The following is a 1153433-nucleotide window of genomic DNA, read 5'->3' as shown; positions in this document are numbered from 1 at the left end:
GAGACTAGAACAAAGCCATACACTAGAGATTTAGGGTGTATTTTGGTCTGTTAGAAGAAACTGTATCCCAAAATTTTAAAGAGAGAACAACTTATATATATATATACAAAAAATAAGGTTAACTACAATGAAGGGATAGACTATGACTCTAAAAATGAAAAATAAAAATGATTTTTTTAAAAAAGGGATTGATATGATGTTGGTTGAAAAAGGGAAAAATAAAAATTCAAAAAGAAAAGAAAAAGAAAAAAAATTTAAAAAATTAACTTTGAAAGGCTAAAAAATCATGGGAAAAAGTCATGAATTCTATGTGCTGTATTCTCCTCTGCTGGTGTTCTGCCGTTCTCATTGACGGGTAAACTTGGTCTTGGCTGGCTGTTCTTGCTGATCTTCTGGGAGAGGAGCCAATTGCAGTGGTTCTCAGATGTCTTTGCCAGAGGCAGAATTGCCCCGCCCTGGCTGGGTCCGGGCTAAGTAATCTGCTCGGGTTTGCTCTCGGGAGATTTTGTTCCCTGCAAGCTTTCCGTACAGCTTTGGAGCCAAGAACTCGCACCCCACTCCTCAGTGCGCCCCCAGAGTAAAGCAGTCAATCACTCTCATCTCCCTGGTCTCCGGCCGCACTCTGTGCTCACCTGGCCTGTGACCGAGCGTTTCTATCTCTGGCACACGACCCCGTGTGGAGTCTCCAAACCCAGCAGATCCCTGCAGTGTGCTCCCACGCCGCTCCCCCTGAGGGAGGAAGGGGAGTCTCCCAGGCTCTGCCGCTTGTTGGGTCCCTGCTGGAGGAGCAGTGGCCCGACTGTGCCACGGATCACGGTTTATGGCAACCCCGAGCTGAGAGCCCATGCCTCGGCTCCGTCTCTGCAGCCGGCTTCCCTGCTCTGATACCTGGGAGCTCTGCCACACTCAGGCACCCCCGGTCTTTCTGTGACCCCGAGGGTCCCGAGACCCCACTGTCCCAGCGAGGGTCCCACCCCTGCTTAGCCACTGGAGCAACGTTCCTCAGCGGAGCAGACTTTTAAAAGTTTTCTGCTCTGCTGCTCTATCACTTGCCGGGAGCAGGTAGTGGCTGATGGAGGCCCCCTCCCCCGCCGTCTATCCGCCCGAATATCGCCTCAGATTCACTTCTCTGCATATCCTACCTTCCAGAAAATGGTCACTTTTCTGTCCAGAGAGTTGCTGCTATTCTTTTCTTTGATCTCCTGTTGAGTTTGTAGGTGTTCAGAACGGTTTAATCCCTATCTAGCTGAATTCCGGACAATATTTAGGTCTCCTACTCCTTCGCCATCTTGCTCCTCCTCTCTCTTGCATTTTCAGTCATTTACTTTTACATTGTAAATGTGTACATTTGGAAAATAGCAGTGCATTGAGTTATGAAGATCTTATAAAGGTTATATTCCATCATATAACATCAAATAGTCTTGTTCATTCACATCACTGCAGAGCTCTTCAGAAAGTCCATAAGTATTGTGACGTTGTCAAGTTCATGGAGGAAGGTACAAATTTCCCAAAATTGTAGTTTTCACTTGAAAGCTCCAATTTTATCATTGGCAATAAATAGTTGTTTTCTTTGGAGGGTAATATGTCTGCCAAATACTTGAATATGAATAACCCTATTTTGTCTGTCATTGTTTCTAGTAAAAACCGTGTCCCATTAAACAAGCGGAAAGGTCATAAAAGGTCTGAAAAAAATTAAAAATACTGATAATATTTAGGCTTGACAAAGATATGAAGAAGTCTGCACATTCTCAAATTAATAAAGCAAGTAAAAATTGGTACCATTTACGTATCTTCAAATTTAGTTTTGCAAATATCAATTAGAATAATGTCCTGAAAAAATTTGGCAATATCTTCCATTTCTGGGGACTTATCTCAAGGAAGAAACTGGGTGAGTGTTTAAAGAGTATGTGTGTGTACTTAACTAAAATAGGTATTTATAAAAAATTGAGAACAATAATACATGCGGATTTGGTTTTAGGAATTTCAGTGTATTCACGTGATGGAACTCTACACAGCCGTCAAAGATGATGATATAAATGTTTACCATTGTCAGGGATGGACCAAGATGACTTAGATAATTAAAAACAAACAACATGCTACAAAAAGCACAAAAACAGTATGACTGTATTTAAAAACTAATATGTATGTAGGGCGCCTGGGTGGCTCAGTTGGTTAAGCGACTGCCTTTGGCTCAGGTCATGATCCTGGAGTCCCGGGATCGAGTCCCACATCGGGCTCCCTGCTCGGCGGGGAGTCTGCTTCTCCCTCTGACCCTCTTCCCTCTCGTGCTATCTCTCATTCTCTCTCTCTCAAATAAATAAATAAAATCTTTAAAAAAAACTAATATGTATGTATAAATGCATAGACAAAAGATACACACCATATGTTAACAGAATATATTTACATGTAGTGAAATATAAGTGATTTTGAATGTAGTTTAATGTAAGGCAGTGTTTCTCAATGACATTTTTGTGGTGAAGAGGCAGTACTTGTTTTTTTTGTCAGGGGACATTTGTCAATACTGGGGACATTCTTGGTTGTCACAATTGGGAAAGTACTACTGGCATCAAGTAGATGGAAGACAGGGATGCTGCTGATTATCCAGCCCAAAATGTCAGTAGTGCCAAGGTTTTAAGGTCATTCAAGCTCATTTGATTTCATAAATATATATTGAGCTACTATCATGTGCAAATCACTGACTATCCAGCAGTAAACAAAACAGATATGGTTATTTTCCACAAGGAATCATGATATTTGTAACATCTGAATCTTATATAATGAGTCTTTTATAAATTAATAAAAATCATAAAGTTGTATTAAAGAGAAGAGGGGGTGAGTCTTAAAAATAGTCTCTTTCGTTGATCTTTTAATCTCACTTATAGGAATTTTTTAAGGAAATAATAAGAAATTTGCCCGAAGATTTATGTACAATATTGTTTAATAGGTCATTATTTATCATAGTGGAAATTTGGAAACAAATGTCCAAAAAAGGTAAAATAAAGTATGAACAATCAGTTGATGGATTACTAAATTTACATTTTTGAAAAACACTAATATGACAAATGTTCATTCTATAAAGTTAAATGAAAAAAGCAAAGCACAAATCTCTAAGTAACACATGATCCTAATTCTTAAAAACACACAGGGGAGAAAGACTAGCAGGAAATATGCCAAAATGAGTTATGAGTGGCTCTCTCTATGGTGTTGTAGTATAAGCAATTTTAATTTTTTTCTTTACAGTGTAAGTACTTTCTAAATCATCTAAAATGAACATATATTATTTTTATAATTAGGAAAAAAACATATCATATTGATGACTACATGCAATGCCCCATATGAGTATAGTCGTAAAAGGAAAAATCATTTTTCTACCCTTAAGGAGTTTCTACAAAAAGGTAGAGAGAGAAGCCATACATCTGTGGAAAGTTTATAATTAATAATAACAAATACAACAGTACAAAAAGAAGAATGAAACAGACTTATTTTGAATCCCTTCTGGTCTGGCTCTGCACCAGGTACACTCACCAACGTTATCAGGGCAGATCTACGAACAGTCCTGTGAGGCTGGGGTTATCCTCCCTATCTTAGTGATGAAATTGAAGCTCATTGAGATCTTGTCTCAGGTCAGCCGCAGATAAGATTCAACCCCAGCCTGACTCATTTTTATAAGAAATGATCGGTTCCACCCAATGGGAGAACACAGAAGGGAGGACCATCGTCATTAATAGAAGCGTTTCAAAGGAAGCTGTGAAAATTCATACATTTTTCTCAAGAGACTTAGGAATCGTCACCAACCGGAAGAGATAAAAAATATTTTTTAATTCCTTCAAGGACTAGTTCACTGAATGTCTTATATGCTTAGTGTGTTATGAGCACAGGATTTTTATGTTTCTGATACTTGATTGTTTTAAAAGACCTAATTTGAAGCTCTGCATAGTCATCAGTTGCTTCTGCAAAAGGGGAGTTCTGAATCAGGCAAGGTGAAGCGACCCTGTGTGATTAATGCCTGCAGGTCCTATTACTTTTCAGGCCATTCTTCCTATCTACAAGTGATATAACTTGGCAGAAAGTCAGAAAATGGATGTTTTAATCAATCCTGCTTTCATCTGTGACAGATCTCTGCCTGAAAGGAGTGGGCAGTCTCATGTCCTTCCTATCCTTTGTCTATATTACAGGGTCTTGGACTCCATTTTCTCCGACATGGAAGAAGAATTTATTCAGAATAATGGTTCTCATTTAGATAAGGGAGTTAGATCTATCACTATGCCCAGACAGCACAACCAGAACTAATTCTCTCTCTCTATTAAACAAATAAAACATCACCCTGTGTCTGCCACTGAAAAATGTCTGCCAGTAGTTCAAGATTTATTAGTTTGTTCAAGTCCCCAGTACAAGAAATCTAAAATTTCTTCTGTTCTTTAACTCAGAACTTTTACCATGCAAAAGGGTTTGCGAGTAGAGAAGAGGCCAAAAAGTTTGGGATGTGTTTTATTTAATATAAAGGGCATGAAAATATTTTGTTTCACTTTTACACATTAAAATGCAAATTATAATCATTAGTTTTCTTATTTGAAGGACTATTTTCTTTATTTCTCCCCTAACATAATATTAAATGACTTGGAAAATAAAACTGGAATCTCATTTGGAATTTTGCCAGTATATCTAGTGTCCTGAAATGATGAAACATTAAATTTGTTTTCTTATTTTACAAAGTTATTAATTTTGACCATTATCTGAGTGTGTACTTTAAACTCTGAAAAATAGTATTACTTCCCTCACTTTATAAATGAAGACACAGAGGCTCAAAGAAGTTCAAATAAATTAGTCTTGGTCATATAGTGGTAATTGTTTGGTTTGGAATTCTAGTCTTTCTAAATGCAAATTCCATGCTCTTTCCTATATACCGTGTTCACTTTTATGTCAAATATAATTGTTGAAGCAGGTGAAACTATGTTCAACATCACTATGTCATTATGGAAATGCAAATTAAAACCACAATGAGATACTACTTCATACCCATTAGGATGGCTACTATGAAAACCAAAAACAAACAAACAAACCAGAGAAACAAAGCAAAAGAAAACAGACCAGAAAATAACAAGTTTGGTAAAGATGTGGAAAAGTTCAAACTCTTGTGCATTGCTGGTGGAAAGCAAAATGGTAGCAGCCACTGTGGAAAACAGTATGGTGGCTCCTTAAAAAGTTAAACATAGAATTACCATGTGATCCAGCACTTCTGGGTATATACCCCCAAAAGCTGAAAGTAGGGACTCAAGCAGAGACTTGTTCATGGATGTTCATGGCAGCATGCTTCACACTAGCCAAAAGGTGGAAACAACCCAAATGTCCACCAACAGATAAATGGATAAACAAAATGTGCTGTATATGTATGATGGAAGATTATTCAGCCTTAGAAATTAGTAAAATTCTGACACATGCTACAACCTGGATAAACATCAGAGACACAATAATAAGCAAAATAAGCCAGTCACAAAATAATAAATATTGTATGATTTCACTTATATGAAGTACCTAGAAAAGGCAAATTCACAGAGACAGGAAGTATATTAGAGGTTACCAGGGGCTGGGGGGAGAGGAAAATAGAGAATAATTGTTTAAGGGGTACAGAGTTTCTCTTTGGGATAAAGAAAAAGTTCTAGAAGTGGTGATAGTTGCACAATATTGTGAATATACTTAATGCCTCTGAATTGCACACTTGAAATAGTTAAGTATTATGCTATGTATATTTTACCAAAATAAAAAATATAATCGTTGAAAAATGATAAAATTAGAGTTTACGAAGCCATCTCTCTGCTATAAGTTAGAAATTGAGCTTCAGTATTTGCATGACAATAAAGTTGTATTTAAAATATCAGACCAAGTTGTGAGAGATACTGAGGATTCTGGGATAAGACGAAAACGGGCAGAGAAAGACAAGATAAACACATCAATATAACTTAATATCTCTAGTTGCACATGTATCCCAAATTTGAAAGATTTTGGACTTCAAAACAGCAGTAATTAGTATAGTTGAAGGAAATTGTGTAAAACTTCATTAAGAATACAGATTTCAGTCTATGCAAATCAGGTAAAAGAATTGGATATGAGTGTGGATTGAAAGCCCTTGATCATCTAGTGACTCTAAAGAAGGACTAAGCACCTCAGTTTGAGGTTCAGATGATCGCTCTGTATGATATGGCTCTTGTGTTTCCTTCTTGGGCCCTAATCCTCATGGAATCATATTATCATGAATCATCAATCTTGCTCCTCTGAAATGGTGAAATGCATTTCCCTTGATTATGTAGTTTATCAAAACAAGAAAGTTTTAAATTAAATTCAGTTATGATAAAGTATATTAACCAAGATCAGTTTTACTTTGAGTTCAAGGTCTAGAATACACTTTTAGATTTGGGGGGCAGTTTTATATATTTGGTATCTAAAGAATTTATAATGTTTCAAAGAATTTGGTGAGTGAAAGACTCTCAGTATAAATTATAACATCATGGATTTTGGAATTGTGCTTTTCAGCTAAAACTATACCTGAGAATTTGAGTAAGTTTGTAAAAAATACAAGAACTGGCAATGGACACTATTTAAAATCATACTTTATTATATTTACAAGCCTGTTTTCAGTGTATAGGCAGGGTTTTTTTGTTAAGGTTTTGATTTTGAATTGTTAGGAGGATTTTTTTAAGTGTTTTAAATATAAAATATATTAAATTTCTAGGTGTAGTCTATAAAATATTTTAGAAAATGTAATTTACTAAATTTGTCTTTGGGATGAATTATTTAAAGTAATTTAGTCTATTCAACTTGAATTAATTGGGTATTCATCAAGGAAAAGTAAAAAATAATTGTTCTTTGCTTATTAGTTTTATAAATAGTAGAACAAGATTTGTTAGTTAAAAGCTTAAGAGAACCAATTTCCTTTATAATTACAACTTTAATAAAAGTTATATTAATTTAAAAACTAAGTAATTGGGCATAGTTTTTGCCATGAACAAAGATCCCTTTAAGACACTTAATAACTCACACTGATGACCTCGACATGCAAATTACAGTAAAGCAATGGTTCTCAGATCCGGTGGACACACTTTTGGTTTGGGATCAAGTAAATTGTTAATAATAAAATTACTAAAGTGTAGAAATCATTCACATTAAAGAATAGAGTAGATTCTAGGTTTTCCCTATAATAGGATCAAGCTTTTCTTTACTTTACTACATGCTCTCTTCAGTGGGAGTTATTTCTGAATTGCAGTGCACTGGGAGGTGACTCTCATCCATGAAGATCTCCTGCCCAGAAGCATCCCCAAGGATGTGGAATGACGAGGAGAACTAGAAGATTAAGGAATGGTAGAGTAAAACAAAGAGTTCACCAGAATATACCATTCTCTTTGGGTTCTAGTACAGAATGCCATTTCTTGCCAGCCATACTTGTCTGAATATTCCTGTTTCTGTCTCTGCACATAGAGGTCCCAGGGAATAGGAACTGGTATGTGAAATTTTAAGGTATGAAAAATTTTGATAAAACTTTGATGAGTCCGGTTGTGTAACACTGAGAGGAAATCAGTTGAGGACAAACAATCTGTACCTTTGAAGATTGATTCTTTAAGAAATTGTTTCTTAAGGGTGAAATAAAAAGAAAGCAGAGAATAGGCCTTGTATATAACTTCAAAGCATAACATGCTGGTAAATATTTAACAACCAGGTATCCTGAGGAAAAAAACAAAAGAAACCCAAATTCTGATATGTAGCATTTGCCAGTTTCCCTGTTGTAGATGATCTCACCATGCTGATTTCAAGCTTTCAACATCAGCTCAGGTGTGAGCCAACTTCAGCACATCACTGCCTATAATCCTTCCATTTTTGCTTCTTTATTCTGGCAGCTGATTATGACTGGGAAAAATAACGGCCTCACTCTCTGTTTCACTAAGAAACTTAAAGCAATCAGGTAAGAAGCCCTACAGGCTTCCTTTATCTCCAGACACACCTCCAGCTACCTATACTCTCTTCCACCTCCTGATCTGCTCCTGTCTAACAGATGGTTCCCTCATGTGTGAGTCAGAGTCCTTAACTCAAGTCTCTCACCTGTAATTCTCCCCACTTCCCTTTGAAACATCAGTTTCTTGCTTTCTACTTGATCAGTACCAGCAGTTAAAGTGTTAACAATTGCCATCCTTGTGATAGAGCTTGTCTCAGCCCCACCTCCTTCATCAACTGCTGCACCATTTTTCTGCTCCTTTTTCAGCAGAATTATTCTTGAAAGAGTGGTGTGTTCTCACGTCATCAGCTTCTCCCCTGCCCTCCCCCTGAACCCGCTCCAGTCTGGCCTTCACCGTAATCACCACTCGCCCTGCAGTGCCCACCCACCCTGTTTAGACTATAACCACTTCACTGTGCTGGAGCTCAGCCTGGAAAGTACCAGGATTAGCACCTCCACCCGAGGGCTCTTTCCAGATCCTTTGGAAAGTCACATTCACATGAGAGAAAAGTGAGAAACATCGGGGAATGAACATCACCCACACCCTCCCTTATAGCATAACTAATGCTTGGGAAAATAAAATACCACAGCTCTCTTGCCCCTTGGCTAATTCTGAGCTGTGTTTTATACTCTCCCAGAGTTTTCTTGTGCAATTAAGCTCCAGTTGTCACCTGTTGCCGAATAACACAGCTACGGCTTAACACACTTATTGGCTGCCTTTGCTTCTCTTCCTTCTGTCTTTCCCCACTCCACTGTTGACCTTGTCCATACCTCCCAAAGAAACCTTTTCTCTCAAGTTCTTGTCTAGGGTCTGCTGCTGGGGAATCCAAACTAACACTGGTTTCTTCTTGTTGGGCCATGCAGCAGGATCTGACACAGTTGTTCACTCCCTTCTCCTAGAAGCATTTTCTACTCTTGACTCTAGCTCAGCACACCTTTAGACTTTTCTCCTAACTCACTAGTTACTCTTTCGCAGTCTCTTTCCTTGGTTCTGTTCCTTCTCCCCACTTCTACATTTAGAACGAGCCTTCCTTGGTCCTCTTCCTCTCTCTATAAATGGCTCTCAGGGCTTTATATACTGACTCTATGCCAATGACTAGCAAAGTCCTGTCTCCACCACAGAGTTCTCTTCTGAATGTCACACTCATAGCTAGACACAGCTGAGTCCTCAGCATCTCCACTTTGATGTTCTATAGTCATCTGAAATGTAAGATGTCAAAACTGAACTTCTTTCCCTCTCTCCCACATCTGCTCCAGTAACAGCATTCCCCATCTCATTTACAGCAATGCCATCCTTCCAGGTATCCAGGCAGGCCCAGAGCTTTAGAGTACTTCTTGACTCTTGTATCTTTCTCAGCAAGCCTTGGCTGCAGCTTAAAAATATATCCAGAATCCCAACATTTCTTACCACTTCCACTGCTCTCATCCTGACTCAAGCCATTGTCATTTCTCACCTGAATCCCCTCGACAGCCTCTCACCAGGTCTCCCAGCTTCTATTCTTGCCCCACTTCAACCCGTTCTCAACCTAGAAACTGGAGATGTATTTTTAAAACTCGACCATTCTCTAACACTATACACAAAGATAAACTCAAAATGGATGAAAGACCTCAATGTGAGACAGGAATCTATCAAAATCCTAGAGGAGAATATAGGCAGTAACCTCTTCGACATCAGCCACAGCAACTTCTTTCAAGATACATCTCCAAAGGCTAGTGAAACAAAAGCAAATATGAACTTTTGGGACTTCATCAAGATAAAAAGCTTCTGCACACAGCAAAAGAAATAGTCAACAAAACAAAGAGACAACCCACAGAATGGGAGAAGATATTTGCAATGACACTACAAAGTGCTGATTTCCAAGATCTATGAAGAACTTCTCAAACTCAACACGCAAAAAACAAATAATTAAGTCAAAAAATGGGCAGAAGACATGAACAGACACTTCTCCAAAGAAGACATACAAATGGCTAACAGACACATGAAAAAAGTGTTCATCATCATTAGCTGTCAGGAAAATTCAAATCAAAACACACTGAGATACCACCTTACACCAGTTAGAATGGCAAAAATTGACAAGGCAAGAAACAACAAATGTTGGAGAGGTTGTGGAGAAAGGGGAACCCTCTTATACTGTTGGTGGGAATGCAAGTTGGTACAGCCACTTTGGAAAACAGTGTGGAGATTCCTCAAAAAGTTAAAAATAGAGCTACCCTATGACCCAGCAATTGCACTCCTGGGTATTTACCCCAAAGACACAGATGTAGTGAAAAGAAGGGCCATATGCACCCCAATATTCATAGCAGCAATGTCCACAATAGCCAAACTGTGGAAAGAGCCGAGATGCCCTTCAACAGACGAATGGATAAAGAAGATGTGGTCCATATATACAATGGAATATGACTCAGCCATCAGAAAGGATGAATACCCAACTTTTGCATCAACATGGATGGGACTGGAGGAGATTATGCAAAGTGAAATAAGTCAAGCAGAGAAGGTCAATTATCATATGGTGTCACTTATTTGTGGAACATTAAGGAATAGCGTGGAGGACATTAGGAGAAGGAAGGGAAAAATGAAGGGGGGGGTACTCGGAGGGAGAGATGAACCATGAGAGATTATGGACTCTGAGTAACAAACTGAGAGTTCTAGAGGGGAGGGAGGTGGGGGATGGGTTAGCTCAGTGATGGGTATTAAGGAGGGCACGTACTGCATGGAGCACTGGGTGTTATATGAAAACAATGAATCATGGAACACTACATCAAAAACTAATGATGTATTGTATGGTGACTAACATAACATAATTAAATTAAATTAAATTAAAAAAAATAAAACCTATATATGATCATTTCCTGTACTGCTTAAAACTAGGCAAAGGCTCTCCTATGTGACCTGTAGAGTGAAAGCACGAGACTTTCCCCTCCCTGCATTTCTTACCCCATCTCCTATCACCATTCCCTCTTCCTCCCCATTCCCCCATACCCACTGCCTCACCAACCCCCATTTCACTCTGCTGCAGTGACTCAGGTTTGCTAATTGCTTTTCGAATACAGTTGGTTTATTCTTGCTTTGGTGCCTGTGTTTAGCTGTTTTCTCATGCCTTAAATAATCTTCTAGGGGAGACCTAAATATCCACCAGTACATTTTTAGACTTTTCTCAAATCTTAGTGGCCTCCAAATGAGGCCATCCATGGCCAGTGTTAAGACTGCAACCTGCCCTCTCCCATCCCCCACACTTCTGGTTCCCCTTACACAGCACTCCTTTTTCTTTATCTATAAAATTTATCATTCTGCAGCACACAATTTAATTTAATTATGTATTAAGTTTATTGTTTATTATCTGTCTCATCCTGTATACTGTTAAAAAGAAAACCACGGGTCCCAAACGGAATCACCTATGTTAAGGCCCCACATAAGCAAACTAAGACTTAGTACCTCACCTAACTTCAGTTTCTGTGCCCCCAAGAACGTTGCTTTTAGCCAATAAGGTGGAATTTCCTGGTCAGCACTAGGAAACTTACCGATAGATGCCCTCCATTCCCCTTAGGAGGGCAACCTTGCCTAAAGCCATGCCTCTTTGCCAACATTTCCTTTTTTCTGCTTCTTCTCTGCCTTTAAAAACTTTTCCTTTTCTACAGCTTGAAGGAGCTCCTTTCGATTTTGCTAGATGGGATGCTGCCTGATTCATGGATCATTTAATATAGCCAGTTAGATCTTCAAATTTACTCGGTTGAAATTTTTATTATTTAAAAATATCCCCCCCATCCCCAAATGTCAGGCCCATGAGAACAGGAATCTTTGACTGTTTTGTTTAGTCACATATCCCAAGTGTTGAATGAATAAACCAATGAATCTCTTGAAAGAAAAAGTTGATTAATTTAACAGTAATTTTACCAGTGTCCTAGGGTATTTAACTTTAGACCATTTATTCTTTCAGGATTTCTTTTAACACTACAACAATGAGAAATATTTTTGTTGTCTCCTCAGCACAAGTTTAAAACTGCAACAACAACAATGTATTTGATGACATATGGACCATCAACACCTCTAAGATGTAGATTTTATACTTTCAGGGTAAAGTTACGTATATCCCAGTGGTTCTGTGTGTGTATGTGTGTGAAGAGGGCATGATTTTTATCACTCAATAAGTATGTGGCACAGGTCTGAAGATATTTTAATTGTCATAACTCATGGGGAAGTGCTGTTGGCACATAGTGGGTAGAGACCAGGGATACTGGTAAACATCCTACCATGCACAAGACAGTCCTCAGAACAAAGAATTATCTAGTCCAAAATGTCAATAGTATTGAGTTTGAAAAAAACAGGGATTAACCTAAAAATTCTCTTAACAAGCCATTGATTCAACTAGTCTGTTCAACACATATTTATTGAAGGCCTACTGTCTGCTAGGATGTGTCAATGACCAAAATATTCTTGCCTACATAGAGCTTACGTTGTCAATAGTTGGAGGTAACAGGGAACCGTTTATGTAGTTCTTACTATGTGCCAGACACCAACTCATTTAAACCTCAAAACCAGTCCTAGAGAAGGAGTTATTATCCTCAAGTAAAGGCAAGTAGACCAACACACCCAAGTTCACACAGACAATTAGTAGCAGAGAAAGGAATTGAGCTGAAGCTGTTTGGCTCCAGTCTGTGCTCTTGATCACTACATTGTAAGTTTCAAATACAAACTTATCTATTAAAAAAGAAACAGATTTAAAAATTTTTAATTAATCTGATGCAATATTCCCAGTGCTTCAGATTCCAGAAAGTTTTAGTATGACTCCAGATGTCTCAGGAATTTCTGCTAATAGATTAAACATTCAGTAAGTATCAGTACAGAGCAAAAGTCATTAGAGGCATCAAATGGGAATATAAAGAAGATACTCATCTTCACATCATTTCCAATAAGCCAGTGAAAATTCGTTAAGCATAAATGTCTAATAAATGATTCTAATAATATTGCACAGAGGCACTGGGAGGGTCAGCTGGAGAAGAGCAACCATATTTGATCAATCCACAAAAAGTAAGTTATTGTTATTATTGTTGGAACACACAAAATTCCAGTTTCACTTCATGTAGAATCTAAGGATGACTGTTCATAATAATCATGAACTATGTTAGAACTTGGAGTTCATTGACTTTACTTCTCTCAATTGATATACATCAATAAAAAGAAATGTAAAGATATTCACAGATTTGTTCAAAATGAGACAAAAAAATTGGCAGAGCCATGACCATCTACTACTATAAATTCATAGTTCAGGTATTTTTCCATTTTTATTTGAATAATTTTCCATTATTCCAATAATTATTCCAATAATTTTCCATTATTATTTCAAGGAATTAAAAAACTCTGGGGAAATATACAAACTGTATCTATTCAACTCTGTATAACACCCATATGATAGTTTATACACTATATTAGTGTGTAACTATATACATATTACATATATGTAGTTATATACATAACTATATACATACAACATAACTATATATATATTAGACCTGTTTGGCAGATAGTAAGTACTTAATATATATTTCCTGAAGGTATGATAATTTGGGAGAAAAACGATTGTGTTAAATTATATGGTAAAAATTTAAATGCTTTTGAAAGTCGGAGAATATAAAAACAAATGATAGTTGAAATGTTGCAGAAAGACTTCACAAAAGTGGGACTCCAGCTGTATAATTAAAAGAATTTTGCCCAATATAAAAAAGTTCTAAATTTGCAGTATTCAGATAATGCAAAAGCATTCTTGCCAAAGGAATCAGAGCAACATTCAATGGAACAGAATAAAAGACACAGAAAATAGTCAGATGTATATCAGGATATAGCATATAGTAAAATAGGCATTTTATACGAGTGGGAAAAATTATTTAATGAATGACTGTAGGGTTATTTGACTGGTTCTTTATTAGAAAAAAATGTATTCCAACCATAAACAACAACAACAACAAAAGAAATAAAAATAAAAAACAATGTTCACCAATGTTCAGTCATTTTGCATTATATACAAATATTGAATCATTATGTTTCACCTGAAACTAATATAATATTATGTCAGTTATATCTAAATAAAAAAGATTACCTCAGCAATAAATTATCTAATAAAAAAATAGATATGTTGAAGATTAACATTTAAAAAATAATATGCTCTTCTCAAAATCTAGAAGAAAGTATTCACAAATACTACAAAATTTTGATAGTACAAAAGGCTTTTTTAGAATATGCAAGCAAAGAGAACTCATAGATAAAATTAGTTATATAATTTATGATATAAATTAAAAGAATATTTATAAGTCAAAAAATGTCATAAACTAAATTTAAATCATGATCTGAGTCATACTATACGTAACAAAGAAAAATGTCTCTAAAAAGAGTTCTTTCAAATAAATATGAAAAAGGTGAACATAGGCAACATAAAATAATAAAATCCCATCTTACATACTACAGAAAACTCTTTTACATATATTATGTCAATCAGCTCCTGATACCAAATCATATAATCCAGCAGGGGAGAAGTTAATTAAAGAGATATAATAAGAATAAAACTTCCATATGTATGCTAAAAATAAAGACATAAGGGATTATTTTATATTTATGAAAGTGATATAACTGAAGTTTTAAAAATTATATTACTCAGATGATTCATTAATACACTTTTTCTCTTCCACTTGATCACAAATATCAAATTTTATATTAAGATTGGGTTTAGCCGTGTCTTACAGAAACCGCCAAATAAGACTGATTTAAACAAGATAGAGGTTTATTTTGCTTTCACATAAGCAGAAGCGCAGAGAACCTTGGGTTGCTAGGGATGCTATACAATGTGATCAAGGCTTTAGGATAACATCAGGACCCAGATTTCTTTTACCTTGCTGTTCCATCATTGCTCACCTCACAGTCCAAGATGGTAACTGACCATTAGCTGTTACAGTCACCTTTGACCCAGCAGAAAGGAGAAGGAGGGGTAAAGGAAGGTATGCCTTCTTCCTTTATTAATTCTTCCCAGAAGTTGGATAGAACTTGATCACACATGGCAAAAAACAGTTGTGAGGGAAGCTGGCAAATGTATTGCCTATTTCAGTTGGCCTTGTGTCCAGACAAAAATCCAGAAATTCTATTATGAAAAAAAAGAAGAAAACATATATAAGGAGACCTAACAGTCTCTGCCTCTGACTTAGTTCATTGAAACACATCTGTTAGAAAATCCAGATTTTCTGAGTGTTTATTTAACAAAGGACTAGAGAATTAATATGTCAATGCTGCATCACCACAGGGAGTGAAATATAAATCAGAGAGGTATTAAGTACCAGAATTTCCATCTCTTTCTCCCTCACTCCTCTCTATCATTTATATCTCTATCATCTGCCCATCTATCTTGACCTCTGTTAAAATTTGTATTGATAACCCTTACTTACGCAAATAGAAATTCACTTTAGTTAAAGCCTCTAGATTTGAAGTAGTCATTGCACTTAGAGAAGTGTTGTAAAGATACTAGAATTTACTTTGAAATGCTTGAAAAAAAACAAGGTTGATTGATGATTGTATGGAGTGATGGAAACAGATGGGAAAATCTGATAAAAACAAATAAAATGTAAATGATAGAAACTAGGTGGTGGTCATATGGGCATTAACTTTAGAAGGCTTTCTTTTTTGCTCTTCTGAAAAATTTTGTTAAAAATTGTGAAAATACAAACTCCATTAGCAAAACTCATAAGTTTGTGAGGAGGGGATTAAAGAGAGTCAGGAAGTAAGAGATCTCAAAATGTCTTGTCACAAGAAGAAATCAGTAACAACACAGTGAGAAGATCCATAAGTATTTGGATATAAAGTATAATAATTCTAAATTACCCATAGTCAAAGAAAAAAATCACATAATTAGTTAGAAGTTATTTAAGCTAAATAATAATAAAAACAACATATTACAATTTGTGAGATATGGGTAAAGCAGTTCTTAGAGGAAAATGCATCACTTTAAATGCATTTTATCAAAAAAACAAAACAAAAAAATAGGTTTAAAATCAAGGATGTAAGCTACCAACCCAAGAAGATGGGGAAAACAAATTTTAAAGCCTGGAAAGTAGAAAAAAGAAAACACTAATATAAGAACAGAAGTCACGAAATATGAGTCAGTTGAAGAATAAAGGAAGTTGACAAAGCAGCTAACAATTTGTTCTTTGAAATGACTGTCATAATTCATAAACCCTTGCAAGACTGAAATGAGATAATCATGCTTTATGGTGGAATACTAAATACTTCACCTTCATAAAATATTTGCTGTTTGGTTATTCTTTGCTGAGATTGTTGCAGTTGCGGAAGTATATTATTTTTTATATAATGAAAGGAAATATTCAGAAGAAAAAAAACACCTTGATGATATAGGAGAGAGCTAATTGGTGAAAGGTGTCCTTTCATAAGTGCATGAGTATGAGACCGAGTGCGAATGCAGAGGAGTTGGCTCTAATTTGGAGCTCAGACAGTTCCTTCACATTACCATAAGAGGAGATTTATTTGGGCAAAGATGTATATGGATGGGCATAAGTTCTAGCGGGATTTTGTGGACATACTTTCCTGTTTCTTCTATTTTCTCACTATGTTTTTTTTTTAAGATTTTATTTATTAGAGAGAGAGAGAGAGAGCACAGAGGGAGAGGGAGAAGCAGACCATGTTTTTTTTATTAACATATAATGTTTTATTTGTTTTAGGGGTACAGGTCTGTGGTTCATCAGTCTTACACAATTCACAGCGCTCACCATAGCACATACCCTCCCCAATGTCCATCGCCCAGCCACCCCATCCCTCCCACCCCCCGCACCTCCAGCAACCCTCAGTTTGTTTCCTGAGATTAAGAGTCTCTTATGGTTTGTCTCCCTCTCTGGTTTCATCTTGTTTCATTTTTCCCTCCCTTCCCCAGTGATCCTCTGTCTTGTTTCTCAAATTCCTCATATCAGTCTCTCACCATGTTTTGATGCTTTTCTTTCTCTTCTTGGCTACCCCAAAAAAATCATTTCTTTAATCCTGAAACTTGGTAGCTTCATTAGGATGTATCTCATCATTGAGTTTTGTATATCTGCAAAATCATTTTTGTCTTCACGTCAGAGAATTTTTCATGTAGTGTATCTTTGAGTACATCTCCTATTTCATTTTTTGGGTTCTTTCCTTCAGGGATGCCTTTTATCTTTATGTTGAATTATCTTTCTCAGTTTTCCCTCTAATTTCATTTATCATTTTTTTTTCATTTTCATCTCTACTTATTGTGGTTATCTTGGGCCTTGAGGCAATCTGGGAACATTTTTGGCATAGCTTGGTACTCAGTCTCTGTTGTTTTGAGACTTCTTAAATGTCCTGTGCCAGTACTCAGGCCACCCATTCAGGGTGGTGTTGGGAGTGATTTTCATTCTCATGAGGATAATCCTTAATTTGTGAATTCTTTCCCTAATTCAGGGAGGGGCTTAGGAGTTCATGTCAGACACAGAGCCACCCACGTTGGTTCCTTATAGAAAATGTCCTGTTTGTCCCCAGCAGTGATTTAATCAATAATCAGTAGACAAGAAAGGCCAGGATCCTACTCAATTGCTTTTCTCAAAATTTGGAGAGTCTCAGTGAGAATACTCAGACATTTTTTGGCTCAGTAGCATGGTTTCTTTGGGGGATAGTGATTTATTGCTAATCAGTATTTCCTTGCTCTGTCTAGAATTATGTGTTTTTCTTTTTTTTTTCAACTTTTTAAAAAAGATTTTTATTTATTTCTTTGTCAGAGAGCGAGAGAGAGAGCACAAGCAGGGGGAGCAGCAGAGGGAGAGGGAGAAGCAGGCTCCTCACTGAGCAAGGAGCCCAGTGTGGGACTCGATCCCGGGACCCTGGGATCATGACCTGAGCCGAAGGCAGACACTTAACGATTGAGCCACCCAGGCGTCCTCATGTGTTTTTCTTAATTAGTCACCTTTACTCATTTGATTGCTATTAAAGTTTTAACTTTTTTAAAATTAGTTTTGTTCATCACATTTGGGAACGGGAATTCTTATATTGCAATTTCCATTCATTATTTTTAAAACCAGAACACAAAGATCAAACTTTAAAATAGAAAAGGGATTCCAAAAATAAAACTATGATTGCATCTTAAAATTGTTGCACTTGCTGGTCAGAGCTGTGGATAATTCAAAATGAAAAAAATATTGTGAACTTCATCACAGCAAATGCTTAGTTTGCATAAGTACAGTCAAAGAAATTATTTTCCCTGAAGATGTAATTACCCTCCCCTCTCAAAAATTCCCATGACTGTCTATCTGTTCCCTCTTTCTCCTCCACCTACATTATCAAGTGTATAGCCTGTGGTCTTCATAGGAAAGGTCATCATTAGGGAAGGAAATCAGAAATGTGTGCTGTAGGAGCTCCCTGGGTACAGAATAAGTCAATATTTCAGACCAGAAAAATACAGGGCCTTCTTCTCCTCTTCTTCTGCTTTTTCTTCTCTTTTTCTTCCTTCTCTTCCTCTGTTCTCCTCCTTTCTCCCTTTACCTCCTTAATTTTCCTCTTTCCCCCATCCCCCTTCTCCTTTTCTGCTCTTCCTCCTCTTCATTCTTCTCCCCCACAAAGATCATTTCCTCACCATAAAAGATGAACAGCATTCTCAAACTCTGTGTCTGTCTGGGTTTTCATATGGCAACTTCATAAAGCAGTGCCTGCAGGTTTAATTGATACAAGATCAAGAAAGGACCATTCTGGAAAGTATCAATTCTATTATTTTGTTAGCTTGATTCTTTTTTAAAAATCAGAAATAATTTGAATGGTGGGAATAATGCCAACAAGGTTTGGCATAAAGAAAAAAAGGTAGTTCTTACAAAAGAGAGTAAACAACAATTTAAATTTTAATGTATTCTTATAATCCTATTTTCCTTTCTCCTTGACCAAAAATGAAATTATGTAGTGTTGACATTAAAAGTAAAACAGCTAGTTATTTTATCAGTAAAATAGGTTGATTTGGGAATAGCAGAGGAATTACAATTCAGGGCAAGCAAGCTATAGTAAAAGCCGTAGGCAAGTCTGGGGAACAAAGGAGAGGATCTTCTTTTATAGAGTAAAGAAGGGAAGTTGGGAGGGGCTATTATAAACAAAAAGTCCGTTAGCGTAAACTGGGGGTTCAAAGTCTAGTGGCTTTTCATTGGCTGAACTGTTGCTGGGCAAGGAGAAAATCTTCCTTCCTTCTGTTGGGCTAGTAAAGTAGGCTTCTTCCCGAGTTGAGAATGCAACCTATGTCCCTTCCTGTTGGGTCTGCAAAAGGCTCCAAGGGGCCATAGGGTGTGAGACCTACCCCTTCTGGCCTCCTGACTCCATTTTAAATGAGGTTTCCTTTATTCAGTTTCACAAATTAATATTCACTTGCTGATTTTGAGCAAAAGATATATAATTCATTATTTCAAACAATTCCACTTTTTCCTGGGAGACAAACATAGTGTATGTTCACTAGTGAGGTACACAGCAAATAGTCTGGGCTCTCTGGACAATGTAGATCTACCCAGAGCAGAGTTCCCCACACAGGCTCTGTGGACTTTTAATGGGCATATCATGGAAAGACAATTCTGGGTTGAAATAAGCTGCTTAAAGTTAAACAATCTCAAAAATTTTGTTTTAACAGCAAGACATCTTATAGTCTTTAATATATAAATTCCGAGAGACATATTTCCCACTTTATTTTATCATGGTCAAGTCCCATATTGTTTTGCTATAGGGAGTTTTGTTTACGATGTACTTGTTTTGTATTACCTCATAAGGCACTTGTGTTCGAAAGGATGCAATTTGGGAAAATATAATCTAAAGACAAGAAGCAAAATTATAAATAAATTAGAAGTTTATATTCTATACATTCATTTCCTTTCTCTGCTGTACCTTTGTGCAAACTTAATTATGCTTTCAGGAGTATTTTATTTGTTTTTTTATTTCTAATTATGGAATAGAAGTCTCTCTCTAGTAATGGATCTTAAAAGAAAGGGCAATTGAAGTAGAGTGTAGAGAAGCCCATGCCAGGACCACTAATATCCTGTGGGGAGGCCTGGAAAGAATTCAGTCAGCTGGCTGAGTTAAGGCTACTTCTGCCAGCCAAAATTGTAGATGAGAAAAAAAAACAACAACAACAAGCCACAACCATTTTTATTAACAATCTGATAATCATTTTCTGCTGCCTTGAGGTAAAGACCCTGCAAATTCCAAGCTATTTTGAAAGACTCTGAACTAATCTCTGTTGTGCTCCCAAGACTGGTACTGCTGATGCCATGTGCACCTGGATGGGTCTGGCTTGCTACAGCATGTGCTGGTTTCCACCTGCCAGACCTGAAGACTTTCCTGGTCCACTGGCTCTCTTAGCACCTCTGCTTGCCCTCACTGTGTCATTTGGGCACATCTCAGTTTTTTCATGCCACAGGCAAGCATTAAGGAACTGAGGACAGAATCAGGCTTGCCTATATCACTATGTTCAGCTGCTGCTATTGCTTCAAACTATGTTCAATGACTTCTCCTGCTTTCTGGGAAAGCATACCACTACCACTATCATACCTATTTTAATGTTTTTAAAACCCCATACCAGTTCGCTTTTGCTAAAAATAAAGCTGCATAACAAATAACCAGTAAGCCTTAGAGGCATACAGAGTTATACATTTATTGCTCACATGTTTGGAGTCAGCTTGGTACTTCTACTGATCTTGGCTGGGTTCACTCACTTGTGTGGGGGTTAGCCGGGTGTTTACTTCTCTAAGCTGCTTTGACAGTTGCAAGGCAACTCAGTGATGCTCTATGTGTTTCTCATCCTCCAGCAGACTGGCCTGGGCATATGCTCATGGTACGGACAGAGGCACAAGAAAGCAAGCAGACACAGGAAGACTGCTTGAAGTTTAGGCTCACAATACATTGCTGCACCTCCTGTTTCAATCTGTTGCATAAAGCAAGTCGGTGGTTGAATTCAGAATCAAGTGGCAAGGCAGATCACCCTGTCTGCAGGGGTGGGCGCTGCAAAGTTACATGACACAAAGGTATAGAGACAGGGAGAGAGGAAGTAATATAGTCAAATGATGCAATCTTTGAAGTCTTGGTCCAAGACATATTTGGAGGTGAGCAAGGGCAAGCCAGAGCCCTGGTGTTTGACTTTCCCATTCTCCCTCCTCTGCCTCAGTTTTGTACCATTCACCAGTACCCTAAGGAGCCATCTCCCTGCCTTTCTTCTTATGATCTGAATAAGATCTCCCTTATACAATATTGTATAAGCAAGCCCATCAAACAAGCCTCTAGTTATTAAAGAGTGAAATAAAATAACTTAAGAAATCCTTTTCTTTTTTGACATCTGATTTGCATGACGAAATTATTGCTAGAGTGAGTGACAAATTCAGGTTTGAACCTCAAGGTTGACTATTGGGTTCTTTGCTTTAGAAAGTATCCTTACTCTTTTTCCCTTAAGAAATAAGCCTTGAGCTTAGCTTTGGAAATTTAAGGCTACCAATGAACATGATTTAATAGAGAAATAAAAATGCATCAGTTTAATGTTTACAAAATACACTCCCATTACATTTTATCTCTAACTTTAGGTACAGATTTTACTTAGGCAACAGATTTTATTGCTTGATTTCATAGTTGGTTCTGAGGACATTTACATTTTGATACAGACCTAAGCTGTTTTACCTCTTTGGGTTTCCATTTCCTTATCTATAAAAATAAAGTTAACAGAATTGAAATATATAAGCTTGGGAAAATTATTTAAGTTTTCTAAGTTTTAGTTTCCTCATCTGTCCAATAAAGTCTATTGGGAATCCCTTGCAACCCAATAATCCTGGTTATTCTTAAAATCCCAACACCTTCAAGACCTAAATTCAGGACTCCAATTGTAACAGCAGAATAATTTCAATATTGTGCAAATGGGAAAGGAGACATTTGAGATGCAGGGGAGCAAAATTTGTCACCCCAAAATGTGTCTTTTTGACATGTGGGTTTTAGGCTGATTATTTTTAAGGAACAGAAGGTTCAGGAGGAAACTTTGGCCTTCCCCTTAATTGCCTAAAACAATTTAGCTAGAGGACCTGCTCTGGGAGGGGAGCTATCACCATAGATAACTATGGTATAATATGAGCTAGGGGTTGTAGACAGGGAGAAACTTAGCAAAATGTGTTTGTTAAAATTCCTCCCTATGTTACACTGTTTCTGCATAGCCCAGCAAGCATTTGTTTATCAAACATTTACTCTTTTCCATCTTCTGTGAATTGTCTTTTCTCCCTTTGAAGTCCTAGACCCCTAACCTGTTCTCCTTAGCTCTGGATGGCATATATGCTTCAGTTGCCTGACTGCCTGTGGGCCTCATATATTTATGGAGCCCCTGTACATTTGTGATTAAATTTGATTTTCTCCTCTTGATCTGTCTCATGTCAATTTAATTCTTAGACCATCCAAAAGAATCTTGAAGGTAATAGGAAAAATTTTCCTCCCCAACAGTGACAAAGGACACATTTCAAATCAGAGAATGGAACCATAATACAACTTCTAGGGCCAGTTCTGCTAGAGATTGGAACACTGGCTGTATAAAAACAAAAGATTCTAGAGAATGCTGACTTTCTGAGGAAGGAAGTCAGGAATACCTAACTTACTTGCACCTAAAGCAGCTAAATGACTAAAAGAAAATTGAGCATTCATTTAAGTAGAGGGGAAGGTCAACCGAGGGCATATAAAATAGCAATAGTGGAGGCAAATACAAAGTTTATTCATCACTAATTGCTATAACATATTATACTTCAACGTTTCAGATACTATACTTTCATTTCTCTACTAATCTTCACAAATACTCTGGCAAGATAAGCCTTATTATCCTGGTTTTCAAAAGTATGAATACCAATGACCTATGCAAGAGCACACACATATTGGGGGGTGTGCTGGCTGGAGGTTTTGTGCATGGTTCAGGCTTTTGCTCAGGCCCAGCACAACTAGGAAATTACCACAAAACAATATTCATGTACCCTTCTAGTTTACAATGCATTTTTATATTTTCCACTCTGTTTCATTAAAAAAATAACAGTTGCCTTTTAAATTAATGCCATATCCTGGTGACTATTGGGTAGTGATTAACAATTTGAAAGATGCTAAACAAAAGGGAAGCTTATATCTTCTGTTCTCGAGGAAATATGGGAAGGAAAGAGATATGCGGTAAAGGAGGAAAACTCACTTTCTTCTCCCATTTCTCCTATAAATCTAGGGGTTGAGAGAGAGAGAGACTAGTTTTGGAAATAACCAGCAGAGTAAAAGAGCTCCTTGAGTTTCTGCTATGCCTCTTATTAGTAGTCTGGAAGGGGGTGACTTGGAGGTGTGCCTGCACACAAATTCAGGGTTTCCTAATTGAAATAGCTGTAGCAGTGCACATAGGTAGAGCAAGGCTTCCAGGTTGGCTGCTCTTTGACTTCCATGTATGATGTATTGAAGACTGTAGAACGACCATGTGGAGAGACTTGATAGGTATCTCATGAGGTTGGCTGACAAGTTAGCCAGAAATACTCACTATAGTAATGAGACAAAAGGCCTTGAACCTAGGACAAAGCAGATAACACTTAACCAGGAACAAATGGAATTAAAAAAACAGACCTCAGTGGATTAAGGCGCAGTGAGAGCTGAGGAGATCCCAGTCAGAAAGTGACAAATGGTCAGTTCCTAAGGCAAGGTGCCAGAGTCACAAACTTTGACATAGGGGATGAGCAAAGAATCTAGTGATCAGGTAGAGAAAGGGCATTGCCGAGGAATCCCAAAAAGACCAAGGGTAGTATAAGGAAGGATATTGCACGTAGATATAAGCTAGTGCCTATACCCATTCACCTGCTGGTCGACCCACAAGGGCACAGTCAACTCCCAGAGACAATCATAGGGCAGAGGTTGGCATGACAAAACTGAGTAATATCTCAAGACCTGACTATTAAGTGTTTGCACTGGGGACAATTTATGAGATGACACTACATTTTGTAACCGCACCCCTACTCCAACTCCTCCACTCAGTTTCATGGGTCTTATAAAAACAACAGACTAATATGAAGAAAAAGAAACTCCATTTCCTCCTCACATCTGAGAACAGTGTGACAGAATTCCCAATCATACCATATGTCACTGTGATAATTGTTTTCATTGTTACATAGGCTCATTGCTAAGTAAAATAATTCTTAAGATCATTTCCTATACCAATGTCAGATATTTTTAGTATAACAATGTTATAAAAGTCATTAAGCCTTTCAAATAAGGCATATTATGTGTTCTTCAAAGCTAGCTAATCAAGGAATCCTGGTGCTGACAGGTAGGAGACACTTCAATGTGTTTCTCTTGTCAATGTATATTGAGTATAGTATTTTATCATTAACCTATAATGATAATATTAATGGATAAAATTTTGGAAAATAGAGACTATGCCCCAAATATGAAGTTAAATGCTGCATTAGGACAATTTGTAGATAATTCTAGTAAAGTGTTCACTTCTACAAATCATACCAACAAAAGTGTATTTTCTCCACATTAACTTGGCTTTTTATGTGTAACTATCATATAAATGTTTCTTTAGGGGAAAAATACGAACTATTCTTTTTTTAATGAATATGTTTTTGTATCTCACAAATATTAATTTCTTTAAATGAAGACTTTGAGCATGCATTTTCCATAACACCTTGTCTTTTTAAAAAATTATAGCTACCAGTTTAAAGTAGATATCTATTTCAAATAATAATACCTTCATCTTAATGAAAAACACCTCTGAATCTCTGGTCAAGTATAACCATAAACATAATAATATAAACTTTTCTTATCTAATGGTCTTTTTGGAAATGAGACACAATGTATTTGAAATACACAGATTTTGGGGGTACCTGGTGGCTCCCTTGTTAAGCATCTGCCTTCGGCTCAGGTCATGATCCCAGGGTCTGGGATTGAGCCCCGCATCAAGCTCCCTGCTCAGCAGGAAGCCTGCTTCTCCCTCTCCCACTCCCCCTGCTTGTGTTCCCTCTCTCACTGTGTCTCTCTCTGTCAAATAAATAAATAAAATCTTTAAAAAAAAAAAAAAGAAAGAAACAGATTTTGGAGGGAAGCTTTTAGAAAAGATTAAGTATTGTAGTAAAGTTTTTATTGTACTCTTTTTACTAGAAAATTATTATTCAGGTTTAATAGTTATTTTAATTTCACTAAGCTTACCTGTGTTGTTAATGAAGAACAATAAAAATAAGAGAGAAAAGGCACAATTTGAAAACATATCACTTATAGGAATTTCAGCAAAGTAAAAATGAGTGAAAAATATCTATGCTAGTTTTCAGAATTTGGAGGCAACACTGAGATGCCAGCTCACCACCAAGAACATGAAATGATAGAGATAAGATTCTTCCTTGATAATTCAACTGCAGGATAAACTCAAAGATCTTGACATTATCTAAAAGCACAGAACTCTCAAGATCTGTTCCCTGATAGGATGTATAAACTCCTTAAAGAGGTGTCTGCAGCTGTTAAGGCCTAGGGATGGAGGCTGGAAGCACAGCATTTTTAGTGCCCACCCAAGCACTGACTATCCAGAGAGAGAGAAGCCTTAGTTAACAGGCTTTAAGTTACCTGGTCCTATTGTTAAGTCAGTCCCAAGCATTTCATTTGTGAACTAATCCTCTGTGTTGATTCTGTGCACACAAAACAGCCTTCTGCCTCATGTGTCTATATGCATGTATTCATGTATCCGTAACCGCATTTTAGGTTTACCTATTGAGAAAGAATGCACTGGTCTTATAAGTACAGTTGCTTCAGTCTATGTGAAAATTATATTTTACTTTCTAAATAAATAAATAGCTCTTTTATCAGTTTTGAGTGTTCCATTAATAGGAGACTGGCACTAGATCCAAATCTCTACACAGTCTCACCAAAGTCATAAATGACTCTGTGAGAATCATTGGGAGCTATCCAGCCTGATTTCATGCTCAGTGGCTGCAAGGAACTTTATTTGTTAGTAGTCATGGCATTTCGGTATTATAAATGCTGAGTCTTAGTTTCCCTCCTGTAAAGTGAGGATAATAGTCCTTATATGCCTATAGTCTTGCCAGTACTTTGCTTGCCAAACACTCTTGGATCCACTCTTATCCCTTGCCCTCAGTTTCTTGGCTTGAAGAGCCTGCTTCCCATAATAGAGAGTGAATATTCTGGATAATTCTACATAATTGCTTTCCTAGCTTCCCTTGAAGTTGGAGCATGGGGATATTACTCAGTCCTGGACAACAAAAACCCTGTAGGGAACTTATAAGAAGTTTTCCTCCCTAATAAAAATCACACTTGCCAAGCTGAAAAAAAAGGGGACACTTCCTACATATGCTTCTTCTTTCTAAAGCCTTAAAAAAAACTTTGACTAGCAGAGATTTTCTTTGGGGGCTTCAGAAAATGCAAGAGGTCAAGAGGAATTTAGATTCTTTAGTGCATGCGGTATGATACCTCTCTGACTTAAGGAAACTATGAGATAATAAATTTGTGGTGTTTTAGGGTACTAACTATATAGTAGATTGTTACACAGCAATAAAAATGAATGCGGAATTCTTGCCACATAAATATCTTTTTGAAAACAACTAGAGTTTTCAAATAAGAAAAATCCAGGGAATACTTCAAGATGTGGACAAATGAAGAACAGAAAAGTATATTCTTATTTCACTAATAAATATGGTTAAAAACTCCGAAATAAAATGTTAGCTTATTAATTCCAACCATATATTTAAAAAAAAATCAAGATTAAGTACAATTACTTTCAAGGCATAATAAGTTACTCCAAAGCTTACTAGTGTAAGAAGACAACCATTTTGTTTGCTCTGGACTCCAGGGTCAGGAATTTGGGGAAGACTGAGCAGTTCTCTTTTCAGTTATAGTTAGATGTTGGTTGGTCTTCTACTTTGCCTCATAGTTAAAGGCTGTGAACTTCAGCTTGGCCAAGTGTTAAGAAGGATTGGGGGAACTTAAAGTGGCTTTTTCTGGTCTAACCAAGTCTTTAAAGACTCCGTCTTACTTGGGACTCAAAAATCCCATTTACCAGTGAAAGCTGAGAAATGACTTTATTGTTCTAGCTGCTGTCTGTCTGTTCTCCAGAAACAGGTTGGGACCCACAGAACAGCACAATCTACAATTTAACCTGATTAGAAAATTTTACACTTGTTTATTGCTACCACTTACACCAACTATATGCCAAACACTGTGTTATAATCTTAGCTATGAAGATGAATAAAATATTATTTCTGCCCTAGAGGAGTTCCTAGCCTCAGGGAAGAGACAGGTAAAGAACTAACCACGATTTTACATAACTAACCCTATAATAATGGTATAAGCAAAGCATTAAGAGAACACAGAGAAGGCTCAATTGAAAGTATTCAGGAAATAGCTGTGCTTTAGGCAGGAGGATTATACCCCTGCTAAAAAAGGACTGGCAAAAAAGGTAACATAATTTGAGAAAGTATTGTGCTATATTGTAACCATGGGACAAAACCCATCAGTATCCTTTATATTAAAGGAAAATAGTTTCTTGAATTCAAAATGTTTGACCTGGTGTCACATTAGGAAAATAAACCAATTTTTGGTCTTTTTTGTCTCTTGTTTTCTACCTATTTTGGTAAATTTTTTTAATTAAAAGATTGCCTTCTAAAATTCCATTTTAGTTAGTTATTTAGTTAAAGATGCATGCAGTTTTATCTTTGAAAATTAAATGTTTCTGAGGGTGCCTGGGGGTGGCTCAGTTGGTTAAGTGTCTGCCTTCGGCTCAGCTCATGATCCCGGAATCCTGGGATCAGTGGAGCCGGGAGCCCTGAAGGGCCCTCTGCTAAGTGGGGAGCCTGTTTCTCCTTCTCCCTCTGCCCTTTCCCCTGCTTGTGGTTTCTCTCTCTTTCTCGCTCTCATACATAAATCAAATCTTTATAAAGAAAGAAAATTGAATGTTTCTCTTTTTTAAAGCTTAAAGTTCTCTTTGACCATGATTACCTACTATTTACCTACTACTGAGACACTGATGAAATACTGTGGGACATATCAAGATGGAAAAAAAGCATGAGTTTTTGGCCTTTTGAGGCTTACATGTTAGTAGGAGAGCCTGTGGCATGAAAATAATATAATATCAGGTAAAAGAGAATGAATCCATCACAACATTATGGAAATTGAGGTTGAATTTGGTTGCTGCCTGTAACCTCAATGACATCATGTAACTTTAGGTTTAGGCTTTTAGTATTTTTATAACTTCCTTGTTAGAATTGAATCTAGCACTGGCAGTGACTATAGATGAAGGCAGTCAGTGTCCGAGAAGTTTAATGAGCTGTCCACGGTCACATGGTTAAGCCGCAAGATCCTGACACAAGGTTTCAGTGTGTATTTTCTAAATCAGGATTGCAAATTCACCACCTGTTGCTAAATTTGGCTCACAACCATGTCTAAATGTTATTATTTTTAGCTACTTCAGTATTGTAAAATAATTTCTTTGACTTACTTCTGGCAATGCATACTTTATTGGGTTGATATATATATATATATGAGTATATATGTATATAGGAGGATCTGACCACCTTCATAACTGTGGGCCCCCGCAGGCATCTGAGTCTGAAACTGCTTCTAAATCTCTGCTCTACAGTATATGCCATATACCACCTGGAGTGCAGGACTTGTGGTTCCCAGAACCTGGGACCCACACTTGTTCCACTTACGTTCTGGGTCTTTGAATTTACAGCTCCCACTTCCTGGGACAAACATTACCATCCTTTCTCTTTTTTCAACTGAGTATTATTTACAACAAGACTCCGCTAAGGAGCTACCTCCCTTGGAAGTTGAGCCAGCCTGGTTTTGCCTTATTTCCTATTTGTAAGCACTGCATCCTGAATTTATCTCTAAGAAAGACTTTAACCCTATATTGTAATCATCCATTTACTTCCAGATGAATTGAGGGCAAGTATTACCCATTCATCTTGGAATCTCTAGTGCTGTGTGATATCTCTGGCTCATAGAAAAAATTCAATAAATGTTTATTGACAAAAATGTTATTTTGTTAAATGGTGTGGAGAAGGCAAAAATGACATGAGAGTTCCATATTTACGTATACTTTTCTATAAAAGTACTCTAGCATAGGCACATTCTTGCAATTTGTGATTTAATATTATATGCCTTTTTATCTTTAATTATATTTTTAAATATTCCAGGGAAGAATAATTATAAATCTTAAATTATATAGCTTATTAATTGTCAATATGATATTGAAAAGGACTAAACAAAGACATTTACCGCCTATTTATTTATTTATGTTTTTGAAAGCATGGCTTAATAAAGTTGGATCTAGGCCAAAGGAGAATAAAATATGTGAGTGAAGAACAAGGAAATCCATAAAGTTTTTAGTGAAGCCTCCTATACTGAAGACTCTTTTCAGCTGTGAGTCTCTATGACTGATGATTTTGCCAGTTGAAAAGTCTGACTAAGGGAGGCAGCTACTCCTGGCAGGTGCACCTTGAGGTTTGGATTCATCACCTCCCAATCCCATCTAGCTATTAGCTTGTTTCAGCCTCCTCTCTTGTATTACCTTCTTCTCAAAAATAAACTCCCAGCTCAAGGAGCCCTTGTTTCTCTCTGGCCTGCTATTTCTATTTTGGGGCAGTTCAACCCAGACTCTGTAACTGACAAGGTGGGAAGGGTTGTGAGTCTGTACTTGTCAAATGGAACTGGTGTATTCATGCAATTGATCTGGTTCCAGCGGCTTCTTGACTTTACAAGAGAAAGTGACAGCTGTCTCATTGGGAGAAACTTTAACCACCCCTTCTGCTGCCAGAAGCATAGCCACTGGATGTTCTTGATTCAAGACAATTCCTCTAAATGTCTACTTCACTTATAGCTTGGCCATGCTGAAATCTGATGGTGTGTCCTGCATTGTGGCCACAATTCAGCCTCAGTCCCAGCTATGCAGAATCAAAAATTGACCTGGTTACTTTGCTCAGTTGCAGGACTCAAGGCATTTCTAGTAGCGCTGCCCAATTCTCCCCTCACTGAACTTTGTTGTGCTTATTCACTCTTTAACATTTGTCAATGAACAAGCTGGTTTGTCAGCTGGAAAACTACAAACAAATTAAAGATAGGTCTTTTTGGGGCCATGAACTATAGAAATAAAATCACGATTATTGATGATACTGTCTGAGTCCCATAAGTAGATGCCCAGGATAAGGGCTTGCTTTCTGATGAGAATGCATGGAATCAAGCTATTAATGGAGGCTTCTACACTCAGATGCCACCATTGCTGTCTGATTCACCATAGTGCCAGACATGGCAACACATTCACTATCAGAGACTTGGCACAAAGTAAAGGACTCTTGCTTTTTGATTTAGACGTGCCACTCTCAGACCTGTGACTCCTACCAAAAGTTGACCCATTCGTCTTGCGGTGGGGAGACCACGTCACATAGAACATTGCTACTGTTGTTCTTAGAAGATTGCCTGTATCAAGTCTTTGAACCTTTTCAGGGCTATCAGTCATGCCTCGCTGACATTGACACATTTTTCAGGTAACAGTGTTATTCTTCTAGTCTGATCAGCCAATTCTAGCCATGTTATTGTGTTCCTTAAAAATAATCTTTGTCATGTTTTTTTTTTTTACTTTCTGGGCCACTTGCAGTTGGGAAATAATGTATCTTTTATCACAAAAACCACTCAATAATGGGTAATGGTCAAGATATTCAATGGACTTGCCAAACTTGCCACCACCTATAGATATCTAGTATTTTTTGAGCGTTGAAATTGCTCCTCAGAAATAGACTCAAAAAGATTTCTGACTCTATGTCTGTCATCTCCTCCTTCTGAAGAAACCTTAGTTGGTAGCTTGGTCACCAAATACAGCTGTCCCCGGAAAGAGATAGTGGTATATATCCATGAAGAAAGACTTAGAGAAGAAGGTTTATTGTAGCTTTATTCCTAACAACACACATTTGGAAACAAACAAAATATCCAACAAGAGGTAAATGGATAAACAAACTCTTGTATTTCATACAATGGAATACTACTTAGCAAAATAAAGGAATGAATTACTGATAGGCAAATTCACAAAAACATGGAGGGAAATCTATGACGCATGCTGATTGAAGTAAGGCAGACATGAAAGCACACATACTGTATGCCTCCACTTAGATGAAATTCTAGAATTTGCATAACTAATTTGTGGTTATAGAAGTGAGAACAGTGCTTGTTACTGGGTTGCCAGTATGACTGCGATAGTAACAGAAGGAAATTTCTTAGATGAGGAAGAATGTAGATTATACAGCTGCATTTTTAAAAGTGATCAAACTGTACATGCGAGGTCTTTGTACCTCACTTGTGGGTAAATTATACCTTAAGAAATAATAAAAAAAATTCTAGATGAATAAAAATGTGATGTAAAATTTCCAAACCAAAGAAACCTAATTCAAGCCAGCAATATAATGAGAAGGAACAAATAAAGAAGAAAACAAGAATAAATGTAAGTGGAAAACAAACTAGGTCACAGAGATGAAAAATACAGCATAGGAAATATAGTCAATAATTTTATAACATTGTATAGTGACAGAAGGTGACTACACTTACTGTGCCCAGTATTGGGTAATGCATAGAACTTGAATCATTATGTGTACACCTGAAACTAATATAACATTGTATGTCAACTATACCTCAATATTTTTTAATATTCTTAGTATTTTTTTAAAAACTGAAAGAAAACAAAGTAGATGGTCAGCTAGTCAAAATCTATAAATAACCACAACTAATTCATTTCAAAAGACAGAAGTTTGCAGATTAAGCTATATAAAATAAATTTTAAAAACAAATGTTAAAATTCTAGTCACTTAGTGCTTTGAAAGAGGTACCCATAAAGCAATATGAAGCCAAAAGCTTTAAGGCTAAAGGACCAAAAATAATATAACAAGGAAAGAACTTAACTAAAAGAAATCCTTTACCGTACTATCAGAAAACATATATTCCCAATCAGACAAAAGAAATTCAATGTGACAGGTTTATATATTGTTATAAGGTACAATCTACCAACATGTAATATCTTATGAATCTTTTATGCACCTAACACAATAACTTTAAAGTAAAGGAAAAGCTGTTAGAAATTTAAGAAGTACCTGACAAAAGTACCTGACCCAATCATAGTTGGGTCATTTAACATAGTTCTCTCAAAAACTGGTAGGTAATAGAGACACAATGTATATGCATAACGGGGCTAGGTCTGTTAAAAATATCAGATATTATACCTAAAGACATTTTCTTACATTGAATAGTCACATATCTGATCATGTAATAGGCCAAAAATGAAACTGCAAACTTTTCTTCAAGACAGTTGGTAGGGAAAGTAGCACTCTGCTACTACTTTGTTGATAATACAAATGGTTATAACCACTTTTTAAGGTAATTTGGTCATATCTCTCAAGATTTTATTTTTATTTATTTATTTTTAAAGACTTTATTTACTTATTTGAGAGAGAGAGATAGAAAGCACAAGCAGGGGGAGTGGCAGAGGGAGAGGGAGAAGCAGGCTCTCCTCTGAGCAGGGAACCTGATGTGGGGCTTGATCCCAGGACCCTGAGATTGTGACCCAAGCCGAAGGCAGATGCTTAACTGACAGAGCCACCCAGGTCCCCCTCCATCAAGATTTTAAATGCACACATATTTTGTCCCAAAGGACTTTGCCTCTAGAAATATATATGACAAAATTACTCAATATGTGCACAAGTATATATAAATAGGAATGTTTATAAGGCACTATTATAATAACAAAAAACTGCAAACAATCTAATAAAATCACAATCAGGAGATTTGCTATATTATGGCAAACCCATACTGTGGAAAAGTATGAATTCATGAAAAACATGTACATGTTTATATTTTTCTATATATATCTTTATATATATATAAATTTGCCTATACATATAAATTTATATGTAATTGTGTGAGGTGATAGATGTTAACTAAATTTATTTTGGTAGTCATTTCACAGTATATACCTATATCAAATGATTGTGTTGTGCATCTTAAACTAATTTAATGTTATAGGTAAATTATCTCTCAATAAAAATAAGGAAAATGAATAAATAATATATATATGCATTAGATTTATATATAAATCTAATGCTTCAGAACTTATGAATGAGAGGAAATAAGCAAGAAACAGCAGAATTATATAAATATGAAATAATGAAATAATTGAAATAATGAAATATTTGAAATAATGAAATAATGAAAAGGTGCACCACACAATGTAGGTAAATTTGAGTTCTGAAGAGGAAAATGGGATTTGGATGGTAGAGGATGAAGAAGTATACTAGATGGGACTTGTGCATTTTATTCTGTATTCATCAAAGTTTGAGTATTTTTATAGCCACTCATTTATTAAATATTTAACAAAATATAATTCTAACTTAATCCACAAATTACCAGTCATCTAATTTTTAAAGACATCCATCTCAACCCATGAGTTAATAAAGTAAAGAAAAATAAGATTTTAGTTTTTATTTTATGTAAAATGTATATTTTTTAAAAGGACAAGTTTGAATTTGATTATCATGTGTGCCATAATAAAAAGTCTGTGGCACACATTACGCTGGTTTAATATAATGCTTGTCCAGTGTGGACTCAAGAAAAATTTGCTAAATAAAAAATAAGCCCTTAGTAATTAGAGATTACATGGACAACAATGATGACAACAACAAATATACTGTAACTGACTCACTTATAAAAGGAAATCCACAATATTTTTATACATATGTACTTCCCATCTCCGTGAATCCTCCAAAGCTTGTTTGTGTGTGGGCTTTGGAATCAGATAAGAGATCACAACAAACAGGAGATTTTTCTCAATGTGAAGAGAATAGTGAAATGTTCTAGTGTTGAGTTGAGCAAATACGGACAGGGAATATTTAAGAATCCATAAAGTCTTTGATACATGCTGTGCTTCATAATAAAAAAAATCATGATTTGGAGGTATTATAATCAGTACATCATTTTTTATTTTTTAGTTCACTTCTGTCTTTGTTATAGATCTATCTCCTCTATAAGTCTTTGAATCTGTTCAGAAACTATCTAATGCATCATATGGAATATTGGACTAGATCAGAGGTTCCCAACTTTTTTCCATTCATGGCGTTGTTAGTATCTCAGTAATTTTTCCATGACACCTTAGACCGAAAGAAGTATCTTACAGTTCCTTTGTAAGGAAGTTGTTAGGTCCAAAAAATTTAATAAATATTTATATCCTCAAAACTCAGAATCCATTTAAAAAAATAAATTAGGAGAGTGAGACTAAAAAATCAAGATTTATGAACCAGCTTAAATAAATCTTAAATCATTTTTCTGAGTACATTCTATCTTGTTTAAGAGCATACCAACTTTTAAGAAAATAAGTATGCATTAATTTCTCCTTATTTTATAAGAGTATAACCTAAAAACTAAATTCATTCTGTTTTTCAGATTGTCCAGAGAGTTAAAAGATGGCAGTCTTAGGAAATTATTAACAACATTGGTAACGTATGTAATAAGATTAATTATGTGATTTATACCTAATTTTTACTTAATAAAAATTTATATTTAATCCAGCATCCCATTCCTCAGTATAAAAGGTAAAAGATAGAATGTCCTGAATCTTTCTTTTTTTTCCCCATTTAAACTTATTGCAAATTTCTGAAGCTTTTCACTCTGTGCCTTCAAACAAATGTTTCCCCATTTGAGCAAAATAGATCTTGAAACTATGGCATTTTTCATTTCCCTTCTGAAAGAAGAGCAGAACTCATGGAGGGAGGGAGGGAGGAAAAGAGGCAGAGAGAGAGAGTGAGAAGGAATCAATGGACCCCAGTCTGACAGATACACAGTAAAGAGTAAAGGAGAAAACTTGTTATACTGGTTTCTTTCATTCTTATCAATTTGCAAATTAGTTGTGATAGTTGTGCTCTGGTTGGAGAGTTGATTTAATTAGTAACTTAAAAATAATCCTGAGTCAAATCGTAATTACTAGATAAGCTTCAGATCTGCCTGAAAGAGAGGTCACATCATACTTGAATACCGTTGTGGCCGGGAGAACTGAATTGACCACAGGCTTCAAGCACATGATATTTATTGAGCAGTATTGTTCCTATAAACTCTGACTTCATGGGACAGTAAAGGTAACAACAAAGTGCTGGGACAGGTCCAGTGACCAGTGCAGTTGCAAGGCTAAGCAATAGCGCTCCTGCTGATCTGGTGGGGCAGACATTGTACGATTGCAGTGCCGTGATCACCGCGGTACAGCAGGCAAAAGACACGGTAGGACTGAGTGAAATGAATCTGCACACTTAAGCACAGGGAACTAGAAAACAGTAGTAATGAACCAAAATAAAATAACATTAGTGGCATGAAATCATTGGCATGAGATCCAAGGAGATGAAGACTACTTAGGTGAGTAACCTAAAGGAAGAACAACAATAGTGCAAGAAGAATCTAAGAACCTCTCTAAAACCTTGAAGAATTTATCTACATGTTTTCTGTGCATTTGTCTATCTCTGCTCTCTCGATGATACTCTACAGGGAGATTTTTCCTCCCTATCTTCCCACCTCTATGGCGCGACAACACAGAAGCAAAAATAATGACCCAGAGGAACCATTGGCACAGAAAGATACCCTTGCAGAAGAGTTTTCTTCTTGCTTGTGGAAACTAAATATGATTGGGGCTGGGGGAAGGGGAAGGTGGGCAGAACTGAAAGGAAGGACCTGGCCCAGAGGTAAGGGGTAGATGAGATGGTACCATCAGATAGAGACTCAGCATTGAGCAGTCTATCTGTGTAGACCTTCCCTGTCATCCACTGTCTGTGTTGAGCTCCCTTTGCAACAATCCCAGATTTTGTACTTCCATTTGATGTAGGAGTATCATAGGTAGGGATGAAGCCATGAAAGGAAAACTCTACTGCTAACCAAGGTGGAACTAAACAGAACCAGCTGGGCATTTCTCTTTGAGCCTGACCTATTGTGAACACACTGCCAATGTTAAAATATTCACATGAGGTCATTGTTTTCAAGCAACATTACAAGTTCCCAGAAATTCTGAAAATTCTGGGAAGACATGTAAAAAAAAAAAAAAACTTTTCAAATGTTGAATAAGATTTTTTAAAAGTAGCAATCACATAAATAAATGGGATCTAAAGAAATGGATGAAAATTCTCTGAACCAGGAATGAAGCAAGAGCACGAGTCTAGGAGGAACTGAAAGTTGGAACTGCCCACTGACCCGGGGAAATATGATCTCTGGTAGCTTAGAGCTTTGGTGTTAGTGACTGTGCTTAAGAGGAGGGGCACGACAAAGATTAGGGCCAGTGTATAGTGAGGAATTAGATTGGAGAGTCTTGTATAAAGTCCAGACTTACAACAACCTAAACCAGGGAAGTGATGAAATAGGAGCTTCTCTGACTAGGATTGGCTTTGGGTAAAGGGAGAAGAAGCAATAGTTTTCCAAAATATTTTTTTGTCCATAGGCCTGCTCCTTAATGAGCTTTGAACTTGAATTTACATTATTTTCAATTAAAGAATTTTGGTGTAAAAAAAGCTCTGGGCTTGTAGCTTTCTGGGACAGAGAGAAAGTAGGCAAATTCTTTCTTGCTGAATACATCCTTGCATCGAGCCTCAACAAAGCCCCACAGAATTTTAACAAACATATGCTCATAATCAACTATCATAACATGCATAAATAAAACAAGGAATTGTGAGTGAGAGGCAACAGGACTAACATGGAACAAATATTGGAATTATTAGAGATATAAAATGTACGAGTGTAACTAATAAATTTATGTAAACAAAATGTAGAATAAAAAACACGAGGAAGGATCAAACATCTATCAAAGATGAGCAGGCATAGTTGGTAAAAGGCAAAATTAAACTTTTAGAAATGAAAAATGTAGTCAGTGAAATTAAAGCTAAGTTTGCAAAATAACTGCTTAAAAGAGAATTAACAAGCCAGAAGATAGAAACTAACAAATCATACAATTGGTGCTCACAGAGACAAACTGATACAAAAGTATAAAAGAGAGGTTGAGGAACATAGAAGCTAGAATGAGCTAGTCCAACACATACCTAATCAAAGTTCTGGGAAAAAAATAATAGACTTGAAGGGGCAACAGTTAAATGGACAATGGCTGAGATTTTCACAAGAGCCAGCGAGCTCATTCTGAGGGATACCAACAAATCCCAAATAAGATAAATTATTGTATGTAGGTATGAAATTAGAAAAACTGCAGAGAACCAAATAAAATGGCAAGTGTTAGACAAAGCAGAGAGAAAAGATGGATTATGAGCAAAGGAAAGGCAAGTGGACTAACATTTCATTTCTCAACAACCTCGTAACAGAAGCCAGAAGGCACTAGAATAACATCTTCAATATGTTGCAAGTTTCTTTCAACCTAGAATCATGCCCGGCAAAGACATCTTTCAGAGAAAACCAAATTAAAGAAGTTTTCATATAATAAGTGATCTACCACAACAGATTCTCCCTGAAGGAATGTCTGGGGGATATACTTTAGCAAGAAGGGAAAAGATGCTAGAAGGAAGATCTGAGATGTATTTTAAAGAAGGGGAGGGCAGAAAGACATATAATGGGAGAGGGTTTATAGGAAGCTTCAATAGTCTGGGTAATGTTCTATTTCATTGTATGTGTGTTTTCAATTCAAATAGGAGGTAGGGTAGGGGTGGAGAGAGAGTAAGAATGAGGGAGGGAGGGAGAGAAAGGGAGAGAGAGAGAGAGAGAGAGAGGAGAGAAGGGTTTCCCAGGCCAGAGTTATATTTGATCACAATCACACCATCAGAAAGAAACAAAGTATGAATCAGGGAAGGTTGCTGGGTGATGGGAACAGAGAGGAAGAGATTTGGTGCCTATTTACACACCTTCCAGGAGAAAAGAGTGTTTTGATAAAATAGCAGTTATTTGACTGGCCTATTGAGAATCTGGATACATGACGTTATATAATCCTAATATTATTAAACATCCAAATCATATAACAGAAGGCTGGACCATATTAAATTTGTTGAACTTTATATATGGTGAGGCCACCTGACAACCAAACAGCTGGCCTCTGTTGGTGACAGCCCCCCTTCAACTTGTTCACACTAATGAAAACTTTATCATGTAAATTATCTTAAATTAATTCTCACAACACTTAAAAACTGTGGTATGCTTGTCATCATTTTATAAATGTGGAAACTGCAGATAAAAATGGACCTGTCCAGGAGCACACAGAATGGTGAAGCTAGTATTTGAACCCAGGTCTCTCTCCCTCCCCACCGTCACCCCCACCCCCACCCTTATCTCTCTCCAAAGCCCCATGTTCCCAGTGTGCCAGGCCCTTATCTCTAACCCTAAAACTAGCACCACAAGATAGGGATTATTATTATTTTTTTAAAGATTTTATTTATTTATTTGACCGAGAGAGCAAGAGAGCACAAGCAGGGGGAGCAGCAGAGGGAGAGGGAGAAGCAGGCTCCCCACTGAGCTGGAAGCCCAGATGCAGGGCTCCATTCCAGGACCCTGGGATCATGACCTGAGCCAAAGGCAGACACTTAACCGACTGAGCCACCCAGGTGCTCCCAAGATAGGGATTATTACACAAAATAAACATTCTGTGTTCTCTTCAGTCTGTCCCAGCTCTGATACCTGTATTAATCTGATTTCTGGAAGGCCAACCATCGCCAAGCTGGTACCACCAGGAGGAAACAGATACACACCTGACAGGGCTTGAGAACAAAACACATGCCCATCCACAAACAAGTGTGTTCAAAGTTCAAGTACAAAGGAAGTATGCTAAAGGAAGAGGAACGTGTGAATTGAATATGGAAAGTCTCCTTGAAGGAGAAACCTCTTGAGATGGCCCTTTGAAAGAGGATTTGGCTTAAAGTGTCAAATACTAACCAGAAAAGGAGCCAGTGAGGTGTATTTGAAGTGACAGGAGTAAGGAGGCAGCAAAGTGATGTGTTTTTTAGGATAAATATAATTACACAAGATTATAAAGAGTGATGAAACTCAGTGGATCAGATAATGAGAGGCTTTTTAAATAACGACCTAACGAGTTAGTATCTGATTTCATAGGCAATTACCTTAAGGTTCGACTGTGGTTGACATGCAGTATGGAAAGTTAGGGTTTGATCTTTTCTTTACCTTTGCAGGTCAAAAGAGCACTCTATCCTCCATTTCCCTCTAGGTTAATTCAAAAAGCTACCCAGTAAAGTCTATGTTTTACTGTTTACTTTGAAACTTTTTTGTTGAAATGAATAAAGCACCCACATAGGCCCACAATAGATTGTTTCACAATTTTATATTTTTCAGGTTCCATCAAGCTGACATCACAAAACAATATCTTATCTCAGTTGAGTCCACATCTGTGAGATAAGTTTGCATGACTAATGGTACTTGCTTAAATAGATCAGTCTTTGAGACTTTAATCCTAGAATTCCTTTTCTGTCTATTTTTGAGTGCATAAGAATTAACACACATCTAGCATGAAAATTCCCACTAAACAATTACAGAAAAAAAAAGCTGGCCAATCAAAAATGATGTTGTAATTTTATCTCAAAGTAATTGCAATAGAAAATTCTAGCAAAGCTTTTTATATAGGGGTTTCTGCAATCCACTATTTGCAGTTAAGTAAATCTACAAAATCAACCACAAAACATTGCAAACTTCTTAATGGTAGCAATTATGTCATATATTTTCCCTTTGGAAAGGAGGGACTATATTCTCTACTCCTACATAATCTGTGGCATGTGGTAGATTCTGAATGCACAGTTCAAAAACAAACGCTAGTGAAGGGATGATTTGATAGCATTAGTTTTAGGTCTGTTAGAGCCTATTTCAAATCCACAAATCTTAGATTTCCCAAACTAAGTTTAGTTATAAATGCAAACAAATGTAGATTTTAAAGGGAGGGCGTGTATTTTTGGGGTGAGATAAGCAAATGAAGCAGCAAGGCTTCCAACACAATTTACATACCCAGAATTAGTTATTCATGTGTGGATGAAAGTAACTTCGAACACCACATACAACTATTTCCAACGCTTCTTCTGTTTTCACTATTTTGAACATAAAAGTTAACTTTGCAAGCATAAGATTTCCCTTTGCCTGGTCTATAACCTAATTTCTTATTCATGTTTCAAGCAGAATATGCCAACTCTTCCCTTTAAAAGCCATTTTTCAGGAAAATGGGCATTCAGTGTTTGCATGAGTTTCTGACTTGATGTAATCTGTAGTAAATTTTGAAATGTTTTCTTGGAATATAGCACATTTTCTGTGTGCTATATTGGATAAGAATCTAAATAGGTACCATAGTACTCCTATCTAAAATTTGCTTTGCTGTTTCAGCTGTATGAGAGTGGTTGCTTCTGTGGTTTATTTAATTAATGCAGTGTTTATTGACAATACTTTCTTATGTTGGACAAATGCTGATTTTTGATGGGTCCTTATTCGGAATATTTTGGAATATAATCATTATTGTCTCTTAATTTAAGATCTATAGCTGAGGAATTTTCTAATATTCTTGTCACTCCTTAAGGCATTTGTTCTGAGGCCTGCCATTACAGTGGATATATCATTAGATGTGAATCACCTAGTTTCTCTATATCCCAGTTTCTCTCAAAATAAAGTAGAAATACAGTGAGTTTCCTTTTAGGGTTTTGTAGGAGTACAGCCTATTCCTAATGTTTTTTAGACTCCTTTAACCAGAGCAAGTGTGACCTAAGTTTAAATTTGAAATTCTCTAACCAAATTTTATATGAGGACTTCTGAATTTTAATAAAAAAATACATCAAGTTGTAAATGACTATTAGTAGGTGAAAAGGTATACAGCTATTACAAAAATACTGTTTTACAATAATGTTTATCGACATAAGGAAATGTTTATAACTCCCAAACATTAAAAGCATCATACCGAAAGGTAACTAAATCGAACACGGAGCATATTCTATAGAAAAAAATAATTATTTTACTGTTATAGCTCCTCTCGCTCAATTAGCATTGATAGTGAAGTTTGTTACAGAAGAAAGTAAAGTGTCATCAGTTGCACTTTGCTAGTGTGTTTTTTGGAATACAAAATCTGTAGAAGATTAATTGGTGTTCTGCTTTAAAATGGTTCTTGGACCAGTAAATTTGAGAAATAAGTCAAATAATATTAAACAGGGCTTTTATTGCAGGATTCTCCAGAAATTTTAGTATGTTGGTAGTCATTTTGGACCTTAAAGAGAGAAAAATTTTATATTTTAATGAAATCTAATTATGTCACTTTTTTTTCTTTCATAGTTAGTACCTTTTGTGTTCTGTCCGGGAAATCTTTACCTATCTCAAGATTGTAAAGATTTTCTTCTATGCTTTTTTTTTGGAAGGTTTATATTTTTAGCTTTTACATTTAGGTCTATGAACCATTTTCTGAATTTTTGTGAATGATGTGAGTATGTGAATAATTTTTTTTCAACTCAGATGGAACCCTAAAGAAACCCAGTTGTTTTTGTATTATTCGTTAGAAAGATTATTCTTTCTTTTTTTCTTTTTCACTTTGGCACAATTGTCAAATCCAAGTGACCATATATCTGGACTTTTTTCTGCACTCTGTTCTGTTCCATTGATTTGTCTGTCAATCTTTATGCCATTACCACATTGCTTTCGCCTTTATGGCTTTATAGTAAATCTTGATATCTGGTAGTATAGATTCTCCAACATTGCTCTTTATTCAAGAGTATTTTGCCTCTTCAAGCCCCTCTGTATTTGCATATCAATTTTAGAATCAGCTACAACCAAGTTGTAAAAGAAAGCCTGCTGAGATTGCATTGAATCTGTAGATACATTTGGGGAAAACTGACATTTTAACATCAAATCCTCCAATTTTATAAGCATGGTATCTTTCCAAACATTTAGATGAAGGGTTGATAAGCTTTTTCTGTAAAGGGCCAAGTAGTAAATATTTTAAGCTTTGCTAAATTTTAGGAGCTCTTTTGCAACCTCTCAGCTGCCACAGTGGCCTTAGCCACATATAATCAAATGGGTGTAGCTATATTCTAAACAAAAACAGGCCACAAGCTGTAGGCCACAGTTTGCCAAACCCTGATTTAGACCATCTTCAGTTTCTCTCAGCAGTATTTTGTAGTTTTCAGAGTACATGTTATTAAATACTCATGCCTAAATAATTTATGTTGGATACATTTGTAAATTGTATTTAAAAACTTTAAATTTCCAATTACTCGTTGCTGTATACAAAACTATAATTTATGTTTGTATATTTATCTTGTATCCTGTGACCTGCTAAATTCAATTAGAGTTCTAATAATATTTTTTATGGGTTCCTCAGGACTCTATTGTCTGCAAATAACACTGTTTATTTTTTTCCTAATATTTGTGATTTTTTTTTTCTTATTTTATCATACTGCTTAGGATCTCCAGTACTGATTGAATAGAGGAGGCATATTTGCTTGTAGCTGATTTTAGGAGTAAAGCATTCATCTTTCATTGTAAAATAAGATATTCCATTGTAGCTTTTTTCAGGTTCAAGAAGTTTCCTTCTATTTCTAGTTTGCTGGGAGGTTTTCTTACACCTAAATGTTGAATTTTGATAAATGCTTTTTTCCCTCTTTATTCAACTAATATGGAGAATTATATTGATTGGTTTTCAAAGATATTTCTGTGTAGATATCATGTAATATCTTCGTGTTTGACAGGATAACTTTGTCTTCACAAGATAAGTTGAGAAGAGTGTCTTCCTCTTGTATTTCTTAAAGAGTTAGTGTAAGACTGGCATTATCTTTTCTTGTTTTTTTATTAGAATTTGCCAGTGAAGCCATTTGGACCTGGAGTCTTCTTTGTGGGAAGAATTTTAATTGTGAATTAAATTTCTGTAATAGAAATCATTTAAACATTTTATTTTATTTTATTTTATTGTATATCAGTCTTTGTAACTTGTGGCTTTTAAGGAATTTGCCTCCTTCTTTTAAGTTGTTAAATTTATTGCCATAAATTGTTTTTAATATTCTTTATTTTTCTCTTATGTCTGTAGTATACATAGTGATATCTCCTCTTTCAATGTTGATATTGGTAATTTTGTATTTTCTCTCTTTTTTCTTGATCAGTTTAGGTTGAGATTTACCAATTTCATTGATCTTTTCATTGTAGTTGTTTTCATTGATTTTCTTTTCCATTTCATCTCTTATCTTTATTGTTTCCTTCTTTCTCTTAACTTTGTATTTTTGGGGGGCGGAGCAAGATGGCGGAGGAGTAGGAGACCTGGATTTCATCTGGTCTCAGGAATTCAGCTGAATAGGGATCAAACCATTCTGAACACCTAAGAACTCAACAGGAGATCGAATATAAGAATAGTAACAACACTCTGAACAGAAAAGCGAACACGTTCTGGAAGATAGGACGTGCGGAGAAGTGAATCCGAGGCGATATTCAGGAGGATAGACGGTGGGGGAGGGGGCCTCCGTCAGCTGCTTCTGGCAAGTGGTAGAGCCGCGGAGCACAAAATCGGAACTTTTAGAAGTTGGCTCCGCTGAGGGATGTCCCTCCAGTGGCTCAGCGGGGGGTGGAATCCTCGCGGGACAGGTGGTCTCAGGACCCTCAGGGTCACAGAACGATCGGGGGTGTCTCAGTGCGGCAGAGCTCCCAGGTATCGGAGCGGGGAAGCCGGCTGCAGAGATGGAGCCGAGGCGCGGGCTCTCAGCTCAGGGCTGCCATAAACTGTGATCCGCGGCACAGTTGGGCCACTGCTCCTCCAGCAGGGACCCAACAAGCGGCAGATCCGGGGAGACTCCCCTTCCTCCCCCGGGAGGAGCGGCGTGGGAGTGCACTGCAGGGATCTGCTGGGTTTGGAGACTCTGCACCGAGTTGGGTGCCACAGATAGAAACGGTCACAGGCCAGGTGAGCACAGAGTGCGGCCAGAGACCAGGGACACAGGAGTGACTGACAGCTTTTTGGGCAGAGATTGGGAGGCCACCATTTTCACCCTGGTCCTCCAAAGCTGTGCCAAGAGCTTGCAGGGAACAAAACCTCCTGAGAGCAAACCGGAGCAGCTTGCTTAGCCTGGACTCACAAGGGCGGGGCAATTCCGCCTCAGGCAAAGACATTTGGGAACCACGGCAACAGGCCCCTCCCCCAGAAGATCAGCACGAACAGCCAGCAAGCCAAGACCAAGATTACGGAACAAGGAGAACGGGAGAACTCCAGCGCTAAGGGAATACTGCACATAGAATTCATGGCTTTTTTAGCATAATTCATTAGTTTTTCAAAGTTAATTTTTTAACTGTTTTTTTTAATTTTCTTTCCTTTTTCAAACAACATCTTATCAATCCCTTTTTTAAAAAAAACATTTTTTATTTTTCATTTTTAGAGTCATATTTTTATCCCTTCATAGTAGTTACCCTTATTTTTGGCATATATATATAAGTTGTTCTCTCTTTAAAATTTTGAGATACAATTTCTTCTAACAGATCAAAATATACCCTAAATCACTAGTGTATGGCTTTGTTCTATTCTCCTGCCTGATCACATTCTCTCCCTTTTTTTTTCTTTTTTTTCTTTTTTCTTTTTCTTTTTAAATCTTCTTCTTTCTTTTTAAAAACAACTTCTTATCTTCTCAATTCCTTTTATAAAATCTTTTATAATTTTCATCTTTACAGTCATCTTCCATCCCTTCATTGTATCAACCCTTATTTTGTACATATATAAGTCTTTCTTCCTTTAAAATTTTAGGAGGCATTTTCTTTTAACAGACCAAAATATGCCCAAAAGCTAGTGTGTGGCACTGATCTATGCACTAGCCTGATCATATTTGATCATATTCTGTTTTTTTTTGTTCTGTTTTTGTTTGTTTTTATCTTTTTCTTTTTCCTTTTTTTTTTCTCTTCTTTCTTTCCCTTTCTTTTCCCCTGGTTTCAGGTCTTTTCTGATTTGTATAGAGTATATTTGCTGGGGACTTTGTTAACCTGTTAGCATTTTGTTCTCTCATTCATCTATTCTCCTCTGGACAAAATGACAAGACGAAAAAAATCACCTCAGCAAAAAGAACAAGAGGTAGTACCGTCTGCCAGGGACCTACTCAATACTGACATTAGTACGATGTCGGACCTAGAGTTCAGAATCATGACTTTAAAGATACTAGCTGGGCTTGAAAAAAGTGTGGAAGTTATTAGAGAAACCCTTTCTGGAGAAATAAAAGAACTAAAATCTAAACAAGTCGAAATCAAAAAGGCTATTAATGAAGTGCAATCAAAAATGGGGGCACTAACTGCTAGGACAAATGAGGCAGAAGAAAAAATCAGCGATATAGAAGACCAAATGATGGAAAATAAAGAGGCTGAGAAAAAGACAAACAACTACAGGATCACGAGGGCAGAATTCGAGAGATAAGCGATACAATAAGATGAAACAACATTAGAATAATTGGGATCCCAGAAGAAGAAGAAAGAGAGAGAGGGGCAGAAGGTATATTGGAGCAAATTATAGCAGAGAACTTCCCTAATGTGGGGAAGGAAACAGGCATCAAAATCCAGAAGGCACAGAGAACCCCTCTCAAAATCAATAAAAATAGGTCAACTCCGACATCTAATAGTAAAACTTATCACTCTCAGAGTCAAAGAGAAAATCCTGAAAGCAGCTCGGGAGAAGAGATATGTAATCTACAATGATAGAAACATTAGATTGGCAACAGACCTATCCACAGAGACCTGGCAGGCCAGAAAGGACTGGCATGATATCTTCAGGGCACTAAACGAGAAAACTATGCAGCCAAGAGTACTATATCCGGCTAGGCTATCATTGAAAACAGAAGGAGAGATAAAAAGCTTCCAGGACAAACAAAAACTAAAGGAATTTGCAAACACAAAACCAGCCCTACAAGAAATACTGAAAGATGTCCTCCAAGCCAAAAAGAGCCTAAAAGCAGCATAGATCAGAAAGGAACACAGACAATATACAGTCACAGTCACCTTACAGGCAATACAATGGCACTAATTTCATACCTTTCAATAGTTACACTATATCCTACTTAAAGGGTCTGTCCAACAAGAAGATCTAACAATTGTAAATATCTATGCCCCTAACATGGGAGCAGCTAATTATATAAGCCAATTAATAACAAAAGCAAAGAAACACATTGACAACAATACAATAATAGTGGGGGACTTTAACACCCCCCTGACTGAAATGGACAGATCATCTAAGCAAAAGATCAACAAGGAAATAAAGACTTTAAATGAAACACTGGACCAAATGGACTTTACAGACATATTCAGAACATTCCATCCCAAAGCAACGGAATACACATTCTTCTCTACTGCCCATGGAACATTCTCCAGAATTGATCACATCCTAGGTCACAAATCAGGTCTCAACCAGTACCAAAAGATTGGGATCATTCCCTGCATATTTTCAGACCACAATGCTTTGAAACTAGAACTCAATCACAAGAGGAAAGTCAGAAAGAACTCAAATACATGGAGACTAAAGAGCATCCTACTAAAGAATGAATGGGTCAACCAGGAAATTAAAGAAGAATTAAAAAAAATTCATGGAAACCAATGAAAATGAAAACACAACTGTTCAAAATCTTTGGGATACAGCAAAGGCAGTCCTGAGAGGAAAGTGTATAGCAATACAAGCCTTTCTCAAGAAACAAGAAAGGTCTCAAATACACAACCTAACCCTACACCTAAAGGAGCTAGAGAAAGAACAGCAAATAAAGCCTAAACCCAGCAGAAGAAGAGAAATCATAAAGATCAGAGCAGAAATCAATGAAATAGAAACCAAAAGAACAGTAGAACAGATCAACGACACTAGGAGCTGGTTCTTTGAAAGAATGAATAAGATTGATAAACCCCTGGCCAGACTTATCAAAAAGAAACGAGAAATGACCCAAATCAACAAAATCATGAATGGAAGAGGAGAGATCACAGCCAACACCAAAGAAATACAAACAATTCTAAAAACATATTATGAGCAACTCTATGCCAGCAAATTAGATAACCTGGAAGAAATGGGTGCATTCCTAGAGATGTATCAACTATCAAAACTGAACCAGGAAGAAATAGAAAACCTGAACAGACCTATAACCACTAAGGAAATTGAAGCAATCATCAAAAATCTCCCAACAAACAAAAGCCCAGGGCCAGATGGCTTCCCAGGGGAATTCTATCAGACATTTCAAGAAGAATTAATATCTATTCTCCTGAAACTGTTCGAAAAAATAGAAATGGAAGGAAAACTTCCAAACTCATTTTATGAGGCCACCATTACCTTGATCCCCAAACCAGACAAAGACCCCATCAAAAAGGAGAATTACAGACCAATATCCTTCATGAACATGGATGCAAAAATTCTCACCAAAATCCTAGCCAATAGGATCCAACAGTACATTAAAAGGATTTTTCACCATGACCAAGTGGGATTTATCCCTGGGCTGCAAGGCTGGTTCAACATCTGCAAATCAATCAACATGATACAACACATTAACAATAGGAAGAAGAATCATATGATCCTCTCAATAGATGCAGAAAAAGCATTTGACAAAGTACAGCATCCTTTCTTGATCAAAACTCTTCAGAGTTTAGGGATAGAGGGTACATACCTCAATATCATAAAAGCCATCTATGAAAAATCTACAGCAAATATCATTCTCAATGGGGAAAAGCTGAGAGCTTTTCCCCTAAGGTCAGGAACGCGGCAGGGATGTCCACTCTCACCACTGCTATTCAACATAATATTAGAAGTCCTAGCCACAGCAATCAGACAACAAAAAGAAATCAAAGGCATCCAAATTGGCAAAGAGGAAGTCAAACTCTCACTCTTTGCAGATGATATGATACTTTATGTGGAAAACCCAAAAGATTCCACCCCAAAACTGCTAGAATTCATACAGGAATTCAGTCAAGTAGCAGGCTATAAAATCAATGCACAGAAATCAGTGGCATTCCTATACACCAACAACAAGACAGAAGAGAGACAAATCAAGGAGTCGATCCCATTTACAATTGCACCCAAAACCATAAGATACCTAGGAATAAATTTAACCAAAGAGGCAAAGGATCTGTACTCAGAAAACTATAAAATACTCATGAAAGAAATGGAAGAAGACACAAAGAAATGGAAAAACGTTCCATGCTCATGGATTGGAAGAACCAACATTGTGAAGATTTCAGTGCTACCTAGAGCAATCTACACATTCAAAGCAATCCCCATCAAAATACCATCCACCTTTTTCAAAGAAATGGAAAAATAATCCTAAAATTTGTATGGAGCCAGAAGAGACCCCGAATAGCCAGAGGAATATTGAAAAAGAAAAGCAAAGCTGACGGCATCACAATTCTGGACTTCCAGCTCTATTACAAAGCTGTCATCATCAAGACAGTACGGTACTGGCACCAAAACAGACACATAGATCAATGGAACAGAATAGAGAGCCCAGAAAGGACCCTCAACTCTATGGTCAACTCATCTTTGACAAAGCAGGAAAGAATGTCCAATGGAAAAAAGACAGTCTCTTCAAAAAATGGTGTTGGGAAAATTGGACAGCCACATGCAGAAGAATGAAACTGGACCACTTCCTTACACCACACACAAAAATAGACTCTAAATGGTTGAAAGACCTAAACGTGAGACAGGAGTCCATCAAAATCCTAAAGGACAACACAGGCAGCAACCTCTTCAACCTCAGCCACAGCAACTTCTTCCTAGAAACATCACCAAAGGCAAGGGAAGCAAGGGCAAAAATGAACTATTCAGACCTCATCAAGATAAAAAGCTTTTGCACAGCAAAAGAAACAGTCAACAAAACCAAAAGAGAACTGACAGAATGGGAGAAAATATTTGCAAATGACATATCAGGTAAAGGGCTAGTATCCAAAATCTATAAGGAACTTATCAAACTCAACACCCAAAAAACAAATGATCCAATCAAGAAATGGGCAGAAGACATGAACAGAGATTTTCCCAAAGAAGACATCCAAATGGCCAACAGACACATGATAAAGTGCTCAACATCGCTTGGCATCAGGGAAATCCAAATCAATGAGATACCACCTCACACCCGTCAGAATGGCTAAAATTAACAAGTCAGGAAACGACAGATGTTGGCGGGGATGTGGAGAAAGGGGAACCCTCCTACACTTTTGGTGGGAATGCAAGCTGGTGCAACCACTCTGGAAAACGGTATGGAGGTTCCTCAAACAGTTGAAAATAGAGCTACCAGACAATCCAGCAATTGCACTACTGGGTATTTACCACAAAGATACAAATGTAGGGATCCGAAGGGGTACGTGCACCCCGATGTTTATAGCAGCCATGTCCACAATAGCCAAACTGTGGAAAGAGCCAAGGTGTCCATCGACAGATGAATGGATAAAGAAGAAGTGGTATATATACACAATGGAATTTTATGCAGCCATCAAAAGGAATGAGATCTTGCCATTTGCAACGACGTGGATGGAACTGGAGGGTGTTATGCTGAGTGAAATAAGTCAATCAGAGAAAGACATGTATCATATGACCTCACTGATATGAGGAATTCTTAATCTCAGGAAACAAACTGAGGGTTGCTGGAGTGGTGGGGTTTGGGAGGGATGGGGTGGCTGGGTGATAGACATTGGGGAGGGTATGTGCTATGGTGAGCACTGTGAATTGTACAAGACTGATGAATCACGGATCTGTACTTCTGAAACAAATAATGCAATATATGTTAAGAAAAAAAAAAAGAAGAAGATAGCAGGAGGGGAAGAATGAAGGGGAGTAAGTTGGAGGGGGAGACAAACCATTAGAGATGATGGACTCTGAAAAACAAACTGAGGGTTCTAGAGGGGAGGGGGCTGGGGGGATGGGTTAGCCTGGTGATGGGTATTAAAGAGGGCACATTCTGCATGGAGCACTGGGTGTTATGCACAAACAATGAATCATGGAACACTACATCAAAAACTAATGATGTAATGTATGGTGTTTAACATAACAATAAAAAATTATTTTAAAAAAACTTTGTATTTTTGTCTTTTTTTCTAGTTTCTTAAGGTGGAAGCTTGTTCTGTTGATTTTACCTTTTTTTCTTGCAATGTAAGTATTGATAATTATAAATTTTTATCTAAGAACTATGTTAGTTCTTAGATAGTTGATGCCTCAGAGTTTGGTATATTTTGTTTTCATTACCATTCAGTTCAAAGAATCTTACAATATCCTTTGTGATTTCTTCTTTAATTCATGGTTTATTTAGAAGCTTGTTGTTTAATTTGGTAAATTGTCAAAACCCACTCTGGGAAACTGGTGAATAATACTCTTTTTATATCTAAGACATATACACTTGGAATATAAAGCATGGGTAGAAGATAGCTTCAGAATTGGGTCATATATATATATATACAATCTCATATTGTATATTTCCATAAATAGATACATAAAATACATTTATATTATAAATCAAAGTAAGGTAATTAATGTGTTTTTGAACTAGATTTTGATTGATAAGGTCAACTTTAAAAGATTGTTCAGAATAGTATTGTTAGTACTGATAAGGAAAAATCTGTGTCCTAAGATGGCCGACCGAGCCAGCAAGAGAGTTCCAGTCCTTGACCTGGGGCTCTTCCGCGTTCTTCTCCCTGTTCTGCTTCCCGCAGACACCAGTCCGTGTTCTTCTCCCTGCCCCACTTAATGCACGCACCAAAAATGCCAAGTATGTGGAAGTAGAAGTGTATAAATTGCCCACTTTGTTTGTGCTCGGGGCTCAGACCTTTGGAGACCACTCTCCTCTGAACCCCCCCCCCCCGCCCTGCCCAGCATTAAATAAACCTCCTGTCCTCCAAGATCTCTCAGTGCCGCTTGGTTCTTCCATTGGGCGATCGAGTCCAGGTTCCGTAACATTTGGTTCCCTGACCCGGAAACCCAAATGTGCTGACCCATTGTTGCCACTGCTTTGGGGGCAATGGCAGGGCGGTGAAGGAATGAGGGATCCTAAGGGAGAAGGTGCCCCTTGCCTAATTTTCAGCAGTCTCCTGCCCCTATCGCCTTGGGCCTGCCCCGCTCCGCTGTTCCCGCTGGACTTGAGGAGACTTAGCAGGTGAGGACCTGGTCCCGACCTTGGATTCTGGTAAGGCTTGGGGCCCCAGGACCCAAAAAGGCCCACCCCCACTGAGGTGGAAAGTGAGCCTGATCACCTCCCAGAGACCTCTTAGAGGTCTCACAAGTAGGGATTCCCAGAGAGGGAATGTAATGACTTCTGGAGTGTGAATGTGTGAGTGAATGTGTAGTCCGACCTGGCTTGCTCAAGTAGACTGATTCTGTGACTCCACGAGAGGGCACCCTTAAGGTCCCCAGAAGCCTACGGAGTCTGAGTGGGCCCATCTGCGATTCTGTGGTGAACGGCATACAATAGTTTCCAATTGTAAGTCACAACGTTGAGACCACTACGGCTAAGCCTCACCTAAGCTCCTTCAAGACATGGCCAGATGGGCATCTGATTGGTCTCCTCACCTCAGGAGGCACCCCCATTTGTCTCTGTGCCACTGCACATGGGACATCACCATGGGGTCGGGGCAGAGTAAACCTACGGTTCTAGAGACCCTGATCAAAAATTTCAAGAAGGTGTTTTCAGGAGACTATGGAGTCAGGATGAACCCCGGCAAATTGAGAACCCTATGTGAATTGGAATGCCTCACATTTGATGTCAGGTGGCCTTCAGAAGGGACACTAGATGTCCCAATGATTCGCCGAGTATGGCGAGTCAAAACAGGAGAACCAGGACACCCTGACCGGTTTCTGTACATTGACTGCTGGCTAGGAATTGCTCAGACCCTTCCTCCCTGGGTGCGATTCACTTGCGATAGGCAGGGACAGGCCAGGGTCTTAATCGCCTCATCCAAGCGACCTAAAGAAAATCAGCAAAAATCCCAGTCTCCACAAATCCCAGCCAGAGATACTGAGGACAAACTGATCCTGCCCCCACCGTACATACCCCAAGACCATCTACCCCTGGCCCTTCAGCTCCAGACACTCGGCTGCCATCGGTTTCACTGGTGCCCCCAGGCCCAAAAGATCCACTTTCTCCAGGACAGCAGCCAGGCTGTGCCCCAGGCCAGGTGCAAGGGCCCTCCAAATGCCGGTACAAGGGACGCGGGAACCTGAGAGGCACGATGAAGACAGGATGGTCCAACCCAGCCGTTCCATGATGTGTTACCAGCCCTTCTCCACCACCGACCTCCTCAACTGGAAACATAACACCCCATCCTACTCTGAGAAACCACAGGCTATGGTAGGACCTCATAGAATCCATTCTCTTCCAGACTCATTGGCCAACCTGGGAAGACTGCCAACAGTTACTCCACACCCTGTTCAACACAGAGGAAAAGAGGAGAACAATGAAAGGTGCATGGCAGTACCTGGAAGAGCACACACCAGTGGGAGTCATCGACCCTGCTGCCTGGGCTAATACGGCCGCACACACAGAGTGCCTAGCATGGGACTTCACCACAACCAAGGACAGGCCCACATCTGCTGATACCAGGAAGCCCTCCTCCACGGAATCTGGGCAGGAGCTAAGAAACCCATGAACATGACTAAGGTATCCTCGGTCACTCAACAACCAAGGGAGTCCCCCGGGGACTATTTTGAAAGACTATGTGAAGCCTACAGGATATACACTCCATTTGACCCTGAGGCACAGGAAAGCCAACAGATGGTAAACACCTCCTTTGTGGCTCAGGCTGCTCCAGACATCAGAAAAAAACTTCAGAAAGTAGAGGGTTTTGCCGGGATGAACATCACCCAACTAACAGAGATTGCCAGTAAGGTCTACATGAACAGGGAGGTTGCAGCCGAATGGGAAGCCGACAGAAAGATGAAAAAGAAAGTCAGCCTCCTCGCCACCTCCCTGAAGGAAAAGGACAACACAAAGACAGGGAGACCCCAACCACCGAAAGGGGGAAGCCCAGAACCCCTTTGGCAAGGAATCAATGTGCCTACTATATAGAGAAAGGGCATTGGAAAAATGAATGTCCCAACTGGGGAAAGGCTCAAAAGCCCAGCCGCTACAAGGAAGAACCCTGAGAGGAGGACCTCATCGGCCTTGCAGGAATGGACTCAGACTGAGGGGGACAGGGCTCTGTCCTCCTTGGCCCCCATGAGCCCACGGTCAAAATGAAGGTGGGGGGCCAGCCAGTGACTTTTATGGTTGATACTGGGGCTGAGCACTCTATTGTCACCTCCCCAGTGGAACTTTCAGCAAAAGGCCTGTGACCATCCTTGGGGCCACCGGGATGTGGGTGATACAACAACCCTTTTGCCAGGCTCACCAGTGCGAACTTGGGGGCCACAAGGTCTGACATGAATTCATTTATCTGCCTGATGGCCCCATCCCTCCCCTGGGCCGAGACATACTCTCCAAGCTTAGGGCTCAGGTAACCTTTGAGCCCAATGGACACACTAGCCTCCGATTGAACCCAGGGCAAGAGGAGACAGGGTCTCTAATACTAGCAATTACCATGCCGAGGGAAGAAGAATGGAGGCTATTCTGTGCCCAGGCCCAACCGAGAAGCCCGCCAGAGTTCAGACTCACCTTCCTTTAGTATGTGCTGAAAACAACCCACCCGGGCTAGCCCAAAATCAGGCCTCTATCATTGTTGAACTGATCCCAGCAGCCCAACCTCAGAGGCAAAGGCAATACCCCCTTCCACAGGAAGCTAAGATTGGCATCCAAGAACATCTGACCAAACTCAAAGAAGCAGGTATCCTAGTCGAGTGCCAGTCAGCCTGGAATACCCCACTCCTGCCAGTCAAGAAGCCAGGAGGGGGATACTGACCAGTTCAAGACTTGCGGGCCATTAACAAGGTGACCACCTCTTTGCACCCAGTGGTCCCAAATCCATACCCCTTCCTCAGCCAAATCCCCGGGTTGGCCAGATGGTCCACTTGCCTAGATTTGAAGGATGCCTTCTTCTGCCTCTGCTTAGCTCCCCAGAGCCAGCCACTATTTGCCTTTGAATGGTCTGAACCTGATACAGGGCGCCAGATGCAACTGACTTGGACGCACCTCCCACAGGGGTTTAAACACTCACCAACCCTCTTTGGGGAAGTGCTGGCCGCTGACCTCGCCAGCTTTCCAAGAGAGGCCACACGGCGCACCCTCCTCCAGTATGTGGATGACCTCCTCCTCACCAGTGACACACAAGAAGACTGCACAAAAAGCACCAAGGCCCTCCTACAGCTCCTATCAGACTCAGGATACCGAGCCCCATGGAAGAAGGCACAAATCTGCCAATAACAGGTCTGATACCTTGGTTTCCTCCTCACCCAAGGGAAAAGAGAACTAGGGCTGGAGAGGAAAAGGGTCATCATCTCCCTGCCACAGCCCCAGACAAAAAGGGGCCTATGAGAATTCCTGGGGGCTACAGGATTCTGCCACATCTGGATCCCTGGGTTCTCGACAATAACAAGACCCCTTTATGATCTCTTAGGGGGACCAGATCGAGAACCCCCTGCCTGGACTGAGGAAGCAGAAGCCGCTTTCATAGAGATAAAGACCACCCTGGGGTGGGCTCCAGCCCTGGGCCTACCAGATGTAGAAAAACCCTTCAATCTCTTATGCATGAAAAGGAAAAAATAGCACTCGGGGTACTCACCCAGACTGTTTTGGGCCCTGGCAACGGCCAGATGCTTACCTGTCAAAGAAGCTAGACCCCGTGGCCGCGGGATGGCCACCGTGCCTCAGGGCGCTGGCAGCCACAGTCCTACTCATCAAGGAGGTGGACAAACTTACCCTGGAGCAAGAACTTAATGTCAAGGTCCCTCATGCAGTTGTGTCCCTCATGAATGCACAGGGGCACCGCTTCCTTTCCAACTATCAGCTAGCACAATACCAAGGGCTCCTCTGCAAAAACCCACGGGTCACCCTTGAAACAGTAAGGACATTAAATCCAACAGCCAGTGCCTTTTATGGTTGATACTGGGGCTGAGCACTCTATTGTCACCTCCCCAGTGGTGAGCAGCAGTTACCTACAGGAGGGTGCCCAGAAAGTAGGTTATGCAGTAACCACAACCACTGAAGTCCTAGAAGCTAAGGCATTACCAGCTGAATGGTCAGCTCAACGGGCTGAATTATATGCCTTAGTCTGAGCCCTCACCCTCAGTGAAGGCAAGCAAGTCAACATCTATACTGACTCTCAGTACACCTTTGCTACTGTACATATACATGGAGCCATCTACAAGGAAAGGGGCCCCCTAACCACAGCAAGAAAAGCTATTAAGGAACAAAGAGGAGATACTGAGACTCCTCGAAGCCATCTGGCTTCCAAAGGAAGTAGCAATCCTGCACTGTAAGGGACAGCAGAAAGGAGATGACGCCATAGTGTGGGAAAATCATCTGGCAGATGAGGCAGCCAAGACCACAGCCACTGAGGACATGGGACAGAGACCCTTCCCTTACCATGGCCCTAACACCCCCGGAAGAAGTCCCTCCACCCAGTTACACTAAAAAGGGAAAGGAATGGGCCATGGCTGAGGGAGCCACTCTGACTGAAAAGGGATGGTGGATGATGCCAGATGGGTGCATCTTCGTTCCAACGGCAACTGGAGGACATCTAGTCAAGGAATACCACCAACTCACTCATCTGGGAAAATCTGCATTAGAGGCCCTTCTCAAGAAGCACTACTACCATCAGTCAGCTGCCAGCACTATGCTGAGCAACGAGTGAATGGTGCGTAACATGTGCTAAAAATAATGCTTGGTCTGCACCATGGCCCCCGCCAGGTGTCCAGAGGATGGGAGCAACCCCCTTCGAGGATCTAGAGGTAGACTTCATAGATGTGCAGCTGAGCAGGGGGTTCAGATATTGCCTAGTAATAGTATGCACATACTCTGGGTGAGTCGAAGCCTTCCCGACCAGGACAGAGCAAAGCCGGGAAGTAGCTAAAGTCCTCTTGCGGAAGATCGTGCCCCGGTTCAGCCTGCCATTAACAATCCATAGTGACAATGGACCCGCATTTGTGGCAGACATTGTACAGGTCTTGACCAAATCTGTCAACATCACCTGAAGACTCTACACCGCTTACCGGCCCCAAAGTTCAGGGAAAGTAGAGCGAATGAATTGCACCCTTAAGGGAACCTTAGCAAAGTTTTGTCCAGAGACTAACCTCCCATGACCGGATCTGCTACCCCTAGCTCTCCTGCATGCTCACTGCACGCCCGGGACATCAGGTTTCTCTCCATTCGAATTAATATATGGACGGCCTCCCCCGTGCTTGGGAAGCCTTCCAGGAAACTTGCATCAGGTTGGAGATAAAAAGATAAAGGAGCAGCTTCAGGCCCTGGGGGCCACCCTAAATAAATTACAAAAGTACACCATTAAGAGGGCCCCAGTCTCCTTACAGTCTCAGGTACACTCCTTCCAGACAGGGGACTCAATTTGGGTCAAAGATTGAAAGAAAGACCCCCTCAAACCGCAGTGGACAGGGCCCCACACTGTTGTTCTAACTGCCCCTATTGCCCTCAAGGTCTCAAGTGTCACCCCATGGGTCCACCACTCCAGAGTGAAGAAAGCTCATCATTCGGACGAGGAGCCGTGCCAGTGGAGAGTCCAGCCAAACTTCACGAACCCACTCTGGCTTCACCTTTGACAAGACCCCACTGACTGACGGACACCTGCTCACCATGGTCCCTGGCTCTCATCGGCATGATTTCCCTTATCTTGGGAGTCGGACGCTACACTGTTGCCTCTCCTGACTGGACTTTCCCCCAGAGGCTTACTATTGTCATTGCTCATTGGGTGTCCCTAGGGTGTATTACTGCACTTACTTGTCCACAGGTTTCATCTGCTGATGGGTTAGCCATGATGGCTCCCTCTACCTAAGGTCATAGATCTCACTTTTACTGGCCCTCTGCTGTCTACTCCTGAGCTCATTTCACCATGGTTTTCCTGGCCCCAGTCAGTCCCGGTCTTCTGCTACCTGGTGTGCTGTTCCTCCTCACTGCCTCTAGCTTGTCCAGCCAGACAAGAGGGGCAAACTCTCATATCACTGTTACTGGCAAATGGACTTTCCAGCTTATCCCCCTCAATCCTGCCCCAGTGCCCCCACTGACTTCTTCCACCTGGGATGGGCACACACCAAAGGTTAACCTCCATTTTGATGGATGCCAGCTTCTTGATACCTCCTGGGAACCTCATAGACAGTGTTCGTACCATGGCCCTCACTCAGGTTACCGGCTGGTAGATATCTACATCTGTGGGGGCCCCATGCCTCAACAGCCAAACACCTGTCCTTAGTTTTACTCACAAGCCTGGGGATGTGAGTCATGGGTGGCGACTTGACTGGGAATGGAACAGTGGTCCACCAGGTGGTGCCTCAAACAGCACAGTGACATCCGGATTTCCTTGTCACACAACGCCACCCCATCCTCTTGCCCTAACAATCACTGTATACTGATCACCCTCTCAGTCTTAGAACCCAGTGCCACATCATGGGCTACAGGAATCATTCTCCTGTTGGGCCAATATCACCCTATGGGGACCAACCTCATGACCAAATTTATGATTAAGTCTAAGCCTTACAGTCAACCCCTAGAGTCAGACAGAAAATAACTCACCCTGGCACATCCCTGGGTCCCCCATCCACATGCAGCAAGCATCTATAGCACAACTGTTAGGTATGATTAACTCCTCCCACCAAGCGCTTAACCCCTCAAATCCACCCCTAGAGTCTGACTGCTGGATCTGTATGGAGCTCGGTCCCGTCCAATACCTAGGTGTCATCCTCAACCAGTCCACCGTGTCATCTCTCACCTCGGCACCGGTGACCTCAGATTAGCCGTTTCTGGCTCTGGTACCACTGTGTGGCAACTCTTCCTCACCCATCACGGGCCACAGTCAGGTCTGTGTGCCTAACAACACTTTTCTAGCTTGTGATCAAGGTGTAAACATCTGCATCACCCCACGCATTCAATCATGCACGCTTGTCAGTCTTCAATCCTCCCTGGGAGCGATGCCCCACTCATATGGAAACCTCCTAGCTGCCCTCCGTGCTCCCCTGTGGCCATCCCCCTTATCGTGAGCCTGCTGGCTGCATCAGGTGTTGCCCTCGGCACCATTGGCGTTGGGATGTCTCAGGTTCAGTAGCAGGGGTTAACTCAACAACTCACGGCGGATTTTTCTGCCCTCACTCAGTTGGCCCTGGCCCTACAGCACCAACTCAATTCACTGGCCTCAGTGGTCCTCCAAAACAGGCGCGGGCTCGACTTGCTCACAGCCGTGCAAGGGGCCCTCTGCCTCTTCTTACAGGAGGGATGTTGTTTCAATGCTAATGAGTCAGGGGTGGTCCAAGAAACTCTGACCCAATTACAGGAACGAGTACATCGCCAGTGGGAAACACTCCAGTGGACAACTTGGTGGGATACCCTCTCACAATGGTTCCCTTGGTTCGCCCTCATTGTCAGCCCCCTCCTATTGCTTCTCCTCATAGTGGCATTTGGTCCTTGTATTCTTAATGCCCTTACTAGGTTTATCACTACTCAAATTGCTAAAATCAGACTCCAGTTACTCTTTACTCACTGTCACCCCTTAGAAGATGAAGATGATGCCCTCTAAACTAGGTGATTAAAGAGGCATCAAAGGCGGGAATGATAAGGAAAATCTGTGTACTAAGATGGCCGACCGAGCCAGCGAGAGAGTCCCAGTCCTTGCCCTGGGGCTCTTCCGGGTTCTTCTCCCTGCTCTGCTTCTCACATGCACCAATCCGGGTCCTTCTCCCTGCCCCGCTTCGCGCAACACGCCAAAAGTGCCAAGTATGCAGAGGTAGAAGTTATAAATTGCCCCCTTTGTTTGTGCTCAGGGCTCAGACCTTTGGAGATCACTCTTCTCTGAGCCCACCAGCGTTAAATAAACCTCCTATCCTCCAAGATCTCCAGGTGCCACTTGGTTCTTCCATGGGACTATCCAGTCCAGGTTCCATAACAGTACCTTAAATCATCTCTTGGTTCTGTTTAAACTTTCTCCCCTCTACTAAGTACCAAAACAGTAAGACTGTTATATATCCCAAAGGAACATAGCAGATTTGGCTTCATTCCATGGAGTTACTGAGATCCAAAATAGAATGGTGTAAGTGTGCAGGATATAGCTTCAGAACCAGCCATGATCCCATAGGTCTATAGGGCCCTTGGTTAAGAACATCAATGCCCGATGCAGGACAAATATTTTAAACGTGTTAAAAGCCTCCAGGCATACCAATCTCAAATAAATAAACTATCACAAAGAATTACTAAAATATGTATTATTAAAGAATATTTGATTCTTCTATACAAGACAAGAGAACAATGAGATGGATAAAGATCCTAAGAAATGTTAATCATAGTAAGTAGGCTAGCAGCTTTTGAAAAATGGGCAAAAATCATAGGATGTGTGTTAAACATAGACAATACATAAGTAGTTTGTGAGGCATAGGCAAATTTATAAGATGTGTTAAATATAAGGTAAGTTAGTAACCTGAAAGACATGTTAAAAATGAATGGTACAGGAGCGCCTGGGTGGCTCAGTTGGTTGAGCGTCTGCCTTTGGCTCAGGTCATGATCCCAGGGTCCTGGGATGGAGCCCCACATCGGGTTCCCTGCTTAGTGGGGTATCTGCTTCTCCAACCCTTTCTCCCTCTGCCCTCCCCCCTGCTCGTGCTGTCTCTCTCTCTCTCTCAAATAAATAAATAAAATATTTTTTAAAAATGGATAATGAAATACATGCAAGAACAAACAAGAATACTACTTAGAGATAGAAAGGATAGAAAGTCATAGTTACGATTATGACTTTCTCAGCAGACATTTTTATGCATCATCTTTAAATTGGCCATTATTGGTGATATCCAGTATAGTCCCATTCCAGCCTCAAATGTTCTGTGTCCAAAAAATGTAGGAGCTCATTGGAAATACACAGCTTCACTCCTATGTCTCTCTAATAGGGCAAGCATGTGTTTTGGCCCTAGGTAACTTTCATCTTTGGACCCCATCCTTATTCACACCTCAACTTTGGTCTTCATCACTATGCCATCATCAGATAAGGATGATGTGGCAGAGAGAAAGAGACAGAGACAGAGAGAGAAGTTATATGAACATTGCATAACCCAGGATTTGGGGCTTGGGGTCTTCCACCCATGTACTCTTCCCTAAGTGTGTTTAACCTGGTGTCTGGTCTCTTCTTTTGCTTTTCATTGTGAGTATTAGATTGATTTAATAAATCATGCTGTTTATCTTAATTTGGGCTGTAAGCATTTTCATTTTTGTTCTTCCATGATGGTAACTGGAGGCCAGCATTTCATCACGGTCATTTCCCATACAACAATACCGATAATAACAAAACTAATGGTATTTTAACAGATGACTATGAGCCTTCTATTGGCATGGTTGATATTTGTCGGAGTGTTTCTGAAAATTGATTTTGATAAATGTTTTGAAGACAGTTTAGTTTAAAAACTCAATGAAAAGTGATTGTAGTATTAGATATAGACCACAGAATTAAGTTATGTAAATTATCAAATTATTTCATGATACTTGCAAAGAACTATTATGTACATTTATACACATGTACATATATAACATGAATGTATATGCGCATTTGTATATATGTTTATATGTGCATACATACCCACATATCTACGTGTAGATCTGTAAGTTCTCTGATTTTGATTCTAGCAAGAATTTAAAACTGTGAAAAGACAGGTGAAATTATTTCTCACCAAAATAAATTCAACTAACTTTTATTCAGGACCTGTTTGCCAGCCGCAGAATCAAAATCAAAATCGATGTCAGTTCAACTTTTTTTTTTGTCAGATATGTCAATATGCATCTACCTTTGCTATCAACTTTAGTTCACACCTTTTTGTTAAGGTGGTTACATGTTGTAAGAAATGCATAAATTTCTGTTATAGAGCTAATTCAAGAAAATATGTATTTTCCCCCTATCCATGAGGAAAAGTAAAATCCCTTTTTATGGTTAATCATTGAAATAAATACCATCACAAATCATATTGTGTACATTTATGATACACTTTCACTATAAATCTAAGTAAGATAAGTAAAGTATTTGCACTAGATTTTGATTAGCAAGTTCAGCCTTAAAAGATCATTTGGTACAGTGTCAGCACATGAAATGATCTCTTGGTTCTACTTAAACCTCTCCCCCCCAATTGCTATCTATCCAAACATTAAAGATTCTGTATACACTTAAGTACATTAAGAGTTCAGTATGTTACAGTTTAACTGTTTATAATTCCCCTGCAGCTTGAAAGTAGGTGTCCTTTCTCTTCCTTTGCCATGGGTACATCTGACTCAAACACAATCCCGTGTCTCTGATAGGAACCAGCAGCTAGCTCTGCGGTGTCCAATCTGCAGCGGAGCTCCGCCAGCCTTTGGCCAGTCACTTTATTCAAATACCGTTTTGTAGTGGGGCTGTAACACCCAGAGTGGTTTCATTACAGAAATACAATGAAATCAGGTAGCAGAAATTCATGGAACTGATGAGCTTCCTTCCTAGTGGTGGCTAAAATTACTCTAGAGCAAACAAAATTGGACTGAGAGACACTGCCTGGAAGTCAATGGCTTCTTTCCTCAGGAACCCTTTGTTTTACAAACAGTGGAGGGTAGTTGTCAATTCAGAGGCGGCAGAGGGTAGGGGTGTATACTTAAGCCAGGCCACTGAAGTTCAAATCCTTACTGGGCAAGTCAGTTGTATGGGACCTTAGGCAAGCCGTGTAATTTCTCTGGGCTTTGGTTTCTCCATCTGTAAAATGGAAATAGTTCATATCTCATACCATTGCTAAGTATTGCTAAAACAAAACACAAAAAAACACCAAACAAAAAAAACAAACAACCCCCAAGAAAGAAAAACCAGAGTTGGGGGGGCAACCTTGAGCTAAAGCTGCATTTCAGGCATGTTTTAATCAAAATGGAAACTTGAGGGGTCTTGGGCCAGGTTTTTTAAAGACCAAAAGTCAACTTAGTTCTCGGCCTGTGGTTTGTTCTTAGGATCATAAATAAGGTCACAGTCATAGACTTTGAACACTAAATCAGATGAGCTAACTTTTAACTTCTTCCACGTCATCTCAAAAGCTATTAGAAACATTTATTAGTAATTTCTTTTAAAGACAACTGCCCAGTTGGCAACCATTGTCTTTGGAATGAAAAATCAGATATTTAAAATTTATTGAACTATGATTTTATTATTAATTCTGTAAATTCAAAGAATGGTTATTATAATCCCTCCTGTGAGGTTTAGTTAACTTTTACATCTTTCTATGTTATAATTTTATGAGTTATCTTACAGTGGTTTCAAATTATTTCATCAATCTTTGTCTTTGTTTTTAATTTATACAGTGGAATTTACTTGTTCATTGGTGTAAGTTTCAGTATCTTGCCAAACACTCTGTGGCAACTGAAAATACAAGTTGCTTATATGAGACTCTTCTGTTTGAGTGCAGTGCAACAAAAACAAATTATGCTGAAAACCCAACATCATTGAATTGTAGGCACTTACGTAACTAATTCAAAAATACTTTTATTTTCTGTAATTAAGAAGACAAATTTGACCTACATCTTTGGGAGGCAAATAATAGGGCAAAGCATATTTTATGGCTAGAATAATTTTCAATTTCACTGTATTATTACTTATGTTTTTTTATCTCCCCAACTTGACCAAATGCTTTATATCCCATTCAGCCCATCTTGTTGCAGAACTCACATATATTAGAAGCTTGATCAATATTTATAGACCAATTTTATTATTCTTATGTGTTCAGATTATAGTTTAAAACTCAGGTTTATGAAGAAAAGTCCCATCAGTTTCCCAGAGTGTTGTGAAAACCTCTCCAGGTACTCTTGGTGATCCCATGTTCAAAGTGCACTGTCAGACATTGATGCTGCTCAGCCCCCGGGGCGGCGGGGGCGGGGGGGGTGGGCAGCTGGAGCCCGTAGGCTAAGAGCTAAGAGCAGCTTTCTCTAGTGCCCGTGGGCAGCCCAAGCACAGCAGGATCTGAGAGGTGATGATGTGTCCTCTGGCAACAATGATATCAGGCTCTGCTGGTTGATGCTAGGTGTAGCCAATAACGTTTCTTACTGTCTGGACATCTATGTCGGCTACCGGCTGCACAACACACCCCATAAGGGTGCTGAAGGAGGTATGGGAGGAGTTCACTTTGCAGGAGTCCAAGAAGCTCTGCCATAGTCCAAGTTGATAAGACACAGATCCCCTTCTCCATTCCTAATCTGTACATTCACATGTACACATACTGTCCTCCTATTGTGGCTACTACCTTTGTAACAGAATCCAATCCAGGTGCAGACCTGCAGTGAATGCCCATTCTGCAAATCAGAGCTTCAGCATATTGCTATGAAAAAGTCTGATTAGATTTGAGATCATTGGCATTATTACAAGAAAATTCAACATTCCATTGTCTTGGACAGAAAAGAATGTTTAATTTCTTGAAATATAATTTCCAACCATGGTAAATTTTTGAATTGTTGTAAAAATGGTTTTTACAGGGGCGCCTGGATGGCTCAGTCGTTAAGCCTCTGCCTTCCGCTCAGGTCATGATCCCAGAGTCCTAGGATTGAGCCCCACATCGGGCTCCCTGCTTGGCTGGAAGCCTGCTTCTCCCTCTCCCTCTCCCACTCCCCCTGCTTGTGTTCCCTCTCTCGCTGTGTCTCTCTGTCAAATAAATAAATAAAATCTTTTCAAAAAATGGTTTTTACATTTTTATATATCACTTTTTTGTTGATAGTGACTACCTAGAGATCAACTTTTTCATAAAAATATGAAATGATTTTACGTGGAATTTTATGCATATTTAATATTTAAATCACTTCTAATATTTTTCTATTTTTTTAACACATAGGTAATTGTAAATAAAAGGCAGTTAAATGTTTACTAAACTCCAGGGAGCCATATCATTTTTTTCTGTGACATAACTGGAAAATTTGGGGAAGCACCTTCCATTAGGGATTTTCGGTAATTCATAGGTGTTCAAGTTTCCTCAAAGTGTTTTCAAAACTGGGCAAGGACTTTTCTGCTGACTCTGTGTGGCATAAGGAGCACTCAGCTTCAAAGAACTTAGTTCGTTCTTCCAACTGTAAAATACTCTAATACCATTTCACAGGGTCCTATTTAATGGGGCCATGTGCAGTGTTTACACTCGAGTATGCACTAGACTGGAAAAGTGATCCACAGGCAGGCTCATTTCTGCCGGTTCACCCTCCATGTTAACTGCCTTGGACAAAGTAATCATCCCGCTGTCTTATTCCGTCTTCTGCAGTAAGACTTCACCTGAGCCTTCCTTCTTCCAGCCTGCGCTGCGGGCTGAGGGGCTGGTCTGGAGTAGCCGGCCAGCCCAGCCCGATCCTACTACACACTTTTCCCTTGCCTCTGGGCCACTTGCAAGCGCAACCAGCCGCCCAGGTCTCCAGGCTTTTCCGGGGAGGCCTCCCGCCCTCAGCCAGGCTGGGTGGGTGCTGGGGGTGGTCTCGGAGACTTCTTGCGCTTTCCCTGCAGGTGTCCGGGAAGGTACAGGCACAGGCCAAAGCCGCAGTCCCACGTTTCTGCGAGGCGGGGCCGGCGCTCCCTGACCTCCTCCTCCCTCCAGGTTCTGCGCCCCCGGACTTGGCAGTGGCAGAAACCTGCCGAGCGTCCCAGCCTAGGGGGCGGGGAACTTGGACACCTGGGGCAGTCGTTCAGGGTCTGCTGCCACCTTCCCTTCCCCCAGCCTCCGCTGGGGATGTTTATCTTGCCCTGTGCTCCTTGCTGTTTTCTCTTTCACTTTTCTTTTCGCTGGGGGTTGGGACTCCCCTAGGTTCGGGGTGCCCAGGGGGAATCCCGGCTGACTCGCTCGTTGCAGTCGAAGCCCATCGCCAGGGAAGGGAGCCGGGTGGCCGCGCCCGTCCGGCTGCGCCGCTTGCCGCCCCCAGCCCTGCAGCCCGGACTCGATGGAGGTAGAGTTCGGCTTCTTCGCTCTGGGAGGGGCGGTGGTGGTGGTTGAAAAGGGGATGGAATTTTCCCCGAAAGTCTACACTTCGGGCCTCTCCCAGCTCCGGGCGGACCCACCCGTTTCCCGCCACCGGCTCGCGCCGCCCCGCCCTGCCCTCTCACGGGGAACACTTGACCACAACTTTAGTTTTCGGTTGCACTACGCACAGAGGTTTTTCCCCTTCTGACCCTTTATTCCTCCCATGCCCTTGGCTCGCCATCCTCCGCTTCCAGAGGTGCGCAGCTTGCTCGTCCGCTTGCGGGTCCCGCGCGGCTCCTCCGTGCGCTCGCGTCTTTCGGTGTTGCAGGCAGTGGAGTAGGGGGAGGCAGCGCCCCGCGCCGGGCTCTCCCCTCCGCTGACTCTGCAGCTGACCCGCGGAGAGCGAGAGACGTGCGTCTGGCTGCCCCCGCCAAGCTGCCGGTTTCGGAGAAGACGCCGTCTGGCAGCACGGAGCGCTGAGTTCTGCACCTAACCGAGCTCAGAGAGTTCAAGAAAGGTACCGCAGCTCCCCGCTTCTTCCCTGCCGCCTCCCAAACTCCCTGTCGGTGGGCGCAAGGGTGTGTAGGGCCCTGCGCGTCTGTGGCTACCTTTGTTTGCAAAACCGAGTTACCCTCCCCTTCTTGGATAAGGACCCTCGTCTTCCTAGGGAGAGGAACTTGCAGAAATGGTTACTGCTGAGCAATCAGGCCTGGGTCTATATTCTCAGTTCCAACCCTGGACAAGCCACTCATCTCTTAGAAAAGCGGTCTTAGTAACTTGGAAGAGATGCGGGAGACTTTAATTGCAATAAAACCCTTATCCAAGGTGGATTTAAATGAAAATCCGGTTTTTTTCCAACTGAGATTGCATTTTGCGAACGGATACAATTCATTTTAATTTATGTAATGCCGTGCATTTAAGATTTTGATAGCTTCAACGTAGCCATAAGCAAGGTTATTCTCAAACGATGCGTATAACAGATTCTTAAACAGGGTGAGTCAGAAGTTTCAAAACTGGAAGTAAAGTGGTTGTCGCTAGCTGTTTTTCCATTATGTTTTTTAAAGCTACTTTCTAATGTTATGACACGGGTGATGACATCTACTTGTAACTGGTAGGCATCCTCCTCTTCTCGGTGTACCTAACGAGGTTTTACTGACTTGACTGAATGAACAGATTAGATCTGGATGGTTGTGGCATCCTGCAGTGGGATGGCTGTGAGGGGGACTGTTCTACTGAAAGCAGCAAGGTGCAATATAGGTTCAGTTTTTAAACTCCTCTTGTTTTATTGAAAAGCAGTGTGGTGGGCAAGGTAGACAGAGGAAGGTGGTACAAAGAAAAGAACATAAAGAGATGTAAAGGAAGGGACTGAAGAAAAAAAAGCAACAGGCTTCTTAGATTTAAAAAGTGATGAAGAATTTAAAATTTGATGTAATCAAGTTAAGAAGTCTCAGAAAGTTCTAAAGGTTTGTTATGATTGTGTTTAAAGTCACATTCTTCCATCTCTCCCTGTGTTTTCTCCTCTCAAAGTTTTAGTCATACTCAGAATGGCCTTTCCTGCAGTATCATCTGCTCTGTGACAGAGTGACACAGAGGAGTTAGGTTGGTCACTGGTCCTGAAGCTCTAGTAGGCAGTGTTCCCATACTTTGTTTTTTAACTTCTTATTAATCTATTAATGTATATATTGTTTTTTATTAAGTAAGCTCTATACCCAATGTGGGGCTCGAAGTCAGTTTCCAGAGATCAAGAGTCACATGCTCTACTGACCGAACCAGCCAGGCGCCCCTTCCCATACTTTGGATTCACTATTCTCTGACAGTCTGGAGTGGGAACTCCAGAACCTGGTTTGAAGTTGTAGTCCTGAAAATCCAGATTTTGGTGGGCTTAAAGAAAATGATTTGATGCTTTTGTTTTCACCCATGAGATTCAGATATAAATGTCAGCAGCTCTATTGCAAGACATACTAGTTGTTAATGAAATACATGTTTTATCAACTTCTTTGATTCTAGTTTGAAGGAAGGAGAAAATCAGTGGTTTAAAGTTGTTTGAAACAGAGTTTGGTAATTGAAGGATTTTAAATCCCAGGAGGTTCTCCATCTCAGGTTTGCTGGCTCTGAATAGATTTCAGGAAGGCTATGATTGAAGCCCTGAAATGTTATGGATAAGTGGATTTTTCTTAGGAAAATATCCACAACTCTAATTAGGTTTTTAAGTGGGTCTTGAACCCCAAATAGTTTTAAAAACATCTTAAACTTAGAAAACTGTCCTTTTCTTCATTTATCTCTTAGAGTTTACTGTTAAGTTTGCTCACTAGGTAGCTGTTCTTTAGAAGGTTAGTTAATGATAATACAGAGAGTTCTGTCTTTCTGCCAGCAACTTGAATTATGGGAAATAATATGAATTATAGCTAATACTTGTTGAGTTCTTATTATGTACTGGACGTTGTTCCAAGTATGTTTTTAAAAATCATCATAATAAAGTTATGTGGTGGTAGGGACTGTATTATACTGCTGAGAAAATTGAAGCATAGGGTAATAAATAACTTTTCCAAAGTTACAGAACTAGTAAAGTGCTAGAACTGAGGATTTGAACCCAGACAGATTTAAGATCACGGGTATTTATGAAGAATGATATTTCCATATAAGTATTTCCCACAATTTGGCAGTGACAACTAACCACGACTTCATTTTGACGGACGCAGTGTTATAATGATAGAATGTTGGTTTTCAAGTAATACTGCTTATATAGTATTTGCATGATTGACATCAATCATTAATTATATATTTCAAGATTAGCTTTATGATCAACTAATATTCACATGAGTGTCCATATGTGTTTGATTCCTTGGAGAAACTTCTTTCATGGTTCTTGAATGAAAACATTAATTTGCATCAGTTTTTGCTGATAGAGCTTGGCATAGGTACATGTGGATTGATCTATATGCTGAATTTATCCATCTCCCTGTCCATTCATCCATCCAAGTGGAAAGCTGGGGTTCATGGAGAGATCAGAACAGAAGCCTTTCCCATTATATCACAACTGAGGTGGTGTAGTCAACTATTTGAGAAGCTTTTTCAAAGGCTTTATGGTATGAGGGTTGGCAAGAGGCCAGCTGCTTTCCTTAGTTCAATACTAGCTCTTTGATTTACTTACACAGTGATTGCAGATTACTGCATGAGGCTATTGAGATTGAATAATGCTTAAGTGCTTGCTGCTATCCTATTTGGATGGATTGAGTGGAAAAATTCCATAGGGAAGTTGGAAGAACCTTTGTTGTTTTAGCTAGTCCTGCAGTATATTCACTATTAGCTATTTAATGGTGAATTTTACTTATTATTATTATTATTATTTAAAGATTTTATTTATTTTTCAACAGAGAGAGAGACAGCGAGAAAAGGAACACAAGCAGGGGGAGTGGGAGAGGGAGAAGTAGTATTCCCGTGGAGCAGGGAGCCTGACGTGGGGCTCGATCCCAGGACCCTGGGATCCTGCCTGACCCAAGCAGAAGGCAGACGCTTAACAACTGAGCCACCCAGGCGCCCTTTACTAATTATTATTATATATTTATTATTTATTATTTTGCTTTTTTTTTTTTTCAAGTTCCTCAGTACTGGAATCAGATGTAGGAAATAAGAAGCTCTTTGGTCTCATTTCAGTTCAGCAGTGTTATTCGTACTCGTTTTATATCTGGAGGCAGGGTATATGTATACATATATTTTTCACTGTTTTATTCCACTGTGACTCTAGTAGTGTCTTGCAGGTCATTTTTTGAAAGGACCAAAATATACATATATACATATATGTATATGCATATATATGTGTGTGTGTGTACAAAATGTATATTTTGTATATAGACCATATAAAAACGGATAAAAAAAGTCTGAATGTGTATTCGCTCATCATGTTCTAGTAATACATAGTTGCTTCTTCTCCTGATGCTAAAGTTTCTCCAAGTGCTAACAGACTGCAGAGGGGATCAGAAAAGTGACAGAAAGTATTTTGTTAAATAAAGGAATTGAAACTGAAAATGATCCTACAAGAAGAAAATATGTTGGTTGTAAAGTTGTGGGGGCGGGGGAGCTGTACTTATCACAGTGACACAGGAAAGAAGCCCTGTGATACATTCAATAATCCCTTGTATCATTTCGTTCTCACTGGGCATTTTGCTTATATGCCTGCTAATAGAAATTCAAGAAATGAAATACCCCTTGGGCACTGTTAGCGCTGACCTACAAAATACTCAGTTATTCTTTAATTCAACATTTTATAGTTAGAAAGTTTACAATGTTTTCCAACTTCCGTGTTTTTCTTACTCCTCTGCAACAAAAAGTATATACATTTAAATTTAATTTTTAAAATAATTTTGTTAAAATTATCCTTTATGTTATTTTAAATATTAGTACACAGGTAACCAAAGTAATTCATTAACTTTTGACAAGTAATTATGAGGCATAAAACTAAACTCTACTGGAAATGTGTATCATAAATGTAGGTATGGGTAGTGTTGATATCAACGCTTTCCTGAAAGAAGTTTCTCTCATATCAGTTTTTCAAATTGCCCCTTTATTTGGCACCCTGGGGAGGCAAGGCATATGGTGGGATTCTGAATGGGAGAGAGATGTGCCTTCCTTTGGTAAAATGGTTGAAGGGTAATTATGAAAGGGGAAGTGGGAAAGGAGAACTTGCCAGAAAATGCTTGCTGTTGGCACATTTCAGGCATATCACTTATAAAAAAGGGTTCCTATGGAAATATTGGATCTGGAAGTTGGTTCCTTTAGAACTCTCTATATCCATACAGCCCTTGGAACGCTGTGGGGTTCCCCAGGGGTGCCTGTTGTTTACTTTGAAGATCTCTGATCTGGTTCAGCCTGTCGCCCGCCCTCCTAAGGTTGGTTTGTAGATTGCGAGGGCTCATTTTGCTTAAAACAGAGACTGTGTGTGTGTGTGTGTGTGTGTGTGTGTGTGTGTGTGTAGGGGAGGGAGGGGTAGAGAGCGGGAGTGGGGGGGAATAGCTTCCAGCCAGGCTTGGGGGCTTGGATAGCCTTCCCAGCCTGGGCTCCTCTTCCATGCTAGTTCCAGTCACACTTCTCTGTGCTCTAGACACACTTGCTATTCCTGCTCACTTCTCGTCATCCTTCCTGTGCCCTGCTGAAAGCATTCGACCTCCATAACTGTTGCTGCCCCTTTATACTGCCCAGGTGGAATTATTTTTTCCCTTATATGAATTTATTTGTTGCTGTGATAACTTTTGTCTCTGTAAGTTCATCTTATTATGTGTGTCTCTACAGTCACATTTTGAATATCGACAGTGTGAGCCCAGCCCAGGGTTGGTCACATGGTTGATTTGTATTGACTTTGATGAGAGTCAGGACGTTCAACAGTTTGACAACTAAGCAGAGGAATGTAAACAGGTAGAAAACAATAGAGCAAAAACAATGATGGACTATTATCATAAAAACAGTATTTGGGGGAAATCAGTCTGGGGTAGGATTTATTGAAGAAAAAACAAGTTGGAGATAAGGAACCCAGCCAGAAATCCATTGCAGTCCTTCAGCCGTGCAGTCTCATTCTTGTTTTCTGCTCAAGGACAGAGCCTCTAGTAATTCATTCTTTCTATCATCAATTTTTGTCTCTCTGTAATGGGTCTTTCCCATCACTATAATTTCTCCCATAAACAACAACAAAAACAACAAATGGCTGTCTTTGGCCTCAGGTTTCTCTCCAGTCACCACCTGGTTTTTCGGTCCCCATTTTCAATTCTACTTTCTGTCACCAAGTTCTCTCTTCTCACTGTCTCTTGAACCAGGCAGGTTGTCATCCCCACTACTCCACTAAAACTGTCCTTGTCAGAGATACCAAGACCCGCCATGTTGGATCCCATGGTAAGGGCTTGATTCTCTTCCGGTGCACTCTTTCAGCAGAGTTTTGTTTCAGAGTTTTTCATTTGGCTTCCAGGCAGTCCCCCCTCTCCTGCTTGTCTTTCTGCCTCACCATCACCCGTTTCAGTCTCTTGCGTTTCCCTAACCTCTAAACAGAGGAGTCAACGGGCTCAGTCTCTAGGTCCTTTCTCTGCGTAACTCACTCCCTTGGTGATCTTATCCAGCCTCGTGGTTGTTAATGCCTTCCTAGAGTGGTGATTTCTATATCGGGTCATGACCTCCCCCTGAACTCCAGACTTGTATATACAGCAGTTTAGTTAGTATTCCTGAGGAGATGTCTAGGACTCACTGGATTCCTGGCTTAACCCCCAAACTGCTTCTTCCACTGTCTCCCTCCTCTTACTTGGTGGCAGTTCCATTCTTTGAGTTGCGTAACCACTTAGTCCATCTCAGAGGTGTCCTTACTTCTCTTTTTTCCACCCCCCACATTTTAATCTGCCACCAGGTCGTTTAGCTGTCCCTTCAGAGTATATCCCACATCTGACTTCTCGCCAGCTTCACTGCTGCCACCTGGATCCAAGCCGCTCTTGTCATGCCTCAAGGTATTACGGCAAGATTGGTCTCCCTGCTGCTCTACTTGCCCTTCCCCCCAGTCTGTTCTCAATGGGACGCAGCAGCCAGAAAGCTTCTGTTTATTTGCCCTGCCTACATTAAACAAACAAACAAACGCACAAAACAAACAAGCGAACCCTCAAAACAAACAAACAAACTCCCAGAAACCACTGGCTTAACAAATAGTCATTTGTTACTTGTCATGATTCTGCAGTCTGGGCTACATTCAGCTCCTTAGCTCTTACTAGGCCCCTGGGGAGGAAACATTCGGGAAGGTTTCGTCATTCCTACATCTGGCACCTCATTTGGGCTGGCTGGAAAGTTAAAGGCCCCCTCCTTTGAGTCTTTCTTTCTTTTCCATAAGAACTAGCTCTTGTCAGCAGCTGAGTAAGCCACTTCCTGCTCTGAGTTTGGGATCTAGGGACCTTTTGTGTCCTTCCTTTCGTTTACCTGGTGGTGAGTTTTTTTTGTGTTTTTTTTTTTAAGTACAATTTCTTTTAAATCATGAAGGCTTCCTATAAATTTTATTGAGGTTCACTCCATTAGAGAAAGATGTACCCATAAGACTTTCATGACACACCCCTCTTTACTTTGGCTGTAAGTCAGAACGCTATAGGAGAAACCCATTCAGAATGTTGTGGGAGAAACCCTTAAGGTTTTATGAAGCATTTTTGTCCTGCTGACTGGTTCTATGAGGCACTACCTTCATCTGAGGTCTTAATGAGGCATCTTCCAGCCACGCAGTTGATTTGATCTTTAACCTGAGAACACATTGTGCTAATAGAACTTGGATTTGAACTTTGTCCTAGGACTGCTTCTTTCTTTGAGAATCTTCTGCTGTCTGGAGAGGAAAGAATGACAAAAAATTTTCTTTTCTAAGCTGGCAAATCCTGGGTTGAACAATTTTCTCTAAATCCCACTTGAACACTTTAGTTCATCTTTCTCTTCCTGTAATTAATCTTGGGCAGCTAAATGGAGCCAGTTATCATACACAGAAATCTTCTTAGTCAGGTCCACAAGTTCATTAGATATATTTTCTTTCTTCTGTATTATTGCAGTTTTGCCAGGCATTTGGCCACAATGTAACGTGTTGCCCTCTCTCCAGCTGCCAGTAAGAAGTTCATCATTGCCTTTCTAACTTTTACTAGAAAGAGTAGCTTTGCTGCTCTTCAGGTGTCTACCCACCACCTGGTCTCATTAACAGTTTTAGTATCAGTTTTTAATTGCTATGTGATAAACTCCTCCAAAATTTCATGGTGTGAAACAAGAACCATTTTATTTGTTCAAGGTTTGGAGGTTAGAAATTTGGACAGGACACGGTGGCAATGACTTGTCTCCCTTCCACAGTGTCTGTGGTCTCAGCTGACTCCAGTTGTCCAAGGACTGTTTGAGGCTCAAGACATTGGGTCAGGCTGCTGGTGGGTTCTCTCATTCTATTCCACTTGGCCTTTCCAAATGGCTAGATTGGGCTTTCTCATAGCCCGATGGTCTCAGGGTTGTCAGACTTCTTATATAGTATTCAGCTTCCATAAAAGAGGAAGTGGGAGCTGCAAACCCTTTTAAGGCCTGGGTATAGAATTCCCAGACTTTACATTTGTTTCATTCTATTGGGAATAGCAAGTTAGAAGGCCATCTCAGATTCAGTGGGAGAGGACGTAGACTCTACCTCTCGCTAGGTAGTTTGTCATCCTTGTTCAGCGAGGGATAGTGCCGATGATGTCAGCCATCTTTGGAGATGATCAGTCACACACTGTGATCCTGTTAAAACATTAATTAGGTCATGCTCCTCCTCTATTCAAAACCCTCCTTAGCCTTTTCACCTCACTTCTATAAAAGCCAAATTCCATTGCAAAGGTCAGTAAGGCCCTAAGTGGTTTTTATCTCTATCTTACCAACTATTCTTCCACTATTTCAGTCACACTGACAGCCTTTCTCCTCATCACACATACGGCTCTGTTTTTATCTAAGAGTCTTCGAACTTGCTGTTCCCCTACTTAGACTGCTCTTCTCTCAGGTATAGCCTACTCCCTTGCCTCACTGGCTTGGTTCAATATCCCATTTGTGGTGAGGTTTTCCCTAACTCATGTACTTCCTGTTGCACTCCCATCAGCACTGTGTTTAAACTCTTCTCCATACACCCGTAACTATCTGAAATACTACTAGGTTTATAACTACTGCGTTTATAATACTGTCCAAAACTCTTAGGGTCAGATATGTTTAGAGTTCAGATTTTTTTCAGTTTTTGGAAAGGTAATAGTTACCGACTGAATTGTGTGTCCCTTCCTACCCTACCCTAGCCCCCATGCAAGAGAGGCTTACTCTTTTAGAAACTTTCAAATATGCAATACAGTATTAACTATAGTCACCATGCTGCACATTACATCCCATGGCTTATTTATTTTATAACTAGAAGTTTGTACCTTTCAACTTCTTTTACCCATTTCACCCATTCCTCAACCCCCTGCCTCTGGCAACCACCCATCTATTTTCTGTATCTATGAGTTCATTTTTTTTTTAATATACCAGTCTTTAAAGAGTCACTTCCTCTGTGAAGTTCTCCAGCTAAAGCCCCAACTTTACCTCCTCTCAAGCCCCGTGGAAATACTGACTACATTTCTCCTTTGTTTTTGTCCCCTCCCGATGGATACATCTCTAATAGTTTTGGCAGTATTTTATTATATTGACTTGTTTTCAGATTGACTTTCCTCTTGAGTAAATGACGAAAGTGGTACCAAGAATGACAAGAATTGTGATGATAGAGTTGGAAGGGCTGGAGTTTGGGAAACACCGCATCCTTGTGTGCCTAGCACCTTGCCTGGCACATAATAGATCTTTAATAATGTTATTTTTGTTGTCCATAATCTATCACATATTGCTGAGGGGCCAAGTGATAAAAGGTTTTGAGAAAAAGAGTGTGACTAGATTTGACCAGAAATAAATCATCAATGATCATATAGCTGTTGGAAAACCATTCCCAGCATTGGAAAACCAATACCAGCATATTGTCAGGGTCAGGAAGGGAAATAGAATTTCCTGAGGATCTAATTTGGGCCAGACTACTGATAGAATCCTTACATTCATTTTTAGGATGATGCATATGAGCTTTTTAGATCAGCATGAGCCTATTAGAACTAAAAAAAAAAAGAGGGGGTGCTGTTTAATATTTTGTGCCAGTTTTTATTGAGGGGATAATTTTATAAATTGCAAAGTAAATCCTTCAATAAATGAAAGGAAATAGAAACAAGATACACCCTATTCTCTAAATTTTTTAATAGAAATTTTTTCATTTTCTTAATTCTATTTGCCAATTATTTTGAAAAAAAAATTTCAAAATACAAAAAAATGAAAAAAATTTTTGTAAAAATGTAGTACTGTTAATATTTAATTTATTTAGTGCTCCTTCTCCTGAGAATCCAAGGAAACAAATACATAGTCATAACAACTTTATTATGTCACTTTAAAATTTGCAGTAACCCCAGATGTCAGATTTTTAAGAATCTGTATTTTATATCATTAGACTTTACCCCTGGACTCTTCTCATTGTTTTGTGAAGGACTTCTAAAACTTCAGACCTGTGGTTTTATGATGGCTGATTTAGATTTGATATTGAGGTAGCTCTCTTCTAAACCTTGACCTTTCTTAATTAAAGAGACATTACGTTTGGCCTCTGCAGTTTATAAAGTATTGGCTCCCAGGCTATGGTTTTGAATCAAGTAGGCTTACAATGGACCAGAAACCTTCCTAAAAATAGCAAATATTTATTGAGCACTTTTTCAGTGCATGGCTCTTTGCCAAGTGGTCTTAGGGATAAAAAACTGAACCAAATATAATTCCTTTCAGCAGCTTGGTATTCTACTGGAGCAATTAATATTGGTATCTGGAGAGCTGAGTCATCCAGTATACTTATACTGAACAGCTGTCCATTCTCTAAACATGCTATGCTTTCTGTCATTGCAAAGCATGTGGACATGCACGTCCCTCCTCAGGAATGCATTATTGCATCCAACATTTTTTCCTGTACCCTTTCTTCTGACTCACACACCTGGTCCAGAGGTTTCAGTTTCATATTGTTTCTCGGGCAGATTTTCCTAAACTTCCAAGATTGGATTAGGTATGCCTTGTTCCTTTTTTTTTTTTTTTGAATTCAATTAATTAACAGATAGTGTATTGTTAGTTTCAGAGGTAGAGTTCAGTGATTCATCAGTTGCATATTAATACCCAGTGCTGATTACATCATGTGCCCTCCCGTATCGCTTGTTCTTAACTTTATTTAGTAAATATTTCAATAGTTAGCATTTATTGTTGGCCATGTGCCAAGCATTTCAACTTGTGGAATCCTCGTAAACTCCTTGAGGTGCTTTTCTCACTGCTTTTCAGGTGACTCAGAAGCACCAAGACCTTGTGCCCAGGGTCCACAGCTAAGTCTCTCTCTAAAGCCTGTATGCTTCAACTAGCACGTGCTATTTTTATTGGAAAAATTAAGAAGCGGCATAAAGATTAAAAGGGAGGAGGTAGAACTATTATTTATAAGTAAAAGCCATAAAAATTAACAATCTATGAAAACTAATAAACAAGCTCAGCAAGACAGAGTAACAAAAACTCAGTAGCAGTTTTTAATACTAAATAAAATATCAGCTAACGTAAAAATAAAATGCATGGCACAACTGCCCCCACCAGGAAGACATTTATCATAATCAAATGGGATTTACTTGAGGATTGTATGGATAGTCCAATATTAGAAAATCTATCAATATAATGCTAATGGATGAATACAGGAGAAGTTATTATCAAGCATTTGGATAAGAGCTTCATAAGATTAAATAGGATCTTCCAAATAAGTGAATGAATGAATGATATCTGGTAAATAATCTCTAGTAAATGTCATTCTTCAATAATTTTATTTATTCGATAGAGAGAACTCGAGTGAGAGAGTGAGAGAGAGCCTGAGCAGGGGAGAGGGGCAGAGGGAGAAGCAGATTTCCCACTGAGCAGGGAGCCCAGTGTGGGGCCGGATCCCAGGACCCTGGGATCATGATCTGAGCTGAAGGCAGATGCTTAACCGAGTGAGCCACCCAGCCGCCCCTAGTAAATGTCATTCTTAATAAAGAAATTTAAAAAGCATTTCCTTCAGTTTTGGAGAATGATGAGGATGTCAGTATCCACACAACTATTTAACAGAGTACTGAAAACAAAGATAATAGCCACTCATTTTTCCTGAGTACTTACTATGTCCCAAGCAGTATTCTAAGTGCTTCGTAAGTTTTGCTTATTTAAACGACCAGAAACGTTACATTCTTTACTTATCTTTGCTTCCTATATCTTTTTGCTTTCTCCAAAAATTACTTCAAACAGGCCATAAAGGGTGAATTTTTCTGACGTCTTGTGTGCCTGTGAATATATTAATTTTGCCTTCACATGTAAATAACGATTTACCCAGATATTTAATTCTAGGTACAAAGTTATTTTTTCTTCAACATTGTGGGGACTCTGCTCCATTACCTTGCATCTGTTGTTCCTTTCAAGATGTCTGACATCATCTGACCTTTGTCTGCTTTCACTCTGATGAATATGGTTGAAGTTTCTCTTTGGCTTGAATTCTTTTTAACATTCCAGTATAGTTAACATACAGGGTTATGAGTTTCAGGTGTACAATACAGTGATTCAGCAGTTCTATGCAATACTCAGTGCTCATCATGGTAAGTGTACATTTAATCCCCTTCTCCTATTTGACCCATCTGTTTATTCTCTATAGTTAAGAGTCTGTTTTTTTTTGTTTCTCTTCTTTCTTGTTCATTTCTTTTTGTTTCTTAAGTTCCACGTATGCGTGAGATCATACGGTATTTGTCTTTCTCTGACTGACATATTTCACTTAGCATCATACTCTCTAGCTCCCTCCATGTTGTTGCAAATGGCAAGATTTCATTCATTTTTATGGCTGAGTAATATTCTATTGTGTACATGTATATCTATATATATCTATTTGTATATCTATCACATCTTCTTTATCCAATCATCTATCAGTGGACACTGGGTTGCTTCCATAATTTGGTTATTGTAAATAATTGTTGCAGTAAACATTAAAGGTGCATCTGTCTTTTCAAACTAGTATTTTCATATTGGAATTACTGGATCCTATGGTAATTCTAGTTTTAATTTTTTGAAGAACCTCCATACTGTTTTCCACCGTGGCTGCACCTGTTTACATTCCCACCAGCAGTGCAAGAGGTTTCCTTTTTCTCCACATCCTTGCCAACACTTGTTCTTTCTTGTGTTTCTGATTTTAGCCATTTGGACAGGTGTGAGGTGATAACTCACTGTGATTTTGATTTGCACTTCCCTGATGATCAGTGACGTTGAGTATCTGTTCATGTGTCTGTTGGCCATTTGTATGTCTTCTTTGGAGAGCTTGAATCTTTCCGGATGCCACTAAAATATGCCTGGCTGTGAGTGGGATGTGTTTTTAATTTCTTTTCTTTGGTACTTTTATCTTCTTTATTTTGAGGTCTTATGTTTAGAATTTTGGAAAAATCTTGGTTATTATCTTTTCATTTATTACCTTATTTTTTTCAGACTGCAAGTAGACAGAGTTGCAATTCCTACTCTCATCTTCTATCTACACTTCCTTTATTTTTCCCCAACTAATTGTTAGTTCCTAATGCCTTGCAGGATACTGCCTGATCTAACAGTCTGGTCCATTCTGCCACTCTCCAGCAGTATTCATTCTGACATTCAGGCTATCTACTTAAATCTTTACTTTTATCACTTGTGGGTTTTTTTTTTTTTTTTGTAATATTTACTATACCCAGTTATTTCCTCATATTTTTTGTTCCTGATTCAGATTTCCAAAATCCTTCTTATGTTCTGCCAAGTATTTTTTAGTTTTTTAAATTCTTGTTTTATCTGTTCCATTTGGCTTTTCCCGTCTGGTCTACATTTTTTTTTTTTTTTTTTCAGTTTTGCCTCTCTCTTATAGAGACCCCACTACATATTCTTCTCTATAAACTTCTCTTTCTTAAGTTGAGGTCATCATTGGCTAGCATTATCAGCCAAGAGACAAAACCCTTGACTCTAGCTTATGTCCTCCAACTGTGTGGGTGTGGGGTCCCCTTCAGGTTGAAGAGCCTATACTGTTGAACAACTGCCTGACTCTCTCACAAGTCTAATACCTTGTTCAAGGATCTTTCCCAGTCCCTTGTTCTAGGTACTCCTTCTGTCTTGCACCAGTGATGAGAAGAACAATTAGTTGGATCCAGGGTATGGGCTTATGCAATCATGTTGCCGATTTTCCAGGTTCTGAAAGCCCCGCAATCCAGGCCCAATCAGAAAGTGCCTGTCAAGGTTAACACGTGCAGTAAAACAAGTATCTCCTAACCCTACTTTTCAGGGAAAATACGGGAGGAAACAAGGTACAGCAACTAGAACCTTCCTCCTCTTCTCATCCTCTACTTCTGGTCCTAGGTTGTCCAACTCTGGTCTACCGAAATGAGATACAATGTCCTCCTCTTTTCCAAGGGAGTTTTTACAGTTTTCGCATTAACTCGTGAGCATGGGCTGACATTCCACAAACCATCTTATTTCTCTGGAACCTATAGGGCAGATTTCCAAAGAAAAAGCTAGTTCTTACCGGTTCTTCATTTAATTTGGAACTGCCTGGGATTATTTTCCCTTCTCCCAAGTGATTCATCCAAGAAACAGTACATATGTAAGTATATGATGATATTTACCATTATTATCGTCAAGCCACATTGGACAAAGATCTCGAAGATCCCATTGTAAGAGCAAGAGGGTGTTGGCTTAGCCACAGGGTAAAGGAGATTATGGAATTTCTCTCTTCCCCGTCCCCCAAGGTAGAGAGGTGTCAATTGGGCTACAGTGGTTTAGGATGACACAGAGTTGTTATGGGTGGCCTGTTTTCTTTAGTTGTTCTGACCCAGAAAGTAGCTGTTTGGAAACAATTAGAGTAAATGGCATAATCACAGCATTTTGCTGATAGTGCCATTGCTGGGACAGGATAGTTAGATCTAAGGTATGAAATTAAAACAATTCAAATTCCACTAATACTGCCCTTTAGTTATGATCAATACATATCAGACTGTAAGCCCCAAGCATTTTATAACTCTTGATTTTTGGGATAAATAGACCTGTTTTGAAATTGAAACTAATATGGAGAGGGGGCATAGCACATGCCTTGTGCTTCCTGTTGACTGAATGAACTACTGGTTAAGACTTAAACCAGGAATCCAAGACGACACTTGGTAAACCCCAGTTTTACCTCTTTGTGTAAAACTGGACAATGCATTTAGTTTCTCTGCACTTTTTTTCTCTTCTGGAAAATTAAGATGATTAAAACCAAGGAATTCCCTCAGGTGTCAAATCTGACAGCACTGATGATTGATATAACGTGGATGGATTTGACCATATGCTGATAAGCTACCTGTGACCTTAAGAGACGTTCTCGGACACTGAGAAGGGCTTTGGACATCTCCCAGTCTAGTTTCTTTATTTTAAAGATAAAGAGGTTAAGAGACACAAAGTACCTTGCTAAGGTCACATAGGTTTCTAAAGACAGAACCAGGATCAGGGTTGGCTTCTCTAGGCTTTCAGTCGATTCTGTGCTTTTGGTAAGATTAGGGAGGCTCCCAGATTTTATCAAGGAGCCATCAGTCTCAATGTTGCATAAACCATAGTTTGGAAATTGCAACGTTTTTGTGATGAATAGTTTGTAAAGACGTCTGCATGGCATCTGATAAAAGAAGAGATAGTGAACAACACTGTTATTGTTTACACAAGTCCAAAGAGAGAAATTCTGTGTCTATAGAAATGAGTATCTGTGGTCCCAGCAAGTGGTAGCGGCACACTTCATGGTGGTTGCCTAGAGGGCTGTGTTCTGTTACTGAATGGAGATTCTTTTCTTTTTTTTTTTTTTAAGATTTTATTTATTTATTTTGACAGAGAGACAGAGAGAGGGAACACAAGTAGGGGGAGTGGGAGAGGGAGAAGCAGGCTTCCCACGGAGCAGGGAGCCCAATGCGGGGCTCGATCCCAGGACCCTGGGATCCTGACCTGAGCCGAAGGCAGATGCTTAACAACTGAGCCACCCAGATTATTTTCTATGCTGTTTTCTATCCCAGATGATATATTCTACAAGACCTTTTGGTTTCATTTGCTCCCATTCCATGTTTGTCACAAATCTTCTCATTAGTAATTTGGTCATTTAAGTTAATAGGACAGCCTCTATTTTGTAGGGATGGCTTTGGCGCAAAAACTGTCACTCTATCTTTCCACCAGGGGGGTGGGGGGACCTTCAAAAGAAATGTGACATTTTAGGCTACAAAAATCCAGCCATTTGGAGGTATTCTGTCAAATTCACCCAACAGAAATGGTCAGAATTTTAAACACTGTTAACAAATATGTAATCCCATAGAAGGAATGGGGCACACTACGTGTTCGGTGAGGTTTATATTACCCATTTTTCTTTGCACACAAGCTGAGGAGCATGGAAGAATTGATAAAAAGCAGAGAAAAATGGAAAGCAAAGGTTAGAAAGAATAAAGGAATGACAATATATTCATAGTGGTGGTTTTGGTGGCTCCTATTTAAATAAGAATATCTAGTGAGACTAGGGAAAGAGGAGATAAAGAACTAAAACATCTGATGCAATGTCCTAATCTGGGGGCAGGCACTCTGTTAGCTGTGTCCCAGGAAGTTGCACGCAGCCTTGGGTGGAGAGAAAAAAGCCAGCAGTGCTGTCAAAGATAGAGAAGTTCTGCATCCAGTCCGGGGAAAAAAGGCCGACAGCCACATGGACCACCCTAGAACTCAAGAGTCCAAGCACTCTGCCGATTGCAAGTAAATTTTATGAATAGAGACAGTCTGCCTCTTGGCAGTTTTTTTTTTTTCCAGAGATTTTATTTATTTTAGAGAGAGAGAGTGAGCGAGAAAGCACAAGTAGGCAGAAGGGCAGACAGTGGGAGAGGGAGAAGCAGACTCCCCACTGAGCAGGGCATCGATGAGGGACTCGATCCCAGGACCCTGGGATCATGACCTGAGAGACGCTTACCTGACTGAGCCACCCAAGCACCCAGCCTCTTCCCAGTTTTATAAGCACAATTGCTTTGCTATGGAGACTTGAGCAGTTTAGGTTACTCGTCAAGAAGGAGCCCAGCAAGTAATGCTTTAGAAACAAGACCTTTGGGACTACTACAGCAAATTTGTGGCCACTGTGTTGATTCAGAGCTTCGGTGTTCAGAATAAATCACTTGATGCCTCTCATAACAAGCTGGGTATTTGGAATGGGAAATACCAAAGGCCTAATCAGCCAGAAAAAATAAAACATTAGAGGAACGACAGCCAACTCTGGCAAGACTGTCTGGGGACAGGACGCTGTCTCAGCGTGTGTGGCCGAAAGTGCATCTGTGTTTAATATAAAAGATCTACTTTGCCTTAGACTTCTTTACTTTTACTTAAGAAGTGTTACTTCTGAGGACTGTGGTACTCTTACCTCTCTGCTTCTGTGAGGGATTGGTGAGAAGCCATAGAAATGTTAGAATGCAGTCATTTGCCAGCAGGAGATGTGCTATATAATTAAGCTGTCATTTTCCCTGATAGGTTTTTATCAGCAGATAATAAGAAGTGTGCGTCATTCTAAATTGTCATATGGCATTTCATGCTACAGCAGATAAGGTATGTCTTCTGTGGAAACACAGAGCAAGCACGTGGTGCCGTTAATATGGCCGTTATAAATCACAACTACACACTTTAATAGTTCAACAATTATCTATAGAGGCCGTACTGGAAAATTGGTTAGTAATAATTGGCTGATTTTTATGATGAGGAATAATTTTTATATAGGTCTTTTTATATAAATACCGAGGAATTCAAAAGAAGAACATTCATTTAAAACACACACATGAGCACTTTTTGATTTTTTTTTGGCTCATTTATCTTTAACTGCAAATGTTTGAAGGGTCAGAAAGTCACCGAAATAGCTTCCCATATATATTTTTCGAGTTTAAAGTTATATATATTTAACACTGCTGTTATATTATATGAAGATATACCACACGGTAACACTAAAGAGGCCAGAACTGGCTACTAGTGGATTCTGGTTTGTCTGGTTTTCTGTTGCTGGAAGCCACAAGTTAGCAAGGGAATGGCTTGGCTTCTGGGATAAAAGGAAAATATTTCTTGATTTTTGAAGGGCTGGCTAAAGCTATGAGTCTTCTCTTTTTCCTTTCCCTTGCTCTTGTTCCTTGGCCATTCTTCTCCACTTCTCTCTCTCCTCTCATCATGATTTATGTTCTTTGAAATTTAATTCACATTTACCAGCTATAAAAAGCTCACCTTGACTGACCCAGCTGCCTCTGCCCTTCAGTTTTGCTGGTACTAGACTTTGCTCTCTACATGGCAGAGTATGAGAGATGCCTTCTTTGTGAGAATTTTAAAATCGTATCCAACTAGACCATTGCAGTCCAAAGTATGAAAATGTTTGTTTCCAGGATTTGACCCAATAAAGAGCTCGCACCAGAATGCAAATTCACCACACCACTAGCACACATCTTTAGTTCACCCAACTTTTTTTTTTCACAAAGTCTTTTCTGAAGAAGGAATTCGTGTAAGCTTTATTCACTGTAGACTGGTACTTTAGTAACAGTGAACTAGACGGTAAGGATGTTAGTGGCCACTTTTTCTGTGGGACTTATGGGAGCGGGGGGAACAGCCTGATTGTGAGTGGTTCGTGGTGAGGTGTCACATTCACGGTGGTGACAATCACAGAGAGGTAACATCTTCGAGTGCTCACTGTGTGTCTGGGCCTGTTCTGTGTAGTTTTCATGAATGAACTCACTTGACCCTTACAATGACCCAGTGAGGAGAGGCACTGTCATTTCCCCCATTATACAGATGAAGAAACTGAGGTCCAGGGAGATTGATTAATCTCCTCTAAACCCTACTGTTAATAAGTGGCTAAGTTGGGATTCAATCCAGATAGGACCGAAACCAAAGTCTCTGCTATACCTGCATCAGTGCTGTCCAAAAGAAGTTTCTGCAGTGGTGAGAATGTTCTCCATCTGCTGTGTCCAATAAAGTAACCACAAACCATTTGTGGCTTTTGAACCCTCGAAACATGGCTAGCTCAACTGAAAAAATGAATTTTCATTAATTTACATTTATATTTAAATAGCCACATATGGCTAGTGGCTACTGTATTGGAGAGCATAGCTCCAGATACTTTTTAGATGACTATAGGCTAATAACAGGAAAACCAAACCAGGAAAATACATTAAAAGAATGTGCTATTCTTCCTCCATTTCTAGAGTTTCCCTGGGTCCTACATTAAAAATTTTTTTCGTTTATTATTAAAAAAGAAAGAAAGGAAAAGGGGCTACTTTAAATCTGTTGCTATATAGAAACAATAGGATTCAATTAAAAAACACGTTATTAACTGCCTCCTCTGGTTCGGGCATTCTGCTAGGCTTTGAGCATTACAAATAAATGAATAGGAAGACGTAGTTTCTGTCTTCAAGGAGCTCATAATCTAAGGAACTAAGAAAAATGTTATACATTTTTTCTCCAGGGTCTCTTCATATATAATTAGACAAAGTATTTAAGTATCTGTTATTTAATACTTTGTGGTGTTTTGCTTTTAATTTTTAATATTTTAATTTTTTTTTCAAAAGGTAATCTATTCCCATGGTTTAAAATTCAGAGGGGACCAAGTTGCTTTTAATTCCCTTTTATGGAAACAACGGCTGCTATCATTTCCTAGTTCATACCTTTATAAATATTTTGTGCATGCCCAAGGAAACATAAACATATGTTCAATCCTTTTTTTAAAAAACAAATATGCACTATTGAGTAACCTTGCTTCTTGCACTTAAAAGTATATATCTTGGATACTTTTTCATACTGGTTCTGAAAGACCTCATTTTTCCCTATGGATGCATAATATTCCATCCTATGGCTATATCGTAATTTGTTTAAGCAGTCCTCTGTGGAGATTTAAGTTATTTCCAATCTTTTGCTATTACAGGACATATATAGACATGAATAACGTTAGCAGTTATATTCTAATGTGAGCTAGAGTGAATTGCATTCATGTTTCCCAGAGCATATTGCACAAACAGTCTCAGAAGGTGTTCAAAATATAAAAAGAGCGTTCTCTGACTGACTTTCTGTAACTTCTGAGTATTCATTGGGGATTCATAGTGCACCTTGTTAAATTAAAAGAAATCCTGCAATAGTCTACGTCAGTGTAGGCCAAGTGTTTCCCAGTGTTCGATTTTCTCAAGTACTAGAATTGACTGTTTTTGTAGGTTGAGTTCCCTGGGAAGCAGACTGTGATCTAGAAATGCACATGCAGGAGGCGTACTGGGGCGTTGTTCTCCAGGACGACACCTGATGGAAGTAAGCCATGACAGAAGTAAGGTAGGCAGAGGGAGCAAGTGAAGAGGGATGCAGTTGGCAGCAGAGGCCTCGGCCCGTGGGTCCCATGGAGAGTGAATGCTCTGCAGCCCAGATGGAGCTTCAGGAATGTCCCAACTGCAGGGAAGGAGGCCAGGCCCCCACAGGGAGGTGTGATCTTGTGCTAGGCAGCTCCCTTCCACTGAGGGCGTTTCTGGGGAGAGACTCCGCTCTGAGCTGTCAGCTGGGGTCGGTGAGTGCCTCCGTGTTCACTAAAACTCTGAGTAGCACCTTCACATCTTAATGGATTGTGTATCAATTCCTTCGTAGCCTTGCTGTTTAGAGCAAGTCACTTGATTTTTTCATGACCCAATTTCTTTATGTTCTATGGATGCCCAGTTGGAAGTTCTTGGGAGTATCTAACATTCTTTGTTTCTAATTCCATGTAAATACATACGAATTAAACTCCAAGGGACGAGATAAGTTTTCCCAAATGTGTATTTGGCCACATAGCAGCCAATGACCTGGCTAGGTCAGCCCTAATCTTCTGGTGTTACTGCTGTGCATTCATGGAGAAGGCACAATTTAACAGTGTTTTTAAGAGGATGTCACTTAACCTGACAGATTCTTGGGGCAACATGGCAGGAAAGCTGAGTTAGAGTTTCTTTTGTTTTTTAAGTATCTTTGTTGCCTCTTCTTAGGTGTTTCCTGAAAGAGCTAGCCTGCAATCTCCCCAGGCCAGGAAACAGTAGTCCACGTTGCTAATAGGTGAAGGATTAGACTGTCCCGAGTCCAGCCTGCTTTAAACCACAGTCTTAGGTGCTCTTATTCATCCTCCCTTTTGAAGCTCAGGGGTAAACAGAGGAAGCCAACAAGCCATAGCCTTTTCTCAAGGGCATTCTATTTGAAAATCGGATGGGTCTGAGTGTCCATCCTGTGCCTTTTAGTGTGTCTGCTAATTCCATTCTCATGCCTCCTGCAGAATTCATCAGCTGTCCTGGCTGTCAAGGAAGCTTGTTTCCTGATCCGAGAGGGAGAAGGATCCAAGGAATGGTCCTATCTTAGGTGTGCCTGATAGAGTTGATGGAGCTTCATAGAGAGGATGGAAAAATACCCAAGAAAAATCTCAAAGAAGTTCTTAGGAGATAATGGAGGAGACGAGTGAACTGGGAAGTAAAACCAAGATTAAGGGGTTGGCTGTTATATAAATATGATGCACAGGTGGAGACAAAAAAGAAAAAACATGCTAAGATTGAGGGCTGTGTCCAAGACCAACTTTAAATGGAACATTTTTCTCCAAAACCTTAATCTTTTCCATCAACACAAAGCTTAATAAGAATTCTTGATATTCTTAATATTGTATAATAGTAATGCCTCAAGTGAGAGGTTATTTAAAAGGGGGATTTGAAAGGGAATAAACTAGAAAAGATATTGTTAGAGGATGGGAGAAAATGATGAAAATAGGAATTTGCCTTAAATCGATCCAAAACAAATTTATCTTTTCTGACCAGTCATTGACCCTTTCCTTTTCCTCCAAAACAGATGGTATATAAGATTCTTTATGCTAACTCTGAAATGTTTCTGGAACCACTCCCCTCATAATCCATTTGCAATGATTCATCTGCAAAGTGTCAGGTCCTATAGCATGCTGGTTACTTCCAATGATGTAACTGTGGAGTCCATTTAAGACCCCAGTCTCATCTTCATGTGTTCCTCCAGTTCAAGTTAGACCTGCGGGACCAGTAGGGGGAAGATGGTGTGGTTCACGTTTTCATAGCCTCCTTCTAGCCTCCTTCTGGTTTTTCCTGATGGAAGTGGAGACCGGGTGGGGACATAGGGCAAAAGGGCCAGATTAGCTTCTGATTGGAGGTCATTTTCTGTGGGTTGTTGCTTCTCTTCCTGGCTAATAGTAACTCACCATTGAGACCTTCTGTGGAGGAGGGTTCCGAAGTTGGGCATTTCTGTGGGACATGTGTGAGTTCTTCCTCACATGTAGAGTGGTCTCTATACTGGCCCTCTGTGTGTGATTAGTCTTAACCGCTTCCTACCCTCCCAGCTCCCTCCATTAGTGGGAGAGCCCACCAGGTCTGATTATCTGAGCCCCCTTGCAAAGAGGCCAGCTTTGATCCGTAGCTTTGCTGAATCAAACACTGGAAATAAAATCTGATGCTTTTCTCTATTATTTTTTTTCCCTTTGGTAAGGTAGGTTTAACAGCAAATCAGCAATCTCTTGAGCTGATATGATGTCTACCCAGGAGATGAGATGCCAGTCTGTATTGCTCAGCTCAGGGTCCCATAAGAAAATATCATACCTGGGCTTCTGGAGGAAGTCCAAGATCAAAGTGGCAGCTCTTCCCTTCTCTGGTGAGGACTCTTTCTGGCTTGCAGGTGGCTGTCTTCTTGCTGTGTCCTAACATGGTGTGGGGGAGTGGAGGGGATAAAGTCTCTGGTGTCTCTCCTTATAGGGACACTAATCCCATCATCAGGTCCCCACCCTTATGACCTCATTCAACCCTAATCACATCTCTAAAGCCTCATCTCCAGACACCATCACAATGGGATTAGGGCTGCAACATAAGAATTTTGGAGGAAACAATTCAGTCTATAGCACAGTCTCTTTTATGTGTAGTCCCATAGCATTTCTCATCATGCTCGTGGCTGGTGATTCTTTTTTTTTTTTTTTTAAGATTTTATTTATTTATTTGACAGAGAGATAGCACAAGTAGGCAGAGCGGCAGGCAGAGAGAGAGGGAGAAGTAGACTCCCGCTGAGCAGAGAGCCCGATGTGGGGCTCGATCCCAGGACCCTGGGATCATGACCCGAGCCGAAGGCAGACGCTTAACGACTGGCTGGTGATTCTAACCATTGCCTTTCTCTTCCTTCCTGGTATTTTAGTCTTCTGTATGTGGACTTGGGAAGGGTGCTTGGGGTGAAGTTGGTGGTTTGGAGGGAGTAAAAGTAGTAAGGGCTTGCCTACCTCTAAGTTAGCTCTGGAGCAGGTGTCTGGACCTAGCTGTAAAACTCTCTTTAGAATGTGGGGCAACTTAATGCTTCCTCTTCTTTTTTTTTTTTAAGATTATTTATTTATCTGACAGAGAGAGACAGCGAGAAAGGGAACACAAGCAGGGGGAGAGGGAGAGGAAGAAGCAGGCTTCCTGCCGAGCAGGGAGCCCGATGCGGGGCTCGATCCCAGGACCCTGGGATCATGACCTGAGCTGCAGGCAGACGCTTAACGACTGAGACACCCAGTCTCCCCCTTAATGCATCTTCATCCCCAACATGGAGCTCTATTCACCATTTCCAGGGCAAGAGTAAAGCCACATTCAAAATCCTCTTAAAATATCATTCCTCACCCACCTTCTTGAATTCTGAGCTCTGCAGGCAGCATTCACTTTGCTAGAGTAACACTGCTCATTCTTAAAGGCCAACTCAAATGCCACCTTCTCACTGAAGTCTTTCCCAATCCTTCATCTTCCTCATCTCTTTAGAATGAATTACCTCACTATGTTTTAACATGAGCCTTTTCTTATTTTTCTATTGAAATATGAAGTGCATTAGTTAGTTTGTATTCCACTCCCCCCCACCCCTTTGGCATGTTTCTTAAGGATCAAAACCAGTTACTAGGTTCTTATACACAATAAGTTTTGAATAAATATTTTAAATAATTCAGGAAGATTCCAGCATATAGGCATATATATTGAATGGCTAAGGGAGCACAAGCAGGGGGAATTGCAGAGGGAGAGGGAGAAGCAGACTCCCCGCTGAACAAGGAGCCCCTACGAGGGGTTGGATCCCAGGACCCCGGGATCATGACCTGAGCCGAAGGCAGATGCTTAACTGACTGAGCCACCCAGGGCCCCAAAACTTTTATTAAATCAGTAAGAGTCAGAGATAAGATTATATAGATAATTTTGTTATTATTATTAACATAAATATCCTCTATATCATGGGCCGTGCTGAATTTTGGTTAAAATGTTTCTTATTTTATAAAATAGGAATTATACTGCTTAACTTTTAAAAAGGGCATAAGTTTGACTACCTTTTTTAAAAATAGGAAATACCCAACTTTAGGGTTTTCTAATGGTGTAATCTGTTGGCGTATTCAAACCCCTTCAAAATTACGTATCCCGTGAAAATATGATGTTATAATGTTGTGTTTTACTGTTAAGTGTCTGAGTGGAGACTTTGCTACTACACTCTTAGAATAGATATTTGTAGTTTATTTTCAGCATCTTCCTTGGAGTGGGTCAGTAACTTGGTATCAAGTCCACAAATAGATTTGATGACATTACATTTGCTTTGTGCTGTTTTTGGGGAAATGAAAAACATTTTACTAGAGAATTGCATGAAACATTATAGTTTATTTTAAATGGTGTATGATTATTTGTCTTCCAAAATGAAGTAGCTATAGTCAATGTGGATATGAATTAAATTTGGAGGAAGTCTAAAGATTTTAGGAAAGATTAATCCAAAAAAATTCCCATGGACTTCTGAAGCTTTCTCCATATGAGTCTCCCTGTCTTTTCTAGCATGATCAGGTATGGAGATAATCATAAATCTAAAGAAGAAAGTATTATTCAGTACATAATTGTAAATCTTTTAATCCCTACCCTTGACTCCTACAGAATGCATTCCTATATACTGCCATCTGGCTCTTTAAAGCAATATTCCATCAGGTGCCATGCTGGTATTATCACAGAAAGCAAAGAAGTCAATGTTAGCACATAGCCAGCCCACAGGAGGTTGTATAAGTAAGTTTTTAAGAATTATATCATGTAGTAAAGACCCTTTCATGTAATAATGTAATTAATAATAAGGAAGATGTGGAAAACCAGTTGAAATTTTATACATACATAAACACACTCAAAATTTTAAACATGAATATCTTGGTCATGAAAGAAAATGCTATTTGTCATAAAATGTTTAAGGCATTTTCTGAGGACAGAGAACACTGTACATAACAGAAGTAGGCAATTTTTTTTTTTCTGAAAAGAGCCAGAGGTAAGTATCTTAGCCTTTATGAGCCAAATGATCTACCGAAACTACTCCACTCTGCCTTTATTCCTGCCATAGATGTGGATAAGATGGGACTCTGTCCCAATTAAAACTTTATTTACAAAACAGGTGGTGGGTGAGGTTTGGCCTGTGGGTCATGGTTTGCCTACCCTCTGCATATAAGATGAAGAAATTCTGTATCTCACTTTCTCCTATGTTATAAGCAAAATGTCATGTGCTTTCTGTGTTTCTAATTCTCCTTGATTCCTAGATTTTTAGTTATTGCTTCCTTTTGGGTACTTCAAAACAGAGGCATTTTGATGAGGTCATTTTGTGCAGGCCTGTGATAGCTGTTCTTGTCTGATGTCAGGGAGGGTTGGGAAGGATATTGGCTGGATAGGATTAAAGATACATTTCTTGGGGCGCCTGGGTGGCTCAGTTGGTTAAGCGACTGCCTTCGGCTCAAGTCATGATCCTGGAGTCCCGGGATCGAGTCCCGCATCGGGCTCCCTGCTCAGCGGGGAGTCTGCTTCTCCCTCTGACCCTCTTCCCTCTCGTACTATCTCTCATTCTTTCTCTCTCAAATAAATAAATAAAATCTTTAAAAAAAGATACATTTCTTACAATTTGCATAGTCAAAGCAAACCATCAACTGTGAGATGCTTCTTAGTGAGCACTGGGGTTACTGTAACAAGGATCCAGAAAGTAGTGAGCGCCGGGGTTACTGTAACAAGGATCCAGAAAGCTGCTATTTCTATAAGATGTTCCTTTGAAGGTAGCTTTTATTTTGGGGACTCCGTTGGGAAGCATACTAGACTCTATGCTCAAGAGATTTTTGGCTGCATTGACATTTGTGCTAACTGAATATCACTTGTGGTATTTGTTTTCTTTTTTAGATTCCGAGAATAAATGCATTTAGAAAGCTGAATTTGGGTATGGACTAGGTTGCATAGGATCTCATTTGTACATACTTTCACTCAAAGCCTTCTCCTCTTTTCATTTTGGCCAGGACTGCAACCTACAGGCGTTGAGTCACCATCTTTAACTCAATTTATATCAAGTTTTTAATTTTTTTCCTTATTATTTTTCTGATTATCAAAGTAATATGTGTTCATCATAGTAAGAGTGAAACTATAGGAAACCGTAAAGTGGGGGAAATATCAGATCCAGCAATGCAATTACTAAGAGACAACCCGTTGCATCGTTATTTTTTCTACATAGTGGATATAAAAAAAGTGTGAACATTTGCCTCGTAGTTTTGTTTTCTTAACAGCAGATGGTGACATTTCCCTGTGACATTACATAAGTAAAGCAAATATTATTTTTAATGTGAGTATAATACTCTGATTTAAAATGTATCACAATCCATTATGATTGTATTCATTTGTGGTTATTAAAAATAATACTTATGTGAATGTATCCTTGAATAAATCTCCGTCCAGTTTTCTGACAATTTTGTTAAGGAAAATTTCCTAGGAAGAGAATTAAGATGTCTGACATTTTAAATATTTTAACGGTGCTCAATACATATTCCAGAAAATATGTATAAATTTATACCTTCGGCACCCTTCGGTGAGCCTTGGTGACACCGCATCCTCACTAATGCTGACATTTAAGAGTTTTAAAACAATTCTTCCCGGTGCCATGATGAATAGGGCAGTAGTTTGGGCCCAGTGTAATTTCCCTCCAGGAAATCATATAGCATGGTATTGCAGGGTGACGCACAAACGGAATCTATAACAAACCCCAGAGATAGTGAAAAGCCATAAAATCCAAACTTGTGTCAGTGTAGGCAAAAGCAGCTGAGGCCAGCAGAATTTGTGCAGGAAGCCCTACTGAGTGACGCAGAGGAATGGCAAGACGGGAGGGCCCCGTGACAGCAGATGTCCACAGTCGCCAGCAGATCAGGAGCCCAAGAGGGAAAGAACCCTGTTCTGAGTGGGAACGACCTCCAACAGGAAGTCATTGGCTGTTAAGAAATGGAGAAAGATTCTCTGTTCCCACTGGTGGTAGATTTCAGAGAGCACGTTCCAAAAGGAGAGGAATGCCCTGGAAGGCAGGGGCTGTGTTCCTCGGCAACATCTTCCAGGGACGAAGCTGGAGGGACTTTGGAACAGAGGCATACACCGCGTCTTAGGAACTCCGAGGGACTTCACATGGGCTTCTTGCCTGGGCTCTGCTCCTGACATGGAGATGGGAATGAATGAACAGGCTCTGTGGCTCATCCTTGACCAGGATGATGGGGGAGTTAGTAACACATTCTTGGCCTTTTCTCTGCCTGGGAGTGACCACTTATGGGGCAGTTTGTGTGCTGTGTGCCCTTAGAAATGGCCAGCCCCACCGTATCCCCTTCTGTGGGCTCTCTCCCCTTCTCCTGCTTCTTGCCCATTTTCACTTCCTCCCGCTTGCCTGGAATCACACTCCTTAATGGAATATTTCTTCTGTGTCTAATGATGATGTCATATCTTCATTGTTTGTCTGATTTCCATTGGGATTTCTCCTCTGACTTATTTGTTATTCAAACACATATTGCTTGATTTTCAAACAATTACGAATTTCCTAGTTATCTTTCTTGTTACTGATTTCGCAGCCAGAATTCTGTCAGAGACTAAGCATTGAATAATTTCAGTCCTTTTAATTTTGTAATGACTTGCTTAATGACCCCACATATGGTCAACTTTGGCAGATGTTCCAGTACAACTTGAAAAAAGTGTGAATTTTGCCGTTGTTGGAACAATGCAGCATACAAGTTAGGTAGATCAAGTGTATTATTTTTCCTTTTAGACCTACTCTGTCCTTCCTGAATTTATATTTTATTGTTATTCTATGAGCTTATGAGAGGGATATTTTTAAATCACCCACAATAATGGTGAATTTGCCTATTTTTCCTCTAGTTTTACTCATTTTCTTGATAAAATTTAAAGTTATGGTTTTAGAAGGTTGTCTTTTGGATTGTGCTATCCCCTGGTGAATGGACCTTTTCATGGATTTGAAGTGCTCTCCTGTCTTTCTAATACAGTTATCTGGCTTACTGGCTGCTTTTTCCAATATTATATAGTTACCCCAGATTATTTCCTTTAATGTTTGCATAATTTATAGCTTCCCTTCCATTGACTTTTAGCCTGTCTTTGCCCATATGTTACAGGTGTGTCTCTTGTAAACAACATGTAGCTGTGTTTTACATTTTTGTTTTTAATTCCACCCGACAATCTCACTCTATTTTCATTTAATATAATTACTGATATAGTTGTGCTTATATCTACCATCCAACTATGGTTTTCTATATGACCCATCTCTTTATGTAGCTTTTTCTTCGTTTCTTGCTTTTGTGTGCATTAATCAACTTTTTATTATCCCCTTTTCCTCTACTAATTTGTTAATTCATATTATTTTACTCTTATGTGTTACCTTAAATATTACAACATGCATCTTTTTAAAGTTGATACTCTGGATATTAGTTGTTATCTAGATATTATGATATTCATCACTTGTATATTACATTTTATCTGGTGAATTTTTTAAGAAGAGATGGTTTCAGTGTGATTTAACCCCTTTCAGAGTAATATAAACTTTAAATTATTTTCATGAGGTCATAATATCGTGGACCACCTAAGCTTGGTCAAAATTTCACAAGAAGAAAACTATCCATGATTTCATTTATGAATATCAATGCAAAACTCTTCAGAAAATTATCAGGAGAAAGAATCCTGCAACTCATTCAAGGAGTAATATATCATGATGAAGTAGAGTTCATTCCAGGAATGAAAAATGATGAACTCCATTAAAAAGAATTCATCATATTAATTGATCTAAAGGAAAAATTATATGTTAATCTCTATAGATGTTGAGTGTTCATTTGACAAAATTCAACAGCCGTTCTGGATATTTTTTTTTTTTAAGAGACAACTGAATATTAAGTAAGAGTTAAGCATTTTGTAACCATAACAAACTATTTATGCATTCACACATTCATACACACACCAACTCAGCCCAAAACAGTATAATAATTAATGGCAAAATGCTAGAGGCACTTCTGCTATTTTTGCCAAAAGACAAACAAGATAAGGGTGCAAAGCTCTCACATCTGCTAGTGACGTTTTACCAGAGTTGTTAGTCAACAAAACCAGACAAGAGAAACTGTTATTGTAGATGACTTAATACTTAGAAAACCCAAAAGAATGTAACTGAAAAGATTTCTAACTATGATTCAATTCTAACGTCTAAAAGAGAGGAAAAAAAGACAAATTATAAAATCCTTTGGTTTGGCAACAAAACAAAAAGCAGCTATTCTCGAAAAATTCTAAAGAAGAATGATAAACTGGGAAAAAGTATTTACCTCTGAAATCACCAAGAGTTTTCTTTTCTTTTCTTTTCTTTTAAGATTTTATTTATTTATTTGAAAGAGAGAGACAGAGAGAGCACAAGCAGGGGGAATCACAGAGGGAGAAGCAGACTCCCTGCTGAGCTGGGAGCCAAACATGGGGGTTTGATCCCAGGACCCCGAGATCATGACCTGAGCCGAAGGCAGACTATTTTTTTTTAAAGATTTTATTTATTTATTTGAGAGAGAGAGAATGAGAGATAGAGAGCACGAGAAAGAAGAGGGTCAGAGGGAGAAGCAGACTCCCTGCTGAGCAGGGAGCCCGATGCGGGACTCGATCCCGGGACTCCAGGATCATGACCTGAGCCGAAGGCAGTCGCTTAACCAACTGAGCCACCCAGGCGCCCCTGAAGGCAGACTATTAACCATCTGACCACCCAGGCGCCCCACCAAGAGTTTCCTAATATATTTTAGAAAACGTGGGGTTGGGGAGAAATAAAAAGCGGTAGAACAATGGACAAAAATCATGAATAGGTAGTTTGCATAACAAAAAATGTGAAGTCTTTTAATTCATAAAAATTCAACCTCATGCAAAATGCTAGCCATTTTCTTAATTTTATTTATGGAATGTGGGAATATAAGTATATATTCTCGATTTGCTTGCTGTCAAGGATTCACAGGAGCTAATAAAAATGGTTGTTTAAATAAGGAGAAGAGGGTGGAGGGAATACAGGGTGGACAGGGAAAAGAATCAGGGTGTGATTTCTAAATGAATACCTTTTCATATTGTTTTGTTTCTCAACCATGTGAATATATTACCTTTACAGAAAAAATACAATAAAATGTAATTTTTTGCAAATTTGTTAAGTGAGAAATTTTATCTCATTTTATCTTGCATTCTTGATTACTGTAGACACTGAATTCCTTAAAGTGTTCATTTGTTGTCTGTATTTTCACTCTGTACTTATCTGTTCGAGTTTCTCATATTTAGAGATGTTTTTTCTTACCAAATTTTATAATCTTTGAATATATAAGGAATATTTAAAATTTTTAGTTCCACATTTTTAGTCTGTTTATCCTATTATTTTATTCATTATACATTAAATCTATCAATCTTATTTTGTTGACTTTTTAAATTTTTATTTATTTATTTATTTTTAAGATTTTAATTTATTTGAGAGAGAGAGAGAGAGAGAGAGCATGAGAAGGGGGAGGGGCAGAGGGAGAAGCAGGCTCCCCGCTGAGCAGAGAACCCTATGCGGCGCTCGATCCCAGGACCCTGAGATCACGACCTGAGCCGAAGGCAGATGCTTAACCAACTGAGCCACCCCGGTGCCCCTGTTGAACTTTTTTAAAATTGCCTTAAGCCTATCCAGAAATCAGATGCTTACTTACATATTTTTTTCTAGATGTCTTTTTTTAAAAGCTGGAATTTGTCATATGAAGTGAGAGGAGAATGTAATTTTTCTCAACAGCTAACCAATAGCTTCACAGAATCTTTGTTAAATAGTAACCATTCTCTTACCTGCAGCTTCAAGATTCTTTCATAGAGACATCTATCAATACGTCAGTCACTTATTTTCATTTTGTGGTTAATTTTGCCACCTACTAAGACTGGTTTTGTTTATTTAAATTACCTTTCTATTTCAAAATTATTTTCACCAGTGGACTTTTTCACATGAACTTAAAAATCATAGTGTCAGTTTCACTTCCTGTATCAATTTTTATGTCAATGTCACTTCTAATTTCATTTCTTATGAAATAATTTGGAAAAAATTATACCTCTGTAATATACAGTGTTACCATTCAGGGATAAAATATGCTTCTCAAATCAATTTATTGTCCTTTTTGCTTTTCAATCTAGTGTTACTGATTTTTTATATCCTTCTGGTATATACCTTATCGTATTCATTCCTAAGTATTGTATAATTTTGTCAGTAATGTGAGTTAGATAATTTCCTCTACATATTGCTAAGATACAGAATGATGACCATGAAAACAAGTGGTTATTTAATTTTTACTTTTTCTTGCCATTTTAGTTCATATGATGTCTCAGGTAATTTGCTTAACTTCGTTAGTTAAATAATTGTAAAATCAAAAAAATAACTGTAGAATCTACAAGTAATGGTTTTATGTTTTTGAATAGTTATAACTGTATATTTTTACGCCTTGTTTTTATTAATCAGAAATTCCAGGGGCGCCTGGGTGGCTCACTTGGTTAAGCGTCTGCCTTCAGCTTAGGTCATGATCCCAGGGTCCTGGGATCGCGTTCTGCATCTGGCTCCTTGCTCAGCAGGGAGTCTGCTTCTCCCTCTCCCTCTGTGCTCTCTCTCCCTCTCTCACTCTCTATCAAGTAACTAAATAAAATCTTAAAAAAAAAAAGAAATTGCAGGAATTTCTTCCAGATGCCAGAGAATAGCCACCAGAGTATCCATCTTATTCTTGAATACAATGGGGATACTTAGAGTGATTTTCTAGTAGGTTTGAAGTTGGAATTAGTTTAAGGAAGATTTGATTGTATTAAGAAATTATTATTCTATTCCTATTATTAAGAATTTATTATTTTTTAAAAAAAAATGTATAGTGAATTTCGCCAAAGGTATTTTTAGGTCAAGACTGGTGCAGTGTTGAAGAGATTGGACTGACTGGAAGCCCGGCTCTACCACTAGCAGCATTGCATCACAACCTCGGCTAGCTGCTTACGCTCTGCTCTCAGTTTCATCATTTATAAAGTGCAGATAGCAATCGTACCTACCTCATAGGCATTCTATAAATGGCACATGAGCTAAAGCCTGTAATGTGTTTGGCATTGCCCTTGGAATATAGTTGACCCTCAGTAAGCGATGACTATCATTGCCATCTGTTGAGATGATGGTATGATTTTTCTATGGGATAACTTAAGATGAAGGAATTCGGGCAAAGCAAGTCTGACTGGAATCTTAGATTGCATGGCCCATCTTAGTAAGAGCACACATCTGTCCACCCTGTGTTTGAGCATCTGTGGTTTAATTCTTATCCTTTATTTCCACTCTCAGTATGCCCCTCACCTTTAAAAATAATCTGTACTTGCTTTGTCCAGTCAGCAGGATTAAGAAACAAGTTTGTCTTCTACTTTTCAGGGCTCTGTTTATTCAGTTATCAGGAGGAAGGGTAGAGTTGAATCAAATACTAATTTTTCAAACATTTTTTTTTCTTCTAGTTCTCTTATAGTGGGTGATACAGGGAAAGGTCTTTATTTTTGTCTTGGTATTGTATGCACATATTTAGAAAGTTGTCAAAGCACTCTGAGGGTTAGCCATGTACACATATATACCAAGGGTTAGTCATGTATGTACGTAAGCATGAACCTCACTTCCATCATCTACTTAAGTAAGCCTACTTAATTCTCTATCTAAACTTTAATTTTCTGATGCAATAGGTTATTTAGATATTCTATGGAAAAAGCTAACCTGAGGTTAACATTTCTTTATGGGACATTAAGCTTTGTCTACCATCACTGTTACCAGTAAAGCTCACTTTACAGAAATGGATTTGTGCATTAAAAAAGTATACATGATGTATGATTATCTTTTCTCAATATATATTTTACAATTGTGGTTAAACCACTTTAATTTTATTAATATTCATTAAATGGTTGATTCTGTGGTAGAGATAATACTTAGTGCCACATATGCTGGAAAGTATATGCATATCCTTGCTGAGAGAGATTTTCTTTAAAATGGAATTCCTTTGGAAAGATGCTGCAGACCCTCTGAGCCTCAGTCTACCCTCCTGGGCCACGCTTTTAAGCCATCTCTGTTCCACTGGGGTCAGCTTCCTTTATGCTACCTCCCCGCTGCCTTTCCCGTGCACACTGCTGGCTCTTTCTCAGTCATCTTCTATGTTCTCTTATGGGTTTAGGCAGAAATTCCTGACTTCCTTCCAGAGAAGAGGCTTTGTTGTGTTCTCAGTCTTTTTCTTTTTCTCTGCCTAGCTAATCCTCACCTGTGTTTTTCTATCACATTTTACTGCCTCTAGAATGGGGCCACCCATCACATTGGTATCCGTTAGGAATTTCAAAGCAGAGAGGCAGGACCAAGCCTTCCCCCAAGTGTACTCTCCACTCACTTACTCGAAGATATCAACCCCTGGAGGGAGAATTCATTGCACACATGTCTTCTTCTTCCTCTGTGTCTCTTAGCCTTACCCCCCCTTGCGGAAACATCTACTTGCATCACATCTTTCTGATCCCAAGGGTAACCTGTTGTCTAGTGTTTATACATAGATCGTGTTTTTACTCTCTACTGTGGAAGAAGCTCTGTGTAGACCAAGTTACATTTTCAAGGTAGGAGCCTCTGGAAAGCTAGGTGGTAGGGATCTTCCAAACAGGAGTAAACATTGGTTTAATTGAGAAGAGCGTAGTATAGTGGTCAAAACATGGATGCAAGCCAGGCTGCCTAATACCTGCTGCCACGTATTAGCTGTGTAGCTTTGGGCAAATTATATAATTTCTCCGTTCCTCAGATTTCTCATCTTTACAATGATGATAATAGCATTACCTTCCTTATAAAGTTGCCGTAATAAAAAGTTAGTTAAAAATATATGCATAGCTTGGAATAGTAACTGATAAGTAGTACTTGATTATTTGTTAGCAATTATTCTTTTAATATTATGAATCATAGTAAAAAATTATCCTTCTTTTAGATATTTGAAGGCATGAAACATAAGTAGAATGTGGTAAAGTGATTGACCTAACTGGAGGGAAATAAGAAACTTGCTATTGGCAACTAAATGGAAAATTTGGAAATGCATGTGCCTGAGTAAGTAGGACTTTGAAAGTGTCATAGTATGTATGTATGTGTGTATGTATGTATTTATTTATTTATTGAAAGTGCCGTAGTATTTAGACATACAATAGTAAGCAGTAGGAAGACTTGATAAAATGTGGGTGATGGTAATGTTGTTGTTATAAATGAACCCATAAAGAATACAAAAAGTAGAATCAAAGAGTGAGAGAAAGATTGTAGTTAAGACAACTCAGCCTTAAGGACACGCCAGCTCAGATTAAGTTGTTGCAAATAGCAGCAGGGATCCAGGAGGACATAGAGATGGCTGACTGGGATCACAGAGGGGCTCCGGCCCGTGTTGAATTTGAGAGAAATGGAGAGTTGTCAGGAGAGGGTATTGTCTAGGGAGAATTTTTTTTAAGGGGGAGGGGGAATGTGTGTTGGGAAGTATTCCTTTCTCTGCTGTAGTCTATAAGAGTTTTTGTAGGCCTGGACAAGAAAATCTTAATTTTCGGTTAAGTTTGAGATAGCGATAGGCTATTCAGGTAGAAACATCCTTTGGTCAGGAATTGACAAATATTTTGTGTTAAGGGCAAGAAGGTAAATGTTTTAATCTTTGTGCACTAAATATGGAATCAGTTACAGAATCTTCTTTTTAAATGTCTTAAACTCTTAATTTTTTTGAAAAGGTAAAAATGTAGAACAAAAACAAGCTGCAACCTGATTTGCCCCCCTAAAGACATAGTTTGCCAACCCCTGCTGTAATTTATTGCAAAAGAACAGAACCTTGGCAGACTTGTTGGTGTTAGAGATTTAATTTAGATTTCTTCATCTTCAGCATCTGTATAATTTGAGAAATCATTAGTGAGCATGGATACATGTATTACAGTATTCTAACTAAAATTCAGTAGTGTTGTGAACATAAAATTATATATATATTTAAAGTAAAAGAATTTTTGCCTAGAAATAGATTCTATAAAATTATGTTTTTCTTCTTGTAAGTCCTGTAAAGTTACTTTGTAAGAACTTCTTTCAACTAGATACCAAAGTAACTTCAATAAAACTAATATAGATATTTTTTAAAATTCTGTTGAGAACTTAACATAACCATTTCAGAGAATTCGTGATTTCATAGTTCCATGGAGATTTACGCAAAATTATGTTTGACTTGCTGGGTGTCACAGAGACGAAAAGTGATACCTTTGGTCTATGATGCTCTCATCATGTTAAGTGATAGAATGAAACAGGACATAAGAACTGTAGCCAACTGCCCCTGGCTTTAAGACATTGAGATTATTTATGTTTTAACTGTGGGGTTGGAGGGAGTTGTATTCTTTTAAAACTGATCAAAGTAAATGCTTATAGAAAGAATTTAATAAAACAATTTGAGTTCTTTAATTCTATCCAAATTAACCAGAATCAATGGCACAATTTAAAGAAGCCTCTTAAGTTAGCCAAAATTAATGAGTCCATTTATTCCCTCAATTCAAGTAGATTACTACAGAGTGAGTACATTTTCCTAACTGACTTTTATTGATTGTAAATTTAGCCAAGGCATTTTGCACTTTACAACAGATTTCTAAAGAGATTCAATCTTTTCCTGTTAAAACCTAGAAATTATTTTTGTTTCATTGAAGGTGATGCTTTATTTCAGATAAACTTTTGAAATCCACAAAGAGTATTAAGATGCAGAGTTGAGATTAGAGAGAGTAGTTTTAGATAAACCTAATATTACGTTCAGTTTCAAGTTCTCAGTTTTAAGAGAAACATTGAGAAATAGAATTTGACTTAGGAGAGGACAACCAAGAATATAAAATATCTAGGTGCTAATTCAAGTGAAAAAATAGCCAACAATGAGCATGGAAAAGGAAGACCTTGGAGGGGCTGGGTGTGGGGGTGGGCTACATATATATCATTTTTCTTAAATATTTAAAATAGCAGAGGAGGCACCAAGTGATTCATTCATCCATTCATCCCATCTATCTATCCGTGCATTCCATCCATCCAGCCTTTAAAAATTACCCTTCTTTATTTTGGTCGCCATGCGTGTGTTTGAGATACAAAGATGCATTAGATAAGCCCTACCTGAAGAAAGTCACAGACTAATGGGGAGACTCAGTTTTGTGGGCACACTTACTAACTGGGTAAACTAATCAGCCTTTGTTTCCTCCTCTTTAAATCTGGATAGTAATAATAACTAGCTCATAAGTTATGTTAGGAAAAAAGGAGGTTGTGAAAAGTACTTCAGAGTGCTATGGAAGGTTAGATGATTTCATGTTAGAGTCTGAGGGATATATTGACAAGGAATTACGAACTCATATTTTCTATATCTTGTGATTGAAAAATTTATATAGTGACTCAGTTATCTGTTGCTATATAACAAAACATCCAAACTTAGTGCCTTAAAGCCACCACACTTTATTATTTCTCATGATTCTGTCTGTTGGCCGGTCAACTTTTCTGCTGGTCTTGTCTGGTCTTATCCAAGGTCTCCTCACTCACATGTCTGGGAACTTGTAGATTTTCTTTCATGGCAGTGGAAGCATTCCAAGATGGAAAAAACACAGTGGCAAGGCCTCCTAGAACCTAGCCTTGGAGATTGCTCATTGTTTCTGTCACATCCTCTCAGTCATAGCAAGTTCTAGGGACAGGGCCAGTCCAGATGAGTGGGAGGAGAAATAGACTCCACCTCTCGATGGGAGGAGTGGTAAAGTCACGTTGTATAAGGGCCCAGGGATGACAGGATTGTTGTGGCCATCTTCATCACAGGGTGGGTTTTCATTTCACATTTGATAAAATGTAACTATTTTTCTATATGCAAGGGCTAACAGTTGTATATTTTTTTCTGTACTTCAGTAATCATTACTATTACATAACAATATGAGGTAAGATATGGTTTAAGTTCTGTACAGCTCATAGTAATTGTTTATAATTAAAGAAAAATTGTAGCTACTTCTAACGAATGTGTTGAATGAAGGATCTGTTTGTATCTATGAGGAAATCTACTAGTTTGAGAGATTTAAAGTCTTGTTAGTTGATCATTACACTATCTTCAGTGGTTTAGCAATAGGAAGTAAATTCTTAATAGCTGTCACTTTTATTCCTTGATGACAAAAATATAAATATATTTTAATTCAGTTTTTTTTTCCTCAGGGTATAACGAAGGCTTAAAGAGCATAGAATAGGGATGGGGAGTGATTTTAGTATTGTGTTTGTTGTTTTAATCTAGTAGTTTCAATGTCATTTCAATTGGTTAGAGTTTCCTTACTTTTTAAGTGACTTCACAGCAAAATATTTTGTTGCATCTATCTTTGTTGTTTTATAGTCTCAGTGACTTTATAATTTATATACTACAATATCTTGTGGGTATGTATGACAAAACGGAAACACAAACTTGCCCATTTTACTAAAAACAAGGGTTTTCAAACATTTGGGAGTAGCAAGAATTTTCCATTCAAAAATATTCACAGGATCTAGATTGAACAGTAGATTTCATACATAAGAGCAAACTTCATACATAAAATCAGGGAGGGCTCCTAACCACTTCTAGTTTGGCAATGCCCAATTTAAAAACATACGTAAAAACAGTAATAACAAAGTAAAAGTATTCCAGTTTATAGACAAGTATATATGTTGAGTGTAGCCTTAGCTTTAGGGATTGTCTTCATTTTCTTGAAAACACAACTCCGTTTCTTATCTTCTAGCTTTTAGATATGTGGCCCCCTCCACTTGGAACTCTCCCGTCCCCTTCTCACTTAAGGAATGTCTGCTTGCCCTGGAGGTCCCAGCTTCCATGTTACTTCCTTCAGAGAGTGTTTTTCAGGCTAGACACCTCTCTTGAGTGTTTTCACAGTGTCGTCCTCTAGTAATTCCCACTATTATGTAATAGCTGTAGGTTTGTCTTCCTCACCGGACAGTGAGCTCAACAAGGACAGGTATGACATTGACCTGGATCACCGCTGTATCTTCACTTCATAGCCAGCACTTAGAGCATTGCAGTGGGCGACTGATATTTGTTGAATGGATTAATTTGGGGTAGGCTGATAAAATTTCCTTCTTTACGTATTTTTTCATCCAATTACAAATACATTCAGCCCAACTATTCACATTCACATGGTCTCTCGTTAAAGGGTAGCTATATGTGAACCAGGATATGATTTTATTTGATTGGCTTTGTATTTTTTGGCAATTCCCTTAGCACATTGCTCTGGGAATTATGGTCACCCAAATCAAATACCTCAATTTCGCCTTACCTCCTCACCGTATTTCCTGTGTTGATGATCTTTCTTTGCTTCCAACAACTTTCTACAGCTTCCTTGCACTCTTTGGATGGATAATAACCTCCTGGTACCACTGTCCTCAGAGCTCCCCACTATTAGATGGCAGTTCTTTGAACACATCTGCCTCTTATGACATGTAAGAGGTAATGTGTTTATTATTTCTCACAATGTGTTTCCACTCACATTCTGTAATTTGCTTCCTTTCCCTAACTTTTGTCTATTTGCCTAACATACAAAACATCCTGTCATCCTGGAAATAGCCTCATGAATTCACTCTCTTTTCAATTTTATTATGTGGTTTATCTCTCTTAGAACAAACACTCTGGTTTCTTATTCCATTCCAAATATTCCAGCATAATTAACTATCTGTCCTTCTCTCTCAACACACATTTGTGCTTCGGTAACTGCACATTATTTGGAGCAGTTCAGTACGTCAGCAAATTGAACATTAACAAAGCACTTGATCTTTCTGTTTGGGTGCCAAAATTTAAAATGTTTCACTAAAGGTGATACCAGATTTGTGCAGGTTTCAGGTAATTCTTCAGGTGCTCTTTATTGTAGTAGAGGGCGACAACCTAGAGCTCTTGGGACCTTTGCTTACTGATTAGGATGCAGATCCTTTTTGTTGTGGTTACTTTATGGTCACTTGAAGTGTAGCAAGTATAAGGATGCACATACAAATTAACAAGACTGCTTTTCACATGTGCTTTGTAGAATCATCTAATTATTTTATTGTGCTATCTCGTATAAAAGTTCATTTTAATTTCACAGACCTGTAAATCTGTTCAGTGTATAGGGGAACAAAGGCAGAAGTATTACCCAAACAAGTTTGCAGAGGATCTCAGAAAGGCTGACTTAGAAAATGTCAGAAATCTCTGAAGTGTCATAAAATGAAGTATTTAAAGGTACAGTAATTGCGTCTTGAATTCTTACTGCATGTTAAATACTGTACCAGGCACATGATGTGTCTTCTCATTACAACCATTAATGATTTGTATTTTATGTTTTTCAGAAGCTCTGGAAGTTAAATAAATTTCCTTATATATTAGTTTTCTATGCTGTATAACAAATCTTTACGAACTTAGTGACTTAAAATAACACCCGTTAACTATATCACGGTTTTGGAAATCAAAAGTCAGACAGGCTCAATTGGATATTCTACTCAGGGTCTCAAGGTGGAAATTAAGGTTTCTGCCAGGCTGGGCTATTATCTGGAGGCTCTGGAAAGAATCCATGCCAAACTCATTCAGCTTGTTGGCAGAGCTTAGTTCTTTGTGGTTGTAGGAGTGAGGTCCTTATTTTCTTGCTGGCTATCAGGAAGAGCCATGCACCACTCCTAGAGGCCACCAGGATTGCTTCTTACAATGGCTCCCCCAAAGGCATGTGTAGTCCTTCTTATGATCTGAGGCTCCCTGGCTTCCCCTTCTGCCACCACACAGAAAAAAATTCTCTGCTTTTAAAGCCTCGTGTGATTAGATTAGCCACCTCCTCCCCACCCCCTTCAATAATTTCTCTATTAAGGTCAGCTGTGGCTATATAACATAACACAACCCCAGGGGCGATCCTTCATCATATGCACATTTAGGGTGGGATTTTGGGGGTGGGATTATGGAGACCAGCCTTATTGCTATATAGTCAGACTGTGTTGGTGCCACATAGTGCTATAAAAAGTACTGCCTCACAGCGTTCCAACACAAGCTTTCCATGCACACTGATCCTGTAAAATAGGAGATCCAGATGGTCAAGAATCACGTACATTAGGTTTTGTTATGCTGTCCATATTTCTGTGGTTTGCACTAATGTTGGTTTAGTCTGCTTGATTTCAAGCTTTGGTTTCTCCTTTGTACCCTGTCTCCCCCCTGCTTATCTTATAAACACACTTTAAAGAGTTGGTTAACCAAGAGTCATGCTCATTTCCATTTCTTCTGGAAGTTTGAGTGCAATCATAGTTTTTCTTTTTATCTATATACTTTTAAGAAGCAATTGAGTTGAGTGACTATAATTCCTATGGCAGTGTGCTAAAGATCGCTGCAAACTGCAGAAGACTTAAAGTCAATTAAGAAAAATCCCATTATTAAATAAAGCTACCATTGACTGGAGACCACATGGATTTTTATGAAGCAGAATATTTGAAGTGGTGCACACTATGAAAAAGGAAAACAGATAAGTTTTCCTTTTAAATAACATAAACATAAACAATTATATGGCATATATTTCTTAGGCTGTTGAAGTCAACTTTTTTTCAGAGAATCATTGATTTCTTTATTGGCAGCTTTGAATCTTCTTTTTTTCCCCCTCATTAAGACGATAATAGGCATCTGCTTTTTTCCCCATGATTTAACCAGGTCAAACAGCCTCTTAGACTATAAACCTGCTCAGTTGTATTGGGAACAGTGTAGTTTGTGTGTGAAACAAAGTCCAGTCCTGGTTTTTCTCAATAACTACATAATTTGGGTTAAGTCACTAGACATCTCTGAACTTTATAGTCCCCAACTATTAAATGAGCAGTTTTCTAAGTTTCTATTATTTTAAACACACCTGTGACGTATTTTGGTCAGTTTCTGAGTTGCTGGGGATTTTTTTGTGTGTGTTTGTTTGCTTAGAAATTTGTTTGCTGGATCTCATAAAGACACATGAAAAAATTTTATAGTTGAACCTGCGTGACTGTTATAGTAAAATTCATTGGAATGCGTATGGAACTTGTCATACTTAAGTTATAGGATTGGTTTTCTTTCTTCACACAAGAAAACATTCATGGGGTCCAACTTTTATGCACACTTTCCTCTTCTCAAATAAGTGTTCCATTTTTTTCTTTTTTCTCTTTATTTCACCAGAAATATCTTTTACTTGGCATGCTATTGGTCACAAAATATGCATGATTGTTCTTTAATGAGAAATTCCTGTTTCTGCTCTCGAGGATAAAGTACTGAATATTAAAACAGACATCATAATGGCAGACGATGGCCAGAGTTGTTATGCGTTGTCTTAGCAAAGTTGATTTTGCCTTTCTTTGTGAAATATGTGGTATGAAGCCCTGGTATTGCCATTCTTATGGGTTCTCCTCCAAGTTGATGGCCCAGTTGTGACAAGTCAAAGCATCCAGCTGATGTTTTAAAGTGTTAAAGAAAATTAAATGAACAGTTAAATTAGAAATGGGGTCTGAGCTATATAACTTCTCTCCCCGGAAGGGAGGATATTATGGGCAACATGCACATAGGGAATGATTTTTCTGGTAATAAAGTTTGGAAAATGGCAACCAAAACATAACAAAACAATTCATGCTGTCATTCAGTATGTAGAGAACAAAAAGAGTTTTCACTGTGTAAGAACCTACACTACTATATGTTTGCAATGATGCCTTAGCGTAAGGGAAAACAGCTGTTTGTCTGTTTTTCTTTCGGTTTTATTTTCTTTTTACACTGCCATTCCATCAATACGTGGCTTCATAAAGCTGTAGGATTCTGATAGGAAAACTACTGAGTCCATGTGCTTTGGAAGCCAATGTCTTGATTTTCTAGCTGGATAGCAATATTTCATTATAGCTGGAGGGAGAGTGTGACTCTTGAGTGTTCAAGGCAGGAAGCCTAATGCCACCAATACCGTGTCCAGAAGTGAGCTATCTCCTGTGTTTTATGTGCTTCATTCCACTGAATGAATATTGTATTACTGTTTTTATTTTTTTGTTGTTCTTTGAATATCAGAGACTTGTCAGTTGGTTCTCTTTCTGTCGAACACTTGATGGAAAGTTTTATTGTAAAGCTTCCTTTATGGAGATGGCTTTATGTCTTGGCTGTAAAGGAAAGTCTTATAAAATGTGATTGGAAATTATCTGTATAAGTTGCTGCCCTGTACGCCATTAAAAACTCAGAACCTGAGTGTTAGTTTTAACTCAGAGCTGTGTTTGCCCAGTGTATTTGGACGCATCCTTCATGTGACCACTTTCTTCCATACAGAATTCCTCTCCCACCAGCCTTCCTTCAGGGGCTCCATAGTCTTGTTGGACCCGTCCATGCTGTGTATTAGACCCAAGCTTTCTGGGTGTCTTCCTTGGATATTTACACTGTCAAAGACCAAATATCATTTATGTTCAGTAATTCACCTCTTTTGTTACTCTAGGCATAGCTCCCAAGAACTGCCTCAAACCAGGGAATCCTCAGTGAGTATTAATTGAACATTTTGGGGAGATTTCTTAACTGAAATGAGCGTCCTTTAATGCAAATTCTTCTATATTAAAACTTCTTCTCCACTTACATTTTGTGGCCATGTCACCCTATCTTTGTATTCTTATGGGCTGACATCTATGATATTCAGCTCAGCCAGTACACACCTAAATTCTGCAACTTATTAGCGGTCCTGTGTTGCCTTCCTTAAGCAGAGCCTAAGAGACTGCCTGTTTGCCCTTATTGTGTATTTTTCTTCTTTCCCCAAAACACCTTTTGATTTTTGCTCTGAATTCTTACATGAGATGCACCGTGAAACATGTTTTCTTTCCTTCTCTTTTTTTTCGTATGAGTTGGCGTGTTTAATTAACCAAAGTTAAAAAGGAAGAGAAGACATTTTTTTTTCAAAGGGAATAAAAGTCATGGTAATCTTTTGCTTTGCCTGGAAACAGGTTGCTCAGCAGCCAAAGGGAGTCTAAACTATACAGGTACTTCCTTACATTTTCCCTTAAAAATAAATAAATAAAAGGGTACATGGCAGGCCAGGCAGGCGGTTTCATTGTGCTTTAATGGCCCATGGTAGCCCAGATGTTGAAATGCCCTAAGTGGGAAAAGAATTTTCTGTCATCTTCTTTTCTGCTAATGGTGTTTATTTTATGTAAATATTCAGTTCTAGCATGATAATGGGTGCCCAAGGGAATTAAAGTGAAATAACAGGATTCTTAACATATTTCTCATTCCCATATAATTTATGTTTCAGATATTTCTACTGGAAAGTGAGAAAACATTTTTTTTTCCTAAGGCAATTACTCCGCATAGCCTTTTTACCCTGTTGTAGAGCCTTTTTTTTTTTTTTTTTCCGGATAATAACCCACAGAATCTCTTTGGGTGCTCGAGTTAAGTCATTAATTGGCTTGATAAGGGGTTATTAGTACAGAAAGCCTATTATCTCCATTTGTTGTATGTAACTCCCAGACTTTGACCCATTTTGTTGTTCCTGAGGCCAAGACTCATTATTTTCTTCTGGCACCATACAGATTGTGGATTTCAATTTAATTCACAGACTTAGAGCTCATGTCGAAGTAGTTTCTGCTGAGAAGTGATTTTTCTAGACAATTGTTCAAAATTTTTGATGAAGAGTCAACATTAGATACAACATTTGACTGCATGTACTCTACTATAGAGATTATTAATGCAAGACTTTGTTCTTTTAGTGTACCTTTCGTCCTTCAAAAATAGTTTTCTCTGAACTGTGGAGTTTTTTTCTGAGCGTTTGTTCAGAGTTAACAGCAAAGGCAAATTTAACTATTAGCTTCCCATATAAATTATTAATACATTAATATCCAGCTTTGTTCGCCCTCTTCTTAAATTAAGATCCATATTTGTTGAAAGAAAATGTGAACACTAGGAAAACTTTACTTACTGGTGACTAACTCTGGATTTTCTTTACTGAGTCTAACTTTGGAAAATATTGATAATTGAATTCCACACATAAAATTAATTTTATCAAGTTATAGATTTTTCCCCATAAACGTCTGTAACTGAACCAAACAAGAGTTCGTCCACTCAGTGCACGGCAAGCCAATAAAAACGGACACTGAGCTCTTGCAGTGAACAGAGATAGACTATTTTATTGGTGTGGCACCATCCAGGAAAATGGGGTGCTAATGCCTAAAAATCCCAAATTCTCTGATGCCTTGCAAGTGAGGGTTTTTAACAGCAAAATTTGGGGCAGGGGTCTCCTGAGAAGGTGGACACTGCTGATCGGAGGCCCTGAGGGTCATGTTAGCAGATGCTACTTACTAACTTCTGGTGCCGGCTCCATCTCGTCCTTTGGAGGTCTGTTTCGTCTCAAGAGACTTGGAATCTGAAAAATATCTTTGTCTGTGAGAGATTTCATTAGTGCTGATTAACTCCTTGTCCTACGGGTTACTTTGGATGATGAGTAAGCATTCCTATCCCTTGAGCCTAAGCCTTTGTGTTCCTTGGTTGGTCTGGCCATGCCTTGAGGGGGTGATATAACCTCTAGTTATTCATTCTTTCATCTGAACAGAGAAGATGGATGCCAGCTCCCTAGGTAGAGTCCTACAGGGGGGCTATACCCCAATCATACTGTGAGTGGATTTGTAGAGAGACTGAATAACGACGAGCTTTAGTAGCCAGGTCAGAATACAGAAACAGTATGAATACTTGATAAAGCAAATTAAAAAAAAAAATACACTTAAGGAAGCAACAGTGACAAAGAGGACCACGGTCCAGAAGAGAGCTCCTATTAGGCATATGCGCTGAGGAGCTGGAAAATTTCATATAGGATATGAACTAATTATGACCCAACCTTGTACTTACCCAGCTAATAATTAACACGTGGGCTCAGCATTAAATCAATTACAAACTCTCACTCTTAAAAAATCAAGTCTTTCCTTTCCTGTAAAAAGGATGACTGTTGATTACCAGGAATCACAAACTTATTTATTAAAGTAGAAGGACTATTTATCAGATTAGGGCAATAGTTTTTTTTAATAGATGAATAACTGGTCTGAGTGTTTATACAAGCAGATGTTAAAAAATGATATGTGACTTTTTTCTCTTCAATTTTGCATTTAATTACTAATTTCTGTCAAGGACAACTGTTGGTAACATCACTGTCTAAGAATCTAGAAAATCAAATCAGATTCCTCAGCTTCACTTTCTAGGTCACGTGTAATCCTACTCCAGCCTGACTATTCAAATGTATTTTGATGGTGAAAAACTTTCCTCTACCTTTCAAGATTCTTGTGGCTGGTCTAAGAATTAAATTGACATGAGACAGATTAACAGGAGAAAATCAAATTGAATTATGTATGTAGGGGGCTCCATAAGAATATGAGGCCTACAGGCAGTCAGGCAGTTGAGGCTTAGATGCCATCCAGAGCTAAGGAGAAGTGGGTAGGGGTCTGGGACTTCAAAGGGAGGGAAGACAATTCACAGGAAGATGAAAAAGAGTAAATATTTTTTTGGGGGGGTGAATTACTGAACAGGTAGGGGGTACCATTTATTTATTTATTTATTTTCTTCAAATTTTTATTTAGATTCTAGTTAACGTACAGTGTAATAATGGTTTCAGGAGTAGAATTTAGTGATTCATCACTTACATATAATACCCAGTGCTCAATCATAACAAGTGCCCTTTTGGTAAACAAACATTGGCTGGGCCATGCAGAAGCACTGATTTTATTAAGTTCCTCCCTGTCTACCCCCCCTAGTTCATATTATACTGTTGTTATCCATGCTGATATCTTCCTTTCCAGGGCAGGTACTCTCAATTCTTTTAGGCATTTAGGGGTAAGGCCAAAGGTTTTCCCCGAACCTTCTGTTTCTTAAAAATAATCAACTTAAAATAATCCAGTGCCAAAGAGACACATTTTGGGGTGACAAATTTTGCTTCCCTACGATTTCCTCTGATCCCCTTTAATACTTTCTGTTCAGTGGAAGCTCTTGGGTTTTCTCCTAATCAGATGGTATTATTTGTGCGGGGTCTATCTTAGCTGAAATATCCTCCTTCCTATTCAAATTTTATTCACTCTTTGTTTTAAGTTTCTTTTTAAAATCCAGTTAGTTAACATACAGTGTAATATTAGTTTCACATGTACAGTATAGTCATTCAACACTCCCATACAACACCCTGTGCTCATCACAACTCACTCAATACCAACCGCAATGGCCACCCCATCCAAAAGCCTTCTCCACTAGCAGTAACATTTAGTCATTTCTTATTATTCGTTTATTCATGTACTCACAATCACCCTACAGATATTTATTGAGTATTGTCTATGTTACTGTCTGTGAATTTTTATTCACATATAGTCCTATCCAAGTGGTTATACTGAGTTTGTACTTGAATGTTTATTTTACCTCCACTGTAAAACTGAGCCCACAATGTTAATGATTGTGTCTTCTTCTTTTTTTTTTTTTTTTTTGATTTTATTTTTTTATTTGAGAGAGTGAGAAAGAGATAGCATGAGCTGGGGGCAGGGAGGGACGGAAGGAGAGGGAGAAGGAAATTTCCCGCCGAGCAGGGAGCCTGACATGGGGCTCGATCCCAGGACCCTGGGATCATGATCTGAGCCAAAGGCAGCCACCTAACCGACTGAGCCATCCAGGCACATGCCCCTCCCCCCCATTTTTTGTTTTTAAGAGAAATCATGAAATAGTGTAAGACATGAGCAGGCAGAGAGTGATGAGGCTGGTTCTGTGTCTTTAGTTGGCTACAGCTTGGTTCTTGGATAACTCAAATCAGTAGACATTTACTAAGCTTCTATCATATTTATTGCAATATTAAGCACTATAGGAGATACACAGATAAATGTACTTTATGCATGTATTATGGGCATGTATAAGAAAAAAGTCATTTCATGAAGCCAACAATCTAGAAGAAAGATCTTTAACTTGGGATCCTGAGACCTCTAGAGGACTGAATGTTTAATATTAAGATGATTTTATGTAAATTTTTGGATATGTGCTTATGTGCATTTTTCTGAGGAAAGAGTCCATAGCTTTTAGATATTAAAGGTGTCATTGGTCATTAAAAAAAAGAGCTAAAAAGCTCATGACCTCACTATATATAAAACAAGTACCCAATCAAAGAACAAGAGCCACCGAACAAAGCCTATGCAGAGTTTATAAAAAGGTAAAATGGTCTGTGACTGTGGTCATTTAGGGAAAGACTTCCTGAAAGAGATGACTCTTGAAACATATGCCACATATCTTTTTGGCCTCAGCTTCCTCATTACAAAAGAGGGTAGATTCTAGGATCTCTGTTATTCTTTCCAGATACGAAATTTTTTTCTCAATGTGATCACCAAATACCTCTCAAAATGCCAGTCACTTCATAGGTACTCAGAAAATATCTGTTAATTGGTCTTGAAATGAAACTTTAAAAATGTGTTATCCTAAATATATCCACCATCTTGAGTTGAAATCTTAAAATATTGTAACATTAGCTCCCCAAGGTTCCATGAATAAAAGGAAGACTTATGTTTATACACCATTGCTCACACTCTTTCACTTGGCAGGTGAGAATGTTTAATTCATTATTTCTCCTTTATTTATTTGTGGCACTTTTTAATACTTTGATTTTATTATGCTTTCTGTTGCAGCATTTTGGGTCTCCTTATTAGTCTGTATGGTTTGTGGGGGATAGGAGCTTTATAATCTGCCTGATATTATCCAGCACCTAGCACATTCCCTTAATCAAAAAAGGGACTTAGTAAGTATTGAATGATAATTGAAAGGCTGCATATCAAAGTGCATCAAAAGAATCTATAAATTGCTTATTTCAGTATAGCATAGAGTTGAAAGAACATGAGCTCAGGAGTGAGACGCGTTCAAATCTTGACACTGTCTTGTCGTCCGTGAGTCACTTTTGGCAAGTTCCTTTAAGTCTTTGTCCTCAACTTTCTCATCTAATGAAAGCATCTACCTCATACATTTACCTGATTAAATCAATTGAGTGCTTGGAAGAAGTGTCTAGCACATTATAAATAAGAGCGAATCCAGGTTTGTAGGGCCTCAAGCATTTACAGTGTCCGGTCCCTCTTTAATAAAAAGAGTACTAAATTATGAACACAAAATTAGTCCACTAGTACATTTTGGGGGTATTTATTTAGAATGGGAAGAGCAATCACAAATTACAGATATTAAAAGAACTGAAAAATACCACAAACATCACAAAATGTTATCATTATCAGTAAAAAACTTCCTAACTCACCTTTATATACTTTATTTCCTACAAATCTTTGTGTAGACTCAGATGTCCTCTTTTAGATGATGATGATTTTAAATATTTTTTATAGAGCAAATAGAAAATTTATTTTTTTTCCATAGCAAAGTCAGTTGGAATTTGTTATTATTGATGGTTTAGGAAGTATTCATTTACCTTGATAACACATTACTGGAAATACTGCATTTCTGATTACACCACAGCTTCCTGCTCAGGCAGTCCTCCTTGTTTGGAGGGAAGCCTCGGAGAAATCCAGCTTTTGGGTTTCACTTGACCTGATCTCAGACAGGCCAGTGCCTCCACAGCTTGGCCAGGTCCTTACTGCTTCTTCTTGACTCCCTGTGCCTACCCTGTGGGCAGGTCTTGCTGCGAGAGATGCGGGGAGGGAAGGTAAAGTGGCTGAGAACCTGGGACATGGTGGCCCTGATGCATTGTATTCACATCTTTAGAGTCACAGATGAGGTCCAGATTCTTCATGAGGTCTGCTGGGGTTAAATTGTCATTGGAGTCTAAATAGATCGAAGGAAGTGTTGGCAACCTGCCTGCAGTTAGTACCTGTTTGCAAACCCAGTATGACCTCTAGAAGGTAGAAGGTGACCAAAGGTTGGAGCCACCCATTCTTGATGCCCCCGTCGACAGGGCTAAGACTGTTGCTTCCTCACCATTGGCAATGCAAGACAGAGGTGTTGGAGCACCCCTGATTTTATGGCAAATCTGCCTCTCCTTCTAAGTGCTCAGTAACTTAGCACTTAACCATTATTCTTTTACTCTTTCATTGCCAAATAATTTTTCAGTAAATCCCTAGGAATTTTGTAGTGAATATCTTTTTCGATCTTACATAATTTTTTTAATTTTCAGAAATAATTCTCTTTCTCTATTTTATCCCATATAGGGTAGGATTTCAGATGATCTATACTTTTACTAAAAATAGGAGGTATGTTCTGTGCTCATCTCCATTTTCCTGACTTGAAATGGGTTGTGCTAGAGAAGATTTATGTTTACTACTTCATGATCATGGTAAGATCAAATGATACTGAGATAAAAATACTGCACTTCCTTCATAAATGTCACTTGTAATGGATGCCAATGCTGTGGCCATATTCTCCTTAAGGGATGAAGAGTTGGTTACCACAGCTGCCGGGAGTGCCGCTTACTAGAGTCTCAGAGGACAGTCATCTCTGGGAGAAACTCTCCTTATCCAAGGTCACACCCATGCTCCAGAGGCAGCCTGCATCCTGTGTTTTGGGAGGAGGGGAGTGTTGAAGGGCTTTTCCCAACTTGGTACAGCTCCCAAGAGCCATCCCAGCTTTCGAGTTCCTCAAAGCCTAGTTGGTGGTGGCACAGTGGCCTTACTTCTCCCTCTGCCCAAGTGAGCTTTCTTACCCCTCCCTCACAGATACTGATCCTAAAGACATTTCTCAGTATACCTCCTGCCCATAAATCTGTCAGAGTCTCCTTCCCAGAGAACCTGCAGTGAAACACCATCAATTTTTTAAGAAGCACAATCTTTTTAATAACAGCTTTTCCGAGGATGAGGTTAGAGATCATTTATAAGACGTGAACCCTATTTCAGAAACGTTCACATTGAAAAAATGTGCTTCTTACATTCAAGGAGATGCGCCATCAGAGTGCATGAGAGTGCTGTAATTGCTTGCTGTGTGATCATGTTAGCTGTGACCAATAACCTGAAGCAATTAGAATCCTTTCACTGAAGCCATTATCTGAAGAAAGGTTAAAGATGGCTGTTCTCTCTTTTCTCACTGCAGTTTTCTCTTTACATGCTCTCTGAGCTTGATCTCCTCTGAACTCATGGTTTAAGCCAGTGCATTCTATCTCTAGCCCTGCCATCTCTTAAGCTTTAATTTGCATATTCATCTGTCTGCCTGAACATTTTCTTTGGTATCCCAACCAGCCTTCCAAACAGCGTTTGCAACACGGAGTGAATCATCTTCCTCTCCGACGAGCCCTGCCTGTGTCCAATCTCAATTAGTGACCTAACGACCCTGACATCAAAGCATACAACCCGATCGGCGTCCTAGACTCTTCCTCTTCCCTCACGCAGCATTCCCAGACGGCCAACAAGCCCTGCCCGTTTTGTTGGGCAGTATTACTACAGATAACTATGATAATATTGTGGCTACTTTTCAATTCCTATTACTTCTTCCTCAGGTTAGTTCCTTATGTTGACAACTGTAATAATAATTTACCTATTTTCCTACCTTCAGTCTTGCTTCCTTCACATACACCCTCTGCACAGTGGTCAAGATGATCTATAGCCAGTGCAGATTTAATCATGCCATGGCACTCATGAACACAGTGAACAGCACATTCTCCTGTCAGGCAGGGCTCCCCATGACTTAGCCCATTCATTCTAACTCGTGCTAGGAAAATTGCAGTGTTGGAGTTGCCCTGCATGCTTCCTATTGTTTCATGCCTCTCTGCCTTTGCCCACTATTTTCCCTCTGCCTGGGAAGTTCTTTTCTGCTTCCCTGGATTGGCTAATTTTATTCATCCTCTCAGGTAATCTATTTTTGTTGTATCCTCGAGGATGTTTTCTCTCAACATAAAAGGCTGGACCCCCAAACTGTTTTAGCATTTATAATATAATAATGAAGTATGTGTGGATTTCTATAATTTCCTGAAGAAACAGGGGCTATGGTTATTCCCCTTTGTAACCCCTAGTGCCTCGCACACAGGGGTTACCTAGTAAATGCTGTACAGAACTGAACAGTGAAGACCAATAGACCTCTGGTTCCCTTTGCCTTCACTGATTCATTGCTTATTTGGTATATTATCAGTATTCCCATAATTCTTTCTGGGACATCTGTGCTGAAATCCAGCTCTCCTCCACACATCTTAATAAAATTGAATATCTAATAATCATGAAACTTAATCTTTTCAAAATTGAGCTCCTGACGTTTTTTCTCAGACCTGTTCCTTTCAGAGCCTCCTTTGTTTTAAACAATGGCAACCCTGCTCTTCCCCTTTCAGGCCAAAGCCTTCAGAGTCATCCTTGACACTTCTCTTTCTTTTGTACCTAACATCAGTTCACCGGGATATACACCTCTCTCCATCGTTGTTACGAGTACCCTGGATTATCGTAGCAACCCCCCAGCTTGTCTCCCTGTGCCCACGCAGGGTCTTCCTCAATACTGCAGCCGCTGTGTGGCTTTTGAAGTCTAAGACAATCTGCATCTTCCCTGTGCTCAACATGCTTCAAACAAGTTTTGCAGTTAAACCCAAGTCCTTACCTGATGGCATACTTGCCCGCCACTGTCCCTTACTTAACCCTGTCCCCTTACCTCCTGGAAATCTGTCTGAATGAGCCTCCTTGCTCTTCCTGGCACATTTCTCCCACAGCGTCTTTATATTTCTTTCTCTCTCTCTTTTTTTTTTTTTTTGGTCTTTGTGTTTCTTATTGCCTCTGCCAGGAAAACTATTTCCTCAGATACTGTTTGCTGACCCAAGGTCTCTACTTTAAATATAATGTCACCTTTTTAGTGAGGTCTTTCTTGCCATCCTGTGTAAAATTTCACACATGCTGTATCTGCTGTTCCCCACGGTAACTGAGGATACAGTCAGTGATACTTTAGAATTACTCATTTTCACCTTTTTTTTTTTCAGTGCTGTGTCCTTAGAAGAGTTACTGACACATAGTAGGGGCTCAGAAAATATTTGATAAATGTGTACATGAATGAAGGAACGAAGACTAAACTCAGATGTGTTCCTTCTCAGCATGTGTGATGTTGGGCAAATTACTTAACTTCTGAGTTTTACTTTCTTTATTTGTAATTTGAGGCTGATGCCTGCCATGTTTTCTCAAAGGTTCTTGAAGAGTTGTCAAGGTAATATTAATAGATGGTGTTATGAATCGTTCCGATCTCATGCAAGGTCTAAAGTGCTTTCCATGTAAAATTTCACTTAATCTTCACAATGATCATAGGAGGTAAGTTCTGTGCTCATCTCCATTTTCCAGACTTAGCACAAAAATGATTAAGGTATATATATATATATATATATATATCTTAAGATAGAGAGCAGGATTTGAACCCACGTAGTTGTGACTGTGTATCAGGGTTCACAAGAGATTGCCATATAATTTTTCTTTTTTGGGATATCATTACACAGTACTGACATCAGATTTTGGTGCCCCTATTTTTTTTAAATGAAGTATAATTTTCATATTGACTTTCTCTTTTATACCAGCTTTTTTTAAAAGTACCATTTTACTGCGAGCAGATTTTAGAATTTTTCTCCTTTTATTATTTTAATTCAAAATTGTTAATATTATTGTAATTCAGTATGATTCACCTCATTAATCCAACGTTATTGATTTGTAATCACATAACATGGCCGGTATGATTTCAGATTTTTATAATTTTTGAGACTTTATTTTAGGTTTGGCACATAGACATTTTAGATCCAGGTCATAGACAACTTCTGTGATTGTTCTGTGTGCTGTTCTGTAGGGCAGAATGGTTTCATCTATCTGCATCTATTTAATCTAATATACATATATATCACATAAAACATTATTCATTGTGTTTTTAAAATTTACCATAGGCAGTGGTATGCTGGAGAGCTCTAATTGGCTTGTGGAAGCCTTTCAGGCATTTAGTGAGCCAGTCGTTAAACCATTGGCGGCTTGAAATGTGAAACATACTCATGACGATTAATTGAAAAAATCAACATAAAAGTTTACTACAGAAAAAAATGAAATATAACATTATCATTATAATTTCAAAACCACAAAAAGGAAAATAAGGCAAAGAAAACTTGAGCAATCCAACAGAAGGCAGTGGAGGCAGAAAAGGAAAAAATTCAGTAAAGGAGGCACAGTTAAAAATACAAAATAAAGTGGCAGTAGTAAATCTAAACATACAAGCAAGTCCCTCCACACATGCAAAGATGTGATAAAAACTCTATCTGCTTACTAAAAGAACAGACACTTAGATTGAGTTTAAAAAGTAGAAAGGCAGAAAGACAGACAAATTTTAGAGTATGCTATTTATAACCAATGTAACAAAAATAAAATGGTACAAAAAGTGTCAAAATGAAAGAACAGAAAATGATATGCTAAGCAAATATGAGTATAGTAATGATAATTCCAGGAAAATTATATTTCAGGTGACAACTACTAAGCAATACAAAGGAGAATGCACATGGGTAAAAGTTACAATCTACAGAAAGATAAAATAATCATAAAACTTCATGCACCTAACAATTTAGTTATAAATTGTATAAAGGAAAAACTAATAGAAAAACACAGTTAAAACACAGAAAAACACAATTAAAGATTTTAAAACATTTCTGAGAAATTTAAGTACAAAAATGAGTAAGCCTATAGTCCGTAGTAAGCAAGGAAGTTGGTTCTTAAAATAAAAAAAAAAGGCAGTGATATGTAGCATTTGCCAATTTCGGTTGTGTAAATTCCCATGCTGTATACCTAAACTGAGTGTATTCTATTAAGGCTGAAATTATACCTCAATAAAGCTGATTTTAAAAGTGTGGAGAATGTCAGAGAGTAAGAAATTATTAGCAAGATGTAGAGATGGTCCATTGGAGGTTGTGTCTCACGAAGTTATAATGGCATATTTTTTCCAGCAGTACTTTGTAGCTTGTAATTTGAACTTAGCAAAATCAAAGTAGCAGAAAGATGAAATGCGGAGGGAACTTAGGGTGCCAGTTAGGGTAGTTTTATAGTGACTAACTGCTACACCTGTTGGATGGGGAAACAAGTGCAGCTAGGAGATTGATGGTTGTGAGAAGAGGAACAATGTAATTGCAAATAAATGAAAAACCAAATCCAACAAACATAGAATATGCGCTTATTGTATTAAGCTAGTATGCGTTTATGTGTTGGAGGTACAGCGTTTCTAATCACAAGGATCTCACATTTTTGCAAAATAAATGAATGAATGAAGCAGGTAAAAGACCTTGTACTTTAGAAGAACAGTGCCTTTATTTAAACCCAAATATAAATGTTACTTGTTTTATGCTTCATATTATTATATCCCACATCTTTTTCATTTTTATTTTCCCCAAATGCATTTTCACATTTTCACTATTATTTCACATTCTGTGGATCTTACACTTTCGAAAGTCTGGTATGAAAGAATATTTTTTGCCCTCTTTCTTAAATACTAATATCTTTCTAGGTTCAAATTCATTTTCCCTTAAACTTTGAAGATTAGTTCTGTTGCCTTCTAAGTACCACATGATCGGATTCATTCTGATTCTTGTTTTTAAGTAACTTGGTTGTACTCCATAAATACTATTAGCATGGTGTTCTTTATCCCGGAATTAGAGAATTTAGGTTAAAAAATACCACGTTTTTCATCAGTACTTTTTATGCCCCCTCAAGGTGAACGCTGGTGTCTTTTTCCAACTCTATAGCATTGTTAAAAATCATTTTGTAATTATTTCCTCCTCTCCATTCTCTTTGCTCTTTCTGGAGTTCCATTTCAATCCTATGTTGGAATTTCTAGCACTGTCTCGTATTTCCAACTTTTTGTCCTTTTGTGCTCTGGTTTGGGAGAATTTCTTCACCTTTCCCAAGTGTTCTGAATGTAGTGCTTTTGGAAACTGGGCTAGAGGAACAGATCTCGTTAACTATTCCTAGACACTAGGCTAAATACTAGAGCTGTGCTATTCGAGGCAAGCTGTCCATTGTACCTGCCCTAGAGAATTATACTAGCTAGCATTTTTCAAAAACACTTAGACAACACATTTTTCAAGACCCTTTGCACCAAATGATTAAAAAAAGCACATGAACATATTGCTACATGGAACTATGATCAGAGTATATGTACCCTCCAGCTACATGTATGCATCATTGTCTTTCTTAGATGATAAACTACCTGAAGTGTTTCTCTATTCATTTTTTATAATATCGTCTATTTAATTAATGCTTTTTGAGCGGTCATCATAAGTATCCAAATTTTATTATTGCCTTGGTTTTTGGTAGTATAGACATTTTTTAAAAAGATTTATTTATTTGAGAGAGAGAGAGAGAGAGGACACTCACTCACATGCACACGAGTGGGGGAGAAGCAGAGGGAGAGGGAGAATCTTAAGCAGGCTCCAGGCCCAGCACGGAGCCCGATGTGGGGCTTGATCTAATGACCCTGAGCCAAAATCCAGAGTTGGATGCTTAACCCACTGAGCCACCCAGGAACTCCCTTGGTAGCAAGACATTTAAATGGTTATGACTTGCTTTAGAAGCATTTCAATATAATCAAGCAATTTGTCTTAACTATTCCCCAAAACTAAATACTGCTTTTATTTAAAAAACATATATATATTAAAAATATGTACTTTGTACACCTTATGTGAAATAGTATTTTTAAAAGAAGAAACATCTTAATCATTTATTTTTGTTGTTTTGATAAATTGGGAGATTAATAGGCCTTGTTAACAAGTTGTGTGGCCTTATGAGAGAATTGAATACCAACTTTAGATCTTATATGAATTAATTTTTAAAAGTCAAAGTAGTACCCATGATAACATAGTCCATATTGGGTTTTGTTTTTTTTTTTTTAGCTTTAATATTGAACACAGATTGTGTTTAATGCAATTTTGTATTTGAAAATTTCATAATATTAGTGTCAATTGAAAACAGCTTAAAAGCGATTACTGAAAAAAATGCTGCTACCCTTAATTAACAGGACAATTTGAGACATTTAAACATACCACTTTCTCAACTCTTTTCCAGTTGGGACTGATTAAGAGATTCCCCAGGAGTCAGAGGTCTGTGAACTATAGCCTGTGGGTCAAATTCACCAACTGTCTGTTCCGAATGCATTCATTCATGCACTGTCTATGGCTGTTTCCCACTCTCATATGAGGGTTGAGTAGTTGTGACTGGGAACACAAGACAGAGGCTGACATTCTTACCCCCTGGCCCTGTAGAGACTATGTTTGCCAGTCCCTGCTTCGTACACCCACGATTCTTTTGTCCAGTCGTACCCACCTCAGCTTGCACACTGTTAGCCAATGACACACTTTCCTCTGAGTACACACTGCACTTGTTTGCATATGTCCTTGCTTGGGCTCTTTCCTCCACCTTGAATGTTGTCTCTCTCTCTTCACTTACATCTAACATCTATTTATGCTTTATGAGATGATTCCAGGAACACTTCCTCCATGAAGTTTTGTAATAAAAACAGAAAATTAGGTTTCCTGGACGTATCTCCAATATGCTCCCTTACCTAGACTCGAAAGTCCCTTGCCTCTCTTTTGCTCGTGCTTGTTGACATACACGACCCCGATTGAATACAGTTCTCCACCTATGCCAGGCCTGCCTCCTCCTCACAGTTTAACGTGGCTGGAGAAGACACCCACGTGCCGACTAATCTTCCTTTCTGACCGTTCACGACCACGGACTTCCAATGGGCATGGGTCCCATGCTGTACTTACATTTGTCGTTCTCCTGCTTACCTCAATGGCTATTTCATACATCTTTCTCTGTCCTCAACCCTTAATGTTCCCTCCTGCCCTCACTCTCTGCCGATGACTTTTTGTCCCAATTCACTGAGAAAACGGAAGTAACAGCCGAGCACATATACCACGACAGCTCTCTCCCACCCAGACATTGCACCTACCCTGACCCATAGCCTTCCTTCCATGACAAAGGATGACCCAGCCACCCGCCCACCTGTGCATGAAATCCCATTCTCCTCCTCACTTGCCTATTCAAGAACATCACTCTGGTTTCTCCCTTTAACATCCTCAAGGTTTCCCTCAGCGTACAGACATGCTGTTATTTTCCCCCCACCTTCTATTACCTTTTACCACCTTCTTTCTCCCTTTTGGAGCAGTATTCTGCAAAATGTTGCCTGCACGAACATTTTATAAATCCTTTCCTCCCACTTTCTCCTCAACCCATTTCGGGCAGGCTTCTGTCTCCATCACTCCCTTGAAAACGCTCTTGTCAGAGTCCCCCAGAACCCCATGTTGCTAAGCCCCCTTCGGGGCTCAATCTATGTCGTCTTTGACCTGTCAGCACCTTTGATGTGATCATCATTTCTTTTCCTGGATATAATTTTCATTGATGTCTAGAACATCACACTCTCTTCATTTTTCCTCTTTTCTCTGGTCTTCCCTTTGAGTTTCTCTTTGCTGGTCCTTTTTTTGTCTTTCTGACTAGTTAATATTGAAATGCCTTGGCTCAGGTTTGGTCTTTTTCTCTACCTTTTCCTTGGTGATCTCAACCAGTGTCATGAATCCAATGTGGATTTCAGGCTCAAAGCACTTTCCTGAACTCAAGATTCTTACGTCTGACTGCCTATTTGACATTTTCATGTGGATATGTACTTGATGTCCCAAACTCCACACGTCCAAAATAAAAACTCCTTATCTGACCCCTCCGTTCAAAGTATCAGCTCCGCCCACAGCCTATCTCGGTTCAGTTGGTGGCCGCTCCATTTCTCATGTGCTCAGGGCCAAAGACTTGGGAGTATTTTTTTCTCAGACGCCCCACATCCGGTCTGTCAGGAAATCCTGTTGGTTCCATCAAAACAATGTTTCCAGACTCCAACCACGTGTCCCAGTCTCCACTGCCATCCCCCACGTGGCAGCCACCTGCACCCCTGCTTCCAGCCTTGCCCTCCTGGCCCCGCCCTGCCCAGCCTGTCCTTAACACAGGAGCTAAGACAGATTCTTTTTTTTTTCTTTAAATTTTTTTATTGTTATGTTAATCACCACACATTACATCATTAGTTTTTGATGTAGTGTTCCATGATTCATTGTTTGTGCATAACACCCAGTGCTCCACGCAGATCGTGCCCTCCTTAATACCCATCACCAGGCTAACCCATCCCCCCAGCCCCCTCCCCTCTAGAACCCTCAGTTTGTTTTTCAGAGTCCATCGTCTCTCATGGTTCGTCTCCCCCTCCGATTCCCCCCCTTCATTCTTCCCCTCCTGCTGTCTTCTTCTTCTTCTTTTTTTTTTCTTAACATATATTGCATTATATGTTTCAGAGGTACAGATCTGTGATTCAACAGTCTTGCACAATTTACAGCACTCACCATAGCACATACCCTCCCCAATGTCTAATCACCCAGCCACCCCATCCCTCCCACCCCCCACCACTCCAGCAACCCTCGGTTTGTTTCCTGAGATTAAGAATTCCTCATATCAGTGAGGTCATATGATACATGTCTTTCTCTGGTTGACTTATTTCACTCAGCATAACGCCCTCCAGTTTCATCCAGATGGCAAGATCTCATTCCTTTTGATGGCTGCATAATATTCCCTAGTATATATATACCACATCTTCTTTATCCATTCATCTGTTGATGGACATCTTGGCTCTTTCCACAGTTTGGCTATTGTGGACATTGCTGCTATAAACATTGGGGTGCACGTAACCCCTTTGGATCCCTACATTTGTATCTTTGGGGTAAATACCCAGTAGTGCAATTGCTGGATCATATGGTAGCTCTGTTTTCAACTTTTTGAGGAACCTCCATACTGTTTTCCGGAGAGCCAAGACAGATTCTTAACAAGGTCCTTCATATGGTATCAGCTGTCTGCTGTGACAAAGTGCTGCAGTGATTTCACGCTGTAGACGTGTGCAGTGACCTCAAGGGCCCAGTCTGACCCATGCCTCCCTGTCTACCTTCCTGCTCTCATCTCCAACTACTTTCTCTTGCTCGCTCCATCCGCCTCTTTTCCGAACCTCACACTCATAGGCATGCTTGCTGCCTTGGTGCCTTTGCTCTAGCTCTTCCCTCTGCTTCAGGTGCTCTTTACTCAGGTATCCTTGGAGCGCATCCCCTTGCTGCCTGTCCATCTTTGATCTGATTTTGTTCTCACTGAACTCGACCCTGACAACCTACTTCAAATCGCAACCACGTCCTTCATGCCCTATTCTGTTTCCTTTTTCCTACATCACTTATCTCTCCCTAATGAAACATATAATTAACTAGTTTACATATATTATAAGTGGTCTGTCTTTCCCTCTAAAATCAAGGTGGTTTGTCCTCTGCATTCATCGATGTATCCCAAGGTCAGAGAGAAATACCTAGCACATAATAAGTACTCAATAAATATTTGCTACATGAGTACAGGGCACCAATGCTGTCTTCCATTCTTTTTTTTTTTTTTGAAGATTTTTTAAATTTGAGACAGAGAGAGAAAGAGAGCACAAGCGGGGGGCAGGGAGCAGAGGGAGAGGGAGAAGCAGACTCCTCGTGGAGCAAGGAGTCCAACGCAGGACTCGATCCCAGGACCCTGAGATCACGACTTGAGCTGGGATCATGACCTGAGCCGAAGGCAGATGCTTAACCAACTGAGCCACCCAGGTGCCCCCTGTCTTCCATTCTTTATAGTCACATAAGCATGCGGCGTTGGTCTGCCCTCATTTTTCGTTTTTTTGTATGTGAACAGATGAATGTGTTTACCAAATTAACCGAGACTTAAAACCCTTCTTCTCTGCTAAACCTTTTAAAGTTGACTTCAAACGTGTGACTGGGTGAGTAAATAATTAGGCAGAATAAAACAAGACAAAACAGCAGTGTGTTTAGATTATACTTCCTCGCCGGGAAGGACTACAATGTTGGTATGGAATGTAAGATGTGTACAATTATTTTCACAAGTCACTCCAGAATTACAGCTCTGGGAGCTGCCCAGCTGTGTTGATTTGTCAGCTCTTCCCGATGTCTTACCCCTGGGCGGTGACATCCTGCTAGTGTAGCGGTGTTGCCATAAGGTCAACAACCATCCTGCAGTGACACCCAATCTCAAGATGGCAAAAAAATTAAAAAAATTAAAAAATCCCTGCTTAAACTTTGTGAGCCACTTGAGCACAAGGCTGGGATTCAGTCCTTTTTGGATCCTGGGTCCAGGCCCCCAGATGACTGAAGGGCAAACCAAAAATGCTGATTGTGAGCGCATTTCATGATCATACGCAATTAGTATGCCAGAATTAAATACTGTTTTCCTGGTTCTCCAAAAATATGACATAAAAGGAAGTGGGTAATTTATTTCATCCCTAGATTTGTCTTCTCAGAAAGTAATTAACCTGGTTTCAGCCACCTCTAACAGGTATTTTGTGAAAATCAAATGAGATAATGGTTGTGAAAGAGCTTGAGTTCTGTTGCACACGAGGAATTTGAAAGACCTGTTTATAAAGTGTCAGTAGAGCAGTGGATTTTTCTTATTCACCCGGGGTGGGTCGGTTACTTCCTATAGGAAGGGGCTACGCGTCTGTTTCTGGCTTCCCTCCTCCCTCTGCCCACCTTGGGTTGTGAGGTCAATTTTCATGGCCACACGTATGACATTTACCTGAAGCAAGTCACTTAACCTCTCAGAACCTCAATTTCTTTGCCGTAAAGTAAAAGTAATATCTTTCACAGGAAGAGATTGTCAGGATTGAATGGGATCATGTGTAGGAAATACTTTGGTAAACCTGAAAGCACCAGGTAAACAATACTTATCATAATGTTACCATCATTAATACTAATTAATTATAGTAATTGTTAACTTTGAGCCCTGGCTAAAGAGAAAAGAATATTTTACCTTCTCAGGTTTCTTTGACCCGTGCTGAGTTTTGACCCACACACGTGCATGTGCACGCACGCACATATATTTCTGGTAAAGTTACTGGTCCACGGAACTAGGAAGTGGCAGGTTGAATGCTTCCAAAGCTGCTATAAAAACTGGATTCTTGGGCACCTGGGTGGCTCAGTCGTCAAGTGTCTGCCTTCGGCTCAGGTCATGGTCCCCGGGTGTCCTGGGATCGAGCCCCGCATCGGGCTCCCTGCTCAGCGGGGAGCCTGCTTTTCCCCTGCCCCTCCCCCTGCTTGTGTTCCCTCTCTCGCTGTCTCTCTCTCTCTGTCAAATAAATAAATAAAATCTTTAAAAAACAAAACAAAACTGGATTCTTCACTGTTAACCCAGGAGACCGCATCAGTTCTTTTGTTGGTGGCAAAGCTGTAAAAGTTCCCTTTGCGGCTACACTGGCCTCCACGATCATTATTTTGCTTGAAGCTTTGGAGGCGGGTTCCTGCTGCGTTCCACCATGCTTGGCAGGCGCATTCGGGGTACAGGCTTTGTTTTTCTTGATGGGTGCCCACCACGGGTGGTTGGGCAGGGCGGTGGACGTCCACTGCACCCCGGGTGAGAACCGAACACCCTGCCTATGTGGAGACTCGCTGTGAAATCCTCGCTGCTTACTCAGGTAGCTTCATAAGGGCCTTATTTAACACCTCCAGCACCCTTGGTATTGCTCAGGCTCTGGTCAGTAAATATTTTCATTTGAACAATGGGGAGTTTGGGATACAACTCAAAAGGATGGAGGGAATCTAAGAGGCTTTGAAGCCCTGAGATAATATAGACAAAAAGGATGATTCTAAGATGAGAGCAGTGAAGAGGGTATGCTGGAATTAAAAGCGTGCATCTGAGTCAGATCGTATGTAACAGGAGGATTTGATTTCATATGTAATTGTTGAAAAAAAGGCATTCCTGTTGAATGTACTCTCATAGTATCTTGTTTAATGCTTAAATGCTAATTTTTTCTTTTAAAGATTTATACATCATATATACTAAAGCAATCATCTGGATAATAAAATAATTTAAATAACTGAGTTTACAGAACTTAATTGCAGTGATAATTTATGTCAAGACCATAGCAGATTTTGAGTTTTGTGGGGAGGGCAGTAAATACGTAACTATTTTAAAAAGGATGGCACAAATAACTTTACATTTTATGTATCTTGATTTTAATTTTTGCTTTAATAAAATGGAGTTGAAATTGGGAGTGTGTGATCTTCACATTCTTCATTGCCTTGAGTTAGAAAAAAATAGAATTTGTTACTTATGAAATTCTCAAATACTGTTTTAATTAACAGTGATTTATTTCAAAACACATATGTTCATGTCTGTAGAAGTAGCTACTTCTGTTGCAAATGAAATGAACTGTCAGTAGTTTATATGAAGCCAGGTATTTGGTTGCTTCTGCTGTTTACCAACACAGAATTTTGGAATTTGCCAATTTGGGCTTAGTCATCAGACAGACCTGGTCTCAAATCCTGGCTGTCTTGGACCTGCTGTGGGGCCTGGGCAGCTTACCCAAATGCTGCTAACCCTACCCCATAGGATTGTTGTGAGGATGTAATGTGATAGATATATTAAGTGACTAATAGAGAGCCCATGAAAAAGTAAGTGCTCAATGAATATTACTTTCCTCCCTTTCTTCTTGTCCACTTGTGTTTTTAATGGATCATTGCCTTACCCTGGATTGTATTGTAGGAAGTATTCTGGATGGATGGCTGCTGGAAACCCATTGCCATAGCCAGCTCTTCTTCAGTACTTAAGGATTTACCCTGGCATTGAGTAATGAGAATTTCGGTAAGAAAAATTAGAGCTAGTACATGGACTTTTCATAAAAGGTCACTTGAATCTCAGATACTTCATAGTAAGTTCTCTGACTCTTCTCCAAAGACCTTGAGATGCCACAGATCTCTGGTCACATATGGATTATTCTTATTTTGAAAGTAAATAGAAATAGGGCTTTTAACTCTACTCACATCAGGTGCTCTTCATGTCATTGTAAATGTATTATTTCACTTACCTTATTTTGTTCTTTGAATTTTTCATCTAATCAATGAATGGTCTAGTCTTTGATGACAGTGTCTGGATATTGTTCATCTCTTTAGTGTAGACTAAATGAAGCACAGATTCTTAGTGTTTAGGGTACTTTCCAAAACTGTAAAGGTTTTGACAGTGTGAGAGAGGCAGGCAAAAGTATCAAAACTGAGAAATTCTAAGATAAGTATGTTCCTAAATCACCAAGAGAAATTATTATATATTGCTTGTTAAGATGGCATAGAGTTCTTTAGTTGGGGCTATTTTGATCCATTCTTTTCCTCCAAATGATACCAATATATAATTAATTTTCATTTGAAATTAATTCACGTGAAATTAATACATAACTAGTACACCTGTATTAGTAACTCATGTTATTAATCTGTGCTGTATAAAATATGTTGAACTATTATTGTCAACCACACCCAAATAAAAAAAATGAACATGCCATGGAGAATTAAGAGCAATCCAACAAATATATGCTGAACTATTAAAAAGGAAAAAAAAAGATGAGAGGGAGGATAAAGATAATAGAAACAAAGTAAGCGATGATATTAGTATATATGTAAATTAGTAAATATATGAACTTTCTTAAAATTATTGTCACTGAAATGCACCCGGAGAAATACATAGTAAAGAATTTTGCTCATAGGAGACAGAGCTGGAGGTGTGGACAAAGCAAGAAGGATAAATTCTAGCTTCATTAAATCTAATAAAGAGCATTAATTCTGAAATTGTGATAAACTTAACTTTTGGAATCTAAAAATATGATAAAATATTATTTTAAGTATCATTTTTTAACTAAAAAAAGTTTTAACCACTTTGCCTGTGATGATATTTTTTAGAAACCACATTTGAGAAGTACTTCCATCCAGTGCTACTTGTGTTTACTTTTGAACAGTCATTTTCTAACTGAGGCTGGCATTCATGTCTTCATTTTGGGGTAAGTTTATCTTTCAGCATAAATATCATCATGTTAATGGCCTTGATCATTGTTCTTCAGTATTTTTTCTTTTAAACTGCTTTATGTTCAGTTTGCTTAAATCCTTAGGAACTAAGTATTCGGGGTAAGATAGAGGGCAGATTACAGAGATTCTGAGGGGGTTTGGTAAACACCCATATGAGCATTTCTACATTTGGGTAATATTCCAAATGAGTGTTATATCCTTCCAGTAAATTAGACCTCTTGGTATTTAACTAAACTTGGAAGTCCATTCCTTATTAATAGCTTACATGATTTGCACAGCAGTAAAATACAGATATTTAGGGCTTGTCCATGTTACTTTTTTATCTATCCCTGACACTGACATCGCCCATCCTCTGACCCCTACCCTACTTCAGTTTGAAATGTTTCTTTCTTTACTTAGGCCTTTCGTTTTTCCTCCTAATAGACATTCATATATTTCCATGCTTATTAACTTTTTTCTTCTCTCTTAGATGTAGCTAATTCACTGCACACAGTTGGCCCAAAGCACCCAGCCTGTAGTTATGTAATATGACCCTCAGCTCAGTTTTCCTTACTAATGCCTTCATGGTGTGGGGAACCAGAGATGTGTGCAGGTGCATCTTCCTCACAGGGAAGATTAGTGTTGGATCTCTTGCTTCTGTACAATATCCATCAGGGAGCAACTGTTTTTCCTCAAGCTTGAAGAATCATTCCACAGTCACTTGGTCAGTGTATGAGTCTTTTGTCCTGATGTTAAATTTCAGTTTTACCAAAATGAATAAGCGTATGATCATTCAGACTAGATTGGTCTCAAGTTGGTAATATTTCTGAAGAAAGCTACTGCAGAACTAGTCACAGTGCGAGCAGTGTGCAAAGGGGCATGTTTAATCCATGGTAAAGAATATGTACTATCAAAATCTGTACATGAAAACGATTATTGCTTATTTTAAGAAATTTACCTGTTTATTGGACTTAGAAGTCAGATGGAACCTCTACCTAAAGAAAACTCAGAATTCATTCAAAAACATGTACTGAGCACTACCACACATCAGGTGCTGTGTTTATTCCATTGTGATAAATTACACCAGGTTATTTATAAGTTATCCTTCCAAATTAGGTTTTTCTCTAATCCCGGTAGGTCAGTCCTTAAGTTAGCCTCAAGTGTCAAGGGGTTGTACTGTATGTTTGCTGTTTATATTCGTCTGTTGAATGCACAAAGGCAAGGATAACACTTTTATCTTTTCACGGATCAAAATAAAAAAGATCTCGATTGCTCTTTTGCCTGTAATACTCATCAAGTCAGTATTATTATGCTCATTCAAAATGTTTTGCTCTTTGGTTTTGCTTTCAGTTGTATCAGTGCAGGTCTTCCTAAAACAGAGGCAACCTGGCAGTTTGTAATAAGTGATTTGGAAAAAATTGACAATATTATTCAAGTGAGTACTCATTTTTCTATAAACTATCTGGTATGATTGCTATGGAGTATGCCTCTCCCTATGTTCTGCTGTCAGTCTTAATGAAATCTCACTTGAAACAATATTTTTGTAGAAATTCATGAGCCTGGCGAAGTCTTAAATGAAATCTTTTACTTAGAATTTTCAGATCCTAATTATCTTTAAAACTCAATTTATAAGTGGCCTGGTATGAAGGGCTCTCTGTCACCACAGTCCGGAGACTCCCGTCTCCAGCAAAGAAACTGGGCAGCTTGGCCGCTCTTGTAGGGAGCATGGCCTGACCCAAAGAGGAGCTCTCTGTCCTGTGGCTAAGGAACCCCCCCCCTCTCACCTGGAGACACCAGCTGGCCTGGCAGAACCTGCAAGGAGAAAGAGAGCAGGAGCGCTGGGGAATTGCCTTCCACCACAGGGGGTGACACAGCAGGGAGGAGTGGAAGTCCCAGGGGCCCCAGGGGAACCAAGCATTTCAAATTAGCACCACAAAGATTCTGAAAGCTACACTGTCATTAGAACTGCAGCTTACAAAGGGAGGTCTGAACCTAAACCTAAATAGGGTGGCTGTGTGCTGGTATAGAATATTTAAATGGAACCCGGGTCTCGTAACATAAAGTTAAAATACCAGAATACAGCTGAAACTCACTTATTATGCCAAGAAGCAAGAACGTCACAACTTGACTGAGAAACAACTCTGAAATAGACTTTGAAACAGAGATGGCTTGGATGTTGGAATTATTTGACAAGGATTTTAAAGCAGCCATCATACAAATGTGCCAACAAGCGATTACAGATACCCTTGAAACAACTGGATAAAACAAAGTCTCAGCAAAGAAATACAATATGTAAAAGGAACCAAGTGGAAATGACAGAACAGAAAAATACAGTAACTGAAATATAAAACAAACTGGAGAGATTCACGAACAAAATGAATATGACAGAGGAAAGACGGTGAACTTGAAGATAGAATAATAGAAAACACACTGAAAAAAAAGCCTCAGGGATCTTTGGTATAATAAAAGATCCAGCATTTTTTTTTTTTTTTTTTAATTTATTAGAAAGAGAGAGGGAGGGCGAGCGGTAGGAGGAGCAGAAGTAGAGGGACAAGCAGACTCTGTGTTGAGGATGGAGCCCGTCGTGGGGCTTGATCTCATGACCTTGAGATCAGGACCTGAACTGAAATCAAGAGTCTGGCGTTTGACTGACTGAGCCACCCAGGCACCCAAGATCCAGCATTCTTAGCATTAGCATCCCAGAAGGAGAGGGGAAAGAGAATACAAGTAAAAGACAGAGATTGGCCAAATTGATAACAAAACACAAACCAATATTTTGCTGTCTACAAGGAATTCACTTCAAGCATAATGATATAAGTAGGTTGAAATTGAAAAGAGAAAAGAATATACCATATTGTAATGGGTTGTTGAATAGTGCCCCCCCAAAAAAAATTCATGTCTACTCAGAACCTCCAAATGTGGCCTTCTTTGGAAATAGGGTCTTTGCAAATACAGTTAGTTAAGGTGAGGTCCTACTGGGGTGGGTTGGACCCTAACTCCACGACTAGCTGTCCTTCTAAGAAGAGGACAGACCACAGAGAGAGTGACAGGGAAGAAGGCCATGTGAAATTAGAGGCAGCTACAAGGCAAAGGAAACTAAAATAATGCAGCTAGAAGCCACAGAAGACCCAGGATTGCCCGAGTCACTAGAGAGTTGGGAGAGGTAAAGAAGGATTGTCCTAGAGCCTTCAGAGGGATCATGGCCCTACTGACATCTTGATTTTGGACCTCTAGCTTCCCGAGTTGTAAGAGAATACTTTGTTGTTGTTTCAAGCCCTCGTTTGGATATTTTGTTACTGTAGCTCTAGGAGGCTGATACACATACAGACAATTTTAAAAATCAGAAGTAGCTCTCTTGGTATCAGATAAAGTAGACTTTACAGCAAGTAAAATTACTAGAATCAAGAGATCCATTACAAAACGGTGAGAGATTAACCCACCAGGAAAAGGTGATCTTAAATGTGTACACGCCAAACAGCAGAGCCTCAAAGTACAAGATGCAAAAACTAATCAAACTGAAAGGAAAAGGAGGCAAATTCACAATTATAGTTGAGGACTTCATCACCTCCTAAGGAACAAACTCAATGACGAGAGGAAATCAGAAAGGATATAGAAGAACTGGACATCACAGTCAGCCAACAATATCTAATTCACATAGATGAAACATTTCACTCACCGACAAAGAATTAATATTTTTTTTCAGGCACCATTCACCAAGATTAACCATATCATGGGCCATAAAACAAACTAACAAATTTATCAGACTTGAAATCATGCAGCGTGTGTTCTTTGAGCACAGTGGAGTCATGTAGAAGTCAATTATATAAATACAGCTGGAAAGCCTTCAAACACTTGGAAACTAAATAATATACTTCTAAATTTTCCGTGGGTTAAACGTTAAATCTCAAAGGATATAAAAAAGTACATAGACCTGACTGAAAATGAAAGTACAACACATCAAGATTTGTGGGATTCAGGCAAAGCATTACTGAGAGGGAGATTTATAAAACTAAGTTATTATATTAGCAAAGAGGAAAGATCTCAGATCAACAATCTAAGTTCCCACCTCAAAAAACTGGAAAGAGAAGAGCAAAATAAACCTAACACAAGCAGAAGGAAGAAGAAAGTAAAGATAAGAGCACAAATTAATGAAATTGAAATCAGAAAAATAATAGAGACACTTAATGAAACATAACACTCATTATTTGGGGGGAAATCAACAAAATTGATAAACCTTCAGAAAAACTGATAAAGATTAAGAAAGAGATGACATAAACCATTAACATCAGAACTGAAATGAGAGACTATCGCTATAGAATCTGCAGACATTAAAAGGATAATAAGGAAAACTGTAAACAACTTTATTCTCTAAATTTGACAACTTGGAGGAAATGGACCAATTTCTCAAAAACCACAAACTACCAAAATGTAACAGAGATGAAATAAACAATCCCAAATGACTATAACCATTAAAGACACTGAATTCACCATAAATAAGCTCCCCAGAAAGAATCCCCAAGCCCACCTGGTTTCACTGGAGCATTCTACCAAACACTTAAAGACAAATTAACACTGATTTTACAATCTCTTCCAAAAATAGAAGAAGGAAAACTTTCTAACTCACTTAGGCAAGTATTACCCTGATGCTAAAACAAGGCAAAGATGATACCAAAAGAGAAAGCAACAGATACCTCTAATAAACTTAGATGCAGAAATTCTCAATAAAATATTAGCAAATAAAATCCACCAGTGTATTAAAAGAATTATATATCATGACCAATGGGATTTATTCCAGGTATGCAAGACCTGCCTACTATTGGGAAACCGTGTCTGTAACCCACCTTATTAACAGGCTAAAGTAGATTATCATATGACTGGATCAGTTGATGGAGAAACAGCATTTTAAGAATATACCTATTCCTAGTAAAATTTCTCCACAGACAAGGAAAGAGAGGTAACTTTCTCAACTTGATACAGAGCATGTACAAAAAACCTAGAGCTAACATCGTACTTAATGAGGAAAGACTGAATGTTTTCCCCTAAGATTAGAAACAAGACAAATATGTCATCTCTCACCACTCTTATTCAACATAGTATTGGAATTTGCAATTCTTCTTGCAAGGCAAGAAAAAGAATGAAAGTATGCAGATTAGAAAGGAAGAAATTATGAATCACCCCAAGTCTTTTTCTGGGAGAAAGTGCCAATAAATGGCTGTACATTATTTAGAGAATGCGAGTTAAAACCACAGTGACATCACCATGCACTTATAAGAATATTTAAATTGAAAAAATAGTAATAATGCTGAATGCTGGCAAGGATGTGGAGAAACTAGATCACACATATTTTTGATGAGAATATAAGATTTTACAGCTACTCTAAAATAGTTTGGCTGTTTTTTATAAAATAAAACATGCATTCGCCATATGATCCAACAGTTGCTCTCCTGAACATTTATATCAGAGAAATGAAAACTCAGGTCCATACAAGAACAGGCACATGAATTTTCATAGACCTTCATTTGCAATAGCTAAGAACTGAAAACAACCCAAATTCCCTTCAGTGGATGAATAAACTGTGGTACATTAGATCATGGAACAATACTGAGCAAATATAAAGAAAGAATTACTGATACTCACAACAGGTTGGATGGATCTCCAGAGTAGTCTTAATGCTGGGTGAAAAAAAAACCAATCTGAATAGGCTAACTGTGGTACATCCATACAATAGAATATTATCCAGCAATAAAAACAAATAGAGCTTCTAGACATGAAAAGACATGGAGAAACCTTAAAAGCACATCCACTAAGTGAAAGAAGCCAATCTAAAAAGGCTACGTACTGTGGTGCCAACTATATGACATTCTGGAAAAAGTAAAAATATGAATACAGCAAAAACATCAGTGGGAAATTTCCAGGGGTCAGGGGAAAGGGAGAGCTGAACAGATGGAGCACAGGTAGTCTTTATGGTAAAGAAACTATTTTGTGTGATACTAAAATGGTGGGTACATGTCACTATATACTTGTTAAAACTCAGAATGTACAACACCAAGACTGAACCCCAAGGCAAACTATGGACTTTGTTACAAATGTATCAATACTGACTCATCAATTGTAATACATGTACCAGGCTAATGCAAGATAATAATAATAGGAGAAACTGGGGCGGGACGGGGGGGGGGGGTATATGGGAACTTTCTGTACTTTCTGCTCATGTTCTGTAAACATACAACTGCTCAAAACATAGTGTATTCAAAAGAGCAATCTCAAACGATTATATACCATATGAGTCCACTTATATAACATTCTTGAAATGATACAGGAATGGAGAGGAGAGAAGTGGTTGCCAGGGATTAGAAAGGTGGGGGGTGAAATGTATGTTAAGAAAGGTGGTTTGGGCTATAGAATAGTAGGATTTTAATGATGTAACTATGTAACTGTGGAGGTGGTTACATGAATTTACACATCTGGTAAAATTGAGAACTGCACATACCCATTAGTGCACATCCAACTGGTGAAATCTGAGCAAGGTGGGTGGATTCTATCAATGTCAGTTTCCTGGTTGTCATATTGTACTGTGGTTATGCACGATATAGTCGCTGGGAGAATGGCGAAGGAGGCACAGGATCTCTATTTGTTCTTACAATTGCATATGAATCTGAAATTATCTCAAAATAAAAAAATTTAAAAAGCTTAATTTAATGTTTTCAGTAGGTTGTTCTCACTATATCTAAAGCAGGGCATAGTTTTTCATATTATCTAATTTTGTTTCCTTTCAGTCTATACATATTGATACCACTTTATATACTGAAAGTGATGCTCATGTGAGTATAGTTTATTTTTTTGAAAATTACTATATTTTCCAGTTTCAAAAGTTGAAGAAGTATATCCTCATAAATTTACTGAAGGATGTATAGTTTTTAAATCTAACTTTCCATGTATTCTGACAACATATGATCAATGAATTTTCTAAGTAATTGTTGAGGTTGTAGGACTTGGGGACAGAGAGCTACAAAGATGCTATTTTCATAATGGTACCAAATCAAAATCTAAAACAGCCTTTTCCATCAATGTCAAACAAAATATATTATATGTTTTGTGATGCAATTAGATCATGATGCAATTAAATGCAAAAATCAGGTTAACTGATTCAATTTAAAACTATCCACTATATCTGTTGTTTCCAGTGCTATAGTGTATTACCACCCTTAATCAAATTTTCTACAAATCGCTTAAATGCATTCATGTTCTACATTTTGCGTGAATCTCTACAATTGTCAGAACAGGATTCTGGCTGGTTACCCTCTATGTGAGAAAAGAAATAAACAGAACTCATAAAACTTATCCGAATTCAAAAATGATCTTGAACTTGTCTCATTAATACCCTGACATTGCTGAAGGTGTGTATGATTTTAGCCATGTTCCTGGTCCTTCTCTCTGGATTGGCTACTAAAAACCAAGAAACAAATCCCTGACTTCTTCACCTCATGGTAAACAAACTCTGTGTTGTATGCATGGAGAACTGTGAGTCCGCTCTCAGTTAGGACCTCTCTGAAATAGATTTTGCTCCTATGAGGACATTAGCTTTGGGAGGAAGCCTTCACCACAAACTAGAAAAAAAAAAAAAAAAAAACAGATGTTCATCAACCACTTGGCTAGTGCTGCTACACATAGAAATTGTCTGCCTTTTCAGCTTCAGCATGCCTTCCATTTTTCCAAAGTAGAGAGCAGTCAGTTAACCCCCAAAACTCAGCATCCTGAGATTGCTTTTTTTTTGCAAGAAGATAACCTTGTAACTCACGGGTTACAGAAAAAAGCTGAGGTTGAAATTTAGATTTAAACTCTGATTCAGCCCCTACCTAGCTGTGTTACCTTAGAAGTCACTAAGCATGTCTGACCCTGTTTTACTTATTTATTATTTTCTCTCTCTCTCTCTCTCTCTCTCTCTATCTATCTATCTATCTATCTATCTATCTATCTATCTATCTATGTGGGGACAGTATTTACCCTTCAATCCTGAGCAGCTGCTGTGGGACATGGGTATATTGCCAGTGCCAGACACATGGGTGGGTTCCTTCCTTCCTTCGTCCACAGTAAGCATTTGTGGAGTGCCGGCTGGGTCCCAGGCACTGTGCAAGGCAATGAGAACAGAAAGTCAAACAAGTTGTGGTCAAACCTCCAGATATTCATCAATGCTTCTTTTAAGTTTAGGCTTTTGTTCAAGAAACCATTGTGGTAAACATACTTCTGCGGTATCTGAAAGGTCCCTTTCTGGTTTGGCCAGCCCTTGAGTGGGCACTACTCATACATTGATTTTTCTTTTCTTTTTTTTTTTTTAATTTTATTGGTTTATTTGACAGACAGCCAGAGAGGGAACACAAGCAGGGGGAGTGGGAGAGAGAGAAGCAGCTTCCCGCGGAGCAGGGAGCCCGATGCGGGGCTCGATCCCAGGACCCTGGGATCATGACCTGAGCCGAAGGCAGACACTTAACGACTGAGCCACCCAGGCGCCGCGATTTTTTTAATACATCTCTTAGAATCACTCCTGCCTCTGGAACTTTGGAACTTGCAGAAATAGCACGATCAGCAGCTATCACTGTTTAAAATGTTAACAACACAATTTGATTCTAAAAATTCTTTCAGTGCACTATCCATACTAATGTTTTGAGAGAGTCTCAGGCTGGTATTAGCACCCTTTTATAAAGAGGAAATGTTCTCAATGAGAAAAAGTGGCCTATTATTTCCATGTTGTCTAGATTTATGTTCGCTCTTCTGTATAATATTACCATCCTCTTAGATTGTTTCGTTGTCAGTTTGTTTGGGTTTTGATTTCAAAGCCAAAAAAGAAAAAAAAAAGCTGTCTCCTGTGTAAAACTTCTTGGGGGTATTGTGTTTCTTTATAAAATATTTGGATTGACTTTTTAAAAAACCAAAATTACATCTGTGTAAACATGCATAATGGAAAGGTCATTTTTTTTTCCCAAAATGATTCTCTGTAACTCTTATTTTTAGCCCAGTTGCAAAGTAACAGCGATGAAGTGCTTTCTCCTGGAGTTACGTGTTATTTTGCTTGAGTCCAAACATCATCTCCTTAATGAAACAGTAGAGAATCTCATCATCCTAGCAAATGATGGTTTATCTTCTAATGGGGTGAGTTTTCCAATAGTCAGACGGAGCTTTGTCTGATGCTTTCGGCTTGGGTGGGAGAAGGCATTAGCTGGATATAAGGAACAAGCAAGCTCTCGGGAGAGGGCGTTCATGTCTGCGGAGTGGCCGCACCACTAGGGTGCGCACAACTCTAAACTGTTTCATCAATTTATTCATTCAACAAACGTGCACTGCGTGATGCCAGGCGGTGCACTTTGGTGTGAGAGTTATAGTGGTGAACCAGGGAGGTCATTGCCCTCAAGATGTTTGTCCCCAGGATCAGTGCAGAGCCATGAATCTAATGACATAGTTAAGTGTTCAGCATCAGGAATAGCAATTCGCATTTGTTCAGTTATTCTTCTATGCCAAACAACACCGTTCCTCAGCGGTGACGTGGCAGTCCCTCGCGTCCTCACAATCAATCTGTGACATAGTTATCCTTGTGTCTGTTTTAAGGCTGAAGAAATTGGAGCACTAAGGGCTCAAAATCATTTCCTCCAATTTGCACAGCTGGTAGAATGGGGAGCCAGGATTCATACCCAAGCAGTTTCACTTCGGGGGATGTCTTCTTCTTATCCCCTGGCAGGACAAATGCTGCAAAAAGCTAATAATAAACATCTTAATAATTCAGGTAGAATTTGGGCCACGCCAGGCACCACGAGCGGTATGGTTGCCGGGGCACAAATGCGAGGAGCGCCCGCAGCGGCCGCGGGGATGAGCGGCTCAGAGGCCCTCAAGTACAAAGTGTGATGGCCTTCCCAGCACAACACCAGTGGCCAAAGTAGAGTGGAGAGCAAGAAGTTTTATGAACAGAGAAGGCATAAGACTAACTCATTAATTTAACACACGCTTTGTGAGCCTCATTGTAGGCCCTCGAGATAACAGACGTGAAAAAACACACCTGGTCTCTGCTCTCAAGGGACTTAAATCATAAAGTAAAGCATAAATAAAGCAATCAGAAGGAAATGAATAATAATAACTCAGTTATTTATTAATTCCAGTGGCCCAAAAGAAGGTAGGTAAGAGGGCTGGGATTCCACTTTAGACGTTCACCTACTAAGCTGACATTTGGCCAGGACAAGAGGGAATGAGCCTTGTCTCCAGGGAAGGATGTTGAGGCAGAGGCGACCGAAAGTGCAGAGCCCCTGAGCTAGGGTGACTGAATGCTGTGGACTTGCCCAGAAGATGCCAGGTTGCTTTAGGGCTTTGCTGAAATGTCACCTTCTCAGTGATGTCAGCTCTTCACATTGCAGTCTGTTCCCACGCCCTGTCCTCTTGTCTGCATGCCCCACTAGCTGTTTTCCTGAATGGCTTTTGTCTGCTTTTCCCTACTCAAATGCCAGTTTCAAAGGGGCAGTTATTTGTGTGTGTGTGTGTGTGTGTGTGTGTGTGTGTGTGTCTGTGTGTGTGTGTTTTCTCCAGCGCTGTATCCCAACTCCCCAAACATTGCCTGGCATATTCTACACAATGTATTTATGAAACGAACATACTGCTGTTTAAAATACTCTTGTGATACGTTATTTCTATGTTATTGGTAGAAAGGCTGAGCCAGGCAACAGATGACTCCTAACAACATCCCTGGTGAACTCTTGATGCCCACGGTCACAGTCACTGTGACCGGGATGTGGTGTGTTCACATCTAGTGGAAGGAGCAGGCAGGTGGCACAGTCAGAGAATTTCATGTAATATCTCTGCCTTGCTGGTTGACATGATTATTTTCAAGGAGGACAGTTCTATATGGAATATGACAGTGCCTGGCATAGAGGTTGTGCTTGATAAATGTTGGTGAATATGAATTTCAAATGCTTAATGGATGTAAAATCTAATTTTGATTTTTGCTGGTACGGCTTTCATGGTTCAGATAATCTCTTAAATAGTTATTGGTGATGACTACATTTGGAAGATTCTAGTTATCCATGAAATGGTGTTTGAATTACAACTTGTGGTCTTCACCTAAATAGTTCAATTCAACCGGTAACGACAGTGAGTCCCATGTGCCAGGCCCTGTGCTAAATGCTAGGGAAACAAAAATGTGTGGCTTTGCGCTCTTAGAAAAGTCTAGAGAACAGTAGCATAAAAAGCATGAAACTCCCTAATATCAATATAATATATGATGTGATAGGAGGGAGGTCTGAGAATGTAGAGATGGAACGTTTAGAGGAACTCCTCTGTTCAGGAATGCCTTCCCGGTGGAGATAGCACCTGAGTGATCTTAACCTGAGTAGTGGTAGCTACAATGGCAATGAGCCACTTGCAGAGAGAAAAGTCAACACGGCAGGGTAGCTAATAGCATGATGTGTGCACGTGGCTGAAGGCATGAGTCAGTGAACTTAGGCTATGTCCTTTGAGGTGGTGGGGACAGGTGAAAGACACAGGTGAGGATCACTTCAAGGCCCCTGTGTGCCACGCGGGGAGGCATAGACTTGATGCTAGGGTAGACGACCAGAAGGGTAAATGACCACTCAAGGGCGCTAAGCAGGAAGTCCATGATCTGATAGACGTGGCTTATTTTTCCAATGTCTTTAACCTATTATAGGAAAAATAAGCCTAAATCAAATCTCCCAGTTCTCTTTTCCAGTGGTTCTTCCTACTATGATATTAATTTGCCAAAGTTTTCATGTCTTAAGACCTCCCCATATGGTTCAAATGATGCGATATTCCCAGGAAAGAGATACACTAGACTTTCCAATCTAATCCTTTCTTTTTATTTGGCAGAATGTAACTGAAACGGGATGCAAAGAATGTGAGGAACTGGAGGAGAAAAATATTAAAGAATTTTTTCGGAGTTTTGTACATATTGTACAAATGTTCATCAACTCTTCTTGATTGTAATTGATCCTCTTCAGCATTTCTGCTATTAACAAACATCTTCCCACGGCTTAAGGGCAATGAAACTCTCTGCAGTTCACATGGGCTGCCCAAACCAATTTTTCTAACAAGAGGAAGATCCGGAATTTTGGATCGGATGAACTCTTGGAAATGAAGGCAGAAAAAATGGCATTGAGTAACATGGTGTCTATGAACTGTCCTCATACTTATTTTGTTCACTTAGTCTTAATTTATTATTGAAGTTGCACATATTTGTAGCATAATATAAAGTATTGAATAAAATTGTGTACCTACTTTATCCTTTGAAATTGCACTGATACTTACCCCTTTAAGGAAGTAGGGGACATTCCTTCAAGGGCAAGGGTCAAATTACACAGCTGGCGGGGCTGAGCACCACTGGACAGGTCAGCTGTGTGCTCCAGCCAGTCAGGAACCGCTAACCACCAGCCTTCACTCACTTCTCCAGTGGGTGTCCCACAAGGAGGAAGAATTGACTCCCAACGAGAAAGGAGAAATAGGTGTGAAACGGGTGCTTTACTCTGTAACATAGTTATTGATATCAAAAGCACCTGTTATCAAAGACAGTGCATGAACCTGGCATGTACTGCACATCAGTGAATCTTAGGTGGGAGTGACAATAATAAACCTTCACCGATAGGTAGAATCGTGTATGGAGAACTCGTGGTTGTAATGATGTTAATATTTCCATGCTTTCCTGAGCACAGGTGTTTTATTTTCACATTTTTTTTTTGCCATGTTCGTATAATAAAAAAAAAACCTGATTTGTTAGAGCCAGCATTATCTGATGAAAAATAATTGTTTATTTTTGCACTATACTGTCTGAAATTTCCAAGCTCTTTTTTAATAAAACTCTGACTAAGATGAAATATTTTTGTCTCCTCACAATTTCTTTCACCCAACTCACTTCTGGCATTCTTCACTTGAGGGGCTGCAGGGTAGGAATTGATGTCCTACGAATTCGATTTCGCTCCATTTCACAATATGAACCAGTTCTCTATCAAAACATTCTTTTATCTCCCAGTACCCAGTCCATGCTCATGTGTCTCATTGCTATAGTCAATGTATGATGCTTAAACATTTCTTTCGAGATAGTTTTGGAGAAATCTGTATCCTATTTGACTTCTGAAGAGTCATGTGTTGGCTATCAGTTTGTTTCCTGATATCAGTCCAGACAAATAGTGTTTGACAGCCACACTTTAAAGTTTAGGGATTGAAATTGTGGCAAGGTGTTTTGTTTGCTCGTTTGTTTTAAGTTCATCTGAAATGGATTTTTTAAAAATCTACCTTTCATTTCCACCCCCCCCTAACTTTTCTATGGATGGAGATTAGGAAAAACGCACCATTTTTAATTGTAAGTGGCCAATCCAATCCTTAGACAAAAATTCACCTCCTTCCAGTGTTTGTTGGGATGGGAAAGGGAAATCATAATGGCAGTCACATCACCAATAATATTTTATGGTGACTAATGATCCATTCTGGCTATATAAGCACACAAGTGGGTTTAAAGTTTGGCATTTTCCAATGCTCAAAATTGGGATTCCTTCCACATTAAGTTACTTAGTATGGGTCTTCAGTTAATCATAAGGAACTCAAGGCATAGAGGTATAGCTCTCAAAACATTCTTAGCTAACTTAAGAAAAGATTTAATTATGTAAAACAACCTAAGTTTTATTGTTCAGGACTGAATTCTTTTCTAAGATTTTTTTTTAAATTTTTTTTATTTGACAGAGAGAGATACAGCGAGAGCAGGAGCACAAGCAGGGGGAGTGGGAGAGGGAGAAGCAGGCTTCCCGCCGAGCAGGGAGCCCGATGTGGGGCTCAATCCCAGGACCCTGGGATCATGACTTGACCCGAGGGCAGATGCTTAAGGACTGAGCCACCCAAGGGCCCCCAGGCCTGAATTCTTAACAAGATCAGTTTTTCATTTGTGTTTCAAAGGTTTTCCTTCTCAAACTGTCCTTAATTAGCCCGCCGATGTTATTTGTGTAGATTAGAATACATTGTTTTTATCTCACCTATTGCCCTAAATGCTGGAAGCATTTGCCTTATGTTACACGTAATAAAGAAAGCACAAATCCATAGACTTAGAAGCTCAAATAGTAAAGGCAAGCCTGATAAAAATTAGGTTTACAGTCTGGAGTCATTTTGATGGATTATATTCTTACCTCTTTAAAATTTCAAATGAAGAAAAAGATACATGAGAGAATATCATTTCTACATTCTCCTTGGCAATAAGCAAAAAAAGGGTTAGAAGACAGAGGACATGGAAATGCAAACTGAACCAATACATAATTTGTGAGCCCAGAGATTGTTAAAACCCAATCACAAGCCTAGTTTTATATACTCTCATTTTTTACCTTAGAACAGAAAATTGATAGAATTCTTTCTTTTGCTGCTATTACTCCTGTTGTGAGAGGGGCTTATTATGTTTTTCTCTATGTGTTACTCTTTCTGTCCATCAAATTTAAAGGCTCATAAAGTCAAACCAACATATATAACATGAAAACCAAGCGTGTGATTGATCCCTTCCCTCCCACCCAGAAATTCTGGAGAAAGCATTTTCATTCCTTCATCTGTGTTATCTCAGGCTTAGTGTTAAGTTCACTGCATTCATATGTGAGTCACAGTTAACATATGCATGTCATGTATAAATATTTTGCCCAGAGGAAATTCCATTTCCATAGAGATTTAGTTCAATGCTTCTGAATGTGTCTGATGATTGAATTTTATTTTCACTAAGGAATTTATTATGCAAGGCAAACTTTAGCTTCATTGAAAAGTCCCCTAATTGTATAATCTATCTGATGCAACAGAGAAGAAAAATTAATGAATTGTTAATAAAGAGTCATGATTTTGTCCTTGGTAAAAAACAAACGGAGACCAGCCTTGAAAATTCCCTGAGCAGACAAAATCAGTTTAGTCATACAAACAAACACTAATTTAGCTTGTTTTGCAAGACTAATTGACTGGGTCATTTCTTGCTTATGCATCTGAAAACCATAAGCAAAACCTAAACTGTTTCCCAAGATGGATTTGAGGTAACCATTGACCAATTCCTTTTCATTTAAGAAAATTCTAATGTAACCAATCACTGGGAAGAATAAATCGTCCCTGCTACTCCGTAACAATATACCCCTGAGCTGCCTTCCATCTTTTGATTTGGTTGCTTCTGGTTTGCAGACTGCCTTTTTGGTGTGTGCACAATAACTACTTCAGTGATTGACTGGTTTTATTTTTCTGTATTTCTAAATTTCTGACAGTCTTACATTTTCCTCTATTTTTTTTTTTTAAGGATTTTATTTATTTGACAGAGAGAGACACAGCGAGAGAAGGAACACTAGCAGGGGGAGTGGGAGAGGGAGAAGCAGGCTTCCCGCGGAGCAGGGAGCCCGATCTGGGGCTTGATCCCAGGACCCCAGGACCATGCTCTGAGCCGAAGGCAGACACTTAACGACGGAGCCACCCAGGTGCCATTTTACCTCTTTAATCCTGGAATTCAAAATCAGTTAACCACTAGAGGAAATGAAGTGGAAATTGTTACACAGATGTCAAATTGAAAATTGTACATTGAGTTTTTACGAGCTGTGTCAACACTTTCAGAATATTATCAGAAGATCCAGTGTCACCCTAAACGTGATTTGTCTTCATCATCCTCACTCTCGTTAAGGAAGTCACTCCTTCAGCCATATCGTAACCTGGTTTATTGAAAGCCAACTGTGTGCGAACGTGATGGTGGCTACTGCAGTGACAAGTGTGAGGAAGGCATCCGTAGGTTCGGCCCTCATGGGGTTGACATTCCAGGAGGAGAATCCTGTTATCCCATTAACCACTCATGTGCTTATTTGGTTACCAGTAAGGAAGGATTAGAGCACGTTCAAAGAGAGGAAGGAAGGCCAGGGTGGCTAGGGTCAGAAAAAGCAATGAAAGAAGCTGGTAAGATAAATATCAGCTGGTCTTATAGGCCAGGTAAGGATATTGGTGGTAAAGATTTTGCTTTATATTCCAAAAGAAAGAAGCTCTTACTCTGACATGTGTGAAAAACACAGCAGGCTTTGTTTCTGCTGTTGAGAAAAGAGTCAAAGTCAAAATCCCCTTGCCTCTAAATCCGGGGATAATAAAAGTATTTCTAATAACAGCATTTTATATGGACCTCATTATTGAAGTCATTTAATGAACTGCTTGCAACACTTAATGGAGACTAACTTTGGCAAGTAATTATTCATTCACTGTCAAATGCAACAAACCTTTTTGCAGTATATATGACTTGACGTCAGGATTAACATGTAAATCCAGTTTTGGGTTCTGAGGCCAGCCAGAATTGATCTGTGGTCCAAATCTTTACACCAGGAAGTCTTTTTGAAAAAAGGATTTTTCAATCACTTCTTAATGAGAACTATTTGATGTAAGGGAGACCAGTCATCTTCATCAAGAAAACTGGGGCAGAGAAAAGCCCCAGGATATGATGATGGTACTCTGCTGTCTGGTGGCAAGGCGTGGTTAAAACAGGGAATGGAAAGGTGCAAGATGGGTGCGCTTGGTGGGTGGGCAGGGAGGAAGCTTTGAAAGCACAAACACATATACTCAGGGACTCACGGGGTTCAACTGCACAATGGTCAAGAAAAGACATCTGAGATATTTATGGAGAGGGAAAGAAAAAAGAAACCTTTCTGAATAAGCATCTAAGAGCCTACAGGTGAGACTTTAGAATGTCAGGCCAGTGATGACTCCCCATGACAAGTACCATCTTTTCAAGGCTTTTAAAGATCATGGGTGGTCAATGAAGTTCACTTTCCTGAGTTATTTAATAAAATCAAGGCCCCCAGTGTGTCTATGAGTTCTGCTCTCTAAGGACACACCAGGCTGATGGAAATACAATGCTGCGAGTGCATCGATCAACAAAACAACATACCCCCCGAGGGCTAAGGAGGAAAAGATTTGATAAGAGCTTCTGTCCTTCGTGGGTATAGACGAGAAGAGTTGCAGACCTATGAAATATTTTGCTTATGTTGCTGATGTGTAAAAAACAAAGACAGAAATAAATCACCTGAAATGTTTGTCCATGTTCAGCTATGTATTTTTAAATGCCCTATTGCCTTTTATATTTCTTTTCAAATAAGCATGAACACGATACTTGGGGTGGAAAATTATTTGTTGTTAAAGAAATCAAAACAGAGCTTAAGCATGTATTTTTATTCCATATTTTGATTATTTTTTCTTGACACAATTCTATTCTGGTGTTTTGTTTGCTTTGCCCAGAAGGCAAACGCACCATTAAGTTTATTCAGCCTGAATTAATTATCTTTTTATAGTAAAAGAAAATCTTCTCCTTGTGACAAAATGTTTGTGCTGTATTTATGAATAAATAAAGGCAGCTGTTATTCACAGCATTATTAATAGCATCACTTTAAATATCTCATGTGACAAGAAATCCACTCTCTTCAATATAACAAAAGCTCTTGGTGTCCTAGAGTTTATGAAAACCATAGACCTGTTATCCACATTGCAGCATCAGAAAAACATCACACTTTCTGTAGCAGAAGGATTTAATGCAAATTGCAGACATAAGGCAGTACTCCTGTAAGTGGTTATTGTCTTTGCTGGTCATTTGGCTCTGTCTTGAGTGCTTTACAGGTGAAGCTCTGGAGAGGAACAAAACACTTCTCCTCCCAAACAGAAAGTTAACAGGCAACCACAGACTTTGTCTAAATGGCCACAATGATGCTATTCCCTGCTTTTCAGTTGAATGTCTTTTTGATGAGTGATATGGCCAATGCAGAAGGGATTACTTTTTTTCCTTTGGTAAGATAGGGTAGGTGTGCTAAGCAGAGAAACCCTTTCCCCTTACAGAGAGCTCTTCTGAACTCTGAGGCAGGAAAGATAAGAAGTATAACCCCTTGTCAACACGATGAGATCCTAACCCTTCAAGGCATCTGACTGGGCTTAGACTTCCCCTGTTTGAAGGAACTTGGTTTCCCATGAGGCCGTGCTATTTCTCAGCCAAGCTGACTTGTCCCTAAAGATTTATTTCATTCTTAGTCATCTTTATCTTATTTCAAACAACAAATGTAAAATGCGCTCAGAGGAATAAATATTTGCAAGCACTGGCATACCTAGGGCTGACCGTGGAAGCACTAGGTGTTGGCTTCAAGTGGGTGAATGTCTGTGGAGAATTGTCTGCAGAGAATACTAAAACTGACTGAAAGTCTGCTTTTATGATCACTATGTGTCAGTGATTCTAAATGATGCCAGTGGAAAAATATTTTTGGAAGTCCAAGTTTTAAACATTGCTCAGGTTATATTGTTTATAATAATATACATGTGATCTGCAAGTTGGCACCTATTTATTACTTATGTTTAATAAACATTATATTCTTTTTCTTAAGATTTTATTTATTTGTCAGAGAGAGAGAGCACACACGCACAAGCTGGAGGGCAGAGGCAGAGGGAGAAGTAGACTCCCCACTGAGCAGGGAGCCTGATGTGGGACTCGATCCCAGGACCCCGGGATCATGACCTGAGCTGAAGGCAGGCGCTTAACTGACTGAGCCACCCAGGTGCCCGATAAACATTATATTCTACATGGAAGTTCACTTGGAGACCTCGGTTACATGGCTGGCCATCAACTCTAGTGGATTCAGTTGACAGTCCCTTCTAAAGTGTTCAGCCTTGTTCACACTGGCTTCGAGCACCGTTGGTATTTTCACTGCTCTGGTCTTGCACATTCTTTAAGCAGACTGAAATTAAACAAGGATAACACAATGAAGAGTAGGAAACTGAACATTACCTCAATTTTGATTTGTGTTTAGCATTTAAAACTGAGAAGGAGGGGCGCCTGGGTGGCTTAGTGGGTTAAGCGTCTGCCTTCAGCTCAGGTCATGATCCCAGGGTCCTGGGATTGAGCCCCGCCTCGGGCTCCCTGCTCCGCGGGAAGCCTGCTTCTCCCTCTGCCACTGCCTGCCGCTCCTCCTGCTTGTTCCCTCTCTCTCTCTCTCTCTCTCTCTGTCAAATAAACAAATAAATAAAATCTTTATAAAAAAAAAGAGTTTCCCGAGTGTGACTAATTACCTTTAACTTTGAAATGTGATCTTTTTAAAGTGTTAGTTGTTTGATTTAAAACTAAAATAAAAATGAAGAAAATGAAATGTTTCAGTGGCAGTATGATTTAGTAGTTGTCTAAATTGTGTCTTTTGTAGATGTCTCAGTTTCATTAAAATATACTTGTTTGTGACTGGTCAGTTATACAAAATGTTACTTTATCTGACTATCATGCAGAATCAGAGTCTGAGCTGTTATGTAGATTTAAATCAATTTAATAGTGGTTTTCTTTCTTTAGAAACTTAAAGGAACTTATAATTATTTGTAGTATTTTTATGAAAGGAACAACCAATTCATAATTATTCTGAATTTTGTAAAGAAATGTACGTGAGGGAGTTATACCAACATGAGATTACACTGACAGTGAATTCTCTTCTAGAAGCACTGACAGTGAGGAAGAGAGAAGGAATAGCCAAATTCAAAACCAAGAGTGTTTGGCTTTGTTTTTTGTTTTTAAATGGAGACGAGAGAGTCACTAGTAAAAGGCCAACTAAGACTAGACCAAGACACTAGTAAAGACTTGGACAAGACCAAGTCTTCATTAAAGAAGAAAGGGCGGATTATAATCTGTTTTTATATCACTATGTGTCCAGAACAAGTTCCAGAGGACGTGAAAGTTAATCTGACGAGGAGGGACCTGGACCCTTCAGGATAAAAATAAGCATTCTCTAAAGTCCAAGGAAAGGGAGAAAAGGATGAAGGACACAGGCAACACTTGATGACTTTATGGCTTTAGGAATATTTACAAAATGGTGAAAAAGAGTTGGGAACCTGGAGAGTCTAATCAGTATAAAAATATATGTTTGCTTTTGTCTTTTTTTTTTGCTGCAGACTTGCATTTAATAATACAAAGCCTGGAATACCCAGCTTTTTAACTAACTTCAGTTATAAAATTATTGAAACTAAGTCTTAAAATCATGATTGAAATTATATCCCAAAGTCCCCAAGAATGATTTAACACCTAAACATCATCTTTGAAAAACACTTTTTATCAATTGTGAAAGATCTTCGCATTGGGAGAGAAAGTCCAAATAGCTATTGATCAAGTCCACTGAGAAGAAATGAATGAATAAAGAAATGGAGACAAAATTGCTAGGAAAATCTCTTGTGTCTATGTTCTGCCAATTTCTAGGAATATGTATGTGGTTCAACTTATATAATCATACTGCTGATGATTGAAAGAGAGGACATTGGGGTGCCTGGGTGGCTCAGCCAGTTGAGTGTCTGACTCTTGATTTCAGCTCAGGTCACGACCTCAGGGTTGTGAGATTGAGTCTCGCATTGGGATCTGCCTTGAGCACATGGAGTCTGCTTAAGATTTTCTTTCTTCTTTTTCCTCTGACCCTCCCCACTCATGCTCTCTCTCTCTCTCAAAAAGGAAGAAGAAAGAAAGAAAAGAAAGAAAGAAAGAAAGAAAGAAAGAAAGAAAGAAAGAAAGAAAGAAAGAAAGAAAGAAAGAAAGAAAAAAAGAAAGAAGAAAGAAGAAAGAAGAAAGAAAGAAAGAAGAAAGAAGAAAGAAAGAAAGAAAGAAAGAAAGAAAGAAAGAAAGAAAGAAAGAAAGAAAGAAAGAAAGAAAGAAAGAAAGAAAGAAAGAAAGAAAGAAAGAAGAAAGAAAGAAAGAAAAAAGAAAGAGAAAGAAAGAAGAAAGAAAGAAAGAAAGAAAGAAGAAAAAGAAAGAAGAAAGAAGAAAGAAAGAAAGAAAGAAAGAAAGAAAGAAAGAAAGAAGAAAGAAGAAAAAGAAAGAAGAAAGAAAGGAGAAAGAAAGAAAGAAAAAGACAGAAAGAAAGAAAGAAAGAAAGAAAGAAAGAAAGAAAGAAAGAAAGAAAGAAAGAAAGAAAGAAAGAAAGAAAGAAAGAAAAAGAAAGAAAGAAAAAGACTAAACCTTTTTCTTTTGGCTATGGTTTTTCACTTTCCAAACTCTATATGCATTGATTTCCCTGTTAATCACCTCTGAAAGGCATTTTTAACTTGGAGTCTACAGACACCTAGATTGTACATGCATGGGTTTCAGGGAGTCCCTAACCCTCAGGAAGTAAGTATAAGTGAATTTCTCAGAGTGGATATATTGTTTTTCCAGAGAAGTTCCATAGTTTTCATCAGGTTCTTAGAGCGTTCCGTGAATCAAAAGGAATCCCTTTTCCCCCATTAAGTCAAAGGGCCAAGCAGTGCCGTGTCTAGTAAAGTTTGCAGTGTACTTTAATGCTACCTCAGGATCTTGTTAAAATGTAGGTTATGATTTATTAGCTCCAAGCAAGTGCCACGTTGGTGTCCAAGGACTGCACTTTGGATAACAGAGGTATAGTACTCATAAAGTTTGACGTAGGAAAGCTTTTGCCTCTGAGCTCTTCTAGAGGCCACCATTCCAGGAGCCATTACCGAGGGGACACCACCCAGAGAGCCACGGAATGAGATGTGGTCTCCATCACCTGATGCTGGGCAATTTGCCTAACCACTTTGAGCCTATTTTCTTGTCTCTAAAAAGGCACTAACAATATTATCTGACAGGATTGTTGTGAATTAAGCTAGATGCTGACTACAGGTCTTGGTACGGAGTAAATACTAGACAACTTTGTTCCCTATCTCCTCCCCTGAGTACCTCATGGTTTCCTGTTACTCTAGTGAGGCAATTACTCAGGAGTTATAATCAGCAAAACTGAGGATAGCCTCTGGATAAAAACAAGTACAGTATTGCATATGCCCAGAATTTCCTTGAAAGAGTTCTATTTTAGTATCTGCTGGACTCGAGCAGAATTAGAGTTCCAGTCTTTTCCACCTAGCAAAGTTTATCAGTAAAGTGTCAAAAACTGGTTGTCCTGGGGGATGCTGCCCTTAAGCTAATTTGACCAATGTCCTCTCTCACTTCTATTTCAACTTCAACACTTATTTGAGCAAACTGTATCAGTTAATTGTCCCCTACTACAGCGAATATTGTGATATTCCAAAATTCTTATCCTCTCTCCCAACTCATTTTCAAGCTATTCTACCTGCTAGTTCTCACCTCTCTCACTGCAATGTTGACCCTATTACTGCTGCTGAATGTAATTGCTTACATTATTTATATTAATTTTTGATCTGATGTATTACCTTGGTTACTCATCTCATTTTTTGGTCCTCAGATTGTCAAGAGGCAAATATGTCTAGGTTGCATTGCATCAAAACTCCCAAGTCTCAGGTGAAGCTGGGGGTTTAAATGCTTTTGAATAGGTCATGGTTACTCTTTCTTGGAGTTTAGTTCACTGCTCTTGCTAATGAATGATTTCATGCTCTCATTAAGCTACAAAGGCAGGACAATTTGGTCAGTACTTTTTTTTTTTATTATCATTACCAAAGTATCAAGGTCATGATTAACATGGAACTTACATTAATTTGACCTACTATCAAATTCTCATTATTAATGAAGTCTCTGAGCAGATGGTAGTAAACAAATGTGGTAGAAAACAGAGGTCCTAATCTATTAATTTTCAATTCTTGAAGTTGCCACTTGTAAAGAGAGATCACAGTATAAAAAATGGAGAGAAAGAAAGACTTCTGTGTTCTTCTTGAAGACCATTAGTCTCAAGGTTACCAGCCAAGCATAATTCTTGTTTAATTCTCCCATTACCACCTAATCCTGTTTATATCAGGAACACCTTTAATAGAATGTCACTCCAAATCACTGAAATTCAAAGACACGCACTGTAATTTACATTAGCTACAAAATGAGCATCCTTTCCATGGGGACCCCTGAGCTAGCAAGTACATCAGTGACAATGCATGTTGCCTCTGAGATCTTTCTGGAAGCTGTAGCCATTAACTTGATTGTTACCATCCAAAAAAAAAAAAAAAAAAGGAAATAAAGGTAAATTTCCTTTTTTCTAGAACATAGGTCTGAGTGTTCTCCTAACTTTTTCTGAAGGAGGTTCTGGGTGCTTATCCAGAAGGGAAGAAAAAGATTTGTTGTTTCTAGTACTTTTGTTTGATTTTAACAATTCTGCCTAAAAAGAGAGGATTTGACTTATCTATCCAATTTCTGGGTGTCAGTTCTGCTGTCCGGGGTGTTCTGATGTTCCCAAGTGACTTTGGCTATCTTCAATGAGTAGTGTGACCCCATGAGAGGAACTCCCCAAATGATTGAGTACTCGGATATATTGAAGAGATCTGCACCAGCATCTTTAACTCTGCTTTGGTCCTGATATATATATATATATATATATATATATATATATGACCATTGGTAGCTAGAGACAAGAAAATACAACAGAGTAGAATTCATTGATAGAACCTCAAAAAGACAATTTTAAGAACAAATCTCTAGGACTAAAACCCCTTCTAGAAATACCATGTAATTTTTCAGTAACTCAATTTTCACATCGTTAAGACAAGGATATAAATTGTTGACTATGCCAATTGGTGACAAGAATGAACTTGATGATTGCTCTTAGCCATGAATTGGGCAAGTGGAATATTTTTTGATTCTAGAAGTAATTAAAATTTATGGACACCATTGTTAGGATGACTAACAGAATTTGTTGCATGGCCAACAAATGAGTAACTTACCATTGGACACACTTTGCAAGTGCAAAACCACACAGCATTGTTTTCTACCTTTCCCAGCTAAGTTGCCCAGACCTCAGGGAGGATGATGTGAGGACGAAAGGAGGTGGAGTAACACTTCTGTCTATCGCTACCTCAACAGAGTACTAAATGGAAGCAAGCACATTGTTAGATAGATTCTTGGGAGTGTTACAGGAGCTCAAGGGTCCTGAAAGGAGCCTGGCAGGGGTTATAGTATGTCTCTTGAAGGAGGTAAATAAAACATTTAAAAGATGAGTAGGAGCTGACCAAAAAAGATGTGTGGAGAAGGGCATCCCAGTACTGGGACCCTGACCTCAGGATTATTGCTCTTGTCACTGGGCCCTCACCCCTCTCACCTCCTGGACGCTCTCTCTCGGCCCCGGTGTCCATCTCAATCATGCCCCCTCTTCCAGAAAAGTGAAAGAGACAAGGGCCTTGTTCAGTACATGCATCTCTCATTCCAGGTTCATATTAAAGTTTTTTGTGATTTTTTTTTCCTTAAGTGCTGCACAGATTGTTCTCTGTTAGATCAAAGACAAAATTATTTTTCATTTTCTCCTCACATCGTTTCTCCCAAAGACTAATAATTTAACCTTTTCTGGACAGCTGTTTCCCCAAATAACTTAAGAACAAAATTGTTACTCTGGATGAGCTTGCTTTAATGTCCTAGCAATCACCTACAGGAAAATTAATCAAACTGAAATGGTGATTGGTACTTGAAAAAGAGGGCAGGTTCTCCAGAGAGACTGGTCCTAAACAGTTGCCAGGGAATTCTGGTGGCTCACCCAACACAGGGGCTGTAATATTTTGCAAGGAATTATCAAGAATGCAGGACCCCTGGCTTTTCTGTTCATCTCCAAGATTGGCTTATGTTCTTTTGTATCCTTGACATTTCAGACGTTTCTGAGAGATTTTGGTGACTATTTGAAGTCACTTTATAGTTTTACAAAATACTCAGCTCAGTCCAATGTTTCTTACGTCAGTGGGATAGGTTCTCTCTAGTCACAGGCCCCACATCACTGCCTGGTTTTTACATCTGTGTAACTCCCAGGTGTCTGCAGCCATTTGATGATACATACACACAACCACTGGAAAATCCTGGCATTTATATTTTATATTATGGGGTCATCTTAGAAACCATGGTGTCAGAACACAAATCCTGGCTGCTAGAGCCACCTTTTCTTGAGAGATTTCTGAGACAGACGTATGTCCTGAGGGAGAAGGCAGATACAATTGTATTAGTGACTATCACTAGCTTGGGTTCTGGCAACTCCAAGTCCCAGTAGGGAATCTTTTTGAGCTATGCTACATGATGGTAGTGGTGGCGCCGCTTCCCTTTGACACTGTAAACCCATCCCCTGAATCTCAAAGCTCAGCACCAGGGCCAAGGGAGTAAAAATAAACTATCAGGAAAAACAAAGAATAGAACATTTCCTTAATCCTTAAATAGAGGAGAGTCAGTCTGGCCACTCTTGGCATAGAATTCTTGCTAACATTACCAGTTCCATGAGGAGAAGAGAGCCCCTAGAGAAAAAAGAAAGCCAAAAAGACACCCCCCACCCCTGCCACCAACACATACGCTGACTCCGATCTTTAATCGCTCCCCCATAACTAGTCCTATTCAGCACAGCCGTCTAACATAACATTTTTGAGGCTAAGTCTTCTATGTCTCGGGGTTTACAGGGTGTTTCTGTGTGGCTGGAGAAAGGTGCTTAGCGTTCAGCTTGCACAGTGATCCTGGACAGGCTCTTGTTGGTTGGGGAAGATATTGCCTGGAAGTGGCTCCATGGAAAATTTCTGAGAGAAATATAGTAACTTGAATTATGGAGATCAGTTTTTTTAATTATGTTTCTTTTTTTTAAGACTTTATTTATTTATTTGACAGAGAGAGAGAGAGTGAGAGTAAGCATACAAGTAGGCAGAGCAGCAGGTAGAAAGAGATGCAGGCTCCCTGCTGAGCAGAGAGCCCTGGGATCATGACCTGAGCTGAAGGCAGACGCTTAACCTACTGAGCCACCCAGGTGCCCCCTTTTTTGAAATTTCTTAATTTTTGAGAGCAAATAAAAAGTCCTCAATCTGGATTCTGAAACTTTCCATCAAATGGGCCCCCTTTAGTTGTCCAACCCCATCTCTCTAGCTCTCTAAAACTTCCTCTTCCCCTAACCTCATCAGTTACGACATCCTAGAATAATGAAATCCTCCTTTCTGCAAATTCAAATCCCATGTACTCTGTAAGGTTCAAGGGAAGCTGATTCTCCCCCAAAAATCTTTTACCATCATGGCACCCTAGGACATCCCGATCTGTCCCACTCATTACAGTCCTCAGGAAAAATCTCCGCATCGTGCCACGTTCCCATATCATCTTGAGTGTAATCAAGTTATTTCGAGCAGGTATGATTTGTTTCCCAGAATAGGCATCAAGTTTGCAGCAAGTTTCTCTCAGGAGAAATTATTATCTTTTTTGCGTCTCCAGAGCACTAGTAAATCATGCATTCATTCCATTTGCAAATGTGTGCGACTAGACGAATAGATGAATGAAACTGCCGATCTCCAAATTAGTTCATCTGCAGGTGAGAGTGAATAATGTCGGGTCAAATAGGCAAGGCAGAACCAGGTAACATGTAAGAGACCCATAGCAATTTCCAAAAGGCAGCCCAAAATGAGTTTTTTGAATCAATTCTTCGTTGTTTGGGAAGTGGTTCCTGCATAAACCAGATATTGATATTCTCCCTGATTCCTGACACAACTGTGTCTTTCATTGTCATTGACCCAATCAACTCTTCATTTATTAATTTTTTTATGGGAAGATCAGACAGACAATTCGGGTTTTGATAAAGAAAAAATTAAAACCACACATAGTACTACCACTTAGAGATAATCACTATGAACAACTGCCATTCTTGTGTATGTACACCTCTTAAATATAAAAATAAAATTATATTGTACATCATATCCTATGAATTATTTTCACTTAATTTATTGTTAACCTGATTTTAATGGCCATATGGCATTCTACTGTATTAATGGAATATATTTTCTTACTAAAAGCTTTTTTTTTCTATTTCTGGACATTGTTTACTTTATACTCTTCTATTGTTATAAACTATCTCTTCAATGAATATCTTTGAGACAAATCTTTTTGCATACTTTTAATCATTCTGTTAAGCTATACACCTCTCTGTCCAAGGATCTGGATAAATTTCTGGGCGCAATGCCATTGAATAGGACGCTTCTCCTCTCCTTACGTTTTTGCCCATAAGAGAGACTGAACATGCCCCAGCTTCTTCATTTAAGGAAGTGTGAGAGAAGATACATCTGACCTTTCTGCATCCCATTCTCCACCCTCTCCCAGGAGGGAGGGTGGCTGATCTAATTGGCCAGAGGGCTCCTTCCACTAGCAGTTAAGATTTTTATTTTTTTTAAAGACTTTATTAATTTATTTTAGAGAGAGAGCGAGCACAAGCAGGGGGAGCGGCAGGCAGAGGGAGAAACAGGCTCCCCGCTGAGCAGGGAGCCTGATGTGGGACTCAGTCGATCTCAGGACCCTGGGATCATGACCTGGGCCAAAGGCAGATGCTTAATCAACTGAGCCACCCAGGCGTCCCAAGATTTTTAAAGTAGAAGTCCGCTTTGTGTGCATTGTGCCTCCTGCCTTGTCTCGTACTTCCAGCATCTTGTACTTTGGCCTGGGCCTGACCGTCCATCTAGCTCTCTCCGGCCCAGCCATACTCTTTTTGTTCTGTGACTGAGTGGTGGGTGAATTGAAACCATAATTCTCTCTCTTGGTTCCAGGTTCTTGTGGTTGGGTGGATAAACAGAGTCAGGTTAAGAGGTTAGGGATTAAGAAATAAGAAGTCTTACTTAAGACTCCTGACCTAAGCCATGTTTCAGGCTTGTTCCAGTGTGTCAGTGTGTATGTGAAAGTGTGGTATTAAGCACTGGCCAATATTAAATATGCCAGCACCTTATTTCTCCATCATTTCTTTTGTGCATCCTGTCTCATTGGTAAAACCTAGACCAGAGAGTAGGTAAGTACTGAAATAAAAAAAAAAAAAATCTATGCCTGTTTCCTTAAGAAAGCACTGTGGGCATGCGAAAGACTCAGAGCACATTATCAAGTAGTTTTTTTTTAAAGATTTTATTTATTTATTTGACAGAGAGAGAGACAGCGAGAGCAAAAACACAAGCAGGGGGAGTGGGAGAGGGAGAAGCAGGCTTCCCGCGGAGCAGGGAGCCCGACGTGGGGCTCGATCCCAGGACCCCGGGATCATGACCTGAGTCGAAGGCAGACACTTAACCAACTGAGCCACCCAGGTGCCCTATCAAGTACGTTTGTCATGTTTTTGGCAGGAAGTTTTTAAGGCCCACGTGCTCATGGTTAAATTGATTCAATACTTTATGGTTTCAGCCCTTGGTATCCGGTTTGGAAAGGCTTGCCTTAGTCCATGAATCTTTCCTCCAGGTAGGTTTTGGGTTTCATTTTTGTTTTGAAATAACTTGGCCCCTTATTTTGGTTCAAGATATGAAGCCGGGGGGTCTCAGTTCATTATGTCCCCCAAAGGTTAACCAATCACATTTTATTAAATGGTTATTCTTCTACATATATATTTAGATCCCTTTCTAAACTCTCTATTCTTTTTTCTTCATCTGTTATTCTTGTTATCTGAGCTGACCAGGAAACATTCTGCTGGTCTTCGTGATATTAGCAAGTAAACATGTGGAAAAATAATATTAAAGATTAGATTTGTAAGAAAACTTAAGGAAAAGTTTTACCCTGCACAGAATGGTGAATTCAGAGTTTTGCAAAGTCTTATTTAAAAGAGGAAATGAGGGATGTTCTGGGTGGCTCAGTCATTAAGCGTCTGCCTTCGGCTCAGGTCATGATTCCAGGGTCCTGGGATTGAGCCGACATTGGGCTCTCTGCTCCTCGGGGAATCTGCTTCTCCCTCTGCCTGCCCAGACTTGACTTATCATTGCCAGAGATAAATATTCTCCTTTCATAGTGACATGTGGACCAGCCTCAGGCCCGAAGGTCACAAAATATTTGAATTTTACTGTCTCCCCTGGCTCTGACTTGCTGTTGGATGAGCGAATCTCTGAATAAAAGCTGGCTTCCTATTGGCTCGTCGCCAGAGAGAGGAGGTCCTGGCCTGGGGATGCATTCCTCTGGTCCTTTGGCAATTACACCTCTCATTGTACATTTTTTAAATGCTGTCCTTTAGTGAGCTCATTTGTGTTGGTGTCATTGAGATTTGAGGCTTCACATATAAAAGCAACACAATGACTCAGGAGTTTTCTCTGAGCAGAGCTAATAGAATTCACGTAATAGTAATCAGATATGCAACCCCGGTCTTGACTGAACCAAACAATCTAGATTTCCAAAAATGCACTTTCTCTATTTCCATCAATTAGAGTTCATTCCCCCCCTTTTTGTGTTTTAAATGGCAAGAGAACAGGATCACTGGGAGGCCCATTTAGTAGTACCAAATGATTTTAGGACAGGTTTAAAATAAGAAAACACAGATATTAATTATTTACCCACAAGGAAGATTCTCAACTTAACAATGTGTTAACTCCTCTTAGGGGGAAAAAAAAAAAAACAAGAAAATCATACGTGTTTATAGGCATTTGCATTGCATCAGCTTCAAGAGGTCCTCAGGTTTAAGCAAAAATTGGTGAACGACTCAAAGAAAGAAAAGGAGACGCTATGTAAAGGAATCCTATTTAATTTGTTTTTCAAATCATGAAAAACAAACAAGTGAATCTAATTTTGCTTAGCAGTTCTCCATCTATCAAGTAGGAAGAGATGAGGGGGGAAAAAAAGGAAATTACTTTGCAAATCTGTTTCTTTTCTTCCTGAGACGATCTCCTTTGGAGGTGATGGCTCAAAAAGTACTTGTCTTCTCTCAAATTCTTTTCTCTGTGATCCAATAAAAGTGGAAATTATTTTTAAAAATGTGTTATGAGGGTAAAGAAATATGGTGTATTTCTTGTGGTCTTAACTTTTGAGGAGGGTGGGGATGGTGCTTTATTACAAGTTAGCAGCTCTGGAAGACACAGAAAAGTCTCTCACTAGATAATAAACTATCCCACCTTCTCCTTTCTTTTCTCATTCTCTCCATCCCGTTTAATTTCCTTCCTCACTAAGTCAGAAAGGATTGGACTACCCCCTCCTTCCCTGTGTGCCTTTCCAACTAACATCATGACTTACTTTCCCCTCCAGTATTGCCCTTAATATGTTTTGACCTTACAAAAATATTCAAAAGAGGGGATCATTTATTTGGAGTGATATGTTATTTGTGATTATCTAAACTTGGGAATTGGTATTACAAAATTAAGTACATTTCAGCCTGCTCAGAAAGTTGTTTTCCTGCAGTTTTTATTTTTTCCTTACTTAAAAATAAAAGTACTAAAATCTCATTAATAGTCAGATTTGATAAATTGTGTTTTGGTACAAAATGTATCAGGGAGAAAAAGTAACTTCATACTGATTTGTCTACAAGACCCGTGCCTGAAAGTTCTGCTTTATTGAATTTGGCTTTCTCATTCTCTCTAATAAAAAAATTTATGGACATATTTTTTCACAAGCCAACAAAAGCCATCCCATGCCCCATGCCTGAGTCCTACTCATGTCACATCCACTGTCAACAACTGTAACCTTCCATGTTTCTCTTCATATTTCTAAATGCTAAGTTTATTTCTTAATAGAATAGAATTTTTAACTCTAGATATTATCTCATGACTCTTTTCTTTGGCAGATGGAATTTTTTCACATTCATCTTCCCCTGTTCCCACCATACACTTCCCCTCATACCAATACAGCAATACCACAATCTTTGCTTCAATTAACACTCAGGGTTTAACTACGATGAGTATGCAGATACTATTCACTGATGAGCCACTAGTGCGATCTACTTTGCTAAAGAGCGTGTTTTGGTTCTTTGTTTTAAGGAGAATTCGCTCAAATAACATCGGTAACAGGGGAATGATGTCAGTACAGCCCATAAGTCACACTGGTTCCTTTGATATTTGTCACAGAATGTTAATATTTTGAGGCCGTTAGGGGGAAAAAGTGATCTCACAGTTAAAACAAAACCTCAGGGTGCCTGGATGGCTCAGTTGGTTAAGCGTCTGCCTTTGGATCAGGTCATGATCTGAGGGCCCTGGGACCGAGTTGCACATTGGACTCCCTGCTCAGCGGGGAGTCTGCTTCTCCCTCTCTCTCTTCTGCTCTCTCTGCTTGTGTGCTATCTCTCTCTCTATGTCAAATAAATAAATAAATAAAAATCTATAATAAAACCTCAGTATTATACAAGTATTTTACAAAACTCCTGAAAATCCTTTAAATACCCTTTTTTTGGGGGGAGCAAGAAGTTGCTGGTTTAGTGGGTGCAAGAACTACTAAACTTTCAATAATTTTTAAACAGAATTATGTTAAGTATTTTGGGAAGCTAAGTGCAGAAGACATTCCTTCTGGTATTAAAAAATTATTGGTGGAGAAGTCTATCCCTGTGTCATATTTTTAATTTTGATGAAATTGATCACTTACAAAATGAGAATAAGCCAGATAATCCTAAAAACAAACAAACAACAAAAAAAAGAACTTTATTTTTTAAACCCATCAAAGACCTAAGGTCTGAAGGTAACACAATCAATTAAAATATGAGACATGCCAAGCTCTCTTGGGGAGTTGGAAACCATGGATATTTTCATCTTCAGCAGAATAGAAGAGAAAACTGCCATAACAATGGTAGGAAGAAAACAGTTGAACTTATATGGATTTTTTAAATGTTGAGTGTAGGTGGGTGTAAGAGTTTGGAGACCTCCAGGGTCCTATACACAGGTAACTCCAAACTACCCTCCTAACCCCTTTTCACAGGCCTTCACTGGGCACACAGCAAGGCATTGGTGACAAGGTAAGAGAATAGAGAGACCCTTCTGTGGTACAAGTGCCCACAACTTTATAATAAAAAGATAAAAAATCCAATGTGTGAAAGATTTGACAGATACTTCACCAGAGAAGATATATAAAGGGCCAATAAGCATATGACAAGGTACTCAATACCATTAGTCATCAGAGAAATGCAATTTAAAACCACAAAGAGAATCTACTACATACCATCTAGAATGGTTATGCTGAAAAAGATTGATAAAACCAAATGTTAGAAAGGATGGGGAGCAACTAGAACTCTTGTTTATTGCTCTGAGCGTGTTAAATAATATAATAACTTTGGAAAACGGTTTGGCAATTTCTTGTGAAGGCCAGAATATACTTATCAAACAACTCAGCAATTGTACTCTTAAGTACAATAATTTTTATAGCAGTTTTACTCATAATAGCCCCAAACTGGAAACAAGCCAGTTGTCTACCAATGTGAGAATAGTTCAACAAGACTTGGTATAGACACCCAATTAAATACTACTCTGTAATAAAAAAAGAACAAATTGCTGAAACATGCAACAATATCGGTAAATCTAGAGATTCATCATTATAAAATTTACCAAAACCATTACACTGAAATGAAAGAAGAGAGACCCAACACAGTATTTATTACAAGGATCTAGTTGTATAAGCTTCTAGGACGAGCAAAATAAATCTATGGTATTTGTTTCAGGTGGGGCTTTAACTAAGAAGGGGCACGAGGGGAATTTCTGTGGTGATAAAAATATTCTGTGCCTTGTTAGAGGTGTGGATTATACTAATTTATGCATTTGTCAAAATTTTTTATATGTACATTTAAGATTTCCATATTTCTCTGTACATAAATTATATTCAATAACAGCAATTTTTAAAAAGTTTTCCAATCTTATATTTTGTCAAATAGAATGACCTGATACATTTTTCCCTCTATGGAGTTAACTTAATGTAGCCAGATTTGAGTTATCTTTTAAAGAACTTTAAAGAATATCTTTTCTACCCCAAAGACTTTGGGGATTTAAATAATTCATGTTAACAGATATGAACCAGCTTTAAATTGAACTAAGCCCACTTAGTGAGTGAAGTTCATTCATTAACAGGTGTAAGGCAGCTGTCCAGTGGGGAAGAGTCTGAGCATTACAAGAAGCCTGACTAATGCATTCATTATCTCATGAAGCATGATTTCACAGTGCTGCGAATGTGTTAAACTTTTTAAGCCAGAGGACTTAATCCCCATTTTGTTGTGATGCCTTAAACAATGGAATATTCCAAAATATTTAGTCAACATATGTTTACTAAGAACGCACAGAAGATATAACCCTACCCAGCACTGCTTTGCAAACACCAATAGAGTGCGGAGACTAATTTGTTAACAAACATATCAATGTCATTTATCTAAGTCAGCGTTGTCCTTGTGAGTCCTTGGATCTAGGTTCCCATTTTAAATTGTATGTTTTTTGCTTAAAACTTTGAGTGCTAATTTAAAAAATCACATTAAAAAAAAATCTGGTAAACACTGGTTTGCAGTAAAAAAACAACACACACACACCTTGAAAAAACACGTGAAGAAATACTTACAGATTTTTAAAAACAGGCTTAACTATATTCTTTATCCAAATATAGTTCCAAATTATACTTGATTATTATTTTTAAAAATAATGCCCTTCAAAGATGGTGATTTGCTACTATTGAGAACATTTAAGAGCTCCATTTGTAGGTCCTGGTGTTATTTCTAAGAACTACATCTTTAATTTCGTTGAAAATATTAAATAAGTAGTTCCAAGGTAATTGGCACTGTGGTCAAACTAGGGAAATAATATAAAAAATATACACCTTCTACCTACAACTGCTCCAACCCTCAAGAGACTCAGAAACACCCCATGATAATATAACTTCTTAAGTCCATGCTAGAATTATGTAGAAGTTGCTATGTGGTCAGTGAAGGAGTAAATAACTTCATCTGGATAGCTTCACAGAGGCAGTAACAAAGAAGGAATATGAGTTTGGTAGGCAAACAAGGCAGGGGAAGTTATCCCTAATAGAAAGAACAGCATATCTGATAGCACAAAGGCAAAGAGCCAAGAAAGGAATGCTATATTTAGAGATTTGCAAAGACTCCAATGTCTAAGCCCAGAGGTACAGAAACGAAGCTAGAGCGTCAGATGATGAAAATGGTCTTATGAAACAAGTTAGGAGTTTCAGTTTTATTCTACATGAGAACAAGAAACAAAGATTCTCAAGCAGGGGGCTGCCATGTCCATATTTATATTTTAGAAACATCTCTCTACTGCTAGTGTCCAAGATGGACTTAAAATTCCCTTCAGCTTGACTAGACTTTAGACGGATATCTTTCTGTCTATAGGTCCCTGACCTACCTTTTCTTAGAGCATTTACTTTGAAAAACTTGTAATTGCAATTTCTTTCTCTGTCCTCTTGAAATGTATGTAAATCTCCTTAAAAGCCTCTTGCCAGTTTTACAATCCAGAGAATGTCTTTCTCAAGGACCTGGGAGCCATCCCTTTGAGATGTAATCATCAAGGAAGATTGCTCCCTATCTCCCAGTCTCTGTGGGAGGTGGGAGCCTAACTTCCATGGGCTACTTGTTCCAAGTTAAGTTGTAAAACCTCCTCTTATCATGAAGATAAGGGGAAGTTTACTTTTGGGGGGTGAGGCCAATTAGCAAACATGTGACAGAGTGACCTTAACTTCCTCTCATCCCAGTTCTTCAAACATCTCCAGCTTTTTGTTTTAGCAGAGTCGAGTTCAGTCTCTCTTCCTTCTGGAAATAGTCTTGAATAAAGTGTTCCTTTCCTGTTAACTTTGTCTAGCACAGTTTTTTTAATTTCACACCAGCTTGAACAATGGTTTTATAAATAATGGATAAAGGGGAGGGGGCAGTGGGTGAAGGGGATTCATTATGAATCCATTAAGATAATCCAGGCACAGCCACTGAGACTCCATTAAGAAATTAGCAGAGGAAGAGACAGAAATAAGAAATATTTAGAGGGTAGAGTCTATAGGACTTGGGGACAATGGATTTGTAAAGCTGTGATTGGAGACTGATTCTCAGAAAATGTGGAGTGGAGGATCAAACTTCTGACTGGGTGAACGGTACTAAAATTCACTGATGGAGAGAATAAAAAACACTCATGTGTGAAATGGAGATGGGTAACTACGTTTTTCTCCTTCCAGGATTCTGGGCTGAATATTTGGAGGCCTGCACAAGCTACACACCTCAAAGTTCCCCTTTCCTTCCCACAGAAGAAAGAATGTGGTCATAGGTAATGTGGGCCAACCTCATCCTGAGAAAAATGCAAGTTTCCTAATATAGTTGTTTCTTTCGGAGCTTGCCAGGAGCTCTTGTAAACATGTTGCTGGCTGCTGAGAAGTTATTAGGGGATAAGCACCTTGCATCTCATCTCCGCACTCATCAAGGCAGTCCCATCACTTCCATCATTTGATTAGATTTAATACTGGAACCAAAAGTCCATCTGAGAGATATTGGCAAATAATAGCATTGAACAGATTCAGATTTCGGCGTATTTCCAGCCAGAACATAAAACTCTGTCTCCAGGGCCATTCTTTACATTTCACCAACAGACGGTGTCACAGTTGATTGCTGTGCTCTTGTACCAGCATATAAAATCTAAAGCAGCTATCCAAGGGTGCATTAAATATAAAACGCCTGAGTCATTCTGTCTTACACGGAAACATATGGGAATCTTTGCTTCCTAATAAAGAAAACAATGGGGGTGGAAGCAGTCACCGCGGGATTAATCTGAATCACAAAGCTTCCAGACTCAGCAAACAGCTTGAAATGTGCAACAGTTTTAGGCCGTTAACTTTCAAGTATAATGGAAATTTGGAGGGACAGTATTTATTTCCCCCAAATTTCCAATCAACTCAATTCCTCTTTGGCCCAAGAAGCCCAGATGAGCTCCTCAGCTTAATATTAGGCTTCTTTAGACAATACCTTAGTAATCACTTCGGGCGCATGCTTTATTTCTCTGAATACCAATCCCTGCTTATGTCTACATGTTAGCCACCCTCCCACCACGGAAAATCCAGAATGAATATGCTTGGTCCCATCTTCCCATTTGAAACTTTTGAGTCAGCTTGATGTGGTAAGGCCCTTGGGCTCAATCAACTGAACTAAACTGTACTTGGAATGGGGACAAGAGTTCAAGAACAGAGAGCAAGTGCTTTGAAACTGGAGTGATTCTTAAATTCCAGAGGTTCTGTCTTTGTCTTAGAAACAGTTGAACTGGTGGCATTGTATTCATGGAATTGGATTGGAGCAGCTGCATGATGAATATGCTGCTCCCACGTGGGAAAGTGCAGAGAAGAGAAAGAGTGCTTTTGCCCTTTCAGATGTAAACTTAGGGAAGCTTATCCTCTATGAATGTGTGCAAGTTCAATATTAACCCTATAGGTCAGAGAATGGAGCTGCTTTGTACATGTTGACTTTTCCTTCCTTGCTTCCTTCCCTTTGTTTGCTCTTCCTTCTCCCCTCCCCCTTCCATCCCTCCTTCCCTTCCTCCCTCCCTCCTTCCCTTCCTCCCTCCCCCCTCCATCCCTCCTTCCCTCCCTCTCTTCCTTCCTTGCTTCCTTCCCTCCTTCCTTCCTTCCTTCCATCTGTCTTTCCTTCTATGCTTCCTTCCAGAGTGGTAGGGACCACTAACGTGTTCTACTGCTGCTTGATGCTGTTGGCAAATTACTGAGGCCTTGAAATACTTCCAACCTAATTGTCTAAAAAACTTATTTCTTACTAAATTCAAGATAAAACTTTAAGGCTTCTAGTAGAAATCTTCTACCTTTGAAGGACTAGACGTAAATTGCATTGGGGTTATTATTTACTATGTTCTAGTTCTAAAGTATCGAGGAGTAGTTTATTTTCATGTCAGTAGTCATATAACCAGGGCCCCCTAGTGAAATAGAAAATTCTTATTCCTTTCTTCGCTGTTCAGTATCATAACTCAAAATAATAGAACTCCAAACAAATGAGTCTCAGGAACATAGTCACGTAGAAAGAATTTGCAGTTCTAAGTGGCAGTATGGAAATGTTGGCTAAAGTTGAAATAGTCACAACATACCATTTAATTATCACTTAGGACCTGACTGACAGCAGACAGTTTTACTTTCCCCAAAGGCCTATCCCTGTCATTCTACACAGTCATCAACCACCTGCATTTCCCAGGTCATCCATGCCAGTCCGTGATGACAATCCCAACAGGGTTAGTTCCATTAATGGGAATTCAGTGGATGGTAGCACCAGAGGTTCAAACTAAAAACAATGCAAGGAAAGAACAAAACCCTACAGATAATGGGCTTTTATGGCATGGGTCTGATGCATCTTGCTGACCTAAGAATAGTTTTTGTTTTGTTTTGTTTTGTTTTGTTTTTTATGCATCTGAGGCTTACTATCCAGTCACCAAAAGTTTGTTTCTGTCTCTACTTCGGGTAGGTAAATGCCAAGGCACCTTCTTGAAGTAGGATATATAAACCGCCAGTCTCTTGTGAATGTCTTTAAGGGAGTGAAATAAGTATTTTATAGCCTTTTGGGGCCCGTTAACCATTAAGAGGAGCAAAGTAATTGAATACTTAGTGGACTTCCGCAAAATACCAATTCCATCTGCTTGATAGTCATACATGTCTGCTCTGGAGTGAAGAGTAAAATGACTTACACCTAAATTAATGTTCTGATAAGATGCTTTGATAGTTTACAGTATAAATTAACCACAAATCAATCTTTAATAACGACATGTGCATCTCTGTTAGTATCAGAATCTTAAACATTGCCAAAGCACATTCTTTCAGAGATTTTTGTTTTTTAAAGGTATAGAAAATTCTAATAAACTATAAATCCCAAAAAGAGTATTAATATTCATAATTACTTGGTCCCATGTATGTAAGTCATACTTTTCTGGGAAGGAGATCGAAATAAAGAGGGATAATATGCTAATCAGTATTTCTAAGACAGTAGATAGTACTTGTGTGTTTGAACCCCTGCAAAGCAATGGAAGTTTTATTTGTATGAAAAGTAAGCTATGTTAAAAATATATTTTTAACTTCCAAATGTAGATAACCCAATCATTGCTGAAAGTTTCAAAGGACCTTTATTTTTTTTTTTTACTTTTTTTAAAGATTTTATTTGTTTATTTGACAGAGAGATAGAGAGAGAGCACAAGTAGGCAGAGAGGCAGGCAGGGGGAGAGGGAGAAGCAGGTTCTCTGCTGAGCAGGGAGCCCAATGCGGGGCCCCATCTCAGGCCCCTGGAATCATGACCTGAGCTGAAGGCAGACGCTTAACTGACTGAGCCACCCAGGTGCCCCTCAAAGGACTTTTATGATACTCTAATACTACCAGTGCAGATTTCACAATTACTACTCTGAATAGGGAAAACAATATTTTCTGTTTAAAAGTATATCTTTTATTTTAAGTGTATATTTTAAGGTCATGCTCTAATATTTCTGAGATTTTATAATTCCAAAGTCTTGAAAGTATTCCAGAGATGCCTGGGTGGTTCAGTCGGTTAAGCATCTGCCTTTGGCTCAGGTCATGATTCTAGGGTCCTGGGATCGAGCCCCACATCGGGCTCTCTGCTTAGTGGGGAGCCTGCTTCTCCCTCTCCCTCTGCTGCTCCCCCTGCTTGTGCTCTCCCTCTCTCTCCGTCAAATAAATAAATAAAATATTTTTAAAAAAGAAAGTGTTCTAGGTCAAAAAGGAGATTACAAATGTTTCAAGGTACAAGCATGTTCTCAAGGAAACAGCTGAATGTGTAAAGGTAAACAAGGTATACAAACTATTGCAATAACTTTAAGTACAAGATAGAAAAGAGGCTTTAGAAGCAAACAATATGGTGGCTAATCTGTGGGAAGGATAAAACAGGAAATTGTGCCAATCGAACTATAAAAGTAATCATGGTTTTTCATACTGTAGAAATGTAGACATATTACATGGTAAGGGCTTTTTCTGCTTCTTGCTGTGGATTAAAAAAGCAAAACAAAACAAGGGAAGGTATAAATGAGAAGAGCATACAGTAAGGAAGTGTTCCTTTTCTATACTGTTTAAAAGGACTAAAACAGGCATAATAGAAAGTCCCCAATTTTTCCTGCGTCTCCTTCCCCCTTCCCTCCCTCCCTCTGTTCTTTCCTTCCTTCCTCTCTCTCCCTCACTTGCTTGCTTGCTTTTTGCTCCCTCCATACACTCCCTCTCATAGTGCTTAACCACCATACTGAAAGGCTTTGCAAAAACAGGTCTCGGAGAGTCCTGTTAGGAGAGACATTGGAATGGCATTGAATTAATAGTCTTGAGCAAGAGCCACAAGGCAAACCGCAAGGACACGTGTCCTGTTCTTCTTACCTTCTGAAACTCCAACCTGCTTCTACTCAGGGGTTACCTGTCCTCAGTGCTCCCTGCTTATCAGCTGAATAAAGCCTTCAACCTTGGCTTGAGTCACCTTTTTTTTTCCTGCAAGAGTCTATTTGTTGTCTCTAAGAAATGGGAGTCAATGAAAAATTATAAAATTGCTGCCTGAAAGATATTTGACACCAGAACTGCTCTGAACAATCAAAAAAGAATGTAAGATACCAATGTCTTAAAAATGTTTTGAATAGGGGCGCCTGGGTGGCAGAGTCTGACTCTTGTTAAGCCTCTGACTCTTGGTCTCGGTTCGGGTTGTGATCTCGGGATCCTGAGATCGAGCCCCGCATTGGGCTCTGTGCTCAGCACAGAGTCGGCTTGGGAGTCTCTCTCCTTCTCTCTCTGCCCACCCACCATGATTTCTGTCTCTCTAAAATAAATAAATAATTTTTTTATATTTCTTTAAAATTTTACTTATTTATTTGACAGAGAGAGACACAGCGAGAGAGGGAACACAAGCAGGGGCAGTGGGAGAGGGAGAAGCAGGCTTCCCGCAGAGCAGGGAGCCCGATGCGGGGCTCGATCCCAGGACCCTGGGATCATGACCTGAGCAGAAGGCAGACACTTAACGACTGAGCCACCCAGGCGCCCCTAAATAAATAAATCTTTTAAAAAAATTGTTTTATATATAGACTAAAAGATTTAAGGAGTGTGGTTTTTCTTAATTCAACATTAAGTTGAATAAATAAACTCCCTAATTATAAATAAACACACCCTAACAATTACGTTTGACCTCATGTAAATAGTACCAAAGAGTTTTATTTGTATAGAAGAAAACATAAGTGAGTGGAAAGACACAGTATTCTCTCTTACTCTGTTAAACATACCTGGAAGCACTAACTCAACTAAAACAGCAACAGCTGCCGGATAGCTCTATTTAGAGGCAACAAAACTAGCAAGAGATAGAGACTGTTATAAACTATCCAAATATTTTTCTTCACTGTTGCTTGGTTAGAACATCCTCTAGATCTCTCCATTATGAAAAACATTTAAGGTCTTCTAAAAATACATATGATTATTTAGAACCATAGCACCATAATATTGGCCCATTTATACCCTTCTGGTTCTCATTCCAAAGCTCTATGAAGCTTTCAAGAGTTTGTGAAGAGCCTGGGCACTTCCAGGGTAAATATTTTGTTAGAAATAAATTCTCTACTCCTCATAAGAAAATGTGTATGTATACTTTAGGTACTTAGATCTACTTCTATTTTTTTAAAGGTTTTATGTATTTATTTGACAGAGAGAGAGAGAGAGAGAGTGAGAGAGAGAGCACAAGCAGGGGGAGTGGGAGAGGGAGAAGCAGGCTTCCCGCTGAGCAGGGAGCCCAATGTGGGGCTTGATCCCAGGACCGCGGGATCATGACCTGAGCCAAAGGCAGACGCTTAATGACTGAGTCACCCAGGCGCCCCACTTAGATCTACTTCTAATCAGTTTAATTGACTTTATCTAGAGAAGTCAAAGGAAAATTACATGATACACCAAGATATATATACTTAGGAATTCGTTTGGAAAGTAGCTATGATAATAAAGTTTGTCTGTGCATTCAGTTGTAAGTCACCATTGATTAAGCAATTCCAAATGGCTACTTATAATTAAGGATTCCAATTTGGCTGTGCTCTAAGAGGCCCTGGAGAAAAAATAGGAAATGAAAGAACATCCAAATGAAATATACTTTATTAAGATATGGATTTTTTTCCATTTGTAGGTTTACACTTCATTTATTTTAGAAAATTAAAGTTTTAACCTAATTTAGCTGAGATAGTGAACTACAAAGAACTAATAAAGATAGATTTGTGATTCACTACAAATTTTGGAAAAATGCTGGAGGCATTGATTACATATCAAACCACACCAGGGCATCATGAATGAAGAAATGTTTTTGTTCTTTTTTTACTGTGATATTTTTGGTCTTGGCTGATTTTATAGCAACATCAAAAGCTGTAAGAAGAAGGAACACATATTGAGGGCCTATTCTGTGCCAGGCACTGCTAAAAGGGACCATTTTCTATAATCCTTAAATAGCATTAAGAAATAGGCATTATAATCTTGAAATATGATGCTCAGAAAGGCTAAATAACTAATCCCAGGTTTAAAAATATATATAAAAATCATCATTGGAAACTAAGACTTTTTTCGTTAAAGCACTTGTTTGACAATGAGAAGATTAGATATCGTGGCATGTGAATTGAGATTTCCTGAAATTTTTTGAGATTTTTGATTTAGCTGCCATTTACTTATGTGTGTGTATATGTGTATATATAAATATACATGTAAAATCATAATATGTGTAATTATAGTTATACCATATAGTTACATGTATTAAGATTATAATTGTAATTTCCCTCAAATGTTAAAAAATTATTTCTGATGTCAAATCTGTAATAGCTAGTCCTGATTGTTGGGTGGTTCTGCTAATGATGATTCAGTGTAGCTTCTTACATTTTCTTACTCTCCCATCTTCAGCATTTGGCATCTGTTAGTTGCTTCAAGATGGCAGAGGGAGAAATAGCATGAGAGGTATTTCCTTTTTTTAAAAGTTTGTCCAGTTTCTATTAACCATTTTTAAGTGTGCAATTCGTGGGCATTAATTATACTCACAATGTTTTGCAATCATCACTGCTATTTCCAAAAGGTTGTTACATATTTAAAGAGCTGTATAAAAAAAACAAGAACACACACACACACACACACACACAAAGAATATGCAACAGACTACATGTTGCCCTCAAAGCCTGAAATATTTATGTATTTATTATTTACTGAAAATATTTTTATTTTATTGTTATGTTAATCACCATACATTACATCATTAGTTTTTGATGTCGTGTTCCACGATTCATTGTTTGCGTATAACACCCAGTGCTCCATTGAATACGTGCCCTCTTTAATACCCATCACCAGGCTAACCCATCCCCCCACCTCCTCCCCTCTAGAACCCTCAGTTTGTTTCTCAGAGTCCATCGTCTCTCATGGTTCTTCTTCTTCTTTTTTTTCTTAAAGATTTTATTTGTCAGAGAGAGGGAGAGAGAGAGAGAGAGAGAGAGAGCGTGTGCACAAGTAGGGGGAGTGGGAGAGGGAGAAGCAGGCTCCCGCTGAGCAAGGAGCCTGACGTGGGACTCGATCCCAGGACCCTGGGATCGTGACCTGAGCCGAATGCAGACGCTTAACTGACTGAACCACCCAGGCGTCCCAAGCCTGAAATATTTACCACCTGGCACTTTACATAAAAAGTTTGCTGTTACTTGCTCTAGACACAAGAAGCTGACAAAAGCAATAGGAATGGCAAAAAGACTCCAAAGGTCAGGATCAGCTCTCTGTTCTCTCTACCCTGATAGTTTCTTCCTTCCTTCCTTCCTTCCTTGCTTCCTTCCTTCCTTCCTCTCCCTCTCTCTCTTTCTTTCTTTTTAAATAGGGCTACTTTTTTTAGAACAGTATTATGGTCACAGCAAAATTGAAAGGAAAATACAGCAATTCCCCATATACCTTCTCCCTCCACACATGCATAACCCCCTCCCCCCCCCGTTATCAACATGTCCCACCAGAGCAGTACATTTGTTACAATTGATGAACCTACACCAACACTTCATAAATATCCAATATCCATAGTTTACCATTCCATGGGTTTACACAAATGTATAATGACACGTATCTATAACTGCAATGATACACAGTATTTCATAGTATTAGTGTATATAAAAACATACATAGTATTTTCACTGCCTTAAAACTGCCTGTGCTATTCATACCTCCACCCAACCCAGTCTCTGTCAAACAATTATCCTTTTCCAGAATGTTACATAGTTAAAATTATAAAGTGTGTAGCCTTTTCAGATTTAGCTTCTTTCACTTAATAATATGCATTTAAGTTTCCTCCATGTCTTTTCATGGCTTGATAGCTCATTTCTTTTCTCACTGAGTAATATTCATTGTCTGGGTGTAGCACAGTTTATTTTTCACTTCACCTATTGAAGCTAAGAAGCTATTTCTTGGTTTGTCTCTCTCCCTTTTTTCCCCCTTTGTTCATTTGTTTTGTTTTGTTTTTAAAATTCCAGATATGAGTGAAATTGTATGATATTTGTCTTCCTTTGACTGACTTCTTTTGCTTAGCACTCTACTTTCTAGCTCCATCCATGTCATTGCAAATGGCAAAATTCCATCCTTTTTATGGCTGAATAATATTTCATTCTGTGTGTGTGTATCTATCTAGCTATCTAGACCACATTTTCTTTATCCATTCATCTGTTGATGGACACTTGGGCCACTTCTATAATTTGGCTATTGTAGACAATATTGCTCTAAATATCAAGGTACGTGTATCCCTTTGAAATATCAATAGTTGAGTTTTAAGAGTTCTTTCAGTATTTTGGATAAAAGCCTTTATGAGATGTATCTTTTGCAAATATTTTCCCCTAGTCTGTGACTTGTCTTCTCATTCTTTTGGCATTGTCTTTTGTAGAGCAGAAGTTTTAAATGTTAACAAAGTCCAGCTTATCAATTATTTCTCTCATGGATCATGCGTTTGGTGTTGTATCTAATGAGTCATCACCACACCCAAGATCATCTAGGTTTTATTCTATGTTATCTTCTAGGAGTTTTATAATTTTGCATTTTATACATTTTATATTTAGGTCTGTGACCCATTTCGAGTTAATTTTTGTGACAGGCATTTTCATGTTTCATGTAAGGTCTGTGTCTAGATTCATTTTTTGGCACGTGCATGTCCGGCTGTGCCAGCACCATTTGTTGAAAAGACTATCTTTACTCCACTGTATTGCTTTTGCTCCTTTGCCAAAGATCAGTTGACTATATTCATGGGGGTCTATTTCTGGGCCCTCTATTCTGTTTCACTGATCTATTTGTTTATTGTTTTGCCACTAACATTGTTTCTTGACTACTGTAGCTTTATAGTAAATCTTGAAGTCAGGTGGAGTTAGTTCTCCAAATTTGATCTTTAATGTTGTGTTGGCTACTCTGGGCCTTTCAACTTGCCATATAAACTTTAGAATTGCTTTGTCAATATTCACAAAATAACTTGCTTGTATTTTGATTGGAATTCAATTGAATTTATAGATCAATTGTCATCTTGACAATACTGAGTCTTCCTATCAAGGGACATAGAATATCTCCATTTATTTAGTTCTTTGACTTCATTCATCAGAGTTTTATAGTTTTTCTCATAAATATCTTGTCCATATGTTGTTAGATTTATGCCTCAGTAGTTCATTCTTGGGGTGCTAGTGTGAATTGCATTTTATTTTCAGTGTCAAATTCTGCTTGTTCATTGCTGGTGTACAGGAAAGCAATTGACTTTTGTATGTTTTATAATTTGTTTATTCATATATTTTATATATTGACCTTGTATCCTGCAACCTTGCTATACTTGTTTATTACACCCAGGAATTTTTGTCAATTCTTTTAGATTTTCTCTATAGATAATCATGTCATCTGCAAGTAAAGAGAGTTTTATTTCTTCCTTCCCCATCTGTGTACCTTTATTTCCTTTTCCTCTTTATCGCATTAGCTAGAACTTCCAGTATGATGTTGAAAAGGAATGGTGAGAAGGAACATACTTGCTTTGTATTTGATCTTAATTGAAAAGTTTTAGGTTTCTCACAATTAATTGTGTCAGCTTTTTCTATATCACACAAGTTTTCTTTATCACATGAGTTTTTTAAGCCCTAGGATTAAAAGAGGTTTACACAACTTCCTCTCAGATTCCACTGGCTAGAAAATAGTTCATGGCAACCTCAAACTGGGATCTAGAAAATGTCATCTATCTATGTTCCTAGGAATAAGAAAAAATAGATTTATTAAATAACACACATTTATTGAATAATATGTCCTTAGATAATTCAAAGAAACATTTTCTATTTGAATCGCAGACTAAAGGTTACTGCCAAAATGGTGCCGAATACACATGAAATGTCAACAAAGGACAAAAAAATAATCATGAGAAAGAACGTTATGTTGGCATCAGAAAAAAAAAAAAAGAGGTTTAGTCACATTTACTGACTGGCATAGACAGTCTACAGCACCTCTCTCAATCAGAGCTGTCCAATGAGAATAGTAACAACTCTCCCTCATTACAATTATAAAGAATATATAGATGAAGAGATTTAATAAAATGTACGCTTTTTCTTAACATGCCTATTATCCACATTGCTGGATAAGAAATCATTTTGTAAAAGAAAAATATTGATAATGAGAAGAGAACCTTTCACTAGTTTTCTAGTGCCCATAGACTATAGTATTGTAATCTATAGATAAGACTTTACTGTCTTCAGTTCTATAGAATTAATTCTAAATGCTTTAGTATTTAGCATAAGGCCTTACAATATGGCTCAATTAATGTGTTTAAGAAAATTTTCTTCTGTTTTTCTTTGATAAATTTATTTCCTCCATTTTTTTTTGTTTCTTTCTTCCAGAATACTTACTAATTAGATATTGGCATAACAACACATGTCCTCTGTCTCTGATGTTCTTTCTCAGATGTTGTGTATTTAAAGTTTCCTTCTAATTCTCTAGGATATCTTTGACTTTATCTTCTAGGTAATATAGTATCTTCCAGCTATTCTATTTTAGCAATTTTATTTTTAACTTTTGTGTACATTGCAATATCTTCCCAAATTTCTCTCAGGATAATAATTAGATTTCAGTTGTCTTGTCTTTCCTGTATTATGGATGGATCCTTTCTTTATCTTTTCTTTCATGACACTGTTTTCCTTATATATCTGCTTATCCTTGGTTGTCCTTTCATATTTAAGAATTGTGGGTTAGACTTATTTCTCTTGATAGCTTCTTCACTGTTGTATGACTAGTATGGTTTACCTATTTTTCTTCCCTTTAAATGGGAAGAATCTCTTGGGAGATTTGTATACCTGGCCTTATTGGCTGATTCGCTTCATTTTGGGGTACTTGGACAAGTATCTAACTGTTAGACTTCAATTAGAATAGTTTAATGCTGAAGGAGATTATATTTATACCAGAAATCTTAGCTCCTCCCCCTCCAAACCATTTATTTGATTTCTCTATTTAATTTTCTTTAAATACTCTGAGGACTAATACAGTATCAGCACAAATATTTCATAGCTATATTTTCAATTAATTCTTATTTTATAGATTTTATTTATTTATTTGACAGAGAGAGAGCACAAGCAGTGGGAGCGGCAGAGGAAGAGGGAGAAGCAGGCTCCCCGCTGAGCAAGGAGCCCAAAGTGGGACTCCATCCCAGGACCCTGGGATCATGACCTGAGCCAAAGGCAGATGCTTAACCGACCAAGTCACCCAGGAGCCCCAATTCAGATTTTAAAATATATGTAAGTTTACAAAGTCTGATGATAGTAGACATCTTAAAAACATCTTTTAATATCTTTCTGAGAAATTGAGAACAGCCAAAAATGTTAAGGAAAGGAGGATTTGAATAACATAACCGATGAGCTGTATCTAACAACTTTTTTCTTCTTCCTGGAATGTTCTTCCCCAAGATCTCCGCAAGGTCAGTCGATAACTGCATATAAGTCTCTTTTCAGTGTCTGATATGAAGAAAACTTGCCCTGGTTAATCTACTGAAACTAGCACCTCTGCCACTCTCCATTTCCTTACATTGCTTCATTTTGTTTTCATGGACATTATCACTAAAAATACCTTTATTTATTTATTGGTTGAATCCTCCACTGAAGAGTCAATTATATCAAAGAGAGTGATTTGTCAGTTTTGTTGACTTTTCTGTCCTCATAGCCTCTGATAGAGCTTAGCATATAATAGTAGTTGATGAATATCTGTAGGATAAACTAATATAAAGAAACATAAACTTACCCCTAACCCAGAAAAGGGAAACCTTTTCAGCATATATAGTCAGTTTAAATACAAGTAACAGTTACAAAAATTGTTCAGAGATTAGGTAAAGAGTGATATTTATAACTCATAAAAACCATATGTCATATGGTTCATAATTAATAACAGAAAATAATACAAATAAGGAATTAATAAGTTGGAGGTGGGCCCAAAAATTTAATCAATGATGTCTTAAAAAATAAAACCCTTTTTAGTAACTGCTAGGTTAAAAAGTTATTAAATTACTATTTAAAATTAACTATGTATCAAAACCAGTGGATGCAACCAAACAAGTACTCAGAAAGAATCGCGCTCCTAAATACATTCACGAGGTAGAAAAACCTGAGAACAAATACATTTTAATCTCAAAAAGCTAGAAAAAGAGCAGAAAAATCACCACCTTCTCCCAAATAGAATGAATGGTAAGATTAATAAAGATAAGAGCAGAGTACTTTCAGCTAAGGGAAGAGAAAACTAAGTTATTCTGACAAACTTTATGCTACTTACAAGTAAGAGTACTGAATAAACTATTTTAAGAATCTTCTTGAAAAGTATTGAAGAATTGACAAAACCTAGTAAGAAATTAGCAGAACAAAGTGGGAGGTAAAACAAAGCAGAGATTCCAGAAAGATAAACAGAGCCCTGAAGTCATTTTGCCTTAAGAAAGTTTGCCATTCCAAAAAATTTAAACTTTTTTTTTTTTTTTTTTTTTTTTTTTAGTTCTCTGAAGGATAAGGGAGGCTAAATAGACATCACAGACTATGGTCTGCTCAAGACGGGGAGTGTAAGGTACATTCTAGTGGAGACATTTCCCCCACAGTAAACTGTTACAGAGAAAAAAACAAAACAGACCTCAAAAGTAAGCCAGTGATCCTATTCTGTGGGGAATGGAAAACTCAGACCTTGAACTTGATTTAAGATTGTCCTGGACAAGTAGCACCTTCAGGGCACCTTGTAACACACATGTAAATCCTCTTTGGATAAAGCTTCCTTTTCCTAGTTTTCAAATAATTTCTCCATATAATTTTTAAAGTACACTGAGCAGCACAAAGTTAGAGATATCTCAGCACTACAGAGCATAAGACAGCATGACCAAAAGCCAACAGACAAATAAAATGGAAAATATATGTAGCATACAGAACAGACAAGAAGTTAAGGCTTAGAATAGAAACTTACAAACCAATAAAGAAAAGATGTTTTAAAAAAAGAGGAAGAAAAATAAAGACTATAATTAAGTCATTCGCAAAAAAAGATACCAAACTTTAACATAAGCGTGTGAAAAAATATTCAGTATCAATTGTAATTACGGAAATGCAAATTAAAACACAATATATTTTCTTCATGGGCTTGGGAAAAGTCTTAAAATGGTGAAGATGGATTGGTAAAAGTGTTGGGTAAATTAGAATTTTCAGACACTATTTGTGGTAGTGAATACTATATTAAAAGTGTATTTGCCAGGGGCGCCTGGGTGGCTCAGTCATTAAGCGTCTGCCTTCGGCTCAGTTCATGATCCCAGGGTCCTGGGATTGAGCCCCATGTCGGGCTCCCTGCTCGGCGGGAAGTCTACTTCTCCCTCTCCCACTCCCCCTGCTTGTGTTCCCTCTCTCACTGTGTCTCTCTCTGTCAAATAAATAAAGTCTTTAAAAAAAAATTTTAAGTGTATTTGCCAATACCTATCCATATTAAAGTATATGCATGTACATGTCATCTGACAACAATTTCATTTCTAAAAATGTATTCTTTATATACTTATACCAAAGTATGCCAAGGCAATTACATAAATGTACTTTGCACTATTTTATATAAAAGACAAAACTAGAAAAACCCAGATGTCCATCAGTAAAAGAATGGTCAAATATTTCATCAAAAATCTGTTCAACTATGGGGGCGCCTGGGTGGCTCAGTCAGTTAAGCATATGCCTTCAGCTCAGGTCATAATCCCAGGTCCTGGGATGGAGCCCCGCATCGGGCTCCCTGCTCAGTGGGGAGTCTGCTTCTCCCTCTCTTTCTGCCCCTGCTCTCTCCCTCTCTCTCTCTGTCAAATAAATAAATAAATCTTAAAAAAAAAATCTGTTCAATTATGTTTTAAGCAGCGATAAGAATGAGGTAGATCCGAATGTCTTGATATGCAAGGAAATCAAAGTTCTTTTAATATGAAGAAAAAGTAAGGTGCAATACAGAGATGGATTGTAGTGTGATATAAAAATTTGCTTAAAATTTTAAGCTATAGTATATATTGTTTTATGGATGAATACATGAAAAATGTTTACTGTGGTCACCTTCGAGGAGAAGAACCCAGATTCTGAGTGGGAAGAAAGACTTTTACTTATTGTTTTATACTGTTCTTTTTGGTTTTAATTAAAACAATTTATTCTAAACAATTGTTTTAAATTTATTTCTTAAATTACTAATTAAATAATTTAGCACATAATTCTAAATAAAACTTAAAATAATTTTATTTAAAACAATTTATTTAAATGAATTAAACTTTAATGAAATAACGGTTGGGGCCTGACCTTTTTGCCTCTCCCCCTCCCCCACTTCTGAAACACCCCTCAATATCTCAATGGCCACTTTCTCTCCCAGCAGTTCCCAGTAAGGAGGTCAAGCTCCAACCTCACTAGGCCTGTGAAGATAAACCCAACCCAGTGTCCCTCCATCCTTCAGAGTCTTGGTGCTCCTTAGGGCAGTGATACAAGAACTCAGACTCTGTGATGGTTCTTGAACTTGCTTCTTCCTCAGCAAACTTATAGGCATTCCATTTACAGAAATCCCAGGTTAGCAAAATTTTTGTTGTTCCTCAGGAAATAATAGCAGAGTTTTTCAGTTGTTCAGCCAATGGAAAGGACACAGTCTGCTTTTTCAAAATTTTTGTATTCTCTCCAATGACTGTGTTTTCAGTCTGTTCTCTTTTAATTATTACTGGCTCCTCATTTGAATTTTATCTCAGGCTTTTTGAGGTCATATTTTACTTTCTTTAATCAAGAAAAACATACAAATGTTCCTAAACTGAGCTAGATACTAATATTTGATTTATGAAAAATTACTAAGATACTATCTCCTTTTAGATATTTATTTTAATGTGAGGGTTCCCCCCCCCCAAATCCACTGTTGCAAATTCAGGGTTTATCTTTGTTCTGAGTGAAGTCATATGGCGACTATAATTTGAGTTAATTCCAGTAAGCAAGAAAAGATTACCATACACTCCAATCAGCAATCTGATCCTGTCTTATAGCGCATCCACACCAAATAACTCCCTTTTCAGCCTTATGCCTCTGGGTGTGGGATTCTGATTTCCCTGTTACCACTTATAGCACTGGGCTCCAGTGGTGCAAAAACATTTTCCCAAATGATTTCCAAACTCAATCCATCCTTCAGTAATTACATTTGTAGATAATGGAAAAGAAACCATTAACACAGACTGCTTTTAAATCATAATTAATTGCACATGCAAAGGTACTGCTAAATTTGGATGCTCAATTAGACAGCTAATTTCATTGAAAATGAAAGCATGCCCTTAAATTACCGACCACGGGCCCTGCCCACCTGTGTGCATCCTTGCACTTAAGCAAGTCTCCTTTCTTGATACAATTGTAGGTACGGAAAGGAAAAAAGGTACCACCTGCAGAGTGGAAGATGTGGCCAATCATAATTGTCTCACAATTTACATCTGTAATAAAGACGGTCTATTTTAAATCAGATCCTCTGAAGATGAGGCATCCTGGGGATTCCATGAGTTTTAGGGCTCTCTAAAAACATTTTACTCATGAAGGAAATGATGTGCTTATACAGTAGTTCATTCTTTGAAAATGTAGGAGACACTTTCCCATGGGCCTTTAACCAATTCTTGTTAATTTTTTGTATTTTGAAGCTCTGAGATAAGGAACTAGCAGTGAAAATGGAACATTTAAATCATCATAACCCAAATTATTACTAATATAATTAGTAATAATTATTAGACAATTAGTAATAATTGTCTAATAGTAATAATAGTTAGACAATATAATTGTCTCGTATTTGTATAGCAGTGACAATGTAGTATTTTAACATATATTTGCTCATCTCATCATCACTCCATGAGATAAGTAGGAAATGTGCAATTATCCACATGTTACAAGCTGGAAACTACAATTCACAGGGTTTGTCCTAGAAAGTCAGTAGCAGAAAAGAAACTATGCCATTTTAAAACTCAGTCTGATAGTCTTTCATGAAACCAGCAGTGAATGTTAAAAATATACTTTGCAAAATAAGTGAGCCTAACATCTCAACACTCTAAAATAATATGCAAAATTTTGAGATGATTTTGAAATTAAGTAATAGAACATCTTAAAAGCCAAAGTAGAGTGTTAGGCAGAATAATGCACCCCTTCCCCTGGCAGATGCCCATGTCCAATCCCTGAACCTCTGAATATGTTAGGTTACATCAAAAAGTGGAATTAGGCAGAGCCTGAGTGGTTCAGTCAGTTAAGCATTTGCCTTCAGCTCAGGTCATGATCTTAGGGTCCTGGGATCAAGCCCCACATCTGGCTCTCTTCTCAGTGGGGAGTCTGCTTCTCCCTCTCCCTCTGTGCTCTCTCTCTCTCTGGCTCTCTCTTTCTAGCAAAAAAAAAAAAGAAAGAAAAAGAAAAAAAAGGAATCTTTTTTTTTTAAAGGGGAAATTAAGGTTGCTTATCAGCTCACCTGAAAATAGGACCTCAAAATAGGTCCTGGATTATATGGGCAGCTCCAAAGTAATCACAAGAGTCCTTAAAAATGGAAGAGGGAGATGGAAGAAGTGTCAGAGGGCGATTGCCTAGGGGGAAAAGGGCACAAATGGATGCAACATTGTTGGTTTTGAAGGTAGAGAAAGGAAGTTATGAGCCCAGGAATGTGGGCAACCTCTAGGAGCTGGAAAGGCAAGGATGTCAGTTCTCCCCTCGAGCCACCAGAGAGGAACATAACCCTGCTGACACCCCGATGCTAGCCCACTGAGATCTCTGTCAGACTTCTGACCTCCAGAATTGTAAGATGTATATTTGTGTCATTTTATGCCACTTAGCTTGGGGCAATTAGTTATGGCAGCAAACCAGAAACTAATCCAAGTTGTGTCTAAAATATACACAGCTGAACTGGAAACAAATGTTTGTAGAACAAATGAAAGCTGTCTCCTGAATGTTGTGACTATATCAGGATGATGTAACTACACACGGCATTTACCTCTCAACCTGTCTCACTCCATTAGTTCTCAGAAACCATTCCTGACCCTTTCTGGAGAATTTACTCACATTTGTTGAAATTGCTGGTTAGAGTAGATTCACAAGTTCTTGCTTTGCAAAGGCAATTGTTTCTATTTTTCATTTTACCCAAATAAGGCTTGTCAGGCTCTGTCAGTGGAGGTCCACTGCATGCTGATATAAACTGCTTTGATGGATGACTCTCTAACCTCTCTTTTGGACATCAGACTTAGTGTTTTGAATTGATTTCTCACTTATTCTTGAGAGATCCTAAATATAACATAAAAGTTGCTTGAGGGTATAATAAGTGAGGTGAAAGAGGCCCAGTTTGGTTTTAACTAGGTTGACTAGTACCTTGAAATTAACCCGGTTGTATCCCACAACCATTGTTAGAGTAAAACTTGGACAATAATAGTTCACTGATTCAAAGTCAGGCATTTATATTTTAACATATTAGAAATCAACCTTTATCATAGAACCAATGGCATTTTACCATCCTTCCCAGCCACGTGGGTGTGCACAACTTGTTCATAATTGTTCTTATTTGTCATCATTTCCATGAACTTACTGACGTGTGCATTGTTCCTACTGCAGGTAAAATGTAATTGACATCAAACGAAAAGTTGATGTGTAAGCAAAAAGGCACAAAAATAGTGCAGCAGGGCACAAATTTGCTCTTATCAAATAGTCATTGCTGATGGAATAACTATAATTATACATTTTTTTTGGCAAAGCAGCAACCAAGAATTTAAGAAAAAAATTACTGACATACGGTGAAGCCATATTGTTTTCTTAATGGGATATATGCAAAGGATGGTCTATTAGATTCCAACCAATGTGTTTGAGGGCAAGAGATATTAACATGTCTCTTAGAAGAGATGAAAAATTTGAAGACAATGAGAGGCTAGTGTGACTAATTCATGAATTGTGCAGGATGTTCATTAAAGCACTGATTCATAATTTAATCTGCACAATTCTTTCTTTCTGGGTAGTATAATCATTGATATCTCAGATTAGATAAAAAAATAACATATAGAGAAATGGAGGAACAAGATGAGTGATTTTTTTATGTGTTGCTCCTATAACATGACACAGAGGCAATTTAGAATAGAATATGGATATATTTGAAATCATTATAGATTAGCTTCTCTTCCTCAGCCTTATTATCTAACTAGAACAAGGTAACTTTTCTGAACCTCTATTCTAATGTATTAGATGAGATAATAATATTTACTTAGAGTTGTGATTCAAGGGTTAAATTAGCTTTCCATCTGCTTCTCTTAGAGTCAAAGGGAGTAATTTGTAAGTAAGTCAGGTCAGTTATGGGAGAACTTGCAAGGAATTTGGAGCCTACAGATAAGAGTTCCACTTCTGGCTCTGCCTCTCACAGGGTGACTGTACCCTTGTTAGCTAACTTCTTGGTTCATGTGGCGGTGAACCTGCAAGATGGTGTCAGGGAGCCCTTGTGTATACCCTCCCTCACTGGACTTTATCTGTGTGACCAATGCTGTGCGGCAAAAGTGATGCTAAGTCACTTTTGAGATCGGGCTATAAAGACTGTGGTTTCTGTCTTAGGCAGCGTGTGTTTTGGGCGAAGCCAGGGGCTATGTCTTGAGGATACCCAGGCAACCTTGTGCAGAGACCTCCACGGCAAGAAACAGATTTGTAGACAATAGCCAGCAGGAAACTGGGGGCTCCAGCTAATAACCATTGGGTGAGTCTTCTCAGAGGCTGAGCCTGGAATCCAGTCAAGGCTTTACAATATAATGCAACCCCAGGTAACTGAAGCCCCGTGAGAGACCCTGAACCAAGATCAACCAGCTAAGCCACTCTGGGATTCCTGACTCTCAGAAATGATGAGCTAATACTTGTTTGTTGTTTTAATCCAGTAAACTTGAGTTTTGTTTGTTTGTTTACACTAGCAAATGACAAATACAGTTTCTTATCTTAAAAAATGGAGGATAATACCTACTTCACAGAGTTTTGGAAAGAATCTCAAAAGAGAGCATGTTGTAAACGATAAAGTATCAATATAAATGCTAGTTTCTATACTTATTTCACATATTCATTTACCACACTTCAGGTAAGCTAGTGCTCTTAGACTTTCCCTTAATCTTAAATAAGCCACCAAGAGGTATTGCGTCAGGGATCCCCAAGATCATGCTCAGGTTTAATGATTTGCTGGAAGGACTTACAGAGCTCAAGTAGGGGATTATACTCATGGTTACGGCTTCTCACAGGGAAAGGATACAGATTAAAATCAGCAGAGGTAAAGGGTCCATAAGGCAGAGTCTGGGAGAGACCAGATGCAAACTGCCAGTCGTGCTCTCCCCGTGGAGTTGCACAAAGAGCACTTAACATTCCCAGTAACAATATGTAATACGACATACAGAGTATTTTCAACCAGGGAAGCCCGCCGAGTCTTGGTGTTCAGCATGGAACACCTGCATGGCTGACATTAGTTACTCTCCAGCTTCTCCAGAGGTCAAACTGGTACATTATGGCCCAAGGCCTCCATCATATATGACATTGCTGGCACAAACTCTCTGGCATGGGCCAAGTTCTCAGTCATACAAAGACACCCTTCGGCCGGATATTCCAAGGACTTTGAGGTTATCTTCCAGGAGCTGGGTGAGGCCAGTCCTTTAGGTGGAATGTTCAGGGCTTGGGCTCCCCGAACTTGCTGAGCTATCCTATTCCTGCCTAAGTATGGTTCCATAGATTTATAGGCTTTCCTTTTTTCCTGTATCTATGAAACATCCTCACCATGTTCTCTGGGCTATTCTTATTTCCAATTATGATGACGGTATCTTGGGATTTTGCTATTCTCATGCCTTAAGGGGACCTCTGGGTAGCTCTGGTATGCAATGGAATTATACTGCAAAGAATTCTATCTTCCTCCAGACAACAAATGGAAAATCCCCAGATGTCACAAATGTAACTGCGTGTCCCGGTAATGCTGGGGGATGCTGGCCTGGTGTCGGTAGCCCGACAGACAAGAAAGAGGCATAATCTAGTGGGAAAATTGCAAGTATCAAAGTCAGGGCTTGGTGTTCTTGTTTTCTTTTTCGCTTTACTAGCTGTAAGGTGAGATAAAGATAAACTTCTCTGTGTCTTTCTCAGGGTCCTCATTAATAAAATATAAATAAAAAGGTAGTCATGCTTTCATATATAAGATTGACTTCATTTGAAAATTACTCATGGTTGCAAATTAAAAAATAAAAAATTGCTAAAAATATATTGGATTTAGTGTTCTGTGCTATGCTTTTGGCAGGGGAAAAAAGGTGAATGTTTTAAATATTATTAGAGACTGGAGAAATCTCTATAGATTTCTGAGCCAGACACTGGCATAATTAAAGTGGATATTTGAATGGAGTAATGTATGAAATGGACTGAAGGTGGGACAAAGTGAATAAACCAAACTGTTAGGTCAGTGTGACCCTTGGCCAGCAAGGAAAAAGGTGGGAATAGATTTGGGTAGGCAACGCTGCCTTGCCCCACATAAAACTTTGTATAGAGGTGGATTACTTCCCACCTTCTGGATTCCTGTTCCACAAGCATAGCCTTTTTATCATACGTTCCAGCCTCGACCCACAAAAATCCCTTTTATCAGCTACACAAAGAACTCAGGGTCATCCCCACGTTTACATATGGATGTAGAAAGAGATGAAGCAGAGACTGATGGGTGTAACCCAACCCAGCCTGAATGAAACATCAGGAGCAGCTGCATGGCTCAGGTCTGTAGGGTGGACCAGCTGCCTCCCTGAGAGAGGAGTTCAATGTCCACAGTGCAGACAGTCCATCAGAGGTCCACCTTCCACCATTCATTCTAGTAGTGTCTCCTTGTCTGGGCAAAAGTGAATTCCTCTGGTGTTTTGGTTCAAGAGAATTTGAAACAACTGTGGTGGTAGATGAGCAATCACAATATCAGGGGCTTCGGGTTCCTTAAAGTGAAGTACGCCATCATCCGTTGCAAAGGCGCAGCCACTTTGAGCTTCTAGAGATCCCTTGAGTATCGACCTTCAAGAGATCAGCTCATCTTCATTGACCATATGCTTCATCTTCAGTTACCCCCTTAGCTGCTGAATCACTGCTTCAGATATGGCCATGCTTTCCTCTCTCTGATAATATACTCTGTCTGATACTCTTAATGTTATTAGTAGGCAATCTTTAAAATTCCAAGTGATTAATACTTGATTTGGGGTATAGCAAAGAAACGGGGTACCAAGAGACTCTACTCCTTATCTCAGCAGAATGCAACTTAGAGAAACAAATGACAAAGCTAAAGCAACACATCTATACAAAGAAAGCTCTGGATTTTGGAGAAGGAAGAAAAGACTTGACAGAAAGATAGTTTAGGGTCTTGATTAGAGTGAGCATATGTCACAGTTTGCTTGGACCATAATCTATTTACAACTATTGCCTTGGAGTGATCATTAAAACACCTCTTTTACCCTAAAAAGTATCCTGGGTTGATGATAAATTATATGGTGGACCCTAAGCTTAACTGGTAGGTGGCCCATGAGGTCATCCTCAGAGAATCGAAAAGCAGGTGGAGAACTCTGAAGAAAAGCAGAAGTGTGTAATTTAGAAGTCTCCTGAATGCCCCAGGAAGGGCAATGGCCAAGCACGGTCAATACTGTAGAAAAAGCAAGAATTCTGACAGAGAAGACACAATTACATAGAGTCATTTGGAGGCCACTGGTAACGTCCAGGGAGCAGCTTCTGAGCATTTTTAAGCCAGAGGTTGCAATTTCAGTAGAAAGGGAAGTGGGTGGTTCTGCACTGCCCACCTACACTTTAGAAAAATGTGTTAGTATAAGCAAAGGAAGAGACTAAAAAATGGGGCAAGTAACTGAGTGAATTGATCCTAAAAAAAGGGAAAAGGAAATACAGAAGTCTCTTAAAATATGAAAAAAATGCTTAACATAAATAGGTAATTAAAATTAAGACTGTGTTGCAATATAATTTTTTGACCATCATGTTAGAAATGGTGAGATAAAGAGACACTCTTTATCTCTCTAGTGACACCTATCACTGTTGCTAGTGAGTAAATTATTATAATTTGAATGGAAGGTGGCTTGGCAGTATGTATGAATATATAAAATGCACACTTCATTTGACCTAGAAATTTCCATGTTCAGAAATCATCTTGCAGACATACTTGCCTAGGTACAAAATGGCTTTATATGAGGATATTTGTTATAGAACTACTCATAACATCAAAGTATTGGAAATAACCTAATGTCTTTCAAGAGGAAACTGGATAAATGCTAATAGAAAATAATGTTGACTGCTTACTATGAGTTAGACACCATTTTAAGTGTTTTATATGTATTGACTCTGTCATTTCTTCTCAATTAAGCTACGAGGCACAGATTACTATTATCTTTCTCTTTTTTAAAAAAATTTATTTATTTATTTGAGAGAGAGAGAAAGAGAGAGAGAGAGCAGGGGGAGAGGCAGAGGGAGAGGGAGAGAGAGAAAATCTCAAGCCGACTCCACGCTGAGGGTGGAGCCCCACACAGGGCTCAATCCCAGGACCCTGAGATTATGACCTGAGACAAAATCAAGAATCCCGCTTAACTGACTGAGCCACCCTATTATCCTTCTCCAGTAGATGAGGAAACTGAGGCACAGGGAGATACATAACTTGCCCAGTGTAATATGGCTAATAAATGGTCGATCTGGGATTTGAACTCAGAGTTTAGTCTCATAACCATTGATATAGACATGTCTTGTTCTGTAAAACAACGGGGTCTTTATTGTTGCTCTTAAAAAGAATGAGGTAGACCTATACATACTTATGTGGAATGATGATATCCAAGGCGCAGTTTTAAGGGAAAAGAAGATGTTGCAAAACACTGTGTTTAATATACTATCATTTGCGTGAAAAATGCATTTATGTCTGTGCACAGTTCCATCGGGAAAACTGTGCAAGAAATAGGGATTCTTTCCGAGAATATAGGTGGTGGCTGCAAGATGGAGGCAGGGGTAAAAGACTTATGTTTTACTGTGTGCTCTTTTGTAGCTTTTGGATTTTATAGCCTGTGTTTCTATTTTTTCTTCAAATTAATTTTTTAAAGTAAACAGAAAATAAAGGTGATACAAAGGAAAGAAAATAAAATGTAGGGAATAACAATAAAATGTAGGAGATGTGAAAAAATCTGGACTGGAAAGAGGGAAGAAGGCTTGGATGGATGTGTGTAGGATAGGACATGGGCTTAAAGAACACACTGGCTAGCTAGCGTGAGGCTTTATGGAAATACTACTACTTTTTACTTTTTTTTAAAGATTTTATTTATTTATTTGAGAGAGAGAGTGAGAGCGAGAGAGCACAAGCAGGGGGAGGGGAGGAGGGAGAGGAGGAAGCAGACTGTCTGCTGAGCAGGGAGCCCAATGTGAGGCTTGATCCCAGGACCCTGAGGTCATGACCTGAGCCGGAGGCAGATGCTTAACCGACTGAGCCACCCAGGCGCCCGCAACTACATTTTTCTTAATTGGGTAAAAGACATATGAGATGAGCTCTACCCTCCTAACAAACGTTTAAGTATACAGTATAGCATTGTAACTAATGCACATTTTTGTATAGCAGATTTCTAGAACTTGTTCATCTTGCGTGACTAAAACTCTACACCTACTTCTATTAGTCAGCTCAGGCTCCCATAACAAATGACATGAGGTGACTGGCTTGAACAACAGACACTTGTTTTCTCACAGTGGTAGAGACTGGAAATCTGAGATTAGGGAATCAGCATCATGGGTTTCTGGTGATGTCTCTCTCCCTGGCTTTTAGGGGGCAATACCTTGCTGTGTGCTCACGTGACTTCTTCTCGTGGGAGGGGGCAATGAAAGAGCGAGAACTCTCTGGTGTCTCTTCTTATAAGGGCACTAATCCCATCACACCAGGGCTCTACTCTGTGATTTCATTTAACCTTAATTGCATCCTTAGAGGCCCTATTGATGATACAGTCACATAGGGGGTTAGGGCTTCAATATGTGAATTTGAGAGGGACACAATTCAGTCCATAGCTCCACTGAACATCAAATCTCCATTTTGCACTCCCCTTAGCCCCTGGAAACCACCGTTCTACTTTTTGCTTGTATGAGTTTGACTATTATAGGTACTTCATATAAGTGGACTCATGCAGCATTTGTCCTTCTGTGGTTGGTTGATTTCACTTAGTATAATGTGCTCATCACCCATGTTGCAGTGTACACGATCTCCTTTTTTAAGACGGGATAATATTCAACAATTTGTGTATACCATGTTTTATTTATCCATTGATCTGTCTATGGATGTTTAGGTTATATCCGTATCTTGGGTATTGTGAATAATGCCTCAGTGAAAATTAGTGTGCTTTCTCTGGAATCGTGCATGAACATTTTCAGCATTTTCAGTTTAGAGGGGTTTGCAGATTTTTTTTCAGGACTCATAATCTCCTCCCTCTGGTGTCTGTCTATAGCACTGTGGTTACAGTATTAGAGCATTCTGTATTTGTCTATATATTTACCTTAAATGCAGGTTTTCTGGAGCTGCTACAAGCCATCCAGCTCCCTTTGGTTCAACAGTGGCCACCAGGCTCCTGGCGTAGGCTGGGTCCCATTAGTTCTTTGAGTTGTGAGAGCCAGAAATTAGCCCCTCAGGCAGTCCACCAAAAAGCTGTAACATTGGACTCATGTTCAACTCTTTCCCTCCTCGGGGAGAAGCTGGGAGTTGCGTTTTTTCTCCTGAAGCTCCACAGTGAACCGGGGGAGGAGCTACAGTGAGTGAGCCTGTGTGAGTCCAAACCTTTGCCTTTGTTCTCTGCAGCTCCCAGGGCCTGAGGCCCTTTCCTGTCAGTGTGTGGATTCAGGCAAGACCACAATCAGTCCCTTGGGCAGCCCCCTGAAAGGTCTGCATGTTGGACCTATGTTTCAGTCCTCTGTTTCCTTCCCCACGGAGAAGTTAAGAACTCAGAGGTTTTGTTTTTTTTGTTGTTGTTGTTTTTTTTTTCCCCAATCATGCTGCACTGAACTTGGGAGAACTTTTGGGGGAAAGACTTTGGTAAGTGGGTGCCATGAATTTTCCTACTGGAATCAATGTGGCTTGTTTCTTGCTCATGTGGGGTACATGAACCTTTTGACTGTTTTCTGGATTTCTCACAAAGGGAACCGGTCTGTGTTTTATTATTGAGTTGGTATCTCTGTGGGAGGGTCTGGGCCATTCTGCTATCTTACTGACATCACCCCCAAATACCACCATGCTTTGATTAATGGGTAAAAGTTGCTGCGCTGAAATGAGTATATATCCTAACGTGGTTGACACAGAACTTTGAACTGCTCAGTCCATGAAACCTGCTGCAAAAAATAGTTTGAAAAAGGCCCAGTGTGGTATCAGATGGTCACCAATGAAAGGTCTTGTTTTCTGGGAAATTTTAAAACTTTGTTATCTCATGCAGAGGGAAAGCGCTCAGCCTGGGAATAAACTGTTCTATTCCAAGACTGATCCAGCCCTGAAGAGTGATCAGGGAAATGGGCCATTATCAGAGGATGCTTTTATAGAGCTTGGAAATGCTCTGGCACTGTAGTGTGATTGCTCTATAATACATACGTATTCTTTTAAATGTTGTTTCAGATGCTATATATTTTTTCTTTAAGTGTGCTGCCAAAAATTCTCAGAAGAATGAAAGAAGTACAAGGACCGACTGACTGAGAGAGACCGACTGTCCTTATCCTGGCTTTTGTACCAGGAGGATCCCTAACGGTGAGAAGGAATGTTCTGAAGTTGAAGAGAGAGGTTGTGAGTCGGGAAAAAAAAAAGCAGAAGGAACAGTTGGAAACAGCAGGTGGGAGAGAGGGCTGTCTTCCTTCTCACAGGTTTTTGGAGGCCTGAGAACTGGAGGTGGGGAGGATGTCCACTTCAGAAAGGTTCTAGAGGTTAAGGAGAAGTGATTTTCTCAAAATCTTTTTCAAGTCAATGTGTTCCAGGAGCTGGGGTTCCAGTGAGCTCAGGGCAAGCGGCCATGGCGTATACTTAAGGGAGCGAGGGGCAACTGATGTGGAATGAAGAAGGTGGCAATTGTTAGGAATGAGATCACCAAAAGCAAAAGCAACATGGAGAAGCTAGCTCCTTGGTGCTAGTAATTGTAGATTACAGAGATGATGGAAGTCAGAGGTTGGAAGGAGGCTGAAGGGGTAGGACTGCTGCGTAGTGAAGATTATTTAGATATATGTATGAAATTAATGAATCTCAAGTACCCATTTGAAATATTCCTTAATATTCTTGAAGTATTATAATCCAGGTGCTGACTTCTTAGTACTTAAGATTTCTTTGCTAATGGTAATGCTGATGGGGCAAACTGACAGAAATTAAAAAAAAAAAATTTTTTTTTTTCCACAAAATAGAAAGAATATGAAAGAACTCTTCTGACTTGGCCTGTGTGTTTCAGGATTGAATTCGAACCTCACTCTCAGCCTCTCCAGTTAAGGCCACCTTGATGTTGAAGCTGCCTCCACTGTAGCAATTTCCAGTCCTGTGTAAAGCCAGCTTGGTGAACTTCTCCTTTCACCATTCCAGGCTTCCAGGCCTCAAAAAATGATGATAAGGTTCTTGGTAAAATTTTTATTTATAAAAGAAATATGACCACATTATAGAAATTATGAAAAACAGAGGAAACAACACTTCTGAATCATAGAAGTGAATGTACCATTTTAAAAGAATCAGTGATGTAATTTTGGAGTTTTTTTAAAAAAATTGTTTATTCATTCTGGGGAGAGAGAGAATGTGCACGAGCGGGAGGGGCAGAGGGAGAGGGAGAGAGAATCTCAAGCAGACTCCACGCTGAGCCCGGAGCCCCATGTGGGGTTCGATCTCACGACCCTGAGATCACGACCCTGAGATCACTACCTGAGCCAAGACCAAGAGTTGGATGCTTAACCGACTGTGCCACCCAGACACCCCTAATTTTGTTCTTTGTTTTTGGACATTCATGTTCTTACACAGTTTTGATGGTACAGTAAATTTAGTTTTGCACTTCACCTTTTTATATATTTATTTATGGTCATAACTTTCCATGATTGCATAAAATTACCTTTATTTGCCAATCTTTAACAGTTCTCTGACACTATGGATTGTTATCAATTTTTTTACTTCTGAGGCAGGAGGGAAGGTAGACTTGGGAGACAAGTTGACCAATGGAAAGCTGTTTTGGTTTTAGGCTGACCCTTAACCTAAGAGTCAGCAGGTCATAAAAAGAGTCACAAGATCCGATTCATGGAAAACCACAGGACCCTGCTCCCTTCAACATAAAAGCCACAAAGGCTGGACATTTTTAACATTGCTCCCTGTGGGTAATTCCACAACCCTAAGACAATGGAAAAACTAACCCCCAGTGTAAATGATAAACCCCACGTTAAAGAACAAGCCCCTCTCTAGACAGTTAGCTAACTTTTAAACAAACTTATGAAACCCTTCATTAGAGGCAAAGGGGGATCCTCTTCCTCATCTGAGAGGAGAGATCCCTACTTTGTCTGTGAAGTAGCTCCTTTCTTCTATATTTAATAAATCCTTGTCCCTTTCTCGAAGCAGCTTGCTCTTGAATTCTTTCTCAAGCAAAACCAAGAAACCTATTGGCGATGCACCTGAGGCCCTCCCTCTAGGGGCCTTGGCCCATCCAGCATCACTTCTGCTAATATCATCACCGAACATCTTTGTACATATGACTTTTTCTATATGTTGGATTATTTCTTTAAGGCATTATCTCAAATATGAATTACTGTGTTTAAAAAGTATAAACATAATTTTTTTTTTAATTCTTGTTAGTGACTTTGCTAAACACCGTAGTAATATTTTAAAAAAATACTATCTGTATATCTGAGGTGGACATTTAACATAAATGGGGATCTTATGCTTGGAGAGGTGGACTAGCTTACTCAAGATTATGCAGCTGGGAGATGGATGAACCTGGATATGAACCCAAAGTAGAGAACCCGAAATGAGAAGCTAAAATCTTGTGTAAGTTGCAACCCACCAAAAAAGTGGACATGAAGTTGTTGAGAGCTGCAGTTTCAATGTTCTGTAAAGAAAAAAAATCAGCCTTTGACCGTAGTGCGATCCTATTCTGTAAAGGGAAAACTAATAGACTCTACATGTCCCTAGCAACTAAAGAGTAATATCAGAGTTTTCACTTTATCATTCATTCCTGTGAACTAAGAAAAAATAATGTTGACAGCTGAAATGGACACATTAGGCAGTAAGGTAGCTTTAATCACTAGTTTAAAGGATATGTCACATATGTCAAAACAAAAGCTGTAAGGACTGCATCTCAGACTCACTTAATTCACTGATACCCGTTTTAATCCTAGATATCAGAGAGATGTAGCTCTCTCTAGGATTAAACTTTTGTCAATAAATTGGGAGCTAAATAATATGCATAGATTTCAAGAATGGATCCCAACCAAATTAAAACTTAAACTGCCATGGTTAAAATTAATAAAAATGTTCAATGATGTGGTCTAAAATATAATGTATCTATCCTTAAATAATACGGGCCTCATCAAATGACTATGAAAAGATAAACTGAAATTCCAGATGTGCATTATGGATAGTGAACAAAACCCAGGATTTTTTCTATAGAAATTATGACTTGTACTTAGTTACAAAGCAGAGTCAACTCTTGCCCAAGAATCTGTTTGGTTGTTTTTAATCTCTAACCAGCATTGCTTTAAATTAGTGATGGTCCCAAAAATATGATCGGAAACCAAGACTACGTTGACTTCCATTTTTTTTTCTAATTTCTCAGAGGGATTCACCAGACGCAGAATGAAATTCTAACCCATGAAAAGAATTTTAGAAGCATCTACAGTGAACTAAAGTAATACAGGAAGAATGAAAAAAAAAAAAAAATCCTTTGGGGAGAATGAAAAAAAATTCATTCACCAGAAAAGGAAAGATCAGTCTTTTAAAATCCTAACAGGAATATATCTTGATGCCATCTAAGAAATGGATCATCAAGCCATGTCCCACTCACTATGTGGTAAGGTTATTCCTTCTACTTTCTACAACACATGTGCCTAAGTTAGACAGCTTTTTTTTCTTTAGCATGTCTGATGTAAATCTGCTCAAGTCTAGAAGAGACTAATTTTTCTCTCTCGGTACTGTTTGCTAGCTTCTTCCTTGGGGTGCCTCTCCTTGAATTTCCTTACTTGAGATTTTTATAAGATTATAAATGTGAACATTGAGGAGCAAAGTTTAAAGAGAAGGAACTCATAATGTTCATGAATATTTATTTTTTATTTTTTTATTTTTAAAAAAATTTTATTATGTTATGTTAATCACCATACCTTACATCATTAGTTTTTGATGTAGTGTTCCATGATTCATTGTTTGCGTATAATACCCAGTGCTCCACGCAGAATGTGCCCTCTTTAATACCCATCACCAGGCTAACCCATCCCCCCACGCCTCTCCCCTCTAGAACCCTCAGTTCGTTTCTCAGAGTCCATAGTCTCTCATGGTTCGTCTCCCCCTCTGATAACCCCCCTTCGTTTTTCCCTCCCTATTATCTTCTTTTTTTTTTTTTTAACATATAATGTATTATTTGTTTCAGAGGTACAGGTCTGTGATTCAACAGTCTTACACAATTACACCATAGCCGATGTCTACCACCAGCCAGCCCATCCCTCCCACCCCCCCACCACTCCAGCAACCCTCAGTTTGTTTCCTGAGATTTAGAATTCCTCATATCAGTGAGGTCATATGATACATGTCTTTGTCCGATTGACTTATTTTGCTTAGCATAATACCCTCTAGTTCCATCCACGTCATTGAAAATGGCAAGATTTCATTTTTTTGATGGCTACATAATATTCCATTGTATATATATACCACTTCTTCTTTATCCATTTATATCCAATAATATTCCATTGTATATATATACCACTTCTTCTTTATCCATTCATCTGTTGATGGACATCTTGGCTCTTTCCACAGTTTGGCTATTGTGGACATTGCTGCTATAAACATTGGGGTACACATACCGCTTCAGATCACTACATTTGTATCTTTGGGGTAAACACCAGTAGTGTAATTGCTGGGTCGTAGGATACCTCTATTTTCAACCTTTTGAGGAACCTACATACTGTTTTCCAGAGTGGCTGCACCAGCTTGCATTCCCACCAACAGTGTAGGAGGGTTCCCCCTTCTCCGTATCCCCGCCAACATCTGTCGTTTCCTGATGTGTTAATTTTAGCCATTCTGACTGGTGTGAGGTGGTATCTCATTGAGGTTTTGATTTGGATTTCCCTGATGCCAACTGATGTTGAGCACTTTTTCATGTGTTTGTTGGCCATTTGGATGTCTTCTTTGGAAAAATCCCTGTTCATGTCTTCTGCCCATTTCTTGATTGGATCATTTGTTCCTTGGGTGTTGAGTTTGATAAGTTCTTTATAGATTTTGGATACTAGCCCTTTAGCTGATATGTCACTTGCAAATATCTTCTCCCATTCTGTCAGTTGTCTTTTGGTTTTGTTGACTGTTTCCTTTGCTGTGCAAAAGCTTTTTATCTTGATGAAGTTCCAATAGTTCATTTTTCCCTTGCTTCCCTTCCCTTTGGCGATGTTTCTAGGATGAAGTTGCTGTGGCTGAGGTCGAAGAGGTTGCTGCCTGTGTTCTCCTTTAGGATTTTGATGGACTCCTGTCTCATATTTGGGTCTTTCAACCATTTTGAGTCTATTTTTGTGTGTGGTGTAAGGAAGTGGTCCAGTTTCATTCTTCTGCATGTGGCTGTCCAATTTTCCCAACACCATTTGTTGAAGACACTGTCTTTTTTCCATTGGACATTCTTTCCTGCTTTGTCAAAAATTAGTTGACCATAGAGTTGAGGGTCCTTTCTGGACTCTATTCTGTTCCATTGATCTATGTGTCTGTTTTTGTGCCAGTACCATACTGTCTTGATGATGACAGCTTTGTAATAGAGCTTTCAGTCTGGCATTGTGATGCCAACTTTGCTTTTCTTTTTCAACACTCCTCTGGCTATTCAAGGTCTTTTCTGGTGCCATACAAATGTTAGGATTATTTGTTCCATTTCTTTGAAAAAAGTGATGGTATTTTGATAGGGACTGCATTGAATGTGTAGATTGCTCTAGGTAGCATTGACATCTTCACAATATTTCTTCTTCCCATCCATGAGCATAGAACGTTTTTCCATTTCTTTGTGTCTTCCTCAATTTCTTTCATGAGTATTCTATAGTTTTCTGAGTACAGATTCTTTGCCTCTTTGGTTAGATTTATTCCTAGGTATTTTATGGTTTTGGGTGCAGTTGTAAATGGGATCAACTCCTTAATGTCTCTTTCTTCTGTCTTGTTGTTGATGTATAGAAATGCCATTGATTTCTGTGCATTGATTTTATATCCTGCCACTTTACTGAATTCTTGTATGAGTTCTAGAAGTTTTGGGGTGGAGTCTTTTGGGTTTTCCACATACAGTAGCATATCATCTTCAAAGAGTGAGAGTTTGACTTCTTCTTTGCCGATTTGGATGCCCTTTATTTCTTTTTGTTTTCTGATTGCTGTGGCTAGGACTTCTAGTATTATGTTGAATAGCAGTGGTGATAGTGAACATCCCTGCTGTGTTCCTGACCTTAGGGGGAATGCTCTCAGTTTTTCCCCATTGAGAATGATATTCGCTGTGGGTTTTTCATAGATGGTTTTTATGATATTGAGGTCCATCCCTATACTCTGAACAGTTTTGATCAAGAAAGGATGCTATGCTTTGTCAAATGCTTTTTCTGCATCTATTGAGAGGATCATATGGTTCTTGTTCTTTCTTTTATTAAAGATTTTTTATTTTTAACTTTATTTATTTGACATAGAGACAGAGAGAGAAGGAACACAAGCAGGGGGAGTAGGAGAGGGAGAAGCATGCTTGTGGCTGAGCAGGGAGCCTGATGTGGGGCTCGATCCCAGGATGCTGGGATCATGACCTGAGTTGAAGGCAGATGCTTAACTGTCTGAGCCATCCAGGTGCCCCTCTTTTTTTTTATTAATGTATTGTATCACATTGATTGATTTGTGGATGTTGAACCAACCTTGCAGCCCAGGAATAAGTCCCACCTGGTCATGGTGAGTAATCCTTTTAATGTACTGTTGGATCCTATTGGCTAGTATTTTGGTGAGAATTTTTGCATCCATGCTCATCAGGGATATTGGTCTGTAATTCTCCTTTTTGATGGGGTCTTGTCTGATTTTAGGTTCCTGGTAATGCTGGCCTCATAAAATGAGTTTGGAAGTTTTCCTTCCATTTTTATTTTTTGGAACAGTTTCAGAAAAATAGGTATTAATTCTTCTTTAAACGTTTGGTAGAATTCCCCTGGGGAGCCATCTGGCCCTGGGCTCTTGTTTATTGGGAGATTTTTGATAACTGCTTCAATTTCCTTAGTGGTTATAGGTCTGTTCAGGTTTTCTATTTCTTCTTGGTTCAGTCTTGGTAGTTGTTACATCTCTGGGAATGCATCCATTTCTTCAAGATTATCTAATTTGCTGGCACATAGTTGCTCATAATATGTTCTTATAATTGTTTGCATTTCTTTGGTATTGGTGGTGATCTCTCCTCTTTCATTCATGATTTTATTTATTTGAGTCATTTCTCTTTTTTTTTTTTTTGATATGTCTGGCCAGGGGTTTGTCAATCTTATTAATTCCTTCAAAGAACCAGCTCCTAGTTTCATTGATCTGTTCTACTGTTCTTTTGGTTTCTATTTCATTGATTTCTGCTCTGATCATTATTATTTCTCTTCTCCTGCTGGGCTTAGGCTTTACTCACTCTTCTTTCTCCAGCTCCTTTAGGAGTAGGGTTAGGTTGTGTATTTGAGACCTTTCTTGTTTCTTGAGAAAGGCTTGTATTGCTATATACTTTGCTCTTAGGACCACCTTTGCTGCATCCCAAAGATTTTGAACAGTTGTATTTTCATTTTCATTGGTTTCCATGAATTTTTTAAATTCTTCTTTAATTTCCTGGTTGACTCATTCTTTCTTTAGTAGGATGCTCTTTAGCCTCCATGTATTGAGTTCTTTCTGACTTTCCTCTTGTGATTCAGTTCTAGTTTCAAAGCACTGCAGTCCAAAAATATGCAGGGATTGATCCCAATCTTTTGGTACCAATTGAGACCTGATTTGTGACCTAGGATGTGATCTATTCTGGAGAATGTTCCAAGGGCACTAGAGAAGAATGTGTATTCTGTTGCTTTGGGATGGAATGTTCTGAATAGATCTGTGAAGTCCATTTGGTCCAGTGTGTCACTTAAAGTCTTTATTTCCTTGTTGATCTTTTGCTTAGATGACCTGTCCATTTCAGTGAGGGGGGTGTTAAAGTCTCCTACTATTATTGCATTGTTGTCAATGTATTTCTTTGCTTTGTTATTAATTGGCTTATATAATTGGCTGCTCCCATGTTAGGGGCATAGATATTTACAAGTCTTAGATCTTCTTGTTGGATAGACCCTTTAAGTAGGATATAGTGTCCTTCCTCATCTCTTATTATAGTCTTTGGTTATAATCTAATTTGTCGGATAGAAGGATTGCCACCCCAGCTTTCTTTTGGTGTCCGTTAGTATGGTAAATGGTTTTCCACCCCCTCATTTTCAATCTGGAGGTGTCTTTGGGTCTAAAATGAGTCTTTTGCAGACAGCATATTGATGGGTCTTGTTTTTTTTATCCAATCTGATAGCCTGTGTCTTTTGATTGAGGCATTTAGCCCACTTACATTCAGGGTAACTATTGAAAGGTATGAATTTAGTGCCACTGTATTGCCTATAAGGTGACTGTTACTGTATATTGTCTGTGTTCCTTTCTGGTCTATGTTACTTTTAGGCTCTCTCTTTGCTTAGAGGACCCCTTTCAGTATTTCTTCTAGGGCTGTTTTCGTGTTTGCAAATTCCTTTAGTTTTTGTTTGTCCTGGAAGCTTTTTATCTCTCCTTCTATTTTCAATGACAGCCTAGCTGGATATAGTATTCTTGGCTTCATATTTTTCTCGTTTAGTGCTCTGAAGATATCATGCCAGTCCTTTCTGACCTGCCAGGTCTCTGTGGATAGGTCTGTTACCAATCTAATGTTTCTACCATTGTAGATCACAGACCTCTTGTCCCAAGCTGCTTTCAAGATTTTCTCTTTGTCTCTGAGACTGATAAGTTTTACTATTAGATGTCGGGGTGTTGACCTATTTTTATTGATCTTGAGGGGGGTTTTCTGTGCCTCCTGGATTTTGATGCCTGTTTCCTTCCCTAAATTAGGGAAGTTCTCTGCTATAATTTGCTCCAGTATACCTTCTGCCCCTCTCTCTCTTTCTTCTTCTTCTGGGATCCCAATTATTCTAATATTGTTTTCATCTCATGGTATCATTTATCTCTCGAATTCTGCCCTCGTGATTCAGTAGTTGTTTATCACTCTTTTTCTCAGCTTCTTTATTCTCCATCATATGCTCTTCTATATCACTAATTCTCTCTTCTGCCTCATTTATCCTAGCAGTGAGAGCCTCCATATTTGATTGCACCTCATTAATAGCCTTTTTGATTTCCACTTGGTTAGATTTAGTTCTTTTATTTCTCCAGAAAGGTTTTCTCTAGTATCTTCCATGCTTTTTTCAAGCCCAGCTAGTATCTTTAAAATCATCATTCTGAACTCTAGTTCCGACATCTTACTAATGTCCATATTGATTAGGTCCCTGGCAGTCGGTACTGCCTCTTGTTCTTCTTTTTTTGAGGTGATTTTTTCTGTCTTGTCATTTTGTCCAGAGGCAAAGAGATGAATGAGAGAACAAAATGCTAACAGGGTAACATTGACCCCAGAAATATATACACTAAACAAATCAGAAGAGACCTGAAACCGGGGAAAGGGAAAGAAAGAAAAAAGAAAAAAAAAGAAAAAGATAAAAAAAAGAGAATATGTTCAAATATGATCAGGTTGGTGAATAGATCAGTGCCATACACTAGATTTTGGGCATATTTTGTTTAGAAGAAAGTATCTCCCAGAATTTTAAAGAAAGAAAAACTTATATATGTACAAAAATAAGGGTAAATATGAAGAAAGAATGGAATATGACTATAAAGATGAAAATTATAAAAGATTTTATAAAAGGAATTGATAAGATAAGAAATTTGTTGAAAAAAGAAAGAAGAGAATTTTTTTAAAAAAAAGGGAGAGAATGTGATCAGGCAGGGGACTAGAACAAAGCCATACACTAGAGATTTAGGGTATATTTTGGTCTGTTAGAAACAACAATATCCCAAAATTTTAAAGAGAGAACAACATATATATATATATATATATATATATATATATATATGTATATATATATATATATATATACTAAAAATAAGGTTAACTACTATGAAGGGATAGAATATGACTCTAAAATTGAAAATAAAAAAGATTTTTTAAAAAGGGATTGATAAGATGTTGGTTGAAAAAGGGAAAAAGAAAAATTCAAAAATAATAGAAAAAGAAAATTAAAAAAATTAACTTTGAAAGACTAAGAATCAGGGGGAAAAAGCCATGAATTCTGAGTGCTGTATTCCCCTACTGCTGGTGTTCTGCAGTTCTCATTGATCGGTAAACTTGGTCTTGGCTGGCTGTTCTTGCTGATCTTCTGGGGGAGGGGCCTGTTGCCATGGTTCCCAAATGTCTTTGCTGGAGCGGGAATTGCTCCGCCCTTGCAGGGGGCCAGGCTGAGTAATCTGCTCTGGTTTGCTCTCGGGAACTTTTGTTCCCTGCAAGCTTTCTGTACAGCTTTGGAGCCGAGAACTCGGGGCCCCACTCCTCAGTGCGCCCCCAGAGAAAAGCAGTCAGTCACTCCCGTCTTCCAGTCTCTGGCGCACTCCTTGCTCACCCGCCTGTGACCGAGCGTTTCTATCTCTGGCACCCGACCCCGTGTGGAGTCTCCAAACCCAGCAGATCCCTGTGGTGCGCTCCTGCGCCGCTCCTCCCGGGGGAGGAAGAGGAGTCTCCCTGCATCTGCCGCTTGTTGGGTCCCTGCTGGAAGAGCAGTGGCCCGACTATGCTGTGGATCAGGGTTTATGGCAACCCCGAGCTGAGAGCCCGTGCTTCAGCTCCGTCTCTGCAGCCGGCTTCCCCGCTCCGATACCTGGGAGCTCTGCCGCACTCAGGCACCCCCGGTCGTTCTGTGACCCCGACGGTCCTGAGATCACACTGTCCCACGAGGGTTCCACCCCCAGCTTAGCCACTGGAGCGACGTCCCTCAGCCGAGCCGACTTCTAAATGTTCCAATTTTGTGCTCCACTGCTCTATCACTTGCCAGAAGTGGCTGGCGGAGGCCCCCTCCCCCGCCATCTATCCTCCTGAATATCGCCTCGGATTCACTTCTCCACCCGTCCTACCTTCCAGAAAGTGGTCACTTTTCTGTTCAGAGAGTTGCTGCTATTCTTTTCTTCGATCTCCTGTTGAGTTCGTAGGTGTTCAGAATGGTCTGATACTTATCTAGCTGAATTCCTGGGACCCAGTGAAATTTAGGTCTCCTGCTCCTCTGCCATCTTGCTCCTCCTCGTAAATATTTAAATAGAAAGATATATTCTATATCAAATACAAGATAAAGTCTTTGGCACTTAAAGTGGGTACATAGCAAATCTCCTTTTATAAAATAAATGTGTTCTACAAAAAGCTTTTCCAATACCTTAAACTCGTTATTTATCAGAACTGACTGAACACTCTGGGTTTCATATTGTCATTTCATGATCATACTTGTAAGTATAGAAATACAGCTGGTAGTGATATCAGAACAGATCACATGGGTTTCTATTGTTGGAATGAATCAGTGGCAAAGCCTGGAGTAGGAGGAGTAAGAATCAAGGGGACCATTGGCCAAGCCCAAGGAGACATAACACAGTGGGAAAAATAATCCGCATGGGAAGTTCTCTCCTGTCATTAGCTAGCCTGATATATACAAGGCCAGGACTGGAGAAACATGGGCCTAGGAAATAAAGGAGGAATGACAACTTCTGTGTCATCCACCGAGTTAATGTTAAATTGTTTATTTGGGGTTGATTTGACTTGTTGATGCAATGGCTTGATTTTTAGTGATTACAAGAACTGGGTTCATATAATATATATCTAGGTATAAACCATGTTAAAAAATGCAAAATATGGGGCGGCCTGGGTGGCTCAGTCATTTAAGCCGCTGCCTTCAGCTCAGGTCATGATCCCAGGGTCCTGGGATGGAGCCCTGCATCGGGCTCCCTGTTCAGTGGGGAGTCTGCTTTTCCCTTTCCCTCTGCCTCTTCCCCTGGCTTGTGCTCTCTCTCTCTCTCTCTCTCAATTAAATAAATAAATAAAATCTTTTTAAAAATGCAGGATACTTCATCAGATTAAAAAATGAGTCACTCTGAGGCAACAATAAGAGATACAGAAACCATTTCTGCCATAGTAGATGTAGGTAAAAATCAAAGCTTAATGTCAGGAACCAAATGTGTGTGAAGGATAGATTCTTTTCTTTCTCTGCACTTAGTCTAACCTTTGGAGTCCACCTATAAACAATCAGATTGGGTGAACTATATACAAATCCATGATCCTCAAACCCAAAGTCATCCTAGGCAATTGGACTACTAGTGATGGATGCTGATGATACATTGCTTACATACATAGCTTTGCTCATTTCTATGAAAATTTTATATAGAAGAGCGTCTGTGTTAACCTAAGAATTAATTAATATTTATATAACATAAATTTTACTGAAATAAGAAACAAAGAAGAGAATAAATGTTATTTTGTTGAGATACTCCACCAAGGGTAGGGTTAATTTTTATCCTGTGTTTCAATTACTTTTTTTCCAGGAATAACATGCTTCTAACAGCATTAGAAGTTTGAGATATTGATTCAGAAAACACCTGTGAAGGCTATAGCAGAGAGAGAGAGAGAGAAGAGAGAGAGAACAGAATTAGGCAGAGAGCCTTCAGATGACATTTAGGTATGACACTTGCCAAAGGAGAGAAGAAAGGAAGGAAGACTGGGTAAGAAGAGTTGCAAACTGAGGGGTGCCTGGGTGGCTCAGTCGTTAAGCGTCTTCCTTTGGCTCAGGTCATGATCCCAGGGTCCTGGGATCGAGTCCCGCGTTGGGCTCCCTGCTCAGCGGGAAGCCTGCTTCTCCCTCTCCCACTCCCCCTGCTTGTGTTCCCCCTCTTGCTGTGTCTCTCTCTGTCAAATAAATAAATAAAATCTTAAAAAAAAAAAAAGAAGAGTTTCAAACTGAGTGCATCTCTGAGAATTTCTAAACCAGACCTGGAGCCCCAGGGCAAAGACAGTTCCTTAGAAGAGACTCAGGTCAAGTAAAAACTACCTGGCTCTAGTACCCCAACCATGTTCACTCATTACCTGGGAGCAGCCAAGTAGCTCCAACCTCAGTGTGAAGACCTCAGTGGATTCCAAAGGGGTGGCAGCATGGTCACTCTTGAAGGGAGATCATATGCCTCTATGACAGCTACCCCATTTCCTTCAATCATGATCTAAAAATCTACCCCTCTCCATCTATTTCCCAAACCTTGGTTAAGTCCAGAACAGAGATGGAAAATTTAAAGTTTTCCTTTGTATGCCATGGTAGACATTACTAAGCCATCCGTGTAATCTTTCCTGCTGGTCTCAGACACAGACACATCATTGTTCTCAACACAGCTCTTGAGGAAGCCACTGTAGAGGTGATATGTGAAATAAAACCTAGCTCCTACTTCTGGTTAGGTCTCTGACCTTTCTCTATGAATAGGAGCAGGGATATAGATCAGCACAGTACAGTACAAAAGTGAAATTTGGGCTTTCATATATGGATGCTGTTGGACAGCAACACATTTTCAGTGACTCTATATATGATTTCTCTCAAAGAATATATACACTCTGCCGAAAACTACGGGTACATATATGTATGTGTATGTATCTACACTTATATTTATGTATATATTTATATCTATATGTATGAGATATGATTTTTTTCAATCAAGGAAGTCAAATTTATAATCATTTCATATTTTTACTTTGCCTGTACCCATTTGATAGACAAACTCTTCAACCTCTAAATGATACTTTTTTCTCATATATAATGAGTTTCTGTGCTTTGGGGGTGGGACTCAGCTGCCTACTTCTTCAATCTGCCAGCCCCAAATGCTTTGCTGACACCGCACTTCTTGGCATATCTTTGTGTGTGTGCCTTTTCAAGCACAATTGGAAGCAAGTCAGAGATGACTGCCTCAAGGTTTGTATCCTTTTATAGAGTACTTGGCATAATCTTCACATTATGGATATTATTCTTTAATGCAAAAATCAAATAATACCATTACAGTGGAGATCAAATTGGGTTTTGCCCATCCACTCCTAACATCTCTCTGAAATTTTTCATTTCCTCAAGTTCCCCCTGTTTGGGGAAGAAAAAAAAAAAAAAATCCCTGGAGCAAGGGCTCTCTAAAGATTTATGCTTATGTATTCAATTCCTGCCACTGGGCAAATCTCCTGACCCAGAGAGATTTATTCTAAAACTTTTATAAATAATCCCATCCCTTTTCATATACTTCTCCCTGCATTCTAATTATGTTTTTGAGAGAGGTGAGAACAAATTTGATTGCCACCATTCTTATGAGATGAAGCTGGGTAACTGAGCTGAGGACAGCCCCATTGCCCTTCTCAATATTTTCCCCCAGAATCTTTATCAATGTGTCAAGAACAATTTATTTGTCCTGATTTGATTGGATTTTTGAAAGGAAGAGAAGCCGGAAATACCAAGTTACTCATTTAGGACTCCTCGTAGGGGGTATCGTGAAACTGACTACACTCCACAGTCCAGCCGATCCAGCAGATCCAGGGGTGTGGGCTAAGCACTAATTTCAGTTGGGTTGTCTGAGAAGGGAATAGGGCCCCAGTCACTATGATCAGAGGCACTTAAAATTTGCATGTGAATATGTGTGCTTAATTCTTAACAAATTAAACCTTGACCAAGTAATTAGGCCGAAAAGAGGGAGTAGAAAATGCTATGAAGTGATAGGAAGGAGTGGACGTGCTGGGTTGAAGCACATCTCCCTGACATAAAATCACAGAAAAACAGAGTCAATGTGAAATTTGCTTGATTCATTGCATCCAGACTTACTGGATCGCTGTGTCTCACAAGCAAATTTGCTGCAGAGGTGCCAAATACATGTCCAGGCATGCGTGGCAGGTGTAAGAGAGAGCAAGGGGAGTGGGTGGGGGTGGTTCTATTATTATTATATATTATATAATGTATATATAATATATATTATAAATATATTATAGATGACGCATTAGGTGTTCAGTAGTCTTGTTCTGGAGTTGAGTACGGCCCATTTCCCTTCCCACCCACTTGTAATCATGGATTACTTAGAAGATAGAGAGGCTCCTATAATTAGGAAAAAAAAAAAAACACAAACAAACAGAAAATCCGGGTGTTGATTTAGACAAGGTTTTAAACACACAGACATCCCTTAAATGTTTAGTTCCACGATATCTTTGTCCAATAATAACCAGATTACAGAAGGGGCCTTAGAGGACTCTGAGAAAGAGACCTCCGTAAGAGGAGAAGGCACTTTTACATGCAGAACTAGAGCCTATCTCAAGTCCCTATGCTGGAGTAGGAAGGCAGGTTCCAGAGAAGTGTGGCTGTTGGTATAACCAAGGCTGGCTTCTTGGGTACGTAAATCTGTGCAGTCACACAGGGACCCATGCTGAAGAGAACCCCACACTTTGGTTAGTGCTCTGCTGTCCCTGTCTTGAAATTCTTAACAGTTGAACAAGAGGCTCTGCATTTTCCTTCTGCAACTGAGCCCCGCAAATTATGTGGCCAGTTCTGACTGCAACCCTTCCCCTTGTCCCTCCCCAGTTCCCATCTATTTGAAATAGGTCTTCCCTTAACTGGTTCCTCCCCTTAACAATAATGTGTGGTGAGGGTAGGGATGGAGATGGACACTTACCAGCTCATTTCTTCCTAAAACCCCATCAGAAAAAGGATAATTCTTCAGGGGTCGAGAAAGAAGTGATTGAATTACTATTGAATTACCTTCTTGATCTTTCATGAGTAAAGTGACACAACTCAAACAAATAACCATTTTCTGGCCAGGGGGCATTGATCACTACAGATAGAGCCTCTTTTCATTATAAATTAAATTCTCTGAAATACCCTCTCCAACACAAGGACATCTCCCTTCTCATGCTGAGCCTAAACTTGTCAGTATGTCTTCTTGACTTACATTTCTAAGAGGGGAAAAAAAATGTAATAATCTGCTAATACAGAGTAAGAGCACAGGTTGGAGAATTCTAGATTAGACCTCAATTTGGACAAAGTATGAAATGAAATCTGATTTTCAGATCCCCAGAAGGAGGCAGGGCTGGTAAAAGAATGTTAAGTAAATGTCTAGATAGCTGGTGCCTTGCAAACATTTTGAGCCTGAAGTTTTGGTTTCTATAGATAGAGTCTGAGCCAGGCTTAGCTCATGTCTGGTCGGCATCTGTACATAATGCTTCTGTTTGCCCTGTCACCCAGCTGTCCCCCTTGGTTTTTCAATACTCTTTGCTTAGCTTTACTAAGGCAAGGGCTGTCGGAATTGCTTAGGTTTATACACGAGTTCCAACACCACAGATTAATCTGAAGTGACCTGAATCCATATTCCTTCTCACTTCAGGTTTTACTTTTATCATTTACAGGAACAGTTATAAAAAGAATAAATACACATTTTTTATCAAATTGAAAATATTCTTGTATTAAGTCTTTGTAAAAATGAAGCCAGATGAATATTTTTCTCACAGTTTTCAGTGGAAGTATTTTTACACAGAAAGGGTACTGAGGGCAATAACCAGAAAATGAACTATTCCTTTTGGAATAGTTGAGAACACGGAAGTAAGCCTTAGGGACAGCATCAACCATGGCGTCAGGCTCTGAAGAAAAATCGCAGTAGATATGAAATGAGAAGCACCCACATGGTTAGTCATATGGATAATGATCCTTTGCAGGAATTCCATCTTTAAAATCACAAAATAATGTAAACATAAAATTCCTCTAACATTGTTTGATGAACACATATTCCTTGAATAGTTTAGACTTTAGATGAATGCATGAGCATGAGAAATTTTGAAATTGCAGGAACATTATATAAAATGTTGTGGTTTTTTTATGGCTTGAGATGAAAGACAAAGAAAGTGATAGACTTTGAATATAAATCTGAACCTTATCGAAAATGGCAAAATTAAAGTCTCTGTAAAGTACTTGAAAAAGCATCTACAGATGTATGTTTTAATTTTTCACTTTTTCAAAGCCTATGAGGTGGGCATGGAGATTATAAGAACAATTTTCGAAGACTCATTGTTAAATCCTTTCTCCTGGCTTCCTATGCTCCCCAGGGAGACGTTCTTGTGTTGGAGAGGGTATTTCAGAGAATTTAATTGTGTTCTTAGCATAAAATCAGACCTGTCTGAGACACTTTGGAACAATTAGCAAATTGTCATCCATTTCTTCTTATGTACTGGCCCCCAGGGAAAATGGAGGACTGTCATAGTGGTGATTACAGGCACTCTTTTTCCTTTACCTTTTCCTGCTGACTCCTAATCCAAACCTCATGCAAATACAGTCTAGAAAAAGAGCAAAATTTAGCCGCAAAGCGCCAAACTTATTTTCCAGTTCCATGGTTTCCTCCCTCTTGGTGTTTCACATGGGAGCTGATTTCCATTTCATACCCCTGAGAAGGAGCATTATCATATCATCATGAAGAACTAAATTAGCTCCTATTATCCCTGAGCCAAGAGTCTGAGGTCAGCCGATTGGAATTTATCCTTCTGATTTTAGAGCTGCTGGGGAGCACCGAAGCCAGGCAGTGAACCAGGAAGTACCTGGCGTCCCTCCCGAGGACTGAAAAAAAGAACTATCGCTCAGGTCTGAGAAGGAGAAGAATCATTTCGTGCCAAATGACATTAGTGCTGTGATCTGAACCTGTTAAAATTAATTCTTATTTCTAAGAGCAAATGCACTTGAGAAAAGTCAGCACCCCTCACTTTTAAGCTCTCATCATCAGATGTAGCTCCAGACACCAAGGCCGTGTGAAATGGCACAAACTTAGTGGAGGCTCAACCCTCTCTCTGGGGAAATAGCTCGGTAATCATTGCCTCCAGATGTTGCTTTGAGGAGCCCACTTCTCTTCTCCCTTCTTTCCCTACAGACTTCTGTGTTTCTGTCTCCATTCTGTTTGGGCCAGTGAGCGAATCCCGGGGGCTAAAAATGGTGTTAGCAAGCAAGGTGTGTAGAAAGAGTTAAGACAGCAGGGCTGGACCTGCTCACCCTAGACAGGATAGCACCTTAGACCTGCTTACATGGCTGGCTGCTGGCATCAGGGACCCAGGATTTCACAAGGGTTCTCACCATTCCTAGAACTGGTGAGAGTGACTCACGGTGCCTGAAGTATTTGCACAAATAATGTGGTTTATGTGGGACACCTACTTTCCCTCGGGGAGTCTGGAAATTTGGCAGGCACTAGGCAGAGGGTGCTTATGTGACCAGCCACCGCCCCCCCCCCCAGTAAAAGCCTTGTGCACTGAATTTCTAGTGAGCGTCAGGGTGGACAACATTTCACACATGTTGCTGGAGGAATTAAGTGCATTCTGTGTGAGTCTCCTGGGACAGGACTTTTGGAAACATCTGTCTGGTTTCTTCCAGGTGTCACCCCATGTGCCTTATCCTTTCTTGATTCTGCTTTGTATCCTTTCGCTGTAAAAAAATCACAGCCATGGGTATAACCCTAGGCTGGGTCCTGTGGATCCTCTTAATACATCATCAAACCTGGGGGTGGTCTTGGGGACCCCTCAACACACAAGTTACAATAAAAAATATTCGCTCCACGTCTCACTTAGACTTTCAAAATGAAAGCCTTAGGATGTATCTCTATTATCTGGTGTCACTTTAGATAAGCTCTGGAAGAACTCACCTTAGCATTCTGCTTTCTGAGAAAGCTTCAGTGCAAGCTATAATCTTGGAAATCGGCATCACTGTCGATTCTATATTTAAATCAGTTATTTCCATAGTAGTGTGCTGTGCTCTGCTCAAGTTGGATAGTGGGACAGCTTTTATTTTTAAAGAAGTTACCTCATGGAACACTTACTCTCTCGGTAACACTGCTAGTTTCTGGAGCGTACAATAAAAAGACCTGGGGTTTGACTGAATTATTTTCCCTGGAGGAGAACTTTGAGTTGACTTTTCTAAGAAATAGAAATAAAAATCTTACATCTGAGAAAACAGAGTAGAGAGCAGAAGCTATCACCCTCCCTGGATATTTTTTCTGTTGTCTGACATGCAAAACAATAGCTTTGGGCGGTTGTATTAAACATTACACTAGATTGTGTCAAAATCCTTTGGAAATTCTTTAGATGGCCGCAGATATTACTTCAAGTTTTAGTAAAATTTAAGTTCAGTAGGGTGGGGGAGGGAATGTTGCATTAAGTTGGTTATACAGCAAGTGAGGGGCCAAGGTGGGAAAACCAAGTCTTCTCCTGAGAGCAGTCCGCGATCCAAATTTTACTAACTTGTGGGCATCTTGTATTCAGTGGCACAGGACCATCAATGGTCCTCTGAAGGCAGAGAATCTTGTGTGGATAAATGCAAACCCAGCGTTTTGCTAACTCATAGCGCCAGAACCAAAGTCTTATTTCCACAAAACTGACTTCTCCAGAGTCAGAATGGATCGTTTCTACTATATATAAACAGTCGTATGCTTCAACCCCTTTCTAAACAGATCTATCTAGCTCACTAACTAGAATCAATGTGGTTATAAGCTTGGGATTTGGAGCCAGATACCAAACCTGCTTATTAACCACATGGTGTAACCTGTTTATTTCTTATGTCTTGTTATTGCAGTCTATAACATGGGCAATGACACCACCTAATGCAAAGGGCTCCAGGAACAGTCACACACACAAAAAACCAGTTTGTAAGTGTTGCCGGGTGAACTGGGGAGACCACCGAGCCCTGAGGCCTCTGCCCAGCCTGTCTCCAGGATGTCTGCGGAGACTCTTAGTCTCTTCACAAGAAAAGAATTCAAGGACAGACCAGACTGCCATTGAGCAGTGCAAGTGCGGAGTTTACTAAAGAGAGAGTACACTCTTGAAGTGTGAGAGGGGGCGAGTTCAAGGGAGACCTGCACCTGGGGTTTGGGTCTCTATTTTTATTGACAGTTGGTAACTAGGGGGTGAGATATTAATTGTTCTGGGAGGGGATTTTTGGGGGAGCAGAGTTTCATGACTTTTCTCCCTGACTTGGTCAGGGACTCTGGCTATCTTTGTCTTGGGCCTGTCTGGTGTGATCTGGCTTCTCTTGGCCTTGCTTGTGGAATGCTGCCAGGACAGTGGCTCAGGTCATGATTCTAGAGTCCTGGGATGGAGTCCCACTTCTGTCCGGGCTGCTTGCTCAGCGGGGAGTCTGCTTCTCTGCTCTTCCCCTGGCTCTTTCTTTCTCTCTCTCTTTCTCTCTCTTGCTCACTCTCTCTCTCTCTCAAATGAATAAATAAAATCTTTAAAATAAATAAATAAATGGTAGAGATTCTAGCCTATCCTTTGTTGTTTGGGAGAACCATAACCTTTGACAGATGGTGAAGATAGCATAAATAAATAAAATACATTTCTACTCGACTCACTCTAAAACAGTTAATTCCTACGCGAGAGGTAGTTTGAAAAATTGCAGTTTAGGATTGAAAGCATCTCCTCTCATGACTTGTGATTTGAAGCCTATTTCTTTCCCCCACACCCTTTAATACTATGATGGGTTTCTCCTGACTAATAATCACAGGGGACCCCACTAACCCTCATTTCAGTGAGAAGAAAGCCTGCTTCTTTGGGATTTCTCCCCTTATAAGTAATATCATGACACCTTGTATCCATATTTTTTTAAGATTTCATTTATTTATTTGATGGAGAGAGAGAGACAGCGAGAGAGGGAACACAAGCAGGGGGAGTGGGAAAGGGAGAAGCAAGCTTCCCGCCGAGCAGGGAGCCTGATGCGGGGCTTGATCCCAGGACCCTGGGATCATGACCTGAGCCGAAGGCAGACGCTTAACGACTGAGCCACCCAGGCGCCCTCCCCCTCCTTGTAGTCCATATTTTAGGTCTGACCAAATTTGGTGGAAACCCATCCAGTCATTTTCTGGGAATGTAGTAACAGATAAATGGGTAGATATAAACTTCTTTTCATTTATATTGGAGATGATAACTATACACACTGATGTTTGCTCTTCTTTCTGTCTCTAACTAATATATTGACAATACCAAGGTGTGCTTGACGTAACTAGTACTCCAGAACAATGCAGTCCAGAGTATAGATTTTATAGGTGTTTGGGAGTAGAAAATTTACAAAACAAAGCAATCTTTAGGTAATAGAATTAAAAACAGTAAGGTTTAAAAAGTGAAGGGAATGGTGTGAGCAAGCAGGGGAGCTAACCAAAAGTCAGAACAAACATTTCATAGCACTATCATGGGAATATATCTAAAAAGACTAGAGGGACCCGAAAAGGGAAAGGCAAGTTTCCTTCCATGAGCCACGCAAAGAATTTTGTCAGATCCCGAGTAATCCAGACTTATCCTCTGTCATAATCCTTCTGCATCCATGTCTCACCTACTGATGTGTGGTGCCCTTGATGCATCATGTTGATATTGCCAAGCTATTGATCACATTGCTTCCTCAACTCAGAATGATCTTTACTTATTGGTCTTTACCTATTGGTTTTCAACTTTGAAGATTCAACTCACAGAGCACTCTTTCTATGAAGACTTTCTGACCCCAATCCAGGTAAAACTGATCGGTAATTCCTTTGGATCTCCTCTGTACTCAGTAATTACTTAGATCAGAGTACCCATAACACACTATTGCATTTGTTTATGTGGCTCTTTCCTTCTTGTAGATGGTAATTTTCTTATGGGCTAACAACCTAATTCATCTTTGTATGTGCCTGACATGAAAGTATATTTTGATTAATATCTATTCCCATGAATGAATGCAACACGAAGGGAAAGAAACAAGAATGAAAGAAGGAATGCAAAGGATCTAATACATTTAATAAAATGGTAGAAAAGTAGTGTTTTTCTCACTGAGATTTACTTAGGATATGGGGACAAAAGTTTCTCTTTTCAAGCCCGTGTTCAAAGATGACTAATTACAAAAAGATTCAAAAAACAAAGCAAAACAAAATATGAAATTTTTGATCACTAAGGTGTTTATAAAGAAATTGCAGGGGTGCCTGGGTGGCTCAGTCGGTTAAGCATCTGCCTTCAGCTCAGGTCATGATCTCAGGGTCCTGGGATCGAGTCCTACGTTGGGCTCCCTGCTCAGCAGGGAGTCTGCTTCTCCTTCTCCCTTTGCCTCTCCCCCCTGCTTGTGCTTTCTCTCGCTATCTCTGCCACTATCTATCTCTCTCTCTCTCAAATAAACAAATAAAATCTTAAAAAAAAATTGCAGCCTAAGGGGTGAGTAACACAGACCAAAGAAAAGTGAAACTCCAATCCTGCCATTCACATTTTCTTTTAACAGCAGAAACTTTCAAACTGAAGTTAGATGTCAGACATTTCAGTTGAAAAAGTCCAAAAGTCAAGTGGACACATACACTAAAGTCTGGCAAGAGGTTAAAGACACTTTGCTTTCCTCAAGGCCACAATTAGCCCTTAGAGTATTATCTTAGTGTTGGCTACTTCTTTTATCTATTTTTCCACTCTGAAGTTACATTTCAGTCATCAGTGATTTTCCAAGATATTAAAGGACGGGCTTGGCCATAATGTTCCCTCAGGCCATCAGAGCTCTGCATTCCAGCATTAACCACATGAGAAGTTTATTGACACTAAGGTACTTTCTCATTATGAAACACCCAAAAGAACATACTTCTTTTTTTTTAAGGATTTTGTTCATTTATTTGACAGAGAGACACACAGCAAGAGAGGGAACACAAGCAGGGGGAGTGGGAGAAGGAGAAGCAGGCTTCCCGCGGAGCAGGGAGCCCGATGCGGGGCTCGATCCCAGGACCCTGGGATCATGACCTGAGCCGAAGGCTGACGCTTAACGACTGAGCCACCCAGAACATACTTCTTAATGAATATGAACCAGATCTGGCATTGTTAGTCTTGAAGCAAACACAACAAACTCTCAGCAGCCTCGTTACATGTAATTATCAATTCTGAAGCTGTGGTATTAGGTCCTGTCATTGGTCATAGCCAGACAGATGGATCTGCTCGTGGCTGAGACTCCCGAGATTTTGATGCCCAGCTGTCATCTGTTTTCAGTAGATAGTCCTCATGATCAGACTCGGTATTTCACTCTTGGTAAAGCAAACTTTGGTTTGCTAAGGTGAAACTGGAACAAATATCTCATGATTAGTCTGTCCCTTTCTTCGTGTTCCACTCCAGATATAAATTCTGTATAATTTAACTAAAAAAGAGAGAGTAAATGTATATTTATTCAATTCAAATGTACTCATATTAAATAACTATTAAGTGTCAAAAAGTCCACCAAGAACTTCAAATGATATAAAAAGGTGACTATTTCCCTCTTTCCACTTTCAAGAGCGTGCAACAAGGGGCCGAGGAAGAAAAAGATAACAGCGACACGTATACCTAAAGCAAGAAAGAAAATGATGACTTTAGAGGTATAACTATTTTTATAGGGGTTCAAAGAAACAGAAATTCTTATCAGTTTGGGGATGAAGGAAAAGGGATGGGAAATAAGGAAATCGTCCATGGAAAAATGTGAGGTGGATGCTGAGGGAGAAGAAGGATTTGAAAAGCCAAAGGAGACCTTCAAAAATAGAACAGAGTAAGCATGGAGGCTGGGAACTCTGAGGTAGAATCTGCAGCAGTTCACTTTGGAGAACCATGGGAATTTGAGAACTGAAGGAAGAAAAGAGAGGAAATATGGACTTGATCACCTTGTGAAGGACACCCAGTTCAAAACACTAGAAGCTGCATTTACTTTTGTTCAAAAGGGATTAACCGATGTCTTTTGAGACAGCTAATAACATGCAGTAACATGACAAGAGTTCCATTTACAAAGATTAATTTAAAATTAAGATCACTGGGGCTCAGTCGGTTAAATGTTGGAGTCTTGATTTTGGCTCAGGTCATGATCTCAGGGTGCTGGGATCAAGCCCCGCTCAACGCTCAGTAGGGAGTCTGCGTGAGGATGCTCACCGTCTCCCAAATAAATAAATCAATCTTTAAAAAAAGTAAAATTGGAATCACCTGACAGTGAGAAGCCAGTTGTAAAAATCAAAGTAAAACCTAATGAAAGCCTGAAATTGATACTTGAAAATAAAATTGGGAAGGAGGAAATTCTACATTGCAGTAGAGGACTCTAGTACTTGTCAAATTATTGGATATAGATATTAAGGATAAGAAAGGAATCAAAGATCAATTTAAGATGCAGGGGACAGTCTGGAATGAGGAATGGGGTAGACATGACACCAGATTAGGTTTTTGATGTGTTGATTTTAAGATAATGTTGGATCATTCAAGTGAGAGTCTATAAATTTTAACAGGTAAAAATACTATGACCAAATTGATGCCTACAAACTTCATAAGCATCATCATCGTCATCATCATCATCATCAAATAAGTTATGAAGTGCAAACTTGAACATATGAATATTACATGTGGATGATTCTCCAGTGTCTTTATAAGTGAGGTGGTTCCCCTACCCCCTTGGACTTCTATTAGGCACTTTTCACAACAAAGAGTTGGGTATAAACCCATGAGGCATATGCAAATACGTGGGTGTTATGATCTCCTCTATGTCCCTCTGTGCAGTCACTACCATGTTTTTCTCCTGCTGCTGTTTGAGACCTGTTATTTCTAATAGGAAGGAGAAAACCATGTAAAATCCAATAAGCTTCAGGTTGGGTTAAAGTACCAAGGGACAAAAGTATCCTTCTGACGGTAATACAAGGTGATGTGAATTTTTGCTTGATTTTTCTCTCTCTACTCTCAGACAGGGACAGAGCATAAAAGGACATCTTTTATCCAGGGCATGAGAGCTCTTCTCCAAAGATGAGCTGTTTGTGTGACATCCTTTTTGAGCTGTCACTTTCCTTTGTGTCAGTCTGGCACAAGCTGGCAGAATCACTTAAACCATCCAGTTCAAACATTCATTGAATTAGGTAACTTTTCATTCCCTTTTTTTTTTTTTTGAATTAGGTAACTTTAGGTTGCCTTCCAATTCTGAAATTCTATGATTTTGAGGGTCTATTATTTTGAGAAATTTTATATTCTTGTGATAGTAACTGGGGTCCTTTTTCAGACAAGCATAGTGTCACAATTAAGAAAACAAATTCTTATATCCATTAATGATGGGGTCTAATATTCTGAGGTATCATTTAGCACTTTCTTTTTATGTTAATGACTTTCATAAATGTAAGAGAAATATTTGATGCTTGGAGGAGGAAGATTTTTGGAAGGCAGTTGGTAATTTTGGAGGTTTAAATATAAAATATAAATACCTATTTGTGTATGCATATAAACATATGTTAGATTTAAGTGGAAAAACAGCAGTAATAAATTTATGAATAATCATTAACTATCTTAAGATGAGAGTAATGATCAGTTGTTTCTCAATGAATTGAAGGCAAGAGGAAATAATTATTAACAAACCATTGGAGATTTCAGTTCAGTATCTGAAAAAAATATTCTGGAAGACTAATGACATTGAAGTGAGCGCCAATGTAGAGAAAATTTTCTGTAGAGATGATCTGAAATGGGAATGAATGTCTTGCTGGGTGGTCAGATGAAAGGTTAGAGGATGGGTCAATTGTCCCATCCACGATCTAAGACTTACTCAAGTACCTGTCAACCTCCAAGTTGAAACAGCTATTATATGCCCTTTGCAAATTGAAGCAGATAAAAATAAACATAGTCTACATCAAACACAATGTTACATGAAATATGTCATAATTTTTTATGGCTTCTCATTATTTCCAACTATCACCATATCTGTATGGAAAATACAGATATATTTATTCTAAAGCTTATTATGGTTTGGTCCTATGTGATCTTTTTTATCTAATTAATTAGGAAATCCAATAAGCCTTTATTGAGCCCTTCTATATGCCAGGCACTTCTTCAGATACTGGAAATATAAGCAGTGAAGAAACTATTCAAATAGCCTTGCCTTTAGGGAGATTACATTTTACCAAAGGGATGAGGCTAATAATTAAAAAAAAATACAACACATAGTATGCTAGAGGGTGATAAATGCGAATTAGAAGAAGGCTTGGACAGGGAATAAGAAGTGTGTGTATATTGTGGGGAAGTATTATTGTGGGGAAGTATGTTGTGGGGAAGTATTATTACAATTTTAAGCAAGGGGGTGAAGGAAGGCCTTACTAAGAATGTGGTAAAAACCCAGAAGATGAGAAAGGAAATCATGGTTATACTGGGGGACAGTATTCCAGGCAAAGGGAACAGAAAGCACAAGTACCTTGAGGTGAAGGTAAGTCTTGGAAAGGAGCAACATGATCTAATTTATTTTTAAAGGATTACCGTGCATGCTGTGGGTTGAGAATTGACAAGGCAGGCAAAGGCAGAAGCAGAGAGCATAGTCTAGGAGCTATTTCCATAATTACAATGGGGATCTTAGATTGGGCCAGAATGAGAGCCAGCCGCAAATGTGGTCAGATATGGTCAAAGTATATTCTGAAGTAGGACTGCTGATGGATTAGTTATAAGGTATGAGAGGAAGGGAAACTGAGTGACTGGAAGGGTGGTATTGCCCATAACTGGAATGGAGAAGACTGTAAGGGAAATACATTTAGAAAAAAGGTCCTAAGCTCAGTTTGGGTATTTTGTTTTTTTTAAATTTTAAATTTTTTATTTTTAAAAAAAGATTTTATTTATTCATTTAGTGAGAGAGAGCACCTGCATTCATTTGGGGGGGGAAGGGCAGAGGGAGAGAGAGAATCCCAAGCCAGCTCAGTGCTGAGTGCAGATCCCAGTGTGATGCTCCATCCCATGATCCCAAGATCAGGACCTGAGCTGAAATCAAGAGTCAGCAGCCCAACCGACCGAGTCACCCAGGCACCCCTCATTTTGGACATTTTAAATTGAATATGCATATAAGTGGATGAAAGAAGTTCAGGGAGAGAAATGGAATTTTTGGCCCATGGATGACATTTAAAACTATGATACTAAATGAGATTAGATGAAGTTACCTAGACACTGAGTACAAGATAGGCAGTTCCCTAGGGCATCCAAGCATTAAGAGATCAGAGATGAGGAGGGAGTGTGAATCAGTGAGGCAGGGGGAACACAGACGAGGTATCTGGAAAGGGAAGAAAACATTTGGAACAGGAGGATGTGATCAGCTGTGGTAAATGTTGCTGGTTGTTCAAGTTCAGCGAAGATGACAAATTGACCATTGGATTTAGCACACTGTAGGAAATTGGAGACTTTGCTAAAAAACAAAAACAAAATCCAAACCCCCCACAACTTTGGTAGAGTAGTAAGGATGAAAGACTAACTAGAGATCTAAAAGAGATCTCAAATTTTAAACTCTATGATTGGTTACTGTTTATTAATTCAAAATCTTTCAAAAATCTCAAAGGTAGGCTACACAATATTGTAAGTGGGAAAATAAACAATCACTATAAATGATACGTTAATGAATAGCCATCCACCAGCTAGAAATATGATGAGAAAGGAGTTGGAGTAGCTTTGGAACTGCTGACTGGAAAAACAAGGTAAAACAGTGCCTACTGGAATTCACACTGTTGACATGTATTGTCCCATGATTTCTGTTTATATTCTGTGCAATGAAGCAGAGTCTGTTATTAGCATGGAAAATGGAAGAAAATTCATCTACTAAGCTTGGCTTGAAGCAGCAGTTTTAAATTTTCCCAGGTTGAGTTGAGTTTGGAAGTTGAGATCACAACCAGCCAAGAGTTATACTGGTGTATTTGTATACTTGTAGAAAACACCGAGAAAACCATCCTTATATTAAGGACAATGTACATGTCCTATTAAGAGGGACAGAAAGACAGAAAGAAAGAAAGACAGGAAGAAAGGAAGGAAACAGAGATATTTACGAGCAATTTAAAAAGTTATGTTCTACTCAAAAATGGGAAAAAATTAAAATTAATAATGTTTGCAAGACAAAAAGTCAAATTAACAAATATTTGTCGAGTATCTACTATTATGAAGGCAGTGTAATAATGCCACGTGGAATATAAATATCATGCAGTATGTCACAGATTTTGCCTTCAATGACCTTAAAGTCCATTAAAAAAAGAGAAAAAATCTAAATGCTAGATAACCACATATGATTTAAAAAAATAAAGAGAAAAATCTAATAGTTGTCATGAGGTAGCACATAGTTAATAGTACAATCAAGGAGGCTTTTAATATTATAGAATGCTTGGAAAATCAATTTAGTAGGTTTTGTGAAATAGGTCAAATTTTGTTCAGATATTAGACACAGTCACTCTCCTGGTACTCAGCACCAAATAGGGGAAACATATGAACAAAAAATTTCAACAGAAATGCTAACCAAGGATATAAAGGTATATGATTAGAGCTATATGGCAAATAACTTTATTAAAAGGATTAAGGAAAGATTTCATAGATCCAGAATTTTGAGCTGAGTTTTGAAGGATAGATAACATCTAGAAAGGTAAACTAGAGACAAAAATAGCCCCAAGGTTTTTTTAGGACTCTACACAATAGCAAGTATTTGTAGAAAACAATTACTCATTGGAAGGATATGACAAAATTAACATTATAGAATTATTTTTTATAATGGTGTTGCCATCAATAAACCAGAAGAGACTTTATCGTAATAGGGCATCAGAATAACACTTAGTATTTGACTTTATTTAAATATTGCACAAATGCCAAGTGTACTGGTGAACATTATGGTTGGCTACTTCAATAAAATATATGTCTATGTACTTATAAAAATATTAAAATGTATTTACAAAAATTACAAGCAAGTGCTACCTTCTCCATATGCTAGGTGGCACTTAAATTACAAATATGGCATTTAGGAGCAAATAGTTGTGTCTGGATTGTTACCCTCGCAAACAAACATGCCATGCAAAGTATAATTTTTTAAGAAGTTAAAGCCATGAATCACAGAAATATTTAGTGAGAACATGTCAAATATACTTAACTCATTAATGAGGGAACTAGTAGAATAACTAAACTACATCAAAAAGGCATCAAAAAGATTTATATAGTCAACTTAGAAAGGCATGCTGAAATAATTTTAAGTTAGACACATAACTCGTTAATATCCTACAGGTGAATAAAATAATAAGCTTTTCTATCAGATGGCGATCATTGCATCTCTGACAGACAAACCCTTTGACAACAAACAGGCAAAATTTCTGGATAAAACCTTGTTAAAGTAGGGGCACCTGGGTGGCTCAGTCAGTTGGGTGTCTGTCTTTGGCTTGGGTCACAATCCTGGGGTCCTGGGATCGAGTCCCACATTGGGTTCCCTGCTCAGCGGGGAGCCTCCTTCTCCCTCTCCCTCTGCAACTCCCCCTGCTTGTGCTCTCTCACTCTCTCTGTCAAATAAATAAATAAATAAAATCTTAAAAACAAAACAAAATAAAAAAACCTTGTTAAGTAAACATATATTTGCAGAGTCCATGCCTAATCATAAGTAAATAGTGAATCAATATAAAGCATATCATATAGAGAAATAATCTTCGTGTAGGTTTACTAGACGATGCTCCAGTATGACATTGAAAAGGCATGCAGTCACCTTTTTTCCATATTTATAAACATTAGGATAGTTTTCAACAAACTTTCCTTGTGATTATAAATAATCATTAGAGATTATGTTGTTTATCACAAAAAATCATATATATATGAATGAATTGTAGGCTTTATATATCTATATATGTATATACACATATATATGTATGTATGAATGAATGAACGAATGAATGAATGAATGAATGAATGAAATTTATTCTCAGATATGATACTCCAGTCACATCCTTTACTGAACAATTGATTTACCTAATTATATTCTGATTAAAAAAGACAGAATCTTAGTGAACTTATGTAAATAACTACATGGCCATGGAGAGGAGAGACTCAGTATCTGTTCCTGATCACTGATGGGTCAATGAATAAAAGATACCATTTTTAATTATCATTTTAATTTGCAAAAGCATATTCTACTAATAGAAATGGCTTGCTCATATATTCATCAGAAAATAGTACATTAAAAAATATTACCAACAATATTCCAAAATGAATTATTTCTTCTGAGTTCATTCAGTCCCACTAAGTCAATTCTTTTTCCCCTGGATCTTGGTCAGCAGTCTGCTTTCATGACGTTGTATGCTTCTTGATTAAAAAGGGCTTTTGAAATCTCGAATCAGTCCCCTGGTAAAATCTAATAGTTATCTAAGTGATGTTGGCTTAGAAGCCTGTACTTAAAAGTCTATCCTTGGAAGTATCAGTAGTGAGTACAGTCTTTTCTCTGAAGCCCTAAAAACATGCTTCTTTTTTGAGGACCACATTTCTAGACTGTAGCTTATAATGAGCCTTTAGGCAAACACGAGAGGAAAGTATAAGCCATCCATTGATGGTAAGACTAAATAGCAGTGATTAGTTTCTTACAGTAGCAACATTATGAAATTCAATGGGAGGAAAATTCTCTGTTGGGTTATAACACATAATGGTATCTTGAGGATTTCATCCAGATTTCTCCCGAGGGTCAAACATTATGAACAATGAGGTCATTGCCTCAATCCTGAAGACTTCCAATTCTTTCTGTAATGTGAATAATTCCTGAAACATATTTGTGTTAATGGCATTTTCCTGTGCAAAACTAACTTAGGGAAGGCATAGTTTCTCCTGATTTGATAGCTTTTCCCAAGCAGCTCTTACAATAGTGCTGAACTAATTAAGAAATACTGAGTATATCAAACAACTTAATTTTTACTGGTATTCCTCCTTTAATAAGATGAAACAGTCTTTGTAGGTTTGTAGGGACTTCTAGAAAACGCCAAACATTATTTAAGTATTAAAGATATCTTGAAAAAAAATACTTTTCTGAATCTAGGACCTGATTTTAGGAGAGCAAAATCAAGAGTCATCAGAGGAGGTTAGACACATAATTAAGAGAAGAGCATAGGTGCCTAAGAAAAATAAATGGTTGTAGCCTGGCTACCTATTAATCATAACATCAAAAGAATATTTTAAAATAAATACAGCAAAAAATAACCTAATTGTAAGGTATCTCTGCTCTTTCAGAAGTAATTTTTGTTCTTTGTCTTTTTAAAAAAATAATCAAAGGCATTGTTACAAAGCCAGCAGAACAAACAAAAAGTGATTCTGATGAGGTACAGAGTCTCTGTTGTTTGAAAAATTGCACAAAAGCTAAAGAGTAAACTTTTAGTATTTTTGCTAAGAGGAGCTGAACACTTCAAGATCAATTTGTCATCTTAGCAGAGAGAAAATCTGAATTCTGGGACTGCATTAATATAATCTTTGGCAGTAAAAGACTCACAAGTTTCCCCCCCCCCCCTTATGCATAAACTCATCAAAATTGCACCAACACATTTCATTGCTTCTTTTTAGGGACATCCTTTTTGGGTATTACAATCCAAGTCAAAGAAAATTTACTTTATTCAAATCTACAGTTTGCTATAACACTTAAATTTTGTCATTCACTCTATTCTTTCATATTCGGCAACAACCGGACACTTTATTTTAGGACAAAACTATTCTCTATTTCCTTAAAAGAAATAACAGAACTACATTCCATTACCTTGTATACACAGTTGTGTTTATTTTCCATTATTTTTCTGCATAGATTCTCATCCATCCATGTTAATCACAACTTTTAACCAATGTACCAAGTTCCACCTCATAGCAAAAAATGAAAGGTAGGTAATTGAAAATTGTCTGCCTTATACAAAAATTTCAGCAGACCAGAGAAGCTCATAAGCACAGATTCTACAACCTCTACAGTCACGTTCCTTTCTTTTTTTTAAAGTTTTATTTATTTATTTGAGAGAGAGAGCATGATCCTGTGAGTTGGGGAGGGGCAGAGGGAAAGAATCTTCAAGCAGATTCCCCACTGAGCACGGAGCCTAACACAGGACTGGATCTCAGGACTCATGGGACCATGACCTGAGCCGAAACCAAGAGTCAGACACTTAACTGACTGAGCCCCCCAGGCGCCCCAAGTCACATTCCTTTTACACTTTCTAAAGTGGCAACAATAAAAATGCTCATTAATAGGTCTCAAAGGTATAGACACTTTATAATACTTTAAAATAAAAATTATGCTTGATGACCAAATTTTCAGTGTTCTATGTTATTTTGATATATTCTATGCACCCAGATATTATCTATTAATTAGTTCTAATATTAATCAAGTTCTCAAATTTAACTAAAGATCTTGGAAATTTTGCTTAAGTTGACAAAAATAATCCTAATAACTATCTATATTTAAAAGTTTTCCAGTATTATAACTCAATTAATTGAACACATTATTTTATATCTTTTATAATCTTAAAATTTATATAGGAGAATATTAGTTAATCTGAGCACTAAACCAGTATAGAATTTTAGTGCATTCATATTAGCAGCCTGTTTATGAGAAAACAAACTAAAGTCTTAAAAAAAGAAAAAAGATTTTCTTATGTTTTACAGTGATAAAACTCAGGAAAAAGGCATATAGCTGTTTTTAAAACCCCAGATATCCAACCCATTTCATTTGCCCAAGGATTCATTTTGAGCATGAGAAATTGAATTCTTATATAAAAATACTCAGTCAATAGTTTCTGAGAGAAGGTTTTTTTTTTCCTCTTTAAAAGTCTATGATTCCTGATTTGAACCACAGGGCATGGAAGATTATTTAAGTATTATTTTCTCAATTCTCTAAAAGAAGGTCCATAACTAGTGCCATTGTAGATGTCTCAGAGAGCAGTTAATTAATCATATACAAAGGATGCCCTAGGGAATTAGATTTAATTCTCTAGTGGATAGGGAAGAACCATTAAGAATATAGACGAAGTAATAGAATGTTCTGTTACCTTTTTTGTGGGAATTCTTGCATTTTCTTACATTTATATAAGCCTTATATTTTATACTATTCTTTTGATGACAGAACACAACATGACATGCAGATAGATAAGAGACAGAATGCTGTTACTTAGAGTTTCAAATGAGAGAAGGCTGTTACGTGGAGCCACACAAGAGGTTCTACCTGGGGACAGGTGAAAGGAAGCTGGAGCTATAATGGGAAGCTTACATATGGCAAGTCTGGTGGGGTTACCTAGGTTTCATGAGCTCTCTATGGAAAATTTGAAAAATGTTGGCAGGCTTTGGGGCAGAGAGGCTGTCCCTAGTTGTCTGGTCCCTGGCCCCACAGTGATTGGGAAGGCTATATAGCAGCCTGGAGTTTGAGAACCCTCCAAAAGAAGTGGCTGGTATGAGGACTTGATCAGCTACTCAAAAACATGCCCTAGTTACAGCCAGGGCCTCAGAACTAGGTAAAGAAGGCATTTAACAAAACAAAACAAAAAAAAAAAAAAAAAAGATAGTACACCTTATTAGTTTCTGCAAACCAGTCAGTGCCCGAGATCGATAATTTAAGATAATTTATAATCCTGCTTATTAATACACTTGGAAAAAAGGAACATTGCTTAAACTCACACAATACGAGGTAAAGGCCTTTCTCAGTTATTGGCAGATGGACACGGAGATAGTGTCTTAGTCAGCTTGGGCTGTCACAACAAAAGCCACCAACGGTGTGGCCTAAGCAACAGACATTCATTTCTCACAGCTCTGGAGGCTGCAAGTCCAAGACCAAGGTCTCAGTGTGGTCTGGCTGTGGTGAGGACTCTCTTCCCAGCTTGTAGATGGCTACCTGTCCCCTGGGTCCTCATTGGCAGACGAGAACAAGCTCTCCGGTGTCTCTTCTTATAAAAGCACTAATCCCCTCACAAGGGCTAATCTCAATTACCTCCCCAAAGCCCTATCTTCAAATACCATCCCATTAGCAGGTAGGGCTTCAACATATAAACTTTAGGGGCACACAGTTCACTCCACAGCAGACAGCATGCAGCTTTGGATCAACCACCTCAGCCTTCAGTCACAAGTAAATGCAGGACACAAAAATCTCACTGGTCCAGATTCCAAAGTCTCAAAAATTATGTCCAGTAGGCATGACATATTTTCTTAATTGAATTAAGCTTAAATAGAGGTAAACTGACCACGCAAAAAGATTAACACAGTTGGCTTGATGCTGCTGGATTCTCACATTCCTTTAGAACGGCCTGCTTGTGGGGCTTACATTGGTTGACATGTGGGAATTTGGCTTTATGAATACTCCCTTTATTGTTAATTGTTATTGTTAATTCATGCCCAGAGCATTGAACTCTGTGGTACCGGTCTGCCTAGATTGTTTGCAGGAAATATGTTATTTGTGGTGAACACTTGCTTTCCTCTGGGAGTATGGGATTCTGGTAATTGTGGCTAGTAGTGCAGGTAGAGAGTATTTGCATTACCAGCTTCCAATAGAAACTCTCAGCTCTGTGTCTTAAGTAGGCTTCCCTAGGCGGAAAGACTCCATACATGTTGCCTTAGCACATTGCTGGAAGAAGAAGTATGTTCTATGTAATCCTGGTGAGGAAGAACTTTGGAAGACGTGCCTGCATCCCCCCGGACCCCATGATGAATCTTTTAAAAAAAAAAAATTATTTATTTATCTCAGAGAGAGGGAGAGAATGAGAGACAGAGAGAGAGAGAGCACATGAGTGGGAAGGGCAGAAGGAGAGAGAACATGAGAATGATCAGAGGTCACCCAAAGCACATACAAACAACAAACTCCAAGCCTGATCGCCTGTAGTCTCTCCCTCTTAGGGAATTGATGCCCAACATTTCCGTAGAGAACACCAAAACTAGATTCTTAAGTATTGTTGTCACTTATAGGGAATAACTTATTGACTTTGTGCAGACCGGAACCAGAACCAAAGTTGACCATGAACCAGAAATAAAAACAAAACAGCATAGGGGAAAACAGCCAGGGGAAAATAAGTCAGCAAAGGTAAGTTTCTATTTCCACTCTTGATTCACTTTGGAGGAGCAAACTAAAGTAGATATAATGTTGCTTCAAGGATCACTTGAAGGTCAGGTTTATACATTCCATAGAGAAAAGCATGCTGAAATATGAGTTACAGTGGAGAAACAGAATAGGTTCATATCCTACAGGGCAATAAAGCTATAACCTTTGGAGTTTTCTGACAGAAATCATTTATATCTCTTCCAAATAAAAATTAGTGTGTAACTTCACAGAATCTGGGCCTTAATCAGTGGTATATAGTGAACTCAAACAAAGGTACTTGGATGATATAATTCTTAAGTGAATCTGTTAGGCACTGTTCTAATATGACATCACAGAGACACGTAGTCACTCTTTTGCTCTTTTTTTGAAATTTTAGATATTTTCTGTTATCAAAGTGATAATAAATATATCAGTAATAAACAATTGTATAGTTAATAGTATACTGAAGAGTATATACAGTTATAACTGGAAAACAGATTTAAATCAGGAATAAAATTTACTTAGGCAAACATAATTCTAACATGAAGAACTTATGCCAAAAGATCATTTAATTCATTCAAATGAATTAGTTATGTTTATGAAATAAAAATAAACAGCATTCCATGTTTATGGAATAAAATAATGGGTAATAAATTTTTTAGGGAGGATATAATCATGCTATTCATTTTAATTAAATCAATGGAAGAGATTTCTGTTACTTTGCAGTGTAAAGTATCATGGAAAAGGATTCTTCATAGGTTGAGAGTTACAGTTTTGTAAGATTTTTTTTCTGTGAAATAATAGAGATTGTTACTATATGCTATTGACAATTGAGGCTATAATCGGCCACACCTATACCATGCTGCCATATGATTCCTCAGAAATGAAAATAGCTTTCAGTTAGTTGTATGCTAGGTAAGATCAAGCTGGAGGGCATGGAAGGAAGGAGAGGTCAATGAATATGTTTGACAAAAATAAGGGCTCTCTACTAATGCACTATGGAAGAAAACTTGATAAAACAAGTGGGCTTATTTAACATTTATGACCCTGGTTATTTCATGAAATCTCAAGAAATGGAATTGAAGTCTAATAAATTTAAAAAAAAAAAGGACTCTTTGACTTTCTTAGCATCAGATGACAGAGATGAAGGGCTCATCACACGTGAGCTGAGCTAGCTACAGCTTGCAAGGAGACTGATACTGCTCTTGTTACTTCCTATACCTAGTTAAGGGCTCGTATCATCTTCCACATTTGACAGATTGGTCAGAGTGCACCGAGAAAAGATTAGTGGTTCTCAGGAGTTAAGGAGCGGGGATGGAGATGGCAGAAACTAGGGCAAAGCTATAATGGGACAACTTGAGGGCTAGCAGTGGTGTAGGAAATATTCTTAACTGTAATGATCTTAACAGTATCAATGTCAATACCATAGCTGTGATACTGTACTATAGTTTACAAGATGTTCCCATTAGAAGAAACTGGGCAAGGGGTACTTGGGATCTCTCTGTATTACTTCTTAGTACTGCATGGAAATCTATGATCATAGCAAAATAAAAAGTTTAATTAAAAAATTATGGAGCAATATTTTATTTTAAGATAACATCTTAGGTCCAGGTCCAGGGAAAAACCAAATAAACAACAAAAAAAGAGAGAGAGAGAGAGAACACTTCAGTAAATGATTTAAAACTCCTGGTGTGATCAGGATTATTTTGAAGGCTAGTATAGGGATGTGGCTTTTTTTTATTAATTTTTTTATTAACATATAATGTATTATTTGTTTCAGGGGTACGGGTCTGTGATTCATCCATCTTACGGAATGCACAGCGCTCACCATAGCACATACCCTCCCCAATGTCCATCACCCAGCCTCCCCATTCCTCCCACCCCCCACCACTCCAGCTACCCTGTTTGTTTCCTGAGATTAAGAGTGTCTTATGATTTGTCTCCCTCTCTGGTTTCATCTTGTTTCATTTTTCCCTCCCTTCCCCTATGATCCTGTGGGACGATACAATTTAAAGGAACTGTTGTAGCTCTGCTTTTGTTTCTCCCTTGATATTGCTTAGGGACAAACAGTGCCTGTCCTTGCACCTGCTGCTATTCAAAACCCCAGTGGAGCTGTCATCAGAAGTAAATTAATGCTAGATAAGAAACCTTGTAGCTATAAGGATCAGATTAAATATATATATATATATACATATGTATATATATATATATATATATATATATATATATATATAAGCCCCCAAAGACCAAGAACCACTTTTAGACAGTCACTTCCCAAACACTTCCCCTATCAAATTTTCCAAGAGCTGGTGAATTGCAATTTAAAGAGATACTTCTAATACATTTATTTCCAGGAAATGAAAGAATTATTTTGGGGAGGGATTTAAAAGTGCTTTATTTTTATATTTTTCTTTTAGACCCTGGGTCTCTCTATCCTAGGTCTTATCTATCCATCGTCCATGAGCTCACTGGGGCTCACTAAACTGGAGATGTCTTTCCTCCAACATGTGCTGGCCAACAGTGTAGCCAGCACCTTCATGGAAAAAAGAGCTCACAGGCCAAAATAATAAAACTTTTGAAGATTCCACAAGTATTTCAGAATTCTTAAAAAACAAAATCCAACTGAGGAAATTTGAAGATCTAATTGACTTTATTTAATGATTCATGAATTGGGCACCATCCCATCCGGCAAGCAGAAAGGAGCTCTAAGGAGCTAATAGAAAATGAAAGATTTTTATAGGCAGAAATGGGCAGCACAAGGAAATAATTAGTAGAAGAAAAGAAAGTTGGTGTTTTAAAAAAAAACAAAAGATTAGCCTTAAAAATTCCCTAAGCTCACAAAACCAGTTTAGTCATACCAACAAAGCTTAAATTAAGTTTATTTTACAAGACTAACTTGACCTGGGTCATTCCTGGCTTATGCCTCTTTATATTATAAGCAAAACTTGGAATGTTTCCCATGGTTGATACAATGTCATTTAAAAAATTCTAATATTACAACCAATTACTGTGAAAAATAGAGTCACCACCTTCTCACTGTATAAGCTGCTTATAACAATCTACCTCTGAGCCTCATTCCATGTTTCGGTTTGAGTGCTCCCAGTTTAAAAACTGTCTTTTGGTTGTTGCAAATTACTACTTCTGTAAGCTTTTATTATTTCTGAACTTTTGACATTTCTTTCTTTCAGGCAATGTCACCTTCCTATGGGAAAAGGGCAGGGGGTCAATCATACAGATATCCTCACTTCTGAACAGAAAATTCCAGATTGACTGAATAAAAGTCCCACTCCCCTAATGAAGTCTTGCTTTGCTGTAGCAGTGGCAAGTGACTCCATTTCAGGCCTCTTTCTTTCTTTCTTTCTTTCTTTCTTTCAAACAGATGAAAAACAACATATGACATTAAAGATTCCATTAGAGCAAAAGTAAAAAAAAAAAAAAAAAAGAACCAAAAAAGGAAAAGTAGTCTAATAAACATATGAAAAGAAGTAATATGAAACAAGAATAAAATAAGTTTTAAAAAAATCTATCTATATCAATTATGAAAGATCAGTTAGAATAGAGTCATAGAGAAACATACTTCAAAGAACTAAACAAGATAAAAGATCTCAGCCTGAAAGACCCTAGAAGGGCAAAGAAAAGAATTAGAGAAAAATTCATACTTTGCCACACTAAAGTGATATGTTTGAATATCAAAGACAAAGAGAAATTTTTGAAAGTTGACAGAAGCAAAGATCACATATAGAGGAATAAAAATGGGGTTGATAATATTTTTTAGTAGAAAAATGGATGTGAGAAATAATGCAATACTGTCAAAAATATTGATAAAAAGAGGTTAGAATGTTATATAAGGCCAAACTCTTGTTAAGTCTTTAATATCTATTAGAGACTAAAGCCATTTAATTTTATCCTGAAAGCAAACATGAGGTTTCTGGAGATAAAAATCAGAGTTATTACTTAAAGCAATAACTGTGCTCATACCCCCTTGCCTCAACCCAGAGCCTATGCAACGAGTCAGATAGCAGCCTGCAACTTTGGGGACCATAGAGGAGGAACCCTGAAATTAGGAATTTGGAAGTTCATTTGGACCAACTGCCACCTTTGCTTCTTAGAGAAGGCGATAAACTTAATCTCCTTGATGTAAACAAATCCTTCTTGGAAGACAAGAGGGAAGCCCCTGGGTTTTTACCTTTTAAACTGTAAAAAAAAAAACCTTTCTAGGGGAAAAAATAAGGCAACCATCTTAGCTTACAACCCTCAAAATGGTTTCATGTTTTATCTCCCTTTGAAATGTAAGCATATATCTCTAGGCAGGTAAAAATATCCACAGAGTTCTTTCACCATCCTTTAAGTCACCATTAAAATTTCAATGTTTGTCCCTTAACCAAGGATTCTGTTTTCTTCACTTAGAAAGTCCTAGTATGCAGAACCATGAAAATATTTACTTCTTGACCTCTGTCATTCAAATAGAAGGATATGATAAAAATATTCCCAGACTTTCAATACTTCAGAAATTTGGTACAATAAACCCAGACTGAAAATAATTTTGGATATAGTTCATAAATAAGAGAAAAGATAAATCCAGGAGATGTTATGAAAGATATATGAAAAAAATAACCAAAACCTTGTTAAAATTATGTTGTCTTTAAAAATTATTAAATCCAAGAAAAAGGAGAAATAAGTTTATAATAACCAAGAAATGAAAACATGTTAACATGATGAAGGAGGGTTCAAAATGGTATATAGGCAACAAAGTATGTAAGAGCTTGCTAAAATTCTTGCCATTAAAAAAAGGTACCAGTCAAAAAGAAATAAAAATAAACTTAGAAACAATAGGAAAAACTAAAATAAGAAATTAAAATAACAGACATAACTTCATCAATAATTATAATAAATGTAAATGGATTAAACAATGAATAAAAAACCAAAATAATAAGTAAAGGCACCTAGAGCAGAAGAACATTCAGAGAATGAGACTGAAGGTATGTAACAAGGCCTATTATACAAATAGTAATCAAAATAAATAAATAGCGAATCAGAATGAATAGCAGTCAAAAGAAAGTTTGTTTAACTAAATTAATATCAGATAAAAAGGATGCTAATATATGAAGTGTTTTGTTTGTTTGTTTTGTTTTAGAGAGAGAAAGAGAGTTGGGGGGATCAGAGGGAAAGGGAGAGAGAGAATCTTGAGCAGACTCCGCACCCAATGTGTAGCCCAACACGGGGCTCGATCTCACAACACTGAGATCATGATCCAAGCGGAAATCAATAGTCAGATGTTTAACTAACCGAGCCACCCAGATGCCCCAATATATGAAGTATTAGTAAAAATGGAGTATCATCTAATAATAAAAGTTTCCGTGAACTAGGAAGATATAGCAACTTAAAACATGTGTGCAACTAATTTTAAAATACTGAAATACAATTAAGGGAGAAACTGATAAATCCACCATCATGGATTTCAGCATATCTCTCTCAACTGATAGATCAAGCACACAAAATAATCAGGAAGTATACAGATCTAAACAACATAATTAACAAATTTGAACTCATGTGCATATGTACAGTTTTGCAGCCAACAGTTAAAGAATGTGTATTTTTTTCAAGCATGTATGGAAGTTTTCTTACAACAGTTTATTGTAAAGGAGACAAAGACACCAATTTCAAAGGTACCACAAATATTATACCGACCATGAGATCTAATGACAATACAATTAAATTAGAAGTTATTTTTTAAAAGATAAAAATTTCCTGTATATTGAAAGAAAAAAACCTGCTAAGTAATTCATGATGTGTAAATAAAAGAGTAAGAGAAATAAATAATTCCTAGAATTGTATGATGATAGAAGATAATGAAAACTTATAAAAAAAAACCTATGGGTTGTGCTCAAAGTGGTCCTTTGAGAGAGATTTGTAATCTTAAATATTTATATTAGAAAAGAAGCATTTAAAATCAGTTGTGCCAATATTTATTTTTAGAATTTAGAAAATGAATACTAGATCCATCCAAAGAAAATGGAAACAAAATTAAAACAAGAGTTGTGATTAATGAAAACAAAGTTGGTATTTTAACTAGAATGTGATTATAAAGAAAACATATCAAGCAGAAGGAAACCTAATGACCTAAAAGATGGAAAGAACTTTTCTCTCCACTTTTCTCTTACTCAGGAAAATTGATTCCACTTCACCTTTCCCTTCAATGTCAGCTCTATCCTCTGCTGCCACACAAAATGTGAGAACCATCCGATGACAAAGTAAAATCAATGGAAGTCAAAGGTACCGATCCACAGAGCACCCACAGACCTCCTGTGGGAATCACTCCCTGTGAGAGTTTAATTTGCCCATGCTTTGCCTCATTTTTGGAGAGGAAAATTAAATTTGAAGAAATTAAAAGTTATTAAGCACAGGCACTCAAAAAAATAGACACACTGGGCCTGAGCCGTCTAGCAAAGGAGGTCAGGACGTACACCATCCTCCTTCGGCCCTTGCCAGCAATATGCTCTCATCATTGAACAGGATTCTTACACTCTCCAAAGAGCAGACCTCTTTTATGGGAACTAAGGAAAGATTTTAACTTAGATTTCCATATCTTTAATTTGTGTTAAATCTAAACCTTGGCAGACTTCCTTATTTTCCACCCAATTAATGCATTACATGGTTCAGTAGACTTCACCCTGGCATCCTGATTATGGTAATGTGAACATTGGCTCATACTGCTGTTCGTAAATGTCCTGTTCTGTGCTGGATCCAAATGTCAGGAAAGGTCTCACATTGTTGGGGGGGAAGGTGTGTGTGTGTGTGTGTGTGTGTGTGTGTGTGTGTGTTGTATGTCTGTTTATCTATCATCTATCTGTCTATCTACATGTATATGTATAAGTATATATACATAAACAAAATGATGTACTGTGACCCAAGAAGAGTGAGGACTAAGCACCAGGAGTTAATTATTCTTTCCACACACTAGGGAAATCAGGGAGGAAATAGTCTTCCCCCTTTGTTTTTTTTTTTTTTTTTTTTTGGACAGCAGTCTGGGATTATTTAGGATGAACCTGTTTTGGCTCAGTAGTTCCCAAACTTGCCCTTCACTAAAAGTCACCTAAGTGTTAGTTAAAAATACAGATTCCTAGGCCTTCCCTAGAGTTTCTTAAGTTTTTATTTTTACTTATTTTATTTTTTAAAATTTATTTGAGAGAGATTAGCATACTTCTATTCATCAACCTCCCTAAGCCTTGAATTTTTTACCTGAAATATGGAGATAACATTAATAATAACATCTACCTCCAAGGCATTTTTAGAGAATGCAATAAACTAATGCCTATAAAACACTTACCTTAAGACTTAGAACACAGTAAGCTTGCAACAATGTTAGCTGCAATCATTATTATTTTATATAACTATGTAATTGTTACACAGGCATAAATAACTGATACACCAACTATATGCCAATTACTAGAAGACATATTAGAGATGAAAAGATAAATGTGTTCAAAAAATAATTTTGGAATGTCTACGATTTGCCATGCACTGTTCTAGGCACTTGAGACATATCACTAAACAAATTAGACAAAAATCCTTTCCCCAGGGAAAATAATAAGCAATAAATGTTATAAGTAAATATACTGAATAGGATGTTAGATGGTGACAAGTGCTGTGGGGAGAAAAAAAGGTAAGAAAAAGTAGAACCAGTAGGAAGGATCAGGAATGCAGGACACTGTGGGTAGAAATCAGACTGCAGTATTTAATGCAGTGGTCTGATAAGATCTTTGTTGAGGAGAAAGTTGAATAAAAATTTGAAAAAAATTAAAAAGAACGGAATGTTTCCAAGTAGATCAAGGAGATAGAGTGAAGACCCTAAGGTGAAAAAAAATGACCCGAAATTTTGGCTAACAGATACTAGGGCAGTGTAGCTGAAGCAGGAAACACAAGGTAGGACATGTGAATTGGTCTATAAGAAAGCATCAAGGAAAGCTTCCTGGAGGTGGTGACATGAGCTCAATTCTTCCACTTAACATGAGGTTTTAAAGGTTCATCCATGGTATAGCATGTATCCATACATACCACATTGTATCTATCCATTTATCAGTAGAGATATTTGTTTTTTTTTTATTATGTTATGTTAATCACCATACATTACATCATTAGTTTTTGATGTAGTGTTCCATGATTCATTGTTTGTTTGTAACACCCAGTGCTCCATGCAGAATGTGCCCTCCTTAATACCCATCACCAGGCTAACCCATCCCCCCACACCCCTCCCCACTAGTACCCTCAGTTTGTTTTTCAGAGTCCATAGTAAGACTGTTGAATCACAGACCTGTACCTCTGAAACAAATAATACATTATATGTTAAAAAAAAAAAAGAAGATAGCAGGAGGGGAAGAATGGGTTGTTTTTTTATCTAATCTCTCCCTCCTACACCCTGAGTGCCTCTCTCCATTGCCCTGGCTAAATCCTATACTTGCTTCAACATTGAGCATCACTTTACATTCCCATTAGCAGTATATGAGGGCTCCAGTTGTCCACATCCTCACCAACACTCATTATGTCTTTTTTGTTATAGTCACCTTTAATGTGTGTGAAGTGATATTTCAGTGAGGTTTTGATTTGCATTTCCCCACTGGGTAATGACATTGGGCATATTTTCATGTATTTATTGACTGTTTACCTTTTTTGGAGGCATATCTATTCATATCCTTTGCCCATTTTAAACTTCCAGTCTCTTAAACATTTCATTTGGTATTGCCTGGATTCCTGCTTGGATTTCAACTTACATGTATCACAGGACCATCCAGATTTATAGAACATGCCATACTTCAAGGCACATACATAAATTTAGTGAAAGATTTAGGGCAAGCCACTATTGTTACTTGTACAAACAAAAAGAAAATAATTTCCATATTACTACATGACCTCAGTAATTCCTTTTGAATTAAGGTTGTATATCAACATGGTCTCTTAACTAGCTACTTTTATTTGAATATATTCAAAGTCACAAGTCACAGGGAGTGGAATTTTAGGGTTTCAATTTTGTCAATGCAAGCTTTACCAGCAAACTTTAAAAAGCCTTGATAGTCTGGGGGCACCTGGGTGGCTCAGGCGGTTAAGCGTCTGCCTTCAGCTCAGGTCATGATCTTGGGGTCCTGGGATCGAGCCCCACATTGGGCTCCCTGCTCAGCGGGGAGTCTGCCTCTCCCCCTCCCTCTGCTGCTCCCCCTGCTTGTGCTCTCTCTCTCTCTGTCAAATAAATAAAAATAATCTTAAAAAAATTAAAATTTAAATTAAAAAAATAAACAAGAAGCCTTGACAGTCTGAATGAGAAAAGTTGTAGATGAGATTGAAGATGGGCTCTTTTTGTCAAAATAATTGAGATTTTGTTAAGACCAAGCAGCTTCAATAAAGTTTAGGTTTGAAGCCACACAGAACTGTGCTTGAATGTCTACTCTCTTACTTATTGGCTACATGAGTTTGAATTAGTTACTTGACTCATTCCAGGCTCAGTTCCCTAATCTGTAAAATTAGGATAATAGTATTACTATATATAAAATAGTTGTAATAAAGGAAAATAATGCAAACAAGATACCTGGAAAGGACAATGTTAAATAATTATTTCCTTCCCCACTGTTCCTGCACTCTGTGTTAGTCTGGTTCTGAGAAGTACCTCCCTCCTCTATAATGCCAAGTGCATGACACCACAATTTATGTAGATGTTACAAAAGACACATTATTTATGGGACGGGTCAATACATATAATCATAGGCTTTATTATAAAAAATTCTAAGATATGTTTAAAAAGTTATTCCTTTTTTTTTTAACAACAGTAAATAAGACAAAGTGTTAGGCCTCATAGAGTTACAATCCAGTTGTGAAGACAGGCAATCTATCCATCCATTTATAAAATTATAGGCATAAAAATAAAATTGTGCTTAGGTGTCTCTCCACCAACCTATAAGCTTCGGAAATAACCTTGTTATTTATCAAGACATAGATTAAACCACGAGTTTGGGAGAAGTAGTATCATATCCCCTATTTCTAATTGTGTGCATATTAATATTTTCTATTGACAAAATGCCAACTGAAACATAGCAGTTCTCTTTTTAATTCATTCCCTGAGCTGATGAATTATGAATATGAAGTGAGGGGCACGTCTTCTGATACTAATGCTATATCTCAAGGAAGCAAGAAAAAAAAGCTCTGACCTTTAGGAACACAATGAATTTATAGAAAACCAGTCCTTCAGGCATCTACCCTGCAAAGTGCACTCTTACCTACAAACCACAGAGATGAGCTACACTCCTAACTCAAATAGTAGCTATGTAGAAATCATAGAACTATTCCTGGACTCTAATGGAGTCCAGTTGTGGGAAGAGCTATAAAGGAAGCCACACAGGCATTTAAATCAGACCCTGCAAGTGGAGATTTTTTTCTTTTCTGGAATGCAAATGGAACATCAAACAAGCACATTTTAAGTGCATAGGATGTTGGAAGTCATGGAATCTGGTTTTGGATGTTCTTGTCCTTAAATTATATATAATCACCTTATTAAACTGAGTCAGCTTGAACTCAGCAGGATACTTTATTCTTTCTTGCTTGTTCCTACTAAATTCACTCTGTGGAATATTTCCTGCCCCTGGATTAAAACTCATGTAAATTCTATAGCTTTTCCAATCACTCTCAGATGATAAAAATCTCTCTCTCTCTCTCTCTCTCTCTCCCTCTCTCTTTTGGGTGCTAGGAGATCTAGTCAGGGTAACTATCACATCCATCAAACTTTTTTTGCTCAAATGTTACCTTCCTTGACCATCCTATTTACAATTTCAAATCCTGCTTCCACTCCAGCACTCCATATTCTCCTCTGTGCTTTTGTGTTTTTATTTTTTTCTGCCTTCTAATAAATAATTTATGATTTAATTTATTTTCTATCTTCCTTTACTAGTAAGTTCCTTGAGGGTAAGACCTTTTTTCTTTTCTTTTTCTTTGTGTGTGTGGGGGTATGTTTACCGGTTTATTCCTTGAACCTAAAACAGCGGTGAGCATGTTGTAGGCACTTACTTGCTCAGTAAATACGTGTTAAAAGGGAGATGGATCAGAAATCCAAATTCTCGGGGTGCCTGGGTGGCTCAGTCTGTGAAGTGGCTGACTCTTGGTTTTGGCTTAGGTCATGATCTCATGGGTCTTGAGATTGAGCCCTGCGTTGGGCTCTGCACTCAGCAGGGAGTCTGCTGGAGACTCTCCCCTGCCTTTCCCCTCTCCGCCTTTTCTCTAAAATAAATAAATAAATCTTTACCCCCACTGCAAAAAAATAAATCCAAATTCTCATCCAGTTTAAAGCTTTTCTCCTCTCCCAGCATGGGCTTGCCTCAAGTGGGACACTGGGGTGGAGCAGGAAGGCTTAGTCAGCCTCCCTGACTAATCAGCTACTACTTGTGGCTAGAATAGGCAGGCTATAAGGTAAGGGAAAAAATTACTCATGGTTATAATTTGGCATCAGCAACAATTTAATAACAATTGTGACAGATACACAATTTGCTAATACTTTCATTTGTGAGGTGTTCTGTGGGTTGTTAGGAGACTCCATACTGCTGAGAGTCTCTCACCTCCCTGACATAGGCCAGGCCTTGACTGATAGGCTGCTTGTGACATTACTTAGCTTCTGCATCCAAATGTTTTATTTGCTGTGTTTCAAATGAAAATATGAGCTTTCTACAAGTAAGATGAGTATATAACATAAAGTTTATAAAGGCAGAACAAAACCCCTCACTTTCTTCTCCAACTCCACCTGGTAATCAATGCTAATAACCTTCTTCTGTAACTTCCTTTGTGTTCGTATATATACATACAAACATACATGAAAACATGGGATGTCTTTTTGTGTGTGTTTATTTTTACTCGATTAACACCATGCTCTGCTCATCACATCAATATATTGTACATATCATGGCTCTTAACAATTTTTTCTACGTCCTTATTCAGAGACAATCAGCATACTGAACAAGCATGACTGATGACATAATTAAACAAAGTTTGCTTTTTGTCTCTTGTCTCTCATTCTTCTTCATCATTCATGTAGGGTGTTTAATCTTTCCTTGTCCCTGGATGAACACTAAGGTCACTGTAAGTCTCAATTGCAGGCTCAATTAGATAAATACAATGTTCATTCTTAGATATTAATCAAATATTCAGACTTGATTTAATGTGAAAATTGTCTTCCTTTTTTTTGGATCCACCTTATTAGTTTATTTTAATGTGAGTTTCAAATCTACTTGGAATTACCGTAGATCATGTGGGAAGGAGATTCAGTTTCACTTCTTTTCATATTGATAACAGCTTGTATAAACAGCATTTATTAAACAAACTCTTCTTACCAAATGCAGTAATGTTTTCCTCTATTTGTGCATCTGAAAATTTCAAATATATAAGATTGATTTATAGGTTTTTCTGCTCTTTTCCTTCGACCTGATTCTCTATTCCTATGCCAATATTGTAGTAATGTCATTAAACTATGGTCAAATACCAGGTAAAGCAAGACTTCTCCCTTTACTATTTTTCTTTGTCATACTTTTCTTGGTTTATCCCTGGCATTTAGATTTTCTCATTAAATAATTGGATCCAATCTACCACCCCCACTCTCTTCTATTGGCATTCTAAGTGAAATTGCATTACATTTCTATATTAATTTTGGGAAGTTTGATATTTTCATGACATCAGATTCCTATTTTAGAACATGTAATGTTTTTGCAATTATTCAGATCTTGTTTTATGTTCATCAGTAATATTTTATAGTTTTATAAGTCTGACTTGTTTTTACTAAATCATTTCCTAGGTATCATAGTTCCTCAGAGTTTTATCTTAATATTACTTTAATTTCTTCTTTTTCTGGGATTGTGCCTCATTTTTCTTTTCTAATCTTGTATATATATTTTTTAATTTTATTTATTTATTTGACAGAGAGAGAGTAAGAGAACACAAGCAGGGGGAGCAGCAGAGGGAGAGGGAGAAGCAGACTCCCCGCTGAGCAGGGAGCCCGATGCAGGGCTCGATCCCTGGACCCCCCGATCATGACCAGAGCTGAAGGCAGCCGCTTAACTGACTGAGCTACCCAGGCGTCCCTAATCTTGTATATTTTCTTTTTTTCCCCCCTTAATCATGCTCATGTGACGTGAATATAATTTTTAAGTCTTTTTCAAAAATTTTTCATTTAGCATAACTTACGTATGTAGTCTCTCTTGCTGCAAGGGCTCAGGCAGCGATGCGGCAGGTGACACAGATATTTCCTATTAGAATTACCTCAATGAGGGTTCATTTTAGCAGATAGGGATTGTTTTTAATTTTTTAAAAGATTCTATTTATTTATTTGATAGAGAGAGACAGATAGTGACAGAGATAGCGAGAAAGAGCACAAGCAGGGGGGAGAGGCAAAGGGAGAGGGAGAAGCAGGCTCCCTGTGGAGCAGGGAACCGATTCCAGGACCCTGGGATCATGACCTGAGCCAAAGGCATCCGCTTAACGACTGAGCCACCCAGGCGCCCCACTGATAGGGATGTTGCATGCAGACCTTACGGTCTTCTTCCTGGTAAGGATGTCTGGCCAGATGTTTTAAGATTTAAAGACCCTTTTGATGGTGTGATACAGCACAGTGACACTCTGCGAGATGAAAGGCAGAGCTCTTTGTCACTCACAGCCCCAAATGGGAGAAGGCTGCCAAGCAGGGTCACACTTGGGGTTGTCCTTGGGGACAGGTGACAGCAAGCTGGAACTGTAGAAGCAGGCTTATTTGATGGCAAGAGGGGTGAATTTAGCTAGGATTCCTGGGGGTCTGAGCATTGGATAATTTGAACAATCACACAGTCTCTGGGATACAGAAACTATTCGTAGTTGTCTGGTACCTGGCCCAGGGGCAGCTTGAGGTCTAGAACCTACTAGAGTAGGTTCTGTGAATTCTTTTTGATTTCCACTAAAAATTTTGACTGATATGAATATTAGCTCTAATATTTAATCTTTCGCCTTTAAAAATGTAAGTGTTTAAGTCGAATGCTACATGTTTTTCTCTTAGAGGAGGCTCTGATGTCTAACAGATTTTTGTATAACTATTTCTCTTTTTATTGTTTCCAATCTGTTCTTTTAAATTTAAATTCTTATTTGATTCAACCTCTATCTCAAAGTTAATTTTATAATTTTTATGTAATAAAAGTTCCTTCCTAAACCCTGTGTCTAGTTAGGATTAGAGAATTGGTCTGGAAGATTTGTATTTCTTTTAGTTCAAGGTTTTTGTGTGTGTCTAAATTGGTAAACAGGATTTTTACAAGTGCAATGAACAAACAAAAAACACGTTTCACTCAAGCTATTTAAAGTTCTGTATAGCACTAGGAAATTTGAGAGTTGAGCATTATTACTTATTTTTATTTATGAAATTGTATTTTTAAAGAACTAAATTGAAATGTATTGTTTTTAATAAGTTCTCTTTGTTTTTTAAGTAGTTTTTATTTTATATATGCATAGGACTCATTCAGATTTCTAATTTTTTTCATAAATTTTGCTTTTCATAGTTACAAGATCCTTCTCCTTATTCTGGTAAGTGAATTTAGCTGTAAACTCCTCTTTATATATGAGTGTAGCCATGCCTGCTTTCTTGGTGATTGCAACTACATTTGAGTAATATCTCTTTGTCTCTTTAATTTCTTTTTTTATTTAATTTTATTATGTTATGTTAATCATCATACATTACATCATTAGTTTTTGATGTCGTGTTCCATGATTCATTGTTTGCGTATAACACCCAGTGCTCCGTGCAGTACGTGCCCTCTTTAATACCCATCACCAGGCTAACCCATCCCCCCGCCCCCCTCCCCTCCAGAAACTTCAGTTTGTTTTTCAGAGTCCGTCCTCTCTCATGGTTTGTCTCCCCCTCCGATTTCCCCCCCTTCATTCTTCCCATTTCAACCCAGATTTAATACTTTGTTCTTTATAAATAGCATAATATTTTCTAAACATGTAAATATTACAGTCTGCCCTTTAAAGGGAAGTACTCAAGTGCTTTAATGAATTTATTCGATTTTATCCTGTATATTTTACTTTGTATGCATTATTTATTTCCCTTTATTATTTTCTTTTCCCTTGTTTTTAATGGCTTCATCGATTTACTCATAATTTTTTTTCCTTATCATTTATGCCGCAGTTATACTGACTCTTTTCCATCCTATTGAAGTTTGTGTCTTTTGTAATATTCATACAAATTTCTCTAGTGTTACATAAAAAGAAGAAACTAAGAGTTCCACGTAGGATAATTAAATTTCCCATTCTCCTTCCTGCTCCATCTCCTCCCTCTTCTTTTTCTGCCCAATAGCCCCCAATTTCAAAATTCTGTTGAGCTGGCTTTCTACTTTGAGTTCAGACATTTTTTTTTTCTTTAAACTCTCTTGCAGCTTTTCACGTCTATTTTAAGAATTCCTATTTAAACCATTTATATTTTGCATTTCACTTTGGTGATATTTAAATATATATATACTTTATTACCTTTTTGCAAAGGCCAAGGCCAGAGACGTCAGTAAGGGATTAGATCAAAAGCATGTGATTCCTGCAGAATTCAGAGGCCCCATAGGACCAGAACATGAAGCTAGAAGGGACCCTCCAAGGGAAAAGACGGAGCAGGGTGAGCTGCTATACTGTCTCCAAGCTGTTCACTTCCTGCCCATTTCAACCCTGCCTCTTGAGGGGAAATGGATGGAGTTTCTGATAGATCCTGGCCGTGGGATATAAAAGCAGGAGCATGGGATTTATAGCCACATAGATTTGGACTCAAATTCTTCCTTTGCCACTTGCCAGCAGGTGATCTCAGGCAGTCACTGGCCTCTGGAACTTCAGTTTTCTAACTGTGAAAAGGAAATAATAACCATCTCACAGGATTGCTATGAAAACATGTAAGGCCACAGACATCTTAGGTGGGTATTATTATGCACTCAAGTAACGTCTGGGTCTCTGTCTTTCCCTTGGCCAGAGCTGTGTGCTGATATCTGCCTTAAGACAGTAAAGCTAATTTGAAATTCAAACCTCACATCCCTCCTGCTGGGAAAGGGAACAACTGGAAAAGTAACACCCCTCCCCTCCAGTCAAGCGTGTCTGTTTCCATTTTTGGGTTCATCTTCTGTCTCTATCCAGATGTACATATAGGGGTAGAAGTACCCTGAACTGGCAGATTTGGGTCTCAGAAATATTCTTTTGGCTTTGATAGGCAGATACTTTGCCTTACTTCTTCCTAGTAAGAGATGCTTATAAATCACTAGACTCTTAGATTTGAACCCAAGACAAAGTGAACTACAGAGTAAAACAAAAACTCAAGATAGCTGAAGAACAAAATTAAATTTTCATTAATCCTGTATCTTAGAGCGTCTCTAGGCAATGCTAACCTCTTTACAAAATGATTTATTGCCTCACATGTCAGCTTGGGAAATATATACGTTTTTGGCTGAAAGGGACTTTTTTATAGGGCAATAGGACCACGTTCTGCCTCCAACACGGACACTCCCCAAGTCTCTCTAACCTTTCCCTCCCCTTCTTAGAGCTCAGGTGTTGAATTTCTCTCTCTCTCTCTCTCTCCTTTTTTTTTTTTTCTGGACATAATATTAAATAAAACGTTGTTTCTCACATGTAATTCATCAAGAAGACTTAGTTTAACCTCACCTAATCAGTTATTGACTGAAACACTTTCTTTTCTCCCCATCAAAAGAAAAGAAATGCTACATTGTGGTTAACCCGCTGGCAACTACATTGTAGATAAACGCAGAGTATTTGGATTTTTTTGAAGCTTTTTCTCACCTAGTCTTGTATTAGAATCACTTCCTCCAGTTGTTCGCTGTGTGACCCTCTCCTAGGTATTTGGGTAATCCCAAATTATAGGGGTTCTTAAATTGGGGCCCCTAGGCAAGCATTATCTGCATCACCTAAAACTTGTTAGAAATGGAAATCTTCAGACGCCACCACAGATCTACAGATTTAGAAACCCCGAAGTCTTTGTTCTCAGAAGTCCTCCAGGTGACTGTGATGCATCTGAAAGTTTGAGAACCAATGGATTAGAGGACAAACCATTATATTTCTAGTGTTTATCCAAGAATAAATGAAAAGTGCATACAAAGCAACAAATGTATTGCGTGGTACATGGTATGTACTCCAAAATACTAGGTAGTAGCATTGTTATTGAAAACCATATGGAGACCTTCCAAGCATCCTTTCACACAACCCAGGCTGAGAATCACTGATTTCAGCCAAAGAGATAGAAAGCACGACCCACTATTTCACAAATTAGTTTAAGTGTCAGCCATACAGGCTGCAGGAATCCAGGGATCCTTGTGAGGAAAATAACAGCCTTATATAGGAAATTCTAATCACTACCAGAACTGTACTCCCAAATTCTGGAATTAAAGTTACCTGGTCACTCTGCTTAGGAAGTCATCAATTTGGGAAATCAGCTAGAACTCTCTTTGTCAAAAGAATGATCCTTACCTCTAGGGAAATTGTTTCTTCTGAAAAGGTAGAAAGTAATTAAAAAGCACCAGTAGGTTAAGTGTCCGACTCTTGGTTTCAGCTCTGGTCATGATCTCAGGGTCTGGGATCTAGTCCCACGACCAGCTCTGCACTCAGGGCAGAATCTGCTTGTCCCTCTCCCTCTGCTTCTCTCCCTCCCTACCCCCTCCCGCCCCTCCCTGCACTTGGTCTCTGTCTCTCAAATAAATAGATAAATAAAATCTTAAAAAAAAAACACTTTTTGGTCCATATCTGGAAGAAAATAAATGCAGGGCTTTTTCAGGTGCCTCTCTTAATTGAAGGACTGAAAAAGCATTGGCCTGTGAGCAGGAAATCACTTTCTGTCACTGTGCCACTGGTAATTTACTCTCCCACAGCTGGTTTAGGGGTGTGGGCCTTAACCAGTCTTTTCCAGACTCCTGAACCTGATGGTGGTACCAGAGTTAGCACTTTGAACACTTCACTTCTTGGCTTGCCTTATACGGATCGTGGCATTCCATTGAACTCCATCTGGATGTGTAGAATGTGGATGTTACACATCTGGATGTGTAATATTAAATGTTTTTGAGGATGTAGACCCTGCTCTACCCCAACACTGGCTTTTGCCAATAGAAAACCAGACTACTAGATTTCCTTTTTTTTTTTATTTCTGCTTTTAATTTTTGTAGTTTTTCTTTTTTCTTTTTTTAAGGTTTTATTTATTTATTTGAGAGAGAATGAGAGAGAGAGAGCACAGGAGGGCGAGCAGGAGGCAGAAGGAGAAACAGGCTCCCTCCTGGGCAAGGAGCCCCATGTGGGACTCGATCCCAGGACCCCTGGATCATGACCTGAGCCGAAGGCAGACGCTTAACCCACTGAGCCACCCAGGCATTCCAAAATTTTGTAGTCTTTCAATTGGCTTTTTCTCCTTAAGAAAGTATGGAGAAAAGGAAATAGATGGACAACTTGTTTTATTCAGAAAGCTTTTTCAAGTCTTAACAAGATAGCAGGAGGGGAAGAATGAAGGGGAGTAAGTCGGAGGGGGAGACGAACCATGAGAGACGATGGACTCCGAGAAACAAACAGAGGGTTCTAGAGGGGAGGGGTGTGGGGGGATGGGTTAGCCTGGTGATGGGTATTAAAGAGGGCACGTTCTGCACGGAGCACTGGGTGTTATGCACAAACGATGAATCATGGAACACTACATCCAAAACTAATGATGTAATGTATGGTGAGTAACATAACAGTAAAATATTAAAAAAAAAAAAGGAAACAGTACTTTTGTTCTACCAATCCTTCGTCTGACAACCCCCTCCCCAACCACTCCGTGCTTTTTCTCTATTCTCTCTGAGTAGCCTGCCGTGGTTTTAAAGATTTTACAGTAAGGAAGAAATTCTATCCACTATCCATTTCAGGCCTTCCTTCAATCTGCAGAAGAATAAGAATGAGACTTGTCACAAACCTGGGTGAGTAGGCAGCACATAAGTAAAATAAGGGGAAAAAATAAAAGGATGGGGGGGATCAATAGTTGGCTTTATTTATAATTCAGACACTAGCCATCTCTTCTTGTGAAAGAACACCTGGGGAAGAAAGGTAATGTCATTACTAATTAGCCTGACACTTACCAAGAGCCCCCTGCAGGGACTGCCACGTGGGCCTGGCAGCTCGAGAGTGATTTCTCAACTTTCTTACTGGCTTTGAAAAGCAACCACTGGATTATTCCTACATAAAAAAATCTTGTAAGATTAAAATAGGCAGTCCTTTCCGAATCCTGCCCGCATTTTCCCTGGCTGTGACTCGCCTTCCTTTCATCCAAAACCTGAGATGGATACACTGTTCACTGTCCCACTGCCTGAGGCATCACCCATCGATCGCTTCAGGGGTAAAAGCTTGGTGGAGGTCAATTCTTATATAGAAGCAAATTGTTTCTTGTGGAAACTAAAGCCTTCTGGGCTCCACTGCCTGTCAGGAGAGCTCAGTCTCTCACAGGTTCCCCGAGCCAACTGTCCCTGGTAAGGTTCCAGATAAAAGGCAGCAGGCCCAAACTCAGCAGTGCCTGGACTCTTCTGAAGGAAAGGAGAAGCTGAGCCACGCTGGGCTGAATTGTTTCCTTTCTGATATCACTTTTATGGTTAAGAAATTTATCTCTCTCTCTCTCTCTCTCTCTCTCTCTCTCTCTCTCTATATATATATATATATATATCTCCATAGTGTTTCAAGTAGCCCTGTAGACCTGGGCATTTACCCCATTGGAACAAGGCTAGAAATTTGGTGAAGCCATCAGTCTAGAACTCCGTATCTCTCAAAGGTGGTGTTTCCCAACTTTCATGGTCACTCCTTTTTTCAGACTCCCATCTGCATTGTTTGCTTGGCCTAGTGAAAGGATCTCTCTCTCTTTTTTAAAAAGATTTTATTTACTTAAGAGAGAGACAGAGACAGACAGCAGGAGCAGGAGGGGTAGAGGGAGAGAGAATCTCAAGTAGATCCCATGCTGAATGTGAAGCCCAATGAGGGGCTCGATCCCGGGACCCTGAGATCATGACCTGAGCTGAAACCAAGAGTCGGAGGCTTAAACAACTGGGCCACCCAGGTGCCCTGGTGAAAGGATCTCTTAATAGATCTCTAGGACTCTGCCAGTGGTTCTCAAATTCAATTCATGTCATTTGTAGAGCAGATTCCTAGATCTTGTTAAGAAATTGCATTCTTAACAAATACCAAGGAAATGGGGATATAGGGTCCCAAACCTCTTTTGATAAACATTACTAACTCCATCTCCCTCTATCCACTCTTCCTCTGGTGCCAGAGCACTCATTCTACGGTGCAAACTTGGCCGTGTCAGCCTCCACCAAAAAGGTAATAGATAAAGTACCAGTGTTTTGGAGCGTAAAGCCAAGGCCCTTAGCTAGCAATAGTACCCATCTCTGTATATAGGTATGTATGCTGGCCTGGTCTTTTCCCAGAAAGTATTTCAAGTACACGACACAAGTATATATGCTCTAACAAAATAAAGAAATGACAGATGTGGAAATCTTTACAAAGAAAAATATACGAGGGGAAAATAAGATGAAGCCAACAGTAAGAGTCATGGGGCTCTGTAAATAGCTATGAGTGGGCCCCCACTTTCTTTCAAAACAGTCTAGAGAAAATGTAGAGACATACATGATTGGCTAAATAAGTCACAGTTTCCAGGAGGGAAAAATAGACCTAGCTAATGAAGAGAACTATGGCTTGTCTTTATATTGAGACCAGAGAGAATATGTTCTCATGGGGCCTGAGAAAGTGGACACCTTGCAACATATCCTTATAATAAATACAGCAATATGTTTTCTAAGGCTGTTTCTTATTTCTTACATGCTGATCAGTGGTATAGTGCCTGACATGAAGCACAGCTCTATAGATGCTTTGAAGAGATGGGCGTTTGCACCTCTGTATTAATCAAAGGATAAATTTAAAAGTGTGTCTGGAGTAGAGCTCTACAGAATTTACTAGGAACGGTGCATGAGTTAAGCAAATACTATATTAAATTCTAATCTAATAGCTGTAAATATTATCTCCCTCTACTGAGCTTTAGGTAAATATTAGGCAGCAATAAATTCCAGGTTGTACTCAAAAAAAAAAAAAAAAATGCTTGGGGTGCAACCCTTATACAATGTTGTTGAAATGTTTGTAAACATACTTTGACAATCCCAAGGCTGGGATGGGATCGCCATCCTTTTGTAAAAACTGAGTAGTCTAACAACAAGGAAACATGCTTGAAAAACCCTCCCCTGAGGTGGGCCAAGGCAGTGGGAAAAATTATACTTAAGAAGTAGTGTTTGGTCTTCCCCAGCAGAGACCTAAGAAACAACCAGTTCCATAGTTAATCTGGAACATCTGTAAAGTTAGAACGATTTGACAGTCTGTGGAGAGTATGGTTATTCTCATTTGGTGGTGACAAAATGGCGCTTAAGAGAAATAATGTAGTTCAGTGAGGAAGTGACAGAGCTGGGATTCAAACCCAGATCTAATTGTCTGCTAAGTCCATCTTTGTAGCCTCCATCTTATACAAACTTTTTTCCAAAAGGACCATTCCTTCCGATTCTGATTCCCATGTTATTAGGGTAGATCATTAATGGGAGGACTCCATATTGATCTTATCCGTCTAGTCCATAACCACCTGTTCTCTGTAGAACCAAAAGCTGGAAGACTTTAGAACCATGCATGGGGTCTTTGTAGTTAACCTCGTGCCCCCTATCCAGGCGCTCCCACGCATGCACTCTAGCCTCAAGCATATCAAACCCCTGTGCGGTGCCTCGGCATGCCATTTATACCACTGAGAACTCTTTCTTCGTCTTGTTATAGCGGGCAGGCTCCTCCTCCCCCTTAAAGTCTCATTTCAAATACATCATCTACTTTATTGCATACGGGATAATACGCTTAATATAAAAGTAAGTTGCAGGTGTTTGCCTAGGCTGTCTTTAATCTATACCACAGTGGGCTGAAAGTAGCTGTAGTACATTACTTAAATGATTACAATCTTGAAATATCTCGGATGAGTGACATGAGTGATGTCAGTTAGTCAGGGAGTTGCTATTCATGCAGTGATTTTCAAGCATAGCCACCTTAAAAAAGATCTGATGTTCTAATTGCATCGTAGAAAATTATATCAGACCCTCAGGAACCCAGGCATTGGTATTATTTTTTACAGCAAATGATTCTAAGGTGTACCAAAGGTTCCACCCCACTGCTGTTATTGCAAGTGACCTAAATGCAAAACCCTGGTCTTGGGGAAAAGCATACAGTGGTGGGTCAGCAGCAGCGGGGATAAGAGAATGGCTCTGATCTCATATCCTTAAGAGGTTGAGATCTCTCTTACAGCCCACATGTAGGTGAAGACAGGACCTCACTTTTCAAACCCTGCTAATGATAAACTTTATATTAAGGGAGCTCATCTGGTTTCAGATGCAAAGAAGGAAAGCACAGAAGCTGAGTTGGATATCCCAAAGGGCAAGAGAGCCCCATTCCCTTCTGGTAGGAGCAGGGAGACGTTTCTTCCAGACAGCTGGCTACAAGAAAAAACATAGCAGATGTAGTTTGCTTTGAATAAAAATCACACTTCCTCTTTAATCACCACCTTTGCTTTTTATGAAGTAAGTGTAAATTATTGTCAGTGTCCTCATTTGTAATCAGAGCCTGAAACAGATGCTGAAGGTTTAGTTTAAAATGATATGTGTCTCTTATAACAACCTGCAATATGCTCTCCAAGGACTATTTACCTTCCACATTCCATAAACTCAGTACACGGGAGTTTATTCTTAAGGAGACTGGAGGTAAATTAAGCACAATGAAGGCAACTTTCTTTTTTTTTTTTTAAAAGATTTTATTTATTTATTCATGAGAGACAGAGCGAGAGAGAAAGAGAGAGAGAGAGAGAGGCAGAGGGAGAAGCAGGCTCCCAAGGAGCAGGGAGCCCGATGCGGGACTCGATACCAGGACCCTGGGATCATGACCTGAGCTGAAGGCAGACGCTTAACCATCTGAGCCACCCAGGCGCCCTGAAGGCAACTTTCTTTAGAGATAACATTTAATGCAGTTATTGTCGGGCTCACTATGTCTGCTTTGAGTGGGCATTTGCCTTAATGACTTTGTTTAACAAGGCTTCATTTCCTTGCTTATGTGATTTAAAGTGCTCTTGGAACTATTTGTCCTTAGGAGTTTTACCACCAACATGTGGCAATGACAATTTGGCTTCCTTTCTTTTCTCTCTCTCTCTTTTTTTTACAAAATTAGTATCTGAGAATAATATTTATAGTTTCAATACCAAGGAGAATGGTAAAATTCTTAAATTTCTTGGTGCATGTTAAGCATTCTCTATAGTCTGAAGCTAGGAGCTAGGGATTAGAATTAGGAATCCATAATAAAAAATTCCTCCATCCACACAGGAGTTGCTCATTCCACTCATGAGACCATCAGAGATGTCCAGAATATAAGAGTGTGGTCTTCAGGAAATGATGGTAAGCAAATGAATATGTGCAATGAATAAATGGAGGTGCATGCCTACTTCATTCTCTGAGTTAGAAAAAATACATATTTTAAAAATAAAGCACCGTGGGTACATTTGGGGAAAGGGGAACCAAAACCAAAATCAGGGAAGAGGATCAAACAGGATTTTAGTCTGATTTGTAATGCTTTGGATTTATACAAGGAAAATATGTAAATTTGTTATTTGTGTAACTAAAAATGAGCTTTATAACAAAGAGAAGACTAGAAGGAAATAACATTTAAAAAAAAGAAAAAGACAACAGAAACCTTAAAATCCATCTATAAATGATTAAATTTTAGACTTCAATAATAAATAACAAGAACATGAGAACCAAGGGAATCTCAAGAATTAATCAACAAGGGGCAGAATTCAACCAAATAACTTAAAAGGAATTTTAAAAAGAAAATTATAACAATAAGAACATGAGAATGAAGGGAATCTCAAGAATTAATCAACAAGGGGCAGAATTCAACAAAATAACTTAAAAGGAATTTTAAAAAGAAAATTTATTTAATTTCAAGAAGAATTTTTAATTTTGAAAAATTAAGAACTTTATTACAAAAATTAAAATATTAGGTACTACTGCAATTTTAAGTCAAACACCAATTGTTACACTTTTTATTTAATTATTTTAACTTACTTATTGGTGGAATTTTCATTAATTTCTTAAGCTCTACATATACTCTTCAGACCTTGAGTCATATAAGGTACATATACTTCTGCTCTCCTTGTCTTTGGAAAAAAATGACTGACCAGATTATAAAAAAGAAATGGATAACTTTACTATTTTATATTGAAATTATTCTGTTACTGAGATTTTATCAAATGTATCCCACCATTAAGGAAAATATGTGCTCCGTTTTATTTAATAAAACAACATTTATGGGCAGAGATCACAACTGATTCAATTGACTCATAGTAAGTATGAGATGCCAAGGACTCAGTTATGGACATTCTTGCCCCCCCCACCAATTCATATGTCGATACACTAACCCCCAGTGTGACTATATCTGGAGATAGCTTGCTCTCTCTTCCTGCGCAAGCAGAAGGAAGAGGTCACGTGAGAACACAGGAAGAAGGCTGCTGCCTTCAAAGCAAGAGAAGAAACCCTAGAATGAAATCTACCTGGCCAATCATTTTGATCTTGGATGTCCAAGTCTCAGAGCTGTGAGAAATAAATTTCTGTTGTTTAAGCCACCTGGTCTATGGTATTTTGTATGGCAGTTCGAGCAGACTAATACATGAGGGGGCTACTCATTTCTGCCACTAAGAAAAGGACATGTCAGGTCTTTGCCAATGACTTACTTCTCCCCATATAGTGGGTTGAGTGTTGGCCCCCCAAAAGATATGTTCGTATCCTAATCTCTGGAACCTGTGAATATTATCTTATATAGCAAAAGAGTAAATATTACCTTATATGGTCACACATGTGATCAAGTTAAGGATCTTGAGATGAGGAGATTATCCGGTATTATCTGGTTGGGCCCTAAATACCATCCCAAGTGTCCTGATAGGAAAGAGGCAAGGGAGATAACACAGAAGAGGAGGCCCCATGATCAGGGAGATGGGAGTGATCCAGCCCTAAGTTAAGGCATACCAATAGTCACCAGAAGCTGGAAGAAGCAAAGAACCACCCTAGAACCTCCAAAAGGAATGAGGCTCTGCCAACACCTTGATTTTGGACTTCTGTCCTCCAAAACTGTACAAGAAGAAATTTCTGTTTTCAACTACCCAATCTGTGGTTCATTTGTTATAGCAATTACAGGAAACTAATACAGTCCATTTCAGTGTGCTGATTCATCTTCAGTGAACCCACAGTCTCTCTATTTGCCTGTTGAATTTCTTTAGGGAACATTTTAAACTCTCAGGTTAAACAGTATATGTGTGCATGCATATGTGTGTGAGAGAGACTTAAGACCCATAGGTCTTAAAATATTTGTGAAGTTTTTTGTCAACTTTCTTTAGGGAACATTTTAGAAATGTCCCTAAAATTAGAAATTAGTCCCTACCCTTCTCATAAAGTACTCTTAGAGATATTACACTAAAATCAAGAATAAGGCAAGGATTCCAGCTTAACTCCCATCCTTAATGTTTTTCTGAAATTCTTCTGAAATATAAGAAAATGAAATAAGAATAAAAAATAAGAGGCTTACCTATTGAACAGGAGGAGGAAAATAATTATATATAAATGATAAGATATTTCACTTACAAGTTAAAATATAACTTACTGAAAGGTTCATAAAGGGTGGCAATTAGACTATATTTAAACATATAAACAGCTTTATAGCATCTATAATCAATTAAAACAAATAAGTCATCATAAAATGTTGACAACAATATGAAATATTTAAAAATCAACTGTTATAAGAGCTCTGTGGCACGTAAGAGCAAAAACTAAAACCTATTGAATACATAGAGACACATACCATATTTCTTATTAGCAAAACAATATTTCATATTGAAATTTCATATTTCATAGGAAATAAATTCATTTCAAATTAATGTTTTGATTTAGTGTAATTCTAATCAAATCTTAGCTAGATTTATTTAGACTTTAGCACAATATCTATTTGAAAGAATAAATAAGCAAGAAAGGCTAAGAAAAAAAAACTAGTATTAGAAAGATGTAAAATCAAAAGTGTATAATATTGGTAAAAAAAATCAACAGATAAGTAAAACAAAATAGAGAGCTTTATCATTCATAATCATTTTGTTTGTGATAAAGGAAACAACAACTGTTAGAGAATGAGAGGATTAGTCATCAAATGGTTGCAGACAATAGATGACTATTTAGAAAATTATAACCTCTGATTTTTAGTTCCTATCATACATGAAAATAAATCCCGAACTTATACTGAAAAGTTTATATCCAAGATTATATTATAAAATGCTACACACAGGGCGCCTGGGTGGCTCAGTTGGTTAAGCGACTGCCTTCGGCTCAGGTCATGATCCTGGGGTCCTGGGATCGAGTCCCACATCGGGCTCCCGGCTCAGCGGGGAGCCTGCTTCTCCCTCTGACCCTCTCCCCTCTCATGCCGTTTCTCTCTCACTTGCTGTCTAATAAATAAATAAAATCTTTAAAAATAAATAAAATAAAATGCTACACACAATTTATATGAACATTTTTCTGATCTCTGAATAGAGAAGGACTTCCTTAACATACAACGTATATTTTTTTTAAAAATCGTAAAGGAACATCTTTATATTTTTCTACATAAAAATAAAGTATTTTTGTTTATAATAACATTGATGAAAATGGAAAAGAAATTAGCACACATTTTTATAAAGGTGATGGATATGGTTTTTATTTTTAACTATGTAATGGAGATGTTATTTTTGCCCTTATTTAATTCTATTTCCAGTTAGTGGCACTTCACCTAAATGCTCAGCCATGAATTTTGAAAGCTTAGGGCACAAAAGGAGATATTCTATAGAGAAAGGATATATGCACCTCTCCTTGCCCAAGACATTGTGGGATGGCAGAGAAGATACAAGTGGAGGAGAAAGGCAGACTTTTGAATTATTGATCACTATCTCCCACCCTATCCCCACATTCGTTGGTTCTACTTTTGGGGGAGCTGATTTTAAAACATCCAGAAAGTTAAGGAGTAGGCTATGTGGCTTGCCTCCCCATATACTGACAGGGAGGCAATAATTATTCTACAATGTGCCAGGAAAAGAATTACATATGGCTGCTTTCACTATGATACTGGAGTAAGGGCTCAGCAGTGTCATTAGACAGTGAGAGAGAGTCTCTCGAGTGCTTTTGGTGCCCACCAGCTTGTGCGTGTCAAGCAAGTGACACAGAGCTGCTGGTGTACCTGTTGAGGAGAAAAAAATTACTTGGATCTAGGTGAAGAGGCCACAGTGGGCAAGAATTTAGAAATCTTAGGCAAATGGCGAGAATCAGGGACTCCCATGATGGGTGCCAGCGCATTAGCTCAAACTGCTAAATGGGACCGGATCACACCCAGCATTACCGGTCCAAGGACTAAACAGTGGAACCATTCTCCCGTGGAGACCGAGGAGGAATCTGAGAAGTCAGGGCCCATCCAAGGACTCATTCCCCTCTGATGTTGTGAGATCACAGAAGGTAGAGAGCACAAAGGGAAACTGATTCGTGGAGATTGGAGTATTTGTAGGTAGAATAAGGGGCTTATGATCGCTTATGAAGAGATGCACAGATACACAGATTATATTTGTAACAGGAGCAAATATCTGGCCTAATTCCATGTGTTCCTATCTGTATACTTCTAAAGACAAAAGCATTCCTCCTCTGGAAACAGAATCATTGAAGGTTTGAAATGAGGGATAGACCTGTTCAGATTACGTTCCTCCTTCTTTACTGCTCTATCTCTCCTTTTCCACTTACCCCTTGTCCAGGAAGGGAAGATTCTTCCATCCTCTGTCATATCCTGCTAGCTATGGCAACAAACCCTCTGGATTAGCTCTCACGTGGAGGGGGACAACGGGCATTCTCTCCAAAATCCATGCAATAAACATTGGTTCTGCATGCATCTAACCAGGAGCTCTGGGCTCTGATAGGGAAATAGGGATCTCTGAGAATGAAAACAATTTATTTTACTAGCTTCTAAATACCAGCACTGTCAAAAATAGTCTTAAAGAACTCATGCCAACTAATAAGAATCCCTCCCAAAGAAAAACCAGAAAAAGATGAGAAGAAATTCTCAAAAGAAGAAGTAAACATGAAATAACATTTAAGTTCACCAGTAATCAAAGATATACACATTTGAAAGCACAAAACCTTATACACTTGACAATTAAAAGAAGATAGTTCCCCATGTTGGAGAAAATGCCCTAAAAGAGTATTCTATAATGCTGCTGGCAATGTCAATTTGTTTAAAATTTCAACAAACCAATTTGACAGTAAGTTTTTGTATTCTCCAAATCATTGCCTTAGATCAAGTGGTTTGTTTTTTTTTTTATTAGGAAAAACAGTAAATATGCTTTTAAAACAAAGCTAAGTAACTGTCTCTGGCATCAATCACTATTGACCATAGTTGCCTACGTGGGGTTGGTGTATTTACTCCCTGGCATTTCATACAGTCCTTATCTACATCCACCAGCCATTTACATCAGTAACAGATGACAGGCAACCCAAGTAACAGAGAGGCTGTGCTAGGTGTTTTAAGTAGCTCTCAGTTTTCTGCTTCAGCCGAAATTCTATGTAGATTCTTTCAAACACATATAAATAGTGAAACACAAAACAAAACAAAGCACCGAGGCAAAAATAATAACAGTAAAATTATTTTTCAAAGAAAAGTTAAAGTTAGCAAGGGAATAAATGACAACAAACAGGCAAAAATCTTTTCCTTAAAGATAGAGCAATGGGCTGCACATACAAAAGTTCATGAAGCAAATTTTGTAAAAGGACCTAATAATGACAGTGCCATGAGAAATTTTCAGAGTGAAGATGAAATCCCAGATTAAGGTGGCAAATGTTCAAGTGAATCACTGTCTCCTGTGGCAGGTGACTTCCTAGGGACTGCAGCGGCATCTTAGGAAAGCAAACAGAGGTCCCTTCTCTCTTTAATTCCATGATACCACTTTGACTAGGGAATTGGTACAAAAAATAAAGGATTCAAAAAGACTGAACAGAACCACAAAAGTACTATCTTTTTATCTTTAACCTTTCCCAGAAAAGCTGAGATTATATATATAACTATATATACACATTTATTTATTTATTTATTTATTATGTTATATTAATCACCATACATTACATCATTAGTTTTTGATGTAGTGTTCCATGATTCATTGTTTGCATGTAACACCCAGTGCTCCATGCAGAACGTGCCCTCTTTAATACCCATCACCAGGCTAACCCATCCCCCCACACCCCTCCTCTCTAGAACCCTTAGTTTGTTTCTCAGAGTCCATAGTCTCTCATGGTTCGTCTCCCCCTCTGATTTCCCCCCCCTTCATTTTTCCCTTCCTGCTATCTTTTTTTTTAACATATAATGTATTATTTGTTTCAGAGATACAGATCTGTGATTCAGCAGTCTTGCACAATTCACAGTGCTCACCATAGCACATACCCTCCCCAATGTCTATCACCCAGCCACCCCATCCCTCCCACCCCCCGACCACTCCAGCAACACTCAGTTTCCTGAGATTAAGAATTCCTCATATCAGTGAGATCATATGATACATGTCTTTCTCTGATTGACTTATTTTGCTCAGCGTAATACCCTCCAGTTTCATCCACATTTTTGCAAATGGCAAGATCTCATTCCTTTTGATGGCTGCATAATATTCCATTGTATATATTTAAATTGACATTGAAAAAAAAAGGTTTTCTTTTCCTGGGCTCTTATTTTTTTAGATTTATTTGTTTATTTGTCAGAGGGATAGAGAGCAAGCACAACCAGGGGGAACAGGAGGCAAAGGGAGAAGCAGGCTCCCAGCTCATCAAGGATCCGGATGCGGGACTTGATCTCAACTGGGATCATGACCCGAGCCAAAGGCAGATGCTCAACCTACTGAGCCACCCAGGCACCCCTCCCTGGGCTCTTCTATAAAGCTAATGAAAGGAGTTCTATTAAAAAAAAAAAAGTGTATGTTTATCTGCTTTGTAAAATGTGACCAACTTTGTTCCAAAGCTGGATTTCTTTAAGCTAAATGAAGAGGTATTCTTTCTCTTCAGTTCTGTGGTTTTCTATAAGACTTTAACATTTTTCTTCCTGTAGCATGGGACTTTACTGAAGTAAAGAGTGAGAATGGAAAAATATTTTATTGTCAAACTTAAGAAATATTTGCTACGGGGGGTTCCTGGGTGGCTCAGTCGTTAAGCGTCTGCCTTTGGCTCAGGTCATGATCTCAGGGTCCTGGGATCGAGCCCCGCATCGGGCTCCCTGCTCGGCGGGAAGCCTGCTTCTCCCTCTCCCACTCCCCCTGCTTGTGTTCCCTCTCTCGCTGTGTCTCTCTCTGTCAAATAAATAAAATCTTAAAAAAAGAGAGAAATATTTGCTACGAATCCTTTATGTACAGGATTAGCAGCACAGGATGCTAGAGATCTCGTTAACACCTGTATTTTTCCGGTGAGAACTCAGGTGCTCAGGAAGCATGAGCCACTTTCTGGAGGTTACACAGCTGGTCAGTGCCAAGACAAGATCTTACTAGAGCTTGTGACTGTACCTCCTCCAATCGCATCACTAGCCTAGGGATCTCTGCTTACACAGCAAGAACGATGTCTTTTCTTTGATTTTTCAGATTGCTGGCAATGATGTGCATGTTACGTATGACTTTTAGATGGGTCTAATGAAGGGGAGGTTTAAAGTTCATATACAGTGTTTCAGGCCATACGCTTGTCTTGCCCAGTTTCTCCATTTCTCTGTCCTCAGACCAGTGATTTGCCATGGTGTCTGCTACTTGAAGAAACTGATGCTGGTTGCAACTTTGTATTTCATGCAAGTTTGTGTAATTTGATGGATTGAGATTTGGGGGGAAAAAAACATTTCAAATGAATTCAAATCTTTCTGTGAACTTTTCTCAGCCCACATCACTTAACACCTATTAGTGCATGAGATAATACTTATAAGAAGGCTTAACTCAGTGTCTGTTGAACAGCTATCAATCCAGCTGATTGATGATATGCCATGCATATTTTATAACTCTGATTTTTCTAGTAGCCTTGGGATTTTGGAATCTTCCACGGTGTTTATAATCCATACCGGTAAGTTCTTACGGTATAACTCTTAAAATTCCAGGAGGATTGGGGCAGATTATCTTATTGTCTACTGATATGTCCCAAGCACGTGCAACAGTGGCAGGGACAGTGTAGTCTATCAAAACATAATTCCAAATGAACAGATAGATGGGTGTGAACGGAGGAAACATGCAGGAGTAAAAATGATGGGTCCAGCTCTGATGCTTGAAGCCTGAACTCACAGATAAAGCAGCTGCCCAGGTTGGCAAAGATGGAGCTTATTATTAGGGGCAAGAAATCTGATTAAGAAATCTGGGTAAGTCTCATAACTTGAAAGGTGTTTCCTTTCACAGTGTTCGGGGAAGGTAGGAAGATGAGAAATGTTGTTACGGATTTCTGTGACATTGCTTCAAGTATGAGAATTTTTCAGATTAATTCCTCTTCTAGTCAAGATGACCTGTGTTATATTTCGGGCTGAATTTTTTCATGGATAATACTTTAGGAAGAATTGAATAACGATAGCCTCAAAGCCAACAATACATTTGTTACAGATTCATTGAGGGGAAGCTCTCATGGATCTCGGGCAATTTCTCTATCAGGTGGCATTAATTTTTTTCCTTTCTTTTCCATTTCGTTTTTTTTAGAGGAAGTCTTCAGGGAGCAGAGGTATCATCTTTTTTTTTTAATGGTATCTAAGTGGTGCCTGGGGGGCTCGGGGTCCTGGGATCGAGCCCTGCTCAGCTGGGAGTCTGCTCTGCCCGCCCCCCCCCCATGTGCATGCTCTCTCCCTCTCTCTCTCTCTGAAATAAATAAATACAGTCTTAAAATAAATAAATAAAATGGTATTTTATTTACCAGTGTGGATCAGATTATTTAGAAATGAACTTTAATGAGTAATCGTTCCAGATCCTTGCCTTAAGATAATTAAAGAGTAATGGCTAGATTTACTAAGCTAATTTGAATTCCTTGTGTTAATTAAAAGTCTGTTATTAACAGATGTTACTAGGAAGAAATTTCTAATTTCAATAAATGTTTCTAAGCACTAATTTTGGTTTTTCCCCAAACCTCTCAGATTATAATGGTGAAGATATGATCTGTGTTATGGATCTTTATAAAACGTAATGTAGGGAGAATGCCGTTCATGAAAATATAATGTGAGCTACAAATACCATCATATAATTTTAAATTTTCTAGTCGTCACGTTAAAACCAGATGAAATTAATTTTAATCATATGTTTCATTTAACCTAAATACCCAAAATATTATTATTTCAACAGTTCATCAGCAGAAAACGATTTGTCTTAGTCTGTCTGGGCTACTGCAACAAAATGCCATCGACTGGGTGGCTTATAAACAATAGACATTTATTTCTCACAGTTTAGAAACTAGAAGTCTGAGATCAGGTTGCCATCACGGTCTGTCAAAGGCCTTCTTCTGGGCAAACTTCTTGTATCTTCACTTAGTGGAAGGGGCAAGAAAGTTCTGTGGGGTCTCTTTAATAAGGACACTAATCCTATTCCTAAGGGCTCTGCCTTTCAAATACCATCACACTGGGCCTTAGGATTTCAACATACTTATTTTGGAGGGACACAAACATTCAGACAATAGCACTATTAATGAGATATTTTACTGTCTTAGTATTAAGTTTTCAAAAATCTCATTTTAGACAAGTCACATTTCAAGTACCCATAAGCCACCTATGGCTGGTGGCTACCCTTATAGGTAACCTTGGTGGGGAAGTGACCCATGAAAGTGAAACATTTTGGAGTGGGGCAGTTCTGCATATAAATCCTGGTTCAATCATTTTCTACCTATGGGACACTCAAGAAATTTAAACATTCTAAGTGCCAGTTCCAGCAACTATTAAGTGGAAATAATTTATAGCTTGAACATTTTTGTGAAGATTAGAAATAATATATATAAAACATCTACTAGAGTGCTGGGAACTCAGGAGCTATTACTTCCTGAAGAAAATCAAGTTTCTCGGCTTCAAACATAATTTCTATTAAATGTGGCTGCTATTACCATCATCACTTTATTCCTTTGAAATTGCAGAAAAATTCTCTTCACTGAACTTTCTTTACCAAGAAGTCAATATTGCATTGATATGTGGAATGAAGCTCCTGATTGCGAAACATCTGAAAGGTGACCTCATTAGCACACAATAGGAGAGATAATACTGTTGTCACTTACTGTTAAATATGCATTTTTCATGCATCTTCATATGCATTTTCATCGGCAGCTCACCTTCCTCGTTCTAAATCACAAGAAAAATGATGGGTGATATATTCACTTTGGTGGGGAGATACTATCATCACTAAAATCCACACAATGCCTTGGCAAAATAATAGGGTTCATTCTAGAATAAATTCAAACATTGCTATGCACTCTAAAAATTCATTTCCTCTTGTTTCAATTCAAATTCATACCCCGGTCATTTCAGTCTAGATATATAAGCTTCATTTCTTCTGGCCACCATTCTTTTTTTTTAATTATTTTATTTTATTTATTTATTTATTTATTTTTTCTGGCCACCATTCTTAAGAATATCCTCAAAGAGACCAATTCTGGATTTCTCTGGAAGAAGAGGGTGAATATACACTTACAGAACTGGTGGGAGCAGACTCTAGGAAAAAAGGGACTGAAGAGTTAGTTTGAAAACATAATGTAAAAGAAAGCAGTACACTTTCTAATCATACTTGATCACCAGCTGGCTTGGTCTACATGAGAGAATGCTAAAGCAGTTGATCAAATGGAATATTCTATGATACCTTTTAAACCTTGCAAAGCAGTCTCATGTCAATGTCACTTAATCAGAAAATATATATATAGGGATAAGCGTTAACTAAATTATGATATAACTTACTTGTTGAGTCAGCATTACCCAGTTAGCTTTATGCAGGGGAGAAAAGTTGCTATGGGCCTGCAAAGGCAGATGATAGATTTTAGAAAAGTCTACCTTTATTATATGATGATAATTCAAAGGAAATAGATTTTTCAATGAATTTTGGGCAGACCCAGCCAAAGGGAATTGAAGGTCAACAATCTAGGTTAAAATGGACACTTGCATGCTAAATGCTTCTCTAAAGCTTACACTTAGGAGCTTTTTCTTTCATGGGAAAACAGAATTATGGAATCGTAGAATGAGTTACGAGTCCAGGCTACCCCAGCTTCCTCACTTTATAGGTGAGAGCCAGAGAAAGGGAATGACTTCTCCATAAACACAGTGATAACTAGGGAACAGGACTGTGTGAAACCACGTGGTCTGACCCTTAGTCCAGAAACCTTTCCATGGCAGGAAGTTGCCTCTGAGGAAAACGATACACAGGCTGGGGTGGGAGATAGCTGAGCAGAGCAGGCGGGATATTTCTTGGCAACTTATCCCTTTGGCTGAATGTGTTCACACATAAAGTGAAAAAAATAACTAAGTTACACTTTATTTTCAAGTACTAGAAAGCTTCAAACTGAGTTATGAAAATTATGGGTACTTTGTGGCGGTGGGGGAGGAGGTGTGATTTATTCAAATAATTATTTCAATGCTGTGCTTTATTTTGACTGGAGATGCCATTGTAATATTTTCAGTCTGACTTTCGTTTTCAATTGTTTTGTTATTCATGGATCATGGGCAGAGGAAGACAAGTTGTTACCACTGAAGCATCTCCAGGAAATTCTTCTGGGCAATTAAGCAACCATTTCCTCCCTCGTGAATTGCGGCAAAGCCACATGGCTTAGGGACTGAATTAGATGAACGCTGGTTAAGAAAATCACCAGCTGTCATTTTGGATGTCTCAAAAGGAATATGTCTGCTCTATATGGTTACTTCATTCTGGGGTTCACAGATTGATAATTGCCTTATAAAGAGGTTGCGGGCAGGGATTCTCACATCTTGCACTGGCTTCAGGCAGATGCTACCACTGTAACGTGGCCCGTGGTCCCACAGGCCCAAGTCATAAGAAGTTTATTTTACCAAAGCAAACGACAATGCAGAAAATGCAGACCTTTTCCAATGCCTTACAACTAAGGAATAGAGTAAATATAAAACAAAAATACAAATGTTTATATGCTTAAAAATGCAAAAGGGAAAAGTTAAAGAGAAATTTGTTATTTAAGTCTTAAGGCTGATAGAATGAAATGTTAAGATTGAGTCTGATTTCAGTGGTGGCTTTTTATTTTGCTGGTAACAAAATCAAGGCAGCCATAGGGAGTCAAAGTAAAAGAAATGCTCATAAGTCAACCTGCATTGTGTATCCTCACTAAGAACATTAATGCCGTAGGAAATTGTTAGGTTTCAGAAGACATTTCTTTACCATATCCATAAGAGAGACAGCACTCACCCAATTTCAATTTTCTTATGAATGTGGCATTATCTCTATGAACAGCTATTTCTTTCATAGTTGGCAGTATCTCTGAGCCCATATTCTCTACTAGAGAATATGGTACTTCTTCAGCAATGCTTACTTCATCCCCCTCTAGGCTCTCTAGGTCATCTGCCATTTAGATCCTTTTGATTAGTAGAATTACGGTTGGTCAAAATTAGATTTTGTAGATGCGATGTCCCTTCGTGGTAATCTTTTATCTTTTAAAGCTATAAGACTGGGTCACTACACCTCCTTGTTCATTTAGCCCTTCTCAAGATCCTGGGACTCTTCCTGACTATAAAGAAGGAGGAAATGTAAGAACACCAGCCAAGAGCTCTTTAGAGTCAGTACCAAGCCTCTCTAATTCTTTCTCAAATTCCAATTCCTGAGAGTGGGAAAGACTGGCTAACCACTCACGAGAACCCTGTTTTCCGCCTCCTGGACACACAGCTAGATCACATTCCCATTGTCTCTGCCATGGCTAATGTTCCACTTCCCAGTTAGCGTGGGTCATGCCACTGAGCTCTGGCCAGAGGAATGTGATTGAAGTTATGTGTGTCGTCACTTCCATCCCTGGCTTATAAAAATCTCTTACTCATAATCCCTTTATTCAACTCCCCCTCTCTTGGCTGCTGTGTGCAGATGGGCATGACAACCTTGAAATCCTAGTGATAAAACTGACGGTCTTAAGATGGAAAGAGTATAGGTTTCTGAATCACTGCGTAAAGGAGAGACACTCATCAGTCAGAAACATCTATCTAAAAGCTAAGTGAAAAATTAAGTTCCTCTATGAAAAACCACTAATATTTGGTGCTTTGTATATTACAGGAGCTATGACTACCTTATATAAAACCATGACATGCACACTCTTGCAATAAATCCCCGTGCTAATAACCTAGTCTCTGCCTTGTTCCTGTTTGCTAGCCCTAAATCTGTTGCTCCAAACGGCACTGCCTTCTCTCTCTGTCCTTCCAGAAATTGTGCTCTGCTTTGGAAACCTGTTCCATGTAACCAGGAACTGGATAACCTTCTAGTTTTAGGATTGGACTGGAACTGGGTGCTTTCTTGTTACCCAAACACAGGCTTTGGGAATGCCATCTACTCTTTCAAGATTCTATTGTGCACTCTGCCCCTCGGATTCCTTTTTCCACACACCTGACTCCGGAGGGTCAGAGCCTTCTTAGCTCTGGTTATTACCATCTCCTTGTGGTCATATAAGCATTTCACATTTTTAAGGTTTTCCTGCTGTGGAAGAAATAGAGTCTATGCTATGCTCTAAAATTAAACTGGCAGAATTGTTTATTTTAGCTTTAAAAAAAAGTATATAGAAGGAAGGTCTTTCAGATAGTTTTCAAAGTAGAAAAAAATTACAACCTTTTAAACTTATTGAATAGATTATATTATGTTGAATGAAATCATAATTAGCATTTAATTATATTTTAGCCCTTAATTATTATAAGAATATTGAGATTTTTAGCTTTCTGTGATAAGTAATTATAACTTTAAGTAAACAAATACAATTACTTTTAATCAACATCCTAATAAATGAAGTTACCGGTAACAAATATTTATGTTTTCAATATCATAGGTTGTGGCTAACCCCCTCATGCCCAGTGTGTCCAGGCTTCTGGAGTCGGTGTCCTTGCTAGCCTCTCCTACACGGGATCAGGACTGGCCTGGCCTACTCTAGAATATGGCAGAAATGATGCTTCTTAACTTCTAAGCCTACGTCCCAAGAAGGCTGACAGTGTCTGCCTTGTTTTCCTAAACCACACATGCTGGGAGAAGCCATCCCCCAAAAGAAGTCCAGCTATGATGAAACCCCCGTTCCCTCTTACGTGAGGACAACCTAGCTGGCCACATGGAAGGGCTGCTTGGAGAAAGAGAGCTGATCTTGCCATTTCAGCTGAGGTTCCAGATCTGTCTGGACATTTCAGACATCTAGCCCCAGGCACCATCAACGGAATCCGGCAACATCCGCCCATGGCCTACAACTAGATGAGAAATGCAAGCTGAGAACTGCCCAGCTAAGCCCAGCCAATACAAAGAGTCATGAGAAAAAGTAATAAATCATTTTAAGCCACTGAGTTTTGAGGTGGTTTGTTACACAGAAGTGGATAAACGGCTAACAGGCCAAAAGTGCTTTGGAAAATACGAAAGCAAACTTACAAATATAGCAAAGTTCTTTACTTTTCTGTAAACCCTAGTGCTTTTATTCCTTCTCTCTACATGAGTTTTGAATAAACTGGGCGAAAGGGCAGCAATGAGCCCAGTGTACCACTCTTAATAAAGGGAAGTTGCATGGAAGCCAAATGAGTTTCCTGATACTTAACAGCTAAATAATCAGAATTATCCACCCTGTCACAGGCAACTAGACCGGAGCAACTGTCCCCACCTGGTGGGGACTTCTGGGTAAGTTTCATGGGACAGAGAACAGAAGAGAAGTTGTGGGTAGGTTTGCTTCAAGAGGAACAAAGAGGGCTTCGTTTTTTCCCAAGTTACCAGTCAGATAAGTCCCTAACCTCACTCAGAGTTAGGTCAATAAGAGGACAAAGAGTGTCCTGGTTGTTCGACTAATTCATTCCTTTCTCATGAAAGGACAACTAAGAGGGAGGAAAAAAATTGCCCTCTAACAGGAAACAGATTTGACAAAGACTGGCTATGAATAAGCATAGACGTAATGAAATTTTTGACATGAAATTTTGTAAATATTTTCTTATTGTCTCCATTTTCTTTCTAAGCAGAATAATGGCTAATTCAGTGCTTACATTCTCAAAATCACTTGTGACAATTCCTTCCCTTAAATTTTCTAATTAATACCTTTGAAACTTGTGCCTATGGTTTTATTTATAATTTTATCCATGCAACACTCAAGATCTGGGGCTCATAATTTTTATTTCTCATCACCAAGTGTAAACAGGGTATATAACAAGTGCAAATAATGAGTTACAAGGGCTTCTGAATCTTCCAAAATTCTTACCATCTTATATCTGTTTTATAACTCCAATGCACTTAATCTCCATAGCATAAATACATTTCAGAAAGTTTGCGAGAGTGAGGAAAATGGGAGAATCCAAGGTTCCGTTTAGGCTAGAACAGAGGATATACCTTAGTGGTGCCCGAGGTGTGTGGAAGATAAAACAGTAAGAACAATCTTGCTAGTGATATGGGGTTTTCCTAGGGCTAATGAGAATGTAAAATTTAACTAGGTGGTCACTGGAACTGCATAAGGAGAGATGATTTATTGGAGTTCTTTAAGAAACTGAGACTTGGTGTATAGTTATTCCTTAGACTGTAAGCTTTAGAAAAGTTACAGGAAAGTAAAAATTATGGGTAATTAAGCGCTGATCCAAATGCAAATTCGACATTACCTAACAACAGTGAGTACACACCATCTTTGTGGAGAAAGAAAGATAAGAATGATAGGTATTACGAGGATATCCATAGCCTATGAGGATGGAACCAAGACAGTTTCTATTTGACATATGCCCATGATTAATAGCTTTTTTTTTTAAGATTTTATTTATTTGACAGAGAGAGCACAAGCAGAGGGAGAGAGAGGGAGAAGCAGGCTCCCTGCTGAGCAAGGAGCCCGATGTGGGACTCGATTCCAGGACCCTGGGATCATGACCTGGGCCGAAGGCAGCTGCTTAACCAACTGAGCCACCCAGGCGCCCCGGATTGATAGCTTTTAAAGAAACGGCGCTGTCTTTGGTCTCAAACCGTTCATATGTCAATTTTGCCCATGATTTTCATCAGTATCACAGATTTGATTGGCTCTTTCCATTAACAAGCAAACCTCCTCCAAGCTGTAGGTTTATTTAACACACTGAAGGTTTATTTAACTTCCCTTTGATGTATTTTATCCAACAATGTAGTTATATTTCATCACATAAATGACTGCTCTGATAGTTCCCTCACTCCCTTATGGCCAACAGGAAATGTAATGTTACTGACATGGTTTGTAGTTAGAAAGGATAGTTAAGGACCAACTACTTTCAGCTTGAGTATCACTTTTACTGCTCCCAGGCCAAGAATAAAAACTGATCAGTGAAAGCTTCTTCAGTAGTGTTAAAAAAAAAAAAAAAAAAAAAGCCGTAATGACTGAATAGCTCTGGCATGTCGGAGCAGGGATAAGGATGACCTTCCAGATGTCGGGATGACCATGGGCCAGACAATAGGGCAATAAATGTCTTAGAAGTGGTGAGATGGACAGATCAAACTATTGCCACGTGCAGGTGACATACAACAGTAACGCCAGTCTTTGGCCAACGAACCCTGAAGGAAACACAGAATTACTGTGAAGAGTCCATGAATTCTCATGTGTACTGAATATTTTCTGTAAGCTAAAATTAGAGTGAGTCTTGCAAGCGTTTACCCTGCGCCACACCTTCCCACCCCCGCAAATGTAGATCTCACTTGGATTAGTAAAGACATTGATACTTTTTTACAGCTTCTAAAATTTGTGATACCTTTTATATTATGCTTTATCTCAGTCAAGGGATTCTAAAATCCAGTTGCTACAGATGAGAATCTGTGAAATTGTTGAATATGAGGTGTGAAAAAGCATCTCCTTACTCAACCGTATTTCTATTTTTTCTCCCTTTTCCTCCTTTAGCACACTATTCATCCCCAACTCTTTCACAGCCACAGAACAGGTTAGCACTCTATGCGACAAAGGCACATTTTTCTTGAGAGGGAGAATCGCGTTTTGGAAAGCACCATTAAGCTGGCAACGGAGCCATGAGGTGAAAAAGGAGTTCTCTTGACAATTCCAGGCCAGCCGTGATCAAACCCGAGTGATTTCACTGGAGTCTGAGGAACATAGGTGTGTCTGTTTAGGACAACCTATAGATCAAGGGGAAAAAATGCATTAAACTTCCAAGACATGCTCAAGGAGCGATCCTCACTCTTGGCTGCAATTAGAATCACCTGGAGGGTTTTTAAAACTCTGAATGCTCCAGCTGCACATTAGGTCAATGAAATCAGAAGACAGGGAGGGGTGTCTGTGGTGGGAAGCGGGGATCAGCTATTCTTACAGCTTGGACATGATTTCAGTGTGCTCCCCAAGCTGGAGCTGGTTCCTCCGAGGGCCTTCCTGAGACAGTGGGGGCAGCACATCACATTATGCAGTACCTGACAGGCTCCTCAAACAGAAAACAAGCTTAAAGATTTCACATCTGTAGCTGTTATTCAATCATCTAGTCCCTCAAGAGGCAGGATAACAGGATTTGTTGATTCGGCAGGACGAGTTGTTATGGCCTCTGAGGAAATATTAAGGGCATCTCACTATGTTTCCATAATGTCTTTGCATAGGCTTGATTTCAAAAACACTTTCATTATTTTGCCCTAAATCAGATAATGTGTACCAGAGCCTGATCTAAATCTGCTCCTGTGTGGAATACAGTCTTATTTTTTAGTCTTTTTCAACAAACTTATTGAACTATTTGTTGCATGACCATTGTGTTGCATTGCCTTATTGCATGTAACTGGGAGTGTTGTTTTTCCTTCTATTTTCTGCAATTATTTCATTGGAGTTCAACCCAGTTATCCAGAAAGTTTTCATGTTGTAGAATCTTCATATCAATAAATATTTAGTGAGTGTTCACTGTATGCAAGGCATACTGTTTTGTGCACGTAATAAAAACTTGAACTAAGATAACATGACTCTTCATCTTAAGTAGGTCACACTGTGAAGGGGGTTACCAAACAGTAAAATCTATAAACCAAATCAAATAAAATATATCAAAACATTTCTCATTAGTTTTTTTTCTTAATTGAAGTATAGTTGACACACAGTTACATGAGTTAGGTATACAACATTGATTCAATAATTCTATGCATTACTCAGTGCTCACCACAATAATTATAGTCATCATCTGTCACCATACAGTGTTGTTACAATATTACTGACTATATTCTCCATGCTGTACTGTTCATCTGCGTGACTGACTTATTTTGTAACTGGAAGTTTGTACCTCTTAAACCTATTTTGCCCATCCCTCCACTTCCATCTCACTCCCACACCTCTGGCAACCACCAGTTTATCTTGTACATTTATGAGTCTGTTTCTGTTTTTTGTTTGTTCATTTTTTTTTTATAATTCACATATAAATGAAATCATATGGTATTTGTCTCACTAACTTATTTCACTTAGCATAATACCCTCTAGGTCCACCTGCGATGTTACAAATGGCAAGATCTCATTCTTCTTATGGGTGAGTAATATTCCATTATGTACATATACTACCTCTTCTTTATCCATTCATTTATTGATGAACACTTGGGTTGCTTCCATATCTTGGTTACTGTAAATAATGCTGCAATAAACATAGGGGTTTATTTAAATTAGTGTTGTCATTTATTTTGGGTAAATACCGAGTGGAATTACTGGATCATATAGTATTTCTGTTTTCAATTTTTTGTGGAACCTCCGTACTGTTTTCTACAGCGCTTGCACCAATTTACCTTCCTATAAACAGTGCATGAGGGTTTTTTTTTTTTTTTGCTCCACATCTTCACCAGCACTTGTTGTTTCATGTCTTTTTGATACTAGCCATTCTGACTCCTGTGAGTGCTACCTCATTGTGGTTTTGATTTGCATCTCCCCAATGACGAGTGAAATTGAACATCTTTTCATTGTCTGTTGGCCATCTCTATGTCTTCTTTAGAGAAGTGTCTATTCAGGTCCTCTGCCCATTTTTTAATTGGATTATTTGGTTTTTTTGGTGTTGAGTTGTATAAGTTCTTTATATATTTTGGATATTAAGCCCTTATTGGCTGTATCATTTGCAAATATCTTCTCCCATTCAGTAGATTGCCTTTTCATTTTATTAATGGTTTCCTTTGCTATGCAAAGGTTTTTTTATTTTGGTGTAGTCACAATACCTTTATGAAGACATTCTGTGAGAAGAAAAAGGATAACATTTGCAGAAAGAAGGAAGAGATAGGACACAAGTTATGGTGACAACTGAACATAGTTATTTGAACATTTATTTTCTGATTAATGAATAAACAGAAAAAATTGGAAATACAGAAATGTGTAAAGAAGGTAAATAAAATATCACTAGTAGTTCCATAATCCAGACAAAACAGATATATTTGTATATGTATGAATAGGTATATATATGTGTGTGAGTGTGCATTGTGTTATGTATATGATTATGAAAAAAATTATATCACACATGTCATATACAGATGTCACACATTGATATATGTATATATGTACATAAATGTTCTATATGCATAGTATATTTGACCACACATTTGTTTATTATATACACATATATATTCATTTATTTATATATATACATAAATATCAATGCATTACCCATGCACATACACTATTGCAGTATCTGAGAAGAGCTAGATAATCATGCCCAGATTCTTAATAAATTGAGAAATAAAGGGTAGAAGATGAAGCTTATAATAATGCCTTTATTATTGATAAAGACTAAGTCAGGCACCTGGGTGGCTCAGTAGGTTAAGCATCTGCCTGGGATCGAGCCCCACGTTGGGCTCCTTGCTCAGCAGGGAGCCTGCTTCTCTCCTTCTGCCTGCCACTCCCCCTGATTATGCTTTCTCTCTGTCAAATAAATAAATAAAATCTTAAAAAAAAAAAGACTAAGTTAAAGAACATAGTTTTGTGTAAGAAACTAAAGGGTAAGCTAATTGAAGTCCAAAATTAAGCACTTACCCACCCAACCACAGGCAATTCTGGCCCTGTGAGACCAAGTTCCACTTGGCTTGGGGATGGCTTGGCTCTGGAGGAACAAAGTAGAATTTGTGCTCTCTGTAGGTGGGCTGGATCTCAAAGAAGAGAAAAGTGCCAGGCAAGTTTAGACTTTACAAATTTACAGATACATTTAATTATTATGTAGTATATGTGTAGTGACATTACTATTCTATAACATATATGTAATTACAAATATATATAACATAAAGATTCTACCGATTACAAAGTAAATTCTCAAACAATTAGCCATTATTATTCTAATTTTCAAACCAAATTACATCTAGTCATGTTGTCCTATACAGGATATCAGAAGTTTTGCAATGAGACTAGGTGGTAATAGTACACTACTCCAATCACAAAATGCACAAAGACCTACTATTTATAAAATTCCAACAATAAAGATGCCCTAACTTTACCTTTAAGCCCTCTGCCAATCCTTAATTTCTAGGGAGAAATTAAAGTTCAAAGAATAAATACTCTTGCAAGTTAAATAGAAGGGAAATAAAAGTCCAAAACCAGATTCCTTCGGGTTTTGAAAACAAATTAAAGCCCAAAAGTTATCCTTCCCCATGCAGTTTTGCTCAGTTCCGTCAAAAGAGTTCATTACATCTGGGTAGAGTTGGGTTTCTTCAGCAACTTTAGCCTGGGAAGGGCCTTAAAAATTCTTAGTTCAATGTCAAGACTCCTCATTCTTACTCCAATAAGACACTTCAAAATAGGACTCAAAAGTAACCCTAACCCCACACCCACCAAATTTAGAATATAAGCCAAACCCTAACCCTGGAGCAATGATCCCTGGTAACAATCCTGTTCCTTAAACCCAGAATGCAGTGTTGTCAAAGGCCATCCCACTGCTGTCTGAGGAGGTCCTGGGGTAGATGGTGACCATCTCAGCCCAGTTTGTCTGGTTTGCCAGCCAGTCTACTTGTCTGGAATCTATAACCTGTGAATTTAATTGGGAGGAGCCTCCCAGCAAATTATTAATTCTGTCACTATGGATTTACCCTATGTGTGTGGCAGCGGTCAATCCAGAAGCCTCCGTTTCCTCAGGAAGGTGGCCTTGACTAGACTGTCATCTTTGTTTGCAATGGCAGCAGCCCCTCCTCACAAACCTGGTGTTAGCTGAGATTTCTTTCTTTCTTCCCCAACCTATTCAAAACCTCATAGCTTCCACTTCCTGAGGATGAATGAGCTCCCCGTTAGTACTGTTTCCTAGGTAATCTGTGGGATATTTTATGCCTGTGTTATAGCAGCACCCTTTCTTTGCTTCTCGGAAAGAACTAGACCTAAAAATATGCGGCCTTCTAGAAAAGGATTCCACCTTAGAGCTGTACTTGTTTCAGAATTTCTGAACTGAAGCTACTACTGAGGCTCTGAAGTGGGGGCCCCCAAAGTCTTAGGGAGGGCTGGTGCCTCAGCCATGTGGTCTTCTAAGTCCAAACAATCTTCTTCTGTTCCATCCCCTAAATTCCTTGGGAACTGTGATACTCACATGCCCAGCTACAATAATTCTCATTTTGAAACTTGCCCAGACATTCTTTTCTACTATTTTCATTTTCTGTGATTTGGCCTTTGGACCAGACATACGATTTAAGGTCAAGTGCTCAGCAGTTTCAACCTGTGACCTGAATGTAGAATGGAATGCTGCTTACTGCAAAAAATCTTAAGCCTTAGCCACATGATATTTTAACAATTTAAAGCAAGAAGCTTCCTAGTGTTCTATAGCTCAAGTGTAAATTTGCTTTCTCACGATACACATGCAGATTACAATCCCACTTTAGCCTAGCCAACAATAAGAGGCTGTGCCTGCATTATAATAAGCTACAGCAGCCTGCAGCCTGAGGCCTTAGCACCTGCCAATGGCACTGCTTTGCTGAGGCCTTTGCCATGTGCTACAAGTTCAAGGTCAAACTGCAGCAATCTGCACTCTGAGGCCATCTGTGTTGGCCAACGGCCCATGCCTTTGGTCAGTCTCTACAGAATGTCTTTTAGGGTCAGAACCACAAGTTGCAGCCACCTGGCAAAGTCAAAAATACCTAGTGACTAATGCTTAAGGACTTTTAGCTAAGTGTCATCACTAAAAGCTAACTTTGCAAAGTAAAAACCTACTTGGCTTAGTATAAACCCTACAAACCACCAGTGTCAAAATGCCCTGCCTAAACACTAAAGACTCAGGTCTCATCAGAAGCTCATTGCACATGACGTTTGCTTCCCAAATTCTTGTCTCCTTTCTCAATGTATGTATGTGTATAAGTATATAGGAGATGGGGCGCCTGGGTGGCTCAGTTGGTTAAGCGGCTGCCCTTCAGCTCAGGTCATGATCCCAGGGTCCTGGGATCAAGCCCTGCATCAGGCTCCTTGCTCAGCAGGGAGTCTGCTTCTTCCTTGGCCTGCTGCTCTCCCTGCTTGTGTGCTCTCTCTCTCTCTCAAATAAATACATAAAATCTTTAAAAAAAGAGTATATAGGAGATATCCGTGTTATCTATATCTATATATCCAATTTAGTTGAAATACATATACTACATATATACACATATAATCAATAAATTTTAATAAATAAAACAAATGCCTGACAGAGAAAAGAAAAATATATTATTAGTATTTATTTGGTTTATTTTACTAAATTTAGATCATATTATACAGAGAAATGTGCATTCTGCCTTCTCACGTCAAAAATATTTAAAAATATTTCCTAATATCATTAGTACAAATTGAAAAATACTAAAATATTTTTTATCACAGTGTGCTCTGAAGTTGGTGAAATCACCACATCATAGTAGTAAAGCTTTATGAAAGGGTACATACTCTTCCTCATCATCCAGTTTGCTTATCTAGAGGCAACCATTTTTAATTCTTTTAGCTGATGTTTAAAAAAATTTAATTGAAATATCATTGACATATTATATTCGTTTCAGGTATATAACATAATGGCTCAATATTTGTATACAGATGGCCCCTGACTTATGACAGTTCCACTTAATATTTTTCGACTCTATGGTGGTGTGAAAGCAATACGAATTCAGTAGAAACTGTACCTTGAATTTTGATTTTTCCGGGCTAGCAATGTGAAGTATGATACTCTCTCCTGATGGGGCAGTTCCCAGTCCGCCATGTGCTCAAGAGGTTAAACAACAGATACACTTACAACCATTCTGGTTTTCACTTTTGGTACAGTATTCAGTAAGTTACAGGAGGTATTCAACACTTTATTATCAAATAGGCTTTGTGTCAGATGACTTTGCCTAACTGTACACTAATGTAGGTGTTCTGAGCATATTTAAGGGAGGCCAAGTTTCTAGGCTATCATGTTTGGTAGGTTGAGTGTATTACATGCATTTTCAGTTTTTGAGATTTTTCATCTTTTGATGGGTTAATCAGGACTTAACCCCATTATATGTCAAGGAAGATTTGCATATTGTGAAATGATTACCACTGTAAGTCTAGTTAACGTCCATCACTATCCATAGTTACAAGTTTATCTTTCTTGTGATGAGAACTTTTAAGATCTACTCTGTTAGCAACTCTGAAATATGCAATACAGTATTAACTACAGTCACCATGCTGCACATTACACCTCCTATTTTATAAATGCAAGTTTGTACCTTTTGAGTCTTTGCTGATTCTTTTGTTGTTCTTTTCATACCCCTAAATACTATCTTGTACTGCTATTTTTCAATTATTCAGTTTTAGAAATTATTTATTTACTCTTTTGTCTCTTAATCTACCAACCTTCTAGGATAGCTAACTCACTCTTTTTAGTTAAATCGATAAATTATATAAATATAGTTTATTTGAAGGACAAACAGCTTATTTTTGTGCAGTTTTTTCATTTACCAAGAGTTTCTCATTTCCTCTTTTTCTGTGTCCCTTTATCCTAATATTATATTTAAAACTGTTTATTTTATCAAGCATTTTATAGAGTGTTTGTTTTACTGCCTTTCCTTAGAACACTCTGTTTCTCTTCTGTCATCTGGACATGTCTTTTTTTAGGATAGCTTTGAAGTGGTCATCATGGGCTATACCCTTGGGCAGAAACCCTCATTTCCTGGAACTTGTCTTTATCTTTCTTGGATTACTATTTTGTTTTGCTAGAGCAAAGAGTATGTGGGAAGTAATATTTCTGAAAATTTGTATGTCTGAAAATGTGTTTATTCCAAACATTTGACTGAAAGTTTGGCTAGACATAGAATTTTAGTCCAAAATCTATTTCTATCAGATTTCTGAAAGCTCTAATCCATGACTATCTAGCATCAGTGTTATTGATAAAATGGTTGGTGCCAATCTGATTATTCCTCTGTAGATGACATTTCTATTGCTCTCTGGAAACTATGAGGACTTTGTTGTTATTTATTTGGTTCTAAAATTACACAAATACTTGCTGAAGAATGGGACTTTTTCATGCATTTATTTGGCATTTAGAGAGTGTTTTCAATCTGGAGGCTTTGTCCTTTGACTCTCAAAAATTCTCTTGAATTGATTCTTTGGTATTTTACAAATTCTTCTTTTCTATGTCCTCTCATTATGAATTGCTATTCATCAGATCAATATTTATTGTTTGTTATTCAATGAACAATTTCAAAAATGAGATACAAGTGCTTAGTTTGGATTCTCAATCATCTGGGGTCTAATAGAAATCAATTCCTAGCAATTCCCTGAGGGTTGAGTCTTCAGACCTCAGAGGCAAGGTCACAGTTAGCCCTGAACTTCTCCCAGAAGTCCTACAGAGACCAACCCCCTTATTTTGTAAGTGTAGACACCTGGATAATTAGGTAAGTGTTCCGAGGTTTTACAGCCAGCTAGTGGCAGAGCCTGGATCAAACCAAAAGATTCTCATTTTCTAGCTAGGTTCCTTGCTCATCAGATGTTTTAATAGTCTGCCACAACCCAGTGGCTTGAAACATAAATTCACTTATCTTAAGTTCAACCATGAGGGGCGTGGTTTCCAAAGGAAATTCTAGGGATTGTTATACAAGCAAAAAGTGGAGAAGGCCTACTGGGATGGCAGAAACTGGAGACATCCTTCCAAGTTCCTTCCAAGGAGTACCTTCCAAGGAGTACCTTCCAAGGAGTACCTTCCAAGGAGTACCTGCCATCAGTCACTGCCAACAACTCTTTCTGCAACTGCATATGAAGCCAGTTTGTAAATACATAGTGGTTATTGTATCTATTTAATATTTAAATATAACATTGCCTCCTTGGGTATGATTACTGAAGAATTGTTTGAAGTATATTAAGCTTTAAATGCATATAAATATTTTTTGTAGTAGAACAGGGTCTTAGAATAAACAGTGACTAAATCATCATGTTAAAGAAAACTCAAAATGGAGCCCAAAGTCTGAGTATATCCCTGATCCAAGCACCCACAGCTGTGGAAGGAAACCTTCAGCAGTTCTGATTTCCCTGAAAGCTGACTCTGACTTCAAACTAAACTTTGTAGCTTCCTAGCTGATCAGTTACAAACAAGTAAACTGATGAGGTGCTACTACCTTAAAAGGAATGTTAAGTGCCTGGTAACCAGTCACAATAGAAAGCAAGGCACTTCCTCATTCTGGCTTTGTAAACTGAGCTTAACTGCTGAGAGCCAAGCACTTTTAGTTTTCAAATCTCCCTGTTTGCGAATAGCTTCTTTCTTTCTCAGTAAAATATTCATATCAAATAAAACTTTCTGCACTTTATGACAATTTCTACCATACCTACTTGGTACGTTACTATGGACAAGTTAATTAAACTCTGCAAGTTTCTTCATTAGTAAAATGTGGAAATGATGGTAAGATTTATTGAAATATTCTAAACACTGGATGAAATTATACATATAAATTAACTAGCACATTGGCTGGTACATGGAATGTGCCCATAAAAATTTGTTAAATCAATGAATATTAGTTTATGTTGCTTGCCATATGGACATCCCATAAGATTTCTCATGCATATAATTATTTGATAATCAGTCCACTAAATGTTAAAGGGACTGGAGAACTTTGTTCACGTTCAAAGTTGCTGACAAGTAGTAGTACCTCAGTTGACTTGCTTACAAGCAAATAAGAAAAAAAGCTGAAAATTATTAGTATAAACTGAGAGAATATTTAGGATATGTGTCATTTTTGATACTGTAAGTTTAGAACATTTTGCACTAGGCTAGAGTGGTGTCTTCACTGCATAAAAATGACCTTTCCCTCTAATTGTATATTTACAAGATTGTGGAATGGATGTGTGTGTGTGTGTGTATATATATATATATATATATATTATATATATATACTCAAAACATTCTGTGAGAATTGAACATCAGTCATAAATATTTAAATGTATGATTTTGGTGCTGCTCAATACAGTCATTCATTCAAATGATTATTCAGTCAACTCATTTGTTCATTTATTTATTCTTATATTTATTGAGTTCCAAGTCAGTAATGCTGAGGCTATGAAGAAAAAGTCACTGCCCCGAGGCTAGCCATGTCATCTCCGTGACCTAATTCATTTGGGAAAAATAAAGAAGAGTATGGGAAATTCGAACAGAAGTAGGTCAATGTTCCTTGCTGCTGCTGTGTAACTAGATAAGTTCCTCCTCTTCTAAGAACGTAAATCAAGGATAGAAACCAGCACTGCCCAATAGAAACAAAATACAAACCACATGGGTAATTTCAAATTTTCTAGCCACATTTAAAAAAAGTAAAAAGAAATAGGTAAAATTAATTTTAACAATTTATCTTAAATTCAGATTTTCAAAAATTACCATTTCAACATGTAATTGATATTAAGATTAATGATGAGAAAAAAAGATTATTAATGAGATAGTTTACATTCCTCTTTTCATACCAAGTCTTTGAGATCTAGTGTGTATTTTGCACTTACAATATATCTTAATCTCTACAAGCCATATTTCAAGTGCTCAACAGGCACATGGACTAGTGGTTATCATATTAGTACATATTATAGATAGGGTTTAGGTGTGGATTTATCTTTCTGGAGGTCACCATTCAACCTGCTACACTCCCCTAGAGCCTCTAGAAGGAATGTAGCTTTGCCAACACCTTGTTAAAATCCAGTGATCAATCACCCAGTGCTGCCCAGTTTGGACTCCCAATACTGTAAGATAATGCATTTGTGTTATGTTAAGTGAGTCTGTGGTAATTTGCTACAACAGCAATAGGAAACATTGGAGTTCATCTTAAATTTTGTTTCATCTAGCCAGTGGTCTCTTATTGAAATCGTTGAGTACAAAACATTGCAGTAATGACTAGTAGGAGAGGCTTCCTGAAGAAGGTTCACTAATGAGTTTGCTTAACCAGGAGAAATACACCAGAAAGGAAGGAAGGAAAGAAGGAAGAAAAGGAAGATGAATCTGTGAAAACTCAGGAAAATTCATCAAAATAGTAACTCAACATATGTATGTAACTGTCTCATGAACCAATGCCTGCAAAATAATGAAGAATAATGTGGAACTTGAATCATATGCTATCAAACTTTTAACCCTATGAAACAATATTAAAGAAAGAACATTTAGGTGGTATTTTCTTGAAAAGTAAGCTAAGCCTCATTTATAATGTTTGATGTCAGTATCAAATGTGCTGCTTAAGTCATTTTTATTGAAAATAACATCACAAAAACTCCCAGGGATACACATTTGCTGGGTGCTTTCTGTGACTGTGAGTTTCCAAGTGTCAGTAGCTGCAGAAAATACGTGAAAGTAATAAAGTTTAAGAATTAACAAAAGGAATCTAGACCAATTAATAAGAACCTAGAGCTTGTTATCAACCAAAATCTCTGCTGTTTTGCAGAGTGTGAGGAGTGTTAGAGACACCAGGTAAGAAAGCACTTGGTATTCTATTGTCACTTATGAGAGTCACTAAACAAGAGAGCAGAAAGGACTTCATCAAATGGGATAAGCCAATGGGACACTCTAAAGGTAAGCCAAATAAACAGGAAAAAAAGAGAATCAGGGAACTTTATTGTTAGTACATCTCAAATAACCCACACACACAGAAGGAAAGGAAGAAAATTGTGGACAGAATTGCCATTGGTTTATAACATATATTATATGTTTTGGGGGAATAAAATATCTTAAGATAGACTAAAATTAATTTGGAATCTTGAGAATGCTCTCTTTAGCATGTAAAATATAAGGTTATGAACATACAGTTTTTCTAATAAGCTTCTCCCAAAAGATAAAAAAATGGAATTGATTTTTATATTACAAAGTGTTTAAAGTGTTTACATACTGATATTCATTGGTTTTTCCCAAAAATACACTTTATTTTTAATTATTTTTTTATTTTTTATTTTTGTAAGATTTTATTTATTTATTTGACAGAGAGATAGGGAGAAGGAGGGGAAATGGCAGAGGGAGAAGGAGAAGCAGGCTCTCCGCTGAGCCGGGAGCCCAATGCCAGGCTGATGCGGGGCTCGATGATCCCGCATCACGGATCACAACCAGAGCCGAAGGTAGACACTTAACTGACTGAGCCACCCAGCCTCCCCCAAAATACATTTTAAAAGCTTCATAATAGAAAGATTAGAGTGTCCAATTCCTTCTTTCCAGACATCGATTACCAAAGACACATAAGCTTGACATATGTATCATTGACAACTTTTACAACCTAAATACATTTTAATAATATGCACAGAAGAGTGTAAAATAAAGAGAATGTTAGTCCATTTCATGCTAATGGAAATCGACTATTAGTTGCAGGCTTATAAGAAAATGTTGTAATAGCACATACTTTTTGTTTATTTTGTTTTAAAAACATCCATATTCCCTAGATGTGATGTTGGGAGATGTCTTCAAATTTGGCATAGTACAGATGTCTTTTGGTAAGATTAACTCAAGAATATTCTATTTCTCCCACAACTCAGCCTTTTATTGCAAAGACAAGTCTACTCAATTTATTTGCTCAATTGTTAGCATAGACACAGAGAAGGCAGGAATGGAAAATCCCATCTCTCGTTTATTAGAACAAAAACAAAAAGCTGTGTACTAGTCACCTTTCTTTTCATTTCAAGGAAATTATATATTTTTCTCTCTTTTCTTCCAATATTCTTAGAGTTTTACTATTTTTGTCTACTTCTAAAGCCAGAAATTTATTCCAAGTCTTGGTGTTTCCCTCTTCAATCTATTTATGCCAACACATACATAGTTTCTTCATTTCTTCTACAAACATCAGTTCCTTTAGTCATCAGGGGATTGAATGATGTCGAAGTAATTATGACTCTTGACCCAGGTTTAGGTGGAGTTATGTAACTTGCCTGAAATAGTAGGCAAAAAATTCGGGATTTGAATCCACATCTGCCTAACTCCAAAGCCATCCGTTTTCTATTATATGACAAGTTTATCTCCTTCACACTTGCGAATGCCAAAGCCTTGGATATATTCCCTCTAAAAGATTATATAGGAGTTCTCTGTCACCTACCACAGCAGAGGTGGGCAGAGTACGGGAATATTTGAGTTTTTCCTTTAACTAAGATATTTGCCTCATTTATTGAGCTATGATTATTAAAGAACAAACGAAAATGAAACCCTAAACCCTCAGTGTCTTTTTTGGAGGAGAGAGTGGCATTTTAGCTAAATAAATACATACCCTCAGCTTCTTATGATCAACGAAGTTTGGCTAAAAATTTTATGTTTATTGAAGAAGTTTACTTTCATATCATATATTTCAAAATTCCCAAGTATAATTTACCCTACGATTGTATTTTATAGTTCTGTTAGCCTTGTATAGTGCCTGCTGTTAAATTCAGCACATTATCTATTTCTTCTAGCCAGTGGGAACTGACAATTGTCACAACATTGAGGAAAAAAGTATTTAAACTGTGGTAAGAATGGGTGACATTTCCATCATTTTGTAACTTTCATTAAGTCAGAGATATGGAAATGCTTGTATATGGTATCGTTTCTATTGAAGCCAACTATCTCGGCTTTCATATAAGTTAGGACAATATCAATGTTTAGGCATTTTCAAAATTATCACTGTTTATTCATTTCTTTCCTTTCCTTTTTCATTTTTTGATTGTCCATAAATTGTGACACATTGCCTTCTCAATTCTTTTGACTTAAATGATCACTAACTCATGTGGGAAAATTAAAATGGTCCCAGAAAGGAAGCCAGTTTCTTAGGGGAAAGCATGCTATTTTGTTTTTGAAATTCCACAAAAATGGGAAAATCAATTACGATTTAACATTTACCCATGGTGGCCTTAAAGGAAGCACATTATCTGCCAAAGACAACTAGAGCTTTCCAGTCTCTATATGAATTTAGTCTCTTACTCTAAATTTGTCTCTGATTTAATATTTTGCCTTTAGCAATATGTTGGAACACATATAGCAGAAAAGATGATTTTTGTTAAAATAGTTCCATGAAAATGATTAAGCATAATTGGGAAAGGAAAGAAACTATGTTGTTGAAAAGGCTAAGGTTGCTTCTGTATGATTACATAGTCTTAGCAGTGTAAACTGAAAGAACATTAGTCAAAAAATCAATATCCAGCATGCTTAAACATTTCTTATTAATTCTGGTTAACAGGATTAACCACTTCAATGGAATAAAAACAACCTATGCTTGCATGAAGCCAAGAAAAATGAGACTTGTTCTATACAGAAGGTCTTTTGAATGCATTGGTGCCTTAAACCTTCTTTATAATTGAAAATAATTAGGTCTGCATTAAAAAGTCATTGTCATAATAAAAATTTGGCTGGAAACTAATGAAATAAGGTGTGCGTTGTGTAACTACTTAACATATTTTTTATTTGATTAGTTGACTAATCAAATGAATTACAGAGATAACATAATTGACTTTAAAATTTTACATTAACATATGCCCTGAAGTCTTTCTTAAAAGTCCATTAGGGTATAAACTATATCTATTGGAAGGAAAGACATTAAGTAGGCAATTTACCCTTTATAATAGGTGTTGTTTGGCTGAAAAACAAACCTAAAATCTGTGGCCTAAAAATGAATATGCAACCTACAAATGCAGAAAGATTACCAGGTGGGAGGCAATTCCAACTCTAAAGATGGCTATTATCATAACCAAGTCACAAGCATATATTTTAGCAAATAAATGATGGCACACACTAAATGGCAAATTTACACATGAGCTATAGAACACTAGGAAGCTTCTAGCTTTAAATTGTTAAAATATCATGTGACCAAGGTTTAAGATCTTTTGCAGTATACTTACCCAAAAAGTAGTTCTAATTTCTAGTTTGTAGGAATTACGGGGAATAGAGGGAAAAAACTAGACAATGAGAGAGTTTAGAAAACTCTTCATTGTAAAACTCTGCGTAGGATATGGCAGGGGTTTCACCTTTGCTTTTTGGAAAATTTAGACGAGGGTGGCTTTGAAGATTTTGACATTAGAGAATCATTTAAGCTGAAGTGAAGTTTCCTCACAACCTATCTTAGCTTAACTTCCTCATTTTACCAGATAAGGACATTGAGTTCAAACGCCACCCAAGCTAGTAAGAACCTGTCACCATGAGACCCCAGATCTGAAGTCTAGTGATCTTTGTATGGCCCCAAGTTAATTTCTCCAAGGGTGAGGTGGAACCTTACCAAGGAGTATGTTCCCCATCATTACACATGTTGCAGAGAAGGCTAGAGGAGAATTTGCAAATGATGCTACAGAAAAAAAAAAAATTAAACAGCAGACTTGAGCCGGGACTAGGCAGATGTCTTCAAGGTCTTCTTTGAAAGTGTGTGGTTTTTATGAGTTATTCGCAACCAACTGAGCAGACTTTAGCTGAGTAATTTAGGAATCCCACCCCCATTTGTACTCTTGCCTTTAAAAGTGTAATTTTTGCACAGGGAGTAATTTTAAGACATGCCTGACCACCACGGACAAGTTCATAAAATGGCAAACTTTTTTTTTTAGCTCCCTAGGAATGGATAAAGAAAGGTTAAAGGAAGCATTGCTGTTGTTTATTTTTCATTATCTTCAGATAATATTCACATAAAAATGCATTTCCATTCTGCTGTCAAATTCAATTATGTAATCACTTCATTTGTACTTATTTTATGAAGAACAAGAAATATAACATTCAAAGTATTTGTGGTCTATAACACAGCAGCTAAAGATCCTACTTACATGAAAGATTTTTTTTGGTAAACTATAAATTGCAAAAGAGATGTCAGTAATTATCTCATTCACTTCTACAATGACCTTCATAACTGTTTTGTACTAAAGCATGCTGGGTAGCTCTCGTTTCCAAATGCAGTTGAAACAAAGGCTCAAAGTCAACATATTTCCCAGCAGGCTAATGAGAATTAGTAGGAAAGATGTACCCTATGTGAGGGTACAAAAATGGTTTTAACAAATTAGGTCCTGAGATTCCTCACGAGATTATTATACCCTTTTAGAGCAAACTGTTGTTAGACATGGCCCTTTAAACCTTGCTGGTAAATCAATAGCTTAAACAATTTTATTCTCTGTCTTCCATTCCACCTGTATTGAAGATCTGTCCTCAAGAAAGGACTCTTGGGTGATTCTTATACCTATAGAGTAGAGGAGTGTGGTATTGACCTGTTTATTAAAAGGAGAAATATGGTCTAAAAACTTTGAATATAAGCCCTACATTTCATTTTCTGTACCCAACAAAAAGGAACAAAAGATGATAAAATGAAACCACAAGCCACAATCACAAGGACAACCCCCCTTTTCTTGCACATTAGCTCCTTTATTTATTGTAACTATAATTGTAATACAGTTCTGAGAGGCAAAATGCTAATAAACAACTAAAACATTTTTCTAAAGAAGGCAACTAGGGCAGGAAAAAAAAAAAGCCAAGAACAAGGATATTTTACTAAATAGTCAGACTAAAGAGCTTTTCTGCCCTATTTCCCATTATAAACCCAGGACACTAATGTTCCACACTCGGAACAAAGAACATTGTTAGACTATTAGACTATTAGTCTTTCTAATTGTAGATTCTACTTTGCTACCTATTTAAAATGAAAATACTAGTTTTATTTTCAATTTATTCTGATAATAAACATAATGATAACTCATATTTAGTAAGTATCTCTGATGTACCCAGAGCATGTTGCTCATTACCCCACCTAATCCTCACCATTACTTCGTGACGTAGACATTATTATCCTCAGGTAACAGATGAGGACACTGAGATGGTGCTTTGGCAAGGTGTCCGAGTTCACACAGCAAGGAAGTGGAAGATTGGGATTCGATTTCAAATCCATCTGACTTCAGAGTTTATGTTCTTTTCTCTATACTGTAGTCTTATTTCCTTAAGAAACTAGAAGAGATGTAGTGAACAAATGGGTTAGATTCTTATTCTATTTTAACTCTTAACAAGGCATCAATATTGTTTACTTTGAGTTTTAAGTTCTTAGGGTTATATAAATTAATACATTAGATTATATTGGAAATACAACTAGGAAGAGCTTACTAAATAGGTTATAGGGAATTTTAAATAAACAAAAACAAAAAATCTCCAAATCCTTGCCTCTTGTTTCTATTACAAATATATTTTCCTATTATAGTAATGTTAGTTTAAGTTTACATTGTAGATGTGGTCAGCTCTAATTAGTACTCAAGCCAGGGAAGGCTAGTTAGTATTTGATCAAAAGGATATAATGCAGATGTGGCCACAACAAGGTTTAGTCATATTTATGAAAATTCAGTACCACAATTTTCTTAATTTGTGTAACAGAGGTCAGAGATTATGTTTCTTTGGTGAAATGAATGGTGTTTAAGATCTCCAGGTGGCTGAAACATCACAGAGAAAGGTACATGAATAGGATGTAGGAATGTAGACTGCCCTTCATCTTCTACCCATGGAGTTAACTACCTGGATCTCAAGCCTAAATGGTCTTACGTTTAGCCATTGATCCGCAGACTTTTGTTCACATGACTCAGATTAAAGTGGTCACCTAGAATCGTGTCACATTTGCCTCGAGGTAAACTTTTCATTTCAAGGTTTTGACAGAACACCTGAGGGATGGTTGGAGCAGACGGAAGGACTTGTGTGCTTGCTTCCTACCTTCTGGCTACTAAATATCCCATGTGTGACAGAATTCAGTCAGATTTGCTTTCATTTTAACAATGCGGAGGAGGGAAAGTTATATCTTTTTACCTACCTCTAACTATTAGAGGTCACTAATAATTATCAAAAGGAATCTAATAGTTGTAGGTAGATAACTTGGCTTGGATTAGTTCAAGATAAATATTATTTAACTCCATGCATTTTATGAGCATTGCCTCTATCATTACCTTGGGACGACTGGAATTCCCTCACCATTATAACTTCCCCTCCACCAAAAGGAAATGCCACAGGTTGGGCACGGTGCTCTGTGCCGTTTCTAAACTAGCTTTTGGACACACTTGGACTTTGCCTGGGTCTCTGCAGAAGCTCGAAGGTGACCAGGCTGCCTATGGACACTCTTATTTGCATAACTTATAGAACCAAGCCTCACAATGGTCCAACAAACTGTTTTTCTCTTAAAACAAGGGCTCAGTCCAGATTTAAATGACAGAATAAATGTCCTCAGGTTCAGAAGCTGCTCTTTCAAAGTATTCAGGATTGGTGGCAGTAGCTCATAAAAATTGGCAAGTATGTTCTCTCAACAATCTTTTGAAAATGGCTTTCCAAGAGAGGGGGTGGTCATTCAATCCAGAAAAATACCCTCCCCATTTTCTGTGTTGTGGTGGTAAAGAGAAGAAGAATAGCAGTGTGATCCCCTGTGATTGGAAATAGAGCGAGGCTGATAGAGAGGCCTGGTATTGGCATGAGGATCGTGAGCTTCATGGAAATGAATAATGTGAGCTGTTTTACCATCACAAGATTTAAAGCAGATTAAACCTAACATTACAGGAAATAATATTCAGTAAATGTACACTTAAAACACACCTTTTTACAGATGGGATTCTTACCTAGGATTTCTTTTTTTTTTTTAATTATGTTATGTTAATCACCATACACTACATCATTAGTTTTTGATGTAGTGTTCCATGATTCATTGTTTGCGTGTTAACACCCAGGGCTCCTTACCTAGGATTTCTAATGTGGGTAACATTCGACAAAGGAAATAATCTAGGACACATTTTTAAAGTAATAGAAATGTTCCTTATTTTCTTTTTCAAGTCTTTAAATTCAAATGACTTCTGTCCTAAAGGCAGATACTTTCTGAGTGTGTAATAGTCAGGAGAGGTTCATCTGTTCTTAGGTGTTAGTGAGTTAAGTAGCTTATGGTAATGAATCCCCATTCATGGGCAGAGAGAAGGTTTGTAAAATGTTTAAATGAAAAATGTAACTTTTTAGTTTCCTACTCATACATACTGTCTGAGAAGGACTACCTATTTCCATAGCTGGTCATGGTTTTATGACTTCTCTTGTGGAAGGAAGTTTAGGAGGAGTCTGCAGAGTGGTTGGGAGAAAAACAGGTTCCAGACTCAGATTTGGGACAAATCTCATAGTTTCCTCTCACTAGTAATAATAATAGCTGCTTCATACAATTATTTTGAGGATTAACTGAGATAATCACCTGAAATCATTTAACACACTACCTGGCACGTAGTAAGTGATCCATACACGTTTACGACAAATAGATATTCAGATTTCCTATTCCGAGTCAGGGGAATAAAAGGTACAGCATAGGGAATATAGTCAATGACATTGTATTAGTGCTCTCTGGTGACAGACGGGAGCTCGCTTGGGGTGAGCACAGCATAACATAGAGAAGTTGAATCAGTATGTTGTACCCCTGAAACTAATGTAACATTGTGTCACATCTATACTGAAATGAAGGAAGTTTAATAAGAAAAAGATCTATTCGAATTCCTTTCAAATACAAGTATCTCCTAATTTTTCTATCTCATAAACTTGGTTTTTCACAAATTTTATTTTCTGGTGAATACAGCCACACCATATTATCATTATTAACCCTTCCTGGTGCTATGGTTGCTAAAAGTCAATGAGGCAGGCATAGTGCCCCGGCCACTGGGGACAGAGTGAGAAGTGCTGGGTTGAATTCTAGCCCCGTGACTGAAAATAGTGTGCTTAATTTTTCTGAGCCTACTTTCCTTACCTTCCCGTGTTGTTGTGAAAATTAAATGAGGTGACAAAGCGCACATCACTGAGCTAGTCTATAACAGATGCTTGACAGCTAAAGTATTTATTTCTGTGGAGTAAGATGTGTGATGTGGATTTGTCCTTATTCCTATGGAGCTCATGGATCTGCACACCCTGGGTGTCCACTTAATAAATAAATATTTCCAGACTTTGTGAGTAAAATGTATTTCTATGTTTGTTTCAACTTTATTTGACTGTGTGACAAACAGTTGAGTATATGGGGGTGCCTGGGTGGATCAGTTGGTTAAGTGTCTGACTTGACTCTTTCATTTTGGCTCAGGTCATGATCTCAGGGTCCTGGGATCCAGCCCCATGTGGGGCTCCGTGCTTAGCATGGAATCTGCTCGGATTCTCTCTCTCCCTCTGCCCTTCCCCAAACTCGTGCTATCATTCCCTAAAATAAATAAATAAAATTAAAAAAAAAACAGGTGAGTATGCAAATTTATTTCATTGTTTTCTCACAGGAGTACCTGAAATGCTCTTCTGCACCTTACAACTTCCCTGATGCTATTTTCTTTGTTAATGATGTCCAAACAAATGCAACATTAAAAACAAATTGCAGGGAAACACAGTGCGAAATGAAGTTTACCGGGTGGAAGATCAGGAGGAATTAAGTGCCAAAGCTCTAGCCCACATGTCTGTAAAATTGATTTGACTTAATAAGTTTAATGCAAATAGAGTTGTATTGTTTGGAATGTGTGTAGACAAACACTCATACACACACAAACATACACATCTTCAACTGTGTGAGCACATCTTGCTTTTGTCCATTTAGAATTCTCATGAATAAATAAATATAAATAGGTCCTTTTCATTTTTAAAGATCAGCTTTTTATCTGAAATTTAAAACCGAGCATATACTAGCATAGGAACAGACAGACTTTAAGAAACACGGTAAACTGGGCCATGCCCAAAGACAGCTTATGATTGCCATGTTTTTCTCCATAAAAGAAGTACCGTATCTCTCATATCATCCTCTTGATGAAACCTGTTTATTTTTTACCCTTCTGTACATCATTTTGTTGTAACCACCACTAGATTTAAAGCATGGAGCTGCTAGTAATCACACCAATTTTTCACTTCAAGGCTTTTTTAGGTGATTTGGTATAAAATGTTTTAGTCTGTTCTCCAAGCTAACTCTGGAGATCCACCAGGATTTAATTTCAGTACCCTCCAGAAAGCTTTCCGTTATCCCTTCTTCCTATTAGGCACCAGCGAAATGCCCTTCCTCTGTTCTCTCTTTTTTTTTTAATCATTCTTTTTTTTTTTTTAAAGATTTTATTTATTTATTAGAGAGCGAGCAAGAGAGAAACAGCATGAGAGCGGAGAGAGTCAGAGGGAGAAGCAGGCTCCCCCCTGAGCAGGGAGCCCGATGCGGGACTCGATCCCAGGACTCCGGGATCATGACCTGAGCCGAAGGCAGTTGCTTAACCAACTGAGCCACCCAGGCACCCCCTTCCTCTGTTCTCTTAAATCACTGCACATAATATTAAAATTGTAGCTTTCTTTCTGTCTTATCTATTGCATTGTGAAAATCCTGTTTACTCTTGAATCCGATCCCCCACTACAGTGCTCAGCACAGAGGACATACTCAACAGGTATTTGTTGAACTGAACTGAATCTAGTCATGGGCCTGTTTGTGTATCTAAGTTAATTCCAAAGTGATCTCCAAGTTCCTACCAGTCCAGGAAGAATACTTCTTCATGTACAACTTCCTGAAGGAATCATTGATATGTACCATTATGAGAGCAAATTCTGTTTGGTGTTGCCGTGGTTGGTTTTCTGGCATCTCACTCTGATCTTAGGGGAGATACTACATCCAACTCATGAAAGTTGTAACATGCAACTGGCAATGGGTTGTATTCAAGGATGTGACTTCTTTACACATGTGACCTGTTCCATTCTGTGTTTTTGGTTTTCTGCTTTGCAAAGTAAAAATAATGATTATTCCGTCTTACCTCACAGAAGGGACTAGGACCTTTGCCCTGCCCAATCAGACAAATCAAATGATTTTTAAGTTGATTCCGGTTTATTCTCTCTGAGAGGATTCTTTTACTTACCTGAGGGTCCCAATTACCAATATAGTAAATCTACAAAATAAAAGTAGAAACAACAGACGATTTTAAGAACAGTGATTTCATAACAATTTAAAAGGGTAGTTATGAAAATGATTTCATAACAATATAAAAGGGTAGTTAAGAGGAAAGAGAAGAATGCTAGCAAAGGTGAAAATACAACTAGTTAATAGAAGTCCAATTTAGAACAGGATTTTGTTCATTTAGGATAGCAGACGTCTTAAGGACATTTCTGATTATCTTACAGAGCTGGAATAAAAGGATGCATCTTTATTCTTTTATTAGGAAACTGAAAAATCAGAAAACAATTTTACTTACTTCAATTGATATAGATCTCATGTATCAAAAATAGCATGCAAAAAAGAATTCATGACACACCTAATAATAGCATCCATAAATGATGCCCAAGGTTCAAGGGCTCCAGATCTTCTAAAATATTGTACTATTTCAAGGAAATGCATCATTCCTTTCTGTGTGTTTTTGGATAGGCAGTATTGACCTCATTGAAAAACGGAGAAAACTAAGCACAAGAAATAGTAACTTTCTGGCATAGGAACACTAGTAAGACAATAGGGGAATTAGCCTATATCCTGCTTTTATTAGTTTTATCTCTGGAATTTATTTCTGTCATATATTTTTTCCATATGTTTATTTTCAAATTAAACTCAGAACAAAGAACCAAGCAAAAATGTATTCCATTTTTGGTGGACCATTATCTTTTTCACACAAAACAATACCTGCATCAGTTTCAGTGGATGGCTATCTATCCAACAGAAAACAAGCCAAAAAACAAAACCTAGGAAAAATATTCTACAAACCCCCATATGGAATACAACTTTACAGAGAGTTGCAGTACAATAAGCAGTGCTCAGCATAAAAATGGTGTAGTAGGGCTAAAAACAAGACAATGGGCCCAAATTGGAGTCACTTATGCTAAGCCCCATGTCACCAAATCAAGACTCAACTGAATTGCAGTTTCAGCTCTCCTGGAAATGGAATCATAAGGCAGTCAATCAGGAATCACACGATAAGTATAGGTTAGGTAAACTGCTTGACAGACCCTTACCATGTTCTTAAAGGAAAGTAACCTTGCAATAACCAGCCATGTCCTTGTCTAGTATAACTTCCTTGTTCCATCTCCTTCTCCCTATAAAAGTCTTTCCTTTTGTACGGTTCCTTGAGCTCCTTTCTCTCTGCTGGATTGGAGGCTGCCTGATGCGTAAGTATTTGAATAAAGCCAATATGCTCTTCAAAATGGACTCAGTTGAATTTTGTCATTTAACAGTTGTTTGTTTATTGTCTTTATCCCTCAAAAGAAGAAATATATTTTTTTCCACGCCTTAGCACTAACGCAACCTTCTCTCATCAAAGGTCCATTCCTAACTCATTAAACTCAGTTATTCAATACCTATAATGTATTAAAATTTACGTCAAAGTCCACCTCAAAGCTGAACCTTCCAAGTAGTTAAAATTGTATTGTGTCAGAAAGTAATTCCTCTTTGCTCATCTCCCTGCCTCTGGATTTAATGGAGCTGGACTCGCCATGGAGCCGCAGCAGGTGCCTTTTAGCTTCCTTGATGATTTACTTTATTGCCTTCAAATGTTTTCCTAGTGCAGCATCTGTGAGCAAAATCAATTATGCATTCCAGGCAGGTTTCTTTTTTCTCTTCTTGAAAATTCATTATGCATCTTAATATATTAAAAAAGTTTTTTTTTGTTTTTTGTTTTTTTTTTCCTGCTAGTCTCTTATTGGTTTCTGGGTCCAAGGCATTAAGAGTTGGATAATGTGTTCACTCACTTACATTTGTCTAAGTGCTTCCCCCCGCCTTGTCCAGAACACTTTTAGCATTTGGTCTAAGCTGATCTAAAGATTTTGAACTATTATATATGTAGCATCTGTGAAATTTGAATTAATTTATACAGAAAAGCTTTTTACAATCCTCTCAGTTATAAATGTTGAATGCTTACATTCTCTAAATGGAGAAAAATCTGTGCTAGAAAAGATATTCGTGTAGAAACAATGTAAAGGCAGAAAAAACAAATACATGTTTGTTCATCTTAAACACACAGAATTAAAAAGTAATCTTTACTATCATCCTTCAGGTATAGAACAAAATCATTTAATATCCTTGTATCTTTCTTCCTCAAATATTCTAAGAACTAATATTTTCAAGAAATGCCTCAAAAATACAAATATTTCTCATGAGTTTATTTGTACATTAGAAAATTTTAAATCATATTTAATCTATTGGTTTTCTCTCAGGTATTTAGATCTTATCTCTTACTCCAACCACTCCCTAAAACACTAAATTTAGAAAACATATTTACTAAAAAGATGTACTAAAAAGAGAAATAATTCAAGTAAAATTCTCTACACAGTCTTCTTAGGTATTCAGACAATTTTTTAAAAAGATGAGTGATAAAGTTTGTATTGGAAAAATCACTTAATCTATCATTGTCTCCATATTACAGTTTTAAACTAATAAATCCTACAAAAGTTAGTTTTTAAGAGAGAGTTTAGGCAATTTATCTATAGTATTTCTTTTTTTGTTTCATGTTCTGAGCAAATTAGAGGTAGACAAAGAGCAAAGCTGTCAGAGATGAAGATATAAGCAATTTATTTTCTTCGAATTTTTAGATACCCTTTGACTTTCAGAAGAGCTGTAAAGATAGTACGGAACGTTCCCATGTGACTTCCTTCTAGCCCCTCCTAATGTCAACATCACACATAAACATTGGTTCAGGGCTATCAACTAAACTGCTTTATTTAGATTTCCCAGATTCCCCACTAATGTTCTTTTCCTGTTCCAGGATCTACATTTCATTCAGTTGTCGTGTCTCCTTTATCTCCTCCAATCTGTCACAGTTCGTCAGGAATTTTTGTAACGCATGACCTTGGCAATTTTGAAAAAGTACTCGTGAGGCATTTTGTGATTATCCCTGAATTTGGATCTGCCTTATAGTTTTTAATTATTAGACAGACATTATGGATTTTGGGAATACCAGAGAGATCACGTGCTCATCATATTGCATTAGAACAGAGAACACATGATATCAACACATTTTATTACTAGTGACCATTGGAGTCATTAATAATGCTAATTTTTCTACTTATATTTCTTCTCTATTCATTAATTGGAATTCTGAGGGGCCAGTTGTCTCTCTCCTCTCATTTATTTATTCATGCAATCATTTATTTTTATGATAAATTCTTATCTTATTCTTTGGTTAATAATCCAAAGCTATCATTTTTTATTGTGTGCCTCTGATTGTTCCAACTGAGCCCATTGGAGGTTCTTTCAATCTGGCCCTTGTGTCCCTTTGAAATGCTCTATGTGTGTGTTGTTTTGATTTTGTTCTTTTGTTTGTTTGCTTATTCTATCTTTACTTTCTGGTACCTCAAGATGATCCAGATTCATCTTATATTTTCTCCACCCCCACCCTGGAATGAACCATTTATCCAAGTAATCTTGTTTCCTTATGCTGGAAAATGGAATTTAGAAATCAACATGCGGGCACTAGGGGTGTTCATCGCTTATGCTGTGTGACTGAACAGAGCTGGGGAATAGATGATGCAGACCTTTCCATGTCATCTCCACCGGTGTGTGTATGTTACACATACATAACTATATATACATATGAACATAAATTTATACCAATATATCTGATTTCAGTTTACCCTAGTGTTTATTCTATCTTTCCTTTTTCGTTATTATAACTTCTTTCTCAGACAGGGAGAAACTTAGCTCTAACTACAAAATACCTATTTGTTTAACCATTGTATAGCTGTAATTTCAAAATTACCAATTTGTACTTGTATGAGAAACAAATTACGAACTAGAGCACCATGTGCCCTGCTTTTCGAAAGTACACCTTTGTTTTTACATTAGTACTGTTTTCCGTGACCAAAAGAAGAGGATTTTTGCTTTTATAAAAATAGGGAAAAGCTAAAGTAGCTTTCAGTGTCTGTGTTGCAATGAGCCCTTATAAAGGCAGCTTACATTCTAAGCAATGAGGGGGACCCAGCCAACCTCCTTGCCTGGGAACTGCACTCACCAGTAACTCAGCATCCAGCTCCGGTAGCTTTGAACTGCATCTGTGAGCACTGGAGTGTTATCTCCATTTATTTTGTGCCTCTGTTAGCAAGATGTGTCCTCAGGTGCGTATGCATTATGCATTTCGATTGGATATATATCCAGGATCAGTGGCATGCATAGTGTATTGGAGACCAGGGCAAATCACTTTTTAATGCACCTTCACCCATATAACAAAATAAAGTTTAGTAATAATCAGGTAAAAAACAGTAATGATCATTTTCCTAATTTGCTCTTTAGCTTTAAAACTAGTAATTAATGTAAAAAGCAATGTTTCATTTTTAAAGATTTTTCTTAAATTCAGTAAAATATTACATATGTGATCAAAAATTTGCATTTTCAAAAAGTTAATAGTGGGCCTCCCAGTTCGCATTATGATAATGTTTTAAATTTTAAAGAACTTTATTCAGGTGGTTCTGAATAAGTGTGACAATTGGGACGACTCAAATTTTGATTTTGTCTCTCACAATCGCTGTGCAATCATTGTTTGCTTTGAATCTAATGCTTTTGTGTAGGAACATACAGTGTAACAGGAGTTGGAGACATGAATTTTAACAATTCTGAACTGTAAGGAACTTACACATAAGACAAACGCATGTAACTGAGTCCACTTTTGTCAGAGACCAGTGATATAACTGGGAGTTCTCTGAATTCATGTTTATGTAACACAAAAGTTTATTAAAGGGTATGTCATAAAATAGCTAATTTGATGCTGACCTATATTATTAAAATTAACAATATTAAAATGATCAATATTGACTATGTCAATTGTTTAGAACTTAAACCAAGACAAGAAAGTTTTGGGAAAGACTATTTGCCCATTGACATTGTTTAGAATTTCTGGGGGCAGAGTTATAATAAAAACCTGACCATCTTTTCATTTTTTTTTTTTTAGTTGTTTTTATTGTAAGTTTCTCTATAGACAGGGCATACTCTAATTTCCTTCCCCCAGGGCAGAATGCTTCACCTCCCCATCCATAGTATGTCACTGCCTAAAAGTAGAATGGCTCATCATGGGGTACATGTAATGTTCAGCTTAGTAGATACAGCCCGGTTGTGGGGTACATGTAATTTCAGCTTAGTAGATACGGCCCATATCTGTCAGTACAGTAATTTAGATTTCTACTACCAGTATATGAGACTTCCAGCTGTTATTTTGTTACCAATATTTGACCTGTCAGGTTTTTAACGTTAACCATTCTACCTGTATATGGATTCTCAATGCGGTTTTAATTTGCATTTGCTGAATAACTAAGGAGGATAAGTACTCTTACATACTTTTGGATATCTTCTTTTGTACCCCTAATTGGATTACCTGACATATTTTCTTTTAATGGTTTACATATCGTGGGAACAAGTATTTTGCTCATTATAAATATTGCAAATACCTTCTCCCATTCTGTGTTATTCTTCTAATGCTCTTAATGATGTCATTTGTTGAATAGAAGTTCATTTTAAAATAAATGCCACGTATTAACATTTTGTTCTGTGGTTAGTGCTTTTATGTCCTCCTTAGGACAGAAGTTCTTCATTTTAACAAAGACAAATTTATCAATGTTTTCTTCGATGGTTAGAGCTATTGTGTCCTGTTTGAGAAATCTTTAGCTACTGCTAGTCATAAAGATTATCTTTATTATTTTATAGATGCTTTAATTTTTTTTAAAGATTTATTTATTTATTTTAGAGAGAGAGTATTGCGAGCAGGGCGAAGGGCAGAGGAAGAAGGAGGGAGAGAATCTCAAGCAGACACCGTGCCAAGCCCAGAACCCATCTCGGGGCTCCATCTCACAACCCTGAGATCACAACCTGGGCCGAAATCAAGAGTCTGATGCTTGCTTAACGGACTGAACCAGCCAGGCACCCCTAGATGCTTTAATCCTTTACCTAACACATTAAGGTTTAAAAAATCTTCCTGGAATTGATTTTTTTAAATTTTTTTTTAATGTAGGGTAAAGCAGGGGTCCACCTAGTGGACAATTCCCTAGTGCCTTCCCTAGTGCTCTGCACCCACCACATTTGCTGGCAGTCAGGTAACTGAGTAGATGGAATGTAGTTCTGGACTTTCAACTTCATACGATTGTTCTTTTCATCTAAACTTGCACTAGTACTGAATTACCTTCCTTGTACATTAAATTTTTGTATTTCACTGTGTGTGTACTACAGATTTGTTCAATTTATGAAAGTTTGCCTTGATTTTTTAGTACTGTTTGCATTTCCATGTGAAGTTTAGAATCAACTTGCCAATTTTCACCAAAATACCTGCTGGGACTTTCCTTGGGATTGCTTTGAACCTATAGCATTGGTCTTGTGTGTTTTTGTTATATTGGTTCTACTGCATTTGATATGCAATTGAAAATTATGTATTTTAATAAATTGTATTTCCTAATTTTTCATCTACTAGTATATGGAAATATAATTGCTTTCTCTTCACTTATGTTGAATGACTAGCTTAATTAAATGAATTAATTAATTCTCATATCTTATTTCTAATTTTAAAAAATCCACATGAACATCCCATAATCGTATGTTTCATTTCATTTTTTAGAATTCATTTATATAAATATAAAAATAAAAAAATACATATTCTTTTCTTTTCTTATTGTGCTGGTTAAGCCCTCCAATACAATTCCAAAGTGTACAGAGAGAAGAACATCTTTTCCAGATGCCTGTTACAAATATTTCACCGTTCAGTATGTTGTAAGTTTTCAAGGTATCTCTTTATCAGGTAAAAAAAGTTTCTTTCACTTCTAGTTTGTTGAATTTTACTCTGCTTTTTTGACATCTATTAAGAAACTGTATGACTTTACTTTTTTCTTCCTTAAATGTGGTAAATTATATTGACGGAGACCTGAATACTATACCAATCTTACATTCCTGGAATAAACTCAGCTTCTTTGTGATACATTTGTTTCAAATATCTTAATTGATTCAGGTGTTGATACTCTGTGCAGATACTTATATTTATGATGATAAGGATAATTGGCCAGAGATTGTCTTTTCTTGTAGTATTTTTGTCAAGTATTCTGATCACAATTATGCCGGCCTCAAAGAACATGTTTGAAAGTGTTCTATTTTTTATATCCTTCAGAAGAGTTTTTGTGAGATTGATGGTTTTTCTTCCTTTCATTTTAAAACACTTTATTGAGTATAAATTTTATACAGTATATGGCACTTAAAGTGTATAATTTGCTGGGTTTTTACCTATTATCTATCTATCTATCTACTTATTAATCTATCATCTATCCATCTATCATTGATATGTTATCTATATCATAGAGCCATTGGCACAAGGTAATTTACCACCCCCAAAAGTTTTTGGGTGCCCTTCTATAATCCATTTCTCATCTCCAAGCTTTGTCTTCTGGCACACACCTGATTTATTTATATCACTATAGGTTAGTTTGTATTTTCTAGAATTTATATAAATATAATCGTACAGTATGTGGTCTAATTTTGTTTGCTTCTTACACTCAACATAATTACTTTGAGATTTATCTACATCCTTGTTAACACTTGGTATAGTAAGTTTTTTAAACTTTGGCCATTCTAGTGTGTATGTGGTAGTATCTCTTTGTGGTTTTAATTTGCATTTTATTTTTTTAAAATTTTAATTAATTAAAAAAATTGGCATACAATCTAAAAAACAGACATACAGTAAAAGTCACTCTTCATTTTATACAGATCATGGATTTTGACAAATGCATAGAGTACTCTGTATACCACCAAAATCAAGATATGGTGTAGTTCAATTACATCTAAAAATTTCAACATGTTCTCCCTTTGCAGTCAAACCTTCTTCTCAAATACAATTCTTGGCAACCACTGACCTTTTTTCTGTTCCTACGGTTTTTATTTTCCAAAATGCCATGTAAATGAAAGCATAGGGAATGTGATCTTTTGGGTCTGACTTTTTTTACTTAGCAAAATGAATGGGAGATTCATCAATATTGTTGTGTAAAGAAATAGTCCATGCTTTTGTGTTGCTGAAGAGTGTTACAATGTATGGATGTGCCACAGTTTCTTTACCCATTCAGGGATTGAAGGATATTTGACTTGTTTCCAGGTTTCGGCAATTATAAAGTTTCCATAAATATTTGTGTACAGGTTTCTATATGAATAAACATTTTCATTTCTCTTGGGTAAATACCTGACAGTAAGGTGATGGGGTTATGCACTAACCATATGTTAACTGCATAGGAAACCACCAAACTATTTTTCAAAGTGTCTGTATCACTATGCCTTCCCACCAGCGGCAATGTATGAGCGTTCTAGTTGCTCCACATACTCAAGTGGTATCTCATTATGGTTTTGATTTGCAATTCCGTAGTGATTAATAATGTTGAACATCCTTTCATGTGTTTATTTGCCAGCCATATATTTCCCTTGGCAATGTGTCTATTCAAATCTTTTGCTCATGATTTTTTAAATTGAGTAGTTTGTTTTCCTACTGTTGAGCACTGAGAGTCACTTATAGTGTTAGTTGCAAATCCTTTGTTAGACATATGATTTGCACATATTTTCCTCTAGTCTGTAGCTAAGTTTTCTTTCTTTTCACAATGTTAAATGCAGAACAAGTTTCTAATTTCAATAAAGTTAAATTAATTAATTCTTTTACTTTTATGATTTGTGCTTTTGCTATTGTATCTAAGAACTGTTTGCCTAACCCAAACTCAAAAATATTTTCCCCTATGGTTTTGTCTAGAAGTTTAATAGTTTTACATTTACATTTTGATTAATTGTTGTACAAGGTCTGAGGTATTCATTAAGGCTCACCTTTTGCATGTGAACATCCAATTGTTCCAGTGCCATTTGTTGAAAAAACTATCCTTGTATTAATTGACTTACCTTTGTGCTTTTGTAAATGGCATTGTTTATCACACTTAAATTGATTATTATTAGAAATAGAGAAATGCAATTAATTTTTGTATATTGATCTTGTGTTCTGCAACCTTGTTAAATTCATTAATTACCTCTTTGCAATTACTTTGTATGGCTTTGTAATTACTTTATATTACCTTTTAATTCTTTTTTTTTCTTTCTGGTTTTGATGTCAGGGTAATACTGGCCTCATGGAATGAGTTGGGAAATATTCCCTCTTATCAATTTTCTAAAAGAAAATGTCATATCTGTAGGTAGGCAAATAGCAAATACCAGAAAAAAAGAAGCAACGTATTGGCTAAACTCTGCATATCCAGTTGTGTTCACACTCACCAAATAAAAAGCTGCTTACTGAATGGCAATTTGTGTAAAGTATTATGAACAACCACAAATATTATCCTAGAGGATGCTCCTCATCTAAAAACATGAAACAGAGGTGAAAGGATGTTTAGCCCTCTATTTTATTTCTCTTGAAAAAAGAAAATCAGTGCAAGTTCATATTTTTCTTTAGGAATAAGTCAGGGGCTTCTGAAATAAAACCATACTCTAGAGGCAATGCATGTTTCAGAGAATCCTTGCATTCAGGTGAATTCACTCCTTGTTCATGAAGCAGACAAGGGGCACACATAGAGAGAGTTATGCTATCTTCGGTTTACAGATAGCCAAATGAAAAATAACAATGAACGGATTCACTCAGGGTTAATGGCAAATCCAGAAACCATTAAACCTCTTACCTCACACTGTAGTATTATAGTTGTTTCCTTAGTTACATTTATTTCAGTGAAATGACTTTTCATTTTTATCTTACTAGTGACTTTAAAGTCTAACTCCAAATAAAATACAATTTTACAGTAAAGTAATTCGTATCAAAAACAGGCTGCTTCTCCTACAACCCTACCTCTTAATGGTAAAGCCCCGAGAGTCCTGGTCACAGGCCTCTTTCTCATTGCTCTCACTCCCCAGATGATATGGGTGTCCGCTTTTCCCATGTCTCTTCCTTTAGGGCATTGCTCTCTGCCAGTGCCATTTAATGTGGTGAGCTATCCTTCAAAGTGCCACACTTCACCTGCCATAGAAGTGGCCCCTACCAGCCCCTCAGAGTCTTTTCCCAGGACACAGTGAGTGGACAGAGTCCTTTTGCGGATCAATATGATTGCTGGAAGAGAAAGCACCTCTTTTTTCTCATGAAACATAAGTTAAAATACCATTTAAGCCTGGAACTGGCAGAGACTTTCTGAAATATTACAGTAAGATAGAGGAAAGAGCAGCCCCCTGCTCCCCCCAAGAAAATCCACGGGTGTGGGAATAGAGAAGATAGAAATGAGAGAGAGAGAGAGAGAGTGAGAGGGAATGAGAAAGAGAACTGAAATTATCATTTAAACATCAGGTGGTAGATGTGCCTAAAACCCCACCCTTGCTCTTTTTCCATTTACGAGTCAAGAAATTGCCTTTTGGGGGCACCTGGGTGGCTCAGTTGTTAAGTGTCTGCCTTTGGCTCAGGTCACCATCTCAGGGTCCTGCGATGGAGCCCTGTGTCTGGCTCTCTGCTCAGTGGGGAGCCTGCTTCTCCCTCTGCCTGCCGCTCCCCTGCTTGTGCTCTCTCACCGACAAATAAATAAATCTTAAAAAAAAAAAAAGAAAAGAAATTGCCTTTTGTTTCAGTTAAGTTTTTTGCCACTTTCAGCCAACAAGTGTTGACTACCATTCTAAGCGTTTGCATTCATTTACACGTGCTGACAGCTTACACTACTCTATTCCCACTTTAGACTCTTGTCTGAACCCGAGATTCATCTCCATGGGCACACCTGAATTTCTGCTCAGATTGGATGACTTGGGCAGCTAAACCTACCATGTTCGAAGCCCAACAACTGGTTTCCCCACAGACGTACTCTTCCACCTTCTGCATCTCAGTATGTCACCACCACTTTCCAGTCGCTCACATCCCCTCAAACTCCCCCACTATCAACTCTCCAGCAAGTCCTGCCATTCTCACTCCCCGAATGTTCCACGGATCTCTCTGCTTCTCTTCGTTTCTCCTGTCTCCACCTCAGTTTAGCACCATCTCTCACTGCCTGCAATTTCCTTCCAGCTGCCTCACCACTTTGTTTTGATTCCTCATAATCCAGCCTCTGCATGGCACCTGGAGTGATCCTTTAAAAATATAAACTAGGTCACTTTCGTTCCCCTGCTTGGAACCTTGTAATTGCTTCTTCTTTTTTTTTTTTAAGATTTTATTTATTTGACACAGAGAGAGACAGTGAGAGAGGGAACACAAGTGGGGAGTGGGAGAGGGAGAAGCAGGCTTCCCGCCGAGCAGGGAGCCCGATGCGGGACTTGATCCCAGGACCCTGGGACCATGACCCGAGCTGAAGGCAGACGCTTAACGACTGAGCCACCCAGGCACCCCACCTTGTAATTACTTCTAATTGCACATAAAATAAAGGTTGAATTCCCTTTCCTGGTCTAAAAGCCTTTCGCTAAGTCTAACCTCACCTCTCCCCCAGCACTATACTCTGTGGTTCACGCACTGGCCCCAGGCAGAGTCTCTCTGCTTGTAGGTCCCTCCCTTTCCTGGGTGATCCTCCTTCTTTATGGCTTAATCTAAGTGATGCCTTCTCGGAGACCATCCCTGACCACCCTTCCTAAAGCAAGGATACCTCTCACCTACACCATGATTCTCTGCCCAAACTCCTAGATCATTTACTTCCTATCAAACATGATAATTAATAATTAATTAATTAATTAATTATTTTTTAGTTGGTTTCCCCTTTGTCTGCTTCCATCACTAGACTGGACAGTGAGGTCTGTGAACGGAAGAGCCATGCCTCTTGCCTGCCACTAAATATGCTGCTCCAAGTGCCTGCCAGCCACACGGACACTGGAAAGTATCTGCTAAATGAATCAGCGAAGAAATGTACAAATGGATGAACTATACAGGGCATAGTAAAGAAAAACTAGAATAGTGGAGACTAATTCCATTTAGAGTGATGTGGGAAGATTGCTTTGGAAGAAGAAGCATATAGGTTAAACTTGGAGCAATAGATTGGGGAATGGTGGTAAAAAGGAAATAGCTCAGAGAAAACCTGGAAGAGAGTGAGAGACTGTGTAAGGGACACGTATGGTGTATGCATGCTTCTAGTGTGGTTATGTATGGAGGACAGAGGTGCAGGAGATAGAAAGTAAGCCTTGGTAGATAAGGTGAGGCCAAATCATGGATGTCCTTGAATCCCAAACTTCATTTAGCTTGGACAAAGCTAGAGTTCTTGGGGACAACAAAGGCTGTGTATGAAAGTAATAGCTATGGCCAGAAGAAAGGCAAGTAACAGGAGGTGATGCGGTGGTAAAATGTATAGACCTAGTGACAAATGGAATGTTGATATATTGTCGGAGATGGACGAGTTAAAGCTGACTGGAGCTTGTAAACCTGTGTGACTGGGGGGCGGACACATGAATGGACAGGAAAGCTGGGATGGCTGTGTGTGAACTGGGAGGAGGGCAATGAAGGTATGAACACCCTCAAACAGATACATTTGAAAATGGCCAGATGATACCGGAAAAGGTAGCACCAGAGTCCAGCTGAAAAATCAAAGGTAAATAAGTTCATCAGCAAACAACTCCTGAAAAGAAATGTATTGAGTATGTCCTATAGACTGAGGGTATCACCAGTCAGGGTTTAGTGCGGGAAGAGAATCCAGTCCGGTTATTTCTCGCAGAGAAAAATTGAGTATGTGTAATATGGGGAATTCGATGTTTATTTAATCATGGGAATGACTGGAGGAACTTCACATCTGAAGTGGACCCTCATCAAGCTTCTGGCTTTGGGCACCTCTGATCCGGCTGTCAGGAATTACTATTGCCACCCACAGGCCTGGAAAATGCTCTGCTGTGACCACTGTGGAGGTCACAGCCACCCCCGCTAGCAAGCTGGGGAACTGGCAGTAGATATGGGAGTCCAACAGCTGCTCCTGCAAAACGCCTGTCTGCCCACACCGGTGCAGAAGGGGTAAGTCACCCTCTCCCTCCTGGCTGTCTTCCTTCTGCCTTCCAAATATGGTGCCAGAGTTCTCATGGGCAGAATCCATATATCCTGAACTGTCATGGTAAGTGTCCTGAGGACATGGAGTTTTAGTCGGCCAGCCCATTAGTTGCAAATGATTGGGCTTCAGGGGACTAAACTAGGGAGGGAATGGGTGCTGGGCACAGGGCAAAGGGCTAGACCTACACTTTCGCATCTCCTTTTCACCAAGAAATACTAAGTAAGTCCTACTACGCCCCTCATTTTACAGATCAGAATGTGAAGCCATACAGTAACTTGACATATGTCTGCTTCTAATTGGGGAAGCCAAGATCTGCATCCAGACACTGACTTAAAAGCCCACATTCTTTAGCCTGTGCTGGGGTTTTCTCCTTAGAAATGACAGTTAAAGACCTTGAAGGAGAGCATATCAAATGAGCAAAGACGAATACTGGGTCTAGACTTTTGGACTGGGCTTCCTAAATGGAAGGAACAGGCAAGGGAAGCAGAAGGAGTAATTGAGACTAAAGAATGTTCAGAACTGAATGGCAGTGTTAAGAGACCACACTCAAGGTCAGAGGAGGTGAACCATCATGAAGGAGGTGGTGGCTTATGGTCAATTGGTTTAAAAACTGAGAACCACCATACTAAGTGAAAAACAGATCATTACCACCCTTGCTGTCACTAAATTCTGAAACTACAGACGAAGTCATATGGATTAGGGCTCTAGAGACAAAGTCATATGGATTAGGAAGTGGAAGGGAGCTCTTGACACTTGAGCACCACATTCCTGGCATTCTATCCCAATACACTTTCATGATCCTCTCCCTTTTCACTTAATATTTATTTAAAAAACTGGTTCTTAAGTCACCTTTATTCATCAGGACCATTGAGAGAACAGAGAACTCAGTGTTTGTTGTCATAGGGATCCACAGAATCATGCCATGTGGCTACTTTTGCTTAGGATGGGTGCTGGCCTGATATGCTTCAACTACATCCACCTGTCCTCCTGATTCTACCCTCTGGAGATACCGAAATATGGCCCTGGAGCACATTTTCTGAGTCCTTCGTTGTGTCATGACTTTGAGTGGGAATGTCCCTTACAACAGTCAAGGTACCTTTGCGTGGAGGTTTAAGACAGCAGAACACTCCTGCTTCACTGAGGCTGTCTTCTGGTTTGACGGCAGGCAGCATTTTGCCCTAATTCATTATTCATTGTCCCACCCTGGGGCTACCTACAGATTGTTCCTGCTCAGATGTAGAACGACATGTTAGTATGAACATATATTAATGATGATGACATTACAGAAGAGGAATGTTTCTTGCTGCAGGATCAACAATGTTCTTGAAATGCTCCAGATGGCAAAACTCCACCCTTTCTTTACATGCAAGCAGGGGCCTCATTTGGTTAATTTTTTGGCAACAAGATATAATTACAACTTTAGAATGTGCATTCTAGTATCAGCTACTATAATGAGTTATGAATGATCAGATACAACTAGCCTGTAAGGAGAAGTTAGTTCATGTGCTCAAGTGACTCTACCAGCATCTGGGCTACAAAGATCAGTGATTTGCCCAGGGTTGAAGCATTGACATCTGGTTCTTGAACTCTTTTCTAAATTGTGGTCGATCTTATTCCTACAGAATGGCAACCCTTAAAGATGCATTCTGCTAGTGAATATGAGACTAACCTAGAATTGATGTAAAATTTACACTGTAATTGTGGTCTAGCAGAAAACTAGTCTATTCTCTTTGAACCATTGTTTAGGATACCCTTCTGCTATTTTAATTAACTTTTAGACTTTGCTACACTGATGGAAACGAAAAAAAGTGTGATAGGGAGAAAAAGACAGAAACATAAAAAATAAAAATCACATTTATTGAAACAAAAATATACACACAATGTACAATGAATATGGTTTACACGGAACAACAAAATAAAATGATATTTCTTCAAATGCCAGTATAACATGATCTAACCTATCTGTGCCCCATTTCCTAGGAATACATATTATTGGCCCATCTAGAATATGTACTTAACATAAAAAGAAAACAAATGCTAACATTTCAGATAAGTACCACAAGAATCTGAAAATTAGATGTTAGGTTAAACAAAATAATAAAATATTCACACGACAAGTATATGTGTACAAAGAACACGCTTGTGCAGGAAAATGGGAGTGTCTCTCCACTTACACACCTGTGGAGCCTACCTTTGAAAAGTTTTAAAGCCCTTTGACACGAAATATTTTTTAAATATGGACAGTGATATAAAACCATCACAGGACCCATAGAGATGAGAAAGCAATCTCGCCAATATGGGAGTCAGTACTGCCTGCCAGACGATGAAACTGTACCATGTGATCACTAAAGATGGACTGTTAGATTATGCCCTTTTGTGACCATAGAGTAATTTCAATGATTTTAGGAAGCTCGTGAATATATTCACACTATGAGTAGGGAAGTGCACAGAGAGTTCATCTTAAAGAACTCGATTTATTAAAGATAAACAAGATCTGTCTTATCAGGCAACATTGCTTGTGTTAGGTCTTCTCTCTCCTGATATTCACTCTGGGTAGTATACTTCATCGTGAGCCATGTTTTCCTTTGTTGATTTATAATTTCGAATGTTCACATAATCTATGATATTCAAGCTGAGGACAGCTAATTGCACGTACAATTTATTTTTTTGGCTAATATTACCTTACAATTTTTTTTCCTACCTCCTTGTTACTAGTAGTCAGATAGGTGTTGTTTCTTTGACATCAGAAATGCTTTAGACTCTCTTACCTGCTTAGAAATAAAATTCAAAGACTGATTAATGCGCACCATGGCTCAGAAAGTAAAAATCCAAATTTCCATACCTTAACTTTATACCTAATTGGCCCACAATATTTTATCTAAACATTGATTTTATTTTCCTGTTCTTAATGACAGTTTTGCTATCGGTAGCATCTGTTTGGGTAGAAAGTTCTAACTTAAAACTGCCAAAGGATATAATATATTGGGACTTTCTTTGCAAAGCAGTAAAACATAAATATGGGGAAAAAAGCATAGCTTCTGCAGACTGCAGCTGAGCTAAATGAATGTCAGTTCACACTAAAATTGTCAATCAACCACACAACTCTCGGCAAATCATTCTCTTCGGTGGTGCATAATTTGTAAAGCCTCCAGCTATTAGGGATGCTTTGTGTTCAACACACTAGCTTCCCTCCGTAACTGCTGATCACAGTTTTTCTCAAGCCAGTTTCTTAAATCTGTGATAAACGTTAATTTATTTCCTAAAGATTACAAAAGGTGCCCTTGCACATTGAATTAGACAACTGATAGGCCATCCTGCTTGGAAATCAAACATCTAAAATGTCTGTGGTGTTTTAGCATACTGCCGGAGTTTAATTTGCTTAATCCAACAGTGTGGGTTTCAACTGAACTATACTTACTAGAATCTGGACACAGTGATATGTTACTGTTTTTTCTGCTTTTAGCAAATGCTAAAATTATAAAGTTAAAAATTTGTACTGAAGCACATTTTCAGTGATACTCTAATTAGGCTAACATTTCTCTGAATCTAGCCCACAGTTGTTAAATTGCTTACACTAAGGCTGCCTTGTTAATATTTCCCTTGCAGAACATCGAGAGAGAAACATTTTTAAATGCAACTGTATGATTATATAATTTAATTATGAATAACATATAAACACCAAATATTTCTTAGAGTTCAATAGGTGTCTTTAGAAAGGGGAAATCCAAAACAAAATTGTGGTCATCTGAAGATGCCTGATTGCACTTAATACCATATTAATAATTTTATAATGCTTCCAATTATTTGTTATTTGCTGGAGAAAAAAGTCATGGTAGCATTCGGTTGTGTGCTGGTAAATGTTTAACAACTAGCTTTCCAGGAATTAAAAGTCCCAGTTTGCAGCACTGGGTAATTTCTGCATGTAAATACTCCCACTGTAGTCAATTTCAAGCTACCCACATGGTGTTCCTGGGTGTGGAGTTAGGAAGAGATGCACAGTAGCACATGATGATACAGTGTTTCCACTGTGCAGAGACAGTGGACATAAATAATCTCAGAAGCACAAGTAAAGAGTAAAATGAAGGAAAATAATTAGGAGGTGGTAAGTTTTGATTATTATCTTTGTTTTTAATAAAAATTCATTCAATTGCTTTTGATAACTTAGTATCTCATGATGGTGTATTTAACAACTGGCTTACAAAATTCCTAAAAATTTAATGATCAGCTCTCTTGAGTCTGCATAGTCAGTTCTTGTGCACCACTGGTATCCTTTCTCCTTGGCATGTATCATACTTTACATAAGGAGGGGCTTGATTTGTTGGGAAGGAAAGCATTACTCCATACAGATCTTTTTTCTTTTCCACACTGAGTCTTATTTTATGCAAAATACCATACGTAGTTGAGGGGAAAAAAAAATAGGGAAGTATCTTCCATCCAGATGCTGGGTTTTAAGACTTCACAGTTTTTCAGAAACAACAACAACAACAGGGATTTGTCTTATAAAGTGAGAACTGGAGGTTAGTCACATGGTATGCTGCTCTAATTACTTGGTCATTTTAGCACAATTTGTCAGCAGGATCAAATGGTGGCTCTGACTCACTGGATTACTGGACTGACTGAACACCAAAGGACTGTTTTGGCAGGATATAAACAAAATCCAAGACAATATTTACAAAGGAAAAACAAAACAAAACACCACACGAGAAATTAATGAATGCATCCAAATGTGGGTCTGCTTCAACCAAATATTTGAAACTTTTATGTTCAGCTGTTTCGTGGAACATTTTCAGGCTCTGGGTCTTTCGCCACTGGGTCAAACATAATCAAGATTTCACCTTCCCTTGTTTTTAAATATGTTTTCAGAGTATGTTTTAAACAAAAAAAAGAGAGAGAGGAAAGCATGATGAGGCTGTGTTTGTACAAAGGAGATTTTAGAACTTTTTAACGTTTGCTTTTTGATTTAGAAAACTGTAATAACTTAAGAAATAGTGAGGTGGATTTCCAATGCTACTTGGAATAGCTCTCAGGAAAGGAGCAGTATTGCTGTTGGTATGAAACATGAATTTTCTTGGTTAAATCCACTTCTAACAGTATGCACAGATACAGGCTTTGTATAGGGAAAGGCAGATGACCCTGCTAATAATAGAAGAAAACCTCTATGCATTTGTATTACAGTAAGCTCTGCCTTTGGGTGAGACTTCTCTATCAGTACTTATTAAAAAAGAAAAGAAATATCTTTGGGATATCTTCCCCAAATAGAAGACCCTACTTATTGGCTTTCTAGTTAATAAATATTTTTTCAATATTTGAGTCAAGACTTTTCATTTTTAAAAATATAAACAAAAATGACTGTTTATAAGAGTATTTACAGGATGATACATTTTAATTTAAGGTGTCTTGGAACACGGACCACTCTTTGATATACTCAATGAGGCTTCATTGTTACTCAAGGAAACCTCTGTCATCCCAAACCTCTTTACCTTAAATCCAATGGGATCATGGAAATAACCACAAATCCTACTATTTTCAAATAAAATTGAGTAATTCAAAAATTATATTTAAATCACTGAAATGGAGAAGGAAGCACAAGGGAGAACACCACGAAACTTTGTCTGTAAATAGATCTATAGTACACTGCATCTTTTTATTAAAAAAACGTGTGAACTGTTGATGGCCTCAAATATAGTGCCCACAAGTCAGTAGCTAAAATAATGGATTGAGAATTCTAGTATTAAAAGCCCCAAACGGTTATCTAAAATTTGTAGTAATCTGAAAAACCCAACATGAACCTAGAGATCTGTTTGAAGTCCTTAGTTCAACATACATCTTAGCCAAGAAGCTGTCACACTAGCTTCGAAAGCCTCATAATATCATCCACTGAATGTGGTCACAGCCAGGAGATGTCTATGTAACAGCCCTCCAGCATTTCCAAGGGGAGATTCATGCTCTGGCTAGCACACTCTTCCAATGAGTGAGGAAAAAGAATAAACTCTTAACATCTGGAGAAAACAGGTTTCATTTATTCAGACCATTATACTCCAAGGTTCAATTCTTGCAACAAATGCCAATTTCTATTTAACGAACTAGCATTCTCCCACAATTTTCATGTATTTTTAGCATGGCAATTTGGAGACTAGACAAGCCACAGGTTAGGAAGTTGAGAAGAGATTGTAATCATGGCTCTAAAATTACCTAGCTGGATGACTGGGGTGCATATCTTCTTGTGCTTTAATTTACCTGTTTATAATGACCTTATACAAGATGATCTCTAAAGCAATTTCTAATTTGGAATTTTGGAAAACCTATGGTGCGATTTCCCTGAGAATAAATTTCAAATTCAGGTTAACAGAAATAATTGTTTCAGTTTATCACTAGTTATGGTTGCATAGGTCTTAAAATGTTTATTCACACATAGTAATCTATGCCAGACAATGCATACTTCCACCCTCTATATTCTGTAGCAAGAGGACTACTGGAAAGCATCACAAAGATAGTTTATTGACTTTTATGAACTTGGCTACATAAAGTTCAGGCTGGTAGGGATTTTCAGGTTTGACATCGGCAGGCTGATCATCTTTCATTTCCTTGCAGTTGCTGTTCCTAGCGGTGTTTTTTCCTACTATTCTATTCAGCTTTCTCTACCACCACTTGTCATGGGGCCACACGACACGAGTCAGAGTTTTGAAAAGATACCACGTTATGGAAGAGTCTTTTCACCGTGTTGCCAGCACTGTCATCTACCTGTTCGGGAGCACTGGTCTCATCTGGCCTGGAGGACCTAAGTCTTTACAAGCACACTGCCAACCCGCTTCCACAGTCAAGATCATGCCTTGATGCTACCGAATTTTAATTCACTGGAAAAGTATTTTCCGAATCCCACACATGGGCTTTAAGGTTACACGTGAGTATGGCTGTGAAGTAACATGTCTGAGTCTCCCTCCTCTGTCCCCTCTCGTCTTCCCTTTGGAGGTCGAACGCCCCTCTCTGAGTCACCTGTCTTCCTCCTGTGGCAACCTACGTTTCCTCAGAATGCCTCCGGCTGAAGGACTCCATGAATGAAATGCACCCGTTCTGAGCTGATCGCAGCCAGCGAGGGGCAAAGCGTTGAAGCTGAGACCTAGAATCACAATGTTACTTAAGATTTTTTTTAATGGATTTCATTCAGAGTAATATGCTAATACCTAATCCAGATAATGCCTAGATTTGGGCAAACATCCCTGATCACCTCCCTCCACAAATTTGTGACAATAAAGAAGTTAAAAGGGTGGAGATTATCCGACTGCAGCGTGTTTGTGTTCCTGCTTATTTACGTGTCGGTAAAGTTAGGTGTCAGTTTTTCCATAAGTCCCCTCTGGAGGTCGGTACTGCTTGGGGAAAGCCATCAGCTGTAGCATGTTGAAAGCATACTTTCTGCATTTGACATTCTTCAGTACATTCTCTATGCGGCATCCTTCTCTGGTGAAAGGGGAAAAAGTACAACTTCATGAAACACAGAATAAATAAATATGCTTTATTTGTTCAATGCAGAGTTGCAGCAACAGTCCAAGTAAAAATAACAAAGATTCAACTCTACATTTTTTTTTTCACAAATGATGATACATCTTACAAAATTAAATCCTAGGCCAGGCCCAATACCGTTATTGCCCTCGGAAAGAGATGATTCAAGTCTCTTTGCTCTTAACAGATATTTAAGGTTTAATAAACTCTTTAAATATAATTTGCTCCACAATACAGCTTCACTTTAGTTTCATAAATATATCTGCCTTTTTTTATAACTTTGCCACAAATTAACTTCTCAGTCTCTTTTAAAACACATTAAAATCTACATGTAGCCCTAAGGATGCAGGTTCTAGGAATAAGGCATTTAATTGATTAAGTCTGGCCCTATAGATTTTTAAAGGAAAATTTCATCTCTATTTTACTTCATTATTTTAGCTGTGCAACGAAGAGAAGAATGGCTTTCCGAACAGCCCGGTCCAAGTCTCCGCTTTATAAAGGAAGGGGGCTTGTGCAGACAGTACAAAAGTCACAGGTGCTGAAAATGGCGCATAAGACACAAACAAGACTTTGTTAAAAAGAATAGAAAAGTATTCTGAGAGCCAAATCAACCCAAACAATAGTTACAAACAGGTTAACTTAATTACAAAACGTAAATAGCCATTCTCTCCATAAAGTTACTTGACAGAAAAGGGTCAACTGAAGCCAAGAACTAACATAACTCACAGGTTAAGGAATCAAACAGAAGGTTCTATCAGCTGATGACAACAATGATATTAGCACAGTGGAAATAAAGTCTGGAACCTCCCACATCTCTAAGACTTGTCTCAGGGTTTCAGTGCACTGTGCCAATTCATTCTTAATTGTTTTTGATAAATTGAATGGGAAGAGAAACGGGAGGTGCAGAACTTCAAGCTTTCAGGATTCTGTTCTTTGTCTTACTCCAAAGACAGTAATTTAAAAATTCTTTTGAGCTAGTTAACAGTGGGAAACACTTTTCCATGAACAAAAGAGCAAAATAATTCCCTTGATGCATAGTACTTCTTTTTGTAGATTTTAGGAAAAACAAACAAAACACTTACAGTTCAAACATTTGGTTTTTTTCTAAATTCTGTGAATCTGAAAATGTAGAAATATTACAGCATCGCCCCCACCCGTGCCCCATAATTTAAAGTCCATTGTCATTTGTAGAAAAGAAAGGAATACAACATAAAACTTATTGGTATTTGGCTAATAGTAATGCAAGACTTAAAATAAGCCACACAACTAGCAGGTGTGAGCTGACAAGCAGCAAGGCGACAGGATAGAAGTGTCGAGAAGTTGGCTTGTTATCAGTGAGACAGCCTGTTTCGGGATCATCGGATTCATTCAGTGCTCCCTGGGTTTGTCTGCTGTTAAACAGGGGGAGGGGGAAGTCAGGGGAGAAAAGAAAATAGTATAGCATTCACACAGGAAAGAAACTCAACCTTAAATATCCTGAAATACAACACATTATGTTATATAATACAGCTGTTTCAGATGGAGTTTTTATGCTAAACAGCCCCAAATGCATCCTGTGCATTTTCTTCTTCCTGTACTACACTGACAAATGCATTTGAAAGAAGAAGATTCCTCTTGCTTTATGTGCAAGAAGGAAGAGAGAGACACTAAGATGATATTCACATGGGTTGAACGTGTACGTACCAGGAAGAATCAATCGCATAAGAAGCATAACATCACCAATCAACAAGACTACATGAATAAAACTAAAATATGGATCAGGCCGTAAAAAATGATCTGATAAATACATCTTCGGAAAATGAGATGAGAAACACAGTATGTAGTGAAGCAAACGGACATGCCTGGCACACTGAAACACACCATCTATTGTTACTATACCTACATAATGCATTTAAAGTTATACAAATGATTTATGGAAATGGTTTGGTATTTAAAATGAATGAAACATCTGACATGTCATCCTTGCCAGCCATATGATTCGTTGAACAAAACTCGACTCAGCACCCTTCTGTTAGTTCAGCTCATACACTATGTTTTCTGCTACTCATCTTACTTAGATGAGGCCAAGTCTATCTCCAAGGGACTCCTGATCTCAAAAGAGATCCGTATTTGCAGAGTGACTCTTTGGGAAAGAAAAGATTTTTCTGTGTGAGTGAAAAATGGACTTTTGTAATTGGGCTTAAAAGCAGCTCCAATTGTGGCACGTCTGAAATCTGCCATACTTATATAAGTCGAAAATAAAAGTTCTATGTTATATTTCATCAGTATTCAGAGTTTTCAGAATTTCAATCACACTCAGTTGTCAAGGGGTGGTTTGATCTTTATGAGCTCCTCCACGTTCTGAAGCAGAAAACTGGTTGTCACTCAGTCTTAAGAAGAGTGCCATGGGAACAAGCCTCTGAGCTTCCATAGCCCCCTTTCAACCGGTTGCAGCCCCTGAAAACTTCCTACACAGACATTCTTGATGAGGCATTTGACCACATCACTGGCCAGCAGTGGTCATAATTACTTCCAACATCTATCTGACTTAGTTTAAAGCATCCAATCAATCATGTTGTGCTGTGCTCTGGTGTTTCCTTGTTCTTTGGTAAGACCTAAGGACTGTGGAGCCAGTGACAAAGTGAAATAGCAGCTTCTCTGAATAAAACAAATGGTTTATTGAGCAAAAGGAGAGTTATTCTGGACTTGCATAATTCCTATTGTCAATTGTGTGAGTGAGCTGGTTACTTGTTCAACATTCCGTGGCACTTAGGTAGGAAATACGCGGTAGGTTTTAAAGAATTGATATTTTTGTGATTAAGAAAAGCTTCCTTGCCCAATATTATTTCTCTAGTCTCACTACCATTCCCTCCTGTCCAGTTTTAAGGTGAAAGTTATCTGTAGCAAATCTTAATTTCATTGAAACCTTTTTGCCTCTCCGATCTTCCTTGTTAGGAGAGAAGTATAGTCTCCTAAATCACCTCTCTCTGATCTATCTATCAATCATATTATAAATGTTATATTCTGATTACAAATTTAGGTTAAATATTAAGCACAATCTATCAATATAATAGTATAGAAATACTCTCTCCCACTGGGGCCACCTGTAGATAGGCTCTGGCTGAGGGGTACACTAGTGGCCAAGAAGTAAGTTGAAAGGATTTTGTGACAGTCCTTAATGCAAATACAGGGGACTAATTTATACTAGATTTTTTTTTTAAAACAACTGCCAGAGCACATTTCAAATTTTCCAGTCTGTTTGCTGAATATGCCTAAGAAGTGAAAATTACTAAATTAAAAGGTTGTGGTTTTTTTGTTTTGGTTTGTTTCTGGAAGGATAGTTTTATAATTGAATTACTTTATTGTTTACTGACTTCCTTCTCTGGAGATTAGAATAATACATTAAAAATGCCTCACACTTAATAATTCCATTATTCAGCTCGAATTGAAAGCCACGTGGCCGAGGGGCTAGCACAGAACTTAAGGCTCTAGGCCCCGGACTATGTCGCACTGTGTGCACGGGTGCTCTTCCTTCTTTCTACTAAGAATAGCACAAATGGTCATTTCCTTGTAACCACAAATGAATTTTTAAGCACTCTGCAAGTGTAAACTGCAAAGGATGTGTTAGGTAATGATATTAGTAATTTCCTCACCAGCAGATTATGAAAAAATAACTAATTAGTGGCCGCCTTGCAAGGTGCCCTGACAATCCAGAGTCATTCGTTTTAGCCATCATTAGATCACCATGGAAGCAAATCACCATGTTGCCTCCACTGAAAATGTGACATGATCAGTCATTTAAGGGCAGTTACTAAATCTGTAGGATAGAAAGTGACTTTTTTTTCTTTACAGACCTGTCAAAGCCATCACTTAAAAAACAAGTAAAAAGAAATGTCTCACTTTTAAATACATCACTGCTACATGAGGAGACATTTCCTTAAATAAAACCCAATGTGCATGACTTGATGACATTTGCGTATTTCTCCCTCTTTTCTGTGGGTGACTACAGCTGTATGGTAGATCACAAGTCCCCCACTGCAGGTATCCTCTCAAACCACCCAGACTGCTAAAAACGAAAGTGACATTGGGGAGGGTATGTGCTATGGTGAGCACTGTGAATTGTGTAAGACTGATGAATCACAGACATGTACCTCTGAAACAAATAATACATTATATGTTAAAAAAAGAAGAAGAAGATAGCAGGAAGGAAAGAATGAAGGGGGGGAATCAGAGGGAGAGATGAACCATGAGAGACGATGGACTCTGAGAAACAAACTGAGGGTTCTAGAGGGGAGGGGGGTGGGGGGATGGGTTAGCCTGGTGATGGGTATTAAAGAGGGCACGTTCTGCGTGGAGCACTGGGTGTTATACAAAAACAATGGTGACTAACATAACATAATATAATAAAATCTAAAAAAAAGCGAGAGTCTTCCTATCTTCTGCTGGGTAATCGTTCATGAAGAGTTTTGCTATTTGGTATTTTATTCCTTTAACCATTAGAGCTCTTCCAGCTTCCCCAAAGGAAAATTCCCAATTAAAACCAAATTGAAAAAGATTTACTTCTGACCAGAAAGCTGACTTCCTCCCATGCTAAAATGAGACCATTTCACATTTAATTACATCCAGGTTTGGGGCCGTGGTTACACCAGCTTGAAATCATGTGCTAAGATTTGAAAGCCAATATTTTTACAGAGTTTTCTTTGACTCCACATTCATCTAATAAATCAATCTTAATAGAGCACCAAGTTTCAGGCCCTAGATTGCTGGATCGCATCAAAGTTTAAGCTGGCCAATCTATGTAAAAACGAATATAATGTAGGTCTCGTTTCAATAAGAACTTTGAGACTGGTAGAGAAATCACAGAATCATAGATTCTCAGATGTAAAAGTGACTTTAAAAAATCTACAAGTTGAACTGCACATTTTACAGATGAGAAACTAAACCTGAAGGCCTTGCTGGTGCTTTACAACAGCAATCATGAGGAAAGGGTCCTGAGAACGTAGTTAGCCTGCTTCACAGTTTGCTTACACGGCAGTCTGATAATATAAGGGGAGAAAGACTTCTTGTGTTCAGTTTAGATCAAGGCCCATGAAATTTAAAACTCAAAGTACTCTTAAATGTCAAATTATCTACCAAAGCTTTCCAAAAGTTTAATTTATAACTAGAATATTAAAAGTATATTTCCAGGACTTTAAGAAACTGCACAACTATTTAAATCCAGGGAAAATTTTAATAAAACAATGTCAAAGGTGGGGTAACTTCCAGTGGCCTAGAAGCAAGATTAGCCTTTGTGGCCAGTGGATCCCTGGCCACATTTAAGATGATTTCTTCATTCTAATCGGATTTCAGAATCTAATTCAAAATATATTATGTAGATTATGGGAAAAGCCCCTAAATGAAGAAATTACTCAGAAGATGTAAGATTTTGTCACTGCTTTGAATATCTGGGTCATAGAGTATTTCTAATCATCATGGATAAGTCTGGTATAAAAGAAAGAGCAGTGTTAAGCAAAACACAGTCCCAAAGTAAGCGGGAGTCCTCCCCATAGGACACTGCATGCATTTCTGGACGGGACAGGTCTTGGGAGGAGGGGGACTGCTGTGAACTAGGGGGTACCAGAGCCTAATAACCAGGAAGTAATAGTGAGCTGGGGAGCCTGGCCTATCAGAGAAGACGAAGACGGAAGACGTTGAGAATCAGAAGCACTCCCCTGGCTTAGAGAAGAAGGAAAATCAAGAGGCTGATTTCAGAGAGTCCAAGTTCCTCTAGTATAAAGTCTGGGCTACCTTGGGAAGCAAAGGGAGTGTGTGGAGGTAAAGAAAAAGATCTCCCACGCCTCATGTCCTACCCTGTGAAAGCTGCTTTATAGGTGTTATCTTGTTCATTTCTTACAAACATCCAAGCTGGTCAGTATTATTATCTCCAAGGGCCCAAAAGGGTCACAAACCTTGTTCAAGTGGCAGATAGGGGATTTTTATCCCTGTCTGCCCAGTGGAAAAACCATATTCCTCTCACTTTATGACTGGGCTCCTTTAAGCACAAGGCTTCTTGCTCTGTCTGAAGCTGGCAGGTGTGATTTCTTGCTAGCTGTTACATTAGATTAAGGGACTTCTAAAGTTACTTTCATCTCCACCCTTCTGTGATTCTTTGAGTCTGTTCAAACATAACTGCAATACTCTAGAGATGCATATTTTTTCCTACTAATAGAACAGGTGACAGTTCAATGAGAACTAGTTGAGGTAGGGAGCGAAAATCAAAGAATGCCAAGCATGTTGACACTGTGTTTGGTCTTTGAAGGTGTTCTTACCCATTCTTACCTATTGTTAGAGTTAAAAAAAGGCATGTGACTTATTCGACCATTTTGATTTAATTTCTCCCTGGTACCACTTTTTTACTCTTCTTCCATTTCACTCTTTTAGTTTTATAAAGTACCCAGAAAATAGGAATATCCTCTTGTCAGAAGAAGCAAGGCTCCAAGTAGTGACACTTTCAGATAGTATCTGAACATTGCTTTGAAGAGACAGAAGGTACATATGCCCTCAAAACCAACTCAAGAAAAGATAGGAAAGTGGCTTGGTATCAAGTCTAAACATGTTTTATATATAATTTTTGGGGGCTCGAACTCATGACCCTGAGATCAAGACTTGAGCTGAAATCAAAACCCAGAAGCTTAACTGACTGAGCCACTCAGGCACCCCTATATATATATATAAATTTAAAGAAAAAAAGAAAGGAGGAAGAGAGACATAATGAGTTGAAAGTAGAACTCCTTCCATCAGATGATTATCAGAGGACTGATTCCAGTTTTGATCTTAGAATTTTAGAAAGAAGAATATTTGGATGAGGTCCAGAAAGAAGTATCATAAATGATTAAAGGACTGAAGAAAAAAGCTTATGAGGAGGTGTTTATGGTTAATTTTATTTGGATAAGAGAAGACTAATATGCAATGTGATCGCTATATTTAACTGTATGTAAGACTGTAGTAAAATAATTTTTGAGGTATTATTTTTTGTTCTCTTATATTCTAGGCTGTAGCATAAAGCATTGTCCCAGGAATTTTAGTGGTGCCCGAACTAAGTAGATCTGCCCTTCGTTCATCTCATGACAGAGAAAATGTGAGGTGGTCAATGAGGGGGAAGAGGATCTTTGAGGGTGGGGAGAGGAAAGAGAGGGAGAGGGAGAAGGAAAGGGAAGGGAGAGAGATTCACATAAAGACAGAGAGCAACTGGGAAGAAGACAAAAGGACAAAGTTTGGTGTGGGGGACGTGCGGGGGGTTGGGGGGGTGAAGCCTTGTGCCTTGTTCCGCATGGGTGCCTGGGGACAAAGGACCACCAGAGCGGAAGGGAGGCTGGATGCATCCAGAAAGCTGGCCCTCAGTCCTCAGTCACTGGTCTTGCCAAAGAGTCCCTTGTCTTGAGTTTGGCTCAGATGCAATGAAATAAAGGGGCATGAAGTTACCACAGTGAACAGGAAATGGGCACACCAGTGGCTAATGACTGCTAACAGACAAACCTTCTAGAAGTTTCAGTACAAGATAAGACCTGTGGCAAGAGGAAGGCTCGAAATAAAAGTGACAAACTTTCCATCATCCTGGCTGGACAGGAACCAAAATGGAGAATGACACTTGTTTAAAGAAATTTCTTTAGAAGAAACAAAACAAAATCACATTACATCTTATGTAACTTAGCAGGCAGATAAATAAGGAAATTCTATAAAGAAATAAGTGCACAGGTCTAGATATAAACCCATAACTCATTTTCTATTTCCCATGCAATGTAACTAGCTTTTCTTTGTACTGGAGTGCCAACAAGATGACTTAGCTTTAATTGCTTTGAAGTTAACAGTCAGAAGAAGGGAAACCAGTCCTTAAAAAACATTCTGTAATGTGCTTGTTGCTTTGGTACTTAAAAATATAAACAACCACTGTCTCACTGCTCTAGTTTGCCACTCTCCTGGAGTTTGGGATAATTTTTATCCCCAAGTTAAGAGAAAATTAACATGCCCAAAATAAGACTTCTGATTCCATCCTTGATAAGCACCAGACAGGGAATCATGAGATAAATCCACTGCGAGCTAGCTTCCCTGGTGGAGCTGGGGGCCTGGTAGAGCAGGCAGCCTGACTCCAGGGGTTGCCCCTAAGCTCTCAAATAAAAATCAAAGTCCATATATACCGATAGATTATAGCCTATGTTATTCTGAAAGTCGCCTGGAAAATGTAGCAGGTATTGGTAGCAACGAATAAATATCAAGACTTGTGTAAGAGAAAAGAAAATCAGTTCGGCTCTCTCTTACCTATGTGGTTAAATTTCTAATTTATTCCTTGAAAAGGGAATGTCAACATCTATCCAACAAGATTACTGTGAGATGATGCAAAGGCACTTACACATTCTCAATAGTAAAAATCAGTAGATAAGTAAATTCAAAATTCTGTCTTTCTGCCCTTGCTAAATTTCAGTCTGTGTGCAGACAGTGAGTACCTCGACCAGACGTGCTGCAACTTAGTTCCTGTTCTTTCTCCTCCCCTTCTCGCCAACACTGAGGTGCCCCAGGATTTAGGGCAGTGCTTGACTATAACATCATTTTGTGCTGACAAATCTGATATCTCTCTCTCCTAGTTGAGACTTCTTCTCTGAATTAGACACATAAGAGTGCCTCTTCACTTGGATGCCTAACAGACATTTTAAGGTAATAAAGTGTGGCAGAATATGCCACCCCCAAAATATGCCACATTGGCAAAAGGATTACTTTGAACTAAAGGCACTTAAAAAACAGCACGTGCAAGAGGTGTGGTGTTCTGACTCTTCTTTTCTTCCTGAGAACAGGAATAAAACTCCCGTGAAACGTGAAAGGTGTCCTTCACTTACCAGGAGAAGCAAACATTCTTATTGCCAGAGATGGGAAGTCAATGCTCAATTCTTTCTATAGAGAGAATTCTATGCAACAGACCTAAGTGAAATCACTCTTACCTTCCTTTAACTTACACCCTCCCCCAAATATTTTAGTTGCTTTTCCACAATTCCCTCTTTTTGTTCAGCCTAGTATAAAAACACTTAGGTTTTGACACTTCTTTGGTTCTTCATTGTTTTGGTAAAGATTTCGACATACGTGGGAAATCTGTATGCTTTTCTCCTGTTTGTCTAAGGTCAATTTAATTCTCAGGCCCAGCCAGAGACTCTAAGAGGTTAGAGGAAAAGTTTTGCCTCTCATGGTTTCAAGGCCAAATCTTGAGTCTACCTCTTCTGCCACCATTCCAAATCAGCTCCTCTCTTCCTTCCCAGCACAGGAAAGGATACTCACTTACTCTCAGACATTTATGTTAAGCATCTCAGATCTCCCAGATTCTTCTGCATTCTGTGAAACACTCCACATCCATCCATCAACCAGTCAGACCAGTTCGCACCATCTTCACTGCACAGCCTGACTGATCCACCGTGACCTTGCTCTTGGACTACCAGAAGCAGTTTTCCCGCCTTCACTACTCTGACCCCGCTATTAAGTTTCACTAAATCCCAGTGTATCCATTTAGGCAAACCAAAACCAATGCACTCTTCTAGTTGCTTTCTAAAGACATTTCCTGGAGAACTGTTACGGAATGAAAATTGAGCTGCATCTTAGCTGCCCACAGCTTGTCAAAATAGCAGTGATGCTCATCCACCTGCAGGGAGGTGGAAATATTTTCAGCTGCTCAGCCCCGAGACTGAAGCTCCTGAATCTCAAGGAGGGAGTTCAGCTACATCCTTTTGCTCCACACTCTTTGGGTTTCCTAGGTTTCGATCCCCTCCCACCACTTCCAGTGCCATGGTCAGCTGAATGAATGCTGTTAACCTTTCTCAGAGATGGTGCCCTGCTTTTGGTCTTCCTTGTTGCATCTGAAATGGACAGAGTTGAGTATGAACCAACTCAACATCCTGGTGTCATGCATTCCCAAACATTCACACGAGCCCACTCTTTGAACAGGACCCTCCAAAAGAACCTATTCAGTTTTTGCCCCCAGCACTGTTCGAGTAGTCGTCATCTTCTCTAGAAGGATAGGTTCTCTCTCTTTTCCCACCTTCCAGTCTTTTTCCATTTTTGTTTCCCCATTTTCCCTTTACTCATGCAAACGGTATAAGAGTATGAGGCTACAATTTGTGTTATCCGCTCTTAAAAGTGAAGGCTGATGAAAATCCTAGGAAAGAGAGTAAGATACATTCGGGAATCTCAGAATTCAGTTTTTGGATACAAGTACATGGCTAAAACCAATAGTACTTACCTAACATTGAAAAAGGCAGAGTATAAAATATGAAATACACCAAGGAAGAATAACCTCAAGGTGTAACTAAAAATAGTTTACATATATTATCATTAATACCTGCTACAGAGATCCAAAAGTCAGGGAAAACGTCTTAGCGAAATAGACTTTTGTGATGGACAGTGAAGGCTGAATAGAACTTCAATGGCTAGAAATTAGGTGAGGTTGGGTGAATGTAAATAAGAAGAAAAGGCATGAAAATGAGAATGTCAGGTGGGCTTGGGAATGACCCACAGTCTGCTTTTGTTACAATAATGGGGCAGCAAGGAAATCAATAAAGGCAGGGAAATTGAGTTTAAAAGAAAATTAATTTCTTCTTTCTTGCTTACTTATTTTAGGCATTTGCTAAAATAAACACCTATTTTGCAATAAGGAATTCAGCTACAGTGCTTTAAAAAAAGGTGGGGCTATTTCACAGATGTTTGTGATTGACAGCAAGAACTCAGACCTTACTCTCTAGAAGGTGGGTGGGCTCCTGAGCAGCAGAGTGGTGAGATCAGCGATGTGCTGTGTGGCAGCGTGGGGCAGCAGTAGAAGGATGGCTGGAACCAGGACTGCAGCAGGCATGGGATAAACTAGAGACAAGGAGGAGCCCAGTGGGGAGGCTATTAGAATAGTCAAGGGGAGAAATGATGAGGGCTTGGACTTAGGGGGTAAGGGAAAGGTGAGGAGTTACAGATTCTGAAACAGAAATAATTTAAAAAATAGGGTATATGTTAGGAGTTTAGATAGGGAAAGATCAAGAAGAGGAAGAGTTTAAAAAAAGGTTTTAGGGGAAAATGCATTCTATGTCAATATGTGATATTTGATGTAAGACTTTAGTTAAATATGTATCATGAAAGATCTAGACAGGATGTAGACTACATAGTTCTATACCCTAAGTTTGGAAGTTTCCTGCAAAACATGGGCTAATTAGATGAAGTCACCCATGTGGAGAGTATATGATGTGTAGAGATGAGAATTGAGGACAAAACTCTGGGGAATGACTGCATTTGAAAAGCCCAGGAGAAAGGAGGCAGAGTCGAGAGTGACATAGAAAAGTCACAGATTCAAAGAAAAAAAAAAAAAAGGTGTAATCAATGAGTCAAATCTGCGGCAGGAGCAAGGAGGCTGTAAAGTAAATAAAGGTCACTGGATTCAATGAGTATGTGGCTTGTAGTCTTTGACTTTCAGTAGAATTTTCAGAGCAGAAATTAGTTTACAAACAACGAATGAATGGGTGGTGAAGCAGGGAAGGCAGCATTCTATTCTATTTCAACTACTATGTCCAGAGCCTTGACAGTAAAAGGAAGGAAGTCAGCACAGTCTCAGAGTCAACAGGATTAATGAAACTGCTTTAGGATTTGTGAGGTAGGTATGCTTGGAGGCACAAAGGAAAAAGGAAATAGGGAGATTCAAGAATATAGGCTAGTTGGCTTGTCTTTTTCAGAAAAAAAAAAATAGATGTTTATGGGTTGAAGACTAGCCACAAAATAAGGAGTTTTCATTGTTTATCAAAAAGTCCTAAAAAAATGTCCTCACTCAACTGGGGTCCACTAGCCTCAAAGCGTTCCCTGATTCATCCGAACGTGGAACTTAAGATGAAGGTGTCCAGGTGCCAGAGGAGGGGAATGTGGGGAAGTAACCAAATTAGAAGCTTCATCTCTTTCCATTTTGTGACACAATCAGAATTTTTTGCAATATAGTCTCACTGATTTAGCAAGCAAATAAAGCCAAGATGAAATTTCTAATCATCTAATGATCAACATCACAATAAATTGGAACATCTAAGTTACTGATCATGTGTTTGGAGTAGCATATTTGCATATACTTTTGAAGCTCATTGTCATTTGGTCCCAAGGGTCTACACTTTACATTCACATACAAATTTCAAAACAGCATATATTTCTTCTCAACTGACCCTTTCTTCATAAGGTTATGTGGAGGGAAGTCTCCCAACGATTGTATAAACATAAATACTACCAACCTGAAGCACTTTATCCATACAAATGACTACCAAAATGATTATGCAAGAATGCATTATTCTCCATCTTTTTTAATATCTAATACAGTTAATGACCTTTAGTTATCTAGATTTTGTGTCCTGCATCCGACTCCTGATTCTGGCCATCGGGAAAGCCTTATAACTGGCTTCCTAGAACTTCACTATTTATTCGGGATTGAGAGATGATCTTAAACGTTGTTCAGCCAGCAGTGTCTGGGTGGCTCAGTCGGTTGAGCGTCTGACTCTTGATTTTCGCTCAGTTCATGATCTCGGGGAGGTAAGAGCGAGCTCAGTGTCAGTCTCCATGCTCAGCATGGAGTCTGCTTGAGATTCTCTTTCTCCTTGCCCCACTGCTCCCACCTCACACTCTAAATAAATACATAAATAAATAAATAAAATCTTAAAAAAAGACGTTCAGCTGTTTCTTCTGCTTAATACTGGGTATTTCTTTTCCTTTTTTTTTTTAATGATATTGTCCCAATATAAGCTCTAGTCGCTTGACTAAGGATCTTGATTAACTTCCCTTTTTGATCTGTACCCCTCAGCCCCTCTAAGGATACAGAACACAACTGTAATTGCTTACAGTTAACTTTTTTGATTAAAATAAAAAAATGTGTCAGTAGTTTCATTGTAGTAGAACCAAGAGAATTCTAAGGACACAGCAGGTTTTTTTTTTTTTCCTATCCATTTGGTTCACACTTTGTTGCACTTCAGTCAGAAATCACATTCTGTATCGACTCTCTTCTGTTGAACTAAGACACAAAGACACAGACTTTAGAAAAAGGCTATTTTTTCCCTATTTTTGTCTTGTTTAGGGTCCCTCTAATTTGCTTAAAGCTTTTCCTCAACTCAGATTGTTGGAGCCTAAAGGGACGTTAGAGATCACCTGGTCCAACCCCTTCATTTTTCAGATGGGAAAGCTGAGGCGTCCAGAGAAAGACAAGGATCTCATTAGTAGTCCATGGGGTGTAGAGCTGGGACTGTGTGCAGAACAATTAGATTGATGATATTCTTCAGCTCTCACACAATGAAACAGAACTTCCTCTCAGGCCCCATCCCTAATAGAGAGGAAGGAGCCACTTTCTCACTCCTCGAATTTCGTACATTGTGAGGATATGGTGTCCAGCACATTCCTATACAGAAATGTTCTCAGGGTTGAGAGGGAGTGGAGCCCATATGACTCATCCTGATCTCTCTGTTCCTCAGCAATCCCTATGGCATTTTACTTCCTTTTTCTAGACAATTATGGTGTGGAATTAGCCTTTCTCAATCTATCACTATAGCTGCTAGTGCTCCAACTTACAAAGCATTGAGAATTCCAGGAAAAAAAGAAAATTAATGAATGGGTTCACATAACACTGATTCATAAAATCATCACCTAAGCTCATAGAACGTTAGTAATAAAAGTTACCATTTATTGAATACTAATTATTTTACAAAGGCCCATCCCCTCACCCTAATGATCTTCAACCTTCATACTACTACTGTAAGGGAAGTACAAAGATCCATTTTGCAAAAGGGAAAACTCAGAAATAGCCAAGTTTACATCAGCAAAAGAGGTAGAGATGGAATCTGAATCTCATTCCTTCTGACTCCTAAGTCTGTGCTCTTAATAATTGCTCTACTTTCTTTTCTACATTCTGCACTGGGCAAGAAACTATGGACATCAGAGTATCTGCATACATGGCCTTACAGTCTACGTAGGACAACTCAAAATACTCAGAATAATTAGAGAAAGAGATGTAGTATTTGCCATAAATGAAATAAAAGTTTTCAAATCTAAAGAGTTTTCAGTGTGATCTTCGGCTTAGGGTGACCACACATCCCAGCGTGCCCAGGAGAGCTCTGGTTTCTGCCTATTGCCCCAGCAGGACTCAGGTGGAGGGAAGGCGGGTTAAAGCGTACAGTATTAAAAAGAAAGACAAGAAAAAAGAAGCAAGGATATGTGGTGCTTGCTATGTTTGTGTGCTGTTACCTGTTTGCTGAATAAGCGTGTAGCGGCATGTACTTACATGAGAGAAGGATGGGAGGATGAGCAGGAGAAACAGAGCAGGGTCTGACAAGGAGATGGAATGATACTACAGGATGATATGATTCCACGTAATATATTTGGGTTTTATAAAGACCAGTTTAAAAATACTGCAGGGTAGGGTGCCTGGTGGCTCAGTCAGTTAAGCATCTGACTCTTGATCTCAGCTCAGGTCTTGATTTCAGGGTTGTGAGTTCAAGCCCTGTGTTGGACTCCACGCTGGGTGTGGAGCCTACTTAAAAAAAAAAAAAGATACTCTGCAGGGTAGACTGAAGTGGAAAAATTGGAGGCAGAAAAGCCAGTGAAGAGGATAGATAGTGAAATCATTAAGGTGTGAGGCAAATAGAACAGGATCGGCACGACAGAGAGAACTTGTCATGGCCAAAAGACATGTTGGGGGGAAGAAATGGCAGCGCTCCAGTCAACAGACAAGTAATTAAGACTCACCTGATTGTTTATGACTGCACTGGCCCAACTATTAGGCGCTATGGTAATAGACAGTGAAAGAACAACAGAAATTGCCCTAATGCACTCATGAAGCTTTGGAGCTAAGTAACAGCAAACTGAAATAATGGTACATGCTACCAAAAGGGTTTACAGTAGTTAAAAAAAAAAGTCATGGCAGAAGTGTGTCATACAGCACAGAAAAACATAGGCAACTTAAAAACTGTTGTCATATGCAATTTAACTTCAGCAAAATAGTATCACATCATAATAAATGAATTGTGCTAACTCAGTTTTAGTGTTTTTTTTTTTTATGTAACTTGTCCATTTGTTTTGATTTATAGTTGTTATCAGAGCTAAAGGCATAGGGAATTTCTACCTGGCCTTGTGTTTGGGCATATGTAAGTAAAATTATACTAAAAATAGTTTCTGTCAGAAAGGAAGGTATGCAATAATTATTTCTTCTTAAGGAGATCAATGCAGGATGCAGGTTTGAGAAACCCTGTCTAACACAAGTAAGACGGTTATTTACATCACTGGCTTTGACACAGGAGGTAGTTATCCATCACACACAACCAAACAGTTTAAATGGTCTGGTGGATTGGGAGTCAAACCGAAGGAAAAGGAGGATGATATGGGATTAAAAAGTAACAGTGACAGCTGAGACCACATCAAGAGGTATATATCGTGTATAACAAATTCTGAAGGAGAAACATAAAATGAAGATATGCAAGCAATAAAATCCAACGATACAAGTTATGATTGATACTCAAGACTTGTTACAATAGCTGCACTTGGCTAAAATATGAGTTTTGTGGTGCTGTATATTTCTTTCCAGAAAGGCGAATGTATCAATGGGCAGGAATTAATTTTATGGCCAAAAATATAGATGACAATTGGCAAAATTCATTAAAAGACAAAGTGCCAAGAAATATGAAGACAATCCAGATGCCAGATCTAATTACTCCAAACCACAAATCAATTAGCAAAGGTCCATAGGTCATACCCATGTGAAGTGCCATTGATTTAAAGAGCTGATTTTATGAGTTTCTGTCAGGTGGTAGTGTTGAGCTCTTAAACCACATGGCTAAAATACTTTCGTTCTTTTTTTTTTTTTTTTTAAAGATTTCATTTATTTGAGAGAGTGAGAGCCAGAGTCAGAGTGGGGTGAAGGGCAGAGGGAGAAGCAGACTCCCCGCCAAGCAAGGAGCCCAATGCGGGGCTGGATCCCGGGACTCCAGGATCATGGACCTGAGCCAAAGGCAGATGCTTAACCAACTGAGCCACCCAGGCATCCCGGTTCTTTTAATTCCTTTTTCTAAATAAAAGTCAGTAATTCCTTGAAAACTAGCTTCTAAGAAATTGTTTAGGGGATCACGAAGAACTGACTCTGTGTAAATAAAGTTAATCTAGTAGTGACCTAAGATTCCTACATGCAAGTATGAAGCCAAAATTTATCAGGACACTTATCCTTTTGTTTTAGAGGATTGTATCTTAATGGATTCCATTCTAGTAAATCAAGGATTAGCTGTTAATTCTCATTATCTTAAAATACTTCCCACTGAGAATGATTAATAAAAAGTAAATGGTTGATTAAAAACCCAAATACAGATTATTAGCCCATAGATTCCTATAATTGTATAAAGTATCAGTTTTAAAAAAATTCTCAGCAGATACCATCGTACATAGTATACAGTAATTCTGTATCTAGATATAGCATGGTGTTTATATACTGGAGAGTCAGACAATCCTGGACTTGAATCTGGCTTTGCCTCTTGTTACCTATGTCACCTGGACAAGTTATATAATTTGGCTAAACATTCATTTTTGTCTTCTTTCCAATGGGGATGATAATAGTATTGTTATAGATAGGTTGACATGAACACATATATATATATAAACAGACATGCACACAAATAGTATATTTAGCATGCCTTGCATATCTTGAGTACTCAATAAATGGCAGCTGTTATTACTGGTGTCATGCATACTGAAATACATTGAATAAATGACAATGAAATAATCTACAAGATCTATTAATGGCTAATGAAAAACATACAATGTAACAAAGAATTATCTTTATAAACGTTATAGTCCACAGTAGTGATTTCAAAAAGAGTATTTAACCATTATTTCTAATAATATTTTGTTCTTATGATTTATATATACTAACAATGCACACAAATCCAAATTGGATGGGCTATTGAACAGTATGATACTTTTTAAGCAAAAGATGTTTTACCTGTAGAATATTCCTTTCTTGCTTTTATTAGTACACATTTAATGATGCTTATTTCTCTTACGTTTCTATTCCATGCCTCATATAATCATACATAGCACAAAAGAACTGTCACTCAATCTTATAATTCATCTTAGTCTACCTGAAATAATCATTTAATTCTGATGATGTTTTGTTACAATACTTTCAATCAAAAATCATTACTGTATATAGGGATTTTTGTTCAAATATTTGTACCTTGAATAATTATAAATATTCAATCTCTCACAACTGAGATAATGATAATTAGAGAGGTTTGATGCAAACTAAATCATTAAAATGCATAATAATTTCTAAGGGGAAATGAGTTTGCTCTTTTATTATTAAACTAGCTTATTTACTCCCTAGGAATTACTTATTTAAAATTTATTTCTCCAGAAACTACTACCTGATTACTTAAGTATAACCCATGTTCTTCTATGTCAATAAATACAACCTGGAGCAAATGCATATAGGTAAAAATTAAAACAAGTACATAGGTTTCTTTGTCTTCCCTCTACTCTCCCCTAAGTGGGCACATCTTTGTAAAATAACATTAATTCCCTGAAAAATTCTACAGTCAGGAATACAGTGAATACTTTCATTAAATATTCTTTTTGAATACAATGCCCTTATTTTATCTACTGGCCAAAATTTGCTGTGCTTAAATTGTCCAGTTTGCTAAGACGACTTTCCCATATCGTGTTCCATTAAGTATAGATGAATGTGCAGTGTTAACAAAAGTCAATTTTATTTCTGATGGAATTTTCACAAGACTTCAACATATAAAAGGGTAGGGGCTTTTGGCAGCTGAAAACATGCTATTTCTCGGCTGTAAGCAGTTGTTTCTCAGGTATTCACTTCATGATTATTCATTGAAATGTATACTTAGGTTTTATTCACTGTTTATTACTGATACTATTAATACTTTAACATTATGTCTTATAACATGTATGGTGATATTCTGAGGAGATACAGACTAGAAAAACGTTCTTTTTTTGGGGGGACACTTATTTAACATCGTAAAGGTAACTAGTATTCACAGGAACATGAATTAGGAAATGCTGCCCTACAAGAGCTCAGAAAACAAAGTCACAGGCTAATTAGAAAACGAAACCACTTACTCAAATTAACACCCACACACCAAAGTCATGATGTCTCACAAAGGTAGGTAGAAAATCAGTGCAATCGTCTAAATAATTCTGACATTAGATTAGATGCCATTTTATCTTGATTTTTTAACCTGGATAAAATGTTCCAGTTTTCTTTTCACTTGGTATTGGATGAAATCCAGGGCTGTCTTAAAAACATGTACATCGAGAACCTATCACTAAAGGAAAGCAATGTGGATACTTTAATATTATAAGTAAATATAATACCACTGCTCTCATTTTTCTGTCTTTTTTTTTCCTTTGGATGGTTTTGGTTTAAATAAAGTATGAAATGACATACTATACTGAAATAATATGTTGTTCTGACTTCCTTGGAATCAATGTTCAACTCTTTCTTGCTTTTTTTATTTTTAAAGCTTATTTTTTTTGAGATTTTATTTACTTGTTTGTCAGAGAGAGAAAAAGAGAGAGAGAGTACAAGCAGGGGACCAGCAGGCAGAGGGAGAAGCAGACTCCCCGCTGAGCAGGGAGCTCGATGTGGAATTCGATCCCAGGACTCTGGGATCATGTCCTGAGCCGAAGGCAGATGCTGAACCAACTGAGCCACCCCGGGGTCCCTGTTCAAAGCTTTCTCAATCAAGAATAGACTATTAGGGGCGACTGGGTGGTTCAGTGGGTTCAGCATCCGAATCTTGATTTCAGCTCAGGTCTTGATCTAAGGGTCGTGAGATCGAGCCCCGCATTGGGCTCTGTGCTGGGTACGGATGCTGCTTAAGATTCTCTCTCTCCCTCTGCCCCTCCTCCACTTCTCTTTCTCTCCCTCTCTTAAAAAAAAAAAAAAAAGACTGTTATATCAGACTCCCACCATATTTAAAGTTTTTTCAAGTACTTTATAAAAAAATCCCTCATAACAATTTTTTGTTATTCTCTAGATGTATATTTTGAGAATATGATTTATTAATTTTATTGTGCTAACTAAGCATTGTGTATTCCACTTTGGGGAACATCTGTAGATATAAACAGTCCCAGGAGACAAGACATGTACAAATAACCTATTTTACCCAGAATTTCTGTGAGTGCTATATAATCATTTTAGAGCTTCTAAATAAGCATGGAAACTCTACTGGTAAGATTTAAACACAGTTGTTAGGAAGAAAGGCTCCTTTCAGGGAAGAGTATTAATAAAGGAGGGCTCTGGCAAACGGGGACCATTCGGTACAAAGAAAGAGCCTCAGCGGAGGTGTTGAGGGAAACAGGTTCTGGGCTTGGTGCTCTGACAAGCCGATGGTGTGTATTGCGACGTAACTAAACTTAACTGAAGAGTTATTTGAGAGAATTGGCCTAGATACCCTCTAAGCCTAAAACCTAAGCTACCTCAACTTTTCCATCATTTACTGTAAAATTCTAATTCTGAATTTCTAGCTCTTCACTGTTCACCATGTACCAGGCATTGCATTAAATGCTAAAAAGATGAGTATTGTTTCAGCCTTCAGGGTTCCAAGACTAGAGGGAAAAAGGATATCTAAATCAATACTGATACGGAGATCTTACAATGAATGTCGATACAGTAACACTCAAGCATAGAGAAAGGAACAATGAAGCATCACACAAGAAGTATCATCCAAGGTAGATGCTATAATATGTGGCAGTTTAATAGGCAGAGGAAGTAGGAGGATGTAGAAGCACAGCAGAGACAGATGGTGTGTGCACAGGACAGTGTCCTCAAGGACCTGGGGATTGGTGGGGAGGAAAAGGGCTGCAGAGAGAGAAGAGGCCAGGGGGGCAATGGTCAGGGGACAGACCACTGAAAAGTTCCTAAGCAAGTAGGGGACTGACCAGATGTCTGTTTTTTTCTTTTCTTTCTTTTCTTTTCTTTCTTTTTTCTTTCTTTCTCTCTCTCTCTTTCTTTCTTTCATTTTTTAACGATTTTATTTATTTGAGAGAGAGAGAGACCACAAACAACGGGGGGAGGGGGGCAGAGGGAGAGGGAGAAGCAGACTCCCTACTCAGGGCTGGATCCGAGGGCCCTGGGATCATGACCTGAGTGGAAGGCAGACACCTAGCTGACTGAGCCACCCAGGCACCCTGGATTTCTGTTTTGAAACATGAATTTTGGCAGCTACTCAGAGGGTGAGCTTCCAGAAAGCAGTAAGGAGAAGGAATCTGGTGAGAAATGGTAATGCTTAATCTCAGGCAGACACTATGTGGATGCTGACATTCTGTGTTAATAACAGAAAGAAAATCGGTCCATTTCTAGTGACACTGGGGCCAGTGCTGGTATTTTGTTAGGAAAAATGAGAAATCTTGCCTTGTATTCTTTGTCCTAATAGCAGACCACCACATCCTCACATAAATAAAAGTTACAATTGTACTTGCAGTCATGGCCTAGCTTTTCAAAAAATACTGTAGATAGGCTTGAGCATTTAACTCAGAATTTACTTGAATCCCTCAATTTCTTTTCCAGGAATCATGGAAGAGATAACCATCTCTAGAAAATTGTGGGAGGGCAGTGAGTTACTAACTGCCAACCTCTCTACCAGAGAGCAAGAATATTACAACAAGAATCCAAATGCAGGTCTTTCTTGTGTCAATTTTCACCTCTGACTTAGGCTTCAACAACCATTCTCTCATTCCCTTGAGGCTTAACTTATTCCTACTTGAATTCTGGCCTATAAAATGTGTAAGTAGGCACAATCATTCACTCATGTCCACAGAATGTAATTTCCTACTTTAGTAATACAATACTAAATGATGCCTAGGATAGCCATCTGAAGCAGGGTGTCTTCCTAAAAGCCTAAATGGTTTTAGGGAGTTATTTGGACACTGGAGCCATCTGTTCTTTTTCTTAGAAATATTTTATCATTTTAATCAACATATCACTAAATGTATTTAGTGATATATTATCATATATCATCCATCTCTGCCTTCATGTATTTTCTTCAGATAACCTTGCTAAACATTTCTATGCATCAATTTATAAATTTCTAATGGAAATGTTGTTCTATAGGTCATTAAAAAAATCCTCCGGTCATGCTCTATGTTGTTCTATTATGCTCTGTTACATGTAAATAAAATACACCAAAACCTGGCTGACTTTCCCCATGGACATTATTCAATGTAATAATATGCTAAGCCGTACACTCTGTTTTTCATCTGTTTCTGTAAAAGCGAATGTCCTCAGAACAGTGTCAGGAAACGCCACTACTGTATCTGAACACTTTTATATGCATGCATGAGATGATCACTGCTGCTGGTTCAAGTTCATTACAGCCTCATTTCAAATTCCATCTGGGAATTAAACTTAAATTGACACTGAAATGGGTTTTGTTATCCCTACTGTGCTGCTTAGGGAAGAGAACTCACGATGATAGGGAGAGCGATTGTCTCTGGGGCGGGAAACACAGAGTTTGGGATAGTTCACAACACACATACAAACGGTAATCTAAAACTCAGATACTTCCACAGACAGGCCAGAAAGTCATTTTTTTTTCTTTCATTGAGAACTGACTTAATCGTGAGTGTCTGCTTGCCTGGATTAAGGATTTGCAACATTTGTTTTAATATTTTCCGATCCATTACTAAAACTAGTGCTGTGATTATAAGAGGCTGGATAATCACTAAGGATCCTCAATCATACTTAAATATATCCACAGTCAGATAATGACATTGTTGGGCATGAAGTATTTAGGAGATGGAGATAATACTATACCTAAGGGATGCCATCTTTATTATTTATTGTCTGTAAAACGAGAATAGATGAAGGTCTCTAAACCTGTGTTGCCTTATTTAGAACAATCTGTTCTACTGAACTTGAACGGGTATTTCAAAGTCAGCTAATTTTAACCATAGTCATTAGCTAAAGATAGCCTACTAAGCATTTTATGACATAAGAGTGACCAAGTGTGTGTGCATGTGTGTGTGCATGAATCTATTCACTAGTGTGAACCTTCTAGATTTTTTATTTTGCCTCATTAATTCAAAAAATAGTTCTTGTGGGCCTACTCTGTGTATTTATAATTGCAAGTCACAGGAACCATGGGGCTAATGATACTGCATTCATTTTCAAAAGCACAGTGCGTTAAAGTTGGTTTGATGGTTAAATAGACCACTGTTAATATTGACAATCACTGATTCCTAAGGCAAACTTAAAAGGGGATTCAAATTCTGCAAACCTCTTTAACATCCAGCATGAAAAACGTGACTCTGAGGTAGAGATGGACTCTGGATTTTACATTCAGAAGAGGCCATGGTAAATACAACTGTCAACCCCACATTCGTAAAATAAAGCAGGTCTTTGTCAAGTAGGAGAGTTATTTTCTATCCTTTCTCTGAATCTTATATGTGTGTGCGTGTGTGTGTGTGTATTTGTTTTAAGGCTAGATGAGATAAAGCCCATTAAATTCTTTAAAAGAGTACAAAAAGGGAATTACAGAGGTATCTGAGTTAACCAAAGGAACACATTATATTCTGGGTCATCAGGATTAGCAATAAAGTGGTCATTTCAAGTCATAAGTGTTATAAATAGTATTTGTTCAAGGTTGTATAAATCTAATTTTCTTTTTTTCAAGATTTATTTATTTTTTTTAGAGAGAGAAAGAGAGAGAGAGTGTGTGTGGGGGGGGGGGTTGGGGCAGAAGGAGAGGAGGAGAGAGAGAGAAGCAGAAATCAAGAGTCCTACGCTCAACCGACTGACCCACCCAGGTGCCCCTAAATCTAATTTTCTACAAATGTTTCTTTTTTATTCAAAGTTTCATTCTATGCGAAGTCATGTGAATCCTTTAACAACAACAACAAAAGCAATTAGTAGTTTATGAATAGTTTGAGTTGGAAATGCTTTCTTTTAAATGAGAGAGACTTAAACTATTAACAGTGCTACCTAAGTAAATTTGGCTTACAAAAAAAAAAATCAACCTATAGAAGATAAACTGTTAAATGGTATCTCCCTTTTCCAAAATGCTAGACTTTCAGAGACACCTTTGAATAGGAAATGAGATGCAATGGTTTATGGCACAGAGACTATATAAAAAGAACAAGATGCTGGGTACCTGTACAAATTTAATCTAAGGAAGGAAGTGATAGGGAGATGGAGAAAGTCAGCCTCAAGGACTTTTGATTCCCAGGACGATCTACGCTTCAGGTCCCAGAAAGAAGCTATCATTGGATGTTTTGGTCAGTAACAAAGTGCCAAAGATGACTGGAAGCCACTTAGTCCAAAGACACACAAACATCTTACAGGGAAATGAAGAGCCTCAAGTACTAAATTGGCAAATCTAAAACTGCAGAGGGTTGGTATCATTAATATATTATGTCCGAGGTTGTAACAGGATACACTGATGAAGGCAGAAGTCCACCGTCCTCTAGCCTCCTCTGGAAATCCGAATAATATTAGTGACAAGAGGAAATTAAAGACATGAGTCAACTTTGTGCTGTATTTTGCAACCGAAATACCCCTTTTTGTCCTATTCTGGTTACTTGGGAGCCCTGAAGGCTCTGTTCAGACAATTTTCTCACCTCTCACTTGTCAACCACACAAATGATCAAGAGCTGAAAAATACTAACAAGTTTTTCTCTTAAAGTTTATTATGTTCTGTGATATCAGGGTACCCGTATTCCAGACTGACAGGCACCATGGAAATAACTAATTACAGATGGAAAACTATAAATACATCATCGCATAACAAACCAACAATTACAAAATACAGCACATTTCACAGGAACTTTTGTAATGATAAAAATATTCCATTTTGTTATGAGGATGTTAAAAACCAGCCATAAGATCTTTCTATCTGCATTATTTTTATCTGTTTGCCTTATTCTAAAGTTACAGAAAATCGGGGTGCCTTGGTTGGTTAAGCCTGGGACTCTTAATTTCAGGTCAGGTCATGATCTCAGAGTCCTGGGATGGAGCCCTGCTTCGGGCTCCCCACTTAGTGTGGAGTCTGCTTGTCTCTCTCCCTCTGCCCCTCCCCCTGCTCACGCCATCTCTCTTGCTATAAAATAAGTAAATAAATCTTCAAAAAATGTAAAAAAAATAAAGTTACAGAAAATTTATCTATAGTCAAATTCTTCATTGGCTGCCACTTACACAATCTTTATTATTCTTCCTTTCCAATATTGGCTAGTGATCAAAGATGAGAACTAAAGCAAAGGTTTTTTCAAGTAACTGGCCACGTTTCTCTATTTCCGCTTAAGATTCAAAAAAGATAAAGTCTCAATAGCTATTCCAGAAATAAAAGACAATTTGACACATGCAATTTCAGTGCTGGACTTGATATTAAGAGGTCAGTGTTTACTGACATGAACATTAGCAAAGCCTCCTAAGCCAAACCAGAAATAAATTTGCCTGGGTATACAGATAATGGAAATTCTTCCCTAGCCACAGGCAAGAAAAATGAAGGCATAAAATCCGGAACTGGTAATATTCCACTACCAATGCTTATATTATATCAAAATTTGCTTTCTTCTTCCCTTGTGCAGTGCTCTTTTTGCTTCTTAGTGAACATTTCTAGAATCCATGGTGCCAAAGATTTAATAGAAATTTAAAATATACATATATATATTTTCAGCCCGTTATTCCTCAAGACTCAGCTCCAATGCTCTAGGCAAAGTGAGCGTCAGAGGCTCTTGGCCTCCTGTGAACACTTAGAGTACTTCCTGGATCTAACCAGATGGCATTCACCACATGCAGCCCTGCATTTTCTTTATTTGTGTATGTCTTGTCTCTCCTACCAGACTGGAGTTATTTTAGGACAAAGAACATATTTTATGTACCTAATGTGCCTTATACTAAAGAATCATATTTAAAATACCATTTGAGTCAAGGTCCCTCAAGAGAGCCAAGCATTGCTCTTTCTGACAGTGTCCCTGACTTGGGCCATATCCATGCTAGTTACTCAAAAAATAAATGCATTTGATTAGAATTGATTGTGCCTTAACCTTAGAAAATATCAGAAGCTCATTAGCACAATAGAGATTTAGAGTAATAGTTATTTGTATACCGATTTGATATTTTAATCAGTTTATACTGACTTGCAAATTTGGACTAATTCTGATTTATAGCCTGACTTAAATAAAAACAATCCCTCGTTTTCACAAATGATGTTAAAATGAACATCACTATGTCACTGGGCTATTATTTCTCAGATTGTGCCTTTTTTCTCTTTTTTTCCTTAGAGTATCTTTGAGGAAGCTATTTTAGATCCAATCTGTTCTTTGTTCCAACAGCATATAATAGAACAAAAGGCTAGATATTCTTTGGTTCAATATTATGTTTAAAGCACTGCAGAATTCATATACCACTCTTGCTTAACAATTATGATGAAATACTCAAGACAAGAAAGGTTTGAGATTTAAAAAAAATAAAATACAAACCCTAAAATGAAATTTTATTTTGCAGAAGCATATTTTTAATATTGCTGAAACAGTTTAATCCCATATTAAAAGCAGTAGGGAGGGCTCTTGGGCAGAATCAGTTTATGATTATCTGTTGCAAGATATCTGGTTCTAACACAGCTTTCCCTCAATCTAGGAGTAAAGGGTGGAGGTTAATTTGGGTTGAGCAGCAATGGTGTTTATGAGTCTTGAGAGGAGGTCAACTAAAATTGACACTAATAGGAGAGATTAAGTTTTTGATTGCATCACGGATTTCTAGCCCAAATATACTGTCTTGCCTGCCTCAGTCTGATGAAACCAGTTACAAAGGGGAAAAGTGCAGGCTGGTTAGAATCTCCTACGAAACCAATGTGTTTGTGGAGGGATAAGGGCTCCTAAACGTGGATACTTATAAAAGTCACTTCTCTAGTTTTTCTTAAGGTCATTGCTTTCTTAGAGAATATAACTTGATAAAGTGATCTACTTTTAATATTCATTGTCATTATATACGAATCTTAGCCTCTAGCAAAACATGCTGAAATTTCTAGAGTAACCAATAGTTTCAAAGTCTCTTGTGGGTGGAAAGTGTTCTTTCTCAATTTACCTGTCTTGTAATAATACCAACTTAAGGTCACCTTCTCTCTGCAGCCATAACAGTGCCCCATGGTCCCTGTGGGAATTAACTCCTCCCTTATCTAGGTTTCCCAAAGCAGTTTATATATAATATCAATAACAACTTAAACTGTAATTATTTCTTTGCACGTGATTCTCTCCCAATAGGCTTTGAGCTTCTTCAGGACCAGGGACACATCATGTTCATTTGTCTTTCTTTCTTTCTTTCTTTCTTTCTTTCTTTCTTTCTTTCTTTCTTTCTTTCTTTCTTTCTTTCTCTCTCTCTCTCTCTCTCTCTCTCTCTTTCTTTCTTTCTTTCTTTCTCTCTCTCTCTCTTTCTTTCTTTTCTTTCTTTCTTTTTCTTTCTTTCTTTCTTTCTTTCTTTCTTTCTTTCTTTCCTTCTTTCTTTCTTTCCTTCTTTCTTTCCTTCTTTCTTTCTTTCTTCTTTCTTTCTTTCTTTCTTTCTTTCTTTCTTTCTTTCTTTCTTTCTTTCTTTCTTTCTTTCTTTCTTTCTTTCTTTCTTTCTTTCTTTCTTCCTTCCTTCCTTCCTTCCTTCCTTCCTTCCTTCCTTCCTTCCTTCCTTCCTTCCTTCCTTCTTTCTTTCTCTCTCTTTCTTTCCTTTCTCTCTCTCTCTCTTTCTCTCTTTCTTTCTTTCTTTCTTTCTTTCTTTCTTTTTCTTTCTTTCCTTCCTTCCTTTCACTCATTCTTTTTTTTTTTTTTAGAAAGAGAGAGAGTACACTCGTGTGTGCAAGTGGGGTGGGGAAGAGTCAGAGAGTGAGGGGGAGAGAGAATCCTAAGCAGGCTCCATGGAGCCTGACACGGAACTGGTTCTCATGGGACTTGATCTCACGACCCTAAGATCATGACCTCAGCCTAAATTAAGAGTCGGAAGCTTAACCGACTGAGTCACCCAGGTGCCCCCATATATGTAATTTCAATAGGAAGCATGATTCTTGGTAAATAACATGCATTCAAAAATTGCTTCCTTCTTTGATGTAAGAGAATATTCAGAGCCATCTACTCCTTATGGTGAATGAAATATTTTTTAAAGAAATACTTACTAGAAAAAAATTTTTTTTAAATAAAAAAATAATTATGGTCAACCAAGGTCAGCCTATGTGGTCCCCATGTTGCAGAAAGAAGAGCACAGTAGGTCATCATCATGCTGTAAATCTGCCTTCTGTGGTGGTAAGTAGACCTTTGAGGGAGAGATGGCTGTGCCCCAAAGATGACATAATGTAGAGTTACTCAGGGGTCTAACCTCTCCCTTTACTTTCCCATCCCTGTGCTTTGGGCCTTCAGGAGGAAAAAGCAGGTGCTGAGTTAAGTGTAACTGTTCACCAGCATCCTGTTCTCTTTGACATCATTGCACTGCTTGTTCATCGGGGAACCAAAGTGAACTTGAACCAAGTCCAAATGGTCTCTCTCGCCAATTTTCAAACTTGGTTAAGACTTTGTGGTCTGATTTAGTCTAAGAATCAGCCACAGATTGGTTCTAGAGTTGCTACATGCTATGTACACATGACTAATTTCTGGTTCTGCACCTTCCATGATTTTCCAATATAGGTATTTCACCATGCTCAGAGAAAGTGCCCCTTGAAACATCTTTTTAAAATATTTATTTCTTTTACTTAGTTACAGGGCTCTTCAATTACCTATTAATTTGGTGTCATAGGCTAAGAATATGTTCTATCATAAAGTTGAGCCCCATTTCTTAAAGCCAAGAACATTTTTAATGGGGCCATCATACTTACTTTCTTAGTGGCAAGGCTGTCAAGGACAAAAATATATACATTTATATTTCATTACAAAATATCAATCATCTCAGCAGAGCCGGGAGAAACCTTCCTAGGCAGCAGTATATATGACAAAGGACTACATGTTTTCACTTATTACACAGTGAGACAAAGTTCTAAGGGTCACACAAATTATGGATCCAGGAACACAGAGATTGAACATAGATTAAGAGAGAGAGCCGAGGCTCTTAGAAGCACAGATGTGAAGATGGCCTGATTCTACCACTTCCTACTTGTGCAGACTTGTGCAAGTCCTTTAATCTCTCTGTGGCTGTTTCCTCATTACAGGCTTAATCTATAAGGTTTAAAATAAGGTTTAAGGAAGTTCATGTTTGTAAAGTGCCTAGAAAAATACAGTAAGCATTTTATAATGGAAGGGAAAAGAAGGAAGGGAGGAAAGAAGGAAGGGAGGGAGTAGGGAAATACAGACCTTTGTCTTACATTACTTTGTGTTCTTCATGTTACATGTAGAACATAAAATGCAATTTTGCATGTAATTATTTATAAATGTAGGGCATTTAAAAAGAAAGAATGCTTTGAGAGATGATGGCAATATCTTTCAAGGAGGGCAGGAGGAGTTGTATCTACTTTGACATGCAAGGGGATTGAAAGCTTAAGCAGAACACAACAACGATTTTCAAATACTTGCAGGCTGACATAAGGAAGGAGATACTGACGTACTCTATGTTGATCCAAACAGATGAGTGGATTAACAACTGGAAGTTATTGGGTGACAGATGTCAGCTTAACACGAAGATAAGTTTTATAAAATGTATAGCCATCCAACCACAAGATGGGTTGATACGCAAAGGAACAGACTCCCTGCTACTGGGCATGTGTAAGTAAAGGTTAGCTGACAATCTGTCAGAGAGGTTGTACACAGAATTCCTGCCTTGGTTGGCAGGGTCACTAGGTAATCCCTAAGGTCCTTTTCAAATACTGCAGTCTTAAAATACCACTAATATGAAAAGGTACAAGTGCACAGAAATGAAGTAGCTTGAAAACTGATTTTTTAGGAGAACAGCATTAAGGCTTGAAAGGTAACATTTTATTCTGTACCTAAAGCTTGTGGCCCTTCGCCAACCCATGAAAATAATGAGCAAAGTCATCTGCTTGGCATATTTGGGGGAAGTTGATGTGTCAACTTCCAGGTATTCTTTTTTTCTTAATTTGTCTCATTTTAATGAGATACACGCTGTTAGATATATTTTTACTTCATATTACATTTTTTTTTTACTTCATATTAAATTTAGTGGCCCAAATAGGAGCGTAAGAATAAGCGCATCTCTCATAAGTCATAATGACTGGATTATCTGAATGGAGGTGTAATTTATGAACAAGATCAGATCAGGTCTGAGCAAAATGAACATAAAAATAACTCATGTATGTGTTACAGTACTTATATTTTTGTATGTATATGTTTATATACAGACATCTACACACACAGGTATATATGTGTATATATAACTACTATCTATAGTTAGGCTTTCACAGTAAGTCAAAGAGTAACATTAAAAAGATTCATTGCAATTCACTTTTCCATTTCAGTTACTCTATTTGGATCATAAGTCCTGCAAGGCTGCGAAATTCATTTTGTCAAAAAAAAAAAAGTGGCTTTAGACTATTCTCTGAAGTGGTTTTACACTATTTCCTCAAACACAGAGATCTAACCTTGCTCTTGTAATTCTGTATATGGTCTTGCTGTTGCTCTGAGAAGCATATCTTTTCCCAGTTCAGACCCAAGGAGGGAATACCCTGTCATTCTCCAGCATGTCTGCTCTTACCCACCACCACAGCAGATGCCAGGTACAGAATCTTCCTTTGAAAATCCTCCCACGAAACTTAGCTAAAGGGCTAGTATCAACTTAAGAACAATAACCAGATTAAAAGATAATTACTTTATTAGGCATATATTCATTAACATAAAACACTGTGAAGCATTGGGCCAGAAGATATCTCGTTTCCCTTCCAACAGTGATTCAACAGGAAAAGCATATTTATAGATCTCTATTCTGACAGAAATGAAAAAAAATCAGTGTTAACCACACGTTCAGATTTTTCAATAAAATATTTATCTTATGTCAAAATACTATATTTTGCCTTTAGCTACCTTGGCATCAGTGGAGATGTAAGGCCACGTGATGATAATGGTGCAAGAAGTTTCTTTACATGTGAATAACACCACTGCTCCAACAGTTGCTCATTATTTATTTATTTATTTGCAGAGACATGGCAAGAATATCAGATCGCCTAGCATTTTCCTTCAAGGAGAAATAAACATCTATGGGGAGTGCACACTATCTTCCTCGTGGCAACTTTCTCTTTTAGCTGCTGGGGAACATATCAGTCTAGATGATGTGCAGAAGCGTTAAGGCTTGTCTCTGTAAGGGGGAGAGAGCCCCGTCTGCCTGGAAGACCCTCTCCCCATCCACCCTGGCCAAGGGGGCCCAGCCATGAGAAACAGGAAGAATTTCATAGAAATGAAACTCATCAAACTCCATATAAATGAGAAAACTTCTTCCCTCCTACCCTCCACACACATGGCTTCAGATTCTTTCAAGATTCTTTCAGTTTTCTTTTTTTCTTGATGTAATCAAATTAGTTAAACCAAAATTTTGCTTCCATTATGAACCAAACTCCAGGAGGAAATTAGTAGAGTTTAGCAAGATAATGGCAACATGTACTAATACCATTTTGACATTTAGCTCAAGAGAAGGATATTCAAAAGGCAGTTGCTAACTTTCAAATTAAAGTTAAAATTTTTTAAATACACATAAATTGATTTTTTAATTAGCACCTATATGCCAACATCCCCCAATTCTGAAGGCTTTTAAAAATACTTAATATTCTTTTCATTTTCTTTTCATTCCCAGCAGCCACACCAAGAGAGTACATCCTTCTTTTGTTCTTCAAGGGGTGTGGGTAAAGGTGGAAAATAAACATCCACACATTTATGCTAAAACTATATAAAGCAGACTGCAAAGGAACATGACTTTCTTTTACTTGGCAGAAACAGAAATGGAAAATAATTTCTATTTTCCATTACGGTCTGAAACCGTAACCTCAGTAATGTAAAGTTTAAATTTATAAAAGAACTTTAAGGATTGCATTTGGGGGGATTATAACTGACTACATGAATATCAAACCGTATTACTCGCTAAAAATAGATTTATTTAATTCCCAAATAAAGCACCATTATTTAGAATTAATTTTCAATTATGTACAGTCTCTTCTGTCTGTTCAGGAATCACACAATTCACTAGGGACCTTTAACTTATTAACGTGCACAATAAAATTGTATTTATGAAGTCAAACCACCGAGGAAAAAAAGATTAAACTCAGCAAACGTTTGCCAGAGTCTGGGCTTTCCAGAGGCTGCCAACCACTCATTTCTCACGTGGTCAAGCTGGACCCATGGCGGCACCGCACAGCTGCTTCTGTTACCTCTGATTTTATGACCATGTACTATTTAATCATATGTACCTTGCACGTAGGCATGTGAGGTTTTGTTATCTTATTGGAAAAATGGTTTTTTTCTTTTCTTTTCTTTTTTTTTGCGACTAGAGATAGTGGAGTTTTCAATACATGTATCTATTTGAAGAGCTGCTGCTATAAAATCAGTCTGTTCTCATGAAGAGGAAGGCATTTGCTTCCTCTTTTCTGGCAAAAATAATATCTCTTGACAGCTCTAATATGCTGTTTTCTCACTTTTGTTCCAGTAGTTCCAAGAGAAAAAAAATACCATAAAATCAAATAAAACTATCTGTGTTATAAACATTCCATCTCTGAATTCATGTTATAAAATTAAATTATGGAACAGAAACTGAACAAAGGATGATATCTATTGTATTCTTATTTTCCAGAGCAAAAGAGCAGTCAAGGTGATTTGCAAACTCTGAGGCATATAAAAATATAATGCTATTATTTTCTCAAATAGTTGAGGGGACAGATATCACTTTGAAAACACATAAATTCAGATGTAAGAGACTGAATTTTTTTTCCGGCAGTTTGAAAATACTATAAATCAGTATTATTCAACTTGATTTGACAAGTGCTAAGTATAGATTTAGAAGTCTTTAGCTTAGGATAGAGGGGATGCTTTATGTGGTTTTATTCTTAGGTATTTAAATCCTGCCTTGTTTTAAAAAGAATTTAAGGCAGTTTAAATGGATACATAAAATTCAGTAAGATATCAAGAATGAAAAGTGGGAAAGAAACAGTAAATGCAAGGGTTATAACATAAAAAGAAATTAGGAATGAGGCCACTATATTTTTTTTAAAGGCCCATTAAGAATGCTATCTATTTCTAGTAGATGGATCACAGAATTGGCTGTGAGCTTTTTAGGAGTCTCTACAAAAAGGAAATCACGAAATTAAAACTCACATGCACACGCAATCACATCCAGCTACCCCATTCCCATACACAAATGTACACATGCACTGGAGTTGTTCTGGAGAATCATAAACAAACCTAATATTAATGCTGTAGAAAGGAATGCAAAGACCATTCACAGAGAGGGAACTTTACAAGGTAATGAAAAATACCTGCAACACAGATGAACTTTGAAAATAGTATGCTAAGTAGGGGTGCCTGGGTGGCTCAGTCGTTAAGCGTCTGCCTTCGGCTCAGGTCATGATCCCAGGGTCCTGGGATCGAGCCCCGCATCGGGCTCCCTGCTCGGCGGGAAGCCTGCTTCTCCCTCTCCCACTCCCTCTGCTTGTGTTCCCTCTCTCACTGTGTCTCTCTGTCAAATAAATACATAAAATCTTTAAAAAAAATAGTATGCTAAGTAAAAGAAGTCATTCACAAAAGACCACATATTCTATGATTCTATTCATGTGAAATGTCCAGAACAGGCAAAAGTGACAAACATTTTCTAAAATTATATTGTGATGATGATTGTACAACTTTGTGAATATACTAAAATCTATTAAATTGTACAATTTTAATGTGTGAATTTTTTCTTTTTAAACTTCAGATTAACAAGAAGTTAGTTTTTGACATAAATATATCTCATATATTTCATGGGATTTTTTTTTTTTAATTGAAGTATGGTTGAAACACAATGTTAACTGTTTCAGGTGTATAACGTAGTGGTTTGACAAGCCTCTGTGTTATGCTGTTCTCACCACCAGTGTAGCTACCCTGTCACCATACCACACTATTACAATATCATTGACCAGATTCTCTATGCTGTATCTTTTATCCCCTGACTAATTGATTCTATACCTCTAACTCCCCTTCACCCTTAAGTGGATGAATTTTATGGTATGGTATGGTATGGTATGGTAGGTGTATGTGAATTTTATCTCAGCAAAACTGTTAAAAATGTATTACCATCCTTACACTAGACCAGAGGTTATGAAACCTAAGTATGCACCACAGTCACCTGGAGAGTTTGTTAAAGCACTGATTGCTGGGCCGCACTCCTACAGTTTCTGATTCAGTAGGACTGGGGTGAGGCCTGAGAATCTGGATTTACAACAAGTTCTTGGGGGATGCTGATGCTGCTGGCCTGGGAACCACTCTTTGAGAATCAGTGCATAGACAATATGAATAATTGCAAGGGCTGTTTCTTTTACTTTCTTCAGTGTAGTCTGAGGAGTCACACCAATGCACAGTTTAGTACAGACAGTTTGATGAGACACCATTATGACAAAGAAGTTGGTAGCAATAAGCATAGTACCAGTAACAACTGCAGCAGCATGTACTTTTTACTGATCGTTACTATGTAACTATGTTACTATGTTACTATGTACTCTGTTATGTGCTTTGATGATCATTATTTAATTTAATCCTCACAATAGCCCTATGAGATGAAGATGCTGGGGAAATCAACACTGCAATAGTTAAACTTTATCAAGCACTTAACTTGATATTCCTGTTACCAATTTCTTCGTATATACGGTTTCTCTTTACACATAAAGAACCCAAAGGTTCCTAGGATTTTCTTCTCACTGCAAGAAGTGGAGAACCAGGCCAACTATCCCCAAAGTCCTTCCTCTTCACCACTGACCTACACTCACTACTCTTCACCAAGCTGGCTTAATTCTTAGATTTTAGAGGATTCAAAGCAACAACTCCACCAAAATAATGCTGTGATACTTGAGAAATACTACATGTGATTTTTTTTTACTGTAATAAACTACTAATTTTCTAAATGATATGCTTTATAAATTACACTCTTGATCCCTGTAATGATGTCATTCACACTCATATGAATCCTGATAGACTCAATGAATGGGAGAGAATAGGGTGTAATTGCGCATATTATATTTTTGCTCACAGGACTTGAGACCATTCTCCTCGGGCACAAATGCATTACGATGGACATTTGAACTTTCCTGTCATCTGTGATCTTTCTGTCACGAGAAAAGTTTACAGTATTTTGACTACTTTTCCATAAACTTACTGACACCCAATTTAGTTTTTTATTAGACAGTGGCCAATGAAGACTTTCAGTTTGTTCTCCTGGGCTAAAGACTGGAGCATTATAAGAAAAATTCAGGTCAGAAGGAGGGTTGAAACCTTTCTATGACAGTGTTTACCCAAGTAGACTAAACACTCTGATGAAGGCAAGAATTTTTACACAGTACACTGATGATACATTGATTATAACAGTTTTTGTTTTATTCTTCTGGGTTTTAGGACAAATATAACAGGCACATCAAGTCCATGAATTCATTAATATCATTGCTTAGGACAAGGCTTAAGGTAATGATTGTTCAAGTGACACTTGTGGAAAAAAATTATTAGGTGGTTTAGTGAATGACTGAGATTTGGGAAGCATTATAATATGGGAACTAAATGCCCTAACAAATTTGCCAACTTTAAAAGCAAGCTAGGTCTGAGATAGAACTGTGATATTTGTTTCATATCCATATGTTTAATTCTAAGTTGTTTCTCTCTTTGAAGGGGGTGTTCGGGTTCAGCAACATGTGGCTACACCCACTCACTTCCTTTACTCTTGCATCTCAACTTTTCAGGAGCAGAAACAGACTTTCTAGATTTTGGCACATCTGAATGATGTGGTTTCCACATATCACTTAGGCCTGGATCAACTGCATCTCTGGCTTTTTAAAAGAAAACAAGCCCTTTCTAGGACTAGTTCCTGCTACACCTCATTTTCCAAGTGCAAAAGCATCAATCACCTCCCTTATTGCCCCTGTGTGTGTGTGTGTGTGTGTACACGTGTCTCAGCTGGAAGTCTCTGTCCCTTATCTAAAATGGACCACTAAAATGTCTCATATCATGTCACAGGCTCCTGTCAAAACACTCCATTTCTCTGTCCAAACCCAAGAGACCCTTCTGGCCTACTCCACTGTGCTTTTATTTTCTGGAAAAACAAAACAAAACAAAAAACAAATAAAAATATTTTTAAAAACTATCATTCCTGAAGCTCTCTTATCTAGAACTTGACTTAAACAATAAATCAGCAGTTCATATATGCTAGAACCCTTTCATAACTGGCATTATATGCAAATCTCCAATATATGAAACATATAATAAAGATGAGATGCTAGAAGTGGAAACACAGATGGCCAATCAATGTTTAGAAAGATATTCAATATCACTTATCATCAGGAAAATACAAAATAAATCAAGATATCACTTTCTACCCATCAGATTGGTAAAAACCTATCCAGTGCACATATTTGGGCATGTGGGAAATGGGAACACAGGTGCATGGGTTGAGGGATATAAATAGTATAGCTGTTTTGAAGAGCAATATGGTAACATCTACTAGAAATGAAAATATAAATATCTTACCACCCATTTCACTTTTATGTTTATTATACTGGAGAAAGTCTCATACTTGTATTCACGGATACACTCATGAGTATGGCTACTGCACTGTTTGTAATAGCAAAATATCAGAGACAACCTAAAATTCAATAGGGGAATAGATAAATTATGGTCTATTCATATGAGGGAATACTATGTTAAAGGAGAGGACTAGACCTATTTATGAATGTAGATCTTTAAAAAAAACAAACAAACCTGATACCTGCTGAAGACAATGAGTTGTTGGATGTGCCACACATGATGCTTTACGTAAATACAAACACTCAACAAATGTGATGAATTCACAAACAGTACCTTTACCTCACCCACTTAGATTTTTCTAGTCAAGAACTCCTAACTCCTCCTTGCTGCTTCCCTAAATTATATTCATCCTCAAGATACAGCTCAAATCCTACCTTCCCCAGGACCACCCCTGCCTACAGTGATTTCTTTTCCCTTCTGATCCACTCCAGTAATAGAAGTTTTAGGCATGTGGACTCCTCTGTCTCATACTATCCCCGTGGGCATTAACAGAGGTTCCTCCTATAGAATGTAATGTTTACATTTACATTACATTACAATTCTTAGTGCATAGCAAGAAGTCATTGATTACTAGCTCTTGTTCTTATTACAAATGCATTTTTCCCCTTTGCTTAGCATGGTACTCTGCCGTAGAAGATATTCAATAAATGTTAACGTTTGACTCTGAATATGGTGATGACATACTTCTGTTACTGATGTATTTGCCCGGGCCATCTCCTGAGGTGGGGTTCTTGGCTTGTTATTTACTGGATATCCTAGATCACCAGTGAGGTCTGTGGGCATTTGAGGTCGGACATGCGCAAGTTCCACTCCCTGAATGCTGAGGCGCTGCTGTCCGGGATGGCATATGGTCACTAACCCTTTGTTCCAGGCTTGGTTGCTCCTAGATTCTCCTGATACCATTGGCAGGGTTCTCGCAAGATTTCCAAACCATCTAGCCCATAGTCATTGAGAGAGAGTTTAAGCTTTTTAGAAACCAAGTATTATTCTTGGGGCTTTTCTTTTAAGACCTTAAAGACCAGGGAAACTCAATTCCAGGAGTATCAGAGGAGGCATGGAGGAGAAACCTGGGCTAAGGAAGAATAGGCAAGGCAGGTGGCGATGTGGAGAACATGGGGAGCAAGCAGACCATCTGATACCACTGAGCACAGAGACTTTCAGTTAGTGATCTCATTTAACACAACAACCACAGAACAGAGAGATCGTTATCCCTACATTACAGATGAGGAAACTGAGGCCTGGAGATTAATTTGTCCAAAGATGTACAGACAATGAGTGTTAGAATAAGGATTCTTCTGCAGATCTGCTTGACTTTAAAAACTCATGTTTGTGGCAGAAGTTAAATCCACTTCAATTAAATTCATTTTGTTTCCATAAACAAAATTAAAAAAACTCTATTCCATATGCTTATAATTCTAGGCCATCAGGTAATAATTTCAAGAATTGAAAGAAGTGACTTATTTGAAAAACAAACTGAGGGTTCTAGAGGGGAGAGGGGTGGGGGGATGGGTTAGTCTGGTGATGGGTATTAAGGAGGGCACGTTCTGCATGGAGCACTGGGTATTATATGCAAACAATGAATCATGGAACACTACATCAAAAACTAATGATGTAATGTATGGTGATTAACATAACATAATAATAAAAAAAAGAAAAAGAAAAGAAGTGACTTATTTGGGAAGGTGTGTGTGCAAAGCTGGTAGGTGCTCTGGATGACAAGCACAGGGTCCCATGCCACTAGAGGCAGAAAACAAATACTCTACACAAAACAAATTAGGAAGAAGAAATAGACCTAAGTCATGACTTTTTTAGAATCAAACAATACAACATGCAATAAATGTATAAAGATTACCTAAAAACAGCACATACGTTTTGTTCAGAAAGTTGAAAGTTTTTCTGTAGGTCATTCTTTGATTTCTCCAATAAGCTCAGTTCCCTTTTGGTAGTATATCAGTGGATATCTTCTTAAAGGATACTTTCTCCAACATGATTTTTTAAAAAGTGTATTCTTTGCCACTATCTTTCACCTTACGGTAAACTGAAGCAAAAACATCCTAATGGGGTCAGTGTTCACATAACTATTAGCAACCCTACGATGAAGGTGACTCCATCTGGGCTTATTGCTTTTATTCGTCACAGATACAGACTGAAGGAATGCAGCAAATACACTACTGAAGTTCTCCAGGGAAGAGAGAACACTTGGTGCTAATGGGAAAACTATTCCCGCTTAGGCTGCTCTACACAAACACAGCCCTTTCAGGCAGTCAGGACATAACTGAAAGCTTCAATTACCTCTGCCTACAGTGCATATTATTCACTTTAATATTTGAAATAGCAGAGAATATGACATAATAGCAGCTTTTCTCTGACTCATACGATCCAACAAAAGTAAAGGAAAAAAAGATGAAGTGAAAACAAGACCAAGAAAAGAAGTTTTCTATTTGAACACAAATGAACTACATGACTCAAAAGTAAAACCCACAAAGAAGTAAGCCAGAAATAATCTTTACTGATGGACATCAATCGGTTAAGGGGCACTTATTTATAAAGCAGAACATTTCATCAGTTAGGAAATAAAAACAAAATAAATTTCAGGTGCATCATGTTGAGAATATGCCATTCAACAAGATAAAACTCAACAAGTCTGATAAGCCTTTCAGTCTTTCTCTTATGAATTCAATATTTACTAAAATAGAGTGATGAAAGCCTTGTATCTAAAGGATGACAAATAGGTTATATGCTGAAATGAACCCTGATTAATCTTACTAATGGCATATCAACTATCTTAATTTTAAGGAGCCATTATAGAATGACAGACTGCAGAGTAACGTAGAGTAAGGAAAATAAAAGGTACAGACAACTGTACCTTTACGGTGTCACAGTGTTACATTGTAGACACACATAATCCCGGGGTTCCTGTTAAGGGAAATAAGAGGGTACTGGCATTTTCATTTTCATATCCTTTTTAGTGGCTCTTAAATTTCCCAACACAATCATTTTTGATAAAGCATGGCATTTTATAATCCAGTGAAATTTTGTATTCTAAAATCCATTCCTAATTGCCTATTAATGAAATACAAGCTTAAAAGTCCTTACTAAAAATGCTTCCCATAAATGCACTGGGACAAAATGGCTCTTAGCATCAATGGAGATTCCATAACCAAAAACTGAGAGCTAATACTGCATTATCCCTTTCTTTTAAAAACAATCTGCCAATTATGCTGCCACCATTTTTGTAAATTTCCCCTAAAGAGGATTCAAGGGAGAATTTGTCAATACACGTACACTTCAAAACTCAAGGAAAGGATAGATATACCAGGTTTATAGTCTTACCACAAAGCCATTAAAATAAGTTACTGAAGGGTGGTAGGTTTAAATGAGGTCTACTTCAGTCAAGTGATTTGCCACCTGGTCTCCACCCCAGAAGCTGGTTTGGGGAGGGACTTCTGCCATTTAGCCCCCGAGCCCCCCAGGGTTTCTAAGGACAGTTGAGAATCATTGTTTTGGTCTTGCAGTTTAGGCAGCTACCGAGAGTTCCTTACAGAGCCAGGTCTTTCCAGTTACTCTGCTAACTCGGCTCATTTGAATAGGCCCTTCTGCTACTTCAGTCAAGCCGACTGTAACCAGAGGCACGCATCAGGAGTGTGCGCCTGTGGGTAATACTGGCTATGTAGGAAAAGAGAATGACATTTTTGAAAATAGTACAAAGGGTGGATTCAGATAATGAGTTAAGATAGGTTTTTTGTGGCCTGTTTGTTTTTGAATCGGTATCATAATGTCTCCAAAAGCTTTCAATTTCGTCTTCTGGAACTTTTGTTGATAAATATGTCACAACTGAGTAGTAATCTCATGTTTAATTCTAAATGCCTATGTATGCACAAAACTCCTTATATAGATGACCTGAACATTTTATAAACCTGTGTTATTCATTCATTCATCTACTCATTCACTGAGTATTTATCGAGAACCTACTATCACTAGGCATGTACTGGGAAGATTGCAATGGACAAAGGAGAACCAAAATACCTGCTCTCATGGAGCTTATTCTGCCAAGGGAGTTTCTGACTAAGCAGCCAAATGAAGCTTTACTTATTTCTCTTTATCTATTACATTTCATTTATCCATAAATAATCTGAAACTTACAGAGAGAAGCAAAATGCAATAGAAAAATTTAATATAGATAAGGAAAAGTAAAACCCAAAAAACAGCAATGATATTATAACCTTGGTGAACTTTAAAAAAATCCAGAGCAAAAAGCCTGAAAGGTGGTTAGAATAATTCAACGGTAAAATAAACTGCAACTGATGTTAAATAAAGTAAAAAACCAGTATTTTCAAAAGCATAAAAATCAAAGTCCTCTAAAACACTGATTTTTTAAAATCTAAGGTTGTGTCCCAGAATATTAAAATTCTTAAAAAATTTAGATCCCTGGGTCTACCTCAGATCTTCCCAATTATAAATCATATGGGATCCAAAGATAGATAGTTTTGAAAAGCCCCAGAAGCAGTCCGAGGCACCTTTTAAAGCCACTGTCTGAGGGTGGGATTTCCTAGATGGCAGACCGAGGAGTTCTACAAATCCTCTTTCTCCCAAAAAACGATGAGAATGGAAAATACAGTCAAATCAACCACTTCAGGACCTTGGTAATCAACGGAAATCAAGCAACATGCTGAGAACTGTTGCTTCTTGGAAAACTACCCACAGTGGGGAAGCGGAGGGGAAGTGTGTGGTCTTCCTGCCCCTCTCAGCTCAAGTTCTACTCTGGTGAGCTGGCGGTGCGCTGGACTGCACTGAATGCGGACAGTGGAAAATGCCACTCCCATGCATTGTGCAAAAACAGCAGTGCTCTTCAGGCAAACGGATGCTGACAGTCGACCTCTTAGCTAGCCTGAGATAGCAGTCCCACTGGGCCACTCCCAGATGACTAGCTGTTCATCTAACCAGAGATCCTGAAAATGAGAGAGCCATGGAGGGTTTTGATAAACTTTCACACATCCCGGCCAACTAGGAGGACCTAACAGGTCTGGTGGAAATAAAAGGCAGAGTAGGTTTGAAAACTCCTGAACTCTGAATAGGTTCACAATCCACAATCAACATCAAAAGAGGTTGGAAGCTTTATTGGATTGAATTGTTGGAGTGCAACCTCTGGCTTATCATTAACCACTGAACTACAGACACCGAAGGACAACCCCAGGAAACAAGGCTTAGACATAGAAGTAAGAACCAAATTGCTATCTTGAATATAATTGAAAATACAATCTAAAAAAAAGACAAAATTGTTACATGGTTGTGAAAAACAGAAGGCAACAGAATGGATTCCTATGTGGACTGTTCTTCATTTATTCAACCCCTATTTATATTTGCTTTACTACGGACGAGACACTCTGCTCAATGCCCCAGTACAATGGTGGACATAATAGATAAGGCTGAAATTAAATAGTTCATATTCTAGAACTAGGGTCTGCTCTTCACAGGTCTCAGGATTTGGGGCAGATTTCTCTAGTCTTACACACAGTCTCAAATTCCTAAAAGCACCTGGTTTTTAATGATTTATATGACTTATATAATACACTTGACCTTTGACCAACACAGGGGTTAGGAGCACCAAACCCCTGCACAGTGGAAAATCCATGTATAATGTCTGAGTCCCCTAAAATTTAACCAGTAATAGCCTACTGTTGACAGAAAGCCTTACTGATAACATACACAGTTGATTAACATATCTTTTGTATGTTATATGTATTATATACTGTATTCTTACAATAAAGTAAGCTAGGAAAAAGAAAATGTTATAAGGAAAATCATAAGAAGATAAAATACATTTACTGTACTGTGTTTATAAAAAAAAAAATCCACATGTAAGTAGACCCATGCAGTTCAAACTTGTGTTGGTTTGGTCAAGGGTCAACTGTAACAGATCTGAGGGAGTCAAATACATTACCAAATAATTTTAAGTGATAGTATTTTGTTTCATTTGGTACAAAGAAAATAACATTAAAATATGACAAGGGCACTTACGTTCCAGTGCTCTGATACTTTCTGTCTCAATAGTCTTTGCCAAAACATTCTAGAGCTCAGTTTCATTATTTATAAAGTAAAGCAGATTTGACTAGATTTCTAGGGTGACTCTTTGATGTCAAATCTATGACTCAAGTTCCAAGGGCATACAATAATACACATTAACATAAAAATACTTACAAGAAACCTATCCAGGCCTACTTTAATGAATACAATCCATCCATAATTAGCACAGCATTTGTAAACACACGCACACTTTAAGGTGGAATTTAAAGAACTATTTTCTTGAATAGATAAAGCATTGCATTTGAAACCTTGTTTATTAGAATTGGCAGTAGACTTTATTTTAATATATGGTATTAGAGTCAAAACTTGTCATAATATATTCACAAAGATTATAGGGACCATAGTGATTATATTTTACTGTACCTGAGATCAGAATGTTAACATCATGACTCTTGATATTTATTTTTTATTTACTTAACAAGTATTACACAGTAATCACTCTGTAATCACTTTACATATATCAATTCATTTAATCCTCAAGATACTCCTCCGAAGAGCTACTATTATTATCACATCTGTTTTGCAGATAAAGGAAACTGAGGCCTCAAGAGGTTGACTAACTTGCCTAAGGCACCAACCAGGTAGGAGGCAGTAAGACATTAAACTCGCTCATGGCTGGGGTACCTGGGTGGCTCAGTCAGTTAAGCATCTGCCTTTGGCTCAGGTCATGATCCCAGAGTCCTGGGATCCAGCCCTGCATCAGGCTCCCAGCTCAGCGGGGAGTCTGCTTCTCCCTCTCTCTGCACCCCATTGTTCTCTCTCTCTCTCAAGTAAATAAATAAAAGCTTTAAACAAAACAAAACAAAACAAAAAACCCCTTGCCAATGGCTAGTAAGTGGCGTATAGGCTGCATTAAAACTCAGGTCAGCTGGCTCCCAAACCCCATGCTCTCATTTACTGGATAGTGCCAGAAACCATAAACCAATAGGCTTGTACTATAATACAGAATATCCAAAGAAGGAAATTATAGCAGTTATTAAAGGAAAGGACATATATCATTTCCCTTAAACATATGCACACACACACACACACACACACACACACACACGCGTGCCCTCACAGACTCACACAGCTCTCGTGCATTCACAAAACCAAATGATAAATTTGACAGATTTGAAATTTATAAAAAATATGTATATAAATATAAATATAAATATATATAGATCCCCCAGAGAAGTGGTGGTATAGAAGTTAAGATCTTCAGTGTTTTTAGATTAAAATTGTTAGACCTTACATTTTTTAACAATCCAAAAATGAACCCTATAAATGTTATGTTGTGAGCAAGTATGTTACATATATAATGTCAATTTTATACAACCTTTATGCAATACCACACTATCTAGTTTTATATTTTAACATGTATATGATACACCTTTTATTTACCAATTTGAAAGAATCATCTTTCTAATTTAAGGGTCCTCTTTTATCTCTGCCTTAAATAAACAACAATTGCATCTTCCAGATAATTCGTGTTTGTTGAATCATTGTAGTCCTCTGGTGTGTATCTGGCCTATGATAATCATGTGTTCCTCTTCTCCCCACCTAGTACCTTTGCTGTAACCATAGTGATATTTGTATTCTTTTTCTTCACTTTAGAAGATTTCAGCTTCAGATTCTGAATTCTTCCTATTAGTGCTGAGAGATTATTTTTAAAAGAAGTTTTTTTATATCAACCAAGTGCATTTTATATGGCTGAGATGTTCATGTCAGGCCTTGAAGACATCCTCATACATTTATCAAGAAATCATAATAGAACTCCACTGAACAATGAAAATGCCAAGCGACATGAAATGGGGAAACAGAGAGGGCTCCAGAAATCTCTCACGTAGTGGGGAAAGCATGCAGGCACAAGGCATGCGCAGGCAAGCGTCCACATCCCCACCGAAAGACTGCAGCCGTTAAAAAAGGCGGGGGGGGGGGGCGAGCTAATGATATGCCAGATAGAAAGCTGCCCTCTCTAGAGCAACAGGACATTCCTTTCTGGAAATACAAGAGTGTGTCCCATGCTATCTGGTGTGCTTCTGAGCCTGTCTTTGCAGCAAAAAGACAATTACGTTTAACTTTTAAATTAACGTGTGTCCTTCCTGACAGACACTGTGAATGAGACACCTTTTCCTCCCCATTATGGCTTAGACTTTAGATTTAATTACTGTGGAAATGAATCAAGAAACATGACTTCAGGCATAGCATTCTAAATGTCGGCAGAGGAACAATATTAATTCTCTATTCTAAAGTATCTGTGTCAGCCCACCTTTATGATGAGTGATGTGAAAATAATTTTAGGAAGGAGATGACCGACCCGGAGACCCTACAAGACATTGCGAGGATCACCTGTTAGTTGCGGTCAGGAGAGATTTTCTGTGGATAACGACAGAGTTTTATGTTGTACATTTTCATAATTACTAATATATAAAGAAATTGTTCTTCAAGTTATATATGAAAGGACCAGAGCCCTTTAAAACTTAGATCTAAATGAGTTCATAAGCTGTTATCAAAATCCGGCCACCTTCTCTTTTATTGCCTCAAATGAGTAGGCGGAATGCTTAATATTATTTTATCTTTCATGCCATGAGCTATGAGCCATGGAAATGCAGTGAAGTCACTATTTAGTCTGCCAGTAAAATATATATTTGGAAAACAAAAGCCCCCCAACTTTAAAATGGCCTTAAAAGAAAGAAAGTTGCAGACATGCAGGCTACCTTCTCATACAATCCAGGGCTCGGATAAAGAAGTCCTTGTGTAGCTGGTGCTCGTCTCTCAGGATTGAGCACTGTTCCAGAGTCACCGACATCGATGTCCTGTCCTTGGCACTTTTGCAACAGGTGAAACGAATGCCATTGAGTTTGCGACAAATCTGCAACACAGACATACAAACAGCTCGTTGCCCATCTGTAGATGACTCTAAAGTGTCGGACTCGTCTATAAACACTTCTTACCTAAACATGCCAAATTTATGTGAATTTATGATAGTCAATTGGTTCAACCTGCCCTAGCAAATGAAACACATTATCTTTTCATTTCAAAAGCCAGGGGAACAGATTGAATTTATTTAGTTCTTTCTATGTGATGTGTGAGGTGTGGGGCTGTTGAAGCCATATGAGATGGTCACTACCCTGAGAGGGGGCCTGAGCCGTAGCGGATGATAGTAATAATCACCGCTTAGGAGCAACACCTTAATTGTGAAGGGAAAATGAAACTAGACTTCCTGGATCAGACACTTGGTTTGAATCCTAAATAGCTAACATCTTCTTACTTTACATTTAAGAAACCTTTGCGAGTTTTGGCTTTAGGTTATGAGATTTCAAACATCTACATGGTGCCATGAAGCAGATAAGTGAACCACTAGCCACTCATCAATGCAACTAGTAAAAATAAGGACACCAAAGGGTCACTGTTAAGTGCACATCTACTCTATCAGGTATAATGTTAATAAATTTCATACAGATTTGCTCTTTTAATTATTTTTTAAAATAATTTATTTATTTACTTATTTATTTATTGAGAGAGAGAGAGTGCACGGGTACACACACAATGGGGGGAGGGGCAAAGGGAGAGGGGAGAGAGAAAGTCCCAAGCAGATTCTGAGCTAAGCGTGGAGCCTGACACGGGGCTTGATCCCACAACCCTGAGATCATGACCTGAGCTGAAATCAAGAGTTGGATGCTCAACTGACTGAGCACCCCAGGTGCCCCTAGTTTTGCTCTTTCAATAACTGCATACGAATCTTGGAGGAAGATGTAATCATTCTTATTTTACAGATGACAACATTGAGGCTTAGCTAGGTTAGTAACTTGGGCACAACTGAACAGAGCCCAGGATGCTAATGTAGGTTTGCCTAAAGCCAAGGACCAAGCCTTTAGCTTCCCTTCTATTCTGTTTCTTTTTGCAAATTCTTTCTTTTTGTTATCCCAATGTAATTCAAGAGAAAAATCTCTGAGCCACAATAATCTCTTGCTTCATTGTCTTATGGTTAACAGGTGAATAATTCCATTCCTTTCTCCCTTTCTCTTCCCTGTCCCATGGCAGGGCTCTGATATGAGAGACCAACACTACATTAGTATCAACAATGTTAATCAACATGCACTTAAAATAAATCCAATGTGATATAATACAGTCTTGCTTTATTACCTGCTGTCAAGGAGGCCTTAACAGTTAATCTGCTTTGAGGAAAAGACATACTAACACAGTTTATCAAGGGTTTTTACCATGTTTTAATTGTGATTCTGATACTTACACTAGGATTTACAACTCCTTATTAGACCTTTAGTATTTTCTCACTATTTCCAATGTAAGTGACTAGAGAAATATAGCAAGATTTCACCATAAATTTTTTTTTTTCATCTGGAAGACTCTAATCTTTTCAAATAAAGAGTATTTCAACATTTTTAATATAAAACAACAAAAACTTGGCTATTCATATTCATAATAATGAAATATAGACCTCAATGGCCACTTATGAGACAATGATTTTTTTAAAAAGATTTTATTTATTTATTTGACAGAGAGAGAGCGAGAGAGCACAAGCAGGGGGAGGGGCAGAGGGAGAGGGAGAAGCAGGCTCCCTTCTGAGCAGGGAGTCTGATGCAGGACTGGATCCCAGGACCCTGGGATCATGACCTGAGCTGAAGGCAGATGCTTAACCGACTGAGCCACCCAGGTGCCCCTAGATAATGATTTTTAAAAAGAATGAATATTCTTTAAAATATGTTGTCTCTAGTATATGCAACTATCCTACTAAGGATATTTAGTGTTCTACATTTAACATAAAGAGGAGGCGGGGCAATTCAGAGTGAGCAGGTTGGGTCTTGGTTTCCTTACTTCTATAGCTCCTTTGAACCATATGAACTTAATTTAATACACTTGATTGGCATGTGGTCTCTTCAAATTCTCATTTTTTATTTTTAAAATTTGATCAAGACAAAACCAAATAGTGTTATTTTTTTAAATGAGAATGTCAAATATTAACACAGTAATATATAATTAATAGATTTTTAAAAGAGAAGTGAATGAAACAGAGACAAATAAAAGCTTTTTGGAAAATGTCAAAAGGAATTTCTATATTTTTTTATTTTAAAAGTATTATCCAAGTCCTTGATTTACAAAAAGGATATTGAAACTGAGGTATCAGCTACAGAAATGCTGTAATAATAATGTCAGTGTTCCTACATAATGCTAAATTTGCACATTATGGGTGCCATGTATTTATCAAGGCAGTCAATCATCCATTCAACAGTTGAGCTGAGAGAAAGCCATATTTGGTCAGTGTTTAAGTTTCAAAAAAGAATTTTCAGGAAATGAATGAGATTTATGGGAAAACTTTTTTATACATTCAGATGGTAAAACTACATAAACTAAGAGAAAATATACATTTGTGTTTGCACATGTACATCCTTCATTTATCAATTGAGACACAACTTCATGATATGTATATAGTGACATATGTATATGCTCCTAAGTTGTCAGAAAGCCTTGGTAAATGATCAAATTACCTTCCTGTTATCGCATTATTAGTAAAAATAGCAAAAATAGCTCATGACCTACCTTTGTGAAATTTTTGTGAGAATTAACAACCACGGAGTCTTTGAAGACATAAAAAGTAGCCACCACTGGGGGAAAAACTATTAAAAACAACCCTCCTGTAATGCAGTATGGTGCTAAATGGGACCAGTGTAAATGAGCTGCCTGAAAGCAATGTTTCATATTGTTACCTTTGATGTTCTTCCCTGGGGCTCCAAGAGGGCATGAAGGGAAGCTAAAGCAGCTTTCCTCTGCCTTGCTCTTGGTAAATTATTTTATATAGACTCCTGGTAAATTATCCATTCCTTTTTCCCAGAAGAGAGTAAGTAATATCGGATTATAATTGAACACTGGCAATAGGGACAAGGGTTTGTTTTAAATGCTCTTGATACAGAATGAATAGAGTCATTTTAGGTGATCGGTTACCGAACTCCAAATTACAAAGGCAACACTGTATAGGAACTACAAATATGGCATTCATCATAAAGATCTCCAATGTGGGCCTTTTCTGATGAAAAGATTCTTGCATTAGGAAAGGATCTTTGGGTCTGAATGCTTAACAAAATTCATAAGTTCATGTGAGCTATGCCTGAATTGTTGCCAGACAAGAGTTTCAGAAATACAGGCATTATTCTCTCCCTCACTCTGGTAGAAACCTGGGGTGGGAAATAAGGCAGAACTTCTGCCCTGAGGGTGTCATTAAATGAGAAAGAACCATAGAAAATATAGCTCATTACCCCAAGAGCAATCCATCAGTAATAAATTCTATGCTAATATCTAAATTAACAAACGCATTTACAAGCTCATTAATTGAACAAGATGTCCAGGAGCCTTCCTGAGGCCAAGTCAAAGATCTGATAACCACATTCTGTTGCAACCATTTCTCTAGAGTAGCACTTCAAAATCCTGGTTGATATGGGCGACTGACATCGCAAACATGGACTATCAAGAAAATCACAGACACTTCATTTTAGCCTCAAAGTCTCAAACAACATCCAGGATATACAAGAAAAGCCAATAGGTAAAATTCTTTCTTGTTGAGTGCATCTTCTTCCATCTTGTGTTCTAGTGTATTGATAGAACTACCGACAGCATTGAAAATGCCTAAACCCCTGGATAATGGAGAATGACATCTGGTAACCCAAAGTGCAGGGACTGGACTCTACACAGCAAATACTCTATGATGTTTGCTGGTCATCATGGTGACAAGGACAAAGATCTGGCTGGAGAGTGCTTACCGTTGCAGCCAACCACATGATTTCTACATTCTTTCTTTTTTTGGCTTGGATATTTTGATGGAGATTTTCTAGTAATCCTTTTAAATCATTTTGTTCTTGAAAATGTGAAATGTCTGGGGAAAAAAAGGAGAAAGAAAGGGGGATCGTGTTAGTATTAAGCTGCCCATGGAGATTTGCTCAATATATGTACAAACAGAATTTCCATAACAACAAATAACATTTGGAGCAGAGAATATCTGAGGATAATCATATTTATTAATCTGAGGATAATCATAGATATCAACCTCTCCAGCTTTATTCTTTACTTAGAAATATGCCTCAGCCTCCTACTTTACCTATTCTGTGCTATTGTGGTAATGTCAGTTTTCATATACTATTATTTTACTAACAAGGGAAACATTTTTGATGATGAGGGCAGCCTCCCTTCAACCAAAGCATGACACAGATGAGACATGAGATATAATTTTACATCTAAATATAACCACTTTCTGCTACTAAGTAGCTAGTCTGAATCAAGAGGATACTTTAAACTGAACACCTCAGGGGTGGAAGAAATCTGAAGGTTCAAATAAAACACAGGAAGTCAGTTTCCACAGCAAGATTCCTTCACTTTAGGACTATGGACATTTTGGCTTGGATTACATTTTGTTGCAGGGAACGGACCTATATTCTGCATTGCAGGATGTTAAGTAGCATCAGTGGCATCAGTGACCTCTACCATTTAGAAACCAGTAGTACCCTTCCTGTGACAATTGCCAGATGTTCCTCGAGGGCAAAATCTATCCTGGTTGAGAACAACTGCTACTAAGGAGGACAGGTACAGCATGGAAAGAAGGAAAACATGAGAGGTGATAGTTAATTATATGAGATAATTAGATGGGGAGCAGGAAATGACTGATGCTCAGATCTCTACCTACTAATAACTAAAGCATAGGTAATAAACGGCACACATTTTATATTAAAACCTAAGGCAATGCACATCATGACACAAATGTCCCTGACACTTGGTAAGATGGGGTCAAGATCAGAATATAGATGGAAACAAAAAGGCTTTCTAAGAGAGTTGTTAGATTAATGCTGTACAGTATGAAAATGTGCTCTAATGTTGAATCTACAACCCGAAGGATGAAGAATTCCTAAGAGTTTTAATTGAGTTTGAAAACAGGAGAAAATCCATAAGAATAACATGGACTGCATGTAGGCTCTCCAGTAACAGTGAAGCAAAACTGATATATTCCTGAATCAGATCTCTCTCTCTCTCTCTCTCAAAACACACACACGCATACACACACACACACACACACACACACCACAAATAAGCTGTAATCATAGTGTGACTTTGTACTTTCCAAAACTGTACCAGATGTTTCATTTTATTAAAATAATACATCTGAGTAGTTCTTGATCTTAGCTCCAGAGAGTAAGTATCCTAATGAACTATACTAGCAATCTGTATCTGCCAAAGAGTGAAAGTGGTTGGTAAAATAAAAATATCCATTGAAAACAGTTATATATCATCTTGAATTTCATGACCACAGAATAGGGGAAGGTCAGGTGTAATTGAGATGCATCCTTATGTTAGGGTGGTGAGATTAAAAATATTCATATAAAATATATGCATGATTCCACTGTATTAGTTTCTAAATGGAAAAACCATCAAAAGTCAAACCCTTCCAATATAGCTATAGATGATTCTCTTAAGACAGACAAGGCTCCCCCCCCTTTCATTCTTCCCCTCATGCTATCTTGGAGGGGGAGACAAACCATGAGAGACTATGGACTCTGAAAAACAAATTGAGGGTTCTAGAGGGGAGGGGGGTGGGGGATGGGTTAGCCTGGTGATGGGTATTAAAGAGGGCACGTAATGTATGGAGCACTGGGGTTACACACAAACAATGAATCATGGAACACTACATCAAAAACTAATGATGTAATGTATGGTGATTAACATAACAATAATAATAAAAAACAAAAATAAAAAAAGACAAAGTTTGACTAAAAACATCACATTGCTTGATAGGAGACTCTCTGATATATAGAAATTTTAATAGGACACAGCCCAAAGATAAAGGGAAGAAGGCATAAGGGAATGCCTTGAAGACAGTTACAAAACCAGCTCAAGACTCTATAGCTGACCAAAGGAAGTAAGGACAATAATGCCACTTTTTAATTCATACTCACGGAATAAAAGAAACAAGAAGCCAGGTCTAACATCTTTGCCCTTAATGAACTAAAATTTAAGCAGCCATATAAAACTATGTATGGGTATATCATTAACAGGGAAAGTGTCCTTGCCATCGTTGAAAGGAAAAACTGGTCAGATCAACGAATGAATTTATTTGTATAACACTGTATGTGTGTGCATGTGGGTGCTTATGTCTCTCTAAACACGCATGTAGGCAGAGAAAGACATCGGTCATTGTTAGGCTGTAGGATTTAGAGTGATTTTTCAACTGCCTTTTCATGTCATTTGAGACATTTAAAATAAATGTGTGCTGTTTTTAAAGAATAAAGTTATTTTGAGAGAAAGGGAGAACACAGTATATGCATAAGAAAAGGAAAGAACCCAAATTCTTAGGATACAAAGAGCTGACCTCAAAGTCTTCACAATTCAGTAGGGGGAGATACATTTTTAAACCATCATTAACTGTAGTGAAGTGTACTGTGGCCTATGGCATTAAGTAAGTAAAAAAGAGTAATAGAGACCCAAGGGAAGGAGTAAGCAGTTCCATAAAGAATAGTTGGGTGGGGAAGGGTTTCTAGCAAAGATAATGCTTCGTGGCTACAGAAAGCATTTGAGGCCCAGGAAAAATGTCAGCAAATGTGTGGAGAAATGAAGCCGTACTGTCAAAGCAGGGAGCTCATAGTTCGCTATGTCCTTGTTGGGCCTGGTCCCAGAGGCAGGAATTATGAAGGACCTTTTCTGCTATGCTGGGAGATCTGGGCTTCATCCTAAAAAAAAATGGAAGCAACTAGGGAATTTTAATAGGGACATAACTATATCTGAGATGTCCCTGAGGTCCTTTCTTTCTCTCTTTTTTTAAAAGATTTTATTTATTTGTCAGAGAGAGACACAGCGAGAGAGGGAACACAAGCAGGGGGAGTGGGAGAGGGAGAAGCAGACTTCTGGCCTAGCAGGGAGCCCGATGCGGGGCTTGATCCCAGGACCCCAAGATCATGACCCGAGCCGAAGGCAGATGCTTAACTGACTGAGCCACCCAGGTGCCCCCTGAGGTCCTTTCTGAAGTCACCTGGTATAAATGGCTTTCGAATGTTTTTTGAAAGGAATACGGAATATGAATTTTACCTGCAGCATTATGCACACACGCAAAAACACACATACCCTTCTGTAACAAGAATTTTATGAAATAATACTCACCCTAATCACATACACTGTTCCCTGAATATATTCTGTTCTATTCCACGTGATGATGATGATGATTTTTATTATTATTGTCCTAACCCTCAAAATTGATGTAACAACCTGGAGTCAGCATAAAAAATTTGCAAATTACTGACTTAGGGCAACCCCATGTCTAAGATGCTTTGGTGACTTTCCCAAGGTTCATAGTCAGTCATAAAAAAAAAAAATCCAGTCTCCAAATTCTTGTACCAGCAATTTTTCCCCAAATCTGTGCTAGTGTCTTCACAATTAGCTGGTGGTACTAAAAGGCAGTTCCAGTATTAACACAATGAACCAGCTTCTTCAGAATTCTGAGAATCCAGAATAAAGTACAATGATTTTTCAAAATAATTTAGTTTCATTGTTGACATGAAGGTTTTTTAATCAGTCATTTAAAACAGACTATAAGGGTCTGAACATAAATGGTCATCCTTTGCCTATTTCTACCCCATAAAGATAGCACTTTAGGGATAGACAGGCATGATGTCCCATAGAAATTTCACTCTTCTTCCCAGGGCACACTTTATAGAAGGAAGTTATTTTGATGTTCTTAAAATTTTCAGGCCACTATTTCTATTTCTGTAATGATAAAACTTGCTTTATTCAGAGCACATCTCTACCAATTCAATACTTTGGTTGCTGCCAGTTTTTGTTTTTTGTTTTGTTTTGTTTTGTTTTTTTCAATCTGACAAAAATCCTGGAGGTTACAGAAATTCAGGTCTGGTTCTGGCAGGAAGTATTATTAGTAATGATTAGTTTGTGGATTAGTAACTGAGATTTCAAGATTTAATGATAGATCCTGATAAATCAACTGAAAATCCTGGTAAACAGGGAATATGGATTGGTTTTTAAAATTAGAATGAATCTCTTCAAATGTAAATATAGCCAATAAGTCTTGCTTTGTCTACTCACTCCTGCATTACTCTAGCGCAGAATTTAGACAGGGTAACTGAATCTCCATACCTGTCTTAATAAGAGTATTTTTTTCAAATGGGGTTCAAGAAAGTAATCATGTGAAAGGTACAAGAATGTTCACTGCATTTATTGTTTATAATATTAAACAACAGCAAAAAAAACCATCTAAGTGTTTATAAAGAGAATGGATAAACTGATATATAATCATGAAATATGATATCATGGAGAGACTCAATAAGCTTGCTACATTATATATGTATATATTGGCATGAATATAGAGTAAAAACTATGTTGAGCAAAACAGTAAAAATAACAGGACTTGTGCAAAATAACTAATAATATAAAGTTAAATATGCAAAACTACCATATTTTTTATGGATAATACATGTGGGATAAAAATATGTATGCTAATGTAGAACACCAAATTCAGGATATTGATTTTCTCAGAGAAGGGAAAGTGAGGGATTGGAACTGGAAGGGCTGCAAAGGGGGCTTTCCTTCTATCTGCATTTTTTCTTACAAAATTTCTGAGGCCAAGTGATGGGTTCCCTAGTGTGTATTATCTTACAATCTGTCCTTTTTTTCTTTGTGTGAAACTTTCCTAATTTTTTTTTAGAGAAAGCACTGACCCAAGATTCCCAGAAAGTGACTTCCAATGCCAACTCTGTCCCTGCTTTGACATGTGGTCTTAGGTGAATTGCTTAACCCTCGGTCCCTATTTTCTCAACTGAAAAATGAGGACAATAACCCTGCCATCCTTCATTGACTTGAAGTGGAAAACAATTAATAAAAGTCTTGGCAGAAGTGCCTACATTGTTAAATTCTGTGTCAACTCTGAAAGAGGAAGACATTAGCAGCTCTTAAGAAAGCATTCACAGTCTCAGATAGGATGCCAACTTTCTCAGGCAAAACTCAGAATTTATCCAAAGTAAGGTGCATACAGGTGCACACAAAGATCAGAATTACAAACCGTCACAAACCCTGTGACTGGTCTCTTACCACTCCCCAATGGCACAGAATAGCCAAATTCAGAGTCACTTTTTACACCAGTTTTCTCCTTGTTCTGTCAAATGGGATTTCTTTAAGATGACATTGACTTGAATCAAAGGTGGGGTGCCGACAAGTGAGTAGGAATAGGACTGTAAACTCTTAGCCGATTGATCTGTGATGCTAATGAGGCCAAGGCAATAGCTTCATCACCTCATGGTCATATGACTTTATGTTGCCAGAGAGGGTTCCAAGATGAAACTGCAATGAAAGCTGAATTCCCAGCACCTATTCCACCTGTTTCCCACTTCCTGGCAGGCACAAAATTTACATGGGATCAATCATACCCTCACTCTGAAGCCAACTGATGTAATCCCGTCCCCCGGAAGTCAGGACTAAGTTCAGGGATGGGCATCGAAAACGAAGCCACTCAGAACTTGACTGTGACCTCAGCAATTATTTCAGGGGTAGGCAAGTGACCTGTCCTGCCCCTGCTGAGTGAAACTCAGGACTCAGATGTTGAAGAGGGAAGAAAAGTCCTCTTTATCTTTGCTTGAGCAGGCAGTTGAGCATGCCTACCATCCTTTAGTCAAGAGACGGCCCAATGTAGGATAACGTCAACATTAAGAGTGGCTGAGTGAAGATGCCCATCTACAGATGAATGGATAAAGAAGATGTGGTATATATACACAATGGAATATTATGCAGCCATCAAAAGGAATGAGATCTTGCCATTTGCAACGACGTGGATGGAACTGGAGGGTGTTATGCTGAGTGAAATAAGTCAATCAGAGAAAGACATGTATCACATGACCTCACTGATATGAGGAATTCTTAATCTCAGGAAACAAACTGAGTGTTACTGGAGTGGTTGGGGGTGGGAGGGATGGGGTGGCTGGGTGATAGACACTGGGGAGGGTATGTGCTACAGTGAGTGCTGTGAATTGTGGAAGACTGTTGAATCACAGATCTGTACTTCTGAAACAAATAATGCAACATATTTTAAGAAAAAAGAAAAAGAAGAAGATAACAGGAGAGGAAGAAAAGGGGAATATGTCAGAGGGGGAGATGAACCATGAGAGATGATGGACTCTGAAAAACAAACTGAGGGTTCTAGAGGGGAGGGGGGTAGGGGGATGGGTTAGCCTGGTGATGGGTATTGAGGAGGGCACGTTCTGCATGGAGCACTGGGTGTTATGAACAAACAATGAATCATGGAACACTGCATCAAAAACTAATGATGTAATATATGGTGATTAACATAACAATAAAAAAGACTAAAAAAAAAAAAAAGAGTGGCTGAGTGATGAAGTAGGGCTGGAAAGTGTCTTTTCAATACTGCTAAGCCAATGAAACAACTTTCCCTTGAAGGGTTGCCCTGCCTTACCATTGGAATTTTCAGTTTTGTTAATAAAGTCTCTTGTTCAAGCCAGTTTGAGTCAGGGTTTCTGTCCTTGGCAATAAAAAACATGCTAAGGTGAAACACACGGTTATATGGGCGTTTTTTTAAAAGATTTATTTATTTATTTGAGAGAGAGAGAGAGCACGAGCAAGGGGGGGGAGCAGACTCTCCCCCCTGAGTGGGGAGCCTGACGTGGGGCTCTATCCCAGGACTCTGGGATCATTGACCTGATCCAAAGGCAGACGCTTAACTGACTGAGCCACCCAGGCGCCTCTATATAGGCATTTTTAACATTGGCCAGCCTTATTGCAAATGTGTATTGTTGCTTTAGAGGTGAGAAAAAGACAAATAAGTAAGAATGTCTCTGGAAAGCAACACATCAATCACTTCTACAGTGATGGACTTAAGACATGGCTCCACATTTTTTGACACTCCCTCTATTGAGAGGTGGAGTCTATGTACTTTCCCCTGGAATGTGGGTGGGCTTGTGACTGTCTTGACTAACAGAGTATGGCAGAAGTGATGCTACATCACTTTCGAGGTCAGGTCATAAATGACTATGCTGCTATTGTCTGATTCTCTTGGAACTTGGCTGTCTGTATTCCCTTGAGATGTTCCCTGTAAGAACCAAGGCACTTTGCTGGGAGAAGTCCAACCACATGGAGGCTCCTATTTAGGTACTCCACTCAATGGTTTCAGCCAAGTCCAGCCCTTGAGTCAGCATGGCCCAGGTGCCAGCATGTGAGTGCAGAAGCTTGCAGAGGACTCCAGTTCCTAGTCATTTAAGTGACCTCTTCCCCATCCCTGCCAATCTTCTTTCCAGTGGAGGTCCCAGATGTCATGGAGTGGATATAAACCATCCCTACATGTTCTATCTGAACACCTAACCCACAGAATCTGTGAGCACAAATAAGATGCTGATTTTTATATCAGTAAATTTGGAATAATTTGTTACCTAGTAATAATCAGAACAACTACAAAGAAAAAAAAGAAACAAGTTAGAAGGGCCTGTACCTCTAAGTATGAAAAATGAACATATAAAGAACAGTACTTTCACAGTCCACCTTGGTTAATGCTATATTCTGTGATATCAAATCTTATCTATAATTAATTCTGAAATAATTATAGTTAAATGTACTAGCAAGCAAACAAATTCAATTAGGTGAAAACCATTGAGAGGTCTTAAAATTGGAAATTATGTGCTTTCAGATGCTGTAAAATCTTGAAAAATATAGAAAAAAGCCCCAGTGAAACTGGCTTTATTTAAATTGTATTTCCAACTTAACAATTTACGGAAAAGGCAATATAAAAAATCAAATATCAAACTCCCCACCTGAACAAAGCTGAATAATATTTTTGAACCTACACACTTTGTTTTTTTTTTAAATGAATTTCACGGTTGCATCACCCATAGCAAATGAAAAGACAAACTTTTAAAAGTAATTGTTAAAATATATTAAAAGCAATGTGTTAAAAATTCTTTAGGAATTTCCTTACTCGCTATTTTACACTGAAGGCTATGGAATCTGGTGTGCAGGGAGGAGAGTAGAATTATAACATATTAATATTTTTTTTCCTATTTTCATTTTTTTTAAGAAAACAGTCATGATTGATTTCTGAATCTCCACAGTTTCAAGTCATATCAAAGGGTTGGGGGACGGTTTGTAGGTAGATGACTCTCAATAACTTACTTTCCTCAGATACCTGAGATAGTTTTATGCACAGATAGTAGAAAATTTGAGTATGAAAAGCAGCTTGACACAGATTTCCCAGCTCAGTCTTTTTTTTTTTTTTTAGAGAGAGAGAGAGAGCATGAGCAGGGGAGGGGTAGAGAGAGAATCTTAAGCAGACTCCAAGCTCAGCCCAGAGCCTGATGTGGGGCTCGATCTCATGACCCTGAGATCATGACCTGAGCTGAAATCAAGAGTCAGAAGCTTAACTAGCTGAACTACCCTGGAGCCCCTAACCCCGCCCCCCCCAGCTCAGTCTTCTTATGAACCCGGTTGTACTGCTTGAATACTCGTGCCTGTGTTCAAGTAAGTGGCCTAGGTCCTTAGCACTGAAAGAAGGTGAATGGCAGCCTTTTCTTTTTCCCAACGTAACTTCCAAGTCCCTGTATTTTACTCTGACAAGAACAATAGCAAGAAAAGTCCTGAGTCTTGAGACCACACATTATACACAAAAAGTCTGAAAACCAAAGCATGAACGGATTTCTCAAAGCTTAGGACAGAAAGGGAAGCAGCTTTTGAGGTAATTCCAGTACCCTACCTCCCTGACCATGTACGAGCCAGGCTGCCAGTGAAATATGCCAAGGCCAAATGGCAGCACAGAGACGCAGATGTATAACAAGGCCATCTCCAGAAAATAACAGTTCAGCACTTCCATGCTCCTCCACTTTCTGATAACATGGAAGGAACTGACTCCCAAATTGCCAGAATGATAGCCAAAACAAAGCAGGGGGACAGTTGAGAAGATAGGGATTTTTCCCAATAGCCAAGGTCTTGGCATGACTTCTTTAGGCTCCTGGAGGCAAGTAAGAATGAGATCTTGAATATTTCATATATATAGAATAAAATAAAGAACTCTTGAGGTATTAAGAAAGCTATAGATGAGGTAAAGTAGAGGAAGAAGATTATGGAAATAAAGCTGCTTTAGGAGGCTCCAAAATGAAAAAGAAAGAGGTAATAAGAATACAAGATCTACATTTTATTCCATTCATATAGCCCCTTTTTTGACTTGAAGTGAGCTCTAGTTTTATAACCTGGGATTCTCATATATTTATTGATAGCAAAAAAATATATTAATCTACCCATGTTGCCAGACTTCTCTTTTCTGACCCACCTGATACAGATAATTTTGTCTTTAAGTCTTGAGTTTCTCCCCCTTACCTGACATCTAAAATGAGTTCTGCTTTATCTGGAGTTTTGTTGTGTGGAATTGGAAGCATGAAGAAATAAAGGTGGGAGAAAAGGTAAACCAGAATGAAACAAAGAGCTTGCACTTGTGGTTGAGAAAAGCAGAATAGTAAGTAGTGAATAGTAATAGTAAGAGTAGTAAGTAGTGAATATTTGAGAGAGTGACATGCTCAATAGAGTGAATTAAAGAGTTGGAAAAAGGATTTAAAAAGTAAAATCACAAGTTGCTAGTTGTCTCCTCTTTGATATTTAATTAAAAGTTGGAACTAATTTTTATTTACCTTTAATTGTTAGGCTCCTTATTGGATGTAACTGGAGTCATCACCATATTAATTTAGGTGATATTTATTTCCAAAAGGGAAGGTGAGCCCTAAGATTTTTAATATCTACCTTACTCCTCACTGTGGGACCAACGAACTTATCCTAATACTGATGATTTCAGGATTTCATCTCTATCAGGGTATTCCACAAAGGAATATATGTTTTTTAAAAGAGATTATCAGATAAGCAGTGATTATATGAAAACAATTCATTAAAGTTAGTATAGATAGCTATTTGAAGGAATATGGATGAGACAGAAGAGTATATTGAATGGACAAAAGAGGCAGTTTGGTTCAAACCATAGGAAGAGCTTTATGATCAATTTTAACTGGATCAGTAAGTTGACTTGTTTGTACACAGGAGAAATATAAGTCTCTTGAGAAACTCAAAGTGCACACTGTCATGATCTTATCCATCATTCTCACATTCATAAGTGCAATGTGACATCTTCTCAGTACAGAAACTGACACTGGAAAAATTAACTTCCTTTCTCTGGTGAGATAATGGTAGAATGTACTTTGAAGTACTGGCATATACATATTAATAATTCTCATTTAGTCGATAATGAAATGGAGGCATTCAAAACATCAAGTGATTCACTTAAGTGAGCTTTCTGTTGAATTCGTATCTTTTGATTTCATGCCATTTTATGCAGACTTACTAGGCTGGTTTACTGGGAGTCCAGCCAATCTTTGACAAGTGGTAGAATCTGTCATGCAAGACTTAGTCTACTTAGTCAACAGACAGGAGAGGCCCCATGAGAAGGAAAGAAGGCAGAAAAATGTAAGGATGACTAAGAGACTAATCTTAGACTTTTCTTATACAAATTAGAGCAGAATAAGGCTAGCCAAAAAAAAAAAAAAAAAAAATTGATGCATCTAATTTGTGAGGACCCTGAAGTAACATAGAAGATGCAGAAATCAATGCTGAGGGAGGTGGCTATTCGTATGGGCATATGTGAGTATGTGTGTCTGTCTTTGTTATCTGTGGTGTCGTTTGGATTTGTTGCTTCTATCTCGTATACAAGTTACTGGACACCAGAAGTCTATGTCTGTGGTTTTACCTGCACATGGAGAACTAAAACTGAATACTGTTTTGTATCACTTTTCCTTTCAAAAAGTCACAGGAGTGTTTCTAGAGACAGATCAGGAAAAATAAATTCTCTTAATCTTTCTTAACATCAGAGAGCATTAAAAACTTGAAGAAGTAAGTACGTCAGAGTTTCTTCTGCAATGAGTTGAAAATAAACTTGTAATTATTAGCATGTAGAAATTATAAACAGAAAATAAAGGTGCTGTTGGAAATATTCAAATGTTTTTAAATCTGCAATTTTAAATCAAGAAGATCAGGAGCCCTTAGATCTACAGCAATGGTAGAGCTGCACTATAAAAGTGAAAAGAACACTTAACTGGGAGTCAGGAAATATGCAACTTAGTCCCTGTTCTCCCACTCATCAGGTTTATGAACTTAATAAAATCTATCTTGGATCCCAAGCCCCTCACATAAGGTTGAACTAGACCAGTATTTGTTAAAATATGTCCTGAGGAGCATTTATTTGGCAAGATGCTCATAAGTATTTCATACATACACACATATATGGCAATAAAATGCTATTTCAACAAAATTAAATAGCTTCAGACACTGTAGAACAGAACTGGCAAATTATGACTTGCAGCCTAAACCCAGTCAGTTTTTTGTAAATGCAACTATATTACAATTTAGCCATGTTCATTAATTTACATGTTGTCTATGGCTTAATTTGCACTATAATGGCAGCCTCTAGTTGAGCAGTTTTAACAGACATCGTCCGACCCTCTGCGCCTGAATTCTTTACTCTCTGGTCCTTTACATAACAAGTTTGCTGACCAGGCTATAGGCCTTTTCAAAACTTTCAAAGTGATAATGTGAATTCCAAAACCACTTGACTACAGAACTTTTTTATTCCCCAACAATTATTAACAGAAATAGCATTCCTTGGAATAGTCTAAATTATTTACAAGATCCCAATTCTTCTCTGATTCTTTAAAACATTCAACTAAATGACCTCATCTATCTCATTAATTCAATCATTCAACAAATATTTTTGGAGTATAAGCTCTGGGCCAGATAGTGCTTTGGGTACCTGGAATATAGTCAAAATATAGACAAGGAGACTTATCCTCATGGAGCTTCCATCCTGAGGAGATAGAGCCAAACAAGGTAAATGACATGTATACTAGAGGACGGTAGATGTTATGGAGAAGGGGACCAGGCAGGGGAGATGGCAGCTGTAAAGAGAGCAGTCAAGAAAGGCCTCACTAAGAAAGTGACATTTGGGGAAAGACTTAAAGGAGATGAATGAAAGATTCATATAACGGGAAAGCATTTAAGGCAGATGAAATGGCCAAGGAAAAGTCCTACGAAACAGCAAGAGGTCAGTGTGGGGCAGAATGAAGCAAGGGAGGGAGAGAGAGGTAGAAGGGGAGAGTCAAGGAGCAGATTCGTTGCCAGATTACAGGGAACCTTTTTTATTCTTCAAGATTTTATTTATTCATTTATTTGAGAGAGAGAGAATGAGAAAGAGAGAAAGAACATGAGAGGGGGGAGGGTCAGAGGACGAAGCAGACTCCCTGCCGAGCAGGGAACCCGATGCGGGACTCGATCCCAGGGACTCCAGGATCATGACCTGAGCCGAAGGCAGTCGCTTAACCAACTGAGCCACCCAGGCGCCCTACAGGGAGCCTTTGAGACCATTGTAAGAACTTAGGTTTTTCAGTCCACAAAAAAAAAATACGGGCTATTGGAAGAGTTTGAGAAGATACATGATTTTATTTTCCTTTTTAAAAGATCACTTTGGCTTCAGTGATAAAAACTCAGTGAGGTTGAGAGAGGAAACAAAGAGACTGGAAGGGCATTATTGCCATAATCTGAAAGTGAGAATAACAAGGGCTTGCAGAGAACAGTAGCAAGACAGGTGGTAGGAACTGGTTGTACATTCTTGGGAAATAGAGCCACTGAAATTTTCTGATGGACTGAAAGTGGGATGTGAGAAAAAGAGAAGAGTCAAGGGTGACTTCAATTTTTTTTTTTTGCCAATGCAACAAAAAAAGCTAGAATTGATTAAAAACTAAGATGGGGATGATTGTAGGAAAGGTAAGTTTTTAAGGCCATATCAGGAACAAAGTTTGAGGTGAAGAGCAGGATGAGACCCGGGAAGAGAGATGGGCTGGTGATGTAGGTGAGGAGGTCAATAATGAATGATGGTATTTAAAGCAACGAGACTGTTCAAGAACAGCAAAGTAGATATCCATAGACTAAATCCTGGGGCACTCCAACATTTGGAGGTCAGAAAGATAATGAGGAACGGAGGTTGAAAAGTAGCAGCCAGAGAGTAGAAGCAATCACACAAAAGTGTGGTGGCCTGGAAGCAAGTGATGAAAGAGAGAAAAAATAATGATGTCAAATCTATTACTAGATCAAGTAGGATGAGTACAGAGAATTGAACATTGGCTTTAACAATATAGAAACCCTGACAAAACCAATGTCAATAAAGTTATGTAGACCAAAGGCTGACTGGAGTGGATCTGGAGAGAAACAAAAATGGGTAGATACAAATTGGAGACAGCTAGTCATCTTTAAATTCCACTCTTATCTGTTCTTTCTGGAACATTTCCAACCTTAAGGTAGTTCTGCATTATAAAATAATTTCTCCTATACTGCCAGTACCTTTTACTCATCTTTAATGTCTATGCAATGCCAAACATATGGGTAATATGCGAAAATTTCCTCAACCATCTGAATGTTTCCAAATACACATTATGTTTGAACGAAAATAAGTAAAATATTTGGATGAGTAACTGGATTTTTCATTTGTATATCTGGACATGTCAATGGTATCAAATCAGATGTCTGCAAAACATAAATTATTAGTAGTAAATTAATTATGCAGTAATTTATAGTTCCTGTTGGAAGAACATTCATGTGTTAAGAACCTTATACCTTCTTTTATCTTCATGTTTGTTGGAAATGCCAAAAATCTATAATAGATTATTCCTTGTACTTGAGAAACTTAGACACATTAATTTAGCCTGGCATAATAAAGCAAGGTAATCTCACATTGACCAGAATCATGATTACAGCTGAGTTGCTTTATACACACATTTCGCTTAGGTCAATAAATGTTTGTTAAATAACAATAAATAAAAGATACAACATTTCAATATTCTGGGAATTTCATTTTCTTTTACACTCAAGTCTAGAGTATAAACGAAACACAAAACACAAATGTACAATTTGATAGCTAATCTATAACATTTTACAAGTCTAACCTAGTGGTTTTCAAATCTTACTGTACAGCACAAGCATCTGGAGGGCTTGTTAAAACACAAGCTGTTAAGCGCACGTCCAGATACGGATTGTTTGAAATTATTCTTGCATTGGGTAAAAGGTAGGAAGAGGAGCTGAGGGGCAGAGGGGCACACTGCCTTGGTCAGCTCAACTGCTGATTTCTTCTCGTAAGCTCTCTGTACCGTCTCTCCTTTGGCTCTGTATCACAGGAAACCCTTGTTCCTCAGGCTGCTTGCTGCCCCACTGACTCACGATTAAGTGAGGATTAAGAGGGAGGTTAAAGGAAAGAGGGAGACAGAAACCAGTTCGTTTCTCCCCTCATCTCTCTGCTTCTTAAGTGGCCATCCGTGGCTTCCACAGGGCTTCAGTTCCCAGGGGGCAATTGCTCTGTCCATGGTCCCGGCTTCTACTGGATAGACCCCACTCAAGAACCAAGATACAGCTGGGTGGCCCTAGTTATTGTTCCCTGGTGACACTACATCTGGCCTAAGTACCCCTCCCCCTTTTTAAAGATTTTATTTATCTATTTGACAGAGAGAGAGAGAGCACAAGCAGGGGGAGTGGCAGAAGCAGAGGGAGAAGCAGGCTCCTCGCAGAACAGGGGGAGCCCGATGTGGGGCTCGATCCCAGGACCCCGGGATCATGACCTGGGCTGAAGGCAGAAGCTTAACCAACTGAGCCACCCAGGCGCCCCTGACCTAAATCCCTTTAACACCTGGGCTAGTAGCAGCTTCCTGCTATTGCTAAACTCGGGGTGGCTATGTTGGTCCCTGGTTAATTTCTCCTCCCCCCCTTTTTAAATGTCAATCATCAATGCTCTGCAGCAAATTCCTCAAATGTGTTTTCCTGACTAGGCTAGGACTGATATGGCTACTAAGGATTTGGGGGTTATTATTTTTTGTTTTACTGAAGTACAGCCTAGGCTAGCACAACATGTCTAATTCAGATACCCTTCTCTGCCTGACCCTGTGTGATGGTAAATCTCTTTCTTCTTGCATTTCCAGACCTCATCCCTAAAGTTTATGGACAGTAAAAAGGAAGCAGAGTGAAAAGATACATTGGGAGGAGGGAGAAAGGTGATGGGGGGAGGGTCTTAGAATATTTTTTTCACCCACAGATGAACCTCTGTGTCACTGTTCTGTAAATGTTGAGAGGCTGTCCTAATGTTCAGAAAGAGTGTATATATAATATTAATATCATATATATATATTAATGTAAATCATTCAGAAGAGATCTAGTATTGTTATATGTGGGGAAAAAGTTAATTCAGAAATTTATTTTTTTAAGATTATTTAGTTGAAAGAGAGAGAAAGCAAGCAAGCAGGGGGAGGGGCAGTGGGAGAGAAAGAATCCTGAAGCAGACTCCCCACTGAGCGTGGAGCCCAATGTGCGGCTCGATCCCAGGACCCTGAGATCATGATCTGAGCTGAAATCCAGAGTCAGCCACTTAACTGATTGAGCCACCCAGGTGCCCCAGAAGTTTACTTAAAAACCTGGGAAATATTTAACCTGTATCAGAAAGTCCCTCTGTCAAATGAAAAAAACCTCAGATTGTTGGAAGGCATTTAGTGGGGTGTGTGCATGAGTGTGACAATGTGTGTGTGTGTGTGTGTGTGCAACTCCCATGTCTGTGCATGTGTTTGTTAATGTCTTTTGAGATATTTGCCTTACGTCATTTCTCATTTTATAAGTTCAGATTATTTCCAGAGCCTGCTGAGGTCTGGCGAGCCAGGCTCAGGATGGATGGTAGTCTAAGGATAGAGGGCTCTGAAAAGCAGGGGCCAGAAATACCCATCACTTGTTCTGAAAAACTAAAGGCAGCACATTTAAACTTGTGGCATGACTGAGCCATGTTGCAAGTGTCAACACACGTGGCCTCCAATTTTAAGTAAATAAACAGTAAGTGGATTGATATTCAGATGCACCTTATTTTGCTTATGGAGCCTTGCCCATCTATGTGGCACACACAGTTGATGCTGTCAGTATTGATTACATCACATATTTTCTGGTCTGCAACCAGAGTTCATAATATAATTACTAACTAAAGGAAATATCCATTTAAGTAGCCTTATTTTCATTAATAAACAGAGCAAATGTGGTGCGATTCTTCTCTCTGACATATGCTCAATATTCCAAGGACTGATTTATATGCTGCTCCTCAGTGATTTTATCCATTTGTAACACAAGGTAACCTGTTAGCCTGTGAGCCAGCCACTGGCCTCCCACACTCTATGGTATTGAGCCATGTGGGAAGTCCAACAGTGTGATCAGCTAAAGAAGTTTGCCAAGACCTAGTACTGATTTCTTCCAGAGCACAGTATGTGTTGTAAATATTGTAGCTAGTTGTCTGTTTCTTAGCAATAGTCTGCTGTGCATCCACTTGTAAGTTTATTTTACATAAAGTACAATTACGAATGATACCTTGGTAGCTGTTTGTTTTGTTTTTGTTTTTGTTTTTTCATTTCTTAGAGAAACAAAATCAATAATTTTACTCAGGAAACTATTACCATATACTTGTTCTAGAAAAAATTATAGATTTACTAGAGAGTTCTGTCTTATGTTTGAAAACTCCTGTTGAATTTTCAATGGCTATAATGGCAATAGTTTTAAAAGACAAAGTATTAGATATGAAGGGTGAGTTGATTCATTTTCTGACTTAACAAAATCTGATTTTAGATATTCAACACTGTATTCATAGTTAAGCTTTTCTTTTTCACCTACTTCTGGGAAATCTTCTCATATGAACGTTTTCTTGTCCTAATGGAGTCCTGTTACTTTTATATTTCACATTATTTTGAGTTTTAATATTATAATTTTCTTTCTAATTTTATCCTTCACTGAACCAGCTTTGCTCCCTTGGTCTATTTTTTTTAAATGAGAGGTAAGATAAATAAAAATACTAAAAAAATGTAAAATATTAACTGAAAATATAAGCTCAAAGGACACAGAAATATTTTGGTTTAAATAAATTGCACTCTGTTAACTAAATCTTAGCTCAGCAAACTAAACTAAACGTGTTTGACACTCATGTGCAGCTTTTACAAATGATAGTTAAAGAATTATGTTTTAATAATAATGTTAAAAGAATTTGACAGGATATCAGGGAAAACCATGACTAATCTGATTTTTAAAGTGAGTATAGTGCTTGTGATAAAACTCTTTTCGAGGCATTTTCCTCTGAAGCTACCAAAGGACCAGAAAGACCTGACAGACAGTGGTGGACCAGCAGGCCTAAACTACACTTGGCCTCTTTCCAAACCTTATATATTCAGAACACCAATCTTAAAGAATTATCTGTGACCTTGTATTGGATTTCAGGTGTTACAGGGGCTTCAGCCAGGCATGGCAGATTTCTTTTCCTAAAAGCCAGAATGATCCTTCTTCCCTCTGGAGTAAAGTTCTATGTCTGTATCATATGGGAGGCATAGTCCTATGCTCTTTCTTGGGGCCCCTCATGGGTTTTCTGGCTAGATCCAGGGGCCCTATCATTGAGCCCATCTGTAGAACATCTAGGCAGGGTGCAGAGCAGATCCTTAGCCCCTCGCGACTGTCCTGTAATTTCAACATCTTAAAAATTTTCATTTCTCTTGGAAAATGAAACTAAAAAGAAACAAAGGAGAAAAACCCTCTTCTTTGATTCTACTGATTTCAGCATTTTCATTCTTTGTAAGTCACTGTAAACTTTCCTGGGAGGGTGGCTTTCGCTCTGGCTGTCTGCTTATACAACACAAGTTCTCTTCTTAAATGACTTTGATGTGGTTCCATTCCATGTTTTTATGTAAACGACTCCATGGAATGTCATCAATGCTCATAACCACCAAATCCAACAGCTTCTCTTGAATCTTTTTCTCTTCATCACATTTGTTAATTCTTGTTTACCTTGTCTTGGCTGAAATCCTTCTCATTTAACTATAGCAATGTTTGATGACCCCTAATCTCTAACAATTTCCCATTTTTTGTGGGTTCTTTAATCCTTCTTTCCTCATACTTATGGATAGTCTCCTATCATGTATGTTTTCTCAAATCAGCTGAAATGGATTTATTCATTCAATCCTAATATCACAAAAGTAGGGGACATCCCTTAAGGTAAAAAAAAAAAAATTCTTTCGGGAAGAAAGGGAAAGTTTTTTACTTCAAAAACATATAGATTTCAACTATTTAATTCATAAATCATAAAGAAAGAGTTAGTAAATTAATGGACAGCACATCCAAAATGGATTAATAAGTGAAAGTCATTGAGTTTAGAGGATAAATTTATCCTCTTAACATTGACACAAATTATCCCTTAATTTCACTGTGAAAGAAACATAATAGATTATATGGATTATGGGTATGATCCAGCATGGTAATTTTTCCCTCCTTTACAAATAGTTTAACCTCTATTCACACTGTTAATAAAGCTTTATAGTTTCTTCCTGGAGTGCAGTGCAACTCAAATGATGCTTTGGGCTACAATATTTATGCATGAGGTATAACCCTACATATGTCAGTATAATAACACAGATCAGGTTTGGACTTTTGTTATGGAAAACAACCAAAGTAATATCATAAAATTCTGTGCCAAGTCTATGACAGTGTTGTCTCAAAAATATGTTGACATAATAGGAAATAAAGTATCAGGAAAAACTCAGTGTGTTAAAACAACTGTCCAACTAATGGAATACAATTGGTTTGATGCAAAAGTCTACTCTATTTTCAAGGATGAAGTATATTTACAAGTTGTAAACACACTTAGTTATATTTAATTAGCAGAATATTATATAAGGTTTTTTAAACTTTTGTTCTTAGGAAGAGTTTAAATGACTTGAATGTAGGGAGTTTTTTGTTTTTTTTTTTTAATGTAGAGATTTTTCATATCTCAGGCAATAACTCATGACTTATACATATTTCTTTTTAAGATGACATAATTGTTTAATATATAATACTGAAGTCCTTCACAGACTTTGCCAACAACCTACTTTTAAATATAATATATAATTTGAGTAACGATGGCATATCATTGGTTCACAAAAATTAGTATGGATTAGAAATCATGTGGAAGGTTTATTAAAACACAGATTACAGGGCAAACTCAATAGATCTGCAGAGAGGCTTGAGAATTTGCATTGCTACCAGGTTCCCAGGTGATGTTGATTCTGCTGGTCCCATGACCATACCTTGAAAGGACTGGTAGAAATAGAGTTGTTTATAAGAATTCTGAGAATTACTTCCATCCAAATTTTAGGTCACTTGTAAAAAAATTATCTACCACATCCAAGTTAAAATAAAACTTTTTTCATTAGTTACTAATGCAGAATAGTTTTGTTTATATTATTAACTTTTTAAGTAATTAAATTTAGAATTCACAAGCACACTGGCTGCCAAGAAGTCTCTCTGCACTTAACTTCATTTTGGCATAAAAATAATATTTTATGTGAAATAAAATAATATAAAAACCACAAGCAGAAAAAAAAAACCTGCAGGTGAAGTTTTCTAACTATCCACACTTGAACTTGCATATACCATTGTAATATTTTGATGCAAGATTCATTGGTTTATGAAAAGTCCTAAACACTCTGCCACTGAAGGTATTTCAGATTAAGTTCAGATCAGTGAACAAATTGCCAGTGAGTAGATGACAGGTAGACTTTTATTACAGCTTTTGGTTAAAATATGAAAATATTTACTACTTTATTAAAACCAAGTTTCTTATCATTGTAAATATCTCAATATTTCAACATATTTATATTGCTTATCGATGAACTCTAAACACATTTTTGATTCTCTGGTTTTGAACTGCTCAAATGTTATGTGCTTAATTTTGTGGAAAAAAGAACTGAACAATGACCTAAAAAAAAAATTTTCCGAAGTGTAAAATACCTTTCTATAGGCTTGGATGCCTTAACAGTTTCATATAAATATCGCAATCACTATATTCAATAAATTATTCCTTCTTCCATATCACTTTTTATTAGCTGTATCAACTTGTATTCTATCTGATTTTCTCCTTGTATATGTGCAATCTATCTGATACAGATTCTAAATCAGAAAGTTAAAATACTTATTAAAGTCTTTTACATGGTTAAGAATTATATAAAATTTTTACCAGACTCAATTGAGATTTCCAAGTAGAAGTTCCTTATTTTTAGATTTTTGGTTTTTTCAGTGGCACTGAAATTAATGTCCTAGCATGAGCAACAGGACATCAAGAGCGCAATCAAGGCAGTAAAGGCAGGTGTCAGCCATGCCACCTTGGCAATCCTTGGTTCAGATAATTTCAGAGTTGCTCTCCCATCCTTACCCCATGCGTCTTTCTCATTGACCTCTATGTCTGACCTGTCCTGAGAATTTATAATCAAGAAATTATTATTGTTGGGCGCCTGGGTGGCTCAGTCGGTTAAGCGACTGCCTTCGGCTCGGGTCATGATCCTGGAGTCTGGGGATCGAGTCCCACATCGGGCTCCCTGCTCGGCAGGGAGTCTGATTCTCCCTCTGACCCTCCCTCCTCTCGTGCTCTCTCTCTCTATCTTATTCTCTCTCTCAAATAAATAAATAAATAAATCTTTTTTAAAAAAAGAAATTATTATTGTCGCTTTCTGAAACTGGCATACTTACAATCAGGTGGCATCTTTTCTATAAATGTCATGTAATATTCTTTTAGAAGTTCAAAATTTTCCTGATTAATACTTTCCTGCAAAGAGACATCGCCAAACCTAAAAAACAGAACAAAGAACACAATTAGAGGTTATAAAGAAGGTCCTGAAAGCAACACTTTTTACCTCTCCTTTTTAGGTAGACAGCAAGAGTTTCCCTAAAGGAGTCTTTTTCTTAAGCGACATTGCACAGTGGTTATTTAAACACTTTCCAGTCTCCACTGGCCCTGACCCCACCAATCCCTTTTCACACACCAAACTATTTTCACAATCATCAAATGCAAACTGGATGAAAAACCTAATCTATAACACCAGCTCCTGTGCTTGTGCATAGTTGTTATGTAGTTAATGTGAGGTTCCCCGCCCCTGCAGGGCTGTATTTCTAAAGTGAAAAAAACCCCGCCTCTTCTTTTTCATTCCTCGAATCTTCCTCTTCACTCATGACAGCTGGAGGAGGGTCCTGAACATCAAAAGCAGACACTCGGCTGCATACAGTCTTGTGTCCACTGTCAGTTGCTGTAGGCACATGTAGACCCCTACAATCTCTAGAGAGTGGTTTACTTCTGTCAACACTTCTTTTTCTATTTTTTTTTTTTTTAGAGAGGGAGGGAGAGGGGAGGGAGAGAGAGACAGAGACAGAGACAGAGAGAGAGACAGGGGAGGGGCAGAAAGAGAAGGAGAGAGAAAATCTCAAGCAGGCTCCACACCCAGCACGGAGCCCAATGCGGGGTTCACTCTGATGCCCGAGGGTCATGACCTGAGCCAAAATCAAGAGTAAGACGTTTAACCAACTGAGCCACCCAGGCGCCCCCAACATTAATTTTCTGTCCACACCATGAAGGCTGACAGCCTCTGTATTGGTGCTCTTCTGCCTCTTCACCACAAAACTCTACCTGTGTATCACTAACCTTGTGTTTTCTTTAAGCATTTTCCAGATTTAAACTTATGGTCAAGGTGTGCCTCTATAAAAGGATCATATGTAAATGGCTTCTAATATGTATCTCCATCCAAATCTGTATTTCTAGATATCAGCTGAAAAGTTCAGTGTGAATTATCCCACCCCATTTCAAACGCAACATAAGCCCAAACTGAAACCACCTCCTCCTTTTGTTTAGAATTAAACAGGTCCCCAATATTCTGCATTAACTCAGGTTAAAGTCTAGGCACTCTTTTGGATTTCTTCCCTTTTTGCCACCCCATTCACTATTCATTGATCTTTTCACATGTCTGGCAGACTTTCCTTCTTTTTCTTTAACACTGTCATTATATATTAGGCGTTTAAGTATATCCACTCTAGACTGGATATAGAGCCTCCCAAATACCCTAGCACTGTGCCTTCAGTCTCCTTCCCTTCCAGTCTACCCTCTACACCATGGTCAGATCATTCATTCATTCAACAAATATTTATTTAACATTGACTATGTGCCAGGAGCTGCATGTGCAATAAATGAAATGTTGGAGAAGTGATTCTGATACCTTTCTTCACATCAGCTTACTAAGCTTCACTGCTTCTCCTCTCTCTGTAATGACCAAGTCTAATCTCCTTAGTTTCACATCTAACTTCTCCACAAAGGCTTCCAAAAACCCTTGTGGGAATGTAGTTACCCTCTTCTCCCTCACCAGCAGCATATTGATGCCTTTGGGACTTTCTACATGCTATTTTCCCTCTAACTAGAATGTCTTATCTTCCTTGTCTGCTTGATCAATTCATCCTTCAGGCTTTATGAGAGGCTCATCTACTCCATGAAAGCTCCCTGATGAATTCCTCTCCCATCTGTGAATCACTTCCTTTCCTCCATTATTTCTGCCCCTTCCACATCTTTGCCTATTGCATGAGTCAAACTGTAACGTATTATTTGTTGATCTGGCTTCCTTATGGGATGGTAAGTTTTTTTTAGGACAGGGATCATATCCATTTATCTTGTTACACTGCATGCTCCCTGTGTCCCACAGCTTGACAGAGTAGTGCCTGGTGCAAGGTCAGTGTTCAATATCTATACTGAGTTAAACTTGGAGAATAGGAATGTAGAACCAGGAAAATCTACAGGACAGTTTCTCTAAACTCTGAAATATACTCTTAAAACTTTTTCAGAGATTATAATCAAAAGGTATTTTAAAAATATTATCCTTGCTGAAGTAACGTCATTGTTATGGATTACATGTTTGTGTCCTCCCCCCAAAATCACATTTTGAAGCCCCAACCTCCAGTGGCTATGTTTGGAGATGAAGCCTCTAAAGAAGTAACTAAAGGTCATGAGAGTGGGGCCCTAATGCAGTAGGATTAGTGTGTCCTTATAAAAAGAGACACCAGAGAGCTCGCTATCTCTGTGTATACAAAAAAGAAGTCAAGTGAGCACACAGAGAAAAACTCAAAGAGAGCTCTCACCAGAAACTAAATTGGCTAGAACTTTGGCCTTGGAATTCTCAGCCTCTGGTACTATGAGCTATACATTTCTGTTGTTTAAGCCACCTAGTCTGATGTATTTTGTTAAGGTAACCCAGAGTAATTAGTACTAAATTAAGAACGGATACACATAACATACATTTTGGCAATGGGTAAATATGTAGTAAAATATTACAACTGGATTACATAGCATACCTAACTTATACACGTTGCCCGGTAAAGCTCAAAATTCAGAATCAGAGAAATAAGGTTCAGAGAACAGAGAGGAAGTGATATACTCAGATCAGTAGTTGGCTGATATCAGAGTGCCAGCCTTCCTGCTTCTCTTTGAATTTTTTTCCACTTTGCCATTTTGTCTCCTTTTCAAGTCTTAAGTGTCTTTATAGCTTCCAGATAGGAAAAAAAAAAGTATATACACACACAGACACATAGATAGAATATGCCAGAGAGAGAAGAGAAAAGGAAAGGAAGGGACCTTTTGTTTTTTATATTTATTTATTTATTCATTCATTTATTTTTTCCTGAGAGAGTACTAGTGGGGGGAGGGGCAGAAGGAGAGGGAGAGAGAGAGAATCTTAAGTAGGCTCCGCGCTCAGCATGGAGCCTGACACAGGGCTCAGTCCCACAACCCTGAGATCATGACCTGAGCCGAAATCAAGAGTCAGAGGCTTAAATGACTGAGCCACCCAGGCGCCCCATGAGAAGGGATTTTTTAAAATAAAATGACTGACAAATGAAACAGTCACAATGACATAAATGATGCAATCTAACCTAGTTTAGAGGGCTTGAAAATACAATGGTAACTACAATGCTAACTCTTCCTTGAAAAGTCTGTAAATGGGGACTCTCATGTCTCTTTCAAGACCACACTCACAGGCCTTAACTTATTAAGTCAAACCCAAAACACTCTGTAATCTAGTATATTAAAGAAGAGACAATTAATTGAAAGTACTGTGCTGTTTTTTTTCCTCCAAATTGACCAATTTATGTTCATAAATATCATTTACCTCAACCATTGGACTTGCTGTGAGGCACATATGTTCGGATGACTGGACTATAATCTCACTTTAGGTATTGATGTGGAAAAGTGCTCAATGATTAAAGTAAACTTCTTGTACAACACAGTGAATAAAATAATATTCTGATTTATGCATACTATAAGAAAAGAGATTTATGGCTTCTACACAATTTGAAATTAAACATGAAATACAAAGGTGCCCCCTAATTTTGTAACTGACAAGTGAGAATTATGAAAACCTATGCTGTCCAGGAAATACCTTTTGGATAAGAGGGAGAGAAGGAAAAACCACTGGAAGAGAATAGATAAAAACAGGCACCTTGACCATCACTGAAATTCAGGAGGACATAACTGTAGTGGCATTTTTAATTTAGTAAAAGACATCGGTACAGATTTAACACAGACTTATCAAGTCATGGCAAAGAATATGTTGGGCGCTTTTTAACTGATACCTATGGGGGAAGGACACATTTGGAGAGTGAATTATGGACAAGAAGCATTTTAAATACGGAAGACTATCAAACTCTCCAAAAGGTCTGCCCATCTTCTCCAGCCAGGCCTCACAGCAGGATAGCGACTTCTTTCTCCAGAATCTCTTAAAAATGTATTCTATGAACTTTAAGTCTTATTCACATTTTCAATAATCTCTACAATTGAACCATGTAAGATACAAAAAAGTGTTTTTGACAGTAACTCACAGGACTGTGTACAATCGTCTGTTGTTTGACTAAGCAGGTTATTATGAAAAGATGTGCTAACCTCCCCCAGTAACAACTATTGTTGTAAATAAAAGGGAAAAATAACAGTGTTTTAGGTCCAGAAAAGTTTGGCCCAATCGGCTGAGTTTACAATGCTGAAATACATATGAATGTAAACGATGCTAAAATTGGGTACACACACGCGGTATTTGGAACTGTGAAGAAAGTTAATCCATGTAAATAATTTGGCATTGGCATCAATATTTTCCTCGTTCCTTTGCCGCGTTTAAATTTGATGTGGGCCAGGAATCCTGAAATATGAATATTTCTCTTTGCCATCTCGAATGACTTGGTATGATAAAAAGGAAAATGTACCTATGAGTCTATCTGAGTTTCGTGTGCAGGAGCTTAGGGAATCGCTCAGCATACCCATAACAGTGGAAAAGAACAACTGAAGTGTCAATTTTCTACCTGAAGCTTACCTCTCAGCAAGAGTTTGTTGTTCATTGATTCCAACATTAAAAAGTACTGGATACACATGGAGCAATTGTCCCTCTTTAATCTGCAAAGGCAGTGCCTCAAACATCTGAGCTGGAAGCTTCACTTCCACCACGTAATGTTCCCTGAGGACAGCGGAGGACAAAGAGAAGAAGCTTATTTCATTCATTGTTACGTTAGAGTCACTGGAAAGAAACAAACAGTTGGAATATAGAGCTGATTTAGGTTGTTGGCTGCTATTTGCTTATTTTCTGTTATTAATTCATTGGGGTATCATTTTGTTCACTTCACTATTAAATTACCTGGCATAAAGAACTATTTACAGTTTTAAAAATGTTTCTCCATTACTCTGAGTTCCTTTAGGAAAGGAAGAATGTTTAGTTCATTTGTATACCAGGGCCACGTGCATAAGAGACTCAGTATTTATTTTCTTGATTTACTCATTTTTAAAACCCAGTCAGTCTCAAGAATAAGAAAAGTAATTTAATGATGGATTTTTCAATATAGGGACACTAACAAACCAAATCATTTAGGATACTTTTGAGCAGGGCCTGATTGTTACTATTATTGATGAACCTCCTTGTTTGTGATGTCCTGATGGAAATGGAATGATTTCATTACTTAAGATGTAACCTTTGGGGGTTTCTGATCATTTTTGCAACATTAGCATATCACAGGAACAGCTTTTTTTCATTGGAAATTTCCATTAAAAATTACCCCTAATGTTCAGTGCTGAAAATTTAAGTTAGGATTCACAGAGCATGGTCAACAAGAAGAGCTGCTTGTACATTTTTAAACTTGATATCTTTTTTTTAAAGATTTTTTATTTTTTATTTGACAGAGAGAGAGAGAGCACAAGCAGGGGGAGCAGCAGGCAGAGGGAGAGGGAGAAGCAGGCTCCTCGCTGAGCAGAGAGCCAGACATGGGACTCGATCCCAGAACCCCGGGATCATGACATCAGCCACAGGCAGCTGCTTAACTGACTGAGCCACCCAGGTGCCCCTAAACTTGACATCTCCTGATGCGGTGTGAACTGAGTATTGAAATGTAGAGAGTTTTGCTCAGAATTTATGAACATCCATGTTTCTAGAGCTATATATAGTGCTGGGATTGTAATACATGTTATTGGGAAAAGAAGCACCAGACAATTAGTGAGTCTCTTTGTAAAAATATTTTTAGTTTTCTAGTATAACCATACTGACACATACTCCTCCGGATGATGGACTCAGATTTGTTTCTTACCTGAGCTTCGAACCAGAGAACTAGGAAATACCATGAATCCAGCAAGCAGGGGTGTGAGCACTACCCTCAGATGAATGGACACATTATTTTTCTTTTTCAAATTGCTCTCAGTGCCCTTTACAAAAGCCTGGCTGACAGGGCTGATGTTTATTTATTTCAAGTCTTTCAAGAATATGAGAAGAATTAATGAGTCTGTCCATGTGTAAAGGTTGCTCTGAAGGTGAAACATTTTATAATGTTTTACGGTAACTTTTTGTCAGCTTTATTAAAATAGAACCAGCATAAACTCATGCATTTTAAGTGCATAGTTCAGAGTCTTAGCAAATTGATAGACTTGTGCAATCCTGACTATACTCCAGTTTCAGAACGCTTCCATCACCTTAAAAACAATCCCTCATACCTGTTTGCATTCACACCCCAATCCCACCACCAGCCCTGGGAAACCACTGATCTATTTTCTGTCTCGGCAGATTTTACTTTTTTACCTATTTCACATAAACAGAATCATATAGTATGCAGGCTTTTGTATCTAGCATTTTTCATTTAGTGTGATGACTTTGAAGTCATTATGTTGTAGCATGTATTGGCAGTTTATTCCTTTTTATTCCTATTTATAGCATTCTGTTGTGTAGATATACCACATTTTGCCTATGTACTCACAAGCTGATGGCTACTTGGCATAGTTTGCAATTTGGACTATTATGAATAATGCCATCGACATTCATACATTAGTTTTTCTGTGGACATATGATTTCATTTTCTCTTAGGTATATATACCTAAGGGTCATATAGTACTTTTAGGTTTAACTTTTTAAGAAACTGCTAAACTGTTTCCAAAGTGGCAGCACCACTCTACATGCCCACCAGCAATGTATGAGGGTTCTAGGTTTTCCACATCCTCACGAACACTTGTTATTGTCTGACTTTTTGATTATGACGATTTCCATTGTGAGCGAAGTGGTATCTAACAGTGGTTTTAATTTGCATTCTCCTAATGCCTGATGGCGCTGACCATATTTCCATGGGCATATAAGCCACTCATATATCTTATCTGGCAAAATATCTATTCAAATGCTTTGCCGATTTTTAAATTAGGCTTTTGTCTCAAATTACTGAGTTGTAAGATTTCTTTATATATTCTGGATGTAAGCCTTTTATTAGATCAATGATTTGTATTTATTTTCCCAATCAGCTTGCATTTTCATTTACTTAATGATATAATGATATTTTTGCTCCTTAAAAGTTTATAATTTTGATTAAATCCTATTTATGGAATTGTGTATTTTATGAATCTAGAATTTTGGGTCGTATCTAAGAAATCTTTCCCTAACCCAAATTACAAATATTTTCTCCTATAAGTTTCATAGTTTTAGCTCTTACATTTAGACCAATGATCCATTGTGAGTTAGTTTTGTGTATGGCATAAATTGAGGTTCTAAATGACTTTTCCTGCGTATGGATACCAATTGTCACAGCGACAGTTTTTGAAAAGACTCTGCATTCTCCGTTGAATGACTTTGGCACCTTTGTCAAAAATCAATTGACCCTAAAGGTAATAGTTTACATCTGGGCTCTCAAGTCTGTTCCATTGATCTGTATGTGTATACTTATGCCAGTACCAGAGGGTCTCCATTATTGTGGTTTTATATTAAGTTTTGAAATCAGAAAGTGTAAGTCTTCTTTTGTCCTTCTATAAAATTGTTTTTGGAATTCTGGGTCCTTTGCATTTCCATACAAATTTTAGGTTTAGCTTGCCAATTTCTGCACAAAAGACTACTGGGATTTAGCAAGCAATTGCTCTGAATCTATAGATCGGTTTGTGGAGAACTGCCATCTAAACAATATCAAGTACCCTAATCTGGGAACACGGACTGTCTTTCTGTTTATTGGATCTTATTAATTTCTCCAAGCACGATTTTGTGTGTTCTGTGTACAATTCTTAGAGTACTTTGTTAAATCTGGTCTGATGTAATTATTCTTTTTGACGCTATTGTGAACGAAATTGTTATCTAAATCACCACTGTTTCCAACAACTTTTCAGGAGTGTGTTTTTTTCTGCTTTCCAATCCAAATCAAGTCAGCCCCCTCTGGAAGTGAAACTGCTGGTCTCTTCAGCCTGTTGTTACCCCAGTAATACTGCTCTGACCAAGCTGGGTTTTAGGGAAGCAACTCTGGGCAGGAGTGCCGTGGACACCATGTGCCTTAACCAATGTCCACTGGTTTTTCATTAATAAGTATTTGTAAGTTTGTGTGCACATTTGACTTATTTCCTTCGTCTCAAGATGGCTGTTTTGGGGAATTCTGTCCAATTGCAATGTTGCCGTTTGGAGAGAGGGTTTGCCAGACTGCTCACTTTGGCATATTCTGTGAGTTCTACTCACATCTGATTTGTAACTTTTGAATTTAGAAACAGCCTGCAAACTCCCTCAGAAAAAGCATCCATACTCTACTATACCAAATGGCCTGAGAAACTTCCTGTATCAATTGTGATAGAAGTATCAGTTTCCCACTTTTGATAATCCCCACTTTTGATAATACAGAGTGGTACTATTTTCCAGGTGTGTATATGGGCAATTTTATTCTTTCTTCCAGTACATGGAAAATTAAGCACTAGCTCACAGATGAAATATTTAGTTTTATGAGGTTATTTTTTCTTGATGTATATGAAATAGTCACTTTTCATTCAATCATGTTTCTCTGAGCATCCTTCATACAAAGTTTAAAATAACCATCATATGTTTACTATACACAAGAAAGCAAGTTTAGTTTGAACTTTTATCCTTACTTTCTTCTCCATCTCTCTCCAGCATGAAAAGGGCTTTCTCTTTAGCACATTCATAGTTTTTCATTGTGATCTAAGAATGTTTCAAATTTCATATGTCCTCATGTAGCATTTAAAAGCGCGAATGTCAGAATGGTTACAATTTGGTGGATTTCTGACTGAAATGATTTACCATAGGCTGTAACTCTTCTGTTGGAGGTCTATTCTATGCTCCATCATTTTTCTTAATTATTTCTGATATTTTGCCCATCATTCACTGACCTTCAAAGCTATTTATTTAAAACCATTCTCGGAAATTTCAGTCTCTGGGTGAATTGTCAAAAATAATTAAGAAAAATGGTATATGTCCCTGACACAGAAATAGATCTTTTCTAAAATGTTGCTGCTTTCAACAGAATTTAATATAAAGTCATTTCAAGAATTATGACGCCATTAACCAAATTATTCCAGCAAAAGTAAAAACACCCAGAGCTTTGGACTAGATAGTAATAAAGAGAAAAATGTTCTTCTCACGCCTACTATTCTTTTGAATGCCTCATATTTCATGGGGGAGCATTACCATGCTCACCTCACTACCATACAAATATATAAATATTCATGAGCCTTCTAGAAGTTTTTCAAGATCTTCCCCATTATGTCACTTACATTCATTTCTCCACCAAACAGGGAAAAAGGAACAAAAGAAAATTTTCCAAACCAAACCTTAATTTTCCTTGGCTCCTTTATAAGGAGTTAAGACAAATATCTAACAAAGCTTGGTCTCAAGGAAATGGGTGCCACTTACCGCCTTCCTGTTATAACTGGCAAGACATCATTGGATTTGGCTTCAATTATTTTAAATGCGACTTTCTTCAAATCTGAAATGCCAACAGCCATGTCCTCTAGCATTCCGATTTCATCACCTACACAGGGGAAAAGGAAGATTGTTACAAACATACTATTTAAAGAAAATGTCATTTGGTACTACATCTCCCTGCTGGGATTTGTTTTAGCATTTTAGTGAATGAGTTTCTGAATGCAGTGAATATATTCTAAACACTTTTCCTCAGAGGCTGAAGGTTTTCACCAGTGAAATAAGAACCATTTCAGTGGACTCCAGCAGTCCAAGTACCCTTGGAGGGAAAGAATGTATACATTTGCTGGAAGGCTACAGAGAAGTGTTAACTCCTTTATGAAACAGAGTATCACGTAGCTTTCTTTCCACTGATAGGCGTGATATTTGATTTCTAGAAATAGAGATAGAGCTACACTATCCAATAGAAATATAATGCAGGTCACATAAATAATTTTAAATTTCCTGGTAGCCATATTTTTAATAGAGTAAAATTTATAAAGGTGAAATTAATATTAATAATGTATTTTACTCTAACCCAATATACCCAAATATCATTTCAATTATAAATCAATGTAAAATTATTAATTTTTAATATAAAACTAGTTTTTACTAGTCTTTGAAATCTGGTGTGCATGTTTAGTACATATTGATTTGGACTAGACACATTTCAAGTGCTCAATAGGCACACCAGGCTATGTATTAAATAGAGCAGTTCTAGACATTAGAGAGTTGGGACTTTAAAAATCCAGTCATTGAAACTATGTTGGCAGAGAGCCTTTTATATTAAAAAAGCCAGACGGCTGCTCAGGACTCCACTATTCATACTCCATGAAATAATCTATAATTCCATTTTCAAAACATAATGGGGCTAAGAATACAGTTACAAGGTGAATGAATGCAAAGAACTGAAAGTTACATGATTACTGTACTGCTTAGGTCATAAAGGTTTATTTTACATTTTTATGTTTAACGGCAGAATCTATGGATCAAATATCCTTATGAATGAGAATATGATTTTAACATGTACTAAAGCAATACTCACTATATGTACTTAGTAGTCCTTCATATTGCACTATCAATCCCACTGTGTGAAGCTGCTGTAGGAAGCCAGGGTCATGCAAACTTGTGTGTAATTTGATGATAAAACCACAAACCAAACCAGCAAGCTAAGAAAAAAAAAGAAAAGTCATTGAAAAAATTGACTGGGGTCAGCAAACTTTAATTGAAAAATATTTAAGATTTCTGAGGCATCACGGATTTAATTAAAATTTTTCAAGTATGTGAAACATCCACGAACTAGCAGGGGACATGGACAGTTTGGTTAAAATATTCCCTTTCCTTTGTCTCCCTTCCTCCAGGCTTATGTCTATAAAACCATTTGTGGGTGTGGAGGCAGAAGGGAGAAGAAAGGGCCCCAGGACAGCCATTATGATGGAGACCAGCCTCGACGTCATGAGATAGGTTGGGTGAAGGCAATGGAGGTGGTCCTGTTAAATCTTGCCTTTAAGCATTACTGCCCTGCGAACTTATTTTATAGACAAACAAAACATGCAAGAGATCATTATGAGGCCCAGCCCTGTGATTCATTAGGGAGCTGTATAAATGGGAGATTGCAAACAGATCCCTTTTGCCAGTCCCAGCTGCCACCTCTGAGCAAGGCAGCCACCCCTTTCCTTCCACGGTGCTCTGTGTGGAGACCCCGGGGCATAATATGACGACAGGATGGGTGACCTTTTCCTCACTGACTCTCTGCACCGTGAAACAGACGTACATTTCAGAGACTTGGCCACCTCTCTGCAGAAATAAATCCTTAAGATCTCATGAGCTGTTTCCATTCAGCTCATATTTATTATGGACAAGGAGAACTGATATCAAAACTTTAAGCAAAGAATCCCTTTAAAAATGAAACTACCAGAAGAAGACCTCTACCATCGCCAAGGATACACATTAGCCACCCAGCCCCGTGCTGCGCTCCCAAGAGGCACCTACTGCTTGGCTGAAGACGATGTCCCTTCTGAGCGTCAGCATCAAGCACTGGGGCAAGCTGTATGCAAGTTCTTGAAGGAGCACGAACGTCAGGGACTGCTTGGCTCGGTTCACCACTTCTCCCATGCAGTCCTTCAGGGTAAGGATGAGGGGATATAGCTGTTCATACCAGTCCTCTGCAGGGAGGAAGGGGGTGTGAGAACAGTGGGACAGATGAAGGTCTTGGAGATTGGAACGAGTTTATTCCTCTTAGTCAAGGTGCACACATTACTAAGGCTTTACAATAATTCGATTTGAAGAGCTCTGATCCACATCTCTCCTCTGAACTCCGGATGTCTGCAGCCAGCTGCCTGCCGGATCTCTCTGCTGGGTATACTTACCATACGCACAGCAGATCTCCTTGGCGGGCTCACCTGCAGTCGGGAGACTGCCTGTGGCCTAGTGGGCGGTGTCACCAAACTCTTAGCATGTTGGAAACCAGTTTTCCTGGACTTCTACAGTCTTCACATTTGTTGGGACGTTGAATTCGTTCTACCATTATGGAACCCACCAGACATTCACCGTCCCCTTGCCCTCTGTCTTCATCATTTCTCAATACTCTCTGGATCAGTTACTATCCCTCCCCTTCTAGTCACGCCCTACTTGGACCCCTTCTCAGCGGTGTCCCCAGAGTCTCTGGAGGGGTCTTTCTAATCAGTTTGAATTTCATCCCATCGTTCACTCCCTCACTGCCCTACTTTAAACATTTTAAAAACACTAAAGCGTTCAGAATAAAGTCCAAAAACATAAAAGAGCCTCCATTACCTGAACTCTGCCTACTTATCTGATCTCACCTCTCAGAACAATCCTTACGTGCAGTCCTGAGTCTCAGGTGAACTGAACAATGTGTATTTCCCCATCTTGCTCCCACCCAGCCCTACCCCCACCTCATTTACCGAAGTCTGGGTGACTTACTTTTGTGCCCACAGTTCCTTGTTCTTACTGTTCGAGAACTATCCACACACTATTGGCTCTGCAAGAAAGGGAGCTCTCTGACAGCAGGGAATTTATGTTTTAATCCTTGAGCCTAGCATAGAGTCTAACATTTAGCAGATATTCAGTTTTAAGTGAATGAGTAAAGTTACAATAAGTATAACAAAAGTTTTTGGTTTTTATTTATTTTTATTTTTTTAAAGATTTTATTTATTTGAGAGAGACTTAGAGAGAGGGAGAGAGAGAGAACACAAGCAGGGGAAGCGGCAGGCAGAGGGAGAAGCAGGCTCCTCACTGAGCAGGGGGCGAGACGCGGGGCTCCATCCCAGGATCCTGGGATCATGACCTGAGCCTAAGGCAAGACGCTTAACTGAGCCACCCAGACGCCCCATAACAAAAGTTGTTAAAGATACAGACAAGTATGAAAAAATCAAGTTTTTGACAATTAAATAGGCGTTCTTCAAATCAGGATACAAAACAAACCGCCTGTGTTTTTTGTATGTCTGGATACCTGACTTGTTTCAATTACATAATCATGATGTTGGCCCATGATATGGAAAAAGTTATATTATATTTTATTTTATTTGGAAATCAAGGCCCTGATAAATGTCAAATACTATACTTTCCAGACTGTGTGACATTCCATTAACATATAAATAAATTAATAGTAGTATGACAAAGAAATTTAATAGAAATGAAAGTATGTTGGAAATTAATTATAATTCAGGATCTGAAATGATATGATCAACTCAGCACAAAAGTGAAAGCTTCACCATGAATGATGTAAAGGGTCAATAACCAGTTCAGACCTTGGAAGAGTTATAGGGAATGATAAAAAGAATCATAATCACTATTGTATCATATCTACTGTCACTTAGTTATTTTATGTTGTGTTGTAATAGACTAAATGAAATAAACCAAAATGGTTGAAAGAATAATTAATGACCCCAACCTAATAAAAAAATGTGCTCTCGTTAATACTTTATGTAAATGCTTATGTGATTCAACAATGCAAAATATGTTAGGAACATTATGAGTTATTATTTTAAAATACTGTAGAATTACGTGTTACCATAGGAATAAAAAAACTCTAGAGAAAGGGGAATACGATGAAGGCCTATTAAATCTGTAATCATTTAATGAAGGGCTCACTTGTGGGCAGCCTAGGATGAAATTTGAACAATGGTTCAATTTAAACAAGGCTGACTAATTATTAATTTTTATGTCATTAGTATATGTAAAAGGGCATATGAAGGTACATCAGACTTATTTTCAGAATAAAAGACACATCAGTAGACATCTAAAAGGAATATTCTTTATTCCTATTTTTTTCATATTTTCATTCTTCTAGCTCCCATTCTCTCCCACTCTATTATTCCCAATATGAATGTTTACATACATATATTGATTCACTGACACATACAGATATACACTAGGAAAACAAGTATTTCAATAAATTGACCCAGATTTACATCTTTGAAGAGAACAGACTGCAAAATGATTTTGTTTTGTGCTTAGGTCTGTAGAGCTCAGCTTCTCTTTAGAGACTTGGCCACCTCGCTGCAGAAATAAATCCTTAAGATCTCATAAGCTGTTTCCATTCAGCTCATATTTATTATGGATAAATAAAATAAAGCTTGTGTGCAGTAGGTGGCGCTGCCTTATTAGGCTGAACTAGAGCTAGGTTGTCACTATTCCATTCAAGTACCTCATCTATATGGTTTTACGCATAGCGTGTGTGGGTTGTTTAGGCACCTTGCATCATACTCTGTGTCAAGAGATCAGTAACCTGGTCAAGGGTGTGATATGCTCTTCCTAATTAGAAAGTGGAAAATTAACTTAAGGGTACACTTACTTCTCTTGAAAGACACTCAGTGACAGCTAAAATTTAATATAGCTCTTGGTTTTTCTTGAAGATCTTTCTTTGCACATTTCTTCATTAGCACCAGGATAATTTCCTTACTCACTTACAAACCTATCCTCACACTTATTTAACCAGTTGATTCTTACCCATAAATTGCAATCATATCAAAAAAGGGAGCCTGATTTCTAGTCTTAATAGAATAAAACTGAAAGCCTGGGAAAAAAATACACTGATATTTTAAAACTAGGAGCATCGTTAGCTGCTTGCCTAATGCTAACAGTACTCCAGTGTCTCCATTTACTACAATTATATATACTTTTTATGGCTAAAATTTAAGGCAGATGACAGTATAATAAAACATTAATTCTAAACAAGAAAAATACAAGTTTGTGAGTGAGGTAGAATGCCTTAAATATAGTAGGAAGCTTCCTATAGAAAAGTATAAGTGAGAAAGGTAACATTACATTTTTTTTTTCCGGCCAAGAAACAATTTAAGTTCAGCAGATACAGAAAAAACTGCACTGGCAAATGCAAATTGCAATGACTACAGGTTCTGGTCCCTGTTAATATTCACTCACTGTAAATCTCAGGTTCTCAAATAAACACAATGGTGTACGACAGGCCAAAGAAAGGCTGGAGTCAGTTCATAAATGGGCTTTTTGCTTCAGTGAGCATCCCAAATCATTCTCACAAAGGAAGAGTAAATGCTTTAGTTTTCTCCTCAAAAATATTTTTGGGAAAAGAAAAGTTACAGCTCTTGACAGTCTTAAGACCATTGTCACTTCCCCCTCACCTTCCTGCCTCTCCCTACTTCACAATTTCCACTTTGTTCTCATGATAAAGCCCATTTTCTGGCAGGGATGAAGCGGTGTTCATTCCGGGCTATCTGGTCAAAATAAGAAGCCTGAAATGCACACATCCACTTTTCTGAGTTTAATTTCTTCAAATTTCAACTAAGATTTTATACAACACACATACACACACACACACACACACACAGAGACACATACACACACACCCAATGAAGCTAGGTGGCTAGGGGCTCACCACTATATAGTCACTGCACCAACACCTCTCTCTGGGAGCTAGCCGGCTCAGCAGACACTTAAGTGCCCACATCCTCGATTCTATCCCTCTGGCCTCCTTTCAGTGACAGAGGGAAATATAAAGAGAATGTTTTAGTGTCTCTATAAAAACTTGCTGAAACTCCTTAACCCTGAGACCAACAAGCAGAGTCTTTCCTCAGGAAAACATAAAATGCATGCGGCTTGGCTGAGCTTTTCCTGAGCTTTGTGAAGTGTGCTGGAAGCCATCCAAGCAGAGCCTGTTTTCCAGCCCTTTACTTGCTTCTATAATATATTCAAGTGACGCTCACTGAAGGATTCAAAGAACGACTGCCAGGTGCCCCCCTCACCCCCTCCATATGCCATCTATTTCCTGTACAGGATGTTCACGTCCTCCGAGCTCAATGGCTCTTATGTTACTCAGGAGGAAAATGAAAGAGCCAAATACCAACCAACTGCAGCAGAGCAGAATGCTTTCTTTCCAATTTCTGAGCCATTTTCGTCTCAGGTGTTTGGTCTTCTTTGCTCGTTTAAAATAATTAACTCCACACAAGCTTGTAGCCATTGTTATTTTTGTTATCACAACTTTTCAGACACAGAAGAAAAGAAAAGCTAAAAGATTGTATACCCATTAAACTTTACGCAAAGAGATAAGAGAAGAAATGAGCCCAGCTTTTAGGATTCACCTCAGTGAAGAAGATGCTCAACTGTGAAGCTAAACAATTACAATGGCCTCTAAGGAGGGCAATAAAATCCCCAAGGTTGTGAGAACAGAGACCAAATGCGTAGCCAACAGGGCTTTGATACTGTGCTCAAACCTCAGGTCCCACAGAACTGGCGATGGGTTTGCAGTTGGGGGCTGATGGAGGCAGATTTTGCTATCCCTGCTCAGAGTCCTTGTTGCTTTGATGGGCCTATATCCTACATCAGCCCACACACTGCTATCTGGGTGCCCCTCTGAATGAAGGCCCTGTCCTTCAGACACAGTCCTACAATCTGAATGTCATAACTGGGAGGGGTCATTCAATGATAAGGCTTCCCCTCCACATACTTCATAGCTAAACTCCTTTGTATAATACATGTGGCCGAATTTGGTCATAGATTTTGGACACCTGCCCACTGCCTCCAAGTATCTGGACATACTCCAGCATATAGGCTAATAAGATAATAGATGAATAATCAGGAAAAGAAAAGTACCCACTGAGGCCTGGCTGCCTAGAATGTCTTCACCAGCTACTCAGAATGCCCTCTGAGCCTTCCTAACCCCGTGGCCATCTTTATCATCCATCTCTTGGCTCTGATCTAGGAATCAAAAAATCAATCTGTATTTATATTACTCTAATAAATGCTAACCTGTCATCCTTTTATCACTTTCCCTCCTTTCTTCACTGCCATCATGAGAAACATAGTCATTCGTTAGTCAGAACCTTTTGGAAGTGAGTCTTATGGGTGACACTTATATTTCTAACTTGTGACTGCTACTCTCAAGAGGCTTAAAATATAGAAGGGAAAGTAAGAGGTGTAAAGTAATACCTACCATATAAGAGAGTCTGGTAAGTGCTATAAAAATTGGGACCGTGACAAAACAAGTTTAGAAGGAATAAGAGTTTAGAGGCAACAGAGTTCATCTCTGGTGAGAAGATCATATTCATTCACAGCTGTGTTGTTGACTGGACATTTGAAGGGAGTCCTGTGTGGATGGAGTTCAGGGAAGCTGCATGGCCTGCAGGTAGCTGAACACCCATAAAGCAAAGCTTTGTAGGAACAGTCTGGGAGGGGTGCATGGTTTGATGACATCAAGTCCCATAGGCAGATGCCATCAACTGACCAAAGGGTGCCGTATGGGGCCTGGAAGGGAGGAAGGGCTGATGTGACTGAAGGACTTGGACAAGGCAGGAGTACGGTGGAAATCATGTTGAGCCTGAAGCTATGGAGGAAAAAAAAACACAATAAAAAACCGTAGTGGGCAGTCATCATAGCAGGGAAAGGGAAAGAGGTTAAGTAGGGGTGGGAGGGAAACGAGAAGGTGCAGACTATGTGTGAGCAGAGCCAAAAGCTAAGAGGCAAGGTCAAATCCAGAAATAAAGGGTATTGGTAGGGCAAATAGAAGCAGGGTTTACGGACCCTGGAGGAAAGTTGCACAGAGAACAGACTGTGCCTTCAGAGCAGTTTAAGGCCCCAGGGGTATTCACACAAAGGATAGACATGAATCTTAAAATGTAATCATCGTAGTGTCCACTGAAATATGATCCAAGGTAAGTGACTGCTCTTGGCACCTTCCAGATGTATTAGAAATGAGTGTACTGCTCAACTCAAAACAAGCTGCTATGAGAACAAAGGCAACCTTTTCTTGTGTCAAGGGAACTTTGTTTGTTTAAATCCTGCCAGGCTAAGAACACAGTGTCATAAACCTTTCCAGTCTTGCTCTTAGAAAAATAGCAAAGGAAATGCATCAACCAATATCCTGGTTAAACTTCTCATTTTGTAGCACAAAGCTGAAAGCCTTAAGTAAATTCTGCTAAGACAGTTTCCAGGAACTAAATCCATTAATCAAACAAGCTCTGTGTTTGTTGTAGCACAGAAGTTTTGAATTGGGGGTTATAATGAACCTGGAGGAGTCACACACTCATATCCATTGGGCAAATTTTGCCTTTTGGCCTTAAAAAAAAAAAAAACCCTGTAATCTCAGGACTCTGGCCTACAAATATGCTGAGCATTTAAGAATAAGCTGCATAGGTCATAGATCACTGAGTGATCTGAAATCACCAATACATCTGCATGAGAGAGCTCCTGTCATTTAAATTTTGTGCAGTATCTAAGGTTGAGAAGACAGAAGGAGTGGATATGGAGTTGACTGAAGCCTGATTAGAGCACAGGAATCCAGAAAAGGGAAGAGGGGGATGCACTTCTATCCCAAAGTGAACAAGGCGAATATAGGAGTTTTCTAGTAAACTTCAAGGCCAGCAGAATATAGTGCGCCATTTTTAAAAATACTTCTACAAATGCAACAAAGACTCATGTAAATAGATTTAACCTATAAGTGCTGAAAAAGTAGGCAAGGGACCAAATACAATGTAAACAATGCTATTTCTCAGGGCATTCCATTCAATAATCATATGCCCCAGTGTGTTCCCACATGGGAAATGTGAATCTCTTTTTTTTCTATCTTGGTTTCACTGTGGGTGTGAGCATCACCAGATTTATGATAAAGTGAAGTAATTTTTCAAGTATAATTTATGAATACATGGCAATTCTTAGTTTTTGCCTAAGGTACAATTCCATAGTAAACCTTTAAGAGATATCTACAGGATTGATTTTTATAAAGTTATCTCATAATATCACTAATTAGTGTCTAATAAAACTTAGCATTTTGTTAAAAGGATAACAGCAAAAAATTATCTGTACAGATTAGTGATGCTTTTTCCTGGAAAGAACAGAAGCAGTGCAGCATAGTGGTTAGGAGAACAGGCTCTCAACTCAGACTAACGGGGTCAGAAGCCAGGCTCTGTCACTGGACCGGGCTTGATAGTGCACAAGTTTTTTCAACTTTCTACTTCTTCATCCATTAGATACATCGAATTATTCTTATGAGTGTTGCAAGAATTAAAAAATACAGGCAATATTTTTTAAAAGTTTCTGGCACATATTAAGCAACCCCAAAATGTTAGCTACTATCTTAAAAAATTACTACAATAATAAAGTAATTTTTATATGTCATCCAATGTCTGCCCACCTACTAACATTTGTTGCTTATGCTCCTCCTTCTTTCCTATTTCTGAAGATGAATTGTTTGTTCTCTAGCTAAGACCAGCTCCTCTCTCTGTATACCAGATCTCATCTCCTCTTACCTACTTAAAAGTATCACTCAACCAATTCTCTCCCCTTCTTCCTCCATTTTTTCCTACAATATTTCCTTTGTTACTGGCGCATTCCCATTAGCACACAAACATGCCATTATATACTCATCTTTAGAAATGACCCCATCTGTCTTGACCCTATTTCCCTCTACAGCTTCCACCCTATTTCTCTGCTTCCTTTCATGGTGGAACTCCTTAAAAGAGTTGTGTATAGATAGTGTTTCTAGTTCCCTTTTTTTCTCTTCCTCTTAACCACTCCACTTGGGTTTAGTCCCTGTCCACTCTAGGGAATTCTCGTCAATGTCACCAGTGACTGCTACACTGATAAATCCAGAGTCACTTAGTCCTCATTCCACTTGATCTTTCAGCAGCATTAGGCATGCTGATCACTCCTCCCTCCCCCACCTCAGAATACTTCTCACCCTGGATGTCAGGATATCATACTTTCCTGGTATCCTCCTACCTTACTGGCCATTCCTTATCCAACTCTGTTGCTGGTTCCTCCGTTCTTTTTGACCTATTAACATGGGAACATCCCCAGTTGTAATCTGTATGTTAATTTCCTTTTCTCTGAACACTCAACCTTTTGCTGACATTATTCAGTTTCACAGTTTTAAGTACTATTCATATGTTGACAATTTCCAACTTTATTTTTTTATTTTTTTAATTCCAGTATAGTTACCATATAGTGTTACATTAGTTTCAGGTGTACAACATAGTGATTTAATAATTCTATACATTACTTAGGATCATCATGATAAGTGTACTCTATGAAAATTTATATCTTTAACCTGAATCTCTCTCTTGAATCCCATCTCTAAGTGCATACTTGATATTTCCATGTAAAGCTGGCATGTCCCAAATGAGCTCCTATTCACCACAAACCCTGTTCTACCCAGTCTTCACCAGCCAGTACGTGACCACCCCATCCCTCCAGCGGCTCATGCCAGAAATGTTCAATTATTCTTAACTCCTCCTTTTCCCTCATTCTCTCATCCAAACCATCAGAAAAGTCTGTTGGCACTACCTTCAAAATAAGTATAGAGTCCAACCACTTTTCATCACCTCCACTGCCACCTTCTTCTTGGTAGTCCAAGCCACAATCATATCTCACCTGGACAATTACTTAGCTTTCTAACCGGTCTATACCTGGTTCTACCTTTCCCATCTATAGGCTAATCTCAATATAATAGACTCGGTGTTAAAATTTATGTCATATTAGGTTAATCCCTTCCTCAAATCCCCCCAATTGCTCTTATTTTTCTCAGAGTCAAAGTCAAAGTCTATACAAAGGTCCTATATGATCCTTTCTCCAAGCTGCCTATATAAATTCATCCTCTACTCTCTTCTCTTTGCCTTCTCATTCAAACCAAACTGGCATTTTTGCTGTTTACTGATGATGATGAGAGCACTACTATCTCAAGGCTTTTGCACTAGCTGTTTTCTGTGCCCGATATATCCTACCCCCCGATGTCCACGTGGCTCATATCTTTTCCTCCTTCTGTCTTTGTTCTAATATCAACTTCTCAGTGAAGCCACTGACCACTCCCCTTAAATTTCTATTCCTGCCCTCCAACAATATTCCAAAACCCTCCTACTTTGTTCCATATTTTTTCACATTATTTGCTACCATTAATATATTGTGTAATTCCCTTAATTTCTTGTATTAATGTCTCTCTGGGACAATATGAACTGCAGGAGGGGAGGTATTTTGCCTGTTTTGTTCATTTTTGTATCCTCAGTGTCTAGAATAGCGCCTGGCACATAGTAGGCACTCAATTAAAATATGCTGAATGACTGCAAGAAAAAAATCACTTAAAATAATATGGTAGCTGTATTACCATAAAACAATAGAACTGGAAGAAACCTTCAAAATTTTTAGATGATCTTTATTTTACCAACAAAGTAAGGTGCAGAGAATATAACTGATCTGTCAAAAGTTATATAGCCAAATAAGTAAATTGAGGACTTGCCAAGAATCTTGGCTCTGAGTCAAGTGTTGTTTTGTTACATCATAATTCATTGCACAATTTTTAAAGGAAGCATTAATTTTCTGATAGGATATTGGAAAATTTCATAATATACAACTATCATTGAAATTCTAAGCTTATAATAAAAATAACTGTGGTATCTTTTGATTATTTTTTACTGTTTTATTTTTTAGCTTGTAAGTGTACTTTTAAAGTTTTTTTACCTGTAGACCTATGAGTTTTTAAAAGCCTGATTCATTGAGATTTCTTTCCCAGTGTAATTCTAAACCTTTATGTGTAGAAATTCATTAAATTCAGGAATAATACTTAAGCCCTTTGATGAAAATGATGCTTGCATCTTTGCAAAATAAAAGACATGTTTCCTATTATAAAACCACTGAGATAATTGTTTAATATTGAGTATAAGTTTTGATAATATGATTTTCATGTATGTATGCATAAATATGCATTATGTCGAAGATACTTAATAATATAAAAAATGCCTACCTAAGCATTTCTTGTCAGGTAGCCATTATAGATCAAGGTGGCTAGGCTTTTATTTCATAATATTGGCCTCTATTACTTGCCAAGAATTATGTTAGGTTCTGGAGATTCAAGAGCAAATCACAAATACTTGGCATATTTTCTCACAGAGCCAAGTCTAGTAGAGGAGATAATATTTAAAATAGGATTTACAATAAATCAGAGATTCAGAGGCTGCAAATGAGTGGCCCATGGGCCAGCCTTATTTGGCCCTCAAAGATATTTTATTTGGCCTTCCTCATATTTTAACAATCTTAAAGAATCAATTATTGACCTTTAAAGAATTTAGATGTTTCATATAAAAATTCAGATTTACTTGAAAAATCAGAAGATATAGCAACTTTAGTTTCAGTTTCCTTTGTAGGAAGGATTGGCTAGCACTGGAGTGGTGGCCCTCTCTTGAAGGGATATGTATTGTCGCAGTGTCTATCCAATTCACTTGACTCATTCATGTTACCCTATATGCAGCTTGAGGGCCTTTGTACTTGAAACCCTTGTAAAAAGCGTGACTACACAATTTGCAGAATTCAATGAAAAGTTAAAATGTGAGAGATTCCTGTTCAAAAGGAGTAAACAACCTTTTTCCTTTCTCCTGCAGTGGTATCTCTCTCAACCTGTCATGGTGAGATTCTATTTACTCTTTCACATTATATTCCTTTGGGCTCAGTGACACATGTATGCAGAGTCTCAAAGGTACCCAGCCTGACCCTAAGTATTTCACACCTGCACCCAGGCCCTTCGGTAGGTGAGGATGGGGACAGAAAGAGGTCATTGGGCTGGGACAGGGATGGGGAAGCCGGGCAGGTACTGGAGAACCTGGGAGGCAGAACTATAGGTGAATCATCTCTTAAAGTTCCAGGCATAGCCTCCATTGCCCTGTTGGACTTTATCTAAAACACAAAGATACAATTTTTAAGAATTCAAGATGGTGATTACAGAGCATTAAACCCAGAGCAGAGGGCACTGCTATGTGAAGGACTCTGTGTACTTGCACTGGTTCACATGCTAATAAAATCAGCTCTGGCCTGGGGGGCCAGAGAAGATGCTCCAGAAGACATGAAGTTTGAGCCTGTGGAAGGCAGAGATGGGCAAACCTTTGAAGGTCTAGCAATGGAAGGTACAAAGTGAGGTCTCAAAAGAGTCCAGTGTGACTAGATCATGAAGGATGAGGTGAGATGAGGTGGAAGAAAATGACAAAGCACCATGAAGAGGCAGGTGGGGGTCTGGGGACTTAGGGCTTTGGAAGATCAGCAGAAAACTTAGCAAACAAGTGCAGTATTAGATGTCACTAATATCTAAACTTAAAGGCAAGAAAATCCATATGCAAAGCTGCTCTTAAGATTTAAGCATTTCTTGCCTACAGTTGCTCTGAGGAACCAGATTCTTTTTGACAAATTCAATCAGGAATCACTTTGCCTGCATTTGAATCCTTGCTCAGATACCTACCAGTTCTGTAGTCTTAGAAGTATTGCTTAACTTCTTCATCTGTAAAATGGAGATAAAAACAGGACTTCCCCTACAAGCTTGTCATAAGGAGGGAGGCAAGAATGGCAGGGCTTAGCAAGTGCTTGTCATAAAAATGTGAATGCAGTAAAGTTTAACTAAGCAATGTGATTATTTTCTCTCTTGATACCTTTGATATCCAAGTTGCATGTGATTTGTACCCCTTCGTGCTTCCTACTCCTCAGCTAAAGGCAATTTCTATGACCCAAGGCTCTGTATTATAGATTTCGCTAATTTTGTCTTATTCTTTCTGTTCTCGTTTTATTCAGTTCATCTATCTGATAATGACTCTCAAACGTATACTCCCTCTTCTAAGTCCTTTATCTTGTATATTCTGTCTTTGGAAAATCTCTGAATATCTTCTTTCAAATACAACTTGCTCACCCACGAGACCTCAAGGGCAGGGTGTGTTCCTGGATACAATGCCTGGCACAGGCAGATGTTCAACAAATACATATTGAATGAATGAAAGGATCTTCTTCTCTGTCTTCTAACACAAATTTAGTGTGTGTCTTCTATAAACTTAATGCCATGAACCATTCTTTGTATAATTGTGTTCATTAATTAATCCTTAATTATTTCAAATTTATTAGGCAGACAACTACTCTGGCCAACCTAAAGTAAAACATAGGAAAGAGATTTGATTCGATAAAGTGATTTGCTAAAACCTTCGATTTGTCCCTATTTGGAAGTTGGAGTACTTTTTTCAGATGACTAATCTGGCATAGGAAGCCATTGATAATTGGTGATAAATTACTGATAAATTCTTGGTAGTTACCAAACAATTATGTTAACAGGAGGCAACCAGAGACAAAGTAAAAGGTGTGAGTGAATTCTCAGGTCCCTCTAGGGAATGTGAAATGCACCTTGTAAGCTAAAAGAAAATTAGGAAGCAGGAAAGGACATGAGTATCAGTGAGCATGAAACTCTAACCAGTGGTAAGTAAACAAATTCTGTGATCTGCATGGATGTATACCGCCTTTGTATGAGGAAGTCGTGATGACATGAAACCAGCATGGGCTTACTGAGAAAAGTTACATCAGAGGAATTTCATCTCCTTTTTGACAGGACTTGTAGCTGGGCAGATTAGAAAAAAAAGTATTCAGAGACAAAGAGTACTTGGCCTTGGCATTTAATATAACGTCGTGAAAGACAGAGAAATTCAGGCATGCAGTAACATGAATGGCTGAATATATCGCTGCTTGAACACACATCCCCAAACAGTTGTGATTAACAAGTGTATTTCAGCGCATACATTTTTTTTTTAGTGATGTGCCTCAAGGATCTGTATTTATTTCTGTTTTCCCATCATTTTTATCTATTACTTGTGTGAATGAACAGAAAATGTTTGTAAAATGTGAATAAAATAAACCTAAGTCGGATAGTGGATATGATGGATGAAAGAAAGAGGTATTTATTAGAGTGTACTCAGAAGTGTAGTATACTGTAGTCATGGGTTTACATATCAATCTCTTCAGTAGAACTGAGACAGACCATGTCTTAATCTCCTTGTGTCCCTAGTTTTTCACAATGTCAAGTACATAGTGGTACTTAAATATTATTTGAATCCTGAAAGCCTGAAGGATAAGTCAAATTGAGCAAGATTTATGGATATCAATGAAGTTCGTAGTAAAAAAAACATAGCTGTCAAAATAGCTAATGTGAACTTAGATACCATTAATAGAAAAATAGATTCTAAAAGTAGGAAAGTGGTCCCCCTCTGTTACTCTGTGTTTGACGCTGTTCCTTTGAAAAATGACCAAAAAATGGCAACAAGGACATGATGGTTGCTTTCAGATTTGTTAGACTATAATGTGGAAAAAGCAAAGTAGATTTGTTCTGTTCGTTGCATAGAATTAGATGTGGGCCAGTGGGTAAAATTAAAGGAAACATATTTAGATCAACATCTGGAATATGCCATTCTAGAAAATAAAAAATGGTTTTCTATCAGTGGAGATGTGTACCACAGGCTAGGTAAAAACTGGCAGAGATACTATAGGTAAGTTTCTTAAGACAATTTAGGAGGTTTAATTACATAATGTTTAAGGGCACATTAAAATCTAAGATTCTAATATTCACTGATTTTATCTTTGAGTCTTCAGTTTGTTATGAAATTGAAGGCATGTGGTCCCGTGCATATAGTAGATGCTTTTAAGTATGTTTAAGTGTAGGGAAGTAAAAGAAAAAAATCTTGTTCATTAAGAAAACATATAAATATATAAAAGCCATGAAAGTTTGAAAAGGTATTCTACTGTTTGTGTTCAGAACAGCAGAGAATGTTTTACTTCCATCAGCACTATTTATATTAGTCCTGAAAAGAGATTTATGAAGATATTTTGTTAAATCCTGGATCTAAAACAAACAAAAAGCCTTCAAAACTACAGATTTAAAACATTATTAAATAAATACACTGTAAAAGAAAAAATGTGCAACTTGAAAAAAATATCTGCAGGTTATAAACATTAAAAAAATGGAAAAAGGTAGCAATAATTCAGAAGACCATCTGTTTAGCCATGATATATATATATATGCCAGCAAAACAAACAGGAATTACAACTAAAATGTAAAAATAAAAGATGGTGATGAAGAAAGCAAAAACTGACCATCATAGGGTTGACTTACCCTATAAGATTTCAAAATATATCCCAATATAAAACATAATAGTCAAAACCATATGAACAGAATAAAAATTCCAGAAGTTGATTAAAAACATTTGAAGGACATGGGGTGCCTGGGTGTCTCAGTGAGTTAAATGCCCGACTCTTGATTTTGGCTCGGGTCATGATCTCAGGGTTGTGACACTAAGCTCCAAAGAGGGCTCATGCTGGGCATGGAGGCTGCTTAAGATTCTCTCTCTCCCTCTCCTTCTGCCCTTCCTCCCCCACTTGCACTCTCACTCTCTCTCTCTAGAAAAAAAAAATTGCAGAACTTATATAGAAAGAAAAAAAATAAAACTGATATAACATGAGAGAAAGAATCACTAATAAATGATGTAGTAACAAATGCATAGCATTTATGACATCATACATTTGAATAAATTCTGGATGACTCAGTCATTCACTGAATCAATTCATTTATTAATTGTAAGAAGAAAAGAATGAAATGGTTTTTCCATCCCAGCCATGAGCTGGGGATAAAACTGGAGCTACTGAAGAAATGCATTTTATTACAAAAAATAATATTTTGAAATACAATATTATGTCATATAATGTCAAACTTCACTAATAGCTAGATAAATTACAAGAAAATACAAATAAAAGTTACAATAAATTACAGATTACAATATGATGTCTTCCACATAAACTGGCATGAAATCAGGGAAAATGTTTAAGGCTGGGAAGACTGGTTAAAAGGGTGCTTGTAGATACTGCTGGTCAGAGTACCTATTGCTAAAAAAACCCATCAAAATGTTCCTACCAACCATTGGTTGGTTTCCACGTACTATTCCCTAGTAGAAGAAACCAGAGTTCTTTGGAAAATGGCTTAACCTAGGGCTTGGGCAGGGGAAATGACAGCTGAACCTAGTCTACCTCATCGTGCTAGAAGGAAAGGGAGTGAGTAAAAAAAGGAAAGGAGGGGCACCTGGGTGGCTCAGAGGGCTAAGCATCTGCCTTCAGCTCAGGTCACGATCCCGGGGTCCTGGGATCGAGTCCCACACTGGGCTCCCTGCTCAGCAGGGAGTCTGCTTCTCCCTCTCCCGCTCCCCTTGCTCGTGCTCTTTCTCTCTCTCTGACAGATAAATAAAATCTTAAAAAAAAAAAAAAGAAGAGAGTAAGTAAGAAAGAAAATAAGGGAGTAACTGGCCTATGGGGGGGCAATCTGTTAGAAGGCCACTGAAACCCACCTGAAAGAGCTCCTAATGGCTAACTCCAGAATAGTTTGAGCCTCAAATAAATATAATAATATTCTTAGATTATAAACTAAAGAATAGCATATGTATTCATGAGTCCACACTGATCTAAATAGGTAACTGTAAAAATGCATACGTGGGAGAAGGGATAACTCTTCCTTATAAAATAATTCCACTTCCAGCAATCAAACTTAGGGGAAAACATCAGAGATGTAGTAGAAGACTTCAGCATTCAAAGATGTGTTATGTGTTAATGCAGTGAGATTATAATAATTACGTTTCTAAAATAGTGGTTTCTCTTTTGACGAATTAGTTTACAGTCATTATAATCTCATTTCCAGAAGATGCTTCTCAGGAAATATCCATAATATAATGATATGCAGGATATCATTATAGTACATCTATATTTACAATGTGTACTCCAGTTTGGTTACAGTGTGTGTGTGTGTGTGTGTGTGTGTGTGTGTGTGCGTGTGCGTGTGTGTGTAAACATAGGGTATGTTAAAAATGTTTGATTGAAATAAAAAAATAAAAATTATATGTAATCCTATTTGTTTTTCTTTGCAAATTTTCTAATTATTTTTTTCTAATAAAATTTAAAACTACAGGTAAATTGGGATACAATGTGTATCTCAAATATCTTTATCTGAAATAGTTTGGGAGATAGGGTAGGTAAATACATGACTTTTGGTTATTCGTTTGCTTTATATCAGCACCAAAAACCACTATTAATTTCTCTACTGCTTTGCTTTATGTGACAAAAGTCAGGGTAGAAACTGAAAATGCTTTTTCCTAACTTTAAGAAGAAGACTATAACAACCATAATAATTATTTTATTAATACATTATTACATAAGAGTAAATTATTATTAAATAATTGAGCTAATCAATCTCACTCCAACTATGCAGCATCCATAATCTATTTGAAGTATACTTGAGCACAGGTCCATCTGTAAAACATCTATTTGCATGTGTTATGCATCTTCTTTTAGGTACCAATGTCCTCTCCAAAACATGCACTCTAAACACAACTGTCTAACATGTAAAATGTTAACAAAACTTTAACTTTGAAATAATTTGACAGTATGATGTTAAATCATTATTAGACTAAGGTATATATTTTATTTTGCACATTTAAATTGTTTTATTGCCTGATGATGTTTATAACATAAAAAAGAATGGATGAAATAAATATGGATCATAAATTGAAAATAAAATCACTTAGAGGGCACTATGCTGTAATTAGACTTGAACCATCCACAAAGTCCATCTAGTTGTGAATTCTACATTGACAGCAGCTTCTACCTGGTTTTAGACTATATTCAAACAATGCCTCACATTCAAAGTGATTCACCTAATCTCACCAAATATTTACCTACCAAATAGTTTTACTTTTTAAAATGTAATTTTGGTCCCACAGATCCAACCTTCTGATACAATACAAGATACAGGTAAAATATATAACTTCAAATATTCTGGAACTCTTTGTCAATGAGAAGTTTTGGGCAACATCAAAACAAATGTGGCAAAATTCAGTACCCCTCATCTTAGTTCTGCTAAAAAAGTATTATGCCTTGAAAACCCATCAATGCACAGAACAAGCCACTAAAATGGATTCTGCTTCCTTACCTCATTTTCCAGAGCTCAGCACAGTGTCTGGCTTACAGACGATAGTCAATAAATGTTCAATGAAAGAAAACTGAAGTATCCTACTTCTTTATGATGTAAGTTATGACAAGCTTTCACTTTGATTCATGTAAAAGTTATGGGGCTGACATAGAATCTAACTGACATTAGATCCATTAACTAATAAAACTGATATTGTTAAAAAAAGATCCCCATATATAGTTAAACCAAGTAGGTATAAGCATAATGAATATTAGTATAAACTTTCCCATGTGAATGTACTATGGAAGATGAGGACCATCTACCGTAAGAAAACTTTAGAAAGCCATAGTTTACAAACATAATTTAGAAATAGTTCTCCTGTTAATCAAGTAATGAAAGATTGATGTTTCACATAATTAAACTCCTGATGAAAATGTGAGTAATAAAAAATCAGGAAAACAAATCGGGAAAACATAAATTTAATTTTATAAGTGTCCATATTTCCTTCTGACTCATTTTCTTAAAGTAAAAGGGAATGCAGATTTCAGAAGAACAGAGTAGGGCAACACTGTTTATTCCTTCCAAACACTTAAGATACCAAAAGGGCTGGAATAACTTTAATCAGCAGTTCTTATCACCGTAAAGAAATGCAGATATTTGTCTGGGTTTTTGACATCAAAATTAATCAAATTAACAAAAAAATTTGACAAAAAAGCCATTTATAGGGACACAACCATAGTTAAAAATTTGACTAAGCCATACTTCTGTGTGTCTACCTATACACACACAGAGACACCTACATGCATATGTAACCATGTGTGTGTATACATGCATCCATGAAGACCGAGACTTACTAATATGTCTTGGGAATAATGCACAAACATACTCTTCTTATATGGAACCAAACCTTCTTAATGGTTTTGAGATAATTCACAAAAATATTCCCCAGAATAAGGCAAAAAGTATTTTATCATACTGCATTCTTTTCAGGAACCATGATGAGATACTCTGTCCTGATATCCCTAGAAGTTTCTAGGAGTTTTAGGAGCAGATGCTTGTTTTGCTTCCTAATAAAAATTTGGAGGAATGTGTCAAAGTAGATTAAACTATGCCAGAGTCTTTCAAAGAAAACCCTGTTCTTCTTTCAAGAAGGTTTTCGTGTAGCAAAAGAAAAAAAAAATGAGCATTGCAAGCAGCTCTGAAAACACAAGTGAGATGCAATTTGAGAAATAGCCTTCTATCATCTAAGCCAGAGCAGTGGAAAAGCATGCTATCAGCACTTTCATCAAAGGTACTGTTGACTCCTCTTTTTCTATCTCATTTTATCATGACTGTCTCATTTTGTTTACTCGTCAGTGATTGGGAAAAAACGACTCCTTACCCCTTGGATGAGTTATGATGGGATCCACTAGAGAAGGGTCCTTTTCTCCACCTTTGCTGCCACCACCACCGCCTTCACCACCACCATCTCTTTCAATCAGTTTATCCACCATGGCAATAATGCAGTTCAGGCTCTTCCCCACATTGGCCCACACCCTATCCTGAAAAGAGCATGAGTATCACTACACATTTTTATCGCAAACACAAGATAAGGCAAAATCTGACAAATCCATTTTAGAGAAGCAGGTAGGGGAACAATCGTAAGAACGCAGACTCAGTGATTAATTCTCATACTCCCATTAATTTGGCCAGACTATGAATATACAAGAAGAAATCTGTTTTCTCTTAATAAAGCAAAATTTAAGTGCTATAAATTTTTTACTTAGTTCATTATTTTTTCTAAATCATAAAGCAATGACGAACTACTGTGAAATATTAATCCATAATTGAACACAGCCTATGATATTTTAAACAGGACATATCTGTTTTCCTTATCAACACTTGGCAAGAAAGCAAAGAGACACCAATGTTTTTAAAGAATAGCTATAATTTGCATTCAAAATTCTTGTTTTTCCTTTTTATTGTGGTAACATATATAACATCGTTTACCATTTAGCCATTTTTAAGTGTACAGTTCAAGGGCATTAAGTACATTCACATTATTATACAACCATCACCACCATCCATCTCTAGAATTTTTCATCTTCCCAAACTGAAACTTTTACTCTTTCAAAATGAACTCCCCACTCTTCTCTCCCCTGCCACTGGCAACCATCATTGTACTTTCTGTCTCTATGAATTTGACTGCCCTAGGTAACAGAAGTTCTTAAAGTGTGGTCTTCACATCACCTCTAACAGAATGACCCAGAGAATTAAAATACAGATTGTTGGCTCCTACTAAGTCAGTCAGAACCACTAGGAAGAAAGTGTTCTACCCTGAAATTTTGACAAGCTCTTCAGGTGCTTCTGACCACTCTAAATCTGAGAACTTCTACTCAATATTATGGGCTACAGCCATTAATGTCATTGTGGCTGATTTATTTCTTAGGAAGCAACCCCTACCACTAGGGGGCCTCTTTGTCACTCAACTTACCAATTCTGATTAGCATCCATTTTTGTTTAGGGCAATTCATGACACTGAATTCTTTGATTCATAAAAGTTGTTATTTCTTAATACAAAATTTAAAAATATAGTTATCATTATGGTTAGCCTCTCATCCCTAGCTTCCCTTTTTGCTCTTCTCTCCACATCATTTAGATGGAGTCACTGACTCCCCAACTGTGATGGCTAATTTTATATGTCGACTTGGTTGGATCACAAGACGTCCAGATATTTGGCTAAACATTATTTATGAGTGTGTCTGTAAGAGTGTTTATGGATGAAATTAACATTTGAATTAGTGGACTCATAAAGCAGTTTGTTGTCCTCAATGTGGGTGAACATCATTCAATCCATTAAAGGCCTGATAGAACAAAAATGTGGAGGAAGTCAAGATGTGATCCTTCTTGCCTGATTGAATCAGGACATTGATCTTCTGCCCTCAGCACTCCTGGTTCTTAGGCTTTCAGACGTGGACTGGAATATACATCACTGGCTCCTCTGTTCTAAGGCCCTTAGACTCAGACTGAATTCCACCACCAGCTTTCCTGGGTCTTCAGCCTGCAGATGGCAGATCTTGCAGATGGCATATCCTGGAACTTCTCGGCCTCCAAAACTGTGTGAGACAATTCCTTATAATAAATAATATAGATCTAGGGGCATCTGGGTGGCTCAGTCGTTAAGCATCTGCCTTTGGCTCAGGTCATGATCCCAGGGTCCTGGGATCGAGCCCCACATCAGGCTCCCTGCTCCGCGGGAAGCCTGCTTCTCCCCCTGCCTCTGCCCCTGCTTGTGTTCCCTCTCTCGCTGTCTCTGTCAAATAAACAAATAAAATCTTTAAAAAAAATAATATAGATCTTATTGCTTGTTTCTCTGAAGGACCTGAGTACACATGTTAGGTGTATCTTACATATCACATAAGAACCAAATGGATTTATGGTGCTTTTCTTGCATCTTTCTCTGTAACAGAGCTATTTCAGAGCTATTTGGAGTAGCACTTAATGCAAAGATCATACTCAATTATAGTACTTCTTTAGTAGTTTATACATTTTTACCCAAAAGCATATTTTTATCCAAGATAATTTTGCTAGTTTATAAACAAAGAAACTAATTTTGGGTAGGATAAATCTAGGAAGAAAGAACTATAGTTGAGTTTAGATTATTGGATGGTTATCTTATAAAGACCAAATTAGTTGAATAATGTAACAAACAGATATGGGACTGTACAGATACGCCTACTACAGTAGAGGGGGAAAGTAGAACATTCCAAGTTTAAAAAGTTAACTTCGAGGTCTACCTACATGACATGCTACCTTGGGAAAACCACCTCATTTCTGGGGAGTCACCGTTGGTTCATCTACAGTTTGGAATGCCCTGCTTACCTCACCATGCTGCAGTGGGAGTCAAATAACATAGTCTCTATGAAAGTGCTTGGAAAATTATTACAATTTGGCAAAACCACATCCTATTCTTACTGGTTTTCCTAAATGAATCAAACTTGCTTTTTATGACCTTATAATCCTGGGTGTGAAACATGCTACTAATCATAAATAATCATAAAAATGTTTCCCTTAAAGGCAGATTTCTTCCACCAAAAAATTAAAAGTACTTCCCTTCTAAGGGAAACTAAGACACCAATCACATCCATAAATTGCTTTATGCCCTGCTTGTTGTCTGAGAAAATAAGGTGGAGGTACCTCTGAGGTATGACCCAGGAGACCTAACAAAGCTCACTTCTTCTGGGATGAAACATGGGGAAAGGTAAGCAAACTGAGGTCCTGACATCACTCGTACTGGGATTTGGTGAGGAGCTTACATTTCAGACCACAGTAACAAACTTACTGGCCCCTATTCTGAATATGGCTTAATTTCCACCAGCAACTGCATCTTTAAAGTTGTTGAATGGAAAAATGAAGTGACTCTCCTGCTAACACCAGGAATAAATTCCGTTACTGAGGGAAAAAAAAAAGGGTAGAGGATTATTCTTAATTTTCCAGATTAGCTTTGTACATGAGATAAATTTTCAACTCTCTTCTCGTTGCCCATGTTGAGAGGAACCTTATATTCTGATCAAAAATCAAGTAGTATTGCATGCTGCCTTTCTTATAGAAAGTAATATAAGGGGTTAACCCACTTCCATTAATTACATCTCCAAGGGCCAGAATATAAGAATATATAAAACGATAATTTTACATTCTACTCCTATATATTGTTCTTCCTTTATAAGATACTTTGGGCTATAGGATTATACTCACAGAAAAAGTAATCTTTGCAGCCAGTTAGAGAGAACTTTTATTGACATGAGATGCAGAGTGAAGTATGTTCATTGGATGAGACCAGCAACCATATGGTAAGAGGTTAGGTGGCAAACAGCAGAAGAACATTTGAGTCATTAAATACATAGAGGACACACAAGCTGGGAGGATGTTTGTTGGGGGTGAGAAATTGAGCAGTTTCTTATGCAAGACAAATACATAATTCTTACATAATCAAATTTTTTTTTATTGAAGACACACTCAACAGGAGACCCCAAGTGGACTCAAGCTGGTCTTTATCTTTTGGAGAGGAGATGCTGCCTAGCTGGTGGGGAGAGAATGCTGAGTTTTGCTAGTCACTGCTTCTTTTTGCTTTATGGCATCTACAAAGTAGATTCAAGTCATCCATTTGCATTGCTGTCTCTCATACTAGTCTATGAGTTGTTTGAGGGCTGTGTCTTCACTACACTGCACAGGGCCTGGAGGAAAGGCAGAGAGAGAGAGATGGAGTAGAGGAGAGAGGAGAACAGACATGACTCCGACCCAGAGGCAGATTGAGAGCTGCTATTTATATTCACCTGCTATATGAAATTAGCTAATCTACCTTCAAAACCGCCACACAAGATCAACATTATGGACTCAGTCTTTAGAGGTGAGGAGACTTAAGGTAAGAGATACTGAATAACATTCCACATGAAAATGGGTATAACTAAATTAGAAATCCTGTTTGGTTTCAAAGACTTGATTCTTCCCCTAGGATTTCCCACAGAATTGTGGCACACAGTAGGAATTCTTCTTTGTGAGATTACTAGAACTCTGGGGACAAGCCAGACAGAGGAAGGTCAGGAGAAGGAGTCACAGGAAGGATCAGGCAGAGGTGTGTGTCACTTTACATGAACAAGAAGAGTAGGTGTCAATTATCTGAGACTTGAAAATGAGTCCAATGGCAAATCCCTAAGAGATGACTCTGAAAACAGTCTGGTCACATTGTACCCTTAAGTTTGAAATCAAGAGGGTCATACAATCAAGGATAGAACAATCACTTAGCTAAAAGGTCATTGAACCTGGGTCAAAGGACATAAGTGACTAACATAAACAGAGGACAGTGTCAGCATCAAAACCCAAAATCTATTCATGTGACTGGGAATGGGTTATAGGGAGGAAAGATAACTCAATTTCTAGGAGATAATTATTAATTATTATCCGCAAAATCATTATTTTGAAATTAGGATGCTAAAAATGGATAGGCAATATTCTCGAAGGGAAACCTTAAATACCTGATTTCTCTCCTAAACAAACCACTTTCCATAATATCTCTGTGAAAGCATTCCCACAAAGGAAAATGATCATTGAAAATGCATTCTAATTCTGATAATTTTCACTCATAAGGACAGTCCACGTAGAAGCTCCTTTTTGCTTAGATTGCGAGTACGGCTGGGGCCCACTCCATTTTCTCCCTCCTAAGATCACACAATATGTTTCAGATTGCTCCCACGAAGAAAAAAAAGGCTGGTCAGTGGGGCGAAGACAGTGGAAGCATAAGAATGTGGCTATAGTCCATGGTGCTTCCATCCTTCCCCTTTTCAGGTCAGGGATACTACTCTAGTTCCTGCTTAGCTCCTCAGCCACTTGCGAGGTTTCAAAACAAAACACAATAAATCAAAACCAAAACCCAAACTAAACTAAAACAACAACCTATCAGAAAAACAGATTGCTGGGCCTTTTTCCTCCCCCAGAAATAGCAGTCATTATCCTGCTATGTCTCCTGCTGAAATAAGTAATGGAAAATTGGTGGGTTACAGTCTAACCTTTATTAAATGGAGCCTAACTGGTGTCCTTGACCTTAATGGAGCCTTTAGACAATCCATCTTCTTGGAGGTGAAGGGCTGTAAACTATTTCTTGGCAATGGGGGCACAAGGTCAATGGGGAACTAGTAGCAATATTTATTCCATTCTGAGTCAGGTGCTGATTTCGGTCCTTATTTATTTCGGGGTTAGGACCTAAGCTACGTGCGGGTCAAGCCCGTGGCAATAGGTGCACAGATTTAATGGACATGCCAGTGAGTAGTCAGGGGGTCTTTGCACCTTGCAAAGTGAGCCATGAGGGCAGGGGACATGGTGCTTACTCTGCATGCCACCCTTGCATGAGATCGGTGCCATTGAAAAAAAATCCTGACTCTTTTAATCTGTAGTTAACTTAAAAAAATAAAAATTAAAAAAAAGCTCAGCAATGCTTAACTGATCAATTTTTCTGGGGCCAATTTTCAATCAGCAAGAATGTGAAGACAGACTGAAAGCTGAAATGGGGGTTCAAAGTAGCTTTGTTGTATCTATATCTTTATGTACAATTTCCCACTTGTCATTACTAATTTTCGAGGACTTTGATTAGAACGGGCCAGTGAATTAATATGGCCAATGGCATATTCAAAGAGAAGCTTCAGTTTATCCTTGAGTTGACTGAGAGCAAGTGGTACTCAACTGGCCTCATTCCTCAACACTGCAAACCCTCTCTCTTTCAATAACTTGCTGGCTCTTCTGTCTAAATCCTTACTTTACTGGACTGTGGGGTAAAAGGAGTTGCACTTAAAATACTCTGTGGCACAAAGTGGCACATGTATGGCCCACAGTAGGTAGTACACACACACACACACACACACACACACACACACACACACCCCTGCACACACGCATATAGACATACACATCGTGTGGATTAAAAATAGCCAGACATGTGATATCCATCAGAATTAAGGGAGATTCCCCAACCTTTGCTTCCTATTGATCCTCCTGCTTAACTTCACCTAATGACTCATGTAAAAAATCCCTGACCTTTGTTTCCTGATAACCACACTGCTGGCCTCACCCTGAAATTCAGTTCTTAGTCATACAAGTGGATTCAGCTAGTCAGCTACTGTTTCTCTAGTAGACTTCTCCATATTCTCCTGGTTTGGCTCTTGGCCAGACCCATACAATCAACTATCACAGGATCAGGTCTACACATGAGTGCACATTCACCTTATCCATCACCATACTCAGATCATCACTCCTCTGATCAAAAGCCGGCTTTCTACTGCAGCAAGTATCCATTCTTCTCTCAGCCCGGAGGCACGTCTGCAGTTGTGTTGACTTACATAATTCTCCTTATTTCTCGTTAATCTTCAAAATGAAAACTTCCCCAGGTCAGTCTCCTTGCTGTCCTAGATACATGCTATTAATTAGCTCAGCATATACTTTCTGGGCATCTGCTACAAGCTTGCTCAGTGCTCAACATCAAAGATATGAAGGAAACCTTGGAGGAACTAACATTTCTATCTTGACACATACTGCTTTTTATGCTTAGAATACCTTCTCTCATCTTCCATCAATCCAAATTCTCACCCACTCAAGTCTCATCATCTCCAAGAATGGTTCATTCTATTCTCTCTGCTTAACAGTGGGCTCTATGAGGGCAATGACTATTATTAATTAATCCTCTCATTCTCAGGTCCTGGTACTCATCAGGTAATAGATAAATAAAAGAATAAATCAATGAGTGAATGAACGAATTAGAAAGAAGGAAGGAAGGGATGATTTTTTTCATCCTCTCCAACCTTCATATAACTTCTCTCTGAATATTTTCGACATGTTTAATGTGTATCACACAACCACCTCCATCTGGGAAAGATTCCATATCTTTCAATATCTCTGCTTATTTTATGAGTTCTGGCCATTCCCTTGAATTAGATGATATGGCTTTTGAGGATCCATATTTTATACTTAATTTGCTTTCCCCCAAGTAGCAATATAGCATTATTACACACTATTGATGCTTAATTAACATCTGTTGATTGACTTAACAACCTGTGACTTACAAGTAAAAAATACAACTGTAGTAAGTATTATCACATGAAACTTCAAACTAAATTTAGAACCAAGCTCATACTCTGAATGACTGCGTTCAACCTAATAAATGCCACATCATGCTAATGCTTTCAATTCGGTGAAATCATTACATAAAGCACTTGTTTATTAACAAAAAAAAAATCCACTGATTAACTAAAGCTTTTAATTTTAAATTGGTAATTGGATGTTATCTGCACACCATTAGATAGTTACACAACTGGCTGAATTATATGACATTATCAGTTTTAGTGTGTTGCATTCAATTTCCAGGATTGATTTTTTTTTAACGGAATGTACCCTGATATATCAAGTCAACAGTCTGCTTATATATATATCAACATTTCTTTTTAATTATTTATGTTTGAGAGAGAGAGAGAGAGAGCGAGCATGAGTAGGGTGGGGAGGGGTAGATGGAAAAAGAAAATCTTAAGGAGACTCCATGCCCAGTGGGGAACCCAATGTGGGGCTCGATCTCACGACCCTGAGATCATTACCTGAACCAAAATCAAAAGCCGAATGCTTAACTGACTGAGCCACGCAGGTGCCCTGCCTCAGCATTTTTTTAAACTATTCATTAAATTACGGAGATTCAAAAATTTCTCTATAGAAAATAATGTCTCACTATTCACACAGGAATGTACTAAAGTTTAAGAGCACTTGATTTGAATGTAATCATAAATTTCTAAAGTATGTGTGTATATTCATTCAAGTTTGCATATTCATTATACACAGACAAATGAAAAGACCTGATGTTGAATCAGGCATTGTAAGAGTCAATAAAGTATCCAAGGGAGGTGATGGTATTCAATATGAAACCACAGGAAAATCACCATTACATTAATAAAAATAAAATACCTCTGTTAAAAACACTAGTTTGAGTTGGAGGATGAACTGCTGATTCAGCAAATCCATTTATTCATTTATTCCTACATTAACTCTGAAAAATACATTGAACTAGTGTGTATAAAATACTGTATTAGGTGCTATAAAACAGGGAACTGAAGGTGAATGTATTAACTTCATGTGGGAAAATCTAGAAATTGTCAGGATTTCATGAATATGGATGTACATAAAGATCTCATTTGGGGTTTCTTTTCTTTAATAGAACATTTGTGCATTTTAATGGACAGTCATGAACTTTGCTTAATCACCTTTCATGGACTTTAATATTGGATAAGTATTCCAAGCACATTTCTCCTGAGTGAAATGGACTGGAGAAGTTCAGGGATGTTTCCCATCCATCAAGCAAACAGATGATAGAACGCATTTCAGTTGCCACATAGGGAACAACTAGCCTAATACTCCCTGTCTTTACCTGCCCTTGCTGATGGGGTGAGCGGATGCTTCCAATATCCCCTCCTCATTGTAAGATTAACAAAACCAGACAACCCTATTAGGTATGATTAGGGATGAAAAAGAAAAAGCTGGGAAAGGGGAAAATAGTCACTTCCAATTTTAGATGGGCAGCATCTAAAATTATTTCTGTGTAACTAGGACCTTTGTAATCAGCACATGAATAATCAAATACAATTAAAATTGCCACCACTCGGTTTCTGGAAGCTTTTTAAGGCCTTAACTCATCATGTTCTATGTTCTTCATCATGTTCTTTGGTCATCTCTGATGTTCTGTGTCCATCTTGAATTTTACTGCTTTCTATGTTTGGAGATACTGGAAGAGGACTTGAATAGTCACCTCTCAAGTGGATTATGACACTGGGAGATATGCACTAAGGAGAGAGGTCTATAGCTGGGTACTTTTGACTAGAAGAGAAAAACAAAATCCCCAGAAGAATTCGTGAATTCTAGTAAGGGAAAAGGCATCTGACATAGTGCAGAGTCATGTTAAGGTTGAATATTCCATGTTTCAAAATAAGAAGGTAAACAAGAATAACTTGAGGGCAAATTTCAGAGCTATTAATTTATTCTACAAATAAAAAATGAGTACCTTTTCTATGCATTTGGCCTGCTAACTGTGGGGATACAGCAGGGATCATGATACGGACTTTGCCCTTTAGGAGCTTATAAAGATCATGAACACATGGAAGAAACAGATACATAAACAAATGATTATAATTCAGTATTCATGAGGCTGTATGATCACAAGATGCAAGAATAATGCTTTATTGTACAAAATGTTTTAGAGTTGAATGCATATATATATGTATATATTACATACATCTCTATCTATCTATAACATAAAATTTGGAAATAAATGGCCATAATTTAGTGGAAATTTTATTCATTCAGACAACTAAGATATAAGGTGTTGCTTTAGAAAAGTGAAATCATAAGTTAGTATCTAGTTGTCTATAAGAATTAATTACCTCTAAAAAATCAGATTTATTCCCTTCCTATTAAGATCAGGTCAATGGTTTCACATAAAATAATTCTAGCCAGTCAGAGAACTAAACAAGATCTCTTTGAATTATTAATTTGCATAGGTACCTCTGCATAATGCACAGCCTGAACTATTTTCCCTAGAGACGAGGTCTAAGATGGACACAAAAGATGGCAAGTGACGTTGAGAATACAGATCATTTCAGATTGCCCCTGGAGGTATCTCTATCTGGCTGGTTAAATATGTTTTGCCTTCGATAGTAATATTTTGCAACTATGTATGCTTACAGTTACTAATTATGGCAATATAAATAGTTCTATCAATACTCTTGTGAAGCTTAAGCATTCATGTTTGTTCTAGACATTATTAGAGAAAGTTGTAGTACAAAATGGAATGTGAGATGTTGGTAAAGAACATGCCAGAAAGTGGTTTATGTAAATCTCATTGCAAAAAAGCAATCTTTGGGAATACCAAGTTACAGAGAAACCACAATTTTTTTCAGGTTATATATGACTTTGTTAACAGGATGTTTGACATAAATATTACTATAAATTTATGCTTTGGTTTCTATAACCTATAAAATTATTGGAAATTTATTATAGATTAATGTGGATCATCTATTGTGCTTATGTGTCATGAATACCTTTTACCATAAGAAGTCATAGCAAATGTTCCCCAAGTTTAAGCATGGAAATAAAATTTAAAATTTGATTTACATTTACAAAACAAAGAAGGGAATTAATTGGGTAGTTTGGAGGGTGACATGTTGCCTGCTATAGAAATTTAGTTCAACTGAAAAAATGGGTTTGGGATATGACTAACTAATAAGAATAGTTTTCCTACTTCTGCTCTTTGTTGGAATGGATCAGAATATAAAGGATCAGAAGTTTATCTTTTTTTTTTTTTAACAATTTTTGAATGAGGGTAGCCAGATTTAGCCTCGAACCCATCACTGTAGTAATGTTGAAGTTAAATCACAGTGTTCTAGAGAATAGTATAATTACTGGAAGCCACAAAAACTGGGGCAACTTAATACTTTAGTTGGATGACATGCTTTCATATTTTGGACAAACTAATCTTGGAATCCCAGCTGCTAGAAGCATCTGTTGTAGAGATAAAGAGAAAGAAAAGCAATATGTCATTTTCACCAGCTAAAAGATGAAGAATGCTATATTAGTTTATTTCTTTGCACAATTTGTCATAAAATCCCAACATTCCTTTGGGTTTGATTGTTTACTAACTTTTCAGGAAAATAAATCTTTAAAGCATTCAATCACTTAATAAGTAAAATTCAGCAAATAACAGACACTTTTTTTTGTCAATGATCATTTTAGTTTCAATCTCTTCCGTATTGACTAGATAATTATTATCCAGATTCATATGTCATCAATTTTGCCAACAGGTTGAAAAGAGAACAGCCTCACACTGATTTAGAATTAATAGAGATTCTTTCTCTTAACCTCAAAGGGAAAGGTTTTTATATGAGCAGAGTAGAATTCAAGAGTAATTTACTAGTATATATTTACTTTCCAACATTTATTGTAAGAGGCTAAAGATAGTTGTTCAAGTTAAGTGATTGTTAAAACTACAATCATTGTAAGACATTAAATAAAACAATGTTTTTTTAAAATGGAGCTACTGTAATCTTATGTGCAAATCTAAACCAACTTCAATGATCAGAGAATACTTTCATATACCACAGAAACCTAACTAAATTAACTTAAAACACTGAATTATTTCAGGAAGTTGATTAAACATGTAATCAGTGCTGAAACTTTTCTAACACCTAATTAACTAAGAAAAGTGGTATACAAAGTTACGTTTCCAATTCATTTAATAGCACTGTCTCTAAAGGCATTTTCAATTAGCTACATTTTCTTTGGATTTACTCAACTTTTCAAAGTTAGATAAAGCTTTGAAAATAATGTTAAATGGTTATGACTTTGGCAATTTTTTTTTTAAGTAAGGGATTTCTATCTTTTAACCAAGGTATCTTTTTAGTGGAAAGTGGCTGCTATGGAAAATCAATTAGAATGTTACATAACAGTCAAAGTTAGTTACATTTGTACACAGAGTCAAATTATATTAGGAGGAGAGAGTTAGAAGCAACTTTTCTGAGTGGGAAGGATTTTCCTTGTAATTGTGGTAAATTTAGACAAAGTATTCATACCTTCTAGCAACAGCAGGTTCTGGAGGAAATTCAGAAATAATATGAAAGAAGATAAAGAAGGAGATACAGATCTTTATTATTATCCTACCTTTTTGCCTGTGAAGGAAACCAAAACAGGTGAGAAACTCACAGGGCCCTTCCGCATCAATTGGAAGAACAAATCAGTATGACTTTTTCCTAGTGTCAAGACAAGGAAAGTATTCCCAAAAGAATAATAAAGGGTAAACTAATAACCACACAGACTCCTACTGCAACCTTGACTGGTCCTTCACGAGGACCAGAATTCTTCCTAATTTTTCCAAATGTTGCTAGTAAAGGCCTCTACCTATTTTCATCGGTGCCTATTTGAAACTTTTAACCTCTCCTCAGCCTATTCTGCTCTTCCCCTTCTCTTTGCACATAACTCTATTTTAAGGATAAAATAAAGCACTCAGGTTAATATCCAAACTACATAAAGAACTCATACAACTCAATGGAAAAAAATTTAAAAAGTGGCCAGAGGGGGATGGGGTGGCTGGGTGATAGACAATGGGGAGGGTATGTCCTATGGTGAGCGCTGTGAACTGTGCAAGACTGTTGAATCACAGGTCTGTACCTCTGAAACAAATAACGCAATATATGTTAAGAAAAAAAAGAAGATAGCAGGAGGGGAAAAATGAAGGGGAGTAAATCGGAGGGGGAGACGAATCATGAGAGACGATGGACTCTGAAAAACAAACTGAGGGTTCTAGCGGGGAGGGGGGTGGGGGGATGGGTTGGCCTGGTGATGGGTATTAAAGAGGGCACGTTCTGCGTGGAGCACTGGGTGTTATGCACAAACAATGAATCATGGAACACTACATCAAAAACTAATGATGTAATGTATGGTGATTAACATAACAATAAAAAATTTAAAAAAAAGTGGCCAGAGGAAGTGAATAGACACCTTTCCAAAGAAGACACACAAATAGCCAACAGGTACATGGCAAAGCGCTCAACATCACTCATCATCAGGGAAATACAAATCCAAAGTACAATGAGATATCACCTCATACCTGTTAGAATGGTTATCATCAAAAAGACAAGATATAACAAATGCTGGGGTGGATGTGGAAAAAAGAGAATCCTATGTACTGTTGTGGGAATGTAAATTGGTACAGAAACACACTGAAAAACAGTGTGGAGGTTCCTCAAAAAACTAAAAATAGAACAGCCATATGATCCAGCAATTCCACTTTTAAGTATGTATATGCCTGAAGGAGATGAAATCACGATCTCAAGGAGGTATCTGCACCCTCATATTCATTGCAGCATTATTTACAATAACCAAGATATGGAAGCAACCAACCTGAGTCTCTATTGACAGATAAATGGACAAAGAAAATGTGGTATATATGTGGAATATCATTCAGCCATAAAAAGAAAGAAATCCTACCATTTGCAACAACATGGATGGACCTTGAGGGCATTACGCTCAGTGAACATAAGTCAGATGGGGAAAGACAAATACTGTATGACCTCACATTTATATATGAAACCTAAAAACAAACAAAGAAAAAACAAACTCATAGAAAGACAGAACATACTGATGGTTGTCAGAGCTGAGGGTAGGAATTGGGATAAATAGGTGAAGGGGGCCAAAAGGTATGAACTTGCAGTTATAAGATAATAAGTCATGGGGAGGTAATGTACAGTGTGGTGACTATACTGGATTGTATATTTAAAGTTGTGAAGAGAGTAGATGATAAAGGTTCTCATAGAAAAATAATTCAACCATGTGAGGTGATGTGTGTTAATTAAATTTATTGTGGTAATGATTTCCCAAATCATTATCATGTATACCTTAAATGAATACAGTGTTATATGTCAGTTGTATCTCAGTACAACTGCGAAAATATTTAAGCAAACATAAAAGAAGCCATCCAGCCTCACCCAGCCTCCCAGAAGTGAAGCTGATCTTTACAGTCTCCCTGCAGTCTCAGCAGATACGCCCACGTTGCCCAGGACTGCTCTACCTGTGTGCTAGAATCCTCTCCTCTCTGCGGAGAAAGGGCCTCACTCTACCAGCCGTCACCTATTTGCTTGTCAAATAGTTTTTGGAGTGTAAACACGCTCAATTTTCACCATCTTTGAAGCAAAATAAAGAAACAACTAATGATAAAGATCACACACACACACTCTCTCTCCTATATCAGCTGCTGTGTGCCTGTCTGAAAGTCATTCTCTTTCTTGAAGGGTTAACTTTCTATTCCCTCCTACGTCTTAAGAATTTTACTTCTGGGAATCCATATGACCGCCAGCCTCCTTCCAGCTTTCTCCCACGTACAACCTCTTTCTAGAGCCCTGAACAGGCCGTGGAGTCCCTCGCGTCCCCGGGTGTTTCTCTCTGTCTCTAGCATGGGGCACAGTGAACCAGGCAGAGCAGGTGCACAGGGACACAGAACGGCTCACCACAAAAACCTCGTCAGCCCACTGCCCAACTCTCACGCTCTTCCTTCTCTTCCCCTCATGAGAGGGTCTGTACATACAATCTTGAGTGGAAGTCCTATTAGCAGAGCCTATTTTCTACCACCTGGCCCTCTCCAACCTTGGTCACAACATTGTGTAACTATTTGCTAACATGTTTTATCCACCACGAGACTCTGACTTCTAAAACCTAAGGATCTAGGGTCACTTACCTTCCCATTTGGAGCACCTACAATATAGAAGGTCTCAAAAATTATCTAAAGAAAAGGAGATAAGGAGGGAGGGGAGGAGAGGGACACTTTTGAGCAACAGGAAAGCAGTGAGGTGTGGGGGAGGATTTACATGACCACAAGGTGAAAATGATCAAAACAAAAGATACCCAATTTCAGAATTCTCACTTCATTTAATGTAAAAATGGAAATTATTTGTCACAGGGTTAACATTATATGTTTAATTAAATGAAATACAAGTTGTCTTCTATACCTACTCAAACTCTTTAAAATTCCCAATACACATTTTATGCTAGATCCAGTCTCCCCATTTACCTCAATGGAGAGTATTAATCCCTATCACAAGACTATTTAATGTTTGCATCTTAAAAGAGACAACGTATAGCAATAATACTAAAGTAATACAAAGCATCTGCCTAGGCCTTTCCAGGTAATGGGGCCCTTATTGCACAGGTAAGTCATTTATTTCGTGACCACTTGAAGAGTTAAACAAAACAGGGGTTGTTATTTTCACTTTACAGTTGAGAAAATTGAGCTTCAGAGAGGTTAAGAGGTACATACGCCTTGGAGGCTGTGAATAAAATGAAGAAGGTGAAGGTAAAAAGGAGAAATATTAGATTTGCTCTTTTGAAAACGCTTCAGTGGGAGAAACGTAATCTTAATCAGCAGCAACAAATACTTATTCAGCATTTACCTCTTGGAACCCAGCTCTGTCTTTCCTGTGATAGAAATTTTATCAAAACAAAGAGCAGGCATCACTTCACAGCCCTTCAGATAGCAAATCTTTTTGAGAGAGCTGGGCCTTTCAAATAATTTACTCTCTGAATGCTCTTAAATTCTAGGGTGGCAGAAAAAAGTAATCATTAACTATTTACCATCTATATGGCTAGAATACGATTTTCTTGGTTAAACTCGTGATACAGTAAAGAGTTTCCTTCTCTGTGTGTGATGTGCACATACTTTGGATGGTTCCTGGATAATCAATATGTGTTTGTTCAGGAATAACACTGTTCCCCTTTGCCCAGAACCTTCATGTTTCTCTTATCTTATTCTGTCCAACTAGAGTTATTACCATGCTGGCTTCTTTTTGGGGTGTGTGTGTGTGTGTGTGTGTGTGTGTGTGTGTGTGTGTGTGTGTTGCCTTTACTAGCTGTTTTTTCAGATCCTTTTATGTAGCCATCCTTTTGCCAATTTTAGATACCTGGAACAAATGCATCTTCTTTTAAATAATAGAATCATGAACAAGAAGGATTTAAGAGATCTCTATGTCCACTGCCATTGAAATGCTAATACTTCTTGAAGTATGTCTAGAACTGAAACACTAGATTGCAACAAGAAAATATTTGCAACAAGTAGTGGATTATGAATGATTTTTGATTCTTTTTCTAAAAAACACAATTTTAATGGTTTATATTACCTTGGCAACAAATACAGAAAAGTATTATGGAATACTGTAATTGTGGCATTTTTGCTTTTACGACATTTTGGAGATATATATATGTGTGTGTGTGTGTGTGTGTGTGTGTGTGTGTGTGTATCCAAATATATATATATATATATATATATATATATATATATAAATTTTTATGCTAAATGAATGTGATCAGGAATAAAACTCACATTTATAATTTGCCCCCAGGGAAAAAAGTGACTTATTTATCCACAGTCTGTATTATGACTACTTCCCAACTTGTTTTGATGAAAAGCAGGGATGTCTCATCTTTCTTGCTTTCCGTTTCAGGACTAAACATTAGGAGGCAAGCGATGTGCATGAGACTTACCCACTCTTCCTCATCATAGTCTGAATGATGTGGTATGGAGTCCTGCCTTTTCATCGGCGGGGGTGGGTCCTGGGGACAGCTCTCCTCTGTGCTATTCTTAGGAGACGGTGGTTTCTTCAGGACACCTCCTGGTCTGGCAGTGTAGAGGGCTAAAAGAGCACTTCTGACCAGCTGATCCTTGAAGGCATGTACAAAAAGCTCTGTCTGGAAAGAAATTGACAAGGATTAGAAACACCATGGTAGGTATCCCAGCAAAGAGCTATGGAAAGGTCAACAGCAGATTTGTTGGCAAATAAGTGGTGTGCCTGGTAGAAAAAGTACAGGTAACAGAGAGAGAAAATGATTCATACCAATCAATGAAAATAGTTGAGTTTTGGGATGCTGCCAAGGCCTTGAGTCCTCCTGTTCTAAAAGTTAATGCTAAGGTTCTGTGGGCACTATAAACACCAGCTGTCTCCTCAGCCCCCTCTCTTTTAGTTCCAAATTCTGTCTTTGAAGATGAATTTCACTAGAGATAATAATTTGAACACCATCTACCTACTGTGCTTTTCAAGTAATTCCAAATGCACCTTAAAAGAAAATGTGATAAGACTATGTATATTCTATATTTTAAGCAGAATGAAAGTCTAAAGGAAGATGCATCTTAAAAATAGAGGCAGAAAATTTTTTTTCTTCTTAGCATCATGAGTAGATTTTAACAGTAGAGATGACACAGGCAGTCTTCCCATGAAAATATTTGGTTTTTATTCCTTATTATCACCCCCTAAACTGTCTCCTCCACCAAATGGTTTCAGTAATACTCAGTGTTAATGAGGCTGCTGTGAAACTTGCCATGGTAGATTTTTACAAGCTGGTGGTAAATAGTAAGTACTATAGAAATGACGGCTCCCAACAATAAAGAACTTTACAGTAGTACTTTGCAATTTCCTGATGAAATGTTTAATAGCTTCACCCTGTACTCTCCTGGAGGATGCTGTAATTGACTTTCTGTATTATACTATGCTTAACATGAATGTGGTCTAACAATCTACTCAGTCAAAGAGTAGAGAAGTAACTCCAGCATTGAGTCATATTGTTAACACATTCACACTTTGTAATGTTAGGAAGGAACCCTTTAACTCAATGCATTATTTTGAATAATAGTTGATGCCATCCCCATTTAACGAGACGCTTGGATGTAATGCTGACTTCACCATCACTGTAACTCATAGTAATCCTTTCCTGGCACATTCTCGATGTGCAGTCAACAATGGCACGTCTCACTAATGGTTACTAAATTATCCCGAAAAAACCCCTGTTATGAGTGTCAGCAATTAAAGAAAACCAGCTAAACCCCATGCAAAACAATTGCCTAATAAGACTATGTTATATTTACAAAGTTAAGTCTTTGCAATCAATCATGAAGTTCTAGAGCTGGAAGAGACCTTAAAGCCAGACCTCTTCATTAACCAGATAAGGAAATTAAGAAACAAGGCTGGTGCCTTGTCCTAGAACAGACTGCTTACTGGTAACACAAATGGAACAGAGCCTGAGTTTTCTAATAAATTCAGTAGCTTTTCCCCTTACTCCACACCACCTACCAACCCACCATCACCTGCATGCTTCTGTCCTTCTTCCCCTTCTTCCTTAACTCCAAGTTCCCCGAGTGCTTTGGATATCTATCCACTCTCATTCATGTCTACAATTGCCGATGTAACTATCTTCACTGTTAAACTTTACTGGATGTTTTTAAATAATCTTCGAATCTATTGGTCATATTGAGAGCACTCTGAAGGTAAGTAGATAAGAAATATTAAAAAAAAAGAATATACAAGAATAAAAGGTTGAAAAATATTTTGGTAATGAATTAGGAAAACAAAAGAAAAAGTCAGCTTATACTGAAAGGGCACAAAGAGAAGTGTTAATTGATGTTCACAATGAAGTGTTAAAATGAGAATGAAAGTTACCAAAAAAATACTGATGAAAAATTTAGCTAGACAGTACTCAGACAAGGCAGTATAGTTAAAGCAAAATGGAGAAACATGTTATTTACATAATTTTCATACAGCATGGATAGATCCATCAATGTGAATTTAAATATTTAAAAATGCAAATTTACTTCCATTCAGCTTAACTAAACTATTTCTTTATTGATAGTTTCAATAAATTCTTTTGATTTATTTTTAGAGCAAAACAGCTTGCCTTCTTTGAATTCCTGCTACTACAGCTCCAGGCTCCATAACAGTCACCTAATTACTATGTAGCTGAATATCTATTCACACCCAATGAAATCTACAGTTCTTATAATTGCCATCATTTTCTTCCCATTGCATGCATGCACAGAGATTCCACTCCATTTATTCAAATCTCATTTGGGTTGATTTATCACCAAAGACATCAAAGATAATACACTATATTCTTGCAATTTTACAACCCAGAATTTTCTTGGGGGGTAGCTGAATGAACACACAAAATCTTATAGAAACACTTGTGTCTATATTGAAAAATTGATTTGACTCTTTGGAAACTCTCTGAATCACCAAGATCCTTTGCACGGAATTGCACTTTATTAGAAAATAGCTAAATATTCCATTGCTATAACCATATGACCTACAAATTTTCTTGACCAGCACTACTTAGTAAATGTAGACCAATGTAGACCCTGATGTTTTACAGTCAAAATAAATGAGCTTGAAGAGATTAATGTAATCACTCAATTCCAATACATTTGCATGCTGCTGTTGTTGCAACTGAGATGATATTAGGGAAGTTAAAGTCATGAGAAGGATGTGACCATGTCTCTGAGTTGCCCATTGACTCAAAGTATTGAAAACCTTTTTCCTTTTCTGACTCAGCTCACACTGCAATAAAGGAAACAAAAAGGCTGTCTAAATGTTATCCTAAGGGTAGGCAAAACAATTTATTTAAAATAGTTTAATAATACAGTAAAAAAAAAAAAAAGCATAAGCTCTGAACCTAAGGTAGATCATTTCATTTGTTTGGTATAAAAGAGAAATGTTATCTTAAAAATGAAATGTTTTCTTGCCTTACTGACATTTTTCCAATTCATATTCTCATACAAGTATTCTTCAAAGTATCACACAGAATTATCTGCAAGTATAAAACCAGTAAAATTACTTCTCCTGGGGATGAATTTCCTAGATTCCTAAATATTAATGGCAGAGAAATAGTTAGGAATATGTTTATTTAAAACCACCCTTTTTAACTGGATCTCAACAAATTAAGCAAAGTACCATTCTATTTAGAATCTCATTTTTTCACTGAAAAAATTCAAAGCTATGCCTAATCCCACCTGCAATACAGAAGTAGCCAATGACATAAACAGGTGATTATATTGTAGTAGACATGTATATGGCAAAAAAGAATCCTGTTTTTTTCTGGACTCTACCACTCTCTATTGTTTTACACCCACTAGCTTCATTTGTTTTCATCGGTTGGTTACATTGGTTCCTATTTGATACCATTTGATTTCTTTTTTATGACTGAGGTATAATTGACATACAATATTATCAGTTTCATGTGTACAGTATAAGGATTCAACATTTATATACATTGCAAAATTATCACCACAATAAGTCTGGTTATTTTTATTTTTTAGAGATTATTTATTTGAAGCGGGGGCAGAGGGAAAGAATCAAGCAGACTCCCCAGTGAGTGGGGAGCCCTGTGCAGCTTGATCCCATGACCAATGGGGTCATGACCCTAGCAGAAACCAAGAGTCCGTTGCTCAACCGACTGAGCCACCCAGGCACTCCCGGTTATTTTTAAAAAATAGATAAGCTTTAATTATTTCATAGGGCAATAGTGCTATACTCTGTAATTAGTACATTAATATGTGTTCAACATTTCCCCCAAAAAAGAATATTGAACCTTCAGGAGAGTTACTTGACCTCTGAGCAGATCATACAAATTATTCACTTGACCTTGGCGAAATCACATAACCACTTTTCCCTAGTTTGCACAAAATTACAATGCCTATCTGTGAAACCCTCATGGCAGTTCATTGTAAACCGCGAAGTGCACTCTTCTATTTATGCTCCATGCTCCTCTTTCTTGAATGATCTGTTCAGTTTCCTTTGTTGACTCATCATTCCAGGCTCATTTAAAATATGGTAAGTTGATCCTAAGGGACCTTAAACCACTTTCTTGCAAGCATTTTTTTTCCCTACTGGTGATATAATGCATTTCTCCACAGCGTCAACTATCATCTTTATGCCCCCGTCTCTAAAATCCATCTCCACCCACCTCCTGAACCAGCACTGTCACCTATTTCCATAGGAAAGTCTTTCAAGGTTAGAAGTCACAGCCTGATCTCAAGTGTTTTTAATAAATGTGTTCTGTCCAGCTTTTCAAACTGCGTGGTACTGTCACTATGCAGCAATGCAGAGTGAAAATGTCTGGATCATCTTCAGCAATACTTATTTCTATATTAGTCATTAATTTCTACTAGTTATACCTTTTCAGTAATTTCAAAGATTAGTCCTTACTTTATATTTCCACAGCTAGTCCAAGTTAAGATCCTTTCTACATTCCATGTGGATACTTCCCATAGTCTCCTTACTGGTTGATTTACTTTTCTTAAGCTAATGCTTCTTTTTAGAGGATGCTTTTCAAGGCCACCAATATTAACATGTAGATTCCTGAGTCCCAGCTCAAAACTGCTGAAACAGAATTTTTATTTTTTAGCAAGCTTCCCCCAAGAGCAATCCTGACATTTTGCAATGGCCAATAATGTCCAATAAATCAAATTCACAGTCGTGGCTCAGTTTCTCTATTCCTATGAGGATGGTCTTCACCAAACATGTATCCAGTCCTTCCTTACTCAATTACCTTCCAACTTATGTAAGAGACTTTCTCGTGGGAGAGTAACCAGGAGAGGGATGGCTAGATCATATACATATATGACCATATAAATATATGTGTGTATATATATATATATAAACTTTATGAGATGCTTAATTGTTTTTCAGAGTGTACAAATAATTGTGTACCTACAAATGATTCATGAACGTTCCAGTTGTTCCATATCCTCCGCAACTTCCCATATGCTGAAACTTTTTGATTTCAGCTATTCTGGTGGGTAGTTAATACTATCTCATTTTTGTTTAATTTTGCATTTCCCTAAAAACAAATGATGATGAACATCTCTACATGTATTTATTTGTCATCCATACATCTTCTCTTGTAAAATGTCATTTCTTTAGCCCAATTTTAAAGGAGTTGTCCTATTATTAAGTCTAAAGAATACTTGACGTATTCTGATGTAAGTCTTTTGTAAGATGCATATATACAGGTATTTCTCTCACTCCATGACTTGCCTTTTCATTTTATTAAATTTTGTTGTTATGTTAATCACCATACATTACATCAGTAGTTTTTGATGTGGTGTTCCATGATTCATTGTTTGCATATACCACCCAGTGCTCCATTCAATACGTGCCCTCTTTAATACCCAACACCAGGCTGACCCATCCCCCCACCCCCACCGAACCCTCAGTTTGTTTCTCAGAGTCCATAGTCTCTCATGGTTCGTCTCCCCTTCTGATTCCCCACCTTCATTTTTCCCTTCCCACTATCTTATTTTTAAACATATACTGTATTATTTGTTTCAGAGGTACAGGTCTGTGATTCATCAGTCTTACACAATTCACAGCGCTCACCATAGCTCATACACTCCCCAATGTCTATCACCCAGCCACCCACTCCCTCCCACCCCCCATCACTCCAGCAACCCTCAGTTTGTTTCCTGAGATTGAGAATTCCGCATATCCATGAGATCATATGATACATCTTTCTCTGATTGACTTATTTCGCTCAGCATAATACCCTCCAGTTCCCATCCACGTTGCTGCAAATAGAAAGATTTCATGCCTTTTGATGGCTGTATAATATTCCAGTGTGTGTGTGTGTGTGTGTGTGTGTGTGTGTGTGTGTGTGTGTGTGTGTGTGTATACCACTTCTTCTTTATCCATTCATCTGGCGATGGACATCTTGGCTCTTTCCATACTTTGACTATTGTGGACATTGCTGCTATAAACATTGGGGTGCACGTACCCCTTTGGATCCCCACATTTGTATCTTTAGGGTAAATACCCAGTAGTGCAATTGCTGGGTCGTACAGTAGCTCCATTTTCAACTTTTTGAAAAACCTCCATACTGTTTTCCAGAGTGGCTGCACCAGCTTGAATTCCCACCAACAGTGTAGGAGGGTTCCCCTTTCTCCGCATCCTTGCCAACATCTGTCATTTCCTGACTTGTTAATTCTAGCCATTCTGACTGGTGTGAGGTGGTATCTCATTGAGATTTTGATTTGAATTTCCCTGTTGCCGAGCGATGTTGAGCACTTTTTCATGTGTCTGTTGGCCATTTGGATGTCTTTGCAGAAACATGTGTTCATGTCTTCTGCCCACTTCTTGATTGGATTATTTGTTCTTTGGGTGTTGAGTTTGATAAGTTCTTTATAGATTTTGGATACTAGCCCTTTATCTGATATGTCATTTGCAAGTATCTTCTCCCATTCTGTCTGTTGTCCTTTGATTTTGGTGACTGTTTCCTTTGCTGTGTAAAAGCTTTTTACCTTGAAGTCCCAGTAGTTCATTTTTTCCCTTGCTTCCCTTGCCTTTGGCGATGTTTCTAGTAAGACGTTCCTGCGGCTGAGGTCAAAGAGGTTGTTGTCTGTGTTCTCCTCTAGGCTTTGGATGGATTCCTGTCTCACATTTAGGTTTTTCGACCATTTTGAGTCAATTTTTGTGTGTGGTGTAAGGAAATGGTCCAGTTTCATTCTTCTGCATGTGGCTGTCCAATTTTCCCAACATCATTTGTTGAAGAGACTGTCTTTTATCCATTGGACATTCTTTCCTTCTGTGTCGAAGATTAGTTGACCACAGAGTTGAGGGTCCATTTCTGGGCTCACTATTCTGTTCAATTGATCTATGTGTCTGTTTTTGTGCCAATACCATATTGTCTTTATGATGACAGCTTTGTAATAGAGCTTGAGGTCCAGAATTGTGATGCCACCAGCTTTGCTTTTCTATTTCAACATCCCTCTGGCTATTCGGGGTCTTTTCTGGTTCCATACAAATCTTAGGATTATTTTTCCATTTCTTTGAAAAAAGTGGATGGTATTTTGAGAGGGATTGCATTGAATGTGTAGATTGCTCTAGGTAGCATTGACATCTTCACAATATTTGTTCTTCCCATCCATGAACATGGAACGTTTTTCCATTTCTTTGTGTCTTCCTCAATTTCTTTCATGAGTATTCTATAGTTTTCTGAGTACAGATTCTTCGCCTCTTTGGTTAGATTTATTCCTAGGTATCTTACGGTTTTGGGTGCAACTGTAAATGGGATTGACTCCTTAATTTCTCTTTCTTCTGTCTTGTTGTTGGTGTATAGGAATGCCACTGATTTTATATCCTGCCACTTTACTGAATTCCTGTATGAGTTCTAGCAGGTTTGGGGTGGAGTCTTTTGGGTTTTCCACATACAGTATCATATCATCTGCAAAGAGTGAGAGTTTGACTTCTTCTTTGCTGATTCAGATGCCTTTTATTTCTCTTTTGCTGTGGCTAGGACTTCTAATACTATGTTGAATAGCAGTGGTGATAGCAGACATCCCTGCTGTGTTCCTAACCTTAGGGGGAAAGCTCTCAGTTTTTCCCCATTGAGAATGATATTTGCTGTACATTTTTCATAGATGACTTTTATGATATTGAGGTATGTACCCTCTATCCTTATACTCTGAAGAGTTTTGATCAAGAAAGGATGCTGTACTTTGTCAAATGCTTTTTCTGCATCTCTTGAGAGGATTCTATGGTTCTTGTTCTTTCTTTTGTTAATGTATTGTATCACACTGATTGATTTGCGGATGTTGAACCAACCTTGCAGCCAAGGGATGAATCCCATTTGGTTGTGGTGAATAATCCTTTTAATGTACTGTTGGATCCTATTTTTGCATCCATGCTCATCAGGGATATTGGTCTGTAATTCTCCTTTTTGATGGGGTCTTTGTCTGGTTTGGGGATCAAGGTAATGGTGGCCTCATAAAATGAGTTTGGAAGTTTTCCTTCCATTTCTATTTTTTGGAACAGTTTCAGAAGAATAGGTATTAATTCTTCTTGAAATGTTTGGTAGAATTCCCCTGGGAAGCCATTTGGCCCTGGGCTCTGGTTTTTTGGGAGATTTTTGATGACTGCTTCAATTTCCTTAGTGGTTATAGGTCTGTTCAGGTTTTCTATTTCTTCCTGGTTCAGTTTTGGTAGTTGATACATCTCTAGGAATGCACCCATTTCTTCCAGGTTATCTAACTTGCTGGCATAGAGTTGCTCATAATATGTTCTTAGAATTGTTTGTATTTCTTTGGTGTTGGTTGTGATCTCTCCTCTTTCATTCATGATTTTGTTGATTTGGGTCATTTCTCTTTTCTTTTTGATAAGTCTGGCCAGGGCTTTATCAATCTTGTTAATTCTTTCAAAGAACCAGCTCCTAGTTTCGTTGATCTGTTCTACTGTTCTTTTGGTTTCTATTTCATTGATTTCTGCTCTGATCTTTACTATTTTCTTCTCCTGCTGGGTTTAGGCTTTATTTGCTGTTCTTTCTCCAGCTCCTTTAGATGTAGGGGTTAGGTTGTGTATTTGAGACCTTTCTTGTTTCTTGAGAAACGCTTGTATTACTATATGCTTTCCTCATAGGACTGCCCTTGCTGCATCCTAAAGATTTTCAACACTTGTGTTTTCATTTTCATTGGTTTCCATGAATTTTTTAAATTCTTCTTTAACTTCCTGGTTGACTCATTCATTCTTTAGTAGGATGCTTTTTTGCCTCCATGTATTTGAGTTCTTTCTGAGTTTCCTCTTGTGATTGAGTTCTAGTTTCAAAGCATTGTGGTCCGAAACTATGCAGGGAATTATCCCAATCTTTTGGTACCAGTTGAGACCTGATCTGTGACCTAGGATGTGATCTATTCTGGAGAATGTTCCATGGGCACTGGAGAAGAATATGTATTCTGTTGTTTGGGGATGGAATGTTCTGAATAGATCTGTGAAGTCCATTTGGTCCAGTGTGTCATTTAAAGTCTTTATTTCCTTGTTGATCTTTTGCTTAGATGATCTATCCATTTCAGTGAGGGGTTGTTAAAGTCCCCTACTATTATTGTATTGTTGTCAACATGTTTCTTTGATTTTGTTACTAATTGGCTTATGTAATTTGCTGCTCCCATGTTAGGGGCATAGATATTTACAATTGTTAGATCTTCTTTTTGGATAGACCCTTTGAGTATGATACAGTGCCCTTCCTCATCTTTATTATAGTCTTTGGTTTAAAATCTAACTTGTCTAACGATTGGCACCCCAGCTTTCTTTTGGTGTCCATTAGCAGGGTAAATGGTTTTCCACCTCCTCACTTTCAATCTGGAGGTATCTTTGGGTCTAAAATGAGTCTCTTGCAGACAGCATATGGCTGGGTCTTGTTTTTTTATCCAATCTGATAGCCTGTGTCTTTTGATTGGGACATTTAGCCCATTTACATTCAGGGTAACTATTGAAAGATATGAATTTAGTGCTATTGTATTGCCCATAAGGTGAATGTTACTGTATACTGTCTGTGTTCCTTTCTGGTCTATGTTACTTTTAGGCTCCCTCTTTGCTTAGAGGACCCCTTTCAATATTTCTTGTAGGGCTGGTTTTGTGTTTGCAAATTCTTTTAGTTTTTGTTTGTCCTGGAAGCTTTTTATCTCTCCTTCTATTTTCAATGACAGCCTAGGTGGATATAGTATTCTTGGCTGCATATTTTTCTCATTTAGTGCTCTGAACATATCATGCCAGTCCTTTCTGGCCTACCAGGTCTCTGTGGATAGGTCTGTTGCCAGTCTAAGGTTTCTACCATTGTAGGTTACAGACCTCTTGTCCCGAGCTGTTTTCAGGATTTTCTCTTTGTCTCTGAGATTTGTAAGTTTTACTATTAGATGTTGGGGTGTTGACCTATTTTTATTGATATTGAGGGGGGTTCTCTGTGCCTCCTGGATTTTGATGCCTATTGCCTTCCCCAAATTAGGGAATTTCTCTGCTACAATTTGCTCCAATATACCTTCTACCCCTCTCTCTCTTTCTTTTTCTTCTGGGATCCCAATTATTCTAGTATTGTTTCATCCTATAGTATCACTTATGTCTCGAATTCTGTACTCGTGATCCAGTAGTTGTTTTTCTCTCTTTTTCTCAGCTTCTTTATTCTCCATCATTTGGTCTTCTATATCACTGATTCTCTCTTATGCCTCATTTATCCTAGCAGTAAGAGCCTCCATTTTTGATTGCACATCATTAATAGTCTTTTTGATTTCAACTTGGTTAGATTTTAGTTCTTTTATTTCTCCAGAAAGGGTTTCTCTAGTATCTTCCAGGCTTTTTTGAAGCCCAGCTAGTATCTTATAATCGTCATTCTGAACTCTAGTTCCGACATCTTACTAATGTCCATATTGATTAGGTCCCTGGCAGTCGGTACTGCCTCTTGGTTCTTTTTTTTGAGGTGAGTTTTTCTGTCTTGTCATTTTGTCCAGAGGAGAATAGATGAATGAGAGAACAAAATGCTAACAGGGTAACAACGACCCCAGAAAAATATACACTAAATGAATCAGAAGAGACCTTCCAGAAATTGGTCACTTTTCTGTTCAGAAAGTTGCTGCTATTCTTTTCTTCGATTTCCTATTGAGTTTGTAGGTGTTCAAAATTGTTTGATACCTATCTAGCTGAATTCCTGGGACCAGATGAAATTTAGGTCTCCTACTCCTCCGCCATCTTGCTCATCTCCCCTTGCCTTTTCATTTTTAATAGTGTCTTCTGAATAGTGTCTCCTGAAAACTTTAATGGAAGTTTTTGATTTTGATGATGTCTTATATATCATTTGTTTTCTTCTTTTGGTTCCTACTTTTTGTGTTCAAAGAAATATTTCCCTAACCCAAGATGACAAAAATTTTCTCCTGTGTTGTCTTCTTGACATTTGTTTCTTTGCCTCTTTCTTTTAGCTTGTATATTAACATCTATTATCTTTTGAATTAATTTTTATAGATGTGTGAGGTAATGATAAAGAGAGGTCATTTGTTTTTTTGCATATGGCTATCCAATTGTTCCTGAGTTTTATGTTAAAAATACATCATTTTCCCAGTGAATTTTCTTTGCACTTTTGTCTAAATTTATTTGAACATATATGTGTGGATGTATTTCTAGATTCTCTATTCCATTCCATTGATGTCTATACTTACACTAATAAGTTACAAGCCACATAATACACTGGGTATTACTTTTATTTTATTTATTTTTTCTAAGTTTTTTTTTTTTGAGAGAGAGAGAGAATGAGCAAGAGCATGAGTGGTGGGGAGGGGCAGAGGGCGAGGGAGAGAAAGAATCTTGAGCAGATTCCATGCTAAGCTTGGAGCCTTCATGGGGCTCAATCTCAGGACCCTGAGATCATGACCTGAGCTGAAATCAAGAGTTGGACGCATAACTGACTGAGCCACCCAGGCACCCCTGGGTATTACTTTTATTTTAAAGAGTAAATATATTTAAGTACATTAAAGTTTGAATTTTTTTATATCTGTCCACATACTTACCATTTCTGGCACTCCTTATTCTTTTGTGTAGATCTATTTTTTACATGTTATCACTTCCTTCTGCCTGAAGACTACTTTAAAATTTGTAGTAGTGCAAGTTTTCTGTGAAATCTTTCCATTTTTATTTGTCTAAAATGGTTTTTATTTCATCTTTATTTTTGAAAGATATCTTCCCTTGATATGGAATTATAATTTGTGTGTGTGTGTGTCAGTACTTTGAAGATATTACTCTATTGTCTTCTGGCTTGCATACTGTCTAGTAAGAAGCCTATGAATAATTCTGTTATATATCTCTTTTTCTTTTTCTCAATTTTCACTTTATCTTTGTTTCTCAGCAGTTCGATGGTGGTGTACCTTCATTTTTTGTAATGTTTATTCTGCTTGGAGTACATTGAACTTCCTGGATCTATAGTTTCACTGTTTCATTGAATTTTGAAAAATTTTCATCATCATTTCAGCAAGTATTTGTTTGTTTTCCTCTCTGCTTCTTCCAGGACTCCAATTACATGCATATTAGACTTCTTGGTATTGTTCTATAAGTCATTCTTGTTCTTTTTTCTCTCTCTGTCTCTGTTTTTATGTCTTTTTCTCTCTGCACTTCATTTAAATGGGTTCTAATACTATGTTTGCAAGTTCACTATTTATTCTTCTCAAGTGACCAATCTGCTAAGTCCACCTAGTACATATTTTTATTTCAGAAATTACAGTTCATAATTCTCTCATTTCTATGTTATTCTTTTTAGCTTTCCATTTTCCCCTCATCCTGTGTATGTGTTTCTCTGCTTCCTTAAATATATGGAGCATATTTATAATTGCTGTTGTAATACGGTCCTTATCAGCTAATTTCATTATCTCTGTTGTTTCTGGGTCTGTTTCTGTTGTTTGATCCTTCTGGTTATGGGTCATATTTTTCTGCTTCATTTTTGCTTGATATATGCTTATTTCACCAATTAAATGCTTACCATTTAAAGAGGAGTACAAAAAGAAGTAGAAATACTATCACAAAATTTCATCTTCATTTACATATTTATATACATTTATATATACTTTCACCAACTATAAATAAACAAAAGAACCTCTACTCATTAAGTTCTTCTGTTTAGTTTGGAACTGAGATAGGGTAGTTGAAGTAAATAAAAGTAAGAATTCCTTCGCAGTAGCCAAGTGATCAACATAATCAATATATTATGTGTATCTTCAACTTCTTAGTATACTGGCTTCCTGGCATTGCTGTTAAAAAAAAAAAACGCAGCACATTTCTTAAGAAAACCATGAGCTAAATGTTAGAATAAAATGTTTTGTTTTCTTTTTTTGAATACAATAGGATGTTTCAGTATATTATGTTAAGGTTAAAGGATACTAGGAATTAGAAGTTGTGAGCTTTTGTCAAATATATTGTGAGCACAGCCTCTAATATTTGTAACAAAATCCTTATGTTATTGTTACCATTTAACAATTGTCATAATGTGACACACCCCATGCTTTTAAATTTTAGGTTGTAAAAGATAAGGGCCATTTCTATATAGTATTTGTCATATAGCATCTAGTGCAATACCACACACAATTAAGTGCTTGATATTGCTTTTTTTTTTTTTAAGATTTTATTTATTTATTTGACAGAGAGAGACACAGCGAGAGAGGGAATACAAGCAGTGGGAGCAGGAGAGGGAGAAGCAGGCTTCCCGCCGAGCAGAGAGCCCGATGTGGGGCTCAATCCCAGGACCCTGGGATCATGACCTGAGCCGAAGGCAGACACTTAACGACTGAGCCACCCAGGCGCCCCTTGATATTGCTTTTTGATGAGCAATAATAATGATTTTCTAAACAAGATTTATCAATCTCTGTGAAATAGAGAATGTGATATCTAAGCTATAAGAGATAAATACCATACGCTGGTCTATACTTAGGTCCTTATTTTTTAGTTTGAATTCCATCACATTACTTTTTTCTCCCTTTTCTTTTTCATAGTATTGCATACTTTCAGCCTAGTGGAAAGGAAAATATATTTTTATCCCACCCTATTATTAACCTTTCAGATCTTACGTTAAAAATTTGGCCTATCCTTTGTCTTCTCTCTTCAAGCTATTAATATAAACTCAGTCTGTCTTTTGTTATGACCCTAGAAGATTAAATAATTTCTTTATTATTTTCATGAATTAATATGCAACAAACACAGTCATTCATCAGAAGGTATACTAATAATTAAAAAATTAGAACAACTTAAGTTTGTGCACATTAGGACATGAAAAAATTATTTAAAAAAATTTATTCTTATGGAATTTTAGTTTTGTTCTCCCCACTCTCACCCCCACATCCCTACTTGTTTCCTTCATTCCATATGCAAGTGTCCAACATGGAACTCAGGGAACATTTGACCATTTTGCATAGTGGCTAAGCTCACAGCATTTTGGAGCTAGACTCACAAGGTGTGTGATTTGGGGTACATTATATATATTTTTGTACCTCAGTTTCCCCTACTGCATAAAATAAGGCTATTAACAGTACTTACTTCATAGGATTAAAAAGATTAAATGTTGAAAATTCATGGACTTGTGGAAAGTTATAATAACACCTCACTCATAGTTATTAAACCTGCAATAAATGCTAGCTATTATTGTCATCATCATTAGCATCATAAATAAGCATTACCATCAAGAACCTTGAATCTCTTGGGAAGACAAGGAAAGATCTGTGTCTTATTCCATTTTATGCACCTAGTGTCAGAAACTGCACCTGATAATTAGTATGAACTCAGTAAATATTTTTACTTTTCATAAATTGTGTTTGTTTGTTTGTTTCCACCAGTAGATGTTTAGAGGGATGGAATTTTGCTGGGGAGCCTTAGTCTTATGGCTTGGTTATCAATAACAGTAGAAATGGCATGAATTGACTTCAGATCTACAAATGTTGCTGCTCTGAGATTCTCTGAATATGCAGTTGTCTCTGTTGTCCTTTGCTTTCCACCCCCAGACTCTGAGTATATATGGATCTGATAATGTGTCCATTGCTATCATCTCCATATGCAACATGTTACCTAAGAGGAAAGATGCCATCTCATTACAAAATAACTGAATGCCTCCTCTACACTACCAATGGGCTGCCCTCAGCCCTCCCCAGCCTAGTGCAGAGAACTCTCCCATACTTGAGTATGGAGTTTCCTTGATAAGTATGAACACAGATAATCCCCATTATGTATTGAATATGCTATATGAATGAGCTCCAAAGAAAATAAGCAAAGTATTTATTTTCTAAACAAACCAGTTCAGATTCAATAAAAGAAACAAGTGGGCTATCAACAAAAAAAGGTTTTTTATGCTCTAACCCACAGTGTGAAAAACCCCGATCTTTTTTTCTTTAAAGATCTATTTATTTATTTGAATGAGAGAGAGAGAGCACATGAGACGGGGGAGGGTCAGAGGGAGAAGCAGACTCCCTGCTGAGGAGGGAGCCCAATGCGGGACTCAATCCCGGGACTCCAGGATCATGACCTGAGCTGAAGGCAGTCGCTTAACCAACTGAGCCACCCAAGTGCCCTGAAAGACCCCGATCTTAAAGACAAAATGTCTTAGGGGAGCCTGGCTGGCTCAGTCACTACAGCATGCAACTCTTGATCTTGTAGTTGTTAAGTCTGAGCCCCACATTGGATATAGAGATTACTTAGAAATAAAATCTTAAAACAACAAAAATCCAAAAAATTTTAAGCTATATCTTTCTAATACTAAATTATAATAAAATTTAAGATGCCACTAAGAATATTTATCTTTTATGCTACGTTCATGGACCATACATTATTTAAACCCTAAACTATTAGCCGTCTTCATAGATTATGCAAAACTCTGTTAACTTAGATAATTCTTTGAAATTCCAGACAGAATTCTTAAAATAATGCATGGCTTGCAAACTTAACTTCAAAAAGATCTCCCTGATTTCAAGGACTGACAGATTTATTAGTAGATGAAGTTTGTCTACTTAGTAGAAAAACATGGGGAAAAAAGTTGGAGCAATACTGAATTATAGGGGAAAATTCACACCCTGTCCAATCCTCCACCCCAATCACTGCAGCAAGTTGTAAATGATGTATGAAAGGACATCAAAATCCCTGCCCAATGCACAGGAAGAATATAAACACTGCTCTGAAATCACTGCAGTGATGTGCTGTTTGCTAAGATTTTCTGTTTAGGTGAACCCAGAAAAAACTCACATCATCTACAAATCCAAAAAAGAAATCAACCAAAATGAAATTATATTATTTTACTATATGCAACACTCTCCTCTTTTCCCCCCTTTTTTCTAGCCATAACATATTTATTGACTATTAGACATATTTATTGACTATCAGGATACTGAAGCATTACTGAGGAGTACGTCTAACAAAAAGATATTAAAAATTTTTTTAAAAGTTAATGTCAAAACACATATATTAAAAAGAGGATACCAGAAAGATTTTCCAACCCAGAGTCAACCAGACCTGGGTCTGAACCCCAGTTTTGTTTGAACCTTAGGTTTGACTCTAGCTGTGTGATTTCACACATCTTTTTTTTAACTTCTCTGAGCTTCAGTCATTTTCCTTTGTGAGATGGAGATAATAGTACCCACAATTTAAAAATTAAATTTGAAGACTAAATGAAATCATGTAAGTCATAAAGCACAATACTTGGAACAGAAGGGTATCTGTGAAGTGTGGGTCATTTTTTTTCTTTCCATTTCATGATGGAAGTACCTGTTAAGTCATGGAAAGACTGTTGCATTCTGAACTGGAAGTCTTAGGTTGTCACTTTTCACGTTTTAATTTATGAGGCAATTCAGTTGACCTTTCTGAATAGACATTAGCTAATTTTTTTTTAAGATTTTACTCATTAATTTAAGACATAGAGATTCAGATAGAGAGACAGCATGAGCAGAGAGAGAGGCAGAGAGAGAGGGAGAAGCAGGCTCTCTGCTGAGCCAGAAGCCCTGATTCGGGGTTCGATCCCAGGACCCCAGATCATGACCTGAGCCAAAGGCAGATGCTTAAGCATCTGAGCCACCCAGGTGCCCCAATATTAGCTAATTTTTAATGAAAATAGGTATTAGTTTTTTTTTGGTAAGAAAAATATATGATAATGTATACATTAAAATGTTCAATAAGTGCCAGGTTTTAATATTATAAATTAACATATATGAATCAAACATATATAAATATATAATACCCAAGTTTTTATGAATCTGTTCCTTAGGGACATGACAAACTACATTATTTTATTCTAAAATGATATAATGAGAATTTTTTTTTTGCTCAGTTTCTTCAAGGTCATATTTATTGGAACTATCTCATAATAAACTGCAAGATGTCCTCAGAATGCAAAGGTTAAGGATAAGTGTATTGGAATTGGACTCCAGGACACCTGGTTTTATAGTTAAACTCAAGCTGCAACTTACCTTTTCTATCTTGGCTCTCTCTGAATCTTTCAGTTGCCTTAATTAGCTATGAAAGTTGATGCTGAGTGTTTACCCCATGCCAGACTACATTTCCTCTTTGCATACACAGATGCAAGGCACCTTTGAAAAAATTAAGGCTTAGGTCCCACTACATTTCAAACAATAGCTAATATTTTTTAATTCTTTTAAAACTTTCTCCCAGTAGATAAGGTTGCAGAAAGCAAACTGAGGCAGAGGAATTACCCCATGCTACTGATAAGAATCCACATCAAAGTTGTGCTTTCAAATGAAGTGACATTCCTAATTCAAATGTATAGCTTCATATGCATAAAAATTAGTTGATCACCAGAGGAAAACAAAGTAATTTTCAAAATCTAATTTAACTCATTATTAATAAGACCATGAACCAAAGAGAATGAAAAATGTCAAGAAAAAGAGAAAATATACCTTAGCCAATAACAGGTGTCATTTCCTACTTAAAAAAAAATTAATCAGAGCACCTGGGTGGCTCAGTTGGTTAAGCGACTGCCTTTGGCTCAGGTCATGATCCTGGAGTCCCGGGATCGAGTCCCACACCGGGCTTTCTGCTCAGCAGGGAGTCTGCTTCTCCCTCTGACCCTCTTCCCTCTCGTGCTTTCTATCTCTCATTCTTCTCTCTCTCTCTCTCAAATAAATAAATAAAATCTTTAAAAAAAATTAATCAGTAAGATTTGAAAAGAGAATGAGGCCTATTCATTTTGATCCTGTGGCAATACTTTGAAGCTTACTTTTTAACCTAATCTATTTTACATTTCCAGATGCTATGAAAGGCAATGTATGCAGAAAGCAACACCAATGGGGATTTGGGTATTTCATTTTCCCCACTGTAGTAGTGATTTGGATCTTACTTTTTCTGAAAGCATCTTTAAAGAATTCTTCAAGCTGTCTGGAGAATGCTGGCTTGCAGAATTAAGCAGTAGGTCTGCATGGGTTGCTATCAGAGGTTGTAGTTGATTGATGTTGCTGAGAACTTCTTTTGCTTTGGCTGTGTTTTCAGGTGAATAGTAAATAAACTGGTATCCAGTACTGGAACAACAAAGATAAAGGCAAGTTACACAAAAAAGCAGAAAGAATTTGCAGCCCTTAGTACCAGATGGCAAATGAGAAACAGAACTCCAAATAGCATGACTTCCTTTTGAACAGATAAGAACTATTCTAAGAGGTTTATATGATGTCCTAAGAGTTTTTTAAGTAAAATGACCAAGATATTTTTTAAGACCAAGATATTTTTTTAAAGATTTTAAAAGTGAAATACATCGAATTTTGCTCAACCACAAGGAAGATTCTTTATAATTACATATGTCAGGTATTAGTATTCAAAATAAAATTATTGTTAGTTATTAATAAACTTGAAGTCACATTAGTACAGAGTGAAAAGAAAAGTATGAGCTTTTATATTCAGGCTAATTTGAATGTTAATCCTGGCTCTGCCACATACTAGCTGGGTGACCTTAGGCAGGCTTCAGTTTCCTCCACAGGAAATTAGGCATAAATATACAAGAATTCTAAAAGGTGGCTAAGATTGGTCATAATCCTTGTGAAATGCCTACAACAGTGACTAACACAGAGCAAGCATTCAATAAATACTACCTATATTTTCCCCCATGATAGGTAGGGCAGAGTGAGTAAATTTTAACAGCTGAGAAATGGGGAGAAAACATATTAATGCCAAGTGGGCATAAGGAGAATTTTATTGGATAGAACAAGAATATTTATAGCATAAAAATTTCATTATGCTATTTTATCATTACCCATTTTGTTCCTAGTGCTTTCTCATTTCACTTGGAAAAAAATGTAAAATTGATTACTAATTGAAGAATTACTGACTTTTATAATCATCATCTAAGAACTGGTCAAGCATATTATGGGGGTAAGGATTCCATGGAATGAAGGAATCTTTGGATTAGGAAAGACAAGGGAAGCATTTCAGCAGGGAAAAGAATAAACCAGCAAAATACCAGCCAAAGTGAAAGAAGAGGGCAGTTCACTTGGTTGGTGCAGTACTTGCCTACATCTCTTTGCATCCAACTGTCAAAGCATTTTTCATGTATCTTGTACTCTGTGTTGAGTATTTATTATTTTCTCTACACTTACCAGTTAAATTACTAAAATTCCCATAATTCCATTTTTTATTTAGAAATATTAGAATCCAATGAGAAAAACTAACATCTAGGGAGCACTCCTCCTCCCCTTCCATTTACACTAATGACTTTTAGGGGAAAGTACCGGTTTCTTTAGGAAGACAACACTCTTTCTTGTAAAGATATAATGGATATTCCTATAATTTTATTTATGTATTTATTTATCACAATGATCAAAAGAAAAACCCTTGGTTGCTTGGACTATTCAGAAGCTAGGGAAAGAAGCTGATGAGGGATACAGGTTTGCGAAGGCTAAGAAATATGTCGCTGGTGTGTGACACTTAGGAGAATTTGCTCTTAATTCTGTACTTACAGACTGTTACATTTCAGAAATGGGAGCCTAAAAATAAAACATACCTTAACTACTTATTACATATATTTCAGTGCAAATTAAAGCAAATGAACAAAGAACAATGGTGAAGAGGAGAAAGAAAACATTCGTCCCTGCCAGTTATCTGTAACTTTTTCTGGTTCATCTGATCTCATGCGAAGTGTGCTAAGGCCTCTAACAAAAATCACCACCTGTGAGGTCTCCCTTACTCATCTGTACTCAGACCCAATACAAAGTTCAATCCACCACAGTGGATTAGGAAATGAAACAACTCCGTGTTATTTTTGCAAAGAAAGTGATTATCTAAAGATATTGGTGGGTCATGGGGGTGGGGATGATGTTTGATACTCAGCACCTCTGACAGCAGAGAGAGACTTAACTACAGACCCAACATAGAAAGCAACATGCAGTAGCTGCTTGGTGGTCCCTTTCCACTGATCTGCTCTTCTGTCATAATTTGCTTTCTTCTGTCAACTTCTGGGTACTGACAGGCCTTCCATGGCTTAGCTCTTGGAAAGCAGAGTTATGGAGGCCATGTGTGGTCTTCCATCTTTCTCTTCCCCTAACTGTCCTCTTTGAGGGTGTCATGCCTGCCCTCTCATAATTCAATCCCATGCATTCTTTTGGCTCCTGTCACCATTGCCTTCCTTCTTTACTCATCTCATACTTCCCTGGCATTTCATTGTTACTTTATTCCTGAACGTTACCTACTTTCATTATTATTATTATTTTTAAAGATTTTATTAATTTATTTGAGAGAGAGTGCTTCAAGGCACAAGAGCAGGGGGTAGGGGTGGGGGGGGAGAGGGAGGAGGAAAGAATTCCAAGCAAACTGCACTGAGCATGGAACCCCAGAGCCCCACGTGGGGCTTGATCCCCCCATCCCAGGACCCCGAGATCATGACCTGAGCAGAAGCCAAGAGTCAGACGCTCTAAAGACTGAGCCACCCAGGCATCCCACTTTCATTATTTTTTTTCTACATATTTCTAATTCTGCAAATTCCTTTAGACTCTCCTCTCCATTTGAGTCTCCTACGTACATTTTCAAGATTTATTTCTTACATGTTCTTTCCCTATTACTTTCCCTATTGTTTCAGTGGTCCTCAAATTTTAGCAGGCATACGATTCACTTGGGGGTGAGGAGAGGGCCTGGGTGTTTGTTTAAAAAATACAGATTCCCTGGCATCAGTGCGTTGTAGCATCTGTAACAGCCACCTCACGAAATCCAGCTGATGCACAGGCACAGCTGAGCACTTTTAGAGACACCTGCTGCCCTTGTTTTGGCTGTGAATCCCCTCTAAGCCCTTGATCTTGCTAGCAATGACGCCGATAAAGGTCCTTTTTCTCATTCTAACTTCCAAGTTCCTTGTTCCTAAGTTATTCTTATTTCCATGATACCCTTTACAAGGCTACCCTTGTACTCCATCTTTATATCTAGCACAGGTTGTTCTGCATCCCTTCTCATTATCAGCGCTGCCTCTCCTCCCTATTTTCATCATCTTTTCATCTTTTCCCTCCCAGCATACTCCCTTTCCTCTTCTTCTCCTTCCCCAATCTCCATCATGGGACGCTCCTATAACTCCCACCCCCTGCTCCTAAGTCAGTCTCCATTGGAGCAAAGTTACATATCAGGCATTGGTTCTCCCCATTAGGTCATTTAACCATGAGCATCATACCTTGTGAAGCAGAAAGATTCATTTTCCACAATAAAAGCCAATGTTGATGTCCAGGATGAAATAGTATGGTGTGGAAAAAAAAATATCGCCACCCACAAAATAATTTTAAGTGTACATAAATTTCCTTTACCTATTCAGTGCCTTACTCTTTAAACATGTCATATATTTTAACAGTTATAGCTTTTTAAATGGAAAGTTATGAGTATAATTTAATTATTGAGATAAAAAGAATATAGCTAAACTCTATTTTATAGTGGTCTGAAATTTAAACTGAATCCAAACACATGAATTAACTATCAATCAGACAAAACCAGAAGAAAGACAAAGTATTTGCTTGGACAAAAAATATTTTATAGGATGTCAATAATATAGCAAATCATGAACAATGAAAATTGAAATTAACTTCATAACATTTTTCTACTGATGAAACGGAATTAAAAAATATATAAATATATATATATATATAAAATATATATCTGTATGTATATATATATTTTTAGCGTGTATATATATATATATACACACATATATATACAACATCTATTTAATTATGTATCAGTTTAATTAGAAAACAGGCACAACACACACACACACACCCATAACTCACAGGGGCATGTGCATGTTGTTACCAGAGGTGTCATATTCTCAAGTTGTAAAGAAAAATAAAGCACATAGTGAAATCACATTCGTATTCATAAACTCTAATTGCTAACCAAAATACAACTAAAACAATGACTGTATGTTCCTGTGTGGTCACCTCAGTTGCTTTCTGCTGGTCCTCCTTATCTCCCCATCCTCTAGTGTTGGCACGTTCCAAAACCCACTCCTTGGGGCACTTCCTTTTTTTAGTCTCCATGCCCTTCCTAAGTAATTTCATTTAATCTTCTGGTTTAAATACTTCAGTTGTGATGATTCCCAAATTCACATCTCTAGCCTATACCTTTTCCCTGAACTCTAATTAAAAACAAAAGCTCTCCTCTTCACAGCTCCAATTTATCATGTCCCAAACTGAGCTCCCTCTCTGCTCCTCACAACCAGCTCCTTCTGTACACTTTCCCATCTCAGTTCATGGCAGGTCTGTTTGATGTGGTGTATGTTTCTTCTCTTCCTCTTTTACCTTTGTCCATTTTTTCCTCCAGAAAATTCTGCCTTTTCCTTCAAAACACAAGCAGATTTCAACCATTTATTTCCGTACTCACTGCACCAACCCTGGTGCAAGCCACCATCATCTTCTACCCTACAAACTGGTCTTCCCATCTCTATCCTTTACTCTAAGACATTGAAATCCTTGACTTAGCTTAGGGTTGAAGGAGGCAGGGGGCAGGCGAGGAGAGAGAAATAAAGCAATTCCTCCTTAGTTTCCTGCTCACACCCAGATTCTGGGACTTGCTCTGCCACTTCTCCCCACACCACTGCAACCTCCACCCTTTAACCCATTTGCCCAACTAAGCCATTATTTTGGTAAGTAGAGTCATGGAAGAATATAGATTAGAAATGAAGAAGAGGCAAGGAGGGAAAAGGGAAGGAAAAGATCAGGGAGGAGGCACAGGCAGAAGAGGACTAGGGTTGAGGAACAGAGAAAAAAATGATAAAGAATAATATGCCTCTGCTTCTGTGGCCGAACTAAATCTCCAGAGGAAAAGTCTAAGGACTATTTTTTCCCAACTCAAGCCCTACTTGTAAAAAAAACGATCTCTTGAATCCAGACGGAGGGACAGACATTCTCTCAGTTCTAACGGAGAAGAAAACTATGTGGATAATAAATGAAAATGTACACCTTAGTGCACTTGAATATACCCTTTTGGCTTCACAGGATTTAACAACGTGCTTCATGAAATTGTAGAAGGTAAAAGCATACCTCTCTGCTTCCCCCATTGTATTCTTTCTCTTTTTTGCAAGAAGTACGGCTTAGAGAAAAGAACTAAAAGACAAATGGTGTATGTTTTGTTTACCTCGTATGGATTGCACTTATATAATTAAATTAGTTATATGATAGAAGCTTAAATTAATGTTTATCTTTGAATCAACTCTTTTTAAAAAAATATTAGTTTTATAGAGATTTTAGAATCAGCGTTTTGAATAATACACTTGATTCTGCCATTTATTAGCACTGTGACAGAAGATGCTAATTAAGAGGGAAGAAGTCCTAAAATTCATTTCAGCTCAACTTACCCTCAAAGGAAATCTACCTATTGTCTCTGATTACAGTGGTTTCTACTGTCCCACTTTTCAGTTTGCAAGTTCTTATCTGCAATTCCTTAACCATTAAGATCTCTTTTCTATTTACAATCTTTCCTTATCCCTGTTCTTGCCCTATTAAAAAATTTTCAGGCACTATTATATGACCTTTAAATAAACAAAGTCCAATGTGATTTCACTTCCTTCTATGGCCTATTTCCATTTATTCCTGAATTCACTTGTCCTGATTCCTTTTTTAACTTCCAAGGATCTGGTCACTTCTGTCTCTGCCTAGTATGCCTTCTGGTATTTTCATGCTCACTCTGCAAAGGTGTGATGGAGTAATACCCAAATCACGTCCCCTGATTCCCTCTCATCTCAAAAACTTTTCAACTCCATCCTGGATCTTATCCATTCACATGCCTAATATAGAGTAATATTAAGTACAAGAATGGAAACCATTCCCAAATACACTGCCAAAGTAAAAGGTCCCTTGACTGTAAATGATCATGAGGGGCCTTTTTGGGGTGATGAAAATGTCCCAAACATTGGAATGTTATGATGATTGCATAACTCTGTAAATTTACTAAAAATCACTGAATCATACACTTAAAACAGGTCAGGCCCGGTGTATGCAAATTACAGTACATAAGCAGAGAGTTGAATGGTGGTTTCAGGGATGTGGGGAGGGGAAAATAGGGAGATGTTAGTCAAAGGGTACAAAGTTTTGGTTATGCAAGATGTGTAAGTTCTGAAAATCTAATGTCCAGCACCATGACAACCCTTAACAATGCTGTATTCTATATCTGAAATTTGCTAAGAGGACAGATCTTACGTGTTCTCACCAGAAAAAAAAAAAAAAGAAGACAAAGATGAAGACAAGATGAAAAGACGAAGATAAAGAAAAATATAAGAAAAATAATAATCATGTGAGATGATGGGTAGATTAAGTAATAATTTCACAAATATAATATATAACAATTATATATGTTGTATGTTTTATATATATATATATAATTTTTATTTGTCAATTATACCTTAATAAAGCTGGGCCAAACTAAGCAAATGTTTTCAGAATATGATATTATAGTGTTGGTGATTATGAGTCTAGGATAAGAATACAGGGAAGCAGAAAGTATATTTAAGAACCATTTGATTTTTTCTGTTAAACCTAGAGATACTTTCATGGGGGGTTTCTATGGAATTTATACTAATAATCCAAACCTCTTTCTCTCATTATAATAGCCAATAATCACTGAGTCTATAACACAGGACTAGCATTATGCTAAATGCTTTGTAGAGATTATTTCATTTAATCTTGACAAAAATTTAGAGGAATAAATATTATTCCATCATACAGATATGGAAGTTGAAGCTTGGGTAGGTTAAGTAACTTCTCCTGGATCAAACAACTAGTATGGATGGTAAAAACAAAGTTTATCCCCAGGTCTTTATTATCACACAGTTTGAACTCTTAATTATGTTTTATTACCTCATGAACATGATTTGGTCTACTTTAAATCTAGAAAAATTGTGATACAATAACTAACACAGGAAACATCTTTTATTTAGTAACATAATGGTAGGTACAGCCTATAAATTTTAAAATATCATTGAAGACATTCTCATCTTCTAATTAAAACAAAGCTCATTACAGAAGATGTATGATTCTATTTTATAACACAGATTAGAGTACAGAAAGAATCTGAAAATCATCTCACAGTAAATTGCTTTCAACAAATATTTAATGACTGCCACTGGGTGAATGCACTGAGTAAAGCAAAAGGCCAGAGGGACCCAGCAAGATAACTGGTGGATGAATATGATGATGCCTGTCCTCTAAATGCCACAAGCCAGGGCTGGTAGCCGAGAGGAAGAAACAGGGAATAAATAACTTTTTTTTAACCTCAGCCTTCTCATAAGACCTTGCAAATTTAAATATCCTTTGCATAGCCATAGTTTCAGAGCTTCTTCCTAACCACTCAGTACTATGGCTCTTACATTCTTGACAGGTCAGACATTCATTTATAAGCAAAGTCACATGACCTTGTGACAAAAGATATCCCATGGCGTCTAACTTTCTATGTATTTTGTCGTTGGAGATTTTTTTTCAGGTCACCTAGTTCTCCATATTTGCTGGAAGGAGAAGTAGAAAAAGGGTTTTACAAAGACATTTCTCTTATGGTACAACTAAATTAAAAGGAAGAGAGGGTGCCTGAGTGGTTCAGTCGGTTAAGCATCTGCCTTCAGCTCAGGTCAAGATCCCAGGGTCCCGGGATTCAGTCTCGCATCTGGTTCCCTGCTCAGCAGGGAGTCTGCTTCTCCTCTCCCCCCTCCCCACCCTGGCTTGTGATCTCTCTCTTAAGCTCTCTCTCTCTCTCAAATAAATAAATAAAATCTTTTAAAAAAAGGAAGAGAGAAAACAAAAGTATCCAAAAAAACTAGAGCCCTGTCTGCATCTATCTGCACCACTTTACATAAACTTACTATCCTTTCCAAAACATTCACCCATGTTTAGATTGACATCTGTGTATATATAATTTCATGTTTTCTTGCAGGTACATTTTTTATATACATCTTTCCATACCTCATAATCCAAACACTAATAGATAAGACTACATAGTGCTCTACGCTAGTGATGCAAAGAGTGCTTATTCAATCATTCAAGATATTTCTAATATTTTACTATTATGAATAGAATCTATGATCATCTTTGAAAAGTTTACCTTTTTCTTTTATTATTTCGATTCCTAAATAAGTGGTTTTCCTGTGGTATATTGGTAGGACTATATACAGAGAACAAATGTCTAAAAATATTTTCTTTTTTTTACTGACTACTATACAGAACAATTTTAGGCAGATTAAAATAGTGCTAACTACCACATCGATTCATGTATTTTTTGTAATTGTAAAGGTGAAGTAATTTCCTCTTAAAATTATATTCTCATTGAAGCCTATAAAGAGTTGAATGGACCGACTTTTTTTTTTTTTCCTTATATTTCTATCTGGTGGGCAGCAAAATCAATTCTGGAAAGGTCATCTATAACTTACATTATTAGTTAGAACTAACACTGTTCATTTATTGGGAGCCTATGTTTTGTGTTAAATATCTACCGATTGCGTGAGAGTGAATAAGTATGGAAGAAGAACCTGAGAGTAGGGGCAGAAGTCTAATTTTCTAGCTCTAGTTCTGTTCTTACATGTATGGGTGATTTAATCTTTGGATCTGAGTATTCTCATTAATAAAGTAGGTAGGGGAATTTGTGATCTCTGAGATTCCCTGTTGGGAATAGAACCTGTTGGTTCTAACATTTTAAAGATTCTTTAATTGGAAAAAAAAAAAAAGCACAGACTCAACAAAATTATTTTCTTGTTTCCCAAAACTTATTTTCATATTGAATATATACAATTGACTTTATTAACCAAGCAATGGAAACCAATGGCTTATTTCCTGTATTCTCTTTCTTTTTTTTTAAAGATTTTATTTATATATTTGACAGAGATAGAGAAAAAAATAGCAAGAGCAGGAGCACAAGCAGGGGGAGTGGGAGAGGGGGAAGCAGGCTTCCCTCAGAGCAGGGAGCCCCACGCGGGGCTGGATCCCAGGACCCTCGGGGCTTGATCCCAGGACCGTGGAATCATGACCTGAGCCCAAGGCAGGCGCTTAACGACTGAGCCACCCAGGCGCCCCATCCTGTATTCTCTTTCCCAGCAACCTGTGCATTTACCCAGTTTTATAAACCAGAGTACTAAGAGTCCTGCAACCCTGACTAGTCTCCCTCAATATTCATCCAGTTGGATTTCAATTCTATAAAAGCTTTCTTAAAATCTGTAACTCCATAGTCACCCATTTCCTCTCCCCATTAGTATTATAATGGCCTGTTTGCTCTTCTTGATTCTTTTCACTGTGGTTCAAAATACAAATCTGATCCTGTTAATCCTCAGACAGAAACCTGTCAGTGAGTCCCCATAGTCTACAGGATGAGCTGCCAGGACTTGATAGAGCAAACAAATATCCTTCAGGTTTGGCTCCTGTCCTGCCCACTCTTACATCCTTTCTCTCTCTTCTCTCTCTCTCTTCTCTCCCCTCATCTTCCCACCTCCCTCTTCCCTTCTTCCTTCCCCTCTCTCTTCCCCCCCGCCCCCCCCTTCTTCCTCTCCCTCATTTCCAGATTCTTTATGTTCTTGGAATTTTTGAGCCAAGGACAGTGAATGGCTTCACCACACACATGTGTGCTGTACAGAAACTTGGGAGTCTTTCTTGATAACTCTGGATTTTTACCTCTCACTCCAAACAAACACACAAAATCCAAACAGTTGCCAAGCCATCCCAAACATCTCTGTAACCAATCTCCTTTTCTGTATCTGTGCTAACACCACCCTAGGCTAAGCCATTTTTCTCCTCTGACAGAATCATTGCAATAACTGCTTATTAACACAGACCTCATGACAGGGAAGAAGACACTGAATTGTTCAGATAAAGTCCCATCTAACAAGGATTTTGCAGTAACAGTATTTTTCTCATGTTACACAAGCCAGTTGTGTGATTCTTCCATGACATAGATCCCATACATACCTTTTTCTTTTCTTTTCTCTAAGTTAGTACTTTTACTATTTTAAAGCTCTGGAAAATACAGTGTTTTTTATTTTCTGGGAATCTATTTATAGATGACTTTCTTTTCTTTTGTTTGCTGCCTTTGAGACCAATGGATATTAACTATCTAAGCTAATAGGGAGCTTTAAAAATATGCTGGAAGTTGCTCAGTGTTTAACCTGAGTATAAGAGTTCTTCTTTGGATTAAATGCATACCAGTTGAGATGACATAACAGTGTCATGATTTACATTTATTTTTTTTTCAGTTTACAATGAAGGAGAAATACAACTCTTGATTTATAAAAAATAAGTCCTCAAACTATATTATCTTTTCATATTTAGTTTTTTAAGTAAGAAAGGCTTCTTTATGTAATTTGCTTATTAGATTTCACATTATATCTTTTAAGTCCTAATCTTCCTGTTGATAACTTTTTCTTCCCAGATAAAACCAGAAGTCATATTATAATGGCTGTGAAATTAAAACATTTAATTGTAAAAGTCAAATTATCCAAATTATCTTCCTGATCTCAAGATTTTAACCACTCTTTCTAATAATCTAATGATTTCAAAAGAAATCAGCCACATCAATAGTGCAAACAAGGAAATGGAAGGGTGAGAAGTTCAGTGGCTTTCTGAAATCCCCAAATGAGGATTGATGATGTGTTTTATCATTTTAGACACTTTTCTCCTCACCAAATTTATTATCACTAGAAATTCTAGGTCATTTAACAAACTTATTTTCATTTACAATTAAAGTCATTTCTTTAAGGGAAAGATTTAATTTTTAAGAGTTCTGAACTGTCACACTACATATAGCGCTTCTTGTCTATGCTTCAGATCACAGTTGGCTTCACAAGCTTTTGGGTAGGTGATTGGAAAAATGTCACCAACTGAAATGTTAAAGTCACTATTGCTCAGATTTTGAGCTAGGCTATTTTTTTTTATTTTTTATTGTTATGTTAATCACCATATATTACATAATTTGTTTTGGTGTACTGTTCCATGATTCATTGTTTGTTCATAACACCCAGTGCTCCATGCAGAACGTGCCCTCCTCAATACCCATCGCCAGGCTAACCCATCCCCCCACCCTCCTCCCCTCCAGAAACCTCAGTTTGTTTTTCAGAGTCCATCATCTCTCCTGGTTCGTCTTGAGCTAGGCTATTTTTACAAAATTTATCATCTATCCCCTTTCGGAACCCATAAAAGTATATTTTCCTTCCTAGTGAGGTGCAAGCAAACACTAACATTCTAATACCTGAAAAAAAAATGGCTGTTTTTAAAGCTCATGAGACATTTTCTATAAATACTCCTTTACTTCTCTTTGCCAACTCCACAAATATCCCCTATGTTTCTGTTACCTGATACAGTCACACTGACCTTTTCATGCAGAGGGGAGACAGTCCCGTGATAGGCAATCCTTTCACTTCTTTAATCCCCCCCCCCAAAGAACACATATAAGTTAGTTTCCAGAGGATACTGTGGTAAACCAGATGTACTCGGTCCATGTCCTCACGGCACACGTAGTCCAGAGGGGTAGACAGACAATTAGGAATGATTGTACACAGAAGGCTTTTTAAAGCAGCAGTCTAGCTAATGGGTCAGAGAACGCTTGTAGGCAGCTCTGAAACTGAGGAAATTTAGTCTGGTTCATATAGAGGGTGGGGTGAGAGATGTAAATGGAGAAGAAAGTGGGACCAGATGACACATGAATATATTGTGCACCTTGAACTTTATACTCCAGGCAAGAGGCAGCTAAGAAATGTTCAACATTATGAAATCACAAGATTGTATTTGCCTTTTGGAAATATTACTCCAACCACAGTGAAAAAAACAGATTCGATGGGAGCCAGTCTGGAAAGAGAGAGAGAGATTAGGAGATTTGGCAAAGAATATTTAAAAGATGGTGATTCCATAGGTTAGAATTGTTCTAACCCATAATTTATTATTGAAATGAATGACTTCCTGAAAAATAAGAAGGTAGAACTGATAGAACTTCTTTTCTTTTTTATTTCTTTGGAAGTGGAATTGAACATCTGGGTGAATGGTGGTGACTTTTATTAAGAAAAGAGATTCTCAAGAGAAGTTTGAGGGAAAGAGATTGAGAGATGATTGAATATGTTGACACTGAAGAGGTTGGATGATACCATTAATGTACAGCTATCTGCTAGATGGTTATAAATGCATGTCTGGACCTCATGGGCCACATCTGGGGTTAACTCAGAGATGGTGTCAGAAGCCCAGAGCTTGAGAATATGTGGGCAATTAGGCATTTTATGCACATTGATACTACTTTTTTTGGAGGGAAACATGGCAGCAGTTCTAAAATTTAACCACCTCAACTAAGAAATTCCACTTTTAGGAGTTTATCAAAAAAGAAATGCTCACAGTTTTTAGGGACATAAAAATAAGGGTGTATGCTGTGAACACAGGTAGTTATAACAAAAAATTAGAAATAATCTAAGTGACCATCAATATTGCATTGGTTGAATAATTATGCTACATTCAATCAATAAAATGCTACATTGCTTTTAAAAAATGAGATCTTCATGAATTGAAATGAGGCATCACCAAAACCTTTTTCTGAGTGAAAATATACTTGTTTACATATTTTACATAAATAATAGCTAAAAGCTGTTAGGCCCTCATTATGTGCCAGGCACTGTTATAAACTGTCTGCTGTATATGAAGTCGTTAAATCCTCAGAACAACCCTATGAGGTAAACAGTTTTTCCATACCACAAATGAGGAAACTAAGTTATAGAGAGGTGAGGCAATTTGACTAATGTCACAAAGCGACTAATGCCCAAGCCATGATTCCATCCATATAGGGAGTGGAGTCCATGAATTGTCTGAAATGAAAGTTTCTGCCTTAAGCCAGGATGGGGTCAGAAAAAAATGAACTTAGTTATGGAAAATTCAAGAACATCACATTCCAATGAACTTGAGTTTGTGGACTGAGTCATAGCCATTGAAAATTCAAATGGTTGGAAGCCTAGAAGAAATTACACAGGGAAATACATTTAGCTGTTCTAAGTGGTTTATTCTAGGGAAAGATATTGGAAGAGGTAGGCTTTTCATTTTATATGCTTCTTTATTCTTTAAATTTATGTGCTACAAGCAAATTTTATTTTTGTATAGTTAAAAAGAATAAAGAAGGAGAAAATCTGCATTACAAATTCATTTAGTATCATATACAACTTAGAAAAATCCTTCTATTCCCTTGTATCACAGGTAGTTCAATGCTTTGCAAACCTAATCATGTCGTTTGGACAACACATCCAAGTCTCAACATGACTCTTTATTTCAACACGGTTTATTTTCTTGCTATTCCAAACTATACATATATAAGAGATAAAAACCCACTTTCTCTTGAAGATTTGATGCTGTATATACAGGGAGCTAGCTACACGCAGGGAAGTGCACATGGAGAAGAAAAACCTAGGACATAGTTCTGGCAGCCCTAGCTTTGTATTCGCTCAAAGATGAATTGAGCTGAGAGCTAAGAGTGGCTGAGGAAAACTAAATCACAGGTGGAAGAAAATATACCCCCAAGGAATCAAATTATAATCTACATAAAGAATGAAATTGCTATCTCCTTGAAAATAACGTATTGCCAGGTGCTGGTTCAAAAAAAGAAAAAAAGGAATGGATAGGGCTTTTATTAATACCTACTCTTTATTTCCAAAGGGTCTGTGTGATATAAAGTGGGTTTTTTTTTGTGTGTGTATGATATAAAGTATTTTTTTCCAAAAGGAAAGAAAATGTATTTGGAAGTGAATAGGACATGAATTTTAGCTATAACCTAAAAGACTGATATTTTAAAATAGACTAGTTTTGGTGGATTGGTCATGACTTCCAAAGAATGACAAACGCACAGATTTTTTTTCAATGTAGAGCATTCAATTGATATACTTTGAAGAATTAACCATTTTAAGCCTTTCTGAATTTTTAAGTTTATAAAAGAAAAAAAATAAAGGTGTAAATTATATGTGCAAAAATAAACTAGATGAGACCACACCCGTATGCCACCAGTCACTCTCTTGTTGAGGAGGGAGATTACGTAATCTTTCTTTTGACTTTTTTACATTTTCCAATAAACATACACCTAAAACCCAAATAATTCAATTAAAAAATGGGCAAAAGATATGAACAGTCATTTCTCCAAAGAGGACATACAGATGACCAACAGACACATGGAAAGATGCTCTATTTCACTCATCATCAGGGAAATGCAAATCAAAACCACAATGAGCTATCACCTTACACATGTTCAAATGGCTAAAACTGAAAACACAAGAAACATGAAGATGGAGAGATAAAGGAACCCTCTTGCACTGTTGGTGGGGATACAAGCTGGTGCACTCCGGAAAATGTATGGCGTTTCCTCAAAAAGTTAAGACCAGAACTACCCTATGATCCAGTAATCATACTATTGGGTATTTATCCAAAAACAACAAATACTAGTTTGAAAGGATATACGCACCCTTATGTTTACAGGAGCATTATTTATAATAGCCAAATTATAGAAGCAGCCCAAGTGTCCATTGATAGATGAATAAATAAAGAAGTGGTATATTTATACGATGGAATATTATTCAGCCAAAAAAAAAAGAATGAAATCTTGCCATTTCCAATGACATGGATAATAGAAAGTATAATGCTAAGCAAAATAAGTCAGTCAGAGAAGGACAAACACCTATGATTTCGCTCATATACGGAATTTAAGAAACAAAACAAATGAGCAAAGGAAAAAAAAGAGAGCAAGAGACAAACCAAGAAACAGACTCTTTATTATAGAGAACAAACTGATGGTTGCCAGAGAGGAGGTGGGTGGGGGGATGGGTTAAATAGTTGATGGGGATTAAGGAGTGCACTTGTGATGAGCACAGGGTGATGTATGGAAGTGTTGATTCACCATATCGTACACTTGAAACTAATATTACACTGTATGTTAACTACATTGGAATTAAAATTTAAAAAAGAAAATTATTAAAAGAAAATATTTTTTAAATATACATTATTGAAAGATCAAAATATTTCTACTGAAAAGATACATGACATGATCTACTGGTGCACAGAAAATACTAAACAGAATTGTGATCTCAGACTAAACTGCTCTGCTAGTGAACAACAAGACAAATTTCTTAGAGAAATCCAGAGATCAAGCTAGAGACAGAGAAAGAGCTTCAGTAGGAAAAAAAATTGGTTCTCCAAATCAAATCATGGATGCAGTCTTATTGCTTTCACTGAATATATCTGAATCACTCATTCCCTTTCATTAGAAAAAAAGAGAGAGAGAGAATCTTAGTCTTAAGTATGGAAATGAAGGGTTTAAAACAAATATTTTTGTAACTACTGCCTCGTTACTGGAGAGAGTACAAAAAGGGATAAGTTTGAAAACTGACAGTTTTGCTTAGATATCTCAGCTCTATACTACTAACTACAAATGTTAATTTATGTTTTGTCTCCCCAAATTAGACAGTGGTTAGTGATTCTATCAGAAGAACATATATATCAAAGGTAGTAGTATGAGGTTTTACATCCAGTTCCCATTTTTGGCTTACTGAATGCCTGTTACACTGTAGGCTACATAGAGCTTCCTTTCCTAATGCATTATTTTTCCTTTTATCCAAGAAGTTTTCTATTTATAATAGAGAATGAGGAAACATCTACTTGTATTTCTCCTTATAATAGGAAAATTTTCCTAAGAGGTTTTGTTTTATCATATGATTACATAACCATTGATCTCAAAAAGGTAAGACTGGTTTGTTTAACTCTTTGTATTAATGTTCTACTTTCCTTCAGAAAATTCCCCCAAATTCTAATACAGACTCAGGTTGTTGCAGGCTCAACGAGAATATATATATATATATATATTTTATATATTTCCTGTCAGGAAAATTATTTTTAGTTCATTTTACTTACAATTTTTCCAAGTGATCTTTTTCTTTTTTCTGTTTGAAATTGTGGGGTAGTAAATGTTGACTATGTTCTTATCTGGAACAGATGGGGGCAGAGGTGGGAACACCAGGGCATGTCCACACGCATGTGACATTAGATCATTTGTAAGGAGTTAGTTCTGAGTTCACTCCAAATGAATAGGCAGATCACAGGGAATTAATAGTCTCAAACAAGAGTTGGCATTGCCCTTCACTGGCACTTTTTCTTCTTTATAAAGACTCTGGGTTTTCATGAGGTGCTTTTCCATCTTAAGGAAAGGGTTATGCTTTCAAGTCATGATCCTACTTAGTCAAAGTTCTGTCCGAGTCTGAAATTCCTGCTGAAATCACAAATGATCAAAGCAGGCAAAATATGTGTTGTGGCAATTTCCCACTTTCTTTTAAGCAATAACAGAAGTAAAGAATTGATCATATTTTGAGGGAGGAATCCACAAGCTTTAAAGAGCTTCCAGGTAAATCACTGACTCCAGCAACACATAGATGTTTGATGTAACAACTGAATACACGGCTTACAAACATCCTAATTTTGGTCTTTTGGAAAAATACATGTGCAATTAGGGTTTTGTCTCAGAAAAATCTCATATTTACAGCATGAAAACCCTTATAATATGTTCAATTTTATTTGCTCACACGTTATTCAGGCCCAAGTTTTTCTCAGATCTTCATTATATTTCATTTCAATATAATGAAAATATATTTCATTACAGCTTTACTCCCATCATTGGTTCTGTTTTGCAACTATGAATGAATTTGGGATTCTTTAAACACAAATTTCCAGTAATCAAACACAATTTTCTTCCTTATACCAACAAATATTACTTTGCATAGACTTTGCATAAATTTGCACAATTTTCTTCCTTATATCAACAAACATTACTTTGCATAGATTTTCTTTCTTCCTGATACATATCAATTGAGATTCTATATTGAACATTTTTCAAATTCAACTCATCTGTGTCACTATTCCTGTGTCTAGTCTCCACACCCTTCCTGTCTTCTCCCAGCACTATTCACTCACATCTATCTCTAGTTACACATTATTCTTACCTGGGAAGCTTTGTAAAACATACGCATACCTGGGCTCCATTCCCATGACTTTCACTTAATTTGTCTGGGGTGATATCTTGGCATAGATAAAATGTTTTAAAGCTCCAGAGGTAATTGTAATATGCAGTCAAGGTTAAGAAGCCCTACTTTATGTACTACTGATCTTACGGTAATATTGTTATTTGTGAAACTTGATCTCCCACTGGTATTTTCAGCACTTTAAATCAGAGACTGTATCTGATTTATATATGAATTCCAGTGCCTGCTGAATTTGAACTTGTATGCCAAATGCTCTGTGGGGTACTCCAGAAGATCCAAATTTAAATAGGGCATCTCGTCATCCAGGAAATCACGAGCTGTTACAGAAGTATCAGACAAGAACAAACCCTACAATCATAACTCTGACCTAATAAGGCTATAAGGTGAGAAAAAATAAAATATTAGGATAGAGAGTCAAATCAAGTTGGGAAATCAGGAAGATATCATGGAGAGGGTAGAATCTTAGGACGCTGATGTGTGGAATTTTGAATAGGATTAGGTGTATGGTTTTGACAGAAAGAAACAGAAAATAGTGGGAAGATGAAAACAGAAGAATTTCTTGTAAAAGGGAACTGAGTAAGGAAAGAAGAGGTAGAAAAGTGTGAGGTCCATTGAGGAAACAATCTGAACAGCATTTAAGAAGCAACTATAGGAGAAGGTGGTGATGAAAGTAGAAAGTTGGTGGAGTGAGACCACGGACGCTTGGAATGCCCAGTGGATGACTGGGGATTCCCGGAAGGTTCCTGAGCGGAGGAGTAATATACTCAGACATTTGTACTTTAAAAAGATCACTCTTCCTAATTAATTATCTTGTAGCTTTTAAAATGAACTTTTATGTGATCTAAATTACATTATATGAATACTATAAGCAAGGCTTGCTTTTTTAAAGAGATTTTATTTATTTATTTATTATTTGAGAGAGAGAGTGAGAGAGAACATGAGCAGGGGGAGGGGGAAGGAGTAGTAGAGGGAGAGAGACAGCAAATTCTGCGCTGAATGCTGAGCCCGACATGGGGCTTGACCCCAAGACCCTGAGAGATCATGACCCAAGCCCAAATCAAGAGTCAGAGGTTTACCCAACTGAGCCACCCAGGTGCTCCTATAAGCAAGGCTTTCTTATACTAAAACCTTTTTCATTATGTGGTCAGTGTATTCATCAAAAAGCAGTTCCCTAAGGAACAGACACATAAATTACATGTGTTCTCAAATGACAGTATTTCATTAGTATAACTGAGAAGAAAATAAGTGAAGGTGAAGTAGTATAACAGCTATGGTAGTTCCCCCAAAAAACTGGCCTAAAATATTGGGTAAGTATCAAAATATTAGGGAAGTATCAAAATATTAGGGGAAGTATCAAAAGAAAAGAGGTGAAGAGAATTCCTTCACTTAATGTGCTTTTATTACTGACAAATGTAAATAAGTGTGTTAGTCTGTTACTTATTTCATGTAGTCAAATTTACTTTTCTGTCATTGCTTTTGACTGACAAATGCAATATTTGTTGTTGAAAAAGCCTGCAGAAAAATAATTTGCATAGTATGATGTCACTTTAGGCTGGAAGTCCTTGTTTAGATCACCTCTTAACTTGATGGACCGGCTGAAACCATGCTCATCTGTGTATTGCCTCAGCAAGCCATATTTGTCCTGTATCACTGCCCTATGGAGTGCTTTTGAGATCCACACCAAATTGTTTTTTTAATTAAAAAACTTCATTGCATTTTGTCAATAAAGTCATTAGTAAAACAATGGGCTATATAACACATATCAAAAACCTAAAGCAAATCAATGTTTATAAGCATTGGATGCTCTTTTCATTTTTATTTTAAATTTGAGCCTAGAAAGCTGTGTGTGTGTGTGTGTGTGTGTGTGTGTGTGTGATTATGTATATATAAACATCCCAGTGAGAGGTGAAGAATAGTAAAACATTCTGATATTCATGGAGATATTTAAAACTCAAAAAATATTATTCAGAACCTAACCACACAATTCAACATTTTCTTTAATAGTAGCATATAATAATATTTTAGGGAGTTACATGGTTAGGTTCCATGTATCATCACATGCCAACTCTATATGCTCAACTAGATTTTATGTGCCCTGTGCACCGTTTTCAGTCTTTTAACTGTGTTATAAACTCTAACATTTGATTGAGAAAAACAAATAGGTTAGATGAAGTCTCAAGATTAGAGACTTCTAGTTCCACGCAAGATGCAGTAAACACAATCTATTTTACCTCTCTAATCACAAAAAAACACTCTAGTCAAAACCTATAAGTCATTTATCAGAAGAATCTAAGAGGTGGGAAAATGAAGGCAGACTGACTAAGTGCCTTAGGACTTAAGGAATAACATGACAGTGAGTTCCACAGTTTTGTTTTGTTTTTTTTTCTTTGTCTCATTTATCCCAACGATGCAAAATGCCAGGTAAAAACGGCATCCAAGAAAAGCCAAACAACTAGTAAAGCGTGGCCAAACAGAGCAGAAAACTTTTAATCACACTTGTCTATTCTAGGGGTGATACCACAAAAATGGCAGGTTGCTCCCCCACTCAAATAATGGTGCAGCAAGGGGTCGGCGAGAAACGCCCCTCCCTGGTAGAGCCCATGGACAGAAACCTGTATTACACTCCCATTCCCAGTTCAACAAAGAGATGGATCCTTTCCCCATTAGTTCTGTGATAACTGACTTCCAGCCTCCATGAATTAAATAGGAGGCGCCTCTCCCCTCAGAGCACCTGGTTGCAATTCCGATTTCTACTCCCTGCTGAAATAATAAGGCAACAGAATAACTTTCTGCAGCAGAAGGTTTTGGGGGAGGGTGTGACTATTAAGGGATTACCTGAGGGAGTTCCCTGGTGGTAATGGAATAATCCTTTATGATTACCTTAATGATAGTTACCCTAATCTACACCTGTGATAAAACCTCATAGAACTCTATCTATGCTCTTTCAACCAACCAAACACAAAAACGAAACCTGGAGTAATCTAAATAAGGACTGTATCTAAATTAATAGTATGGTACCGAAGTCAATTTCTTTCTTTCTCTTTCCTTCCTTCCTTGCATGCTTGTGTGCTTTTTTAGTGAGAGAGAAAGAGAGAAAGAGAGTGAGCATGTGAGTGGGAGAGGGGTGAGGGGCAGAGAGAGAATCTTAAGCAGGCTCCATGCCCCATGTGGAATGCAATGTGGGGCTCATCTCACAGCCCTGAGATCATGACCTGAGCTGAAATCAAGAGTTGGAAGCTTATCGGACTGAGCCACTCAAGCAACCCCCAAAGTCAACTGCTTTAAAAAAAGAAAGATAGGGGCGCCTGGGCGGCTCAGTCGTTAAGCGTCTGCCTTCGGCTCAGGTCACGATCCCGGGATCCTGGGATCGAGCCCCGCGTCGGGCTCCCTGCTCGGCGGGAAGCCTGCTTCTCCCTCTCCCACTCCCCCTGCTTGTGCTCCTGCTCTCGCTGTGCCTCTCTGTTAAATAAATAAATAAAATCTAAAAAAAAAGATATATATATTAGTTTATATATTAATATAATAGTATATCAGTTATTCAATTCTAACTTAAAGTTGTTTCTTTTTTTTTTTAGAGAGACAGTGCCAGCAGCGGGAGGAGCAGAGGGGGAGGGAGAGAGAGGATCTCAAGCAGACTCCCCACTAAGCATGGAGCCCAAGGCGGAGCTCCACCCTGAGATCATGACCTGAGCTGAAATCAAGAGTCAGAAGTTCAACCAACTGAGCCACCCAGGCGCCCCAGTTCTAACTTACTTTAATGCTTTCTTCCTGAATATCTGGACACTGAATAACAAATGTGTTATGTGATAAAACTTTTTTAAAAATTCTGGTTTTGCCACTCAGATTTTCTAATACTATTACTAAACCAATATGACTAAGAATAACTATTTTCCCCTAATTTTCAAAATTTGGGATCGTAATCCAAGAAGAGTCACGACTTGAAAAGGAAAGGAAAGTTACTCTTCACACCTAAATAACACTCTTTATGGTTTACGTGAGTATAGGCATATTATAGGATAAGCTCAGTACGTGGGCAGTGAGTACCTGGGGGATAAACTACTGATGCAGTAGTTTTAAAGTAACTGAACACACAAAAAATTGAGGAAGTATAATAAAATTATAAATGACAGTGATAATACTTTGGTTTATGTGTCATGCCTTGTCCCTCAGGAATACAAGATTTCTCTTTTAATCTCACCATTTAACAGACAGAGTTCTATATTGCTGTCTCTTTTTCAAATGACACAATTAAATGATAGGCAGTTATGTGCCTGGCCTTAGGCCACAATGGAAATCACTAGCAGGGTCCGACTCATAAATCAGGACTCATGCTCTCCATCAAGTGTCTTCAGCTGCACAGTTAAAGTAGACCATCTTCAGCTAAATCTCCACATGAATACCATTCCACTGAATGAGCCATAGTTGATACTAGAATATACCTGTTTTTCAGTAGCATGGTTTCCAGAAGATTTTTCTGCCAGCATAGTGCTACTCCATTAGCAACATACTCAGGCATTTCATTTATTCTAATTTAATTTGTGCTCAAGTATTTTTTTGGACATTCGACAACTTTAAGTTACTTCATGGGTCGGAGATGTCAAGAACTATTCATTGTGATGGACCAAGCTTCTTCATCCTAACCTTATAAACAAACTTCCCCAAAGGGAAGGTAATACCATTAATGCATCTTGTCATCACTTACTTTCTTCTTTCCATTTCAAATCTATGGAGTAGTTTCCGAAGACCACCATTCTTAAATCCCTGAAAATGGGCAGCTGGGGCTCCCACAGTGATGACATCGTAGAGAGCATCTGGAACAGGAATGGAGAAGGAGATTAACACTTTGCAAACATTTGTCTCCAGCATGCTATCTGCATTGAAGCATACACACTGTGGGAAGTTTGAGAAATTATTCTGTTTAATTTTGTAGGACTAACTGAACTCTCATCTTAAGGGGGCAAGAGGAACTAATCAATCTTTCTAAAAGCCACCTGTGTACCTATACAAGTTATAATATTTCTTTGATTTATGACTACATCTTAATTATATGCTACTATGTGGAACAGTATGTTCCCTCATTCTTCTATATACTTACTGAGATAACATGTTAATTGGTCTTTTGTGTATTTTGCCTTATTGAGTTTTGCATCATTTAATTTGCAATCATACTGAAATTCAACAATAATGAACAATCTTTACAGAGAAAAGAACCAAAATATTAATTCATCTTGGCTCAAGGACAGAACAGTACTAGTGCATTTTTATCTATACAGAGTAGTTTCCTTTCTGTGTATACTAAATCTTACAGTTTTGAAAGCATGCTTTTGCAATTTTCTTAGATGACACAGAAAGAATACACACAATGTCTCTAGGTCTATTTTCCACCATGATACTTTGTTTTTTTTTTTTAATAAAAAATCCATACATTTAAATTGAAACTCAATCCTTTGATCTTGAAAGCCATCAAGTTTGATACATATTAAGTTTACGGCTCCAAAACACAGCATCATTTTTACCTTCTAATGAAAAGTATCCCCATAAGAAGGAAGACAGAGTGAACATCTCTTGTTAAACTACATTTTATTTGAGAAACCTAATTTCATAGTAGATCCTTTTCAAATTGATTTTGGTATTGACACTGGTTGTTTTTCAGTTCTCATTTACAGGGAAAACATAAATTATTTTATTAGCTCCAGGTAAACACCATAACTTCTTTATACTGGTTCAATCCAAGTGCACCTGAAATATTTTTCTTAATAAAAAATGTCTTCAAGTGAAAGACTTCAGCAACACTGAGAGAACTCAAGGTCACACAAACAGAACAAAATAAAACAATACAGAAAACAAACAAAAAAAACCCAGAATGTAACCCAAATCAACCTATCAATAAGGCACTTACTGAACAGCCACTCAACAGATTGTTAGTGGTAATCTCTTGCCCTTTCAAAAAGTCACTAATAAACTAAAAATTAGCTTTTCTTAATATAGCAGAATATTAGACTTGCATGAAATTTAAAGACTTCTTCATCCTGGAGATTTTAATCTAGGGTTAAGAAAAGGGTTTGGGGGAGTCCATAAATATATGCAAATTGTATAAGTATGTCTGTTCTACTTCTGGAAAAGGGTCACAGCTTTCTCAAATGGTCATGAGAACACCCAAACGTTACCAACACTAAATTCCAGTCCACCTGCTTTGTCTAAAGTCCCAAAGACCTTACACCTATAGTCTTCTGACTTCTAATCCAGAGATGGAGAGCCAGGGGTTTAAGTTACTGACTGGAAACCTGAGTCCCTTGCTCTGGATCCCAGCTCTGCCACTTACAAGCTGTGTAGCATTAGGGAAATTACTTAACCTCTCTATGTCTCAGTTTCCTCAGGTAGATAATGAAGTTGAAAGTAGTTAAAAGTGGTGAGCATTCACTATTACCTATGATTATTTTCCCTATAAGAAGTAATCCTACCAATGAAGCAAAGAAAGATAATATTTTAAGTTTTGCTTATTTACCATGAAAATACACTTTTCAGTCTGACAAGGAAAGTAATAATGAGGCTCAGTTTTCTGAATAGAATCAGTTCCTGTGTTAATTTAAAGTAAATGCAAAAAGAAACATCACCATCATGCTGCCATGAAATATGCTGCATTTCTGCTAAAACCTGAATGACCAACAATACCAACAATAGATAGAAGTAACTAAAAACTGTATACATATGTCCCATTAGCCCAAACTAAATGCATTCCTAACTGATTTTTTTTTTTTTAATTGCCTGTAGACTCTCACTGGATTCAAAAAAAGTTTGTGGCCTCTCCAGCACCACCTAGCAAGAGGGGAATAATGAGGGAAGGGAAAAGCTGAGTAGAAAGAGAGAACAGTCTTAACTGATGGAGGTTAAAATAGCTTACTTTTGTAAAATTTGCAAAACACCTGACCACAAACAAGTTGCTAAGGCCCCTTGCAGGATCTTGGAAGAGGCCCATTCACAGGAAAAGCCCCAAACTTAAGTTGCACTAGCTTTCTAGTGAATCTGTCTCTTCAATTCACCTATAGTTTCAGCATTTTCCAAAGCTACTTCCTAGGAGCAGAAATTTTCTCTTTGTTTATCCACTCTACTCAGAGGAATTCTAGTCACATATGAAGGAACCATGACACTTGGAAGCAGCAGGTAAAGGAAGAGAAGCAAGTTGCTCAAATATTGTCCACTCTTCATAATAAAGAGCTGATTATTTTTAAATCTAAATGAAGGCATGTGTGTTTCTTGAATCCTACTATAATAAAGAACTTCCAAGTTATTAACAAGTTCTTTCATATCCAAAGTTCTGACTTTTACTTGTTTCCATTCTATTTTCTGCTTATGAGCTCATCCAAGTTGTAGGTGTTCAATAAATGTCAATAAATAAATATTCTGAGGCTTAATTCAGTTTGTCTTATATGTCTTTATAGATCATATAAGGGATTATTATTCTTAATTGAAGAAATAAAAAATGTATATACACTATCCAGAAAAAAAACATATAGGAATCTGAAATATATGTGTGCATGTGTATATATATATAATACATATAATGTGTATATATATATGTGTGTGTGTGTGTGTGTGTGTGTGTGTGTATATAATCTCCATGGGATGGGGATGAATGCATATCCACCCATGGACCATATTATATAAAAGAACAAAGAGAATTTATGATTATTCACATGCAAAAGAATGAAATTAGACCCTTATCCTATAGCATGCACAAAAATCAACTCAAAATGGATTAAAGACTTAGACATAAGACCTAAAAGTGTAAAACTCCTAGAAAAAAACATAGAGGAAAAGTCTTATGATAATTGGTCTTTTTTTTTTAAAGATTTCATTTATTTATTTGAGAGAGAATGAGAGAGATCATGAGAGGGCAGAGGGTCAGAGGAAGAAGCAGACTCCCCGCTGAGCAGGGAGCCCGATGTGGGACTTGATCCCGGGACTCCAGGATCATGACCTGAGCCGAAGGCAGTCGCTTAACCAACTGAGCCACCCAGGCGCCCGATAATTGGTCTTTACAGTGGTTTCGTAGATATGACGCTAAAAGCGTAAGCAACAAAAGCAAGCAGGACTACGTCAAACTAAAAAGCTTCTGCATAGGTAAAGAAACAAGAGACTAAAAAGGCAACATACAGAAGAGGAGAAAATATTGGCAAACCATATATCTGATGAGAAGTTAATCTCCAAAATATATAAGGAACTCCTACAACTCCATAGTAAAACAATTAATAACCTGACTAAAAAATGGGCTAAAGGCTTAAATAGACATTTTGCCAAAGAAGACATACAAATGGCCAAGAGGCATATAAAAAAATGTTAAAGGTTATTAATCATCAGAAAAATGCAAATCAAAACTATAATGAGATACCATCTCACACCTGTAAAATGGCTACTATCAAGAAACACAAAAGACAGTGAGCGTTAGCCACAATCTGGACAAACTGAAATCCTTGCACAGGGTAGAACTATCATGGTTCAGTAATCCCAGTTCTGGGTATTTATACAAAAGAACTGAAATCAGGATCTCAGAGAGATATGAGCACCTCTATGTTCAGGTAAGCACTACACATAATAGGCAAGATATGGAAGCAATCTAAATGTCTGTCAGTGGGTGCTGTATACATATAATGGGATGCTATTCAGCTTTAAAAAGGAAGGAACTTCTGTAATATGCAACAATAGGAATAATCCTTGAAGGTATCAAGTGAAATAAGCCACAAAAAGACAAATAATGCGTGATTCTCCTTGTCTGAGGTATCTTGGTATCAATGTTTCTATAAAATTTGAATTCAGTTTTATTTTTTATTTTTATTTTTTAAATTTGAATTAAGTTTTAATATACCATCTAAAACAGGAAGAAATACAGAATTCCTTTAAAAATGTCTCACCACATATAAAACAAAAGAACCCAGTAACTTTGTGAGGAGATAAATATGTAAATTAGCTTAGCTATAGTCATCATTCACTATGTACATATATGGCAAAATATCATGTTATATACCTAAAAATATATATAATTTTTATTAAAACACAAAAACATATTTATTATTGAGATACTTTTGCAAATTTTAATTTTTGAGATAATTTTGGATTTCCAGAGTTGTGCAAAGTTAGAACAGAGTTCTGTATACCCTTCACTCAAGCTCCCTATGTTAATATCTCACATAGTCATTGACTATCAAAACTAAGAAATTAATATTGTACTATACCATTAAATAAAGTAGATAATGTTAGGATTAGTTTTTCCACTAACACCCTTGTTTTTTTCAGGATCCAGTCTAGAATTCCACATTTCATGTCACTGTCATGTAGTCTCCTCTAATCTATGACAGTTTCTCAGTCTTTCATTTTTGATTGTGACACTTTTGAAGAGTACTGGTCAGTTATTTTGTAGAGTGTCCCTCAATTTGGGTTTGTCTTATGTTTTCTCATAATTAGACTGAAGTTCTGCACTATTGAGTAGGATACTATGGAGGCGATATGCCCTTCTCAGTGCGTTATAACAGGGAGTATGTTAAATTGATATATATTACTTGATGTTACCCTTGATGCATTGGTCAAAGTGATGACTGCCACTACCTACAGTTGATTCTTCACTGTAAAGTTACTAAAGATTTAGAGAGACATATTTTAATGCAATATCCTGTTTCTTTTCAGACTTGTGCCCACTAATTTTAGCATCTATTGATATATCTTGCCTGTGGCAATTATTACTGCTGTGGTTGAATGGTGATTTTCCATTTCCCTCATTCCTTCCACATTTATTAATTGGAATTCTTTTGGGAAGAACAGTTGATCTTTCTCCTTTATTTTATATATTCAGTAATCTATGTATTTATTTTTAAAGATTTATTTATTCCTTTTAGAGAGAGAGAAAGAGCATGGGGGCCTGGGGCAGAGGGAGAGGGAGAGAGAATCCTTAAGCAGATTCCCTGCTGAGTGTGGAGCCCCACAAGGGGCTCAACCCCAGGACCCCGAGATCATGATCTGAGCTGAAATCAAGAGCTGGCCGCTTAACCGACTAAGCCACCCAGGTGCCCCTCAATTATTTATTTATTTATTTTTTAGATTTTATTTATTTGAGAGAGCGAGAATGAGAGAGAGAGAGAGAGCGCACATGGGGGGGTCAGAGGGAGAAGCAGACTCCCCGCTGAGCAGGGAGCCCAATGTGGGACTCGATCCCAGGACTCCAGGATCATGACCTGAGCCGAAGGCAGTCGCTTAACCAACTGAGCCACCCAGGCGCCCCTCCTCAGTTATTCATTAACGTCAATATGGACTCATGGGTATTTTGTTCCTTGGTTTATGATCTAACACCATATTTATGTTCAAGTTGTTCTAGCTTTGTCCATTGGGAACTCCTTCAGTTGGATCTTGTGCTATTTATATACATCACCCTCCTCATTTGCTGTCATCATTGTTATTTGTTTCTTGAGCACTTCCTTCTTTTCTAGAGCCACTAGATACTCTAGACTCATATTTTCCCTGCCTCAGCTCTAGAATCAACCAGTTTTCCAAAGAACCCTAGCTTTTTTTACTGGAGAATGGTGTTTAGAAATCAAATGCTGGGCGTATTTAGGTGGCTCTGTCAGATAAGTGTCATGATCTCAGGGTCCCAAGATCTAGCTCAGCATTGCACTCAGCACTCAGCGGGGAGTTTGCTTGTCCCTCTGCCCTTCTCTTGCTAGTGCTCTCAATCTCTCAAATAAATAAGTAAATAAACAAACAAACAAATAAATAAATAAAACATTTTCTTGAAAAAAAAATCAAATACTGGGGGTAGTTATGCTCATTGTTACTGTTTTCAATCTTTTCAGTGCCAGAGGTATGAAGTATATGCATATATATGCATACTAACTTGTAAACACACACACACCTGTATCTATCTATCTATATTAAGGACAACAAACCCATTAGTCCATATTTTTACTTCTGACTTCAGTTCAGCATTACAAGATTCCTTCTAGCCTTTCTTACTTTATTTCTAACTTCTTTCTCTGACATTGAGAACTTGACTCTCCCTATTTGCATATTTACGTATTTGGTTAACCACAGTATACAAATAAAATAGTTTCAGAATTGTTAACTCATACCTCTGTAAGAAGAAAATTTACTAAGTACAGTGTTTGTATTTTTTTTTAATTTAGCCTTATGATTATATCTAATGTTTACTTAGATCAGATCCTTTATTTCCCATTATTTTAATTAAATTATCATTTTTATAATTTTATTTAGCATTTTTTACCATTTTTAACAATATAGTAAAAGGAAGTTAGCAATGAAGCAAATTGGGAATATGAAATTCTAGGGAAAACTTACAAATAATTAGTAGCACAACAATCAGGATTTGAAAAAAATAAGAACAGAAAGGGAGCCAATTTCTCAACATAGTTATATATTCTCAAGAGTGAAGTTACCAGGAGCTAAAACATAGAAGAGTTTCCCAAATATTCTTGACTTTCGAACTTCATAGAATACATTTCAAATAGGCAAGTAAAAAGTAGTATTGTTGTGTTTCAGCACAGCTAGCAGAACTGAATACTTTGTCTAAATTCCAGAAGCCATTTCTCCCATTTCCCCACCTCACAAGCCAACCTTGATATTCCATTAATATCAAGAGGCTTTCTCTGTAGAGACAATAAGTAGGGTTTATGTCTGGATGTTGAAAGAGCAAATATGGTCTCTTGCCTCTCTCATTTTTCTTTATTGCCTTTTGATTCTATCTACCTTGATCAGAACCACTCCTCAAAAAGCTGGGATCTGTAAGTACATATTTTGTAGGGGCTCAAAGAATTTAGGCTTATGTAACCTTCACCTTCGTACATTTGAGATCTTCAAAAAGTTGCTTTGAAGTGTTAATTTCTAAACATTGAAAACTGTGATATTGTGATTTATAATGTAAAAAAAGAAAGCCAAAGGCTCAAAATAGTCACTTATGTCAAAGGACCCACATCAGCAAACTAAGGCTTAGTACCTAACCTAACTGCAGTTTCAGCCTCCCAGGAATGTAACCTTTAACCAGTCAACATAGAATTTCTTGGTCAGCACTAGGAAATTTACTAAAAGCTTCCTTCCATTCCCCTTAGGAGGATGACTTTGCCTAAAACAACGGATTCCTTTGCCAATAATTTCCTTTTTTCCCCACTTCCTTCCTTTAAAAATCTTCCCTTTTCTGCAGCTCTATAGAGCTCTCTTTTATTTGTTAGGTGGGATGCTGCCTGATTCATGAATCATTCAATAAAGCCAATTTGAACTTTTAAATTACTCAGCTGAATTTTTGTTGCTTAACAACAATAGGAAATAAATATATTTGGTCTTTGTTCGCTTTTCTGGCAAGGTGGTCCTAATACCCTTGGAATTTTCTGTGTTGAGAGCTTTAAAGATGTCTTTTCTTATGTTAATGAAGTGACTTTTGGACCTCACCTAAGGAGGGCCTGGTTGCCAGTGTATCCAATCAAGTGATTAGAGGTTTGGAATTTTCTATCCCTCCTCTCTACCCAGCCACCTGGGAGGGGAAAAGAGCTGGAAATTGAGTTCAATCCCCAATGACCAATTATTTAATCAATCGTGCCTATGTAATGAAATCTCAAAAAACAAACGAAACAAAACCGAAAGACTAGGTTTGGGGAGCTTCTGCATTGGTGAACATGTGGAGGTGCTGGGAGAGAGGTGTTCAGATAGCATGGAAGTTCTGCGTACTTTCCTCATGTCTGGCTCTGTGCATCTCTTCCCCCTGGCTGTTCCTGAGTTACATCCTTTTATAATAAACCAGTAACCTAGTAAATAAAATGTTTTTCTGAGTTCTGTGAATAGTTCTACCAAATTAACTGAACCCAAGGAAGGGGGGACCTTTCTGATTTATAGCCAGATTGTCAAAAGTACAGGTAACAACCTGGGCTTTCAACTGGCATCTGAAGTGGAAGGCAGTCTTGTGGGACAGAGCCCTTAGCCCATGGAATCTGACGCTATTTCCAGGTAGATAATGTCAGAATTGAGTTGAAACTTGGGACACTCAGTTGGCATCCTGGCACGTTGGAGAACTGATGGTGTGGGGAAACCCCTATCCCCACATTGGAATGGTGCCACAATCATTAATAACTAAAGAGTGGCTCTGAAGGAAACAATTAGAAAGTATATGCTGAATGTTATTCCCAGAGTTTACATGAAGTTACTAAGCCAGAGAAAACAGCTGTGCTCTTCAGCTATAGGTTTGTTTGGTTTGTCACATGATCTAAAATAACAACATATTCCTTTACTTTGAAATCGGTTCTGTCACACTTGACACTAATCACTAAAATTTTTAAATACCACACTTACTGGAAATCACAAAATTATAACTCTTGGGAGTCTTAGTATTTTGCAAATGGTATTTGATAATTACCATTTAACAATATCACAGTATTGGGACTGCTAGGTTTACCTCTTTGGCCCCTTCATCCTTGAATGCCACTTGCAATTACTACAAAAATAGTAGACGGATCTAGGTACAGCAAGGGATTCATTTCCTGGTCCCTCAGTTTAGTTAATGTAGAATGGTATACACTTAAAGTACCACGTTCAGTCTTGGCTAGAGCAGTGGTACTTTTTTAAAATTTAGTTAGAATTAACTGCAATTTATTGCATTCCTCTAAGAGTAAACATATACAAAAACAAAACAAATAATCAATAAAAAATAAAATTCCAAGATAACAATTTGATCAGTAATATTTGTCTCATTTTAAAATTTTCCTCATTCTATCCTGCTGTTTAAATTTTGTACCCTTATGACATCCAGTCCTTAACTGTATAGAATAAAAGCTTTCAGATTTTTGGTACGAAGAAACAACTATAAAAATATAGGTGGGCATTTATTTTACAGAAAATTTGAGCAAAAAAAAAAATCAGAGGTCCTTTTTTCTTCCTTAAAATAATATAATCTGTGTGTCTTCTTTTTTTGATAGTTTATATCTCAAAAATTGTCCTTGGCTTTGTGAAAATGGCATCATACACAGCATAATGGGGGAGTGTAATTCAAGTTGTTGAATCTCATCAAGCTAAAGATACTAGGTTGGTTTGAAATTTAATAACAGGGCTGCCTCATAGCCTTTAAAAAGCCACTTAATAATAGATATGAGATAATAAGTCTATTTTTTTCCCAGATCTTTTTAAAATTCCTACAACTATAAAAATAGTGCTAATGAAAAAAAAATGCAGACATGCTGATCTCATTTCAAGGAACAATTTAAGCATAATCCCTGACTTCAAAATGGCCCACAAAATGACTTTGACATGAATCACAAAATAAGAAGGAATTTTAAGGGAAATCTATTTCAAAATAGTCACAACAATTTGGCAACATCATGAAACATATCTAAAAGTAATTATACTTCATTGATGAGGTGATATACCCAAACTCAAGATACAGAAATCAGGGAGTTCTAAACAGCTCCTCATTTGCTCCTTCCCTCAATGTGGAGATTAGAAAACTAAGGGGCAGAGCGGTTAGCTGACTCATCCATACTTATATAGTAAATTCTGGCTTATGTCGCACCTGATTCCAACTATAGCTTGATGATATACTATAGAAGGTTTTTTCTTTCTTTCCTCTTTCTATCTTTCTCTGTCTCTCTCTCTTTGCTATATATTATAATATGCCATTATATATATATAACACAAAATAAGTTAAACATAGCATAATATTATAAGAACCCCTATTTTATAATATTCATAACTAACTTTCTATGAAAATAAGATTTGAGGTGGAAAATTGTGTTCTTAAATTCAGGGTTTTGTCTTTGTTATTGTTGCTGCTGTCTAGGATTTCTATGGGATTGTATTTGTTGCATTTAATTTAAGTAATGAATAAGGGTGAAAAATTAACTTAATGGGTCTGGGGCATCTGACATTAGATGGAGGTTATTTCATTTGTCAGTATGAGACATGACAACATTAGTTCTGCTCAGTTACTTGTTTCTAGAGCTAGATATTAGCCTTGTATTTGGTGAATCTGCCTCGTATTATTTGCAAAGCTGCCTCTCCAAATATTGCAGCATATTAATCAAATGCAGATTGATGTAATTTACTAATGGTACGAACGAAAATAAATCTAGATTACACCCAAATAACTCACCAGTGAAATACCAAGGCTTGGCCAATCTTACTTGCATCACTACCTTGCAAAATGTTGTCTGTAATTCAGCTAAACATTCAAATCAGTAATCATGGATCTTAAATAAATTTAACGGCGATTCATTTAATGTGCTAAATACATGTTATATAAGTAAGTAGAAATTTGATTGACTGCCATATACAACTTTTAACCATTTTATTTTGCAAATAAAACCAATGCTCGGAAAAGTTATTAACTTGGTCAATGTCTAAGAAATAAGTGGCAGGACCCCAAAAATTCAGTCAAGTTTTCAATTTCTATTAAAACATATAGTTGCTGATCTAGTCTATAAGCACTTACTTTATCTGAATTCCAATCTCAAATAATAAATTTTAAACTTATTATAAAATCATAAATATTTTTTAAAACATAGAAGCTTAATATTCAATATTATATATATGATACGTATATGATATATATATGATGTATATAAAATTATATATATACAGTATACATATTTATACACACAGACACACACATATATATATAACTTACATAACCTTGGGGAAAAAATCAGTATGCAGTAGAATTCAGTACCTTGGCATTAATTCTTGGCCACTAAGATATCTAGTCTTTTCCCACATTTTCTCCTTTACATCTTCAAAAAGAAGTCTTTCTGAAAAGTGCTATGTCAAAAATCCTCTAGTTTAAGAGTTGTACCCTAGTTCTGTAACAACAAAATTTTGCTTTTTTTTATACTACTTGATATTTGTCATCACAAAGAAGAAATTCCTTTATATATCTTGTTATTATGGGTTGATTATTGCTCCCCAAGAAAGATATCCTAGAATATGACCTTATTTGGAAATACGGTCTTTACAGATGTAATCAAGTCCAAATTGGGCCAGTAGGGACAGGTGCTAATTCAATATGGTGGTGTCCTCAAGGGGGAAATTTGAACACAGAGACAGACACAGAGGAGATGAGGTAAAGATGCATAGGGGAATACTGTGAAGATGGAGGATTGGTACGATGCATCAACAAGCCAAAGAAAACCAAAGATGGCCAGGAAACCACCGGAAGGCAGGTGGAGGTGAGGAAGACTTCCCCTACAGGTTTCAGAGGGAGCACTCCTCTGCTGACACCTTGATTTCAGACTTCTGGCCTCCAGACTGTGAGACAATACATTTTTGTTGTTTAAGCCAGCCAGTTTGTGGTAATGTCACAGCAGCTTTAGGAAACGGATAGATATCCTAAACCAAACTAATTAGGAGAAATTATGTTTGCTTTTCTAAATTTCTTTCATTGCCAGTTTCTTTCTTACAAATTGGAGAAATAGAAACTAAACACAATGTATTAATCCTGGCTCACTCTAGTCTATTTTTCAGATAGCATCTTGGAAAGAATAGCACAAATGCTTCTGCTGTTGTGTTGTTTTCAAGAAATAAGTATAATAAAAGGTCACTTAGAAAATAATTTTTCTTTGTCTCGTGGAAGTATTTAGGATAACTGCCAAATGCTTGAATGCATATTTAAGTATATGTTCATATAAATGTGGCCCCAAAAAGCCATCTGGTTTGATGATATGCTATCCATCCATGGCTGTACTGAAGTAAACCTTCTCTCATTTCTTCAGTCTATCAGTCATTAAGTACTTGCATATGATAATTTTTCCAAAATGCATTTCTAAATCATCTTTTCTCTAAATTTGGGTGCTTCTTGGTTCAAGATTTCATTGTCCCTTAATAGGTTCTTAACTGATCACTTTTCTCCTTTTAACAGCCCTGACAAAATTGAAAGATCCATTTTGTTCCAGTGATGGCAAATGCTACCGGTATCATAATGGCTATTATTGTTCATCCTAGCTGTTTTACATATTCTAATTCACTTAGTTGGGAGGACAACAACTTGCTTCGAAAGATTAAATAACAGAATTAAGGTCATATATAAAAAGTGATAAAGCTGAAATTCTGTTTCATTCCAAAATATATAAACTTTTTATTCTATCATTAAAGTCATTTCATATTGGTCATTAGAAAAAAAAATTATATTGATTGTCAGACAGATTGTAACTACTTTAGCTTCTTTATTATTTGTTGATACTTTGGTTTTGATGATTTTTAAAAGCATTAGAGGTTATGGTCAAACTACTGACAGATACTAAGTAATTAAGGAAGATTTCCTAAAAGCTTTGGGAAAATCCATCTCATTTTTATTTCAGTTCTTTCATTGACATAATTTTTGGTGAAAAGGATCCAAGTTAAAATTTCAGATCCTTGATAAGGGTTACTAAAGGTATTAAAATTATACATCAGAATGCCATAACTGCACTTAAACTTGCACATTAGCTGGTTGTATATACCCAATTGTATGCACAAATTCAGAAAAATGGTTAATTTTTCTGGTTGTAAAACCTCAGATGATTCTAAAGCAAAACACAGATTTTAATTTTATAAAACCTAGAACCACTATATTGTGACAGTGGCTACAAAAGAGGGTGTTAGCATGAGTCCTTAGATGTATCTGTGTATGTTTGCATATCCATACACTAATGGAGGACTGGGTGATCTAAAGTAACTTTTGGCTCCCTAGGAAGATGGGTACTAGTAGGATGACCATAGCATTTATCATTAAACAGAGAGACTTTTGAGATGGAAGAGAGGTGAAGAGTTTCGTTAACAACGATGTGGGACAAAAAGCATAATATGGGACTTCTGCTGTATGTGAATAGAGGCAGATAATCACCTTACTTATGCACAAAATTTGATGTAGCAATAAGTTAAAGGAAAACGGAGATGAGAAGAATATTTTAAAATATATTTTACTGAGGGGCGGAGCAAGATGGTGGAGGAGTAGGAGACCTGGGTTTCGTCTGGTCTCAGGAATTCAGCTGGATAGGGATCAAACCATTCTGAACACCTATGAACTCAACAGAAGATCCAAGAGAAGAATAGCAACAAATCTCTGAACAGATATGCGACCACTTTCTGGAAGGTAGGACCTGCAGAGAAGTGAATCCGAGGCGATATTCGGGAGGATAGACGGCGGGGGAGGGGGCCACCTTCGGCCGCTTCTGGCAAGTGATAGAGCCGCGGAGCAAAAAATCGGAACTTTTAGAAGTCGGCTCCGCTGAGGGACGTCGCTCCAGTGGCTAAGCGGGGGGTGGAACCCTCGCGCGACAGTGTGGTCTCAGGACCCTCGGGGTCACAGAAAGACCGGGGGTGCCTGAGTGCAGCAGAGCTCCCAGGTATCGGAGCGGGGAAGCCGGCTGCAGAGACGGAGCCGAGGCGCGGGCTCTCAGCTCGGGGTTGCCATAAACTGTGATCTGCGGCTCAGTCAGACCACTGCTCCTCCAGCAGGGACCCAACAAGCGGCAGAGCCGGGGAGACTCCCCTTCCTCCCTGGGGAGGAGCGGTGCGGGAGCGCACCGCAGGGATCTGCTGGGTTTGGAGACTCCACATGGGGTCGGGTGCCAGAGATAGAAATGCTCGGTCACAGGCCGGGTAAGCAAGGAGTGCGGCCGGAGACCAGGGAGACAGGAGTGACTGCTTTTCTCTGGGGGCGCACTGAGGAGCGGGGACCCAAGTTCTCAGCTTCTCCGGGCGGAGATTGGGAGGCCCCCATTTTCACCTGGTCCTCCAAAGCTGTACGGAGAGCTTGCAGGGAACAAAAGCTCCTGAGAGCAAACCCGAGCAGCTTGCTTAGCCCGGACTGACAAGGGGCGGGCAATTCCGCCTCTAGCAAAGACATTTGGGAACCACGGCAACAGGCCCCTCCCCCAGAAGATCAGCACGCACAGCCAGCAAGCCAAGACCAAGTTTACCGATCAAGGGGAACGGGAGAACTCCAGCGCTAGGGGACTACTGCATAGAATTCATGGCTTTTTTTACCATGATTCATTAGTTTTTCAAAGTTAATTTTTTTAACTGTTTTGTTTGAATTTTTCTTCATCCCTCTTCAACCAACATCTTATCAATCCCTTTTTTAAAAAACACATTTTTTATTTTTCATTTTTAGAGTCATATTTTATCCCTTCATAGTAGTTACTTGTTGGCATATATATATATATATATATATATATATATATATATATATATATATATATATTGTTCTCTCTTTAAAATTTTGAGATACCGTTCCTTCTAACAGATCAAAATATACCCTAAATCACTAGTGTATGGCTTTGTTCTAGTCTCCTGCCTGATCACATTCTCTCCCTTTTTTTTTTCGTTTTTTTTTTAAATCTTCTTCTTTCTTTTTTGAAACAACTTATCAATTCCTTTTATAAAATCTTTTATAATTTTCATCTTTACAGTCATCTTCCATTTCTTCATTGTATCAACCCAATTTTGTACATATATGTCTTTCTTCCTTTAAAATTTTAGGAGGCACTTTTTTCTAACAGACCAAAATACGCCCAAAATCTACTGTGTGGCACTGATCTATGCACTAACCTGACCATATTTGATCATATTCTGTTTTTTTTGTATTGTTCTGTTTTTGTTTTTATCTTTTTGTTTTTGTATTTTTTTTCTCTCTTTCTTATTTCTTTCTTTCCCTTTCTTTTCCCCTGGTTTCAGGTCTTTTCTGATTTGTATAGAATATATTTGCTGGGGACATGTAAACCTCTTAGCATTTTGTTCTCTCATTCATCTATTCTCCTCTGGACAAAATGACAAGACGAAAAAAATCACCTCAGCAAAAAGAACAAGAGGTAGTACCGTCAGCCAGGGACCTACTCAATACGGACATTAGTACGATGTCGGACCTAGAGTTCAGAATCATCACTTTAAAGATACTAGCTGGGCTTGAAAAAAGCGTGGAAGTAATTAGAGAAACTCTTCCTGGAGAAATAAAAGAACTAAAATCTAAACAAGTCGAAATCAAAAAGGCTATTAATGAGGTGCAATCAAAAATGGGGGCATTAATTGCTAGGATAAATGAGGCAGAAGAGAGAATCAGCAATATAGAAGACCAAACGATGGAAAATAAAGAGGCTGAGAAAAAGAGAGAAAAACAACTACGGGATCACAAGGGCAGAATTCGAGAGATAAGCGATACGATAAGACGAAACAACATTAGAATAATTGGGATCCCAGAAGAAGAAGAAAGAGAGAGAGGGGCAGAAGGTATATTGGAGCAAATAATAGCAGAGAACGTCCCTAATGTGAGGAAGAAAACAGGCATCAAAATCCAGGAGACACAGAGAACCCCTCTCAAAATCAGTAAAAATAGGTCAACACCCAACATCTAATAGTAAAACTTATGAGTCTCAGAAACAAAGAGAAAATCCTGCAAGCAGCTCGGGAGAAGAGATATGGAACCTACAATGGTAGAAATATTAGATTGGCAACAGACCTATCCACAGAGATCTGGCAGGCCAGAAAGGACTGGCATGATATCTTCAGAGCACTAAACGAGAAAAATATGCAGCCAAGAATACTATATCCAGCTAGGCTGTCATTGAAAATAGAAGGAGAGATAAAAACCTTCCAGGACAAACAAAAACTAAGGTAATTTGCAAACACGAAACCAGCCCTCCAAGAAATATTGAAGGGGGTCCTCTAAGCAAAGAGAGAGCCTAAAAGCAGCAAAGATCAGAAAGGAAAACAGACAATATACAGTAACAGCCACCTTACAGGCAATACAATGGCACTAAATTCATACCTTTCAATAGTTACCCTGAATGTAAATAGGCTCAATGCCCCAGTCAAAAGACACAGGCTATCAGATTGGATTAAAAAACAAGACCCATCCGTATGCTGTCTGCAAGAGACTCATTTTAGAACCAAAGACACCCGCAGATTGAAAGTGAGGGGGTGGAAAACCATTTACCATGCTAATGGACACCAAAAGAAAGCTGGGGTGGCAATCCTTCTATCAGACAAATTAGATTTTAAAACAAAGACTGTAATAAGAGATGAGGAAGCACACTATATCCTACTTAAAGGGTCTATCCAACAAGAAGATCTAACAATTGTAAATATCTATGCCCCTAACATGGGAGCAGCCAATTATAGAAGGCAATTAATAACAAAAGCGAAGAAACACATTGACAACAATACAATAATAGTGGGGGACTTTAACACCCCCCTGACTGAAATGGACAGATCATCTAAGCAAAAGATCAACAAGGAAATAAAGACTTTAAATGACACACTGGACCAAATGGACTTCACAGACATATTCAGAACATTCCATCCCAAAGCAACGGAATACACATTCTTCTCTGGTGTCCATGGAACATTCTCCAGAATTGATCACCTCCTAGGTCACAAATCAGGTCTCAACCGGTACCAAAAGATTGGGATTATTCCCTGCATATTTTAAGACCACAGTGCTTTGAAACTAGAACTCAATCACAAGAGGAAAGTCGGAAAGAACTCAAATACATGGAGGCTAAAGAATGAATGGGTCCACTAAAGAATGAATGGGTCAACCAGGAAATTAAAGAAGAATTAAAAAAATTCATGGAAACCAATGAAAATGAAAACACAACTGTTCAAAATCTTTGGGATACAGCAAAGGCAGTCCTGAGAGTAAAGTATATAGCAATACAAGCCTTTCTCAAGAAACAAGAAAGGTCTCAAATACACAACCTAACCCTACACCTAAAGGAGCTGGAGAAAGAACAGCAAATGAAGCCTAAACCCAGCAGGAGAAGAGAAATAATAAAGATCAGAGCAGAAATCAATGAAACAGAAACCAAAAGAACAGTAGAAGAGTTCAACGAAACTAGGAGCTGGTTTTTTGAAAGAATGAACAAGATTGATAAACCCCTGGCCAGACTTATCAAAAAGAAAAGAGAAATGACCCAAATCAACAAAATCATGAATGAAAGAGGAGAGATCACAACGAACACAAAAGAAATACAAACAATTCTAAGAACATATTATGAGCAACTCTATGCCAGCAAATTAGATAACCTGGAAGAAATGGGTGCATTCCTAGAGATGTATCAACTACCAAAACTGAACAGGAGGAAATAGAAAACTCGAACAGTCCTATAACCACTAAGGATATTGAAGCAGTCATCAAAAATCTCCCAACAAACAAAAGCCCAGGGCCAGATGGCTTCCCAGGGGAATTCTATCAGACATTTCAAGAGGAATTAATACCTATTCTCCTGAAACTGTTCCAAAAAATAGAAATGGAAGGAAAACTTCCAAACTCATTTTATGAGGCCACCATTACCTTGATCCCAAAACCAGACAAAGACCCCATCAAAAAGGAGAATTACAGACCAATATCCTTCATGAACATGGATGCAAAAATTCTCACCAAAATACTAGCCAATAGGATCCAACAGTACATTAAAAGGATTATTCACCATGACCACGTGGGATTCATCCCTGGGCTGCAAGGTTGGTTCAACATCCGCAAATCAATCAACGTGATATAATACATTAACAAAAGAAAGAACAAGAATCATATGATCCTCTCAATAGATGCAGAAAAAGCATTTGACAAAGTACAGCATCCTTTCTTGATCAAAACTTTTCAGAGTATAGGGATACAGGGTACATACCTCAATATCATAAAAGCCATCTATGAAAAACCTACAGCGAATATCATTCTCAATGGGGAAAAGCTGAGAGCTTTTCCACTAAGGTCAGGAACGCGGCAGGGATGTCCACTCTCACCACTGCTATTCCACATAGTATTAGAAGTCCTAGCCACAGCAATCAGACAACAAAAAGAAATCAAAGGCATCCAAATCGGCAAAGAGAAAGTCAAACTCTCACTCTTTGCAGATGATATAATACTGTATGTGGAAAACCCAAAAGACTCCACCCCAAAGCCGCTAGAACTTATACAGGAATTCAGTTAAGTAGCAGGCTATAAAACCAATGCACAGAAATCAGTGGCATTCCTATACACCAACAAGACAGAAGAGACACAAATCAGGGAGTCGATCCCATTTACAATTGCACCCAATACCATAAGATACCTAGGAATAAATTTAACCAAAGAGGCAAAGGATCTGTACTCAGAGAACTATAAAATACTCATGAAAGAAATTGAAGAAGACACAAAGAAATGGAAAAACGTACCATGCTCATGGATGGGAAGAACAAACATTGTGAAGATGTCAATGCTACCTAGAGTAATCTACACATTGAATGCAATTCACATCAAAATACCATCCACTTTTTTCAAAGAAACGGAATAAATAATCCTAAAATTTGTATGGAACCAGAGGAGACCCCGACTAGCCAGAGGAATATTGAAAAAGAAAAGCAAAGCTGGCGGCATCACAATTCTGGACTTCCAGCTCTATTACAAAGCTGTCATCATCAAGACAGTATGGTACTGGCACCAAAACAGACACATAGATAAATGGAATAGAATCGAGAGCCCAGAAATGGACCCTCAACTCTATGGTCAACTCATCTTCGACAAAGCAGGAAAGAATGTTCAATGGAAAAAAGACAGTCACTTCCACAAATGGTGTTGGGAAAATTGGACAGCCACGTGCAGAAGAATGAAACTGGACCATTTCCTTACACCACACACAAAAATAGACTCCAAATGGTTGAAAGACCTAAACGTGAGACAGGAGTCCATCCAAATCCTAAAGGACAACACAGGTAGGAACCTCTTCGACCTCAGCCACAGCAACTTCTTCTTAGAAACATCACCAAAGGGAAGGGAAGCAAGGGCAAAAATGAACTATTGGGATTTCATCAAGATAAAAAGCTTTTGCACAGCCAAAGAAACAGTCCACAAAACCAAAAGACAACCGACAGAATGGGAGAAAATATTTGCAAGTGACATATCAGATAAAGGGCTAGTATCCAAAATCTATAAAGAACTTACCAAACTCAACACCCACAGAACAAATAATCCTATCAGGAAATGGGCAGAAGACACGAACAGACATTTTTCCAAAGAAGACATCCAAATGGCCAACAGACACATGAAAAAGTGCTCAACATCGCTCGGCATCAGGGTAATCCAAATCAAAACCTCAATGAGATACCACCTCACACCCGTCAGAATGGCTAAAATTAACAAGTCAGGAAACGATAGATGTTGGCAGGGATGCGGAGAAAGGGGAACCCTCCTACACTGTTGGTGGGAATGCAAGCTGGTGCAACCACTCTGGAAAACACTATGGAGGTTCTTCAAGCAGTTGAAAATAGAGCTACCATATGATCCAGCAATTGCACTCGTGGGTATTTACCCCAAAGATACAAATGTAGGGATCCGAAGGGGTACGTGCACCCCGATGTTTATAGCAGCAATGTCCACAATAGCCAAACTGTGGAAAGAGCCAAGATGTCCAAAGACAGATGAATGGATAAAGAAGATGTCGGATATATACACAATGGAATATTATGCAGCCATCAAAAGGAATGACATCTTGCCATTTGCAACAACGTGGATGGAACTGGTGGGTGTTATGCTGAGTGAAATAAGTCAATCAGAGAAAGACATATATCATATGACCTCACTGATATGAGGAATTCTTAATCTCAAGAAACAAACTGAGTGTTGCTGGAGTGGTGGGGGGTGGGAGGGATGGGGTGGCTGGGTGATAGACATTGGGTAGGGGATGTGCTATGGTGAGCGCTGTGGAGTGTGCAAGAATCACAGATCTGTACTTCTGAAACAAATAATGCAACATATGTTAAGAAAAAAGAAAAAGAAGAAGATAGCAGGAGGGGAAGAATGAAGGGGAGTTAGTTGGAGGGGAGACAAACCAGGAGAGATGATGGACTCTGAAAAACAAACTGAGGGTTCTAGAGGCGAGGAGGGTGGGGGGATGGGTTGGCCTGGTGATGGGTATTAAAGAGGGCACATTCTGCGTGGAGCTCTGGGTGTTATGCACAAACAATGAATCATGGAAAAACTACATCAAAAACTAATGATGTAATGTATGGTGATTAATATAACAATAAAAAAATTTATAAAAAAAAAATATATATTTTTCTAAGAAATAGCAGGGAATTATGTAGAATGACAAGGAATACAATATGATATTCACTATACACCTTACTGAAGTATGTTTATAAAAAATCTATACACTTTTCCTTGAAAAATGTTTCTCACGTCTAAGTACAGTTAGATACTCTACCACCTTTTTTCTGATAAATTCCCTTCTCATAGAGAAGGGGGTGGGTGACTGTTGATAGTCACCACTAAGTCAGAAAAATGGCCTATGAGTCCATCTTTGGGCTTTCATTTTTCAAGATGAGCACAAATGAACAAGTCTTGGTTTTCCTGTTTTTTTTTTTTTTTATTCAAACACTAGCACAGTTATCAGCCATCAATGATACTACTTAAGGAAGTTAACACTTATTTTGCATATTCACCTGTAACTCTATTCAGGTGCCACATTTTTAAAGTATGGTTCAGAAACACAGGAAGAAAAGTATTATAGTCCCTTTTGTAGTATTCAGGGTCATGATCAACTTCAATTGTTTCATCTTGATCTTTACCTAATTCTAAAATTTTAAATTCTGCCAATAGTCAAGCTTTTAAAAAAGTACACTCTAACATAATTTGCCCACTTAAAAATGAATATTATATACACTACCTTTCAAGTGAGGGCTGTGTACATGCATTCTTTGCAGATGTAGATTTACTGGAACAAATTCTAATGTTTTCTCTCCTTTGCTGCTGCTTGATTTGAAAGAGGACCCTAGGCAGGAAAAGAATTGAACATTAATAGTAAATGAGTAATAAATGTGTGTGTGCATGGATATTGAAAAGTGTGTTTGACACAGAAAAGTGTTACAAGGATTTCAGAAAGAAAAAATATATCCTGTATAAGCTGCTTTTCTTTACAGAAATTCAATTTAAAAAATTCTTAGTTATTCTTATAATAATCCCATGAGGTAAAATACTGCAATTTGTTTCTTCCTGGTCTATCATGCCAAGATGGTAGAATGAGATATAAAAAGTTTATAAAAAATTTTTTTGGCTTTTCTATATTCATAAAAACAATGTGTATTATTGTTTTCACCTAACATACATGAAATACAATTTAGTTTGAATATGTAAAAAAGTTATTGCTTTCATACCTGTTTCCTTGCTAAGTTCTGTCAGAATATCTTGGTACACATTCACCATTTGATCACAGTGAGTAAGGACATTTTTCCGTAGATTGTCCCAGTGTGGAGAAAGCTCACCAAGTTCTTTCAGCTCCTGGTTTCTGTTAAAAATAGAAAAGAGGAGAAAATAATTATTTTGATCTTAAGTCCACAGACGAGAAACACCTAATAAACATTGCCAAACTAATAAGAAATTGATTCACCATCCGTTTCAGGGAAGCTCTATGCACTTATTAGAAAACAAATTATTTTCCTACATCAGGCATAACAATATCTTTCAGGATTTGTCTCCTGGGGCAAGAGAAACAAAAGGAAAAATAAACTATTGGGACTACATCAAAATAAAAAGCTTCTGCACAGCAAGGAAACAACCAACAAAACTGAAAGGCAACCTATGGGATGGGAGAAGATATTTGCAAATGATGTACCCAATTAAGGGTTGGCATCCTAAATATATAAAGAATTTATACAACTCAACACCAAAAAAACAAATAATCCAACTTAAAAAATGGGCAGAAGACATGTACAGACATATCTCCAAAGAGGACATACAAATGGCTAACATGTGAAAAGATGCTCAACATCACTCATCATCAGGGAAATGCAAATCAAACCACAAGGAGATATCACCTCACACCTGTCAGGATGACTAAAATAAAAAAGACAAGAAACAACAAGTGTTGGTGAGCATGTGGAGAAAAAGGGACCCTCTTACACTGCTGGTGGAAATGCAAAATGGTACAGCTACTGTGGAAGACAGTACAGAGTTTCCTCAAAAAGTTAAAACAGAACTACCCTATGATCCAATAATTGCACTACTGGGTATTTATCCAAAGAACGCAAAAATACTAATTCAAAAGGATATTTGCACCCCTATGTTTATTGCAGTGTTATTTACAATAGCCAAATTATAGAAGCAGCCCAAATGTCCATCAATAGATGAATGGCTAAAGAAGTGGTTTAGGGTGCCTGGGTGACTCAGTCAGTTAGATGTCTGCCTTCTGCTCAGATCATGATACTGGGGTCCTGGGATTGAGCCCCACATCAGGCTCCCTGCTCAGCGGGGAGTCTGTTTCTCCTCTTCCTCTGCATGCTGCTCCCCTCTGCTTGTGGTCTCTCCTTCTCTCACTCACTCTCTTTCAAATAAATAAATAAAATTTAAAAAAAAAAAGAGGTGGTATATATACAAATGTATATATATACATATATATACATATACACATATATACACATATATACATTTGTACATATATATATACAATGGAATATTATTCAATCATAAAATAATGAAATGTTGCCATTTCCAACATGAATGGATCTACAGAGTATAATGCTAAATGAAATAAACCAGTCAGAGAAAGACAAATACCATATGATTTCACTCATATGTGGAATTTAAGAAACAAAACAAAAAAGGAGACAAACCAATATACAGACTCTTAACTATGGAGAACAAACGGATGGTTACCAAAGGGGAGGTATGTGGAGGGAGGGATGGGTGAAATAGGTGAAGGGGACTAAGAGTACACTTAACTTGATGAGCCATGAGTAATGTATGGAATTGCTGAACTACTATATTGTACACCTAAAATTAATACAACACTGTATGTCAACTACAATGGAATTAAAATAAAAAAATAGTTTTAACACAGAGGAAGATATGAATAGCTTATGTCACACAAACGTTAAAGTTCTACATGTCGAAATACAGCATCCTTTCCTGATTAAAATTCTCCAGAATACAGGGATAGAGGGAACATTCCTCAAGTTCATAAAATCCATCTATGAAAAACCCACAGTGAATATCATTCTCAATGGGGAAAAGCTACCCTTTCCCTTAAGATCAGGAACACGTCAAGGATGCCCATTCTCACCACTACTGTTCAACATAGTACTAGAAGTCCTAGCAACAGCAATCAGACAACAAAAAGAAATAAAAGGTATTCAGATTGGCAAAGAAGATGTCAAACTCTCTCTTTTCGCAGATGACATGATATTTTATGTGGAGAACCCAAAAGACTCCACCCCCAAATTACTAGAACTCATAGAGCAATTCAGTAATGTGTCAGGAATGCACAGAAATCTGTTGCTTTCTTATACACTAACAATGCAACTGTAGAAAGAGAAATTAGAGAAATGATTCCATTTATAATAGCACCAAAAACTATAAGATACCTCGGAATAAACCTAACCAAAGAGGTAAAGGATCTCTACTCTAGGAACTACAGAACACTCATGAAAGAAATTGAACAAGACACAAAAAGATGGAAAAACATTCCATGCCCACGGATCGGAAGAATAAACATTGTTAAAATGTCTATGCAATCTATACCTTCAATGCCATCCCGATCAAAATTCCAATGACATTTTTCAAAGTGCTGGAACAAACAATCCTATATTTGTATGGAATCAGAAAAGACCCTGAATCGCCAAGGAAATGTTGAAAAAGAGAAAGAAAGCTGGGGCATCACGTTGCCCAATTTCAAGCTATATTACAAAGCAGTGATCACCAAGACAACATGATACTGGCAAAAAAACTGACATATACACCAACGGAACAGAATAGAGAGCCCAGAAATGGACCCTCAACTCTATGGTCAAATAATCTTTGACAAAGCAGGAAAAAATATGCAATGGAAAAAAGACAGTCTCTTCAATAAATGGTGCTGGGAAAACTGGACAGCCACATGCAGAAGAATGAAACTCGACCATTCTCTAACACCATACACAAAGATAAACTCAAAATGGATGAAAGACCTCAATGTGAGACAGGAATCCAGCAAAATCCTAGAGGAGAACATAGGCAGTAACCTCTTTGACATCGGCCACAGCAACTTCTTTCAAGATATATCTCCAAAAGCTAGAGAAACAAAAGCAAAAATGAACTTTTGGGACTTTATCAAAATAAAGAGCTTCTGCACAGCAAAGGAAACAGTCAACAAAACAAAGAGGCAACCCACAGAATGGGAAAAGATATTTGCAAATGACACTATAGATAAAAGGCTGGTATCCAAGATCTATAAAGAACTTCTCAAACTCAACACCCAAAAAACAAATAATCAAGTCAAAAAATGGGCAGAAGACATGAACAGACACTTCTCTGAAGAAGACATACAAATGGCTAACAGACACATGAAAAAATGTTCATCATCATTAGCCATCAGGGAAATTCAAATCAAAACCACACTGAGATACCACCTTACACCAGTTAGAAAGACAAAAACTGACAAGGCAAGAAACAACAAACATTGGAGAGGTTGTGGAGAAAGGGGAACCCTCTTACACTGTTGGTGGGAATGCAAGTTGGTACAACCACTTTGGAAAACAGTGTGGAGATTCCTCAAAAAATTAAAAATAGAGCTACCCTATGACCCAGCAATTGTACTCCTGGGTATTTACCCCAAAGACACAGATGTAGTGAAAAGAAGGGCCATATGCACCCCAATGTTCACAGCAGCAATGTCTGCAATAGCCAAACTGTGGAAAGAGCCGAGATGCCCTTCAACAGACAAATGGATAAAGAAGATGTGGTCCATATGTACAATGGAATATTACCCAGCCATCAGAAAGGATGAATACCCAACTTTTACATCAACATGGATGGGACTGGAGGAGAGTATGCTAAGTGAAATAAGTCAAGCAGAGAAAGTCAATTATCATATGGTTTCCCTTATTTGTGGAACATAAGGAATACTGTGGAGGACATTAGGAGAAGGAAGGAAAAAATGAAGGGGGGAAAATCGGAGGGAGAGACGAACCATGAGAGACTATGGACTCTGAGAAACAAACTGAGGGTTCTAGAGGGGAGGGGGGTGGGGGGATGGGTTAGTCTGGTGAAGGGTATTAAAGAGGGCACGTGCTGCATGGAGCACTGGGTGTTATATGAAAACAATGAATCGTGGATCACTACATCAAAAACTAATGATGTAATGTATGGTGATTAACATAACATAATAAAATAAAATTTAAAAACAAAACAAAAAAAGAACACTGAAAGGACAACATGAAAAAAAAAGTTCTGTGTGTCAAAGAGGTAAAAAAATACAAGTTAAATAAATGTTTCACTGATAAAAATTTCACAAAGATGACAAAAACTTAACTATCCTTAATATATGTGTGTGTGTGTGTGTGTGTGTGTGTATGACATTCAGTTAAAAAAGAAACACTAAAACCTCAATAGAAAAACAGCTAAATTCTAGGCTTCAGTCATCCAAAATAAAATAATGTGGAAAAAAATTAATGTGGGAAGGGCTTTCTATGTGTGAAGGAATCACAAGATATTCAAGTAACCCAGTTTATACATAATATACCTGTAAATTATTTTTTTTAAGGTTTTATGTATTTATTTGTCAGAGAGAGATAGAGAGAGCACAAGTAGGGGGAGCAGCAGGCAGAGAAGCAGACTCCCTGCTGAACAGAGAGCCCGACGCGGGACTCGATCCCAGGACCATGGGATCATGGCCTGAGCCGAAGGCAGATGCTTAACCGACTGAGCCACCCAGGCATCCTGCTGTAAAATTTTTTAAAAGTCCATTAATAGTATAATCAAATATGATTTATTGGCCTCAGTTTCTCTCAAGAAGACAATTTAAGTAAATGCAGTATGCATATGTTTTGTCTTTTCTTTATGAAAAGGAAGAGCTAATCATGCCATTTAGGTTTTAACTATTACCTTTTAACTAATTCTCACCCTTTATCCAAGTTAATTCATATCATCAGAATGCCTTTTTAAATTATAATGATAAATGGTCTAATATGCTGCTTGGTTACATCTCTTATTCATTTCTGTAACCTTTTACCAACAATATTTTCATGAGGCTAATTTAACTAGCAATAATGAACCTTCTTTGCTATTTTGGCTGTGAAACATGCTAAATACCAAGCTAATAAATTCAGAAGATGTAGAATCTCCAACATCCTGTTAAATGCAAGAATAATGGGTGGTGTACAAAAATGTGACTTGCTTTCAAATGTTTGTAGCTGCCTTTGTTTTGTTTCAGTGGGGATGCAGTGTGGTACTGCTGTCTCTTTTATCTGAGGTCTTCACAATTTTTGTGAACATTAATCTCATTCTTAACTTTTCCATAGATTAGCTTCCATCACACAACATTTATGGGAAAAGAAGTGATTAATTAATAGACAATAAGAATAAAATAAGTTCATGACCCAAGTTGAGACAGGGGGGAGGCTGGAGAACTGGGGAGTTGAGTTCTCTGTGTGCACTCAAATGGCAGAGTATTCAAAGTCAGGACAAAACAACAACAACCAACACAGATAAATCCAAAAGCTTGAGATATATAAGTCTAGAACAATCTGGACAATTATGTTAGATGTGAGATAGAGAGCAAGTGTGATATATCAACTTAATGTGTAAGGGGTCAGGCTTTACTTCCAATATACAGTTATAATGAAAATGTTACTCAAGTATTCCTATTTAATACTAATAGATGCACCATGGGTCTACAGTTTATGTTGTCTCTGAATCCTTATCAGAAATAATGAAAGGAGATGTGGCAAGGGAGGGAAGGAAGGGTGATAGTGAAGCCGCTGACCATGTTATAGGATACTGGGATGGGGTACATCTCCTTCCCTACAGAAGCCCGGCAAAGCGCTGTGGGAAGAGTTTAGTGTTCTTAGGGAGTGACTCGAGATAAGCTGAGAGGAGTCCATAGTCTGCTGTTTAAAATTTATTACAGTCCTCCAATATGTCAAAAATTATATACAGCAATATAGAGATGAAACCTGGCATTCACTGCTCATTTGTTCTAAAAGATGGCACTGAACAGCTACATGTTCTGAAAGGGAAAAACAACCAACATAAAGTGTCTCTGCATTGAAAAAACCTCAAATACAGGGGGACTATGGAATAAAGGGATAATAAACCAGAGCAGAGTAATGAAAAAGTTAGAAAACAAAATGGGACATAGTAAGAGAGTGGTTGTAAGTTTAAGAAAAATGAAAGACATTAATTACATCAATGCATTAAAATAAAGAGAGCGGGTACATGGGTGTACCCAAATCAGGAAACTTTTCATTTGAGAAGGCAAGGGTTGTTTATACTATATTTTAATTTGTTACTCAGTGAGCAAAACTTTGACATTGAAGAACCTTGCTTTGAATCTCAAGCCAGATTCTCTAGAAAGCAAGCTGAGATCAAGCAGTCCCAGGTTAGCAAGCAAGGGGGAGGTAAGAAGAGAAGTGTTGTAGGAGAAAGAGAAAGCAAACATTAAGTGGGAGGTTACTGATTTGGGCAGAACTTCATAGGAAAACACGGCTGGTTACTTGGTCATGGGAAACAGCTCTAGATAAGTTATATGGAACTAACGCGCCTTGGAAAAATTTATTAGATGGAAGAAGAAACATTTATATGCCAGTTCCTTACCACCTTCTATAGTTTTTCATTGGTAAAGAATCATCCTATGGGACATTTAACTCCTCTGCACTTCCAGTTGTCTCCTCAGGGTGGCTACTGGGGAAGCAATATCCCAGTGGAGACAGAACTGTCCTAGATCTGGTTGTAGGTACCAGAACCACTCTGGATCTTTCCAGGGTAGATGCCACTGGGGGCATGTTAATACCTGGTCTTCACCCTGTGGGAGGCCGATACAGCTGGCGGTGTTAGGACACAGGTGACAGTGGTAGCAGTTATCTGGAGCCTTCCACTGAGCAAGTAGGCAAAACCTGAGCAGAGTTTAAGGTTGAGCCAGTATAGAAAAGTACATCACCTGGGCCCAGGACAGGCAATCCCTTGCAGAACTTGCACTTCCATCATTTCCTGATATCTACGTAGCATATAAAACCGCATCCTCATATCTTCCCTAAGAGGCAGTTCAAGCATAATCCTGTAAAGTGATGGCCAGATGCAATTCCCCCAAATGAGGTCACGAACCATGCTACAATATCCAATATTCCCGTGATCCTAGGGGCCTGAGTTGATGTTCGTCACTCTCCTCTTCCACTCATTCTAGATTTTTCTCATATTCCGCTGGCACGTCAGCTGGTCTAGGTTGCTGCCTTGTGAGGTGACCCAGACATTGATCCCAAGTGATCAGGCCCTTGGTTTCCTTGCTCTTATGGAATCTTAGTTGATGTAATTTCCCACTCATCTCTGGGCATGGAGCACATTTAAGTACTAGACGTATTTCTCTGCTCAGATTATGAAGCAGCAGCCCTACTTCCTCATGGTGACAAGTACAGTATCCCTTGCCATCTTTGCTACTCCACTGCAGTGAAAAATGCATGATAACCAGATCATGTGTGAACCAAATATAGCTTCCAGTTGAGTAGGACTCTTTATGGGTTACGGACAGAACTACCCCTCCCCCATATGCCTCAAGAATCAGGATTCTAACTGGCAAAGTCTAAGGTGGTAGGGAAAGGAAGCACAAATCCACTAGTGGGGCATTGGGATTGATTGTAAAAAGGGCTCACCCTTTTTCCCAGAGCTGTGTGTTCTACCTACATTCTTCTATTGGCTGTTGGTTTAGCATACAAACTTCATCCTGGAGGTCAGTACTCCAATCCTGAGGTTCTGTCCCCCTAAAGTGGTGCTTTAGCTGAACCTTTCACAATTAATATTTTTCCACTATAATGTCAGGTTTGTGGCTTTTGGATGGTGGGGCATGCGGTAAATGCAAGTTCACTATTGCACCTCCTTTGTTATAGCAAGTGTCCTTTGGTAGGAAAGATGTTAGGTGGGACACCATATCATTAGACCAGGCATTCTGCAGGCTGTCAGATGTGGGTGATGGCAGTGGCACCGTGAGCAGGAAAGGCAAGCACATATTCAGACTTTGCTTCACCTACTTAGGACAAATCACTGTCCTCTCCAAGTTCAAAGGGATCCGACTTAATTGGCCTGCCACCAAATGGTTGATGGGTTCCCCCCCGGGGGGATGGCACACCCTCTCAGCATCCACTGTCAGTTATATATTAGTGGTTGGTTAAGCACTAGACAAAAAAGCCTTAATGATGTATGTACCACAAATAGGGTTCAAAAAAGCACAAGCATTTTTGTGCACCGATGATAACGGTGTTTTTGTGTATGTATCTGTATGTTTTATGTTACTGATTTCCCTATTATTTGTCGTTTTGTCAACATATGTTAGAGGTGGAACCACCACATGTGTCACTTCACACCTGTTCTTTCACTGGGATTATCCCAAATATCCTGTGAGATTAGCCAAGTTACAGGACACTGCAATTAATGTATTTTTTTTTGATATAGTTTAAAAAAAAACACTACAAACTCACAGAATGTTACAGTTGGAAGGAAGTTCAGAGAATAATTTGAAACCTCCTATTTCACAGATGGAAGCAGCTAAATGAAACAGCTTGTTAGTCTCCGAGTCACTACAATACCAAGTCTTTTAGACTAGAATCCCCATGTCCACTCTTTCCTCACCCCAGATAATTCCCCAGTGTAAAGACAAAGAAACACACAAACACACACACACAACTAAACTAAAACACAAAAAAGCCAGAGTGCCTTGTTTACTGAAGGTACTTAATGAACATACACTGAATGAGTGGGGCTTGGAATGAGTGGGGCCACTGACATCTAGGACTACATTGGTAAACTTTCATGTACTTTTAAAGTTAACTTTGAACAAAAGGTAAGTTATAATGTGATATTTTTACTTCTGAACCTTTTAGTTAGAATGGTACAGCTACTAGGTATGCAGTGCATGAAAACGTATATTCTCTAAAGTATGTTCAAGTGCATACTGGTGTCCAGTATTATAAGACCCAGAGAGAGAGCCCAGTCTCTGCATGTCGCCACGTTTCTCTAGGCAGCAATCTTGGCACTGATGTTATAGTTAAATACACATCTTCACTAAGCCTTTGGTGTGAATGGCAAAAGAGATGAGCTGTGTAAATGCATTTTTAATCCACAGAAAAATATTTTTTAAAAATACTCCTTCCCTCTATAAACATTCTCATTTATTCACAGTAACAACAGCTTCTGCTTTCAAAAGCTGTCTCCTTCAAATGCAACTTTACAACAATAACAGCAAAAATGTCTTTCTGGAAAATCCATTGCCCTCCTAAACACACACAATCTTTTGTGAATTCATTACTTTACTCTCACTAGAGCTCTATCTTTAAAACAAATCTTCTAGGAGATAGGCTAGGACTCTCCTAGAGTCCAAGAGGTAGACACAAAGCTGTTGGAAAAAAAAGACTGAATATTCAAATATTAAGAAGCTTAGGCCTCTTACACATTAAACATTTTTTGGCACTTACTGCCATCCATCCCCTTTTGCTTTGCTACCTACAGAAATAAAAGGTAAATCAGATAAAATAAATCTCAAAGGAGACAGGTGATGGCTAAGGCTTACTTGAGAAGTATCTTTTTTTTTTTTTTAAGAAATATCTTAACACTCTGGATCTTGGCATTCCAACTGTAAAAGTATGATATTCTCGATACTTGATGAAATATTCATGCCGATCTCTGGAAACAACCTTACGGTACACTTTCTGTCTACATGACTTGTTTTGTCTTACCTTGTTGAAATATTTCAAAAATACATGCTTTTCCTCTTCAGCAAAATTGCAAGTTTCTGAAGGTCATTATGATCCTCTGAACCTTCCATAAAGGAACACACTACTAAGTACATAATATGCTTGAAACACAAAACTATTGAATAGCATAAAGAGAGAAATGAGATTAAAAACAACTCTATGAAGAATAAAGAGAAATAATTGAACACAAAATAAGTCCTAGGGAAACTGGAAAAAAATCGTCAAACCGGCTTTAAAGTTTTTACATATAATACATAAAGCATTGGCAAGAATATTAAATAGATGAATAGTTTTTAAACTTGGTTCCCTACACCCCATGGTTGTTGTGGCTAGAGGGACAGGGGAGGGTGTTGACAAGAGAAGCCAAGTACATGAACAGGCATCAGGCCCTTTTCCTTACTCCAGCCAAACACCAGCTCCAATGACATTTTTTTGATTAATACTGAAATTCCATGTACAGTTCTGTATGGAAAGAAAAAGTTAAGATCACTAAAATGAACATAGTTTAAAAAGGAGAAAGTTTATCTTCTATGTAAAACATAGTTTTAAAGCCTACTGATGATATATTCAAGGAGGAATTCCAACAGGGGGAATATTTCTCGAAGCCTATGAGTGTGGCAGACTTGTCTTATTCATATTTTTGTCCTACCACAGTCCTTAGTTTGTGGGAAGTGTTCAATATAGGCCTGTGGACTGACGGAATGGAAGGTTTGCTTGCAGATTGTTGTTCTTATATTTTCCTGAAATTTGAGAGAAAGTCAGAATATAATCTAACCCCAAAGTAGAATGTTGAGCTCTGCCCCAGTTAAAATGAATGAATGCAACAGATAAATGAGACACTGTTGAGTCCTCTAACCTTGTATGATCTAGGTCTGTAACTCTGGATTAGTCAAGTCTTCTTTAGGGATGGAGAAAGATTCGAAAATGTATCTTCATATGGCATTTCTTACTGTGATGGTTAATTTATATGTCAGCTTGTGCAGATATTTACTTAAATGCTATGGTAGGTGTTTCTGGGTGAGATTAACATTTGAGTTGGTATATTGAGTAAAGTCCTTGCCCTCACTAATTTGGGTGGGCCTCATCCAATCAGATGAAGGTGAATAGAGCAAAAGGCTGTCCCCTCCCTGAGTAAGAGAGAATTCCTCTTGACAGACTGACTTTGAACTGGGACACTGGCTTCTTCTTGCCTTTGCAATCAAATTGAAACACTCGCTTTTCCTGGGCTTCAAAATCACTGGCCTTTGCCTTAGCACTATATCATAGACTCTCCTGTGTCTCCAGCTTGTGGACCTCACTCTGAAGATGTTAGGACTTGTCAGCCATCATAATTATGTGAGCCAGTTCCTTATAATAAATCTCTCTGTCTCTGTTTCTGTCTCTCTGTCTCTCTCTCTACACACACACACACACACACACACACACACACACACACACACACATCCCAAAACAAAACCCTAGACTGTCCTGATTGCTCATATAATTAATACAGTAGCCTTGTAAGACAAATGATAATGTTATTACCTATAAAAATCTGGAAATTGAAAGATAAAGTCATTTTCTATAATCATAAGCATGTATGGAATGGCAGATATAGGTTCTTGAACTAAGGTCCATAATAATTCCAATTCTGTGTTTTTACCATTACAACACACTTTCCCCTGCTCAATCCATTTTAAATCAAGAATCTTGGCACATTAGAAAAAATCTCTTAAATGAGTTTTGCCATATTCGTTCCTGTGCAGGTATTGTAATATTCAAACAGCAAAATAAAACACATATTTCTATCATCAGCTTGATGAGACTAAGCGCTGTACAGGACCTCTCATTAAGTGATACCACGAATCCATAATGACGAACTCAATGGCACACAGCATCTGCCCTCAGTATGGGGAGGTGGTAGGGCCTAGTGTACTTTCCATGATAAGTAACATACCACATGGTATTCTAACTGAACATCAACATTGTATGAAGAAAAATGAAACAGAAGTAATAACACTAATCAGGTATGAATCACCAGTGGAGTCCTCATGTAATATTTTTTATTCCTCATCTTTGGATATTTAGGACTTAAGATTTTTCTCAGAGAAAGCAAGCAAGAGAGACAGAGAAAAAAATACAAAGAGAAACAAAGTGAAAGAGAATGCTGCAAAACATCTACTAGATTCATCGGTTTTAGGTCTATTTGATGTATATGAGACTTAAACAGAATGGCTAGTTCCCTATCACTTTTCCCACTAATCAATGTTTCTTTAAGGTCACTAAAGATTTTCAGTGTGCCTTTATTTCATCCAAGTATGCAGATGTCGATAGACCTCTCAAAAGGCATGCGCTTCAGCCATGTCAGAATAAATAAGGCATAAAATGAGGCTGGAGAAGTAGACACAGGGTCCTGCCTGCCTTGTAGGTCACATGAAGGGGAAGCCTTGTCTATTGATAAATCTTGAAACAAAGTACGTAAATTATATTTCAGAATGTTAGAACATGTCAAATGGACAGGCTGGGTCACTATGTTGTACAATCCTACTGCATATATTTTTGTATAGTAAGGATGTTTTTGAAAAAGAATTTACCTGGATATATTCTAGTTCTAGTTTATAATTCCTAATAGATAATTTTAACACTTTTAAGAAGGCACTTCTGTAGTGTTATCAGTCTGAAATAAATGGACTTTATCGTAAAGTACGTTAAGATAAGGTAAAAGGTGAGAAATGTCTTCCGCATTTCTCTCAAACTAGACATAATGCTTAGGAAACCAATTTAACAGTATATGATAATATTTAAGTAAGCATGTAGAACATGTCTCTCAAACATTTATCTCTGTGCAGCAACTAGGCTTTCAGCCTGGGATTTCAAAATATCATACCAACAATCTTTTTCATATTTAAGAATACACTACGTTCAAGAAATAGATTTAGGATATAGCTATATATCTACATAGATACTTACAGTTCTATAATATAGCTATACAATATAGAATACGGAACACTCGAAAATATAGTGTTGAAAAAATTGTTTGCCTTCATTGATATAAATATTTTATCACTACAAACTTAGTATATGTATCTTTACAAACACTAATATATAAGACAAGGCATGTACATTCTCCCAAAGAAGTAGTAATGAAACTTTATATGTTCCAAACACTATCATGTTTCCCTACTAAAGTATTTTGGTACAGATTTTTTATATTTTATTTACAAGATTATTTCCCTGCATCATACACATAAAATTTATATGTTTTATATAAAACCTAAGAAAGTCTTCAAGTTAATTCTTATAAAACATTTCTTTTCTTCTAAACTCCCAACATACATGCCAGAAGTTTCTCTCTTTCCCCACCCCTGGGATCAAAAGAGAAAAATATATGATATAAATCAAACTATTTTTTTTCCTGGAGATTTTTATGGACCATGGAGTTTTGTACCAAGATAGGCTTTTCAAATATCGTCTTACAGTGTAGGACGGTATACTTTTTTTGATTCAGCCAAACACTATATGGTCACAGAACCTCCCATCTAAAACTGTATGTCTGCACACCATGATTTAATACTGTATTTGTAGCTGTCATGAAGCATCAACACTATAAGTACCATCATTTTATCTAGTAACTAACGTATTTCAATGCAGACTGAGCACAGCAAACCTTTGAAGTAGGACAAAATCCAAAGAAAACACTCAACATAAACAAAATATGTGGCAACACTAAAACAAACTATAAGAATTTTATAGTTGGTAGTTTGGCAAGACCTACATAACTTGTCTGTGTGCAACCCAAACTGAGAGACTGTAAAACTTAAAGCATTATAAACACAGGCAAAGACACATATAAACACACAGGCACGCACGCACACACACGCGCACACATACGTGCATGCGCGCGCACACACACACACACACACATTATATGTATTTGGGATCTCTGAGTTGTCTTTAACCTGTCATTATCCTGTCCTTTCCCATTATAACAACTCCATAATAAGCCAGTTGCCATTTCTCCCTATCCTTCAGGCATGCTAGATCAAAGAACTGGTTTGCTTTTTAATTACTAATCCCTTACGTGCAATTTAGTAAACTTCTCAAAAACAATGTGTTATACTGAATACTTTGTAAGCAGAACCTTCCCCTCTTCTCTTCCCAATACATTTTTCTAGTATGGTTCTCAAGAGGTTAAATATCAGGGCTGTCTCAAGGAAACTCCTATTGGAAATCTGCATTTTATAATATTTCCGATCAGATTGTGTGAGTCTGTAATGTGAGCCATGGATTTTAACAAGATCAAGTCACAGGCAGAAAAGCCATTAATAGACTGTTGCACTGTCACAGGAAGACGTGATGGTGGTTGGGATTAGAGTAGGTGGAGTGAACATGTTAAAAAATGAGTAAATGAGTTCATTACATTGTGCACCTGAAATTAACAATGTTATATGTCAATTATACCTCAAAAAAAGAGAAAAGTAAACAAACAAAACAGAAATAAAAGCAGCATGTAGTCCATGCAAGAAGTCTGTTTCAAAAACAGAAAGAAGACAATAAGGACAAAATCAGAAATAACAGACAACAGGAAGAGTAGAATTGACAAGTCCACAAGAATTCTCTTTCAAAATATCAATAAAGTATATTAATCCTTATAATAAGCATACAAAAGCTACATGAAAAAACTACAATATTGTATTTGTATGCGTAAAAGAAGATTTTAGCAGGCCATATTCTTGAATGCAAAGAGCAAATATTCCAAATATGTCAGTTCTTTTGAAGGTAATTTTGTTGTTGTCACTGTTTAATTGTCTTAATTACTTTAGTGATGACAATGGAGAGGCATGGAAACTGGCAAGTATTATAAGGAGGTGAGAAAGAAATGGAACACTGAGAAAGTGATATTGAATAAATTATCTAAGTTTTCAGAAATGTGGCTAATTTGGCATTTCATTTTATAAATGTAATCAAATAAATTCCAGATAATTAAAATTTGTAATGTGAAATAAAAATGTTGAAAGTATTAATACTGAACTAAACTCAAAATAAAGACAAACATTCTAAGTATCTCAAAGGCCACGTGGAGCCCATGGTAGCTCAGTGGTTATGTGTCATCCCATCATAGAAACCACTAGGCATCCAAAGGACACTACAAGGAATCAAGGATCTTTTTGTCACTGTTGCCATGAGAACACAGTAAGCCCATCCTCATTTACCTACATATTTTCTTGAGGTAGGGAAGGGGGAAAACTTAAATTCTAAATGGTAATTTTCCAACACAAACTACAATATTGTATTTGTACGCATAAAAGAAGATTTTAGCAGGCCATATTCTTGAATGTGAAGAGCAAATATTCCAAATATTTTGGAATAGTCATCCACAATTTTTTAGACCAAGCCTGAGGGAGAACTAAATTTTGAATAGACTTCGATGTTTGAAAATAAACTGTTTAAATTCAAAGAAATGAAGATATAGTTAACTGGCAAGTCTATTCTCTGTTATTTATTTGTAAGGGTTTATGTATTTGCTTTCTATTGCTGTGTAGCAAATTACTATTCTAAATCCATCATCCAGGGATAACCATTGTTAATATGTTCGTATATGTATAAGGATTGCTCTAGTATATATCCAGTCTATTTTTCCTTCTAGTCTTTTTATGTATCAGTAAAAATTCAGATGCAATAATTTTCATTGATTAGTAGCCTACACTTTTATTTAACATTATGTCGTAGAATCACAGATGTATTCATAAAACAACTCAGATAAGCAAGAAAAACTAAGCATGATACCAGGGCATGACAGTCATGGGGACCAAAATTCTGCTTCCCATAAGAAGGCTTATGAAGATGAGAATAGATGTAAAAAATAAAGACACAATATCCCTTCTGGGTGGTAAATTTAGAGGAATTTTACTTTTTCCTTTTTATTTTCTACATTTTTACTATACTATTTTATATAGTGTGCATATATTATTTTTATGGAAAAAATCCAATGTAATGTAATATAATTTTCTCAGGAAGGATTTCCAAGAATGCAAAGGAAGCATTTTGCACTGTTTAGGCGTGTTGAAAGACAACAGCACTATGGCACTTGTAGTCTTCATCAAACAAGGTAAGAGAGTTCATCTAAGTTTTGGGGTTTAGGAAGGAGGTTGAGGTGAGTAAAATACTTTCTGGGATCTGAGTAAGACTAGGGTTAAAAGAAGCTGAGAAAAGAACATCAGAGTAAAGCTTTGTCCAGGCTGGAGATTCTACCCAGCCAAGAGAAATGATATAAGTTCTTTTGCGGGACAAAGCCCACTCTTATATTTTTATTATGTTATGTTATATAAATTTTATAATATAATTTAATTTTTATGTTATATCAATTTATAGTATATTATAATTCTTAATGAAATTATTTTCTCAATGGATGGTATAGATATTCAAGTAAATTTTTCAAGGAAGTTTTGTGAGCGGCATTTTTTGAGTTCCTGCATATTTATGTCATTTCCATCACTTTCATTCATAAAATATTCATAACCTGGCCCTATACAATGAAGTGGGGTCACAGGCTCTTCCTCTCAAAAATCAGTAGATGTTATTCTTGGGGCTTCTGCAGGGAAGTATAAGGTTACCCTGGTTTTACCATGTCAAAGAGAAAACACCAAAGCTGCCTAAGTTTTTCCTGTTTTCTTTCAAGCTTTTGCATGAGTTCTTCTTCCCCGAGAACACTTCAAATTATTTGGTAGAGTCCAGCTCTGTGCTTTGTACATCTAACATCTTCTCTCTCATCATTCTGAACATTTTTCACCCTCGTTTAGCATTTGAGATGAGCTTATCATGTTTGCCTTCCACATCACTGATACAATTTCTCAGTGTCAGATCTGTTCTTTTCTGCTGGCTCTGTAGACTTAATTTGGTTGCTTCATTTTAAAATTTCATTATTCCCTGCATCATTCCCTCCGTTTTACTGCATTTTCACTAAAGGATGATAATTATTTTCTTATGGATTTCTAATTCTGTTTCATAATAATCACACCTTCTTACACTCTGAGATGGCTAGTCAGTTTTCCTATTTTTCCTATTTCCCTTTTGAGTCAGCATGGTTTTTTTTCCTCTCCTCTTCTTTACAAAATGTCAGAGATTCACTGTTTGATTTTTAAAAACTAATTATAAGAGATTTACACAGAAAAGGGGATGGAGAACACAGATGATATATGGGCTACACTGCTCTTCACAGTGCCTAGCCAATTTTCAGATCTATCAGATTTTTGTATAGTTTAGTTTCAAGGACTGAAATGGGCTTTTTCTCCTCTGAACAATTCCCACTGTATCCTGATGACAGTTCCTAGTTTTGTTCTTAGCAATGGAACTTATTATTTGGAGGCACTGGTCCTCTGTCTCCACCAAAACTGCCCACTAGCCCCCGCTATGTGGTGGTGATTTTTTCCCCCTACAAATGTACAGGAAAAAAGAGATGCAAAGGGAAGAAAACAAGGTAAGTGGACAATACTTCAGTGTGTTCAAATATAAGAAAACTAATTATAGAGGTTATGCCTACTAAAATTGCTTTTTAATACTAATCCCTTACGTATCATGATTATGAAGTAATTTAGTCAACCTCTCAAAAGCAAGGTGTTATACTGAGTACTTTGTAAGCAGAAACTTCCCCTCTTCCCTTCCCGACACATAATTCTAGTATGGTTCTCAAGAGGTTAATTAAGAGATTTAAACAGAAAAGGTGGTGGAGAAAGCAGATGATATATGGAATAGTCTGCTTTCTCCTAGTCCCCTACTCATTATTTCCCCCTGGGATTTACTGTCAGTGAATGGACAGACGGAGAGATATTAACAGGAGCGGAGAGGAGACAGGGGTTAAAGATAGCACTGTGGAGGACTCAAAAGTAGTAGACATGCAGAAGGTCAGCTGCTCAGCCTTTTTAAGGGAATCTCTAAACTGATGACAAAAGACAGACTGAGGCAGGGCACCTGGGTGGCTCAGTCAGTTAAGTGTTTGACTCTTGATTTCACAGTTCCACTAATGATCTTGGGGTCCTGAGATTGAGCCCCATGTCAGGCTTTGGGCTCAGCAGGGAGTCTGCTTGGGATTCTCTCTCTCCCTTTCCCTCTGCCCTGACCCTCGCTCTCTCTCAAATAAATAAGTAAATAAGTCTTAAAAAAACAAACAGACAGACAGACTGGGGTAATATTAGAAGTCTTTCTCTTCATTCTCTTTCTCACTAGCTTGCTGTGGTTGTAGATGAAATAGCATTAGTGGTCTGTCAATTAAGATTTTCAACCCTGGGCACCTGGGTGGCTGTCAGTTAAGCGGCTGCCTTTGGCTCAGGTCATGATCCAGGGGTCCTGGGATTGAGCCCCGTGTGGGGCTCCCTGCTCAGCGGGGTGTCTGCTTCTCCCTCTGCCCCTCCCCCTGCTCATGCTCTCTCTCCCTCTCTCTCAAAAAAAAAACCTTAAAAAAAAGATTTTCAACCCAAAGCATTATTCTAATAATTAGCGACTATGTTATAAACAGTATGTAGTATAATAATAAGGTAGTATCATTTTTTATTTTAACAATGTAGTAGTACGTTAATAGATTTCCATGTTTTGTGAGTGGTCGTAATTTTCCACTTTTTGTGTCTTTATAGATTATTTTTTAAATTTTAATTCCAGCATAGTTAACATAGTTTTATATTCATTCAGGTGTAGTGATTCAACAATTCCATACATTACTCAGTGCTCATCACAGTAATTGTACTCTTAATCCCCTTCACCTGTTTCACCCATCCCCCCACCTACCTCCCCTCTGGTAACCATCTGTTTGTTCTCTATAGTTAAGGGTTTGTTATTTGGTTTGTCTCTTTTTTGCCATTTGTTCATTTGTTTTGTTTCTTAAATTCCACATATGAGTGAAATCATATGGTACTTGTCTCCCTCTGACTGACTTATTTCACTTAGTCTTATACTCACTAGATCCATCCATTTGTAGCAAATGGCAAGATTTCATTCTTTTTTATGTCTGCCTAATTCTATTGTGTATATGTATGTGTGTGTACATATACATATTTATATATATATACCACATATGCTTTATCCATTCACCTGTTGATGGATACTTGGTTGCTTTCATTATTTGGTTATTGTAAATAATGCTGCAGTAAACACAGGGGTATATGTATTCCTTTGAATTAGTGTTTTTGTATTCTTTGGGTAAATACCCAGTAACACGATTAGTAGATTATGCAGATCCCAGAAGAGAGAAAAAAGAGGCAGAAAATTTATTTGAAGAAATAATAGCTGAAAATTTCCCAAATTTGGGTAAGGAAACAGAAATCTAGTTCCAGGAGGCACAGAAATTCCCCAATAAGATCAACCCAAGAAGGTCTACGCCAAGACACACGGTATTTAAAATGGCAAAAGTAGTGATAAATAGAGAATTTTAAAACCATCAAGAAAAAAGAAAAGTTACATACAAGGGAAACCCATAAGGTTATCACTGGATTTTTCAACAGAAACTTTGCTGGCCAAGACGGTCTGGCACGATACAGATATTTTAGTGAGAATTTAGGCCTGGCTAACTTAGATTGAGTTATCAGGAGTTATTTTTAGGGCAAGGTCTAACTCTAACTTCTTAAATCCACCACATCTATCAACTCCTCTTCTGTGGTTCTCAGCTGAAATAAAGGCACTGTGATGACCTCTAACTCATGCTTGTCTATGGAGTTCTTCCTTATTCTACAACCCCTGTGAGGAACAGTTACCCTCTCTAAATCTTCCATGTGAAATGTGATCTTTACATGACACTAGTAGGAATGGTTCTTAGTGTCCCATAATCTCTAATATAACAATGCTGAGGTTGATAATTCTTTTATGACTTCAAAGATCCAAACTCCCTAAGTGTGCTTATCCTTCCCGGGAATTTGTTTTTCCCATTACATTCGCTTAGTACTAGCTCTAGGTAAGGATAATACTGAATAATTTGGCTTACATTAATTCATCCTTGTAGCCAGCTCTTATAGGTAATCTGCTTAGGTTCCTGAACATGTTATAGCTTCTCTTGTCCTGAGTCAATACCTTTAATCTGATTTTTGTGGTCTGATTATCCTCAGTCTGCTACTCTCAAATATCTATCTTCTGTCTCTCTTTCAATCTTTATTTCCCTTAAGTCCAGGTTGTTTTCTTACAACCCAGTTTCCTGTCTGATTTTCTCTAAAATCTAGGCTCTGTGTTTTCTTTTATTTTTCTTTCTCTTACACCTCACTCAGAAATATAGTATTTGTGCAGTCATTCCTACCCTAAAATATACTGTCAATACTGCCAGATTTGACCTGCCTTGTCCATTGTTTGCTCGCTGGTTTAGATCAATACAACATGCTTGGGGACTATAGAGTCTACTGAAAGGGTACACTCCTATTAAGTAACTTGGTGTATTAATGTGGACATAGGCCAGAGATCCAAATTTTAGACATTTCACACTTTGCTATGTATTTCAGCAGTTATAAATGTTACAAAAATATTTGCCAATTTTCTGAAATTTACGGCCTTAACAGTATTTAATATAATGTAGTATTCAGTATTTTTAAAGTCACTAGAGGTTTATAAGGTGGAAAAAATAAATTGTGTGAGTTGTCATGGCTCAGAGATATTCTTATTAACAATCAGTTCCCAGATCTTTCTGTTTTATTATGGCAACAGATTTAAGTTTGCTGTACGACAACACTGTCCATTCATATAGCATACTTTATCAGTCATCTAAGGGGGTGACTGAATGGTACAGTCAGTTAAGTGGCTGACTTTTTATTTCAGATCAGGTCTTGATCTCAGGGTCATGAGACTGAGCCCCGCATTGGGCTCCGCAATGGGCATGGAGTCTGCTTAAGATTCTCTCTCTCCCTCTGCCCCTCCCCCACACTCTCTTAAAAAAATAATAGTTTTTAGACCAAAAATATCTGAAAGTCTTGTTACAGATGAGTAGTCCAAAGAACAGTCAAGTAGGAATTTCTTTACAGAAACAGTAATCATAAGCAGATGAGGTAAAGAGAAAAGGATTATTAGCAAGGTTAAAACTCAGGTTATTAGCTAGACACCAACTATACAATAGAAGTATAATGCAAGCCATAAATGAGAGTCATATATGTAATTTTAAACTTTCTTGTACTCATATTTTTAAAGTTAAAAAAAGCAGGTGAAATTAATAATATATTTTATTTAACCCTAAAATACCCTAAATTTTAATATTGCATTATAAAGTCAGTCTTTTTCTGTTTGTGTGATAAGAATTCAAAATCTGTATTTTATACTTAAAGAACATCTCAAATTGGACGAGCAGCATTTCAAATGATTAACAGCCAGCAGGGTTATTGGCCACCAATACTGGACAGTGGCAAGTCAAGATTTTTATGTTATAATCATAGTTTAAGAAAAAATGTTTTATAGAAAAAATAATGTGAGAGACAATCATAAATTATTTTCTCTTACCTACACAAATCTTCTTTTATGTGAAGAGAAATCAATTCCTTAGGAATATGAAAAGAAAGTATGCTCTCTGACATCTGCTCCCGGATTCGCATCCACTTATTGTCAGATGTGGGAAATCTATATAATTTACACACTGGGTTCTTTAGCACTGGGAGGGAAGAAAAAAACAAAAGGTTAATAGTTAAATTATAAATATATGCCCATTAGAGAAAAATCAATTAATAAAATCATTAATCAGTGTACCACTGTAATTATTGATTTAATCAATAATTGATTTTTATCATAATTCACTAATGTATTTGAATTTCTAAGAATTTTGTTCTTCTATTTTTTTTACTAGCTTCTGGGACATGTAGTCTTTATTAAATTAAAAAATGATACATCAAGGGGAGCCTGGGTGGCTCAGTTGTTAAGTGTCTGCCTTCGGCTCAGGTCATGATCCCAGGATCCTGGGATCGAGCCCCGCATCGGGCTCCCTGTTCGGAAGGAGGCCTGCTTCTCCCTCTCCCACTCCCCCTGCTTGTATTCCTTCTCTCACTGTATCTCTCTCTGTCAAATAAATAAATAAAATCTTTTTAAAAAAATAAATAAATAAAAAATGATACATCAAGTTCCAATATATAAATGTGGCTATTGTGGGTCTCTAGTTTACCACCTATTAATTTCTTTCTCTTTTAAAGATTTTTTTTTAAGATTTTATTTATTTATTTGACACAGAGAGAGAGAGCACAAGCAGGTGGAGCGGCAGGCAGAGGGAGAAGCAGAGTCCCCGCTAAGCAGGGAGCCTGATGCGGGGCTCGATCCCAGGACCCTGGGATCAAGACCTGAGCCAAAGGCAGACGCTTAACCAACTGAGCCACCCAGGCGCCCCTCTTCTAAAGATTTTGTTAAAGCATATGTATTTATAAATATATGTAAAATATATGTGTTTATATATAATACACACAAAAATTATATTTCTTAATTTCTTCTCATAATTGTTAGTCAACTTTGCTCACTTATACAGTAGGTGAGAACTGACATGTTATTTCAGAGGTTTCAAATGGCCCGCTACTAAAAATGTTTTATTTCTTCAATGCTAGAAAGGTTCATTCCTTGGCTTAAGAGCTGTTACAATTCAAATATTATGCATACTTTAGTGCCAATGAGTCAATAACATACTTTCCTAATACCACATATTACCAGAAGCAAGACAGTGAGGCTGTGAAAAAACTGTATCTGTGGGTGGGGAGTGTTTAGGGAAGAAGTAACAAGATCATGCCATCAAGGATTTTAAAAGATTAAGGGAAAAAGTGGAGAGCCAGATATTAAGATAATATTTGATACATTTTCATGAGGCCTTCTACCACATTCCCCAGCCATTTATTTCAGGTCAGAAATTTATTTCCACTGCTGTTGAGCAATGATTGCCTTCGTTACACTCATATACCAAAGCTTAGTGGGCAATAAAGTATCAGTCAATTGCCAGTCAAGTACCTATAATTTTTGACTCCAGTTTACCAGTAAAGCTAATTTAAAACAAAATTTGATATTAAAATGGAGCATGGGTTATATGGGCCAAGTCTCCTCAATGTATAAGGGTAAAATTCCTTTCAAAAGTTTAATGTTCTATAAGACCATATCTCATTCACTACTTGGGTAAATATGCAATAGCTTTCTGAACATTAAAATGAGGATCTATTCACCCATTCCTCTGCAATCATCCATTCTCAGAAGTATAGCCTAGACATTATCATTATCAGAATTGATGCTACATCAGAAACCTTTATTTCAAACCTCCCATTCTTTAACAACCAGACTCACAGTTTCCAGTATACCTACTTATCCACTACTAAGGATTAGCCAGTGTTTACTTTTCAAAAGCACCAATAGAAGCCAGAAGACAGTAGAATATCTCCAGTATGTTGATATAAAATATTTAAAATCTAGAGTTGTATGTCCAAAGAGATTATATTTTTAACATAAATATTATCTCTAAGTTCTATCAATTAGATTACATCACAGATCCACAGATAAAACTAATTGTATTTATTTTCTTTCTTTTTTATTGAGATGTGATTGACATATTACATTAGTTTCAGGTGTACAGTGTAATGATTCAGTATTTGTATGCTGCTGCAAAATGATCACCACAATAAGTCTAGTTAAGGTCTGTCACCATCATAGTCATAAATTTTTTTTCTTGTGATGAGAACTTTTAAGGTGTACTCTTTTAGTAACTTTCAAATACAGTATTATTAACAATAGTCATCAATTTGTATATTATATCCCCCAGACTTACTTATTTTATAACTGGAAATATGTAGCTCTTGACATCCTTCACCCATTTCAACCATTTCCACCCCCTACCTCTGGCAACCCCCAACCTGTTCTCTGTATCTAAGAGCTTGTTTTTTTGTTTTATTTATTTATTTATTTTTTAGATTCCACATATAAGAGAGATCATATGATATTTATCTTTCTGTGTCTGACTGATCTCACTTAGCATAATTCCTTTAAGGTTCATTCATATTGTCACATATGGTAAGATTTCATTCTTTTTTATGGCTGAGTAATATTCCATTATATATATCACACATTTCTTTATCCATTCACCCATCAGTGGACACTTAGGTTATTTCCATGTTTTGGCTATTGTAAATAATGCTGCTATGAACCTGGGGGTGCCAGATACCTTTTCAAGCTAGTGTTTTCATTTCCTTTGGATATATTCCCAGAAATGGAATTGATGGATCATACAGAAATTATGTTTTTATTTTTTTGAGGAGCCTCCATACTATTTTCCATAGTGCCCACACCAATCTACATTCCTACTAATAGTGCACAAGAGTTCCTTTTTCTCTACACATCCTTTCTAACACTTATTTCTTGTCTTTTTGATAATAGCCATTATGATAGGTGTGAGGTGACCATTCATTGTGGTTTTGATTAGCATTTCCCTGATGATTAGTTATATTGAGCATCTTTTCATGTACCTGTTGGCCATCTGTATGTCTTCTTTGGAAAAATGTTTATTCAGATCCTCTGCCCTTTTTTTTAAACTGATTGGTTTTTTTGCTATTGAGTTTTATGATTTCTTTATATATTTTGGATATTAGGCCTCATCAGATATATTTTCTTTCATCTGAAATATAAGCCAGCCAATAAAAGAAACTATGGTATCTTATCACTTTCAAAGTGACAATGTTTCAAAGATGTAAGAATTTTACTACAACCTCTACTGTTCCATCTCTAGAGTCTGAGAAGAAAAAAAAGTATGTATTGAAGTCAACATAGTGTCAGTCAGGTTAAACTATTTATGGGATCTCATGAATTCTAATATAGCTAACATGATCAGGAATATAAACACATTCTTTTATAGTTAAGACAAAAAATCTCTGAAATGTCCAAATTTTTTCTTACTAACCTAAGTAAATATTCAATTACTTGGCTTATGTATCCACGGTATATGTGCTGCTTTTAAACCTCTGAGGTTTTTTTCTTCAAGATTATATGGAATTTTTGTAAGAATCCTTCATTTTTCTTGCCTTTTTTTTTTAAAAGATTTTATTTATTTATTCATGAGAGACAGAGAGAGAGAGAGAGAGAGAGAGAGGCAGAGGGAGAAGCAGGCTCCCAAGGAGCAGGGAGCCCGATGCGGGACTCGATCCCAGGACCCTGGGATCATGACCCGAGCCGAAGGCAGACGCTTAACCATCTGAGCCACCCAGGCGCCCTTTCTTGCCTTTTATAAGGTAATAATTTTTTAGAAAATTTGTATTTTGAATCAAGTTACGAAATACAAAATTTTTCATTTTCTCAATTATCCCAAAGCTAGTCTTTCCATTTTTGATATTGTTTTTATTTTAATGCTTTTCAGTGTGTATAAATATAAATCTTCACTGAAATAGCTTAAGTAGAAATCAAGGGCAGTTGGATTAATGAGCTCCAGAACTCTCCTCTCACCACCTGGTACATATCATACAAGGACTCTGTGGGAATGCTCCTGTTTTTAAGGAAAACACTTGGGACAAATTAAAAAAAAAAATCAGGCAACTTGATCATCCAAAAGAAAATCCCAATTATGTCTCCCATCTAACTTTTATGTTATAGGTTGTGATCTTCTGAAAGTCATAGGTCTCTAAACATTAGTACTAAATCAGGATTTCAATGTAGCTATAGTGGGATCCACCTTACAACCCAATTTAATCCAGCAGCATTCCTTATTAAACACCTACTATGCATAAAGCAAGAACACCTACTGGGTATCTTAAAATACCATATAATGGAATACAACTTAAAAAATGGAACAAAAATATGGCTCAACTTTTTACTACCATGCAAATTTACTGCACTGGTTACAAAAAAAGACCAGATAATATGTTCTTAACTCAAAATTCTTACTATGTTTATAATGGGGAGACTTTATCGTCTTCACATAAAAGTAAGGCATGGTATTCATGCACCAAATACTGAACAATGAATGGATCACAAATGATGAATACTTGTGTCAAGTTTTTTTAAGTTTCTTCCCTATAGAAGAGATACAATTCTAACAATTTTGCACCCTCATTCCAGCTATGGGAATGAGTCCATCACTTTCAGCTCTGCTTTTCATTGATGCTGATTTTCTTTTTTAATAGAAGATGTATTTCTGACCACACAATAGGCCTGTCAACTCAGAATACGATCTAATATCTATTATAAATTCTTTAGAGACCCCTGTGTGTATGCTCTTCATTTTTTTCACTGCTTTTGCCAAAACAATTGCTAAAAACATCATATGACAGATTCTGCCAAGAGAAAAGTAGTGGAGATATTCTGGACCACATCATGGTCTTGGGATGACTTTAATAAGATTAAAGTTCTAAGCTGGTCCAAATATTGATACATTCCCCTTGAGATCCACTCCCTTTGGTGAGCGCAGGAATAGAAAATAAATGGCAGAATCCGCCCCCCCCCCCGCCGCCCCGGCAGATTGCAGCACAACTCAAATTTCTATATTGTTTCTCTCAGACACTGTAGCAGGGCTTCTTTACCAAGGTAACATGCTCAGCAATTGTGAAAGCTAAGCTGTTCCAATTGTTAATTATCAAAATAAAGATGCCAAAGAAATGTTCAACAATGCCAACACATAGACACTACATAAAGGAAAACAACAAAGCATGGCTGTTAAAAGCAAACTAGGGCAGAAAAGATAAACCAGAGACATACCACAAGAATGATTTTTTTTTCCTGTGCTTGTTTTAGGAATGTCAGTAGACAGACAAGGAATTTACAAATTTAGATTCAGGGACAAAAGGGTCATCAAAAAGCCAAATGCTTATTTCCTCCAGTTGTCTTTAATATATTTCTCAAGAGGAAGCTCATCTGTGATTATCTTCACGAACTTTCTCGCATTCACGATGTGGTAGACGTCACATATTTAAATGGATTCTGACTTTATTGGCTTTAAGCCTTACAAAAATCATTAAAGTCCTGCAGATTCTTGTAGAGAATTCATGCTGTAGCTTTTAACTATGCAGTTGTTTAATAGTTTAATTATTCAGCTGAATGTACATGCATTGCCTGTTTTCCAAATGCTACATTATACTTACTAAAGATAAGTCTGTGTAATCCAATTAGATACTGACATTCCCTCATTTGTACTTGGAAATATCTTAGATTTATATACATCTGAAATGTAGGTTGGCTCTTTTTAAGATTGGATAAGAACTGAAAAACCTAAATAGAAATCACTAAAACGCTATCCTAAGCATGGTTATGGAAAAGAGGTGGCAAGAAGGCATGAGAGGAACTCGGAAAACACAGCAAGGAGAGATCTCTTTAAAAATAATAAAGATGAAAAAAAAAGAGATCAATTGTTTAAAAAATGAACTCCTAAAAATGGTTTAGTCACTTTTCTCTAGGTTTGCTATAAAATTTAAATTATATTATTGTGTGTGTTGTTTTTTAAAGAAGAAAAAGAAAGAATGGAATAGAAAATAGGATACGAGCTGTGTTGGACAAAGTGCTGTTTCTGTAGTCTAGCCAAAGCCGTAAGTTCTTGGCCCCCCACCTTCAATTTAAGGCCAAGAATAAGAAAAACTATTTCTTAGATGTCTAAGATGTCAGAATAGGACATAAAGATAATATTTTGTGGGCATTTAGTCTCGAGTTGATGATAATTGGCGAGTTTAGTGTGTAGAATTTGGATTTTAGATTTTAGATGGTCAGAAAATGATTTGCATCACTCTTTCCAGTTTGAATGATTTGCTGTGTTCACTCTAATTCAGTAATTAAAGTAAAGGATACCAGTAGTAAAGATAGAAGGTGGCTCATATTTCATGCTGAGCAACCCGAGATGACCTATAATTCTCTGAACTCAAGTTGTTTCTCACCAATTTCCTTCTGTTCAAGGAATTCCCTGCATCTCAAAGGAACATTCCTCTTTCCTGGCTATCAGTAAACTCAGACGTGCTAGCACCTCTTCCAGGAAGACCTCCTTGGCTTCTACCCCATCCCTTCCTATAGGTTTGTCTCCTTTGTCCTTCCCATCCCCCATCTCTGTCATGGTTCTTACCAGTTGTGCTACAACTGACTCATTATTCCATGTCACCCACCGGAGTGTAAACTTTATGAAGGCCAGGATTGTGCTGTTTTTCTTGTCCTCATTTTATCTCCCACAGCTAGCACAGTGCCCAGTAAATACACGCACTCCACAGAAATAAGCTTAACCCTTGCAACTCAGATGTTTCCCACAATTGCTTTCTCCAAAAGAACAGATCACCAACAACTGTGTGAACTGAGAGGGAAAAATGCAAGAGTAAAGAACATAATTGAAAGCCTCACTTTAAGGAAGCACAGGCATCGGAATGAAGGATGAAAAAAACCTGATTAAGAGGAAGCCTCCTCATATTTGTCCACAAAATGTTAGCTTTTTGGCCATATCATCCTCTTGCCTTTATTTTTCTTCTAGTTTTACCCAAGATGGGCAGTGAAGGAGGTAATGGACTTACTACAGGGAGATAGCTGAAGCATTTAAAGGTGTTTAAGAGATAATTCTTTTGATTATTAGATAATGAAATTCATTCTTCCACTGAAGCTATTTAACATTCTAAATATATTAGTACACAGTAATGAAAATATATGGAAATTCCAAAAGAGCAAAGTTAACGGACTCTATCATATTTGTTAAAACAGCAAAGAGCAAAGAAATCTGGTGAGTAAATATAAAGGATCAAGGGCCAGTATGAAAAGTCAAAATGGCTCCAAATTTGGGGCGCCTGGGTGGCTCAGTCATTAAGCATCTGCCTTCGGCTCAGGTCATGATCCCGGGGCCCTGGGATTGAGCCCCGCATCGAGCTCCCTGCTTGGTGGGAAGCCTGCTTCTCCCTCTCCTGCTCCCCTTGCTTGTGTTCCCTCTCTAGGCTGTCTCTCTCTCTCTCTGTCAAATAAATAAATAAAATCTTTAAGAAAAAAATGGCTCCAAATTTTATGTAGCAGCGACTTATAAATACAAGGGCAAAATCTATTTAAATTAGTATGGGGAAATACAACAGAGATATCTTTGGTTATATAAAATGACATCATCTAAAAATCAACAAGGTAAATAGATTTCATAGCTCATGAAAGAAAAGAAAGGGGGGAACACGGAATTTGCTTTTTGGCTGGAATTCATCAGGACTTAAAATGAGTAAAGAGGGACATATTTTTAACAATCTCTTAATATATTCTGAGTCATGCATGGCTTTGGATGGGGGTATTAGTGAGGAGAATGTTACTCCAATATTTAGGTATTGTGAAAGGCAGCTAAAATCTATGGTGTCATATGAGGCAGGAAACATTTTTTTAAAATAATTTCCATACCCAACGTGGGGCTTGAACTTACAACCTCAAGACTGCTGTACTGACTGGAGGCAGAAAACATTTAAAAATGAGAATCTGACAATAATCTATCTGAAGTATAAATTGAAATGATAAGATACACTTGCTATCAGCCATTTGACAAGCATTTATTGAGTTCCTATTGTATTCCCAGCCCTGGAGATACAGAAATAAATAAGCAATGTTCCTTCTTCTTAAATAGCGTATAATCTAGCCTCTTCTGCAAAGCAGTAGATGGCTTAACTCTAATTTGAGAAAAAGAATCAAAGATAAAGTGTCCTATTTTGAGAAAAAGTGTGATTCACCTGTGGAGCAAGAAATGCAAACACCAATAAATTCTCCAGACAGGAAGGGGACTGCATGGATCTAGGACTGACAGCAGGGAAGTCCCCCCACTTTTATTTAGATTCCAACTTACACGGTCACAGAAATCTCAGTGGTCAGATATACCCTCTGTGAATATGGAGGACGACATGCACGGTAATATACAGCACGAACGTGGTCTTCAAAGAATATAAAGGATAATTTCACGACTCAAGCAGTATGGAATTCAGCCAAGGAAGATGCTGTATCAGATCTAATGCTTGCTGACAGAGGAAAACTCACTCAAAATGTGAAGGAAGGAGGAAACGCTGTGACAGGGCCCATTAGTTCCTCAGATGTGGCATAGTGCCAGAAGGGTCCATGGGCTGAAGTACTCTGTAGCGTTGTACTTCTACAAGGAAACCTGGGAGAATTGGGACTCTGGGGAGAATTATCTTCTTGGGAGAATTATCTTCATGACAGAATTTTGAAAAGGTATCTTTCTGGTCAATAGAAATAACTTCTGAGAAAAACATCTGCAACAATGACAAAAAATTAATATGTGACTCCATGTGACAGGGATTAAAATGTATTCTTTTATGAAATATCTCTAAAAAGAAGAAAAACAGGATAAGCTAAATTATGCTCTATCAACTTCAAACATGTGAGAGCCAGAAAAGGAAGTCAAAAGCTGTGCAGGTTACTGTGGTCATTTTAAAAGAACTGATGTCCAAGGAGGCTGACCTGTGTATTAGGGCCATGCTGCTGGTTGGCAAATCTAGGCTTTGACACCAGTTCTTCCGACAGCCCGTCCGGTGCTCTTATATTATTAATACCACAAGAGCCCGTTTGTTATTGTTCTGGGGCAGCTAAGTTCCTCAGCTGATGTGAGTTAGCAGGGCATGTGAGAGGCCTGACTGTACTTCTCTGCTCCCCACCCCACCACCACCAAGTAATTTTAAGCGTTCTTACTACCATTTTGCTTAAATGAATAAGCAAATAATGAGAGACGTGAATCTACTGTTTTAACAACTTTATGCTACGACTTAGAGAGTCAAACTAAGAACTTCACATTTCTAATACTTACTGTGTCCTCTAGTGTGTCTAGTTTCAGAGAATGTAAATGCACCAGCTGAAAGGAATGTGTCTCTCCATATAGCTAAGGCACTTAACATATCTTTCTTAAGGAATTGCAAATTCTGCCCCCCCACTCATCCTTTCTCTCCTGCCCTCTATTCCCCAGACTCCCAACATATACGTCGACTTGCAAGGCAAGCAGGGCATGAAAAAGGTGAGAACTTAGGGGAAAGAGCTTTTTTCTTGTTAGTCTTACAACAGATAAGTGAATTTCCTGAATAATAAATTAAGCCTCTAGAGATATAAATAGAATAGTGAAAAGCTGCTATGAGATATGATATTCTCTTCCATTCACTCAATAAGTACTTCGTAACTCACTTGAGGCTGGGAAGTTCTATATAACACATTAATACAAAGACTTGAAAAGAATGTCAGTAGCTCCCTTTGCCTACAGATTAAAAAAAGAAACATAAAAAAACCACATGGGACTATAATAGATTAATTCCAAAGTTGCTGAGTTTAGATAGAAAAGTAAATAGAACAAAAGACAAAGGTATGCACAGGCCAAACTCATGTATTCTAAACCCTGCACCATGCACTTTTGTATTCTGAGCAGAGACATTTCATATAGAGTACTTAGTTGTATTTTAAACACATTTTTTTAAAAAAAATCTAGCTTTTGTGGGGTGCCTGGGTGGCTCAGTGGTCGGGCGTCTGCCTTCGGCTCGGGTCATGATCCTGGGGTCCTGGGATTGAGCCCCGCGTCGGGCTCCCTGTTTGGCGGGAAGCCTGTTTCTCCCTCTCCCTCTGCCTGTTTGTGTTTGTGCTCTCGCTATCTCTCTCTGTCAAATAAATAAAATCTTAAAAAAAAATAAAATCTAGCTTTTATAACATTTGACTCACATTTACTCTACTCTTTCCCTAATGTAAGAGGCTCAAAGAAAGTATCTGTGGCAAATATCCTAGGTTCTGAGCACTCCTCTGGGTTGCATGGACTAAAGACATTGAGAAATATTATCAGAACTAAGTGGGGTATCACCACTCAAACTGTCATCTCCATAAAAGAAGAAAGGCTGTAAGCAATCACTCCACTAAGTATATTTAAATTGCAGAATGCAGCTGCCTCCATCAGTTCCATGTCAGTTGTCTTTGTCATATTACAATTTATGCATCGGGAATAGTATCCTAGTAATCTGGAAGAGTTAGTACACTCCTAAGACTCATGCCTTACAGATTTTATGGCACAGGTATGAGGAGGTGCAGATTTATTTTTCACAAGGCTCCTTCCGTCTCTTCTTCCTTAGGTAATGTATTTTCTTAGCCGTTTTTCTCTTTCTCTTTGAAATTTACGTTAAACTAATCAGTTTTTTAAAATGGCATTTCTTTGCATGTAAAAAATTACAAGGTTTGCATATGAATTATTAAAAAGTTATAATTGTAGTGTAGCTGATTGTGGTGATAACCTGATTCATTCAAACTGTATTTAACATGAATTTAATATGTCCCACACTCGATTTTATTTCTCAAAACTGACATTTAGTAAATTAAGGATTAAAGGTTTGGTCAATTTTCAGGTGGAAAACTAAATGTGAGGAGGACCATTTGAGGATGTATTAGCTATTTTAACCAGCCTGAAAACTTATTGAGTACTTTTAGAATACATGGCTGTCTGGGTAGACCCATCACTATTCATTGCACATCCCTCTCAATGTTGCATCCTAAATGAAATGGAAAAAAAAAAAAGTCATTTGCTCATAGGCTAAGTACCTGCTCCTCTTTGGTATAATCCCTCATTCTATGTAAGTATAATTCGTGCTTTTTTTTTGTTACTACATTTTATTTGGGTTCTCTGTATAATCATAGTCAAAGGGTCGCCTTTCCTTTCGCCATTATTACTAGAGGTTTCTGACAATGAAAAACTGCTAAGAGTTTAGCAGTTATATATATATATATATGTATATTTTAAAGATTTTATTTATTTGACAAAGAGAGACACAGCAAGAGAGGGAATACAAGCAGGGGGAGTGGGAGAGGGAGAAGCAGACTCCCCGCCGAGCAGGGAGCCCAATGTGGGACTCGATCCCAGGACCCTGGGATCATGACCTGAGCCAAAAGCAGACGCTTAACGACTGAGCCACCCAGGCGCCCCACAGTTATATATTACTAAGCCTCTTAAATTCAGTATCATTCACTAAGCTGATTATTAGGGTATCTATGCCGTTGTTTAAACATAAGACATGGCAGGGCTAAAAAAAATATTAAGGCTTATTCTGCTCTTACACCAACTTTAATTAATGGCTTTTTAGTAATAGCATGGCCTAGTAATTAATAGAAAAAGGCCTTGGGATCACAACTGGATTTAAATTCTGGACCTGATGCTTGCCAGGTAGGTGACCTTGACCAATTTCCTCATCTGTAAAATGAGGATAATGACAGTGCCTTTTTCACAGCACAGGTCAGAAGGCAAGCCAAGACATACGAGGCATTTAGCCTACTGCTCATCACTGTCCTAGTCATTGTTTACTATTAGTATTAATGGTAACATAATTTACATTATCATTAAAAAAGTAGATCCATAATTTACATATACATATTACATTTTTAATTGTACTACAGGTTCCAATTTTATTCACAAAGTTATTTAATAGATGGTTTAGTGCCTTCTTTAAATTCAAATATATTACTGTAAGCAACATATTCTATACATACACACCCAGGAACATACAGATACGTGTATGAATTTTTCTTACTGAACCCATATATCTACTGTTTTAACAACTTTGTTTTGAATTCTATAATTAGAAAGTCAAACTAAGGGCACCTGGGTGGCACAGGGTCCTGGGATGGAGCCTGGCAGGGAGTCTGCTTCTCCCTCTTTCTCTGTCCCTCCCCCCAGATCATGTCTCTCTCTCAAATAAATAAATAAATGTCAAACTAAATAAGCTTCATATTTCTAAAGCTTACTGTCTTCTAATGTGTCTTGTTTCAGATAATACAAAACCCAAAGGTAAAAGGAATTTGTTCTGCCAAATAACCAAAGTATTTTTATATCTTTCTTAAGGGATTTTCATGTTGAGTAAGGGACAAGCAAGGCTAGGTAGGGAGAGACAGGTAGGAGACTAGGGTCACTCAGGGGGCGATGTAACCAGGCCCACAGAAACCCCAGCTGTGGAGAAACAGACATGATATTTACAAGAACACCTTGTTTGCACTCATGATATTTACAAGAACACCTTGTTTGTTCTCATGATAGTTACAAGTCCAACCTGTTCATTCTAAATACAGACATGATATTCACAAATCCACCATGATAATGACATGAAACTTACCAAGTTCCCTCCTCAGTTTCCTATAAAAGACCGAACGTGAAAGCCCTCAGTGGTAATCCATTTAGAACCCCTCTCACTTTAGAGAGCTCTTTTTCTTTTCCTTCTATTGGCACCTTCACTTAAACTTTCACTTCACCTTTTTGTGTCCCCAAAATTCTTCTGGTCCGTAAAACAAGAACCCGTCAACAATGTCTACCCATACTTCACTGCTGACAATGATTTCTTGTGATTAGCAACTTGTTTTACTGTGTTCGAAAATGATTGTGAGGATGCTGCCTGGGGTTCAGTATTGAGTTCACAAGAAATTAAAACCTATGTTTATATGAAACTAATGTAAGTTTCCAAAACTGAGGTACATACCTGCATTCAAAAAAAGGAAGTTATCTTTTCCATTCACACTTTCTGGGGCTGTACATTCACATACCAGTGCACACTAGGGAAGAATAAAAAAAAGGAAAACACTTGTGAAAAAATAATTGATTTCATTTTGTTTGCAAAACAAGTGATGCACATGGTTTCAAAAAGTTTTGAACAAGACATTTTTGTAAAACTTTCAGCTTTATCTTTTATGAAACTTGTTTACAACTTTTGATTATTTACATATATATGATTCTATTGCATAATTAAAAAGACTAAATCTTGGTTCTAGTTAAGCCAAGATGCCCATCGACAGATGAATGGATAAAGAAGATGTGGTATATATACACAACGGAATATTATGCAGCCATCAAAAGGAAGGAGATCTTGCCATTTGGAACGACTTGGATGGAACTGGAGGGTGTTATGCTGAGTGAAATAAGTCAATCAGAGAAAGACATGTATCACATGACCTCACTGATATGAGGAATTCTTAATCTCAGGAAACAAACTGAGTGTTACTGGAGTGGTTGGGGGTGGGAGGGATGGGGTGGTTGGGTGATAGACATTGGGGAGGGTATGTGCTACGGTGAGCGCTGTGAATTGTGCAAGACTGTTGAATCACAGATCTGTACTTCTGAAACAAATAACATATTTTAAGAAAAAAGAAAAAGAAGAAGATAACAGGAGAGGAAGAAAAGGGGAGTATATCAGAGGGGGAGACGAACCATGAGAGATGATGGACTCTGAAAAACAAACTGAGGGTTCTAGAGGGGAGAGGGGTAGGGGGATGGGTTAGCCTGGTGATGGGTATTTAGGAGGGCACGTTCTGCATGGAGCACTGGGTGTTATGAACAAACAATGAATCATGGAACACTGCATCAAAAACTAATGATGTAATATATGGTGATTAACATAACAATAAAAAAATTAAAAAAAAAACTACTTAGGAAAAAAAGCAAGAAGTGGAAAAAAAAGTTGTCCCCCAACATGCTAGAAACCTCCTAGTACAGCAAATCACATTGACAAGCAGGATGGTTTTGTATTTGTCACCTGAGATAGTTCGGGATCAATAGAAAGCAAATTACTTTCTAGATTTTAAGTAAAATTTTAAATAAAGGCTAAAATATCTTGTACCATCAAATTACATAAGACAAAAGGTTTTTGTGGCAAAACAATGCAAACACTTGCTCATAAAGTACAAGGACACTTTATAAATAGATTTATAAATTATGGATTTGAATAAATTTGTAAAGCTGATCCAGAGGTCATGAATCTATAATCTATGATTAAGTTCATGAGCTTTTACAGAACCAACACTAGCTACTCTGGACAGAGAGAAGAAACACAGAAGAGCACATTGCCATGTTCCTAAGTGAGTGAAACAGGAATAGGCAACAATATCCCAGACCATGTAGCAGTTAGTGATGGACTCTTCTTAACTTCCTTTGAAACTATACTTAATAGAGGAAGCAGCTTTTCTGGCCCCAGAAAGCTGAGGAGATCTATTTTCACACAGACACCAACATGACTGGCATTTGTTTTTTCAAATGTTTCCTTCTATTGCTAGCCACAAAAAAAAGGGTGGGTGTGGTAGTTTGAGGAAAGAGGAGAGTGAATTTTTAGAGCAAATATATCAGACATAAATAAATGCAAATAAAAACCGAACAAAGGAAAACCCAGAAAATCCTTTGGTGAGGAGTTCTGAGGGAAGCAGCCAATTTTCTGTAGCATGCATGGCTTTACTCAAGAGACTCCAAGGGCTCAGGTCACCCTCCCCAGGAGAGTGTATCAAGATTGCTTGGGCTATTTCCAAACTGTTTCCTTCTACTCTTCCTCCTCCAGGCACTGGCCCCCTTGGAGAATTATGGCCACTGAGGTCACTGTTAATGATGAGACATGTGTCAAGTATTTTGAGAAGGAAGATAATTTAAAACACTGATTTAAATGTTACTTCCGTATTTGTATAGTCCACTACTTATTCCCCCATCATAAACATTCATCACATTACTCAGGAAATTTCTTCATAGGGAAAAATGTGCTCTCATATAATTTCTTTAGTGTTTTTATTGAGGTTCTACTTTACTGAAACAATGAATAACTGTAAACAGCTCTTATAATCTGATGTTCTCTAAATCATTTTCCTGACCAAATCAGAACTCAAAGGTGATCCTTTCTTTTACTCCACTGCTATTTGGAAAATGGACTTCCCAAATCACTAGAGCAAGGTGCAGTGATGCTTGGACATAAAATTCTTTCTCTTATTCCCAATATTTCCTCTATACTTTTTAGTTCATATATAGCTGTTAAAATAATCTTTCATAAACTTAATATCATCTTACCAGCGCTCTGCTCTAAAATGTTTAAAATTGGTTATTTGCTGTCCAATCAAATCCACTATTTTCAGACTGGTGTTCAAATCCTTTCACGATTTGTCCCTGATATCCTTCCACATAATAACATAATATAATAGGTATATAGCTTTGAGCCATCCTCCTCTCCAAAACAGGATTATCACCTACAATACAATTTATAGAAATGGTTTAGATTAAACCCTTTTAGTAAGAAAGTCCATAATTCATACGGATCAGGTTATTTTGAGAAACTGCTTCTCTACATGGAGGGAGCCCTGCCTCTTCATAATCAAAGTCAACTTTCTGTTTCCTAATAGAAGGCCTGCATTATTTTGCCAAATGGATCAGAAACAGAATTTTCATACATTTGTATCTCCATCTACACTGGAAGGTAGATATTTAGAATAATTTTAACCTAATAACATTCTTATTTTACAACTTTATTGTATTTTAAAGCTTTACTATTCACAATGCTGTCAAGATTTAAATCCACAGAACATAAACAGAAAATATCCAATAAATACTTACTAAATTAATAAATAATTTTATATTTGGACTCTTAATTATTTTCTTCAATTGTTTCCCAAGTGTACCGTCTGTGTCACTATTAAAATTGAGAGTTTTGAAGCCAAGAACCATAGTTCTTATTTCCTCAGCCTATTTTAATTTTTTTACAGTTGACCCTAGAACCATTTTCACACTGTGCTAGATGCTACATAGAATGCAAAGATTAAAATGATTTGGAATCATTAAGCACAGGCTTAAGGAGGCTCCAGCTATGTATACTGTTTATTGCTGTCATTATGATGGATATTTTCAGGGTTATGCACTTATACTGTGTGTGCTTTCAGTGTAACAACTTCATATTTGCGATTCTGAGCAGGAATAACAAACACCACATGCTTTTTGTTCCAATAGCACTGTAAGCCTATTGATTTTGATGAGTGCTTTAAAAAGTGTCATCTGACGGTAAGTGTGACCAAGAAGAAGAAACGCAAGATATATTATATAAATTTCTTGGAGCTTAATGATGTTGAATATCAACTACCATACCAATTTGCCATGCATTGGGCTAGAAAATTAACTAAACTGTAAGGACAATGATCATAAAGGACAAAGACCAGTACTTCTTGGCTAAACACTTTTACATTTGTTAGTTTATTCCTTAGATCATGGTTGTTAAAGTTTGGTCTGGAATCTCCTGGGGTCCCTGATAAGTTTTGTGTTTGCACCCTCCGCAACATCTGGCACAGGGTGAAGACAAAATCATTTCCATAATAATACTAAAACACTATTTGTCTGCTTCTCTCTTACAAGCATATAGTGGAATCTTGTAGAGGCCCTATTACATAATCATTTGACAGCTAATGGTATGCGTGCTTGTGTACTCTTCTGTTTTAAACATTTCTTGTTTGAAGTACTAACACGATAAATGGCCATAGATATAACCTAAGTAAGCAAAATCTGTAATATAGTAAATATCAGTAGATAAAATCCACATAAATACCAATTTTTAGAGTAAATTATGCAAATTGCTACACTTGGATGATCTCATTCAGTCTCATGGTTTAAATACCATCCAAATACCATCTGACTACTCACAAATATCTAATTCTAGCTTGGACAGCTCATGTGAACTCCACACTCAAACCTCCAACTGCCCAGATGTATGCATCCATTTCAAATTTCGAAGTTAACATCTCAAAATCTCTGGTTCTTCTGCACCTGCTCCTTTCAGTTTCTTCGTCACTATAGATGGTAAGTTTATTCTTTGGTTTTCCTTGGTACCTGGAGTCTGGCCACATTTCCCTTTCTCTGATTTAACTCATCTTCATCTCTGCCTTGAGTCTTTGCAATAAACAGGCTCCATTCTGTCCTTGCTTCTTTTCAGGCCATACTCAACATAACAGCCCAGAACGGTCCTCTTAAAACACGAATCAGATCATTTTGCACCTACACTCAAAAATCCTCCACTGTCTTTCTATCTAGCTCAGAGTCTAATGACCTTTAAGAGGGAGTATACAATCTGTCTTCCCTGCCTGTGGACCTTATCCTCAACTCTTACCACTTTCCTCTCCAACCCCCAGGTCTAGTCATTACAGGCACCCTGCCACCTCAGGGCCTTTGCCCCTGCTGTTCACTCTACCTAGAATTCTTCTTCCTCTCATATACCCACATCTTGCTCCCCATTTTCCTGCATGTTTCAGCTCAGATAACGTGTCACTAGTGAATCTATCCTTGATCACCCAGTATAAAAGGGCCACAGTCCACACTCCCTAGTAGTCCTTGTACCCTTATTTTTTTCGATAGTATATAGTACCATCTGATCAACAATATATTACTTGTTTATTTTATTGTTTACCTCCCTAGAAGGCAGTATCTGCATCTATGTGGTTCATTGCTGAACACCCAGAACCTAGTAGAATGCCTAGAACATAGAAGGCAGTATTGTTTTACAAATGAGTGATGAATATTATATGCCTGCAAATATCTTAGAAGGTAAGTCAGTTATATAATTTTCCATTTTGTATTTGGGAAAAACAAAGGGACAAATAGTGTCTGCTTTAAGATGCTCCTTAGCTCCCCTAGGACTCTACCTTTTCCCTGACCATGGCCTAAGAATATCTGATTAAAACACCACTTCAAACTATGGGAGCAAAGTGACCTGAGAAGGGCAGCAAGGCATCAAATACTAGTTAGGTTAGGCTCGTAGTGAAGAGAAGATGTATTATTACTCCACTTATACTATCTCTGTCACTGTCATAAATACATAAGGCTTTTTCCTTTTGTAGAAACCACCACTACTTTGATCATTAGTACTGTGCCATGTGCCACATTCAAATATAATACAGACATTAAACAGGAGGGGGAGACAAGGCAGGAGCTGAACTTGGCCCCCGCAGAGCCTCACTGAAGGATGCCTGTTAAAAATCTTCCTCCCCTGACAAGAAGCCAAGTCACCTTGGCGTCGGGGCAGAGGGAAGGGCTATCTCACTCGATCCTGTTGGCTGTTAATTATATTGGTTCTTCTATTACCGGATTTGATCATTTGGCTTCCTCATTCTCCTTTCCCTAGTAGCACATTTTTTTCTTGACTATTTAATTCAAAGTTGTTTTTCAAAAGTTTCTTCCTCTCTCCTTTATAATGCTGCACTCTTTACTGCATCCTCACTCTAGTCTTTACTTATGGCCAGTTTGTACACAGCCTTATATGCAGCCAAATATTATCCCTTCTAGGGAGAGAATTTTGGATTTTATTTCAAGATAAAATTGACTTCATTTACTCATTCACTCATTTTTCCTGTGCTAGGCTCTGTTCTAGGCACTGGGGGGAGGGGTAAAGGAGAGAACAAAATAGACAAATGTCTAGTGAGGGAAATAGACAATAAATAAGATAAAATATATGTGATGTTGGACAGTGATAAGTACTAAGGACAAAAATAACGCAAAGAAAGGAGATAGAAAGTTTCTGGTGGGCATGACAATTTTGGATACAGGGCAGAGAAGGCAGAGTGAGAAGGTCACATTTTACAAAAAGACCAGAAGGAAGTGAGGGAAGGAAGCATATAGTTACCTGGGGAAAATGCTACAAAGATAGATTGAAAAACAGAGTGAAGGACCTGAGTCAGAAATGTATCTGGAATGTTTAACAGCCAGCCAAGAAGCTAATGAGGCTAGGTGAAAGTGAGCAAAAGAAGAGTGGAGGATGAGGCGAAGAAAGTAATGGGGGGCCAGCACCTGCAGGACTTTAAGTGGGGTCACTGAAAGGATTTAGGTGTACACTTTCATGGAGTTGAGGAGCCACTGGAGAAATGAAATGTTCTGTGTTATGTCTTAATAAGTGCTCTGCTGAAAACAGACTATGATGATGGGGGTGTCGGGAAGCAGGAAGAAGGGACATTTAAGAGACTACCCTGAACATGTACGTGACAGACAATGCTGTAAGAGGGAAAGGCTCCAAAGTCACTGGGTTCTGGATATATTTAAAAGTCAGAATCAGCAGGATTTGCTGACATACTCACTGTGCCTGAGAGGAAGAAATGAGTCAAAGGTGACTCCAAAATGTAAAAAAATTTGGATACCTAATGCAACATTTCACCAACTATATGAGCTTTGTAAAATGTCCATGTTACTGTTTCTTTTGTGAATTTTTCTTTCTCTAGCTATGTGATTTTAACACTTTGTCTTCTTTCACTATGTATGTACGTATCAAATAAAAGTTTGAGCTGGGGGTGCCTGGGTGGCTCAGTCCCTTAAGCGTCCAACTCTTGGTTTCTCTTCAGGTCGTGATCTCAGGATCATGGGATCAAGCCCAACATCGGGCTCCGTGCTTAGCAGGGAGTCTGCTTGAGATTCTCTCTCTCCACCTCCCTCTACCCTCCCCACCCCACTTGCTTGCCTCTCTCCCTTTCTCTCTCCCTCTCTCTTAAACAAAAGTTTGAACCAGTGTGGTATGGTGAATGACCTTCTGAACCACTTTTGCTTGATGAGAACTATATCATAACAATATAATTTGAGGAAACAAGTAAGTTAATGTAAGAGGACAGAGTTTGGATTTTCATTTATATTTTATTCCAGGCTCTGAAGGTTATATGAGATTAAAGATTCAAATGTAGTATTTTACATCAGGGATATAGTTATGAACTGGATTGTGTTCCTCAAAATTCATCATGTTGAAGCCCTGAGACCCAGTATGACTGGATTTGGAGACAGCCTTTATGGAGGTAATGAAAGTTAAAGAAGATGATAAGGGTGGGGCTCTAATCCTATTGGGCTGGTGTCCTTATAAGAAGAGGAAGAGACACAAGAGCTCATTTCGCTGTCTCTGTGCTAATGTGCCAAGGAAAGGCCATGTGAGGACACAGCTGGACATTTGCACGCCAGGGAGTCCTCACCAGGAACGAAGTCATCTGGCACACCAACCTGGCACTTCCTGGCCTCCAGAACCACGGTAAAATCATTTTTTGTCGTTTAAGCCATTCAGTCTGTGGTATTTTATTATTATGGAAGCCCAAGCTCCTTAAAACAGGTATTATTATCTTCTATCTACTTCAGTATACACAAGCAATAACTGTGTCACTCACCCACATGACTGGTGCTAATAGTTTCATTTCTTTTTCCTCCATTCATACAAACTCGGGAGAGCAGTGTTGTTTTACAGATAACCCCGATTTCAGTTACTTTGTCTTGTCCTATGTTTCAGTCATTCACTAACTTCGGGACTTAAGTCCCCATTAGGAGATTGTGTTAATACACTTGATAGAGATGTTGATTTAGCAGATCTGCAAAGGAGTTTGCATATCTAACCAACACCCCAGAAAATTCTGCTAATGCTTTGTGAAACACTGAGATAAAGTTATTCCCACATAATTCTAAATATTGTGCATAGTGGACCTTACTACATGTTCTTCACGAATCATGATGCTTCTGAAGGATTGCCAACAGTTTATGATAACTTTATAAAAAATTTGCATAAGGTCAATGCTTACTAAGAACCCAGACAGGACAGAACTAATGCCAACAATGACTGGTACATTTATCGTTTTAGTCAACTTACGATTTGTACATGGTACATGCTGACGCTGCCACCTCCTAATTCTAGAATAGTTCAGTTAAGACTTTTTAAGTTCACATTACTAAGTCAGAAACATTATGTGGGGCTTTGGTGGGGTATATTCCTGGGTATCAAGTTCTCTGCTTACTAAGAGTATGATTCAATTTGCACTATATAATAGCAACAGAGTAAAGGAGTCAGGCGGTGGGCAAGCTTTGGGGGGAAATAGAGATGGGGCTAGTAATAGATTGGGAGCAGTCAAAATAGGCCTCCGTTGAAAAGGGAAGTGTTTCCGCTACTCGTCTCCTGGCATACTGCCACAGGTCTAGGCACAGTTGTCTATTTCTGTTCTCAGTTCCCCACCTGGCCTCCAAATCTTTCCTCCTTAATCTTGAGGCAAGCATTCATGTGGTGGTGACTAATACGCACCTTATATAGAATTCCAAAGGAAAGGGGGATTGAATGAAGGAGCCCCATAATTGGAGGTCTCGGATGCACACATCCTAAAAGCCACACTGGTGTTTTGAATACACAAATCTTGAGAGGATCTGCTGCAAATTGACAGCCCTTACATTATCAGGCAACCTGATTCAAACTTTGAGCCTCCCTGGAATATTTTCATGATCCTCGCTGTGTTCTGGGGGAGAGTAGAGGAACAGAGAAGAACAAGGCTTGGCCCAGCAGTTAAGAGCCTAGCTTATTCTGGGGGCAAGAACAATATTCTTTTGAAAGACAGTCTTAGATTTCTTTTGTAAAGTTAATTGTTTTTATCTTTTTTTTAGACAAAAAAATTAATTTGTTGTGCTAGATAAACATTTCTCATGTAGATGTTTTCTCAGCACCCCAAATTCAGTATGCTCCTAGGTAAGGGCCACTAAGCCAGAAACTGAATCCCTAAAGGCCTTATCATTAGAAAATGCTCATTTATGAAAAGGTAGGAATTACAGTGTATACACAAAATCTGAAAAGATGCAGTTTTTAAGTCCATCCCCTGTGCCTCAATAAAGTAGGCGACTACATTCCTAGGACAGGAATTTAGGTTAATACTTATGTCAAGTTTCTCGTTCTTAGAAAAAAGAAAGTAAAAAATCTGGGACACGCACTGATACGCATTGATACGCACTGGGACCTTTATGCTCAGCTTCAAGGAAGCTGCTTCCCCTCCAGCTGGTGATGCCCCTCCTCCAAAGCTGTCCCTCCACTTTGCGCTATTTCCTACTTCTCTCTGCAATTTTATAAGGCCCAGCATTATTAAATCTGTGCTCCTTCACATACAAATGAAATCTAAACTCAAATTGCATTTCTTTCCAAAGAGGGTTTTGAGAGTAGAGAAGTGGTTACTTTTGGCAGTAGTCCTCCTGGAATCTTCTATGCGTCTCAAGTAGGGTTAATTAGGGCAGAATGCAGCAGTGATCCGTACTTTTGTTCCAGCTGAGAGGAGGCAGGGTCAACACGGGGAGCCCCGGAGCAAAGAAGAAGGTGTTGCTGAATGGCGCATGGCTTTGCAGAGTTCCGTGCAAATAGACCCTCTGGTTCAGCGGACCAAACATGCTTATGGCACTTCAATTCCAGAGCTGATTTCTCATTTGGCTTTTGAATAAGATTTCATAGTGCACAGAGGTGCTGATGATTCAGGCATCTGGCAAAACTGATCGTTTCTAATTTAATTTGTGCATTGAGCTGACTGAGACCCTACCTTTTGTCCCTGCACATCTGTGGTGATGTGGTCGGCTTCCCCATCCTCAATCTCCCCCATCTTCACGACACTGACTTCTATGGTGCCAACAACTTTGCCACCATCTGAAGTTCTGCAACCAAAAATAAATGAAATGGAAAGGTAAGAATCTTCTCTCTCCTTAAAGTATGTTCAAACATGTTTGTTTCTGAAAACCACAAATATTACTCTTTGCCTTCATTAGTTTTAATTAAATCTATTTTAAAAACAAAACATGTCAATAGTGTTAATTAAAAAAAAAAATGGTTAACCACCAATTTATGAGGTAAGTGCACGGACTGTCAAAAGCTACCTCATGATGGTGAAACCTCTTCCAGACACTCAGGAGTGGACACAAATAGCATGCCTCAGTGTCCTGTTTGGCAACACCACATCCCCACAACAACATAAACCGTGGCTTCTCTCTGCCAACTGCATGCATGTTGTGCACATCTGTCACGGAAACCACAGCTGGGGGCACCTGGGTGGCTCAGTCGGTTAAGCGACTGCCTTCGGCTCAGGTCATGATCCCAGGGTCCTGGGATGGAGCCCTGCATCAGGCTCCCTGCTCACTGAGGAGCCTGCTTCTCCCTCTCCCGCTGCCTTTGTTTATCCTCTCTCTCTCTCTCTCTCTGTCAAAATCTTAAAAAAAAAAGAAACTACAGCTGAATAAAATAGAAAAGAACATAAACATCCCTATATTCTTCTCTGGGCCACTGGCCACAAAATCTGATTCTGTGCCTTTTTCCTAACACTATTTTTCTAAGAGACTAGGTAAAGGAAGTTCTCTCCCAGCAAACGTAAAAAAGTTAAGGTACATGCAGAGCAGAAATTAACCATAGAGATAATTTAGTAAACACTTTACTTCATCAAATAAAGAATCAAGAGACTCAAAAAGATGGAAAGACTCATCTAAGGTAACCACATGGCAAAACCAGAAATCCAGGTTTCTATCTTCTTCACGTCTGTTGGTCACTGAAAAGCTCCATTTAATGATGATTAAGATTTCCATCATTATCATTTTCAACATATGAATTTTCCGGTGAACAATAATGAAAGATAAAAATAAAATGAATAACCACCCTCCTTTAAGATTCTCTAATTTCTTTTCCTGGGCAAGAAAATATACAGAATAAATGGTGCCATCATAACATGGGAACAGTGTGACATATATTTTCCCCTCGAATCTCATTTTGAAGATAGGCAGCAAGCCAATGCATAGGCATGACATTTTGCCATAACTTCTTTCTTAACCTAATTGACTAATACTAGAAACGCAATGTTTCATTTTCTTCTGTCATGTTTTTTCCAAAATTTGTTTTTAATTTTAATTGGGATACAAATGGTGTCTTTCTTTCAACCAATTCCTTCTAAATGCCACTATTTTATCATTAAAGATGTCAGAAAAGAGAATTAGGAAAATTTGTATAGTTTACCAAAATACTAATTCAAATAACGAATACGTTAGGTGAAAAGGAAACCAAAATATGTTACTAGATCATGGCAGGTTTTTCTCAAAATATAAAAAGTATAAATTAAAACACACCTTTTGAATTACGCTTTTTTTTTTAAAGATTTTATTCATTTGAGAGAGAATTAGAGAACACATGAGAGGGGGGAGGGTCAGAGGGAGAAGCAGACTCCCTGCCAAGCAGGGAGCCCGATGCGGGCTCCTGGGACTCCAGGATCATGACCTGAGCCAAAGGCAGTTGCTTAACCAACTGAGCCAACCCAGGCACCCTTGAATTATGCTTTTAAGGAAATTGAAATAGGAAAATTCTGGTGACATATGCATACCTAATGTCATAATGTAATAAAATAAAAATTGTGTACATAGAAAAAAGTGATTTCTTATTAAAATGATTTCTTATTAAAATATGAAATAAAATGCTTTTTGGTGACTTTCAAAACAGTGGAAATCATCATATTGACTTAATTATTTGCAATTAATATAGAAACTTTAAATACTCATTACAAAGAAGATGTGTATATAGAGGACACTGTATGATTTTGTGAAAAACTGCATTAGCTCCAGTTCTGGGGTAGTTTATTCATTATACCATTTTCCCACTGGAAAATGACATAATAACTTGTCATAAATCATGGTGTGACTTAACTCTGTACAATTATTCAGTACCTAATAAAGGCTTTAATAAGAGCTCTCATTGGCACTACTCATAGCTTTTTCTAGAGGTTTGCAGGTTCTTTTTCCCCCAAGCTGAGAGCATCAGTAACAATTACAGGTATCTTTTCCTTTTCGTAGGAGTTGCTTAAAATGCTTTGCTTGAACAAACTGAGCTAGATTCATTTCTAGGAATGTAAACCCATGTACAACTTTCTAAATGTTTTCACCAAACTAAACCAAACAGTGCCATAATGATTTGAAACAGAAGGTAGGCTTCTCACAGTCTCTCCTGGGCCTGGGTTATAAACCAGTATGTGCCATAGTGGTCAAAAGTGTGCACTCATGAATTTGGGCTACCTGCTAGCTGCATGACCCTGGGCAAAGAATTTAACCCACATGAAACTTCGTTTGCAAAATGGAGATGATCATTTTATTGTAAGGATTAAATTGTGGTATGATTGCTGTAAGGTGCTCAGCACAATGCCTTAAACAAGATGAGTGCGTCTTCCTTCCACCCCTCCTCTTTGTCCTAGTAGTAGGGCAGTGGAACCAGTAGCAGCAACAATAGAATCGCTATGTCATTAATGGTATTTATATATGTTTAATTTTATAGTGTATTATATTTATATATGATGTTTAATTTTATAATGTATTATATATTTATATATGATTGATTTTATAATGTATTACATAATTATATGTTTAATTTTATAATGTATTATATATTTATGTATGTTTAATTTTATAATATATATATGTTTAATTTTGTAATTATATATTTATACGTTTAATTTTATAATGTATTATGATATTTATATATGATGTTAAATTTTATAATGTATTATATATTTATATATGTTTTATAATGTATTATATATTTATATATGATGTTTAATTTTATAATGTATTATATTTATATATGATGTTTAATTTTATAATGTATTATGTATTTATATATGATGTTTAATTTTATTCTCTCCAGAACTTTTACTAGCATAGGCATCTAAGACGATAGTAAAACATTATAGGATCTCAAGCTTCATTGCAACAATGACTGAGTACTCATTAAAGATACAGAGACTTAGTAATAACAGATATTATGAAGCTTACATCCCTAGTAGTGCAAACAACACAGGTTTGTAACTAATTACAATGCAGCTGAATTTTTCAAAGTGTGAAAGTGACTGAATAAGTAATGTACTATGGGATTGAGCTGAACTATAGCTCTATCTATTTCTGTTAAAACAATTAGCTGGGGCGCCCGGGTGGCTCAGTCCATTAAGCGTCTCTGCCTTCAGCTCAGGTCACGATCCTGGAGTCCTGGGATCCAGTCCTACATTGGGCTCCCTGCTCAGCAGGGAGTCTGCTTCTCCCACTGCCCTTCACCCTGCTTGTGCTCTCTCTCACTCTCTCAAATAAGTAAATAAAATCTTTAAAAAAAAATCCACAATTATCTGGCTACTTTTTAAATAATTTTAAATTATATCTAATTTTAAATAATATCTTCTATAGGCTTCCACTCAGTCCCAGAGTGGAATCAAGGCAAGGAGCTTGCTTAATCTAGTGATGCTAGAATGATTCTAAAATCTTTTTTTTTCCCAAAACCACTTTGGAAAGGGAGTTCTGACTACTCTAAAGCATGTCTCTTCATCTGAGATTTGTGGGAGACAGAATGGGAATCCAAGTTATAAACTAAAGAGCTGAATTCAAGACACCCAGAAGCATGGTTCATCCTGTCAATGAACTAGAATATAAGATGTGGAAGCTGTTTTCTATTTATCCTGCAACAACTTAACACACACCAAGTATGGATATTCAACACTTCTGTTCAATCAGGGGAACCATGATTGAAGTATCTATTTCATGTTTTCAAAGGTGATTTCCCACAAATTTAGAAGAAAATTCATTCTTAAATGCTTAATTATGCTTTCAGTTTATCACCCATCAGGTTTGTGGGAGGGGCTAGTAATAATAACTTAACCATTATTCATCACCAAAATTCTCCTGAATTTTATCTAGTGGAAATCATATCTTCATGGAAGATATATGGAAGAGACGTCTGGGTTAGGAATCAAGAAATCCAAGCACTACTTCCAGTTCAGCCACTAACTAGCTATGTGACCAACAATATATCACTTTAGATCTCTGGGTTTCAGTTTCCTCTGCTAGACATCGAAGAATTGGTCTCTTAACAGCTCTTCTATAATATTAGCACTCAAGCGCAGTGCTCTAGTCACTCCTGTGATTCCATCATATGATTCTATCACAGACACCACAAGCCATCACGGACCGATACAACTTCAGGAAAGACCTCAGGTACATTCTAGCCTCTCCTCATTCCTCATCTTCTCATCCTACCTTTCATGCAAACAAACCAAACAAGCCAAATGCATGCCAAACCGGGGAAGTAACTGAGAACTTAGGGTCAAATCAAAGAGCTGGTTTTTCTTATAACAGCCAATGCATATAAATAGATTTGACTGCCATTATGGCACAGCATTTTGGCGTTTTTACAAAGATACAAATTTGACTGAACGCAAACAAAAAAGTGATTTTACACACTTTCCTAGCAATTTACATGGCAACAAGAACAGGCTGCAGTAATAAATAATGATCTCAATCTATATGAACAAGAACAGCAAAAAACTGTGCCATTTCAGCCACTTGACAGGTCTTTAGCTCTGTTTAATGCAGAAAGCTGTATGAGAAGTAAAAGATGAATAGTTCATGGCCGATATAGTATTTCGATCCAACATCAAAGTTCCTGGTTAAACTTGGCAAATACAGTAGTTCCCCTTATCCATGGTTTCACTTTCTGAGGTCTCAGTTACCTGTGGTCAACAGATGATTCTCCTTCTGACATATCACTGGGAAATCAACAGTAGCCTAATGCTATATCACAACACCTCTGTCATTCACCTCACTTCATCTCATCACACAGGCATTTATCATTTCACATCATCTCAAGAAGAAGGGTGAGTACAGTAAGCTATTTTGAGAGACCATATTCACATAGCTTCTATTATGATACGTTGTTATAATTGTTCTATATTGTTGTTAATCTTTTCCTTGCCTAACTCATAAATTAAACTTTTTCACAGGTAGTTATGAATAGGAAAAAAAAAAACATAGTCTATACAGGATTTGACACTATCCACATTTTCCACTGGGGGTCTTGGAATGCATCCCCTGCGAATAAGGAGGGCGGGCTATTGTACACTTAAATATTTAACCATGCCAACAAGATGGAAGACAAAGAAGAGGAAATTTTCAGCAACACAAACCTGTACTCCCTTCTCACTCAGATTTTCAGCATGTAGAGTAGATTAGTGATCAAGGTTCTTCAAAATCTGCCTTTAAAATAACTTGCCGAATGGCTTCTAATGAAATACTCAATCTCACATGCTGAAACATACCAACATTTTTAGAGGACTGAATGAAAGGAGGTGTAAAACAGTCTTCTAACAAATGACACTCTTTCCTCACCACCTACTATACCATCCTTACTAGAGCGAAAAGAAAAACAAAAAAACAAAATCCTCTGGAAATGTTAAACAGCAAGATGCCTGTAAATAACTCCTCTGTTTTGGAAATGCCACAGAGATGCGAACCAACAAATGACTCTGTAAACATCCAGGGAGAAGCCATCATTACCACTGTCAGTTTTTGTGAATATAAAGTCCTGGTGCTATGGACAGAATCTTCAGCTGTGAGACATGCCTTGCATTTAAACTGTCTAGACACGTACCTGGGACATGTAAATCTCACCCGGACAAGAAAATAAACAAAGGCCATAAGTAAACAAATGGAGTTAGTGAGTGAATGAGTACACCCTTATGATCTTCCTGGTGAATACATTTACCTGACAATGCTAGATTTACTTAGGGCTCAAAGAAGTGAGAGTTCCATTAAGTATGTATAACGAAGCACACCTCTATTCTGGCTGAAATTCATAAATGTCAGAAGCCATATAATACTTTCAAACTCACAGTCAAATAAAACTTTCAGTAGTTCTTCACATTATAGCATACACACTCTGAGTTTTAGTCCCTGGTTTTCTCCTCTATGCTCATTATGAGCTCTCCTTCAAAAACTCCATCCATCATTAGGATTCAACTATCCCTTCTATGAGGATCTACCATAATTCTATACTCCTTAGTCTGTCCTCACTTCCTGATCTAGAGCTCCAAATTCCTTTTGTCCTGATATTTTATATTCTATAAGCTTGAAACTTAAGTCTTCCTCCAACTCCAACGCACTCACATCAAGAGCATATCATTTTCCAAAGACCACAACCAAAGAACATTCCATCTCCACCTGTACCTTGCCCCTACCTTCCGATGCATCACTAACCCTACTGACTAGTCCTCTCACAATGTCTCTTGCACATGTCCCTTCATGACGGCAATACCCCAAGCAGTTCTGTCACCTCTTATTACACTTGAAGAACCTACTTCCACCTTCCAGGAACCCTCTCTTCCATTCCATCCGTGTCAGGTTTTCTTCTTAAAGTGCACCTGCCACTGTATTATTTTCTTTCCTCTGTTAAAAGTTCTTAAATGTTGTCTAATGCCTACTCAGAGAGACTGAAATATAGCCTGTCTTTCAAGGCCTTATATCAGGACTTGTCAAGGGTTTTGGGCAGCTCAATATTTTTGGTTCGAACTGATCCATGCCAATTTACATACCATTAAATAACGGAGTATGGCTTAGTGAAGAGTGCAGTGAACTCTGAGTAACAAAGTCCTTGGTTCACTATGGGACCGTCAGCAGGCAATGCAACATCTATACAGATGTCCCAGCTATAAAATATGAACAAACTAAATCACCTTACTTATCTCACAAGATTGATGTGAATAAGAACAAAAGATCTTAAGTGGAAGTACAAGAATGCTTTAACATATGGTAATGACTACTATAGCTATATAGCCTGGGCTGCAAAGCTTCACGAGCGCACCACAAACACATTGACTATCAATTTTCAGCCTAATTGGTTAGCAGGGTCTTCTTTATTGCTAAAAATAGTACTATCCAAATATAAGTAATTATCCCAATACAAGTAAGTTGTTAAAGTGCATCTTTCCAGGGGTGCCTGGGTGCCTCAGTCGATTAAGCGCCTGCCTTTGGCTCTGGTCATTATCCCAGGGTCCTGGGATTGAGTCACATGTTGGGTTCCTTGCTCAGCGCAGTCTGCTTGTCCCTCTCCCTCTGCCCCTGCTTGTACTCTCTCTCCTGCTCTCTCTCTCTCTCAAATAAATAAATAAAATCTTTAAAAAAAGCACGTTTTTCCCTCCTCAAGTCTCTATTAAAAATATATATATAGGGGCGCCTGGGTGGCTCAGTTGGTTAAGCGACTGCCTTCGGCTCGGGTCACAGTCCTGGAGTCCCCGGATCGAGTCCCACATCCGGCTCCCTGCTCGGCGGGGAGTCTGCTTCTCCCTCTGACCCTCCTCCTTCTCGTGCTCTCTATCTCTCATTCTCGCTCTCAAATAAATAAATAAATCTTTAAAAATATATATATATATATAATAAGTTATTTACAAACATGTTGATTCATTGTAAATATGAACTATAAACTCTCTCTTTAAATTTAAGACATATTGGGGCGCTTGGGTGGCTCAGTCATTGGGCATCTGCCTTCGGCTCAGGTCATGGTCCCAGGGTCCTGGGATCAAATCCCGCATTGGGCTCCCTGCTCGGCGAGAGGCCTGCTTCTCCCTCCCCAACTCCCCCTGCTTGTGTTCCCTCTCTCACTGTGTCTCTCTCTGTCAAATAAATGAATGAAATCTTTAAAATAAATAAATAAATAAATAAATAATCTTTAAAAAAATAAATAAATAAATTTAAGACATATCCTGTAAGCGAGGTGAGAAAACAAGATTGGCACCTTGTAAATGCATTTTTCAGGATTCATAGGCAACCAAAATTACATTAAAATTAATAGGATGCCACAATCTGCCTATTGGTACATAAAGATGTTGCAGGTAGAGCGAGTAAGCACAACTCTCCTCTTCTATATCCACTGAATGCAGCTATAAAACCTGGACAGATGCACAGAGTAGCTATTTGAAGACTCAAAGTAAATACCACCAGGCATATTGGGGTAGATCAGAATTTTAGATACAACTGAACCAGCAGTGAGTTCACCTGTTTCCCCAATTGTTGTTCCTGCTCTGGACTCAATAGAGCCCCAAGTCTAGAGGTGGTCAATGGTGTAAACAGAGCGAGAGCTTCAGGAGAAGCCCTCAAAATCTGGCACAAAGAACAGAAAAGGGGTTTCCTGACACCCAGAAGAATTGGGAAATAACTTTTCTATTTTCCACTCTCTCCTGTCCCAGCCCCCAAATAATCCAGTGGTGGCAGCAAGGAGGAACTGCAGGAGTCTGAAATGACGAAGGAGGGAACGACTCCTCTCCGATTGGAATTGAGACCCCAAGGGTGTAGGGTGAATCCCTTTTACCTCTCGCTGTTCTTCTGCTTCTTGGCCCCAGAAGAGAGTGCTGTTGCATAGCAGAAAGAAGACAATAAAACACCAGCTTTCTGGCGGGAGCTTCTAAAAGGAAAGCCACAGGAAACAGGACCGTCCCAAGGAGGGTGTGAAGAGGAAGGGGCTCAGGAAAGGGATTTCTTAATGTTGTTCATCAACACCTGGCCTCACCTCAAGCTGTGCATACATGAATCTAAATAGTATATCCGAGATTTTGAGAAATAATTTATGGACTAGACCACCCCCACCCAACTAAGTCCCAGACTGTTACCTGAGTGACAAAGATGAAGGACAGGTCCTACCAATAAAACAAAAGCTTTGAAAATATGAGTGATATTGAAACTATCATACTAGGTTTCACAGACACAATTTCAAGTCACAAATATCTCGCAATGAACAACTGGAAACTGAAATTTTCAAAAGGTGTATCATTTATGGTAGATCCAAACAAAGTGCTTAAGTGCAAAAATGTATAAAATCCATATGCTGAAAACTACAAATGCTGACGGAAGAAATCAAGGAAGGTCTAAATAAATGGCGAGACATGAGGTATTCATGTACTGGAAGCCTCAACTTTATAGGGATGTCAGTTCTCCCCACATTGACCTATAGATTTAATGCTATACTAATCAAAGTCCCAGCAAGATTTTTTGTAGATATTGATAAGCTAATTCAAAAAGTTATAAATAAGAGCAAAGAAATAGAATAGCCAGCGTAATTTTAAGAAAGAACAAAAATGGAGCATTTGCATTTACTGATTTTAAGACTTACTGTAAATCTACAGTAATCAAAACTGTGTGGTGTTGATGAAGGGACAGATATAGTGACAAATGAAACAATACAGAGGCAACATGACCAATTATATTTTGACAAAGCTATAATCAATTCAATGGAAAAAGAGTAAGCAGTCCTTTCGACAAATGGTATTAAAACAATTAGACATCCATTTGGGGAAAAAAAATGACGCTTTGCTTAGACTTGACAACTGAAACAAAAGTTAAAATGAGTCAGAGATCTAAATGTGAAACACAAAACATATAAAACTTTAAAAAGAAGGTAATGAAAAAAATCTTCATAAACTGGGCATAGTCAAAGTGTTCTTAAATATGACACCAAAAGCATGATCTAAAAAGAAAAATCAATACTTCATCAAAATTGATAACTGTTGCTCTGGGAAAGATAATGTTATATGAATGAAAAGACAAGCTATTGACTAGAAGAAACTATTTGCAAATTATGTGTCTGACTAAGAATTTGCTTCTAAAACTCATAAAGAGTTCTCAAAACTCAACAGCAAAGAAATGAACCACCTAATTAATAAATGGGCAAAGATAGCACATAAGCCATGGAAAATTTTTTAACATCGTTGGTCACTAGGGGAGTGAAAATTAAAAGCTTTATGGGATGTCACTATATACCATAGAATGGCTGCTGAGGATGAAGAACCACTGAAATTTTCATAACTGCTGGTGGGAAAAACAACACATTGGGTTTTTATACAACTCAACACACACCATATGGCCCCAAAATTCCAATCATAAGTATTTACCCTAAAGAAATGAAAATTTAGGGTCAAAGAAAAAGCCTACAGATGGGTATTTTATCAGGTCCTTTCACAGTCACCCCAAATTAGAAACAACCAAAATATACTTTAATGTGAATGGATAAACAAACTGATACAGCCATACTATGGAATACTACTCAGGAATTTAAAAAAAAAAAAAACAAAAAACTGTTGATATACACGACTTGGATGAAATTCAAAGGCATTAGACAGAGTGAATGAGGCCAGTCTCAAAGGATATAAACCTATGACTCAATTTATATATCCTTCTGGAAAAGAGAAAGCTATGCTGATAGAGAACATAGATTGTGGTCGCAGGGGTTGGCATGAGTGGAGGCATGAATTAAAGGGGCAGCAGGAGGGAGTTTCTCTGGGGTAAGAGAACAGTTCTGTTTCCTGATTGTGATGGTGGTTACAAGAATCTACACATCTATGACAATAAAGAGTCAATTTTGGGGAGGAGCAAAATGGCAGATGAGTAGGAGACCTAAATTTCGTCTGGTCCCAGGAATTCAGCTAAATAGGTATCAAACCATTCTGAACACCTACGAACTCAACAGGAGATCAAAGAAAAGAATAGCAGCAACTCTCTGAACAGAAAAGTGACCATTTTCTGGAAGGTCTCTTCTGATTCATTTAGTGTATATTTTTCAGGTGTCGTTGTTACCCTGTTAGCATTTTGTTCTCTCATTCATCTATTCTCCTCTGGACAAAATGACAAGACGGAAAAACTCACCTCAAAAAAAAAGAACAAGAGGCAGTACTGACTGCCAGGGACCTAATCAATATGGACATTAGTAAGATCTCGGAACTAGAGTTCAGAAGGATGATTTTAAAGATACTAGCTGGGCTTGAAAAAAGCATGGAAGATATTAGAGAAACCCCTTCTGGAGAAATAAAAGAACTAAAATCTAACCAAGTCAAAATAAAAAAGTCTATTAATGAGGTGCAATAAAAAATGGAGACTCAACTGCTAGGATAAATGAGGCAAAAGAGAGAATTAGTGATATAGAAGACCAAATGATGGAAAATAAAGAAGCTGAGAAAAAGAGATAAACAATTACTGGATCATGAGGGCAGAATTCGAGAGAGAAGTGATACCGTAAGACGAAACAATATTAGAAGAATTGGGATACCAGAAGAAGAAGAAAGAGAGAGAGGGGCAGAAGGTATATTGGAGCAAATTATAGCAGAGAACTTCCTTAATGTGGGGAAGGAAACAGGCACCAAAATCCAGGTGGCACAGAGACCCCCCTCAAAATCAATAAAAATAGGTCAACACCCTGACATCTAATAGTAAAACTTATAAGTCTCAGAGACAAAGAGACAATCCTGAAAGCAGCTCGGGAGAAGAGATCTGTAACCTACAATGGTAGAAACATTAGATTGACAACACACCTATCCACAGAGACCTGGCAGGTCAGAAAGGACTGCATGATATCTTCAAGACCACTAAAAGAGAAAAATATGCAGCCAAGAATACTATATCCAGCTAGGCGGTCATTGAAAATAGAGAGATAAAAAGCTTATAGGACAAACAAAAACTAAAAGAATTTGCAAACACAAAACCAGCCCTCCAAGAAATATTGAAAGGGGTCCTCTAAGCAAAGAGGGAGCCTAGGGCGCCTGGTTGGATCAGTTGGTTAAGCGATTGCCTTCGGCTCAGGTCATGATCCTGGAGTCCCGGGATCGAGTCCTGCATTGGACTCCCTGCTCAGCGGGGAGTCTGCTTCTCCCTCTGACCCTCTTCCCTCTCGTGCTCTCTCTCTCTCTATCTCATTCTCTCTCTCGAATAAATAAATAAAATCTTTAAAAAAAAAAAAAGCAAAGAGGGAGCCTAAAAGTAACATAGACCAGAAAGGAACACAGATAAATATACAGTAATAGTCACCTTACAGGAAACACAATGGCACTAAATTCATATCTTTCAATAGTTACCCTAAATGTAAATGGGCTAAATGCCCCCATCAAAAGACACAGGCTATCAGATTGGATAAAAAAACAAGACCCGTCGATATGCTGTCTGCAAGAGATTCATTTTAGACCCAAAGACACCCCCAGATTGAAAGTGAGGAGATGGAAAACGATTTACCATGCTAATGGACACCAGAAAAAAGCTGGGGTAGCAATCCTTATATCAGACAAATTAGATTTTAAACAGAAGACTATAATAAAGATGAGGAAGGGAACTATATCATACCTTAAGGTTCTATCCAACAAGAAGATCTAACAATTGTAAATATCTATTCCCCTAACATGGGAGCAGCCAATTATATAAGCCAATTAGAAACAAAGGCAAAGAAACACATTGACAACAATACAATAATAGTAGGGGACTTTAACATCCCCTCACTGAAATAGAACATCTAAGCAAAAGATCAACAAGGAAATAAATACTTTAAATGACACACTGGACTAAATGGACTTCACAGATCTAATCAGAACATTCCATCCCAAAGCAACAGAATACACATTCCTCTCTAGTGCCCATGGAACATTCTCCAGAATTGATCACATCCTAGGTCACAAATCAGGTCTCAACTGGTACCAAAACACTGGGATCATTCCCTGCATATTTTCAGACCACAATGCTTTGAAACTAGAAATCAATCACAAGAGGAAAGTCGGAAAGAATTCAAATACATGGAGGCTAAAGAGCATCCTATTAAAGAATGAATGGGTCAACCAGGAAATTAAAGAAGAATTAAAAAAAATTCACGGAAACAAATGAAAATGAAAACACAACTGTTCAAAATCTTTGGGATGCAGCAAAAGCAGTCCTAAGAGGAAAGTATATAGCAATACAAGGCTTTCTCAAGAAACAAGAAAGGTCTCAAATACACAACCTAACCCTACACCTAAAGGAGCTAGAGAAAGAACAGCAAATAAAGCCTAAACCCAGCAGGAGAAGAGAAATAATAAAGATCAGAGCAGAAATCAATGAACTAGAAACCAAAAGAACAGTAGAACAGATCAACGAAACTAGGAGCTGGTTCTTTGAAAGAATTAAAAAGATTGATAAACCCCTGGGCAGACTTATCAAAAAGAAAAGAGAAATGACCCAAGTCAACAAAATCATGAATGAAAGAGGAGAGATCACAACCAACACCAAAGAAATACAATTATAAGAACATATTATGAGCAACTCTATGCCAGCAAATTAGATAACCTGGAAGAAATGGGTGCATTCCTAGAGATGTATCAACTACCAAAATTGAACCAGGAAGAAATAGAACACCTGAACAGACCTATAACCACTAAGGAAAGTGAAGCAGTCATCAAAAATCTCCCAAGAAACAAAAGCTCAGGGCCAGATGGCTTCCCAGGTGAATTCTACCAAACATTTCAAGAAGGATTAATACCTATTCTCCTGAAACTGTTCCAAAGAATAGAAATGGAAGGAAAACTTCCAAACTCGTTTTATGAGGCCACCATTACATTGATCCCAAAACCAGACAAAGACCCCATCAAAAAGGAGAATTACAGACCAATATCCTTGAACATGGAAGTAAAAATTTTCACTAAAATACTGACCAATAGGATCCAACAGTCCATTAAAGGATTATTCACCATGACCAAGTGGGATTTATCCCTGGGCTGCAAGGTTGGTTCAAAATCCACAAATCAATCAATGTGATACAATACATTAATAAAAGAAAGAACAAGAACCATAGGATCCTCTCAAGAGATGCAGAAAAAGCATTTGACAAACGACAGCATCCTTTCTTGATTAAAACTCTTCACAGTATAGGCATAGAGGGTACATACCTCAATATCATAAAAGCCATATATGAAAAACCCACAACAAATATCATTCTCAATGGGGAAAAACTGAGAGCTTTCCCTCTAAGGTCAGGAACATGGCAGGGGTGTCCACCATCACCACTGCTATTGGACATAGTACTAGAAGTCCTAGCCACAGCAATCAGACAACAAAAAGAAATCAACGGCATCCGAATTGGCAAAGAAGAAGTCAAACTCTCACTCTTTGAAGATGATATGATACTTTATGTGGAAAACCCAAAAGACTCCACCCCAAAACTGCCAGAACTCATACAGGAATTCAGTAAAGTGGCAGGATATAAAATCAATGCACAGAAATCAGTGGCATTCCTATACATCAACAGCAAGACAAAAGAAAGAGAAATTAAGGAGTCGATCCCACTTAAAACTGCGCCCAAAACCATAAGACACCTAGGAATAAATCTAACCAAAGAGGCAAAGAATCTGTACTCAGAAAAGTATAGAATACTCATGAAAGAAATTGAGGAAGACACAAAGAAATGGAAAAACGTTCCATGCTCATGGATTGGAAGAACAAATATTGTGAAGATGTCAGTGCTACGTACAGCAATCTACACATTCAGTGCAATCCCTATCAAAATACCATCAACTTTTTTCAAAGAAATGGAACAAATAATCCTAAAATTTGTATGGAACCAGAAAAGACTCCGAATAGCCAGAGGAATGTTGAAAAAGAAAAGCAACGCTGGTGGCATCACAATTCCAGCTCTATTACAAAGCTGTCATCATCAAGACAGCATGGCACTGGCACAAAAACAGACACAGAGATCAATGGAACAGAATGGAGAGCCCAGAAATGGACCCTCAACTCTTTGGTCAACTTATCTTTGACAAAGCAGGAAAGAATGTCCAATGGAAAAAAGACAGTCTCTTCAACAAATGGTGTTGGGAAAATTGGACAGCCACATGCAGAAGAATGAAACTGGACCATAGCCTTACACCACACGCAAAAATAGACTCCAAATGGTTGAAAGACCTAAACGTGAGACAGGAGTCCATCAAAATCCTAAAGGAGAACACAGGTAGCAACCTCTTCGACCTCAGCCGCAGCAACTTCTTCCTAGAAACATCGCCAAAGGCACGGGAAGCCAGGACAAAAATGAACTATTGAGATTTCATCAAGATAAAAAGCTTTTGCACAGCAAAAGAAACAGTCCACAAAACCAAAAGACAACCTACAGAATGGGAGAAAATATTTGCAAATGACAGATTAGATAAAGGGCTAGTATCCAAAATCTATAAAGAACTTATCAAACTCAACACCCAAAGAACAAATAATCCAATCAAGAAATGGGCAGAAGACATGAACAGACATTTTTCCAAAGAAGACATCCAAATGGCCAAGAGGCACATGAAAAAGTGCTCAACATCGCTCGGCATCAGGGAAATCCAAATCAAAACCTCAATGAGATACCACCTCACACCAGTCAGAATGGCTAAAATTAACAAGTCAGGGAACGACAGATGTTGGCGGGGATGTGGAGAAAGGGGAACCCTCCTACACTGTTGGTGGGAATGCAAGCTGGTGCAACCACTCTGGAAAACAGTATGGAGGTTCCTCAAACAGTTGAAATTAGAGCTACCATTCGATCCAGCAATTGCACTACTGGGTATTTACCATAAAGATACAAATGTAGGGACCCGAAGGGGTACGTGCACCCCAATGTTTATAGCAGCAATGTCCACAATAGCCAAACTGTGGAAAGAGCCAAGATGTCCAAAGACAGATGAATGGATAAAGAAGATGTGGTATATATACACAATGGAATATTATGCAGCCATCAAAAGGAATGAGATCTTGCCATTTGCAACGACGTGGATGGAACTGGAGGGTGTTATGCTGAGTGAAATAAGTCAATCAGAGAAAGACATGTATCATATGACCTCACTGATATGAGGAATTCTTAATCTCAGGAAACAAACTGAGGGTTACTGGAGTGGCTGGGGGTGGGAGGGATGGGGTGGCTGGGTGATAGACATTGGGGAGGGTATGTGCTATGGTGAGCGCTGTGAATTGTGCAAGACTGTTGAATCACAGATCTGTACTTCTGAAACAAATAACGCAACATATTTTACGAAAAAAGAAAAAGAAGAAGATAACAGGAGAGGAAGAATGAAGGGGAGTAAGTCAGAGGGGGAGACGAACCATGAGAGATGATGGACTCTGAAAAACAAACTGAGGGTTCTAGAGGGGAAGAGGGTAGGGGGATGGGTTAGCCTGGTGACGGGTATTGAGGAGGGCACGTTCTGCATGGAGCACTGGGTGTTATGAACAAACAATGAATCATGGAACACTGCATCAAAAACTAATGATGTAATGTATGGTGATTAACGTAACAATAAAAAATTAAAAAAAAAAGAAAAAAGACAGTCTCTTCAACAAATGGTCTTGGGAAAATTGGACAGCCACATGCAGAAGAATGAAACTGGACCATTTCCTTACACCACACACAAAAACAGACTCAAAATGGTTGAAAAACCTCAATGTGAGACAGGAGTCCATCAAAATCCTAGAGAACACAGGCAGCAACCTCTTCGACTTCATCACAGCGACTTCTTCCTAGAAACATCGCCAAAGGCAAGGGAAGCAACGGCAAAAATGAACTACTGGGACTTCATCAAGATTAAAAGCTTTTGCACAGCAAAGGAAACAGTCACGAAAACCAAAAGACAACCGACAGAATGGGAGAAGATATTTGCAAATGACCTATCAGATAAAGGGCTAGTATCCAAAATCTATAAAGAACTTATCAAACTCAACACCCAAAGAACAAATGATCCAATCAAGAAATGGGCAGAAGACATGAACAGATATTTTTCTGAAGAAGACATCCAAATGGCCAACAGACACATGAAAAAGTGCTCGGGCGCCTGGGTGGCTTAGTTGGTTAAGCGACTGCCTTCGGCTCACGTCATGATCCTGGAGTCCCTGGATCGAGTCCCACATTGGGCTCCCTGCTCGGCAGGGAGTCTGCTTCTCCCTCTAACCCTCCCCCCATCTCATGTGCTTTCTCTCTCATTCTCTCTCTCTCTAAAATAAATAAATAAAATCTTTAAAAAAGAAAAAGTGCTCAACATCGCTCAGCATCAGGGAAATCTAAGTCAAAACCTCAATGAGATACCACCTCACACCAGTCAGAATGGCTAAAATTAACAAGTCAGGAAACAAGAGATGTTGGCAAGGATGCGGAGAAAGGGGAACCCTCCTACACTGTTGGTGGGAATGCAAGCTGGTGCAACCACTCTGGAAAACAGTATGGAGGTTCCTCAAAATTTCAAAATAGAGGTACTGTACGACCCAGCAATTGCACTCGTGGGTATTTACCCCAAAGATACAAATGTAGGGACCCGAAGGGTTATGTGCACCCCGAAGTTCATAGCAGCAGTGTCCACAATAGCCAAACTATGGAAAGAGCCACGATGTCCATTGACAGATGAATGGATAAAGAAAATGTGGTGTGTATACACACACACACACACACACACACACACACACACACACACACACACTGGAATATTATGCAGCCATAAAAAGGAATGAAATCTTGCCATTTACAATGACATGGATAGAACTGGAGGGTATTATGCTGACTGAAATTACTCAATCAGAGAAAGACATGTATCATATGACCTCACTGATATGAGGAATTCTTAATCTCAGGAAACATACTGAGGGTTGCTGGAGTGGTGGGGGTTGGGAGGGATGGGGTGGCTGGGTGGAGGGTTTGTGCTATGATGAGTGCTGTGAATTGTGTAAGACTGTTGAATCACAGACCTCTACCTCTGAAACAAATAATACATTATATGTTAAAAAAAAAAAAAAGAAGGAGAAGATAGCAGTAAGGGAAAAATGAAGGGGGGGGAATCGGAGGGGGAGATGAACCATGAGAGACAATGGACTCTGAGAAACAAACTGAGGATTCTAGAGGGGAGGGGGTGGGGGGATGCGTTAGCCCAGTGATGGGTATTAAAGAGGGCATGTACTGCATGGAGCACTGGGTGTTATACGCAAACAATGAATCATGGAACACTACATCAAAAACTAATGATGTAATGTATGGTGATTAACATAACATAATAAAAAAAAAGAATTAATTTTGGGCGCCTGGGTGGCTCAGTTGGTTAAGCGACTGCCTTCAGCTCAGGTCATGATCCTGGAGTCCTGGGATCGAGTCCCACATCGGGCTTCCTGCTCAGCAGGGAGTCTGCTTCTCCCTCTGACCCTCTTCCCTCTCGTGCTTTCTATCTCTCGTTCTCTCTCTCTCTCAAATAAATAAATAAAATCTTTAAAAAAAAAAAAAAAAAAAGAATTAATTTTAATGTATGTTAATTTATATAATAGAATAAATGAGAAAGGACATAGACATTTTCTCTGATAATGAATAATAGCAAGTAAAAACAGCCATTTAGTCTGGGAATATAGAATCCAAATCACTAAAAGGTCATCCTATTCTGTGTACCAAATCTAATTTCTGGCAACACGGATTTGAAATGGCAGAGTCCAAGTGTCAATTTCTCCCATGCTCTATACTTGCAAGATACCTGCTGACAGAGATGTGTCATATGAGAGAGAAAAAATTCACAGGAACCATGGGACATTTCATCAGACTGGAGAGTAAGGTGCTCATGCAGGAAGTTCAGCAAATTTCTCAAGCCAATGACCCCCATTCATGGGATGAACCTACCATCTAAAATTATTTACATTTAGACTTACAAAAGAGAATTGCTAAGGCTTTTTGTTGGGTCAATTTATTTTATTAAATTTATTTGTTTGAATTTTTACTTTGAGTAAGAGAAAAAAGGAGATTAAGAGGAAAAGAGCACCTATTAAGCAAAGATCACTGGAGGAGAAAGGAAATAGTAGGGAGAAAAAAACCGTACGAGATTATGCTTAGATTGCTGGGGAAACCTAACTTCATGCAGACTTATTTTTTAAGCAAATACATACATATATATATATATTTTATGTATATTTTATATATATATGTATAATATACATACATATATATATATGTATATTTTTTAAGACCATTTTTTTTTCTTACTACAAGTTTCTTACTAAAAGTAGACCTGCTCCTGGAGCAGAAACTCTTTACAGCAATGGTTTGCAAATGTCACTAAGCCAATCAAAATATTCTAAGACATTTTGAAAACATTCCAAAGGTAACAGGCATGGACAATTAAAGGAGACAATTATTAAATAATTAGTATTAAGTACTAGTGATGGGTCAATATTTAATACTCAAATTTTGAATTATATATATTTTTATCAGAGTTTTGCCTTTGGGTTTGTTTCAGTTTCTTAGTGGTAGGAAATAGTGGTAAGAGATTTTTTTTTTTTAAGCTAACATTAAAAAAGTTATACAGTATATGGTCAAAGTTTTACACTGTATAAACATAATTTTAGAATATAATGTATTTCAAACCTATGTAGTAAGAAATTCACTAAGCTTTAAATTGCACAATGGGGCAGGAACTCTGAAACCAAGCAATTCCTAGTGTCAGTACTTTTATGCTTAATTGCATTAGGATTTGCTTTACATTCTTCTGTTATTAAGCTGTAAAATCTTGTGGTTTTAAAAATATTTTTTTTTCTCCTTCAATATGACAATTTTAAACCAAAACCCTTTAAAAATAACGTCAAAACCCAGAAAATGTTAATTTATTTACAAAGATTTATTAAGGACCTACTATGTTGTAAGCACTATTCCTTACACAAGGGTAGTTGCAACAGAGAAAAAAAACAAAATCTGTGTTCAAATTCTCACAGAATTTGAACTTTCATGGTAAACAAATAAATGAGACATCAGAAGGTGATAAATGCCATGGGGAAAAAATTAAGCAGGGTAAGAAGGTGGATGTGCACTGGGTTGGGGCTGCTACTCTATATTCAGTGGTTGGGAAAGGCCTGTCTAATACGGTACGATTTGAACAAATACCTAAAGGAAGGAAGGAAGGAAGTCATATATCTTCTTGGGGGAAAATCTTTTCAGGCAGAAGAAATAGATGGTCCAAAGGCCTTGGAACAGGGTTCCCTAATCAAGGAAGAGCACAGGCACCAATGTGGCTAAAGCTGGGTAGGGTAGAAGGAGAGAAGACTAAGTAAGAGAGGTATGTATTCTTTTTATTTTGCTGCATAACAAATGACCACAAACTCACAATTTCTATAGATCCAAAGCCTGGGCCATATCCTCAACTCAGGGTCTCAAAAGAATGAAATCAAGACATAGGCTGCACTGCATTCTCATGTCTCATGGAAACTCTAGGAAAGAACCCACTTCCTAGCTCATTCAGGTTGTTGGGAGAATTTATTTCCTTGTGGCTGAATGACTGAAGCCCCCATTTCTTACTAGTTCTCAGCTGGGATTACTGACACTCAGCTCCTAGAGGTCACCTCAGGGTCTTACCGTGTGGCCCTCTCCATAGGCAGTATACAAGAGGGCAGTCTGCTTTCTCAAGGCCAGCAGGAGAATTTCTCTCTCTAGTCTGCTAAGATGGTATCTTATACAAGGTTCTCCCGGCCACCTATGTATAATGACTGGAGTGATTATCCCATCAGCTTTGGCATATGGGGTAACCTAATAAAGGGAGTAACTCTCCCATCATATTCACCAGTCCCACCCACACGCAGGGAGAAAGTATCATGCCTGCTACTTTCCCACCACCAGGGAGGTAGGAATCTTAGGGGACATCTTCGCATTCTGCCTACCACAAGCAATGGTGAATGACATCAACTGGAGCTCCATGGGCCATTGTAAGAACTTTGCCTCTGTGAGTGGGGTGGCAGACTGAAAGAAGACTCTGAATTGGTATAAGTTTTAAAGTGAGAATCTGGGCTTCAGTGCAGAGGACAGACTGCAGGGAAGCAAAGAGAGAAGCATGAAAGTGAGTTAGAAGAAATTAGGATGAAGTCAAGACACGTCACATCCTATTTTTATTCTGAAGGTAGAAAGAACCAGATATTGTGATTGGTTAGACATAAAGAATAAGAGAAAGAGGAATCCGAGACTAGAGACTACATGAGCAATGGGAAGGGTGGAACCGCAATTTCTTGAGATGGGAAGACTGTGAGGATAAACAGGATTTTAGGGGAAGGAGTAGGCAGCAGACAGGAACAAAGAGTTCAGTTTTGAACATTTTAAGTGTGAGGTATTTATTTAAAGGTCAAGTAAAGATATCAGGTGATTGGATGTGAGAGTCTGGAGTTCAAGGGATCAGTCAAGGATAGAGATAAAAATATGGGGATCGTCAGAATATAGATGATATCAAAGGCTTTGAGACTGGATGGAAGTAAGTGAATGAATGAAAAGTGTAAAGTCTATATCTAGACTCAGATAAGGACACCTAAAAGTTCAGAAGTCAGGGTGATGAGGAACAACATGCAAAAGAAATAGAGAAGTAGCCAGCTTCTTATTGGTAGGAAGAAAAAAAGTTCAGTTATCTCAGACACCAACTAAAGAATGTGTTTTGAGGAGACAGTGATCCAGTGTGCAGATGTGCCAAGGAGAGGAACATTGAGAACTTTCCATTGGATTTAGCAACATGGAGGTTATTTACTCCTGATCATGACAAGAGCTGTTTAGGTAAATGATAGGGATGAAATCTTGATGAGAATGGATTCAAAAGACAACCAGAGCAGCCAAAGTGGAGACAGCTCTTGAAATGGTTCTTCTGTACAGAAAAGTAGGGAAATGGAACATAAATTAGAAGATGTGGGAGACTGGGTGACATTTTTCATGTTAACAGATACGATCTAGTAGAGAGGGAATAACGTATGACACAAGAGTAAAAGGGGATAACGTTCTTAGATAGATGAAAAGATATGGGATCTAAAAAACTAGTGGAGGGATTGACTTCAGACATGAAGCAGAGTTCGTAACAGCAAGAAGGCAGGCGGAGTGCATGCTGGTAGGTTGCTAAATACAGCGTGGGAAATTGTCAAATTCCTCTTCTCAGTGAAACAGAAACCAGATAAATCAGCGGAGAATGAGGAAGAGGGGAGATATTGTGGAGGTTCTGGGAACAAGGAGGTGTAAAATAATGGTCCAAGACAGTGGGAGAGCAAATGGACCAGGGAAATACAGGACTATACAACAGTAGCGAGGAGTTATGAACCAAATGAAATTTGTAAGAATGGAAGTCAGGTTATCCTAGCTCACTCAACTGCAAGGATGCATGTATGGAGTAGGTGAACAAAAGGTTGAATTTATCCATTTTTTGTTGTAGCTTTCATTTTTATTTCATCTATCATCCATCTATCCATCTATCTACATACCTACCTACCTATCCTCTGTCTACAGTTATCTATTTTGCCAAGGAAGTACAGTAACAGAAGAGGGGCCCAGGAGTTGAGGATATATGCGAGAGACTTGTTTGGTGATTCTTAAGTGATGGACCATGGAACCTCAACTGGATAAGGAAAGAAGAGTGGATATGAGGGAGGGGGTGATGACGAGTACAGACATGACTTTAGGATCAATGAGCTGGTACAGCCAAAGAGCAATGGGAAGGAGTATGCTGGCACAATGCGAGATGGAAGTCAGAAAATAGAGTATTTAAAATTCAGACTCTGGAGGGGTGGGATTAATGACAAGATCTAGCGGATGACCATGGGAGTGGGTTGCTGAAGTAGGGTAGAGAAAAGCCTGAGAGGCCCATGAACTGAAAAGATAATTGATGTGGCTATTAAATCACAAGATGTATGAGGGGAGTTGTGCTGAAGACAACACAGTGAACTGCAAGTTAAACTCCTTATGGAAGGAGGGGAGTGACATCTTTAGATGACCTTTGTAAGGCGGGGAATCTAACGGTATGTCTGAGGCCTTGAGCCTCAAATCAGGAGAGTTTTCAGAAGATGTTCATCCTACACCAGGTATGAAGGGCAGCCACTTGGCAGGGCTGCATCAGAGAGAACCAGCTTCTAGTTAAATGAAGAGGACTGACTGACGATGGGGGTGGGGCTGAGGAGGGACCTCAGGTATCAGAAGAGATTTGGGGAACAGAGGGCCCCAGGGCCAGAGTAGGGAGTGGACAAACAGGTGAAATAATGGGTGGCTATGTGGACAAAGGATGGCCTGGTAATTCAGAGCTTCTGCATGGTCAGAATGAGTAATGGTTACTGCCAGAATAAGGAAACGGAATTTAGCTAGGGCAACACTAATTTTAAAATATTATAAAGACCTGAAATTTCCCATTTTCTGACTTTATCTTGTTCTGCTATGTAGTCTTAACACTGCCTTGCTAAATCACCCGGTGATTCTTTTAGAGGTCAAAATGTGACTGATTCACAAGAAAAGCAGTCGAGATACAACAATAAAGATTCCCATGGAAATTTTATTGAAAGGAAAAAAGTAATTAAATCAAAGTTCAAGACACTGCTACAAGGCAACAGTATACTGCTTTTTTATTCATGCTAAATAGATTTTGAAGAATATTTGAATAGATCAAATGTCCTGCACCAGTTTTTCAACATAAAGTACACAAGAAGTCATTTATTATTTCTCCAAATATCACCCTTTTAAAACATTATTCTAAGATTTCTGATTATAAGACAGTTTACATACTAGTAATTAAAAGGTTTTTATCACTTCTCTAAAAAAGAATCCATATAAGAAAAAGAATGGGTTTTGGCAGGAAGTAGAAAGGCAGTAAAATCTAAAGGTCACAGGAGTAGAACTTTCAATTCAAGAGCAATTGCTATATATCCTTTTGAAAATTTTTGAGAACTGAAGTATGTGTTCCAAATAAAAGTTTCCCCCACTTTAAATAACCCTGGATGCAGCTATTTTCTCTTATTTTCTTAAGATAAACTCCTCAGAACTCAGAATTAGGATTGAATAAAATCAGAGGATGTTTAGAGCAGAGAATAAGTATCATCCAATTGATTTGGTAGAAACTGAGGCCCAGAGCCAGGCAACAGGCTCAAGGCCACCTCACGAGTCAGCAGCAGTGTGGGGGTTGGTCCCCAAACTGTAGAAATCAGAAGGCCACATCCGATTTTTTAAACCTGGTTTCTGAAAACCAAAAGATAAAATGGTGGTGATTTATTTTTAGCTGCTTGTCAACATATTTATCATCCTTATCTGAAAAGTCTCCTCAAAATTGTGGTTTTAGTTTAGTCTTCAACAAAGACTGCTCCTGACCTCTGAGGCAACTTGTCTTCTGGGCTACATGATTTTTCTTCTGAGCAAGAGACTGCTGTGGATCGTTCTCTCTCTTCTTTTAAACTTTGTTCTGAGACTGGATTTTCCCCTAGAGCAGCATGAACTTTCTTGTCCATGTCTGGAGTTACGTTCTTTACATGTTGAGAGGATTGTTTCTTGTTGGCAGCACCATCTTCTTCCATTAAGTAACACACAGAATCTGGAACGTTCTGAACAATGATACCCTTCCAAAGTACTTCTGCACTGAGTTTCTCACTTTCTGAATATAACCAGGGACTCATTTGGTACTGAAAGGCAGAAAAGCTTCTTCACACAGCTCCCTTCGGAACCCCCAAAACTTTATTTCCAGTGGCAGTTGTGGTATGGACCGCATCCAAATACAAACGCCTTCACATTACAATGTGGAAGCTCATGACTATAAGCCACACAGACTGTCACAGCCCCTTCTGTTACAGGCACAAGCAATCTGACAAATGGTATCTTCATCAGTTACATAAACTATTATAATCTATTTAATTTATCCTGGATTACTCAGCATTCCCAAACATAGTAATCAGTTTTACCCTCTTGCCTTCTTCTAATTTTCACTTGGTATCTCTTGAAGTAGGTCTTATTCTTAACAACTTATTCTTGAAAACCCTATCCTATAGAACACAGACCCATGTCTGTGGCTCACCGCCACAGACCTACAGCAATGGCAAGAACTTTTTATAATTTAATTCATACTGGTAACAACAAGAAAACACAGTTGATGAAATAAGAACATGTTTTGAAAGTCTATCCCAAGAACTCTATCAGAGTCTAGTAACTCTTTGTTTTAGTTTGCTCAGGTTGCCATAAAATACAATTTTCTGTGTGGCTTAAACAACAGAAATTTATTTTCTTCCAGTTATAGAGGCTAGAAACTGAAATCAAGGTGCCAACATGGTCAGACGCTCGTGAAGGATCTCCTCCTGACCTGTGATAGATGCCTTCTCATTGAGTCTTCACATGATGAAGAGAAAGAGCAAGCTTTCTGGTGTCTCTTCTTATATGGACACTAATTCCATCATGAGGGCCCCATTCTAATGACATCACATAACCCTGATTGCTTCCCAAAGAACCAATTTCCAAATAACATCACAGTGGGGGTTAGGGCTTCAAGAGAGGAATTTTGAGGGGATACAAACATTCAGTCTGTCACACTCTTAAAACCTTTAACTTTAAAATTGCTAGAACATAACTCAATATTGGTCATTATTCATTACTTTTGTTTTATTCATAGAGAATCCATCTGCATTACATTTGCAGATGTCTGGAAAGTTCTTTTTTTTTTTCTTAAGATTTTATTTATTTGACAGAGAGAGAGAGACAGCAAGAGAGGGAACACAAGCAGGGGGAGTGGGAGAGGGAGAAGCAAGCTTCCTGCTGAGCAGGGAGCCCGATGTGGGGCTCGATCCCAGGACCCTGGGATCATGACCTGAGCCGAAGGCAGACACTTAATGACTGAGCCACTCAGGCACCCCTGGAAAGTTCAATCTTAATATGACTTTGATTACTGAATCTGGCCCATCTTTCTTGAAATAAGTCTATTATTGCATCCTTAAAAAATTGCTATGCCTATAAATTATCTTCTCTCTCATCCATTCTATTTTTGTTTATTTTTATCTGGAACTTACCAGCAATGTGGTATTTACTTAACACTTCTAAGCTTAATTTTTTTCCTCTATAAAATAGCGATAATAATATCACCTATTTGATAAGATTTTTTGAGACTTAAAATGAGACATCCTAAGCAAACACTCAGTAATTATTATTATTTTGTTGGTGATGGTACTGGTCATGAAAACAGTGGAAGAAGAAAACATGAAAACACTCAGTAATTATTATTATTTTGTTGGTGACGGTACTGGTCATGAAAACAGTGGAAGAACAGTTGGTGATGGTACTGGTCATGAGGGGATACAATTACTAGCAGTATTTTGAAATCTGGAATATTGCTTGGGTTTATCATCTGCCTCACTGATTGTGAAATAATATAAATAGATATTATATTCTGTGCCTGGTTTCTGACACAAAATTAAAACCCTTGTAATTTCCTAAGTGATAAGAGCACTGGGAGCATCTTTTGTTCTAACATTTTGTCTTTGACCCTGTTTCCTGACACAGAGCTCTTAAATCCCTTGGAATTTCCTGGATGATAAGAATACTTTTGTTCTGATGAGGCAATGTTTGGTGGGCTCCTGGATGGTCACCAGAAAGATCAAAACATGACTAGAAGCTTAGAATTTTCAGGCTCACACTCCACCTTCTGTGAAGGGGAGAGGGGCTAGAAATAGGGCGAATGATTAAAATGTTGTCTATGTGATCAGCCCTCCATTAAAAATCTCAAAAGTCCAAGGTTCAGATAGCTTCTGGGTTGGTGAACACATCCATGTACTGGGAGGGTGGTGCATCCCATTCAATTCCACAGGCATCCCACACATTTGGTGATCAGAGATGTCAGAAATAAAGTGTTCTGTGTGAGTGGTAAAGAAGAAACTCACAGGAGTGTTTTCCTTTGCATGAGACTGTTTTCTGAAGTATCAAATTACTATTCCTTTTCCCAATGTGGTTTTATTTAAGCCATTATGTTTTTAATGTTATTGTACTTTCTCTTCCCCATCCTATTATTGCTTAATAAATTGAAGTATTAAAGAACTTTATCGACAGCCTTAGACAGATTCTTTCTAAAATATCTTTTTATCAATGAATTTTAAAACTGGATCATAGGGTAGTTTTATTTTAACTTTTTTTTTTTTAAGATTTATTTATATATTTGAGAGACAGAGAAAGCACACGAACGGGGTGGGGGAGAGGGACAGAGTGACTCCTCAAGCAGACTCCCCGCTGAGCGGGGAGCCTGACACAGGGCTCAATCCCATAACCCTGAGATCATGACCTGAGTTGAAATCCAGAGTCAGCTGCTTAACTGACTGAGCCACCCAGGCACCCTTATTTTTAACTTTTTGAGGAACCTCCATATTGTTTTCCAGAGTGGCTGCCGATAACTTTCCCTATTTACTTATTCATATGTTTGCTTTTCTTGACTGAAGTTTAAAACATTTTTGAGGCTTCACTTGGTTGCCTTTTTTTCTTCATCAGTTTATTAATTCATTCTTACAAACTTAACTCTTCTAAACTTGATAATGTTCAAAAGTGAACTCCGAATCCTTCTCTTAAAACCTGCTTCACAGCAGCCCTACTAAACCAGAATCTTTGGATTCATCGTTGTTTCCTTTCTTTCTTATGTCACATCCATGTTGTCACCAAATCCTATTCATTCTGTCTTCAAAACATATCCAGAATGTGATCACTTCTCAGCACCTCCAAGCTACCTTCCAGGTGAAAGTCACCATCACTCCTCACCTGGGTTAGTCCTACAGTCTGCATTGGACCCTTATGAATCGGCTTATGTGCTGACTATAAAAAGCAGAAACCTCCTACTTGGCTTCCTGCTCCCACCCCCTGCCCTCCTGCAGTGAGTCTATTCTCCACACAACTCACACTGTAAGTCTGACCATGCCACTCCTCTGCTCAAAACCCTGCGGCTCCATTCAGAGTGAAGGATGAAGCAAGCACAATGGCTTTCACTCCTGGGGCACCTAGACCCTTGCCGCCTCCTGGGCCTTATTTCTTTGACTGTCCTCCTCGTACTGCTCATTCAACTTTTGCCTCATGGGCCTCTTCACTGTTCTTTATGTTGGCTACGGCAGCAATACCATCACCACTGTCACCGTTACTCCTCAGCTGATATCTGCAGGGTCAGTTTTGCCAAGTTTTTGCTTATATGTCACCTTCCAAACGTGACTGGCACTGACCACTTACTGAACTCTAGGTAGTTTACCTGTTGACCATAGGTAGAGGACGTGTATGACCAAAGACAGGTAGGTACGAACAGCCTAGAGCTGGTGTATACTCATTTTTGAAAGAGGAGAAAGCTATTCAGGCTTAGTGTTATGAGACACTTAGGTTGATGATGATGATGATGGTAAAGATGACCAGTATTTATTGGGCACTATATACCAGGCACTATGTCAGTGGCATTACATGTATTACTTTCTAAAAAATCTCAGTATCAACATTATGAGGTACTCTTATTCCCAATTACAGATGAAGATTGTGAGGTGCCCTCAAAACTCTAAGCAGTACCTCTGTTCCTAAAGACTTCTTAAACTGGATCATGGAAGGGCTGTCTTTCAGGAACACAGGAGTTATCCAGTAAAAATCAATACCTTTTCCTTGTATAATTCACTAATTACATCCTCTAAGTAATGCAAGAATTACTCCCTTACTTCTCTTTGCCTGCAACCTTCACCCCTTCTTCTCCATTTCCCCATTCATCCCCCTCTAAGCATGTCATAGTCGTGGACGGTGACAATCCTCAGATGCTTAGCCCTAAGAATCTTAGAGTTTACCTAATCATCAAATCCAAATTCTTCATTTTTGAGCCAATAAAACTGAAGCACTCATACACAAAAGTCCTTCTTGAAGGTAATGTCTAGGTAATGGCAGAAGGGACCACAATTTTTAGGAGTGATGTGACTTGGTTTCCAGTCCCAGCTAACATAAGAGACAATCTGCATGGTCGTCCTACAGTCTGCATTGGACCCTTATGAATCGGCTTTATGTGCTGATTATTAATATGTGTGAAACTTTTTCCTAGAATGAGTATTCATGTGTTGTTACAAAATGTTGCTTGTTCTCCATTCTTTGCCTCTCCAGCTTCAGCTGTTCATGATTCTATTCTTAAAATCAGTTCCAGAAGAAAACGCTCCTCATCTCTTGGAAATTCATCAGCCCTCCTTTCTGACTACATCTCTCTATAGAGAAGGCATTAGATGGAAGGTTTGTAAAGCTTTCATTGTGGAACGGACCTGGAGTGTATAAAAAAGGGAAAAGACTCTCCAAAAGAGATGTATTCCCATCTTTTACTCACCTTAGCCCTGAAACACAAAGAAAATTTTGCTGCCATATCACATCCATGACTAGCATTTTTGAACTCAAAGAATTTACAAAAACAACTTCTGAGAAAATAATAAAATTTTGTAACAAACACTAGGAAACCAGTTATATGTGTTTTTACCATTTCCTCCTAAATATCTTTTATTATTTAAATATAGTCTTCAAATGAATTTGGCAGGAAAGGTAAGATCACTTGAATAGTACTTGTTTCAAGGACTAGTGGGGCTTAAGGGAGGAAGAGATGCATGAAAGAGTAGGTAGAAAACTTCTTTTTCCTATCAAAATATAAAGGGATCTTTTCCTTAAAATCTAGCTTATGAACACAATTTTTAAGCTAATTTCAGTGGCGTTATTATGATTAGTAAATGACATTTACTCATGGGGAAATTTAAGCAAAGTGATTAACACTCCCGGTGAAAGTAATGGAACTCTAACTTCCTCCAATGTTACAATCACAGGCCTAACTACCTTAAAGTACTTTAAAGGCTATACCATAGAAGTAATAATAGAATTGGTCATAGAAGCAATTCATTTTTAGTGGTACTAGAGGTATGTCTCAATAGCCCAGAAATTTAGTGTTAGCTGGCAGTCTGCCCAACAAACAAGCAAACCCAAGGACCCTTAGAGACTGTCTCTCCTATTTACTGTGTATGTCCTTGGAAAATCTTCAATTTGATTCTAGATAAGAAAAAAATAATCCCCACCATACACCATTTTTAAGTTTAGGATTGAAACTTTCAAGTCTGCTTTGAATTAGAAAGACTGCATCAATGTTGAGGAAGATAAAAATGAGATAAAATAAAATTCAAGTTATCTGCTCTGCTCTTCAAAGGACAGATGGGGATTAGACCAAGTTTATTATGGCACCTTAAATTTGTTTTTAACAATCAATTTTTATACTAAGTCCTAAAGGAATGTGCTTATTTACTTTCCAATTTACATGTGCAAACCTAAGAAAGAAGCAATATTCAGCATATATCTATAAGCTAATTTGGTCGTTTCCTTTGCTTGTAATAATGTGACATATGCCCAGTACCATTTAGATAAGGTTAAATTAAATCTTCATTCAATGATTTCAGTTAATTTAAAAAAAATTTATATGCAAGATGTAAAACTGTTCTATAGTGTAACAAATTCATCAGTGCCCCACAATACTATAAAGAAAACTCTTTAATTATCTAATTTATCTATCAGGCATTTGGGTATTTCTATTAGGTATTTCTTATTCTTTTTTTTTATGTTATGTTAGTCACCATACATCATTAGTTTTTGATGTAGTGTTCCATGTTTCATTGTTTGCGTGTAACACCCAGTGCTCCATGCAGAATGTGTCCTCCTTATCCTAATAAGCTTATGTACATTGATCAAGGAACTCAACAGATCACCCATAAAACAGGCTGGGCCCATTATTAGAAGCAACTATCCCCCACTGTAGCGCAGCCTACAAAACAGTTTGAGTATACTGAAAGCAATTTGCATATATTGTTACTAAATGTAATTAAGTACAGCAAAATAAACTTGTCTATTCTTTCTTCTTTCTCATTCTACGTTTTATCTTTTTATCTTTGATTTCATCCTTCTCTTCTGCATTCTTAAAACTTCTCTTATCATATTTTTTTATGTTTTCTAGTTTCCTTAGCTTCCATTAATAAGATCATATTTGTCTTCCTTTCCTGGCAACTCTTTACCTTACTGAAGTCTTACTGCAAACAATCTTTCAACTGTACTTTTACTATGAGACAGCCATACTATGCCACAGAACTACAGACGTCAAAGAATTTTACTTAATAGATTAGGGCAAAAAATCCTTAGCTAGAGCATGCTATAAGGGGGAATACATTGTCAAGGGGCAGGTAATTTTTTTTTTTAAACTTTTTAAAAATTTTTTAGAGGGAAAGCAGGGGAGGGGCAGAGGGAAAAGGAGAGAATCTTAAGCTGGCTCCGCGGTGATGCTGGACTGGATCTCATGACCCTGAGATCCTGACCTGAGCCAAAATCAAGAGTCCGATGCTTAACCGACCAAGCCACCCAGGAGCCCCAGGGCAGGTAACTTTCTATATTCCCTCAGGGATGGTACCTCCAACACAGCTCACTCATGTATGAAATAGAACTGACAATGTATAAATAGAACAGCAAAGTCAAACCTCACTGGCAACACAATTTACAATGGCGACTTTCCAGTAATCATGAAGCCTCTGTTAGCTGGGAGGGTGATGCGTTTTGACCTGCTTCTTCAGGCACCCACTCAAAAGCCTGATCATCATTTGGTCATAGGAAATTGAGAAGCCTGGGTGGGGGGTGGTGACCAGAACTTTTCACTGACATGCCTGGAGACTATTGTTTCTAAGTTCCCAATGAGAGTAAATTTGGGGAATACCAGGGTATTCTGCTTGGGTAAGACTTATTCCTTGCATAAGAGATACCCAAAAATGGAGGAACATAATTGGTTATCAGTGTGGGAAAGAATCTAAGGTGCACCATCTACACATACACACCATACAAACATTGTTGTGCTCTCTGTTTGGCCGAGGTTGAAACTAAGCTCAAAACCCAGAGAAGAGGGGTTCCAGAGAAATATGGGGATTCGGACTCCACCTTTGCAAAGTGTAAAGTGTGCACAAGCCACTATAAATGACAGAGGAAGTGGTGACAGTGTCAAGGTAATGACACTGTCAAGGGTAATGTGTGTGGTTGCAGATGAGGCTGAAGAAGCAGACTTATATCTTGTATATCTTGGCTGAGGTTTTTGCACACAAAGTTCATATACGTGCTCACGTATGGCGTGTACAGGAAGGAATATAACATTTAAAGCAGGAAAATAGCATAAGAGTAAGAATAAGAATAAGAATAAATTCAGATAAGAATTTTAGAAAGGATGACTTGAGAAGAGATGCTGAGATTTCTAGCTTCTGCTACCTCGAGGGTATCTGATGGTTCTTAATTTAGCCAAGAAAGGAAAAGCACCAAAAAGTGCAGCTTTCAGGGAAAGAACAAAGTTCAGTTTGGGGTCGTTATAATATTAGGTAATTGTGAAAATAAGTGTATGTCTGCTTATGCAAGCTGAAAATAAATCTGTCGATGAACATAAAAGAGACAGCATGTATTTTGTCACTTCTTTCCCATAGTTCTGTACAAATTTCACAAACCGGTGTCTACACAGCTCATGGCATGAATGTGAAATGCCACAGGGTTGGCAATGCTTATGGACCGGGGGTGAGGGATGGGAGAAGGAGGGGTGGGTAATGGCATGTTATAGAGCAGCATGATGTGCAGGGGTGGGGAGTGTGTGTGTAAGAGTGAGTGTTCATGTGGATGAAGACCACATGCCTGCCTACAGATGTATGTGTTAGAAAACAGGCTTATGGTGGGAAAAAAGTGGATAATACATATGGACAGTCATACCCGTATTTCTCTGGAAAATACTTGGTTGTTCTTGTTCAAAATCAGCATTTTCTAAATTATGCGGCTGTGTTTCTTGGAACACAGCAGCTGATAAACTGTTAATAGCTTCCTTCCATGAAGGAAGCTCCTTGTGTTCAAATTAGTTTGGGAAAGCTGTGGGCAACATCTGTCTTCCGAGAGCCTCAAAGGGCCTTAAGGACTAATGAAGGCACTGAGAAGTCCTCCAGGGAAGTGACCCTTTTCATTTTTTAGTATAGCATTTTCAAACTTATTTGACATAAAACTCCTTCATTCAAAGAACATATACTAATAACTGAAGAGATACTGGTATTCAAAAAAAAAAACAAAAAAAAACAAAACAGTTTGGTAAAAGCTGATATAAATGTGTCCAGAGCAGCAGAAATGTAGGGTGATAATGAAGAAAGTGACTTTGGTAAATATGGGCAAATCCAATACCAAATTTTCAGGTCAAATATAATTCCTTGCAGGCCTAATCATCCCTGCAAATTATCTTCAAAGCTAAATTAGCTCTCAAACTTCTTAAGCAGGTAGGTCTTTGGGTACAGATATTAACTTTATGCGATTTGCATTTTAAAAGAGGAATGATTTCAGGCTTTTCTATACAAACTGAGAAGCTATTAAAGTGTGCTCTAAGTATGTGCTGTCCCTTCGGTGACTGAAAACTCTAATTTGCAATCTGATGAATATGACATCTTTTGAATAATGCAAACTAAGAAAGTGCTAATTGGTTTCCATGGTCATACCTACAGCTTCATGAAAATGGATTAGGAACATAAAGAAAAATGCAGAATATATGACTGCAGAGCCATTTAAATTATAAATGAAAGACAATCTAGTTGAATGAAATGCCAAATAATAATAGCGATCATTTTAATAGGTGGTGAGCATGATCTGCACCTGCTTTGCATCAGATACTGTTTGATAGGCTCTGTACAATATATCTACTCCTCATCTGCAAAAACAAAACACAACAAAACCTGAGGCTAGGCAAGCTAATCAATAAAAAATAAATAAAAATTATAGGTCACATTTGTTGAGCACTTACTTTGTGTCAGGCACTGTTGTAAGTATCTCACATCAGTAAGTCTTGTGAGCCTCACCACAACCCTGTGAGATGGGAACTATGTCGTCCCCATTCCACAGAGGAGCTCACACACTGACGTCAGAGTACTCCACCATCCTGCTAAGCAAGAGAAGAGCCAGAGAGCCTGATTCAGGTATGTATGGATTCAGATATGTCTCTAAATCACCTACTCTTTCTACTTCTCCACTGTTCTGATCGCATGATATTTGTACACTTTGCATATTCTGATTTTATATTAAATTGATATAATTTTAACAGTAATGAGAAAGTGGCTCATGTTAGAGCCTTTTGATAATTTGAGGCAGTTGTGTCCCCAAAGGACATTGATACATAATCAGTAGGAGAAGCAAATGTCCCCACTTCTGTGTTTGATGTCTCCCTTTATTCTCACAGTCTGGTCCTGAGAAATGTCACTTGAATTTACCTCTGTAGACAGTTTATGATATATTCAGCAATAAAATGCATCAGTAAACTCTAACAGCAGTTGACACACTGTGTTATATTCATGAATTTCGGTCCTGATTTCAATGCTATATTGTTAACGTTTTAAGTAAAAAAAAATTTTTTTAAATTTTTTGGCCAACTCTGGTGACAAACTGCTCTCCATATGCCTCTTGCTGGTATCTGCCACCTGATAAGAAGCCATATCTGATGTTAGAGGGGTTAAAGCCAGAATTCAGGTTTCAGGTATCTATTTCTCAGATAATAAAAATAATATATTTGGATCAACGGTTAAACTGACACCTTTGCCACTGACCATTTTAGAGAATTGTGGATGTTACATTTTAAGAAAGAACTTCAGGGGTGTCTGGGTGGCTCAGTCAGTTGAGTGTCTGACTCTTGGCTTTGGCTCAGGTCCTGATCTTGGGGGTCGTAGGATCGAGCCCTGTGTGGGGCTCCGCGCTCAGTGGAGAGTCTGCTGGAGATTCTCTCCCTCTGTCCCTCCCCCTCCCCCTTTCGCTCGCGCTCTCTCTCTCAAATAATTAATAAATCTTTAAAAAAATGAAAAAAGAACTTCAACAAACTAAACAAGCAAATGAAGCAAACATTGAGTTATGGTTGGGGGAATTAGTAAGTTTAATGCAAGAAGCAAGGAAAACAATACTGATAGAGTGCTTTTCTCTAATGCAAAGCAGTGCAAAGGACTTTACTACATTTATTAATTGCTCAGAATTACCCTAGGAGGGAGGTCATTACTATTTCTATTAACAGATGGTACAGAGAACAGAAAATATGCCGGGGGTGACACAGCTGGTGGCAAAGCAGGGACTTGAACCCAAGCCTGGCATAAAAGCCTGTTCTTTCTACTACACCACATTTTTTCCTCAGAAAAAAAAGGAGAGACAATTTAAAGTTGGACAAGAGCTGCTTTCAAATGTGATCATAGTGAAAAGGCATGAAGCTTGTTCTCCTAAACTCCATGAAGGAGAGTGGGGGCCAAGGCCAGGACATCAAATTTGAGATAAGAAAGGAATACTTTTCTGACACTTACCTGTCTGGAAATGGGAAAGATGTTTGTACTCCCTGTCACTAAAGGGGTCTAAAGAGAAGCTGAAGAGCCCAGATCACTTCTGTTCTCAAAAATTATTTAATTTTAAGATTCTAAACAAAATATATATTCTCTAGGAAATCCTTGATACCAAGGACACTTCTCTTTTGGTCTCCAGTTTCCATCCCGTCCCAGCTGCGTGACCTAAAGGAAGTCAAACCGTGTTCCTCAGTTGACCTCTTAGTACAGCAGGAATGTATCACCTTTCAGGCAATGTTATTAGAAGATTGGATAAGATGAGACATGTGACATACTTGATCCATCATAAAGCTCAAATAGTGTCAGTTACCTCTTCCTGCACGTTTACAAGGTCAGAGTCTGTCAGAATCTGAGGCATTTTCTGTTATCTTCACTTGGGTCATGCCAAAAACAGTGAAGGAAACACTCCGTAGATGCAAGGCTCTCCCTTTACATGTGCATCTGGATCAGTCATGAGTGTGCATTTGCTACTGACTTGCATGTTTTCCTGCTTGCTCACCCCCAAAGAAAAAAATGCAGAGTTCTTATGCATTGCTCTCAGGGTTTATAATGTACATTTTTAGTAAATTCTATGCAAAAGCATCAATGAAGTAGCTTTTACATGCCATCTTCATCTTCTGACTTTTCCACTGGTGCATTCAATAAAGTATACTGCTATTCTGTTTTATAATAACCACAGATATGCTATTTCCTCCCAAAGAGGGTTTTTTTGTTTTTATTTTTTTGTTTTCCCAGCTGCCAAGGTCTATTGTCCTTATTTAATATAGAAAATGTTTCAGACAGGGGCGCCTGGGTGGCTCAGTTGTTAAGCATCTGCCTTCGGCTCAGGTCATGATCCCAGGGTCCTGGATCGAGCCCCCCATCGGGCTCCCTGCTCGACAGGGAGTCTGCTTCTCCCTCTCCCACTCCCCCTGCTTGTGTTCCCTGTCTTGCTGTCTCTCTCTCTCTGTCAAATAAATAAATAAAATCTTTAAAAAAATGTTTTAGACATACATAAGAATTAGCGTTGTGGAACCATCAGAACTTTCTGCTGTAATCCTACTTTCTGATACCTAAAAAAGCTAACTGGAAGACTTTTAAAAGAGAACAAAATATATTCAAAATACACGTGACTATTAAAATGTTTGGCTGTAATTTTTTTAAATCCTTCTGAAGTTCAAATAAACATTGATAAGAAAAGATGTCATTAAATAAGTATTCATCATACATATAAGTTTAAAGACTATAATCTGGTGCTTAAATTAAGAAGACTTGCATAACTATTATTTGCATAGAGGAAAAGAGCAGTGACAGGAAATGCAAACTCTATGAAAATTTAATTCCATTTGAAATGAAAAAGAAATTTATCCTTTAAAACTCTTCTGTCAATTTATGGCCACTGTTTATCACAAGGACTGTGGAGGTTCATATGTATTGTATTCATGCATTTCATCAGATTCATTCTGATCCATTGCCCTGGGGGCTAACGAACATGCGTAGGCTCCCAACCTGTGAGACGTTCATGACAATTTCATCTTTTTATCACTCTGAGTATGCTTATGTAGAAAACTGTATGTCATAGCCCAAGGAACCTCTCCTTATCATTACTTCCAGCTCTCAAGCTAAGAACATGCCTTTGGGAGATTAAGTTAAAAGTTAACTTAGTTAACTTTTAATTTTTAACAAAGTTAAAAATATGTGGGTTTTTTTTTATTGTTTTCTTACTTTTAGAAACAACATTGAAATGTGCATCTGTGCGTTTGTGTGTTTAAGAAGGCTAAATTGAGCAAAACACCAAAAACTAAAAATCTAAAGACTTCATAATTTCGACCTTACCTTCTCTAAGCATATATATTTGACAACAGTGGAAAAAAAAGTATTCATGGTTTGTGAAAAAGCAAAATAACCCTAAAATAATATAGATGCACAAACACATACCCATCTACATAATCTATGACAATTTATATATGCATAAATATGTACACATATAAATGTTACTTAAAACAGGGAAAATTTAAAAACAAACAGTAGGCGTCTATTCATTTATTTCATAGCCTCTCCCACACATCTGGATATTATAAAACATAACACCATATGTCTTTTTAGGATCATGAGAGTCTAATGTTTTATGTTACATGACAGCATTACTGTAAATGTGGCAGAGTAATAAATGAAAACAAATTTTCTTTTATGAATAAATTGAAGAATATTTTGTCACATCCATTCTGATAAAATTATATAAATGTTTGTTTAACTTGGAGGGATTACATGCAAAAGATTACAGAAGAAATAATAGAACACTCGTTAAGTGCTCTATTCAAAGTTTCTGTGACAAGGTAAAGCGGCCTTATTCAAGTAAAACTTGAATAAGGTTTTCAACTTTTCAAGCATATTACAATCTATCCCTCACTGTTACTCTAAAAGTTACTTGTCTCAGATAGACTCTAATGCTTTGGCTGCATTACATGCACTAATTTAGGCGGATGCCATTCAGAAAGCACTGGTACTTGGTTTACATTTAAGCATCCATACAAATATAAGAAAGTCATCATCATGAATCAAAATTCCAACAAGTAATTATTGAACCTCTACTATGTAATGGGCATATGAAATTGAATTTTAAGATAAAGCGTTAAGAAAAAAGAAGTGAGGCCCCTGAAACTCTCCAAAGGACAGAATATAAAATAGAGAAGAAAACAAAGATTCTATTAGATCATTAGCTTCCTATGAGGCAGGGAAATAAAACAGAACAAGCTCTGGAGTCAGACCAAATTGGATTCTAATCTTACTTGTACAATTAGCGGCTGCAGGATCATAGCCAAGTTGCTGTAACACAGAAATGATAATGCTGCATAGATTGAAGATCATGCATGAAGAGCACTTAATACTTCCTTTGCATGCTAGCAGATGCTCAATAAATAATGAGACTTTTTTCATTAATAGTGTTATTAGTAACATCAACTGCAAAATATTAACTATCACTGCAGTTAACATATGAAAAGTTCTTCATAAGTGCTTGCTGAATGAATGAGCACTGAATGTAGCCTAAACTTTGAGGAGATATGCAATGAAACTCATATGAAACAGAGACAAGGTCAAAACACATCCATCTGTCTCAATTCTGAGAAGGATTTCTTAAAAAAGAAGTTTTACCCTTCCCCCTTTATTTCTGCCTTTGTGGTTGTTGGAATACTTTAAGAGCAACGTCATTTTTCCCAACTGCTAGCACCATTCCGAGAGACAGAACTAATCTCTCCATTCTTTTATTAAATCATGAAACAGGATTATGGTGTTCCAAATTTCTGCTTCCATGGTCCTAAGACATTCAGATAAGGTTAGCAGGGCAAATGACTGTCAGGTGCTTGAACAGCAACCCAGGTTTGGGGCCTGAGGATGCCAAGCTTCTGGGGTGAGAATAGATTCCACAGGTTTCCCTCAGTCTCTCCCTTAACCAGGCAGGCTGGCTCCCACTTTCTGCCATCATGGCTAATCTGTCTGAGTTCTTCATGGCATGTTGACACTCGTTCTGTCTTCACTCACTGTGACACAAGGCACTGCAGTGAAACCGAAGTGGGAGAAACCGTGAACAGGTGGTTCTGCACCTGAGTCCTTGCTTTGCTCCTCCATAACCTAAGTCACATGATGTGTGATACATTTTAACAAGTTCTCAGTTTTCTCCTTTGTCAAAGGAGACAAGAAGCGGGTCACTAAGAGCACAGGCTCTGCAGTCAGAAATGTGTGGCTCTGTACCTTGGCTTTCCCATTTATGAGCACTGTAACTTTGTGCAAATCACTTAACTGCTTTTTGTATCTCACTTTCTTAATTTATAAAGTGGCCAAAAGAATAGCACCATAGACTCATTTGATAAGGGTTGATGAGGCAATATCTCTAATATACTTATCCAAGCATAAAGCACGTAGAATCTTCTTCTTCTTCTCTTTCTTCTTCTTCTTCTTATTATTACTGTTAGTATAAGATTATCCACTGTCTTTCACACCTACATTTGTAATCCTCTATACAAGGACCTTAGCTTGTTTACACTGTAGTATGAAAGCCAGGAAGATGTGGCAATGAATTAGAGAACAAGAACAGAAAATACAATGCAGATCTAAAAGAAGCCAGAGGAGACAGGAACAACCAAATGTAGACTAGCAAAACAAACTAAATATAATACAAAAGTAAGAGGGTTAGTACTAAATAAAGATATCAAGTCCAGTCGGGATGCTAGAACACTCAGACAGTAATTTAGTAACTACATATTTAAAGCAAGACGAGTTATATGAGTAGGCACCACTTTGTGTTTTGGGGGTATTTTTCTCTAAAACATGCAAATAAAATTTATTCAATAACTTAAAAAATGGACTATCTGATATTTCATGAAATTTTAGTCTAAATCTATAAATAAGATGCACACTTCTTGCCCCTTTAAATTTTCTGTGGGAAAAAAGAATTCAATTCCAAATTCTGTTAAAAATTTCCAGTTCAAACACAAATGACACAGTAGCCACATTAAACTATGGTGCTCTGTGGAGTTAGTTTGAGAGTTTTGGAATTGGAATTATCTGATAAGAAACAACTCAAAGGGACGGTGAATACAAAACTACATAGATTTTTGGGAAGTTTCCCATCAGAGAATGTTTGTAGAAATGTACCCTATTTCTGTGAATTTGTTTCACAGAAATCTGAGAATTCCATTGCTTTAAAAATGACTGGATGGGGCGCCTGGGTGACTCAGTCGGTTAAGCATCTGACTCTTGATTTTGGCTCAGGTCATGATCTCAGGATCATGAGACTGAGCTGCGTGGGGCTCCGTGCTCAGTGGGGAGTCTACTTGAGATTCCCTCCCTCCCTCTCCCTCTGTCCACCCCTATGCTCTCTCTCTCTCTGTCTCTGAAATAAATAAATAAACCTTTTAAAAAATAATGACTGGAATCTAAAAGGAACAAAATGCAAATATTGTCAGTGCAAAGTGATATTAAAACAAAACAAAACAACCAAAAAAAAAAATGCTCTTATCCCCAACCTAATGTTCTTCCAGCACAGTACCTCAGAGACTCACAAGCCAGGGGAAAGAAGATGAATTACATCTGAAGTAAAAAACATGAAGTGTCAGAAATCAAAAGGCTATCATAAGTCTATAATGTGTCTAGTTCATGGGGAGAGAAATTCACACATTTGGCAAAGCATGAAAAGGGAGGAAAAGAATAATAATCTAGCCATTTCAAAATTAGTTTTTAAAAAATTATTTTCTCTAGGGGTGCCTGGGTGGCTCAGTCGGTTAAGCGTCTGCCTTCGGCTCAGGTCATGATCCCGGGGTCCTGGGATCAAGCCCCACACCGGGCTCCCTGCTCAGCGGGAAGACTGCTTCTCCCTCTCCCTCTGCCTGCCGCTCCCCCTGCTTGTGTTCCCTCTCTCACTGTGTCTCTCTCTGTCAAATAAATAAATAAAATCTTTAAAAACAACAACAACAAATTATTTTCTCTAGAAAACTAAATTCTTTGTTGTTAAACTTGTTTTCCTTTTATACAATCAAAATCAAATGAGTATTAGGCAGAGGTATTAAGATCAAAAGTGGAAATATGTATTGATTATATTCCTGTTTTGCTTACAGTGGTAGTACTCTAAACTTGACCCTTTTGTTCCTGATATTCTGAGTGTTTACTAATCACTTAGATATCTATGATATCTAATATCTAATATCTAATAATATCACTGAGATATTCTATGTGTTTACTAATCTTCATTCCACTAAGAATTCACGGTCCCCTGATTTCTGTTTCAAAGGTAGTGTCTAAAGGTGCAGTGTTGTGATGATGTTAATGGCAGTTATGATAGAATCAATGCAAGTCAGCAAGAGGAGGAATGAAGTGCTATGCATCTTATCTAGAAAACAGGTGGCCTGCTAGTGGTCCTAAATTAACTTAATGCTTGACATCACATATCATGAATCCAGGGGTACTCTGGTCAGGTCTCACCACTGCGCTAGAGCACTAACACATATTTTCTAGAGTATCCGTGACATTGCTAGCTAGACTTTTCAACTGATCCACACAAACTTTAAGCTGAATATCACCACAGCAAAATTTTATTGGGAACACCACCACAAAACTGTGAAGATTTTAAAATGTCTCCCCAAATAAAATTTAACAACAACAACAACAAAATAACAGATATTTAAGAGACACAACAGAGAGTGAAGATAATGGCCTCATTAGAACCCATCAACACTTATTTTTCTGTATGAATATGAGCTACTTTAAATTACTTTATACTCCCCTAAGTCAAAATGCAAAACTGTAAGGATCAGGAAAAATCAGAAAAGGAGACAGCCCATAGTATAGATTCCAGCATAAGCCACAGCATCTTTACTGAAATAAATTGGTTACAAGTGGGTCCTTGCCGGGGCAAGGCAGAGGGCAAGCACTTAAGACACTGTCTCTTCCCTGGGAGTGGTCTTTATGTTTCATCAAAAGAAGAACTTCTTGAGATTTCCAAGTAGTGTCCTATACAATCTTTACATTTGTTTATACTATGCAAATATTGCAAGGAATATATTATGTGTACATAATTACAGGAGTTATTATACAGTTAGAAAACAGCATACTATTGTTTAGAATGTACAATGAAGTTTTTTAAAAAAAGTTTATTCTATTTAACACTCTTCTTAGCCTTAAAATACTATGTAACTTCCTAAAGATTGTTGTCTGGTCTATATCAAAACAAATTGTACTCATACTCAAAATTATCTCTGATCTACTGCCTGTTTCAATATGAGTCTGTTTTAACTTATGTTTTATATTTCATAGGATAGCAACAAAATAAACTTAAAAAAAGAGAATAATCAACTTACCCTCTATTATCATAAATTTGCAACATTGCCACTAACAAACATAGTTCAAACCTAGAAGCTTACTTGACTTAAAAAGTTATTTTAATAAGTAACAGAAAAATTATTTAATAACGTGCTCATCATTTCTATTCTTACTATCAAAGAATTTCATCAGTTTAACGATCATGTTATTATTTTTCCCATACGGAATGATAACCTCTGACAATGTGAAACATGAACTTCAATGTGAACTTGAATAATTGCTGTTTCGCTATAACTTGCTGCTATGGAGAACGTGAGCCATTTGACAGCTGACATCTAAACATCTGCAAGAACTGGGACTTTCAAGCCCCACCATCCTTCAGTGAGTATCATCGGCTATTCACTTTAAAGCATTTCTGCAGACAAAGACCCACCTCAGGCTCAGGACTAGCAGCTGCTCCTTTGACTTCAGTAGCTCCCCCACTTTAAAACTGGCATAGCCCAGGAAGCTTCGCTGAAAATAAGAAAGAATGGTTTTCGTTAACTTCAGAAGTCCTTAATATTTTTGCTGTCGCACAAATCATACAAAATTAGAAGAATGAAATGTTGACTCCATGAGCCTGACAAATATTTCACATGCAGAGATAAAATTATCACTGACAGAGATATAATAATAGAGCCTTCTTGTGGGGTGAGGTCCAGGGGTGCAAATGTAACCTTTTCATTAAAAACAAAGAGACCAGTAGCCTGGAAAATAACAAAATGTCTAATACGGAAGCCAGGACTTTTCAGCGAACTAATTTTCTTCCCCTATGAAAACTGGGATAGAAGAAAAGATGATAAACTTTCAATATTTACCAATGCTGCCGTCGTTCTTATTAGAATTCCTCAAGTCACTGGCAGCAACAACTTTGTATTCCAGATATGAGCAAATCTGTTAGTTGGAGCTATTTTTATGTGGGACTCTGTACAAGTTATAAATAGAAATGCTGTATTTCTCCCCCATCACAGCAATGTTTAAAAGCATTTGTTTCCTTTGTTATTTCTATACTAGCATGGGACAATTTCATTCCAATACACAAAACAGAAAGGTACTTATTCTGTTACATTTTCTAAAATTGCTTTTTAAACCTATCATACTGGCTGTTGACTATCTATGAATATCTCCTTTCTACACTCTTTGACTCATAAGCTAAAGAATAAAACTCTAAATTGGTTTTTCTTTTCCAGGATACAAATCTTTCATCTCTTTTTAACATTCCAGGCTGCTTCTGATTTAAAAGTCAAAATATTATGGTATACCATAAAGAGTATTTCTCGTTCTCCCCTCAAGGTCAAGAAGTAAACATGAAAATATCAAACCCATATCATCTAGGCCATTGCTGCCTAACACACTGTAACACTCTACAAGAAGTCAACACTATGTCTTCCAGAGCATTCTCTTTTCATGGGTCTGTTGCAGGGCTGCACTAGAATGAGAGCCTGGACTTCAGGGGTCTGAGGACAATTGGGTCTTTTCAGCGAAAAGTGTGCAGTTATTTCATACACAAAAGGCTGCAACCACACTTAGCGATTGTTAAGCATAAGGCATAAGAAAGACAAGCTTCAGGTCCATATTTTTCTCCTCCTTTTCAATTTAGAATTGTTTCAAAAAAACTTGAGGGCAAACATTGGAAATACAACTCAGTTCTAAAGTTGGAGATGCCTACACATTGGCAAGGATAAACCCAATGAACTAACTTGAAACTCACAGAGCTGGCTTAGAGACACCAAATCACCTAAAGCCAGAACATGAGACTAAATTATCAGGAGAAGGACGTCAGGTGAAAATACTATTTGTGGCGAAAGCTCTGATATGTCAATGAGTGATGAAATGAGAATGAGTCAAGGCAGAAAAGGAAGACCAAGTGCTATATGGACAAAGCATGAAGGAATTTAGGGTAACTTTTCAGCAAAGGGCAGAGAAGAGCCTGGGAGAGATGTTGCTGAACAAAAGCATTAATGTCACCTCATCAGAGATAGCTACTAGAACATCCTTATGAGCATGCCGCCCCATCTATATACTCTGCTAATCTCTATTTCTTATCCTGTTGTAATTTTCTCTATTGGCACTTACCACCATATGACATAACACATATATATATATGAATAAATATATATATATATTTGCTTATTTTGTAACTCCCTTGGAAATAACTGAGATTTGAAGCTCCACAAGGAGTTTATTTTGTTTTCTCACAAACTTGTACTGCTTAGTGCACAGTAGGCATGTGATAAATATTTGCTGACAATAAATGAATGAACGACTGGCATAAAACCTAGCTTTCAGGTTAGTCATTCTATTAGATATAGATATTAGAATGTTCTTTCCGCAGGTATTTACAAAGTACTGTAATTTGCTGAAACGTGGGAAATCAAAACAATTTTAGTGTGCGGATTGTGTATCGTTGTAGCGAATTTCATTGCAGGATTTTGTAGTTAAACAGATGTCTATCTCACTTCCTCTTTCCCTGATTATCAGAGTTTTTAAATTCCTACTCCTCATTCTTTATCCTCATTCAGAGAAAACTCTTAACCAATGAGAGATTTCATGACGCCCCAAAATTTCAGATGATTTTCTCTCTGCCTTTTGAGATTTTGAAGGTATGGATGGTTTGGGAATTAATAAAACAAACCGCACATGTCATGAATGTTACTGAGGTCTTTTCATCAATAAAAGTGACAAATGCCCCAGAGTGGAATGAGAGACAGGTGGAGTGGCTATTTTCAGACATGAGCTACACACACCCCATGAGACACAGCTGCCTGTAGAGTTGTGACCACAGTCACTGAACGTCTCCTCTGTCCACCAGATCAGGAGCTGCCATGGAAGCAGGACTCTGGCTTGTCCATCCCTGAGGCAAGCCCAGGGCCCAGAAAAGAGGGGCTGCATGGTATGCCTACTGCCTCACTGTACCTGCTTGCAGCGGGCCAAGGACAACGCCCAGGAGTCGAACTTTTTCTATCATAACTGGCAGCCACAGGCTTCATCTCAAAGGATAGTAAGAGATTTTACAGAAATCATACGACTTGTGAAAAACCAATTTAGATAATGACCTTACAGCACTGCGTTATGAAAACATGTCAAACCCGAGGAGGTGTTATTTAGGTATAAAGATTGTCTTCTTTATTCTACAAATATATATAATTGTATGTATAAAAATATGTATAATTGTCCCACGCTGCAACACTAACAATGGAATTGCCTCGATATTTACTTTCTGGCAGGTGTTTTTGTATTTGCTTCCCCTCAACATAAATAAAACACATCACTCATATACATGGATGTTGACTGGACTCCTGTAAAAGAATGAATTCGAGGAAAACAGTCTTCTCTGTTGCTGGAACCTAAGTCCCCATGGAGGGAAAATAGCACGCTAATGCTAATGGAAAAGAATAACTTAATATAAAGCTATTTTATCTTTGCTATCACTGTAATCATAACCATGGGATTTGAGAGACATCTTTAAAAATTTTTATATTTCAAATGTAACTCAAGGAACGAGCTTTTCCATCTCTTCTTCAGGGCTATTTCTAAAAGTCTCATCTTAAAATTCTCATCTTTAAACTGGGAGCTCTAATATCAGTGGAAAAATGTGAAAGACAAACCAAAAAATTAGTCTCCCTGGAGTTGGAGATCAGAGGTCTGGAGTGTCATGTTATTCTGTCCAAAAATGGAAATCTGGGTAATTAAATCACTTCTCCCAGCCCCCAGACTAGCTATCCACTCATGGGTATTGTCAGGCCTTGTTTCTCTGTCTTCTCTCTTACAAATCTGTGGTCTTGAACGAGTTACTTCACCATTCCCAGTTATAACTGCTGTAGGAAAAAGTTGCATGTGATAACTCTATCATTTCTCATAGTTTTAAGAATCAAAGTAAGCCAGGCAAAGCACTCGGTACATTGTTGGGAAAATAGGAAGTTAAAAGAAGTTAACTGGTTTACACTTGGTCCCAGAACTAGTCAATATGCAGAGGCCAAGTTAGAATCCAGGTTTCTTGCTTTTCAGTCCAGCATTCTTTTATCCCCATTACACTGGGCTTTATTTCCAGGACAGGTGGCCATTCCCTCTCCTTCTGCCAGGCTCTCTGTCTGCGCAGCATGTGGCTCTGACCTTTTTTGCCTGCTCATGAGAGTGTGACACTCAGAAGGATCATTCTGGTGCAAGCACCCAAAGCAGAGGATCACTCAATGGCTTCCTGCACCCACTCACCTGGCTGGAGAGTGATATCAAGCAGGGCGAAAAAAAAGTGGAGCATTTGCCTCAATCCCTGGTTGCTCTCTATATAGAGTGTACAAATAAACAGTTTATCCTACCAGCCCTTGCAGGGACTCTGAGCAAGTCACAAGTATTCAGAATGCTTCTGGGGTTACACACCTCTCTGCAGCAGGCCCTCAATGGTCCCTGGTTGAGCTGTACTATATAAGGAGCCAAAAGATGTACAGCCCTGTACACCTTGCCGTGAGTTGGCCAAACCTCCATCACCTATGTTCATCTCGCAAAGCCTTTAATCAAAGCACAGGGTTCCTTTATACAACAATTTCTAAGAGCCTCCCAAGCTTTTCCAAGTACTGTCTAGAGCTGTACGATCCAATGGGTAGCCACTAGTTCAAGCACTGGGCTTGTGGCTACTCTGAATTGAGATATGCTGTAAGTATAAAATACACATCACATTTAAACACATGGTATGAAAAAAAGAGTGTGAAATAGAGTGTTAATAATTTCTTGTACTGATTACATTTTGAAATGATTACATTTTGTATATATTGGCTTCAACAAAATATTAAAATTCATCTTGCCTGTGTCTTTTTAATTTTTTAAAAGCATTGACTGCTAGAAAATTTAAAATTACATATGTGGCACACATTTGTGGCACACATATTTCCATGGAAAAGTGCTGGTTTAGAGGTTAAATGAATATATCAATAATACTTTACCTACTCTTATAAAACTATATACAGGAACTGTGGTACAAGTTTGAAAGGCCTTGGAAGAGCTGAAGTTGATAGCATGAGGCTGATACACAACATCTCCTACATGTAACTTACAGGACAGGCCTCTTTTTCATAGCCTGTGTACTTTTTCTTCCCTCTCAACCCTAACAGATATGGTTACATGGTTTCCCATCAAATAGGAAGGGAAATAAGACACATGAACTACTCACAGTGAAAAAAAAAATAAGAAAAAAAAAAAAAGACTTGGGAGGAAATCTATTAAAAGTGGACAAACAGTCCAAAGAAAACATTACAAAGCATTTTAGGGTAAAGCCATATATTTAAAAGTTACATATTTACTATGAATATACCTCAAAAGGTCTCAGCACAGATTGGTATCTGCTTCACTAAGACATCAACAAAAGGTTTGGGTGCATCCAATAGATGCTGCTTAAGAATGCAAAGAAATGTATAGAACATATTTGAACTATTTATAATAAAAAGTTTCAGCTCATTTTTAAAATCAGTGTAGTCAAGAGCCAGAGTCCTTAGCAGGTTGTAATGGCAGAGCCAAGTCTTGGCCAAGGGCTAAAACTCTCAGACCCCTTGGGTGCCTGGGTGGCTCAGTTGGTTAAGCGACTGCCTTCGGCGCAGGTCATGATATTGGAGTCCCAGGATCGAGTCCCGCATCGGGCTCCCTGCTCAGCAGGGAGTCTGCTTCTCCCTCTGACCCTACCCCCTCTCATGTGCTCTCTCTCAAATAAATAAATAAAATCTTTAAAAATAAATAAATAAATAAATAAATAAATAAATAAATAAATAAAATAAAACTCTCAGACCCCTTGTGTAGTGTCCAAAGAAATATTTTGAGGATTAAGTGATGAGATACATATTAACCAGGGGTACATGATAGGTGCTTAAGATGTGGCAATTCTTCTCTATCTAGAATATTGTGTACTCTGAGGGTATTAGAATGCCAAGGCATGTGGACTTGGATTTGTTCTTATTTAGGCTTATTCTTACTATGCTTGAGATTTAGGTCTATAATATAATTGCCATTTTATTGACTTCTGATTGTGTCATAAAGTGTACTAGATTTTTACATATTATTAAAATTTATATACTATTGCAATTGTTTTTAGATGCCTCCCCCTTTCATTCTGGTGGTTCTAAAAAATTTAAGATGGTTGGCAAACCAAAATCATGGTATGCTTTCTAATTCATTCAATACATATATCACAATTTACTAGTTTCCAGGCACAAAGCTAGGGCTGTTAGAGTGAACAAAATAAATAGGCTCTTTGCTGTCACGGAGTTTAACATGTAGGAAGAGTGTGCAGACATTACCAATATCTAATACCTATTTTGCTCACTTTTCATTACTAATAGCACCTTGACTTTGTTCCAATGGGAACTGACCCAGATTCTCTTCTGCTTGGGGACTCCTGTCTTCTTAGTGATAAGTACATAGCAGTATACCAATTGAAATTTCCCCAAAAGTTACCGTTTCCCAGAATTGAAGGAACAAGATCAGGTGCCTTTTGTCCTTCAGTCTTCTTCCCACCTGGACTGTGATTTCTGAAGGTTCAATGGTTAGACCAGACAATACTCTAACAAAGGAGGAGCAGGAAGGTGGATAGAACCTGGTTGCTCGAAGTCATTTTTGAGTAGCTACAGCCTTGGGCAATTACCCCAAAACTTTTTCTAACATGAGAAAAATGAGTCTGTTACTTTTAAGCCATTGTTTGCCAGGCTACTTGCTTCTAAATGCATTCCTAACTAATATAACAGCTATATCACAGAATGTCAATTGAGAATTTTCTTTTGACCCAGGAATTATAGCTGAGTCTTTGTCAAAGACAATATACCAAATGCACCATAGTATTAGTTAGAGAACCTCTAGTGCTTAGAGCTAGCAACCTTCTCACAATGCTTAAAAAGAAGCCAATTTAGGGGCGCCTGGTTGGCTGACTCAGTTGAGCGTCTGACTCTTGATTTCAGCTCAGGTCATGATGTCTCTGCTACGACAGTGGGAAAACAGCCGTAGACAGTGCATAAATGAATGTATTCAGAACACACAGTTGGTGAATTGGACCCACAGGCTATAGTTTACAGACCTTTGACTCCTGGGGAATCTCTTAATCAGTCCCAACTGGAAAAGAGTTGAGAAAGCGATATGTTTAAATGTTTCAAACTGTCCTATCATTAAGGGTATCAGCATTTTTTCAGTAATTACTTTTAAGCTGTTTTCAATTGACTGTAATATAAAATGTTTAAATACAAAATTGCATTAAACACAATCTGTGTTCAATATTAAAGCTAAAAAAAAAAACCAGTATGGACTACGTTACCATGGGTACTACTTTGACTTTTAAAAATTAATTCATGGGGCACTTGGGTGGCTCAGTCAGTTAGGCATCTGACTCTTGGTTTTGGCTCAGGTCATGATCTCAGGGTCATGAGATGGAGCCCTGTGTTGGGCTCTGTGCTCAGCTCCCAGAGTCTGCTTGAGATCCTCTCCCTCCGCCCCTCCCCCCACTCATGCACCCACATGCACCTTCTCTTCTCTCTTTTTCTCTCTTTCAAATAAATAAATACAGCTTTAAAAAAAGAAGCCAATTTAGAGAAACTGGGCTATTAGTAACCATGACACACCCAGTTGATATAAAGGTGGTGTTAGAAGAGAGGGAAGGTGAGCATTTCGGGAGATGCACTGTTTAGGAAATGAGGCCAATCTTTTCGTCATATCACATTCAGGAAGACACCTCAAAGTCAGAGGAGTCTGGTCCCAAAACATCGATTATCAAGCTTGGGGGTGTCCAAAGCATCTTTAGTTCCATTACATTGGGGACTAGAGATTGTCTCTCCTTTGAAAATCACTGATGGTCTAGCCCCTGATGCTGGCAGGGCTTGTAGAAAGTGTCAGCAGAGAGATGGCTGAGCCGAGAGAGGAAACAGTGGCAGGGCAGCCTGCACCTCTTCTGTGTGGCATGGCAAATACCCGTGCCTTTCATCTGCGCCACGCAGCCCCGAGAGTGGCCGAACACGCATTACATGCTGGAAAAGTAGGTCTCAGCAGCAAGAGAGTGCAGGGTGAGCCCGGGCAGTGGAGAACGTCGAGCCAGGACAGATTCCCCATGGTGGGGAAATATGCCATAGGAAGGAGCCCATAAGGTGCCCAGAAATACCTACAGCCGTGCTCGTAAAAGATACAGCATTTCAGTATCTGCCCTGTGCTGACAGGCAGAGTTGGCCTGAGCAATAGCAAAACCAGCAGGAAGGGAACCACACCCTCACCGTGGGCAGGAACAGAAGGAACCTCTCCTTATCCCTTTCTCCCTGCCACCATATTGAGCAGTGAGAGGCAGGACCTGTGTGAGAATTGGACTCTGTGCCCCCTGCTACTACACGAAGCTAGAGGTACATGGATGTCTACCCTACAGTGGGAGATGATGGGAGGAGAGGGGGGAAGAAAACAATTTAAAAACAGGGAAGAAACTCAAGTTTTAAAATGAATAAGATGTATTTTAAGAACTTGAATGAGAGAAAAAACGGAAATGTACGTAGTTAGGCCAAGATGTCATTAAAGCTTCAAGCAAGGGGGATTTAACACTGAGCAGCTGTGGGGATGAGCAGTTGGAGGAGGAAAAAAATTGAACCAGCTCATGTTTCTTGAACCTCAAAAATTAAATAAAATTCCTTATAAAGTAATGCATTAAGTTAATAGTTACAAATTTCAAAAGGAAGTAGGAAGGGTGTGATGACAGCTTGTAGTGGAGGTTCCAATTTGAAGGAACACATCTGGGGTGCTCAGAGCCCTGGGCCCCGAGCCCTGAGCAGGGGGAGGGAGGTCGGCAGGAGGAGTGCTGGGCAGGGAGAGGTTCCTGTGACCTGCAGCGGTGAAGGACCTGAGGCTGGAAAGAACTTGCTGGTCCCTTTGGAGAAACTAAGCTAAATGTACAAGAAGTTTGAAGGGACAGGCAGAAAAGAAAAGTGTGAAAATTCACTTGAGTCAGAGACTCAACCTATCCCCAGGAAAAAAACAGAAGCTCCTGATAGGCATGCGAGAACACAAAATGCCCTATTCCTTCTCCTTCACAATCAAATGCAGAGACGGCTGATATTATTCTTCTCAGTCAATTCAACTCATGCTTTGGTGCATATATTTGAGAGCTCCGTTGGCAGGTTCAGGTGGTGGCTGTTGCCAGTGATGAAATGATCGGTACATAGGACACTGCTCCACACATCAACTTTCGGAAGAAGGCTGTCAACTGCCTATAGGATTGCTGGGAATTTCCAATAGGCCTTTCAGTTGGCTCAGTCCCATGGCCTCTTTAGACCCAACTTATTTCTAGGCTTTTTCAACCTCTCTGCACAGATCCCAGGGACTCAGCCTGCTGGGCTCTCCCTCGGGAGTTGGCCACCACCTACTCCCAGCTTCCCTAAGCAAAAAGCACATCATTCTCTTCCTGCTCTTCCAATTTCTAAAAGCGGTGGATGTGCTGTTCAGATGCAACAGGAAAACCTTTGTAGGATTTTGCAGCACTGGACTGCACTTTGGCGGCAGCTTCTGTTTGGACCCGCATTACAGTGTTGAAGCGGCAGGAAGCAGGAAACAGCACAGTCCCACGGCCAGTTAGTTCTCTGCCTCCTTCCTGAAGTGGTAGAGCTCACCTCGGCAATTTCCCTAGCCTTCCGTTGGTCCAGTAACGTTGGCTCCGACTGGTTCTCGGCTACCTGCAGGGCAGTTTTCTAGACTCGTCTCTAGCCAGCGAAACTAAATATGAATTCATTTGAGGATGATTTTCACGAGACAAGGAGTGAATTCCAAATAATTTGCCAAATATGTGACAGTGCCCCCTTGCATAGTCAACCCCTGTTAATTTCACTCAGTTTCCTGTGTCAGCTATCAGACAACAGAAGGCCAGGGAAAATCCAAATGATTAACTTAGAAGTGATACATGTGCCTTTTGGAAACATAAGAAACACTTACCCCAACCTCTGGCAGGGGATCCTTATGTTCAGGGAGGACACTGGTTCGAACCTATAGAGAAAAACAAACATTCTCTGTGTGATTTTGAAATAGAAACCAGTGCAGAAGCTTCACACAGGTGCTGGGTGTCATTTTCCGTCATCGGGCATCAATTCAGACTCTGGGGTTAATGATTACTGAAGGTACCTGTGTGTACCACCTGCTGCAGCACCGCAAAGCTGCGCTTTTATCGTCACTAGGCTTCCTGCTTTTCCTAAGCAGACAGAAGTGCCAGGTCCTCACCCCATCACCCCTTGTCAAATACAGAGATATCTGGGTTTAAGGTGAATCATCTTTAATCTCCTCAAAAAGCAGCCCTCGTTCAATATTCAAGGGGAAGAAGAGAGTTGATATAGAGGAAAGTCATTCCATGCAAGCTCAATAAATATTTATTCTCCAAATGAGCACCAAAACCCACAGTCTTTATAGGCTATCCCTCCCACCTGAGAGTTCTGGGCCAAATTGTCAGATACCATTATCTAAATTCATTTGAAAACTAATTCTTAACTCGGGGAGAGGGAAATAATATAAGATAATCAGTCATCTGGGGAAGCTTTTCATGTTTGAAAGTGTTCCAAGTGAAATACCAACTCCTTAGATGGTAAGTAGACATATATCTTCTACTGAGCAGTGATCCTTAATCCTGGCTGTGCATTAGAGCTACCTGGGGACCTTTCAAACTCCTGGTGCTCTCTCCTGCCCCCAGATATTGATTCTAATGTACAGCTGAGTCGATGTTTCTCTATTTAAGAAAAAAATGTTTCAAATGAAAAGAAATCATGACGATCTTTCTCACTTAAGAAAAAGCTAATAAAAGCAAGAAACACATAAAACCTAAATCTAGTATAGCTTAATTTGAAGTAAGGATTAGATAAACAAGTTAAATGAATACAGGGCAATAGACAAGCATACTCTGTTTAACTGGAGAGCAGAGGAAATGGGGGATGGATGGGAGAGAGGAACCCCAGAAACACATGATCGATCAATATTTTAGGGGGTTATTTTCACAAAATCCCTTTGGAGGTGCAACACTGCCAATCATAATTCTCTTGAAATCCTTTAAAAGTCCTGACATACCTGACCGTACCTGGTCAATTCTCCCAGGTTGAAGGGATACTTACAATACTGCTCATAACGTCAAAAGACGAACTAGCTCCTAAGGGCCTACTAATCTTTAACACGGTTTCCATTTCCTTGGAAAAAGCCTCCAGCCATGGGTAAAGCAGTGCATTTTAACTTCCAGCTTAATGCTCTTTCTTTGTGTCTTTATGACAGATCCAGCACTATCACTTGCACAATTTGTCAGTCATTATGACTCAAAATTGTTCACCAGAGCACAAAATAAATAACAGTAGAGATCCCAACAGAGTAAACAACACAATTTGCAGAACACACTCAATTCAGGATTTCATGACAGAGTGCTCACTGGCTAAGAGCATTTGCAGTGTAGTAGCTGCATTAATGTTCTTTGGTCTAGAATGTTCAGATGTACCATTCAGTCTCATTATCTGAAAATCATTAGCTGGCCTCAAAGGATGAGGAATCTATGTATTAACAGGGGACTGTAATGGACCATATAGTGTGTGCATATATATGATCCATCTCTCTCTCTCTCACACACACACAGACTATATACTCTGTGTGTGTGTGTGTGTGTGTATCTCCTTATGTTCAGGTAGGATAGTGGGTTCGAACCTACAAAGAAAAATAAACATTTTCTGTGTGATTTTGAAACAGAAACCAGAGAGAAATGGGGGGGGGGGGACTAGTTCTCGCCCTTATCCACAGCTTCACATTTCATGGTTTCAATATTACCTACAGTCAACCACCCTCCTCTGGAAGCAGAGGATCCTCCTTATGATGTATCATCAGAAGGTCAGTGCCAATGTAATGCTCCATCACAATGCCTGTGTCATTCCCCTCACTTCATCTCAGCACATAGACATTTTATCATCTCACATCATCATAAGAAGGGTGAGTATAATACAATAAGATATTTTCAGAGACACGCACATAGATTTTATTATGGTATATTGTTATAATTATTCTATTTTATTATTAGTTATTGTTAAACTCTTATTGCACCTAATTTATAAATTAAACTTTATTATAGGTATGTATGTATAGGAAAAAATACAGTATATGTAGGGTTTGGTATTATCTGTGGTTTCAGGCATCTACCGGGGGTTTAGGAAGTATCCCCATGGACTAGGGGGGACTACTGTATACACACACACACACACACACACACACACAATTACATATGTAAGTTGTATATATACATACATAATATATAAAGTGTACATATATATACACATGTGTACATATATGTATATAGTATACATATTTTGTATATATGAAAATGTGTATCTAATATATATTAGAATGGACTATGTATATAGTGAATATATATTCATACACATACAATCCATTCACACACACATATATATGTTTATGCATCATTTTAAGAAAATATTTACCATCCAAATAACACTATCCAAAGGATATGCTTGAATTTAGAAATAAAGTGAAAGAAGTCAGACACTGGTGGAGGTCGACATATATATAGGACAGCGTAAAGGGTACGTATATACACATACACTTTATGTATAAACATATACAGTGATATGATATAATGTGTAACATAATGATGGATATAATGTTAAATAAGGTAGAATAATATAGACAATTACTACAATATGGTCTTTAAATGGATATTGATTTTATCAGTAGAACACTTATTCCTTATAAAAAAAATAAACTGGTACAGAAGGGGAAAAAAGATTCTTAACCCAAAGTCGTATACTATGAAAAAATTGAAAGATATTCATAGACTGGTTTGCCATTTCTGATGTGTGTACATGTATGAAGAAGAGAGAGATAAAGAATGAACTGCCCTTTACATGATACAAGTATTTTTAAAAATACTTTTTTTTAAAAATACCTAAATCAAGGCATGCTTAAAACACTAGCAGAGCTCCTGATTTAGAGGAATTGAAAAACAAAACTTTTATAAACCAATTTTAAATTTTATAAAGTCAGATTTTCAGGGTGCCTGGGTGGCTCAGTTGGTTAAGCGACTGCCTTCGGCTCAGGTCATGATCCTGGAGTCCCGGGATCAAGTCCGACATCGGGCTCCCTGCTCGGCGGGGAGTCTGCTTCTCCCTCTGGCCCTCCTCCTCTCATGTTCTCGCTCTCAAATAAATAAATAAAATCTTTAAAAAAAAATAAAGTCAGATTTTCATATGAAACATTTAAGACAGTCTATATGTATAGGTCTAAAACTTTTATACTTATGGCCAATGCTACAGATGTGTGGTATATAGGTTACACATTGATGGTGCTTTTTCCTGCATAATATATATCCCTGATTACAGTGAACACATACTAGGTGGCAAACACTGGGTTTGCCAGTAAATAAGGTCCCATTCCTTCTCTTTGGGACTTCAGAGACTAGTGGGTGGGGCAAATATATTAATAAATCCAGTACATGTAATACAAGCTATTACAGAAATGTGAGCACTTTTCTGTGGGCATTCAGAGTAAGGAATAATTTAGACCGTGATGTCAGGAGAGGCTTCACAGAAGTAGTCTGGGTTTTGAAGGATGAGTAGGAGTTTTAGGCAAGAAAGATCATGACAAAGCAAACAGGGTACTGTATAATGGGCATGTGTCATGGAGTTGTAAAAGACCATTTGTGTTTAGGAAAGAGTGAGTATTCTGATAATACCATAACAGGGGGGCCTTCGGAGAAATGGCAAGAGTTAAATATGTTTGGGGAGAAAAGTTGGGGCCATTTGCTACCTATCATGTTATAGAATTGGGGCTTTATGCAATTCATAGGCAATAGGAAATCACGTAAGACATTTGAGTAGAGGAGTGACATTATCAGAGCCCCCTGAAGCTTCCCAACTCTGCCCCAAGTCATAGTGGGAGAATTATTTAACCACTTTATGCCAGCTGCCTTTTGTCTTTATGTTGGTTCTCTTTAGCATAGGGTTACTAACAGACCTCATAGGTTGTTGTAGTACCTCTTTCCAGCACTTGAAACAGTACCTGACACTGAGAGGTCTGTTAGGAGGAGAAAGGAGAGAGTGAGAGAAAAGGGAAGAAGAAAGAGAGGAAATGAGGGGGGAAGGGAGAAAAAGAAAGGAGAAAGGAGGAGGGGGGAGACAGAGGAAAAAGAGTGGATAGAGACGGGGTAGGAAGACTGGAGGAACAGGTCGCCGAAAACAAAACAAAACCAAACCAAACCCTGGACAGATTTAGAGGAGGCCTCTTGTTGAGGAAGGGATGAAGCAATGGCTGTCACTGTAACATTTGGAATATTCCAGTTCATGGGCAATGTCATGCCTCCTGAGACTTACTGGCCTTCCTTTGGAATTCTTTTTCCCTTTTTTGGTCTTATTAGCAATCCTTCTCCCTGGTTTTCTTCATTACACACCACCCCCTGTCCGTCCTCGAACATAAGAATGTCTGCCTGACTACACATTTACAGTTCTTATAACTTCCTCTTGTCTAGACTTTTATGATACCAAATAAAGAAAGATCACTTAATAGAAGTGATCATGTAGATTATATATTCCGTCTTGAATATTTCTTAAGTTTCTTATAAAACCAATTCATTTCTTTTTTCATAAGCTCAAATGTCTAGATACTAAATTTACCTTGAAGAAAGGAAAAAAAAAATACCAGGTAGCATATAGTGACTGATACTCAATCTTTCATAAAATCCCTATAGACTAGTTCATAAACTTTAATCATTCCCAAGCAAGAAGCTACCCCTGCAATGGATGAATATAGCACTCCAATGCTCTAATCCAGGGAGAAACACTCCTTACACTAGCCAGCCTTGTTACAAAGAGCATGGGTACTGCTGCCCGGAGCGTAGGAGGATGGTAGGGGCTGCTGTACTCTTCATAGGTGAGAAGAAGGCCAGGCAGCGTTGAGTATCCAGATCCAGAGAAGGGGAAGGCCACGCTGCCATGACTCTGCGCACCAGGGTGTCCATGCCCGGCCCTTGTGCAAGTGCATCTCCTCACTGTTCGGTGAAGAAGGAGCAACTTTTCCTCGGAAGGGCTCGGCTGGAAGGCAGAGGGGATGGTGTTGCAACAGTGTGGCACACTCTCCGGGCAGGGAGAGGACCCAGATCTTCTTCTTAGACCACTGTCACATGTGATGGGGCCTCCGATGATGAATGTGTCATTGAAGCGCATCCTTTTTTCCTAATAAAAATGCTACTTTAATTCTCTCTGTATCTCAAATTAGAATATATACTTTCATCACACTTATTTGTTACTTGTTCCACTTGGAATGAGACACCAAACTGCCTTCATATTCAAACACATGGAAACCTGACTGGGACAGAAATGTTGAGCCCCCTTCCACAATATTAATTTGGGGGGAGGACACTGCTCAAACAGGACTATATTCCTAGGATGCCTTGTTTTGACAGATAGCCATGTAACGAGTCCTCACCAATAAAATATATACGTAAGTGATGTTTGCTGCAAATAACCTGGACTTTTCAAAAGTGGATAGTGTATGTTCTCTCCAATGTCTCTCTCTCCTTGCAAGGAGTCCAGCCCTTGGCGGACTGCAGAGGCACACATGAGAGAAAGCCATTTGCCAAGCCTGACTCCCAGTATTAGATTATTAAATGATTGCATCAGTTTGCCACTGCTGTGTAACATATTGCCACAAACTGAGCTGCTTAAAACTGCATCCACTTATTAATTCACACTCTAAAAGGTCAGCAGTCCGGGCCTCACGTGGCTGGCTTCTCTGCCCTGGTCTTACAAGGCTGCATCCTCATCTGGAGGCTTGTCTAGGAAAAGGTCTGCTTTCAGCTTCTGCAGGCTGCGAGCAGAATTCAGTTCCTTGCAGCTCTAGGACCAAGGTTCCCATTTCCTTGATGACTGTCATCTGGCAGCTGCTATAAACTCCTGGAGGCCACCCTTATTCTATGCCATGTGGCTTCCTCCATCTTCAAATCCAGCAACAGAGAATCTACTTGGCACCAAATTCTTCTCACGCTTCAGATCGCTGGCTTCAGGATCCACTCTCTTTTTTAAAGGCTTACCTCATTAGGACAGACTCCTCCCAGATAATCTCCCTTTCTTAGGCAACTTTGCCCTGTAACATGACCTGATCACAGGAGTATGTCCCAGGGACTAGAACGTGTACAACATGGGGCAGCAATCCTGGGGCCATTGTAGAGTTCTGCCCTCCATAATAGTCAAGAAGTAAACTTCCCCTGTGCTAAAACACTGAAATTTGGATGTTTACATTTGTTTCAGCAACCAGCATAATTTAGACCCTCCATTTATTTTGAATAAAAATTTGGATTCCATTTATGGCTATGAAGAAATAAAGCAAAATAGCTCATATTAAATCCTAATTCACTCTTTTAATGTCAGCAGACTTGCATTAACTACTTATTGTGATCCAGTGACTATTATAAACCCTGGCACTCTCAGAGATTTAAGAAGACAAGGTATTTTTCACCCTTAGGTAGTAATGATAACATGGCAAGGGTCAAAACATAAAATAATAATTGTTAAGCATCTTCAATTGTGTAAAACTTATCAGCCACTCTCAGATATTGACTTTCCAACTGTTTAAATTTTCTTGTGGATAGAGAAAATGACCCATGTACAAACCGAAATGATTCATACCATAGAACCTTAGAGCTGGAAGGGATCTTAAAGTGAACCTAGAGAAACCACCTCTGTGATGTGAAAATTTTATACGAAATATCCCTGGGGGGTATATTTAAATTTTCTCCTTGGAAAGGTTTAATCTCTAGCTTACTACCTTACTAATTAGTGTTGTAGAGACAGAGATAGAGATTGCAAACTCACCTACCCAAAGGCTCCAAACAGGTTAAGTTACTGAAAGAAGTGGGCTGGGTGTGAGACAATAGGGAGTGGAGAGGAGTCTGGCAAAAAATGGAAATCACAGTCCTAGTCTATGGAGAGCAACTTATCTAGCTCCAAGTGATTAAAAATTCCTGAGGAAAATTTCTTCAATTGTCAACAATGGATATAATCTAATTCTTTTGCAAGTGGGCCATTATTAGTATTTAATTACTTTTGCCAGAAACTAGCCTGGTTAAAAAGAAAAAAAAGGTTTCAAAATAGGCCTAGTACTATTTTTAGTGGGGTGAAAAAAGTCCTATCCTAAAGCAATTGTTCTTAATCTTGACAACACGTTAGAATCCTCTGGAATATTTTTTTAATGTCAGTTTCCAGGCCATGTTCTAAAATAATTAAATCAGAATCTCTGCGAAAAGGATCCCGGCATCAGTAATTTTTTAAGGCTCACTCCCCACTGAATTCCAATGCACAAAGTTAAGAACTACTGCTCTAAAAGAAATGAGAGTGCTTTGAGTGTGAGTCTCATAAACTAGGTCCAAATCCTATGAAAGTTTGCAAAAAATGTAGGAGGCAATGGTCAATCAATGGAATAAGGCACTCTTGGAAAACAAATTTAAAAAAAAGAACAGACTCTCAGAGCTGGAAAAGGTCTTAGACATTATCAGGCAATGTTTCTTGAACTTCAGTGTACACACTCATTACCTACTGGTCTGCAGCTGGTCAGGATGGTCTGAGGACCGTCCCTTACAAACTTGTTATAGAAATGCAGAATCTCAGGCTCACTTCAAACATTCCAAATCACAGTCTTCATTTTAATAAAGCTCCCAAGCGATTCAAACTCACGTTCAAGTTTGAGAAGGTCTGGTCTAGAAGACTACTTATGAGTGAAATAGGTCACAGATGAGAATGGTAGACAGTCATTTGCACATAAACATGCTTGAGATAAGGAATGGGGTTTATTCTTCTGGTTATGAAGGTATTTAGTATTTTTTTTTTTTTATGTCAAGCATCTGTAAAAGCTCCCAATAATATTTTCTATCTGAGATGCCCTTTCCTTTCTTATGCAAGTGGAGAAAGGATTGCTCTCATCATCAAGTCAGGGACTGACTTAGAACAGAACTTAGCTGGAATTTTCGCGTTAAGACCCAGTGTTGTGGGCTGAATCTCCACTTCTCTAACCCCTTCATTACCCCCCAAAACCCTAATCTCAAATTCACATGTTGAAGCCTCAGAATGTGATTGTATTTGGAGATAGGGTGATTAAGTTAAAATGCAGCCATTAGAGTGGGGGCCCTAACGCAATATGGTTGGTGTCCTGATAAGAAGAGGAAGAGACAGCAGGGGTGTGAACATGAAAGGATGACCATGTGAAGAGCTGGCAAGAGGGTGACCATCTGCAAGGCAAGGCGGGAGGCCCCCGAAGAATTTATCCCCGCCAATACCTTGATCTCAGACTTCCAGATTCCAGTACTTCAAGAAAATAAATTTCTGTTTCTGAAGCCACATAGTATGGCAGGATCCCTCTCCCCACGCCCACACCAGGACTTTCAACCAAGAACCTCTAGTTGAGGAGTCTTCGGCCCTCAACCTGAAAAGAATGCAAGAGATTCTCAGAGGTCTCTGCATACCTGTTTTGCACTGTGCCCCATTCAGCTTCAAAAACTGGCAAATGTCTTTAGAGGCACAGCAGCCACGAGTTTGAGTCCCCTTTGGTCTCCAAATTTGTCATTTCAGCTACACATAAAAACCAAAATCTCTGCTGGGTTCTCTGTCTGCCAGCCGCCACCCTGTGTTAAGCAAAGCCTTGATGCTCCGACTTCTAGCTACGGGGACAGTCTGTAAATGCCTGCAGGTGAAAAAGAGCTTTTGAGTCCCTCCCTGTCAATTCACCACCACTCCCTCTAGGGCTTTCTCGCTTGCCTGTCTCTGCCTGTTTCCTAAGCACCGTGAAACGGTGGGAGGTTTCACTCCGCTTTGTGTAAGACTTTGGCTGGGCTCTTTAGCCTCCTGCAAAGCTCAGAATTCAGCAAGTCTCTTCTGAGGAAAAATGTTCATTGACTTGAAGCTGATGAAGTCTCAGTTTCTTACTTCCTCCAACATACGTGCTGAGAGTGTCACTGATTTTTCTTTCTGTGTCCAGGCAAAGGCATGTTCTTCAGCTTCCTCTGCAAATCAGCAAATGCCCAAAGGGGAAAACGCACAAGCTCCTGATAGCTCAACTCCAAAAGGTTCTCCTTTCTCTGGGATTTTAGTTTATCTCGTTATTACTTTCACAGCTTGCTTGATGATGCATTCGAATGTGATTTTTGCAATATGTCGGGCTTGTTTCTAGGTAGTGTCAGAGGAAGCATTGCTTGCCCCACCCACACATCCTACTCAAACTGAACTTCTTAACATCTGAAAGTAACTGGAAATTGAAGGAATCTTCCAAATGTGTGGTTAAGAGATAAAAAGTGATATTCAACAGAGCATAGTTAAATATGATTGGAGGGGGGGAAATGCCATTACACGTCGGTCTATTGAGTTAAATCTTAGGCAAACCAGTTACAAATGCATAATTACAGGCAATTCTCCTAGTAAAAACAGAGTTTACCCTGAAGCCTGAGCACTAACCAAAAATAATCCAATAATTATTGACATTTGTCTTGGTCTTTACTAGGTAAATGTGATCATCTTTCACATGTCAAAACATATTAGAGGGCCTGGGTGCTCAGTCGGTTAAGCGTCGGGACTCTTGGTTTCAGCTCAGGTCATGATCTCAGGGTCCTGGGATGGAGCCCCTGTGGCCTCACTGTGGAGTCTGCTTGAGGATTCTCTCCCTTTGCCCCTGCCCCCACTCATGCACTCGCCCTCGTTCTCTCTAAAATAAATAAATAACTCTTAGAAAAACATACAAAATTGTGTACAAGAGAACATTCTATCAGCTTCTAAGCCCAAAAGACATAATAGTAAGACAAATATAAGCACTCTTAGTTTGGATGCATCTAGTCCTAGAGTTCTCTAAGGCCCGGATGTTCACACCACAGCTCTCTAGTCACACGGGTCCCTTTATGTTTAATTGGTGGCTCTTTAAGATTTCTAATTTCGCTACATGAATGCGCCATTATACTAAATTCTAACAGTCATACAGGAGTCATGTGGTTCTTTGGGTTAATGATGACGGCAAATGTGGCTCCAGAGTCACATAACTCTGAGTATCCCTGCCATTACCCACATTTTATTCCATTTCCCTTTCCAGCTATTACAGAGATCTATTACAGGCAGGTGAAAAAATACTCAACGGCAAAACTCTCTTTAGACATTCCTTTCCTTTGTCAGAGAGTGTTGGAAAGATAGACGTTCTGTGAAAATATGAGATGCTGAAACTCAGGTCTAGTTTCAAGGAAGTCAAGAAGTCTCTCTACTGCTGTTCTGAAAGTAGGACCCTCTGCCTATCATACTCTTCTGGATCTTCCTGAAAGGGACACCAGGCTGGGAGTGGCAGTGCTGTTAGGACCCCGTCAGGCTTCTCGTACTGCACTTATGAGCCAAGTCTGATCCTGGGCACTTACCTAAAGCAATAAGGACAAACCTCCAAAGAGCTGTATGATGTCAGGCCACAGACATTTTTTTTAAAGTGTTAAATGTTAAGTGTTAAGATGTTTGGATATTTTTAAGATAGAAATAAAGAATAAAGGAACTCCTTGCACTACAAAAATACAATCTTAAAAGGTGTTACAGGCACCGAACACATTAACTGATATTTTGCTGAACAATTGCTCATTCTCAGTTGAGGTCTTCATTCCTGCTGACTTCCAGAGCCCCACAGGAGGCTATGATGATCATACCAATACATACAGTGCTCAATTCAAACATCATGTATCCATATGAACAGTTTTTTTGTCAAGTCAAACCTCTATTACTACTTCCTCCTTCTATCACCCTTCCTCTTCTTCTCCACTGTCCCAATATACAAAAAAAAAAAAAAAAAAAATGTGCTGCCATTCTGAAAAGTGGAAAAAGTCATTAGAACTGATCCCTTGATCCCATTAGACCTCGAATGAGTATGAGCTACCCTAGAAACTTTCAACCCTGGAAAGAAATAATATAAAGCTTAAAACTGATAAGGATAATGGAATCAAAGGAAATAACAACTCTATTTCCTGGACCTATGGGTTAATTATTTCAAAGGTGCATGCATTTTTTTACTTGTATTATCTCATTTAATCCCTGCAGTTTGTGTTATATTATTATTGCTTTGTCCATTTTACAGTAAGAAAACTTAGTTTCAGAAAACTGGATTAATTTGCCTAGGGTCACTTCAACAACAAGCTGCGGATCAGACTTTAAATTGTTTAAAATTCTTCCAAAGTCTGCGCCCCTTCCACGGCAGTGCACCTCTTCTGAACCCAGACTGATGGCGACTTTAATTGTCTTCCCTAGGGCTGCTTAATGAGAGTTTTAAAAGCCAAAAATCTATTAGCCTCAGGGAATAGAAACAGACACAATTTATCACATTGCCCGACTCAAAAACACCATCCTTACGTATTAACAGCCCCCAATTAAGACCACAGTCATGAGTAATGAACAAGCCATTAGACGGAGAACAGTAATATCAACACAGGCACATGTCTATTAATCTGTTGCTCACTAAAAAGTCATTAGTTCCTACACTATAAGGCTAAATAATTTCTAGGTAGCTTTAAAACAAAATTATTGTGATATCACTCAGTATTTTAAGAGATCATTTACAACCCTGGTTTTCCTAACGCCAGCCAAAAGAAGATGACCAAGCCCTGGGTAAAGATCAATTGATTTATAAAATCAACCCCTGGAGTGTGTGCGCGCGCGCGCGCGCGTGTGTGTGTGTGTGTGTGTGTGTGTGTGTGTATGACTGAAAACAAATGGTGTGTACAGGCACAGAGGGGAGGGGCTTTCAGGGAGGTTATCCAATGAAGACTGTTCATCCCTGGGCAAAAAGGGGATAACTACAGTAACTCTATTCTACTACCACACTAGTTTTTTCTTTACAGAATTCTATCAAAGTATCTAAGAATCTGGTCAGTGGGTCTCAGCATTGGCTGTCCATGAGAAATCACCTGGAGAAGCTTTCAAAATGCTGATACCAGGGCCCTGCTTGCTTCTGTTCCTTTAACTGATGTTTCTAAATCACTCAGCAGGGAGTCCGTTTCTCCCTCTCCCTCTGCCCCTCCCCCCACTTGTGTGCTCTTTCTCTCTCTCAAATAAATAAAATCTTTAAAAGAAATTGAGCATTAAAGGGATTGGCAAAATGGTAAAACAATGCCACTCTCTCAGTATACTTCTTTAGCTTTCCAAAATACAATAATTTTTAAAACATGCATTATTTATGTTAACCTGTAAGGGGTTTATTATTTGCTATTTTTAATAAATTAATAAGGGTTTAAAAATTTTCTGAGCTTTATTTTTTTTTAATTTTCTGAGTTTTAATTTCTAATGTGGTAAGCATGCAGTTACTTTAGTTAAAGCTGGTCCATGTTTTATTCATTTAATTTTTTTATTTGAGTCCAGTTGACACACATTACATTAGTTTCAGGCGCACGACACAGTGATTCAACAACATCCACAGTTATTAACCACCATCAGTTTGAGAAACACACTGACTGCTACTGGCGATCCTCACCATTTGGGATTTGCCTTTCATGTTTGCTAGGTCAGTCTTACATTTTTAAGCAGATTTTTTCTTTTTGCTGCAGAGTCTCCTTCAGAGATGGATGTGATGGTTGCTACCTTCAGCCCAAATCTAGCCACTCTAAGTCACTATGTTTCCCTGAACCCGTCTTCCTCCTACCTCTCCCCATGCCTTTGCGTATGTTAGTCTTCTGTCGTCCTAAGTTGGAGGAATATGGTTGTGATCACAGAATAATCACTTCTTGGACTTTTATTCTGGCCATCAATAAGAGATAGAAAATCCCAAACTGGATAAAGTAGTAAGCATGCATGAAAGTGAACTAGGGTGATGGAACAAAGTGATAGCTGGATGGGGACACTTCGCCTATGGTGGTGAGAGTGGGCTTCTCTTCACAGTGACTTTGATTAAGACCTACATAAACAGCAGCCAGCTCAAAGGAAAAAAAAAAGAAGAAGAAGAAGAAGCGCAGCCAGCTCAATGAAAAACAAGAGAGAATAGTATTCCAGGCCAAGACAGAATCAAGGGCAAAGGCCTGAGGCCACAGTGACTGAAAAAAGTGGCTGAATAAAGGGGAAAGAAATGGGAGGTAGAGTCAAAGAAAGGCAGGGCTCTGGTAACGTAAGGTCTCCTCTAATTACAGTGGAAATCTCTAGCAGGTTTTTTTTTTAATTTAGTTTTATTATGTTATGTTAATCACCAAACATTACCTCATTAGTTTTTGATGCAGTGTTCCATGTTTCATTGTTTGCGTATAACACCCAGTGCTCCACGCAGTACGTACCCTCTTTAATACCCATCACCAGGCTGACCCATCCCCCCACCCCCCTCCCCTCTAGAACCCTCAGTTTGTTTCTCAGAGTCCATAGTCTCTCATGGTTCGTCTCCCCCTCCAATTCCCCCCCCGCTTCATTTTTCCCTTCCTGCTATCTTCTTCTTTTTTTTTTTAACATCTAATGTATTTGTTTCAGGAGTACAGGTCTGTGATTCATCAGTCTTACACAATTTGAGCCAAGAACTGATGTGATCTTTTTCATATTTTAAGAATATTACACTGATTCTATATGGAAAGCAGACTGCAGAAGGTCAAAATGGAAAAGATGAACAATTAGGAGTCACTTGCAAATCAGAGTTTTATTACTATTGTTTTACTTTTTCTGGGGTACAGGTCAAGCTAGGTATTGAGGTTTTAGAGGGATAATCATTGGGTAGCCTCAAGTCATTTATTTTGTTCCTAATATTTATAGAAAGCACTTTGATACTGACAGAGAAATAAAGTTGGTATATAAATTTCCTGTGTATACAATTACATTCATCTATGAGGATAATAATGCTCAACTGGTCATAATATTTGTGGATGAATAATTATTTAAATAAATTTAGCGCTAAATAATAAATGTACTACTTACATCCTATTTACATTATGGATATTGAAGAAAAGCACAGCTCTTAAAATACAAGAATATTCAGAAGAAGCTTGGTACTCTAATGCCTGACGGAACTCAATGCCCTGAAAAAAATTTATGAACAAACTGAATGAGGATAACAGAATATTATATAATTACTGAAGAAACTTTATGAATAAGATGGTTTATGGGTGGATTCAGCACATCTGGCCAGTACCTGCGGCAGTAGTATTTGGAAAATATCTTCACTGTTAGACCTTTGCATTTGAACCCTATCAGCAAGCAGTGATTCAAAGGCCCAATGGCAAATAATGATGCACATACAGAAGAATATAAAAGAGAAGAACAGCACCTTTAATTTTTAAGCCAAACCTCTCCTTTTCTTCACAAAAGGCCTATTAACAGGACTTCTGAAAAGCATCTTTCTACACAGACACAATTGTGCTCATCACTGGGCCTGACTTAAAATACACGTTGGAATTCCAACTCTTGGTTTTTTAAGGTAAAGTGTGGCACATTCTACATCTCCACTGGAACAGTAGTTGTCTGTGAGGTGGCTTTTCCATTGCTTAATCAAATTTTTTCTGTCTTCTTTACAACGTGAACTGGTAGTCAGAACCAAGTATGTACACACACACACACACACACACACACACACACACGAGTATTAGGTAAAGCAATTCAATTTCATTAAACTATAACTATTCAACAAACACCAAAATATTCCTATTCCCTCAAGCCATTCACGACTTTAAAATATATCTTGTCAGATGTCTAAGGACCTCACTGTCTCAAACTTGAGACAAACTGCAAACCAACACCTAAAACGTAGAATCTTAACACTTAAAATTCTTAACAATTGGTGTATAATTCATGTTTTGTGCTTAAAGTAAGTTTATACTTAAGAATCTTGCTGCCCCAGTGTCTAAAGAGGCAGGCTACACTGGAGGCTAACGGGCTCAAAAAATTTGAGAGGAAACTATTTAAAACTAAGTGCATGGAAGCAAAGTCCATTCACAGGGACACGATAAACAAGGGACATTTTCATAAATTCTTTTTATCAAAAGTTGTACTTTTACCTTTTCCACTTCTTAGAGTGAATTTTCCTTTGATGTTTCCAAGAAGAGACTTTCAAACATTCTCAGATAAGGGTGTTCATTCTTGCACAGACTAGATGAGACCACAGGCAAGAAAATTCCAGGGGCTTTAATCTAATCATGCTGAATGGGATTCTGCCTTTAAGGAGAGTAGTGTGCAGGTAAATGTGTAACAACTGCTTCTTATGGGGTGGGAATGGGAGGGGCAGTGATGATTTATAGAGTGTGCCAATTTCCATAGAGTAAATACTCCCACCTGGGCCTGTTTCTAAGCTACAGACTTGAAGTAACTGAATATGGGCATTAGGAAGAGATTTTGCAACATGAGGTTTCCAGGACTTGTTTCAGCCCACCAGCCCACCAGCCCACCAGCCCACCAGCCCACCGGGGGATCATGAGGCAGTGGGGGGGAGGGCAGTGAGGGGTTGGGAGTGGGTAGTCAGCACAGCAGAGGTGCCAGGGATTTAGGTCTACTGAGACCCAGTGTACTGTAAGCCTGGCTATGGCGAGCTCAGGCATAAATTTCAAAAAGAACTTAGTATAACACAACTGTACTCCAATCAGTAATTTGAAAATGAAACCATCTTCAGTCTCACATCTCAGGGGTAAGACCATGTCTCAGAAACCAATGATGTTAGTTGATTTTAAACTCAGCAGAATTCAAATGTCTGTCTGCGAGGTGACCAGCACTATCTATTCAATCGGATTTCTCAGTAGCCGCTGAGAAATTCTTTTAAAATCAATGGAAACTTTGGCCATGGGAAAGATGCAGAAATACACAAAGAATCTGGCTTACAAGAATTGGTCTCATGACATATTTGGGCTCCAGGGTCAATTTTAAGTGCTCTGGCAGCTAGTAGTGGATGCTTCAAAATTTTCTCTGTCTTTGGAGTCTTTGATTGTGGTCTTTACAGGCCACAGACCATGTTATGCATCAATGTTTAGACAAGTATGTTCACTGAATGTACCACCAGCTGGAAAAAACCTGAGGTTGTCAGTATACCCTCTGATCCATAAATAGACATTCGTTAACAGCACTTCTAGATTAGAGTCTAAACTCTTACGGAAATCTTCCAGTAAGGAATTTTAAAAATGTGTTCCAATTAAGCAAACATATTTCTTTAAGGGAGTTAACCATGCCAATAATTTTACCTCCCTAGAAAAGCTAACTTTTAGAACAGCTATCATGTATAAGTTTTATTTCACAGTGTATTCCTATATAATATGACAACTGTGTAATATGACCGTTTGTGCTTACAGCATCACATCTCGGGGACTTTAGACAATTTTATATTTAAAAAAAGAAATTTATGAGACTATACTGACTATTCTTGGCTTTTTTCCCTTCTTTAAAATAAAACATAAGTAGGGTAAATATGGCTCGACGTTTAGTACAGGTTTTGTAATAATAGACTGCCAGCCTTCATAGGCAAATCAATATTCATAAAAAGAGCAATGGAAAGAAGAGTATTAAATGCTATTCTTAAATCAAAAAAAAGAACTATTTCTCAGTGACCTTGGGACATGAGTAGGTAAACTTACTAAAGAAGGAGAAAAAGAAAAACACATATAGCAAGGAAGTAAAAAAAAAAAGAAGGGAAAAAAGACAGGATCACATTCATCATCATGAAGACCCTTATCAGAGTGTTCTTTCATTTATAAGCTAAGAGGTATCAGGGCTAGAAAAGGCAGTAGAAACAATTTAAATCAAAACGTAACAGATTTTTGCAAAATAAAAATTCTCTTTTTTCCAGCTTTACTGAGGTATAATTGACAAATAAAAACTATATATATTTAAGGTATACAATGTGATGATTTGATATATGAATACACTGTAAAATGATTACCACAATCAAGTTAATTAACACGTCAATCACCTCACATCGGGTCACCCTTTTTATGTGTGATGGGAGCACTTAAGACCTCTCTTAGCAACTTTCAAGTACATGATACTATATTGTTAACTGTAGTCACCACACTAGACATTAGATCCCCAGAACTCCATCTTATAATTGGCAGTGGGTTCCCTTTGACCAGAATCTCCCTGGTCTCACAGTTAGCTCAGAACAGAATTGGGCCTAAACTGAAAGCTTTGTTTTTCCTTTAAAAACTTTAAAAATCACAGACATGTACCCACAGTGAAAACCTGGAAACACAGAAGACAGACGACCCAGATGAACCCATCTCCGGGGCGGTTGGGTCACAGGTCTGAGGAGGGCACATGGGCCTGTCCAGCTGGATTTGCTGGGGCCACAGTTTACTGTCTGCTCTTGTTCCTCCAAGTCAGGTGTTGGATCAGCAGCATTGGAATCACTTGGGAGCTTGTGAGAAATGCGGATTTTAGAACCCGCCCAGACTGCTGAATTAGAACCTGCATTTCACAAGCTCCTCAGGTGGCCCTAAGAGCATTAATGTTTGAGAAACTCCAGAGCAAAGGATGCATTCTCTCAAAATAGAGGATGGATAGCTAAATGACCATGTTTTTCCTTTCTAGCCTTTATTTTTCAAAAATCTGCTCTGTAGAAGTTAGGAAAACTGGAAAATGACAGTACATTTAAACATCTATAAAGATAACATTTTAAGATGTGACATCACAATAAGGTTGGCATATATGAGAAGGAAGGAGGACTTGTACATAAATGCCTTATAATCCAAAAGCATAAGTTAACTGCATGACCTTGTCATTATTACAGGACTAAGTTTACCTGTTTTTTTGTTTGTTTTGTTTTTTGTTTTTTAATACATGCTGCTTTTAGGCAGTTGGTGAATTGCCTCTGAATACTGAATGGATAAATTCTTTAGGGAGTAACCACACCTTTGGCAAACGCTCCCCTGACACCCTCCCTGGAGTTTTGGCCTCCTGAGATCTCCCAGAGATAATGCCTATTACTCAAGCAGATGGCCTAATGCCCCGTCTGCTACTTCCTGGGAAAAATGTAGGAAAAAAAATAAATAAATAAATAAAGCCTCTCTAAGGGTCCAAGAATTCCCAAAGCAGCTGGAGGAGTTATAAAAAGAATGGCATTTGACCATTTCCATGGGAGCTTCTTCACTTCTCCCATTTTCTTTATTAATAGTAACTCTGATCAAACCTGTCAACAACAAAAACAAAACCTCCAGTGAACTGGTTCCTAACATCTGCTTGGGGCCCAGAATGCTTCTCTTCCCTAGCTTCAGCTCAGGTCCTGTTACTGGTCTAGTCCAAGCTACCTTGTGTTAACCTTTCACCCTATTTCCTCAACTATCATATTCCTTAGACTGCAGCTCTTCTTCCTTACAACCCCAAGCTTCCACATACACCTTAAGGATGATCTACTTTCCGTATACCAGAAAGAAAGCGGTATTAGTGCAAATCTAATCTTTATTTACTATATATTCAGATTTCTTGTTATGCTATTCATGTTTCAATTCTCAACAACTAAATGCTATGTGGAATTTTAAAATAGTACCTTTAAACACCCTCGGGAGACAGGCAGTATCAGTCATCAAACTGCACAATATGGAGAATGAAAAATCGATTGACTTTTAAAAAGTTGTTAATCTGTTTTTGTCAGAAAGAAAACTGCATAATCATATGTGTACAGTTTAAAGAGTACAAATTAACACCCATATAACCACCATGGAAGAAATGCAACATAGCCAGCAACCTTCTTTCTGAGACTTTTTCCCAATACAATCCCACCCCTCCCCACCAAGAGATAACCATTGTCCTTTTGTAATGACTTCTTTTCTTTTCCTGAGAGCATTTCTAACAAAAAGGCACACTTAAGCTAAAGAATGTGGACTTTCTATTGCCTACCTTTTCACTTCATAAAAAATACATAAATACCATATATATTCCTTCGTCTTGCTTTGTTAACTCAACATATTTTTTGCGGTTTATCCAAGCTGTTGCATATAGCTCAGGTTCACTTATTTTCATTGCCAGATAGTAATTTATTATATGGCTATGCCGTAATTTATTTATCCCTATTACTCTTGATGGATATCTAGATTATTTCCATGTATTGGCTGGAATGAACCACTGCTATGAAATTCTTGCACGTGTATTCTGAAGCACATGTGCAAATCACTTTCCAGGAGAAGAATTATTAAGCCTTTAGAGATCACATCTTCAGCTTGACTGGAATGCTAAATTGTTTTCCAAAATGCTTACATCATTTACCTCCAACCATATGGAAATCTCACATCTTTATCAATACTTGAAATTACTAGACTTGCTATATTTTTGCCAACTGTTGATATGTGATTATACCTTATTGTAGTTTCAATTAACATTTCTCTGATTACTAATAAGGCTGATTCCCAAATATTCATTGGTCATGTAAATGACCTCTTTGGTGGAGCACTGAGTCAAACCTTTTGCCCTTTTGCTCTATACGTATTTATTTTTCTTCTTTGTCTTATTTATAGATGTCCTTTATACATTTTAGGTATGCAGTGGATCTTAGTCTTTTGTAGCTTATATGTGTTGCAAATGTTGCTGTAATCTGTCTTTTCACTCTTTTCATGGTATCTTTCTCACCCGACTCTGTTAAATGTTCATATTTGAAAGCATTGGGACAAGGTGAGGAAAAAGCAGTATATAATTACACGCCTTTAAAAGAATGTACCCAATATCATTATCTCTAATTTTGCATTCTAGAAGTCATCTGTCAGCACTTACCTACCTGCTATCAACTACAGCATCCCCAAATTGCCCACGTGTTGCCTTGCAAATGCTTTCAAGACTCTCCTCCCTGTGTGTCTGACATCTTGCCTTCCCTAGAATCCTAACACCTGGATACTGACGTGTATCTAACAAATACTCTAATAAAAAAAAATCCCATTGGTTAAGTGTCACACAAGAGACGAGCCATCCAACTGTCCTAGTAGTTTATAATTACAGGCGACCTAGAAAGACAGTAACATAGCCTGCATAGAGAGATCTGCTCATTTGCCTTCACATAAGGCCCAACTAATGAGTAGGTCATTTTTTGTTTTTTCTACCTTTTAAACTCAACAAGATAAGGTTCTCAAAACGTACATGCCTCATTAGTACTATATATTTTCTATTAATCTATTTTGATTATCATAAGCCTTAAAAACACTTGCATTTCAAGATTCTAATTTCCATATACTGGAATTTGTGCCAAGTGTACCCAATCCTATTTTGCTGCCCCAGGTCACACATTCCACCCCTTTCTACGCGCTGTCTTCCATCTCTGGAGGCTGAGCTCAGTGGACTACATCACGGGGCTTCCTGGTCTTCTGGCTTTCGGTTGGGGCCTGACGGTGCTAGCCCTGACAATCACAGTTTGGGGGTCCCCCAGGGGAAGGAGAGGTCAGAATATATATGCCCTTGGCTCCCTTCCTGAGAGGTAGCTTATGGCCAGCCATGCCCCTTGACCAAGCTGGCCTCTACTCAAGTGTGTTTTCTGGAAGCTGCCCCCGCATCTCTCTTTCAGACCTAGGAGTGATACTAGCTCTACCATTATTAAACCAGGTTACTGCACTACTCCTTGTGGTTCTACTTTGCAAATAGTCCCTTTGTAAATAAACCCTCCTGGAATTAACCTAATTTGCAAGTGCCATCTGTTTCCCCTTGGGATGGTGACGGATACAGACTTAATAGCCAGGCTTGTGAGCAAAAAGAGAAGCAAAACAAAGCATGAAGGCAGATTACCAGAAGTGTTGCTTTCCTGGGCTCGTATATAAAGCACGTAGAAGCACAAGGACTCTTTTCTATGGAGCTAGCAGAATAATCAGGGAACACAAAAAATACGCTGGGCCCTGGGAATATAACAAATAATGAAGGACAAATTATTCTTCCCCTTGGAAGGATGGGTTCCTTTTACCAGCACCAGGTTGTAGAACACAATTATTATCTGCTAGCTGGATAGCCTTCCGAGGGGTGAGGGAAAGCACTTCCCTCCCACAATTCTTCACACCCTCTTGCCTACCTCATTCATTCTCACTACCGCGTTTTGAAACTGAAGGGGACCTTATTTAGTGTAGGAAAGTGAACTATGTTTCAAGTGACCCCATAAATCCTGGCTCTGAACTTCATTCAGTTTTTTTTTCCTTTACTTATTTCTTATTTTTTTCTCTCTCTCTCTTTCCCTAAAGAAAAAAGGCAGTTCAGTTGCTGCTTATTTATCTATTCCCCACTGTATAGATCTCTTATATTCTCATGCTTTGATATAGTATTAAATAACACAACATTTTCCTCTTATTTGTAGCTCATGCAAAACTGCAAAGCAATTATTAAGCAGAGGAACAAATTAAAATTAGCTACATGAATACCTCAGAGTGCTACAAAGAAATATTTTTATTTCTCAGCTACAAGACGGTCTTTTTACAGCAAAGCCTTATTATTTATACGCTACAGATATGAAAGTCCCTCCAAGCTAGGGTATGTTTAATACCACAGAAAGCACATCAAACAGAGAGATCTTATTAACTGAAATTACTAACTGAGAATACATAAGGTGTATCTGGTGAAGGGAATAGAATGGGGGGCTTTTTCTTCCCTGTTCACCTATAGGGAAGGCAGCCTAATTTCCACAGGAAAAAGGAAGGCTTCGTTTGAGGATCTCTTACTCCCCAAGTTACTAGATGCTATAGCAGGTAGCAGAGGCAACAGGAGATATGAGAGCCAGCTACTCTCTCCCCACTGAGTAAGGATCCTCCCCTTCTTTAAAAAACATGACTCTATGTGGGGTCCTCTTTAGCCTGTCAGTGTAGAGGAGCCTCTGGTTTTATGCTTCCCCTCTGTTAGCAATCAACTGTACGACTAAACAGGAAGTAATCTGAAGGCTTAACATCATGGAAGACCTTTTTTTAATCAGTCTTTACCATTTGGAGAAAAAGAGAATTGCCGATCTTTTGTTTTTTTCTTCTCCGTTCCTAAAAAAAAGGACCTGAAACTTCATAACTATAGCATCATACTCCAGGAACTTAAAGTGCAGTTCATAAGGCATTTGCCATTATTTTATAGACATTCTGATGATAAAAATTAAGTTCCACTTTTTAAAGAGAAAAACACTACACAGGTTCTAGAGTGCTTACTAGTGAATATATAAATATACTTATTTGAGAGAAAGCCACTTTCCCTCCACTCTCTCCCTTGACCCATTCATCACTTTACTGAAAGCAAAAGTGAGTCTCTTTATGTCAGTGTTATTTGGTGTCTAATTCAACACTACACTTATTTATGTTTCTAAGCAGATGTGATAAAACATACACCTATTTTATCTTAAAGGGGTAAATTAAGGTTAAGAAAGTCCCCAAATGTAGAAATTACATCAGTTAAGTTGCACTTTTAAAAAGTAATTGAGGGGTGCCTAGGTGGCTCAGTCAGTTAAACATCTACCTTTGCCTCTGGTCATGATCCCGAAGTCCCAGGATAGAGCCCATGTCCAGCTTTCTGCTCAGTGGGGAGTCTGTTTTTTCCCAATCCCTCTGCTCCTCACCCCCTGCTCTTGCTCTCAATCTCTAATAAATTAAAAAAAAAATCTTAAAAAATAGTAATTGAACTACATTCAGACCTTACACAGTTTGTATTTTATGTAGATAGGAAAATATAGTACTCAATACATGGGTATTTAAGTCAATAACATCTAGCTGCAAATCCCAGCAGCTGTGTAACCTTGGTGAATTGATACTTAACGTGGTCAGCAAACCTCAGGGTGGCTCATGATCCCTGTCTCCTGGTATTGCTGTCCTGTATACTCCCCTTGCCTCGGGTGTGGACAAGACCTGGAACTGGCTTCTAATCTCAAATACGACAAAGGTGACAGAATGTTAGTCTTGTGATTGTTAGGTTACATGGAAAAGATGATCAGATGTCACCCTGTGGTTGTATTACATAAGACTCTGTTTTTAGCAGACTGGAGCCAGAGATCCTCCTTGTATACGTGATGAAGTCAATGGCCATGTTGAAGAAGCTCACATGGCAAGAAACCACTGGCAGCTCCTAGGATCTGAGGCCACCTCAAGTCCAAAGCTAGCAAAAATATAGGGGTCACCGCCAAGGACCAAAAGAAGTGAGGAAACAGGTGCCTCTCTATTTGAGCCTCCAGATGAGATCATACCCTGGTTAACACCTTGATTGTAGACCCTGGGCGGGGGACTCAGCAAAGCCCAAGTTCTGACCCAGGGAAACTGTGCAATATAAACATGTATCAAAATGCTAAATTTGTGATGATTTGTTATACACTTATCTACTCTTCAGGTTGCTTACATGTAAAACAGAAAGAGTAGGATCTCCCAGAACAGTCATGAGCATTAAATGCAATACTTTTTAAAACACACACATCCCAGGACCTCACTCATGGAAAGCTCTCAAAAATCAGTAGTAACATTATTACTGCTAGTGTACCGGAACGTGAAATCTCAGAAGAGTGACTGCAAGATAAGGCCTTGGGAAGAGGGAACTGATGTCAATAGTGAAGACGCAATCAAATAAAATACTGATTGACCAAGAACTTGACAAATTCAATTTTATCACATCTGATTTTTGGAACAGCACTAAATAAAATTGAGAAATGGAAGAAACTGGCCTTGAGCCTCCTCCCCTCCTCCTTTCAAGCCCTTCCCACTGTTTCCCTATCCTCTCCCAGCTGTTACATGCTCAGTTTTTCTTAGCAGCTGTGTACCCTTGAGGATCAAGGAATCTGTTTCAAGGTAGCAAATCTTAGAGTAGCTTGAGCCAAACCAGAAACACAATTGCTTCTTCTGCCATAATTTAAGAATTGCTACATATTTGCACGAAGAGTTAAATTAAAAATACTGGGAGATGTATGTAAGAATATGAACATTTTCATAATATATAACAATTTCAAAATAGACTTCATACATTTTGTATAGAGAAATTTTGCTGAAAAAGCATTCATGTTCCTTAATAGCAATCTGAACTATCTTGCTTACTGCCTTGATCTTGAAACTGAGCTTTATTTATTACTCTCATTTTGATTTCAGATCATTTTAATTACCAATAAAAAGCTAGTACCAACACTGAATGGATTATTACTTATGTGGATGCATTTAAAGCTAGAATAGTTAGTGGCCTCATTCCAAGGGTTCTATAAACCATTATTATAAGTGAATGCTATCATAAAGAAATTTGGAAAGAAACCCTGTTATTAGTGGAGAAAGGCAAAGCAAAGAATTACTACTACTTTAAGTGTGTCAAGTACAAATCAACATCGTTAACTTAAAAGTGTAATATTTCATCCATCCCTCAGTTTCACTAGAAGAGAAATCATCACAGTGAGAAGATGAAGGATTTAATTTCTATCCTGTCCGTTCAAACAATGATTTAGAAGAAATTTGAATATTAGCAGCATAGAAGCCCATGGGAAACAATTTTGTGGTCTCAGTTCATTCCTATAGAGCAAATAGGATGTTTTCTAGTGTAACCACTCACACAGGAACCACTAAAATTGATATCCTAACTGGCAAATTAACCAGGGATCTCAAGAACCGAGTAGACTACATAGCCCATTCCAAGTGGTGTATTTCATATTTGTAGTGACAGAAATATTGGCACTCTAGAGATGAAGTGGTAGACAGATATAGGACATTTATTTAATGGATTATAAGAATATCTTTGCTTCTGAGCTCACATAAATCCCTATACCTGTGAAAGCTTGAAAAATACCTGAAAGTTTATAATAAATCAAACTAATGTAAATTGGCCTTTCACTAAACTAGGGAATTGGAGTTTTGCCCATTTTTTAAATACAAATTCCATAATCAGAATTCCTAGCTGATTTGGTAGAATAATGACTGATAGCTCCAAACCATCCCAAATACCTTTTATGCTTCCTTTTATTTACCATATATTCTGTTGTATTTACCTCTGCATCAACTAGCACATGGATAAAGTCCAGTAGTTGGCTATTTGTGATAGCTCAGCCACTAATTAATTGTAAATTTGGTCAAATCACTTAATCTCTTTGACTCTTTGTTTGTCTCAACTAAGAGAGCAACTATTTTCCTTTCCTCGTGTCCTTTGTTTAAGGGCTCAGAATGATAATACATGTGAAAACAGTAAGGCACTATACAAATTTAACATAAAATTACTATAAATATTAATATTACATTTCTGGCCCATAGATAGCTCATTGAGTATCACTTCTGCTAAGTAATAAGCTGCAGCCTAATAACATTTATTAACAATGAGATTTCCTGTGCTTTTTAGCTGTTTTTAATATTGAGTGTACTTTAGTTATCTTTCTAATAATGGCTTTATATAATTTAGTTTTAATCCATTAACATTCCCTAAAATAGTCCCCTTCTCTTGTGAAGAATAGCATGCATTTAAAAAGAAATAACCACATAAATAAGAAAAAGCTTTGCGGATGGAAAAGAGAGCATTAGTCTCCTTAACACTAAGATACTCTAGCAGGATCCGGGCTATAGAACAGGGCAGCTAAAAGGGAATTGTGTGTGTGTGTGTGTGTGTGTGTGTGTGTGTGTGTGTGTGTGTGTGTGTTTACAAATATTCTATAAAGTATATATATTTTAAAAGATTTATATATTTGAGAGAGAGAGAGAGAGAGAGAGCGCTCATGTGCAAGAGCGTGGAGTGGGAAGAGAGGCAGAGGGAGAGAGAGAATCTTAAGCAGGCTCCATGCTCAGCACATAGCCTAACGGGGACCCAGTCTCAGGACCCTGAGATCATGACCTGAGCCAAAAACAAGAGCTGGATGTTCCAGCCGACTGAGCCACCCAGGAGCCCCTATAATGTATATATTTATATAAAGTATTTTATAGGCCCTTTACCCAAACTACAAAGTTTAGAAACTCAAAGGATGGCATCATAATGGGAAATGTAAATGTGGCAAATTTTCCTATTTCCATCATGCCTGTTCAGCATAATCACAGAGTTCACAATCATATAGCTTCTACAAGGTACAAATTTACATGAATGGAAAAAGATACCAGATAAAGCAAGAAAATCAACTCCTTTTCCAGCAATACACTCCTCAGTCATCCAAGAAACAAGAACATAACTTTGTTTGACAATGTGATAAACACTCACATCACTTAAGATGTTGATAATTTTTCTTTAAAATATAAAGATATGAAATAATTCTTAATTTGCACATTTCTTTTGCCATTTTATGCCATTCAGTTAGCACACAACAATACTTTCTCTAGCTGGAGTACTTTAAAATAAAACATTGTTCTCTTGGTGTCTATCATCTCATTTGATTTGTACAGAGTGCTTTACAAGCTCTCCTTAAATTATTCTAAGCTAACTTTGCTTGGTTGCACTTATTTCTATGCTGTCTTAAATTCACAACTTAATAACATGAAAGTGCACCTAACTCACTTATATCTGGGGATATATGCACAATAAAAAAGTCTTTATGGAGGAATCTATGCATTACAAAGTCATAATATTATTCTTTAGTAGAAGAAGAGACATTATACAGTAGCAGATGTACTTATAACCAATTAGACTCCATTATAAGACACACTCAAAGGTGAGAGATCTCTAGAAAAAGAAGACATTTCTTGATGAGAGGGATCTATAATGACTATCAGATCATTCTTTTCTGATTTAAAAAAAAGCCACAGTGAGGGGAAATACTGTTGAAAAATAAAGCATTTGAAAAATAGTGACAAGAAACAGATTTGGAGAAAAATATATACTCTACATTCATAAAGGTATGACAGGAGGCTCTCAAATACCAGGTATGCCTCAAGGGATGTGGTGACATCACTCAGTGAGATGACTGGAAATGACACACACTCATACAAGCACATACTTGGTGGGACATCAAAACATGAATCACAGCCACGTTAACTAGAAAGCGTAGAATCTGACCAGAGGTAGATAGTTCATTTAATTCAAGCCAAACTTAAATAGTTCAGTTCCCATAAATTCCAGTGGTCTTCATAAGAAAACAGTCACAGTGCTTCGCATATGATTTAATTTAACAATGACCAAAAGAGCCAGAATAACCAAAAAAAATAGAGGATTTATGCTTACACCGATTTAGGGTTTACAACTGCCCATTTTCCCTACAATTGTTAATGCTTCTTCTTCAGTGCATACCCAGCTTAGTAAGTGAACCTGTGGGTAAATGGTTTCTAGATCTTTCTTTTTCTATTATGTGGTTGTGGCAGTTGGGGCAAACTGTTTTTCACCTCAGCTGTCTACCTCAGTTTGCTGATGTAAACATATGGTTATAACTCGTTAAGTCATGCATGTATAGTCACAAAAACAATGAAATGGAATTGTAGAAAGAAACAAACAAACAATAGTAGGAATAGCTCTAGTTTACTGGACATGATTATCACATCTTATATAGTGCTGAGATGGACACTTAATTTAAATAGACACAGTCTCTGCAACCTAGGAATTTATGAACTAAAACATAAATAACACACCCTCATTCTTTTCCAAGGGGAGAAGAACATAGATCTGCCCTGTGGGCTTCCTAATTAAATCCAAGCATTAGGACTGTAAGATAAACTGGTCATTAGCTTTATTCCATTTCGCTTTTCTTCTTTTTGACTCTTGCCCTCTATCACTCAATAATTTAAGGAGACTTTGAGAATGAGAAGGCCTATAGGAGGGATCAAAAAGGCAAATGTCCTCAAACATTAAATAACATGAAATAATAAAGGCTGAGATGAGACTAGAAAAAACTGACACATGGATGATATGGAAAGGGATAAAAGTCTCTTTCATAAACCAAACCAGATAAACAAAGAATGTGAGAGGTACCATCTGGATGAGCAATAATAACCAAAAAGTATAAATTAAAGCCAAGAACAGAAGAGGAACAAAGGATATTTTTTTAATTATAATAGAGTGCTTGGGAGCTATTTAATAAAATAAATTTTTCTAAATAAAATTATGGCTCTAGCAAACCAGAAAAAACAGACCAAATTAAGACAAATATTAAATAATTCAAGCCTACACTATGTAAATAATTGAACTATCAGCTTAAATTGGAATCCTTTACTACTTTTATGTAAAGGTGAAATGTTGAGTAGCAGTAGCATACTAGTGCATGATGATGTGCTAAGAAGCAGAGTAAGTTCCACAAACGGAATCCTCCCCATTTGAAAGGGCACAGAAGGCAGGGTCTAGTAGTGCTGGCTACCCTATCATTGACCAGGTCCAGACGTAATAGGTATAAAAGATACCAGGCCTCGTTAAGTTCTACAGTTGCTCCAATTTTTCATTTTACTCTGTGCCTAGTCTTTACAAGAATGTGGAAGCAATCTCTCTGCTAACTAATGTGTGGTCTTGGTCTTGAAGTGCCTAGATAAGCAAGCACATTTGATACTTTAATTCATTTGACTTCATTAATTTAATGCCATTCCATTGGCATTAAATTAAATTAAGTTTGTATGATAAATGATATATTTTTCAAATCAACCAAACGAGGGCTTAAAGAAAAGATTGATGTCACTTTAATTTCAACGTTAATAGATATTCAACAATTATTTACTGATTATCTGCTTTGTGCCAGTCAGTGGGACCCATATCCTTCACCTACCTGCTTAACAGGGATAACATAAGGAGAGTCTTAAAGAGTCAGGGGTAGCATGCATTACTTTTTCAGGCGAAAGTGCTGCATACATTTCAATTACCTGATTATTATTTGGCCAGTGTTCTGAGTGGAAAGTACCGCCCTTATCATTATGAAGCTCTCGAAGTATTGCATCATGGCTAACACACAAAACGAAGGTTGGAGTAAGCCAAGTCGATACTTGTCTGAGCACCTGCCTCAGGGTCAAAAACTTCACAATGAAATTAATTTATTCACACTTAGCTGAATTAGCCATGACGCTATTATTTTCATTTAAATTTCAACAAAGTGAAAAATACTAAAATTCAATAAAACACGATTTAAAGTAATTTATTAATTAAAATAACTGAGCAAATGATTTCCATGTGAACTTTTCTCCTGAGACTCTCTGAGAACATAATATAAAAGACTGAAAATGAAATATAAAAGCATTTATGAGATGGGGAGGGACTACTAGGTGAACATTTTCTGCCAGATTTAGGTCCATTGATAATAGCAAAGGTGGTTCAGCAAAAGGGGACAATCTCCTTTCAAGAGTAGCAATAGGTCATCACAGCACTCCCACCTGGAGGTTAAATGTCCCCATCCTAAATCAGAACAATTTCCTGCTCCTCTGAGGCAAAGAGAGGAGACAGAGAACTGTAATGATCAAAAACACGAGAGAACATCTAAACACAACAATCCATAAATTCTGCTATACAGTTATAAAACAAAATCACAGCTCCATTATGTGACTGCATACACATCCGCACATTTTGGCAAAGTGCACACCAATAACAAAGATAAACTATCAGCTTCATCTGATGAATATTCTTCCATCTTAAAGCCTTTACTTATGACATAGAGTAGGGTGGGGCAAGGACATTCAATCTGAGGAGGAGGTTGTTGTAAAGAGCCCTATCCCAACCCTGCTACTGCAAAGAGGTCACCAAGGAGAGCCTTTGTTTCCATCAGCCCCTGAATCAATTGCTCCATTATTAATTCTCTTGGCAGAGGATGAGAAATGAGTTGACTTTTGCCATTTCAATGAAGTTAAGGCGCTCACCACCCAGTCACTTCAGTGTTTTGTCTTGTTTAAGGAAAATATTTCATTTCTGGAATCCTTGAGACAGTATCATTAGCCAGTCAATTGTGGACCCAAATCAGGTTAATTCTGGAGCTCCAGTACCAGCCCCCTGCCCCACCTTCTAATTCTTTCTCAATATAGATGATTAAGGAGTCACTGGAAATCATCAGCATATGGAAGACCTTTTCTCTATTCTCTCTCTCTCTTTTTTTTCACCCTACAATTGACAAGTGCAAATCTGGGATTTAAGGAAATAAAAGAACTTCTTTCTCAAAGTGAGCTTAGCAACACACTCATCTAAAGTAACATAGCTCCGGGTTGGCAAACTAGAACTGGCTCAACCCAGGGCCAGGGCTGTCTAAAATATTCCTAGTGAACAATCTGAAGTAAGAGTCCTTCCCTCTAAAGCTACAGAAGGTTAGCAGAGCAAAGCTTCATCAGTCATGAGAATTCCCATGTCAACTGCAGTGAGTGCCCACTCCCAGAAGCTTTTCTGCTGCAGAGAAAATGATGTCATGCACTTCACAGCCAGCTCAATGCAGGGAGCTGGAGGCTGATGCTCTGAGAAGCTGGTGTTTACAGCTCAGCCTTGCCAGCACCAATGAGGAACACGGAGCAGATGTTATTTTCCTCATGTTTTTACACTCCTTTGGAAAGAAAGATTTTTCTGTTCCTCTTCCAAATGTCTACCATATTTGGCTCTTTATTAGCTATTGCTACATACTTTGTCTACTAACCAAGATTATTATGGTGATAGACCTTTATTTACAATCTGAGTTAAAATAAATTAACTTGGGTCAATGATCAGCAATTGATCTTAATTTAGATATAATTTTGACGTCAAAGAAGATAGCTCATCCTTGATATACCTGTTATTATTTCCCTTCAGAGAATAAGAACAACTCATAACCAGGAGATAAAAGCAAGCTTTGTGAATCACTTTCCAAATGAGGGGGGAAAAGAAAGATGACATAAAAGGGATGCTCTTTTCTGTATTGTTTGTTGTACTCTTTTTGTGAGTTGAATTCTTAGGAAGAAAAATCTACTTTCACATGGTAGCTTACCACTAACTGGTCCTCTGAGAGAATGGAAATCAAACTACCCCTTTACCAAATAGCTTAAAACCAGAGAGTGATTTGGACACCAGAAGAATCTCATGGATCAGCTTTTCCATTTTCTTGCAGAGGCATAAAAATATTCTATTTCATTGAAAATATAAAATATGGGCCTTTTCAACATCAATAATTTATAAAAATAAAATACTTTATAAAGATTTATTGTATATTGACAAAATACTTTTTGAAGCGGAAGATTTTGTGAGCAATAAAGGAATAGCAATCACTCTATCTGAATGTAATACCAAAAAAAGTCCTTTTATAAAATTAACCCCTTTAAATTCTCCCCCACCACCTACTGCCAAGCAATCGAGGAATCACATATTACTTTTTTATTGTTCAGATCATTTAAAAATAGACAAACCAAGAATTTCATGCTCCAGTGATTCCAGATCTTCCTGAAATCAGTATTGTCAGAGAAATTTTTAAAAACAAAAGCCATCATTGCTATCTGACCGGAGTATCTGTTTATTCTCTTTAATGTAAGATAGAAAAATAAGGGGTCTTTTTTTGTTTAAGATACTCAATGCACTCTAAAAATAATCATGCTGTAGGACACAGACTGTTATCACCACAATCAATGCTACTTCTTATGTTCTTAGATACAATAAGCTATAGAAAAAAATTACCATGACCGGCGAAGCTGAAGAACTGGGATACAATGTTGCTTTTTCCACTGTTAAGAACAGTCTACTCTATTAGCCTTTCTCTGAGCACTCAGGGGTACACTATGTCATCAAGAACATACGGTATGCCCTTGATTTATTTAAGCAAAATGATAAAAGTGGAATCACTGTCACATTCTGTGTTCTGTGACTGGAGTCCATTTTTCCATTACCACCACTGTAAGATAATTTAAAAATCAATCAGAGCACATAATGAAACTACAAAAGAAACAAAAAACTGAAACCTAAATCAGTTTCTCTTACATATCACCAATATTAATGTAATTCAAATGCTCATCCCACTGCCCCTTCCTTACCCTAGATTCATCTCATTCTATATCAATGTTCTTTTTTTTTTTAAATATTTATTTATTTGAGAGAGAGTGAGAGAGAGACAGAGAGAGCACAAGCGGGGGGTGGGGGTATCAGCAGAAGCAGAGGGAGAAGCAGACTCCCCGCTGAGCAGAGAGCCCCATGCGGGACTCCATCTCAAGACCCTGGGATCATGACCTGAGCCGAAGGCAGATGCTTAACTGACGGAGCCACACAAGCACACCTATATTAACACTCTAATTCTTACTATATTATAGCAGAATAAGCATATTATTCATCAACCATTGAGCCTCAACTGTAAGAAACTCCTTGTGTGGTATAAATATTAAGTACCCTGCTATTGGTGAGATATTTGATAACACAGAAGTCAGTTAAGGATACCTACGCCAGAATTTTTTCTAAGATTTCAAAGAGCAAAATGTTAGTGATTATAAAAGTCTTCCTTTATGTTGTAAAACATATTCTATATTTGCATCTCAACTTTGAATGCAGTTTTACATACAACTGTGCCAGTGATTACCTCTCAGCTCCAAGCCCACTGTCTATACTGGACCTTGTGATGCTGGGGCTGGGACTCTCAAAACCATAGTCCCGCTTTTCCAACTGGCTCCACGTTAGGCTCTTCCACCAGGAAGTGTTAGATGGAGACTGAGACAACTGGAGGAGGAAGCCTGTCCTTCCTGTGGGCCAGTCTTCTTACAGGTCTAAAGGGCATCACCCTTTAGAACCTAGGCTTCTTTACCCTGCCTATACTTCTTTACACAAGGAGCAACTGTTCCTTTCTGTTGCATGAGCCCAAATCAGTGCGCAACACTTCCAACATCTGCAGCCCTCATGAGACCTCCCAGAGAGATCCTTGTTCCGTCTGGGTCAGGGGCAAACTGGGGTGGGTGTCAGGCCTTCAGGATGTTTTGGCCCAAGTTCCTCAACAGTGAGCTACCTTTTAGCTCTACTGATCCTGTCCTCCAAGGTTCTAAACTTCCATAATTCTAAACTCTCTCCTTTGTAAACCTTCAGCTCTAGAGGCGGTTGCCACCTCTTGTAGGTGCCACCTTTGTGATAGTTTCACCTCAAAAAACGTCATGTCTACTTAATTACTTATATGCAATGCTCAATATATATTCACTATCTATCTTCAAATAACTAGTGCGGTTTCTGTCTCCTGACCGAACCCCGATTGATTCAATAACCCTATGTGGGCAGTAAGAGCAAGCATCACTGTCTCCACCTCATAAAATAACATTTCGACCCCGGAAAAGAAAAACCTGGGACTTGAACTCAGTCTTCAAACTCCTGTCTTGGCATTCCTTCCATAAAAAAATGCTTCCATGGATAAACTGAATACAGTACTTCTCACAGATACTCTACGTGTTTAATAAGACAACACAAAGTATATAAGGTGGCCCAGAGGACTATATCAATGGCTATATAAAGTCAGATTTTTATATAAAGTCCTAGGTACATTTTTATATCAAAGTTCTTCAATTTAAGCCCCTTCTAATAACTCTGAGAGTTTGGGCTAAGATGTATTCTTATTCCTGCAACATAATAAACAAGCAGGATCCATTAAACTTGAGCCCACTGAAGAATGTCAAAACCACACTTGTGAGCTCATTATTTTCTATACAGCTTTAACAGTGGAATTTAAAAAGCAAAAGCAAAATACTAAATAAAATGTAGCTCTCAGGATTACATTTGCTTGCTGCCAAATATTCCATAAATATAAAAACAGATCCTGGAAGCTGTTGTTTAAAATGAAAGTAACGAATATTTCCTGATGGGGTGTTCAGCAAGATTTTCCAGACATGGGCTTCCTTACTCTTGTTGGCCAAGTAGTGTGTTTTTTTCCTGCTGTCTGTTCAGTGAATGTGCTTCTAAAGGCTGCTTTGTGTTCCTGTTAATTATAGGAGTTCCTTTACCATAGGCCCTGGCAGCAAAGCCTAATCAAGTTGAAGGAAGCACCACAAATACTTCCCAAGTGGCCTTCCATAATTGGCAGCATTAAGACAGCACCAAAAAAAGTAAAAAGTAAAACAGAAACTACAAAAACAAATACATCAACTTTTGTTCTTCCCTCATTTCTTTTTAGATCCTCAGGACTGAAAAACAGGAAAAATAGATTAAAAGGTATGCGATGAAATTCATACTCTTAAAAGATTTAGAGAGATAGATAAATATAGATATTACTTTCCTACACCAGAAAATATTCCCAAACCACATGTTCATATGTCTCTCCAGGAATTTAACAAATGCCTCTGCTAATTTAGTAGGATCGGACTTTAGCCTCTCTTTTGGTGGCTTATGGAACATCATCGTTATGAGAGAACAAAGTAAGAAATGAGAAAACAGGGCGCCTGGGTGGCTCAGTCGTTAAGCGTCTGCCTTCAGCTCAGGTCATGGTCCCAGGGTCCTGGGATCGAGTCCCACATTGGGCTCGAGAAGCCTGCTTCTCCCTCCCCCACTCACCCTGCTTATGTTCCCTCTCTTGCTGTGTCTCTCTCTGTCAGATAAATAAATAAAATCTTTAAAAAAAAAAAAGAAATGAGAAAACAAATGAAAGAAACCCTTCCACCTTTCATAATTGCTGTCAATTAATTAAACACCTATGACAAAGCAACGCCCCCCCATTTTTAGAGTCCCAACATTATCAGGATTTGCCATCAAGAAACTGATGTTAATGACAGCATCTGAGTTGTGTCCGCGTGTTGCTGAATACAGCCCACTGCATGAGAGGCAGCATCCTACAACAGTGATGAGCCAAATTATCCACGGAAGCTTTAGCGGATGACAAGTGGCCTATTCAATTATAAACAGAGTAGCTTGGAAATAAAGCTCCCAGCTCACTACTCGGATAACCAAACCCCCATTTCCTTGACTTTGGAGATTATTACGTACCTTAGACCACAGAAGCCAAATGTGCTATCAGGGAGCACATACTGGAAGGTTAGAAGTCACTAAATGTATTTTTTTTTTAATGTCCACAGAAAAGAAACAGTATCTGTGTCTTCAATCTTTCACTGATGAAATACAACTGTGAATATTCCACCTTCGTCCTGTTAAAATTTGTAGAGGTACTGAATAGACATCAGGCTAATGTATTCATTGGGGAATTGTCAAGATGTCAAAAACGCCAAAATCCGTACACTGCAAATCTGTTTTTTAAGTTGTGTGTATAAATATTAGCCTCTAGGGGGAACTCCAGGCTCTTCACCTTGATTTTCCTAAAGGCTAAGTCAGGGAAAAAGGAGAAACCTCCATTCCCCTAAGAGGTCATGACCTGGCTAATTAGATTCCAGGACATTGATGGGACCATGTTTTGTACGACTGCAGCTTTCAGAGGGTTTCTAAGTCAGCACAAGCAATTACTTCTCTCTTCAGGCTCTCTATTGCTTTTCTATGGCAAGCAGGCTGAATCACTGCCCTGGAAAACTCCTCCCCTTCCCCCACCCTATATACATCTCTGTGTGTACAGATAGATGTATATATATGCATGTATGTATATACATGCATATGCACATAAACATTCACACACGTGCATATTCAAGTGCATCCAGGATGATCTGATTACTGCCTTTGCTCAGTTATCCATTTCCATGTTTTTGAGGGAAAATATTGTGCAAAGAAACATCCAGAATTCCTGCAGCACTGGCCACAATACCATAGCACTGGAGACGTTTCTCTAACTTCAAAGAGTATGCAGAATAGTATAAAGTGTTTATTTTCAAACTGCACGGAGTACTATTAACCAGTTTTGTGATGTGGCCGTATTCTCTTGCTCGACGAGCCCACTTTCCTCACTAAATGGTTTCTGAAGTAGCTTCTGGTGCCGAAATTCTATGCATTTTAATCTTCGTCAATTTGTTTCCAATGCTAACTGAAATTCTGTTCAACATCTCTTGGCTGCCTAAAGTCATTTCCCCACTGGGTGATTGCATTGACCTAATAACCACTCAAGGTCATGAAGCAAAACCCAAAACATCCGGTAAACACATCAGAACTCAAGTCAAATGCATGTGGCCAGTCAGCTGCAGAGACCTGGAAAACGACAGCCCAAACCCACCTGAACAGACAAATTTCTACAGCAAAGTCACAGCCTGCCTTTAATCCAGCATATTGGGTAATGCGTTAACAAGTCTTCTTAGAGCGTTGGGACATAGGCTCAGCAAATGTGCATGCTGACTCTTACACCTAAAAATGCAGTGGAGTGCACAGACACCTTGCACAGATCACCTTCCTGACTGTACCAGAAGCTTTTCATCCGTAAGTACGTGGCAATCCAGAACAGGTTTGGATGAGCACAGCCCCTCTACGTGTAGGAGATGTAAGATTTTCATAGGAAAAGCAGAGTAGGAGGATTCTTGTTACCCCATATACCTGGAGCTCTCACTCATTTCCATTTTGTAACTTTCATCTATCCTGGACACTCACGGAATAAACTTGCCAGAACAATTCAGGGAGAGGACAAAGAAGAAAATTAGAATCGTGAATTCCAGTTCTTCCAGAAAATCCAACTATCAAAGTGAACTGGCATTATGGGATACAGAGCAAAGAACAATCCTTTTAACTTCAGCGGGGGAGGGGCAGAGGAAGAGAGAGAATACCAAGCAGGCTCCACGCCCAGCACAGAGCCCCAAGTGGGGCTTAATCTCAAAACCCCGAGATCATGACTTGCGCCAAAATCAAGAGTCGGACATTGAACCAACAGAGCCACCCAGGCACCCCAGGAGCAAAGAACAATCTTAACTGCATTAAACCCAAAGTCCTCACATTACAAATTAGGAAACCGTAACTCAGAGAGGTCCAATCCTTCACGGCAATGATCTTTATTTTGGGTTTACCTTAGATGCTATTATGTGAATGGGAAATTCTGCTTGTGCATCCCACAGAGTTTAAATATACGCAACTACACAAGCCTGGTGTATCAGTTACCTACTTCTGTATAACAAACCATCTTGATATTTAGTGCCTTAAAACAATAATGATATATTATTTCTCATGATTCTGTGAGTGCACTGTGCAGTTTTGTTCATCTCCTCTGGGCTCACTCATAGAGCCCAGTTAGCTAGTCATTTGGCGGGGGCTAGATGCTCTAAAATGCCCTCACTCACATGCCTGGGACCACAGCTAGGATGGCTGGAACAGCTGCTAACATCTAGTATTTTCTCTCCATGCAACGTTTTATCTGGGCTTTTCACATGATGAGGTGTTCCAAGAAGGCAAAAGTACAAGTTGTAAGGCCTCTAGAAATAGAGGTTCAGAAGTGCCATTAAGTCACTCTTGCCATATTCTGCAGGTCAAAGTAAGTCACAAGCACAGGGCAAATTTGAAGGGTAGGAAAATAGACTCCACCTCATTATAGGAGGTGCATAGATTCTGTGTTATATATAATCTACCAACCCAGACAGAAGAGGTTTAATTAGATGCAAATTTGATTTCCTTTGTTTTCAACAGAATGTATCCTTACAACAAAAAGTCATTGATTCATGCTTTTAGATCATTCATCAGTTTGAATTCTAACAAACAGAAACCATGCCGATATTCTGCTTCTATACAATATACATCATACCTGGCACTCACTAAACACATAATCATAACGATGGGGACAGAAGTACGCACAGGCATGTTTCACAGAAAATAAACTAGACTTGGTAAGTTTATTTATTAAAAACACATTCCTATCCATTATGAAAAGTTATGACCTTCTCAGCTGAGAAAAGCAATTACTTTTTTGCGCAGAGACTCTTTACATTAAAATACAAAGGAGATTCTTTTGAACTTTTGTTACAGGTTTCTGGCAAGACTAATACATTCAAGGCGGGCAGTGTCTAATTGTGCACACTTTATGAAGCCACTCTGCTTATCAGAACATGGGGCTAAGGAAATCAAAGCTTTGATCCTCAAGATAGACCAATTAATTTCATTGACAAAACCCCTTTTTAAATAAAGACAGCCTTGATCACTTCTCCTCCTACTGAATTCTTTCCTCACCTCAAGAGAAACGGACAGTATGATTCAAATAATGCATCTCTTAAATGCAACTATTCTTACAGGTGTTACAGGGCTACAAATATGAGAACTATGCAGTTTTATTCACCAGAATTTTTAAGATTATCAGCGCAAAAACAAAATAGGACTATTCAGATAATTAGTTTACAACATCCAAAATGACAGAGTCCTGGAGAAAAGGTACAGATCACAACCCAAGTTCAAAGGGAGAAGATATCACATTAAGGGATCTAAAAATGTACAAAGGTGGGGAGATTTGCACTACACCTTTACATATGGGGTAAGATTTTTGCCAGGAAGAAGGGGGGAGGAAGACATTCTAGATAGAAGGGAGAGGGGAGAGCAGTGAGTATTAATTAAACCAACAAACACAGGTGTGTGGTCGGTATTATGAGGATCTAAGGTCTAAAAAGAGAAAATTCATGAGAAACAAGAGTACAAATGTAGCTTGGAGCCAGATTATAAAAGAATTTACCTTCTTTAGACGGTAAGGAGGAGCTGGTGAAATAAAATAACCAGAGTGGTATTTTTAGGAAGATCATTCCCATAGCAATGAATATGGTTGATTACAGAGGAAATGAGTAGGTTAGGAAGAGGGGTTAGGCGTCTACTACAATAAACCACATGAGAATTCTAAAGGCTACAACCGTGAGGAAGAAAGATCAAGAGCACCAATGGACAATTTACATGTGAAAGACAACATATGATCTCAGAGACAGGGGTCAAGTAAGGAAGGAATATAAATCTTACATTAATGTTTGAAATGAGGAGACAATGTGAGGAAAACGTGGAGAGTCACACAATCTTCAGTTATCTAGACTCTAGTTCCTAGAAAATGAGGCTATGCTTTGACGGGTCACCTAAGGAAGTGGGGGGACTTCAGGGAGATCAGTACATTAGAGCAGTGACAAGGCACGGAAAGGAAAGCAAACAGCAATGTTGGAGCAGCTGAGATGAGACGTATGACTTTGTAGGAGAATCCAGGCAGCAGGATTTCACAAATTTCTCCAGCCACATTCCATACTCTAGGACGATGCAAGTATCTGAACGATGGAAACTATCCAGGCTGGGAACCAGAATGAATCAAGTAAAGGAGGTGAGAGAATCTAGGGTTCTGCTGAGTCTATTTTTGAAAACTCCCATTCTATGGTTGTGGCTGAGAAAGGAGACCCAGGAAGCCAGACTGAGAGGGCACACCGATCGGGCAAGTGGGAGTGGGTGCCTTGGATCCTGATCAGTGGGGAAGAAATGACCAGGCTCTGTAGCCCTGATGAGGAGCTCGAGGAGAATAGGGCCAAGGCAATCATCACCTCTCTCATGGGCAAGTACAAGTGCGGGCAGGCAGTGCTCATGGCTCCCCTTTCTCCTCAGACAAACCTCAAAAATAATGTCATCTACGGGCAATGGGAAAAAGACCTCACCTTTCTGTAAGAAAGCCCTCATGTTCATGAACATAATGTGGGTATCAAATGAGGTGATTTTGGCATTAGCATTTTACGATTTTGTGTTTGAGTCTATAGTAATTTTTATTTCCCGACCTCTTAACTAATTTGTAATTGATTTCAAACTCATAGACAACTACAGAGAATAAGAAAACATAGTATAACAAATATCCATATACCTCCCATTAATCTGATCAGAACATTTTGCCATATTTGATTTAGTTCTACTTTTAAAGAAAGATGTCAATAAGGAAACACATGAAGACTTTCGTGTTTCCTTTCTTGATCCCATTTCTTTTCCTCCAATTCCAAAAATAGTAACTGTCCTCAATTTAGTTTTTATTGCTCCATGCTGGTTTTACACCTTTAGTAAGTGTGTGTGCATCTGTAAGTTTTTATTTCCGATGTCTTGTTTTTTACAATGTATGTAAAGACTTCATTCATTTTTAACTACCCTACTAGTATGGATATCCAATTTATTTATTCATTTTCTGTGTGTGGGCATTTAGGTCTCTTGCAATTTTATACTAATACAAAACAAAAAAATGTTGCAAAGAAATTTTAGGAGGCTGTGTGGCAACCCTGCCTGAACCTTATAATTTTCTTGAGAGTTCAAGATCCAGATGCTCTATTCTAGAGCTAGGCAAGCCATTCTGTTTTAGATCATGACAGACCTAGAAAATGATCATATTTATAGGATGCAACAGAGTAAAGAGAAAAGGTTACTCATAGATAGTTTACTCATAGATAGTCAAAGTACACCAGCCACTTCTGTCTCACCAAACACACGTGGCCACCCTAAAGGCTGAGAAGAATCAAATCTCAACGGGTTGAAAACCTTTCCCAATTTTTAGCACAAGAATGTGTAACTAACACTGGTTGAGCAGCTCTGCTCTAGAGCAAAGATTCTCAGATTTGGCTGCACATTAGAATCTGCTGGGGAACTTTAAAAAATCCACTTATGTCCAAGCTGTACCCTAGGCCAATTAAATTAGAACACTGGGCAGTAGGATCAAAACATCAGTGCTTTTTAAATCTTCCAGATTCCAACATGAAGCCAAGGTTGAGAACCATATTGAGCAGTATCTCCTTAACTTCCCTGATAATGAGAATTACCTGGAACACTTGTTACCAATGTATTTCCCAAGGCCCCAAACTCTTTAGCGGCCAGTCTGGGAAGTTGTGTGCATAAAAATGCCTCAGGTATATACCTTGAAGCAGAATTGCTGGGTCTCAACTGAATGGTGGTGAGAAGGCTACAGTAGAGCCACTTAAAAGCCCCTATTTGCTGGAACAATCAATCCAAGCAAGTAATCTTGCCTTTCCAGATAACATCCTTGTCTAAGTGGTTATTCTGACCTATTTCACTTCAGTGACCAACCTGGTTAGAATTGGAAGAATCAGTTCAGATCCCTCAGAAAAGGATCCCAGCTGAGTGGTATTAGCCTCCTGAGGAGCTTCCAACAGTAGCCCTTGCTGGCACTGCTGTGCCACTCCACGGGCATCTACCATATTATCCATTGTGCTGGGAAACAAACTTTGAGATTCCCGCCACAGTGCTCTTTCTTACCTCATTGAAAAGGCAGTAAATGCTGAGCGAAATAAGTCAATCAGAGAAAGACATGTATCATATGACCTCACTGATATGAGGAATTCTTAATCTCAGGAAACAAACGGAGTGTTGCCGGAGTGGTGGGGGGTGGGAGGGATGGGGTGGCTGGGTGACAGACATTGGGGAGGGTATGTGCTATGGTGAGCGCTGTGAAGTGCGCAAGACTGTTGAATCACAGATCTGTACCTCTGAAGCAAATAATACATTATATGTTAAAAAAAAAAAAGAAAAAAGAAGAAGATAGCAGGAGGTGAAGAATGAAGGGGAGAAATCGGAGGGGGAGACGAACCATGAGAGACTATGGACTCTGAAAAACAAACTGAGGGTTCTAGAGGGGAGGGGGTGGGGGGATGGGTTAGCCTGGTGATGGGTATTAAAGAGGGCACGTTCTGCATGGAGCACTGGGTGTTATACGGAAACAACGAATCATGGAACACTACAACAAAAACTAATGAGGTAATGTATGGTGATTAACATAACATAATAAAAAAATAGGAAAAAAAAAAGGCAGTAAAGAAGACTGGGTAAAGCACAGGCTCTGGAACAGGTCTCTGGTTCTCTTTGGTCTCCACTCGCAACTAGCCTTCAACCCTGCGCCACACACTTAATGGAGCCATGCCTTGGCTCCCTCATTTGTAAAAATATGTCACGATAATGATAGTACCTACCCTCATAAGGTAGGTACGGCCTCTTGTCACAAAGATTAAATAGATAAGTAATTAAAATGCCTAGAATTTAAATGCTTAACAAAGGTAAGTTTTCCAGTTTACATTTTCCAGTTCTCCCTTCACTCAGGTATTCTCCCATGTTCATCACCTGGAATTCTTCCCATTGTCACCCACCCAAATTCCTTTCTCCTCACTGATTGTAGCAAAGGAAAACCAAGTCGTAAAAATACCAAAATGATTAAACCTTTTATCAGATAACAAATTCTCTATATACATTTTCCAAAATATATTAAGTACCTTTCTCTCCTTTTTTGTCACCACCATCAGTAAATAATGTTGAGAGTTCTTAATTCAAAAATAACACCACAATTGTGTCTAGTTTAAGCTTTGTGCTACCCTGATTCAATTTTTTTCAACGATCTCTAGGTCTTAGTATTCCCATAACCTACTCTATATGACTTGCTGTAGAGCTAAAATAACCCTTTTGGGCAGGAAATTCGTTTTCATGTCCAAGTTTATTCGGTCATGCTGAACTTTAACGCCAGTTTTCTCTAAGTTTGGGTTTTGTGCCCATTTAAAAAACTGAGTCTTGTGATAACTATCATTATTTAGTATTTACTGTAGAAAGAACTTCAAATCTTAAAAAAAATAAACTAAAATGTTAGAATATGTTTTCTTTTGAGTTAAATTTCATATATAAGAGATTTTCAAGAACTACTAAAGGAAATATTATTGAGGTAATTTCAATCATAAAATGGCCCCCATCATAGACCCTGAGATCAGGATTCTGGTAACATGTATATGAATTCTGGCCCTAAGGTTAATATAAAAATATTTCACACCAGTAATTAAGCTAGTAGTTTCAAAGGCCACTATCTAAAGGATGAATAAGCAGCCAATCTAGCAGATATAAAACACAGTCAAATCATAAAATTTGGTCACTTATTATTATTAACAATATTTACTACTTTGTCTTGTTCCTGAGAAGCAACTGGTCATCTAAAACCATATGCTTTTTTTGTGCTGGGTAGAAAGGTGTCAACAATCAAGGTGTTTCCAAATCATCACTCTAGGAGTAAACACATTTGAAACCTGGGAAATTCACAGAAAGTCACCCTGAAAATACATCTCAGACATTTTTATTTTCAAAGACCACTTCATATTACAAAGCCAAGTGTAGTTACTGATACATTGAAAATAATTAATGCTAGAATCCCTTTGGCTATGAAGAATTTAGGTCATTTCAGTGATGGGATAATGTCTATGTTAATTCTACAAATCCCACAGGAACCAGGTCAGGGATCTACATACTGCAGGAAAGGAAAACATAATTTTAGATAAGAGTTGAAGATGATGATTATGGTGACTACAATGATAGAATACCTTTAAATTATGTCAGTTCACAAAAAAGTGATTATCGTTCTTAAAATTTCGACTCTGATACCCAATAGTCATGCAAATAGTTTGAAAAACCTACTAAAGTGCCTCAAAATCTGTATCAGTACTTTTCTTGTAGAAGCTGAGTTTTCATATTTATAAATATAAATATTTATATATATAGATATAGATATATATCTATATATATGGGTTATTTTTTGTGGACATCCTTTGAGTGTCATCCTTGATACTTTCTCTTTACCTAACCACTTTATCCCATTGTTTACTAAGGCTAATCGATTTTGTCTCCTAAGGATATCTAAAGTCCAACCATTTCTCTCCATTCCACTGCTACTCTGCCAGTCCAGCCATCACCATCTATTCTACTCGCTCATCCCTAACTCCCTCTAGTCCATATTCCACATAATAGCTAGAGTGATCATTTAAAAATACAAATAGAATTATGTCTCTTCTCTACTTAAAGCCACTCGGTGGTTCCCTAAGTCAGATAAAACTAAATTAAAATATCGTCAAGACTCTGAGTGAATTGATCATACCTGCATGGCCAGTGTCATCTCTAACAAAGGCGTGGGTAGTTTGGAGAGGTGGAACAGACACTGCTGCTCGCCCATCGCTTGTTAATTTCTTCCTTGTTACCAGAACCCCAGTTTTGTCAGGATTGCCAATTTCCCCAGCTTTCCTTGTCATTCAGAGTTGGCCACCAGATTTCAGTCAATGCGATTTAAGTGGATATATATGCTGAGGGACTTGCTTCAAGTTTCCAGTTGAATAGCTCTTACTCAGAGACACTTCCCTAATTATCCTTTATAAAATTAAATTTCCTCCTATTAATATCTCAAAATCCCATTTCTTCTTAGTATTGATTACAATTTTTAGTCTGTTGGTTGGTTTGTGTCTCTCTGACTCCTCTCCAAGTTCTGTGAAAGTAATGAACACTCATGTCCTATTTACTGCTATATGTCATCACTTATCACAGTAGGAGATTAATATTGGTGGACAAGGTAAATATTAGTAGACAAGAGAATGAATAAAATAACTAATTTTGTAAGTCTTTATCAACATTACAAACTATATTAGAAATCCATATGTCAACAAACTTTGGTCTTATGTTTATTTTGTTTAAGGTATCATGCTTGGTGATATGCGAAATATAACAATAAGTACAACATGACTTCAAAAAGCACCAGACTAGTACAAAAGAAAAACATTTACTCAAATAACCAGAAAGGGCAGCAGGTGATATAAACATGGAACAGATACTATAGGAGTTCAGAGGAAGGAGAAATCCCTAATGACTGGAGTGTAGGAAGGTCTCCTGGGAGCATGTCTAAGCTGACGATGAAGTTGAGGACGACGATGAAGTTGAGGACTGTTATTTCAATGGAGGTAGAGGATGAGGGTGAGGGGGTAGGAGGAAAGCAGCTCAGCTGGAGGGAACTAAAAAGTACTTCCAGAATTGCAGTTTGTGGGTGAAAAACTTTAGTAGCCCATTAAAAAAAAAAAAAAGCAAAGCAAATATATCATTCCATTTATCGATTTGCTCAACAATTAAAGGTGTAGCTCATTAAGAAAAAAAAAGAAAAGCAAATACATCATTCCATTTGTTGATTAGCTCAGCAATTAAGGGTGTAGCTTATAAGAAAAGAAAAGAAAAAAGAAAAGAAAAGAAAAAAGAAAAAAGGCAAAGCAAATATATCATTCCATTTGTTTGCTTCCTATAACAACACTACCTCGAGGCAGGGCCTGGTGAGGACCCAGTTTGGTCTAAGGAATAAGGGTGATTTAAGAAATAAGGTTTTATTTAATAAGGTTGATTTAAGAAAACAATCCATAGATACAGAAGAAAGAAACAGAGAGGAAACAAGATACGGTGTCTGGCACAAATTCAAATCTTCAATGGATGTAGGAAAGGTGATTGGAGTAGTTAACACATCTAAAAATTATGTATGTCCAAATTGGGAATTACTGGACAGAAAAGAAAGAAATCAGTCATAAGGGTGAGAATACAGATGATTAAACATTTAACACAGAGGTAAAAGGAGAGAAATGAAAAAGTACAGCTTTGGAATCAAGTTTAGTAACCTGTGACACAGTCTGGTATCACATGTACATGTACACACACAGGCATCTGTGACAAATTTTCAAATCATTACAAAAATGAGTTACAGTGAATCATCTATTTCACTTGTGTATATCAATGTAAGAAACTTCAAGGGCCGCTCTTCAATGGTATCCTGTAACTAACATAATTGGAAGGGGTATATGTGACATGTACCTGTGCATATGGAAAGGTATGAGTATATTATATATAATTACACAGAGTTTTATTATTTTATATGCATATATAGTCATAGACACTCATATATTTCAAAGTACATTATACATCTCACAGACTGTTCTCACTTCTTGTGTATTTGACCCTCACAATGCCTCCGAGGGCTAAATACTATTACTCTGTACATTTTTTTAGATACGGAAACAAACGTAAAGAGATGACATAACTTGCCTAAAGAAATAGTCAGATAGTGCTCAAAGCCAAGTAGAACTGTGATTTCAAAACTCGTTGAATCTAGGGATCTTTCTATTACATTTAGAACAGCACGAAAACATTCTCGTCTTATAGTGCATGGAAAAATGATTAAGGTGGTGTCTCATAAATAACACCGCCCTAGATTTATACAGCACATTTCTTCCAAAGGGTTTTCAGATATTATCTCATTTGTCTTCCAACAACTCTGAAAGATAAGCAGGGGCAGGCAGGTTCATCCGCATTTCCCAAGATGGATTATCTGAGGCAGGGAAGGGTTAAGGCACAGGGTGCTGCTGAGCTCTGCAGCAATCAGACTAGAATCTGAGTGGCTGTTTCTCTCCCAGCTCTCTTTCTACTGATTGGGTTAATAGAATCCCTTGAGTGGAGGTAGTGGGGGATAGGGTCTGAGGTTGGAGGGATTCCAGAAAAGAGATACAGCTCAGTTATTTCATTGTTACTCTTTCTAACATCTCTCTCTGGTGCTTTTGCCCACAAGAATCTGAGAACAGGTAATGTGATCTTAAATGGGATTTTTCCTCTTGCTCCAAATTACTGATTAATGCTTAATGCTAAGAACATAAAGAATCTAAGTACCCCATATGCTATGGAGAGCTGCAAACAATAAAGGTTTTTCATCTTCAGAGCTTTCTAAGGCAGGTGAAGTAGCTCTACTATCCATAAACACCATTTTAACCTCCTGACTTCCCTTACCTATCTATTAAAAAACATAGGTGAAGGAGAGAGGAAAGAGGTCATCAAGAGCCATAAATTCTTGGCCTCATGGGAAGTAAAATCTCCTCCTTGTTTATAAACAAGCTAAATAAGAGGGATCTGAGAGAGCCCCTAATAGAGACTAGGATTCTAGCACCTCCCTGGTTTCCCTTAGTGCAGGGTATTCCTGATTTCCCTGTATTTATCTAAGCAAAGTTAAAGTAGATTGACAAAAGACCAAAGACGGAGATGATTTTAGTAGTGTAGCTTGTCCTTCTGGTATTTGGTTCCCATGATCAGGTGGGCATCTTTGAAGAGAACTGGACTGGAACCCCCTTAACCAACACCTCACAGAAAAAGACTGCTAGCCAAGTGAGAGGCCTCAAGTAGAATGAGAATATGGGGTCCACGAACATGATTAGGTTCTAGAGATTGTGCAGAAGGGAGGCCCCCCAACAGAGCCCTCCAAGTGCATGAATGCCTGCCATGGGAGAGCCATAATCTTGAAGTAGTGGCAATGAACAAAGAGAAAATTCCAGCAGTTCCAGTCAGGTAAGAGACAACTATTCTTTCTCCTTTTCCTTTCTCCCCTTCTCAGCACATAAGGAAAAGTGAGAGGAAGAAAGTGCTCAAAGGCAGGTCAACCAATCCTCTCCTAAGCTCCCAAGTGAGAAACGGGTAGGACTGGAAAAGCAAGCCAGGTCCCCTCCGGATGGATCTGGGAGCCCTGAGCCTGGCTCATGATGTTGGAAGGGCAAGTTTTGTATAAGAAATGCAGTTGGAAATTTCAACTGGTCAGAATTTGAATAACGGGAAATGACTTGAGAGTTGTGGTATCTGCCTAGGATGTCGTTAAGGGATCTGGTACCCAGCTGGGAGGAGGAATCTGACACTACACAATAGGGGAGCAAAGACTGGTGAAAAATAAAACCATTTCATGTTTGTTCCCCACTGAGCTGAGTCTTCTCAATAAACTAGACACATATAGATGCAAAAATCAATGGAGACCATGGAGAAGGAAGGACAGGCTTTAACAGTGAAAGGAGAATATTATGTATGTTTCCCTACAGAGATGATTTACTAGAATAAAAACAACCCATAAGGAATAGGCTGAAGACTTACAAAGAAGTGAACATTTGCAGCCCACTATTTCAGTGGAACCTGCAGCTTTCAGACTCCTACTTTTACACTCATATGTGGGCAGTGCACATTGAGGAATTTAGAGAGGTTTACACTTGACACTATAAGGAACATTTATTTCAGACATGTGGCTACATCAATTAAATGCGATGTGTATTCACAACATTAGTCATTTCACACAGCAGCTCATTATAATGCATGTGCCTTGCAAAAGCAGCCAAGATTCAGTGAGGCATAAAACCACAAAGCATCATTATAGATCATACATCACTATTTTTTAAAAAAACATTGAATTTTTACAATGGTTTTCTTCTCCAAATTACTAATACTCATCAAAAATAATCATTTTCCTCACCTACTCAGGGTAACTTCCACTTGACCTTACATCTTGATTATATAAATTGACCCTATAATTACCTTAATTCAACAATAATTTTTAAAAGTGTCTTTCCATATTATAAAATGACAACTATAATTTTTGCATAAATATTAAAGAATAAATGGCTCTATAAAATGTTATCAGAGGGAGCTATTTCTAATTTAAAAAGAGTTATTAATTAAGTTTCTGCACGAGAATAACTAAGGTAAATCACATAAATGAAAAAGGGGAAATAATATGCAACATGATTATATAAACGACCATTTTAATGTTATGTAGGCAGACTGTCACTCAATAATCTATGTGCAGCTTAGTATTATTAGTCATGGTGTCTGAGGCAATAAAAATAAGAGAATTCAGTGTGAATTCAATTCAGTTCAACTGAATAAAGATATCTTTAACACGTTCTATGAGAGATACTACGTGCTAAGGGATTGATGTAGACTCAGAAATGCAAAGATAAACAAAACATAGTCAATAAAGAGGAAAGAGTGGAATAAATGTAAACATCCTGAAGTTTAAAGGTATCACCATCAACATAATTCTAGGTAAAAAAAAAAAAAAATTATTTCCTTACGGAAGCAAGTTGCATTTGCAGCAACAGTCAAGGCACCGTAAGAAACAGATGGCACGCTCAAAATGGTTTAACTGAAGAGGGTTAATAAAAGGAACCTCTTCCGGCAGTGTAGGAGGGTCAAGAAATGCAAGATGGCCCCGTGAAGCACCAGGGAATGTAGCCCCAGCAGTTGGTCTCCCTCCCCCCCCAGGGGAAAGGACAAGGAATAGACCAGAGACTGCATTTACTGAGGACCCACTGAGAGACAGGGCAAGGAGTATTGCCAACGACTAAATAAGGACTCTGGAAGGAGAGAAAAAGCAGTCAATTCTAGAAACCGAGCAAGGGCAGGAGTGGGAAGGGGGGCTGTACATGGTCAGATTTCTCTCTCCTGCTGTGCTCTGAACTCTAGAAGAGATTCACATTGGCTGGACTCTATGCAAAGCTGAAAGCATGAGAGCTTAGGTGCTGAGGTAGGTGAGGCCAGAACAGGACAGAGAAGTGTGGAGAATGCCTGTGGTGTGGAGTGGGGCAAGCAGAGGTAGGGCAAACGAAATAACCAGCTTATTTGTTCAAAGGGAATTTAGAATACAGTAAATCATTTTTGTTCATCATGTTTGAGGTTTCAAAAACCTGTTTGACATTTAAATGAGATACAACATTGAATACAGAAAAATTCAGAAGTTTAGGAAGAATGTTTTAAAATACTCTAGTCCTCAAAGCTTCTGACATCCTGACATGGCCAGTCCACCTCACTAATCATCAATTAAAGAAATAAATGCCAGACATAAGCTTCCTTCTGGCTGGTGCTACTCGAAACAGGACAATAGCTCTAAACTTCTTTGGGACAAGAGGCATGTTCTCTTCCCTAATTACCTCCATCTCTCCTTGTATTTGGAGAACAAATTTGTTACATGTTAGGCACTCAACTGACAAATTATTCTACAGACCTTAGGTTAGTCAGGAAAACATATAGGAGGAAATAGAGAGAGCTAGAAAGATGTAATGGATAATTTAGATTAAGTGAAATATTTATATTAAGAACAAGTGATGATTAAGTGCATTCAGGATTAGGGAAATTAGAGCGAATTATTAGGCATGGACGGATTTACCCCAAATAATAACATCATCACAGCTCTGTTAAGGTAGATCTGGTGGACGGAATGGAATGTTAAGAGCTGTGTAACTGGAGGACTGGGAGACTTTTCTTGATTATTGACACTTGGCTATGAACAGGCCCTTCTCAATAATATGTGGCTTTTGCGATATCATTGAATTGCTTGGAATTGATATCCATAGCCAACTGCTTGTTCTCATTTCTCATGACCTCATTTAAGGGAGGGACTGCATTTTTGATGTAAAGGAAAAAACGTGAAGGCTTTGCCAGTGGGAAATAAGCAAGGCCATGGTTCTTTCCATAATGAGTAGATAATGAAAATAAAGGGGCATAGCATGTTACAGGGCTCTCTTCTGAGTACACTAGTTGCACTTGTATCTCACAGGAACAAGGAGCATAGAATATACCCCCGGGCATCACGTAAGGATTCTGGTCATGTTGGTTGCTTGACTGCATCAGTTTATGTCACGAGGCTTGATTCTCTGGGGAGAGTGTGTATATGTCAAAGGATATAAAAGGGAGATGCAGAAAAAATAATTACTCTGATACCTTTATATTGGTTACAGATATTAGCTCTTAATTGTTATCTAGGTATATGAAAATAAGAGAAATTTCTTTTAGGTGATTCCATCTAAATAGAAATCATCATTGAAATGCAAAATTCAAATCGTACCTGGCCAGTTATATTGCAGATCTTTATAATTAACAAGGTCTAAGAATTAGTTCAGCACAATTTCATAAGTAGCTATGAGTAAGCCAATAATTTACAGGGGTAAAAGATACTATATAAGCACATTCAGAAACAAAAAGAATATTCACAAGGAAGTTAAGAAGGTTAGGGGGATAAAAAACAAAAACAAAAACAAAACCCTCTGTTGTTGATTTTTCACTTAGGGATAGCGTCCTTGATCCCTGCAGCATTCTTGTGCTGAGGCAGAGTATCATTCAAAACCATGTTATCTGAAAAGTATTAATGGACGACCTAGAATTCCTTCAGAGAAGGACAAGGGTATGGATGCAACAGATGTGAATTAAATAAAAACAGAACAAAACAAAAACTTTGGAACAATCCTTAAACCAACAATACTCTTGTTAACACAAGAATTTGTGTCTGTGTTTTCTCTCAGGGAAAATGCTGATTGGACAACTAATAATCTTCTGCAACCAACCTTTTCTTTTGAATCTCTGTGAGAAAATTCTGTTTGCAGCATGCTTTTACCAAGATCCCTGGTTTTGATCTCAGTAAAGGCTTTAAGTTCTTTTTGTATCACAGGAGACCCCAAGAGGAGATAAGGTGTATTTTTTTTTTTCTGATTCCTTGTCATAAAAGAATTATCTACATTTGGAACACTTCTGATTTGCTTCCCTAGGATAAACGTTCTGTATGTTTTTACTGATTCACATGTTAGGTTAGTTTGTTCGTAGATATGTCTGTATGTACACACGCGGTCATTAAGGGACACGCGGTCATTAAGGGGGGTCTGGTTTGACTCCATTACATTCCTTTTTCCTCAGTCGTTTCCATTCCCATCCAGATATGGGAGCTCAATAGCTTTTGTATGATTTTTTAAATAATTTCTCTAAGATTGTTATTTATTTATTTATTTGAGAGAGAGAGAGAGAGAGAGAAAGAGAGAGAAAGCATGGTGAGGGGAGAGGGAAAGGGAGAAGCAGACTCCCTCCTGATCAGGGAGCCAGACACAGGACTCAATCCCAGGACCCTGGGATCATGACCTGAGCTGAGGGCAGACGCTTAACTGACTGAGCCACCAAGGCGCCCCAGCTTTTGTATGATTAATAACTGCATGATTTTTCCTACCTCATTTCAAGTAGCTTAGAGGTAGAGGAGTGAACTTTATTTAGCACACAATCCCCTGGAACTTCCTCTGATTCTCAACTCAGGCTTCATGTAAAATTTCTAACAGATATTGTCAAATATTGAAGGGCAGTGATGAAAATAATTGCATATGTGGAAACTTGGTGTGCCAGGAACTCTGCTAAGGGCCCAATATAACTAATTTAATACCCTTAACCTATGAGGAGGCTTCTCTTCCTATCTCCATTTCACAGAAGAAGAAACTGAAGCTTTAGTGATGTTACTTAACTTGTGTAAGGTCACATGATTAGTAACTAGCAATGTCAGGACTCGAACACAGATCTACTTGTCATCAGGGCTTGTCTTTTTTAACCTTATGTTCTCCTGCCCCCAATTAACACATAATAACAAATCTCCTCCAGTCACCCTACAGATGCTCCACCCAGGGTTTGAAAATCTATGCCAGGTTCATAGCTCTGTCACTACAAAGGGTTAGAGATCTACTCCTGTTTTAGAGTTCTATGTAGTTTATGTGTTTGGCCAGATATCCCAGTATGTTCTCTGGGTTGGAGGGATTATGGTTTGAGTCCTTTATGAGTTTAACCCAGGACTAAAGACAGTAAACCATCACAACAGTAAATAGAGGGTTGGAGAGAACTGCATGCCAGGCCCATTGATGGACAAGTAAAAAGCCCACCACACTGTATTTCTGTCCCTCTATACCAAAATACCCAAACATACAAAAATTTTACCACTAGGTACGAAGTAACCCCTCTACTAAGCCATGCTGCCTTTGCAACCACACGAGACAAAGTGGTAGAAAATATTTACAAATAAAAAATAACCCATTCAAACAAAGGTCACTGTCCTTGCTTCTGGAATTAAAACAGTTAATTCTTTTCTCATACATCTTCCAATTAACATTGTAAAATTAAGTTATAATCATATAATAAATGGCTTGGTATCAAGTGATTACTCTCCTCTGTATCTTTTTTTTAAGATTTATTTATTTATTTTAGAGAGAGAGAGAGCACACAGGAGCAGGGAAAGGGACAGAGGGAGAGGAGAGGGAGAGAGAAAATCTTGAGCAGACTCCCCACTGAGAGCAGAGTCTGACGCAGGATTAGATCTCACAATCCCGAGATCATGACCTGAGCCAAATCAAGAGTCTAATGCTTAACTGAGCCATCCAGACACCCCTCTCCTCTGTATCTCTAATTTTTTTATTAATTTTTATTTATTTATTTGAGAGAGAGAGAGAGCAAAAGCAAGGAGGAGAGGCAGAGGGAAAGGGAGAAGCAGGCTCCCCGCTGAGCAGGGAGCCTGATGTGGGGCTCGATCCAAGGATCATGACCTGAGCCGAAGGCAGACACTTAACCGACTGAGCCCCCCAGGTGCCCTGTATCTCTAATTTTAAATGTTGGCTCAAATTCTGGTGTTTTTTTTATTTTATTTTATTTTATTACGTTATGTTAATCACCATACATTACATCATTAGTTTTTGATGTAGTGTTCCATGATTCATGGTTTGCATATAACACCCAGTGCTCCATGCAGTATGTGCCCTCCTTAATACATACCCATCACCAGGCTAACCCATCCCCCCACATCCCCCTCCCCTCTAGAACCCTCCGTTTGTTTCTCAGAGTCCACAGTCTCTCATGGTTCATTTTTATTTTATTTTTTTTAAGATTTTGTTTATTTATTTGACAGAGACACAGCAAGAGAGGGAACACAAGCAGGGGGAGTGGGAGAGGGAGAAGCAGGCTTCCCGCTGAGCAGGGAGCCCGATGTGGGGCTCGATCCCAGGACCCTGGGATCATGACCTGAGCCGAAGGCTGACGCTTAACGACTGAGCCAGCCAGGCGCCCCTCTCACGGGTCATTTTTAATAGTACCATTATCAATTTAAATTCAGTTGGTTTTGGTGTCTCCAAACCCAAATAATGATTTCCTACCTTTCCAATATTCAACATTTTGGAGAATGATATCTCTATTCCTTCAGTCACAAAATATTAATAATTAATGTCTTTTTCCTTCATGTTCTGTATAATAATAACTGATGTCTATAAAGCATGTAACCATTTACCAAAAAAAATGTTGTACATATTTATTTGCTCATTCAAAAAAACCCCATAATCTGAGAAAGTGAAATTAGAGTGGTAAAAGATACTACCCGCAATTCAAAAAGCATACAATCTAGTTAGAATGAAATAATGTGTAAAAACATAAAAACAAAAATAAGGAATTGCTGAAATGTATGTTTGTACAAATTCTCATTGGATCAGAGAAAATTATTACCTAAATGAATGGAAAAGAACATCAAGGAATGTTTCCCAAGTTGCACAGGAAAAATAGGCAGGGGAACGTAAGAAGAGAATTAGTGAAAAGAAAAAGAGTGACTACAAAGGAAGAGAGACATGACAGGATGTCCAATGATGCAAGAAAAACAAGACTGCAGGGGAAATATAGGGCTCCAGGTGATTGTAGGAGAGTAAAAAAAAAAAAAGAAGAAGAAGATATTTACTAAGGTAATAAGCTGGGGTTGCTTCAAGAAGACACTTGTATGCCAGGCTAAGGAGCTTGGACAGTCTCCATGGGTGATAGTGAGAGAGAAAGGGGATAAGGCGGAGGGGCCAAAAAGAAGAAAGGATGAAGAGAAGGAGGAAAGGAAGGGAAAAAGAGAAAGGAAAAAGTAGAGGAAATAGTAGAGGATGTCAGCTCCTCTAAGTCAGCACCTAAAGGATGTCAGCACCTAAAGTCTCTAGGGGTTACTCTTGTTGAAACACATCTAGATCCTGGTGCTTAAATTATCAGCTGAACTCTTGGAGTTCTGATTTCTCCCCTTCGTTGTCCACATTCTCAAGACAGATTCATTCCAAGAGACAAGAAAACTGCTGAGAATCTCAGTTCACATCCTAAGAAGGAGGGCTTCTTCCTCCAATGCTTATAAGGAAAACACAATCCTGGTAGGTAAGGTAATGTCTCATTGCTCTGGTTGAGGTCAAATGCCAAGAAAACTCAAGATGGACCATACTGATATATCAATAGAAATAGACATATTGATTACTTAGACAATATTGCAGGTTACATTCGTCCTCTCATTTATACCTCCTTTCATAAATGAGAAGACCTGACCCCAGGTTTAAATGTTCAAGGTCACTGACGGCCAATACTCAAACCCAAGTCTGTTCATCCCAAATGTCCATGTCCCAGATATAAATAAATGCCTTCATCACAGTCAATTACCAGCCTGGGACAGTGTCCAGCAGTATGCTTTGAAAAATTACTCCCTCTCATGAAGCACACTAATCTCTGCACGAGTCCCCATGGAGTTTGTCTAGAGTTCTAAAATCTCTTTTAGATTTTCCTTAAAAATAAATCACCTTGACAAAAGTGTTCAGACTCTGAATAGATTCCCCAAGTCTTATATCTACATAATAATGCTGTGCATTAAAGAAAAGGAAAGATGAAAAATATAATAAAGGCAGCAAATATCACTTGGATTTGGTTCTTTTCTGGTAAGGAAAAGTGTCGAGAGCCCTGGGAGGTATTTCAGTGATAGGCAGGTTTCCCTCCCCAAGTCCTTATTCTGTTTCCAGTAGGACTTCTGACAGTTGGTAGGAATGTGTGCCTCTGACTGAGGAGCTTGACATATTCTCGAGGACAAAAAGTTAGGTTGACAGTATCTTTTCCATTCCAATCATCAGCAAAAGTGTTTCCTCTCCAGGAAAAAGTATTAACTCAATCTTCTGGTACTGGAAGTGAATACCTGAGTCTCTTTACCACGCTGAGTCCCACTCCCTTGAGAGTGCCACAAACAGTATCTCACAAGAGGCTTACCTAGATTTTACCTGAATCTTGGCCCTGAACCAAGGACTTACCCTCTGTATCTGCCTACAAATAAATAAATACAAGGGCATGCAGTGCACTTCTCTTCTGGGCTTGAAATATAGAGGGTTTTAAACTGAATCATTTATTTTCTTTGCCAAAACAGGGATCAGTCTCAAATAGCTGCAGGCTCTAACAATTACTATTTTGAAAATCTGACACTGTGTTATGCAGCATAGTGGAAAGAGCTCTGATTGAAGAGCCAAGACCTGTATGTGTCATAAATTCTATTTTCGCATCTATATTGAATAGATTGGTGCCCTTTCATAAAGCAGAAAGTGTTTGAGAAGATGAATAGAGTAACAACGTTTGACCTTTTAAGGTTCTGAAAGCCTAAGATCATAAATCTCAAATACTTAGAGAAAAATACATTTTAGTGAAATTGTTAAAATTGCTCCCTTTGAGACCTAAAATATACATGTAAAAATATTCTTGTGATAAAATATAAAAGGTATCTAGACAATAGGTATCAGTTACCATGCTACTTATGGTCATTTTTAAAATGTAGTGATTAAGAAGAGCACAGGCTGGAGCTAAATGTCCTGGTTCCTAGCCAAGCACTTCTACTTCTAAGCTTTGGATCTCTCTGTGCCTCAGTTTTTTCACCTGGAAGATGGGACACACTAGTCAACAGTATCTATCCCCTTGTGTTCTGTGAAGATTAAATGAGCAAATATATGAAGCCTAGAGAACAGTGTGTGATACAGAGTAGTGCTATTAAGGGATTGTTGTTATGATGATGAGGAGGAGGATTACATATAATTACAAAATATAAATAAAACATATTTAAACATAAACATGTAAGGTAAAGAGTCATTTAGGAAACACTATCTTTTATCATATTCCCAGTTGGGAGAATCTTGCTGCAGTTATTGTTAAAGCAAGCAAACAAAAATAAAGTAAAACAAAAACATTTCCAAAGCTAGTTATGGTGCTAAAATATAAACATCATCATCATCATTATCATCATCCTGGTAATATTAAAATAGCAGCCATAGCAATAAGCATGCAGTGAGTGGCTACTATATGTCAGGCACTGTGCTAGATTTACAACAATCGCCTCATTTCATGCTTATAACTACCCTATGTTGTATTTATCATTAGCACCATTTCATTGTTTAATGAACTGAAACCCAGAATGATTAAGTGACTGCCCATGCTTACAGAATTAATAGGTTCTGGAGCTTGGAAATGAGCTCTGGTTCAGATGGGTATAGCTCACAATCCTAACCATAATCTCGAAGACTATTGTTCCAAACAAAGATGCATTTATCATCCTAACATTTTTTTCTTATAATTTTTTGCAATGATCTGGATTTCTTAGCAAAACTCATTTGGGTAAACATTTTGGAAGACATAAAGATTTCAGAAAAAAAAAAAAGTACATATAAACCAGAACTGAATATAATTTCATCTATATTCTTTTTCTTGTTCCACCACACAATTGTCTTTTATTATAATTATTTTGGATCCCTGCATCTTGTCAAACTAGTTAAATTAATCTTTTTATTGATATTGTTATAAACATTAAGAAATGATTAGACAACACTCATGTTCCTCAAGGAAGTCATATTACTGGTGATTTTCATATAACAATTCATTTCCCATCAGAATCTCCAAACACATCAAAAAAATAATTCTCAAGTCTACTTGTTACCCAAATGAGCCAAACATTTCACTATTTCTCACCTGGTAAACTGATCCAAGAAAGGGATTGTAACAAATATACTGCTACAGAGGAAATTTTATAATTAAAAAAATAATAATAATTCAGGAATTTCCAGGAAAGGCAAGACCAATTAGCAAGCAATCTCCAGCTCTTTGTTCTGGAGTCTCCCACTACCCACGACCCCAAAATTCCTGGGGACTCCCACGGTTTGCTTAGGTGGCCTAGATCTCCACAGATAAGTTCAAACTCACCCTAAACCAAATCCCTTGCTGTATATTCACTCACACTCCTTTTCTCTTCCTTGTTCTTGCTAGCCAGTATTTATACAGCATCAGCAGTCACTTATTCCTTAATCCCTTGGACTCTAGCTTTTTCTCAGCACCTATTTTCTGAAAGACTAGTGACCTCCTAATCACTAAATTCAGTAGCCTTTCTTTTTTCTTTTTTTTTTAAAGATTTTATTTATTTATCCATGAGATACAGAGAGAGAGATAGATAGAGGCAGAAGGAGAAGCAGGCTTCCTGCCGAGCAGGGAGCCCGATGCGGGGCCCCATCCCAGGATCCTGGGATCGTGACCTGAGCTGAAGGCAGATGCTTAACCAACTGAGTCACCTAGGTGCCCCTTCAGTAGCTTTTCTTCATCTTCCTTAATATCTCTGTAGATTTAGGCAACACTGACACCCCTCTCCATCTTAAAAACTTGCCCCTAATTTGGTTTCTAGGACACTGCACTATCTGGTTCCCTGCATTTTTTTCCCATATTGCTTTTCATCTTTTTTCCCCTTTTTTATTTATGTAACACAAATTTATTCAGGAACAAACAGTGTGTTAGAACTGGGCATACACAAACAAGATGGTCCCTATCCCAGCAGAGAAGAGCTAGACCTATAGCTCATCCTACAGCATAATCCTAAAGGATTATGGTACTGAGTGATAAGGCTTTTTTAAAAGATTTTATTTACTTACTTATTTGAGAGAGAGAGACAGAGAGAGCAGGGGAGGGGCAGAGGGACAGAGAGAGAGAATCTCAAGCAGACTCTGCCCTGAGTACACAGCCCAAGTGGGGTTTGATCTTAAGACCCTGAGATCAGGACTTGAGCCGCAATTAAGAGTCGGCTGCTCAACCGACTGAGCCACCCAGGCACTCCAAGTGGTAAGTCTTATGTTAGAATACTGATTTCCAAAGTATGACAAGAGGACTAGCAGCATGTGCATCACCTGGGGACATGTGAGAAATTCAACTTTGTGGTCTCTAGCCCACATCTACCAAAGCAGAAAGCTGAGGTAGTTTTTTTTTTTTTTAAACTGTGGTAAAAAATAAAACCCACTAACATAATATTTATCATCTGTACCATATTTAAGTGTACAGTTCAGTAGTGTTAAGTATATTCACACTATTGTGAAACAGATCTCCAAAACTTTTTCATCGTGAAAAAACTGAAACTCCACACTCATTAAACAACAGATTCCCTTTTCCCTCTCTCACCAGCCCTGGTAACTGCTATTCTACTTTCCGTTTTTATGAATTTGAATGTTTGGTTTTTTTAATTTTTTTAAAGATTTTATTTATTTATTTGACAAAAAGAGACACAGCAAGAGAGGGAACACAAGCAGGGGGAGCGGGAGAGGGAGAAGCAGGCTTCCCGCGGAGCAGGGAGCCTGAGGCGGGGCTCGATCCCAGGACCTGAGCCGAAGGCAGACGCTTAATGAATGAGCCACTCAGGCGCCCCTGAATTTGCATGTTTTCGATACCTCCTATATGTGGGATCATACAGAATTTGTCTTTTTGTGACTGGCTTATTTCACATAGCATAATGTCGTAAAGGTTCTCCAGTTATAGCATTTGATGGGATTTTTTTCCCTTTTTCAAGCTGAACAATATTCTATTGTATATAAATGCCACATCGTGTTTATCCACTCATCCACTGATAGACATTTAATTTGCTTTCACCTCCTGGCTATTAAGAACAGCAATGCTTTGAACATGGGTATGCAAATATCTCTTTGAGATTCTGATTTCAATTTTTTAGAAATTTCTTGGAAACAAGAAATGGGATTACTGGATCATATCGTCATTTTCTCTGTAATTTTTTGAAGAACCTCCATACTGTTTCCAATAGCAGTTGCACTGTTTTGCATTTCTACCAAGAGTGCACCAGTGTTCCCATTTCTCCACAACCTAGCCATGGAGAAATAACACCTCTTATTTTCTGTTTGTTTTTATATTTGTTAATTTTTTTACAGTAGCCATTCTCACAGGTGAGAGGTTACGTTTCACATTTTCTTTTTAAGATTTATTTATTTTTGAGAGAGAGAGAGAGAGCACATCCAAGTTGGTGGAGGAGCAGAGGGAGAGAATCTGAAGCAGACTCCCCGCTGAGCTCAATGCAGGGATGTGGGTCTTGATCCCATGGCCCATGGGATCATGACCTGAGCCAAAACCAAGGGTCAGATGCTCAACCGGTTGAGCCGCTTGTTCTTCACCTTTTTACTGAAACCTAATCAACTCTCATTCTCCATGTCAGTATTCCCCAAGCTTCTGGCTTTGTTCATTTTCTCCTATTTTTCTTTCTTGATTCTCTCATTTTCAAAGATCAATTCTGTAAGGATGCCTTTCAAATCATTATTCCAAATCTTGGGATTATTTGCCTAATTCAAAAGTCATTTCCAAGTTGCTTCTTTTTTGCACATTCCAATATAGAAAGTTTGGAAGAATAGGTACTTGCTTTATCAGCTTCCCTTGCTATTACTGAGACCACAGGAGACAATTCTAGTCAATAAAAAGAACGAATCTGGGTCAGAGTTGCTTTCCTAATGTAAAAGCAAAAGAATCTGATGATATTACACGTTTCCCATTTGCTGTGTGAGAAAAAAAATGAGGAATAATTATTTAAGCTACTATTAGGCAGAGGTTTCTAGACAATATAGATCTTGTCACTTTCCCTTAATTCCATGTTCCTATTTCCAAATGCTTGCTTAGTAATTTCCACATGGATATCCCATCTGCCTGTCAAATTTATCATAACAAAAATCAAATTGATGTAAATAAGCCTGTATTCATCATCTCTTTATGCTTTCTTAAAACATGCAACCTTTAACAGAATAAGTATAAAAATATTTAAGTGAATTAGTAAGTTGTGATACAACTAAACATGGTATAGCAAGTAATCTGAAGGAACTTCTAATTAGAGGAAATAGCAGTAAAATATATAGCTCTTCCCCTTACTTGGCTATTTTTATCTTGATATTATCAGCATCCTAGGATAAGATCTCATGATGACTTGATGACATGGCTTAGCTCCTCTTGGATGTCAGATCTGCAACACTGAAGACTGGCTCAGCTAACCTAAGACAGGCACCAAATAATATTGTTTTGCATCATCAAGCTCAAATACAATGGTCACAGCTATTATACAGCAAACTAAGGTATGCTTATACAAATAGAAATGGACAATCATAAGGTCATCAGGGCATTTTAGCACCTGTACTCAGGTACACTGACGCCACAAGCAAGATGCATTATCCAAGGCAGTTACTCTTGATATCCACAGTGCCGTCAAACTTTCAAAAAGTAAATTCCCCTTCTTTCCTTTACTGAAGATCTACTTACAGAGAAATTCACCACATTTACAGATGTGATTATCCTTAGCAGTGGACGGATTGAAAGTCATCATCAAATGCAAATTTTTGGAGGAGGAGCAAGATGGCAGAGGAGTAGGAGACCTAAATTTTGTCTGGTCCCAGGAATTCAGCTAGATAGGTAACAAACCATTCTGAACACCTACAAACTCAACAGGAGATCAAAGAAAAGAATAGCAGCAACTCTCTGAACAGAAAAGTGACTACCTTCTGGAAGGTCTCTTCTGATTTCTTTAGTGTATATTTTTGAGGGGCCGTTGTTACCCTGTTAGCATTTTGTTCCCTCATTCATCTGTTCTCCTCTGGACAAAATGACAAGACAGAAAAAATCACCTCAAAAAAAAAAAAAAAAAGAACAAGAGGCAGTACCGACTGCCAGGGACCTAATCAATACAGACATTAGTAAGATGTCGGAACTAGAGTTCAGAATGGATTTTAAAGATACTAGCTGGGGGGGGGGAGGGCAAGATGGTGGAGGAGTAGGAGACCTGTATTTCGTCTGGTCTCAGGGATTCAGCTGAATAGGGATCAAACCATTCTGAACACCTACGAACTCAACAGGAGATCAAAGAAAAGAATAGCAACAATTCTCTGAACAGAAAAGCGACCACATACTGGAAGGTAGGACGTGCGGAGAAGTGAATCCGAGGCGATATTCGGGAGGATAGACGGTGGGGGAGGGGGCCTCCGTCGGCCACTTCTGGCAAGTGATAGAGCCGCGGAGCACAAAATCGGAACTTTTAGAAGTCGGCTCCGCTGAGGGACATCGCTCCAGTGGTTAAGTGGGGGGTGGAACCCTCGCGGGACAGTGCGGTCTCAGGACCCTCGGGGTCACAGAAAGAACGGGGGTGCCTGAGTGCGGCAGAGCTCCCAGGTATCGGAGCGGGGAAGCCGGCTGCAGAGACGGAGCCGAGGCGCGGGCTCTCAGCTCAGAGTTGCCATAAACTGTGATCCGCGGCCCAGTCGGGCCACTGCTCCTCCAGCAGGGACCCAACAAGCGGCAGAGCCAGGGAGACTCCCCTTCCTCCCCGGGGGGGAGCGGCGCGGGAGCGCACCGCAGGGATCTGCTGGGTTTGGAGACTCCAAACAGGGTCGGGTGCCAGAGATAGAAATGCTCGGTCACAGGCCAGGTGAGCATGGAATGCAGCCGGAGACCTGGGAGATGGGAGTGACTGCTTTTCTCTGGGGGAGCACTGAGGAGTGGGGCCCCGAGTTCTCAGCTCCTCTGGGCGGAGATTGGGAGGCCACCATTTTCACTCTGGTCCTCCAAAGCTGTACCAAGAGCTTGCAGGGAACAAAAGCTCCCGAGAACAAACCCGAGCAGATTGCTTAGCCCTGACCGACAAGGGCGGGGCAATTCAGCCTCCGGCAAAGACATTTGGGAACCACGGCAACAGGCCCCTCCCCCAGAAGATCAGCACGAACAGCCAGCAAACCAAGACCAAGTTTACAGATCAAGGAGAACGGGAGAACTCCAGCACTAAGGGAATACTGCACATAGAATTCATGGCTTTTTTACCATGATTCATTAGTCTTTCAAAGTTAATCTTATTTAACTGGTTTTTATCTTTGGCATTTTTCTTTTTCCCTTTTTCAACCAACATCTTATCAATCCCTTTTTAAAAAAAGATTTTTTATTTTTCATTTTTAGAGTCTTATTTTATCCCTTCAGAGTAGTTACCATTGTTTTTGGCATATATATAAAAGTTGTTCTCTCCTTAAAATTTTGACATACAGTTTCTTCTAACAGATCAAAATATACCCTAAATCACTAGTGTATGGCTTTGTTCTAGTCTCCTGCCCAATAACATTCTCTCCTTTTTCTTTTTTTTTTAAATCTTCCTTTTCTTTTTTCAAACAACTTATCAATTCCTCTTATAAAATCTTTTATCATTTTCATCTTTACAGTCATCTTACATCCCTTCATTGTATCAACCCTTATTTTGTACATATATAAGTCTTTCTTCCTTTAAAATTTTAGAAGGCACTTTCTTCTAACAGACCAAAATACGCACAGAATCTAGTCTGTGGCACTGATCTATGCACTAGTCTGATCATATTTGATCATATTCTGTTTTTTTTTGTTTTGTTTTTGTTTGTTTTTAACTTTTTCTTTTTTTTTTTCTTCTTTCTCTTTCTTTTTTCTTTCTTTCCCTTTCTTTTCCCCGGGTTTCAGGTCATTTCTGATTTCTACAGAGTATATTTGCTGGGGACGTTGCTAACCTGTTAGCATTTTGTTCTCTCATTCATCTATTCTCCTCTGGACAAAATGACAAGACGAAAAAAATCACCTTAGCAAAAAGAACAAGAGGTTAGTGCCGTCTGCCAGGGACCTCCTCAATATGGACATTAATATGATGCCGGACCTAGAGTTAAGAATCATGACATTAAAGATAGTAGCTGGGCTTGAAAAAAGCATGGAAGTTATTAGAGAAACCCTTTCTGGAGAAATAAAAGAACTAAAATCTAACCAAGTTGAAATCAAAAAGGCTATTAATGAGGTGCAATCAAAAATGGGGGCACTAACTGCTAGGATAATTGAGGCAGAAGAGAGAATCAGCAATATAGAAGACCAAATGATGGAAAATAAAGACACAGAGAAAAAGAGAGATAAACAACTACAGGACCACGAGGGCAGAATTCAAGAGATAAGCAATACGATAAGACGAAACAACATTAGAATAATTGGGATCCCAGAAGAAGAAGAAAGAGAGAGAGAGGGGCAGAAGGTGTATTGGAGAAATTATAGCAGAGAACTTCCCTAATGTGGGGAAGGAAACAGGCATCAAAATCCAGGAGGCACAGAGAACCCCTCTCAAAATCAATAACAATAGGTCAACACCCTGACATCTACTAGTAAAACTTATGAGTCTCAGAGATAAAGAGAAAATCCTGAAAGCAGCTCGGGAGAAGACATATGCAACCTACAATGGTAGAAACATTAGATTGGCAACAGACCTATCCACAGAGACCTGGCAGGCCAGAAAGGACTGGCATGATATCTTCAAAGCACTAAACGAGAAAAATATGCAGCCAAGGATACTATATCCAGCTAGGCTGTCACTGAAAACAGAAGGAGAGATAAAAAGCTTCCAGGACAAACAAAAACTAAAGGAATTTGCAAACACGAAACCAGCCCTACAAGAAATATTGAAAGGGGTCCTTTAAGCAAAGAGAGAGCCTAAAAGCAGCAAAGATCAGAAAGGAACACAAACAATATACAATAACAGTCACCTTACAGGCAATACAATGGCATTAAATTCATACCTTTCAAGAGTTACCCTGAATGTAAATGAGCTAAATGCCCCAATCAAAAGACACAGGCTATCAGATTGGATTAAAAAACAAGACCCATCGATATGCTGTCTGCAAGAGACTCATTTTAGACCCAAAGACACCCCCACATTGAAAGTGAGGGGGTGGAAAACCATGTACCATGCCAATGGACACCAAAAGAAAGCTGGGGTGGCAATCCTTATATCAGACAAATTAGATTTTAAAACAAAGACGGTAATAAGAGATGAAGAAGGACACTATATCCTACTTAAAGGGTCTATCCAACAAGAAGATCTAACAATTGTAAATATCTATGCCCCTAACATGGGAGCAGCCAATTATAGAAGGCAATTAATAACAAAAGCGATGAAACACATTGACAACAATACAATAATAGTGGGGGACTTTAACACCCCCCTCACTGAGATGGACAGATCATCTAAGCAAAAGAACAACAAGGAAATAAAGACTTTAAATGACACACTGGACCAAAGGGACTTCACAGACATATTCAGAACATTCCATCCCAAAGCAACGGAATACACATTCTTCTCTGGTGTCCATGGAACATTCTCCAGAATTGATCACATCCTAGGTCACAAATCAGGTCTCAAGTGGTACCAAAAGATTGGGATCATTCCCCGCATATTTTCAGACCACAATGCTGTGAAACTAGAACTCAATCACAAGAGGAAAGTCAGAAAGGACTCAAATACATGGAGGCTAAAGAGCATCCTACTAAAGAATGAATGGGTCAACCAGGAAATTAAAGAAGAATCAAAAAAATTCACGGAAACCAATGAAAATGAAAACACAACTGTTCAAAATCTTTGGGATGCAGCAAAAGCAGTCCTAAGAGTAAAGTATATAGCAATACAAGGCTTTCTCAAGAAACAAGAAAGGTCTCAAATACACAACCTATCCCTACACCTAAAGGATCTAGAGAAAAAACAGCAAATAAACCCTAAACCCAGCAGGAGAAGAGAAATAATAAAGATCAGAGCAGAAATCCATGAAAGAGAAACCAAAAGAACAGTAGAACAAATCAACAAAACTAGGAGGTGGTTCTTTGAAAGAATGAACAAGATTGATAAACCCCTGGCCAGACTTATCAAAAAGAAAAGAGAAATGACCCAAATCAACAAAATCATGAATGAAAGAGGAGAGATCACAACCAACAGCAAAGAAATACAAAGAATTATAAGAACATATGAGCAACTCTATCCCACCAAATTAGATAACCTGGAAGAAATGGGTGCATGCCTAGAGATGTACCAACTACCAAAATTGAATGAGGAAGAAATAGAAAACTTGAACAGACTATAACCACTAAGGAAATTGAAACAGTCATCAAAAATCTCCCAAAAGGGCACCTGGGTGGCTCAGTCGTTAAGCGTCTGCCTTTGGCTCAGGTCATGATCCCAGGGTCCTGGGATTGAGTCCCACATCAGGCTCCCTGCTCAGCAGGAGACTGCTTCTCCCTCTCCCACTCCCCCTGCTTGTGTTCCTGCTCTCGCTGTGTCTCTCTCTGTCAAATAAATTAATAAAATCATTAAAAAAAAAAAAATCTCCCAACAAACAAAAGCCCAGGGCCAGATGGCTTCCCAGTGGAAATCTACCAAACATTTAAAGAAGAATTAATACCTATTCTCCTGAAACTGTTCCAAAAAAACAGAAATGGAAGGAAAACTTCCAAACTCATTTTATGAGGCCATCAGTACCTTGATCCCCAAACCCGACAAAGACCCCATCAAAAAGGAGAATTGCAGACCAATATCCTTGATGAACATGGATGCTCTCACCAAAATACTAGCCAATAGGATCCAACAGTACATTAAAAGGATTATTCACCATGACCAAATGGGATTTATCCCTGGGCTGCAAGGTTGGTTCAACATCTGCAAATCAATCAACGTGATACAATACATTAAGAAAAGAAAGAACAAAAATCATATGATCCTCTCAATAGATGCAGAAAAAGCATTTGACAAAGTACAGCATCCTTTCTTGATCAAAACTCTTCAGAGTATAGGAATAGAGGGTACATCCCTCAATATCATAAAAGCCATCTATGGAAAACCTACAGCAAATATCATTCTCAATGGGGAAAAGCTGAGAGCTTTTCCCCTAAAGTCAGGAACGCGGCAGGGATGTCCACTATCACCACTGCTATTCAACATAGTATTAGAAGTCCTAGCGACAGCAATCAGACAACAAAAAGAAATCAAAGGCATCCAAATCGGCAAAGAGGAATTCAAACTCTCACTCTTTGCAGATGATATGATACTGTATGTGGAAAACCCAAAAGACTCCACCCCAAAACTGCTAGAACTCATACAGGAATTCAGTAAAGTGGCAGGATATAAAATCAATGCACAGAAATCAGTGGCATTCCTATACACCAACAACAAGACAGAAGACAGAGAAATCCAGGAGTCGATCCCATTTACAATTGCACCCAAAATCATAAGATACCTAGGAATAAATTTAACCAAAGAGGCAAAGGATCTGTACTCAGAAAACTATAAAATACTCATGAAGGAAATTGAAAAAGACACAAAGAAATGGAAAAACATTCCATGCTCATGGATGGGAAGAACAAACATTGTGAAGATGTCAATGCTACCTAGAGCAATCTACACATTCAATGCAATCCCCATCAAAATACCAACCACTTTCTTCAAAGAAATGGAACAAATAATCCTAAAATTTGTATGGAACCAGAAGAGACCCCAAATAGCCAGAGGAATGTTGAAAAAGAAAAGCAAAGCTGGCGCCATCACAATTCCGGACTTCCAGCTCTATTACAAAGCTGTCATCATCAAGACAGTATGGTACTGGCACAAAAACAGACACATAGATCGATGGAACAGAATGGAGAGCCCAGAAATGGACCCTCAACTCAATGGTCAACTCATCTTTGACAAAGCAGGAAAGAATGTCCAATGGAAAAAAGACAGTCTCTTCAACAAATGGTGTTGGGAAAATTGGACAGCCCCATGCAGAAGAATGAAACTGAACCATTTCCTTACACCACACACAAAAACAGACTCAAAATGGTAGAAAGACCTCAATGTGAGACAGGAGTCCATCAAAATCCTAGAGGAGAACACAGGGAGCAACCTCTTCGACCTCAGCCACAGCAACTTCTTCCTAGAAACATCGCTAAAGGCAAAGGGAAGCAAGGGCAAAAATGAACTATTGGGACTTCAAGATAAAAAGCTTTTGCACAGCAAAGGAAACAGTCAACATAACCAAAAGACAACTGACAGAATGGGAGAAGATATTTGCAAGTGACGTATCAGATAAAAGGCTAGTATCCAAAATTTATAAAGAACTTATCAAACTCAACACCTAAAGAACAAATAATCCCATCAAGAAATGGGCAGAAGACATGAACAGACATTTTTCCAAAGAAGACATCCAAATGGCCAACAGACACATGAAAAAGTGCTCAACATCGCTCGGCATCAGGGAAATCCAAATCAAAACCTCAATGAGATACCACCTCACACCAGTCAGAATGGCTAAAAGTAACAAGTCAGGAAACGACAGATGTTGGTGAGGGTCAGAGAAAGGGGAACCCTCCTACACTGTTGTTGGGAATGCAAGCTGGTGCAGCCACTGTGGAAAACAGTATGGAGGTTCCTCAAAAAGTTGAAAATAGAGCCACCCTATGACCCAGCAATTACACTACTGTGTATTTACCTCAAAGATACAAATGTAGTGATCCAAAGGGGTATGTGCACCCCGATGTTTATAGCAGCAATGTCCACAATAGGCAAACTATGGAAAAAGCCAAGATGTCCATCGACAGATGAATGGATAAAGAGGATGTGGTGTATATATATATATACAATGGAATGTCATGCAGCCATCAAAAAACCCCCACGAAATCTTGCCATTTGCAACAACGCGGATGGAACTAGATGGTATTACGCTAAGTCAATCAGAAAAAGACATGTATCATATGATCTCACTGATATGAGGAAATCTTAATCTCAGGAAACAAACTGAGGGTTGCTGGAGTGGTAGGGGGTGGGAGGGATGGGGTGGCTGGGTGATAGACATTGAGGAGTATATGTGCCATGGTGAGCACTGTGAATTGTGTAAGACTAACGAATCACAGATCTGTATCTCTGAAACAAATAATATATGTTTAAAAAAAAAAAGAAAGAAAATAGTAGGAAGGGAAAAATGAAGGGGGGGAAATCAGAGGGGGAGACGAATCATGAAAGACTATGGACTGAGAAACAAACTGAGAGTTTTAGAGGGGAGGGGCATGGGGGATGGGTTAGCCTGGTGATGGGTATTTAGAGAGCACGTATTGAATGGAGCACTGGGTGTTATACACAAACAATGAACCATGGAACACTACATCAAAATCTAATGATGTAATGTATGGTGATTAACATAACATAATAAAGAAAAATCCTCAAATTATTAAGAGAGTTAGGGACCTTAATATTATTCCTGAGAAACTTCCTACAGTCCAATGGATTCAATAGTAGAAGACTTAGATTCTCGTGATTTCAGTGTGACCGTCAGCAAATTGTTTAAATTTACTTTTCAGCTCCTTGACACAACAGGGCCCTGTGTAACACAACAGCGTCCCTAGGAAGATCAAATGTGATAGTATATGGACAAATTCTTTGTAATTGAGGTTTTATGTCATTTATTTGGTCTTTACTTTCTGTGACGCCCAAAAAGAATTAGCACTGTTAGAAAGAATGAAGTGATATGTGTAGCTAGGATAAAGTAAAATAATCCTCTTCTTTAATCTGCCATCCAGTAACACCACTTGTAGTTTGGTCTGATGTTTAATTAATAAATAACACTCAAAACTTTCCTTCTATCTTTGATGTTTCTGAGAGTCTAAACGGTTAAACTATTTTCCTTAGAGAAAAAAAAACCTTTTTTTTCACAATTTTTAGGTGGCTGTGGCCTCAGAAGTTCTTCAAACAATCTCATCTAGTTAAGCATTCATGAATTTCATGAGGTTAGGCTAGAGAAGAAACATTGTGCTAATCTTTGGTCTAACAAATGTCATTAGAAGGAAAATGAAGTAAGTTTGTGAGGAAGGTAGAAAAGAATTCTTTATTTGCTGCTTTTTACTTTCTGCTCCATGTAAGGTCAAAGAATCCTATAAAAGCCTTTCATTTTAGGCAGTTTGAATGATGTCTCAAAAATCAAACTGGATGATGACTCAGAGTTGGAAGAATGAAAAAGAGGGACAAGGTGATTCGCTGGTCAGCCCATCAGGTATAAGTATGATTTCGAAAGTGAATCTTAAAGAAGAGGGTTTTTTTTTTTCCTCTCATATTCTTTTTCACAGTGGTTTCAGAAGACAGATCTCTAGGGGCACGGCTATTTGTAACTCAAGTCAGAAGGAGAATCAGGTATCAAAATGACTGCAATGGAAAATGTGGGCATGCCTTTGCAGTAATCATCTTTTTCAGTTTTTCTCCCCTTTGGAAAGACACACTTAGGAAATGAATGTTGGAGTATCAAACTGCAGAGTGTCAGATTAATAAAATGCTAAAAGAACAACAGAGAAAACAGATTCTTATTCATTGCTGTTGATATGTTTCAACCTGAAACATGGCTGGTGCACAGCACAGGCTCTGCACCCAGCCACAAATCACCAGACAAGAACATCCGGGATATCCAGACCAATCAGTTCACTGGATACATGGTCAACCTTAGGGAGTCTGATACCATGAACTGCCAATCCTTCTCTTGGAATTATACCAATGTCACTCAGGAAAGAATGTCCTGAGTGCAAGAATAATATCTGCATAATATCTGCAGTAAGTGATGACGATTATTTATATTTCTACTACAGTTTTATCTTCCAAAGCACTTTTACATGTGTTAGTCTCTTTTTATTCCAGTAGTAGACAGACCAGGACGTTATCATCATTTTAGAGCTGGGAAACTGAGCCCCCAAATGGATAACTTGTCTAAAGTCGCACAACTAAGTAGCAGATCTGAGATTAGAGCTTCCAGTTCTTAACTTTATGTTCTTTGCTTTCAATGTGGTATCCCAATTGAGAAGGAATGAATCCTTGTGGGGTCAAAGAGTTTATATTATTTAAAAAAAATATATTTATTTATTTTAGAGAGAGAGAGAGCACGCAAGCAGGGGTGGGGAGGGGCAGAGGGAGAAGGAGAGAGAGAATCTCAAGCAGACTCCCCTCTGAATGTACAGCCCCCCACGGGGCTCAATCCTAAAACCTGAGATCATGACCTGAGCCAAAACCAAGAGTCAGACGCTTAACCAACTCCAACTGAGCCACCCAGGTGCCCCAAAGGGTTGTATTCCTGATCTTCATTTTGAAAATGTTCTCGCTATAATTCTTTCCAACACTGTGTGTACTGCATTTTCCCATAATAGCATTCAGAAATCTTGTTTTTATATCCACTGGTGGGGTTTTCAGATGCACCTTATGGTTTATTGCAACAGTTCATCTCCAGTTTGGCATGGTCTTTTTTTCAGATACTTTTTCAGATTGCAAGTTCAAGGTCAAGGAAGCTAATGGTCAGGGAAAGCAAGTACTGCACATGTATGCTGGAGAAAGCAGAATGGAGAAGGCACTGAAGCAGAATCTGAAAGATATGCTTCTGCCTTTAAACCTACACTAACTGGAAAGGTTCTCTTTCCAGAGAGAGGAAAATTTCTCTGAATACTAACATCGCCCTAAGGTATTTTTGGCTTTTTTTTTTTTTTTTTGCAACAAATGAACTTGATCCTAGAATTTAAAGTTTAAAGCCTTACTTAATGTTTAAAGCCTTATATTACTCAATGTACATATTCATAGTTAAAACCATGTGTATATGTATGTGTGAATACCCATGCAGCTGTCTAGGGTTTCTGTCATGAGGCCTCCCTTTCTTCGCAGCTCTGAGGCCCGAGCCAGCTACTTTGTACATTTCACTATGCCTCAACTTAAATTCAGGAATGAAAAACAAAGCTGTAACATATACTTCAGATGTTTTTTTTTTAAGATTTTATTTATTTATTTGACAGAAAGAGACACAGCGAGAGAGGGAACACAAACAGGGGGAAGTGGGAGAGGGAGAAGCAGGCTTCCTGTGGAGCAGGAACTGGACGTGGGGCTCCATCCCAGGACCCTGGGATCATGACCTGAGCCGACGACTGAGCCACCCACGCGCCCCTACTTCAAATATTCTGAATTGGGGGCCGGCTGCAGTTTGAGGTGGGTGAGCTCTTGCTGATATCCAATTAAGATATTCTTGGGAAAATGCTTTCAGACATTTTAAACCACCAATATGCCTATCAGTGTCCTTTTCATAAAACCAAAATAGCAATTTAAAAAAAATCGGAATATTTAAAATTGTAAATATCCCTACAGATCCCATATCTGATTAAACAAATATCTGTAGTGCCTTCTGAAGACTGCTTTCTCTATCATGGTTAAAAACTACCACCCAAGTTTGTATGTAAGACCAATAATTGCGTGAATTCACACACCGAATTCCTCAGGACATGATATAAGGAACAGCGGCCAACTCAACATTTAGCTCCAACCTCAGTGAGCACATCTTAAAAGACAGCTTGACTTAATGTCGTGAAACCGAAGTAACATGGCTCGTGGCAACATGAGAAGAAAATCTTTGTGATGTGGAAACAGATGTCCCTTTAACACTTTTCAGGATGTGACATCACCTTCTGCCTTGGTGTACACCACTCCTCAGTAAGTTTAAAAATAATTTTCACGTGAATTTAAACACCAGCCTGAACTTAGTTGTAATTATCATTCCATTCAGACGGCTCCAAGGAAAGCCTCTGTTTCTTCAGAATTTCCTTTTTTCCCCCCGCGGCGCTGCATGTATAAACTTACAGTAATTAAGAGCTATTCTTAGTTGAAGTAGTCTAACCTTTTAAATCGCTAGTCTCTGCTCCTTTCTCATCAGAAGAAATGTTTTGGCAACACGTCACATTTCAGCTTTGCAAAACCCAGAGAGAAGGGGAAGCCGAAGCCACACACGCGTCCTCGGTGCCCACGTCGGTCTGTTTCTGGGATGGCCCTCATCCGATAGGGCGCTCCCTGAGCTTCCGCCCGCACAGCAGCTGCGCCAAGAACGGGGCTGCTTGAGCCAGACGGGGCCACCGGCCACCAAAGGCCCGGACACCGAACAAATGGTAACACCTGCGGGATACTTGAAAACTGGCAAGGAGGGAAATAAACTGAAGCAGAAATAGCTCAGCTCAGGGTCCAAGTTAGACTCACAAATCGCAGGTAGAAAGATAAATGCTCCTAGATCAAGTTTGAAGCATAATTCATTGTGCGGCTTACTGTCTATAATGTAGCATGGGAAGATGGTGCGTCCCCGAGACTGCAGATCGTTGAGTCCCCTACGAGTGCCCCCCCCGCAATTGTTTCGGGGAGTTCCCAGGGGGCTTCATCAAGTGTTGCAGATGACTGCCATTCTCCTCCTCTTCTGCTCTGACTGCGCTCAGTGATGTTCTCAGCTGCTGCCTCTATTCCGTACAGGTGAGCCCCTGACAGTGGGTCCTTCCCGTCTCCCCAGGCCCTGAAGCCCCTGTCCTGTGCCCACCAGTCCTCCTCCAGGAGGCCACTTGTTTGTGGCAGTTCCCTTTCATCCAGGACCACCTGCAGACCCCCTGCACGGAATCGTCATGATGCAAAAGTAACACTCCTCTTAGGACAACATATTTTGTGTAAAAGTAATGGGAATGACAGTCATTTTTTAAAGTTACATTTATTTTATTTTATTAAAAATAAGGAAATCTTTCAGGAAATCCATTGACATGACGGTTTTATCACTATTACTTTATTTCATGCTCTCCTTTTTCTCTTCTTTTTACTCCGCCCTCGTCATCCACACCCCTCCTCCCCCACCCAATCCACTGCCTTCATCCTCCTACATTTTCTACATACTCAGGACAGTCATCCACAATTGTATATTTCTTAAATACAAAAACAACACACACACATATATATAAAGGTATTTTTCATTGTTAGGGTTTTTTTTTTTTTTCTAAAATGGAATTATATTACTCACCATTTTTGGCATTTGCTGTTCTCAATTACACAGTCCCTCCTGAATCTTCCAAGTCTCTTTTAGAGCTCCCATTAATTACAACCGCTTTTTCTAAGGCTTCATAATATCCCTAGTTTGGACACACCAGAATTTATTCACACATTCCACTACTGATAGGCATTCACCATTTCCAGTTTTTCACTATTTGAGCAATGCTCAAACATCCTTTTCCATATATTCTCAAGTACAAGTGTTTTACTTCTACGAGGTTAATACCCAGGAATAACGTTGCTAAATCAAAATGTACACTTACTTTCCATTTTAATAAATGCCGGCAGATTTTTTTTTTTAAGTTGTAAATTTTCACATTAAATCAGCAGTGCATGGCAGTACACTTTTTCCCACATCCCTGCCAGCAATGGTCTTTAAATTTTTTGTCAGTCTATTAGTAAAAATTGATGATCACATTGCTATCTTAATTTTGTGTCTCCAAGAAAATATAGTTAGAACATTTTTTAATGCTTCTCGGTCAGTTGAATTTATTTTTCTGAGGAATACCCTTTTCTAAACTTGGAGGAACTTTTTAAATAATATAGGGATGAATCCACCAATCTTTGACTTGCATATAATTTTCCATATCTTTTTCTCTCGTTTATGCCATATATTTTTCCTCATGTAAAATGTGTAGATTTCCATATAGTCAAATACCAACCTATCTGGATTCCCATCCTTAAGAAAAACTTCCCTACCTCCTGCCTCTAGATTGTACAGTCTTTTAAGCTCTTACAAGAGCTTCAATACAATTTAGTTTCTATATTTAATTATAATCTACCGAAAATGTATTTTTATACATAAAATATGACAAGACTGTACTGTCATTTGCATCCAGATGGATAGTCATTTAACCAGTACTTTTTGTATTAAACCCCATTCTTTTTACCTGCTGAGTTAAACCATCTCATAGAGTTAATCACCATGTATCCTGGAATCTGGTCTTGGATTTGATATTCTATCTCACTTCTTTATTTGTCCATTCCTATGATCAAACCATACAGATTTGACTGCAATAGCTTTATGTTTTGTTTTGATGCCTGATCAGGTAAATCTTACTATTTTTAAAAAATGTCCTTGGCTATTTTTGGATATTGTTTTAATAAAGTAAATTTTAAGATCATTTTATCCAATCCCCCAAATCCCTCTCCATAAGAATACTTACGCTATTTTATTTGAAATTATATTAAATTTATAAATTGAATTTAGATCAATTTCTGTTTTACGGTAATTATAATTTTTTCTTTTTTTTAAGACTTTATTTATTTATTTGACAGAGAGAGAGATTCACAGCAAAAGAGGGAACACAGAGGGAGCAGGGGATGGAGAAGCAGGCTTCCCGCTGAGCAGGGAGCCTGATGCGGGGTTCAATCCCAGGACCCTGGGGTCATGACCTAAGCCAAAGGCAGACACTTAAGGACTAAGCCACCCAGGTGCCCCTATTAATTTTTTCTAACACAAGTTTTCCTATTGGCAAATATCTTATTTTATAGTCTTTAATAAGATTTTATACTTTTCTAGGTAATTTATGCTATAAAATAAGGAAGCTATTGATTTTTAAATATATTGATCTTATAACCAACCAACTTACCAAATCATATTTGGTCTTTATCTAAAGTCTCTTGGGCTTTCTATATTTTAATCGTATCAATAGAGAAATAGTTTTGCTTTTCTGCCTTCCAAATTTTATATAACTTTCTCATTTCATTTTCTACAGCCTCCAAGAAAATGTTGAATAATAATGATGAGAGTGGTTAATTTGGTGTCTAGTTGAAATGACTTTAGCATTTCATTGTTTAGAACATTTATAGTACCTTCTTAGGATAGATTTTTGTTATATTTATATAATATAATCTATTTTTTTATTAGATGTGGCCACTAGATTTATTAAAGGCATCTTTAGCATCCATTGACAGAATCAAATGAGTTTTCTCCTTTAGTTATTAATAAAATGGATCATGTTGATAGACATATTGATATTGAACCATTTTTGCTTTTCAGATATTTTTCTTTTTCCACACAGATGAACTCTACTGAATAGTATTTCAATTATAAGTTATGTACCTTTGTTTTCAATTGAAATTTGGTTATTGCTTTAAAAAAAAAAATTCATCAGATTTGGGTATTAAAAGTGTTCCCTATGTATGTAGGCTGTATTCTTAGGTGAAATCTAACTGCCTAAATTTCTGCTCCCTTGTGATGAGAGATCAGAGAGCTTCCTAAAACTTCTGGGCAACACCCATCAAATGAGATTTATATAGACATGACTAAATTCCAGTTTGTGGACTCAACTCGTTCAAACTAGAGTTACCCTGCAACCCTCCCAACCACTGTTCCCAGTGATATCTCATGATTCTTAAAAATAAAAGGGCTCACTGCCCCAAAACTTACAAGAGTAAAAACTTAAAAGCCATTCTTGAATGTTCAGTGGAGGTAGGACTCAGTCGAATAAGAGTCCATTAGGAAACACAGGGTAAATTATGTTCCTCTATGTTTGTGATTAACATTAAGTTTCCCAGCTTTGAAAAGAGAATGGAAAGTGGCCCTACCTCATCATTTCTATTTTAATTGGAAAAAAAGCATATTAATTCTAGGTATTATTGTGTTGTTGTTGTTGTAGTTTTAAACTAGGTTAAACAATGTTTCTAAAACTCACACATTCATAGACAAGCCAAGTGTGAAAATACTCAAAGTACAGTTTTGCTGATCTCCATGAAATAAGGATGTGGGTACTTTACAGACAAACAGCCATTCTGCTAAGGCCAAAAGATTTTGTAAGAAACATATTTTGCATCACGAGTCAATTCATTTTCTTATTTCACTGTCAAATAGCCAGTCTTTCTCCATGCCAACATCATTATTTTCTTATGGAAAGTAAGGAGGTATTGAATACTTTTTCCTCTATTGTGGGAGCCCAAACAAAAACAAAAACAAAAAACAAACAAAAGCCCTGGACAGATGATAAAGACAGAGTACTGTGCAAATGCAAACAGTAGCACAGAGAGAGAACAGGAATAAGAGAGAAAAGGAAAAACAATGAAAAGAGCAGCAAGGACTGTAATGCACTTGATAGGCGAATGACAGAGGCGGGGGAGGGGGAAGGTAGAGATGGAAATGCAAATATATAGAGAGTAGCATAAGTGCTAAAGTAAAGAAATTTGTAGCACTTCTGCTTCTGGTTAAGATGCAAAAACTTGCAAGAGAGACTGTCACCCCTAAGGAACACTAAGACGTCAGATACACTACCAAATCACAGTTTTTGCTAAACCCATCAGAAAACTGAGGGTGTCAAGAAACCAAAATGAAATGAAATCCAGGGAATGACAGACCCTTCCTGGAGGAAGAAATGCCCATGGCCCGTATTATTCCTGGCTGAGCAGCAGCAGGAGGAGGACATTCCATAGAAACCAGTTGGACTTGCAATAAACTTTTAATGAGCACATTACCTGGCATGAGAGATCTGAATCCTGAGGAGCCCTAGCCATAGCATGGGTCTTGCCCATCCACCTACTCCTTCCCACTGAAAGTCACATACTGAAGGAGGACAATTCAATGTGCAGGAGAGCTGAGAGATTCACCAATGAGCGCACGGGGCTTTCTCCAATGTGAGGCAGAAGAGCAGAGGTTGATTTCCCCATGCACTAGGCTGAAGCTTGAGAAAGAGGTGAGATTGCTACATAGTGAAAATATTGCTCCAGGAATCCAAGGTTGGTTTAACTTACAGAGACCATTAATGTAATTCACTACATTAACAGAATAAGTAAGAAAAACATTTGAGCATCTCAATATATACCAAAAAAGTCATTTGACTAAATTCAACATGATTTATGATAAAAAAAAAACTCACAGGAAATTGGGGATAGAGGGAAATTCCTCCATCTGATAAAAGACATCTATGAAAAGCCTACAGTTAAGATCAAATTTAATGGTGAAATACTGAACACTTCTACCTTAAATCGAAACAAAACGAGAATTTCCACTCTTACCACTTCCATCAATACTGAAAGTCCTATTGCACCAAGCTAGTGCAATAAGGAAAGATAAAATGCACTTTGACTGGAAAAGGAAACATAAAAATCTTTAATTATTCACAGATAACATGATCATATGTTTACAAACTCCTGTGGAGTCTTAAAAAGTGTTTTAGGACTAATATGTGAATTTAGCAAGACTGTAGGATACAAGGTCAATACACAAAAACTAACTGTATTTCTATCTGCTAACAAACAGGAACTTAAAACTGTATTTTTAAAAATACCTTGTAAGCATGAAAAACTATCAAAAATACCTGTCTTAAAATGTATTATAACCACACACAAAGGATCTGAACACAAATATATTGCTGATAAAATTTAAATACCTAAATAAATGGAATGATATGCCTACCATATTTACAGATCAACAGACTCAATATTGTTAAGATGTCCAGTCTCTCCAAATTGATCTATAGATTTAACACGATTCCAATCCAAATCCCAACAGGCTTTTTGAAGAAATTGACAAGTGATTCTCAAACTTATGTGGAAAAACTGAGGCTCTTAGAATAGGCAAAACCAAAACCTTGATAAAAAAAACAAAGCTGGCAAAGGTAGAGGACTTAAATCACCTATTTTAGGACTTACTATAAAGCTACAATAGTCATGTTGTCATGAAGCTAGACAAAGTGATCAATGGAACAGATCATCGAGAAATAGACCTGCATCTATCCGTAGACAATTGAGTTTCTAGTCAAGGCACCTACCAAATTTAGTGAAGAAAAGGGCGCCTGGGTGGCTCAGTTGGTTAAGCGACTGCCTTCAGCTCAGGTCATGATCCTGGAGTCCTGGGATTGAGTCCTACGTCGGGCTCCCTGCTCAGCGGGGGGTCTGCTTCTCCCTCTGACCCTCTTCCCTCCGACCCTCTTCCCTCTCGTGCTCTCTATCTCTCATTCTCTCTCTCTCAAATAAATAAATAAAATCTTTAAAAAAAAAAAAACAAATTTAGTGAAGAAAAAAGTATTTTTGACAAATAGTGCTGCAATAACTAGATATCTACATAGGAGAAAATAACTTTGATTCCTATCTTATTCATAAATGTAAAGGCTAGAACAATAAAACATTTTGAAGGAAGACCCTGGAGCATATTCCCATGACCCAAAGCATAATCATCTTTGGGGGCACAAAAAGCACTAATGAAAAGATTGATAAACTGAACTTACTCAGAATTTAAAGTCTCTGAACAACAAAATACATCATTAAGGAAATTATAAGGCAAGCCAAAGGGAAGAGAGGGGACTTGTAACACATATATCCTTTTTTTTGGTAACACATATATTCATAAAAGCACTTATATCCACATATATGAAAAGTTCTTATAAATTAACAATAAAAAAAAACCCAAAAAGAAAACCCCTTTTCTTTTTTTAAAAAGAAAAAAGTCTTGAACAGAAAAGTCATTTAAAAAAAAAAAGGGGGGTCCTTGGGTGGCTCAGTCAGCTAAGCGTCTGCCTTCAGCTCAGGTCATGATCTCAGGGTCCTGGGATCAAGCCCTGCACTGACTTCTCGCTCATTGGGGAATCTGTTGTCCCTCTGCCCCTCCCCCTCTCATTTCCTCTCTCTTTCTCCCAAATAAATAAAATCTTAAGAAAAAAGATAGATGAATGGCCAATAAGCGTAGGAGAAAGTGCTTAACAGAATTAGTCATCAGGAAAATACAAATTAAGACCCAGTAAGATAACCACTTCATACCCACTAGAATGCTAAATGAAAAAGATTGACAATATCATCATTGGTGGAGTTAATTGGAACTCTCACACAGAAGTAAGAGTAGGAGAATAAAGTCATACAATAACTTTGAAGAACCGTTGGCAGTTCCTAAAAAAGTTAAACCTGCATCTGTCTGCCCTATGACTTAACAATTTTAACTCCTCAGTATTTACCTCCCAAAATAAAAACAAATATCCACACAAATACTTGTACTCGAATGTTGATAGACACTTAGTTCACTGTTGTCAAAAGCTGTAAGTTATTAAATGTAGAGAAATGTAAATAAGAGAATGAATAAACTGTGGTATCACTACAACATAATACCATTCAGTAATAATACCATTCAGCAACACACATGAACCTCAAAAATACGTTGAGCAAAAGATATCAGGCACAAGAGAACACATATTATATGATTTTATTCACATAAACTTCAACAAGCAAAACAAATCCATGTTGTTATATGTGGAAAAGTGGTTGCCTCAGAGTATGTGGGGTGGCAATTGACCAGAATGGGGCACAAAGGAACTTTCTGCAATGATGGAAATGTTCTATATCTTGCATCGGGTAGAGCTTATGTGGCCATATGCAACTATCAAACTCATTGAACTGAACACTTTAGATTTGTCCATTTTGTTGTATGTAAATTATGCCTCAATAAAATATAAATATGCTCTTTGTAAATATATACTATTCATCAACGGATAGAAAGGAAGTGAAATTATTTGTGAAGGGCAGCAACATCTTAGAACCCTGAACTACGTCTGTACGGAATTGGTAACTCCCCTTGCAAATTATGTTACAAGAGAGACCAGAGCATTACCAAAGGCAAGGTGAACCACCAAGTTGAGAGGACCATGCACTAGAGACAAAAGGAAAGGGCCAGGTGGACAAAAGCAGAAGTCTAAGACATAAACTTAACCATTTCACAACAGGTAATAACAGCTATTCTTTCATTAATATTAGCTGGCCACTTCATAAAACTTATTCAGACATTTGCAATTAGTTATACATGCTTAATCTAAGTGCTTACAAATTTTGGATTTGTTTTTTCCCCTATACTGGCTGACATTTTTTTTTCTCAATTAATCAATTTTGAAGATCCAACTGAAGAATGTTTTTAAAGCATCAGCTGAAGTAAAAATACCACCATGTGTAAGTGAAAATGAGGGTAATCCTAACAATGTATGTACTCTGGAGAAAAGAAACGATTTTTGACTTGGCCTCCTTAAGTTTTCAGAATCTCAATTTCTTCACCTTTAAAATGGGCAAGGTAATACCTCCCTCAAAGAATTTTTTGGAGATTAAAGAAAAAACCATGTATAACAAATTAAATACAGTGCTTGGTATGTGCTTAGTGATCAATGGTATCAGTTTCTTTTCCTTATCAGCTGTACTGTATCTTCTACAAAGAGAAGGCAAGCTTACAGAATTTGTATCTCAACAAGTATAATTAGACCTAACCTTCTAAGAAGTTAGTGTAGAAAATCAAACCAAGTCAGAGTATACTAAATGTAAATGATTTTCTTTTCCATAGAAAAACACAAAAAACTTAACTGTCTTAAAATGTATTATAACCATGTAGGGAATTGTGCTAGAAATAAACTGCCTTGGACATAACTCACACAATGTAATAAATTTACATCCAATCTTGATAAGGTCACTTTTTTCTGAAAGGTACAAATGGAGAGTTGCTAGTAACTGGCAGTAAAAAATATCTTAGGACATATATCCTCACCTGAGAAATGTTCCATATCTACTGGACACAGGGTTCTGTCCTGTAACTGAACATCTAACAAGTTGAGGATACAGCAACATTTATTTACTCTAAGAACAAATGAAGCAATGTGTACTACTGCAAAATACACAGAAATTCAAATTCCTACCATGAGCAAAGCCAATTTTGTGACCTAATTATATGTTTGCAGATTGAGGGCTATCCTCAGTGTGGTGTTGAAAGAGCTTGTTCAGTATCTTCCAAGACACTGGTTGCATGGGAAGAAGGGAAAAAGACAAAGTTTGATGGTGATGTTCTTCTCCTATGTAAATTTCACCTTCTTCTGAGTTTTTTCTGTAACATATGAAAGACCCATAGTCCCAGCTTGATTCCCTAGGGCTGAACACTGTGAGCTATGTGCTAAAAACAATTGTGTCTATGTTGTTTCATTTTCCAGGAAGTTTAAAATAGAGCATACAACCAGTATGTATCTAGAAGATACCAGCTTCACTGTTTGAATTTGGGCTCTCCTATCCCAGCCACAGGCTTCAATTTCAAGCTTTGAAGTCCCCACCAAACAGCTGGATGTTAGAGCCGCACATTCTGAGAAAACAGATAATTTTCTCATGATGAGGAAAATAGTAAAAAGGCTACTCCAATTTTAATAATGACCCTGTCACCCACCATACCCCACCTCCCCACATGCCAAGCACTATCCATCTGCCACAGTGCAAGACTTACTGCAGTGAATGAGGAGGATGAAGGATGTAGTAGGAGGAAACAACAGTCATTCTGAATGGACAGACTCTTCTCTTTGGTTACAATGATTAATTGCATTTCTGCTGAAGTTACTAAGTAAGATAATCAATCTTAGGTCCAATGTTTAGAGGAATACAAGAACAACAACCAGTTACATAATAGCTGTATCAAGGGCACAGATGAAAGGTTATTATTTCTCTTTAAAAATATCTAATATTGGGGTGCCTGGGTGGCTCAGTCGTTAAGCGTCTGCCTTCGGCTCAGGTCATGATCCCAGGGTCCTGGGATCAAGCCCCGGATCGGGCTCCCTGCTCGGCCAGGAGCCTGCTTCTCCCTCTCCCACTCAGCCTGCTTGTGTTCCCTCTCTAGCTGTCTCTCTCTCTCTCTCTAATAAATAAATAAAATCTTTAAAAAAATAAAATAAAATAAAAATAAAAATATCTAATATTAATAAGTATGGAAATAATTACGAAATGGCAAAGTTACACATTTATTTGACTGATGAAATCCAAGTAATGATAAATTCAATAGGAAAGGGCAAGCAACTTAGTCATCTGACTCAACTCACTAGTTTTCAGTCAGTAGAAAAATCTCATTGTTCTGGGTCAGCCTAACATGATCAATGCTTTGCTAGGATCAAATATTTAAACTACTTTTAAATACATGCACATAATTCATTAATTTTCTAAAACACATATACATATTCTCATTTCTTAGGCCTTAAAAGTACTATGATCTTAATTTTTTTAGGTTGTTAAGTGCTCACAATTATAAACTGTACTTGAAAACCACTTCCTGCTTCCCCATCCCCCCTCCCCCGCCCCCAACCCAAAGAAAATCTTAAGAAATGAGAGAACAAGGGCCATGATAAAGACTGTATGTCCATGGGGGCTATTAGCATATTAATAAACTGTGTTTTTATTTACACTTCCATCACCAGGACTAATTGTTAGTTATTTTAAGGAAGAGGTTATGCCTTAATTAACAGCTCTTAGTAAATGAAAGCTGGTTGCATCTCTTAAGTATGCTCAAATTTCACAAGTCTTATTTCATAGCAGGGATTCAGGTTCATCCAATACTTTTATGTGATGACACCTCTGATGAAGGAAGTCTTTAAAAGACCTTAAATAAGTAGCTTCCAGAATAGAAGCCAACAAAAAGCATAATTAATGAGTAAGCTAATCATCTATCCGTAAAGCATTAACATCCATGCACATTTTAAATGAGGGAGAGTAAAGGGGATAGAAACATCTTAGGTATTTCATATTTCTAACTCTGACATTTCTTTTTTTTTTAAGATTTTATTTATTTATTTGACAGAGAGAGACACAGTGAGAGAGGGAACACAAGCAGGGGGAGTGGGAGAGGGAGAAGCAGGCTTCCCGCTGAGCAGGGAACCCAATGCGGGGCTCGATCCCAGGACCCTGGGATCATGACCTGAGCTGAAGGCCGATGCTTAACAACTGAGCCACCCAGGCATCCCATAACTCTGACATTTCTAAGGACTTCACAAACTCAAGAGTTTAGGGGAAACATTCATTTCTGTAACATAGTGTTACAGAAACTCTGCCCTTGCCATATTCTGTCCTGTCTATGCTTTGGGATTGCTGGGGGAATTGAATTTGATCGTGTGCTTGGAGGAACAGAAAATCCCACAGTTCACATCATCCTAATCATTTCTCTGCTTACTACTCCCCTGCACAGTTGCATCCCCTCCTCCCACTATCTATTTGAACCATAACCTACATGAGGGCGGAGTTTAAAGTGACGTTTTCCCCAGACGAGGTATGGGCGATTCTCTGTGTCCAGTAGCACCGCTTAGCTTCAACAGGAACTCTACTGGAACCTAAAGGCCTCCCTGCCTTCAAAGTGTTCCCCGGCACGTGCCTCACTATTGATCATCAACACTGCCATAGCTTCCCTGCCTTGTAAACAGACAGGAGAGATTTGAAGGAGAGGGCCCCTTTTAAGCCATCCCCTTCCCAGCACCTACCCAACAGCATTCTCTTCTGTCCAGGAATTTTAAGAATGGCCTCTAGAGATAGTGCCTAGGTCCTTGACTAACCAGAAGTCTGATTCAGGTAGAAGAAAAGTCAGACCCTGTAGAAAGACTGAAGAATTTAGGACAAAAGCCCACCGGGGCTTTACATGACCTCCACGCAAGGAGGCCGATTAAAACATGTGGCTAGTGCTTCTCGTTACCCGCTCTGTTTGCTTTGGTGCCAAGAACAACTTCAGGAAAATAGAGGGAGTGTCTCTCTACACAGTCTTGTCCAGAATAAAAGGTGAAAGTAGAGCACTTTACCAACCTCCTGTTTTAGAATAGTTAAAATATCTAGAAAGTTTTAAGACAGTATATAAAGTTCATCTCTTCCACTTGCCTTATGCCCACACTATGACTCCTTCAGCAACTCCTTAAAACAACCACAGAAAGGTAAACCAAGAGATCAAGCCAGCCTTCCTGAGAAAGAGAAAAATCTGTTCTGAAAGCTTTTGCTCCTCACCAATTGCCAAATGAATTGGGCGTGGAGGCGTGGAGGCGTGGGGGTAGGGATGGGGATCCTCAGCAAACTATAAACATAAGACAAGCATAAACAGTATAAACACCCTCTTTGAAAAATGACAGTTATATCCAAACCCAATAGTTTGGAAAAGCATAACTCCTTCCCCTCCCCACCCCCAAAAAAGAGAAATAAGTACAAGTACTTACAGTGTCATGAGACTTATCCTTGACATCATAGACCGTTAGCTTTATTTTGGTCTCCTCATAGATGGGATACTCAGATGGGAATGTGACACCAGTCAAAAACAGCGGGTCTCTTGTTCCCTGTAACAGCACAAGCAGACCACTTTGATTCAATAAAGCAGCAACTGCAGTTGGCAGCATGCAGGGACACATGAGAATGCAGAAAGTGTGTCTGAGTCTGTTTGTTTTTCTAGGAAATAGTTTCTACTGGAAGAGCGATCTGAATTGCCGAATGATGCTCATGGGCGACAGCAAGGCCCAGAGCCCCAAATACTGATAGAGCTGCTGATAGTAAATGGCACTGCAACAGTGTCAGAGCTGCTAATACTCTGGAAAAACAATTTATTTTCATTATATGCAGAATCCTTAATTAGGGTCAGCTGTCAGTCCATTGAGAATAGATCTAATGGATTTAACCCGAAATTCACACAAATGATCTAAGATATTGACTGATCAAATTAAAATGAAGCTGTTTGCTCATAAAGTACCATTTACTTCCTTTCTGTAATGATTCAACTGAAAGCCATGCTCTGATAATGTCCATTTGTTTTCAGGTGTTCAGCTGTGTTTTTTCTCAGACCGATTTGAAAACTAATGAAAGAAACTAAATATGATGGATTTGGGGCTATATAATTACTAGCATTAGGATGCAGTGCACAGGATATTTCAATGCCTCAGATTTCATTTTGAGAGAGCTGACATCCAACACTAAATTTTACATCTATATTTAAATATGAATATTGCCAAATATCATTGAGATGTTTGCTAGAATTTAGTAAACCATGTGTCTATGAGTTTCTGGAAGCCCAAGTTATTTAGTCATTCATTCTTTCTCCTTTTCTTCAACAAATACTTTTTTGTTCAGCTCTGTGTTGACACTTTGGAAAAACAGTCAATAAAACAGCCCAAAACAGCTATGTATGTTCAAACATAAACAACTGAAATGTGTCAAACTCATTTCGTTTAAGTTTTGGCAATATTTTAAGAATAACTAAACTGGGACAATACTTGAAATTTTTTTCATATAAATGAACAATTTTACAATTTTAGTCAAGTTTTCGCTATATGAATGGGACTATTTTTGTTATTTCAACTACAGCATTAACTACAAATTATACCAGCGTTGGAACCTAAAGTTTCCAAAGGGCAGATTCAAGGCTACATGCAGGATCTGGGTCATTCCCATTAGAGAAATGAGTCGAGTTTAGTCTGAATCATTTATTCCAGCAGCCAGGCACAGGCCAGCACTGAGCAAACCCGGTGTCTGGGGTAGGCTGCTTAGTTCCTTACAGAGAAACTCCCCCGTCAAAACAGACAGGGCTTACAAATCTGAAAAAAAAAGCACGCAAAGCTAAGGAGTTGAAAGCACACTTTCTGTAGTCCCAGATGCTCCCCTATTTCTCATTCACTAGGTGCGTGAAATTTGTGTGATGAGAACAAAATAATCAAAAGGGAAACACTTCCTCTTTTGAATCTGATCCAATACAATAACAAGTTTCCTCCCGACACATTTTGAATGTTATATTAGTAACAATAAATGTAAATAGGAAATCTCTCATCTGATGAGTAATATTTACACCCTTTAGCTAGAAACATTACAGTTTCTCAAATTAATCATCTACCTTTCTTTGAAAAACACGGTACTTTTAAAAAGACACACACAAATAGCAAAGAATATAAAGTTTCCATGGGCAGCCTGAAGAACATAGGAAAAAATGAAAAGTGCAAAAACACTTAACTTCTCTGGGGGCACTTTACAACTCTTTTATTCCTCCCAAATAAGTATTCATTCCATTTAAATAAAAAAATATATATATCTACATCTATATCTACATCTGCTTGGTGATCTATTTAAGGATTCAAAGTGAGATTTTTTTTTCCTATTTACTAAAGAAAATAAGGTCTCTTATGAAAAAGGCAAGCTCTTCTCTCATCTGTTTATTTTGGTAAGTTCGCAATGCATGGTTAATAACCTCAGGTATGCCTTCCTAAATGACAGAGGACAGTAACGCAGCATAGCTACAGGCCATGGACTAACTTATTTCAGCTGTTCCCTCAAATCCAGAGAGAGGCTGAGAAGGCGACAGCAGGGCAGAGGAAGGCAGGCACACAGCACGCTCACTCACCTCCACAATTTCCGTGCTTGAGTATCTTGTCAGACCCTGCTCCGCGGGGTGGATTACTGAGATCTGCACCAGTGTATTCAGCTTCCGATCACGAACGGGAGCCACAAGATCCTTGCATGCTGGCAATGACAGAGGAAAGAGAAAAGAAACTAACACGGTGTCTCAGGGAAAACTTCTGTCCGGAGTTGGAAGTAAACTTAGCGACTGCGCTGAATGAAATCTCCCGGGACTCAAGCTGATTTTTTTACAGAGGAAGTCCCTTGGAAGTACCTTACAGAAATAGGAAGTCACGTGCTGCGGAGCTGAACTGAGAGTTCATTTCCACTGACCACATTTGCCGCTCCTGCTAGTCTCGACCGACCGCCCTGAGATCCCAGCTCTAACGTGTGACTCTGCACACACAGCTCAGGGACTCGAGGGACTTTCACCAGTCATTAAACCCCGGGCTTTAATTCACACTCCTAGGCAAAGTAAGCTGAGTTGGGCTGTATCCGGGAAATTTTATGCTGTTCCTTATTGACATTGGCGGGAGTAGTTCAAATGTACCAGTGCACACTTCCTTGGTCCTCACCAATCTATTGGCTACGATCAAACACAGCGACAGAAACTGGGCCGAGGGGCTACCCTACCAAAGCAGCACACGAGCCGCAGGCGAGCGGCAGAGGAAGAAGACGAGGGTTTAGATAAGCCCTCTGTCTGGGATTCCAGCCAAGTCTGGGAGGGAGAAGTGTGGAATAAGAATGGGTTAATTGTTGCCCAGGGGCCACAAATGTAGGAATTTTCCCTTGAGACACCAGGCTCATATTACAGACGCTCAGCACCATACCATATTTACTTGAATATTTTCTCCTCCCACATATCATTCCCACAATTGTGGGGGGAAAAAATCCAAAAATATATTCCTTTTCAGCATGTCCAACATCTCTTCTCCCCTGGCTTTGAAATAGTAATTTTACTACCTGCAGTTGGATGGCTAAGCCTGATGCAAAGTGTCCTCACCAGAGGGGGTTCAAGTTTATGCTCAGCTGGTGGCTTAAGGCAGCCTGGGGGAAACTGGGATCTAGATCCCTGGTGAGAGTGTGCTGGGCTCTATATCACCATCCTCACCCCACACTTCTGACTGCTTCAGGGAGGGACAGAAGGACAGTTGCATTTCAGTTATGTTCTGCCACTGCAGCCATTTACAGCACCTTCATCCAATGGGACAGAGGTACTATGGCTTAAATCGGAAACTTGAAAGCGAAGGAAATTTTAAATCTAATTAATCACCTTTCAGTGGCTTACAGATCTCATTTATAGAAGCAAAATGGGATAGAGGAAAATGCAGGAGCTTTGGAATCTAACAGGTCTGTTTTTTGCTTAGCTCTATTAGCTAGGCAATGCTGGGCAAATTTTTTACCTTAACTGTTCTTGCCAGACTTCGAGATCCTTTTGTTCCTGTATGTCATGATTTGTTCCTTATTTAAACCACCTCTATTTAAATGCCTCTGTCAATACAGGAGAGCTTAGGAAAGCATGTGTGGAAACTATAACAGCTACAGTTTATTTAGCCCTCCCTACTTTTGAGGCATTTTGCTAATTATATTTTGATTTCTCAAAACAGAACTTTGAATTATTATTTCAGTTTTACATATTAAGAACTAGAGGCTTAGCAATAGTAAGCACTTGCATTTCCATTACTAAAACCCTGGTGGCATGTTTACATCATTCCTCATTAGCTCCATTTCTTTTCTTGACATACTGAATTCCTCTCCTGCACAATGGCATCTCTCTTTGGAAGACCCACTGCCATGATTCTTTATTGTCTGACTCAAGAGATCTACAGTTTTAGGAAATACTGATGCAAGGTTTCAATGTCAACATATCTCCGGAAGGAAAAAAAAAAAAAAAAAGCTAGATTTAGACTTTACTGTTCTTTGGTGGTTACTTTGATCATTTCCTCTACTTGCCTTATGAATGTGTTTTAACTTCATCACTCATTTGCTTGCTTATCTGTTCAGAGTCTACAGCTTTCTCTCCACTTACTGATATTGACTGCATCTGTCCCTGGATCTTAAAGCTGGAGTTTATTTGCTTCAAACGCATGCATCTTGCCCTCTTCCTTGGTTGTAGCCTCATCTCTACCTGATGAGCTTATGACACCTTTGCTCAAAATAAGTTACTCCTTTTCAGATTTCTTATCAGGCTTGATTGTGGGCTGTGGTTATTTCCCAGAAGTGAGCAGCTATTCTCCATTTTATCAGTGAAACTCTCAGACTCCTAATAAAAACAGAAAATCTTCATTAAACTGAAATGTTCTGTCCAACCCAATTTACAGATATCCCAATACTGAAGAAGTAAAAACAGCAATAATGACACTTTGTATTTCTCTATATTCTGTATCTACAAAACAGGCACAGAAAACAAAAACTAAACTCCTATCTTGGGCAGTACATATCTCTTTTCTACCCAACAGCCCAGAGGATTTTCTGTTCCCTCATGTTTATGCAGTAAGATATCATGGAAAGACTCTGAGATCATTCAGGATTCCTCAGCTGTATTCCTACATCCTTGTTTTTTAGTTATGTGATGTTAAGTCACAAACTCTTGGACACTCAATTTCTTCATCTGTTTACCTGTCCCTTAGAGTGGAGTTGAGAAAGACATTAGCCCCTTTTTTATCAATGGATTTTCTATGAAAAATAAAATTTACCAGTATCATTATACTAATATTTTTATTATTATTTTAAAGATTTTTATTTATTTATTTATTTGAGAGAGAGAGAACACATGAGAGGGCGGAGGGTCAGAGGGAGAAGCAGACTCCCCACTGAACAGGGTGCCTGATGCGGGACTTGATCCCGGTATTCCAGGATCATGACCTGAACTGAAGGCAGTTGTTTAACCAACTGAGCCACCCAGGTGCCCTTCACTATACTAAATTTACCAATGTTAATATCAACACTTACCAATATTTAGTGTTTTATTATTCTGTAAAATGTTTTTTATTGTCTCAGTCATATTCAGGTAACTCCTTAAACACTGTCACCAGGTCCAATATTTCTTGGGAAAAACCAAACCAGTGCATGAGTCATTGCATTTCATATAGTGAAACCCATACACACCACAGATCTATACATACTGAAACTGTCCCATTGGAGGGGTGATAAATGATGAGTGATTGGATTGCTTCATGTAGATATTACTCATTTGATCCCTATAAAGTCTAACCGGCATAAGAATTATTTGGTAGCCGATAAAGCCTGAAAACTCTATTTCTCAGTCTTCCAACCATACTTGCCACTGCCCATTATCCAAACAAAACTCTGCTCTGCATAAAAGGCCTTCTTCAACTCATAAGACTAAAGGCGCACTTTGGGTTTTGCTTCTGTTGTTTTGTTTTATTCATTTAGGAATTTCTTGAATTAAATGGGCAGTTAATAAAAGTCTCTTTGAAATCATTCGTCTATCTATCTATCTATCATCTATCTATCTATCTATTTTTTGATTTTTATTGCTGCATTTTTACTGGTTTTGTTTTGGACTGAGCTATTTAAAAAAATGTTCCCAAAGTCCAGAAGAGTTTACATATACAAGATGCTGACAGGTTGGGATTCAAATGTGCTTGTGTCCACTGAATAGACTGTTTTATTTTTTACTGAAAAGGGGAAAAAATAGCAATATAGAAGTAATGAGTATTTTTTTAAAAAGCTATAACTTTAAACTTTTATTTAAAAAAAATAAAAGAGCTCTGAGCTGCTATTTTTTCCTGTTAACTTTTCTGTAGTAACTAGCAACATGAGGGTTCACTTTCTATTGCCAGTGCTTTGATGAGATGCCCACCGGCATCCCTAGCACAGATTCATATGGGAGCCAGACAGCTCTCACTCCATGGAAGGGAATTCTCACTATAAGTGCAAGGATAAAAATAAATAAAGCTTCAATACCTCGGGGGGAGGTCTAGGCATTGAGCAAACTGGAAAGCCTATGCTATGTTAACAGAGGGGCCCTCTATTCAAATTCATTGCCCGAAGAAATGAAAGCCCACCGTCACTTGATTTGAGGATTTGTCCAGGGCTTGAAATTCCAGTCACTGTGTAGGCTAAAGCTGTAAGAACCACACAACATACCTCTGTGACTAGATTTGGCCTAAGGACCAGAAGTTTCTAACCTCTGCTCGAGATGCTCCAAGCTACTCCTTGGAGTCTTAGGAAGATAGTACAGATCATCTTTTGCTCCTGTAGTTCTACTATATGAGGGTCCAGGAGCTAAGGGGCAGGGTCTGCAGCATTCTTGTTAAGTTAAATATTCTCCTCTACCCAGAAATACTGTTTTCATAAAATATCAGTTTTTGTTTCATTTGGCCATCATTTCTAAATCATGTCAAGTCTCTTGAGTCCACACAGCCTTGCCAGCATTCTCGCCCACTTTGGCTAGAAGCGTCGAACTGTCTCCATACTCTGCTATCAGAGAGTTCAGTCCCAGCAATAATCATCAGAAGTGGAACACAACTGTTCATTCAGGTGCCTTCAAATTCAGCAGCACTGGCCAAATCCTAACGTTCTAGGACCTTCATTGGATATGGAGTGTGCGAATAAGCAAAGATGTCGGCCATAGGCTTTCACAAGAGCAGAGGCAGGAGCCGCGGGGGCGCTGTGAATTCACAGTTGACTCTAAGCAGCTCTCTCTTTCTCTTAAGAACTCTTTCTTCTTTGAAGTCAGGTCATTTTTCTTGCCTCACTCCATTTCATTTCTCTTCTTGCCATTCAGGGTTAGTGGCATCTAACAAAGTTTATCCTCTTTCCTCTAGAACAAAGCAATGGCCACAAGCAAAGGAGACAGGGGCAGGGGACTTGGACAAGAATTTCCACATCTCTATTTTCTGTTCTTACATTAGCAAAAAGAAAGTTAGGCTTAGAGGAGAAACCACACAGTATAGCATAAAGAACATAGAGGAATGGCTTTTTCACTCAAGATAACACTGTATTTGAAACCTGGATCCAGCCTAAGGGGTTATGTGACTTTGTATAAATTATCTCTTCGAGTCACTGTATTTTAATCTTTAGAATGGATGTAAAAGGACATATTTCATAGATTTGTTATAAAGATTATATGAAGCAATCTACTTAGAATGCTAGGCACATTGTTATTATTAACATTAATATGAATATAGTTATGGCTCGGCACAAAAATGGATTTTCTCTCTCCAACATTCTTATGGTAGTTATATGCTTAACATGGTCCAGGTTGGTGTTAATTTTGTGTAACCTTCTGATTTTTCAGTAAAAGCATTTTATTAAATTTATAGCTGTGATTTTTGGGGGTGGGTATTTTCTTGTTTTCATATAGATAAATAAAAATGTTTTAAAACCTTTTACTGGATTATTTGTTAATTTCAGAAATCATAGGTATCAGTAATATGTTTCCTTCTGTGGAATCAGATGTGTATGCTTACACTTGTTAATTTTACCTCTGACTAGGCACTTCCAAAGAAGAAGCCAAAAATAACAGAAGTTTATTTTCTGTCTGCCCAGCAGATGAGCTACATGTAAATAGTCAACTCAACCTATGAACAGGGTTTAGCTGAGGGGTTTGTGTTCCTTTATACAGAGAGTGGTGGCTCACAGGGAGGCATTATCTTAACACCTGAGATGTCCCAATGGAGTTATGGAAAGACTTGCTCCTCTGCTCTGTATACTTCCTTCATCAAAAAGGAAGACTGCAAATGCTAATAAGTTGTCTTTTTCTTGCAATTAAAAATAAATGTCATATCTAGAACCCAATATAGCCTGATGGAAGCATACCTTCTCCTTTGATGAAATCTTACCTCTTGTACCCTCTATGGACTCTTCATAGTGAAAATGGAAGAGATATATCCATGCTCCTCAAGGGCAAAAAAGGCCAGGGCACTGAGGATGGGGAATTTTGAATAAAAAAGCAGCCTTATACAAACAGGGCTTAGGGAAATAACTATCTGGCTTCTAGGCTCCCTCAACAGCACCATTCTTATCTTACCATGGCTGAGAGGATCAGCCACTTCCCCAAGGCTGTGGGAAAGACTCTTGCAGCCTAGAATACAGTTTTTTTATTTACTTCTCAAATTCTTTTTGTTTGGTCAGGTTTCTTATAAATGTCACATATATATCTTTCTCCTTGTACTCCAGAAAATTAGATGCCACTAATCAACTGATAAGCCAATTTGGGTTATGTTTCCAGTCCAATAAATTACTGTACTCCATTATATGGTTTCACAGTTACCATCCTATACCAGTGATTAAATTGAGATTACACAAATTTACAACATACATTAAAAAATGTAACACTTAAGCTGAAGAGCCCCTCTTTCTAATTGCTTTGCCAGTATAGCATGTATAATATGCTTTCCTGTATTTAGTCTCTTCTTCCTTTCTGTTCTTTATTCTTCCTTTCTCTCCAGAATTTTAACACAACAATTTTTTGTAGCCTAGGCTGCCAATCTCTACAGTTCAGATCCCCTGAGTGGATTCAGAAGACAATACTGCTTCGTTCCCAGGGCACTGCATTCCATGATAATTCAGTTGTGTATAGTAAAATGGCAGAATGCAGAGTGTCCCTGCTTCATATTAATATCCACAGAATGAGATTTTCCTAAGTAATTGGGAATACTCTATTCACTTTTAAATATTTTCTGAAGGCTGCTTCTTAGAAAAATGTGGCTCGATATCATACTGACTGATTTATGGCCATTAATGTATATTAATGTATATAATGCTCATTCTATGAGCATTCAGTATTCTCTGTAGAATCTTTAAGAGTCTTTAATTCATTGAGTCTAGTATTACATCTTGCCATGCCTGTTCATTTTAGCATATTTTCAGCTAATCAAGGCTACTTTCTGTAATTTTTCTCATCTGGCATTTTCCCTTTGTGTTCTCTTTTCTGCCATCTCAAATTTCCTCTCTAACGTATGTTTCTCTCATCACTCTGAAAGATGAGGTCATTGAAGTCATCACTGTATATTTATAAGATGTGGAATGATTAGGGTCAGGAATACATCTCTCTTAACCCACCACAGCTTTTCTTTCAATTAAACAACTGTTTTTAAGTCCTTACAGAGATAAAACAAAAATGTGTTATTTCCTCCTTAACTGTTGTGTGGGAGATTTTAATTAACACATACTTCCCTCAAGAGTGTGTGAACCATGCATAACTGCCAAAATAAGCAATATTTGTTGGAAAAATAAAAAAATATATAAAAGTTGGCATAAAAAGATTAGAATGTTTGAGATTCTTTCTCTTTTCCTTTTTTGGTTTTATTTTGTCTTTTAAGGCAATGAAATTTAAAAAAAAAGGCCCCAAATTAAAAATCAGGGCCTGACTTTTCAAGGAGGATAAGTACTCCTCCATAATATGAACCAACAGTATTAATTTTAGGTTTTAGAAGGTCGGGGGAAATAAGCAATTCAGTGTTTAAGGTTGAAAGATAAGATATAAATCCAAGGGGTGCCTGGGTGGCTCAGTCAGTTAAGTGTCTGCCTTTGGCTTAGGTCATGATCTAAGCCTGGGATCAAGCCCAGCCTTGGGCTCCCTGCTCCATAGGGAGTCTGCTTCTCCCTCTCCCTCTGCTCCTCCCCCTGCTTGTGCTCACTCTCGCTCTTTCTCTTAAATAAATAAAAATCTTAAAAAAAAACAAACAAGAAATCAATGCATACACACACACACACACACACACACACACACACACACACAAGAAGGAAAGCCATCCTAATGCAAGAATTTTTTAGACATACTGAAAAAATGCTATATTTTTTGCTCCTATATTACAACAATAAAATGCTAATATCATACAAATTTTAAAGTTGTTCTCATTTAAGAGAATACGTGAAACATGCAAAGAAGATGGGGGTTGGGGGGCAGGAAACAAAACGTACTGTATACCTACGATGTGTCAGGTAGCATTGGGCTTCAACTTTGCTTGTGTTAGCGCATGTCCAGAACAATAATGTGCCTGTTGCTACCTCATTGTTCCACTAAATTCCATCCTTCTCTATCTCTCTTTGTTTTTTTTTTTTACTAGTCAGTCAGTCAGATTTGTGGATCACAACATGTGGCTCAAGGATGAAGACTATATTTATTGATTTGCTTTTTACCAACAGCAGAGTATTCAGCAGCCTAATTTTTTTTCCCCCAAAACGTTGTTCTGCTCTGTCTGGTCCTCTGCATGTTCAATGGTGATTTAGCTTTGTAACAAGAATTTTAAGACTCGATACTTTGATAATGGAACCCAAATAAAATGTGAGGAAAAGATGAAAGTAATGCCTTAGGGAGGAAGCAGATGACAAAGTTATTGAGGAATATAGGCAATAATTTGCAAGAGGGAATTTAAAAGATGTTGTTATAGAAACATTGCTTTAGAATTCTTGCTACACTGAGATTTGTGCACCACTGCTCCTAAATTTCATTATAAATGGTTCAGTTATAAATTAAGCTGATTTCTTTCATGTAAAAAGCTACATTCACGTTGTAGGGGGGAAAGGTCCCGAAATAATTTTTCTACTTTTCCTCCATAACAGAATAATATACAAATAAACCACCACATCTTATGCATATCTCTGTGTGTGTTAAATAAAAACATGTTGGCCTTTTAAAAGAAAAAAAATGGCCGAGAAGATGAAATTCACTTCCTTAGTGTGGAACATTATACATATGAAAATAAACTACCCACTCAGTACCGGTTCTGAATTTAAGTATCATTTAAGAATCTAGAGAGAGAGAAAAAAAGAACCTCTTCCTGGAACAATGGTGCTCTCGGGAAATGCTCTTTGATTGTCTGTGCTCTGGAGCACTGAAGACGCCAGCTGTAGAGCAGACAGCGTATTTGCATATGAAAAGAACAAATTTGGTTCAAATCGCTCTTGTCAGTACCAGAAGACTCCCATTCTCCAGCTTGTCCCCAGCTCCCTCAGCTTCTCTCATGTCAATCCTCAGAAAATACTATTTTGTCTTGTTTTCGTGACTGTTACCTTGGTGACTGAGACTCCATCCTCAACGCTTTGAATTAAAAACAAGTCTGTGCTCATGTCTCTTCAAGTTTTGATAGCCAACCCTATATGCTGAAAGCCCCAAACTGGTCTGACCTCATCACCTGACACCAGATACAGACTTGGCTCTTTGTGTGCAAGTTCCAGATTCACATTCCACTTCAGAAACAAGCGCTTGCAGCTTTCCGCTGTTCTTTTCAGCAGGAACATATGTGCTACTTAAGAAAGGAGGAAAACGTTATTTCAAGAATGGAAGCAGGTCCCTCTGAATACTAAAAGAAATACTGTGAGTCAGTTAATGGAAATCTGTAGTGTTAAAACTAGGATAGCAGAAGTAAGACAGAACAACACAGAGAACAACCTTAAGCCTTTTACCTGCCCAGAGGCCAAGAGCACAACATTTTCACAGGACTACCAGGTCGACATGGGAACCAACAGGATTTGAGGGCCCATCAGCAGATCCAGAAGGGCACGTGGGTTAGTGAGGAGTAGCTGCCTGCTTCCTTGTTTTACCTCCAAACCAAAAGATGAGGCCAGTGGAGCTCGTGAAGACAGTTACAGGAGGGGTGACAGGAAAGTCAGAGCCCAAATCACCAAAGATGGATGGCGAAGAGAAGTGCACTCAGAGCTGTTGAACTCTAAGGACACAGAATGATTGATGTTTAGGAGGTATTTGGGAGGCTGAGGACAAATAAAGGAAATAAGGGGCCTAGAATGTTGCCTTCAGGGGTTGGTGGTCTCCTGAAAGAATCCATTTGTTTGGGCAGGAAGTAGCAAGCAATCTGGAAAGCAGTTGTTCAATCTGGACATCTTTACACACAACACATTGACTCACGGTCTGGCTTTCACCAAATCCTGAATGAAGCAATTTTTAGACATGCTTTCCCAAATCAAAATATTTTACAAGAGTTGCATTGTATATATTACACTTAAAGGGCTTACACTTTAGGAGGTGGTGCTTAAATTAAGGTAATTTTTTAAAAAAATTGTCAGGAATATTATTTTTTATAAATGTGCTGCACTTAATATCTACATGTGGAATTAGTAGCTTTTTAAAATGAAATTGCTGTCCCTCTCTAATGCCAACTATTTTACAAATAGATTAAAAGTATTAAATCAAGGCCTTCCATAAATAGAAAATAAGAGGGGAGAAGGGGGTGGGGGGGGGAATAGATCGTCCTGAGGTATAGTTAGCCTGAGGTATAGTTAGCCTCTTGTTTTACTTGTCTCCATCTAGAACATCATTTGGAGGCAGGACAAATGAAGAGCTTGAAGAATATAACTCCCCAGGGGCGCCTGGGTGGCTCAGTTGGTTAAGCAACTGCCTTCGGCTCAGGTCATGATCCCAGGGTCCTGGGATCGAGCCCCGCATTGGGCTCCCTGCTCCGCGGGAAGCCTGCTTCTCCCTCTCCCACTCCCCCTGCTTGTGTTCCCTCTCTGTCTCTCTCTTTCTCTGTCAATTAAATAAATAAAATCTTTAAAAAAAAAAAAAGAATATAACTCCCCATCTTTCTTGAATCTCTTGAGTCAATCGTATGTGTGATTTTCCTGTAGACAAGAGAAAATCAGGCTTTAGGGGTGCCAATTCTCCCATCATAAGATGTTTGACTCACAGGAAATAAAACAAGGTTTTAGTACAGAGAAGCTAAAGCTAGAAATGACTAGTGATCCAGGAGACACAGAACACGAGAAAGAAGCCAGGAGAGTGTGTAGGTGAGAAAGCAAATGTGGGATAGTCCAAGGGCAGGAAGGGTCTAATTATTCAGAGCAAAATCCACAAGTTCAACACTATGTGGAAAAAAGCATAGCTCAGACAATTTGAAAAGTAGGAGATAGTGGTTCTAGGAGAATCCAAGTTTAAAGGAAACAAAGAGGATACTTTTAGAAAAGTTGGGATCTCCAAGGAGAGCAGTTCAAACCCAAAGCTCAGCAGAGCTCCCGCTAGCTGACTGAAGAGTGCTTCAGAGCCTTAGCTTTACAGGAAGTTTCAGAACAAAGGAGAAGTAGTTTACACTACTCAAATTAAAGAAGAACCACCTTCTCTACTCTTCCAGGATATGTGGTATACTAGGTAAGATAAGAATATGAGACACCTTCTGTTTGAAGCTCTCCTTGATAGTTCTTACTTGTTTTATGCAGTAAACCACCTAAGGTTCCCAGTCATAGATCCCAGTCCTGACCAGGTGACTGGATTTGTGATGGAGTCTCAATAGTCTCATCTGGAAATGGGGATGGTAATTATATTTCTTCTCACTGAGGGTTTGTGAAGATCTGATTCAATAGGTGAAAAAAAAGGTTGAATTTTTAACAACATATTAGTAATATATTTCTTTCACATATATTTGCTCAAACACCCTGTGAAATAAGAATTATAATCTGCAACTTACAAATATAGAATCAGAGTTTTAGAGAGGGTAAGGGATTAACCCAAGACAATAATTAGAATAAGACCATTAAGTGATCAATTATACATCTAGCACCATTCTTAGTGCTTTAAGTACACTACCTCAGATTAATCCACAACCCCTCCCAATAAAAATGAATTGCTTAGAGCCACACAGGTAGCCAGTAGCAGAATCAGGATTCAAATGCTCTCAGGATGGCAATGCAGCCCATGCTCTCAAATGCTGCCCTTGTCTTGCCCTTTCTCGGGGTTTATGTAGCACAGACTGAAATGTAAAGTCAAATTTCTGGACCCAGTGCATTTCTACTATTTTAGTTTTCTGTTATGCTTCTTGTTATCTGTTTATGTATGCTCTTCAGAGCATCTCTATAAGAAGAATCCTTGCTTTGTGATGCTGTCATAATACCAGAATCTTGAAGTGACTTTGTGAAGAATTTTAGGCATAAAATTCTACACAGGTAAGCAATCACCAGCTACACAGTCTAGTCACAGAATGCCCTTGTTCAGCTCAACCTATGACTGATTCTCCCTGTCAGTTCTTTCTAGAAGAACTCCAAGGGCAGTAAGGCTCTATCCCTCCCAATACATAATTTGTTAATAACAAAATATCAATGGTTAAATAATTGTATTTATTGAGAATTTTAAAATAAGTTGCTTTTTACAAATAATTGTGTTATCAATAATTACAAAAACATTTCAAGGGCATATCTAAATATATACACTTATTTTATGAAGAAACGTGAGAGGAAAAAAAGCAATGGCATTCATGCATGCTTTCAGTTCGTGGATATTTATTGAATGTCTAAATGTACCCAGCATGATTCTAGGTGACAGTTTTACAGCAGTGAACAAGAAAAGAAGTTCCATATTTTATGGAGCTTATACTCTAGTGGGACATGAAGTTTAAAATAATAATTCAGTGAGAATTTTAAACAGTGTATTAAATTGAGTGTGGGGAGGGAGGGTGGATCAAGAAAAGCTTCTCTGACAAGGTGACGTTTGAGCTGTGACCTAAAACATACCAAGGAGCCAGCTTAGGGAGAACAACAAATGCAAAGACCCAAATGTTTGGCTTGTTTGAGAAGCAAAAAGAAGACCAAGGTCAATGAAGAATGAGCTAGAAGGTTAGCATAAGTATGGTGAGAATGGCCTGCTCCTCAAGATCCTTATAGAATGTGGTAGGATATCTCAATTTTATTCTAAGTGAAATGGAAGCCATTGGAGGATTTTATCTAGGGAAGTGAAGAAATCACATTGATAGTTTGAAAAGATTACCCTGGCTCTTCTATCAGGAGGGGACTATGCAGAGGCAAGAGCAGATGCCAGCTTCCCATGGGGACTCCCCTAACTGGCTCCAGTGAGAGCTGATAGCTGCTCAGAATTGAACAACAGCAGTGGCAAAGGAGAGAGAGTTGGTCAAATTCAGAAAATATTTTCAACATAGAAATTATAGGACTTGGTGACGGATTTAATGCGAGGTTAGGGAAAAAAGAATCAAGAAAGGGTTATAGTTTGGGGATTGGCATAACTGAATGGATGGTGATGCTTTTTATGGAGATGGGCATCATGGAGGAATGACATTTTGGGAGGGACAGGAATGGGAATCAAGAAAACAGGTTTTAATTATCGTAAGTTTAAAATACCTCCTAGATGAGCAGGTGGAGATATTTACCAGCCAGTTGAAAATGGGAATCGGGAGCTCCATGGAAAAGTGAAGGCAAGAGTTGCAAGTTTTGGAAACAAAGGCCCATAAATGTTGTTTAAAGCCATGGACTGTGAAATTGCTTAGAGTGAAGGGCATTTAAGTTTTGGGTGGGGATAAAGCTGATATTCTGGATTTGGACAACTTTTGACCTGGGAACACCTTTTTTGCTTAAACGGACTTCTGAGACCTTACCACTGTAGAAAACAGCCAAGAACAATCTTTTGTCCTTGGTAAGGTAGAGGTAATAGGAGAATAAGTGGCAGAACACTTGAAAAGCTTTGGGCTTTCTCATGCCCGGTATAAGACCACAGGCACTTAACTCCTCTGAGAGTCGGTTTCTTCCATTGTGAAATGGGCATAGCACCACCTTTGTCAACTGCAAGAGGTCAAAGCTCAAGTAGGAATCATTTGGGAAAAGACTGTTTTGTACAGTGGAAATATGAAGGGACTTTTCTTTAATCCTGCATTCCACTCTACTAGGTCTCTTCTCTTCCCCATGGCATGTTTCCCAGGTGGCCGAGGATACATTTGGATACCATCTGCTCCACAAGAAGGCTGACTGATAAATTTCAGTCACACAGACAGCAGCATCAGGGGATCTTGCTCCCTTACAACCTCCGTGGCTTTCGACTTTATGCAGAGCAAAACCACCTAATGAACAAAGCCCCTATGTAGTCCTGATTCCCCAATTACCCATAAGTAGCAACAGATGCTACAAAGGTAGACCTGTTCCAGTGACCAGCCACTCTCAGTAATTAGACAATGGAGGGAAGAAAGTAATTAGGTAAATCACATAGAAAGAGTAATAAACAAGATGGGGTTATGTTGATCATGGATAAAAGACACAAATAAAGAAGGTAGAAAGTAAACATTTAAAAAAAAACCCTCTAATTTAACAAATAATTTGCCAAACCTATGTGAAGAATCAATTTTGGCCTGTGAAGTTAGACCTGGTCAAAGACCTCCTTTAATTGAAAGCTCCTATGGTATATTATTCAGAAGGAAATGTGACATGAATAGACATACTTTATCACAACATAATTCAATTAAATGATACGGTTGCAGCAAACGAGAAGTGGGAAGAGAAGTTTGATTTCTCATATACTTCTCCTTTATTAATAATGTCACTTATCTCAACTTCCTGAAGAGCACCAAACTAGAATCTAGACCAGTGTCCATAAGGACAGGCTATATTCCAACTGCAGCACATATTCAACCTTGAGACTCTAGAAACCCCTACCCACACAACAGACCTATTAAGCTCTAATTGGTTCATTTTCTCTTCTTCCAGTTAAATCTCTAATTATTTCAGCAGTACAAAAGCATAATGCAGGTCTTAGATAGCCTTTAATGTCTTCTCTTTCCCATTCCTGCACTTTTAATAATCAACCACAAAGAACATGGCCTTTGGAGTTAAAATCTATATTCCTCCATCTCCTCGTCTTATACCCATGAGCAAGCGACTGAATTTATCTGTGAAACATGAATAGTGGGAAGCACCTAAAAGGTCAGTTGTAGAAGCAGAGATAAAAAATGAAAAGGATACAGCCTAATACCTTGCACTTAGAAGGAGTTCAATAAATGATAGCAATTGTTATTCCTAAAAATATAGTGTTAAGACCTCCTGCTCAAGGAAGTACTCATTGAGTACTCACCCAAGGTTATATTCAAAATAATAAAGCTTAACCAATAATTAAGTATATGTCAGATACTAGTTTAAGTGCTTTATGTACATTAACTTATTTAATTCTAACAAAAAACTTATAAGGTAGATACTGATACCCTTTCCATTTTATAGATAAGAAAACAAAGATTCAGAGTCACTGTAATTTTTCTAAGGTCAAGTTGCTAGGTGGTAGCAAAGACAGGATTCAAATGCTTGCAGTTGGCTTTACACTCCCATCTCTTAACTGGTGAGATATATTGTCTCCCCACTCAAGATTGTAGACTGAAATATGAGCCTGAAATGCAAATCCACTTCTATTAGTTGTCTATTATTTTTGTTGTTGAGTTGTTGGTACATGGTTGTTCTGAAAATGTCTCCTCAAAAGTATTGCTCATTAACTGATGCTGTCAAAATTGAGATAGCTTAAAGAAAGGGAAGATTCCTCTGTCTGCAAACTCTGCATAGGTAAGCAGTTGTCAGGGGCACAGCATGGCTACAGAGTCTACTGAGTCCGGCTCAGCATGGCTAAGCCTTCTTTGAGTTTCATCTAGCATAACCCCAAAGCCAGTAAGACTCAATTGTTCCTGATACCCCAATGAAATTTGCTAGCAAGACAATGTTTAAAAAGTTGTGTTCATTTAGAATTTTAAAGCCAGTTTCTAATAAATGTGCAATGATTGTAAAATATTGCAAGAGAATTCCTAGAACCTTAATTTATTTTTGTTGTGGGATTATAAGTAATAAAGAGGGATATGTAAGTGAGCATTAAATGCATCACCTTGGAAAATGAGCTCTAGGATTCTGTTTCATGAAATTTGCTACTCCCTTTGCCTGAATTGTCTCTTGTGTTCCTTCTAAACTGCTGAAATCCTGCTCATCCTTCCAGATCTGGTCCAAATGCCACTTCCTCTGAGATGTTGTTTCTGATGCTGCAGTTATATTTAATTACTGTTTGCTCAGTATTTCCATAGTTGTTGGTGTATGCCCTTATCATAATCTGCCTAGCATTGTGGTTGTTTGTCCCCATCACCTCCTAGAAATTCTTGGGAAACAGAAATCAGTAAAAAAGGGATATAGCCTGGTGGTTAAAAGCAGGAGCTTCAGAATCAGAACTCAACTTGGATCTTTTTTTTTTGTTTGTTTAGAGAGAGAGACAGAAAGAGCATGAGTAGAGGGGAGGTGTGGCAGAGGGAGAGAGAGAATCTCCAGCAGGCTCCAAACCCAGCTCCGAACCTGACGCAGGGCTCAATCTCCTCACCCTAGAAATCAGGAGTTGGACACTGAACTGCCTGAGCCACCCAGGCGCCCCTTCAACTTGGATCCTGACTTTGTCACTCAACTTTCATAAGATCTTTGGAAAGTTGACCACTGGGAATTTTAGATTTTTTATCTCTCAAATGAACATAATATAGGAGAGCATGCTCTGTACTCAGACTCCTGGGTTCAATTCTTGGGCTTATTACTTAACCTGTGCATGCCTGTTTCCTTCCCTCTAAAACAAAAATGACTGATAATAGAACAATTATCTCCTAATTAAATTGTGAAAAATAAAGTAATTAATTTATGTAAATTACTGAGAACACACACTTGATAAATGTTAATTATGTTTAGTGTTATCACCTTGTGGAATTGTGAGGAAAACATGGCATTCTGTTTGTGAAGAGGTAACTACCATTTCATAATACCGTAAGTATCATAGATTCTCATAAAATGGTAGCTACTCTTGTGCTATTACTATGATCCCAGCACTTTGCACAATGCCTTGTCTTTAGAAGGTACCCCTCAAATTATTGTTCAGTGGAAAGCCACGTTTTATAAGGGAAGTATCATACTGTGAGAATCAAGAGAATGGCAATCTATGTATGATAAAGCAACAAAATAGGACAAGCACAGGCCTGATCTAATTCTTACTAGGTACTTCTATTATTGCTGGAAGATGATCTTACAGCTTATAAGAAGTAATATTTTATCAAAAATTAAATACAAAAATATACCTCTGTGCTTGGTATTCCCTTTAGCTGAAGCAGCATGTCAGGTATAGGGTAAAAATACTAAAGAAGATAGAGTAAAATCTTCCATTTTCCCACTGGAGCTTTAAAAAAGTCAGAGCTTTATAATCATTTATAGAACACAGACCAGCAGGAAAGCAGAGGTGTGAACATAGGAGAGAACTGATAAGTTTAGCCTCCTAAGATTTTTTTTTTCTTTTAGAGAAACATACAAAAACAGTTCCTGATTTATAGCAATTCATAAAGTATGAATGAACCTGACATTCAGGTTAATGAAGGCCCGAACAAGCTATAAAAGCTGTGTCTGTAAAGAGATGAGACTGTTTTTGTGCAGCTTGTCAGTCTGAGCACACTTTAATACACATTTCAAAATCTGAACACAGAAAACTGATCACATAATTTATAAAACTTTCTGTTTTTTTGTTGTTTTTTTTTTATTTCTAACCAGGCTATGTGAAATATAGTGGCTCTATATACAAAATCCAAAATCAGTACACATAACCTTATATATGATCCAATAGTAGAACAAAGTATTTAGAATCCTCCTGGACAAAGGCTTAATAACCAAATAGGGTAACCTCACCCTTTTCAAAGCCACTCTAATATTTGAATTTACCTACCTAGGGACATCTTGTCATTGTGCCTAACATGATGTTGTGATAAAACTGAATTTTAATTACTGAATTCTAGGATGGTACACATTACTTACCTAGTATAGGTGTATAGTGGACTGCATATTCACAAGACTTTTTTTAATCCTTCATTTCCATAGAAAAAAATAGTTTCCACAAGTGGTAAATTTCAATTTGCCTATTTAGTCACATTATGTATGGCAGAACTGGCATGGCTTACAGAGTGAATGTGAAGTTAATTTCTTATAAAATCTTATCATTTTCTATATATACCACTATTCTAAAAGACCAATAAGTAGATGAATCAAGAATCAAATCTGAGAACACATTTTCCACTTTCTCTTCGAGGAAGACAAGATGGCTGGCCTTTCTATATGTAGCTTGGTGTAATAATAAATAAGTACTTAGTGCATGCCTTTTGCGTGTGTGTTTTCTGGATTTGAAGTCTTTATCTTGTTCCAAGCACCAAATGTCTGCTTATGCTGCTCTCCTGGTCTAGAAGATAATTCCTCCTTTCCTCTTCCTATTCTTAATCCTATTTTCTTAAACTTGAAGAATTGATTTTAATTAATCTTCCTTAGGAAGCCTTTTTTGACTACTCCTTCCATACTAGTTTGATCCTTTACACATCTCTTATATTCTTAGAAACCCTAAAAATAGCTTAGTTTTTAAAGGTCTTTTAATGATTTCAGGAGTCTTAGTTTGACCTTTCTAATTATGCGATGAGCTAATCGAAGATAAAGAGCAGAATTTTACTCCTTCAGCTATGCCCTTTATCTTGCTCAGCTGTTCAGCTTATTCAGGTTATTCATTTTTATATTTTTTAAGATTTTATTTATTTATTTATTTATTTGAGAGAGAGAGAGGATGAGCGGGGGGAGGGGCAGAGGGAAAGGGAGAAACAGACTCCCCGCTGGGCAGGGAGCCCGATGCGGGACTCCATCCCAGGACCCTGGGATCATGACCTGGGCCAAAGGCAGACACTTAACTGACTGCGCCACCCAGGCGCCCAGGTTATTCATTTTTTTAAAAATGACAGCACCTGATTGTGACATTTAAATGGGCACATTGCAGAAATTTTGGAAGATATAAGAAAGTATAACAAAGGAAATCAGAATTCTACTAACTTGTCATAACCAAATTAAAGATAGTCATACTTATTCTTCCAATCTTACTCTTTTGTACATACAAAGAGAGTTAAATAAGGTTCATTTTGTATATGTATTTTGTTATTCTGCTTTGACTATTTTATATTCTCTTGTTTGAGAAAATATCCTTCTGACAGATCATTCTTATGAGTTTATAATAGTCCATCTTAAGACTTTATGTTTCACTATAAAAATTAAACAACACATGTTGAGTGACTCTTGAGAATAAAATACAGTGGTCTGTACTTTCCTTCATCCATCCTGAATTTGAGGTGTTAGCAGAAAAGTCAAGGTCAAGAAATGATAAAATGGAAATAGTTAACTCTTAACTCTTAACTATGTCTGAAAATGTATGATGATATATGACCATATCGCACAGATTACAGATGTATTTCTATATTGTCTATTATTGATTTTTATCTATGATAGCTTTCACTATATTACTATGAAAATTATAGCAGTTACTATAGACTTACCAATTTTAGAAAAAACTGAAAAATGAAGTAAGGCTCTATTAAATAATTTGAGCTTCAGATTAGTCTTATTTTATGTACTAATAAAACCTATAGGGGAGGAGTTGATACATTTTCTTTCAAGAGGAAAACATCTCTGGAAAAAATTATCCCATAACTTAAATATGGATTTTTTTAAAAGATTTTATTCATTTGAGAGAGAGAATGAGAGAGAGAGAGAGAGCACATGAGAGGGGGGGAGGGTCAGAGGGAGAAGCAGACTCCCTGCTGAGCAGGGAGCCCGATGCAGGACTCCAGGATCATGACCTGAGCGGAAGGCAGTCGCTTAACCAACTGAGCCACCCAGGCGCCCTTAAATATGGATTCTTAAAAGATAAAACACCTTTACAAAAGGCAAGGGATTTAACAATCTGTTGGCTTTGAACCTTAATCTCTCTCTATTCTTGCTCACTAGAGGCATGGCAGCACCCAATCGCCAGGGCTGATCCTATTGCCCAGCGGTTAGGGAGTGAGGGAGACTAGAAGAGGCCATGGGGCCAGGATCTCACTAGATCAGTATTTCTTCTATCCCAGAATTGTCCTACTCTGACCTTGGCATTCTAGTCACCCAGCAAGTGGTCCTTCACTATTCTGCCATTTCCTCTGAGATTTTTTTTTTTTTTACCCAAGACCAGATCAGCTCCTAACTTGGTTTCATTCCTGATCAAGCCAGCAACCCAATTCATTACCCTTGAACCCCAGTATTCCCATTCCTAAAACCCTATTACCTGCTGCATAAATATTTACTACAGCCAGAACCTCCTGCTGAGAAAGTCACCTGGGTCTTATGTTCAGTATGGACACTTTCCAAATAAGTGTCGACATCCTAAGTCCTGCCAGATACACAGAGGCCTTCTTTGACCTCTATATCTAAAATAGTCTCTCCATCTCCCAAGTCAATTACCTCTCCCCCAACCACGTTCTATACAATTGTTCTGTTTACTCTCTACATAGAACTTAACACTACCTGAAATTATTTACTTACAAGTTTTCTATGCTCCCAATACAATTTGTATGAATGAATGATTTGTACTGTTAGAGATTTCACTCCAGCATCCATGTCTTTACATTCCTATCATAAATGACACTGAGGCTGTTGACATCTAAAATGTGTCTTTCGATGCACCCTATATCTGGTCATTGGCTTCGATTAGGTTACTAGCCATCAAGGTATAAATTATTTTAAGAATATAACTTCACAGTGTAAAATAAAGAACACAAGAACCACATGCACGCACGCACACACACACACACACACACACACACAAGCCATCTCTCCTATCTATTTTAATATACATTAGTGCCTATTGTTTTGGATTTATGATTTGTAGTATTCACATAAAAATATGAAAACATACTCGTAAGTACACTATTGACTTTGGAGCTAGTAAATGGAGATATATAAAAGTAAACATTATAAGCATAAATGACAGGATAAACTTAAGAAATAGTTAATAGTTCTTTTATATCTTTGTCAAGATTAATCTTCTCTATATATTTCCCACAAGGTCAAAGGAAATGCACCCAGATTTTAAGAAGTGGTCTCTCCTCTTTCTTTCTTTTTCTTTCTTTCTTTCTTTCTTTCTTTCTTTCTTTCTTTCTTTCTTTCTTTCAGGGAGAGAGAGAGACAGAGACAGAGAGAGAAAGAGAGAGCACATGCGAGCACATAGGCAAGCAAAAGCAGGGGGAGGGAGGAGGAGGGGTGGAAAGGGAGAACAGCAGATTCCCCTGCTGAGCAGGGAGCCTGAAGCAGGGCTCCATCCCAGGACCCTGAGCTCTTGACCTGAGCCTAAATCAAGAGTCTGATGCTTAATCGAATGAGCCGCCCAGGTACCCCATGATCTCTCTTTTTAAATGCTTATTTTTTAAAAATAAAAACAATTTTATTAAACTGTAAGAAAATCTGTGTTCTCTTGGGTTGTCAATTATTTCTCTCTTCGTGGACATAAAAAGGGTATCAACACATTCAAATGAAATAATGAAAAAATGTGGAAGCAGATTTGCAGATGTAAGGGTGAGTTACATAATTTAAATTCAGTAAACCACTAGAAATATAATGGCAATGGACCTGAGATACTTTTTCGGTAAATGCTGAACTTGTGTTATCAAGACATTTTTAAACCAATTAGCTTGCTCAATTGACTAAGCATCTCCTACCTCATTTACTTGAATAAAGATGTAGCAGAGGAACTTCAGCAAGATATACTGATTTTATAATGGCATACAGACAAAGCAGAAACAAATCCTCAATGGAAAATAACTTATACAAAGCAATATGACACCTAGCAAAATTAGCATAGCTATTTTCCCAATTTAAAACAAACCATTGAGATTCTCAATTTATTTGAATATTTTGGCAAAGAATCAGGAATCAAATAAAAATTTAGTTGAAAAATTAGGTGGAACAAGAGCCTCCTACTTTAATTCTTTAAAATTTTTTTTTGTATTAGATGCCTTGTTTTTTTGATTAAATAAATATGCATTTTTAAATAATGATAAAAATATTTAGGAAACTATTACTCTCTCATTATTATGAAGTTAGCTAGTTAGCAGGTGAAGTCTTAAAGAATTTGTGGGATTAAAAAAACTCAAAGAAAAAAGTACCAAAAAATATACAGTAAAACCTACATGGGTTTAATTGTAATATCCTTGAAGGAGTAGTTTCAAAAGGCTTTTTTTTTTTTTTTTTTTTTTAAGAAATACTACAATTGAGGATTTTAAAAATGCTCAGAAGCATAACAAACAGTTTGGGGAGTATATCTTCCAGGACAAACAACACAATCTCCTGACGACTCTAAATAACTTTGTTTACTTGTAAGGCATTTTTTGCCACATGATAAGATAAAATTATCTGTTGTTAAGAATTCTAGTGGTTTTTCTGAATAAATATGAAAAAAGAAAACAAGTTTTTTTATGGGAGGAATATTATTATGAATAAATTGTCACAGCTGCTCACCTCTTAGATCTATGATTTAAAGCCAGAAATATAAATAACGACAACATTGCTACTGAATTTGGGCTTTCAAAACAAAATAATATAGCTAGGTCTTTGAACAAGACAGATTACTTCATTTGAAAAAGAAGATATGTATTTGGCCTAGGCACTCTTTCTCTTGAAAGCTGGCCTCCATGTTTGACTAACAGCCTCTCCTCCAATTGTCTCTGCCTCCTTCAGATTTTACCTTGTTCTCCAAGATGCAAATAAGAAGGCTTTAGAGTAACACTGTTACTCTAATAAATCTTTACTCTTTGAAATCCTAATAAAAAAGTAAAAAAAATTTTTTTTCTTCCCTTAAAAATGAAAGATGAATAGATAAAGGCTCAAGTAGCAAGAGTTACAGTGAGTCAAGAGGTACCTAGACTTCTTTTGCTACTCAGCTCCCTTTCTCAAACAAGTTCTTTCTATATCTGATACTATCTGAGAACTCTCTAGAAAAAAAAAGTATAGTTTTTTGGTGTTCCCACAGAAGTTTCTTGAGTTTCCACATTTCTGTTTCTTCATACCAGGGAAAATAAAAAAATCTAGAACCCTTAACTTACAATACGTTTTAGCTACATTTGTAACAAAAATAAAATGTTTTTAAAAAATGAATTATACCAAAATCCAGAACACTGACAACGCTAAGTGCTGGTGAGGATGTGGAGTAACAGAAACTCTCATGCATTGCTGGTGGGAATGCACAATGGTACAGGCACTTTGCAAGACAATTTGGGAATTTCTTACAAAACTAAACATACTCTTACCATATAACAATGTGCTCTCTGGTATTTACCCAAGGATGTTGAAAACTTAGGACTATACAAAAACTTGCAAACAGCTTTATTCATAATTACCAAAATTTGGAAGTAACCAAGATATCCCTAAGTAGATGAGTGGACAAATAGACTGCGCTACATGCAACCACTGGAATATTATTCAGTGCTAAAAAGAAATAAGCTATCAAGCCATGAAAAGACATAGAGGAAACTTAAATGCACATTACTAAGTGAAAGAGGCCAATCCGAAAGGGTGACATACTGTATGATTCCAAGTATATGACATTCTGGAAAAGACAAAACTAGGGAGACAGTGAAAAAAATATCAGTAGTTGCCAAGGGTTAGGGGAGAGAGGGATGAATAGACTAAGCACACAGGACTTTTAGGGGAATGAAGATACTCTGCATGATACTTTAATGATAGATATATTATTATATATCTATATATAATATAGATATTATACATTATCCAAATCCATAGAATGAACAACACTAAGATGAACCCAAATGTAAACTATGGACTTAGAATAATAATGATGTGTCAATGTAAGTTCTTTAAGTGTAACAAATGTACCAGTCTGATAGGGGAAGCTATGCATTTATGGGGTCAGAGGGCATATGGAAAATCTCTGTACTTTCTGTTCAAGTGTGCTGTGAACCTAAAACTGCTCTAGAAATAAACTCTATTAGAAGAAATAAACAAAACAAAAAAATTATATATAGTTATTATCTCAATAAGTTACACATCAAAATGTAATATTTTGAGCAAAGGATATAAGTTTGAAATCTATTTCATTATATAATAAAAATGTATATTCTTGGAAATACTGAGACTTCAAACCACTAAAAACTACTATAGATAGTAAATGCACATATTTCAATTTGCCCATAACTTTATAAAACATGTATATTCACCTTTAAAGATTTAGATATCTGGTCTCTATATAGGAAATTGAATACATGTATGTATGATTCTATAAAACCTCATTGCTTTCAAAACATTTTAGAACCATAAGAAGAAAAAAACCCTCTCTAAATGGTTCATATGAACCACATTTTTCCCCTCTTTAAATACCATTTTGCAGCTAATTCCCTAATGACATTTTGCAGTCATACCAAATTCAGACACAAATCAGGTCCCACTCACTAGCTAAGCAGTGGATCAGCCACAGAGTGCACATTTTTAACTCATCCTTGAACCAAGTTACAAATTTCTACATGTGACAGATCTTCAAAGTTGCTTAAGAAAGTCAAAGTGTTGAATTATAGTTAAATTCTCAAATACTAAGGATCTGTCCACAAAATCAAGATGGAAGAAAAAGGGGATTTTTGAGTGTGTGACATTGAAAACAAAAAAGAGGCAGACATTCTGCGTGGAGCACTGGGGGTTATGCACAAACAATGAATCATGGAACACTACATCAAAAACTAATGATGTAATGTATGGTGATTAACATAACAATAAAAATTATAAAAAAAAAAAGAGGCAGGAACCTTGTATAAATGGCCTAAAGAAAAACTATATGAGCTTAGTCTCCAGCTCAAGGAGAAGATAAACACATAGATTTCGAGAAACGCTGATTAGCAGCAAAGCCCAGTCACTGTATTAGGATGAGTGCTGGACACCAGATCTGCAGTCAGTTGACCCGATTGAGAGGCAGTCACCACTGAACCCTATACCCCTGGGTAGTGAATTGACCTACTCTACAGCTCAAATTCTTTACTTACAAATTGGGGGAAGTGACATCACATAGAATGATTTTTTTTCCCTTCAGCTATTTTTTTAAACTGAAGTATAATGAACACAGTGTTGTTAGTTTCAAGTATACAATATAATGATCCAATAATTTCATAACATTTCTCAGCGCTCATCATAATAAGTGTACTCTTAATCTTCTTTATCTATTTTACCCATCCTGCCCCTCACCTCAAAGTAACACCGTAAAGAATGAAAGGTTTTTTATAGAACAATGTTCTTAAAAGTTTGTAAATTATATAATGATATAAGCAGTGATATAATGATATAAGCAACGTAAGGTTGTAAACTATATATACAGATTGCTATTCTATTTATCAGTATAAATAAGATGGAATTCCTTACCAAGGATGAATTCCAACTGTGGTTCATTTGGAATCTTCTGAATACCTATAAATAATGAGTAAGAATTCAGATTAAAGACATTTAACTCATAATCAAAAATATGTTAATATATATTATTATGTTTCACCCTGCCCAGAATTTATAAATACATTATTTGGCAGAAAGAATTAACTTAGCTAACTGTCCAAATTTATAAGCTATCGATTCTCATAATATTTGTAGCAGAACTAAATGTGACTGAAGTTTTGACTGATCTACTTAGCTCTACGGTTATAAAGAAACTGAAAAGATAGTGTTTTTGGCAGCTTTGACAAATTTAAAATGTATTTTTCAATTGTTAGTTTCTCTTAAATACACATAGACAGCAGCAAAACCTTAAAAAAAATGACCTCACAAAAGTACTCTCTTAAATAGACTTTTCTTTCAAACCACTCCAGCCTGCTGTAAATAGTAAACTATTAATTAAAGAGCTATCTCTAATATGGTGATGAAAGACATTATGGTGGTGGTCATTCTGCCAACTTATTGATAGCTCAAATCATTGTTCTGATAAATGTTTTTATTCCTTTTTTTCTTGATTTTTAAGAAATCTAATAACATGGCTAAATGATTTAGAGTGAAGAGGAGGGAGGGTCTGAGAACAAAAGTAAGGGTGGGAACATGTAGTGGCTAGAAGGTAGAAAGATCAGGCTGTGGCAAGTGATAATGTGCTATAATGTGGTAATGTGGATATCTGATGGCCACACACAGCTTGGAGTCTTCTTAAACAAAAGTGGATGAGAACTTAGATGCCACTTATTATAACTTATGGGTGGCCAAACAAGCAAAACTAAAATTTATGTAAAAGTCAACCATTTGGTGGTAATAAATGTAAGAACATTAAAAAAATTTTTTCTTGTTTATTTCTATTGGTACATTTACCAAATACGATTTAAATTTACTACTAATATATTGTTAGAACCACCTCTTTGTATAAAAACCATCTATTTATTATTTACAAGGTTAACACTTTTTTTTAAAAAAGATTTTATTTATTTGTCAGGGAAAGAGAGAGAGAGAGCACACAAATGGGGAGAGTGGCAGGCAGAAGGAGAAGCAGACTCCCCGCTGAGCAGGAACTCCCTGCCACAATGTGGGGCTCTGGGCTCGATCCCAGGACCCCGGGATCATGACCTGAGCCAAAGGCAGATGCTTAACTGACTGAGCCACCCAAGCATCCCCAGAGTTAACACTTTTTTGCATGGTAACCATTTATTTTTTTTCTCCTGCTGACATTTAACAATACTATGGTTAAAAATTTTAGACTTTCCAAGACAGACGAGTGACAATCATTAGGCAGCTTTCTGTTCATTTCAAAGAGTGTAGATTTTTTTTAAAGTTATTAACAACTGCTGTAAGCTTTGAAAAACCAAATTTCTTAGAAAACTTTTCCAACCAGTACTGTTTTCTAAAGATTATTTTTATAATGTAAATTAAATGAAAGGTTTGGCATATGTTTGGCAGTGTTAAATAAATGGCCAACGGGAATCCTCTGAAAAGAAAAGTCGCAAGTCATGCTAAAAAATAAAACCTAAACTCTAGAAGAGAGTTACAGAAAGGGGAACACATACTTACTTGTGAACTGGAAGTCCCCAGTATCATTTGCCTGGGGTGTGGGAAGAAAGTGCTGGCCTTCTTCTGATGCTCCTTCCTCTTTGATTTCCATGATCAACCTTCACACTTGTTTAATCTTCCAAATTTTTGTGTCTAAATGTTACTGACAATGATTCCTGGTTTAATATAGACGTATCTTCACATTAAAGATCAAAATCCCACTCTGAAATTCTGCATTTAGGAAATAGCAACAGCAAAAATCTCAGTTATTTCAGAGTTCAGTATAAAGAATTAAAGGTAGGTAGAAACTACAGTTTCCTTCCTGCCTGACTCACTTTTATTTTCAAGATCAATCCACCCAATTGATGTGCCATAAACTCTAAGTTAAATGGGTATTCTCTATGCAATTATTTTATGGTCATATGAGGGACTTGTAGATCCTGAAAGGTGTATTCTTTCTCTTCTAGTTCATTCTGTAAAATAGTAGATAGCAATAGGTCTGCTAACTTAATATGCATCTGATTTAACAGCAAGAGCAGATAGCATCTTGTCAAGGCATTAGCATGTTTTGCCAAGGTGAATATTACTATTATTCCTTCTGTTAGAACTACACTCTATGCTCATCTCTCCATCCACCCTTGTTAGAACATTATTCATGAGCACGTAAAGATAATTTGGCATGACAGTCTTCTTCCAATATGAGCCAACAAGTTGTACAAGAGAGTTTCCAACCTCATCGTTATCCACAGAATGTCTTGCTTCTATGCCTGATAAAGTTTTAATTGGTTAATGATCAGGGTATATGGTGAAAAGAATGAATAATAATTCTAAAAAGCTAAAGCTCAAGGGGAAATGAAAGTAACAGTAAAATGATGAAAATCAGCGTGGGGGAGAGAAAGCCTCTCCAAGAATTTAATATCCTATGCAGACAGGCTCAATAGTTTCAAATTCATTTTGATATTTAGCCTGATATATATGACCAAGAATGTGTTGTTTTAAGTCAAGTTACCACCTGAATTAAAATGTATAAAAAATCTTTAAATGTCTGCCCAGTGTTGTTTAAAGAGATAGCGACAATCAAGTTTGGTTTGGAATAATGCAACTTCACTAATCCACCGCCTTAGTCTTTGTTGTTTTAACAAAGCAGCTTCATTTGTAATTCTGCTCGGGTTTTTAAAGATCATCTAGCAAATATTAAACCCAGAAAGCATCTTGAATCTTTAGAAAATATTATAATAAAGTTGCAGATAAATACACATTGGCTACTCAGGATACAACCAAGAATAAAAGCCTGGGGTAAAGGCCATTGTGCTATCAATTAGACCAAATCCATCAATTTGAAAATTACATTGTGAGTTAAGATAATGCTTTCTATTTTTTTAACTATTTAAACTTAGAAGTCTCTTCTGATAAGGACAGACACATATTCATGGAACCACATTCTATGACAAATTCATTAGCATTAGTGGGATAATATCTATGGAAGGTTGCCATGAATGTGGGACTTGGACACAAGGACTTTGTTAACTTCCTTGTATTTCTTCACCAAAAACCCAACCCCTAATCTTGATCAGTTATCTTAAAAATTGAAGAGGAGATCTAAATAAGGCAATATGGGTAAATCCTAGCAAAACAACAGCTCAGCACACTATGGTGAATAACTAACAAAATAAATGTCAACTCTGTGTGAGTGAGTGTGCATTTTTGGGTGGATGGAGAGGACTGAAGATGCCTACAAACACTAACATGGTCCCATTATAGGCATATCTCATCCATTCAAAACTGAAAAATAAATTCAATTTCACAGAGAATGAAGCCAAATACATAAGACATGGATCATAGGACAACTGTTATGATTTTATTCACTTTCGTTCTACCTTTGTTGCATTTGGGGAGAAATTTCATACTTGACACCTATTAACAAAAGACATTCCTCAGAAAGAATCAGTTATATTACTAGAAAAGCTCTAGAAAACCACTACATTTTCTACGTGGTAAATATAGCATTTACCTACCATTATGGTTAAGTACAATAGTTCCTTTTCTGTGTCTATTTGGAAATTTTTTGGTTTGGAGATCATGCACAAGAACAGATTTAAATTTTTACATATGACAAATTTATTTTATTTTATTATTTTTTCCCACAGATATATTTTATAAAAGTCAGCTAGAGAGACTAAACTTCTTAGTGCAGAAAGAAGCCACATTAAATATACCTATTTTAAGAGAGTGACATGATTATATTTGATTTTTAGAAAGTTTACTGGTTGTAGAAGTAGAGAATGTACTAGAAGGTGGAAACTTAATAAGGAAACTAACTTGTTTGGAGGTTATTTTAATATTCTAGGAAAATAAAATAATAAAGAGAATCTAGGTCAAAATAAAAACAGATGACTGGAGAAGAGAATCTGGATTCCAAAGAAAATTATTAAATAGGGTAAAGGGCTATTTATTAAATGGAATTACCTAGCCTTAGTAATGGAATTAGATATAATTTAGAATTGAGATGATGAAAGACAGGAACTTCAGGTAAAAAGCAGTAAATTATGGACGACTAAACTATCTGGAGTATAAAGAAGGAGGGATTTTAGTCAAGGATGATGAGTTTAGTTCTAACTGTTTTGTTTTTGAAATGTCTTAAAATATTAAGAAAACAGTTGAACACATAAGTCTAGATTTCAGGAGAGATATTAAGGCTGTAAAAGTATATTTTTGGAAATCATTGGCTAATAGTTGAAGTCAAAGAGATACATGAAGTCACTGAAAGCAAGTGCATGTAGTGAGAAAAGGGATGACTGAAGGCTGAACCTTAAGGCACAAAACCATTCAGGGGAGCAAGAAGAGAAGTTAGTTGGTAAAGGCACTGGCAATGACAGGAAGAGCTGCAGAGAAGAACAACTGAGGGAATGACATCATCACCCTACTTAATGGCTGTTTCTCAAGTAAACAAGGTCATTAAATTAAGAGAGAGTAGTTCCCAGCCCTTCTCAACCAGAAAGCCTGTTTGAGAAATTGAGGCTACCCTGCAGTGGCCCCTTCTCCTCCTGCCTAGGCAAGGGAGCCAAGAATATCTTCTGATGACAACTCCTGGGAGCTTTGCAGACTTATGGTACTCAAGCTAAGAGTCAGGCAGACAGAGCGGATCACCCGCAAAGCCAGTATAAAGTGTTCCCATGCTAGACACAGACAAGGGGATTAATTCACAGACAAGATTGAGGTTAGCTCCCATTCCTCTCAACCAGAGAACCTGTTTGGGAAATGGAGGGTAGCCTAGAGCAGCCCCTCCCCTACTGCCTAGGCAAGGGAGCTGAGATATACTGTAGAGAGTGTCTTCCAGCTCCATCCAACCTGAAAGGCTGGCAATTCCAGGAAGCTGTGTGGCCCTGTGGCACTTCAGCTGAGAGGTGGGCAGGCAGAGCCAATCAGTTTGCAAAACAAACCTAGTGGCCATGTTTATTCAGGAAACTTGGGGTAGGGGTTGTCTTGAGTTAAGACAACAAATAAAAAGCTTTATGGCTTTAGAGCTGCTTCTCCCACTGCTCCTGGGCACAGAATCTAATTTGTAACCCCACTTATCTCTGAATACAATTTTCAGTCTGTCCAACCAAGGAACCTAACCAGAGCATGTGGGAAGCTGCATAGCTCATTCAAGAGTCCTACATACAGTGGCACTTGAACAGAGAGAACAGTCTGTGGCTTCCCCTATCTGTAGAGCACAACCAGTTATCTCACTGGACCAGGGAATTCAGTGCACACTTTCGCTTGATTCAGGTCCCCAGAATAAATTATAAAGGTCCTGAGTCCCATCCTAACTGCCCTGCCAAGTCAGGGAAGTCAATTCATAGCTCTACCCACTACTTAATATTAAACCCAGTCCTGGCCATCTAGTAAGCCTCACCAGAGAATCCAGGCAAGCATGGAGCCCATCCTACAGCTTCAGTTGGGTAGGGAACCAAGCCCATAATATTATCCAACTGTTTTCAGCCAGTGGCACTTACCCCACACACTCCCTTCAGAGCTTGCCCCAAAATAGAGCATAATAGCAGGCCCCACCTGTCCAAGGACATTACCAGAAGACATACCCAGAAACCCGAACTGAGCTGACCGTTGAAGAGCTGTCTCTACCACAGAAAACTTGTAAAGTCTAGAAGAGGAGCCCAATTATTCAAATAACCAGATAGAATTAATAAGGATACAAAGATCACCCCCACAAAAAATCAGGTAAATATGACATCACCAAAGGAAATTAATAAAGTTCCAATAACTGACCCTAAATAAATGGAGATCTAAGAACTGTCAAACAAAGAGTTCATAATAATCATCTAAAGAAGTCTAGTGAATTACAAGACAATACAGACACACAACTAAATAAAATTCGAAAAACAATGCATGAACAAAATGAGAAGTTTGATAAGGAAATAGCTACCATCAAAAAGCAATTAAATAGAAATTTTAGAGTTGAAAAATACAATAACTGAGCTGAATAACTCAACAGGGAGTTTTAAAAGAAGACTTGACCATGCAAAAAAAGAAAAAAAAAAATCACTCACCTAAAGGATAAGACATTGAAAATTACCAGTCAGAGAAGGAAAAAGAAAAAAATAATGAAAAAGAGTGAAGAAAGCCTACATAAATTATAGAATAGAATAAAAAGAAACAATATGCACATTATGAAAATGCCAGAAAAAAAGAGAAAGAAAAAGGGACAGAAAGTATATGTAAAATAGTATGGCTGAAAAATTCCTGAACATGGGGAGAGATATGGACATCCAGATCCATGAGGCCCAAAAGATTCTAAAGAGGTTAAACTTAAATAGGGCTACACTGAGACACAGTAATTTAATTAAAATTGTCAAAAGTCAAAGACAATGAAAAAATTTTAAGAGCATCAAGAGAAAAGAGAGAAGTTACATACAAGGGAACCACCAAAAGACTATTAGCAGATTTCTCAACAGAAATTTTTCAGGTCAGGAGAGAATGTGATGACATATTCAAAATATTGAAAGAAAATAACTGTCAACCAAGAATTCTATACTTGGTGAAGCTATCCTTTGGAAGCAAAGTAAGCAAAAAGAATTTGCTGACAAACAAAAGCTGAGGGAGTTCATTACCACACCTGCTTTACAAAAAATGCTGAAGGGTGTTCTTCGAAAGAACATTCGAAAGAATGTAAAAGAACACTGGGTGCCTGGAGGGTTCAGTCAGTTAAGTGTCAGCCTTTGGCCCAGGTCACGATCCCAGGACCCTGGGACTGAGCCCCATGTTGGTCTCCTTGCTCAGCAGGGAGTCCATTTCTCCTTCTGCCCCCCTTTTCCCGATCATGCATGCACACTCTCTCTCTCTCTTGCAAAAAAAAAAATAAATAAAATCTTTAAAAAAAGAGAAAGTAAAACAACACTAATTAACATCATAAAAATATAAAAAGTGTAAATCTCACTGGATATCTAATGGTAAATATAGATCATAGATAGATTCTGCAATCTGACAGTAGTTGTGCATAATTTACTTACAACCCTAATTAGAAAGTTTAAAAAAAGCAGTTAAAAGAATCATTAACTACAATGATCTCTTTTTTTTATGTTCAGTTAGCCACTGTATTTGTATATATATGTATATATATAGCCATCATTAGTTTTTGATGTGGTGTTCAATGATTCATTAGTTGTGTATAACACCCAGTGTTCATCACAACAATGATCTCTTATTAGGAACACTACTAAAAAAACAAACAAACATGTAAATTGTAATAGCAATAGCCTAAACTGCGAGGTGGAAGAGAAGTAAAAGTGTTAATTTACAAACTCTACTGAAGTTAAGTTGTTATCAGTTTAGAGTGTTATAAGTTTAAGATATTTTAGATTTTTCTAAAATATACTTTTAAATTTAAACTTAAAATGTAAGTTTAAGATATTTTAAGACTTTCCAGGAGAAATCCTGTAGTAATTACTCAAAAGAATATGACAAAAAAGTCAAAGCATGCAAATACCAAAAAACAAAACTCAAAAAAGACAATAAGATAAAATAAACAACAATAAGGATCAACAGATCTACAAAACAACCAGAAAACTATTGACAAAATGGCAAAAGTAAGTCCTTACATACTAATAATTACTTTGAATGAAAATGGATTAAATTCTCCAATAAAAGACACAGAATGGCTGAATGGTTTAAAAAAAACAAGATCCATCAATATGCTGTCCACAAGAGACTCACCTGAGCCTTAAAGACAGACTAAGAATGAAGGGATGGAAAAAGACATTTCAAGAACATGGTAACCAAAATAAAGCAGGGGTAGCTATAATTCTATCAGACAAAAAGGACTTTAAATTAAAAATGGTAAAAAGAGACAAAGAAGGTCATTATTTGATGATAAAGGGGTTAATACATCAAGAAAATACAGTAATTATAAATATACACTCAACATTGTAGCATCCAAATATATAAAGCTAAACAAAACAAAAAAACCCAAAACAAAACAAAAACAAAGCTAAAGGGAAAAATCAACAAAAATACAATAATAGTTTGGGACTTCAATACCCCATTCTCAGCAATGGATAGATCATCTAGACAGAGAATCAATGAGGAAGAAAATGTATTTGGACAACACTACAGACCAAATGGATCCAGCAGATATATACAGAACATTTTGCCCAACAATTGCAAAATATATATTTATCTCAAGATCACATGGAACATTTTTTAGGATAGACCATGTGTTAGGGCACAAAACAAGACTTAGCAAATTCAAGAAGACTAAAACCACAACATCATGAAACCAGAAATAAAAAATAAGAGGAAAATTGGAAAATTCTTACATGGAACACATGGAAATTAAACAACACTACCCTGAATAGCCAATTGATTAAAGAAGAAATTAAAGGAGAAATAAAAATGTTTCTTGAGACAAGTGAAAATGGAAACACAATGTACTAGAACTTGTGAGATACAGCAAAAGCAGTTCTAAGAAAGAAGATCACAGAAATACCTACATTAAGAAACAAGAAAGATCCCAAATAAACAACTTAACCTGCACTTTAAAGAACTAGAAAAAGAAGAACAAACAGCCCAAAGTTATCATAATAAAGGAAATCATATATTTTAGAGCAGAAATAAATGAAATAAATAACAGGAAAAAAATAGAAAAGGTTAACCAAGAGTTGGTTAACTAAGATTAACTAAGAGTTGGTTCTTTCAAAAGGTAAACAAATTGACAAACTCCTAGCTAGACTAACCAAAGAAAAAGGAGAGAGGATCCAAATCAATAAAATTATAAATGAAAAAGGAGACACTATAACTGATACCACAGAAATTCAAAGGACCATAAGAGATCATGATGAGAGTACCTGGGTGGCTCAGTCAGTTAAGAGTCAGCCTTTGGTTCAGGTCATGATCCCAGAGTTCTGGGAATGAGCCCCACATCGGGCTCCCTGCTCAAAGGAGTCTGCTTCTTCCTTTCCCTCTGCCCCTCATCTATGCTCTTCTCTCTCTCTTTCTCAAATAAATAAATAAAATATTTTAAAAAAAGAGAGAGAGAGATCATAATGAACAACTGTATAACAATAAACTGGACAACCAAGAAGAAATGAAAAAAGATTCTTAGAAACATACAGTTTACCAAGACTGAATCAATAAGAATAAAAAATATGAATAGACCAATTACCAGTAAAAAAATTAAATCAGTAATCAAAACTTTCCCAATAACAACAAAAAAGTCCAGGACCAGACGGCTTCACTGGTAAATTTTACAAACATTTAAAGAATAATTCACTTCTATACTTCTCAAATTCTTCTAAAAAATTAAAGAGGAGGGAATACTCCCAAACTCATTTTATAAGACCAGTGTTATCCTGATACCAAAACCAGAAGAGACACTCCTAAAAAAGAAAACTACAGGCCAATTTCCATGATGAAGATAGATGCAAAAATTTTCAATAAAATACTAGCAAACCAAATTCAGCAGCACATTATACACCACGACCAAGTAAGATTTACTCTTAGGATGCAAGGATGGTTCAACATACACAAATCCATTAATGTGAGAGATCACATTAATAGAATTAAAGAAAAGAATCATATGATCATCTAATAGGTGCAGAAAAAGCATTTAGAAAATTTAACATCCGTTCATGATAAAAACTCTTAAACAAATTTGTCATAGAAAGAACATATCTCAACATAATAAAAACAAAAAATGACAATCCCACAGTTATCATACTCAATGGGGAAATGTTGAAAACTTTTCCTCTAAAATCAGGAACAAGACAAAGCTGCATACATTAATGACTCCTATTCAACTAGTACTAGAAGTCTTAGCTAGAACAATCAGGCAAGAAAAAGAAATGAAGGAATCAGAATTGGAAAAGAAGAAGTAAAACTCTCTATTTGCAGATGACACTATTTTACAAACAGAAAATCCTAAAAGCTCAACAAAAAAAATTGTTATATTTAATCAATGAATTCAGTAAAGTTTCAAGATACAAAATTAGCATTCAAAATTGTATATACTAACAATTTTTTTAAAGATTATATTTAGTTATTTATTTGTGAGGGGGAGAGAGTTGAGGGAGGAACAGAGGGAGAGGGACAAGCAGATTCCATGCTGAGCACAGAGCCCCACACTGGGCTCAATCCCAGGACCATAAGATCATGATTTGAGCCAAAATCAAGAGTCAGATGCTTAACTGGCTGACAGCCACCCTGGTGCCCCAACAATGAATTTTCTAAAAAAAAAAAAAAGAAATAAGGAAATAAAACCCATTTAAAATAGCATCAAAAACAATAAAATACTTAAGAGTAAATTTAACTAAGGAGGTGAAGGTTCTCTACTATGAAACCCACAAGACACTGATGAAAGAAATTAAAGAAGACACACATAAATGGAAAGACACCCATATTCATGGACTGGAAGAATTAATATTGTTAAAATGTCAATACTATCACAAGTCATCTATAAATTTAATGCAATCCTTACTGAGATTCCAATGGCATTTTTTTTAACCAAAGTAAAGAAAAAGCACTCCTAAATCATAGATGGAACCACAAAAGACCCCAAATAGTCACAGAAATCCTGAGAAAGAAGAACAAAGCAGAAGACATCACACTTCCTGATTTCAAGCTATACTAGAAAAATATAGTCATCAAAACATTGGTACTAGCATAAAGACAGAGCAATAGACCAATGGAACAGAATCAAAAGGCCAGAAATAACCCAAAGCATATACGGTCAACTAATATTTGACAAGGGAGCCAAGAATCCTCAATGGAGAAAAGACAGTTTTTTCAATAAATGGTGCTGGGATAACTGGATATTCACATGTATAAGAATGAAACTTGGGGTGCCTGGGTGGCTCAGACAGTTAAGCTTCTGATTCTTGGATTTGGCTCAGATCCTAATCTTGTGGCTTGTGAGATCAAGCCCCATGCCAGACTCCACACTCAGCAGGATTCTGCTTGGATATTCTCTCCCTCTGCCCCTTCCCCTGCTCTCTCTCTCTCAAATAAATAAATATTTTAAAAAATGAATAAAACTTAACCATTATGTTACACCACTCACAAAAATTAACTTAAAATGGATTAAAGACTTAAATGTAAGAAACCATGGAACTCCTAGAAGAATACATAGGAATAAAGCTTGACATAGGTCTTGGTAATGGAATTTTGGATATGACACTTAAAGCATAAGCAAAAAAGCAGAAATAAATGAGTGGGACTCCATCAAACTAAAAAAGCCTCTGCACAGCAGAAGAAACCATCAGTAAAGTGAAAAGATAACCTATGGAATAGGAAAAAATATTTGTGAACCAAATATATGATAAGGGGTTAATATCCAAAAATATGTAAAAAGCCCATACAATTTAACATAAAAAAAATCAGTAACAACCCAATTAAAAAAATGGGCAAAGGATCTGAATAGACATTTCTCCAAAGAGGATATATAAAAGACCAACAGGTAAATGAAAAGATGCTCAACATCACTAGTCATTAGAGAAATGCAATTTAAAACCACAATGAGATATCACATCATGTCTGTTATAATGGCCATCATCAAAAAGACAAGAGATAACAAATGATACCATAAATGTGGAGAAAGGGAACCCTTGTGGGAACTGTTGGTAAGAATGTAAATTGGTATAGCCACAATGGAAAACAGTATGGAGGATCCTCAAAATTTAAAAAAAAAAATAGAATTACCGTATGATCCAGCAATTCAACTTTTGGAAATGTATCCAAAGAAAATAAAAACACTAACTGAAAAAGATATCTGCACCTTCATGTTCATAGCAGCATTATTTACAACAGTCAAGACAGGGAAACAACATAAGTGTCCATAGACAGATAAATAAATAAATTGAGGAATTATATATACAATGGAAAGTTATTCAGCCATAAAAAAAAGGGAAAATCCTACCATTTGTGACAACATGGATGGACCTTGAAAGCATTATGCTAAGTGAAATAAGTCAGTGAAAGACAAATACTATATGATCTCACATGTATCTGGAATCCAAACAAGACAACACACACACACACACACACACACTCTCTCTCTCTCACAGAAAAAAAGATCAGATTTGCAGTTACCAGAGGCAGAGGGTAGGGGTCGTGAAATTAGAGGAAGGTGGTCAAGAGGTAAAGACTTCTAATTATAAGATAAGTAAGTACTAGGGGTGTAATGTACAACATGATGACTACAGCTAAAACTGATGTATGATATATAGGAAAGCTGTTAAGAGTAAATCCTATGAGTTCTCATTATAAGGAGAAAGTTTCTTTTCTTTTTTCTTTTTTTTAAAGATTTTATTTATTTATTTGAGAGAGAGAGAATGAGAGATAGAGAGCACAAGAGGGAAGGGGGTCAGAGGGAGAAGCAGACTCCCTGCTGAGCAGGGAGCCCAATGTGGCATTCGATCCCGGGACTCCAGGATCATGACCTGAGCCAAAGGCAGTCGCTTAACCACCTGAGCCACCCAGGTGCCCCTTTTCTTTTTTTCTTATTTTATTTTATTTTTGTTGTATCTATATGAGAAGATGGATGTTAGGTCTACGGTGGTAATCATTTCACAATATATGTAAATCAAACCATCATGCTGTACACCTTAAACTTATCAGTGAGGTATGTCAATTATCTCTCAATAAAACTGGAGAAAATAAAATAATACAGAAAAAAAAAGTGATGGCTTTTCTTAAAAAGAATGGGGACACTTGAGCATATATAAATGCTGAAAGGACATGGCCAGAACAACAAAAGAGAAACCGAAGATTAAGGAGAATGGGAGATAATTGATGGGGCAAGAAAAAATTAGATGACATAATCTGCTGTAATGAGAGGAAGGGGGCTTAAGAGAAAATGAGGCATGATTTGAAAGGTATGAACAGAAACTTGAGGATAGTCTCCCCAATGGCCTCATTTTTTCCCATTCAAGAATAAAGCATATTTATATTCTCAACCTGACTTCAGAAGCACAGTCCATAAAGGAAATATTAATAAATTTGACTACATTAAAATAAAAAAATATTCTATAAGTAAACTATACCATAAAAAGTGAGGTAACAAATTGTATACTAGGGAAATATATTTGTAACACAGAAACTTTCAGCTTCAGTTTAAAATATACAAAAATGTAAAGACTATTATTCCCACTATAAGCTCAAGAAAAACTGAATATATGAAATCACAAATTTTCCTTAATTAATCTGAGAGCAGAAGTCTCAGAGGAACCAACTAGCCTTAAATCTAAGAAAAGGCAAATGCCTTCATGGAACAGAGCTTCCCTCCACAGAAGGAAGAGATGTCAGGCCTCATATAAGCTGGTAATAAGAATTCAGTCAAACTATGTAATGACTTACTGAAAGGGCTACTATGAAAGTACAGAGATACTGAAAGCCATAAACTCAAGAGTAGTCTGCACTCACTAACAGACTTCTCTTTATCATCACCAGATGCTCATGAGAAAGACTGGAAACAAACTGGGAATCTGGATAAAGCATCCCTTGGTGATTCAGGCCTGTGAGAGGGGAGCCAGCAGTCACTGAAGACACACCACTTGGGTCCCCCTCCCTACAAAACAAATATTGCAGACTGTTGCCCTCAGGGCACAGGTGAAGACTCACTGTAATTAAAAGAGGCACAGAGAAGTTTCCTGGGATCAGATCATCAGAGATCGTCTGATCCTCTACTGCTAAGAGAAGGACAGGACCACCGAGAAAGCCTTATTCCCAAGACCCAAGAATACAGATTTTGCCTAAAATCAAGGCTAAAATAGTACAACAGAGAATGTCTCTAATCCCGACTACCAGTCCAGCAAACACTAGTAAACTACTAGCAGCAGCCTACCACCGGGGGAGGCATAAAAGCATGAACAATAAACCTCTGTTAGGTAGAACCTATGAGGAAAAGCCTTAAGTGGAGAGTGGAGAACAAAGTCTCTGGCCACCCAAACCTCCCTCTAAGTACAAATGAATGCTACAGGAATTTTAAACTGGTGATGCACTGAAGGTAGCCATAGCAAAAACAAAACCCAAACCCACATCAGTTACTGACTAGGTTGACTCAAATTAAAGACTTAGTAGAAAAAGAGAAACGCCCCTTCCAGGCATAAGTACTATTTATTTCATACTGTACTATCCTACACACCACACAAAGAAGATGAACACAAAGATGAAGATGAAGACAAATAAAAATAGTCAACAGAAAAAGAGGGGAAAAAAAGCAATCAAGAGAACCAGATTCATATACAGCCCAAATGTTGGAACTATTAGAATATATTGAGACTCTGATGGAAAAGGTGGATAACTTGCATGACCAGATGGAGAATTTGAGCAGAGATAGAAACTATTGGACATGATCAAATGCAAATCCTAGGAATAGTAAAACAAAAACAGAGATGAAGAATGGCTTTAACAATCTCATTAGTAGATATGATGCCATCAAGGAAATAAGCAGTGAAATTGAAAAGAGGCTAATAGAAATTACATAAACTGAAACACAAAGAAAAGAAGTGAAAATGCATGAGAGCATTCAAAAGCTGTGATACAATACCAAACAAAATATGTGTGTTATTTGAATCTCAGAAGAAAGAAAAAGACAGAATAGGTATTTGAAGAGATTATGGCCTAAGATTTTCCAAAAATATTAAGTATCAAGACACCAATCGAAGAAGTTCAGAAAATACCACAGTAATGAGACCCATATGCCCCAATAAACAAATAAGCAAATCAAACAAACCAAAAAATTCTAGGTATATCATATTCAAGCTACTGAAAAATGAAAATAAAGAGAAAATTTTAAAGCAACCAAAGCAAAAAAAAAAAGGCAAATTAGAGTAACAAAAATAAGAAAATATTTTGGATTTCTTGTTAGTATATAAGTGACATCTTGAAAGTTCTGAAACAAGAAATACATCACCCAGAATTTTATACAAAGTAGAAATAACTTGTAAAAATTAAGAGAGATAAAGACTTTTATCCAGACAAATAAAAACTGACAAATTCATTATCATCAGACCTGCACTGCAAGAAATACTAAAGGAAGCTCTTCATGCATGACATAACAGAGAGATACTTGGGTCTACAAAAAAAAATGGAGAGTGCTATAAATAGTATAAATGAAAGTAGATGTTAATTTCATCTTTTCTCACCTGTAGTGACTATAAAAGATAACTGCCTAATGCAGAGGTTGGCACACTTCTGTGAAAGACAGATAGTATATATTTGAGGTTTTTTGACTGTACAGTTTCTGTCACAACCATTCAACTCCGCTATGGTAGTGTAAAAGCAACCACTGACAATACATAAACAAAGAGGCATGGTTGTGTTACAATATTTCATTTGTAAAAGTAATTCATATTCAGGATTTGCCCTGCTGTCTAGTTTGCTAAAGACTGGCCTAAAACAAAAATAGTAGCGATGTATTATATGCTTAGGGCATATAGAAAATGAAAACATATAACGTCAACAGCAAGAAAGAATGATAGGGATGAATGGGGAGTTGTATAGTTCTTACACTAAAAGTATAGTATACAATTATATCACTGAAATATCTGAAGGTAGACAAATTAATTAAAACATTTATGGTAATTTTGGGGGTGATTACTAATAACATTAAAAAATAAGTATAAATAATAAGCCAATAGTGGAGGTAAAATGGAATAACAAAAAACACAAAATAAATTTAAAAGCAGAGGAAAAGAACAAAAACAGATGGAATAGAAAGAAGATACATAGTAAAATGTTTGTTTTTAATCAAACCATGGCAATAATCACATTAAATGCAAGCTACACACACACACACACACACACACACACACATACACGCCCCAATTAAAAGACAGAGAAGATTATCAGCTTGGATAAAAAAGACCTGATTATTGCTTCATATTTATAATTAAATATAACGACATAGATAGGTTAAAAGTAAAAGGATTGAAAAAGTTATATCATGGAAACATTAATAAAAAAAATTGCAGTGACTATATTAATATCAAATAAAATAGATTTCATGTAGAGAATATCAGCATTATATAATGATAACATGGTTATTCACCAAGAAGATGTAACAATCCTAAAGGTAAATGCGCCTAACAGAACTTCATAGTACATGAAGCAAAAACTTAAAGGATTGAAAGGAGAAATAGATAAATCCACAATGATATACTTAGGGACATCAATATTCCTCTCTCTGCAATGGACTGAACAAGTAGACAAAAAAATCAGTGAGGATATAGAATACTTAAATAACACTACCAACAACTTGACCTAATGACAGTTATTACACAATTCATTCAACAACAACAGGATATCTATTTTGTTTCAAAGTACACATGGAATATTTACTAGGATTATATCCTAGGTTGTAAAATAAACCCTAACAAACTAAAATAAAAATGTGTGTGTGTATGTACATTTAAATCAGAATAAGTCACTATGCTACAAATAAAAATGTGCTTAAAGGGAGATTTATAGTATTAAATGCTTATATTAGAAAAGAAGTTCTTCAAATCAATGATCTAAGCTGAAAAGCAATTCTACTTCTAAGGTTATATTCTCGAAAAGTTCTTGAAAATGCATACCAGGAGACACAGGAATTTTCATAATAAATCAACTTCAATTAAAAAATATTGAAACAGGCTAAATGTCCATCAATAAGAAAATGGACAAATATATTGTGGCTTATTCGTTTTATAAAAAATGGATCTTCATTTCATATATCAACATTGATTAACTTCATAAAGTATAAAGAATAGAGAAAAATGAGGAGAGGCAGGAAGACAGAGGGATATGATGGTACTTCTAGAAAATTTTAAAACATGTAAAATAGTACTCTAGTTCTATATTATGTAGGGGTACACACACATGAAGTGCAGTAACAAAGAAATGTGTGATAAACACTAACATCAGAATTGTTATGATGTTTGGTAGGATGAGTGTGAGGGATGTGATCTGGAAGGGGAACAGAAGAAACTTCAACTGTATTGGGAAAGTTTTGTTTATTAAACTGAGTAATAGATACAGAATGTCTTCTCTATTTTTCTTCATACCTTTGGTATGTCCTTAATACTCACAAATTTAATTAACTAAAAAGGCAAAGTTGTGTGTTGAGAGGAAATGGGAAGGGAGTTAGGTAGGAGCTTGGAGAAGAAAGGTGGAGTTTGGATTGGTCTTCAAGAGTACCAGGTGAGGGAACAGGGGGAGGCAGATGTATGGGTTCAGCAGGAACTGAAGACGACAGATTTGTAGAGGTCTCAGCCTGACTATCTGTGTGGCTTTCTCCAACAGTGCTCAGCAGTCTCGTGGAGAAGGATAGTTTAGTTGACAGTGTAGGGGTTTGGCCTGCTGATGCATGAGAGAAGAGTGGAACCAAGAATGTAATAATACAAATATGACCAAACAGCTTTTAGATTGGAGTGGGAAGTCATTAAAGGGGAAAGATGTAACATACTGGAAGATGAGAGAATAATTCAGTTCCAAGTGATGAGAAATCCAGAGGACTGACACGGGCATAAATGAGTGGCTGAAATTGTGTGGTACTGTTGGTCACTAGCACTAGTAAGAAAAAGAAACTGTGCATCATGAGTGTTCAATGGGTTATTTCCACGGAAATTGAAATCTCCCTAGCAGACAGGACTGGGAACCAGGGGAAGACTGTGTCTAGTAGAAGAGTCTGAAGAAAGCAGGAATTTGGCCAATGCACACAGTAAATAGTGTGGTACAGCCAGACATCAGCAATCTTAAATGAGGTCCTAATAGCTTAAAGGGCCTCTTGTGACTACTAGGAAGATTGTAGTCCAGCCTCCAGTCTCCGTAGTATATGGTCAGTCTATATTAGAGTAGGCAGCAGGGAAGCAGAAAACCCCAGAAAGCCAGGTTTCCATTAAGACAAAGAAACTAAGGAAACATTTTCTGAAGAGGTAGAAGGTGAAAGAAACTTTTTTCCATAGGAACAGAAGACCCCAAGGATGTTTTGTAACATTTTAAAAGTGAGAAGATCGGGGGAAGATTGAGTCATGGCTAACTAAGCCCATAGCAAAATGAGGATGACACAAGGGGCAAGGGTACAGGGCAGGGGGTGCTTGTGGTCTAGGTGGCATCCCAGGATGTAAAGCGTCATAGGATGGGCTGTAGTCAGGTTCTAAGCATTCCTCTGGTTAAAGATGTTCCCTAGCCTGTTCAGGCTGCAGTCCAGGCAGGCAGTGTTGGAGGCTTCCTGACACTATGTACCTGTGGCTTTTGTTTATGTTTCCAAACAGTGCTTTGATATAAAATGTTGAATAAATGATTACTTCTATCCATTTCAAAAATAAACAGAATAGCAAGTCTCTATTATGGTGATGGTATAGCCTTTCGGTAACTAACCCACTACACTTGTTCACTTCATGTCAGTGTCCCAAAACTTCTGAAACCAGGACATTCTGATAAACCAGATATAATTCACAATGCCAAATCACTTTAAAACCCTCTACACACCTGAAATTTACAAGATGGAGTATAGATGGGCAGGGCTTGTAAGGGTCAGCCAAATGCTATGTCAGAAGAGGTAAAACCAGGAATATGATCCAGATGGTGATTTACCTCTGCCTACTCAGATTCTTTTTCCTCATGGGAAATGTCAGGGTACTTTGAAGGCTACCATCACTGTAAGATAATGATATTCAAAGTTCTGCAACCAGACTCCTATTCTCAGTAACAGGGATTTATTCTAATTTATATTATTTGAAAGGAATAGAAGAATTAAAAAATGGTTTCAGGGAAAAGGGTCCTTTCGAGGAAAAATGGCATAAATGGGCAAATTTAATATTTTACCTGAAAAAAAAAATCACTCATGTATTTAAGGTCAAGGCCTTCCTTCCTAACTCATGAGGCCCCTAACCGGGCCAAAGATAACTGCTGTCAGAGCAATGAATTAGCATTCAGGGCCAACATTTCTGCCTGGGAAAACCAACTGTGTCAGGAGACAATTGAATTCTCCAAATTGTCTGTATGGCTTTACTATCAATATTAAATTCACTGTGAGCCTGCTTTGTCACAAGGAGAATAAAGATGAGAGTTGTCAGGGCTCCAGACTGATCAAAAGTCCAGCTTCTGGGGCTAAGTGTTGAGTTAGTCAGCAATATTCTCCTCATCTTTACCACAAGGAAGCAGCACTGACTTGAGCAAGACTGAACAGCAACAGTCTTTTAAGGTTTTGCCGCTCAAAACGTGGTCCCTAGACCAGCAGTGTGCATCACCTGGAAGTCTGTTAGCAATGCGGAAACTTGAGCCAGATCCCAGATCTGCTAAATTAGAAATTGCATTATGACATAGAGGATTTCCATCTATATTCAAGCATGAGAAGCATCATTTTAAGGCACAGAAGACTACCTAGAATCCAGGCTCATAAACTGGGAGAAGTGAATATGGAATTCCACCAAATACAGAGCCAATATGGGCTAAAGGCCCATGTCACTTAATGTACTTTCTAGACTGATGCCACGAGCTATCATGGATCCTGGCTTGGGCTTCAGTCTCTCCAGGCACTGGCTCACATCTTACCTACTTTCATTTCTACCCAGAATTTTATAATCTGGATTGTCTGCCTGGGGCCCTTGACACCCACCTACACTTTGACTCCCCTATTTGTTGGTCTCTTTATATTAGACTTTTTCCACTGACCAGCCCTAACCCAACCTTGATTGTACTCACTCTTTCTTCCTTTGATCTTTGCTTTTTCTAGCCTTAGCTCCGCTGCTGGACTCTTGGCAAGGTCAGACCAAGGCACCTCTGTTAAATACCTAGCTCAACAGAGCCAGGTCACTGTATGCCACACTTTGGAAAGTGTTGGAGGCTGGCCAGGACATGTATTATGCAGCTCACAATAAGAACTAGTGTCTTAATGTCATCAAAAGCAGGATCATCTAGAGTCCATCAATTTACTAAACATGTCTGGACTGGAGGTTTAAAATACACATTGGTTCAAACTACAATGACACATGGAAACAGGGAGGGGAAAGGGTTTAATAAAATACAATTGACTGGCGTGGTACACTTCCTTTCCTTTCTTGTAAATACCAAATCAAAGGAGGTTCTACTAATATCCACTTCACAGAGACTCTCTACCACTGCTTTTGAAATTCATCTTAGTCAACAGCAGCCACAATTTTCTGAGTATTTATGTGCCTTTTCTGAGTATATATTATGTGCCATGTTCTGTGTTATTACATTATATGCATAACATTAATCTTTATAACAGATTTAAGATGTAACTCAAGCTTCACAGGTGAAGAGCTGAAGGTTACAAAGTAAACCAGAAAGTAAATTTGAGTTTCTAATTCCAGAGTCCTCTCTCTAGTCTATCTGCCATCACTTTTTAATTTTATCATACAAAAATCCTCAAACTTTTATTATCATTTAAAAAAGATACTAGGGCAAATGTAGAGAGATAGGAGGAAGGTCTAGGAGACATTTATTTTGTTTATATTATTTTCTTTCCTAAAAATAGAAATCTCTGGAAAACCTATAACATATCAATATAGCATTTAATGCCTAAGTTCCAGAATCCCCAGGAAAGAACAAAACAAAGCAAAACAAAACAAAACAATGTATCATGGTAGATATTTTTATACTTCTATTTATAACACTCTGTCTCATTGAGACATACTCATCTCTATAACTTTTACTTGGTCCTGATGTGAATATACTTTCAGTGGACAAGCCGCCATGAAAAAAATCAAGAATAAAAATTCTAAATAATTGCAGTTTGAAAATAAGCTCTAATGATTTGAACATATCCAATTCTCCAGATCCACCATTCTAGTTACTAAATAAAGGGGTAATATTTTCTTCTTTTGCTTCTTTGAATCACGGGGCTCCCTTCTGGAGATTGCAATCTCAGTCAAGAAATAGTCCTGAGTCAGGATGAGTATTAAATGAATACTCACTGAAACTAGCAAAATCTTGATGTTCCAAAAGACAGAACACAAAGCAGCAATGCCGAGAACTCAGTTCAGCAGGCAAAGGGACTACGCCTTTAGTTCACTGAAAATCAAAGATCAGTCTGTTGTTGCTCGTTTGTTTCAAATTAGGATAAGAACATTGTTGGTGTCCACTGTATTTAAAGTAAAAGAGAGAGGCACTGTCAATCCCTGTGACAAAACACCTTCATTCCTGAGAACTCAGCACCAATCAGATCTGCACCATAATTTACATAGATTTTTAACAGTGACCTGATGTCCTGAGGGGGAGCACTTGGATCAACTTTGGGAATGTAGTTAGTCTGCCATCTGCTTTCTTAGATTTTGCTGTGTCCATCATACAATGAAATCATCCTGAAGAATTACAAAGTGTAGACATGAAAACATGCTTGATTTAATTTCATTCATCTCTTTGCAACAGATTGGTTACAATATGCCTACCCATCATCACTCTTTAAAATATTATAATTAAGTGTTCTAACAGAACATAGTTTTGAAGAGACTTACAGAAACCAGTGGTTGTCTCATTTAAGGAATGAGAACACTGAGGCCTAGAGATGAGGTAGGAGAGCTCCATGAGCCCAGCTGGTTAGTGGCCATGCTGGGACTAGGGAGAAGTTCTTTTGTTCTGAGGTGAGATTCTTACCCTTTTCTTCAGGGCATGACTCTCTTGGTTGCTTCTTACTTGTTACACAAAGAAAAGGAACTTTCATTGGATATTCCAGAAAAGACAGAAATCTCAGGGAAACTTTTTCTTCTATAAATACTTCATGTGACATATTGGGTTTTGCTTACTTCACAAAAACTTGTAAAACCTGATCTTAAGCCCCAAAGACACTTTTAAAAAATTGCTATCACCCAGCAAAGGTTTAAAGAAATAATACAAGAGGGTTTTATAGCAGTTCACTAGATGCTTGGGTATTTTTAATGTCCTCTGTGATCTGGAAAACTAAGTAAAGGATAGGAGTTTATTGTCTGCACTTAAGATGACAGTTTTTTGACCCTGATACTTTTATTCAACGAACTGTATATTCCAAATATAATGACTCCTAGCAGCCCATCTCAAGCCTATCTTAAGAAGCAGAGATGTACAGAAAGAATTTTAATTTGGCTGGAGGTTGATTCTTTTTTTCACATGTACTAAAGAAGAGGACTCCAAGGAAGTGCTGCCTCAGCAACATCAAATGTCTCAAATTCTTGTGAACACGGTCGCATACAAACACCCAAGTCCAGTTAAGCACCGTGTGCTCAAGCAAACCTAAAACTGAAACTTTAAATATATCCACAGGGCATTTCTAATATAGACATCAGAAGTTATTAATTCACAGAACTGACTGAATTCCTTATGATGATACATTTGAAGTTCCAATTAGTATTGACTAAATTATCTATAGTTTCTGATGATTAATTGCTTATTTTCTTTTGAAATTTGAAATTTCAAAGTAAGACAGATAATGAATTTAATTAAAATTTTATCTTCTGCTTTTTATTATAACATACAAGAATAAATGCATTTTGTGGTTTTTATAATTTCACGTTAGCTCTCCAGAGAAGTTCATAGGGTGCCTGAGGTTATCTACAAAGAACATAATATGGTATAACTAAGTTTTCTCACTCATACTGCCTACTGCATAAAGATAATGAGTCTCAGGTCTTTCACTGCAAGCAGGCCCCTTACTCTCCAATATATACAAAATCACACATTCTACCTTAAAATGTTTACTCAATAAAACTGCACTACAATGAAAGTAAGAGCAAACAATATGTAATGAAAAAAGAAAAAAAGAGAGAGAATTCAGTTGCTAAACTTGAATTGAACAGAAAATTATAAAAAGAATGAGACAGAGCAGTGAGATTCAAGCCATTGTTCCACCTGCAAATTCATCTAACATTTCTCTGGTGCAACTCATGGAACTTAAGAAAATCATGGATTGATTTGACAAGTCCCCTTTGTAACGTGGGTTAATCTTTTGTGATCAGCTAGAGGATATTAAGGATTGACACTGAGACAATATGATATTCAAGCTCAAATTTTATGTGAAAATATGTCATTAATTTATGCCCAGATACTGAATAAAACATGTACAGACTTTCCTCCTACCTCTCCCGTCTTCTCAATCTCAGGCCGAAGCCCTACAACTTCTAGGATTGCTTTGATCTCATGTGTTAGAAATAAGGAAAGGAAATACCATAATCATGAATTCATATGATATGCATTTATTGAGCATCTTCTATATGGAATACAGTGTGTAAATAGAAGAGTTTCCTTTTATATACTGTCCTTGACAAAGTACTAGTTTCAATCCTTCAAAGAGAGTAACCAGCATAACACCCACCTCCGTACCTTTTTCTCCCTTCTGCTTCTAACCCCCTGCCCCATTTCCACACTTCCCCACCCTCCCCACCCCATACACATTATAGCACTTTACATTTCCTGGCTCTTTTCCCTTTCGTAAAGTACTCTGAGAATTTCCTCACCCTTTATCCTTTGTCTGAAAAGTTAATAAATGTGTTTTTGTTTGATTATTTCTTGTTATTGTTCCGTGGTCTTTCTTTTATAATTTAACCCTATGTTAGTCTGGTATGCACATCTGAATCCCTCATGAGAGAGGTTGTACAGCACTGTGGTTAAAAAACTTATTTTGGGGGCACCTAGGTGGCTCAGTCGGTTGAACAACCGACTCTTAATTTCGGAGCTTAATTGATGCTCTCAGGGTCCTGGGATAGAGCCCTGTGTTGGGCTCTGGGCTCAGTGGGGAGTCTGCTTGGATTCTCTCTCTCTTTCTCTCTCCTCTGCCCCTCCCCCTGCTCACAGACACACACACACACACACACACTCTCTCTCTCTCTAAAATAAATAAATAAATAAATCTTAAACCAAAAAAAAAAAAAAAAAGGAAAGGAAAAAATAACCTATTATGGATCCAAAATGCTGAGGCTCTGCCACTTACTTTGGGACCTTGGGCAATCTCCTTAACCATACTATCCCTTAGTTTTCTCAATATAAATTGGTAAAATGGTAATACCTACCTAATTAATTATAGAGATAATTAAATAAATTAATGTATGCAAAGGTTTTAGGCATTCCATTTCTAGCAAAGACTGACCAATGCAACAAAACACTCTATCTCCACTGATTAGAAGTAAACACAAAAAGCAAGCGACCTGAGGATTTTAAAAAATAAACAAAAGCAGGAAAATTGTGAAAAGGAGCTAAAACATGGAGAAGCAAACCACATGAGGGTGAATTTTTCATTTTCCCCATTTTCCTTGTGCTTTTGACCTGAAGGCAGTCCCCATTTCTTGGCATGGGCCCTAAAACTGGGACAATTTTTTTTAAATTGAAATCATATAAGTATGTGTTCAGAACACAATGGTATTAGACTAAAATCCAATAAGAAAAAGATATCTGGAAAACTCAAATGTTTGAGAATTAGGCAACACACTTCTGTAAAACCACTGGGCCAAAGAGAAAGTCACAGAAGTAATTAGAAGATAATTGGAATTGTGAAAATACAAGTCATCAACATTTATGGGATGCAACTGAAGTGATACTGACAGAAATTTAGAATGTTAATATTAGAAAAGTCTTAAATCTATGATCTAAAGTGTCATTTTAGGAAACTAGAAAGGGTACATTAAACTCAAAGCAAGGAGAAGGAAGAGAATAATAAAAACAAAAGCAGAAATCAATGTGATTGAAAATTAAAACAATTGAGAAAATCAATGAAACCAAAGCTGCTTCTTTGAAAAGATAAATAATTGATAAACTCTAGCCAGATTGACCAACATAAAAAGGAGCTATAAATTACAATATTGGAATGGAAGAGAGAACATCATTTAGACCACTGACCTTAAAATAATAATAAAGAACTATTCTGAAGAATGTGAAGATTAAAAAAGGTAACAGATGAAATTGAACAATTTCTTGAATAAAAATTACCAAATTTCACCCAAAAAGAGATAACCTGAATAGTCCTGCACCTATTACAGAAGTTGAATTCATATTATTTTTAAAAAGATTTTATTTATTCGTTTGACAGAGAGAGACACAGCGAGAGAGGGAACACAGCAGGGGGAGTGGGAGGGGGAGAAGCAGGCTTCCCGCTGAGCAGGGAGCCGGATGCAGGGCTCTATCCCAGGACCCTGGGATCATGACCTGAGCCCGAAGGCAGACGCTTAATGACTGAGCCACCCAGGCGCCCCAGTGAATTCATATTTAAATACTACAAATAAAACGCCAGGTTTTATGGCTTTCCTGGTGAACTGTACTAAAGATTTGAAGAATACTAATAAATCTACACTCAAGCTCTCAAATCTAATCTCAAACTCTTTGAGAAAACAGAAAATGAGGCATACTTCCCAACTCATTTAATGAGGTCAGCATTATCTTGATACAAAAGTAAAGATGCTATAGGAAAAGAAAAATATGGACCAATATCTCATGAACTTACATGAAAAATTATCAACAAAATCTTAGCTATAACAAATATAATCAATAGTATATAAAAAGGGTTTATTCCAGGACAAACCAGCATACAGAGGGTTTTTTCCAGGAATGCAAAACTATTTTAACATTCAAAATTCTATTAATGCAATTCACGATATCAAAAAAACTAAAAAAGAAAAACATCTGATCATCCCAAAGATGCAGAAAAAAGTATTTGAGGAAATTCAACATGCATAAAATAAAACTCTCATCCATGAAATAAAAAACTCTCAGCAATTTAGGAATAGAAGGAAACTACTTTAACACAATAATGGGCATCTACAAAAATCCTACAGCTATCAATATAACTGCATTATAAAAGACTCAACACTTTGCCGCTAAGATCAGGAATAAGGTAAGACTTCCACTTTTTTTTTTTTAATACTTCCACTGTTTTCTTGCCTCTTCAATTTCATACTGCTGATCTTAACTAATGCAATAAGTCAAGGAAAAGAATTAAAAGACATACAGATTGAAAATGAATAATGCTGTCTCTATTTGCAGACATTAGCGTCTATGTAGAAAATAGCCAAAAATATCTACAAAAAAGCTAGAAATAATAAGTTTATCAAAGTTGCACAATATAAAGTCAATATACAAAACTCAACTATCTATAAACTAGCAATGAAAATGGAAAAAAAAATTAAAAAAAATACCATTTATTGTAGTATCAAAAACATACAAATTTTTGGAATAAATCAAACAAAATATGTATAGGATCTGTAATGTTATGATCTATAAAACAATGATAAAATATAAAATAAAATGAAGTATTTATATATTATTTATCTATTTATTAAATGAATATATATAGAATGCTCATGAATGGAAAGATTTATTATTATTAAGATATCAGTTCTCCCTAACTGATCTTTAGACCATTAGATCTTTAGGAAAAAAAAATTAAAATCACAATGAGCTATTACTATATACCTATTAGAATGGCTATAATTAATATTTTTTAAATTGGCAAGCCAATCTTTGACAAGGATGTGAACCAATTGGAATTCTTGTACATTGATCATAGGAAGGTAAAATAGTTATCCCTACTTAAGAAAAAAATCTGTCAGTTTCTTTTAAAGTTAAACATACACCTACCAAATCACCCAGCAGTCTTGTTCCTGTTTATTTCCCCCAAAAGAAATAGAATTTATGGTCACACAAAACTTGTTTGTAATGTTTTTTTAACTAAAAATTCAAAATCACTCAAAATTTCTTCAAATGATGAATTTATAATCACCTTAAAGTATGTCCATAAGATGGAATACTACTCAGTAATAAAAAGCAATGCATCATTGATACCCACAAAACTTAGATGAATCTAGGCATATTACAGTAAGTGAAAGAAACCAGATTCAAAGGGCTACATAGTGTATAATTCAATTTACATGGCATTCTGGAAAATGTAAATTATGGAAACAGAATACAGATCAGTGATTTCTAATGGTTGGAGGTGGGCAGGAGAAGTTGACCATAAGGGGGTAGAAGACAGAAGATTTTGGGGTAAGTGTTCTGTACCTTAATTGTGGTGGTGAGTACATGACTATTGACGTTTGTCAAAAAGTCTAGAACTGTACACCAGAAAGCATGAATTTTACTGTGTAGATTTTTAAATAGTAAATATAAAACAAACAAAAAGAGATTAGAAGATATAGCAAGTGGTCAATAAATATTACTAGAATTATTAGTATTAATATTTACTATTACTCACATGGCTAGAAAAGTGGAAAATGGACTATGAGAGGTTCAAGTGGAACGCCATAATAATAATAAATGTGAATTCAATCAAGAGGAATGAAGAACCATGAAAGGAAGCAAAAAGAATCTGTTCTGCAAAGAGTGAGAAGAAGGAACTGGGAATAAAGTATTGATTTATAGGGACCAAGAGTCCAATTACCAAGAATTAATTGATAAACTCAAGTTTGATCTGAATGGGCATCAATAAATAGGGGCTCCCTTGAGTTTGGGGTGAGGGATGGAGAAGCAGTAGAATGGGTTTTTGTGGAGGGGCAGTACTCAGTCTCATGTGTGTGTCCAAACCATAAATGAGGAAGGGCTACCCAAAGTAAGGTGAGGCTGGCGGGAACAGGACACAGACAGGTGTCCTGGGAATCAGGGCACCTAGAACCCTGGGTGTTGAGCCAGACTCCAGACTCTGAGGACATGGCAGCCAGAACTAAGGACACATTCAGAAATCTAACCAAACTCAGACAGCTGATGTGACTGCAGCCTGGTACTCATGGCCTAAATTCATCTCACCAGTGGCCCAGATACCAGTGTGGAAGCAAGCAGTAAACTCTGCCAGAAGTTCACCCCTTTGGTGAGTTTTTTGGTAAAAGGAAACAGGATGGAGTAGAGAATAGAAGAAAAGAGCCATTAACATAGGCAGCTGAGCTTTCACTGGCTCTGTGTCAGAGTTACTTTCCACAGATGGGGAATAAGGGACAGTGCCTGAAAACAAACAAACAAACAATCAAACAAACAAAAGGGGGGCTAAGATAGTTATCTCAGGACATACCTGGGACTGCTTCACAGAGATGATATTTAATTGGACTTTGAGAGATTTGTACATCAAAAATGTGGGGATAGATAAAAGGGAGGGAAAAAGAAGAAAGCAAGAATGAAAGACAAAAAAGAAAATATTGAAAATAAAGGTAATGAAGGCAAAGACAAAAAGCCACAAATGCAGACTATGCATAAGCAACAGGAAATTGGCTAATCTGATGGGAGCAGAGTGCATGGAGAAGCAGCAGGAAGTGGGTGCATTATCACTGAAATCATTCACAGAGAGGACAACCGCTTTTGCTTAGGATGTTAGATACGGTGTTTACAAACACCGTAATGGAAATAGGACAATGTGGCTTATCCTCTTTCCGGCACTGTTAATTCACCGTTTCACTCAATTAAGCAAATATTAATTGAGCAACTATCATGCCTAACAGCATGCAAAGTGCTGTAATTCAGAAATAATATGTCACTATGCTTTTAAAGTGGGGTTTACAATCTGCAGACCAGAATCCAATATATCTACAAGAAAAAAAAGAAGTTTGAGTAAAGGGATTAATGAATCTGGTTTTGAGTGTTTGCCTCCAGGGTACAGAATCAACAAACACTTTCTGAATGTTTTGTATTTGCACTCTTCTGTGCTAGATATTATTTTATGTATTCTCAAATTTAGTTTTGTTCCCTGTTACTTCTTTCTCTTCTTTCCTTCCTTTCTAGAACCTGATAGATCTAGATCTGCTACTATATATCAGTCAGTGTGTAAGTCAAAAGACAAGGAAGACAGAAACCATGTTGCATGGGATTTAAAGTTCCATTTTAGAGATGGGTAAACTGAGATTGCATATGTTTAGAAAATGTGTGCAAGGTCAGACAGGGAATAAGTTAGGGAACAGCGATTCAACTCAGGCCTCAACACATTAAAACCATTGTCTCTACCCTGAGCAAAATATAGTCCCTAGAAATTACAATTGATAAAGATTAGAAGACTAGTCATCTGGTCGAGAAAATTCTTCCTGAAAGAAAAAACAGCAAGTTCAGTTTCATGCCAGATAACATGTTCCCCAGAGGCCGACTCATTCAATCTAGCTAAGATATTATCAATTTCTATTTTTACCCGTACTTTCATGTTTTTATGTAGATCTTTTTCTTTCTTTTCTTTTTCTTTTTTTCCCCTGCCATTTCAATTAAGATTTCTAATTAGATTCCAAATTTGAGACATCTCTAGTAGAAAGCAAATGGCAAGAGTAGTAATTAAAGGACAGCTGTCTCTTGTCTTTCTGGGGATGAAACAAGGCTTTTTGTTTCTAAGTTATGAAATCCCAGGGAATTCTTCATGTGTTTTTCTTATTGTCTTAGAATAGTTAACTGAATTGAGAAATGCTGAATTGATATAAAAAAGTCAATGCCCTTTCCAACACAGATGCTTCTCAGCACCTCTCTTTTGGAATAAGTGTAAGTTAACACTAATATTCTGGCTCTTGAAATTTTATTGCTATAAATACAAAATCTCCACATTTTATACAAAATCAAATCATTCTTAAGTGCTAAAGTAGGCACTACCCCAAGTCATTTTCCTCATTTTAAGACTTTTTTAAATTATGAGAATTGTACAAATCAAGGAGAATAAGATAATTTCAATGGAAAGGAATAAGGTTCAGAGCAGCTGAGATGCAAACCTTTTTTTTATGGTTTTCCTTTGCCTGATTTAAGAGAACAAATATTACCAATACTGATAATGAGAATTATTTAGTAAGCCTTTACTCCATATTATTTTCACATGAAAAGTATAATCAGGATTTGAAGCAATTAACCATATAATTCAGGTCAAGAAAAATCTTCTGCCTGAAAAAGCTAAACCACTGAAGCAAACAGATTTTTTTTCTAGCTTGAATTACCTAGATTCTAGTAAATTACTAAATTATCTAACATCATTTAATGTGCATAGCCACTGAATAGGTCAAATTACCTAAAAGCAGACCAGCCTCAGAACTATAAGGAAACTCTTAAAATACATATTTCCAAGAAGGAAACTTTGGAAACATTTTCTAATGTAATCCTGAAAAATAGCTTTGGGAAATACCAGGTTAAATAAAGGTACACACACACATACATATAGATATAAACATATATGTTTGGTTATTTACTATTTATTATAGGTTCTCAAAACCTCTAATATTAAAGCTCCTGCAAGTGTTATAGTATTCAGAAAATTTCAAAATTTCTTGACCCAAAACCATTTTTATGCGGTACATGTCATGGAACTAGTATTCAAAAGCGTGAACACATTGAGAATCTCTTTGTACAATCCTAAGACATTTCCACAGTGCTTTGGCAGATGCAGGAAGGTAGGGTCAGGTGGTAGATCTGAAAGCATCTCTACTCAGGGGGGTCAGGAGAGAAGACTAAGTGACAATTCACAGAAATGCCAAGTGCAGAAAGTAGCCCAGCAGACCTTGTCCAAAGGCCCCTTACCATGGCCAGTAAGGCCCCATGGGACAGGGCCAGTTCCCATATTCTTTTTCATCCAATTATCAACCCAGCTTCATCTTATATCTTTCTCTACATTTGTGACTTTATTATCCTTTTATCAATTATTTTTTTTATTCACTGCTATTCCATCTTCCTGGGACTCTTTGCCTCATATTTTAACTCTTAGTTTAAATGTTACTTTCCAGAGAAATACCCTCTGTTTAGCCAGTCCACAATAGATTCCTTCCTTGTCTCCCAATACTTTCTCCCACAAACTGCTATGTCTCTTCATTGCACTTATCACAGTTTTTTTTTCATATGTTGATATCTGCTTATTTATTTCATGTCACCTCCACAAGACTGTAAGCTCCTTAAGGGCAGCAGTGGGCCATCCTGTTTTGTTCAGTTCTATAAAATCACCAATTACCTCACAGATGAGTATTTGCCATATTATAGGCCTTTAATGAATATATGTTGATTTAATAAAAAATATTATTATTATTATTATTTAATTCCTTCACATTTCTATCTAGGCCTGGCCTACCTGAAACTCAAAATTAATTTAGTGTATACATGGAAATCAATTCCTCTTTAGGATATGGTCAGCCATCTATAATATATAGTCACACATATTCTAAGACACCGAATTAGCATTTTTGTAAAATATTTTTTTAATAATAAGGACTATAAGATTGAATTATTCATCAATCTAAATGAGTGTTATGTGTTAAGTACTGAGAATCATTCTTGTACCTGCTTTACTGTTGTAGTCCTCAAATAGCTCTGCTCTTCGATTATTGCTTTGCTGACTTCAGAGCTCTGTAAAGCACAAAGAATAAAATGTTAGAATGTGGTGTTTCAGTGGGAACTTCTCTTACAAATTCAGACCTAGCTAAAATATTTCATAGGTTCGTAATGCCCATCATTCCAAACTTGAGGGCTTACCATCACAAAATCATGGGACATAGCTATTTCTTGTTTATATTCCTCTACGGGGACTAACTCATCACCACTGGTTAGGCAAGGGTTAACCCTGCACATTCCAGTGAAAGGCTTGTCTTCAAGACTGGCCTTTGGCCAGTTCTGGAAAATAACCTCTGAGCTCTTGAAATAGTCTGCCTGATAAGAGAGTTTTCGTAGCCTGGGCCTTGGCCTATGCTCTTTCAGTTTGACCAGATCCATTTATGGTGAACACCTGTTTTTGCTTGGGGACGGGGGGAGGCTAAAGCCTGAGTAGCTGAGGTTAATCATCCGGTGCTGCATGCTTAGTGACTGACCTCCCCCACCCCCCCATTAAAACTCAAGAGACCAAAGTTCGGCTGAGCTTCTTCCCTGGCGGACCACACTTCACACAAATTGTCACACATTGTTTCTGGGAGAATGAAGCTCATCCCCATGGGATTCCCCTGGGAAGGAGCACCTGGAAGTTGGCAGAGGGACTTTGCCTCCCTTTTGCTAATCATAATCTGTTTCCTTTCACTGTAATAAATCATGACTAGGAGTGTAATGGCTTTTCTGAATCCCGGGAGTTCTAGCAAATCATCAAGCCTGAAGGTGGTCTTGGGGACTCCCCCTCCAGCCCCCCACATAACACCCTGTAAGGTAGGTACTATTATGACCCACCTTTCATAGACAGAGAAATTGGCAAAGAAAGGTGAGGCAACTCAATCAAAGTCCCATGACTAGATTAAGTGTCAGTATTTAAATTTGAACCTAACGCTCTGGTTCCAGAGACTGGGCATTTTATATATTTTACCAATTACTTCATGTTCTTTATCTAAATATTTGTAGTTATCTGTCATTCAGTAAGTATACCAAAAAATGCCACTTGGTTCTTTTTCTTATTTTATTATCAGGAATAATTTTCAAATTGTAAACATTAATTACCAAGATTTCATTTTATCAGCCAAAAAGAGAGTAATAACAACTTTTATTGTTAAAGTTGTTCTTTAACAATTATACTTTATTCAAAACAAACTTTCCTGCAGCCTTGTAAATAATGCAGATGTGACACAAGATTTTCTCACTTATGTTCTCATATATCTCTCACCATTCTAAATGGTTTTTATCTTTGTTTTTTTTTATTTTTTTAAAGATTTTATTTATTTATTTGAGAGAGAGAGTGAATGAGAGAGAGAACACAAGCAGGGGCAGAGGGAGAGGGAGAAGCAGACTACCCTGCCTAGCAGAGAGCCTGATGCGGGGCTCGATCCCAGGGTCCTGGGATCGTGACCTAAGCCAAAGACAGACACTTAACCAACTGAGCCCCCAGGGACCCCTCTAACTGATTTTTAATATGGGGGCTGAAAATTACAGAGTCAGCTTTAAATCACACCAGGTATTGCTTAATTTGGGGAAAATAAAACACTTTATCACAATTTTTTTTAAGATCTCTGACTTTTTTTAGCTTGCTAGATCCAGAGTTGCTTTTAAGGTAAGTGCTAGAAAAAATAGTTTCAGAATAGGAGAAAGCATGAAGCTAGTCATTCAGTTGCTACTACAGAAAATGAAAACCATCTACTGATTTCTAAACACAAAAGATAAAAATAATTTACCAATTACGTAGAAGAGTCATAGGTTTGCTATAGTTAACCTTTATTCAGGTAGACTTTGCAAAAAGTACTTTGCTGTAATTAGTCACTGCCATTAGGTGTATGAGGTAGTAGCTTTATTCTAACACTTGAACAAAACTGTAATTCATTCTCTTATCTTTCTTTTAACCCACCCAAGACTAAGCATTGTACTCTGTTGTACATACAGTGGATGACAGAGTCTTGCTCTTATCACTTATATAGACTGCACACCTCTTGATACTTTGAGGTGTCATTACATCTGTAAAGGTAATGAGTCTACCTTGCAATGTGGACGTACAGAGGTCAACGCACTCTCCTATGACCCGTAGTGTCCAAACAATCCCTTGACATAACATTTAAAAATACAAGTAGCGCATACACAGTGAGGGCAACACCTCACACAGTGATGATGAAATACATCAAATGCAAACCAGATGATTATGCAAGTCCAAAGAAGAAAAGTTTCTGATGCAGAAGGACCAACTGTGTTACGTGAGCCTGAATCTTTCAGACTCGTTTTGTCTCCATTATGGTGTTATCCCTCGTCAGTTCTCATCATGTAGCAAGAACCAGTATTTACCCAAACCCACCAAAGTGTATGGTCACCTTAAATAAACACCTCACAGAGTTAATGCCAATCAAAAGCCTTATTTAACACTTATCATCACCTTCACAATACATGATCAAGTAGATCATTATGCCTTAATTAGGTCATAAAAGTTTGTTTTTAAGTTGAAAATGTAAAATTCTATTTTGAACAATTTCTGGATGTTAAGCTGAATTGAACATTACTGACTAGATTTAAAATATGGAATATTAAAAGAAAATTGGAATAGGGACACCTGGGTGGCTCAGTCAGTTAGGCATCTGCCTTTGGCTCAGGTCATGATCCCGGGGTCCTGGGCTCCCTGCATAGCGGGGAGTCTGCTTCTCCCTCTGCCCCTCCCCCTGCTTGTGCTCTTTCCCGCTCTGTCAAATAAACTAAAATCTTTACAAAAATTGGAATAGTCTTTATTGGGCTCCACTTTATGCTATCGAGATTGGTGCCTTCTTTGGTTCCTCTATCCATTCCCTTTGTGGCCCTGAATGATACTTTCATCCTTCACATCCTGTCTCCTTCTACCCCAGTGTCCTGGTGTGACAGCCATATAGCTAAATTCAAAGCTATCTATTTGCCTTTTCCATGTTGCCCCATGAAAGAAAGCTGGACTTGAGGTGCCTTGTTGTTGTTCCCAGACAGTCTGGGTGAGTCCAGGTCAAGAAACCCCATCAGTGAGAGGATTGGGGATATTATGCCAAAGGCAGGAGTGGAGTAGAATGGAGTTTAGAAAAGATCAGGGAGAGAGCACGCTGTGTCTGTCAGGAAATTGTATGATTGGAAGGTCCTCATCAGTTCTGAAAAACACACATTCATCCCCTGAAAGATCCAGCAGGTAAAAAACAGAGAAACAAAACTGCAAAATGCCCTTGGGTAACTGCAAAGCAGTCAGAAAGTAAGTACAGGAAGTAAAGGAGAACCCATATAATATTAATAAAAGCTACCCGTTTTGTAGGCTGTTGTAAATATTTAGTTAAGGCCACACAGCTAATAGGAGCAGAACCTGTCTTCAAACCCAAGCAGTCCTAGTTCTACGACTCATTCTCATAACCACTAGGCCAGGCTGCCTTTTTGGGAAGGCCTTGTATGCCATGTTAAGGATTAGACCTTGCTTTCAGGAGATGTTGAAACTATAATCTTTTTTCTTAAAGATTATTGACTCATTTTAGAGAGAGAATGAGTGAGCATGGGGTGGGGAGGGGCAGAGGGAGAGGGGGAGAATCCCAAACAGACTTCCCGTGACCCCGAGATCAACTGAGCCAAAATCGAGAATCGGCTGCTTAAATGACTGAGCCAAGGCACCCCGAAACTATAAAGATTTTATGCAAGGAAATAAGATGATCAAGTTTGTGTTTTAGACAGAATAGTGAGTAGCTGTGAGAAATATAGCCTGGAGGAGTAAGACATTAGAGAGATTAATTTGGGGGCTATTACAAAGCTTTAGCAAGAGATGACCAAGACCTAATTTAAAGCAGTGCTGGTAAGGATAGGGAGGGGTAGATTTCATAGATATTCAAGAGGAAAGGTGAACCTGGTGCTTTCTTTCTGTGGGGAGTAAAAAGGAGATTACTACCAGGTTTCATTAAATCAATATAGACACGTACAACATGTAACCTGATTTGGTTGATCCAGAAATTCAACCCTTTAAATTGTCCTGACTTTTTTTGTTTTTCTAGCTTTATGTGTATTGGCTTGTAGTATCAATAGAAACTAATAGTCCAAATATCTAAATATACGTAGAATATAACCACTAATTAGTACCAATGCAGAGAATCAAATATTTGAGAAATTTTTCCATCCATTGTTCTGTCCAAAAGTGAGTCTTCCAGATTACAATATAACTATGCACTGCTCTGATATTAAATCTCAAAAACATCTAAAAAAAAAAGCTTGCCTCACATATGATATACATATAGCTACTAGAATCTAAAATAATTAACTGTCTCTAGAATAGATGTGAAATTTAATTCTACCTCCAAAAGCAGGTTTTCAAAATCTTACTTTAGTTCCCCAATTCCCATCCCTTACTGTAAAGGCAAAGTAAAATTTAGCTGACAATGAGATTATTCTCAACATGATCTTCACATTAACTAAAAAACTACAAAAAATTCTATTAAAATTAATAAAATGATTCAAGAAAAGTCTCAGGATGTGAGGTAAATTTGTAACAATAACTTTCCATATAATAGCAATAAACAGAAAGTAAAGTTTTCAAAATAAATGAATGCAACTCCTGATAGCATCAGTAATCTTGAATCACTGTAGCAGTAACAGCAAAATCAATAAGCTACTTTGAATAATTAGGTAAAGAAAATTATAAAAAGCTGTAAAGAAAAATAAGGAACTATAACAAATGCATGAATAGGAAAGTATTTACAAGATAAATATCACTTATTCCCAAATTAATTTATATTTTTAGCATAATTCCAATCAAAATTCTAATGGGAGTAATTTCGGAACCTGTTAAAACTTTCTAAAGTTCATTTGAAGAAATAGCCATGGATCATAACAAAAATTCTGAACTTGAATATTAAAGGGAAGTTTTACTCTACTGATAAAATACATTGTTGTGACACATTTAACACAAGCAGAACTGGCTTAGAAATTATGTACAAATTAGTGTGAAAATATAGGTAATTCCAGAAGCATCCTATTTTATGCCTTCATTCAACAAATATTTAATGCCTGTCATATACCAAGCAATATGTCCCTTAAAGGGACAACACAATTCCTGCCCTCAGAAAGTTTGATGGAGAAAAATTAGTAACTGTTTTCATTATGGTAGAAATTGAGACAAATGGGCATAGGACTCTATGGATGCATATGTGCTAGAAACCTAAATTCAGTGTATGATAAAATCAACACCAAAAATTAATGAGAGGGAAAGGATTTTTTTCATAATATTGAGATAATTGCCTAACTTTTTGTAATAAAATCAAATATGTGCCATTAGACAGAGATATAAATTCCAGATGTATCATAGAATTAATACAAATAAAATGCAACATAAAAAATAAATAAAAATGGAACTGAATATATGCCTTTTTGAAGAGGTCAATTGTACTTCTGAAGCTTGTAAGTGCTAAAAGAAGTTAAAAAGAAAATGCCTGGTGGATTGAACTATGTAAAAAACTTCCCTACATTAAAAAACAAAACAAAACAAAAAACAAAAAGCAAAGCAGATCCAAAATTATTTGCAACAGTTGCAATGCACCAAAAATTTATTTTATATATATACTGAATACCAAAACATCAAAGGATACTTCACAATGAAGAAACAAGTCGTTAATGAACATATGGAAAAACATTCAACCTCATTAGTGCTCGAGGAAATAACCATTAAAACAATGGTTGACAATATTTCATCTAACAAATCGGCAAAGGAGAAAAAACTTTCATGCTTAGTGCCATTTGAAATTTCTTTGAATGCACTTTTCAACCCCCAGGAGCTCCAGGGGTATTTTCTGTCCCAGAAAATCTAGGAAGCATTCTCAACATATATAATTAACACAAGATGCTCATTTAGGGCACACCCTATTTTAACACCAGTAAACTGTAATACCCTTTTAATAAGTGACTATCAAATATTCATCATGGTATTACAGGTACCATGCCGAGTACTTAGAAGACATACAATAAATGTAATAAATGTTGAACAGAAGACTTAACGAGCCTGTTTCTTCATCATTAAAGTAAATAAAAGTGTGGTGCCAGCTTCTCAAAAAATGCTCTCAGACTGTTTGATCTAGTAGTTCTAAATATGTATTTCTATTCCAAGGAAGTAATCTTAAATAAAGAAAAAAATGTATATCCAAAGAATTACTACAATATGACTCAAAAGGAAAAATGTACAAACAGCTTAAATATTCAGAAAGAGAATTCTTCAAAAATGCTGTGTAATATTAGTTTGTTGGGCTATTATATAACCTTTAAAAAGAAGTTTAAAATTCAGGCTTAAAGAGGCTTATACCAAAATTTTAAATGTAAAAAGCAGGATTTACAGTTGTATGTTTTGTACATAACAGGTGTAGTGTAGCAGGTATCACTAAGCATAAAATTCCATTTTCCCTAATCCTTAACTATCTCTATCAACAAGTTATTTAGCCTCTTTAAGCTTCACTTCCTCATTTATAAAATGGAAAAGTAACAATAGTGCCTATCTCAAAGTGCTGTTATTTTTAATTATAAATCAAATTAGATAATTCAAATAGTGTTAACAGTATCAATCATACAATAAGTATTCAGTAATTGAAGATATGGCTTTCATTTGACTATTAAGTAAAAATAAAACTTATGCCTACCAGAAAGTCTAGATGCTAACATATCAATGTGTTGGCAGGAGTTTTTGCATGGTGAATTTGGCTGTTCAGAACCTTTGGAACACATCTCCTATATCTGGGAAATGCCCCACCTTAAAAGTTTATACATCACCAGGATGGATGCCGGTATTCCTTACATGTCTAAATTATCCCTAAAGTGGTATAAGCAAGGTTGGAAGCGTGAGACGTAGGCTTTGCTGATAAGATACTATTGTACAAAGCTTGAATTCAGAAGCACGTGATCCACAGAACCTGAAGATCCATTGTGAGAGCTGACCTTTCTGCTCTCCGAGGCAGTGGGGCCAGATGATCTACCCGCAGGCTCCCATCAGCTACGTGAGTGAGGGAAGCTATGCCAGAGGCAGTAACTGGAGGTTTGTTCTGGAGTGGTGCTCATTTGTTTGGCTGGCCTCGGAGCTCCTGAGCAGGCACCCTCAAGCCTGAGCCTCTGTTCATTAAGACTTTTTTTTTTTTTTTAAGATTTTCTTTATTTATTCGAGGGTGGGAAGGGCAGACGGAGAGAATCTTAAGCAGGCTCCGCACTGAGCACAGAAGCCCCATGCGGGGCTCTATCTCATGACCCTGAGATCATGACATGAGCCGAAACCAAGAATCAGAGGTTTAACCAGCTAAGCCACGCAGGAGCCCCAAGGCTTTAATGGCCCCTACACACTTTTGCCTTCATCAGTCCTTCTTTTTTTGTGTGTGCATGTGCAAGAGCGCATGCGCGTGCACGCGCGCGCACGCGCGCACACACAGGGAAGTGTGTGTATATATAATTATAGCTAATGACATATATAACATATATATTATATAATTATAACTTATGACTACTTTGCTATAAAGATAAATATATTATGTAGTAACATTTTTTCAAAGTAAAATTTCTTTTTTTCTTGAGTTTTTAAAAGAAATTAAAACATTTGGCCCCCTAAAAGCACTGAAGGTCATTGGCACAATGCCTGTTATGTCTGATAGAAAAGTCAGCCCTCCTTCATGTTTTCAGTTGAATTCTTTTTCTCTATAAACTAACTGGAGTCTATTCTGTATTTGCAGCTATGCAACCTGATTATATAGATGGTGAAACTGCAGTAGAATTTTTACTTTTTTCCAAACTTTTTTTTTTGAATTTTCAAATTCTTTGAAAAAGCGTGTATTACTGGAGAGAAGATGATACATTAAGAAAAAGAAGAAAATCTGACCAATAATGTATCATCAGTAGTTCATAGCATTAAATGGCAAACTTTACATGTATATCTCAGAATCTCAAGCTGGAAAGGGTCTGTAAAGATTATTGTGGAAAAAAATGTCACTGAGTCGGATCCCTCATGTACCATTTAAATCACCTCTACCCCATACATACCCTGACCAAGATGTCACAGTCAATGATTTTTTCTACTATCTCAGGAAGGAAATCAGATATTTTATCTGATAGCTTTGACAGCTAGAAAGTTCTTCTTTAATACGGAGTCAAAATATGTATTCCTTAAGCTTCCTTTTCTTCCCCCTGAATGCAGGTCCAACATCTTAGTATTCTTTATGTTACCATTTTAAATACCCAATATCAGTACATTGGATTCACTGCATAGCAATCCAGCTCAAAAGACCTTTATATCTACTCCATACACTTACTAATTTGATTCTACATCAGTCTACCATTCTCCTGGGTAACCTGTTGCACCGGAACAGAGATGTGAAATTCTAAATCAGAGACACCATCTATTATTTCTCTTCAGATTGTAAACTCATCTTTTCTTTGACTCTCATCAGAGGAAAATAAAGTTACAGTGGGCCATAGTTTTAAAAGAAATTTGGAACCCAATACAAAATGCAGACATTAGTGTTTGGAAAGGAAAACTTCTGCTTTGTTTTTCTTGAAGCAGATAACCAAAATGGAATAGTGAAAACTGTACAAACCTGGGAATCTGGAAATACAAATTCTGAGTCCTAGTTCTGCTACTAAATCCTTTGTAACCTATAAAATCCAGATCTTTCTGTCCCTTTAGGGATAATTTAGACTACTAACATTTGATTACTTGATTTCTTATAATGAATTAGATTCCTAAGTCCTAGCTATACAACGAAGTAAAATTAAAATAAAACTGTTGAACAATGTAGAGTTATTTGTATTAAGATTTCCTTCAACTGATGAATAGGAGAAGCATTCAGTGGTATCGAAATTAAAGAAAAATACACTATTGTTAGTTATCCTCCTGATTGCCACCAGGTATACATTTTTTTCTGTTCTTGGAACCTGACAGATCTGTATGCCCCATGCTCACAGAAAAGAGTTGTCACCACCTAAAAAATACAGAAATATTACATAGATATAAGTGAAGACAAAATCTGTGTCTATATTAACTGAAAATCCTATCCTTTAATTCACTCATTTAAAAAATACTGGATTCTTGTATAAGTTATGGTAATGCTAGTTTTTGTAATAGCTAACCATAAAATCTCAATCTTGTTTGTATTATCTCTAGATCCAATTTTTGGCTGAGGAGGATATGGAAGGAGGCCTGTTTTATGAAGTCCTTCAGGAACCCGGGCTGAGAGAGGCTCCATCATCTTGTGGCAAGTGGCTTAGTCATCCAGAATATGGAAATCCAGCAGGGAAATGAGGGAAAAGAGAGAATGAGGCTCACATGAGAGCCTTTTATGGGACAGGTCTGGAAGTGTCACATGATTCCCTTGGGTGCAAGTGGGGTTGAACAGTCATAATGCTATACCTTGGGAAGGAGCCAGGATCTCTGATGGACCAGCTGACCATCTCCATCACAGTCTCCACCATCAAGATATTATGAGGCTCAATTAGTCCAAGGAAGGTTGCATACATTTGTCTATACCAAAGCTAGAAACTAAATAATGAAGGAAGTAAAATGAATGATTTGGTAATCAGGGCTTTGGTAAAATTGGCAGAAATAATTGAAGACAAGAGGATAATCAGAAGAATGTGGTAATTATAACCTGCAAGCACTTTAGGGAGGACAGACAACAGAAGTCCAGGGAAATGTAGTTCTGTGTTGAGAAGTATCAGAAACATCTTCAGGGCAAAAGTCGTATTAGAAAAGGGAATTTCTTGGGGTTTTATTTTCACAGTCATATAATAAAAGTATAAAAATACTCCCTAGGCTTACATTCAGAACATTCTCTATGTGGGTTTTGTCTCAGCCATTTTCAAAATGGCTTTTGTTTTGTGGCTTCTGCAAACTTCCTCTGTCTGGAGGCACCTTTCATCAGGTGGCTACCCATTAGAACCTCACCAACCCAACAAAGCCTTCTCATCTTTATGCCCCCCAGAATTCTCCCTCCTTGGAACTCTCATTTTATTTATGTTATGGTGGTTATTTATTTGTATGTTGTTATATTAATCTGCTTTTTCTGACTGCACACTGTATCTCCTTTTATATACTAAGTGGTTAAAATGGTAATGAGTGAATAATTAAAAAGGTGAACTGATTTATACATTAAACAAGTTGTTTTTAAACATGTTGTACACCAGAATTACTTGAGGACTCAAGAGTCTCAGTCAGTATAAGAGCAGTATTTTGCATTTCTAAAAAGCTCACAGATGATTTGATTTCACCAGCTTAGGGGAAAACAGGATTAATTCTACTGAATCTGAGGTAAAATTGTTAAACCACATTTCAGACAAAAACACAAAGAGATTAGTGATTTTAATTACCCCCAAATAAATTGGTAAGTATATGATTTAGCACTGGAAAGTTTAGAGAGGACTGGGATCTATTTCCTGGAAAAAGTAGTTAAAACTTCTCAAGACGAAAACATCCATCTATTGCATTTTGTGTATTTTAGTGCAGAGGAAGTAGTAAAAGAGATTACTGTGAGTGAGCTCCAAAGTAATAATCATCATAATAACATTACCTTTAGTACCCTCATGAGAGTGAGGAAACAAAGGAAATAGTTAAATATTAGAGAAAAAGACATATGGCAGCAATATGTGGGTATTAGTTGGGAAATCATTTTAAATTAAAATAGAGAAAGTCAATAACGTACAAGAATCCTAGTGATTGTTGATCAAGTCCCTTACTACAAGCCCAGGGAAAAAATGCATGTTGTGGATTAAAATTATAGGCAAGTATAATACAGGAAAACAATAATATTGTAAGGAAAAAAGGTACATATTTTTGTTGTTTAAAGTTCAACTAGCTCTATCAATTTTGAGATAATACAGCTTTAAAATTTTGCTCTTTTGAGGAGCTTCATGCACAAGCAGTAAATACTACCAGTCAAATGCCATAAACTGTCACCTGTTAAAAATTATCTTTCAAAACATGGAAAGACAGGCAGAGTGAGATGACAGGAAAACCCTCAAAATACCCAAAAGATTGAGTATCATCTGGGAATAAAATGTTTTGCCCCAAAACAATTTGCAAGATTATTTTCAATGAATGTCAAAACAAATAAAAACACATTAAAAAAAATATTGGAGGAAAAGAGCCAGCTACAGACAGTAAATTCATGGTTATGGCCCACCAAAGACAACCCTTAAGACTTAGGGTCAAAACAAAACAGAACAAAATGAAACAAAGAAAGGATGGACTAAAGCTCATAGGCTGCTTCCTTTGAAAGGAAAGATTTTAGGAGATACCACATATTGTCCTCTAAAATGGTAGATTCGAAGTGCAGAATAAAATAATTATACAAAAACTAATGATAGAAGTTAGCATTTTTAAGCATTTAGTATATTCAAGGGCTGTGCCTAAAAACAGTATCAGTGTTATCCTTGCTTTAGTTGTTTCCACATTAGATAGAGCTTGTGAAGGCCTGATACAACAAGGCCAAACAAAGGGTCAAGAACTGAGAACAGACTGGAATGACTTCTTAAGGGAAATGGGACCTAGGAAGCTATTGAGATACATGCTTTTGCAGATTTCTTAATGTGTGCAATCGTGAAACCATGACTGGAAAATCCTGATTGTTCTAGGAAGAGATTCAGTAGCTGGGGTTATGTTTGAGCAACAGAGACTCATATCAGTGTCAAAAGTTCAGAACACTACTGGGTTAGTTTCAGTGTAGCTCTATGATTGTAGACTGGAAGGTTGCTATTGCAGTTTCCGGAAACAGTGCTGCACCAAAGCAGCTGATCCAGCCTGTGAGATTTACCCCCAAATCTGCATTTAGTGACATTCTCTTAGTAGCCTGAAATCAGCCATGGTGGGAGTATTTATACCTGGAAAATGGGCAAAATTTGGACTTCTGTTTTCTAGAGAGCCAGTTTCTCGGCATACTACTCCCCCCATAGGCACATGTTCAAGACATCTATGTACTATGACTCCAAAAGAACAAATTAGAGGAGACATACTAAAGAAAATCCAAGGAGGATAATGATAGAGCTCTGAACCTAGATTAGATGTTGTCTAATTATATGACAAAGTACCTCTGAGATAGTTATCTCATTTAGGAAGGTGAAGGTAATTAAAATTTGCATGAATACGAGATGTTTTTGGTAGATCCAGAGATGGATGGCTTCATATCTCTCACTATAGGAGTCTCTCTAACAAAAAAATCAGAGGAGTATGTTAGAAAAACAAAGGTCTGGACCAAAATCAAAAGGAAAGAAGATACTCAGATGTAGGCAATGGTACCTGAGCTACACAAAGGAAACAACAAAAGGGGCCAATTTAAAAAGCAGATTAACTGTTTAATCTTCATCTGAACCTTCCTCCCAATTGTGAGAGAACAGCAGAGGGAATGAACACTAGAGACAGATCATTCTACTAGAAAAACAGAGAGAAGAAGTTCTTGTTCAAGAGGACAATGTAGGAAAACTCTGAACTTTCCTCCTCCATGGAACACACCAAACTACACCTATTAACAGAATTCCTCCTGAAGAACTGAGGGCTGACTGAACAGCTACTGAACAACCAAAGATAGAGAGAACAGCAAGAGAACAGCAAGAGAGACAGAGATACAGTAACAAAGGGAACCCCCACCCCTGACGCTGAGAATGGCAGTGGAGAGGGATAGACTGAGGGACCAGAAACCGATCCCTCCGTCCTTGGGCACAGAAAAAAAGGCCATGGTTTAAAAGCAACTAGCCTATAAAAGAGACAATACTAGAACTTTGCCAAATGGCAGAGGAGCTGCAGGAAGGCCCTCCAGGTCAGAGGAATTGGAGAACGACATGATTTACATTCCTACCCCACCTTAAAAGCTTAGACCTGAGCAGGGTCTGGACACCATATTGGGCAAGTCCAGTTGTTTCAGTAAACTTGCAACTTCAGCAAGCCCAGGGTCCACAAACCCACACCATCTCTACTTGTGCTGGGGCACAGAAAATGAAGCCAGGATTTGAAAGGCTGCAGAGCTATGGGAATGCTCTCCCCCATTCAACCTAAAAAGCTCAGACTAGAGCAGGGCTTGGAAACCCTAAAGGGCAGGTTTAGATGCCATAGTTAGTGGGTCCTAATACCATAACTGGCTGGTCAGATCATTATAGAAAGCTTGTGAGCTCAGCAAGTGTAGAGTTCACAAGCCCACACTGGTCCTAGCCACATTGGGACATAGAAAAAAAGCTGCAGTTTAAAAGGGCTGAGGGACTTAAGGAACACTCTCCCCCGCTCCCCCTTAAAAGCTCAGGCTGGAGTAGCATCTGGATGCCATAAGAGATGGCTCCAATGCCATAACTGGGGAGGTGGATCATCATAGGGAGATAATGACCTCAACAAGTCCAGGATCCTCAAGCCCATACGAGCCCTGGTTGTGCAGGGGCACAGAAAAAACAAACAAACAAACAAACAAAAAAAACCTGTGGTTTAAAAGGGCCAAGGAAGAGCACCTGGGTGGCTAAGTAAGTTAAGCATCTGACTTCAGCTCAGGTCATAATCTCAGAGTCCTGGAATTGAGCCCCACATTGGGCTCTGTGCTCAGCGGGGAGTGTGCTTGTCTTTCTCCCTTTGCGCCTCCCCTTGCTTGTGCTCTTTCTTTCAAATAAATAAATAAAATCTCAAAAAGCATTTTTTAAAATAAAAAAATAAATAAAAGGGCCAAGGAACTGTGGGAATGCTATCTCCCCACTACCTTCAAAGCCCAGACCAGAACAAGGTCCAGCTCACAGTGAGCTTGTGACCTCAGTGAGCCCAGGTCCACAAGCTCAATCAGTTGCTCTGGGGTGCTAGGGCACAGAAAACAAGCTGCAGTGTTGTGTGGTTTTTTTGTTTTGTTTTATTTTGCTTTACTTTTTAAAATTTGTCTTGTTTTATTTTTATTTTTTTTCTTTTTGGTTTTGTCCTTTTCTTCTCCTTTTTTTTCCTTTTCTTCTTTTACTTCATTATTTTTAATTCTTTAGTTCTTTCTATAAAAAGCCATGGTTTAAAAGAGTAATGAAAATATATAGCTATCGCTCCAACCAGCCAGCAAAAGTCACCAAGCACACACAGTCTGCATAGGGGGCCACCCACATGCCAGAACACCCCCTTCAACTTTAGGAAAAGTAGCTCTTTCACCTAATCTGTAGAAACAAACACAGAAAGTCAAAGAGAATTGGGAGACAGAGGACTATGCTCCAAAAGAAAGAACAAGAAAAAAATCTCAGAAAAAGAATTAAACGAAACAGAGATAAATAAAACGTCTGTTGAAGAATTTAAAATAGGGGCACCTGGGTGGCTCAGTCCATTAAGTGTCTGCCTTCAGCTCAGTCATGATCTCAGGGTCCTGGGACTGAGCCTTGTGTTGGGCTCCCTGCTCAGCTGGGAGCTTGCTTTTCCCTCTCCTCCCTGTTCGTGCTTTCTCTCACTATCTCTCTCTCTCACATAAATAAATAAAATCTTAAAAAAAAAGAATTTAAAGTAATGAGAGTAAAGATACTCACTGGGAGAAAAAGAGAAAAGAATGGAAGACCTCAGTGAGACATTCTATAAAGAGCTAGAAAATATTAAAAAGAATCAATCAGAGTTGAAGAATACAGTAACTGAAATAGAACTCACACCAGAAGGACTCAACACTGGATTAGAGGATGCAGAAGAATGTGTCAGTGATCTGAAAGACAGGGTAATGGACGCATGCAACCTGAACAGGAAACAGAGAAAATAATTAAAAAAAAATAAGGATAGATTAAGAAATCTTTTGGGCAACATCAAGCAAAAAAAAAAAAAAAAATCACATTGTAGGGATCCCAGAAGAAGAAGAGATAGAGAAAAGTGTAGAAAAATTTGACCATTGCTAAGAGTGGAGTATTGAGGTCTCCTACAATTAATGTATTGTTATCAATATGACTCTTTATTTTGGTTAATGGTTGGCTTATGTAGATGGCTGCTCCCATGTTGGGGGCATAGATATTTACAATTGTTAGATCTTCTTGTTGGATAGAACCTTTAAGAATGATATAGTGTCCTTCTGTGTCTCTAATTACAGACTTTAGTTTAAAATCTAATTTGTCTGATATAAGAATTGCTACCCCAGCTTTCTTTTCAGGTCCGCTGGCATGGAAGATGGATCTCCATCCCTTCACTTTCAGTCTGGATATATCTTTAGGGACAGATCATCTAAGCAGAAAATGAACAAGGAAACAAGAGCTTTGAATAATACACTGGACCAGATGGACCTCATAGATATATACAGAACATTCCACCCTAAAAAAACATAATACTCATTCTTCTCGAGTGCACATGGAACTTTCTCCAGAACAGACCACATACTGGGTCACAAATCAGGTCTTAACCGATACCAAAAGATTGAGATTATTTCCTGCATATTCTCAGACGACAATGCTTTAAAACTGGAACTCAATCACAAGAAAAAATTTGGCAGAAATTCAAACACTTGAAAGCTAAAGACCACTCTGCTCAAGAACGTTTGGGTCAACCAGGAAATCAAAGAAGAACTTAAACAATTCATGGAAATCAATGAGAACGAAAATGAAAACACATCGGTCCAAAACCTATGGGATACTGCAAAGGTGGTCCTAAGGGGGAAATACATAGCCATCCAAGCCTCACTCAAAAAAATAGAAAAATCCCGAATTCACCAACTAACTCTACACCTTAAAGAACTAGAGGGAAAGCAACAAACGATGCCTAAGAGAAGAGAAATAATTAAAATTAGAGCAGAGATCAATGAATTAGAAACCAGAAACACAGTAGATCAGATCAATGAAACTAGAAGTTGGTTCTTTGAAAGAATTAATAAGATCGATAAACCATTGGCCAGACTTAACCAAAAGAAAAGAGAAAGAACCCAAATTAATAAAATTATGAATGAAAGGGGAGAAATCACGACTAACACCAAGGAAATAGAAACAATTATTAGAAATTATTATCAACAACTCTGTGCAAATAAACTGAGCACTCTGGATGAAATGGAGGCCTTCCTGGAAACCTATAAGCTACCAAGACTGAAACAGGAAGAAACTGACAACCTGAATAGGCCAATAACCAGTAATGAGATTGAAGCAGTGATCAAAAACCTCCCAAAAAACAAGAGTCCAGGGCCTGATGGATTTCCTGCGGAATTCTACCAAACATTCAAAGAAGAAATAATACCTATTCTAACGAAGCTGTTAAAAAATAGAACCAGAAGGAAAACTTCCAAACTCATTCTATGAGGCCAGCATTACCTTAATCCCCAAACCAGGCAAAGACCCCATCAAAAAGAAGAATTTCAGAATGATATCCCTGATGAATATGGATTCCAAAATCCTCAACAAAATCCTAGCTAATAGGATCCAACAATACATTAAAAGGATCATCCACCATGACCAAGTGCGATTTATCCCCGGGATGCAAGGGTGGTTCAACATTCACAAATCAATCACTGTGATAGAACACGTTAATAAGAGGAGGGAGAAGAACCATATGGCCCTCTCAATTGATGCAGAAAAAGCATTTGACAAAATACAACATCCTTTCCTGATTAAAACTCTTCAGAGTATAGGGATAGAGGGAACATTCCTCAAGTTCATAAAATCCATCTATGAAAAACCCACAGCAAATACCATCCTCAATGGGGAAAAGCTGAGAGCCTTTCCCTTAAGATCAGGAACATGTCAAGGATGCCCACTCTCGCCACTATTGTTCAACATAGTACTAGAAGTCCTGGCAACAGCAATCAGACAACAAAAAGAAATAAAATGTATTCAAATTGGCAAAGAAGAAGTCAAACTCTCTCTCTTCACAGACGACATGATACTTTATGTGGAAAATCCAAAAGACTCCACCCCCAAATTACTAGAACTCATACAGCAATTCAGTAATGTGGCAGGATACAAAATCAATGCACAGAAATCAGTTGCTTTCTTATACACTAATAACACAACTGTAGAAAGAGAAATTAGAGAAACGATTCCATTTACAATAGCACCAAAAACCATAAGATACCTCGGAATAAACCTAACCAAAGAGGTAAAGGATCTCTACTCTAGGAACTACAGAACACTCATGAAAGAAATTGAAGAAGACACAAAAAGATGGAAAAACATTCCATGCTCATGGATCAGAAGAATAGACATTGTTAAAATGCCTATGCTACCCAGAGCAATCTATACCTTCAATGCCGTCCCGATCAAAATTCCAATGACATTTTTCAAAGTGCTGGAACAAACAATCCTAAAATTTGCATGGAATCAGAAAAGACCCCAAATCACCAAGGAAATGTTGAAAAAGAAAAACAAAGCTGGGGGCATCACGTTGCCCGATTTCAAGCTATATTACAAAGCTGTGATCACCAAGACAGCATGGTACTGGCACAAAAACAGACATATAGACCAATGGAACAGAACAGAGAGCCCAGATATGGACCTTCAACTCTATGGTCAAATAATCTTTGACAAAGCAGGAAAAAAACATGCAATGGAAAAAAGACAGTCTCTTCAATAAATGGTGCTGGGAAAATTGGACAGCCACATGCAGAAGAATGAAACTCGACCATTCTCTAACACCATACACAAAGATAAACTCAAAATGGATGAAAGACCTCAATGTGAGACAGGAATCCAGCAAAATCCTAGAGGAGAACATAGGTAGTAACCTCTTTGACATCGCCCACAGCAACTTCTTTCAAGATACATCTCCAAAAGCTAGTGAAACAAAAGCAAAAATGAACTTTTGGGACTTAATCAAAATAAAGAGCTTCTGCACAGCAAAGGAAACAGTCAACAAAACAAAGAGGCAACCCACAGAATGGGAAAAGATATTTGCAAATGACACTACAGATAAAGGGCTGGTATCCAAGATCTATAAAGAACTTCTCAAACTCAACACCCAAAAAACAAATAATCAAGTCAAAAAATGGGCAGAAGATATGAAAAGACACTTCTCCGAAGAAGACATACAAATGGCTGACAGACACATGAAAAAATGTTCATCATCATTAGCCATCAGGGAAATTCAAATCAAAACCACATTGCAATACCACCTTACACCAGTTAGAATGGCAAAAATGGACAGGGAAAGAAACAACAAACATTGGAGAGGTTGTGGAGAAAGGGGAACCCTCTTACACTGTTGGGAATGCAAGTTGGTACAGCTGCTTTGGGAAACAATGTGGAGGTTTCTCAAAAAATTAAAAATAGAGCTACACTATGACCCAGCAATTGCACTCCTGGGTATTTACCCCAAAGACACAGATGTAGTGAAAAGAAGGGCCACATGCTCCCCAATGTTCATAGGAGCAATGTCCGCAATAGCCAAACTGTGGAAAGACCCGAGATGTCCTTCAACAGATGAATGGATAAAGAAGATGTGGTCCATATGTACAATGGAATATTACTCAGCCATCAGAAAGGATGAATACCCAACTTTTACATCAACATGGATGGGACTGGAGGAGATTATGCAAAGTGAAATAAGTCAAACAGAGAAAGTCAATTATCATATGGTTTCACTTATTTGTGGAACATAAGGAATAGCGTGGAGGACATTAGGAGAAGGAAGGGAAAAATGAAGGCAGGGAAATCGGAGGAAGAGATGAACCATGAGAGACTATGGACTCTGAGAAACAAACAAGGTTTTAGAGGGGAGGGGGAAGGGGGGATTGGTTAGCGCGGTGATGGGTATTAAGGAGGGCACGTACTGCATGGAGCAGTGGGTGTTATACGAAAACAATGGATCGTGGATCAACACATCAAAAACTAATGATGTATTGTATGGTGACTAACATAACATAATGAAATAAAAAGAAAGAAAAGTTATTTGAAGGAATAATAACTGAAAGATACCCTAGCCTAAAGAAAGAAACAGACATCCAAGTCCAGGAAGCCCAGAGAGTTCCAAATAAGATAAGCCCAAAGAGTTCCATACCACAGCACATAATAATTAAAATGTCAAAAGTTAAAGAAAAAGAAAGAATCTTAAAAGCAGCAAGAGAAAGAAAATATTACCTACAGGGGAAAAGCCTGTAAGACTAGTAGTTTATTTTCAGCAGAAATTTTGCAACCCAGAGGGGTGTGGCATGATATACACAAAGTGCTAAAAGAAAAATACCTACAACCAAAAATACTTGGCAGGATTGTCATTCAGTTTTGAAGGAGAGATAAAGAGTTTCCCAGATAAACAAAAGATGAAGGAGTTCATTACCACTAAACCAACCTTACAAGAAATGTTAAAGGGGCTTCTTTAAATGGAAAACAAATGGCCATAATTAGACATAAGAAAAATATGAGGAAAAGGTATAAAATATGAGAGCATATACATAAAATGTGGAGAAAGGAGTAAAAGAGAAGAGGAAAAAGAAAAAGAGAAAAAGATTTTTTCTTTTTCTGTTTTCTTTTCTTTCTTTCTTTCTTTCTTTCTTTCTTTCTTTCTTTCTTTCTTTCTTTCTTTCTTTTAGAATGTATTTGAACTTAAATGACTAATAAATAAAAAATAATTAATATGGTCTGCTATTTACTTAGGATGTTATATATGAACTTCATGGTAACCACAAACACAAAACACAAAAAATAAAAGACACACAAAAAAATAAAGAGAAAGAAAGCCAAACAAAACACTACTCATCAAGCACAAAGAAAAAGAGCAAGAGAAGAAGAAAGGAACAAAGAACTACAAAAACAACCCAAAAGCAAATTTTAAAAATGGCAATAACTACATATCTATCACTAACTTCTTTAGATGTAAGTTCCCTCCCTAAATTCTCCAATCAAAATACACAGAGTGGAAGAATGGATACAAAAAAACAAGATGCATCTATGTGCTGCCTTGAAGAGACTTAACTCAGACCTAAGGATGCATACAGACTGAAAGTGAAGGGATGGAAAAATATTTACCATACAAATGGAAGTGAAAAAAAGTCATGGGCAGCAATACTTAGATAAAATAGACTTTAAAATAAAGAATGTAACAAGAGACAGAAAAGAGCATTACATATAATAAAGAATCAATCCAACAAAAGGATATAACAATTATAAATATTTATGTATCCAACACTGGAGCAGCTAAATACATAAAGCAAATATTAATAGACATAAAGAGAGAAATTGATGGTAATACAATAATAGTGTGGGACTTTAACACTCCACTTACATCAATAAATAGATCACCCACACAGAAAATTAATAAGGAAACATTGTCTTTGAGTGGCACATTGAACCAGATGGACATAACAGATATATACACAACATTCCATTCCATCCAAAGACAAAAGAATACACATTCTTTTCAGGTGCACATGAAACAGTCTCCAGAGTAGATCACGTATTAGGCTATACAACAAGTTTCAATAAATTTAAGAAGATTGAAATCATACCATGCATCTTTTCCAACCACAACAGTATGAAACTAGAAATAAATCACAAGAAAAAAAAACTGGAAAAACACAAACATGTGGATACTAAACAACACAATAATAAACAACAAATAGGTCAATGAAGCAATAAAGAAGAAACTAAAAAAATATATGGAGACAAATGAGAATGAAAACACAATGGTCCAAAATCTCTGGAACACAGCAAAAACAGTTCTGACAGGGAAGTATACAGCAATACAGGCCTACCTCAAGAACAAGAAACAACTCAAATAAATAATCTAACCTTACACCTAAAGGAACTAGAAAAAGAAGAACAAACAAAACAAACCCAAGATGAGTAGAAGAAAGGAAAAAATAAAGATCACAGTAGAAATAAATGATGTAGAAACTAAAAAGAAAAAATCAATGAAACCGAAAGCTTGTTCTTTGAAATGATAAAATGGACAGACTCTTAGCCAGACTCACCAAGAAAAAAAGAGAAAGGATCAAAACAAATAAAATCAGAAATGAGAGAGGAGAATAACAACTGATACCACAGAAATACAAAGGATTATAAAAGGATACTATGAAAAATTATATGCCAACAAACTGGACAGCCTAGAAGAAATGTATAAATTCCTGGAAACATAAAATCTTCCAAAACTGAACCAGGAAGAAATAGAAATTGAACAGACTGGTCGTAAGTAATGAAATTGAGTCAGTGATCAAGAAAACTACCAAAAGATAAAAGTTCAGGACAGAGAGATTCACAAGTAAATTCTACCAGACATTTAAAGAAGAGTTAATACCTACTCTCTTCACACTATTCCAAAAGATAGAAGAGGAAGGAAGGTTTCCAAATACATTTTATGAGACCAGCATTACCCTGATACCAAAACAGGCAAAGATAAACACACACACAAACACACCCCAAAAAAACAAAAAACAAAAAAACCCACTGCTGGCCAATACTTCTGATGAATATAGTGCAAAAATCCTCAACAAAATACTGGGAAACTGAACCCAACAATACATTAAAAAGATCATTCACCAGATTAGGTAAGATTTATTCCTGGGATGCAAGAATTCAGTATTTGCAAATCAATCAATGTCAAACAGCACTTCAACAAAACTAAAGATAAAAATCTTATGATCATCTCAATAGATGCAAGAAAAGAATTTGACAAGATTAAACATCCATTTATCTATTTATTTATTTATTTTTCTTTAAATTTTTTTATTGTTATGTTAATCATCATACATTACATCATTAGTTTTTGATGTAGTGTTCCACAATTCATTTTTGTGTATAACACCCAGTGCTCCATTCAGTACATGCCCTCTTTAATACCCATCACCAAGCTAACCCCCTCCACCCCCCTCCACTCTAGAACCCTCAGTTTGTTTCTCAGAGTCCATAGTCTCTCATGGTTCATCTCCCCCTCCGATTTCCCCCCCTTCATTTTTCCCTTTCTGCTACCTTCTTTTTTTTTTTTTAAACATATAATGTATTATTTGTTTCAGAGGTACAGGTCTGTGATTCAACAGTCTTACACAATTCACAGTGCTCACCATAGCACATACCCTCCCCAATGTCTATCACACAGCCACCCCATCCCTCCCACCCCCCCACCACTCCAGCAATGCTCAGTTTGTTTCCTAAGATTAAGAATTCCTCATATCAGTAAGATCATATGATAACATGTCTTTCTCTGATTGACTTATTTCGCTCAGCATAATACCTTCCAGTTCCATCCACATCGTTGCAAATGGCAAGATTTCATTCTTTTTGATGGCTGCATAATATTCCATTGTATATATATCCCACATCTTCTTTATCCATTCATCTGTTGATGGACATCTTGGCTTTTTCCACAGTTTGGCTATTGTGGACATTGCTGCTATAAACATCAGGGTGCACGTACCCCTTCAGATCCCTACATTTGTATCTTTGGGGTAAATACCCAGTAGTGCAATTGTTGGGTCGTATGGTAGCTCTGTTTTCAACCTTTTGAGGAACCTCCATACTGTTTTCCAGAGTGGCTGCACCAGCTTGCATTCTCACCAACAGTGTAGGAGAGTTCCCCTTTCTCCACTTTATGATAAAAACTCTCAACAAAACAGGGTTAGAAGGAACATACCTCAACATAATAAAGCCATATATGAAAAACCCACAGCTAACATCCTCCTCAATGGTGAAAAACTGAGGGCTTTCCCTCTAAGTCAAGAACACACAAGGATGTCCACTCTTAGCACTTTTATTCAACATAGTACTAGAAGTCCTAGCCACAGCAGACAATGAAAAGGAGTAAGAGGCATCCATATTGGTAAAGAAGAAGTTAAACTGTCACTACTTGCAGACAACATGATACCATACATAGAAAATCCTACAGACTACACCAAAAAAAAAAAAAAAAAAAGACTAGAATAAACAAATTCAGTAAAGTGGCAGGATACAAAATTAATACCGAGAAATTGGGAGCATTTTTATACACTAACAATGAAGTAGCAGGAAGAGAAATTAAGAAAACAATCCCATTTGCAATTGTACCAGAAAGAATAAAATACCTAAAAATAAACTTAACCAAAGAGGTGAGAGACTTATATTCTGAAAACTATAAAACTTTGATAAAAGAAGATGAATATGACACAAACAAATGTGAAGATATTCCATTCTCATCCATTAGAAGAATTAATATTATCAAAATCTTCATATTACCCAAAGCAACTTGTAGATTCAATGTAACTCCCATCAAAATACCAACAGCATTTTTCACAAAAATAGAGCAAATAATACTAAAATTTGTATGGAACCACAGCCAAAGCAATCCTGAGAAAGAACAAACCTGGAGGTATTGCAATTCTGGATTTCAAGATATACTACAAACCTGTAGCAATCAAAACAGTATGGTACTGGCAGAAAAACAGGCACATAGATGAACACAACAAAATAGAGACCCCAGAAATAAAACTGCAATTATATGGTCAATTAATCTATGACAAAGGAGGCAAGAATACACAATGGGGAAAAGATAATCTTTTCAATAAATGGTGCTGGGCAAACTGGACAGCTACATGTAAAAGAATGAAACTGGACTACTTTCTAACACCATACACAAAAATAAACTCAAAATGAATAAAGACTTAAATGTGAGACCTGAAACCATAAAAATGCTACAAGGGAACACACGTAGCAATTTCTCTGACACCGGCTGCAGCAACATTCTTCTAGATATGTTTCCTAACGCAAAGGAAACAAAAGCAAAAATAAACTATTGGGACTACATGAAAATAAAAAGCTTTTGCACAGCAAAGGAAACAATCAATAAAACTAAAAGGCAACCTACCGAATGGGAGAAGATATTTGCAGATAATATATCGGATAAAATGTTAATATCCAAAATATATAAAGAACTTGTATATACAACTCAACACCAAAAAGACAATCACATTAAAAAACGGACATAGGATATGAATAGTCATTTTTCTAAAGACATACAGATGGCCAACAGACACATGAAAAATGTTCAACATCACCAAACGTCAGGGAAATACAAATCAAAACCACAATGAGATATCACTGCATACCTGTTAGAATAGCTAAAATCAAGAAGATAAGAAACAAGTGTCGACAAGGATGTGGAAAATAAAGGAATCCTCATGCACTGTTAGTGAGGATGGAGGTCCCTCAAAAAGTTAAAATAAAAATACCATATGATCTAATAATTTCACCATTGGGCATTTACCCAAGGAAAATGAAAACACTAACTCATAAAGACATATGCACCTCTACGTTCATTATAGCATTATTTAATACTGCCAAGATATGGAAGCAACCTGAGCATCCATCAATAGATGAATGGATAAGGAAAATGTGCGCACACACACACACACACACACACATACACACACACACACACATACCACATACCACACCACACACACGGGATGGAATATTGCATAGCCATAAAAAAAGGGATGAAATTGTGCCATTTGAGACAACGTGGATAGACCTAGAGGGTATTATACTAAGTGAAGTCCCAACTGAGAAAGACTAATACCATATGATTCCACTCATAAATGGAATAAAAAAATAAATAAATAAAAAGAAGAATCTGCACTATAAATACAGAGAACAAATTGATGGTGACCAGAGGGGAAGGGTGTGGGGGCTGGACAAAGTGGGTGAAGGGGAGAGGGTAAATACTGGCCTCCAGTTATGGGATGAGTAAATCATCAGAATAAAAAGCAGAGCATAAGGAATACACTCAGTGATATTATAATAGAGATATAATGGGACAGATGGTAGCTATATTTGTGGTGAACATAGCATAGTGTATAAACTTGTCAAATCACTAAGTTGTACACCTGAAACTAATGTAACATCATGCGTCAACTCTACTCAAATATATATATATATATTTTTAAGTCACTTGCAGTTACCATGCCTTATTACTGAGACTGGCATTTTGTGTAACTGGTTTTAATCACTTTTGCATAGAATGACTAGTAGAATTTGAAAAGCTCTACTAAAGAATATGCAGCCTATTATACTGTAAGTCAGAATTTAGGCACTACAGATGTATATTAATATTTATTATGCAAAATGTGCACATTGTTACCTACAAGTTAAAATAGAAAATAAAAGTTGCATTCATAATATTGAAACCATGTTTGAATGTTACTATCTGTTAAAAAGGATAATTGTAATCTTCTAAAGTATTGCCATTTTATGATATAATTTATCAGTTTGCAAATGTTTTCTCTGAGCAAAATTTAAGGGTTTTCATTGTAACAGGTTTTTATTTGGGAATGTCTTCTGATATTTTGTATATTAATGTAAAAAAAAGTTACTTATCCAAAAATAGAACATTCTAATATTCAAATAATTTTATTTTGCAGTTATAAGGTTAACAGGGCCTGTTTGACTCATGTTGTGTTTTGTTTTATGTAAGATGATATCATTTTGCTTTTTTATTAATACAGAAATGTTTTGTTTAAATAAATAAATTAGTTGAATGAAAACAAATATTTCTATTGTCTGTAAAGAGATGAAAGTTTCTTAAGACCTGAAAAATGTGAAAAGGAAGACTTGAAAAAAAATTGTGAGGCAGAACATGTGGTCCTCACTAGTCTATTACAGGGCCACACAACCACTGAGGAAATTGATTCTACCCAAGCTTCTGAGGGGTTCCCCCTTACCCCCCACAGTCCAACACTGGACAAAATGAGAAATCAAGGAAAGGGAAATTTGGAAGTTTAATTTCTTTGGGTTTATATTTAGATATAATCTCTTCTTTTGTTAAAGGTTCTATAAAATTAAAAAAATATTGGCATTGTATTTTTGAGCATCTTTAAGTTGTCAGATGTTGTAATTAAATAATTCTGTTGAAACATATTGGCTATTCATAATTTGAGGTGAGAAATAAAAAACAGTGGATTTCTAGCTTAGGGTATTGCAAGGCCTGGAGTTCTTTCATGCACTACCCTAACCTATTTCAATGCCCCCTGTCCAATAGATTGTTCTGTGATGATGCAATTATGTTCTATTCGTTCTGTTCTAAAATGTATCCACTGGCTACATCTGGCTATTGGGTACTTGAAATGTGCCTGGTGTTATTGAGGCACTGAATCCTTATTTAATTTGATTTTATTTAATTTGAACCTAAATAGCCGTATGCAGCCAATGGTCACTGTATTGGTCAGTGCAGTTTTAGAAGTAAAATTATACTTCTCACCAGATACACAGAGGAGCAGTGTCATTCTCAACTTTATGGATAAAGAGCAGAACTTCCTGTGAACCAACAACGTCCTCCTCCATAGGGGCCAGACTTAGCTCCGGTGAGCTATAGGGCTAATTGTTAAATCTAGATGGGTTAAGGGAACAAAAAGAGCATGGTGAGGATGGGGTGGGATTTCCATTCCTCAGGATTCTTATTTTAAAAAAAAGAATTGTACTAGAGTAATACTCCTTTCTCTTCCTTCCTCACTCACTTGAGCTTCTCACTCTGTTTTGAATCAGAAGAAACTGTGCATTCTTCTCTGCTTCCTATCTTATGGTAATCCTATAACAATGGGCTCTACATTTGCCCAGCTCAGTCAGACTGGGTCGCTAAATTTAATTCTAGAATGAAATATTAAAAGCTCAGTCTAGCATCAAATATGCCATATCATCCAATCAAGCTTTTATCAGCAATAAAGCTGTTACTTAGAGCTCCATTTGTCTGATTTCTCTGCCTACTAATCACTTACTTCCAAAACATGAAAGGAAAAGAAAAACAACTTATTGACCACTCCCCTCCTCAGAACTTCAACACTATTTCTGATCATTTAATGGCTTCAGTATTTAAGAATTTGTCTCTGTGGTGGACTGTCTTTGTTCTGGGAGAGACTACTTGAATGATATTTTTAGGCATATATACAAGCTATGTGTGCATCAGTCGGCATCAAGGCAGCCATGAACCAGAGGAGTAAATCATATGAAAGTGCTTTGTACTGAGATTAAAGAAAGCCTTTCCCGACCTCCTTGAGTTGGTCCATTCTACATTATTTGCTTTTATGGTATCTATTCTCCTTTGTGATACATTACATCTTAATCTGTGGGATTCATTAATGGAGAATTTATAGATCCTACCAGAGTGTATGCTATACAAATTTCATAAGAAAAGAGACTTAAGTGTATCTCTAATTATCATTTATCTCCAACACTTGGAATAATAACTGGCATATAGATGATATGCTCAATAAATGAATAATGCAATATTTTATTTAATGACAAAAAAGATTATCCTTAGTATGAGCAGAGATAATGATGCAAATTTACTTTTTGGCTTCTTTTATGCATAGTCCCCAGAAATAAGGGTCCTGCAAAAGAAGAACTCTTGTTTGGAGGAGTGTAATAGTTTCCAGAAATACAAAACTAATAATGGTCATAATGATAGGAACCAATAATATTGACTAGGCTCATGCTATTCTTCTGCTTCTGTTCCACAGATTAATGCAAAGGGTCTGACAACAGAGTTAGCTAGGTAATTCAAAGTACATAATCATGATGCTCAGGCCACAAAAACAAACTTGTGTTGACTGTCCTTATGTTCTGACACTGTGCCGAGTATTCTAGAAAACACAATAGAGTCGGGATAGAAGGAGTTTTGTGAACTTTTTTTAAATCACTTTGCCATAATTACACCCCCCCATGACATTTGATTCATACAGCAAAGGCCAATGAGAACTCTCTGTGAGTGGATATTACTAATGGAACTAAGAGGCAGAGATATCTGATATTCCTTCTTAGGTTTCTACTTTTGCCTCAGAGTTTCCCTAGGTCCTAGTCAAGTTGGTAAACGTGAAATCTTGTGCTTTATGGGCTAATGTAGAGCCATGTGCATATTTTGGATCAAACTGAAAAACAAAGAGCTAAGGCAGAATTAATATAACTATACAATTACAGGCAATGGGGAAAGACACCTGCTTTAAAGTGATGAGCAACAACCAGAACAGATTTTTAAAATTCAGGAACACTCACTCATTAGCAATTCTTAGAAATTCTTGGAGAGAGACCTAAATTTCTTAAATAGAATGTGGACTCAAGATTATTGCTACTTGAATACTAAAGGAAAATGTGGTACTAAAAAGATGACCTCTACCCATAGAATCCAGGGGTCCAGATTAAACAGGGCCAGAATGGGGTCTGGGAATCTCTAGACTACTTCTTGGGAATATGAATCTTAGTGATGGAGCAGTTGATAAGGATGAGAGAACACTGTGCATCATAACAGGGTTATCATAGAAATATTGGAAAAATTCTCCTGTCTTAGAACATCACATATTGTTCTTTTAGCACTGTATCTTAAGAAGAGTACTTTTAAAAAGAACCAGAAATAGCATCTAAAGCCATCAGGTGAGTGATGTATGAGGGCAGCCATATGCAGTCAGATTAAAATGGAAAATTTTTGCTAACTTGGAAACAGAAGCTGATAAATAATAGCAACATAAAAAGGAGCAGCTTAAAAATCAATATAATTTAAATTGTTAAAAAGATTTTATTATGTATTTGTCAGAGAGAGAGAGAAAGAGAGAGAGAGCACAAGCAGGGGGAGTGGCAGAGACAGAAGGAGAAGCAGGCTCTCTGCTGAGCAAGGAGCCTGATGTGGGACTCGATCTCAGGACCCCAGGATCATGACCTGAGCCAAAAGCAGATGCTTAACTGACTGAGCCACCCAGGCGTCCCATAATTTACAAATTTGATATAGATTTGTTCAACAAATTTCAGAGCATTAGGGTAAAAAAGTATGCTTTAAGTAAATAAGATAATCAGTATTTTATTAACACCAATTAAAAAGTCATGGAATTCAATAGAAATTCATTCTGACTATATACATACATCTCACAAGAATTTGTCAAGTATATGTAGACAGAAGCCATAGACAATGATTAAAGAAAATCTTAGACATAGCCTATCTCTACAGTTGAAAGCACAACTTCTAATATTTTTACCTTAATGCATCCAATGGCAATTAAACACCAGAATTAGAAGAGCCTGAGTATATTACCAATTAAATTCCAGCATATTTTAAAAAGCAATTTAAACAATAACTGATAACTAATTTTCTGAAAGAAAACATCAGTCAATTAAATAATTCTTTAGAAAAAGATCTCTTTGTTCAAATATTGTGGAAACAATTGCAATTAGGGGTCTTATATTTAGTTGTTGATTAATAATGATTTCTACTGTAAAAAATAAGCAATCAAGGGGGAACTGAAGTTATCAGAATGTTAATTTGTCATGTGGGGCACTAAAGCAGAGATTCCTGTCTGCAGAGAATCTTTGTTTTGTATGAGATTGCAAGAGATTAGTCTGCTCCTTTAAAGGGGATGGAAATAGCTTTCAGAGAAGGTGTGCAGATATATTTTTAACCTGACACTAAGAGAGATACTACATTACTTTGCTAGAGGAGACTGTGATCTTAGGCCAGAAAGAACAAAGCATAGCCTCAATCTTCATTTAAATGTTTTTAGGAGCACCTTGCTGGAGTGGAAATTTTCTCATTTAGAAACAAAACAAAACAAAACAAAAAACCCCTCAGGTTTTTAACTTTTAGACTGACAAGTCTAGAGTCTAAGATATAGACTGATTAGTCTATATCTCTGAGCTACAAAAACTAGTGAATAACATTTACTCAGAAAGAGATCTGTTTTTCAAAATCTGAGTTTTTGTAAACATCACATAGATCAATACTCCTCCGTCATCTGAGAAGGAAAATAATTTGTTTTTCATAACATAAGACACTATCTCATTTGATCTTCAAGACAGTCCTAGAATGGATAAGAGGAGGTATCATGATTTCTATTTTATAAAATAAAAAAGTCAGTCTTTAAGAAGTAGCAAATGGGGGCGCCTGGGTGGCTCAGTCGGTTAAGCGTCTGCCTTCGGCTCAGGTCCTGATCCCAGGGTCCTGGGATCGAGCCCCGCATCGGGCTCCCTGCTCCGCAGGAAGCCTGCTTCCCCCTCCAACTCCCCTGCTTGTGTTCCCTCTCTCACTGTGTCTCTGTCAAATAAATAAATAAAATCTTAAAAAAAAAAAAAAACTAGCAAATGTATCAATAGCTGTCTATTTTTTAATGTCCACTGTATGAACTGGTTTAATGGGCCCCTAGCTAGGGTAAGGAATTGGGATTTGAATGGATCTGTCTGATTCTAAACCCATACTCTTACCCCACTATATTTTAAATTTCCTGTCCAAGGTAGCATGCATTTACTACTACAACTAACAATTAAACTCCCTAACTAGTGTTCTTCTGATTATACAAATTGCCTCCCACATCCATCCACAACTAAATAGTGTGAATAAGGCTGGCACCAGCTAGCCATTCACTAAATTCTTTTCCTTTTGTTCCTATGTACACACCTAGATCACACTTTCTTCCAGACTTCTGTGTAATTCCGTATAGCCACATGACTGAGATCTGGTTGACAGTGTGTCGATAGATGCTTTGTACATTTTTTCAGACCTGACCTAGTAATTCTCCTTCTCCTTGTTCTTTCGCACAAAAGGAAAGATCTTATTTCCCTATATTACCATATATTCGAAGGCCTTCTACCTACCAAGAATGGTCAGACTGCAATTTGTATGAAAAGAAGAAATAAACTTTTATTCCTATAAACTAGTAAAATTTTAGAATTTCCAAAGGGATTGTAACATTTCATACTCCCACCAGCAAAGTGTAAGTCCAGTTGTTTTATATTCTCACCAACATTTGGTGCTATTCATCTTCCTAGTATTAGATATTCAGTCCATATGTAGTGATAAATATGGCTTTAATTTGCATTTCCTGATAACTTGTAATTTTAAGCATTTTCCATGTTCATCATTCATTTGTTACATGTTCATTGGAAACTATCTATTCCAATCTTTTCCCCATTTTTAATTGGGAAGTTTATCTTTTCATTATTGTGTGACAGCAGCATTTATATTCTGGATATAATCTTTTGGCAAATATATTTTTGTTGGGATATTTTTTTGTCAGGAATTTTTTTTTTCCTATCTGTGACTTACCATTTCATTTTCCTAATGGTATTTTTCAAACAGAATATGTTTTACACATTTTTAAACTCTAATTATCAGGTTTTGTATAGCTTGTGCTTTTTTACCATATATTAGAAATCATTTCCAGCAAAAGTTCATGAGACAAATCTACTTTGTTTGCTTTTAGAAGGTTTACATTATAGCACTTACAATTTAGAATATCATTCATCTAGTGAGAGTAGCTCGTGTTTATTTTGTTACCTAAATTTATTCAGTTCCAACAACATTTATTGCAAAGAACTTTCTCAACGATTACCTTGGTGCCTATATTAAAAATGGGGCCCCTGGGTGGCTCAGGTGTTAAGCGTCTGCCTTCGGCTCAGGTCATGATCCCAGGGTCCTGGGATCGAGCCCCGCATCAGGCTCCCTGCGCCGCAGGAAGCCTGCTTCTCCCTCTCCCACTCCCCCTGCTGTGTTCCCTCTCTCCCTGTCTCTCTCTCTCTGTCAAATAAATAAATAAATAATCTTTAAAAAAAAAATCAATTGACCATTATATGTAGGTCTATTTCTAGACACACTGTGATCCCCTGACCTATTTGTCTGTATGTATGACACCAGATGCTATCTGGATCTTAATAGCATTACAGTAAATATTAAAATTAGGGACTAAGATATTTTGTCTATTCTAGGTCTTGCCTATTTCCATAAAATTTTAGTATCAGCTTGTCAATTTCTACCTCCAAAGAAGTCTTCTGGGATTTTAATTGGGACTGCATTTAACTTATAGATCAGTTTTGGGAGAAAAGACTTCTTAATTGAGTTAATCCATAAACATGGATTAAAGATTTTCTTTAAATTCTCTAAGCAAAATTTTATAATTTTCATTTCAGAAGTCTTACACATCTTTTATTAGAAATCCTTGAATATTTTATATTTTGGGAATGCTTTTATAAATAATGTATCCAAAATTTATCTTCTAATTGTTTCTGCATATATATACAAATAAATTTGTATAAAATTGTCCCTGTACCCTATGACCTTTCTATATTCATTTATTATTTTTAGTAGTAGAAATTAAGATCTCTTTTTTAATTTTTTTTAAATTTTATTTATTTTTTTTTTTAAAGATTTTATTTATTTGAGAGAAAGAGAGAGAGAGAAAATGAGCAGGGGGGAGGGGCAGAAGGAGAGGGAGAAGCAGGCTTCCCACTGAGCAGCAAGCCCGATGCGGGACTCGATCCCGGAACCCTGAGATCAGGACCTGAGCTGAAGGAAGACGCTTAACTGACTGAGCCACCCAGGCACCCCAGAAATGAAGATTTCTTACATACACATATCTTTTCTGAATAAAGACAATTTTAATCATTTCTTTGAGTTTTTATGACTTTTGTATATTTTATATTTTTTTCTTGTCTTTTTGCATTGACTAGGACCTCCAGTATAATGTTGAATAGAAAACATATACTTGTTCCTGATCTTAGCTGGAAAGTATTCAACATTTTAATTTTAAATATGATGTTTCCTGTAGAGTTTTTATTATGAATGGTGTTGAATTTTTCAAATGTTTATCCTATATCTATTGAGTTGTTCATATAATTTCTTCCTTTTTCTGCTAATGTGGTGTAATATATGATTAATTCTTGAATATTAAAACAATCTGCATTCCTGGGACAAACTCCAAATGCTCATATTATTCTTTTTTATATATAATGGAATTATTTTGCCAATATTTTGTTAAGGATTTCTTGTCTCTGTTCATGAGGGATAATGATACATAGTTTCTTTTAATGTCTTTAGTTTTGCAATCATGATGTCTTCATAAAGTTGATTGTGAAGTGTTCATTCTTCTTACATTTTATGAAAATTTGTATGAGATCGGAATTTTTTCCTCCTTAAATATATAATATAATTCATCAGTGAAGTCACATTGGCCTGGAGTTTTCTCTATGGGAAGGTTTTGAATTATAAATATAATTTGTTTACCAAATATATGACTGCTCATATCTCGTATTTCCTCTTGTGTCAGTTTTGACAAGGTGATTTTTTTTAATGTTTAATTTTTAAAAAATTTTTAAGACTTTATTTTTAAGTAATCCCTATACCCAATGTGGGACTTATACTCACAACCCCAAAACCATGAGTCACATGCTCCACTGACTGAGACAGCCAGATGCCCTTCAATAAGTTGATTTTTAAATAAATCCTCCATTTCATTTAAAATTGTCCACTTTTTGTAACATTCCTTTGTTTTTCTCTTAATATCTTTAGGATATGTACTATGATCCTCTTTTAAGCCCAATATTTATAATTTGCACTCTCTGTTTCCCTGATCAGTCTTGGTAGAGGCTTATCAATTTGACTAATCCTCTGGAAAAAAAAACAATACCTAGCCCTTGAACTTTTTGTCTTTTTTTTATTTCATTCATTTCCTGACTTGTTTATTATTTCCTTTATTCAACTTTGGTTTTAATTTCCTCTCCCTTTTTTAGCCTCTTAATGTGAAAAGTTAGGTCACTAATTTGAAGTGTTTCTTCTGTTCTAATATAAACATTTAAAAGCTTTCATTTGTTTCTAAATACTGCTCTAGCTGCATCCCACAAATGTTATGTTGTGTTTTAATTTTTACTTAGATTAAAGCATTTTCTAATTTCTCCTGGGAATTCTTCTTTGTGCCCTAAGTTACTAAGATATGTGCTACTTAATTCCCAAATATTTGGTTAGTTTCCAGGTCTCTTATGTTTTTTCCAACTTAATTCCACTGTACATATTATGATCAGAGAAACTATTGTGTAAAATGTCAATCTTCTGAAACCTTTTGAAACTCCTTTTATGGCCCAACATATGGTCTATTTTGGTGAGTGCTCCATAAGTCCTGAAGAAGTGTGTGCTCTGCAGATGTTGAGAATAGTATTATACAAATATAAATTAGATCAACTTGATGGTGATTTCAGGTTTTTAATAGACTTAATGTTTTTTTTTTTTTGGTATAGTGGTTCTATCAATTCCTGAAAGGCAATATTAAAAATATTAACTATGATTAAGCATTTGTGTATTCTTTTGTTGTGCCAATTTTTGCTTTGTGCATTTTAAGCTCTGTTATTCAGGTGCATACATATGTAGAATAGTTATGTCATCTTATATATTGACCTTTCTATGATTATGAAATATTTCTTCTTTTCAAGTAATAATCCTAGTCTTGAAGTTACTTTGTCTGATTTCAATACAGCTACATCAGCTTTCAAATTTCTGATTACTGTTTCATATTTTCCCATCATTTTACTTCAACATATATGGGTCTTTATATTAAGAGTTCATCTCTTATAGATGGCATATACTTTATTTTATTCTGTTGCATTTGTATTAAATTTTATAACACTTTGTATAATGTTTTTAAATAATATCTTTAAATATTATCATTTACATCCTTAATTTATCATACTCTACTATTATTGTATCACTTCAGGTAAAATGTAAGAATCTTACAACAGGATAATCCCATCTGCCCTCCCCCCTTCTTTGTTCTGTAGTCGTATCTTATAAATATTGTCCACAGAAAATATTATTTTTGTTCTAAATGGTCAGTTTTCAGTTAAAGAAAATAATAAAAATATAAAATGTAGGCTTTCATATTTACCAACATATTTATGGTTTCTAGCGCTGTTCATTCTTTCCTGTTGACAAAAGTCTCTATCTGGCATGACTTGCCTTTAGCCGGCAGAACCAACTTTAACCTTTCTTTTGTAGTGCAGCTCTGCAGAGACAGAATTCCCTCAAATGTGATTTTACCCTTAGTTTGTTGCATATATTTTTGGATATGGAATACTGATTGAATTTTTGTTTTCTTTTTAAAACTTTAAGGGTATTATTTTATTGTTTTCTAGCTGCCATTGTTTCTGATAAGGAAAATCATCCATAATTTGTGTCATGGTTCTCTTATGTGTAATGTGCACTTTCTCTCTGGCTGCTCCGAATATTTTTTCTTTATCTTTGGTTTTCAGCAGTTTAGCTATGTGACTAGAGGTGATTCCTTTTGTACTCAAGCTACTTGTGTGTTTTTTGTTTGTTTGTTTGTTTGTTTAGTTTCTTGATTCTGTAGGTTGTGTTGTCTTCAGCAAATTTGGGAAGTTTTTGACTATTATTTATTTCAACATTTTATTGCCCCAATGTTTTCTCTTTTTCTGGGACTCTATTTTCACCTACTAGACTTTTTAACATTACTTTACATGTAACTGAAATTGTGTTTATCTAAAAACAAACAAACACCTTCTTTTTCTTTGTTCTTCAAATTGGGTAATTTCTGTTGATCTGTCTTGTTCACTTACCCTTCATTCTGCAGTTTCAACCTGCTGTTAACCCCATCCAGTGATACATTTTAAAGTTCAGATTTTCAGTTCTAGAATTTCGGCATGATCCTTTATCACTCACTTTTTTTATAGTTGCTTTAAACTCTTAAACATATTTATAAAAGGTATTTAAAATATTTAATATAAACAGCCTGTCATAAGAGCTGGTTTTAGTATTTTATTTTTCAACATCTTGGTCATCCAGGTTTCCATTTTTTGTTGACTACTTTTCCTTTTGATTCCAGGAAACATTTTCTTCCTTCTTCACATGACCAGTAATTTTCATTTTGTTTTGTTTTATGATAGCCACTGCAGATTTTACATCGAAAGGAGTCTTGGCTGTGGTGTTTCCCATTAAATAATATTTAATTTTGACATGCAGATAAACTCCTGGAAGACCCTCCCAATCCTGTCCACTTTGCTTTTTGCCCTTTGTTAGGGAAGATTTACCCTGATTTTGTCTTAAATCTAGGATGTGGCTCTTACTCTGTGGTATGGCCCTTATTTCCAAAGCATAATCTTTCTGGAGTTTCAACTGATTGAGGTGTTCAGCAATGTTATTCTACTATGGATGATAGAGCAATCATTTCCTCTATTATTACACAGTTTCTGGTCTCTATATTCTACTCTTAACCCCACATGAAATCTCACCCTATCCTTGCATCAGAACCACAGCCTCAACTCAGTGTTTGCCTTCTCTTCACAACGAGATCTCCACTCTCTGTGTAGGATTACTTTCCTGCTCCAAATCAGAAACACTGAAAAAATGTGAGGCTCACCTCACATTTTTTTTTCCTTTTTATAAGTATCAAATTCTTGCCCTGTCTGTTGCTCGGTAACAGTCGACAGTCATTTGTTATATTTTGTCTAGTCTGATAGTTGCTTACAGTAGAAGGATAACTTGAGAAACAGTTATTGTATCATGGATGGAAGAAGTCTTGTATTATAGTCATCTTAATGATGCATATTCTACAAAGGTCCAATGAAGGACTGAAAAAGTAGTATATCTCAAGTCTATTTTAAGATTATGTATCTATCTACCAACAGATAGATATAGATACATCTCCAAGTTATTTCCATAACAGTTGCACGTATCAATGTATAGTGCCATTAGTAATGTAACGGAATACCAGTTTCTCTACAGAATTATACACACTAAGTACTTTATTTTGTTTCATAATGAAACAAACTCAGGATAATGTGAATTCCATATTAATGTTTGAAAAGGCAGAGTAGCAAGTTGATATTTGCACCCCTCAAAAAATCAAAATTTTTCTCTGATTTCTGTTTTCCAGTAGCTTCCTTCTGCCTGTAGCCATCCTGGATTCTCAGCCTACAGTTTACCCCAGGACCCTTAAGTGTCCATAGAAAAAGGGTTCTGGTAGCTTCTCGTTGTCAACTTGCCATTATAATTTTACCACAGGGTTTTCGACTGTTTTTATTTGTGATTGAGGTGATAATAATTTCACTTTCAGAGGCTTTTGGTTGAGAACCTTAGTTTCATTCAAAGCCTCAAAAAGTACTGCAAAATAAACTATCTGTGCATGTGAAGTCCCAAATTTCTCTGATTTTGCTATTTCTATGCTGAGTGATCTCTAAGACTTTATTGGAGTAGTGATTTTCCTGGGTAAAGCCCTGATCCTCAGCCTCCAGACCATATAGGAAAATGCCACAGGGAAATAAAGAGCTGCTGTCTTCAGCTCACTTTGGAAACACTTTCATCACTCCCGACTCTTGGTGTGTCTAAAACCCATTGGTTCCACAGCTTGCAGGTATCTTTGAAAATATGATTTTTATAATTTATCCATCTTTTATAGTTCTGTCAGCAGTTTTGCTGGCCTTACATGACCTACTACCTTCTATTTTGGCAGAAGTCCAGTTTTGCCATTTTTAAACTTTATTTTTTTAACATTTTATTTATTTATTTATTTGAGAGAGAGAGACTGTGTGAGAGAGAGCAGGGGGAGGAGAAAAAGGGAGGGAGAGGGACAAGTAGACTCCCCATTGAGTGTGGAGCCCCATGTGGGGCTCAATCCCAGGACCGGAGATCATGACCCAGGGGCAACAAAGAGTCCACTGTTCAACCAACTAAGCCATCTAGGTGTCCCTGGTTTTGAACTTTATACAAGTAGAATTATATAATATATATTCTTTATTAGCATCCAGCTAATTTTGCTCAATATTATTTTTTAGATATTCATCCATTTCCTTGAATGTTTATTTTCATTACTATAGATTATTCCATTGCATGATTACACGAAAATTTATATATGCATTCTATGGTTAATGAGTATTTGAGGAATTTCTACTTTCTAGCTATAATGAATAGTGTTAGAAAGTATAGCAATGTTCAAACATTCTTATAAACATCTTTATACATTTTGAACATTTTTGAACATTCTTTGAACATTCTTATAAACATCTTTTTCATAAATATATAAATGCACATTTGTTAAGTGTACACAGTAGTAGAAATTCTGGGTCATGTAGCTATTGTCAAACAGACTTCCAAGTGGTTGTTTCTACTTACATTTCCACCATTAGTGTATGAAGGCTTTTATTTGTATATTTTTAATTGACTAGATTTTCTCTCTGACCTTTGTCACATTCTTATTAAGTCATTGTTTTTCCTATTGTTTTATGTAAATCTTTTATATGATAAAGACATTAACCATCATATTTTCAGCAAATACATCCCCACATATTCTGTTCATTGTATTTTAATTTCAACTATGCCAAGCATAATGTGTAAATAATTAGATTATTCATACTTTGAATTATCTACATATCTGCCTCAGTCCTTACAGTAGATAAATAAGTTTTAATTTTATCACAACAATAAATTCCTTATCAACAGAATTACCTATCAATATTCAATATAATGATGTAAAATATCACTTTAACACTGATGTACAAAACAAATTAAGAACAATGTATATTCACTATTATTCATTGGACAGATAGAGTTACAAACTGGTAAATAGCAAAAAACAAAAAAAGAGGAAGAACAAGGGATGTCTATACAAAAAAAATTTATAGCTATGTAATAAGGGCAAAATGGATCTATAATTAACACGGTGAGACTTTTTTTTGCCTTACTGTGACCCTCCATAAAGTACCACATATGAATGTTCATAGCTACCAAGTTTCTCTAGCATGCCCATCTAAAACAGTCCTTTTTTACCTGATACTTTATTAGCCATGTCACATTTCATTACTACTGTGACTAATACCAGGTAATAAGTAAACAATGTTGAGCTCCAGCAATCCTATCCTAACTGTAGTTGTTAGAATCACAAAAAGGCAAACCAACAAACAATGCAATATGCCCAGGTTACATTTATCTTGATATTCAGTAAAACCAATTTCCAGTCTAATGTTTTTGTAGCACTACCTTCTGGAGAATTTACATTAAAAAAAGTACAATAGAGATTCAGGTCTATCTGTTAATGATGAAAATCTCAAGTTTTTACAGAAGAGATTAATAAGCCCCAAGACTTCCAAACAGCCTTTTAAATCCACAAAATGTGTCATTGTGTTTAATCTCTGCCTCATCTCAAGTATATTTTAAACAAATGCTATATTGGCTAAACACAGGGTAAATAAACCAGAGTTGTAAATAATTACATCCATAAACAGTGCTCCACTTACAGAAAGAAAACTATGTCTGAATTCTTGGTTTGTTTTCAATTTTATGGACTTTTTCAATGTTATCTTGAAAAAAACACATTTTCCAGTAGTAGACGTCGTCCCCTCCTACCAGTCTATTATCACTCACTTTAGTCATTGCACTGAAAGTCTATGGCATACATAGCATATTGCCAAATAGGAGAATAAAAAGGCTTACCTCTACTAATATATGTCCTCCCACTACCCATCTGAAATATGGAGGGAAAATGAAACAAATTTTCCAAATAAGCTTACATAGATGACTATTTGCAGTTATGTGATCTGTGACTTATATGGCACAGAAAATGAGAAAATGAAATGAAAAGACAAAACTTCAGTTAAAAGACATATTATGCATATGTAGTATAGCTATATTTATAAGCCTTTAAAGGTACTTGAAATCATGACATAACCAGCTTATCTCTATTTTGCAACTTATTTTTTTTTAATTTTTATATTAACTTTTCTTTGGTGATTTAATCAGAGGAATAAGTTAGTCTCAAAAATGCCAACCCAAGCAATGTATGGCCACAACTCAAATCTACCAGCCTTTTCCAATCACATAATTCTAAAATATTGCCTTAAAAGACCAGAAATAGGGTGCCTGGGTGGCTCAGTAGGTTAAGTGTCTGCCTTCAGCTCAGGTCATGATTCCTGGGTCCTGGGATCAAGCCCCGTGTCGGGCTCTCTGCTCAGAGGGGAGCCTGCTTCTCCCTCTCCCTCTGCCTGCTGCTCCCCCTGCTTGGGCTCTCTCTCTCTCTCTTTCTCTCTGTCAAATAAATAAATGACTGTACCTTCTTTTTAAAGGCTGAATAATATTCTATTATTTGTATATAATACATTTTTTATATCCATTCATCCATGGGTAGACATTTTCATTGCTTCCACATTTTGGCTATTGTGAATAGTACTACAATGAACATAAGTGTGCCAAATATCTATTTAAGATCCTTAAAAAATAAGGAAATTGTGTCATATGTGACAAGAGGGATGCATCTTTGAAGACATGTTAAATGAAATAAGCCAGTCATAGAAGGACAAATACTGCGTGATTTCACTCATATAAGGTATCAAAAGCAGGGAAACTCATAGAAGCAGTAAGTAGAATCATGATTAACCATATGTTGGGAAGCAGAAAATGGGGAGTTACTGCTCAGTGGAAATTGGATTCAGTTATGCAAGATAAAAAAGTTCTAAAGATATGCTGTACAATATTGTACTTTTAGTTAACAATACATTCAAATTTTGTTAAGAGGGTAGATCTCGTGATCTCATATTTTTGTTTTTCTTTTTTAACTACAACTAAAAAAAGTAGTGCTCCTAGGGCGCCTGGGTGGCTCAGATGGTTAAGCATCTGCCTTCGGCTCAGGTCATGATCCCAGGGTCCTGGGATCGAGCCCCACATCGGGCTCCCTGTTTCTCGGGAGCCTGCTTCTCCCTCTGCCTCTCTCTCTCTGTCTCTCATGAATAAATAAATAAAATCTTTAAAAAAAAAAAAAAAAGTAGTGCTCCTATTTTCCAGTCTTTGTAGGAGGGTAGGAGCCTAACTTCAATAAGCACCAATTAGTAAACCCAGATGGCCTAATCACACTGACCAAGCTGCATGTTAAGGTCCAACATCTCATTAAGACACTTAGCTATTGGCTCCTATATCACAGGCCCACAGATATAGAAATCTCAGTGCCTTTCACCCTCTGTGGAATATCCCAATAGCAAGACTTCAACCACAATGAATTAACAAAAAACCTTAGCATCCACTTTGGAGGATCGGCAGCCAGAGATAAGAGGGATATTAGAGTAATCAGAAAACCTGCCCAGAAAAATAGAAAATCTTCCAGAAAAAAAAACAAATGAATATTTGAATAAAATTCAATTCAGCTCATGCACACATATAAACGTGTACCCATGCACACGTGCAAACACATACACAGAGATAAAAAACTTGGTTTCCAAACTCAAGATTTCATTAAATGAAATGGAGTGGATATTGCCACCAGGAAACAAAATCATGGCTTGGAAGACCAAGAGTTATGTTACAAAGACCAGATTAAAACGAACAAACAATTTGGAAGACAGATATAATAGAACTAATATCCAAATACTGAAATTCCAGAAAAATTAAAAAAAAAAGTACAACTGGAAAGTTACCGAAGACAACTGAACTACAGTAGAATTTTCCTAAATGGAAGAATAATGTAAATGGGCATTTGAAATGGCTCACCAAGTTGTAGATTTCACTGATAAGAGAGAGAAGACATATTCTTATGCCTGTGCAATCAAAATTTCACAAGTCTGAAGACAAAAAGAAACAATATATGAGCTTAAAAACAAAAAGGAGTTGCCTAAGAGAAAAGAAAACCAGATTGGAATGAGATTTCTCATATGAAGCCCTGTACACTGGGATAAAATTTACAATTAACTGAAAGACAAGCCTGGCAACACTAGAGATTTTTCACCAGCCAAAATATCTATCACCCATCAAGGTGAAAGAACAGTATTTGAGAGCAGGCAATAAGAGAGAGAGTATCACCCATATACAGTATATGAAGAAAATACTTAGAAAAATACTCTACCAAACAATCAGATCAGAAATTTCAAAATGAGTCAAGCAAGGAGTAGTAAGTGGGCTGAAATACTTGGGTCCCTGATTATGAGTCCTCAGAAAGTGAAAGTAATCATTAATAATAATGGAAGAGTATAGTAGGGTAGTTTGAAACTATATATAAAAAATGGCTGTAGACTTTATGTTCTCTAGCCATAATAAAGTTAAAAATGAAGTGAGAAAAATATACCATTCATAATATTTATAAACATTACAAGCAATTTAATAAAAATGATATGAGACATACGATATATGAAAAAAACATAAAATTGTATTAAAAGTTATTAAACAAGATCTGAACCAGACAGGAAGATCCTTAGGTGGGAAGACATAGTGTCATAAAAATAATAATTTTCCCCAAAGTTAGCACATACATTTAATGGAATTACAAATAGAATCCCTACAATACTTTAAAAAGAACTGGATAAAATAATTTGAGATTTACAGTAGGAATAGGTGTCCAACAACAGTTAATAAAATCACGTAATAAAACAATGAGAAGGTACTTAAGAACTTATGAAAAAGCCACTGTATTATTACCACTATCATTATGTATTGGTATAGAAACAAATAGATCAATGGAATGAGAGAGAGCTAGAAGTGGATCTCACCATATATGATTAGTAGAAAAAGAATAGATTACGAAAAAAATTATGTTGGCAAAATGAGCTATCTAAAAATATAATTTATTCCCATTTTATGCCATATGCAAAAAACAAATTCCAGATTAATTATAGACTTAATTGCACAAATAAATTAAAAGGCAGCATATGTGGTCAAGGGATAGGAAAATCTAGACAAAACTGGAAGCCCACAAGTTATACATATGTGATTATGTGAAAACTTTTTCTGAGGCAAACAAGTCAATAAACAAATGATAGAGTTAGAAAAACATATTTGCCAAGCAAATTATAGATGAAAGGTTAATTATCTATAATATACAAAATTATTAAAAATATTAAAATTAATTTTAAAAAGGCAGGACAGCTCAACAGAAATATGGGTAAAGGACTTTGAAAGAACAGTTCACAGAGGAGAAATATTTAAACTTACCAGTACTTGGGGGAAATGCAAATAAAGCACAATGAAGTATCTCTTCACACTTACTAGGCTTCTAACTATTAAAAAGATCTGTAACACCAAATAATAGGGATATAGGAGAAAAAAATCACTCTAATGCATTTCTGGGAGTGTAAAGAGTTATAGCCTTTTTGGAAAGCAATATAGCAACATCTATTAGAATTAGAAATACATTTGCTTTTCTACCATGAAATCCTACTCCTGGGAATATATTCCATAGAATAAAAGCCCCAGTTCATTAACACTTATGTACAGGATGATTATTGCTCTTCTGTTCATTTTTCACTAAAGATAGACACAAAAACCTTGTTACATGAATGCCCATATATACAGGGGAATGACTAAGTGAATGATAACATATCATATAATGGAATTTTATTCACTCATTAAAGAGAGTGAATTAGAGATTTGCCAGTTGATCTGAAAGTATTTCCTTTGAAGGGTAGCAGAATATGTCTCCCCAAAATATGTCACTTTGATAATGACTATTTTGAACTGAAGGTTATTGAGAGGAAACAGATGTAAGAAGAAAAGCTCTCTGGCCTCCCCCTTACCTACCTGAAAACAGAACATAAATTCCTTTTGTGAAGGTGCCTTCTTCCCTATGTCCTGGACCAAGAAGGGGATAATAACTTTATCACTGGAGATGAGATGGCACTAAGAAAGAACCCATACAAACAAACCTTACTAATTAGCCTCACTTATCATTAGTTTCATGTATATTTAACCTTCTCTCAATTTGCTACCCCTGGAAGCCCAAAGTCCTTTCTCTACAAAATCATTATTCTTTGCTAAGATGCTACATAAGCCCAAGTCTAACACCCCTTGGAGTTATTCATCAGAGGTTTTTCCTTAATGAAGTACACTGCATATGTTAATAAACTGTTTTTCTCTTGTTAACCTCTTTCTTTGTCAGTGCAATTTAGAGGAATTCTGCCAATAAACCTAAGATGGGTAGATGAAAAGTTTTTCCTCTCCTACACCTGTTCAACTCTTCTGTTGAATCAGAAAAGGAAGGTAGAGAAAAAATGAATAAAACACATTTTTAATGTTTTGATAATTGCAATATAAGTGATTACAAATATACGTATAAATGCTTACAAATCACAAAAATATTTATATCACTATACAGTTATATAAAATGGAAGCATGGAAGGATAAATATTAGGATGTCACCAAGAATTTCCACATTTTGCAGGTGGTTTGTGTGGTGATTGGTGTTGAAGATGAAGGAGAACAGAAAAAAAAATCAGGCAAAAAAAAAAAGAATAGGAAAAAAGACTACTAAAAATTGAAAAGTATCCAAATATGCAAAATTACATATGTGAATATAATTTTTAAAAATTACAAATGGTGGTCACTCTCTTGTCTTTAAGCTCTCTCCTTGGTGACTAAGGAAATTTTCTGTGGGATATTTAGGAAATAACAGGGAGGCAGTGGGCCCACAGGTTTTGGTACTGGACAAGCAGAGTTCATGTCCCGCCTTGTCACTAACTGGAGGTACGACTTCCATTGCATTGTTCACTTTTCCAAATTCAAAATTTCTTCATCCATGAAGTAAGGTTGTGAGAATAAAATGCAACTATGCAATTAAACTGCTCATCACAGTGCCTGGTACATATTAAGTGCTCAATAAATATTGGCTATTAATATTATTTTTATTATAGTTACTACAAACCAATGAAATTTCAGTCTCAGTTAGAGGAAAGGACAGGTAGAAAGCAAGATGATTTTGAGGTTCAAGCGTAAGTGATTTGAAATTGTCCTGTTATATTTTAAATTCTCCTTCCTATGTTTTGATTGGGTATAGAAAGTTAAATCTCTTTATATGGTATCAAGATCCTCAAAATCAATCCCTCACCGAAGTGCAACGATTCTCCTATGCCCAGACATTGTTTGTTTCCGAAACAATTCCTGCAATACCTACTCAAAGAGTTGCTATTTGGATCAAAGAGTGAACATGTTGACAAATTTTTGGATAACTTACTAGATGCCAGGCACTATGATATACACAGCAATACTGAAAAGTATGTTCTATTTCCCACATTTTGCAGATAAAGGAACTAATATTCCCATAGTTTAGATGAGTGTCAAAAGTTTGTTTTGATGTTTGGTAAGTCTTGTTCCAATCCCCAGGCATGTTCTAACAGAGTTTGTTGTCACCAATGCATATTAGTACTCTATAAGCAGTAAATATTTTACAAATTTAAATGTAGCTGGATAGTGTCCTAAAACTGAGGATAGCAGGTGATAAATGTTCTTCACACATTCTAAAGAGAGTTGCTAGACACTCCTATCCAGATTTGTTGAGGTAAGTCTAAACATCTCCTTACTTTCATTCTTTGTCACCTATCACCAGTCCACCTAAGGTTGATAAGGTATTGGGGCCTTTTAGAAAAATTCTTAGCCTAGAAAAGAGGAGAGGTGGGCTTTTCACCTCCCCATATCCAGACTATGTTCAAGAAGCATCCTATCACAGGAACAGACAGCTATTGGGCATCTGAAACACAGGGCACTATGTCAGATTATAAGAGCACCAGGTAGGACAGACCTTTTAAACTATGTTTGCAACTGTTCCTTTACTTCTAGTTCCTACCCCTATTTCAACCATGGAGGACCCATAGCTACAGAGTTTCAGAAAAAAAGAATTGTAAGAGCAAAATGGAGAAAGAGTGAAAAAATAGATAATGCCCTCCTCCCCTTCCCCACTGTTGGTCTGCGGAATTCTCATGTCAGAACTGAGCTGGAAAGATGGCAGATGCCTTAAATTGAATTAGAGGTGAAAGTTATGATGTGTGATTATACTATATTTTAATATCAGAAAATTCAGTTCTAGGGGCACCTGAGCAGCTCAGTCTTCAAGCGTCTGCCTTCAGCTCAGGTCATGATCCCAAGGTCCTGGGATCAAGCCCCGCATCGAGTTCCCTGCTCAGCGGGAGGCCTGCTTCTCCCCCTCCCACTCCCCCTGCTTGTGTTCCCTCTCTCGCTGTCTCTGTCAAATAAATAAATAAAATCTTAAAAAAAAAGAAAATGAAAAAGAAAATTCAGTTCTAATACCCAAGGACTATTCTTCCAGGAAAGATCTGGGATCTTTCTGAGATATTCCCCAGTGACAGAGAAAGGAAATTCAATGAAGTCCATTGGAGGGCAGTGGCAAGAGAAAGAAGAAGACTATTTCATGACTATCCCTTATTGACTGGTGATATAAGAAACCATTACTTCTCCCCTCTGCTTTTTCCAACATTGTTCACATATGTTGCCCTTGAAATTCTGCCCCACATTCTGGTCTTGACTTCCATGACCCTGTTTCCATTCCTTTCACAGTGTCACTGGATAAATTAATATTTTCTTCTGTGCTCCCATGGCCTTAAACCCCATCCATCATTCAATGTTGTATCCAAGAGTATAGTCAGGTTCCTTTGAAATGGTGAGCTCCTTAAGGAAGGGTATGGCATCTTGACTTTTAATTCCCAGTGCTTAGCACAGTAACTTGCTCATGTTAAATGTTCAGTACTAGCTGATGAAATTGGTGTGGAATGAATCGATTACTGAAATCAATCACAGAATCCAGGACATTGGTATATTAGCTGTGCCTCAGTACCTCTAGAGGATAAGTCCAGAAAACTTCCCCCAGGCAGCAGAACAATTTCTGCTTGTCTGAGGACTTCTCAGTTAAGAGGCAAGATAACTCTGACATAGCTGAACACCCTTGAAAATAGAGACCCAGGTGTCATCCATGTATGAAGCAAACTACGATTAAGCTCCTACTATGTGTCAGGCTTTAGGAATGAAAAATAAAGAAGACAGCACCTACCCTGTTCTTTTAACTGATAATGTTTACAACTGTTGAAAATGGATCTCAGTTTGGAAAATGTATGATCATCATTTGCTGAGAGCAATGGCAGCTTAAACTCAGAGTTGATGAAACTCTGGTTGTGAGTTGTCAGCGCTAGAAAATGAAGATATGGAAACTTAGGTAGGCATAAGCTGAGGGCAATAAAGCAGGCCATGGAACCAACACCAGATCCTTCCACAGACATTTTTTACTGAGAGAATGTGATGTCTGCATAAATCCCAACCCAACCACTGACTTAAAAATGGCATGTCCTAAATTCATCCTAAGTATAAAAGCATTATTGTAACCATCACCAAGATGGGTTTACCATTTTCATCAGCTTGACTAAACTTCAGACAGGTTTCTTTCTGACTATAAGCTTCACCCCACCCCCCAACCTCTTTTGTTTTAGAGCATTTGCTTTTAAAAAATTTGCAATTGTAAATTCTTTTTTTTACCCTTTGATATGTAAATCTTCTCCTAGCCTCTAGCCAATTTTACAACCCAGAAATATCTGTCTCAAGGAGCCATGGGCCATTATTTTGAAATGTAATTATTAAGAAAGATAGTACCCCTATCTCCCAGTCTCTGTGGGTAGGTAAGGAGTCTAACTTCCACAAGCATCAATTAGCAAACACAGATGGCCTAATTACATTGCACAGAGACCAAGCTCCCCACTAAGGTCTCCCAGTACTTTTCTACTAGCTCATCACAGTGTTTAAAAACAAAACAAAACAAAACAAAGCAAAAAAAAAAAAACTCTTCTCTTTTTTGTTTCCATGGAGTTGAGTTTAATCTTTCTTCCCTACTGTAATAGTCTTGATAACATTCTTCCTTGTTTAACTCTGCTCAGTGCAATTTTTCTTTGGCAACCACTGCATAGAACTTCAACCACAACATAGTGGTGGTAATAGCTATGATTAGTAAAAAAAATTTTAATACCATTTCTTGACACTATAAACCATGGTTCCCAACCAAGGGTAATTTTGCCCAAAGGAACTCTTTGGTAAAGTATGGAGACATTCTTGGTTTTCACTACTAGGGACAGGGGAAGGAGGAGGTTTGCTATTGGCATGCAGTGAGTAGAAAGTTTAGGGTTACTGTTAAACATTTTACAATGCACAGGGAGTCCCTCATAACAAAGAATAATTTAGTGCAATGTAAATAATACCTAGTTGAGAAATCCTGCTATAACAATCAGGATCCTAAAAGCACTCTTCTCTAGGTCTCAGCCTGGCCAAAGAAATTAGTCTACACCAAAACCCCTTACCAGATTGTTAGACTATAGTTGTAAAAATAGCAAAAGCAAGCAATTAAGAAATAACTATAAATAGCTCTTGGGGGCCCGGGGTTGTTAGTCCATTGATTTTGGCTCAAGTCATGGTCTTAGGGTTGTGAGATTGAAACTTCGGTTGGGCTCCATGCTCTCTGCTTGAGATTCTCTCTCTCCCTCTCCCTCTGCCCCTCCCCTTGCTCTCTCTCTCTCTCAAATAAATAAATAAAATCTTTTAGGGGCGCCTGGGTAGCTCAGTCATTAAGCCTCTGCCTTTGGCTCAGGTCACGATCCCAGGGTCCTGGGATTGAACCCCACATCGGGCTCCCTGCTCCGCGGGAGACTTGATTCTCCCTCTCCCACTCCCCCCTGCTTGTGTTCCCTCTCTCGCTGTGTCTCTCTCTGTCAAATAAATAAAATCTTTAAAACAAATAAATAAATAATAAATAAAATCTTTTGTAAAAATAGCTTTTGAAGATATTATTGAGAAACATGAATAGAACCAATAAAATTTAAAGAATATTGAATTATTAAGCTAATACCAAATGAGTTTGCATTTTGCATTGGCATAGAACACGCCCACTTGTTGATGGTGTCCAGATTCTATACTAACTGTGGCAACATGAACCAGGTATTCAACTCTCAGGTTCAGCTTTCTCATGGCTATAAAAGAGGAATCAGGACCCCTCCCTCATACTACAGTTGTAAAGATACAGCAATATAATGCATGTTCACTGCTTAGCATGGTGTCTGACTTAAAGTAAACTCTCAGTATGATAATGATTTTAAAAGTGCAATAAGAAAGGAAAATAGGGGTCCCAGAATTGACTACTTAATAAATAAGTGAGGAAATAAGTGACATCTAATTAAGTCCTAAGTTTATCATTTACTATTTTGAGACCAAGCTAACTCTTCAAACACCATTATTTTTATAAGAGTTTAAGATCCAGATAATCTAATTTGTGGGCTTGCTGAGTCACTTTGGACTCATAATCACATGAAGGTACTTCCTGGTAAGAATCTAAGTAGATGTTTAATTAGTCTATATAGGATAATGAACTGCCACTCTGCCATTATCTCCTTTAGAGGTTCATCTCAGCCAGTTTAGATACACAGTAGTAACTATGATTAATCCAATATAGACAGCCACCACCTATCACTGTCTTGCTGACAAAAGGCTGGCCTTCAGTTAGCCCATAGCCGCCTTGGAGAAATGCTAAGTTTTCAGATGCTCTCCTAGCTGGCAAGTTAACCCAAACCGGTTACTTGATTTCTTTTTCATTTACTCAAAAAGCAGTTATTGTAGCAATAATAAAGAACAAACATATATCTAATTCACTTGTGGCACACTGATTTCATTTTATTTGGCAAAAAATTAAACACCTTCCCTTTTCCCCTTTGCACACAGCTAGAAAACCCGTAACAGGACAAACTGGCTTTAAATGGTTCTATGTAAATTAATTTGGTTTGTTTTGTTATGTAAGTCTCTAGCCCATCCTCATCAACTGCACTTGGAATAATAGACCTTAGATATTATGCCTTATTTTTATTTGTCCCACATTTAGACCTTCTATTACTTATATTTGTCTTATACCTTCTTGGCAATATGCTACAGATTATCTGAGTTTCCTCAAGAGCCACATTTTAAATTTAAAAATGCATTAGTACATGAGAAGTAAAAACATAAAATCCCTTAAGTTTCCACTCAATAATACACTATTAAATCAATATATAAAGAATGTATTTAAACCACCAAACTACAGGAAACTAAGTTTAAAAACAGTGGATATCGGGCGCCTGGGTGGCTCAGTTGCTTAAGCAACTGCCTTCGGCTCAGGTCATGATCCTGGAGTCCCGGGATCGAGTCCCACATCGGGCTCCCTGCTCAGCAAGGAGTCTGCTTCTCCCTCTGACCCTCCCCCCTCTCATGTGCTCTCTCTCTCTCTCATTCTCTCTCTCTCAAATAAATAAATAAAATCTTTAAAAAAAATAAAAAAATAAAAACAGTGGATATCTTCCCCCAAATTTTCTAAACTAATTTATCTTTTAAATAGACTTTTGAGTTCCAAATTGAACATGATTTGGGTTTCTGAGATTTTGGGAAATGAAGAATATCTTGTTTCATTTTCTAGTCTTACATAAAGCAGAGCTGTATTAAAATTTTCAAATTTCTTCCCTTTTTATGAGTTCCAGAGGGTACATTTTGGTTAGTTCAATATGCTATTCCTACTTTAACTTTCTCATAAGTTCATTTTTTCAATTTCATCCTAAAATTTTTAGTCAAAGAATAAAATCTTCAAAGAGCTAGTCCTCTCTAATGTACTTTTGAAAAGGGAAACGTTAAGTATAATTCCAGTGAAGTACAGATCAGGACATAATGCTAAGGAGAACTTAAAAGAAATTATTAAAAGGGGGCACAGAATTACCCTTTACAATAACCTTAACATGAGGGCAAGTGATCTGTTTGACATTCTGTCTAAAAGGGAAAACTTTTTATCATCTAGAAATCATTTATAGACATTGTTTAGAAGGACTTCTGTAAATAAGTTAGTACCAGTTGTAGATCCGGAGCTTACAAAAGTCAGCTTGTTAGTTTGGAAAACAATACCATTGTCTAAGTAAGAAAATGTTTTAACAGTTTAAATCAATGGCTCTCAACCTTGGTTGCACATTAAAATTACCTCTGGAACTTTTAAACACTCCAATACCTAGACTACCCCCAGATCAATTAAATCAAAATATCTAGGCTGGGATCAAAAGCAATGAGATCTTGCCATTTGCAACGACGTGGATGGAACTGGAGTGTGTTATGCTGAGCGAAATAAGTCAATCAGAGAAAGACATGTATCATATGACCTCACTGATATGAGGAATTCTTAATCTCAGGAAACAAACTGAGGGTCGCTGGAGTGGTGGGGGTGGGAGGGATGGGGTGGCTGGGTGATAGACATTGGGTAGGGTATGTGCTGTGGTGAGTGCTGTGAATTGTGCAAGACTGTTGAATCACAGATCTGTACCTCCGAAACAAATAGTGCGATATATGTTGAGAAAAAAAAAAGAAGAAGATAGCAGGAGGGGAAGAATGAAGTGGGGGGAAATCGGAGGGGGAGACGAACCATGAGAGAGGATGGACTCTGAAAAACAAACTGAGGGTTCTAGTGGGGAGGGGGCTGGGGGGATGGGTTAGCCTGGTGATGGGTATTAAACAGGGCATGTTCTGCATGGAGCACTGGGTGTTATACGCAAACAATGAATCATGGAACACTACATCAAAAACTAATGATGTAATGTATGGTGATTAACATAACAATAAAAAATTTAAAGGAAAAAAATATCTAGGCTGGAAGAAGGCATCGGTATTTTTTAATTCTCCTCAGGTGATTCCAATATGCAGCCCAGGTTAAGAACCAATGCTGTAAAGAAATGGAAGGTTTAATAACAATAGCCACTATAGCTTAGAGTTAAAAGGAATATATGGATATATTTTCATAATTAAAAATATAATTAGTTAAAGTAGAAGGAAGAATTATCTCTCCATCCCCCAGCTATAACTTTTGAATGAGGTTTAAAGCCACTAATAGAGTAGATTTTTAAATTTTTGGGCTTTTCTTATAATACTCCAGCAAAACATTTAGATCATTTCTATATGTGTATACTTAAGTTGATGCAATTTGATTTGATATAGCCATTTATAATACTCTAAAGTGTGAACGCAAATATTGCTATTTCAACTGACTCTGAGTGAAACAGAAGATTCAGTCACTGGGTAGGCAACTTTTTTTCCTCAAATGTAGAACAAAAATATGAAATTTGGTACATAAGAATATCATAGTATAACAGAAGAAATAACTTTTGGCTCCATATATTAAATCTTGTAAAAAAATACCATAACTAATATGTTAACTTATTAAAAGGTAGTTGAGGCCTTTTTGTACCACACTAGGCCCTGGAGATATAAGGTATCTGGAAAAAACAGAGCTCCTGCTGTCATTGATGTACAGTCCAGCTGGTTGACCTGTAAGTCAGGCTAAAGATTTGTTATCCCACTTAAATAGCCACCATAAAACCCGAGATATTATTAAACAGTAGTAGTATATCAACTTCCAAATGAATTACCATTTGTCTATGTTAGTCTATATAACACATTTTCAGATCATCTTGGTTGATATTCTATAACTTTCTTTATGTCCCATATTTTAAAAGACCAAGAAAAGACTGATAATAAAAATATTACTAGTTAAACTTGTGCAGGTTTATGAAAAAAAATATATAGTAGATGACTCATATCTCTAGCTCCCTCAAACTTTTTCTTTCTTGTTTTGTTACTGTCTCTCACTTTAATCCTCATCAGTTATTGTCAACAACTATCTAGGCAGAGTCTCTAATACATAACTTGAAAATATTTCTGAAAAAAAAACTAGCATTGGAAAATTATTATTGATCTACATAGAATTTTTTCAGTTCTTGATTATATTTTCCAGATAAGAGCATTTTGTGCTCATTATACTGTTTTATAAGTACAAGAGAAAATTACTCATAACTCACCACTATAGCAACCATATTTAATATTTTGACATCTTTACAAGTTTTTCTCTTTCAAGCTTTTACAGTTAAAGTCATATTGAACTTAAAATTCTATATTTTATTCTATTTTTGCAGCTTTTTTTATTTTCCTTACATTATATTTTAAGGATTTAAAAATGTCATTAAGAACTCTTTATTAAAAACTAATGATGCATGGAATGGTGACTAACATAACACAATAAAACAAAAAAAGAACACTTTATCAATCTCATTTGAAAGGGTTTATGGCTGAAATTGTTAATATTATAGAGCACCTGAAGAGCTTCAGAATATTAATTTCATAAGATATATTTACACACACTGCTTTGTATGTACCAGATACTATTCTAGATTCTGAGGACACAGAAATGAACAAAGATTCCTGCCCTGTGGAGTTTATAGTCTAGTAAGAAGTAACAGACAATAATAAATAAATAAATAAATAAATTAATTAATTAATAATTTCAAAGAGTGATTCTTGTTTTAACAGTGATGGGATTCTGACACTAGACTGGGAGCTGGTTAGAGAGGGGAGGTGCTCAGAAAGATACCCATCTCCAAGTAGACAATGTATAGTCTGAGATTTAACGATAAGCAGGAATCAACCATGTGAAGCTCTCAAACATATGCAAAAGCAAGAACGGAATAATGTTACCCCAGGAAATTCTTAGTCACCTGGAACAGAGTTTCATGAAGGTACAGGCAAAAAGTGAGCAAGCCTTGAAAATGTCCCTTCCTTGCCAGTCCTCATGTGGTTTCCCTTGAGTCAGATCTTATCCTTTCCTCAGAAGCCACTTAGAGACCAGTTATTTTTTACATCTCACCAATTACAAGAGAACTGATATAACCAAATTCCTCCCCAAATTTCTAAGCAAAGACATAGTTAGAACATATGATAGAATTCAACTTTGTGCTGTCCTTTATTTTTACCATGAAATTCCCATGATTACTGACATTTCAAATTCGTGTTGCTATTATTGTTGTCAGTTTTGGAGCTGAAATGTGCCAGCTTGTACACGTGTCTTGGTATTGTAGGTAAGGGCATGGGCTATGGACAGATTCTAACACTTAAGATTTTACCTAAGGTACTTAGGTCAGCCACAATTTCCTTATCCTGGTAATAATAACGTGAGTTTTAAAAGAGATGGTGCAGAGAACTCAGCTTAGATCCTGACAAAACAAGTCTTTGGAGGGGGAGGGAGGGGGGGAGAAGAGATTAAAAGAAATGGGGGTGGGGTGGGAGAGAGAGACAGCATACATGCACACACACACACACATACACCTTGAGATTATTTTAAATATTGTGTGCATAAATATCTTAGTAGTAGCAAAAACAAGGCTTAATTTAGTTTGCCTTCAATGGCCTCCTGGAAAGTGCATTCCTTAGAAGACTGCATGTGTTCTGCTGACTTAAGAGGGACCATCCATCAGTTTTTACATGGATGGATTATATAATGCAGGATTTGGGGAATTTAAAATCCCAAACTCCACTAACTCTGGGTCACAGATGTGATGTTAAGTTTCAAGCAATCACAGTGGGGCATGGAAAAGAAACGCTAAGGGTCTTCTTTTTTTTTTTTTAAGATTTTATTTATTTATTTGACAGAGAGACACAGCCAGAGAGGGAACACAAGCGGGGGAGTGGGAGAAGGAGAAGCAGGCTTCCTGCAGAGCAGGGGGCCCGATGCGGGGCTCGATCCCAGGACCCTGGGATCATGACCTGAGCCGAAGGCAGACACTCAACCGACTGAGCCACCCAGGCACCCCGCACTAAGGGTCTTCTTAATTTTCGTCTTTTTCTCCTGCTGTTCTCAAAGTTCTCACTAGGTGAGAACTCCCTCCACACTAACACAAATATTTTCAGGGACACTGTCTGAGGCCCAGCACTCCATATTTGGAATAGAACTCCAAAAGGCAGTGGGATGACAGAATCCTGCACCCAAAGAAGGGAAGGAATTTAGAAAGAAACTAATAAAGTAGCTTTCACACTGTCCTCCTCAGAAACCCAGCAACCCTCAGTAGGAGTTACCTCAGAGTGAGGAAGAGAGGGCTAATCATGTGGGCTTGAACCAGAACACTCCATTTTCCTCTGACATATATGTATATAATAAGCACATGATGACCAAAGGATTCCATGGCTGAACAAAAGCTTGAAAACCACTGAGCCAGTAAATGTGAAGGCCCTTTGTAAACTGTAGTGTGATTTACAAATGCTAGTTGCTAATATTATTACTGCTGTTTCTTGGTTCCTGTGAAAATTTAAATGCTTTTTTATTGGGAAATTGTTTAATTAGATAATAAATCTCAAGAAAAGGCACTGTTCCAAGTTAAAGATTTATTTTTGTCTCCACCATTCTGTGCAATAAGCACATTTAAAATGCTTCCTAAAAGGATTCATTTAGTAGAGGAAGCTCAAGCATTTGACTAAACTTTTCCATCACAAATTTAATTTACATGGGATCAACCCAGTTAGTCATCTTCTGGAGTAAAGAATTTCACCACACTTCCTGGTTGTTAGAATATTCAGGAAAATGTTTCCTGCCTCCTTCAGTTAGAAAGTGAGGCTCTTAAGGATCTCCAGTCAATTACTTCCACCTACATATTTAATCCCAGGTTATAGCCAAATGCTAAAGAATATTGAAAAATAATAGCAACAGGAATCCAAGTTAACTCAATACACATTGTTTGTCCTAAAAAGGAGCAATACAACGATAGGATACTGTGTGGGACTTACATCAATAATAATAGCAAAGTCCTATAATGCTTGCTATATGCCAGGCATTGGTCTATGTGCTTTATATATATTAATTCATTTATTCCTCACAACAACCTTATGGACTTAGCACCATGATTATCCTCTTTAATGATGAAGCCTTGAGAGAGTAAGTCACCTGCCAGAGGTCAATGTTGGGGCTAGGATTCAAACCCAGGCAGAGTCTAGAGATGATCATACGTTTTGATTTTTAATTTCAGAGAGATCAGGAATAAGAACATATATTTTTATCAGAATTCTGCCAATTGTAAGCATGCTTTCATGCTTGATATCTTCCTTTTGCCCCTCCGAATCCATACCCCACATTTTTTCTGTCTTGCTCCGTGCTCCAGAGTCTGACCTATATGAAGAGCATCAATAAGCTTCCAGCTGGGTTTAGTACTGGAGATTAGAGGTCAGCAGCAGTGTGAGGACAGCACATTTATTCTCCTGGTTCCTCCTAGTCGGGTCACTACGGGTCAGCTGCCTCCCTCTGTTGAAACCACAGCCCTTCAAATGACTCCCTTCACTCTGGATGCTGCTACCTCTCTCTTCCTCTGCTCCTAAAAACCTAGAGATAACAATAGCTCGCTGCTATTACAGTTGCTAGGGCACTGAACCATATTTGTTATTTTCCCTAAATCCCGAACACATCTTTGTACATAGGCTTGTTATTAAACTTTCCTCAAATCAGGAATCTGAGCAGATTCATCTTTTCATCTAGTTTACATATGACTGGACAAAAAAATAAATGTAGTATAACCCTCACTATCCCCATTTTCCACCTTCTGCCCAACAGACCCGGGAAATAAATTCTAGAGTTATCCAAAGAGAGCTACATTACTCCTACTATAAGTCTACATGAAAATTAGTTTTCAATTTCTTGATTTTTGTAAGAGGCCAGGAACTGAGGTCTACAAATAGAACACATTTTTATTCTAGTAACAGTCATTGGGTCTATAAAGGAGTGTCAAGCTGCAAGGCAGTAGCAGACCTATTCATTTTGGATGTTGGTCTCTTTGAGGTGGATGACCCTGTTGAAGCCTTGATTCAGGTGTCATAAATCATGCACTTAGCCTAATTAAGTATAAAAATATCTGATGTTTTGCAGCTGATAAAACTGGACGTTGACTTCCTGGAATCAGATAGTAAACTATATCCAGGAAATGTGATCCCACGGTGCAGAAGGATACCAGGTGCATCCTTGTTTCCCCTTCAATCTAATTAGCAATTCATCAGAAACAATGTATATCTACAAGTATGTCTTGGTCTCAAACAAAGACACTGAGCGTCTGAACTGACCTTAACATCTCTTATTCGAAACATCTCAAGTTGATCTTGTCATTTACTTTAGCAGCTTACCCTGTGGTGAGAATGGAGATTGTTTCCATTGAAAGGGATGTAAGAACAACATGCTGAGCCATAATTCCGAAACCATGGTTACCCTCCCACTCTTCTCCCTTAATCCACCTTTATCGGCTCATACCTCTTCACTGTTCCACTCCTGGTTTTCATGTTGAAAGTCTAGCTTTACAGCTATGATTCAGCTGCTTGGCTAGAATGATGCATTTCCTTTTACTATGACTTGATGTTTGCAAAGTTAAATGTATGTGGAGGTAAATTACTCACTGTCTTTGCTTACAAACCTCATTGTTTCAACATCAAAATATCACAAAAGTCTTAAAACCAATGATGTATGTCTACCAGTGGAATAGATACAACAAACTGATGTCTCTCTGAATTACAGTTTCATAGAACAATGGCTGGAGATGGATGCATAATATTGACCCATTTCAGCAATAAGTATCTGGGGAATCTCTTGGGGTACTTCTGGACTGGCAAGAAGCAATGACTATGACCAAAGGTTAAAAGACAAGAACACTGGATCTTACTTTTCTAATTCTAGCTCTGTCACCTTCTTGATGTATGACACTAGAGTTGCCCCATCATAAAATGACAACTTTCTGCATGACCTAGATTTCAGAGTTATTGGCATGAACAAAAGTGACTTATTTGTACAGACAGCAATACAAAAAAAATCTGTGCTACTTCACCTTGCAAAAATCAGTCAGAAATTATTTTCAGTGATTGAGATCTTCATTGTCCTGAAACAAAGTCAAGGTGCAGTGTTTCATTCAAATTATACATGCCTTTTTCTTTTCCTCCTTACCTATAGTAGCCAGCCTCTAAGGTAGTCTCCTCCAATAACCATCATTTTCTGGTATTCACACACTTACATAGTTCTCTCCCACACTGGATACCTGTATATCCAATGTGATATTGCAGAAACAATAGTATGTGATTTCCAAGGTTAGTTCATAAAAGCCACTTGGCCTCTGCCTTTTTCTTGTATCATTCACTCTGAGAAAAACCCGTTGCGGTGTTAAGAGGGTACTCAAAGGGATAGCCCAAATGATGAGGAACTGAGGCCTCCTCCTGAAAGTCAGCACCACCCACCAGTCATGGGATTAAGCCATCTTGGAAGCAGATCTTCACACCCCAATCAAGCCTTCAGATGAATGCAACTCCAACTGACATCTTGACTGTTACCTCATAAAAGATCCCAAGCCAGAATCCCTCAGCTAAGCTACCCCTAAATTTTAGATCCACAGAAACTATATGAGACAATAAATGTTTGCTGCTAAAAGGCACAAAGATTTGTGTTTGTGTGTGGGGTAATTTGCTATGTAACAATAGATAACTAAAATACTATTCATTCTGATTTTCTTTTATACAAGGTTTACCTTTCCCCCCCAACCTGACACTACACACATATTTTTCAAGCAAGACTTCCATATAGGTATGGCAAAATGGCTAGGAGCAACAGGAAGGCATGAGCACTTTGACAATGACACAATATTAGAGAATTAATACTCTAAGATATACATGTCCATAGTTGCACCTGTACAAACCGTGAAAGTCCATCTGAAAAATGTCCTCATCCAAAAAACTGTTTACAAAAATAAACACTTCATGCTTATCTTCATAATGTATCTGCAACTCTAATTTATTTGTAACATAGTAGATTATTCTAGTGTCTTTAACAGCCTAAGTAGAATACTGGTGATATCATTTTATTACCCAGACAGTTATAAGTAGTGAGTTAATATCCTGCCATTAACTCCTGTTAACTCCCAGATTTGAGTCATATTATTTCAGCAGATAGTGAAATGAGTTAGACAGTTGAGAAGAACATCTGGCTGAAATACTGCAAAGGTCTACCAGTGCTGAAACCAAATATGAGTTTCTTCACTGGCAGAAAAATTTCAAACAATTACTAATCGTAACTTTACTCTGAGTCATGATAACATTATACAAAGGGTACTGAAGTACTAACATTACCAGAAGCACCCAAAGCAGATAATGTATCATTCTTCCCCACCTACCTCTACTCTATATAAAATCAATTTATTATTAACATTCCAGTTCACTAATAAAAGATAGTACAGTTAGAGAAGATACACATTTACTATGTATATCACTATACTTCCAAGGCTAAAAGAACAAAACAGATGAAAAGTCACATCTCTAAAAACTTTTAGGTACCTGTAGAATTTTTTAGTGAAACCATTTAAAAACAGTTCTCAGCATTAGATTCCAACATAATAACAAGTCTGAAAACACAGATTACTTTCTTAGTATTAATATGAATGATACAAGATACAAGAATTCTAAATTAACCTGAGTAATATTAAAGGTATTGAATTATACTTCACATGAGATTTTACCATATACAAATTTAGTTTCTGTAAAGGGCAGGACTTTTCTCTTATGTATGTCCTAAAACAATTTTTAAAGAACTGTAGAAATTATAATAAAATGAAAAATTAAAAAAGAATGAGATTCAAGTGTTTTACCTTTAAGCAAACAGCAGTAGAATTGTACCAAATACAAAATGGTATAAATGGTAGAAGTTATGAAATGAGAATCACAGAGTGCTTTTCTGAAACACTCAAATGGACAAGGGTTAACTTATTTACTCTTGGTGCTAGATCTTGCATATCTACTTTAAAATTTTGATATTTCCATTTAACATTTGTATTTAATATATTTGTAAATTGTCAAAAGATTAGAAATGAGGGAAATTCCTTTCTGATATTAAGTTTGGCTAACAGTGTTTTAGGTGTGGGCAATGAAAAATAAAGTATAAGTCAACAAATTTTTGCTTAATCAATTTTATTTACTGTTGTGTCAAAATTATATCCTTGCGAACCAAAGAGATATACTTAGTATTTATAAATCTTCATATGAATTAATTCTTTAATAAAATTGTGAATGGATTTATGCTCAATATAGTTTCAAAGGGGTTCAGTTCTTTGAGAACTCATTCATGATTTAATTCTGGGAAATGTTATGCATTGCATTATATATACTTCCTATATATTATGAAGCTATCAATTCTCTTTAGCTATTTCACAATACCTGTTGGATGAGGTGAATCAATAAATGAAGAAAGGAAGTTTCCAGCAACTAGTTCTGGCAATGTTCTGTCATCGATATATTCCATTTGTTTGAAAAATACTGTTAATCTTGTGTTGATCTTTGTGTTCTTGAGTTTTGCTTTTTATTTCCATCTAAAATTATATGTAAGGATTGCTTTCACTACTTTCTCTCTCTTCAAAACCTACATTGAGTATAATGGTTTGCACAATAATTTCTCAGAAAAATCAAACAAGCTATCAGAGTATTTATTACATATACGTCCATTACATGTCTAGCTAAAAGGAGTAAGACAGGTCCTAATTCAAGAAGGTGGAGAATATAACCAGAGAAATCAAGTTAAATTACATGAAATAATTAGAGAAAGTTAAGTGCTATGATGTATAACAGCATCTCCCAAAAGATCCTTGAGATGTTAATAGATGTTTTATTAAAAAAAAAAAAAGGCTTCTATGGTCAAACAAGTTTGGGAATTATTTCATAAGACATTACCCTCTTGGCAATTCACAATGTCCATTAGCATACTAATGACTGAAAAGTTTTGCAGCAAAGAAAACGGTCATATTTTGACTAAGCCAGAATATTTCAAATATCTTTCATCATGGATGACTTTGTTAAAATGTTCCCTTTTTGATCACAAAAATTTTATAAATGAAGAGAAAAATAACACAAGTATTTGCCATATTAATTTAACAAGCATTAGCATTTTGCCATATTTGGTTCAGATTTTTTAATCTAAATAAAAAACAAAAGATTACTTACACAATTACGGCCAACCCCCATCCCTTTTTCCTTCCCCTTCCCCAGGTGTTACCATCATCCCGAAATTCTTCTTGTTATATATTTTTCTTGTTCATATATTTACTTTAACTCATATGTTTGGATTCACAAATAATATATAGGATTCCTGTGTATTTAAGTTTACAAAAATAGTATCATTTTTGTGTACACTGTGATTTACTAATTGTATTCAAAATTATGTTTATGAGATGGATCCATGATAATGCATATAGATTTTGTTTATCTGTTTTAACTGAGGAATTGTGCTCTTTGTATAAATATACCACAAAAATTAATTATCCAATAACCTATTAAGAATATGTGGCTTAGGGGCACCTGGGTGGCTAAGTTGGTTAAGCGTCTGCCTTCTGGTCAGGTCACGATCTCAGGGTCCTGGGACTGAGCCCCACATCAGGCTCCCTGCTCAGCAGAGAGTCTGCTTCTCCCTCTCCCACCGTCCCTCCCCCTCACTTGTTCTCTCTCTCTCTTTCTCTCTCTAATAAATAAATAAAATCTTTAAAAAAGAACATGTGGCTTGCTCTCAATGTTCTCCTATTCCAAGAATGTTGTGATAAACATCCTTGCACATACATCTTTGTATGTCTGTTGAGGAGATGTTTCAGAGTATTTACCTAGAAGCAGAATTAATAAGTCATAGGTATGTACATTATCAATGTTAGTAGATATTTCAAACTTCTCTCCCCAAAGCAATTGAACTAAGTTACACACCAACCAGCACACCACAGGAATTCCCAGGGATTCCCATCTCTGCAAATGCTCAGACATACCAATCTGATGTGTATGGACTTACATTGTGCTGATATACGATATGAATTTCCCTTATTATTTATGAATTATGAACATATTTCCATAAACATATTGGCTATCTGGTTTTCCTCTTTTGTGAATCATGAAGACTTAACAGTTAATTATATATTTTCTTACCTAATCCTTCATTGTTCAAATTCACTGCAAATAACTTGCCTGTCTTATGGTTTAACTTTCATTTTCTTATCATTTTTTTTTATTTCGACAGGTGTTCATGTTTACCACTTGTGTGACATTTGTACTTTGGCATCTTATGTTTTATTTTGAAATTTTCAGTTTTATTTTTTACATTGAGGATTTTATTCCATCTGCTATTTATTTGTGTATTATGTCGCACAAGCATTTAATTGTCCAAGTGACATTTCTTGATTAATCTATCCCTTCTGTACTGATTGCTAATGCCACCTCATCATATACTAAGTCTTTGTAACATAAAGGAGATCTTTAGTAGTTGAGAGAAGGGAGAGGGCTCACTATTGCACTAACCTAATCATAAATGAGGGACTGCATGAAAGAGGTGGTCTTCAGTCAGTGTCTGATTACAAGATGGACATAAAGGCATGGGTTTTGGTGTCAGACAGACTTTCATTTAAATCCTTTCTGTAATACTCACTACAAGTGAATTAATCTTGCTGCAAATGAATTTTTCCCTTGTAAGTGGGGATAATACAGATGATCTAGTAGCATTATTTAGTGAGATAATATATTTAAAAGTGGTTACTATATAGTCTTGCATATAGCAGGTGTTCAAAGTAGTTAGTAGTGATTGTAATTCCTACTCTTGCTAGCAGTAGTGATAGGAATGGTAGTGGTATCTGATTAGATCAATAGCTGTCAGTTCGAAAAGCTAAAACAAATCTGAAGGACATTCTTAGGAAAGCAAACAGAACTGGGGAACTGTCAGACTGTAAGGTAAGAATTGGAGATGACTCTAAGCTGCAGTTTGGAGGACAAGATGTAAGAGGAATTGGAGATACTGCTTTAGGATGGAGGTTCTCGAAGGGCGGTTCCAATAGCAGAAATTCCTGAAAACTTGTTAGAAATGCAAATTCAAGACCCCAGACTCATTGATTCAGATACTCTGACCAATATGCGGCCCAGTAATCACAACTGGTTTTAACAACCCTCCGATGATGTTCAAGTTTAAGAACCACTGGTTTGGAACATGATGAGTAATAGGTGGCGCTGAGAAACCAGGTGAACACGATGCATGAAGAAATTATGAAGGTGAAGATGTGGATTTCTCAGAGAGTGAGATTCTCCTTTTCTGATACCTTTCCTTGCTTCTAGTTATTGGTTTTATTATGCTCAACGGCTTCCCAATCTCAGAATCATTTCCCAGCATTCAAGTTCTACTTGCCATCCACCTACTGGGCAAAGTAATGCCAACTTTGCAACCCTTAATCACTCTCTGTCCTTCCCACAATTTCTCTCCTACATCCTTCTCCACCTGTTTTCAGCTTGGAGGCTCCTCGGGGAGGGGAATTTATCTGGCACAATTTCATCGAATATTAAATACCATGTACACTGACAGAGTTTTATAAATAATAAATGAGGGTAGTAATAGCCTAGAACCCAGATTTTAATAGCAGGAATCCCTGGTCATTAAATATAAAACAGTTATCCATCTATCTATATATCTTGTGACCCTTCTCTGACCCCTGAAAGATAGAAGTCTGCAAAGAACATGCTGTATCTGTACCACTTAAGAGCACTTTTATTTTAAAAACTAATTTCATCTTGAAATCAATAGGTGTGAGTGTGAAAAAGAGATGAGCAGTAGCCAGCCACAGAAAATATTTACTTATTTTCAGATTTTTCATTGTGTTTTTAAGGAGTTTTATCAACTCTTTGGTAGAAATCAAGGTGGAGAAATAATGAGAGATTTCAGTATAACAGTCTATCAGAGGTCTGGCTAGAGTATTATTTTTGGCCATAATGTGTCAATCAGCTACAAAGCATCAGCTCAGCCATAGTGACAAGGATCAACTGTGTAGACATCTGAGATAAGTTAATCTACCATGACATGCTCTAGAGTAGGATGCATACAGGAATATCACCTGCATTTTAAACTAGTGCTGACTGCTTTGTATCATCTAGGGGTCCATGTTTAATAAAACAAACTCAATCCTCAGGAACTTGAAACATGTTATCCCTATCATTTAACAATACAAGATAATTCTGGTGTGTTTCTTATTATGTTTTTTCCTTTGCTTTATAATTTGTATATTGATGCATGGATAAATGTGAACTTAGAATCTATAAAATGCATATGATAGCATGTAAAAGGTAGGCCAATAATATATATCTTTTATTATCACTTTATATAACATGTTTAACAGTAGAAATAAAATTAACCTACAGGGAAAAAACTTTAATTTTTTAAAAACATTTTGGATAATTGAATACTGCTGCCTTTGTGATGTGAAACCATGATTCTTCACAATAAAATCAATGTACTTTGGTGTTTAATTTATTGACAAGCACAACCAGAAGTTTCAAAGCAAGTTCTAGGGTTCAAATTGCCTGTTAATATTGTTAAAGAAAATTTAAAATATTACCCATATGAATTTCAAACGCATGAAGAGAAAGAAAACACACAAAGCAACTAGCAATGATTTTTATCTTAGTGGAAAGATAATGCATAATTTTTGATTTATACATATTTATTTTCTAAATTCCCTATCATAAAGAAGTATTATTATTATTCATTACAGTACCAATGTTAGTAATAAGAGACAAGTGAAATATGTACTTGGATTTGCATGTCATCCTTGCATAGGGGCCATGCTAATCTTCTCTGTATCATTTCAATTTTAGTACACGTGCTACCGAAGCAAGCATGAAATATGCACTTGGAAATAGTTTTAAATCTTACTCAAGCTGTACCAGATTCCTACTTATAGAACTCACACAAAAACATACACCCACACACATACACAAAAACATATTAACAGTGCCTTCCTCAATGATTAAGAAATAAGATGCCGATGTGACTTGGGCAGCAAGTCACAGTGATAATAAACACTGTTTTGATATATATACTCCTGTATGGATAGTAAACCCGGGGGTGAAGTGTTTCAGCAGTCCTGAATTGATAAGCAGAGTCAATTCATGTGCATGTACTCTATAGGCAGAATTTCAAAACCTTATAAAAAACCAGTTTTCTTTTTTAAATGAAAATTTTGCATTGCCTTCCCTTGAGCAACTTTACTATGTTGTAATATATAGACTAGGGATGGCAAATTAAAATTCATCTGATGTGATAATTGGGATAGTCCATAGCAGCAGCTCTGAGAGTATAATCCTCAGATCCCCAGGGATCCCAGGAAACTTTTCAGGAGTTCTGTGAAATCAAAGCAATTCTCAATACATCATTTGTCTTTTTACTGTGTTGGCATGTGTCCTCTTTTACTGTGTTGGCATTTGCACTGATTGTACAAATACAGTGGTGGATAAAATTACTGGGTGCTTAGAACAAATTGAGGCATTAGAATCAACTCGTACTAGCAGATTTTGTATACTTCATCACCATGCACTAAAATTCATTCTAAGAATATCTTTGATGAATTAGTAAAAATTCATAGTTTTTTACATTAAATCTTGGAACTTAAGGACATACTTTAATATTCCATGTGACAAAAATTAAGCATATATATAAAGCACTTCTAATGAAGTAGATAGTTGTATTAGTTATCTATTTCTGAACAGTTTGCCCCCAAACCTATCAGCTTAAAACAACATACATTTATTATCTTCGTTTCTGTAGGTCAGGAACTCATGTACTGCTTAGCTGGGTTCTTGGCTCAGGTTTCTTACAAGGGTGCAATCAAGGTGCCACCTGGGACCACAAGCATGTCAAGGTCTAACTGGAGAGAAATGGATCCCTCCCCATTTCCAACCTTATCCATGTGGTTGTTAGCAGGATTCAGTTACTTGGGGTACTTGGACTGAGGACCTCAGTTCCCTACAGTTATTGGCTGGAGGGCACCCTCCATTCTTTGCCAGGTTGCCCTTTCCATGGGGGCAAGCATTTGAGGAGAACCAGAGAGAGAAATCCAGCAAGATGGAAATCATAGTCTTTTATATCCAGTCACAGAAGTGACACTCCTCACTTTTGCCATACTCTGTTTGTTAGAAGCAAGTCACGAGCAGCCAGCTCTTTCAAGGGGAAGGAATGACACAAAAGCATGATTTCCTAGGGGTGGGGATCATTAAGAGCCATATCAGCAGCTGCTGTCCATAATGGTCATCTCTGGGAAATACTGTTGTATTTCAACTTGTGTTGCAAGTTGAACTAGCTGCTATTTTCATTACAAACCATTTTTACTTGAAAGAATAATTAACCTAAAAACTATAATTATTCAGGCTTGAGAATTTTGCTGATATTTGCAGAATTGAGTATTTCTTGAAAATAGACAAAGTGAGTTTTGCCACTTCAAGGAAAAAAATGTTGATACTCAAAACTCAGGAAACAAACTGAGGGTTGCTGGAGTGGTGGGGGGTGGGAGGGATGGGGTGGCTGGGTGATAGACATTGGGGAGGGTATGTGCTATGGTGAGCCCTATGAATTGTGCAAGACTGTTGAATCACAGACCTGTACCTTTGAAACAAATAATACATTTTATGTTTAAAAGAAGAAGAAGAAGAAGAAGAAGAAGAAGAAGAAGGAGAAGAAGAAAGCAGGAAGGGAAAAATGAAGGGGGGGAATCAGAGGGGGAGATGAACCATGAGAGACTATGAACTCTGAGAAACAAACTGAGGGTTCTAGAGGGGAGGGGGGGATGGGTTAGCCTGGTGATGGGTATTAAAGAGAGCACATATTGAATGGAGCCCTGGGTGTTACACACAAACAATGAATCATGGAACACTACATCAAAAACTAATGATGTAATGTATGGTGATTAACATAATAAAATAAAATTTAAAAAACCTCAATGGAATTTGAATATTCAAAAGAATGCTAGAATTTTGTAAAACGTGTATCTGGCAACAGTATCTTAACAATTTCTTGATACATAAAATTTTCTCTAAAGGTTTTGTTAGCAATACTAAAGAATGTTGGATTTTGATAGTATATAATGAAATGTGTTAACATTTAGAAGATCTGCAAAACTCAGTGAGTCAAGGTTTTTCAAATGAACAAATGGATGCCTTTCCAGAGTCATGCATATGCCCACCGGTGATGGGTCTCAAGGAGGGCATGTATTGCATGGAGCACTGGGTGTTATACCCAAAAAATGAATCATGGAACACTATATCAAAAACTGATGATGTACTATACACTGACTAACATAACATAATAAAAAAATAAAGTGCAAGATAGACTAATGGTTTTAGCCATTCTGACAGGTGTAAAGTGCTTTCTCATTATGGTTTTGATTTACATTTCTCTGGTAACTAATGACAGTGAGTATCTCTTCATGTGTTTTTTGGTCATCTGTATTTTTTTTTTTTTTGCGGGGGGAATGTGTATTCAGGTCCTCTGCCCCTTTTTAATTAGATTATTTTTTTGGTTTTGAGTTGAGTAAGTTGTTTATATATTTTGGATATTAATCCATTATCAGATATGTCATTTGTAAATATTTTTCCCATTCAGTAAGTTGCCTTTTTGTTTTGCTGATAGTTTCCTTAGCTATGCAGAAGCTTTTTGTTTTGATTTAGTCCCAATAGCTCAAATTTGCTTTCGTTTTCCTTGCAGGAGGAGGCATGTCTAGAAAAGTGTTTCTATGGCTTCTGTCAAAGAAATTACTGCTTATGTTTTCTCCTATGAATCTTATGGTCGAACCCTGAGAAATGTCTAGAATTGTTGAATTGTTATATTGCACACCTGAAACTAATATAATACTGTATGTTAATTATACATGAATAATAAAAAGACAGACCAATGGATCTCATGTATCAGTATGAGAAGTTCATTAATATGATTTCAGTTCCACATTGCAATTCACCTTTAAAAAACTACTACTTACAGAGTTCTAGTGTAGTTTCAAAGAAGAATATCCACAATTATCTGAAAAGGGTATTAAAATACTTCTCCCTTTACAACTATATAATATAATTATGTGAGGCTGGATCTTTTCCATATACTTCAACCATAACAAATAGCAACAGTTTGAATGCTGTGAAAGCAGATAATGGGAATCCAGCTAGCTCATATAAAACCAAACATTAAAAATATTTACAAATATGTATAAAAGGACCACTCTTCTCATAAAACTATTTTTGCTCTGGAAAATATAGTTTTTTCATTAAAATATTTTATGTGGGGCACCTGGATGGCTCAGTCATTAAGTGTCTGCTTCAGCTCAGGTCATGATCCCGGGGTCCTGGGATGGAGCCCCGCATCAGGTTCCCTGCTCCGTGGGAAGCCTGCTTCTCCCTCTCCCACTCCCCCTGCTTGTGTTCCCTCTCTTGCTGTCTCTCTCTGTCAAATAAATAAAATCTTTAAAAAAAATAAATAAAATGTAATATTTTATGTGGACATAAAATGGATTTATTTTTAAGTGAATTATTTAAGAATGTCTATTTTAATTCCTAGCATGATAAAAATTGATAGATAACCCCACATAAACAAGAACTCTTTGGGATGTCAAGAAATTTTAAGATTGTAAAAAAGATCCTGAGATCAAAATGTTTGAGAACCTTTGGGCTAGATTTTGCTATTTTGACAAAGTAGCCCCCAAATCTCGGCCAGCTTACACAAAATGATCTCTCATTCACACTACAAGTCCATTGGTGTTGGCTGAGGGAATGTGCTCATTGTTTTCTCAGGAGACCAGGCTCACAGAGAATATATTTCATCAAGATTCTACACTCATAGGGCACCTAGGTGGCACAGTTAGTTGGGCATCAGACTCTTGGTTTCAGCTCCGATTGTCATCTCAGGGTCATGATCTCAGAGTCGGGGGAATCAAGCCCTCTTGGGCTCCATGCTCAGTGCTGAGTCTGCTTGGGATTCTCTCTCCCTCTCCCCTCAAATAAATAAATAAATAAATAAATAAATATTTAAAAAAATGCAACACTTCAATAACAAGAAAAATGGCAGGATGGCAAAATTTGCAAAGGCTTATAAACGTTACCTGGAAGTTACATATGCTACTTCCACTAACTAGTCATCTTTCTAAGAAAGCCACATGGTCACCCCTAACTTCAAGCAGCAGTAACACTTAATTTTGCCATATACCCAAAAGAAAATCCAGAAATATTTAGTGAACAATACTAATGACTACCATGCATGCCAACTAATCCATACACTGAGTTATAAAGGATTATGAGAGTGCATCTTAGATAGCTCCAGAAGCTTATTAGCTTTTATTGCTGCTGAAACAAACTAACCACAAATATAGTGTCTTAAAGCAACACAGATGTATTTTCCTATGGATCTGGAGGTCAGACAGCCTAAAATCAGAGTGTGGACAGAGATGCATTCCTTCTGGAGTCTCTAAGGAACAATCAGTTTTTGCCTTTTTCAGCTTCTAGAAAATGTGAACTATAGCAATATTTATCCCTTAAACCAAAAGTAATTGAGCACCTGCTAGGTATGAGGCACTATTCTAAATGCTGGGGATGCTAGGCTGAACAAAAGTCAAAGTCCCAACTATTATAGGGCTTACATTCTAGTGGAAAAAAGAAATGAAGAGGTAGATAAACACACATATATACTAGGAGATTGATGTGTACAACGGGGAAAATTAAGGCAGGAAAAAGTAATTGAGAATGATATGAAAGGTGCTATTTTAGATAAGGTGGTCAGAAAAGGACTTTCTGATCAGACAGTGATTGAGTACATCCCTAGAGAAAGTGAAGGAACAAATCACAATACCTAGAGGTAGAACATTCAGGCATTAAAAATAGCAACAAAGAGTTCTTAATGTGAGAGGATGCTTGGTATGTCTGAGGGAGCAAGGAGGGCAGGGTGTCCCTAGAGAGGATGAGAGGAGGAGATGAGGTCAGAGAGTGAGCTCAAGTGCCGTAATAATGCAGTGTCTTAAGGACTATGATAGGAACATAGCCCTCATTCTGAGACGGGCAGCCAAAGAACCATTTACTTATAGGAGTGTTATGATGCAGGTGACATTTTTCAGGGGTCACTGACTACTGTGGGGAGAATATAACCCTGGGACAAGCTTAAAAGCCAGAAGACTAGTCAGACGATCTTTGCAATAACATAGGATGGAGATGATGTTGATTTAGATGAGAACTGTAATGGTGAAGGTGGTGAGAATTGTCTGGATTCTGGATATAGTTTGAAAAAAGTCAACAGATATTCTGATGGATAAAATTATGTGCGTATGAAAGAGTCATTACCAAAGGAGTCATTACCAAGAGAAGTGGTCACTCTTTAAAACAAAAAGGAAAGGAAGGGAAAGGGGAGAGGGAAGGGGAGGGGGAAGCCAAAGGGGAGAAGAAGGGAGGGGAGGAGGGGAGGAGGGGAGGGGGGAGGGGTGGGGAGGAAAGGGGAAGAGGCCTTCATACAACTTCTCAGTTGAAAGATTTTTGTATCAGAATGAATAGATTTTTCTGGAAAACTAGTTCTGTGACTTAGGGAAGTCCTTGGATATCAGTCAGAAGAATGATAAATCTTATGTAAACAAAAAGGGCTTATCTACCATCGAAAACTTGAAAGAAAAAGATTTGAAATGGTGTTAGGCGAATCAGCCACATGGAGCTGCTTGAGCACATTTGTACAGTCTATGGAAATAATTTCTCTTTTATGAGTCCCAGTTGATGATGTAGCTTTCAACATTATTACATCATGATTTACTATGACCTAATCCACACCTGAGTAAAATGGCACTGTCCTTCTCTGAACGGAATACAATTTCTCTTGAAGAGATTTTTTAACAAGCCTGTATGAAGGTCACATTTGCTGTCAATTGCACAGTCTCAGCCTAAGGGGAAAGGCCATGCCAAATAAAGCAAGACACTAGTCAGAGGTGGACTGTTCTTCCACAAAGGAGACAGAATTTGCTAGTGCCATCTACAAAGGCCAGTTCTCCCTTTCTTTGTAAAATACTGATATTAATGCATTGATTAAGCTGGATAGAACTAATAAGCATATATGTAATTCATCCATTTTTAATGCATGAGAACATTTTAAATAAATGATGTTTTGTTTTAATCTACTTTCGTTTCAACAGCCAGACATTGAATCCTGAGTCAGGCTGCACTGAGAACAGACCTCAGAAAATTGTGTTATAGATATCTCATTTTTATTTTCAGTTCATCACCAAGGTCCTTTTATTTTCTGATTATCATTAGGATATATCCACTTGTCCCTCTTACCACCATCACCATCCTGACACAAGCTAGAGTCATCTGGGGCCCAGGAGTAACAAGATCACCCCACCGGACCTCCGCATGGGTCTTGCCCAGCTCCAAACCTTCTTCGCAGAGCAATTGGAATGATGCTCTTCAAAACTCAAACTACATATTATTCTTCAGCTTAAAAACTTTCAAAGGCCTCCTAGTTCACAGGTTAATGAAAAACCCCTGGAGACCTGCACATGACTGTAACTGGCCTCTCCATCCTCCTCAGCAGGAGGCCCTGCTTCCCTTACTGCTCTTGGTGCTGCCCTTCTCAGGACTTGCCCTGCTTCCCACCATTCCAGCGTCTTTGCACAGGCTGTGCCCCTTGCCAGGACACAATTTATACCCACCTGCTCCTAGTTCATCTCGCTTTCAGATCTCTAACCACCCTGCTTTTTTTCAGAGAACATTTCCCCAACCATGCCACTCTACCCCAACAAGATGAGATCTCCCTGTTACACGCTCCAATCACCCCACGTTCCTCTAGCTCACAGAACTTAGGAAGGTAGCAACTTTAAACTGTGCAATTATTTGATTAATGGTTGTCTCCCTTACCAGACAGCAAGCTTCGAGAAGGAGGGACCCAGGTCAGTTAAAGCTCAGCAGCCTGCCACAGAGTAAGATAGACACTCAGTAACTATTCGGGTGATTAACATAACATAATAATAAAAAAAGAAGAAAAACAAATGCATATATAAATTATTCACAAAGGAAACATTTAATAAAAGAAGAGCAAGAATGCAATATATCAAAATACTTGAGTAAAAGTGAAACATGTATTTAGAATCTAGAAATTTAAATAATCAACTATAATTGTGAAATGGATAATTGCATGAAAAGAGGCTTAGTAAATGCAGATCTTTTGATTTTGTTCAAAGGCCATTCATCTGTTCACCCGCTGCCTTGTGGGCCTGCAGAAAACCTTACAATTTTTTTTGCTGTATGTTAACAGCCATAAACCATAATGGTAAGTATTAGGATTTTTTTTATATTAGTGCTAAGAAGGAGATTCAGATGCCACTAATTAATGCACTTAGAAAGCAAATGAAACATGTCAGAAACAGAGCCTCGAGAAATAAGTGAATCAGAGAATCATTTCAGGGCACGGTGCCCAAAATTATAGGTCTAAAAAGTGACTAGGCCATTCACCCTTTTATCTCTGGAGGGCAATGTTCAAAATGTATTGCAAATATATCACCAGTCTTACAATCTGAATGAGTTCAATTTCAGTTGCATGAATACATATACAAGACAAATGTTCTCACTGCTCTGCAGCAATCATAAAGCTTCTCTTAAAAGACAGTCTGCTTTCCAATCAGTGTAAGACAAATTTGTGCATCCTTCTAGGAGGACTGTACAGTGGCTCTTTGATCTTTATTTAGCTTAAAGATTCCAAAACAATAAGCTCTCAAACATTCGTCTTGATATTTAACAAATAGAAACCAATGTTGCCCTGGATTCTAAAATGTACAAAAATACTTCTAAAAATCAAATAATAAAAATAATGCCGAGTTTTATAGTTCAAGTTGGCCCAACATCTCCCTATGAACATAGTAAGAATTGTTGTTGACATTTTTAAGGAGTAAATCTGTTGTTTTTTTTTTTTTAAGAGAGAGTGAGTTCACAAGTTGGGGTGAGCAGAGGTGATGGGTAAAGGGAGAGAGAGATAATCTTAAGCAGATTCCATGGACACAGGGCTTGATCTCACAACCCTGAGATCATGACCTGAGCCAAAATCAAGAATCAGATGCTTAACCCACTGAGCCATCCACGTACCCCAGGAGTAAATCCATTCTTAATCACTTATCTCAATTCCCATATTATACTTTTTATTTATTTTTTATTTTTTAAATTTTATTATGTTATGTTAATCACCATACATTACATCATTAGTTTGTGATGCAGTGTTCCATGATTCACTGTTTGCATGTAACACCCAGTGCTCCATTCACTATGTGCCCACTTTAATACCCATCACCAGGCTAATCCATCCCCCAACCCCCTCCCCTCTAGAACTCTCAGTAAAGAGACTAGACTTAGAAAAAAAGTTTTATTTGAGAAACAAAGTGAGGTGAAGCAGAGCAAAATTGTAATAAAAATTTAATTAGCATTAGCTCATTAGCATAATACTTAAACAAATGGAATAATATGTTTATAAGAAGCTGCAAGAATATGACCTGCCTTTAAAAGTTGTAGAGACAACTCATGAACATCCAAACCCCACATCTGCCTCTTTGAACACATAGAACCAGGGCTAGTGTCGTAGTCACCAGTGTCATCACACCCTTTCCGTGCACACAGTAGGATTGCATTTATTAGGATGGCATAGCCATGAACTTGCTCTGGCCAATGAAATATTAGAAGTTGGGGTGCCTGGGTGGCTCAGTCGTTAAGCGTCTACCTTCAGCTCAGGTCATGATTCCTGGGATCCAGCCCCATATCAGGCTCCCTGCTCTGCGGGAAGCCTGCTTCTCCCTCTCCCACTCCCCCTGCTTGTGTTCCCTCTCTGGCTATCTCTCTCTGTTAAATAAATTAAATCTTTAAAAAAAAATGTTAGAAGTTATGGGTGTCACCTTTGAGTAGATGCTTTGATAGCTAGTGCACAATTTGCAAGGTTTCTTTGCCACTGCCACTGACTGACTTTGCTGCAGATGGTAGAAACTCCTTCATCTTGGTCTCCAATTGTAAAGATTTTGATTAGCACCCTAGCCAATCCACTGTAGACATATATCTTGAGTGAGAAATATGCGTTTGTTCTTCTAAGCCTTTAAAAATTGAATTTGTTTATTTCTCTACAATAACATAGCCCATCCTGAGTGATCCACACTTACAAAGTCAAGTCATCAAAAATAATTTCAAAATTTTGTATTATGCGTATATATGTTTATGTATAATCCCCATTTACTTATATTTATATATGGGCATCACAGAATAAAAGGGATCCAAGTATGCAAAAATTATAGAATGTCATCAGGTTTCAATTTATTAAAATTCCTCACCTCTACATCTTTTTCAATTTTCTGTTAAACTTTTTTTTTTAAAGGATTTTATTTGACAGGGATAGAGAGAGGGAGAGCACAAGCACAGTGAGCAGCAGGCAGAGGGAGAGGGAGAAGCAGGCTCCCCACTGAGCAGGGAGCCTGACGCAGGGCTGGATCCTAGGACCGTGGGACCACGACCTGAGCCAAAGGCAGTCGCTTAACTGACTGAGCCACCCGGGCACCCCTCTGTTAAACTTTTTAACCTGAGAGAAGAAAACTATATATGTTTCTATAATTATCTAATAGTAAGTACATTTGTTGTACTCTTTTTCACAGGTACAGCACCATTTACTTGTTACTGAAAATAATACCATTTGTTGTTAAAATACATTGCCTGGGAAGTAAGGGTTCATTCTCTAGTGTCTCCCAGTGTAATGCTTATATTAAAATATCTAAAACAACTTTGATTTTCATGCATTATCAAAAGGAGTACATATCATCTTGAGGGATTGTACAAATGACTGCACAATTTGTTTAGCAATGCCAAACGTGAGAAATGTCATGAGTCAGTTGATGATTCAACAAAAGTCCTTGAGCACCTAGAAACACATCTTTTGTCTGCTGCTACCGTTCCTTGAGTTAAGTAATGACTCAGAGACAGAGAGAAGCTGAAGGAGAGTTTAGTTCATCCACCTACACAGGGACAGGTAAATCTAGTTTTCTCGCTTCCAGATAAATGTCAACAATTTTTATGTCATTTAAACAAAAACAAATTTCCAAGCAGGCACTCCCTTCACTTCAGGCAATCTCCTATTTCTGCCCTCATGGCAGATCTGTAGACTCTTCATAGGAAGGTCTGTACATAAATGAGAGTACGCTATGTGACAGGAGAGCAAAAGTGAGCAGTTTTTTTGCCATGGCTGCTATTCTTCATTTACGAAGTAGAAATGCAAGGAAAGTAATCAAGCTATAGCAGTTGTCTCATCTGTAATACAGGGCTAATCACATAAGTTACTTCAAGGGATTGTGAGGTTAAAATGAACTAATCCATACAGACTGCCTGATGCCTAGTGGTTCCATAAATTATAATTGTTATTATGGTAATAATAATAATAATTTGCAAGGACATTATTGCTATCTAAATCAATAAATTATATGTGTGTAGACATTTTCTAAGTTCATTTCCATCATCCTTTTTTTTTCCCAACGCATACTTTTCCATGGAAATTTCACTCAGTCTCCAGGCTTCCATTATCAATTCTAAAAAAAGATCCTATGCCTACATACTCGACCCTGATTTCCAAACTGGTATTTCCAATTCCCTCTAGAAAATTTTCAACTGGATGTCCCATCATTTCTCCAAACTCCTTTTGTCTACATCATGGGTCATATCCCCAATCCCGGGCTGGCCTTAGACTTGGGTGAGGATGGCCCTTATCTTAGGACCTGACTTAGAGGGGTTTTCTCCTAGCCTTCTCTGACTGCATTCCTCTCCACAGAGCAGAACTTTGCAGGACCAAGAGGTGTCATCACTACACAGATCTTCCTCGACCTTCCATGGAATTATGTTCTGATAAACCCATCATAAATTGAAAATACCCTAAGTCAAAAATGCATATAATACACTTAACCTAATGAACATTATAGCTTAGTTAGCCTACTCTAAATGTTCTCAGAGCACTTACATTACCCTACAGTTGGGCAAAATCATCTATCATGAAGGCTATTTTATAATAAGGCATTGAATACTTCATGTAACTTGTTGAACACTGTAATAACAGTGAAAAACAGAAGGGTTATATGGCTAAAGAAAGGTTGTTAAGTGTATCAGCGGTTTACACTTGTAAGCGTGCATGGCTGACTGGGAGCGGCGGTTCACTGTTGCTGCCCAGTATCACAAGAGAGTACCATACTGTATATCACTAGTCCAGGAAAAAATCAAAATTCAAAACTCAAAGTATGATGTTTACTGACTGTGAGTCACCTTTGTACCATCACAAAGTTGAAAGTGGAACCCTCATAAGTTGGGGACCATCTGTATAGTTATATCATAATTTCCTTATTTTTTCAAAAGCAAGTAAAACTATTGACAGATTACTAGTCTAAAAGTAAGTTTCCCAATTATCTGTATAAGAATTAAACATTCAATACTCGGTCCATGACAGCTAACAAAGTCTTATATTTAATATTTCTATAAACAATGCTGGCTGATTTGCTAACTCTCTTTTCTGTCTGTGCTTTGATAATTAGCTCTCCTTCTCTCCATTTTCCACTTCAGAAAACATTTCTGACTTTAACTTCTCAACATTGGAACTGAACAATTTCTAAGCAGGGAAAAGATAAACGACCATTAATTGAACTGAGAATTAACCACCTGAAAATCAACAAAAGACTGAGTCATCATCATTTCCTGTCTTTCTACAATTTTAGATTTTATGTTCCTCTTAGTAGAAATTGTTATCTTCTGAAATCAAAAGACATGGTAGCTGTGCATAGAGTAGTGTGCCTTGGCCTCTCCAGAATTGAGGATGCCTCTTCCTGCACTTCTCAGCATCTGGAAAGCTGGAACCTTCCCTCCTGTTATCAATGAACTTGACTCCACGCAGGCAAAATAACCAAGGAAGGAAGAGCAGATGTTGATTTTCTTTTCTGCCTCTGGCAAAGGATCTGCCAGGCCTATTGGGCAGGTCACTTAAACTTTTCTAGACTTCACTTGCCTCATCTCTCAAATGCATAGCCCTCTCACATCTGAAACTCTGCTCCTATCACTTTGCGGGAACTTTAAACACACTACAAATGACACTTTTAGGAGAAAAATGTCCAATATGCTTTTCCTCATTTGCATGTGTGTTATGATTCATGAGACCACTTGATTTGGGTAAACATAATGAAAGACAAAAACAAAACAGCAGCTAACCAAGTAAACTCATTTAAATGATGAAATGAAACCTTTGGAAACAATGATCCATTGTTATAAGATAAGCTCTAATCAAGGAAGGAGATACACGTGGCATACCAGGCCTTGGTGTTTTCTAATTATCTTCTGTAAAAGTCTACCTTTCAGCTGATAAGTGTGCAGTTTCCGGAATACCTCATGTTCTTCCTCACCTACAACTTTCCAAATTTTTTTTTCTTCAGAGTTGCCTCATTTGTCTAGAAAATCCCTATACCCACTTGAAGATGCAGTTCCCCTCCTTCAAAGAGCCTGCCCTCATCACTCCCAGGGAGGATTAACTGGTCATATGTTTGTCCATCCTGCTAGACTGTAAGAATCTCTTTATTTCCAAACCTAACACAGAATTGGGCATACAGATGGAACTTAATGCAATTTAATAAATAATATATAATTTCTCTTAGTGAAAATATTTTTTAAAACTTCTGTTATTGATTTTTCTTATAGTTTGACATTTAAGTGCTATTCCATGGAATTTCTAAAGGTTAACTTTTTATCTTCCTTATGCTCCTGTCTGTTATTAGGATCTTAAAACTGTGCTGCTGCCACAAAAAGTAGACAGCCAAGCATTACTTCTATCTCATGTATTTGAAATGAGCTGTAGTCTTACCTAATGTGTTTTTTGTGTTGGCCCAAGTCTCCAGTATGATGTTTAGCCACACCTGATGCTTTGCACAAAACTTGCATTTTCCCTTCAATGTTCTGTTGATGTTAAAAACCAAATTGTGGTACTGTGAAACTGATGTTTATAGTGTATACTCTTATGGTTCATGGTAGTCAGTAATTAACATCTATAAGATACATTTTATAGAACAAGTTGGAGGTACTTGAAAAAATTTACAGTCTAGAGAATATACTGTGTTTTTCTTAAGTGATAAATTTTGGAAATATTACTTTAGTTTGATAAATACTATCGTGTTGTGAACGTCAATAACCTTCATCAACTGCCTAAAGATAGATTTTTATTGAAACCGAATATATTGCTCCAATGTACAATTTAAGGTAAAAGTCACAAGCCACTTCCTCGATGCTGAAATAAATCTTTAAAAATATCCAATTCAAAAATGGGCAGAGGACCTGAATAGACATTTTTTCCAAAAAAGACATACAGATGGCCAACAGACACATGCTCAACATCGCTAGCCATCAGGAAAATGTAAATCAAAAGCACAATGAGATATTACCTTACACCAGTCAGAATGGCTAAAATCAAAAAGACAAGAAATGAATGTTGGCAAGGATGTGGAGAAAAAGAAACCGTTGTATATTGTTGGTGAGAATATAAGTTTGGTACAGCCACTGTGGAAAACAGTATGGAGGTTCCTTAAAAAATTAAAAATAGCATTAAGGAGCCCGTGATGTGATGAACACTGGGTGTTATATGCAACTGATGAATTATTGAACACTACATCTGAAACTAATGATGTACTACTATATGTTGGCAAATTGAGTTTAAATTTTAAAAAAAACATTAAAAAAGAGAAAAGTAAGAAAAAAATAAAAAATATATAAATACCATACAATCCAAAAATTCTAGCACTGGGTATTTACCCAAGGAAAATGAAAACACTAATTCAAATATATGCACCCCTGTGTTTATTGTAGCATTATTTACAATAGCCAAGATATGGAAGCAACCTAAGTGTTCACTGATAAACAAATGGATAGGGAAAATGTGACATAGATACAGATTTAGATATAGATAATGGAATATTATTCAGCCATAAGAAAGGATGAGATCTTGCCATTTGCAGCAACATGGATGGACCTAGATGGTATTATGCTAAATGAAATAAGTCAGACTGAAAAGGGCAAATACCACAGGATTTCACTTATATGTGGAATCTAAAAAAATAAAACAAATAAACAAACAAAAAGCAGAATCAGACCTATAAATACAGAGAACAAACTGTGGTTGTTAGAGGGGAGGAGGGGAGGGGGATGGGCAAAATGGGTGAAGGGAGTGAGAGATACAGGTTTCCATTATGGAATGAATAAGTCAGGAGAATAAAAGGCACAGCACAGGGAATGCAGTCAATGATCAATGATATTATAATAGTATTGTATAATGACAGATGGTAGCTACACTTGTGGTGAGCATAGCATAATGTATAGAGAAGTTGAATCACTATATTGTACACCTGAAACTAATGTAACATTGTGCATCACATATACTCAAATTAAAAAAAAAAAATTTAAATACCCTGTTGGAATTCTGCTATTGCCCCCTGCATTTGGTTAGGCTGAACTCTGGAGAGAGAAGGGAGAGGAAATGAAATAGTACATGTCTCCCACACATGCTGCAGTCACCTTGGACTTCAGCATGTGTAACCAGCTACCAGAACACCTCCATCTGAGGTTTGAATGGGACTGATCTGGGGGGAGTGTTATAGAAATTTGGCCCTCTCTTAATGTGACTTCCCATTCCTGCTTCCCATTTTCCATCTGAAACTACTCCAGTCAATCCCAAATAATTTTCAGAGTTTACTAGACATATGTTTCAGGAAACAGGAGATAATATGGTAATTGTGCTTAATTAACAGGACAATAGCTGTGATTCATAAGTAGCAAGGGAACACTTTCAAACTAAGCAATGTGTATATATTCAAACTGAAAGCTGCTGAGCCCTGGATGATCAGCAGACACAGATTTCCAGAGATGGGAATGGGGAGTGAGAGAAATAGGGCCTAGGTCGAGTGTGAGAGTGGGCAGAGAAGTTTCTTAAAGAGAAGTCAAGGTATGTAACTTTGATGGAGGCTGAGTACATATGTCTAAGATGCTGCCTGAATGAACAAAACAGAAGAAAAACCAGTTCTCAGCAGAGGTTACACACACACACACCCCTACATATGTATATATGGAGACAGAAACAGAGATAGAGACAGAGGGAAGGAAAATGAAAAGTATCTTACCACATGAACTCCAGAAATATTTAATAATTACTCCAAAATTTACCTAGAATTTTTCAAATCTTGTTTTCAAAGGCAATGCAATAAAAAACTGAAGTAAGCTAGAGTACAGGATATATAAATTCTTATTTCAAGAAAATTATCATTCCCAATCTTTTTTTTTTTTTGAAAATTTTCTGTACCTTAAAAAACAACAACAAACACCTCACCTAAACTTTAAGGATTCTGGGAAATGATCATCATGAATGACCTTTATAGGACAAACACCAAAAAAGCACAGCTTTGCTTTGATTGTTAATCATCCACCTAAATCCTTATGTAAGCAGCTTCCCATACTCCTTCTTTGTAAGCATTATTTTTTTTAAATATGGAACACATTCAACACCGACTGCTAAATTGGTTAAATCCACATGGCAAGAAGGGCAGCCAACAATCTGGAGTGTGTTAAAAATGGTAATACATTAAAAATAATTTCTTGCAAACTCAGTGACAGGGCAGAAACTTATAAAAATAATGTCGACATTCTAATTATACTCTAGTAAATTCATCAGGACTATATGTATGTGAGTATATATACATATTTAAAAACAGATATACTAGGAACTTACATAACCATGAAGCTAAATACTTGAGCTATAATCTTTCAAGCAAACTCACATTTATTTTGCCTAAATATTTGTAACACTGGGTATCATAAGTCTTTGAGATATCATGAAAAGATGCCTTGAATGAATATGCCAATTGCAGAAAATATGACTCATGCTAAGTATTGCCTTAAAGAATCTGAAGGATTCACTTGCTGTGAACACCAAGAAGCATATAAATCGCACCTTGGCAAAAAAGCTACTTCGAAATTCTAATTAATTTCAAGATGAGAAGTATCTTCACATGTCCATATTGAAGGCATGGGCATGAAGGTTAAGGGAGGTAAAAATACTTTCACCAGAATTGTTTTAATAAAATAATTTCTCTATTGAAATAAGACTTCCTTTAACTTAGATGCTGCAAGAAGACCTTTATAGTTATGAACCACACATTTTTTTTTTAACCAATGGACACAAAAAGAGATTCAGTTAAAAAAAAAGAAGAAGAAAAAGAGACAACGCTGAAGTATGAAATTATATGAGCTTGATCCTGGCTCTGTTTGGGCCTCTTTTTCTGTACAGGCATACCTCATTTTATAGCACTTTGCAGATACTGCGTTTTTTTACAAATTGAAGGTTTGTGGCAACCCTGCCTCAAGCAAGTCTATTGGCCCCATTTTTCCAATAGCATTTGTTCCCTTTGTGTCTGTTGTCACATTCTGGTAACTAACCCAATATTTCAAACGTTTTCATTATAGTTATATTTGTTATGGTGATCTGTGATCAGTGGTCTTTGATGTTACTATTGCAATCGTTTTAAGGTGCTGCAAACTGCAGCCATATGAGACAGCAAAAAACTGGTAAGTATTGTGTGTGTTCTGACTGCTCCATTGACTAGCCATTTCCCATCTTTCTCTCTTTCTTTGGGCCTCTCTATTCCCTAAGACACAACAATATTAAAATTAGTTCAGTTAATAACCTGCAATGGTCTCTAAGTGTTCAAGTGAAAGGAAGAGTCCCATATCTCTCACTTTAAATGAACAGCTAGAAATGATTAAGCTTAGTGAGGAAGGCATGTTGAAAGCCAAGACAGGCTGAAAGCTTGGACCCTTGCACCAGTTAGCTAAGTTGTAAAGTTGTAAATGCAAATGAAGTTATTGGAGGAAATTAAAAATGCTACTTCTGTGAACCCATGGAAAACAAGAAAGTGAAATGGGGGGGCGCCTGGGTAGCTCAACTTAGACTCAGGTCATGATCCCAGGGTCTTGGGATCAAGCCTCACATCAGCTGGGAGACTGCTTCTCTCTCTCTCTCTCTGCCACTCCCTCTGCTTGTGCTCTCTCTCTCTCAAATAAATAAATAAAATCTTTAAAAACAAAACAAAGCAAAAAGTGAAATGGACTTATTGCTGATATGGAAAAAGTCCGAGTGGTCTGGATAGAAGATCAAACCAGCCACACCATTCCCTTAAGCCAAAGCCTAATCCAGAGCAAGGCCGTAATTCTCTTCAATTATATGAAGGCTGAGTGTGGTGGGGAAGCTGCAGAAGAAAAGTTGGAAGCTGGCAGAGGGTGGGTCATGAAGTTTGAGGAAAGAAGCCATCTCCGGAATATCAAAGTGCAGGATGGAGGAAGCAGCAAGTGCTGATGTGGCAGCTGCACCATTTTATCCAGAGGATCCAGCTAAGACAATTCATGAAAGTGGCTACACTAAATAACAGATTTTCAATGTAGATGAAACTGCCTTATACTAGAAGAAGATGTCATCGAAGACTTTCACAGCTTGAGAGGAGATGTCAATCCCTAGCTTCAAAGCTTCAAAGAACAGGCTGACTCTCTTAGGGGCTAATGTAGGTAATGTCTTTCAAGTAAAGCCAATGCTCATCTACCATTCAAAAAATCCTAGGGCCCTTCAGAATTATGCTAAATCTACTCTGTCTGTCCTCTATAAATGGGATAGCAAAGCCTGGATGACAGCACATCTATTTACAACATGGCTTCCTGAATACTGTAAGCCCACTATTGAGACCAACTGCTTAGGAAAAAAAGATTACTTTCAAAGATTACTGCTCATTGTACAATATACCTAGCCACCCAAAAGCTCTGATGGAAATGTACAATGAGATTAATGTTTTCATGCCTGCTAACACAACATCTATTCTGCAGCCCACGGATCAAGGAATCATTTCAACTTTCAAGTCTTACATTTAAGAAATACATTTCTCATGAAGCTATAGCTGCCATAAATAGTGATTCCTCTGACCTTGGAAAAGTCAATTGAAAAACTTCCAGAAAGGAGTCATCATTCCAGATTCCATTAAGAACACTAATGATTCATGGGAAGAGGTCAAAATATCAACATTATAGAATTTTGGAAGAAGTTGATTCCAGCCCTAATGGATGACTTTGAGGAGCTCAAGACTTCAGGAGAGGATGTAACTGCAGATGTGGTGGAAATAGCAAGAGAACTAGAATTAGAAGGAGCCTGAAGATGGGACTGAATTGCTGCCATCTTATATAAAACTTTAACAGATGAGGAGTTGCTTCTTATGGATGAGCAAAGAAAGTGCTTTCTTGAGATAGAATCTACTCCTGGTGAAGATGCTGCAAAGAATGTTGCAATGACAACAAAGGATTTAGAATAGTCCATAAACTTAGTTGATATAGCAGCATCAGGGTTTGAGAGGACTGACTCCAAGTTTGAAAGAAATTCTACTGTGGGTAATGCTTATCAAACAACATAATAAAAAATTTAAAAAAATAAAAATAACATTCAGGAAAAACAAATAAACAAACAAAAAACAGCATCATATACTACAGAAAAATCTACCATGAAAGGAAGAGCCAATCAATGTTCAAACTTCATTTTAAGAAATTGTCACAGCTACCCCAACTTCAGCAACCCCCACCCTAATCAGTCAGCAGCCATTAGCATTGAGGCAAGACTCTCCACCAGCAAAAAACATTACAACTTTCTGAAAGCTCAGATAACAGTTAGCATTTTTTACCCTAATTTTTAATTAAGTTATGTACATGTTTTAGACATAATACTATTGTACATTTAATAGACTACAGTGTAGTGCATATATAACTTTTATATGCACATGGAAACAAAAAAAATCATTTGACTCACTTTATTACAATATTTGCTTTATTGCAGTGGTTTGGAACAGCACCCGCAATGTGTCCAAGACATGCCTATACGTGGGGAAAAAAAACAGTTACAACACCTCCCGCCAACTCTTTCTCTCTCTCTCTCTCTCTCACACACACACACACACACACAGACACACACACACACATACACATCACCCTGAGGAGACATTCATTTGTTCATCATGGCTCTAAGATAGCAGATGTGGACCAGAGCTCTTCCTTCTTTCACAAACCAGAAAGTTTGGATTATCTCCGGGTTGAGGAACAAGACCTGCTTCAGGCTGCACACACGCCTGCTAGATGTTGGCTATACTTGTCACCCAGATACCTGAGTGTCTGGGGAAGTTATAAAACAGCTGGACGACATTTATTGTGCATACCCACATGACGATTTAACTACAACAAAAAAGCTTTCCCAACTGAAGCAGAACATGTTTCAAAGTATATTTGAATCAGGGATGTGACCAGACAGAATGCTATTGCCTTTAAAGATTTATCTGTATTAAGTCAACCAATCTGTCAATGAGGTCAGTTGTAACAGCTGATCAACTCAATGGAAGTCACAGTAGTTGAGCTCAAGTTGAGCTTGACCAGCCAGTTCAGTCAAAATATTTGATCAATAGTCTGGTAAAGAACACGATTTAAATTACTGCTGCCTCCTTCCCCTTGCCTTAATTTATTTTTTCTCACTCACACTGTGTCTTGCTGATGTGAGAACAAATTCTTCATTACTTAATACAGACCAGTGAGTCTCAAAGCTTCTTCCTTGATTCTCCCTGCAAGGTTGCCTGGGAGGGCCTGGTAAGTCAGAGACTGGCCAGATTAAATAAAATCCCACAGCATTCTCCAGATCCAATACTCAAATTTTCCTTTTGAATCTGTTCTATATTTTGTGCTTCTGTTTAAGGCATTTGGCTAAAGGGATCTTTAGGGGAAGGGAGAACTGACTGGAAGAGATGGGTTTTGCATTTGTGATAAAATCAGTTAGTATATTTTAGATAACTTTTACAAATACTAAATATAACATATAGAAGGAAAAACTCACTAAGCTTTTAATGAAATGAGCAATTCCAGAAAGCAAGCATTCTCTGTGAAAATAAATGTCCATTCCGGACACTGGATCTACTTCCATCCCCTTCCTATGTTCTGTTCCTCATCAGAATTGCTAAACATGGTATTGAAGGTCTGAACTTCCCAACTTCCTTACTCTGATGTTCTGGATGCAATTTGGTTTCTGCCAAGGAGCTGTCTCATCTTGAGATCAGGAGAATGCGAGGGAGACAATGACACTTAGGGGGCAGATGGGCTCCAGCAGATGTGGGTGTCAGTGGCAGTCGGGCCCCATGTTTTTCACTTGCTTGGGGGGTGTAGGAGGCTGTGACTTTGGCCGCAGTGTGGCTGAGGTAGCAGCAGTTGTTGACCTCTGGAGTCTGGAGTGGTGTAAAAGTTTTGATGCCAAAAGTCATATGTTGGCTTCCTGACTTCTACTCCTCCAATGCGTTAAAGATTTTTGTAAAGAGTTCATCTTTATATTAAACCCATTTTTGCCTGAAGTACCCAGCATTGTTTCTGTTTCCTGCACTGAACCCTAACTGATAAAATGTTGCTATTTAGGAAAAATAATGTGTACTATGTAAGCATTTCTAATGATATTGAAATTTTGTTTACAGAGTGGAGCCCTGATGCTGATATCTCTATTCTCTGGCTTTTCTCCTGTATCATCTCTTTTTATCTTGTTCCAGACACAGATCTCAGCATTGCTTTAAATTCAAAGACTTCCTGCAATCATGGCCTCCCCCAGTGTTTTTCTTGTTTGTTCTCCCTTAAGTCTTTATCAGGCCTCCTCATTCCTTCAATACCCAAACACCTTCCTAGAATGTCAGTTTTCTCTCTTCTCTACCATTCGGAATCATTCACTCTCCCAGCCTCTACCCCCAACTCAAATAAGCAAATTCATCCTAATAATCTATATAAAACAGAAGGAAATCTTTAGAACTTCGAAGGTTTTCTTGTTCTGTTTTTGTTTTGTTTTTCAGTACATGCCCAACATCTTACCCTTTGCCTCAAATACCTTGTCCAAATTTTTCTTCTAAGTAACTGTAATTCTCTTCTTAGGCAGAGTTCTGCCAAAAACAACAACAAAAAAACCTCTTATTCATTAGAGCAGAAATGAAGAACTGACTATCCAATAACTGTTCTTCTCTTTCATAGTGTAGGGTTGTTGATGGGAAGTTGTGCTCAGACCCAGGTGACATTTCCTAGTTCCCTTATGACAAGTTTTGGCCAACTGATGCAAGACAAAGTGATCTGTGATCTAAGGTGCTTATGGATCTAGTGTGTCTTCCCCACATTACCTCCCCTCCTAAAATGACCCTGAAGCCATGTGTTGAAGATAAATACATTTGAGGTTGAAGGTGACGGTACCCCTGAATGACTATGTGGAGGAGAGTTCTCACCATCTGTGCCTGCCTACTGCATTAGGCAGTGACATAAGCCAACAATAAACTTTTACTGTGTTAAGACATGAGGATTCGAGGGGTGGGGGGTCATTTGCTAAAGCACTTAGCCTTATCATAACATTTAAAACAACTTTTAATTTCAGTACCTAATTAACATGAGTACGTGCTTCCAGCCTTTACTAAATAGGCTAATCAAAATAATGTTTCTAAAATTGTTGAGAGACAGAGATTATTGAATAAGTAGCTGTGCTGAGGAAAATACTATCCTTTATCAAAATAAGCCTATTTTCTTAAATAACATTTAAAGTATTTTTTTATTACCAGACGCCTCAGGTTTTGAAATAGTAATATGTTTTGTGAATCTACAATAAAGCAAATGATCTTGATATTCTTACTTCTCAGAGCAATGAATAGTATCTTTTGAATTAGAATACAGTTTGAGAAATAATGAGATTTTAGCATTAGGGTTTTCTTATCAATGGAGTTGAAGGACAGACTAAAATCATGAATTGTGCAGATCTCTATAATAGGGGAAAAAATACCTCTTTAAAAGTAATGAGCATTGGGGTGCCTGGGTGGCTCATTCAGTTAAGCGTCTGTTTCTTCGGCTCAGGTCCTGATCCCAGCGTCCTGGGATTGAGCCCCACATCGTGCTCCCTGCTCAGTGGGGAGCCTGCTTCTCCCTCTCCCACTCCCCCTGCTTGTGCTCTCTCACTCTTTCTCTCTCTCTCTCTGTCAAATAAATAAATAAAATCTTAAAAAAAAAGTAATGAGCATTAAAAAAAAAGAAGTAATGAGCATAAGCATTAAAGAGCAAAGTGTAGAGCAGGTTTTCTCAACAGTGGCATTATTAATATTTTAGGCTGGGTAGTCTTTGGTTGTGGGAAGTGTCCCGTATATTAAAGTATGCTTAGCCGCAGAAATGGCTTCTACCCACTAGATACCAATGACAGCCCCCTACAAATTGTAGCAATCCAAAACCTCCTCAGGTTTTGCTGTCTCTGGGTGGAGAGCAGAATCACCCTCAGGTGTGAACCACTGTTCCAGAGGACGTTTAGCATAATTTTAAAACAAACAACAAAAAAGTTTGCATTTTTTTCACTTTGTTCTCTCTTGATAACAGTTCTTTTTTTAAAGATTTTATTTATTTATTTGAGAGAGAGAGAGCGAGAGAGAGAGACAGAGCACAAGCAGTGGGGGTGAGGGGAGAGAGAGAAAAGCAGACTCCCCGCTGAACAGGGAGCCTGATGTGGGGCTCAGTCTCAGGACTCTGGGATCATGACCTGAGATGAAGGCAGACGCTTAACCGACTAAGCCACCCAGGCGCCCCAACAGTTCTTGATAATACAGTTTATTCTTAATTTCAGAAAGCATTTTTAAAAGTCAACATTGATATCTTTGTCGAAATGATGATAAAATGTGAGCTGAATTTTAATAGTTAGATTGAGCTGAAATGTCTCAGTCAACCATATCTGAGTCTGTCTATAACTGGAGTTATGCAACACCTGGCCAAGCCCTGTCTAAAAACAGAACAAGAAAACCTTCAAGGTTCCAAAGATTTCCTTTTGTTTTATATAGATTGTTAGGATGAGTTTGCTTATTCAAGTTGGGGGTAGATACTAATAAATATGTACTGTCTAAATCATGGGCTGTTAGTCCCATTTGATTCTCCCCAACTATGCCTGAGAATTTGATTTGTTTCAGTGGGGCAGGTTTTAGAGGAGTGCTGAAAATTTAGAGTTTGTGATCAAGGAGAATGATTAAGACTGAGAGGGATACAGGGGTTATAATATATTTAATAGGTTGGCTTAGAAATTTATCTTGTCTCAGGGAGGAGTTGCCATGACAAAACCAAAGGAAAAGCCATAAAATGCTTTATGTGTGTTTTTTTTAATTAATGACCTAAGGATAAAAAGAGAAAAGAGTTGAGGTAAGAAGTAAGAGAAGTTTTTTTGGGGAAAAAAAAGTCCTTGACCCTGTCCACTCTTTTGCTCCAGATTTGTTGGGGAAACGGAAAAATAGAGGAGATCTGTGCCCAGCATCTTATCTGGAGTCCTTGGGGACAACAGGTACCTGGTGACACCCACACTACAGTAGCACATGCATCATCATGTGGAGGAGATCCTGAGGAATATCAGGAACATGATTGTCCAAGGTTGTCTCAACCCAAAAGCTTCCTGCAGCAAAGAATGGTGTGGGAGAAAAGCTAAATATTTCTGTGCACCATGAATTATGTAGATCTTAGGAGGGCGGAAAGGAGTGAGAGAGGGGTGGGTGGGAGACGGAGAGACAGAGAGCATGATAATGAATCTAAAAGGGGTTTGGAACATGACAACTGATACTGCAACAGAAAATGACATTGACCATATGGTCCTCACCTGGCAGAAAAATAATCAGGAGATGCCATAATAAAGATTATGACCTAGGGCCAGATGATTTTGTACATAGTCAGGTCAAAGGCTAAATGAGAAACAAGTCCGCCTGTCCCCCACTCTTTATTCCAGAAAAGGACATAAGCCCTCCAGGACTAAAATGTCACCTAGAGTGGAGAAGTAGGAATGATTCTGAATGGACTGAGGTCTAACTAACATAGAGTTTATGGGGAACTAGCCTCTATACTGTTTGCTGCCATAGGGCAGAATTGGGGCTTGAAATAGACAAGTATATAAAATCACATTGTTGTGCCCTTAAATTTTCATCCTGTAAAATTTAGACCCTTCACTTGAAAGCAATGAGAGTTCTACCCTTGATTTTCAATTGATCCTTTGCACTTATATCCATTCAGTAGCTGAGAGCAGAATTCTGGGTAAGCCTGGGCATACTCAGTTGATTTCAACCTTTTCTAGAATATACCCAGGTATATCCTTAAATATTAAAGTAACTTACAGCCTAGCATATATGCCAGGCAACCAAGAGAAATTATCATTAATAGAGCTGTAAAAATTTTTACCACATTTTCTTTTCAGCATTTCAGCTTTGGGTTCCTTACTGTCTTTTACCTCTTAACTCCAAATCACTTTTTTTTAGGAATATATAACTTTTTCACAGAGTTCCCCTGTCTCTTAGTATTACCAGAGAGACTGTAATTATTATTTTAATACACGAGAGATGGAATAAAAAGAATTCCACAACCATTTTGTTAGTTCAGGATCAGAAAACAAAACAAAACAAAACAAAAACACTACATGATCACATCATCTTTTGTCCTGAATGTCTTAGGCAGAGTTGGAAGCAGAGACCCTGAAAAATGAAAAACAGACCAAAAAAATCACAAGATTCCTTTCATTTACTGAGCCCAGCCTATTTAATTTTCAAAGAATGAGGTCAAATTTGTGTGAAAAGAAGGGACATGTTTTGTTATCCAGACTCAATGAAGCCTTGGTGTGGAGACTTGATGGGGTGGTATGAAGAAGAACAATGTCTCTCAGTGGCTAGAGTATCACAGGTATGAAAATTCTGGTTTTGTTTGTTTGTTTGTTTTAAGTATAGTTGACACACAATGTTACATTAGTTTCAGGTGTACAACATAGTGATTCAACAACTCTATACCTTATGCTGTGCTCATCACAAGTGTAGCTGCCATCTGTCACCATACAACGCTATTATAGTATCATTGACTATGTCCCCTATGCTATGCCTTTTACTCCCATAAATTACTCATTCCATAACTGGATTTTGAAATAGACTTGAGAAACCCAGCAATTGTGCTTCTTGACTTTCTATTTCCCGGACAGAGCTCTTGTTGCTTTGTGTGCATTTCCCCAGTTGTCCTAGAGTTCAACAGCAACCTGGGCATAGAAATACCCTTCTGTCACTTGGGTGAAGGTTGAGACAGGCTTTGTGTCTACAGGAAGTTTTGCTTTATAATAAAAGTAATATGTGTTGAATATCTTTGTTTTTCTAGGAATGATGCTTTATGTACATCATCTTATTTAATGTGCCTTAAGGGATGTGTTTGTGTGTGTGTGTGTGTGTGTATAAACAATGCATGTGAATATATCTCTCTATATTTTTTGAAGGAGAAAATTGAGGTTCAATAATTTGACAAAGATCAATAACACAACTGATAATTAAAGAAGCCCAATTCAGAATACGGCCGGGTATTTTGGCCATAAAACCAGTATTTTTCCACTACCCTTTTTCAACTTCTTTCTGTATTTTATTTAAATTAAGAAGGATGATTTACCACTAGATTGGACAATAAGACAGGTGGTCATATTGTTTGGGATGCTAATAATCTACAACCTATGGGGCTCCTGATAGAGACTTCCTAAAGCCAGCATCTCTTTAGGCCAAGAGCAATAACAACAATAACTAATTTGGTAACCTAACACTTGTATTAATATAATATAATTATATAATTAATATAATAGATAATATGTATAGAGCATTCAGTACATGCTGAGTATGGTGATAAATAGCTAGCTTGAATTAAATAACTCATGTAATCCCTAGAACTGCAAAACAATGATACGGATGCCAATATTACTGCCCTTCTACAAATAAGGAAACCAAAGCAGAAAGGAATCATCTCATATCTGTAAATCCAGTTTAAGAAGTTGATGAAAAAGAGAAAAGAAACATTTCTCCAAAGGAGGATATTACGTAGTCCAAATGTCTGTGTGGGTTCTGGTTGGCTAACACTCCTGATTAAATACCCCTATTTACTTTGAATGGAACAGAGGTTTTTAGGCAGGAGCCTGGGTAAGACAGGGGCCAGGGTGACAGGTGTGCCCCAAGCCATACACCCCTGGAGACTAGCACAGCAGGCCTAATTCAGGATCATAAAACTACAGACATGTTTTTCTATTAATTTTATTTGTGCCAGTCATCAATGTATTGACTCACAGCTCCAAACACATCCTTCAATAACTGCTCTGAGAAAATGGAGGTGAGCTTTTTAACGTTTTTTTCTATTGTCAGTAGGGAAGATGTTAAGCTTTGTGAGTAGAGGGCACCACAGAGACTGCAGGAGAAAGGGTTTTCCTTCCTGGTTCCTGTGTGTTTGTTCAGCTGACTCCTGAAGCATGAATGGCTACTCATCCACCCAACTTCTACAGTAGGCATGGCTTCATATGCACCATGTTCCTGCAAGACATGTAGTGTCCCTAGCCTTCAGCTTCTGCAGTGTAGGTGGCTTCCCCAGTGTCCAATTTCTTCAGCACAAGTTATTTCTCCAGTACCCAGGAGCTGCACAAATGGCTGCTTTTCCAGGGTCCAGATCCTGAAGGTATGAGAGCCAACACCACTCATCACTAGTAGCTTCTCCTGACATACTTCTCAAGTGGTTTTGGAGCGCAGTGCTCTGGGGATACACCTTCCTGTAAACAGAGGGAGGATTTCCCATAATTTCCAGAGGGCCTATTTCTAGCAAGGTCTGCCAGTGAGGCACCAGAACAACTTTTCTGCCATCCTAGGCCATGGCTTTGCCCACTCCAACAAGATCTGGATGTCAGGCTTGGAGGAAGGAAGGAGCAAAGACTCCTTAAGTACTCGATTTCAGCCCCAGAGGAAATAATTGTACCTTTTATATCTACTATTCTTATTATTAGTTATGCTAATCCTCTGCTATAGTTGTTAATTCTTTTTGTTTTGAAGATTTTATTTTTTTATTTGACAGAGAGAGAGTGTGTACAAGCAGGGGAAGTGGCAGGCAGAGGGAGAAGCAGATTCCCCGCTCAGCAGGGAGCCCGATGTGGGGCTCCATCCCAGGACCCTGGGATCATGACCTGAGCCAAAGGTAGATGCTTAACCGTCTGAGCCACCCAGGTGCCCCTAGTTGTTAAATCTTTATGTTAAACTTTCTCTGTCCAAGTTGAAGTGTGGTTTCTATCTCCTGATTAGACCCTGACTGAAAGAGTAATCAAAAACTTTTTCCCTAGTATAGGAAAACATGGCATTCCTTATTAGCAAGTGAATAAATCATCTCATTTTACAAATATAAAAACTATCTAACAAGAAAAACTAGCAGATGCTTTGAATCTCATCTCTGTTACAAAATTTAAATTTCTGCTAAACTTTAAATAATCTTTCTTGCCTTTACTTGATTAATACACACGAAGCAACTGCTTAAGATGGCATATGAAACTTAATTCAGGACTATGGATTTGAATAGTAAAGAGTTAAATTTTATAAAATACTTTCCTCTTCTTGGGTTACAAATTAATCTTGGCTTCCAGGGCCACAGCAATTTGATACTTGTTTCTTTTAAATAACCAATTTCATATGAAGCTCATTTCCCTCTCAAATTAGAAATACTGCAAACCAACAAAGCCATTTTACCAGATCAATAATAACTAGATTTTTTTTCTAATATACATATCTTAGTAATACTAAATAAGATGTTACATATATCAACAAAAACCCACTGAATAAATTCATCTTTTACACAGTGTAAACACCATAAATCTTCCTTGCTCAAAATGAGCATCAATTGGTTTGATCGTGTCATAAAAAAAAAAAGTAGATGTTCAGAGAAAGAAAAAACTGCACATTTACATCCTCAAAATAGTATCTTTCTCATTATCATAGGTGAAAAAACCTTTTGGAAATATACCTCTTGGGTCTAAAAATTACATTAATGAGAATTTGGAAGCCCATTTCTCAAGTACTGATGCATGTGCACAATTTAAAGTGCATTTTGCTTACGCTTACAAATTAAAATATAATATTCTAACATTTAAATGTATTAATCCCAACAGGAAACATTACATTATCGTTGTTCGCATTTTCAATCTTTCTATTTCAACCACTACATAAATGCTGTTTCCAATTAAGTTTAGCGGTGCACTTTGTTCTATGGTTTAACTCTGCTGTTACCATATCTCTCTTTAGCTAACTGCAAATGTGGTAAATATGAGTGCTTCTATTTTCAAGTAAATGAATTTTATGCAAACTCATTTCCACTGTCACACGATTAATTCCCCTTTAGCGTTATAATCTATTATATTTGTGGATGATAGGCAGAAAATGAAATGGAACTTTTCTTTCTGATGGAGCTAAATCCATTAGTGAAACTTCAAACTGTGTAGCTAAAAGGTCATTTTACTTCATTGTAATATAAGTGTTCTCTTTTTTCTTAATCTTAGAATTCAATTATAGAGTCAGCATTAAAAAAAAAAAAAGAAACTTCCCAATGATGCTCAGTAATATTTGTTCTACTTCATCGCAGGGCATTTTTTCATTTTTAAATCTGCAACTGGTTCCCAAAGTTTAAATTGCAATAGTTTCCATGTGGCCTTAGCTATTTTTAACTTTGAATATTGGCAGATTATATGTTGTATAAAATTACTGAAACATTTCTGAAATATTTTTAAACTGTATGTGAAAGTCCTACCTGTCCCATAAAAATATAGATTTTAAATATGATGTTACGAATGAGATGCCAAAGTGTTACAGATAATAGGTATCGAAGGAAGTGTGAACGTGTCCCCTAGGAGGAACCTGAGGGAAAGGCCCAAGGAGGCTTCAGCATGGTTATTGTGGCCCCTACTCTGTGTGAAAGTCTAAAACAAGGAAGAAGTGGATTGCTGTGAAGAAAAGTCTGTGTGGAAGTTTTCTCTGGAGAAAATTGTACCCTGCAACTAAAACCTAGTGAGGGGCTTGGCAAGGGGCCTATGTGGAGGCTGTAATGTGTGACTACCACAAGGTATGTGTATGTGGATGGGTGGGTGCATGTGGGAGCACTGAGAACTGACATCTGACTTCTTCCTATAAAGTCTACAGAAGGAGAAATGGAATGACTAACTGCTCTGGCAGCATAACTTGAGGGTTACTAATGTGTTGGAATCAACCTGGCTTTCAAAGTTCATCAGAACAAATTTATGGTGTTTTCTGTGGATCCAATGTGGGAACACATGGAGTACAAGCTGGCCTAGGGGTGTTATGACTTCCTCTTGAGGGGGAGAAATAGAGGGGAAAGGGAGAATGGAAAGAGGCCACATGGAGGGGCCCACCACAAACTACAGGCAGAGTGGGTTGCTGCAGCTGGAGAGATGGAATCCTTTTCTCAAATCTCAGGAGAAGTTGCCATTAGAGGGGGTCTTCCAAAGAACCTATGGAAGCATCCGTGGAAGAAAAAATCCGGGTAGGGTAGAAGAGAACAAAGCAGATTGTGATGTTATCACTCAAGAAAGAACTATCTTCATGCCCTTACATTGCTCCTCTCCACCTTATTCTGACTCTGATAAGGTTGGAAAGCAATAGCCCCAGAGGGGGAAGGAAGGAGAGAGAAGCCAGTGGGAAGATAGAGAAAGGTGGATCAGACTTGACTCCCACAAGCAAGTAGCCCACTGAAACTGTGCCTGAGCTGGAGAAGGGGACCAAATGAAGATTGAGTGTTGACTAATACATTGGATTAGACAGTCTATTTTCTGAATCGAGACTGTATTTTGTATATAAAGTGACCTTAGGACCTGCTATTACCCAATAGTAATGAACTTGTTGGAGTTTTCCCTCCAGTAATAGAGCAAAAACTTCTACTGAATATATTTTACAGAGACATTGGAAAACAAAATCAAATGGATTTTATGGTTACATTCTGGGAGTTGTACTTTTTCAGTTATGTATATTATTTATATAAATCTATATTTTGCATCTCAGGGACCCTCATTATAGGTCTGTAGAAAAAAAAAAACACAAAATAATTGGTTTATGTAAATGTACCAGTATCAATGTCCAAAGTGTTATGGGTAGGCGATATTAGAATGTAACATAGCAAGGAAACAGCAACTATATTAATTAAGGACATAATGAGGTAAAGATTCAGTGTAGTTACATAAGTTTTATACTTAATGATAATAATAATAATGATAATAGCTAATATGTGCTAAGCACTTAACTTTGAGCAAAATACTATCCTGAGCACTTTATAGTGGGGACTTGTGAAATGTTCTCATCAACCCCAGGAGGTAGGTAATACTATTACGCTACTGTAAAAAGGAGGTAACTGTGGCTCAAGAAAGGTAACTGAGCAACTCACTCAAGGTCACTGAGTAAGTACTAAATGACAAAGAAGGATCCAGACCTGAAACTCTTAACCAGTCTCCATGGGAACCAAAGAGAAACAGAAGCAAAGAAGACACTAGAAGACCCCTGCTCTGACTGAAAAGGCAAGCTCACGTGCGGACAACTACTTATCCATTCTTTAGTTCTCAGAAAGCCTCCTGTACCCTCAATTACATTCATTTTCACACAATGTTTTATCTTGCCTGTGCAAAGAACAAGAGATATTAGATCTAATAGAGATACACAAAATGGTCTGTAGTTCAAATAATTTGGGAGGTCAATTTCAGGAAAAATGACAGAGACTTTCATCTTTCAGAATCAGTTTGTTTCACTTTATCTAGAAATGTTTATTTGGTAGAATAAAATACCACCAATGGAGTCCTTTTGACCTGAGTTTTATGTCCCAAACTGAGAAACTGAGGAGCCTGAGGTGACACAGTGATAGATGTCACACAATATGCCACTTATGAGTGAGCGGAATAATAATGTCACACTGCCACAGAGATGTCCAAAAAGTCAAACTGGCTAGTGAAAATGGAAGTGCATAAAAGCTGTTCAGTAATATATTTGTAGGCTATTATTAACTAGAAATATGGGAATCCTCAAACAATGTTTTAAAGTTGTTTATATTCTTGGTCAATTTGAAGAAAAAGAAAAAAAAAGGCCACACCATTCAATAGTAACGCAATTTGGACAAAACTTACACCCTGAAGGAAATAGAAGAAACAGTCCAAAGGGATGCTGAATTCCCAATACATTTAATTGTCCTTCTCATAAAAGTTATACAGACTTTGTGAATAATAACATACTACAGAAAAATATAAAGAATATATAATGCAGCTATAATCCTTGCCATGCAGACACAAGTCCTATTAATATTTTATGCTCCTTTTCAAACTTAAGCACCTATTATAAATTTCTTCATCTAGATTATTTTGGTCAACTTAGTATTTTGAGCATTTGTTATTTTCAAGATTCTTCAAAATCACACTTTTCACTATATTTCCCAACGTATAGCAATACATATGTTCTTTATTTTTGTCTTCCTGATTCCATTGCTTTTTTGTACTTTTTATACTTTTTTAACCAAGGCAATCAGTACAGTAAATAAGCTCCAAAAGCTGAGCAGTTATTTCCTGCAAATTCAGAGAGAGTACCCTGAAATCAATAATTTGTGTGCAAATAGTTATTTCTGGAGGCTCAGAAATCTTTGAGCCAGACCATTTTTAATAATAAACCTTCTGACAAAATAGTGACTATACTTTAACCCTCCCTCCAAGTTCTGGGGATCCCTCAGATATATTGAAGGATGCTTCAGTGAACCCCCAAATCCTTGCAGGATTGCCTGGGTAACATTTAAACATTAACTACTTATGAGTGGCTCCAACACTGCACCAATTTTCTGCAACCCAATTAGCAACACTTGGCAAAAGGAAAGTGACCTTCATCCTGTGAATTGCTAGCAAATCAGAAAGCCAAAGAGCCAAATGGGCCAACAGAGGTCATAGAGTTTATACCCCATTTTACATCTCAGAAAAACTAAAGACCATGAAGGTTAAGTGACTTGGCTGAAGTGACACAGTGTGCTGAGCGAAGCTCAAGCCCTGGCCGGCAGAAAAAGACTGCTTTTATCTTTCCTGAAAGGAAAATGCTATCTCTAGTTATTTACATTGCAATAATGACTTCTCACTTTCTACTGTATCATGTTTCCTTATGTGTGGAGAACAAATTTCGGGACCAATTTAGAATGTGATGCATTATATTTGTTCTCTTGAGACTGAAATGTTATGGGAAGAAATCACTGGTTTTGCAATATTCAGGTAACGACAACCCAACTTCATGAATTTATCACCACTGTTTTATTGGAGAGCCTGAATACTTAAAAATTGAGAAAAGGGCTAAAATCCTTCAATGTTCTTGAAGAGATACAAGGTAAGGATTGTTATTAACCTGGGTTGCATTTGATGGTGGAAAACAGGCTCAAACTCTATAGTCAATGATAAGCTTGGAGAGAAGCTCACAAGAACAGCTTTGGAAAGGAAACACATCTCTCAAACTCTCCAATGGCTGTGAAGCTCCTCCTTGGAATGCTGAAGTGATGGAAGAACCAAGTCACCAAGTACCAATCACTACAGAGCAATATTTCCAGCATAGGTGAACACTGAGAGAGTCATGAATTTGATGGCAAATGAGTGGAAATTGTAAGTAGTAATCTGAGCATTTTAAGCTTTTCTGTCAGTAATGGAATAATAGCCAAAGCATTTAAAAGAACACAAATATCCAAACAAAATTAAAATAGTCATCAAAGGAAAAGTACTTCCTGAAAGTGGTAAGATCACTTCCTGAAAGTGATAAGATCACTATATAAAGTGATAAGATCAATATATAAATTAGTAGAAGAGGCTAACTCAGATGGTCCTGTTTTATAGAGGAAAAACAATATGACATGAGGTTAACATATGAAAACTGAAAATGCATATTAATGAGGGAGCAAACCTATTTGCTGCCATAACAACCCATCTGAATTGTTTAATTTGGAAACCCTTTCTGGTATTGGTAAACACTTTAGTATGAAGTAGTTATTTTGATCAAAGCTTTATAGATACACCAAAGCTTCACTCTATAGAATCCTTAAAATTTGGTCATCCTAGATGCCTTTTTTTCAGTATAACTGAGGAGTTACCTTTCCAAGTAGCAATACAGTATATACTTTTTTTCACTTAACATTCTGACAAAATCATTTTAAAATACATTAAACTTTATGAGGTCTTCCTTAAAAGTACATTGGGCATAATGTAATTTTCCTTGATGACCCAGAGTTATCATTGTGAATATTAATTACCATACTGTGCTGTGATAAAATGACTTCTGTGAGGCCCTCAGAAATGTATGTTTTCTATTGCCCTTAGAATGACAGAATGTCAGAATTAAGCGGGACTTGAGAGTTTGTCCAGCTTTCTTAATTACAGATAAGGACACTAATGTCAAGAGAGGAGTGATGTGATTTAATTAAAGGGACATAAGCAGTGACCTACCCCAAGTCTCCCATCTTCTTATATGGAGTCCTTTCAATTCTCCCATATCCTATATCACAGTGTTTTCATTAGTTCCTTTGCCTGTTGTTTTATAGTTTTTTCTCTTGCTTGTTATGCTCTATGCTCACTCTCCTCACTGTTGCCCGTGATACAATCTCCCCACTCAGTAACTATGCGCTCTGATGGGTGATGTAGTTCTGGCACGGTGAGGAGGTGCAGGGAACCCATGGTCACCAGAGGGTGATGGCTGCAAGTTAGTTTCTGGGGAGTGCCTGGATAAAATTTAGGAGAGCAATTTAAATTTTAGAGAGGAAATTAACCTGGGCCTCAATCAAGGGGTCTAACCAAATGTTGGAGTTGAAGTTATGGAGCCAAAGCGGGGGGAGGGGTGCAGGAACCAAAAATGTCAAGAATGAAGTATGGAAGGAGCAAGCTATGGGAGGTAGCCTAAGTGAATTAAAAGGTCAAAGATGTCTGTGCCTTCTTTTCTTTCTTTATTTTTTTATTATTATGTTATGTTAATCACCATACATCATTAGTTTTTGATGTAGTGTTCCATGATTCATTGTTTGCATATAACACCCAGGGCTCCATGCAGTACGTGCCCTCTTTAATACCCATCACCAGGCTAACCCATCCCCCCACCTCCCTCCCCTCTAGAACCCTCAGTTTGTTTTTCAGAGTCCATCGTCTCTCATGGTTCATCTCCCCCTCTGATTCCCCCCCTTCATTCTTTCCTTCCTGCTATCTTCTTCTTCTTTTTTTAACATATAATGTATTATTTATTTCAGAGGTACAGGTCTGTGATTCAACAGTCTTACACAATTCACAGCGCTCACCATAGCACATACCCTCCCCAATGTCTATCACCCAGCCACCCCAACCCTCCCACCCCCCACCACTCCAGCAACCCTCAGTTTGTTTCCTGAGATTAAGAATTCCTCATATCAGTGAGGTCATACGATACATGTCTTTCTCTGATTGACTTATTAAGCTCAGCATAATATCCTCCAATTCCATCCAGGTCGCTGCAAATGGCAAGATTTCATTCCTTTTGATGGCTGCACCCTGATGTTTATAGCAGCAATGTCCACAATAGCCAAACTATGGAAAGAGCCAAGATGTCCATTGACAGATGAATGGATAAAGAAGATGTGGTATATATGTGCTTTTTTTTAACCTCATCCTAGGGTGACTGTATTTTGAAAGTAAACACAATGGGTGGGAAACAGAGTCCCTGCTTCTTTATACAGCCCCTCAATCAATCCAAATTGAACCTGACTTAGGAAAGAACCCATTCCTTGGATGGTTGGGTGTGGGTGTCATGGAGATGGGAGTGAATGACCTCCTGGACTTAAGCAGGGGTCATAGACACATAGATGCAGAAGGCCTGGGGCCTGTGGCAGTTCAGAAGTCTTACTTGTTTACTTCCTGGTATCAGCTTTTCTTGGCTTTGTCCCAGAGCCCTGAGGTTTCAGAACAAATAAATTCCAGATAAGTGAGGTGTTACCTTTGCTTTGGTTTCCATGTCAATAAACGGACAAGGCAACAACCCAGTGTAGTGGTAGAAGGGAAAAGAGCATTCTAAAATCCAGCTATATTTGAGCCTGTCTTAACAGGATGGCAAATTCTTACCTTCTGAAAGAATTGCCCCTTTATCTAAAAATGAGGTGACTGAGGCTCCTAGGGAGTAAATGACTTGTCCAGGGTGATACAATGGCAAGGCCATTGCCTCTGATTAAAATGATCCAGTATTAGAGCCCTGCACTCCAAGGGGTGGTCATAGGTCAGGCTATTATCATCTCAGAGAGGAAAATGCTCCCCAGGTGGTGGGCAGAGCAGAATCTGCTGTCTTTCCTCCTCACTCTTTTCTGTAGTGGCAGAAGGAAGGTTTGCTTTGCTGCATAGTCTGGAAGACAAATTGGTATTCTCTGTAGGAACAGACAGGATGATTCATGCTGTGTGGTACGTAATTAAGGTCTGTGAACTGAAAATGAGCAAACCAGGATGTTAGTAATCTTGGTAGAGGAGTGCCTCAAGACTGTAGCAATACCTCATTCTTTATTTCAATCCCTTTGAGGTAGGAAAGTTAAACTTCTCTAAGATAAGGGGATGTACCTAGAAGTTATTTTCAAGTTTTTATCTCTCCTACCTCATGATCTCTCAGTTCTATCATGAAAAAAAGTGCGTTCATATATATGAATCTTTTATTTCATTGTCAAGAAACTAGGTTTTTCTCTCATCCTTTGTGCTTTGAAGTGGCTCGTTCATTCAATCCAAACAATTATTGAGGCCCTACAACTTACTAGAGGACCAAACACTTCAAAGCCACATATTAAGACAACGTGGTTCCTGCTTTCACAAAAGTCCACAGTCTAGTTGGAGAAACAGAGAAGTAATGAAATTACATGGGTACTCACCTGGCTGTGTCACTCTGGCTAAAATGGTTACATTCCATAATTCCAGTCTCCTCAAGTATAAAATAACACTTATCTTGCCAATCGTGTTATGAGTATGAAAGAGTCAATATATATAAATCCCTGAGTAGTGTGCTTGGCACATATTAGGCATTTCTCACCAATTAGAAAGTGCCAACACATAGGGTGCCTGGGTGGTTCAGTCGGCCAAGTGTCTGACTTCTGATTTTGGTTCAGGTAATGATCTCAGGGTTGTAAGATGGAGCCCCACCTTGGCCTCCATGCTGGGAGTGAAGCCTGCTTAAGATTCTCTTTCCTTCTCTCTCAGCCCCTCCCCTGCCTGCTCTAAAAAATAAAAACAAAAAAAAGTGCCAACACAAACTTGTGTTCTAATCAAAGAATGACACAGAGGAGGAAAGACAAAGGAAGAGGAGGCTATTCTTCCCCCAAGTGGGCATTCCTTCCTTTATGACTACCCAGTCCATCTCTTGGACAAGCTCCCATCCGCCATGCTCAGCTTGTGTGTTTCTGAGGCAGTTTATGCCATTTTCAGTTACATGGCATGGCACGTAGCCTTTTCAAAGCTTCAGCAGAGTCTGGGCTACAAAGGGAACCTAAATACTAAATTATAGTGCCTTACAAAATGGAAAGAATTAGTGGGGTTTTTTCCTTTTATGATTTCCTTTCTAAGATTGCACAGAAAGGATTGGCTAGTACAAAACATTACATTGTTTGTATTTAAGTGTGGTAAGTCCTTCCCATCTCCTCAAACCCGTTATAATTTGTCCTGCACACAAAGGAATTGTGTAAGTGTTTCTAATTTTTTTTCTGAAAAATGAGGCAAGTGGAGCTCTGAATGAAACTGTCACTTTCAAGGATTGGTACATTGATCTGCAAACTAAATTCAGCTGAAGCAGAAGCTTCAGGGACATATGGCCAAGAGAATGTCCATTACACATGGTAAACTTCAAAAAGTCGGATGGCAAGAGGCATGGGACTTTCCCAGGGCATGGGATAGTAATTTGAGCCCATTTTCCCACCTTTGAGGAAAGGGATACCTTGACTGATGCTGAGTTTTTCTTTTAAGTCCTATTCAGTTTCATTTGAACTCTTGATGCAACAGACAAATTGAGTCCCTTGTTTAAATCCCTGCCCTGGTTCTGAACCAGCAGCATATGACAGCCAAACTGTGGGGTGCCTATTTCAGAGGAGTAGCAATTCACTAAGCATCAACCAATTAGGTCATGGGGTTTCTACCACAAGGTCTTAGAAAGTTGTGAAAAGGTCTCTGAAATCAGATAATTTAGGTGGGGAACCTATTTGAGATTGAATGTTTGTGGCATTATACAATGATATGTGGGCTCTTTAGAGCATGCTGCTTACATTTCGATGGGCATGTGCACCACCAGAGATTTTGTACAAATGAAGATTCTGATGAGCAAGTCTGGGATAGAGCCTGAGATTCTGCATTTCTACCAGCCCCCAGATTGTGTTGAGGTTGCTGGTCTGGGGTCCACACTTGGAGCAGCAAGGCTAAGTAACCTCATGAAATAAACAATAGAGGAGCCTGACATTTATTAAATAAATGAACCTCACCATAAATAGCATGCCTTGAAACTTGAAGTCTCTTGGGGAGAAAAAAGAAGGTTCTTACTGGAACCCTACACCAGCTATCAGAACAGTGTCAGAGAAACGAGATTCCTACAGTAGACTGGTGAGTAGAGGCTTTTGAACATTGGCAGGCCTCCCATATTACCAAAACCTAGGGATCTGCTTGGAAAGTATAACACCAAGGACTAGAGAGAAATTAGAGAAGGAGATCAGAGAAATATGCAGAATATGAAGAATAAAACTAACAATTGCTACTATTTGTTTAATGTTTATCATCTGTCAGGCACAGTTTTTAGTATTTTATCATTTGATTCTTAATATCTAGTAACGCCAAGAGGTAGGAACAATGCTTATCTTTATTTTAGAGATGAGGAAACTTAGACTCAGAGAGGGCAAATTACTTGCTCAAGGTCACACAGTCCTGATTGACAGTCCACACTCACAACCCCTATGCTCCCTCCATCTTCAATCTCCACTCCTCCACCAAAATAGTTTTTGCTGAGGAGAGCAATAACCTCCATGATTCAAGACGTAATGGACATTTTTGGTCCTCTAAGCAACATTGGTTGCTGCAGACCCTCCTTCTTTCTCTGAGTATTATCTTCCCCTGATTTTCAGAGCATGAACTCTCCTGGTTTCTGTTCTATTTTCCAAGAATCACTCTCAGTTTTCTTTTCAGTATCCTGCCTTCTCAGGCCATTAAAGGCTGGCATTCCTCAGGGCTGAGGCAGAGTCTCTCCTGTGTGCCTGCTCTGTAGTTTCTTCCAATAGACAATATCGACCACTTCTTGGATTATCACCTCTGTTCGGATGACTCCAGCTCTCCATCCTCTTCTGAAGTCGACTCGAGTATCTAAGGTGATGTCTTTATTTGTATGTCTGAAAGTTAGGTCAAATGCATTAAATCTACAACTAAGCTCAAGATTGCTGCCTCCATCTTCCCTCTCCACACAACACCTTGTAGCAGAGGATACTGTCTGTGCCCTCCTCAGAGCCCCCTGGCTTTATTATTTCAGTTCCTACCCCCAACTTCCAACATCCAGCATTGGCATTTCTTGTCTGAAGGTTTTCTCTGGCCATTGGAGCTCACTCTGCCTACTCCACATGGAAAGTAGAAGTGCTAGAGAACTGATGTCCACTAATCAGCTAATGACTGACAGGAGAAGGGCTGGGGCATAAAGACCTCAGCTCCTTTTCCATTCAGGTGGGGTAACCCTGGGAGCACAGGTTCCATACTGGCTTCTAGAGTTCCCCAACAGGCATGAACTCTTAGACACCATAGTAAATTCCTCAGAAATATACCTTTTATGGCCTACCTCCCCTTCTCTGTCTCACTTGCTCACTTCTCCATTAGCATTTCCTGGGATCAACTCCCAAACAAACCACTTGCCTTTAAACCTGTCTTGGGTTCCCACTGTTGGAGAAGACCACACCAAGATACACTTTCTACTTGATTTTCTTCAAGTCCTCCCTTCTCTCTCTTTTTTTTTTTTTTAAAGATTTTAATTATTTATTTGACAGAGACAGACACAGTGAGAGAGGGAACACAAGCAGGGGGAGTGGGAGAGGGAGAAGCAGGCTTCCTATGGAGCAAGGAGTCCAATGCGTGGCTTGATCCCAGGACCCTGGGATCCTGACCTGAGCTGAAGGCAGATGCCCAATGACCGAGCCACGCAGGCGCCCCAAGTCCTCCCTTCTCAATGAATGGGTGTACCGTCATCTTAATTCCACTGGCTGAAAACCCAGGGTCATCTCTGACCCTCTCTGCTTCCTTACACTCCAGATCTACTATCAGTAAATCCTACAAATCCTGTCCTTTCAATAGCTTCAAAGTGTCCACTGCTCCATCTCCTTTATCCCCTTCTATTCCAATCACCATCATTTCTCACTTGGAAAGGAAAAAACCAAAACCAAAACCAAACAAAAAACACCTCTGTCTTCCACACCCACTCTTGACCCCCACAAGTCAGTCAGCAGCAAGAATATTGTACAAACTTGCTCATGTCACACTCTCCAAGTGCCCCCTATTTAAACACTGTGGTGCCTTTCGGTGGCTTTTAGGTTAATGACAGACAAGTTTAACCAGCACACAAGGCACAGAGGGATTTGTTTTGCTTTCCTTTCCAGTTTCATCTTGCATCAAACTACCCCTCACACCCTGGGCTCCACCCAGTCTGGACCTCAAACCTATGCTTTTGTACTTTCAAACTCTCTAATGGATTTTAGTGAAGTGTGAAAACAATTTAGTTGGTCAAGATCAGCATTTTATTTTAATGAAATGGGAGAAGAGAAATTTATCAGAGTGTTATTTGTTAGATTCCAGCCCCCCCCGCTCTAATTATATGTGTGCTGCATTATGATGAAAAACCTATTTGTAACCAAATATCACAGTCAGAAGAAGTTTGCAAAATGATGCCTTAAGCATACTGTGTTCTCTCCTGCCACTGAGCCTCAGCAGATGCTCGTCCCTCTGCCTGGAGAGCTTTGCCCCAATTCTCTGCCTAGGAATTCTTATGCACCCTCCTAATATCAACTGTATCCATGCTGGGCTCCTAGGGACCTGGTGGGGGTGTCAGAGTCTGAAAAACTACCCTGCAGGCACGTGGGTGAGAATTCAACTTACTCAATGGGGAAGACTAAAAGTCAAAGCCATGAAGAATCCAAATATTAGGCTGCAGGATGGCTACCAACCATATCAAGCCAAAAGATGTCTGGGAGAGAGGGTAGGAAGTGGAGCCGGAAGAAGTTCCTCAAGCCATCCAACTGCAGCCACGGGACTTACACAGGACATTCTGGCATACTGGGAAGGACAAATTGGGGGCTGAGAAAATATGGCAGAGATAGCATATTTAGAAAGCTAGTAAGCAGCCCAGGTGACAGCCGGTAAGCATATTTGTAAAGATAGCAGCGCTCGTGTGGAGAGGAGAGCGGACCTGGAAAATGTCAAGGAGGGAGAATCTGTAAGACTTAGTTACAATGCAGTCTATCTCATGTATTTATTAGGCACTAAAGAATTGCAAATGGGCATTTTACAGCTGATTTATCTAGTCTTCAGAGTCAACTTATTAGGGTGAGGGCCCTGAGGCTGGTTGAAAAAAAAAAATTTTTTTAAGCATTTCTGTTTCTGCTCACTGGCAGAAGGTACATGTATTTATTTTTTCCTATTTGGTGAGAGAGGAGAGTTCTTAGCTGTAGATGACCAGTGGAGACACAGAGGCCTGAGAGGAGAGACGGGATGAATTTAAACCTCTCAGGTGTGGGTAAAAACGGAGGCTCAGAGCTTCACTGCCTTGCAAACTGAGTGCCCCAGCTGCAATCAGAACCCAGGACTTCAACCAGCCAGAAGATGGCTCTGTCCATAAAGCCATGTGTGGTCAAAAGTGCAGTTTCTGGACAGTGCCCATGGGAGTCTCCTCCTTCTACACTAGCAAGACCAAGAGACCTTCCTGGACCACCAATCAGGCTCTGTTTCCCCTGCCGCCAACTGAGTGGGGACACTACCACATCACCACCCCTCCAACACTAAGGCAGGTATTGCTGGGATCCCTGACTCCAAACAGGAGTTCGACTTGTATGAAACTAAAGAAAAACAGTTACTGCTTTTTAAATGAGGACATGAACTAGAGTTGTGGTAACAGAAATAGGAAAAAGAGCAAATGTTAGAGACAATTTGGGAAAAAGGTAAAAGAACTTAATGTCTGACAAGGTATAAGGGATAAAGAGAAAGGAAGAAGTAAGGAAGAACGCAAGACTTGCAGACTGGGGGGCGCCTGGGTGGCTCAGTCTTTAAGAGTCTGCCTTTGGCTCAGGTCATGATCCCGGGGTCCTGGGATCGAGCCCCGTATCGGACTCCCTGCTCGGTAGGAAGCCTGCTTCTCCCTCTCCCACTCCCCCTGCTTGTGTTCCCTCTCTCACTGGGTCTCTCTCTGTCGAATGAATGAATGAATGAATGAATAAATAAATAAATAAATAAATAAATAAATAAATAAGTAAAATCTTAAAAAAAAAATAAAAAGACTTTCAGACTGGGAAGAAAGCAGGTACCATTGACCAAAATGGGGTCACCTGGGGAGGAGAGATAGTCCAGGTCACAGGGAGAAAGACCATTAGCTCAGTCTGGGATAAGTTAACTTTGACAGGAGGGCAGGAATATGCATGTGGAGATTTCCTGCTGATGTGTTATTTGGGAAAAATGTTTTATATCACCTAAGACAGTTTTATTTCCACTTTGAGTCAGAAAGATGAGTTTGGCAGTTATAGCAAGAAGGATAAAGGCCTAAAGAGGTGCACAAACTGCAGAGGAAAGTATTGATTGCAGTTTTGATCATCTAAGCTGATGCCATGGAAGCCTGCACTATATCCCCATATATACAGGCAGGAGAAGAGAAGACAGGGGGCCGAGAGGGGCTCTTTCTTCTCTCTTTTTTCTGATGTATCAAAATCAATACCACATAAAACTGCTCTGCTGTTACCACCAGGGGCTGGCAGCCAGCCTCCGATATCACACCCCGAGTCTGGTTTTCACACAGCTGCTCAGCCTGAGAGAAGCTTTCAAAGAGGCTGCCTGGAGAGATTGCTGGTGCATGAGGGGACGTCTTCATAGGCACTCACAGCTGCTGACATCGCTGGCGGAAGGCTAGCAGGTTGCAGGGTAGGGCTGCTGACAGAAAATCGGGGGGAAGAGTTGTGGAGAGAAGAAAACCAAGAGAGGATTAAAGTTGGAGCTGAATTTAGGTTCAGATGTTAAGATCAACATAGACAAGGGGCAAAGAGGAAGAGGGTGTAAAGCTCTGTTACTTCCCAGAATTGCAACTTCTGTGAAAGTCAGACTCACCACAGAGAACTGAAGAGACACAAAGGCCTCCAGGTTCATCTAGACCACCCTCCCCCACCTCCCACAAGCACACAGACCCATGGCTTCCACAGAGGAAGCAACTGAGCCAGAGGGGTCACATGACCTACCCACAGGCAGCCATCAGCGGTAGGATCCGGCTATACACTCAGGACTGCAGGACACCCACTCCAGGGGGCCTTCTTAATGTCTACACTACATCACAACACCTGCTGTAGGTGGGTAAACATAAACACGCAAATTGTGGAGAGGCACTGCAGGCATCTGACAAATAAATTATAAAGGTAGCGGTAGGGAAGATCTGTGGTGAAGGATACGATGGAACTGACATAACTCACATGCCGTATGATATATAAAACAGAATTGAGGTCCCCAAAGTAGGTCTGTCAGAGATGGTAGTGTCCCCACTCCACTGTTCTCTAACGTCTGTTCTTGTAGAGCTCCGGTCTCGTCTGTGGGCTCAGTCCCCTACCTCCCCTTCTAGGTTCGGGTCCTGCTTCCAGAGCCACGAGGAATGCTGAACAAGCCCTGCAGCAACAGCATCAAGGCCATATCTATTTGATATGCGTATTTGATGCTGTATTTGAAATGTGACTGCTCCAGGCTCGGTGTGGCCTCACTCCCCAGGGCCTCTACCTCTAAGACTCAACTTCCTTAGCCGGCTCTTGACCCACGTCCCTCGTATCCACCAAGACAACCGTAATTGCCCTTTTCGATCCTAAAATGCTGTTCCCAGGCTTTCACTCTGAATCCTACACCCTACCTGTCATCTCACACTGCCGGAAGAGCCCACGGGCGCTAATCATGGCACCATTCCTCTGTCATCTGCACAAACTTCACTCCCAAATTTCAAGACCTGCCTGTGGCCTCAGGTCACTCGTTGCCTGATCTGTCCTTTGCGGCTTGCTATCCAGTCTGACCCTGCTCTGTCCTCTTGGGTTCGTAGCATTTATTTGTCCTGCCCCCCACCTTCCCTCCACTCACTATCTTCCAAAATTAATCGTCCTGGCCCAGATAAGACACTGACAACAATTTGAATTTGGCAGCAGAAAATAGGGAAAGAAGGAAGATGAGAGCTAAAAGTTAAGGAGAAAATAGGGCTGCATTTAGGAACAAGTGTTACTAATCTACCTGAATATAAGTCATAAAGGTGAAGAAATTATCCAGTCCACAGGAATTATTCAGGCTAGACTAGGTTGTACTGCTCTTAACAAATCTACGTGGAAATCTCAGTGAATTAACATAAGAAAGGTTCATTTCCTCCTTCTCATAAATATGCAGTGGATGTTGCGAGGTGGTAGAGAATTTGCTCTGCGTAGGAGTTAGGAACCTGAGCTAAAGGAGGCCTCAATTTCTTGAAGCTTCATCAGGGCCAAGTCCCCCTCTCTATTTCCTGGCAGCTGAAGAGACACTAGAGGATCACAGGGGGTTTTCATAGCCCCGGCCTGGAATTAACACATATTACTTCCTCTCATTGCTCATTAGCTAGAGATGTGCCCATGTGCCTCCCATCTCCAAGGACTCAGCAGCCCTACTTCTCCATGTGGCCCAAAGGAGGGGGAAAGCTGAGACCCAGAATGTTAGTGGCGTCCGAGGCACAGTAAGTCTGTCATCGTGGTTCTCCAATTCTTGCAATGGTTGGTTAGCTAAAGGGCTAATGCCCTCACCGTTATGACAATGCTCCTCATATTTAGCTGACAATAAGCAAAACTTTTTTTTGCAGTGAGTGGGAAGAAAAGGAATGAATATGTTCTTAATGACTGATGAAATGTCAGCATGCGCGTTATGAGCCAGCGGAGTGGTTATGCTGCTACCATTTTATTTCACTGTCTGTGTTTGCTTCTTTTATTTTTGCAACTTGAAGCACATTTTTTAATGTTAGTTTTTGCATACCTTGTATTTAATGAACCAAGATTAAAAATGGAGCATTTACCTCTCATTTTTATGAGTAATTGCATGTAATATTCAAGAGCATAAAACAGTATGGTTGTCTTGTTGAAAACAACTTGTGGTGTTTCCATACGGAGCAGGCTCACAACTAGTAAAATCATATGCATCAGTTTTATCGATATATTTTGATTTAATTCTAGAGTACCACCTGCACATCTTTACATATTGAAACTTGTAATCATAGCCCTTTATAACAAACCAATGATAATTCAATACATGCATTAATTATGACACTAGCTTACCTAGACCTGGAATTAACTTTAAATGCTCAGGGCATAAACCGAACATTTTGCCAAAAGTACACCAAAGCAATGAGAAAAGAAAGCTATTGAATTACCTTTATTATTGCTTGCTCTTGTTCCTCACATTATATGTTGAAAAAGTTTTGAGTTATTTATTTACATTTAACTCACAGAGCTAGCTTTTATACCCACTAAAATAAAAGTCTACAGTAGGATTAGGGTGGCTGTCACTCTGTCCAACGATTTTCCTGGAGTCACCTGAGTGGTGTACAGGGACTGGACTCCCCCCAGCATCCTCACATCTCATGACATCACATTGGAGGAGCAGCAGGAAATACAAGTAAAGAAATATTTCTTCTCTAATTTCACAAAATGGGGTTGACGCAGCATCATTTTCTCTGAGGAGATGACCACAGAAGTGTGTTGGCAACACCTAACCCTCAACATCACAAGCCTGTAGTTTGCAAGACATCCTCTGAAAGCCCTTCTGTCATCATCCTGTACCTCTTCTAAGCACATCTAGCCCCCCCTTGAGAATGGCAGACTCGTCCGGTCCTCTCTTCTACAGCTGTGAGGACAGCCGGCCCTTGTGTGGAATTCAAGATCGTCTTAATCCTGAAAGCTCATAAATATTGGTACTGATTTTAAAAAAAATCAGACTCACACAGGTTGACAAAACCTTTACTCTCATTTTGGTGAAAACTGAAGTGACCCTTTTAATATCCTGCTTTTCTATAGGGAATAGTTGCCAAACCAGAGAAAAATATTTAGGAAGACCACACTGAAATTCAACAGACTATACAAAGTAGAGCTAAACTCACTAATTGTATAACTCACATATTTGCAGAAGATTGGAACTTAAAATACTTTTATCAGATCCACTAAAAGACCAAGAAAAAAAAAAGAAACTTAAAAAATTACAAATCTCTACTCACTAATTTTTCTAAATGTATTCTCTGGTGTGGAAGAGTATACTTACTGCTTAAAGGTGACACCTGAGATGAGATAAAAATATACTTCTGAAACAGAAATCAACAATTTTTTTTCACTTGAATTGATACCCATTTTATAAATGGAAAAACTGAATGAGAAAATTCATATGACTGTTTCTAAAGTCGATTTGTGAATGGGGCAAGAAATAGAATGCTTTTTCCCTAACTTTAACTCAAATGTCTGATTCAAGATTTGTTGGCACTCATCCTTTTCTAACGATCTGCAGCAACTGAAATGCTTATTTATGCACACATTGTAAGAAAGATTCTAACTAAAGTCTAAAAAACATCTTTCTTTTTTCAAAAAGTTCTTATGTACATTTCAAGTCTCCAGCATCATGCCTAGATTTCTTTTTTTCTTTCTCTTTTCTCTTTTCTTTTTTTCCTTGAGATTCTCATAGAGGAAGAAAGGAGGGAAAATGAGATTTCATCACAGAACAGTTCTGACCTAGAAAGAGGGAAAGAAGACCTTTAACATAAAGAACAACTGAGACAGATGTTTAAAAAGGGAGGTGGGATATTACTACATTATTTTGCTTCATGTGGATGTAAAGAAAAAGTTACCAGGTTTTTTGTTGCTTGAACAAGGACAAGGATTTTCTTATAAGGCTCTGAAAGGTTTTATAGTTGAAAAGTAATGTGAAAAACAATAACTTCTGGCACTGAATGATTGTTATAAGGCTCACCACCTTCAATAAAAAGATGCTTCTGTTCAATTTCCAGTCACATCAAATTCTCATTATATGCAGCTAAAGCCCATCGCTCCATGAGCCAGACTGTATCAAAAGTAGCAGCTTTATGCATTAAGTTTTGTAACACACACATACATCCCATATATCCCAGCTCACAGGGCAAATTCTATGACTTTTTCCCCTTGGTGAATGACAGGCTTGGATGCTAAGCTTCAGTGAGGCCACAAACAGGGAAGCACTGTGACCAAGGTGTCCTCAAAAATAAGAAAGAAATTATGTTGCTTCTTGGAAACAGAAATGTCCAGTTCCCAAGTGTTTGCATAAAATCTGTTTTTGTGTTAAAGAAAAAAAATTAAAGATTGCTGAGAGTTTAATTCAGAATCCATGAGGAGGAAAATTAGAGAAGCAATAAGGCCAAAGAGAAAAAAAAAGTTCCTAGGGTAGAAAACTCAAAAGCCTACTTCATAATTTCCATGCCCTTCTTGCGCTTCATGTTATTTGCAAATATCAGATATTGCTAGATTTCCTTCTAAGGTCTGGTGAGAAAATGAAATTAAATGCCAATTAAGTTAAAGTTCCCAGAATAACCATGGAAACCAGGACAGGAAGGCACAGACTCTAATAATGAATGCTAGGGTTCAGAGCACGAGCTCTAAACCAGAGCATAACCCAACTTACCAGTGAAGAGGCCAACAGACTTGACCTTAGATGGCTTTGCCCTTTAAGGAAAGCTCTTTTAACAGTGAAGAACCCCTCTCGTAGGCAGCAGGATGAATATCACTTTCAAAACAGAAAATAGGTCAACTGATAATGACAGAATGAAAGCTAGGTATTGTCAATTTTTTAAGGCGGTAAAGCTGAAAATGAAAGGTAACATTCAAGGATACAAGGATGGTATGTTTTCTGATTGGCAGCATGTCCATTCTCAGAGTCTGTAGTTTGCTGTGCCTGGGAATGTTGGCTTCATCTGAAGACTTAACCAAATCCAAGTAATTAACTGAATGGTACATGCCTATTTATATTGCTCATGAATAGATGCAAAGAGTACTCTGGAATAGGCTAATTGAACAGAAATTAGGTGACAGAGCTAGAAAAGAAACAGTAATATTGGGCAATGGAATGGTTTGAAGATAAAACGAAATAAGGGTATTTATAAGGTGAGAGCGATGGTAGCGATAAAATATTAGAATCCAGTTTAAAGTTACATTATAAATGACAATTATGAATTGATATACATTAGACCCATGCAGTAGATTGCAAAGATGGTCATAATACTTAGTAGTGCCTCCGATCAAGAAGTGAAGTCTATTTGCTCCTCATAAATTTGGGCTGGTATTGTCAATTGCTTTGGCTAGTAAGAAGTGGCAAAAATGATTTTGTGACAGTTCTGAGAATAATACTCAAAAAAACTTCCAGTTTTTCTTCCCACCTCCTTCTCCCACTCTCTCTCTCTGTCTCTCTCCTAGAACCTACTGTCTCCATCTGAATATGCCTCAAGCCTGGTCAGTCTAGCCTTCTACAAGATGAAGGAGTCATTGCAAATTGTCACTGCTCCAGCCAAAAATCAGCCAGCCAAAGCCCCCTGAAGCAAAGCCACCTAGCTGGCCAGCAACTGACCACACACCGGTGAGTAGCCCAAATCGTATCAGCAGAAGAACTGCCCGATTGATCCCAGACCAAACTGTCAGCCCACAGAATTATAAGCTAAATAAGTTGTTATTTTAAGCCTCTAAGTTTCATGGTGATGTTATGCAATAAAAATAATGGATAGAATCCATACATTCTAAGAAGCTTCATGTAAGTCTATTACTAACTCAATTTGTCAAACCTTTATTGAGTATTAACTACGTGCCAGGCATGATGACAGAGCTCAGTAGTAATACATTCAGGAGACAGAGCTGTATGTTGCATAGTCTGCAGGGGAGGCCAGGAAGGCTTGCAGCAGACAATATCTGAGTGAAGACTTTTAATCTATTTATGAGTGAGCTGGGTGAAGTCAGCAGGGAAAAGTATTTTAGTTAGAGAGAATGGTAAATATATACAGAAGTTAAACAGCAAGGTATAAGCAGGAAGGTACAGAAATCCACATTAACAGAATGTAAAGTTTTAGTTGGGGAATCCAGGAAATGAGGCTAGAGAAGTTGGTGTGAGAATCACACCATGGAAGGCTTTGGATGCTCTCATAAATACCTTGAAATGATCGATGTAGGCCTAGGCAAGTAGTTCTCAAACATTAAAGCACATGAAGATCAACTGGTGGTGTTAAGAATAGAAATTTCTAGGCTTCTAGCACCCATAAATTCTGATTCAGTAACTGTGATGGAGGCCAGACTTCAGGCTTCAGATTTTTTAATTTCACATTTTTAATATGTAATCCGGGGGGGGGGGTAGTCTGGTAAAGATTGTTCATGGAGCACACTTTAAAAAAAAAAAAAAATCACTAGGCAGTGGGAGGTCTCCTGAAGTGATTTTACGAAGAGAGTGACTTGAGCACTCTCTATATTATTTTCAGGTTGTTATTTAAGACTGAATTTTCTGGCAGTGGTCTGGTAGGTAATTTAAAGGCACGTAGTAGAAGACTCAAGAATGAGAGAATCAGACAGTGGTAGTATGGCTGGGGACCAATGTATGAAATCTTTATTGCCAGAGAATTTTGCTGATCGGAGGAACAGAAGATGGAGGGGAAGGGAAATGTCAAGGATGACACCCAGATTACATGAGATTGGAGATATCTTAAAAATACCCAGAAAGCATTGCTTTCCACGTTAGAGGTACTGATTTAGGAATCATCAGTATACAGGTGTAAACCAAACTGTGGGAACCAGGAAGAGTTCCCAAGAGAGTGAATAGAGTGAGAAGTGATGAGACCCATGACAGACCCCAGAGGTCATCAACACTTAAAGGACACATAAGAGACAATGAGCAGCTTCGGAGGCTGTGAAGAACTACCACAGAATTAAGAGAAACGCACGGCTATGCTGACATTTATAGCCCCAGTAGCCACGAACCAGCCCTGTCCCAAGGCAATCTGCTATGTATGCTCACCCTACTTAAAAACTAAAAAAATGACATTCAGTGTCTCTTGTGAGCATTGCTGTCGTTTCACTAGTTTTGGGCACAGAAGACTGAACAGAGTGGTTTGAGGAGTTAAAGTATAAATGTGAAAACAATCTATGACAACCCTTTTAAGAAAATGTAGAGTATGCAGAAAATTATAAATAAGACTGTAAAAAAAAAAAGAACTAATTAATGCACTTTGGTGAACAACCTTGCTGGGTCTCTTGCCCATATATAATTTTAATAAACAGGATATTTGATTTAAACTTTATTATTAAATATTAATGTAATACATAGGATATGTAATAAAAATGTCTCTTTTTCACTCAGCAATATTGTCAGCCTGCATATTAATAATCTATATCAGGGCTAGGAAACACTTTCTAGAAAGGGCCAGATAATAAATATTTTAGCCTTTGTGAGCCATATGGTCCCAGTTGTAGTTACTCAACTCTTGTCTCTGCACTGTAGCGTGCCAGCAGCCTTACACAATATGCAAATGGATGGACACAAATGATCTGGCCCATAGGCTATAGTTAGCCAAATGTTGACCTATATCATAATTTTTAATAACTTCATATGGCTTATGGCTGTACCATAAATTACTTAGCCAATCTCACTTCAAGAAATGTATCCCAAGGAGATTTTCAACTATTTGAAGATGTTTGTACCAAATATATTTAATATAGCCTTATATATTTTTATGGAAAAATAGAAACATTGTAAATGTTCATCAAAAGGAGATTAGTTAGGGGTGCCTGGGTGTCTCAGTTGGTTGGGCATCTGATTCTTGATTTCTGCTCAGGTCATGATCTCAGGGTCCTGGGATCAAGCCCCACATTGGGCTCTATGCTCAGTGAGGAGTCTGCTTATCTCTCTCTCCCTCTGCCCCTCCCCCTGCCCATGCTCTCTCTCTCTCTCTCTCAAATAAATAAATCTTTTTAAAAAAGGACATTAGATAACTTTTGGTATATATAATAATTAATTTCAAAATTCCTAAATGGTAAAGTTATTTCTAAATTATCTTGCCCCTAACTCAGATCAGTTTCTTTAGTTGCAGAGACCTGAATCATTTTTAAGTTTTTATTTTAATTCCAGTTAGTTAACATACAGTGTTATATTAGTTGCATGTGTACAATATAGTGATTCAGCACTTCCATACATCACCCAGTGCTCATCACAAGTGCACTTTCTAATCCCCATCACCTAATTTACCCCCCAAACCCTCCCGTCTTGTAACCATCAGTTTGTTCTCTATAGTTAAGAGTCTGTTTCTTGTTCTCTCTCTCTCTCTCTCTCTCTCCCTTTGCTTGTTTGTTTTGTTTCTTTAATTCCACATGTGAGTGAAATCATGTGGTATTTGTTTTTCTCTGACTTATTTTGCTTAGCATTATATTCTCTCTACTCCATCCATGTTGTTGCAAATGGCAAGATTTCATTCTTTTTTGTGACTGAATGATATTCCATTACATATACACTTGTTTATATATGGACACTCTTGGCTATTGTAAATAATGTTGCTATAAATACAGGGGCGCATGTGTCCCTTTGAAATAGTGTTTTCGTATTACTTGGGTAAATACGCAGTAGTGCAAGTGCTGGATCATAGGGTACTTCTATTTCTAACTTTTTGAGGAAACTCCATACTGTTTTCCAGAGTAGCTGCACCAGTTTGCATTCCCACCAACAGTGCAAGAGGGTCCCCCTTTCTCCACATCCTCACCAACACCTGTTGTTTCTTGTGTTGTTGATTTTAGCCATTCTGACAAGTGTGGGCTGATATTCAAAATCAACTATATGTGGATGGTCATGTTATTTTGACTTGACCATGACAGGAAGATCAGTATGTATAAAATTATAATACAACATACAATATTATTTAACCTACAAAATTTACTCAAATTTCTTCAAATGTCCCACTAATGTTCTCTTTCGGTCCAGGACCCAAAGCAAAAATCACACTTTACATTTAGTTGTATTTCCTTAGCTTCCTTTAATATGGAACTTGTCCTCAATCATTCTTTGTTTTTCATGACCTTGAGAATTCTCAAGAGTACTAGTATTGTGATTCCCCAATGCCAGTGAGTCCAACTAGTGTCCAAATCTTGGCTTCTAAATATTATCCTCCAATACCAGAAAACTGTGAGTCCTTAGAGAAAATAGCTGGTTATAAGGATTAGGGCAGGGAAAGTACAAGATGAGCCTGAAATATCTTGTGGTGTCAGAAAATATGGAAGTGCTTTAAAAAGCAGGTAAGGATGGGCACATTTTAAAAAGATATAGGAGCCAACTGGAAGGGAAATCTCAAAGGCCAAATCTGGAAAAATTGAACAACAAAATAAATAATGATTGTGATAGATTATAATCCAAGGAATTCATTTGTCCATACAAATATAAATAATGAATGAACAAATCAATGGACAAATATAGAAAAGCATAAACTTTCCTTTAACATAAATTTCTAACTCGTATCTGTAGATTAAGGAATGACTGAAACAGAAAATCACCATTTGGCAAACACCACAGTAATAATTGTTTCAGGCAGGAATCATCAGTGGATGCTAAAATTAGTGGTGACAGTGTGATAAATAACAAGATACTTAAGTGCTCTCAAATTATGTCCTCATAAGATCCTTACTGTGCACAAAGAAATATAGTAACTTTGCAGTGGAGAAACCAAGCAGAAATCACCTTCACCAAGTTACCATTTTTAGTAATGGAATAAATCAACATCAAATGACTTCTGATATGATATGCTGAGAAGGTCACAATCTTAGTTTCTGGTATCTTTGCCAAAAATGCAAAACCTTAATTTAAATATGAGGAAATATCAGAGAAAATGTATTGATTGTCAGAGTCTAGTTGACCTAGGGTACACTCATGTGTTAGATGCACTTTCAGTTTTGCCTTCATTCTGTTCACAAAGAAATCCATTTAAAGAGGTTTAAGGAAAAAATTACAGGATGAGAGCCGTGCCTCAAGAAGATTAAACTGGCAGCAGATAATAAGATACAAAATCAAGGGTAAAAATAAAAGCTATAGAAGGCATTTATGCCTGTTAGGAATCTGATAGATTATTTCAAGTGCACTGTCATAATAATCTCCACGAAGGTAATAGCCACAGAAATGGAGGAGAGTAAGCTGAGAAATGATATGAAGAAGACTCAGAATGATTTTTCTACTCATTGAATGTGAAGGGGCTGCAGAAGCAATGAAAGGAAGATTCCTGTTTACTACATTGAGCAGGTAACATGAAAGGTCACTCTTCAGAATGGGAAAGAGAATGATTGCATTTTCCATTAAGAAACTGGGCTTGAAAAGAACATGTAACTTGCAGTGCTAAAAGGCCAGTAGAAGCGGAACCAGTACTTAAACCCAAATCTTCTAAGTTTAGAAATTTCCATGGACTAAGAGAGAAAGAAAGAGAAAGAGAGAGAGAGAGAAAGAGAGATTTCCATGGCCTATATAAAGTTCAGTGTATATCGAGACTCCCCAAGGGATTAATAAGAATTGCAAGCTTCTGCAACTGTCAATTTCTAAGTGCACAATCAGATATATATGCAAAATTATAAGCAACTCATAAAAAATGTAAAAGAATAAGGGAAGTTTCCCTTTATCTCTGAGTTCCATTGGAGTTTATCTAGCCGTAAGGTCCATGTTCCTTAGTTTCAATAAGAGTTGCCCAGGGCTTTCAACAGTTACCTGATTGACTGTCAGAGCCTAGTCAACCTCAGAGCTCACTGGCTCCGGTGCTGTCATTTTATGGGTATCTGATCCTGCACATTCAAATATGTATATATAGGTTAGATGGAAAAGACACTGGTGTAAGTAATTTAATTTGTACTAGGTCTCTCAGCCTCTGTTAAGAGCAGATGGGAACTGGAGTTTTAGATTTCAATTCCCTATATAAATTGGCAACACTGTTGCATCCTGAAAAACTACACGAAAAAAAGAGTATCGTCCTTTGAAAACATTTGAATCTACTACATACAGCGACATGACCGAGATCAGCGCTAAGGGTGGGCAGAGGACCCCATCGCTCAACCCACTGGGTTCTAAGGCACAGCTTAGCCTCAAAGAGAAATAAGAGCAGGCAGAAGTTGCTGATCATGAACTATTTGTCATTTTTCCGGCCATTCGCTCTTGGTAGTAAGGAGAGGTGGTGGTAAGCCCAAAATCTGCCCCTCCAGCCTTCCCTTAAAGGGAGATGATGAGGCTAAAAGCAGAGTACTCTTATTCCTGGTAGAAAGGGTAAAATGAATGAGAAAAATCTCTTCATTCTAGCTAATGCACTTAAAGGTTGAATGAATGAATATATGCTGAAATAAGTAAGTTGATTCTCATTAAATATAGTTTTTTTTTTCTAATTCCTAGTACCTGTAAAAACAGCGAAATAAATTCATGCACATTGGGCAAAGTACACATAAAAAGGTGTATCCTTTACATTACCACAGGGCTTGTCTTAAATTACCACAGACAAAGTAATCATTTTTAAATTCTTCTCTAACCACAGTTCATTACATACTCTAAGGAAGGTTTGTCATTATTCCTGTTTATTTATTTATGCTCCTGAAAAGGAATAAAAAAAAATTTCTAGTTCAAGTACTCTCAAATCATACTCTACCTTCTTGCAATTAAAACACAAATTTACTTAATACGATGCTTGCCTAAAACAACCGTGTTTTCAAAATAGTCACTTCGTGAAATTTGTTAGTAACAGTTGAATGCTTAGGAACAGAGAAGAGCTTCAATTAAAGGATTACAGTTCCAGAGCTAAAACAGGAGTCTGTACGCTCAAGGCCAAGCTTTCTTTCCTATACTCATCGCCTCTGATTTTAATTTGGTTTTGATTTTTCTTTTCCCTTTCCTTTTTCTTTTCTTTTTCTATTTACTGTTGGATAGACATATAAATTACAGGGGAAAGAGCAGCCTGATCTTACCAAGAAGGTTGTTTTTCTCGAGTTGTTTCTTTCATTTTCAAGTCGGTTCCCAGCTCAGCCTTACTTTGCATGACCTGAACCTTCATTACTTCTGGTGACTCACCAAGGTCCAAAGTCTGCCCCAGCACTACCTGAATGCTTGAGTCACGCAGAAGTCAGCCTGCTTACGGGAAACTCTTCCAGTTTCCTTCACATAAAAACAGGATTTAGAAATGTCTAAGCAATAACTAAATGAAGAAATAAAGAAAGGATGTGCCCTTTGGACTTCAGCACTGTCATCATTTCCTTTCTCTCTCTCCTTCACATCATGTAAATTTGTGTCCCAAAGAAGTTGATAAAAACTGGGCACTTCGTGTATTTTTCCAAAAATACTCAGAAGTGACAACTCCCAAAATGCAATGGTTTCTTTCCCATTACTGACACATTAAGAGCAAAAGAAATACATTAATAATCTTGTTAGGTAATCATAGATATACTTAACAGCTACTGAGGATATTATTTGATAGGACATACTTCAATATACAATTCATCACTATTGAGGTATTGAGGCAGAATTGCTTCTCAGCTGGAAAAAGTATCAAATAGATATTTTTGAACTTCTCAGTAGGTAATAATCCAGTAAGTCTGGGAAACATTTTATAGGCATATGGAACAAATTATTTTGGTAATTGCAAAAGGATTATTAATACTTACAGGTCAGTAGTCCTGACCTTTTCAAATGTAACTGTTTTGCAGAAAATATAAGCTAAAAATAAACTAAATTGTTGTGATTTTCTCCTAAAAAGTCTTAGATGAATGAGATAGCAAATTAATGAATTATTTAGACATATCACCCACATTTTAGTCTGTATATGCATATGAATAAGAAAGAGTATTTTCGAATTACACAGGATTGTACACAAATATACATTCTGTTTCTCTGTCTAATAAATTCTAGATGGCCCCTGGAGGGCCAGATGGAAAGGGAAAACTACATGGTCTTCCTTTATTCATCTCTATTTTGACCTTATATTTGGAAAAACTGAAGGATAATTCTGGCCAGTGTTTGTTCAATTCTATAGCCTTCTGGAACAGACAATATCAATTTCATAGCAATGCCATAACCATTTATTCCCATCACAGCAGGGCCGCTTGCCTGATGAAAACATAATTGGAAAAAAGCCCTTCTTATGTGGCATCGTAAACCATCTGCCATATTCAGGTTTTATAATATGTAGCAAACTCAAAAAGAAAAGAGTAGAAACAGAAGTTTCTGGGACAACATCAGCATCCAAGAAGTACAAAGAGATCATAGTATCAGGGAAAGGTACACAATTATAAGCAGCAAATGAACATGCAAAAGTACCTAACACTGCAAATGAACATGGGTTATTATTGCTTTATACATATTCCTCTGTATGCCTTACTATATTTCCAACCCATCAAGGAGTGATTTATTTATTTTTGTTTATCAACAGCCACATAGTGCTTTGTGCTAAATCTGTTCTAAGTGCTTTATAAATATTAAATCTTTCAATTTGCATAACCTTATAATGTGAGCATGCCTATTTTACAGATAGAAACAAAGAAAAAGAGCCAGGATCGAAACTCAGGCAATCTTCAACAGGATCTCTGTTCTTAACACTACGTTGTACTGGTGATGGTCTTCTTTCTTATTAAACAGTCATAAAAACTTCTCCAAAATATGGGTAAATCTTTAAAAGTGAGGATTATATTTTAAGATTAAATTCAAAGTTAGCATTAAGATCCACATTTACACCCTGGTATTCTGTAGTTCAAGAAATATGTGCTTTCTTTCCTGCAAAGCTTTTATATAAAACATAGGTGGACATAAAAGATGAAGGATGTTTACCACTGATAAAGAATACAGTAATTAGATCCACTAAAAAAAAAATATACATTTAACAAATACTGCCTCTCATACATAAATTTTCTGTATATAGGAAATATATAGGTAGAAAAGCAAAAGAAGCTCATTTTTCTTCCCTCTGCCTACAAGATATGATTTATTGTTTTGGATGAGTAACTAGGTTCAGGAAGCAGTAAGACCCTCCTATTCAAAAAAGTTTGTGCCTCCCTACAGAGAACTACAGTATATACTAAAGAAGTCAAATCATCTTTCAGTGTCCATCAAAGAACAGGAAACAAAACAAAACAAAACAAAATTTCTTCTTTATGTACTTTTTTCCATACCAAATAATGAACTGATTTTCAGTGATATTAATAATACGTCCTCTTGCTAAATGAGTACATCCCAGGGGTCCCAGACTTTTTTTTTTTTCTCTCTTTTAAAAAAAAATCCCTGAATACTCGTTTTAGGGAGCCTAGGTGGCTCAGTTTATTAGGCATACAACTCTTGATTTCAGCTCAAGTCATGATCTCGGGGATCTGGAAGCAAGCCCCAAGTTGGGCTCTGTGCTCAGCAGGGAGCTTGCTTGGGATTCTCTCTTCCCTCTCCCTCTGGCCCTACCCCCCACTCACACGAGCAAGCACTCTCTCTCTCAAATAAATAAATCTTAAAAAAAAAGTCCCTGAATACTCATTTGAAAATTAACTTAGAGCCCTCGTCACACCTGTTCCTTTATCCATTGAAAATTTTCAGTGCATTATGAAATATTTTACTGCATTTTTTAAATTAGGAAGTAATAGGACTAACATTGCTCAAAGTGTTACAATTTGGGGAGAGGGATAAAATACAAACTGAAATTTTGGTAAACATAATTTCCAGTTAATTTGAATGGGGGGAAGACTCAGTACCCTACAATTGACTATAAGCTCCATGAAAGCAGCATCTGCCTTGATTCTGGACTTGGCAGGAAACCTAACACCCAGAAGATGCTCTATGGTTAAAGCCATTTAAATTCTATTTAAAGGAAGAAGAAAATAAGATGTATTAGCAATTTTTAAGCAATATAAGGCATTTCAACATTTTTGCATGTTAGTGCTTTTACACACCTCAGGTGAACTCTTGATCACAGATTTCACCACCTGTAGCATACGTGTAGTCCTTGTGACCTGCTAATGAACTGTACGTCCTTCTTCCTCATGTCAGGCCTCTTTTCTCTTTCCTACATCTCATCACACACCCACCCCTGAAGGAAGACGTGCCCTCTTCCAACCTATAACAACCCAAAGTCCCTCATCAGATATTCTCTCTTATTCTAAAGTTGTATCTTATGATTACCTTCCTATTTTTCTACCTGGCTCCCATTAAAATTTTTCTTTGCACTAGTTCTGCCCCACCTACCCAAAGATTTCCAGAAGTCCTCACTCAATCCTTCACTGTCTCCCAGAAATGGGAGAGTGCAAAGTGGGGGCAAAGGTGGAGGGGAAAAGAGGGAGAAGCCTTGGTACCCCCAGTTGGAGACCTTATGCATCCAGAAAAGCTTCAAATCCACCTAGCTCCAATCTTCCTCAATTTTTTTTTCCTTTTCTTTGTCCCTGATTTTTCATCTGGATCCCGTACCTTGACATCTCACCCACACCGATCCGGCTAACCTGAGCAATATTTGAATTGGTTATGTAAATTAGATAGCTAACTATTATTCACATGTACTGGCTAACATTTATGTTTAAAGTAGGCCAATAGTGATTATATATACTCATAAACACCTAAGAATCTTTGTTGTAAGTTTTTTAATAATAATACTCCATTCTTATCACATGCTCAGTCTTTATAAATCCTTGCATAAATAGCATAACTATGCCCTTGCAATAAAAAAAGATAGTTTCAGACCTTTCTAGAGATTGAAAACATCAGCCCAAAAATGAAAAAAATTTATTAACAGCCATGGAATTAAATAAAACAATACTTTGATGGTCTTGGCAAGGGGATGACAGACAGTAAATTAGAATCAGATGATTCTGGAAGTAGAGAGAACACCAGTTAATTAAAGAAAACATACAGCTATATTTTAGACAAATGGTATTTTTAAAGCCTATGGTGATAAAGAGTGCTTAATTGTGCCTGATACATAGAAAGCATTCAATAAAAATTCAGTAATTGAATAAATGAGTGAATGAATTAATTAATTGCTTTTCTGGGTTATACCAGGACTATCAAACTAAATTAAGAAATATTTAGCTATTTTCTACATTCTTCCCTTATTATTGCTTCAGAAATAGCTAATGATAAAAAATTTCGTCATCTTCGATTGCCAGGAGTAGGCCCCTTTAATTTTATCTTCTCTCTTCAAAGCTCTTCCTGTCTTTGAAGATTGCCTGTCATACTGTCCTGTTGTTGAATTAAATTAGATCTAAAAAGCTCTATATCACTGGCTCATAAAACTATACCATTCTGCTCAACGCTGGAGTTGTAAGGAAACGATGCTGCCTCACTTATTCTGAGAGGCGCTGGGGCATGAGCACATACGCGTCTCCAGGGAAGGTCTGAGGGCCAGGTATACCTGTGCAGACAAGCTCTGGAGTGTCTCCACTCCTGAAGGTTTCTTCAGTAAGAAGTGAGAAATTAACACTAACGCTGTGATGCAGCGGGGCACTCAGTCTCTTAGCCATCCTGAGAAGTTGGTGGGAAGTTGGAAAGACCCTAAAATACAACGCTGCTTCTCACAACCACACTATATTCTGGCAAAAGCACAAGTCAGTGACAAATCTGCATGTGATTATCATTTACAGCAGAGGACTCTCTCTGCTCCTCTACTTGTAGGATTAGAGTGGATACCGAGAAATTAGCAAGAATTTAGTGATTCAGGATTTTTTAAAGTAAGGAAATTTTTATCCGGGTGAGAATATCCCAACTCCCCCTCTTATTAACTCTCTGAGTTTAGACTAGATTCTTCCTTTCCCTTAACCTGTACTTCTTTTTTCTCCATTACAAAACGTGAGGGAATAATACTTACCTTCCAGTTTGGTGAGTCCTGCGGTTGGCACTTAGTAAATATTCATTGAAAGGCTGATAAGCATGAATAGGTATTCAATAAATGTAAATAAATATATATTTACATAATATTATATAATTATATTGTATAAGTATGTATTATATATAATATCATATTACATATTATACAATATGATACATATTGTATTATACATCACATAATTATACATTTATATAATATATAAATCACATAAATTTATATAAATATGTAATTTAATAAATATGTAAGTTATATAATATATAAATATATAATTATATAATGTATAAATAATACAAATTAATACAAATTATTTGCATAGTATATTATATGTAATATATTTATGTTTGCTTATATACGCTTGTATGTATTTTGAAGAATTACAGCGGCAAGGAGGACAGATGGTTTTGGGTAAGTCACACAAGATGTAGCTTTCCATACCCCACAATGGTCTCCATCTATTGCAGTCCTTACCCAGAGACTCCCAGCTCCTACAGGAGGAAGAGAAATGGAAATACTAATCCCAGTACCCAGTCTTCTGTCAGTTGGTTTCTTTGCCCCTTTTACTGTTCTCTGTATCCTCTCGCTTTGTACAGTGGAGAACTACATATCTACATGCTAGTGACTAAAAGTGGGGAGAGGTACCCCTGGGGATGTCCAGCCAAGCACATATGTAAAAACCTGAAGAACAGTTAATTGTTGTATCAGGGCAAAGTGGTATATGCCAACCCAGAGAGAGCTTCCTCCTCCCCAGGAGGATGGGGATCCAGAAATGGCTTCTATGGTCAATTTAGTATGTCCTTCTGAGCAGCTTTCAGTATGACCTAAGCTCTCAGGACATATCTCATGTCCATTATCTTTGTTGATAAAAAATATTCCTCTTGTATCTTCTCGCTTGAAACTTGTGCTACTCAGTTTCTTCCTTCTTTTAACAAACTTTTCCCTCTCTTTCATGCCCAAGGCCCTACATCCATTTATGGCTTGTCTCTGGCAAGGATAGGCAGCAATTCTTTGTTCTTCAGGACAGTATAGCAGAAAGTGGAGAATATTGTTCCTGAGGTAGGCCATCATGCTACTTCAGCCTGAAGATAAAAACTCTAAAAATCAGTCATACACTTGGCTAGAGAACAGTAATCTTCACCAGCTTGTTTCTCAACCTTATTATGCTTTAAAAAAAATCAAAGAAAAGAAAAAAAAGAACGGCACCCTCTCACTCTTAAATTCCAATTGTGAAAAATTTTCAACTAGGGGTGCCTGGGTGGCTCAGTCAGGTAAGTGTTGAACTCTTGATTTCGGCTCAGGTCATGCTCTCAGGGTCGTGAGCCGGAACCCTGTGTCCAGTCCCTGTCTGCATGTCAGCGGGGAGTCTGCTTGAGATTCTCTCTCTCCTTCTTCCTCTCTCTCTGCTCCTCCTCCTACTCAGGCATGCATGCTCTCTCTATAAATAAAAAATCTCCAACTATTACCTTTGACTTGGATCCTATTAGTGTGGTGAAAAGGAGGCAAGTGTGTGGTGGAGGATTTAGCACACCATCATAGATTCCTTGTGCTAAATCACATGTCTATCAAGTTTAGCTTGAAAACAGCCACAAATGATTTCTGAGTACAGGCTCTCATGTTGGACGAGTGCCATCGCCACCTGTTTTCTTGACTTTAATCTCATCATCAAACCCATCTTGAATTATACTGACAATTTGCATTCTCCAATTTTCTCATGTCTTTCTGCTTAGAACTTGTTGGCTATGCATGTATCTATTTATTTGCATAAAATTCTACAATTTACACAATACCTTTATATGTATCATTTCAATTGATTATTTTAAACAGGTAGGGAAAGTGGTATTATCCCTATCTTATAGGTGACTAAAGTAAAATTCAGAGATATTAAGAGACATGACTGAGATTATATGACTAAAAGGTGCCATAGCTAAACTTCTAACTTAAACCATTTAGCTGTTGGACTTCATCAATGCCAAATGCCTTAGTATGACATTTAAGAGATTATAAAATCTGAACTCATCCACTTCCAACATTAGATCTACCTGTTCACAGCTAACCTTTCTGGTCTTCTCACTGTACCCCAGCTCATCGGGAGAGCTGGTTCTCTCCCTGTACTCTTTATTTCCCAGCTTGGAATATTCAACCTTCTTTTTTTCTGTTTCCTGACCTAGACTCTGCTAGCCTTTCATCTACTTAAGATTCAGTTCATACTCCGCCTTTCCTCCAAGCCTTCTCACCTGCCACCAGTCTAGTATGGTCTCTCTCCCATGAGAACACTGTGGTTATTTTTCATCTCTTATGTGGACATTATGAGCAGGCCCTCTTGACATTAAATGCTGTCTTTCAGCCTTACCCTGGCTGGATAAAGTGACTTGAAGCTTAGAGAATGAGAGTATCCCCTGAGATACCATGTTCTCCTGTCATTGTCTGTCGTGCTGTCACTGGGGACAGGAAATCACCAATTTATCAAGAGAGTAGTTTTCAAAAATTGTCAGGATTCAACTCAAATATCTTCTCTTTGATAAAGACTTTGCTGACTTTTAGAATTCAGCAAGCTTTCCCATATCCTCACAGTAACTAGTACATGCTTCTCATTTAGCACTTAACTTGCTGTTAATTTTTTTGTTTGTTTATACAACAATGCCCTACTTCCAGTTGCATAGCTCTGTGGACATAAGGAAAGTGACACTCATTGTGACACACTATGGCACTGACTCCAAATAGACAGACTTCATTAAATATTACATGGCTGGGTGGCTGGCTGGCTGGCTGGCTGAATGAATGAATGAACGAATGAATGAATAAAAATGTAGATTTAGTAGCAACTGGAACACAGACTCCCTTAATGACAGTTAGCTAGCACTGAGAGCCTCAGGCTATCCAACAAAAGCCTTGTTAATCCTTAATTTGACTGAAATAACTTTCAACTCTGATAGGGGTCACAGGAAGAGAAATTTACTGTGGAATATGGTTTCCCTTAGGAAGTGTTAGCCACATTATTTTGGCTCTCCATTCAGCCCCAAATCCCATTTGACCCATAGTTTAGCAGAATCATGATGAGAGGCCAAACAAAAGGAAAAAAAAAAAGAAAGACAAGGATAAAAGGGAGAACAAGAATTCCTATTGGACAGAAACAATAGATGGATTCACTCAAGGGGTAAATCAAAACAGGAACTATAGCAACTTTTTAAAAAAACTGTAGAGGATTTTGAAGTCCTACTCTATTTAACAGATGAGACTACTGGGGCCCAGAGTGGGCTGTGAGACGACCAAGATTAAATAACTAAACCAAAGTTTTCAACCAACCATCTACTTTCTCCACCATACCTCAGTGTCTTTCTGATGTTTCTATTGCTGCTGTATTATGAATTTAAAAGTTCCACAGTAACAAATAATGACATAAACATATAATGATGACATAAGCATCCCTGAGTTCCTATTTCCTCATTGAGAAGGCAGAATGATCAGAATAGCCAATGCACAGAGCCTTTGTCAGTATTAATAGTGAGTGTACAATGCTTAGGCCAGAGATGGCATATTGAAAACACTCAATAAGTATTACTATTATTAGCAACTATCATCTACCTCAGATGCATGCCTGCTTCAGTGTAGATCTTCCTGGAAAATCTGGCCTGAAAACAGAACCAGTACAAACATGACGTATTTGATACTTGTCACAAAAATGAAGCTTATGATGACAGTGCTCTACCATTACACCCTTAACCCTGTGGTTACTACTATGTATATTACCTGCCTAATTGCTCAAATAATTCAAGGTGCTGGATGAAAAATTATATATTGCATGTGCCCGTTACATTTAAGAGACTGAATCCCTGACTGTGCCCTTTCATAGCTGTTACAAATCCACTGAGTTGTAGGGTAGGCACTCTAATGCTTTTTAACTAGGCTGGATATCATTTGTGGCTTCCCAATACTCCACATGTAACACAGCTACATTTACCCTCAATATCCAGGTGGGACTAATTTGTTTACCTAACAAATATTTATTGAGCTTCTAATATGCACCAGGCACTTACTTGGTGCTGAAGCTATAGGAGTGAGCAAAGCAGGCAAGAATTCCTCACCTATTAGAACTACATTCTAGTGGAAGAATGATCCAGAATAGTAAAAGGCAGAATAAAAGTGTTTATTCTTCGGAAATGTCATCTCCTAAGCCCAAAGATAAGCTGCCCTTACATTGGAAATAAATAGATTTTTATAAAAAGCTGTCTTTTACCTTGACATTATGCAACCTATCAAGTAAGATTTTAGGCATGGATTTCTATATTATGACCAACTGTTTTCCCTGATATGCCTCCAACTTCCTTATTTGCATAAGGGAAACCAAATAAGAATAATATATCAAAAGATAAAATAGAGAAAAATCTATTGGCAATGAGGATAATAGTTATAGATAAGTTAAAGCAGAAATACCAAAGCCTTAAAAAGAATTCATAAATCATGTCACCAAAGGAAAGAAAGACATAAAAGTCACTTTTAGGACCCATTCACCCAATCTCTACCATCCTCATCATCCTTTCTCACTCTGGTGGTTCAACCTAAGCCTTTTAAACCAAAAGCAGCATCTGTAGTTTGTGATCACACTCAAGAGTTTGCACTGCAACATATCACTTCCTTTCTCCACAACTGCTACAATGGAATCGAGTCCAAACCCAGAATTTTAAATACAAGAACAGTTCAAATGTAACAGAAAAGAACTGCCTGAGCATTGGCAGAACATGCTATATTTTCTGTTGTAAGATTCATGCTATTTGTAAGTATTTTATTTAAAAAAACATAAAGAAATGATTTATAATAAGAATAATAATGGAAAAGGCCAATGTTTTTCAGGTTCAAGGCCCTATTCTACACTACACACACAAGAAAGCAAACTCAGTTCTAGAATGGGTGCTAATATTATGCCCATTTTACAGATAAGGAAAGGAAGGACTGAAGACTAACATAACTTACCCAAGTTCAGATGACTAGTAAATGTCAGAGCTGGGACTCACACATCGACAGTCTGCTGCTGACTATCCATGTCAAACTGTCTTTCTTAATACAGTCAGCTCCATCTTAACCCATGACTCCAGGAATTACTTTCTGCTCCCTCTTCTTATTTGTGCTTCCCCTGACAGACAGAAAAGCTCTTGTAGGACAGGAATTAGGTTATGTGATTTTACACTGTCCACAGAGATTAGAATAGAGTTAGACATAAAAGCAACCTGCAACAAACAACTTAAAATCCCCAAATTTTGCTTTGTTCATGTATAAAAGGGATTTCTAATCCTGGCTCCTTCAGTACCATGGCTATTTATAATGAGGTCTATTATAAATGGTATTATAAATATGAAAATGTTTTGTGAACCAAACATGAAAATGTAGAAGAAATATTGTCTATAAGATAGTAATAACTTTAATTTTTCTCTTACGTACCTATCCAAAATTAACTTCTACCATCTCTGGGCTTTCCAAACACAATTTCTGAACTTTTACTATAATATTTATCTCATTTGGCCTCAATTTGAGCTAGCTCACAAGAGTTGATTGTTATATTTGCAGGAAATTTGCTAGTTATTAAACATAGACACTATTTTTTAAAAGTATATTATGTAAATTTATAATTTAATAAATTATATTAGAAACAAAAATAGAATACTCAGAACTCATTACTCCTAATTAATTTAGGACATTTTGCTATTTGTGCTCATATAGATTAACTGTATCTATAGGGTAGAAAAGCCATATATTGAGCTACAGAGCACCTCTTCCCAAATTTGCAGTCAGGGAACTCATGTTAGTACCTGAAATTGGCCATGATAGGAGCATTTTCATCATGAATATCAGAGAGTCCTACAAATCAAGACTGAACTTGCTGCTTTATTGATTATCTAGACTTAAAGAAATAATGGATAATATGCTAATCATGCAAATTAAACTTAAAAGTGTTTAGTAGCCTAAAAAATGGCAACATCATAGATAATCATAGGTTGGTATGGGCACAAGAATTGTGCAAAAATCAATGAAAGAATTATTTGACAATCAATGGCTATATGGAATTTAATAATATATTGCAGATTTTATTATTTTTAAATTATGTGCCACATTTACATCTGTAAGATATTTAATAAATGTATGAATTTGTATATATTTATGCATATATGCACAGACATTATATATACTATATAGACACACACACAGATAGTGTGTGGGGCCTGTGAGCAGCCATTTGTTAGCCTTTTACCAAAATGCTACTGTTTGGAATAGATAGAAAAATACTAGTGTGGGAAGAGAGAGAGAGAAGAAAAGGAGAAACTGCAATGGAGCATACAATGTGGCAATATAAATATACATCCTTTGGTGACTGAAGGTATGGAATGGGATGCTTAATCTAGTTGTAGACAAAAGAATGGTCAGGGAAATATCCCAGAGGAAAGACCACCTGAGCTAGTTTTTATGAATGGACAAAAGCTAGCCAAGACAATGTTTGGGGAAAAACAAGTGCAAAGACACAGATGAGATAGGAGAATGTGTGCTTGTGTGAAAAACTAAAAATTGTTTAGAACACTTCTAGTGGAGCATGTATATAGAGCATAGTAACAAATGTGCCCCTTTTTACTTCTCTTCATTGTTGACTAGCAGCTACATTTCACTTATCTGGTGTGTCCCAGAGTACATGAAACAGCTTTTTACATCATAGGTACTCAATCAATACTCTAGGACTTGAGTAGCATATACTAAGTAACACTTGACCAAGTGTTTAAATTGAAAATTTAATAATACAAATTGTTAAATAACACTTAAGTGTTACAATACAATACAATACCTTAGTGTTACAATAATACAAACTGCATTTAATACTTAGTTTTTTTATATTTTCTCATACTTTAATTTCTCACAAAAAAAGAAAGCAGAGTATATATGAAAAAACTGTGTTGTATATTTCTTAGCCCTGTTTATCACTAACTAACTAGAAAGTCCTGCTATATTTTGAGGATACAAGTAGCAGCTTCACAAAGGTAACCATTTGAATTACTTATCTATAAACTACCCAACGCACTGAATTTAAACAATTTTAACAACCCCATTATAGGAATGCTTGACTCATCTAATAGCCCTGCTTTTGGTCATTTTAGTTTAAATGACCAAATTACAGTCAAGGATAGCCAACTTTAAAATCCCCATAAAGACTCGTTTTTTTCCTCTGCACGTTGGAACACCAGGGATATACAAGCATTTATATTTAAAGATGTAAAACATGTAAATATAGACAGAGAACTATCAATATAATAAAGCTCTCTCAGTACTTGGTGTACAGGAGGTCCAGTCAGAAGGCCAATGGCAGTCTCCACAGAAGCCAATCAAAGGAGTATTTATCTGAATGAAGCCATGTTTTGTCATTCCATGAAGAATAGATCTACCTCTCAGGAGCAGACTTATAACGACTAAGCTTATCAAACTGGTGTAAAGCAAAATGGCAATCTATTAATCTATGAGAACAGTAGTGGACACATGAATTAAAACAATAATTACAACATGACCAACCCAAATTTTTTTTAGTAAACAAATATCTATATGAGCAAAATAATATGCAGAATGTTTAATTACATATTTATAATAAGAAATCACTATCATATAAACTAGATTCTTTAACTTTGGTTTAAACAGTAAATTATTTCCATATAAAGAAGCCTGTTTTGGAAACCAAGTATGTTACTTATCTATTGCTGTGTAACAATATCACCACATCTTATCTGGGCCCTCTGTTCAGGGTCTGACAAGGCTGCAATGAAGAAGTTAGCCAGGACTTTGGTTTCATTTGAAGCTTGACTGGGTAAGGATCTGTATCCAAGTTCACTCAAGTTGTTGGCAGAATTCAGTTTCTTGTGAAATTCAGTGCTTCAACTGAGGAGTGAGAACTTCATTGTTTTGGTGATAGTTGGCCAGAGGCTGCGCTTGGCTCCTAGAGGTCACCTGCACTTCCTTGTCATATGAGATTTTCCAACATAGCTCATTAATATCTAAAAGCTAGCAAAAGAGACTCCAGCAAAATGAATGCTAAAATCTTAGGTAACAAACATATAATGTTACATATCATGCTGCATACATGCAATCATGTATATCCTATCACCTCTTCCATCTTCTATTGGTTAGAAACAAGCCACAAGTTCCACCACATTCTACGGTAAAAGCTCTCACAACAGTGTGAACACCAGCAGTTGGGGATCACAAAGGCCACCCAAAAGCGTGTTTGCCATGAAAAGAGACAGCCCAATAAGAAACAAGAACAATGGATCTACAAAACAACCAAAAAGCAATTAACAAAATGGCAATAGTAAGTCCTTACGTATCAATAATTACTTTAAATGTAATTGTATTAAATTATCCAATAAAAAACATGAAATGGCTGAATGGATAAAAATACAAGATCCAATCTTATGCTGCCTACAAGAGAAACACTTTAACCTTAAAGACACACTTAGACTGAAAATAAAGAGATGGAAAAAGATATTTCAAGTAAATGGTAACCAAAACAAACAAACAAACAAACAACAATACAAAAATGAAAGCAGGAGTAGCTATATCTCTGTCAGACAAAATAGACTTTACACTAAAAATGGTAAAAAGAGGGGCACTTCAGTGGCTCAGTCAGTTTAGTGATCTACTCTTGATTTCAGCTTAGGTCATGATCTCAGGGTCATAAAATTGAGCCCCATGTCAGGCTCCATGCTCAACAGGGGTTCTGCTTGAGATTCTCTCTTTCCCGTTCTTTCTGCTTCCCCCACCCTGCATTCTCTCTCTCTCTAAAATAAATAAATAAATCTTTAAAAAAAAACAGTAAAAAGAGACAAAGAAGGTCATTATATAATGATAAAAAGGCTAATCCATCAAGGAGATATAATGATTATAAATATTTATGTACCCAACATTGGGTTTATTATCTAAATACATAAAGCAAGGGGTCCCTGGGTGGCTCAGTCATTGGGCGTCTGCCTTCAGCTCAGGTTGTGATCCCAGAGTCCTGGGATCGAGCCCCACATCAGGCTCCCTGCTCGGTAGGGGCCTGCTTCTCCCTCCCCCACTCCCCCTGCTTGTGTTCCCTCTCTTGCTGTGTCTTTCTCTATCAGATAAATAAATAAAATCTTTTATGTATATATATAGCAAAAACAAAAACGAAACAAAAAACCCCAAAACAAAAAACCAAAAAACAGAGCTAAAAGGAGAAATAAACGGCAATACAAGAACAGTTTGGGATTTTAATATCCCACTCTCAACAATGGGTAGATCATCCAGACAGAGAATCAATAAGGAAAAGAGTGGATTTGGACAACACTATAGACCAAATGGGCCTTACAGATATATACAGAATATTCTATCCAAAAACAGAATAGACATTCTTTGCAAGTACACATGGTGCATTTTCTAGAATAGATGATATGTTAGTCCACAAAACAAGTGTTAACAAAATCAAGAAGATTAAAATTATAGTATCTTCTCTGATCACAATAGCAGGAAACTAGAAATCAGTAACAAGAAGAAAAAATGAAAAATTCACGAACAGATGGAAATTAAGCAACAATATCCTGAAAAATCAGTGGATCAAAGAAGAAATTAAAAGGGAAATAAGGGGTGCCTGGGTGGCTCAGTCAGTTAAACATCCACCTTCAGTTCAGGTCATTATCCCAAGGTGCTGGGATCAAGCCCCACATCGGGTTCCTGGCTCAGTGGGGAACCTGCTTCTCCCTCTCCCTCTGACCCTCCCCCCCTGCTCATGCTCTCTCTTTCACTATCTCGCTCTCTCAGATAAATAAATAAAATCTTACAACAAAGGGAAATAAAAAATTTTCTGGAGACAAGTGAAAATGAAAACACAACACACCAGAACTTATGGGATATGGCAAAAACAGTTTTAAGAAAGATTACAGCAATAAAGATTTACACCATGAAGCAAGAAAGATCCCAAATAAACAACCTAACTCTTCCTTAAGAGACTAAAAAAATAAAAACAAACTGAACCCAATGTTAGCAGAAGGAAGGAAATAACAAAGGCTAGAACAGAAATAAATAAAATGGAGAACAGAAAAGTAATACATTGACAAAGGAAAAATAGAAAAACAAGAGATTAACCAAACTAAAAGTTGGTTTCTGAAAAGATAAACAAAATTGGCAAATTCCTAGCTTGACTATTCAAGGGAAAAATGGAGAAACTCAAATCAACAAAATTATAAATGAAAGGAGACATTACAACTGATATCACAGAAATACAAAGGATCATAAAAGGCTACTATGAACAACTATATGCAAACAAAGTGGACAATTTAGAAAAAATGGAAAAATTCTTACAAACATACAACCTACCAAGATTTAATCAGAAAGATATAGAAAATCTGAATAGTACAATTATGAGTAAGGAGATTGAATGAGTATTCAAAATTCTCTCAGTGAAGAAAAACCTAGGACCAGAGAGCTTCACTGGTGAATTTTACCAACCATTTTAAGAATTTACACCAATTCTTCTCAAACTCTTCCAGAAAATGGAAGAGGAGGGAACACTCCCAAACTCCTTTTACAAAGCCAGCATTACCCTGATACCAAAGGCAAAATAAGGACCCTACGAGAAAAGAAAATTACAGACTAATATCCCTGATAAACATAGATGCAGAAATTCTCAACAAAATACTAGCACACCAAATTCAGCAGCACATTAAAAAGGATCATTCACCATGATCAAGTGGGATTTATTCCTGAGATGCAAGGATGATTCAACATGTGTAAATCAATGTGATATAGCACATAAATAGAATGAGAGAAAAGAATCATATGATCATCTTAATGCACAAAAGACATTTGACAAAATTTGATGTTCACTTATGATAAAAAACACTTGACAAATTAGGCATAGAAGGAATATATCTCAACATTATAAAGGCCATATCTGACAAGCTCACAGTTAACATTATACTAAATGGTGAAAGTTTGAAAGCTTTTCCTCTAAGATCAGAACAAGAGAGAATGTATATTCTTATGACTCCTATTCAACTTGGTACTAGAACGCATAGCTATAGCAATCAGGCAAGGTAAAGAAATAAAAGGAATAAAAAATAAATTGTTTAATTAATTAAAAAAATCAGAATTGGAAAGGAAGAAATAAAATTTTCTGCATTTGCAGATGTCATGACTTTGTCATAACTTTTGTCACAACAAAAAACTGTTGGAACTAATCAATAAATTGATTAAAGTTGAAGGATACAAAAATTAATATAAAAAATCAGTAACATTTCTATACATCAACAGTAAATTTTCTGAAAAAGAAATAAAGACATCAATCCTATCTACAACAGCATCAAAATCAAAACAAAACCAAAATACTTAGGAATAAATTTAACCAAAGGGGTGAAAGATCTTTATTCTGAAAATTACAAGATATTGATAAAAGAAATTGAAGGAGACACAATAAGTGGAAATGTATCCTGTGTTTAATGATTAGAAGAGTTAATATTGTTACAATTTCAATACTACCAAAAGCCATCTATACATTCTATGTAATCTCTGTAAGATTCCAATGGCATTTTTTTACCAAAGTAGAAAAAACATTCCTAAAATTTTAATGGAACCACAAAAGACCCTGAAAGAAAAGAATAGCAACAACTCTCTGAACAGAAAAGCGACCACCTTCTGGAAGGTAGGACCTGCTGAGAAGTGAATCCGAGGCAATATTCAGGAGGATAGACAGCGGGGGAGGGGGCCTCCGCCAGCCGCTTCTGGCAAGTGATAGAGCAACGGACCACACAATCAGAACTTTTAGAAGTCGGCTCTGCTGAGGGACGTCGCTCCAGTGGCTAAATGGGGGGTGGAACCCTTGTGGGACAGTGTGGTCTAAGGACCCTCGGGGTCACAGAAAGACCGGGGGTGCCTGAGTGTGGCAGAGCTCCCGGGCATCAGAGCGGGGAAGCCGGCTGCAGAGACGGAGCCGAGGCACAGGCTCTCAGCTCGGGGTTGCCATAAACTGTTATCGGTGACACAGTCAGGCCACTGCTCCTCCAGCAGGGACCCAACAAGCAGCAGATCCAGGGAGACTCCCCTTCCTTCCCTGGGAGGAGCGGCGTGGGACCACACCACAGGGATCTGCTGGGTTTGGAGACTCCACACTGAGTTGGGTGCCAGAGATAAAAACCCTTGGTCACAGGCCGGGTGAGCACAGAGTGTGGCCGGAGACCGGGGAGACGGGAGTGATTGACTGCTTTTCTCTGGGGGCGCACTGAGGAGCAGGGCCCCGAGTTCTCGGCTCCTCTGGGGCGGAGACTGGAAGGGCCATTTTCACTCTCATTCTCCAAATCTGTACGGAAAGCTTGCAGGGAACAAAAGCTCCCGAGAGAAAACCAGAGCAGATTACTTAGCCCGGACCGGCAAGGGTGGGGCAATTGCACCTCCGGCAAAGACAAGTGGGAACCACGGCAACAGGCTCCTCCCCCAGAAGATCAGCAAGAACAGTCAGCCAAGACCAAGTTTACCGATCAATGAGAACAGCAGAACTCCAGCACTAGGGGAATACTGCATATAGAATTCAATGGCTTTTTTACCATGATTCTTTAGTCTTTCAAAGTTAATTTTTTAAACTTTTTTTTTAATTTTTCTTTTTCCCTTTTTCAACCAACATCTTATCAATCCCTTTTTTAAAAAAACATTTTTATTTTTCATTTTTCGAGTCATATTCTATCCCTTCATAGTAGTTACCCTTATTTTTGGCATATATATATATATAAGTTGTTCTCTCTTTAAAATTTTGAGATACAGTTTCTTCTAACAGATCAAAATATACCCTAAATCTCTAGTGTATGGCTTTGTTCTAGTCTCCTGCCTGATAACATTCTCTCCCGCACTTTTTTGTCTTTCTTTTTTTTTTAAATCCTCTTCTTTCTTTTTTCAAACAACTTCTTGTCTTATCAATTCCTTTTATAAAATTTTTTATAATTTTCATCTTTACATTCATATTCCATCCCTTCATCATATCAACCCTCATTTTGTACATATATAAGTCTTTCTTTCTTTAAAATTTTGGGAGGCACTTTCTTCTAACAGACCAAAATACACCCAAAATCTAGTGTGTGGCAATGATCTATGCACCAGCCTGATCATATTTGATCATATTCTGTTTTTTTGTTTTCTTATGTTTTTGATTGTTTTTATCTTTTTCTTTTTCTTTTTTCCTCTTTCTTTCCCTTTCTTTTCCCCTGGTTTCAGGTCTTTTCTGAATTGTTTAGAGTATATTTTCTGGGGACGTTACCCTGTTACCCTGTTAGCATTTTGTTCTCTCGTTCATCTATTCTCCTCTGGACAAAATGACAAGATGGAAAAAATCACCTCAACAAAAAGAACAAGAGGTAGCACCATCTGCCAGGGACCTACTCAATACGGACATTAGTACAATGTGGGACCTAGAGTTCAGAATCATGATTTTAAAGATACTAGCTTGGCTTGAAAAAAGCATGGGAGTTATTAGAGAAACCTTTTCTGGAGAAATAAAACAACTAAAATCTAACCAAGTCGAAATCAAAAAGGCTATTAATGAGATGCAATCAAAAATGGGGGCACTAACTGCTAGGATAAATGAGGCAGAAGAGAAAATCAGTGATATAGAAGACCAAATGATGGAAAATAAAGAAGCTGAGAAAAAGAGATAAACAACTAATGGATCACGAGGGCAGAATTCGAGAGATAAGCAATACCATAAGATGAAACAACATTAGAAAAATTGGGATCTCAGAAGAAGAAGAGAGAGAGGGGCAGAAGGTATACTGGAGGAAATTATAACAGAGAACTTCCTCAATGTGAGGAAGGAAACAGGCATCAAAATCCAGGAGGAACAGAGAAGCCCTCTCAAAATCAATAACAATAGGTCAACACCACGACATCTAATAGTAAAACTTAGGAGTCTCAGAGACAAAGAGAAAATCCTGAAAGCACCTCGGGAGAGGAGATCTGTAACCTATAATGGTAGAAACATTAGACTGGCAACAGACCTATCCCCAGAGACCTGGCAGGCCAGAAAGGACTGGCATGATATCTTCAGAGCACTAAATGAGAAAAATATGCAGCCAAGAATACTATAAACAGCTAGACTGTCATTGAAAATAGAAGGAGAGATAAAAAGCTTCCAGGACAAACAAAAAATAAAGGAATTTGCAAACACGAAACCAGCCCTATGAGAAATATTGAAAGGGGTCCTCTAAGCAAAGAGAGAGCCTAAAAGCAGCATAGATCAGAAAGGAACAGAGACAATATACAGTAACAGTCACCTTACAGATAATATAATGGCACCAAATTCATATCTTTCAATAGTTACCCTGAATGTAAATGGGCTAAACGCCCCAATCAAAAGACACAGGCTATCAGATTGGATTAAACAACAAGACCCACCGATATGCTGTCTGCAAGAGACTCATTTTAGACCCAAAGACATGCCCAGATTGAAAGTGAAGGGGTGGAAAACCATTTACCATGCTAATGGACACCAGAAGAAAGCTGGGGTGGTAATCCTTCTATCAGACAAATTAGATTTTAAACCAAAGACTGAAATTAGAGATGAAGAAGGACACTATATCCTACTTAAAGGGTCTATCCAACAAGAAGATCTAACAATTGTAAATATCTATGCCCCTAAAATGGGAGCAGCCAATTATAGAAGGCAATTAATAACAAAAGTGACGAAACACATTGACAACAATACAAAAATAGTGGGGGACTTTAACACCCCCCTGACTGAAATGGACAGATCATCTAAGCAAAAGATCAACAAGGAAATAAAGACTTTAAATGACACACTGGACCAAAGGGACTTCACAGATATATTCAGAACATTCCATCCCAAAGCAAGGGAATACACATTCTTCTCTAGTGCCCATGGAACATTCTCCAGAACAGATCACATCCTAGGTCACAAATCAGGTCTCAACTGGTACCAAAAGATTGGGATTATTCCCTGCATATTTTCAGACCACAATGCTTTGAAACTAGAACTCAGTCACAAGAGGAAAATCAGAAAGAACTCAAGTACGTGGAGGCTAAAGAGCATCCTACTAAAGAAAGAATGGGTCAACCAGGAAATTAAAGAAGAATTACAAAATTCATGGAAACCAATGAAAATGAAAACACAACTGTTCAAAATCTTTGGGATGCAGCAAAGGCAGTCCTAAGAGGAAAGCATGTAGCAATACAAGCCTTTCTCAAGAAACAAGAAAGGTCTCAAATACACAACCTAACCGTACACCTGAAGGAGCTAGAGAAAAAACAGCAAATAAAGCCTAAACCCAGCAGGAGATGAGAAATCATAAAGATCAGAGCAGAAATCAATGAACTAGAAACCAAAAGAACAGTAGAACAGATCAATGAAACCAGGAGCTGGTTCTTTGAAAGAATGAACAAGATTGATAAACCCCTGGCCAGACTTATCAAAAAGAAAAGAGAAATGACCCAAATCAACAAAATCATGAATGAAAGAGGGGAGATCACAACCAACACCAAAGAAATACAAACAATTCTAAGAACATATTATGAGCAACTCTATGCCAGCAAATTAGATAACCTGGAAGAAATGGATGCATTCCTAGAGATGTAACAACTACCAAGACTGAACCAGGAAGAAATAGAAAACGTGAACAGACCTATAACCACTAAGGAAATTGAAGCAGTCATCAAAAATCTCCCAACAAACAAAAGCCCAGGGCCAGATGGCTTCCCAGGGGAATTCTACCAAACATTTCAAGAAGAATTAATACCTATTCTCCTGAAACTGTTCCAAAAAATAGAAATGGAAGGAAAACTTCCAAACTCGTTTTATGAGGCCACCATTACCTTGATCCCCAAACCAGACAAAGACCCCATCAAAAAGGAGAATTACAGACCAATATCCTTGATGAACATAGATGCAAAAATTCTCACCAAAATACTAGCCAATAGGATCCAACAGTACATTAAAAGGATTATTCACCATGACCAACTGGGATTTATCCCTGGGCTGCAAGGTTGGTTCAACATCCGCAAATCAATCGTGATACAATACATTAACGAAAGAACAAGAATCATATGATCCTCTCAATAGATGCAGAAAAAGCATTTGACAAAGCACAGCATCCTTTCTTGATCAAAACTCTTCAGAGTATAGGGATAGAGGTACATACCTCAATATCATAAAAGCCATCTATGAAAAACCTGCAGCAAATATCATTCTCAATGGGGAAAAACTGAGAGATTTCCCCCTAAGGTCAGGAACGCGGCAGGGATGTCCACTCTCACCACTGTTATTCAACATAGTATTAGAAGTCCTAGCGACAGCAATCAGAGAAGAGAAAGAAATGAAAGGCATCCAAATCGGCAAAGAGGAATTCAAACTCTCACTCTTTGCAGATGATATGATACGGTATGTGGAAAACCCAAAAGACTCCACCCCAAAACTGCTAGAACTCATACAGGAATTCAGTAAAGTGGCAGGATATAAAATCAATGCACAGAAATCAGTGGCATTCCTATACACCAACAACAAGACAGAAGAGAGACAAATCAAGGAGTCTATCCCATTTACAATTGCACCCAAAACCATAAGATACCTAGGAATAAATCTAACCAAAGAGGCAAAGAATCTGTACTCAGAGAACAATAAAATACTCATGAAAGAAATTGAAGAAGACACAAAGAAATGGAAAAACGTTCCATGCTCATGGATGGGAAGAACAAACATTGTGAAGATGTCAATGCTACCTAGAGCAATCTACACATTCAATGCAATCCCCTTCAAAATACCATCCACTTTTTTCAAAGAAATGGAACAAATAATCCTAAAATTTGTATGGAACCAGAAGAGACCCCGAATAGCCAGAGGAATGTTGAAAAAGAAAAGCAAAGCTGGCGGCATCACAATTCCAGACTTCCAGCTCTATTACAAAGCTGTCATCATCAAGACAGTATGGTACAGGCACAAAAACAGACACATAGATCAATGGAACAGAATCGAGAGCCCAGAAATGGACCCTCAACTGTATGGGCAACTAATCTTTGACAAAGCAGGAAAGAATGTCCAATGGAAAAAAGACAGTCTCTTCAACAAATGGTGTTGGGAAAATTGGACAGCCACATGCAGAAGAATGAAACTGGACCATTTCCTTACACCACACACAAAAATAGACTCCAAATGGTTGAAAGACCTAAACGTGAGACAGGAGTCCATCAAAATCCTAAAGGAGAACACAGGCAGCAACCTCTTCGACCTCAGCCACAGCAACTTCTTCCTAGAAACATCCCCAAAGGCAAGGGAAGCAAGGGCCAAAATGAACTATTGGGATTTTATCAAGATAAAAAGCTTTTGCACAGCAAAAGAAACAGTCAACACAACCAAAGACAACCGACAGAATGGGAGAAGATATTTGCAAATGACATATCAGATAAAGGGCTAGTATCCCAAATCTATAAAGAACTTATCAAACTCGGGCACCTGGGTGGCTCAGTTGGTTAAGCGACTGCCTTCGGTTCAGGTCATGATCCTGGAGTCCCAGGATCGAGTCCCGCATTGGGCTCCCTGCTCGGCAGGGAGTCTGCTTCTCCCTCTGACTCTCCCCCCCCCAGCTCTCTCTCTATCACTCTCTCTCTCAATAAATAAATAAAAATCTTAAAAAAAAAGAACTTATCAAACTCAACACCCAAAGAACAAATAATCCAATCAAGAAATGGGCAGAAGACGTGAACAGACATTTTTCCAAAGAAGACATCCAAATGGCCAACAGACACATGAATAAGTGCTCAACATTGCCTGGCATCAGGGAAATCCAAATCAAAACCTCAATGACATACCACCTCACCCCAGTCAGAATGGCTAAAATTAACAAGTCAGGAAACGACAGATGTTGGCGGGGATGTGGAGAAGGGGGAACCCTCCTACACTGTTGGTGGGAATGCAAGCTGGTGCAACCCCTCTGGAAAACAGTATGGAGGTTCCTCAAGCAGTTGAAAATAGAGCTACCATATGATCCAGCAATTGCACTCGTGGGTATTTACCCCAAAGATACAAATGTAGGGATCCGAAGGGGTACGTGCACCCCAATGTTTATAGCAGCCATGTCCACAATAGCCAAACTGTGGGAAGAGCCAAGATGTCCACCAACAGATGAATGGATAAAGAAGAAGTGGTATATATACACAATGGAATATTATGCAGCCATCAAAAGGAATGACATCTTGCCATTTGCAACGACGTGGATGGAACTGGACGGTGTTACACTGAGTGAAATAAGTCAATCAGAGAAAGACATGTATCATATGACCTTACTGATATGAGGAATTCTTAATCTCAGGAAACAAACTGAGGGTTACTGGAGTGGTGGGGGGTGGGAGGGATGGGGCGGCTGGGTGATAGACACTGGGGAGGGTATGTGCTATGGTGAGCACTGTGAAGTGTGCAAGACTGTTGAATCACAGATCTGTACCTCTGAAACAAGTAATATATGTTAAAAAAAAACAACCAAAAGATAGCAGGAGGGGAAGAATGAAGGGGGGGGGAATCGGAGGGGAAGACAAACCATGAGAGACTATGGACTCTGAAAACAAACTGAGGGTTCTAGAGGGGGGGCGGTGGGGGATGGGTAGTCTGGTGTTGGGTATTAAAGAGGGCATGTTCTTCATGGAGCACTGGGTGTGATGCACAAACAACGAATCATGGAACACTACATCAAAAACTAATGATGTAATGTATGGTGATTAACATAACAATAAAAAATTTAAAAATACAAGTTCTGGCAGCCAAAAAGAGGAACATTAATTGCATAAAATACTATTCTCAAGATGGCTTCATTTTTACTTCTATGAAAATTACTACAATGACTTTCCCATGTTCTTGTTGTTGTCATTATTTTGCTTTATTTGTATTTTCCTTTAAGTGAAATGCTTAGTTAGGTCTTTTTGCAATAATTAGTTGAAACTACTTTCCAAGTCGGAGTATGTGAGGTGTGGCACATTACCTAATTTTTTAGTGATAAGGAGATGGAAATTGAGTCTTTGCTCTCTGGTGGTATTTCTTCTCTCTGCCTACTTTGCAATTCTTGCTCTCTAATGAAGTTAGCCCTTAGACAGCTCCAACAAACAGTCTCACTCAGGCACCTTCTAACTAACAGTTGCCACAGCTACAAACTAGTGTATCAATGACAGAAGTTCCTGCATGTGAACTTTTTCCAATTTCCCTTCTCCAGCTACACTCCTCCTCCAAAGGACCTGCTGTGGTGCAGAAATGTCAGAGATTAGTCAACATGATATTTACCATAGGACAATGGAATCTCAAGGTAGAAAATGTATATAGTCAAACTATACTTAATGTGAATGTAAAATTTGTTAACCAAAGTTATATATTTTGAGAGGAAAAGAGAAAGTTATATTTATTTTTACTCTGGGCTAGCAAACATAAGCAAAGCTGTCCTGAACAAACCTAGACATATAGCCATCCATGGTAAACAATCAACTTAGCAATGTACAAGTGTTTAGGCAGTCGTTTGAGGGAGTTCTTTGCTTCCACTCCTTACATCAGCAGGTTGCCCTATATTGGTCACCTAGCATCACTTCCCTTATTGTAAATCCACCTGACTTCTTATGAAATGCTGAGGTAGATTTCTCTCTCTCTCTTTTTTTTTTTTCAGAAATGGCTGCAATAACTATTCCCATGCTCATTGGCCATTTGATTTTGCTACTTTTTCCATTAAGAGGTAAAGTTTATTTTCCCTCCGAGTTCGAACTGGTTTTGCAACTTGCCTTGACCAATAAGAAAATCATGGTCTGGGGCCCAGGCCTCCAGAGACTTCACATCTTCCTCCTTTGCCCTCCTGGGATTGTGCCGCAAGACCGCTTCAAGCAAAGAAACTCAGGGTGGAATCCTCAGCAGCTTGGCCAATCCACACCAGCAGAGGCCAGCCCCAGCTCACCCACCCCCTGAATGACTGAGCTCAGGAAAAACCAACAGAAATACCATCCAGACAAACCCAGAATTGTTAGAAATAATGAATCGTGTTTGTTTAAGCCTTTTGGGTTGATTTGTTATACAACAAAGGATAACGGTAACAAAAAGTTTAAATAAATTATTTTCTCTCCACATTTCTTTAGGCTTCTGTACTTTAATAACTACAATAAAGCAATTTGAGATTTATCCAAGGTATCAAGTTTTAAAGACTGGGCAGGTTTTAAAGCCACCATAATTCTTAGCAAATGGTCTTTCTGATACCAGCTAAGGCAGCAAACTTGCCCTTGTCAGCTCTTTGGTATCAAATGGAAACCAAAAATGTAGGGACTCAGTCTGTACCAAGTCAGGGACCCTTCTCATCTCTCTACAGGTTTCACAACTACACAGATTAAAGGGCATTATTTTGTGCTTTTTGTTCTGGCCTTCACGGTTAACATCACCTCAATTACCCTCAAACTAGCAACATTTTTTCTGCCTGGGCTCCAAAACCACTGTTCACTCATTAAAAGCCTCTATTATGATGGGCCAAGTATGGAGCTAGCGGGATTATATCATGTCATTCAACCCTCCCAACATCTCCTGTAGGTGACACAGGATAGAATGAAATTCCTTGCTCTGGTGTCTCCAGATAGTAACTGGAAGGATAGGGACTCCAATTCAAGGACTATCTCATACCAGCACATGTGGGACTTCCTCTTTATTTGTATGTATCCTAATGTCCAATTTAAGAGGGTTCTTATTTCTTAAAAGGGCTTTTCTACCTGCCCTGCAGAAGATTCCATGCTTTTACACATGGAGACTTATGTAAATCAGTGATGCCACCATTTACTGGAGTTAGAGCTTAGATGAGGCTACTGTCAGTTCTTAAACATTTCACAATAAATTTTATATGCTCCCCAGGCACTCCCCACCAGATACCTTCTACCATCTGACTATTTACTGCTGTACCTTCAGGACATAAGGTAAGCGTTTAAAAAGGTTTTGTTGTGGTGGTGGTGGGGGGGAGGGTTGCTGTTGTTTGGTGAATGAATCACTTCTTATAAACAGCCACAGTGACGGCTACACTTGCCATCAGATTTCCTAAAAATAAAGGGATTTTCTAGCCAGAACTACCAGGACTTCTTCCCTTTGTTGATCTCCTCACATAAGGCAAAAGCCAATAAAAGGGGAGTTATTCCTCCCTCACTACATAGAAATGCCACACTTTCACTATTATAATGAGTTTGGAGAGAAGAGGGATTAGAAACAAAGATAATATAAATGGACTAAAAACAAAAAGAATTTCTTTCTTTCTTTTTCTTTTTTTTTTTTTTTTTTGGTCAGCAGTCTCGAAAATGAAGGATTTGTAAGCCTCCTGCACCTTCTAACAATTCTTTCCTTTCTTAATAAACTAATCTTCCACCCAACTGCTCTCAAAATCAGTTTCTGGCTTGTCTCTATTATATCCCCAGGGTCTGGAATAAGGCTTGGAAGATAGCAGGTGCTCAGTAAATACTAGTTGATTTCCTAGGTGATAGCAGTAGCCTCTGGTCTCTACCTCTCTCTCCATCTGATCCACCTTGAACAACACCCTTCAGCCCTAAAGACCAGTTTAGTCACTCCCTTCTTCAACCAAAAGTCAACAAAGCTGCATTTGATAACAATGTCCACAGCCAATACCTTGCTTTCAAGCTCCTCTGTATCCTTGCTGTGTCCCACTTCTCTAGTCAATGCTGTTATCACCAACCAAACATACACTCTCGTTCCCAACAGGCCTTCCCTTCCCATGGTCATTCCCAGCCGCGACTCTTGCCAAAATGCAAGCACATTCACGTACATCTTCAGGACTCTTCAGCACTGATTCAGAAGATCCAATTCTCCTTTTTTCCTTTCAAAATCCCATTTATGCTTCAGAAGAAGTTCAAATCTTGCTTTGTGAAATGTCTTCTTTCTTATCCCTCTACATTGAGATTTTCTTCCTTTGACTCCATCTACACTTACTACTTTACTCCTCCATTGTTTTTCTGTGGTTTGCCTCTACAATTAGATTCCCTCCTCAAAGTCCCCAACAATTTTCCAGTGTGTCAGTGTATGTAATTCACCTTAAGGCCATGAGGCTGTGTGGGAGGGTCAGAGATCCCAGAGGCTGCCTAATAACTGGTGAGAGGCTAATTTAATTCACCATCCAGGTCCTGTCAAAGGCCATGCAAAAGTCATAAAAATGAATTTGAATGTTTCAGTTCAATCAGAACAAAGGCCATGAATATGTGATCATGTGTACATAAGTAAATATGTGTTTTGATTCTAAATGACTGACACAGCTTTCTCTCCTTTTTCTCTCTAGGTAATTCTCTTTCCCCCTTTTCTGAAAGAGTATTATGCTCAACTTCACACTGTTGGATATCATATTAACTCAAAGTATTTAAAACTTCATGGGGCGCCTGGGTGGCTCAGTCGGTTAAGCATCCAACTCTTGATTCCAGCTCAGGCCATGATCTCAGGATCATGGGATGGAGCCCCATGTCAGGCTCTGCTCTCAATGCAGAGCCTGTTTGTCCCTCTGTCTCTGCTTTTCCCCATGCATTCTCTCTCTTTCTCTAAAGTAAATAAATAAAATTTAAATACATAAATAAATAAATAAATAAAACTTCACTGATGGGGATCTGAAACAAACACTATCCCCAAATGGCTTTCCTGTTGATAAAAATTACGATCTAAAATGCTTTCCCTAAAAAGCTTATCTAGAGTACCTTCTATAAATAAATACCCATTGTGCTGATGACTTCCTAAAAACCATTTATCTGCTTAGTGGCACTTACTATCCTAATTTCACACATTCTTATTTTCTCTTGAATAGGAAAAAGTATTTCTTAAAGAGTCAACTATGTTCTTAGCCTTTTTATTACTGCTAGTTTGTTTGTTCAATGTCCCTGTCACTCCCATGCACCAGCTGAAACAAGAATATAATCATAATTCACCAAGAAGTAATGAATAGAATAGCCTTCTAACATAGCACTGTCCAACAGAACTAGACTGTCTATGATGATGGAAATGCTATATAATTTGCACTGTCAAAGACAGAAGTCACTAGCCATATCTGGCTACCGAGCACCTGTACTGTGGCTCATGGGACTGAGGAACTAGATTTTTCATTTTTGTTAATTTAAATAGCCACATGTAGCTAATAGCTACTCTACTAGACAGTGTAATTTTAATATACTCAACACTGTTAAGATTATGCATTTACTGAAAGTACAGGTTAAGTAAATAATATTCAAGATAAAATGACATTTATTTTAAAAGCAAATGCTTCTCTCACTTGAAATTGATATCTCTGGCTAAATACAAACAAGTTTTTGGAAAGAATATTTCCCAGGAGTCAGAAGGTATGTGTCTGCAGCTATATTCCTAACTAGTTGTGTGGCATTGGGAAAACTGCTTTATTTCTCAGGACCTTAAAAGTTTAGAACATGTGATCACCAACTTTGAAATTACTTGATTCTATATTAGTCTCATACTTGTAAAATTATCTTGAGGATATTTTTGAGGATCAAATGAGAAAAAAAATATATGAACACTTTGTGACTAAAAAGCGGCACTTCAATGCATATGATTCAGGTCACCAATTCTTAAATTTATTAGGATCTTGATGCTGAAACCCTAAGTCATAAGTTCTCTGGGAGGTCCCACTTGAAGGACTGGTTTCTTCAGCCCACTGTATAGGACACATAGGTGCAGCCAACAGTTCTGCCCAGCTAATCATCTTCAGGAGGACAGGTGGAGGAGAAAGGTATTTTCCAGTTGTGCTTCTCTCATAAATTGAATTGGAAAGCAGACTCCATCCTTCTTGCTTCTGCCTCCAATGTGGGGCGATGGGGGGGCACAGCCAAGTAGGTACATAAAATGATCCATTTGTATACAGAGAGAAAACATGAAAACTTCTACTTTATTTATTATTTATTTAGTGTTTATCCTAAAAAACTAAGAGAAATTAAGCTTCACAAACATTTCACATACACTGTGTTGAAATTAATCACCTACTGCAATATCCATTCTCCCTTTCCCACTTAGTAATGAACCTAAGTTTAGCTCCATTTGTTGTCACTTAGAATAAAGGTTGTCATTTCCTGATTCTCCTTGCAGCTAAGTTTTGGCCACTGTGATGCAATCATAGTGCAGCTGCTTAAAATGTGAATATAATGAGTACAGATCCAGCAGCAACTTTGTACCATGAGGCAAAAGAGCTTTTTACATGATGATCTCATGGAACTACCAAAGAGTCTTTGACTGTCAACCTTCAGATTTCACATGGAAGAAAAGTTAAATTTCATCTAGTTGAAGACACTACTCTTTGTTTTAAATCATTGTTCTATTGGATGCCCCTGAACCTAAGCTTAATTGAGATATAGATTTGTTAGTACTGCGTTTTAATGTGCAAATTAATATACATATAATATAAGCATGTTCTTTTTCTCTGATATTATGTACAGTAAAATAGTTTCAAGATTACACGGTTAAAGGGCTGTTACATGCTACTACAAAGGTCATCTTTACTTTGAATTAATAGAGGCTAATGGGTTACCATCAGACATATGCTAATAACACAACAGTAGATTCTTAATATTTGGGGGAATCTATAGCTATACATCCTTGGTAAAGTTTACAATACATACATCTTTATAAAGACCCCTGAGTTTTTCACAAATATAATTTCTGACCAGATTATTTGTCCATCACATACTACAAAGAAAAATGTTTAAATGACTACATAAAAAGCTATACAGTAACAAATGGAGAATGCAAAAAGTATCAATATACAGAGGCTGACAGATGTCTAGATTTACTCATCAGTTAATGACTTAGTCCCACATATTAGTCTCACAGTGCATATTACTCAAATCCATACCTTAAATTACATTTTAAAAATCATATAGTAAGAAGGGAAAAATGAAGGGGGGGTAATTGGAGGGGGAGACAAACCATGAGAGACTATGGACTCTGAAAAATAAACTGAGGGTTCTAGAGGGGAGGGGGTGGGGGGATGGGTTAGCCTGGTGATGGGTATTAAAGAGGGCACGTATTGAATGGAGCACTGGGTGTTATGCACAAACAATGAATCATGGAACACTACATCAAAAACTAATGATGTAATGTATGGTGATTAACATAATAAAATAAAAAAAAAATCATACGTCATGATCCCATTAGGGATACTTGCAAATGGCAGAGTCCTCCAAGGTTGAATATACAAATATCAAGGGTACGTTTATCTAAATTAGCCAGTCTCCCACTGCACTGCCTCATGCTTTAGAAATATTCTTGGTTAACAGAAACTCATGCTTAAACTCAGTGGTGATGGCCAAAGTAGGCCCTCACCTGGCTCAAGCATGTTCAAGCCAAGAGCCCTTACACTCTTAATTCATAACCATTCATTCTACTCAGTGGCTTTCCTTGAGTCTACCAAAAGGCTCCATGCCTACAGCCACTGTTTCAACTGACAAACTGACACTAAAAGAGATAGATCCCACTCATTCCCTGGATGTGGAGACATAAACATAGCTGACATACATTCACTTCAACTCACACATTCACAGTTGATCTGTACCACCTTTGACACCTGCAAACAGGGATCACTGCTCACTGCCCAGAGTTTACTCTCCCTTCCCTGCAGCAAGACTGGCCTTGCCTCAGTGGGCAGTCCACAGCAGGGAGCCACATTTCAGCCAGATCCTCACACCCAGAGGGGATGCTAAAGAGTCATCAGGGAAAACGAGATTCGGTAACATAATGAGGGATTGCTCTGTCACCAATTTCACAAAATTTAGCCTGTGAAGCAATAAACGAAAAGCTGGCACTATTCCAGGCACTGAATGTCTACATCTCAAGCACGGGTCTCCTGGAGTTCAGAAGAAACAGCACAGATGAAAGGAAAAATGACTCTGATTTAAATCATCGGTTAAAATAGCCAGCTGCAACATAAATCCTGTGGAAAACTTTGGGTGGAGGATGCCCTATTTTCCTTCACCTTGCCTTGCCAAGGTAGATTAACACAACTTCCAGGAAATGCACTAAAGAGAACAGCATGTAGGAGGGCGCGTGTGGTGATGAGCACTGAGTGTTACACTTAACTAATGAATTGTTGAACACTACATCAAAAACTAATGATGTACTATACAGTGCCAAACTGAACATTAAAAAAGAAAAAAGAGTGGTCAAAAAAAAAGTTGGAGTTTCTCACATCACTTGTTCTTCAGGTTTCATCTCTTGTTGAAGATGGACTACCAAAAATTATCACAAAGTATCAATTTAAATATCACATTTAAGTAGCAATGTGGCAAAATGTCATCACAATGATGAAAGAGGAATTCAAATCAGACATTCTAGAGGGAATTAAAGAAAATGTAATTTTATACAGTTTATGTGCTTTCTAATAGATTAAGAAATGGATATAAACAAAAGCCTACATCTCAGAAGTAGATCATAAGAAAAGAAAGGAGGAAATATATTTATTAAGTTACTAAAGAATTATTTCTGAAATGTTTGGGTTCACATGATTTAACACAGAATCATAATTCTTATCAAAATCAAGGAAGAGTAGTAGGACTCATTTAGCCTAATCTCATTTTAAAGATGAAAAAACTGGGGCTTAAAAAAGCTAAGAATGTCTACAAAATTACAGATGATTAGCAGCAGACTCAGGAGAAAAACTCAGGTCTTCAGTTTTTTTCAAATTTTTAATCTTTTTTTTTCCACTTTTTCCTATTCATCCTGTATCTCTGAGCTTAACCTTTTTATTTAATTTTTTCCAAAGACTCAGTTAAAGCATAACCTTGGAAAGAGTTTTTGGGATGATGAAATTGCTCTGTATCCTGATTATATTAGTTCTTACACAAGCCTATGCATGTATTAAAATTCATACAACTCTATACCACAAAAAGTAAATTAAAAACATCAAAAAATAACCTTCAATGTTATTGAAAGAGCTGATTTCATATCCAATATATATGAATTTTTCATACTATAATTTCTTAGGTATTTTCCAATAGAAAATCAAGAATAAAATCAGAACTCTTTGTCCATTATTCACTGATTCTGTTGTATTTGGTGGTCTACCATTTTACCATATCCAATTTCTCTATCATCAAATGTAGATGTAAAATAAGGAAATAAGAATGAAGTATAAATCCTTCCTATTATTGACCAAATCTGCCAAAAATAAATTCAAAAAAGAATTTATGTGTGTGTATATGTATGTGTGTGTGTGTGTGTGTGTGTGTGTGTGTGTGAGAGAGAGAGAGAGAGAGAGACAGTTACCAATGGAAAGGTAAGCTATATGGATCTGCTAAAAATTTAGAATACTGTGTCCATTTAGGTCAGTCCTAAATAGCTCATGGTGAAATAGATGATGATTACAGCTGCCGGCCACTTATGGAGTCCCCGTACACTAGACACTGCATAAGATGGGCATCAGTTATATCTAATCCAAAGTAAGTATTCAGGAGAAAAAGGAATATTTGTCACTGTCAATCATCTGTATTTATTGCAAACATAGGGGATGAATGCAGAAGATCACAGCAAAGTAGAAACGACATGATCACCAGAGTCACTGAAGAGGATTCATATTGCAACTCCACCCTTTCTTACTCTGAGATATTTGACAAGTGTTGTTTTGTTTTGTATCTCTGAACCTCAGTTTTCTCACTGAAAAATTCAAAAATCCTCCCTTCCTTGCTGGATAATTGTGTGGATGAGTTAGCTTGATGCATATAAATAATAACAGTTACCATTTACTCAGTTTTTGCCATGTACAAGACATTGTTGTTACTGCTTTAAGTGGAAGGATTTATTCATCCACAGAAAAAGTCTAGAGACAAATGCTGTTACTATCTTCATCTTATAGATAAGAAAATGGACACAAAGGTTAAGTAACTTACTGAAGATCATAGTTAAAATCATAGGTCCAAATCTCAGTTAAAAACTGAGAATCTTTCCATCTTGGTGAATCCTAAACACCATGCTCTATAAAGCCCCTACCGTGTGACTGCAAATGTTATACAAGATGACACCTATAGCTTTAACTCCATACATTTCTAATCTATCATTCATATTCTGCCTGAGTCACCTTCCTAAAACAGGGACCCAGTTTTTAACTGAGATTTGGACCCAAATATTCTAGTTCCCGTGTCCATTTGATTAAAGAACTTCACCATTATTGCTGCGTGTCTAAATGACTTGGCACAAAGTAGATGCTGACCGAATGGTTGCTGCTGAAACTGCAGCTTTTTATTTTTTATTGCAAACTAATCTCACTGGACTCCCAGAAGCTCAAAGTGGAACAGAGCTACAAATGTTAACAATGTAAACAAAACTATTTTGCTAACACTGTGATACTTTTCATTTTCTCTTTGCCAATGCAGGAAAGTCAGAGATTTCTTTTTAATGATGATGTTAATCAAAAGTGAAGAATTATATTTTAAAAACAAGTCCCCAGCTCTTAACCTCTCTTCTAAACTCTGGACCCAGAAGCCCAACGGCTCAGAAACATCTCCATGTGCATGTCATACCTGTTCACAATGTTTAGAACAGTAGGAAGTTGGGGTAGAGATGGGACATAAAATGGAGAAAAAAAGGTAAGTTTTTGCAGTTCAGTCCTGTTAAATGAATAGCCTTACTTTGAGGAGAAAGCCCATGAAACTGCCTGATGATTAGAGAAAGAGAAAACTCACTGGGAAAACTCCCTGGACCAAAAGAAGAGAATATTCAAGGAAACTCAGAAAAGAAACATCAATGAAAATCAATGGTGATCTAAGACAAGGAACAAGATTGGCATAGCGGATCATGGCCTCGGTAGAAAATATGGGCCACTATGGGATATGGGCAACATTCAGGCCCTTTTATTTTTTATTAAAAATTGTTTGTGTTGGACGCCTGGGTGGCTCAGATGGTTAAGCATCTGCCTTCGGCTCAGGTCATGATCCCAGGGTCCTGGGATCGAGTCCCGCATCGGGCTCCCTGCTCCTTGGGAGCCTGCTTCTCCCCTCTGCTTCTCTGTCTCTCTCTCTCCCTCTCTCTCTCCTTCTGTCTCTCATGAATAAATAAATAAAATATTTTAAAAAATTGTGTTAATCACATAGGAATTAGTTTCTGCTAAGAGGGATGCTTTCGCCCTTGAGACTCTTGTGTAGGGTCCTAGATGTCTTATCCCAGGTCCTTGTGCACTCCTGACTGCCTGAGGTAGCCTGTGGGAACTGCCTGCATATGATGTTCCAGAGCAGAATCATCTTTACTTCTCCCTCCAATTTCCTTGTCCATGGTTTATCACAGCCTCACTGTGTGTATATCTTTTACCTCTTCTCCACTCCTAATGTATCTCCTCTGATTCAAAGTGACATTGTCTATTACCAGTACTATCTGGAAACCATCTAAAAGTCAAGGATGGTAAATATATAGTGTATTTGTTGCCACTTCTCTCTCCTCTGCTTAATTGTGAGAATCTTTCCAATTTGGTGAATCCTAAACACCATGCTCTATAAAGTCCCTACCATGTGATTGCAAATGTTATACAAGATGACACCTATAGTTTTAACTCCATACATTTCTAATCTATCATTCATATTCTGCCTGAGTCATCTTCCTAAAACAGGGACCCACTGTGGTGGCAGAATTCTAAGATGACCTCCAGTATTCCCATCCCTGGTAAAACTGTGGGTAAAACTGTGAATATAATGGATTAAATGGGTTAAACTATGGGTAAAACTGAATATAATGGATTATCATTTCTATGATTAAGTTAGTAATCAGTTGACTTTGAATTATTCAAAAGGGAGTGACCTGATCAAGTAAATCCTTTAAAGGAATATGACCCTTCCTAACATTAGAGAGATTTGACCTGAGGGAGATTCTCCCATGCTAGCTTTGAAGATGGAGAGTACCATGTGGCAAAGACTTGAGAGCAGCCTCTAGAAGCTGAGATCAACCCCCAGCCAACAGTCAGCAAAAAGGCATGGACTTCAGTTTTACAACCACAAATACTGGATTCTGCCAACAGTGATGTTTGAAAGAGGACCAGAGCTTCAGGTAGGAATTCAGCCCAGCTCACACCTTGATTTCAGCCTCATGGAACTCTAAGCAGAGAACCCAGTTATATCATACCCAGATTTCTGACCTAAGAACCATGAACAAATAAATGGACATTGTTTTATGCCACTGAGTCTGAAGAAATTTATTACATCATCATCATCATCATTAACTAATACATCCACCTTGTCTTTTTCCATTTGAAAAATCTATCTCCCTAAGATGACAGAGTATAGTTAGTTGTTCTTAACACTTGATGAAATTTTCTCAAATATTATTTGATGCCAAAGGATGAAGATTTCTTCCATTCTGTGGTATATATCTCCATCCAAAAACACCCATGAAGCTATGGTTCCTCAATGCATCACTCATCCAAATGAAAGCCTCACATAACTAAGTTATGATTAAAGGATTCTGCTTGGGAGACTTTTGCAACTGGCTGTATGTGCTACCACTGAAGCTTCTGATACAAAGCTACCTGGTTCAAGAGCCCTTCACCATGACCCCAGAGCATAACCTAGATGACACTCTTCTGCCTTGGCAACTCTACAGAATGTCAGGGCACTTCAGCCACCTGCACCACTCTCAAGTTCCTATAGCACCATTTTTCTGCTATGATTATTCTATGGGTGCTCAGGTTGTTCATGTTTTTCTTTGATTCATCTTTTGACAAGCATTTCATAATCTAAGAACCCACTATATTATAGAATTCCTAATGTTTACTTTATTTGCAGGGTAGATATATTCCTTCTCTATGACAGGCCGATTCTTCCCAAGGAGTTCTCTAAACAAATGATAAACACAAATAAGTACCCATGCTGCATAACAGGGAAAGTCAGCTGCAGGGGGTAGCAAAAAGAAAATCAGAGAGATGACACAAAACATTTCTTTTCTATGAAATAATCCATTACTGTACAGTCACAATATGTCCACAAAATTCAAAAAGTAAATCTACCTCTCCCATACTTTATTACTCTCTCTTTTCACCCATTTTTGTGGAACCAACTTTCCTGTATAACACAGTAAACAGAATATACTACTATACAGATGAAAGTATTCTGTTCTCTTCCAGGACTAAGGAAGGAAACAAAGATAATTAATAGCGAAAAAGCATGTCCAGTGGTTCTTTCTACTCTAAGACTGCTGGGAAAGTAAGAAGATTCTTAGGCATACATTAGAACTGCATCCTGGGAGAACAGACAGTCAATCAATATTGACTGATTATTGGGTTGAGCTCTAAACCTTGGAGGATGTTGATTTTCATTTACTCATTCAACAAATGTTTACATTTTGATGTGACAAAGAACAGGAGTATATAAGTATAACAAATGGCAACTGAACTAGAGTTGACCAGAATTAGATGTAACTGAATATGCATAATAAGACTGGTTCAAACAGGATGAATGCAGAGGGGCTGCTTTAAGTAGAGGTTATTTATTTCCAAATAAGTTGAAGAACATTTGTGATAAAATATAGAGGTAATTGTTTTCCTCTGCCCAATTGTCATTCTCTCCATTCTTCCTCTCCCACACACAGACCCTAATCCCACAGCTAGCATCTGTTGTGGCCAAAAAGAATAACGCCTTCTAAAGAAACTGACCTTAGTGATGGATCCAAAGATGGGCATAAGATTTAAGCCAAACTATAGAAACTGATGACAGTGATGATTCAAAAACAAGCATAGGACCTAAGCTAAGCATTTTCTAGGCATTTCCTGCAATTCTTCTTATTGGATATTAGTAGAAAGAAGGAAAAACAGAGGAACAAACCCCTTTCCCTCTTCTGGTGGCAAACTCAGCACTATCATTAGTTGCACTCCCTGCCATGATGACAAAGCTTGTCTGTACTAGAGTAAAGTCAACACCTAAAGAGTAGTAGTGGCACAGGAACCAAGGGAAGTACCAGTCTCAGTGTTTTGCTCTTTAAATTTGGTCATTTCTATGGGCAGACAGCCTTGTCATAGCTGTTTTCAATAACTTGGTTAAATAAGCCAATACTTTCATATCTAAACTAATTAAAGTTGTATATCTATTACAACCAAACCACTAAGTTTCTATTTTATTTTGTGTCCTTTTATTTTTTGCCAAATTAAAATTTTAAAAAATTTCTAGTACTTTATTTTTAAATTGAAAAAAAATTAGTGGTATTTATGCTGGAGGATAGGGCAATGTTCAGTTTTTTTAACAAGTACACTAAATAAATTCTACTAAGACTTCTATTTCTGTTAATGGCAGACTGGTTAATACAAAGTAAGACTGCTACTGAGTACAACTAGGAAAGTTGGATAAAGTGTTATAAAAATTATGTATTTTCAGATTTTGTAGAGCCAACAAGAAGGTCAAAAAATATAAGACCAGGATACAGAGCAGGACAGAGGTCCAGGAAAATAAGCATGACTTTGGGGCCACTTTTTCAAAAGTAATCTGGAGGATCAGTTAAGAATCAGTTTATACAACCTATCAGCATAAGGAAGAATGTACTGGAGTCCAGATCCTATTAAGTTGGGGAGGTAGGTAAATCCATCCCTTTGGTATGACATGAAGAGACTTAATGTTAGAAGTTGGTGAACCAGAAGTGATCAGCCCCTCACTGCTATTGCAGCTTGACTTCAAGTCATCACAATGACTGGAGATTAATTGAGGCAGTCCTGCATTACCAATGCCATCAGGTGCCTGGAAGCTAACATAAATCCTCTTTGGAGGAAAATAATATCATGAAAGAACTCAAATTATTTCTCCAACACAAAAATACTACTAAAAATCCAAAAAATAAAAATAAAAACACTATTTCACATAATCCAAAATAAGGGTACAAGTCTAGGGATGAAATCCTCCAGATACAACGAACAATCGAAATAAAATATTATGACCTCAAGATATCAGAATAGACTTTATTTTTTTTAAATCTAAAGATTTATTTATTTGACAGAGAGACAACAAGAGAGGGAGCACAAGCAGGGGGAGTGGGAGAGGGAGAAGCAGGCTTCCCGCTGAGCAGGGAGCCCAGTATGGGGCTGGATCCCAGGAGCCTGGGATCATGACCCAAACCAAAGGCAGACGCCTAAGGACTGAGCTACCCAGGTGGCCCTCAGAATAGACTTTAAAGTGATCAGGCTTATTATCTTCAAAGAGATAAGAAAAAAGCAAAACAAAACAGGTTGGATATTTTGGCCAAGTAGAACCCATAAAAAATAATAACATAAAATTCTAGAACCAGTAAATTTGATAACTAAAATTAAGAACTTCATGGATTTTTTAAAGGTTTTTACATTTATGTGAATTTTATTCTGTTTGGGATTGAAAATTTCTACATTTATATGAATTTTATTCTGTTTGGGGTTGAAAACTTTGAAAAGTTTTGACTACAACTTTGTATGTAAATAAATTAGGAAAGATGTTTCAGTTCATATGATAGGAATGAACAAATGAACTTCTTGTGACATTAGACATTTCCAGCACTATGGTAGTCTGGACTTAAATAGGATAGAATTATCAGTATCATATCTATTAATATTTATATATTAAGCATTGTGTAACACAGGTTCCCACTCTCAAAGAATTTAGTCTGGTTGGTTAGAAAAGACAAAAACTTCATAACAGAGAACTTAATACATTTTAACTTGGAGCTTACTTTCCCAGTTTCTTCATTTTTACTCCTGATAGTCTGAATATCGTAAAGAATATTGAAAAATCATAATGATTGACTCCATTACACATCTATGAATTCCTACTTTATCTGGGTCTTCAACAGCAGTCTGACTTAATTTTAATCAATTCCTTTTCCTATTTCTCAGAGCAACAATCTCATGTACTTCCCACCCCCATTGGTTCTTTTTTTTAAAAACAATTTTATCCCCGGAAACACCTATTGTTTCTTGTGTTGTTGATTTTAGCCATTCTGACAGGTGTTAGGTATATCTCATTGTAGCTTTTATTTGCATTTCCCTGATGATCAGTGATGTTGAGCATCTATTCCTGTGTTTGTTAACCATTTGTGTCTTCTTTGGAAAAATATCTATTCATGTGTTCTGCCCATTTTTTAATTGAATTATTCATTTTTTGGGTGTTGAGTTTAATAAGTTCTTTATATATTTTAGATACTAACCCTTTATCAGATATGTCATTTGCAAATATCTTCTCCCATTCTGTAGACTGCCTTTCAGTTTTGTTGATTGTTTCTTTTGCTGTACAGAAGCTTTTAATTTTGATGAAGTCCCAATAGTTCAATTTTGCTTTTGTTTCCCTTGCCTTAAGAGACATATCTAGTAAGAAGCAGCCAACGTCAAGGAGGTTACTGTCTGTGTTCTCTATGATTTTAATGGTGAGGATGTGGGGAAAGGAGAACCCTCCTACACTGGTGGTGGGCAGGCAAACTGGTACAACCACTCCAGAAAACAGCATGGAGGTTTCTCAAAGAGTTAAAAACAGAACCACCCTATAATCCAGCAACTGCACCACTACGTATTCATGCAAAGAATAAAAAAAATACTAATTCAAATGGACACATGCTCCCCAATGTTTACAGGATCATTACCTATAAAAGCCAAACCTTGGAAAAGAGCCCAAGTGTCCATTGACTAATGAATGAATAAAGAGGGTGTGGTAAAGAAGGATTTTGGAATATCACTCAGTCACAAAAAAGAATGAAATCCTTCCACCTGCAATGACATAGATGGAGCCATAAAGCACCATGCTAAGTCAGTCAGTCAGAGAAAGACAAAAACCACATGATTACACATAGTACCCAGCTCTCAACACAACAAGTGCCCCCCTCAGTACCCATCACCATTTAGCCCATCTCCCCACCCACCACCCCTCCAGCAACACTCAGTTGATGGATGGTTTTAAAAGTAAAATAGCAACAGTTGCAAAAATACTTAGCAAACTTGCAAATGAGTTGTGAGAAAATAGTTAAATGAAGCATAAAGATAAAAAAAGGAGAAAAATGCCAAAAAGACAGTAAGGGACAGGGAATATATAGCAAGGGGGTCTATAATTTTGGGTAATTTGAGCAAAACAAAAAGAGGAGAAAAGAGTAACTGCATTATTTGGAAGAATACTAAGTGAGAACGTTCCAAAATTGAATGAAGACAGTAGCCACAGATTTAGAGGCTGTACAAATACAAAGTTCAACAAGTAAAAAGACACTTACAGTTAACACATCATGGTAAACTGACAGAAAAAAAGGTAAAGAAAAAAATCTTTAAAGAGAAAGTAAAAAAAAGGACTAACTTCAAAATAGCAACAATTATGCTGACAGGTAACTTATCTACAGAAAAAAAAACTAAGCTGGAAGAAATAATATTTTAATGTACTTTAAAAAATATATGCCAACCTAGAGTTCTTTACCAAAATAACATATTCTTCAAGAATCAAAGTGAAATAGAGGTATTATAGCCAAAGAAAACTAAAAGAATTCATAAGCAGTAGACCCATACAAAAGGAAATACTAAATTATGTACTTGATACACAGCAATGAAAATATAGGATTAGAAATATAGGAAGAAATAAAAAGCAATGAAGAAAGAAATATGTGGATATATATGAATGTTGATGCTACAAGGTAAAAAATAATACCTTTTCAGTTTAAATATAAATGAAGAATTAAATATCCAATAATAAAAGCATATACTTAAAGAGTAAAACAAATTGAGTTAAAATGTTCAAAGGTGCTTGCGTTGTCAGGGATGAGGGGAGAATGCCAATTAATATTCAACTTTAATAGGTAAAGGATGCATGTTGAGAACACTAGAATAAATACGAAAAAAAAGGTAGAAGAATATACAACTTCTAATTTGATAGGGGAAAAAAAATCAATCCAAAGTAAGCAAGAAAAAAGCAGAAGGGCCACAGAATAATGGTAGATTTAAAAACAAAATTTAAATGATTATAATAACCATAAATGGGTTAGATTTAAAAATTTAAAGTTTAAAAGAAGATAGACTGAATTAGGGTGCCTGGGTGGCTCAGTCGTTAAGCGTCTGCCTTCGGCTCAGGTCATCCCAGGGTCCTGGGATCGAGTCCCACATCGAGCTCCCTGCTCCACAGGAAGCCTGCTTCTCCCTCTCCCACCCCCCTGCTTGTGTTCCTGCTCTCGCTGTCTCTCTGCCAAATAAATAAATAAAATCTTAAAAAAAAAGAAGATAGACTGAATTAAAATATCTTAGCAATAATAAAAATATCTAAACTATGAGGACAAAGAAGATTGAAATTAGAAGAATGGGAAATACATATGCCATGAAAATCATATCCAAAAGAATGCTGCTGTAACTCTAATTATCACACAAAGCAACCTTTAAATCAAAGAGAATTAGTAAAGACAAAGAGGGATACTTAACAATAAGGAAATGGTGAATTTGCCAGGAGGATATGAAATCGCTTGAATATGCAAACATCTAATATAGCTTTAAAGGACAGAAAGCAAACATTTGCAGAAGTAAAGAAAAAAATATTCAGTAACACTTTGAAATTTTAACACATCCTTCTCACTGTGAAAGAATAAGCTAAATACATGTATGCATACATACTAAGAATAAAAACAAAGAACAATACCCTTAAATTACATAAAATATCATCTTTTATAGTGAAATGTTAAAAGTTTTCTATTTGAGATTGACCATTTTAAAAAGTATGTTCATTATCACCACTTTTACCCACTGTTGTATAGAAGGCTCTCTCCAAAGCAATAAGTTAAAATAAATAAATAAATTAATGTATAAGAACTGAAAAGAAAAAAATAAAAATAACACTCCTTACTAAAGATATGGTTGTGTTCTTAGACCATTCACAAAATTCTATAATGCATCATTGAATTAATAAGTTTTACATGATTTCCATAAAATCTACAAAAATAATTGCATTTCTATACACCAAAAATAAACAAAAATAAATTTTAAAAGATATTATTTATATTACAGTAAAATGAAGCAAAAATCAAATACCTAGAAACAAATATAGCAAATGATGGGCAAAAACTCTATGGGGAAATCCATAAAATGTTATTAAGGCATTAAAAAACCCTAAGCAAATAGAAGGAAATATCATTTTCATGAATTAAAAGTCTCAGTGTCATTGAGGCAGCAATTCTCCCTAATGACAGATAATGTAACCATATTATTCTCAGTTCAAAGAAGACATTAAAGAAATATTGATTTATTGACCAAAATATATTGGTTTTATTATAATGGGGGACTTACAAAATAATTTTGTTAACTTTCCTCAAAACGACGCTCTCTCTAAAAAATTAAAATAACCTGGGGAGGGGGATCTTGGTATGGATTATCTAAACCTTTAAAATTCTGTACGCATGGGCACCTGGGTGGCTCAGTCAGTTAAGCATCTGCCTTTCCTTCAAGTCATGATCCCTGGGTCCTGGGATCAAGCCCCGCACCGGTGTCCCTCCTCAGCAGGGAGTCTGCTTCTCCCTCTCCCTTTTCCCCTCCCCACCGGCCTTGTGCACTCTCTCTCTCTCTCTCTGTCTCTCTCACAAATAATTAAAATCTTAAAAAAAAATTATTTAAATTGATGACACCTTCAACTGACTCTTCAGGTAATATTTTAACTGTTGAAATACTCTGTAAACATGGCTAAAGTACATTAGCTAAATTCTGTTAAATGGAACATACTATCAATTCTTTGTTTTTATTAATTAACTTTATTATTTATTTATTTATTTATTTATTTATTTAGGTGAACAGCAAAACAAGGTTTTTTGAGTGATAGCAGAGTGATAGTACAAAGCTTCCAAAGAGGGAGGAGACCGGAAGGGGTTGCCACCAGAATTTCTAAGTGTAGGGGGTTTTATGGGCTTGTTGGTGGGCTCTTTTAATCTGATTAACCATTCCTGTGCCTTCCTCCAATCAGGTTTTTGTCACATGGGAAAGAGTGGAGGGCTCCTACTAGGGTGGTGTAAAATCCTTTTAAGGGTGATTTCCTCTTAGGGTGGGGGCCCCTTGTCCCTGCCTACCTGCCTTCTAATTATCCTTCATCATTCTCCCCCTCTAAAGAGGTAACCCTAACTGCTGTTAGGGAAAAAGGGCGATGACTGATTGTAGCTACTTCCTGCTGGTCAGGGGCATCGGATGGGGCAGTGGTCAGTGTCCCTCTCATCCAGATCTATCAAGGGGTCTGCTGTAGATGTTTGGTTTGACCTCCATATGAGGCTCCATCTTTTTATTTTTTTAGAACAGTTTTGGATTCACACCAAAATTCTTAATTCTTGACAACCACTGATCATTTTATATCTCCACAGTTTAACCCTACCATAATGTAATATAATTAGGAATCATACAGTATGTAGCCTTTTCAGATTGACTTCTTTTATTTAATAAGCACTTAAAGTTCTTCCATGTATTTTCATGGCTTAATAGCCCACTCCTTTTTTGTACTAAATAACATTCCATTGTCTAGATATATCACAGTTTATCCACTCACCTACTAAAGTACATCTTAGATGTTTCCAATGTTGGCCATTGTGGATAAAGCTGCTGTAAATATTCATACACAGGTGTTTATATGGACATAAGTTTTCAGTTCATTTGGATAAATACCAAGGAGTGTTAATTGCTGGAAAATATGGTAAGGGTACATTTAGTTTTGTAAGAAACTTCCAAAACGTCTTTCAAAGTGGCTGTACCATCTTCTGTTCCTACCAACAATGTATGAAAGTTCCTATTGTTCCACATCATTACCAGCATTGGTATTACCAGTGTTATACATTTTGGCCACTCTAAAACGGGTATAATCTCATTAGTGGCTTAGTTTGCATCTCTCTGATAACACATGGTGTGAAGCATCTTTTCTTATGTTTATTTGCCATCCATATATCTTCTTTGGTGAGGTGTCTGTTCATGTTTTCATCCATTTTTCCAATTGGGTTGTTTGTTTTCTTGTTGTTGAGTTTTAAGAGTTCATTGTATATTTTGGATAACAGTCCTTTATCAGATCTGTCTTTTGCAAATACTTTCTTCCAGTATATGGCTTGTCTTCTTATTCCCTGATGTTTTCTTTCACAGGGCAGAAGTTTTAATTTTAATGAAGTCCAACTTACCAATTATTTCTTTAACAGGTTATGTCTTTTGTGTTTATCTAAAAAGTCATCCCCATACCCAAGATCATGTAGACTTTTTCCTGTGCTATCTTCTAGGAAGTTTATAGTTTTGTGTTTTACATTCAGGTCTATGATCCATTTTGAGTTAATTTTCATGAAGGATTTAAAGGTCAGTGTCTAGATTCTTTTTTTCTTTCTTTCTTTTTGCTTATGGATTTTTAGTCATTCCAGCACCATCTGTTGAAGAGACTATCTTTTGCTACATTGTATTCCCTTAGTTTCTTTGTTAAAGATTAGTTTACCATGCATTTATGCAGGTCTATTTATGGACTCTATTCTGTTTCACTGATCTATTTGTTTATTCTTTTACCAATATGACACTGTCTTGATTACTGTCACTTTATAGTAAGTCTTAAAGTAAGATAGTGTCAGTTCTTCTCCCTCATTTTTGAGTTGGTAATTCTGGGTCTTGTACCTCTCCATATAAACTTCAGAATCAGTTTTTCCACAAAATAATTTTAAAATAATTTTCTAGGGTATACATTGGAATTGCTGTAAACCTACATGTCAAGTTGGGAAAAACTGACATCTTGACAACATTGAGTCTTCCTATCCAACATGGAATCTCTCTCCATTAAGTTTTTCTTTGATTTCTTTCATCAGAATTGTATAGTTTCCCACATATAAATCTTGTACATATTTTGTGATTTTTACCTAGAATTTCATTGTTTTGATTGCTAATATAATGGTAAAATGTTTTTAATTTCAAATCACACTTGTTCATTCATTACTGGTATACAGGAAAATGATTAATTATGTATATTAACCTTGTATCCTGCCACCTTGCCATAACTGCTATGAGTTCTAGGAGCATTTTTCTAATTCTTTAGGATTTTCTACATAAATGATCATGTTGTCTGTGAACAAAGACAGTTTTATATCTTCCTTCTCAATCTATATACTTTTTATTTCCTTTTCTTGTCTTACTGCATTAGCTAGGACTTCCAATAAATGTTGAAAGGCATAGGTGAGAAGGAATATCCTTGTCTGGTTCCTGCTCATAAAGCTTCTAGTTTCTCACCATTAAGTATGATGTTAGCTGTAGGTGTTTTAATAGATACTTTTTATCAAGTTGAACAAGTTCTTCTCATTCCTAGTTTGCTGAGAGTTTTGTCATGATGGAAGTTGCATTATGTAAAACACTTTTTCTACATCTATTGATACCATATGAATTTTTTCTTCTCTAGCTTGTTGATGTGATAGGTTACATCAATTGATGTTTAAATGTAGAACCAGCCTTGCATACATAGAATAAATCTAGTCGTGATGTATAATTCTTTTTATATATTATTTGATTTGATTTACTAGTATTTTGTTGAAGATTTTGCATGCATATTCATGAAGATATTGGCCTATAGTTTTCTTTTATTGTAATGTCTTCTGATTTTTGGTATTAGAGTAATGCTGCCTCATAGAATGAGTTAGGACATATTCCCTCACTTCTACTTTCTGGAAAAGACTGTAGAGAAATGATGTAACTGCTTCCTTAAATGTTTGGTAGAATTCACCTATGAACCTATTTAGGCCTGGTACTTTTTATATTAGAAGGTTATTAAATATTGAGTCAATTTCTCTAATATATACAGGCCTTTTTAGATTTCCTATTTCTTCTTCTATTCTTCCTTTTTTTAGACTTCCTATTTCTTTTTTTTTATTTTATTGTGTTATGTTAAGCACCATACATTACATCTTTAGTTTTTGAGGTAGTGTTCCATGATTCATTGTTTGCATATAACACCCAGTGCTCCATTCAATACGTGCCCTCTTTAATACCCATCACCCGGCTAACCCATTCCCCCCACCCACTCCCCCTTAGAACCCTCAGTTTGTTTCTCAGAGTCCATAGTGTCTCAAGGTTTGTCTCCCACTCCGATTTCCCCCCCTTCATTTCCTATTTCTTCTTGAGTGAGTTTTGGCAGATTATGTCTTTCAAGGAATCAGTCCATTTCATCTAGGTTATCAAATATGTAGGCATGGAGATATTCATCTTAAAATGCCTCCTCCCAAATATTTTCACAAGTATTGATTCTTCCTTTTCCCAGAGCACTCATTTTTTGACAAATATTTTTATAAGGTACAATTTATCAAATATACCATGTACAGCAGGTGACTGACAGAGACAAAAAAATCAAATAGTATGATTTTCCAACCACCACCTGGATCAGAATGAGTTAGCTACTGCTACCTCTTTGTGTTTGAGTTCATTTTATTTTATCAGTGAGCATTCTGCTTGTTATCTTTAAATGGAAGATATTAATATCATTATGACAGGAATTAGTTGAAAAAAATAGAGGTGGGTCATTGATGGTTATTTTCTGTTCCCTACACATGTGTCCATTCCACTTCTAAAAGAGACCATACAGGAACTGAAGTTACAAAGTAGTGGTCTAGCAAAATTTTCCCTGCTTATTGTAATTTAATTAATTAATTAGTTAATTAATTAATAGGTGAAAGATAAAAAAAACAGCTCAGAGAAATACTAAGCTAGACAGGATACCAGGACTATAGGTATAAACTAGGAATATCATAGGCAAATGAGGAAGGAAGGACTTACTTTCTTTTTTTTTTGTTATTTATTATTCAAAAAAAATTTTTTATTAACATATAATGTATTATTTGTTTCAGAGGTACAGGTCTGTGATTCATCAGTCTTACACAATTCATAGCGCTCACCATAGTACATGCCCTCCCAAATGTCCATCACCCAGCCACCCCATCCCTCCCACCTCCCTCCACTCCAGCAAAACCTCAGTTTGTTTCCTGAGATTAAGAGTCTCTTATGGTTTGTCTCCCTCTCTGTTTTCCTCTAATTTTATTTTTCCTTCCCTTCCCCTATGTTCATCTGTTCTGTTTCTTAAATTCCACATATGGGTTAAATCATATGGTATTTGTCTTTCTCTGACTTGTTTTGCTTAACATAATACATTCTAGTTCCATCCACATCATTGCAAATGGCAAGATTTCATTCTTTTTGATGGCTGAGTAATGGTCCATTGTATATATAAATACCACATCTTCTTTATCCATTCATCTGTAGTTGGACAGCTGGGCTCTTTCCATATTTTGCTTGTGGGTGTTGCTGCTATAAACACTGTTTGTATCCTTTGGACAAATAAACACCATTTGTATCCTTTGGACAAATACCTAGTAGTGCAATTGCTGGGTAATAGGGTAGCTCTATTTTTAACTTTTTGAGGAACTTCATACTGTTTTCCAGAGTGGCTGCAGCAGTTTGCCTTCCCATCAATGGTATAAGAGGATTCCTCTTTCTCTGCATCCTTGCCAACATCTGTCATTTCCTGAGTTATTAATTTTAGCCATTCTGACAGGTGTGAGGTGGTATCTCATTGTGGTCTTCATTTGGATTTCCCTGATGCCGAGCGATGTTGAGCATGTTTTCATGTGTCTGTGTCCATTTGTATGTCTTCTTTGGAAAAATGTCTGTTCATGTCTTCCGCCCATTTCTTGCTTGGATTATTTGTTCTTTGGGTGTTGAGTTTGATAAGTTCTTTATAGATTTTGGATACTAGCCCTTTATCTGATATGTCATTTGCAAATATCTTCTCCCATTCTGTCGGTTGTCTTTTGGTTTTGTTGCCTGTTTCTTTTGCTGTGCAAAAGCTTTTTATCTTGATGAAGTCCCAGTAGTTCATTTTTGCCCTTGCTTCCCTTGCCTTTGGCAGTGTTTCTAGGAAGAAGTTGCTGCGGCTGAGGTCGAAGAGGTTGCTGCCTGTGTTCTCCTCAAGGATTTTGGTGGATTCCTGTTTCACATTTAGGTCTTTCTTCCATTTTGAGTCCATTTTTGTGTGTGGTGTAAGGAAATGGTCCAGTTTCATTCTTCTGCATGTGGTTGTCCAATTTTCCCAACACCATTTGTTGAAGAGACTGTCTTTTTTCCATTGGATATTCTTTGCTGCTTTGTCGAAGATTAGTTGACCATAGAGTTGAGGGTCCATTTCTGGACTCTCTGTTCTGTTCATTGATCTCTGTGTCTGTTTTTGTGCCAGTACCACACTGTCTTGATGATTACAGTTTTGTAATAGAGCTTGAAGTCTGGAATTGTGATGCCACCAGCTTTGCTTTTCTTTTTCAAAATTCCTCTAGCTATTTGGGCTCTTTTCTGGTTCCATACAAATTTTAGGATTATTTGTTCCATTTCTTTGAAAAAAGTGGATGGTATTTTGATGGGGATTGCATTAAATGTGTAGATTTCTCTAGGTAGCATAGACATTTTCACAATATTTGTTCTTCCAATCCATGATCATGGGACGCTTTTCCATTTCTTTGTGTCTTCCTCCATTTCTTTCATGAGTATTCTACAGTTTTCTGAGTACAGATTCTTTGCCTCTTTGGTTAGATTTATTCCTAGGTATCTTATGGTTTTGGGTGCATTTGTAAATGGGATCGACTCCTTAATTTCTCTTTCTTCTGTCTTGTTGTTGGTGTATAGAAATGCCACTGATTTCTGTGGATTGATTTTATATCCTGCCACTTTACTGAATTCCTGTATGAGTTCTAGCAGTTTTGGGGTGGAGTCTTTTGGGTTTTCCACATAAAGTATCATATCATCTTCAAAGAGTGAGAGTTTGACTTCTTCTTTGCCTATTTGGATGCCTTTGATTTCTTTTTGTTGTCTGATTGCAGAGGCTAGGACTTCTAATACTATGTTGAATAGCAGTGGTGATAATGGACATCCCTGCCATGTTCCTGACCTTAGGGGAAAAGCTCTCAGTTTTTCCCCATTGAGAATGGTATTTGCTGTGGGTTTTTCATAGATGGCTTTTAAGATATTAAGGTATGTACCCTCTATCCCTACACTGTGAAGAGTTTTAATCAAGAGAGGATGCTGTACTTTGTCAAATGCTTTTTCTACATCTATTGAGAGGATCATATGGTTCTTGTTCTTTCTTTTATTAATGTATTGTATCAAAATCTTTGGGATGCAGCAAAGGTGGTCCTAAGAGGAAAGTATATAGCAATACAAGCCTTTCTCAAGAAATAAGAAATGTCTCAAATACACAACATAACCCTACACCTAAAGGAACTGGAGAAAGAACAGCAAATAAAGCCTGAACCCAGCAGGAGAAGAGAAATAATAAAGATCAGAGCCAAAGTCAATGAACTAGAAACCAAAAGAACAGTAGAACAGATCAACAAAACAAGGGGATGGTTCTTTGAAAGAATTAATAAGATTGAGAAACCCCTGGCCAGACTTATCAAAAAGAAAAGAGAAATGACCCAAATAAATAAAATCATGAATGAAAGAGGAGAGATCACAACCAACACCAAAGAAATATAAACAATTACAAGAACATATTATGAGCAACTATATTCCAGCAAATTAGACAGTCTAGAAGAAATGGATGCATTTCTAGAGATGTATAAACTACCAAAACCGAACCAGGAAGAAATAGAAAACCTGAACAGACCTATAATCACTAAGGAAATTGAAGCAGTCATCAAAAATCTCCCAACAAACAAGAGCCCAGGGCCCGATGGCTTCCCAGAGGAATTCTACCAAACATTTAAAGAAGACTTAATACCTATTCTTCTGAAACTGTTCCAAAAAATAGAAATGGAAGGAAAACTTCCAAACTCATTTTATGAAGCCACCATTACCTTGTCCTCAAAACCGGACAAGGACCCCATCAAAAAGTAGAACTACAGACCAATATCCTTGCTGAACATGGATGCAAAAATTCTCACCAAAATACTAGCCAATAGGATCCAACAGTACATTAAAATGATTATTCACCATAAGCAAGTGGGATTTATTCCTGGGCTGCAAGGTTGGTTCAACATTCACAAATCAATCAATGTGATACAATACATTAATAAAATCTATAATTAATGAAATCTTAATTAACTCTATAATTAATGAAATCTTAAAAATACCAGTAGGTTTATTAGTGGTACATAACACTCTAATCTAAAAATGTAATGAATGAAATTAATTTCTATAATTAATGAAATCTTAATAAAAATACCAGTAGGTTTATAAGTGGTACATAACAAACTTATTTAAAAATGTATATGAAAATGCCAAAGGAGGAACCAAGATACTCTTGAAGAAGAACAGAGTAGGAGGCCTTCTCTATTGGAAATCAAAACTTATTGTAAAGCTACAGTAATTAAAAGATACCGGTACTAATGGATAAATGGAATGAAACAGAGAGTACAAAAATAGAATTGAAGGGTAAAGATATTTTTTTCAATAATTCATGCTAAGACATTTGAATATATTTTAAAAATGGTCTAAATATGGAAGGTAAAACAATAAAGCTTCTAAAAATAGTATATGGTAACATAACATTAACAACTCAGCAGAGAGAAAAAAATTTCTTAAAAGAATTCAAATAACACTAAACATTAAAGAAATGAAGCATAAATTAGACTACATCAAAATTAAGAACTTTTGTTCCTCAAAATTCACATTAAGAGAGTAAAGAGGTAAGCCAGAAAGCTGAAGATTTTTGCAATACAGACAATCAAGAATTCCTAACAATTAAAAAACAAACAAAAACCAATCAACACAGTAGAAAAAGGGCTACAGGCCTTTAAATAGCATTTGTAAAAAGAAGACAGCCAAATTGTTAATAGTCATATGAAAACTTGCTTAAGCTCATTAGACTTCAGAGAAGTGCTAATTAAAACAACAATGAGATACCATTAGAAACCCATTTAATTGGGTAAATTTGAAAAGACTCTCAATCACCACTTTTGATGAGGATGTGAAGCACTGGGAACCCTTTTTTGCTGCCGGGGGAATATAAATAGGTATCACTTTGGAAAACTATTTTGGCAATATCTACTAATGTTGCAGGTAGACATAACGTAAGATGTAATAACTGCATTCCTAGATATGTTCCCATCAGAAATATGCACATGTGCCCCAAGAGACATGCACAGGAATATTTATAACAGCACTACCTTTAATTTTCCAAACTGGAAACAACTCAAATGTCCATTAACAATAGACTGGATAGCTAAAATGTAGCAAATTTTCATTTCATAAAATGAAATGCTATACAGCACCAAAATTTGTAAAAGCTACAGCTTCTTACAACAACATAATCAATATCATAAAAAACATAGAACAAAAGTAGATAGAAAAGAATTGTGTGTGCTTCATATTATTTACATAAAGTAAGTTCAAGAACAGGACAGGTTATAGAGAGTAACTAAGCATACATGCTTAGGTGGTAAAACTACATTTTTAAAAAAGTAACTAAATCAAGTGATTTAATTATATTTGGGGAGTGGGGGAATCAATTCAATTGGGATGCAAAGGGAGCTCTAGTGGGCTGGCAGTGTTTTATCCTTGACCTGATGATGGTTACAGGGATTTTCACTTTGATAAACACTGAAGAGTATGTTTCTGTTTTATACAATTTTCTGTATTTTTGCTATATTTCATTTTTTTACAAAAAGATAAACTCTCTATAACAGCTCCTCATTCAATCCTCATTCTATTTCATAATTTGGAGTATATCAAGTTCAGCTTTCTTTGACTGAACTATTTTCAAAGCTTACCATAAAAATATTTAGTCAATTGGGTGGAAGTTTGGGTGAGGATTTCATAAAATTCCAAAGTTAAGACTGAAAGCAACAAATTATTAAACAGTAAATGTGATGCTGAGCAACATTTTTCCATTCTGAATCACATGGGAAACTAGATAAACTCCCCACATAAGAATATTTACTTCTACTTCTACTGCCGTGAATATTGCAGCAATATTTTCTAACTAGAATATCAAAGATTCAGCAGATGATATTCTCTCTCTTTAAAGTGTTTGAAATTGCGAGCCCATTAATTCTGAAATCATATCACAGGAAAATGGTTTGTGCTTAGATTATTAAACTTAATTAAGATAGGATTTTTTGCCACAGTTTGATGCTTAAAAGAATATTATTGTCAACTAATTATAATTACTCGTTAAGTTAGTTTAACTAGCTTTAACTAGTTTAACTAGTTAACTTCAGCAACTGAATGCAACACATAATTCAACTCCAGGAGAGATTTTATTTATTCTGTGACTGCATTTGAAGACCAAACAGAACATTAGCTTTATAATATTAATTTATTGTCTGCAGAAAGAAAATGCAAGATCCTTCTTACAAATTGTATGACTGTATGATATAATTACTGAAAATCAAGATGTGGTGTCTAAAACTCTTGACATTGTATGCTATTAAGTTATCAACAAGTAAAAATATAGAAGAGATATTAGACAATAGGCCCATTCATTAATTTTAAATTTTGCCCCACTCACAATTATAACCACACAAAAGAGAAGAACATTTGTAATCTTCAATAGGAGTTTCAGGAAATATATAGTTAATAGAACTGGACAAAATTTCAATGAAAGAAATGCCCTACTGATTAAAGAGCTCATAGCGTTTGGCAATCTAGGATGTAGAGGTGATCTTAGAATGGACAATGGCTGTGCAGTAGTAGAGGCAAAAGTCAGAAAAAACTTTGAGTGGATCATTGGGGAAGAGAGGAAAAAATGAAACAAGACAAACCAGAGAGGGAGACAAACCATAAGACACTCTTAATCTTAGGAAACAAACTGAAGGTTGCTGGAGGGGAGAGGCGGTGGGGTGGTGGGGTAACTGGGTTATGGACATTGGGGAAAGTATGTGTTATAATGAGCACTGGGTATAAGACTGATGAATCACAGACCTGTACCCCTGAAACAAATAATACATTATATGTTAATTAATTGAATTTAAATGAAAAACAAAGCAACCAAACAACGAAAAAAAAGAAAGAAAGAAAAAATTTTGAGTGGAAATCAAGGCAGGGAACACCATTATTAGTCTCCAAATATCCCTTCCAAATTCTTTGAGTATAAACCCCCCAAATTTAGCTAGACATGCAGATGTCCTAGTAAGACTATATTCTGTATCCTCCTTGCAGTTATATGTAGCCACGGGTCAGAATGTTTGCCAATGCATTATGATATTTCCACTTGTATGCCCTCCACAACTTCTCCCCCTCCCACTTTTAGGAAAACAGACATGAGAGTCAAGCTAAATAAGCATTTTTAGACCACAAAGTGGAAGCCAGGTGGTAAGGCTGGCAAAACGGTAAGATTAGAGTCTGACTCCCTGCCACTGGAACGGTCATATCTGCTCTAGTCGCTTGCTCAGACTGTCAGATAAGACAGAGATAAACTCCATCTTTCAGGCCACTGCTTGAAAGAGCCATTTTGGCCTCTTTTTCAGCAGTGGAACCTGTCCCAGTTAACACTGCAAGACAGTAACTCCAAGGAAAATGGAGACATTTAGAAGAAAAGTAATGAAATCATAAAACCCTATGTGACTCAGCTGTCAGCAACATGAAAAACCATAAATCCAGTACATCGATTTCACCAAAGATTGTGATTTTAACTTGGCTGGTGGATAGGAAAAAGGGTTTGTGTAGGGGAAGATCTGAGAATTCAATCCTCAGCTTCCATGGAAAGAAGATAATAGATCATGCTTAAAATTGAGTACATAAAGAGATAATAGTGTAGGCCCGTTATTAAGGGAAAGAAAAGAGGAAACGCCAAAAGAAATGGCTTGAAACAGTTGAAAATATTTATCTCAGGGGAGTGGGGTTCAGGAGCCAGGAGGGATAGAGCAGGTGTCTACCAGTTTTTTATTGTTGTTGTATCTTGAAGTACATTTTAACTATGTGCATGTATTATTGTTTTAGAGAAAAACAGTTTAAAAATGAAATGCAGTTAATATAGCAACTGAAACCCAATACATATTATGCCTGACACCAGCTCTTTCCTGTTTTTACAGGTACAAAGCAGACAGACAGAGGACCTGAAGGAAGAGATGCCAAGTAAAGAAGTGGGAACATCAGCAAGGATAACTTGGGATAAGAGACACCATTCATCTACATCACAATTTTGCCTGAAGCCTGCCTAGCTGTGTGTGGAGAAACAGAAGATGTCCTCGGAGATTATTTATCTCTTTTATGGCCTCTGGTGCAATGTAGCTCAAATGAAGTCTGCATAATAAGCCTGCATTCTATCAGTAAGCCCCCCAAATACTTGTCTGCAGCTAGGGAGGGAGAATTGTCGTTGAAAAGGTGTGGGTGTTAAATAGAACAGATTTGAACTCCAGTCCTCTCTCATTACCTTATCATTGTAATCACCTTAAACAGGTTACTTCGCCAAGCCCCAATTTCCTTGTAAGTGATATGGAGGTGATACTGTCCTCACTGGATTGATGTGAGAATCAAATACGATAGGAGACACAGCATTGGATTAAGGGCCCAAAGCAGGCGTTGATAAATGTTACTTTCTTCCTGCCCTTCATTGTTTTATTGTTTTCCACTATTTGTAGCAAGCAATCAGTGATTAGTTAGTCCTAAATAAATACCTTCTTATTGACTGCGTAGGTGCTAATTTTCTTCCTCTCATCCTGGTTAGATTCTACTCTGAACTTCCAAATGCCTCAAAATTTGAAACAAGGTAGAATGGAACTTGTAATTTCTTATAAAGGAACTCACTACCTCTCTGCACCATCCCCTCTGTAAAAAGGTATTTTCTCGGGTAGTTTGCCTAATATGGTACACTGCTAAAGTGTAACATATACCTTTGCTGCAAGGCTATGCAACTAAATTGGCTCAGATTAGCACCAAAATACATAAAATGAGTTAGTGAACTGAGACCATAAAGAGCAATGTTCTCTCACCTCTCTGCTCTACACAGTTCCTTGCAAACACAATGATAATGAATAAATCTTAAAGAGACCCACAAACTCAAAAATACTATAGAATTGTGTCATTTCAAGGGAATGTCAAAGGCGTTGCTTATTAAATTTTTCTTGTTTCTTATTCCAAATCCTTTTGGATTCTAAAGCTCTTGTTTTCAGAGCTGGACTTCCCTCCTTCCCTAAATACCTTTACCTACCTAATACTACAAAGAAGAAAACAAAAGCAGGGCTGTAATTTCACTATCATATGAAACTCAATTACTCAATTAAAGTCAATAAATATTTTTGAAGGCATTTTGGAAGAACTATGGTCAGCAAGGAGGTGGATAAAACAATGAGAAAAGAAGAGATGTTGTTCCTTAAAATAATGTTCCAAAGAGCAAAGAGACACAAATATCCAAGCAAGTACCACTCACAGCCAATCAAACCCAATGCCACCATCAGAGGGCATGATCCAAATAGCTCCCAAAAAGAGATAGCAGGTAACTGAGGGGTTCCTGAATCTAATACCTGCATAAGTCTCTTTCAGATACATCTCATTCAGTTCTCACAGCAACTACATGTGAAATGAAAAGTTACAAATTTGATCTAGAATTCAGATTTTCTGTCTTCTAATCCACTGTATTTCAGCATAGTTTCAGAAGTCAATGCTCTTTAAAACAACAATTAAAAAAAAAAAACCTCCTGTGAATCCTTTTATTATTGCTCAATGGCATCAATTTCCTCGTTAAAATAATACTTATGAAAATCATTTCACCTGGTGGTCCAACTCAGTAGGCGAGCTCCATTATCTCCACAGTTGTATACTTCTTGTCATTTTATTTTCTAAACTTTCATTTACAGGGAATAGTAGATTAACAATTTCTGTCTTCAGTGAATTCCCATTTTCTTATGGAGAATACCATGCTTTCAATGAACCATACTCTTTTAGAATTGGCCCAAATCTAAATGAGTGGATCTTCCATGTGCTCATTTTAAATATCTGGCTTTAAAATTATCTGACAAGTGAAGGTAATTTTGTACATCCTATATGTTAAGTGCTTTAAGTTACCTGCATGAATTATATTTCTAAAAAAAAACCCTTGTCTTACATTTTCCATAATTAACTAGCATGAGGCTATGGTTAAGTAACAAGACTTAAAAGGATACTGTAAAGTTAATGAGTGGCACAGTTAATTATAGGAGTATAAAAATTGGAATCTGTGGCAACATACTGTAGGTTATAAACTTAATTTAATTTAGTTTTTCTCATTTACATGCATTATTCCTTTGAAAGTCTACATGAAGGGCATGGGGACCTTCCTATTACTCTAGCCTATCTGCTATTTTCACTTGTACACTACTAGCTTCCTGTATTTTCAAACTAGCAGACTTATTTTCAAAAGCAAGACTTATTTTCAATTAGAAAGCTAATATTATTTTTTCAATCTTGAAAGTGATATATAGGATATTTGATTAATTCTGAAATGCAAGATACAGGTAAAATCAGTGCTAAAGAATGAGGGCAGAATTAAATCATAATTCTGGGGAAGATTTTAAAATTATCCACTAGAGAAAAAAAATTTATGAGCAATGATAAAGTGCAAAGGGTCAAGTGTCATAACCAGCAATTGTCCCTTTTCTGAGAGAGAAGAGCACAAGAGGAAATGCACAAGAGGAAATAAGCTTAACTGAACGGAAAGAAATCAGAGAAGGAGACAAACCATGAGAGAGTATGGACCTGGGAAACAAACTGAGGGCTACAGAAGGGAGGAGGTTGGGGGGATGGGGTAACAGGGTGATGGATATTCAGGAAGGCACATGTGGTGATGAGCATTGGATGTTATCCACAACTAATGAATCATTGAACACTACATCAAAAACTAATGATGTACTATATGTTGGCTAGCTGAACATAATTTTAAAAAATTAAAAAATAAAAATTAAAAATTAAAAAGCTTAACTATAGCATGAAGAATTTCTGTCAGATTCCTAATATTCAGTCCATAAATGGGTATCAACTAGATGTGGTAGAATTCAAAAGATAGGTTACAAACTCACTAAGTAGTGTTTGAGAGCCTTTCCACTTGCAATATCATATCTGTTATGATAGTGAAACCATAGGAACTTCTTAATATGGGAATTCTTTCAGAATGGAAAAATCCTTTAAAAACACAACTAGAGGGGTGCCTGGGTGGCTCAGTCGTTAAGCGTCTGTCTTTGACTCAGGTCATGGTCCCAGGGTCCTGGGATCAAGTCCCACATCAGGCTCCCTGCTCGGCAGGAAGCCTGCTTCTCACTCTCCCACTCTCCCCTGCTTGTGTTCCTTCTCTCTCGCTGTGTCTCTGTCAAATAAATAAATAAAATCTTTAAAAATAAAGAAAGAAATAAAAATAAAAACACAACTAGATCTTCCTTTTAGGCTCTGCTAGATTTTAAGGATGATTATTTAAAACAGGAATCTTTTAGCCCCATTTACCTATAATGTACCAGCTACTGACCAGGAAATAGTGAGGCTGTTACTTCCATCTGAAGCAATAGACACTGGAAGTTTTCCCCTCCAAGCAGGAGACAGTCCAATTGAAACTATTAGTAGATGCATGGTTGGGAACAAGATATTAATAAATGGGGCCCAGTAAATTCTGCCTTGGGCTCAAATCTTCCAGATGATCAGATGGTGATTGAGGTAAACAGTATTTTAAGACACAGCCAATCAGAAAAGTGGGAGAAGCTGAACATAGCTCCATCCTTGTGCACCTGTGGTCAAGCTCTTAAAAACTCCCCTGCACAATCCTGAGGCTTGCTTGTTAGTGTCTCATTATTAAATAGCATCACATGTGTTATATTTGGGGTATTCATAGTTTTAATCTTCTGTGGCTTTGATGGCTAACTGTCTACCAAAATTTGCTCTAAATCACAGCATGTTGTAGATTCTGGGAGGTAGCTGCCCAAACAGAGATACATTTCAGATTTGTCCATCTGATTCATTCCCACCGCAAGAATGTAAGACTGGATTGTGTCATCTCCAACCTGAAGCTCTGAAGAAGCAGACAAACCTGAGGTAGAGAACAAAGAGGCCCCAGGGGATGGTGGAATCAAAAGGTGAAAAGAAGGGTGGAGCAATATGGCAGAGGAGTAGGAGACCTGGATTTCGTCTGGTCTCAGGAATTCAGCTGAATAGGGATCAAACCATTCTGAACAGCTACGAATGCAACAGGAGATTGAAGAAAAGAATAGCAACAACTCTCTGAACAGAAAAGCGACCACTTTCTGGAAGATAGGATGTGCAGAGAATTGAATCTGAGGCGATATTCGGGACGATAGGCGGCGGGGAAGGGGGCCTCCGTCGGCCACTTCTGGCAAGTGATAGAGCACAAAATCAAAACTTTTAGAAGTTGGCTCTGCTGAGGAACGTCGCTCCAGTGGCTAAGCTGGGGTGGAACCCTCGTGGGACAGTGTGGTTGCAGGACCCTCGGGGTCACACAAAGACCGGGGGTGCCTGAGTGCGGCAGAGCTCCCAGGTATCGGAGCGGGGCCCCGAGTTCTCAGCTCCTCCAGGGCAGAGATTTGGAGGCCACCATTTTCACTCTCGTCCTCCAAAGCTGTACCAAGAGCTTGCAGGGAACAAAAGCTCCCAAGAGCAAACCCGAGCAGATTACTTAGCCGGGACCAACAAGGGCGGGGCAATTCCAACTCTGGCAAAGACATTTGGGAACCACGGCAACAGGCCCCTCCCCAGAAGATCAGCAGGAACAGCCAGCAAGCCAAGACCAAGTTTACCGATCAAGGAGAACGGGAGAACTACAGCGCTAGGGGAATACTGCATATAAAATTCATGGCTTTTTACCATGATTCATTAGTTTTTAAAGGTTATTTTTTTAACTGTTTTTTTTTTAATTTTTCTTTTTCCCTTTTTCAACCAACATCTTATCAATCCCTTTTTGAAAAAAGAAACATTTTTATTTTTCATTTTTAGAGTCATATTGTATCCCTTCATAGTAGATACCCTTATTTTTGGCATATATATATATAAGTTGTTCTCTCTTTAAAATTTTGAGATACAGTTTCTTTTAAAAGATCGAAATATACCCTAAATCACTAGAGTATGGCTTTGTTCTAGACTCCTTCCTGATCACATTCTAACCCTTTTTTTCTTCTTTTTTTTTTTAAATCTTCTTCTTTCTTTTTTCAAACAACTTCTTATCAATTCCTTTGAAAAAATCTTTTATAATTTTCATCTTTACAGTCATCATTCATCCCTTCATTGTATCAACCCTTATTTTGTACATATATAAGTCTTTCTTTCTTTAAAATTTTAGGAGGCACTTTCTTCTAACAGACCAAAATACACCCAAAATCTACTGTGTGGCACTGATCTAAGCACCAGCCTGATCATATTTGATCATATCCTGTTTTTTTTTGTTTTCTTATGTTTTTGTTTGTTTTTATCTTTTTCTTTTTTTTCCTCTTTCTTTTTTCTTTCTTTCCCTTTCGTTTCCCCTGGTTTCAGGTCTTTTCTGAATTGTTTAGAGTATATTTGCTGAGGACGTTGTTAACCTGAGAGCATTTGGTTCTCTCATCCATCTATTCTCCTCTGGACAAAATGACAAGATGAAAAAAATCACCTCAGCAAAAAGAACAAGAGGTAGTACCGTCTGCCAAGGATCTACTCAATACGGACATTAGTACGATGTCGGACCTAGAGTTCAGAATCATGATTTTAAAGATACTAGCTTGGCTTGAAAAAAGCATGGAAGTTATTGGAGAAACGCTTCCTGGAGAAATAAAAGAACTAAAATCTAAACAAATCGAAATCATAAAGTCTATTAATGAGGTGCAATCAAAAATGAGGGCACTACGGCTAGGATAAATGAGGCAGAAGAGAGAATTAGTGATATAGAAGACCAATGATGGAAAATAAAGAAGCTGAGAAAAAGAGAGATAAACAACTACTGGATCACAAGGGCAGAATTCGAGAGATAAGCGATACGATAAGACAAAACAACATTAGAACTATTGGGATCCCAGAAGAAGAAAGAGAGAGGGGCAGAAGGTATATTGCAGCACACTATAGCAGAGAACTTCCTTAATGTGGGGAAGGAAACAGGCATCAAAATCCAGGAGGCACAGAGAACCCCTCTCAAAATCAATAAAAATAGGTCAACAAAAATAGGTCAAACACCCCGACATCTAATAGTAAAACTTACGAGTCTCAGAGACAAAGAGAAAATCCTGAAAGCAGCTCGGGAAAAGAGATATGTAACCTATAATGGTAGAAACATTAGACTGGCAACAGACCTGTGCACAGAGACCTGGCAGACCAGAAAGGACAGGCATGATATATTCAGAGCACTAAAGGAGAATAATATGCAGCCAAGAATACCATATACAGCTAGGCTGTCATTGAAAATAGAAGGAGAGATAAAAAGCTTCCAGGACAAACAAAAAATAAAGGAATTTGCAAACACGAAACCAGCCCTCCAAGAAATATTGAAAGGGGACCTCTAAACAAAGAGAGAGCCTAAAAGCAGCATAGACCAGAAAGGAACACAGACAATATAGAGTAACAGTCACCTTACAGGCAATACAATAGCACTAAATTCATATCTTTTAATAGTTACACAGAATGTAAATGGGCTAAATGCCCCAATCAAAAGACACAGGCTATCAGATTGGATTGAACAACAAGACCCATCCATATGCTGTCTGCAAGAGACTCATTTTAGACCCAAAGACACCCCCAGATTGAAAGTGATGGGGTGGAAAAACATTTGCCATGCTAATGGACACCAAAAGAAAGCTGGGGTGGCAATCCTTCTATCAGACAAATTATATTTTAAAACAAAGACTGTAATAAGAGATGAGGAAGCACACTATATCCTACTTAAAGGGTCTATCCAACAAGAAGATCTAACAATTGTAAATATCTATGCCCCTAACATGGGAGCAGCCAATTATATAAGGCAGTTAATAACAAAAGCAAAGAAACACATTGACAACAATACAATAAGAGTGGGGGACTTTAACACCCCCTCACTGAAATGGACAGATCATCTAAGCAAAAGAACAACAAGGAAATAAAGACTTTAAATGACACACTGGACCAAAGGGACTTCACAGACATATTCAGAACATTCCATCCCAAAGCAAGGGAATACACATTCTTCTCTAGTGCCCATGGAACATTCTCCAGAATTGATCTCATCCTAGGTCACAAATCAGGTCACAATCTAGGTACCAAAAGATTGGGATTATTCCCTGCATATTTTCAGACCACAATGCTTTGAAACTAGAACTCAATCATAAGAGGAAAGTCGGAAAGAACTCAAATACATGGAAGCTAAAGAGCATCCTACTAAAGAATGAATGGGTCAACCAGGAAATTAAAGAAGAATTAAAAAAATTCATGGAAACCAATGAAAATGAAAACACAACTGTTCAAAATCTTTGGGATACAGCAAAGGTAGTCCTAAGAGGAAAGTATATAGCAATACAAGCCTTTCTCAAGAAACAAGAAAGGTCTCAAATACACAACCTAATCCTACACCTACAGGAGCTAGAGAAAAAACAGCAAATAAAGCCTAAACCCAGCAGGAGATGAGAAATCATAAAGATCAGAGCAGAAATCAATGAACTAGAAACCAAAAGAACAGTAGAACAAATCAACGAAACCAGGAGCTGGTTCTTTGAAAGAATGAACAAGATTGATAAACCCCTGGCCAGACTTATCAAAAAGAAAAGAGAAATGACCCATATCAACAAAATCATGAATGAAAGAGGAGAGATCACAACCAACACCAAAGAAATACAAACAATTCTAAGAACATATTATGAGCAACTCTATGCCAGCAAATTAGATAACCTGGAAGAAATGGATGCATTCCTAGAGATGTAACAACTACCAAGACTGAACCAGGAAGAAATAGAAAACGTGAACAGACCTATAACCACTAAGGAAATTGAAGCAGTCATCAAAAATCTCCCAACAAACAAAAGCCCAGGGCCAGATGGCTTCCCAGGGGAATTCTACCAAACATTTCAAGAAGAATTAATACCTATTCTCCTGAAACTGTTCCAAAAAATAGAAATGGAAGGAAAACTTCCAAACTCGTTTTATGAGGCCACCATTACCTTGATCCCCAAACCAGACAAAGACCCCATCAAAAAGGAGAATTACAGACCAATATCCTTGATGAACATGGATGTAAAAATTCTCACCAAAATCCTAGCCAATAGGATCCAACAGTACATTAAAAAGATTATTCACCATGACCAACTGGGATTTATCCCTGAGCTGCAAGGTTGGTTAAACATCCGCAAATCAATCAATGATTAACAAAAGAAAGAACAAGAATCATATGATCCTCTCAATAGATGCAGAAAAGAAAGACCAAGAATCATATGATCCTCTCAATAGATGCAGAAAAAGCATTTGACAAAGTACAGCATCCTTTCTTGATCAAAACTCTTCAGAGTATAGAGAGAGAGGGTACATACCTCAATATCATAAAAGCCATCTATGAAAAACCTACAGCGAATATCATTCTCAATGGGGAAAAGCTGAGAGCTTCACCCTAAGGTCAGGAATACGCAGGGATGTCCACTATCACCACTGCTATTCAACATAGTATTAGAAGTCCTAGCCACAGCAATCAGACAACAAAAAGAAATCAAAGGCATCCAAATAAGCAAAGAGGAAGTCAAACTCTCACTCTTTGCAGATGATATGATACTGTATGTGGAAAACCCAAAAGACTCCACCCCAAAACTGTTAGAACTCATACAGGAATTCCGTAAAGTGGCAGGATATAAAATCAATGCACAGAAATCAGTGGCATTCCTATACACCAACAACAAGGCAGGAGAAAGAGAAATTAAGGAGTCGATCCCATTTACAATTGCACCGAAAACCATAAGATACCTAGGAATAAATTTAACCAAAGAGGCAAAGGATCTGTACTCAGAAAACTATAAGATACTCATGAAAGAAATTGAGGAAGACACAAAGAAATGGAAAAACGTTCCATGCTCATGGATGGGAAGAACAAACATTGTGAAGATGTCAGTGCTACCTAGAGCAATCTACACATTCAATGCAATCCCTCTCAAAATACCATCCACTTTTTTCAAAGGAATGGAACAAATAACCCTAAAATTTGTATGGAACCAGAAGAGACCCCGAACAGCCAGAGGAATTTTGAAAAAGAAAAGTAAAGCTGGTGGCATCACAATTCCGGACTTCCAGCTCTATTACAAAGCTGTCATCATCAAGACAGTATGGTACTGGCACAAAAACAGACACATAGATCAATGGAACAGAATTGAGAGCCCAGAAATGGACCCTCAACTCTATGGTCAACTCATCTTTGACAAAGCAGGAAAGAATGTCCAATGGAAAAAAGACAGTCTCTTCAACAAATGGTGTTGGGAAAATTGGACAGCCACATGCAGAAGAATGAAACTGGACCATTTCCTTACACCACACACAAAATAGACTCCAAATGGTTGAAAGACCTAAATGTGAGACAGGAGTCGATCAAAATCCTAAAGGAGAACACAGGAAGCAACCTCTTCGACCTCAGCCGCAGCAACTTCTTCCTAGAAACATCCCCAAAGGCAAGAGAAGCAAGGGCAAAGATGAACTATTGGGATTTCATCAAGATAAAAAGCTTTGGCACAGCAAAAGAAACAGTCCACAAAACCAAAAGACAACCGACAGAAGGGGAGAAAATATTTGCAAATGACATATCAGATAAAGGCCTAGTATCCAGAATCTATAAAGAATTTATCAAACTCAACACCCAAAGAACAAATAATCCAATCAAGAAATGGGCAGAAGACATGAACAGACATTTTTCCAAAGACATCCAAATGGCCAACAGACACATGAAAAAGTGCTCAACGTCGCTCGGCATCAGGGAAATCCAAATCAAAACCTCAATGAGATACCACCTCACACCAGTCAGAATGGCTAAAATTAACAAGTCAGGAAACGACAGATGTTGGTGGGGATGTGGAGAAAGGGGAACCCTCCTACACTGTTGGTGGGAACGCAAGCTGGTGCAACCCCTCTGGAAAACAGTATGGAGGTTCCTCAAACAGTTGAAAATAGAGCTACCATACGATCCAGCAATTGCACTACTGGGTATTTACCACAAAGATACAAATGTAGGGATCCAAAGGGGTATGTGCACCCCAATGCTTATAGCAGCAAGGTCCACAATAGCCAAACTGTGGAAAGAGCCAAGATGTCCATCGATAGATGAATGGATAAAGAAGAAGTGGTATATATACACAATGGAATATTATGCAGCCATCAAAAGGAATGAGATCTTGCCATTTGCAACGACGTGGATGGAACTAGAGGGTGTTAGGCTGAGTGAAATAAGTCAATCAGAGAAAGACATGTATTATATGACCTCACTGATGAAGAATTCTTAATCTCAGGAAACACACTGAGGGTTGCTGGAGTGGTGGGGGGTGGGAGGGATGGGGTGGCTGGGTGATAGACATTGGGGAGGGTATGTGCTATGGTGAGCGCTGTGAATTGTGCAAGACTGTTGAATCACAGATCTATACCTCTGAAACAAATAATGCAATATATGTTAAGAAAAAAAAAAAGAAGAAGATAGCCGGAGGGGAAGAAGGAAGGGGAGTAAATCGGAGGGGGAGACGAACCATGAGAGATGATGGACTCCAAAAACCAAACTGAGGGTTGTAGAGGGGAGGGGGTCGGGTGATGGGTTAGCCTGGTGATGGGTATTAAAGAGGGCACATTCTGCGTGGAGCACTGGGTGTTATACGCAAACAATGAATCACGGAACACTACATCAAAAACTAATGATGTAATGTATGGTGATTAACATAACAATAAAAATTTTTAAAGAAAGGTGAAAGGAGCCTGAGTTCCCTGAATAACTGCATGGAGGAAAACTGCCTACTAATCAGAAATACCCACACTGGACTCTTGCAGAAGTGAGAAGTAAAGAAAACTTGGTGTGTATTAATTGAGACAGCTAGAGGAACCCTATAACTCTAAACCCTAAAATAAAGAAAAATACATAATTTTTATAATTCCTGGTTATGGAAATGTCCAATAAATGGTTATAATCCTAAAATAGATCGGATGGTCTCAGAACTGAAATGTTATAATAACTGAAAGGCATTTCTTTCTCTAAAACATTTAATAAATATTCACAGTCAGAAATAAAATTAAATAAATAAATAATAATTTAAAGTTATTGGGATAGGTTCAGATCCTTTGTTAAGATAAATTATCAAGATGAAGGAAACATTCAATTTGGTAAGTGAGAAACTGATATTAAAAACAGGTGGGGGTGAGAGTGTGAGAAAAATATAAAGGATGATTATATGTTTCTCTAGATAAGACATACTCAAAGAAGTTATTCCATCTCAACTTTATATGGTTAATATCTATCTTACTTGTTAAAATATCAAGTCAGATAAAAGATATGACAGCACTTGAAAAACTGTCAAGTACTTTAAAAAGTAAAGCAATATCTCTGCTAATAAATTAATCAGAACAGTTCTGTAGACAGGATAATTAAATTATATTAATTTCATTTACCTTTCAAATTAGTTTTGGAAGCTCAAGGAAATTTGTAATTACATATTTTAATACAGGAAATAGAAGTCTAGAAGTAAAATAAGAGTGAGGATTAAATGGGTGATTATATTTAAGAATGGGCTAAATTGACATTTTAACACAAAGAATATATCTTTTTAGAGAATAAGAATATTGAGACAAATAGATTTTTTTTCAATACAGGGAGAAGGTGGTTTTAAAACACAACCACTTAATTTGTGTATTTTCTACCTGGGCACCTGGGTGGCTCAGTCGGTTAAGCGTTTGCCTGCAGCTCAGGTCATGATCGCAGGGTCCTGGGATGGAGTCCTGCAGCAGGGAGCCTGCTTCTTCTTCTCCCACTCCCCCTGACTGTGCTCTCTCTCTCTTTGTCAAGGAAATAAATAAAATCTTTAAAAAAAAATCCATCCAATTTGGTGAACTAATTATATTTAATATGTCTTAAATAATTTATTATTCCACAAAGGAAAACTAATAAATTTGAAATTTGTATTCATTTACAAGTTGAAAGACTATTTTAATTGTTTTGATCTGTTTCTGAGAATTTCTATTAGCAACTGTCACCATAGTTTTGAGATTTTCAGATAAAGCTATTAAAAATTTTTAGAAACCTTTCAGTGGGTGAAAATTTTCACTCCGATAAAATTAAAGCATATGGAATATGGGAAGAAAGTAAGAAAAAAGGGATTTTTAAAAAATGTTTTCTTAAATGAACTAATTATCTTGGAAAAGTATTTCCAGATAGTCCAAAAAAGTAACGAAGGACTAAAATGTATCAGAGAAATGGTTTAGTCATATGTGTTCTTTGAGGTAATGAGTGCAACTTGACTTTTCTTAGGGAAGTCAAGCACCTTAGTCTCTGGACTGTTAATTGTCTACCTGAGGGATCCACAAGGCTAATGTTTTGATCTGAACAGGAAGGCATGAAAGGCCTCTGAATCTCTTTGCCAATTGTGCTGCCCACTGCAGCCGTATCAGCTATGTCTCTTTTGGGCTTTGTGTTTATTATTCCACCAAGGTTTTACCCAATCCTGGGGTCATTCCTTCTTGGTCTAGATTCGGTTGTTGCCATCCAATACCTGGTACTGAGACATATATAAATGGAAATGCAAGGGCCCAGGGGGGAATATCAGACAGTGTCAAACACTGTAGAATGCCAAAATCAAGTTAATCCCTTTCACTTAGAAACGTGAAACAGACAACAAATAACAGTAAAATAATAATAATCTGTTTTATACTTACTAATTAGAATTAGAAAGATTAAGTTTTAAGAATTTCTTTGAAGTAAAGCACTAATAGAAATGGGATGTAAATGTTTCAATGTACTAAAAGAAAACAAACAGTAGAGACTTAAGAGCAAAAAAGAAAAATGCAAGAAAGCATGCAAAACAAAAAACATGAACAAGATAACTGAAAGAAGAAATTAAACCTTACTTTCTTGAACCAAAATCCTATATATCATATACCCTTTTTTCCTCAGAATTTTCAGTTCTAAGATTTCATTTTAAAGAAGTAGTGATTGATATGTCAATGACAGCTACAAGTTTATTCACTGTAGCTTTGTTTAGTAATGCAAAAAAATGGAAATAATATAAACAGCCAAAGGAACCAATTAAAAAATTATGATACAGATGGGTTAGCACAGCGATGGGTATTAAAGAGGGCACATACTGAATGGAGCACTGGGTGTTATATGCAAACAATGAATCATGGAACACTACATCAAAAATCAATGATGTAACGTATGGTGATCAACATAATAAAATAAAATTATGATGCAGTGATACAATGAGATGCTATCTGCCATTAAAGATATTTCTATAAACTATATGAAATGATATGAGATTCAAAATATTTTCTTAAGTAATGAACACTAAAATATCAATCTCATATTTAAGATACTTACTTTACTTAATAAATAAATATATGCATGTGTATACATACATATAAACAGAAAAGTGTACGTCAAAATATTAACAGGTGTGGGGAGGTTTACATAACTGATCCATAATTCCTAATTCCTAATTAGTCTGCAAGATCCACATTTTTACTTCTGCAATAAAAGAATAAAAATATATGCAATCCCAGATTAGATTAAAGAAAATTTTGAAAAAAACCTATATACAAGAGATGTACCTAAAGAAAATGAATAATGAATAATGATTTACACTGTATGTTAACTAACTGGAATTTAAATAAAAACTTGGGGAAGAAAAAGAAAATGAAAGAGTTTAAAAGTACAAAGATGAGGAAGAGTATTAAGGTAAATTAAAGCAAAAAGTAATCAGAGATAAAAGCAACACTTGCACAAAAAAAAATCAAATGACTAGGAATAAAATACAATATTCATAGTGATTTCCCTGGGAGATTGATTATAAGTAATTTAAAAAGGAAAGTTCATAGCATGTTTTCATATTTAATTATAAATTTATTGTTTTATAATCAGAAAAAAATATTTAAGACATAAAATATGTATCAGTTACAGAAACCAATCATTTTATGTTAACATTAAGATTGGAAGAGATAATCAATGAAAAAGTACCCCCAAATTAAGCTTTTCTTGTTTTTTAAAGTGAATTCAGTAGTATTCCTACTCACAATCTAGAAACATAGAGAATAAGATTTTAACAACAACAGAATCAATCACGTGAATTTTCTTTTTTCTAAAATTTTTGAGGTTGTTCTAAGATTCAACCCTTGGAAATAATTTTTTTTAACATGGGATTGATATTCTGTGTTTGTGTGTGTACACAGGCCTGTGCTTACTTTCCTTGCTGCTGAACAGCTACAATTTATTAATGTCCAATGACATCACCAGCATTGGCCTTGGGAACAAAAGGGTAAAGACGAGGGCTATCTATCAACCTTTTAATTTGCTAAAATCCCTTAATGAGGACTAATAACACTTAATACTTATTTGCTTGATAAACAAGCCATTTTATATGAATGGAAGGTCAACACAGCCTAAGGCTATTTTCATGCTGTTCTGTTAGATTTTAATGGCTGCAGGAGTTCAGTTGCTATAAATACACACACCAAATGCCCACCCATATATTTAGCACGGACTTCATAAACAAAGGAAATCATTGAACATGACATGTTTGTCAACACCTATCTTCCTGAGCCTGGATCAATCTTTGTGGTCTGGCACTTGAAAGCCTAAATTCTGGAGCTATGTTGACCATATTGACAGCATAATGGGCTATAGAACCACCACCAGATGGGGTCATCAGTAAGACTTCTAGCTTAAATGGTATAACTGGGGGCAGTTCTCAGTATCGGTGTGCCTGCTCAATCTTTCTCTATTCCTGCTACATTTGTCCAATCTTCATGCTCTGGCTTTTCCTTGTTTCCTGATAGGTCCTCCAGTCTCTTTCTTCAGTCCTGACCCACTTGGCCAGGACTTTGGTATCTATGTATCGGAAGCTACTTCCATCATCAGGCACTAATCATGATGCTGACGGAATCCAGCTCCACAAAGTAGAGACAGCCAAGCCCAATAACTGTAATACACAGAAATATTTGAATATGGCCTCTACCTAGACATTAAAGAGGTCAGGAGTATAGGTTCTGGAATCAAATTATTAGGTCCCAGTCCTGTCTCAGTTGCTTACTAATTGTGTAAATAGGAATGAGCCATTTAACTTCTCTAAGTTTTGTCTCCTTCTGAGAAAATATCTCCAGGGGGGTTATTTTGGAAATTAAATGAGAACTCATGTAAAGAACCAGGCATATGGCTGGCACTTTATATGTCTAGGAACAGTCTACCCATGTAGAGTGAAAAATATAAGGCCTTCAAGAGCAAGAAAAATGACAAGAGATCACAGGCCATTCTGGCCAAGAAGGAAATCTCAGAACAGATGATTGCATAGAGATAATTGGGTATAGGAGCACAGTTCAAGAACTAACTGCTGGGATTATGATTCAGGGTTAAATCTTTGTCATATAAAATACAAAAACTAGAAGCCTAGATATTTAGGCATAAGGTCAGTGGCAAGGAAAAAACCAGACTACCTTAATGTAAACTTACTTGAAAAGCTAATGTAAGCTTGAAATCTCACCCAACAAAAAAAGACAATTCTAGAGCTCTAGATGGGGATGAGAATGTAGGTGTAGGTAAAAACACTAATGCTCTGGGGTTTGGAAGCAGGCTATATTGAAAGTCAGAGGGTCATTGCAACCACCTTTACTCTTGAGCCATATAAATCCATCCTAAGGACTGCTGACCCACCAATCTCCCTAAAGTGCAGCTATGATCATCAGCCAAGTTGTCTCTCAAAGCCCTTGAATGTATTACAAAATTACATATAATCTTTTCAGCATAACCTCATGGTATAATCCAACTTTCCTTTGCAGATTTTATCCCAATATATTCCTGCCTGTACTTAGCGCTCCCAGCAAAACAAACCCTGAAACATGCTGTGCATTTCCCACCTCCATATTTTTGCTATTACAATTTCTTCTTCCTGAAAACCCCCTGTACTTTGTAAATCTGTCGCAACTCTACCCATCCTTCAAGGCCTGCCTCAAATGCAGTCTCATTGTGTGATGCTACAACTTGAATTGGGTAGAACATACGGGTCTAGAAAACAAGGGTAAATATATGTGTTGTCCTACTTACTATCATTGCCAGTGATACTGGGAAATTTGTGCTTCTCATCCTCATTACTTCAGGTTCTGGGCACCTAGGTGGCTCAGTCAGTTAAGCTCGGCTCAGGTCATGATCCTGGAGTCCAGGATCTAGTCCCACATTGGACTCCCTGCTCAGCGGGGAGACTGCTTTTCCCCCTAGTCTCCCCTCTCTTATGCTCTCTCTCACTCTCTCTCTCTCTCAAATAAATAAATAAAATCATAAAAAAAAACAAATTTTAGGTTCTGAGGGTTTAGAAGTCTTAATTCCCAAAGAGTAACCCTTCTAACAGGGGACACAATAAAATAAAACCCCATTGCACCATCTAAAAGTTCTATTTTTATGGAGATATAATTTACATACTATAAAATTTACCCTTTTCAGTGTATAATTCTATGAGTTTTGTCAGATGCATATAATCAAGGTGCCACCACCAAATCAATATATAGAATAATTCTATTACTCTAAAATATTTCCTTAATATAACACAGTATGTTAGCTAACTGGAATTAAAATTAAAATTTAAAAAGAAAAAAGTTTCCTCATGCTGCTTTGTAGTCAACTCTTACTTATTTCTCAGTGTCTAGCAATGACTGATATGTTTTCTGTCCTTATAGTTTTGCCTTTTCCAGAATGGAATCATTCAGTATGTAATCTTTTGAGTCTGGCTTCTTTCACTTAGTATAATTTACATTGTTGCATATATCAGTAGTTCATGCCTTTATATTGCTTAGTAGTATTCCATTGTATGAATGTACCACAGTTTATTAATTAGCCATTTGAAGGACATTTGCATAGTTTTTTGACTATTATGAATAAAGCTCCTACAAACATTCACATACAAGTTTCTGTGTACTTATGTAGGCACATAAGTTTTCATTTCTCTTGAGCATATATATAGGAGATGTATTATTGAATCATATGGTAAGTGTATGTTGACCTCAACAAGAACCTTCCAAACTGTTTTTGAAAGCGTCTGTTCCATATGTCTACCAGCAACATTTGAGACTTATGGATATTCTGGATACTTACCAGTTCTTGGTATAGGTATGGTCTTTTATTGTCCTTTTTTTCTCTCTTTTTTTTCTAATTTTAGACATTCTAGTATGTCACTGTGGCTTTAATTTGCTTTTCCATAATGACTAATAATACTGACCATCTTTTCATGTACTGAATTTTCATCTGTTTATCTCCTTTGGCAAACTATCTCTTCAATTATTTTGCTTTGTATTGGGTTGTTTGTTTTCTTACTGAGTTTTGAGAGTTCTTTATATATTCTAGAATACAAACTCTATACCAGATACGTGTTTTGCAAATATTTTCTTCCCATTTGTGGCCTGGCCTGTATTCTTCTAGAAGTTTAGGTTTTACATGTAGAGCTATGATTCATATAATTTTTGTATATTGTGCAGGGTATGAGTTGAAGTTCATTTTTTTTTGCATATGGACACCTAATTTTTCCAGTATCACTTGAAAAGACTACCTTTCTCCAGTGAATTAGTTTTATAACTTTGTCAAAATCACTTGATTATGTATGTATAAACCTATTTCTAAAGTTCCCAATCATTCCCATTCATCTATGTATCTATCCTTTTCCTAGTACCACACTCTCTGGATTACTGTAGTTTTATATTTTTTACAAAGTCTCCAAATTAGATGGTGTGGGTCCTCCACCTTTGCCTATCTTTTAAAAATATTTCAGCTATTCTAGTTCCTTCACCTTTCCAAATTTTTAAATCAACTTGCCAATTTCTATTAAAAAAAATCACTCATATTGAGATTTCATTGAATTTACTCTGATTCTTAAAGTAGTTTGGAGAGAGTCCTGTTGAATAGTGACCTATAAATTCTGCCCGTCACTCTGGGCTCTTCATGTCAAAATACTAGTAGACAAGGGAAGAGTTATACTTCCAAGAGTGTAGTTGACTCCGATTGTCATGAGGAGGTAAGGATACTGCTACTCAGTGGGGACAGAAAATAATACAATTGCAATCTGATGATGACTTGGGCATTTCTTTGTATTCTCTTACCCAATGTCAATGGTAAATTGGCAAGTGTGATGTTGGACCTTAGCCTGAGCTGGGCAAGGGAATCAGGAGCTTGGACCCCTCAGGGATTTGGATCAGTTCACTAGTTAAGCCATCAATACCAGTAGAGGTTCCAGCCAAGGGTGAATGTAATCTAGAATGAGTACAAGCTGATGGAGTATTAGCTGCAGCAGGAGCAGAGCTGAAGTTGGTCATATTAACTTTCTTCTTTTGTGTTTCCCCAGGAAAAGAAACCAACCACAATCCAGGAAGAGCTGTTCCTAGATGAGGAGAGTTACTATATAAAGCAAGTGAATCTGGGTGGAGCCAGCACTTAGATAACCTGTCAGGCCCCACGAACTCATTTCCCTTGCTGCCAAGAGTATTGGTTGTTAATAGCTCATAGCTGAGTCTCTGAGCATGGCCCAGATGACAGACAGAAACTGTCTTCCTAGATTACACTTCTACCCAGGAAAAGACTGCATCCAATGGGCCCTACATCCTGCCCTAATTTGGGGCCATGTCCAAGGCTCCCCATAGAATTATCTGAGGCCTCCATATATTGCAATTACTTTCTGTTCATCTTCTCCCTTTGCTCACCTTTCTTCCAATTTCTTACAAGGGTTATTTCCAACAGTACTTTCCAGATAATCTTCCTACCCACCCCCATCCCCCAAATGTAAACCTGCTCATAATCTGGATGTTGGGTAATCTGTCCTAAGACACACCTGTACTCCATCTCTAGAGCTCCCCTTTGAGTAAGTGGGAGGTGCAGTCTAGGCCAATGTGGTCTTCAAGCTTTCTCAGGTGTTTATGATGTGTGCTCCTTCTTAGGAACCACTGGCATTACGAATTGAGTTTATGGATAGTGTTTTGATCCAACTCTGGTGCTAAGTTTTTAAGGAAAAAAAAAGATACATATGCCTATTAAAGCTTAGAGTATGTGGGGAAAGACTCTTGCCATATTGAGATTAATAATGAAATATGAATTGACCCTTTCAGAAGAAACAGAAATATAAAGGCAGACCATCATGGCCTTATTTATTAGAAGACTGTGCTGATGGTCTGTTGAATTAAACCCACAAGGCCTGCTGACTGGCCATTTGGAATATAATAAGAAGTGAGTCACCCAGAGGGGTCAACCATATCAGACCTCCTCTAGTCCTGCAACATTTCTGGTTCCTGCCAGTTAATAAAAATAATCTTGTTTTGCTAGAAGTATTTAATGCTAAGTATCTGATAATGTCCAAAATAATTGTAAAAATTTAAGTTCTTTTCAGGAAGGCATTTTTTAGATGGTATGGACCCTATCACCCCCATATGTTTCTCATTAGGCAGACTGACTTTGTGTGTGATCTTGGGGAAAAAATGTACATCCCTAAGGCTTCATTTCCTTTTTTTTTTTTAATTTAGATGTTGAGATAGCTATTCCTTAGGTTTCTTCTGACTCTAAAAGATGTTGATTCTATGACGTGCTGCTCCAAAAAAGAAGACTAAGTATAAAAGAGATCTGACACTCAACATAAAAAAGACATAGAAAAGGTTGGCTAAAGGAAAATTGTATATATCACACATCCATTCACGAGATAAATTTTTAATGTATATTTTGAATCAGAGAGAATGTCAGAAAGCCTGTCCTCAAATGAGTTTATTTTAAATATGAGTAACTGACCTGAAGTTAGACCAACGTTCAGTAAGTTGAACATCTCATGCACATTTGTTATTTCCTTTAGCTGTGCAATGAGGAATTGTATAAAACACTCGAGACATCTTCCCAAGAGACATTAATTTATCTTTTCTAATCCCTAAAAATTCCTTCTAATGGTAAGGCTGAGGGAATTACTCTATTGTTCTAAGGGGGGGGGAAAAAGGAAAGTTTAAGAAAAAAATGTACTTCCTTACTAGTAAAAACAGATTTCCTTTCCATCTACTTCAAGTTATTTTTAGTTCTCAAAATGTCACTGAAACAATCAGATATCCAGATCCCTAGACCTGCAGTGTCTCAGAGACGGCCACTGCGGTGGACTGGAAGTGGGGAAGAGCTTTTATCTGCTTTATATACTATTAATATATTATACCTCTGAATATAATTTCTTTGGAAGACAGGGTCCTGCTGCTTTAGCAAGTCAGGAAAACATCTATCTAAAATCCAAAGGCTTGACAAGACACTTAATATACTTTCTTTAAAGGAGGGATCTTAATGGGATCAACAGAGTCCCCTAAAAGTTTCTTGGAAACTAAAACGGCATTGAAAATTGCAGGGCTATTTTTTGTCCTCTGGTTAAGTCCTGCATGAGTATTTACTTACAGCAAGACATATCATTTTATAGTAACTTAATCTTTTTTTTTAAAGATTTATTTATTTATTTTAGAGAAACAGCAAGAGAGAGGACAGAGCAGAGGGAGAGAGAAACTTTAGCAGACTCCGCACTGAGCACAGAGCCCAATGCAGGGCTCGATCTCATGACCCCAAGACCATGAACTGAGCTGAAATCAAGAGTCAGATGCTCACCTGACTGTGCCAGCCAGGAGCCCCTAACTTAATCTTCTTTTTATTTCTCCATTCCTAGAGTTAGATTTATTTTTTTAAATTATGTATGTAGGTAGGTTGCATGATATCTCTGAATTTTATTTCAGGATAGTAAAGCAGGTATTCCAAAATAATATTTATAGAAAGGTTGAGAAGCACTAATTAAAATAAAATCATTATAGGAGCTGTGTGTCGCTGGTGTGTGGTTAATGGAAGCAGTTTATTCTCTGCCACCATCAGCACCTCAAACCCATATAGAGGTTTGAGTTCCAGAAGATGAAGAGTTGACAAGACCTCATCTAGCAGAAAACACTATTCTATGGGAGAACCCTTAAGATTCTGTATATAGGAATCAATCCTTACCCAGAAAACACTAATGATCACCCTCACTATACGAAGAGAACATTCTCCTTAAGTCAGGTAGAGGGCGTTAAGAGCTGGACACCTTTTAACAGCATTCACTCTGTCAATACATTTTTTAAAAATGGATACACCAGGTGATCAGTATTAAGGAGAGCACGTATTGGGATGAGCACTGGGTAGTATATGCAACTAAGGAATTGTTGAACACTACAACAGAAACTTGTGATGTACTATATGTTGGCTAACTGAACATAATGAAAAAAAAAAATGGATATACCAGGATCTTATTTAGACATTGGAGACTTGAATGGTTAAATTTAGAAATGGATGACAACTTTTAGTGAAGATGTAATGTCTCTTCTATCTGTTCCATTTTCTTTTCAGCCATGGACAAGCTGGCTGGTTTTAGCTAAGCCTTACTCTTCATCCACTTTGAGTTCTGATTTGGAACCATAACATCACAGTGCATAAATCTAATTACAGGTCTTAGTTGGTGAATTCAAACTAGGCTTGATTATTTTTAGACTAATTTTAGAATGGCACTTTAACATAAAATATTAAAACTTCACATATTCCTATTAATTTGATTTTCTCACTTTGTGCCAGGAACCCCAGCCAAGAAACCAACAGGAAGGCAAATTAAAATATTTTTTTGCAGCTACACTGCATTCCAAGATTACCTCCTCCATGCCAAATCCTATTGCCCATTCTTATCTATCACATCCCCCAAGGGAAGCACTTCAACGAACATGATCATTTGTTTTAGGTTTGCTTCCAAATTAAAAAGGCATTTAGTTTCCCCTGTAAAGTAACTATTGCCAAACAACCTGAATCTTTATTTATAGCTGGCTATTCATTTCTAAATAACCATGAAAAAGAAAAAGACAGAAAATCATAGAATCAAAGACGCTTGCTTGTCATGAAACCGTTTCCAGCAAGTGCATAATTTAAGCCTTTTTATTTAATGAGTTACCTGCAAGCTAGTTAGAAACTGAAGTCTCTCTGTCTCTCTCAATTTCTCTCTCCTCCCTCCCACCCCTTCTCTTACACACACACACACACACACACACACACACACAGCGCACCTTTGTATTAATTATTTTTAGTAGAGAAGTGCTAGTTCACCAAACACAGTTCTAGAACTGGACTACCACTACCAAAAATGTCCTTTCGACTGTCTTCCTATTTCCACTTCCCAGGCATCTCATTTGGGTTTTAGGCTTAGGACTTGGGAGAGGTTCTGAAACTATGAGGGCAAACTAGAGCTGACCAAGGTGGCCACAGTTCTGTTCCCCAATTCATGGCACATTTTAAGACTCCATTTACTGTCACACCACTAGGGATGCTTTGACATACACCCACAACCCAAAGGTAAGCCTGAAACTCTTCAAAGCCATTCACAAGAGTCAGAAAATCCGAGGATCATTTACTGTTTAGTAAATTCTCTTGAACAAATCTCTTCTCAGAAGCCAAAGGGAGTAATCCTGAACAGCCCCAAAGCTATACATTTATGTGGAGAGGCTGCTAGGCTGACTGAGTTTTTATTTAATTCTCTACACAATGTATGTAATTATACTGTTGCATCAGGTTGCATGCATAAAATCCTACTTTCCTATAGTTTTACTCAGTTTACGCTAGAATTGACTGTAATTACATGGTGCTTTAGACCACGTTTATGTTAGCATCAGTTTTTCTAAACTCTGTACAATCTTTTAATGAGCCATGGATCTGAAGTCAATATCCTCTCCTAGCACAGGCATTATACCCCTATTATGATAAAAAGAAGAGAAACACCCTGTTCAGGGCAACTGATGTCATTTAACTTGAGGCTGCCAGACTGAGTGCCTTAAACACAGAATAGTCTACTGAACCAGACCAGGTTTTATGAATTCTAAGTGTAATTTAATACTGATATAAAAGGCATTGCAAGCAAGTGTGGCTGTTTCTCCTCCTCTGTTATGGATGCTAATTAATTAGCTGCCCTTGACTAACTGGGGAAAGCTGAAGAAAAAAGAGATTAAACAGGGAGGAAAGGTTAGGTGTCTAAAGCTTAAAATGAAAGAGTACATTTAAAAGTGTCATTAATTTTGGCATTAAAGCAGACATGTGGATAATAGAAGTCAAAAAAAAAAAGAAAAAACGAAAGGAGAAAGAAGAAAAGAAAAAATGAAAGGCTTTTCAAGGAGGTGGATGTCTGCATAAGCCAAGGAAATGAAGGCTGTTAATGATAAGGGGGGAAAAAAAACACAATAGGGGAAGATTTATAGCAGAAGGCAAAGACAGTCAATTTGTTCTAATGTCATTTTTAATCTGCCTTGAAATTTCTTAAAATTTAACATAACAAATTGTATTGTATGGCATTTTAGTGCTCCATGTACATTCAATCTTAATAAATAGGGCTGGCAGATACTGCTATCTATGCTGTACAGTATTTCATCATGTATAATTATCCCAAACCCATGCAGAAACAACTCAAAAGTTCAGTCATAAAGAGCACTATTTTTTCTGCCCAATGTGCAATTTAGTCTTAATGTATACCTTTGGGAGGTTTTATATCCTCCATTGTTCTAGTGCTCCCTGAGTTTTAGCCTCATCCTTGAAGCAATATCTCTAGTGAAATTATTTCATCTTCTTCTGACATTTGAAAACAAATGTTCTAATGATGTAGAAAATGATTTTACAAGAAGTTAATTTATTCTATCAATTTCCACAACTTCTCTAGTTTTTTGAAACATTTTTTTCCCCAGAGAGAATATTTAATGGAATTCCTTGACAGGAGTCTCTCTCTCATTTCCTCTCTCCCTCCCTCTCCCTCTCTCTCTTCCTTGTGGTTATAAAACAATACTTACCCAATTTAACCTTAACAAGGATTGAAAAAAAGAGACAAAAAACAAAAGCAACATCTTAAAAATCTGAAGTATTATCGTATCCTTTTTTGAAGTTTCTATCATTGATGTCAATAAAATAATAAACACTAGAAAAGGAAAAATATTTCTACAATACATATCAAATATAAAATGATCTTTAAAAATTATTAAATTATGTCACTGATGAAATAATTGTAATATACTATATTTCATTAAAATATCATCACTAGGGGTGTCTGGTTGGCTCAGTCGGTTAAGCGTTCGACCCTTGATTTTGGCTCAGGACATGATCTCAGAGTTGTGAGACCAAGCCCCACTCCACAGCATGAAGCCCACTTAAGATTCTCTCTCTCCTTCTCCCTCTGTCCCTAGTGCCTTGCTCTCTCTCTCTCAAAAAAAAAGGAAAAAAATCATCACTAATTCACCCAGTGAGATGGCCTGCAGAGCAGACTCATAGGAAAAACTTGAGAAGCCAGATAATTGGGTTATTACACTGATACTTTCCTATATATCACTGTTATAGAATAACTTCCTCATCTAACTAACCAGGATTCAGGGCTAGATGAAAATAAAACTTTGCAATAATTTACAGGATAAAATCAGCAACTTATTTTATTGGCTAAAATAAAGTTACATTAACCAAGATAAATAATACAGCTTAATTAATAAAATGAACACTAATTTTATATTATAAGAGGTCAACAGATTCAGTATTTTAAATTATCTTAATGTACAAAGGTGTACAAATTATTTTCATCTACTCTATCACAAATTCATTCAGACAAAATAATCAACTAGCCTTATCATGGAGTAACTATTATGTAGGCAAAAAACAAGAGCTGGAAGATGAAGTAAACTCTTAACATATAGAAATGGTACAATAACACATACTGAAATACTGCCTTCATGCAATGCATGAAAACTAAGGAAGTACATGTTATGATAATTTTATGTTATGGCAATTTTTAGTTGGAAAGAAAATAACCACACTTACAAGTTTGCCTCATAAGTTTGTGTACATGTTAAATATTTAATGTTTATTTTAGAACAAAATGTATTACCTTGCTTCTATATGAAGTCTACCTTCATAAGCACTAATTTCCGTATATTTATCCAACACAATATTGATTATTCCTCCCAATAGCACCTAGTATTTGTTGTGCAAAAAATGGCAATAAATAGTTGTGAGATGAATTAAATTGTATGCATAGATATCTCTGTTAAGAAAATGTCAATAACCTGTATTTCCTAGAGCTGTTCTAACCCACCACCTAGTTTCATAAATCAGTGAAGAGACGTCAAACTCTGGCTGTTCACCAATCCAAGGCAGAAGTTTCAAGATAAACTCAGGTTTATCAACATTCAATCAAAAGTTCATTACTTGATATGTCTACTCTTCTCAGGGACAAAAGGTAGTGTGACTATCAATGCTTTTTGGGTTGTCCTCACATTTTTATTGAAATTATTTTGAAGCTGATTTAAGATAAAAATTTAATTTTGTACTCTTATAATTATTATTTAAATATTTACAGAGGTCTTGGATGAAAACATCAAAAAATTAACAATGAATTTGTGCATTTAGTATAAGAATAATTTTTCTGTATGACTGAATCCAGAGCATTGGAGGTTGGGATATCGTGTGGTTTAGCACAGCACAATCCAAATAAATAACTTCTTACTAATTTATCACTAATGTGCTACATCTGATTAAATAAAACATAGGTAACTTCTATAAAAATAGTGATGGCTCACTCACCGATAGTCTTTGGCTTCCATGTCAGGTCCCATACCTAATATTAAGGTGGTTACTACAGTTCTAACATATATTGCACAGTTACGTATATATAATCTTCACTCTGTCCTTATGTTGTGTGCTGTTTCATGGCTATGAGGATTTTAAGATCATTTAAAGCTCATTAGAAGCACTTTTTAGGAGATGAGTTAGAGACAAATAGGAAATTAAAAAGCCAATATAAAAAAGAAATCTTGGGGCCCGTGGGTTAAGTGTCTGCCTTTGGCTCAGGTCATGATCCCAGGGTCCTGGGATCAAGCCCTGCACTGGGCTCCCTGCTCAGCTGGAAACCTCCTTCTCCCTCTCCCTCTGCTCGCCACTCCCCCTGCTTGTGCTCTCTCTCCCTCTCTGTCAAATAAATAAAATCTTCAAAAAAAATTTTTTTAAAAGAAATCAAAAATGATACGTGCTGCTTTAAACATTTTATTTTAACTGAAAATACACACACACACATATTTGTCAATCTTCTGAAATTGAAACAAGGCCTTTTCTTTGAGTACATCTATGCGAAATGGTGGATCACGATTTTTCTTAAATACAATGCAACCGTGATGCATCATTTCAGCTTGGAAGTCTCCAAAGTGAAGTCTTCAATAAATTGGCAGGCTTGGCGTGCTCAAATCCTACACATTCCAACGAAAGGACTTGTTCTTAACTGGCTCCTGGGAGGTAGTTTCTAAGCTCTTCGAATATCCTACTTGATAAGACTGTCTTTGTATACCTGGGGCCTTGGGCCATGGCATACAGGTTATGCTAACAATGCAATACAGTGAATGCCTCTCTTCTCTCTCTCTCTTTATTTTTTTCACTTGGAGCTCTGGACCACTGTTATCATTTTGACACCCAGGAGAGCTAGAGACTAACTAAACAGGTCAGGTCGGTCATGTGGCCTCCATGCCTATGTGACTGAGCTCCAATATAAACCCTGGACACAAGGTTCAAGTGAGCTTCCATGGTTGGCAAAATGTTATATTATACATCTCACGTATCATTGCAGGCAGAGTTAATCCATACAATCTCACTGTAAAAGGAAAGCTGAAGCTCATGCTTGGTCTCTTCTAGACACGTCTTATGCACCTTTCATCTTTACTGGTCTTAATCTGCAACCTTTTGCTGAAATAAACTGTGAATATGAGTATAACAGCTTTTCTGAGTTCTGTGAGTCCTTCTGGTGAATCATCAAACCTGGGGGTGGTCTTGGGGATCCCCAAAACAAAAGTGAGAATGGAAAGGTACTTACAAAATAATTTAATATAGAATAAATCTAGATTTTTAAAATTCTTTATCTAAGTTGTCTTCCCACATCAACTTTGTCAGCTTTTACGGATTCTTTTCAAAAGACTCAAAATGATTTTAATTAATTTGATTAATTTATGAAAAGACCACAGTTCTTTTCTTTTGCAACCATATTTTAACAATTTTTAATGTCTTCATGTATTTAATGATTATAACAACCATTTCTGAACAAAAAGAATAAAATCCCTCGAAAAACAAAAACAAAATGCTTTTCCTGTTGCATCGGGATAGAAAATATTTCCACTGAATATTGGTGTATGAAGGTAAAAATATCTTCCACCCAGGGATTCTGACCATGGAATTCTGAGAGACAGACAGGGAAGTGCTATCTGGCATTTCATTATCAAAAGAAACGGTATTCTGTTTTGGAAGTTTGGTATTATAAAAATACTTAATAGAAAATAACTTTGGTACCTATATGATACCAATCAGTAGGGTTGGAAAGAAGCCAAAAAACAAGAAGAGTATTTTAGCTTTGCGGGAAGGAAGAATGTATTATACAATAAAGGTATTGGAATGATTATATGTTACATATGTATTCACACATACATATGTGATAAATGGAAAGCCTCTCAGAATAATTTATCTTTGCAATTTGAGATAATTTTTCTAGATAACTGAAACGCCTCAGTCAAAACGTTTCTTATTCATTTTTTTGTTCTCCAGCAATACTGCTCTGAACTTCTAAGTCATTTTTAATGCAGCACATGCATATTACATATACAAACAGCCTCCTCCTATATTTAAATGCTATAGCTCTAGAATAAAAGGACATCTTTTCTCAGTGTGTTTTGTTTGTGTGTCTGGTGGAAGAGGAGATACTAGAAGAGTAATTTATAAAAACTTCTGTAAGGCACTGAGAGCACTAAACAGGACTTCTTGGTGATAGTGTCTTCCAAGGGACATCAGCAGAACATGCTATAGAAGAAAAAAAATGCTGTCTATCACTTGAAAATTAACAGGACTACTTAACAGGTTCATATAGGACATCCCATAACTACTAACTTTGGAGAAAGAAGCCAGACAAATGCCTTTTTGTCAAGTTATTGTGACCTTACGTTTTACTCTCCAAGCTGGGAAGATCCGGGGATATATGATTACATATGTAAACAAACCAGCAAATTTCAATATAATCTATGAAGTATTACAACAGGTATAAATATGGGGTGATTTTAAAAAGGGAGTACCAAAACCAATCTGTGCTGGGAAAAGGGAAGGGAATTTGGGAAAGCTTTAAAGAGGAATCGGTGCTTGAGTTGAGTCAGGAAAAATGAGTATATACTTACCAGGTAGCAGCAACAGGCTTGACGGGCAACTAGGCAAACATAGAGGCGAAAGAGTGTGTGGTGTATTTCAGGACTAGATGTTATTTGGAGAAGCTAAAGCATAGGGTACTTATGGAGATGGAGTGGCAATAAATAAACCAGGGAAGGTATAGCTTGGATTTGTCCACTGCAAAACTCCTTCAATTTGTATACATAAATAAAACTTTCTTTGGGATCTTTGTGGTCAGCATGCTTGCAAATGGGGCATTTGCTGCCATCCAACAAGGCTTCCCAGTGGATAGGGTTACCAAGATCTCACGTGGGTTTTGTGAAACAACACAAAATAGGACATTCTTAGAAGGAAATCTGAACCTTCATGAATGGCTCTGCCAAAAAGATTGCACATATATAATCCTTCATGGGAAACCAAGATATTAATGCCAGAAAGTTTCCTATAACTTATCCAAGAGCATATGATTGGGTGTTGCAGAGCTATGAGTATGGTAATATTTTCAGACTGGAGATCAGTCTAAGTTAACAATATGAAGTCTACTATAAAAATGCCTTTCCCTCTACCCCTGTACTTGCTTAAGCAAGAGAGAACTCCACTACCAGTAATTCCCAAATAGCTCAACAGCCACCAAACTGAGAAAGACCGGAGAATTTAGGAGAGTGGTAGAAAGGGAGTTTGAAATTTAGAAATAAAAAAGCCAGTCACTTAATTATGATTTAGTATATGCCATTAATACTTGATTGGATTTTCCTGAGTGTTCAGTGGCATTATTTTTGAAAAGGTACCTTGTTATTTAGCAACAGACATTTCAGCTTGAAACAAAAAGCCAAAATATCTTTAATTAAATATACCCTGGTCATATTAATCCTACATGAGAAGAAAGACACTTCCTCATTACTAATTATTTGGCAAAATTTAATCGGACTAAATTGGCATAAGACTACCAAAAAAAAAAAAAAAAAAGAAGTTAGCCAGAGTGATAGTCCAAACCTCAAAAGGTCCATTTGAATACTACATGTTAGTTATACATTAATAAAAGGAAGTAAATTTAAGAACCTATGTGTGTGACTTCGAACATTTCTAAAATTTAATATATTTTAAACTGCTGCCCAAAAGGTGGATATTTATTTTCTTTGACATTATTACCTGAGTCAGACTTAAGTCTGTCTTCCATAATTCTGAAAAGTATAAGTCAGCGATGTATCAAAGGAATGCTGTAGGTTCAGATATGCCGCTTCCTAGTTTTATAAGCCATAGCAATATTTCTTAATAAGCAGAAGCTGACTTCTGCCAACACAGTCCTATACTTGCCTGAGCCAGGGAAATATATAGTACTTTATAAGAACATTTGAATATTTACCATTTTATAGATCCTTCCTGACTTCAGAGAAGAGGGGAGAAAAAAGCCAATTGCACTTTAGAAAAATCCTTCATTGGGGAGACATTTTTAGTGAATAATATTTCAAAGACTGTTCAAGGTTGAAAAAATGTTTTATAAACAATAAATGTGACTTCCATGGTGAAAATTTCATGGTATGGCTTTTTGATATGGTCTACTTTCATTCCACCTAAATTCCACTATCTGCAACCATTTCTAAAAACACAAATGCTCAAGAGTTTCCCTACCAAGCTAAAGTTGTCTTTAAACTCCCACATTAGTTATACTTTCTCTAGAATCAAATAGGTTTCTATGTGCAAATTTATCCATAGCATTAAAAATATTTACCAAACAACTGACTTAAATAGTTGAGTCTATAAAAAGTATGCACTGCTACATGATAACAAAAAATTAACTGCATAGAATATATGAGCCATAGATATTTGATTTTAAATACTGGATTATTGAAGTTAGTAACAAACCACAAGGCACAGGTTTACAAATTCCAGAAGGCATATTTTCAACATTGGGTATAAGTGAACCCCTAAACTGTTGGTCAGATTTTCCAAACTCTAGAATCAAGTTGGAATTGAGACTTAGAATCTTCCAATGCACTGACTGTGGTTTCTACTCCTTAGATAGCCCACAAGCATTTGTGAAATTCTCTAGAATGGTAGCGTTTAAATGTTTAAGTGTTGTAAGTGAAGATTCCAGTTCTCAATTAACAGAAAGTGAAAGTTGAGACAATCTTGGGAAGGAAATGACAGAGTCACCACCCACAGGTTAAGATCCCTGAGTAGGGAGAAATTCTGATGACCTTGGTTGCCAACTTGAATAAGCAATATATAGTTGTATCTTGGGTCAAAGTCAAGAAATAAAGCTCAAATTGAAAACCAGAATGAGTCCAGTTGGCTCTCTGTGTGAGCTGCCCTGATACTCAGTGGTCAGGATTTACAATGAAGGCTGGAGTACAGGTGAGGTCAAAGAATCACAGGGACACTTTGAGTCATAAAACACAGGCCAACAATGTCATCACACCATTTTCATGCAAAGCAAAGATCAGTGATCCCCAAACTACCGTTCACCTTTGATAATTCTTATCAGCCACTCTGAACTTCAGTGTAGTATCTGATGTGTTTTAAAGTGTGTAACATGCCTAAAAAAACAACTTCAGTCATAAATGAAAATTTTTGTTTATTCTTGGGTTTCATACGAAATTTAAAATTTGGAAAAATAAACCTTTGTTAAGAGAAAAAAACTCCAACAGAAAGAAGATTATGTGTCTTCTCTATCTCTACTCTCTAGAAATTAGATAGTAGGTCATCCAAACCAAAAATTGAAGAGCAGTATATATCCATTTTACAGGAGATAAGGGATGCTAACCAAGACTTGCCAAAAATAAAGTAGTTTTGGAGATAAAAAATCAGATGTATTGCAGGATTTTCTTTCCTGTTCACTGGAAACAGGCAGAAGGGGAAAAAAAAAACAAAACAACTCAAGATTCTTGAAAAACCTGGTAAGAAACAAAGAGTTTTGCCACAAGTGAATTGGCAGATTTCATTTTTATTGAAAGCTTATGAGTGCTGAGAGTTACTTAGAAAGAATATCAAATAGAAAAAGATATGAAACTGACCCACTGACAAGGAATCAAGAATGTGCTCCAAGGCAGAGAAGAACAGGGAGGATTATGCCAAAGGATGCATGAGATAAGAAACAGTGTTTGATTATTTTTACTAATTAGTTTTCAATTCACTTCAAAAGGGCTTTGGAGGACTTTCTAAAATAGCTACAATACCAAAGCACAAAATTAATGAGTGAAGAAAAAAACTGAGAAAAAGAGAAAGTAGCCATTGAAAATTCAATAAGGCTCTGATTGGGGTTTGTATACAGAAATAGATAAGCATAAGTTCTTCTAGAGTCGCCTGAGCTGGGAAGCCAATTCAGCTTTCACTTTTCCAGGATTCAAAGCAAAATGGGACATGACGGAAATGAGGTTGCTAATTCTTTCTTTTATTCAAGCATCCTTCCTCAGGAAAACCCTTGAAGGAAAAACAGAAGCCCTGGGCTTGTTCAGGTAGGGGAAGCTGTGAAAGTTCCGCAGGCAAAAGCCAGGCAGGGAGATGGGAGCCAGAAACAGCAAGTGCGTGGAAAGCAAGGAGTTGTACCGTGGGCTTGTTGGTGCCACATTTTACTCTGCTAGGAATAGAGGATACAGTCCTGCTGACTATCAGCGCTATGGACGCTATTTGCTGAGACACTCCCAACAGTGTGGGATGTTGTGGGATTCCTGGCCACCATGCACATGCCCTGGGCCCCACTCTTCTGATCCCTGTCAGGCTCAAGCACTACATAGACTGCCAGGGTGACATTTTCCTTGTCCCCATACCAATCTCTGCTTTATCCCTCCTTTAGCCTTCGTGTTTCTCTTTCCACCCAGCTCTTTCTACCCTGCCCTATGAACCCCTGTCCCACCACGACAGACTTGAGTGAACTTTGCTCTATGTCTCTTTGCCTCAAAGGAACAATTCTTGCCTGACGTACTGTCTGCCCTGCTCATTCTCCTATGACCCACAGCTCATGGGTAGATACCAAAGCTGCACTGAGCCTTCTCCTACAGACACCTGTCCCTTCTAGAGCATCATTTTTTCTTATCTTGGAGTATTTTTTAAAAAGTTTGTCTTCAAAACACTTTGCAGATTCATTTCATCACCAGAATGAACCCTGTAATCAGTACTAAGTCATCCTCTTTGGTAGCTAACTGACGGTCATTTCCTATATTATTTGTTTTGTTTGTGAATACTGAAATGAGAGCAAGATTTTGATAAGAAACACTGCAAGACTATGTATAATTCCCTAAATACACTATGATATTTCTTGCCTCTATGACTCTGCACATGTTATTTCCTTTTTTTCTGGAAAGCCTTCCCATACTATTTTTATCTGGAAAATACACTTCCTTCAAGACTCAGCCAGGAGACCCTCATTTCTGGTAGATGTCCTGAGCCATCTCAGGAAGCCAATGGTCCCATTTTGTATCACTGCTGTACATAGTATATTCACTGATGGAAATGAATCTTTCAGATATACACTAATGGAAATGAATCTCTCACATATGTGCTAATGGAAATGAATCCCTCACATATGCGCTAATGGAATCTCTTACATATATGCTAATGGAAGGAATCTCTCACATCAATTAGTTACATGTTTCTTTGTTATGGACTTCTTAGAAGAGAGACTAATACCCAGGATCAAGTGAAGGTCCAAGATTACTGGTAGGCAATAAATATTTGTGAAATGAATGAAATTTTCTGAAATTGCAATCTCTTACTCAAATAACATGTTAAGAGTGCTTTCAACAGATAGTACCAAGCTGCCCATGACAATCTATTCCATTAGGTTTAAACCAAGAAGTTATAATTGCTTCAACAGAACTACCCAGATTCTTTGTTTCAGGGTCATTTTGGAACAAAAAAGTCCATAAAATATTTGAAGAGCTAGTCACATTTCTCTACTCAGTGGTATTAATTTTCAAGATCTATGATACTAAACTTCTTTAAAAAGTAGCCCAAGCCGATGGTATAAAATGAGCCACAATACAAGTCACATTCTAAAGCATTAAAAAAAGCCTCACAGTTGTTAGAGATAAACATTTCTAAGTAAACAAATTCTACTTTACATAAATGTGCACATTCATGTACAGCTGAGTAATTCTTTAGAAAATAATACTTTATCTTCCCTCCATCCCTCTAGAACTAAGTTCACAAGTAAGTACTAATTTCCTGTTTCGTGGAATTTTAAAAAATCAAACAAACTTTCCTTACCTTGCAAAATAGATAGATAGATAGATAGATAGATAGATAGATAGATAAAGGGCAACTACCATCTGCATAACAAAATGCACTGACATTTATACATTTAATAACCTTTTCCATGATGCAATATCCTGTATATCACTTTGGAGTTTTATTTAAAAAGTGAATGACATACTCAGCTCTGTATTGCTGATAAGAGATCCAGTCACCATCAGCACCATGCCTTCAAGTCGGGAGCTGGTTCTTAATATCCTTTTAAGACACAATAGGGGATCATTTATTGATCCATTATTATTTGACTCAGGTGTGTTACAAAGCATGAAGAAACTGACTAAGAGTTTGAGCCAACAAGGTGTCATGCAGGTCTAGAAAGGATGATCTGGCGTGTCTTGGACTAAATAAAACACGGAGAAAAATTGTTTCAGAGGTAATTTTTGTTCTTTTGGACTAGAAAAAAATATTCACCATATAAAACAAATAATACAAACAATGAAATGAGGAAAGGACATAGAAGGACAGAAAGACATATTTAAAAATAAAAATAACAGCCTTTTAATTTCAACTTTCCATTCCCCAACTTCTTCAGTGGTTTTATCTACTGTCTATCCCCTTCTGCATCAGTTCCCCACAGGAGACCTGGCTGCCTTCAAAATTTTCTTCACTTAAAAAGACTAGGCTAGGGGCTTACTGTGCTCTTGATTTAGTGTCAATTTAACACTGAAACAATCTTGAAAGAAGCCCTCTCCCCTGCAGGGAGCTGCTGGAGAATTGGTAAAAAGGACCAGAGAAGGAATTGTAAATGCTCACCTCCCATTCCTCCCAAAGAGCCTCCCTTGGTGCCTTCAACTTCATTAGAAAAGCCAATTTAGACTTTTTAAATGGCTCCCAATACTGACTTTTCTCACCCAGTGAATAGTGAAATTGACCTCTTTGTAAAGCACAGCAAGGGCTTAGAAATCAGTATAGAAGACCCCCAGCACCTCCCCACCCCCACCTCCAGAGACCAGGAACCACGAGTGTAGAACCTTTTCCCTGGAACCTATTTTTAAAAGGCATATCCAAAAGCTGTTTATAGCCAACAACTGGTCTCTTTCGCACTGTTTTTCAAATGCTGCATATAATTCTCAGTTATCATAAAGCATACAATGCTGTGATGACCAGCTGACCTGCGGGACTTGACAGAGCTAAGGACTCATCAGGAACCATCTGTTTAGATCCATCACTGTGAGACTACGAAGCTCTAAGTGCATCTCCGCCCTCCACTGTGTCTCATTTCCTTCTCATCTTAACATTATCTTTAGCTGTAACTGTCACCACATTTTTTGGTAAATTCTAAAAGCCCAGGGGAAAAAAAACTCAAAGGAAAATGATAGCCCTTCCGACACCAAGACTAGAATGTGTTTTTGAAGCATTTTGGGGAGAAAAAAAAAAAAAAGGGCAGTGGGTCCAAAATGCCTAAAAAGGGCAGACTTTTTGTTGTTAATTTTAGTTTCTCAGGATCCACATAATACAGGTCCATGTTTGGAAAACAGATGCTACTAGAAAAATTTCCCCTGATTAATACTTTGATAGTCAAGTTATACCTTTTTAATAGGGTCAAACAATGATATGCATTTATTAGAATCAGGCAGAGATGGGAAGACCACTGAAGAAAATGACAGGGCAGATACCCTGTGTCTCAAAATCATTCCTAGGATTGCACCTACTTATCCACTGACAATCTAGATTTAGAAACAACATAATCACAGCATCCTCGTCACCTCATCTAGGGAACCTCAATTTATCCTGTGACTCTTGAGTAAACTGCTTGCATTCTCTCTTCTCTGTACTTCCTCAGGCCAATTCAGGAACCAGGTGGACACTTCCCAACTACAAAGTCCCTAAACAATGACCTTGGATTACAGATTCTCCTTTGTTCCTGCCTTCCCTTCAAGGAGCTCTGTGGAAGCTCTAAGAAAGAAACGTAAGGGAGAACCAGAAGGTTGGGTGCCACTTCTGACTCTGCCACTCACTGCAGACAGGCAGCCCAGACCTCGTTGTCTTCTCTGAAATGTAGGGGATGGGTTATAGACAACCTGAGCACCCCCTTCTGACTTAAAATCTATGCAGAATTACTCAGTGTTCTCAAAACAGATTAATACTAAGCCTTCACACAGAAAAGAACCTCATGGACCATGTGAAATGATTCCTTTGTCCCATTAGAGACTTCTGTTCAGAAGCCACAGATGGAACAAATCATGCTGGGTTCTCAGCTGCCTTATCATTACTTTAAATAGATTAGTAGAAACAAATAAAAAATTCTGGAAGAGAAATAAACATTGAAAGAAAAAAATAATACAGAATATTAATAGAAAGTATCCCTCCCACCATTTTATAATTTACTTCCTTCCATTTACCAACAAGACTTAACAGTGAGCTTAAAAATATTCTCAGATTAAATTTGCCAAAATATTCTCCATTAAATTACTTAACATGCTTGAAAAATATATGTGCTTTTACTAAATGTATAGGAATACCACCTGAAGTCCCTCAGGAAAATATTTTTCTCTAGTAGGAGACAAAACTTAAAAAACAACCACTTTCTTCATTAAAACCCACATTTCACTATTGGTCCAGTTATAACATAGAGTCTTTGCAGGTTGGTTGTTGAGGGGTGGGCGTGGAGGTAGGTAATCTGCAAAAATTACAATACAATTTATTGTACCTAGAACACCTTCTTAATCATATCCCCCCCCCCTTTTTTTTTCTTGAGTGTTGAACAACCCCTATGCCTGTGTGGTAAAAATTATAAAATCATTTATAATTGTACAAAACAACACCTGGAAAAATAACCTCCATTATGGAGACATCAAAATCACTGACCCTACTTCAGTATTGTACAAAGATATAAAGTTCTGAAATTGAAGTCCAGCAATGAACCAGGAGACTGAGGAGTCCCAAACATGGAACTAACTCTGAAACACCCCTGCCAAAGTTGAAGCATGTGTTCCGTTAGCCAGGAAGTCCACAACAAATTATTTTGCTACACTGAATAACTATTCCATTTCCCTAAAAATAAATTTTTAAAAAAATTAATACATTGAAATAAATTTTAATAATGGTGAAAACATTTTTTCCCATGCAAAAGATCTGAATGCCTTAGTTCTTAATGTGTTTTTTTAAGCAAAGGATCAAGTATAATGCAGCTGTCACTTTCCTCATGCAATTATCTATAAATTAGCAGTTCATTTTTAAAATACTATGCATAAGTCTATGATTGGAAATAACTGGTTGAAGGAAAAATAAGATGTTGTATTGTGTGTGGTTAGCGGCATGCCTCAAAGCCAGGAACCTATCCAACACATATGATTTAATAAATTGTGCAGCAGAATTTAAATCCGTTATATAAAGCTCATTAAGACAGCTACAGTGTTCTAGCCAGCAGAACACTAAGTTATCCATCTACAATCCAACTGCAACCAAATCCTAACTGTCAGGCAGAAGTCTCAGTAGTCACATACATATCATTCACACAAATGAAGCCAGTGCTCTTATCAGGATGTTGGATTGCAAGGGACAGGATGGGCCAGAAAGAGCTTAAACCCAGACACTTCCATCAGGTCAGAGGTCAAGTTTCAGAAGAGCAAGCTGGGATTTCGAGAATTAGACAAGTGCCCCAAGAGGTCAGAAAGCCACAAGAGAACTTCACAAGAGCTCCTCATGCAACGACCAACCTCATTCCATAACTGTGCCAGGCGGCTTGAGGAGACAATTATAAAATGTGGCTTCTACCCTCACAGAGCACAAAATCTATCTGAGGGAACAGAATAAATATATCCACATATCAGTGCAAGGCAAAAATGGACCCAGTGCCTCACTTTGTAGCACAAACACTCCTTTTTCCCACCTCGTACTAATTTCTACCTCCTACACAAACTACGCCACCAGTGTCTACCCAACTTCACCACTTACTTCTCTGCTTACACCCACACTGTCTTATCCTGGCATCATCAGTGTCTATTGCACCCCCGTATTCCTGTCTTATCATCAGCTACTACTTGCGAAACTCTGAATTTCAAAAAGAGGCACTACACAGTCATCCACTTTTGCACGTCTCAGTGCACCAACCCCTTTGCCAGCCAGTCAGTTGAGAAGCCTAGTGAGGGGGCAAATTGGATAACACCAAGGATAGCCATGCAAAAGCAGGTTTACACGTCCACTCTTTTGTTGTAAAATTACTTCTTATATTACTTTCTTTGCATGTTTTATTTGTTTTTATAAAAGTACTTTCTTCCAGCAAGGAAGTCGATAAAACCTCGGTATGCAGCCCAGCACACTCCATTGTATGCATTTATTCTTAGAATGCTAAGTCAGAGAGAGTGAAACACAATAGAGAAGTTGGCAAGCTGTCACTTTCTTTTAGTTTAAAAGTATGTCAGTTATAGCTTATTATCCCAAAGATGAACTTTTAAAAAATTTCTTAGAATCACATCATCTACATGTTGATGTCAGTTGTAAGGAGCCTAAGTTAAGCAGATATTAAATTATCTGTTGTACAATGCTACATAATTTCCAAGAAAATAAGGCATTCAAATAATAGACTTGTAGTGAAAAGACCTCTGTGCCTAAACATAGGGTAAGTGACCCCAAGCCTGCCCTCCCCTATGATACTGCTTAGCTTTCCCCAACCAACATCATCAGCCTCACTCCTGGAAGAACTAAATTTATGGAGCTGTCATTAATTAAAAAGCAAAAATCTGGTATCAATTGTGAAACTGAATTATATATATTAGCATATAAATCAAAATAATACTCAAACGGAATAGGTAAGGCAAGTTTATTATTTTGGGCAGTAGATTTTAATCACAGGATAATGTTCTGTTCATCTTCTCTTAAAAAATCCCATTTAATTAGATAAAACTATCAATCTCAACTGAAAAAGGTTTGAACAACATATTCTTAGTGAGCTTCTCTATATGATTAAATGACAAAGGCTTATTGCTTTTTGTTACTTTATGTGGTCAGACCATAAAGACACTGACCATAAAGACGTAAAGGCACTGGAAACCTATAAGAAAAACAGGATCTTAAGTGTCCTTACCACACACACACACACACACACACACACACACACACACACACACACTGTGGAATGATTACCAAGATCAAGGTAATTAACAGATTTATCAACTCTCATAGTTAATTCCTTTTCTGTGTGTGTGTGTGTGTGTGTGTGTGTGTGTATCCAAACACCACAGGGGTGTCTGAGGGGCTCAGTTAGTTAAGTGTCTGCCTTGGGCTCAAGTCATGATCTCAGGGTCCTGGGATGGAGCCCTGCATCAGCGTCCCTGCTCAGCGGGGAGTCTGCTTCTCCCTCTCCTTCTGTGTTCTCTCTCTCTCATATAAGTAAATAAATCTAAGTTTAAAAAAATAATAAAAAAACACCACATTGTGCACTTCAAATATATACAATTATATTTGTCAATTATTCCCCGATAAAGCTGGGAAAAAATACTCAGGCTGAAATGAATCTTTTTTTTTTTTTTTAAATCAAGATAAGCAACCACAGTCATCTCATAAGGGCAACTGTTTGTGTGAACACACCCTTCCAGTAAAAGAAAATAATGCAGTTACAGATCTTACAGCTTTAAAAAAAAAATTCCTGATACAAATGTTATTTTGATAAATTTCAAGTCAATAAATTTTTCATGAAATATTTTTCATAGAAAAAAGATATAGATGAGATAACTGTTTAAGCACCTTACACTGGAAGGATATGTCATCATCTCTGTGTCCAGCGTAATTCCTGTCATAATGCTACAATTTTAATTTCCACAGAGATGATTCCACCTCTCCTCTCTCAAAGGATTTTTTTCTACCTTATTAGAACCACTCATTTCTACCACCAGACCCTAGATGTCATCATTACCAAGATCCAGATTCTCTGTATCTCAGCTGCAAGCATCTCATTTCCCAATTCCTCTAACTCACTTCTTGTCATCAACAATTTTCAGACTTCATCAGGATCTACTGAGTAGTCCAACTCCTGGCCTAAAAAATCTCTGTGCGATCTTTTAGACTTGATGCTAGGCAGTTACAGAGGCTTTACATGGCTGGCCTCACAGGGATAGGCAGCCCTCCCCACACCAGACCTGATGTACAGCTCATGCATGACAGTCTCTGGAGGGAGCTGCGGTGAAGGACTCAGGCCCCCAAGGCCAGCCATGCTCTTAGGCATATTTGTATCCTTGGCTCAGCACCATTATTCTGAGGTCTTTTTATTAAGAACCTTTGAGCTAAGGGCTCCCTCATGAATGTCTGCCTAGAACTTCTTATCGGGAAGAGCAGAAGGGAACCTTGAAGGAGCTTTTTTTCACTCCGACTCAACACTTTTTAACTCCTAGCCCTCCCCCTCTTCCCCCTTTTCTCTGGGTCTTGGGCCCATAAGACTGCAGTAATCCTTTGTTTGGGACTCCCTCCGGTAGTAAAGTGATTCCTGATATCTCTGTGGATCACTGAACACCCAGCCAGCATTGTTCATAGGGAAAAATGGAACGGGGATGTCAGTGCTTTTTGGTTTAGTCTCTTGCTTATACTTATAATCAGTAAGTGATTAAAGGCTTGACAGTTAATTTTTATTTTGACTTACTGTCTTAACTGGCTATTCTGACACATGGCAGCCCAGCTCAGCTCTCTCCAACTCAGCTTGGCCCCTAAGATCTACAATCCATTGTACTACCACTGGTTAGCATAGCCTACTCTATCTCTTCCTGTCCTCACCTCTCTTCTTACCCAACTTAAATGCCATAGTTGGCCTTTACAGGCAGCCTCTTTTCATACTCCAGACTACCTTGAGTCTCTTGCACTTCATCATCTCACTTGAGAAAAACACACCCTTGGTAAAAGCATCTCTCCACTTACTCTGTACTTCTGCCTGTGCAGTTGTGAATGTGTCTGGAGAAAAGCTCATATCCATGGTGACTGGTGTCACTTTATATCCATGATCTCTATCCTCAATGTGCTCTTAAGACAGCCTAGCAATCATACTATACATCCCTAACACTTTCATTCCTCCACATGCTTCAAGGACTATTAGATACCTTTGTCTCCCATTAATGTCTGAAACCTTCTCCTCCATCCTTATGTTTCTCTGACAACCTTGCTTTCTATTTCAACAATAAAGTATAAGCAATCAGAAGGCATACAAGCTCCCACCTCATATCCACCTTCTTAATTTGCACCTGCATATTCTGAGTCTGCCCCATTATTATGGGCGAACTCTGTAAGCTCTTGACTAAAACCAACCCTTTACTTGCACACTAGGTCTCAACCATTCTTGACTACTCAAGGGCATCATTCAACATTTCTTTCTTTCTACACAGTTTCTTCCTCTTAACTTTTTTTCCCCATCAGCATACAAACATGCTGTTATATCTCCCATATTAAAAAAACAAATCAAAAAAACAGTTTCTTCAGCAACCACCCTCCTTTCCCTCCATCCCTGTGTAGTAAAATATTTTGATAGATTTGCCTGTATTCTTGGTCCTCAAATTGTCTTTTCTATTCTTCCTTGAAACTGCTCCAATCAAATTTTGCCTTTATCACTCTATCAAAACTTCTGTTCTCATGTCACCAATGACATCCTTATTGTGTAATGATGGTCATTCGATCATGATCTAATAACTAAATAATTAGCAAAGTTTCCAGAAATGGAATTGTAATTTGCCTCTCTAGTTAAGATAGGATGCAAGGGTGATAGGTTGTCTTCAGTCTATGCCCATGGTAATGCCAAGTACTAACATCTAAAGCCTCAAAGGGGAGAGGAAAGATTAAGCTCACTAAATGAGGAATCTGGCTCAGTCCATGGGCATTTATATAAATCTTTTATTATTTAAAATGGAGGCATCAACTTATAAGCTGCCATTTTAACTTAAGAAATGCACTAAATGGAGAAGCCATATGGCTTCTCTTTCCCATAAATGCACAATACTGAGTTAAATATGTTATTAACAATTCTTCTCTGTGGTATATCTGGTATTCCTTCAACTCAGCCCACAGGGAAGCATATTTCAAAGATAGGACTAGTCAGTCAGATTTCTATAGAACTATATCTCTGTATGTATTTCCATTGTAAGATAAAGAATTTCTTTTTCTCTAAGTATATGTTCCAAATTCTATTAACCCTTTCATTCCTCCCTATAAAAAAAAATGAAGAGCATTCTTATTTAAGAAAACACCTGGCCATTATGTTTTTGCTCAATTTACTACTCCTTCATTTTTGCCCTGGGTCATAGGCATGGAACTAAAATCTTTGATTCCTGCATTGCAGCAAGTGTTTTTTCCTACTTCAGATTATAATCTTTTCTTAGAATCTTTCTGTGAAATTATATGCGAAATTTCTTAAATTTATATTTAAGTGAAATGTCTTAAGCATCAGTGAAATGTCTTAAATTTATATTTTTCATGCTAATTTTCAAAATAAAGACTAGGGCAAGAATACCCAGTTAATATTATACCTAAAATATAAAAATGTTGATAATCAGATGATTTAAACATTTTTTTTATTTCAGAACATGTTAAGATCATATATCAGAGCTACAGACTGAGCTACAGATTGAAAACAACAGAAATTTGCTCTGTTACCTGAAGCCATAATGAAATTTATTAGGGAGATTTCAGGGCTGATGAGAGGCTAGAGGGCCATTCTTGGAGAACTGGTGGGAACAAGAGAGCCAGAAGAAGGCAGCGGGAATCACAGAAAAAGTCACACGGTGAGAACAATCTGGTCTGCATGCCATTGCTAATACAACCTCTGCATGAAAGTGTCAGGAAGGTATAGATGGCAGCCATGATTACCCCCTGACTGTCCTAGGCAAGAGGAGACCATTCTATTTCCATAATGTTTAGTGGATACTCCCTCCTACCCAGTGCTTACACAGTAGGGGGTGCCCTAAAAGGGAACTGGTGTAACCAAGAAAATCATGAAGGTCAACTCCAGGCCATCCTTGAAGGAATGTCTCACAGATCCAACCACATCAAAGGCAGCCACATGCCAACAGGTGCAATGAGGAAGAAACGAGCATCAAAAACAAGAAACACCCTGGGAATGAAAGATGGTAACAAGAAGCATTGAATAGTAAGGAAAAAGGTGAGGTTTGAAGGAGAGGAAAAGGCCTTTGCCTTCTTTTTTTTAAAGATTTATTTATTTGAGAGAGAGAGAGAGAGCATGAGCCAGGAAGGGGCAGAAGGAGAGGGGGAGAGAGAGAGAGAGACAGAGAGACAGAGAGAGAGAGAGAGAGAGAGAGAGAGAGAGAAGCAGACTCCCTGCTAAACGCAGAGCCAAAAAGGGGCTCAAGGCAGGGCTCATTCAGGGGCTCATACCCAGCTCCATGCGGAGCTCCATGAGGGGCTCCTCAAGGGCCTCAACCCAGTGTCCAATCCCATGACCCCAAGATCCTGACACCAAGATCATGACCCCAACGGAAATCAAGAGTGGGATGCTCAATCAACTGAGCCACCCAGATGCCCCAAGGGGGCTTTGCCCTCTTGTTTACCAAATATATGCTGATGTATGTGAAATTGTGGATTTTGTTTTTAATACCAGCTGGAAAGTTACGTTTTCTCCCTACTAGGTGCTTTGTGAATCATTGTTTATTTTCAAAGCTCCCGAAAGTCAGAGGCTGGTACCTCCACCCTGATGTAGAGAACAGAATCAACTATGCAGAACCTGAAAATCTAGCACTGTGGAGGTATTTCCTTCCAAACCCTATCATAATAAATATCTGCATAGGTTGACAGTGAACTACTGAAGTTTCTCAAACATGAGAAAATATAAGGAACATGTAGATACTGTGATAGCTCAACATAAAACGAATTAAACCAAATCAGGTTATTGTAAAGAAGCTCTCACTCACACTGACCGTTCACCCAAGTCAAGTCTAATTTAGGAGTTTGAGAGACTTGTTTGCAAGCCTACTTAATGAAGATATTCCTGACTTGTAACTCCACCCTTGTCACCTATCATCTTTCACAGTTTGGGCCTCTTTAAGCTTCAGTTTCTTGATAAAATTATCCTTTTAAGTTCAAAATGTTACCTTTAGACAGGAACAACTCTAAATACACATTGGATACAACTGATTTCATGTGTGTGGTTCACAGAATTCTTATTGATGGAGCCATCTTTAAAATGTTATATTCTTCTTTATACCAATCCTTGTCTTATTCCAATAAGGCTGTTACTTATTCCAGAATGTATAAAAATTGGTTATTTTTTCATTATTTAAAAGTATGGTATTTGGATTTACTTTGGAATGACAAAATACAGCATTTTTTGGATAAATACTGATATTTGCTAATATTTTTTTCCTTAACTTGGTTCCACAGAATTAATATACCTTGGTGTTGGCTCCATATAAAGTTAGATGACATTGAAGAAGATATATATATATATATATATATATATATATATATATGGAGAGAGAGAGAGAGAGAAAAGTACTTATCTGTACTTACTGTACAAAGACTATTAATATATCTAGAGCACTTGTTTTGGAATCATAAAGGTATGGGCTCAAGCCTAGTTCAGACTCTTGTTAGCTGTGCTACTTTGGACAAGTTACTTACCCCTTTTAGCACTGATTCCCTTACTTGCAAAAGGGAGAAAATAGTATGAAATGACTAAAAGAGAGAACTTGTGAAAAAAACTTGTTTTTTTCAAGTAAAATGCTTGTTACTCTCTCTCTCTTGCTGTCTTTATATTTTTAAAGATTTTATTTATTTATTTGAGAGAGAAAGAGAGCAAATGAAAGAGAAAGCACAAGGGGGGGGGGTGGGCAGAGGCAGAGGGAGAAGTAGGCTCCCATGATCCTGAGATCATGACCGGAGCCTAAGGCAGATGCTTAACTGACTGAGCCACCCAGGCAACCCCCCTTGCTCTCTTTCTGAGCCTTTCAAGGGTATTCCCATTCTTTAATTAACATACATGACTTAGCCATAATGTCCCAAACTGCCAAGAGGTAGTGACAGAAGAGACTGCGTTAGCTCCACAACTTGGGACAATGAGTCTTAAATCTGAGAAGTTTCATGAAGAGTGCCCCAACAGCCCACCTCACCCCACACTGTGGTATTGGCTCTTCCGAACAAAGCTATTTGCTCACAAACAACAAATATGTATTTGAAATCTCAGGTTTTTAATTAATAAGCAGTTTTCATGTTTTGAAAAGATGAGTAGATACCTTACAATAATAATAATATGTTTTGCAGTTAGTTGTATTCAGTAGTTAGGCCACAATACTATTACAGCCAGATTTACTGTTAATGGGATATCATGAGCGGCAAAGATGACGGGATTACCCTTGAACAGATTGTTGAGAAATGTAGGGATATCAAGAGCTTCGGGAGGACAGAAGTAACATGGGTTCCCAAATTTAGCAATGAATCTAGTGAGTCCTCATAAACAAAGCAGTACAGGGTTTGGTGCAGGGTGGATATGGATATAGTATATATATCTATATAGATATAAATATTTATAGATATATATTTATAGATACATGAGGATATAGATAGATAATATTATATATCTGTAGATAGAGATATGTCAAATTCTCCAAGGCAGTTTAATTTCCTAATAATGTCCCATTATCGCTGAAAGAATAAGTGTGGCAATTATCTACATTCCTCAGAATTAGTCCTAGAATAGAAAGAGGCTCCTCTCTCTGAGACAGTGTATTGTTACCAAACCCTGAAGCATATAGGAGACAGGAAAAGTTCTAGTAGTGAAAGAAAGTTAATCCAGGTTAGACCCATAAATAGACCCACATGGCCTCTGCCTTTTGCCAGCAGCACCAGACTAACAATGCAGAAGAGCGGCAGTCTCTGAAATTCTACCATTTGGGGAAGACCAATATGAGAACATTTTCTTCAGAGTGGGGAGGGAGATGGTGTATCCAAAACCTAGCACTTAACTTTCAAGGAATAATGACTGCCCTTGGAACAAGTGGAGAGTGGTACCCCTCCCCAAAGCCAATGAGGGCACACCAGTAGGAGTAACCAATAGAAGGAGGTGTGTTTCACAGTGCAGAGGATTCAAGGCCTCATCAGCAACACAGGATACAACAGGATGGCAAGATAAGGAAGCCAGGGTGGACAAATCACAGGAACTCATTCCAGAACACATATGAGGCAAACTTAAAAACAAACAAACTAAGGCAGGATGAGGGGATGGATATAAAGATGGAGTGGGGTGATGAACAGCACACTGAACATACTTCGAGAGAGCGAATTTTCAGCAATAAATCAGTGGAAGACGTCTGTCATAAGAATGTTGCTGTAAGAAAATGAAATTGCATTTCATTGCATGATGGTGAGTGCCACGATATATGAATTATATGAATTTAGTAAGCTATTCCTTTGGACATCTACTTTATTTAAAACGTATAACCAAGGAATCTGTGACCTCCATCACTTCACGGGACAAATGGAAGCCACCATATAGAATTCCTCTAACTTCTTACCACAAAACTTGCACCTTTATACAATTTCACGTATTTTTTTTACTAATTCCTTCTATTACTGCAATGGATTGAAAACTTCTGTCCCCCCAAAATCCATAGGTTGAAACCCTAATCCTTAAGGTGAATGTATTAGGAGGTGGGAACCTTTGGGAGGTAACAAGGTCATGAGGGTGGAGCTCTCATCATGAGATTGGTGTACTTGTAAGAAGAGGCACCAGAGAGCTTGCTCCTTCTCTCTCCCTCTCCCCCCGACCCCACTCTCTTTCTCTCTCTCCACTACATAAAGAGAAGCCTGCCATCGGTAAACCAGGAAGAGGGTCCCTACCAAGAACCAAATTGGTGGCACCATGATCTTGCACTTCCCAGCCTCCAGAAATAAATGCTTGTTGTTTAAGCTACCCAGTCTATGGTATTTTTGTTATAGCAGCCCAAATAGACTAATATAGTTACTATGGGAAAATTCAATTTAAAACTGATCTCCCACCAATGCTCTGTATGTTAGCCCCTTGCCACTTGATCAAGAAGTTCAATCACTTGTCTCTTCTTATCTGCATCTTCCACCTTCTCCTTTTCTATTCACTTTTTCCTATCAGCAGGTAAACATGCTGAAGATTCCTTTTTTCTTAACAAACAAGAACCTTTTTCTGTCAAATCCCTATTCCTCACAAACACTGCCCTCATTCCTTCCCCTCACAAATTTCTTTAAATAAATAAGTGTCAATTCTCTACATACTTTTCACCCCCTACTCATTCTTCAGTCCATGGTAATCTGGCTTTTCCCCTACTTTTCCCCAAAAGTGCCCTTTGCCGCTTGACCAATCATTCAATGTATTATATTTCTGTGTTCTCATCTTATTTAGCATTTTGGAAACAATTAATGTTCTTGGTCATTATCTCCCTCTTGAAATTCACCATCTTCTCCTAGGTTTCTCTTCAACTACTGTTATCAATGCCCTTCAGTGGTTCTTTCTCTCTCTCTCTATTTCTGAGACTATTCCTATCTCTGCTTCTCCTAGGTCATCTTTTATTCCCAGTCCAAACATAGTTTCTGGGCAATGGTCTGTAGTCACCTGGATCTGGCAGTGACTCTGGTGTTTAGGACTATCAATTTTCCATCGCTAACCCAGATCACAATTCCTGCAGTTCCTATAGGCATTCCCATAGAACCTTAACTCTAACATATTCACGTGAATTTATCATCATCTTCCACAAACTGGCCAGTCATTAATTTAATGGATACGGTCAAAAAGCCTAGATGTTATCCTTCTCTCCTTTTAACCCTCAAAAAGTGCCCCTTCCATCAACAATCACAAAAATAAGCCAACCATATTCTCCTCACTTCCAAAAGAAGTCTATTTCTCTTCAGTCAGTTCTACAGCTCTATATCATATGTCACTCCCAGATAGCTGCAATTGGAGTCACGGAGCCTAGTGATTAAGAGCTAAGTTATCCAGATTGTGATTAAATTCCCAACTCTGCCATTTACTTCTTATGCTACTTTAAACAATTTACTTAATCACTCTAAACATTCATTTCTTCATCTTTACAACTGGAATGATTATAAAGCCCAGCCTTATAGGACTATTGTAAAAATTAAGTGAAATGATGCACAAGATCGTGTCACAGTACTGACAAATACTTAGGTACTCAGTCAGTATGTGTTAGAAAGTGCTTCCAAGCTGCCAGCCTTTCTCTTTGATTTATATTCTTCACAACTAAATATATATTAATTTCCCTACCTTGATTTTATTCTGTCTCTATGACATGTCAGCTAGAGATCCATGACCCATGGCAGAGTGGGTTAACTGCTGAGGAGCTTTGACCTCAACTGGGATTTAGAATGGATCGTTCTAAATGATCTGACCTGAGTGACCTTCCTAAATAGAAATCACTCCTCAAATTAAAACCATTTGGTGGTTCCTGTTGCATGTGGCATAAAATGCAAACCTATTAAGATGGTTTACCAGATCATTTGTGACCTGGCCTCTGGCACTCTCTCAGCCTTATCTCTCAACCTTTACTCCTGCCCTCTATGTTATGGTCACAGGTAATTTCCTCTAGTTCCCCCCAAATCTCATGCTCTCATATCTCCAAACTTTGTAAATGCAATTCCCCTCATTTGGACATCTTTTCCCCCTCCTCTTTGCCTGCTAATTCAATCAGGTTCCAGAACTTAAGGCCATTGCTTTGATTATGAGAAAATTCACAGTACCTTAGAATACCCAGAGTATGGCACTATCATAATTGTTAAATTGTCTGTCTCCCCATCTAGGTTTTTAGCTTTATGAGAGAGATGAGCATATGTATCCATATGTATCTTATTTATCTTTGTAAGCCCAGAAACTAGCAGACTTCTTAACCCATGGAGGTACTTAACAACAATTTTGAGAGACTATATCAATAAATGAATAAATAATTTAGGCTGCTAAGTAGCCTTACACGTAGGAAAGGGATGGCCTGTTCATCATCTAGTCTGGTCAGGAATATGTGATTGTTTATAAATCTGTCTCATGTGTTTTATTGACATGAATTAATACCTAGAACTCCGTCATCATGGAATAGTGACCAGACTTGGAAAACCATCAATCCATTGAGCTACAACCACCCTAGGCTGAAGCTAAATAAGGAAGCCTGCCTTCACTATGCTTATTTCAAAAACAAATCCCATAGGCTGTGTTTTAAAGCAGGGATTTTATCCTCATATGCCTAGAGGGGCCCCACAAGCACATAAGTGAGTGATATGGGTGAATGCATACTGTGTAACAGTGGGAACTGAGCTAAAAGGGGAAGGCAGGCCTTTTCTAAAGGGAACAGACATTGCTTAGCTCCACTGTATTATTCCCAGGTCTTTTGGCTGGTTTCTTAAACGTGGAAATCCAAAATTTGATGTGAGGCTACTCATTTTAAAATATGGCTTGTTAAAATAATGAGAAACAAACAAAACAAATCGATGGGACCTATTCAGTTGTAGTGAATTATCAATTATGATCTTGGCCTTAAACCAATGAGAAAGAAGACAAAAATCTGAGACAGCCAGTAGATAAGTACTAAGTTTTCATGTCTATGAATGCTTTTACCTTAGATTACCCAAGGACAGTTCCAAAATTTCAATGTTATCCTCAAGCACCTCCTAACATACAACCTCTCACTCTCAGCAGAAAAATCTTGATTTTAGACATTAGTTAACATTAGTAAGCAATCTCCTCATTTTCCCATTCTTAGTCTCAAACTTACCCATCATTGGAACCATCCAACCTCAGAGGAGAGGTGACCTTTCTCCTCTTTAAGGGAATCCCCCCACAGTTGCCTTTAATATGCCCCCTCCATTAATTATTCTCTTCTCTCAAAGATCTTTAATTTCATCCTTTTGCTCAATTTAGTAACAGTCTCCTCTTGGGGCAAGGGACCTCCTTTGGCCTAGTGCCTACTGCCCTATCCTTTAAATTTCCTTTAAAGCAAAGTTTATTTTCTACTTTTTAATGAGCTTTACTATTATATTAGCAATAATTTTACAGAACAAGAAGCCATCATTAATAAAAATGATGTATTACTTAATGCCATTTGTTTATCTGATAAATAGTTACTAGCCTAGTATATACCAAGCACTGCTCAAGAGTGATCCATTCTAAATCCCAGTTGAGCTTGAAGTGCCTCAGCACAGTTAACCCACTCTGCCATGGGTCAGGGATCTCCAGTTTGCATGTTATAGAGACAGAATAAAATCGAAGAATGAAAATGGGCCCATATTGTTTAGTCCACAGGAAACACTATCTATCAGCACAGCCAGTGTTGTTACTACACAGTGAGTCTTAATCATATTACAGTAAGTTTGGATTAACTATCTTACTGAGCTTCAGTTTTTTGACTACACATGGCAAGGCAAAAATTCCAAATGTAAGGTAGAGATTGTGTTTCTGAAAGTTTCAACACAAGTGTCCAGATATATCACTGACAGGCATGCAGAAAATGTGTGCAATAGTTCTGAGGGGAAAACTTTTGTTTTAACTGCTGCCCATAGTCATGCTTTTCAAATCACGAGTCAAGACCTTAGAGCAGGTTATAAAATCAATTTAGTGAGCATTTTTAAAAGAAATTATATAGGAGAACAGAAAATAAGGTGCATAGCACATATAAAAAAGTAGTAATTATGTCACATAAATATGTATATTGGTGTGTGTGTGTGTGTGTGTGTGTGTGTGTGTGTGCATATACAGTATAAAATGTATTTCTTACTGTGGTAAAATTGTGATAGAGCAAGAGATAGGAATCACTAGTTTGTGTTTTACAAGCTTCATAAATGAATATTCTGTATTCTCTGTATATGCCTTTTAAATTCCCAAACTCAATCTGTTATTTCTGCTTCAGCAAACTCACCAAAATTGCTCTTAATAATGTCACTAATGACCTTCTATTTATCAGATTGGATGTAACCTCCTTCAGATACATTCATAACTGAATTCTCTGCAGTGCTGAACATTGTTCATATCTCTTTCTTAAAACTTGCATTGGCTTTGGCTTGTGTAACATCATTTTCTATATGATCCTTCTGCTATCTCCCCAGTGTTTCCCTCAAGGTTTTGTTTTCGGGTTCTTTTCACTCAGTCTTTCCCTGAAATGCTGGCATTTCTGCAGACAAAGCATGGGCCTCAGAGATGCCACATACACTAAGACTGAACTTTATCTCTGCCATTTATCACCTCCAATACTACCTCCCTGGCCCTGTTTACTACCACCTCTTGCCTGGATTATTGCAATAGCCTAATGACTGGTCTCCTCTTCTGTCAATGCTCAAAGAGTAGCCAGAGTAACCCTTATAAAAGGAAAGTCAGACTGTCTCATTGCTTTGATCAGAACCACTCACTGGCCCCGTGACCTCCTTCAGGTCTTTGTTCAAATAGCATCTTCATAGTGAAGAGCTCCAAGTCTCTCTCCTTAAACATATAATTTTACTGCCACTACAAGATGTCGTGTTTCCCCTTTCCTGCTTTACTTTTCTCCAAAACCCTTGTATAAAATACTATATAGTTATTTATTTTGTTTACTGTCTCCACTTATTAGGATATAAGATCCAGCAGGGCAAGGATTTCTGCCTGTTTTGTAGGATATTACATCCCCAGAATCCAGAATTGGTGGCCCATATGAGGAGACCAATAATACTTACTGAAAGAATGAGTGACTATCATCAATCATGTATTCTTATGATGATAATAGGCCTCAGAGTACACATAGGCTATGTAACTCCCAGATTGTATTATGCAAGTTCTATGAGTAACATGATTTTTAAGAGAGTTTTTAGTTATTAAGCAAAAAATGTGAAATATTTCCAGAAGTTGTCTGAAATTCATAGCCAGGTCTTAATCCTATGTTAGCAGTGTTCCTTCTGGCTCACCCTATAAGAGGCAGATACCTATATATGGCCTTGGTTAAACAGATAATACAAATGTCCCAGGGATGCTGATTTGGGGTCTTTCTTTTTTATATACTTCATCATACACACAACCACTTCTATTGGCCTAAAGAATGTGAAATATAGCTCAATTTCCTTCCTTTACTTTCTTTCCAATAACCCATAATTATGGAACAAAAAGAGAAAAATGTTAAAACTTCTTTTTCCCATGAATTATAACCAGATCACAACCTTAGTTTTTTTATTCACTATTGCTATTTAAAATATATTTGCTCCTGTAAAAGCACTAAATGAGCCATTAAGATTTTTCCCTTAATAATAAATGCTATCTCCCTCCATAGAGAGACAAAAAGAGAAAGCCAATTTAATCTTCTCTACTCCCCTAGTTGATCCCCTTTTAATTTTCACAAACTCACGACTCTCTCACTTAGCTATTACTGTTATCCCCATTAAACAGAAGAGAAATTAAGCATGAGACTAGAAAGTTTGTTCAAGGTCATGTAGGTATCAGGTAGAAGAGGTATGATCTGACTCTGAGATCTAAGGCATGGAAGGATATGTGCTTTATGGAACACAGGACATATCTTGAGAAATGTGATTGATTTTCAGGGGGTAAGAACAAAAAGAGGAACCAAGCATGATCCACAGGTGTCTGGCTTAGGTGACTAGGTGGATGATGGTTCTTCCAATGATCTATAGGAAGAAGAGGTTTAGAGCACAAGTTTATCAGATCAGTTTTGGATGTAAGTTTGAGATGCCTGTGGGAATATAATTTTGAAGCTCAGAACTGTGTCCTGGCCAGAAGATATAAATATGGAACTTAAAAGCATTTAGACAGAATCCAAACTTATGGAGACCAATAATTTCACCCAGGAAGAGTTCACTACACTTGGCAAACAGAAAATAACAAGATTATCTGAGAAAGAGGAGCTTTACCAGAATGAGAAGGTTAAATGAAAGATTGTTATAGGCCAAAGAGTGATGGTTTTGGGGAAGCAGGAACAGTGAACATACTTTTCTGAGAAATGGTTATTTGCAAAGGGGAAGGAAGTGATTGAACACTATCTGGAAGTCACAGGAGCTGTTAAAATTTTCTTCAGCCGATCATTTCCCTTTTGACATCTTCTAAAATTGACCTTTCCAAAAACATAACTCTGGAAGTCTCATGTCCTAGGGAAGACATTGCCAGAGATGGCTGGCCATTGTCCAACTCCCCAGGAACCTTCCTGAAACAGTCATCTTTAGGAAACATTCCATGTTATGGCCTCTCCCATACCATCAGGGTCTTGGGATCCTGTTTTTTGAGGCAAGTTAGTCTGTATGGATGGATACTAATGGTGAAAGTGTTACTCTTATCAGGTGACTTCTGTGTGGAAACAAGCCCTCTTGGGGATCCATATTTTATTCTATGCAGCATTTCACAACATGTGCTTCACTAAAGCCTAGTACTACTGGATGCATAAAATATGCCAAAGTATAAAAGGTTCCATGGCCCACTAATTTTAGGAAATGCTGGGCTAAACAAAATTAAACAAGTTTCTTTACAGCAGGATTTTCAGAGACTAATATTCTAATGTGCATCATAAACTACAGGAGAGACACATAAAATTTGGCATTTTCCAAAATTACCTGATTATAGGACTTTTTAAAAAAGTTATCACATGGGTCAGAAATTTAGGAAGATGTCTTCCTATGGGAACAATGTTAATGGCAGTTATTTCAGGCAATGTCACAAATTAATTAGAGATCAAAATCAGTACCACTATAGTCATACCCGGTTTCACCCCATTGGAGCAGCCACATTTTCTCCACTTCGCCTTCTTTCAGCTTTTTCCTCACATAATGACATTAATTTGGTCACAATCACTTTTAATGGGAATGGACCTTTGCTTGAGAGTTTAAGTGTTTGCTTTCCCTTTTGATCAACAAAATTCTATAGACTGCATAAAAAAATGGGATTGGGGTTTGTGGTGTTTTTTTATTTCACAGTGTACACAGTGACTGAGTACAAATGAGATAAGGCTGATGAATAAACTTGTTGATCGTTGATATTATTTCCCTGCTTCTATTTGCTTTTTTTTTTCTTTTATAGCTTGCAAACTCAGTTGTTACAAGGAAAATCAATAAACAAGCTTTCAAGGAAACTTATACCCAAGAAGAATAAAGGCCCTTTTGCCTTGAAGTTATTCTTTTTCTTTTTTACGGGAGTAATATCCGCTCCACAGCCAGAGTTCACTTTCAAGTCAACAGAAGCCCTGTGTGCTTATGAGGACTTTCTGCTGAGAGAACAGAGCCCCCAAGTATTTTCAGAGGGATATCTTTTGTTACTAGGATAACTTCTGTGAATTGAATTGTTCTGAAAGTCAGGCAGGACTGTAAAAAGGGAACCAAGGTAGCCAAGAAAATAAACCATTGTCTGCAAGTTGAGGGGCCAGAAAAGAATGTAGGTAAGGCTACAAAAAGCAGCCTTTTCATGTGAATGTAAATGAAACATAACTTTATTAATGGAGCTGAGATTCTCATCTCTGTCCTCTCCTGGAACTTATACCGAGGAAATAGAGACTAGATCCTTTAGAGTTCTCTTCTAGGTCAAAAGATTTTTACCATTGCATGAGAGTATTTAAAGGGGTTGACTTTGGACCACATGTGTGAGTTGCAAATCAGAGCAGTACCATTCAAAAGAACATAGTGAGATGATAAGAAATGCTCTATAACTTTGCACTGCTCAACATGTTAGCCAGTAGTTACATATAAATATTGAATGCTTGAAATGTGGTTAGTACAGCTAAATAAGTGAATTGCCAATATTATTTCATTTTAATTCATTCAAATTTAAATAATTCCATGTGCCTAGTGGCCACCATATTAGACAGCATAGCACTGGAGAATGAGAGCTGAATTCATCAAGTCAGGATTCCCAGCCTTTTAGTAAGGATGTAGAGCAACACGGATATTCCCAGCCCATGTTCCCTGGTCATTTCCTTCCAAGCAAAGCTACATCAAAAAGCTAATGGCAAGAGTCAATAAAAAATGTCCACGTCTACTTGGAAAATCAGAGTGAGTTTAAATAAAGGCATGGGTAAAAGTAGAATGGCAATCATTGGGTGGAAGGAGACTTTGACATGTGTGTAAGTAAGAGAGTCCTCAAAAAAATATATGCACCCCCATGTTCACTGCAGCATTATTTGCAATAGCCAAGGCATAGAAACAATTTAAATTTCCATCAACAGATGCATAGATAAAAATTGTGGCATATATATATATGTGTGTGTATATATATACACACACATATATATATATATACACATACACATTGGAATATTATTCAGCCATTAAAAAAGAATGAAATCTTGCTATTTGCGCAACAGAGATGGACTTTGAAGGCATTATGCTAAATGCAATACGTCAGAGAGAGAAAGACAAATATTGTATGATCTTACTTATATTTGGAATCTTTAAAAAAATGAGCTCATAGATACAGAGAACAAATTGGTGGTTGCCAGAGATAGGGGGTGGGGGCTGGGGAAATGGGTAAAGGGGATCAAAAGGTACAAACTTGCAGGTATAAAATAAATAAATCATGGGAGCATAATGTACAGCATGGTGACTACAGTTAATAATACTGTATTGCATACTTGGAAGTTGCTAAGAGTAAAACTTAAAAGTTCTCATCACACAAACACACAAATTCTATTACTAGGTGTTGGTGTTAGATGTTAATTAGACTCATGGTGATCATTTACCAATACTGTATCAATGACTTGATACCAAAAACATCAAGTCATGGGATGCCTGAGTGACTCAGTCAGTGAAGTGTCTGACTCTTGATTTCGGCTTAGGTCATGATCTCAGGGTCGTGAGACCAAGCCCCATGTCAGACTCCATGCTGGATCCTGCTTAAGATTCTCATTCTCCCTCTTCCTCTCCCTCTGCCCCTCCCCCCACTCATGCACTCTCTCTTTAAAAAAAAAATGAAGTCGTTACTTGAAATTAATATAATGTTGTATGTCAGTTATACCTCAAAGGAAAAAAAAAGACAGAAAAAGAAAAGAGAATCCTAAGAAAGAGCTACAGGATAAGAGTATAATGTTTGTGTTGCATTTATCCATGGCTGTCTAACAACTTATCCCACAATTTAGTGGCTTAAATCAATGACATTCGTTTTGTTCATGGATCTGCAACTTAGGCGTGGCCCATGGGAAGATAGTGAATCTCTGTTCCAGTCATCATCACCCAAATTGTCCCAAGCCTGGGAACTGGAATCATCTGAAGGCTTGTCCCCACACATGGCTGGAGATAATGCTGACTACTGAATGTTAAACCATCAGTCAGAACACCTTAAAAATGGCTACTCCATGAGGTCTGGACTTTTCTCACTACATGGTGACTGGATTCCAAATGCAAGTGTCCAGAAAGAGTTTTGTACCCTCTTTATGACCTAGCCCTGGAAGTCCCATAGCATTGCTTCTGCAGTATTCTGCTCATCAGAGAAGACACAAGCCCATTCAGGTAAAAATACTCTTCACCTTTTGATAAGGAGTGCCAAGGAGGTTCTGGAAATGTACATAAGACTAGATATACTGCTATAGCCATTTTTGCAAAATTATCCATCACTGTTTAATAAAATAGTTTAGGTTCCAAGTAATAGAAGCCTTAGTCAAACTAGAATAACAAAAAAAAAGAAACATTGCTTTAAGAAACTAGTTAGCTTAAAGTTTCAAGTATGGCTGCATCTAGTGTCTCAAATGACACAATTTCATCTTTCTCTTACATGCTAATCATTCTGTGTTTCTTGCCACTTGTCTCTTGTCTCTGTCTCTCTCTTTTCCAACTGTCTCAATATCTTGTCCAAATAGCAGAACAAAAGATTACTGGCAATGCTAAGTCAACATTCTGACAATTTTTGAACCTAAAGGGATTATTTTCTTTTATACCAAGTCTCATGGAAGGACTGATTAATTTGTTTAGGTCCCATGCCCACCCCTTGTCCAATCCTGGGTTCTGGAAAATGAAGTTTCATTATAGGCCCGGTAAAGTTTACAAGTCAACCCCAGCAGCAAATTATTTAATCTCACTGAATTGCTGTTTTCTCACAGGTAGAAAGGAGATTCTGATAGGTCAACGGCAAAACTTACTCCAATTCTCCCCTTTTCTGTATCCAACCAGCTGCAATGTGATTTTTAGCCCCTTTTATCCAATGGTGAGTCTATTTCCCTATCCCTGGGTTCCAGGCTAACCCTGAAACTTAGTTTTGTCCAGTAGAGGGTGGTTGAAGTCACTTTGTGCTAGTTCTGAGCATAGGCCTAAAAATCTCTCAAGCATTTCTGCTCTTTGTCTCTCAGAACCCTGATACTTCCAGGAGAGCAAAGCTGAGTCAGCCCAGTTCTCCTAGCCAAAGTCATAGACACATAGAACAGCTCAGCCAAGATCAGCAAAACCAATCCACAGTTGACTTCAGCTGTCTGAGGATATATGAGCAAACTCAGGTAAGACCACCCAATCTGCAGACTACGCCCATGAGACACACATGCCTCTGAGCCTCACCCTTCTGTGTGAGTACGTGTGTACTGGGGGGAGGGGCCGTTCTTTCATAGTGATCCTTCTTGGTCTGCTCTCTCTCTCAGGTTAAGTCACGCATGCAGTTACAGAACTTCATTCAAACTCTGTGACAGTTTATAGACTCCACCTCAGCTTGTACATTCTCTTGTGAACCTAATTCTATACTTCCTTTTCTATTTGACTTTTGTACTTGGATATTCTGCTATTTTCCTTTCTCTATAGGTCTGAATGTGAATTGCTGCCTCCCTGCCCATGGTTCACAAAATATGTATGCTAAGTGATAGCACAAGGTAAATAAAGCTCCTAGCCCTGCTCCTCACACGTAACAAAAGCAGGATAAGAAGTAATCATCACTAATTTCATTATTACCTTTATGTTCTAACTCTGTCTTCACAATAACCTCAGGTATGGCTATGGCAAATATTACTATCCTATTTATTGATTATGAGTGTCATATACCAAGAGGATAAGATGCATAGGTCACCAAATATGAAAGTACAAGTAGGATGGCAGGTACAGCTGCAAACACACACAATAAGATTAATAATGACTGTGTGAAGGATAATCAGTTTGAGACTAAATTTTATGAAAGTGAGTTGTCAGATTAATTTGACAGAATTAATAGTAGTTAATATATATTAAGCACTTACTATGTGCCAGTAGCTATTGTAAGTTAAAAGTCATATAGTTAATGCTAGCATTAATTCAATTATTTAAGTATTTTTTTCATGGTTTTGTAGAGGAAACCAATGTGAGACTCTGTGGGTTAAAGAGCTTGCATTCGGTTTAGTAGCAGTAATCTAATAAATCACCAACAGGGGATTTGAATATAGACCATCTACCCACAAGTGTCTCTGTTACTGTCTTCTGTCTCTGAAAAGAAGACTAAGAAGTCGGGAGAGAGAAGAGAAGAGTAATGGTAAATGAAAAGTTATCAAGGTAGAAATAAGTAAATCGTACACAGGGCGGATCAATCCTTGTGTATGGACTGAGGCAACATCCGGGTGAAGATCAGGTGGAAATGAGGGTGGGAAGGTTTGCGATGCAGCAGCAAAAAGTGGCCCTTGACAGTACACCAAAACAAATTATGTAATATATGGTGATTAACATAACAAGAAAAATTAAAAAAAAAAGTGGCCCTTGATTATCAGGTTGAGGTGTCTGAATTTCTGGAACAGCCCAAAGGGAACCTCACCCTCTCTATACTTTAACTTAATCCATTGTGAATGCACCAGCAAATGAATATGCTGAGAGAAAATGCACTGGAATATATGGAAGCAGGAGTCAGTTTCTTGATGTGGAGTTAACAATAGTTTGTTTAGAATTGGCAACATTTCTATTCAAAATACTTCACGAACATCTGTGTCATTTAACTATTTGTAAAAGATGAAAGAGAAAGACTGCAGACAGATGCTCTGGTCACATCTCAGCCCTAACCCTTTCTGGAAGGTTAAGTACTGGAAGCACAGGATGGACTGTTTTATATCAAGCCAGCTGTATGCTTCCACACCAGGTTCAATGTTGAAATTTCCTTAACTGGGGGGGCGGAGCAAGATGGCAGAGGAGTAGGAGACCTGGATTTCGTCTGGTCTCAGGAAATCAGCTGAATAGGGATCAAACAATTCTGAACACCTACGAACTCAACAGGAGACCAAAGAGGAGAGTAGCAACAACTCTCTGAACAGAGAAGCGACCACTTTCTGGAAGGTAGGACGTGCAGAGAAGTGAATCCAAGGCGATATTCGGGAGGATAGACGGCGGGGGAGGGGGCCTCTGTCGGCCACTTCTGGCAAGTGATAGAGCCGCGGAGCACAAAATCGGAACTTTTAGAAGCCGGCTCTGCTGAGGGATGTCGCTCCAGTGGCTAAGCGGAGGGTGGAACCCTCGTGGGACAGAGTGGTCTCAGGACCCTCGGGGTCACAGAAAGACTGGGGGTGCCTGAGTGCAGCAGAGCTCCCAGGTATTGGAGCAGGGAAGCCGGCTGCAGAGACAGAGCCAGGTGCGGGCTCTCAGCTCGGGGTTGCCATAAACTGTGATCCGCAGCCCAGTCGGGCCACTGCTCCTCCAGCAGGGACCCAACAAGTGACAGATCTGCGGAGACTCCCCTCCCTCCACCAGGAGGAGCGGCGTGGGAGCGCACCGCAGGGATCTGCTGGGTTTGGAGACTCCACACAGGGTCGAGTGACAGAGATAGAAACGCTCGGTCACAGGCCGGGTGAGCACGCAGTGTGGCCGGAGACCAGGGAGACGAGAGTGACTGCTTTTCTCTGGGGGCGCACTGAGGAGCGGGGCCCTGAGTTCTCAGCTCCTCCGAGTGGACACTGGGAGGCCACCATTTTCACCCTGGTCCTCCAAAGCTGTACCAGAGCTTGCAGGGAACAAAAGCTCCTGAGAGCAAACCCAAGCAGCTTGCTTAGCTGGAACCGACAAGGGTGGGGCAATTCCGCCTCCGGCAAAGACTTTTGGGAACCACGGCAACAGGCCCCTCCCCAGAAGATCAGCAGCACGAACAGCCAGCAAGGCAAGACCAAGTTTACCGATCAAGGAGAACGGGAGAACTCCAGCGCTAGGGGAATACTGCACATAGAATTCATGGCTTTTTTTACCATGATTCATTAGTTTTTCAAAGTTAATTTTTTTTACTGTTTTAATTTTTCTTTTTCCCTTTTTCAACCAACATCTTATCAATCCCTTTTTTTAAAAAAAACATTTTTTATTTTTCATTTTTAGAGTCATATTTTATCCCTTCCTAGTAGTTACCCTTATTTTTGGCATATATATATGTTCTTCTCTCTTTAAAATTTTGAGATACAGTTTCTACTAACAGATCAACATATGCCCTAAATCACTAATGTATGGCTTTGTTCTAGTCTCCTTCCTAATCACATTCTCTCCCTTTTATTTTTTCTTTTTTTAAAAAATCTTCCTTTTTCAAACAACTTCTTATCTTATCAATTACTTTTATAAAATCTTTTATATTTTCATCTTTACAGTTATCTTCCATCCCTTCATTGTATCAACCCTTATTTTGTACATATATAAGTCTTTCTTCCTTTAAAATTTTAGGAGGCACTTTTTTCAAACAGACCAAAATACGCCCAAAATCTACTGTGTGGCACTGATCTATGCACTAGCCTGATCATATTTGATCATATTCCGTTTTTTTGTATTGTTCTGTTTTTCTTTTTATCTTTTTCTTTTTGTTTTTTTTTTTTTCTTTCTTTTCTCTTTCTCTTTTCTTTCTTTCCCTTTCTTTTCCCTGGGTTTCAGGTCTTTTCTATTTTGTATAGAGTATATTTGCTGGGGATGCTGTTAACCTGTTAGTATTTTGTTCTCTCATTCATCTATTTCCCTCTGGACAAAATGACAAGACGAAAAAAATCACCTCAGCAAAAAGAACAAGAGATGGTACCGTCAGCCAGGGACCTACTCGATATGTCGGACCTAGAGTTCAGAATCATGACTTTAAAGATACTAGCTGGGCTTGAAAAAAGCATGGAAGTTATTAGAGAAACTCTTTCTGGAGAAAGAAAAGAACTAAAATCTAACCATGTTGAAATCAAAAAGGCTATTAATAAGGTGCAATAAAAAATGGGGGCACTAACTGCTAGGATAAATGAGGCAGAAGAGAGAATCAGCGATATAGAAGACCAAATGATGGAAAATAAAGAGGCCGAGAAAAAGAGAGATGAACAACTACAGGATCACGAGGGCAGAATTCGAGAGATAGCGATACGATAAGACAAAACAATATTAGAATAATTGGGATCCCAGAAGAAGAAGAAAGAGAGAGGGGGGCAGAAGGAATATTGGAGCAAATTATAGCAGAGAACTTCCCTACTGTGGGGAAGGAAAGAGACATCAAAATCCAGGAGGCACAGAGAACCCCTCTCAAAATCAATAAAAATAGGTCAACACCCTGACATCTAATAGTAAAACTTACGAGTCTCAGAGACAAAGAGAAAATCCTGAAAGCAGCTCGGAAGAAGAGATTTGGAACCCACAATGGTAGAAATATTAGATTGGCAACAGACCTATCCACAGAGACCTGGCAGGCCAGAAAGGACTGACATGATATCTTCAGAGCACTAAACGAGAAAAATATGCAGCCAAGAATACTATATCCAGCTAGGCTCTCATTGAAAATTGAAGGAGAGATAAAAATCTTCCAGGACAAACAAAAAATAAAGGCATTTGCAAACACGAAACCAGCCCTCCAAGAAATATTTAGAGAGGTCCTCTAAGCAAAGAGAGAGCCTAAAAGCAGCATAGATCAGAAAGGAACACAGACAATATACAGTAACAGTCACCTTACAGGAAATACAATAGCACTAAATTCATACCTTTCAATAGTGACCCTGAATGTAAATGGGCTAAATGCCCCATTCAAAAGACACAGGCTATCAGATTGGATTAAAAAACAAGACCCATCCATATGCTGTCTGCAAGAGACTCATTTTAGACCCAAAAACACCCCCAGATTGAAAGTGAGGGGGTGGAAAACCATTTACCATGCTAATGAACACCAAAAGAAAGCTGGGGTGGCAATCCTTCTATCAGACAAATTAGATTTTAAAACAAAGACTGTAATAAGAGATGAGGAAGGACACTATATCCTACTTAAAGGGTCTATCCAACAAGAAGATCTAACAATTGTAAATATCTATGCCCCGAACATGGGAGCAGCCAATTATAGAAGGCAATTAATAACAAAAGCAAAGAAACACATTGACAACAATACAATAATAGTGGGGGACTTTAACACCCCCCTCACTGAAATGGTCAGATCATCTAAGCAAAAGAAAAACAAGGAAATAAAGACTTTAAATGACACACTGGACCAAATGGACTTCACAGACATATTCAGAACATTCCATCCCAAAGCAACGGAATACACATTCTTCTCTAGTGCCCATGGAACATTCTCCAGAATTGATCACATCCTAGGTCACAAATCAGGTCTCAACCGGTACCAAAAGATTGGGATTATTCCCTGCATATTTTCAGACCACAATGCTTTGAAACTAGAACTCAATCACAAGAGGAAAGTCGGAAAGAACTCAAATACATGGAAGCTAAAGAGCATCCTACTAAAGAATGAATGGGTCAACCAGGAAATTAAAGAAGAATTAAAAAAATTCATGGAAACCAATGAAAATGAAAACACAACTGTTCAAAATCTTTGGGATACAGCAAAGGCAGTCCTGAGAGGAAAGTATATAGCAATACAAGCCTTTCTCAAGAAACAAGAAAGGTCTCAAATACACAACCTAACCCTACACCTAAAGGAGTTGGAGAAAGAACAGCAAATAAAGCCTAAACCTGGCAGGAGAAGAGAAATAATAAAGATCAGAGCAGAAATCAATGAACTAGAAACCAAAAAACAGTAGAACAGATCAACGAAACTAGGAGCTGGTTCTTTGAAAGAATGAACAAGATTGATAAACCCCTGGCCAGACTTATCAAAAAGAAAAGAGAAATGACCCAAATCAACAAAATCATGAATGAAAGAGGAGAGATCACAACCAACACCAAAGAAATACAAACAATTCTAAGAACATATTATGAGCAACTCTATGCCAGCAAATTAGATAACCTGGAAAAATGGGTGCATTCCTAGAGATGTATCAGCTACCAAAACTGAACCAGGAAGAAATAGAAAACCTGAACAGACCTATAGTCACTAAGGAAATTGAAGCAGTCATCAAAAATCTCCCAACAAACAAAAGCCCAGGGCCAGATGGCTTCCCAGGGGAATTCTATCTGACATTTAAAGAAGAAATAATACCTATTCTCCTGAAACTGTTCCAAAAAATAGAAATGGAAGGAAAACTTCCAAACTCGTTTTATGAGGCCACCATTACCTTGATCCCCAAACCAGACAAAGACCCTATCAAAAAGGAGAATTACAGACCACTATCCTTGATGAACATGGAGGCAAAAATTCTCACCAAAATACTAGCCAATAGGATCCAACAGTACATTAAAAGGATTAGTCACCATGACCAACTGGGATTTATCTCTGGGCTGCAAGGATGGTTCAACATCCGCAAATCAATCAACGTGATACAACACATTAACAAAAGAAAGAACAAGAATCATATGATCCTCTCAATAGGTGCAGAAAAAGCATTTGACAAAGTATAGCATCCTTTCTTGATCAAAACTCTTCAGAGTATAGGGATAGAGGGTACATACCTCAATATCATAAAAGCCATCTATGAAAAACCTACAGCGAATATCATTCTATATGGGCAAAATCTGAAAGCTTCTCCGCTAAGGTCAGGAACGCGGCAGGAATGTTCACTCTCACCACTGCTATTCAACATAGTATTAGAAGTCCTAGCCACAGCAATCAGACAACAAAAAGAAATCAAAGGCATCCAAATCGGCAAAGAGGAAGTCAAACTCTCACTCTTTGCAGATGATATGCTACGGTATGTGGAAAACCCAAAAGACTCCACCCCAAAACTGCTAGAACTCACAGGAATTCAGTAAAGTAGCAGGATATAAAATCAATGCACAGAAATCAGTGGCATTCCTATACACCAACAACAAAACAGAAGAGAGACAAATCAAGGAGTCGATCCCATTTACAATTGCACCCAAAACCATAAGATACCTAGGAATAAATTTAACCAAAGAAGCAAAGGATCTGTACTCAGAAAACTATAAAATACTCATGAAAGAAATTGAAGAAGACACAAAGAAATGGAAAAACGTTCCATGCTCACGGATTGGAAGAACCAACATTGTGAAGATGTCAATGCTACCTAGAGCAATCTACACATTCAATGCAATCCCCATCAAAATACCAACCACTTTTTTCAAAGAAATGGGAAAAATAATCCCAAAATTTGTATGGAACCAGAAGAGACCCCGAATAGCCAGAGGAATATTGAAAAAGAAAAGCAAAGCTGGCGGCATCACAATTCCGGACTTCCAGCTGCATTACAAAGCTGTCATCATCAAAACAGTATGGTACTGGCACAAAAACAGACACATAGATCAATGGAACAGAATCGAGAGCCCAGAAATGGACCCATTCCCAAATGGCCAACAGACACCTGAAAAAGTGCTCAACATCGCTCGGCATCAGGGAAATCCAAATCAAAACCTCAATGAGATACCACCTCACACCAGTCAGAATGGCTAAAATTAACACGTCAGGAAATGACAGATGTTGGCGGGGATGTGGAGAAAGGGGAACCCTCCTACACAGGGGAATGCAAGCCGGTGCAACCCCTCTAGAAAACAGTATGGAGGTTCTTCAAACAGTTGAAAATAGACCTACCATACGATCCAGCAATTGCAGTACTGGATATTTACCACAAAGATACAAATGTAGGGATCCAAAGGGGTACGTGCACTCCAGTGTTTATAGCAGCCATGTCCACAATAGCCAAACTGTGGAAAGAGCCAAGATGTCCATCGACAGATGAATGGATAAAGAAGAAGTGGTATATATACACAATGGAATATTATGCAGCCATCAAAAGGAATGAGATCTTGCCATTTGCAACGACGTGGATGGAACTGGAGGGTGTTATGCTGAGTGAAATAAGTCAATCAGAGAAAGACATGTATCATATGACCTCATTGATATGAGGAATTCTTAATCTCAGGAAACAAGCTGAGTGTTGCTGGAGTGGTGGGGGATGGGAAGGATGGGGTGGCTGGGTGATAGACATTGGTTAGGGTATGTGCTATGGTGAGCGCTGTGAATTGTGCAAGACTTTTGAATCACAGATCTGTACTTCTGAAACAAATAATGCAACATATGTTAAGAAAAAAGAAAAAGAAGAAGATAGCAGGAGGGGAAGAATTTAGGGGAGTAAGTCAGAGGAGGACTTACTCCTCCTCCCCCCAGAGGAGACGAAGCATGAGAGACGATGGACTCTGAAAAACAAACTGAGGGTTCTAGAGGGGAGGAGGGTGGGGGGATGGGTTAGCCTGGTGATGGGTATTAAAGAGGGCACATTCTGCGTGGAGCACTGGGTGTTATGCACAAACAATGAATCATGGAACACTACATCAAAAACTGATGATGTAATATATGGTGATTAGCATAACAATAAAAAATTTTAAAAAGGTTCCTTAACTGAACATCTGGGTAACTATATGCCTTACATTTATTAACAGCACCTACTCATTGCCCCTGGCCAATGGGAGGAAAGTACATGGGTCAAGTAACCGCAGCATGTTTTTAAATGTTTGCCTTACCATCTACAAACATAATTAAAGAATAATAATCATAATTTTGGGGGGAAATCTTGATGAATCCCCTTTACTAGTAGTTCTACAACAGAAATGCAAAAAATAAGAAAATTAGTGATAATCTTATGAAGTTAAACCAGTAACTCCCAAATGTAACAACTTTGGTATGAGAGGAATTATTTCCTTGGCCTACATACTAGTTGAGTTAGCCCCTACTTCACTGCACCAACTAAAACGATTTTTTAAAATCTTAAAAGTGATGAGGGTATAACATTTACATTAATATCTTCATTGGTAGAACTGTTTTTAGGAAAGAAAATATTTTCATAATTCTCCTTTCCTGCTTTTCCTAAGACATACATTTTTTTAATGCATTGAAAGCATAATTTTTCCAAGGGAGAAACATGGAAGTAACTCTACCTTTTTCAAGGTTATTTAAAAATCTGTTTGGTGCTTGATCAACTAATAGTCAATCATCTGAGCTGTAATTCATGACTAAAATCCAGCAGATTAGTTTGAGTCATTCTGCCAATGTGAATCTGATTTGACCAGGTATTAACTTCATTATTTAAAATAATGTTATTAGGATCTATTGAACATTGGCCAGTATTATAATTTTCATACTAATTTCTGGAAAAAACATCTGAGATCATCTTACCTGCTGTTTTAAGAACTAAACAATTATATGTATTATAATTCATAGAAAATACATATTTTTTCCCTATTTCTAGGTTGTTTTCCTTGTCTCCTGTTGAGCAAACACCTATCAGAATCTTTGGCATCTGTCAAAGTGTTCTGAGTGTCTTATAACAACAGAGTACAGATCCAAGAAAGTTTAGACTTTACTAAATAAACAGCACACAGATGTGGATGTTGAAAAATTAATACCACACAATCTGACAGGCTGTAGTATCAAAATGCTTCTACAGAAACAGAATGAAATAAACCCAAGCACAAATACTCATGTAATCATGGCATAAATGAATCATAAAGCATTGAAACAGAAGTTTAGAGATCTGGCATCAAGTACAACTTCTGACAAATAACTCAACTGCACACATAGTTCTTCACATCATCTCATTGGTAGAATATTGGAAGTAAAAGTAGCTTGTTACATGTCAACAGAAACCAGTTTAAAAAATAATTTCAAAACATTTTGTGATGTTCGTAATCCTCCTCATAACTCAAAAACTGCCTCTTAAATTTTCAAAATAGGTACTTACTATTCTCAGATAAGATGTTCTAATAGAGTAACAATTTGTCGTTGTCATTAAGAATTAAGGCCACAGGAACCCTGGGAGGTTGCTGCTGACATCTAGTGGCATAACTTTTTTAAATGCCAAACGCATTAAAAATATATAACTAGAGAGAGAAAGGGACAAACATACATATATATGCACTTGCAAAGTCTAGTGGACACCCCATGTCATAAATTATTTGCCTCTGCCCACACTACTCTCCTTGCAATGATTTGCTTCCCTTCCAAAGTAATGCTAGTACTGCAAAACCAAAGAAATGAAAACTGACACACAGGCTAAAGCCTTAAAGGAACCAATTCCCTCAAAGTTCTTAGTCCTCCACTGGGAATTACCAGTTCCCAGACAGCCCCAATTCCCAAAAGCCCTGCTCCAACCCCAATAGTCGTTATTTCATCTCCACTTTCTAAATAACAATCACCCTTTCCCAACCTCCACTCCTAGTATTTGGGTACTTTTAGGATCCTAGCCTAAAGAAAAGACTGTGAAGCTGGGAATATATTATTTCAGACTGCATATCCACAAACATACACACACATTCAAAATGGCCACAAACTTCTTAGTCATGAGGTTCAACAATTATTGCAAACTTAAAAATAGCTTTCAGGGACAGTTTTAATGATTTCCAACTATCCACATGAATGATGATGTATAGAAAAACACAGAAGAAATTGAGCTTGGGAAAAATGATAAGGAGCGTAGAGCATGCTTCTATAAGCATGTAAAGAGATTTGTTTTGTAGTCTCTATATGTGTGTATGTATGTACGTAGGGTGTGTGTGGTGTATGCGTGTATGTGAGTAGAACAAGAGACTCTCAAGTTTTGCATGTACCCCCACTCCAACTAGAGCACTGATGAATATAGTAGGTAAACACTGATTTAATGAATGAATACATAAATGAATGAGGTGGCAAATTACAATATAACTTTTTTTTCCCTATCGGTTCTGATGTGAGATATGCAATAGGTAGTATCTTTATAAGGCAGGGTTTTGCTCGTGGGCAACAAGTGCCTTAGCTGAATAGCTCAGGTTAGAATTTTCTTCAATGACATGTGTGCAAAGTGGCAAAAACCAATGGTTGATAGAACTGGGCAATCTTCCCATGGTGAAGAGAATGTTTCAATAGTGGAAAATCATTTTCTTTATAAGTTAGTGTATTCGAATTTAGATTGTATTCTCATTGAAAAGATGTGATAAAGGGAGAGTAGGTTCTCAAGGCAATCCTAAATAATACAAAACATAGCTAAATTATAACTCTCATAGTACAAAAGACGCTTTTAGCCTTTAAATATTACTTTAGTGGAAATCATGGAGATACAAGGAGGTCATTCATTCAAAGTTTGTGTACTTCACTCAAAAGTGGGAGTAAAAATGGATGGCAGTAAAAATGGATTCACATTAAAGGAAAGAAATCCCATGTCTGTGTATGTACCTTTATATATAATACAATAAAATGATATATGTACATATGCATATATACACACATGCACACATAAGAACTACTAGGTAGCAATCTATGCAAATCAATGACAGGGCGGCAGCTACTGCATCCAGACGACTTTACCAAGTGAATACAGGTTAAGGGAGAGAAATAGTTGTAGTATTATGAGGAATTCGGAAGGCTCTTTAAAGAGATATTTTAAGGTTATGTAGGCTTGGGAATAAGGAAGAAAGATTGGGCATTCAGAGTGGAGTATTCAGCATAAAGAAACACAAGAATTAGGGTATGAGGTGGAGTAAGAGAGAAACGAAGTAAGAAATATAGGCAGGGAATTGATGGAAGAACTTGAATATTACTTGCAGGAGTCAATTTTAGACAGTGCCATGCCTTACAGTTTTGGAGAGTTTTTAAACAGGTTTTAAAAAATGGCGTATCCCACAGAATCTAATCCTCAGAAGATTAAAACATAACAAGAACTTTTCAAATGACAAAAACCATAAGTCAAAAAAGTTCTTTAAAATTATCTTAATAGCTCTGTCATGTAAATCCTCTTTAAGAATTACTTTTTAATCACTTCTGTATGAAAATGCTCAGTGATCTGTTGTCTGACTTGCACTTTAAGCACTCTTTGGGAGCATACTTTGCCTGATGCTACAACTATATTTCTGTAAAGCATTACCTTTATCATACGTGGCACCTAATTCAGGCAATGTGACAATTACATCACACCTTTTATCACATGTCATAGAAGTATTTCTACTTCTCATTTAAATTCATGGTCATTAACTTATTGATCAACCTGCAAGTTTTGGTGATTTACTTTCCATTGTTACTTTAGGGTAGGTATGTAATAAATAATATAAAATATAAATAATGTAGTAAGCTCTTAAATATCAGATTTCATCCTTTTAAACCTCAACATATATAACATCTATGTTTCTTACATCCTGTGTAATAAACCACAATGAAACACATCACTAAACTATTTATTTATAATTTATTTATTAGTGCTCTTGAACATAAGTAACATTATACACTAGCCTTATGAGACAGTTTATTTTCAATTCTTAAAACTATTTATACTAAGCTTAGATCTCAACCTAGAGTACATCAAAAAATGCCAAACCCTTAATATCGCATTACAATTACTTACAAAAAAAGTTATATGTGAGAAAAAAACTTGATATTCCTACATAATAAAAATAAATTACAGACATGAAATTTTCTTAATGAAATTCAATATATTTCCAGGACATATAAACATATGTAGAAATACGACAGAATAACAGTCTCTATCTTTGTACATAATCTTTCTAGGGGCATATCGAAGGATATTTTGACCTGACTAGTTGAAGTTGCTTCTCTCTTTGGATGACAAAATTCAGAACACTGTGACTAAAATACTCCCTTTAAAAGAGTCAAATGCAGAACTTTCAAGTATCTATTATTCCAATAGCTTGCTCTCTGAGCTCCACTGTCAGAGTTAATTCTACACAAAATGAGTGTGTTAGTTGTCATGTGCAACTGGGAAAACTGAATGGTCCCATTTGTCTAAAAATAGCACCTTCACTAGTATGTCTTAAAGTTGCATATTCATACTAGGAGGCCAACATTACCTTGACACCAAAACCAGATAAAGACTCCACTAAAAAAGAGAACTATAGGCCAATATCCCTGATGAACATGGATACAAAAATTCTCAATAAAACACAAGTAAACCAAACCCAACAGTACATTAAACATTGAAATTTAAATGTCTATATTCCATCTGAGATAATGAATACTGAGCATCAACAATTAGCATTCTTTGTCATATTAATAGGAATTATTTTTATAAGATTGGAAACACCCTTATTTCAATGAATCAAAAGTTCTAACGTATAGAGATGATGAAGTGAACACCATTTTCTCCACTCCAAATTACTCATCCACATCCCACTCACAACCTGCACACAAACACACATATGCTAGAGTATAAGCTTTTTGGGAATTTTGTCAGGCCAAAGCCCTTGGACTCTAGCAGTATACAGGACTGTTCCTTTATTTTCATGTTGAGGATAAGCAAATTATGTTACTCTGAATACACAATTCTGAAAACTCTACCATGTTAACGGAAATATCCCTCCTTCAATCCTAACTTTTTCTGTTCCTACATTCAGTTCAAAATAAGTTTATCCATCTCTTAAATACATAAAAGTCTAGTAAAACTGAATATTAGCATATACAGACCTCTGAAAACAGAAAAATATCACATGAATGCCTTCTGGATAGTCTGTGCTCCCTTGATTCTTTATTTTCATTCTAAAGGTCATAGATCCTCTTTATTGGCTTCATCTCATTCAGTGTTTTTTTTTCCTCTCTCTTTATTGTGTCATTCATCAATTTACGCTCAACAAGCACTTTTCCACCACGTATCTCCCTATGCCTATATCATATAGCTCAGCTTCACCCTGTTACACATATTGTCTAGGTAGTAAGTAGTTTTCATTATGTCTCTCTTTGGGGAGTCACAGTTAATAGTTCTATGCAAAAGGCAACCCTCAACTGCTGTCATTAACCATTTTAAGATATTTTATAGTTTGAATTAACATTTTAGTATAGATAAAACTTGAAATAGAGTGCCTACAATTCAAAATCCCCTTTAGGGGAGAAAAGCTGCTTCCTTAAGGGGTTTATACATCCTTTGAAGAATTAACTGAAAGCCAGAAATAAGTAGAAACACCCCAATTTGCAATTCAACCTAAATTTTTGTTCAACTACAAATTAAAGTTCAGAAATAAGTTTTCTGCTAATGTCCATTAAATTTAAATGCTACCTTCCCCAATGCTATGGTGAGCACTCTGAATTGTGCAAGACTGTTGAATCACAGGTCTGTACTTCTGAAACAAATAATGCAATATATGTTAAGAAAAAAAAGAAGAAGAAGAAGATAGCAGGAGGGGAAGATTGAAAGGGAGTAAATCGGAGGGGGAGACGAACCATGAGAGACTATGGACTCTGAAAAACAAACTGAGGGTTCTAGAGGGGAGGGGGCTGGGGGAATGGGTTAGCCTGGTGATGGGTATTAAAGAGGGCATGTATTGCATGGAGCACTGGGTGTTATATGCAAACAATGAATCATGGAACACTACATCAAAAACTAATGATGTAATGTATGGTGATTAACATAACAGTAAAAAATTTTTAAAAAAATTTAAATGCTACCTTTGTTTCAGCACTCATTTGTTTTTAGGAATTCAATGATTTGTCAAAAATAAAACCCAATTAATTCCAATTAGAATGTAGTCTAATGTACATTTCAATAATTCTATTATTTGTGTTCATATACATACAGTGACATCCTGTATGAATAGAAAGTACTGAGAGATGGGTTCAGTTCCCCATCACAATTCTAACCTTTCAGAAACGTTTCCATAAAAAACTATTTTGAGATAACAGTTTTATTCATAAAATATACACACATTATATATCTGCATCTATACCCACACTTCATTTACATGTACATGTCATTAGAATATTTGCATGAGTGTTCATATTCCTAGGTCAACATATGTAAATAAATCACATAGCAATTTGAAATTTAGCAACTAAATAGGCAATCTGTTAAGCATAATCAGACATGCTATTCAGCAACTGTATGATATAATTCAATCTTCCAAAGAAAATACATGTTTTGCACGAGGGTGCCTTTATAAAAACTTGATGATGTTTTCTAGGAATTTGTACTGAAATTTTCACATATTCAAAAAATAATAGGTAAAGCCATCTGACTAATGCTTAAATAAAAGGCAAATCTCATCACTATAACCTGGTAAGAATCTAATTGTCTTATTGTCCATCATTTGTAAATATGATACACTAATTGGAGCTATTTCCAAAGAGAATGCAATCTTCTAGTCAAGATCCTATTCACTTATTAACATAAATGAAAGAAACTGGGGGCACCTGGGTGGCTCAGTCATTGGGCATCTGCCTTCCGCTCGGGTCGTGATCCCAGGGTCCTGGGATCAAGCCCCGTGTCGGGCTCCCTGCTCTGCGGGAAGCCTGCTTCTCCCTCTCCCACTCCCCTCTGCTTGTGTTCCCTCTCTCGCTGTCTCTCTCTCTAATGAATAAATGAAATCTTTAAATAAATAAATAAATGAAAGAAACTGTCATAAAATTAACCACTATCCATAATGTTTTCATAAGCTAACATATATTTTAAAATTTACTATTCACTTCATGAATATGATGATCATCATATATCATTCCCTCTATTTTTCAGATAATGATTTGATTTTTTGATGGGTTATTCAATAGCTAAAACCAGTAATCAAAGAAAGCCAATGAGTCTAATGTGTCAGAGTTAAACAGACTAAAAAGTACATCAGTTCAAAATAAGGATTACCTTGATCTGAATTTTCATAAAAAACAGCATATCTCTTGCCAGGTAACACCATTTCTTTGGGTTCTGTGGGCAAAGAGAAAAGAGATTAATAAAAACAACCTTTCTTTTTACTCTTTAAATACTTCTTAAAGAAGATTCATTAGTAATAAAGGTCAGAGAGGAAAATCACTTAGCAAAATACTCAGCTCCATTCAGCAGCTGCCTTGGGAAATACTTGCTATAAATGCCAAGTAGTTTCCTAAAAGGTTCCTCCTCTCCTATAGCTGATACTCAGCCTTGTTTTCCTTGCTTCTCTATCTTCTCACATGGGAACAAAACTAGCACTTGAGCAAGAAAAAGCATTAGTTTCCACCATTTCAAAAGATAAGATGTGAGCCATGTTGGGACAGAACATTTACTTGGAATACAACTAACTGAAATGGAATTTGCAATTATCTAAACTTATTTTTCTCCCTCCTGCAGTGAGTATGGGTTTTGAAATATTCATGAAAGCTTGGGTGTTTTCCTATTCTGTCTTTCCACAGAAGTGATAACATGAGATATTATGGGATGACTCTGTAAATAATTGCAGATTACCCTGCTTATATGACGCAATTTCAGAGCTTTTCTATGCTGCAACAAGGAGGAAAGCACTTTATAGAAGTCAAAAGTATGAAAATATATCTTATTCCCTCTCTTAGCATATAACAATCTTGATGAGTATTCCATAAGAGATTTTATTGCATCATTATCTGAATGTTCAGATTGGAGAATAAGAAATTCAAGTCTGAGCAACAGCTTTCCAGAAAGGAATGTTACATAGCTAGGTAAGAATTTTAAGTTCATCCCTCAAGAAAGTTATTTGAACAAATGTTAACAGTTAAAAACATCACTGATTAACTGACTATAACAATCACTGTAAGAATAGTCTTATAACTGTAATCACTGCATCTTACTAGCAAGTGACCTTGGGCAAGTACATTAAACTCTGTAAGCCTTTACATTTCATCTGTAATATCAGAATAATAATCCCTCCTACTCCACAGAGCTGATAAATGATATAAAAATGTATAAGGGATATAGAACTAATGACTATTACTTAATATAATTATCAATAACATTATTATTATCATTGTTCCCCTTTCAAAAAATATCTCACTACCCTATTGAAAATCTCTGCTTCTGTGAGCCATGTGGTGGAATGATTAAAATAATATCATACTGGACATCACCGAATTTGCCTATTTGTTAATCACAGACTGTGATAACAAAAATGAAAGAAAGAAAGAAAGAAAGAAAGAAAGAAAGAAAGAAAGAAAGAAAGAAAAAGAAAGAAAGAAAGAAAGAAAGAAAAAGAAAGAAAGAAAGAAAGAAAGAAAGAAAGAAAGAAAGAAAGAAAAAGAAAGAAAGAAAAAGAAAGAAAGAAAGAAAGAAAGAAAGAAAGAAAGAAAGAAAGAAAGAAAGAAAGAAAGAAAGAAAGAAAGAAAGAAAGAAAGAAAGAAAGAAAGAAAGAAAGAAAGAAAGAAAGAAAGAAAGAAAGAAAGAAAGAAAGAAAGAAAGAAAGAAAGAAAGAAAGAAAGAAAGAAAGAAAGAAAGAAAGAAAGAAAGAAAGAAAGAAAGAAAGAAAGAAAGAAAGAAAGAAAGAAAGAAAAAGAAAGTCATTTTAGGTCTTTGGACAGGTGGAGAAAAAAATTTTCAGAAGGATGAGTAAGTTGTCAACCACTCTACTGCACTGGTTTCTCTTGATTTTGCTAAAGATTTTAATTTAAAGAAATCCTCCAAGAAATTATGATACATTTCAAGATTCTCTTAAAGAAACTGCCCCTTGTGTACTCTTATCAGTACTCAATCCCATTCAGAAAACACCTCATGAGCCCCTAGTGCAAGACAAGGGTATGGACTGACTTAAAGAAAACAATAAACAAAATGTGACCCAAGAAAAACACAGTTCAGTGGAGGAAACACATCTTTAGACAATCATTTCAAGTAACTGGTGTAAATACCAAGTTTAAATCATTAAACAATATACAACGTGTTGGAGCAATAGAAGGTATTGAAAGAATATTCTGCAGTCAGGAAAGGGAGATTTAAAAAATAATCTTTAAAAAGTTAGTCAGAATAGCTGAACTGATATGGACTGGCTGACTATCAGTCCTGTTTTGTCTAAGAAAATTTCACAAAAGAGAGGAACTTTGAAAGACTAAGTCTGGAAGGCAGGTGAGAAAGAATATGTCTTTCCAGGGAGCTGAGACAGTGCATACAAAGAACTGGAAGCATAAAAAAACATGGAGACCAGATTAGCATGAGGCTGACTTGCAGAGCCCATTATACTTCTCCCCAATCTCTCATTAAAATGCTCAGAGGCTGTCAAAGAAGAGAAATACTAGTAACGGCATCAGGAGAAAAGGGACAAAATATAAAAAAATATTTCCATTGTTTGTGCATAACACCCAGTGTTCCACTCCGGGTGTTATGCACAAACAATGAATCATGGAACACTACATCTAAAACTAATGATGTAATGTATGGTGATTAACATAACAATAAAAAATTTTTTAAAAATTAAATCCACATAGAAACAAAAGTATACTAGAGTTTGCCTTCAAAATTCCTTTCTTTTAAAAGTAATTTTTCAAAGAATAAAAAAAAAAGGTATTCCAGTAGCTGCATCCCTGATAGGGACAGATTAAGTAACACTGTTTTAGAATCAAACCTCTTATTGTATATTTTGAAAGACACAGCATATATGACTAGAAATAAAGAAACTGGGAAGGGACTTTGATTCACACCAATAGTCCCCAACTCCAAGATGCTGGAATCAAGCAGACCAAAGTCTGCATAACATTGAATGGTGCCCCCCAAGAAATATATTAAAGTCCCACCCTTGCACCTGTGAATGTGACCTTATTTGGAAATGGAGTCTTTTCAGATATAATTAAAATGTGAGTTAAGATGATATGATATAGAAAGGGGGGACCCTTAATCCAATATGACTGGTGTCCTTATAAGATGAGGCACAAAGACACATGCAGAGAGGAGAATGCCACATAAAGACAAGGCACACAGAGGGAGATCATGTGATGAGGGAAGAAGAGACTGGAGTCAACAAGCCAAAGAATACCAAAGATTGCTGACAACAGAAGCTAAGAGAAAGTCATGGAACTGATTCTCCCCTAGAGCTTACAGAGAGAACATGGCCCTGTTGACCCCCTTATTCTGGATTTAGAGCCTCTAGAATTGTGAGAGAATAAATTTATCTTATTCTAAGCTACCCCGTTTGTGGTAATTTGTTATGGCAGTCCTAGTAAACTAATGTAGCATTTTTTGAGGCAACAAGAAATAGGCCCCTACCCTGATCACTTGGAGTTTAAAAAATCTTACAGTTATACTGTCAGCAAAAAATATATTCTCAATTTAGAATCTAGAATAGCCAGTTACATATAAAAAGCTGATTTAAAGTTTAAATTGTCTTCCCTCCATAGCTAGGATCCGCTGCAAGCGGAAACCAATAGCCAATGAAGAGGAATATGTTGGTCCTATATTTTTACCCCAGGTCCCTCTTCCCCAGCCAGTTAATCTTGCTCCCAATGCCTCTGGAATATGGGAGTGGAGTGAAAAAATGTAAGGTGAGGAAAGAAGAGGTAAACGGAGAAGGAAAATTTACTTTCTGTTCACTGAGCTGAGAGCTATTATGTATTTAAAGCTGATTCTCAACCAGTGGATGCTTTTCCAGGTTTTTCAGGGATTATTTCCCCTTCTCCAATCACTGAGGACCTTTCATTTATACTACCTCAACATGAGTCATACTGTCTCACTTTATCACTTACTACATCCACAGCTCCAACTAACACGTTCAGCTATCTGCTGAAGCCAGTTCAGCCCCTGGGCAGCTCTCTGGGACAGCTTCATGATTGCTCCCTCACATTCATGGCAGGGACCTCTCCAACAAACCCTGGGGAAATGGGCTACTCTCAATTGAGCACCTCTACTTTCTCTACCATAAATGCTCACTAGCTTATCTTGGCTTTAGATTCATCAGAAATCAGTCCACTGTCTCCACAACCACCCCCAAAACTTCAAGGGACACATATTATACTCTCACTGAGTTTTGTTGAAGCACCTCTTTTTATCACTGGGAGGGAAAAAAAGGTAACACCCCACAACCTACCTCCTTGTGGACATTCCCAATGGACCCTCAGTTCACTCCAAAGAAATAAGCCTTTAATCTCTAGACCTCCCACCCTTTTTGGATTAGGAATGTAGGAGTTATCTAACCATTTCTCATGCTCATACTAGGGAATTTCTACAAGGTGACCTGTGTTCATAAATCGCTTTGGTATCTGATAGCTATTGTCTTAAAGGGTCAATATTTTCCCATTTACATAGGAGTTTTCACAATCTGAATTTTAAGAGACTCATGGGGGAAGCAGCTAAAAATTGTATAACATGCCTACTGGATATATAATCTTTTTTAAGTTTTTTGAGCATTCCATGCATTTTATATATAAATTCAATAAAATATAATCAATATTATCTCTCCTAATATTCAATATAATCTCTCATCTTCAGTCAGGCAGAGTGCTTAATAGCTCCCACGTTGCTCTCACCAATTCCACTTTCCAAGTCTGTTCCTTCTGGTTGTGGCTAAATTCTTACTTTTTAGCACCTTCCAAATTTACCACCCTGTCAATGTTTTAATGCCAACTTCTCCACAAAGTGATCCCCAGGTATTTTGGAGTTTGTTGATTTTATCACTCTCTGACCTTGTGTAGCAATTATAGCCAAAGCATATAATTTATATTGCTTTCTTGGGTTGTCTTGTGCTATCATGTCTCCCCAACTATATTTTAAGTTCCTCAAGAATATTTGTATCTTGTGCCTCTCACCTATCCCCTTTAGTACTTAATTCAATGCTTGGCACATAGGAGGTGGTTCCTAATAAATACATACTCACTTCCATGTACTAAATATCTATTAACAAAGATAAGGCAGAGCTAACTTTTGTGGCATAAATGTCTTATCATGTCCCATATAGAAATTACAGTCCTTGCCACTGCCACATAAAATTTAAAGAACATTTGAACAAACTAATATGTCAGATAGAACAGAAGCAGAAGACAAAGGAACATGAGAAGTGATATGCCATCAGAAAACAAAGAAGTCATTAGGGAAATATAATCCATATGCAATGCTTTTGCATTTCTCTATGTTTGACCTCACCTTTCTGCCAGGGGTAGCACTTGTCTCAGAGGGATTAGGATTGTTACAAGGTAAATAAAATAAGAAAGGAGGAGACTACAGCTTCACCAGCAAGAATTCTAGATCCATAGCAAGGTGGCGGTCATGAAAATCAGGCTTTCCTTTTAATTTTTAAAAACACGATCTTATTTGCCATTAACATTAGAAGTCAGAACTAGAGAACTAGATCATGGAGTTATACGATGCCATTAATGAAGAAAACATAGGGTATGATATAAAGGAGATGGAAAACTACCTTAGGCTCAAGGGTTGTATGGAGAAGAAGACAGAAGAGGAAGAAGTCAAATATCAAGTCCTCATTTCCCTCCTCTAAGTTAAATCCCCACATGAATTTGGTAATAAGAGCAGTAGGACTAGTAGAGTGCTTTACAGGGCATAGACTGGAGAGAACTCAAGACTGAGAAAACTAGCATTCAGCATTTAACACTACACGGGAACAGCTAAGTGGCTTTAGAAGAGGGAGAGAAATATCTAAAACCATGAATCTGAGACAGAATCCCATTACGCCCACAGCCAATGTGTGGTGCCTCAGAGACACAGAACTTCCTAATACCCTAATCAGGGAACATGGGAGTGCTGAGTAGATGTGGTCCCATCTACTAGCCCCCGCACAAAAAATGTCATAATGCCATAAGAGAAAGAATAGAAGAAAAAGAAGAATTCTGAAAGCACAAACATTTACCCAAAAGTTGTCTGAGTCATCTACCCCTGATAAAAAGGGAACTTAAATGTATCTAGTCCAATGTCATTCTTTTATAGATGAGGAAACAAAAGACCACAGTGGCAGACTCATTTACTCGAGTATTATGCAAATGGGGACAGAGAAGAGGCAATAATTCCAAATTTTCTAACACCTGCTGAAATGCCTACACACTATCCTACACTTTTATCCAGCTTCTTTTTATTATAAATATCAGTTAATGCTATTATTCAGTTAATATTTAAAAATAAAAATTCAGGGGCGGAGCAAGATGGCGGAGGAGTAGGAGACCTGGATTTCGTCTGGTCTCAGGAATTCAGCTGAATAGGGATTAAACCATTCTGAACACCTACGAACTCAACAGGAGATTGAAGAGGAGAGTAGCAACAACTCTCTGAACAGAGAAGCGACCACTTACTGGAAGGTAGGACGTGCGGAGAAGTGAATCCGAGGTGATATTCGGGAGGATAGACAGCGGGGGAGGGGGCCTCCGTCCGCCGCTTCTGGCAAGTGATAGAGCCGCGGAGCACAAAATCGGAACTTTTAGAAGTCGGCTCCGCTGAGGGACATCGCTCCAGTGGCTAAGCGGGGGATGGAATCCTCCTGGGACAGTGTGGTCTCAAGACCCTCGGGGTCACAGAAAGACCGGGGGTGCCTGAGTGTGGCAGAGCTCCCAGGTATCAGAGCGGGGAAGCCGGCTGCAGAGACGGAGCCGAGGTGCAGGCTCTCAGCTCGGGGTTGCCATAAACTGTGATCCGCGGCCCAGTGGGGCCACTGCTCCTCCAGCAGGGACCCAACAAGCGGCAGACCCGGGGAGACTCCCCTTTCTCCCCCGGGAGGAGCGGCGCGGGAGCGCACCGCCGGGATCTGCTGGGTTTGGAGACTCCACACGGGGTCGGGTGCCAGAGATACAAACACTCGGTCACAGGCCGGGTGAGCATGGAGTGCAGCCGGAGACCAGGGAGACGAGAGAGACTGCTTTTCTCTGGGGGCGCACTGAGGAGCGGGGCCCCGAGTTCTCAGTTCCTCCGGGTAGAGATTGGGAGGCCACCATTTTCGCCCTGGTCCTCCAAAGCTGTGCCGGGAGCTTGCAGGGAACAAAAGCTCCTGAGAGCAAACCCGAGCAGCTTGCTTAGCCCAGACCAACAAGGGTGGGGCAATTCAGCCTCCGGCAAAGACATTTGGAAACCACGGCAACAGGCTCCTCCCCCAGAAGATCAGCAGGAACAGCCAGCAAGCCAAGACCAAGTTTACCGATCAAGGAGAACGGGAGAACTCCAGCAGTAGGGGAATACTGCACATAGAATTCATGGCTTTTTTTTACCATGATTCATTAGTTCATCAAAGTTAATTTTTTAACAGTTTTTTTAAATTTTTCTTTTTCCCTTTTTCAACCAACATCTTATCAATCCCTTTTTAAAATTTTTTTTTATTTTTCATTTTTAGAGTCATATTTTATCCTTCATAGTAGTTACCCTTATTTTTGGCATATATATATATAAGTTGTTCTCTCTTTAAAATTTTGAGATACAGTTTCTTCTAACAGATCAAAATATACCCTAAATCACTAGTGTATGGCTTTGTTGTAGTCTCCTTCCTGATCACATTCTCTCCCTTTTTTCTTTTTTTTTAAATCTTCTTTCTTTTTTCAAACAACTTATCAATTCCTTTTATACAATCTTTTATAATTTTCATCTTTACAGTCATCTTCCATCCCTTCATTGTATCAACCCTTATTTTGTACATATATGTCTTTCTTCCTTTAAAATTTTAGGAGGCACTTTTTTCTAACAGACCAAAATACACCCAAAACCTAGTGTGTGGCACTGATCTATGCACTAGCCTGACCATATTTGATCATATTCTGCTTTTTTGTATTGTTCTGTTTTTGTTTTTATCTCTTTTTTTTCTCTTTCTTTTTTCTTTCCTTCCCTTTTTTCCCCTGCTTTCAGGTCTTTTCTGATTTGTATACAGTATATTTGCTGGGGACGTTGTTAACCTGTTAGCATTTTGTTTTCTCATTCATCTATTCTCCTCTGGACAAAATGACAAGACGAAAAAATCACCTCAGCAAAAAGAACAAGAGGTAGTACCGTCAGCCAGGGACCTACTCAATACGGACATTAGTACAATGTCGGACCTAGAGTTCAGAATCATCACTTTAAAGATAATAGCTGAGCTTGAAAAAAGCGTGGAAGTTATTAGAGAAACCCTTTCTGGAGAAAGAAAAGAACTAAAATCTAACCAAGTCGAAATCAAAAAGGCTATTGATGAGGTGCAATCAAAAATGGGGGCACTAACTGCTAGGATAAATGAGGCAGAAAGAAAATCAGCAATATAGAAGACCAAATGATGGAAAATAAAGAGGCTGAGAAAAAGAGAGATGAACAACTACAGGATCACGAGGGCAGAATTCGAGAGATAAGTGATATGATAAGACGAAACAACATTAGAATAATTGGGATCCCAGAAGAAGAAGAGAGAGAGAGAGGGGCAGAAGGTATATTGGAGCAAATAATAGCAGAGAACTTCGTAATGTGAGGAAGAAAACAGGAATCAAAATCCAGGAGGCACAGAGAACCCCTCTCAAAATCAATAATAATAGGTCAACACCCCAACACATAATAGTAAAACTTATGAGCCTCAGATACAAAGAGAAAATCCTGAAAGCAGCTCAGGAGAAGAGATATGTAACCTACAAAGGAAGAAATATTAGATTGGCAACAGACCTATCCACAGAGACCTGGCAGGCCAGAAAGGACTGGCAAGATATCTTCAGAGCACTAAACGAGAAAAATATGCAGCCAAGAATACTATATCCAGCTAGGCACTCATTGAAAATAGAAGGAGAGATAAAAAGCTTCCAGAACAAACACAAACTAAAGGAATTTGCAAACATGAAACCACCCCTCCAAGAAATATTGAGAGGGGTCCTCTAAGCAAAAAGAGAGCCTAAAAGCAGCATAGATCAGAAAGGAACACAGACAATATACAGTAACAGTCACCTTACAGGAAATAAAATGGCACTAAATTCATACCTTTCAGTAGTTACCCTGAATGTAAATGGGCTAAATGCCCCATTCAAAAGACACAGGCTATCAGATTGGATTAAAAAACAAGACCCATCCATATGCTGTCTGCAAGAGACTCATTTTAGACCCAAAGACACCCCCAGATTGAAAGTGAGGGGGTGGAAAAACATTTACCATGCTAATGGACACCAAAAGAAAGCTGGGGTGGCAATCCTTCTATCAGACAAATTAGATTTTAAAACAAAGACTGTAATAAGAGATGAGGAAGGACACTATATCCTACTTAAAGGGTCTATCCAACAAGAAGATCTAACAATTGTAAATATCTATGCCCCTAACATGGGAGCAGCCAATTATAGAAGGCAATTAATAACAAAAGCGAAGAAACACATTGACAACAATACAATAATAGTGGGGGACTTTAACACCCCCCTGACTGAAATGGACAGATCATCTAAGCAAAAGATCAACAAGGAAATAAAGACTTTAAATGACACACTGGACCAAATGGACTTCACAGACATATTCAGAACATTCCATCCCAAAGCAACGGAATACACATTCTTCTCTAGTGCCCATGGAACATTCTCCAGAATTGATCACATCCTAGGTCACAAATCAGGTCTCAATCAGTACCAAAAGATTGGGATTATTCCTTGCATATTTTCAGACGACAGTGCTTTGAAACTAGAACTCAGTCACAAGAGGAAAGTCGGAAAGAACTCAAATACATGGAGGCTAAAGAGCATCCTACTAAAGAATGAATGGGTCAACCAGGAAATTAAAGAAGAATTAAAAAATTCATGGAAACCAATGAAAATGAAAACACAACTGTTCAAAATCTGTGGGATACAGCAAAGGCAGTCCTGAGAGGAAAGTCTATAGCAATACAAACCTTTGTCAAGAAACAAGAAAGGTCTCAAATACACAACCTAACCCTACACCTAAAGGAGCTGGAGAAAGAACAGCAAATAAAACCTAAACCTAGCAGGAGAAGAGAAATAATAAAGATCAGATCAGAAATCAATGAATTAGAAACCAAAAGAACAGTAGAACAGATCAACGAAACTAGGAGCTGGTTCTTTGAAAGAATGAACAAGATTGATAAACCCCTGGCCAGACTGATCAAAAAGAAAAGAGAAATGACCCAAATCAACAAAATCATGAATGAAAGAGGAGCGATCACAACCGACACCAAAGAAATACAAACAATTCTAAGAACATATTATGAGCAACTCTATGCCAGCAAATTAGATAACCTGGAAGAAATGGGTGCATTCCTAGAGATGTATCAACTATCAAAATTGAACCAGGAAGAAATAGAAAACCTGAACAGACCTATAGCCACTAAGGAAATTGAAGCAGTCATTAAAAATCTCCCAACAAACAAAAGCCCAGGGCCAGATGGCTTCCCAGGGGAATTCTATCTGACATTTCAAGAAGAATTAATACCTATTCTCCTGAAACTGTTCCAAAAAATAGAAATGGAAGGAAAACTTCCAAACTCATTTTATGAGGCCAGCATTACCTTGATCCCAAAACCAGACAAAGACCCCATCAAAAGGAGAATTACAGACCAATATCCTTGATGAACATGGATGCAAAAATTCTCACCAAAATCCTAGCCAATAGGATCCAACAGTACATTAAAAGGATTAGTCACCACGACCAAGTGGGATTTATCCCTGGGCTGCAAGGCTGGTTCAACATCCACAAATCAATCAACGTGATACAATACATTAACAAAAGAAAGAACAAGAACCATAGGATCCTCTCAATAGATGCAGAAAAAGCATTTGACAAAGTACAGCATCCTTTCTTGATCAAAACTCTTCAGAGTATAGGGATACAGGGTACATATCTCAATATCATAAAAGCCATCTATGAAAAACCTACAGCAAATAGCAATCTCAATGGGGACAAGCTGAGAGCTCTTCCCCTAAGGTCAGGAACGCGGCAGGAATGTCCACTATCACCACTGCTATTCAACATAGTATTAGAAGTCCTAGCCACAGCAATCAGACAACAAAAAGAAATCAAAGGCATCCAAATAGGCGAGGAGGAAGTCAAACTCTCACTCTTTGCAGATGATATGATACTGTATGTAGAAAACCCAAAAGACTCCACCCCAAAACTGCTAGAACTCATACAGGAATTCAGTAAAGTAGCAGGATATAAAATCAATGCACAGAAATCAGTGGCATTCCTACACACCAACAACAAGACAGAAGAGAGACAAATCAAGGAGTCGATCCCATTTACAATTGCTCCCAAAACCATAAGATATCTAGGAATAAATTTAACCAAAGAGGCAAAGGATCTGTACTCAGAAAACTATAAAATACTCATGAAAGAAATTGAAGAAGACACAAAGAAATGGAAAAATGTTCCATGCTCACGGATTGGGAGAACCAACATTGTGAAGATGTCAATGCTACCTAGAGCAATCTACACATCCAATGCAATCCCCATCAAAATACCATCCACTTTTTTCAAAGAAATGGAACAAATACTCCTAAAATTTGTATGGAACCAGAAGAGACCCCGAATAGCCAGAGGAATATTGAAAAAGAAAAGCAAAGTTGGCGGCATCACAATTCCGGACTTCCAGCTCTATTACAAAGCTGTCATCATCAAAACAGTATGGCACTGGCACAAAAACAGACACAGAGATCAATGGAACAGAATCAAGAGCCCAAAAATGGACCCTCAACTCTATGGTCAACTTATCTTTGACAAAGCAGGAAAGACTGTCCAATGGAAAAAAGACAGTCTCTTCAACAAATGGTGTTGGGAAAATTGGACAGCCACATGCAGAAGAATGAAACTGGACCATTTCCTTACACCACACACAAAAATAGACTCCAAATGGTTGAAAGACCTAAACGTGAGAGACAGGAGTCCATCAAAATCCTAAAGGAGAACACAGGTAGCAACCTCTTCGACCTCAGCCGCAGCAACTTCTTCCTAGAAACATCCCCAAAGGCAAGAGAAGCAAGGGCACAGATGAACCATTGGGATTTCATCAAGATAAAAAGCTTTTGCACAGCAAAAGAAACAGTCCACAAAACCAAAAGACAACAGACAGAAGGGGAGAAAATATTTGCAAATGACATATCAGATAAAGGGCTAGTATCCAAAATCTATAAAGAACTTATCAAACTCAACACCCAAAGAACAAATAATCCAATCAAGAAATGGGCAGAAGACATGAACAGACATTTTCCAAAGAAGACATCCAAATGGCCAACAGACACATGAAAAAGTGCTCAACATCGCTCGGCATCAGGGAAATCCAAATCAAAACCTCAATGAGATACCACCTCACACCTGTCAGAATGGCTAAAATTAACACGTCAGGAAATGACAGATGTTGGTGGGGATGTGGAAAAAGGGGAACCCTCCTACACTGTTGGTGGGAATGCAAGCTGGTGCAACCCCTCTGGAAAACAGTATGGAGGTTCCTCAAACAGTTGAAAATAGAGCTACCATACGATCCAGCAATTGCACTACTGGGTATTTACCACAAAGATACAAAGGTAGGGATCCGAAGGGGTACGTGCAGCCCAATATTTATAGCAGCAAGGTCCACAATAGCCAAACTGTGGAAAGAGCCAAGATGTCCAACAACAGATGAATGGATAAAGAAGAAGTGGTATATATACACAATGGAATATTATGCAGCCATCAAAAGGAATGAGATCTTGCCTTTTGCAACAACGTGGATGGAACTGGAGGGTGTTATGCTGAGTGAAATAAGTCAATCAGAGAAAGACATGTATCATATGACCTCACTGATATGAGGAATTCTTAATCTCAGGAAACAAACTGAGGGTTGCTGGAGTGGTGGGGGGTGGGAGGGTTGGGGTGCGTGGGTGATAGACATTGGGGAGGGTATGTGCTATGGTGAGCGCTCTGAATTGTGCAAGACTTTTGAATCACAGATCTGTACTTTTGAAACAAATAATGCAACATATGTTAAAAAAAAAGAAAAAGAAGAAGATAGCAGGAGGGGAAGAATGAAGTGGAGTAAGTCAGAGGGGGAGACGAACCATGAGAGACCTTGGACTCTGAAAAACAAGCTGAGGGTTCTAGAGGGGAGGAGGGTAGGGGGATGGGTTAGCCTGGTGATGGGTATTAAAGAGTGCACATTTGCATGGAGCACTGGGTGTTATGCACAAACAATGAATCATGGAACACTACATCAAAAACTAATGATGTAATATATGGTGATTAACATAACAATAAAAAATTTAAAAGAAAATTAAAAAAATAAAAATAAAAATTTTATTTTAAATAAAAATACAAACAATTTTAAATCCATTTATTTTAATGAATAATGAAATACACTTAAAATTAAAATAACAAATAATGAGTCCACAGAAACACTATTAGTCTCATTTATTTAGTAAATTTAGCAAGGTTACCGATTTAAGGTCATTATACAAAAATCAGTTGGGCTACCACATAACAACAAACAAAAACATAGAAATTCTGATTGCTCGGGTGGCTCAGTCAGTTAAGCATCTGTCTCTTGATCTCAGAGTTATGAGTTCAAGCCACATGCTGAGCTCCATGCTAGGTGTGGAGCTGGTGTAGAGCCGGACATGGAGCCTACTTAGAAAAAAAAGAAAGTCTACATTTAAAATAGAAATAAAACCTCAAATACCATGGAATAAATCTAGCAAAACATGTTTATGACCTCTAAATTAAAAATTACTTAGAGAAACATTACCTAGAGAAAATAAAGCAGAAAAATTAATGGAAAGAGAGATCAGGCTCAATGATTGGAAGATTCATTATTAAAGGATGTTGGTTCTCCCCAGACTGACCCATGTATTCAGTGTTATCACAATAAAGATCCCAGTAGTTTGTATTTTAATTTTAAATTTACCAGCTAACATTTATACAGAAATGTAAAGGGCCAAGGTTAGCCAACTGATATTAAAGAACAAAGTTGGAGGCCTTCAATGACCAGAGTCAAAGCTATAAAGCTTTCATAATTGACACAGTGTGGAATTGGTACAAAAACAAACAGATACATGGAACAAAACAAACAAACAAAAAAGACCACGCAAATTATGACAAGTAATTACACAAGTAAATTTGACAATGTAGAGCAGTCAGTAAAGGGCAATTTTTCCACTAACTGATACTGAACTAATTATATATCCATTTGGGGTAAAACGTGAATCTTATCTCCTACACGTACAAAAAAATCACTTTCAGAGGGTTGTATACTAACACATGGATGATAAAACAATAAAGCTTTCAGAAAAGAATATCTTTCCCTTTGGGGTAGACAATGATTTCTTAAAGAGCACAGAAGTGGTAGCTATAAAGGGAAAATACATGTGACTGCATTTAAATTAAGAGTTTCTCTTTATCAAAAGATGGCACATAGAGAATGAAATGGAAAGCCACGGAGTACAAGGAGAAACCTGCAAAACATATATCAGATAATGACTCATATTCAGGATATTTAAACTCCTACAAATCAATAAGAACAAGGCAGACACCTCAAAAGAAAAATGGCACAAATGGACATTTCACAAAAGAAGGTATTCAAATTTTCAACTAACATAATAAAATTTCCTCAACTTTATTAGTCTCTTGGAAATGCAAATTAAAATCACAATGAGCTACTACTGTGGCCAAAATTAAAAGGACAGATAACATCAAGAGTTGTAAAGATATGGAGCAATGGTACTGTCATATCCTGCTTGTGAAGGGCAGAGAGTGGAAATTGGTGTAACTTTAGAAAACAGTTTGGTAGTATCTACTAAATGTGGACATATGCACACCTTGTGGCTGGGAAAGTTCCACTCCTAGGTTTATAATCACTATAAAGGCACACTATGGTTGCCAAAAATTATGTACAAGAATGTTAATAATAGCACTCTTCATAGTAGGGACTAATTGGAAATAGCTCAAATCTCCATTAATAGCAAAACTAATTAAGACATTAAGATTTATTCATACAATGAAATGCCACACATTAATGATAATGAACAAACTACAGTTACATGAACAACATGGATGAATATCACAAACAATAATTAGGGTAAGAAGTCACATGCAAAAAAGTACATACCATATGACAACATATATAAAAAGTGGAGGGAACCTCTTGTGGGGTAGTGACTGGGAGAAGACGTGGGGGTGCTTTTAAGGTACTGATAACTATTCTTTTTCTTGAGCTGGCTGTTGGATCTTAAGGTGTGTTCACTTGCAAAATTTTATCAAGCTGTAAACTTAAGATTTGCTCACTTTTCTATATGGCTGTTATATTCCAATAAAGTTCATTTTTTTTAACTGGTACTGGAATCCCCACCCATCTATACCACTTGAAAAAAAGGTACAAAGAGATTATAAAGGTGATCCCTGATTTTAAAGACAATCAGATGGAAATTAAAGAGCAGATTTCAATCTGTAAATGTTCTTTCTCAGCATCTACAGGTATGATAATTCAGGGCAGCACCTGGAGAGAGAACATTAGTGTTTTCCCTAGAACATAGCCATTTTCCATATTTTCAACTTATACATTTCCCCTTCAAGTTACTTATTCATTGTTGACTCTGTTCAGTGAAAGGGAATCTACCATAAAATATATGTATATTCCATTTTTTAAAGCACATTTGCATATTTAAGAGTACATACGCCTGAGATTTTTTTTTTTTTTAATTTGGGCTACATTAGCCAGGAAACATAGTCAGATTTTAAGTGTTACACCTGACCTTTTAAATTATTTCCCTTTGCAAATACTAAAATTTCTACCGATTTGATTCCTTTCTAATTTTCCTTTGCTTATTATTTTATGATAGAATTACTACATTTGTAATTGTAGGTTTTTAAAAGTTTCTGCATTTATCTTTAAAAAAAAAAAAAGGGGGGCGCCTGGGTGGCTCAGTTGGTTAAGCGACTGCCTTCGGCTCAGGTCATGATCCTGGAGTCCCGGGATCGAGTCCCGCATCGGGCTCCCCACTCAGCGGGGGGTCTGCTTCTCCCTCTGACCCTCCCCCCTCTCATGTGCTCTCGCTTTCTCGCTGTCTCAAATAAACAAATAAAATCTTTAAAAAAAAAAAGTTTCTGCATTTAAGTTTTGGAAAGAAAACATAAATAGAAAACAAAAATACAATAAACACCTATTTATCTCTGCAAGCAATGAGATAGAAAAAACTTTTTCTTCTTTAAATTATAATTATACCTAGATTAAACATCAATAATGAAAACCACAAAGGCAATAACGAAGGCACAGGAATTTTGAAATGTATGCTTAATATATGCCAGAGAAAAGGCAGAAATAACAATGAAGTCACATCCCAGCTTTAAAGCACACTAAAAAGTAAATAAGAGGAACAATTAATTTCTGCCCTTTTATTTTTTTAATAATCAGACTTTTAACTCAGTTGATGAGAACATTCTTCTCTAAATGATATGCTCTAATTTCACTGATAATTTTATGTATTTAATCATAAGTTTTTCACCCTCTGTTGTTTAGTCAAAAAATAATCAAAATATTTTCCCATAGGCAATTTAGCAATAAAAGACTTAAAAAAAACACTTCTACTCTTTGAAAACTGTTTTTTTAATCTCTTAGTCTGAATTACCTTAGAAGTACCTTATTATTATCATAATAGTAAAAATAAATATTTATCACTGCCAAATAGAAACCAGACATTGTTTTGTGTTGATGTCTTACACACTTAAGACTCGTAACAATTTTAACAGCTGAGTACACTATTACTCCACTTTATAGACGAGGAAACGGAAGCACAGTTTGGTTACCAGAAAGAAGTTACCTGATCCACAAAGCTGGTGAGTAAAGGCAGGATTTGAAGGCAGGTAGCTGTCACCAATTCTGTTCTCTCGACCATTCCTCTGAGCTAATGTTCCACTATTTCCATGTCAGTACCCATTACTATGGCACGTCTTTGGCCCTTATGTGTCATTATTTAAATATATTACTTAACTCTTACAAGGAAGTCTCCCATTTTATTTTAAATGTATGTTATGGGGCGCCTGAGTGGCTCAGTTGGTTGGGTTTCTGACTCTTGATTTCAGCTCAGGGTCCTGGGATGGAGCCCCTGGGCGCGCTCTGTGCTGAGCTGGAGTATGCTTGAGATTCTTTCCCTCTCCCTTTGCCCCTCCCCCCTGCTCACACTCTGTCACTCATAAATAAATAAATATTTATAAATAAATAAATAAAATGTATGTTATTTAAAAATACATTTTGTGTATTTTGTGTATTTATTTACTATTTTCTATATTTTTCAGGTATTCATTAGAATTGTATACACACTATACTTTGAATTTAGAGTGGGTACTACCTTCGAAGAATTTAAAGCGATTTACATATATTATGCCATTTACATTTAAACACACATATACAACCAGCACTAGTCTCTGAAATGATTTTTATATATTTTATTGCATATTTTCTCACCTTCTATCTCATGCTATCGCCAAAGTCAAACACTCAGGGTCTAGATCCTTTATTCTCAAAAGGTGGTCCATAAATTGTTAGTATCACATTACTGGGGCGCTTGTTAGAAATACAGAATTCCAGGCATTACACTAGACCAACTGAGTCAGAATTTTCATTCTAACAAGAAACTTAAGTGATCAGTAGTTTTAAGCAGCAAGCTGCTTTAGGGACACCTGGGTGGCTCAGTCAGTTAAGCTTATCTGACTTCAGCTCAGGTCACAATCCCAGGGTCCTGGGATCAAGCCCTACATGTGGCTCTGTGCTCAGGGGCGAATCTTCCTTTCCCTTTTCCTCCCCCTCTGCCCCTCCCCCTGCTCATGCTTGCTCTCTCTCTCTCAATTAAATAAATAAAATCTTAAAAAAAAAAAGAAATCCACTTTAAATGATCTATTCCTCTAAACTAAAGGCTTTCTTAATCCTTGCTTCAGCTAACTTAATCTCTGTAGGTTCTGTGAAATTTATTCTTATCAATTTTACCACTAAGTGTTTTAGTCTGTTAAAATTATTATTGAGTACTTCACTATCTCTATTACTTTTACTGCCTGCAGTGTTACTGAATTTTACTGAATTAACTATTGAGGACTTAAAACAGAAGCTTCTCTTCTAGGGCTGTCTGAAAGGCTGTTTTGTTTGCAAGGTGCTGTATCTTCCACAAGTAACTACAAATGCCATCAGTTGAAAACAGGCAGAGCTGTCATGCTTTAGTTCTAGTGTGTAGCCTTGTAAATGTCCATGAGAGTTCCTAAGTTAAAAAATCAATACTAGAGTAGCTACTGTTTTCTCAAAATCCTGAGAGATTTTATGCTATATTATAGCACAATGCTGATCTCAAATCCTTTGTGAATTCTCAAATTTTCTTAGTTCTCAGGTATTCACTTATAAGTTGCCCTAGGGTTTTCTAGCTTTCTACATAAGATGACCTGAAAAGGTTCCAGAAAGATATTTTAGTATTACTACTAAGCTAAGGATTTTGCTCTGCCTAAAATAAACACCATTAACAACAACCAAAATCAAACATAGTAACTAATAAAACCCTCAAAGAGAATCATCCATACTGAAAACCATAAAAATAAGCTTCAAAAACAGCAAATTAATGCAAAAAAAAATCAATCTTAAGATAGAAGACAAAGTTCTGTGCTGTTAAGTGCTTTTTACTGTTTTAATAAAGTGCCAATACTCATTATCTTCAAAAAATTTATCAAATTTCCTTATCACCTTATCTCTTTGCTTTGGCTCTTGAATAGATTTCCAACTTATGAGCTAGCTGGGATAAGATTTACTTGAGCATATAGAATCAAGGAAAATCATTCATTACAATTTGTCATAGAAAAATAAAGAATGTTTTAATGTAATCTGGGTGTTAGATAGTAAAAAGGAATTTATTTTAATTGTGTCAGGTGTGATAACCATATCGTGGCTACATAAGATAAATATCCTTATCTTTTAGAAATGTATACTGAAAAAAAGCTGGGCTGAAATGTCAAAAGAAATTACCAACAGGACATACAGGTACATACCACCACCACTAAAGATGAAATAAAATAAAGTACCACCTACAAAAACAGAGAGAAAGAGGCCTATTAGGAATCCAGAAATGACATCAATAATAGAATTTTATAGATATTTATAATATTTATAAATACAGATATTTATAGAAATTTTAGTATCGATGCAGGAGGCTTAAATAAGCCATTAGTACATTAGATTAAAAGTAATGAAAGAAAAAAATAATGTTTCTTTTCACCATTCATAATGTAACTGAACTAACATTATATTTGAAAAATGCTATGGACACATTTTATGGACCTCTTGCTCCAGCTAATCACTATGATAACTCTGTTATATATGTATCACTGCTCTTAAGATTTAAAATAGTTATTTAAGAGAGACATGAACACTTTGCCCACTTTCATAACATTTTTGGGCTTGACCCAAGGCCAGAAGTTTTACACTGCTTTACAGAAAGCCTTTCTATTCTATCTTCTACTTACTCCACCTTGTAGGGTAAGGAAGGATAATTTGGTTACTCAGAGAGTCATTTTTATTAGTAGGTGGTTTCTGGGCCTAAATGCAGTAGAGTAGTGGAAACCTTAGTCCAAAAATTTGGAAATTAACAAATATCAAAAAAATTTTAACTACATTAACTCTTACCTTCTACCCCCTTCTAGGAACCAACAACTTTGGCAAAGCATATAAACATCAAAACTAACACAGCAGAAAAAAATCTTTTGCAGTGCTGAAGGTATCCATGTACAGAAAACCTAAGCTATATTTAAAGGCAAAAAATAAATAAATAAACAATCTAAGAAAAGAGAATCATAGTTGAATGCCTCCATATTCCACTATCAAACTTTACAGAAAAAAAAAGGAGATAAAATTAAAAACTATATGGTGCCCAATCAGGGAATTTCTGTTGTGCGTAACATAGGCACTAGGAATTCTAAAAAGCCCTCTCCTTCAGAACATCTAGAATGCTTGATAAAATATAACAAACATACTTAGAATGCACTGCTGAGCTCATCAGACATAGAATGACCTTAAAGTGGCAGAATGAAGCAGGGTTGAAACAATAGTAACATCCACATGCAAAAGCATGGGTGTCCTCATGTTGTTTACTAATATTTAAAATCTTGAAGCTTTGCAATTTATTAGCCTGATAGGAAATAAGGGACAAGCCTTTAGGTTTGAAAAAAGTGAGGAGCTGAAATTCAGAACATCTTAAAGCCCAAGAGAATGTACAATTTAAAAAAAAAAAAAATGCCTTCTACCATAAGGAAGTGACAAGGGGAAACTTATCTATGGCATCCCTAGCTTGGAGTAGAGAAAAAGAAAATCACTCTTCTAAAAATGTATTAACCATAGGTCTTCCCCCATAGCTTTTAGCCTTGGTTTTACACTGATTATAAATCCTGAAAAACTTCAAGTAGAGAAATTAACTTAAAGAAGCAAATTGAATCCACTCCAAAATAATGTAACTCCATCTCAGACCTCTCAGAATCCCAGAATTTTTAAAAAGCCAAAAATGAGCAAACAATCCAAAATTATACAACCTATAAGAAAAGAAGCCTTCAAAAAGGAGAGTCCAAAGAAGCAACAAACACCAAAATATGACTGCCAAGGACATCAGACTCTGTAATTACCAGAAACACAACATAAAATGAATATTTCAAAAATCTCTAAATAGGTAAAAGAGGGAACTAAAAACATGATAGAATATTAAAGACAAAATTGGAATTTTAAAAGGCTAAAGGTTACTTCTAGAAAAAAATACAATTACACTCTCTATAGACACATTGAATACAAAACCAGGTACAACTTCAGAGAAAGTTAATAGGCTGAAAGCAAATACATAAAATACAACAAAGAAAGAAAAGGTAATAAAACATACATAAGACAGAGGAAAAAATGCAAAGTTCTAACATGTGACCAATCAAATTCCCTGAAAAAGAGATAAGAGAGAATGGAGGAGAGGCTAGACCCCTAGGCCTAGAGTGAGGCAAGTGAGGCAGCTAGGCAAAATTTTAAGGAGGTATTTAGTCTTCTTAAATTTTGTCACCTGGAAGAGGCAATACTAAGAAAGATAATTGGCTAAAAGTTTTCCAGAATTGAAATTTGAGATCCAGGAAACACAATGTTTTTCAAACAGGATTAAAAAAAAAAAAATTTACACCTAGTGACAATAGTAAAACTATAGAATACCAAAGAGGTCTTAAAAGCAGCCAGAAATAGAAGATTTACTACTTTAGTAGACACTGCTGGTGCCGTGCCCATATCCTCTCTACCAGCCACTGAATCCACACCTACCCTTCTCTTAAAAATTGTCCTCATGTTTTCAGAGTTTCCATACTCCCTCTGGGGAAAGCCCACTGCCAAAGAATAATAAATGGATACCAAGGCCAATTCCCTAGCATTAATGTGGGACATTTCTATGGTACCCTCAGGATGCAGACTGTCTTATGGAATCAGGCTGATCTTCCACTAAATCCACATCTTTGACTACCTGCTTTTCCCATGCTACAATACTTTCCTAATTTTCTTTTTCTGATTTCAACAAACAAAACTGAGAATCCCCATCTCGGGTTTGAATCTAAGAAGTGCAATTACCAGCAAGCAAATGACGAACAGAACAGTAGCAGTTCTCAAAACAAAAATGTATACCAGAAGACTGTAGAGTAATATATTCTAAGCATTGAGAAAAGTTACTGCCAGTTAAGACTCTATTCCCAAAGTGTAGTTTGAACCAGAGGTAAAATAAATACCATTCAGATATATCAAAACAGATTTTATCACCAATAGACTCACACCAAAAAAATTTTTAGAAATAATTTGGGACAGAAAGAAAATAATCCCAGATGGGAAGTCTGAAACACAAGAGGGACAGGAAATAAGGAAAAAGAGTAATCAACAAACCTGTATTTAAAATAATATTAATAATAATGTTTAATTAGGTAATAACAAATTATTTTACAAAAAAGGAGGAATGTGATTGAATTTAAGTTGTGATACCTTGCATTGTTGAGGAGGTGACAATAGAGATTAATTAACTTAAGATTTTAAGTATGCAAACAAACATTATAAGGTCAATCTCTAAAATATAGAAATCAACTACATTAACTTCAAATCAGCAAAGAATAGAAGAAAGAAAAGAATAGTAAACCTCAATCAGAAAGAAGTCTTCAGGAAGTTCTGTTTCTGGCTACAATGGAGTAACTGGTCCTGGATTAGTCCACTCACTATAAACAATCAAAAGTTAGACAAAAATATAAGGCAAATCTTTTGAGGCATTATATACAACATGCAGCATAAAACTATACTTTATGAGTGAAAGGAAAGCTCCACAATTTCCCCACCTCTCTCCATAAAAACAATTTTCCAACCTCAGTGAAGCAAGCTGAGATCCAGGCCAAACATACGGTCCTGCTGCACTTACAAGGCAGAAATTAGAGTTCAAAGAAGCTGAAGTACATGGAATATGCATGGCAAGGAGGCAGAAAGGAGGGCACTATGCAGAAGGGAGGTCTCAGATGTCTAAGTAGTATCCCCTATAATTCTTGGGCAATGACTGGGCAAGAATACATGATGCTTTTTAGAGAGTTACTAAGAATGAAACAGATATTAGAGATCAAGCAATGCTGGTAGATGTTGGAGTGCATGCTAGCCAGAGTTAAAATAGCCTTTTAATAATCAAAATAAACAGAGATGACACAGGTCTTGCACTTAGCAGATAATGACTTTAAAAAGGCCATTAACAATTAAGACCAATGGAAAATGTGTTCAGAGAATTAAAGAAAAATACGGTCTTAATGAGAGAACAGATAGTGGATCTCAGAAGAGAAATGAAAGCAGCTTTAAAAGGCAAATAGAAATTCTACAATAAGAGGAATAATAAAATTTAAAATGTACTATATGGGCTTAATAGCAAGTTGGAGATGGAAGAAAAAAGAATTAGTGAAGTTGAAAAAAAAAATCAAAGAAATTACACAATCTGGGGCACCTGGGTGGCTCAGTCAGTTGAGTGTCCATCTCCGTTTATTTTGATACATTTTCTTTACTACATATCCTATGTTCCTTTATTTTTGTACATCTAATAGTTAATTTTAGCTCAGGTCATGATCTCAGGGTCGTGAGATCAAGTCCTGTGGTCCACACTCAGCATGGAATCTGCTTGGGATTCTCTCTCTTTCTCTCCTTCTGCCCCTGCCCCTGCTCATGTGCACACTCTCTCAAAATAAACAAATAAAATCATTTTTTAAAAAAAGAAATTACACAATCTGAGAACCAGAGGAACAAATGTGTTAATCTATCATTTATGTTATCAGTAAGGCTTCTGGTCAATAGTAGGCTATCAGTAGTTAAGTTTCAGGGATTCAAAAGTTACACACAGGTTTGCAACTGCAGGGGGAGTCGGTGCCCCTAACCCCTGTGCTGTTCAAGGGTCAATTGTATTGTTATTTAAGAATTTTATATCTAGTAAAAGTATACTTCAGCATGGCAAAAGAAACCATCAACAAAATGAGAAAGCAACCTACTGAATTAGTGAAGATATTTGTAAATGATATAACCAATAAGGAGTTAATATCCAAAATATATAAAGAATTTATATAATTCAGCAATGAAAAAGCAAATAATTCAATTAAAAAACAGACAGGGACATTTGGCTGGCTCAGTTGATAGAGCATGTGACTCTTAATCTTGGGATTGTAAATTCAAGCCCCATGTTAGGTGTAGAGATTCCCTAAAAATAAAATCTTTATAAAAAAAAGGGGGGTAAAGGACCTGAATAGATACTTTTACAAAGGAGACATACAAATGAACAACATATACATGAAAAGATACACAATGTCACTAATCATCAGGAAAATGCAAGTCAAAACCACAATGAGGGGGCACCTGGGTGGCTCAGTCAGTTAAGCATCTGCCTTCGGCTCAGATCATGATCCTGGGGTCCTGGGATCGAATCCCGTATAGGGCTCTCTGCTCAGCGGAGAGCCTGCTTCTCCCTCTCCTTCTTCCTGCCGCTCCTCCTGCTTGTGCTCTCAATCTCTCTTCTCTTTCTCCCTCTCTCTGTCTGTCAAATAAATAAAATCTTAAAAAAAAAAAAAACCCACAAAGAGATATCACCTTACACCTGTCAAAATGGCTAGAATCAAAAAGACAAAAAATAACACGTGTTGGAGAGAATGTGAAGAAAAAGCAACCCTCGAGCACTGTTGGTAGGAATGTAAAATGATGCAGCCACTGTAGAAAACAGTATGAAGATTCCTCAAAAGATTAAAAGTAGAAATACCACACAATCCAGTAAATCCACTACTGGGTATTTACCCAAAGAAAATGAAAATGAAAACACTAATTTGAAAGATACATGCACCCATATGTTTATTGCAGCATGATTTATAATAGCCAAGATATGGAAGCAGCCCAAGTTTCCATCAATAAATGAGTGTGTATATATATATATATATAAAATTTTATATATATATATAAAAATATATATATAAAATTCAGTATTACTCAGCCATAAAAAAAAGAATAAGATCTTGCCATTTGTGACAACATGGAAGGACCTAGAAGGTACTATGCTAAGTGAAATAATCAGATAAAGACAAACAGCACATGATACAACTTATATGTGGAATCTAAAACACAAAATAAACAAAAAGCAGAAACAGTCCCATAAATACAGAGAACAAACTTATGGTTGCCAGAGGGGAGAGGGATAAGCAAAATAGGTGAAGGCAAGAGGGTGGTACAGTCTTCCAGTTATAGAATGAATAAGTCATGGAGATAAAAAGTACAGCACAGGGAATATAGTCCATTGTATTGTAATAGTGTTGTACGGTGACAGTAACTACACCTGTGATGAGCACAGCATAATGTATGGACTTGTCAAATCACTATGTGTATACCTGAAACTAACGTAACATTGTGTGTTAACTATAATTCAGTTTAAAAAAAAAATATGGGGCCCCTGGGTGGCTCAGTCGGTTAAGCATCTGACTTGGCTTCAGCTCAGGGTAGGGCTCCCTGCTCAGCACAAAGTCTGCTTGAGATTCTCTCCCTCTCAATAAAATAAATAAATGTAATTTAAAATTTAATTTAAAATTAAAAATTGAGGGCTTCCTGGGTGGCTCAGTCAGTTAAGCGTCTGCCTTCAGCTCCGGTCATGATCTCAGGATCCTGGGACTGAGCCCCGCATCAGGCTCCCGGCTCAGCAAGGAGCCTGCCGCTCCTCCTGCTTGTATGCTCTCTCTCTCTCTCTTTGACAAATAAATAGATAAAATCTTTAAAAAATAAAAATAAAAAATAAAATAAATTACAAATTGATATATATACACACACACACATATACTTCAAAACTAAGGTAAAAACATTTAATTATAAACAAAAGTGAAAAATAATTACACAACAAACATAAACTACAAGAAATGTTAGAAAAAGAAGGGAAATTATTGCATATGAAAAGGGAGATCTACAGGAAAGAAAGATGAACACTGGAAAAAGTAAATAGTGTGTAATAAGGAGTTTATATCACTCTTATTTCTTTAAAAGCTAACTACTTATTAAAAAGCAATAATAACAAAATTGTAAGGTAGAGTTTATAATATATGAAAAAGTAGAGAATTTGTGAATAACAGCACAATCCATAAGGTATAAGTTAATAAAATTCTACTATTGAGTGGGTATAACACTTTGGAAATGGGAATTAGAAACTAGGAAGTGAGAAGCATCAAATGTGAATAAAGTGGAAGGATCAAACTCCAAATAGAGTTTAGTAAGTTAGGGATAGGATATTGTTAATCCTACAGCAAATACTATATCAATTAAAAAAAAAGAGCTAAGAAGCCAAGAAAATAAATAAAACAATATTAGAACATATTCAATTAGCCCAAAGTACTCAGGAAAGGAGCAACAAAAAACAAAAAAAGTAAGAAAAATGGAAAAGAAATAAGATGAAGATAGACTTAAATGCAACAAATTTAATAATTACATAAAATGTAAACAGAGAGAAAGAAAAGCAAACAGACTAAACAAGGGGTTGAGAAACAATGACTCACAGATCAAATTTTGCCTGTTTACTTTGTAAATATTTATTGAAAAATAGGCTCGTCCATTTACTTATTGTCTGTAGCTGTTTTTGTGCTACAGTGCAGGGTTCAATAGTTGTGACAAAGACCATATGACTCATGAAGCCTAAAATATTTACTATCTGGCCCTTGACAGAAAAAGTTTGCCTACCCTTGAACTAAATTATTTAACTCCAATTGTACAACAGATTTTACAGGACTGAAGTAAAAAGCCAGATCCAACCATACGCTAGCAACAAAAGACTTTTTTTTTCAAGTTTTTATTTAAATTCCAGTTATTTAACATACAGTGTAACGTTAGTTTCAAGTATAGAATCTAGTGATTCATCACTTTTATACAATACCCAGTGCTCATTGCAAGTGCCCTCCTTCATCCCCATCACCAGTTTCACCCGTCCCCCACCCACATCCCCCCCAGTAGCCCTGTCTGTTCTCTCTAGTTAAGAGTCTGTTTTGTTTTCTGGTTTGCCTCTCTCTTCCCCCCCCACCCCACCACCATGTTCATCTGTTTTGTTTCCTAAATTCCACCCCAGAAAACAGTATGGGACATGGAGTTTCCTCAAAAAGTTAAAAAGAGAACTACCCTATGATCCAAAAGACTCATTTTAAATTTTAAATTTAAAGAGACAAACAGTTGAAAGGAAAAGGATGGGAAAAGATACAGACTGTAAACAGGAAACAGAAGAAAGCTGGTGTGGTTATATTAATATGAAACAAAGTATACTTCAAAGCTAAATATATTCCAAGAGATAAAGATAAATATTTCATAATGATAAAAGGGTCAATTCATCAGGAAGACATAATGATCATAATTAAATATATGCATGCATCTAATAATAGAGGTTCAAAGCTCATTAAGCAAAAACTGATAGAACTAGAGGGAAAAACAAGCAAATCCATAATCACAATTGATCTTCAATATCCCTTTTTCAGTAATTGATATAAGGAGACAAAAATGTCAATAAAGAAAAAGTAATATCACACCACCCAACAATCTTGACCTAATTGACAATTATAAAATACTATACCCAGCAACCACAGTGCATACATTCTTTTCAAGAACACATATAATATTCACCATAATTGAAACTACATTAGCCATAAAACAAACCTCAATATACTTTAAAAAATTGAAATCTCACATATGTTCTTTTTCCAAATTAAAATTAAAAATCTACAACAATAGGAAAAGAAATAATTGGAGGCTAAATAATCTACTTCTAAGTAACCCATGGGTCAAAGAAAAAAAGGTAACAAAATTAGAAAATGTTTCAAACAGTATGACAAGAATACAGCGCAGCAATATGTATGGGACATAACTAAAGTAGTGATTATAAAAAGATGTATAGCTTTAAATGCCTATATTAGAAAACAAGATAGAAGTTTCTGACTTAAGAACCAGGAAATGGAAGATCAAATTAAAGTAAGGAGAAGGTAATAAATATTAAAATCATAACAGAAACTTTTTTATTTTAGTGTAGTCCTAATAGTTTAGTTTTACTTTTGTTTCCCTTGCCAAAGGAGATATTTCTAGAAAAATGTTTCTACGGCTTTTAAGAGATCACTGCCTATGTTTTCTTCTAGAAATTTTATGGTTTCAGGTCACACATTTAGGTCTTTAATCCATTTTTTTTTTTTTTTTTTGAGAGAGAGAGAGAGCTGTACCTTGTCTACAGTCAAGACTCACAGCCCAAATTTCTGCCAAAGCCCCTGTCTCCGAGGCTTGGAACTATTTGCCTGTCCTCTGTCAGAAGTGAACACCCTGCTGGTTGCTGGAGAAGAAGGAGGCTCCGTCCTTTTCGCAGCTTTGCTGTTTAATTTTAAGCAACTAGCTGGGGAAATTCTGAACTTAATGAGCCCTTCTTTTGTCCTTGGAAGAGTCACAGAATGCAGCTGTCAGGCAGCAAGAGTTGTACAGGAGTCTTACAGATCCTCTGTAATTCTTCAGCTAACATCATATTTTATATTATCAGTTGCCAATGGCCTGACAGCTGAAACTCTACCTCCTATAAATTCCCCAACAAAGAAGGACCAGATGTGTCTTTTTTTTATTGGCCACATTTTCCTGTACATCCTGAGAGGTCTTTGAAGAAAGGCAAATTTTCCTTTTCTCTATGAAAAAGGAAAGGAAGAGCGTGTATTAACAGACAGTTACTAGAATTCAGTGACCCAGGAAGCACTTCCAAAGTGTCTCCTTTGAGCCAGAAACTGACTTAGAATCTATGGACCTGGTTCAGAATAGTGTTAAGTAATTCCTGGCATACCTGCCCAGGTGGAAACAGCTCTGTGCAGAGGAGAGCTCTAAGCCTCAGGACACGTGATAAAGCCTTAATTCTGTCAGAACTATAAATGTTACAACCAGGACTTTTCGTTCAGAATAAACATTTTACTGAAATGTAATGTTACAGAATATTTGCAGCATTAGTTTTATAAGACCATGCTTACAATAATCGGATTTGGCCTAACATCAATTGGTTATATATATTATATAAAGTGACATGATTTTATTTTGAATCCTTAGTTTTTTCAAGGGTAAACTTTTACCTGTACATAGGAGGGCAACAATGATAATGTACTACATCTTTGTCATAAGATATTTAAGCATATCCAACACGACTTGATAGCTAGCTTCAGGTTGCTGAATTACTTATGCTGCCGGCTTTTGCACCCACTTTAGAGTGAAGCCAAATCTATTTGCTGTCAACCTGCTGATTATCATCTTGATACCAGCAGTGCAGCTGGTATGATGAAGACCAGGTCAGCCCAGGAGAACCTCTCAAAACAAATCTGCATATTGATTCCCCTCTCTCCCTATCTCCTTTTGACCACATTTGTGGCTTGCTGTGATCTAGGGACACTTGGGAGTATGTCTTTCCAAAGACAGAAAAACCTCAAATCTTTCACAAAGCTGTTTTCAAGATGAATTTTACTGTTAAAGCTCATCCACAGTAGAAACGCTTCTCAAAGAGGAAATAAAATATTTTTCAATAAATTGTTTCCCCCATATGGATAAAAGAGGTGAGCTTTATGACAGTATATTTATGACAAAGATACTATTTAAAAACTGTATCAGTATCATTTTCTGTTTGTGCAAATTGCTACAAAAAATTCTAGGATGCTTACTATGTGTAAGTCTACTAAAAACTCTGCAAATGGCTTGTTACCACCTGCCTGAATCCCACCTATAATTCTCCTTCTCTGTTCCTTTCCTTCTTGTTTTTTCCCCCCACAAATGCCCAGTTCAGGTTTGCTGATTACTAAGAAAACCCTAGAAGGAATTACCTTGATGACTGATTTCTACCTTCAGCAGCTGAAAAATAAGAACAACAATAGTACAATTCCAAGTAAGGTCATATTTAATGGCAGATGTGGATCTGCACTCACTTCCAAACTAGTTGATCTGGAATGAAGAAGAGTGTGAATTTTTCATTCAGAATTTTCTTTTATACCTCTATTAATTCCCCTGCATCTCTTCTCTCAAAAATAACTCCAAAATATTCTTAGCTGGGGGTTTCTTTTGCATTCAGTTTCTTAAGTAAATGAGTCATGCTGCTGTTCTCCAGGACATCTTTTAGTAATGAGCTTCTTTATTTGGGCTGAAGCAATGGTGACCTCGAGTACTGACAAGCAGCAAAAATAATTGCTTGGAACCCAAACAGTACATTTGTATGTGAATAAGCCAAGTGCACAGTGAGATATATACCTATTTTTTCTTTCCTTGTATATCCCCTCCCTGTCTACACCAATATTTACCATCAGGTTGTATTTTTTCATAATTATGCCATATCGAGGCTTAAAAATTCTTAGAACAGTATTTTCAATACAGCACTATGCTAATCAGCAAGATGTATCCTTTCCAAAACCAAAAAAAATTTTTTTAAATGCTTCAGAGTTATTGAGTTCAGAGTTCTACTATTTGCCAACTTTAAAAATATCTGTATATTTGCAATATGAATGGGTTCAGTTTCAAAGTGTGATATGGCTCATGAATTTGATTTTGTAACTCATTCCTGATTTACGGAACTTTTTAAAACACAATGAGGTTTTGAGAATAGTGGCAGGTAAAATTGCTTAATGATTCTTTTTTTTTTATTTTTTTATTGTTATGTTAATCACCATATATTACATCATTAGTTTTTGGTGCAGTGTTCCATGATTCATTGTTTGTTCATAACACCCAGTGCTCCATGCAGAACGTGCCCTCCTCAATACCCATCACCAGGCTAACCCATCCCCCCACCCTCCTCCCCTCTAGAACCCTCAGTTTGTTTTTCAGAGTCCATCATCTTTCATGGTTCGTCTCCCCCTCTGACATACTCCCCTTTTCTTCCTCTCCTGTTATCTTCTTCTTTTTCTTTTTTCTTAAAATATGTTGCGTTATTTGTTTCAGAAGTACAGATCTGTGATTCAACAGTCTTGCACAATTCACAGCGCTCACCGTAGCACATACCCTCCCCAATGTCTATCACCTCTGACCCATGCATGCATGGGCTTGGGGTAATTTACCTTAGCATTGAGGCGAGTCAGTATGCCCAACAACAGAGAGAAAAACATGGACTAGGGGTGCCTGGGTGGCTCAGTTGGTTAAGTGACTGCCTTCGGCTCAGGTCATGATCCTGGAGTCCCGGGATCGAGTCCCGAGTCGGGCTCCCTGCTGTCAGCGGGGAGTCTGCTTCTCCCTCTGACCCTCCCCCCCTCATGCTCTCTCTCTCCATCTCATTCTCTCTCTCAAATAAATAAACAAAATCTTTAAAAAAAAAACATGGACTAAACATACCTCGCATTTGGATGGCACATCACAATTTAAAATTACATAATTTTTCATGATTATACCTGCCCCATATTGCACCTGCCTCAAAGAGTTGCAAGGATTAAATGAAACAAACTGGGTAAATTCTTGACACATATATAGGTCACAATAAATGGAAAGTCTTGTTTCCGTTGTTGGTTTCATTCTCTTCTGTGGATGACAAACATTTTCATTCTATCTGTTCTCAAAACTGTTAGTCTTCTCTTCAGGTTAACATTGAAATCAAATAATAGCCACAGACTTTCATTCATGTTGGGTTTTCTTTCTGAAAGCCACTGAGTACTTCATAGTGCATGAATTCCTCAGACAACATCTATACCTATACTGATTTCTCTCAGTTTTCCTGACTCTAAACTTCACTAGGATCAATTAGAAATAATATTACATTGACTTTTTACACATTTTTTCAAACAAATTTTTAATTTGCATTTAAAAATCCAGCTTTTAAAGATTATGTTTTCTCCCCCAGTTACTTTCCTCTGACAGTGATCTCAATTGTCCTTTTCTCCCCATTATGTCCCAACTGAAAAGTTAAAACTCTAATTCCTTTTAAAAGAGTTGTTATAAGACATCAGACGGAAGGAAAAATAAAAGAGCTGTTGCTTCAAAGAGCTGAAGATCCTCCCTTCTCAGCAAGATGGGGTATTTCCACATAGGGCAAAGAATCACAAACATAGTATTAGTCTGGAGCCATGCACGAATTATTGTTTAAAGTTGGGCTTTAATTAATTTGCTTTAGAGAGAAATAAAATGTTACCATGTGGTCAACAAAACAAATTATTCTGTTACCCTTGCCCCATAAAATGGTCGCTTGATCTTCAGCAACAAGCCACCATTCATAAAATGTTATTTTGATAACATATTCAGAAGCATAATAACATCTACTCTCTGAAGAAAGAAAATGTTGTAGAGCTTTCATATAATGAATACTGGTAGTTGCTCACCCAGAAATTATTTCCCATACCCCCCTTCTTCCTTGCTCACAGAATCCCAATTTCATTCAGGTCTTGCTCATTAAACCCCAACTGTACCAGGTATCAAAACTTCTATCAGCCTCAAGGGCAGTGGCCCCCTCTCCAGATCCAGCCCCAGTACTAGACCTGGGAGTGAATCACTATTTGTCCAGTCCCCTTTGCCAGTGATTGCTTTCTGCTGGGACATGTGGGACATGTTCAGGAGAATGAGATAGGGGAGAATGTCTGACGAGAGGATTCTAAAAACAGATAAAGAAGAAAGGGCTCCCCTTCTGCTCTTGGATGCTGTTATATCTCAGCACCCATCTGGAGGCCATGAAAGAAATTAGCTTGAAAGGAAACGCTGAGGAGGGCAGAGTAGAAAGACAAAAGTAAGGACACCTGGGTGGCTCAGTCATTTAAGCATCTACTTCAGCTCAGGTCATGATCTCAAGAGTTCTGGGATTGAATCCCACGTCCTTGGGCTCTGCTCAGTGGGGAGTCTGCTTCTCCCTGTCACTCTCCCTCTGTGTTTTCCCTCTCTCCCTCCCTCTCTCTCTCAGATAAATAAATAAAATCTTTAAAAAAAAAGACAAAAGTAAAGTAGGATTTTGATGACATTCAAATACTGCCAAATTAACTAACCTTGGGACCATCCTACCTCTAAAGTTCTTGCTATGTAAGATATTGAATCCCCTCATTACTTAAGATATCTTAAGTTAGGTTTCCTGATACTTGCAGCCAAGATAAGCCTAACTAAGCTAGAGTGGTGTCATTTTATTAAATGCCTGTAAGGGCCAAAATTTGTCCATCACTTTGGTGGTAGGCTGGGGGGTTCTAACATTACATTATAGCATTCTGAGACCTACTGTCTATTCGCTTCCAACTCTATAGTCATGTGCTATGATAACTTAGAAAGGAAAGGTGATTCAAAGCATTAAGCAAAATAATAAATATGTCAAATATGAAAAAGTGAGAGCATACATACATAATACTCACCAGAGAAGACTAGTGATAAATAAAGGACAGATTAAATCTGTAGTTTACCTTATATTTATCACCTTGGAATGCTTACCCCAAATGAATGAATCCTTAAAGATTATCTGAATAAGGTATGTGAGATTGAAAATGATACGGGTAGAATAAAATTATGACCTGGAATGGCCAAGATGAGATATAACAGGAATAAATGTAAAGTCATAGATCTAGGTCCTTGAAGAGTCAGTGTACAAATTTAGGAAAGAGAAAGAAAGAAAGAAAGAAAGAAAGAAAGAAAGAAAGAAAGAAAGAAAGAAAGAAAGAAAGAAAGGAAGGAAGGAAGGAAGGAAGGAAGGAAGGAAGGAAGGAAGGAAGGAAGAAAGACATTTTGTTTCCAAATATGGCACATAAAAATAATGTTACGTAGCTACCCAAAAACATTATGTGATCTTCCTTCCTTAAGTATAGTGAAAGATCTTAAGCCCCAGTTAGATTATCAAAATTATCTATGTCTTTTTAAAAATGCAAATATCTGGGCTCAACTCCAGACCTAATGACTCAGAGTATTTTGGAGGTAGACCTGTCTTCATGCATTTTGTAAAATTCCATAGGCTTCAGCTGATAACTGATCTAGACTCTAGATCAAGCAAGATCTGCTGAATTCTTCTCCAGGCCTCATCAGTGGGACTTTATTTAGTTCTGGGAATTATATTTTCAAAAATGGCATTTAAAAGTTGGAATGAACACAAAGAAAGCCAACCAAGAGAGTAAAGAGGTTTTTTTCTTTAAAGATTTTATTTATTTGACAGAGAGAGACACAGCGAGAGAGGGAACACAAACAGAGGGAGTGGGAGAGGGAGAAGCAGGAGTTTTTGTAATTATGTCATATGATGAGTAGATGAAAGACCTAGGGATATTTGATCTAGAAGTGAAAACCTGAAGGAACCCATGAAAGAAAACTATATACATATGTTGGATATTTAAGATTTGACATGTGGAAGGGGTGCTACTGCTTGATAGTTCTGAAAGAGAATTAAAGAACTAATGTGTGGAGTTAGAAAGCTGCTGATTTTAGATCAATATAAAGAAAACTTCTCAAGCCATTAAATATTAAGCAATGGAAAGGACTGCTTTGAAAAATAGCCATTTTCTCATAATCACAAGTTCCCCCAGGAGGTCAAATGACTGACATTCTGAAATATAATCAGAAAGCTGTAATGGGGATACTAGTCCCCAACAGGGAGTAAACTAGAAGACCTCTGAGGTTACATTTGATTCTGAGATTCTGTGATACCCTGAGCAAATATATCACATAATGATCACAGAAACACAGCACAGAAAGCAACCTTGGAATTTACCCATCAAAGGTTCTTCACTCTACAGATAATAATTGTCGACCCTCAATGAACAACTACTGTATGTCAGACACTTCATGCAACATTATCTCCAATTCTCACAGCAACCCAGAAAGATCATGTTGTTAGTTATGTTATAGATAAGAAAACCAATTTTCTGTAAAAATCTCTAGCTTACCTTAAGCCATTAAAATGGAAGAGATAGGATTTAAAATCAAGTCTTGCCAAGGGTTCTCTCTCCCTTTTTTTTTTTTTTATTAACCCCCAATGACTTCTCAAGGTCAACACAATGAATCTGGTTTGGATTGAAGAACTTTGATGATCTTTCACCAACCTACATTTTCAAACTTATTTTCCATGATTACCCTCAATTCACCTTATGATCCAATTAAATTAAATTACTTGCTTCCTTCTAACTCCAGAGTCTCCTGACTCCAAGGCTTACATTAAAGCTCTTCCTTCTAACACCATTTCTTCTACTCTCCACATCTTTCTAAACTCAAATTTTACTCAAAGATGAGTTCATATACTTCATCCTCAAGTCTCCTCTTTATCAACTCAAAATCAAGTTTTCTATCCTGAGAATTCCCACCGCATTCTATACTAGTTCTCTTGCAGTATTAACACTCTGTTTTACATTTATTATGTTTATGTGTGTGAGTGTGTGAGTTGCATTATAACAATTTTCTACGTGTCTAATTTCTCCTACTAATTTCTAAAATCCACCCCCCCACACCAAATTCCCTCCAAACTGAATGTACCACCATGCACATGGTGGATAGTCAATACCTTCTGATTAAATAAAGAAAGAAAGAAAACCTTGAGCCACAAAGAATTTAAGTGATTTGCCCAGGATGACAGAAGTAATTTGTATTTCAAGTCAATCAGAGAAAGACATCTATCATATGATCTCACTGATATGAGAAATTCTTAATCTCAGGAAACAAACTGAGGGTTGCTGGAGTGGTGGGGGGTGGGAGGGATGGGGTGGCTCGGTGATAGACATTGGGGAGGCTATGTACTATGGTGAGCGCTGTGAATTGTGTAAGACTGATGAGTTATAGACCTGTATCTCTGAAATAAATAATACATTTATATGTACAAAAAAAAAAAAAAGAAGAGAGTAGGAAGGGAAAAATGAAGGGTAAAATCGGAGGGGGAGATGAACCATGAGAGACTATGGACTCTGAGAAACAAACTGAGGGTTCTAGAGGGGAGGGGGATGGGGGGATGGGTTAAGCTGGTGATGGGTATTAAAGAGGGCATGTATTGAATGGAGCACTGGGGCTTATACGCAAACAATGAATCATGGAACACTACATCAAAAACTAATGATATAATGTATGGTGATTAACATAACATAATAAAATTAAATTTAAAAAAAGTAATTTGTATTTCTACCAGAACTTGAGCCTACATCTTATATAAAGCATTGCTAATAATAATATTATTATTTAATTATACCACGAAGCAATTCTGCTACATTTTTAGATAATTAAAAATAAGAAAAGAATATATGATTAAGCTCTTCAAGGGGCAGGAAAAAAAGGCAAAAAGTTTTAGCAGAAGTCCTCTGATTTTCTTCTTTGGCAAAAACAAAAAACAAAACAGAAAATTTGTTTGTTGTCATATTTCTGAATGATATTTCACCTTAAATAATTAAAGCCAAGCCTTAAGTACCTCAAACCAAGATCTGTCAGTGCAGTCACTAAATATACAACTGCTAAAGTTCACAAATACCCAGAAACCTACATTTCTAATTAAGTAGATAGTATCATGGAATTGAGAACACAGTCCCTGAACAAATAAATCTGGAAAATGCTGTTCTCATGCTATCATATTAAGAAATGGCAATAAATCATTTTAACAGCTTCTCTGCTGTGTCACATGTGGAAAAGAAAAAGAAAATGTCTTTCAACTCACAAAAGAGATACACAGAAAAGAATGCAAAATCAGAGAATTTAGTAGAAAAACATAGCAAAATAAATAATTATAAAAGGTTATTGTTTTATACAAACTGGAAATTTACATGAATAACCAGCAATATACTTGAAGTTAGTGTCAACATTTATAAAAGCTTTTGCAGCCAGTTCTAGAGAGGAAATCAGCTATGCTGAAAAGCCAAGATACTCTCAAAGAGCAATAAATTATGCTGAAAATACTTTCAGTGACTGAATCCAAAAAACAGGATAGTCATGTTATAAAGAAGTCCAATATACAATAACTGCTAATTATAAAAAACTAAAAGTGAATTTTATCATTTTAATTCTTCAAACTGTTCTTGAAATAAATTTGGTGTTTATAGCAGCAATGTCCACAATAGCCAAACTATAGAAAGAGCCAAGATGTCCATCAACAGATGAATGGATAAAGAAGATGTGGTATATATAAACAAAGGAATATTATGCAGCTATCAAAAAAACCCCAAAATCTTGCCATTTGCAATGACATAGATGGAACTAGAGGGTATTATGCTAAGCAAAATAAGTCAATCAGAGAAAGACATGTATCATATGATCTCACTGATATGTGGAATTCTTAATCTCAGGAAACAAACTGAGGGTTGCTGGAGTGGTGGGGGGTGGGAGGGATGGGGTGGCTGGGTGACAGACATTGGGGAGGGTATGTGCTATGGTGAGCGATGTGAATTGTGTAAGACTGATGAATCACAGACCTGTACCTCTGAAACAAATAATACATTATATGTTAAGAAAAAAAAAGATAGTAGGAAGGGAAAAATGAAGCAGGGGGAATTGGAGGGGGAGACGAACCATGAGACACTATGGACTCTGAGAAACAAACTGAGGGTTCTAGAGGGGAGGGGGCTGGGGGATGGGTTAGCCTGGCGATGGGTATTAAAGAGGGCACGTATTGAATGAAGCACTGGGTGTTATGCACAAACAATGAATCATGGAACACTACATCAAAAACTAATGATGTAAGGTATGGTGATTAACATAACATAATAAAATACAATTAATAATAAAATAAAATGGCATTTTGCCTGTAAAGGAAAGAAAGAAAGAAAAAAAACCCACTGAAAATAAGTTTTCGAAGGAGTGTTTCCTGAACAAACTGTTCTCTTTTTTGCCTTTGGCCAAGCAATGGCGTTATATCTGGGAACATCATTATCAATTACTGTTCTCCACTCTCAATTCCTCTTCTCTGCCTTAATTATATTCATTCTTTAAGTTTCAGATGACAAGTTCTTTGCGCATTCTTCCCCGAACATCCCCCCCAAGCTGGATTCAGGGTCCCCTCAAAAATGTGCACTAGGTCTCTAATATAGCACAAAGCACACTGTCTTATTTCTTATTTATTTGTACTCCCCCCATCTTGTGCGCACACACACATGCACACACATGCACTCATAAACACACAGACTATAAGATCTTCTGGACTCGGACATGGCATCTACTATCTTTTTAAGAATATAGTACAAACCTAACATATTTTTCATAAATAAATACACTGTCATAAAATAAGCAATTTTTTGCTATTGGCTTAAAAACATCCATATAATGGATGTTTTTAATTGTATTCCCCAAGATTTTCCATTTTATCTACTGGCCATGGTAGCCAGACTTGTCAGTTCTACAAGTTGGAAAACTGGCAGAAGTTTTATCTATGGGTCCCTTTTGATATTTTTGCATATTGATTTCCCATTCTGAAAATGAAGAAAATGTATAATATTGTTTATTTTAAATCATTGCTATAAAAACCTTTCTACACAGAGCATCAAAATAGCATGTAGTCAAGATTGAGAAATGTGTATATTTTAACATTCATAACGATATTTTCAGATGACTGGGTCATATTTTTCAATTAATTTTATACCTTTTTCAGAAGTGTTCACACTGTAATCACTGTTGTGAGAGATTTTTTAAAGCCTACTCCGTATTAGGAAAATTACTTGAAAGTCACTGTCAAGCTAACCAAACCCACATGATATTATTTCTGTTTTTCACACATTGACAGAGGTAGAAAGATTGCATAGCCCTTTTCGTCAGATATTAAGTGAATTGTGTGATGGATTCCCTGTTACAATGGAACACTGGAGCAGCTCTGACTTTTTGTCCATTCAAATATGAATCAGTCACACAGGAACAGTTAAGACACGTTAACACAGTTTAGCCAAGGGTGGAATATAAACCATTTCAAAATCTTTCAGAACACAAGGCCAACTGTGTAGACATGGAAGCTGGCCAGATCAAGCTTGCGAGCCAAAAAAGACCATTCTGATCTTCTACATCCAACATAAAACCCTGACACAATTGAAATTAAAACAAAAGTGTGTTACATAACTCCAGTCCATGGCTTAGGAGTTAATGGCCTTAACTGTCTCAGGCAGAGAGCTGTCTGCAATGATATGCCAAGTACACACACGCATGTCCACACTTTTTTTCATTTGTTTGTTCTGATGCACCCTACACTCCTGTGTTGGTGCCCTATTCCTCACCCTGCATTCCCTTGGCATTCTGGAAACATTTTAGAGCTAGAAGGGCTCATGGAAACACTGTAGTTGATATTGCAGTGGAGCAAAAGAAATCCATGAACATGCTCACCTTGGTTCTCCAACTGCATTTCTCCCACACACACCCCCAAAACACATATGTACAGTTTGTCAAAGTTAGAAGAAGAGCAAGCCAGCACAAATTTGTCCATGAATTTCCCTGCCTGGTTAGCCTAGATCTAATCCACTGCTGAATACCGTATCATTCTAAGAGACAGAACAACTATGTTTTCTTCAATCATTGTAGTAGAATACAATGTATATTGGGGGTTGGGGAGGGGGCAGATATGATACATTTGAAGAGGTTGTGTTAAATCAAAGGATGAATATCAGGACAAGCATGAAATCTTAGCCTCTAGCTGTGTCATCTTAGAGAAGTCATTTAAAGTCTCGAAGTATACATTTCTACCTGGGTGTCATTATGTTCTTACTTGAACTTTACATACTGTGAATATTGGTCAAAAGTTTATAATTAAATATATTCAAGATCTTCTTTCACATATGTGAACTTGTCAGCACTAAAGAAAGGCTTTATAATTTTGTAAAATTCAGCACATTTTACTTATGAAATAAAAATGATAGATTTTAAGAGAAATACTATCTCAATATTATTAATCAATTTAATGTGATGTAACACCAAGAAACAAACAGAACACATTATATAAATACTTAAGATATTGCCCTTGAAGACACAGGATGGAAGCTCCACCAGAGAAACTGACACATGACTGAGAAGAGAAACTAGCTGGAGGATCACAATATAATATCAAATTTTAAGGAAGAATTCTGAAACCATGAATATATTTAGTTTGGACTTGTTGCTTTTCTAAAGTAAGAATAAAAATATCACAAGGAAATAGGAAACTAGTAACAACGAATAAATGTACTAGGTATACTATCAGAGTAAAAGTGATGTCAGAGCCAATGTTAACTAAGGTTCAGTTGTTATATTCATACTTCTCTGCAGTTAAGACATTTTCCAAAGACAATAACAGAAACTTTGCTTGATAAAAAAGGAATTTTAAATTTAAAAAAATCAACAAAAAAGCAATGTAGTCCAGAGAGATGAAATTATTCCTTCTTATAGGAAAGAAACAAAAAGAAAATTCTGTAGGAAATTAATGATTAACCTTACTCATTGACAGCTTCCTAAAAGCTCTAACCTGCTGTTTAAAATTCCTTGAGCTTATCCACTTTTAAGACATTTTATTTCAAGTTCAAAAAGTTATGACAAAATGCTAATTTTATTACTCAATTTATGACAGCATAAATTTTTCTTTCCTACAAAAACTTTTATCACATTCTCAAGAGATTTTCTATCTCCCTTTCTAATGTCAGACAAAATTACACATGTATATACAATAAACAATATGTAATTTACATTCAAAATATAAACTGCATTTAATCTGTACTGGGTAAGTAAAAACTTACATATAAACCAAAATATCAATAAAAGCTCTTTTTGGACTAAAATCATTGTGTTCATTTCTTGACCCTTTTAAGATGGTTATTGAAAAAGTATATGAATGAATACATACATCAAACAGATACTGAAACCCTCAAAGGTCATTTCTTGCTTTATATAGTAATGAAAAATTCAAGGCAACTGTCAGAAAATAGCTAGCATAGCATCCTACTAAGCTGACATCAAAGAAGCTGTTGATATTATAGTTCCTTTATAACAACAACAACAAAAAAACTTCCTTGGGGCTCTGATGATACTGGGATCCCACCCTGTGAACATAACCATCTTATTTTGACAAGAACAAAGAGGAACCAGCTGTTCTCCCAGTAGCATATTAGAAATCAGAGAGCCATTATTCCTCAAGAGATGTTCTTGAAAGTTACCCTAAATATCGGAAGGTTTCTTTATTATGCAACACCCAAAGAATCGGTACCCATCCTCTCTATTCCTACCCTCCCACTTCCCACTATCAGGCATAATAAAAATCTACTCTGAAAACAAATGATCCTTCAGAAAACTTAAGAAACTGGAGACCTGCAGATACACACACCATAGCATGGATGCTGGAGCGAGAGCATGGAGGGTCTTGAATATGAGGCTAAGAAGCTGGCCTTGCTTAAAAAGGCCATAACTCGGGCGCCTGGGTGGCTCAATCAGTTAGGCGTCTGCCTTCGGCTCAGGTCATGATCCCAGGGTCCTGGGATCGAGCCCCGCATGGGGCTCCCTGCTCAGCAGGGAGTCTGTTTCTCCTTCTACCCCTCCCCGCTTCTGTGCGAACTTTCTTTCTCTCATGCTGTCTCATGTTCTCTTTCTCAAATAAATAAATAAAATCCATAAAAAAAAGGTCATAACTCTTTGAAGAAGGGAATGTATGTGAGTTCAATAAAATAGAGTAAGTTATCTACTCTGGAAGCAGACAAATAATCAAGTGTTTGAAAATAGTGAAAAAGATTTGGTACAATTTGGTGCAATGTTCTCAGAAATACTCTAAAAGTCTATAACAGAGAAATAGGAAATTAAGCCACACTGAGCATATAGCTGAAAGGAGAAAGCATGGTATTGCACAGATCTCAGGCCAAACATTTTCATGGCTTTCTGCAACAAAGCTTGGTTACCTGATAGTGGAAAGCAGACAATTGAGTGACCCAGCATTAGAGATTAGCAAGGCAATGGAAAATGTTGAAATGACTAACCATAGGTTCAGAGGGACAAGCAAGGCAAGTGAAACCTATAAGGTGCTTATGAGCCAAGGTGATATAAGTCGGACAGGCTAAAATAAAGGACTAGGGGCACCTGGGGGATGCAGCTGAGTAATATTCTGACTCTTGGTTTTGGCTCGGGTCTGATCTCAGGGTCATGAGATGGAGCCCCATTTCGGGCTCCATGCTCAGCGCAGAGTCTGCTTGAGTTTCTCTCTCCCTTCCCTCTGCCCTTCCCCTGCTCTCTAAAATAAATTAATAAATCTTTAAAAAAAAAAAGGACTGGATATGTAATGCTGTAAAATATAACACAAGAGCCATGGTCACTTGAGTATGTTCTGAACCCTAAGATATACCGAGTGGCATATTGTACCAAAACACTCTCTCCAAACACAGCACAGAAAATCAGACTGTACCGATCACTTTGTACTTAGAAGAAGAGTTCTTATACAGCATCAGTAGACAAATGGATAGTGATCTCATGGTTGGAACTGATGAATCTCCTTACCCTCTTTTAATCAGTCACCTGAGAGCCATTTTGGCTCAAAACAAAATTAACAAAATAGAATTAGTTTTGTTTAGATTCAGAAAAGTGTACAGGATTTTCCTTGCTAACATCATCACAATTCCTATCATTCCTAAGAGAAAGATTAACTAAACCAGTACAACAGCATAGTATGCCACCTTTCTATTATTTATACAACCTGGATTAAAATTGAGCATTGTTTTTCAGATCATCATTATCTCTCTCTTATAAGCTAGGATTTCAACTCATAAAATGTGTACAGGAAACTGTCCACAAGAGGTACTAGTTTTATGAAACAAATACAATATAAATCAAAGCTACCATTCCTTTCCAGCTAACAAGGTGCTCTATTTTTTTTCAATAAATATATTTGTTCTTTGAGGTTGGTCTGTTGATTTTTTTCCAGCCCATTAGATTCTCACTTAATGGGATTTTTCTCTTTAAAGAAAATAGAGATATTGAATCAATATAGCCTCCTGTAGAAAAGCACAGAGCAGTCTAACATTTGCATAAACGTCCTAATTACAGACACTGAATCAGTGATAGAAATGTATGGGAATACTTATCCATTTAATCAATCATATTCCTAATACTTTTCAATTTATTTATATTGTACAGCAAATATTATTTGTAGAGCATAGCCCATCAGTCAATCAATTACATATTCCACTGCCATGGTTTAAAAAGATATTCAAACAGAACAGTAACACAGTAAGACACAAGTAAAATATAAATGTTTCCCCCTTCTCACTAACGTCTATTCAAAAACCACCCAGATTCTTATTGAGTAATTCATTTATGGTGAGTCTTAGTTGGCAAAAGGCATAAATTATTTCTTTTGTAGGAAAATCTTAAGTAGAATGAATTCAATGAATGCCTCCTTACCTAAGACCATGGGAGGATAGAGTTGGAATGGAATGTAGAGGTCATGTCCATGGGTTCTTAAACCTAAAAGGTCCAGAGATGATGGCGTCCCCTGAAATTATACCGGGACTTGTACATGTACTTGCGCATGTGCTTTTGGGGTAGGGGAGAGACAGTGGGGATGATATACAGAGATTTCAGCAGGTTTTTGTGATTGCATGACTAAAAGAAAGTAAGAATATCCACTTTATCTTTTTTCTACACATTAGGTTCATTCTCTACATTCTACCCATGTGCAATAAACTCTTTATTCTTATTCTACACTTTAGGAAATTGAGACTTAGACTGGGGAATAGAATCACTCAAGATCATAGAACTAGTTAGTAGCTCAGATGACACTGGTCTCCTAGATTATGATTTAAATGGCCATTCCTTTTTTCACAGCACCACTATTCAGAGGCTTTCACTGTGAAATCTTAAAAATTGAACTTCTAAAAATGTGAAATTACAACACTGTAATGTCTCCTCTGTCACTCTTCTACACTATTCTTCTCCTAGGGAAAAAAAAAACACACAACACTTTGGACTTAATATTAGGAATTTATTTGGAGGGAAGAAAAGATCAAAGAAGCAATGTACTTTTGTATTCTAAATCTAGGGAAGGAATATGAACTTTAATCTGTCAACTACAAGTTTTAAATACAGTTAGAGTAGGTGACCTATATCATGCAATTTGAGATCTCTACATCTGCTTTAATCTTTGTTCACTAAGGAGTGGTAGTCAAGAAAATGGGCTCTGAAGCTAGACTATCTGAGTTCAAATCCAGTCTTCCTTACTTTCCATCTGTAGGACTTTAGGCAAGATATTTAGTCTTCCTGTGCCTCTATCTCTGATATGATGGGGATAGCAGGAACACTCACCTGAATTTGGATTTCTCCAAAGTAAAACCTGGTAAGATCTGTGTGTGAGTAGTTGACTTGGGAAATGCCTTTGGAAGGAGTGAGGAACGACAAGTGAGACAGAGCTCTACAGGACTAAATTATCAAAGCTGTTTCTATATGCAATAGAAGCTTCATTCAGCTGGGACCTCTGTGAGTGCACAGAATGCCTCTGAGAATTTTTGATCCAAAGGAAGGGAGGCTGGAGCATTTACCCATCAGCTCTTGTGTACCTGTGGTTGGGGGTTGCCCTGAGGATGTTAAATCTCCTTCACTTTGTGGTAGGCTCACAAACAGATCTAGTGACTTCATGCAGTTTTGGAGAAAACCTGAGACAGAAAACAGATTGGCACATAGTATGTTTGAGGTGAGACACTTAGCACAAATCCAAGCTTGCACAAAACTATCTGCCACAGCAACGACTGAGATCAGAGATGAGTCAAAGGACAATAACATAGGGCACTGAAAGTGCTGGCTATATTATTTACCTCAAAGAATTGTTGTAAGAATTCAATAAAATAATCCATTTTTAAAGATTTTATTTATTTGAGAGAGAGGCAGAGAGAGCATGAGTGGGGGGAGGGGCAGAGGGAGAAGCAGACTCCCACTGAGCAGGGAGCCCCATGAGGGGCTCAATGCCAGGACCCTAGGATCATGACCTGAGCTGAAGGCAGACGCTTAACCGACTGAGCCACCCAGGTGCCCCACAATAAAGTAATTCATGTTAAAGTGATTAGAACCAACCTGGCATATTATAAGGGATAGATTCATGTTAGCTGTGATTATTATTCCTCTAATATTTATTGAGCACCTACCAGATACCAACTATGCTGTACCAAGTGATACAAAAATAATAATAATAACTCTGCTCTCAAGCTCTTCACAGTCTACTAGAGACAGCAGACAAAAGAATTAAGCATCTGTCAACTCAAGCAATAAACTTTACAACAAGGGCATATATTGGGTCTAATTGCTACAGAAAGTAGGGAGAAACACTCTTCCCAGAGATCATAGCAACCAAAAAGTTTTCACAGATGATGTTGTGTCTGCACAGAGTCTTGACAATAAGTAGGAATGGCCTCAGGAGGGGAAGCATTTCAAGTAGTGGAAGCAACATACACAGAAGCATGTCACAGGGGCAAGAAAGAACTTGGAGCTCTTAAAGAACAGACTTCCATGAGTGAATGTCAGGAAATAAATCTGTATCATCAAGAATCTATCCATCATCAAGGAAAAGGGGTAGCGTTTTCCTTAGTTTGGAGTAATTCCATAGGGAATGAGGAAAAATGGAAGGATTCATGTTTTAGGAACTTGTTAGAAGTACAGAGGATGGATTGGTGTGGAAAAACCAAGAAGGAATCAGATGGGAGGCTACTGGAATGGCCTGAGGTAAATGTGATGAAAACCAAAATTAATCTAGAAGTGAGGATAAGAGGTAGAATTTATGTTTTGCTGAATGGATATATATGGAAGGTGAGAAAGAATAATTTTTCTAAGATGACCTCCAGGGTTCTGGTTTAAGTAATTGATTGTTTAGTAATGTTCAACCAAGATAGGAAATAAAGAAGGATCTATGTCCAGAGAAAGGAAGAAGACAATAATGAGTTCATTTTGCATATGCTGACTTTGAGGGGTCTAACAAGCTCATGTTGCCCACAGCTGCTGTGCTTGTCTCCATTGTAAACTCAGCCAGAAGGACCACGGTGAGGTGAGAAAGACAAAGAGAGGTTCCCATGATACTCTGAAGGGCACTTTGAAGTACTTCTCTGAGCCCCAAACTGAAACCAGACCTTAATAAGTAAGCCTGTGATATTTTAATAAACTATAACTAAGCTATATACAACCGAGTTTAAAACTCCATTAATTTACTATGTCATCATTAGAGTAGATGTTAGGTGCATAATGGGTGTTTTAGAGTATGATATGGATGAATGTTGTGTCTGAAATTGCACCACTGATGATTTATTACTCTAAAGATATTGTTCTTTCCAGGAATTTGTATTTTAAAAGTACAAATATCTTTGGATACACAGATTGAGGTGTTATTACTCATTGACAAATCTATGTTTTTCCTCATTAATCTAGCTGGAAGAAAGGCACTAAGGGAATGGGAACTTTGATGTGAGGGTGGAGGAATGGGGTCATTTGAAGCTCAGAGGTGGAGAACAGGAGGGAAAGAGACTCTAATCTTTCTTTAGAATCAGAAGTCATTATCAAGGAGTCCAGAACCTTTCTGGAGGGAAGGTGGACTTGGGCTGGTGGTGGGATTCGAAAGAAATGGGAAATAATTAAAGGCCAACTTCATTATTTCAGCTCTTCGGGCTCAATTTTCAAGTGTTCGGCATGAGGTGTGCAGTGTGAGGAAAGTATATCGGAAACACTGAAAACAGACTGAGTGATGCTTGCAGAATAGTGATAACAGTTTGCTTGTATGTAGGTTTGTTTTACAAAATCACATCATTTCTTGGTCATGAGAGTTTACCAAGGAATGTGAAACATCCCCTTGGTTGGGTATAAAGCCAGTGACCTAGGTCCAATATCAATGTTCAGTTTAAAACATTGTTAGACAATGTATAATTGTATAATAAAGATAAATCTTTATTTAATCATGTTAATATAAGTAAAAGGGCTGTAATTTGTGAGAAGACCTAAGCCAGTCTCTCAGCTTACAGAGTGAAAGAACTTTTCTGACAGATCATTTTTTCAATGAATTAATAGTATTGGTTTTCCTGCCTAATAAACTGGTACCACGAGCATCAAATCTTCATCTCCTCTATTAAGCGAAACTATTCCCACTGCCCTCCTACCACATTCTTTCATTAGGCAAGTACCTTAGGTCAGAGTTTCTTTTACCAATTATAGGCCTCATCAATTCCCCAATCTCAGTTTTAAAAGGCTCTAATAGGAATTTAAGTTTCCTCTAACTAACAAGCAATTCCTTTAGAAAAAGAATGAGGGAGGAAAGAGTGATTACATAATTAAAGAGAAAACACATGTACTCATCTATTCAGGACTACTCTGTGCCACGTTCTCTGAGAAGCACGATATCTAAGGGCCTCACAGTCAAGCACGAGAAAGAGCTGTGAGGTGTATTGACAGCTTCCAGACAGGCAAAAATCTTTAACCAAAGAACCAACTATCTAGAGAAGCAAGATGAATTGCCGATGAAATGGCATTAGTCTATCCGTCAGTCGATAAACACATATTAGGGCAGACACTATTTTAGATTCTAGAGATCACACTCTAGCTGGGAAATGGGGGGAACAAATGCATTCTGCACCGAGTAAGGGCTAGGAAGAAGATGAAATCACGGTAGAGGATGGCTGAGGGTGCTTTTAGCCAAGGTTGTCAGGGCAGGCCTCTTTGAGGACATGGTGGAGATGATTCTGCAAAGCTCTGAGCTTAAACTATAGCAAAAACAAAATTTCTAGGCAGGAACAAACAAGCTTCCCACATCTGAGGGACAGGAAGGGAGCCGATGTCACTACAGCACAGTGAACGAAGGGGAGAGAGAAAGAAGGAAAGTCAAAGGTTACTCAGGATTCAGATTGTATGGGTCCTTGGGTGACACAGTTAGAAATTTACATTTGGTTTTAAATAGAAGACACTGGGGAACTTTAAAATGGGAATGCTATGGTCTGATATATGCCATAAAGAGTTTTCTTGGCAACTGTGTGGGGAACCAGTTTTTAGGGGAGCAATAATGGAGGTCGGAAGACTGATTAGGAGGTTGTGACTATAGTTTACGTAAGACTGTGGTGGCACTAATCCAAGGGAAAGTTGATGGTGGCTTAGACCAGGGCTATAGATACGGAGATGGTGAAAATGTACAAGATTCAGGATATATTTTGGTAATGAACTGACAAGATTTATTAATGTATTAATGAATTTGATACGGACTGTGAGAGAAAGGGAAATCAAGGCTTACTCACCGTTACTGAGATGAGGGAGGCTTAGTGAGGAAAACAAGCAAGAGTTTTCTGGCCATGCTAAGTTTGAGATTCTAATAGAAAGCCAACTGGAGATAAGTAGGTAATTGAGTATATAAACACAAGAGAGGTAAAGGGGAGATCCAGGCTGGGAATATAAATTTGTGAGCCATTCGAGAGTAGATAGTTCTGAAACTATCCCAACAAGACCCCGGAGATGTATCATTCAGCTCACATTTATGAGGCACCTGCATGTGTAAAGGAGATACCAGTCCTTGTGCTGGCATAAACAGGATGGCTGTCTTTAAGAAGCTTACAACATAGTGTATGCATGTGTGTGTCTCTGGGGTGAGCAGAGGACATAAATAAAATACGTAGCAGAAGGAATTAGCTATAAGAGAGACCAAAGTAGAATGGGAATACAGTGAAAGATTTGATTAATTCCAACTGAACAATCTGTTTCTCAGATGCTATGACACTTCAGGTGACCCTTAAATAATGTGTGGATATTAGTAGGTGGATGAAAAGGGAAAGGGTTGAAGGTCCAGTGTGGGCAATAGCAGGGAGGTGCAAAAGCAAATACAAAACACCATCATGGAGTAGGAAGGAATGAACAAATAAATACAACACAGTCCCCAACAGTAAAGGAGGTTAGGGTCTATGTAAGGAGACCTATATGTACACAAATAATAAAAGTGGTTATCCAAAGGGGTCAGAGAAGAATATGAATGAAGTATGAAAGCAAGTCAATGCTATGAATGCGGATGCCTTAAAGACCCATGCTAGCAGTACAACTGCTCTTGAGGTCTGAATCCAGAACATGGATACTCTTAGAAACTGATGCTGGAGAGTAAACATCAGAGGCCTCCTAGACTAAAGACAAGAAAGAGATGGGCCAGGGGCACCTGGGTGGCTCAGTTGGTTAAGCTTCCAACTCTTGATTTCGGCTAAAGTCATAATCTCATGGTCATGAGATCAAGCCCTGCATCAGGCTCCATACTCAGCGTGGAGTCTGCTTGAGATTCTCTCTCTCCCTCTGCCTCTGCTCATCCTTTCTCTCTCTCTCTCTGTGTCTTTCTTGCTCTCTCTCTCTCTCAAAATAAATGAAATCTTTAAAAAAAAAAGAGAGAGAGAGAGAGAAATGGGCCAGAGATAGTAGACTGTTATGTCTGCAAATTCTCAATAAAAAAATAGGTCTGCTTTCTCTTGCACTTTGTCATACACCATACAATTAATTTGACTATAATTAATACCAGTAAAGAAATTAGAACACTAGTGTGATATGAAAGTAGACATAAAATCCAAAGGTCAGGGTCTTCTACTAAAAAAAAATCACCTTATTTACATTTCCTATTGCATGAAAACCATTGCCAAGGAATACAGAGCCTACAAATGACAGATGATCTACTTACCATGTACTTATATTTCAAGGTGACAGAACTCTCTAATTGTACTCATATTGTCTATTAAAAATCATGTGAGGGGCTCCTGGGTGGCCCAGTCAGTTGGGCAACTTACTCTTGATTTCAACTCAGGTCAGATCTTGGGGACTGTGGGATAGAGCCCCAAGACACATCCTCAGGCTCCGCACTCAGCAGGGAATCTGCCTCTCTCCCTCTCCCTCTGCCCTTCCCCCCACGCTCTCTCTCTAATAAAAAAATAAACTAAAAAATCATGTGAGCTATACACATGCACACAAATGTACATATGCACTTATTAATCTCTGTATTAGATACACTGAGATATTTCTTGATCTGAGATCTTTTGGCTAAACTATTTTTTATAGGAAGGGCTAAAATTTGCCTGAGCGTCGAAGCATACATTTGTCAGAGACCAGACATGATAGAAGATACTGCAATGTCATATTCATTTCTGTATTCCTAAAGTTCTATAACTTTTAGAGCATGAATCACAAAGTAGATTTGTGAAGAGAAAACGGATGAGCATAGAAACATGTAAGCAAGATAATACTCATATGCTCGTAGTAGTAGCAGAAAGGGTGGTGACCAAAATTTCTGCTAGTGCTATTTCCCCAGAAGAAAATGAATTGATCTGGATTTCCAGAGGGTGAGAGCCATCTGGTCCTATAGATAACAGTAGTGGATGCCTGCCCTCCAAAAGTGATTCCTAGTCACTGAGTTGGCCTCAAGCATCATTACACCAGATATTATTTAAAACTGAATGATAATATCCAGTATAAAACCACCATGGGGTTTTGTTTCATGTCTTCATTTTGTTTTCTTAAACTTTTTGTTAGTGTTCTATTTTAAGAGAAAAGAAGAATGCATGTTCATAAATACAGTCTCAAAGGCTTTTTCTTAAACCCATTCCTCATAGTGCTCAACAATTATTTCTCCCTTCCAATCTAGAGTGTGTAATTCCAAGATGATCAGAGAAAAACTTGCCATCTGGACGTCATAAGAAAATAACTAGTTTCTGAGGCCTGCCTGCAGCCACCTGAACTAATGCAATCATAGTGGAGTTAGATAACACACATGTAATCACTGCGTCTGAGATGAAGACACCTTCAGGCTTGTTCTCATCCAGCTATTCTTCTCTGTGACATTCCTTTAGCCTCTGCTTGAAAATCGGTAAGGAGAAGTGTTCCACCTCGCTCCAAAGACAGATTAGTCACATTTGGACAGCTCTACTCATTATAAAATTCTGTTTTTCAATCTAAGCTGATATCTGCTTCCATTTTTGGTTCAGCCACTGGAAACTACATGAAGCACAATGCCTTTATATTCAGCAGCTGAAATGTATGAAGGCAAGAATTATAAACACCCTAATTACAACTGCTTCATAAGCATTTATTCAGTTTTAAGTACCACATAAATATTCTATTTTTAAATCAACCATTCCATCTATAACCTGTTTGCCAAATCATTCACTGATTTAGTCTTCTGTATTTTCTATCTTTTTTTAAAAAACGAAGCCTTTATCTTAAAATTATTTTAGACTTACAGAAAAATTGCAAAGATAGAGGAGTTTCCATATACCATGTATACTCAATTTCCTCTATTATTAATATCTTACATTAGGATGGGGCATTTGTCACAATTAATGAAACTATATCGATATATTGTTATTAACTAAAGTCCATACTTTATTCAGGATTTCCTTAGTTTTTACCTAATATCTAGGATCCAATTTAGATATATCATTACCTTAGGCTCCTCTTGACTGTGATGGCTTTTTAGACTGTTCTTGTTTTGATGACCTTGATAAATTTGAGGACTACTGGTCAAGTATTTTGTAAAATATCCTTCAATCAAAATTGTTTGATGTTTTTCTCGTGATTGGAGTGGGGTTACGGGCTTAAGAAAAGAGACCACAGAGGTAGAGTGACATTGTCAACACATCATATCAAAAGTACATACGGTGAATATGACATTACTATTGAGCTGACATTGATCACCTGGTAAGGTGGTGTCTGTCAGGTTTCTCCACTGTAAAGTTACTCTCCCCCCACTCCCTTTTCTATACTGTAGTCGTTGGAAGAATGTCACAATGCAGAACACATATTTAAAGAGTGAGTAGTTCAGCTTCCTCTCCTTGAGGGTAGAGTATCAACATGCATTATTTGGAAATCATTTACATGGAATATTTGTCTTTGTCCCCCATTTATGTATTAAATCATTTATTTATATCTGTATGGACCCATGGATATTTATTTTGTACTGTGGGTTACAACGCAGTATTGCTTTATTTATTTTGTTTCTGGAATGTTCCAGTTTTGGCTACTGGGAGCTTTCAGTTGGCTTTGTATTTCTTTGAAACACCTACATCATTGGGGGGTTTTGTTTGTTTTTGTTTATTCAATTGTTTGTTAAAGCACTTCCTTACTTTTAGGTACCATAAGATTCTCCGGGCTCATCTTACATATTTCCTGCCTCATATGTAAAATCAACCATTTCTCCTAGATGGCCTGTTTTTGCGTGCGTTTGTTTGTTTGTTTTTATTATTGGAGGTAATATTAGAACCAAGAATTGAGAGTTAGGTGCGCTTATTGCTATTGGATGAGGTTGCTTCTAGGTTCTGCCAGCTCACAGGGTAAAAAATATATGTCTATATATTTACCTATGTCATATGCATATCTAAAAATATTTCTGTGTGTAACTATCTGTATCTATATTAAGCTAAACATGAGTTCATATTGGTAGTTCTAACTCTAATCCATTACCATGAATCATTCTAGCCTCCTCCCTTACTTATCTGTAAATTTCCACTCCAACATTGAGAAATCTGGCTCCTACCATGCGTCACCCATTTACTTAGCTATTCAATTCCAGTACACCTGTTTAACAGTATCAAAAGTGTTAACCTGTCTCCAGGTAAGAAACAGCATTATGCACTGCTTATGCATGGTTTCTTTTGGATTTAGTCTTAAGGACTCAACTCATTTCCAAAGATCACAATCTTTTTCCTTCTCACCCCATTCAGTGAGGTTGTTTCATACTTATGTAATACAGTTAAATTATTTTGTTAAATTCTGCACTCTATCCTAGAAATATCCCCAACATACAAATGATTTTTTAAAATTTGCATACATTTTTACTCATTGTGCTTTAAAGTTCTATGGGTTTTGACAAATGCACAGTGTCATATACCCACCATTATAATTTAATACAGAATTGTTTAACCATCCTGAAGTAACCCCCATGTTTCACCTATTCAACCCTCTCCTGCTTCCCCTGAACACTGGACAACCACTGATATTTTTACCATCTCTGTAGTTTTGCCTTTCCAGAATGCCATATGATTGGAATCATGCAATATGTAGTGTTTTCAGGCTGGCTGCTTTCACTTAGCTATATGCATTTAAGATTCCACCATGTCTTTTTATGGCTTACTAGCTCATTTTTCTTATTGTCATTTGATAGTGTATTTTTCTTATTGATAAATAATATTCCATTATATAGATTGCTACAGTTTATTTATCCATTTTCCTATCAAAGGACATCTTGGTTGCTTTCAGTGTTTTGATGATTATGAATAAAACTACTACAAACATTCATGTGCAGGTTTCTGTGAAGACATAAGTTTTTTACTCAATTGGGTAAATACCTAGGAGTGCAATTACTAGATCATATGCCAAGATTATGTTTTGTTTTGTAAAAAACTGCTAACCTGTTATCCGATGTGGCTGTATCACTTCGCATTCTCACCAGAAATGAATGAGGGTTCATTTTGCTCTGCATCCTCACCAGCAATTGGAATTATTAGTTTTGGGGGTTTTAGCCATTCTAACACATTTTATAATGGTATGTCATTGTTTTAACTGAAAACTCCCTGATGATAAATGATGTTGGGAATCTTTTCATATTCCTTTAGGGAGATGTCAGTTTAGATCCTTTGCCCATTTAAAAAATCAGATTCTTTAAATTTTAAGAATTCTTTATATTTTTTACAAAGAAGTCCTTTACCAGATATGTGTTTTGAAAATATTTTCTCCCCACCTGTGACCTGTCTTTTTATTCTAACAATGTCTTTTTCGGAACAGAAGTTTTTAATTTTAGTAAGTCCAACTAATTTTTTTATTATTTTATGGATCATGCCTTTGACATTGTATTTAAAAGTCACCACCAAATCCAGAGTCATCTAGATATTCTATGTTTCCTTCTAAAAGCCTTATAGTTTTACATTTTACAATTATCTCTATTATCCATTATTATTTAATTTTTGTGAAAGATGTAAGTTCTGTGTTTAGATTCATTTTCTTGTACATGATTGTCTAATTGTTCCAGCACCATTAGTTAAAGACCATCCTTCCTCCATTGAGTTTCCTTTGTTGATCAGTTTACTCTATTTGTGTCAGTCTATTTCTGGGTACTATTTCTATTTCATTAATTTATGTGTCTATTCTTTCACCAATCTCATGCTCTATTGATTATTGTTGCTGTATAATGAGTCTTGAAATCTGTTGGTATAGGTCCATCAACTTTGTTCTTCTTCAGTATGGTATGGCTATTCTAGGTGTCCTGTCTTTCCATATAAACTTTAATCAGTATCTACAAAATACATTGCTAGGATTTTGGTTGGGATTGCATTGAGTGTACAGATCAAATAGGAAAGAGTCCACATCTTAACAACATTGAGTCTCCCGAGCCATCAGAGTATCTCTGTATTTGTTTAGATATTCTTTAACTTCATCAGAGTTTTATGGTTTTCCTCATATAGATTCTAGATGTATTTTTTATTTAAATTGAATCAGCCAACATATAGTAGTACATCATTAGCTTTTGGTGTACTGTTCAATGATTCATTAGTTGCATATAACACCCAGTGCTCATCACATCCATATGTATTTTATTAGATTTATACCTAAATACTTCATTTTTGGTGCTTTTGTAAATGGCATTTTTTAATTTCAAATTCTTAATTGCTGGTATGTAAGAAAACAATGGACTATTGTACATTAGCCATGTCTCACAATCTTGCTATGCTTGGTTATTTCTTCTTGAATTTTTTTTGTCAATTCTTTGGGATTTCTACATAGACAATCATGTCATCTGCAAACAAATGCTCCCAATCTGTATAACTTCCATGTCCTTTTATTGTGTTACCACATTAGCTAGTACTTCCAATATGAGATTGAATAGAAGTGGTAAAAGTGGACATCCTTGCCTTGTCCAAATCTCAGAAGTATACAGTTTCTCAACATTAAGTATGATGATAAGAAAGAAAAAGTATGACGGGGGCTCCTGGGTAGTTCATTTGATTGGGCATCCGACTCTAGGTTTGGGCTCAGGTCATGATCTCAGGGTCATGGGATGGAGCCCCATGTCTGGCTCAGCGCTCAATACAGAATCTGCTTAAGATTCTTTCCTCCTCCTTCTCCCTCCCCGTTGGCTCCTCATCCTGCTGGCACGCATGAACTCTTTCTCACTCTCTAAAATAAATAAATAAATAAATAAATAAATAAATAAATAAATAAATAAATAAATAAATAACATCTTTAAAAAGGTATGATATTAACTATAGGTTTTTTGTAGATGTTCTCTTTCAAGTTGAGGAAGTTCCCCTCCATTTATAGTTAGGTAAGAGTTTTTGTAATTGAGTATTAGATTTTTTTTAAGATTTTATTTATTTATTTGACAGAGATAGACACAGCGAGAAAGGGAACACACGTAGGGGGATTGGGAGAGGGAGAAGCAGGCTTCCAGTGGAGCAGACAGCCCAATGTGGGGCTCAATCCCTGGACCTTGGGATTCTGACCTGAGCCAAAGGCCGATGCTTAATGACTGAGCCACCCAGGTGCCCCTTGAGTATTAGATTTTTGTCAAATATTTTTTTCTGCATTAATTGATATGACCATGTAATTTTTATTTTTTAGCCTGTTGATATGATGGCTCTTTGTCTTTAAAAAATACAGTTAACTCTTGTCCTTCCATATATAGTACAGTCGAATATTACCTCCTTTGTTTCTACTAATATAAGTAAAACATGTCTTAATTTTCCAATTTGATTGGAAATTTGTGTTTGTATCAACAAAAGCCCCAAACTTATTTTTCTTAATTTAGATATCTCTAATTCTCTACTGATGCAGTTGGTTTTTATCCCTCCACATATGATGTTATGTTTATTATTAAATTTCAGAGTAGATTCATTCAACAAGTATTTATTGAATGCCTTCTATGTGCCATTCTATTCTAGGTGCTAAGGATTGAGCATTGAGCAAACAGGCAATATCCTTGCTCTTCTGGAGCTTTCATTCCGGTAGAGGTGACAAAGCATAAATAAGTCAACAAGTGCATACAACAGATTCTAATAAGTACTCTGGAAAAATAGGGCAAGGTCCGCGAATACATTGGGATATTAGAGGTTGGGATGCCAGTTCACTGAGTATAGTCAAGAAGAACCTTTCACATTTGAAGGACGAGAATTTAGTTTGAGAGTTTTCTTTGAGTCTTGCCATCCAGCATGTATTATCATTCACAGCTTTGCATTATTAAAAAAAAAAAATCAACAAGACAAGGCCAAGAACAGTGCTTTGTGGTTGTATTAGCTTTGAACTGTGTCAACTCGGTGAAGTGGGAATTACATTTCCCAGATTTCCTTTCCCTCATGGTTCTGAGTTAAGATTGGCCACAAGAGAAATTTAGGTGATATAGGAAGACAAAAGTAAGACAGCAGTTCATCTTTAAGTTTGGAAGGTTGGCGTTGGGCCAGGCACTCTTGCAGCTCCTACAGATTGATTGCGAATCTGCTGGCTGACCTCACTGGCATACAGCAGCTGCCAGGGCCACAGCCCCATCCAAGCTTGTCCCACTCCCAGGCCAGGAGCATGTTTGGCCTTCAGCTTCTCCTGCCAGGTACCTCCATGACCAGAATTGGAAATGTGGAGGCTGAAGCAGGATCCAGACCATCCTCTTCACACATTCCTGTTTGCCCTTGTTCTCCCCAGTTTCACATCAGTCTTTTCTTCCTGAGTTCCTGCAGTGCTGACTTCAGGCCCAGCAAAAGCAGCAGTTTAGACAGACACTTTAGCCAGTTCTCACTATTGTATAAAGTCAAATCCCAATAATCAATGCCTTATTTCATATCATTCCTAGGAGTTTCCCCTCTATAACTGAACCCTGACTGATACAGGGACCCACTATCAACTCCTTTCCTCAAACGATTTGTGATTCAACTTAGAGACAATCATTCAATGAACCATAATTCCTTTGGCTATACTATTATCTGCACCACATTTCTGCATATGGTCTATAAGGGATAGCCTTAGGAAATTTATAACTACCAATCTAAAATCAAAACAATCACACCTACAGCTTTCCCTAGGCCTCCCACTCTTCAAAACACAGTATTTAAAAAAAATAAAATTAATTTGGCATGATTCCTGGTGATCACCATTTCAAAGAGCTGACAAGTTACCTGTTTAATAATTCCTTCTAAAATTTTGTAGGAAAATGCTGTCAGACTCACAACCCAGTAATTTTCAGAATTCATCTTTTTCTTTCTTTGAAAAAAATGGCACCTCTCTGCTTCCCTGTGATTCTTCAGAGATTACTAGTGGTGTTTCTCTAATCATAGCTATAAATTTTTTCTATATCCCAAGGATATAATTTGTCTGACCCTGGAGACTTGTATTAATTTAAAGCAGTTTGACGTGCTCTTACTATTTCTTGTCAAGACTGTTACCAGCTGTGGGCTAAGGTCTATTACCCACTTGTTCTGGCCAAGAAAAAAACAGGTAGGGTGCAGCCCACAGAGGAAGCAATGCTGCTCAGTATGTGGTATATTGTGGTGCCTCTCAAACACTAATGTGCATATAAATTACTCGGGATCTTGCTAAAATGCAGGGTTTTCTTTAGCAAGTGTAGATGGGGCCTAAGATTCTGCATTTTAACAAGCTCCCAGAGGTGGCAACACTGTTAGTTTTCAAGTAGTGAGGATATAGTGAGGTGTAGAAGCACAGATACTGGAAAGCTAATAAAGCTCCAAGGCCCATCACTTGCACTGCCTCCCCGGAGCATTGGAAGTTGCCAGGAGCTACAGAATATTCTAGGTGAATGGGAGGAAACCAGGTTGCAAATAGGAAGCATCTCTATACAAGCATTTCTGGTAAAGTACCTAGAGATCTCAGAAGAAAAGAGACTGACTCTCCAAGTTTTGAATAATTTGTTGTGATTTATCTCATTCTAAATATTCCATTTGTATCTAATCTTGTAAATTATTATTTTGCATTCTCTCACTCAATGTAGGGCCCCCCAAAATGCACAAATTTCAGACCCCCCACAAGACCTGGATCTATCCCAGTGAAGAATATGAAATCCAGAGCTACACAAACCTGGGATTAAATGCCAGATCTGCCAGTTACTAGTGAGGTAGTGCAGACACAGACTCTGGCCTGGATTTGAAAATGATCATGAACTCAGTTCAAACTTGCTTTTACTCTGACTTGTAGAATAGCAACAAGCAATGCAAAAAAATATACAAGATATAAGTACAGATAAGGAGTAAGTAGCCACATTGCTTTCTTTATATCTCATGAATGTATGTCCAAAATCTGGTGGTTTTGGCAATCTGTATGAAGAGAGAGGCCCACCTAGGCAGAGTGTTCAACAATGGTGGACTTGTTTTATATGTGCTGGACAGACCCTAGGGTGATACCCAATACTCCTCATTCCTATTGTTAAGGCCTTTGTGTAAACTTCTCTCCATGTGACTTGCTTCTAATCAACAGAATATAGCAAAGGTAATAGAATGTCACTTTTGTGATTAGATTAGAGCACCCTGGAAAGAAAGATAGACTCTCCCACTAGCCTTGAAGAAGTCGTCATGTGTGAACATGTGTGAACATCCTATGGAGAGAGTCACATGTCAGGGAACTGCAGGTGGCCTCTAGAAGGTCTAGTGAAGTCTAGTCTCTAGGACCTAAATCCTACATTCCCAAGGACTGAATTCTTCTTTTTTAATTTTTTATTGTTATGTTAATCACCATACATTACATCATTAGTTTTTGATGTAGTGTTCCATGATTCATTGTTTGTGCATAACACCCAGTGCTCCACACAGAATGTGCCCTCTTTAATACCCATCACCAGGCTAACCCATCCCCCCAACCCCCTCCCCTCTAGAACCCTCAGTTTGTTTTTCAGAGTCCATCGTCTCTCATGGTTCGTCTCCCCCTCTGATTTACTCCCCTTCATTCTTCCCCTCCTGCTATCTTCTTTTTTTTTTCCTTAACATATATTGCATTATTTATTTCAGAGGTACAGATCTGTGATTCAACAGTTTTACACAATTCACAGCGCTCACCATAGCACATACCCTCCCCAATGTCTATCACACAGCCACCCCATCCCTCCCACCCCCCACCACTCCAGCAACCCTCAGTTTGTTTCCTGAGATTAAGAATTCCTCATATCAGTGAGGTCATATGATACATGTCTTTCTCTGATTGACTTATTTCACTCAGCATAACACCCTCCAGTTCCATCCATGTTGTTGCAAATGGCAAGATCTCATTCCTTTTGATGGCTGCATAATATTCCATTGTGTATATATACCACATCTTCTTTATCCATTCATCTGCCAAGGACTGAATTCTGACAACAGCTACATTAGCTCCAGAAAAGAATGTAGCCTGGCCAACACCTTGATTGCATTCTGGTAGCAATCTGAGCAGAGTACCCAGTGAAGCCATTCCCAGATTCTTGACCTACAGAAACTGTAGCATAATAATTTTGTGTTGATTTAAGCCACTGAGTAATTTGTATAGTAACAGAAGAATTGAAAAATTAAAGCATCAAACCACATTGGCACCCAGCAACCACTTACACTATTTTATGAGGCAATGATTCTTCTTCTGAGGGAGGCACATTCCCCAAAGCCTAATATCCTGATTCCAGAACACAAAGTTCTTATGCAAGCCTTGGAGCTACTTCTTCTTCTCTTAGTCTGCCTTCCAGGATTTAGGAATTTTCTGTGTACATCTTTAGGGAACTCCATGGAAGACCTTGGCATAGCTTACCAGAAAGACTAGCTATGTAATTAATAAGGCCCAGAGGAAAATGAAAATGTGGAGCCTCTTGTTCAAAAGTTTTTGAGAACTTCAGGATGGTGACAGCAGAGCATTAAACCAAGCACGGCCCAACAAAGCAACTACTCATGATGCTGGATCTTATGCCCTATTAGACATGCCTTGAGCAGATTATTTAAACTAAGTCTCAATGTACTCCTCTGTAGAAAATGGTATGCAGTAACTGGCAACACATAATACTGTGAAATGTGTGTTTAGAAGTTCCTGGTCTAGCATCGGTACTCAACAAATGTTTGCTTTTTTATCTTCCTTTCTGTCTGCTTATTATTGAACCATCAGCCTCAAGCACATACATCTTTCCTTCTTCTTCTTTTTCTTCTAACACAGATAATATAGTAACTTTAGTCCTCTGAAGACATCTGGTGATAGGTAATGCCAAAAGATGATGATTTTTTTTTGAGACTTGTTACTTGTTTTCAGATCTTTCTTCAGATCTTAAAAAAATTGGCAAGTTCCATAGAGATTTGCAGCACAGAATCAGAAAGAGCCAAAGGTTTTCCAATAGATCTCTGTCATCTTAATACCTACTCTTATAAGCTGGTAGTTAGAGAGCTTCCCCCACCCAGTACTGCTGAGAAATGTGGCACTCTCTCAGCAGTATCAGTGACACAACAACAGAGAACTTCAGCTGGGTAAGTATTGGGAGTTTGAAGGAGGAGCGATAAGAACTAAGGCAGTGGTAAGATTGAAAAAGACTCTCTGGTGATTCTTACAAGGTAAGCATACAACTCACCACCAGTACTTTGTTGGGAATCATTATTTTGGAAAGATTTCCATAGTCTGCCTTCTAAGGATAGAGAGGGTTATATTTACTTCCTATATAATTTTTTCTCTGAGTCCATAGCTTTTTATAAATGCTATTCCTTAACCTCTCCATCATGTAAATTTGTGCACAGGCACATATGACTTTCAATATTGGGGAAGAAATCAATTCATATTGAAAAGGATGGCTGGAGGCTGGGGGTCTAAATTCAGAGCATTTATACTGGCCCACACACATGAGAGTTAGAACCAATGTAGCTTCTAGAGAATAAATGGAATTATCAACTTACTTCCTTTTATGCAAACATGAAAGGCAGCTTTCCATGTGTATAAGTAGAGTTAATACAACTCTGATTTTTAGTGACCTACCATTAGAGCCCATTCTAATTTAGTCACTCACAGAATTACAGACAAATGTCCCTGGCATCCTAAGATGAAATTCAGAATTTCTTTCCTAAGATAATTTTTTTTTTTGAGAGAGAGAGAGCACAAGCAGAGGGAGGGGCAGAGGGAGAGGGAGAGAGAGAATCTTAAGCAGGCTTCACGCCGAGTGGAGTCTCGATCTCATTACTCTGAGATCATGACCTGAGCCGAACTCAAGAGTCAGACGCTTAACCAACTGAGCCATCCAGGCACCCCTGAGATAATTTTATAAATACCAGTTATAAGCAATGAAATTATTAAAGTGATAGCTTTATCATAATTTTAATTATTAATTTATTTAAATAATTATTTTAAATAATTTAAATTATTAAAAGGAGAACTTTATTATAATGGGTTGAATGGTGTTTTGTGGGCAAATCTAAATATCGGTAACAATGCTTTAATTATATAAGTTCTCAAGTAGGTCATTTATAAACAAATTTTTGAAATACAAACACCATATAATTTGGGATCTGCATGGATCTATATACCACCAATAGTATAGAGCAGAGAAGATTATAAAAAAAGACAATGGCACATTAGTAATATATGCTTACTATCCTATCAAAAATGTTTTCTTTCTATTCTTTCTACAAATCTATAACTCCCAGGTTTTATTATTATTATTAATTATCTCATACCAGTAAGGTACATTGAAGTCAATACTAGTATGGCATCCCTCCTTTCTTTTTCCTATATTCCATGTTCACAGAAAAAAAAAAAAGTAGTGGTTGAAACCATGAGAGGTTGGTCCATGTTCCATCTAAGAGATCAGAAAAGTAGATTTTGACTATGAGGAGATTAAAAAAAAGCAAAGGGAAGAAAAGAATGAAAGAAGGAAAGCAGGAAGGATGAAAAGAAAGCTAGAAGGTCATTAAAACTGCATGGTGATGTAGGGTCACAGAGGCAGAGAACTCAAAATGGAGTAACAAAGACTGTAGACACGGGGAGTTGAGCTCGAAACTAAGGTGGCAGCTAGTATGGGAAGAGATATCTGCAACCCACAGTGCTCTTTAGAGAAATGAGCTCCTATTTATTAAACAAATATTATTACTTTTATATTCACAGTAAAGGAAGAAAGAACAGGGCAATTTCTGGCACCTCAATGACAGCTGAAACAAGTTCAGTTTCAATTTAGAGAGAATTACATCTTTTCTTTAAAGTGAACATTATTTTCACAGTTTATTAATGTCAACTCCATAAAGCTAAGTATCTGCTTTTCAACATATGATAAAATCAAGGAGATTTTCTCATCTCTGACCTTCAACAAAACTCCAGAAAAGCAGAACTGAGGGTTCCAACCAAGGCTGAATATCAGAGGAAACTGAGGGAAGGGGATAGATTGGAAGGACTGTTCAGGGGTAGAACAGGACATACTCAAAATACAAAATGGTGAAGGAAATAGGACAGGAAAGCAAAGTTACATTTGACTTGATACATGCTGAAGACACATACATTTAGTACCAAGGAATTTAGGCATTAATTAATAAGTTCCAGGAAAACAACTTTCAATTTAACCGAAAATTCAATTCTGTCTAGACTGAATCTGATTTTAATGTACTTCTCATAAAGGTGTCAGAAGCTACATGATTGTTTCTTTTTCGGTTGTGAATACAAAATTAATGAAACAGAGTTCCTACGAGCTCATTTATCTCAAGACCTTAGAGGCTTTAGAAAAATCAATCTCATAATACTAAATTTGTGAACTAAAAAGTGTTGAAACAATGCACCGTTGCTGTGGTTTTTACATATGTATGAGATAATCTCAGTATGGCAGATTTTCAGTAAGACAGTGGTGGGGTTGGGTATTGGCATAAGAGTAGTTGTTAAGGAAGCAGAAGTGGAGTGAGGTTGTTCACATAGAGATTTATCCTATAGGGATGACTAGGTGAGCACTTCTTTCTCCAAGTCACAAAGAAAACTGCATTCTGCCTGTCCCTCACAAGTTTGCCTCTCCTGGTGCGTCATCTTGCTATTGACCCTACTCCCAAGGGCAGGACTTGACTCCTCCCCACCTCTGTCCAGCTGTGAACAGGTTCTTACTCCGTGTAGATGTGAACAGGAGGGAACAGATTTTAGTCATTACATGAAGAAACATCGTAACAGCCGTGTTGTTCACTATGGAATAGGTCATCTTATAAAGAGGTGATTTTCCTGCCACCAGAAACACATGCACCATTCATTGGCACAGATAAGACACAAACATAAAGTGAGTGGTTGTGGTTGGATTAGGTGAAAATTTCCTATCTATAATCTAATGAAATTTGAGAAGTATTTAAAAAATCACAGATGAAAAATCAGATTGGAGGGAAGATTTTTGCACTGGAGAAAATAATCTACAGATTCAGTAAGAACTGATCTTTATAAATTAAGATATGAGTCTTCATTTGAGGTATGTGAAATTGACATTACAATATTAAACATAGACTATAACAGCAAAATAAAGAAAACTTTATGAAAATGGTCTTTCCATGAGAAAATAAGCATTAACAATAAGAATTTAATTACTGTTGGGACACCTGGGTGGCTCAGTTGGTTAAGCGTCTGCCTTTGGCTCAGGTCATGGTCCCAGGGTCCTGGGATCGAGTCCCACATCGGGCTCCTGGCTCAGCGGGGAGGCTGCTTCTCCCTCTGCCTGCCACTCCCCCAGCTTGTGTTCTCTCTCTCTCTGACAAATAAAATCTTTTTTAAAAAAAGAATTTAATTACTGTCCTTTAAAAAATTACTACAGAAAGGCCACTGCTTTACTTGCTAGTCAGTGGTTCAGATGGAATGACTTATGCCCGCTTTTTGTCTTGCTAACCTTTTTTAAAGAAACCCTATTTTAAAATAAGTTGGATAGAAACTGAATTTAAATAAAAATAAATAAATAAATAATAAAAATAAAATAAAATAAGGTGGATATCTTCCCTATTAGCAATATTTACGTTTGAGGGAGGACTGAAGCACGATGCATACACAATTTTTATTGACCTGGCTTCCTTTCTTCTCTTCTCAGTGTTTAGTTTTCCCAGTTTCATTTTTATTCATCCCTTGTAAAAGATTAATTTTTTAAACACATTTTGCTACACTGGGATTATGATAAATAGAAATTTAGATCCTCTGTGTACTCTGCAAAACATTAAAATGATAGAAAATATGCATCAGAAAGAATAGAGAATGTAGTAACACTTCATGTAGCATATTACCCACTTTCTCTCAATCCTCCCCACCTCTTTGTTGCCAGTTACCGAGGCGGGCTCAGCACCGAAAGTATGAGGGTCTGGGTGGGAAAAAGTCAATACAAAGCAGGTTGAGAGGAATGGCTGAGAGCAGGTAAATGTGCCTCATTGGACTTGCTTTATAAGAAGAGATTTTAAAGACTTTTAGGTTAAGAAAAATGCCAGAGACTTTTGGTTTCAGCTCCTGTGGGTAAAGAGCTTAGAAGTCATGATTCCCATGTTTACAAGAAGGAAAAAGCTAACCAAACTAAAAATCAACAACTATTCTTAGACCAATCAAAGAATTGAGGTTGCAGGGTAAACCACCACCCCTGTAAACACACACAAAGTACATAAAATCACAGCCAAAAGCAGCTTACCTAGAGCAAAAGCTGTTGAAGCCACAAATGCTAGAAATATCTTAAGTGTATATCACTACATGAAAGATGCCAACCTGAAGAGGTTGTAAGCTATGTGATTCCAATTATATGATATTCTGGAAATGACAAAAATACCTAGATGTTAAAAAAAATTAGTGGTTGCCAGAGATTTAGAAGGGGAGGGATGAATAGGTGAAGCACATAGAATTCTTAGGGTAATTAAATTATTATGCATGATACTATAATGGCAGATTTATGACATTATGCATTTTAAAAATCCATATAACACACAACACAAAGGGCAAAACTTAATGTATACACGTTTTTTAAATAAATCATTTTGGAGATCAGGTGATCCAAGGAAGTAAGATAGCAGTAACAAGAGAACCTCAACGTATTACAAATGTATGAAACAAATTCACTGAATGTGGCTGGGGAAAACGATGCTGACCTAAGTAACTTTGGAAACAAAAGGAGTCTGTAAGACTAAAAACAAAAGGAAGTCCATGTAAACACTGTACTCTAGTTGATAAAGTTATTTCTCACAGGGATGTAAGTTAACAATTCTGAAAGAGTATACATGTAAACTGGAACTGAGCAGTTAAATTAATGGGTGATAGGTCGTGGGAGCTGGGTTTCTCCTATTAGAGTGAATGTTTACAGATAAGCAAGAGGAGGAGACTAGAATGATCCATATGGTAATGGTTAGAGTTGGAGTCATCAGTAAGAAATAATGCTTAGCTTAATATAGATAAATATGCTTATACAGAGACGTGTGTGTGCACGCACAGGTTAATATACATACATATTTCTTTGCTATGTCAACAGAGAGAGTCTAAATGAAGCAAACCTACATAGTACTCATGTCTTAGTTTCTAATACCATTCTCCAATAAAAAAAAAAAAAACTGGGATCCTTGAAGTGGCTGATTCTAGGACTGAGGCAAGAAATAAACAAGATCAACCTGCATCACCGTGTAGAGCCAAAAAGTACAAAAACAAACCTAAGAAACCCCAGATTGATGGGCATATACTAAAAGGGCACTAGGAACCAAATGTAAGAGTTCCTTTTGGCCAAAGCTAAAATAACTTAAGCAATAAATAAAGTCGTATTACATTATAATCCAAAGTATAAAATAAATATCAATGAGTTCATAGAGATATAAATAAATGATTGTAAAGAAATTAATAAATCAGGGATAAGAGACATAGCCCAAAAAATTTACGTAGATACTCTGCCCTAAAGGAGGTAAAACATAATGCTGCAATCTCAAGTGTGGACTGAGGACACTAACTTCTTTCCAAGGGAATAGTTGGAAAAGGGGAGGGGCTTCTAGGTGGCTCATTCGGTGAAGCATCCAACTCTTAATTTGGGGTCAGGTCATGAGATCGAGTCTCGCCTCAGGCTCCACACTGGACGTGGAGCCTATTTAAGATTCTCTCTCCCTCTCCCTCTGCCCCTTCCCCCACTCTCTCTCTCACCATCTCCCTTTCTCTAAAAAAAAAAAAAAAAGGTTGGGGAGAAACTCTACAGTGAAGAAACCTACTTCAGCCAGGTGATCAAGGTCAACATCAATAGTGATAAATAATGTCAATAGTATGTACCCTCAATATGATATGATAAAAATGACATTTGGGAGACCTGGGTGACTCAGTCAGTTGAGTGTCCAACTCTTGATCTCAGCCCAGGTCATGATCTCAGGGTCATGGGATTTAGTCCCACAGTGGGCTCCATGCTCAGCAGAGAGTCTGCTTAAGGATTCTCTCCTTTTCCGTCTGTCTGCCCCCGCCCCACTTTTGCTCCTCCCTCTCTCTCTCAAATAAGCAGATAAATCTTTAATAAAAAAATGGCTCTTTACCTCTATTATCCTCCTCACCCCAAAGGAGCATAACTCCTATCTAATCATGAAAGCACATCAGACAAATCCAGATTGAGAGACAATCTACAAAATACCTAATCAGACTCTTCAAAACTGTCAAGTTCATCAAAGACAAGAAAAGGGAGAAACTGTCACAATCAAGAGGACTCTAAAGAGGTATGCCAACTAAATGTAACGTGGGTGGCTCAGTTGTTAAAGTGTCTGCCTTCGGCTGGGGTCATGATCCCAGGGTCCTGGGATCGAGCCCCACATCGGGCTCCCTGCTCAGCAGGGAGCCTGCTTCTCCCTCTCCCACTCCCCCCTGCTTGTGTTCCCTCTCTCGCTATGTCTCTCTCTCTGTGTCAAATAAATAAATAAAATCTTTAAAAAAAAGAAAGGAAAAAAGGCTTTAGGTAAAAACTAAGGAAATATGAGCAAAATATGAGCTTCAGTTAATAGTATCAATATTGCTTCATTAATTATATCAAAGTGCCACACTAACATAAAATGTTAGTTATAGGGGAAACTGTGTATAGGAGTATATAGGAATTCTCTGTACTATTTACTCCATTTTGATGTAACTCTAAAACAGTTCAAAAATAAAATCTATTAAAACAAATGCCAGGGTCAGGATGATGAGAAATCCCATATTCTGGGTTCCATTCCTATCCATGTTACCAACTTATTTTATGACATTAAACAATCAGCGGTTTTGTTTTATACAACAGTAGTTGGGAATTATAATAGTCAATGATGAATCTGTAACCAAACTCTGCTTTGGGTAAAACACTAGGTTTGTGTTTAAAGATAAAATATCCTATAACAGATAGTGACTCCTCTCTAAAAAAAATCTACTGTCAAGATAAGGGAGAGAAAAGACATACACTTAAGAAAGCAAATAGTAATAGAAGAAAAAAACACCGTAACAACCAAGTCAATGTAAACGCTATGTAATTTCAGAAAGATTGATGTAGACTTGACCCATCAGAAAATGTGTCATAGACAAACTAGTACAAGATTCAGAAAGGTAGAAGGAAGAGAGGGCAGAGACGTGATGAGCAGAGAATAAAGCAGTTCAGACAGAGTGGAGGAAAGCCCTGGGAATCAGATAGATGCAAATGGACCCCTTCTGATTTGGAGGGTCTTAAAGTCAGCTTAAGAAATATGGACGTTGTCCCCACTTGCAATGTCCCGCAAAAGGCTGATCCATGGGGCAGAAAGCATGATAATTATGATATGCTAGCCAATGAATGCTTGGTAAATGTAAAGCATATATTAATAATTTAATAATACATCTTTATTCCATGAAGCTCAATATATCTCTCAAATATAATCTCACTTAAGTTTTTAAAATCCTTGGAAGTAGTAAAAGAAAGAGATAAAAATGCATATATAAGAGAATAGAAAATGGAGTTTCTAAGATAGATCTGAGACTAAAATTTGAATTTCCAAAGTGTTATATAAGAGAGATTTTCTCTTGGTTCTGCTGCATCTCCTTTTTTTTTTAATTATGTTATGTTAATCACCATACATTACATCATTAGTGTTTGATGTAGTGCTCCATGATTCATTGTTTGCATGTAACACCCAGTGCTCCATGCAGTACATGCCCTCTTTAATGCCCATCACCATCTGCTGCATCTCCTTGAATGTTTGTTAAAATGCTAGAGGAACTGAAAAGTCCTAATAGATATATTTTCATAACTAGTGGTCCTGTGAGGGGAAAAGAAATGCAAACTGGGGCAGAAAACTGATTTGATTGAATGAATAATAAACTACCCTATTATTTTAGTATTTTATTCACATAAAAATCTATTTCTATGTGGCACAGAATAGAATACTGTTTCAGATTGAGATCCTTTTTTCCCTCATATTACAAATAAACCAGGTTCAGCGGTTGCCCTATTTTCTTTCTTTCTTTCTTTCCTTTCTTTTCTTCTTTCCTTCTTTCCTTCCTTCCTTCCTTTCCTTCCTTCCTCTTTCTTTTTTTCTTTCTCTCTCTTTCTTTCTTCTCTTTCTTTCTTTCTTTCTTTCTTTCTTTCTTTCTTTCTTTCTTTCTTTCTTCTTTCTTTCTTTCTTTCTTTCTTTTCCTTCTTTTTCTTTCTCTCTCTCTCTTTCTGTGTCTATTTAATTCCAGTTAGTTAACACACTGTGTAATATTAGTTGCAGGTGTACAGTGTTGTGATTCAACACTTCCATACTTCACCTGGTGCTCATGACAACAAGTGCACTCCTTAATCCCCATCACCTATTTAACCCACCCCCCACCAACCTCTTCTCTGGTAACCATCAGTTTGTTCTCTACAGTTAAGAGTCTATTTCCTGGTTTGCCCTCCTCTCTCTTTTTTCCCCTTTGCTTGTTTTGTTTCTTAAATTCCCCCTCTAGTGAAATCATATGGTATTTGTCTTTCTCTGACTCACTTATTTCACTTAGCATAATACTCTAGCTCTATCCATGGCATTGCAAATGGTAAGATTCCATTCTTTTTTATGGCTAATATTCTATTGTGTGTGTGTGTGTGTGTGTGTGTGTGTGTGTGTGTCACATCTTCTTTTTCCATCATCAGTTGATGGACATTTGGGCTGTTTCCATAATTTGGCTATTATAGATAACACCGCTATAAACATTGGGGTGCACGTATCCCTTTGGATTAGCATTTTTGTATTCTTTGAGTAAGTGCCTAGTAGCGCAATTGCTGAATCTTATGGTAGTTTTCCTTTTTCTTTTAAAGGCTTGGAAGGGAAAAGTACAACATCAGAGTGGACATACTACTTGATAAGCACCACACTTCACCCCAGTTCCCTAAAACCCAACACTAACACCATTGCAAACTTTTAGAAACCTACCAACATTTCAGAGTGTTCTACATTAAAGAATAATTATGATAATACCAAATATTTGTATAAACTTTTATTGTTTACCAAGTGTTTTCACACACATTATTAACTTTTGACTTTGGACTTCACAGCAGGGGTAAAACATATCATGATTTTATAGAAAGGAAATAGAGAATTGGAATATTGACATGATCTGTCCAAGATCAGATGCCTAAGAAAGCATCTGACTTACTAGTTTTAATTTGAAAGCATCAATGACTTTACCTCGGAAATTTACTGCTGTATGAAGAGGGACTTAAATTCTGCCGTTCTATAAAGGCTCTTATTTCATTTCATTTGATTTCAGCAATTCAGCAAATACCATTTTCTATGGGCAATTCACTAGCAGAAGAAAATGGCTTCATACTAGAAGGTCAGAGATTATAATAGCAAAACTAAAATAGGATTTTGCCTATGGCATTAGCACACTGCCCACTCAGACTCCAGGATGAATTTCACCACAGGTGTATACGGGGCAGCCAGCAGGGGCAGAGAGGTTGGGGAGGAGTGATACAGAAGCTCAGGATCAAGGCCTCCAGTAGGCCTATACCACGCCCTACCAGCAACATGGTTCTTAACTTCTTGATAATTAAGCTCTAATTCAGTTATTAGTTTGATATCTTGCCCATAACTTCCTACAGAAGAATTTCGTACTACCTTGGCTCTCTGTACTATAACCTCAAGGACCAAAATGGCCTTCTTTTTGCCTTCTTTTTCAGTTATAATTATTTCCAGAGCCATAACCCTCCAGTAAAGTCTGGACCCTGAGACTCAGACTCTTCTACTTACCCACCCACTGACTACTACCTAAACCAGCCACTATCAATATGCTCCTCCCAAACACTGATTTTCCACCCAGATATTCTCACATTGACTTACACTGCCTTCTCACTGTTCATCAGCCCATGTCCAACAACTCTAGCATGCTAGTGTGGATCACAGTAAGCTCCAAAATAAACTTCAAATGGCAGAACCAAGAGATAATTGTTTAAAAGTTGATTTTGAGTTTTTTTCACTTCTGAAACAAATATCCCTACAATGTCTCATATTTAATCCCACTGAGAGTATTTGTGTATGTGTAATTATTTTTTAAGATTTTATTTGAGAGAGAGTGAAAGAGAGCAAGCATGAGCAGGGGGAGGGGCAGAGGGAGAGGGAGAAGCATACTCCTCACTGAGCAGGGAGCCCAATGCGGGGCTTATCCCAGGACCCTGGGATCATGACCTGAGCTGAAGGCAGATGCTTTACTGACTGAGCCACCCAGGCACCCCTGTGTATGTGTAATTTTTTAAAAAATAAATTTTATTGTATTTTTTAGAAAATTTCCCTCCAATTATCAAAACAATACATGCATAGTAGAGAACTTGGTTTGGGGTGGGAGACAGAAAAATACCAAGACTCTCATTATATCAATTCATGTCTAAATAAATATTAATCATATGAACTGTATTGCAATAGTTTGTCTTGTTAATTTCACTTAGTATTTTATCATAAATATTTTTGCCTGACATTAAAAATTCCTTTAAAATGTTTTTAGGTGTTACATTATTTCTATCATATGAAAGTGTGATCATTTATTTAATCATTTCCCCAAGGTCTTTTTCTTTTACCTTATGAAACTGCTTTAAGGTGAGATCAAACAGGGACACTGCTTAAGAAATCAAGACATTCCCATGGACTCAGACAAAGTGAGTTTTCTTGGCCATATTCTCATTGTCATTAGAATGGAAAATGTCCTAAATGGAAAAATCACTCCACATCTAAGCACAACAGTCTTTCCAAGCCACATAGCATAAGCAGAAGAAGGATGCTTTCCACATCATTAGTAAAAAGTTGATGTGACAACAGTACCAACTTAATTTTAACCTTACTCTCTGACTTTCAAAACTGAAAATGAAGTGTCCAAGACATTCTTAGAAACATAACATAAAAAATTACCAAAGGTAATCTCAAAATGGATTGGGTCATACAAGTTTTCTCTATACCCTAACCTTAACTCCATGTCCCCACGACAAGACAAATATCTGTGACCAAACCAAAATACTGGCACAATACTGATCTAACGTTTTTACTGTCCCAAGATGCCACGTGAAATAAAGAATGAATGTCAACAGTGCTATAGAACCAGGAATGGGTCAATAACACATGTTTATTGGCTTAAACACAAAGATTAAAAAACATAAAACACACACACGGAGTGTTTTGCTTCTAGTAACAGCCCATCAGAAATGGAGCTTCCTGAAGAAAATAAGTTATCCTTTGCAACACAAAGAATTAATCAGGAACAAATCTGCCAAAAATCCACCAGACTCTAAGTTACTGAAAGGCTGAGACTGACTTGACCATTCCTATATTCCCCTGAACCAGCATTTACCCACAGTAGAAATTCAGTTAACATTAAACTGAACAACAACAACAACAACAAAAAAAACAGAATCATAAGCAGGGCACATATTTCAATGCAACTACCAATAGAGCAAAAAGGAATTAAGGGCAAAATAAAGCAAATGATGCATTTGTTGCAGCAGTTGGGGTTCAGGCCCTGCATGTTAAAAAAAAAAAAAAATGTATCTGTAAGGATTTCCTCAGAGGTCTCAAAGTCCTAGAATGGCAGTAATACCATGCACTCTAATCAACTGTGCATAGAAAACCATGATTCAAAAAGTCAAACAGAAAAGACCAAATAAATAAATAAGGTGCAGTCCTAAACACAATACATTTGTTACTAGGGTTAATAAAACATTTTAGCAAGGTGGCTGAAAACATAATCAATATACAAAAATCAACTGCATTTCTAAACACTAGCAACAAGGAGTTATAAAATGCAATAATGATACTACATTAAAATAGCATAAAAAACATGAAGTCGTTAGGAATTAATTTAACAAAATATATGCAATACTTTATGAAAGTATTTAAAGCTTCATTCAAAATATTAAAGAAGACTACTATGCAAAATTCATATGACTTTCTCAACAGGTACAAAAAAAGCATTTCTTTAAATTCAACAACCTATACAAATAAAATAAACCAAAGAAACCAAAGAAAATAGAAATAAACATTTCCTAAACTTGATAACATGTTTAATGGCTAAATACTAAAGCAAGTACCATACTTTACAAATAAATTTTTGATTCAGCCTTTAAATTCAGAAACAAGACAGAGATAGCTGTTAACATTGTTATTTAATATAAAAAAGAGATATAAGAACTAGAAAGAAAGAAGCAAAACTGTCACTATGTCATTATGATCATCTACATGGGAAAGCATTAGAATCAACAGAAAAAATTTGAAATTAATAGAAAGTTTAGCAAAGTCCAAATACAGGTTAACTTACAAAATTCAGAAACATTCTTAAATCATTAATAACCAGCTGGAAAATTTCATTTAAAAAATGATATCATTCATTATGATGAACAAAATAAAACTCCTAAGAAATCAACTTGGCAAAAATTACAAGAAACCTACCAAGAGCAAATTTTTAAACTTCCCTAAAAAAACATTCATGAAGACTTGAATAAATGCATAATGTACTTATGAATGGAGCAAATTACACTATAAATATTCCCAAAATCAATACTCCTCAAATTAATCTATAAATTCAAAATAAGACTAACCAAAATTCCAGCTGTATATTTTTAAGAAGTTAATAAACTTATTTCATGGTGTGTGTGTGTGTGTGTGTGTGTGTGTGTGTGTGTGTGTGTGTGTGTGTCTATCCCTGAATAGATATACCAGGTTAGAAAATAAAAGAGGGACTCTCTCCCTACCACATTTTAACACATAACAAGACCACAGTAATAACAACTATATGCAATTATGAAAAAAAATTAAACAATGGAACAAAAGTTCCTCCTGACAGATCTAAAAATTAGAGCTTAGCAGGGAGGAAAAGACAGATTGTATAAAGCTGATGTTAGGAAATCTAGCTCATTATAGATGAAAATTAATACTATTTATCAATCCCATATTATGCACAAAGGCTTGAAGACCTTAATATGAAATAGAAAAATATAAAGCTAACAAATATGAGAACATTTTTTGTGAATTTAAGTGGATGAGGGTTTCTTAAATAAGACACCAAACTCAAACTATTAGGTGAAAATTGATGGATTTAACATTAAAGACTTCTGTTCCTTTAATGATATAACTGAGAATATTAATAGATTAATGCCAAATAGAGAGAGATAATCAATATCTGGTATGAAAAGAAAACAGGATATAAAATATTTCTGCAAAAATAGACAACCAACCAGAAATCACATGAAGACAAGACAAGAACTGCACATAAAGGGAAACCTGAATGGCTAACAAATATAGAAAGGTAAGCTCATACTTATTAATAATCAGAACTAAATCAGAGCAGGCAAGCAATTGGTGGGTTGGAATCAGGGGATGAAGAGAAAGAATGAAAAAATAAAACTAAATGAACAAATACCATGTTCTGGTTGCTTGTATATCATACAGATGCCAGTTCTACCCAAATCGGCCTACAGAAGCAATGCAATTACAAGTAAATAATAATGAGTTGGTTTTGGTGGTATTGATTCTATCTATCATCTATCCATCCATTCATCTATCACCTTATTACAAGCTTATTCTAAAATGTGTCTAGTGAAGAGAAAAAGATCAGGAATAGCCAAGACACTCCTAAGGAATATCAAAACAAAGTAGGAGGATGTGTCTTACCAGATGTGAAGACTCACTATGTTTAAGCTATGAATAAAGTATTAAGTACATAAAGCTATAGTTTAAGATGGTATGTACTGGGGATAAAAAAATAGGATAGGAGCAGTATAAAAGATCCAAAATCAAAGATATATGGAAGCTCGATTTATTACAGACTTGAATTGAAAGTTAATTGAAAAAGGAGGAATTTTTCAATAAAAGAAGCTGAGACAAAATGGGAAAAATAATATAACATTAGATTTTTACTGGTAACATACACAAAAATAATTCCATGTGTATTAAATATAAAATACAAAACACAAAAATTTAAGAAGATAGGATAAGATACCTTTAACACCCTAGGGCAGGGAACAATTTCTTGAATTAAATATAAAAAGCCCAGATCATAAAGGAAAATGTTGATATGCCTAGATTGTATTACAAGTAAGAACTTCTGCCCATCAAAAGATATCATAAAAAGAAGGTGAAAATTCAAGCCACAAATTGGGAGATATTTATAATGTTTAAAATATTATCACAAAAATATAGAAAGAACACCTGGAAGTCAATCACAAGTGACAAACAAGTTAATGAGAAAATGGCAGCACTTAACAGAAGAGGCAATAAAAATGGCTAATTTAAAGAATGTAATTTGGAAAACAATTTGGCATTACGTAGTAGGATATAAGTATGTGCATATAATTTATATATATACTTAAGATTTATATATATATATATAAGAATGTTTCACAAAATACTCATTTAGCATCCCCTGTATTGGCAGAAAGTAATCCAAGAGGACAATGGATAAATAAATTCTGGTATGCTCATTCTGTGGAACACTATGTAGCAATGAAAATGAATGAATGACAAGTGCATGCAACCACACAGATGAATCTTAGGAGTATAATGTTGAGTGAAAAAGCAAGCTATGGAAGAACACATAACTTCTTTTATATAACTTCAAATGCATGAAAAACCTAATAATACAGGTTTAAGAATAGAAAGATATATGATAAAACTATGAAGAAAAAGCAAAATCCAGTTAGTATCTACCTCTTAGGAAGCATACACCTGGGTGACAATGATACAAGCACCTGTGGAGCCTCAAAGGCAATGGTCCTCTTAATCTGAAGTGGTAGGTATGCAAGAGATTGTTGTTCTTTCATTCTCTATAACATTATGCATACTAATAAGTCATTTTTTTGTTTTTGTGCAATAGGTAAAAAGCAAAACATACAAAAGAGTGCTGTCTGAAGTTCCTCTTAATGTCCTTGGGCTGATAAATTCCATTTTTAAAAGCTGTGCTCTCAGTTTAAAGAAAAAAATTAATATTTACTACAGCATATCTTAAAATAGTATACTGTATATAGTAGATGCTTAATAATTGTTAATTATCATTATTATTATCATCAACATCATCATATCTGTTATTACCAATGTAACTATCAGTATGGCCAAAACAATTTATGGCCTCTCTGCTTACCCAATGCTTTAATGCTTTCTACAACCAACAAAAATGAATTAAGTTGATGAATTATACCTTTACTCAACCACCTCTTGAATCATATATATCCTCTTGTTCTTACTACAAATCTTCTAAAACTTTCATAGTGGCTGCCTTTTTGTATGCCTCTTGTATGTTTCACCTCATTTCGATCATTATTTTCAATTTAAGAATACTAAATGCTTCCACGTTCATTCTATTTTTATATCCATGCCACCCAAAGTAAGGCCCCTCACCTTTGAATTTGGTTTCAATTTTCACATACAATGAATGTGAGCATCCTGAGCATCATACTATTTTATACTCCCCAGCATAAAGAGAATATCCTAAATGCTTCCAAAGTGACAAAAATAAAAACAAAGTTCAAGAAAAATGAATGACAATATGTCATTATCATAATTAAGTGCTAGAAAATAAATTTAGAGCAATGCCTTCAGAGTTTAAGGAAGAAAATTTTGAACCTAGATTATCTATTTTTCTTTATTATGTTATGTTAATCACCATACATTACATCATTAGTTTTTGATGTAGTGTTCCATGATTCATTGTTTGCGTATAACACCCAGTGCTCCATGCAGAACATGCCCTCTTTAATACTCATCACCAGGCTAACCCATCCCCCCACCCCCTCCCCTCTAGAACCCTCAGTTTGTTTCTCAGAGTCCATCGTCTCTCCTGGTTCGTCTCCCCCACCGATTTCCCCACCTTCATTTTTCCCTTCCTGCTATCTAGATTATCTATTTTCAGATGTAGGGTAAAATAAATATATTTTCATATACTCACAAATTCAGTTATTTTTTATTGCATCCACTTCTTAGAGGAAATCACTTGAGGATGGTTCGTCAAAACGAGAATGGCAATCAAGAAAGAGAAATATATAAGAAATAATAGCAGAAATAAATCAGAACATAGTAAAGGAAAATCTTAACAGCTATGTAGCAAGCCTAGTAAGCAACTGGTTTCAATTAGAAGAGTAAGACAGTGGATCACCAGTAGAAAATCTCAAAGAAGATGAAACAGATTTCAATCAATATAAAAAATAGTAAGTCAAAGAGATTAGCACTGTGGATCAAAAAAGTTCTTCACTATTACCAAAGGGAGGGAAGAATGAGAGGAAGGAATAGAGACATCAGGAAAAATAGAAAAAACTTTACAAGAAAGCTATTTGTTACAAATAAAGCAACCAAAATGTGTCATGATTTTGAGCAGTTAGTAGAGCGTAAGAAAACAACAGTACACATTTAAACTTGATGCTAGATTGATTCAAGCAATATGACAGGTGGGTAGCTGGGCCCATGAAGAAGAAAAAACAATCTTACTCACCATCTTTAGAACAGACATAGAATGAAAGTGTGAAGTGACTGACGATGGTTTCAGAACAGAATGTAAATACTATATTAGCAGATATAGCTAACAGAGGTTGGAAGACAGGATTAGACAAAATGTGGATAGGAAGGGAGGTGCTGATGCCCTCCCAGTGCACAGTGAGGAATAAGAAGACCCCCTCTAAAGGCTAGCACATAGGAGTAGAGATTCAAGTGTATTATCAAAAGTTATTCAGATGCATAATTGAAGAACCTTTCTAAACCAGGTAACTATTCAAAATTGAAAAGGGGGGGGAATTATACAAAGGACATTATATAAATGGGAAAATCTGCCATGTTTTACAGTGAGAAGTAGAAATAATGTCTAAAGTTGATAAATCAATTAGTACTTAAGCATTTATTTAAACTTATAGCATTAACTAATAAAAGAACTTAAATCAGAGATGGTTTATTTTTTCAAGCTTCTATTACATTTGTATTGACAGTTAGTTACCTCTGACTTTGAACCATCATTGCCTTCATGCCATAACTATGCAAAATTTCATAATCATTTTAGTATAAACGCAGCAACATTTCACATACACGCATACACACATACTTCTTAGAAAAAAAAATAATGATTTTCATATGTTTTATCTCACAATTTTCCCCCACCCCAACAAGGAGCTATACTTTTTCAGTGGTTTTGTGGGAAAGTAAGGTGACTGAGTACATTGTGCTTGTCCTTGGAATTCTGTTTGCAATTTTCTTTGCAATTAAGCTTTAAACATCCTACCCCCCCTTTTTTTTAATTTTGTTAGTTAACATACGGTGCAATATTGGTTTCAAGAGTAGAATTCAGTGATTCATCACTTACATACAACACGCAGGCCTCATCACAAGTGTCCTCCTTAATACCCATCACTCACATAGCCCATCCCCTGACCACCTCCCTCCATCCTCTGTTCTCTATCTTTAAGAGTCTCTTATGGTTGATTTCCCTCTCTCCTTTTTTGTCTTTTCTTCCTTCCCATATGTTCATCTGTTTTCTTTCTTAAAAAGAAAATGTGGTGTATACATATACACCACATCTTCTTCATATATATATATATTAGAATATTAGAATTATATATATATATATATATATACACACACATTAGAATATTATTCAGCCATAAAAAAGGAATCTTGCCATTTGCAGTGGCATAGATGGAGGTGGAGTGTATTATTCTAAGTGAAATAAGTCAGTCGGAAAAAGACAAAAATGGTTTAAATGGTTAAAGTGTGTCTGAGATGGAGGATGGGGACTGTGAGAGATTGGCTGGTGCTTTTCTTGATAAGCCCCTGGGTGCTACTGGACTTTACCTATGTGCACATAATACACTGGTCATTTAAAATAAAAAAGAATGAGTGATTAAAAAGAAACAAGAGATTCTAAGACTGGGATTAATGCCTATTGAAATGAATGTCATCATACAACATAAATTTTCAGATTCAACCTCTATTAAATGCTTTACCACCAACATTGCAAATGTTACTTATAAAATCTCTTCTCTTTACCCATATATATTTTGGGATCACTTTCTACCCATTTCTATCTGAAACTCATTAGTCCCAATATATTTTAAATAGTCCCAATATATTTTAAATAATTATTTGCATTATTAGAATGCAAAATACTAATATTTTGCATTCTACTTACAGAAATTAATATATAAAATTATCCATGCTATTAAAAGAACTTTTCAAATGCAATTTTTAAGATGTTGATTGATTATAAAAATAGCACATATCAAATACTGAAAAGTCAGAAAATAGAGAAAAGCACAGAAAATAACAATCCTTTTCAATTCTATAGTCTAAAGATACTCAGTTTTTAACATTTTCTTATATCACTTCCCATCTTTGCTCTGTATATACACTGTGTTTAAATAGTTGATCTACTATATCTGGAAGTTTGTTTCCTGCTTTTTTTAAACTAAACACTATAAAAAAACTATTCCCCCTGTACCACAACTTCCTCATAAATATTTTACATTTTACATATCAAATTTTAATTCTTGTCCCATATTAAATACTATTAAATTCTCATCCTACAATTAAATATTCTTGTTCTTCTAATTTTTTTTCATTTTTTATTATTGTTATTCACCATACATCATTAGTTTTTGATGTAGTGTTCCATGATTCATTGTTTGTGCATAAACCCAGTGTTCCACGCAGAATGTGCCCTCTTTATTACCCATCACCAGGCTAACCCATCCCCCAAACCCCCTCCCCACTAGAACCCTCAGTTTCTTTTTCAGAGTCCATCGTCTCTCATGGTTCGTCTCCCCCTCCGACTTACTACTCTTCATTCTTCCCCTCCTGCTATCTTCTTCTTCTTTTTTTTTAATATATATTGCATTATTTGATTCAGAAGTACAGATCTGTGATTCAACAGTCTTGCACAATTCACAGTGCTCACCATAGCACATACCCTCCCCAATGTCTATCACCCAGCCACTCCATTCGTCCCCCCCACCACTCCAGGAACCCTCAGTTTGTTTCCTGAGATTAAGAATTCCTCATATCAGTGAGGTCATATGATACATGTCTTTCTCTGATTGACTTATTTCACTCAGCATAACACCCTCCAGTTCCATCCACGTCGTTGCAAATGGCAAGATCTCATTCCTTTTGATGGCTGCATTATTTTCCATTGTGTATATATACCACTTCTTCTTTATCCATTCATCTGTCATGGACATCTTGGCTCTTTCCACAGTTTGGCTATTGTGGACCTTGCTGCTATAAACATTGTGGTGCACGTACCCCTTCGGATCCCTACATTTGTATCTTTAGGGTAAATACCCAGTAGTGCAATTGCTGGATCGTATGGTAGCTCTATTTTCAACTGTTTGAGGAACCTCCATACTGTTTTCCAGAGGGTTTGCACCAGCTTGCGTTTCCACCAACAGTGTAGGAGGGTTCCCCTTTCTCCACATCCCCGCCAACATCTGTCGTTTCCTGACTTGTTAATTTTAGCCATTTTGACTGGTATGAGGTGGTATCTCATTGAAGTTTTGATTTGGATTTCCCTGATGCCGAGCGATGTTGAGAACTTTTTCAGGTGTCTGTTGGCCATCTGGATGTCTTCTTTGGAAAAATGACTGTTCATGACTTCTGCCCATTTCTTGATTGGATCATTTGTTCTTTGGGTGTTGAGTTTGATAAGTTCTTTATAGATTTTGAATACTAGCCCTTTATCTGATATGTCATTTGCAAATATTTTCTCCCATTCTTTCGGTTGTCTTTTGGTTTTGTGGACTGTTTCTTCTGCTGTGCAAAAGCTTTTTATCTTGATGAAATCCCAATAGTTCATTTTGGCCCTTGCTTCCCTTGGCTTTGGCGATGGTTCTAGGAAGAAGTTGCTGCGGCTGAGGTCGAAGAGGTTGCTGCCTGTGTTCTCCTTTAGGATTTTGATGGACTCCTGTCTCACATTTAGGTCGTTCAACCATTTGGAGTCTATTTTTGTGTGTGGTGTAAGGAAATGGTCCAGTTTCATTCTACTGCATGTGGCTGTCCAATTTTCCCAACACCATTTGTTGAAGAGACTGTCTTTTTTCCATTGGACATTCTTTCCTGCTTTGTCAAAGATTAGTTGCCCATAGAGTTGAGGGTCCATTTCTGGGCTCTCTATTCTGTTCCATTGATCTATGTGTCTGTTTTTGTGCCAGTGTCATACTGTCTTGATGATGACAGCTTTGTAATAGAGCTGGAAGTCCGGAATTCTGATGCCGCCAGCTTTGCTTTTCTTTTTCAAGATTCCTCTGGCTATTCGGGGTCTCTTCTGGTTCCATACAAATTTTAGGATTATTTGTTCCATTTCTTTGAAAAAAGTGGTTGGTATTTTGATGGGGATTGCATTGAATGCGTAGATTGCTCTAGGTAGCATTGACATCTTCACAATGTTTGTTCTTCCAATCCGTGAGCATGGAACGTTTTTCCATTTCTGTGTGATTTCTTTCATGAGTATTTTATAGTTTTCTGAGTACAGATCCTTTGCCTCTTTGGTTAAATTTATTCCTAGGTATCTTATGGTTTTGGGTGCAATTGTAAATGGGATCACCTCCTTGATTTGTCTCTCTTCTGTCTTGTTGTTGGTGTATAGGAATGCCACTGATTTCTGTGCATTGATTTTATATCCTGCTACTTTACTGAATTCCTGTATGAGTTCTAGCAGTTTTGGGGTGGAGTCTTTTGGGTTTTCCACATACAGTATCATATCATCTGCAAAGAGTAAGAGTTTGACTTCCTCCTCGCCAATTTAGATGCCTTTGATTTCTTTTTGTTGTCTGATTGCTGTGGCTAGGACTTCTAATACTATGTTGAATAGCAGTGGTGATAGTGGACATCCCTGCCACGTTCCTGACCTTAGAGGAAACCCTCTCAGCTTTTCCCCATTGAGAATGATATTCGCTGTGGGTTTTTCATAGATGGCTTTTGTGATATTGAGGTATGTACCCTCTATCCCTATACTCTGAAGAGTTTTGATCAAGAAAGGATGCTATACTTTGTCATATGCTTTTTCTGCATCTATTGAGAGGATCATGTGGTTCTTGTTCTTTCTTTTGTTAATGTGTTGTATCACGGTGATCGATTTGCGGATGTTGAACCAACCTTGCAGCCCAGGGATAAATCCCACTTGGTCATGGTGAATAATCCTTTTAATGTACTGTTGGATCCTATTGGCTAGGATTTTGGTGAGAATTTTTGCATCCATGTTCATCAAGGATATTGGTCTGTAATTCTCCTTTTGATGGGGCCTTTGTCTGGTTTTGGGATCAAAGTAATGGTGGCCTCATAAATTGAGTTTGGAAGTTTTCCTTCCATTTCTATTTTTTGGAACAGTTTCAGGAGAATAGGTATTATTTCTTTGTGAAATGTCAGATAGAATTCCTCTGGGAAGCCATCTGGCCCTGGGCTTTTGTTTGTTGGGAGATTTTTGATGACTGTTTCAATTTCCTTAGTGGTTATAGGTCTGTTCAGGTTTTCTATTTCTTCCTGGTTCAATTTTGGTAGTTGATACATCTCTAGGAATGCATCTATTTCTTCCAGTTATCTAATTTCCTGGCATAGAGTTGCTAATAATATGTTCGTATAATTGTTCGTATTTCTTTGGTGTTCGTTCTGATCGCTCCTCTCTCATTCATGATTTCGTTGATTTTGGTCATTTCTCTTTTCTTTTTGATAAGTCTGGCCAGGGGTTTATCAATCTTGTTCATTCTTTCAAAGAACCAGCTCCTAGTTTCATTGATCTGTTCTACTGTTCTTTTGGGTTTTATTTCATTGATTTCTGCTCTGATCTTTATTATTTCTCTTCTCCTGCTGGGTTTAGGCTTTATTTGCTATTTTTTCTCTAGCTCCTTTACGTGTAGGGTTAGGTTGTGTATTTGAGATCTTTCTTGTTTCTTGAGAAAGGCTTGTATTGCTATATACTTTCTTCTCAGGACTGCCTTTGCTGTATCCCAAAGATTTTGTACAGTTGTATTTTCATTTTCATTGGTTTCCATGAATTTTTTTAATTCTTCTTTAATTTCCTGGTTGACCCATTCATTCTTTAGTGGACCCATTCATTCCTTAGCCTCCATGTATTTGAGTTCTTTCCGACTTTCCTCTTGTGATTGAGTTCTAGTTTCAAAGCATTGTGGTCTGAAAATATGCAGGGAATAATCCCAATCTTTTGGGATTAGGACTGCCTCTGCTGTATCCCAAAGATTTTGAACAGTTGTGTTTTCATTTTCATTGGTTTCCATAAATTTTTTTAATTCTTCTTTAATTTCCTCTTTGACCCATTCTTTCTTTAGTAGGATGCTCTTTAGCCTCCATGTATTTGAGTTCTTTCCAACTTTCCTCTTGTGACTGAGTTCTAGTTTCAAAGCATTGTGGTCTGAAAATATGCAGGGAATGATCCCAATCTTTTGGTACCGGTTGAGACCTCATTTGTGACCTAGGATGTGATCTATTGTGGAGAATGTTCCATGGGCACTAGAGAAGAATGTGTATTCTGTTACTTTGGGATGGAATGCTCTGAATATGTCTGTGAAGTCCATTTGGTCCAGTGTGTCATTTAAAGTCTTTATTTCCTTGTTGATCTTTTGCTTAGATGATCTGTCCATTTCAGTCAGGGGGGTGTTAAAGTCCCCCACTATTATTGTATTGTTGTCAATGTGTTTCTTCGCTTTTGTTATTAATTCCTTATATAATTGGCTGCTCCCATGTTAGGGGCATAGATATTTACAATTTTTCGATCTTCTTGTTGGATAGACCCCTTAAGTAGGATACAGTGTCCTTCCTCATCTCTTATTATAGTCTTTGGTTTAAAATCTAATTTATCTGATAGAAGGATTGCCACCCCAGCTTTCTTTTGGTGTCCATTAGCATGGTAAATGGTTTTCCACCCCCTCACTTTCAATCTGGGGGTGTCTTTGGGTTAAAAATGAGTCTCTTGCAGACAGCATATGGATGGGTCTTGTTTTTTAATCCAATCTGATACCCTGTGTCTTTTGAATGGGGCATTTAGCCCATTTACATTCAGGGTAACTATTGAAAGATATGAATTTAGTGCCATTGTATTGCTTGTAAGGTGACTGTTACTGTTTATTGTCTGTTCCTTTCTGATCTATGCTGCTTTTAGGCTCTCTTTTGCTTAGAGGACTCCTTTCAATATTTCTTGGAGGGCTGGTTTCGTGTTTGCAAATTCCTTTAGTTTTTGTTTGTTCTGGAAGCTTTTTATCTCTCCTTCAATTTTCAATGAGAGCCTAGCTGGATATAGTATCCTTGGCTGCATATTTTTCTCATTTAGTGCTCTGAAGATATCATGCCAGTCCTTTCTGGCCTGCCAGGTCTCTGTGGATAGGTATGTTGCCAATCTAATGTTTCTACCATTGTAGGTTACATATCTCTTCTCCCGAGCTGCTTTCAGGATTTTCTCTTTGTCTCTGAGACTCGTAAGTTTTACTATTAGATGTAGGGGTGTTGTCCTATTTTTATTGATTTTGAGAGGGGTTCTCTGTGCCTCCTGGATTTTGATGCCTGTTTCCTTCCCGACATTAGGGACGTTCTCTGCTATTATTTGCTCCAATATACCTTCTGCCCCTCTCTCTCTTTCTTCTTCTTCTTGGATCCCAATTATTCTAATGTTGTTTCATCTTATCGTATCACTTATCTCTCGAATTCTGCCCTCGTGATCCTGTAGTTGTTTGTCTCTCTTTTTCTCAGCCCTTTTATTTTCCATCATTTGGTCTTCTATATCGCTGATTCTCTCTTCTGCCTCATTTATCCTAGCAGGTAGTGCCCCCATTTTGGATTGCACCTCATTAATAGCCTTTTTGATTTCGACTTGGTTAGATTTTAGTTCTTTTATTTCTCCAGAAAGGGTGTCCCTAATAACTTCCACGCTTTTTCCAAGCCTAGCTAGTATCTTTAAAGTCATGATTCTGAGCTCTAGGTCTGACATCGTACTGATGTCCATATTGAGTAGGTCCCTGGCAGATGGTACTACCTCTTGTTCTTTTTGCTGAGGTGAATTTTTTCATCTTGTCATTTTGTCCAGAGGAGAATAGATGAATGAGCAAACAAAATGCTAACAGGTTAACAACATCCCCAGCAAATATACTCTATACAAATCAGAAAAGACCTGAAGCCAGGGGAAAAGAAAGGGAAAGAAAGAAAAAAGGAGAAAAAAAATAAAAAAGAAAAAGATAAAAACAAACAAAAACAGAACAAAACAAAAAAAACAGAATATGATCAAATCTGATCAGATTAGTGTATAGATCAGTGCCACACTGGATTTTGGGCGTATTTTGGTCTGTTAGAAGAAAGTGCCTCCTAATACATTAAAGGAAGAAAGACTTATATATGTACAAAATAAGGGTTGATACAATGAAGGGATGGAAGATGACTGTAAAGATGAAAATTATAAAAGATTTTATAAAAGGAATTGATAAGTTGTTTGAAAAAAGAAAGAAGAAGATTTAAAAAAAAAAGAAAAGAAATAAAAAGGGAGAGAATGTGATCAGGCAGGAGACTAGAACAAAGCCATACACTAGTGATTTAGGGTATATTTTGATCTGTTAGAAGAAACTGTATCTCAAAATTTTAAAGAGAGAACAACATATATATATATATATATATATATATGCCAAAAATAAGGGTAACTACTATGAAGGGATAAAATATGACTCTAAAAAATGAAAAATAAATTTTTTTTAAAAAGGGATTGATAAGATGTTGGTTGAAAAAGGGAGAAAGAAAAATTCAAAAAAAGAAAAAAAAGTTAAAAAAATCAACTTTGAAAAACTAATGAATCATGGTAAAAAAGCCATGAATTCTATGTGCAGTAGTCCCCTAGCGCTGGAGTTCTCCCGTTCTCCTTAATCGGTAAACTTGGTCTTGGCTTGCTGGCTGTTCATGCTGATCTTCTGGGGGGTGGGGGGGCCTGTTGCCGTGGTTCCCAAATGTATTTGCTGGAGGCGGAATTGCCCCGCCCTTGTCGGTCCGGCCTAAGCAATCTGCTCGGGTTTGCTCTCCGGTGCTTTTGTTCCCTCCAAGCTCTCGGTACAGCTTTGGAGGACCAGAGTGAAAATGGCGGCCTCCCAATCTCCACCCGGAGGAGCTGAGAACTCGGGGCCCCGCTCCTCAGTGTACCCCCAGAGAAAAGCAGTCACTCCCGTGTCCCCGGTCCACGGCCACACTCCGTGCTCACCCGGCCTGTGACCGAGTGTTTCTATCCCTGGCACCCGACCCCATGTGGAGTCTCCAAACCAGCAGATCCCTGCGGTGCACTCCCACGTCGCTCCTCCTGGGGAAGGAAGGGGAGTCTCCCCGGCTCTGCCACTTGTTGGGTCCCTGCTGGAGGAGCAGTGGCCCGACTGGGCCACGGATCACAGTTTATGCAACCCTGAGCTGAGAGCCCGCGCCTCGGCTCCGTCTCTGCAGCCGGCTTCCCCGCTCCGATATCTGGGAGCTCTGCTGCACTTAGGCACCCCTGGTCTTTCTGTGACCCCAAGAGTCCTGAGACCACACTGTCCCGGGAGGATTCCACCCCCTGCTTAGCCACTGGAGCAACGTCCCTCAGCGGAGACGGCTTCTAAAAGTCCCGATTTTGTGCTCCGCGGTTCTATCACTTGCCAGAAGCAGCTGACGGAGGCCCCCTCCCCCACCGTCTATCCTCCCAAATATCGCCTTGGATTCACTTCTCTGCACATCCTATCTTCCAGTAAGTGGTTGCTTCTCTGTTCAGAGAGTTGTTGCTATTCTTCCCTTCGATCTCCTGTTGAGTTTGTAGGTGTTCAGAATGGTTTGATCCCTATCCAGCCGAATTCCTGAGACCAGACGAAACCCAGGTCTCCTACTCCTCCGCCATCCTTGTTCTTCTAATTTTTTAATTGTCCAAATTACAAATAATGATGCAACGAACATATTTGTGCATAAAATCTTTGCCTCTTTTGGATTATTTTCATTGCTTAAATTTCTAGAAGTACAAATACTGTCTCTAATAGAAGAATAATAAATTTAGACTGTATAAAGATCATTCTGAGTACAATAACTGAAAAGGCATGTAATTTAGATGAAGGCAAAGTGATTCTTTGTCTTACATAAGAGGTTGCTGCATAATTAAAAATGAAAAAGAGTACTGTGAGTTTTTCCAAATGCTTTTAAAGTCAGTAAGAAAATATGATTGAGGTTGAAGGTACACACAGAAACCTTAGAAATAACAATCTCCTTTCTCCCAAAAGTGAGTAATAATTTATACCAGGCAAACAAACAACTGCTGGTTTCATTCCTTTTATGGCCAATGTATCTCTATGGAAGCAGTAGAGAAGGTAAAAATTCTCAGTCAACTATAAAGTACCAGTGCTTATTTACAAGGCTGTTAAAAGGTTTGCTTTAACAATCATGCTTCCTCTCTGATCCTAATGATTCTTGCATGGCATGAAATTAAAGGAATGATGATCTAATGGAAACTGGATCACTAGAAATTACAGAATCATTTTCTCAAGAAATATTAAATAACTGACATTTATACGCAGATCTCTGAAAGGAAAGGAAGAGATGCAATGACTTTGATAGATCTCTTAGTGTTTTAATTTCTAAAGGCAAAACACTAATTAACCTTATTATAATAGTTGGATCATAACCCTGAAAATACCAGAGGATTTTAGTCGTTTGATGATTATTTTTGTTTAGGGACTTGTATTAATTACTTAGGCGTTAAATGTTGGGAGTCTCTTAACATGCAAATAAAAACCACAATGAGATATCCCTTTATACTTGTCAGAATGGTTAAAATCAAAAACACAAGAAACAAGTATTGGCAAGGATGTGGAGAAAAAGGAACCCTCGTGCACCACTGGTGGGAATGGAAATTGGCGCAACCACCATGGAAAACAGTATGGATGTTCCTCAAAAAATTTAAAAATAGAATTATCATATGATCCAGTAATTCCACTAGATATTTATCCAAATAATACAAAAATATGAGGAAAGGTATGTGCACGCCTGTGTTTATTGCAGCATTTACAATAGCAAGATATGGAAGCAATCCATGTGTCCATCCATAGATGAATGGATAAAGAAGTTGTGGTACATATATACAATGGAAGATTACTCAGCCATAAAAAAGAATGAAATCTTGCCACTTGAAACAACATAGATTGATCTAGAAAGTATAATACTAAGTGAAATAAGTCAGGCAGAGAAAGACAAATAGCATGTGATTTCACTCATATGTGTAATTTAAGAAATCAAAGAAAGAAAAAAGAGACAAACAAAAAAAATCAGACCCTTTAATATAGAGAGCAAACCGGTGGTTACCAGAGGGGAGGTCAGTGGGGGGATGGGTGAAACAAATGAAGGGGATTAAGAGTACACTTAACATGATGAGTACTGTGTAATGTATATAATTGTTGAATCATTATATTGTGTACCTGAAATTAATATAACACTGTCTGTTAATTATACTGGAATTGAAAAAAATAAATTAATTTTTAAAAATGTTGAGGGTCTCTTTTGGTATACCCTCCTTGGTACTATGCTTGGGATTTCTTAAATGCCCATAAGTGATTAAAGGCATTTGCATGGCGCAAGATGATGAAGAAACTAAAAGACAGCAAATTATTCCACACTGGAAGTACTGTTTGAGGGCCCAGAGTTAGAGCAAGTCATTTTGAGAATCTGAAAGATCCATATGGCTGGAAAATAAATTTAATGAGGAATGTGGTGAAAGAAAAATTGTCCAGAGATAATGATGGAGAGGTTGAGGGGTACCTGGGTGGCTCAGTCAGTTAAGCCCATGCCTTTGGCTCAGGCCATGATCCCATAGTCCTGGGATCAAGCCCCACATCAGGCTCCCTGCTTAGTGGGGAGTCTCCTTCTCACTCTCCCTCTGCCCCTCCCCCTCATTTGTGAGGACTCTCTCTCTCTCTCTCTCTCAAATAAATAAATAAAATCTTAAAAAAAAAAAGGTGGAGAGGTTGACCAAAAACAGATTACAAAGGGTCTTGTACACCAGGTTAAAGTAGTAAAACATCATTGAGGGCATTTAAAAATGAGATGTAATGATAAGGCATAAAGAACATTCTACCCAGGGAACAAAGAAATAACTGGGAGAAAAAATGAGGTTTCTGCAGTAATCTAGGCAAGAGACAAGGGCCAAAGTTAAGAAACTAGAACTGGGATGGTGTTGTGGGCTTAACTGTGTTGCCCAAATCCAGATGTTGAAGCCTGAACCCCCCAGTACCTCAGCATGTGACTACATTTGGACATAGAGCCTTATAAAGAGATGATTAAGTTAAAATGAAGCTGTTATTATAGGTCTTAATCTAATCTGACTGGTGTTCTTATAAGAGGAAATATATACACATTGGGGGATGCAAAGGATTTATGTGCACACAGGGGAAAGACCACAGGAAGACACAGCAAGAGGGCGGCAGTCTGCAAGCCACAGAGAAAGGCCTCCACTCTGATACACCTTGATATTGGACTTCAAGACTCCAAAACCATGAGAAAATCAATTTCTGGTTTATAAGCCACTGAGTCTGTGATATTTTGCTATGTCATATAGCAAATGAATAGAGATGGATATAAGTGAATGGATCTGAGAGATATCTAGAAGTCAAAATTATTAAAGTCAGTGGCTAGACGTAAGTTTTAATGAAGTGGCAGGAACCATGGTGACTCTGGATAGTGGAGCCATTTTCTTCTTTTTTTTTTTTTAAGATTTTGTTTATTTATTTATTCATGAGAGACAGAGGGGGAGAGAGAGAGAGAAGCAGAGGGAGGAGCAGGCTCCCAAGGAGCAGGGAGCCTGAGGTGGGACTTGATCCCAGGACTCTGGGATCATGACCTGAGCCGAAGGCAGACGTCCAACCATCTGAGCCACGCAGGCGCCCTGGAGCCATTTTCTGAGGCAGGGGCTACATAGGGAGGAGCGGGATGGACCGAAGATCACAAGTTCAGCTGTGGACCTGTTGAGTTCTTTGTAATTATGAGACATCCAAGTTACCAGCTAATTGTGGATTAGACAATTCGATAAATACATGGATGTGGAACTGAGGAAGTGAATTTGGCTGGAGAAATGGGCCTGCACTAATCAACATACAGATTAATGAAGACCCTGTAGCAGACAGGAGAATACTGCTTGAACTTGGTGACCTTGCACATATGAGAATATAGAAATGAAACATTCACAGATGGTTCTATCCTCCCCTGGCAAAGATCACTAAGTGCTGGCTCTTCAGTATTGAGGCACACACTTGAATGCCTACCCAGAACACATTCCCCTTTTCTTCTTTTTAACAGGAGCTTATTTTGGATCAGGTTTCAGGCAGTAATATGCCAAGCCCCAAGGAATGAATCATGATTGGTACATGGAAATCATTGCAATCCCCCTTCCCTTTGCCAGAGAATGTTTAGTAGGCATTAGACTTATTCATTTTCAGTGGCAATATATCTGAAAATTTTTTCTTGATTAAAAAAAAGGGAAAATAACATGTGCAAAGACATTTACTTCTTTCTTCTTGAACTTGAGGACTGTTGAGAAGATGCCATATTTGGTATAGCAGTAGTTATGTTATGAGAATGAGGGAAGGTCAATAAAACTGAAGAGAAGCCTCCCCAGGGGTCTGGACCTGTGTAGTTGCTGAAACAATCCTGGAATCACTTTCCACTTCACTTGTCTTGGGAGAAAAATAATCCCCCACTGTTCATTCTACTTTCAGTTAAGAATCCTGTTTTGTGAAGCCAAAAGCATTACAATACGTACCAGAATTTTCCTCAAATAGCTCACCTATTAAATAATATGAAAGGTATCTTTTTTACCCCCAGTTTCCTTGAGATATAACTAACATACAACATTGTGTAAGTTTAGGTTGGACAACATGATGATTTGATACATGTATATACTGCAAAACGATTACCACAATCAGGTTAGTTAACACCTCCATCACATCTCATATACTTATACCTTTTTTGGTGATAACATTTAGAATCTACTCTCTTAGCAATTTTTGCATATGCAAAATGGTATTGTTAATTATAGTCACCATGCTGTACATTAGATTCCCAGAACTTACTTGTCTTAAACTGAAAGTGTGTACCCTTTGACTAACATCTCCCCATTTCCCACACTCCCAGGCCCTGGCAACCACCATTCTACTCTCTGTTTTTTGAGTTTGACTTTTTTAGATTCCACATGTAAGTGAGATCATATAGCATTTGTCTTTCTGTGTCTGGATTATTTTATTTAGCATAATGCCTCCAAGTTCATCCATGTTTTCACAAAAGGCAGGATTCCCTTCTTTTTATGGCTGAATAATATTCCATTGTGTACACTTTATGTATGTGTGTGTGTATACACACACACACCACATGGATACTTTAGTTGTTTCCATGTTTTAGCTATTGGAAATAATACTGCATTGAACATAAGGATGCAGATATTTCTCTGAGACAGTGATTTCATTTTATGGAAGTGCGGAGAAGTGAATCCGAGGCGATATTTGGGAAGACAGATGGTGGGGGAGGGGGCCTCCGTCAGCCGCCACCTGGCGAGTGATAGAGCAGCGGAGCACAAAATTGGAACTTTGAGAAATCTGCTCCGCTGAGGGACGTCACTCCAGTGGCTAAGCGGGGAGTCTCAGAACCCTCGGGGTCACAGAAAGACCGGGGGTGCCTGAGTGCAGCAGAGCTCCCAGGTATCGGAGTGGGGAAGCCGGCTGCAGAGAAAGAGCCAAGGCGCGGACTCTCAGCTTGGGGTTGCCGAAAACCGTGATCCGCAGCACAGTCAGGCCACTGCTCTTTCAGCAGGGACCCAACAAGCGGCAGATCCGGAAAGACTCACCTGCCTCCCCTGGGAGGAGCGGCATGGGAGCACACCGCAGGGATCTGCTGGGTTTGGAAACTCCGCACCCAGTCGGGTGCCAGAGATAGAAATGCTCGGTCACAGGCTGGGTGAGAGCGGAGTGGGGCCAGAGACCGGGGAGATGGGAGTGATTGCTTTTTTCTGGGGGTGCACTGAAGAGTGGGGCCCCGAATTCTCGGCTCCTTGGGGGGAGATTGGGAGGCCGCCATTTTCACTTTCGTCCTCTAAAGCTGTCCGGAAAGCTTGCAGGGAACAAAAGCTCCCGAGAGCAAATCCGAGCAGATTACGTAGCCCGGATCCAGCAAGGGCGGGGCAATTCTGCCTCCAGCAAAGACATTTGGGAACCACGCCAACAGGCCCCTCCCCCAGAAGATCAGCAGGAACAGCCAGCCAAGACCAAGTTTACCAATCAATGAGAATGGCAGAACTCCAGCACTAGGGGAATACTGCACATTGAATTCATGGCTTTTTTCCTGTGATTCTTTAGTCTTTCAAAGTTAATTTTTTAAATTTTCTTTTTTCTTTTCTTTTTTTTTGAATTTTTCTTTTTCCCTTTTCAACCAACATCTTAATCCCTTTTTTAAAAATCTTTTTTTATTTTTCATTTTTAGAGTCATATTCTATCCCTTCATAGTAGTTAACCTTATTTTTGGTATATACATAAGTTTTTCTCTCTTTACAATTTTGGGATACAGTTTCTTATAACAGACCAAAATATACCCTAAATCTCTAGTGTATGGCTTTGTTCTAGTCTCCTGCCTGATCACATTCTCTCCCTTTCTTTTTTTAATTTCTCCTCTTTCCTTTTCAACCAACTTCTTATCAATTACTTTTATAAAATCTTTTATAATTTTAATCAAAGCAGTCATATTCATCCCTTCATCGAATTTACCCTTATTTTTGTACATATATAAGCTTTTCTTGCTTTAAAATTTTGGAGGCAGTTTCTCCTAACAGACCAAAATATGCCCAAAATCTAGGGTGTGGCACTGATCTATACACCAGCCTGATCATATTTGATCATATTCTTTTTTTTTATCTTTTTCTTTTTCTTTTTTTTCTTCATTCTTTCCCTTTCTTTTCCCCACTTTCAGGTCTCTTCTGATTTGTTTAGTGTATATTTTTCTGGGGTCGTTGTTACGCTGTTAGCATTTTGTTCTCCCATTCATCTATTTGCCTCTGGACAAAATGACAAGATGGAAAAAGTCACCTCCAAAAAAAGAACAAGAGGCAGTACCGACTGCCAGGAACCTAATCAATATGGACATTAGTAAGAGGTCGGAACTATAGTTCAGAATGAGGATTATAAAGATACTACCTGGGCTTGAAAAAAGCATGGAAGATACTACAGAAACCCTTTCTGGAGGAAAAAAAAGAACTAAAATCTAACCAAGTTGAAATCAAAAAGGCTATTAATGAGCTGCAATCAAAAATGGAGACGCTAACTGCTAGGATAAATGAGGCAGAAGAGAGAATTAGTGATATAGAAGACCAAATGATAGAAAACAAAGAAGCTGAGAAAAAGAGAGATAAACAACCACTGGATCACAAGGGCAGAATTCGAGAGATAAGTGATACCGTAAGACAAAACAATATTAGAATAACTGGGATCGCAGAAGAAGAAGAGAGAGGGGGCAGAAGGTATATTGGAGCAAATTATAGCAGAGAACTTCCCTAATTTGGGGAAGGAAATGGGCATCAAAATCCAGGAGGCACAGAGAATCTCCCTCAAAATCAATAAAAATAGGTTAACACCCCAACATCTAATAGTAAGACTTACAAGTATCAGAGACAAAGAGAAAATCCTGAAAGCAGCTTGGGACAAGAGATCTGTAACCTACAATGGTAGAAACATTAGATTGCAACAGACCAATCCACAGAGACTTGGCAGGCAAGAAAGGACTAGCATGATATATTCAGAGCACTAAATGAGAAAAATATGCAGCCAAGAATACTATATACAGCTAGGCTGTCATTGAAAATAGAAGGAGAGATAAAAAGCATCCAGGACAAACAAAAACTAAAAGAATTTGCAAACACGAAACCAGCCCTACAAGAAATATTGAAAGGGGTCCTCTAAGCAAAGAGAGAGCCTAAAAGTAACATAGACCAGGAAGGAACACAGACAATATACAGTAACAGTCACCTTACAGGCAATACAATGGCACTAAATTTATATCTTTCAAGAGTTACGCTGAATGTAAATGGGCTAAATGCCCCAATCAAAAGACACAGGCTATCAAATTGGATAAAAAAATAAGGTCCATCAATATGCTGTCTGCAAGAGACTCATTTTAGACCCAAAGACACCTCCAGATTGAAAGTGAGGGGGTGGAAAACCATTTACCATGCTAATGGACACCAAAAGAAAGCTGGGGTGGCAATCCTTCTATCAGACAAATTAGATTTTAAACCAAAGACTATAATAAGAGATGAGGAAGGACACTGTATCCTACTTAAAGGGTCTATCCAACAAGAAGATCTAACAATTGTAAATATCTATGCCCCTAACATGGCAGCAGCCAATTACATGAGCCAATTAATAACAAAATCAAAGAAACACATCGACAAAAATATAACAATAGTAGGAGACTTTAACACCCCCCTCACTGATTGGACAGATCATCTAAGCAAAAGATCAATAAGGAAATAAAGAGTTTAAATGACACATTGGACCAAACGGACTTCACAGATCTATTCAGAACATTCCATCCCAAAGCAACGGAATACACATTCTTCTCTAGTGCCCATGGAACATTCTCCAAAATAGATCACATCCTAGGTCACAAATCAGGTCTCAACCAGTACCAAAAGATTGGGATCATTCCCCGCATATTTTCAGACCACAATGCTTTGAAACGAGAACTCAATCACAAGAAGAAAGGTGGAACGAACTCAAATGCATCCTACTAAAGAATGAATGGGTCAAAGAGGAAATTAAAGAAGAATTAAAAAATTCATGGAAACAAATGAAAATGAAAACACAACTGTTCAAAATCTTTGGGATGCAGCAAAGGTGGTCCTAAGAGGAAAGTATGTAGCAATACAAGCCTTTCTCAAAAAACAAGAAAGATCTCAAATACACAACCTAACCCTACACCTAAAGGAGCTAGAGAGAGAACAGCAAATAAAGCCTAAACCCAGCAGGAGAAGAGAAATAATAAAGATCAGAGCAGAAATCAATGAAATAGAAACCAAAAGAACAGTAGAACAGATCAACAAAATTAGGAGCTGGTTCTTTGAAAGAATGAACAAGATTGATAAACCCCTGGCCAGACTTATCAAAAAGAAACAAGAAATAACCCAAATAAATAAAATCATAAATGAAAGAGGAGAGATCACAACCAACACCAAAGAAATACAAACAATTATAAGAACATATTATGAGCAACTCTATGCCAGCAAATTAGATAACCTGGAAGAAATGGGTGCATTCCTAGAGATGTATCAACTACCAAAATTGAACCAGGAAGAAATAGAAAACCTGAACAGACATATAACCACTAAGGAAATTCAAGCAGTCATCAAAAATCTCCCAACAAACAAGAGCCCAGGGCCAGATGGCTTCCCAGGGGAATTCTATCTGACATTTCACGAAGAAATAATACCTATTCTCCTGAAACTGTTCCAAAAAATAGAAATGGAAGGAAAACTTCCAAACTCAATTTATGAGGCCACCATTACTTTGATCCCAAAACCAGACAAAGGCCCCATCAAAAGGAGAATTACAGACCAATATCCTTGATGAACATGGATGCAAAAATTCTCACCAAAATCCTAGCCAATAGGATCCAACAGTACATTAAAAGGATTATTCACCATGACCAAGTGGGATTTATCCCTGGGCTGCAAGGTTGGTTCAACATCTGCAAATCAATCAACGTGATACAACACATTAACAAAAGAAAGAACAAGAATCATATGATCCTCTCAATAGATGCAGAAAAAGCATATGACAAAGTATAGCATCCTTTCTTGATCAAAACTCTTCAGAGTATAGGGATAGAGGGAACATACCTCAATATCATAAAAGCCACCTATGAAAAACCCACAGCGAATATCGTTCTCAATGGGGAAAAGCTGAGAGACTTCTCCCTAAGGTCAGGAACACAGCAGGGATGTCCACTATCACCACTGCTATTCAACATAGTACTAGAAGTTCTAGCCACAGCAATCAGAGAACAAAAAGAAATCAAAGGCATCCGAATTGGCAAAGAAGAAGTCAAACTCTCACTCTTTGAGGTGATATGATACTGTATGTGGTAAACCCAAAAGACTCCACCCCAAAACTGCTAGAACTCATACAGGAATTCAGTAAAGTGGCAGGATATAAAATCAATGCACAGAAATCAGTGGCATTCCTCTACACCAACAAGAAGACAGGAGAAAGAGAAATTAAGGAGTCGATCCCATTTACAATGACACCCAAAACCATAAGATACCAACGTATAAATCTAACCAAAGAGGCAAAGAATCTGTACTCAGAAAACTATAGAATACTCATGAAAGAAATTGAGGAAGACACAAAGAAATGGAAAAACGCTCCAAATTGAATGGAGCCCTGGGTGTTATACGCAAACAATGAAACATGGAACACTACATCAAAAACTAATGATGTAATGAATGGTAATTAACATAACATAATAAAATAAAAAAAAAAGCTTAAACTTTTTTCAGTGCAACTACTCTACTTTAGATAAATAATATGCATAAGCAATTAATAATAATATAAAGTAAGTACATTAGGAGGTAGCTATGCTACAGGAGCTAGATATTAGAGATTTTTTAAGTTGGAAATAAGCCTTTGACAATGCAAACATAATCCTTATCATTCTCTATGTTTATCCAATTCATTCATGAGCAGAACACCAACAGAAATTGGCTGCATAAGAAATTTTTTTTCAGAATGTTTTGATTTTTAATGTTGTCAAAATATTTATTTATATAACTCACTATTTAAAATAGTGAAGACTTTGAAAGCCAAAGAACTTCAAAATGAAAAGAATCAATATCTTTTAATATGAGACTACAATGCCTAAGCAGCACTAATATTGTTATCTGAAATACTTGTGGATTTGTTAATATTATAATACAGTATTCAAAAATTAAAAATCAAATATTCAAGTTGGTTAGTGAAGGGAACACAAGGAATTTTAGTTTTTTTTACTATCAAAAATATTTGTATATGAAGTGATTTCACCAGGTGCCCTAGATTAAAACCTTATTACTAAAGAAGGAAAGTTTAATCTTAGCAGTAAATAGATTTTTATCAGTAAAATGTGTTTTGGAATCCAGTGCATGTTGAAGGAATTTTAATGTCAAAAAAGCATAAAAAGGAAAGTGGTCTATATTTTTATTTTAAGAAAATAATGTAAAACTTTTTTAAATTTTATTTTATTTAAATTCAATTAATTAACATATAGTGTATTATTAGTTTCAGAGATAGAGTTCAGTGATTCATCAGTTCATATAACACTCAATGCTTATTACACTACATGCCCTCCTTAATGTCCATCACCCAGTTACTCATCCCCCATCCTCCTTCCCTCCAGCAATCCTCAGTTTGTACAAACATCCTAGAATATATACTAGAATGTATTTAAAAGTGGTGAAATTTGAACCAAATTATGTGTTCTTCCCCTGTATCTTCCTTATGACTTATGTTCCTGGATCAACAAGAGTCAGTTAAGCAGTAGTCAGTGACTCTGAAAAGATTTGGTTTTCCCATTTTTTTTAACAAAAACCCTACAGGATATAACATGACCTTGGTCTTAATAAGAATTTATTATCAAGGTGCACAACAATGTAAATGTACTTAAAAACTGTATACTTAAAAAATGGTTAAAATGATAAATTTTATTCTGTATATTTTACCACAAATTTAAAAAATGATTTATCATTAAACACTTATTAATAGTGCTGCCATTTATCATTTAATTACAAAATATTTCATATCTGTTTATTCTGCATCCACATAGAAAATTTTGTTCCTATTGTATTAGCTTCTTTTACTTATAACCCTGAACCATATCTTGATCCATCAGCATTATTTATTCATTGATTCAGAACATAAATATTTTACTGCCATAAATACGAGCAGTAATCTACGGAGATTAACATTTCAGTTATGGGGCCAGAACTAATATATACAATCATATTTTCAGAACTGTGCCAGTGGCTTCATAAAATCAGCTCAACTAACATCTACTGAATTCCTGTAGAACGAAAAGGACTCTCCCAGACACTTTTATTGTTATCTCAATATATTGTTGACCAACTTGCAAGCTTTACACTCATAATATAGGTATATTCATATGTAAGGCTGTTATTAACCTCACGTTGTGATCCCAAAGTCACTGTGGTAATTTTCCAAAACCAATTCTTGTTATCATATGTATCATATACTTATATTCAACCCCTAACCCTCTTCGCCTCCCACCCCAAAAAAATCCTTGCAAACTGTCATTCACCAAAGATATAATTGTTTATTCACATTATTTCTTCCTAATATTACTAATTATCTATGTCTAGTCAAAGAGGGCTTTCTACCAGTTTAAAAATTAAAGATATTATATAGATACCAGTATACAATGCTGACATTTTTCTGCACTGGTTATTAAAAGACTAATCTGCTTTGAATCCAAACACTCACTGCCTTATGACACGCTACCTAAAGATACTGCCATGGAGCAGTGGCAGGAGAGGCTGGGAATGGGGCAGGGTGCAGTGCTGGCGAATATGCACCCGCTCCTTCCAGCCACACATCCATCTAGTACACCATAGGGTGACCATGCCTCAGGGTAGCACAATGCAGGCAGGGTGAGTATGCGGCTGGCAGAGCAGGAAGCACTGGTGGAGGTGAGCCAAGCCAGAGTCTCCCTAGGTCCAGGCCATATGGGGACCACTGACATCCAGGTGTGTACTCTGCCCTGACTCAAGGATATGGTACCTGCTGCCCTCCAACTGCATAGAAATGCTGACCAGGGGAAACTGAATGAGGAGGTTATTGGAAAAGTTTGATGGGATTAACTACATCCTGACTGAGAAAGGAGTATCATAACTACTGCTTCTCCAACAAAATATCACATTGGCTTTATCTAAAATCAACCAAGGACCTGCAATTTGTCACAGTGATTTGATAAATGTAAATGTATTTAAATTACAGTTTATAACACTTGGTAAGCTGTCTTCTGATACATACCAGTTAAGTTATAAAACAAAATACTCTTGAAATTTTTCTTGCACATTGATTTACATATTAATATATCTGACCATCTAGTTAATAATACTTCAAAAATTTTTTTCATTTTACTCTCATCACCCCCACTCTGTGAGAATGAGAGCCTATATCTACATTTGCTTACTAATATTTCCACCCTAAAAAACATGGTACTGGCACACAATAGGCCTCAAAATATTATCCAATGAATGCCTAAATAATTAAATACATATATATTCAACTAGCAGCTATAATTTCCCATGTCCCCCTAAATCCAAAGTCAACAATTCAATTTCACACACACAAAAAGATTATGAGAACCTACTAAGTGTAACGTACCATAGGAATTCTGAGGAGGGTATGAAGACAATTACCCAGTCCCTTCCCTCAGCCAACTTAAAATTGAATGAGACAGAGCTTCTTAATAAAAATTAAAATCCCTAATATTTGTTTCACACTTCTGTATTAAACTTTACATTCTAAGGACAACAGACTCTTCAGGAAATGATATACTTAATAGTATGCACATGGCCACACACCCAGGTAGGCATTTCAGCCTGGACAGTGGGAATGGGCTTGGGATTTCCAGGATTGTGCTTGTCCTACATTGCCCCAGAAGTACTGTTTCCCTTATAGCTGTGGTTGTTGAATAGAGAAATTGCACTTTCTGGCTTTAGGCCATGACAGCTGCTTCATCACCAAATTTCTTGGTTTTGCTTTGTTTCCCCCTCCCCCTTTAAAGCTAGAAAATTGTATCATGTATTTCTAATAAATATAAATGTTTTATTAATTCCATTAAATTCTGTTCAATCCCACCCTTACAAACATGTTGTTCTTCTTGCCTGAGGTGTAATAATGGATGTGAGCATATAATTCTGAGATGCATACAACCTGGATGCTTGAAGAGTTTAAATAATAACTAGACTATCATTGAGGAAAAATAGAAATAATTATATTACCTCATTGATGACTTATTTAAATTTATTCATAACAAAACAAGGTAAAAAAGACATCAGAACACCTGACTTCAGTGAAATATTTTCAAACAGCAAAGAATTCTGGAATCCATAACCTAGTCCCAACTTGTTCAGCTATATGGGTTTGACATGTTGTTTTGTAAAAAGCATGACAATCCTTTATAATTATTAGAAGAACACCTTTCTGGAACACCTCACCAGTCACAGATGGAGGATTTTCATTTATCCTTTAGATGCCAAAAAATAAAAGGCGTTACTATGATCAACACTAAATTCACATCCATAACATAAGGCACATCCAGGTATTTAATGCCACATGCCCTGCCTCAGCTTGTCTCCATGTGCTTCTGATCTAGCTCCTGAAAATGTTAAAAGTGAAATTTAAAAACAGCCTCACTGTAGAGGGAGTTTCTTCCACTCCACTTTCTTCTTAAACCCAGAAAGGAGATTTATACATGCACTATTCATATTCTAAACCAATAATAAGTAAAAATAACACTACCTTGCAACCTTATAAATCTTTCATAAACATGTCATTTCAAAATGGAAATTAACATGTTTTTCTCTACATCCATTTGATAAAAGATACAGGAATGCCAATGGGTCTTTTAGGAAAAACCTCTCCAGACAAATCATCACATGGAGCTAAAAAATCTCTGGATGAACAGAGCCCAGGGTTTACTTGTCTGAGTCAGTTGGGTTAATGCAGTAGGTATAACACGTGTTTCTATAATATCAATTTCTTCATGTCTTGCTTTCACCTCCATGTTACTAAGCGATATAATGGTGTTTTGTATTTTTAGTTAAGCTTTGCTCTAACCCTTGTCACTGGCAATAAAAAGATAAATAAACAATAACACATAAAAGAGGTTGGCAAAGCTTTCTAGTAACACAGATTATAGATCCAAGCTAACAAAAAGTTTCATTTTAAAAGATCATAGTGCCAACAACAAAATAAATGAATACTAAATCAATGATTTATAGTGTATTAGTGTCCTATATACTACAAAACCCCAAAGTAACTGAAGAACTCCACCTCTTACCTCTCACTTCCTTTTATTATGCTGTATTTTGTGTCTTTGAGCAGTATTTATATTCTGAATTGAAATTCTAATTCCAAATAAAACATGGTGGTAACTACTTTAAAAAAAATCATGATACCAATTTCTCTACAAACCCCAAAAACACTCTACCCCAAACCATCAGACTGTTTCCAATTGGTGTTGTCCCTGAAAGGAGGAAAAAGGAACAACAACAACAACAAAATGTCTGGACTTTTCCCCCAGGTGTGCCTAGAATGGGCACACCTTTGAGCTGCAGGCTGAGGGGGTGCTGCAAACAAGACAGTGGTTTGAGACTGGGACATAATCTTTGCCCTAGCAGGGTGTTTCCCCATTGTTGTGCCAGAGACAAAAGGGGAGGAATGATAAGAAAGCAGGTGAAAGGCATAAAGGAGGACCAGACATTCTCTTTCTCTATGGGAGAGACCATATTCAAGTACAATATCTTCAAGCAAAAGCAAAATGTCAGCGAAAGATGAAGCAACTGCTACAGGGGGAGGAGATTCCTTCACCATCCACATCCTCAGCTTCTTCCCAACACCCAATAGGTTTAAAAATCTACTAAGAGCATAAAATAATTGGCAAGCATATATTAACATAAATTATGAAACATGTCTATTTTTCTTGAGATATAAATGAACAAAATGCTGAGATAAAAATGAAAACAAAGATAGAAAATGGATGTTACTATCTGGTCAAGCTACCTACTAATACCATGAGCAAATAATCTGTCCTCTTCTCCGAAATTATTTTACAAATAATTGTACAAAGTGGGAAAGAGATGTCATGGACTATTAAAATTCAACTTGGCTGATCTAAAAATTATACATAGGGTACAAGAACCAACTTGTGAAAGAGTTCCCAATTGTTCCAAAACTGGAACAATTTGAGCAACAAAATTCATAAAGTAGTATGGGATTATAATCCAAGGCATGAAATATCCATGAGTATACACTAAACTAAACAAATAATTGAATAAATCAATATAGAGAGGAGAAGAGACAATACTCCCATGCAGAATTCCAAATCATGTATGTAGATTCAAGGAGATACAGCATAACCCCCATTCCCCAAAACTTCTTAAGTGTGAGCTACCCAAAGAATACAATATGGAAAGGCAAAGGGTTGGGGGGAAGATAGTAACTTTACAGTGGAGAAATTATAAAAACACCTCCTGAACAAGTAATCAAGGTTAAGATCAAAAGTGTTAAGACACGTGGATAGTATGTACTCCTGATATAATGTGATGAGGGTGGCATTTTACCTCTGTGGCCCTCCTCCCAAGAACCCATAGACCCAATCAAATCATGAGAAAATATCAAATTCCAGTAGAAGGGTATCTTACAAAATACCCAGCTAGTACTGCTAAAAACTGTCAAGGTCATCAAAAATAAGGAAAATCTAAAAAACTGTTACAGCCAAGAGGAGCCTCAGGAGACATTACAACTAAAATGTAATATAGTATCCTGGATGGGATCTTGGAACAGAAAAAGAATACTGGATTAAAAACTAAGGAAATGAGGGATGTGCACTATCACCACTGCTATTCAACATAGTATTAGAAGTCCTATCCACAGCAATCAGACAACAAAAAGAAATCAAAGGCATCCAAATCAGCAGAAAGGAAGCCAAACTCTCGCTCTTTGCAGATGATATACTTTATATGGAAAATCCAAAAGACTCCACCCCAAAACTGCTAGAACTCATACAGGAATTCAGTAAAGTGGCATGATATAAAATCAATGCACAGAAATCAGTGGCATTCCTATACACCAACAACAAGACAGAAGAGAGACAAAATAAGGAGTCGATCCCATTTACAATTGCACCCAAAACCATAAGATACCTAGGAATAAACTTAACCAAGGAGGCAAAGGATCTGTATTCAGAAAACTATAAAATACTCATGAAAAATTGAGGAAGACACAAAGAAATGGAAAAAAGTTCCATGCTCATGGATGGGAAGAACAAACATTGTGAAGACGTCAATGCTACCTAGGGCAATCTACACATTCAGTGCAATTCCCATCAAAATACCAACCACTTTTTTCAAAGAAATGGAACAAATAATCCTAAAATTTGTATGGAACCAGAAGAGACCCCGAATAGCCAGAGGAATATTGAAAAAGAAAAGCAAAGCTGGCAGCATCAGAATTCCGGACTTCCAGCTCTATTACAAAGCTGTCATCATCAAGACAGTATGGTACAGGCACAAAAACAGACACATTAGATCAATGGGACAGAATACAGAGCCCAGAAATGGACCCTCAACTCTATGGTCAACTCATCTTTGACAAAGCAGGAAAGAATGTCCAGTGGCAAAAAGACAGTCTCTTCAACAAATGGTGTTGGGAAAATTGGACAGCCACATGCAGAAGAATGAAACTGGACCATTTCCTTACACCACACACAAAAATAGACTCCAAATGGTTGTAAGACCTAAATGTGAGACAGGAGTCGATCAAAATCCTAAAGGAGAACACAGGCAGCAACCTCTTCGACCTCAGCCGCAGCAACGTCTTCCTAGAAACATCCCCAAAGGCAAGGGAAGCAAGGGCCAAAACGAACTTTTGGGATTTCATCAAGATAAAAAGCTTTTGCACAGCAGAAGAAACAGTCCACAAAACCAAAAGACAACCGACAGAATGGGAGAAAATATTTGCAAATGACACATCAGATAAAGGGCTAGTATCCAAAATCTATAAAGAACTTATCAAACTCAACACCCAAAGAACAAATAATCCAATCAAGAAATGGGCAGAAGACATGAACAGACGTTTTCCAAAGAAGACATCCAAATGGCCAACAGGCACATGAAAAAGTGCTCAACATCGCTCGGCATCAGGGAAATCCAAATCAAAACCTCAATGAGATACCACCTCACACCCGTCAGAATGGCTAAAATTAACAAGTCAGGAAACGACAGATGTGGGCAGGGATGCGGAGAAAGAGGAACCCTCCTACACTGTTGGTGGGAACGCAAGCTGGTGCAACCACTCTGGAAAACAGTATGGAGGTTCCTCAAACAGTTGAAAATAGAGCTACCATACGATCCAGCAATTGCACTACTGGGTATTTACCCTAAAGATACAAATGTAGGGATCCGAAGGGGTACGTACACCCCGATGTTTATAGCAGCAATGTCCACAATAGCCAAACTGTGGAAAGAGCCAAGATGTCCATCGACAGATGAATGGATAAAGAAGATGTGGTATATATACACAATGGATTATGCAGCCATCAAAAGGAATGAGATCTTGCCATTTGCAACGACCTTGATGGAACTGGAGGGTGTTATGCTGAGTGATATAAGTCAATCAGAGAAAGACATGTATCATATGACCTCACTGATATGAGGAATTCTTAATCTCAGGAAACAAACTGAGGGTTGCTGGAGTGGTGGGGGGGTGGGAGGGATGGAGTGGCTGGGTGATAGACATTGGGTAGGGTATGTGCTATGGTGAGCGCTGTGAATTGTGCAAGACTGCTGAATCACAGATCTGTACCTCTGAAACAAATAATGCAATATATGTTAAGAAAAAAAAAAAGAAGAAGATAGCAGGAGGGGAAGAATGAAGGGGAGTAAATCGGAGGGGGAGACGAACCATGAGAGACGATGGACTCTGAAAAACAAACTGAGGGTTCTAGAGGGGAGGGGGTTGGGGGGATGGGTTAGCCTGGTGATGGGTATTAAAGAGGGCACATTCTGCATAGAGCACTGGGTGTTATGCACAAACAATGAATCATGGAACACTACATCAAAAACTAATGATGTAATGTATCGTGATTAACATAACAATAAAAATTTTAAAAAATAAAAACTAAGGAAATGAAGAGGGGGGCAGAAATTGGAGGGGGAGATGAACCATGAAAGACTATGGACTCTGAGAAACAAACTGAGGGTTTTAGAGGGGAGGGAGGTGGGGTGATGGGTTAGCCTGGTGATGGGTATTAAAGAGGGCACATACTGCATGGAGCACTGGGTGTTATATGCAAACAATGAATCATGGATCACTACATCAAAAACTAATGATGTTTTGTACAGTGTCTAACATAACATAATAAAATTAAATTAAATTTAAAAAAACCTAAGGAATCTGAATAAACCATGGACTTCAGTTAATAATAAAAAAATCAACATTGGCTCATTAATTTTAGCAAATATACCATACTAATGTAAGATGTTATTAATACGGGAAACTAGATGAGTGACCCATGGGAATTCTGTATTACCTAATAATTTTTTCTGTAAATCCAAAACTGTCCAAAAATAGAAAGTTTATTTTAACAAAAACTACACAAATATAAGTCTATCATGCCATTTATATGTTTCAGTTTAATAAAACAATTAAATTTCATGCTACTCATTACATTAAATGTAAGCTGTAATGAGAAAATTTCTGACATCCCAATAGAACTGTCTTTCTGCAGGAATTTTTCATTAGATTTTTGAACCTTATGAAGACAAATTAGGTAAGTGAACTTGACAAAACCTTATCTTAATTTCTAGATATTATTATATATACTAGCATCATTCTCAATGTACTCTACTTTTTTACAAATCAGATGTATTATTTGGAGACATATTTCAAAAATTAAGATGTCTTGCTTTAAAGGAAAGGTAAAAATCTACTTCTGAAAACCCCATTTTTTTTCTCCATAGGTAGTTATTCGTTTTTCTCTCCAATTTTGTCAATTACTGGCTTTTACACAAACAAGATGCTTTTTTTCCCTTCACAGTAGGTCTTGTCCACCTACTGTGTAAAGAAAGTGAAACAATGTAAAGGTCTACTTTCTGTCGTGAAGTCATAGTGCTAAATTTGTGTCACCATCGTTGTTTCTGTGGCAACAGACTAATGTCAGAAAAGTGATCAGGACAGAATAGATATGCATGTCTTCTGTTTTTCTTCCTGGGTAGGACTCTCAGGGAAGTACCTCTACCTTTGCACCCATGATTGGGTCTTTAGGCAAAGGTATCTTATTGATGCAACATTTTGCCACTCTCCATTCTTAGGGTTGTAACTTTCATAGGAGGTAATTCTCAGAATAGATTAAAAAACAGGTTAATTTCAAACTTGCCGATTTCCATTTATTAAGGAATTGTTAAGAACATTAGGATTATCAAGAATATTGTGATAATACTTTCTTAAAGAATATTTAATTATGTATTCACACTTTCCATACCCTTATGTCAAATATGCTATCATAGGAAAGTTAAGAGTAAGTGGGAGATACAGGTCTGTGATTCGTACCTCTGAAACAAATAATACATTATGTTAAAAAAGAAGAAGAAGAAGAAGATAGCAGGAAGGGAAAAATGAATGGGGGAATCGGATGGGGAGACGAACCATGAGAGACTATGGACTCTGAGAAACAAACTGAGGGTTCTAGAGGGGAGGGGGTGGGGGATGGGTTAGCCTGGTGATGGGTATTAAAGAGGGCACGTTCTGCGTGGAGCACTGGGTGTTATACGCAAACAGTGAATCATGGAACACTACATCAAAAACTAAAGATGTATGGTGATTAACATAACATAATAAAAAAAAAGAGTAAGTGGGAGAAAGCAAAAGGGTCTACTTTAGTCATTTCATATAGGCAATAGACTTAAACTATTTTCCATCTTAAAAAAATAAATAGTAACTATTCCATGGTGCCTAACTTCTTTAAAATCATATATAAATGATATATATAAAAATACACATACATCTCTTTGTGTATATGTACATATGTGTGTATTTATTTTATACATACCCACACACATATATATATAAATGTTCTTAGGCACCATTTAAATCTCTCATTTTTTCTTTATAGTACATTTCCATACTCAAAGTAAAACCATTTTATTTAACAAAAATTTATTAAGCATCCACTGAGTTCCAAGTGCCACTCTAGATCCATACAAACAAATAAGTATAGTCTTGTCTTTCAAAAATGTTTACAATCTAGTAGGATGGGGGCTGGAGTACTGGGTTGAATAGTAACACTTCAAAATTCATGTCTACCTTGACCTGACTGGTCACAATATGGCCTTATTTGGAAATAGGGTTCTCGGGGCGCCTGGGTGTCTCAGTCGTTAAGCGTCTGCCTTTGGCTCGGGTCATGATCCCAGGGTCCTGGGATTGAGCCCCACATCGGGTCCCTGCTCTGCAGGAAGCCTGCTTCTCCCTCTCCCGCTCCCCCTGCTTGTGTTCCCTCTCTTGCTGTATCTCTGTCAAATAAATAAATAAAATCTTAAAAAAAAAATAGGGTCTTTACAGATTTAGTTAGTTAAAATGCAGTCATATTGAATTAAGGTAGGTCCTAATCCATGACTGCTGTCTTTATAAAAACAAAAACAAAACACACAGAGAGACACAGGGAAAATACCATGTGACAATGGAGGCAGAAATTGGAATAGTGCATTTACAAGCCAAAGAATGCCAAGGATTGCCCGTAACTCCCAGAAGTGCGAAGGGCAAGAAAGGATTCTTCTATAGAAGCTTTAGAGAGAACACAGCCCTGACCACCCCCTGATTTCAGACTTCTGGCCTCCAGAACTGTGAGAAAATAAATTTCTTTTGCTCTAAGCCACCAAGTTTATGGTATACTGTTCCAGCAGCCCTAGGAAACTAATACAGGGGGTGAGAATATATCTATCTGTATACATATAGAGAGATGGATATACACACAGAAAAGCATTTCTCTAAGAATGGATTCAGCCTAAATAGAGCCCTTGAAAATGCTGATATACACCAGGCCTTCCACATCACAATGGTTGTCCTAGACGTAAAACTATACAGCACAAACAAGATGGGGATCAGGGAGGAAATGAGATGTAATTATTTTCTCGATAGTTTATAGGTCTGTTCCTATACCTTGCATTGCATGTATTCATTCAACAAGGTGGTTGATCATTCTGATTCTAGGATGAAAGTTTTTCACTGAGGTTTTCAGCCATGGCTAAAAAGCAACATAAAACTAAAGACGTGTGAAATGAAATCATCAGTCAGAGACTGACAGGCTTCCAAAACACAAGAGAGCTACCTACTACAAGCCTCTTAATTCCCCTTGCTTTCCCCTTTACTTAGTCTTTTCAAAGTCAAACTGCATATGATGTGCTTTAATCTTTGAGCATGTATCTGCTTCAGACCTCCCCAGCCCTTTTATGCTTTTCATGCATCCCCTTCATATCTCTGTTCCAGGGGGCATGTCCAGGGAGACGACAGGCCGACTATACAGCCTGGGCCCCAGCAGGCCATAGTAGTGTGGAGACTAACTATAAGTGCTTAGTATGCCAAGGCCAACCCACACACACCACGGAGCCAGGGATTCAGACTCCTTCACAGTGCGTCACCCAGGAAGTCGGCTTTCAACTAGAATTAAATCCGTTTTAAATAACTTAACATGAACACTTCTTGGGTCGCTTCTGTCATCATATTTGTGCCACTTTATATTCTGGGTGTATCTGAACTAAAAAAAAAAAAAACAGCTAAGCCTACTTTATGACTGCTATATTTGACATAAAAAGGAAACCAAAATAACAACAAAAGACACCAGGAAATTGGAACTTCTTAGATAAACTTATCTGGGTGGCCTTTTGGTTTCCTTTCACTAGAATTAGAAAAAATAAATAGCTTTCCAGAAAGGGAGAAGGGAAGTGGACAGTGAGGGGAAAAAAAGTGAGAAGGAGCACTTAAATGACAAGAAAGTGACAGGAGAGGGGGGAAAAAGTCAAGTAGTCAAAAATAGTAAGAAAAATGGAACTTCAGTAATGTTAAAGAACAAGAAGACCAAAGAAACCAGCTCCTGGACCTGACATGACGTGGGAAAGTGAGAGAGAAGCACCTTGAACAACGTGGAGCTCCTGAGTCCTTCTAAGGCCCTTCCCTTGCCAACATTGCATTTCCTCTCTGATAGAACCCGAATTTCAAGGACCACCATTCCTTCATTGAGCAACAGCTGCTTTCTCAGAAACATGAAGCAAGCTTTTGATTCCATTATTGACGTTTATACCAAAGTAAAATTTTCATGACTTTTTCTTATCAGAGGCTATTCCAGGGCTGGGTTTTCTACCAAAAAAGGAAGGCAGTTTTAAATATATACCTATACATATATCGTGTGTGTGTGTGTGTGTGTGTGTGTGTGTGTGTGTGTGTGTGTTCCAATTGTATCTTTATCTAGATTTCAATAGAATTGTAATTTCTGTCGAAACCAAAATTTGAATAAAGTCAGCTGAATGCCTCAAAGTCTTTATTGTAAGAACGGCATCAACCATATAAAAATAAAAATCAATATAAAATCAGCAATAGAAAGATTTTGTGGGTAGGTGAGCTCCTGGGTGTCTTCCCGGCCTCAATCCCACCTCAGCAGCCAGATTATCCTCATAGCAAGATGGCTTTCCATACTTACAAGTACTGTACCTGATACTTGGAACTCTCTCTTCTCCTTCACCCCCATGTCTCTGTTGGTCACTGCATCAGAAAACCCCTTCCCTGGGGCACCTGGGTGGCTCAGTCGGTTAAGCGACTGCCTTCAGCTCGGGTCATGATCTCAGGGCCCTGCGTCAGGCTCCCTGCTCAGCACGGAATCTGCTTCTCCCTCTCCCTGCGCCCCTCTCCCTCGCTCATTCTCTCTCTCTTTCTCTTTCTCTCATAAATCAATAAAAAATCTTAAAAAAAAAAAGGAAAACCCCTTCCCTCTCACCAGTCTAAATAAAATAGTAACCAACATTCCTTAACTCTTTGTCCTGTTTTATTTTTACCCATCCTGTGTCTCTCCCACTGATACATTATTATATTTGAGGATGAGTTTTTGGACCACTAGCATGTGAATGCCTCTCGGACACAGACTTGGTCAGTTTGGCTTATTGCCACATACCAAGAACCTAGAAGAACACCTGGTTCTCATAGGCTCATGAATCTTTGTTGAGGAATGGATGACTTTCAGTCCTATACTGTTGTGCTGGGATTATCTTGTGGTATTTACTGCAGAAAGAGGAGTGACCCAGATCTTCATGTTCCCAGCCTTCCTGGACTCTAATATTGCAGATCAGGAATTGAGGAGGAGAGAGATGCTGATGGAAGTAAAGAGTTCGCAGTTTGAATATACAACTTCATTTTTAAATACCCAGTGTCCTAAAGGACTGCATCCAGGATGTTCCTGCCTTACCACATGGCCTTGGGAAAATGCGTTGAGATGTGTTTGATCCACTTCTTTCAGACCAACTTGTAATGGCCCCCACTGATGGCAAAACATAGGGTCCAGTTACCATTTGAGTCACTCTCCAAGCAGCAGAGAAAAAAACTAAGCACACAAAGTGGGAAGTCTTAAAATGGCAACTAGAAAATTCAAAGTGAGCCTCAGAAAATTATGAATCCGGAATTCTAAATGAAGACTTTTACCCACTTCATCTAAATCTACAGCTATCTACCAATCTGGTGAAACACCCAGCATAATTTTTAAGCAACAAATTCTATCTGTATTCCTCCTCCCTCCAGCAAGTAAGTTATACAGAAAAGGTATTTCTGAAGGCCTTAAAATTGGTGAAAATAAAATTCAAAGGAAGATAGAGAAGGAGGCTGTGTTGATAGCCTGTCCAGACCTCCCTTTACCAGGCCAGTGTGGACAGGAAACACCACATGCCTCCTCCCCATTACACCCACAAAGACACACACACACACACACACACACACACACACACACACACACACAGAACCAATGATGGGCTGACATACTTGGGTGACAAGGTGTGGTGTGGTTTATGGTGTGATTTATGCTTCCATTGTCCGTCCTTTCACCCCCAAGCCAAGGCTAAAATGTACCTGAATTCACATCCTTGCTCAGTCTTCTCCCTTCCCTGGCCTGCATCACCTCTTCCCTTACAGCCCTTTTCCTGAAGAGCATCCCCTCAATAAATCATGGCACCTGAATCCCTGTCTCAGGCTTTGCTTCTGAATACCCAGAATAAAACTGTATATTCCAGTTAGGCTATGGACTTAAAATCCAAAATTAGAATGGCTTAAATTAGATTAAATTGAAATAAATCCCACCTCATTTTAAGTCCACTTGAATTTAACAAATTCTAAAGTCACAGAACTACAAAGATATTGTATGCAGAGGAAGAACTTTTTTGATTTCAGTAGACAAGTTCATTGCCCATCCATGCTGTGACAGTACTGAGGAGGAAAATGGGCATGTTCCATGCAAATGAACAGCTGCAATGTACTGTACCACTTTTTTATTTTGCTCCTTTTCTGCATGTATAGTTGGTTGGTTTGCTTTTATTTGTGTATTTGTTTTTAATCTTTTAATATAGAAAAGTTGATTCTGAAGCTTAAAGAAATCATTTATTTAGCCAACTCAGAGTCCCTTTATTCTAATTTAAACTGTTTATTGTCTGAAGTTGTTCTTGTGTATTTGATGGATTTCAAGAGGACTCTATCTCATGGTTTCCATTATAACTTTACATTGGTTATAGTCGGTTAAGAATTTAATCTGTCTCCCACATTTTATTAGCAAACTGTGAATTAGCAGGCTTGCTTCTGTCTGGTCAGTTATTTCTCTTAGGAATTAAAATAACCTCTTGAGAACTCAGTCAATTGCTTTTTTATTTTTAGTTTACATTTTTAATAATAACATTATAAAAACTTCAATGGAGATATAGTATTTATTACATTCTCTTGGGCCTAAATTCTCTTGAGGCATTTATATATATTTGATTTATGTACTACTTTCTCATAGAACAGTTAGATTTATATTTCAGTCACACACTAACATATTTTTACACATTATGTTAGGAACACACACAGCCTTAATTAAAATGACACCACAAGGTGGCTATATATACATTTTTTGGGCAACAGTGTTCTTTCTTTGTTGCTTAGACTAATCCAAATTAATAAGTAGCCTGATAAAAATATACATCTCCTACATTATTGGTTTATCTGATTCATATTAATATATTATTATTATATTTTCTTTTTCAAGTTGCCATCAGCTATGTACTCTTATTTAACATATTTTTAATTTTATAATTTACTCTGTGAATTTCCATTTCTAATTCTATATGCAAATATTTTTCTATATATTCAACCATCTTATTTAAAAATAGGTAAAATGATACATTTTCACTTTTCTCCACTTCTTATGTATAAAATGGAGATATTAACAAAAATTAATTCATAGAATTGTAAAGAAGACACAACCTGGCAGGTACTGAGCACTTGCTAAATGCTAACTCAACTGGCAGAGACACGGGTGTTACTGGTCCTGCAGTACCAAGTTTAGGTCTGGACATAGAGTATAAATAGGTCACTGGGACATCAAAGTACATCTGAAGAAGTAAAGGCATCTGGAGGTCTTGTCACCAAAAGACTGACTAAAGGAACTAGCATATTCTGTGGAAGGAAGATTAGATTTTGCTCTGAGTGTCCACAGAAGCCAGGATGAAACCCAAAGGCAGAAGCCATGGGAAGACAGCCTTTGTTTCCTTCTATGGAAAAATTTCTGCTTGCCACAGAAAGTAATGAGTCTCCATTACTGTAGACAAAGCAAAAGCAGGACAACTGCCTATTAGAGATATTGTAAAAGTGATTTTCCTCACCTGGCTGGGAAGTTTGACCAAAAGATTTCAAGATTCCTAACAACTGTTATAATTCATCCCCATTTCAATAAAGGAAAAACAATAAAAACTAAAGCTTGCTGCATGTTTATTATGTGGCACTGTGAAAGGCACTTTAAGTGCCATCAACTTACTGAATTATCACTACTTCAGGAGGTAAGTACTAAGATAATCACTCCCATTTTATAAAAAGGGAAATAATGGCTTAGATTCTAGGTCTTGGAAGACCCAGCAGCCCTTAACCATTGGGTTATACTGCTTTCAAGGACATGATATACCTGACTTGGGTCCCCTCAGTAATACCAGTGGAGCTGGATATCCCATTCTTTTTTCCACATACTCTTCTAACCTGGTTCTATTATTTGGAATTGCTTTTGTTTCAGTCAAAATATGCAAGGTCATGCTATGCTAACAAAAACGCCTAAATCTTCCTGTATTCTACAAAGCTTTCTTTCTCATTCAATACACATGTTGGTGACCTGTTCTGCATTTCCTCATATTGGATTGGGGTTTATGGAGCAGCCACCATCCGAAAAGATGTCAGTGGCCATAGTAAAGGGAAAAAGAAAGATCTGAAGTGGGTTGCACTGGCAGTTAGATGCTCAGGTAAAGGTGACACAAATTTAATTGTTACTCACAAGTCACTGGTCAGAACAAGCCACTTGGTCAAACAAACACTCAGGACCAGATAGACTGATAAATGGATAAAAAAAGATGTGGTGTGTATGTATATACAATAGAATGTTACTCAGCCATAAAAAAGAGTGAAATCTTGCCATTTGCAACTACATGGATGGAGCTAGAGAGTATTATGCTAAGTGAAATAAGTCAGAGAAAGACAAATACCAAATGATCTCACTCATATATGGAATTTAAGAAACAAAACAAACAAAGGGAGGGAAAAAAAAGAGAGAGGCAAACCAAGAAACAGACTCTTCACTGTAGAGAACAAACTGATGGTTACCAGAGGGGAGGTGGGTGGGAGGAGGGGTGAAATAGGTGGTGGGGATTCAGGAGTGCGCTTGTTGTGATGAGCACCAGGTAATGTATGGAAGTGCTACATCACTATACAGTACACCTGAAAATAATATAACACTGTATGTTAACTGAAATTTAAATAAAAACTTAAAAAAACCCGCATGGCCAGGAAGTACAATCTTGTGATAGCTCAGAAGGCAGAAAGAAGTATTTGGTGAACAGACTACCACATTTTCACTACAAAGTTTTCAAGCATTCTTTCATTCGAGAGCTGCTGATATGTCACAGCTTCTCAAAATATTTTTCTTAAGTAATGAACGAGAGAGGTAAACTTTCTGTGCTAGCACAATATGGTCATGGTACTGCCTCTGTTTCTTTTTTTCAGTATCTATACCTCTTCTGAAAATGCAGCATTTCTTCCAACTTGAATAAAAAATAATTAAGATGTAAAATACTACAAGAGTATATGTATCCACACCCAAAACAACCCACTGAAGTAGAGATAATGACACAATGTTAATATGTAGCCTTTTTTAAAAACAGAGACTGAATTTTTCTCAATCTCAATAATTTTATTTTATTTATTTTTTTTAACATTTTATTTATTTATTTATTTGAGAGAGAGAGAGAATGAGAGATGGAGAGCACGAGAGGGAAGAGGGTCAGAGGGAGAAGCAGACTCCCTGCCGAGCAGGGAACCCGATGCGGGACTCGATCCCAGGACTCCAGGATCATGACCCGAGCCGAAGGCAGTCACTCAACCGACTGAGCCACCCAGGCGCCCTAAATGACGAAGATATATTTTTTATTAACATGCTTCATTGTTGGGGACGCCTGGGTGGCTCAGTCAGTTAAGCGTCTGCCTTTGGCTCAGGTCATGATCCCAGGGTCCTGGGATCGAGCTCTGTGTTGGGCTCTCTGCTCAGCGGGGAGCCTGCTTCTCCCTCTCCCTCTGCCTGCCACTCCCCCTGCTTGTTCTCTCTCTCTGTCAAATAAATAAATAAAATCTTTTTAAAAAGTGCTTTATTGTTTACAGATATAAATCACTAAATACACTAAGTACATGTCACTAAATATTTTCTCTTCCAAATGACCTCTACTTTCAATACTCATTCACACAAGACTCGGTGGACTTTTGGTTGTTATCCTTGGAATGATAGCACCTCAGGACAAGAGCTGTTTCCCTGCTCTGGAAGTTCCAGTGGGAAAGCAAAGGCTGTGTGCAGAAGCTGTCAGTCCTCTGGGCTCTTTTCCTAAACCCTTTCCTTCCTCTAAACCCTCTCAGCTTTAAAACACAAAGAGTAGTTAGTTGGTAAGTGTTGTCTTAAACCCACTCAATTAAGTAAGTGATTATTTTGAAATTTAGGATTAATCATACTCCAAAGCTATGGCTTTTCTGGTATGAATCACTCCCTCCAAAGGCACCGTCTAAAAGCTTTCTATCTGTAATACCAGAGGAGTAGACTTCTTTGGTTATGGGCTGTCATAGCAATCTCAACTCAAACTCATTGTCCCCAGTTCTATTCAGATACAGAATTTCAAGGTCTCCCTCTCAAAGATAGTATGATCACCTCAACATTATTCCACTTTATACAAATGATTTTTTTAAATAGAGGATCCTCTCTATTTATTAAGACATTAAGAACTAAAAAAAAATGATATCTTAATTTTAATGATATAAATTAGAAATAATTCAAAATGAAAATCACTGCCTTTGGATTTGAAAATAACGTTTCTTGACAGTGTTGAGGACTTTTTTTAAAAAGTCATTTCCATTTTAGTACCAGAAAAATTAAAGCTAGGAGATACACTGGAGGGGAAAAAGGATGGCAATTTTGTGTACTATGACTTTGGATTTGTGTGCTAATTTCTTTGGTGAGTTAAAGTGTGTATCAAACTTGTCTAGTAGCCATGTTTCTCTTGACATATTTTAAGGGCAAGTTATTTGCATTCTGTGAATATGATAGGTTATTTTCTTTCTTCTGACTTCTAGAAAACTTAGTACTTTTTCAGGGGAGATATAGTTACTAGATTACTTCAATAGGAATATTGATAATCTAACATCTCATTACCTGCCAGTAGAGATGCCAAAAATAAAGGTCCCATTCACTTGTTTTAGATCCTCAATCATAAGTTTGGTCATTTTCACTAAATGTATGACATAAGCTTAAAATTTTACTATAATCTTATCTGGCTTTAATTTCCCAGCAAATTGTTTTTTATTCAACTTTCAATCTAATCAATGTATGAATAGAAAGTGTCTATTATGTGCAAAGCACAGTGCTATTGGGAACCTAACAATAGAACCTCTGACCTGGAGAAATCTATAATCTAGTAGAGATATTAAGAGTGGGCATGTAAACAAATAAGCGTGATACAAAAAAGCATGTAAAAAGTGTTAGAGCCAGAAGTGCTTTGGTGCACAGCACCTGGAGATTACTTTCAGCCAGGGAACTTGAGGACAGCTCCATGGAAGAGTGGCTAGAACTTGGATTAGACCTTAAAGTCTGGGTCGAATTTTAAGAGACAGAATTGAGAAAGTAGAGCATTCTGAAAGGAGAAAATGTAAACAAGCAGAGAGAGTATGTTTGAGAAAAATCAAGTAGTTTTGTTTGGTTATAGCATAGGGCACAGTGAAGAAGTAGGAAATAAAATGCAAACTGCAGATTCTCAGAGCCATGTAACACTCAAGCTAGAAGGGATCTCAGTGAACCCTTTGCCCACTCTCTTTTTACAGTAGTAGAAAATAAAAGACCCTTTTCACATGTTCCACTTTTTGTGTACCCTCTCCTAGATACTTAACTTCTTTTTAATTTGATTATATTGCCCATTTTCCATTGACAGGCTCAAATGTAATTTCAATGCAAGTAGTTTAAGAGAGGGTTAACAAATTTATCTGGGAAATATACATATACATGAGAAACAATTACCACATCTTCCTTTTTCCAGAAGATCTAACAGCCAAAATTTGAGGATGGCAAATCCTTTCCCTAAGATTTAGTTGATTAAGTTAAGTTTGTAAATTTATTTGGCTGCACAGAGGAATGAGGCTAACACATGCTTAAATTACATAAAGCAAGTTCTTCACTTGAATGTTTAGGACAAAGCTACAAAAGAACTAATAGCATTTTTTCCAGCATTTTACTCGAGAAGTTGCCATCCTTTAGTTTTGCTCCTAGAGACATTCCCAGCTGTCCCCAAATCCCCAAGTCCCCATAGGCACTGCCCTGTCCCCTTTTTCATCCTCTGAATGCTAAACTGTTTTCTTAAACTCAAACACAAACAAGCAAAACAAATGGAAAACCTTTCCCCCTCATCTCTTGAAATGGCACAATACCCATCCTCCTGCACAGGTCTACCTCTCCGATGTTTAGGCTGCAGTGTCCTCATCTATAATAATGTTCTTTTCAACTGTTGTTTCTCCTTGGACACTCACAGCCAGCTAAGCCTGTGTTTCCATTCACTTTGACAGGAGCTCTCTCCACTATGGTCTTCACAAACTCAACTCTCCAGCTTCTGATACACAGGAAAAATGAATAACCCAGCAAGCTCTCTCAAACAGCCAAGATAAAGCACAATGACAATTTTCATCTTTAAAAGCTCTTCAGAGCTTGCCACTGTTGCTGAAATAGCTTTTCCTTTGCAGCTACTGAAGTCTAGCAGTACCTCTTTGTCCACAGGTCTGTTGGTGCCTTTCTATGGTATCTACTGCTCCCAAAGTCATCTCCTCCACCACTGTTTTCCGGGCTTACTGTAGAACACAAATCAGTTCTCACATTACTGCTTCTAATAGTCACTTGCTTTCAAGGTCAGTCACCTCTTGTTTAGAAAAGCCAGAAATCCTTTATTTTGTGGGTTAGTCTTTGGTTCGCCTCTACACAGCAGTAGCTTGTTCTCCATCCTGTTCCTGGCAGAAAGAATCTTATACACATGAGCCAGTTCCAAGTTGTTAGCATAAGAGCTGTGCAATACTGATACAGATTTCACCCTAGCCCTCTACCCCTGTTCACTCAAAGTACCTTACTGTATATTCAGGTGTTACATGCTCCGATTATTAGCAAAGTTAATTTCCTTTTATCTGCTCTACTTGAAGCTAAGTCTTCAAGCCCAACCATCCAATTTAATAAAGTCACAAACTAATAGGTCCTTATAATAACTGGGACAAAAGACCAATGATAATTTGTTACTATTCACCAGGAGAGATGCAGTAACATCCCCCTCAGCAGACAGAAAAATCCCATTACCAACCACAGCTGTTTAGACTTCTACATGTCCACATAGAATTACCAATGCATGTATTTTTAAGGGTGGGGTAAAAATGGTTAACATTGCCTGCAGCATGAAGGAGAGACAAGTCCAGAGGCAAAGCTACATTTCCTGAAGGTAAGTGCAAACTTCAAGAAACTGAAGCTGAATGAAAGTTTTTATCCATTATAGGACTGCCACTGTTCCAACCACTCCTGCCTAGAGTACAACAAACTGACCATTCGCCACTTGGATACACTAATTCCATTCACTCATTTTTCTCAAACAAATATGAACTGGACACTTACTAGATGCTAGAGATTATGCTAAACACTAGGGAGATATTGTGAATATCAACACAATCCCAGCCCAAAAAGAGATTACAATCGATGGTGAATTAAAGTAATAATTAATTTATAAATGTAAAATGATATGGGAACAGAGAATTGGAGAACTCCAAAGTACCTCAAGTTGAAAGGACAGGCAGGGAAATGACATTGAGAAGGATGACAAGGCAAGACAAGAAGTGAAAAAACAGGAGAACTGGTCATCTCCTCTCACACCAAAGTCCTGGATTTCAGATAAATTGCAATAATATATATAATGCTGGGCCCACAAAGAATTAAAGAAAATCTCTCAGCAGTAAAAGTAAGTGAATAAAAAAATCAAGAAAGGCTAGGACAAATGTTAATACCAGAAAACCAGACCTTGGATTCCCCAAGGTAAAGCAGAATAGAATTTAAGGCCTTGGATCTGTGTCCTGGGGAGAAGATGACCCTGAGCGCCCCCCCACCACCACACACACACACACACACACACACACACACACACACACACACACACAGAGAAATGCAATATTCAAAAGTAAAGTACTGTCTGCAAAAGGCAGACTGGAAAACTTCAACCCTCATTAACAAAGGGAATAGATGAGGAAATCTGTCTGCCTCCATCATACCTCTGAGCAGAAAAATATAAAATGATGGCCTTTTCTGAAAAACAGTATGTACAGTTATTCTTTCAGAGTCTGAATTTTAAAGGACACTGCTCATACAGAGAAGGTTGTGGAGGTCCATGGTACCTGGCAGAAATAAATGCAAATCTTCTTTGGTCCCTTAAGAATCACACAGATTAACTTTAGTCAAAATGTGCTCACATTTAAAAATGAACATAAACTCAAGAAAACAAGCCATCATGGCAAAAGTTAGCAGGAACACAAAAAAGACTCAAGACTTAAGACATTAGACCCAACAGATATAAGTATGCATGAGATGCCTAAAGAAATAAAAGATGAGATTTAAATTTGAGAAGAATAAGAATGAGACAAAATGATGGAAACAAATGTGAAGAGGAAAGGCTGCTAAATACAATGGGCTACATATCTTGTGTTAAACCCTCCGATCCCCTCTTACCACCCTTTTCTGCCATGCTCTCTCACCCTGGATTTATCTGATCTGTATTTATCATCATATGAATCATATCATGATCCCTGTCTTCTGATTGGGTTTGGCCAGCGTGGAGCACAAGCAAATCAGAGGAAGGAAGGGGACTGAGTCCAGGCATTTATAACCTTGACTCCCTATTTGAGAGATCCCCAGGTCTGACTGTGCCTCTTGACAGAAGCTCACTGCTCCTGCTCTAGACAACCTTCCCTTCTTCCAGTTTCCAGCAAACACTCCCTCTCTGACAGCTCTGTCACTGTTATTCCTGAGTTTCTGCACTCTTCCTTGTGGTTCCCCTTTACCCTAACCAGAAAGAAAGGATAGATCACAACAAAGAAATGGCAACTGGACTGACAGAAAATTCTTAGTAGTAACAATAGCAGCCAGAAAACTGTGGAACAATATCTTAAAGTGCTGAGAGAAAAACTGTAAACTTGGAATTGTTTAACACTATTATTCAATAGCAAGCCCCAAATAAAGGCAGCTTAAGACAAACAGAAAACCAAGAGTGATGACTAGCAATAGACTCATAACAATAAATACACTTAGAAAATAAAAAGCTATAGAAAAATAATTGTTAGAACAAGAGAGCTCAGTAAAGTGGCTGAATACAAGATCGATTCCCATATACCATTAAAAAATAGTTAATTTTTAAAAAGACACCATTCTAGGAGGAGGAGCAAGATGGCAGAGGAGTAGGAGACCTAAATTTTGTCTGGTCCCAAGAATTCAGCTAGACAGGGATCAAACCATCCTGAACACCTATAAACTCAACAGGAGATCGAAGAAAAGAATAGCAACAACTCTGAACAGAAAAGTGACCACTTTCTGGAAGGTAGGACATGAAGAGAAGTGAATCTGAGGTGATATTTGGGAGGATAGACGGCGGGGGAGGGGGCCTCCGTCAGCCACTTCTGGCAAGTGATAGAGCAGCGGGTCACAAAATCAGAACTTTTAGAAGTCCTCTCCGCTGAGGGACGTCGCTCCAGTGGCTAAGTGGGGGGTGGAACCCTCACGGGACAGTGTGGTCTCGGGACACTCGGGGTCACAGAAAGACCGGGGGTGCCTGAGTGCGGCAGAGCTCCCAGGTATCGGAGCGGGGAAGCCAGCTGCAGAGACGGAGCCAAGGAGCGGGCTCTCAGCTCGTGGTTGCCAAAAACCATGATCCGCGGCACAGGCGGGCCACTGCTCTTCCAGCAGGGACCCAACAAGCAGCAGATCCAGGGAGACTCACCTGCCTCCCCCCAGAGAAGCAGCATGGGAGAGTACCACAGGGATCTGCTGGGTTTGGAGACTCCACACAGAGTCACATGCCAGAGATAGAAACGCTCGGTCACAGGCCGGGTGAGCACAGAGTGCAGCCAGAGACCAGGGAGACAGGAGTGATTGACTGCTTTTCTCTGGGGGCGCACTGAGGAGTGGGGCCCCGAGTTCTCCGCTCCTCTGGGACAGAGATTGGGAGGTGCCATTTTCACTCTAGTCCTCTAAAGCTGTATGGAAAGCTTTCAGGGAACAAAAGCTCCCAAGAGCAAACCCGAGCAGATTACTTAGCCCGGCAGGCAAGGGTGGGGCAATTCCGCCTCTGGCAAAGACATTTGGGAACCACAGTAACAGGCCCCTCCCCCAGAAGATCAGCAAGAACCGCCAGCCAAGACCAACTTTACTGATCAATGAGAACAGCAGAACTCTGGTGCTAGGGGAATACAGCACATAGAATCCATGGTATTTTTACCATGATACTTTAGTCTTTCAAAGTTAATTTTTTTAATTTTCTTTTTTTTCTTTTTTATTAAGATTTAAGATTTAAAAAAAAAAGAAAAATTTTTTCCCTTTTTCAACCAACATCTTATCAATCCCTTTTTTAAAAAATCTTTTTTATTTTTCATTTTATATTCAAATTCTATCCCTTCATAGTAGTTAACCTTATTTTTGGTGTATATATATATATATATATACACCATATATGTATATATATGTGTGTATATATATATATATACACACACATATATGTATATATATGTTACTCTGTCTTCAAAATAATGGGACACAGTTTCTTCTAACAGACCAAAATATACCCTAAATCTCTAGTGTATGGCTTTGTTCTAGTCTCCTGCCTGATCACATTCTCTCCCTTTTTTCTTTTTTTAATTTCTCTTCTTTCTTTTTTCAAACAACTTCTTATCAATTCCTCTTATAAAATCTTTTATAATTTTCATCTTTACAGTCATATTCCATACCTTCATTGTATTTACCCTTATTTTTGTTCATATACAAGTTTTTCTTTCTTTAAAATTTTGGAAGGCACTTTCTTCAACAGACCAAAATAAGCCCAAAATCTAGTGTGTGTCACTGATCTATGCACCAGCCTGATCATATTTGATCATATTATGTCTTCTTTTGTTTTTTAATATTTTTCGTTCCTTTTTCTTTCTTTCCCTTTTTTCCGCCAGTTTCAGGTCTCTTCTGATTTGTTTAGTGTATATTATTCTGGGGTCGTTGTTACCCTGTTAGCATTTTGTTCTCTCATTCATCTATACTCCTCTGGACAAAATGACAAGACGGAAAAAAGCACCTCAAAAAAAAGACAAGAGGCAGTACCGAGTGCCAGGGACCTAATCAGTACGGACATTAGTAAGATGCTGGAAATAGAGTTCAGAATGATGATTTTAAATATTGTAGCTAGGCTTGAAAAAAGCATGGAAGATATTAGAGAAACCCTTTCTGGGGAAATAAAAGAACTAAAATCTAACCAAGTCGAAATCAAAAAGGCTATTAATGAGCTGCAATCAAAAATGGAGACTCTAACTGCTAGGATAAATGAGGCAGAAGAGAGAATTAGTGATACAGAAGATCAAATGATGGAAAATAAAGAGGCTGAGAAAAAGAGAGATAAACAACTACTGGATCACGAGGGCAGAATTTGAGAGATAAGTGATACCATAAGATGAAACAATATAAGAATAATTGGGATCCCAGAAGAAGAAGAAAGAGAGAGAGAGGCAGAAGGTATATTGAGGCAAATTATAGCAGAGCACTTCCTTAATTTGGGGAAGGAAACGGGCATCAAAATCCAAGGAGCACAGAGAACCCCCCTCAAAATCAGTAAAAATAGGTCAACACCCCGACATCTAATAGTAAAACTCATGAGCCTCAGAGACAAAGAGAAAATCCTGAAAGCAGCTTGGGACAAGAGATCTGTAACCGACAAGGGTAGAAACATTAGACTGGTAACAGACCTATCCACAGAGACCTGGAGGGCCAGAAAGGACTGGCATGATATATTCAGAGCACTAAATGAGAAAAATTGCAGCAAAGAATACTATATACAGCTAGGCTGTCATAGAAAATAGAAGGAGAGATAAAAAGCTTCCAGGACAAACAAAAACTAAAGGAATTTGCAAACACGAAACCAGCCCTACAAGAAATACTGAAAGGCATCCTCTAAGCAAAGAGAGAGCCTAAAAGTAACATAGACCAGAAAGGAACAGAGACAGTATACAATAAAAGTCACCTTACAGGCAATACAATGGCACTAAATTCATATCTTTCAACAGTTACCCTGAATGTAAATGGGCTAAATGTCCCATTCAAAAGACACAGGGTATCAGATTGGATAAAAAAACAAGATCCATCGATATGCTGTCTGCAAGAGACTCATTTTAGACCCAAAGACACCCCCAGATTGAAAGTGAGGGGGTGGAAAACCATTTACCATGCTAATGGACACCAAAAGAAAGCTGGGGTGGCAATCCTTCTATCAGACAAATTAGATTTTAAAACAAACACTGTAATAAGAGGTGAGGAAGGACACTACATCCTATTTAAAGGGTCTATCCAACAAGAAGATCTAACAACTGTAAATATCTATACCCCTAATTTGGAGCAGCCAATTATATAAGCTAATTAATAACAAAAGCAAAGAAACACATCAACAACAATACAATAATAGTGGGGGACTTTAACAGCCCCCTCACTGAAATGAACACTTCATCTAAGAAAAAGATGAACAAGGAAATAAAGACTTTAAATGACACATTGGACCAATGGACTTCACAGATCTATTCAGAACATTCCATCCCAAAGCAACAGAATACACATTCTCCTCCAGTGCACATGGAACATTCTCCAAAATAGATCACATCCTAGGTCACAAATCAGGTCTCAACCAGTACCAAAAGACTGGGATTATTCCCTGCATATTTTCAGACCACAGTGCTTTGAAACTAGAACTCAATCACAAGAGGTAAGTCAGAAAGAACTCAAATACATGGAGGCGAAAGAGCATCCTACTAAAGAATGAATGGATCAACCAGGAAATTAAAGAAGAATTTTAAAAATTCATGGAAATAAATGAAAATGAAAACACAACTGTTCAAAATCTTTGGGATGCAGCAAAGGCAGTCCTGAGAGGAAAGTCTATAGCAATACAAGCCTTTCTCAAGAAACAAGAAAGGTCTCAAATACACAACCTAACCCTACACCTAAAGGAGCTGGAGAAAGAACAGCAAATAAAGCCTAAACCCAGCAGGAGAAGAGAAGTAATAAAGATCAGAGCAGAAATCAATGAAATAGAAACCAAAAGAACAGTAGAACAGATCAACAAAACTAGGAGCAGGTTCCTTGAAAAAATTAACAAGATTGATAAACCCCTGGCCAGACTTATCAAAGAAAAAAGAGAAATGACCCTAATAAATAAAATCATGAATGAAAGAGGAGAGATCACAACCAACACCAAAGAAATATGAACAATTATAAGAACATATGAGATACTATATGCCAGCAAATTAGACAATCTGGAAGAAATGGATGCATTCCTAGAGACGTATCAACTACCAAAACTGAACCAGGAAGAAATAAAAAACCTGAGCAGACCTATAACCACTGAGGAAATTGAAGCAGTCATCAAAAATCTCCCAACAAACAAAAGCCCAGGCCCAGATGGCTTCCCAGGGGAATTCTATCAGACATTTAAAGAAGAATTAATACCTATTCTCCTGAAACTGTTCCAAAAAATAGAAATGGAAGGAAAACTTCCAAACTCGTTTTATGAGGCCACCATTACCTTGATCCCAAAACCAGACAAAGATGCCATCAAAAAGGAGAATTACAGACCAATATCCTTGATGAACATGGATGCAAAAATTCTCACCAAAATCCTAGCCAATAGGATCCAACAGTACATTAAAAGGATTATTCACCATGACCAAGTGGGATTTATCCTTGGGCTGCAAGGTTGGTTCAACATCAGCAAATCAATCAATGTGACATAATACATTAACAAAAGAAAGAACAAGAACCATATGACCCTCTCAATAGATGCAGAAAAAGCATTTCACAAAGTACAGCATCCTTTCTTGATCAAAACTCTTCAGAGTATAGGGACAGAGGGTACATACCTCAATATCATAAAAGCCATCTATGAAAAACCTACAGCGAATATCATTCTCAATGGGGAAAAGCTGAGAGCTTTTCCCCTAAGGTCATGAACGTGGCAGGAATGTCCACTATCACCACTGCTATTCAACATAGTACTAGAAGTCCTAGCCACAGCAATCAGACAACAAAAAGAAATCAAAGGCATCCAAATCGGCGAGGAGGAAGTCAAACTCTCACTCTTTGCAGATGATATAATACTGTATGTGGAAAACCCAAAAGACTCCACCCCAAAACTGCTAGAACTCATACAGGAATTCAGTAAAGTGGCAGGATATAAAATCAATGCACAGAAATCAGTAGCATTCCTATACACCAACAACAAGACAGAAGAGAGAGAAATCAAGGAGCCGATCCCATTTAAAATTTCATCCAAAACCATAAGATACCTAGGAATAATTTTAACCAAAGAGGCAAAGGATCTGTACTCAGAAAACTATAAAATACTCATGAAAGAAATTGAAGAAGACACAAAGAAATGGAAAAACATTCCACGCTCATGGATTGGAAGAACAAACACTGTGAAGATGTCAATGCTACTTAGAGCAATCTACACATCCAATGCAATCCCCATCAAAATACCATCCACTTTTTTCAAAGAAATGGAACAAATAATCCTAAAATTTGTATGGAACCAGAAGAGACCCCGAATAGCCAGATGAATATTGAAAAAGAAAAGCAAAGCTGGCGGCATCAGAATTCCAGACTTCCAGCTCTATTACAAAGCTGTCATCATCAAGACAGTATGGTACTGGCACAAAAACAGACACATAGATCAATGGAACAAAATCGAGAGCCCAGAAATGGACCCTCAACTCTATGGTCAACTCATTTTAATAAAGCAGGAAAGAATGTCCAATGGAAAAAAGACAGTCTCTTCAACAAATGGTGTTGGGAAAATTGGACAGCCAACAGCCACATGCAGAAGAATGAAACTGGACCATTTCCTTACACCACACACAAAAATAGACTCCAAATGGTTGAAAGACCTAAACGTGAGACAGGAGTCCATCAAAATCCTAAAGGAGAACACAGGCAGCAACCTCTTCGACCTCAGCCACAGCAACTTCTTCCTAGAAACATCCCCAAAGGCAAGGGAAGCAAGGGCAAAAATGAACTATTGGGATTTCATCAAGATAAAAAGCTTTTGCACAGCAAAAGAAACAGTCCACAAAACCAAAAGACAACTGACAGAAGGGGAGAAAATATTTGCAAATGACCTATCAGATAAAGGGCTAGTATCCAAAATCTATAAAGAACTTATCAAACTCAACACCCAAAGAACAAATGATCCAATCAAGAAATGGGCAGAAGACATGAACAGACATTTTTCCAAAGAAGACATCCAAATGGCCAACAGACACATGAAAAAGTGCTCAACATCGCTCGGCATCAGGGAAATCCAAATCAAAACCTCAATGAGATACCACCTCACACCAGTCAGAATGGCTAAAATTAACACGTCAGGAAACGACAGATGTTGGCGGAGATGCGGAGAAAGGGGAACTCTCCTACACTGTTGGTGGAAATGCAAGCTGGTGCAACCACCCTGGAAAACAGTATGGAGGTTCCTCAAACAGTTGAAAATAGAGCTACCATACGATCCAGCAATTGCACTACTGGGTATTTACCGTAAAGATACAAATGTAGGGATCCGAAGGGGTACGTGCACCCCGATGTTTATAGCAGCAATGTCCACAATAGCCAAACTGTGGAAAGAGCCAAGATGTCCATCGACAGATGAATGGATAAAGAAGAAGTGGTATATATACACAATGGAATATTATGCAGCCATCAAAAGGCATGAGATCTTGCCATTTGCAACGACTGGAGAACTGGAGGGTGTTATGCTGAGTGATATAAGTCAATCAGAGAAAGACATGTATCATATGACCTCACTGATATGAGGAATTCTTAATCTCAGGAAACAAACTGAGGGTTGCTGGAGTGGTGGGGGATGGGAAGGATGGGGTGGCTGGGTGATAGACATTGGGGAAGGTATGTGCTATGGTGAGCATGTGAATTGTGCAAGACTGTTGAATCACAGATCTGTACCTCTGAAACAATTAATGCAATATATGTTACAAATAAAAGAAGATAGGGGCACTTGGGTGGCTCAGTCAGTTAAGCATCTGCCTTCAGCTCAGGTCATGATCCTGGGATCCTGGAATCGAGCCCTGCATTGGGCTCCCTGCTCAGCAGGGAGCCTGCCTCTTCCTCTCCCTCTGCCTGCTGCTCCCCCTGCTTGTGCTCTCTCTCTGTCAAATAAATAAATAAAATCTTAAAAAATAAATAAAAATAAATAAAAGAAGATGGCATGAAGGGAAAAATGAATGGGGGGACATCAGAAGGGGAGCAAACCATAAGACTATGGACTCTGAGAAACAAACTGAGGGTTCTAGAGGGGAGGGGGGTGGGGGGATGGGGTGGCTGGGTGATAGACATTGGGGAGGGTATGTGCTATGGTGAGCGTTGTGAATTGTGCAAGACTGTTGAATCACAGATCTGTATCTCTGAAACAAATAATACAATATATGTTAAAAAAAAGATAGCAAGAGGGCAAAAATGAACGGGGGGACATTGGAAGGGGAACAAACCATAGTCTTATGGTTTTTGAGAAACAAAAACCATATGGACTTTGAGAAACAAACTGAGGGTTCTAGAGGGGAGGGGTGTGGGGGGATGGGTTAGCCTGGTGATGGGTATTAAAGAGGGCACGTTCTGTATGGAGCACTGGGTGTTATGCACAAACAATGAATCATGGAACACTACATCAAAAACTAATGAGGTAATGTATGGTGATTAACATAACATAATAAAAAAAAGATAGCATTTTAAATAACTACAATAAAAATAAGGTGCCTAAAAATAAAATGAACACAGGATGTAGATGACTTTTATAGAGCAAATGTTCAAATTGTGTTGAAAGACACTAAAAAGAGAGAGCTACATTATGATCATGGATACAAAATTATAATCAACATTATAGGAGGTCAAGTTTACCTAAATTGATCTAAGAATTTAGTGTAATTCCAATCAAAGTGGGATTCAGTTAGGAGAGAGGGACACAAGCATGTTTGATTACTTTTTCTTGTAATATACAGACATTTTATATACATAATAAAAAAATTTTACATTCAAAAATTAAAGGAGAATCAATGTTAAGAAAAACAAAGGAGGAATTTTTTAAAGGAATAGTTAACACGATCTGATATTACCAAGTGGCCAAGTGAGATAAAGACAGAGAACTACCTGTGGAATGTAACACAAAGTCTCTTAGTGACCCTGGTGAAAGCAGTTTCATTGGAGCTGTGAGGGTAGAGATCAGACTTCAGTGAAATGGGAAAGTATAGGAAACTGTGAACATATCTTCCAAGATAATTGGCTGTCCCGTGGAAGAGAAACGAGGTTGCTGGAGTGGATTATGCAATAGAGAGGGTGTTTTACTCTTTTGAACATGTGAAAATCTTGCCTGTATTCACTGCTCATTGGAAGGAGGCAGAGAAGTAAAGATATGAGATAAGGAATGATGGCCATGTAGAGATCCCTAAGATTTCATGATAAGATAAGTTGTGTGTAAACGTGTGGGGCTTAGTTTGGCCATCCAGGAAGGAGGAGAAGATGGTGACAAGATGTATGAGTGGAGTTGATTGGTGGGGAGTTGTTAAAAATAAAGCTTGTATTGGCTTCCACTTTTACTAGAAATTAGTGGTGAGAGAGCCTTAGGGTACATCCTCCCCTAAGAACATTTTCCAGTGCCTAACTTTGATGCTGGTCACTCCAGTAGAAAATTCAAATGGATGAGCAGAAGAATCTCATATCTACACATAGATATTAATTCCACCAGATCTAGGTCACAAATTGCGTGGTGGTTCCATGTAGCAGAGTCCTCAAGTCTCAACCAAGGATATGGCTTCACATTAGTGGCTCTATTTGACTCTACAAAAGTTGTTAGGAAGACAAGCTATAAGGAGAAAATAAAGCAGTAAGACTGCAGCTCAGAGTACTGTTGAGCAAAGGAAATGTGAGTTGTCTGCTTTTGCATATTAAAACATTAATCTCCCCATGGGGGAGCAGCTCCAGCAATTTCTCTGCAAATGTCTTCTACAAGGATTCACAAGGGTGAAGAAAGACTTCTCACTATCCATTAATTTAAAGAACATGGTTCATACAGATCCCCTTGTGCTTTCAGTGAATTATGATCAGGCTGAAAACACCAATTCCTCTAGTGTTTTTCTAAAAGCATTTTTTCCTCTTCCCAAGATTAAGCCTCTATGTTGGGTGATCTGCAAATGAACCTCCCCATAGAGACCGGCAAACAAATCTGCAATGGTCACTCAAGGTTAGCTCAAAACACTGTCTTCCTTTAAGAAATAGAAAATTTTTCATAGAATGAGATTTAATGTATGCTTATCTTCATGAAGAGTTGTCACCCAAGGTGTGCTCATTTTCTTCAAATATATTGTTCATACAGTGTAGATAAGGTCCCACTGGTATCTGTACTATAAGTAGCCATGGTACAAATAAACCTTGGCAACATTGGCACCATACAGTGTAAACAAATCCCTCCTAAAAATAAAATATATTTTGTGCTCAAGATATACCTTCTAAGACAGCAGGAGGGAAAAACAATCCAGCCTGTACAGTGGTTTTTCTACAGTTAGCTGCCAACTTCTATAGATGGCTTTAACCAGTGCATTTTACAGAGGTTAACATTTATTTCTACTTATGTGGAATGTTCTGAGTAGAAAATTCAGTGACAAGTAAAATTTTTAAGTGTGCCCAATGCATGTAAAATGACCTTGTAAATGAAGCACATTGGATTCTAAGCTCTCACGAAAAACACAGCAGATGTTTCCTTCCACCTCCAGATATTATATATATTTATATTCAATGGATTGATCCAACCAGAGCTAAATAGCCATTTGCCCATCTAAAAGAAGAAACAAATGGCAAAGGGAATTGTCCTGCAGATACATACATTGTTTTTAGTCAGCTTTTCTCTTGGATTGGAATCATCTCCTTCACCCTTCACGACCACAACTGGGAGAGCACAGCTTGCCTCTGGCACCATGGCTGCAAGCCACCCTCAAGAGAGCAATCATTTTCTTTTCCTATCAGTTGAAGCTCAGTGAAGAACATCCAACATAGAACTAGCAAGAAGAATGCAAGGCTTCCTCTTACTTCTGCTGCTGATATTCAAAGAGTCAAATTGCAAGAGTGGGGTCCTTAAGAAATTGGCTCAGAATCTTGGATCTACCACTTCCTAAATATGTAACTAGAGCATGTCATATTTCCTTTCTGTGCCTTAATTTTCTCACCTGTAAAATGGGAGTAACAGCAGTGCCTACCTCATACAATTGATGGGAATAAATGTGAGTAAAGCACTCTTATTGTTCAATAAATGCTAGCTATTGTTATTTTCAGCAGAATAGAGCACATATGTGAGTTCCCATGGGGATTTTTTTTCCAATTTACCAAAACCTTTTATGCTGATTCTCATCGATAAGAAAGGTGTGGTTAAAAGACAAAACAAAACAAAAACTAAAAATTACTCAGCCTCAAAAAGACAGAAGTTCTACCTATAGTTTGTAATTGTTTTCCATATTCCACTTGCTGAAATGTAATAAACATTTAACTGGCCATATTTTTTTAATCAGTTTTCTATTTTTTTAAAAGATTTTATTTATTTATTTCACAGAGAGAGAGTACAAGCAGGGGGAGTGGCAGGCAAAGGGAGAGGAAGAAGCAGGCTCCCTGCTGAGCAGAGAACCCGATGTGGGGCTCTATCCCAGGACCCTGGGATCATGACCTGAGCTGAAGGCAGATGCTTGACCAACTGAGCCACCCAGGTGCCCCTCAGTGGGCATACTTATACAGGCTCTGGTGCAGCAAATATCCTCAAGAAGGGTAGACCATATCCAAGTCAATGTGCTTGGTAAGTGCCAAGCACATGGCAGGCCCTCTACAAATGTTCATTCCCTTCTCATTTCCCTCACTTTGTCCCTCGCCGATTCTTATAAATGCACCTGCATAAAGGAGCATACATACGTGTGCGTGCGTGCACTTGTGCGCATGCACACACATGCATGCTGACTTTTCAAAGACCAGATTCTTTCCTGGGATAGCAAGAGCTTTACTAATAGATTAAAGTTCTTCTAGAAAGTACCATTTTTAGGCCAGCTATTTTATTATGCCATTTCCTGTCCTTTTCAAACTCTAACACCTTTAACAGCACAGTGATTTTTCTCAGGTAGAATAAGCCCCATTCTGCTGATTATTCATTTATCCAAAAAACATTTTTGAGGCCTATCATGTGCCATGCATTCTACTGGGTATTGGGGCCAAAAGATTCTCCATCCTTGAGAAATTAGTAATCTAGATGAAGAAGCCATATAAACCAAACAAAGACACAAAATAAAAATACCAAATGAACAAAAATCAAATAAAGAGACCAAATTAAAAAATAAACAAATAGGGGCACCTGGGTGGCTCAGTCGTTAAGCGTCTGCCTTCAGCTAGAGTCATGATCCCGGGGTCCTGGGATTGAGCCCCGCATCGGGCTCCCTGCTGGGCGGGAAGCCTGCTTCTCCCTCTCCCACTCCCTTTGCTTGTATTCCCTCTCTCGCTGTATCCTTCTCTGTCAAGTAAATAAATAAAATTGTAAGAAAAAAATAAACAAATAAAAAATAAATTGCATGATGAAGTTGATATAACTGCACAACTATTCTATATGTCCAGACTTTATGTATTTGTGTTCAGCAAAGGAACCTCCTTGTTTTCATTGATTGATCATATTGATATGATTGATGTGATCAGTAAGCATATTTTTAAATGTGAATTTACAAAAATGCATCCATCTTAATATTGTTTTTATATCACTTTATATACTAGGATTTCATTTAAAATTCTCTCAAAAGTTTAGAAAATATTGTCAGATAACTCTAATATCTCAATTCCTTGTTCATTCATATAAAAATAAAAAGTATTAACCATAGTAATAAAGGAGCTTGAAGACTTACCATGTTCTGACATGGTACACTCTACACTCATTATATTTAATCCTCATAACATTTTTGCAAGTGGGTGTTAATGAACCAGTTTATAGATAAGGAGATTACGGTTTAAAACTCATCAGAGTAGACTCTGAATTGTTTTTGAAAACATTTCTTAGCTATGCCCACAGATAATTCCTTAGCCCTCCTCCATTTGGCAGGAGGAAATAACTGCATATTTGGATGAGGATCTGTACTAGGTTCTTAATTTTCACAAAATAAGGCCAAGTCTATCATTCTATTTTAACTCAAGTTTTAAGCTATAAGTAACCATAGAGTATAGTCAAACCAAAACACTACCAGAAAACATAACATTGAAGTATATGTTACCTTTTACAAGAGCTTTGTTTTATGTGATAGTATACATAAAGTATAACTTGAGGACTATGTAATCCATTTGGTTTTGTTTTTGTTTTTTTCAAGTTTAAAAGATATATAAGCTCAAATGCCTGCAAGAGTCAGGCAATTAACACACATAAGTGGAGTACGAAAACAGGGAGCAGTAGAGACTGTTGCCATCTGAATAGACATACCTCATCTGAAGACAGTTGAACTCAATTTTTTTTTAAAAAGTGTGTTACCCTGCTTTGTCTAAGGCTTTAAATTTTTTAAAACATACTTGTGTTTTTGTCATTTATTCTAGAAACCTTAGATGGCTGCTACACAAAAATGAGGCAATTTCACTTATTATACCTATGGAGTCAATTAATTACATTTGTAATTAAAATTTTTTTCTTTAAAGATTTTATTTATTTATTTGACAGAGAGAGAGAGCATGAACATGGGGAGGGGCAGGAGAGAGAGAAGCAGGCTCCACACTGAGCAGGGCGCCCTACATGGGGCTCAATCCCAGGACCCTGGGATCATGACCTAAGCCAAAGGCAGAAGCTTAACCAACTGAACCACCCAGGCACCCCGAGGTTTTGTTTTTTAATGAGCCTTTTTTAAGTTCTTAAAACCTAAATATAAACTGCTTGTAGAAAGTTGAATTACTTTTATTCCCTTTCAAATTTTTTTTAAAGATTTTATTCATTTATTTATTTGACAGAGAGAGAGAGAGACAGCAAGAGAGGGAACACAAGCAGGGGGAGAGGGAGAGGGAGAAGCAGGCTTCCCGCCTAGCAGAGAACCCGATGCGGGGCTCCATCCCAGGACCCTGGGATCATGACCTGAGTCGAAGGCAGACGCTTAACGACTGAGCCACCCAGGCGCCCCCTTTTAAATTTTTTATTAGAGACACAGAGAGCACATGCACACATGCAAGTGGTGGGGAGGGAGGGGCAAAGGGAAAGAGAGAGAATCTCTAGCAGAATCCCCGCTGAGTGCAGAGCCCATTCATCACGTGGCTTGCTCTCATGACCATGAGATCATTACCTGAGCCGAAATCAAGAGCTGGATGCTTAATAGACTGAGCCACCCAGGCACCCCTGTAATTTAAAAATTTTAACTAAAAATTAAATTAGCTAACTTGGATAAATTTGAATAAATATATCTATTAAAGAGACTTGGCCACCTGTCCCTATCCAAGATGAATGTAGATAGTGTCCTTGGTTACATTTAGGGCTAAAATCAAGTCCTATATAATCGTTCTGGGTATAGGACATAATAATAGGAAAATAATTATATTAATAGTTATCAATATTTTTAATACTATGCTTTTATAGCATATTTTGTGTCTTTTTTCCTATACAATCCCACTTAATTCTCACTACAAATGTATGGGATACTGCATGGAGCACTAGGTATTATACGAAAACAATGAATCATGGAACACTACATCAAAAACTATTGATGTAATGTATGGTGATTAACATAACATAATAAAAAAAACAAAAACAAATCTATGGGATAGTTATTATTATCTGTACTTAATAGATGAGAGGCTCAGATAGATTACAATGACTTTCCCCAAATGACTATGGTCTAGATTTCGAAGAACAAAGACCTACACCAGGTCTTTTTAATAAACGCAACAGTCTTTTCAATGCAAAACAACTGCGTCTAATGCTAGAATATATGGAGCCAGAATCAAAAACATGCATGTGACAGAAAGCTGCTATTCCTACTTGGATGGATCCAGAGCTCTTCTATATTGGGCCTCTCCTCAATACCTCACCCAGACTATCTGGTGAGAGCCTTATAATATCAAACAATTGCTCAAATAATTGCTACCTTTTTATCCAAAATCATAGGATTTGGGTAGTGATTATAAATTTCCCAATATATATTTTCCTACCTAGAGCACTTCAGATCTTGCATTGGGTAGTATTCATATTATCAAATTTAATATTTAAGGCATACTACTTTTAGTCAAGCTCCAAAATATATCTTTTACATTATTATTGAACTGCTCTAAAAGCTCAGTATCTCTATACATGGTTTTACTGTAAGCCATCTCAAATCATTTTTAGAAGTATTCAGGGAATAAATTATGAATAAATAAGTATAAGTACATAAATAAAAAATATTGAGTTTCTGCCAACAAAGGAAAACTTGAGTACAGATTTTGTATCATTTTTATTCATAGAATGTTGAAGTAACACTTTTATAACCAAAAATTGTCTTTTCTTTCTACTGAATACAATAGATTACTTAAAAACTTACACCTATTACTCTCCGTATATTTTTCACCATGTTTGTGGAGATAAGATGATCAACCATGCCATTTGCTCTAGTCTTTCCTGACTTTAGTCCTGAAACTCTTCGGTCCCAAACAAATGAAAATATTGGTCATCCTACAATGGAGAACAGAAATAGTTAAACTAAAGGTTTTTGAAGGTGCCTTCTTGAACCAAAGCTGTATTTTTCAGTGAATTTTTATCATTTTTATTATAATTAGTGTTTCTGTGCTGGAAGCAGATTACAATTTCTTTCCTACATACTGTCTGCACTAGTCTATTTTTTCTCTCACATATTCTTTCTTAGCATCATATCCCCCAAGAGATTTTGACAGGGAAATTTCAACAATTGGTAGAAAAAGTCTCTTGAGGCTTTGAGAGGATTTTTATCACTGCTAGTGCATTGTTGCTTCAAGCATTCAACTAAAAAGAAATATATAAACCTAGGCATGGAAATTAGAAAATCTTAACAGAAGCAAATTATAAGCTCTCCTCTTGCTGTCATTTGTTGTTGAGCTCTATGATCTAGCCTATGAAATGAAAAGTGGATGTTACTAGAATCAGATTTGGTGACCCATCCATGGGCGAGCTCTTGCAATTTTAGGCAGGGAAATGAACATAGTTCTCACTAAACCCTAATACTTGTAGCTCGTATATAATTTACATGCAAAATTCCACCGTACAGAATTGTCCTTGGAAATAATAAAACTGGAATTGGAAGTATAGATGAGCAGGCCTGAAGACCCCACGCACACACATAATACTTCTCCTACCTATCTATTTGAAGCTTCCCGAGACACATCACCAGCAGAAGTAGCATCCATTAGCCTGAGATAAATAAGTCTTCCCTCCAAGGAAACCTGGAGGACTCAAGTTAGTAAAAGCAAGACTTTTTCTTCTGACTGATCCCAATAAACAAATTGTTTAACATACCATGATCAACACAAGAGAGCTGGAATAGATAGCTATAAAGCACTTAAGAAACTCATAAATTGTGCATATGAAAATACTTCCAGATTTCCACTCTAAAAACCTGTATAACCAGAGTGTAGGCACAGGTGAATAAGCTATAGGTTCAGGCTACTTTTCCAGCCCCACCACCTTATTGTAATGGACCCAAATTGATGATCTCAGAGGCAACTATGTTGGATTTGACAACTGGAAACCAAATATCAAACTGAGAAATGTTTGCTGCCTTGTATGCTGTTGATACACAAAGTAATACATATTTTTGGACAATTTGATGATATCTCATTAGTAAGCTGTTGAGGAAGTTGCACTATTATTCATATTGATGTTTTAAATATTTATACTAAAGGTATCTTCTTGGGATAATTTAAGTACCATGATTTAAACTAAATAAATGTTTAGAACAAGGTTCTAGTCCAGTAATGGGGAAGAGAAGCTTTCAGGCCTCCTGGGTCCCTCCTTCCAGGGAGGCCAAGGGCATCTCTCTGTCAGTTCATATGAATATGAATGAGCAAAGCTAATGTGGGCCTATGGTGCATAGGACAGGCTGTATTATTCCTTGGTCAGTTTGAAGAGTGAAACATGAGAAAGGAAAGTATTTCGGCAAAATAATTGATGTCTAACAGAAGCCCTTACATATAAGCATGAAAAATTCCCCAAATCAAAACTTTACTGAGAGACACACCAGGTTCCTGGATAAGAAGACTAAATCTTGTAAACTTGCCAATTCTCCTCAATTTCATTTATATACTCAACAAAATTTCAAGTAAAACTCCCAAACTATTTTGGGGACAGCTTACCAAATATTCTCAAATGAGTCTGGAAGAAATATCAGTGAGAATCTTAAAAGCTACACATAAACACAGAAAAAAATCAAAAAGAAGAGGGTATCAGTCTTACCAAATATTAAGCAGATAAAAACATTTAAACCTGTGTGATATTAATAAAAGAATTGACAGAAAACTAGACTAAGTATACCAGAACCGGAAACCCGCTATGAAAGAGTGTGTATGCTTACCTCTACAATAAGACAATATATGATATGATGTGATAGAATGACAAATAAATGGGGAATGAATGGATTATTCAGAAACTGCTGCTGGAAAATACATAACTATTTTTAGGAGATAAATCAGCTTAAGTCTTATCTCACACCATATACCATCACAATGTTGGGTGGACTCAAGAGAAAAAAAAACCATTGAAGAACTGGATGTAAATTTAAGGGAAGGATAATTCAGGGAAATTTTAATCTGTTCTATGAATGAGAAAGTATTATCTAAGCAAAACAAGCAACAGCAGAAATATGACATTCAACTTCACTAGACACATGTTTTTGACTTTTATATGTTAAAGAAAATAAGAAAGCAGTATAGATGACATCAATGACAAAGAAACAGGGCTCCTAAATCATAAAGGACACTAAAACTGATGAAAACCAAGGTCCCAATACACAAACTGGCTAAAGGTAGGAATCCATATCAAAAAATAAAGTATAAATGAAAATAAGCATTTCAAAAGTGTTCAGCCTCACCTAATCAAACAATAGTACAAGAAGAAGGTAGTACTTTAAAGCCTAGATTTAAAATAAAATCAACCACAGGCCAGGACCTACCACTTCTTAGTTGCCTGACCTTGGATAAGTCACTTCACCTCTCAAAAAATAAGTTTCCTATTTTAAAATGGGATGATAATATTGTTCTCCTCTTAGAGTTGTTGTAAAGATGAAATGAGATAATATAAAGGTTTTTCATGATGAATGGCCTATAAGAGATGCTCAGTAAGTGTTATTGTTGTGATTATTGATGAGGATATTGGTGGTGTCATTAACAGTCATCTTCACCTTTCCCAATAACAAGATTAAAAAAAAATAATATCCCTCAGTGCTGGTGAGGCCGGAGACATAACTTACGTTCTCCCAGGGAGAATGGAAATGGGTGCAATCGTTCTGGAAAGCAATTTGGCAATATGTATAAGAAGTTTTTAAAAAGCTCATACCCTTTATCCAGCAAACTACTTCTAGAAACCACTCCTAAGAAAACAGTGAAAAATATAGACAAGGAATACCAGAAAATGAGGTCATACAGGAAATATTCATCACCGTGTATTAACAGTAAACGAGGGGGGTGGGCAGTAATGTAAAAGTCTAAGTTGAGAGAATAAACAAATGATAATGATCCATAGCCCTAACTAACAGATAGCAATTAAAAAATGATAGAAAAATAGTTTACGGGCATGGAAAAGGTGATTTTCCTTTGTATTCACTGCAGTAAACCAGAACAGAGCCTAGCACAGTACCTGGCACATACTACCTGGCACATTGCTCGATCAAATTCTAAACTGAATTTAACAACAGAATTCTAAGTGGAAAAAAAAATCAGATCACTCATTTTCACACACACACACACACACACACACACACACACACACACAGGTTAATCTCAACTTTTGTAAAAGAGTCACAGGAAATCCTAGAAAGAAATACGATTAAATGTTAACAATACTGTCTACAGGTGATTTTTTTTTCTGACTCTTTAGACTTGTCTCTACTTGCCAAATTTTTTTCAGCGGAGATTTTTTACATTTATAATCAAGGGGAAAATGAGTAGGAAAAAAAAAAAAGGAAAGAAAGAATCCCAGAAATCAACTAGAAGCCAACTGGCTCAATTATTTCTCATTACACTATTCTAAGTATGTACCATTCTTCACTCCCACCTGAATTTAAAATGAGAAATGAAAATATGAAGAGCATGAATAAATTGGGAGGCAGCCTTAAAACATAGTCCAGGAAAGAAAACATTATAGTAAATTTCAAAAATAAAGACAAATAGCATGTGTCTAATATTTTCTCCCCAGATAATTTATACATATGAAGAATATGGCATGGAATATAAACCCTTTCAATACCAATTACTTGTTTTCTCTACAACAGAATTATATTTTCTCTTAGACACATAATGTCACAAAGATTTACACAGTGGTTACTACCAATTTTTTGAAATCTGAATTGTATTTATTTAAAATTCTAACTCTACACAAAATCTATTAGGTATATTTTAGGATATCCATGATATTCTCAAAGAAGAGGACCAATTTCTCAGATTCCCATATTCTGAAACACACTCACCAGGGATAATTAGCCCTAGAAAGTGAAGTGCCATGTTACCTGGAGCACAAAATCACCCAGAGGTATAACCTCTGGGCCACTGGCTAAGCTCATTCACTGAAAGGCCAGTTTCCAGGACTGGGTGATTTAAATTCATACTTCAGCAAAACTACAGATTACTATGTCATGTACCTTTAAGAAGAATGGTAAAATCTTAACTCATGCAAACTGAATTCTTGCATGCCAAGGGTCTGCTCTATTTCTGCCTCTTTAGAAGTAAAAGGTTAAATAAGAGAACTGTGGTGATAAGGTATGCAGACAGTCAACATTTGTCTTAATCCAAGAAGCCCAATGTAGCCATTGGTTTATCAAGTATGTACTAACCACCTAACATGTTTAAGGAATATTGCTACATACTTCTGGTGATTAAAAATATATATGAGATAGAACCTTAATTGAAATTCATTCCCTAATTATATAAAGTCTGCCGTATTTTCCAGAAACAAAGTCAAGAGTTTAATTTACCTAATGCCAAGATTTCAGACTTTTTAAGTGAAATATGTAGTGTTTTAACTGCAACAATTATTTTTTAAATTGTCCTTCATACAATACCTATTTTTTGCTTTTATGGGTTTGTTTGCTTTTGTTTTTTTTTTTAAAGATCCCATCTATTTATTTGACAGAGAGAGACACAGTGAGAGAGGGAACACAGCAGGGGGAGGGGGAGAAGCAGGCTTCCCGCGGGGCAGGGAGCCCGATGAGGGCTCGATCCCAGGACCCTGGGATCAGGACCTGAGCCGAAGGGACTGAGCCACCCAGGCCCCCCTACAATACCTATTTTTTGTAAATAACTACTTCACAAAAGTATTTCCTTTGATATAATTTCTAGGATTTGATTTCAAAAACTCAAGGGAGGGGAAAAGCGAGTGGGACTGGATGACACAAGAATAGCTATGATTTGACAATTGTTAAAGGTGGCTGGAGGTACACGGGAGTTTGTTGTTTTATTACATTTGAAATTTTATGTAGTAAAAAGTTTTTTTTTAAAGAAGTGTATTTCTTAATTATGTCAATTTATGTTGATTAACTTGTCCCTTGGTGTCTAACCCCACAGCAGCCACGTCCAGTAAACGTGGCTGAAACGCCTACCAAATTGATCCTAAGGAACTTCCAACCAAGTAGCTAAACAATGCAGAGGTCCCATTCTGGTGCACCGATGATGGAATAAATTAATTCTGCCAAAACCCATAATTTAATCATTTAGCCATGATATCTAGATTAACCAAAAAAAAAAATGGTATAGATAAACTTCAGCTGTCCTAATAACCAGTAAATTGTAGTGCTACATAACTAATCCAATTTGATCACTGTGGGGGCCGGGCCATACTATTACAGAGGATATTAGGGGATCTACTGAAGCATCAGTATGACAATCCGCACTTTTTTTTTTTTTTTTGCATTGTCCCAACAGCAATGAGATAGAGAAAAATTAACAATCACAGCCTTCAACCCCCTAGGAAAAAAAGATGTTTTTGCTCAGCTTGTGTAGTGAGAGGATTAAGATTAAAATACAAACAGTTAATATGATGTCTATTTTAGAATGGCCATATGGTTTCTTTCCTATCATGTTCACTTAATTTTCCCTTTCCTTTTCTCCTATTCCATCATAAGCAGAATTCTGGCGTATGTAATTCAATTAACTCCTAACAATCCCTCATGTAAGCAGACCCCACATAAAACAGAGTATGTTAAATATTACAATCAAATCCTTAAAGTCTTACAAACAATAGATCTTCTAAATATGCTGCTAAAGGTTTAGGTGCCTGTTTATTTCAATTTCATTAACACATTCACAATATAAATAAATTCTGTTTAAAAGAAAAGCTTTAATAATGAATATACTGCAATTGAAAATGACACAAGGCTACTAAGCATTGCACACTGCCACCTAGTGCTAAATGTCTTTTTAACTCCAAATGCACAATGAATGTCTTCAAGAAAGTGGAAATGTTCTACTTTAAAGCAAATTTATCTAGAAAGATAGATTTGAAACGTATTTATTTGTAATTAATTCAATATAAGAAGGCTATTAAAAATAAATGAAATTACACATACCATAAAATCAGCCCTGTCTCATAAATTTATGTAAGAAAGATCTGATTAGATTAGTAAATATAAAAAGCTACAGGTTTTGTTAATGAAGACATGAAATGTTTGGGGTTTTTTGTTACTTTTTAATACTGTTCATCCAGTATGCAACATATTCTATTATGAATGTGATGTATGCTGATGACCTAAGTGGAATATGTGTTTAGCTGGCAAGTCTGATATACAAAGATGTTTGAAAAGGCATCATAGGATGTTAAAAATCACTAATGATACTTGCAAGCTTTCTTAAGGACATAGTTATAATCTCACCTCATCTATAGGTTATAATTTCAATTTCAGATGCCACTGGTTTTTAGTTCTACTTTATTTTCCCAGAGGTGAATAATTTTTGTGTGTTTCAGTTGTGCTAATCACTAGAGGTCATCTCCGATCTTTTGACTAGAAAAATAAAGCCCCATGAAAATGAAATGAGATCATTTGAAAGACTAGATTAAATAAAGGATTGCTATAGATGAATTTGCTATGGTTAGGAAGTATATTTTATTAGCTTCATTGTATTCTGCAATGGTAGTCCCCAGTTTGGTCTACTTAATACACATAACTACCTATTTTAAGAACTGAAGTGAAAAGTGAAAGACTCATATTTTGGTCAATTAAGTTTTTCATAGTGAAAAATAATAAGAGGGTTTCTTTAAGCCATTCTACCTAACTTTTTCAAAATCACTTCTTTTTGAGAAACATCAAAATCTCAGGTTCTCCTAAAGTACTTAAAGTTTATAAATAAAAGATATATTAAAAACAGTATATGGAAATTTTTATGAATTCTACTTTTAGCTTGATCTCGGAAGATACTTTTCAATGTTGTCGTTACTCCAATAATTCAAAATCAGCATGAGTATTAAGGCTGCCTGTATATCCTATAAACTTTTCCATCCTTGGAAAAGGATGGACAATAGAGAATGTCATTCAGTGACTTCAGCATTAGGCTTGTTGTATTGTTTCATTTTAATAACCAGAAGAGCATGGAAAAATAGACAGATGATAGACAAATGGATGAAAAGAAACAAAGAAGCGAGAAAGCGAGACAAAGAAGGAGGGAAGGAGAAAGAATTTTTCCTTTAAGGGAAGTGTTACCTCCATCCCCTTGAAATCACTAATTTAGATAATTCCCACAGGAATCTTTGATCAAAGCCACATGATCTAGAAAACTTCTCAAGATTTCCTTTAATCAGCTTAACAAAATGACTACTGCCAAGTCTATTTCACTTAGTTCTATTAAGGCTACTTTGAGGCTCTTAGGGCTATTTTGAGGCCTTCACCACATAATCAAGATACCTAGTTGATAAGGCAGCCCAAGGCAGAAGAAAGATTTACTCTAAACATCGCAATTTAAGAAACTCAGTTTGGAAAACATGATTTAAGAACACATGTTGTATTGAAATCCAACTCTTCACACTATGTTGGGATTACATCTATCATGACATCTCAATGTCCAGTAAAAATTAAAGTCGAGTAAAAAAATCTGCAATTGTAACTCCTAGATATTCCATTGGCCTTATGGTATATCAACTATAACAAGATAATTCCAGGAAGTAAGATAGTGGTTACAACTATGCCTCGTATAAGAAAAACCACTGCAGTTGCAGATATATACACAACATGGTTCCTATATTATATTATTATATTATATTATAGTTATATTACCATAAAACTCCAAAAACTTTTTAAAATTCTCCTTTTAATTTACAAGGTAGTGAAAATGTATAAAGTAAAGGAACTAACAAGTCTTGATTCAAATGACAACTGTGCCTGAGACTCTGAAGACTCCTTAGAATTTTCTCACACATCTTAGTGTGTTTTCCAGATATATATAGCATTTAAAGTTTTGGAAAACAAACACTGTGTATTTGCACACACACACAAAATGCGATTGTAGCATCATCATTTGGATTTACCTAAAAATAAATGTTTAAGCTGAAATTATTTATCTAATCGCCTCATTTCTTAAGCCCAAATATGGAAGTATGTATATTTATGAGTGTGTCCTAAGGAGGTCTATAATCAATAATTTCTATCTCAACATAAAAAAAGTAGTAACAAAATGGCCTATGAAGCAAATTCCCTAGGGCTTTAGAAAGATGTTACGTACTTTGAACTGAATGTTAACACTTAACTTGAGATTATTTAAAACAGCACATTTCTATCTATTAGAATCCCCATGGTTATGAAAGACAAGAACTTATTCCACAAAGATTACAAAAATTATGATATTTGTATGTCTAATATTAGTACTGGCTGGGATTGCACACTGTGAAATAAGAAAATGTAATAGATAATCAGTAAGCATTTCACTCACTAATTATGATTTCATAATTTTTTTAACTTTGTATTCTCAAATGTCGGATACTTATCTGGAAACTGACATCCACTTGGTTGCTAAGAGATATGAGATCAGTTTGCATTTTTTTCTGTCTTTAGGAGAATTGCTCTCTTGGGTTTTACCTCAAAGTAGTAAAAGTTAACTCTGTTACCCATGTGGGGACTTATACTACTTGTACTAAAAGAAACTCCCAAATCTCAGAAAACAAATGAATTACTCTCAATTTGCGAAATTTAAAACAAATATCTGTTTTTTTTCCCAAGCTTAATGAGTTTCCATTTCATGCAACTAAAATAAAATAGCATTGTTCTACAATCAAATTTAACAGATGAGTTTATGAGTCTTTTCACAAACATCTTATGATAAATGAAGTCATTCAGTCAATTGGTACTCCCAAAGTAAAGCTCAAATCCAACATTTCAAAAGTATTTTCTGCCTATAACTCTGACTGTGTGCTTCTTTGAACAACAGGGGGACAAGACCAAACTTGATCTATCTGGGTTTTCTTATGCTTTATGGAAAGATCAAAAGCAAAACACAGTCATAAATATGTGCATTCTAACTGGTCATTAGTTCATCACAAATAACATTGATTTGCCTAATCAAAGAGAATATTCTTCTAAAATGAGACCCATATTTCAATCAACACGTTTCTTAATGACACTGAGCATTTAGACTCTCTTCACATGTAAATTTCATAACCTTTCAAGGACAATCTTCTAAATCACATTTTAAAGAAATACACTGAAAAAGCATTCCACTGCAGTAACATTTTACATTACTATAAATGTAAGGTTTAATTTTTAACACCCGTGTACTTATCACAGAGCCATTGATCATTTACTGTGACTTATTATCAGTGTTTTACTGGAGTATATGGAAAAGGAACACAAGATAATGTGTTTCTCTACTAAGTGAGACAATGCCCACTTGCCCAGTCCCCTTTTTACTCAACTTCTTGCACACCATCAGCCAGCTGCGATCTTGGTGATTCCTTGTACCTCATATGCTGCTTTAGCAGTAAGTCAGTTTACTATGGACCCATTAAGAAAATTCCTGCTACAAGCAAGGTCTTTGAAATGCAGTTTTACACCAATGAAAGGGCTATCTAGTGCCCATCTTGAGGGGAAAAGAGATGAATTTATCCTCTGTCTTCTGGGCTTTTACTGATTTATAAACTCACACCTTTATAAACAAGTTCTGTCACACAGAGAGGAAGGAGATATGCAAACTCTAACACCTGGAGACATAAAATGTAATGACCTCAAATAACACATCTCAGAAAGAGGGGGCGGGGGAAACCTGGTTCCAGAGAAGAAGAAAAACAAAAGAGGCAAAGGAGCGAATCTGCACCATTAAACAACAACAACAACAACAGGAGTAATAGAAAACCCTCCCGGGTTTTTCCAGTAAGTTTTGTGCAGGAGCAACAACCACCTAATCAATATGCACATCCTCACCCTCATAAAACCTCCTGTCCCCAGACAGAAACTGCGGGTCCCTCTCCACCGTGTCGTCGGGGGCAGAAACCACCACTCAAAAGGAAGGAGATTTCAGAGGCGTAGGGAGGGGCAAAAACAGGTATGTGTAGCTCCAGCATCCTCATCTTCCTCCCAGCTACAAGCCTGAAAGTCCGCCCAGAAGCCAGCCCTGGCTCCTAGACACCCTTCTGCCTGGGCCCTCCCTGCCAGGGGAGCGCGAGAGGTTGCGGAGCCCGCAGCGCAGTTTTCGGACTCCAGACAATGACCCCACCACCACCACCCTCCTTCCCCGTGCCTTCACCCCAGGCCCTCGCTTTCTAACCCCTTCTAGAGAGACCTCGTTGGGGTAGGACAAGCGATGCTCCTCAGCCAAGAGGAGACGCGCCGGGCTTCTCTGCGGGAATGAGTTGCTGGGGGGTCGGGTGGGGGTGGTCATGGAGAGGGGCTCTTTAGGAAAACCCAGGACATGGGGCGACTGAAACCTCAGTACCAGTCACCCTCGCTCCCACCCCCACCCCACCCCTTGCCTTAAAGCCGACTTCTCCTGAGGCTGGCGGCGGCAGCGTGGCGCGGCCGGGATGGGGATGAGAGAGAACCCCGGGGTCTAAAAGGATTGCGCAGGTGGGCGCAGACCTGGAAGGTCAGCGAAGGCACAGCTCAGAGTTACCCCGGGCCCAGAGAGTGTGAGTGTGAGCGAGAGGGTGAACCCGCGCGCTCGCCGGGCCGAGGGGCGCTCGGCGGCAGGGCAAGCGCGGTGACAGGGGTACCCCGGCCACCGAGGAGAGACAGCTCACCCACCCCGGCGGCGACAGGGCTGCAGGGGCTATCGGGGCTGCGAGACTGGGAAACTTAATGCAAAACAGACAGCTTCCTCCGCCAGGACGTGCCCCCGCGCGCTCAGACCCGCTCCAACGCCTCGCGAATCACCCACCATCACCCACATCACCCTGCAAAAATCCCCACCGAGCCCTCGGATCCCGGGCGGGTTAATTACCTCTCCCGGAGGCGGAGTGGGGGGCGGCAGCAGCAGCAGACACTTTTAGCCTGACTTTCCTGCGTTCGCTCGGGAGCGTGTGCACGCCGAGCAGGAGCTGTAACCTGCTATTTATAGACCGGAGCCTCAGCACCCGGGGCTGAGAAGCAGGAGGAAGCGAGCAGGCGGCGGCGGCGGCGCAGGGCGCGGGCCGCGTCTCCTCGAGGCTCCCGCGGCTCCCTCAGGCGCCCGGCTCCGGCCGCGCTCGCCGCTCGCTCCCCGCCCTCCCGCCCGCCCCGCCGCGCGCGCCCCGGAGAAGTTGTCACCAGCGCGGCAGCCTCTCCGGCTGCTCACACGCCCCCTGGCACAATTGCTACTTTCTCCCCCCACCCCCACCTTCCCTGCTCCTCTTCCTCCTCCGCCCGTTCCAAGCGGTCTCCTCCCAGTGTCACCAGCGGCCCAATAGGGGCGGCGACGGCAGCGCCAGTCTCGCAACTGGCGCAGCTCGCTTCCCGCTACTGATGGAGTGGAGTTGGTACCTCGGCCGCCCAGCCCTAAATGACCCAAACGCGCTTGCTCCGTGAGCTGACACCCTACACCTCGACCCTCTGCAAGCGGGGACGGTCGCCCAGCCTGGGCTGGGGGGAGCACAGCTGCAGAGTGGAGGTGAAGGGTGACCCGGGGCCGCCACGCTGAAACGGGGGCCGGAAAAACCACAGGGTTCTTCTCTAACGGGCGGGAGAAGGTGCCCCAGACCCCGGCCACTGGCAGCGCCGGCTCAGGCTGGGGGTGAGCGAGAGTGGGAGGCGGTGTCCCCCGTGCCCCGGACTTCAGCCTGCCACCACCCTGGGACCCGTCTCTCTTGCCACTCCTCTGCCTTGGCCCGGGTAGAGGTCTGACGAGGGAGACCTGGGCACTGACTGGGCCTCCAGCTCGGGGCAGCCCACCGCCACCCACCGCCAGCCCCCACGTCGCGGCGGGTGCCTGAGGCCGAGCTGCTCCTAACCCGCGTGTGACACGCCTCTGGCAACCCGAGTGCGTGGGGACAAATCTGCACTCTGCGTGTTTGGGGTGTCAGGAAAACAGGGTACGTAATCACGCAGTCTGAACGGAGACTAAAATTCCCCCACTTCCTAGCCAACAAGACCACAGTGGAAGGCACGCAGCCTGGTTATTCCGGGCTGTGGGGTGTGGGGCAAATGATTCTCTCCATCTGCGCCTTACAGGTGCCACCTGGCGGTTCTCTTGCAGAGGTTTTATCTGAACTGCTCAAAGATAATGGGAAGGCTGGTAACGCCGAGCTCCAGTCCACTCAGGCATCCTCAGCCTCTCCCTTCCCTAAGAGTGCTTTATATCCACATTTGGAGTGAGAAAGCTAGTACACATGAGTTACATTTGCCATGCAGGAATCCCGATGTTAGGATGGTGAAGTCGATTTGGGTTAAGTCAGCACTTAACAGTTACACAAAGTGGGAAGCTATTGCTGCCCCCAGCTGTCACCCCTGCTGTCATTTCCTGCATCTAGGCAACCATTCACTCCATAAACATTTAACTGCCACCAGGTTATAAGCTTTATCTATGAGAACAGAGACTTTGGTGTTTTGTTTGTCTGTTTTTCCATCACTTTTCCTCAGAGCTTGGAACAATGCCTTACATGTCGTAGTTTCCATAAATGTTTATGGAATAAATTAAACACTATGGGCCAGACACTGTGCTTAGCTTGTTCTCTCCCTTAGCCCCTGCAGCCCTTCCCTTTCCCTCTCTTCAAGCTTTTTCTGCTATGCCCAGCCACCATCACACGTGAGCTAGAAGGAAAGAAGAAAAGTGAGGGGCTAACAGTTCAGGCAGGCCCTGTGGGGATGTGGATCACATTTGAGGAGCCTGTACAGTTAGATTTCTCCTGCATGGGGCAGTGCTGAACACACCCATTTTTGGAGAAAAAAAAAAAAGACTATGTCATACTTGGGGCTTGAAACAATGGATAAATTCTGCTAATAGAGATCTGCTGGCAAGATGATACAACTTTCTCATTGGGCAACAGTTTCAGCCTTTTCTTAAAATACAGAAAGATTGAAAGAATATCAGAACATCAGGGTGCCAGAGCTTTGCTACTAAACTGGAAAGATGTTTAACATATTTGTCCTCTAACTTGAAATGGAGCTCTGTGTGTGTGTGTGTGTGTGTGTGCGTGTGTGTGTTTATGAAGACTGCCACAGTGCCAGAAGTACTAAACCGTTCCTTTTAAAAGACAGAGTTGTAAAATAGATGTGGCTGATGTCTTTATGGAAATGAACACTTAAAGTGACATACCCAGAAAACGCTCTTACAATTAAAATCCAGACACAGATCATGCTGACCTCGACCTTTCACAGGGCTGCTGAGGAAAATATGATGTACCTGTGTACATCTTCTAGAAGTTTAAATTCTGGGGAGAGAGAGGGAATCAGGGAGAAAGACAGGGAGAGAGAGGGAGGGAGGGAGTCAGATACATGTACCACATGACATTTTAAAAATCCATCAATCAGCCTGATAGTTACCTTTTTTAGTTATTTGTTGTTTTCTTTAAATAAGCCTAGAGGCTTCAGATGTTTCTGTGGTTTATTAAACTCATATTTAATGAACATTCACTTTTACAAACCTTGAACTTTTAGCCACTTGTGCCCCCCAAACATAATTCCACTTGCCAATGAAGGACAAAATATTTTTCATTTCCTTTTGAAATATCTTTGTATGGCCAGAGGTAAAAAACATGATTCCCAGTAGTTACCTTGCTGTCTAAAGCAATAAAATCAAGCCAGGATCTGCAGGGCTGGTGTCACATCCTCCTTTTTAGTGAAGTAATTCATTCATTATTCCTGGAGATTTCTATTTCCAGTGAGCTTGGTATGGCACAAGGAGGACTCTATACTTTTGTGATCCTTCACTATTAAAAACCTATAAAAATATAGCCAAGTATGACAGAGGTACTTTTTCTTACCACAGTTGTTTATTTCTATTAATGATAACTTTGCAGATCAAGTCATGGTTTTCATTCTAATTTTGAAAAATTAACACTGGAAGAGTTAAGCTTGGATAATCATACATTAAGGTCATTTTTACATGAGCATGCGTGTGTGTGTGTGTGCATGTGTATTTAAATTAAATTAATGGGAAATGTTATTAGAAATAGAAATTTGACCCAATTTAACTAAAAAGGAGAAACCATTTGTAAAGGTACCAGGCTACCCATGGAACCAAAAACAGGAATGCAGCTGGGCATCCGTGACAACTTGGCAACAGGGACATGCCATTAGGACTTTATCTCTCCCTCCTCCCCAACCATGCTGCCTGCTCCATTCTTTCTGCCCCCCCCTCCCCATACAGACCTTCTCTGCTTCTCTGGTGTGCACTAGGTTCCATGGTCACTCACAGCTGTTGAACTTCATAATCTATGGGCCAGTTCCAAATCTTCAAGGAAGTACCATGATTGGCCCAGGTGTTGTACCCCAGTCCAGACAATCATGGCCAGGAGATAGAGGGCAAGTTACATTCTCCTGGCAGCTACTATAGTTAATCAGGGGGCTGGTAGCGATGTGTTGAGACAAGATGGAAAGGATAAAACTTCCCAGAATGTGGGGAGGAGTATAGGTCAGTCCTGATCACTGCTAACTCCTGATCCTGCTGTTCCATAAATACTGGCACAAAAGGCAGAAGAAACACAAGGAGCAATGACTTCTGTGTAAATGCATATGGATGTTTAAATACTGAGTGAGGCAGAATGCCTCTTACTGATCGTGGTGCTCTAAGATGACTTGTCCTAGTGGAAGTAGTTATATAGTTTTATGATCTCTTGATGTGGAACTGGATGACCATGAAGAAGGAATCAAGTATTTCACAGACAGTTTACTTTAGCTTCTTTTATCATGGCAAATTAAATCAGAGATTTTTTTTAAATGAAGGAAATGAGTGTGATACCATTTACATTTATTGAAGATAAACATTCTGTTCTCATTTACATAATAGCTACATTTCTAAAATGTTTATAAATCATATGTTTGAAAGTGAATCATATTTCAAACATAACAGGGTGGTGAATCTTAACATTTTCGTGGTCATGAACCCCTATGAGAATTTGAAGAGAGCTGTGGACTCTCCCCAGAAAAAAATACGAGCAGATGCAGACACATTTGTGGTGACATGATATATGACATCTCTACCTTGGTCCCCTCTTACATATGATTTCACTTTCCACGGTGTCAGTTACTCAGCCTGGAAGCAGGTGATCCTCCATCTGATATATCATCAGAAGGTCAGCCGTAGCCTAACACTGTGTCACCAGGCCTACCTCATTCCCTCACTTCATCTCAGCATGTAGGATTTTATCATCTCACATCATAACAAGAAGGGCTGAGTATACCGCAACAGAAATTTGAGAGAGTAAGAGACCACATTCACATAAATTTTATTATATTATGTTATAATTGTTCTATTTTATTCTTATTTACTGTTGTCATTATTTCACGGTGCCTAATTTATAAATTAGACTTTATGGTAGGTTTGTATGTATAGGAAAAAACATAGTATATATACAGTTCAGCACTATCTATGGTTTCAGGCATCCACTGGGGGTCTGGAAGTATCTCCTGGGGATACTGGAGGTCCACTGTACTTGAGATCTGAAACTTTAAACATGTTTCTTTTTCCTTCCTTCAATCACCCCCATTTGAACAAGTGAAACAAAGACTCCAGATACAAAAGATTCAAATGCCCAGTAAGCATAAGCCAAAAACTTGGTTGAGGGTAGGGTATGCTGGAGCCTATGTGAACCTAGGGAACAAGTCCCCTTTCCACCCACTCCTGCCCCAAATGAGCCATAAATGAGCTGTAGGTAGGAAAAGAAAACAGAGCTCCTAGAAGGACGGGAGAAAATTGCAATGTGGAGAAGGATATTTTATTAGTTTGCTAGGACTATCATAAAATACCACAGACTGGGTGGCATAAACAACAGAAATTTATTTCTCATGGTGCTGGAGATTGGAAGTTCAAGATCAAGATGCTGTCGCGGTTACTCTCTCCTAAGGCCTTTCTCCTTAGCTTGAAGGTGACTACCTTTCTCTGTGTCCTCACATGGTCTTTCCTCTGTGCGCAGCACCTCTGGTGTCTCTTAGTGTGTCTAAATTTCTTCTTTTTATAAGGACAACAGTCATATTGGGTTAGGTACCACTCTGAGAGCTTCATTTTAACCTAATCACTTCTTGAAAGACCTTTCTCCAGACACAGTCACATTGTGAGGTACTGGGCTTAGGGCTTCAACATATGAATTTGAGAGGACACAGTTCAGCCCATAATAGGCATTGCATCAAACTCCAGAATGAGTCTCAAGGTGGCGGTGGGATAGAGATCTCCCCTTTATGTTAACAGGGCCCAAGAGTAAAGAAATTTGTATCCAGCTATCCTACTGGAGTGTTTTGAGAATCGCAGTCGTAATAGAAGAACCCAGAACATAAGGGTGTAAAGTGGAAATATAAATGCTAGTATGCCTTATCTAGATCCTGAAGGATTCTGGCCTGTCCAACCCCTGGGTTTTCTCATGGTGCCTACTTAGTAAGGATAGGGCCCCTGTGAGCTGTAGGAGGTATGGAAGTTAGTTGGGAGAGAGGGCCAGCCAACAGGACATGGAAGAGGCCACCTGGGAGGGCGACCACATAAAATACCAAGGAACAGTGTGGCCTCTTGACTGGTGTTGCAGAGATGTGGCCACAATTCCATGGCATTGCACATAGCAGGCATGGGACCAAGCAATGACCTCAGAATAATCAGAGCCTATTCGCTAGAGCAAAGTTGTGCTTCACTCATGCCCAGAGAACAAAGACCAAGTCACCTCTTTGGAAAATGAGAGAGGTCATCAACAATCAGACATATCTCCCAGTATCACAGTGCTTCATCAGTCTCCTCTGGACCAGTAAGCTACCCCAGATGGAGGGAGAAAGACGAAGAGAGGGAACAACAGTATCTCAAACTGGGTAAGTTTTAAACCCATTGGGTAAGTTTTAACAGGACTAAGAAAACTAAATTATCTGTTTCTGAGTACAAATGGGTGCTTGTAAATTAATTTTATTGTAGAAAAATTATGTTCCACTTTTTATACCTGAGATTTACAGACTCTACTGACTTTTAAGACTATATCCCTTACATTTCTTGTTTTTAATGAATTTTCAGAAAGTGCACTAATCCCCCAGAATAGCATCTATGACTCCAGATTGAGAATATTTGCCCCAGGGGATCTGGTTCTTTAAATCTGGTTGTGTGAAAAATCTTTTTAACCAAAAAATACTGCTTATATATATAATTTTCTACTAATGTATTATTTGAAATTCTATTTTCTTAAATAATAGAATCATAAATGGAGAAATTACAGACAATCACTGGGTAAAGATAGCTATATTCAAGGAGTAGAGGTGACAGTATTATGCTGCTTCACTTCAAGAAATATAAAGTTTTTTTTTAAAAAAGTGCAAAAGTCATCTTCAAAAGCAAAAATATCTTTTTTTCTTCCTGTCCCCATTTTCAACCAAATACTTTTTTATTATCTAATTATGTTACTAATGGCATAAAATGAAGGACAAACTTACATATCAGACACATTTGTAGGAACTGTTTGTGGTAATCAGTGGCATTGATTGGAGCAACTAGTACTTTCCAGAGCTAAGCCCACTCTCTGAATATTTTGTTACATTTTGTTCATTGGTGTCTCTATCACTTAAACAGACAAATATATCCTTCTCATCCTGGTTTCAACAATTTCTCTACATCCAATCTTCCTGACATTTTACCATGCTAGGTCTTTTCTCCATGGTATAATCAAGTTTTACCATCCCTTAATGACCTGATCTAGGCTGGAATAAACCAATTTTGATCACCAAAGTGAGACAGAATTGGATCTAACTTTATCCCCCAGTAAAACCTATATCTCTGGAGATGCTCACCATCAAGATGTCATTTGTTTATCAAGCTAAGATGCGTGCTTCAGGATCAGACAAATTAGAGATCCAATCATGGTGCTCATTCATCAGTTGTGTGACCTTTGACAAGTGCCTTAAAATTTCTGAGTTTCTTCTTCCTTATCTATAAAAGGGGATAATAGTGCTTACCTATAGATTGACCATGAAAATACTCTGGAACACTATAAGGACATGACATGACCTGGCATCTATCTTGTACAACTTATCTATCCAATCTCCCCTTGCCAAGACTGAAGAAGAATGGACATGGAAGAGGCAAAATCATTATGAAAACTAATTTGTATGTTCTAGGCTAGCTATTTCACCATTACCTATGACTAGACATTAGTTACAGAGATATTGGTCAGCACCTATGAAAAGTAACACAGTTCTAAAGAATCTGGCTAAGGTCTGTGCCATCTGAGAGAACCTTCCAGAGAACTTCCCAAATATTAAGCCAAAGTGCCGTGAAGGAAACAACAGAAATCAAATCTGGTGGGAAGAATCAGAAAAATCTTCATGAAGGAGGTGATGTTTGATATGTGAGGGATTTCCGGAGATAAAATTGGTAGGAATTCCACCGGGAGACATCTGGGCACTGTAATAAGTGAAGTCAACCTGGTGAAAACCCTCATCCCACAGGGTCTGATTAGAACATAATCTACTCTGAGAAGACCATCCATTTAATCCTGTTCTGTTCTTCCCTAGCACTGCAAACCTTCCTCAGCTGTATCACTTACTGCACTGGATTTGTTTACCCATGTGCCTCCTTCACTGGGTCACAAGCTCCACCTGAGAGTACAAACCGTGTTTTATTTATTTATTTATGTAACAGATGTTAAGGTTCTGGAAAACTGAGAACTTGAAACCTAGGGAATTTTACATTTAAACATTTTTAAGTCAAATTATATCCAACTTGAACTTCTCACTACACTTGCTAAGAAATCTGTCAGTTCTTAGGGTCTGTTGTATCTCTTTTGGACCTTCTGATGGGACAGGGGTTTTTCTCAGTCGCGAGGCAACTTCTGACCCATGATTTTTCTCAGCACCTCTATATTCCTCACAGGATCAACAGGAACTCTGGAATTCCACATGGCACATGAAGATCATGGGATGTCATTACCCATCCATCTAGAACCTTCCTCTGTCAGTGCTCTCTAACATCCTACCCCAGGCTGAGTGTAAAACTTCTCTGAGATGCACCATGTTTGGGGCACTTCAGAATGTATTTCAACTTATCTACTTTCTCTCCCTTGCAGATTTACCCCTAAGGGGGAAGAAGGACAACCGTATCCATTTTCCTGTCCTTTTCTCATTTCCTGCCCTTTCTCCCTTCCCAGTTTTCTACTTCCCTACCCTATGCACCAAGGCTTCTATATCATATCCTCCTCTCTCTGGTGGCAATCGTGTTTCTCTTTCTTGGGACAACAATGCCAGAGAAGATGCAGAGAAAGAATTTGAAGAGAACTTGAAGAGAAAATTCATCTGTGTTATTTCAAAAATACTATCACATGTTATACTAATAGATGAACGAGTGTATGAATGTGCACGCATGTGTGTGTGTGTGTGCGTGTGTGGTCACTAACCTTTTGAAGACTTTTGATATTTCAGAGTAACTTTTCTTTTTAATATACAATGGAATATTGCTTTCTACAACATATCCAGAAAAATAAAAAGTTACAGATTTTCTTCTTTGTAAATAGAATATAAGCTTTTCACATAGAACACACTGCAATATTCTCTAAGGTGAAAGCTGGGAAATCATTATAGATAGCTCAAAAAATGTTCTTCCTTTGAAACACTGCACTTATGGGCAAATAGGATCATTTGAAACCTTAGGAAATGGTTGAGAAAATTCATCAATGTGAAAAGACAACCCAAAGACAACCATTTTATTAGGTCTAAAATGAAGTAACCTTTTATAGGACTGAGTTTCCGTTTCATGAAAGTTATAACGAAAACAAATGAGTGACTCATTTTATGCTTTCTATAATATAAAAATTAAAACCTCCTTGTCTGAGTTAACATTTTCTGGTTTTGTAACCAAAAGCTCTAACTGAGAGTAGATTTAAGTGTTTTAAAAAAACAAAAACAAAAACAAACAAACACCGAAAAAGCTTGGTAGATGGGGTACTCAGAAGTGAGTGGAAGCAGGGAACAGGTGAACACCACTATTTTAAAACTGTGAATATTTTACCAGGTACTACAAATGGAGGATTAATATGAAAAATGTGGTCAGATTACTTTTTATTTGTGGGGGGGGGATACTTGGCCGGGTTTTTGTAATGGTAAAGCCAAAAAGAATATTATTCTCAAAATAGTGAGGAAGCAAAATAGCTGTACATAATAGTGAAAAAAAAAAGTTGTTTTTGTTCTAGGCTCTAATTAAATCTCTGAAGATGATTGTGTTTCCTGGAGGCAGGCTTTGAACTGGGGGTTAAGAGTGGTGGATGAGAGAGAAGCTAGATCTGTGTCTTGCTGGATCTCAGAAGGTTGTGGGACAACTGAACTCCAGGCAGGGAGCCCATGATCAAAGGCACTTCTCTTTCAATGATGCAAAATGCTCCCTGCATCATGTTGGCAAACCAAGCAGCGTCCCCTCTCCACCCCATTCGGTCTCTAACCCCACATCCCAGCGACCTTATGAAAGGACACGGCCTTTATATCGTAGCAGTCCCAAGAAGTCATCTTTTGTTTGTGTTCTCTGTTGTCATTCCTTTGTATACCCACCATTCATCTGTGAAGTTAAACACACTAGCAGAATCTCAGCTGAGACTGGGGGACTTTGTTCCTTCCCAGGGTGGATCAGGAGGGCAGCAACAATGTGGAGAAGCCAGCCTGGAGTTAGAATCAGAAGATAAATAGTTGAAGGGACTCTGCAAACCAGAACAAATTGGTAGAACATATAAGCATTCTTTGGATCAAAAAAATACTGGACTTCCAAAAATCAAATGGAATACTAGCTCCAACTATTCTTTAACTATTTGTTGCAGAGAGATATGACCCCCAAAGCCTGGAAAAGCCACACACATTTGGGTGATAGTTATAAAAAACAGAAGTACACTGGGCAGACATGAAATACTAGTAATGTATGGTGTTGGCCTGTCTGGTGTTTTCCTCTCTTGGTATCTCTCATTTTTTTTCTGCGAGAGAAGCCCCTGGCGTTGCTACTACTGGGGTCCTGATCACCTTATACTGGACGGCTATGAATGGAGGGACAAAGAAAACTTGGAGGACACTGCCATTCAGAACCACAGTCTGTGTTGCTTCTGAATCCTTCCCTTTGATCAGTAATACTTCTCAGCAATTTTTATTGTCTATGCTTCTTTTTGGAAGTTCCCCCTTTCTCCTTCTACCGCTAGTTGAATGACCTTCTATATTCTCATCAGTCCAAATTGCAAAGGCTAGCATCAGATTGACTGGGGCAATTAATCTGCCTCCTATTAAGAAGAGAGCCTCTTGGGGCGCCTGGGTGGCTCAGTCGTTAAGCGTCTGCCTTCGGCTCAGGTCATGATCCCGGGGTCCTGGGATCCAGCCCCACGTCGGGCTCCCTGCTCCGCAGGAAGCCTGCTTCTCCCTCTCCCACTCCCCCTGCTTGTGTTCCCTCTCTTGCTATGTATCTGTCTGTCAAATAAATAAAATCTTAAAAAAAAAGGAAGAGAGCCTCTTGCAGCAGGCCCATCATGTGTCGCTGACTCACGTATGGTCAGACTAGCCTTAGACCAGGTGTCCATACTTCTCTATAGAATATAAAGGACAGTGTAGCATTATTTCTGAGCGCAGGTCACTGGGAGGATTGCAGATTGAGAGAGAGACACTGGGCACCAGGCCAGTAAAAATCGTTAGTGAAACAAATGCACATTCAAATATGGAAGAAAACAGCATTTGATGAAAACGTACATACATACAGCGAAATATGTTTCTGCTAAAGGTCGTGAAATCAGAGAAAGATATTCAAATACTTGTCAGCACTACAAACCACATGGCAAGATGGCAGCAAGAAAGTCAAATCTCTTACTGTCCAGGTCAATTTCCTAATATGTGATTTACTGTTGAGCTCTGTCTTTCTAAAATAAGGAAAACACTTGCCAGTTTTAGTTCTGCTTTTTATAATAAAGCATGTAGTTGTGGCTTTTATTAGTTCCAAAAGAGAAAGCATACTATGTGAAATAGTAAACCACAGCTTGTTGGTCCCTTGATAATCACATTCCAGGGATGTCGCAGTTTATTTATCCAAGTATTGATGAAAGGCTAACTTTTTATTATACACAAACCAATTTACACTGTCCTTACAATGAATAAAAAAATTCATCTTTGCTTGCACAATTACACCATTATATGGTTTTCAGCAATCTCGAAATGTTTCTTTCTTTAAAATTCCCTTGGAACATGGCTATTTTTATATTACCTATAGGTACATTCTTCTTCTTTTTTTTTTCCCCTCGGAAATCTGAGGAATAAAATTAAAGTCAAATTTTGACTTGCTTCTATCTCAAGGTCAGACAATACCCCCAATCAAAATGACTTAGTGGTAAAAGACGCTCAAAATCAATATTCCAAAGACCTATTTCATCAAGTCTCCTGGTTCCCAGCCACTGTATTCTCTCTCTCCTTGCATTTGGAGACATCTGACACCTTGATGCAGGCTCAGCCATTTCTCAGTTCCAAAGGCCCTTGTTGGGAAGGATTTGAGGACAGCCACACCACATCGGAGGGGCCCGCTTCAAGATACACTTACCGTGCATCCTTCTCAGAGCCTGTGTCCAGTTGTCCTGACTCGGATTTTTCTTGTTTCTGAAATCCAGAATTAAAAACAAGTTTTTGAAAAATTGTCTCTGTGTCTTGGAAACGGGTCACTGAAATTTGTGGGACATGTCTTACCAGGACATCCCCGTCTACTTTCTGTTCACCGTGTCCACAATTACAGTGTTCTACATGTACTGGAGCGACATGATATCCTGGGGATGGGTGAGGAAACTAGGGAGCCCAGGAGCCCAATCGGAAGCCAGCAAACTATGGTCTAGAGGCTGCAGCTGACTTGCAGCCTGTTTCTGTAAAGCTTGCAAACTGAGAATGGTTTTTATTTGTCAGGCTGTTTTTTTAAAAAAAGAAAGAGGAAGAAGAATACGCAAAAAGAGGCTGCGTGTGGCCTACAAAGCCTAAAATGTTCACTATTTGGCCCTTTACAGGAAAAGTTTGCCAATCCTTGAACCAAATTACCACAGAGCCCAAGAGTTGATCTAGTCCCCAGTCCATTGCTGCCCCTTCTGTTTAAAAGGAAACTGCTTTTGTGGGCTCTCCTTATTGGGGTATTTAATTTAGAAAAAGCATTTGCCAACTTAACAATTCCATATCAAGAATCAGAGTCTGTGTTGACTGGCTTCAGAAAATAAACCACATATAAAAGAGCAGCTTCTATTGGAATCACCCTCTCACTAAGTTTCCAATAGGCCTTGAATATTGTTCCCAAAACCCACCTATCTTCTCACTGGTCAAACAGGAGAGCTTAATGAGGACGTGGGGGCATTTGGGAAGGTAAAAAAAATGATTATTCCTGCCTTTCTCAAGTGTTCGATAGTAACATTCATCTCTACAACCCCTTCCGGTACATGGCATTTTTTAGCTTGACTGTAACGGCAACACCTTAACACAGAGGCTTCCTTTTTGCGGGTCCAGAGCCTTTACTCCATAGGCCAGGAAGCCAACAGGCAGAGTCTGTTCCAACAAGTCTATTCCAACTGTACCTAGGAAAACGAGGAAGGTAACCACAGAATTATTCACTAATAGGTCCCTGTTGACTCACTGTGCAGGAAATCTAGACCAAATCTCCACTGATAGTCCCTGAGCTTCAGGAAGTCTCCTCTCTGTAGTGGGTTTCAACAGCATTCTGGGTCCTCTGGAATGAACAGTAGCTAGAGCCCATGTCAATAATCCTACAAAGATTCTCCTGGACATAGCCATTTTCCTAAGAGATGACTGCAGGTCCTTTTCAGGGGATTAGTAGGAACAGTGGTCATGGCACTATCATAGGGTGCTTGCTCATTCATGTATGGGCTGTGGGCCTATGAACTGCAAAAGGGCTATAACTCATAATTAGAGTTATTCAGGTCACCCAGAATTTGCGTTAGTTTCAGTTTATACAGATCAAGGAGGATGATAAAGTTTCTGCACATTTCTTCCAGTCCTATCCCTGACAGATCCTGCGATATCACCTCAGCCCTGCTGCCAGTTAGGGTAACCACAACCATTTGCCTCTGTCTTGGGTACTATCATTGTGCTGTCCCTTGTACTTTTGCCATCTGGGACCCATCACCCCCAGAGAAATCAGGAGCCCTTTCCTTTAGTAGCAGCTCCCATCATCAGGTCTGTCTTGCAGAAGACAGCCACTCTGGCAATTCTCAAGGTAATTCTCCCTCTCCCTCTGCCCCTCCCCCCACTTGTGCTTTCTCTCTCTCATTAATTAAAAAAGAAAGAAAGAAAGAAAGAAATTCATTTAAAAAAATTATAAGAAGGGGTGCCTGGGTAGCTCAGTTGGTTAAGCATCTGCCTTAGGCTCAGGTCATGATCTCAGGGCCCTGAGATCGAGCCCCTCATTGGGCTCCCTACTCAGCGAGGGTCTGCTTCTCCTTCTCCCTCTGCACACTCTCTCTCTCCCTCAAATAAATAGAATCTTAAAAGAAATTAAAAAAATAAATATACCCTAATATTTCCTTATCTTTACATCCATTTGTCTACATTATCCCCAGAAATTTTTGGTAACATAGCTTAAGCACTGGTTACCACCATACCCACATTTCTGTCAAACATTCTGAGCTGCTCAAGTGAGCATATTGAATCCAGAATCCCTGGCAAGGCACCCAATGCAAAATAATCAACCTGCTCTAAAATTATTCTTCTCTCTTCTTAGTCTGACACCCTCGGAATCCATTCCACGCATACTGCAGGTTTTTGCCATCACACATGAGCAAAATCTGGTGGATTCTGTTTGTTGTATAAATCTTTTCCCTCCAGCTTTGACTTTGTATTTGCCACCACACCAGCATGCTGGGATTGATTCTAGCTACGGCTCTGAAGACAACGTTGGGGTGTAGACACACAGAGAGCTGACAACTGCCGACTTACTTCCCTCCAGTCATCACAAGGCCCTCTGGCAAGAGAAGAACAGCCTCATAAAACAAGAAACAAGTTTGCCTCTGCTTTCAAGGAATATCTGGTGGAATGTGGGCTTTTAAGGTACTCAGAGACATAGGAGTCTGACAAATGCCCTATTTCAGTTTTCCTGGCCCTATTCTTTCTGATAAATGCCCTCGTGTTCACATAAGAAACGTGAAGTCTGTGAATCCACACTGTGTTGCAGCTCAGAAACTTGAAGGATCGGGCTCTGGTTCTATCTTTGGGCTCTGTCAGTTCAGCAGCCACAAGACAGAAGAGAGCCTGCAGGCAGGCCTGGAAGTTCCTCAATCCTCTGAACTTACCTTAGGCAGAACACTTTAAACTTTATATTATCATTTTTCCTTTAAGTTCTCTGGAACAGATAGAAAAATCTACACCACACAGTCACAACAGTCCTTGCATTCTTTATTCTTCTCATCATGACCAGCCTCTCTTTCACCACCAGAACATCATCATTGATAGGCTCCTTATTTGGAACAACCCCAGGTGATGGTTTCAGTTCATACACCATAAGTAAGTACCAGTGTCTATTTTATGATACCAACAGATTCTTAGCTGCCTTCGATTCAAATGGGTGAGCTAACGTATCTCAGAATTTCACTTCTTTTTTTAAAATACTTTATTTCTTTATTTGCCAGAGAGTGAGTGAGAGAGAGAGCACGTGCAGGCACGAGCAGGGGGAGTGGCAGAGGGAAAGGGAGAAGCAGGCTTCTCACTGAGCAAGGAGTCCAATTGTGGGACTCAATCCCAGGACCCCGGGATCATGACCTGAGCCAAAGGCAGATGCTTAACTTACTGAGCCACCCCGGCATCCCTCAGAATTTCACTACTTGAGAGGTGGTTGCTTGCCACCGCAACAGCCTGGGACGGTTCAATTATAGAGAACAAGACCTACTCTATATGGTGTCCGTGGAAAGTAATTTGTTTTATTGGGGATTAAATGGCTTATTAAATTGTTTATAAACTGAAGAGACTGTAGTCTGATCTTCCAGGAAAAGAAATCTTAAGTCATGATTCAGAACGGCTGTTGCCCTGGCCACATTCAGGAAGTGGGCTGATGGATCAAGAAGTCCTGGTGATAGCTGCTAGCTCAAGATCAAAGCACTTTCACTTCAATCTGCACCGGCAAAAACAGGAGCCTCGTATCATGTTCCCCTCCGCTCTTATTTCAGTTCTGGATTTAAGTCTTATGTAAAGGCATTTGGGTGACAGAACGTAAATCACTTTCAGAAGTGTGGGAAATGTAGATTTAGCTCACTAGCCCCTGCAGTATAGGAAGCCACACTAGAAAGAGGTGGGAATCGATTTTGAGAAATCCAGTCTGCAATATCCACCACAGTCTTTTGGGGGTGGGGGAAGCTTCCTGTGATTGGAACTCTGCTACCTGCTGACACGATTTCCTGATGCCAACCTGCCGATCTTGCCACGTCTCTATCCTGACTGCTCCTTGATTGTCCCTTGCTAACTATTAGGCAAATATCATCCCCCTCCTCCATTTTTTGGTATTAAAACTGCTCCCCGATATGAACCACTTTCCTGGAGTACTGTTACCTGCTTTTCCTTGTCATACTCTTTACATGTAGAGTTTTGCTTGCTAGATTGAACTTTTCCTGTTCCTGCTGCTGTCTTCTTCGGAGTGCCTGCCCCAGAGAAGAGCCTATGACTCTATCAGATCCGAATGCAGTCAGTTTGGACACCTTGCATTGACTCTTATGATAAAACAATTAAGAATTTTTAATGGCAAAAAAAAGAATTTTAACGGCATCAATCTAAATAGATTGCCAAATAGAATCCAAATTTTGAAAAAGGTCTGTATCATCTCTTTCAAACTTACCAACAATAGTATTAATATTTACAAAGTTCATATCTGGGAAGTAAATAATACCTTGAATCTTCCTTTTAATTCAGGTACATGTGCAAAACAGTATACTGTTACCTTCTTTTTCTTTTTTCCTCTTTTTTTGTTTTGTAATTTTATTTTATTATTTTATTTCTTTGACTATAGCTGACACACAATGTTAATTAGTTTCAGGTGTACAACATAGTGATTCAACGTCTCTGCACATTATGTTGTTCTCATCACAAGTGTAGCTCCCGTCTGTCACTACGCAACGCTATTACAGTACCATTGACTATATTCCTCATGCTGTGCCTTTTATTCCTGAGACTTATTCATTCCATAAGACAGAATACTTTTTCTGATTCAAATATTTCCTTTCATTCCCCCAAAATATTAATTATGCTGATCAGTCATCCCCAGTTAACCAGATTTACATTAGCTGACCTCTTTTCTTCCAAACTACTTGGCTCTGGAGTCTTTATATTTGAACTTAAGATTTTTCTGAAGAATCTAGTACAAAATAAATTATATAGCTTCTTTCTGTACATAATTAGATTTCATAAAGATTTTTTTTTCTATCAGTGAATCACAGAAACATCACATTTACCCTCACTACTCCATGACCTTTCTATACTGGTCAGAGAAAATTTAAAAAAGATCTCATAGGAAATGTTAGCTTTGTCCTACTATGCTGAGTCTCCCTAACAGCTGGTCCATTACAGGATTTTATTCTTCGTCTTGTACATAGTTTATATCAGGTTGAACATAGTATGGGTAGAGAGTTCTGTTTTATTCTATCTGAGATTTTTTTGAATTGTTACTCGTGCCACCAATAAAATAGGCATGTGTTCTAAAACAACCATAACATATTTTTTTTGGAGATTAGGTATCCAGCATATAGTTCCAAGGTTTCTATCTTTGATGAGTTAGGAAATTGGTTTTTTGTAAATGCGTCTGACACATCTGATTCTAAAAATAAACTTTGGATTGCTCCCAGGTTGGCCTTCTGAAATTACATAATTTTCACAAGTTATTAATATCACTCAGAATTTCTCTTTCCATGCTGATTTTTAAAATCAACACATTGTCTCCCCCACTATCACCACCATCCCTAAGTCATTCTTTTTTCTTTTAAGGAGGTCCTGACTAGGAGAGGCGTTAATTGATTTTGTCTTTTTGACCAGCAATAATAGGAAATTTGGGCCCCTCACATAGCTCTGCTCCCAAGCTCACCCCATGTTTTATCAAACCCTTAAAAACAGACATTTCTATTTGTTCTGAAATCCCTTTTTAATTGTTAGCCACAGTCTTTTTCAATGCAGAAGCAAACCACATGGTGGACTCCATATAACCTGGTGTTTACAACCAGGTGCGCACACGGTTAACTAAGTGTGCCGCAACAGCAGGCGACATCAATGGCTTTGGTTCTTTGCAGCTTGTCATCATGATCGATGGATTATTGCAGCTGGGCTAATTATGCAAAAATTTGTATCGATTGTTAAGAGGGCAGTTGCGAACCCTAGTAACTAAACTTGCCACACTAAGATTTTCTTCTCCTCAGACCTATATAGACTCAAGACAATTCAAACACCTCATGAACTTACATAATTTTTAGGTGTTCATGATTCCATGTGGTCTAATCAAACCAGCGAGGGAACTTAGCTTTCCAAGCACTTACATATGGCTTTAAAATGTGACTTAGTGGGGCGCCTGGGTGGCTCAGTCATTAACCGTCTGCCTTCGACTCAGGTAGTGATCCCAGGGTCCTGGGATCGAGCCCCGCATCGGGCTCCCTACTCAGCGGGAAGCCTGCCTCTCCCTCTCCCACTCCCCCTGCTTCTGTTCCCTCTCTCCCTGTGTCTCTCTCTGTCAATAAATAAATAAATAAATAAATAAATAAATAAATAAATAAAATGTGACTTAGTGACCAATGTAGAATTGGCAAAATCTTTTATAAGTTTTTAATTATTATCTGAATTTTTTTCTTCTAAAATGAAAGTAAGTGCAGAGATTATCCATGGACTTCATTTTATATATGAGCAAGCTGGGTCAGCCAATATGATTGTGCTATTATAGAGCTCATTTAATATCAAATAGACCCTAAGCCATTTTTTTCACACTTAAACATTGAACTAGATGGAGTCCCAGAGCTCTAATTATTTTACATTTAAGAGTCAATTTTTAAATGATTTCTCAGTTTTGAAAAATATGTCCTGTTGGAAGAGGAGGAAGACGACTTTCACACATAAAGGTTGTGTTCTTTATGACTATAGTTCATCAGTGACACGACTATAATCATATGGTTGTGTACATACATGTGTGTCCGTGTGTTTGTGTGTGTGTGTTCAAATTGCTAGCTAAGAGCCACTGATGTTTTAAAGACAAGTACAATAGTTTCCTAAATGGATGACATTAGAAACAACTATTGACTGGCAAGTTGTAGGTGACTCCAGTCCTTCTTGAATTACTAAAAACAGGCAATGCTCCATTTGCTCTTTACCTAAAATAAATGAAGTTCCTCCAACTCATGAATGCTGCAATAAAAGGTCAAAATCTTTTATTCCCATCTCAAGAGCAGTGTCTCCAAAAGACACTGTGACCTATGTCTTTGCTGAGCAAAACTGTTAAAGGGATAGCAATTTTTAATTATAGTGTGCAAGGGTCTTCTAATGATTTTATGACTTTGGGACATTAAAAAGCCTGTTCACTAACAAGACACAAAAACAGAAGAAGCCTGAGTGAAAATGTCAATTTAAACATTACATAGGAATCTATTTAATGGTGCATGAGTGAAAGAAAATAAGTTGTATGTCCTTTTTTAAATAACCTTTTAAAAATAACTTTATTCCCTCTGCTTTCCTTATTTATATTATATTTATTGAATATGTGAATGTGCATTTCTTTTTATTATGTTACTGAAATTGCTACTGGATTGGCCTGTGATTTGGATAAAGTAATTCAAGATTTAAGTGTAAAATTTTGATTATAGTAATAGAATAGGTATTCGTAGAGAAAGATAAAATGATTTTACTCATTGGGTTAACTACTGGTGACTGAGTTTAATGAAGATCTATAAGGTAAGCAAAAGTATCCCACGTAGTATAGTCTACCACTGAATTATTTTGTGCTACTTTTAAATATTTGTTTCCTAGTCATAAAAGTATTAACACTCATTTAGAAAATTCAAAAAAGCATTTTAATTAAAAGATCTACCTTAACCTACCAGAGATATTTATTATTTATATTTTTATGGATTTTATTCCAATTTTCAGTGGTTAAGAGCTTGGGATCTAGAGCCAGTTCAAAGCCCTTTGGTAAGCCTTGAGATTTTGGACAAGTACCTTAATTATTTTGTGACTCGGTTTCCATATCAATAAAATAGGCATGAAAATAGAGATAATTCATGAATCCATTGACAAAATTAAATGAGCTGATACATGTAAAGTTCTTAGGAAAAATTCCTGATATATAGTAGGAGTATAGTATATAATAGCTTTAATTATTATGGTTAAGGTTTTCTATCTCATATATTTTTCTTATATTCATGATTTATTAAGTTTTGGGGCATCAGCAACTTAAAAAGAGATTCATGAACCTTCTGGAAAATTTGGAAAATATGGACAAGCATTTAAAAATAAAATTACACTTATTACACTGTCAGACATAAACACTGTTAATATCTGGGTATACAGTTTAAATCATCTTTGATCATGATAGATCTCAGGTACTGTGGTGGGATTTTAAAAAATATATAATACATAGGAATAAATTTAATAAAAGTAGTGGAAGGCTTATATACTAAAAATCATAAACAATACTGAGGGGAAATTAATTTCTAAATGATTAGAAAGACATTCCATCTACTTGAATGGGAATACTCATAAGTGTTAAGATGGAAATTCTTCCCAAACTGATCTATAGATCAACACAATCTATAGATTCAGCACAATACCTGTGAAAATTCCACTAGGTCTTTTTTTTTTTTTTTTTGCAGAAAGGGATGAGAAATGTGTAGTATGTACTATTTTCACATTGGCCTAAAATGTATATGGAATTGCAAAGGACCTAGACAGCCAAAACAATTCTGAAAAGAACAAATTGGGAAGTTAGGCTTCCCAATTTCAAAGCTTAATATAAAACTATAATTATCAAACAGCATGGTATTGGCATAAGGACAGACATATTCTTTTTTATATATAAAATTTATTTGCTTTATTAACAAACGATTCTTGGACAAGTGGATATGCACAAGTGAAAAATAAATGCCCAAAGTCTCAAGGCTTACAAGTGGCAGAGTAGTAATTTGAACTGGCTCTAGAACTGGGTGGTGGCTAGAATGTGGAGAATCGGAAAGGGAACGTAAAATAAAAATATATATATATGTAAAATGTAAAAAAATATATATACAGCTGATCTGAAAACAGTTTGGCCGTTTCTTATAATGTTATATAAATTTACTATAACCACTCTTAGATATCTGTCCAAGAAAAGAAGAAAATGTATATCTGTACAAAGATTCACACATGAATATTTATATCAGTATTATTCATAATGGCCAAAAATTGGAAACAACTTAAATGTCCATCAACTGATAAATGGATTGACAAAATATAGTATACCCACACAATTGAATACTATTTAACAATAACAAGGAATGAGCCCATGATACATGTCATGATGTGGCTATTCTGGGTCTCACTTATCACTGACATTTAGTTCTTAAACAACAAACTGTCAAGCAAAAGAAGCCAGACAGAAGAGAGCACATATTGTATAAATCCATCTTTTTTTTTTTTTTTTTAATGTTCAGAAAAGGAAGACCTATAGAAACAGAAAGTAGATTAGTGGTTGCCTAGGGCAGGCTATATGGGATAGAAATGGAGATTAACAGCAAATGGATATGAGAAATATTATCAGGGTGATGGGAATGTTCTAAAACTGATTTATTGTGATGATTGCACAACCTGGCTAATTTAATAAAAATTAAATGAACTGTATGCTTTAAACAGGTAAATCATATGATATTTAAAATATGCCAAAATAAAGTTACATTAAATAATACCCTGATGGATTCTATCCTCAGCAATGTTTTCTCTGTGTCTCAAAAACAGTATGTGGTCTACATACTACATACATGGGAGCATCATTGGAGCTTGTCAAAATTACTTATTTCTAATCCACTCACCAGGAGTCTTACAGGTAATACACAGAAATCTACATTTTTAACAAAGTCTCATGTAATTGTATTTAATCAGTCCTTTATCAGACTATTTCGGAGAATTACTATGCTAAACATAATGTAACAAATGGCATCACTGCCCAGAACAAAGCAAAAATCTAAACAGCAGGTGGTCAGTGAAGCAAAAGGACTGGTTTATGAATGTGAAGGCAGACAAACACGCATAATCCAGAAGGTAGAATTCCTTGAGGATGCATGATTAAAGTAAAATTTGAAATATGAACAGGAGATAATTAGGGGAGGAGGGTGTTTCAGTTCCATCAGCAGTTGGAAATGATAATTAGCTGTGGTTTAGGAAGGTTCTATTCCTCTTCTATCTGTAGAGGGTATAATCTGCCCTGGGTCCACATCCATCTGCAAATAAAGAGCTAGTTTGTTGGTAAGTAGACATGTGTTCTGATGGATGTCGGCGACCATCAGGAGTAGTAATACTGAGATTACATGCAAGTTCTAACAAGAATAAACCCAACTGGATATCAAGATGACATAAAGACCTAGATTTTATTTGTTTTAATCATTCATTTACCATTTTTCAACAAATTTAAGGAGGTGTGATTTACATATATATAATTCACCCATTTTAAGTGTATAGTTCACTGATTTTTAGTGAATTTACTGAGTCATTTACAAAATTCACTTTAGTGAATTTTTAGTGAATTTACTGAATCATTATAATCCAATTTTAGAATATTTTCATCCCACTAATAACATCCCTCATGTGAATTACCTGTTAATCCCTGTCTTTACACGACGTTCATGCCTCAAGCAGCCAGTATTCTACTTTGTATTTTTGTATACTTGCCTTCAGTATATATTTTATATAAATACAGTCATTTTATATAAATACATTTTATATAAATACAGTCACGCATTTTGGAGTATGACTTTTTTCACTTAGCATAATGTTTATGAGGTTCATTCATGTTGTGTCATTATCAGTATTTCATTTCTTTTTAATTGCTAAATAGTATTCCATTGTATGAATATACGTTTTCTCTATTCATCAGTTGACGGGCATTTGCACTATTTCCACTCTTTAACTATTATGTATAACAACGTTATGAACATTTACATGCAATTTTTTAACATCGATATATGCTTTTACTTATCAAGGGTGGATGGCTGGGTGTGGAATTGCTGGAATGTTTGATAAATTTATGTTTAATTTTATAAGAAACTGCCAATCTGTTTTCAAATTAGCTATACCATTTTACATTCTCACCAGCAATGCAGAAGGCTTTCTGGTTCCCCACATCCTTGACAATATTTGTTGTCTTTTTTAATAGAACCATTCCAATGGGTATGAAATGGTATTTCACTATAGTTTTAGTTTGCATTTCTCTAATGATGAATGATGTTGATAATCTTTTCATATGCTTGCTAACCATTCATATATCTTCTTTGGCTAAATGTCTATCCAAATATTTTGCCTATTTTTAACTTGGCTGTTTGTCTTTTTATTCTGAAGGTGTAAGAGTTGTTTGTATATTCTGTATACACATCCTTTATCAGATACATGATTTGCAAACATTTTCTCCTTGTTTCTGGTTTGTTTCCATTTTCATAATGATGTCTTTTGAAGCACAAAAGTTTTGAAATTTGATGAGGTCCACTTTGTTATTGTTTTCTTTTATGGATCATGCTTTTGGTGTCATGCCCAAGAAATCTTTGCCTAACTCAAAAATTGTCTCCTATCTTTTCTTCTAAAAGATTTTTTCAGCTCTTCCACCTATATATCTGATCCACTTGAATTAAATCTTGTGTATAGTGTGATGTAAGAGCCTACTCTATCTTTTTACACATGTATATCCAATTTTTCCACCATAATTTGTTGCAAAGACATTTTTCTTCCTGTTGAATTGTCTTGCCTCCTTGGTGGAATATCAATTTAACCATAAATATAAGGGTTTATTTCCAGATTCTCAATTCTGTAACATTTTTCTATATGTTTATCCTTACACCAATACCACACACTTATTATCTGTATCTTTATAGTAAATTTTCAAATCAGGAAGTAAACTTCCTTCAATTTTATTTTTTTAATGATTTTGGCTATGCTGGGTCTTTTCACTCACTTATCATTGATATTTAGTCGTTAAATGGCCAAATGCTTTTGAAGCTTCATTTATCTGTCAAGTTTTAAAGTCACCTGAGTGTTACATTGTTCATGTAGCAACAGAGATGAGAAAACAAACTCTGCTTTTGAGGCACTGTGATAGATTGGCAACTACAGGAGCATGACAATGTATATAAAGGACTATTCATGAGCATGATGCATTGGATTTTATAAAAATCATATATATATTTACTGCCATGCCATTGAGAAAAGAATGTGGAACTATTCTGTTAAACACTTGAATATAAAATGTTCTATATCTCCATTCAGCTATTTTGTTGTTAATTCCTGATCTTTCTCATAGCACAAAGCTGTTTTCCATAGATTGTTCATGATAACCTTACAAAACAATTGACTATGCAAGAAATCTTTGTCATAGGTACCAATTAATCCATCAAAACAAGTTAAAATAGCTATGCAAACTGTTTGTTATGATTGCTAAAAAATGCAATAGTATCTCTTGGTAAATGTTTCTTTTATGTTTGATCCAGTTTTTAGGAAATATGCTAAGGAGGTAACAAAAATATGATAAAAATCAGCAAGTGTTTCTTCATGTGATAGATAATATCAGATGTTTACCACTTGTTTATGAATATATTATCCAATAAATCTTTTAACGACTTTTTATCTGTGAGAAAACCAAAATGAACATAGCAATCTCAGCAGGCCAGAAATATACAGCTACTACTAAGAACAAGATAGCAATTTCTGGAATCAAACCTGTCCTGTTGATTCTTGGGCACAGTCTGCTATTAAAAAGCTATGGACCATATTTCTATATAATCATATCAGTATTCTGAACTAGCTCCTTTAACCAAAAGCATTCTGAAATTATGGGAAATTTTCTGGCCATTTTTCACATAGAAAGGAAATTCCCCCATATAACCCTGCACTAACATTTACTATGCTGAACTGTATTACTCATTATGAGGGATGATGGGAGGTTTCCTTCTACTGTAGAACTTCAAGGCAGGTCATGAAATAGGACTTTCTGTAAAATTTGTCATTTGATGGTTCCTGAAATAGAAACTTTTATGCAGCACCAAATCGTGCCTTGACTAGATTCTATTGGCTTCCCTATTGTTCCTCACTCATGTGTGAACCAGCTGTGGCATGCCCCGTCTCTGCCTTGAATCATTACAGGTATCAAGCATCACTCTCAGTCATTCACATGAAAGATGCTTACAGCAGGGGATGTACTTTGTGAGTACTTTAAAAAAAAAAATGAAGGTCTTTATCCAGGATAAAGATTACCATCCACTTTATGGACATACATGAAGCCCAGCTGCCTGATCGCTTTCTCAAGTAGCAAAGAACACATATAAAGTCTTCTATAATATTAAGATCGGCTAGTTTACAGAAGAAATAGCTCAACTTTACATGTCATAAAACCATCTGACAAAAGCACCTGTTACTTCCATAACTTTCTACCTCCATTCTCTCAGGTATGCTTTTTATGTTCAGTGACAAGGAAATAAGTCAATTAACACTAATTAAATTAACTGACAAACCCCTTAACTTCCTGAACAAAGGATTTCTAAATCCATGAGTTCCCATACTAAGTATGTTCTGCTAATATTAGACCAGTTAAAAGCAAGTTCTTTTCTTCAGTAAGAAATCAAACATAATGAACACAGTTGACCAAAACTGCTTTCTCTCAGTCCCTAACTCTCAGTCACGTGCATGGGGAGGCACATGAGCTCATTCTGGCAGCTTTCGTAAGTGTTATAGAACAATGATTCTCAAATTTTAATATGCATACAAATCACCTGGGATCAAAATGCAGATTATGGTTTGGTAAGTCTGGGGTGGGTCTGAAATTCTATTTCTAACAAGCTCCCAGGTGACACTGAGGCTGCTAATCTGTGGATCACACCAAATAGCAAAGTAGTTGAGTTCTTGAGTGAGGAAAACATACCTGCAAGCATAAATATTCAGGTCAAGAGTGCTTCCATTCTTTCAATATATTATGCAGAAGCAATTTAGGAACTAGAATATCAAGGATTTGGACTATGGAGGTGGGGGTGGGGGCGGGAAGCAGGAGGCATTTATAAGCCTAAACATTATTGTTCCCTAGTGCAGAGCTTTGAAATGACAAACTCATTCCTTTGTTCACTTATTCATTCATGCATGTGAAATATATTGAGTGCCAGCACTGTGCTAGATTCCAGGGTATAAGCTTAAACAGGTAAAATCCTAGTTTTAAGAAACTCACAATCTCATCTAAATAAATAAACTGTGAGATGAAGGTAACCACCTATGGTTGCATACAAAGAGGAGTGAAGACGGGGAAAACTGTTTCACTCTGTGCTGTGAGATGACGAGGCAGGCAGCTCCAGGAAGAGTTCATATCAAAAATCAGTAAGAATTCTTTGATGACTCAACTTGTGCTACTTCTAAGTACTGTTCTAAGCACTTTAACTCTTAACAATGACCCTTTTAAGCTTATTATCCCTATTCTAAAGCTGAAGGAACAAAAGCAGAAGAAATTATGTAATTTGACTATTACATAACTTACTGGTGATGAGTGACAACATCAGGATAATACTGTTTACCAGCATATCCCACCACACAGACATTCCTGGTAATCACTAAGATTTCTGGCTCTCCTTTCCTTCAGCGCACATTCCTCTGTAAATATATGCATGGACACATGCCATTGACATGTGATCATTTCAGCAACATGTGTCGCTTCCAGGCAGAAGCATTTAATAGCCAGTGCACAATTTTTCATGCTCTCTTTACCTGTCCCAAGGGTCATGGAAGCACTTGTTGATGTGGAGTTGCTTTAAGACTAAAACATCCTGGGATGTTGAGCCTGCACAATAAGGACAGCATCTCCAAATTGTCTCCCAGATCCATGCAGGATCTTGCAATTGCAAGAGATAAACTTGTGTTAGTCACATAGATTTTGATATTGTTTGTTACTGTAGCCTGACTTGGCCTATCTTGATAATACATTACAGCTGAGGTGATGTGCATATTATCTTACAAAATAGCATGAGTTCAAGTCACCAGAGAAGGGGAAGGTGTGCTGGGAGGAAGCTCAAGGTAGACATAGAAGATAGAGTCATTAAACAGAATGGTAAATTTAGAAAAGTTCAAGTAGTTATATTTTACTGGAGAAGAAAGTTCTGAGGAAGTGATGGAGGAGAAAAGAGAAAAGGGATGACTCTCAGTCCCCTCTGAAAAGAAGAGAAGGAATGGAGAAGGAATGAGATCTGGGCAGTGCCTATTAGGGTTGCACATGGAGGAAGTTAATCAGATTTAACTCAAGGTTAAATTGAAAAAACAAGTTTCTGGATAGGAAATGAGAAAAAAACATTCTGCTGGAAAGAGGATTGAACCACAAATAAGGAGATGGAAGAGAGAGAACAGAGGAAAAGAAGAAAGACCAACCAAGAATATAAAACCTAGACTAGAGCTAGAGGAAATGGAAGGTATAGAAGTGGAAGGATGGGTTCAAACCAAACAAAGAAGGATAGAAGTGAAAGGATGGGTTCAAACCAAACAAAGAAATATTTATTTGAGGATATAGCTAGTCTCACCCACGTATCTAGCACATGTTCCTCTGGGGTTTGCCTTTTCCGGAGACCTCATCTGGATGATGCCTATTTACCAGGCTCAAAGATGTAGCCTCTGAGAAGTCTTCACCTTCCAACACTCCCATTGCTTTCACCCTTAGGCCCACCCAGCACTCCTTCCACATCTGCACAAAGTTCCTTCACTTTTATCACTACAGTAATCCAAGGGCTCTTCAAATTTCCATTCATTTGTCTGTGTCCCCAATTATAAAAGATTATTTAAGAGCATAATTGCATCTGGTTTACTTTTGTAATTCCAAGGCCAAGCTCAGAGCTTGTCCATAGTAGTCACTTAATAATTGGCAATGGCTTTGGTAAATCCAGAGGAAGAATTCCACCCCCTCCCCATCGAATGTTTAATCTATGACATAGGAGCTCGGAAATAGATCTGAAATAAAGATTAAAATTGGGTCACCTTTAGTGAATTCACTCATTCAATAAATATTTACAAGTGCTTTTTATGCTAAATGATGAATATTCTGCTGAACAAAGAACACACAACATTTCTATGATGCTTGGATATTCATGGAAGAGAAGATGTTAATTAAAACCACACATGTGTAGGAAGGTGGCGTTGCCCGGCTCTCCAGAAGATGTGGTGGCGGTTGGGCCCCGGGCTGCCTGGGTGCTTAGTAGTCCCACCGCCTCCTCCTCCTCCTCCCCCTCCTCTCCTCTATGGGCAGAGGAGGTTGTGGCAGTGGCTGGAGAAATCGGCAGCGGAGGATGGAGGAAGAAGGAGGCGGAGCGCGTAGTCTGGTCCCAGGCGGGCCGGTGTTATTGGTCCTCTGCAGCCTCCTAGAGGCATCCGGTGGCCGAGCGCTCCTCCAGCTCAGCGATGACATCCCTTTCCGAGTCAACTGGCCCGGCACCGAGTTCTCTCTGCCTATAACTGGAGTTTTGTATAAAGAAGATAATTATGTCATCATGACAACTACACATAAAGAAAAATGTAAATGCATTCTGCCCCTTGTGACAAGTGGGGATGAGGAAGAATAAAAGGATTATAAAGGCCCTAATCCAAGAGAGCTATTGGAGCCACTATTTAAACAAAGCAGTTGTTCCTACAGAATTGAGTCTTACTGGACTTATGAAGTATGTCACGGAAAACATATTCGACAATACCATGAAGAGAAAGAAAGTGGTCAGAAAGTAAATATTCACGAGTACTACCTTGGGAATGTGTTGGCTAAGAACTTTCTATCTGAAAAAGATCAAGAGGCAAATGAAAACGAAAAATCAAAAGAGATTCCCACTAAAAATATCGAAGGTCAGATGACACCCTACTATCCTGTGGGAATGGGAAATGGTACACCTTGTAGTTTGAAAAAGGACGGGCCCAGGTCAAGTACGGTGATGTACCTATGTCATCCTGAATCGAAGCATGAAATTCTTTCAGTAGCTGAAGTTACAACTTGTGAATATGAAGTTGTCATTTTGACACCACTCTTGTGCAATCATCCTAAATATAGATTCAGAGCATCCCCTGTGAATGACATATTTTGCTAGTCACTGCCAGGATCACCATTTAAACCCCTCACTCTGAGGCAATTGGAACAGCAGGAAGAAATACTAAGGGTGTCTTTCAGGAGAAATAAAGAGGAAGAGTTGCAATCAACTAAAGAAGAGAGATTTCCAGCAATCCACAAACCCATTGCTGTTGGTTCTCAGCCTATGCTCACTGTCGGAACAACCCACATATCCAACTTGACAGATGACCAACTCATAAAAGAGTTCCTTAGTGGTTCTTACTGCTTTCATGGGGGCGTTGGTTGGTAGAAATATGAATTCTGCTATGGCAAACATGTACATCAATATCATGAGGACAAAGATAGTGGGAAGACCTCTGTGGTTGTGGGTACATGGAACCAAAAAGAGCATATTGAATGGGCTAAGAAGAATACTGCGAGAGCCTATCACCTTCAAAATGATGGTACCCAGTCAGTCAGGATGGTGTCACATTTTTATGGGAATGGAGATATTTGTGGTATAACTGACAAACCAAGACAGGTCACTGTAAAACTAAAGTATAAAGAATCAGATTCTCCTCATGCTGCTACTATATATATATGCTAGAGCCTCACTCCCGTCAGTATATCCTTGGGGTTGAATCTCCAGTGATCTGTAAAATCATAGATACAGCAGATGAAAATGGACTTCTTTCTCTCCCCAACTAAAGGATAATAAAGTTTGGGGAAAGAAAAGATCATTGACAGTCATGATTTCTGTCTGACCATGTGTCTCATTGTAGAGTTCTCAGCCACTGAACCTCATCTAAAGGATCATATAAAAGGACTCTCAACCAATTTGTGAATATGTATGTGTATGTAAGAGGTTATTGATAAACTTCTAAGGCAGATAATTGTCTCACTTCTTTCATTTCTGTTGTGTCTCATGAACTGATTGTGTTTTTTGCTTGGATAATGCGATTCCAAAATAAATCTCATCCAAGCGATTTAGAGTCCAGCCTAATGAAATGTCATAATTGTACCTATTGAAAGTTTTTAATAGATTTACTATGTAAATTATAGTATATATAACTCATTAATGAACTAAAGATAATGAAGAAGGAAATTGATAGGAGGTTGTTTAAATGGGAGACCATGTAAAATATGTAAATTCTAGTGCCTGAAATCCTTTCAGCAAATTTTTATTTAGCAACTGCGCTCTACCAGGTGTTAAGCCAGAAACTGGGCACATGGTAGAGCCCTACAACATTTAAGTTTTCTTCACTTCTGTTAATCTCAAGAAATTCTTACTTGTAATAGGTTGTTTCTTACTTGTAATAGGTTGTTTCTCCTTGATGTGAATGTGTTTTCCCCCAAGGTGTGTACCTGGTGTACACAGAGATCCCTCTCTCTTGACTTAGAATGGTTTACTCCAACAAAACACACTGTGCTGGCCATTCTTTGTACCTCCCGACTGTATAATACAGATTTTAGTTCTGGACAGTTTTACAGCACAGTATTTATTTTAAAGTGAATAAAATGTTCCTAAGCAGTGTTAAAAAAAAAAAAAATGTGTAAATAATTAATTTATAAAAACAGCTCTTCTCAACATCTCCAAGGGTCTCTGCATTGCTAAGTCTAGTAGGAAATTCTCAGTCCTGGTTTATCTGACCTATCAGCAGCATTTCACATAGTTGGTCACTCTTTCTTCCCTGAAAGAGGATTCTCCATGCCCCTAGTTTTCCTTTAGCCTTTCTCCATCTCATCACAAGGTCGCTCCTCATCTCTCAAACTCTACAAGTGGGTGTGCCCAAGGCTTTCTTCTGTTTTCTTTCACATTTTATCCTCAACTGTGATCTCATCCAGACTCATGCTTTGAATTCCAGCTGTAAGTTGAAGGCACCCAAATTATATTTTCAGTCCAACTTCTCCATTGAACTCTAGATCCCTGTATGCCAACTGCCTGCTTCATATGTCTCTTTGGGATGCATGTCTAATAAACACTTCAGACAAAACATGTCCAAAAGAGAGTTCTTGTCATTTTCCTCTGACCAGCACCTCCTACAGTCTTTCCCATCTCAGGTAGTTGGAGTTCCACTTTTGCAGTTGCTCCGGACGAAATGTTTGGTCTCATCCTTGGAATGCATCCTATGATTTTAGCATTTAAAGTACTTTTCTAAATTTCATTTCACATTAAAAAAAATACAGAACTATTCAGCAAAGATCCAAGATATCTTTTTTATTATTTATATTTTCTGAATAGCAGTATCAGAGCAATTGAATGGAAATGGATCTCTTTTATCTTAGAAACACCTTGAAAAATCACAGTTCATTGTCCTTTAAAGGATATTGTAAGTCCATTTAAATAGGCTCCCAGAATCTGTTCCTTATTTAGGCAACATCTGAGTTGCAAGGTAATCAGCTGTAACAGAGATTTAAAGAAAGAGAAAAAGACTGCTTCAGCGATGGAGTTCAAAAAGCACTACTTAAGTCAATCTCAGCAAAAATTTTTGTGCTATTTATTTCCTCTTATTCCATTTCACCACCAAATCACAGAGTGTTTCATTGTTAACCTGCAAGTATTTACTACTTACCTCATACTAAATAAGAAATATTTTCTACTCTGATCTTAGATTGGAGTGAGATTGTATATCTGAGTATATGTACATATGTTAAAGAGATAACGAGAATTATAGATAAAGACAGAAAAAAAATTAATCCAGAGAAAATGAAGGTAGTAGGCTAAACTATCTCTTTGTACAGGAGGGGTAGCTAACCACTAAAAGGCCAACTAGGGGGCCATAAGAAAGCTAAAACAAAGATACAAAGGCAGTTCTCCCATCACTTCACTCTCTGAAACCAGAGAAAACAACAATTAAAAACAGAAAGAAAGAAAAAACGATTTTTGGTGATACTAGAAAACACCACAGCCTCAACCCAGAATCTATTTAAAATAGCTACCAAGTCAAAACCAAGTCAAGGATTTTGAAAGGGAACATATTACTATGCAGATCTCAGGCATCCTAAAGAGCTCTCCAAAAGTAAGTGGAAAACCAAGAAGCAGGCCGATGACCCTTGCCTGAAGCTAGGAATATGAGAAAACTTGATGAGTATCCCTGACCCCAATTCAACAGACCAAAATGGCAAAAGGGGTACAGCTAAACAAGGAACCAGTCAGACATACCACCTTTGCAGGGAACAAGTGTAGAAGAATTGACGACAGAAGGGATGATGTCAATCAGGAATGTAGCTGTGGACCCAGATCTGCTGAAGGAAAGCAAATGCCAAATCATGATGTAAAAGACCTGGGATATTCAGGCTTCTCTCTGGGTCTTAGGAACCCTGCCTGATGTAGCCAATGATCTCTGTTCATCCAGCAGGGTCTCTGGCCTTGCTCTGAGCTACAAGCATAAAGAATTTTTATTCCTGAAGCTTTTTTGCATATCTCAAAGGCAACGGCACAGACCACAGTGCAGCTCCCTGGTATACCAAATAGCCAGCAGAGGCAGCAGCAAAGAGTATTTCACCCACCGCCACCAATATCAATGGAGTTAGCTATTCCAACTGTTTGTGTGTATGTGGACTCCAATAGCACATGCCCTGCATACTTGAAAGGGGGTATTAGGTTGTATATGGAAAGGGTCAAGATAAATGAGATAGATTATTGCTAGTCAACTTGCAGATTTAACAGCATGCTAAACTGTACTCATTGGATATGCATAACCAGCAGGTTTCAAGGTGGGGGCTGGAAGTACAGAGTGAAGATCTCTCAAATACAACCAGTTTATTATAATACAACTATTTATAAAATATTTTATTTTTAAAACACAGAAAATCGAAGGCAAATGCAAAATCAGACAGGATTTGAAGGCAGCAGATAGTTATCTGTAGCAAACTTTCAGGCCTGAAAGCAAAAGAATCAACTAACTTATTTATTTATTTTTTTGGGGGGGACTAACTTATTTTTAAGGAAGAAAATTAGGTCAGCCTTAAAATTATTCATAACAATGTTAATACCAAAATATAGGGAAGCTTTCAACAAAGTTGCCATAGGAATAACATATATAACACTAAGAATTTTATAAAGGCAAACAATTTCAAAAGTAAAGAACTTGAGGAGTATAGTAACCATGAGCCTTCTGAAAATACTACTTAATGATAAAATCCAACCAAACCAGTGATGGATGGAAGAGCCAATGAAATAGGCCTGGATGGGAACACCAAACTTTTGGAATTTCATAGCATCAAACAATTCATAAAATTTATGAAGACAAAAAGTACAATACACAATGAACTGTCATAAGGTTGTGCATCAAAAAATATATATAGCACCAAAACTAATGAAGAAGAAGAAGAAGAAGAAGAAGAAGAAGAAGAAGAAGAAGAAGAAGAAGAAGAAGAAGAAGAATTTTATACAGTATATTTAATTAATGGATGTCCTAATTATAAACCTACCTGGCATTCCTGGAATGAATCCCATTTGGTCCTGGTACATTATATTCTAAAGACGTCATTGAATTCAGTTCACTGTTTATTTAAGACATTTGCATTAATAGTGATATTGGTCTGTGATTTTCTTTTGTACTATTTTTATAAGTTAGATATCAATATTTCATTCGTTTAAAAAAAAAGGAATGTGAAGTTTCCCAATAATTTTTATCCTTTGGAACAATTTTGTTCTTGTTCTTGTTGTTGTTGCAGATGTTAGGGCTCTCTATCCCTGAATAATTATATATGCATCTCCTAAAAATAAAAGCATTATCACAATTTAAGTCATCTAATATCTAGTTCACACTCAAATTTCTTCAGTTGTCCCCAAAATATCTTTTATATATCTTTTATAATTTTTTAAGCCAAGATTCAATCTGTTTACATATCAAATTTGACTGGATTTTTTTTTTTTTTTTTTTTTTTTTTTTGCCTTTCTTGAGGTTATCTCACTCTTGGAGATGAGTGGAGACATGTCTAGCAAGAAGTTGTTGTGGCTGAGGTCAAAGGGGTTGCTGTCTATGTTCTCTTCTAGGAGTTTGATGAATTTCTGTCTCACATCTAGGTCTTTCACCCATTTGAATTTATTTTTGTGTATGGTGTAAGAAAGTGGTCTAGTTTCATTCCTCTGCATGTGGCTGCCCAATTTTCCCAACACCATTTGTTGAAGAGACTGTCTTTTTTTTTCATTGGATATTATTCCCTGCTTTGTCGAAGATTAGTTGACTATAGTTGATCCATTTCTGGGTTCTCTGTTCTGTTCCATTGATCTCTGTGTCTGTTTTTGCACCAGTACCATAATGTCTTGATGATTACAGCTTTATAATACAGCTTGAAGTCCGGAATTGTGATGTCACCATCTTTAGCTTTCTCTTTCAACATTTCTCTGGCTATCTGGGGTCTTTTCTGGTTCCATAGAATTTTTAGAATTGCTTGTTCCAGCTCTGAAAAATGTTGATGTTACTTTGATAGGGATTGCATTGGATGTGTGGATTTCTTTGAGTAGCATTTGACATTTTAACATAATTTGTTCTTCCAATCCATGAGCATGGAATGTTTTTCCATTTCTTTGTGTCTTCCTCAATTTCTTTCATAAGTGTCCTATAGTTTTCAGAGTATAGATCTTTTACCTCTTTGGTTAGGTTTATTCCTAGGTATCTTATGGTTTTGGGTGCAATTATAAACAGGATAGGATATTTGAATTCTCTTTCCGCTGCTTCATTATTAGTGTATAGAAATGCAACAAACTTCAGGGTGTTGATTTTATATCCTGCAACTTTGCTGAATCCCTATTATCAGTTCTAGCAATTTTTTGGTGGAGTCTTTTGGGTTTTCTACAAAGAGTATCAAGACACCTGCAAAGCATGAAACTTTGACTTCTTCCTTGATGATTTGCATGCCTTTTATTTCTTTTTGTTGTCCAATTGCTGAGAGTAGGACTTCCAGTATTATGCTGAACAGCAGTGGTGAGAGTGGACATCCCTGTCATGTTCCTGACCTTAGGGGAAAAGCTCTGTTTTGCCCCATTGAGAATGATATTTGCTGTGGTCTTTCATATATGGTTTTTATGATGTTGAGGTATGTTCCCTCTATCCTTACATTGTGGAGGGTTTTTATCAAGAAAGGAAGCTGTTTTTTGTCAAATGCTTTTTTGCCCCTGGATCTATTGAGAGGATCATATGGCTTTTGTCCTTTCTTTTATTAATGTGGTATATCACGTTGATTGATTTGCAGATGTTGAACCACCCCTGCAGTCCAGGAATAAATCCCACTTGGTTGTAGTGAATAATCTTTTTAATATATAGTTGGATTGTATTACCTAGTATCTTCTTGAGAATTTTTGCATCCTTGTTCATTGGCGATATTGATCTGTAATTCTTTTTAGTGGGGTCTTTGTCTGGTTTTGGGATCAAGGTAATCCTGGCCTCAAAGAATGAGTTTGGCAATTTTCCTTCCATTTCTATTTTTTGAAATAGTTTCAGAAGAATAGGTACTAATTCTTCTTTAAGTGTTTGGTAGAATTCCCCTGGAAGCCATCCAGCATTGGAGTCTTGTTTGTTGGAAGATTTTTGACTAATGATTCAATTTCCTTGCTAGTTATGGGTCTGTTCAAATTTTCTATTTCTTCCTGTTTCAGTTTTGGTGGTTTATATGTTTCTAGGAATGCATCCATTTCTTCCAGATTGCTTAATTTATTGGCATATGATTGCTAATAATATTCTCTTATAATTGTATTTCTTTGGTGTTGGTTGTGATCTCTCTTCTTTTAATCATTATTTTATTTATTTGGATGCTTTCTCTTTTTGATAAGTCTGGCTATGGGTTTATCAATCTTGTTAATTCTTTCAAACAACCAGCTCCTAGTTTCTTTGATCCATTCTTTTTTTTTTTAATTTCTATATCATTGATTTCTGCTCTAATTTTTATTATTTCTCTTCTCCTGCTGGATTTTGGCTTTATTTGCTGTTCTTTCTCCAGCTCCTTTAGGTGTAAGGTTAGGTTGTGTATTTGAGACTTTTTTTGCTTCTTGAGGAAGGCCTGTATTGCTATATAGTTCCTTCTTAGGACCATCTTTGCTGCGTCCCAAGGTTTTGAACTGTCATGTTTTCATTTTCATTTGCTTCTGATTTTTTTAATTCTTTAATATCCTGGTTGACCCATTCATTCTTTAGTAGAATGCTCTTTAACCTCCAAGTATTTGTGTTCCTTCCAATTTTTTCTTTTTGTTGACTTCAAGTTTCATAGCATTTGTGGTCTGAAAATATGCATGGTATGATCTTAATCTTTTTGTACCAATTGAGTCCTGATTTGTGACCCAGTATGTGATCTCTTCTGGAGAATGTTCCATGTGCTCTTGAGAAGAATGTGTATTCTGCTGCTTTAGGATGAAATGCTCTGAATATATCTATTAAGTCCATCTGGTCCAGTGTGTCATTCAAAGCCTTTGTTTCCTTGTTCATCTTATGCCTAGATGATCTGTCCATTGCTGTGAGTGGGGTGTTAAAGTCCCCTGTTATTATTGTATTATTATCAATGAGTTTCTTTTTTGATTAAATTTTGTTATTAATTGATTTATATATTTCGCTTGTTCCCTAGTTAGGGGCATAAATATTTACAATTGTTTTATCTTCTTGTTGGATAGACCCCTTTATTATGATATAGTGTCCTTCTTAATCTCTTATTACAGTCTTTGGTTTAAAATCTAGTTTATCTGATATAAGGATGGCTACTTCAGCTTTCTTTTAATGTCCATTAATATGATTAATGGTTCTCCACCCCCTCACTTTCAATCTGCAGGTGTCTTTGTGTCTAAAATGAGTTTCTTGTAATCAGCATATTGATGGGTCTTGTGCTTTTTTTTTTTTTTTATCCATTCTGATACCCTATGCTTTTGATTGGAGCATTTAGTGCATTTATATTCAGAGTATTTGTTGAAAGATATGAATTTAGTGACATTGTTTTACCTGTGAAGTCTCTGTTGCTGTAGATTATCTTTGTTCCTTTCTGGTCTTTGTTACTTTTGGGCTCTCTTTACACTCAAAGGGCCCCCTTCAATATTTCTTGCAGGGCTGGCTTAGTGTTTAAGAATTCCTTTAATTTTTGTTTGTCTTGGAAATTCTTTATCTCTCCTTCCCTTCTGAATGACAGCCTTGCTGAATAAAGTATTTTTGGCTCTATATTTTTCCCATTTAGCATGTTGAATATATCATGCCAGCCCTTTCTGGCCTGCCAGGTCTCTGTGGGCAGATCTGCTGCCAGTCTAATATATCTATCCTTGTAGGTTAAGGACCTCTTGCCCCAAGCTGCTTTCAGAATTTTCTCTTTATCTTTGTAATTTGCAAGTTTCACTATAATATCTCACAGTGTTGACCTAGTTTTGTTGATTTTGAGGAGAGTTCTCTGTGCTTCTTGAACTTGAATGCCTGTTTCCTTTCCCAGATTAGCAAGTCCTCAGCTATAATTTGTTCAAATAAACGTTCTGCCCCTCTTTTCCATGCTCTGCTCTTCTTCTTCTGGGACTCCTATAATACGATATTATTTCACTTTATTGAATCACTGAGTTTCCTAAGTCTACCTTTGTGATCTAATAGTTTTCTTTCCCTCTTCTTTACTGCTTCATTATTTTCCACAATTTTATTATCTATATCACTGATTTGCTCTTCTTTTTCATTCATCCTCACTTTATGGCCTCCACTCATAGCTTTTAATTTCAGCCTGACTAGATTTTAGTTCTTTTATCTCTATAGTAAGGGATTCTGTGTGTCTTCTATGCTTTTTTCAAGCCCAGCTAGTATCTTTATAATCATTTTAAAATCTAGTTCAGACATCTTAATTATATCCGTATTGATTAAATCCCTGGCTGTGAGTACTACCTCCTGCTCTTTCTTTTGGGGTGAATTTCTCCATCTTGTCATTTTGTCCAGAAAGGAAAAGAAGAAAGAAAAAGGGAAAAACAACAAAAGCAGTAACAACAACAACAACAAAAACAAACAACAAAAAACTAGATCCTGGGTGTGTTTTGGTCTGCTTGTTAAAAGAAACTAGGTCCTGGGGCACCTGGGTGGCTCAGTTGGTTAAGCAACTGCCTTCAGCTCAGGTCATGATCCTGGAGTCCCAGGATCAAGTCCCACATTGGGCTCCCTGCTCAGCAGGGAGTCTGCTTCTCCCTCTGACCCTCTTCCCTCTCATGCTCTCTATCTCTCATTCTCTCTCTCTCAAATAAATAAATAAAATCTTAAAAAAAAAGAAAAAAAGAAACTAGGTCCCAAAATAAGAAAGGAAAACACATATATATTACAATGAAAGGAAACAAAAAATATAGAAAGTATATATATAAATAAAAATTAAAAAACAAAAAAGAATTGAAAAAATAAGAAAATAACTGAAAAAAATGATAAAATACTAAAGAATAAAAATACAAAGAATGCTATACACTATTTTCTCCAAGAGCTGAAGCTTTGAAGTATTCTATGATCAGTAAACTTGGTGCGAGTTGTTTATGCTGGTCTTCTGTTAGAGAGGCCTGTTGTGCTGATTTTCAGGTGGACTTGCCCTGGTGAAAATGTGCCTCCAGTGCACAGGAAGTCAGGGTTCAGTGTAAGGAGCTCCAGACTCCACTAGGCAGTGCTCTTTTGCTCCCTGAAGGCTGTCAGCACTGATGGGTGGGATGAATATGGCAGACCCTGGCTCTCTAGCCCCAGAGCTGAAAATTTGCACACCCCACTCTTCAGTGAACCCTCACAGAAGAGCAATCAATCACTCTTATGTCCCCAGTTTCTATCAGAATTCTGTGTTCACCCTGCCTGGGTCCAAGCATTTTTATCTCAGGTATGCAACTGAGTTTCAAAACTTCAAATTTTAGGGATTCCCATGGTGCAGACACATGCTCTCTCTGGGGGGAGGGGAGTGGGGTCTCATGATGCTTCTACTTTACGTTGGACCTCTCCTAGGAAAGCAATCACATGACCATGCAGTGGTTGGGCAGTTTATGGCAACACAAAGCAGTAAACCAGAACCTAGACTAACTGTTCTCAGCTGGCTTCCATGCTCCTATGCCTGGAAACCTTGCTTCACTTAGGTGCCAAACATTCTTGCAACCCCTGGGATCCTCAGTCCACACTATCACACCTGGGATTCCACCACATTTCACCACCTAAGCTCCTTCAAGCCAGGCATTTCCCCCACTGTAACAGACTTCTAAAAGTTCTGATTTTGCACTCTGCTGCTTATAATACTCTGCAGGAGCCTCCTTTAGCAGGCTCCCTCCCCACCACCTTATCCTCAGTTATATCACACCAGATTCAGGTCTCTGCACCTCCTACCTTCCAAACAGTGGTCGCTTACAGCATTTGTTTTCTCAGATCGCCAATTGATTTCTTGGGTGTTCAGAATGATTTGATAACTATCTAGTTGTATTTAAGGGATGAGACTTAGGGTCCCCCTACTCCTCTACCATCTTAACTCCTCCCCTTTATTTTCTACTCTTACAAGTTATTCCACTTGTCATTTCTTATTTTGTGTATTTGTGCTTTCTCACACTTTTGTCATTTCTTATTTTGTGCATTGTGTTTTCTCAATTTTCTTGTAGATTAAATTAGCTAGTCATTTATCTATTTGTTAATTTTGTTCAACACTGCCTAATCTAATCAAGAAAGAAAGCTTACTTTATATATTTTGTATTTACTGTTTTTTATTCAGGTAATAATAATTAATAATATGTAGTAACCGCTAATATCCATTCTGCCTTTTATGTTCCTATTAGAACCCCTGATTTTTAGCTGAGCACACGACTACCTTAAGTAAAAACCACATTTTCCAGCCTAAATTTCAATTAGGTATTGCCAAATGGCTGAGTCCTGGTCAATGCAGTCTAAGTAGAGATGGTGTTTGCAGTGTCCAGGAAATGTCCTCAAAGGAAAATATGTTCTTTTTCTCTTTCTTCATATTTGCTGTTTAGAATGCAAATAAAATACTTGGACCTGAGGCAGCCATCTAGGAGATGAAATGATCTTGAGTATGAGCGTTAGATATGGTAACACAACCAGCCAGACGGAGCTAGACAAAAAGAAATTGTCACACACACTCAGGACTGTCTACTCCAGAATTTTATCCAAAAGAGGAATCCATTTCCATCGTGTTTAAATAACTGTTACTTTCAGATTTTCTATCAAATGGAACAAAAAAAATTCCTAATTCAAGCAGTATATAAATATATGCATCCTATTGTCTAATTATCATAATACTATTCAGAGGAATGCTCCCATAATTGTCTGTAGCAATTCAAATGAAACATATATTTATGAAAATGTTCTTGGAAAAGTATCTGGAACTTTTATTTGCCAGGAAAAAGTATTTCTAGAACATTTACCTATTCAACAATCATTTCTTAATTGAAATTCAGTAGTGGTGAAAATTATTCAATTTGGATATCTTAGACCACCAAATACATAGTTCCAATCAGCTGGAGATTTTTTGTGTGTGTTGTTATTATTCTTTTTGTTTTTATTTTTTCTAAAGGGATCCACTCAATTAACTTTTCTAACCAGATTCCTTGGCTACCCAAGATAATAATTATTTAAATCATGATTGATTGGTGTTCCCTTGAGAAGCACTCCTAAGATGATGCTATAGCTCACAATATCTCATTATCCAGGAGGCCCACAACATGAGGAAAATAATTTATACACTGATAGATTATATTGTTTGTTTTGAAATACTAAACTGATATGGGATTTTAATGTTAGTAGAAATGGAACCAATTCTTTTCTTAAAGTTAAATGGCCTGAGTATAATGGTATCACTATTCAAAATCCATCTAACTCATACTTCTGAAATGCCAGTGGCTAAAAGTTAAATCTGATTTTGCTTTCATAATAAAAGAGTTGACCAGGAAGGGTACCAAATGTACAATTTAAAAACAAGTTGCAGAATTTAGAGTTAAGAAAAATTTTAAGGATCATTGAATCCAACTTTTCCATTTTATAGAAACCAAGGTCCAGAAAATCTGTATACACAGGTTACACTACTAAGCCAGTTTCATTTGACTCCAAATCCAGACTTCTTCCTATTCTCTGCAATAAAGCTGTGCTCTATATTACAGGCTCTATTCACTGTCTGGATACTAATCTCCTAGGAATGAGAGTCCACACCTAAATGTAGACCTCAATCCTGCACTGAGACATGCTTATTAAGCTTTTTCTCTATGCACACCTGGTATGTGGCCAAGCCCAGCTAAGCCTCCTGAATATAGAGCCTTCCACTCCTCACTGTTTATTTGTAGCAGTATGTATATTTGATATGCCCTTACATAACTAAAAAGTTCACATTCGCACTTTTTTCTTTATATGAATCTAATTACAACATCTCCCATTCACTGGTAGACTCAATTGTCCGATAATTAACCTTGGCATTTGCTACATGATCTTCCTTACAATGAAATGTGCATGGATTATTGTTTAATTGGTTCTATAATTAAAACAAATGAAAAATAAGCCAAGAATCATAGAGTCAGCAAATCTGTGATTGTGACCTTTTTTCCCTAAAAAAAATTACTGTTTTTCAAAATATTGTTTAAGAACAGCTTTTGAAAATAAGATCTACATTTCTGAATTATAGATAGGTTGTTCATGAAAAGACAGGCAAATGCCACATAAATGCATAAGCCAAAATAAAAATCCAGGATGACTTTCTTGTGACAAGAAGCTATTATTTTAGATTTGAGCATGGTGATGAGACCCATTGTTTCTAACAAAGGAAAGCAGGAACTACCCAAGTTGTCATGGGTACGCTCTTACTTGATGCCTTCATTTTTTTACTCTTCACATTCTGATTATTATATGACAGTCTATTACTGCTCCAATATCTTTTCTAAGACCTCAATGTATTTCTTTTGCCTTTCACTTAAATTTTCTTCTCAAAGATGCTGGTTTCATACTGTTCACTGTGTATACTTCAGAAACATCATTTTTTTTCTAACAGTTATTAGTTCACGTTCAACCTTTAAATGCAGCCACATATGCATATAGAAGTCAAAGCACTCCAGTTTTTCATATTTTTCAGAGTTACCAGCTTCTGCTGATATCTGCTAAAGCTCTGCTACCAATTTGCATAAGAGTCTTAAAAACTGCCAGCTAATTTCACGAGAATTTATTTTATTTCTTTAAGAGAATAAAGAAGCAGTCAATGTTTTAAAGAAATGGAAATAAGATTTTTTTTTTTGTCATCACCATTAAGCCACAAGAAGTTTGATTGGGTAATGAGGTTTCTGATTTTACTGTTATCAACTGTAACTGCATGAATTGGTGCTCACTCTTTCAGTATTAAAAATAAGATAAAGTGAAATAAATAAGTCAGTTTATAAAAGCTTCAGGAAGTGAGATAACATGAAAAACTATATTTCTGTAGTTGATAGAAGATATTTAAGTTTGAAAATCTTTTAACTCATAGAGCTTGAATACAGTAAGTCCTTATCATATTGAGTGATGAGACAGAAGGCCGATATTAAGGTTTGACTGTTAAAACAGATCTGTGATGTTTGAGCAGAGCCTTTGTTAAACATACTTTTAAAAACAACCATCAATGGAGTAAAATCATACATTTTCTCACTCTGTGCTTCATTTTAGTCTAGATCTATAGTAATAAAGTCAAGTGGAATGTTGAAATAGCCAGTTACATCAAGACAATTCTATCATGGCAATAAAAGATTTGGGAGACAATTTTCTATGAATTTAGATTTTCAACACAAACTATGTAATTTCTTAGCCTTCCATTCTGAAGATGTAGGCAGTGAAATAATCTTTTTTACTTTCTGCTGGCACATTTTTCCAAAGCCCAAATCTGAGGATGCTAAGCCCCCTTCTTCAATATCTTCCTACTATAGTCTCTGGGACCAAACGTTATTTCTATTTGGAAAGAATTAAAGTAACCTTTCTGTAGTCACTAATCAGAATATAAATTTTGAGAACAGGGATTTTTTTTCTATCATGTTTAGCCCTATGTATTCTGCACCTATTTTTACCACATAGTGGGAGTTTAGTAAATACGTATTGAAAGAGTAAACATGAATGAATGAGTAAATGAGGGAATTAATGGATTCTCTGGTGTCCTAGGTGAATTCTAGGCAATAAGTTCTTCTTGTAACTGAATTCAAAACAGTGAATCTTGATGTATTGCCTGGTATTTCTAAGATCTTCTTTTGCTCTGCAATGGTCCTAGGAATATGAGCACAGCTCCTGAATGTTGGTCCCATGGTTGAGTTTTTCCCCCCAACTACATCTTCATCTCTTGTGCCAAACAAATCTTAATTTTCCTTCTATTGCTTCTTTCAGACTCCACGACACCATGTTCCACTCACATATAGGAATTTTCTGTGCATCCCTAACCCAAGCCTTCTATCTGCTTCTTCAGTCACCATCGTGCAATATTCTTCTCATGATCTTTTTTCTGTATTGGAGTTTAAAAAAAAAAACAAACAATAAAAATGAAATTGAAAAAAAAGTTGTCAAGCTTGTATGTAATTAGGAACAATTCTGTGCCGCTGGAATATTTGAAAAGCTGAAACATTTCTTTAAAGTAATACCTACACTTCATTGAATATTACAAATGATTAGTAGTTTGGTGTTTATCTTTCTGCTTTTTTTTTTTTTTTTGCTCCATAAATAGTTTGAAAATGCAGAAAGAAGAGTGATGATGACTAATTTGTAATTAAGAAAGCTTGGCCAAGCGTCAGGAGGGTGTTAAGAACAAGTTTACTCAGCTGATCTGTCCCTACCCTGTGTTTATCTCCAGGGATACTTTGAGTCATGGTCCTGACATTTGGCCAAACCTGAATGAAATGTACTAACTATTGGTGAATATAGTCCTGAGCTAGGGTCCAAGGCAGACCAGGGACAACCTGTGCTAGTTTATCACCATTGTTCATAAAAAAACAAAAAAACAAAAAACTGATTAGCACCTGGCCTCTGTGTGCTTTCTTGGTTTCTCTTATTAAACCTTGTCATAAAGCCTGGTTTGAGCTACATGGCTGGAGGGTATAAAAGATATCTCACATAGGGCTCTGATCTTCCTGAAATTAAGGCAATTTGCACATATATTGGTGGCTCATAATCCAAAGACAAAGCACATCCTGTGTGACTGAGAATGGAAGCTGGGACCTGTGCCAGAAAGTCTTATACCTCTCTGATATTTGTGCTTTTTTTCCTCCTGCTGTACCATATCCTTTATCTTTATTTAAGCCTAAGTGAATAATGCCATGGAAAATCTCATGGGTCCTCTTAATTATCCAACCCTGTGAAAACTGATGCAGCTGATATAATCAAAGTTTTTTTGTGTGTTACTTTTTTCAACATATTTACTGGTGATCTCAAAAGCAGATCATGTTGACCAAGTATTTAGGTCAAACATGATGCATCTTGATGGAATAAATGGTTTGGATATGCCAAACTATTCTGATTTCTGTTTCTTTGTGGGGATGATTCATAACTGTAACTTCAGTATCTAAAAAAAAAGTCAGAAATCTCCTTGTTAAAAAAGTTAGCAAAATCTTAGCATCCCCTCACCCATCAAGCTATAGCTTTATTTATTTTTTAAATAGATCTAGAAAGGCAGAGTCAGAATGGAAAGAGACCAGAGACCTTAGATTCTTAGGTTTGTCTCTTAGTAATTATACAGTTTTCAAACCCTCTGGACAAATATTTTATCCATAAAATAGGGGTAATAATTCCAAATTCATAAAGTTGTTTGAAGATTAAAAATAAGAGAATACATTAAAAGTTCCTAACACTAGTTAAAAGCTCGATACATGGTAGTAGCTGTTACTATCTTGTCCTGAAATTATCTAAACAAATTCTGCCTTTTGTTCTACTTCTATCATCTATGGTCAGGATGATAAATGAGTCAAAATTCACCTGCAATTGGTTCTAGATGCTAATGAGAAAGTACCAGCAAATACTATCCCTGGAAATACTTCTTCCACCTACACATGTGGATTTATATTAAGATAAACAGGTCAAGCTGCTCTAACAAGAAAACACAAAATACAATGGCTCAGGTAAATTAGAAATTTATTTCTCTTTTATATAACAGTTCATGACAAGATGGCTCTACCATCTCAACAAGTCATTTCCATCACTGACTCCAGGCTGGATGCTTGGAGACTGCCATGTGTAATTCAGTGGGAAGAGGAAAGAAGAGAAGTGCACAGAGGCCTCCTTTCTAAGTTTATGACCTGGATGTTGCATATATCACTTCCACTTACACCCCATTGGCAAGATTATACTCATGTGGCTACACCTTGTTGCAAGACAGGTAAAAAATGCAGTTTCTAGCTGGGTAGACCACATGCCAAGCTAAAAATCATGCTAGGTTATATTAATAAAAATAAGGGAAGATAGGCCATCGATAATAACCTTTCTTTCCTACAATTTGCTTATACATTGGCTACTAAGGACAGCTACTTTCCAGGCCTAAATGGCTCCCAGGATGCAGCAGTAGATATAAAAGAAAAGGAAGGGGTCTCCAAAATCAGTGTGTAGACATTCCAGGAGATATGCACAATGATACATAATAGTGTGGGAAGAAATATTAGAA

At 37.7% G+C, this 1153433-nt stretch overlaps 2 protein-coding genes, 1 non-coding gene and 1 pseudogene across 12 annotated transcripts; 2 read left to right on the top strand and 2 right to left on the bottom strand.

Moving 5' to 3' along the window:
* Positions 1–64798: 64798 nt before the first annotated feature.
* On the top strand, positions 64799–141508 carry IL15 (interleukin 15). 3 transcript variants are annotated; one of them, XM_028102356.2, is made up of 7 exons: positions 64799–64945; positions 127384–127482; positions 128565–128662; positions 130017–130101; positions 135443–135487; positions 137676–137813; positions 140526–141508. In XM_028102356.2, the coding sequence occupies exons 2-7, from the start codon at positions 127471–127473 to the stop codon at positions 140634–140636; spliced, it is 489 nt and encodes a 162-aa protein (XP_027958157.1). In that variant the 5' UTR covers positions 64799–64945; positions 127384–127470; the 3' UTR covers positions 140637–141508. The 3 variants fall into 3 exon arrangements, with proteins under 3 accessions (XP_027958157.1, XP_027958160.1, XP_027958158.1); XM_028102357.2 differs by lacking the exon at positions 64799–64945 and adding an exon at positions 65168–65476; XM_028102359.2 differs by lacking the exon at positions 135443–135487.
* A 125181-nt stretch (positions 141509–266689) lies between these two features.
* INPP4B (inositol polyphosphate-4-phosphatase type II B) lies at positions 266690–1108719 on the bottom strand. 8 transcript variants are annotated; one of them, XR_003608999.2, is made up of 30 exons: positions 1108503–1108719; positions 964329–964391; positions 790985–791036; positions 720010–720075; positions 690370–690579; positions 688756–688800; positions 663824–663942; positions 661662–661778; positions 578014–578064; positions 568481–568560; positions 526077–526188; positions 516476–516548; positions 503562–503709; positions 482571–482701; positions 482084–482188; positions 461134–461242; positions 439311–439488; positions 421407–421610; positions 405208–405367; positions 386600–386772; positions 385653–385776; positions 384560–384677; positions 379736–379876; positions 375096–375193; positions 354233–354345; positions 350177–350331; positions 285167–285196; positions 280089–280271; positions 266987–267099; positions 266690–266875 (listed from the first exon to the last, which is right to left on the bottom strand). XR_003608999.2 is itself a non-coding variant. In XM_028102335.2 (28 exons), exons 5-28 carry the CDS (start codon positions 690458–690460, stop codon positions 280256–280258), a joined length of 2691 nt encoding a protein of 896 aa, XP_027958136.1. In that variant the 5' UTR covers positions 690461–690579; positions 720010–720075; positions 790985–791036; positions 964329–964391; positions 1108503–1108719; the 3' UTR covers positions 279714–280255. The 8 variants fall into 8 exon arrangements, 7 of the variants coding, with proteins under 7 accessions (XP_027958136.1, XP_027958138.1, XP_087877157.1 ...); XM_028102335.2 differs by lacking the exons at positions 266690–266875; positions 266987–267099 and having other exon boundaries at positions 279714–280271; XM_028102337.2 differs by lacking the exons at positions 266690–266875; positions 266987–267099; positions 285167–285196 and having other exon boundaries at positions 279714–280271; positions 1108503–1108718.
* On the bottom strand, positions 783854–783961 carry LOC114208304 (U6 spliceosomal RNA). The gene has a single exon (XR_003609004.1). It is a non-coding gene; the product is annotated as a U6 spliceosomal RNA (small nuclear RNA).
* A 27369-nt stretch (positions 1108720–1136088) lies between the features above and the next one.
* Positions 1136089–1137678, top strand: LOC114208233 (endoplasmic reticulum lectin 1 pseudogene; annotated as a pseudogene).
* Positions 1137679–1153433: the final 15755 nt, after the last annotated feature.

The sequence above is a fragment of the Eumetopias jubatus genome, unplaced genomic scaffold (assembly GCF_037043125.1).
Source record: "Eumetopias jubatus isolate StellerSeaLion01/CBP00866 unplaced genomic scaffold, mEumJub1_p1.0 scaffold_2, whole genome shotgun sequence".
Lineage (NCBI taxonomy): Eukaryota > Metazoa > Chordata > Mammalia > Carnivora > Otariidae > Eumetopias > Eumetopias jubatus.
Note: the sequence above shows the minus strand (reverse complement) of the source record. Positions and strands in the feature narration are given on the sequence as shown.

Coding starts and splice junctions, on each gene's coding strand:
- IL15 (XM_028102356.2), top strand. Junction 130,102..135,442: donor AAATTGACAATATTATTCAA/GTGAGTACTCAT, acceptor GTTTCCTTTCAG/TCTATACATATTGATACCAC. Junction 137,814..140,525: donor ATGGTTTATCTTCTAATGGG/GTGAGTTTTCCA, acceptor TTTATTTGGCAG/AATGTAACTGAAACGGGATG.
- INPP4B (XM_028102333.1), bottom strand. CDS start 690,460: ATGGAAATCAAAGAGGAAGGAGCATCAGAAGAAGGCCAGCACTTTCTT. Junction 568,561..578,013: donor ATCCCCTGCCAGAGGTTGGG/GTAAGTGTTTCT, acceptor TCTTATTTTCAG/CGAAGCTTCCTGGGCTATGC. Junction 379,877..384,559: donor CCAGTTATAACAGGAAGGCG/GTAAGTGGCACC, acceptor CGCTGTCCTCAG/GGAACATTACGTGGTGGAAG.